The 1,123,185-nt window shown below is 38.4% G+C and overlaps 22 protein-coding genes and 1 long non-coding RNA gene across 48 annotated transcripts; 10 read left to right on the top strand and 13 right to left on the bottom strand.

The window, feature by feature from the left end:
* The first annotated feature begins 175,587 nt into the window (after positions 1–175,587).
* On the top strand, positions 175,588–396,021 carry LOC124159078 (protein scarlet). 2 transcript variants are annotated; one of them, XM_046534605.1, is made up of 17 exons: positions 175,588–177,285; positions 267,129–267,209; positions 311,335–311,591; positions 314,931–314,979; positions 323,439–323,488; positions 345,942–346,078; positions 362,274–362,444; positions 369,421–369,701; positions 374,268–374,442; positions 375,956–376,012; positions 376,616–376,647; positions 377,098–377,203; positions 379,796–380,023; positions 382,795–382,930; positions 385,580–385,685; positions 386,670–386,770; positions 395,445–396,021. In XM_046534605.1, the coding sequence occupies exons 3-17, from the start codon at positions 311,357–311,359 to the stop codon at positions 395,627–395,629; spliced, it is 2,049 nt and encodes a 682-aa protein (XP_046390561.1). In that variant the 5' UTR covers positions 175,588–177,285; positions 267,129–267,209; positions 311,335–311,356; the 3' UTR covers positions 395,630–396,021. The 2 variants fall into 2 exon arrangements, with proteins under 2 accessions (XP_046390561.1, XP_046390562.1); XM_046534606.1 differs by lacking the exon at positions 175,588–177,285 and adding an exon at positions 182,151–182,314.
* Positions 396,022–397,190: 1,169 nt separating this feature from the next.
* LOC124159076 (restin homolog) lies at positions 397,191–417,698 on the bottom strand. 10 transcript variants are annotated; one of them, XM_046534595.1, is made up of 13 exons: positions 417,497–417,698; positions 416,803–417,117; positions 412,023–412,109; positions 411,739–411,912; positions 411,182–411,480; positions 410,275–410,412; positions 409,972–410,142; positions 406,705–406,780; positions 406,430–406,614; positions 403,938–404,151; positions 401,881–402,098; positions 400,303–400,424; positions 397,191–397,470 (listed from the first exon to the last, which is right to left on the bottom strand). In XM_046534595.1, exons 1-13 carry the CDS (start codon positions 417,512–417,514, stop codon positions 397,424–397,426), a joined length of 2,064 nt encoding a protein of 687 aa, XP_046390551.1. In that variant the 5' UTR covers positions 417,515–417,698; the 3' UTR covers positions 397,191–397,423. The 10 variants fall into 10 exon arrangements, with proteins under 10 accessions (XP_046390551.1, XP_046390550.1, XP_046390552.1 ...); XM_046534594.1 differs by having other exon boundaries at positions 411,739–411,915; positions 417,497–417,697; XM_046534596.1 differs by having other exon boundaries at positions 411,739–411,915; positions 416,803–417,056; positions 417,497–417,697.
* A 465-nt stretch (positions 417,699–418,163) lies between these two features.
* LOC124159075 lies at positions 418,164–425,768 on the top strand. Its single transcript, XM_046534593.1, has 2 exons — positions 418,164–418,372; positions 422,263–425,768. The coding sequence occupies exons 1-2, from the start codon at positions 418,309–418,311 to the stop codon at positions 425,562–425,564; spliced, it is 3,366 nt and encodes a 1,121-aa protein (XP_046390549.1). The 5' UTR covers positions 418,164–418,308; the 3' UTR covers positions 425,565–425,768.
* An 11,247-nt stretch (positions 425,769–437,015) lies between these two features.
* LOC124159074 (transcription factor HES-4-like) lies at positions 437,016–441,352 on the bottom strand. The gene is made up of 2 exons (XM_046534592.1): positions 440,639–441,352; positions 437,016–438,569 (listed from the first exon to the last, which is right to left on the bottom strand). Exons 1-2 carry the CDS (start codon positions 440,723–440,725, stop codon positions 438,138–438,140), a joined length of 519 nt encoding a protein of 172 aa, XP_046390548.1. The 5' UTR covers positions 440,726–441,352; the 3' UTR covers positions 437,016–438,137.
* Positions 441,353–441,450: 98 nt separating this feature from the next.
* Positions 441,451–450,855, bottom strand: LOC124159072 (myosin-2 heavy chain-like). Of its 2 annotated transcripts, none has more exons than XM_046534589.1 (9): positions 450,752–450,855; positions 450,193–450,299; positions 449,896–450,084; positions 449,174–449,224; positions 448,571–448,698; positions 447,072–447,238; positions 444,637–444,722; positions 443,937–444,148; positions 441,451–442,133 (listed from the first exon to the last, which is right to left on the bottom strand). In XM_046534589.1, exons 1-9 carry the CDS (start codon positions 450,843–450,845, stop codon positions 441,992–441,994), a joined length of 1,176 nt encoding a protein of 391 aa, XP_046390545.1. In that variant the 5' UTR covers positions 450,846–450,855; the 3' UTR covers positions 441,451–441,991. The 2 variants fall into 2 exon arrangements, with proteins under 2 accessions (XP_046390545.1, XP_046390546.1); XM_046534590.1 differs by lacking the exon at positions 450,752–450,855 and adding an exon at positions 450,455–450,714.
* Positions 450,856–450,867: 12 nt separating this feature from the next.
* LOC124159073 (transmembrane emp24 domain-containing protein 6) lies at positions 450,868–455,947 on the top strand. The gene is made up of 5 exons (XM_046534591.1): positions 450,868–450,961; positions 451,054–451,278; positions 451,405–451,601; positions 451,743–451,809; positions 454,883–455,947. The coding sequence occupies exons 2-5, from the start codon at positions 451,075–451,077 to the stop codon at positions 455,102–455,104; spliced, it is 690 nt and encodes a 229-aa protein (XP_046390547.1). The 5' UTR covers positions 450,868–450,961; positions 451,054–451,074; the 3' UTR covers positions 455,105–455,947.
* Positions 455,938–557,140, bottom strand: LOC124159071 (vacuolar protein sorting-associated protein 13D). Its single transcript, XM_046534587.1, has 68 exons — positions 557,038–557,140; positions 556,573–556,731; positions 556,221–556,411; positions 554,017–554,226; positions 549,302–549,556; positions 547,979–548,194; positions 546,623–547,077; positions 544,484–544,768; positions 540,705–541,076; positions 539,650–539,768; positions 539,118–539,353; positions 538,158–538,446; positions 536,865–537,003; positions 536,233–536,356; positions 531,149–531,309; positions 529,738–529,915; positions 529,452–529,630; positions 524,880–525,079; positions 523,070–523,315; positions 518,850–518,993; positions 518,171–518,389; positions 516,897–517,193; positions 515,788–515,956; positions 513,262–513,579; positions 511,873–512,196; positions 510,764–510,977; positions 509,190–509,538; positions 508,553–508,689; positions 507,488–507,839; positions 505,613–505,776; positions 502,830–503,022; positions 502,067–502,385; positions 501,043–501,211; positions 499,436–499,709; positions 498,571–498,831; positions 497,298–497,717; positions 497,096–497,195; positions 495,828–495,946; positions 495,472–495,731; positions 495,044–495,301; positions 493,355–493,496; positions 492,582–492,835; positions 491,580–491,824; positions 490,963–491,148; positions 490,231–490,368; positions 490,005–490,114; positions 489,681–489,820; positions 488,942–489,092; positions 487,043–487,262; positions 486,468–486,768; positions 484,987–485,169; positions 484,451–484,666; positions 478,813–479,037; positions 477,092–477,270; positions 474,190–474,558; positions 472,924–473,227; positions 471,586–471,766; positions 470,340–470,521; positions 469,313–469,795; positions 468,133–468,375; positions 467,609–467,791; positions 465,681–465,855; positions 464,711–464,913; positions 462,461–462,573; positions 461,357–461,497; positions 460,798–460,956; positions 458,645–458,804; positions 455,938–456,372 (listed from the first exon to the last, which is right to left on the bottom strand). Exons 2-68 carry the CDS (start codon positions 556,673–556,675, stop codon positions 456,283–456,285), a joined length of 14,694 nt encoding a protein of 4,897 aa, XP_046390543.1. The 5' UTR covers positions 556,676–556,731; positions 557,038–557,140; the 3' UTR covers positions 455,938–456,282.
* Positions 557,141–560,777: 3,637 nt separating this feature from the next.
* Positions 560,778–586,655, bottom strand: LOC124159070 (calpain-7-like). Its single transcript, XM_046534586.1, has 10 exons — positions 586,222–586,655; positions 583,431–583,588; positions 573,315–573,501; positions 570,260–570,939; positions 567,613–567,840; positions 567,246–567,490; positions 566,240–566,457; positions 565,887–566,092; positions 564,920–565,155; positions 560,778–561,211 (listed from the first exon to the last, which is right to left on the bottom strand). The coding sequence occupies exons 1-10, from the start codon at positions 586,439–586,441 to the stop codon at positions 561,067–561,069; spliced, it is 2,523 nt and encodes an 840-aa protein (XP_046390542.1). The 5' UTR covers positions 586,442–586,655; the 3' UTR covers positions 560,778–561,066.
* Positions 586,656–588,690: 2,035 nt separating this feature from the next.
* LOC124159069 (integrin alpha-PS1) lies at positions 588,691–913,369 on the bottom strand. Of its 2 annotated transcripts, XM_046534584.1 has the most exons (17): positions 913,000–913,369; positions 627,666–627,793; positions 623,106–623,123; positions 607,634–607,737; positions 606,279–606,406; positions 605,520–605,725; positions 604,660–604,864; positions 602,701–602,980; positions 601,227–601,477; positions 599,859–600,316; positions 597,544–597,692; positions 595,192–595,433; positions 594,473–594,702; positions 592,758–593,095; positions 590,664–590,758; positions 589,737–589,863; positions 588,691–589,652 (listed from the first exon to the last, which is right to left on the bottom strand). In XM_046534584.1, exons 1-17 carry the CDS (start codon positions 913,188–913,190, stop codon positions 589,428–589,430), a joined length of 3,375 nt encoding a protein of 1,124 aa, XP_046390540.1. In that variant the 5' UTR covers positions 913,191–913,369; the 3' UTR covers positions 588,691–589,427. The 2 variants fall into 2 exon arrangements, with proteins under 2 accessions (XP_046390540.1, XP_046390541.1); XM_046534585.1 differs by lacking the exon at positions 623,106–623,123.
* A 1,277-nt stretch (positions 913,370–914,646) lies between these two features.
* Positions 914,647–942,075, bottom strand: LOC124159065 (WAS/WASL-interacting protein family member 2-like). Of its 2 annotated transcripts, none has more exons than XM_046534579.1 (10): positions 941,902–942,075; positions 941,037–941,249; positions 937,656–937,808; positions 934,361–934,443; positions 933,406–933,501; positions 931,926–932,639; positions 928,472–928,550; positions 925,808–925,909; positions 922,820–922,861; positions 914,647–917,190 (listed from the first exon to the last, which is right to left on the bottom strand). In XM_046534579.1, the coding sequence occupies exons 2-10, from the start codon at positions 941,224–941,226 to the stop codon at positions 917,105–917,107; spliced, it is 1,545 nt and encodes a 514-aa protein (XP_046390535.1). In that variant the 5' UTR covers positions 941,227–941,249; positions 941,902–942,075; the 3' UTR covers positions 914,647–917,104. The 2 variants fall into 2 exon arrangements, with proteins under 2 accessions (XP_046390535.1, XP_046390534.1); XM_046534578.1 differs by having other exon boundaries at positions 933,406–933,504; positions 941,902–942,074.
* A 28-nt stretch (positions 942,076–942,103) lies between these two features.
* LOC124159066 (RNA-binding protein lark-like) lies at positions 942,104–950,586 on the top strand. The gene is made up of 2 exons (XM_046534581.1): positions 942,104–942,201; positions 948,805–950,586. The coding sequence occupies exon 2, from the start codon at positions 948,932–948,934 to the stop codon at positions 950,048–950,050; it is 1,119 nt and encodes a 372-aa protein (XP_046390537.1). The 5' UTR covers positions 942,104–942,201; positions 948,805–948,931; the 3' UTR covers positions 950,051–950,586.
* A 9,787-nt stretch (positions 950,587–960,373) lies between these two features.
* LOC124159068 (biogenesis of lysosome-related organelles complex 1 subunit 1) lies at positions 960,374–962,444 on the bottom strand. Its single transcript, XM_046534583.1, has 5 exons — positions 962,335–962,444; positions 962,004–962,109; positions 961,866–961,938; positions 961,575–961,792; positions 960,374–961,503 (listed from the first exon to the last, which is right to left on the bottom strand). Exons 2-5 carry the CDS (start codon positions 962,077–962,079, stop codon positions 961,484–961,486), a joined length of 387 nt encoding a protein of 128 aa, XP_046390539.1. The 5' UTR covers positions 962,080–962,109; positions 962,335–962,444; the 3' UTR covers positions 960,374–961,483.
* Positions 962,445–964,206: 1,762 nt separating this feature from the next.
* Positions 964,207–971,326, top strand: LOC124159067 (protein POLR1D-like). The gene is made up of 2 exons (XM_046534582.1): positions 964,207–964,433; positions 970,654–971,326. The coding sequence occupies exons 1-2, from the start codon at positions 964,408–964,410 to the stop codon at positions 971,045–971,047; spliced, it is 420 nt and encodes a 139-aa protein (XP_046390538.1). The 5' UTR covers positions 964,207–964,407; the 3' UTR covers positions 971,048–971,326.
* A 986-nt stretch (positions 971,327–972,312) lies between these two features.
* Positions 972,313–985,515, top strand: LOC124159063 (oligoribonuclease). The gene is made up of 5 exons (XM_046534576.1): positions 972,313–972,471; positions 972,576–972,682; positions 972,758–972,919; positions 982,750–982,970; positions 985,237–985,515. Exons 1-5 carry the CDS (start codon positions 972,441–972,443, stop codon positions 985,379–985,381), a joined length of 666 nt encoding a protein of 221 aa, XP_046390532.1. The 5' UTR covers positions 972,313–972,440; the 3' UTR covers positions 985,382–985,515.
* A 990-nt stretch (positions 985,516–986,505) lies between these two features.
* LOC124159062 (NADH dehydrogenase [ubiquinone] iron-sulfur protein 3, mitochondrial) lies at positions 986,506–988,792 on the top strand. The gene is made up of 5 exons (XM_046534575.1): positions 986,506–986,614; positions 986,981–987,058; positions 987,128–987,375; positions 987,912–988,157; positions 988,520–988,792. Exons 1-5 carry the CDS (start codon positions 986,560–986,562, stop codon positions 988,700–988,702), a joined length of 810 nt encoding a protein of 269 aa, XP_046390531.1. The 5' UTR covers positions 986,506–986,559; the 3' UTR covers positions 988,703–988,792.
* On the bottom strand, positions 988,700–990,303 carry LOC124159064 (magnesium-dependent phosphatase 1-like). The gene is made up of 4 exons (XM_046534577.1): positions 990,010–990,303; positions 989,805–989,862; positions 989,515–989,733; positions 988,700–988,987 (listed from the first exon to the last, which is right to left on the bottom strand). Exons 1-4 carry the CDS (start codon positions 990,050–990,052, stop codon positions 988,822–988,824), a joined length of 486 nt encoding a protein of 161 aa, XP_046390533.1. The 5' UTR covers positions 990,053–990,303; the 3' UTR covers positions 988,700–988,821.
* Positions 990,304–990,429: 126 nt separating this feature from the next.
* On the top strand, positions 990,430–995,382 carry LOC124159061 (eukaryotic translation initiation factor 3 subunit I). Its single transcript, XM_046534574.1, has 6 exons — positions 990,430–990,523; positions 990,636–990,882; positions 993,912–994,064; positions 994,139–994,266; positions 994,479–994,679; positions 995,067–995,382. Exons 1-6 carry the CDS (start codon positions 990,521–990,523, stop codon positions 995,313–995,315), a joined length of 981 nt encoding a protein of 326 aa, XP_046390530.1. The 5' UTR covers positions 990,430–990,520; the 3' UTR covers positions 995,316–995,382.
* A 2,672-nt stretch (positions 995,383–998,054) lies between these two features.
* On the bottom strand, positions 998,055–1,016,127 carry LOC124159057 (cytochrome b-c1 complex subunit 2, mitochondrial). Its single transcript, XM_046534562.1, has 9 exons — positions 1,016,002–1,016,127; positions 1,015,607–1,015,770; positions 1,015,331–1,015,522; positions 1,014,893–1,015,007; positions 1,010,483–1,010,584; positions 1,008,360–1,008,577; positions 1,006,719–1,006,938; positions 1,001,076–1,001,327; positions 998,055–998,260 (listed from the first exon to the last, which is right to left on the bottom strand). The coding sequence occupies exons 1-9, from the start codon at positions 1,016,044–1,016,046 to the stop codon at positions 998,174–998,176; spliced, it is 1,395 nt and encodes a 464-aa protein (XP_046390518.1). The 5' UTR covers positions 1,016,047–1,016,127; the 3' UTR covers positions 998,055–998,173.
* A 79-nt stretch (positions 1,016,128–1,016,206) lies between these two features.
* On the top strand, positions 1,016,207–1,020,114 carry LOC124159060. Its single transcript, XR_006864900.1, has 3 exons — positions 1,016,207–1,016,474; positions 1,016,620–1,016,723; positions 1,020,050–1,020,114. It is a non-coding gene; the product is annotated as an uncharacterized LOC124159060 (long non-coding RNA).
* Positions 1,019,791–1,035,652, bottom strand: LOC124159058 (COP9 signalosome complex subunit 1). Of its 6 annotated transcripts, none has more exons than XM_046534565.1 (13): positions 1,035,542–1,035,652; positions 1,035,279–1,035,368; positions 1,035,016–1,035,197; positions 1,034,791–1,034,908; positions 1,034,293–1,034,490; positions 1,032,768–1,032,845; positions 1,031,492–1,031,736; positions 1,029,150–1,029,255; positions 1,028,975–1,029,063; positions 1,026,807–1,026,936; positions 1,023,262–1,023,396; positions 1,022,361–1,022,483; positions 1,019,791–1,020,269 (listed from the first exon to the last, which is right to left on the bottom strand). In XM_046534565.1, the coding sequence occupies exons 1-12, from the start codon at positions 1,035,572–1,035,574 to the stop codon at positions 1,022,412–1,022,414; spliced, it is 1,476 nt and encodes a 491-aa protein (XP_046390521.1). In that variant the 5' UTR covers positions 1,035,575–1,035,652; the 3' UTR covers positions 1,019,791–1,020,269; positions 1,022,361–1,022,411. The 6 variants fall into 6 exon arrangements, with proteins under 6 accessions (XP_046390521.1, XP_046390524.1, XP_046390523.1 ...); XM_046534568.1 differs by having other exon boundaries at positions 1,022,361–1,022,449; XM_046534566.1 differs by having other exon boundaries at positions 1,020,046–1,020,202.
* Positions 1,035,653–1,035,683: 31 nt separating this feature from the next.
* On the top strand, positions 1,035,684–1,053,007 carry LOC124159059 (gamma-glutamyl hydrolase-like). 3 transcript variants are annotated; one of them, XM_046534570.1, is made up of 7 exons: positions 1,035,684–1,035,887; positions 1,040,340–1,040,463; positions 1,046,297–1,046,347; positions 1,046,635–1,046,858; positions 1,051,269–1,051,375; positions 1,052,356–1,052,587; positions 1,052,686–1,053,007. In XM_046534570.1, the coding sequence occupies exons 1-7, from the start codon at positions 1,035,734–1,035,736 to the stop codon at positions 1,052,808–1,052,810; spliced, it is 1,017 nt and encodes a 338-aa protein (XP_046390526.1). In that variant the 5' UTR covers positions 1,035,684–1,035,733; the 3' UTR covers positions 1,052,811–1,053,007. The 3 variants fall into 3 exon arrangements, with proteins under 3 accessions (XP_046390526.1, XP_046390527.1, XP_046390528.1); XM_046534571.1 differs by lacking the exon at positions 1,035,684–1,035,887 and adding an exon at positions 1,036,128–1,036,434; XM_046534572.1 differs by lacking the exons at positions 1,035,684–1,035,887; positions 1,040,340–1,040,463 and adding an exon at positions 1,044,048–1,044,287.
* A 2,099-nt stretch (positions 1,053,008–1,055,106) lies between these two features.
* On the bottom strand, positions 1,055,107–1,074,081 carry LOC124159056. 2 transcript variants are annotated; one of them, XM_046534561.1, is made up of 8 exons: positions 1,073,997–1,074,081; positions 1,073,923–1,073,959; positions 1,069,000–1,069,235; positions 1,063,095–1,063,278; positions 1,060,998–1,061,199; positions 1,060,813–1,060,914; positions 1,060,450–1,060,542; positions 1,055,107–1,055,713 (listed from the first exon to the last, which is right to left on the bottom strand). In XM_046534561.1, exons 3-8 carry the CDS (start codon positions 1,069,214–1,069,216, stop codon positions 1,055,519–1,055,521), a joined length of 993 nt encoding a protein of 330 aa, XP_046390517.1. In that variant the 5' UTR covers positions 1,069,217–1,069,235; positions 1,073,923–1,073,959; positions 1,073,997–1,074,081; the 3' UTR covers positions 1,055,107–1,055,518. The 2 variants fall into 2 exon arrangements, with proteins under 2 accessions (XP_046390517.1, XP_046390516.1); XM_046534560.1 differs by lacking the exons at positions 1,073,923–1,073,959; positions 1,073,997–1,074,081 and adding exons at positions 1,072,160–1,072,294; positions 1,072,408–1,072,482.
* Position 1,074,082: 1 nt separating this feature from the next.
* On the bottom strand, positions 1,074,083–1,121,674 carry LOC124159054 (ATP-binding cassette sub-family C member 5-like). 5 transcript variants are annotated; one of them, XM_046534559.1, is made up of 29 exons: positions 1,121,147–1,121,674; positions 1,120,927–1,121,063; positions 1,120,732–1,120,818; positions 1,120,518–1,120,644; positions 1,117,407–1,117,583; positions 1,113,965–1,114,112; positions 1,113,469–1,113,624; positions 1,110,578–1,110,681; positions 1,106,515–1,106,662; positions 1,104,796–1,105,052; positions 1,101,572–1,101,719; positions 1,101,224–1,101,453; positions 1,100,081–1,100,205; positions 1,099,844–1,099,942; positions 1,092,531–1,092,708; positions 1,091,923–1,092,127; positions 1,091,040–1,091,245; positions 1,090,604–1,090,913; positions 1,088,586–1,088,708; positions 1,088,349–1,088,508; positions 1,086,696–1,086,882; positions 1,086,515–1,086,604; positions 1,085,767–1,085,989; positions 1,085,297–1,085,456; positions 1,085,013–1,085,091; positions 1,084,265–1,084,378; positions 1,079,949–1,080,113; positions 1,078,932–1,079,056; positions 1,074,083–1,074,167 (listed from the first exon to the last, which is right to left on the bottom strand). In XM_046534559.1, exons 2-28 carry the CDS (start codon positions 1,121,025–1,121,027, stop codon positions 1,078,952–1,078,954), a joined length of 4,212 nt encoding a protein of 1,403 aa, XP_046390515.1. In that variant the 5' UTR covers positions 1,121,028–1,121,063; positions 1,121,147–1,121,674; the 3' UTR covers positions 1,074,083–1,074,167; positions 1,078,932–1,078,951. The 5 variants fall into 5 exon arrangements, with proteins under 5 accessions (XP_046390515.1, XP_046390514.1, XP_046390513.1 ...); XM_046534558.1 differs by lacking the exon at positions 1,074,083–1,074,167 and adding an exon at positions 1,074,199–1,075,203; XM_046534557.1 differs by lacking the exon at positions 1,074,083–1,074,167 and adding an exon at positions 1,075,399–1,076,101.
* Positions 1,121,675–1,123,185: the final 1,511 nt, after the last annotated feature.

Genomic DNA, 1,123,185 nt, shown 5'->3' with positions numbered 1-1,123,185 from the left:
GATCATGTAGCCATTTGGATCCGCAACATTAGAAAGTACTCACTTAAACTTGCTCAATATACTTGTCACGTTGAATTTTTATCCTCCTGTCTTTCCTTAGGCATTGTGCCCAATGGACTCACCATTAGGCTACCCCTATCAGGGCTACCTCCTAGTCTTCACTCCTTCTTCCATTCTCTTAAATTCCAACTATCATTCAACATGTGCTACTGTGTCCTTTTCCAATACAAAACCCTGGTTTCTCAATACACATCTGACATTGAATCTCTAATTAATATAATCAATCTCTGCAGCCCACAATCACTCTCAATTATCCACAAAATTCTTACTTCTGCTCATGATTCCCTCACTATGAGGCGTCAAAAAGCCCTGAAGAAACTGTCTTCCCTCTGCCACTCCTTTTTTCAAAACGGACTATCTTTACCACTAATCACTGCAAATCCCCCATCTGCCAGCCCACCTCTACACCTCTATAAACCCGACCTTGCACTTCTTCTCAACCTCCCTGCTCCCCCTCCTGCCACAGCCTCCCGGCCTCCTCCACAGAGGATCCCGCAGCGCGTTTTATCTCCTCCCCCCCACTCCTCCTCTCCCCCTTCTGGAGATAATCAGTCTCCGGAGCATACGGTGGTCAACTTATCTTCCTACTCCCTCACTCCAGACGAAATATCCGTGCTAGATAAGGGATTATCTTTCTCGCCCACACCCAAAGTCGATCCTGTGATGCTCGTAAGCGACACTATCAAGTTTTGCCGACGGTTGAAATGGAAATTCTTCTGGGACGCTCAGTCCTCTCCAACGGCTCCGGCCGCTGTTCAAACTCCTAGCTCTCATCCCTCTCTAGCCAAATTCAAACCTCCTTCGCCTCACGAACCGAAACCTCTTCCCGCCAATCACCCTGTAGAAATATTCACCAATCTCCTTCTTTCCAAAGTTTCGGACCCCGCTTTTCTTAACTCTCTTCATCCTCCAACAAACCTCTCCACTACCGAAAAAAGAGCACTGAGCAATCTGAGAAAAAATTCTGATATTGTCGTTACTTCCTCAGACAAAGGATCTACTATTGTTGTGCTCAACTCCACCGACTATCTAACCGAAGCCCAAAGACAACTCTCTGACACCTCTTCCTACACACCTACCTCGCATGATCTCAACCCTGCCTTTCACCGAAACATCCAATCCTTTTTAAAAAGGAAAGCACCAAGAGAGGGCCTTTCTAGTGGAGACATTTCCTTATTATCTCCACCCCATCCGCGAACCCCTCACTTCTACATTCTACCGAAAATTCACAAGGCCAACAATCCTGGTCGCCCAATCGTCTCCTCTTTAAATTCCCCCACAGAACGAATCTCTTCCTTTGTTGACTATTATCTTCAGCCTCTTGTACACTCCCTTCCTTCCTACATTAAAGATACGTACCATTTCCTCAATCGCCTCCATTCCACCTCTCTCCCGGTTGATAAGGACATCATTATGGTCACTATCGACGTGACCTCACTATACACCTCTATACCTCATGTAGAAGGCCTTGCCTCCCTTCGACACTTTCTTGACAATCGACCTACACCTCAGATACCCAGCACTGACTTTTTAATCGATCTCTCTCACCTAATCCTCACTAAAAACGCCTTCTCCTTCAACGATAAACATTATTTGCAGATCAAAGGTTGCGCCATGGGAAGCAGATTCAGCCCTTCATACGCAAATTTATTTCTTGGTCTCCTTGAAGAATCCTTCCTATCATCCTACCCACTTCAACCGTCACTTTGGCTTCGCTATATAGATGATATCTTCCTTCTCTGGCCTCATGGAGAAGACTCACTGAGCTCTTTCATTTCAGCACTCAATGAATTCTCCGAACTATCTTTTACCTCTAACCATTCCCCTTCCCGAATAACATTTCTCGATGTTACCATTTCCCTAGAAAATAAAAGTTTCATCACTTCAGTCCACATTAAACCTACTAACAAACAACAATATCTTCACTTCAACAGCTGTCACCCCTCACACACTAAACAATCCCTTCCTTACTCTCTCTCAGTAAGAGGCCACAGAATTTGCAATAATCCCGAATCCTTGGACATTTTTCTTAATAATCTTCACCACTCCCTTCTTCGTAGAGGATATCCTGAGAACCTTCTGCGTAAGAAAATCCTACACAATACTTACAAACCCAAAATTCATACCAAGAAACAAACCACACATCTCTCCCTTTCCACCACATACTTCCCGGGCGTGCAGGCTTTGAACAGAATCATCAAAAGCCTTTTTCGATTCTTTCTAACAATGTCACTACTGGAAAAATCTTCTCTAGCTGTCCATCCTTATCCTTCCGTCGGCCGCCAAATCTATCTTCCATTCTCAAAACGACTAAACCACTCTCAAGGTTCACCACCCGTACTAGCTCTTTACCTATCCCTTGCCAACGACCCCGGTGCAAAACGTGTGCTATCCTCATTACCCAGCCACTTCCTAACAAATTTCTCACTTTTCCGCTTCCTTCCACTCCATCCCCCACCTGTACAACCAGTAACGTAATTTATATCCTTTTATGTAATTCCTGCCCCGCCTTCTACATTGGTTTAACCACCACCTCACTCAACCTACGGATTAACAACCATCGAGCTTCTTGCAAACCCACTTCCCAATCTGCTTCGCTTCCTGTCCCTACCCACGCCTTTTCCCATAATTTAGAATTTGATGACTGCTTTCACATAGGAATACTTGCCTCTCTCCCACCCTCCGCCTCACCGCTAGAATTAAAAACGCTTGAATTGTCTTCCATTTGGCTACACCAAGCATTCAACCCGCCTGGCCTTAACAGGGCCCACTGATCTCCATAGCCTTCTCCTATCCCCCATTCCCCATCCTCTCCCTTCCCCTATCTTATCCTAATCTCCTCAGCCTTTAGGCATCCTCTGTCCTCGTCCTCAGTCTCTTCTTGCCTCCCTCCCGACGAAGACCCTAAGAGGTCGAAAATTTGAAAGAAACTAACGTGTGAGTCCTCTTTTATTTGTGTCTGTGTTTTGTGGCCTATCATGGCATTTATTTATATTCATATCACCTGTGGTGTCTTTCATAAGTAACATATATACGTTGCTATATGCAATCAATCTGTGTGAACTTCTGTCCTCGAGCGGCTTAACGACTGCAGTGATTACCATCCAGTTCCTGAGTCTTCAGCTGCTAGCAACTGTTCGTCGTCCTATCCCTCCTTTCACCACTGTTTCTCCATTCTAAAATTTCCTTTTTCTCACCTTTTGCCCTGTTCTGACCCAACTTTCCCGACATGCCTGCCTTTGATCATGTAGCCATTTGGATCCGCAACATTAGAAAGTACTCACTTAAACTTGCTCAATATACTTGTCACGTTGAATTTTTATCCTCCTGTCTTTCCTTAGGCATTGTGCCCAATGACTCACCATTAGGCTACCCCTATCAGGGCTACCTCCTAGTCTTCACTCCTTCTTCCATTCTCTTAAATTCCAACTATCATTCAACATGTGCTACTGTGTCCTTTTCCAATACAAAACCCTGGTTTCTCAATACACATCTGACATTGAATCTCTAATTAATATAATCAATCTCTGCAGCCCACAATCACTCTCAATTATCCACAAAATTCTTACTTCTGCTCATGATTCCCTCACTATGAGGCGTCAAAAAGCCCTGAAGAAACTGTCCTTCCCTCTGCCACTCCTTTTTTCAAAACGGACTATCTTTACCACTAATCACTGCAAATCCCCCATCTGCCAGCCCACCTCTACACCTCTATAAACCCGACCTTGCACTTCTTCTCAACCTCCCTGCTCCCCCTCCTGCCACAGCCTCCCGGCCTCCTCCACAGAGGATCCCGCAGCGCGTTTTATCTCCTCCCCCCCACTCCTCCTCTCCCCCTTCTGGAGATAATCAGTCTCCGGAGCATACGGTGGTCAACTTATCTTCCTACTCCCTCACTCCAGACGAAATATCCGTGCTAGATAAGGGATTATCTTTCTCGCCCACACCCAAAGTCGATCCTGTGATGCTCGTAAGCGACACTATCAAGTTTTGCCGACGGTTGAAATGGAAATTCTTCTGGGACGCTCAGTCCTCTCCAACGGCTCCGGCCGCTGTTCAAACTCCTAGCTCTCATCCCTCTCTAGCCAAATTCAAACCTCCTTCGCCTCACGAACCGAAACCTCTTCCCGCCAATCACCCTGTAGAAATATTCACCAATCTCCTTCTTTCCAAAGTTTCGGACCCCGCTTTTCTTAACTCTCTTCATCCTCCAACAAACCTCTCCACTACCGAAAAAAGAGCACTGAGCAATCTGAGAAAAAATTCTGATATTGTCGTTACTTCCTCAGACAAAGGATCTACTATTGTTGTGCTCAACTCCACCGACTATCTAACCGAAGCCCAAAGACAACTCTCTGACACCTCTTCCTACACACCTACCTCGCATGATCTCAACCCTGCCTTTCACCGAAACATCCAATCCTTTTTAAAAAGGAAAGCACCAAGAGAGGGCCTTTCTAGTGGAGACATTTCCTTATTATCTCCACCCCATCCGCGAACCCCTCACTTCTACATTCTACCGAAAATTCACAAGGCCAACAATCCTGGTCGCCCAATCGTCTCCTCTTTAAATTCCCCCACAGAACGAATCTCTTCCTTTGTTGACTATTATCTTCAGCCTCTTGTACACTCCCTTCCTTCCTACATTAAAGATACGTACCATTTCCTCAATCGCCTCCATTCCACCTCTCTCCCGGTTGATAAGGACATCATTATGGTCACTATCGACGTGACCTCACTATACACCTCTATACCTCATGTAGAAGGCCTTGCCTCCCTTCGACACTTTCTTGACAATCGACCTACACCTCAGATACCCAGCACTGACTTTTTAATCGATCTCTCTCACCTAATCCTCACTAAAAACGCCTTCTCCTTCAACGATAAACATTATTTGCAGATCAAAGGTTGCGCCATGGGAAGCAGATTCAGCCCTTCATACGCAAATTTATTTCCTTGGTCTCCTTGAAGAATCCTTCCTATCATCCTACCCACTTCAACCGTCACTTTGGCTTCGCTATATAGATGATATCTTCCTTCTCTGGCCTCATGGAGAAGACTCACTGAGCTCTTTCATTTCAGCACTCAATGAATTCTCCGAACTATCTTTTACCTCTAACCATTCCCCTTCCCGAATAACATTTCTCGATGTTACCATTTCCCTAGAAAATAAAAGTTTCATCACTTCAGTCCACATTAAACCTACTAACAAACAACAATATCTTCACTTCAACAGCTGTCACCCCTCACACACTAAACAATCCCTTCCTTACTCTCTCTCAGTAAGAGGCCACAGAATTTGCAATAATCCCGAATCCTTGGACATTTTTCTTAATAATCTTCACCACTCCCTTCTTCGTAGAGGATATCCTGAGAACCTTCTGCGTAAGAAAATCCTACACAATACTTACAAACCCAAAATTCATACCAAGAAACAAACCACACATCTCTCCCTTTCCACCACATACTTCCCGGGCGTGCAGGCTTTGAACAGAATCATCAAAAGCCTTTTTCCGATTCTTTCTAACAATGTCACTACTGGAAAAATCTTCTCTAGCTGTCCATCCTTATCCTTCCGTCGGCCGCCAAATCTATCTTCCATTCTCAAAACGACTAAACCACTCTCAAGGTTCACCACCCGTACTAGCTCTTTACCTATCCCTTGCCAACGACCCCGGTGCAAAACGTGTGCTATCCTCATTACCCAGCCACTTCCTAACAAATTTCTCACTTTTCCGCTTCCTTCCACTCCATCCCCCACCTGTACAACCAGTTAACGTAATTTATATCCTTTTATGTAATTCCTGCCCCGCCTTCTACATTGGTTTAACCACCACCTCACTCAACCTACGGATTAACAACCATCGAGCTTCTTGCAAACCCACTTCCCAATCTGCTTCGCTTCCTGTCCCTACCCACGCCTTTTCCCATAATTTAGAATTTGATGACTGCTTTCACATAGGAATACTTGCCTCTCTCCCACCCTCCGCCTCACCGCTAGAATTAAAAACGCTTGAATTGTCTTCCATTTGGCTACACCAAGCATTCAACCCGCCTGGCCTTAACAGGGCCCACTGATCTCCATAGCCTTCTCCTATCCCCCATTCCCCATCCTCTCCCTTCCCCTATCTTATCCTAATCTCCTCAGCCTTTAGGCATCCTCTGTCCTCGTCCTCAGTCTCTTCTTGCCTCCCTCCCGACGAAGACCCTAAGAGGTCGAAAATTTGAAAGAAACTAACGTGTGAGTCCTCTTTTATTTGTGTCTGTGTTTTGTGGCCTATCATGGCATTTATTTATATTCATATCACCTGTGGTGTCTTTCATAAGTAACATATATACGTTGCTATATGCAATCAATCTGTGTGAACTTCTGTCCTCGAGCGGCTTAACGACTGCAGTGATTACCATCCAGTTCCTGAGTCTTCAGCTGCTAGCAACTGTTCGTCGTCCTATCCCTCCTTTCACCACTGTTTCTCCATTCTAAAATTTCCTTTTTCTCACCTTTTGCCCTGTTCTGACCCAACTTTCCCGACATGCCTGCCTTTGATCATGTAGCCATTTGGATCCGCAACATTAGAAAGTACTCACTTAAACTTGCTCAATATACTTGTCACGTTGAATTTTTATCCTCCTGTCTTTCCTTAGGCATTGTGCCCAATGGACTCACCATTAGGCTACCCCTATCAGGGCTACCTCCTAGTCTTCACTCCTTCTTCCATTCTCTTAAATTCCAACTATCATTCAACATGTGCTACTGTGTCCTTTTCCAATACAAAACCCTGGTTTCTCAATACACATCTGACATTGAATCTCTAATTAATATAATCAATCTCTGCAGCCCACAATCACTCTCAATTATCCACAAAATTCTTACTTCTGCTCATGATTCCCTCACTATGAGGCGTCAAAAAGCCCTGAAGAAACTGTCCTTCCCTCTGCCACTCCTTTTTTCAAAACGGACTATCTTTACCACTAATCACTGCAAATCCCCCATCTGCCAGCCCACCTCTACACCTCTATAAACCCGACCTTGCACTTCTTCTCAACCTCCCTGCTCCCCCTCCTGCCACAGCCTCCCGGCCTCCTCCACAGAGGATCCCGCAGCGCGTTTTATCTCCTCCCCCCCACTCCTCCTCTCCCCCTTCTGGAGATAATCAGTCTCCGGAGCATACGGTGGTCAACTTATCTTCCTACTCCCTCACTCCAGACGAAATATCCGTGCTAGATAAGGGATTATCTTTCTCGCCCACACCCAAAGTCGATCCTGTGATGCTCGTAAGCGACACTATCAAGTTTTGCCGACGGTTGAAATGGAAATTCTTCTGGGACGCTCAGTCCTCTCCAACGGCTCCGGCCGCTGTTCAAACTCCTAGCTCTCATCCCTCTCTAGCCAAATTCAAACCTCCTTCGCCTCACGAACCGAAACCTCTTCCCGCCAATCACCCTGTAGAAATATTCACCAATCTCCTTCTTTCCAAAGTTTCGGACCCCGCTTTTCTTAACTCTCTTCATCCTCCAACAAACCTCTCCACTACCGAAAAAAGAGCACTGAGCAATCTGAGAAAAAATTCTGATATTGTCGTTACTTCCTCAGACAAAGGATCTACTATTGTTGTGCTCAACTCCACCGACTATCTAACCGAAGCCCAAAGACAACTCTCTGACACCTCTTCCTACACACCTACCTCGCATGATCTCAACCCTGCCTTTCACCGAAACATCCAATCCTTTTTAAAAAGGAAAGCACCAAGAGAGGGCCTTTCTAGTGGAGACATTTCCTTATTATCTCCACCCCATCCGCGAACCCCTCACTTCTACATTCTACCGAAAATTCACAAGGCCAACAATCCTGGTCGCCCAATCGTCTCCTCTTTAAATTCCCCCACAGAACGAATCTCTTCCTTTGTTGACTATTATCTTCAGCCTCTTGTACACTCCCTTCCTTCCTACATTAAAGATACGTACCATTTCCTCAATCGCCTCCATTCCACCTCTCTCCCGGTTGATAAGGACATCATTATGGTCACTATCGACGTGACCTCACTATACACCTCTATACCTCATGTAGAAGGCCTTGCCTCCCTTCGACACTTTCTTGACAATCGACCTACACCTCAGATACCCAGCACTGACTTTTTAATCGATCTCTCTCACCTAATCCTCACTAAAAACGCCTTCTCCTTCAACGATAAACATTATTTGCAGATCAAAGGTTGCGCCATGGGAAGCAGATTCAGCCCTTCATACGCAAATTTATTTCTTGGTCTCCTTGAAGAATCCTTCCTATCATCCTACCCACTTCAACCGTCACTTTGGCTTCGCTATATAGATGATATCTTCCTTCTCTGGCCTCATGGAGAAGACTCACTGAGCTCTTTCATTTCAGCACTCAATGAATTCTCCGAACTATCTTTTACCTCTAACCATTCCCCTTCCCGAATAACATTTCTCGATGTTACCATTTCCCTAGAAAATAAAAGTTTCATCACTTCAGTCCACATTAAACCTACTAACAAACAACAATATCTTCACTTCAACAGCTGTCACCCCTCACACACTAAACAATCCCTTCCTTACTCTCTCTCAGTAAGAGGCCACAGAATTTGCAATAATCCCGAATCCTTGGACATTTTTCTTAATAATCTTCACCACTCCCTTCTTCGTAGAGGATATCCTGAGAACCTTCTGCGTAAGAAAATCCTACACAATACTTACAAACCCAAAATTCATACCAAGAAACAAACCACACATCTCTCCCTTTCCACCACATACTTCCCGGGCGTGCAGGCTTTGAACAGAATCATCAAAAGCCTTTTTCCGATTCTTTCTAACAATGTCACTACTGGAAAAATCTTCTCTAGCTGTCCATCCTTATCCTTCCGTCGGCCGCCAAATCTATCTTCCATTCTCAAAACGACTAAACCACTCTCAAGGTTCACCACCCGTACTAGCTCTTTACCTATCCCTTGCCAACGACCCCGGTGCAAAACGTGTGCTATCCTCATTACCCAGCCACTTCCTAACAAATTTCTCACTTTTCCGCTTCCTTCCACTCCATCCCCCACCTGTACAACCAGTAACGTAATTTATATCCTTTTATGTAATTCCTGCCCCGCCTTCTACATTGGTTTAACCACCACCTCACTCAACCTACGGATTAACAACCATCGAGCTTCTTGCAAACCCACTTCCCAATCTGCTTCGCTTCCTGTCCCTACCCACGCCTTTTCCCATAATTTAGAATTTGATGACTGCTTTCACATAGGAATACTTGCCTCTCTCCCACCCTCCGCCTCACCGCTAGAATTAAAAACGCTTGAATTGTCTTCCATTTGGCTACACCAAGCATTCAACCCGCCTGGCCTTAACAGGGCCCACTGATCTCCATAGCCTTCTCCTATCCCCCATTCCCCATCCTCTCCCTTCCCCTATCTTATCCTAATCTCCTCAGCCTTTAGGCATCCTCTGTCCTCGTCCTCAGTCTCTTCTTGCCTCCCTCCCGACGAAGACCCTAAGAGGTCGAAAATTTGAAAGAAACTAACGTGTGAGTCCTCTTTTATTTGTGTCTGTGTTTTGTGGCCTATCATGGCATTTATTTATATTCATATCACCTGTGGTGTCTTTCATAAGTAACATATATACGTTGCTATATGCAATCAATCTGTGTGAACTTCTGTCCTCGAGCGGCTTAACGACTGCAGTGATTACCATCCAGTTCCTGAGTCTTCAGCTGCTAGCAACTGTTCGTCGTCCTATCCCTCCTTTCACCACTGTTTCTCCATTCTAAAATTTCCTTTTTCTCACCTTTTGCCCTGTTCTGACCCAACTTTCCCGACATGCCTGCCTTTGATCATGTAGCCATTTGGATCCGCAACATTAGAAAGTACTCACTTAAACTTGCTCAATATACTTGTCACGTTGAATTTTTATCCTCCTGTCTTTCCTTAGGCATTGTGCCCAATGGACTCACCATTAGGCTACCCCTATCAGGGCTACCTCCTAGTCTTCACTCCTTCTTCCATTCTCTTAAATTCCAACTATCATTCAACATGTGCTACTGTGTCCTTTTCCAATACAAAACCCTGGTTTCTCAATACACATCTGACATTGAATCTCTAATTAATATAATCAATCTCTGCAGCCCACAATCACTCTCAATTATCCACAAAATTCTTACTTCTGCTCATGATTCCCTCACTATGAGGCGTCAAAAAGCCCTGAAGAAACTGTCTTCCCTCTGCCACTCCTTTTTTCAAAACGGACTATCTTTACCACTAATCACTGCAAATCCCCCATCTGCCAGCCCACCTCTACACCTCTATAAACCCGACCTTGCACTTCTTCTCAACCTCCCTGCTCCCCCTCCTGCCACAGCCTCCCGGCCTCCTCCACAGAGGATCCCGCAGCGCGTTTTATCTCCTCCCCCCCACTCCTCCTCTCCCCCTTCTGGAGATAATCAGTCTCCGGAGCATACGGTGGTCAACTTATCTTCCTACTCCCTCACTCCAGACGAAATATCCGTGCTAGATAAGGGATTATCTTTCTCGCCCACACCCAAAGTCGATCCTGTGATGCTCGTAAGCGACACTATCAAGTTTTGCCGACGGTTGAAATGGAAATTCTTCTGGGACGCTCAGTCCTCTCCAACGGCTCCGGCCGCTGTTCAAACTCCTAGCTCTCATCCCTCTCTAGCCAAATTCAAACCTCCTTCGCCTCACGAACCGAAACCTCTTCCCGCCAATCACCCTGTAGAAATATTCACCAATCTCCTTCTTTCCAAAGTTTCGGACCCCGCTTTTCTTAACTCTCTTCATCCTCCAACAAACCTCTCCACTACCGAAAAAAGAGCACTGAGCAATCTGAGAAAAAATTCTGATATTGTCGTTACTTCCTCAGACAAAGGATCTACTATTGTTGTGCTCAACTCCACCGACTATCTAACCGAAGCCCAAAGACAACTCTCTGACACCTCTTCCTACACACCTACCTCGCATGATCTCAACCCTGCCTTTCACCGAAACATCCAATCCTTTTTAAAAAGGAAAGCACCAAGAGAGGGCCTTTCTAGTGGAGACATTTCCTTATTATCTCCACCCCATCCGCGAACCCCTCACTTCTACATTCTACCGAAAATTCACAAGGCCAACAATCCTGGTCGCCCAATCGTCTCCTCTTTAAATTCCCCCACAGAACGAATCTCTTCCTTTGTTGACTATTATCTTCAGCCTCTTGTACACTCCCTTCCTTCCTACATTAAAGATACGTACCATTTCCTCAATCGCCTCCATTCCACCTCTCTCCCGGTTGATAAGGACATCATTATGGTCACTATCGACGTGACCTCACTATACACCTCTATACCTCATGTAGAAGGCCTTGCCTCCCTTCGACACTTTCTTGACAATCGACCTACACCTCAGATACCCAGCACTGACTTTTTAATCGATCTCTCTCACCTAATCCTCACTAAAAACGCCTTCTCCTTCAACGATAAACATTATTTGCAGATCAAAGGTTGCGCCATGGGAAGCAGATTCAGCCCTTCATACGCAAATTTATTTCTTGGTCTCCTTGAAGAATCCTTCCTATCATCCTACCCACTTCAACCGTCACTTTGGCTTCGCTATATAGATGATATCTTCCTTCTCTGGCCTCATGGAGAAGACTCACTGAGCTCTTTCATTTCAGCACTCAATGAATTCTCCGAACTATCTTTTACCTCTAACCATTCCCCTTCCCGAATAACATTTCTCGATGTTACCATTTCCCTAGAAAATAAAAGTTTCATCACTTCAGTCCACATTAAACCTACTAACAAACAACAATATCTTCACTTCAACAGCTGTCACCCCTCACACACTAAACAATCCCTTCCTTACTCTCTCTCAGTAAGAGGCCACAGAATTTGCAATAATCCCGAATCCTTGGACATTTTTCTTAATAATCTTCACCACTCCCTTCTTCGTAGAGGATATCCTGAGAACCTTCTGCGTAAGAAAATCCTACACAATACTTACAAACCCAAAATTCATACCAAGAAACAAACCACACATCTCTCCCTTTCCACCACATACTTCCCGGGCGTGCAGGCTTTGAACAGAATCATCAAAAGCCTTTTTCCGATTCTTTCTAACAATGTCACTACTGGAAAAATCTTCTCTAGCTGTCCATCCTTATCCTTCCGTCGGCCGCCAAATCTATCTTCCATTCTCAAAACGACTAAACCACTCTCAAGGTTCACCACCCGTACTAGCTCTTTACCTATCCCTTGCCAACGACCCCGGTGCAAAACGTGTGCTATCCTCATTACCCAGCCACTTCCTAACAAATTTCTCACTTTTCCGCTTCCTTCCACTCCATCCCCCACCTGTACAACCAGTAACGTAATTTATATCCTTTTATGTAATTCCTGCCCCGCCTTCTACATTGGTTTAACCACCACCTCACTCAACCTACGGATTAACAACCATCGAGCTTCTTGCAAACCCACTTCCCAATCTGCTTCGCTTCCTGTCCCTACCCACGCCTTTTCCCATAATTTAGAATTTGATGACTGCTTTCACATAGGAATACTTGCCTCTCTCCCACCCTCCGCCTCACCGCTAGAATTAAAAACGCTTGAATTGTCTTCCATTTGGCTACACCAAGCATTCAACCCGCCTGGCCTTAACAGGGCCCACTGATCTCCATAGCCTTCTCCTATCCCCCATTCCCCATCCTCTCCCTTCCCCTATCTTATCCTAATCTCCTCAGCCTTTAGGCATCCTCTGTCCTCGTCCTCAGTCTCTTCTTGCCTCCCTCCCGACGAAGACCCTAAGAGGTCGAAAATTTGAAAGAAACTAACGTGTGAGTCCTCTTTTATTTGTGTCTGTGTTTTGTGGCCTATCATGGCATTTATTTATATTCATATCACCTGTGGTGTCTTTCATAAGTAACATATATATATATATATATGTATATCTTTGTGCTGTTTGTTATCACCTGATAACATGATATCTTTGTATTTATCATATAAATAGGATGATTTCCTTTTATTTTTTTATTGCCTAAATCGAAAGATTATTACTCCTGGAGTACGTATTTCACGCTATAAGATTTTTAAATGACGATATTTATTTTTCGCGATTTAATGAAAAGTGAACATTTTCAAGCGCCCGAAAACGCGACGGCTAAGTATGTATGCTGGGAAAAGCCCGTGTGACGTCATTCTGGTTCCGGCTGCCGCCGCGTGAGGCCACCTCGGTGCGAGACTATGAGTACCGCTACGGTGAAGGCTGCTAACAGGTAGCAGAGAACCCAGCTAGGAGGTAGCGCTTGGCTTAAATAAGGATTATTAATACCCTATCAAACGAAGGAAACTTTCCGACCTTAGGCAATGTTAATAAGTGATTACTAAGAGATGTTTCCCTGAGTTCTGTGCCTCATGCATACATTGGTAATCTCATACGATGTAAAACTCCTATCTACTCGTATAGAATCTAGGTCCCTGTGACGTCACGTGGAGTGGCATCGCATGGCCGCCGATGTGGCCTTTTTCAAATGAGTTTAAAATTGACCATTAACATTCGTCTAAACTGGGATTTCCAAAACTAAATAATTTTTATGCTATGAATACACTAATGTTGGGTAACGAATCGCAATCAATGCGTTTCGTTTTCTTTGATGAAGAAAACTACCCTATTGTAACTGCCCCGAAAGAGGCGGGCAGTTTATCAAGGATGTAAAAGAGATGATATACGTTGTTATGAAAAGGCTAGCGGATAGGAGAGACGAATGGAGAGCTGCGTCATAACCAATCAAAGGTTGTTGACAAATGACAATGATGATGATTTTTTTTATTTTGGACTATGTATATTTTGTGCTGATTTTACCACATGACCGCATGGTCGAATTGTAACTATTTGTTTAATAATACTAATAAAGCAGTCACTTCCTTTAAAGAGGACATATTTTTACGGAAAAAACTACTTGTGCTGAGGATGGTATTGATAGAAAGGCAACAGACGAAGTGAAGTACCTAGGAGTTACGATAACCTCGAACCTCTCGTGGGGATCACATGTAAGGAATATTTGAGCCATAGCCCTGAAGGAATTCTTCAAGCGTAATTAAAGAATTTCTTTAGAAGCCCTAAAGATTATTCAAGCGTATTGTGGGAACATTATCGGATGAAAAAGTAAAAGAAAGGTGCTATTTCGCACTCGTCCAACCACACCTTGAATATGCAGCAAACGCATGGGATCCAGTGCAGTAAGACTTAATCCGCGAACTGAGCAAAATACAAAGGAAGGCAGCGCGTTTCGTCAAAAACTGCCACGGACGCACAGACAGCGTACCCCAGATGTTAAGCGACTTAGGCTGGGAGCCGCTGGAGACTCGGAGGCTGCGCGCTAGGCTTAGATTGCTTGAACAATTGGGAATGGATATCTTTAAGAGCGACACGGAGAACCTAATGTAAGAGCCACACTATATTTCTAGGTCCGATAGAAGCGATAAATTAAAAGAGATGTTTTGCCGAACGGATAGATATGGGAATTCTTTTTTCCCCCGGAGCCATAGAGGACTTTAATAAATGCTAATCGTAATTTCGTATTTCCTTATTAAGTAAAACGCCTGGTGGCCTAACACCACCTTCCACACGCTTTTTAGGTGGCTTGCGGGGTAGCATGTAGATGTAGTCAGAATAAAAATTATGAAGCATTCATGGCCAAAATTCGACACGTTTACTCAAAATAAATATGAAAGATCATTTGCTAGGCAAGGTATCACATGCCCAACGGTTGGGAAGCCATTACAAAAGGACGGACACCGCAGAAGGATCAAAGTCAGCACATACTTTTATTGCAGATGGATGGCCAAGATAAAAGGGAGAGATGAAGCGAGACAAGGAGCTTAGGAGAATACAGACGATAGGAGGGGTAAAAATATACGTGAACGTTGGCGCGGAGAAAGAAAGGAGGAGGGGTTGGCTTATCAGGTGAAGCGATGGATCGGACACGAATATAAAACGAAATAGCTATCGATAAATGGGATTAAGGAGACTCACGAAGGAAACGAAATGAAATAAAGTTTTATTAAAACTATCAAAATATAATCTATTTGTACCAACAACAGTTCATGTAGGAACTACAGTTCTTAGCCGAAACTGACTTTAAAAATTTGTCATATTCTTCAGACCAGAATATTTTATGCCAGTGCGATTAAAATTCTACATCATTCAATTAAAAACAAATTTTATCAATAAAAAATATAAGCCCACCTCATTATATTAGCATCACGGTAGAAATACAACATAGTCCACCCTTCAAATTACATTCTTTTGCTTTTATTAGCTAATTGATGCAGCTAAGCTAATCCCTGTTGGTTTACCAAAACAATGGAAAGGTCGTACAGCTACATCAAACGGGTTGAAAATTTAAATGAATACCTTTTTTGAGGTGATAAACCATCATGTGACTTAAAATTGCATTTAACATAATGAGATATTTCTTATGATTCAATTATTCACTCATAACACGGCAAAAAACAGTTTAAAAAAGGTTAGGAAAGTTTAAAAGCTGGGGCATATTCTAAAAAATATGAAAAAAGTAATATGAAATAACAAAATCATTAAAAATATCCAGAAGGAGTATCGAATTGTTCATTGATATGTTTCTTGCATATGCCTCCCTCACTTCGGGTATAAACCTCTACGATCTCTAGAGGGATCATCGCACTATCAATTGACCAAGGCATATGTGATTTGCAATGCAGAGATGTATCCAGAAGAAGTGCAGAAGAAAAATCCAAGAAGCATAGTACACACAAAAATATATTAAGATTTCATCTATGAAGTCTTCTTTTTCAACTACCTATATAGTTGATCTTTCCATTCTATTCGGGTTTTTCACCGCGTTTGTTGTTTTTTAATGACAACGGTTTCGCTGGCGTCACAGTCAGCGTCTTCAGGTCGAAGGTATGTGAAAAAATTGGAAAAATTTTACCACCACAAAATACGACCACCAACAATGAGAGATGGACAACCGGCCAATGAGAGAGCAGCAGCGGATCAGCAGCCGCCGCCGCCTGTATAAGGCGGAAAATTTTATGCCTATAAAAGGCGGAAAGATTTTCCAATTTTTTCACATACCTTCGACCTGAAGACGCTGACTGTAGCGAAACCGTTGTCATTAAAAAGCAACAAACGCGGTGAAAAACCCGAATAGAATGGAAAGATCATCTAATCAACGCCGCGAAAATCTTCGAACCTATACCTATATAGTTATTAAATTTGCAGTGATCATTTGCGGAAGAATCTTCACTCACTCAATGATGCAACCCGGAGTTTTGTTAGCATTTATGAAGGTTTACGACCGAATCGTTGGCGTGCGAATTTCAGGCTTGATAATTTCGATGACCCCTTAAGGGTCTTCGAAATCTTCATGCGGGAATTGAACCCGGGACAGCAACAACACCAGAAAAGAAACTCTCAGCCCAAAGGACTACCAAGCTCCCTTATTCATTAAGAAAAGAAAACCTAAAAAAAAATTAAGAATACCACAAGTCTCGCAAGACGACGGAGCCATTGTGACAGAAAAGAATCGGGAAGGGAAGTATAGGCGTAACCTTGGCATGGAAGGAGGAATAAACACGCGTTAGGCAAGTGCCCGCCGAGCGTCATGAATGCTAGGGAGATGAAATGAATGAAACACGCTATCCGTAGAGTACACTAGTGCCAACTCGTTGATATGCAAATCCATGAATAGTCGTGGAGTGGAGGGAAAGAGGGGTGGGTGCAGTTCAGCGCGTGGATTCGTTAAGCTTTATTTCACCACGGGTGCAGGTGACGTGGAGGAATAAATAAAAGTGCGATAACTCAACGACTTTTATATCAAGTCAACCAATGCCAAGGTACTCGTTATTGCGGATAAAAACATGCATAGCTCAGTGAAAAGGCAGGAAGGGAATTGCGTTTTCCTATTCTCCATCACCAACCAGTACCCTAATTCCTTCCTTATTTTAGCGTCCATATTTTGAAATTCACTACCCCACTCAATAAAAATGATCCTCCACCCCGGAATCTTTTAAAAGGAAACTGCACTAATATTTAAAACCGTAGCACTATTGTTTTGAGCTTTAAGAATGTTTGTGACGATTAATTTGATTTTTGTTTCATAGTCAATAACTCTCGTGTTTATATTATGTTTATTTCATAATTATTTCATCTTGAGCAGAAAAATATCTGTAGTTATGTTTTTTGCTTTGACGGTTTTTTTCACAGCATCAAATAAACCATTCATTCATTGATTCATTTATTCTTCGTTTTCACTCACGTGATATGATTTGGTCAATATACAACGTCACTGCTACGATTTCAGATTGGAAATGGAAAGGAAAATATTTTGAAGCCTTTTCTATAAATCACGCATTGCTTTCGCATAAAAAAAAACCTTGGGTACAAAAATTGATTTTATTCAACCCTCTATTTCCCATATATCAAGCCATTTTACTAATTCTTAATGTATAGTGGGAAAAGCTAAAAAATATTTCATTTCACACACAATAATGTTATGAAATTTCAACTCTAAATATTGCCCCTCTATTAAAAATCCACTAAAATTATCGGCGCATTTATTTCTGCATTGAAATTTCTTGTACTTACTCGCCTACCTGAACTGATTATTCTCTCAAAATCATCTACTTTTGGAATTTGATTTCTGATTACATGATGTACATTTACACCCTCATACTTTTTTTTACACCAGTTCATAATACGTGAGAACAGTATTAATTATCATAGAGAGGATTAAATCCATAATTTCGATGGATCATAGGGAATAATTTACACAAAAAAGGTAAAAAAATAGATGCTTTTTTTCGTTCAAGAGAAATAAATATAATCTGAAGGACTTGATTCTTTCCCAGCAAATGGCAAGGCTTCCCACCGTGTTGGGCATTCCATTTATACCAACGTTTCTATGAAATACTTTTATTCCGACTTCTCGATGAAATACAGGGCTGAGTACGATGAAAAAATAGCCCGTTGGGAATCCCTAAATGCATCTCATTAAAAGCATTTTTTTCTGCGGAGAGATAAGGAGTCTTTAGAATGAGGAAGGTGGGGCTGAAATAATAAAATAGAAGAAAAGAAGTTTGTGCAGACGGAGAAGAAGGACATAGGCATTTCGGATGAGATGAAGGAAGGCATAACGTTTACGAGGAGAGATAGAATAATGGGGTCCTCCCATGACAATTAATAGACCCGAAATCGCAATTTATTCTAAGATTACGGTATATGACAGGGAAAGATAGGTTGCGACGAAATAAAATCTTCTCTACTCAGCCATTCCCATGTACTTTTCAAATGAGCAAATGCGGAAGTTGCCGACCACTTTTCAAGAATTGGTGACGTCATTAGAGTTCTGGTTCAATTACTCGTTCAGGGAGAACCTTGGTAGGAAGGAAAAAATCGCTCACAAGAATTTAATGCACTACGAAACACTAGAGCTAAAGGACTCCATTACAGGAGGCCCAAGAACATGGCGGTTAAACGTCATATCTTTTGCCGTTTCGCGCGCATTTTATTCGGCGGCGCCGATAGATAACGGTTTTTCGTTCGTTGTGACTTTCGCCATTCACCGTAGGGGAAGGGGTATTTGTAGTTGACAATCTCACATGCGTTACATGTGTGGTTTATATGACTTATTGGCTCAGTTACGTATTATTGCCGTGCATTTCCTCGTGAAAGGTGGAGATCGATGACTGGTAGCGCCGCCAGTGGCGATTTTGAAATCTTAATGCGTGTGGAGCGACAATATTGCCAGCGGCGGTATTGAGAATCCTATAACGTAATATTCATGCCCATGAGACTCATGCGTAAGTGTGGCTTCACAGTTCGGCATTGCGTTTACGCCGCGGCTCGCGAGCCAATCAGAGCTCGTCTTTGAGGATTGATGACTTCATGTCACCAACTCGCTGCGTCGTCGCGGAAAAATTGAACCTGTCGGATTTTCTCTGCGTGATGGCGGCAGTACGCCGACGATTTCGAATAGGTGTTTTTTTTATCGGAAGCTTAGGTATACAAATGTGCAAGGTTAGCTCTAATGGGAATGACAAATGCTATTGATATCATTATTTAATATTATTTTGAAGTGTTAAGCATAGATATTTCGAATCTTTCCTAAACATTAGACAAATGTTTACCCTAAATTAGATTGCAATCACGGAGGAGCATAGATTAGCATAGCACATACCCGTCAATGGTATCACAAGCTGAATACAGCGTGAGAGGTCCTTGTTGGTGACTACGGTCGTTTCAATTCCAATTTATATCTTTATCTTTATTCATCCACGGCGAGGATTGGCCCTCGCGGATGTTGTATACAACACATTTATAAAAACATTCGATACAACGAAACATACAAAACATGTACATAATCTAATAATAGTGCCCTAATGATCTACTCAGTCAAAGCTATTTAGATAACATGACTAGGGCAATCTGTTTGAACAACAGTTATCATAAATAAATATTCCCGATAACATTCCACGTTACTCATGCTCACTAAGTGTATGTAATTTGTTATTTTTCGTATATTCCGAGTTAGTGAATAAATTTTAAAGGTCATAATAAAACCTAGACAAGGGCCATCACTACATGCATGACTATCGACTATATGGTCGCCATATTAACTTCAAATGCTATTCATAACTAAGAAGAATATTTTAAGACACGACATTGCGTAAAAAATGCACAAAGCAACATATGTATAGTGCGTTTGGCTCGAAATCATAAGATGTTATGTTCCCAGGCCGATTTTTAGGAGCCGACGCTTTTTGCCTTTCATTTGTTTTCGCGACGCAGGGCTGTGAAGGGCAAAATTTGCTGGCGGGGCGGGAGCTCTCGTGCCGTCGGCGCAACGCAGAGCTGTGAAGGCACCCTAAGGCCCAGGAGAAGTAGAAAAGCGGCGCGGCGCGGCGGCCCGCTCAGCGTGAATTCATGACGTCATCTACCAATCCACGAAATGCTTAAAAAGGCTGATATTTAGTCGCAAATAGTTCGATAAGCAGAAGACGGATCGAAAAACAGAAAAGAGGGTCTCTTTGTTTTTTAAACTACCACAAACGACAATAATATGATCTCATATACATACGAACAGTCGTAAAACCTATCCTGAACCAATGTTTACCTTACAGTGAAATTATTTAATAGCAAAACCCAAATATTGGTATTTTTTTTAGACATTATTACTACTCTTGCTCACAACCGTGTGTCTGGAATCTACATTTAAAAATTTGCGAAAAATTGCGATTAAGAATCAAGATTTAAGGTTTCTCCAGCAAATAGTTCCAACCACTACATTTGCCAATTTGATTTTTTTCTTCCAAAAATGTAACATAGAAGTATCGAAATCACAATCAAATAGCAGTGTAGATATCCAAGAAAAAGGTATTGTAGACTCATTGAACGTATCATAGCCGCATGAATTAACTTTTGCTTTGCTTTTCTTAGGTCCGGTTTTATAATATATAGTTAACGCTAACCGTAGGGTGATACATCCTTTAATTTATCGTAGAGGTGGTTGAAAGTTGCCAGGTTAAGCTGAAAGCTGCATCATCTAATAATTTGCGCTAACCATACATTATAATAGATACAAAAATTAGCCAACAATATTTATTTATTTTTTTTTAATCCACCGATTTCGACCTTTTCAGGTCATTATCAAACGGTAAAAGAAATTCTTACTTGACAAAAGACGTTCTTCTACCTCTTCATAATGACCTGAATAGGTCGATACTGGTATTCTTTTAATAATTACTGTGTGAAATATAGCTAAGTTTATTATTGAATCTATCATCTACCATTTAACGAAGTGAACCCACAAACCATATTTTTAACTCATTATCAAACCGGCTCATAATTAGGTAAATATAGTCGGTATTTATTTCGCGTTACCTCAATAAACAATAAAAATAACTTAAAATTAAGTATTTCGACAATAAAATTCATCTCTACACGCACACCTCCTTCCGGCTTACTTTAATTTATATAAATTGTTACTATTATAATTCTCCTCCATTTCATAGCCGTTGTTCCGTCGCCAACCGCCACGAACCTGCAGGGGCCCACGTAGCGATGTGACGAGGTTCATGAAATTCGAGATCGCTTTCCAAAGGTTTTGTCTTCCGGAGTGAGCACGATCGTGCGTATTCCAAGGCGCACGCGTTAAATGTTGTGCAAATAAATGACTTCATCGCCGGCTTAAAATATTCCCGTCCTTGCCTGAAGAACCCAACGCCGGAAATCGCGGCAGTACAGCTTCATGGAGTTATATAATTCCCGCTAGTGCTGTAAGCGTGGCCGGAAGTTTGGGTGCTTTATGTTCAAGCGACTCAGGATTCGGCTTTAGTTGACTCATAGGGACTCATCAATCTCTCTGTGTGTCGACTAATGCATGGAAAGAGATTGAGTGAGTGGAGCAGCTGGGAATCAATTTAATTTACATTGATGAATGAGAAGAATGTTTATTTTTACATCTACATCTATATAATACCCCGCAAGCCGCCTAAAAGGCGTGTAGCAGGGGGTGTTAGGACACCAGCCGTTTACAGCTTAAAAAAAATGAAGTATTCGAACAAGGTTGGTACTAGCGTTTATTAAAGTCCTTTATGGTTCGGGGGAAAAACGAATTCCCATATCTATCCGTTCGGCAAAACATCTCTCTTAATTTATCGCTTCTATCGGACCTGGAAATATAGTGTGGCTTTAATATTATGTTCTCTGTGTCGCTCTTAAAGATATCCATTCTCAATTGTTCAAGCAATCTAAGCCTAGCGCGCAGCCTCCGAGTCTCCAGCGGCTCCCAGCCTATTTCGCTTAACATCTGGGTAACGCTGTCTGTACGCCCGTAGCAGTTTTTGACGAAACGCGCAGCCTTCCTTTGTATTTTATTCAGTTCGCGGATTAAGTCTTTCTGCACGGGATCCCATACGCTCGCTGCATATTCAAGGTGCGGTCGGACGAGAGCGAAATAGCACCTTTCTTTCACTTTCTCATCCGAAAATCTTCCCACAATACGCTTGACGAATCCTAATTTCTTCAGGGCTATGCCGCAAATATTCTTTATATGTGTTCCCCACGTGAGGTTCGAGGTTATCGTAACTCCCAGGTATTTCACTTCGTCTGTTGCCTTTATGTTAATACCATCCACTGCATAAACATGGTTTGAGTTGGACGAATTCCGCAAGAAATGTAACGCCATGCATTTGCTCAGATTAAGTTCGAGTCCCCACTCTTGGCTCCACAAATGAACGTTGTTTAGGTCAGATGATAGAATTTCATAGTCAGAGTGATCACTAATTTCGCGATAGATGACAGCGTAGTCAGCAAATAAACGTATTTTACTGCTAATGCGGGAGCAGAGATCATTAATGTATATAATGAACAACAGGGGGCCGATTACGCTTCCTTGTGGAACACCTGATGTAACTTTTACAACATCAGAGCTAATTCCGTCAAGAACTACTTTTTGTTTACGATCTCTGAGAATGTCGCGTATCCTATTTACAACTGTCTCGTTTAATCCGCTTTTAGGTACAACAAGAACGATAAAATGCGCGAGATATATTTTCGAATGGTAAAGTATCAGATTTCATTCGAATGGTAAAGTATCGGATTTCATTTTACCCCTGTACAATCAAGAACGTAAATTAATGCTACGTCCAACTGAAGCAGCCCAATATCTACCAATGCGTTCCTAATTGTTCGTTTATCTTGTATAGGCTAACGGCTGGTGTCGTAATAACTGCTGTAAGACACCCATTGAAGCGTCTTGCGAGATAGTAAGCAGATCTAGAGGAATGCATCCATTATAAACTGAAGCTTCAAAGGCTAATGAAAAACTACCCACACTACCGGGTATTTCAAGAAGGCCTTCATTTAACTGCAAGCGTTGTGTTGCATTCAAAATGAAGTAAAAAGTTCGTGACACAATATCTAGTTTCATTCTATATCGCAGGAAATAGAAAAAATCCGAGAAAATGAGTAACTGAGTTGGAAAAACAATTTTTCAAATTTTCAAAAACAATTTTTCAAAACAAAAACAAAAATTCAGGAAGGTACAATAATACAAGGACTTTGCTGAGCAAACTGAAAATAAAGACGAAAGTAAGGCTGGAAAAAAACAATCTAAGGATTGATAGAATGAATCCAATGATCGTCACCAAAGTGAGCATTTCATGGTAAAAATCAATAGACAAAATGTTAAGAGTTAATTTTAAAACACGAGAATGTTGCCGGGCACAATTTCGTAACTTGGCTGTCAGGTATCATGGGAAGAGCTCATGCTAATAGAACAATTCCTCGTCAATCATCCTCGTGCACAGAGGCCTTAAATCGTCAGATTTAGCATTGACATCAAACCAAGCAAACGCCAACAAAACCTACAAATATTTTCACAGATAATTCTCAAAATTATACTTTATAGGTGACGAAGAAACTCTTGAAGTGAGAGAAAAAAGTATGGCAAATTCTCGCAAACATCAATCGAAAAAGATAAAAATGCCACCATCTTTCAGAGCAAGAGAAATTCAAGACGAGATAGTTACATTCATGCTTGCATTCATTTTTCTCTAGCATTTCACTATTTCACTGCCAACACCTTTCCACTTTCCACGTGCACATCAACGTCCATAGAATGCTCCAAGTGCCCATGAACGAGAGACCTCCACCAGCCTCTGACGTCGTCGTCGACGTGCTCAACAATGTACCCAAGTGGGAACTATCAAGGGTATTGCATCATTTCCTCACCTTCACCATTCATCTTTCTCGTGCATTTCACTATTTCACTGCCAACACCTATCCAGCTGATACATTTGCTAAAACTATAGATAGCATAGATAAACAGGGTAAGCCGGTTCGGGGGTGCAGCTAGGAATTAAGGCAAAAGGGGGGGGGGTTTAGGCGCAACTAATACTGGGGTGTCTTGGGGTATGGAATACCCGCCGGCGTAAGCGGGAGGTACGGGGGCCCTCCCCCAGTAAATTTTTAAGAAAAACGGTTAAAATGGTGAATTTTACGGGTTTCTGAGGGATATTTTATTGATTATTACACTATTATACAAGTAACATTAATTCAATAAAGTGAAATGTATATACTTTAAATATTTCTCTGAACTCAGGGGGGGAGGCTTTATCCCTCAAACCCCCCCTCCCTGCGCTACTGAACTGGTTAATATTACGGTAGCTGAAAGTAGTAAACCTCTCCGTGGCATGAGGAAATGAAACAGATATGCATACTAAGGGAACGTCCATAAAGATTGCAGGGTGAGTTACATTTACTTTCATTTACTTCTTTGCATAAATTATCTTCGATTCCCAGTAGGGACAATAAAATTAGTATTCCGCTATTCCAAAATGGAAAATGCGACACGCTTAGCCGCCAATTCTCAAGAAATTTAGTATAATCAATCGCTTTGAATGTTGCACGTGCGCATAAGCGAGAGACCTCCCACCAGCCTCTGACGTCGTCTTCTGTTCAACACTGTACCCACGTGAGACCTATCGAGGGGATTGCATCATTTCCTTCTTAAGTAAAGTACTAATTTAAAATCGCAAGTCCCATAGCGATCCAACACCTTATCTTCGTCAAGTGATTTCCTGGCATCCTCACTCGTTGTCTCATAGCCTCTTAAGAGAGGAAAATATGACGGTCTAAATATGCGTCAAGACGAGCTAATAACCAAATATTGGTCTATGAAGGCACCTTTACAGTAAATACGCGGTGTTGGCGAAAGTATTGAGTAAAAGTAACTGGGCTTAAATATAATTACTTCGTGAAAAAAAGTAATCAATTACGAGTGCAAACATATGCAGATTTAGGGGGGGCACGGGAGTACGTGTCCCCCCAAGGCGCTTAAAAATTAGTCAAAATTTTTTATATGGCTATCATTGCGTTCGTTTTGTTCATGATTATTACGGAGCCTTAATGGTATAATTTCATAATACTAACTTTCATGTTAAAATACAGAGAATATTTCGTGCAGTAGTCGTTGCAACTTGTTTTTAATCTCAAGTATGATAAGATCGTTTCCCTATCAGACCCTTGTGCCCCAACCAGGAAAAAATCCAGGATCCGCCCCTGAGTACAAATTACCTATTTTAAAAATTAATTAGTAAAATTACAGTTGAAATTGCTTCTTGTAAGATTGTCCACTCTAGATACCACTTGGCAAATATCGAATATTTCAGAAAAAAATGGAATAACAGAGTGACGAAATTGCTAAAGGTGCTATTTCAATTGCGATTCGTACAATTATAAAGGGTGTGACAACACAAGGGGTTTCATATTTTGTACCCATCACAAGTAGGGTACAACATAAGGGTCGTTGCTAACGGCATTCAGGAGCAGATACGTGGTGCGCTTTGTCGTGCGAGCGCAACACGCAGCTGCTCCCTAAATCCGTTAGCAACGATGTCTCTCGCTGCGAAAACCTGCGTTCCAAACAACATAAGGGTGGCTGAACCTAAGCAAGCAAATTATGACACTCAGAGACTCGAATTATACGTAGGCATAGGTAAATCAGTGAAACCAGTTAATTCATCGTCGATTACGAGCAAATAACGTTTACAACGTAAGTAATGGTTAAACTTGCACCGTAAGTGATAAAGTGATGATTCATCTTTAACCGTAATGGGTAAATTACGAATAAAAATTACATTTCGCAAAAAGTAATCGTTGAAATTACAAATCAAATCACTTTTTTCTCGATTACTTACCAACACTGTGACCATGCCACAGCAGCGTAAAACTTCACCTCTAATCTATTCCATAAATTTCGAAGAATAACGGCCACTCCCTCGGATATCATTTCATTTATGTACAGTTTTGATATAATTTATATCCATGGAATCGGAGATGACAACCTAAAGGACACGGGTGGCTGCTTAGACCACTTCCAACCTTGGAGACTCACGTCATTATATTTATATGCGCACACTCCCTGACAGTCAAATCGTTACGACTAAGCGCTTGATTCCAAGGACCACCGCGAGGTAAGGGTGGGCTAACGCCTCCTCTTCGGAACCATCATCTTGCACGCAAGGCTTCTCTTGATGGCGGCCCTGGCGAGGAATATAATTGAAAGCTTACATAAGGACTTATATAATTATGCAAGTAAGGTATTTTTGGGTGCGGCAAGAATTGTCGAAACGACGATTAAATATTTATTTAATAAGACGATTCTAGTGAAATTGTCCCGAAAAAAACATAGTGATAAAATTACATTTAAGAAGTTTTTCGTTCCGTAAAGAAACGATTATGATAAGGATTTCGGTTTAAAGTTAATGATAAAGCAGTGACGTCGTGGAAAAATTAGCACTGCTGGAACGGAATTTCCTAAACTCTTTTTAGAAGTGAAATATTACCCTGACTGTTTTTTTATTACAAGTTATAATTTACATTTTATTAGATTTTTTTGTTACGAATGTATATCTTAGAAATTTTGAGACAGCAAAATTGACATAAGTGTTATTTGTCATTGTTATGTCTTTTACTAACCAGTGTCGGAACGGCGTGGCGTTGCGACGCCATGACACCACTGGGATAAAGTATACTACCTCATGATGTGATGCAATCATTTAAGGACCATAATCTATATTTGGAACAGTGGCGTAACTATGGGGGGATGAAGGGATGTATCCCCCCCCCCCCAAAGCCTCCGAGAAATCAAAAAAATATATGAAAATATTGTCTGGATTTGATATATAATAACTGCATGTGCTAAAAGTTAAATTTTAAGTGCCAAAATGATGTAAAATGCATTTTCAGGTATGATATTTTCAAAACTTTTCATGAAATTCCCGTTTCCTTTGGGGGGTAGCCCCCACCAACCCACCTCACCCTCCCTCCCAAAGCTCCTACATCCCCCCAAAGCATATTCCTAGTTACGCCACTGATTTGGCAGGTACCTCGTGCTGCTAGGTTACATGCTGCTAGGTTACGACCATTTCAATGGGAATGGGGAATTGGAGTTTTAAATTTATGCTGAGTTTTTCCTGACTATTGCCAATGGGACAGAGGATCACATGGATCTATCCTTTTGGCAATACATTTTTCCCTCATTTTTCCATGCGTCAACAGGCCCGTGCTGGACCGCCGGGACACCGGGACGAATCCCGGAGAGCCCTTCAGCCTGGAAATCTTTGGCGCCCTCCCGTTCCGAAACTGATAAATTTTACAGTCAGAATACCAACATTGAGCTGTTAACTTGATTTCAATGTCGTCTCACTTAACAGCATAATTAACACCGTTATGAGCAAACAAAATAATTACTAAAATTAATATAATTCAATGTCGTAAGATTTAATTCAATCTTAAGAGGGTGATATTTTATTTATTAAAGTATTCTACCGATTAAGGTAGGTTTCCATGGAGTGCTTATGAAAAATTCCGTGATCCTTCCTCCCCATCAATCACTTCCTTCTTCAGTTCACAATTAGGCTTACTCTTTTCCTTCATCTCCCTCGCTTACCTAATATTCTACCCTCTAACACTATTTTCAACATCCTCTTCCCGCTAAGTACTCCTACCATTCATACCTTCTGTCTCCTCCGCACCTCACCTAAAAGCTCCCTCTCCTCACCCACCATGTCCAGCACTTCATCTTTCCTCTTCTCCGTCCACTTCACCTTCTCCATTCTTTGCCACACCCACATCTCGAATACCTCCAATCTTTTCTCGTCCTCCTTCCTAAGTGTCCACGTTTCTGCACCGCAAAGCGCTACACTCCAGATAAGAGGCCTCACTAACCTTTTCTTTAAATCCTTGCTTAGTGAACATGTCAGAAGCTCCTTCCTGTTCATGGACGCCTCCTTTGCTAATACAATTCTCTTCCTTATGTCCTTACTACTGTATCCGTTTTCCTCTAACGTACTACCCAAATAGTTGAACTGCTCAACCTGCTCAAGTTTTTACCACCCACCTTTACCTTAAGTTTAACATTCCTCGCTTGTGATCCTTTAAAAAACCTTGTTTATGCGGTTTTCTTAAGCATTAAGGTAAGGAATAAAGTTTATTTATTACATTACACACCATCAGACCCCTCGGTAGTGCTTTCTTTGTAGAGTGCTGGCGCACTCTGGCCATGGCTGTTCATCGTCCTAAGAAGGGGTCCAGCACCGGCCTGTGCGTAATGGAGGCATAAATATCACTCATCTCCAAAATTTTACCGAACGTGTAACACGAAAGCTCGTCCGTTTTCAGTTTCCCAATAAATAACAGTACTCGTGAAGAGTAATGAAAATAACTATTTCGGTCCAATCCTGAATGGAATGGATAAATAGAATAAATTCAAATATAAGTGAGACTGATCTGATTGTGTGTGAGTGCCTCAGTCGCCGTCAGTCAGCCTAGAAAATTAGACCTCTCTGCCGTGCCAGGGTATTTTTATCAAGTTATAAAATGACAGAAAAACTTGGGCAGCGTTACTGCATTAAATTTTGCCAAAAGCTTGGCGATTCGCAAGTGAAAAAAATTCGCACGATTTCACAGGCTTTTGGGGAGTCTGCCATGAGCAGTGCTCGAATAAAAGAGCGGTACAATCAATTCAAAAATGGTCAAACGTCAGTGAAAAGTGAATCGCGTTCAGGCAGGTCAAGCCAAGGTCATGCTGACAGTCTTCTTTGACTCCAGTGGAGTGGTGCATCATAAGTACGCACCACACGGCCAAGCCATCACCAAAGAATACTATCTTGAGCTTCTTCGTCGCCTACGTGATGCTGTGCGGCGCAAACGACCGTATCCGTGGGCAACAAAAACTTGGCAGCTCCATCACGACAATATTCCTGCCCACTGTGCACATCTAATTCTGAGTTTTCTCGCTAAAAACAACACTCTTCTGGTTCGCCAAGATGCGTACTCCCCCGACATGGCTCCTCTAGCTATTTCCTAAGCTGAAAATGCCCCTGAAAGGAACTCGATTTCAAGAAAGAGAAGGCATCAAACAGAATACGACGGCCGAGCTTGACAGTATTTCAAAAGATGCCTTCCACTGATGTTTTGAACAGTGGCAGAAGGGTAGAGAGAAGGGTATGCATCGCCAAGGAGACTGCTTTGAAGAAGATAAAAATATTGTAGATCTAACTCAATAATGCACTTTTAATTAACAAAATTCCGATACTTTTTGAACAGCCATCGTACACTACACCAAGTTTGTTAATTTTATCACGTAAACAAATAATTAAACGAATTCCGAGCTGCCATGAGTATTTGAGTCCAAAAGCAAAAACTGGTCTAGCATAAAATGTATTTTGTATTTACCTATTTTTTCGATAAAATTTTAAATAGAAACTCCAAAAATGTCGGACTGAAACAGCTTTTTTGCACAGTACTCCCTCTTTAATCCGGCCCTGCCAGTTATCCGGCGTTTTTATACAGGTAGCTACCAAGGGGGTAGCTCGGTCATTTCGAGTGGTCTACTTCGCAGGTGAGCCACGTCAAACGCAGTAAATGGGGGAAGTAGTTCTTACTGAGAGGGAATCCTTTCATGTCAATGGAATAATGTGGACTGCAGATAGGAAACAAAACAGTGCTGCAATGTAAGTTTAGGTTTTCTTTATTATAGTAATATTTTTCGTTAACACTTCATTTGCGTGTATGTACTAATGTACAGTATAATACAACATATTACATACGTGTATGCATGCAATAAAACATAGCATCTGCCGCTTAATTGCCTCAATTTTACTAATTATCACTAATCCGACAGTGCTCTGGTCTGATATCTGCTGGATTACCAAGAGACCCCTGTTGTAGAATTCACCTTCACCAAGTACATTTCACAAGACCGTTTCCTATATAAAATAATATCAGAGTTATAGAAATTTGTATAAAAATACATAGAAATTTCGAATTCTTAAGATTTTTGAAAAAAAAATCGAATTAAATTGATCCGTGCAAACAGATTCTTACTGTAACGGCACGCCGTATTTTATTTTGATCCAAGAAGAATCGAGGTCCACAGGAAATACTTCCACTGCTCCTTTTTCCTAAAAGGTGGATGTCGTCAAGGGACGAAATGCAGATTCCGACACGGATCGACAAGATCGGCCGATCAAGAGCAAATTGAAGGCAGTTCCGGGACGAAACAGCCTTACGGATGGGACGGATTGACGTGACTTGCACTCCAAGCTTGAAAAAAGGCTAGGAAACAAGCGAGACGATGGAGAGATCCGAAGACAACGAGTACCAGAAATGAAGCTACTGAGGGTCCTGACGTTTGTAAATCTATTTACGACGGCTACACATGAATTACCACGAGAAAAAATCATCCCACTTGGCACTCGAACCACAGACGAACACAATCTGCGCATTTTCTCGAAAAAAAAAAACAATAAATTGTAATGGAATTCCTGGTATAAGAAGTATTTCTGGAGAAAATTAATAATAAAATTTTTCGTTCCGTAAAGAAACTATTTTAACAACGACTTTGGCTTCCAAAGGATGTAGTATCTACCTCTACTTACAAGGGGAGACCACGAAACTTGCTCCGCCTTTTTCAATGCCGTATTTTTTATGGCCTTCGGAATGGTTATCACATCCCTGAACTAGTAGTGGTTCGGTTGAATGGGCCTTAGTTTGGTTGTAATTAATGTTAGATGCAACCATATAAGGATCATAATCGACATTTGGAAGGTGCTGATGGGTCACCAACCATTTGAATGGAAATGAGACATTGGAATTGAAAATGCAAGCAGAGTTTTCCTTGATTTTTCGCCATGGAACTGAGGAACCCATGGATTTATCCATTTGGCAATACGTTTTTCCTCATTTTCCTCCAGCTTTAATAAGGGGTGTAAAAAACTTTAAACTTCAATTAGGAGTTCAAAAGCAATGGGCACGCTGAGAAAATTAGAATTTTCGAAAAAGGCTATGAAGCATTCGGTGTAGAACCCATCAAACGATAACGGAACACGGAGATTTTTTCGTACTTTTGTCTTAAAAATCTCCTTTACTACTTCTTGCAATAGTTATGTCATAAACAATTTTTTTAAATGCTAGAAAAGAAAAAACTTTCTGAGTCAACCCCTTAAAAACTCTTTAAAATGGAGCAACTATTTGAAGATAATACTACAGATATAAAATTTAATAACTATCTAAATTTCATATTTATGTATAACAAAATTGAGGTTGGAAACAATCCTGTCAACCACAGGCTAATTATTGCCTTGTGATAGGAAATGTTTGCGCACATAATTCTAAAATTTCGCTATCGGACATTTTTTGGTACTAAGATGCGCCCCTTGATTACGATATTTGATAATAATCCATTTGAGTTCTTATGATGATATCCTTTCAATCAGAGAAGAATATTCATATCAATATTCACGAAAAAATAATGAGGGATTTTCTCGCTAAACCTATGAATATGAATTTTAATAAAAGAGCAACCATAGTAGAAGAACCGAAAAAATTATACCATATAATCTTAAAAGTGAATATAAATTCCATTCCAGTGGCCGGTGTTTGTAGTAGATGTTAATCGGAATGTAATAGAAGTCGTGTAAAGGTAACAGAAGCAGGCAAAGTTGATTTCCTTTGCAGTTTAATGCATTTATCGACAAACTATTGCCGAAATATTCTCGCATTCTCAATAAATCAATGAAAACATATAGATATTAACCCATTCATCTGATATAAACAAAATTCGCTACATTTCTTTCGTAACGGGTACCCCCAGTACCGTTATCCAACTATGGTCTCCGCCGATTGGCTGATTTTTTAACGGCAAAATAATCTAATTCCCTGGTTCGACTATAACACGGTTCAATGCTGAATTTTCGCTGATTAAGTTCGTGATAAAGAATATACAAACAATAACCTCTAAAAATGTTTGAAATAAGTCTCTATCGCCACCCTTGGACAAAATAAATACATACTTCAATCTGGGAATATACAGCAAACACACCAGTATGGTCATCTGATGCAAATCATAGTATTTATCCATAATGAGTAATGGCTATCAACTAAAATTCAAACCTCATTTGAGATAAGTGCTTTTTGGAAAAATACGCAATATCCATTGACAAAGAGCATCGAAGAGGATTGGCATCACCTGAACTTTTTCATCTGGACAATCAAACACCTACAAATAGAACTTCTTGAATCTGAGATTTCTAAACGAATATTTTCACGATAGAAGGCGATTCCTTGAAATTCAGATTTTAGGAACGAGATAGGCACTTTTTCATTTTAATCTTCCCTTAAAAGGTCACGAATTACATAATACGAGGAAGATAACGAGGGTTATGTAAGGTGAGAAAAAATTTATAAGCCAGTTTAATATTTGAATCACGTTGTTTCTCCGAATGCGGCCCTAAGAGCCAGCCGCCCACTCGACAGACAAACGCCGACGTTTCATTTTCCCCGTCATCACATTCTCTTCCTCCTATCACTCACGTCTATTAATAAAACGAGAAGCGCATGATAGAGATGTGTAGAAGAATAAGAAGATATGAATTCGTTTACACTTGTAGGACCAGGTTACCATGCCTCGTAGAAGGATCATTGCCCTTCATTTTGAAGGGGAAGTAATTATTTTAAATACTTATTTATTGCATTAAAATTTACTGATAACTAACACTAAAACAAGAAGCGCATGATATTTTTCCGTTTCCTTTCTTTTTTTTTTGCAGCTTCATAGAAAAACAAACAAATGAATTTGTTAATTTAGAACAATAAACAAAGATATTGTACTCCGCACTAATTTTATTTAATTGCTCACAACACCTTTCCAATGCTTTACAATCATCATAATTACCTACTCCTGTATTACTCCTACATCACAAAAGTACCTGATGACGATTTAAAGCAATCAAAACACGTGTTATGAATTGTAAAAATAAAATTAGTTGGCAGTACGATATATCTTTGTTTATCATTCGATATGTTGTTCCTCGATATCTCTCCAGTAAAAGTTGACTTTATTCATTAATTACGCCGATAAGTACCAACGAAAAACTTATAACTGAATCACTACAAGTTAATTTGGAATACTAATCGATTTTTAAATCAGATGACACCCATGGAGATTACACACGGGATGAATTATCACAATAGGCTATGCCGCTAAAAATTCGACTGTCCACAAATTTACACCTTTTTGGATCCTGCTTCCAGCATTGGTGTAATGGCAAATATAAATGCGTTACTTTGATGATAACCGTTACTGCCTATTTGGCAAGCGATCGTGAAATTTGAAGTAATTTGGCCATGTTTCTTGGAGACTGGAAAATTACTTTGAGAACGAGGGAAAGATAAGGAGATCATTCGCACGATCGAAAATTCAATCTCAATATGTATAAAACTGGATATCAACTAAACTATGCAATGAAATAGCAAAAATTTACAAGTGATTGAGAAAATACAAGCATTCTGATAAATGGTACGTACGCAAAATATCGACATTATTAATCATAAGAGGAAACATCAGACAAGCCATAAACTTAAATTACATATTCGGGCTTTGGTAAAACTTACTAATATTACGATAGGATTCGAATACAATTACTAAGATGAACTCATAACCTTTTAGGGAAAAACTGTAATTTCATCGATTAAATTGTTTTTGAATTGTAAAAATAAGTTCAATTAGTAAAATATTGTTTAATGAGTTTCCCGTCTCGGCGGCGGCGGGGTAAAGTCCTCGTCTGCCGTACAATAGATCGTGGGTTCGAGTTTCTCCTGGGTAGGTTATCCCTATCCTGGGCATGGTTATTCGTCTACCTATAAATGTTATCTTGTTGAAAATGCCGACGTAAAAGGCCAATGTGTTTTCGGCATTATAGGAATAAATAAATGTGTGTGCTACTGCTCCATATTTTTCAAATCACGAAGTTCCCCTAAGATACTCCTGCCTCCGACAGTTTCATGCTAGGAAAGAATTGGTTGGGAAGTACCCCATACCACTCAGTTGGATGGCTTGCATGGCCATGCGAAGAGCAATGACCTTCTTAGGTGGACACATCGATTTCCGCACGAGCACCGAAGTTCAGTGTCGACGGTCTCGGCAACAGTTTGAATAGGCAATCAACCGGTTCGTGCCGTGAGCGACGCCCATTCCAAAAGAGATAGAAAATCAACACGTAGCAGGTGGCTAAGGACTCATGAAGAATTTCGTGTATCGTAAATTATGAAATGAACACTAATTGCTTTGAATGAATTAATGAAATCTATTAATTGTCCTGGAGACACTACAAGTAATTACAACATTTTTTAATTATAAAAACACTTATATGCAAGAGAGTGACATAATATTTCATCAGGGCGTTCAAGAGGTGGAACGCAATCACCAAGAAAGGACTTTGGAACTTCACGATAACGATGAAAAAAATAGGTAATAAAGTCTGATACCAACGATTGTGGTAAAAATTCAGCAAGTGGTTATTCTCGACTGTTGAAAAACCCTTTAAGAACAAAAAAATATAAATTTTAAATAAAATTTAAAAAAGTCAACGATTTGGTACGTAACATAGTGAAAAATTAAGTATAAATGTATAATATTTTCACAATTAACAAGCTGAATGCAAAGTATTTCCGGAATCACCCGATAAAATTCATCTGTATGATTTTTTTAAAGTTAACAGTAGAAGGACTTCATTATAAATTTTATCATTAAATATGCTAACAAAACTACTGCAAGCAATTCCAACATTTTTTAATTATAAAAACACTTAGATGTAAGAGAGTGACATAATATTTCATCAGGGTGTTCAAGAGATGAAACGCAGACACCAAGAAAGGGCTTTGGAACTTCGCGATAACTATGAAAAAATAGATAATAAAGTCTGAAAATAACGATAGCGGTAAAAATTCAGCAAGTGGTTATTCACGATTGCTAATTGCTATCACTCAAAGTCCAAAGCTTGTATTTCATAGATTTTGAAGATTACTCTTTTATTTTGGATTTCAAAGGCAAATCAACCTTGATGATTCGAACTATTTTCAATTCTGACTTATCATGTTTAATTTTTCAAAAGTAGTGTGAAACTTGTACTTTTTCAGTACCTAGCTCTTAAGTGCTGGATTTTACACGCGTCAAGGTTGATTTTTAATGACGACTAGATGACCCGGTGAACTTCGTATCACCTTCATTTATCTATATACACAAAACTGTCTCGAGTCGAACATTCATTAGTTCATTCACTTCCAATGCAAAATGTTGTCTTCATCCTAGCCTTTCTCCCTTCACAGCGCCGAATTATAATACAGTGATTCCTCGAGGTACGAATTAAATTCGTTCGTATCCGAATCCGTAACCTTGGTCGTATCTCGAAGCAATTTTCCCCACTGAAATTTATTGAAATACCATTATTCCGCTCCAGCCCCAAAAATGCTACCCCAATTGTTTTTGTTACGTATTTTTGAAAAAAAAAAATATTTATAAATGATAAATATTGAATGAAAACATATCTAATAAAAGAGAATTTAGAGACAAAAGTGAATTTATGAAAAGTACTTGTACTTTGGCCACTTAAATGCAACTTAAACTCAACTAAAATGCTACTCTATGCTTAATTTTAGTCACTTACAATCGCGTTCCGACCAAAAATTAGCCCATATCCGTCCACTGTAGCCGTATGGCTACATCCTGCTATTCTGAGCATATATATTCTGAGCTCTTGAAGGAAACTCGCACTCCTTTTTGCTGTAAAATTGCCCCAAATATGTTGTTTAAGCTTGCAATAACCTAATCCATTTATTATTTTGTTTAAAAAAAACCGGTCGAAATAAGCCCACTGACGGAAAAAATAAGGATGCCAAACGGATATTCAATATGGACGCCAGCTATCCTTAAATTACTTGTAGGCAATTTCGTTTGTGATAGTAAAATACAAAAATATTGCAAAACTTCTAACTGTACATGATCAAAAATATTTATGAAGGTGATGTTCATATACAGAAGCAAAATTAATTAATTATCCAAATTCCTTCAAAATATGTCCAAAATAAATATGTGACGGAACTACTGCCAGGTCATCCTCCTACGTCTTATGATTTCAAACTCTGTGAATCGGAGTATAATTTTTAAACTTTTAATAAGGCTCTGAATAATTTTTCAAATACTGATTTCATAAAATTCAATCATTTAGCCGTTGATTTATCCTAAATTTTAATTTGAGATAAAAAGTTGACATTCTCGTGTAAATGCCCTTGCAATCACCTATAAAGTAAGCAGGTATTGCATAGATTATTTTAACTTTCCTTCATCTAAAAATACGCTTGTGCCCAATATTCATCCTATTTATCATATTCACCCCTAGAAATTGAAAAACATTATATTCTGGCCTCGTTACCACCCAGTGTATATGTATGGCTACGGGTCATTCTGTAGAAACAGGTCGATTTATCACCAAAATATTTCCGAAAATATAATATACTAGTAGGCCACCCGGGGTAGCTACGGCGCGGTGTAGTCTTGAAGATGAGGTTACAACGAAGCGAGAGGGAGGCTTTGGGTCCCAGCAGCGTACCTCTCACTTTGCCAGTGATTTTTACGAAGAGGTGCATACTTACTTGCTTCTTGAACTTATTTCTCAGCGGCTCTAATAAGTGTCTGCTAGGGATGAGCGAGTAGTTCTTTTTGATCTCGAGTCAAGTGTCGAGAGAAGTGTCGAGTCGAGTGTCGAGTCAAGTGTCGATTCGAGTGTCGAGTCGAGTTGAAAACTAGCGGATAGAAAAATAAACATCCTCTTTTATATACGAGGGTAAACTTAAAAGTAAGGTCTCCTAAGTCGTTACGTTGCCGCATGAAGCGCTAGGCGCAGTCCGCCCACACCACCGTGTTCTTTAAGTCCCTTCACTACTACTATCGGCCGCCGCGAAGCATTTTTGACAGCTCATTGTTAGCATAGCAGCCGTCTCTAAGGAGCTTCCCCTCACATCTCAGTCCAGGATTGCAATCCGGTCTGTCATACAATTTTTGACCAGAAAAAAAGGTGGCACCGCCAATAAGGAAGAGCACTAATTTTTTTCATTGCCGAATTTGAAATTTTAGCCTAAAAAAGAAATATTAGTATAGTCGCTTTTATTCCCTGCATGGGGTATGCACTTTGAAACATTTTGAAAGTCGGAAAATTTCATGTTGCGCTGAAACAGTGCCTCCATCTTGATTGAGATGTGACGTCACAGGGCAGTGCGCGCAGTGGAGTATCGCTGTATTCCGTCGCCTTCTTTAGCGTGGCGAGAGTTTCCGGGAATCGGTGGAGTTTGCTCCCTACAAATGTCGGCTAGTACGGAAATCATAAATTCAAAAGAGAATTATAAATGATTTTTTATTCCAAATTGCATCTCGACGTCGAAACGAAAGCCTGGAGAAGATATTCAGGTTGAGGTTTACGGTGAAAAAGTATAGATGTTAGAAACGTTTGTCAGTGGTGCTACAAGTTCCTTTTCGGCCGCGCAAATGTCCACTGGAACCAAACAGCTCACCGAAGACCACCAGAGGCAGAGCGTGGAATGTGCTGAAGAAGTTTTGCGCCATTTTGAAAAGGAAGGGGATGATTTTTTGGGCACTATCACCCATGTCGCTCGCCCTGAAGAAAAACCTAGGAGGAATGAAGTTTGCGACGGAAGACGAGGTGTAGGAGGAGTCAGCGCCCATCATATTAACGCGGACGGAAGCTGGTATGACGACGGGATTCAAAAGTTCATCGTGCGGACGAGGAAAGTAATCGGTCGCCAGGGTGACTACATCGAAAAATAGCTGAAGCCTTTCAAACGATGTACCCAACAATTTAAATAAACGTCTTTTCAATGATGAAAAAAACTGGAAGCTTTACATATATAAAATCATCCACCTTGTCCGGGATTCGATCCCGGATCCCCCGATTTCCGGTCGAGTGCTTTAGCTAGTTATGCCTACAAAAAATCTTGCATAATTTTAGCACTTAAAATTTGGGTTTCATTAAAAGGTTACGTTAAATTTACTATACGTCAAAACTAGACAATAGTTTTTAATATTATTTTTATTTCTCTGAGGCTTTGGGGGGCTATCCTACTCATCCCCACCATAGTTATGCCACTGGCATGATTGCTGAGCATATGATGCAACAAGCATTCCTATTCGTGCGCACAGCGCCACAGCCGGAGAGCGAGCCCGGACATAGAACACATAGAAGTGTTCGCACTTGACTAGTTTTTGAGTATACCGGAAATCGGGGGATCCGGGTTCGATTCCCGGTCAAGGCGGATGATTTTTTCTCTGTGGATCTTTCGCACGATTGTACATTGCGGGTTGACTCCCGTAAAAGTTATCACCGTGGCTAGTCCCAGTAGGTATACTTTAAAACCTTACTTATAAGTTTACCCTCGTATATAGAAAACGATATATCTTCATAACCACAAGTGGAAATTTTTTTGGGCGGAATGGGTTGAGCACTGCTTGGGCATTTCCAGACGCTACAATCGCCACCACGCAGGTAGCACCTCTCGGGAGATTTTCCTTTGAACTTGCCACCAGGCGTCGCCACTGTATGCGAGAATCCTTCCCTCCCTCTCCTTTTACCCGTTCCCTGCAGCTTCCCGTCATGCTGTTCTCCTCTTGCCAATCGGGTGAGAGAATCTCCGCAAACGACGTACCTCCACGTCCGGCGTCTGTACGCAAGGAGCGCGGGCATTTCGCTCGCAGCCCACGTCCCCAAACCCCTCGGCTTCAAAGAGTAATGGCGAAGCGGGGTAAGTTATTTATTGAGCAAGCACGCGAAAGGATGAATAACTTCATCGGAGAGCGTCGGGAAAGAAATTTTTACCACCCAGGCGCCGACGCAGAAAATTGCGAATATTTTATTCATTCAATAGCACTTCACAGCAGTGACGCAGCGTGGGGGATTTTGGGGGATAAACCCCCCACCCCCCAGAGCTCAGAGAAATTTTTAAGTTTAATCCATTTTACGCAATGGATTAGTATTACTTATAGAATAGTGTTAGGATTAATCAAATATCTCTCATAAAGCGGTAAAACTAGTCATTTTGAACCATTAATCTTAAAATTTTCTGGAGGAGGGCCCACGCAACTCCCACTTACCCTGGTGTGTATGCAATACCCCCACTCCTGTGAGTATTAGTTGCGCCTAAACCCCCCCCACCCCCCAGCCTTGATTCCTAGCTGCGCCCCTGCTTCACAGAAAATAAAAGCAGCGGGTTAATATGGGGTGAGCTCTGCCATCACTACACTACAGACCTTTGGGTTGAAGCACTGAATGAGTAATGAAATAAACAGGAGAAAATAAATATTTCTATCCATTCAACAGATAAAAAGGCGGCGGCTTAGTCCGGGGTAGCTGTGCCCTAAACTATCAAAACCGACCTTTGAGTTGGAGCACTGAATGAGTGATGAACTAAACAGGAAAAAAGAAATATTTCTATTCATATGTTTGATAAATCGTGACCACTCCTTGAGAGATAAATATTAGGCGGCGGAGTAAACTGCGGATTTAATGCTAAAGATAGGAATGCTTGGAAAAGGATTTGACGGTTCTGAAAAATAAATTATTCACATGAAGGATCTAAGGTTTTCCCGGCGAATAGACTGGAGGAAGAGTTCTCGGGTTTCCAGCCGGGTCCAAAGGTTTTTCTGCACCGACGTTTCGAAGGCTAAGTCTGCCATCGTCTTCAGGGTGAATCGTCAGGGTCATTCACTCTGAAGACGATGGTAGACTTAGCCTTCGAAACGTCGGTGCAGAAAATCCCTTGGACCCGGCTGGAAACCCGAGAACTCTTCTTCCAAATTATTCACATTCCTACCCTAAGTTATTACTGGAATTTGAATAATTAGCTTTGTTTGTGCCATGTTACTGAGGTATCCCACTCACACTTGTTGTAGCAAAAGTAGATCGTGGGTCTTTTCTTTCTTTCCGTTTCTCCAACAGATGAACATAACGATTGATAAGGCTAAATTACGCGATGATTTTCTCGGCCCCATAGAGCGATAGGTTTTCAGGGACCAAAGGAGTGATCGCTCTACCTATAATTTTATGAATCACACGGTCACTCCCACCGTCCCTTTATCCATCGCTTATTCCGTCACTTTCCGTCCCATAGTAACTCCTGTAATTCAATTAAATGCTAAAGCCTGAATCACACAATCATTAGTTCTGTCCCTCATAGTGATAACTCGAGCGATCGCTTTTCACGACCGCAGAAGTGATCGCTCGAGTGATCATTTTTCTGAATCACACAGTCCCTCCCGCCGTCGCTTTTCGCATCATATCCGATATCACAGCTCGCTGTAAGAGGACCCGCTTTACGAAAAATTATAGGTGTGGTTATGTTTACCTATGTCGTTCCCACGATTGTCAAACGTTGCGCTGCAATCGCTCCATGCGGGCATGCGTTCTGATTGACTGATATGGTGTTTCAGTGACGGTTTCAGCGACGGAAAAAGCGACCAGACGAGTGATGAAAAAAGTGATGAGAATTCTCATCATTGGAGTGATCATCGCGAAAAACAATTGCCAGCGACGATCATTTGCGAATGATCACTCGAGTGATCGCTGGAGTGATCACTCAGAAATGACGAAAAAAATGATGGTGTGATTCAGGCATAAGCGTGAAGTTAACATCGCTGTTTCAGTTGCGGGAAAAGGGACGTGCCGAATGATGGAATAAGGGATGGAAAGCCCATCCCTAGAGCCACTGCGGGAAATGATCGCGAGAAACAGTCATTTTTTCCGCCATCGCTGTCGCTGTCCCTCCAAAGAGATAGAAAAAATGACCGTTTGATTCAGCCTTTCGCATAACAGTGATGGTAATTTTGAAATACTATCTTCGCCAGGTCAAACCAGCAGGTTGTCAATCAATCTTATCAATACAAAGAAAAAGGATAGAAAACAGGGATGGCAAGTGAAACGAAAGTAAAAGCCAGAAAAATTTCAATAGTTTCGATCCCGGGAGCGAAATGCAGAAACGAAATGGATTCAAACTCAGGGAGCTAAACTCGGGGTCAAAACTACTTCGGGTCGAAACTAAACTAAAACTCTGGGACGAAACGAAGCACTGATAATATTTTGCACCGGAGAGACCACTTGCTTCACCTTCTAACGGTTTAGTTTCGACCCACGCACCGAATACGAAGAATGGTGGAATGGCGTAGAGGTTCAGCCTACCGCCCTTAAGCCTGAATCACACGATTATTTTTTTTCGTCGCGAAAGTGATCATTATCGCGATCACAGCGCAAAATGATCGTCGACGGCAATTGTTTTTCGCGATCGCGATGAGGAATCCCATCGCTATTTTTCATCACTCGTTCCGTCGCTTTTTCCGTCGCGAAAACCGTCACTAAAACCCCATATCAGCCAATCGGAACGCATTCTCCTATGGAGCGATTGCAGCGCAACGTGTGACAATTGTGGGAACGACATAAATAAACAAACACGCTATATAATTTCGTGATGTGGGTCCTATGACAACGAGCTGTGCTATTGGAAATGATGCGAAAAGCGACGGCGGGAGTGACCGTGTGATTCAGAAAAATGATGGCTAGAGCGATTGCTTTTCGCGACGGGAAAAGTGATCTCGATAGTGATCAATTTCGCGACGAAAAAAATGATCGTGTGATTCAGGCTTTAGATGCATATTTTTACCAATAACAGGAAAACGTTGAACGCTAACTGGCCATTCAATTTCTAAGCTCAATGTTTTCACCTCTGTACACGGTATGTCAAACGTAACGGATCGAAAATATTCCCTCCTTACCCCCTCCACTCAACTTCTGGGATCGAAACTTTTCTTTGTGCAGCGGAGGTTAGATTAATTTAGTTTCATTCCCGGGAGTAAAGTTTCGTCCCGGAAACGAAAATAAACCCAGGCCTCGTGTTTTCGTTTTACTCCGGCTCGAAACGAAACATTCGTTTCGTTTCACTTGCTAATCCTGATAGAAAGTCTTTGACAAGGATATAATAAAAGTCCATTCAAATGAATGAAATCTGGCGAATGCACCGCATTATCTAATTCACATCATGCTTATAAGATTTTAAAATATGTCCTGGCGAAAATGCTGTTGCGACCGTAAAAAGAGAAGAATATGCAAAACTATGTGACGATTGATAATGATTGATACAAAAAATAAGGTGACAGAATACTTATAATAGTAAAAAATTTAAAGAAATTATATCCTTCTTTACTCCACCGTGCCTTACCGTATTTTAAATTTATTCACTAAAATACATGGTGTGCATAAATTGTTCCCCTTTTTGCTTTAAAAAATTTGTTACAGAATAACCGTTGGCATAATAATTTAATTCGATGATGTTACATAGGTCAGTGTTACTAGTTTCTTTTAAAACCACTTATGTTAGTAAACTCCAACGTGTACCTCCTTGGCAGCTCGGAGAACGTCGAAGCGGTATTCCAGTTCCCGCCACATCTTTTGCACCGTCACAGTACCCACAGTAGCTTGTATCCTGGCCTTTTAGTTCGTTGACGTCAGAAACTGGTGTGGTGAAGACACTGTCCTTGATATAGCCATTTAAATTAAAAATTATTATGTTAAACCGTTATTCTCTGATAGATTTCTATAATCAGGGCTACACGTAATGCTCACCCTGTACTTATAAAACAGTTTCTAATGATGGCATGGAACACACACTAGGTTTTACACATTAAAAATACCTCACGATTCTTGGAGGAATTTGTAATGAATCATTCGAAATAGATCCAGGAGATAAACGCAGCAGTTAGATTATTGGATTCCAATCACGAGGTGTCTATTCGATCGTAGCCATTATAGATAATTTTGCTATAAATCGAATTACGAGGATTGGTAACCTTGACGACGTCATATCAAACAGGGCTATATACGTCATAAATTTAATTGATCAGTTTACTCTTCGTTCGGACCGAAGATAGATCACCGAGATCGATTGAGATAATTTACTAGCCACTGAGATTAAAAGAGTAGAATTTTTACGAGATATTAGGTCATACGGGAAAACGAAAATGGTCGCAGTGTAACCCCAACATCCATTATTCCAACTGCATCTATTAATTATGGCTTTCCCCAGTTGACTCAATGAAAAGCTTTTCTAAATCTTCAAAATAAGGAAACCTGTATTGACTATATTTCTTAGTCCTTTTCGCTAGCGTTATCATCATCAGTAAGGAATCATTGGGTAACTTTCCCGTTTCAAATTTGGTTAAAACCCATTATCATGACATTATTCTTAGGCCATATTCCCCTTTCAGATATCATTAGGCAACCTCGAACGGTTTAACCGAGAGCAAGGTCAAAAAGTTCATCGACGTTGACCGTGGAGTTATGAAAATTAGTCATAAAAACAGCAATGGCAATTTGATCGAAAATTCCACAAACGATAAATCTAAGCACTCACCACAAGGTGATCTTAATCCCTCTCCAAAAATGGATAATGGCGGTAGTTATAAAGGATTAAGTGCCCATAGCCTAAAAATCTTCTGAAGACCATTACCGTTAGGGTATACCCTCATAAATTTACACCTTTAAGGGGAAATCGCGTCCGGAGATTCAAGACATCAGCTTAAACATAAACCGGGCTGTCCATTTTGATGACTCTTATGACTCCTATGACCTCCTTGATTTTCGGAAGAGTTAATGTTAATGCACTCTAAAGTAAAAATAATAAGAAAACGGTTTTTCAAATATTCAGTTGAATTATCGACCGGGGCAATTATCTAGGAATCATGAAAACTTCTAACGTAATATAGGGAATATATAAGTGTAACAATCAGCTACAGCAAAACCATAAAGACATTAGGATTATTCAAGCGTACATTCCTGACAGATCCCTCGAATGGGTTTAAAATGCTAATAGGGTGGTTTCCTATTATTTTTTTATTGCCTAGATCGAAATATTATTAATCCTTGAGTACACATTTCACGCTCTTAGATTTTCGAATGGCGATATCTATTTTTCGCGATTAAACAAAAAGTGAAAATTTTCAAGCGCGCGAAAACGCGACGGCTCTGTAGGAATGATGGGAAAAAGTCCGTGTGACGTATTTCTGGTTCCCGCTGCCGCCCTGTGAGGTGACCTTGGGGCGAGGCTTGAGCGCTGATACGACGCAGGCTGCTAGCAGGTAGCTGAGTGCCCTGCTAGGAGGTAGCGCTTAGCTTAAATATGGATTATTACTACCTTATCAAACGAAGGAAACTTTCCGACCATAGACAATTTTAATAAGTGATTATTAAGAGATGTTTCCCTTAGCTCTGTGACTCATGCATGCATTGGTAATGTCAAACGATGTAAAACTCCTATCCTCTCGTGTAGAAACTAGGTCCTTGTGACGTCACGAGGACTGGAATCGCATTGCCACCAACCTGGCCTTTTTCAAATGAGGTTAAAATTGGCCATTTCCATTCGTCTAAACCGGAATTTCTAAAACCAAGTACTTTGTATAATATGAATACACTAATGGTGGGTAACAAATCGCAATCAATGCCTTTCGTTTTCTTTGATGAGGGAAACTACCCTATTCATGCTGGTTAGATGGAATCAGAAAAACATTGCAAGCCTGTATAGATCTGAGGAAATATACTTAATTTAACAAATAAATACCAGGAATTTAATAGAAATTAATGAATAAACACATCAATATTCAGCACCGCGACACGCGATATAATTTTTAATTCATACATACACACTGAAAATCTGTTGTGTCTAATTGATATTGTATTATGGTTTACGATTCGCGAATCAGATTTTGTTGTTTTGTCTATAAAATTTTGATGGCTCACCGAATGGATTTAACGCCCTGAAATGGAAACGGTAACGCCCGTCATTTTGAGCTGCAGGGTGTCAACTGAAGCATTTCTCGCGTCGTGCGTTTGACGTCATTACTTAGCAAAGTGATGGCTCTAGAGGACCTTGCCTCCCGCCTGTGTACGTCTGATTTCTTGAATATGTTCATTACCTTTCCCTGGCACATTCTATCCAACGCCTTCTCAAAGTCAAAAGGCTAGTAAACACATATTGGATATAATCCAGATTCCTCTCTCCTACCGCTTTCATCATTGCTACAGCATATCGAGATAAATTCCTCTTCCTTCACGGAAATGTTCGTCCTCAAATAACCTCTATATATATTATTAAAGTATTCTACGGATTAAGGTAGGTTTCCATGGAGTGCTTAAGAAGAATTCCGGGAGCCTCCCCTTACATCATGCACTTCCCTCTTCAGTGCACGATAAGACCTACTACCTTTCATTCTATCTAAAACTCCTATTCTTTTCCTTCCCCTCCCTCGTTTACCTAACATTCTTCCCTCTAGCAATGTTTTCAACATCCCATCCCCGCTAAGTACTCGCTTCATCCATACCTTCTGTCTCCTCCGCATCTCATCTAAAAGCTGCCTCTCCTCACCCACCATGTCCAGCACTTCGTCGTTCCTCCTCCTCTCCGTCCACTTCACCTTCTCCATTCTTCGCCACACCCACATCTCGAGTGCCTCGATTCTTCTCTCGTCCTCCTTCCTAAGTGTCCATATAATAGAACTTTTGAGGCAACAAAATTAAGAAAGTTTATTTACTTGAGTATTATGTCTTTTGTTAACCAGTGCCGGAACGGTGTTCCCGCATCATGACACCACTGCACGCCACTCATGTGGTCAGGGGCGCAGCTAGGAAATAAGGCTAGAGGGGGTTTTAGGCTCAACTAATGCTGGAGGCCTGGGGATATGGAATACCAGCCAGGGTAAGAAGAACCTCCCCCAGAAAATTTTTAAGGTAAATTGTTAAAATTAATTAAGTTTTACGGGTTTCTGAGGGATATTTTCATTAACTCTTACACTATTACATAAGTGATATTAATTCCATTAGGTAAAATGGATTTAACTAAGAAATTTCTCTAAGCTCTGGGGGGGAGGGTTTCCCCCAAAACTTCCCCTCCCCCTTCGCTGCACCACTGCATAAGTGGTGCGTGAACGGTCAAATCCGGTCTTGCTCGCTCGCGGAAAATGGCATTGTATACATCTACAGGGAGAGTATGCCCCAGTGGCGGTATCAAACTTGTTTCTTCATTCATAACTCACAAGTCATTGCTTACTTATAACAAGAAATGATTAAGGAGTGCCAAAATAACTGCTAAATAAGCTCAAGGTCTATATACTATAATACAATGAAAGCATTTGTCTGTCTCCATTTTTCTTTAATCTACTAACCCAAGTTTTGGCAATGATGCTATTTTCAAAGTGAACTTAATTATAATGACATTGTCACTTCGGAAATGGCATTATAATGTGTCAAAACCTGTTTCGGTAGAAATAAAGAAATGTGGAAATAAGCCATTGCTTTCGTTATATCAATTATCAAAGATTTTCACAAAATTACGCCATAAACTGTTCCTTTTACCCAAGACCAATATCAAGACGATTATATGTTGAAATTCACTAGATGTATAATTTCGTTTATGGTAACATTTTATTTGAAATAAGCATAGCGAATATGGAGTACCAAAATGTCTTAAACCATACAACATTGCATTCCTTGTGTGGAACTAGAAAACGGGGCGAAAAAAAACGAATTATATTACCTGCCTAACGTTGGACAATTCATAGTACACCCAATGGAATAATTGCAAATAGCTGGGCCATAAACAATTAATGGCCAAAAAGGGCGGGTATTCCGTTGCTAATTTTCAGTCCATGCCATTTTTAGCTACTTAACATTTTATGAAAATACTCTTTATTTTTTACGACATAACCATTGTCTCTACCCCGATAGGGATTTTTTGGGCTGTTTTTTTCGCCAAATGAAATATAGGTAATAATTTATTACTGGATGGCTACAAATAGCGTTTATTTAATAGATATCTATTTCATGCGTACCAACAACAGTTCACATGGAGAGTTGTATCACAATCACAATCCACTTGAATTGATTTGTGACAGAGGGGGAATGACTTTATTTCATGTATTATATATTTAAACATGAATTTCATGAGTTCAAAAAAAGTTCCATATCTGAGTACACGGAAAGAAAGATTTATTAAACTACCTAACAAGTATGTCAGGGAGTGTTTTTGTTATATATGCTTAAACTTTGATACAAATAATAAAGTACTTGATTTATTTCTGAATAGCTTTCTTGCTGAATTTTATCAAAAATTTAATTATATTTTAATTTTTATGATTTTCAGTCAGAAAAACGCTTTTCTGGGTGGAAAACCTTTCATATGCACACGCTACACCGGGTTTATCAACCTTTTGATCTTATTAGTTTTTATCGAACTGCTGCGGTCTTTTTAATAGTATTTTTCGAACAGCATTTATGGTTACTTATTCTGGTTACTACCGAAATATTCAATTTTCCATTCGAACCCAAATGTTCAACGAACTTCATCGGAAACAGGTAGTTCTGACTCAGCTTTTTTTACAGTGCAGGCTCAACCGTCCCACCGAAATAAAGCGAACACAATAGCTCTTATCACACTAATTTAAAAAATGATTTTAGTTCAGCGCGATACGTAAAGAGAGCATAAATTCAAATTATTCAAAATACCTCCAGGTCATGTAAGATTTCGGGACATGGACGTCGTGCTTATATGACAATTTTTCCAGGATTATGCAGCAGAATCATTGTAGCGCTCCGACCACGGATTTAAAGATGAAGCAACGCTCAGGGCCAAGAAGAGGAAAACGCAGAAAGAATGCGAATGCAGATCGGCTCCTTGAAAATATCACTTGGCATTTTGAGACAGCATCGATGATTATATAAGCCAAAAGGATAAAATGAGCAATTTTGATGCCTTACGGACCATTTCAAAGGTCTTCGAGTGAAATGACACCTTACATGGACACAGGACCCAGTAAAAAAAGTTATATAAGATGCTGAAGGACATTTTAGGGCGTCAGAATAACACTAATAAAATGGAATGGAAGAAAAGTAGAAGAAAAGGATATGCATCTTTAGGCCGCCATGAATGTGTGGGAATTGCATCGAATTAAGGAGTAAAATCACGTACAGGCATTTTTAACTCATAAAAAACATGAAATAGCTATCGAACTCAATCCTGATTAGCACAACAATAAAAAAATCATAAAATTCAATGCCATCACTTGAAGATTGCCCATGAAAGAGGGACATTTTCATCGGTCCGAGAAAGAGAAAAAGATATTTTCCTGACTAATGTCAAGGATATCTCACGCACACAAAATTCCGATACGCAATTTCCTGGAGGCAGGGATAAATTCACAGATCTTGACTGCCAATAGCCCAATCAAAACTGCTTTACTTGAGTAACGCCATATCACTTTTATAAATTACAATTTTTATTGCGATCTTTTTATAATTTGCGGTAGTTGTTTTTATATTTTAAACCATTCTAACCCAATGTTGCTTGTAAGCAACATCAAAAATGTATAAATTTTCAGCTCTATTCAGGAAATATCTAAACTACGCATTATTTTCTGGTGTAAATTGTAATAAAGAAATATTAAGCAGCAACGATACTTATAATTAGGTGCAAAAATTTTCAAGTTTTTGAAATGAAACATCTTGAAATTTGATTTCTCCCAGAAACAGCTCTGGGTTAGAAAGGGTTAAATTTGTTTTGGCGCGGGAATGGAATGAATGAGGTTGTACAATACACATAAAAGAGATCGAATGTTGGAATTTGGAAATGAAAGAATATTCTGATGACAAAAAGCTTGAAATGTTTTTCTTGATGAAAGCATGAGAAAGATTTTCATTCAGAAATACTGTCAGTCTCCTGAAGAAAGAAGAAGGAAACAAAGGTGCAACTACCTTTATAGTCACTAAAAATTGCCATAATATGGTATACAATGGAATAAATAGTTTCCCAAATGCAGTTAGAAAAGACAAGGTTGGCCACAATATTGTTGGTGACGAAAAAATTCACGATGAAGATGACGAGTTTGCAGCAGCCATACGATTTGTGTGGGTCATAAGTGCATTATTCTTTTATATACTGATTGATTTCCTATATTTCATGATTAACACGAAGTTTATTAAAAATTTGGGTTAATTATTTATTTGTGTTACTTATATTAAAATAAATTCTTTGCAAAAAAAAGAGTTCCGAAAAAGAGAGATATCTACTCATTAAATCCGGGAAACCCCCAACTTTGTGTACGCAACTTATCATCGACGGCAAACTAAAAAAATAATAATATAGAAATCAATAATTTTCCTCATTTGAGTCTGTTTTAATGCCAATTCATCAAAATATTTGGAATTTTTAAGTTTTTAACATGCTTGAAATTTAATGGGTTAAGGCTATTGTCATTGATTAGTGATTATCAATCTGAGCTAATATTTTACGTTGGGTGGCCAATTGTACAATGCATGACTATATTTTGCATTTTGAAAACAAGGAAAACAGACAGTCTGAATATACACTATCTGCAGTGTTTTTTCCGTACTTTCTGTACCTCTTCAGCTAAACTTCCACGCATTTTATTATTTGATTATTACTGGGCAACCTAGGCGGGCATATGCAGTTTGCCTCAGCAAAACTGTCAGGGCATTCCGCAGATGCGGGGTACCGCTTTATAATACATGCTTTTCTGACTATCACATGTGAACTCTCACAGGAAAAATGTAACAAATATGAATTGAGATTAATTATTTGTTTAATTTAGAATGATATTTTTCTGACCAAAATGTTCGTGAAAAAATCTTTTCTCCAATACTATATGCAATTAATTCAACTCTACTAACAGGTAGAATTGTATGTTAAAACCAATATAATATTTAAGTAAATTGAAATGCTCGAAAAAACTAGTTACTTTGTACATACATAGGCATGGGGGTTCTGCCCAATGGGTCCTCCCTATATTCATTCAAATAATGTTGACATTAATTGGTTAATTTATCAAAACATGCCCTCCTGCACAGAAAAAATCTAATCAATGGATAGCTTTTCCAAATATATTAGACTGCTTCTGACGCTTCCACAGATTTTTTTCTCCACTGCATTGCATGCGTAACTTTTCGTTTTTAACCCCTGCACCAATAATGCAAATAGAATCTCAAGGAATTCCTTTCCCTTCATCACCATGCCTGTCTTACAGGTAGACATGTTAACTTTCAAATTATTCGGATTCTCTACTATTATTCGGAATCAATCGTAAAAATAAGCTACTATTCACTTTGTGTATTGCATAAAATGAACGAAACTGTGGTAACTGCTAAGTGCATCCTACAAAATTTTTGTAATACCATAGCTCATTAACAAATGAGTTGCGACCCCATATTTATAGGAAAAACTATTCATCATCCCTGCACTTCCTGAAGTATTTAAGCTTGTAATTCCAAATGATAAATCTATCGACAATGGTGATAATTATGAAAAAGTAATTACTGCCATTGATCTGTTTGCATACACAGTGCTAAACACCACTAAATATAGAGTCATTCATTATCTAAACCAAGAAAGTAAAAAAAGATTCCTCATGATACGCCCCATATAATGGTGGGAAAAAGCTTAGAAAAAGTCAACTGAAGGTGTTCAAGATGCAGGTACTAGGGTAGATAAAGAATATAAGAAGAAAACAGATCATCAGGAAAGAAAAGGAACTGGCTCGGGAATAGTACTAACGAAAGTCTGCACTATACCAATTTTAGGTTTGAAGTGCTATCAATGAAAACTGAGAGCAGATTGAAAGCAGATAAAAAAAGGATTTTATTTCGACGACCCTAACCCTTTCGAGAAAGTGAAGTTCTTGGCTTAGCATGACATTAGCACAGAGCCCCAGGAGACTCATCCTTCCCCTCCGCATTTTTGCAGGACATTCGTTAACCCTTAACCGGTGACGTTTGGTCTGAGTGACCTCTGTGCTTTTAAAATTATGAATATTTTCAAATTGGCTGTTTTCAAATATCTAAAATCATCGCTAGCTTCAAATTTTTGTACAATTTTGATATAACACCATTAAAGTTAAACTTTTTTATTATTTAATTGTGTAAATTTACAAATAAATTCAATTAGTGGTCAGAGAGGCCTCACGTCACGCCTGCAGAATGCATCAAGAAAAGGAATAAACGAGATAAATTCAATTGTTTCCTATTAGTTAGCCATATTTCTTTGACATTTAAAGCGTTGTTTTGAATTACGGCGAGACATTGACGCTTAAAAACGATAACAATAATTCAAGTGTGTTTGATATCAGTTGTTGGATCCTGTTTTAAATTACCTTTTTTTACCGAAAATTTGATTCATTTTGGTGACGCATAAAATATAAAGTTTGGAATAGTTTAGAAGATACAGAAACATATACTTAAGCAATAAAAATGGCGTCACAACATTTCATGAATATTTGATTTATTGCGGTCTCCTAAACCGCACGCCACTGGTAGTGCAACAAATATTTCACGTCACTGATTAAGGATTAAGATGGGTGAAAGCTCGCTGATAAACACACACTCTCAGCACCAACCTTTTTCGACCCTTGTTAGCGGGGACTCCACTTTATCTACATCTACATAATGCCCTGCGAGCCACCTCTAGGGTGTTTGGCACACAGACCAAAAAACGTAACGCAAACTAAAAAAATGTACTACCACATGCTGTTATAAATATAAATAACATTGAGAAACATGCCATATAGTATGCATAAGTTAGTAGGCCACACTACAAGTCATCTAATCTATTTATGAGTTTTATCGCTGCCGTTATAATCTTATTAATCGTGGAAAAAAAGACGTTCTGAATCTGTCTGTTCTACAGTCTATCTTTCTTATTTTATTTATATGAACTGATCTTCCGTAGTATGTTGGCGTCCGTAAGATATGGCTAACTTCGTTAGAAAAGACACTGCTCTTGAATTTATCTAAAAGGTTAAGTCTATTTTTCAATCAACGGTCTGACACAGATTCCCATCCAAGTTTATCTAAGAGGTCAGTTACGCTAACAAGACTATCGTAACGACTTTTCACGTAGCTGGCAGCTCTTCTTGGCACGCGTCCTAACTCTGTTATTAAGCCTTTTTCATGAGGGTCCCAATCACTGGCAGCGTATTCTATTCTATATATTCAGCGTATACTGAAAAGTAGCTAATTTCTCTCACTTTGTCGTCGCACTTTCCTATTATTCTTTTAACAAAACCCATTTTACGATTAGCTTGACCGGTTATTTCCCGAATATGTTTATTCCACGATAGATCATTATTGAGTGTAACTCCTAGATATTTCACGGATTCAACTGCCTTCAATTCGGTGCCCCGAATGATATAGCTACGTTGTAGGGAGTTATTCTTCTTCCAGAAATTCATTAATACGGATTTTTTCAAATTTAATTCTAACTGCCATAATCGCACCACGCTTGGATAGCAGCAAGGTCATTCGTTAGTTCATCTCCATCTTTGCTGGAACAGATTTCTCTGTAAACTACAGCGTCGTCTGCAAATAATCGTAACTTTAATTATCTCGGACTACGAAGGTAGTTGGGCTCCATCCTTTCTGGGTTTATTAACCTACCAGTGGCATTGATTCGCGGTCAATCATGTTTCGTTCATATGAATTAACTATATGGATAATTGTTGCTTGAACATAAATTGCAGACTTCGAATTCAATACCTCGTTTCATTCTGAGAAATTTGTCAAATTTCGAACGAAGCTCCTCCGTCAATATTAACTCATTTAATGCAGCAGCTTTTTCCATGTTGATACTTATACTGAAATCGAGATATAATTTAATATTTATCGTAGAATTTCGTTTAAAAATTGTAAACGCTGCTCAAAAGACAATTCGATTCTTAGTTTATATTTTTAAGACAAGAACAAATATTTATTTCGAAAGCTGACTGAATGAACAACTGAATGATCGCGGTCCCTTACCTCAAAGAGGGGTGGATGGATATCAGACGAGGGGTCCGGGTACCTGCTCCCGGATTTCAAGGGTAAGGCATAAGTCCCGCTTTGTTGGGTCTCGAAACAAAGACTTCGCGAAACCGTGACCGTCATAAAAGGGGGAGAGCAAGGAAACTTATATTTTCGGCACTCGATCGCCTGCGTAGAAAAATCTCCGACGAAAATTTGCGGCTTTCGCCTCCCGGGCCAAGAAACGTTCTGCCCCATATTTTCGTGATTAGTAGGGAAAGGGCTAATTACGAGCGTTTTAGTGATCTAAACAAATCGGTTCCATTTACTGATCCCTTCTCAACAAAAGTAATTAGGCCACAGCAATCGGCAAACTCGATCTGAATATAGATAACCTCTCAGTTTACAAGCCTTGCGTCCAAACATCCCATGCCATACTCCTGAAAAGTCATATCGCAAGATAATGTGTGGATACAGATTTAAAGTAAATAAAAATTTTCCCTTGGATGACAATTTCTTGGAATAATGCTCAAATAAAGACGAGATGGGAGTTTTGCTCAGTCGATCCGTTTCTTATTCACTCTTAATATTCCGCTGCTTCAAGGTCAGGCGGAAACGAGTTCGGTGGACGGAGATCATACCATCAAGAGCCACTTATCGGCATCGAGCGCTTGAGTATTTATCACGTAACGAGTCTTCCTCATTCCATTTCGCCGATACGCAGCGTAAGCAATCGTATGCAACGACCACCTGTACGCGGGCAAAGCCCTTGCCCTTGGACGTCACTACCAGCGAGGATAAACGCACGAGGCTGTTTTCTCGCGTAGCGAGAAAACAGCCTCGTGCGATGCGAAGAATCCTCGATTGATGCGAAGAATAAACTCTTATTTCCAAGCATTTCTTCGGATCAAAAGTATTCTGTGAGCCACTGATATCATGATTTTGAGATGACATCATGATGTTCGTACGCAGGTTTCCGCGGTGATTACTTGAGTTCAGCATTCTTTCGGGCTGCATCCGCGTCCGTTGTCGAAGAACCACAACAGCTCCATCCTTCACCTGAGGACGCTGGCAGGAGAGCTGGCGAAACTGTTGTGGTTCTTCGACAACGGACGCGGATGCAGCCCGAAAGAATGCTGAACTCATGACATCATGATTATTATCGCCCACGATATTTTAGTCTCCGGAGAGGAAAACATTCCAGGAGACGCGATTTTCTTCATTTCAAAAAACCATTTGATAAAGTGTGCCACGGAAAATTATAAATAAAACTAAAATCTTACGGTCTAGAGGAAGTAATCATTTCCTGGACGAGAGAACTTTTGAGCAACCGCGTGCAAAGAGTAGCATTAGACGGTGCAGAGTTAGACAACAACGAGGTAAGAGTCACTTCTGGCGTCCCTCAGCGTAGTATCATTGGCCCACTTCTTTTCCTTCATTATATCAACGATATTGTTGAAATAGTACACAGTAAACTACGATTATTTGCTGACTTCGCTGCAGTTTACAGGGAAATCCACAGTAAAGGTAGGGATGCACTAACAAACGTCCTTGCTGCTATCCAAGCGAGATGCGATGCGTTAGAATTAAACTTGAAAGAATGCGTGCTAATGAATTTCTGGAAAAAAGAAAACTTCCACAACATGGCTATATCATTCAGGGTATCCAATTAGAGACTGAAGAATCCGTAAAATATCTAGGAGCTTGACTCAATAATGATCTATCGTGGAACAAACATATTCGGGAAATAAAAGGTCAAGCTAATCGTAAATTTGGCTTTATACAAAGAATACTAAGAAAGAGCAACGACAAATTGAGAGAAATCAGCTACTCCTCCCTCGTTAAACCCCACCTAGAATACCCTGCCAGTCTTTGGGATCCTCACAAAATAGGCTTAAGTACAGAATTGAAGAGTATTAAGAGAAAAGCAGGCAGATAGCCATGATAACCCGTTATTGTTATCTTCTTAGCGTTACTGACCTCTTGCAATTAGATAACCTCGGATGGGAATCTCTGCCAGACCGTAGTCTGAAAAACAGGCTAAACCTATTATGAAAATTCAATAACAGTGTCTTCTCCCACGAAGTTTGCCATATCTTAAGAACATCAACATACTAAGGTAGATCAGATCATATACATAAAATAACAGACTCAGACTGTAGAATATAGATTCAGAATATCGTTTTTCTCAGTAAATTAGATATTATAACGGCAGCGTTAGAACTCTCAAATAGATTAGATGACTTTTAGTGTAACCTACTAACTTATGCATTCCTTAATGCATGGTTCTGAATTTTCTTATTATTACTAACATCATGTTTTATGTGTTCTAGCTTTATTCGCAGATTACCCTAATTACTAGTGGGCAAGTTTTGAATTTGAATGAATCAGTTTCCACCCCTCAAGAAATATCTCCTGATATCCTCGCCATTTACCTAATGCCTCCCTATGAATACAGAATAAGTGACATCAACGGCTAAGTGCATAAAAGCAGCTTTCCTGTTTTTCTAATTGAATAAATCTGATCAATAATCACCGTTTATCGGATAAAGTCCATTATGAAGAGGAAAAGAGTTTGCACACGCCTCCGTTTCTCATTACCAGCCCATTAGTCAACAAGTATTTACGCACAATTTATACAGATAAGAGGTGGCGACAGAATAATTATCAATGAGTCAACTTGTTGATCCTAAAGAACTCAATACCTCACGAGAGCGGGGCTCGACTAAGAAAACATTTAATTCCACGTGATTACCTCGAGGCAAACACTATAATAGTCTTTTTGTGGCATTAAAAGTGTTACCCCAGACATTATATAACGTTTAATTATACGTAGCTGGCAAGGAAACGATCAAATTAAGTTGCGGTAAACCAGGTGAGAGTTATCACACAAAACTTCAACCATAAATTGACATGCTGAATCGCTTATCGCTTCCTTTTTTATACAAAAATTAACCTTTCACAACGAGAGTGAGTTAATTTATCCACGACACGAAATTCTTCGAAACATATACAACCGTCAGCTGTGATCAAATTACACTTAATTCTCCCTGAAAAACTAAATAAACTAGCCTTGATTATAGTCCGATGGATTATAGTATGGAAAATTAAGCGACACGTGTATCCCCGCACGTGGGATTCTTTCTGCTTTCCCTTAAATAATCGCTGCTCACTGCTATTCGCTCCCCCACCCAAAAATAAACGCCTATAACAAACTCAAAGTAAATTTAACGATGAGTTAAGTACAATAAATAAATTGGCCTTTTTCGCCGTTACGTTTTACAATATTTGATCAGTTTCAAAGGACACTTGAAATAGTACAAGCTTCGGTCACTAAAGGTGCGTTTACACTGTGTTATACATGACATGTTACACAGTGTAAACGCACCTTATATATTATAACGCACATTATATAAGTTGTATACCAGACTCTTCTACACTCATTTCTAATTTCATTTCCATTTTTATTTTGCTTTAAACTTAAGAGAGAATACTTCCAATGGTTATATTTTTCAGTTAGTTAGATAAATTAGTAACGTTAGACCGAATTCGCGTGCTAATCCCTACCTACCAAGCCCTCCTACACTCATTTCTGATTTTATTTCTCTTTCTATTTTACTTTAAACTTAAAAGAGAATATTTGCATAAAGAGAGAGAATTTACATCAATTAGATTTTTTATCTGTTAAATACTACCGATCCATTCCATCTACCGCATTAATAACATGGGTCGCGATTGCTTATCCGAGTGAACTAAGCCCCATTCAGAAGAACTGGGGTATGTCTCATTCAAATCGCTTGGAAATGAACGCGCTTGACTTCAATTTACATAAAGAGTACCAGCAACGTTTACAGCAACCTCTGTAGTGGTCTCTGGCGGGAAAGTAACATTCCCGTAAACCACCACAGAAGTGTGATCATGGTAATATCCTGATAACCTTAGTGGGGTGTCATCAGCTCTGCGAAGGATCCAAGGTTACAACCCAAGGTTACCTTAGCGAGGTTCCAACAGCCTTGCAAAAGTTTCAATTCGTTACGTCCTTATACGGCTGTCGTAAGGCCCTTGGGGAGGAAGTAATATTCCCGTAAAGGCGGGTTTTCTGGTTTTTGGTTTGACGAGTGGTGCCAAAATTTACGGCCATTGGAGACCCTTTCTTTAACCGTTAATCTATAGAAGCCGTGGATCTCAAATCACTTTATTTAGGAATTAAGATAGAGAGTATATGTCACCCAGGTTTTATCGCTACGGCATTCAGGTAAAGAATGAAAATAAATCCTCAACGGAGACGGCGACCTCTAAATAAAGGTACACGTGTATCCCCGCACGTGGTAAACTTAAATAAATAAAAAATCACTCGAAAAATCACTGCTCAATTTTATACGCCTCCCCACCCATTCAAACCCACCTGAAAAAATTTGGATACCTTCACTGACGACAACGCATAACCTTGGAGGATAGATGATTCACGAACCCTCCCCGTAGAGGAATCACGAAACGTCGCACAGTGTGCGGTAAGAGAAAAAAGCTGGCCAAAATCCAATTTTAAACATTTTGTATCGATGCAAAAGTTGCATAGTATTTTTCCAGAATGCCTGGATATCCAAATACGTTAACTCATTTTTATTTATTTATTTAATTCGTGATATGAATCAAAAAGTAACAAAAAATTGCGAAAGTCCAAACCTACACTTTTTGCATAATACCTATATGATTGTGTAATATTTCTAATCCCGCCGCATGAACGGCGGTGAAATATACAAGGATTGTCGTTAGAAATATTCCCCTGGACCGGGAATCTAACCTTTGGCTTTCCGGGCCACTGCGCAGGCCACTACGCTACCCAGGTTCTTTAATTCCCATTGCAATTATACCGAGGCTCATGGTACTAGGTGTTAGGCCCTCGCGGTCCATCACGGATGGCAACGCATTACTACGGGGAATTTTCGACTTCACACATAATTTCTGCCATCTCTATGTTCCAGTCATCAATGAATTAACAAATATTTGCTACAAAACCATTTCAGATAGATGGAAGAAATTAGAAAATTGATTTAGTACATACGAAAAGATTTTAAGGAAAAGAGGAAGTGAGGAACTGCATAATAATACAGTGTGTTGCGGCATCAATTTCCAGACATCACACAAGGTAGGTTGGCAGGATGAACAGTTTTATTAGAATCCATGACGAAACTCTAGACTGCTCTTGATGAAACTATTGCATTAGATCTTGAGATCTCTTATCGATTGAAAATAATGAGAGTTAAACGAGTCCAGAAATAAATAGGTAAAATAGTAAAATACAGTGATATGAAAGAAATAGATGAACAGCATGTTAATGCAGTATGTTAAGACATCGATTTCAGGACATGAGGACAAAGCAGGTTGGCAATATGAATAGATTAATTAGAACGTTATATCGGATGAGCGCTCTCAGACCATTGTTTTTTAATGCATTAAAAAATAACAAATGAAGCGCATTATGATTTTTTCGCGATATCAATTACGAAACTCTTCATAGCTTTTGATGCAAATGTTGCATTAGCTCTTTATTTCTATTGTCGATTTAAATTAATATAAATCATAAAAAAATACTTTAATTTTACCGTCAGGTTAATGACGACAAAGTTAATAGATATCTATCCCTTTTTAAATGTAAATGGATGCTAATGTTCATTCACATAATTCAAAAAACGATAAGAACGGAGGTAAATAAAGCATTGAGGCAATAATAATTATCGTATTTCATTTAGAGTACTCGTATCATTTAAAACATCATCCTTTCTTGCCAACCGCGAGTAACCGCTTCGTGTGGGAAGCCAAAAACTTGTTGTACACCACGATATTTTGTTTTATAACACGATGTTACAAGTAACATGTTACATGGATCTGTAACTTTTTCGTAAAACATGCGTGTAACTTGTTTTACATAACATTTTACACAGTATAAATGGACCTTTACAACTTGGATATCAATGTAACGTTTTTTTACTACTCATCGTGGATGTAACGAAAAGTATATAGAAGCCAAAATATCCATCGTATTTTAACAACCTGTTTTGTATATAAATCAGACTTATTTTGATATCCGATGCATTTATGGATGCATTCATGGAGAGCACTGATCAAATTCAAAAAATGGCCTTAAAAATAATAAAATAACAAAAAGAATAAAAGGCAACTAAATCCAATAACAACTTGAACTTCAAAATTCAAGACAGTTCTATTTCCTGCTTTAAATTCAGTAGATTTAAGTTTCTTATTTCACACAAACAACATTTAATACTGACAACGGTACAAATGCGCCATTTTTTTCATTATTTCTGTTAACTGGCTGGTTGGGGTGAGTTATTTGACTCACCAGTAGACCTCTAGTATACGCGCCTTCGGCGAAGAGAATTATTATTATTATTAAAGCATTCCACCGATAAAGGTAGGTTTCCATGGAGTGCTTAAGAAGAATTCCGGGAGCCTCCCCTTACATCATGCACTTCCCTCTTCAGTGCACAATAAGACCTACTACCTTTCATTCAATCTAAAACTCCTATTCTTTTCCTTCCCCTCCCTCGTTTACCTAACATTCTTCCCTCCAAAACTGTTTTCAACATCCCATCCCCGCTGAGAACTCGCTCCATCCATACCTTCTGTCTCCTCCGTATCTCATCTAAAAGAGCTGCCTCTGCTCACCCACCATGTCCAGCACTTCGTCGTTCCACCTCCTCTTCGTCCACTTCACCTTCTCCATTCTTCGCCACACCCACATCTCGAGTGCCTCGAGTCTTCTCTCGTCCTCCTTCCTAAGTGTCCACGTTTCTGCACCGTAAAGCGCTGCACTCCAGATCAGACTCTTCACTAACCTTAACTTTAAATTCTTGCATAGCGAACCTCCCAGAAGCTCCTTTCTGCTCATGAACGCCTCCTTTGTTAATGCAATCCTCTTCCTAATATCCTTACTACTGTATCCGTTTTCCTCTAACGTACTGCCTAAATAGTTGAACTGCTCAACCTGCTCAAGTTTTTCACCACTCACCTATATCCTAAGTCTAACATTCCTCGCTCGTGAGGCGTTACAAAACCGCATAACCTTGGTCTTTTTGTGATTAAGGCGAAGAGAATATGACACTAAAAAATATATCCGATGGATATCGGCCTGCTGCTTGGAGTAATACTCAGTCCACCAGATATACTACGAAAAGCTTCTTAGGCAGAAATTCTCTAACCCCACGAGTGTCCTTGTATGAGATGTCAAAATGCTTAAGAAAACAGGGGAAAATATTTTCCATTCTTTGCATGCTAATAGCATAAACGGTGATGCCCCTCTCAAATGGTTGCGACTCGGGAATGTAATTGGCGCACTTGGCAATCATACAAGAGAAACGTTAAAGAAATCACAAGCTAACGGCCATGTGTTACGTAAATTAATTGTTGCAGCAAAACAACTTTCAATTCCACCATGGAAATTAAGCTACTCTCTAGAAAGTACTTACATTGTAATATTATTATTTCTGATATGTCATTCATATCTGACCCAATATAAATAACCACAACTACATAAAAGGAAAAGACACAGTGCTATCTCACACTTAAATCCTTAATTAATGGGGATAATTTATGCTGGTTTCAAAGCATTTATACGGAAACAAAGTATTCTGTGAGCCACCCCTGGGGTTACAAGCTATGGTCGTTAGAGACAATCAGCCGACAGTCTCTATGTTGCGAATAGGGTAGTTTCCTTCATCAAAGAAAACTAAAGGCATTGATTGCGATTCGTTACCCACCATTAGTGTATTCATAATATACTAATTGTTTGGTTTTAGAAATCTCAGTCCATACGAATGTTAATGGTCAATTTTAAACTCATTTGAAAAGGGCCAGATTGGCGCCCATGCGATGCCAGTCCACTCGACGTCACAGGGACCTAGATGCAATACGAGTAGATAGGAGTTTTACATCGTCTGAAATTACCAATGCATGCATGAGGCACTGAGCTCAGGGTAACGTTTCTTAATAATCACCTATTAAAATTGCCTATGGTCGGAAGCTTCCATCGTTTTTTAGGGTATTAATAGTCCTAATTTAAGCCAAGCGCTACTTGCTAGCAGGGTACTCTACGCTACCGCCATGCTTGGCAGCAAGCAGCCTGCATCGTAGTGGCGTTCATAGCCTCGCACCCAGGGGGCCTCACACAGCAGCGGCCAGACGTCAGACGGGCTTTTCCCAGCATCCAAGCTTATTTCTCATTCAATTCTTACTCATTTAAATTAATTTAATTTAATTCTTACTCATTCATCTCATTCTTACTCATATAAAAACCTTAAAGCGTGAAATATGCACTCCAGGAGTAATAATCTTTCGATTTAGGATATAAAAACAAAACAGGAAACCACCCTATTGCTCGCTTGCAATTAAAGATTGATATTTTAAGAATTACAAAATTCAAAACTAAGGTTGAAACATTTGTTATCCTTGCTATGTAGCACAGAGCAAATTATGTAAGATGAAATCACGGAGTCTTCAGTAAAGAAGACCGCAGTAGCCTTTTTTTAGCAGACTCGGTGCGGCTAAGGTAATTTCATTCATATATGATCCGATAAAAATATCCACACTTATATAAAATGGATTTTATATTTCTCTCAGGTTACATCACATTGCAACAAAGGCAGCGAACGACGCCAACCTAGCGCTACAACTTGAATATACGTATATACCATTTTTCATTTGGAGATAGATTTTTTGAAATAAGGAAATCAGTATTACTTTGCTTAATTTTCGATCTTCCGGCGTCGCCTACATAGCAAGCAATTCTTGACAAATTTTGGTGGCCTTAAAAGTTTCATGTATTGGTTGATGGGGTCATAAGCTCATGCCAAGCGCGTCGACGCTTCTCAATCACGCCCGAAATGGGTTCGTTGTTGAATCCACTCTTGAGATCGAAACCTTCCCATACTAAAACGTTCTACATATACGAGTAAATGAAATAGAACTCCAATGGCGTCACCAACTCCTTATAAATGGGCGGCAAGTTCCGCGTTTTTTTAAACGATTTTCTTAACTTGCTCCGTCTGTTTGTCCGTTTCATCGATGGAATCTTGTTAATGATTTATAACTCACTAACCTTTTTCGTATCCGCTTGAAATATCGCTTACTTGATTACTTCTAATGACAACATTATATTCAATAATCAGATATTTTAAATTTTGTTCCATTGTGATCTTATTGATTAACTAATTTTTTTATAATAATAATTTTAAACCTGGGTAAAACTAATATAAAATAATAGTTTTAAATGTTTTCAATAGATGGCAATAGTTATAATTTATTTTTGAACTAAATTTCTAGAACAGATCTGATTTAAACTATAACATGACTCACTTAAAAGTAGAAAATTAAATAAAAAAAGATTTAAAAAACGCGATTTATCCAAAAACAGTATAAAATGCACTAAAAAGTAAAAAAAAAGTATTTCAAAACTCGGAGCATAAAGCGGGGGTGCTGATTAGGATTAGATATCAATATCCCGTGAAAATCCTTACCTACCAGACTCTTTTACCAGTGACGTAGCCAGGGGGTTCAGGGGGTCCGGAACCCCCCTCCCTCCCCCGAAATATTTAAAAAAATTATTTTCCTTCAAAAAAGAAAACAAAATACTTAAAAATCATGAATTTTCAAAATATTTCTTTAAAAAATTAAGTTTTTTTAGATTATGAAAAGTGTTTAAATTAGTTTAAACCCCTCTAATTAGTACTATGTATTTCAAAAATTTCTGTCTAGGTTATGAGCACCTACCCCCGAACGAAATTTCTGGCTACGCCATTGTCTTTTACGTTCATTTCTGATTTTATTTCCATTTTCATTTTGCTTTAAACTTAAGAGAGAGTACTGGAATTGGTTAGATTTTTTGGTTTGTTAGAAAAGTTAGTTAAATTAGACCAAATTCGCTTGTCTACCCGTACCCACCCAGCTCTTTCACACTCATTTCCGATTTTATTTCTAATTTTCCTACACTTTAAACTTTAAAGAGAATTTCTGCATCAATTAGATTTTTTTGTTCCTCAAATACCATCGATCCATGCTATCTAACGTACCTATTAATTGCATGGATCACGATTGCCTATCCGAGTGAAATAATGGTCCCATTCTCCCGAACTAGGGCATGTCTCATTCAAATCGCTTGTAAATGAACGCGCTTGATTTCAATACCGCAGAAAACTAGTAAGCCTTGCCACGCGACGCGCTACAATGTTTCAAATGGAGCAGCTGTTCCGTAATTGGCCGTGAAAATAACACCCCGCGTGCAAGAAAGTAACAACTCCGCACCAACAAAGTATTGACCGTCTGAGTAATGCTGACGTCCTGAGAAGAGTAGGGGAAAAGAGAAGTCTTTGAAGTCCCTCAGAAAAAGGTGGGAGAAATAAATCGACCACAATATGAGAGAAGATGATCTGATTTAAAGAGATTCTATAGCACTACCTCCATCGTCTCAGGATCAACTTTGATGAAGTTCATTTCATCATGAAAACGAAAAAACTTTGTTTTATTCCACCAGTTTATTTAAAGTATGAGTCTCGGCTTTCGGGCGTTCCTCCGCGTTGACATGTCCATAGATAATGACAGTTTCCCCAGCCATCCTGCTGGCGTCCTCAGGTCGGAAGATGCGATGCATGGCCGTCTTATATATAACAATATTCTAAATTCACACATTGATTGTCCTGATTTGCTTTCATCCATTAATTTCTGAGTGCCTTGCCGACCCACTCGTACACATTCCTTACTCCATACGCCTATCCCTAGACTATCCCTCGTTAAGCGCTCACTCCAACACCGCCTTTGCTCCTTGCTCAATTCATTACCAGACAATATTGACCCGTTTTTTCTGCCCTTAAACTCATCTATCAAACTTGCCATGTCCCATTCCTCGGCTAATAAATAAACCTCCCTCTCCACCTCCCTTTCCTCGTGCCTTCTATTTTGTTCTTTACTATCTTATGCCACTGCTCTCTGTTCAAATTTTTTATGTTAAAATTTTATGTTTGTTACTGCGTCACTATAAATTGGCACAAATGCTGTATGTGAGCAACTCCTTAAATAAATAAATAAATATGTACTTTGGGGATCGGAGGTCGGTTCTGATTGGTAGGTATAGGACATCTCAACGCGGATGAACGCCCGAAAGGCGAGACTCATCTGGAGAAACGCCGCGTAAGCCTTAGATCTAATTTATTTAAAAGGTATGACTGGTTTCGACACAGAGGCGTTATCATCAGATACAAATTAATTGAAATATATGATCAAAACTAATCCATACCTCAAAGGCGTACCCAGGATCAAATCTAGGGGGGGCAAGCCATGGTTGTTCAAGTTGTATGTAAGATATAAGCATGGAAAAGGTGAGTGAAATCAACATTTTAAGGAAACTGTAACAGCTATTTATTAGTTTTTCAAATTATTTTCTTGAAAAAGTATTATTTTCCTTAAAGACATTCTGTTGGTATTTTATTGGAAAGCACTGGTAGTTGTAAATGAATTAAATGCCATAACTCTTCATATTTTAAAAGTTTTAGTAGTACCGTATTTTAACTTCACACACATAAGGATTGTTAACAAATACAGATCAATAAACAATCTTGGTAACCAAGCAACAGAGACAAAACACAACTGAAAATTACAAATGTCAACACCCCCCCGTTATTGAAGATGTGCTGAAACAGCTCTTTAGCATTTCCATCAAATGAATTACAAATTTTTTAAAATTATTTTTAAACCATGCCTAAACCTCTCATACATTTTTCATGTTTTATACGATTTAAGCCCTTGGTAAGTATGTCAGCTGTCATTTCCTCAGTGGAGAGAAAAACTACGTTTATATTACCGTTTTCTACTTGTTCTCTAACAAAATGGTATTTCACATCTACATGCTTCATTCTATCATGGAAAACAGGATTTTCTGCTAACTTGAGAGCGCTCTGATTGTCCTCAAAAATAGTAATAATTTCTTGTTCCTGAAATAATTCGGAAATAAGATGTTTTAGATGAATAGCCTCTCTAGTAGCCTCGGAAAGAGCAATATATTCTGCCTCACAAGACGATTGGGCAACACATTTTTGTTTTCTACTACTCCAGGAGACTGGTCCACCTGCACAAGTGAAAACATATCCAGAGTATGAATGCCTATCATTTAGATCATTTGCAAAATCTGCATCAGAAAAACCAAAAATAGGCTTCCCAGTGCATTTGTATGTGAGTCCCATTTCCATAGTACCTTTTAAATAACGAAGTACCCGCTTGGCCATCTTCCAGTGTATATCTGTATGCTTCTTATTAAACTGGGAGAGATAGCTAGTAATGAAGGAAATATCTGGCCGCGTGTTGACGGAGAGATACATGAGAGTTCCAACTAATGACTGGTACGGGACATCTATGATATCCTTACCCTTCTCTTTCATTTGACTAACGTCAACTGGGGTCGAAACAATCTTACAATCTTCCATGCCAAAACTCTTTAAAGCATCTTTAATGTATTGTTTCTGGTCTATCTTGAATACTCCCCTCTTCTCATCTCTTGTAAAATTCATTCCCAGGGCATGTTTGATCTTGCCAAGATCCTTAATGACAAATCTCTTCTTCAATTCTTCCTTCAATTTCTTCTTTTCTTTCTCATCATTGGAGAATATAAAGAAATCATCAACATATAATGTAATAATAACTATTTTAGTTCCAATATGTTTAAAGTAGACACAGGGTTCATGTTTTGATTTAATATACCCTATCTCATACAATAACTTGTGAACTGTTTTGTTCCAAGCACGACTAGCCTGCTTGAGTCCATAAATAGACTTCTGTAATAGACAAACCTTCTTCTCTTCACCTACAGCTATGAAACCTTCTGGTTGTGTCATATAGATGGTTTCATCTAAAGTGGCATTTAAAAAAGCAGTTTCGACATCCAGATGTTCAACATCAAGATTCAGTTCTGCTGCCATAGCCAACAGCAAACGGATAGTTGAACCTCTGACTACCGGAGAAAAAGTTTCTTCAAAGTCTATACCATGAGTTTGAGCAAAACCTTTAGCAACTAAACGAGCTTTGTACTTGATGATCTTACCACCATTGTCTCTTTTCAATTTGTAAACCCATTTACATGGTATTACACTTTTATTTGCAACTCGCACTAGCTTCCAAGTTTCATTTTTTCTAAGACACTCTAATTCCTCCATCATTGCTTTCATCCAATGCTCTTTGTCTTCACTTTGCATAGCCTCTTCAAATGTGGTAGGTTCTTTGTCAAAGAAATTTTTTGCTTGTAAAACAACATGATCAGGAAATTGTTTCTTGTTACGTACCCTTTGAGGATATCTAGGACTCTTAGCAGTTTCTTGAACATTAGTCCCAGCTTTATCTTCTGTTGAGTCTGCATTTTCACAAGGAGAATCCAAAAGAATTTTAACAGCAGCCGCAGCTTCATCTTTTGTTGAATCTGCATTTTCATTGTAAGAATCCAAAGGAATTTGAGCATCAGTACTGCTCTCACCGGAAAAATTATTTCCTAAAAACACAACATCTCTAGCATGGACTACCTTCATATAATTAGAAAGATCCCTAAATTTGTAAGCTTTCTTATTCTCACTATATCCTACAAATATATGTTCCTTGCTTTTGCTATCCCACTTCTTGCGTTCCTCCTTTGGAATATGTACAAAAGCTCGGCAGCCAAATACTCTTAAGTGTGTCAAGTTGGGACGCTCACCTGTCCATTTTTCTTCTGGAGTCATTCCTGTAACGGATCTATGAGGTGATTTATTTTTGAGATACGTAGCAGTTCTCACAGCTTCTTCCCAAAATGACTTAGGTAGTCTGGCACTATGCAACATGGAACGAGCCTTCTCCACAATGCTTCTGTTTCCCCTTTCAGCAACACCATTTTGCTGAGGAGTACGGGGTATGGAAGTCTGGTGAATAATTCCTTCTGACTTAAGATACTCTGAGAATTCCCTATTAACATACTCAGAACCATTATCTGATCGTAAAATTTTAATTTTCTGGCCAGTTTGCTTTTCCATGAGGTTTTTAAACTCTTGAAACTTTACTCTAACTTGATCTTTTGTTTTAATGAAATAGGTAAACATCATTCTAGAGTAATCGTCTATAAATACAAGTAAATACTTATTTCCTTCTAATGATTTTACACTGAATGGTCCACAGAGGTCAGAATGAATCAACTCTAGGCATTTAGTCGCCCTTTTACTTTTGATTTTAAGAAAAGGTTCTCGACTCTGTTTCCCTTCTAGACATGCAGTACATACAGTTCTATTTTCCTCAGGGGCGTAATCAACTCCATCAGCTAATCCATTTCTCAGTAGATTCATACCATAGCGGCAGAGATGTCCCAACCTCCAATGCCAAAGAGTTTGCTGAGAAGGGTTAGTTGTAGCAGCCAGGGACTTTTCTGATACCTGTGACTCTATCTTATATAACCCGTTACTGGGAAGAGCAGTCATTAAAACATTCCCTGAAATACTACAATCATTATCATGAAAAAATTTAGCACCTTCTTTCGTAAATACTACAACAAAACCTTTTGAAACACATTTTGACACAGATATAAGATTTGTAGCAAGATTAGGCACATGAACAACTTCAGAAATACTACTAATACTGTTGTTGTTATTACTTTTGTGAATCATGACATCACCTATACTGTCACTCTGCAACTTACGTTTATCAGCACACACAATCTCCAAACCAGAGTTACTTTTAACATTGAACAGAATATCTTTATGAGGAGTCATATGGGCAGTTGCCCCGGAATCCACAAACCAATCATTTTTATTGCTTTGAGCACAACCACCAACACCTAAATCCGAGAATAAAGTGTATTGTTTCTTGTGTAGCTGCTTGTGGGTTGAACTCGATGTCTGTGCCGTTTTCTTGGTCTTGTTTGGACAGTCTGGTTTTTTATGGCCGGGTTGGTTGCATCCATAGCAGACGATACCATCTTGAGAGTTGTTGCGTTTCGGGAACTTCTTTTTCTTCGGAATAGTTCGAGACGCATTGGATGCAAATGCAGTCTCAGTTGCACCATCATTTTTGGACATTTCATTTAAGAGTTTAGTTTTCACCATGTTCACCGTTACTTCAACTCCTGAATTCTCGAGTGCCATTACTAGGGGGTCGTAATGTGAAGGAAGACCTCCGAGCAAAATAGCAACTAAATCCTCATCAGGAATCTCCTTCCCAATATCAGCAAGCTTCTGAGCGGTATCCATTACGGCAGTTAGGTACTCTTCAATGGACGTATAATCTCCGAGGGATAACCGGTACAAAGTCTTTTGAAGGTTAAGTCTCCGGGCAAAACCCTTATCTTCATATGCATCGGCAAGAACTTTCCATGCTTCAGCAGCTGTTTTGCATCTTCTTACATGTATGATAGCGGAATCGTCCACGCACAAACAAATCTTAGCTAGGGCACGCTCATCCTTCCTGGACTTTGAAGCAGCATCAGTATGATCATCATTTGGGTATCCATCAACAGCATGCCACAAGTTTTGATCTATTAAATACGCCTTCAGCTTAAATTTCCAAGTTGGATATCCTTCACGCCCACACAACGGCTTAATGTGAGACGATATACCGGATGCGTCAGACGACATTATGAAGACTTCACTTACTTCTTATAATTTACCAGTCCTGGGTCCATAACCTCTGTTGGTATTTTATTGGAAAGCACTGGTAGTTGTAAATGAATTAAATGCCATAACTCTTCATATTTTAAAAGTTTTAGTAGTACCGTATTTTAACTTCACACACATAAGGATTGTTAACAAATACAGATCAATAAACAATCTTGGTAACCAAGCAACAGAGACAAAACACAACTGAAAATTACAAATGTCAACACATTCGCGATTTTTGCTTCCAGGGGGGGCAGCTGACCTCTCCTGCCCCTCGCTGGGTACACCCATGTCATATCTTTAAAGAAATTGTTGGAATAAAACAAAGTTATTTTTCATTTCATTATTAAGATTCTATAGCAATAAACAATTTATGTAACGGATAAAACTACTCATGCATGAAAGTAATTTTTTCAAAAGGGGGAAGTTAATACAACACTTTCGAATAAAGTTTACAATAAATGTTCACAAAGAAATATTTTTAACATCTACTTTTTAGCAACAGAATTTTTTTAAATTCCTCCGAAAAAAATCCCTGAGAATCATTGGTAGCCATGAAACTTGCATTAGAGACAGTATCATACAGATAAAAAAAAGAATCTCTAAGTATTGACTTTCTCCAGTATCCACGAACCAGCACTTGAGGGTTCACCGAAATCCTACAAACTCAGGGACTAGCAACACTTCATAAACCACGTGGGAAAAATGTCTCCAATTAAAAAAAATGTCTCCAATTTTGAAAAGACAGAGCAATGTGCGAAGAATAAGTGTCCAAAACGGAGGCGGTTATCCACCGACAAGGTAGCACCAAACAGATATTTTTCTCAATCAATTTATAATTGTTTTTTAATTGAGTTGTGTTCGAAGCAAAATTTTTCTAAATGTGAATGGCGCAGCTGGACGTAGAGTCATGGGTGTAACAAGCTAGGGGCAGGAGGGAGCAGATGCCCCCCCAGAAACAAAAATTGCAAATTTATTTAAGGAAAATAATATTTTTTCAAGGAAATAATTTTTAAAACTAATAAGGAGCTGTTACAGTTTCCTTAAAATGTTGGTTTCATTTACCTTTCTCATGCTTAAATCCTACCTATAACATAAATAACCATGGCTTTGTCCACCCCCGTAGTTTTTATCCTGGGTGCGCCCTTGCGTAGAGTCGCAACTTAACATTCCTATCAGAATACAAAGTCCAAAATGTCCACATACCATAGAATCACAACGTTAGAGTATCGCTTGCTTTGGTTATAAACGAAATTTAAGGACATGCTAAAATTTCGAGTGCTTAAAAATAAACTAACTATAATAGAATAAGCTTTCTTCGGCATGTATGTATGAATTCTAATAAAAAAATATCGACTACCAAACGACACGAGTTCGTCCCGAAGTTGCACAATCCAACAAGTTGACGAGAGATTAATCAGTGTGAATAAATAGAGGCGTAAATAGTAGTGTGTGGCCTAGATGGAGGCGCGTGTGACCACAAACGCTTCCACGAGTGGATGCGTCAAGAGTCAATAGGTGATAAACAATTGGCGGTCATATATGCGTCTGCAAAACGGTTTGCGGCGCTCAACGTGTCTATTACCCGGCATTCAAGAAGTAGTCTCACCATCTCCGCCAAGGACATAGCGGTACGGGAAAGCGTAAACAATCTGCTTTCTTAGTAAACACTTGAAGCGGCAGAGGTTGACTGGCAGTGTATATTAGAGATCATATTTATCTCAATGATTTTAATGAGCAGTGGCGCCATGGGGTCTGAGGGTTCCCGAGCCCCCTCTAAAATTCGTTATGGGTGTGAGGAAAAAATGTGTCAGGCTTGTCGATTTTCCCCGGAGTGTCCAGATATCGAGATTCGAGTTATCAGGGTTCTAATGTTGATCATATGACTCTTCTAAAATGCTTAAAAAACTTAAAACTCACTACTTATAAAATTCCCCGGGGAAATATCCCCGGTTTGTCCCCCCCAATACTTTTTGTAAGTCTGTATCCCTGTTCATGAGTCCAATGTCTCTATCGTTTTAACCTCAGTTTTAGAAGGTTCCAACACAGCTATGCCAAATTTAAGAGTTCGATCGTTCTGTTAGTATCCAAAAGGTTCCAACACAGCTATAGACACATTTAAGTGTTCGATCGTTTTGCAAAAAAAAGTATCCGGATAATATTGTCCGACAATTCTTATGAACACTCATTTTGGCTGTTTTCGGCCCTAAATTTGTTGCCACTGAGGCATTTGTATTTATTCAAAGTCCTGAATTTTTTTATGCCAGAAGTGGCAATATGTCAAGTGGATGTGATAAATATAATTTAAGGATTGAGTCATTTGTGGTAACAAACAGACCGAGGTTAACATTATACAAACTTCGTTTACTCTACATGGGGCCAAAGTTATTTCATTTACTGCCCGCTAAAATTAAAAAAATTAAATCCTCAGATAAAATGTTGAAACTTGCCAAAGACTGGCTTTTGTCACAAGAAAATTTTTGAACAATTATTTTGATGTCAGTTCTTTAAAACTCTCAAGTATTATTTACTGGATTATTATTTCTTTTATTGGCATACATTTTTGTTATCTGATGGTGGCTCAATTTTAGTCCTATGACCTTGGATACCATCTAAAGCTCCTTCTATCTGTTACCTTTGTTATTCAGCTGTAAAATCAAAATAAAGGAATAAATAAAATTATTATTATACGATTCACAAAAAAGACTTAATAAAATTAGAGGTCTGAGTGGAAATTTCTCGCCGGTGAATGAATCACACCCCACTAGCAGAGTTTCTATCAGAGTACTATTTCCTGTACCCGATTAATTCCCCGAATTATTTCATCATATTATAAATATAGCCAAATTTGGGCAAAGTCTTCCTGTCTACAATCTGAGCACTTCAAGATGATAGCTTCAGTTTTGAAAAATCAATACTTCATGAAAAATTACAGGAAAATTGACCCGCTAAGCAGGATTAATGCGTCCACTACCAGATGCGCAGTTAGCAATTAAGGCTCTACCGGGAGTATATAATACGGTAGGTGCGGGTGCCCTCCCCCAGAAAATTTTTAAGTTGTTCAAAAATTGTGAATGGTTCAAAATGGTGAGTTTTACGGCTTTCTGAGGGATATTTTGTTAATCCTTACACTTATATAATAGTGATATTTATCCAATTAAGTCAAATGAATTAAAATTTAAAATTTCTCAGAGTTCTGGGGGGTTTTATCCCACAAAACCCTCTCTGTCACCCCCTCTCTGCGCCACTGTACACTACAGTAGATACGGGTCGAAATTAAAATCCACGATCATTACAGCAGTACCCGCACCGCAGCCCTCTCCCTCCCCTGCGAAGTAGCAGTGAACGCATCATATCCTTACATAATGCCAATCGAGGAAGAATGCGGCCATTACAGAGCCAAAGAACTCCAGAATCATCCACCAGAGGCAAATCAGCGATCAACTTGGCAGCCGACATCGACATCGATCCACGTCAAGAACCTCGAGCGAAGAAGGCTTAGGCTTCAAACTTCACCAACATTTCCTTTATTAAGTTCAACAGATGCAGGCGTTGTAAGGTGGAAGTTCGACATATTTACATAAAAGATAGTAGCACTTTTCCACAATATTTTAACGCGTACAATTACCATGTACGCATTAAAATATTGTGGAAAAGTGCTATCATCTTTTATTTAAATATTTCATTCACTCCTGAAAGGTTAAGCATCAATCATAGAAACAGATTTTAGTCCCCTAGAAATTTGATAGGGCGAACATAATTTTAAATATTGTTGCAGTATATTGAATAGAAGAGCTTAAAATCTGTGCAAGTTAATCTATTACAAAGTTATATCCCTGAATATTTAACGAAACTAAGGATTTGGCATTACAGCGGAGAAAAAAATTAAACGTCAAGGATAAATGGTGCATCATTAAAGTGATTCCTTCACCCAGAATTTCGTGAGACGCCGAAGAGAAACATATCAATAATAAATACTATGTACAAAGTGTTTCTTCCGCACTTTACCATAGCCTGGTCGTTAAGTAGATGGATTGGTTTTTTAGAGTCCTTGATTCCTTAGGGGAAGAACAAATTCTATTTTATCCGTTCAACTTAAGAGCAGGCTAATGCCGACGCCGAGTTTCTCTCCACTCTTCCTTACCTTCACTTCCCTCATGGCGCAAATGACCTCAGCTGAGCTCAGCAATACTCCCTCAGCAATTCAGCATTCAGCAATTGCCAGAATACCGGCTTTAGTTTTATTTTTGCACTAAGTAATTTTTAAGGCATGTCGTACATTACATTAGTATTTTGTCGAAATGATGTGTATGTTCAAACATAAATTAACAAATAGCATATGTGTACCCAAGTATTGTCATGAGAAACTGGGTAAAAATTCAGTTTTTCAAATTCAATTTCCGGAAAAAAATGGCAACGAAAGCCTTTCTGATGTGGACGGTGGTCGATAAGGCACATTTAGAAGAGCAGATCTTGAAATTATTTTAAAAAATGTACTTGTATTTGGTTCCAGTGAGCATCCACGATTTTCTTCGATGAAAAAAATTCAAATTTTTAAATTCTATTAAATTAATCACACTGAAATCCTTTTTTATGTGGGCGCATTCAGCATTCAGCTCATTCAGCAATAATCCCTCTTATTTTCGTTCCTTGGAACTGGATGCGGTTCTATGATGACGTTATCCACATCGCTCTGAAAAGTCTCTGTTCGGTATTGCTCGAGTTATCTAAGACTAACACGTGACCTCTGAGTCTCTAGTAGAAGTTATCGACGAGTCTCGCCGTTATCCTTTTTCTGCAACTCGAAGATTAAATCATGGATCTGGATGGATAGACAGATGCATGGATTCAGTGATAATCTGAAAAAATAATTCAATATCAACTAAAAATAAGAAAATAAACAACCCTGCCTTGGCCTCAAGAGACACGATTAAATTTTACAGATAAAAGACCGCACGCTCAAAAAAGTTTGGTGTGTATTCGATTTACACTTGACGTTGGAGTGACAGAAATTCACCAGCATGCATCCCAGCTAGATCCCATGGGCTTGGCACGAATTTCAAGCGACGAGCCACCTTTATTTCAACTCTTCGACGGGGGACATATCCCACAACAAGCTAAACGTATCATGACTTCTTCAGTGTACTGCGAAAAAGGAGCAGAGGGCTGACATTTCCTGCAAACTCCCCCCACGCAGGGATAATTTGTAAAATTGGAAGAATGCTGGGCGGGGGTTGGATTAGGCAGGTATGTTCCGAGGTCAACTGAGAATAACGGAATCGTGGAGAAAATAGAGATGCAGTTTGAAGGTCGGGTCGCCACGTGCAACATTGGGCGGAAGGGGTGGGGGTAGAACTAAGGAGGACAAATGGAGGAGGCAAATTCATCACGGAGGGATGAATTATGAAAGACCAATCAGCCATGAAAACAAGCTACATTCCAGAGGAATCGAAGAAAATGTTATGGGCGACGATCCGAGAAATAATAAACAAGTCATTTTCTTAACATATTCAAAGTATGCCCTTTTTTATGTGCCTTGTCGACTGGCGTTTACATAAAAAAGTCTTTCCGTGCCATTAATTTAATGTAATTTAAAAATCTGAATTTTTATCATCGAAGAACCGAAGAAAATTTAAAGGTGGATGCTCAAAGGAACCAAATACAAGTCATTTTTTTTTTTTTACAATTTCAAGATATCCTCTTCTAAATGTGCCTTATCGACTGGCGTCCAAATAACAAAGGCTTTCCGTGCCATTATTTCTGGCAATTGAATTAAAAAAACTGATTTTCTACCCAGAGTCTCATGACAATTCTTGCGTACGCATGTGCAAACGGTTGATTTATGCTTGAACATACGTATCATTTCGATAAAATACTAATGTTATATACAACATACCTTAAAAATCAATGCAAAAATAAAACTAAAGCCGGTATAAGGAAGATTCCATCATAAAAAAAAACGAGAAGCATTGATTGCGATTCGTTACCCACAGTTAAAGAATTCATAATATACAAATTATTTGGTTTTAGAAATTCCACTTTAGACGAATGCTATTGGTCAATTTTAAACTCATTTGAAAAAGGCCAGATTGGTGGCCATGCGATGCCACTCCACGTGACGTCACAGGGGCCTATATGCTATACGAGTAGTCAGTAGTTTTATATCGTCTGAGATTACCAACGCATGCATTAAGCAGAGAGTCCAGGGAAACATCTCTTAATAATTACCTAAAAATTACCTTAACCTATTAAAATTGCATAAGGTCGGAAAGTTTCCCTCGTTTGATAGGGTATTAATAATCCTTATTTAAGCCAAGCGATACCTGCTACCTGGGTACTCTGCTACCTTTTAGCAGCCTTCACCGTAGCGGCACTCATAGTCTCGCACCGAGGTGGCCTCACGCGGCGGCAGCCGGAACCAGAATGACGTCATGCGGGATTTTCCCATTATTCATACTTAGCCGTCGCGTTTTCGCGCACTGGAAATTTTTCCCTTTTCGTTTAATCTTGAAAAATAGAAATCGTCATTTAAAAATCAAATAGCGTGAAATACGTACTCCAGGAGTAATAGTCTTTCGATTTAGGCAATAACAAAGAAATAGGAAACCATCCTATTGGAAGAATGCTGGGCAAGGGTTCATCTACATCTACATAATACCCCGCAAGCCGCCTAAAAGGTGTGTGGCATGGGGTGTTAGGACACCAGCCGTTTACAGCTTAAAAAAAAAAAATAGTGCTCAAACGAAGTTGGGACTAGCGTTTATTAAAGTCCTTTATGGTTCGGGGAAAAAACGAATTCGCATATCTATCCGTTCGGCAAAACATCTCTCTCAATTTATCACTTCTATCGGACCTGGAAATATGGGTTGGATTAGACAGGCACGTTCCTAGGTCAACTGAGAGTAGCGGAATCGTGGAGACTACTGGGACGCAATTTGAAGGTCGGGTGGCCTCGTGCAACATTGGGCGGAAGTGGTGATGGTCGAAATAAGGGGAACTAATGCAAGGGGATCACGGAGGGATGAATTATGAAAGACCAATCAGCCATGAAAACAAGCTACATCCCAGGAATCGAAGAAAATGTTATGGGCGATGGTCCGAGAAATAATAAACAAGTCATTTCCTTCACAAATTCAAGGTATGCCCTTTTTTATGTGCCTTGTCGGCTGGCGTCCACATAAAAAAGTCTTTCCGTGCCATTAATTTAATGGAATTTAGAAATCTGAATTATTTTTCATCGAAGAAAATTTGAACAGCGATGCTCAAAGGAACCAAATACAAGTCATTTTTAAAAATAATTTCAAGATATCCTCTTCTAAATGTGCCTTATCGACTACCGTCCACATAAATAAGGCTTTCATTGCCATTTTTTCTGGAAACTGAATTTTTCCCCAGTTTCTCATGACAATTCTTGGGTACACATATGCCAATTGTTGATTTATGCTTGAACATACACATCATTTCGACAAAATATGTACTAATGTAATGTACGACATGCCTTAAAAATTTCTTAACGCAAAAATAAAACTAAAGCCGGTATTCGGGCAACGTGTTGAGCGTTTAGCGATTGAACGTCGTAATTGGAATAAAATCACGTTCGTAACATGAAATGGGAGCCATGACCAGCTCAAATGTCCGCAAAAAGTTAACTTTGAAATATAAGGATAAATTATTATTATAGTATTCTACCGATTAAGGTAGGTTTTCATGGAGTATTCAAGAAGTGAGCTGGGAGCCTCCCTTTCCTTCCAGCACTACCTTCTTTAATTCACTGTAAGGCCTACTCTCTTTCAATCTATCTAAAAATCCTATTCTTTTCCTTCCCCTCCCTCGTTTCCCTAACATTCTACCCTCTAACACCATTTTCAACATCCCCTCACCACTAAGCACTAACTCCATCCATACCTTCTGTCTCCTCCGTATCTCATCTAAGAGCTGCCTCTCCTCGCAAACCATATCCAGCACTTCGTCGTTCCTTTTCCTCTCCGTCCATTTCACCCTCTCCATTCTTCTCCATACCCACATCTCGAACGCCTCCAATCTTCTCTCGTCTTCTTTCCTCAGAGTCCACGTTTCCGCACCGTAGAGAGCTACACTCCAAACCAAACTCTTCACTAACCTTTTCTTTAAACTCTTACACAACGATCCTCCCAGAAGCTCCTTTCTGCTCATGAACGCCTCCTTCGCTAATGCGATTCTCTTCCTTATGTCCTTACTACTGTATCCGTTTTCCTCTAACGTACTGCCTAAATAGTCGAATTGCTCAACCTGCACAAGTTTTTCACCACCCACCTTTATCTTGAGTCTCACATTCCTCGCTCGTGATGCTTTACAAATCCGCATAACCTTAGTTTTCTTATGATTAAATAAGGATAAATAAGGATGAATAATAACTCAATTATGAAAAATATACAGTCCTGGTTGTTTTCAATGCAAAGTATGGAGGATATTTTTCTTTGATGTAATACCATGTAATACATGTACGTACCTACTTCAATTCAAATGCTGCGCCTAAAATTTTTCTATGTTAGCATGACCTTTTGTAAATGGTAGTAGCCATAAAACAGGTTCTCCTTAATGGGTTACCGAAAGTTACTCCTTTGTATGTAATCAATTCTATTCTGTACTTTTTTATTTTTGGAGTAATACATTTTAAAAAATTATTCATATTCCTACACCCTCATTTTGCAATCCATATGGATATCTTCAAGGATGGCAAAAACATTGTTTTCATGGCACTCGTAACTTATTTCTTTTTGATCGTGAAGTCGCGCCCCTACCAACTTTGGGCAAGAAAAATCACTTAATTACATGTTTACATCGCCAGTAAAGGTTAAGCCTACAATTTCTTTCAGTAATCGTTCTAAATAAGAATGTGACAGATATTGTTACCTACACTGGTCATCTACTCGGAATTCAAAAATACAGCGCATTTGTTTGTGGATACCGATAACTAATCAGTGAAACATTATGAAGTCTAATTACCGTAAGAATAAAATCATGAAGAACGAATAAAAAAAATAGTTTTATTCTTCGGTTTTTTCAAATTTCTTTTTAATTTTTTCAATGTATTTCAATATTTTCTTCGTGGTTGGTAGAAAAAAAGTAAGGTTTTTGAGTGTTCTCTACCTAAGTATCGACTTCCGTAGCTCTTAAACAAGCCATTAGGTTGCACCCAGAAATCAGCATTTTTAAGATAGACATAATTCCTATTTACTCAATAAATTTCGGAAATACGAAAAAAATAAAAATCTGTCATGAATTTCATAAAGTGTGAGTATAACAATACCGGGCGTCGTGGATTAGCAAGCAAAACGGATCTACGCAGGCGCGACAGATAACTTATATATAATATGAAAACAGTATTTCGCCACCATAGGCAAATATCCGTTTAGATTGAAATACAAGGGCGCAGAGAATATGGATAATTCAATCCCTACAGTTCAAATTTAATTTTTTCCGACTACTTGAGCTGGAAGTGGAGCCATTTCATGTTAAGAACGTGATTTCATTTTAGCTACCACATTCATTCTTTAATAGCTCTAAACAATGTCCGGTCCAGACTTTATTTTTATATTGATTACTATGGCATTTTGTACTTCTTACTAGTATTTCGTCCCAACTATGTGCACGTTCAAGTATTAACCAAAAATGTCCATATGCTTAATCAATAATCAACAATTTCCGTAAGCTAGCCTGGTGGCAAGGAAATTCATGGCTTCTGGGTTTACGGAATTTAATAAATGTTGACGGGTAGGGTAGACTGATCAGGGTAGGTGTTCATTCCAAAGCAATCATCCTGGGTAAACTGCAAAATATGGTCTTTGTTAATATTGATGAAAACTACTAAAACTGGGTGAACATGGTGTACTTTTAATGTGAATATATCCAGAGTTATTTTACACATTCATAAGGAAAATTTAAATTTTAGACTTGGAGTCACATTATTACGGCAAAGGGAAAAAATACTATAAAATTTTGTTAACTCACAATAGAGGGTACGTAAACTTTTTTCAATGCATTTGCCGAGTAGCATCAGCTCAAGCGCAAAAAATAAGGGTAAAAAATGAAATGGTATATCCTATAGGTGAGAAAATGCATGCATTACTGAGCTGTCTAGCTAAGTACTTCAACTGTGCAGTGCAATCGAACTTCAATGAGAACTTCTAAATGTAGAACCATAAAGGTCATTAGAAAATATATTGTACGCACATCTGCCAGCATCGTCAATATCCAGGATTACGCGTTTACAAATAAGGTGAGAAATAATGTATAAGATAAATATGGGGAACGTTTTAGCAAAAAAATGAAACCTATGTATCTTCTACCTGTGACTTAAACATATATTCGATGCATTAATTCACGAAGAACGCCTTTTCATTCTTCAGTGAGGGATGACGTTAAATTTGAAGGCGACACAATTGGGAACGGATGGGTGGAAACCAAATAGATAGCTACACTGATGGACTGTACGGGATCATTGAAGCAATTATTCCAATGTACGTAATTAGTAAGCCAGACACTCGGTTTCATAACCACCATAAGAGGTTGATTACGTAAACAAATACGTGGGCTATTTCCAAGTTAATATTTCTTTATTCGGGTGACTTTAACTTTCACAGCAAGTTAGACAATTAGACATGCTATGAGATTAAGTCGCAATGCGGTATGTATGTTAATTATCCCTTCCCCAATTCGTCGTGAGGATTATTTTCTGCTTTGAGGCCAAGTTTCTAAAGCTGTAAGTAGAATGTGAAAGGCCTTAGGCAAGATCATAGAATGAGACATATTTTCGACTAGCTCGCTTAGTGGAAATTCATATTAATAAGACACAAACAGCAGTAGGTAGTAATTTTCCACACTAATTTATTCACTGTGAAAACGAGTGAATGAATTAGTATGGAAAATCACTACGGCTGTTTGTTTCTTATTAGCATCATAAAAATTGATATCAAAATTGACTTTAAAATTATCTAGAAAACCATTACAATTGAAGCTAAAAATAAAAAAAATAAACCACCATGTCGTAGCGTGAGGTCAATAGCGTGAGGAATGAAATTTTGCAGATAAAAGCCAACACGTTCGAAATCTAAAACGTAACACTCGACGCTGCACAGTGAGCTAGAATCGAAAATAGCTGGCCAAAACCTCAAAAACGATTTTTTTGAGCTAGGAAGTTTAAATATCGCATACATATTTTCACATAAATTGTGCATAAAGTTCCAGAGTATTTCTTTCCTGTGTTTTCACGTTAACAATATATGTGAGGTCAAAGCTGAGCAGTCGAGCGGTAATTTGTTCAACCAGCTCAGGCGTGATTTAGAGGATGATCGACATATTGAAATGGAAGGTAATGTCACTTCTCCATAACTATTGTGGAAAAGTTGTAATTTTTAGGGAGAAAAATAGATGGTAAGTTGTCATAGTTAAGTTAAAGGGAAAATTAACGTAAAATATTTCCATTACGCACCGACATAGTCATTTCTTTAATGCGAATACCTTATATTTCAATATATCGATACGTAACAATGGGAAGGCCGGTAATATTTGAGTTTCAAGATTTTTACCCGGAGCATCAAACAAACAAGAAAATTACTTTACATAAACGTGGTGAAATAGCGATGAATCAATCGTAGTGCGAACTGAACGTGAGATTGAAGCTTTCTAAGGTCAATGTCGGCGTTCGTAGAAAAAATCAGAATGGAGAATAGTTAAATTATAAGAAAAAATAGCATTTCAAGTGCACAACGTCATAGACATTTCTCTCGTGTGTTATTCATCCGTGTCAACGTGAATCGTTGTGGGAAATATCTTAGGAAAAACAGCATGGATAAAAATATGGAATAAAGAAGTAAGTTTAAAAAAATTTAACAATGGAGCTTGGGAGAAACTCAACTCAATTTTAATAGATTTGGCGGGATGTTTCTGTTTGTTCTCAGAAAAGAGCTAATGGAGTCCAGTAAACGTTATTTCTTTCGCAGAGGCTCCAGAGCTATTGATCCATTTCCGTCCAGAAAAAAAGTCTGGTGGCGATTTTGAATAAATTTTGGTGTTTAGCTCCTACGATTGTATTGTTCAAACGATTTTCTCATTACTACCAGAGGCCATATGGCCACATCTATGGAAATGGCTATGGATAAGGGGGTCAAAATCTGTTGTGAACTATTATCTACCGTCATAAAGAAGAATCAACTATTCAGGAAAAGCATAGTTATGGAAGTGAAAATAATCTGTTCAGTGTCCGCCTACTTTTATTTATGTTATGATTGCAAAGAGCGCGTTAGTATTTAAGGCTAGGGGGGTTTTAAGCGCAACTAATACAGGGAGTCTGGAAATTAAGCGCAGGGGCCCTTCCCCAGAAAATGTTAAATGTAAATGGCTCAAAATGGTGAGTTTTACGGGTTTCTGAGGGATATTTTATTAATACTTACTCTATTCTATATGAACTATTAATCCAGTTTGGTTAAATGGAATAAACCTTTAAAAAAAATGTTGTGCTCTAGGAGGGGGATTTATCCCCTCACTTTTATCCCCCCTCGCTGCGCCACTGATGATTGCATCTTATTTTCATACAGTAATCGTCCACATTGGAATTCTAGCACTCGGAATTTGCACTCGTCTCTTTCAGGTAGTCGGAATATTTTTCAGCCTAAAAAATGTACTAATGCATGGATTAGGTTGACAAAACCTCAAGAAGCATAAAGCATATTAGTGACCATATGAAAACGAAGAAGGGCGCAGTTTATCTGTCTTATCATCAAGTGCCTCATTTGCCCAGCCAGGTAGGGTGTAGCTTCGGTGGGCAGTAAATGGGTTATCAAAAGTTTTCGTCATTTAGTTTGATTTGAGGTTGGTTGTTTCTGGCGAATTCTCCGTGGAATTTTCTGAACATTGTGGATTAATAAAATTCAACTTTTTTACCATAAGATGATGTTAACCGTCAAAACCATGGTCTGGTTTTTATAAATGTTCTGTGGAAAAACAAGGTTGAAGTTTCATCATCATCATTAGCCAATAATCCGAAGATTGGTTTGACGCAGCTCTCCATTCCTCTCTCCTATCCGCTAACCTTTTATTAGCGACGTATTTCTTCTCTTTTACATCCTTTATAACCTGTCCAATGTAACTCATTCGGGGCCGTCCCTTGCCCTTCATCCCTTCCACCTGTCCTTCTACGATTGTCTTCATTAGGCCATCATGCCTCAATATATGGCCAACTAAGTTGTCTCGTCCTCTTCTTAAGGTTTTCAGGAGGCTTCTCCTTTCTCTCACCCTTCTTAGCACTTCCTCGTTACTTACAGGGTAAATCCATTTTATCTTCACCATTCTTCGGTAGCACCACTCTTGACTTCTCTGCTGCTGTTAACGTCCAAACTTCGCCTCCATAGAAACATACTCCATGCGTAGCATCTGATGAATTGTTTTCTTACTTCTACGCTTGAATTCTCAGCTGTAAGAAGATTCTTCTTTTTGTAGAAAGTCCTCTTCGCCTGCGCTATTTCTTTCTTGCTTCGTCCATCGTTGGTAATTCGGCCTCCTAGGTAAGAAAACTCGTTCACCTCTTCAAGCTTATGCTTTCCTAGGCTAACGTTTGTCTTAGCCCCCTCTCTTTTGCTGCACACTTATATTTTAGTCTTCTTTTTGAGGATTTTCAGCTATCTGGCCGTTGTTCTTTCCGTATTTGTCATAGTCTTCCCCAAATCCTTCTCTGTCTGGGCTATGACTACTATTCATTATAGTATTCTACCGATTAAGGTAGGTTTCCATAGAGTACTAAAGAGGTGTAGCCTCTCTTTCCTTCCTGCCCTGCTTTCTTCAATTCACTGTAAGGCCTACTCTCTTTCAATCTATCTAAAAATCCTATTCTTCTCCTTCCCCTCCCTCGTTTCCCTAACATTCTTTCCTCTAACACCATTTTCAACATCCCCTCCCCGCTAAGCACTAACTCCATCCATACCCTCTGTCTCCTCCGTATCTCATCTAAAAGCTGCCTCTCCTCGCCAATCATATCCAGCATTTCGTCGTTCCTTTACCTCTCCGTCCATTTCACCTTCTCCATAACCACATCTCGAATGCCTCCTATCTTCTCTCGTCTTCTTTCCTCAGTGTCCAATGACTACTATATCGTCAGCAAATCGCAGCATACTAATTTTTTCTCCGTAGATATTGAGCTTTTTCCTTGATTTCATTGATTCATTGATTGAAGTTCATTCACCCAAAATGTTTAATTGAATTTATTCGACGGACTTTCTGTAAACCTGCCTTCAGTTGAAAGTCTCTTCAGAGGAAATTATTTGAGAACTGTTTCTTGAAAAATGCGTGCGTGTGACTGCAAACCACCCCTTCCACATCAACGTCCTCAATTCCATCCAAAAACAAGTGACGAAAGCCAATCCAATCTGTAGTAAGGCGTGAACGAGTCACACCGCAACCAGCCACCTCTGCAACCGCAAACAGCTAGATTGCGCCAACGCACATGTCAAGAAAAAACAGCCAAGCAACCAGAGATATTCACACCTGACATAAATTTTTGTTCGACTATTTTTCGTATTCAAAGAACGACGGAACTGATCACGCATTTAACTTCACTTCATATTCCATCCGAAATCGGAAAATTCGACGAGAAAAAAATTGACCTCCTACATGGGAATTCGAAGCCACGCCCGCAAAATTCGCTAAAAAAATCTATCGAAATATCGATCTATGCATATCGATAAAGTATTCTCAAGCCTCTAGCCATATTTGTGTACATTTAATTTTCTCGATGAATTTTTCGGATGGTAAGTAAGGCGGCTTGGCGGGGAGCTTTCCGCTGAATTGTTTGCAAATGCTGGTGCAGGATTTTCCTCTTATGATATGACTAAAACTAAATAAATTCTATTTATTTTCAATTTTAACGACCCAATTCTTTAAAAAAAATTATACCATCAACGTGGTACTATCTCATATCATAGTTCTGCAAGCGTAAGACTTTCTTCCTTTTTTCAAGCTAACCATTTCAGTTGCCTTATATCAAAAAGTCAAAAGTCAAAAACTAACCTTGGTCGAGTCAAAACTACTTCGGATCGAAACGAAACTAAAACTCTGGGACGAAACGAAACGCATATAATGCGTTAGCACCTAAGGGAGCATGTACTTCACCTTCGAGCAGTTTAGTTTCGACCCACACTCCGAGTACGAAGCATGATTGACTTAGGGCGCCTTCACACTACGCTGCTGAGCGGCGCCGAGGTAGAGGAAGGAACTGAAGGAGAGGTTCAGCCTACTGCCATTAGATGCATGGGGCTCTCGCATTTTTTCCACTAACAGGAGAGCGGTGAACGCAAACCGGCCATTAAATTTTAAAGCTCAATGTTTTAACCTCTCTACGTGTTTGTCAAAGCTAGTGTAGTAGTATGTAGTCGAAACTATCCCGTATTATCCCCCTCCACTCAACTTTTAAGATCGACATTTAACTATGAGCAGCGGAGTCTCGATTAATTTAGTTTCGTTCCCGGGAGTAAGTCGAAACTAAACTCCTTGGTGATTTTAATGTCGTGCGGGAACGAAACTAAACCTAGGCCTCGTATTTTCGTTTCCCTCTTGGCCGAAACTAAATATTTTAGTTACGTTACACTTGCCATCTCTGTTATTAAGCTCTTGGAGCAGAATAGCAGCTTAATTTTACATTAATCCAGGCTTTAACTAGAATAAACGATGCTCGATACCAATTGTGCTTCTTCCATTCCTGATTATTGTGCTTCATCTTCATCTACAAAATACCCTGCGAGCCACCTCAACGGTTTTTGGCAGAAGGTGAGAATACACCAATATGCAGCATGCAACACTCAAAAATGCTGCCGTACATACAATGCGGAATCAAAGTAAATACATGCGCCAATCTCCGTCAGTGTGGCGAATATAAACACCCATCTACATAAAAAGGCTCGGAGAACAAACCAGGCACTGCCAGAATACAAATCCAAACGCTATACAAATCCTACACTCACGTCAAGCATGAAAAACAAAATTCTGGCAATACATAATGCGAATCGAACGAATTTTAATAAAGTGGAATGCTGAGTCAGCCTATAGGAGACATACTTATTTAAAAAAAGAAAACCTTTCCGGAAGGGGAATTCCGACGGTTTTACATTCTCCTGTTCGTGATATCATGTCACGCGTGGTTCACTTTTCCAATCCGGGGAGAGTGTTTCCACCAACTCCTCCACATACTTTAAAACAGACCATACAATAAATAAAATGGGTAGACAAAGTGAACCTATGAGTCAATCTCTCTCTATGAGTCATACATAGAGTATAGTGTGGCATTTGAAGGAGGCGACCGATAGCTTAACTTATTTGCGCTATGAGGTAATGGTGGGGAATGAAGAGTAAAGAAAAACCAGTCGTCAGCATTAGCCTGTCCTTCACCATAGAGTTCACATTACTACAGGAGATTCCACTACGTAGCAGTAGCAGTTCTTATGTGAACACAGTCCCTGCGCATTACATCTTACTCCAACGTTTGTCACTAATGGCGAAGGATTGGTAGTTGACCCTGCAATCTTCCTCCCTAACAAGACATGAAAATCCCTTTAAAAAATCCTGACAAGATATCTGAAGTTTTATAGCTTCGTTATAAATTACCAATTTAAAACCTATTTTCATCCCTGAGTTCCTGTGGCTACAATGTCTTCCGTCGATATCACTCAATACGCTCCAGGAATAGAGAGAATTTTTCACTTTTCATTTAATCGTGAAAAATACATATCGCCGTAATAATCTTTCGATTTAGGCAATAAAAAAATAGGAAACCACCCAGTTGCCAAGGATCTGTTTCATATCCGTCTCCTGTTTTGCGATTTCTTCTCACGGATCTCGTCCTTTGGTGCACTGCCATCTTCCTCTTTATTTCCATACCAGTCAACACTCCCTACCTCTCTCTTATCCCACCCCTCGTTCCCAGCATCCGAACGACGGACACTTGACTCACGAGGCTTCATCCGCGCCGAGACAGGTTTACGACGCCTCCCCTCCACGAGATATCGGCAGAAGCCGCCGCCGAAGGGTAAGTAAGACGATTGCGCTAAGACGGTGAGGATTCCCGCCACGCGATCGTGTTTATTGTGTCAGAGGCAGGTGCATTTCTGAACCACTGCCACCGAAGATGTTAGCGTTCACTCATTCACCTGGCAGATCATTGTAGAAAAAAAATCCCGCGAAAGAGGGAAGGATGTTGACTAGAGCTGTGTCGTTCATAGAATTGGATTAGCGATTCAAGGGCATGAACCGAATGAATTGAATATACGCTTTCCACTCGAATCGTTGAAAATGAACGATTTGATGGAAGATTAGATTGATTCGGCAAATCCGCCGAATCCAAATCGTTCAGTAAGAACAATTTGAATTCGTCTTGACTACCCATGAAAGGCAGGCTGTGAATCATCATTAGATTCTGACTAATGACCATAAAGGTTTGCAATAAAAATGAACTCTTCAGCATAATTACTATTGTTTTGACTCGTAGGTATGTTCGGTATGTGTTTTTTGTGACGGAACTTATATACACTGATTTCGTAGAACGTGATAATGGCTTTTTCGCGGAGCATGCAGTGCTATTAAGTATTCTTCTTCCCATATCAGTCCAATGAAAATTTTTTAGTACAATACGATAGTACTGGAAGGTGTATAGGAAGCACTTCGACAGCTCTAAACAAATGCTGTAGACAGGATGAACGCTGACTAAATTGGAAGGAATTGATATTTTCCACGGTAATCTTCGAGGGTGGACTGAAGGAAAAAATAACAAAATTCTAGAATTCAGAAATCATTGTACTCCCTGTAATTAATGGCAAGCAAAGAGGTACGACAGCAAAAGAGGAAAGCTAACTTTGCAACTTACCGATACAGGTATGTTCTTAAAACCACTTACTTACATTTTTTGAGAGAGAAACATTTGAGGCACTTCAATAAAAAACATAACTTTCGGTGTTTATAAGAGTATAAAATCAGACAGCCTTAAAAGCAGTTAGACTTAGCAACTATCCTCACATTTCCAATGAAAACAAAATTCCCTGAAATGTCCATAGTACTAAACACAATGTCATACATGTAATATTTCAATCCTGCCGCTTGATGGCGTTGAAATTTCCAATAACTTTCAAAAACATAATTTATTTGTTTTGGAATTCATATAGACCATATCATCCGAATTCTAATAAATAATTGACACACAATTAAAGCAAATAATAAATAATGAAACTATAAAATATAGCTAACTTTTCCCTCCATAATAATCTCTAACTAAAAAAACACATTAATTTTTTTAAGCAATTTCATTTTCAATTTTTCACAGTCCTAGACATCTACGCCTATATTTATACATCATGATTAATGATGTATTCTCCTTGGCCAGGGATAGATACCTCTGAATAATAACCTCTGAATCTTTTATCTCAGGTGAATATCAACTGCTGGATCCCATTCAGAATTAGTATTCTTGGCCCATCTTTATGTTAAATGGAAGCTGGCAGAAGATTCGATTAATCAGTGATGCCAAAGATTTCTCAACCCCTTTTAAATTCGTCGTACAGCCACGAACCAATTATTCACATCTTCTACGTGACGCTGGGAGGAAGTCCGGTGACAGGACACTAAGGCTATACAATTGTGCAATGCTATTATGAAATAAATAGCGATGTTAACATAAGACTCACCTCAAAGCTTAGGGGTAGAGGATCATGGTTCCATGGGTGATAACGATAGCCAATGTGTGGATGATTTTTTTCCATCATGATTCACTTAGCCACTCGGACTAAAGTCATTTTTTTTACTCTTACGACTGGCTTTATCCCCTCGATAAAAATTTCTGTTACGATCATATCCGTCTAATGCCATCAAACACAACCCTAAAGAAATAAGACGCCTAAGCAGATGTCAAAGGTGTTTAAATAAGTTAGGTTCGCGGATGATCAGGCGTTGATTCGCCGGTCAGCGAGGGGACTGCAGGCTCTACTGAATGTGTTACAGGAGCGTTGCGAGGAGTATGGGATGAGGATTAATCACAAGAAGACCAAGGTCATGTGGTTTTGTAAAGCATCGCAAGCGAGGAATGTGCGACTCAAGATAAAAATAGGTGGGGAGAACTTGAGCAGGTAGAGCAATTCAATTATTTAGGCAGCACATTAAAGTAAAACGGATATAGTAGGAAGGACAGCAGGAAGAGAATTGCATTAGCAAAGGAGGCGTTCATGAAAAGGAATGAGCTTCTGAGAGGATCATTATGTAAGAGTTTAAAGAAAAGGTAAGTGAAGAGTTTGGTCTGGAGTGTAGCTCTCTACAGTGCAGAAACGTGGACTCTTGGGAAGGAGGACGAGAGATGACTGGAGGCATTCGAGATTTGGGTGTAGCAAAGAATGGAGAAGGTGAAGTGGACAGAGATGAGAAGAAACGACGAAGTGCTGGACATGGTGGATGAGGAGAGGCAGCTTTTAGGTGAGATACGGAGGAGACAGAAGGTTTGGATGGAGCGAGTACTTAGCGGGGAGGGGATGTTGAAAACTGTGTTTGAGGGTAGACTGTTAGGTAAACGAGAGAGTGGAAGGAAGACAATAGAATTTTAAGATAGATTGAAAGAGAGTAGGCCTTACATTGAATTGAAGAGGGTAGCGCTTGAAGGAAAGGGAGGCTCCCAGAACACTTCTTCAGTAATCCATAGAAACCTACCTTATTGGGTAGAATACCATAATAATAATGTCAAAAAATTTTCATATAAGACACGGTCTCAGGCGTTATTTTGTGGAATTGCTTCATTATAGAATGAAATAAAATAACTTTGTTTTATTCCACCCTTTATTTTAAATAGCACCTGATGATAACACTAGATGTTGAAACCCGGGTCGTGAGATTTAAAATAAAGTGTGGAATAAAACAAAGTTATTACATTTCATTCTACAAAAACTTCCTTCTTCCCGGCCGCCTTCTATGTCGTCATGCCTTCAGTTACACAGTTTATGGTCGCGTGTACGTCTTCAGAGGCATCAAGTTGTCGAGAACCATTATCCAGATAAAAGCCTTTAGTAGGATAGGAAAGGAAGCCTTGGTAGAATCATGAAAAATGAAGGATAAATTGGTAGTATAAGTTAACGGCTTTTTGAATTAGCGGTTTATGTTGACAAGCCGACTTCTTTACATTGACGGCTTCTTTTCGACTAGGTGAGTCGACATGGGCTCAAATCTAGGCATAGGTAAAGATTTTTCGTAGACTTTCCAGTCCCTTCCTGATTGACTTGTGGAGGGATGGCCAAATACAGCACGTCGTCCGTAATATGGGACGTTAAGCCGTGGTCTCCTTAATGCCAATCGTTATGAAGAGGCTAACGCTGACGCCGGGTTTCTCTCCCTCCGTATTCCTCACGGCGCAAATTCCCTCAGCTGTCGGTCGCCTACTCCAAATACCATAGCTATACTTGACTTCACGATCCCAGGGGAAACGGACTCGAATCCCGGAAAAGCCAAATATTTTTTCATGGTGAAATTCATCCTTGCTGTATATAACTTTGCACCTGCGCGCGTGACTGCGAACTAAGTCACTTCTTTCATGTGATGTTCAGATTTTACAGTATCTTGCGTTCCATACGATTACGCTTTGAACTTAAGTGACTATTACACATTAATGTTAGCGAACGGACAATATCAAATTATAGTCGACTGGCCAATATTTTGCGAAAAGGCCTGAATATCGTTATATTTAGACATGAATAGATATTCTGAAAAAATTCAGAATAATAGGATTTCAGGTACAATATGGCCCTACTATTGCTTAACTTTTGATAAATTGCACAAGTGATCATTTCACTTTCAATCAACTAACTACCACTTTAGTACTCGCATTTAAATCTATATTATTTCAAAGTTTAACACCATTAATATTGATATAATCAAAACATATGCCACCATAACTCATAATTTTACTTCTCAGGAACTCAGGGGCGGTCTGGGGTGTTTGAGAGCCCTCGGTTGGGGCTCATGATGGGCATTTTCGAATACCGTCCCCCGGAAAATTCTAGAAATAGTATTCCCGAAAATAGATATTGACGCTAATTTTGCTTTTAAAAACTAGATAAAATTTAATAAAAACAGCAATTGTTTTATAAAAAATTCTATGAAAAGTAAGAATGACACAGCAAAATAAAAATTCAATAATAATTTATTATGGTTCTATCGTCTATTAAGTGATTATTTTTCTTTAAGCTGCACTGAAATAAAAAAAAAACAAAATCCTCTAATAGTCTTTTCCAATAGCCCTTTCAAATTAGCTTTATCTCTTGACACTTTTATTTTATTACTTTTATATAATCTTTTCATGCTGAGTACATTGTAAATGAAACAACTAATGAAAACGTAGAATTTCATGATTGCAAAATTATTTGGTTCAAGTAACGAGTTTTTTTATTACGCCTTTCATATACGTTTCACTAGAGGCGTGAGCGTTGTGGGGGGGGCCCTAAGCTCGGGGACCTCGGCGATTGCCGACCGGCCGAAATGGCCAAACCGCTCCTGCTGAAACTATATTACTGTGACATGAATGCGATGGAATGGTAAATTATTTGGCTAACTTTTATGCCAACATTGACGAGGAAACCCTGTTTTGAAGTCCTGAGATCATATTTAAATACTCCTGATTTTTTTTTAATTATTCATTAAATGTTGGAAGTAATTTTGAAGGCTTCAGCATTAAAATATTACACCCTATTCTAATTTCCCTCGTTATCACATTTTCATGTAAGAGTCATACTCCCATTTGCGTAACCATTCGTTATCATAAATGAGGATAAGGAGAGATGTCGACTGGGATCATTTGGAATAAGATACAAAGATATTTACGGCATAATATGAAGAAATGTAATTTAGTCCAGGGACTTGAGACAACACTCCCCTCGTATTCTTTAGACTGTCTTAATCTCTCTAAGATCCTTTCTTCTAAGCTGACCCACGATGCCTTGAGGTAATAATAATAATTTAATACGGGCATGTGCCCAATTACAAATTAGTCACAAAATTTTGATGACATCAACTGATTACACATTGTACACGATTTGCTCAACATCCTGCTCATATACTTACACATATCACAAATAAATGTATAAAAATGGTCTAGATGCACAATAAGGCACGAGAGGCGCGTGGACTTCAACCTAGTGTTGTTGCGAAGATATTACCAAAGGCCGCTATACACGGTGAATGATCATGCGAATGCTAATGCGAATGATCATGCTGAATGATTGTGCGAATGAAATCATTCGCCGTGTATATCGGAAAAATTCGCGAATAAACCGTCATGCGCATGATCATTCATTGAAAATTAGAACGCGTTCTATTTTGCTCGCATGATCCTGTGAATGATCACGTGATCATTAAGCATGATCATTCACCGTGTATAGCGGCCTTAAGAGCCTCTTGGAGGCCGAAATAGCATTATTCGCACATCTCTTGTTTTAATATACTAATGAAGTATAACCAGGGTCGGTGTAAAACGGAAAAGTGCTATACGCTACGGCTTATGGAGCACCTTATCGTACAATAGGGTAGTTTCCTTCATCAAAGAAAACGAAATGCATCAATTCCGACTCCTTGCCCACCATTAGTGTATTCATAATATACAAATTATTTGGTTTTAGAAATCCCAGTTTAGACGAACGGCAATGGTCAATTTTAACCTCATTTGAAAAAGGCCAGATTGGCACCCATGCGATTCCACTCCACGTGACGTCACAGGGACCTAGTTTCTATACGAGTAGATAGGAGTTTTACATCATGCGTAGCAAGGTTTCCGGGTTGACATCGTCTCGTCAAGGTTTCCGGGAGTTTTACATCGTCTGCCTAAGGTCGGAAAGTTTTCTTCGTTTGGTAAGGTATTAATAATCCTTATTTAAGCCAAGCGCTACCTGCTAGCAGGGTACTCTGCTACCTGCCAGGAGCCTGCGTCGTATAAGCGCTCAAAGCCTCGCCCCAAGGTCACCTCAGACGGCAAAAGCTGGAACCAGAAATACGTCACACGGAGTTTTCCCATACATAGCCGTCGCATTTTCGCGCGCTTGAAAATTTTCACTTTTCGTTTAGTCGCTAAATATAGATATCGTCATTTAAAAATCTAAAAGTGTGATATGCGAACTCCAGGAGTAATAATCTTTCAATTTTGGCAATAAAAATAATAGGAAACTACCCTATTATGTGTCAAAATGACCCATGCCCGTATATCTAAGCAGTGTAAAAGTCCCTCCTTCCCAATATCTAAAAAGGCTTTACTCCTTATCCTCATTTCCCGCACTCCCCAGCTCAAGTGCATAAATCCTAAGCGTGGCCATGTTACGCAACGCGAAGAGAGAAAATGAACTCAATCTCCCGTTTCATCGCACAGCAGCCGCAACTAGTATCACTGGAGTTCATGAAACTCGTTGCTAGGACACCTCCTCTCTTCCGCGGTATGTCCATCTTCTTTTTCCCCCTCCTCCCATCGCACGGCTAATTCATTCCAGCACCTACAAAGTAAAGGAAACCAGACGCCAGCATTCCGACCTCATCCGTTAAAGGAGAGCGCCCCATAATTAAATATTCCGCTTTCTAATCCTACCTTTTTTATTGCAAGCTCTCTCAGATCGCCTCCTAATTCTTCAATACATCTCCCACTTGCCTCGTGCACCCGTAGATTTTTTCAGATGATATTAGAGCATTCTATGCTGTTTATAAATTTTATTTCGTACGAAAAGTACGATTTTTATTTAATTAGTTATTATTGTATTAGTCCCTAAAGTGGCGGCCTCGGTGGCGGTGGGTTAAAGACCTTGACTGTCACGCAAGAGGTCGCAGGTTCTAGTCCTATCTGGGTAAGTTACCCCTATGCTTGGCATGGTACAAGTAAATATAAATATTTTTAAAAAATTGTGGGAAAAGGCCCATATTAGAAATCCGGCTGCGCTGTAGAGGGATCATGATTGATTGAGAACGTTTTCGACTCGCAATGACATAATTCATGCTGGAGCAAAAACCCGGTACTGTTCCACAAACATTGACTTGCTGTAGACTATTTTCGACGGCTATAGAGTCAACACCAAGACAAACAGTTTGCCTTGTCAATAACGCCACAGCTATCGAAACAAGTCAGCAGCAAATAAAAGTCCGTGGAATAGTACTGGGTTTTCGCTCCACCATGAATATGTCATCGTTCCACCAAGTCTCGCCTAAATTTCATTCGCAATGACGTAAGTTCACAGGCAGAGATTTTTAAAAGATAAAATTATTGTAAAAATTATGGGATGTAAAAAAATATTTTCATGAATATTATAAAATAAATTATGTTTGATTTTCTCAAAAACGCATGATTGAGCACGCTAAAGCTCTGAGAGAAGATAAAGGATATGCTAGTGAAGGCCTTTGAATCAAAAACCTCTTAGTAGTCAGTTCATTGGCTTCATGATACTCGTACCTTTCTCCCAGAATAAACTGTCCCACGTATAAAGAAACGCATCTGTCCATCTAAATTATGCAGTGGGGTCATTTACCCTGAATGCTAATGATAATTAATTCATGAACTTGGAATTTGAATGCAAAAATAAACTTTTGAGGAGAAAAATCATTCTGCGTCATTTTCATTTCGTTTCAGTCATTAAGTTACACATACTCGCACATCGAGACAAAAATGCGGAAGTTACGAACCGCTCAAGGAGTCCGTCAAGTGAATATGAATCCAGGAACTCAATTTTCTTCTTCTAGGAAAGTATGGAAAGCTTAATTATTTGAGGCGTCCACCGCAATAGGATAATTTCCTTCATCAAAGAAAACGAATGGCAATTAATTCAAATCGATACCCACCATTAGTGTATTCATGATATACAAATTACTTGATTTAGAAATCCCAGTTTAGACGAATGTCAATGATCAATTTTAACCTCGTTTAAAAAAGGCCAGATTGGCGCCCATGCGATGTTACTCCACGTAACGTCAAAGGTGCCTAGTTACTATACGAGTAGTCAGGAGTTTTATATCGCCTGAGATTACCAATGCATGCATGAGGCACGGAGCTCAGGGAAATATTTCTTAATAATCACCTATTAAAATTGCCACTGGTAGGAAAATTTCCTTCGCATGATAAGGTATTAATAATCCTTATTTAAGCCAAGCGCTACCTGCTAGCATACTGTGCTACCTGCGAGCAGCCTGCATTGTATCGGCGCTCATACCCTCGCACCAAGGTGGCCTCACACGGCGGCAATCGGAACCAGAATGAAGTCACACGGGCTTTTCCCAGAATTCATACTTAGCCGTCTCGTTTTAACGCGCTTGAATATTTTCACTTTTCATTTAGTCGCGAAGAATCTATATCGCCATTAAAAAATTTAAAAGCGTGAAATACGTACCCCAGGAGTAATAATCTTTCTATTCAGGCAGTAAAAAAATTTGAAACCACCCTATTGGCTAGGAACAACGGGTAACGTCAACAACTTTTCACAACCCATTACGCTGTTGGAGTATGTATTTTACTACCCAATGCAATAAAATTGACCAAGTATTCAATAAAAAAGGTGATGTTTTTTTCATTTATTTTCTCCTGTCTGTTTAGGCAGTATAGAAACATCAGTAAAGGATTCGTCTCTCAGGTGTCTTATCAGATAGATTCCATCCCGAACCTGGCAGTTAACTATAAGTTTGACAAGAATGCATTTGAAGAGCTATTTCAACGGAATGCTTTCTACCAAGAACTTTAGTTCTTTTTAGAATGACAATACTGCAAGTAAGGATACTCCGCAGAGGGAATGCCGTTTATCTGCACGTGAAGTCGACGCAAGAGATCGAGTTTAAGATAAGATCAAGAGAGAGAAATTTTCCTTCATAGAATATTCGCTCTAAGAATTTTACTGCGGACGATTTCATGCTAGCTACGAAATTTTATTTAGATATTTTTATGTTAGTAGATTTCAGCGCTGGCTAGCACGCTGCTCGATATGGTCATTCAAATTAGTTGGGGTAATGCAAGAGTAGTTCCTGAGGCGTAATTAAGTTATTTCGAACGGTATCCTTCCGATATCTATCATCGTTCAAGATGACGTCTCGTATCCATAATGAAGGTGAGTAGAGTGAGAATTCATATTTTAAAAAGGCTCTCATAAAAACATGTTGCGTAGCGGGGTGTTTGAATGTAGAGTAATGATGCATCTGATTAGAGGTGTTGATTTAAAATATCAAGATGTTTCAATTTTGTTAATAACAATTGTTATAAAAAATATTTTCTCGAATATCGGAATATACTTACTCTATGGTCAAACCAATCCTATGGTTGTTGACTAATGATGATGATGACGGGTCGAATATACGATTTTTACACATTCCCCAAGGTGACATCATCCTTCGTTCTTTGCACATTTATAACGTGTTGCGTAGCGGGGTGTTTGAATGTAGAGTAATGATGCATCTGATTAGAGGTGTTGATTTAAAATATGTCCCAATTTGAGTGAATGCCTTTGGTTTAAAAATGGTTAAAAACAATGTTTAAAATATTAAAAAAAAACCTGATCAAATATTACGATACGTTCATTTATAATAAGTAAAGAACAACATCTGAAAACGTATCACTTAATAACAAAAGTACTCTTAGAACGTAGGTTTCCGCGGCGATGGTTTGATCTCTGCATTTCTTCCGGGTTTCCTTCCGCGTCAGCTGGTTTGTAGACAACAGTTCGACCTTCTATCCTTCGACCTGAAGACGCTGGCAGGATAGCCAGCGAAACTATTGTCTAAAAACCAGCTGACGCGGAAGGAAACCCGGAAGAAACGCAGAGATCAACAAAAGTACTTTTTAAAATTGTTTAAGTGGACGCGCCGAAATGAAGAGACTCTTCTTCATCCGGACGGAACACTCGGGAAAAACTGACAACAGTTCTCGCAAACTGTAAGCAACGTTTTAAGCCAACGCCACCTAAAGTAAAAGGCCTGACCACCGCAAAGCTTCTGCCGTGTGACGTCACTGAGCGGAGGGTCACTGAATGTTACTTGTGGTCAAGGGACTCCATTTTATATTCGTGCTTGAGGTAACGTATCACAGCGATTAAATTCAATGTAAATATCACTTGACAATCTGTTTTATTCTGAATCCTATTTTTCATCCACTTCAAGATGGCTCTCTCCTTAACAATCCATTATTTATCTTTTATCACCATAGCATCTCCTCAAACAAAGAAATAAAAGAAATCAAAATAAAAACAAACATGCTCACAAATAAACAAAATAAACAACAAATGAACTCAAAAACAGAAAATAATCTAAACATATACAAAAGTGATATTGGTCATAAAGACACATCAGAGGTAACGCGAGTACATGGACGAAAATGATCTAGTTTTAGCTTTAACAGAGTTAATCAAAGTTGCCGATGGCCGCGTTTTCCGAAATTATCTTTAAAATTCATCAGAAACTAATTTATAAAATTTAATTTACTCTAGGTGGCATTGGCTAAGCCCCCGGTAAACATAGACCGAGGTTTTAATAATATTTTTCGAGACGAATATGAATGATGAAGATAAAACGGATCGACCGAGTAAGTGCTAAAAAGAGTGGCAGTAAAGAGAACTCTTCTAAAAATCGTGACAGCTTAATTGGCCACATTATGAGGAATGATGGCTTGATGAAAAAAGACATAGATGGAAATGTGGAAGGGAAGGAGAATATGGGACAGCCCCGAATGAGTTACATAGGGCAAGTTGTAAAGGGTGTAAAAGAGAAGAAATACGTCACTACGCAAAGGCAAGCGGATACGATAGAGCAATGGAGAGCTGCGTCAAACTATAGAGTAAGTATACATAGAGGGTTCACCACACGTACAAAAATCGTATACGTTTTTGGTGTAGTTCTGGAACAATTAACCAGATGGCTAGGAACAATTTTTTGCGATTTTTTTTATTTGCTCGTTCCACAAGTCTAATAATATATTCTGAAGCAGAAAGGGTTGCTACGTTTAGTGGAGACTTTAATTATTCGATTTTGTTAATAACAATTGTTATAAAAAATATTTTCTCGAATATAGGAATATACTTACTCTATGGTCAAACCAATCCTATGGTTGTTGACTAATGATGATGATGACGGGTCGAATATACGATTTTTACACATTCCCCAAGGTGACATCATCCTTCGTTCTTGCACATTTTATACGCTCGACGCTTAATATCTTACCCTATCTAAAAAGCCAACGGTCCTCCTACAGAATTGCATTCATGAAGATAAAGTAACTATTCAATTATTTCACACGGCGAGCTAGTCAGAGATATTTTGTTCCCTGATCCACCAGTTAATCCTCGCCAGAGCATTCTCCGGAGATGCTATCGCTAACATTCCACCACTCTCCCCAGACATTTCACAGTTACTTCCGCGCAAACCAGTGAGATACAAAAAAAAAACAGAGAAACCATCTTCTACGGTCATGACCTACCCTACACTCCACAGTAATCCACCTCCCCTGAAAATCTTCACCAGCACACAATTTACTCCGTGATTCTCCCCAGTTTCGTGAAACCCGCTTAGATGACTTAATAAGGCACGACGTCACGATCTCGTTTCTCCTGACTACGCCACCACGTACACAAACTGGTCGCACGCACGCACGCAACGTATTTCACTTCCTTGATGTTGTCAGTAGTTCCCAGCCATTGGCTGCCTACTACAGTGAAATGTCTTTATAACGAACGCCAGTGTAACAAAATATTCAGAATAACGAAATTATTTTCCATCCCCTTGATATTTCCTATAATGTTTAATGTAAAAGGACGTCGTTTAACGAAACGAAAAAGTTTTTTGGCTGAAATTCGGTATAACGAAGTCATAAATTACAGTCATGAATGGAACAATTCTAAATTTTGGTTATCTATTCCATTTCATAATCAGTACAGGCTTTATTCCCGTGCACGGAAAACATGGCCCGTTGGTCACCCTTTCCGTGGAATCAGCCCTGGCTGCGAACAGTAAATGTGTATGGAGGTAAAAATTTTTCAAGCCTATACCTTGCTCGTAAGCACCATTGGTAAGTACAATAATATGATTTTTAGATACGATAATACGATTATACGATACTATACGATAATACGATAGTACGATAATATTATTTTCGATTGTAATTGCCAAAATATGTATTTTGGATGTTTCCATAAGTGTTTTTTATGTACTTTCATCCATATGGGTTTCATGCGATATTTTTTGCACATTTCAACGTAACAAAATTTAAGTTTAACGCACGTATTTAGACGGTCAGTAGGATTTTGTTATAAAGACATTTCACTGCACTTGTTTCTCTTATTTTCGTTTCAGACGAACGTTGAATCGTTTCTGGTATTTAGATTTTATGGGAGTGGATATGGCATGGAAGGAAGGCGGATGTGGGGACTTAATGCTTGGTCTTTTCAGGTAGGTTGTAATCCCATGGATGGGAGAAGAGTTCGTTGGCTGTTAGAGGTAGGGATTTAGCAAATTTGTGAAGAAAGCTCTTCAGACAGTGCAGCAGGGGGACAATTCTTAGGTCCTTTCGGAGGTTTCTGCTACTTATGAGCCTTTGAGCGCCGAATATTCTGCGGAAAATAACATTTTCGGTTCTTTGTAGTTTCTTAAGGTGAGATGCCGCTGCGTGGAGTCAAATTGGTGATGCACACTATAGAAGGGGTTTTATGGCGCTGGAGTACAGTAGTAACTTCGTTTTTAAGGAAAGCGGGAATGATGATTTAATGAAAGGTAGAAGACTGTGACGGACTCCTTTTGCTTCATCCATTTGAGCTTTTATGTGGTGAGCCCAGGATAAAACAGCGAGCTATCGACGATATCATCACGGAAATCACATTGAATACCTATTTTACGTTGCTCCTCGGGAAACAGGAATAGATTATGAGAAAAATGATTCCGCAAAAAGCAGTAATATTAGAGATAATATACCTAAGTAAAAGGCAGCTGGACTACTGTTTGGTATCTGGGTATTGCCGACCTCGGAGGCGGCGGAGTAACCAAACCGAGGTCACGAGTTCGAGTCCCGCCAGTGTAGGATGCCTCTATTCTGGACATGGATATTTACCTGCAATGGGGTAGCTTCCTTCATCAAAGAAAACGAAATGCAATGATTGCGATTTCTTACCCGCCATTAGTGTATTCATAATATGCAAATTATTTGGTTTTAGAAATCCCAGTTTAGACGAATGGCGATGGTTAATTTTATCCTCATTTGAAAAAGGCCAGGTTGGCGCCCATGCGATTCCGCTCCACGTGACGTCACAGGGACCTAGTTTCTATACGAGTAAATAGGAGTTTTACATCGTCTCAGATTACCAATGAATGCATGAGGCACAAAACTCAGGGAAACATCTCTTAATAATCACTTATTAACGTTGCCTAAGATCGGATAGTTTCCTTCGTTTGATAGGGCAATAATAATTCTTATTTAAGCCAAGCGCTACCAGCTAGCAGGGTACTCTGCTACCTGCTAGCAGCCTGTATCGTATCAGCGCTCAAAGCCTCGCCCCAAGGTCACCTCAGACGGCGACAGCTGGAACCAGAAATACGTCACATGGACCTTTCCCAGCATTCCTACTTAGCCGTCGCGTTGTCGCGCGCTTGAAATTTTTCACTTTTTGTTTAGTGGCGAAAAATAGATATCGTCATTTAAAAATCTAAAAGTGTGAAATTCATACACCAGGAGTAATAATCTTTCGATTTAGGCAATTATAAAATAATAGGAAACCACCCTATTGTTAAATTTTATGAACTCCGATGTCAAGGCCAAATAGTGCTGTTTTCATTGCCGTGGCAATAAATAAAAACATCAATCTAGTATTACGAATTTTCAACGAAATGAAAGTTTCATTTGAATCTAAGAACATTATTTAGTATTTTTCCTTAAATATTTATGCTTAAAAGCTATGAACGGGATATGAATTTTTGCACCATTTTATACTGAAATATTTTCCAAAAAATAATAATTTCACTACTTATCATAAAATGACCATTAATTTACATAAGGTTAGGAAAGATGAAATTTAATAATAGTGGCAGTGATTTAAATTCTCATACGATATAAAAAAGAAACCCTTCTAAGAAAACATTTCGAATGATGTGACGGAATCATGGACTATCTCCGCCTAATTTATCACAGCCATCATTTCTCCCATAGATATGGTCGACATTTCATCGCGTGTGCGGAGGTTTTAAAATATTCCTGCCCAATTTTATAGCCCGAAACAAGTCTTCTAAAAAATTCTCATCAACATAAACATTTCCCAAAATAGATAAACTCCGCGGTTTCATAATGAAGCAATGGCATCCGCAGAATGACAGACGATGCGCCTCCTTTTCTTTCTTAACCAAATATTATCAGTAAATAAATTATGCCCTGAAATACGTTCAAAGTTTCGGTAGAAACATTTATACTCACTATATTAAAATTCGAAGTTTATACCAGGGCTATTTTGCATTATATGTACAACGTTAGAGCAAACTCGCACGCTTGAACAGGCTCTGTTCCCTCCCAGTCATCAAAGAAAGGGGCAGAAGCATTTGCTCCTGGAGAAGACAATAGGGTGGTTTCCTATTATTTTTTACTATCTAAATTGAAAGATTATTACTCCTGGAGTACGCATTTCATGCTTTGAGATTATTAAATGACGATATCTATTTTTCGCGATTAAATGAAAAGTGAAATTTTTCAAGCGCGCGAAAACGCGACGGGTAAGTAGGAATGCCGGGAAAACTCCCGTGTGACGTCGTTCTGGTTCCCGCTGCCGCAAGTGAGGTGACCTTGAGGCGAGGCTCTGAGCGCTGATACGACGCAGGATGCTAGCAGGTAGCAGAGTACCATGCTAGCTGGTACCGCTTGGCTTAAATAAGGATTATTAATACCTTATCAAACAAGGAAAACTTTCCGACCTTAGCCAGTTTTAATAGGTGATTATTAAGACATGTTTCCCTGAGCTCTGTGCTTCATGCATGCATTGGTAATCTCAGATGATGTAAAACTCCTATTTACTCGTATAGAAACTAGGTCCCTGTGACGTCACGTGGAGTGGCATCGCATGGGCGCCAATCTGGCCTTTTTAAAATGAGGATAAAATTGTCCCTTGCCATTCGTCTAAACCGGTATTTCTAAAACCAAATAATTAGTATATTATGAATTCACTAATGGTGGGTAACGAATCGCACTCAATGCCTTTGTTTTCTTTGATGAAGAAAACTACCCTATTGTGCTTGTCAGGAATCTCGATATCTCCCGAGATTTATTCGAGAAACCATCGAAATATCCAAAAATCCACTTAACTTTAACCAACGAGACGGCTGAAAGCTCCACGGTGCATGGAAGACGCTGTTTACACCTGCCAGCCAATCAGTAGGACGGAAGGAATTTGGCGCCAAACGGCACCAACAAGACGGGCCTATATCACACGGACTACACGGATCATCACCACTTCGACCTGAAGACGAATAAAAGGAAGGAATAAAACCTGAATATCCGTCTAAGACGGAATACGCTGGGAAAAAATCTTGAGAATATTTCAAGCGTTATGGGAAACACTACATGCTAGTCGCCCTCTGTAAATCCCTGTTTACTCGATACATTGACACGCACGAGTTATTGTCTGTTTGGATGAACGATTTTCGTGTACCGGAACGGAACATGTACGAATGCATGAACAAAATTAGAACATAAATAAATAATAATAATAAATAATTTTATTACTCCACACACAAATTACATGACAATAGCAAAATTGAGTAATTTTAGGTAGCCGCGAAGGATAACCTGTTTGAGGCTACCATCAAAAGTAATAATACATTATGCTTTACATCTAGTGTAACTCATTTTGTGTTTATGATCTATTTTCTGTTCATGCGTTCGCAGAAGTATGGTGGTTACACGGTGCATTTTTGTGTTCATTCACGCGTGCATATATTTAGACATTAACTCGTACGTGTTGATGTGCCGGGTAAGCAGACCTTCAGGGAACACAGCGGAAATGGTGGGAGAGGCAAAGAGAGCTTTAGTCTACGGTGTGGATGAATAATATATATCGTCAGTGAGAAATTTTAACAACCATACTTTGACTGGTGGATATCTGAAGGGTTTTAAAGAATTGGTTAATGGTTGAACCAAAGTGGCATAAATAATTATTAAATATTATATTATAATACGGTATGATCACATCGGAATAAGAGGAGAGAGAGAGAAATAGATCCAGATAAGAAATTGAGAATGGATTTAATTAGGGGTACTACTAATATGGATTACTTACTTAAGCATCCTGAACCAACGCGACGGCTAAATTAACCGAAACTCTAATTTATGATACCGATAGCAGCAACCGATAATTTACACCTATCGACATTAACACCGGTGAAGGTTGATTTTCAATAGCAGCCTATGATCGACTGTTAACGTCAATTTTTGCACAAGTCACAATAAAGGCGATAATTTTGCAGGACCGATTGACAATTAATACAATAAATCTCAACTATTAGCGATTTATCATTCGATGTTTGGAGGATATCATAAATATCGGATTCCATTGATTAATTTTAGCCATCGAAAGTGCATGGCCAAAATCACTCATCTTAAAAGCCAATATTCAGTAAATCCAGAGATTTTCCCTTCCTGTCATAACATAATTTGTCACCGTTGAAATTAGGCTGACATTTTATTATACCATCCTTAATTTATTACATTCAAAATTCCGTTTTCTAACCACTTCTTCCGCACGTAAGACTCCGGTTCCCGCTACAATGGGTACTTTTAAAAAATTCCAAATTCAACTACACCTCATTTCCTAAAAATAATCCTCCGAATGCTTTATTTTACATTTGAAACATCTGAAAAAGATATCTAGTTGTCCACAAGGCAATTTTAAAGCTTCATCGGCCGAAAAGTGTTCGTGGCCGATTTGAGTGTAGATGCAAAGTGTACGTGGTCCAAAAATATTAAGAGCCCTGATCAAGAACTCATCCTCTTCATTTCCCACAACAAGCAGTTCCACGGCGTCTGCCAGCTACACTCAATTCATCACCGTATTTGTATTCCTTTCGGGCACACTACGTTCCCACGAACCTTCACGGAACCCGTATCTCAAAAGCCAATCACCATACAGAACAAATTGAAGTGAGTCGTTGACACAGCAGGCCGCGTCTGGGGATCAAGAAATTCGCACGCTTGTAAACTCGAATCTCCACTTACTGGCAGCGCCGACGACGCGAACGTTAAAACTGTATCGGTGAGCCAATCTCACCTCAACCAGCCTGATTAAAGAAGTTTAAAAAGTGATGTGCAAATATTTTCTGGGGTCGTCTGTAGTGTAGTTTGTGTGAAGGTGAAAATTAAAAACTTAAGAATGCTTGAGATATTTGAGCTCAAAAAGAAACATTATTTTTTTTACTGATATTCCATTTTTAAAAATCGATTAATAGTAACAATTTATTGTTTTTATGCTATTTTTTTATATCATTTTGTTATTTTTATATATATATTTTTTTTGAGAGGAGAAAAAAAATCACAAAATAATATAAAAAATAACATGCAACCAATAAATTGTTACTATTAATCGATTGTATTTTTAAAAATGGAATAACAATAAAAAAATAATATGTATATTCTCGCCCTCTATTGCCATCACAGAAAGCATAAACTCTAAGGAGAGATATCACTTAAAGATATTCTATTTTGGAGTATTTCCACTACTAGATTGTTGGGATATCAAATAAGGCTAATGTAAAGCGAGAGACTCCTGAAAATTCGACATTGATTGTCATCCTTTCCGACCATACCTTTTCGTTCATTTTACATTTGGAACTTCTGCAAATGATATCTAGTAGTCTGCAAGACACAACATGCAGTTCCAGCCAACTTTTCGTTTTCTATTACTAACTAATAGTTTAATTTGGATTCTACCCCTTTCGTGTCCTTCTCACTCTCCTATTTTTCTTGTCTGACCACGTGTCGCTGTCCTGTGTGCTAGGCCGGTGTCCGACATGCGAGAGCATATCTGATTAAGGCTAGTGTGAGTCTGCATGTCTGGTTTGGATCATTCTCTGCCACACACCCTGGTGGTGGCCTGCACGGTACCTCGTAGATGTGGGTGATACCTATACCATACTTCGAAAGCAGCGGATATCACTAGCAATATTATTTTCTCATCCCATACTAATCACTCATGTGGTGTACTCGCGAACTTAGCAAATTGAACTGCAGATGCATTAGTGGTAAGGATAGTTAATTAAAACCGTTTCATCATTGTGCTAAGGTTTTTTCATGTTCATTCACATTAGATCGAAAACAGTACAGCTTATTTTAAAAATACCATTAGCATTTTAAGCGGAAATTTAAAGTTTTATAGCCCATATAGTGATGGAAAATCGATGAAGATTACAATCCAATTTCGACTTAAAATTCCAAGGATAGGATAACTCGAGATCGAGCCTTGATCTTCAAGTTTCGATTAAATATCGATTTTTCGACTTCGACCATGACCATTTCGTTTGATTTCAGTTGGATTTGTTGTGCATTCACACAACGATGGTTAAATCCTGTGCATCCATCCGGTGCTGAAATCTAAAATGAACCAGAAATTGACGGTTAGCAAAGCTGTTGAGGTATGTTGGGTTAATATATTACCTTGTCCAACATGGGATTAACGTATAATTTTTCTTCCGCCCATATTATTCCTTGCTTGGACAAATTCATGAAAAAAGGGAGCTATGGGAGCTTCACTAACTTTTCGTCCTTCTTTTGTCGCTTCCTCTTCCGGTGTCGCAGTGTTCCGGTGTTCGGAACTACGTGAACTATTGTTCGAACATGCATTCACACCACTACTTCTGCCAACTATCATAAGGACGATCACTGATTACGTTCAGATTACGATTGTCCCAGAGTGAGATTGTACGAAATGGTCAAGATAGAAGTCGGAAATCAAGCTTGTATCGAAATACGAGGATCTTGGCTCTATCTCGAATTCCTTTGGAATTTAAGACTCTAAATTCGATTTTAATCGTAATCTTTTTTCCATCAGTATATGGGCTTTAAAACCTTAAGTTGCCGCTTTAAAAGCCTATGATATTTTTTGAATAGTCTGTATTATTTTAAATGTAATGAGGATTAATATAAAAAATCTTATGAATATGAATACAAAAATGAAATGTTCAAGACCGAAGTCGGAAATCAAGGTTGTATCGAACTCGAATATCATGGATCGATCTCGATTTTCTCTATCTTTGTCTATTAAAACTTAATTAAATCGAAATCGATTTTTCCATCAGCTGGGAGTCGTAGATCCGTTCCGCAGAAGCGTGATAAATCATCAATTCATTTTCGAAAAGGTTAATGTCGTCGATATTTCCCCGCGAATCTCTCGAGAAGTAGCCGACCGATCGGAAAACGGAAAACAGTGGATTTATTTATTTTTCAAACTGTATCACACCCAACAGGGATAATATTTCAAAAAATAATCATACTTTCTTTTGTTTTCTGGACTGTCTTGAATTTAATTTTTAAGATGGTAGCTTCCATGCTGGTTTTTTATTTTAACCATTGAAGCTACCTAAAGCTCCATTAATTTTGTGTTGTTAAAAAAAGTGTACATTCAAGGTTGGAGCAATAAATTTATTCATTCATTCAACAGTAAAATAAAATAGTATAACGAGCCAACATGACTTTATTGACTGTCACGACCACACATGAGGCAATCAACACGACAGAGTAGCGGATAATGATTCACAAAGTAAAGCAAGAAGCCTTGTCCTATATGAGTCATAATCATCATTAGTCAACAATCCTAAGAATTGGGTTGACGCAGCTCTGCATTTCTCACTCCTATCCGCTAACCTTTTTATAGCGACGTATTTCTTCTCCTTTACATCCTTTATAACCTCTCCTACGTAACTCATTCGGGGCCATCCCCTGCCCTTCTTCCCTTCCACCTGTCCTTCTACGATAGTCTTCATCAGGCCATCGTGCCTCAAAATGTGGCCAACTAAGTTGTACCGTCTTCTGATCAAGGTTTTCAGAAGGATTCTCTTTTCTCCCACTCTTCTTAGCACTTCCTCGTCACATGAGATCCATCCTAAATTATGAAGTCGTAAAAATAATAGTCCAAGAATTTAGCCGGTAGACACAATCACAAACATTCTTCATTAATACTTCATTAATCAACAAGTCCCTTACAGTTCGAAAGTTTTTTGAAGCAGAAAAATACCTTACTCACCTGTAGTCTCCTCTTTTGGCTATTATTTATCTTTCTTAAACCTCACGTTTAATTATATTTCATAAGTATTACCTTTAATTATATTAGCATCATAAGTCAGTAATCCTAAAGGCCACTTTAAACGGTGAATGATCATGCGAATGATCATGCTGAATTATTACGTGATCATTCACGGGATCATGCGAGCAAAATAGATCATGTTCTAATTTTCACTGAATGGCCATGCGCATGACGGATCATTCGCGAATTTTTCCGATATACACGGTGAATGATTTCACTCGCACAATCATTCAGCATGATCGTTCGCATGAGTATTTACTGAATGATCATGGGCATGACGGTTCATTCGCAAAAATTCGGTGAATGGTTTCATTCGCATGTTCATCCAGCATGATCATTCGCAAGATCGTTCACCGTGTATGGCGTCCTTACGATCGGTTTGACGTAGCTCTCCATTACTCTTTAATACCCACTGCCCTTTTCATAGCGAAGTATTTCTTCTCTTTTACATAGCCACTCCCAGGTAACTCATTTGGGGGGCGATCCCTTGTCCTCCTTTCCTTTCACTTCTCCATTAACGATTATTTTCATCAAACCTTCATGTTTCACAATGTGGTCAACTAAGTTATCCTGTATTTCCACTAAGTTTTCTAGAAGACTTGTCTTTCATCCCACTCCCCTGAGCACTTTTTAATTAAATGCAAGCTATAAAACACGACTACCTCGTGTGCAATTATGACAAATAAGTTGAAAGCGACGATATTTAATTGCTAACTTGATACAGTCTGCTGCAAACGACTGAAAAGAGCACTAAATCTTTAATGACTTATTTAATGATTAAGTAGTATTTATTTTTGTCTATTAAAGCGCAGTACGTAAAATTATGATCTTACGACTGTGTCGTAATTATTCATCTGCAACGATCAAGCGAACATAGTTGCTTAAAAAATACGTTCACCTTTAATGGCGACAATCGTGAAAATAGACGACAGACTTTAATTTTTTTTCAACGATTGGGTAGAAAACGAGGGGGCGCACAGTGGGCGGATATAGGAGAAAGCCGGACAAAATGACGAAATGGCTTATTTTTTTTTAAATACATACTGAAAACTTCGCATATTAACTCAAAAAAGGTTTAACTTTACGGATATTTACTTGATTCGACATGGATCTCAATCGTTACTCAGATACAGAGGTTCAAACGTGAGAAAATTTCCATGAAAATACCCGTATTCAATTTTCACTGAAAATTGAATACGGGTTGGATTCCCACATGCACACCACACGGTCCAAAAAAAAGTTACGCATACTAACAAATTACACTACCACATGCAGTTAGAAATAATAATAAAATTTAGAAACATGCATTAAGTTTTACATAAGTCATTAGGCTACACTACAAGTCATCAAATCTATTTTGAGTTCTATCGCTGGCGTTATAAGCACTTATTGATCGCGGAAAAAAAGACATTCTGAATCTGTCTGTTCTACAGTCTATCTCTGAACTCGCCTCAACTGAATCTCGACCGATGAACTTGTACAAGATAGGACTCAGTATCTTGTAGACGCACATTTTTCACACGCGAACCCACCTAGGGATTTCAAGCATTTTTCGTTGTTTCCCATACATTTTCATGCGTGGAGTCTTCTCACCTCTCCTGGCACGTCTTTTCGGCGGCTAAATCAAAAGCATTGTGGCACGAATACAAATCAGACGCGACGGCTGAATTCGGCAAGTTGACAAAATACGAGGACAGGACAAGATGTGAGAATCCATCTGGGAGTGATTACTTCGCAGCAGATTCTCTGCCTCTGTTCTCCGTCACTTGGGCTATTAATTTAAACAGCTACTTGCATAGAAGAAACCCAAACATCCTGATTAATGGGGATTTAAACCTCTTACGGAAGAAATAATAATAAAATATTTCATATAAATAGTACTTCATTTCAAAAAGCCACTTTCCCGTTCATGTTTCACGATTTCAAAAAAAAAAGCTTTGCTATATTGCTCGCATTATAATATAAACTCTTGCACACAACGCAATATACTGTGTGTAATATAACAGCGCTTATTTTTTAATGTATAATGCCACAATTCCACGGAGTGAAATCGCGAACCATTGATTTCATATTTCACGTTGGTTGGTAGATAAAATGAAGTTAAAACTGAAGTCAAATTTTAGGCCTACCACTTCAATACCTGTACTGGTAACAGTCACTTAGGGAATGGCACAAGGAAAAGTGCAAATAGATAACTCGAGCTACCAATAGCGTGAATAAAATTCCCGAAATCCTTGAGAAGGATATGTGCGGAATATCGCTGTGCAGTGGCGCAGCGAGGGGGAGTTTCGGGGGATAAAAACTTCCCAGAGTCAGGGAAATTTTTAAGTTTAAACCATGTTACTTAATTGGATTGATATTACTAATAGATAGTGTAAGGATTAATAAAACATCCCTCAGAAAGGCGTAAAACTCACCATTTTGAACCATTAATCTTAAAATTCCGCAGTTTATTAGTCTTGCACCCACCGCTTATCCTGGTGGGTATTCCATACCCCCACACACCCCGGTATCAGTTGCACCAAAAAAAAACCCTCCCCCTTGCCTTAATTCCTGGCTGCGCCCCTGTCACTGAGAGACTAAACCGTAACATAAACATATCTCAGACCCAAATGAGGGGATTATGGCACTTGAAAGGATTTTTCGAAATTTATTTTGGGGAATCTTGGATCGGATGCGATATGTAAAATAGAGGACTTGTTCTTCTTCCTGATATGCCGGGTCTACACTAGTAACTTAAGTGACTACTTAAGTTGGCTCTGTACTTAAGTTGGTAGTGTAGGTGTCACCAGCTTCATTTAAGTACACCTCCACTTAAGTCATCTTAGAACCCAACTTAAATTGCGTTGGCAACTGTTTCCGCACGGTTGAAGCTCTTCAAGTGTTGTGAATGGCACATAATACCCATCTCACATCATCCCGTTGATTATGTTCTAAGTTGTGCTGTATTGTATGTTGTGGTTATTGAGCGTTCTATTTCGTTAGTTAATTTCTAGTGATGGGGATATTAATTCGACGAATTTATTTTGTAGTGTTTCTCATCTTATTCTTGGTTTTATTTCCGTGAAAACTAATTGCTGTTACTCACGGTGAAACTCGATTTATAAAACTTAGAAACGTTTTAAGGAATTTTAAGACTGACAATGAGACGACGGCAGAGGATCCGGTAAAACAGTTTATTTTCCATGGTGTCATAATCGAAAATAACGTAAACGAATGCACTCAGTAACTTCCCACACACTGTTATTGAAACTATTGCATAGGGCTTTAATGTTAGTCCTAGGGATACCGAGGGAGATAAGATGTGGCGATTTCATTGGACGTGGGAGGAATTAATGGTTGAAATTTAACATCAATGGTTTTAATAAAGCAGTGGAATTTGACTAGCAATAAGTGTTTTTGTTTACGTTATGAATATGTCATACCACGAAGTCACGCTTAGTAATTCTAAATTCCTCTGGCTCCATCACCTCTCGCCATATAGCGTTCCCTCAGGAACTGAAATCGGTCTTTCCTTTTAACCTTCTGAATCCAAAATGGTTAATTCACGTTTATTGTTTGGAAGTTTGGAAGTTTATTTCAAATAACAGTCGCTTTGGATCAAAGAATCACTAATTGCTCTCCTAGACCTTCATCTGTCAACATAACTGTTTCCCGATATAGACAATCACGGTGCTGAAGTCGACTTAAAGCTCAAGTGTAGCTACCGCACCACATTTAAGATTATATTTAAGTGAAGTCACTTAAGTTAAGTATGTAGTGTAGACAAGGCAATAGCCCAAGTTTTCCAGTGTCAAAATCCGCCCTTGAAGAAAGCATTCCACTAAAAAATTTACAGCGGGAAATTTAAGCATAGAAGTAAGGAAACCATTTATCAGAACTTGTATTTGGAATATCGATGGCTAAGTTCTAACAACACGTACAGGTATCTCAAATTCGGCCGGTTTGAAACAGGCGTCTTAAACAAAGCGTAATAGCATTTAAAAAAATAAAATACAAGCAAAATACAACTCTTTTTTTGCAAATGAATGCTTCTTTTCCAATTTTATGAACTTTTGGTGCTCAATTTCAGTGTGCAAGTAACAAATATTAATCGTTTTTTTCTCTCCTAAAAATCTGCCATTTTTGAGATGTGTTGTTAAAACTCAGCCATCGATATACTTCCCTGAGGAAGTGAGGCATGGGCAATGATAGCAACGGAGAAATCAAGACTATCGAAATGGGGTGCTATAAGAGGATGATGAGGATCAAATGGGTCTACCGAGTAAGTCATGAGGGAGTTTTATGGACAGCAGGAGAGAAGATAGGTCTCGTGGATAGGTCTTGATAAGAAGACGAAACAATCTTACAGGACATACCTTGAGACATGATGCCCTGGTGAAGAAAATCGTCGAAGGACAAATACGTGTCAATAAAGGAAAAGGAATAACGCGAATTAAGGTATGGAACAGGTAAAGAAGGATGTGAATGATAATAAATACGTTGACGTGAAAAGATTAGATGACAGGAGATGTGAGCGGAGAGCTGAGTCAAAACAATTTTGGCACTGACTTAATCTTAGCTGACAAGTGATGAAAATGTTGCGGTGGAATAAGGTACAGATTTTCCCCAAGCGTAATACGATAAGAATTGACTTCCGCCAAACCATTTCTTCAACTAATCCTTTCTCCGCTCATTTTAATGATTATCAGGACATCTGTCAGCGGAAAGGACCTCAGATATCAAACACACGTACAAAATGACAAACGAATTCGGGTGCAGTCCGATAAGTTTAATAATCGCCAATAAATTCCAAAACACAGGAAGTGCTGAGCAGGGGCGCAGCTGAGAATTAAGGCTAGGGGGGGTATTAGGCGCAACTTCGGTGTGTGGGGGTATTGCATACCTGCCAGGGTAAGTGGAAGTTGCGGGGGCCCTCCTCCAGAAAATTTTAAGAATAATGGTTAAAAATGAATAGATTTACCGCTTTATGATAGATATTTGATCAATCCTAACACCATTCTATAAGTACTACTAATCCATTAAGTAAAATGAATTAAACTTAAAAATTACTCTGAGCTCCGGGGGGGGGGGGGTTTATCCCCCAAAACCCACCCCTCGCCGCGCCACTGGTGCTGAGAACGGAGACGACACCAACCCGTTATCTCCACAGTGCAATCCTATTCTAGGGTCACTACCAACGGCACAAAACAATCCGCTGATCTATTTAAAGACGTCTCATAAGAAGCTACTGCTACTGCCACCATCGGCATAACTCGTACAATTATTACCAGCTTAAAGAAAAGCAGGCTTCAAATTTACTCACATCTTATTGAGCTCTCTCATAGATAGCCCGGAATAGTTTTTCCTCATAAATTCCTGAGTCCATCGCAGAGATAAACGTTTTCATTCCTCACTCCATACGCTTATCCCGAGACTATCCCTCGTCAAGCGCTCACTTAAACACAGCCTGCCTTTCCTATTTAATTCTTTGTCCGACAATATAGATACATTTCATTTCTCTTAAGTTCTTCCATCAAACTTGTCACGCCATATTTCCCAGAAAACAATTAGGAATCTTCCATCACCACGGATCTTGGCGTTTATCGTCTAACGTCCTATTTAATATAATGAAAGCACGTGTCTATTTCCACATTTCTTCATTTTACCGACCCAGTTTTCGGCACATAATTCCATTTTTAAGGTGCAGAAACGTGGGTGGGTATAAATAAAGAAGTATTCCGTAAGTAAAGTAAAAAAGTTATAAATTTTGATATTTAACATTATGAAAGCACCTGTCTTTTTCACATTTCTTTATTTTTACCGACCCAGGACCTTGAAAATGGTATTGCGTGCTGAAACCTGGGTGTGTAGAAATAAAGAAGTGAGTAAAATTACAAGTCTTTTCATAAAGTTAACTATCAAAGATTTCCACCGAATTAAGCCGATAACTATCTTTTATACACATACTACAAGTGGTGTCATGGTGCCGGAATGCCTGGTTAACAAAAGACCTAATAGTGAAATAACTATTTTATCAATTTTGTTGCTTCAACACTTCTAATATATACCTATCCCTAATCAGAACAAAAAAATTGTAACAAATTTTAAATAATAACTTGTAATAAAAAAACACACACATTAATATTTCACTACCAAAAAATGCTCCGGAAAGTCAGTTCCGGCACTGCTAATTTTTCCATGACGTCACTGCATACTACTCGTGTAAACTACTGCTATGTTCATGTATTCTGGTTGAGTCAGCGTTATCACCTGTTTTTTTAATTATTATTTATCCTTCCATCGATTTAAAATGGCAGCATTTCTACATGGGACTAAATGTTAAAATAAATTATACGCAGCTCTCCTTTGACCCACCCATTCCACTCTATTTCATTTACTGATGCACCTCCCTCCCGCGTAAAACGGGCAGCCAATAAGGAGGTCCATCCCGCGGGGAGGGAGCGACAATGGTGTGCTCATGGAGTATGGATCGGCAAAAGACGTTGGGGCGGGACGATCTCCTCATTTGAATCCGCCGCCTTATTGGCAAAAGAGCAAGGCCGCCGTAGGGCACGTGTCGCTTCCGGATCCGAGCTCGAAAACATGGATGGCGGATGAGGTCGACATTCCGCAATCCAGCGTGTCATCGATACGAATCCGAAATCCCATATAAATACACTCAGACAATCAACGTCCTCCCTCTCCGGAAATGCCGACTGGCTGGCGATGCACTTGCACCTCGTGTCACGGTTGCAAGGACAACGGCTGCGGTATCGATTCGGATTCGTGACCGGGGATGCCGCCGATCTCTTCACGCGGGAAAGAATTTGCACGTGTCGAAAAATGACAATGACGCATGCGCCGACCATGTAGACGGCCTCGAACAAAATGGAGGCGAGTGAGGTGATCGAATTGGCATAAATTGAATTTCCCCAAAAGAAAATGTGTTTTGATAATGATGATAAACAAGTTTAAAATCCGAAGCCGAAGTTTCAACGGATTCAAGACGTCCCGTGGACGTTTATTTCATGAATAAAACAGTATTTCAGAGCATGAATTACGATGAGGGACAAAAATTAACATTTTCCGTCACTAAGCAGCAAATATGTAATTATAGAACAAATTTTCAGCCAAACATGGTGCTGGTAGATTTTCTCCGTCAACCAGTATTTTTGCATTGCTATTTGGAAACATTAAAAAAAATGCACGTATAAAATCCTTTCACGCTTGACGTGGTGGAAATGGTGGAATATAAAAAACATGTGGTAATTCCCACACTTTAATTTCTTCCAAGGAAACAAAATTTTGTGCCAAGCCAACAGAGGCAAGTATAAAAAATCTAGATAAATCGCAACATTTTTCAGAGGAAATAAAAGCATTAAATCAAATGTTACAATTAGGGTATTTATGCAAAGAGAATGACATGAACTGGAAACTATAAAGTTTGTCGATAATTTATGAAGTAGTAAATAGGAATCAGTTAGATAGATAACCGGTGTTAGCTAATAATAGTCCAAGCAATAATAATTGAAAGTCTCGTTGCTTGCAATCAATAGCCTTTCCGTCACAATAATTGCACTCAAACACAACTAATTACATAAAATTACTTTTTACACAGATTCCACGAGCTTTCTAGCCATTTCCAAGGAGTTGCGGGAATTAGACCGATTTGGCTGCTATCGGATTAAGCCGTCAATTGTTCAGTCAAAATGCAAATCCGGCCAGGAATTCAGCATGCCTAGTCATTTTACTGACTCTAGAAAATTATTCCTAGCGAAAACGTGGGTGGGGAATAAAATCCTATAATAATTCTGATAAACACGGCACAAGATGTCTTGTCACTCTTACAAGGCAAAAATGACACAAAACCACGACTCGAAATCCAGCGAAAGCCAAATACCGGCATAGTGAACTCACAGAGACTCATGAAAGATAAAGAAAAACTTTATAATTCCACATAAATTCAAATCTGTGTGACCTCGACCTGGCCACCAGATGATGACGTGCCTAGGTCGTACAGTATTGAATTTATGTGGAATTATAACTTTTTTGTATTTCACTGTGTCAAGTAGATTCCATTCCTCGCTGGAAAAGCGAAATTTACCAAAGAAACTCTTTAAGGTTCGGCCCGTGAATTCCAGACCAAGGATTATAATATCGTAATAAATTCCTAAAGCTTTAGCTAGCGTGACGGATACGCGGAAAATGAGCTTCCCACCTCGGCTCTATTCACCCAAACGAATTCCCCAAACAAAAGGTTTCCGGAATCGATACATTTTTCCGCCCAGTGGGATCGTCCCACTGGTAAAGCCCGGGGGAACGCAAGGACGGGGACCGGCACGTGGCTGCTTCCCGGAGGCTCCATTTGGCAGCGCTAGCCTCGACCTTCCTTAGTACTAAAACACACGTGCTTCCCGCAGCCTCGAATCTCCGCACGACGCGCCACGAAATTACAGCATTCGCTCACGTCCGCCGGGGAAGGACCCGCATTCGGGGTGAGCTTTTTACGACGTGAAAAAATACCTCCCCCGAATAAATGTCCGGCTCTCACCGGATTACGACTCTCCAAACATCATCGTGGAGCTAATTAAAACGCATTCCGAGTATTTGACATGATTATAGGGTAGAAACATACCTACTTTCTATTCTTGAAAAGAGGTACTGAGAGGCTCGAAGAACTTAATATCAAAACCACGCCTCTCCGACGAATCTTGATTTTTTTTAAGATATAATACCAATTAATTAAGGAACTAGCAATAAAAATGGGTTTTTGATGGATGAAATAAGTCATTTGAGCGTACAAGTTAAGTCTTACCCCCCTCGCGGGGCAATTTTTCGTTAACGTAAATTAACCTTTTGCCAAATTTTTTTAAAAGAGGACTTAATTTCCACTTCCCCATTTGAAATATATCTTGGATTTTTTTGAAGATTTTAATACATAGTTGTTATTGGATTTTTTATGCTCAAACGGAAATATGGTTGCACTCTAGGTAGCCATTCGCGGTAGAATTCCGATAATGAAATTTAGACGATAAATATGTTATGAAGTTAAGAAAGGTAAGCATAAACATTTGATAATCGCATTTATAAAGCCAACACAACATGATTAATTGAGCAGTTTTATTTTGTCTCGGATTGGCGAAACTACGGGAAAAACTTGAACTTATGGTTTTCCAAGTAAATGAAAACATTTTCATTAGTCAATATGGATATATACTTGAAAAAATAAGAACGATAATGTTACTCTAAAATCAATCCATACCGATTCACCATATCCCCCGTACAGCACTCACACTTTCAGATTGATTTCCTCTCCTCATCCTCTCAGACGATTTTTTATCAAGTTAACAAACACTGCCTTAAAGGATACTACTTCTTCAATTGTATTCCTTAAATCCATTTAATAGGCGGAAAATTATAGAATTTTCATTTCATTTTACTCCAGTGAGGTCCAGTCTATCTTCTTATAAGTGCAATAATAAACCAAGGAGCATACATTTAAGGTTTATTTTATTTTATTAATTCCTGTACCACCAAAATCAACACAATTGCTCAGTTACATCTCAGTTTTTACGTTAACAATTAAACGTACACGACATCCATCCCTGGAGAGAGGAAATCTAGCTTGATGGGACTCGAACCCACGGCCTCTTATGTTGCAGGCAAAGACTTAGCCCCACCGCCACCGGGACCGGCGTCGAGATGTAATGATAACAATGCCATTATAATCACTAATGTTACCAACTGCAATTATTTCCAGAGTAGTAAGAAAGTATGAATAACTGGACAACTTGTTAAGATTTCGAGTAATGACACAGAAATTATATTTTAAAATTTCGTTTTCAAAATCGCTTGAAGCAAGTCCAGTGAGAAAAAGGCTCCCCTCACGCCTTTGAAATGGCACAGGAATGAGAAAGCAAAGTCCTGAAAAGATCACTCACTCATACCCATTATGCGTGACTGTGGAAGAAAATGTCGGCGACCCAAAGGCTATTAAGTTTTAAAATATTCTTTTATGCTTCCAGGCTCACACTCGGTAACCAGTAAGGATATAAAATTAGGGAGTTGATGATTCAGATCACTTCTACTTCTATTCAAATTTATTTCAGGGGAATGAAATCAATCGCTTTAATCATTTGACGGCAGATTTCTTTCTCAATCTTTTACAGTTAAGAGCATCATTTTTATTTGCGGGAAGATAATGGAGTTCATCTTAAAATCAGAATTTCAGCATGCTCTTTAAGAAGACTTTAGTGAACCGCCTCTATCCATTTTATGTAGATGTAGATTTTATGGGAATAACCTCGAGGAACCAAATTGATATGGACGAATAAAACTACCAAAAACAATTTGCAGCTGAAAAATTTTAATATAAGCTACTCATTTTGCAGACTTGATAGTGATTCTACTTATTGAAAAAAAAAACATTTCAATCATCATCATTCGTCAACAATCCTAAGATTGATTTGACGCAGCTCTCCACTCAATTCTCCTATCAGCTAATCGTTTCGTCTTCTCTTTCACATTCCTCTTTATCTGTTCCATATATTTAATTCGAAGTCATCCTCTTTCATTATTGCCACCTACTTGTACCTCGACGATTGTCTTCATCAGGCCATCATGTCTAAAGATGTGGCCTATAAGGATCTTTTTATTATGGTTTTCATGAGGTTTTTCTTATCTCCTACTCTTCTTTTGATTTCCTTATTACTTATTCGATTGATCAATTTCATCTTCATCATTATTCTGTAGCAAATTCTTAAATTATGTATATACATTTTTCAATTATGTGAAAGTCGCGTAAAACTACATTTATTTACGCACGGTGCATCCATAACATTTTATATTTGGTGAAACTACCGCTGGTAAACATCTCAGTGACGGCTACAGAGATAATATGCCCGTGAAGATGAATTACAATCTCGACTTGCTCCTGAGAACTGCCTTTTGAACCCAAATAATTCGTATGACAACATATAATTATTCACCAATTTTTGTTTGATAGGAACATGAATTTCGATGTTTTACTCCCTCATTTCGCATTTACCCGCACATCGCCACATACAAACGCCGCCCTCAACCCCCCCGCAACTCAGCTCCCTCTCCAGAGAATTCGATCTACCTCCACTTGAAAACATTAAGACATGGTGTACGATGCTCATTATTAAGTATTTAATTATTAAGCTTTCCACCAATAGTAATAGCTAACTGCATTACATTAAATTGAAATTCTACCACATCATAAAAAACAGTTCACTACTTTTAAATAAATACTAAATGATGATTAACGTCCCGGATTGTAGGTCAGGCCAAATAATTGAAGTCGATAAATAATTTACGTCAAGAAAAAGAAATCGAAATAAATGCTTGCAACTTTCCACGACTATATAATAGTTTAATATTAATAAAAATAATAATGATATAATAATGAAATTGCAATATATGGAAAAATTCCACTCAATCACGCTTAATATTTTCGAAAATACTTAACTATACGAAGATACTTATAAAGACACGCCGCATACAAGACATTCACTGCCATTTCTTATACACTAAACCCTTCTTGGATACGAACACCAACACCTTCAATACAGGACACATTGAGACTATAAGGCGAGACCTTTTGGGTCGGTCGCAAGGATAATAACCTTCAAGCCAGTGTACAACAGTCGTAACCGATCCGTTCGCACGGATCTCGCATGGTCTCATCAGCCACTCATGAGACTCACTCCCTCGAACGAGACGCCCCGTCACCCGTACGCACGTCTTCCCGACAACTCCCTCCGGTGAGCGCAATCCTCCGCATCTCCCTCCAGGACCACACCCAGACACTTTTCCACGATCTCTCGTTACCACCTTACAGCCCCGCACATCGCCACATACAAACGCCGACCTCCCCCTGCAACTCAGCTCCCTCTCCATAGAATTCGATCTACCTCCACGTATTCTCCCCGTCAACGACAAAGCCCCAGCGCCTTCACACAGCAGGCCACCGACCCCTATTTCCGCTAGTAACGTGAAACTACTGGGTAATGCCCTCAGAATAAATGTAAACAAGTGCGCCCGAGGTGATGGCGATGAAACTCAATGAAAGGGAGGGCGCAAAAGATACACTGTGTTACCTTAACTTTTATCGTAGGTAATAAAAAATAATCAAGTCACATGCAAAGTTTAAGAAGGTTTTAATTACAGTGATTATGTAAAAATACAAGACAATGCCATCTAATGACATAAAACAGTTAAAATTGTGGTTCTGCATTGTTTGGCGGGCTGGCGGCCCCACAAGGGGGGGGGGGCGCCCCCTCTGCCCCTCATCTTTATCCCCCACTGAGGCAACCAAAAGCTGAGGCGAATACTTAAAGCCTCAAATTCAGTATTGTTACTGGAAATTGAAAAGTAATCGCATGCAATATTTATGAATGAAAGTTAACAAAATTAATTTATATAAACCACTCCATATAAACCAACCACCCTCTTCCTAGTGATAACGCTTGCGCATGAAGAATGATCGCCGGCATTTGCGGCGTATTGTATCGTGGAAGGTTATTCTGGATTCCCACAGGGTAAGGTTCTTCACCTCGGCCGACGTTTCGATGGACGAGTTGCCCATCGTCATTAGGGCATCTTATCTGATGCCATGATTACGATGGGTAATTCGTTCATCGAAACTTCGGCCGTGATGGAGAACTTGACCCGGTGGAAATCCCGAATAACCTTTTATGATGCTTACCTATAGTTTTCTACATATACCACACTTATATTTCTCTGCTAGTAGCCGTGCAGAACACGACATAACCTCTTAGAAAGTATAGTAACCAAAATCTGATGGCAAGAATGAAACCCAAACTTCAGTATTATTGTGGGTAGTGGGAAAAGTAGGCGAGTGAAATACTTAAAAATAAATTTTGTTTGTATCCCAATGCTTCTTCTTCCTGAGAATCATAAAGAATGCTATCGTCTTTTGCATCCAATCAGACGAATAAAACCAATCACGTGATCTCACATTTTGCGATGTCACTCCTGGGCGCATGCGCAGAAGCTGAAAATCTCACTCGCTCATAATTTGTAGTCTTTGATCTTGCAACTCGGCAGGCTCTTCGGAGCGACCCGAAGAGCCTGCCTATCTACCCCACGCATTTTCCCAAGCGCCCTCACTGACTAACCCGCCTCAGACAATTGTCCACAGATTCTTAGCCCATCACCATTCCCGCTAGTGATACCAAACTATCAAGTTAACAACCATATATAATCAAACTATTTACGGAGGCTTGGCTAAACAAAAAATTGACTTTATTACACTATTGTAGAGAAACAAAGGGAGAAATAAAATTATTTTTTCCTTTTCCTGACCTCTACATTCAATATTAAATTTGAATCTTGGGGTTTAGGTCTTCAAATTGGCAAACAAGTTTTGCTTACGTATTTCTATATTTATAAACCATCATCAAGGTTTGAAATGAAAATGAGTACATAGTTTTGACACATAAACATATCCCCTCCCCCCCTAAAGCCTCAGAAATTTTCTAAAAAAATACTTAAAACTATTGTCTAGTTTTTATGTATAATAAATGCATCTGCTTAAAGCCACATTTTAAGTGCCAAATTGATGTAAAAAATATTTCCAGGCATGGCAAACTTTTCCCGGACTCCCCGTTATCTGGGGGGGGAGGTCTCCCCCCCAGTCGCCCTCATCCCTCCCCAAAGCATATTCCTAGTCACGCCGCAGGTTACAACAATGTTTTTCTTCAATAATAAATTCATAATAGAAAAATTCAGTAGGTAGTACATCAACAAAATACATGAGACTAGAATTGATGTATGAACATGATATATAAGGATGTTTGTTTCTTTGTAGCCTTTGTACCTGATGATGACGCCGCTGCGTCGAAACTAGTAGTACCACAAAAATAAATTGGTGGATTTATACATAGTTTGTTCGCTTTTATTTATTAGAATGAACCTCCACAAAGTTGAGCATGTTACGATAGAGATTAACAAAAGATTTCTTTTCAAGATGCCATCTTTTTACGTCGAAATCACACAAAAATAAAATAAAGGCACTTTGTACTTTCCACCCTTATTTTGATATTCTGCAACCGGTTTCGAAGTGTTCTACGTCATCTTCAAGCTAAACTGCCATGGTAAAGGTGGCGAAATCACACGTTCAGTGACCAATCCCAAACAAAATACCTAGGGGGGTGCAAATCAGAATGTGTAATAAAAAAAGAACATCAGCGTGAGTAGGGAAAAAGACAAGACAGGATAACCGACAACCGAACAATCCGAGTGTTTAGTCATGTCACCTCCAATGTCACATTTATTAGAACAGATTTACATGGACAATTTTTAACAGATCCCTTGTAATGATTCGTTGGTGATGAGGGTATTCTGCTGGTATCCACTCGAACACGATGTTTTGTGTCTATGGGTGTAGGCATTCGGAGAATTTTGTGGCATTATTACATACAATGGAGTATCATATTCATTAGTGACACTGAGGCAGAAGGCACTCTAATCTACTCCGATTTAGCGATTGAAATATGTAACGAGAAACGCGATTTTTCAGTCTACGGAGAGAATTTTTAACTGACCACATTATTCAAATAACGTCAAGACCCCGTTTCTCCCAAAAATTGTGTGCCCTTCACATCATGCTACACAGACTACTTAAGATCCATACGTCTTCACCTATATTTATATAGTGCTCAGAAAGCCACCAACAGAGGTGTTTGGCAGGGGGTGAATCATCACCAACACCCACGATGCATAACACCATCCATGGGAATTAAAGTTAACTTCTACAAACATGGACTACCCCATATGTACTCTACACATGACACATAAGCTATGGGATTAATCTACATCCTATTAATCACTGTATACTAGTCTATAATGACTTACGTAGTGTATTTGAAATGTGTCTGCAAAGGTTAATTAACTCCTGTGTTAGATTTATTTTTGACTTGCGTAGAGATGAACATTTGTTCAAATTCTACATTGATATGAACTGGTTACCTCTTCATTGCCGAAGGAATTATATCTTGGGATCTTTTCTGTTCTCCTTATTCCAAAACCAGACTCCTGCATACCTGTACAAATTATTCATCCCCCGCAACAAAGTTATTGGAATTTCCACCCGCTGCGCCGTGTTTCTGACCTTCAAATTCCTTAACCCTCAAATATATATTTCAAATCTTTCCATTTAACAGTATATAGATTTTGGAACTCTCTACCGCCAAATATAAAGACGTCACAATCACTTCACTCGTTTAAAGGAAGGCTGTACTCCTATTTGAAGTCTAGGGCTTAAGCTAGTCTCCTCCACTTATTGAAGTTATCATCTTAAACTTGTGATGTTATCAAAACTTTCTACATAAATACACATTTTTGTATGTGCGTGTTCATTATGATCTGTGTTAAAACTTATATTTTTGTGTTGTTAATATTGGATATTTTATATTTTTTATCAAAATATCTACCTCTTGTTAGCTTAGCAATAATCTCCACGATGCCATATTTTTGTCAAAATGTAATTTATTAAGAATAGAATATTTCCTGTATTTTCTATTTTTTGCTCTCATAGGTTTTACCTAGAGCATAATAAAAATATCCATATTCAAATATTCATAATCATATTAATGAATTATTATTTGTCATGACACTGTTGAGGATAGGGCACTGCCCTCTGACTCATACGTATCTCTTTACTGAAGAAAAGGAACCTCCCCAATGCGATGATTGTAGATGCCCGTGAAGTATTCCACATATCCTCATACAATGTGTTAATTACCGCGACGAGCGGAGACGGATTAATCTAGGGGGGCACCTAGAAACCCTTCTAGGGGATCACCCAACCAATTTAAGTAATACCCTTCAGTTCCTCGGGGAAATAAGTATTTTTTAATAAAATTTAAGTTTACTCACCCACTTTACGAAGTCAAAATGTACAGTGGCTATCTTAAGGAAGAAAAGGAATTTCTCAATTGGCCGTATAATTCTCCCTGCTCGTCCACCTTGCAAGTCGAGAAAATTTTACTGCGTTAGTGTGCGGGAAGGGGGAGAAATTCCCCGCAGGGACCAAACACCAGCCTCTCAACCGGAAAGCCCAAAAAACACACACACTCACACAATCACTCACACAAACTTACACAACAAGATCCTTTGTGGGGGCTGTAGGGACCTCCGCTATGGTTTCTTGCTCCACAGAAAACCGGGAATCTTCACAGGATGGGCCAGTTAAAGACAGGCAGTGATCCGTAGAAACCCTTGCAGTCAATAAGCAATCGCTCACCTGTGGATGGCTTCAATGTTCCGGGACACTAGTCAACAAACAATTTTTCTCCTGAAATTCCGCTATTATTAATGCGTTTTCCATACTCTCCCCTCATGACCTTCACAACAAGCAGGTACCCACCATCCACACCTACAGTCCAGCCACCAAGAGTTTGAAGGAGGTGCGGAGATCCCTGCGCCAGCACGGTTGCAGCCAATCGCTTTCCCCCAAAAGCACCTCACACCCTTGCCTAGCCATAAAACGCTGTCACGTGCATGTGAAGCACTGAAACAAGCCTGAGCCACCAAAACAAGCCTTTTCTTCGAATCACCAAAACAAAGAATTCTTCCTTTGGGTCCTTCACGCCCGTCGTCCCTTCAGACTCCCTTCTTAAGAGAATCCTTCTGTTTACATGTGACGTGGGCGTTCCCCTTTCTCACCTGACAACCTTGCCTCCTACCCATTTTACCTGTCATCGGACAACTCTCGACGGCCGGACTGCAAACATTCCAACTTCCGTCTCCTCCAAGTGCCCCTCGCAACCCCAAACACTTCACCCTTCCTCCCCCACCTATCCACCCACTCCATTTCTCATCCCACCCCTATACGATCCCTGACTTGATGCTGCTAACCAAGGGGACTGTTTAGAGGAGGTCCAATTCCTTCCCTTAGAAGGCTGATTTCTGTTACCACTTCTGTCGCATTTTTATCGGCTTTAACAGAGTTAGAACGCGTGCAAAGAAGAGCTGCTAGGATACGTGAAAGGTCGTTGCGATAGTCTTGTTAGTGTAACTGACTTCTTGGATGAACTCGGGTGGGAAACTCTGTCAGATCGTAGATTGAGAAATAGACTAAACCTTTTAGATAAATTCAAGAGCAGTGTCTTTTCTAACGAAGTTAGCCATATCTTACGGACGCCTTATAAATAAAATCCTACGGCTTATTAATAAAATAAGAGAGATTGACTGTTGAACAGACAGATTCAGAATGTTTTCAGAAAGCGCAACACTCCGCCCGTCGGATGGGACGTTAAGCCGTGGTCCCCTTGGCGCCTTTCGTTAAGAGCACGCTAATGCCGACGCCGGGTTTCTCTCCACCCTTCCTTCCATACCCTTCCCTAATGGCGCAAATGACCTAAGCTGACGGTCGCCGCCTTCAAATATCATACCAGAGTTAGGAGCGTTCTTGCAGGCAAAATGATGTCCCCAGAGACACAAAGATTGTGGGGGTAACTCTTAAGAATAAGTAATAATAATAATAAATATTTAATATTTATAGTCGCGGACTCATCGGTCCTTCAGACAAAGTTACACGAGCAACCAAAATATGCATTGACATTATCAAAAAATTAATAAAACGTAATCAAAAAATACAGCTCAAAGATTCTGATTAAATGTGTACTTAATAGTTAAAGTGAACGAGTATGTGTACATAAAATCACATAATAGATTATGATACAAAAGACACAGGCTTCAATTTTTCTTCTCATTTCAATGTGTTTACAAAATACTAACAGACCCGGCAAACGTTGTTTTGCCATATAAATTATTGCTACTAAATATTTTTGTGGTCAAATAAAAAATAATTAACTTATTGTAAGCGTGTGGGTATGTGGTACATGACAGAGGAAGATGCTGTGAACGATTTCGACCGTTAAAAAACAGCAATTGTACTTTTATTATGTTTTATAGATATAAAAGAGGGTGTCTTTTTGTCAACTAAAAGTAGTTCGTACTTGTATCTCATGCTCCCAAATCACGTAGTGCTACTTTTTGGTTTTGTCCGACGCGACCTTTGCGTCCTTATTTCAATAACCATTAGCTACGTCACGTCATGCAACTTATGTGGTTGCGAATCCTTCTGGATAGACAAAACCCTCGACACGGTCTGGTAAAACATAGCTAAAACGATTCTACTCTTACCTATTCATACTCTTGGTGCAAAACATTTTTTCTGGGGTATGCGTAATTTCATCCCGTGCGCGATATACAGAAATCTTTGTTTCCAATACTTTAAAGTATACCGGGACTAGCCGCGGTGATAACTTTTACGGGAGTCACCCGCAATACACAACCGTGCGAAAGATCCACAGAGAAAAAATCATTCGCCTTGACAGGGATACGAACCCGTAGGTATCCCCCGATTTCCGGTCGAGTGCTTAGCCAGTTAAGCTAGCCTCGACCGGAAAAAAGGGGGATCCCGGTCAAGGCGGATGATTTTTTTCTCTGAGGATCTTTCGCACTCATTGTTTCCATTGTTTGCAGTTATATGTGAATACCATCATCAGACCTGCTTTGTTCTTTTACCTAAAAATCCTGCCATGTGACAATGAATTTTTCCAGGTTCCAGGTTTCCCACTTCTCTGGGTACAATACTTCCCGGGCAACACCGGGTGGCCTAATAGTAATCAATAAATTTTAAATGACATCTCTATCACAAATTATGACAGTAAAAAAAACATTATCAGCCTCTTACTTCAATGGAATGTACTTCAGTAAGCTGTAAATCACATTTTCATTGAGCTGAACCTTGAATCGAGCATATTGCTAAGGTATAAAATTACAAAAGCGGTTGAAAAGACGGAAAGTGAATTATTTCCTCAAATAAAAACGCAATTTAATTATTTCAGAATGAGAAACTAACGGTTAAAAATATTATATTTTAATTTTAGCATGGGAAGTGGAAAATTTTAGAACATTCAGGTGAACGTGTGATTTCCCCCCCTTAGGCTTTACCTCTTCTCACATCAACATGTAAAAATACAGGGTTGTAATAAATAATGGTGCGATAATGAACATGGTTTAAATGAAAACAAAATTACTTATTGATTTATGTTTGTTTATATTTTTCCAATTTGCCGTCTCAAACAGTTTTTTTCACAAAATGAATAAATTTCAATATGTATGTCCTTAGACGCTCGACCATAGAGCTGGCGTCGACATTGTCAGGTTTTGCTTTCATGTATGGTTTCATTAACCATATCGACGTGCATGGGCGTACCCAGAGAGGGAAAGGAGAGGGCAGCTGCCCCCCCTAGAAGCAAAAATTGCAAATGCCTTTAAGGAAAATAATATTTTATCGAGCAAATTATTTGAAAAACTAATAAAGAGCTGTCACAGTTTCCTTAAAATGCTGATTTCATTCACCTTTTCCATGCTTAAATCTTACCTACAACTTAAACAACCATGGCTTGCCCCCCCCCCCCCCCCCCCCCATCCCTAGTTTTGGTCCTGGGCACGCCCTTGTCGACGTACGTGCTCAATGGCATCACGTCGAAAGGCAATGACTTCGAGTAGACATTCCTGCTCCCTTCATGCCTTATACTCCTTCCTACCTTAATATTTCTCTTATTGACTTTGGTGATAGTCCTGAGGTTCCTGTGAGTTAAATTATTGGCCTCCGACGGGAGAGCCCAGGGTTCAAGTCTTTTTTCAGGGCCTATATTAGTCGAGCAAGTTTATTCTTAGATATAACATTTGCAGAAACCCATAAATCCAAGATCTTTTTTAGATCGTAAGCTTAGGCAGGATTTGAATCCAAAACCTTCATTTTGGCATTCAACTAAATTACACCGCCGCCATAGGGAGCATTAAAAGTTATATACGTCGTTGGAAAATTAAATTTAAATAAAAAATGGTTGGACTTTTCCATAATATTTCAATGGTGCGATAATGAACATACGACGCGTTTCGGCTCTCACAGAGCCATCATCTGCTACAAGACACTGTTTTACATTTAAACATCACGTTTATACCTTTGAGAAAGGTGATGTTTAAATGTAAGACAGTGTTTTGTACCAAATGATATGGCTCTGTGAGTCAAAACGCGTCACACGCATTGAAATATTGTGGGAAAATGCTGCCATCTTTTATTTAAATACGTGGAACTTCTACCATATAACGCCTGCATCTATTGAACTAATATGAAAATGTTGACTTTGTTGATGGCATATTGCTATGTTTTTGTGTGTACTATGCTTTTTGGAATTTTCTGAGTGATCTGCACAGGAAATCATCTATACCTTGGTCAACTAACGCTGCGATGATCCTTTAAGAGATCGTAGAGGTTTATTCATGAAATAAGCGAGGTATATTCATGAATGTAATCAATTAACAATGCGATAATCCTTGTGGAGTACGTAAAAGTTTATACTGACTACGTTGTCTTATTAATTCCTTAAGAAACGAAACTCTGGCAAATATTGGTGTGGAATATGAGGTAACCGAGGGGAGGAATTCGAGGAGAGGTTGTCCTCTTTCCGCGCATTGTGATTCAACCCGCCAACGGTTGGAATAAATGGGAGCACTTTGTATTCCGTTCACAGCTAACAAGCTCAGCTTTGTGTCGACGGAGTTATTAAAGCGACTAAACAGGACGTAGTCCCACGCGAACTGTCGTATTTTTCGTTTATTATTGACTTATTGACCTTTCACTTACCTTTCCCAGCATTTGCTTGTTTCTAAAATACAGGGTTAACATAAAATAATGGTGTGTTTCTGAAAATGGTTTAAATGAAAACAGAATTAATTACAGTTTTTATTATTTTTATTTTTGAATTTGTCGTCTCAAACGGGTTTTTTTTTTCTTAACACAATTGATACCTTTCAATACGTGCGCCCTTATTCGCTCGACAAGAGAGAAACCCGGCGCCCACATTAGCCTTATCCAAACGAAAGGCGCCATGGGTGCCACAGCTCATCTACATCTACATCTACAAATTACCCTGCGAGCCACCTCTAGGGTGTTTGGCAGGGGGTGATCAATCACCAGCATGCAGCATGCATTTGGACTCCCACATGCACACCACACCGTCCAAGAAACGTCCCGTATAATAACAAACTATACTACTATATGCTGTTAGAAATAGAAAATAGAATAGAAATTCAGAAACATGCAGTAAGTTTTACATAGGTTAGTAGGCTACACTACAAGTCATGCAATCTATTTACGCGTTCTATTGCTGCCGTTATAATCTATTATTGATCGTGGAAAAAATGACATTCGGAATCTGTCTGTTCTGCAATCTATCTCTCTTATTTTATTTATATGATCTGATCTTCCGTAGTACGTTGGCGTCCGCAAGATATGGTTAACTTCGTCAGAAAAGACACTGCTCTTGAATTTATCTAAAAGGTTTAGTCTATTTTTCAATCTACGGTCCGACAGAGATTCCCATCCGAGTTTATGTAAGAGGTCAGTTACACTAACAAGACTATCGTAACGACCTTTCACATACCTGGCAGCTCTTCTTTGCACGCGTTCTAACTCTGTTATTAAGCCTTTTTCATGAGGGTCCCAAACACTGGCAGCGTATTCCAAATGTGGTCTAACGAGGGAAAAGTAGCTAATTTCTCTCACTTTGTCGTCGCACTTTCCTAATATTCTTTTAACAAAACCCATTTTACGATTAGCTTGACCGGTTATTTCTCGAATATGTTTATTCCACGATAGATCATTATTGAGTCTAACCCCTAGATATTTCACAGATTCAACTGCCTTTAACTGCGCGCCCCGAATGACATAGTTACGCTGTAGGGAGTTATTCTTCTTCCAGAAATTCATTACGACGCATTTTTCCAAATTTAATTCTAACTGCCAAGCATCGCACCAAGCTTGGATAGCAGCAAGGTCATTCGTTAGTTCATCTATATCTTTGCTGGAACGAATTTCTCTGTAAACTACAGCGTCGTCTGCAAATAATCGTAACTTACTCTGCACTACTTCGCCAATGTCGTTTATATAAAGAAGGAATAGGAGTGGGCCAATGACACTACCCTGAGGAACGCCAGAAGTCACTCTAACCTCATTGGAGACTGCACCGTCTAATACTACTCTTTGGACGCGGTCGCTCAAAAATTCTCTAATCCAGGAAATGACATCTTCGTCTAGACCATAACATTTCAGTTTTATTATTAACTTTCCGTGGGGTACTTTATCAAATGCCTTTTTGAAATCAAGAAAAATCGCGTCTACTGGAATGTTGTCTTCCCCGGAGACTAAAATATCGTGGGCGAAAAGCGCTAACTGAGTTTCGCACGATCTGCTTTTCCTGAATCCATGTTGATTTCCCATTAATAAGTTTTGCGCGTCTAGGTGTTTCATTACCGAGCTGACTACGATGTGTTCAAGGACTTTGCAAGAGATGGACGTTAAAGATATCGGCCTGTAATTAGATGGCTGTTCCTTGTCTCCACTTTTAAATATAGGCGTTACATTAGCGATTTTCCAGTCATTAGGTACTTCGTGTTGCTTGATGGATTTACTGAATATTAACTGCAAGTAGGGGGCAAGTTCTGAGGCTAGTTCTTTATATACGCGAGAAGGGATTTCGTCTGGACCAGGTGATTTATTTGGACTAAGCGATTTCAATATATTTTCTATTCCGAGCGTACTAATGTCAATAGCTGGCATCTTATGTAGACAGGGATTGTCATCGGTCTCTCTGTCGCCTCAATGATTTTCTCACTTCCGCGTCGTACCATCTCGGTTCGCTGCCTTCTTTTACTATTTTACTAGGGATGTAGCTATTTATTCCCGAAGTTACGAGCGAAAGAAAAGCTTTCCAAGTATTCTCTACATTTAACTTTAATACTGATTCTTGAAACTCGGGGAAAGCATTTTTCATATGACTCTTAAACCCATCAAAATTAGCTCTTTTAAAAATGAAAACTTTACGCTCTTTTTTAAAGTTTACAGCGGTATTTACAGAAAACTTTGCAGTTACTACCCTATGGTCACTTATTCCTTCGACAGTGCCAACGTTTATTACCTGATGTGGTATATTTGTCGCTAATAAATCAAGAATATTTTCTCCTCTGTTCGGTGCGGATGCTATTTGAAACAATGAATTAGATGTGAAAGTGTGTAATAAAGCCTCGCAGATCACTTTATCCCTCCCACCAGGAATGAAGCTATAAGTCTCCCAATCTATAGAAGGTACGTTGAAATCTCCACCCACAATCAAGTTTCTTTCAGGATACTTGGATGCTACGCTGTTTATTTGATTTTGAAAATCCAACATTGACGTTATATCTGAGTTAGGTGGTCTGTAATACGAACATAATAAAATAGTTTTGAATTTTGGACATTTAATTAAACACCACACAGATTCAACGCTGGTCTCAGTTACGGTTATCGCTTGGCTGACGATTGAATTCTTTACAGCTATAAAAACTCCGCCCCCAACTCGATTAATTCTATCTTTCCGATAAACAGTGAACGATTTTGGGAAGATCTCATTGTCTGAATCATCATCTGTTAGCCAACTTTCTGTTCCAAAAATGACGTTACACTTCGTACTATGAATTAAATGGTGGAATTCGGGAATCTTATTTCTTAAACTACGGCAATTAACCACAGCCACGATTAAAACTTCGGAACTAGTATTATTGCGATTCGGGAATAATTCTGATTTGCTTTTGTCGAATAGACTATTCACAGGCTCTATACCGCTGATAAATGGAAATGCATGTCTTATTGACACACTATCAAAATGACTTGAGCCTTGACTGCCTTTGAACGTGTTGCTCGACTGATGCTTCTCGTGCTTAAATGTAATACCTGAAACGCTGATTTTTCTCTCTACTTCTCTATTCTCATTTCTGGAAGAATCTTTGTCTGTGAAAAGTTTTGAACTTACCCCTTTATTTTTCAACCCACTAATATATCTACACTCTGCCCTACTCTCTACTCTAAAAAAGACCTACAGTGCTCAATTATGCTACTCGCTACACGACTAGCCGACTCGGCCGTGTAATGGACTCCCGAACGGTTCAGAGGGATCCGACACGATCGGATTGCCGGCCTAAGGTCCACGAAGGAGGCTCCGATGTCCGTGCAGAAACGACGCAGCCTCTGGTTTATGCCTTCCACTCGGCTCCAAACCAGAGAACCACGATCGATATAAATCGAAAGTGAAGATGTTAAGGTTTTAAATGACGCAACGCAAAGTTCAACAATCAAGGAGAAATTTGTTGACTGGGAAGATTACATGCCTAGTACATCCAAAAAAATATAAATCACCATGGCAAATGAGGGTAAAATTCCAAAGTACAGCTTTTCATTGTGATCAATGTGTCTCACCGTACAGCTGCTGCTATAGCATCAAGTGCACTTGTAGACATTGGTGTTATAACTGAAGAATATACTTCTAAGTTCATTGACCGATGTAGAATTAAAAGGGAAAAGAAAAATATTATAAGCGATTTATAGCAAATCCATCTTGATTTAGGTGAGCTACACGGTTATACTTTGACGGAAGGGTAGACAATACCATAGTAATAGAAATGATTGAATCGAAGGAGTGTATTAAGATGTAAAAACAAATGTAGGAGTAATAAATTATTATTATTATTATTATTAGTAGTAGTAGTACTGTCGGACAGTTATAGCGGAACACCATTCTCTAATAAAAGAACGGGCTTTTGTGTATTTGAGTAATGTTTCTCCAAGCTCCGGGTCTGATAAAGATATAGTGGTCTCCATACTATCTTATCTCTCTGATCAAGGAGTATCATTAGAGTTCTTAGAGTTAGTTTGCTGTGATGGCACGAACATCAACATTAGATGGAAAGGTTGCACTATTAGAAAGCTCGTAAAACACCAATGACACCCGCTGCAGTGGGCAGTTGGGTTACTTCATTTCATTGAATTACTTTTGTCATATTTTTCAGTATTTAAATGGTGAAACAAGTGGCCAAAAATCATTTAGTGGGCCAATTGGACTAATATGAATGGTTATGGAAAGCTTCCAAACTGCATTTCCAAACAATTGAATGCGAAATTCTACAAGTTGATAGATAAATTTTGAGCAAGGACCAAAGATGCCTTATTGACATTAGTCAAGCAATCACAAGTGGCGACTTTCCAAATGACTTAGCAAACCGGGATACTGGACCATTTTCACATGCTAGATGGCTCGTGTGAACAGAGCAAAGGAAACCTCTCGATACATACCTGGATATTAAAAGAAAGTAGTATTCCCTGTTATTGAACGGAACTCTAACTTTGATCACGAAGAGAATGTATTGATGGCGATGGTTTTTGATTACAGAAGGCACATTAGAGAGCTGGGGCTAAAAAGAGTATTTAAAGCCAGGCAGACTTAACCAAAAGGCAAACTTATCGTCAACTTCATTACTCCTACCATGAACTTCGAAATAACTAACTATATGGAATCGATTGAGTGGAATGTAGTCAAACTATCTACTCCACCTCTTCTTATGAGAATAGTTACTAATGAAGAAATAGCTTCCTTCATTGAATCTGGCGATAAACAAGATTGGGATATTATAACTTCCCATATCACACGCAAGCAATGGAGCCGTGTGTGAAATTGGTAACGGAGGCATCCCTTAAGCTTTGTGGCTATCGATCCAGAGATGTATTTATTAGGGCTAATTCAAATCAAGGTCCATTATGCCAGACCTTACCACTAAATCGCAGTACAAAGTAGTTTTCAAAAGTTAAAATTTAAAAGAAGGACAAAAAATTTAAATATTGTAGAAGCAGTAACCCTCATTGGTTGGATGGATGGAGGGTGTGGGTAGAACTCAAAGTGCAGCCACCTCTCCGCGGTGAGTCCAGGGTTGTTTAAATATTATTAAATCATATATAAACAAAGGAAGAGCTGCATAATCAAACATGTATTTTAGACTAAAATATTACCTTAAGTTATTATGACACAACTCTGAAAAATCGGCTAAATTGCAAATTTTATACATTTTTAATGATCTTGTGCAATCGGTAATAACAGTTAAAAGCCATAAATATGCTTATATAAATAATACCCTATGCTATTTGTAATCATTTTTTGCTATAGCGTTAAAAGATATTAATTTAATTTAATTTTTTTACAACGAAAAAAAAAACAATTTTTTTCATTTTTGTCATTTTTTCAGGTGCTTTGCGGGATCGGAAGATGATGTCCGATTTTAATAATTCTTTTTTTGTTTTTCTTGTACTAACGTATCGCAACTTTTCCGCACTATTACGACACGAAATTTGGAACTTGAGTTTTTTCGCACCACCCTAATGTAGATCCATAAACACCCGCCATTAGGAACACAAGCAACGCAGAATGAGAAATTCAGCCAATCATCAAACATGCCTGGAGCGAACCCGAACACGACAAAATTTTGATGGAGGCAAAATCATAGCCAAAAATAGGAAGACTTCATCCCAGGCTGATAAAGGAGTCAATTGAGATCACCAAATCACCCAGAAGCTTCAACAGGGAAGACGGATAGGACGAAGTGATGGGCACTGTGCGAGTGAGTCAGTTCAAATGTGCGACCATAAATACTCAGATAGCGATGTGAGGCGAGAGGGTCTTATTTGGTGAGTCGCGACCGTCGCGACTCCCTCCCCTCCGAAGGCCCCACACGACTCCCTCCCCTCCGCAGACCCCACACGACTTCCTCCCCTCCGCATACCGCACAAGACTCCCTCCGCGCACATTGTGCGTGTTAAAGTCGGCTCCTTACGCATACGACTCCCTTCGCGCACAATGTCGCTGGAATTGTGCGAGGCGAAGTCGAGACTCCCGGCGCTGACGACTCCCTCAGCGCACAATGTGCGCGTTGGAGTCGTGTGCGGTAGGAGTCGGACTCCATGGGCACACGACTCCTTTCGCGCACACTGTGCGTGTTGGAGTCGCGAGCGGTGGATGTCGGACGCGTCTACAGGTCGAAATGCCGATATCGGATACATATGGGAATTATTTTTTCCCCCGAACCATGAAGGACTTTAATAAACGCTAGTCCCAACTTCGTTAGAGCTCCTCATTGTTTTTATCAGTAAACGGCTGATGTCCTAACACCCCCTACCACACGTTTTTAGGCGGCTTGCGGGGTATTATGTAGATGTAGACTTATACGCCCGCACTCCCGGGTAGGGGATCGGATGGGAAGGAACAAGGAAAGAGGCGCCGCCGCGATAGGAGCCCGTCGACGCCTCTGAGATAGGGATAGGGTTGGAAGGGGAGGGACGGGGTAAACACCTTACCGCTATAGAAGCGGAAAGGGCCCACTGGCAAGCGAAACCCGGCATCAGCCATTAATGTACCAACGATTTTGGAGGATTTTCCTATGAAAGAGAAAAACCCATCGATCAAGTCGTTGGATGTACGCATGAGGAGGACTACCGGGGGGCGTCAAAGATTTCCAGGCTGAAGGGCGTATGGGGATATGTCCCGGCGGCCCAGCACGGGCCTGATTTGTATTAATATTTGTTCATTGTTGGCTCCATCTTCGAGTTACAAGTGCGCGAGAGTCTCGTCTCGGCGGTCGAGACGAGATTTCATTTCTCGGCATTGTCGGGACGAGACTCGGCGCGGCGAGAGTCTCGGCTGGGTTCAAGAGTCTTGACGAGAGTCGAGAAGTCTCGCCCCTTCGAGATTTCTCGACACCGGTCGAGACTCCCAGGCAAGGTGAGAATTTCCGATGAATACCGCAATCAGGCAATGATAGAGTTTAATAAGGTATCCCTTACGACTTTTACGGATTAATTCACATTATAAAAATATTTTATTTAATGATTTACCCTCAGCATCCAATTTTTGAAGAGTGTGCATGATGATAATTGAGTTCCCAACGAGATTTTTGAAAAAAAATTCCTTTTCCTGACCTCAACATTTGATATAAAATTTGAATCTTGGAATGTAGGTCTTTAAATTGAAACATAAATTTTGCTGACGTGTCCGTTTATGTATTTACAGACCATTATCAAGGCTTAAAATGAAATTGAGCATATAATTTGGATACTAGGCATGTCAATGGGTTACATCAATATTTCCTATTATATTAATATAATAAAAAAGAAACATTCATTGGTAAATTAACAAAAAAGAAGAGATCATAGCCTAATTCTATAGAATTTTATATATCTTTTTGCAATGCTTATTTATGGTAACTAAGGTTCATGTTTACCTGTCACTTTTTGTTAATTAAATAATATAATATGCTTAAGTAGTCAATGTCGATCTTATATTACAACTATTTTTAGTTTTGGAAATACATAAGATGTCTTAAAATAGTCTTTTTGTTAAATTATTTTTAATGCCTAAATTAGAAATAGTTTTATTTTTTTCGGGGAGCCGGGAGTCTCGACGGGTGTTGAGAAATCTCGAAGGGGAGAGACTTCTCGACTCTCGTCAAGACTCTCGCCGCGCCGAGAGTCTCGTCCCGACAATGCCGAGAAATTAAATTCTCGTCTCGACCGTCGAGACTCTCGGGTAGTCGAGAGTCTCGCACCACTTGCATTATTGCTAGGGGATGTCCAAGGGATTCGATCCAGATTTGAACCCAGAATCCTTCGACTAGTAGCCCAGCGATCTACCCGCAGGGGAAGATTTTAAACTAAATAAAACCAAGACTTCTACGGACACACCCGTCATTACCTCAGTCACCGATAATCCTTCGTAACTCCCAGCCAACGGTCTTCTACACCCCGCCGCTCTCCAACTCTCACCAACCGTTCACAACTCCAAATCACCTCGTTCTGTGATTTTCCCAGCCACCCCTTCCACCTACCTACTTCCTCCCCCACTGAAATCACATCACTTTCATGATATACATAATGATGTATTTTATGCTTGTAACCTTTGTACCTGATGATGACGCCGCTGCGTCGAAACTAGTTGTGCCGCGAGAATAAATTGGTGGATAAGTACATAGTTTTCTTTTCTTTTGTTAAATAAGACCACTTTCACTAAGGTTAAAGTCGAAAGTTACACTGAACGAGATATCGATGCATAGTGGTGCCGCCGAATAAAATGCGCGCGAAACGACGACAAATATAACACTTAACTGCCATGTTCTTGAGAATCATTTAAAGGAGTCCCCTTGCCCTTCACCCTGAATATGCATCAGCAGTCAAGTTACCACAACTGCGTTAACACTCAATCGTCATACCCACGAATATCACAAAAGAGGATCCACAAGTCGACCTCTAAATGTGTTGTCACCCACCGCGCATTTGAATGGGTTTGCAAAAAGCGCCACTCGCGCCGCTGACGGACAAAATTATCCGAGTTTCACGGGAAAATAAGGTATAATTATGAGTTTTTGTCGGAATTTATATACATGATGATGTCATCTATCAAATTCATCATTTTTCAATGCTATTCCTCGTAACCACAACCATTATGATGCAAAATGTTGGAAAAAAGTGGAACGCATTGTTCATCAACGCGCCGCGGACACAGATTAAAATGCGAACGAATTGGCAACAGATATCAACCTTATTCGGAATGGAATTGGACCTCCTCTTTGCTGTCTCCTTGGTCATACCATTAAGGCCGCTATAAACGGTGTATGATTTCATTCGCATAAACATTCAGCATGATCATTCACCGTGTATGACGAAACAATTCGCGAATGAACCTTCACGCGCATGATCATTCAGTGAAAATTAGAACATGTTCTATTTTGCTCGCATGATCCTGTGAATGATCACGTGATCGTTCAGCATGATCATTCACCGTGTATAGCGGCCTTTAGAGCACCGCGGATCGGCTTCCACACTCGGCCACAATCGGTCGGATGCGAGTGGATCGTTTCCCATTCCACGATTTTGACCAAGAATTGGGCGACGAGCCCGGAGCACTCTGGCGGAGTAATCGGAAACTTGCAGCCGAGCACGGCTACGTTCGACGACGATTCGTCGAGCATAGTCATAGTGGCCTGGTCGCCCGTGCCTCACTTTTGGCAGCTACTCAGAACGCTGCTAACAGCTACTGACAAAGCCAATTGGAAAGCGAACGCCGAAGCAGAAGCCGAGTCGCCCGAATCCGTTCATACTCGATTCAAGGCGAGTGAGCGGTCGAGCATAGCCACACTCGGATAACTTGATGCTCGAGAGTGTATACATTCTACTCCATCTCCAGCCGAGTGAAAGTTGGCAAGTTTTGGAGGCATTTAACAGGGTTCTACATCCCATTTCGACTTTTTCCAATTTTCGTTCCAAGGAGACTGCATAGAGGAGGCCTAATTCAATCCTGCAGAAGGCTGATTTCTGTTGCCACTTCGGTCGCATTTTAATCGGTTTTCAAAAATGTGCACGGCGCGGTGATGACTGCAACGCGATCCACTTTTTTCCAATATTTTATTTTATAAAGTAAAGGAATAGCATTAAAAAGCTACGCACCAGGGTGGAATCACACGGCGGCAGCCAGAAAAAGAATGAAGTCACACGGGCTTTTCTCATCAGTCATACTTGGCCGTCGCGTTTTCGCGCGCTTGAAATTTTTCGCTTTTCATTTGATCGCGAAAAAAAGATATCGTCATTTACAAATCTAAAATCGTTAAATACCTGCTCCAGGAGTAATAACTTGCAATATTGCTTACAAAGAGCCACTATTGCAAGACAGGCAATATATTCCCTATGTTCCGATACGTCGCCGTTACCACATAAATCAAGGGCCAGACTATATGTCTCAATTGTCCGTCCTTCCCTTCTTTATGGTTGTGAAATTTTTGCACGAAATAAAACCATCAGAAGCAAACTAGAATTTTTTCAAAATAAATCGCTTCGCCTCCTACTGAACCTTTCAAAATTAACCAATATGAATGAAGTTCGCTGTGCTCTACGAATACCATCGATCAACGATTTCATTAATCATTTAGTTAAAAATTTTAAATCCAGGCTCGGGGAGACTAATAATACACTGCTTACAGACATTTGGAACTACAATCCAAACGTTCCCACCACATATACGCTGCCTTTGCAAATTACTTTTCTATGAGTCTATCTTATGTCTTTCCTTCTTCTAGATTAGCTATGTTTATTATTACTTTCAAATGAATTTGTAACAATCAATGTGTTTTTGGAGAAAAAATATAACAATTGAAGAAAACAAAAAGATAAAATGTTTGAAAAAAAGAGAGAAAATTAAAACAATTGAAAAGATCTAAAAAAAAATATAATAATTACAAAACGATTAAAAATGAAAAAATAAGTACATAATTATAAATTACCTAAATAATCTCCAAAAATAATAAAATAAAATGTATACTTTACAAGTCATATTTCATTTGTGTATAATCAACTGTTTAGTATGTAAGCTTCTGTTAACGCTAACCCACACTACCCCAAACAACATAAACATATGCGCAAAAATCCCATTGAATTGTAAACTGGCTGGTTGTGGTAAACATGGTTTACCGGTACAGCATAGAACGCGCCTTCGGCGCGACAGATAATGTGACAGTAATAATCTTTCGATTTTGACAATTAAAAAAATAGGAAACCACCCTATTATACCTTATTTCCCCATGTAACTCAGATCACTTTGTCCGCCAGCGACGCGAGTGGCGACTTTTGCAAACCCATTTCAATGCGCGGTACGTGACAACACATTTAGGGGCCGACTTGAGGATCCTCTTTTGTAACATTCTTGTTTTGTACCCTGAAAACAAATCTGCAGCGGCGTGACCACTACCTGTATGCACGATAAAATACAAAGGAAAGCTGCGTAATTGGTCAAAAAACTGCTTCGATCAAACAGAGACAACACACGACCTAAATATGCAGGGTCGGTCTGGAGTGCTTTGGAGCCCTCGGCTGGGGCTAATGATGTGGCCCTCCGTACCGAGGGATTCGGCAGTCCTCCCCAGGAAAATTTTAGCAAATTGTACTCCCGGATATCGATTGTGACGCTATTTTGGTTCGATAAAAGTTATTGACAAAGTAGCAATCGTAAGAAAATGTATTGTGGAGACTTCACAGCTTAAAAAGTTTAATAGGGTATTATGGTTTGATTGCCTATTTAGTAATTTTGCTCCTCGAAACCTCACTGAAATCTACAAAAAACCTCGAAAATAATCTTTTTCGAATTCATCATCATCACTAGTCAACAAACCTAAGAATAGTTTGACGCAGCTCTCCACTCAATTCTCCTATCAGCTAATCTTTTCACACCTACACGTATTTCTTCGTAGGTGTTAAAAGATTAGCTGATAGGAGACCCTTTCAAAAAGCATCAGGTTCTCTTTTATCTTCTGACACCTTTATTTTCAATATTTTTTTTGCTTAATCTTTTTACTCTTAGTATATTTTGAATGAAGCAATTAATGACAACTTATTATTTTATGGTTGCAAAAAAACTTTGGTTCAAGTAATCTGATTTTTTTCTTAGCTTTATATACGATTCATGATATACGCGAGCGTTTTGGGGGTCCCCTAAGCTCGGGGCCCTCGGCGATTGCCGATCAGCCGACCTGGCCAGACCGCCCCTGGAAATAAGTATAAGAAACAAATCTCACCTCTGTAAATAACTAATACTCTACCTTACGATGTAAATATGTTCATGTACACTGCAGTATGGAAATAAACCTTTATTGAAATTGAATTGAACAAAGTAAAGTCTGAAGGACGAAATCATGCCATTTTCACTACTTTTATGCTTTTATTACCAACACTAACCACACGAAAACCTTAACCCATGCCAAGAGGACCCAGCGATGCTTCTGATAACAGATCAGAGAATTCCAGCGAGGAAGGTTCTACGAACCTATGATTAGGTCTAGTTTGCCAAGGCCTTTATCTCTCATTCACCTTTACCTTCGACTTACTTCCAAGTTCCTCTCTTAAAGCGACTGATAGAACTCTAATGCTTCTTTCCATTCCCAACATACAAAATATAATATGTATATTAATAAATACGGCCAATTGTCGCCATAAAATCATACAGGACCTGCTAATATGATCATCACTGGTCAACAATCCGAAGATTGGTTTGAAAAAGCTCTCCACTTAACTCTACTCTCAGGTTATCTTTTCTAACTTACGTATTTTATTTAATATCATTAATTTGTCTTCGAAAAATATACCTCTGTATTTAGTATCCCACGATTTACAAAATAAGATTGCAAAAGCCCCAACGCCCCGTGGCTGAATAAATAAATCGCAATACAGACACGGCAATGAGGAGAGCAATAGTTGAACATAGAAAAGTCAGCAAAAGTTCAATGTTTCAATAAACAGATTTCGAAATTACAAAACAGCAACACGGTATTATTCTTGGAAAAATTGATAACTCTTTTGAAAATGTTCCGGAGTGCCGCTTCTATCTGACGCCGACTCCTCATACATGAGCCAGTAAATAAATATATAACTCAAAATATATCGAAGTAACTCAAAAGTAAAAATTCACTCACCATGAGTAAAGAAATCCTTGTCCATGAGTCCTGTCCCGTTTCCGTGAAATGCATGTGACCTTTTCCCTCCTCGAAATAGCTGAAAACAGTAAAATAATCAAATATTACAAACAATAATAATAGTCAAAGGAGTTTCCTTAATACCATTCTCGCAGATTTATGGACTCGTTTGACACAAAACACCAGTTCCTCAAAAAGAATGAAATATATGGCAGAATTCTGCGACTTCCAACTCCACCTATCGAACACAAACACAAATTCTCCTTGCTTTAACCTACGAAGTTGGCACCCCTCTGGTAGTCTAAATTTGAAATGAGCTAATCACGGCCCTCCTTTCTGTCAGCCAATGAGAGTATCGCTTTCATATATAAAGGGAGGAATTCGCTATTTCATAGTACAAGTTGAAGAGTTATAAAATTTCGGTGGCCGTCTATCCTCCCATTGAATTGCAACTGGTTGCTGCGCTTACGCTCGTTCAATTGAATAATTCATAACAGTAGACTGTGCTGGAATTTAAGAAACTACTTCGTGACACTCGGTTTTAGGATTTCTGTTACACATTCTTTTTTTATGTTACACGATTTCTCACCATAATAAATTTTAAATTGGATTACTTTCAAGACAAATATATTAGCAATCATAACTATGGTGGCTATTAAAAAACTTAACATTGGGAGATGGTGCAGTGTTTATTTTTATACAGGAACGCGCAAGTCATGGAGAAACGACCTCATTGTTTTTGGACGAAACATCCTCAAGATCTTTGACTTCCTTCGCATTTTTATTCACAAATGAGATTCTTCCAACGCCCCTTTAATCAAAAGAGGGCAGCTTTTAACGGCTAATCTCTCACGAAGCGATTTATCTAAGAGATAGATTTCCTTTGTAAATAAAAAAAGTTACCGCGGAAAAATGATGATTTTCCAATAATACCTCCTCACGCCACCCGATATCCCTCCTCTTCAAACTTCCTTATCGATGCCCGAGCCAGCTTTTCATTCATATGACATCTACTTCCGTAACTTTGAAGTGTTAGGGTTAGATTGCCACGGCTTTTATCTCACATTCACCTTTACCTTCGACTTACTCTCAAGTTCCTCTCTGAACACTAGAACCGCGGACGGGACTTTTTTGTCCCATCGCCCTTTGCAAGTGTTTGCCATTCATGTACTAGTGGTTTTATCCCTTTGAAATTCACTGACTTTTACTCATTTTGTATGCTATTTCGAATGGTCATATCGAAAATATTGTACGATGTTTGGTTCGCGAGAAAAACGACGATTTACCTAGAACCGCGGGACTTTTTTGTCCCATATGGGGATAACATACAATTTCAGTTATTTTTTGTGCACTTATTTAGCATAATAACAGTTTATTACGAAGGGGATCGATGCACAGATACCGTTATTCTGCCAGTTAGAAGCGCAGAAGGGAATAATCTGTGCACTGCGTCAGCCGCCTACTCACGCAGCGCCGGCCGCTTCACCTCTGCCCGGCGCGTCTGCAGGTCTGAGCTTCCAACCAACACGCTTCAAAATAAGTTTACTGTATTCCTATTTATACTTAATAAAACGTTTTAAACATTACCTAAACATGTGTTTTGTTCACACAAACCACAAAAAAACCGTCAATTATACTTAAACATGACAGGATCAGCGTATTTTGTCAATGGGACAAAAAAAATCCCATGCCGCGGTTTTGGTGGGGTTGGAAAGTTCAGCGATTCTAGTGTTAACCGCTTATAGTCCAATGTTCCCATTTCAGAACAGATTTATAAAATTTCACGAAAATTATATTTCGTATATGTGGTTACTTTTATCGTTTTTGTTATGTAAATAAAGTATGGAAGTATTTTTTAAAGTGAATCACATTACTTGTGCATGCATTGGTCGTTAATGAAGAAATAACGAAGGTGGGACTAGCGTTTATTAAAGTCCTTCATGGTTCGGGGAAAAAAATTGTTCCCATTTGTATACGTTCGGCAAAACATCTCTCTTAATTTATCGCTTCTATCGGACCTGGAAATATAGTGTGGATCTAATATTATGTTCTCTGTGTTGCTCTTAAAGATATCCATTCTCAATAGGGTGGTTTCCTATTATTTTTTTATTGCTAAAATCGAAAGATTTTTACTCCTGGAGTACGTATTTCACGCTTTTAGATTTTTAAATGACGATATCTATTTTTCGTGATTAAATGAAAAGTGAAAAATTTCAAGCGCGCGAAAACGCGACGGGTAAGTATGAATGCCGGGAAAACTCCCGTGTGACGTCGTTCTGGTTCCCGCTGCCGCAAGTGAGGTGACCTTGGGGCGAGGCTCTGAGCGCTGATACGATGCAGGATGCTAGCAGGTAGCAGAGTGCCAGGCTAGCTGGTAGCGCTTGGCTTAAATAAGGATTATTAATACCATATCATGCGTAGTTTTCCGCGGCGTTGTCTAGATGATGTCTCCATGTTCCTGGGTTTCACCGCGTAGATTTTCTTTGTGATGACAGTTTCGCCGGTGTTCCAACCGGCGTCACAGAGGAATGTCGTCACCGAAACTGTCGTCACAAAGATAATCCACGCGGTGAAACCCAGGAACATGGAGACATCAATACCATATCAAACGAGGAAAACTTTCTGACCTTAGGCAGTTTTAATAGGTGATTATTAAGACATGTTTCCCTGAGCTCTGTGCCTCATGAATGCATTGGTAATCTCAGACGATGTAAAACTCCTATCTATTCGTATAGAAACTAGGTCCCTGTGACGTCACGTGGAGTGGCATCGCATGGGCGCCAATCTGGCCGTTTTCAAATGAGGATAAAAATGGACCATTGCCATTCGTCTAAACCGGTATTTCTAAAACCAAATAATTTGTATATTATGAATACACTAATGGTGGGTAACGAATCGCAATCAATGCTTTTCGTTTTTTTTTTTTTGATGAAGGAAACTACCCTATTATGCCTTTTCAAAATCGGTTATTATTATCACCTCTGTAGTGAGTATGCGGTTTATTCGATATTTTTCCCTACACTCGCTCTCCAGTAACAAATGCTCATTTATCCAAAAGATAAGATTAAGATAAATTCAGTAATAAGTTCTTTTTTAGTGTTCCACGATTTCTTACCATAATAAATATTTAAATTGGATTACTTTCAAGGCAAATATATTAACGATCATAATTATGGTGGCTGTTAAAAAACTTAATCTTGGGAGATGGTTCAATTTTTATTTTTATTCAGGAACGCGCAAGTCGAGGAGAACCAACTTCATTGTTTTTAACTTAACTTTTTTTTTCAGCACGGTCTACTGTTGTGAATTATTCAATTGAACGAGCGTAAGCGTGGCAACCCGTTGAAATTCAATGGGAGGATGGACGGCCATCGAAAATGTATACCTCCTCTGTCGTATCCCGCTCGTCTTCGAACGAGATGTTAGCGACAATACGAACGTCTCTCGAATGGAAGGATCTGGTACCGGAAATAAAAGGAGTCACTCTGAATAAAAAAAGCAGTGACTTTATTCCCTTTACGAATGAACAAATATGTCCCCAGCCTCCTGGCCGTTCCAGCTCAGCCAGTCGCCACGCCACAACTCAGCCACGAGCCAAGCTAGGCATACCCTTTTAATCTTCCCCCAGGGAAGGTCCAAAAAACCCTCTTATCTACCCCTGGACCGACATCCGCCGATCACGAGCGGGTGATCTCATAGACTTGCACTTTGGACTAGCATGCCTACGTGCCGGCTCACGCGTAGCAATGGCTGCTGGGTACTACACCTCGACTTGTACTGTAAAAAAATATGATACGTTGTTAAACTTAGTTTTATGGTCAAGTGTATATTTCTTTTTCAAGCAATAGCAAAGTTTTGTGGTGTGTTCCCATTTGGGAACATGTTTGAAAACGCATTGAAAAATTTTTGTTCAGGTTTTCTTTCATTAAATCTCTTAATTAGTCGTGAATTAAATAGGATATGCAAAAAAATAATAAAAGGTATGTTATTTCGGTCTATAAAGGGTCTAGGCGACTAACAGCACTCTTATGTTTCTTTCCATTCCCGATATCAATTTATATAGACGGCCAATTATCGCCATTAAAATCACACAGGACCAGCGAATATGATCATCACTGGTAAACAATCCTAAGATAAGTCTGAAATACCAGTCCACTTAAATCTCATATCAGCTAATCTTTTCACTCTTGCGTATTCCTTCTCTTTCTCATCCTTCTTTAACCATTCCATATATTTCATTCGTTATCTTCCTTTTCGGTTCTTGCCATCTACTTGTCCTTCTATGATCGACTTCATTAGGTCATCATGTCTCAAAATACGGCGTTCATGGTTGTTCTGTCTTCAAATCAATGTTTTCATGCGGCTTCTCTTCTCCCCTACTCTTCTTAGGACTTCCTCACTAATATCTCGGTCTATCCATTTGAACCTCATCATTCTTCTGTAGCACCACATTCCGAAGGCCTCTACCCTTGCTTTCTCCGCTACTATCATTGTCCAATGGACATGATAGACAATGTCCATGTCTCACTTCCGTAGAGAAGCATAAATTTATCCTTATTTCTTTGTCTAAATTTCCCGCCGTAAGTAGATCTTGTTTTGGTGAAATGGTTAACTATATATAGAACACCCACCCGACGCGATATCTCAATGAATCACTGTTGGCTTGTACGGCACCACACTATGCATACACAAGACTATATTCGGTATAGAAGTAACGCATAATCTTCTCATGATATGATAGGCTATAAATTATGGCATGATATACTACAAATATGCACTGAAGAATTACTTATAAGATTTTAACACACGTGTAAATACGAATTTTTCATTGGGTGGGTGCCAAAAATTTCCTGAAGCAATTCATCCAAACCTCCAATGGTACCATCAGTTGGAGAAAAAATATTGGCAGCAGCCCATCCTTACTTCTGTGCTAAACAAAATGCGGAACGGTTCAGTGAACGAAAAAAATTACTATCAACTAATTTAGGACGAATCTGTAACACAAACTTAAAGCCGTAGCAAATGGAAAATCACCGATCAGTGTCGTTCACTGTTGGTATTCAACCTCGATAATGACAAGAATTTTGTTGAAACTAGGCGAGTCCAATAATATTATAGGAATGTATTGAAGATTTTTTATGAGTTAATGCCAAAGGCACACACATACTATTCATGAAAAACATTATATAAAGTAAAATTCGCGAAAGAGCACCTATTTTTATCGTCGTGATCGAAACCTAACATCTTCAGTTGTTATCTCACATTTTAAAAACCTTAAAAAAAGTCAAACTACATCATTATAGACTGCAAATATTGGGTCAAATTCTGCATGCATGACTGACCACAGTTTTGTAAGCCAAGTTGTCTTCGAGGAGTAACTACCATGAAAAACTGCTGCTTCCGGGGAAAGAAATTGTTTCAAGCCAAAAATGTATGACATGTTTTCGTAAGATATGAATGAGTTTGAATCTACCGAAAAAAAAACTCCAACTTAGTTTACGAGTCAATCTCTCATGCCAGAGACATGCATAATAGACCCATCGCGATATCAGGCAAGCAAGTCCTTGATTTCTAGCATAGAAATGGATGCGACCCCAGTGTCAACCGCAGGCAAGACAGTATTCACACTATCTCTCAATTAATTTCAGTCCTTTTAAGGACTCCCACTGCCTTGCCGCAAGCACAGATGTGGTTTGTGGGAAAACTAATCCCGCACGAGGACACAAATAGATTCCTCGGGTTTGAAAAGGAAAAGGCTAGATGAAAAAAAAATCTCGTAAATGCTTCTGGGAAAATTTAACGAATTATAATTCTCAAAGGAAAGCGAAGGAAGGAAGGCTATAATGAGGCTAAGTTATGTAACCTTTACTCTACGTCTTCCATTGCGAATTCCCTAAACATCTGAATACCTGTGCACTGCGTATTCCCGTTTATTTTGCAGCAAGGTAATGCATCACCGTGGATAATATATGTGCACATTGTGCAGCCCTCTGTCGACCGATTCCAGGTATTTTTCTACGAAGAAACACAGACCTCTGGCTCAGAAGCGGCTTTGGAGCGAGGAGGGACCTGTGTGGAGAATAAAACGTGGATGTTAATGATGAGAGTTCATCTTTGCTCACGTTGAAGACAATCTAATTAGGAGGCTTTAATCCGTTCAGCAAAATTTAAACGCGCCGAATAGTTTTCAAGAAGTAAAAAAGTAAAATTCAAGTAAACTCAGGTCAAAAAAAGACATTCCTCTGTTCGTCTTAGGAACGGTTATAACCGAACCCAAAAATGAAGATTTACAACAGACTTAGACCTTTCTTGCACCGAAATCGTTCTGTTCCTTCCCGGTTGAAATATTGAGTCAACACTCTATAGATTTGTTTCTGGATAAACTAAAACAATAGGTTATTTCCCAAGAGAGTGAAAATATTGAAAAATTGTAAAACGTTGTTATATAATCTTGAAAATTTTAATATTTTATTTGATAATTGACACAAAAAGTAAATTTTGTACTTTCATTGTTAACAGTTATTATTTCTATAAGTTTTTCTAAAAATTCTCTATTTTTCTTTAATTCATGGTTTATTTTTTATTCGTATTGTTATTTTTATTGTTCTTGAATTTTATTTTCTCTACTCCGATCTTGTACAGCACAGATTTATTTGATAGTCAAAATTGTTTTTGTGCTATTATGTATTTTTTTAATGTTTATAAGTCAGCACCAGCCGCTGCTTTAAGGGATGATAGTTACCCCTATTTAGGTATACCTAAGGGGTAGGTACCTGTGTTATACTTAACTGCTTTATTTATTGCATGTATGTATTTTACAATTTATGAATAAGGAGAAGAATAATGATAAAAATAATAATAATTATTATTATTATATATTATTATTGATTATTGTCATTATTATTAATTATACTGATAGATAAAAAGCTAATTCCAATTTCCATGCTTCCGGAAAATAATAGTTGGATGAGCATATAAAATAAAACACAGCATTTCCGGTATAGAGCTACTTTCCGTCAATAATAACAGGTAACAAAAAATTACTTCCAATGCTCAGTAGTGAAATTCTGGCTCTTCTTTCAGTAAAGATCATGCCTAAAATACATCAGCTATCTATCACATTATGCATTGGAATATTCATCTAGCATAAATAATACTCTTCAGCTTTCACAAATTGTTTGACGAGGTTTTCTCGCCTCAAATCTTATTCCTGCCTAACAATTTCGAAAACGGTTTCATGTAGAATGGATTTCGCTCCATATAAGTTTCTATAAAAAAAAGTTAATACAGAGAAAGGGTTAAGCTTAATAATTGTGTATCATACGTAATTCCTTATAAAAGCATGTGAATACGAATTTCATAGAATTCACACGCATTCTTACTAGAGCATATTCCGTACGAAGCACTTCTTCCTCCCGATACCACCGTGTCAATAGATGCACAATTCCCCTTTCCACAATATCTCCCCTTCGAGGCAAACATCGGAGTTTATTTTTCCCTCTTCCGTTCCTGACTAGATGCTCAAGCATTCTTCCTACTCAACAGGGCCGGCCTTAGGGCGGGGCGACCGCCCCGGGCCCCGCGTTCGTGAAAAAAAAAATTAAAATAAACGATAGTTTTGAAAACGCAATTTCAACTATTACTGTATTGTTAAATCCGTACTATACAAAAAATAATATTATGAAAAAGGAATAATAATGCAGTAATTTTTATTGTGCAATTGTGTTTGTCTGTACAGTACTGTGTCGTGTGAGTGATAACAACGAGTGAGAGAACTTGACATGAGTAAGAGCGGGCGCGGCTAGGTAGTATTTACATTCGATTTACATTGCATATAGGATTTTACTGACTATACAAGTGACTGTGGCATCAGCTGAAAGAAGTTTTTCACACTTGAAGCTCATCAAGACTTATCTGAGAAGTAGCATCTCACAGGAACGTCTAAGTTCTCTTGCTATGTTGTCAATTGAACATGATGTTGCAGCAAAACTTAACTTGGATGAAATTATCAATGATTTTGCCCAGAAGAAAGCGAGGAAGCAAAACTTTCTGTAATGCTGCTAAGAAACACAAACATAAACTTTTTTAACAATATTGATGTGCATATATATTTTTTTTTTAATATGCTGCTGAACTTTTCATACAAAAGACAGGGTGAGAGACAGTGAAATGAATTTCAATCTGTGCTAAGATTGTTACAATATTTCATGTTTTTATTATAATCCACTACATATGAGTGATAACAACGAGTGATCAACAATCCTTAAACTTCAATGCAATGGTAAGTTTATTTTTATTAATTTATTACCATTTTAACCTGCATGTGAAATAAAACTATCTTTTTTCATTCTACAGTAATTGCTTTAGGCTTACAACTAATAAACTTTCATAATCTAACTTATAAAAATACGTACTTATTGAAAAAGCGCGCTTTTTATGTTTATTTTACGTTATAATTTTATGAATAAATATAATTATAAATTTTATTTGTATTATACTATTTTGAACTCAACTGCGTGATGGTATCATAACGGCGTAATTACGAAGTCTGAATTTGGGAGGGGAACGCATTTACTTAGCCAGAGAGTGGTAGGGATTCAAAATGCTCGAGTTTGTAGATGGGGTATAGAGTTGAATATTTTAAGTGAAGGGCCCCGCAGTGAAGGTTCGCCCATAGCCCCGCACCTGCTAGGGCCGGCCCTGCTACTCAATCCCTTGCCGTAATCCATGCAAGTCCTTAATTTGCGTCCGGTACATTCAAAGAGTCTTCCTCCGTCTCTTCTTAAGCAGCGACATCACCACAACACGGTCTGTGGTATCCTGAGGCGTAGTTAAAAGAGAACTCCAGTTGGTGTACCGGCTAATATTTGCCACTCACCCGGCGATATCCTGGCGGCGCGTCGCCGGGACGGTCGAATTTTTTCCGAGATCGCCCAATCCTTGTCAAAAATCCGAAGATTCAAGGGTGATGGAGTGGAATTTTACCATATTTAAATAAGTATTTGCAATTTCCCACGATTATAAAATTTATTACGATCTAGGCTTCAGTGTTACTACATCATCTTCAAGATGTTGGCTCTCTAAGGGACTCTAACTTAAGCAATTGTCGCCGTCTTTCGTTGAGAACAGCATAATGCAGACGCCGGGTTTCACGAAAATGTAGTACCTAATTTTCTGGGGGACACAAGGATCTGACAGGTGATCTCATACTTGAGACTTAAAACAAAATACATCAATAACTGTAGAAAATATTCTCTTCATTTTGATACGAAAGTTATTAATATTAAATTAAATGATTGAGGCTCCATTGAGGCACGTGCCCCCAGCCCCCCTATAAATCCGCCTATGTTCCTAAATATACCTATCTTAAGATAGTCAAGCTCTCTGTTAGTGCTCTCTCACGGGCTCTATACACCGATTCCATGTGGAATTCTCGCAGTAGTGGTAAATTTTTATGCATCTACATTTTTACATTTTTATCTTAAATTCAAATTAGTTTTATGTACCTGAGTATTTATTTTAGCTATCTAATTGTAACCTCGATTGATCTCAATTTCACCATGGCTCAATTTTTTTTTATTCCTTTAACACTCATCAAAGAAGTTGATGACAACATATCGTTAATTATGTTATTATTTATAACAAAACTTTATATTGTTAGTATCAATGTATTTTCAAATGTCCTTTTTTGACTTCTTTTAAATTTTCAATTCTGATTACCAAAATATTATAATGTTTTAACGTTTCAATTCCAAATTTTAAAGCATCTGATTTTTATTCATGTCCTTCACTGATTGGTGTGAATGCAGCCTAAATTTTTGTATATTCAAGGTATTTGTTTTTTTATATCGCTTCAATTAATTAATTATTTATTTTTTTTTATTTTTTTTCATTTACATGTCGTATATGGTTGATTTCCTGAGATAAACTCGAATGAAGCAAAGAAAAGACTTGACCAGTCCGACATCCAATGACCATTGAAAGTCCAAGGAGCTGAACGATATGTACTAAAATAAGAAAATAATACATACCGATATCATATTTTGTTCTGTAAGAATGAACTTAAATACCTATGTAAAAGAGCCCTGGCTCGGGGGAAGATGGGGCCGGATTGTGGCCTCACCCGAGCCAGGTAAAATAAAGTCAAGTCTCAGCAGATGCTGCAATAGGGTAGTTTCCTTCATCAAATAAAACGAAAGTCATTGATTGCGATTCGTTACCCACCATTACTGTATTCATAATATACAAATTATTTCGTTTTAGAAATCCCAGTTAAGACGAATGGCAATGGTCCATTTTTATCCTCATTTGAAAACGGCCAGATTGGCGCCCACGCGATGCCACTCCACGTGACGTCACAGGGACCTAGTTTCTATACGAGAAGATAGGAGTTATACATCGTCTGAGGTTACCAATGCATGCGTCAGGCGCAGAGCTCAGGGAAACATGTCTTAATAATCACTTATTAAAACTGGCTAAGGTCGGAAAGTTTTCTTCATTTGATAAGGTATTAATAATCCTTATTTAAGCCATGCGCTACCAGCCAGCAGGGTACTCAGCTACCCGCTAGCAGCCTGCGTCGTATCAGCGCTCAACTCGCCTCAAGGTCACCTCACAGGGCGGCAGCGGGAACCAGAAATACGCCACACGGAGAGATTTCCCAGCATTCATACTTACGCGTCGCGTTTTCGCGCGCTTGAAAATTTTCGCTTTTCATTTAATCGCGAAAAATAGATATCGTCATGTAAAAATCTAAAAAGGTGACATACGTACTCCAGGAGTAATAATCTTTCGATTTAGGCAATAAAAAAATAATAGGAAACCACCCTATTATTATAAGAGAGCGAAAGGAAAATTAAAGCTCACACAGAGCACCCAAGGCCTTCACAGTTTCACAGCGTTGACATCGTAATTTCTTATTGCTTCTGATTCCTTGGGTGAGTTTACGCATTCGCAACGGTCCCTTGAGTAACTGTTTGCCCAGACAAGGTACTTACGCCATCTGCGATGTGTAAATAACCACATGTTTCCAATGGATCCGTTCAAGACGAACCCATTCCACATTCAATGAAGAGGCGATTAGTTATGTTCTCTGTACAATCGTATGGTGTACTCAGTGATATTTTATGTGCTTAGGCCAATCGTGTAGAGTGCATAATATATCCATTATTCACAACACAACAGTAAAGATGCAATCAATACCAAATAGAAATTAAATTAGGACTGAAACCGGATAAAATAACGCTCCTAGGAGAAAATTTCTTTCGACATTTTCCAAGATCATGGCTGAGTGAATGACCGTATTGTATACACACATTTAAGAGACCATTTTGACGTTGATGGAATGCAAATAAATTATATGGATTGGCATGGTGGCCAAACTATTGCTTCCCATCTAGAGGCAAACCCGTAACTAGGGCGGGACAGAACGGCACGTGCCCCGGGAGGCGGATTTCAGGGGGAGAAACATTTGAAATGTTTAAATGAAAACGTTATTTTTCTAAATAATAATTGCCTTTATTTGCATATACAAACTTAGTCCTTCTAAGCCATATGGTTTGTCAGAAGGTTCCAGTTATTCAATACAACATGTGGCACATTGAGAGCATAGCATTTATATTACAAGTTTCAACTTCAACTTAAGGGGCTTCTAAACAAAACTATGATAATTTAATATATTTTGTACATTTCAGATTAAAATAAAGAAATTAATTATTAATTTAATTATTATAATTAAAAAATTAAACAATTATGATTATTTTATAAATCATTAAATAATGATATTGATCAACTTCTTAATGGCAAACATACGGTGAGTAATTTCAACTACCGCATAGAAAAAACAACTTATGCATCCTATTTTATAGGTGGAGGGGATCAGTGAAAGGGGGGCGGCAAACTGACCTTTGCCCTCCTGACAAAACTCCTAGTTCCAGGGCAGGGTCTAGAGGACTCCGGTTCAAACCCTGTCAATGGTCGAAAGTTATCACAGGGAGCCCGACTCCTTCGAGGGTGCCGTGTATAGGGCATGAAAGTACAATCCCCTCAAAGTGCTCTGGATGGCAGTTCTCTACACTACTCCGTCATAATCTGAGTCGTCTCATACATTTCCACGATAGGAATTGAGGATTCCTCCATCTTTGTTCTTACGTTTCTATAGTATTTTATGGGGGAAAGTGAAAAGAGATTAGTGTATTTTCATAAATACGCAACTCCTGTTGCATTTTTGGTGGTCATACATTATAATCCATTCAGTCTGGACGTAGTAGGAACATTTTATTGACATTTTGTAAATTTTAAATCGTTAAAAATTACAAAATAAACGCACTCCAGTCAAGTTTTGATTCTTCTCACAGGACGTTTTTTTCCGGATATGGAACTTAATATATTTTAGTGTTAAACAGGTAAACCACTCTCCGAAAGTATTATTATTAAACTCATGGCTAATATAATGCGATGCTTACTCTTCAAAACTATGTAGTGTATTTATCTGCAAACTATGCAGTGTATTATCGTTAATCAATAGGACTCTGAATCCCCTATCCGCCCGAAGAATTGGATATTACTACTAAGCCGTAGTGAATGTGTGAAGAAATGCCTCAACGCCTTGAAAAGAAACATTCACTCCTGACCTAGGATTCAATCCCTCGTCCATCGACTTGACAGACCGGCTTACTCAAAACCTGAAACGTTTAGCCTGCAAATCAAGAAAGTGAACTTGCGGAAAGGTGAATGCATTTCATGCTCACCTCCGCCCGTATTGAGGTCATTCGCGGCAATGTAGTAACACCCAGATTAATTTTTAATTATACGAAGGCGTAAATATTGGGATGGGTGTCGGTCCTGCCCCACAAAGTAAGGAAATTATATAAAAAATACTACTTCAGTGTAAATTAATTAAATTAAATACGCGCGAAGGCATGACCGCGGCATGCAATGATATCCCGTCACGGTGTAATTATTTTTATGTATTTAAATACAATATATCATGGCACATCCTAGTTAAATGAGTTTACCTAACATAACTATGGTCTTGGCTATAATTACCGGTCAGCCTGAGTTATTCGTAAGCACTAAAAGCCCAAGTACGAGAGTCAGAACAAATCCAAAGGGCCAAATACCCTTACCTAGCTAATTTGAGAATATTCCTGTAAGCGTCCTGATAGACAGAATTGCCTCGCGTCGATGAGGTTGTACTCTTCTCAGGGGCCAAACCAATGTTAAGAGTTTCTAATGCTCGTCCCCAGAGAGGCGAATACCCCCAACCAACCACCCCGAATTGAAGATCTTTATGGATAGATAGACAGAAAATTTATTGGTCTAGGACATGCGCTGTGAGAACAAATATATTTCATCGAAGTCATTGTTCATTTTTACAAAATAAATATAGTATATTTTACGTTTTACATACATAATATACAAGATAAATGATATACGTTAATATCAAATACAATTTTGGGTAAACACAAGTTTGGCCGTGATTACAAAAGATAAACCGTGTCCGACTAATTTTTGTCGAGCAGAGAATAAATTTTTAACGCTGCACGCAGTCCTCGAATATAAGCCATTTAAAAAATCGAAGGGATCAAAAAACTCTTCGAACGTAAACTGTCACAGGGGCTTGGTACAACCGTCTAAATCCACGCCGTTTCGCATACTCGTTCAGAAATGATGAAATAACAACTGTCCAGTGGGAGAAGCTCAAAATATAAGAGTTACGTGCGCAGCGATTTCTTTTTTTTTGTCCGGTTATTTTTGGCTTCCCACTCGTACATATTATTATCGTTATTTAAAAAAATTTATGCAAATATTTATAAACATTATTTCAATATTTTTCACATATATTATACTGCCTAGTTTAGATTAAAAATGATTTAACACTATCCCTATCAATACTCCACTTCATCCATCCCATTTTGTCATTAAATATTCATACCACTTCGTTTTAAAAAAGGTTACCTCTCAACTTTGTTTCAGTGGTAAAGGGATGGAGTTCCATAGGTGGTGATATGGTGAATAGGGATAAGGAAATGAATACGCCACCGGCGAGCGAATCAATAACCCTTATCCTAGAAAAATAACTGATTGCGTTTCCATTAAAAAAAACTAGTAAGCTAGGTTTCACATTCCAAAACGGATTCGACACATGACCATACATAAAATGAGGAAAAGGACGTAAAAACTCGCCATCCGACTCACTGGTTTCTTCGTACAGCAACACTGCGGCAGATTTGACCGACATTCCAAATTGAGAGTGGAAACGTCCACTTTCGACTCGATTCAATGAAGCGAGAGCTATGGAGACCGCCCCCGCGTACGTCATCGAGGCGCACCTCACGACAAACGAGTGTCGGAGTGCGCAGGACAAGTTTTAGACATGCATGTCGCCAAAGAGAAACTTTCCTGAAGAAGGCGATGGCAGCTCAAACAGCCTTCGCTGCAGGGTCTTGTCATTATTACAGCCATTGTATACTATATGTTTATCTTCGAATGGACGACATTTCGATATATCTCCACTGCATAAACGCTCAACAATCGCCCACCGAATCAAATCCGCCCGTCTAGATAGCTCTTATAGTACTAGATGAGCGGATTTGATTCGGTGGGCGATTGTTCAGCCTTTATGCAGTGGAGGTATCGATTTAAACCGAAAAGAGTGATTATTTTGTGCGCATACGTCCATTAATTTTCGTTTGCACTGAGTAACATGCTACATAAACAAGCTACATATAACATGTTTTACGAAAAAGTTACAAATCCGTGAAACAATTTACATGTAACATTGTGTTATAAAAATAATATTCGAGTTATACACGAATATTATTATATCGTTTTATAGTTTCATATCACAAAGTTATAATAATAATAATAATGTCGTCCTTATTTCACAAGCGAATTTAGGACTAGATAGTCCTTTCTTACAATTAACTTGTTTTACAATCACATACGTCCATGCACTGGATGGTGGTCAAACCACCCAGGCGGGATTCGAACCCGCGACCTCGAGGTAAGCAATCGTGGACTTTACCCCGGCGCCACCGAGGCCGGCGATTTGTGTAACATTTTACACGGATTTGTAACTTTTTCATAAAACATGTTATATGTAGCTTGTTTATGTACCATGTTACTCAGCTTAAACGCAGCGTTAGATACGTGAGGTGATTTTGGCGATTTTTGGACCCCCCCCCCCCTTTGAATGTGATATCGTGACATTCGCCGAAATGTATAACTAATACAAGGAATGAATATAATTATCGTAAAAGTGTAAGAAATTGGTATTTTAGCATTAATGATGTTCCTAAATTGATTAAATAATGTATGGAATATGGTAGATTAGTGGAATATCAGTGTCGTAGTTTAGTGCTTTTATGTATTAAAATCATATGAAAATTGAAAATTGTTTGCACAACTCTTGTATTTCTTTTGTAATTGCCAGCATTGTGACTTCTTTGTTCAAATACGCAGCATCACATCCCAAATATCCAAAGGAAAAACGAGTCGGTAACCACGAAACGGAATATTAATTCGAATAGGGTACCCATGTTCCCAATTATTCATATACTACTAAAAATTGTATTTATGTGTGGAATAAATATTATTATATTATATATTTGGCTCGTCCCCCTCCCTCTAATCTCTTGTGAGATTGTTCAAAACACGGATTTTCAATGTAAATACGTTAATCTATGCTTCATTGATTTGGATTTATTCAAAAAATCATTTTGTGTAGTTATTTTTTTAAGATTAATTAAGATTAGTATTTAAGTTTACTAAGGTCGTAGTTTGGTTTTAGTTTAAGTTTATTTTAAGGTCGTAGTTAAGGTAGTACTTTTACACCGTTTCTTGCGGAAAAAGAAATGACGTGATACTTGCCAGGACCCCCCCTCTCTCTCACGTGAGATTGGGTGAGAATCGGCTTGAACCCCTCTCCCACTAAACGCTTCACGTAATTTATGAGTGCCCCCTAAAATAGGCGGTTTTACTAGGGGGCAAGTGTTCCCCCCCCCCTCCCCAACGCGCTTAAAAATAGACTAAAATAGAAAAAATAGAAGTTTTTTAATACTGTTATCATTAATTTTGTGTTGTGTATTACGGAGTCACAATCATTTACTTTCATATTAATTATGTTCATGTCAAATTAAAGAGAATATTTTGTACAGTAATTGTTGTATCTTGTTTTTAATCTCTAGTATGAGAAGATTTTTTGCTTTTCAGCCCCTTGTGCCGGAAAAAAATCCTGGATCCGCCCCTGCCCCCCGATCAGTGGCGGATCCAGAGAGAGGCTGCCTTCGTAGCATGGCTTGTCATTATAATTGCCGTGGCACACTATCAGTTTATTTTCGAATTCACGACATTAAGACCGACAAGAGTGATTACTTTGTTTGTATAATCAGTGCCGGATCCAGAGAAGATCTATAAAAAAGGAAATAGATTTAAAAGAGATAAATGTTGCTAATTCTTGTATATTAGAAAATAATACTAAATATTTTTAAAAAATCAAAGAAATTACAAAATAAAAAAGAGGAAAAAATAATAAACAAATGATATTTTTTTAAATGTTCCAACTAATGGAAAAAATAAATATATCGTAGGCTATCTTGAGTATTAATTGTATAAAGTATAATCAAATTCTAGTTTTAAGTTTCTCTTTCTCACAAACAACATTATACACCAACCACAGAACATGTGCGTCATTGTAAATATTACTGTAAATTGGCTGGTTGGAGTGAGCCAAGGATCACCGGTAGAGCTTTTATTCGCGGTTTATTAGTACAGAGGTTATGCCGTGGATTAGAGGGGACACTCTAGATAAAATGGTAATTTTGTTCGGACCCCCACACCCTCTACCCAACCTCCCCTCCCTTTATCCCTATCCTGGATCCAGCACTGTTAACAGTTAATGAACGAGAAAGCTCACATACAAACGGATAAGAACCAAAAACACGTTCGTAAAGAAGCAAGTTTTCCTATACACAATTACTTTTACCACTTATTTTTTATCAGAGCGCGACCCGGGTTTCAATGGATTATCATCATCTTCAGGCGCAAATTACGATTTGTTTACTTACCTGTTTTTTTAAATTTTGCAATCACCGCCGTGAACTGGACTCTAGGGAGCAGTTAAAAATAATTGAATTTCAGGACAGTACTCCTATAAATGAATATCTCTACCCATCCCTTTCCCCTATTCTGGCGTCCGTTTTAAAATTCATCAAGTAACTAGGTAACAATAATAAGATAAACAAATCATCGTTTCACTCTGATGAAAAATAAGTGGTATACGTAACTGTGTATATTAAGGAAAACTTATAATGGAATACCACAAAGTAATGCAAGAGTTAGTGAATTTCGATAGTAAAGAAGCCATGTGTCACAAAACTGATAGCCTGCTCAAAGTTATGATATTATCCATAATCGATCCGTCAACTTACCATCAGAAATGAAGCGTGTGCTACATTTATCGGCTCCTTTGTTATGCTTTTTAATGACAGGGTGGAAGGGTTCCACTAAAAATATGGTTTAGCTCATTCAATGCGGGGCCGATTTTCATGGAAGTCGTCAGAATCGGCCGATAAAACAAGAAAGAAAAATAGAGAGAGGTTTTCGCGCCAAAACTTCCGTTCAGATACTGCCAGTTAAGGCCGTTTTACACGGTACACGGAATTGCGCAGTCTGACGTACGTGTGAAGGCGCAATCAAAATTGCGTCGTGTAAAGCGGTGAATTGCTAGAACACATGCGAGAATACGTGGATGCGAGACGGCAAAATAGCCCCTGTTCTAATTTCGTTCATGCATTCGCGCAATTCCACGCCATTTTAGAAATTAATGCAGCTCTAACCTGCGCAATTCCGTGTATCGTGTAAAACGGCCTTTACAAACGGCACACACGGGTCGAAAGAGGGAATCTAGCTGAAGGCCATGCACACGATCGGAAGACTCGGCCAGCAGACCACGTCAATTGACGTGCTCCGTAATTCGGCTTGGACGGGACCACGTCAATAGAGTAGTTTCCTTCATCAAAGAAAACGAAAGGCATTGATTGCGATTCGTTACCCACCATTAGTGTATTCATAATATACAAATTATTTGGTTTTAGAAATCCCAGTTCAGACGAATGGCAATGGTCAATTTTAACCGCATTTGAAAAAGGCCAGATTGGCGCCCATGCGATGCCACTCCACGTGACGTCGCAGAGACCTAGTTTCTATACGAGTAGATAGGAGATATCTCTTGATAATCACCTATTAAAACCGCTTATGGTCGGAAAATTTCCCTCGTTTTATAAGGTATTAATAATCCTTATTCAAGCCAAGCGCTACCTGCTAGCAGGGTACTCTGTTACCTGCCAGCAACCTGCATCGCCGCGGCGCACACATACTCGCTCCAAGGTCACTTCACAATGCGGCAACGGGAACCAGACCTGACGTCACACGAGCTTTTCCCAGCATTCATACTTAGCCGTCGCGTTTTCGCGCGCTTGAAAATGTTCACTTTTCATTTAATCGCTAAAAATAGATATCGTCATTTAAAAATCTAAAAGCGTGACAGTAAAAAAATAATGGGAAACCACCCTATTGACGTGCTCCGCGCTGAATGTGTTAAAAATTTGGACTCAAATTACCCTCAAAGTTGGACTTTGAAGATAACCCACGTCAAGATTTTGAAATGGGAAACGTTTCCTCTCCTACCTGAGACCTCATCACAGCAAATGATCGTGTTGCCTTAATCGCCTTTATTAAATTGATGCTCAAGAGGCGACTTCATCCAAACATAACAAAGAAGCAATAACAATTTCGACAAACATAGAGTGCGAAAGCTTTAGTACTTTGAGATCGATTGCCTCTTTCAGCTAATATAATTTTGCAAATAATATAATAACATCTTGTAGACTAAAAATACCTAAAACAATAATAATTTTATCGATAAACGTGTATTAAAAATTTAGCATCCATTATTTCGGAGGAATTCCAATGCTCAAATATTGTATAAGCTTTCTTATTTACTTGCCCTTTATTGACGCATGATTGCAAGCACTTAATTGGGTGAAGTTGATGGTTGGTACATTAACTTTGTGGAAGTTATAGATGATAAAATAAAATAAAATCACTTTGTACTTTCCACAAAATTTTTAATGTTTTGCGAGCGGTTTCGTCGAGTTCTACGTAATTTTTTTCGGGCAGTCTAGTTTGAAAATGACGTGTGACACGTCGAAACCGGTCGCAAAACATTAAAAATTATGTCGAAAGTATGAAGTGATTTTATTTTATTTTATCATTTAATTAGGTGCCTAGCACCCATTAGCGAAGACCAAAAAAAGAAACAATAAAAAAATTCAAAATGCAAAAAAATAATATCGATTGTTTCTATCCGCCAAAACGATTTTGTAAATAATGTAATAACGTTTTGAAGACAAAAAAAATACCTAAAATAACAATTATTTCATCAACAAACATGCATTAATAATTTAAGATCCATTATTTCGGAGAAATTCCAATGCGCAAATATTTTACAAGTTTCCTCATTCACTTGTCCCTTTATTGGTGCATGATTGCAAGCACTTAATTGGATGCCTGGCACCCATTAGCGAAGACGCAAATAGGCTCAATAAAATAATGCTCATCATCTCCGACCTTAATACCTCACGGAGGGTGCGGGGCACACATGTGCATCACTCGCCGAGCAAGAACTCGTCCTTTCATTGCCTCGGCGACGCTGGAAAGGCGAATCAATCCAATAAACTACTCACGGCGGTTGGCTCCATTTGCTCAAATTAAAGGTCGCTGCCCTGATGAGGCCGAAGTCAACATTTTCCGAGAGAGACGGGAAATACGTTGGCACGCTGAGAGCGCTTCCTTTTTTTTAACCGATGCGGAACAAAACAAGATGGAATCGAATTAAATGTTAGCATAACGTAAGGGGAGAAAGAGTAAGGAGAGACTAGATGCTATACGAGTAGATACGCGATGCCACTGCACGTGACGTCACAGGGACCTAGTTTCTATACGAGTAGATAGGAGTTTTTCATCGTCTAAGATTACCAATGCATGCATGAGGCATAGAGCGGGAAACATTTCTAAATAATCACTTATTAAAATTGCCTGTGGTCGGAAAGTTTCCTTCGTTTGATAGGGTATTAATAATCCTTATTTAAGCCAAGCACTCGCTACCTGCCAGAAGGGTACTCCACGCTACCGTCATGCTCGGCAGCAAGCAGCCTACATCGTAGCGGCGTTCATAGCCTCGCACCCAGGTGGCCTCACACAGCAGCTGCCAGACGTCAGACGGGCTTTTCGCACCATTGATACTTAGCCGTCACATTTTCGCGCGCTTGAAAATTTTCACTTTCCATTTAATCTCGAAAAATAATATCGTCATTTAAAATTCTAAAAGCGTGAAATGCGTACTCCAGGAGTAATAATCTTTCGATTTAGGCAATTGAAAAAAATAGGAAACCACCCTCTTCACACAGGTTATGTATTTGAAGAAAAGAAGACACAGAACCTCACTTACTGGGTGATTGACCAACTTTCTGCTAATATGAAACAAACAGAAGGCTAAACGTGCATACCAAATGAGGGCCGGTCAACTTATGACCATGCACGACCATTATCTTCCTCCCTAAGAAGATATGGAAACCCCTGAAAAAACTCCCTACAAGATATCTGAAGCCTTGATAGCTTCGCTTTAAACCAATAAACGTGTGTACCAAATGAGGGCCGGGCAAATTATGACCATGCACGACCATTATCTTCCTCCCTAAGAAGATATGAAAACCCTTGAAAAAACTCCCTATGAGATATCTGAAGTCTTGATAGCTTCGTTTTACACCAATTTAGAACCTATTTTCATCCCTGAGTTCCTGTGGCTACAATGTCTTCCGTCAATATCACTCACTACGCTCCAGGAATAGAGAGAATCAATTTTCTCCGGAGTATAATTTCTCACACTTCGACGCAATCCCGTCAGAGACTCGATGACTCAATACTAAGCACGTTTGCCACTTTATCTCAATGTTGCACCGGCAAGTGCCAACAAAACTTACTCGCTAAGCACTTACACGTGTGATATGCAACCTCATTCAATCCTCCTCTCCTCCACGACGTTACTCATGATCCGCTTCCAGCTTGGATTCATAGCAAATTAGATAACGATGAGAAACAAACAAACCTATCAGGTTGCGAGCAACATGCTCATGGGGAAATTTACATTTTTTTTTTTAACCTTCATGACACGTGTTTTCCACGATTTTATGACGGCGGCAGTAAATTCTCGGTATTTTGGAAAAATTTGCACGCGACGGTCGATTCACGAGTGCAAAATGATGAAACTCTTCCATAAACAATCTTTCGTCCATTTTAGCCGTTTAAGGCGCAAATAAAAATCGGCAGTAAAACGTCTTCGGGAAATACGAAACGTAAGCAAGGTGAACAGTGAGAAATGTTGAGTAAACGGAGCTTAGTAAGAAAAGAGTGACATAAATGCGTCTCGAGATATTTTCCATCCTCCAACTTACCGTTGTCCTTGGCAACAATGTTTATAATACCGCTTCCATTCCTCTACCGTGCGCCTCGTCCGATATTACATCAATGTATGAACTTGCGGCGTCATGAATGCCAAGATACTGTTGATTCTAAGCCAAGAAAATTCTAGTAAAACTATGACCGTGTACGGTGTAAATGGTACCACTGAGCGAGTATTAGTGACATAACTTACATAGTACCCGAAAACATTTTCTGTTGGAGTATCTTCTAACCACAATTACATATTTTTGACATCATGATATGTCTCCTCAAATGTTTACATCCCGCATACATAAATACTAATTGGTGTGTTTTCTCCGACGTTAATTTCACGTAAATTAATTTTTATAAATTAGTACTGTTAGTCGCACCTGCACAGCGTTGTGGTCATATGAATAATTATGCGTATTGCATTTGTGGGATGTCTACTGCATTAACCTCGCGACATAAACGTTACAGGAGAAGATACCGATATGAACTCGATCAACCCCAGCCCCAACCAGATATCTAAAAATACTCTCAATACCCATATCCAAGGCAAGACGTTAATTTCACGAAAATTAATCTTTATAAATTAGTACTGTTAGTTGCTCATACCTGCACAGCGTTGTGGTCATATGAATAATTATGCGTATTGCATTTGTGGGATGTCTACTGCATTAACCTCGCGCATTAACCGTTACAGGAGAAGATACCGATATGAACTCGATCAACCGCAGCCCCAACCAGATATCTAAAAATACTCTCAATACCCATATCCAAGGCAGATTAATTAAATTGTTCCTTTACATAGAATATTTTTTTCTATAAATGCAACACAATTCCTCGCTAGCGGCTCACCAGCATTTGACGGCAAAGGATGATTTTACTTTTATTTAATACATTTTGCCTCTTAAGGTGCGTTTACACTGTTTAACATGTTATATAATAAAAGTTACATATAAATTTTTTTACGAAAAAGTTACAAATTCGTGTAACATATTTCATGTAACATTGTGTTATTGAAAAAATTCGCGTTATACAACAAGTTTTTGGTTTCCCGCTTCGTGTGGGAAACATGGTATAAGTAACTTGTCTTATATAACATGTTACACAGTGTACACGCACCTTTTAGAACCTCTAAATGCAGGTAACCGTGTTTTTATTCCAGCTGCGCCATCACAATGACACTACGTCAAATTCCCACCAATGAAGTAGGCAAGACATGGGTAGTGATACAAATAACACCGGCACTGGAAGACTAGTTCTATAATGCGTAAAAGTTAACAGTTGTACCAACTTTATAACGTTACTTAATGGGTGATAATTATTGTTATTTGAATAATATTCCAATTAAAATTAATCTACCCCAATGAAAGATTTCCATTTCCGCAAATTCATGCAGAAAATATTTACAATGCCTATATCCCTTAACACGAAATTTTTAACAGGCATGGAGTACTATATTACACTTGAACTTAGAACACACAAATTGTTTTCATTGAAAATAACATTTCCTGGCTACGTGTTCCATCCTGTTATGCATTATATAAATACATTTACGTTCAGTGATTTCCTCCAGTGGTTAAAGCAATAAAAGAGGTGGACTGAGAGGGATTCAGCTGTGATGTACTTCAAAATTCGTATCATCAAGGTTCTCAAGCGATTACAACTGACGCACCATAGGTATCATGAAAGCAATCCATATTGAAAGACATAAAAAGGGACATGACGTTTTTTTTAATATTTGAATACGCCTTTCTAATCGTGGAATCACCTTCGAGGATAAGGCAGTTTACAAAAGGAAGATTCTAAGGCATGCGTAAGGAATGTGGAAGAAAGGAGTACGGAGAAGAGGAGGAGGGGAAGAATCGTGACGTCATTGGGAGGAAGGAGGAAATGAACTGGTGAGCATCCAAGATATAAACCTGCCACTCCCCACTCTTCCCTTCTTACCTTGGCCCCAAAATCACGTGAAATTTGTTACGTCTCTAGGCTAGTTCGATAGATATTTTTCCATCGACTTTAGATGTATGAACAGTGGACAGATAGGATTTTAATTTTCTCACAAATGATAATTCCAGTAAAGGGAATTTGGTGAGACTGCATCCTAATTAGGACGGTTCGAACTTTGTAATGTCTCTAGGCTGGTCCGGTAGGTATTTTTCCATCGACTTCAGAAACATGAACAGTGGACAGTTGGATTTTTATCTCCTTCGAAATGATAATTCGGGTAAAGGACTTTGGTGAGAGGGGTGGGTTCGAACTTTGGTACGTCTCTAAGCTAGCTCGATAGAGACTTTTCCATCGACTTCAGATACATGAACTCTGGGCAGCACGATTCTTATTTTCTTACTAATGCTAATGCGGGTAAAGGAAATTTGGTGAGACCCCATCACCAAGAGGTTGGTTGAGGAGCGTGGGCGGGGGTCTTCCCAAACGTATATCTATATTTACATAACACTCGGCGAGCCACCTCTAGCGTGTTTGGCAGGGGGGTGATCAATCATCACCATGCAAGAGGATTCCCACTTGCACACCACACGGTCATAAAAATGTTACGCATACTAACAAATTATATTTCCACATTCATGCAAAAGCTATAATTGTAAGCTACTCATTGGAAGCTCGAATTACTACTGGAATTGCGCTGGTTAGAACTGCATTAATTTCTAAAATGGCGTGGAATTGCGCGACTACATGAACGAAATTAGATCAAGGGCTATTTTGCCATCTCACGTCTACGCATTCTCGCATGTTTTCTATGAAATTGTGTGCAGGCACAGATAAATCCTTCAAATTGACCGACTGGGGAGTAATATTTGTTTTAATTTCTCTTGCTAAACCTCGCAAATTTGTTGCATTGGGAGCGTTTGGTGAGGCCCCAGGGTCCTATAACTATAACCAGGGACTAATAAGCCAAATTTACGTGTAAAACTGGTAGAATTAAATTTTAAACGTCTGATTTTATCAATTTCTACTGATTTCCAATAATTCCTATTTTTAGCTTCTATTAACGGAAATATTATCTAACGCCTAGTTATATTTTGCATCAGGATCAAATTCCAATATTTTTATCGGAGGGTTTGTCTAAAAAAATAGTGCTTTCCGATACTACTCAAAGCAAAACTCACGCTTCCGCCGTAAAGGCTATTTTACACGGGACACGGAATTGCGCAGGTTAGAACTGCATTAATTTTTAAAATGGCGTGAAATTGCGCGAATGCATGGACGAAATTAGAGCAGGGGCTATTTTACTATCTCACGTCCACGCATTCTCGCATGTGCTCTAGCAATTCACCGCTTTACACGACGCAATTTTGACTGCGCCTTCCTACACACGTCACGTTGTGCAAGTACGTGCCCCCTGCAAAACGGCCTTTAGAAATACTAGGAAAATTGCATTAAGGTATACATAAATTAGCAGGCTACACTACAAGTCAGTTAACCTATTAGAAAGTCCCTACGCTGCCGTTATAATGTCTTATCGATGGCGGAAAAAATACATTTAATTCGGTATCTAAAATGTGCTATCAATTCAAAATCTTACAGTCATAGGCAGTCAACATCAATGGACGATGAAAAATCGATCCATCGAGCAAGCCGATATGCCAACGTTTCCTAGTGCACTGCCAAAGCATCCATATGGAACCTGCTTTGCGACGGACTCCCTGTTCAGAAGTAATATTCACCTTACATAATCCATTTGCTGCTCGTTTGAGGAGCCAAGATCTCGGATTGACGCGAAAGGCACCTCACAAATGCATCAATTTTCAGGTATGTTGATTTGGAAGCAATCAGTATACGTATCATTAATACTTAACATTCCAGCAACCACATATACGCGACTAGATCACGAAAATATGACATCCACGGACGTCAACAGGTCCGCCGAGAAACTCTATACCATTCCCATGCAATGAGTATGATAGAGTGAGGTCTCAGATACGATGGCACAGTTCCATTACGAGGAATAGGATTACGAATGCAAATTCCACCATTTATAGGAGAATTCATTTCCTCCGATCGTATCGATGAACAGTATAATTTTTTACTGCCGCATTATTCTCAACGAATTACATATTAATGTAAATAGCAAGAGGTGACTGATGGAGGTTAGGATTAGGGAAATGAAATACTACCAAACCACAAGCGTAGCTAGTGCATGATTCTGTAAAGGGTTTTAGATAGAGTTCTTCTACGATGACTGTGGCATTCGCACATCGGTTTGCACCACTAATTATACCTAATTTCCCCGTGAAACTCGGATCACATTGTCCGCCAGCGACACGAGTGGCGGCTTTTGTAAACTCATTTAAATGCGCGATTTGTGACAACATATTTAGAGGCCGACTTGAGGATCCTCTTTTGCAATATTCGTGACCACGGCAATGAAAGATCTTCCAACAATTAATACATCTACATAATATAAAAGCACCAATCGTTAAATAACTTTGGTCCGTGGTATTAGCAATCAAATTTAGATCAGGAAATAAATTATCGAACACGCGCAGTCCACCCTCCCTAATATTTTTCTTGGCGTATCAAAAATTTTATATTAACCACCACATACCCCTACATAAAAAATTTATGTGAATAGCAACAGAGGATAGATGGAGGGTAGGAATAGGACAAGTACTGCTTAAGCAAACGGTAATTAGTACATGACTCTGTTTAAGGTTTTGATAGAGTTCTTCAACGATGATCATGGCACTCGAAAGTGAGTAGATTTAAAAAAAAATAATTTTTATAATAATTGTCATTATTAATTACATAACCATCACAGTACTTGTAATAAAAACCTCGACATTTTCCTTGAACAAACATCAGTTTAATGATAAGTTGTATGTACCCCCCTTTGACATTTTGGAATTATTGCCTTCCTGACTTATCTGCTGGCTATAAATCAAAACGCGTGGGGGTTTTAGTTCTTAATCTAAATAGTGCCGTTCTCTTAGACACAAAAACTCTATCTAATTCACGAATTCGATAAATGGACTTTGATCTTCAATTATTATCCTACATCCTCTGAAACACTTGCAAATTAACAAAAATATCGCTCCATTTTTCAATTACAAAGTCCCTAAATTGCCTCAATCGGAAAGTTTACGAAATCATTAATGCGAAGTAACCTGTTCGACCATAGGAAAGCGAGGGCTATGTACCCCTTACGTACCTCTTTGGCCGCAGGGACATTTTCACATTAACACCTTCCCATTTAAGCCGCTGGCTGTAAATCAATACGTGTGGGGAGATTAAGTTCTTCATCTGCATAGGATAGTTCTCTTAGACCCGAAAACTCTATTTCATTCGCAAAATCGGTAAATAGACGTGGATGTTAGAATTACATTACACCCACTGAAATACTCGTAAACTTATTTATTTTATTCGCTCAATTTTCCCAGCGGAAAATCCCTCAACTCACTCAATCGGAAAGTTTGCAGAATCATTATTAGAAAGAATGTTCGCTCGTAGGAAAGCACGGGCCGGGTTAAACTACCCACAGCACAGTTTCCGTGGTAAGTAGACGGGAGAAGCGAAGGACGTGACTAACCTTCTCTTAGTCACTTTCATGAAGTTCTAAAGAAGTTAAGCGCTTTCTCGCCAACAACTTGAAAATTACGCAAAAGAAAAATAAGAAGGCGCTCTCATTTTTCAAGCTCCATCAGGTTAGGCAATAAAAACCGATAGACGAACCCGTTTCTTACAATTGCTCAAAAATACTTTATTACCAGAACTCGATTTTCAGTACTAATGACTAACAACCCGCGAATGAATTCCATTAGGCCCGAGGCCGAACAGTTGTTCATTATACCAATACTTGAGATTGCTAAGAAACACTCAACTGAGAAAGAATAAATTGCAAATACTCGATATGCAGTCCATTAATGAAAACATACTACTAAAAAAAACATCATTTTCAACCTAAGTAAATATGTGAATTCCTAGGTGAAACCGGTAGGAATGGAAAGATTGAAGACCATTGCACTTAAGAGGTGAAATTAGAAAATAGAAAGCAAATATGCTTCAGGGTTGATTGAGGAATACGTCAGCAGAGATAATATTGGCTGGAGACTGCTGCACTATATCCTAACTTGGGAGGGTGAGCGGCGATAATTATTATTATTATTTATTATTTCGCCTTTATTTTTCAAGGGAATTTAGGACAACAATCTCCTCTCTTACAAAACTTGAAAGGGTGAGCGGTGATAAGGGAAATGCAGTGGCTATGGGGGGGGGGGATAGATCTCCACCCCCCAAGGCCTCAGGGAATAAATAAATATTTAACAATTTGTCTATTGTCAATATTCTGCTTAAAGTTGAATTTTAAGAGGCAAAATGATGTAAAACATACTTCCAAGCATTTCATTGTTTTCCCCGGAACCCCCGTTGCCTGGGTCCTCAAGTTACGCCGCGTTGGGGAAATGAATACATGTCTTTGTCTTGTTCAGTCGCTCTAATGCAATATATACCTGAGGAAGATAAGATGGATTGACAGAGCCCAATAAAAATGATTCTATTTCAATGTTAACACCAATAATATTTTCATGAACAATAAAGCGCAGTCAAAAACTAATATTTTAAATATAAATTCCCCTCTGCACGTTGTACCTAGAATCCTTTCCAAGATGATCGATCCTACCCAATCTGATTTCCCAACGCCTCTTATCATCCGCTTTGTAATTCGATGCTTTTTACAGCCAATTTAACCACGATTCAGCTATTTCCAGCACTTCTCTAACCCAGCGGTTCTCTCTTCTCTCTTTGTCTACTGCTCACACTATTGTTTTTGTCATCGAAACCATCACCAATAGTGCTATGATGGGCATCAAATATCCATCATAATATTATTATTATATTATAAATATATATTAATATAATTCTGTGATAGCAAAATAAATATAAATATATAATGATAGTAAAAACTATTGCAAATATAATGATAGTAAAATGTATTTAAAAATTTACGGAGGTTTCTTTTTCTCGTTGTCGGCCGTCCAATGTCCACGATGATCGATACACTTTAGTCACTCAATGAGATGTAAAAATAGTGTCACAATTCAAATAAAGCAGAGCATAATGACGATGAAAGATCTTCGAAAAATATTTAAACCAACATATTCAAAAAGCACCACCGAAAAATAACTGTGGTCCGTGGATAGCAATCAAAACGCGATCATGAAATAAATTATCGAACACGCCCAATCCTCCCTCCCGAATATTTTTCTTAATGTATTAAAATAATCTTACAACCCAGCATTACCAATATGTAACATATTTATGCACATAGCAACAGAGGATTGATGGGGGGTGGGATTAGGACTATGAAATAATGACAAACCACGAGCGTCGCTAGCACATGATTTTCCTATGGATTTTACGCAGACTTCTTCCACGATGATAATGGCACTCGCAAGCGATTTACAAAAATCATAGTATTGAAAACATTTTCGTTATTAATTACGCAACCATCTAATTATTCGCAATAAACACCTCGAATTATTCCTTGAGCGAGCATTTCCCGTGAAAAACGTAACCAAAGGTTTTTCCCCTTCTTCTTCTGTGGATAGATATTTGTTTCATACCGATAGCTAAGTTCTAACAACACGTATCTCAAAAATATCAACTTTTCAGGAGAGAAAAATAAACGATTAATATTTATAATAGCACACTGACATTAAAAACCCAAAATACATAAAACTAAAAAAGAAGCATACATTTGCAAACAAAGAGTTGTTTTTTCTTGAATTTTATTTATTTGATGTCATTACACTTTGTTTAAGATACCTGTCCACAACTCGTCAAATTTTGAGATACGTGTTGTTAGAACTTAGCCATCGATATATTATTCATCCATTAACCCATTACTGATACCTCAATGCTCTTTCTAAGAAACGCCATAAATGTATACATTTTCAGCTCTCTTCAAGAAATATTTGAACTACGGTTTCTTTTGTGCTGTAAAGTATAATGGCGAAATATATATCTACCGCAATAATTATTATTGCGTAGAACATTTTCACATTTTTAAAATGAGAAGTCTTGAAATTAAATTTCTCCCAGAAGCAGCTCAGGGTTAGAAAGGGTTAAAACGTAGTACTTCAGTCCTTTTACTGTTATACTTCAGCCCTCCCTTTCCAAACTTTCAGTTGTTCTTTATCTTCCTCATGTACTTTTCTCTTACCCTGCCTTGAGGGAACTTCGCCTTCCATTAATCCCATCATTATATTTCTCCACATTACATCAGCATAAATTAAATCAGAGAATCGGGTTGGTGTGGTGGCTAGAGTGCCGGGCTCCCAGTCGGCCTGGGTTCAAATCCCGGGGGTGGCAGAGATTTTTAAAAGACTGCTCGATCCCTGGTTGACTGCCTTGTGAAGGGCACCCCAAAGGCAGTGCTCCGTCCGTTGGATGGGACGTTGGGCCGTGGTCCCCACGGGGCCTTTCGCGAATTACATCTCTTGGGAGGTGCAAGGGGATGAGTGCATAGGCGCTTCTCTCGAAGCAGGTGTAGAGACAACGGGAACACTCCCGACGGAGTTGGGCATTTTGCTCTTCCCTTGTCGGTACCCTCGAACAGGGGCGCAGCTAGGAATTAAGGCGGGGGGGGGGGGGGGTTTAGATGCAACTAATACCGGGGCGTGTGGGGGTATGGAATACCCACCAGGATAAGCGGTAGGTGCGAGATTAATAAATTGCGGAATTTTAAGATAAATGGTTCAAAATGGTGAGTTTACGGCTTTCTGAGGGATATTTTATTAATCCTTACAACATTCTATTAGTAATATCAATCCAATTAAGTAAAATGGATTAAAAATTTCTCTGAGCTCCGGGGGGGGGGTTTATCCCCCAAAACCCCCCCTCGCTGCGCCACTGCCCACGAAAGGATGCCGCTCAAAGAGAAGCTCCAAGCAGGCAAGGGTCGGGTCAGGGAGAGTGTGGGAGCCACGTTTGAGCGGTTGTCAAGAGGAGAGGAAAGATAGAATGCGGGATAGAATTCCGAGTGCGGAGCGCTTTACCGAACACGTCTACACCCTACGAGAATTTGAATCAGGAGTAGGCTAAAGCCGACGCCGGATACCTCTCCGCCCTTCTTTCTTTCCCTCATGGCGCACACGACCCTAACTGTCGGTCGCCTCCTCCAAATACCATACCATAAACATGGGTCCCACTCAATCTAAATTATAAAATTCACGGTTTTTTCCACGTTTTCACGGTCTGAATGTCTTCAAATTCACGGCGTGATGATAAACCATTTTAGACAAAAATAGTGATCACGTAAAAATCACCGGCCGCACGTTATCTAAAAATTTGACAAACATTGTCGACAGTCACCGTGAATGAAAACGTAGCAATCAAATTGCTATCTCTCCTGGCGTCACATATCAGCTCCGGCGAAAGGTTGTGAGTGGGAAAATGGAGGGACCAGGGTGCCAGGGAAGACTTAAGAAGAGTATGAATTTTTGCAAGTGTTAATGAACCCTTTGGTTACTAGTATCTAGCGATTTGATCGATGGATTTTTCTTCCTTATAGGAAAACCCACTAAAATCGCTGGCACATTAATTGCGTATGCTTGGTTTCGCTAATAGTAGGGCCCTCTTCGCTTCTATAGCGGTGAGGTGTCTTTCCCTCGTCCCGTCCCTTTCCTTTCCCAGAGGGGTCGATGGGCTCCTATCGCGGCGGCGCCTCTTTCCTTTTCCCTTCCTCTCCTCCCCCTCCCCGGGTGATCGGGAGTATAAGCCACGGGCTTGGTTCCCGGCCCCGGTGTGTTGTATCCTCGAAGGGCTCCCCTGAGCCATCATGCATTTCTCAGTGAGTGCTAAAATCTTCTTACATGTTCTCCGCCAACTGAGGATTCTGTGAAATCTGGGAAAACTTATTCGGACCATTTCCATTTACACCCTTTCATAAGTTAATGATCTTAATTCATTCTTGATAATCCAAATGCTAATTGGAACAGTCATATTGATCATGGAAAAGAGTATTGAGTCACTCACTCAGTGATTCGACCTGAATGCTAGTTTGAAAAGGTAAGAATAGAGCTCACTCGGGCCTAAGTCAGAGCATTGCACGCATTAAGGAGAAAGGGTAGGGAGGAGGGGAAGGAGAGCAGGTCCTATCCCAGGGCCACCTCACACTTAGCATTCCTTTTGTATCCTACAGCTTGTGTTTTTTTTATAGTTTATGCAAGACATTCTTTCCGGCTTTGGTACAGGCTTGAGGTCAATGTGTCATCATGGCATACGGACCAATAATTGCGCTTCGAATATACGTGTGCAGATAAATCATTGTTCATGTCTGCGCATGACTGACCTTGAAATATGATCGAAATATCAATTTTTCTTTTAATATGTCAATTGCAGTTCTACGATCGTAAAATCGAGATTGAGAGATTTTTAAGGTTTTATGACGAAATTCACGGCTTTTTCCAGTTTTTTTCACGGTATACGAAGTTCACGGCTTATTCACGGTTTCAAGGTTTTCAAGGTTGAGTGGGAACCCTGATAAATGAAGTCACTTATGAGAAAATTAATAACCCGGGCAACAGGAGTTGGAGTGGAGGGATGGGAAATAATTAGCCAATCAATTAACCTAAGTTAATTAACAGCATGAGGACCAGGAGCTATAGTTAGGCGGAACGTGGGCGGAGACCTTAATATTCTATAGGGCACGTCCGTCGAGGGTTTTCCAATTGTTATGCTGAGAGGGGTTGCCTTGATGTTTGAGGAATAGGTGAGCCGAGATAACATTCGATAGAGATGGCTCCACCGTTACCTTACTTGAGAGGGTGAACGGTGATAACGGATACGAATAGAAGCTTTCGACTTGTTCAGTCGTATGCATACAATCTACAGCTGAAGAAGATAAGATGGATCGACAGACTACACGAAAAAGGATTTGATTGCAACGTCAAAACCTATGATACTTTGATGGGCAAGAAAGTAACTATTGCAAATACTGGATAATGGAGAAGGTAAATCCCCCCACCCCCAATTGGCCTATACCAGTCTCTACCCACGTCCCTATAGGCCGCAGTAATACTCCATCGTTAGCATGTAACGATCTGAAAGACGTAGAATCGAGTTTTGCGCTCACCCGTACAGCTGCGTATTGCGCCCCCTCGGCAAGTTCAGAATATGCTAGTGCGAAAATTTTCAACACATAACGCGTCATGATAGCGTCAGAAGAAGCGCAAAAAATATAATTACAAATTGAAAGTGCATAATATTTCAAAGCCTGCCACGTGAACGGCGGTGAAATATACATGAATCGCCATGAGAAAAAAAACGCTGGGACCGGGAATCGAACCACTTCCCGGAAAGCTAAAGATCCATGGTCACAACGAGGGGAGATAGGGTTCAACAAAATTGTAAGAGCTGGCAGTTACCAGAGAAGGCCACAGGCATTTACGGGGGATCTGGAGGGGGAGATAGTCTATAAGTACCTCGTTTTTAAGGGGGCGTCCATTAATTACGTGAAGTGATTTGGCGATTTTTGGACCCCCCATCCCTTTAGTGAGATATAATGGAACCCTACCCTCTAATCTCACGTAATATTATTCAAAATGCGTACTTCAGTGTAATTACGTTAATCTATGCTTCACTGCGTTGGATTGAAAAAAAACAAAATACGTGATACTTCCCAGGACCCCCCCTGTTCCCCACGTGAGATTGGATGGTAATCGGCTTGATCCCCTCCCCCCCAAAACACCTCATGTAATTAATTAAAGCCGACGCCTCTTAAAGCCGACCATTCAATCAAATAAAAACCCGCCGACCAAGAATTTCCACAAAAATAGCAACTGCCGATGAGAAGAGCGTTGAGGAAAAGCGAAAAATTGAATGAGCGCTGATCATTAATGCACAACTTCCGTTCCCTTTATTTTCCTCGACAAGCTCATCCTCCTCTACGCCGCGACCTGCCTGCACAATTTCCCAGCGGCCCTCGCCTCGCTATTGTCTTCTACGACTGCCACGACCTGCCGACCCTCCGCCAACTCCCCATGCTACGCACCACGTCCGCCTTCGTTAACTAAAGAGAGCGCAACGCTGCACTCGGCAGAAAAACGCCAGCGACCGTCTGTCTATCTCCCTACCTCGACTCCCGTTCCCTCATTGGCTGGGACGGAAGGGAGGCGTAGTTGGCCGCAGAGCTAACCAGATGGAGCAGTTCGCCCCAAATAACGAAGGAAAAAAAACCTTCGAATTTGCCACCCGAGACCGCAAGCTACCTACCCTCTTACACTGACATTACAAACCCATCCACAAGTAGGCATGGACACTGAATGTTTATTGTGATCGAAATTCGTTAAAATAAGCCACTTGCTTCCCACTTCGATAGTGGTCATCGAACGGCAGATATGAATTGTAAAGAGTAAAATACTGTTATGCATCTTCAGCGAGGCCGACTTAAAAAAATGTTGGGGGGGGGCCCAAACCGGGGATCTTGCCCCGGGAAATTTTATAAGTAGTGAGTTTTAAGTTTTAAAGCATTTAGAACCCTGATAACTCGAATCTCGATATCTGGACACTCTGGGGAAATTCGACAAGCCTGGCACATTTTTTCCTCACGCCCATAACGAATTTTGAGGGGGCTCGGGCCCCCTCAGGCCCCATGGAGTCGGCGCCACTGTGCATCTTAAATGCCCACAAGCAATAATTCAACTCGTCGGTTGTGCCTGTTATCAGTTTCGGATCCAGGATAGGGACAAGGAGGGGAGGGGACTATGTTGGGTTCGTGGAGGGTGACCTCCCTGCAATAGTGGGAGTTCGAACAAAATTACCATTTTATTTAGTGTAAATTGAATATCCATTCTCTGGATCCGCTATTGTGCTACTGAGGCTAGAGCTCTCCCCGGACAAAACCAGAGGTAAGCGATACCGCAAATTCAAGATGAGGGGCAGTTCCTTTCCCAGGGCTGCATTCTTTTCCTGGGCTTCGAGGAATTGTGTTTGAGATGTCCGATGGCTTCCCCCCAAAATGTGTACGCGTGACCCTCCGATCCGTTACTCAACGCTCGCTCTCATATGGCAAACGTTGGCCATTTATTAAGGACGGTCATTGACTTTAAATGGCCGACGGTGGTCATTGAACGTCTATGATTTTAGACTTAAAATAGTCATGTATTTCCGACGGCCCGTCATTAAAATAGATATCTTAACTTTATTTATCAGCATCATTAGTCAACAATCCTAAAGGCCGTTTTACACGGTACACGGAGTTGCGCAATCTGACGTCCGTGCGAAGGCGCAATCAAAATTGCGTCGTGTAAAGCAGTGAATTGCTAGAACACATGCGAGAATGCGTGGATGCGAGACGGCAAAATAACCCCTGTTCTAATTTCGTTCATGCATTCGCACAATTCCACGGCATTTTAGAAATTAATGCAGCTCTAACCTGCGCAATTCCGTGCCCCGTGTAAAACGGCCTTAAGATTGGTTTAACGCGCCTCTCCATCCCTCTCTCCTCTTCGCTAGCCTTTTCATAGTGACGTATTTCTTCTCTTTTACATCCTTTATAACCTGTTCTATGTAACTCATTCGGAGCCGTCCCTTGCCCTTCTTCCCTTTCACCTGTCCTTCAACGATTGTCTTCATCAGACCATCATTCCTCATAATGTGGCCAACTAAGTTGTCCCGTCTTCTCCTTAAGGTATAAAGAATACTTCTCTTTTCTCCCACTCTTCTTAGAACTTCCTCATTACTTTCAGGGTCGATCCATTTTATCATCATTCTCCGGTAGCACCACATTTCGAATGCTTCCAGTCTTGACTTATCTGCTGCTGTCAACTTTATTTGCAGCTAAATTATTGCGATGTCAGATATGGCGCCGAAAAGTGTGAAATGTGCAGCGGGTGATCGTTAGCAGTGATTATCCGACAGGAGATCCTCATGGATTAACGATGATACGGTTTGTGTGGTGGCTTGAATGTTAGCTTTTTATCTATCTAAATCCCAGCTGAGGAAGAGAATATTTACAAATTGAGAGAAAAACATTGAGGGTGACTCCGTAAAGGTATCACCGTGGCTAGTCCCGATATTCTTATATTAGAATATTTACAGATTTCCCTATCCCTCCTTGAATGTTGTGTGGAGGGCACTTCAAGTGCATCACTCCGTCCGTCGAAAGGAACGTAATGATTTGGTCCCCTTTCCTTTGTCGAATGCTCGATATTCGTTTGAGCCTTAGTCCGGGGCGAGCCCTACCCGCAATTATCTCGCTTAACCTTAGGGTTGAACGGCTAGGCGAGCGATAATATTTTTCGGGAAATAGTCACGTATAAACCTCACACATTTGCAAGAACCGATGTGAAAAGGCAAGCCACGCGAGGCAGAGGTAATAAACTCATTCCGTTGGTCGAACGCACGATAATGAAGACATTTAAGGGGTGATAAAAACGTGGGTGTCTGCATTAGGCTACTTTCACGAGAGGCACCGGCTTCACAGCTTTAGTAACTTAAGTTTTAGTAGAGCTTTAACGCTTGTTGGGAGAACCAACCTCCTTTCGTTCGTATAGGCGAGGGTAGAGCTCACCGTTTTAGCCGCAATTAGAATGTAGAACGCTGATAGTATCGATGGTGACGGCTTGGCGAGCCGTAGAACAAACATAGCGTCTAGTAAAGGTGGCGGTCAGATGGTTAAAATGGAGGCGAAAGGGGGCGGGGGGGTTTGTGGGAGACGGGGAAAGTTAGGCCGAGTGAGGGGGGGAGGGGTCGGGTCGTGGGGATGGAGGGTGGGGAGAAAGAGGTGGGGGTAAGTCGCTTTGAGCGGGGTGGAGGTGAGGAGGCTCAGAGAGAGAGAAGGCTCTTTTTTCTCTCTTTCCCCACCTACCCACACAAGTCGAGACGTCAAGTCAGATTCCACACATCAGTCTCTCTGCGATGGCTGAGTGTAGAGCAAGTGGTCCCGAGGAGGAGTCGTAGTAGACCTTAAAAAAGTACAGGAGCCCAAGTCGCATTCCCTAGGTATTCCAGGACATTACACCCTTAAAAGCTTTCTTTGGAAAAAGAAGGATAGCAAAAGGTGTTGTCACTCCAAAAATATCGGACACTTACACAATTTTCTAAGTGAGTGTAGACATTTCTCCCCGAGGGTGCCGTTCAGTAAGGCACTAGCAACGTCCCTACCCAGACTTTCTCATCACAGACGCACAGTAGCATTCACTGGGAGAGGTGCTTCCTTTGGTTATATTTGCTTTTATAATCTCAGCGCGAGTCTCACTTCTATGAGGAAACTTATCGCGCATGTTAAGGAGTTCTAAGAACCACAAAGAAACGTTGGAACAAGAGGAATCCCAAGATTCATATACGTAATCTTGAACAAAACCCTAGCCCTGAGTGATCCTTTGATTTGCGGACACAAGATTCGAAGGTGTAACGCTTTCCTAGGCGCTTTCCAGTAGCCATCTTACTATCCTCTTTTTTATAGCCAAAAGCACCATAACATCGAGGGGGCGTGAAGGTGTGGTTCTTCCGAATAGACTTTCTTCCCTCCATCAGCAACATCCGATCCTCTAATATCACAGCGTTTGTAGACACAAGCATCGTCAAATTGAGGGGGCGTGGCACTTTCCTAGGCGCCCTCTGTCCAGTGCATCACCACTATCCCTACCCTGAAAGACCCTTGCGTTCTTAAGTACGAACACCATCGTATCCAGTGTGTTTGTTTGACGACTTCTAGGGTACCTGAGGTTAGTTCGTTAACCAGCACCACCCTTATTTTGAGTGACCCTTGCGTTCGTCAGAACAAACACCATTGTATCCAGTGTGTTTAGCAACTTCTAGAGTAGTTCGTCAACCAGCACTACCCTTACTTTGAGTGACCCTCCCGTTCGTATGAACGAACACATTTGTATCCGGTGAGTTTGGCGACTTCTAGGGTACCTGATATAAGTTCGCAAACCAGCCTCATTTTAAGTGTTCCTCCCGTTCGTACGAACTAACACAATTGTATCCAGAGCTTTCGGAGACTTCTATGGTACCTGACCCTAGATTCGGTCAATAACCAGGACCATCTTTACCCTTGGTGAACCTTATCGAATAGTGTCAAAGGGGATTGGTGTTCAACAGGGTGCAAATTGTTTCATCGAGCATAAGTGATATCGATTCCTTGAGTGAATCACAAGTTTTTCAACGGGCAGAACCACCGTATCCCGGGGAGTGTTGTATCCCCAGGGTGTCGCCAGCTCTTTCCCCTAAGTTCCCGCACCCGGGCTCGCTCCAACCGTGCTGCAGCAGGAAGAGGAAACCCGACGGGTCGTCGGCGACGTGAAGTCTTTGCCTCCACGAATCATCGAACGGCGTGGAGGAAGGTCATAAACACTCCGACCTTCCCCCTCCCCTGGAGCGAGGGCTCTATCTTCCTGCGCGGTGATTTCAAAAAATAAATCGTCCCCTCACACATCGCCGAGAGCCCATTCAAGAGGGCAGGAGTTTAGACGCCCAACGGTTCTCGAGGATCAGTGACGTAAGATCCACACCGAGTGATCCATCCCCTATTACAGTAAACCATATAACTTTCGCCCTTTTGTGACTGGAGAAACTGCAGTCCTCACTTGAGGTAAGGATGTTGTTTATGACTGAAGAGTTTGATATACTTGAACGGAGAAGTAAAAATCCAATGATCAACTTGAATTGCCAAAAAGATGTTATCTTCGAATATATCAGGAAAACGAAACGTATGAAGTCGAACTTTGAACATTCGAGGGACCTTAGAATTTGAAAGACACTAACATAAATTCGGCAGAGAGAAGAGGAGGGATTTGGAACATGGCAACTTAAAAGAGGTGCGATCAGGCTTTGAAAATATTCCTCGTTCTCAGGAGATTTTTTCTGTCACTCGTAGGACGCATGCAAACTTCGACTTTGATACCCTAGGCCTAATTCAAATCGTCTTCTTTCGCAGCAGATTTGTTTCTCACATTATAAGTATTCAAATAAAAATCACCAACAAGTCTACGCTTTTCCTTGCAGCAAGAGTTTTTCATCGCATTCGCAGAAAAAAAATTAGTCTCACAAAAACCCGTATTTTAGGGGCCGTAAACATTCCCTGGAAGCCGAAAGGGACAGCGACACTTACTTCAGAAGATGTTCGGTGTCATCTGTAACGGTATAGTAATCATCGACCGTGAAAACGGAGGGAGGGGGAATATTTAGGATACGGACAAGGAAAGGAAAGAATATTTACCCCGTAAAATAAAAAGACACGATCTCGGCAGAACACTGAAGACACTAACATAAATTCGGCAGAGAGCAGAGAAGGATTTTGGAACATGGCAGCCACCTTTCTTAAACGAGGTGACTTTTGACTTCCCGCGGCCATTCCCCTTCGCTTTTCCCGCAAGTCACACTAGCACCTACGCTATCGACCGACATATGTGCCAACACTGGTAATGGACTCGTTTTCCTCCAAAAAGTTTCAAAGGGCGATTTTTTAACTACATTTTATTTTTTTCACTTCACCGCTCCGAAAACAACACACACAAGAATTTACACCGGGAAATATTACGAAAAACATCGTAGGACGATCAAAAACACCCCCTTGCCCAAGATAGGGGCAACTTATCCAGGCGATACTCGAACTAGCGACCTTCTGCTTGGCATAAAGTCAAATTTTTGCGGACAAATATCTTGGAACGACCTATCGAATGATAAACAAAAATATCGCACTGTCCACTAGTTTAATTAATTAATTGCGAAACACATTAATTAATCGCGAAACATTATTCAAATAAAAGTTCAAGAGTAGTACAATATATATGTTTACCATTCTGTTTGGCAGGCGAGGACCTTACCCCGCCGCCACCGAGGCCGGCTAAGGGCGTGATTGCGATTTGGCTGCTGGGTGGCCGTTAGAAAACGGCGAATAAATCATTACCTTACGGCCTCGACTCGTGGCGACATGAGAAAATCGCCTAGCCTCGCCAACACCCAGCATCGCGACATTTTTTTCAGGCTCTCTGCGCGGCATTCCGAACGTGACCCGCGCCTAATGCTTAAGGCCGCCCTTCGAACTGTGGTTTCATCTGCTCTTCTTCGCGAGAAAGCCGACGACGCAGGGCAAATAGACGCGAGGGCACGGCACGTCACTTTTTAAATGCTTAGAATTTTAACACGTTCAACGGGATGATGTTTATTTTTTGGGCAGTATTGACGGATAGGACCAAAGCTAAGACTATTCATGCAGGAACACGGGCCGTGTGATTTGAACGGAAAATTTCAATTTTTTTTTACGTCCATGACTTGACCCACATCCAGAGAGAGGCTTCAATGGCCCATCAAAATCCAAACGAAGCTTGCATACGTAATTTCAGGCGAAATAATAATATTTATGACAGTCCACAATGCTGCACCCGATGTGAGTGAGGCTTTCAAGGTAAGCGTGGCATCCTTGCAAAAATACCTCCGGATCGTGACGAAAAACATTAGGAAAGGAAAAAATATCTTCTTCAGTTTAATAACCTTTTAAGGTGATTTAATTTTTCTCCGGTTCGAATAATGACACACATTCGTTACCACTAGAGCCGCTAAGAAAGCTAGATAGAGAGAATAGTAACTGAATAAAGTCACTACTTCACACTTTCAATCGCCAGAGACTATTTTTAGACTTTGCAAACACGGCAAATATACTCATAGCATTTCCCCGAAGAATGCTTTTCGTTCCGCGATTTTCGTCATAAAACTAGCGGTGAGAGACGCGCGTAGAGGTTTAAGTAAACGTTGAAAACACGGACACGGTCATGCTCAATCACCGCGAAGTGACAAAAGAAAAGAATTTACCGATTCGCAACACCCCATAACTTTAAACAGGCAGAAATTCTTGGCTGCAGGGCTTAAAATAACGATCCTTTCGCCTGTTCCCCATCTCTGTAGAATTGTCCGCTGTCAACTGGCTCCCCAAGTCTATTTTCCCACTGCATGCCTTTTCATTCGCTCATTGCGTCTTCATCTCATCACGTCCGATATCATTCCATTGCTTTGTCTTCCCATTCCCCGTTTTCAATTTACTCTGCCTTCCGTGACATTTGCTTGAAAACAATTCCTTCTTTGGAGGACGCCATTACTCCCGGTTCGACCGGTCGTGTTTTTTTAAATATTTTTACTTTACGTGACTTATCGATCGTTTCAAGATTGTGCGATCTTGAAATTTGCAAGGCACATTGAATAAATATTTATCGACATTTTCGTTATTCTTACGTATTAAATTTTACATTTGAGAGGTATTGAGGTAAAATTTTCAAAGTTGAGAGGAGGATAAATATTATTCAGGGTCTACTTAACACACCGAGAATACTTCAACTTAAAAGCATTACTTCCAAACAAGTGCGAGAGGCGTAAGACACGAAAAATCCGATGGTCGATTGGGAGCGAAACGTCCTCTTAACAACTAAATATGTAGTTAACTTCAGTCTTACCCCTTCTCGTAATTTATCTCAACAAGAATCGCAAGTTATCTCCACAAAATTTAAGTTCTTCAATTATAATGGACTCTCTACACTTCCACCAGCTTCAACGAAAATAATTTCGAATATGAGCAACCGATTCAGGCATGATATAGCAGAAGTTCGACAGCGTATGCGTACGACGCTTTAAGTAATTGCTGGAAAGAGCAACCACCTTTCATTTCAATCATAAATTATTTCCGGCGAATTGCATTTCACGTTCTTTTTGGACCAACATCGGCACAGATAATCGTAAAATATTCGATTCGATCACGCTTCAGTTCGTTGGCGTTGATTCCTCTCTTAGATCTCGGATGACGCGACATAAGTCTCACGGGAAATAGACGGCGAGTAGCCTTAAATGCCTCCCACGACACGGCATCCATTCCCAGGTTTCCTCGGACGCTGGGCTACCGGGAAATTCCGACTGCGTCCGCGGCCGCACCATGTCGAGTCCACTAGCATGTGACCTGCGGCTGATAACCGGATCGTTCTAGGAGGACGAAGAGCACTAGCGATAGCTCATAGTCACAGTCAAGAGTTAAGCGGACATAACACACGTTCACCCTATTGCATGGGTAAAGAACCTTCAGCGAGCCTACGGGCTAATAGTTTACACCTGCGTAAACAATGAACATTTTTGGTATAAAAAATTTGGAACATAATGATTATCTACTTAAAAATCACACAATTTATGCATTAAAAATCATTCTATAATAGGTAAGAATAATTAAGAATACCATCTATCGTCGTCAATCACCATAATTCGTGAGAAATATATAGACACCCACGGCTCTCTTGACAAAATTAGTTCGATAACTAGATCAGGTAGCGTTACCTTAAAAAACCTAACTGTCAAAATATTACCTATAATTTTAAATAAATGTTTACCAACAACTTCATTCAATAACTAAACAATTTATAAAAGAATAAATATTGATTGCGGCCAAAACCAACTGATATCGTCAACCACTCAATTTCGCGAGAATAACTTGATCACCAAGTCTTCATTTTCAATGCTAACTACCTTGCGAAAGTCAAACATGTTAAAAGTAACTACTTTTTGCTTTCAACTAAGATTTTAAATTAATTTTAATTGTATTAAATGTGTCTATTCTCCATTTGGCAGTTAATCAAACAATCACTCCAGGAAAATTATTTTTTCTGCCATTGGCTACGCAATGTGTCTATGAGGCATTAGATAATCCACCTCATTCAAGCAAGTTCAAGGGTGGTAGTTCTGATGAGGATATGAATGAATCGCAAAGGCCGCAGTCGTTACTTTAAGCCAAGATACGTTTCATCAAGTTCATTAAGTCCTCTTTACGAGCAACTTGTGCTCCATAATGAATCACTAAGGTTACCCTTCACCGCGCTTTCTCCCACTGCCCGCTGCCCAGATGCTAATAACGTCAGTCTTTCTCGGGTAATGTCACAGCTGTATGCTTAGCTCCATTGATACGGTTTGCATGCATACGTAAATTATTTTAATTCGAGAAGCTAAGTAGAAAATTGATTTAAATATTCGAAAACTGAACAATTTTTTTTAATATCAATAAGGATCGAATAAAATTATAACATCACAGCCATTAGACTAGAAAAACGATATCGCAACTCAAAAAGATCACACCTGTCATTTCAAAATGACATATAAACCACAAAGCCATAACTATTCACGACTAAACCATAGGAAGAAGCGATCAATATTTTTTCGCCTTTGGCCAAGCTACTCTTAGGAGCTCCCAAATATGATGAAAAAATCCATCTTCAGACAGGCAATCGTGTTTAATATCGTACAAACGACTCTAAATAGAAACCACTAAAAAAAATTTCACCGGCCCGCTCCAACACGGAAATGCACCTCTCTAGGTCTTCCAAGTCCAAAAACCTTCCGGCGCGGAGGCCTTGACTCCCAAACGGTTCAAAGCGCTCTTACATAACGCGCTATCCTTACTACCCGCTAGCATTTCCCCTCACCCGTCAGTCCACACTTCCCTATTGTCGCGCGCGGGCATCCCTGCCGTGAGGACCGGAGCGACGGGCTTGCCAGCGAGAGGATTTCTCTAAGTTTCCACGGACGAAATTTATCACCGGTCTACGGGTGCACGGGATCCCATGCAGTGTGATCTTCAGTTATTTAAAAAACAGGTATACATTATTTACGTGATTTAAGAAAATAGTCTAATTCGAAATATAATTCATCGAGAGAAAGCGTCTATATCCTTTTTCTTATAACCGGCCACAACCATGCAATAGCGCAGCCATGACGCAACCGAGAAATAGGAAATATCATGCATAATGCAACGTAGATAACGATTCATTTTCCATTGCGATTATTTTATTTTTCACACCTGATTTCATAATCCTGAGACTTTATAGAGGAAAAACCCAATCCGACAGTTAGATTCAAAAGCGTAAGCCGAATTTATTGCGGATTTATGTTGAACCGGAGATTTTTGAAGGAATTTAAAAAGTGTTTTTTTACCCTTTTTAGATTGTCATAAATAGACGCGGAAACCTTAATTTAAAAATTGAAGTTGATCATTTGAAATCATAATGTATGCATGGAATAAGGTTTTCCATTTCCACGCATAAGTAATTTTTACGTGTCCTCAAAAACGAAAAAGGACTAGTGTCGTAAAAATTCGACGACGAACTCGATGAAAACTCGAGGGAGCAATAGCGGTGCCGAAAACGCGTCGATTCAAATATTTTTGAGACGGATTGACGTCTACTGAGGTTGCATGAAATAGTTTAGGGTGTTTGAAAAAAGGCTAAATTTTGTTAAAAATTCACTCCGTGTATTTTCATAATCTACTCGCATTTTAAATATTTGAACGCAGTTGAAATTGAAATATCACAACCACATAGCTAGGTTTAGACTTAATATTCAATCAGAAGTGAACAAAAATGGCACGGAGTACTCGATTATTACACGAAGTAGACAAATAAAAAGGCATATTTATATTTTTCCATCGAACCAGAGTGACATTAAACAGAGCTCGTCGGAAACCAAGTGCTTTATAATTAATGTATTTTGGCCGAGGATCATTATTGGAATATGTGCACCTATATCAAAGGAAATTATGTGTAGATTCAATTTCAACATTCTACGCGGCGAGATATCGTGATACAAGGAGTGATACAAAAAGCAGTTGATGTGTTTTTTTATGGGTATATAAAATTTCGGCAGAAATCTGATTACTTATCCCATTTGAAGGCAATGAAATTATATGACTATAAAGAGAATTAACGTTGCAGAGTGTTTAGTGTTTCGAAAACACAAATAGTGTATGAATTGTTTTGTTTATGCTTTCTTTTTTTCTATTTTTTAATGAAAATATTCTGAAGTCCGTGCGATTTGGATGTGTTTTTTTATTGAAAAAAAAAAGTGGTAAAATATTCGAATATGTGGTGTTTCCAAATTTTTACCCTGTAAACTAGGGTTTCGGATGATAAATAAATTAATGTGACAGCATTTGATGGAGCTAAGGAGAGAAAAAAACAGCCGCGGTGCCTAATTGAAAGGCATCAAAATTATGAAAAACGTTGTCCAAGTTAACCAAAAAATGAAATCAATACTGTGTTCTTTCATACAAATCGGAATGCTACTATTTTTTTCGTATGCTTCGTAATTCAACGGGAAAAACGGTGAATAAATTTTCTCGTGAAGGAAAATCATTAGAGTCCTATTCATTAGCATTCGAATAGTTTTACTGAAATATCTAACCATAAAATAGTTATTTAAACGACAATATTACAAATTGTATTGCGTTGACATAGCTTTCCGTGTAACAAAATTCACAGCGTGGTGATAGATTACGGAATCTCTCGCGTTCTATCTATCTAACCATAAACTAGTTACTTAAACAACATTGTAGCAAATTTTATTGCGTTGACACCGATATTCGTAGAATAAAATTAAAAGCCTGGTGTTCTTCGATAGATTATGGAATCTCTCGCGTTCTATCCAACCATAAACTAGTTATCTAAATTAAAGTGTTGCAAATTTTATTATTGCGTTGACACCGATATTCGTGGTATAAAATTAACATTGCGGCGTTCTTCGATAGAATACGGAATCTCTCACGTTCACTTCCGCGCATAACTCTATTCATGGCTATCGTGTTTCGCGGCTCGAGTGATTTCACGCACGCTTAGATAAATAATCGGAGGGTACTCCGCCATCAACACGTCGTTTGCGACGTCCCTCACGCTACAACCATCCGTCTCAGATCTAATCACCCATGTCCTCCTACACACTCGTCAACGTACTCTGTGCTAATAAATCGCCACATTCCCACGGTGCGTGACACACTCTGCTACGGGCGCACTTGGGTGCAGTCGACTCGCAACGACACCTGGGCGGTCAGCGGTCGGAGGGAAATTAAAGCGACTTGAAATTAGTCCACGGCTCTCTCAAAACTCTTGAATTTCCAGCGTGTGTTCAATCGCGCAGTATTAGTTAACACCCACGCAACGCAGTTAAACCACATGGAGTGTTCTAAATTTTATTTATGGTCAATAATAGTAATAATTTTATTACTTCACATCACAATTGACAATAGCAAAATTGAGTAGTATAAAGTAGCCTCGAAGGATAACCTATTTAAGGCCACCTTCCAAAATAAAAATATATTACGCTTTACGTACAGTGTAATTAATTTTGTGTTACCCTGGTAATATATATTAACAAAGCTTATGTGCGTACATGAAAAAGAACAATGAAAATAGTATTTATAATTCATTTACATCAATATTTTATAACAATATTTGTTCTAAAATTTCTTTAGTGAGAAGCCAAGAATGTGCATTTTGCAAAAACTTTTTCAAAGACTCAGAGCTTAAGACTTAGACTTTCAAGTTCGTTTATGATTTATTCAGACGTCGGTAATTGCGCTGGAAGGGTCAAACACTATCAATCACTGATTCAATATGAAGCTCGCTTGGGAGAGAGTTCTTCACAGACTAAGCTACGTGCGTGAGGATATCACAAATCCAGGGTAGGGAAAATAGCTGCTTTCCCTGGACATTTTTTTTGTTCCCTGGGCTAGGGTTTTTGTTTGAAAGAGTCCGAAATGTTCATCCGAGTTTGAATCTGAGACCCTTAAAACAACAGCTAAACTTTCTACACTCAGAGCTAAAACGCTCTCCAACTGTTGCGGCCAATGAATGACCTCAATTCATTAAATTTAATCTACACGCTCGAGTGGGTCACCGAAAACACAAGTGACAAGGAGTGCTAGGATATGTATTCTGGAACAGAGAATGAAGGTGGTACATATTAGGGTTAAGATAGAATTAAGGCTTAACGCGAGAAAATTGAGTATTTTATTAATCCCCTTTGTTCCTGTAGTCTGTCTTATATTGAATCACAGATTTGAACAAAAATCACCTTAGACGTATACTAATGCTCTAAAACCTACGTGAGTATTAATTTTTTGTGTCCTCTCCGCTTTCATTATCCCCTCCTTCTTACCTCCATCGCCTGTAAAGGCCGTTTTACACGGGACACGGAATAGCGCAGGTTAGAGCTGCATTAATTTCTAAAATGGCGTGGAATTGCGCGAATGCATGAACTAAACTAGAACAGGGGCTATTTTGCCGTCTCGCATCCACGCATTCTCGCATGTGTTCTAGCAATTCACCGCTTTACACGACGCAATTTTGATTGCGCCTTCGCACGTACGTCAGATTGCGCAATTCCGTGTACCGTGTAAAACGGCCTTAAAAATCTATTTTGGGGTTATTATGTCAGTCTCAGAGTCACTGGGCTGATTGTTATTAAAATTATCTTGATTTCCATCGCGTTCAACTTTAAGAAAACCCATTTCATCTGTTGAGCACCACCGACATTAGCAATAATGAAACAACATCAGAGCTTGTCCAGTCATCGAGGAGAGCGGACATTCCTTACCGTAGATCCCTACGTGGAAGTCGATCCGTTAACCATAGTCAGGGAGGGTCACAGTGCGCAGTGGTCCGAGTGTAAGAAAAGGCTGGAAAACGAAGTGGATTGAGGCAAGTGCGGGGAATGGTTTCATTTTAAGTGCCCTAGATATGTGATTGAGGAGTGTGTGAAGGAAGAATTCAGAACACCAAGTGAAGATCTTAAAAATTCTTCAGGTCAGATGTCGTAGCATAAGAAAAAAAATATTAAATTTCAGCCACAAATTGAATAGTGTAACCCTGACTATGTAGAAGGCACTGAGTCACGGCTTACTGAAGATATCAACTCGAAAGGTACATTTCCGCTCGGATTCACGTGTATAGGAGGGACAGGAATGACTGGTGAGGAGGGTATGCATTAGCGTCAAGTAAAGCTTATTGAGTAGCCTCCAATGGGTATAAGGGCCAATTTTGAAATGCTTAGTGTTTCAAATGTCATTTTTTATAGTGTGGTGTTCGTATTAGCTATTTTTTTATCCTATGGGTACATTTTCTGCTCCTTTTCTCTTAGGTCGGTATTCATTCATTCATTTTAATTCTCATGTTACGATGAGTGTTATTGCGTTAAAAAGGGGCAGGACATTTTTTTATGGAATCGGTCCTTGAAAATATTCTAAACTTCACTAATTGGCAGTGTTCATAACGGTAGCAGTGAAGATTTCTCGGGTATTGCACCGCGTAAGGTCCTCCATATCACCTTCCAACGCTTCGACGAGCAACTCGCCCATCGTCTATAGGGATTCAGGAATCCAATGAATTCCTGGATTCCATGATTTATTGGATTCCTGAATTTCAGAAGACGATAGGCGAGTCGTTTGTAGAAACGTTTGAGGGAGATATGGAGGACCTTACCCGGAGCAAGACCCGACAAATATTCTCTGCCATTCTTCGCCGTGAAAGAACCAGACTCTGCATTCATAACGAGAGTCGCAGAAATGTTTCCCGGGTTTTCCACCGGTTGATGTCGTCCATGTCTCCCGACGTTTCGATCCGCGACTTGCTGATCATCCTCAGGGGATCTTCCGAATGATGAAGAAATACCGAGAGTCGTTTTTGGATTGAAAAGGTGAATATAATAAGAGCAAAAAGGGGTAATGTAAGATTTAGAGTACCAACTCACTAGCATATTTTTCAAGATATCATTAACGATAGACGTAATTGGGAGTTATTCCAAAAATCAGTGACAAACGACTTCCGCTGAATCCTCAGTTTAATAACGCTATAGGATTTACTATCCGTGTGCTAGTTTAGTTTTGCCTTTAGTTTAGCATAGTGTATATTTAGAATAGTGGTTTGTTAGTTTTGCCTCATCATGAATGTGCGCGTATTTGTTGTTATTACGAGTAATATTCAATGATCGTGTGGTGCGCACGTGGCGGTCCTCTCGCATGCTGCATGCTGGTGATTGATCCCCCCTGCCAAACACCCTAGAGGTGGCTCGCAAGATATTGTGTAGATGTAGATAAAGAATATTTTAGGTAGTTATATATCAGTGTCATTCCGAACATCGAATCCAATATTTATGTAATCGGCTTCATGCTAGATGAATACTACCCTATCCATCTTCTATGAGCAGTGTGTTGTCAAAGCATTCACATTCCTCTTCTATCTTGCTGCTGCCAATTCAATCTTTTGTCCAAGGTTCCCAATGGCCACTCATATACTAGATGTGGTCTAACACGAGCTATGTAACATCTCTCTTTCATATATTTTCACAAGGCATATCAACTTCATCGCAGTGTTTTGATAACTCCTTTTCTCTTAAGTGCGACGCCGTAAGTGTACTTACTTCGTACTTGCTAAGCCTGGTGACTTAATAATCACTACTAAATCCATGAACATAAAAAAGCAGTCCATAACTTATTCTGAAGATTGGACTATAGGAGCATTTTCACCGACAGTAAAGAATCGGTAATTGTGTTTTAAGAGAGGGAGTATATCCATTCCTAGAAAATATTCCACGCTTCCATGCGTTGCATGAAGCGGATTATTGGCATGGCTACTGGCAGGGAGTGTCCGGATATAGAACAAGCACTTGAGGAAAAGTAATTATCTCGGTGCTCTGATAAGTCAACAGACGGACTGAAATCCTATACGATACTTTACATTAGATAAAAAAATCTATTAGACAAACAAATATTCTCGAAATAGAGTAAGTTACAGACCAAAATTAGAGAGATAATAGTACTGCCTTCGCGATACTTTTCCCAGTAATTTAATCCATTGGTTGTCCGATATCTGACCCCAGATGCGATATCTTTTTCCAAACCTTCAATTTGTTCGTCGTACTCCGCAATGGGGCTACAGCCTCGAATGCACTGAATAATGAGGTCACCGACCATGAACGACCGCAAATAAAACGGGAAGAAGGAGGCGCGTGTTATCTATCGTAATTAAATTTTTGTACACTGCGTGATCAGATACGTGCTCTCTACGCACCTATTCTCCCTAAATTCAGATATTTCTTGTTGAAATGGCACGGACAGCCGATGATTGCATATAGGGAGGAGTTGCATCCATGTGGTTGGTGGTGAATTCACAAGGTTGGTATCTATGTATTGCGTCTCGTGGGGCAATGACATTAAATGCAGTCGTGACTCGTATTCTTGAATGTTCCATATTTGAGATACGTCACGCTATCTGCCCTAGATTTTCCCGAGAGGCACGCGTTAGTGATTAGAGTTGATTCTAGAAAAGGGATAGCAAGTCTCCTATGATTTTTAAAGGCGAACTACGTTTTTTAAACGTTTCTTCATGTTCATCCAGAAACGCAATTTTTTTCGAGATGAGATCCTATGTGACGACGAAGATTTGGGAAAATGGGAATATGACACCCGGGAAAAACTTATCTTGTCATAGTTTACGGAAGAAACAATAATTTCCGTTTTTAATTTAATTTTAAAGAATTAAATAATGGATTTTTAAAATACACACGCTTCATAAAAACGATTACTTTGCTAATTTTCTTCAAAATGAAACTTCTTCAGAATACTATCACTCATTCATTCTACACTAATATATAATTTGAAACGGAAGGTATTGAAATATTGTTACGTTCATGATAGTGAATACTTACACAGAGTTAATTCGAAGGAATTTTATTTACTTGCATTTGGATTTCCAAACACCAGCTTCCATCATAAATAATAATTTTTGTTTAAAGCGAAAATAATAAGTATATTTTTTGAACGGAGTCGTACCATACATCAGTTACAGCTCCAATCATCGGAGATATTAAAGCACATTTGGACATAATTTCAATTAAGACTACCATTGCAACCGTTCGCTATTCGAGAATGGCATTTATCCAGCTCATCATTTTCTTGCTCGTTCGATAATGGAACGGACCATCCACTAATTCGTGAGTATATTAGTGAGACTTTACCAAAACAAGGAATTGCATAAATTAATTACGACAACCTATCTATCATTCCTATGATAATATTCGAAGAATATCATTCTATTCTGCCGTCTGAGGATGGTAACGAAGGAATTATTTTATCATGCTGCTGGGAAAATTTCACCCCTAATTTAAATCAATGCTTTCACATTTTTTCTCTTTTAAGGATCAATAACGCCTGGCTCGTATTTAATGGCTACCCATACCGATACATTCTCTTTCACACCTTTTAACGCGACCATAAGTTCGTAAAATTTAAAGCAGTGCCCTTTACCTTTGGATATTTTATCACTTCGGGGTGTAGCTCTTTCTCCTGATGAACACAAGCATATATTTTGCGCCTCACTGGGAAGGTAAGAACTTCATTGACCTTCCAACAGTTTAGCCATTAATGAAACATTGGTCCCTGCTATCCACCGCCTAGACTCACATTTAGCAATAGACACACGCAGATATCTCGGCTCAAAGGGTTTGAGGGCACGGGGATTTTGCATACGTGCTTATATTATGGAACACTACTATCCTACCAAATCTGAATAAAATCGGCGGAAGACAATTCGTGAATATTCCTTACACAATTCCACAGAATACACAATACGAGTCGTTCGCCATGAACAGAAAGGCATGTAAGGCAAAACCTTTAAATCAAACATCAATGATAAAAATAAATTCAGCCTAGATTAAGTAGGACTGTTTTAAATCACTTAACAAGATAACACGTGAAATTCCACAAACTCCACGCTGGAATTGGCTTACGGAGTTTTGTGAAATGTTTATTTTTTCGGGAAAACCAGCATAATTGTACGGTACTTTATGACAATCCCTTTTGCCTATAAAAGAACATCAGTCACATAAAATTAAGCGGGCTTTTATACACTGAATTGAACATCATTTTCATATCCATCATTAATTCATGCGACAAAATATATCTGTCTACTCCTTTAGAAATGACTGGAGTTGCTTAATGGTGTCATCAAGTTAGTTCCCCATGTCGGTCAAGTTGAAAAGAAACTTCCCAAGCAAGGGAATGTGAATTCGTGCCAATGTGAGTGATTTGAGATTTCAATTTTCAATTTCGTTGCTTTAATGGCATAAATCAACTAACATTCATTGCATACTCGTTTCCTAGAGAAGATGCATTCAGAATAACCCGGAGTACTACACAGAAAGTGCTACGAATTTTCTCGGAGTAGCCAATTGAAAAATTGCAATCATAGATATTCCAAAGTTCATATTTAGAGCATCAGAAAATGAAACGAAAAATAATTTGCCCTCAATTCAATTCAAATTGTATATAAATGCACGCGCCATTTAATAAGTTCATTTTTCATTTTTGAAATAGCTGGAATTTAATTAATAAATTTTATATATGTTAGAATAAAATAAAAGTGAATATAAGCATAACGTTAACATGAAGCTCATCAATTGATACAATCTTCTCGGTTCTATGTAGTTCATAAGGATTGGGTGCGTCACCCATATAAGAAAGAAAATCATATAATTAGGCTGGTTCGATGAGATATGGTTTGAGAAAAGGAATAACAACGCATTACGAAGATTAGCGACACTCTTGGGTGGCTGGGAGAACATCAAAATTGTCGGTCGAGAACGTCGCTCAACAATTTACGCTGCATCGGTTTTCGCGGGAGCAGATAACATTACAGAGAAACGAGGGCAAGACACGATAAATAAAAACAAGGTGGGAGACTTGAATAGGGTGGGATGCAAGACGAGAATCCGTAATGTGATATCCGTCGGTAGCCAAAAGTCGATGATGGAAATATTTCGAGTAGAAACGAGTGAAAGTTTCCCGACCTCGCATTATGGCAAGAGAGAAAAACCGTTGGCGAAACGGAGTAGCGAAGTCAGCGAATGTCACGTTTTAAAAGCAGCCAGTGATCTGCTCATCCCTCCGTTTGTGGTGCGCTGAAATCAATCATCTCCTTTTTTTGTTTCTCGATAGACCACACGTCACTCGATCCTTCGAGTCCATGACAATTCGACCGCCATCAAAAATAAATTCGACCTGGGATTTCACACGCCCATGCACGAATACCCGCCAGCCGCCGAAACTGCACGCAAAGAAGAGAACATTTATTTTCCGCCAACCGGATATCCGATTGGGGCCACTCACGTAAACAATGAAGTCCAGCGGCGTAGCCAGGAATTTCGTTCGGGGGGGTCCAAAACCAGGGGGGGAAATTTTAGAAAAACAGGATACTAAGTAATGGGTTTTAAACTAATTTTAACACTTTTCATAATCGAAACAACTTCAATTGTTGAAGAAATATTTTTTAAATTCATGATTTCTCAATATTTTCTTTTCTTTTATGAAGGAAAATGATTAAGATTTTATATTTCGGGGGGGCTCGGACCCCCCGGACCCCACACCTGGCTACGCCACTGATGAAGTCCAGTAAGTTTACAAATAATGTTTTTTTTGCCAATAAAAACCATGATCATTTTTAAACAAATTGTATAAATGGAAAAGACTCTGTCACTTCAAGAAAGTAGTAGTTATATTCAAATGAAAACGCTCAACACAATGGACTTTTAATTTGTTTCTTTTTCATTTTACCATGAAATCTAGGCCCATTACCTTAGTTTACGGTAGGTAGCCATCATAGCAATAATTGGGCATACAACGTATGGTGAGCGTGTTATTTTATACAGAATAAAATAAGCATAAATGTAAACATAACTTTAAAATGTTGGTACAATATTCACCCTAATAAGCAAATAATGATGAAGTAAAAACCAAGATCATAAAATTGGTTTCTGGTTGTTGGAAATTTTATGAATCAACGCGAGATTGAGCAAGTTTTGTGTGATACAACAAACCAAATCTAACCTTCCGTGGAAGCGCAAAGCAATATAAGAAATTGAAATTTTTGGCCAACACCATCACAGGCCAGTAATCCAAAGATTGGTTTGACGCAATTATCCACTCCACACTCTCATCAGATAAACTTTTCATATTTACCTATTTCACCTCTTTTTAATCCGTAATAACATTTCCTGCGCCACTCATTCGGGGTCTTCCTTTACCTTTCATTCCTTCCAGAATTTTTTTGCGAGATAATTTTTATCACAATGGTCAATGAACTAGTATCACCATAAAGTTATCTTTGATTGCAGTGTTGAACGCAAAATGCACATACCATCACATTTTGGCGCACAGAACATCATTTATTCTGCTTTCAGAGGCGTTCATGGAAAAACGACTCGTAACGATTGTCTTCGAGAGAATTCTCCAAGCGACTGAAAGGGGACAGAATGGCGTACGTGATTTGCCTCGATTCTCTTATGTCTTCCGAAGCCCGAGGAAAAAATCTTGCGAGAGGAGGACAGCCTTACGCTGAGGCTCAATAGACACTGAAGCGTTGACAAAAAAGAACTTCAAAAGCAAAAATGTCAATGTCATGAGAAATTAATCCTTCCCCCTCAAGGAGAGACGATGGTGATTAGTTTCTCTTCACTTTTTCTTCATTTATCAAGGTATAATAATAATATTATTATATTTATTTTCTCAGGGTAATACCCCTTATAGCGACAGAATTTACAGTTCATTTACTAGAGGTTTTACCTTAACTTTCGTATTTCCAAAGATAAGTAGTTAGAAGTTTGGTATATTTAGATTATTAATAGGAGTTGCAGAGGCGTCCGAAAACTTGATGTCTTAATGATTTTGCTAAGGATTGGCGGATAAACATAAATCAACAACTGAAAAATATTCCATGATTAAAAATGACAAAGCTTCTAAAATTGTAAAGAATATGTGGTTTTACTATATGTCCTGGATGTATTTTCTTCATCTAAATAAGCCCTGGTACAACGAAACGACATTGCGCCGCTACAGTGCCATAAACACTACATTTCAGGTAAAAACAAATTTTACTGTTATCTGTCTGCTCTTAAGTGCCAGAGAAAGGATGTAAGGTTACCCCTCAGCGGCACTAGCCACAACCAAAAAATTATAGGGATCCGTGTAAAAAAAAGTTTCATCATCAGTATATCCATGTCGTTCTACCACCCTATAGCCACCACATGAAAGTGATCCCACAAGGCCAAAGGTCCACAATTTCACCACAAACCCCATATACCTCGAAATATCCTCACTCCCATTCATCAACCTCACAGTTGGCTACCCGACCAATTTAATGGTTTGCCTGAAGCTTATTCCCCGTAAGCTCTCCAATCAGCGAAAAGGATCGCTGCGAATATTTCAAAAGGTTGAATAATATGAATTGAATTATCATATTCTCGTATATAACACTTTTTGAGGAGGGTCATGGCAGTTTATTATGAACAGTATTTCTGCTATACAGCCAACAATCCATTGCCAGGGTCTAATTGAATTTTTTACATGTATGGAACATCGCGCTTTAGCAGAGCAGTGACTCATAGCCAACGATCCTAGAAGTACAAGAGTTTTTGAGTTTGCATTTTTTACCCCAAATTCTGAAAAAAAAACGATAATATCCACTTAGGGTGACGCTAGAACCGAAACAAAAAGCATTCACGATTAGTGTAATATTTTAACTATAGCAATATATAATAACATATAATTAATAATAAAATTATTTTATGTTTCAAAACAAATTTCAATTTATTTTAACGTAATAATTTTTATTTCATGGTCAAAATTTTGTCCTCGCTTTTTCATACGCCAGTATGAGTGACTTTTTAAAATATTTCTCTCAATTTCTTCGAAAATGTTTTTTTTTGTGTTAATGGCTCTGAAGAGATGTGCCTCCGTACCATAACAGTTGAGTGTGAATATACCAAGGTCTTGCAAATGGAGAACGGGAAAATTTTAGACATTTTAACAACGCGTAACATTTCTTCGTGCTTTATAATGGCTGAGTGGTTTGTGAACTTGTAAAGTACACAGCTGAGGTATCTTTTTCTACGCTGTAATAAAAAAAACAATTATAATTGTTCAAATAATTTTTTCAGTTATTCATCTCAATTAGTTTATATCTTAACATTTTTGAAATATCGACTCTAAGATGAGCTCGTGCGGATGGAATAATCAATGCCTGAAAGCAGTTCGTATATGTCGAGTTAAACACACAAATGTCAATGAAATCAATGCCCGCACGTTGTAGGCAGACGTTTCGTTAGGAGACTTTCCCAACATCTTCAGGGCTGATGATGTCGATATATCATAAGTGACCCTGTACAAATTCACCTTCTCCTTCAACTTGGTGGTCCTTGATTGGTTCGTATTTTTATTTGCATTTCTGCTTTTTTTGTGATCGGGTTCCAAGTGCTGGTTAGATGGAGTCCTTGATCTCTATTCATACTATTGGCATGAAGCCAGATCTCTATTGCTTCTTTGGTTATTCTGTCTTCTGAAGAAGGTGTATACCAAAGCACTACTGATATCGGCATAACCAGCCCTAAAGAGGTTGGTAAAGTATCCCAATGAAACGCTGGCCTACAACATACACATCCAAACCCAGTTCCGAGAAGAATACATTCAAGTCATTTACTGGGAAATAATCAGATTCTTTATCATTCAGGGCTGTGGTCTTACCTAAGAGGGAAAGTCGCTGAACGTAGGCAGTGCTCAGAGGGAGAAAGTACGAAACGCTTAAGGCTCGTGGTAATGATCCATTAAAGAAACACGAGTCCTGCTCTCATAAAGAGGACTCCATGAAATCAACGTCTAACGTCATCAGGAGACATGCCTTGATGGCGATGGGCTAGTCGGACAATGGAACGACGCGACCGCACTAATGAATCCTTCGAGCCGAGGGATAACCTCAACTAAGTTCACTGCAGTCATCGGCGATGAACCGAATTCTATATTGGAATATTTCGAAACGATAAATTTGCATTAATTTTTATTTAAAATAGTTACATATATTGGGTACAGGCCAGGGGCGTGACCAGGACGATGTGTTGGGGGCACTCGCGGGGTCTGTGGTATCGAACTTCCCTCTCGGGAAAATGTGAATATTTTTATTTCTAGAGATTACAATTTATGCTATTTAGGCACTTTAAATTACACCATTGATGGGTAGTCGGGAGGCTGTTTTGCTAAAAAAATACTAGGCTATAAAGAACATTAAGCATAAAAGAGCTTTTTTAGAAATGTAATCACTGTAATCGATAAATTTTACACAAAGCACGAACTTGGGGGACGTGTGCCCCCTCCTAGCTACGCCACTGGTACAGACATTTCCCCGATTTTGGCCCCCTTTCTTCACTGGTACCTCGTGGTCGGTAACGTAACTCTCTCCACCGAGCCAACATGTTAGTTATTTTCAGTTTGGAATTCAGAACAAGGAACCGGCAGCATAAAATATTTGCGCCACGAAGAAGAGTAAAGGGTAGAGCTTAGAGAGAAACCCGGCGTTGGCATTAGCCTCCCCTTAACGACAGTCGCCAAGGCATTATAGCTTAACATCCCATTCGACGGATAAGGTGCTATGCTTAACGAAGGTGGCTATCAGCGGGAGCCGTGTAAATATCTCCGTCACCTACATAGGGTACGTCTGGCAAGGTTGTTTACCTAGACTCTAACCCAGAAACTCACAATCATCAGTCAACAATCCAAAGATTGGTTTGACGCAGCTCTCCAATCCTCTCTCCTATACGATTGCCTTTCCATGGTGACGTATTTCTTCTCTTTCACATCCTTTATGACCTATTCTATGCAACTCATTCAGGGCAGTCCCTTGCCCTTGTTCCCTTTCACTTGTCCATCTACGATTATTTTCATTAGGCTATCATTCCTCATAATGTAGCTGACTAAGTTACCCCTTCTTCTGCTTAAGGTTTTTAGGAGACTTCTCTTTTCCCCCACTCTTCTTAGCACTTCCTTATTAATTACATGACCGATCCATTTTATCTTCATCATTCTCCGGTAGCACCACATTTTGCATGCTTCCACTCTCGACTTCTATGCTGCTGTCAACGTCCAAGCCTCACTTCCATAGAGAAACATGCTACATACATAGCATCTGATGAATTGTTACTTTACTTCTACGCTTGTTCACTCACCGACATTCCTGCAGGGAATTTTCAGGGGGACAAAACGCATTTATTTTAAAGCCAAAAGAGCAACACGATTTCGTCCTGGTGAGCGAGAGAAACCTCCCAAAAAGGTGGGACGCGACCTTTGCGCGGATAATCAAGGACTATACGTACCCCACTGCCACCAAGACAAGGCCGGGAAATGCCATAATCCAATATGACTAGGCTTTAAGGCTCGGAGGTATGTACGCGCGTGAATTTCACCTCTTTTCATACCGTGCACGATCCCCTTTCCTTGTAGGTCATTACCCAGCCCCATTCCCTGGCCGCTTCAACATGTCGCCGGCGGCGGGAAATACCTCGGCCATCGTAATACCTCGGCGAAATACCTCGGCCCCGGTGATAACGACCGATGACCAGAGGAGGGGGACTCGGCTATCTCTTTCGCGTGTGACAATTCCCACAATTCGTCGCCGAGGCCAGTTTTTGCGTAAGAGGATTAAAACAAAAACAAAAAAATAATGGAGAGGGAATGTAGGAAAAAACTAAGACCGTGGAGGTCTCACGCTAAGCCCCATTAAGGGACGGAAGCACGGTGGGGGAGTTCAACATTTTGAAAGGAACGAAGCCGCGCAAGTTGCGATTAACGGAGTTTATTAAATTTGGTTGGCTGAGGAATTCTGCGGAATAAAAGAGGGAATGGGCTCGGATAACATTTTCCCCTGCAAAGGACGGCTCCCTGCCTCACTACTTGTTCGAAGATCATCTTTTTTTAGTGACGTATTATGACTCATTCAGTGACGAGTGGATATTTCATTTAAATATATTTTGTCATCTTAAAAATATTTAAGGTATATAGAGAAGAGCTCAATAATCCTTTAACTGCATCTAATATATTGATAAAATATTTTAAACTACTATATAACTAAATAAATTAGATATATTTTACTCAACTTCACCCTGAAAATTTTCCGACGGGTTTTCGCGTGGGTCGGAAAAATTAAGGCAGCCTAAGTTTAGGTTTCCGTCTCGTTATCCATTCCGAATGTTATCTTGAGAATAGTCTGCCTTTATTTCACTAACCCACGCACAAAACCTGACACAAGTTTATTCATTTTATTCTCCCGAAATAAGTCTTAAATCATATATACTCAACTTTAGCCCTTATTGGCATTTTTTTTGCACTTTCAACAATTCTACATGGAAGATGAACCTTGATATTATCAATATTTTAGATACCAGGCAAATGCATGCGAGTTTATACCGAGGTAATATTTTCAAATTGAATACAGCCAAACGTTTACCATGGCCTAATTTCTACATTGCCTATGCCCTGAAGGATTTAAAACTATGAAATACGTTTAAAGCCAAAAAAGTCACAAAATAAACATGCAGGGCTACAGTGATGCGTCCCCTTAAGATTTGATGTCTCCACAAATGTAGCAGGTATATTCAAAACGATCGCAGGAAGAAATACTAAAAATTCCGAGGTTTACCATCCATTCAGAATTATAGCGAGTGAGTGCAAAATAAAATGCCGATACGAATCAAAGTTGAGTGAACTCGTCACATAACAACGGCGAATTATCTGACAACAGATAAGCGTGTTGAGTTAAAATACCCATGCATATATTTTAAATAAATCTTACCACTTAGATCGTCCGATTAGGAAAAAATAATTTTCTCCATCCTTATCTTTTTAAGGTTGACTCTCCTATCTATACAGGTTCGAGTTTAGAGAAAGCATGAGAATTCGTTTTTCGGTAAATTCAGGAATTTATGAGAATCCGTTTTTCCCCCGAACCATGAAGGACTTTAGCAAATGCTAGTCGTAATTTCCTTAGAGCACTTCCTTTTTATGTAAGAACGGCTGGTGTCCAAACACCCCCTGCCACACGCCCTTTTAGGCGGCTTGCGGGGTATTATGTAGATTAAGATGAAAGCACGCAGTACCGCAAGTGGATCTCCAAGGTGAACTGGCAAATTCCTGGCTGCCCTTGCTGGTCAGGAATAAACACAGTAACTATATAAAAAAAACATATAAGAAGATTTATAAGCATGCGAATATGTTTTCGAACCATATTTGAATTATATACTATATTTTATAGTTGAAATTCGAATTAAACATCAGATACCGTGATAGACAAAATTCTTTTGATGACGCAATCAAACCCTCCACCCCAAAGTAACTTTTTGGCCACTCCAGTTCGTAAATATATTTATTTTGGTTTTGAAAAAGTAGACATATCGAAGTGTTCATGATAAATGTAAACAACAAATGGTAATTTCCATAAATTAATATATATAACTCCAGGACCGACCATCGTTTCGACACTCTATGTCATTTTCAAGAACGGTAGTCGAGTTGTATATTAAAGTGTGGAAATCACCTTCTGTTGTTTATATTTTATCATGGATATTTCGTATTTCCACGAATTCAAGCCTGAAACGACTTCATACATATCGAAGTTCGGCGGCCTCACTATACGTTGAGACGCCTCCGGCTAAAACCCGGAGACGAGGAAGACGCCAAGGGAGGGTTCCTAAGTCTTTTCTTGGCCCTCGGTTAAAACACATCACAAGGTGGATTTTTATGATTCCTAGCTGCCCTTGCTGATCAGGAATAAACACAATAACAATAAAAAAGCACTCAAGAAGATTCTTCAGTATGCAAATATGTAATCAAATCGTATTTTTATCGAACATCATATTTAATAGTTTAAATTTCGATTAAATAACGGAGACCGCGAAAGAAAAAATTCTTTTGATAACGCAAACAAACCCTCTACCTCCGAGTAACTTGTTGTAAGTAGTGGTTAAGTACGATTGTAATATGGAAGAAGTAGAAATATCGCAGTTCGCTGGCCTTGCTGCACGTTGAGTAGCCTCCGGCTAATACCCAAAGACGAGGGATACGCTGAATTACATCCGGGAGGGTTCATATGTCTTTTATTGACCCTCAGTTAAAACACATACCCACCGGTGGATTTTTATGATCGCCAGACATGGCACATGTGGAATACGCAAGTGACGCAGGTAGCACATCGGCCCCTCTCTTAGGTGAACTCGCAAAATCCTAAGAATGCCGGCGCGTGGATTAAAAAAAAACGAGACACAGATTATAGCCGACGCTGCCGCCCAGGGGCGAGTGGGTTAATGGCAAGGGTTGCGCGTGGCTTCAGACACCCCGTGCCTCTCTTCCCTCACGAGTCAACGAACTACGCCGACAAGTCGGGGGAAGCTTTTGCCTTTGAAAGGGATGCCATTAAAGGAATGCCATTAAACTGATGACTAAACTTGGAGAATTCATAATTATAAATACAAAAGGACGTATTATTCTAGAATTACAAGGACCATTTTAATGAAAATATTTCCGTGGGAAGATCGCTAAAATAAAACACGTAATGAAACGTCTTTTGTATCGATAATATTGTTTCGGTTTCTCCAAAGGTTTTCCGGTATAGCGTTTGAAAAAAAAAAACTTTTAACTAACATATTTAAAATCGTTTAACCCTAGATTACTAAACCTGGCTCAGAGTCACGTGGTCACTAAACCTTCGTCATTTTGACGACGCTATTTTTTTTACCCACTAATGAGGTTATTTTTGTGTTTTAAACTAATTAATATAAAGTTTTATTATAATTAACGTATATTTTAAAGTTTAAGTCATACGTCGTTCATTGAAAATATTATTTTTTTGACAAATTTTTGATGTAGCGTGATGGGTAAAATATTTAAAATACCAATAAATTCGTATTTTTTATTATAAAATGCATTTTCAAAACTTTGAAATTTTAATTTGGCGCGTCGTAAAAATTACGAAGGTTTAGTGATCCAGAGTTAAAATATTTCTTTTATAATTTCAAGAAATGATACTCTGATAACACCATCCCATCGTAGAGAGTTCAATGGCCCAGATGTAGTTCGGAATTCATACTTGGCCAGACTTTTGATAAGTAGGTCGACTATTTGGAGGCAAACGACATCTGATGTCTCTGCGCCATCGAGGATAAGTTGAACCGAAAGACAGGAATGGGAAAGGAGAGAAATCCGGCCTTTCGGGCTAAACTAGATAGATACGGAGGGCGCCTATCCGCCTTCAACGAAGCTTGCCCGCAGCATACACTGCACAAGCACGGACTTATCAGAAAACTCAACCATCAACCAAGTTTTGAAACTAGGTTGACGGAATAGTAAACCAATATTACGTCACGACACCTACCAAGTTATATCAGATATAGTATTAAGTGTAGATAGAAAATTAATTCCCCACCATAGGGTAGTTTCCTTCATCAAAGAAAACGAAAGGCATTGATTGCGATTCGTTACCCACTATTAGTGTATTCATAATATACAAATAATTTCGTTTTATAAATACCGGTTTAGACGAATGGCAATGGTCCATTTTTATCCTCATTTGAAAACGGCCAGATTGGCGCCCACGCGATACCACTCCACGTGACGTCACAGGGACCTAGTTTCTATGCGAGTAGATTGAAGTTATACATCGTCTGAGATTACCAATGCATGCATGAGGCGCAGAGCTCAGGGTCACATGTCTTAATAATCACTTATTAAAACTGGCTAAGGTTGGAAAGTTCTCTTCGTTTGATAACGTATTAATAATCCTTATTTAAGCCAAGCGCTACCAGCAAGCAGGGTACTCAGCTACCCGCTAGCAGCCTGCGTCGTGTCAGCGCTCAAGCCTCCCTCAAGGTCACCTCACAGGGCGGCAGCGGGAACGAGAAATACGTCACACGGAGAGATTTCCCGGCATTCATACCTACCCGTCGCGTTTTCGCGCGCTTGAAAATTTTCACTTTTCATTTAATCGCGAAAAATAGATATCGTCATTTAAAAATCTAAATGCGTGGAATTAACTCCAGGAATAATAATCTTTCCATTTAGGCAATAAAAAAATAATAGGAAACCACCCAATTAACAATTCTCATTTTTATTATAAACAATTCGTTCCAGTGCATAAATTTGCGATTACTATGTCGCGATAGAGGTGCATCAGTTCGGCAAATGAAAACATAGGAACAACAATGATCATTTTGACACCACTCGATTACATAACATGAAATATGCAATCAATCTAAAAGACGAAATAATTGTGAAAAAGTAAGCAGCCAACGGGATGGTTCATTTTCTTCTAAAAATTAGATACCGGATTCGCGTCGATCCGGAGTTTTGACGTTCTATTACACTTTTGCGCTATATTTCGTGCTACACTCTGACGTGCTTTAAATGCAAGCTTTGAGGTTTATTAATGAAATCGTAATAGCAGAAAAATGACGTCAACGCAACTAATGTAGAAAAATTAACATGCTATTACGCGAAATAAACGCAATAAGATTGTAACTTGAAAACTCAAGAGAATTTTATCGATCAATTCTCTCAGCTAAGTTAATGATTAAATAACCTCCACTGGTACTGAAACGATGGAAAGACCTTATCCATCAAACATTTGTTGCTTGAGTCTCTTTCGACAATTCGGTAGCCCATAATTTATCGGTGGATTCTGTAGTTTAATGAAAAGTTGTGTTTCATGTCGAAATCGTAAAATCCAAGATAACATCTTCGTAGTAGTTTTTTTAGTGATGGGAAATCTTATCTACCTTTCATCGCTCGAATATTTTTTATATTTTCCTCCTCTATATTATTCTTCTGTCCATGATCCTCGTTGCTTAGCTGCATCACGCACATTTATATTCTCACATCTGAACACCTGTTTCCGTGCATTCTTTCTTCTCCTATTATGGACCTTATGCCTTTACGTGGGCTATAAACCTATTCATAAAGTCGAGACAGCTTTCGAATTCAACATTGGTCGCGCCACGTGATTCCTTTACCTATATGTCCGAGGGCAGTAAATCACCACACCAGGCACGATCTCATGAATTTGACTAGTTTCCGTCATATATCTTTTCATTAGAGGCATTGAGATGAAGATTGGACATATGAGTCGGACCTTTAGAACGAATTTCATATAAATCCTTCAGTATATCCTTTAATCGTGACTGAATCATCACTTCTTTGTTAAGGGCCTCTGTGAACCTTCACGCGCCTATGCAAACTCTATCCATTTTTTTATCCTTTACCTAAGATCACGAATTTTTCGAGCACTTCATTATTAATAGCCTGAGACACCAAAAAGATGCAACCAGTGGCGGATTCAGGTTGTTGTTTTGAGGGTGGGATAGTACATTACTTTTCGAAGTGCCATGTAGTTATGCAATACCTCTCAGAAGTAGTACGTCTGAGGTCTGATATGCGTAGACGAGTGCCTTTTACATGATCATCAACTTTGAAAAAAATGAGGCACAGAGCTCAGGGAAACGTGTCTTAATAATCGCCTATTAAAACTGCCTAAGGTCGGAAAGTTTCCTTCGTTTGATAGGGTATTAATAATCCTTATTTAAGCCAAGCGCTACCTGCTAGCGGCCTGTATCGTATTAGAGCTCAAAGCCTCGCTCCAAGGTCACCTCACACGCCGACAGCGGGAACCAGAATGACGTCACACGTGCTTTTCCCAGCATTCATACTTAGTCGTCGCGTTTCCGCGCGCTTGAAATTTTTCACTTTTCGTTTAAGCGCAAAAAATAGATATCGTCATTTAAAAATCTAAAAGCGTGAAATGCGTACTCCAGGAGTAATGATCTTTCGATTTAGGCAATAAAAAAATAAAAGGAAACCACCCTATTACGGAGGGGGGAATCGCCCTCCCCACCCCCTCTTCATCCTCCACTGGATCCAACCAACGAATCGTAAGTCGCTATTCCCAACTTAGCCCAGAAAAAAAATGAGATCTCAACTAGGAAACGAAATCCTGTCTTCCTATCATTATTTTACAAAGATCATACTTCAACTAGACATAAATCCCGTTTATGCAGGTGACTTAATAACAGATTAGTTAAAACCTCTATGGAAAATGCTTGATATGCATATAGCGTTATTGATATTTCTATGAAAAACTGTGTATAAATAACTTTAGACCTATTATCACAAAAAGGGATCTTCTCGGCGCATATTAGGCTCTAACAGTGATATATTGTAATGCCTCGGTTGAAAGTAAGTAATTTCCTAGGGAATATCACTGCAGCCAGTTTTTTTCTCGTAGAAAAATCTCGCACCATAAACGATAATGCATATTTATGGCATTCTTAAGGTGCATTTGCACTGTTTAAGATGTTATATAAAACAAGTTACGCATAACATGTTTTAAGAAAAATTTACAAATCCACTTCATGCGGGAAACCAAAAACTTGTTGTATAACACGGAGTAAAGTGGTAGGGTAGAGTTCTCGCCTGCAAAACCAAAGGTCGCGGGTTCGAGCTCCGCCTCTGATAAGTTACCCTTATCCAGGGCATGGATGTTTGTAAACGCTTGATTGCTAAACGTTATCAACCCCGATGTAAAGGCCGAACAGTGCTGTTTTCGGTGGTGTGTGAAATAAACAAATAAATTATGTTTTAAAACACAATGTTATACATGAAATATGTTACAGGGATATGTAACTTTTTCGTGAAACATGTTATATGTAACTTGTTTTATATAACATGTTACACAGTGTAAACGCACCTATAGGATGGACGGTGCAGCCGCTTGAATTCAAAGTGCATCAGTCCCGATGTGTCACAATTGACCGGAATGCCCCGCATCTTTAACACGTATGTTCGCGGTCAAACTCATTTTTTTCCAAACACCAATGCATCGTCTTGCCTTCAGTCTGCTCTTCTCCAACCAAATACCTCTGATACCAATACGCGAATACAAGGGCGTACCAAGGATCAAAACTAGGGGGGAGGGGGGCAAGCCATGGTTGTTCAAGTTATAGGTAAGATTTAAGCATTGAAAAGGTGAATGAAACTGGTGAATGAATTTTGAGGAAACTGTAACAGCTCTTTATTAGTTTTTAAAATTATTTTTCTTGAAAAAATATTATTTTCCTTTAAGACATTTGCGATTTTTGCTTCTATGGTGGGATGAGGGGCAGCTGCCCCCTCCTGTCCCTCGCTGGGTACGTCCATGCGCGAGTTATTAATGTAGCGATAAGGTCACGACAGATATCGAATCCGATGTTGGTCGCGCGACGAGATGTTTTTGTTTTAGGAAACTCGGGAGCAGTAAACCACGACGTGTCCCCCCAGGACATCCGCATCTCCCTCTGTCACCCCAATCTCGCCCACAACTCCCGCCTTTATCAGTTCTCATCACCACCATTCGCCACGCGCGGATTCGTGTCCAAGCACGACCTTATCGAGACATCGCACGCCGCTGTCCATCGCACCAAATCCGTCACGGCGATCTGTTTCTACCGCGGACCCGTCGAGCCAAACGGTAACACGAGAAGGTGAGTGTTCCCTTTCCGTTTATGCTCGACGGGACGGAACTAGGGTGTGGGGCGGACGACGGCATTAAGGAATGAAATGAGATGGAAGGAGTGGGGAGGATGGGGAAAAAATTGAAGGGATTTGGTTTAGGTCGAAGCCTCCTAGGAGGCGGCTTGAAAGGTGGCTAGGGAGAGGTCCGTCATAGATTGCAAGCGGGTGGTGGCACATTAAGACTTCCTCAGGTTTCGTAGTTCGGCACGCGGAAAATAAAAAGTCCGTAGGCAAGAGTGAGTGACTCACGTAAAAGGCTAGGTTACTCGGAAAGTTTTCATTTGATTAAGCCGCCGCTAGACAAGTCACGCTAACGTCCTGCTGATGAGAAGCTTACTTCATGAAAGGGTGGAGCGTTTTTTTATGTCATAGCTGTGGATAAAATTGGGCAATTTGGTGGAAATGTTGCACTTGGCTAGTCAAAAAGTGGTGACGACATAATGAAAATAAGAAGAGCGAATAATCAGTGCAAAATAATATGGAAAGTATGTGAAGGTATGTTTGTTTTGGGGGGGTTCATTACTTTCTGCTGGTAGTATGCAATACCTCTGAGCGAGATAATGCGTCTGAGGTCGGATATTCGCAGACAAGATTTCAGGTATTCATCAATTTTTCCAAAAATTGTTACTATAGCTGGTGAAATATTATAAAAATTTTCATCGGAGAGCCACCTAAAAGGTTAACATCTTTTCAATTTTTTCTAATATTACGGAGAGCCGCCCCTACTAATTTCTTACTCATGTTGAGGTGTAGGTATAATTGAGAGCAATTATTTAAGATACTTACTCATGAGTAAATTAAAAGCTTCAGATCTGGATTTTGACTTTATGCCGAATATTTGATCTGATACCGATATTTACCGTGTATAATAAAAATATTTTGGAACAAAAGTATTCGCTGCCACTTGGTATATTTTTAAAGAGGCGAAACGACTAGGGAAATAATGCCATCAGCATACTGGCCCAAAGGTTTACTCCACAGTGGAATAGTATATTTATAACGATTGTTTGAGCTGCATTACGGATTGGAGGACTTGCAATTTCATTCAAATTTACAATTTTATAGAGAAATGAACTTTAAAATAGAATAAAAAGAGTAATTTATCACTGCAGAGGTCTTCTTATGACTTAAGAAAATGTATATGGGTCGAAATTTACATTAACACGATTTGGTTATATAATCAGGGGTGCTGGCTTGCAAAAAATATTGGGTGGGCCCAAACCGGGGATCTTGCCCGGGAAATTTTATAAGTTGTGAGTTTTAAGTTTTTTAAGCATTTTATGATCAACATTAGAACCCTGATAACTCGAATCTCGATATCTGGACACTCCGGGGAAAATCGGCAAGCCTGACACATTTTTTCCTCACACCCATAACGAATTTTTGAGGGGGCTCGGGCCCCCTCAAGCCCCATGGAGTCGGCGCCACTGTATATAATACATGGTTCCCGAAATAGAATTTACACGTGGTATCCACCAACATAGTTTTTGTCATTTGTGCTTCTGATTATGTATTGAATTGAACCATAAATTTTAATTTTCTCTACCATTTAACCAACGAGAGCCTCACTTGACTGTAACCCCATTAGGTACATTTTGGTACTATTTTTGCCATATTTACTGATAAATTATGAAATCAATATATACACTAGTATCGGCTTAATTTTGCATTGTCAATGATTAAAACTCACACAAGTTACCATACAAACGCATGACTGTAGCCCCTTAAGTACAGGTTGGTACTGTTTTGCCATGTTTACTGATAGTTTATAAAAATCAATAGAGACACTAGCATCGGCTTAATTTTGTGTTGTTTATTACCAAAACTCGCACAAGTTACTATACAAACGCATGACTGTAGCCCTTTAAGCACAGGTTGGTACTATTTCCGCCATGTTTACTAGTAGTTTTTAAATCAATAGAGACTCTAGTATCGGCTTAAATTTGCATTTTTTTATGATCACGACTCATACAATTCGCTGCATAACTCTGAGTTAGTTATATCTTCCGATTGATTTAGAAGTATCATTGCGTTATTATAGGTTGGTACCACGATAATAACGTTATACGGTCATCCTCGCTCACCCCAGCCTCGATTTTCCCGGCATGTCGATGGTAACGGGCTTTTCATCACGACCCCATCCCGACTCTCATGATTTATCGAACTACCTCGAGCAGCCTTACGTAAGCTCGATTTTAAATACGGCCATCTGCTCTTGAAATCCTCTGCAACGCCAAAATTCTAGTTTTCCTGTCACTTTATAATACTGACTACACCTGAATATACACAAAATCTTTATCTGTATTCGAGTTTTAAATGTAGTCCGAATTCCGCCATCTTGGTTTCACAATTTTCGGACTTAGTCTCAAACAGTGTACGCATATAATCAAATATTCTATTCCTTATATCGCCTCTGATTTATAAAATGAAAATGCAACAATTACTTCTTGATTACCGTCGGGAGTTTTCCGATCGTTCGTCATGCTGGTGTGTTTATTAAATTGTCATATTCCATACATTAAATTGCCATAGAGTCATATCGTGGTGATAATATATCGTCGTGAACATGCTTTCGTGCTATTATTGCGACCGGTCCGCTTTCGTTAGATTTCCATTGGCTGTAATCTTATTAATTACCACTAGAAGTGCAGAGGAATGGATATTTTAGACTTGTGAAGTTTTACTTTCGTCTGAGCTAGTTTCACAGAGGAACCGTGGTGATTGACAATAATTTTTCTTTGGGGAAAGATCTTCGAGGCATATTTTCACGAAGCCTTCCCATGATGTTAGGAAAAAGGTTTACTGCGTTCGTTTGCGATAGTTTATTTTAACGTAACAACGATCATGACCGAATATTTTACCAAATAGTTAGCATAGACTCTTATGGGATTATCAATGTTTTGGTCAAAGTGGGCGTGGCTAATCCTACCCAAGCACCCCCATTCCTGCCACACTGCGCTCAAATCTCGGAACCAGTGGTGCCCCCTCCAGTATATTTACAACCTCCTTGGGTACACGCACGTAATACGGTAAGTTCTGTAACACAGGTGAGGGTAAAACGAGTACGCTAAAGAAAGCGATAATTGAAAATATGAATAAAAAATAAAAACTTGAACCAATTATGTTTCATGTCGTACGTTAGGGTGTACACTCACTTATCTAGTATTCCTCATAATGGCAAGGGGCTGGAAACAGAAAAAAAAACTTTAACTGGGTTTGGAAAACACTTCGTAATGTATATCATTCTTGAGCTACACTCAAAGATTGAACAATCCACTATATTTCGAGAATTATAAACTCTACCCTTTACCTTGGGATACTACTTACATTTAGTTTCGGTGAAAAGTCTTACACGTCCGAACGACCCAAGAAGACGATTTGGCGGACGAAGCGTAAATTATTTCTTGTAGGGATAAGTTCTGTGACACCGGTGAGGGTAAAACGAGTACGCTAAGGAAAGCGATAATTGAAAATATTAATAAAAAATAAAAACTTAAGCCAATTATGTTTCATGTCGTACGTTAGAGTGTACAGAGAACCGTAGAAAAAGAATTAAAATTATCAATTAAAAATAACTTTTTTAGGGATAATAATTCTTGTAGGGATACGCTTTTTGTCGCCAGGGAGAGTAAAGAAAGTACGCTAAAGCAAGCAATAATTTATAAGATTAATAAATAATTTAAGACAATGCGTTTTATGTCTCACACTAGGGTTTAAAGAGTGCCCTAGAACAAGAATAGAAATTATCAATTTAAAAAATTTTGCGGATAGTATTTCTTCTAGGGATACGTTTTTTATCACCAGGGAGAGTAAAAAGAGTACGCTAAAGTAAGCAATAATTGAAAATATAAATATAGAATTAAAATTTTAGGCAATTATATTCTAACAGTAAGTCATGCGTATGGATGTATGTAGTAACCTATAACAAAGATAAAATTAGCATTTGAAAATAAATTTCAAATATAAGCTTATTTCAATTCCCAGCTTTAAATCTTCTCCAAACCTAATCATCGGCGTTAATACGGTAACCACAAAAACCATTTGTTCAAGACGTTACTGAAAGTGTATCCGTCATTCAAACTTTTTGTCGAATCTCCCACCATTTTATGCGCTCTTTAAGTGCCATAGCAAATCTGCTTTCAGCCAACGGAGAAAAAAAATACATTAGCACGTCAACTCATGGAAATAGCATAACGTCGTAAAAGTCAGGGTGTCCTTCACATCTAATTCACACATAGCAAGGTTATACAGTGGAGTATAAGACTTTTTCAAAAATATCTAACAATAACTCTCTCCCTCGCGTAAAAAATTGATTATCCATAGTGACAGGGAGAATCGTGAAAATTTATAGACAAAAGCCGATATAGGAAGAACCCGACTGGCCCAAAACATTTGAAATTTCACAAATACAATTTTTTGTTGGGTTTTCACCATTTTAATTATTTTTTTTATTTTCATATCACCGAAAACAGCTCGTGTTGCCCGTTACATCGGGGCTTTTCAACAATTCATAACAAATACACGTACACGAAGAACCATGCCCTAGATAGCGGAAACCTACCCCGACGGGGCTCGAACCCGCGACCTCTTGTTTGGCAGGCGAGGACTTTATCTAAATATCTAACTTTATCTACTCTTCAAAAGAGTAAAGTACTGTAGGTAAAAGTACTGTAGGTACTTTACTTCTCCGCCACCGAGGCTGACAGACGGATATTTGACAGATGATTTTATGATTTTTTGTGCATATTCATGCGTTTTGTTCTTTTTTAATTTTTTTGCAATGGCTTTTCTTCATTTTATAATTTTTTCTCTTGGACAATTTTATTATTTTTCGTTTTGCTATTTTTTTTTCTTCTATTTTTACAAATTTTTCAATGATTTACTACCTGAATAGGCCAATTCCAGGACAAGAAGTAAGTACAATGATAAGAAAAATACAATAATAATGAAAGAAAGCAAATGCCGGTCCACGATTCTCCTTATATACGGGCTCAGTCTCGCCAGTAGTGGCAGCTGCTCTCACATTTGCCCGATTAATTAGCCTCTTCAAATTAGCATCCAAGTGGTAGCCATCGTCCCTATTGAATGTGTCCGTCCGGGCTATATCAATTGATTCTTGATATCTGCCTTCATTTACTATTATATGTTAGAAACTGTTGTCTTAAAACAACGCGGTAGTACCGGAAGAATTGGAGACATAGGAGTAATAAGTCAGATTATGAAAACTTCCTCCACAGTTCCATCATCTGTTTTTACTTAAGTGAATATACAGCAGTCTCTCTCAACGAAAATGAAGACTTGCGAGTATCAAAATGTCATCATTTTATTTAAATAAAATTTATTGTTTAAATATTTTCGAAATGGATGGTTTTTTTGGTTTTACGAAGTATAAGGTCCATACTTTTGTTTGGTCGTTTATCAGGGTTCTCATGTACCAAAGGTAATGAAGGTGTCATACATATGTACACTTTTGATGCCTAAAATCATCTCCATATTTAAGCATGAATTTTTATAGCATAAAATTTATAATTTTTTTCTACAAAAATTTTGTATTATTTTCTAGAGAATAAATTTAATTCCATCTTGGTCGCCAGCTTCAAAAATTTTGGTCGGAGAAACTGAGCGCATATGATATTTTCCTGAAAATTACAGTATACGGTCTTCTATTTGCGCCTCATTGAATAACGGCCGCATTAATAGGCTACAGGAAAAATGCTATATTTCCTGGAAATTTTAATTGATAATCCACATTTTTATACACGCTATGTGGTAGGTAGTCCGTGTCTAATCAGGAAAAATGTTGATTAGAGCTTAATAACTAATATGTTGAATAAAATCGTATAATTTTCGTGTGACACTAAAGATCGTGACAGAAACTCTAAATCTAGGATCGTCACTTGACTACTTCTTCGGTTAATGTCAAGTTGCTGTTATTCAATTTAAAAACGTTGGAGCTACTCAACCCTCAGACGATCGGCATTGTTAGCAGTACTTGAAAACCACTTCCCATTCCTTTTTATCCTTACTCGTGTGACATATCTACTTTAACAACCACATCAATTTATGTTATTTTACTAGGTGATAGGTAGGCATTAGGAATAGAAACAGTATCACGTGATTAGTAAATAGTAATATAATAAAAAAGATAGATGGCAATTTTCCCACAAATTCATTTAACAATGTACCACGCGTTTCGACCATCAGGTAATTTTCAATTACCGTACCTACCTGACGTACAGTACCGTACAATGACGCAGTACTGTAGGTACTTGAAAATGAACTGACGGTCGAAACGCGTCGTAAATTACTAAATAAATTTGTGGAAATTTTTCCATCTCTCTTTTTCCTTAAATCACGATTTCTTTCCACTACATCTCGTCTACCTCAGTTACTTTTAGTAAATAGTGACTTAAAGGATGTAAAAAATACACAATTCCGATATTCGAGGGGGGGGGGCGCAAAAGATATCTTGAGTCACCTTTACTTTTTTCCTGATAAAAAATAATCAAGTCACATGCAGAGTTTAAGAATATTTTCACTGAATTCATTACACACACATACAAGACAATGCCATCCTATGATATTGATTGATTGATTGATGATGCGTTGGGGGATCTGCTCCCAGGGCACTTAGACCTGTTGGTCCGTTGTGCTAACCACCGATAACTGATCACCCATGGAGGCCTACGTCCTTGGCGAAGGACAAGAGGTCCCCAATGGGAAGATCTCTTACCTCCTTGGGCTCTATAAAAGGTGATCCCAGGTGTCTATATCGAGTCCTCATGATTGCGGGACACTCGCATATTAGATGGGTATTTGTTTCCTCTCACGTCTCACACCATCTACACCTATCTGAGTGTGTCACCCCCAGCAGGTGCATATGTCTCATCACATGTTAGTGGCCCGTAAGCAGGCCTACTACCGTTCACAATTGACTTCTGTTCATAAGGAGAAGTCTTCTCTCGAGTCTAGGAGAGAGCTCTCCTATAATGCTTTCAGCCTCATCCTATGATATAAAAAAGTTATAACTGTGGTTCACAATGTTTGGCAATACAGGTGGGACCACAAGGGGGGCGCCCGCCCCCACCTTTATCCGCCACTGCCTGCGAATACCATAAGGAGTCAAGTCACAGAATCCGAGTTTGTGCTGGGTAGGGGGATAATGACATAAAGAAACTCAACCATTGGATGCTCCGAGATATACGCTGGATCCCAATGATAACCACCGCTTTTTCTTTTGATCCAAACTCGCGTAACATATCCGCTTTATCTGCCTCCTCTATCCATGGACTGATCGGTCACAGCTGGCCACACCCCTCTCGCTCTCCGACTCTCCCCCCACTTCCTCGCGCTAACCACCATCCCCGCATTTGCATATCCTCCTCTGACATTATCGGTTCCTCGCATCTCACCCGCGGTCTTCATCTGCCTCTCTTCCTCACCCTGAGCGTCGCCTCCGATCAATTTCCCCGCCTCCCCACGGCGGAGATGTGGACTTCCATCCGAGACGGCGCGGGCGGTGAGGTGAACGAGGGTTGAGAAACCCCCTGAACGAAGAGTAGGGGAAAAACATTCATATGGAACGAATTATTTTTGTCCATGAGAATAAACTGGAATGGTAACCTTCCACACAATTTTATTCACTAAAGTATGTAGAGTCATTATCAAGGACCTTGATAATGACACTACGTGTCAAAACCGGGTCGGTACTTCAGTAAATAAAATTGTGTGGAAGGTTACCATTTTAGTTTATTCTCATGGATATAAAGCATTTCCACCAGATATCGCCGGACACTGCGAATTATGTGAATTATTTTTGCTTTGCTCACAGAATAAAAGATGTGAATGCGATGCATATTTCACGCTCACTCCAACGATGGCATGCTGAAGACTATCGTTGAAGGACAGGTGGAAGGGAAGAAGGCCAAGGGACGGCCCCGAATGAGTTACATGGTAGTGGCTATAAAGGATGTAAAAGAGAAGAAATACGTCGCTATGAAAAGGCTAGCGGATAGGAAAGCGGAATGGAGTGCGTCAAACCAATCTTAGGATTATTGACTAATGATGATGATGATGATGACTCCAAGTATGCAAGTGTCCTTTTTCCATCACCCAAAATTTTCGAAATGTAATTTTTCAATTATTCCTTTGGCTTAGAGGTCTATACAAAATGCATAGTGTTCGTAAAAGATGGAAGTGTTGTAGTATTTCTGGGGTAAGTTTTTATGTTGAAGCCAAAGCTGGAATCTAAGTTTTCTTTATTACCCGTAGACATTTTAGTACTCCATTTTAAGCATTTTTTATACGGAAATTTGCACTATTTTGTGAAAAACTATAAATATTTTCATTAAAAACCTCCGGGTGATGGTAAAATTCGGCATACAGTATAACCAGTAGCGTAAGAATAGAATTAAATCAAAATTTCCCTTACTCAGGGGATGAATATGTATGGGATTTTTTTATTTATTAAAAAAAATTATTTCCATACCACCGAAAACAGCATATATTGGCCTTTTACGTCGGGATTTTTCAACGAGTCAACAATTACAACCATGAACAGCCATGCCCTGTACATAGGCAACCTATCCAGGTGGGACTCGACACTGTGACCTCTTGTTTGGAAGGCAGAGTCTTTACCCCACGGCCACCGAGGCCGGCGATTGCAAGAGTAGTCCGAAAAAAGTGAATTAAAACTTACCAGACCATTATGTTCGACGTAGAGTCTAATTTAATTCATAGAAATGTGAATTAGGAATAGCAATGAGCTTGTTATTTGCGACGATCAGGCCAATCCGACGTTAGCATAATCGTCCCATGCCACCAGCGCTCTCAAATGACCCTCCTCCGTCCACGTTCCTTTGAACCCGCAACTTCAGCTTATTCAGATAATCCTCCCCCTCCTCTCATTACTGGCATACGCCACTCCCCGGCGACATGCACGACTACGAATGTCTCATACTGTCACTGCCCGAGCAGACATCGTCCGAGTCGCGCATCAAATTAGAAGATTCCATCGACGAACACACCGATGACGTGTTCACTTCATGAAGCGTAATGATGCCACGATTAATTCGATTCAAACGTATGACTGACCGTCGCTATATTTCCCTACCTTAGAATTCACTTCCTTTGACATCTCCAGGATGGTAATGCGAGACCAAAGATACGCAGTTCCCTCAATTGCAGCGCGAATTATTCCGCTATTTTTTTATTTCTTTAATAAGCGCAGCCTGGAATGATGTTTGTACTATCCTCTTCGTTCATCTATCCAGTATACCCACTTCCAAGGAGAAAATTTATTCTTATGCTACGCAACTCACATGGTGTAAGGGTGAGAGTTTTCGGTGCTTTTATGATTAAAGTGTTCTCAAAATACAAGGGCAAAATATCATGTAAAAATTTAATAATTTGAAAGCATATGCAGTAAATGATGAAGTATGTTCATGATAGTATTAACTGAGGATCATGAGTGATAGCATCTAGATGGACGCAAAATTATACGATCTCTCGGATACCTCACCATTTTAATCGAGCCGGCATATTTCTTCCGCGGAAATGTGGTGTCGTTCAATGATGTGAAAATCTTTGCCAACATCTCGTGAATACCAATAAAAATCGATATTCAAATAAACGCTGCGGAATGAAAACTCTTTTTCCCTCCTAACACCTAAAAGCCGCATTTTCGCCTGAACCTATAGCATCTAAAACCAGAAGGTGGTATTTGGAGGAGGCGACCAACAGCTAAGGTCATTTGCGCAATAGGTAAGGGTAGTGAGTGGAGAATGGAGAGACACTCGGAGTCGGCATTAGGCTACTGTTCACGAAAGGCGCCAAGGGGACCACGGCTTAACGTCCCATCCTACGGACGGAGTGTTGCGCTTGAAATGTCCTCCACAAAGCACTCAAGCATGGATCGGACCGTGTTCCAAAAATCTCTGACACCGCCGGGAGTTGAACCCGAGCCCACTAGGCGGGAGGCTCCAGCTACCACACAAACCCGATCACCCTAAAAACCAGAATTTTCTAAAAACACTTCCCCCTTCATCCAGGCATACGCCGTATCTGTCCTCATCCAACCCAAAGCGCCTGTTCCTTTTCCTTTCACTTCCTGTTTGGTCAGGACCATTCCCTATATTACAGCCGAAAGGCCATGCTTGGTTCCTATCGCTCCTCAGTACGTATCTCCGACAGCCACTTACTTTCTCATCTCCTTATCGTTTTCAAAGGTTTACTTTTCTCACCGACCATTTGAGACATCAAAAAAAACTTAAATCACAAATATAAATATTAGATTTTCTTAGGAATAGTGTGATACATGTGAACATCTGACTGCCAACCTTGGAAGGTATTACCGTAGTATCGTGGTAGAAGAGATCACGAGAGGAATATAAAAGAAACAGACTGCAGAACAGAGAGATTTAAGATATCGTTCTTTCCTAAGAAAATCAGGGATAGTAACATGTATAATCAATGTAATTAATCGCTGCAACATCTAGGTCGACATGTATTTTTCTTTTTACCCTTATCTACGTCCCCTTAAAAATTTGTATTTTTTGCATGGTTGGTTTCAACTTGCAAATAGCGATTCATAATCGGTGAGATCTCGCACCGCCTGCTGTCATGCACTATGGCCTATTTTTCCGATGACTAAGGAGACTGCAAGCTGATGTGAGCTCAACACGTGCCAAACACCTTTGAGGTGAAGAAAAGTTTCTCGGGTTTTCCACCAGTTGATATTCTCCATGTCTCCCGACGTTTCGAGCAGCGACTTGCTGTTCATCCTCAGGGGATCTTCTGAAACTGGGGGTCTTAATCAGAAGATCCCATGGGGATGAACAGCAAGTCGCAGCCCGAAACGTCGTCACACATGGAGTAAATCAACCGGTGGAAAACCCGATAAAATTTTATTCACCTGATACGCCGGGAAAACCTATGATCATACACCCTTGAGATGTCTCGCAGGGTCTTATGCAGATGTAGGTCTCTAACTTCCTCGCTTCGCGCACTATTAAGTAATTTGAAAAAAAAAACACTCTTAAGCAGTAACAAAGGGAAGAAAGACAAATAAGAGAGAAGGATAAATTTAACGGTCAAAAAAGCTTGGTAGCTGACGTTAACCATCGTTATCTACGGTTGCTTGAATACCATCAAAGTAAACTTTCAGCGCCATACCGGCTGGTTAGCGGCGTTGTGTCTATAAGGCGTCGCGACTCCTTATTTCTTAAACTTATTTTAAAGACAACTGTATACGCACCTTGAAAAATCTTCATATAATCATGGTATGTAAGTTACTTTGCGTGACTTTGCCGAAAACGTATTTGAAAGTCTTACCAAACGTAAAATTTTGTCGAAAAACAGAGTCCGCCAGAGTCAGAATTTTTAACTGCCTGGGAGGAATTAATCGCATTTTTTCTTTAAGATTACGACTAGAGAAAATAAAAAAATACCATGATAACAGACGATATGGTTTTTAATTCCGTAAAAATTCACCTTTAACTTCACCATCTATTTACTTTGGAAGATTTTCAGTGAAAATTGAACAAGGGCATTTTAATGTAAATTTTCTCACGTTTGAGCTTCTGTATCTCAGTAACGGGTGAGATATATGTCAAATAAAGTGCATATCCACAAATTTCAATCATTTTTGAGTTTACATGCGAAGTCTCAAGTTTCTATCTCCAAAATAAGCCATTTTGTAATTTTGTCCTGTTTTTCCGATTTCCGCCCACGGTGCGTCGCTTTGCCACGGCAAAGCGTCAGCTTGTGCTGAACTTTCGAGATCACCCATGAACCGACGAGGCACCAAAAGTCCAGCTTCTGTATTCGTGGTCAAGATTTTCAATGCTACTATCGAATGCCACCCTTTAGAGGGCACCCAAGCGTAGCCTGGGATTGAAATGATGAGTTTGAAACGTTAACGGGACGAGAACCCGATCCTAGGAATAGGGATCCAATTATCTAGTCACCACACCAACTCGATACTCGCAAATTTTTCACTTCGTACGTCGTACGTCTCCTTAGAGTCCTCGTCTAGCTCATCTTCGCGACCGTACCTCCTGGATGGCTAGTAATTGGAGGGGCTGAGAAAGGGTATTAGAGAAAAATATCCACCGCAGAGATGCGAACCATGGACGGAGTGGTAAGGACGCGAACCGCAAAAACCACCAAGAGGTCGGCTTATTCAATCCTCGACTTAAAGGTGGATGCCGGACTATCTAATTACGCGGCGTGAATCTGACCTCTAACATAATAAGGGGCCTTATCGCTGTGAGATATCTAATTGCAAGGGCATCTGTGACACCGACCGCCATATCATTAAAGAGCTCAGGATATATTCATTTTTATGCGAGCTGACGTTGTGAAATTTGGTCTTTGCTTATTAAATAAGATAATATTTTTCTCTATTCCACACGCTTTATTTGGTACACCGCGACCGGTTTCAACACTCAAGTGTCATGTTCCAGAATAAATATTAGATACTAGATACATTAATTATTATTTTCACTAGGAAATGGCACCGGTTGTGTGGAAACAGGTCGAGTAGTACCAAACATAGTTTGTGGGATGGAAAAAGTTATCATCCTATTTAATTAACAAAAAACTGATGGAGCTAGATGCGGCGAGATCAAAATTTTAAGATCACTATTCGAGATCCGTCACCTACTGACCTAATAATAATTAATGTGCGAAGAATAGGATATAGAAAACAAAGAATTTCTAGGAGACTTAACTCCTCAACTACCATAATATACATGCATTTATTTCAGATAACGGCGATAGATATAATCCTAGGTAAAGAAAAAAGGAATTGCAGGAAAATCATAGGTTGAGTTTGTAGTTTCAATTTTATCAGCCTGATTGATTCATTTGAAACGATGATATCTCTCTATTCCGTTGTTTCAGCGATATCGTTCCCGCAATTGATTATCTCTATGCAACCAGGCTATCCATTCATCGAAAGAATGAAATGTGTGTGAAAAAACATACGTATGCAGTAATCCGTTTGCAGTCCAATGTTACCATTTGGGAACATTTATAAAAATTCATGAATATATGAGAATTTCCACATATTTTGTTTCTATCGGAGTCCCAGAGCGACCGCAAGAGCTATTATAGCCGCAAGCCGACCCGGAAACTCCAGCTTCACGCGTTTGAATCTCAATATTAAGTCTTGGGCTTTGTTTCTGTCCTTCAGTCGACCGTTTCCCCTCGATAATTTTACCTCAATACCTATACTAAGGTGGAATATTAACACTTGAGATGGAGATTGTTAAAGCAAGTTTCCGCGCTTCATACCCGTAAAATTTCGAGATGATAGTTTAATCATTTAGCTTGTAAGAAGCCAGAAAATAAAAAAAAAATGCCAACGGTCCAGCGAGAGTGATTGGCTCTCTTAACAAGAAGATACCGCATAATATTCCTCGATCGGTCAGAAATGGCATGGCATGGCAATGGCATGGCAAGCCCTATGGTAGGAAAGCGGCAAGGAAGGGGGACGCGTGTCTAATTTGAGGGGGTGGAAAGAGGCGCGCCGCTAGTCGGAGATATTTCTTCAAACAGATAGGTACGGGAATTACTTTTTCCTTCGAACAACAAAGTAGTTTAATAAATTATGGATCAAACTTAGGCAGTCAAATCTCCCACAATTCACGCTCCCTAAGGGACCAACGGCTGGTGACCTTACATCTCCCGCCACACGCCTACAGAGCCAACTTGAGGGGCAGCAGGTAAATGTAGATGCTACAGAATTATAACAATTGCAATATGTTTACTAGAACGGCCTCCTATCTGCCCGCTTACCCATCATACGACTGCACCATGTTTGTGTATGAGGTCTACTTATCTACGTACCGGTATTGGAGCAGTTTAGAACACCTTTCATCGTTGAAATGGATATCCCCATAAAGCAGCTCACTTCAAAAATGGATTGTACCGAATCGTGGAAGGGTGTACGGGTTTTCCACCGGATCAATGACGTCACGGCCGACCTTTCGAAAACCAAGTCGGTTTCGATCCTCATTTTTTTCCTTAAATTATGAAGGTTGTTTCAGTACAGGCTCTTCTCTGATGAAATCCAGCTTTCTTATTCCTTTATTGTAATAAATTCTGTATTTTTTATTGTTTTTTTGAAAGCAATGCCAGTGGCGGCTTGCCCATAAGGACTCTCGGACGCCGCCCCTCCCAAATATTTGAAAAAGTAAAAAAAATAAATATCCATTAATTTATAATTAAACATCTAATTAATCAAAGTGTTTTTTCAGTCCCATACATCGAAAGTATTGGAAAACACGAAAAGAAATGGCGCGAGAAGTTCGTATTTGTAGCCGTGGGGCGCTGGCCAGAACGTCCCAATCCATCCCCATGAAGTTATATGGAGAGTGGTAGTGGTGGGGGCCGCTGGTGCTATGACGCGTCTAACGTTGTGTCTTATGGAGGTCTTGGGACGTCGTCCGAGAATGCGCAGAGCGACGTGTGAGTTGACATCGCTGCGCAGGCCGGCGGGCGTATAAACTGGCGTCTACTTGGTGCTGCCACAGAAAAGGGACGTACGGAATCAGAATGGTCACTGTACTGGGTGTAGTTATACGATTTTAATTTTTAATTACTGGTAGATATTGCTACGGAAAATAAATTATCTCATTATGCTTGCGTTTTTGGGTGTTTGAATTCCGGAACACATAAAATCCAACCAGTTAAAGGCCGTATTGACGTAGGAAAACTATTCTCGAGTATTTGCCACAGTTCTGTTATGATTACGAATTTCAAGAACCTTGGGGAAACTAATGTTATAATGTTTAGGCCTGAACAATGTATTCATATCTTCCCGATGATTAGAAATGCGGTACCTATTTTTCAGATAAATTTATCAAAAGACCTGCAGTATTAGGAAAAATCAGTTAACATTCCCCACTGATTTATAATTTAAGAAATAGGTGCGTGCGTGATAGGGTGAAGGATTAAACATGATTTAACCCGTAAAACGTGACTTTAAATAGAGTCATTCAATGAATGTCAAGAAGTTTCGCGTACAATGCACCTTTTGTGTGTAGGTTCATCATTTTTCTAGCCGTCCTTGTTGTATTAGTTCATGTTCACCTAATTCCTCAGTGGCAGAGCGGTAGCTGTCTGACGGAAAATGTCCACTTGGGTCTGATTTAAGTGGCTTCGAAGAGTTCATATCAGTGCGGAGATCCTTACAGCTCCTATTTGTGGTTCAGAGCCGTCTTCTTTTACGATCTAGAATTTATTTTCTATTATATCATGGCAATGATTTCGAAGACATGGTTATTCCAAGTGCGACCCGTTGGCGTTTCGTGTGTTTGCCACATATGAATCTTAGACTCAAGGAGATGGTGCGTGACGTCTTTTGTTTGCTTGAGTGCCTTTGCTGACCTTAAATTCGTCCCTCAGCTGAATCATCATTTGTGGACCACGACTTCTATCTCCCTTGAGTCTTCCTTATAGTAACGCAAGACTCTCCTTAAGAACGGAGTGAAATGAGTTCAGACATCATTTTTGAGGAGTTAACTGTGCTTAATTGCCGATTAAGAAGTTTCTTAGTGCTAAGTGTACATTCAAGAAGACAATTTTGAATTAATCAACAGTGCTCGTTTTTGTTTTAGGGAAATATAGGGAAAAATTGTCCCCAAATCTGTGTCCTGGCACCTTGTTCTTTTTGGTCGTATTTTTCGTCGGCTCATTTTGTGTCGTCCCTTGTTTATTTATAGACTAGTGCCCTTGCTATGTGTTCAATCGGAAAGAAATTGTTGTCCGGCGCTGATTTCAACGAACGTGTAATTGATCACTTTGCTGGACAAAAGTAAAGAAGGATGGACTTGTGCAATATAACTAAAGGCATGTGAGTATTTCAGATTTTGTTAAAATGTGTGAGAAATATTTAATTATTGATTTTAAATCATACTGTATTCAAGAAGCAACGCGAACATCGCAATCAAAGTTTACATCTACAATACAAAGCGCGCGCATTCTAGTAGTGTTTATTGCCTAGTGGAAGTCAGTGACACTCCCCTCCCTCCTCAGGTGTTACAAGTGTCATTGCTACCTAAATCTTTGCAAATGTCGAATAGATTTGACAAATAACGCATTATGATTGCAAAACGAACAACATAAGTGTATTGCGGGCATATCCGCACGAAGAATGTAGGCGCTAAAACCTAAAGTTACGTATTTTCGTTTGTATTTGCAAAATATCGCAGCAATTATATTTTTATTCTTCAAGATCATTGATCAGTATAATCGAGAGTCCGGACTAAGCGGATCCGCATGAACGAGAGTCTACCGCATTTAGTATTTATTAGTCAAGCTTTATTAGGAAAACTAGGTATTTTTGTTGAAAAAAACGGAACATATGGAATTACTAAATTTTATTCCTAGATTGCCGTAAAAACTTAATAAAATACACGAAATATTAAAAAAGTGGAGTGGTGCCCGGTGGAGTGCGCCCCCCCAGGCATTTGACTCACGAGCCGCCACTGAGCAATGCATTACATACTTTACTTCAATAGCCCATAGGATAGTAACCGACTCGGCTATTGAAAAAACGGAACCCAATTCGTCATTGATGCGTTGGAAACCCCGATAATGAAGATGTTAACGGACTCTGAGTCCGAAACAATAGCAGTCGTATCGTGATTGGCCCGGTGGAGAAGCTGAATAGCCTTCCACGATTCCTTAGAATTCATTTTCGACGCAGGCGGCTTTATAGGGATATCCTTTAAACAAAACGAAAGCGGCTCGTGCGAGCGGAGGAGTAGGCGAAGAACAAAGTGCAGCCCTATGGTAGGAAAGCGGCAAGGAAGGGGGACGCGTGTCTAATTTGAGGGGGCGGAAAGAGGCGCGCCGCTAGTCGGCGAGAATTTCTTACGTAAGTTCTAAACCCCAGGCCGAGGGGTCAAGAGTCGAGGCGGGCGGGAATTAGGGTCCGAACGGAGCGGAATGTCTACATCCGGTGGCTTGCGTAACCCTAATAGGTGGACGGATGGGTTCCCTTCGGATAGAGATAAAGGCCTGTTTACACTGTAAGTTAACGCGTACGAGTTTATTTTTGATTGTATGAACGATTTTGGTGGACCAATTCGGAACATATAAATGTTTCGCATTATTTCTAACATCATGTTTTGCGTGTTCCAACTTCAAAGGCACAGATTTGAAGTTTTATATCCATGAGTAGTAGGCGATTTTTTTCTCTGCATACATGTAGAAGCATAATTTGGTAGTATGCCTAATATTTTTACGACCGTGTGGTGTGCATGTGGGAATCCTCTTTCATGCTGGTGATTCATCACCCACTGCCAAACACCCCAGTGGTGGATCGCAGGGAATTGCGTAGATTCAGATTCACGATGCATGCACCAAATTAGACGAGGTTCTATTTTCTGTACATGCATTCGCACAAGTTGGGTGGTTACACGGTACATTTTGGCGTTCATTCTCGCGTTCGTACATTTAGACAATAACACGTACGTGTTCATTTATCGTGTACCCAGGCCTTAAGGAACTCTAGAAAGGACTGCCTGTCCCAGCAGCGGGGAGTATTTAAATAGATAATGCAGCTTACGGGAAAGGCAAGGGAGGTCGTCTCGAAGGTGGGGCAGGACCACTCCGATAATAAACCAGTTTGAGCCGAATGTTTTCGATGTAGTTCTAGAAAGATGCCTTTTGAGATCTCCCAAAACCTGATGCTCCACCAAAATATATGTATAGCAGGTTCGCAGCCGAGTCAATGACCACTGTGTGGCTGCTGATAAGTCTTAAGTCCCGTTCACAACAACTTAACTTGACGTCACTGTGGTGTTGAACACTTGAGGAGAGCGGTACTTTTTCACCATAACTTAAGTGGTGTAACTCAAATGGTCTCTAATTGAAAAAATGTCTAAAATCTCTTGAAAGAATCCAGTAGCTAAGAAATTAATAATATCACTCTATAGCCATATTGATTATTCTCTTAGATAGACGTCGTGATAGATTCTCGGTCTGAGCTTTGATTGGTGGAATATTTCACTCATATGGTATGGAGGATATTAAGTTAAGTTAAGCAAAGTTAAGTAGTAGTGAAAGGGGATTTCCTTTGTCATTAAAGTACTTTTAACTTATCGATAACAAGATCCTTCCCCATATCAAGTCCCCAACTAGCCTATGACGGAATCCGTTTAGCCTCGATTGTTTTAACTACCCTGAGAACGGTGGTGAACTCGATAAACGAAACGTCTACAATAATAGCCGATTTGCCCGATTAGGCACTACCAAGCCTTCGTAACCAAGCTCAGTTTTCTCGAATCCCTAACCAAATCCAATACAGAAAGATTTCTAGATCTCACAAGCGTTAAGAATGACGAAATACTTACATCAGCAATTCAAATATAAAAAAACGTCTGTGAAGAGGCTAAGGCGTTATTGCGTCACGCCCATAAAAATTCCGATAATATTCGGCATCCTATCCATATTGGAAGAAACTCATGGAATCACCTAGATTTGATCCGAAGACCCTCAGATAAGAGGGCAATCATGTAAATAGCAACACAAGCAGACAAGAAAGTTAAAAATAATTTTAAGTAAAGGTTTTTTAAAAAATCGAGTATAACATTTATCAGATGGTACAAAGTCAATCGATATGATAAAATATTTTATCATTAAAGTAAAAAATCTTTTAAGTGATGTTTTCAGGCTAAACTGAGCCTAAAAATCATTTAAGTGGGATGTATGATGATTTTACCTTTAATGGAAATTAGAGAATATAACATGAAATTTAATTACGAGAAGACTAAAATTATGCGATTTTGTAAAGCAAGGAATGTGAGGCTTGAAAAGTGTATGATCAAAAACTGGAGAAGTTGGAGCCGTAGAAATATTTTGGTAGCACATGAGAGGAGAACGGACACAACAGATTTCACAAAGATATTTACGTAAGAAAAGGAGACGCTCATGAATAGGAAAGAACTAATGAGAGAATCGTTATGTAAGTGTTTAGAATAGGTTAGCGGCGTGTACCATCCGGTGCGAAAATAATAGGGTAGCTTCCTTCATCAAAGAAACCGAAAGGCATTGATTGCAATTTGTTACCCACAATTACTGTATTCATAATATACAAATTATTTCGTTTTAGAAATACCGGTTTAGACGAATGGCAATGGTCCATTTTTATCCTCATTTGAAAAGGGCCAGATTGGCGCCCATGCGATGCCACTCCACGTGACGTCACAGGGACCGAGTTTCTATAGGAGAAGATAGGAGTTATACATCGTCTGAGATTACCAATGCATGCATGAGGCGCAGAGCTCAGGGAAACATGTCTTAATAATCACCTATTAAAACCGGCTAAGGTCGGAAAGTTTTCTTCGTTTGATAAGGTATTAATAAATCTTTTTTAAGCCAAGCGCTACCAGACAGCAAGGTACTCAGCTACCTTCTAGCATCCTGCGTCCTATCAGCGCTCAGAGCCTCGATCAAGGTCACCTCACAAGGCGGGAGGGGGAACCAGAAATACGTCACACGGAGAGATTTCCTTACCCGTCGCGTTTTCGCGCGCTTGAAAATTTTCACTTTTCATTTAATCGCGAAAAATAGATATCGTCATTTAAAAATCTAAAAGCGTGAAATACGTACTCCAGGAGTAATAATCTTCCGATATAGGCAATAAAAAAATAATAGGAAACCACCCTATTGAGGCGAATAAATGTGGATGAAATCAGAAGTACAGTGAAACATGGATAATTTGAACTTCTTTAAAACGAAACATTCTTTAATTCGAATATTTCTCTTGGTCCCTAGCATTTTGCATTCAAACAATTATAAAAAAATCGTGGATAATTCTAATTATATTTTGGATAATTCGAATTTTTGATAATAGGGTAGTTACCTTCATCAAAGAAAACGAAAGACATTGATTGCGATTCGTTACTCACCATTAGTGTTATCATAATATACAAATTATTTTGTTTTAGAAATCCCAGTTTAGACGAATGGCAATGGCCAATTTTAACCTCATTTGAAAAAGGCCTGATTGGCGCCCATGTGATTCCACTCCACGTGACGTCACAGGGACCTAGTTTCTATACGAGTAGATAGGAGTTTTACATCGTCTGAGATAACCAATGAATGCATGAGGCACAGAGCTCAGGGAAACATCTATTAATAATCGCCTATTAAAACTGCCTATGGTCGGAAAGTTTCCTTCGCTTGATAAGGTATTAATAATCCTTATTTAAGCCAAGCGCTACCTGCTAGCAGGGTACTCTACTACCTAGTAGCAATCTGCATCGCAGCGGCGCACATACCCTCGCCCTAAGGTCACCTCGCACGGCGACAGCGGGAACCAGAATGACGTCACACAGGGTTTTCCCAGCATTCATACTTAGCCGTCGCGTTTTCGCGCGCTTGAAGATTTTCACTTTTACTTTAATCGCGAAAAATAGATATCGTCATTTAAAAATCTAAAAGCGTGAATGTGTACTCCAGGAGTAATAATCTTTCGATTTAGGCAATTAAAAAATAATAGGAAACCACCCTATTCGAATTCTATGGCTGCCATCCCAGGAACTTTATGTTTATTTTTCAATGTTTTAGTCAATAAAGTACGTATTCAATGTTCATTACCACAAATTTACAGGGGAGAGATTTACGCCTCGTAAGCTTAACTGGCTAAAGAACTCGGCCGGAAATCGATGTATCCGGGCTCGAATCCCGGTCAAGGCGAATGATTTTTTCTCTGTGAATTTTTCGCAATATCTGAATTGTTCACTTTCTTCTGCCGATTGGCCATCCATCTCCTCCCTCTTCTCTCTCCCCTTCTCACCCCACTACAGTTAACAAAAATGTATACATTGAATGCACAACACACCATTCTGTACCTCGAAAATGAAGTAATAACTTCGAAATCTAGGTCGGGAATAACTATCAGATCAGGAAATATAGTGATGATCTCAGAAAATATTCTCCCTGCTGCTCTGAAATATTTCTATTGTCTATAATGTGGAAAATTGAAAGTGTTTCTTCCAAAACGTGAATGATGACGAAGGACGATAAAAACTGGAGGCGTCCAAGATGTATGTGAGGGAGAAGAATGAGAATTGTAAGTGGACCAACAATGAGGGCCCCCGCGCACTGGCAACTTTTATAAAGCCACTATTTAGTTGCTTTGAGGAAGTTTCAATAAAAACACACGGCATTGACTGTGGCCTTGCGCACGGGCGAGTATTTAATTGCCGCAACTAAATAATTGCGTCCGGACCTATTCCGAGGGTGAGTGAATATTGCCGGCAGGAATAGACCACGTGGGCTTTTAGCAACTAAATAGTTGCTTTGAAAAAGTTGTCAGTAAGCGCGGGCGCCCTGATAGGAAGAATAACAATGGTTAACTACTAACTATCTATTGGGCGAAGGGAGGAAACTTCTGGATTAGAGGCGGAGGAGATATGACTTTGGTTGAGTGAGTACTGAGCAGGGAAGGTAAAATATGCTTCAATGAGGAAGACTGTTAGGTAAACGAGGGAAGAGAAGGAAAATTAGGGAATTTATGGATAAAATGCAAAAGAGCATAGGCCTCACTGGGAATTGAAACAGGATGTTCAATTTAGAGATGGGTGACAGTCGTAGTGATTCGCAAAATTCTCCATGTAAACCTAACTTATCCGGTAGAATACCTTCAAAAATAATGTGAATGTATCTTCATCTACTTACTACTCAATAGAGAATCTTTGGGACTATGTTTTACCTTCCAAACCCAAGCACAGATACCCTAAATCAGCCCTAATCCCCTCCCATATCCCTTTCCCTACCTAACCCTTCAATGCCGGACTGAAATTTTTCATCTAAAAGCACAAGTATAGTACATGAATCAACCCAGTTCCTGAAACTCCAAGAAGACAGCTGATTGGCTGGGGGCTTGGAAGGAAGACTACTTAAGAAAACTCCGCTTGGTTTGGCTACTCCGCAAGCCGTCTCATTATTACGGCAATATATACAAAAGAAGAATAAGATTCGTGTTGTAAAGGATTTGACTGCCTGAATTCATTTTGACCTCGTATTCACCTTTGTCCTTTATTTTACTAAGGAAAAAAGAATCTCTGTATCTACCCGTCAAGCCGTTCATTATAAAGGCAATATACAAAAGAAGGAAAGGATTCGTGTTGTAAAGGATTTGACTGCCTGTATTCAGTTTGACCTCTAGTTTATCATTGTTCTTTATTTTACTGAGGAAAATGAAATTCCTGTACCTATCCGTTCGGCAAAATATCTCCCCAGTTTCTTCGTTTCTGTCGGACTTAATAGTTTTTTGTCGTGAACTTACGTCCCCACTGGAAAATATTATATGTGCGTGTAAATGAATAACAAGACTTCAACCGAGATCGATCATCATATGACATCAGCGACAAAGAAGTAAACATGTGAAAACACAACTAAAAATATCAACTCCCCCCCCCCCCCCCCCAAATCATCGTTGAAGTTTTGCCCCTGTTAGTTAGCGACCAAACAATATTTGATTATGTACTCTAAAACAATGCATCCATATGCGATATTTTTTTAAGATAGTGCATCCTTTTAAAAATGAAGCGTTAATCGATTGCAATTGAAGTCTTGTTATTCTTTTAAACCCATGATCAGTGTCTTCCAGTAGGAACGTGAGTTTACATCGAAAAAGAAAACAGGAGAAAAAACTAACAGACCAGGAGATATAGTGAGGATCTAAGAAGATATTTTCTGTGACGCTCTGAAATATTTCTATTTTAAATTGCGCAAGTGATCCAATTGCAATAACCAAATGCAAGTGAATCACCAAAAGCACCACCGCACCAAGGGACGCGTCGTGTCATATTACCAACCCTCTCCCTCGCCCCTCCATCACCTCACGTGATTTTCGGTGGTGTCCTTTCCTGTTCCTGGTGTTCCCTTTCCCAAAACCCTTCATTCCTTCCTTCCTGCCAACACGTTTTAACTTTCCCGCTTCCTTTCTCATTCAGGACATACGCGAGAGGTTGATTTCTTGCGGAAGGAAAGAATCCCTTTCAGGCGGTAAACCCTTAGAACGCCTGCCTCTATATCCATATGTTAAAAAAAAGCACGTGTTCAAAGGACAAAGAAGCTTGGAGGTCTCATGAAAGTCGCTAAATTAGGAACAGAACAGTTCTTCTTTAAATTCTTAGTTAAAACTTTCGCGGTTACTCGTCATTTTAGTTTTTAAAAACTATTGGGCTGTGTCGCCGCGTCAATTTTTGGGTGGCCCCAACGTTTCCCGACCGATGCTGGTCTCTTTTTCAAAGGAATGTGATTTGAAAAAAATGAAGCCGCAACGTAGCCTAACATTTTTTTTAAACTAACATAACAAAACATTTGTTCACATTTTATTGGAAGTAAGGTAGCTCGGATAATTGAAAATCATATCGATGCGATATTGGCTTGATTCAATTCGGCAGCGAATGAGAATTCTTCCAAACATATATAGGATTTGTCTAGTTTTCAAAGCATCAGCCTCCTATTGTATAACTATATTTCCAATGCAGTGGGGTCATACCTAATTAGTACCAAAAAATTGAAAATGTAATGTAAAGAGGACAGGATGTATGTTCCTAATTAGCCGTGTTCGAGCGTATACAATGTTTCAATGCACTATAAGCATAAGCTCTAATTTTTTTATTTGAAGCGTATGATTTATTCACTATGTCAAATATCCACTGGTATTAAAAGGAATACGATAAACCATCTGAATGTACCACTGATCAATGGCTGAAATTTCGTAAGGACAGCTCCTGCGGGATCAGAATCTTGATAAGAAATTCCCAAAATTAAATTTAATTGCTAGGTAATTGAGGTGACTCAACATTTATTCGAAAATTTCCTTATAATTTTTCTGCCGAAAAGGAAAATTGCTGAATGAATATTGAAAAGAAATTATAAGTACACCAAGATTGAAATTTACCGTGAAAATCATTAGGCTTTGCCGGGATTTTTTTATGGCCAATTACATTCTTGGTGTATATCACCTTGCACTCGCGCGCGTGACAGTGTACAAATTTATTTGTTTTATGCAGCGCTTGAAAATAAATGATAGAGTACGCTTCGATTTTGACACTTGACTTCATTAATAAAGATTAAAGTGGCAATCAACTGAAAGCACTTTATCTCAAAAATAATGAGGAACAGTACGTGAGGACAGGCGCGGAGATTAAATCACTCTTTCTTTTTCAGCTAGTAAGATCAGGCGTGGGCCTCATGATCCTTTATCATGCCTTTTTTACGTCAGGCTTAGTCCGAGTGCAGCAAGGAAGGAAGTATCCCACACACTGTATTGCAAACTGAAATTGAAAATTGATATGCCAATAAATCAAACTTCATTGAAATTGAACGAGGCAGGCAGATGTAACGGAATGATTCATATTGGATAAAGAAAATAAAAAAGCACTTTTTTCCGCAAATTTTACTTTGGTATGTGCCTGATGATGACCTAGCGGGTGAAACGCATAGTAAAAATGAAAAACTTGTGGAATCAGTGATACCCTGTTTTCTTTTAACCAATGAACTTCATTTATTAAAACACATTACCATACAAAATAGTCATGCGATTCGACCTAAAAAAATCTTAATTGTGGATTATTAATTACATACTGGGAAAAATAATAACTAATGCGAGTCCTTTCTGAAAAAAATTGGAATATTTTATGTGCTATTCCAGGCAGCAACAACACTCGTTCGTGGTGGCCATTAAAAAAAAACCGGGCGATTCGGGAAGTGCGGCTGACTTCGAGGGCGAATGGTTACGGATAAACTTAACAGGATGAGACAGACTTTTATGAGTCCCACACGCTATCCGTAGAGCAAACCGGAATGTTTTTGGTTTGCCGAAGAATGCCAGGCTAAACAGACCTTACCAAAGACTGAATGGGGACATAATAAGGGGAAGGTCTTTTGTTTTCGACAAGTCATGCGAGTAAAGTTATATAATCAAGTATGACTTATCGGCGGAACCAGTGCCTGGTCAATCGCTAATGCGGAGAGCTTTTGTTTCCGACAAGTCACATGCGTGAGCTGAAATGACTCACTGACCCTCTGCACCCACGAGAATGCGTAGAAAGGATGATCGTGATAGGTCAAGAGGAGGATTTTAGGCAGAGTTGCTGAGTGACCCGTCATGGTAATTCGTGGGATCTTAATGATGGGTTCCTCGGAGACTTCGACGAGTCGAACGATGAATATATCACGTAGTATTCAATATGGGTTTTATCCATGTACATTAAGGGTTATTTATTATTAATATTCTTAAATTTAATTTAAGAGGGAGGGAGACGAAAACTAATTCGCCCAAGGGTTGACTAAGTATATATCTTCTCCAAATGAAAATTAGATTAAAGGGTGACCAATATAGTCATCATCAGTAGTAAACAATCCTAAGATTGGTTTGGCGTAGCTCTCCACTCAGTTTTCCCATCAGATAATCTTCTCACTCCTACGTATTTCTTCTCTTACTCATCCTTCTTTACCTGATCGATATATTTCATTCGAGGTCTTCCTTTTCCGTTCTTGCCATCCACTTGACCCTCGACGATTCTCTTCATCAGGCCATCCGTCTTAAAAATGCTAGCCATTTTCATTTTGAGCACCGTAAACCAATAATATCAACGAAAAATATTGCCGCGGGTTTATTTGGGAAACTAGCGATTACATTGCAATAACAGAGAATTTACGACGAAAATCATGATTTTCGTATGGTAAAATAATGACTTGGTTTAGAAATGCAGGAATGACGGCTTTCGATCTATTTGAGATATCAAAGATTTGACCACCTTATCGACAGTTTAAAATTAAGTAAAAACTAATTTAAGAAAACTATGAAGTTGCGTCATCCCATGTTTACTAAGCCTAATGAAAGCTCAGACGCAGGAATTACCTCAAGCTATCACAGTAACTCTAAGATTTTTTTCACTAATTTTAGTTTTGATAATTATGGATAGGGGATATGGAAGATTAAGATTTTTGATTTAATTTAGGTGTTTTACCTAATTACAGAAACCACGTAATAAGGAAAATAATCCTTTTCAAGTGGTAAATTACGTCAAAAAAAGTTGTGTGGTTGTTACGCAGTGAGCTAACGTTTATGGCATTCAAAGGGAGAAATGGAAAAAATTTTCTTGGAAGTTACCGAGTTATTTTCCCACAAACGCGCTGTCTCAACATTTCTTTCATAAAATATTATTAATCCCATTAAAAAACTCGTATTCGCCCAGCTCAACTAATAACGAAGTTTAGCAAACACAAAAGGATCACGTAGGAAAATTCCGGAACCGCCAAATTTAGGTAGATATATTAGCAATATTCCACGATGAAAAGCTGGGCCCAGGAACCTTAGAGGTCCATGTTTCGTGGGCCGACCCAGGTTATTTCTATCTACCCGTAATTTATGTGAATCACATCCACTAACTCGGCACCATGGGGACTGCTTGACATCAGGATTCATCCCAGAATCTCTTGCGGTGCGGGAAAAACTTGGTGCAGCCATCAAATTCTTTCACGCACGAGTCGTCATAAAAGAGGGAAGATTGAGTATATGAGTGGACGCGCCAACGGAAGAGAGCTTTGGGCGCAAGGAGGGGTGGGAAAAGGAGCCAAGGGTGCTAGTACTTGGGGTGGGCCCATATGGATCCTGGGAGACATTATTAAAGTATTCTGCCGAATCAGGTAGGTTTCCATGGAGCACTTAAGAAGCATCCTGAGACTAGCCTTCCTTCTAACACTCCCCTCTTCAATTCACTATAAGGCCTAATCCCTTTCATTCTTTCTATAGATCCTATTCTCTTCCTTCCTCTCGCTCGTCTGCTGTGTGATTTTGTAAGTGAGGGCTATCACAGCGTAACTTCTTCTTGAAATGCTTGTGTGAATAGCTTGCATTAAGTCGCCTTATTATACATGTTGTATATGTGCGGCCGTGGGGGACATAGCAGAGTGTGTGTCATCTAAATCTACATCCGCATACTACACCGCAAAGGGGACGTTTGGCGGGGGGGGGACACCAACAGTGATAGGACACCAACGGTTCACAAATGAAAAGGAAATACTTTAATGAAACTACGCCTAGCATTTATTATAGTCCTCCACAGTGCGTGGGAATAACAGCGAGTGTCGGGAAATACCCTTCAAATATTATGTCATGAAGATTGACCAAGTTTGCAAGCAGAAATGTTTCTGAAAAGCAGACATTTTCGGTCCATCTGTCCCACACGATCGCTGCAGACTTCTTAAACGTGCTTTAATTCCGTATCTACATCACCTTAATTTCCTTTTCTCTTTCTTAACATCCCACCCTAGCTCAGCAGAACTTTTTCACCTCATCACTTACTCCAATATACAATATTTGTTTCCTGAATACGGTAGTAGATTTAGCCACTGAAACGCTGGCATTAATAAGACCGATTACGATGGGCGTGCCCAGCGAGGGGCGGGGAAAGGGGGCAGCTGCCCCCTTCTAGAAGTGAAAATCGCAAATGTCTTTAAGCAAAATCAGTACTGAATTGAAACGAAAGTATTCAAAAAATTTCCTGAAACCCACGAAAAATGATATGTGTTAGTATAAGATATGTAACTATAATAAAACTACTTTTTCAAGGAAATAATCTCATAAACTAATAAGGCGCTGTTAAAATTTTCTTAAAATGTTTGTTTCATTCACCTCTTCCATGCTAAAATGTCATAACTAGGCTTGCCCCACCCCTAGACCATGGCTTGCCCCCCCTAGTTATGATCCTGGGTACGCCCTTGCCTATTACATTTTTTGAAGCCCGAGAACACTTCATAAAAATCTTATATACTTCTACGTAGTAAATGTTAACATACGATCAATTAGTTGGAAACCAACATTGGCCGATAAAATATGGTAAACCAAAAACACAAGCGCAATGGAAGAATATAAGGTTTAGGGGCCGAGCTCCCCATCTTCCACTTACAATAAAACGAATTCAGTGAATACCAGAAAGGTATGATCAATACACGCATACTTCCGATAAATTCATTCTGCAGCGTCAGTATTTTTTTTTCGGAAAGTAATTTTATTAATGAGTTCGGACAACAATTATTGTTGTTTCGGAAAGTAACGCAATGTTCAGACAACATTCACTTATACCTACATCATTCTCAATTTATTGTGTTCTTAATTCTTCTTTAATTTCTTATTATTCTCAATTTAGAGCGTTTATTTGTGACGATATCCATTTTTCAACTATATCGATACCAACTAATTTCTCTTATATTATTAACGGTACGGGTCCCAAATTTTCAGCATATTTTATGGTTGTCAATGTATCATTAATTATTTCCTCCGTCTTCTTCCCCATTAAATAAGGACAAAAAAGTTTCAAGTAGCGTACTCTGAGCAGAGAGCAGAGTATATTTTACACCCAACACATACATTTAAAAATTGATGAAAAAATCATTTATTTATATGGAACGATGCATATTTCAACACAATAATTTTTAAAAACACCCATGAACATATTAGACGCATTGCTCTCCATCAAATCGCCCTAACTTTAAAAGCCCAAAAGAGTCAAAAAATTAACTCCAATTATCTTCCGCGTCAGCTTGTTTGTGGACAACAGTTTCGCTGGCTATCCTGCCAGCGTCTTCAGGTCGAAGGTGTCGGCTGTTGGTTTCTGCCTCGGTTATATACAGTAGGCTGGATGGGAGCTGCACTGTGATTGGCTGTCTGACTGGGCGCTTCTCTCTGATATGCTTTCTCTTTGATGACTCTAAAATATTGCGCCGGAAAAGCAATTGCCGTCCGACAAGCCATTTCTTGTCTCTCCACTCCCTCCACTTCTCTCTCCCACAGCTCTCGGATCCGTATCTATAAATCCATAGTCCGACCGGTGGTACTTCATGCGTGCGAAATCTTCGCGAAGAACAGGACAATCCGCCAAAAACTTGAAGTGTTTCAAAACAAATCAATAAGACATCTCCTCCAAATCTCCCGTATGGTAAACATGACTGACGTGCTGAAAGCACACAAGCTCCCCTCAATGAACGAGTTCATCTCACACATAACTCAAAATTTCAAATCCAGGCTAAAGGGCACCAATAATACACTTCTCGAAAACATCTGGGACTACGACCCAAGCATCCCAACGACACATACACTGCCTCTCCAAGTCACTCTTCTATGAGTCTTTTCTGTCTTTCTCTTCTTCTAATTCTAAATTAGGCTATAGTAATTTTGCGAAAGATCCACAGAGAAAAAATCATTCGCCTTGACCGGGATTCGAACCCGGATCCCCCGATTTCCGGTCGAGTGCTTTAGCCAGTTAAGCTACCGAGGCGTCATTCTTCCCTCTGGATATTTTCGGACACTACCGGACAAGATGTTGCTGGACTGCAGAGCATATGATGCCATAAGCAGTCCAAAGCGTGCGCACAGGGAAAATATCCACAGGGAAGAATGACGCCTCGGTAGCTTAACTGGCTAAAGCACTCGACCGGAAATCGGGGGATCCGGGTTCGAATCCCGGTCAAGGCGAATGATTTTTTCTCTGTGGATCTTTCGCACGATTGTGCATTGCGGGTGACTCCCGTAAAAGTTATCACCGCGGCTAGTCCCGGTGCACTTTGATATAGTAATTTTGTTTAACAAGCTTTCATAACAAAATGTGCTTATCGTAAAAAAAAATATAAAAAAATATACATAAAAAAAATAAATAAAAGAAAAAATAAGATATATAAAAAATTTAAAAAGATCCAAACAAGTAAAAATATATATACATATATATATATATATATACAAAATAAAAAATATTTAAAAAAATAAATAAATAAAACCAAAAAAATAATATAATAATAATGTATATATATTAAAAAATTACGGATAAAAAAAATAATATTATCCTAAAAGCACTAAATATAATGTTCATAGTTTAAATTGTTGAAGTAGATCCTGTAACCAATATTATTCAAATGTTACTATAAAATGCTATATTTCTTGTAAATAATTTTAGTTCAAACAATTCAATTATTAGTCGTAAGTTTCTCGTTCTCACAAACACTACACTACACTAGCAACAGAACACATACGCCATTTATTGTAATCTCTTTGTAAACTGACTGGTTGGGGTGAGCTAAGGCTCACCGGAACAGTTCCCAAACGCGCCTACTGAGTGTATTCGACTCTTTTCCAGGCGCTGTGAAGGAAGTATCCATCTTCTCTATTGAAATTCAATGGTGTATTTTTAATTTCTAATGCTTCCCTGATTTGTCTTGGGAAGTATCGGCACTCCTTAACTAAAAGTTTCTTGTCCTCAAATTGGATGTCGTGGCCAGGTTCCGACCACGCATGTTCGGCGATGGCGGAGAGTTGAAACTGTTTGTTCTTGGTCGCCTCGGAAACCTACGTTCTAACATTAACTCCAATATGTGACTAATAATTACGACACATATTATAACACTCTTAAACTTACTCTATCCCCTCAAGCTCAATTTCAAATTCAATATGCGCATACTCCTATCCTTACTTGCAAGGCGTCCTGATTCTATTATTTCCTCCATTGACTTTTTCTATCCCATCTGCGTTAATTTTTCCTGCATGCCCCAAGACCTAAAGACCATTATCCGTTTACTCAGCTAGTTACCTTTCAGTGTAACTCAATATTTCCTTCCATCCCTCAGCATGAAAATAAATTTCCACGAAAGCACCTCCTTCACGCGCAGACTAAGTGGTTTAGACTACTAAGAAGAGCTATGAATCACTTAACAGTTTAAGTGACATTTTTAGAAATCGGAGCTAAAATTTCCCCTAGCCTATTCCCATCGATAGCTAACTGCTTCCTCACGATCTCATCTAAAAAATAACCTTCCGTTAAAACGATGAACTTTCCAAACGCTCCAACTAGTAGCTTTTCCTCACATCTCCTTTGAGCCTTTAATAATTTTTTTCACTCAGTCTCCATATTTATCATATAGAAACAAAGGAAAAAGGTGAAACTATCATAAAATTTCACATTCAGCTTCTCTACCGCGTCATTAAATTCAGATATTTAGGAGTAATTGCAAACTGCATATCAACATGGAACATGTTGACGCGGCCATAGGTGCTTAACGCGAATTGCGAAAGGCTTTAAAATTTGGGTATAGGTTCTGAATTATTGCCAGGGTAAGTAATAAGTTATTTTATATCCCTCAAATTCAATTGTATTAATAATCATTCTTCGCCTCAATTCCATAATAAAAATCCTCAATGACATCACCTGAAAATTTTATTTTTGAGGTAAACTGATTTCAACTAAATGCATTAGTATTATTTAACGTTAAGCAATTGGAGCCCCTTTCACCGATTGTTTTAAAATTAACATATCACTTGATATCATTTGATGATAACTAAATTTTGGTAGTCATAAAATTTTTTCTCTATTAGATATTGTAAAATTGTTGAAATATTGCTTATTTCAGTAGGCCATGTAATTTATCTTAAACGTGTCATGAAAAGCGATAGTAGGGGTAAAGTGATATTTCCTCCAAAGTATCCATGATATCAAAGCACAACTAAATTGTCCTCAATACTGCGGGTGACTCCCAAAAGTTATCGCCGTGGATAGTCCCGGTATACTTAAATTAGTCAAGGGCAAACACCTCCAGTGGCGCTGCGAGAGGGGTTTTGGGGGACCAACCCCATACCTCAAAGTAATTTTAAAATTTAATCCATTTTACTTAATTAGATTCATATTACTAATAGGATAGTATAAGGATTAATAAAATATCCCTCAGAAAGCAGTAAAACTCACCATTTTGAAACATTTATTTTAAAAATTTTCTGGGTGAGGGTATCCGCACCTCCCGTATCCCATACCCACCAGTATTAGTTGCTCCTAAACCCCCCCTTAGTCTTAATTATTAGCTGCGCCCCAGAACACCTCTAGTGTTCTAAGTTCGGGCTTTGCTCTCCGGCTATGGCGAAGTGCGCACGACTTGGACTGCTAGTCGCATAATATGCTCAGCAGTCGATACCATTTTGTCCGGTATAGTCCACAAATTTCCACAGAAGAAAATGGCGCTTCAGTAGAGTAACTGGATAAATCACTCGATGGTAAATCGGGTGATCCGGATTCTGTGGAATTATCGAACAATAAGGTAGTTTCCTTGATCAAAGAAAACGAAAGGCATTGATTGCGATTCGTTACCCACCATTAGTGTATTCATAATATAAAAATTATTTGGTTTTAGAAATCCCAGTTTAGACGAATGTTAATCGTCAATTTTAACCTCATTTGAAAAAGGCAAGATTGGCGCCCTTGCGATTACACCCCACGTGACGTCACAGGGACCTAGTTTCTACACGAGTAGATAGGAGTTTTACATCGTCTGAGATTACCAATGCATGCATGAGGCACAGAGCTCACGGAAACATGTCTTAATAATCACTTATTAACATTGCCTATGGTCGGAAAGTTTCCTTCGTTTGATAGGGTATTAATTATCATTATTTAAGCCAAGCGCTACCTTCTAGCAGCCTGCATCGTATCAGCGCTCAAAGCCTCGGCCCAAGGCCACCTCACACGGTGACAGCCTGAACCAGAATGACGTCACACGGGCTTTTCCCAGCATTCATACTTAGCCGTCGCGTTTTCGCGCGCTTGAAAATTTTCGCTTTTCATTTAATCGTGAAAAATAGATATCGTCATTTAAAAACCTAAATGTGTGAAATGCTTACTCCAGGAGTAATAATCTTTCGATTTAGGCGATAAAAAAAATAGGGAACCACCCTAATCCATCTACAGAAGGCTGATCTCTGTTGCCATTTCGGTTGCATACAAATCGGTTTTTGAAAATATCTTGCTTGTGCTTCGATGAGTGAAACGCGATCCACTTTTTGCGCTATAATGTTTTTAATTGCGAGGAATAGCATAGAAAAGGTATAAATTTGATAGATCACATCATCATCATTAGCCAATAATCCGAAGATTGGTTTGACGCAGCTCTCCATTCCTCTCTCCTATCCGCTAACCTTTTCATTGCGATGTATTTATTCTCTTTCACATCCTTTATAGCCTGTCCAATGCAACTCATTCGGGGCCGTCCCTTGCCCTTCTTCCGTTCCACTTGTCCCTCAACGATTGTCTTCATCAGGTCATCATGCCTCAAAATATGGCCAACTAAGTTGTCCCGTCTTCTGCTTAAGTTTTTCAGGAGGCTTTTCTTTTCTACCACTCTTCTTAGCACTTCCTCGTTACTTACGCGGTCGATCCATTTTCTCGTCCTCATTCTACGGTAGCACCACATTTCGAATGCTTCCACTCCCGACTTCTATGCTGCTGTCAACGTCCAAGCCTCGCTTCCATAGATAAATATACTCCATATTTAGCATCTGATGAATTGTTTCAATTTCGGTCAACACCCATAATTATAGCATATTTCTCCGTGAAAGTCGGATCATTTCGTCCATCAGCGACGCGAGTGGCGACTTTTGAAAACCAATTTAAATGGTAAATAGTTGACAACGCATTTAGAGACCGACTTGAGGATCCTCTTTTGTAACATTCGTGATTTGTGCATAGCGGGTGACTCCGTGAAGTTATCATCGTGGCTGGTCCCGGCATGCTTAAATTACTCAATGATTCATACTGCCACGGCCGCGTAACCTTGAGATTGACCAACACACTCGACGCATCCGACAGTGCCACCCACCGGCATAGAAAACCTTAGATCCAAGCGTCACAGAGACCCGCGATGACACATGAGAAGAGAGAATAGGAGAGGGAGAGGTGAGAAGGACAAGAGGAGAGAGAATGAAGCAATGAGTTCACCGCAACTAGGTCTGATTGAGTGCGTGGGAATGAGTTGATGGGGAGAGAGAACACGCCACCGTGAGACCCCGAGCACAACTGCGCGGGGATCGGGTTGGTTTTGGTGGCTAGTGTTCCAGCTCCCCACCTCGTGGGTCCGGGTTCTAGTCCCGACGGTGTCTCAGATCTTTCCGCGACTCTCCCATCCCTGTTCCCCAGTGGAGGGAATCTCAAATACAACACCCCATCCGTCGGATGGGACGTTTAAACAAGTTCCAAATATTGATCGTGTTTTAAGACACGTGATTATCTATTTTTTCATTTTTTAATATAGTATTCTACCGATTAAGGTAGGTTTCCATGGAGTGCGCAAGAAGTGATCGGGGAGCCTACCTTTCCTTCCAGCACTGCCTTCTTTAACTCACAGTAAGGCCTACTCTCTTTCAATCTATCTAAAAATCCTATTCTTTTCCTTCCCCTCCCTCGTTTCCCTAACATTCTACCCTCTAACACCATTTTCAACATCCCCTCACCGCTAATCAATAACTCCATCCATACCATCTGTCTCCTCCGTATCTCATCTAAAAGCTGCCTCTCCTCGCCAACCATATCCAGCACTTCGTCGTTCCTTTTCCTCTCCGTCCATATCACCCTCTCCATTCTTCTCCATACCCACATCTCGAATGCCTCCAATCTTCTCTCGTCTTCTTTCCTTTCCTCAGATTATCCATTAGGCCAATAAAATACAAAATTACTGGCCTCTAGAAAGTGACATACGGGTGAATGCCGCGTGGTATGTCGGATTTTTCCCCGACGTTTCGTGACCAACTGCTTGTCACTTCTTCAAGGGAATTGAGGAAAGGAATGATAATCATTATAATTGAATTGGAAGGATATGGATGTATTTATTGCACAGCCAAGCAATAGTTTATAATATATACCTATTATTCAAGCCTTACTTAATTTTCTTACCATTCCCTACCTTAAGTCACTTTTTAATCATCATGAGGAACTTAAATCAAGAAATTACTGGAATCAATAATAATGGCTTTTGGGGTAACCTGCGTCAAGATTTATAAATTCATTTGATAGCAAAACGATATCGTACAATGTCGTATCCATAACCGTGTGACCAGCAGCTTCAATGATTTACTATCAACGCCGACAATGTTAGTTATTCATAATTTCCAAAATTATATTTTCAGAAATTTATACGAGGACAAAAAATCACTTTGCTAATTCATTTAACCCGAGAGTTGGCTAAGATAGGTGAGGTTCACCCTATAACATACCGAAGACACATGAATTTCACGCATTCGGGTTATGACAGTTCCTTCCGCTAGGCGATCTCGCGCAGTGAGGCTTTCTTTGTGGGAACCCAAAGCTCTCGCCCGTTACTTAACTGGTGTAGGCCGGATTGACCAGGACTGAAACTTCGGGTTTCAAATCAGCTGGTGAGACTGGATTTTGAAAGAGCCGCGATGTAAAGGGTGGAGAAAATTTGTGTCACGAAATTTTAAAACAGGATGGCTGATGCCACTGGGAACCAAAATTACTCACGATGTTTAGCTCGAAAACGCGCCATTTTTAAACTTTGAAATAAGCCCTTCGAGATAAGAAACTTTGAGATAAGCCCTCCGATTGATAGCGAGTTTGCCCAATAGGGTGGTTTCCTATTATTTTTTTATTGCCTAAATCGAAAGATTATTACTCCTGGAGTACGTATTGAGCGCTTTTAGATTTTTAAATGGCGATATCTATTTTTCGCGATTAAATGAAAAGTGAAAAATTTCAAGCGCGCAAAAACGCGACGCGTAAGTAGGAAAGTCCGTGCGACGCATTTCTGGTTCCCCCTCTCTCCTTGTGAAGTGACCTTGATCGAGGCTCTGAGCGCTGATAGGACGCAGGATGCTAGCGGATAGCTGAGTACCTTGCTGAATGGTAGCGCTTGGCTTAAAAAAGGTTTATTAATACCTTATCAAACGAAGAAAACTTTCCGACCTTAGCCAGTTTTAATAGGTGATTATTAAGACATATTTCCCTGAGCTCTGTGCCTCATGCATGCATTGGTAACCTCAGACGATGTATAACTCCTATCCTCTCGTGTAGAAACTAGGTCCCTGTGACGTAACGCGGAGTGGAATCGCATGGGCGCCAATCTGGCCTTTTTCAAATGAGGATAAAATTTGACCCTTGCCATTCGTCTAAACCGGTATTTCAAAAACCAAATAATTTGTGTATTATGAATGCACTAATGGTGGGTAACGAATCGCAATCAATGCCTATCGTTTTCTTTGATGAAGGAAACTACCTTATTGTCGGATGTTCCGGTCAACTGAAAACTTTGAATGCTTTGCCTGCCGGAGACCGCAATGCATCCGTTCGGATGGCCAGGGGCGCAGCTAGGAATTGAGGTGCAAAACATTGGGGTGTCTGATGGTGTGGAATACCCGCCAGGGTAAGCGGGAGGTTCGGGTTCCCCCCCCCCCCCTTCCCCCATAGAAAAATTTTCAGATATATACGTATAAAATCGTATCCGGCTCGATTTTGTGGAAGTTCTTCATATCCATGATAAAAAGAAGGACTCAATGGTCAATGGACATTTTGACATTAAAAGTGTGGAAATTACCATTGTGTCCTTTTTATCATGGATATTTCAAATATATGGTTCAAAATGGTGTTTTACGGCCTTTTGATAGTTTATTGATACGGATATTTTTTATTATTATCTACACTACTCCATAATTAATATTAACCCAGTTAAGTGAAATGGATTAAACTTAAAAATTTCTCTGAGCTCTCGGGGGGGTTTATTCCCCAAAACTCCCCTCGCTTCGCCACTGCGGATGGAAACCGGAAATAGGGCAAACTTACGGGCAATCGGAGTATTTAGCTCAAAGTTTCTGTGGCTTAAAAATGGTGCGTTTTCGACCTGATCATCATCAGTAACTTTAGCCTCCTGCTGGCATTAGCTATCCAGGGTTAAAATTTCGTGACACAATATTTCTCCACCCTGGATAGGAAGAAATGGGACTTATCTCCCGGGGCAGGAAATCGAATCATAGAACATATAGGAAAGGTTATACCAAAATAGACACTTTCGTGCTTAAAGAAGACACTGCATAGGAGGAAAACGGACTTATCTCCCGGAGCAGGAAATCGAATCATGGAACAAAGAGGAATAAAAGGTTACACTAAAATAGAATCGTTTCGTAGCCATAAATGGCTTTTGTTTTATTTATAATGTATAGAAAAATTCTCTCAACATTGATAATAAATAATACTAAGCTAATATTTACCAGCATAAACGCTTCAACGAATATGAAATAACTTGTTTGCTGCGCTACCTTGCTGAAAGGTAGCGCTTGGCTTAAAAAAGGTTTATTAATACCTTATCAAACGAAGAAAACTTTCCGAACTTAGCCAGTTTTAATAGGTGATTATTAAGACACGTTTCCCTGAGCTCTGTGCCTCATGCATGCATTGGTAACCTCAGACGATGTATAACTCCTATCCTCTCGTGTAGAAACTAGGTCCCTGTGACGTCATGCGGAGTGGAATCGCATGGGCGCCAATCTGGCCTTTTTCAAATGAGGATAAAATTTGACCCTTGCCATTCGTCTAAACCGGTATTTCAAAAACCAAATAATTTGTGTATTATGAATACACTAATGGTGGGTAATGAATCGCAATCAATGCCTTTCGTTTTCTTTGATGAAGGAAACTACCCTATTGGTCGAAAAACTTATACCATTGAGTGTCCACACAGTTTTAATTAATTCAAGTCCAATTGTGAAACATGACATTATACCAATTCAGCTTTCCAAAGAAGCCTTGGAAGCCCAGCACAAATATATAAGAAGATATCGAAAAAAACAAAGCAGAAAAGTGTAAAGGTTAGCCACGAGCCATGACCTTTTCCATAGGTTTCTGCTGACCCTTACAGATTATAGATCCTTACATTTCTTATTCTTCTGGGTTCAGATTAAGTGAAAAATCTTCCGATGAAAGACGAAAATATTGTGGTATATAATCTTCATCATCTGACTCGGAATATGAGATTGAATTGCACACAGTTGTTGGGAGCAAGAAGCGATAAAAATATTTATTATCGCTATTTTATTTATTATTAGGCACGTTTCAATTGACATAATTTGATGTTTCTATATCCCATATAAATGTTAAATATTTCTTCAGCATATTCACAGTTACTTAAATTCTTTAATTTTGTAATCGATATAATTAATTCTATCGTTCCATAGATATTGCCCAATCTGTAATATTTCTTCAGCATATTCACAGTTACTTAAATTCTTTAATTTTGTAATCGATATAATTAATTCTATCGTTCCATAGATATTGCCCAATCTGTAATATTTCTTCAGCATATTCACAGTTACTTAAATTCTTTAATTTTTTAATCGATATAATTAATTCTATCGTTCCATAGATATTGCCCAATCTGTCCATTTCGCTTATATATTATTTATTTATTCGTATTTTCCAATGCCTGCCGCATCACTTTCCACTATTTTTGGCTGTTATTTCCCTACTATCCGATAATATGTCCTACATCACCCTAAATAACTTTCCATGCATCTTGAAAATAGTTATTACGTAAAAATTTCCATTAACATTCCAGTAAATACGACTACAGAGATTTTTGACCAGCTTTTTTCAATTTTTAGCCCACTATGCGGACTCAGTCAAACCTTTTCTATAAAATGCATGTTTTATGGCATCATAAACAAAACATTATTCAAGAAATATATCATAAGAAGAGAAACTTGCGTTCTTCCGTTGCGAGAAATGGCCAGAGGTTTACGAAGCCATATAGTAGAAACTTGATACTTTTCTTCAATTATATGCCAAATCATCAGTTTTAATCAAAATTATCATGAAAGATCTTGAATTATTCTACTTAAAATTAAAATATTCTAAAAAGACCTCGCAAACTTTTTACAAGAAAAGACAGATAATTATTTTTTGGCCAAATTGCACAAAATTTCTCGGAAATTTAACAACATTCTCCGGGTTGAGGAATTTTTAGAGACTCCAAAAGCAACGTCACGTCGTACAAATTTATGTTAGGCACATCGCGTAACTTATAGTGTGTTTTATTTTTTTAAAAATAACGCAATATATTCAAGGAGACGTCCATTAAATAAGGCCAATACCGCCAGAGAGCACGCTACCCCAAGTAGTGAATGAGCGTCATTCGGAGAGTAAGAGTCGCGGTAATTACGCGTCCGTAATCATTTAGCCAGTTGATTATTCTTCAAGTTTTTGACGGGAGACGGCGGAAAATGAGCAGCTGCCGAGGGGGGACAGTGAATTTTTTTCTCGGAAATAGAAGAAAGGACGACTGGACGTCAAGCCGCACGTGTCTTATGGTCAAGGTGACTCTTTCAACCGGGGGCTTCCATCATTTCTACAGACATTTCCGCTCGCGTCGGAATCTTAAATGAGCGGTTCCTTCACAGGTATATCCAATCGTAATGGAGATATTTAAGACCGATAGCGAAGTTGTGTAAACGGCTGCGATCATGGAACAGTAGATGCATTCCTATGGGCAAGTAATGAACCCAACCATAATATAAACCAGAGTGCGCATGATAGCTCGTCGGTTACTCCGTCCCAGGGCTGCATTTGAAAAAGCCTGGCCAAAAATCTCTGTAGTCATAATTATTAATAATAATAAAATGCCTTTATTCGGGCGAGGTTGAGACTAAAAAGTCCCCTCTTCCACCTAACCCCTCGATAACGTCAATGGAAGCATATTAAAAAATGATAGACAAGCGTTTACAATACAAAGAATATACAATATACACTGTTTGTGAAATGTCAAAAATATAAACAACTATAAGTGAAAATTTTTTGTAAAAAAGATTTCTGTTTGTTGGAAAAAAACATGAGGACAAGGGTGTAATATCCTTCAGCGAAAAAACCCACTGCAGGAAAACTCAGAAAACTTATTGGTAATTTAATGGAAATTTTTACGTAACAACTATTATAAAGATGCATGGAAAGTTATTTATGGTGATGTAGAACATGATAGCGATCAAATGCCGAAGAATACATACACTGGGTAAGACATATAAGGAATATTTGAGGCATAACCCTGAAGAAGTTAGCATTCGTAAAGCGTGTTGTGGGAAGAGTTTCGGATGAGAAAATAACAGAAAGGTGCTATTTCACACTCATACGACCACACCTTGAATATGCAGCGAGCATATGATGTTCGGTACAAAAATCCTTAATCCGTGAACTGAATAAAATTCAAAGAAAAGCTACGCGATTCGTCAAAAACTGCTACGGGCGTACAGACAGCGTTACCAATATGTTAAGCAAAGTTATACGTGTTTTTTAGGCTAGAATAGAATTGTTGAAATGACACATTGCAATATTTCCACTTATAGATTTATTTTACACTACGCGTTTCGTCGTTACAGCGACATTTGAAAATGTCGCTGTAACGACGAAACGCGTAGTGTAAAATAAATCTATAAGTGGAAATATTGCAATGTGTCATTTCAACAATATTACGAACTTCCACCACATCGTGCCTAATATCATACAAGATATAGAATAGAATAATTTTTAGGCGTCTCGCGGGGTAGTATGTAGATATTGACAACATTGAAACCATACCTTTCCCACAGTTACGGGAAATGGAAGCAGTTATCAAAGCAAAATACCTATAAATAGATAATATCAAAACCCTGATACTTTTCCTCGTGCATTGGATTGGGATATTGGATATACAAGTTATAAAATTTCCAATTTACATAGGAATGAGTCGATTCTCGATTCTACCGATTTTTGGGCAAGGAATCGGAATCGAGAATCGATCTCTTAAAGCCGATTCCGATTCCATCGATTCCAGGAAGATAAATATTTTGAAAATATACAATAAGTTTGGGACGTAAAGGCCGCCACACACCTGAGCTATTGTGAACTTTACATTATAAAGTTAATAATTTATGCCTCAAAAAGTTTATTATTTGTACATAATTTAAAGTGTTTATTATTTTATCGAAGCTGAGGGTATACTAAAATACTAAATAATAATACAATAGCAGTAAATAGGAATTTTAAATTTTAATAAATATACTTTATGCGTCACTTAATTGTCTTTGCCAAATTATTCCATTCAATTCCTAAATTTTAATGACATCAACGCTGCTGATAAATCAATTGCTCACCCGTTGGCATGAAATAAGAATCGATGGGATCGGAATCGAGAAACGATAATCAATTTGAGAGAATCGGGCTTGGAATCGGAATCGAAAAAAAAGTGGATTCGACTAATCCCTAATAAATACCATGAAAACATGTCTTAGCTGGCTAGTTAGACCCACCACATCCATCACATGATATGGATTTTCGCCACTTAATACTCGCGATAGGGTAGTTTCCTTCATCAAGGAAAACGAAATGCATTGATTGCGATTCCTTACCCGCCATTAGTGTATTCATAATATACAAATTATTTGGTTTTAGAAATCCCAGTTTAGACGAATGGCAATGGTCAATTTTAACCTCATTTGAAAAAGGCCATGCGATTCCACTCCGCATGACGTCACAGGGACCTAGTTTCTATGCGAGTAGATAGGAGTTTTACATTGACTGAGATTACCAATGCATGCATGAGGGACAGAGCTCAGGAAAACATCTCTTAATATTCACCCATTAAAATTACCTAAGTTCGGAAAGTTTCCTTCGTTTGATAGGGTAATAATAATCCTTATTTAAGCCAAGCTTAAATAACTAGTTGAAAACGAGGTCTTGAATGGGCTCCTAAGGTGAAAATATAAACGGCGTGACGTCAGTGTTGCGGATTGACATTGGGACCAATTTCCTGAACGGTTCCAGTCCCCATATGAACGAACAAATGAACGTTGTTTAAATCCGATGATTGAATTTCAAAGTCAGAGTGATCACTAATTTCGCGATAGATGGCCGCGTTGTCAGCAAATAAACGCATTGTATTTAATATTATTCTTTATTGAATATTATTCTTTGATGAATCAAGGTAATTGTTTATTTATATTTCGGAGGAGGGCCCGGGTGGTCCGGACTCCCCCCACCCCCCCGAAATTTAATTTCCTATAATTTCCTAAAATATTTCGGGGGCGGACCTCCCGGGACTCCCCTCGCAACGCCGCGGTCCGGGAACATTGAGCACGTTTCTCGAAAGTAGACGAATTTCTTTCCAACTAAGTGAAATTTTCGACTTAATTAGCTCTATTGCGGGGAAAAAGTGTGTCAAATCCATCTTGGATACTAATTACCATTTCCGAAATAAAATTTGGCGGATAAGATTTCAGAGAAACTCCTAATGTCAATTAAATAATGGCTCACTGACGTACCTATGATCGATCTTTTTCATTAAATATGCGTGGAAAGTTGTCTCGTATTTCATTGTGAATACAAATGAGATACCGGCTGCTGGGGAAGACGTCGGTTACCTATTAAAATGCCGACCAATGCCACGCATATGCCCACGTATATGCCCATCTTATCTGACCGCGGATATTATCGAAGGTAAACGGCCGATGAAAAGGCAAGAGGGTATTTTCAAAATGGTTGCTGAGGAGCGAAACTTTGTTGAATCTTCGAAGTTACTTACTGGTTCATATTTTTTGTCAAAAGAAGAAAGAATGAGAGTGGAATTTTTCCTAAAATACTTCCTATATTAATTTAAATGTTTAAAGCGATTTATTGTGGAAATATAGAATCGATATCATGATAAATATAAAATATTTGTTTTATTTCCGCAGATTTTATTTCTTAACCGATCTACGTTTCTAGGCTCCTATCTATATAATGAACAGTGTATTTTTTTAAACATAGGTCGGTTAGGAAATAAAACTTGCGGAAATTAAACAACTGTTTTATCATAGGCTTCCCCAGCGTATAGAATTGTGGAAGGTTACACGGGATTTCCACCGGGTGAGGTTCTCCAACTCCATCTCGGCCATCTCTTCAGGGCATGAAGACGATGGACAACTCGCCCATCGAAACGTCGGCCGAGATTGAGTTGAAGAACCTGACACGGTGGAAATCCCGTGAAACCTTCCACAACTGTTTTATCCTTGTCATTATATTTCCTATAGCCTGCACTAATAAATCAAACAAATGGGAAATCAGTTTGATGATGTAAATAAACTTGATTCGCTACGACGACCATTTTTTTAGCTTCAAATTCGCTGTTCTTAGGCAAATAACAGTTAATAGAATAATTAAAAATAGATATGTGAAAAATAAACGCTTAAAAATTTACAGCGGAAAATGATTTTTGTAATAATATCACCAACTGCTCATGCTTGCATTCAATAATTTATGCCCTATGTTGTTCGCTTATATTTTGTTTTCATACTTTGTTTGCTCTGCAGAGACACCAAATAATTCTACCCCCTTATGACCTCCATCCTTGTGACATTTAAACAAGCAGGTGAAGTACTATCTGATTCATTTCCTCCACCAATTTCCTAGACCAAGTTATCTTGGGTCTTCGACTCAGGCAGGCGACCCATATTGTTTCAGCTATCAGCACCTCTCCTTGTAGAAGGTCTCTATTAAGTTGTAAACGCCAGACAGAACAGTACAATTAACTAAGCAAACCAATAATACCATCAAACCATGTAAAAACATAAGCAAACCATACAATACACTGATCTCGTTTGGTGGAGGAACGCCATGTATTGTGAAATCCTTAAGCTTCCAACTTTTTTTTAGGAAATAACTCTCTCGAAATGACCGAAATACTTCAAGCTGAGTAAGCCTCACCACACTCGAGAAAAATTAAATTGCGATCAAAATATGAACTCCACGATTAGTTTTGAGTGTTTTAACTCCCTCGATTTGGAGGCCGGCCAAGTACCTTTCTGGAAAGTAGGAGAAACTCAGAGGTGAAACGGGTTGTTGTGGAACACGGAATTGCGGTATTCCATTTACTGTATTGACCTAGAGCGAAGTAAAAGTACGCTCGACTACTGCAGATGAACTAGGAAGGAAATAAGAAAGCTGGCTTGATAGATAAAGAAATCGATTTCAGAGTTAATGGCATGCAAAACTTAACCCATTTTTAAAGTTTGTCGACACCAGGCGAGGAGTTAACAGCTGCAATTAAGCCTAATAATACTTATGATGAAATATGAAATGAATGCAATAAGTGGCAGTGTCTAATTATACGAACACATACCATACTGTAATTATATCCTGAAACTTTCTAATCGAACAAATGGCTGTCAGTAGAAATGAAGGTGATAGGACCAAGAATTAATCTGTAAAATACGTAATAAGGCTAGTGAACATGATATCACCTCGTTCTGTGCTATGAAAATTCGCAATAATGGACAACATTTAATTATTGCGTTAAAAAAAAACAGAAAATATTTACAGAATAGCATTTTATTTTGGGCCAAAACAATTTCAGCGAAAAAGCCAGTGCTTAAAAAATTCTTACTGTTAATTATGCAAAACCATGCAAAAAGAATTTTTTAAACTGTTTTTTTTTTTCACTCCTTATCAAGTTGCACTGACTGCCAAGGATTATTTGTGCATGCTAGGCCAGTGACCTGAGACATACCCAACGAAAAATTGAAGAAAGTAATATGAATAAAAAGGAATTCTCTTCATATTAGCAATCTCACCTGCTATGTACCGGGTTGAGATAAGTTTTTCGTAAGATATATGGGAAGCTTAAAGAAACTGGGTATTATTAAGCGAAGTTTTACAAAGAAGGATCGAAGAAAAGGATTTAAACATCGACACACAGCAGTGCTTTGACTCTGAATGACACGCTTTACTTCAACACATAACTTATTTTTCCACGACCAATCGTTAGCCCCAAACCTCACAAATATAAAGCTATAGTAAACATTTTTTCATTGCATAGGATAGAAGACAAACAATAATCATAAATACTCAATTTTTGAACAAATTCAAAAATAACAGCAAGGTCACAACTATGATTGTTTGGTAGAGGGTGTAATCAAGAGTAGTTGAAAATTATCCAGGTAACAATTATCACTCGAATTCGTCGATTTTCTGAAAACGTACACTTTGTTATGGAGAAAAAACTCTGGATATCTATGCTAAATTTCAAGAATCATCAGATTCCTATCGCCTTTTTTGATTGTGAAGCAAAGATTGTCTCGAATTCGACATAAATAACCCATTTCAATGTGAGCCTCATAAAATATCCAATGCTTTTTAAGCCTACCACTATCGGCGTTAACTTTCAATCATAATATTTGTGATGCTTTGGGAATTTACAGATATAGATCACTGTAGAAATCCTTACGTAAGACAAAACAAAACTAAAATTTTCCAAAATCAAACTCATGCCTTTGAGTTCACAGGGAACTCAATATTAATAATATCGGCAGATTCAGCATAGGTCACGACGCGTAAAACGTTTTGCTATTACTGGCGGAGCGGCGAATTCAAGCAGTCAGTGCTAGCGACGGGAGCAATTAACATGGCTTATATTTAACATGGTTTTAGATGGCACTCACTCAGATTTTTACTAGCACCCTTGACCTTGCCAGATTCTTCCCAGACGGACCAGATCTTCCATCAGCTCCATCGCATCCATCCCATCTCCTTCTCTCTTATCAGCACTGGATCGCGTCAAAAAATCCGAGTCACTTTCTCGGCCGGTAAATTTCCCTGCAAATAAAACGGATCCATTAGATAAGAGGATTTAAGTGCATGCGGGTGTCAGCCGAGATCAACTAACAAACACATTTCGAAGGATGTCTCCGAGTTTGCGTCTAAAAGCCGCGCTTAAAATAATCTCACTAATATGAAAATAAATTAAAAGCAAGCAACCAGTTTTTTTTAATATCATTTATTCCGGCTCGTAGGACGAATGACTAAGCTAACTGTTGAATCGAAGTGCTCGCACTTTGCTGAAAGAATCGAGACTCATCGTCCACATAAATTTTTGCTCAGATAGGTATAGCTTAATGGTCGTCGAAAGTCGCAGGTGAGAACGCTTTACAAGTTATGCATCCCACTAGTATTGAAAGCAGGGCATCGTGTATTCGACCCCCGCGGCGCTGAGAGACACATTTACTAATACCGTTGCATTTTCCGGGTTCGGAAAAAAATTATCCTGGCAAGGAAACGGGCGATCGATAAGCAACGGTCACTCGTCAAATAAACCTTGAAAGCTAGCATCGCTTGGGAAAATGAATGAAGTGGCACAAACCCTATTTGACATACTTGAAACGATTCTCACCCTCCTCGAAAGTTTTTTTTAAAGCCAAGACTCATTATATCGTCGTAAATGCATCATCCGGCGATAGGTTAGCCTAAAATATAGAATACGAGAACCTTTTGAACATATGTACAAATTGGAACAGTTACACAATATTTTCCCTGACTTAGTAACAACGAATGAAATGATCAAACTTATTGTACTGTCCACTGGTTTATTAATAATAACAACGCATTTCGACGGTAAGGGTCATCATCAGGTCAAATAAAAATTTCAAGTAACACTAAGCGTCGAAACGCGTTGTTATTATTAATAACAACCAGAGTACAGAACAATATTTTTTTATTCACCATGCTATTCCACAATATCTCGCCAAACACAGTTGAAATCAGTAGTAGCAATGTGATTTAGCGAAACACTCTAGATCCTTAATAAATTGCGATGCTCTTCATCTACGCCGAGTACATAGAAAAACATCGTCTCTCACTTGTTGCCTAAAAAATAATGAAACACCGGTATGAGAAACAGATAGCTGTGATAAGAGATCTTACTTATTTTTTCCAAGCAAATCTCAAGAGCAATTCTGTAAGGAAACCAGTCATAAATTCCCTTGAATGGATATTAGACGTAATTGGCATAACATAATTCCCAGTGAAATAAGCTCATGAGTAAAAGAATTGGACATAATTGCCAGCTTCTTATCAATCTATTACTACGTGATTCCCACTTGAGTTAATTAATAATAAGATGCGTATCGAAATTAGATATAATATCCAGGCTAATTTTCATTAGAATTCCAGACCCTTAATAAATTGCGATGCTCTTCAACTACGCTGAGTACCCAGAAACACCGTATCACACTTCATGGATTAAGAAGAATGAACCACTTGTGTGAGAAACAGATCGCCATGATAAATAAGAGATCTCTTTGTGAACGAAAATAACTGGAGTAAGAACCATGTCAAGTACACACGGCCAGAAATGCTATTTAATTTACACATAAGTATTAAATGAGTTGAAAAGCAGTTAACATGAATATATAACGATAATATGCTACGAATTATAAAATAAGTGTGGTCAATTTGATCGCTGTGCATCATATTATTAATATCTTCATTGCCATATCTTCATCCCGAATAGCCTTCACTAACATATTATTTATCTCACCATAGACGCGTTCCAGCTGTCTCGGTAAACAAAGTTCACCCCAACCAGCTAGTTAACAATTTTTTTATTATTGTGCGCATTTGCTTTCGTTGTGGGTTCAATGTTATGCTTACGTTAGCAGAATCTTAGAAGTAACAATTTTGACATGAATCCAAAAGAGAGTATTTTTTTAAAACAAGACGGCATGGAATAATTTTACAATAATTATTAATCATTCATTTCTTTGAGATTTTTTTTAATCAGCCAATTTCATTTTTTCTTTTGTTGCCAATTTCATTTTGTTGCACTTGGCTATTTAATAATTTTGTCTATTTTTCCCATTTCATTATATTTAACTCTGTACATTTTTTTCAATTCCTTATAACTTGTACATTGTATTGTAACATTAAACATTTTAAATAATTGACATTTTTAAAAGCTATGTCATCAATTATATTATCTAACGAGCACTACACAGCGGCGTATTGAAGATTCCTTAGGGTGATTGAGCGTTCGAGCACTCGTAAGAAAAAGCTATTTAGAACATATGTTGGAAACCTACGAAGAACAAAGATTCTTGGCTAAGCCCATCAACAATTATAAAATATTCTCAACGTCAATTCCCCTGTTTTATTGGGGCCCTAGCTAATTAACACCTGACCATCTATTACGAAAAATGAAAAGAAAAATTGTTAATTCAACCTCAAGTTAACCTTCACACGGTTCATTGGTATCACATTTCCTCCAGCGAGTAGGAGGTATTGATACGGAACACCGTGGGACTGGATTTTTTTCAAGGGACGAAACGAAGGGCGATAGCACAGAGAAGCGAATTATTTCCGGATATCAAAGACAATTTGAAAGACAAACTCATCGTTCCAGGCTGACTTATTATATTTCAATTCCCGACCAAATCTACCTTAAATCTGTGAAAATGGCCATAAAAGTTCCTTCGAAAGCAGTATTATGTTACGACAACACCAACGAAACAGGTAAACTGGACCAGAAGCGATGAAATGATTCATGAGAATGATTAAAACCTTGCTTGCGGTCATTAGTGAAGGATGACTTCTTACAAGGAGGAAAGCGATTGGTTGAGGGAAACGGATCCAAAGAAAATATTGATAACATCTCCTTACTTCGACAAGGCCACTAACTGGCCGTGTCATCAGTCAGTGTCTAAGATAGTTTATGAGCGAGTTGCGGGGATGGGGAAATAGATGATAAGGATAAGTATCTCCATGAGGCAAGCCGCAAAGAGATCACTTTTCAGCTTACGGGAGGTTTAAGTTTCTAAAACGGAATACATAATTGACGAAAAATAAAAGCAATACCCATGGAAACCGATGACGTATAAGTAATGAAGTATGGGATAGCACTTGTATGACTTCTAGACCCAAAGACAGAACTCCTCTAAGATATTACCAGGTGTATTGGAGGATTCTCGTAGTGTGGACGATGAACAACCATAGCATTCCATGAGTTCATCGTAGAAAAATTCGAAGGAATATTTTTTGTACCTCATTTCGAAGTTTCTGATTTTTAATGAAATTGAATTTTTGTTTGCTCAAAGATGCTCATTTTTTAGCCGAAAATTTAAACAATTGTCGAAATTTTACAACGCTTTGGATGTCTATTCGTCAAAAACTGTACGTTTGAAACAGTCGTTTCTTTTCCAACAATACTCGTTAATTATAAGGCATTTCATTGTGGAAAGAAAAACATTTTAAGGAGCCAACACCAGAAAACACCAAAAAGTCACCAAAATCGGTAACCAAAGGCCGCCAATTATCATTATCCGAGTAACTTCAGTCACCTGCAAAGACATTTTTCGCAATTTTTCAGTAAACATAAATATAAACTCCCACATGTTTTCCTGCGCAAATTCTTTAAGTATTCTTTAATTCAAGTATTCTTTTACTCCCGCAATGCCTCAGTAAGCGTGGCCTCGTCTTCCGTTCCGTGGATCGAAGGCACGTAAACATAAATTGCTCGCGAATCCCTCCATGGAAAAAATTATTATTAATCACCACAGCTACGTAGTACAACTTGTTCAAAAGTAAATAAAATTTTACAAATTTAACCTAGCCATTTCCCTGAACTTCTAATAGTAGCTTTTAATAGTAATTTTACTACAGCCAATGGAAATTTAACCTTCACGGATCGGTCACAATTATAGTACAAAAGTATGTTTACGAGGAAAACCCCACCAGTTAGGTGGCTTATGAGACACAGAGTATAGGTACACATTAATAGTAGTGTCACGAATGAACGGAAAACTCCGATGACAATCAATGGCTAAATACAAGTGATAATGGCAGCAATTCTTGTTGAACTTAGTGCATATGCGGAACAAGATGTAGCCACGTTGGAAGAAGTTTAAAGAGGAAACTTAGACAGTTTTCATAATGTTATATTGTGGTTGGCATGTGAACATGGAGACATATTTTGGTTGCAGTAAATAAATAAAAATGAAGATTGTCGTTCCGTTCAGTGGCGTAGCAAGGAATTTCGTTCGGGGAGGTCCAAAACCGAAGAGGGATTTTAAAAAAACAGGGTACTAAGTAAATTATTTGAAAACTTTTCATAATCAAAAAAACTTCATTTCTTAAAAAATATTTTTTAAATTCATGATTTTTCAATATTTTGTTTTCTTTTATGAAGGAAAATAATTGTGCTTTTATATTTCGGGGGATTGGATCCGGACCCCTCCCCCCTTGCTACGCCACTGGTTCCGTTTTAACAAGTTGAACTACTGTGTTTTCATTCTTTCTCGAATGATAAGAATAGTAAAACCATAATTAACAAAGAATTCAACAAGCCAAATCAAAATATCAGTCGGGAAATTAGTCCAAAAGTTGTCAAACAAAGATGGCGGAACCGTTGGTGCCTCCTTCCGTATATTCCAGCCATCTTGAAGAAGAGCGAAGTATCCTCAATCTCTCGATGAGGTTTAAGCTTCTCCACCGGTCACAGTTGGCTGGTACGTTTCCTTCCGGTGGGACAGCCCCAATCCTATCTGGATTCGGGTCTAACAGGACCTAAGAGACGAGGAGACAAGCGAAGCGCGAGTTAGTGGATTGGACGCGGCGGCCTCACCCAACACAAAACGCAGACTCCCTATAGTCACGCAACCTTAGAGAGCACCGTCCGCAATATGACACCCACCAACAGGATGTCCGAAAAATGGCAATAATCCTTTTCCTTTTTTGCATACTTTGGAGCGTGTCGCATCAACAACGACACACTACCACCACGGCGGTGAACGACATTTACTTGGCATTTTCTACACAGTCGACCGCATATATACAACGGATACAATATGAAATACACGAAAACTTGTGGAGAGGTCTTTCCGATCCGATCATGGCAGTCGGAAGCTCTCCATCACTCAGTCATCTGTGTGAAACGAAATGACGATCACCGTGACCTGCGCACGGAACCTGCTGAACCTGAGTCAGTCGGCCATCTTGCCATGGCCGTCGGCCATTTTATTTTGCTACAGTTATTTTCTTGCCGCGGACCATACGACCTCAAAGTTTGTATATAGACGAGCGCTCAAGTTGACAGCGCACCAACCAAAATGCGATGTGACACAGAGTGGACTTGTGACGTCAACATCTTGTTCGGTAAAATCTATCCTGAAGTTCGCCCGGTGAAGATGGTTTGGTAGTGTAATTGGCTAGGCACGCCTGACCGGCAATCGGAAGATCCGGGTTCGAATCCCGGCTTAACCAGATACTTTTCTACGAAGAACTTCATCCTTGGTGCATGTATAAATTTGCACCCGTATGCTTGACTGCGTACAAAGTCACTTGTTTCGAGTAGTGCTTTGAAATTCGTCGTCGCCGACCAGCGGCAAAATATGTTTTACTTCTCCGACTGTGGCATGGTAGTGGCTTAGTAAGCCACTTTGTGTACTTGTAACGTCAACACCACGTTTGGTCAATCCCATCCTGAAGTTCGTTCTGAGAAGATGTCTTGATGGCTTGGTGGTGTAATTGGCTAAAACGCCTGACTGGCCATCGGGATACCCGGGTTCGAATCCCGGCTAAGGCAAATATTATGGCGAACTTCATCCTTGGTGAATTCAAAATGTGATGCCTGATGTCCACATTGGTACGCCAACTTCGATATACAATTATAATGGTATAGATATACATATGATATGAATGGAGTGAGGTTGGGGTTTAAAATGGGATACAGAAAAAGTTGGCTAATCAAATTATTACCCATAGATTTTACTAAAATCCTAATATTTCTCCCCATTCGTGAGTAATAAATTTCATGGAAATAATATTCCCATTCGAAATAAATAACACGTACATAACGCCATTAAAGTAGTCAGCAAATCAAACTCGCCATGTGTATGATCTCGAATTTGGCCATTTCAATGTTGGTCGCATTTCGATCTTGTTTTCTGTGTGTGCAGCTTTGAAATCATTTGCTTCGGCTCAAATATTAAACAACGATTCTACATTCCCGGGAACATTTACAACAGTTTAATTACATCATTTTTCCATTCCGTTGACGTAAGTAAGCACAGGTGGTCCGTGAGATGATCAAGAGTGGTTCGAAGAAAATTAAAATGGTTAACAATGGGTAAATGGTGATTTTGAAGACGAAGTGCATCTAAAGATATTATTATTTAAATATGAGCAAATATAATGGACAAATAAAAGCATTTCTTAACGTAAGGTTCGCTATGCGTTATGTTCAGTAGCGTAGAATGGTTACATCTCGAGGTAGGATGATCGTGGGGTGGAGATGGACCTGATACATGATAAAATTTCAAGCTGTCCAAAGTCTTCTTTTGTTTGGGAAGCACTGTATAAGAGGAACCAACACATTAAACTCTTAGGTATATGCGGAAATCGCTCATCATATTACGGAGAATCTCGCAAAGGAATCCATAATACGATCGTCCAAATTTCAAACGATCTCTGATTACCCTATCAATTAATTTTATAAAAAAATTACATAAATTTCTCATGCATTCACATGCTGAGGCTCGCTGGTAGGTATCTACCAATGAGATGACTGTATATGAGACATCGGTTATTCTTAGCACTCTGATATTTCTAAGCTCTTAAACTGTTTTCCCAATTTCAAAGTATTCGCATATTTTCTTATTCTGATCATTTTAGGAATCGGAATAGTTTCCGAAAAAACTGAATTAGTGTCGCATAAACTTTCAAAGCGCATTTTTCAATGCAGTCGCTTTGATTCACAGGGTTAGATGGCGGTGAATCTAGCCCCCCAGTTAATTTGCAATCCATGAAAATAAATTTTCACACGACATAAAAACGAAACACAAGGCTGTGACTCCGATGGATGACGACAGCGAATAAGAATGATACGCGCCAGGCAAAATAATGTATCGCGCCGGGTCACTGGGTACTTGGGATACACTGCCAAGCTCTTTAGTGAACACTGCACACGCTTCCCATCGATATTCTACAAGCTTTTTCCGCGGTTCCTTGCTTCTGTGACTCGATTTGCATGATCAAACAAACCAATGGCGGAACAACTCACTTTGCCCGACGATAAAATGGTTATATTCAGACATCGGGGATCCAATAATGATGATTAATAGCTAGATACTTTTAGACAGGCACAGCCCCGCAATGATGTTTCTTAGACAATGTATCACTTTCATGTTAATTGATCAAGGGAAAACAGGTTTTTATGGATATTTTCCTTGCGATAACTAGCCTAGACCTCAATTTTTAAGAGGAATGAATTTCCATTGCTTGAATTGAGTACATGACACGTGCGATAGAGTTATGTAACGATTCACTATCGAACGAATGTTTAAGATATTTTACAATAAAAAACCATTTAACTTGAGAGTGAAATTAAGACGCACAACATAATGATGATGGAAGTTTTAAACCAATCATCGGATTGTTGCCTGCCAGTGATGCTTTCATGCAAATGTTTTAATTTGACCTCTTGTGCAAAAAGCAATTTAGAGGCATAAGGCATAATAGTCAACTAGGGCACGTATTTTATTCCAAGTGCTAGTAATAATCCAATAAAAACGTCAAGAAAATTCATAAAAAAATCCCAAAAACTCCAAACTAAAATACCAATAATTAATTTGAAGATTTGAGTATTCAACGGTGTAAAAGCGCAATCCGCGCTAGCATCGTAAAAATAATATTTGAAAAAATGAAGAAATTTCAGCGAATTACGGGAGTTCATTTGTAAAAAATTGGCACACCCTAGATCGAATAATTAATTGATTGGGCACAGCTGACCACTTAAAATCTGATCTATGACATCGCCGTAAATAACAGAGAACCTGTATCCACATTTGTATAAATTACCTACCCGTTAGCAAGGATAAAATGCAACCTCCGATTCAAATAATATGCAAAACGGATTAAAACTCGTTTCATTACCCCATTTATCCGTGCAAGGTCAATCAACATACTCTTTCATTTAAATGGTGCATAGAACATTTCCTCGATTACTCCACTTCGGTAGTACAAGTCATTAACACACAAACGCAATTGAATGGGTCGGAAAAAAAGATTGCCGACAACTTCTTTTGAGGTTTTTAGAGTCCACCTTACATTTTTTTAAATTTTCCACCTCGAAGTACATGTATCCAAGAAAATTCGACCTGGTTGTGCAATTACTGTAAGCTTAACCTGGCACCGAAACTATGCGACTTTAGAATGATTTCGATGTCATTTTTCAACCTAGAAAAATTAAGAAAAGTAAAGAACAACTTTTTCTTCTAAACAGTTTTCTACACTCTCTTTTCCTTTCATACTCTTTTCCCTGCTGAATTCAACAAAAATAACATTTCCCCGTGGAATAAAGGAACGCCACGAGTCAATAACTGGGTGAATCCGCGCGTCAGTTCTGCGTTCTTTACATCTACATCTACATAATACTCTGCGAGCCACCTCTAGGGTGCTTGGCAGGGGTGATCAATCACCGGCATGCAGCATGCAGGAGCATTTCCCACATGTACAACACACGGTCATTAAAATGTTACGCACGATAACAAAATATACTTGTAAGGCAAAACTTACCAACAATTAATTGAGGTAGAACTTCAAATGCCTATTAAGCTAGAACATGCACAACATGCTGTTAGAAATAATAAGGAAATTCAGTAAATTGCACTAAGGAATACGTAAGTTAGTAGGCTACACTATAAAATCAGCTACCCTATTAGCAAGTTCCAACGCTACCGTTATAGTCTCTTATCGATCGTGGAAAAAAACGACGTTCTGAATCTATCTGTTCTGCAGTCTATCTCTCTAATTTTATTTTTATGATCTGATATTCCGTAGTATGTTGGCGTTCGTAATATTCGGCTAAATTTGTCGGAAAATGAACTGCTCTTGAATTTACGAAATAGGTTTAGTTTAGCTTCCAGTCTACGGTCTGACAGAGATTCCCATCCGATTTGTTCTTAGAGGTCAGTAATACTAACAAGCTATGATAGTAACACAAATAACTGCTCTTGAATTTACATAATAGGTTTCGTCTAGATTTCAGTTTACGATCTGACTAGTCTTAAGGCCTGGTTACACGGTACATTAACACGTACGAGTTAATGTACGTTTGCGTGAATGATTTTGGCGGACCGGAACGGAACATGTACGAATGCATGAACCAAATTAGAACAGGTTCTATTTTCCGTTCTTGCATTCGCACAAGTTACACGGTACATTTTTGTGCTCATTCACGCGTTCATACATTTAGACATTAACCCGTACGTGTTAATGTATCGTGTAACCAGGCCTTTAAGCACGGCTGGGTAGGACTTAAGCTATTTAGCCACGTTATATCGGATTTTTTTCCAAATAGTCCACGCTCGCAGAAGTCATTTATATTCCAAAAATTCTCATTCTGAGGTAAGCACTATATATTCCTCACCCTTTCCATCGATATTTATAATAAAAGCGACATTTTTCACCGAGATGTCTCACAGGAGTTAGCGCGTAAAATATTTCACGACAGCCTAACGTGTTTATCCTGCCGCCTCGTGTCTCATGAAATTTTGCTTGAGATTTCCCAGAGGCATCATTGCGGAAGCGGGACTTTAGGCCATGGCAAATGCGTCCATTGTGATGGCGGAAAGATACAGACCACCGCGAAAGGACCGCACAGGACGCCTGTAAAGTTTTGGCCGCCATCTACTTTAGGCGGGCCATGTAATGCTTTTCCAAACGTTTCATAATTTGATTGGCCCCATAAATGATATAACGGTAGAATAATCTCAGATTAAATACATAGACTGTCCTATCTTAGATCAGTTTTGATCCACTAACAGTGCACTTACAGGTGTGTGATTTTCATAAAACTTGGCCCTCACATCAAAAAAGGAGGGAAGTTTTATTCGATGTAAACCAAATTTTATCATTTATACATATAGCCTCATAATATGGTACAAAACGCAAAATTTTATTTCGCCAATAGAAGTTTCAATGTTAAAAATTCAAAGATAGAAAAAATTACTGAATTACTTGGTGAAAATGACATAGCCTAGCTTGGCTAGAAAATGACCTAGCTTTTTGGGTATGGAAAAAATGATGAAACCACTCTTTTATCCATACGTGACGCTTTTAAGATAACAGGGAAAAATATGGCTACCAAAGGTCAATGTCAAAAGTCAAATGTCAATGACGATGCCTTTAATTCACCATCTGAAACCATTTGACCAAATTTGGCTTTGTCATCCATCCAAACCTAAATATGTTGCCACCATTGAACCCGTAAAGCAACATTTCTATAGATTTCAACTTAACCGCATAAACTAGGTGTATCCATAAAAATAATACCGCAAAAAAGACTAACTTTATATTTTGAAAATAAAATAGCAACAAAAATTCTTCATAAGAAAAAATAATGCATAAGACTGTCATTCGAAAAGTTTCTTGAACATCTCGAGTGAGTCCATGACATGGCTTAAAAACACCTGATAATGCATCGTTGTACATAATCAGCATCAGTGGCGTGGCCAGGAGAGTGGGTCCGGGGGGTACGGACCCCTCTCCCCTAAAAATATAAAAACACAATTATTTACCTTCATAAAAGAAAACAAAATATTGAAAAATCATGAATTTAAAAACTATTTCTTTGATAAATTAAGTTTTTTTCGATTATGATAAATGTTAAAATTAGTTTAAAACCATCTGCTTAGTACCCTGTTTTCAAAATATTTCCCCCCCCTGGTTTTGGGCCCCCCTCCTACCCCCACCCCCCGAACGAAACTCTTGACTACGCCACCGATCAGCATCGTTCCCTTCCTTCCGTTTCTTCTTGAAAATGGTGTTGCAAGTAAATTAAAGTCATGGGAATGTGACCATGAGATGGGCGATGAAGGTAGTCACTTAAAGAGTAATATTTGACGGGAAACGTCAACATTCCCAATACAGCATCCAAGCATAACCGCAAAACAGGTAAAGTAGCCGTCATTTGGCACCCGAGACATAAAGACTAATTGCTTTCGAATGAAAGTGTGACACGCAGCAAAAATACACCCGAGCCAACGGCTGCTGAACTACACGTCGACTCTCCATTGACATGAAGGCCCAAAACCCGGGAATGGGTTTTATAATGCAAGAAACCGGTCACTTCCTTGCAGTTTTGACCTAATTCCCTTCATTACTGCCAGCCTCTACAAAGTAGTTTCCATACTCGTTGATTTCTCGAATGTTTATACAGCCTTAGAACACGAAGATTTTCGATTAAAAATACTTAAAATGCGTCCGTTTAAATATGGCGTTAGTGTAAAGGCTAACTGTACACAGGTCCCGTAATTACACAATCTGACGTGTGTACAAAGTCGCAGTCAAAATTGCGTCGTGTAAATCTGTGAATTGCTATAACGCATGCGAGAATGCATTGACGTGAGATGACAAAACAGCCCGTTCTAATTTCGTTCATTCATTCGCGCAATTCCACGGCATAATGACAAATTAATGCAGTTATAACCTGCGAAATTACTTTCCGCGTGTTAAACGGTCTTAAAGAATTTCAATTTATCTCAGATACCATAATATATACCTCGCGAAAGCTTGCGTAATTGAACAGTAGAATATTTTGGAACTTGTGGAGGGTCTGTTATCTGTGGAGGGTCTTATAAAAACCGGTTGCAGTGGGCAATGGCGTAGCGATTGGGGGAGATCCGGGGGGTCCGGACATCTTCCCACCACGAAATATAAAAGCACAATTACTTGGCATCGCTAAAGAAAACCAAATATTGAAATAATCATGAAAATAGAAAAGATTTCTTTGAAAAATGAAGTTTTTTCGATTATTTAAAGTGTTAAAAGTAATTGAAAACCCTCAACTTAATACCCTGTTTTTCAAAAATTTTCCTCACTCCCGGTTTGGACCCCCCCCCCGCCCTCCGAACACAATTCCTGGTTACTCCACTGGTAGTGGGTGAGTAAACAGTACCGGCGAGGTAATGTGCACGATTTTTGTTTCCAACTATGAAATGATTCGTACGCTTTAAGTGAATTCGAATATCCCTAGCTATTCGCCACGATGGGCTCTGGAGAATTTATCCCTTCCTTGACGTAGTTGGCGGAGGAACGGTGGAATGGATCCACCGTTCATCTGATCCACAGTCAGTTCATATTACTCATTATTGACGCGAAATATCAACTATATACCATTAAATCATTCCTACCATTCCATTAATCAAACCTACTCCACTATAAATGAGAGGTGTGCTCAATTTTGGGTCCAGTTGGCACGCTTAAATCACCCATGTTGGTGCGCATAAACTGTCGTGCCATGGAATGGCAATGCCAATCAGCAAAGAAAGGTTATTGGCAGCTTTATTAACTGAGTGTGTGTGAACCTCGGAAAAGAAAACGGAAGATTTGGTGTAAACTGTCTGTTTGAGTACTCCTTTGATTTTATCAACCAAGAATAGCGCTTATTTCTGCATGCTTCCTTAAAGTTCGGCAATAAATTTACTGACATAAATGCGTTTGAGTCAGTCAAGATTCCAGAAAAATTGCGCAGTCACAAACAACACTGAAAAACTTAGTCGCAACTGACCTATCACCACGATCAGTGGAGCAGCGAGGAGGGTTTTGGGGGATAAACCACCCCCCACCCCCACCCCATAACGCAGAGAATTTTTTTTATTTAATCCATTTTCCTTAATCGGATAAAGATTACTTATAGAATAGTGTAAGGATTAATAAAATGTCCCTCAGAAAGCCGTAAATTGAAAATAATTTTGAACCATTTATCTTATAAAATTCCTGGGGGAGGGCACCCGCACCTCCCGCTTACCCTGGCGGGTCATACCCCCAGTATTACATCTACATCTACATAATACCCTGCGAGCCACCTCTAGGGTGTTTGGCAGGGGGTGATCAATCACCAGCATGCAGCATGCATTTGGACTCCCACATGCACACCACACCGCACAGTGGTCCGGATCCGGAAAAAGGTGGACAAAAATCATTATTTCGACTTTCTTGAAACTCACTTAGAATATAGAAGTTATGTAGTAATATGTCTGGGGTATCACCTTTCATGCTTACTTTTTTATGAAAAAAGTTGCTTGCTTAGATATATTGCGTCTATTAGTTGAGCCTAAACCTCCCCTAGCCTAAATTTCCTGCTGCGCGCCTGACCACGATCACTCTTGCAAGTCTGCCTCACTGTAATCCATACCACGTGACCGATAGCCCGTCATGCAACGCTCGTCGTGCCGAAATTTTCAAACTAGTCCAGATTTCAGACCCGCCGTGCGGCGCACGCTATACTCCACACACGAGGATTTTTCATCCTGCATTGCGCGAACGTGCAGCTCACAGCCGCACGTGGCGTGTATGGGCCGCTTAAAATTCGTTATATTTATCACTCATATTCTCGCGAAGGAAAACTCTTAAAAAATTTACATGCGGTTTTCGTTTTATAATTGAGAAAATAATTTTTTGTCCGCCTGTTAAATTTAAAAAAAATTCATACAAGTTCCCCATTGTCCACTATGAGTAAGGAATTCTGTTTCATAAACAGGGCAATATGAAGGCCTGCCAGGTGCTCGCTTTCCCCAACCACATATTTATCTTGCCCAATTTTGCGTACCCAGAGGTATGTTTTGCTATACTTTCCATGTGGAAAGTATAGAATCTGCCATTATTATTATTTCACGATTCTGGCTGACTGTACATGCAATGACACATCTAATTTCGTTTTCCATCGCGCCAGTGTTTCTGCACATGTATTCATGCATCGGTAATTAAATAGGTACTTGTTCAATTAGGTCATATCCCCATCCTCATTGTTGAGCAAGCGTTCACACAATTTGCCATCCAATCCAATGCCGTACTATGATATCCTTGCAAACCGTCAAGCGAGATATTATAAAAATATTTTCACCACGAAAAATAGCCCAAAAGCCATATACCTACTATTGCACCCGAGGTACAAAATAAGGCATGCTATCCAACTTGTTAATTTTGAACCGATTCACTTTATTTACTAAATTTTTCCTTTGCCATTGAGATTATTAATTGGAAAAGGAAGGCATGGAAACGTTCCGTCAAGTTAAGCTTAAGTTTTTAATAATATCAAGACATAGAAGATGAGACTTTACTAGCGTAATAGGAGTGCACGTGAAATATAATTAATTCGCCCTAGCCCAAACATTTAGGAGAATTCCATCGGATTGCCTCTGAATACACCAAGAGCCAAGTGGTTGCTGATACCTCTCCCAACGGAGGCACTAAATTTGACCGATGAACGTTCAAGAGAAATAAATTCCAAAAGGGACGTAGGGGAAAGGAATAGAAACTTTCTTTTTCCACATGGTGATTTATTAGGTCTGACCATGGTTTCGTAACAGCGTAACATTTTGAAGGTGGGAAACGTTACGCTGTCATCACCTTGAAAATGTTACGCTGCAGCGCGCTGTAACGAAACCATTGGTCGGACAAAATAAATCACCATGTCGAGAAAGAAAAGTTTTTATTCCTTCAACGCCTACGATTAAGAATTTCCACTAATTGTAAGTCCAGCACGCTACTATTACTTAGGAGGGCTGTTCAAAAAGTATTGGAGTATTGTTAATTAAAAGTACATTTATTGAACTAGAGCTACAAACTTCAATTCCCCTTCAAAGTAGTCTCCTTAGTGATGCACACACTTCTCCCAGAGCTTCTGCCAAATTCTGTTCAAAACATTTCTGGAAGGCATCTTTTGGAATGCTGTTAAGCTCATCGTATTCTGTTTAATGTCTTCCCTTTCTTGAAATGGAGTTTCAATGAAGTCGAGTCAGAGGCATTTTCAGCCTAGGAAATATCCAGAAGTCGCAGGGAGCCATGTCGGGGGAGTACGCAGTTTGGCGAACCAGAAGAGTGTTTTTTTTGCGAGAAAACTCTGAATTAGATGTGCACAGTGGGCAGGAGCATTGTCGTGATGGAGCTGCCAAGTTTTTGTTGCACACGGATACGGTCGTTTGCGCCGCACAGCATCACGTAGGCGACGAAGAAGCTCAAGATAGTACTCTTTGGCGATGGCTTGGCCGTGTGGTGCGTACTTATGATGCACCACTCCACTGGAGACAAAGAAGACTGTCAACATGACCTTGACTTGACCTGCCTGAACGCGATTCACTTTCCACTGACATGTTTTGAATTGATTGCACCACTCTTTTATTCGAGTACTGCTCATGGCAGACTCCCGAAAAGCCTGTTGAATCGTGCGAATTGTTTCCACTTGCGAATCGCCAAGCATTTGGAAAAATTTAAGGCAGTTAACGCTGCTCAAGTTTTTCTGTCTGCGCAAGTGAGGGTAGTAGATGGAGAATCTGGGTGGGCAAGCATTGGTCGGGGAGTGAGACGTTGTCCCTTATCGCCGCTGCTATTTAACGTTTACGCTGAGGAGATGGTAAGAGAAGCGTGGGACGAGTTGGAAGGAAGGAACGTGGGAGGAATGATGTTTAAATCGGTTAGGTTCGCGGATGATCAGGCGCTCATCAGCCAGAAAGCGAGGGGACTGCAGAGTCTAGTGGATGCGTTAGACGAGCGGTGCGAGGAGTATGGGATGAGGATTAATCACAAGAAGACCAAGGTAATGAGGTTCTGTAAAGTATCGCGAGCGAGGAATGAAGATAAAAGTAAGTGGCGAGAAGCTTGAGCCGGCAGAGCAATTCAACTATTTAGGCAGCACATTAGAGGAAAATGGATACAGTAGTAAGGACTTAAGTGAGCAAATTGCATTAGCAAAGGAGGTGTTCATGAAAAGGAAGGAGCTTCTGAGGGGATCGTTATGTAATAATAATAATAATGTCGTCTTTATTTCACAAGCGAATTTAGGACTAGATAGTCCCCTATTACAATTAACTTGTCTGACAATCACATACATCCATTCCCTGGATGGTGGTCAAACCACCCAGGCGGGATTCGAACCCGCGACCTCTAGGCTAGCAGTCGGGGACTTTACCCCGGCGCCACCGAGGCCGGCAAGTAAGCGTTTAAAGAAAAGGTTAGTGAAGAGGTTTATCTGGAGTGTACCTCTCTACGGTGCGGAAACGTGGACACTAAGGACTACACTCCTGGGGCAGGGATTCTAAGCGCTAGCTTTTTTCCTCTGCCCGCAGGAGGGGAAGGACGGGAAGGAACAAGGAAGGAGGCGCCGCCGCGATGAGATCCCGACGACGCCTCCGGGGAGGGGATAGGGAAGGAAGGGAAGGGACGAGGAATCCCGCAGCGTCACAAGGCGGGCGGGCCCTACTAACAGCGAAACCAAGCATACGCAATTAATATACTACCAATCCTAGTGGATTTTCCTATGAGGAAGAAAAATCCATCGATCGAATCGGTAGATATGGGCGTGAATACAGTCGTTTCCTTTTATTCTCATTTCTATTCGATTTGTCAGTCTCGGTGGCGGCGGGAATAAGTCCTCACCGAGAGTCGCGGGTTCGAGTCCCGCCTGGATAGGTTGCCGCTTCCAGGACATGGGTGGGTGTGATCATCTGTTGTTGATTGTTTAAACTCCCGATGTTAAGGCCACATTGTGCTGTTTTCGGGGTTAATTGAGATAACTTAAATAAAACATATCCTAATGGTATCTACTCTCTTTCTTCTTTCTAGGAATCTCAATAGTCAACCAGGCAACACAACACCGGGCCTTCAAACAGACTAGGAGACGACGAGCTGGATTGATACGCCAAGGTAAGACGCACCTACTGACCTCATGCCTTTAAAATTCGTAAGTAAAAATGTTTCTTCTACATAGGAGTTTTCAGAAGAATCAACAAAATGGGCTCGTGTCTCACATAATTTAGCAATTATATTCAGTACGTTGACCCATGATGGCCTGATGAAAACAATCGTAGAAGGACAGGTGGAAGGGAAGGGGAATTCCACCTTCAACACCAGATTCAGGGGAGGAGTCGCGAGACGCCGTGAAGAAGAATTAGAAAACTGAAAAATATGCATAGAAACTCAAAAATGGTACACGAATATCATGGAAATCATTATGCTAGGAAACCCTTTTTGCATGAGTGAATACCAAGAGAGAAAATCTGAGGTTTTCCAATCTCAAAATCTATACGATAACTTGATTACTACTCAACGAAAATCCTTTACCATAGTTTTAGAATCTGTAAATTTACTAGTGTAACTTCCCGTATATTAATTATTAATTCAGATCCATTCACATTTATCTATTAATTGATGTAGGTGTATGTGAATGTCAACATGGAAAATTGCTTCCATCAAGTAACGGCTGCAGTCCACAGAAGATAATGGTCAAGGAAAAAAGTTAGGGTTGAAAAGATAACACAGGTGAATACGTAAAAATTGAATGAAAAAATCTTTTCAGACATAATTACCAGTTTATAATACAACAGGCAGTGTGAAGCATTCAAAGGAGAGTTCTTAGAGGGCTTACGACACAACCAATTTTAAATGAATGAAAAGACGTGTAGATAAAAAGGATTATTCTCAAATATTTATTTTTCAAAGTCCCTGATATGTTTATAGATACATGATGATATATATCTTATATTCGTCAGTTAGTTCGTAATAGTGCCACTACGTAACGGCCAAAATGGAGAAGTATTTCCATGAATACTGTTATATCAATAGTACAAATAAACCTAGATGAATTGTGTATTGTTTTCAGACTTACACCTCCGTTCACTTATCAACGTACAGCCCAAAATAGTAATGATACATTAATACAGCAAGGAAGTTTTCAGAAAATGTCCCCAGTGTAATGTATATGCACTAAAGAAGGACTCATCACATCATAGGAAGGGCTTCATTTGAACGTAAAATGAGTATCATAAGGAGATAAGCATTGTACTGTAATCCCATGACATGGATGAGGGGTTCGCTTCAATAGCATTCTACGTATCCGACGGAGTGTGGCAATACCCATGAAGTAGTAACCTAGACTTCTAAGGTCATATGGATCTTATATTCCAAGGTCATCTCAGAATGATCCTCAGCTGCATACGATTCAATTCACAATCCCTTTCAACACATCCATAAACGATACCCCAGGAAAAAAAGGAGGAGGCTTAACATTCCTTTCTCAGAGGACGTTTATAATTACAAACTACTCAATGACACCAACGTGAAATTACGACACCAACGAGTTTAACCATTTAGTAACTGTGACGCAATTTAAAAGGTGCAAATTTCAATGAGGTCATCAGGGGGTGAATATCCGAGTTAAGACCGTGAATAACTGACAAATAGAAACGGAGAAGGAAAAACCTGGCACGATACTTATATACATATTAAATGAGGGTTTTTTTATCAAAAAATAAATATTCAATGCGATAAGTTCGTGACTGCGCGATTCAAATTAGATAATTTTTGCGCATGCTATTAAAAAATACTTTTCCATCATAGACAGTACCCAACGAGGTTAAAAGCGGATTAATGGCGCATGTAATGAGCAAAAGTCAATCATAATATTTCAGAGTAAATACTTTTTATAACACCAGCTATTGGATCCCACCAGGGCGCCATTTTCTTGAAATGAACGCGATTTTATTTCAATAATTTTTCTAATAGATCTAAAAGAAGTTCGACGAGCCAAGTTTTATTTTTACCGCGACTCCTAAAGGATTGTTCGCATTATATCAGTTTTTATGAAAGTGACATGCATATTTTAGGATTAATCAACATTTTTCACATTCTTAGATAATTATCACAATAAGAACCTAGGTAAAAATAAAGAATACGCAACCTTTAAATGCGATGTTCAGAAAATATGGAAAAGAAATCCTATTTTTTGGGTTTTTTTGGGGCCGTCAATTGATTAGATAGTTCAAATGAGTATACAGTAATCCCTCTATAATCCGGTACTTCACTTCTCCGGGCCGGCCAGTAATGCGGCGTTTTTATGCAGGGAGCTACAAAGCGAGTAACTCGGTTATTTCGAGCAGTCTACTCCGCAGGTGAACTTAGCCCAACTCAGAAAATGGGGAAAGTTTTGCTTACTGAGATGCGAGACATGCACGAACAGTTCAGTGGACTATTTATACGAAACAATACCGTGCTCTAATGTAAGTTTAATTTTTCTTTATTGTAGTTTTACTTTACGTTAACAGGTATGATATGGTATGGTATTTGGAGGAGGCGACCGCTTAGGTAACTTGCGCCATGAGGGAAAGGTAGGTAAGGAAGGGTGGAGAGAAACCCGGCGTCGGCATTAGCCTGCTCTAAACGAAAGGCGCCAATGGGACCACGGCTTTACGTCCCATCCGACGGACGGAGTGTTGTCCTTGAAATTTCCTCCACACAACAATCAAGCAAGGATCGGGCAGTCTCCGAAAATTCCCTGCCACCGCCGGGATTTGAACCCGAGCCCACGGAGTGGGCAGCCAACACTCTGGCCACCACACCAACCCGATCCGCTTTACGTTAACACTTCAATTACGTTTATGTACTATGAACTAATGTAGTGTATAATGCAATTTATTATATACATGTATGTAGACAATAAAACGCAGCTTCTGCCGTTAAATGGCGTCATTATTAGTGATTTCCAGTTATACGACGTTTTCGGTAATCCGGCAGTGCTCTGGTCCGATATCTACCGGATTACCGAGAGATCACTATATTTTGAAGTTTTCATGAAAATTGCAAATACCTCTCCAACCAACCTCATCCACAAGTGTTCACCGGAAAGTAAATCTTTGATCAAAGAAGGTTGGCGTTAGAACTATTTATACGCACGTAAGGCGGCATGACAGAGGGTGGTGAGTTAGGGGGGAGGCAAATGGATACGTGAGGTGAATGGTAGGATGTGATACGGCGGAGAGAGGAGGATAGAATAAAAATTCAAGTCAAGGGGGCGCAGGGAGGAGTAATAATTCTGGGAAAGAGCGGAACAGGAAGGAAAAGTTAAGAAGTGTTTAACGGATATTACTTACACCAAAGACCCACTTCCACGATCTCCAGTGGCGGATCCAGGATAGGGACAAGGCTATTGGCTATTGGAGGGGTAACCTATCAGCAGAAGTGGGGGTCCTGGAGGTTACCAAAATTTTGAGATTTTCGAGTGTTATAAAAACACTTTAACCCATTGCAACCTAATAAAAAATGTATACATTTTAGTTTTGTATTGTAGTTTTATATTTCGCAGTACTGATATTGCGATCATTTGACATTTTTAAACCAAATTCATTATTTAAAAATTCAATTAATGATATATTTTTATCGTCTGCAAAGTTTATGTTGAAATCTCCACTCAAAATCATTGGCAAATCATCAAATCTTTTTCCATTTTTTTTAAGCAATGCAGATGCGTCATGAGAATATGTAAATAAATTTTCATACAAAAAGTCTCGTATAGCACGTAATGCACTATCCGGAGAAATGTAAACGGCAACCAAAATGATGAACTGACTATCACCAGAGTGGTAACGACATATACACATGTCGCCGATATCAGAAGTAGTAGTGTTGAACATGCTGGCGTATTTCGCATGCACATCCATTTAATTTGTGCAATAATAAAGTGTGTCCACATTTTGATAAATAGCTACTCCTGCTGGTCGATTATTTCTTTTGGAACTTGCAACAAAGTTAAAATTTGGGATATCCATTATTTCATCGCTACCCATATGAGTTTCTGATAAAATTAACACATAAAAGAAACTGCCTTAAATTGTACTATATATTAACAATATATTAACAAAGTACAGTTCCCATTTAAAGTATAGCGATAACGCAACCTATACCATTGTATACACTATACATATGTATATCTCGCTGTAGCGATCGCGGTGTCGGGTCGGTGACGCTCACGCGAATTCTATGCTTTTTCTCCATCCCACAAAAGTACTTAACGCCGCTAAAGAATTTTTCACTTCAAAAATCACTCATATAGGTGCAACACGACTATCATAAATAAATGTTCCATGTAAATTTTCGAGCTACTCATTTTCACTGAAGTTATGTGACGTGTCATTTTCCGTAAATTTCGAGTAAAGAAATAAAACTTAAAGGCCATAATAATGGATAGGCAAGTGTCATCACTATATACATAATTAACGACTATATTTTATAAATACTTACCTACAATGCAATTAATATCTAAAGGCCTGGTTACACAATACATTAACACGTACGGGTTAATGTATTGTGTAACGGGTTAATGTCTAAATGTATGAACGCGAGAATGAACGCCAAAATTCACCGTGTAACCACCCAACTTGTGCCAAGGCATGCACAGAAAATATAACCTGTTCTAATTTGGTTCACGCATTCGTATATGTTCCGTTCCGGTCCACCAAAATCATTCACGCAAACGTACATTGACTTGTATGTGTTAATGTACCGTGTAACCAGGCCTTAACAAAGAATTCTTTAGAAATGAAACCTGCGCAAAAATACACAAAACAACATCCGTATTGTGTAATTAGTTCGAAATCATAAGATGACACGCTCCCGGGCCGATTTTTAGGAGCTAACGCTTCTTTCCTTTCGTTTGTTTTCGCAACGCAAAGCAGTGATGATAACAATTTGCCGGTGGGGCAGGAGCTCTCGTCGCCTCGACGCAACGCAGAGCTGTGAAGGCACCCTAACTCATCACCGACCCTTTCCCCAGAAATAGCGGTAAAGGAAACGGTGGAACGTGGCCATGAAAACGTCATAATATCGAAACCATGAGAAAAAAAACTTACAGCAGCTGTCTGGGAGTTTAAGGAGAATTTTAACTCGAAACAATTGTTTTCAAAGTAACGTGGAGAATGTAAATGTAACTTTAGAATGCTGCAAAAAGCTAAAATCTGGTCGCAATGCCTGTTTTATTTATATTTTCAAGTAGTAGGCAGTTTTTTAATTCATATTGGTGATGATAATATATAACTATTCGATAATACATCAATATTCAGAATGTATCTTCGAAGAATATCATTCTGAATTGCTGAATCACATTTTTACTTCCGACATAAAGCATATATTCGCGATAAGGCTTTAAATATGCGTCGTTCACTCCTCAAAAAATTATCAAAACAAGAACTAAACTGAAATATAGTCACCCCAAACGCACTATTTGCATTTTCAATCATTCCATTCTAATAGGTGATGTGAAACATTGTCTGCTACATGCAATATAAGTGGGACAGAAGGCAATATGAAATAATTTATGCTAACACCTAGTTCCTTCCCACGACCTCTATCACAACCTTTATTGCGCAACTGTGAACAAAGCTTTCGACAGTAACCTAATATGACGATCCAGCTAAGGAAGGTCTAGTCTGCAATGAGGTAAGATGAGATGTTCTATGCGTCAGAGAGTAAATCATAAGCTACAAATCTATGTTATTAAGCACTTCTGCGCCAAGTCAATGAGATTTTTAAGTGGCCTTAATTAGTTTTCCGATTCCAATAAATAAATGCTAAGTTTCACACACATCGCATATCTAATTCTAAAACTATTCCGATTGTTAAGCAATGCCGTTTCATAGCCATGATTATTTCATATGAGGAAATTTTGACGCCATTTTCAAAAAATAAAATCATTTGGACCTCTACAGTTTATTAAAAATATCCAGAAATAACCCGTTATATCCAAATATAACCCGTTTGTCTAAAATGACCACCAATGTTTTACTCTGGGAAACGGAAAACACCACCATTATATTCGATGAAACCTTGGGTTTTCGAAAATAAGATTACAAGAGAACTTAAGGAATGAGAAATTTATAAGCATTTCACCAATTACGAGGAAAAAATATGCGAGAGCACACCCATGGCCATTTTAGTACGACTCGTAATTATTAAAACGAAAAAAAAGCTTAATTTTTACGCATAAGGAAGAGAAGATAAGATTTTGACCTCAAAAAGGCAAAAAAGTCATATTACGGAGCTGTTGCCTTAATTCCAAGCATGAAAATAAACCCACTTAAAACGGTAGTTGAATTACCATTTAAGCTGAGAAGCCTTCAAACGAAGCATAGACGATGTTGGAAAAAATGAGAAGGAATCGGTGCAATAGTTAAAGATTAGGCTAAAAAAAATAGCATGGGGAAATGGAAAGAAGAGGAGTAATCCTGAAGGAACATAACAGGGAATAATTAATTTTTGAATAAATGTATTCAATATAAAAACGCATGCCAATAAAGGCCTTAAGAACGGGGACCTTCACTATAAATGCTAATCAACACCTATTCCGAGAAAAGTTTGAATATTCATTTTTTGATCGGTAATTATCAAAAAGTGGTCCCATCCTCATACAGGCCTTACGCTTTTCCAACAAATCTCGGCGCATTCCACACGACTTCCGAGCCACAGCTTACCAAAAATATCCGCAGGCCGTTGGCCATCTCTCCCGGAAGGGTTCCTCTTAAATTCCGGCTGTCCTTAATCGACTCAAACCCCTCTCTCCGAAAATCAACCGTCAGCCTTTTTACTTAGATCGGCAGTTATCACTCGAATTACACCTAAAATGGCATGCACTTCTTATTAACTCATGCACGCAAGGGCCTATCCAGGAATATTTTCTGGAATTAACAAGGATCTGATAGGCAAACGGTCTTCTCATATTTGAGATTAAAAACAACATACAAAAATTACTGCACGAAATATTCTCTTAATTATATTAATATGAAGTTCAATGATTGAGGCTCCGTAATACACAAAACAAAACTAACGTAATAATAGCTATATTAAAAATCTTGTCTATTTTTTAAGCCCCTTGGGGGAGCCACGTGCCTCCGTGCACCCCCTAAATCCATCTATGCATGCAAGAATCACTTACTCAGCTCACTCTTTGTTTTCTATTACTAGTAGTATTTTATTTGAATGGTAGCATGCTCGTGTCCTTAGCACACTCGTAGTTTCTCGTCTGACTGCGTGTCGTTTTCCCGAGCGCTTGGCCTGTGTCCGGAAAGAGAAGGCGTCTCTGATTTAAGCCTGAATCACATAATAATTTTTTTTCGTCGCGAAAAGTGATCACTCGAGCGATCGCTTTTCGGGACCGGGAAAGTGATCGCTCGAGTGATCATTTTTCAGAACCACACGGTCCCTCCCGCCATCGCTTTTCGCATCATTTTCGAAATCACAGCTCGTTGTCATAGGACACGCATCACGAAAATATACAGCGTGTTTATGTTTACCTATGTCGCTCCCACGATTGTCAAACGTTGCGCTGCAATCGCTCCATGCGGCCATGCGTTCTAATTGGCTGATATGGTGTTTCAGTGACGGTTTCCGCGACGGAAAAAGCGACCGGACGAGTGATGAAAAAAGTTATGTGAATCCTCATCATTGGAGTTATCGCGAAAAACTATTGCCGGCACCGATAATTTGCTAGTGATCTCTCGGAAATGACGAAAAAAATAATCGTGTGATACAGGCTTAAGGCTATAGTGAGTGCTGCATGCCTGGTGTGGGATCACCCCGTGCCACACACCCTGGTAGTGGCTTGCACGGTACCACGTAGATGCAGATAACTACCGAAAAATCTACAGCCACTGAGCCCAAATTGGCCTTTGATCTAATCAGTACCCCAAGATGGGGTACAAGATGGACAACTCAGGGGGAAACTTTAGCGTGCCACAAAATGGAGGCCGTGGTAAAAACTGCCCAAGGAATCCCTTCAGTAAGCTACGTTGAAGTGTTCTAATGCGAAAGCAGGGGCGGATCCAGGACTTCTTTCTGGGGGGGGGGACAAGCAAGGCCGTATCCAGGATTTTGTTCTGGGGGGCACAAGGATACCTCGTAATACAAAATGAATGCATTGATAATGGGACCGTATTAAAAATCTTGCATATTATTTTTATGGGTCTTGGGGGGGACACGTGCCTCCGTGCCCTCCTCCCCTAGATCCGCCTATGTGCGAAAGCACTGCTTTGTGCGTTAAATAAACGTTTTTTTAACAAACAGGATGACCCGTTTTAACTTGCACTGCAATAATTAAAGACCATTTATGGCAGAAAAAAGCCTGGTGATATTTATGGAAAGCTGCATCTTATTTCTCCTAGAAATAAGGTAGTCAAGGTTTCCTAGAATGCAATCAGGATCCAGGAAAATTTTAAATGGCTATTTAAGGCCAGTGCTTACGCACGAAAAAATTCCGATAGAAAATAACACCAATTATACTTCTAATGATGTTGATTCCCCAAAAACTGGTCTAAATTCCCTTAATCGCAGAGAATGCTCCGTTAATGGAAATATAATCCTCTATGCATCAAATTGGAGGCACAAATGCTCCAAAAAGCACCAATTAGGCTAGAACGGCAATTTTAGGATACTATCTACGGAATTAAGCTATCATCGTGGAATTATCACAATTTTTATAAATGCTGATACTGAATATTGTAATTACTGACACTTCACCATTTACAAGTATAATTTACCTTAAAAGGTTCGCTTTTCACCGCATTGACGTCACTAAGGACTAAAAAGGGCTCCTGAGTTGCTAATGACAAATATTCAAGTCAATAATAATTATGAAATTATATCTAATTCTGATATCCATCACATTATTTATTTGACTCAATTGGGCATCACGTAGTAATAGATAAATAATAAGCAGGAAATTACGGCCAATTCTCTTACTCATTAGCTTATTTGACTCTTATCGGAATTATTATTTGCCAATTACGCCTAATATCCATTCTAAGGAAATTTTTCGACTGGTTTCCTAATAGAATCTCACTTGAGATTCACTTTAAGTGACCGGAAAAAGGTTGTCTCCTATCATTATTGACCGATTATAATATGCCCCCTAAAATAATTAAATTGTTTGAAAAATATGAGACACCGCGCCTTCGTTCTAGCTCGATTTTAACGGATGGATTTCTGAAGCCCCGAAATTCATCACGTCTTAGAATGAATGAACATGCACGTATCCACAGGGGGCGTGCATATCGTAGAAAAGAGATAAATGGCCGTAATAGCAAAAATTTTTTTGTAAAAATAATGAAGCCATAGAGCTTGAACGTTAACGTTGCCTTTTATATCAACACAGCCCAAAAGAGCTCAGAATCATTATTCATTTTCATAATTTCAATCGGTAGTGAAAGAACACAGACCTTTTGATGCGTGGAAATCCCTTTAAAATCAGACCGCACAAATTTCAAAGTCATTATTCTGGAAAATAGACATTAGCAAACAAATAATTTATAAGCAGATCTGTAACCATGAATACTGATTAAAACCACAATTTTGAAATCTAAATGAAGATGATGGAACAGCTAGAAGCTAATATGTTAGAAGAGGTTTAAGACTGCCCAAATAGACTTTACTTATTTTGCTTGTTTACTTATTTTGGGAATAAAATCAATCAACTCGTTCCCTGGAGTGCAGGCTTTCCTATTCCCATGGACCGGGTTCTTACCTGCAGAAGCCGACAACGCCAGCAAGACTGCCGTCGGAGTCATAATGAAGGCACGCCGAGTAAATCCCGTAAGAAATGGCGCTTCATCGCAGAGAATTGATGGAAAAAATGTACCTGAAAATTTAACAAAAATATACTTCACCAATGATTGGATTGAGGACAAAAAATTGAGAGTTATATTATACAAATGATTTCATGAATACTGCCACTATAAACTTAATATAGAGTCGTTGACCGAGGACATAACTTGCTCAACCATTCTTGATAATAATTGAAATACTCGCACATTTCTTCACACACCTCGATTTTAGCTGTACTTATACCGGGTATCACAGCTTTCCTGAAAATTTTCTGGCAAAGAGGAAAATATTTCTGTCATTATCACCTTGGAAACGACATTAAGTATGTGCCCAAACCTGGGTCGGTTGGAATGAATAAATTAGAGTGGTAATGTGTGGTAAGACTAATACTTTTCATTATTTTAAATATTCCTGTTATATGAACTTTCCGGAATTCTCAGCTTGAGCGCTTTTTAATTTAGCTCTTGTAACTCAGTTATCCTAAATAATGGACATAAAGAAATAAAACTTTGTAAGGTTCACTATTATTTATTTATGGGCACCCCGGGTTTCGTAACTTGGTTACCGATGTCACCTGGTCATGCCCATAATTAAATATCAGTGAACCTTACAAAGTTTTATTTCTTTATTTCCAATATGGAGAGGTTTCACAAAGTAAAGCCTTAAGTTATCAGTTATATCCCAAATAATCCTGTATCTATAAAAATGACTACTTAAATACCCATTTTTTTTAAAGTCGAACTGCATTATTATCACGAAAACGGATCCCAAAACCAGAACAGAATGATAATATAGTGCATCGGTGGTAGACCACCGAGCGATTGTGATCTCAGTGATCGTGAGAGGAGGAACTAAGCCAATAAGCCTCTTAAAAGCTCTTTTGAGCCATTAATTCCCAACGCCACTCACGCCCCGCGACAAAGTCTGCTTAACATTCTAAAGCCTGATAACATTTAAGTCTCCCACGACTCTCTTTTGGCCCACGTTACGCTCATTCTTTCCCCATCAGTAATTCATTCCACGATCGTGATTATGCCTTTAAGTACTGCAACGGCTAAGGTTCTATAAATGGCACTCCTTCGCTAAAAAATACGAATTTCAGACGGCGATATTCTATTGGGTCTTTGGCTGACTATCAAGTGCACTAGTACTTCGAAATACCACGGAGGGAGACAGATACTCACGGATCACCATTTTCAATTAATTTCTTGCTTTGAAAGAAGTAGGCACGCAGAATAAATCACTCAATACCCACTTCTATGTTAATTCCTTTCAGAAGTTAGGCAATGAAGTTGAACCTTTGGAAATTTAAAAAGTTTCAAAGTCAAATTTATTGCGATCAAAATTAAAAACCTATGATAACGAATAAGTGCGGATCCAGGATTTTTTCCGTGGGGCACCAGGATCTGACGGGCAAAAATCTTCTAATGTTTGGGATTAAAAACTACATCCAACAATTAGTATACGAAATATACTCTTAACTTTAATATAGGAGTAATTTATGTATAAATATTTACAAAATTAAGATTAAAATACATAATTTTAATTAAAATTATTAAAATATAAAATTTATTGATATTTTTACAAAAAAATCTCGTGTATATTTTAAGCGTTTGGAGGGGCCAGGTGCCCCTGTGCCCTCCCCTTCATGCGCCTACGATAACGAATACTTGATTACATCAACAAAAATCGATCAAGAATCAAAGAGATATCAAAGTGAGGAACATGATATACAATCACAACAGTTAAAGAAGAACATTTAGCATATATAAGTTGAGTTGTCAAATTTTATGAACTTTCCGGTTTTAAAGCAAAGTAGCTCTGTTTTCGGTGGCGTGACAATGAATTAAAAATATCTTTGGCCAGATTGGGAACGAGTCAGATCAAATAAGTCGGCTGAAAATTTTACTGTCAACACATTTTTTAGTTTAAAAATGTCGAATAAAATTGAATTCCCGAAGATTTGAAGAGTTAAATTCAGAATATGCTTATGAGAGGCATTTGAGCAGAGGTGATTGAAGATTATATCGATGGATAAATTCTAAAAATACGTATCTCAAAAATAGCAATTTTTCAGGAGAGCAAAAGAAAAATTTATATTTTTAATTTTACACTGAAATTAAAACCCAAAAATTTATAAAACCGAAAAAGAAGCATGCATTTTCAAACAAAGAGTTGGTTTTTTGCTTAATTTTATTTTTAAAATACCATTTCACTTTGTTTAAGGTACCTGTCTCAAATTTTGAGATACTTAGCCATCGATATGCGTCGGTAGGAGAATTATTAAATGTGAGAAACCTTACTTTTGCGGTAAAAGAATTATGACTACTACGTTACATATTTTTTTAGAGGTTCTTAGAATGAGTATCAATGTAAATAGTGAAGAAGTGCATTACCTCGTACAGAAAATGATGCATTTATTTCAGTGTCACACTCCAATGCAACATTTGATAAATCATTTTGCCCACCATTCTTTATTCCTAAATAGAAATACCAATAATCCAGTCCATGGCACTAAGGAGCAGGGAAAATAAATAGCGAATAATCCTCAGCATCTACAAATAGCTACCCGAGCTCAGTAACTTTTAATACCACTCAGCAAGGGTATCGAAAATCATAAACGTGCATCTTCGTGAGGTGGCGTTTTGATTAACCTCCTCGTTGCTGTCGTATTGTATAAAATACATTGACGTTTGAATTTTTTCCGGCTTGGCTAAGTGAAATGTCGTTATTGCAACTAGTTATGTGCTTCCTTACAGATAAAAGAATAATACGGAACATCAAATCAACCAGAAAATATGGAATTCAGACCAAAAGTAATGGTAGATATGTTACGGGACTGAGGAGGCTTAGGTTTCATGAGACAAGGTGTTTCCATGAGTCATATACCACACATCCGTCAATGCTGTCTCTTCTGTGTAGGGCCTACGTGACCATTCTCCAGTCATCAATGGCGTCCGGAAAACCGAGATGACGCCGCAGGTACAAAAAAGGGAGGACATTTTGAGGAAGGGCTTCCATATATACTAATGGGAATGAGAGAGAGAGAGAGTTGGAACACGAACGATACAGGTTTCTTTAAAAGCGTACACTAATGGAAAGAAACACTACAGAGATATTTTAACGTCTTAAAGCTGTATCGGAAAGATGACTGTAGTGTTATATGGGATTAAAGAAAATAAACATATCAGACACTGATGATTCGTGTCATTTAGACATGATCGAAGTGAGAGGTTGTTGTGTGTCAAATTCTCGGAAGGATCGAAAAATTATTTTTTTTTCGAGAGTCGTCGACGGCTTAGGCTTAAATTATGGGGTCGGTTGCCCTCATGACCCGCAACAAATTTCAATTTGAACTGATTTTTTTAAAGATCGGATCACCAACTTAAATCTACCAAGGACAATAAGGTAACAAGCTAGGAAGTAAACTGCACCTCTTCGATGATTGATCCCTTACGCAAGACACGCCACGAGGAGGAGGTTGCAATCCATACGATGCCACCCATCGGATTATACTGGTCTGAGAGGTTTTAGATCCCTCCAAAATTTGAGAATGTATTAGTATTGACACATTGGGCCTCCCGTAATCGATGAAGCGGGTTTTGTGGCAGCAAATAGGATGTACACGGCAAAGAGCGATACTCAAGATCGTAGATAAGATGTACTTCCAGCGTCGCAAGAGTCTTAAAATGCACCTTTCCAACAATAGAAAATGATGCGACGTTACCAACAGATATTTCCTTAAAATATTCTACTTTTATATTGAATTATATCAGTCAGCTGGTAAGTCTGACGATATGGACGATTATTCACTACTAAATTTATAGAATTTTATAGAATGCTCATATGAGACTGAGTATCCTCCGAGTGTGTAACAAATCTTTTTCAATATTCTGTGTTGGGATTACGAAATAAAAATTTTTCTCTCTCTCTCTTTCTCTCAATGTTACATTCAGAAACGGCAACAGCTACGAAAGCTTTGTTGAAAAATGGTCAACTTCATCGTTCAATTTTTCCTGCACCCACGTAATATTGTCCAATCCATTCTCAAAGCCTGTGTTTCAGTAAATCATAATACAATATGAAATCTTAAGAGGATGATTCAGGCATTTCACGATGATAATCTCCCGTTTTTCATCCTAATCATCATCTCTGCACGAAGCTGGATACCATTATTTTAATATAATATCTGTTGGTAACGCCACCTTACTCGATGTCTCAACCATGGCTAGGGATAACATTTGCGCTTCAGCTAGGGCACTGGCTTATTGCACGGCGGAGGGGGGAAGGGTTTAATTATCGGTTATTGTAGTGAGCTTTATAGGTAATCCAACTCCTCCGCGGCCCTTTGAGAAAGGTACTTACATAATTATTCCAACAGATTGGACGTGAAGCTGCTCTATGCTATTTCTTAGAAGCAGACGACGAGCACCTCTCCTGCTTCCCCCTTCTATCACACCCTCCACCCATACTCCATGACGTAAACCCGTGCCAATTACTCATCCTTAAAGTGTAAAAAAAAGACCCTATTCCTTTGGAAAAAAAATTGGAGGACATTAAATAAAGTAGAATAATATTTTTACACAGATATTTTTTGGTCTTGAGCGATCATGATATTATAGCTACAGTAGGTACCGGTTATTTTACCGCTTACTTGAGACCGCAATAGAAACCAATTGAGGAGTTTTTTTACCGGTCAATTAGAACCAAAAGCCGCTTGAACGGGCCACGTATTGGCGGCATTATCCCGATACTTAGGTGAAGATATGGAATTATTTTAAGCATCAAGAACTTCTATCGTACACAGGTATTTTCACAAAAATTACTTTGATCACGTATTCTCATTCATCGGGTTCAAATCTCGGCGGTGGCAGAGATTTTTCAGAGGCTCCCCGAACCCTACTTGAGTGCCTTGTGGAGAGCACTTCAAGTGCTTCAAGGGTGCGCGTTACTTCAAAAACTGCTACGGGCGTACAGACAGTGTGTTACCCAGATGTAAAGCAAATTAGGCTGGGAGCCGCTGGAGACTTGGAGGCTGCGCAATAGGCTTACATTGCTTGAACAATTGAGAATGGATATCTTAAGGAGCGACACAGAGAACATAATATTAGTCACACTATTTTTCCAGGTCCGATAGAAGCGATAAATTAAGAGAGATATTTTGCCGAACGGATAGATATGGGGATTCGTTTTTGGATCGACCGAGTTAGCAACGAGGAAGTCCTAAGAAGGGTAGGAGAGAAGAGAAGCCTCATGAAAACCTTAATAAGAAGACGGAACAACCTTGTAGGCCACATCTTGAGACATGATGGCCTGATGAAGACAATCGTCAAGTGGAAGCCAAGAATGGAAAAGGAAGACCTCGAACAAAATATATGGAACAAGTAAAGAGAGATGTGAAAGAGAAGAAATACGTAGGTGTGAAAAGATTAACTGATAGGAGAGCTGAGTGGAGAGCTGCGTCAAACCAATCCTACGATTGTTGACCAGTGATGATGATGATGATGAGTCCTAACTTCGTTAGATCACTTCATTTTTGTTAGCTGTAAACGGATGGTGTCCTAACTCCCCTTGCCACACACCTTTTAAGCGGCTCGCGGGGTAATACGTAGATGTAGATGAAGTGTAGCACTCCGTCCGTCGGATGGGACGTTAAGCCGTGGCCCTTTTGGCGCCTTTCCGGAGCAGGCTAATGTCGACGCCGGGCTTCTCTCCACCCTTTCTTCCTCAACCTTCCCTCATGGCGTAAATGATCTCATCTGTCGGTCACCTCCTCCAATACCCATACCATAGAAGACCTTCGGCGAGCGATTATACTTCTAAGCCGGCTTGCACCCTCCCATTTAATAGACCGGATCTCCCTCTCTCAAATTCTCCTCACACTTCCCGCCTTTTCTCGACCGAGGAAGACTCCGCCTCGCCCCTCTAATGGGATTGGAAATTCTAAACTTCTAATCCTCGCCGCTCGACGAGAGGAGCCCGTCAAACCGCAAGCCAGGTAGCCCCGAGTAAAACTATACCGACAACCTCAATCTAGGCGAAGGAAAGATAGCGAATACGCAGAGCTAACTGCAGGCCGTTTTCCACGCGACCCAGAGACCCGCACAGTAGCTACATCTACATCTACACAATACCCTGAGAGCCACCTCTAGGGTGTTTGGCAGGGGGTGATCAATCACCAGCATGCAGCATGCAATTGGACCCCCACATGCACACCATACGGTCCAAAAAACGTCACGCATACTCACAAATTATACTACCATATGCTGTTAGAAATAAAATAAAATTAAGAAACATGCATTAAGTTTTACATAGGTTAGTAGGCTACACTACTAGTCATGCAGTCTATTTATGAGTTCCATCGCTGCCGTTATAATCTCTGATTGATCGTGGAAAAAAAGACATTCTGAATCTGTCTGTTCTACAATCTCTTTCTCTTATTTTATTTATATGATCTGATCTTCCGTAGTATGCTGGCGCCCGTAAGATGTGGTTAACTTCGTTAAAAAAGACACTGCTCTTGAATTTATCTAAAAGGTTTAGTCTACTTTTAAATCTACAGTCCGACAGAGATTCCCATCTGAGTTTATCTAAGAGGTCAGTTACACTAACAAGACTATCGTAACGACCTTTCACATACCTGGCAGCTCTTCTTTGCACGCGTTCTAACTCTGTTATTAAGCATTTTTCATGAGGGTCCCAAACACTGGCAGCATATTCTAAATGCGGTCTAACGAGGGAAAAGTAGCTAATTTCTCTCACTTTGTCGTCGCACTTTCCTAATATTCTTTTAACAAAGCCCATTTTACGATTAGCTTGACCGGTTAATTCTCGAATATGTTTATTCCACGATAGATCACCATTGAGTCTAACTCCTAAATATTTCACGGATTCAATAGTCTCTAATTGGTTACCCCGAATTATATCATAGATAAATACTATCTACTAGGCATATAGCTAAATACTATCCAAAAAACAATGTCTCACCGACGCTCGGTTATCTTGGGAAAGTATTCTTCCAACAATAGACATTTCAGTAGCACCAGTTGGAGCCAGTTTTATGTCTAGTTAGCGTCAACCGGAACATGATACTGTCGTCACCTTATCTTCAACATATTTTAAAGTGAAAGTAATGAAAAGTAGTTCCGGATAACGGTTAGTTAAACAGATGACTTCAAGTGGAAAACATATTGAACTCTGATTTAGTAAAAAAAAATAGGATAGGATAAAAATATATAAGAATAATAACAAGAATAAGATAGACATGAGGTATACTTGAATAATTAATCCAACGACCCAAACTACGCAACGGTTGCAACAACGCAATTTTAAAATAAGTGCAGGGGTACGTCGGCGGTGCAACGCACCAAATCCAAAGAAAAAACGTCGAACCAATGAGACTTCTTGATTGAAACAGCCTATTCACCATAATTTAAAGAAAAACTCAAATGACGAACAATATTATCCCATTAAAGATACCGAGTTTATAACTTTTTCAATGGAAAAATATAAAATTTATGAAAACCTATCTTGCATTTTTTGGTGAAAAAAATTAATTATAGTGTACCCTAAATCAGTGAATGAAAAACATGAAAAAATAAAAATATAGGTTTTAACTAAAGCATGATCGTAGTGCAAGGCTGCTTGACAACTAAAGGTCGTACAATTGATAGTAACCTACCATAGAAATAAACGAATTTACGCCAGGAAAAACCACTCTAGTGAGAGATCGTGTCATTTTAAGTGCGTTCAGCGAAATTTGCATGATAGCCTATACTCTGGACTCAGTCCATAACTTAAGATTACCGATTAACTAATTATATACTATTAGATTCACATCTTTATTATTCGAAGCGACTAGTGAAGTCAGGATTTGAAGAATCCCGGGTTTGGATCCTAAAAAAAAAACCGAAACCGGTCGTATTGAATAAATCGTGTGAAAAGGTACCATAACTTTTTATTGTTCAGAATGGATTTTCACAAGGTAAAGCCAGAAACAATCGAGTTTATTGAATACATTATTAATTAATCCAACAACCCAACTACGCAACGGTTGCTACAACGCAGTTTTAAAATAAGTGCAGGGGTACGTCAGCGGTACAACGCACCATATCTAAAGAAAAAACGTCGAACCAGTGAGACTAGTTGATTGAAGCAGCCTATTCACCATAATTTAAAGAAAAACTCAAATGACGAACAATATTATCCCATTAAAGATACCGAGTTTATAACTTTTTCAATGGAAAAATATAAAATTTATGAAAACCTATCTTGCATTTTTTGGTGAAAAAAATTAATTATAGTGTACCCTAAATCAGTGAATGAAAAACATGAAAAAATTAAAAATATAGGTTTTAACTAAAGCATGATCGTAGTGCAAGGCTGCTTGACAACTAAAGGTCGTACAATTGATAGTAACCTACCATAGAAATAAACGAATTTACGCCAGGAAAAACCACTCTAGTGAGAGATCGTGTCATTTTAAGTGCGTTCAGCGAAATTTGCATGATAGCCTATACTCTGGACTCAGTCCATAACTTAAGATTGCCGATTAACTAATTATATACTATTAGATTCACATCTTTATTATTCGAAGCGACTAGTGAAGTCAGGAAGTCAGGAATCCCGGGTCTGGATCTTAAAAAAAACTGAAACCTTGCGACCGTTAATATCATCATGCTCATAAATTTACCAATTACGCCCCATACAAATTTCAGGTAAATTTACGATAGAAAATAACACCAATTATAGTTCGTATGATGATAATTCCCAAAAAAAAACAAGTCTAAATTTCCTTAATCGCAGAGAATGGTTATCTAGTCCTCTAAGCGTCAAATTGGAGGCAGAAATGTTCCAAAAAGCACCGATTAAGCTAGAAGAGAAATTTAAAGACTCTATACATCTTCTCCCATTTAATAAATTAAGCTATAATCGAGGAAATATCCCAATTTCAGAAACGCTAACACTTAATGTTACAACTAATGACACTGTACCATTTTTCAGTCAAATTTCCCTTAAATGGTTCGTTTTCGCTGCTGTGACGTCAAGTGCTGTGTCGAAACCTGGCACAGATTCTAATGGCATCACCATTTTTTATAATAAATGGGAAATTTTATATTAAACATTCACAGTGAAAACTTTAATTTTAAAAAATTACGATTATTGATTTTTTAGAGTTAAATATAAGATTATTTTTTAAAGTCCTTTAGGATACCTCATATTTACCTATGTTCCTCCGGAAAAGCAGTTTTGCTCGCTATTAATAAGGCAGTCAGATATATTATGCCAAGATGGCAACTTATCGGTACACATGTTTTAAATCACGATTAGTATTATTAATGTTTTTTAGTATTCTACTATATATTAAGTATGTAGGTACTGCTGTAATTACTTGGAGATTTTCGTATTCAATTAATTCAATGTTGGAGGTATTCGGACTGTTGCTTATACTATTTCATTTAACATACGGTTATTGTCTGTAATTCCTCACAAATTTAATCATTCCCTCCAATTTTTAGTGGTAAATCGCAGTGAAAATATCTACCTATAATAATAATTCGTGCTTACTAGACGCTCTCAAATTTCTATAAATATGAGAAAATTAAAAATAGTATATGTTTATTGGTAAATACAACAAAAGGAAAAGTATTACTGATGCATGAGTGCTAATATGTAATGAAAAAGGCCTCATAACTAATATTGCATTCTATAGCATCGAATTCTAATCTCATATTAATTTAATATTTCAATATTAATTTACACGAGAAACAATAACTTAAAGTCTCCCTTAGTACTGTCAGACATAATATAGACGCCAATAGTTGAGAATACAATAACATGAAACGAACCTGTCCGACAAAGAAAGGAATTACCATTAATATTGTAACATATATACATCAGTGAAAATGTTTTTATCTGCACTTGACTGACAAAGATATTGAAGGCATAATTTGATTTCCTCATTTCTCTGTAAATATAAGAGTGTATTGTAAACTTGTGGTTCTAAAGACATGTGTCTGTCACCGTTATTGGCAGCTAAAATTTTGAGTTGACATGATTAAAATTCAGCAGCCTAAAACTTTTTTTAAATCCACGATAAAAGAAGTAAATCCTTTAATCCATCGGATAATTCATCAGATAAAAATGCTGAACTACGTCGGTAGACATTTTTAATCGCGAGAGTAGCCAAAAAAATTGATAAATAGGTTAAATTTGATTTGTAGATGATGTCTGAGCACCTTGCTCACACGAAAGATGTGTAAGATGTGTTTTTAAAAAGTGTAATCGATACTCCGAAGAAATCAAATTTGATAATGAAGGAAAATAATATTTTATGCTTCTTTAAATGGCAGCGGTCACCAAATTAGGGCTTCTGTATTTCGCTGGCTATTGGAAGCAGGTTTCACATCCCAGCGCCTTCGGCACGACTGAGTCCATTTCACTTGTCACAAATCTTATCCAGGATGAAGTTCTAAGTCTTTATGAATCCTTCCCGACGTTCGAAGCTGATTTAAAGGCCGTAAACCGTTCACAAGTCGAGCTATTCGCATATCTCAAGTCAGATTTTCATAGCCAGCTCATTTTTCCACTATAACATTACAGTCAACGACGTAATACCCACGAGTGTGATATCATATTACATCTTCCGCGGGAGCATCTTCCTCCAATGGCAAAAGAAAGAATCGCACTCCCGGCAGTTAGAACCGTAAAAACGTCATTTTGTGGCCTCAATGGCTTTCGAAGAATGCTGATGATCATAAGTCCACTGCAACACTTAGCCTTGATAATGACGTTATAAACGTCGAAACTAGTTGACAGCTAATAATAAAAGGTTTGTGGAATAGTACTGGGTTTTGTTTCACCATGAACATTTTATCGTTCCACCAAGTAACGCCCAAATCAGTTGATTTTACTTCAACTACTGTCGTGCGAAAGATCCACAGAGAAAAAATCATTCGCCTTGACCGGGATTCGAATCCGGATCCCCCGATTTCCGGTCGAGTGCTTTAGCCAATTAAGCTACCGAGACGTCATTCTTCCCTGTGGATATATTTTGAAGAATGACGCCTCGGTAGCTTAATTGGCTAAAGCACTCGACCGGAAATCGGGGGATCCGGGTTCGAATCCCGGTCAAGGCGAATGATTTTTTCTCTGTGGATCTTTCGCACGATTGTGCATTGCGGGTGACTCCTGTAAAAGCTATCACCGCGGCTAGTCCCGGTATACTTTAAACCATCAACTACTGTCTTTAAAAGCTCTTGAAGTGAGAATAAAGGCAAGCAATTACGATGAATTCTAATTAAAAAGTTGAAATGTAAATGGTAAATTCTAAAGTATGAAGGAAAAGAACTCTATCAAGCACGAAAACCGGGACTTTAAAAATGCTCTATTTGTTTCATAATTAACTGCTACGTACTTAACTCTTTTTTCAAAGAATGTGAAAGGAAAAATAAGGTCCATTCTAATTTCACCCATTTTGAGATTATTTGTTTCGGGCAATTATGAACTCACATTTCGTCCAACCTTAATTAACTTATGTCCTTAAAATTAAACTGTCCTCGCTGCGCCCAGGGCCAAATGCCCTGGTTGCCCCGCCCTCGCGACGGGCCTGCATGTAACTCATTCGGGGCCGTCCCTTACTCTTCTTACCTTCCACCTGTCCTTCTACGAATGTTTTCAGAAGGCTATCATGTCTCATAATGTGGCCAGCTAAATTGAAACATCTTCTCCTTGAGTTCTTTAGAAGACTTCTCTTTCCTCCAACTCTTCTCAGTGCTTCCTCAGCACTTAATAGGTCGATCCATTTTATCTTAATCATTCTTCGGTAACACTACATTTCAAATGCATTCCACTCTTCACTTCTCTGCTTCGGTCAACGTCCACGCATCGCTCCCAAAGAGAAACATGCTCCATATGAAGCATCTAATGAATTGTTCCCTTACTTCTATGCTTGTGTTCTCAGCTGCAAAGAATTACCTTATTTCATATTTACAAATAACGGGACCGCAAAAAATGTTATCGGAGCGTAGAGGAACCCTTTTTAAAGTTCGTGGCACAACTTTTCGGAGAAGTCCAATGACCGAAAATGTTTTTCGTGCGGTATCAAAATGAAGTGAGATTAACACTTATTACTCCGCGGTAAAATTCTTTGGGAGGACCGTGCGGAGCCTACGTGATGTGGGTCTTGTTCCCAAATCTTTTTTTCGGCGAAATTCACCGCTAAACAATTTCCAAATGCCACTGGGAAAAGACAAGTTCTTGCTATAATACGAAGATCCCTGATCGCGGAGGTGAGGAAGGGAGACTTGAACGCCCGTCATGAGCAAACCACGATGATGCCACAATAAAACGAGAATACCACCTCGCGAAGCGTGTCTTAGAAACCAGTTTTTTTATGGTTCGCGCGCGCGGATCCGAGAAAATGTGGGCGTTACATTTACAGCCCCCGCCCCAAACACACGTAACTCTGGGAAATCGGCGATGCAGCGACAGAGAAGCCCGCCTGGAAAGTGGAACTCACCGGACGAGTTGATGCTCCGGGCGAGAAGAGACGAGTGACTACAATCCCATTCGAATAGTCTGATGGCTGCTCCCCAAAGTTCGTGTTTTTGGATAGCGTCCGCTTTTTATGTAATGGAAAGGATTTCGTGGTATAAAGTGTGTGGAACTCATCGCGCAGAGGATAATAATAATAATAATAATAAATTATTTTACTACTCCACACACAAATTACATGACAATAGCAAAATTGAGTAATTTCAGGTAGCCGCGAGGGATAACCTGTTTGAGGCTACCATCCAAAATAATAATACATTATACTTTACATATATTGTAGCTCATTTTGTGTTACCTTGATAATCTTTTCTAACAAAGCTTAAGTGCGTACATGAAAAAAACAACTAAAGTAGTATTTATAATTCATTTACATCAATACTTTATAACAATATTATTCTACTGTTACTTCAGTGAGAAGCCAAGAATGTGCATTTTGCAAAAACTTTTTCAAAGACTTTGAAATAAAACATGACTGGGGAAACAAATTAAAAACCTTTGGTCCTACGTACAAAAAACATCTTTTAAACAAAGTCAAATTTGGTTGTGGTAAGGGCACACTTATTTTAGTGAGCCCTTACCACAACCCTTAGAGGTGCAACCACGATTATTACAAAAGAGGACACTCAAGTCTACCAAGCATCCAACAAATCATGTACAGACAACTTCACGCGCACAGAGAAACCATTCGCTATTCCACTGAATGAAATTCCCGATAAAATGGGTTGGTACCTCCTGCTAAAGCAACTGATTACGTGACAGGTGAGTCACGATCGATTTTGATTCAAACAGCACATAAATTCGAGCGGTACACAGAAACAGTGGAACCTTTATTATAAGCAAGAAACAGCGGAACCTACCAATATCATGAAATATTATAAAGAACCTTCATTCGGCATCTTAATGTGTTGTCACCCACCGCGCATTGAAATGAGTTTACAGAAGTTGCCACTCGCGTCGCTGACGGACTAAAGGATCGAGTTTCACGAGTAAATACGGTATAATTAGAAGTTTTAACTGAAATTTATATGCACGATGATGTGATCTATCAAATTCATAAATTTCAATGGTTTTCCTTTTTCCATGGTAAACATTATTTTGCAATAAAATAGAAAAAAATTGTATCGAATTGCACCCATCACCAAGCCGCGGACGTTTTTTAAAACCGATTAAAATGCGACCGAAGTTTTTCTAATGTGTTTTTCACTTGAAATTATTCTCATGCCATTATAAACATTTGCATTTTGACTAATCTACTGCTAAAAGGAGAAATTCAGAATTTATATTATTCCGCGAAATTAGTCAGTTTTTCAAGGCCTTAGCGCCCAAGGGTTATGAACTTCAGTGTTTAAACTTAAATTATTTTTCTCTCGATTTCTTAGTTTGTATCTTTTGATAAATCTTTTATCCTTTCATTTTTCTTTAATAAATGCTATCTCGGATATTTTAATTCAATAGGTTATAGTTAAATTATCCTTCAATTCTCAGGTACTTTCATGCTCTCTCTCTATCTATCTAAGGAACTCTCCCGCCACAAAAAGCACTAATTGGACAGATAAGGTTGACGCGAAACGGTAATTTTGGTCTCAAGTTTGACACTAGGAAAATAGAGTTCCCCCAAAAATCTAGATATTCTGCTTCCAGCAACACAATCTTCAATCTAAAACAAATTTTTGAAGTTTCCCCCATTAGAAATGTTAGTGATATCGTTCGAAAACCCGGATATTGTGTACCGCCAGGAGGAATAAGAAGGAAACGGTATTAAATGACAATAACAGTTTAAGCCCCATTTCGTAAATGGGTTGAATACTTCTAGGCTTAAGCGCCCATAACTCGAGAAGTCATTGAAGCATTCAAAAAAGGCAAAAATACTTCTATATTCATAAAAATCCACGAGAATAGATACTAATTAAAATTTGATAAGTGAACACATTGTATCATTCATTGAACGCCCCACCCCATCAAAAAACTAATTGAACCTCGATAAAGAATCGCTTATCCATCCTTAACACCTGCAGGAAACCGGCAATCATTCACTTAGAACTCTCCCGACCGTATATTCTCATGTCACGCTTGAATCTCCGTATTTTATACCCTATTTTAACGCATCGATTTCAGCCGATATTTCTACAGCTTGAAAATTCTCATTCATTGAATATTAATATTTTTGGAAAACGAAGCGATTAAAATTGAAGGTTAAGATATACGGTGGATATCGTAAGATTACAAGGCGAATAAACTCAGCCGAAAAATGAGAGTTCATTCCGGTAGATTTAAAAATTGCCAACCAGCGACATTTCCCATGACGTTTTATCATGGCCTCGACGAATTTTAAATCACCTAATTTAAATTTTTTCGCGGTTCCAAAGACAAAATTACGCCATTTTCATTCTTGATACCTTCGTCATTATAGTTAATGCTCGTTTACATATGATTATCAATGCATGGAAATCATTGATATTCTTCCCCAGGAATATATTCGATATTTTCGAAATTATCCTAAATGCTCGTTTGAATTATTATAAAGGAATGGAAATCATTATTCATATTCTATGCCAGGAGCCGTACTCGATACATTTTAACGCGAGAAATATCCCTGATAGTGTGAATAATCATCTCAGTTCCTCCTCTATCACGTCCCCGCCTCCAAAGCGAACAGGAAAAGGGAATGAATTTATTCTTACGGACATGCCGTACATTCCCTCGGGGCTACCTTCTTTCCTAATTAACTCCGTTCGCACCGTCGGAGGCGGGTCGTGAATAATGAAGATAGAATTATCGCTGGAAAGTCGTCGAGAGGGAGCTTTATTCACGCCTTCGACTTTTTTTTGCAATAATGAAGTCACCCCAAGCGGAATTACACACCCCTCGAGGCAAGGATAAACAACGGAGGTCGATGGCTCATTCGAATATTGAATTTTCGTCATAAGATCTAGTTAATGTATGCGAGATTGCAAAGGTTTCAGATTTATTTAAAATTAATTTAAAAATTGATTTCTCCGTGATCTGGTGACAGCATTGATAGCTAAATCATACCCATAGTATTACCATCGATTGCTACGCTACTGGTTATGATTTTTTCAATCGACTCACAGTTTTATATTTCAGCGTCATTTGTGTGCAATGACAGTGTCACTTCAACTCTCGATAGAAAAATTAGATTCAGCAATTTTTACAGATTAAAAAATACAAGTCAACTTTTCACGTAACTTCTACATTAATAGACGAACGGTTTCATCTAGCAATGTACATAATTAGGCCTGATTTAAAATCAAAGAGAGGGGTTTGGTCAATTTAAGACAAGATTTGGTGAAAATTTAAGTAAAGTGTGTTCTAAATCCGTAATGAAGTTTCACAAGGTGGAGGCCTAAAGTACGATTAATTATCAATATCCTCCTTATTATTCTATTCTAATTGCTAGATGAAGTACTTTCGTAAATAACTTATAAAGAAGGAGCAGGTGACGCCTTGACGGAAAAATCACAGTCAAGGGTTGTCAATGCATCAGAATGTGTGGCTTGATGATGACATGTCGTGTCGAAACTGTGTGTGTGTAAATAAAGTGTGTAATGCTCAAAGCAAAGTTTCTTCTAACATTCTGCAATTTTATTGAACCCAGCCACACACTTTAAACTGTCCAACTTAAGAGTAGATGGCGATATTTGGTGGAACTGTCAATCAGAAAACATAATTACAGTTACTCTAATATTGCATATTCCACAATTTTTTAATGGTCTGATATAGGTCTCGACACAATACACTATGTCCTTTCTAATAGTGTACAGTGTCGTAACCTGGCTTAGGCCATTCAAATAATATATGGAACAAACAATATAATAGTATCTGTAAATATATTTCCTTATAAACTGTGTTCGTGGTTTACTTTCCGTTATGGTTTAAACAATGATGGAAAACGGTGAAGTCGTTTCTACGCGGCACCCTACCGGAGGTGCGGGCATTGTTAATCAAAAAGTGCGGGCTGTTACAAATTTCCTTGACCGTTTACCAATCGTCCCTCCCCCTTACACGACGAGGAAAGGGACCAGGGGATCAAGTACATCGCTTGTCTTGGCCGGCCGCGCTGCCATCAATGCCTCGTTTAGATTACGATAGTTCCAGCGATCGTTGGAACTGTCGTGCATTCACACTACGATGGTTAAAACCTGTGCTGCCCCCCAGTGCCGAAATCTAAAGTTAACGAGATACTGACGATTAGAAAAGCTGTTGAGGTATGGAGGGCTAAGATATTATCGTGTTCAACGTGTATTTAACGTATAATTCTTCTTCAGAGCATATTCTTCCTTGCTTGGGCATATCCATGAAAAAATAGAGCGATGTGAGCTTCACAAACTTTTCTTCCTTCTCTTGTCGCTTCCTCTTCTGGTTTCGCACTGCCTAGCTATCGTAAAGTGGCAACGTAACTACGTGAACTATTGTCCGGAAATGCATTCACACAACTAGTTCCGCCAATTATCGTTATGATGATCGTTGGGACAATCGCAAACTGAACGGGGCACTACGGCGTGGTCAGACGCGGTCCAGCGCTCGCTTCATCCTTAATGTATTATTTTTTACCACGATAGGGTCCCCCCCAATACCTCTAGCGACGCTTTTAACTCTTCGCCGGCGCTTCGCTTTGATGTTTCATAACTTGATTCCCGCATAAATCTCCTGGCTCTCACCACTGGTCCCCTGAGCATTTTCATTATTTCTCCGATAACACGTTCAGAAGGAAGAAAGCTGCTCGAAATAATTAGATCAATTAATATTCCTCCCCTCTGTAGGCGTATTTCTCGGACTGGGCTCATCACTAGCCCATCCATGACTTTTATACAATCTTATCTTTCCTTTCCATAATTCCGCCTAAGTCATCGGGTCTTTCCGGCGACAATTTTTGGTGGAAAGTATTGAGTGTAATGTTGCCTACCCGGAAAATGTCAAAGGAGAGGTTGATAAAAAAATATATCAATAAGTTCGAAGGAATTTCAGTCAACATCCAATTATATAAACTCGAGGCACTGAGATATTCAATAGGTTACTACTGTACTAATAATATTTGAATTTAATTGATTCGGCTTATACTTTGTGAAAATCCATGTTGAAATGAAAATACACAACCTTGGTAACTTTTCACTGGAAAATTATTTATTGGTACGACGCGTTTCGACGCTGAGGCGTCATTCTCAAGTACACATGTCAAATAATTGATAACAACTGAATTGCCCTTTACTTGGTACTTAAGAATGACGCCTCAGCGTCAAAACGCGTCGTACCAATAAATAATTTTCCAGTGAAAAGTTACCAAGGTTGTGTATTTTCATTTCTAATAATGTTTTTTAAAAAACGTTTAAAAATACCAAGATTTTACAGAGAAAATGTGAATAAATTCGAAATATCCACAGAAAAATCACATTTTAGTCCTTTTGGAAGAAATTTACCCTAACTCCACTGTTAAAGCGAAGACCGTAAGACGAGAGACGGTATTTTTTGAACAAGCAAAAGAAATAAAATATCATCCTGATTATAATTATTTCTTGCTGTAGCAGCGAAAATAAGATCGCTTATGCTTGAAATTAGTCTAGACTCCGGTGATAGGTACTTTAAGCAGAGGAGTAAGCACAAAGATGGTATAAGAGTAAATGGAATGGTTTTCTAAAATAGAAGTTGTTCCACACCAAATAAGGGAAAAATACAGCAGTAGAAAAAGGCCGTTTTACGACACATTGGCCTCACCGCTTTACTTCACAGGTAGCACGACCATTACCCAAATTCGGTGAGCCATTAATAAAAATATATATAGATATAGCGACTGAATTCCATATGTTTATCATACGTGCATCTTAAAATGCAATCAAATCCTAATTTGCAAGTATACACATCAGAAGCTGAAATAATTGAAGTCATTTTGGTAGAATTAAAGCTAAAGGAAGCCAAAAACATGTACTATGTGCCATTAGAGACATTACCACAAAAACTCTGAGCATATTAGTATTTCCACCAACTGCAAATAGGAAATAAAATAATCGCGATCGTCAGAAATAACCATCCAAAAACATTATAAGCTACTTATTAGGGGCGAGTTTTTAGTCTGCTATAATATAAGTGGCATACACACTAAAATAGCAAAATAAAAACAAATTACAGGACCAATGAAGGACGCGAGAATTCCGCTGATGCTGTGAGCCTTATAAAAAAAAGTTTTGCTGAATTCGGTAGAATTAAAAAAATTATCTTTTCGAGTGAGGGACAACTTTTACTCATTTTTTCCATTTAATTGAATGGTAAATGGCTGCAGAAACATTATTTTTCCTACAAAACTCTTGTCGTAGTAATCACTCACCAAGTAAAATAGCGATTTACAGGAAAATTAAACGACCTTATTACCGGACAAACGTCTAAAACCATTTCCTTCTCAGTCACTGAAATTAACTTTCATCAATTGGATACGAGTAAGGTCAGCAAATCCGCCTATTTTCATCCACGTGGTATTTTCGTATCTACAAATGACTGTCAGTGAGCGCGAAATAACCTCAGCCGTCAGGGAACATTCAGCCAAAGGGCTATAATTACGCTACGTCCCAAGCCTTCAAGACTGAACGGCTTTCCCTTTAAGTTTATGACTGACACGTGAAGGCAGAAAAAGGGCTTTAGGCAAGTTAGGACCTTTCAAGGGGCAAATTGCCTCTCTGAGGCCCCATCGGATCAATTCGAGGTAATCGGGAACTTCAAGTCCATCAAGTAAATACTCACTAAGAGCCTCATGAAGCGGCTATAAGAAGCATACCCATATTCCACGCATATCTCTCCAGACCATAGTGATGTAAAGCAAACACAATTTTGACACATCCCATCGAAATTTCTTCGCTTGTTGTTTTCATCAAAATTAAGCATTTTGGCATTACTGTGAAGGAAATTAAGATTCAAATTAGCAGTAAAGCCAGCGCTATCGTGATGGGCGATTTTGGCTTCTTCAGTCTTATTTTTCCAACTGTGTATTTATTTCTAGACAGGTTATGTGGAGAATAAAAGAACCAAATGACCTGGTCATACTTTCAAAGTCATTTATGAGAGAAGTTACCCCATAAATCAGTTTATATTCGACGAAACTGAACGATTTATACCTCAGAATAAGTTCGAAAAAAATCAAACGTACCGGATATTTTGAGATAAAATACGCATATCGACATCCAGGGGGCGTTCCACTGAATTGCTTTGCGTCACTTAAATCATACTATGGCGGGAATGAAAAAAGGGTGGACAAGACGGTGCACAGATAATTTTAAGGGTAAATTAGTACCTACACATTATACGATGTTTTTAGAGGATTCTCTTACGCATAAGTCTCTCCAGCAATTAATTTTTATGAATTCGGACGTTCATGCTAAGAAACCTATACTGATAACGACTAGACTAGCTGGCAGGGCTATCAAATTTATTCGCGCGACCACGTCAGTACCAACGTCAATCGATCTCTTCCGTAAGAATTAGCATATAAATGAACGAACCGAAAAGTAATTAGACTCAATTCATTAATATGGAATAGTTATCATTCGTTGCAATGATCTCGTATAAATTAATCACTTTCCCCAAAATTCTTTAGAAAATATTCAAACAAAGTATGAATATTCACGAGACAAAAATTTGCTCCTGCATGAGATGACTCCCGAGCATGCAGAATAGGCTACTATCTCCGGCCGATAAACAACTTAAAAGCTCTATTGAAGCGTTTCAAATATTAAAATTTCATGGCTCTATGGCATTAATTTCTTTCCAAACGGTGGCAATCGATAATATTTCAGAATGCTAAACACATATGGAGCGACAAGGTCGCATTCAACACCGGCCGAAATAATATCAGGGCCGCTCCAGAGGTCGAATTCTTCGAATAAACAGAAGTAAATGTCAGGTTCTTCATGTAAATCGACAAAATTTCATTAGTTTTCAGATAATGAAAATTTGGAGAGGAATTTCAGTCACGTAGAAGCCTCAGTCTTATATTTGGAAAATTACGGATGCACCTTGAAATAAATATAAAAAAAACTCCGAGGACATGGCATATTACGAGGAACTGGAGGCAGAACCCCGGAAATTCTCTCAAGCTCCAAAAAGTGAACGCCAATCAATATAATACCTGATGATGAAGATAGGTGACCAATGCGCCTGATAGATCTATTGCAATCTGATGGTCTATTGCAAGTATGATCTAACATCCCCTAGTAGGTAGATGAAATTTTCTACTCTTGACCAGTTGTAATATTATTTTTATTGATTAAGATTTCTTGAACTTTCTAAGTAATTGAATTTTATTGACATGCGGATTACGTGATTAATGAAATAATTAACCTCATTTGACTTTTCACAAATTTACCATGAATACAACGACAGTTTCTCAAAACGCTTCGAAACAATTGATATAATATGAATCAAGTAACTACGCTTCAAGCCACCACGGCATTGAACCTACAGCCTAAACGCAAGGAAAATATCTTAAACATCTTTTTCTGCGTCACTATAACTTTCCATATTCACGATTCCGTTCAAATACTACGAATCATGTAAATTCGTAGCGTGATACCCTGCTACATTCCTTGACTTTCCCTCTGAACGGTGCCTCACTATCTTTCCTCGCGAATTAGGGTATATAAAATGATTTGATACCAACTTACTGTAACAGTGATGCTATGAAACGCGCGATAGAAGTTTTCGTTACTCCAAATGCCACCACCACTATCCCACCGTAAACGCGACAAATCGTAGAAAGTCAGAAACGCTATAGCGACAACTGGCGTGGGAAACATTCCTCAAGCATCTTGTTTACGGTATTTCAAATGCCTTTCTTCGCACCTAAGTTCAAATGCTATAGATCGCGTAACCGCGCAGAGGCTGGCTTAATCGCGATGGCGATTGCTATAACTCGCAGTAAATCTTGAAACGTCGTGTTTTCGGCACATCAGATCTTTTTTTCCGTGAAATTAAAAACAAAAACAGTGAACTAGCCTAAGGATAATGATTCAATGTCGGCACTAGCAGATGATCATACAAATGTAAAAAGAATCCTCAGGGTTAAAACAACGTTTTTTGTTATTGAAGACTGCATTCATGTCGTGAGAAGGCGGTGTAAGGAGCAGGTGGAAGACCAACATCGACTCTCTCCCCTTGATCAGATGAAAAAGAAGATCAGATTAATGAAAACCGTGATTTTACCGCAGTTAATTCTTCAACAGAGTCACTTGAGGAGCACATTTATCATTGATCGAACCGTGGATTTTTGAGCGAAATCGAACCGATTTGAATATCTTACTCAAATTTTCGGGTAACAAGGAATCGATTCTCAAAAATTTTGGATGAGAATTAAATCCGTTAGAAAATTATACCAACTAACTTTGCAGAGATAAAATATAAATGCTTAAGATCAGCATTTAAAGAGTCAGGAAAAAGATGGAATGCAACAACTAGGTATTTATACCAGAATTCATGTGGAAATAGGCTGGAAAATATTTTTCCACACTATGTTGATCGTATATCTTAACACCATGGAGACTTTAAAGGGATGGTAGAAGCAAAGATAGGGGTTAGTTGGCATAGTTACATATTTACTTGAAATTTTTTTTTACTGGTTACATTCACTAAACTTATGTTGAACACCTATGTATCCAATCGTGTATAATTCCTGAGTCAATTAATTATGTCAAGTGGTCTCATTGTAATAATAGTAATATTTGAAATATTGGCATTTGCTGAAATAACTGAAATTTTTGTAGATTGTTTTCTATTTTTTAAATAGTTCATATTTTATGTACTGCTACCTACACTCTATAGAACTTTCTGACAAGTAATGTGGCTAGGAGGGACCGTAGTATTCAAAAAAGGAGTCAACTAATTAAAAAAGTTCACAAAATAAATTATTACGGAAAAATATAATTATAACAAAGGTGTTTTTTTTAAATACCCCGATTCGTTGACCAATCTCTACGAGATAGATTCGAGTCTCTACCATAAAATTTAGAGGCATTGGAATAGCTCAACACATGAAAAAAAATTCAAAAAGTATAAAAGAGCTTTCGGGTACACTGAATTGATTATTGAAAAATTATTCAACCGATTAAGGTAGGTTTGCATTGAACATTTAAGGAGTAATCTGGCAGTCTCCCTCCCTTATATAACTTACCTCTTCAATTTATTATAAGGCCTTTTATTCAATTTAAAAAACTGATTCTCTTACTTCCTCTCCCTCGCATAAGAAAAAATAAATATTTGCCATCACGGATCATCGGCTTATCCAGCCACTCGGCAGACAACTACGCTATAAAGGATAACTTTAAAATATCCAAGGTGCCACCTGCCACTCTCTTGCGGTCTCGCAACGCACAGAAAAAGGCGCTACCAGAAGCCACAAGCAACGCCACATTCCGCACCAGCGCTAGAGTCACGCCTGGCCGTAATGAATTGTGGTAACTTGATAATGCCAGTCGTAATTCCCTCATTACACTTTCCCGGCAGCAAAGAATCCAACGAAGGCACATTAGTTTTCCCATTAGAGTAGAAAACTAGATAGAACGCATTACTCCCGCTAGAATGGTATTTTTTCATGAAGTATTACTCATAGAACTTAAGCAATCATCTAAAACTTAGTTATTCTTTTCGGGTTTTCTACCGGGTGAATTTCTTGTGGACCACCGTTTCGATAGCTATAAGAAGGCAAGGTTTTCGCATCTTCTTGCCCCGAGGTCGATGGTCGGCCTATCGAAACGTCCGCCTACAATCAACTCACCCGATTGAAAACCCGAAGAGAATTCACCAGTATCATACGCTGGGAAAGAAAAAAATCATGCATCTAAAAATTTTCCGGCTTCGTAAAGCAAACTATTGCCAAACCATTATTTTCCTGCATCTTAGCTTTGAAATATCCCTCAATATTTTCTCGAGTGAAAATTCTTTTTTAATGAGATACATGCAAAATATGAAAGACAAAAACCCCGTTATAGTAATAAAATGCTTACTCTTAACGTGGAATACGTGATGCACCTACAACTTTTAGTTTTATATTTTAGCTTTAAATTATTTCATGAATTTCAAAGACGATTTTCTAATCTGGGTTAATCAAATTTTAAATTTCAACATATATACTATTCGATCGTGGAAAAAGATTTTTGACGAAGTTTTACACTCAATATCCTTAAAGTCTCAAAATGATAACGTACGTTCAAGACGAGTAATTCACCACGATAGAGGACAAAATTCTATATATTGAAAAGGAATGAAGCATTCTCTTAATGCCCGCTGTCCACTCTCCAATACAATTTCTCGGGATAATTTGAGATGTGAGTGTGGAGAAGAATGGAGAAGGTGAAGTGGACGGAGAGGAAGAGGAACGACGGTGTGCAGGACATGGTGGGTGAGGAGAGGCAGCTTCTAGATGAGATACGGAGGAAACAGAGGGTATGGATGGAGCGAGTACTTAGCGGGGAGGGGCTTGAAATCAGTGTTAGAGGGTTGAATGTTAGGTAAACGAGGGAGAGGAAGGAAAAGAATAGGATTTTAAGACAGAATGAAAGGGATTAGGTATGATACCTTACCCACTACACCACCCTAAGGCCGTTTTCCAATTCGCAATTATTCACCCTCCGTGCACTTTTCGATCGTCAACTTACGGATGTGACGACAGCAAGGGTGGATCCAATCGGCGAGGGCGCAAGGGAACGAAGGGTAAGTGAGCAAGGGAGCGCGGATGCTCCCTCACTACCTTCCCCTCGTAGGAAGTGTACGTCAAAATGGCGGCAATGGAAAACTCGGAAATCTTGAACTGGAGTTGTAAGTAATTTTTTGTTTATTATGTGAAGAGAGAGGGTCCAATCGGTGCCAGAAAAGTCAAAATACTAAGCAATCTAAATTACAAACGTAAACAAACCGAGTAGTAGGGTGAAATTAATTATTAAATCAACCACAAGATGTCCTAACCCGACCCTGCGCTTCACATTTCGTTACTGCCAATAGTTCGCATTATTTCCGTTCACACTATATGGCGCCAGTAGAGCATTTGTAAGGGAGCAGGGTGCAAGGGAGAAAGGGGACGAGGGAATGAGTGCATACTACGTGGATTGGAAAACGGCCTAAGGCTCTCTAAATGCCCAACATGTCAGCCGTGACCACAGAAGTCCCAACGAGGGTACATTCCATTCTAGGTGAGTCGTGGGCGAAGCATACTTCGGAGAATATGGGGAAGAATTCGTAGCTGGATCTTTTGCACGTTGTCATAATTCCACGGATATGACAATTTCCCCGGTACAGTGGACATATAGTTTTTAAATTCCCGGTTGTATGAGGGCATGACGAGGGCAAAATTTTGGAAGACAAGTAGTTCCTGAACTGGCCACTTTCAGACGCCAATAAGCTTTGCGCTAATTTTTCCGCCGCTGTTCACGGATCATCGGCTTATCCAGCCACTCGGCAGACAACTACGCTATAAAGGATAACTTTAAAATATCCAAGGTGCCACCTGCCACTCTCTTGCGGTCTCGCAACGCACAAATCATTAATAATCATTGCGAATTTCATTACCGCTCATGCGACAATTTTGAAATTATCCCGCAGTACCAGTTTTTAAATTACGAACTTCCTCGTGGAAATCGGTGCACGTGTGAGACTGATATCAATGCTAAGAGGGCGGAAACACGGTCCCATGCTGAACCATTCATTACGGCTAAATTCCGTTTGAGTCAAGGGCGACGGGGTGTGCCGATGTTTATAGCGGGCCAAAGTCTCCAAAAGAAAAGAAACTTTTCACACCTGTGACCTCTCCTCATGTTTCGCAGCGAGAGTAAGATGAAGCCGATGTAACACAAAGGTCTGGGACGTCGTGGGACGCCGGTGGCGACGCGTGGCGACGCGTCGCGACGTGGTGACGTGCGAAACAGGCTCGTCATCAGGCCAATGAGGAGGGCACACAATGCAACGCTCTTTGGCCTTCGGCGCGAGACCTTCGGGACACGTGAACCTCGGGTCGCACGAGCCATCGCATTTTGGGACGCACGCGGCGTGACCACAAATGTCTCCCACTGTTTACCTTCACTTTCATTTCCTCATTGCGTATGGTCAGCATGGTTCTTTTTTTCAGGGTGACCACAAGTTGAAATTTTGAAATCCCCTGACATTTCCCTGACTTTTTCCATGACATTCGTCAAAATGACGCGCAGTAATTTTAGCATCATTTCAGTAAGATAATGAATGAAAATTGATATAAGACACTAAAATAAAATAACTTTGTTTTATTCCACACTTTAATTTAAATAGTACGACCCGGGTTTCAACACTTAGGGCCGGTTTTATAATGTCTGGTTAAACTGGAGTTTAAGCTAAGCGTCGGTTAAGTCCCAACATTCTGTTTTATAATCGATGGTTAAGTCAAATCTGAGCGTTAAAGTGGTAGTCAAGCTAAACCATGGATTTCCCTTGGGTAAAAGGTTAACGTGAAGTTTAAATTGTTGAAAATGGCGGATGTTTTGAAATGCTGAAGTACCCTACGATAATATACGGAAGAAATAATCGACCAAGCGCAGCATCCTCCGTTTTTATCCGTATCTACGATATCAGCAATCAATTTCCAATATTTTTAGCACCATACTATCAATTTAATAAGTGAAATATTTCCATAAGACCGGTGATATATCCGGAACGGACCACTGTTTTCATGCTATTCGACGTATTCTACGGTATAGGCTACGAAATCCTTACAGACATCTCAAGTTTGATAATAATCACCATCCAATAAATAATATTGTCTATTCTATGGACTGCAGTCGGAGATCGTGTGCCAAACCCCTGAAAATGTTGAAGTTATGCAATATTTGTGCCGGTGTAGGAGTTTGTTATGATTTGTGCCAGCCAAGTGAGTTGATGAAAAATATTAGAATTACATATCGGAGAAAAAGAAGGAGGTGTAACAGGAGTGTAGGTATAGAAATCTGTTATTACCTGGTTTTGCTGACTTCATCAACGAATTTAAAATGTGTCGGTGTTTACAAAGACAGTTTGAATTAGAAGAACAGCCAAGTTTCGTATTTGGCAATCGAAAGAGAGAAAAAGATCGTACTTACTGATTGCATTCTGATTTACTAGCATTTGATGTCACTATAGAATTTATAATAAATTGTGAGGATATATGTTATGAGGTGAAAGTATTTTCGTATTTCCTTTTCCAAAATATATGTTTGTCAAAGTACTACAACAAAAATTGTAGGTAAGTCCATTAACAATATCTGGTGTACGGCTTGGTATTTCTTGGAGATAAATATGTAGGAATAAGTGAGGCAAGTGAAAGATTGCGTGAAAAAGAAAGGATTTTGCACGTTTCGTACGTAATGTATACAAGATACTGTTTGAGTTTTCTTTGGAAGCTGAGAAAGGCACATTGATGCAACCAATACAGCTCGTGTGGGTAAAAAAGTAAGAATGACTGATTTGCTCATAAGATGGTATGACATATTAATGAATTTGTTAGGCAAATGAGCCTTTAGAGTGTGGAAGTTTAATAATTATTGTACTTTTTGTGACTAAGTAATGACCTATCATTATTTTGATAGAAAAAGATTTGGAAAGGCACCGTAAGCAAGAGAAGTCTTCTCGTCTCTGAGTGTTCTAATGTGTAGCCTTCAAAGTGCTGTTCGTAGCCAAACACAGGTTATGTACTATTAAAACCTCCTAGCAAATTATCTACCATCAAAAGTAGCTTCAGAGCTATAGAATCAGTGGTGCATCTACCATCAAAAGTTGTTTCAGAGCCATAGAATCAGTGGTGCCCATCTAGAACCTCATGTTAAAATATAAGAGTGCCAATTTGGTTACCAATACTTATCTTATTTCAGGTTTGAATATTTTAATATAGTGAAAGTTAACAATTCGATACTTTATCCTGAAAAAGTTTGGTTTTATTCCACACATTTGAGCCTTAATTCAAGGAGAGAATTTGGACCCTTGCACCTGAAGACTCATGGAACATCAAAGCCAGATTAATCAAAGAAATATTATTTTAAGGTTCTTAAGCATTGCCTGCTAAGGGAATATATTTATTGAGGTTCTCAAGCATTGTCTGCTAAGGGAATGTTTGAAACAATCAGAGTCAGTTGTATTTCTTACAACATTGAGCCAGCTGGGCTACTCTTGCTTGCTATTGGGGAAAGCTGTTGTCTGTGTACATATGTATTTGCTCATGAGGTTGAATTTACAGGAAATGACTGCATTCACCACCATTCCATTCGTTATTTTCCATGCTTATCAGTGACCACTGAAATTTTTTCATCGATAAGCTCTTTCAAAGTATCTTGTATGATATTGGGCTAGATAAGGTGGAAGTTCTTCATATTAGTAAAATTAGACATTGCAGTATTTCCACTGAGTTTTATTATAATAAAATGAGTGTAAATATTGCAATGTCTAATTTTACTAATAACTCTTTCAAAGCCTTAAGTGGGATCCTTGGTATGGTTTCTTCATAAAATATTAACCCTTACTACTACTTGTCGAGGTTTAACTAACTAATATGTTTAATAAGTCTTCAAAGGATAAGTGAGGACATATTCCTATAACAGCCAATTTACATCACATATCTGGTACACTCATTCGTTTCTTGGGAGTTCAATCCCATACGTAGCTTTTATTAATTTTTTCATGCTCCATCCATTGAACTGTCACTAATGAGTACATACGTTCAAAAAATCAATTAGGTATAATATCATCAACACTTATAATCATGCATGACTAGAAATCACATTCCAATACTTACTGTTAGAAGTGATCTACTCATTAAGGTTGACGTAGTTCTTTGTAACATACTTGGTTATTCCATTTATTCCAGAACCATTGTCTCCCTGCCCTTGCTTGTTACTCAAAATCCTTACCTTAATCACTGTTGTCAGTATTTCAAGATCGATATACACTTCATCTACATCATTTATATCTAATTCATCTCCTGCAAAAATTCCCTCACCTCACTTATCAGGTCTAGCAATTTCTACTTCCTTTTCCTCTGTCAATATTATCTATACATTCCTGTGTACCTCTATTCTTATCCTCCTTCTTGGTCAAAAATACCAGTTCCATGGCAAACCTTACTCCATGTATCTTAACCTGACTTCTATTTGCACTTTGGTACTATGATTTTCCCTTTAATTCTCTTCTTTTTATTTATTCCAAGGATTATCTCTGTCTCATCTATCTAGCTCCAATCTGCATCACTAGAGATATATTTTAACATGCATAGCTGCAACGTATGTAATGAGAAACAGTCTATGAGAATGTTCATGTCACAAAGGCAAATTTCTTAATAGATTTATGAAAGTGGAGTGGATGTAAGGGAAATTGCTTCTATAATCACTTCATAAATAGAACATGGTATGATAAAATTCTGTGGGGAAGTCGTATTATTGCATTTATGATAATGGAAGCACATACGTTAATTATAAGTGAGTGATGTCAGTGTGGTGATTTAGAGATTACTTGGTACAGCATTCAAAAGGATATCCCCGAGAAGTAGGTGGTAAAAAAATAACTTAATAACTTACTGTGGCGCCATGTAACAACATAATTCCATTGAAAACCCATGTCCCAAAAAGACAGTTGCAATGAAGGAGTCATCATGATGGAATCCTTATGCTTTGCATTTGATACAAATAAATTCTTTAAATGCTATATAAATAACTGTATCTTTGTACCGTGACGGATCCATGGGGGGTTGGGGGCTATGGAGGGTATCCAATTTACTCCCCTTGGGTATCCAATTTACACTAGATAGAATGGTGGTTTATTTCCAACCCCCACTACAGCTGGAATTTTAACCTCACCTAGCCCAACCCCCTTGTCCCTATCCTGGATCCACTACTGTCTTTTGTATAATTTAGTACTCTGCTAAATATTTAAAACATGTTCAATGAAAGCTTCATATTTTGTGGGCTGAGAATAAAAGAAAATATCTATCACATGTATAGTATAGTATTTATAAACACCACTGAGAGTTGAAATTTAATGCTTTCATTCTGATTAGATATGTTTTTTGACAGATTTTTTATAAATTGAACCCAGCAACTTTAATATCTTTGCACCCCATCTCTTTTCCTTAAATCTTAAATACAATACAAGCCTTTGCTGTTGATTAGATATGAAGTTAGTTATGTTAGCACCTAAAACTAAAAACAAAAAAGTTATGTTTAACCTCTTAAGTTAACTTAACAACAACTATTTGGAGCATTTTTATATTACTGATATCGTTACGAGAGCATCCCCCAAAATATCTAATTGCGCATTGGCCGTGAGTTCTACCTAGGAAGTTCTACTCTAAGGAATCCTACCTATGGAGTCACAGATGTATAGATACCTATTGGGATTTGTGGTTCTCCTAGATTCATATTTTCACTCATATCGTTATACAATAACACCGTGACCATTTGTATTGTGTGCTCTTTCTCAGCATGAACTCCCTGGCATATTCTCTGTCCTTTAAAATCTTCAAATTTTTTCCCTAGGATCGTTGATGATAATTTTATTGCTTTGCTATTTATTGCAAGGCTCATTTGAATTATTACGGAGTTTAAGTGTACATTTTTAAGGCCACGGAGTACTTTTATATTAAGTCCATCTTAAGATCTTCTATGATCTAAGTCACTTTGTAATAGGCATAATGTTTATCACATAGTCACTTATTTTTAGATATTTTTACTTAAACATTCCTAAATATTATAATCAGGTTATAATTTATTCAAACAGGTGCCAGTTACTGATACGTCACGCCATTAAGCGAAATTGCGCCACGCTATTTTCATAGAAGGAATAGACTTGAATCACTCAAAAAGGACCGCTGATAAAATGTCCACTTTTTAAAAGTATTTCGAGGGTCACACTGACGTGACTGATAGAAAATAATAAGTGAATACGCAGTCGAAGTAGTAGCAGAAGAAGTATAAATTATACTAGAACAACATTTTGATTAGCTGCCATATAGTTTCATTAAACATCGCAAACTGAATTAATAATAGAAATAATCGGAACACAGCAATATCGAATAAAAGTGAGACACAACTAATATCGTGCTTCAAAAAATTCAAGGTGAAATTATACAAAGGCCACAGACATTGATCACATCAATTCCACTCCTTCGAAAGGGCCAAGTTTAACTCTGAATACCGTTGACGAGGTCCGGTCCAGACTTTTTTCCTCCCAGAGCAGGAAGCTGAGAGTAATACTTTTTTTTTAACCAACGGAATACGTCACTTCCTGCTTGACGACGAAATCGGGACGGAATTCGAGTGAAATAAATGAGAACTTTCGCTCCACGTGCCGAGATCCGTCTAAATAAAGTCGCCGAGGTCAAACCGAGAGGCCCGGAAAGCGTTTCCCACACTTGTGAGTGTCCATTCAGCGGCGAACTTGTTCGGAGGGGACGCGGGCCGTCTTGTGCAACCTCCCCGAGGACAAACACTTCCGACCTTACAACGTGGGCAAGATGCACGGGCTCCTTGAAACCCGAAACCGACGGCCGCGAATATTTTCTCCTACACGTGTAAGACTCCTCGGCCAAGGTAGGCGAGACCAATTCGCGGCGCCGAAAAAAATAAAAAAATAACATTCGTGATGTTGAGGGCCAGCATGGTTCGCACGGCTATTTCATTCGTCTTCGCATTCATTCGATCAACACTCGTGGTCTCGCCAGCATCTCTCTCTCTCTCTCCCTGCTCAGCTGCCTTTGAGAATTCCTTCCACACAGCATACTTTATTATCCTCCAACGCAGTCCCTGATTCAGGGTGGAGGTTTTCGGGGTTAGCACCGCGTAGATTGGTCTCTGCAGACAACAGTTTCGCCGGCATTGCTTCTTCAGGTCAATGAAGTCACTTCATTGACCTGAAGAAGCCTGCTGCAATGCCGGCGAAACTGTTGTCTGCAGAGACCAATCTACGCGGTGCTGACCCCGAAAACCTCCACCCTGAATCTTCGCCACACCGCGAAAAACTTCACAAGGACTTCAGTCCCCGATTGCTTATCGTTTGGTCTTCTGAGAGTGACTCATCCAGTCTATCGAATCCCATTGATCCTTCCTCATCACAGTATTCCACAGCTTTCTTTTTCTTCATATCATTCATTTCCTAATTATTCTTCTCTGTTTTTCCCGCTCAACTACATTTCAGAGCCTTACCCACACAAGAATACATTACTTTCACCGGTGTCCCTGATTACTTATCCTTTGGTCTTGTGAGAGTGACCCACCCGCTCTATCAAACTCCATTGATTATTCCCTTAATTACCCTTTTCACGGTATTCCCTACTCCGCAGCAATATTTTGCTGATTATTCTTCTCTGTTTTTCCTGCTCAACTGCATTTCAGGCAGTCAACAATCCATTATTCTCCACCGTTGCCCCTGGTTGCTTGTCCTACGGTCTTTTGAGAAGGACCTATTCACTCCATCAAACCCCACTGATTCTTCCCAAAATTATCCTTTTCAAAGTATTCCATGTACATCATTCTTCAGCTAATTATTCTTCTCTGCTTTTTCCTGCTCAACAACATTCCAGGCTCTTCCCCACTCAAAAATCCATTATTCTCCACCGTTGTCCCTAGTTACTTAATCCTTAGGTTTTGTGAGAGGGGCCATCCAACCCATCAAACCTCATTAATTCTTCCCTAAATAATCCCTTTAACAGTATTCTCAGCTCCGCAGCATTCTTTTGCTGATTTCTATTGTTGTTCCAGCTCAAGTGCATTTCAGGCTCATTTTCACACAGCAATCCATTATTCTCCGAAGTTTTCCTCTTCAATGACCCTTCGGTCTTGTGAGCAGGATTCTTGTACTCGATCAAACCCCATTCATTCTATCCTAAATAATCCTTTTCACAGTATTCCACAGCATTCTTTTGCTGATTATTCTTCCCTGTCTTTCCTGCTCAACAACATTCTAGGCTCTTCCCCACAGAAAATCCATCATTATCCACCGTTGTCCCTGGTTACTTAATCCTTAGGTCTTGCGAGAGGGGCCCATCTAATCCATCAAACCTCATTGATTTTTTCCCTAAATAATCCTTTTCACATTATTCCACAGCATCCTTCGACTGATTCTTTGATTCCTCTCTGTTTTTCCTTCTCAACTGTATTTCAGGCTCCTACTCACACAGCAATCCTTATTATCAAACGTTACCCCTCGTCAATGGCCCTTTGGCCTTTGGGTAACTTCTACCAAACCTCATTGATTCTTCTCTCGATTATAATTTTCACTCCGGCTCAACCGCAGCTAATTCGTGTCACACTCTTCGTTTAAAACTTTCCCAACTATCACTGCACTATTTCGTTTTTCGGGGTGAAGCCACGTTGAGTTGTCACTGTTCATATTCCTGGTCGACGTTTCGAAGGCGATGCAGCACTTTTCTTCTGGGCACACCAAGCGATCAACTGTTCAGTTCCCTGGGTGTGCCCACAAGATAAGGTGCTGCATCGCCTTCGAAACGTCAGCCACGTAAGTGATCAGAGACAACTCGACGCGGCTTCCCCTCCGAAGACCGAGATAATGCCGAAATTAATTTTAACCGCGGAAGCCTACCTTTTAACATTATCTTATCATCGTCAACTTTTCAGGATTGTTTGACTCCTTACACAAATTTCGCAGTTTCTAAAATTTGAAAAGTTTACCTTACGTAAACTTACAAATGCCTCTATAAATTTCGTACCTCTGGCGTATTTATTTTAGGTTTCCATTGAATTTATTTACACTGAAAATTTATAGTTGATAGCTTTCTTCTCTCTCTCTCTGACTTAACTTCCGGTAGATTACAACCGAATGTCAAGAAGTTCTCAATCTTCCACACACACTACTCCGTGTAGATCTATCTGCACAATTGCTACACCATGACCTACCTTTTCTCGCTGATGTTCGGTTTACCTTTCCAATGTAGTCGGTCTTTTTGTCCACCAGGGCTCATCAGCAAGGTTCATGAAAATGTAGTCTCCTCAAGTTATTTAATGTTCCTCTGCACATAATTCATTCGCATCTTTTCCTCTGTGCCACAAATAATCGATAGGCAAGAAGGACGTCTTAATTTTCGTCAGCGTTTCTTCAGGGTTGCAGCCCAGGACAAGGCGGAAGATGCAGCAGACGGAGAATTTTCGTAATTCTATTCTTAGCTCGAAAGATTTTACTTTCTAGTGGCGAATGGCCAACGTAAACAGTTCTCCGGCTTCCGTCCGGGTTAGATCCTTAATATCCATCCTCGCCGACGTTTCGCTGAATTACTTATTCATGATTATGATGAATAAGTCATTCATCGAAACGTCGGCAAGGATGTAGATGGAGGATCTCACCCGGATGACAACCCGAGGACTATTACCTGTTCACAGTTTCATTATTTTTTTATAACTAACATTAATGATAAGGTGTGTCGTACGTAAAAGCGGTGGTTAGCGCAGACAAGAAACGGGGGTTTGAGTGCCAAAAAACAACCTTCGCCCCTCTTTTCCTTCCTCCAGCCAGCCCTCAGGGTTAAAAGAGCTTCCGATGGAGCTCTTATCAAATTAAATCGCGGTATCCATTTCATAACATATTTTGCAGCTTCTAATACTGTTAAATTTCAAAATACATTTAAAAATGAGTGACATCTGCTTTGCTAAACATTTTTCTAAACATAATTTACCATTGCCTTATAACAGAGTTTTTTATTAATGGTTTCCATTTCAATTGAAGCATGATAGAAGAACTTATCTTAACTTAATCTTAAATTAACCTTTTCTCCACTCCAAATAGCGGTTATGATTATTTCAAAATAGAGGTTGATGTTCCTATTGTTGAAGATCAATAATTTTTCTCTCTCTATTTTTTTTCCTCGAAGGCGTCCGGGGTGACAAGGGGCCATGTTAGCGGGTGCGTCGGCCGTGGACGTGTCGGAGTCGGAGCTGCGGGGTGCGGGCTCCCTGGGAATGTTGGCTGACCAGGGCAGTTGGTGCGCCCCTCGGGAAGGACTCACGCTTACGTGGCGGGACCTCAGCGTCTACGTGCACGGAAAGGGCGAGGGGGGCGGAGGGGACAAGCGAAGGTGGGGCCGATTCACAAACTCCGCCTCCTCCTACAAGAGGGTCCTCAACAATGGTGAGTGTTCCATAGTTTCGTAATATGTATATAGGATTTTCCATGCGTATCAAGGGCAGAAATGATTTTTGGGTTTTCCACTTGGTGTGTGCCGACGTTTCGAAGAACGACGGGCTATTCATCTTCAGAGGATCTTCTGAATGGTCATAATACGGTGTTTTGTAGTGTGCAATAGTATATTCACGTTTCAACTCCAAGCCCATAAATTTTAAAACCCAAATCCAATTTCTACGGCGGGTAAAAACGATACGCACATACCACTGATTATTAAAATCTATTATTTCTTCGTAAAACAGACAGTGCCGAGCAATAATTATTCACAAAGACGCATGTCTAGTAAGCATAAAAGCTTTGAAAAAAAAAGATGGATCACATGATACCAACATCGTCAATGATCGTGAAACCTGCAGGTAATGCATGAAGTTTTTTCTACTCCATCTCAGGCAGAAAATGGAAAGTTATTCTCATTACAATCTTCCCTTGAGGATGAAGAGCAAGCCGTTCTTCGAAACGTTGAGAGACATAGAGCCAATTACCCGGTGGAAAACCCAAGAATCCTTTCTGTTTTAGTTTCCCCCTCCATCATATTTCACGACTTAAAGAGCGACACGGAGAACATTTAGAGCCCCACTGTATTTCCGTGTCCGACAGAAGCGATAAATTAAGAGAAATGGTTTGCCGTTTGGGAATTCGTTAGTCCCCAAAACAGAAAGGAATTAAATAAATACTAGCCGTAATTTCATTAGAGAATTTGCTTTTTATGCGTCAACGGCTGGTGTCCTAATAATCCCCGGTACACGCCTTTTCAGGCAGCTGGTGGGGTAGCATGTAGATTCAAATGAATTTAAAATAATTTAATTGATTTTGAACGATTTTATTTTCTTTGGATTTTTCGCATGTATTTAGATGAGTAAATACCAACCCCTGAGCAAGCTGATGGCGGTGAAAAACGAGAGAAAGTGCGCGTTTGTCCCAAAAATAGGCCGAAAAATAGCCCCTCTCTCCAAAAATATTATCCCTTGAAGGATTATCTCACATTAGCGAGCATACGGACAACGAGGAATAATAGATGATCTGACCGAGAATTTTTTCGCATTTCAAAACGTGGCCTATCCCTTAGATAGGTTTAGACAAAAGAGGGTAGAGCTCACCCCAGACTAACCAATGAGCAATGGGCGTCTAAATTTTATAAAATGGTGGTCACCTCCTTTTTCTGTGCCACCTCGCGCATCGAAGAGATTTGTTAAGAGAAGTACAAAGACTTCACGGATGAACTGAACCCGGAACCCTTAGGTCAGAAGTCATGGGTTCTACCCTAAAGGCTACCATGCTCTTCCTATCAAGACGTACAGTAAAATAATATCACAAACTTACAGTAAAATAATATCACATTAAATAAAATTAAAATGAATTTCCGAGGTAAACTTTTGGTTGGAAAGGATAGAGATTACATTCTTATGCGAAGACTGCGATCTAGCCAATATTTCACAATAAAATTTAAAATGTATTTTTCGAAACATAATTTCGATCGATAAAAATTATTTCGCAGCACGGAGAAAATACTAGAAATGTCGCCATTTGTATATAAAAGAGCACAACAATTACTTTTAGGTGTGTCGACAAAAAATTGCATGTACATTGCACATTCTTTTATCTCTTATTGCTCATTGTGCATCCTAGCGATAAAAATAATCTCAAAAATAACATCACGCCAGAAATTAAAGATATACCTTCCGAAGTAGATTCAACATGAATATATTTTTATATAATAACATAGTTATACAGTCGACGATACAGGTCAAGAAGAGAGTAGCGATAAGTTGAGTGATTGGGCCCATAAAGCAACCAAAAATATACATCTTTCGTATAAGAATTACTGCCAGACATTTTAAAAAACCAGGAAAATATTTTCCATCATATTAAATGGCGTATGTAACACCATTAGATTTAAATTTTGTTAAATATGATTAAAAAATTTAGAATACATCGAGAAAAGGGCATATTTAAAAACAACTAACTTCTCATCCTTTGAGAGATTTCTCTACAACTGACGAGAGTTGAAAAATACATCTAAGCGGTGATCAGCAAGGCATTCCCTGGAGAAATATGCTCTCAACGATGACTCTAAGAACTTTCGAATAAGTACTCTTCATTTTACCTTGAATTTGTATACTTAAATTTTGAATAATGCTTTCTAACAACATTATATTTAATTAATAGTCATTGATTACAATACTAACTACAGTTACAAGGTGCAATAATGTAAAATCTTAGCAAAATGCTTACGATAGGTGCTTGTGATTCTACAGACGCAGCATAGAGAAAGCAATCCAAGTCAAGACTGACGTAAGTATCTTGATTTCATGCGAGATTACTGGCTGGCATTGAAGGATTGATTATAAATTGCTTATGACGGCCAACTTCAATAATGATCTAACGCGAACATACAGTAGTTAATACCCACGATTTGTCAACGCAAATTATTTGTTCGATAGATGTCATTACCATTTAATGACTTGTGGATTGGCATGGAGTACGGTAATCCCTTAAAGGATATCAAAGATTAAAGCATCAATAATAAGGACTGATGAATCCATCATTCATCCGCCTTTTGCAGAGAAATAGTCTATCCACGATCCAACTGCATGCTCATAAGTTTAACAACCCAAATCCAGTTGCTCTTGCGGAAAACAAACCATTAGAATATATATCAATGATTAGCGGTCTATTATTTCGTCAAAAATAAACAGTTCAGAGCAATAATAATTCACAACAACACGCATCTAGTAATTGTAAAAGCTTAGCTAAATCACATAATACTAACATCATAATTGAGCGTGAAACACGTAGGCAATGCATGAAGTTGGTTCTACTCAATCTTAAGCAAATAGTGCCTGATACGTTTTTGTTCAGGGATTTTATACTGACACTTGTAGTTTTGGTTATTGAGATGTAACGTGTTTAACTGATTTTTGACCAATTAATGCATGAAAGCCACCTTTTTAAGTAACTTAAGCGATTTTAAACTTCTTCATTCCTTTGCACTCCCAATAATTTTTCAATACTGATTTCAAAAACATTTTTAATTGTATAATTCAATAATCTCGGTCGAATGTACTCCTCATTACTTACAACAAGGTTGCCATAATTACCATTTTATATCGATGTGGAAAAAAATACATGCCTAGTAATTAATTTCATTGAGGATAATTTATTCAGCTACCTTTGATCTCCATTAATACTCAAAGGTAATAAATCTTAGCCGAGCATCGAAAAATTATATTATACAGGAAAACTTTGGGATGAATAGTAACTTAATGATTTCTATTTTTATTTCAGTGAGCGGCGTGGTCCGACCTGGTTCATTGGTGGCTCTCATGGGAGCGAGGTGAGTAAATCATTTCTTTTTCATCCATAACCACGCTCTTTCCTCCCATAAATTATATAAAACCCGAACATTTGACATGAGGTGTATTATGTAATTAATCATCACACCAGGCTCCCAAGGGTAAAGTTGTTATTCCACCTCGAGGGCCAAAACGATTGCACAATACTCGCTTACGGTTTTTGCTCCCGGGCTCCGCTTGGCCGAGGGTCGGCAGTCGAGGTCTCCGACCCGCGGGACGGGTTGTGCCGGCAAGAGGGCAAGGTCGAGGCGGGGCAGTGCCCGAACGAAATCATACGGAGGTCTCAGGATTTATACAGAGGTAGTATAGAAACGAATGACTACTTATCCGGAAATGCTTTTAATAATAAAACTGAGATTTTTCGGTATTAATATAAAGGGAACAGAGCACGTAAGATGTGTCCTAGATTTTCTAAGAATCAACTGTTTTTCCAGGAGATAGGTGAACATGAAATCATCTCGTGCTCCGTGACATTTTATTCGAATAAATAAATTTATTTATTATTCTAAGAGTATGAACTCCTTTAGAACATCGTATTAAATTACAAGGTGTGCGCTGAAAGTGGACTTAGGAGTAACAAAGGATTCATACAACAATATGAAAAAACTTAATTTCTTTTTCCAACGCTAAATAATTTAACTCGCAGGTTAATTTTAGTTCCTAATATCAGAAGCAGAACTTTTTCGATTTCAATTCTGGCCAAAGAATTTTTTCACGGATATCGCCTGGATAAATTTTAATCTTAGTAACCCTAAAGTTGGGTGGACAGTTAGCGTGTTTAATCGTTCTCTAAGACAAGATTCCACAAAATTTTACGGCTTAAATCAAGTGAATATATTTTCACGCTCTTAGTGATATTTGAACTCCTCTTATTCCCACTGATTATTCAGAATACTTATACTAGAGAAAACTCTTAATACCACACGTTGGTCCTTTACCTCCATCAGCCTTGCGGTCTTACATGCCTTTGACGCATTCTCATAATAAACTTTTATGCTTGTTATCAATAGAATCTATACTTAGTTAAACTACAACCATAGACATCTCTTTCCTGTGATCGATTACCTACCATCCTGTAGTCTTGTGTGTTTTTTCCCAGCAATAATACGTGCTACTGGATACTTATCTCGTTCAAACAAGCCTTGGGTTTGTATAGGGCGGATATTTTCCCTTCCTACCAAGAATCTACTGCTGCCTTCTCCAAACACCGCATTGTGTTATTGCATTAAAATTTATTTTAAAATATTACTCTTATTTCCCTAATTCAGTGAGAATGGACGTCAATTTTCATTATACACATGCGTTTTCATTGGCCGTTTACGTTTTTACCGTTATTTTCAGACAAAAATCTCAATCAATGCCCATACTAGCCCATAATAATTAAAATAACTGTTTTTATTATATAAAATTCGTCACGTATAAAAATACAAACACAAACTTTTATGATGACCTATTACTTCCCCATTCGCTATTTGTAAGCTACAGTGAAGGAGATGAAGCACTCACAAAATGTCTATTCAGCTTCTAGATCTCTTCATAAAAGGAAAAGCGAGATAGATAATACCTTTAACTTCCTGAAGTACGGACTTCTCATTATACTTAGCTTTTTTAATCACCCTGCCCTTCGATGTATAATAGATACAGAAAAATTTCATTTCATTCATTCTGCTTAAATGTATCAGATACAGAAATATTTCATTTAATTTATTCTGATAATGAAGTGAAGTGGACGGAGAGGTGGAGGAACGACGAAATGCTGGACATGGTTGGCGAGGAGAGGCAGCTTGTAGATGAGATACGGAGAATACAGAAGGTATGGATGGAGAAAGTACTTAGCGGGGAGGGGATGTTGAAAACGGTATTGGAGGGAATGATGTTGGGTAAACGAAGGAGGGGAAGGAAGAGAATAGAATTTTTATACGGAATGAAAGGTAGCCGGCCTTATTTGAAGAGGGGAATCCATGAAGGGTGGTTAGATTGCCAGAATACTTCTTTAACACTCCAGATAAATCTACCTCAATCGGTAGAATACTTTAATAAATAATAATAATAACTGTAACACTGGATAAATGTAGAACAGTTAGATTGTTTTTAAATGAATTTTAACTTGAGGCAGTGTCTTGGCAAGGCCCGACACTGGCGGACCTACAAGTAAATCTTGTGGGAAAATAAATAATAATAATGTCAATAATATTAATTTCCATTCTGTCAAGAATCATTATCTCAGGAAAATAAATATGTTCTGAGAATTACAGAATGGTTGAGGACGATTGCCTAAATTTCATTGCAATTCCAACGGATACTAAATTAAAATTATATAATACGTCGTAGGGACATAACGTAGGCTAATCACACATACATTTCAAGAAGCTACGGCGCCATAGCCCTCGCTTACATAATTATACAGCAGAGAAGAGAGGCAAATTTTTGCGCAGACCTGAATAAAATTGCGAGGAGAAGGCATTGAAAGTCCCTAACTGGGATTGTAAAAAAAGCATGAATCGCTGCCGTTTCGATGAATACAATTTGAATTTCCGGTAGTAAAATTTAACCCATTGAATTGATCACAGCGTGGAGACCAAAAACCTACCCACGGGCAGACATGATCATAAAAGCTAGTTGCTTCAATTTGTATGCGAGACGGAAGACGCGTCCACTTGGTAATCTTTGATCGCGGGTTCTAATGTAAATCCGCGATGTCTCAACGTCCGCGACAATAGACACGTGAAGTAGCAGTGGCGTATCGGAATCCCATCGAGGGGGCACATGGATCAATCAAGGAAGCTGGAAACGCAACAGGGGACGGTGATGCGATGCAATGAATGAGTCGCCTTTATGGCAATTATGCTGGCCATCGGCCACATAGGCTGGCCACAGCATTCGACTGAGCTCAAATTGCAGTTTAAAACACTATCAACAACGGTTACAGAGAGTATTCATTCTGAATCGTTTTAACAATGGTGTCACCCACGCAGACCAACGCCGATTAACTAAAGAAATGGGTTGAAGGAAGAGAAAGATAATATTCTACGAAACTTCTCCACTCCCTCATTTACAATATAAAAAAATTAAGTTGTCGCCGACTTTTGAAGAGTTCATTGATGTTTTTGGAGTTCAGGTTCACTTACGGGTTCAGGAAAACTTTTAATTGAGAGAAGGAACCAGGGATCGGGTGTCGGGTGGGTGTCATAGCTTGAGTGTTGGCTTCCAACCCACTGGGATCCGGTTCAAATCCCAGCGGTGGCGGAGAATTCTCAGAGATTGCCCGATTCCTGCTTGAATATCATGCAGAGGACATTTCAAGCGCAACACTCCGTCCGTCGGATGGGACGTCAAGCCGTGGTTCCCTTTTTGCCTTTCGTTAAGAGCAGGCTAATGCCGACGCCGGGTTTCTATCCACCCTTCCCATTAATAAAATACAAATGTTAGCGACAAATTCTGTCTAAAACTGCTACGGTCGTACGGAAATCGATAGACAAATTATAAACGAATCAAGCTGGGAGCCGATAGAGACTCGAAGGTTGCACACTAGGCTTAATTTCGTTGATAAATTTAAAATAAATATCTTAAGAACGACAGGTATAACACGTATTACAATTCCACTATACTTCCGAGTTTAAATCTACGTAATACCCTGCAAGCCACCTCTAGGGTGTTTGGCAGGGGGTGAAAAATCGTCAACATGCAGCATGCAAGAGGACCGCCACATGCACACCACACGGTCATAGAAATATTTCGCACCCTAGAAAAATATACATGCTCATTCATTTAAAAAATTGCTAATGGTTAGTAAGAGTAGTCCGATAGAAACGATAAGAGAGATATTTTACCGAACGGATAAGTGTGGCAATTAGTTTTTCCCCCGAATAATTAAGGGCTTAAATAAAAGGTAGGCAAAACTTGGAGCATTTTTTCAAACGGTAAGTTTCATTCTTTTTATTTTCAAACGGTTAGTGTCCTAACACCCCTCCAAATGCGCCTATTGAGGCGGGATAGTACGGTAAATGTAGACGTACTCGCCCTCCCAGTCCTCGCTGTTCCTATCCTCTTCGATGGCCACATCTGGAAATCCTCGAGTGTTTCCCCGTTCCCTTTTTTCACTCAGGTTCCACGTTTAACGTAACGCTCCAATGGCGCGTCTCCATTGCACGGCGGCCATTTCTCTTTTTCAATGTCCATATTAAGCTCATCCATGCAAGCCTCCTTTCTTATTGATATTCTTCCCCATTATAAAGCTCCACAAATGCAAGGCATCGGTCGTATACGAGGTAACAAATCATTATACAGTTCTGCTTCATTGATTTCTCGCATGCTCTTCTAATCAATTTCAAGGAAATCGACTCGTCCAGCATTGATATCAAATATTCAAAGCTACAGCTGCAAGGAATTGCGTCTGGAGATAAATCTTGATTTATAATTTTTCGATTGCCTCCCAGTCTCACTGAAAAAATTTCAGATTTGGGACTAGATCTATTTTTCCAATAATGCGCGCACTACTAGGCTCTTCTACCTAAAATATTTTTCACTCAGTGCTTAATTTCTAAACTTTTAAGTGCCAAAACGCATACCAACACATTTAATCCGCACAATTTTCAAATATAAGCCCACCCCCTTCCAAAACTTTCGATTATTTTAAACTTGTAATTATTTTTGTATTATTTTCTATATTTATCGGCCGCTGTAGTTTCACCATTTCTTGCTCTAATGTTAGACCAACTATCTCATAGCTTAATCAAAACTAATCGAGCATATCATCATAGTAAAAACGTCAATTTTTCTACAACTCAAAATACAGTAGTTAAATCATTATTAGCACATATGTACCGAGGATAGATCAAATTATAACTATATGAATTTTAGTAAATAGTTGTGTAAGACGCTAGAATCGCGCTGAAAGTATGTTTCTACGGTTTTCAGAACGGTAAGAATATGAATAAAGTAGAACTAGGGTAATTCGAACATCAAGGGACCAGTTAAAAAACTTAAAACTATCCAAAAAGTCCTTAATATGTAAGTCCAAAACAATAAAATTCATATTTCCGATCAAAACTCTTTATTGAATAGATACTCCTGAAATATAAACACTTTTATTAATACCGATTAACAAGATTAAACTAACCTTTAAACAGGAATATTTATTTCAACAAACTACGAAGTAAAGTATAGTAAAATTTTTATTTTAACCCTAAAATGTCCTCAGCAACACCTGAACTGCTATGCACTACCAACTTCACACGTAATCGTATACGTTTAGACAAGATGTCATAGCATAATACACTGCAATAGAATCATAATAACCAAAGAGATTAAAAATATTGAATACGTACTTTAATAACTAACAAATATTGAAAAATAAACATAAAGCTCCTGGGATGGCAACCATAAAACAAAACCTACTTCTTTCAAAAAAAAAAAGATATTATGTTTGCTATTTCCTCGAATTAAGGGAAGAGTGAGTCATCAGACTCTACGCTGGAACGCATTTTGTCTAACATAAACCTTTTGACAATATCGTTAGCAAAGCATATTTTCCTATGGATTCACAATTATTTTGAGTCGCAGATTAAAACTTATAACTTCATTTGACACAACAAAAATCCGAATTATCCAAAATACGAGTCGAATTATCCACGATTTTTTTGCATTGTTTGAATGCAAAATGCTAGGGACCAAGATAAATATTCGAATTAAAGAAGTTCGAATTATCCAGGTTCCGCTGTATATAAATAAGCATTTGTGACGGAGGTGAAAAGGAAAATGAATTTGAGTTGAGAGTATAAGGTCGGAAAGTGAGTTAGGTACAAGGATTAGGCCACAGGCGCGTGAAATTCACACATTCAGGGTAATGGATCCAGTTCCTTTCCCTGGGCCATCTCGAACTTCGAGTACTTTGATTTATGGTGTCCGAAGGCATACGTGTGCATCAGTCTACGTTCATCCAATCGGATAATAAAAAAATATTCATCCTAAGCGTAAACACACAACAGAGAAATATTTTATATATACTTCACAACTTTTACCATATAAGGAGTAAAAAAATTAGATAGATGAGCACATAAGTTCGCGCATTATTGGCAGAATGGACATCTGTAACAAAAGGCCCTGTGCATACCGACGATGCAGGTAGCAGAGCACAGAGGCGCAGCTTTGGGGGATAACCTCCCCCCCCCAGAGCTCTGAGAAATTTTTTAAGTTTAATACATTTTACTTAATTGCTTTGATATTACTAATAGAATAATGTAAGGTTTAATAAAATATCCCTCAGAAAGCTGTAAAACTTACCATTTTGAAACAATTATCTTAAAATTCTATTTATTAATCTCGCACCTACCGCTTATCCTGGTGGGTATTCCATACTCCCACCCTGTATTAGTTGCACCAAACCCCCCCGCCAAGCCTTAATTCCTAGCTGCGCCCCTGGCAGAGCAGATTAATATGGAAGGAAGGACAGTGTGGAGGAGAGTTTGACCAAGGGCAAAAGGTGAAGTAAGTCCGTCTACACCATGAGCAACGTTCCATTCTCCCCCTCCTCCATACCTGCATTGGCAGAGGAGTTGAATATTCCATCCCCTAAGGAGGATTCATGAAAACCATGACATCAAAAAACTAAATACCAACGTATCCCGGAAGAACTAGTAATATTATTGAAAATAATATTCTCGTGCTTGGCATCCTCTTATGCTAAAATGTAAAATTATGACACACAGCAACAATATTATTCCTTGCCTTATGAAAGGTCAGCGACTTATTCAAATAAAGTTTTTCTCAGCTGCTCAAGTTCTTTTATGATAAATTAACGTATTATGACTAAAATCACAACATTTATTTGCTAACTACTGAAAAGTTACCGAGAAAAGGTCTAAACTAATATTTTATCCTAAAATATTTTCGGCCAAAAATGTTATCTTTACTTAATATATTTTTTCCTACGCAACGGTAATGCCATTTTGGCTTATAAAAAATTGAGCATTTATTTTTGCGTAACCTACAAAATTTACAACCAGGGAAGCTTAAAGAAGTCGGAGCTGTAAAACGAAAAGAACATACTTGGACATTTCCAAGAGGATGACATTTACTTGGCTTCTTAACGAAACTTCCATTGCACTTGCAATCGCATCCTGAGCAGAGACACGCTGTCGCGTATGAAACGGCGAAAAGAGGAATTTTTTACCCTCCCTACCAATCGTGCCATGTTCGGCTGACAAGCGATATTGCCCATTGCTTTTTTCCACCCCGAAATGGGCGGGGCTATGTGGAGAGGTACATACGTGACGTGCGGGTGGGCGGCAGCCAATCAGAAGGCAGGGCCAGGCGCTTCCTTGACCGCTAGCGTCATTCTTGGCCGAGCCTCCATGGAGAACACGATCTCTGCGAGGATTGAATAGTAAAGTTTCTCCGCAACGATTGTTTTCCTACGAACAATCTGAAGCTCTAGTAGACGCATTCCATCCATATTCAGAGTAATTAAATAAAGAAAGGATCCAAGGAAGTAAATGACCCACATAAATTTACACTTAATCGGAATAATAAATTTTTATATTGAAATAATAAATATGCGTCCAAGTCTAATCCAAATATATCGGGATAATAAATAAAGTTTTGAATTGATATCCAAGCTAGGAATATTTTGATAGAGAACTTTATAAATACTACTACTATATAATCAGCCTTCGCTTTACTAAATAATAATTTTTGAAAAAAACAGGGGTTAAGGAAGCGAGATTTGTTGAAATGTTTTAATTTTTCAAAAATTGATGAGAAGAATCAAATTTAAAAACTTTAAACGAGACGATTTACGTTTCGCCGAAATAAATTAAGGAAAAATGAAAAGTCATTATGTTGGATCATTTTGCGAATGTGAATGTTATGCTACACATGCTATTTTGGTGACAGCTGTCATATAGTTCCATATTTAGATCATAGAGATATATATATATATATCAGAGATTTTTACCTCAAGTACGTAAAAATGCAGCGTGACTACGACAGTAATTTTTCGAAGCCCTTTCGCAAAAAATAAATGAAAATAAATTTTATCCTGCCTCAATACCATCGTAAGCATAATTCAACTTTTCAATTCAAATTTAAATTTTAAAATGTTTTTGTACGGCTAAGCTAGCCAAGTTTTACATTTAATCGGCAATATATCATGGTCCCTCAAACAACTCAACATGACGTAACATTTTCTTAACCAATATGTAGTACTTATATTTTCTACTAAATCAACCAGCTAAAACATTTATTAATGATTGAACATGAAAGATGCTTACAGATCCTTTAGAGCATTTTTTCGATTGAAAACGATTTTATCGATTGAGTGTTCGTATTTAGCAACATCTTCTTAAATCGATTGCTAAAATAAAACTCTTCTTTTCCATTTCCACACGCTCCTGCCGTTGGATTTCCGCCACCGACGCTGATTTGCTTGCGACACCGACAGCGGAGCCGGGAAAAGCACGCTAATGAACGCCCTGGCGCACCGGAGTCCAGGTGAGTACACTAATCCCTCTATAGTCCGAAAATCCACTTCTCTGGTTCTGCTATTAATCCGACGTTTTTAAACAGGAAGCTACCGTTTATAACATCACATAAAGTAAAAGAAGAGGTCGAAAATAGAAAACTACGTCATGCCTTCCAATTCAATGGAATTAAAAGGAATATGCGAAGCAATGCAGTGCTGTGTTGTAAGTTTAATATTTCTGGTTTTGTGGTTTTACTTTACGTTAACACTTAAATTGCGTGTATGTATGAAGTGTATAATACTATATATAGCTATGAAGTGTATAATACTATATAAGTGTATAACACATGCATGTATGCATATGATAAAACATAGATTCTGCCGTTAAATTTCGTCATTATTAGTGATTTCACGTAATGCGGCGTTTTGGGTACTATGGCAGTGCTCTGGTCTGATATGTGCCGGATTACCGAGACCCCACAGTAATGTTAAACTTAAACACATCTTCGCCAGTTTCCAATTTACATGCGTGTTTATGTATCCTTGGGCTCAAGCTAAAAAAAAATGTTAAGAAATTGTCATGAAATAAAAGCCAGGCTACTTTCCAAGTATTAACGAAAGGATATAGTTGGATGTGGAATTTCTTGCCAAACAGACCTAGGGACATAGAATGTGTATTATTTACGAAATGTTGGAATGAGAATTACTCTATATTTTGATAGTCAATTCAATCGTAAAATAATCTTGTTTTCTTATTGCGTAACTGACAGAAAGCACATGCCTATAACTATAATATGTAACACTAATTCCTTAAAAAATAGGTGAGTGAAGACTTTCATTGTCGCATTTAAAAACAGCTGTCCATAGGAAACATCCAACGTGTATAGGAGGATGATTCAGAAGTACTTTTTAAGACAAAACGATGGAACAAGTGAATTGGCCTCAAATCACTTGTTTCAGTTAGGTAGTCATTTCAAGTTGTTTCATATATACTTTTTCTAAGTCTCCTCAAAAATATTACCGATCCTTCCACACAGTAGTAATATTTAAGTCTACTAGTCAATTAGGAATTATATATGCAATGTGGAAAACATAAATTTACCAAATAATTTTAATGCAATGATTTTTAACTAAAATTAATGATCATTACGAACAGACCTAAGGACATAGAATGTGAATCATTTCCGAAATGTTGGAATGAGAACATCTCCATATTTTGGTAATCAAAAAGTTTAAAGACGTTTAGAAAAAACTATTTCCAAAGCACAGCGATATCTGCACGTGCTGCAACCATTAGAAAAAAAATCGGCATCGTGGTCAAATTCCTCCGCATTGACTTCCTAGGAGAAGATGACATTCGCAGGGACTTCTAGGTTAGGCCTCTAGGCAATCGTGCGTAACGAAGGAGAGTCGCATGAGAATCTTCAATACTGCGCGTCATTCTCTGTCGCAGGGTTGTGATCCATGTCCCACTGGGCCAAGGTTAATCTATTCGTCTCCATACCATCAGCTGAGCATCTGGAGGAATGCTATAGGTTCAGTTAATTCGCTACACAACAGGGAATGACGTTGCCAAATCCACTCGCCAATGTGCAGATCATTCGCTGCTAGTTTCATTGATGAAATTGAAACAAACCTTACGGTTAAGAGGCGCATATCTAAACTTCTGGTGGAACATTAGCGTAAAATCTCAAAAAAATATCGTGGAGTAAGAAAACATTGTGAGTGATAAACAAAAACAAGATAATTACCGATACTCGCACGGGTAAAAATGGAAGACATGATGTAATGAAAATAATAATTTTTACCAGTCCCTTACTGCAACATTTCCATCAAAAAATTACTAATTAGACTCGTAATTGATCGACAGTTATATTATGCAAATATACCCCAATGTAAAAAGAGTTTCAAAAATGTATTACTTCCTCTAATCTTAGCATAACAATCCATGTCGCTCGTAGAGTAAATTAGGAATTTAATTGTAATGAATCCTTGGTTCTAGCTAGGATACAACAAATTTTATAACGTACGAATGACAAAGATTCTTGATGAGAGCTCCAGTGGTATATATGTACGTCTCAAAGAGGTCTCTGCAAAAGCGATGGGTAATAGGATCATGAAGTAAGTAAATCAAATCTTGACAAACACTTAGATCGTGGCTTGAAAGATACTAAGTAACAGATGTAGAGGCACAGAGTGGTAGCGGCATTGGACGATGTTTGATATAAGTAAACCAATCATCCGGAACCATGGCAAAATTTTCCCTTACTCACACCAGGAACACCAACTAAAATTTGGAAAGTAAAACGTTTGATAAGAATTCCATTTTGCAGATAATCAAACGAGCTCTGAGAGCTGATGTTATCCCATGGTAGACCCTGAGGTAATTTAATTTTTTAGAGACAAACACTCAGCCCATAAAAACTCATAAGTTATACCTCAGTCGTGGCAAAAAAAAACTGCGAAAGAAGGAACCACTCGCTTTGGAGACAAGACATTTCCATTAGTTAGCCCATTACCGCAACCTTATCTGTTCAAGTTCCCAGCGGTAGGACGTTCAACACAACTCAAATAATAGCCAGATAATGTACAAGATTAAAAGCTTATGTTACCGCTGAGACTCTAAGCCTTACTTTATATGAATTCTATTGGTTACTAATGAAATGATTTTTTTCACTGATAACACAATGTTTTCCCCAAAAACGCGATGTATTTGAATGCTCTTTATACTCCAATACCACTTAAGCCGTAAATGTCATCCTACCCTAAAAGTTGGGGTCCATTTTCAGGACCATTTCAAGAGCGAGGTCCCGGGCTACAGGTCAGAAAGAGGCAATTATTTGCTGTGCGAATACGCTCACTACATGGGTGTTTTTATTCTTGGGTGTTTATTTCACCGAAGTCCGTAAAAAAAACATAAAAAGGTTTAAAGAAAATACAATTTTGCTTTCCTTCAACCATTGTGGAATATATATATATATATATATATATAAATAGTTCAAGTTAATAACGATAAACACAGAGACACAAAAAAGAAACACTCACATTGAAAAAATAAACTCGTCGAAGCTATCGAAGCACTTCAGGCTTCTTCGTCAGCTGAAGTATGAATGGTGAGGAAAGGAGAGGGTTGGAAGAGGGAGAAGAGGGGTAAGGGGAGAGGTGTATGGGGAGGGGGAGTTAGGAATAGGGGTTAGGATGAGACGTTCAGACCTGGAAGGCTATTGGCTTGAAAGTGCCAAATGCAAGCCAATTCGAGGGTGTGGAGGTTGAGGGCGGAGTCGGTGGGAGGGAGGGAGGCAATAATGGATACTTTGTAGCATTGATTGAAAATGGAATCATGTGACAGACAATGTGTAGGAACTGGTAGAGAGGCAATACCAGTTCCTACACATTGTCTGTCACATGATTCCATTTTCAATCAATGCTACAAAGTATCCATTATTGCCTCCCTCCCTCCCACCGACTCCGCCCTCAACCTCCACACCCTCGAATTGGCTTGCATTTGGCACTTTCAAGCCAATAGCCTTCCAGGTCTGAACGTCTCATCCTAACCCCTATTCCTAACTCCCCCTCCCCATACACCTCTCCCCTTACCCCTCTTCTCCCTCTTCCAACCCTCTCCTTTCCTCACCATTCATACTTCAGCTGACGAAGAAGCCTGAAGTGCTTCGATAGCTTCGACGAGTTTATTTTTTCAATGTGAGTGTTTCTTTTTTGTGTCTCTGTGTTTATCGTTATTAACTTGAACTATTTATATTACGTGCCACGTGCATATCATAGTTTCCAAAACATTGTATATATATATATATATATACAATGTATTGGAAAATCCGAAATGCACGTAGCACGTAATATAAATAATTTAAGTTAATGTCAATACACACAGAGACACAAAAAAGAAACACTCACATTGGATAAATAAACTTGAAGCTATCGAAGCACTTCCGGCTTCTTCGTCAGCTGAAGAATTCTTCAGCTGACGAAGAAGCCGGAAGTGCTTCGATAGCTTCAAGTTTATTTATCCAATGTGAGTGTTTCTTTTTTGTGTCTCTGTGTGTATTGACATTAACTTAAATTATTTATATATATATATATATATATATATATATATATCCCGTAAAAGCATTTTAACTTCAAGCATAATTAATTTTTACCCAACTCTTTCTCCTTCCCCCAAAATAACTCTCCTGACAGCAGCTACCTACCTGCCATTTTTTAAATGTAAAACAATTACATAGTTGGCCTTGAAATGCAACCAACCTTCCGCTGGAATATCTCTATGGAATCCATCAAATCTTTCGATTAGTGGGTGTACCTCATCATATTCAAAACAGCAAAAAATAAAAATAAACATTAAATGCGCGGCCACTTTTAAGCAATAACACAGGGCAAGCTATATTTTTACCAAAGAGATTAATAGTAAAAGGCGGTCGACTATTAAGAAATTTAATCTTAGTGTTGCACTTTAAAAATGTGAACTTTCTTCAGGATAAATTTAATGGAGCAATCACAAACGGCGCCTCTTTCCTTCTTATGCTAATTACGTAAAGTCTTAAAAAAATGCCAAACTACAATCATTAGTCATTAAGAAAAACCATCATTAGAACTACTTGCATTCAAAATATATTTTTTCTTAATTTGTGATACCTAACCTAAAATTAGATGGAGTTTTGGAACCGGAACTAGAGTGGAACGGTAATTAATATTTCGCGAAAAATAATTCATGACAACTGGCGCTATTATGAAAATAATGCGTTCACCAATGGTCTATGCAAGTCAATCGTCGAAGTCTACCTTGTCCATCCACTAAATTCTGGCACACATTTTATTACTAATCGTATACATTTTGCATGAAATAAAACAGAAATTGTATGGAAACGAACGAAATTTCTTTATCCCAACATCTTTCTAAAATTTTATCGGCCTTAATATGAAATGAATTGTCAACGTATAACTTGAATGCAACATAAAAATTTTATACATTCATATAAATTAAAAAACTTATTAAAAATAAGTAAGAGCTTTGCTAAAAACATTCCAAGCATCTGACGTACAAACTATAAAAAATCAAATCGTTCATCGTAGTTGACATTCGGAGAAACGGGTAAGTCTTGGATCGGAAGAACGGACGCACGGCGTCCAAATTCACTGTACGCTGCTATGTGCGACAGAGGGGAACAAAATACTTCCGAGGGCGGTGAGAAGTGTTCTCTTCGCCAGTTTTTGCGTCCATAAAACATTTTACAATTGTATATCACAATAACATACTCATTTCCACAAATATATATCAGGCATATAAACGTGTTACTGACACAGTACTACTTCTTGTAATGGTATTTACTTCATCTGTGTTTCTCACTAAGATACTAATTGAGAAGTTTATTTATTTACGCAGCGGTTTTACTGGTAGCTGTTGATTATAACAAATATTACGACTAAATCGCCTCTCACCAAGCCAATACTGAATTATAAATTCCAAATAATTGCCCATATTTAAACTTGAATGTTAAGTGTAACGTACTTTTACTGTCTCGGTATTCTTCAAATTCCCTGAGATGCAGGGCGAATTTTCTTTTAATGAATTTGGACAGGATGAACCCGTTATTCCGGGTCCATACGGAAAAGTGACCCGGCAACATCTTTCACAATTTCCGAAAGGAAATGTAAATTACCGAGATTTCTCTTATGATGATGGTCCCGGTATTTTCATATCACAGACTTAAAATCGAAGCTTGAGCGAAGAATAATATTATTATAGAACAACAAAAACGATTTATATCCGCTAAAAGACTGTTAATTGTTCGCATTTCATGTGCAAGGAAGGCAATTTGGCTGACTCGGCAAATTCCACGTGTCGTGCTTTAGTTATCAATTCAAAGTAGGTACTTAAGATACCTTAGTGATGTCTAGTACGTATGTTTTAAAATAAAATGCCTCGCCAATAGATGGATTATGCAACGCTTTTCAGACAACTTCTCATCGTGACTCAGCATCTTTTAAGATGAAAGAACACGTGACAAGTGGGCGAAAGGTATGTTGAGGTGTTAATGGACTTAACAGCAAATACCAACATTGGTTATAACCCTGATCCCGGAAGATAATGATATGAGTCGAGTGATGGATTTCGAAATCCACTCGTGGATGGAATGCAATTTCAATGTCATTAACACATCTCATGCAATGTTTTTGTAGCATGAGGCACTTGTTAACATGGGAATTAAAACATTTGGACAGGATGAACCCGTTATTCCGGGTCCATACAGAAAAGTGACCCGACAACATGTTTCATAATTTCCAAAAGGAAATATAAGGTACCGACATTTCTCTTATGATGATTGCCGCGGTATTTTCAAATCAGAGACTTGTAATCGAAGCTTTAGCGAAGAATAATATTATCATAGAAAAACAGAACCAATTGATATCCTCAAATTGGCCGCAAAAGGTAAAAAGGCCGCATTCTCTGCTCCTTCACCTCCCTCAGCTAATGGGGGAAAAACCCTCTGAGCGCCTGAAAATAGTCACCATCCCCTCCCTTACCTCACCCCAGACCAACGGTCACTTTAAAACCCCCAACCCTCCCTCCTTCCACCCCACCTTCCACCCCCACCTTCTAAAATGTTTGCCAGTGTGTAATTTTGTATTTATATTGGTATGGTTAATTTCCTGGTTTAGTCTTGATAATGCTGCAGTGCCGCGAAACATGTCGACTGTAGTTTAATAAATGTTTATGAGGAAAAGGCAAAGTGTTTCACTTCATATCTCATTTTAAAATTCTTCTCCCTCAATTCATCAGTGTTAATTGTTTAAATTTCATATATAATTACCCCGATAAAGAAATCGTTTGTCTATTTCACTTTAATTGTTTTTATACTGAATTGTAGAAGGTACATTATTCAACCTTTATAATTCATATTAAGATGACCAACAAAGATACTGTAACAGTTATATTGCCTAATTAATAGAATATGTTTCTGAATAATCTGATTCTTTTCAAGGATAACCCAGAAGGGCGATAATATTACCAATTCTCTGAGTGAAAGGTCCAAATATTCAGTCAGGACTCGAACACGCGATTTTCAGGTGAGCTTGCGGAGAATAAAACCACGTCATAGCCTAATCTGGAGAAATATTTGGCGAATTAAAAGTAAACGAGTTTTTAAAATTTTTTTAAACTGTTAAACATTTCATTTTAAATAACGATAACTTGAAATTAAGACGACGCATCAATCTCTCCACCCGTCGCATGAAGTCTTTTTCGTGAAGTTTTACTTGTTTAAAACTTCACCAATCGACTTGAGATTCTCAGGTTACAGAGAAAAAGTTTTTGAAAACAAAGCTTGAGCGAAGAATAATATCATTATACAACAACAAAAACAATTTATATACGCTATAACCCTGTTATTTATTCGCATTTCATGTGTGAGAAAGGCAATTTGGCTGACTCGGCAAATACCACGCGTCGTGCTTTAGTTATCAATTAAATGCACTTAAGATACCTTAGTAATGTATTGTATGTTTGAAAATAAAATGCATTGCCAATAGATGGATTATGCAACGCCTTTCAGACAACCTCTCATCGTGAATCTGCATCTTAAAGAATCAGATTAAAAATGTTATGCATGAGAAAACAGGTAAAAGTTAATATTTGAGCCACAGGGAAATTCTATTCAATAAACTCGGAAAATTTCATAACGATAGTGAAAGTCTGAATAAAGGAGACGTCCAGAAAAAATATACGTCAAGCGCAGGGGTCGGTAACCTTTTGAGAAGTAAGAGCCAAAAGTTGTTCAACCAGCTGCGAAGCTACATTTCGAGTTCCTCAATTTGAATAGCGGCAATGAATGTATTAAAGGGACGCATTATCCTCCCTCCTTCCCACATTCATGATTTTTATCCTCTTTGCAATATTTGTTTGATTTTTGAAATAAAATAATATAAATACCATTTTTTTGCGCATGGATCTGAAAGAACGCAATTCTTGATTCACAACTATTTCCCACGTTTAATCAATTATCAATAGAGGGAGAGAGTTTTCAGGATTGGATGGAGAAGAGCAGGGGCGCAGCTAGACATTAAGGGTAAGGGGGGTTTCAGGCGCAAATAATACTTTGGGGTGTGAGGGTATTGCATTCCCGCCAGGGTGAGCGGGAGGTGCGGGTGCCCTCCTCAAAAACATTTTAAGATTAATAGTTCAAAATGGAGAGTTTTACTGCTTTAAGAGGGATATTTGATTAATTCTAAGACTTATATTGCCGGCCTCGGTGACGGCGGGGTAACGTTCTCGCCTGCCAAACAAGAGGTCGCGGGTTCGAGTCCCGCCTGGGTAGGTTTTCCCGATCCAGGGCATGGTCGTTTGTGTACGTTTAATTGTTACATTTGTTGAACACCCCGGTGTAAAATGGCCAATACGAGCTGTATCCGGTGGTTTGAGAGTAAAATAAAAAATGAAAAAAAAAATATATTAGTAATACTAATCCAATTAAGTAAAAGGGATTAAACTTAAACATTTCTCTGAGCTCTGCGGGGGTTTTATCCCCCAAAACCCCCCCTCGCTGCGCCACTGGAGAAGAGGGCTACCGAGGAAATAAAATTCATTCAAAGAAAATTCATGAAGGTGAGGTGATGCTTGCAGTGTGGAGTTTTAAGAAGTAAAGGCGGAAAAGGTTTTGGGACGACACGTGGCGAGGTGAAATGCTTGAGAGGTTATGAGGGCCGCATCAAGGTGAAAAGAGAATAAGTAACCGAAAAAGGGAAGTGGGTGGATAGCTTGCTGATCTGAAGGTCAAGGGATCGAGTCCCACCAGAGTGAACTTTCGTCACAAGGTATTGGTATACCCAAGTGGAAGAAGGGGAAGAAAATCGCAAATTATCCAGAAAAATACAATTACTAGAACAACACTTGCACGGTATCAACTCATTTCCCTGCTCCATCTTTTACGAATATCCCAGAAATCTACATCTACATAATACCCCGCAAGCCGCCTGAAAAGGGTGTGGTAGGGGGTGTTAGGACACCAGCCGATTACAGATAAAAACGAAGTGATATAAGGAAATTACGAATAACATCTTTTAAAGTCCTTTGTGGTTCAGGGGAGAAACGAATTCCCATATCTATCCGCTCGGCTAAATATCCCTCTTAATTTATCGCTTCTGTCGGACCTGGAAATATAGTGGGGCTCTAATATTATGTTATCCGTGTCGCTCTTAAAGATAGCCATTCTCAATTATTTAGGCAATCTAAGCGTAGTGCGCACCTCACCCCGATCTCCACTCCCGAACAAATTACTGAAAGGAACAACTTCAAGTAGTTGATAGATTATTACATTTCCATGCTGAAGGCCCACAAACTAATTCCTGGTAATGCGCAACACAGAAACTTCCGATTAATAAAACACTAATTTAAAACATAACCATGAGCGTGGGCACAAGCAAATCCCCCGACTCAGCGAAAGATACTTCCAACTTCTGCTCTGGATTCGGATGGCGTCCTACCGCAACTTCAACTTTCTTGCCCGCCAATAGAGACGGACAAATTATAACCAAGGTGTAGATATAAATAAGAGGTTGCGTAGTATTCAAACAGTAAGGCCAAAAATGCAGTCTTCGACTTGAATATTGCCGTTAAAAATGGAAAATATAAGCTGATAAATATTTATTCGGGGGGTTATCAGAGGAGTTGGTAATATTCGCGCCTAATTAAACGAGTTCTTTGAGCGAGTATCAAAATATTATTACGAAATATCGCCCATTTTCAGATTCTTTCATATAATCATCATCATACATGTTAGTCCAACTATAATGATTTTACTTCCTTTAAATTCCAGAGGAATTAAACATAATGTCGAAAAGGTTAGATACCCAAGAAAAACTGTTTTCATGGTAACGAGAAAATGCACCCAAAAATGTTTGCGTTGCCACAGATCAGTAACTTGAGCAAGGAGTTGCGACTCATGCCATGTTTATTGACAAAAATGCTTAAAATTTTCTCCTCTGCCACCTTCTGCATTATTGCAAATTCCTCCTCAAGCACCCTGTTGAGTTTATAAAAAGACAACAACTTTTCTAGTTTCGCGAGTATTAAAAGAAATTGAAATAAAATATTCAATTGAAATTCACAACATGTATACAGACGCTATAGTTATAGTAAGCCGATCATATTCTACAAGTGGTGTCGAATTTTTCCGTTAAAACTTGGTCGAAGGAACAAAAGGCGAAAATCACTCTCGTTCATTCCAATGCTGGAAGTACTAACAGCTTTTTTTACTCAAAATCCATCCTTTGCTGAATGCAACACCTTGATTCTTTGCCAATGAAAACCGTTGGAAAATTTTCGCATTCATGATGTAGCCAGCGAAGTCAGCGAGGCCCACGGTTGGGGAAGAGAGTGATGTGGAGGCCAAGGATATGGTCTCATAGTAGGCGAGCCGAAAGTGGTCTCTCGTCCGGCCGAAAGATCCCAAGGACGACACGTGTCGACCGATTGTCCGTTACTACCAAAAGGGCGCGTGCACATTTTGATACCCTTGAAAAATGCATTTCCGCGACGAGGAAGAAATTGAAAGACTTGAGCCGTTCTTTAATTAAGATACGACCATTCCTACTTTTTATTTCCTTCCCCCTACCCCCCCCCCCCCCCATACTTAATTATATACTCTCTTGAGACAATGCCAGTACGGCAACATGAGAAAAATACGAAAAACTGATTTTTTAAGGCTACTGAAAAACTACAATTACAAAATGAATACATTGTGACATAAAAATTTGTGTTATGTTGGATTAATTTTTTATAAGCAGTACTTCCTCCAGCTATAAGAGCCATAGGAAAGGTTTAACGACACTTGCAACCCTCTATTTAAAACATAAAAAATAATATCGACCTCAGTTGTATTTATAACTGGTTATTTTACCTAAATTATTCAGCTTTAAGCATCATTCTATTTTGCCCTTCATAGCCTCACAGGGATGATTCAAATAGTCCATCCATTATTATTTAACATAGATACACTCATCATCAAGCTATAGCTAAAGCAAAATACAGTCATGAAACAGTTCCGCCATGTCCACATGTGAAACAAAACAGCACTTAGTAAATTCAAGAAGACGAGGACGACATTCCACTAAACATAAAATTATTAAAATCATTTAAGGGTGAAGCGTTCACTTTGAAGAAATTGGCATTGTGGCATTGGCACTCTGGCAACATTTCATGGAAAAATTTACTACACCTAACAAAAAAAAACTTTTTTATCTTCTTCGACCACCTCTGACACCTGACCTCCATTATAGCGAGCCAAAAATCAGACTCACACGTCAGCAATTAGATGATTAGGTTTTATTCTAACATCGCAACATATACAAATATTTTATCGCAAAACCGAGAAGCAGCTGGAATTGGGCGCGACTTAAAGATTCCTCATTAGGTACTCTGACAATTACGTTTTCAAGTTTGCAAGTTTTTTATCACAAGTTTGGTTATATTCCCGAAATTTCTCAGATTCAGTGCATGTGTAATTGCAGATTTGGACGTTTTCAGCAAGACATCTATTTTAATTGTCCCTGTGTGGCTATGATGGAGCACAATAGAATGTTTACAGCAGTATATTTGAGATAAAATTACCAAATACATATACAGCTTGTGTCGGTATCATTTTTTATATTTGTAATAGAGTGTTGCATGTCTCTTTATAGCTTTCGTCTGACTCTTACGACTGATGGAGGTACTGTTTATCAAAATATTAAGTATAACCAATAGAAGTTTTTTAATTTTTAACGTATTTATTTAGTATTTCTATGGATAAGTTCTAACAAAACGTATCTGCAAAATAGCAACTTTTCAGGAGAGCCAAAAAACTTTAATTTTTTTACTTCTACACTGAAATTAAAAAAAAACAAAAGTTCATAAAACTGAAAAAGAAGCATTCATTTGCAAGCAAAGTTATTTTTTGCTTCTATTTTATATTTTTAATGTTACTACACTTTGCTTAAAATACCTGTCTCAAAGCGGCTGAATTTTAGATACGTGTTGTTAGAATTTAGCCATCGCTTTGTAGTTTAAAAAAAAACAGTTTTTCATATTTTTCTTGTAGCCGTACTGGCATTGGCTATAGGGAGTAGAAAATTAAGAATGAGACGGTTAGGGGAGTAAAATAATACAGACTACTCTTAAAAATAAAACTGTTCAAGTCTTTCAACTTATTTCTCGTCGCGGAAATGCATTTTTCAAGGGTATCAAAATGTGCACGCGCCCTTTTGGTAGTAACTGACAATCGGTCGACACGTGTCGTCCTTGGGATCCTTCGGCCGGACGAGAGCCCACTTTCGGCTCGCATGCCGTGATATCCTTGGCCTCCACACCACGCGCTACCCAACCGAGGGCCTCGCTGACTTCGCTGGCTACATTACGAATGCGAAAATTTTCCAACGGTTTTCATGCGCTGGGCGCCAAGGTGTTGCATACAACAGAGAATGAATTTTGAATTTAAAAAAGCTGTTAGAACCTCCAGCGTAGGAATGAACGAGTGTCTACAGTTTGTTTCAGGAGGAATTTGCAATAATTCAGGAGGTGGTAGTGGAGACAATATAAATCATTTTTGTCAATAAACAGGTGGTAGCAACTCCTTAGTTACTGATCTATGGCAACGCTAGCATTTTTTGGATGCATCTTGCAGTTATCATGAAAACGGTTTTTCTTGGGTATTTAGCCTTTTCGACATTTTCTTTAATGTTCTGGACATTAAAGAAAATTAAATAATTATGGTTGAACTAAAATGTGTGATGATAATTGCAAGAGCGAATCTTAAGACTCTAAGATTAGGCTCGAATATTACCGACTCCTCCTGTAACCCCCCGAATAAATATTTATCCGCTTATATTTTCCATTTTTAACGGCAATATTCAAGTCGAAGACTGCATTTTTGGCCTTACTGTTTGAATACTACGCAACCTTTTATTTATATCTACACCTTGGTTATAACTTGTCCGTCTCTATTGGCGGGCAAGAAAGTTGAAGTTGCGGTAGGACGCCATCCGAATCCAGAGCAGAAGTTGGAAGTATCTTTCGCTGGGTTGGGGGTTGTGCCCACGCGCTGATTGGCTTGTGCCCACGCGCATGGTTATGTTTTAAATTAGTGTTTTATTAATCGGAAGTTTCTGTGTTGCGCATTACCAGGAATTAGTTTGTGAGCCCTCGGCATGTAAATTTAATAATCTATCTCCTACTTGAAGCTGTTCCTTTCAGTAATTTGTTTGGGAGTGGAGATTGCGGTGAGATACATGGGATATTCGTAAAAGATGAAGCAGGGAAATGAGTTAATACCATGAAAGTATTGTTATAGTAATTAAGATTTAACAGCAAAATTCGACATCACTTGTTGAATCTGATTCACTTATAATAACGATGGCGTTTGTTTATATTTTGTTAAATTCAATTAGATATTTTATTTTCATTACATTTAATAGTCTCGAAGAAGAAAAACTTTTAGTATTTTTATAATCTCTACAAATAAATATTTTATCAACTTACTTTTTCCATTTATCATGGTGATATTCAAGTAGAGGTTTTCCATTTGGCCTAAGTGTTTGAATGCTGCGCTGCTTCTAGTTTATATCTACTCCTAGGTTAGAAATCGGCCTTTTCCATTGGCGGTCAATAATTTTGAAGTCGTGGTAGGATGCTATCCGACTTCAGTGCAGAAGTTGCTTTCTCTGGAGTGGGGGATTTGCTTGTGCCCATTTTTCATGGTAATATCCAATTTCATCACTACTAGAACCACACTAAGCAATCTTGAGCACTTTGTTTCATAGCTAAACCCTTAGACGGGGAATTTTCCGAGTCAACCAAATTTCGTTTTTTCGCACAAGAAATGCCAATTTAATGCTTTTTTTAGCGGGTATAAATTGTTATTTGGTGCTCTATTAGAGTATTATTCTTCGCTCAAGCTTTGTTATGAAGTTTGTTAACAGAAAATGCCGCGTCATGCATGATCAGAGAAATCGAGGCATCTCATACGTCTTCCGGAAATTGTGAAACATGTTGCCGGGTCACTTTTCCGTACGGACCCGGAATAACGGGTTCACCTTTTTCGAATTCATTAAAAGGAAATGTGCAACGTCATCTCAGGGAATTTACGAAATAGCAAGACAGGAAAACTACATTTCACTTGACTTTCAAGTTTAAATACCGGCAATTATTTGGAATTTACGATGCAACAACTCCATTGTGAGACGCTATTTAGCCATAACATGGATTTATATTCAGCATCTACCAGTGGAACCATTGCATAATATAATTAGCTCTTCAATTACTAGCTTAGTGAGAAACATACATGAAGTAAATAACCTACAAAAAGTAGCACTGTTTTAGTATCAAGCTTAGGTCCGAAAATATTTGTGGAAATGAAAAGGTTATATTCAGGGTTGATTGATTTAAATCATGATTTAAATCGCGATTTAAATCACTTGATTTTTATTTTTTTAAATCAGAAGATTTAAATCATAATGTTATCCATATGTTTGATTTTTAAAGAGTCAAGAAAAGGAAGCTGTAAGTGCATAATTTTGATTTTTATTTCTTAATTAATACAATGAATCGACAGTTATCAGCACAATGGTGGCTCTTAAATAGAAATGATACTGTAGGAATGCATGTAACATGAAAATTAAAAAAATGGCTTTGGTTAGAATACTAGTGTATCCGTTGAAAAAAAATTGTTTTCTGATTTAACTTCTAAGCGTAGGCACCATACAAAGTTGCAATTACAGAATTTTTCTAAACTTCATATGCTTTAGAACCGCAGAATATAGTACATTTGATACTTCCAATGGCAATTTTATATTATGCTGGTGTAATTTTTAATTTGATACCATTGGCATTTCCATAGTTCTCTCCCCTGATTGACTAAATGTTGTATTGAGTTTAGAGTATATTGCCTCTTGTTGTTTCTGCAAACGATCATTCTCCAATATGCTGCCCAAATAGTTAGTTTTGCAAATAACTGAATTTTTGATGAATGGAGAATCATAAAAATCTAATTTAAATCAATGAAATCCGATTTAAATAAAAAAATCAACAAAAATGATTTTTTTGAAAAAAATCATGATTTTTATCAACCCTGGTTATAGTGATACATAATTTCAACAAGCGTAACTGGGAATACGCTTTGGGAGGGGGTGGAGGGGCACAGGAGGGTACCCCCCCCCCCCCAGGCAACGAGGGTTCCGGGATTTTTTTTTAATGGCATGCCTCGAAATACATTTTGCATCATTTTTTAACTTAAAATTTAACTTTAAGTATATTCAGTTATTAATTTTCAAAACTGGAAAATAGTTTAAAATTATTTTTGTACCTATTTCTCCGACGGTTTTGGGGGGTTATATCCCCTCAAGCCCCCCATAGTTACGCCACTGATTTCAACATATTTTATCGACGCAAAAACTGACCAAGAGAAGACATCTCACCGTGCTCGGAAGTATTTTGTCCCGCAGTGTCGCACAGAGCAACATACAATGAACTTGGACGCGATGCGTCCGTTCTTCCGAGCCAAGATTTACCCCTTTCTCCTAATGTCAGCTGCCATGAACGATTTGATTTTTGAACATTTTTTACAATTTATACACCAGATGCTTGTAATGTTTTTCTTTTTCAACATATCGAAGTAAATATTTCATGTTTTTTTTAAACAAAGCAAAAATTGTTTCACAAGACGTATAATTTTTAAATGTAAGTTTATTACGCTGAATTCAATTTAAACGCCAACAAATTATTTAAATGAGGACCGATAAAATTTTAGAAAACATTTGGGGCATAGAAATTGCGTCCGTATTTATGTAACTTTTTATTTAAATTTCATTCAAAATTTATTTTATTAGCAACAAAATGTGAGCTGGATATTCAGAGGATGAAAGAGTGAAATTTCGACAACCGATAAGCGAAAACCAGTTGATGACACATTTATAACATGGAGAAGAGCCAACGATGGCGATTGCTCCGTTAAATATATCCATAATACAAGTTACACTTTTATGTACAATGCTGTTAGTATATTCATCCTTTAGCCATCCGAATTTTACTGAAATTCTCCAAATAAATATCAAAAATTTAACTTGTCTCTCTATCCATGCTGAATAATGGCCACATATTACATGCTAATAATATTTTTTATTTTCTTGTATTAGAAAGAATGAAGTATGCCCACTAGTAGAAAGAAACTGGGAAATTCCGTAAAGATATTCCATCGTATTGTAGGTAATACTTCAAGGGAGCTAACGCCAATTAGATAATCGTTTCACATTGTTAAAACGGCAGATAGATTACGGCCGTCAAGACGGTTATTTTGGAGGAAGGAGTAAGAAAAAAGTAAAACGTAAAAATAAGTAAGTAAAAAAGGAGTAAGTAAGGGCAGTAGAGTAAAAATTAGGGGAGAGCGGGGTAATAGCGTACAATTAAGCATTTTTATTAAATATCTTTCGATTGAAAACTTCAATGAATGAGGCAATCATATTACTTAGAAGCATTGGCGTCGTATAAATAAGAGCAATAGAGTACTTGTGTTTGGAATTAAAAATAGCCCATCATATGGGCTATTCAAAACCACTAGTTTGTCTTTAGTTAGTCTTAAAAATTACAAGAAAATTTGACAAAACAGAAAAAATTTCGTCACATTCTCGTGCGTAAAGGCAGAAGCTCCCAGATTGTCTCTATCCGTTCCGCTTTCCTTCCGTTACGCAGTAGCACTTCCCAGCGCTCACTACATACTCCAGCGGAACTTAAATCATGGTGCACGGTATCACCCCGCCGCACGGTATTACCCCGGTCTCCCCGATGTAAACAAAGTTGACATGATTTTTCAAAAAAGTCTTTCACAGGCCATTATCTTAACTAAAATTAAACCTATTCAGGCGTAATATATAGAGGAAATACCTACGAATGATTGAAATAAAATATAATTGCACTTTCCCGCACTAATTGAGGAAAAGTGGAATTATATCTAATTCAACCTTTTCTTACGGGTTCCTGAAAAATAAATACCAAGCACAAAAACACTAATGCAATGAACGTATCTCCAAAGCAAATAATAGTATCCAAGGACCTCGCTCTTGAAACTGTCCTGAAAATGGACCCCAACGTTTACGATGGAATGTCATTTACCCCTTGGTGGTATTGGAGTGTAAAGCAAGTTCTAATACATCGCAGGTGTGGGGATAAACATTGCGTCACCACAAAAAAACTTTCACTGATAAAACATAAAATACATACAAAAGAAGGCTGAGAATCCTAGTAGTAACATAGGCTTTTAATCTTGTACATTATCTGGGTATTATTTGAGTTATGTTAAACGTCATACCGCCGGGAACTTGATAGATAAGGGCGCCATAATGGGCTAACTAATGGGAATAACTTGTTTCAAAAGCGAGTGGTTTCTTGGTTCGCTTTTTTTGCCTTCTTCAAACACCATAGCACAGCAAGTAGAGAAATACAGCTGTCCTGAGAATATGAGCTCAAGGCAGCATGGTTTGAATTCTTGCCTAGGTAAGATTTTCCAAAAAAGAATGATGGAATACCTAACAAAAACCTCTGCTCAATGCTGGCTATGGGCTCCTCGAAAAAGAAGAAATGTTTATAACGTTTAATGCGTACGTCAAAAACGTTTATTTTCGATAACTTTATGGATGGCGCTTTTCATAGTATAACATATCTCCTCTTCACTGAATAATATCTTTCGCACCTATTACATATAATTAGCTCTGTCCATCAGTTTCTTCTCAAGTTTCTTAATAACGAGTCCCTATAATGTATGCGTTCGAAACTAATTACAATGAGTGTTGCCAGGTGATTGTCAGACGCCATGTATATCTCATTTAAAATAACTTACGTAATAAAGTCATATTTTATAGTTCAATATTTCCATGCACTGAATGATGCTAAATATTTCACATTGCTCGACGCGCCGCTGGAAATGATAACGTACCAGTGCATATTTCTCGTTGATAAAATAAATATTCATACGACGTTTCTTTCCTGGTAAAAATTTAATACAAAAAGGCAAATAGACGACAAAAACTCTTAATATAAAAACGTTCTTTATTCGGCCTTTTAATACGTCCAGGGGGAAAAAACTTTATTTCAATCTCCACCCTATAGAATCACGACCTATTTAATATCTTCAAACTGACTTGAGAGCTGAAAACGAATTTGTTGCTCATAGCTTCCGTGGTAAGGGTCTTGCCTTTATTACCGTGACCGTCTATCACTCGGATATTGGCAACACTTAATATTTCGCCCACTTTTTATTCCTTATTTCGCTCAGATATTGGATATTCGCATTTGTCCTCTCTGGCTCAAGCATTCGGCGTCCACTTCCGCGTGAAACGGCGACACGTGTCGGTCCTGAAGGACAGCAAACTGGGCCAAGGCCGGGCCTGCCGAACTTGTTGGTCTCGGTCAGTTTTTTGCGCTAACTACCCGACGTTCAAGATGACATTTTTATCTTACGTTGTTAATCACTATAGGCGTAACAGATGAGCAGATTGCACCCATGTAGCGGTGGGGATAGTGTTTGTCTCAAATAGTGATTCCAGCCCGGTCCTGTGATAATTCACCTGATGAATATTTTGCCGCTCTCTTCATTCCCTCTTCTTTTCCTGCTATTTCAGTCCGATGAACTCTTGGTACGAAATTTCGAGAAAAAAAAATTGAGGGTAGTCAGGATGAGATTCTTGTTCACACTTAAATTCTCATAGTTTTTCTAAGTGAGCTCACAATAGGGGAAAATGATGAGTGAGGAGGATTAATAAGGGAGAAACGATAAATATCCAACGTTACTTTAGTAAAAAATAACATATATGGAAATAATCTCAAAAGAAGGAATTAACTGAGATGTTGTATGACGGGTCGTAGGATTCTTGAAAATTATAAGAAGGCTCTAATGACGATAGCTATAGCCTGTATGGAAGACACCTTACCTTAAAATTTTCCACTTATTAATTTGCTCAACCGGTTTCAATGTTTTCACATCATTATCAAGAGATGTCTGTTAAATAGTGTGGAAAATTACAACATCATCATTACCTTCGATGAATTTCCACAACGAACGTCGACAATCAATCCGACTTACAAATTTATCATTTCTAATTATATATACGTAAACATATCTATATTAGAAGGATAGAGCCTGATTATAATGTGGTAGTAATTAGAAAAAAAAATTTCTGTCATGGACGTTTAAAACGACGATTGAAGAACTTTTCTTTCATATTGAAAGTTTTTTCACGTTTATTTTGCCTTTTTATACTAAACTTTTACCTGAAAATACACGTCCCCTGAGCATTTATTTTACATTAACATTACTAAGACACTTCAGAAGAAAATGAAGGAAGAAGCAAATTATATTTAAAAGGTATTAAACATATGATAAGTCCATACGGAGTACTGAATTCATACGCTATACCATGAAAAGCACCATCGAACAAGTTACCAAAAATTGACGTTTTTTTCACTTTCTTTTCGAGACGAATAAAAATAATGATTTTTAATTAAGTTTTAAACGTTTCGTCTTTTTTGAGGTATCCATTTCATCTACATCTACACAATACCCCGCAAGCCGCCTAAAAGGCGTGTGGCAGGGGGTGTTAGGACACCAGCCGTTTACAGCTAAAAAAAATGAAGTGCTCTAACGAAGTTGGGACTAGCGTTTATTAAAGTCCTTTATGGTTCGGGGGAAAAACGAATTCCCGCATCTATCCGTTCGGCACAACATCCCTCTTCATTTATCGCTTCTATCGGACCTGGAAATATAGTGTGGCTCCAATATTATGTTCTCTGTGTCGCTCTTAAAGATATCCATTCTCAATTGCAACAATCAAGCAATCTAAGCCTAGCGCGCTGCCTCCGAGTCGCCAGCGGCTCCCAGCCTAATTCGCTTAACATCTGGGTAAGTTTCTAGTATTATTAAGCAGTTTTTAAGCCGTATCCCGTCGTTGGCTTTTTGGAAAATCCTACCTAGACGAGGATTCGAACAACGCATTCTTGAGGAAAATTTACTCCGGAGAACTGTATTTCTCTCCTTGTTGTGGCATGGTAGTTGAAGAAGATAATCAACAGCTAAGGCCATTCTCCCCATGAAGGAAAGGTAGAGAGAATGGTTTTGATTCACAGTAATGAAAGGAGCACATAAATTAGGGCTAGGGGTTAAGGGAATCAAAAGGGGAAGCAATGGAGGAAATAGATAGATTTCAGAATAGAAAAAAGTAATAGAACTGGAGGTTTAAGCATTAATACAGCCGATAATGGCATTCAAAATTTTTAATTATTAATTGGGATCATCTTAACTACACTTATTTATTTTTATAGCAAAACTTTTAGATCCTAAAAAAAATTCATGGTGCCCTATTGCCAAATTAATCCAAGAGGTTACATTATTCCACCGAAAAAACTTTCTCAAAGTAGTCCACCGTTCTTAGCATGTAAATACAATATGGACCCACAATCATAGAACAAACTGTAATGTTAAAATCCGTACTTCTGCTGCTTAATAAGAGGAAACCATTATATACACCACGTACAAAGTTTTATAAATCTCAAATATGCGGCAAATGGATAGAGATTTTAGACTTTTTGTCAATAAAAACGAAAACCTAAGATTAAATTCATGAAATTCCGGCCAAAGCTTTTATAAGGAATGGTTGATCCAACCAAGGCTAACCCTTTCAATGCTTCCGGGGATAAACAGGAGATTCATTGCATTCTGTAGGTAAATAACTCCAGTGAAACGGAGGCGAACCCGGATCCATTTTCCACCTTCGTGAAATTCTTCATATAAGGCCAGTTTGCGATGCCTCTCCACGTGACGTCACAGGGGCCCAGATGCTATACGAGTAGTCAGTTTTACATCGTCTGAGATTACCAATGCATGCAAGAGGCTCAGAGCTCAGGGAAACATCTCTCAATAATCACCTATTAAAATTGCCTATGGTCGGAAAGTTTCCTTCGTTTGATAGAGTATGAATAATCCTTATTTAAGCCAAGCGCTACCTGCTAGCAGCCTGCACAGTGGCGGCGCTCATAGCCTCATACCGTGGCAGCCGGAATCATAATGGCGTCACACGGGCTTTTCCCAGCATTAACACTTAGCCGTCGCGTTTTCGCGCTCTTGAAAATTTTCACTTTTCATTCAATCGCGAAAAATAGATATTGTCATTTAAAAATCTAAAAGCGTGAAATACGTGCTACAGGAGTAATAATATTTCGATTTAGGCAATTTAAAAAATAGGAAACCTCCATAATTGGAAAATAGTTTACGCATGGTATGGAGTTAAATAAAGTACGTGCTGAAAGCAGGCAACATCAGTGGTACAGGACGAGGCTGAAGAAGGAATTAATGCGATTAGGTGAATTGCTGCGGGAAAGTGAATGCGAATCGTAATGAGACGAATCACATGTTTCGAGCGATACTATACGTGTGCAGTTAATATTGAGCCTACACTTAGGGTAAAGAACGAGTTTTTCATCATTCCACGGAAATCTCTGGACATTCGGAAGTGTAGTCGCATCAAGCGCGTTAGATCGTGAGATGCAAATTGCGCAGCGTGGCAATGCGAGAAATCTTTTGCAAACAGAATGTCACTCGGAGAGTTTGCGACCCATAATTCAGAGAGTGAAACGCCACAAATCATTCACATTTTTCAACTCCAAAGATGCGATGACAGGTACCGCATAAATCAAGCAAGGTTACAAGTGATCACTCCAGTGCGAAAAAAAAACACTGAAAGGTATTTACTTCTTTTCCCAAGAGCTGAGCAAGAACTCGGATTTCGTACCAAGATAAATTTAACATGGTACAAACATCTATTCGCGTGAGACCGTGAGGCCTTGGAGTTATGCCTTGGTCGTAGGAGTCACCTTTCAGGCTAGTCGTTGAAAGTACATACAATTCTCTTATTAAATCTTCCACTTATTTTATAATTGGTTTCATACACTTAAGTCCTAGATTAAGATATATTATTCCATTAAGAACTCAAAGAACATGTATTCTTACTTCTTTAACTTGCGTAACTCTTACTTGCGTAACTTTTTCTTCTTTACGCAAAAAGCACCTGACATACATGGATTTTCCTATTCTAAGGCGAAAAGATAAAATAAAATTTTGAAGCATTAAAACATTTTTGAAAATGGAAATTTACTAAACAATATTGTTAACTACACCAATTATATGTTCATTGTTATCACACTAAGATTGATAGTTTCTTAAGCAGTATTTTTTGGCATAGATAACTGCTTGTGATACAGTTTAATGACCAAAGAATCGACCCTTCTCAGTAAATATATTTATAATTTACATATTTTGAGTCTCTCTTTAGAGATCCGTTGTACTGATTTCCATTCATAAATAAGATCACCCATACTAAAATCGTCTCAAGACGATATTCTGGCTCAAAAAAGGTTGGATTCCACTTATTGAAGAGAGCAAACCTTTTTATTTTCAGCCGGAGTTGTAATCGATGGTGACATAAGAGTCAATGGACGTCCAACTGGTGACTTCATGAGCAAACTGTGCGGCTATGTCCATCAGGAGGACATATTCGTCGGGGCCCTCACCGTGCGGGAAACACTTAATTTTATGGTAAGTATTCAATCCTAATGTAATTGCCTTAAATTTCTCCGGTGTACATGCATCACCACTTTCCTAAAACGAAACTAACCCTCCATGCATTTAGAGGCAAATATGCCTCAAAATGGAAGCCAGAAGCAAAAATGTTAACTACAATTATTAAAAAATTAGTCTGCAAAATTCAGACACCTTGCAATGCCCCTGGGGCAATTTAAATTTCTCTAAGAGCTATGCGAATGGTCACAAGTCCTGGTTCCACGAGAAATTAGCACGTACGAGTAAAGGACTGAATGCATGAACACACGAATGAACACGAAAATGCACCATGTAACCACCCAACTTGTGCAAACGCATGAACAGAAAATAAAAACTGTTCTGATTTGGTTCATACATGTATTCATTCGTACATGTTCCGTTCCGGTCCACCGAAATCGTTCATGCAACTCCGGCAAGTAAAAATTCATGTATCTGTATATCCGTACGTGTATCTCTCATATTAAGTATACCTGTTTGTATACAGAGTAGTTTTAAAAGAGGCTAAATAGGGTAGAATTGGTCATTGTATTGTAAATGTGTATTAAAATCCCTACTCCGAGATTAACAATCCCTCTAATATTAAACGCCACTGGTTAAGGAGGATAAAATCTAATAATCGACATGATTGTCCTGATAGCTAGCGATGAAAACTATTTTCAAATATTATGATTAAACTATTCTACCGATGAAGGCAGGTTTCCATGGAGTAATGAAGAAGTATTCTGGCAGCCTCTCACATTGCCAAATATATATAAATTCCAAAACAGGAATGATCATTGTACTCTCCAACTCAAAAGTTGGCTTCTACCCATATTATACAGTTCGCTTGAATCGGGCGAAAGGAATTAACTAACAAACTGAGCCAAATATGCGTACTCACATACATTAGTTAGATCAAGAGGTTACAAAAGTGATGCAAACATAATTTGTACGTAATTTAAACGACCCGTTCACAGGTTACTGAACCCCTACGAATAAAATACCAGCCTAGAAGCTTCCTTGAGATAAGTGATTCCCAGGTTTCACTCACAGCGCTACTTGCTCGAGTACCTATCAGTATATAGAGGCACGTACAATTGCCGTCAACCACCCAGCCAAATTCCTCTCCCCGCAACATGCTTCCCTTATCGACTCGCACTGATCCAGACAACTTCGGATTCGCTGCACGGTGAAGCGGCCGCAGTTAGGAAATTATTACTCCCATAGTACCTGAACAGTTTTAAAAGAGGCTACAGACAATGTAGAAACCAGATACGTGGTTTTAATGAGTGGAGCTAATGAAATTCTGATGACATATATTACGCCTGGCCGGAAAACCCCGTCATCTACATTAACAATATTTAACGGGCAAGCAGCGAAGCATTATGAGGCTCTAATGAGGGAAATCGAAATTTCAGATATGGTGAATTCTGTCCTGAATCGTTTTCCAATAAAATAATGTAGTAACTCTCCCCGCAATGTGAGATTAAAAATGCCCCAACATTGAATTTATTTGTACGTTCATTTATTAAAATGCATACCCGTTAATAGTCAAATCCTACGCCATCAGGAAATCGAGATATATATAAAGATCATACAATGATTTTCAAACGAAAATCATGGAATCGAATGCGGAATTCACAAACATTTGAATGGCATGATCTATGCAGATGTACCGCGAAGATACATAACACACTATATATTTCATCATCCTATGCGAAAATGGCCTACAGGTAATACGCAATCGTTAAGAATACTCTATAAGTAGAACAGTGAAAGATTTCTTTGCGCAGCAACAGCCAAACAATTCTATTTGTTGGAGGAAAGAGATTTATCTCCGCAAATGGCCAAGATAGCGGTCAACGACTCACTGTCCTCCGAAGTACGCTATGCAGCACACGTATGACATGTTATCATTCGGAAGATATGAGCCACTGGAAAGCAAAGAGAAGACTAAAGATAAAATACAAGTTGTTTGAAGTCAAACTAACCCGTATTTGGGGAAGACAATTACTGTATCGCAAATTCATATTTGTGACACACTGGAAATAATGTATCTGATGCTACAAATATTACTTAAAGCCGTCTGAAAAGATACCTTATAGTAGGAAAAAAAATTACATAGAATAGGTGAGTTTATGCCACCTTGTAATCATTACTAACTACGAGGATTTTCCCTTATCTTGAAGAGAAAATAATCTCTTAACATTTTGGAAGCGAATAGCATGATTAGTATCAAGTTTCCTTGCCTCTTCTTCATCCCTATTGTAACTTTGCATGCCCTGAGACAACATTGAACATGGGTAGAAACAATTGAATCCTCACTCAAACCACTAACACAGGGAACTCAGAGCTAACTACTGTAATAAGACGAATGTACCAAGAAATAGTACCTTGGACAACATTTCCACCAGCCTTAAGATCCCACCGTTCTCACACAATTCAATTCCAATATTTTAAATTCAATGATCACCCACCATTAACTCATAGAAAGCCACATTGATTCAACAAACATGATAAGGCTATGAAATACGAGGAGGCGCGGAAATTATTTCCCGCGGTGGTTTCAAGAAACGCTGCTCACTAAGGTTTTTCCCTGCCACTAACTCCTACTGCTTTATTTCCATTGAATCATCTCAGAAATTTCAGAATATCGGCCTCAAATAATAAATAACAGTACATCACGTAAAATGAAAACCAAAAGAGGGGACAATTATTTCGGATTTTCTGAATTTCAATAGCGTATTGCACCGATGAAATCACCCTCATCTATACTCCACCATTCCATCAAGGCTTTGATGAAGACCCGGTAGTGACGTGAGATGAAAGCTAAAAGTAATTACCTGAACTCTAGCGTTTACGATAAAGCCAATTAAGAGCGGCATATCTCGATAACAGAAGCCTCGATGACTTAAGCCTCGATAATATAAGCCTCGATAACAGAAGCCGAGGATGGACTCATTTATAGCCCGGAAATGATTTTAACGGTTGAATTTCTCTTACCTTTCTTTAAATCATTTTTCACGTTCAGACGTGACGCCAATTTAAAGTGAAAAATTTTACAAAGCATTAAATGAGACAAACTACATAAATAATATAAAAACGAACAAAGAATTAACAAAAGGAGAGAGGAAAGCATTCAATTAGCTGACAGCTAGGACAAAGCTTGTACGCCGAAATTGAATGATGATTAACAAGGATCGATGGAAGGAGGTTGTGAGTTTAGATGGATGTAGAGGCGATATAAAGGTGTGCGCTTGGCTAGGAAGATCCCGGTAATAGGCAGATGGAGCAGTGAGAGCGAGCGGGAGGATCAAGTTAAGATAGATTTCCTAGGTTTCACACCCAGAGCTCAAGTGTCCCATTTTCTATTCTATTTTGTTTTTCTAAAATTCAACAGAGAAAGGAGTACAGGACAGTCATAAGTCGAGGCATTACGAATTAATTTTAAATCCGTTTTAAGTCTAAGGTTCTGCACGTTACATAAGAAGAGAGAGGACAGCACAGCATCAGAGGACGTATTGCATAGATATGGGACTCTATGTCTCACTATTTTGGAAAAGAAGTGAGGGATGCAATCAAGGGATTTTAGATCAGTCGGGGGTGACATGGACCAAATCGGAAGGCAATATGAAACTATGGGAAGGAAACTATTGCCTCATTTTCTTGGCTGATAATATTTTTTACAGTTATTCTCATATGTCATAGAGATTTCTTAAATACGCACAGCCATGTATAAATTAAGTTTGTAGCGTGTCAGTCTTTCTGCATTTTGCCTAGTCATACTTTAGGGTTTATCTTAGTCGTACCAAGTGTTACATGGATGGGGTTTGGTGCGTTCGACACAGAATCTCTGCACGCACGTTTCAGACTTGGTTCCAGCGCTGTGGCTAGACATTGCCTGCCCTTTCGGGCAACAAACGAGCAAAAACGGACCAAAAACAACATGTTAGAAAAACGGGAGACATCAAAACGGCTGTGGAACAGGCAGATTGTCACTGCTGGTATTAAAAAGTAAGTTGGGAGTGTTAGTAGTAGTGTTGAGTGTAGGGAAGTTAAAGCAAGTTGGGAGTTAATTCAAGTGACACCCACTCTTCCTCTTTTCAAAACTCCCCTTTGGAATTAAACAACCCACCCTCGTCCGCAACCAGAAGCCAATGGGAGGATCGAACAAAATAAACAACCGCGGTGATGAGAAAAAGTAAAAAATAGCCAAAAAAAATAGTGGATCTACATGCCAAGTGGAAGTACGGGTCGTTTTGTGACTAACGTCATGAGATTCGTAGATGTGACGAGCGAAGAATCTGGTCATGAATGTGCATTAATATATAAGGAGAAAGGAACACTTGATATGCCACCGCAAGAGCTAGCTACTGACAGGCGCTAGAATTTCTCACGTCCAACCGTCTGACTAACTGATATATTGCAGTGAGGAGAAAATAGAAAAGTTCAAATATGGATAGAATTTACTTATTTTACCACAATGAGCAAATCAAATTCTGAAGGCTGATTACCAAATAAATTAAGGATGTTATACGGAGAAACGAAGTACCTATATGTAACAGTATTAAGAAATTTTCAAAATATGCTCTTCTTAATGTAATTCACTGACTTATTTCTATTTTAAAAATTGCCTTTCCTAACAATATTTTGTGTAAATTGCATTTTAAAATGCGAGTATTTATATATATATTCTTATGGCGGTTTTTCTAGGTGAACGAAAAGGATCAAGACAGGTATACACGTCGTTTTAAAAAAACGTATTTAACATAAGCGATACTATCGGAGTCCCGGTAAAAATAAAACGCACGCACGCCACTGGACAATTTAATTTGTTGATTGCCAGTGAATGCTGTAACTGAAGTCAAATCGTAAATCTTTAGCTACTTGAAAAAGGTCTTAGGTCGTCTGAAAACAAAGGGAATAATTATTTATTAAAAAAATACAACGAATGAATTATCCTCATTCTTTGTACACTAATGTTACTTTTAACCCTCGATCTTTCTCGTCTAGGGAGACAAAACGTTTTAGTGACATGAGCGAAAAGTAGGGGAGACCGGGGCACGTTGGCCCGATTTTTTTTAATTTTTAAATATTATTTATTTATACATATCTAACTTTATGAAATTATTGCTAAATTATTGAACAGTCTTTCTGAATCTGGATGGCAATAATTAAATTTTTAAATTAAAGTCAATGGCAATAATTAAATTAAAGTCATAATGGTCTTGTGGAGAAAGGGGAAATGTGTTACCAACCTTCTGATAAATTTCTAGCACGATTCAGTGTCTATTGCATGAATTAGCTCGACTGGGCCATCCTGCCCCGATGGCCAACGTGCCCCGGTCTCCCCTACTAGTTTTGAACCCAGTAGTGGCGACACTACCTTCTTAAAATATTTCATGGCTCAAATCTCAAAATGCTATCCTAGGACCTCTTCACATTATCTTCGCATGCTTGATGCAAGTAGTTACTTCCAGAATGAAAGGGGGTTTATGACTTAGGTAAATGAGGACATATCACCCTTCACCCAGAATATGACCGCGAGCGAGGTGCGCGCGTGACTTTGAAAGGGATTGCCGGAGCGTCACGTATCATTCGTCCATGGCAGTGACTCGGGGTCACCTTGACACCTGATAAAAATATTGCATGGCCGAATCCAGAGGAAAAAACCAATGGCATCACCGGCGGAGAGGAAGGGGAGGGTGAACCACGTGCCTGGGCCCATGAGGGTCAACATTCGAATTTGAAGGCAAGAAAATTGACCTTCTCGCTTAAAATATGAATCTAAGAACGGCCATATTAGATAGGGTCTCATAAATTTCCATTACATACATCTCAGTACATTTTTCCCAAAGCGAAATAATTATAAACTTTTTACTTACATGAGGGTCGACATTCGAATTTGAAGGCAGGAAAGTTGACCTTCTCGCTCGAAATATGAATCTAAAAACGGCCAAATAAGATAGGGCAACTAAATTTCCATTCCATTCATCTCAGTACATTTTTCCAAAGTCATAATAACCATAAACTTCTTACTAATTACAAAATACTATTTTTCAATCAATCCAACGATAAAAAATGAACAACAATACTTCACACAAAAACACCTTAACAGGTGGGGACTTTTAAACCTCACAAGCCCAATTGTAATAGCCTTAGCGCGTTATTATTACTCCATCAGAATTGAAATTGAATGATATTCTCAATTCCGAAATAAAAGTTTCTTTTTCACATGAAAATTAAGTGAAGAAATAATTCGTGAGAGGGAATGAGGACAGGCAATGGTAGCAATTTGTTTTTAATAATTTACGCGATTACGGCGGAATCCCCATATGCATCATGTTATTATTCTTTTTATTTTTAAGCGGCACTGATAGATAACCATTACTTCTCCTTTGGATTAAAAGAGCCTAAACAAATAACGTGAGTCCACAGACATAGTCCGACACGAAAGGATATTTTGATGACTTACTGCAGTAGATTTTCATTAGCTCGCCTATGAACCAACTTGCTGACTGTTTTTAATTCACCCTTGCCTCTTTAGAATAATACCTAGTTCAGAACATGATTCCGTCCATTGCCCTATCACGTTGATGAAACATGCTCTAGTAAAATATTATCTTGATTGCTTACCGCGTCAAGTTCGTAAAAAGCATTACCCCACTTTCCGAGTCATGACCAAACTTGAGAAAAAAAATTGAAATGGGCCCTTCAAAATATTATATATACCCTTATTTGAAGCAATTAAATTCGATCAATGATGTCGATAATTTACATTTCAAGATATATTGTCTGGAAGTGAGACACTGATATTGATATATTAAACTACACGGTTAAGTGAGAAATGTTTGAGGTCGTGGAAAACCAGATTGGATCACCCAGAGCGTGACCCAATCAAGCTTGCTGACAACATCTCTAAAGTCATCATCTCTATTCCTCAGAATGAATTCTAAAGCTTCGGCTGACTACGGTGATTGCCAACGAGATGAAGTTATATTTTATTAAATCCACGCCAGTCGCTTCTGAAGACATTTCGTCCGACTTAAATGAATCACGCTCGTATTTTTTTCTCGCGTTACCTTGCCAAATGCAAACGAGGAGCCCAATTAGGAAATGAGAACTCGACAGCCATGAAAAAATTAATATTTTTTTCGATTCATCACGCATGCCTAATACTCGCATTGCATTTAGCGTCTATATTCACGTGAGCCGATGTAGAACCAATGCAAATTTATTTTTCTATCTCCCCTTCACAAATGGAAATTACTACCATGGACCAAGAAGTCCTTTTCAAGGGACATTCAGATCCCTTTAAACGTCAATCGTTTGAATCTCGATCCTCACACGAAATTATCGAAGTTTACCGAGCCGTTTTCAATTCAAATAAAAGTAAAACTGGGTACACGCTGAATAATAAAAAAAACCCAGCAGTTGAAACGCCAAGCGTACGATTCGCCAAGCAAAGGATAGCCTACCGCTAAAAATCAAGATGCGTCGTTTGAAAAAAAAAACATATTTGATCTATGCAGCTACTTCTTCAAAAGAAATTTTCTGGCATCGACACTTCATCGATGAGGGAAAACTATTATTGAAACTTAAATACGAGAAAATGATTTGCTATAGGAAGTCCAAATCAAAAGCCGAAAAAATGCAAAGCAAATCTACAGTTGCTGTTCAAACCACTAAAAATTTAGTACCCCAAAAAAATAATTTTCACCCAAATTCCCAAAAATATCTAAAATACAGTTTTCAAACTTAAAAATTCAATTTCCCTGTAATGGAATAAATACATGAAATAAACATGAAAATACATCGTAAAAATAAAATGCAAACAAAAAACCACTGTCATTTCCGGCGCGAAGTCTATGCCAAGTCTCAAAACAGGTCGTAAAAACAACATTGAAAGTATTTGCATTTCAATACCCACTCTATAACCATCTTATTTGTAATCTAAATAACAATTTTCTCAGCGAAGTAGACGTTACAGATATTAAGTATTTTTTTCAATGATGTATCAGCATTTATCTAGCATGAAATGAGGAAAGATGCGGTGAAAGTTATTAACATAACATGTATGTATGAAACATTGGAATCTTTCCACTGAATTTAATTCAGCGTTTCGTTGATACAATTACATTCTCAAGGGCACTTAACAACGGAATGTGCACTCACATAAATTCAGTGGAAAGATTGCAATGTTTCGTAAGTAATACCAACATCTAGTTCACAAAATAGATATCGAAGTCAACTGATAAGTTTGCTAGACGATGTCCTTATGCATAGATACGTAGGCCTTAAGTTAAAATAGCATGTCGAGCTCTTTAAATTATAATACTGTCTTGTGCCAAACATGAAACGAATTCAGAGTCTGTAATACCGGAGATTCTTGCTGACGCCAGCACTACTTAAAGACATTTCTTTCACAAATGTCGTTTTTATTCGGCGAAATAAAGGTCATAATAAAAAAATTCGAAGGATAATCACCAGAAATTCTCTCCTGAACATGATACTACGTATCAATACTTAGGTCACAAAATAAAAATTATCATCATCACTGGTCAGCAATCCTAAGATTGGTGTGACGCAGCTCTCCACTCAGTTCTCATATCAGCTAATCTTTTCACAAGTACGCATTTCTTCTCTCAAAATTAAAATATCGCAGTAGAACTACAATTTTTCTTTCCTCCAACATTTACCTATTCGCTAGGCTGAAATACCGAACATGTCATTCATAGCATGCATCGGTAAAATCAATCTGAATTTCCGTCTGGAGCTGCTGTCCATAATACGTATCAAAATATCGAGTTTAATCACCTGAAGAAGTCTTTGCCTGATCACTTGTACTTTGCCTTTTAGAGTCCTAAACTATAAAAATCCAGTATTTTAAATTAAAAAATACAGGGTGTTTCTGTAGGAATCCGCAACAGGAGTGGTTTGATCTAATCTTTGACCTTAATTAAACTAGAACTTTGAGGGAGAATCAACAATATGATTGCGCGACCTCACCCATTTTGAGATCAATTTTTTCAGATAGTTATAATCCCACATTGTCGCCTAACCTTAATTATTTATTATCCTTAATAATCTAGAGTATTAAAGAAAATGTCGAAAAGGCTTGATACCCAAGAAAACCTTTTTCGTAGTAACTTCAAATTGCATTTAAAAAAATGTTTGCGTTGCCAATAGCTCAGTAACTAAGGAGTTGCGACCCCATATCTATGGACAAATAAAGCTTAAAATTGTCTCCCCTACCACTTCCTGAAGTATTTCAGATTCTCCTGAAACACCCTGCATACTAGAGACCTCACTCACTTTCCGAGAACATATACATCTATTCCGGAGCCCAAAATAAGAGATTTTCCTCAGTCATGGCGCCGCTTGAAGACACTGCTGGAATTAAAATTGAGCTTTTAATTTTCGCTAACGTCAACTTGATCGCACGAGAGGGTTTGAACGAGCCAGATGTCCCCGAGGCAACATATGACCGACGCAGAGTGAAGCCGTAAAGCACAGAAGCGAAGCACGCATCGGTAAAATCAATTTGAATTTCGGTATCTAAATGCTGTCCAAAATACGCACTACAATATTGAGTTGAATCACCAGAACTCCTCACCTGAACTTCGCTTTGTACAGCCCTAAACTATCAGAACCCAATTCGTTAGATTAAAATACATACTGGAATTAAGTCCTCACTAACTTTCTTCGAACATACATATCTATTTCCAGGCACAAAATAAGAGATTTTCTTCAACCATAGCGCCGCAAGATGACACTGCTGGCATTAAAATCATGCTTTTCATTAGATCTAACGTCAACTTGATCCCGTAGTAGGGTTAAGACGAGCCAAAAGTTCCCGAGGCAAAGTATGACCGGCGCGGAGCGAAGCCGTGGCCGGGATCGGGACCCCGAGTCACGGCACTTCCCTTCCGGCGGAGATTACGGGAATGGTGAGCGAATCGATCAGTCCGCGCAGATCCGTTCAAGTTCAATGCCAAGGGCGGGCACTGGCGCGAAGGACGTGGAGGGGACTGGCCCACCTCGGACCAGAACGACTCTTGCCGAACTGCCGTTGAGGACGAGTAGCTGTATATGCACATGAGTAATAACCACCAAGCAGCCGCAGAGCTGAGAAAACACATCACTAACGCTTCATTAGTCTTATTTCCTGGCTCGTCACATGTTCAAAACTTATGCTATGATCATATAATTTTCAGAATACCTTAAACAGACCCCTGTAAACATTTACGTTCATCTCAAATGTGAAGATTTTACCTCAGAGAAAATTCTGAGGCTAATTGTTCAAAATTTGAGACACGGGAATTGCTTGACGACGGCCAAATCCAAGGTCCATACACCTCGAATTTTACAATATGATAACAATTTAAATATGCTTAACGCAAAATAAATCCCCTTTAAACACTTACTTGGTTTTCAAATTTGAATATTGCACCTCAGAGAAAACGCTGAGGCAAAATTTCTATATTTGAGAGACAGATATTTGTTGTCGACAGCCAACTGTAAGGTCCATACACCCTGAAATTTACCATACCTATGCCAACGTTTAAAAGATGCGATCTGCAAAAAAAACTTTAAACATTTACCTGGATCTCAATAGTGAAGATTTTACTGAGAGAAAACGCTGAGACAAAATTTTCATGTTTGAGACACAGGAATTTGTTAACGACGGTCAACTATATGGTCAATACATCCTGAAATTTACAATATGGTAACGCTTTAAAGATGCGATACGCAAAATATACTTCTTTAAACATGTACCTGGACCAGTGGAATAGCCAGAAATTTCGTTCGGGTGGGGGTCCAAAACCAGGAGAGAAAACATTTGAAAAACAGGATGCTAATAAGAGGGTTTTAAACTAATTTTAACACTTTTCATAATCAAAAAACTTCATTTGTCAAAGTAATCTTTTGTAAATTCACGATTTTTCAATATTTTGTTTTCCTTTATGAAGGAAAGTAATTGTGTTTTATATTTCGGGGGGTTCCGGACCCTCCGGACCCCCCCCCCCTCGCTACGCCACTGACCTGGATCTCAATTGTGAAGATTTTAACTCGGAGAAAATGCTGAGGCAAAATTTTCATATTTGAGACACAGATATTTGTTGATAACAGCCAACTGCAAGGTCCATACATCCTGAAATTTACTATATGATAACGTTTTAAAGATGCGATACGGAAAAAATTAATCAAGATAGAATGCGGCCAGAAGGGGAAGATAATATATTCCTTAATGAAGACGCACCACTTTCGCACGATCCATCGTATTGTTTTAGACATGTAACCTGTCTAAAAATTCAGCTGAAATTATTAAATTTCCGGGCACATGTGATAGACCTTTGTAAAATTTGGGCTGCATTTAAATCTGATTTTTTATGAGAAAAATTTTGAGGCAATTTCGGATACAGGCAAATGCTGACAAGGGTCTCATCAATGCTTCACAAATATTTCCAAATGATAAAATAAGTTCTAACGAGTAATGCGATCAGAAACAAACACTTTTCGCTGAAATGATGCGTCCTGTAAGGATCGAAGAGACCATCAGTAAACATGAGACGAGAGAAAATTAGCTGGTAAGGAGAGAGAGCGGTAAGTGTTATGACGTCTTCAAAGACTCGCGCTCAGATTCCATCGCGCAAACGGATGACTAAAAGAGGATCACCAGTCGCTAAGATGCATACCCTTCACATTTTGCCACAACTATTGCTCCACAGACTTAAAAGGGGATTAAAATTAAATATACTCAACGTCACTGAGAAATAAAAGCAACGAGAATATTTTTGGAAACTAAGCCAAGCGCGAACGTAACCTCCATTCCCTCCAAAACAATCATTAGATGTGCAGGTACGTCCATAAACTCACTCTACGATGGATGACAAATCCCTCATACTTAATGGCGGCTGAGTGGGGAAGAGCTAGTGTACCCTTCCACAATGAAATATGTCCGTCTTCCTCGAGTTGCCACTTCTTTTGGCTCTACTAAGGTTATGTGGGAACAAAATACGGGTGAATAAATGGATCAAAACTTTGAGTTTGCCATTGGAACAGCTTAGCTGAATGCTATGCGTATAGATCGTTAATCCACAGGCAGCCGCAGGGCATAAGGGATCCGCAAATATGAGAGGAGAGTAAGTAAACGGTGGAGAGATGGAACGAAAAGTGAGACATGTTATGACGTCTTTAAAGACTCACGCTCAAATACTGCTCACCCAATGATGGATGAAAGAGGATTCACTCTTGTAACCATCCGATAAGAAGTACATCTTCCACATTAGGTCACTTCGCTTAGTTCGAAGGGTTTAATACGGGATTAGAGTGAAAATCCTCAATGTCATCCACGAGAAAAAGAATTAATTAAAGATTAAATCGAAAATCCTCAATGTCATCCACGAGAAAAAGAATTATCACTTTTTTTCTGAAAGCGAGCCAAGCGGGGAAATTTCTAGGTCCATGTCCTTCACGTAGCCTACCCCATAACACCAACAGGCACTATCCCAAACCCTAGTACCTCCAAGTGAAAGAAGCTGACTCTTAACGCCGATAATCTAAGATTCAGGGGGACGAACTGAACATGAACATAAGGTTTAACACAAACATTGGAAGCTTTAAGCGGCCCAATCACTACCTTTCGCATTTCGAATCTTCTCCTGGTTGAAACGAGTTTGTTTTCTTTATAGACGTAATCGTAGTCAGATTTTTTTCGGAAACATGTCCAGGCGCGTGAGAATTTTCATAATTACCTGTTAAATGCATTCGTTATGTACGCAGAAATGTCTCAAAAACTCATTTCTACCATAGAAAGATGGTCGATGAATTCCATACACAAGTTTTAGGGGAGATTTTGTGACTTAGGGAACCGATTCTCTATGAAATTAATCTTTCTCGCTTCTTTCGGTTCCAGGTACGTATTAAGGGACGAAAATAATCATGATTTCACCCCTATATAAATTAAAATTGTCAGTAAGCAGGTGTAAAGCCAATTTCGATGCACTCTCAAACCTCCTCCATCGATCACCATCTTTTTTTTTTTAGAAGGAGATTACAGAAAGGGGAATTTTTTTCAATGGGGGAATTTGGTCATAAAATACCACTAGATATGATTTCTTCAAAAATTTATGTGTCCATAAGCACTAATGTAAAATTGTGCGCTGTTAAATTAGCAAGGCATGCATTAAATGAATATTGAGATATACATTATTCTTATCATACTTGATAGCATTCGTGTTTTTTTTTATTTTAACAGGCATAAAGATCTCCCCAGAACTTCATAAGTCCCACTTTTACCAACTACCAGAATCACCCCAGCTAATATTTATCTACACGTTGGTGATAGAGAATGTGTACTGATATATTACAAGTAGTGTATGATCAGCTATACCAAACTTATCATCAGCTAAAAGAGAAAGAATATCGGTTTTCTTTTCTAGCTAGTTTGAAGGTTTGGAGTATTTACGTCCTAAATGATTTTTTTACACGTTAAACATTTTTTTACTTATATCTACTGGATCTCATCTTACGCATAAACTAATAAATTGTAAGCACCTCCGAAATTGATATTGTCAAACATTTCATCCATGTTTATAAGCACCCCTATTTTGTAGGATATCTAAATTTATAAAAAAATTAATGATAATTCCAAGAAGCATACGCATATGCAATAAGTATAAAGAATATTCAATGCGTCACCTGACGAGGCTGCATGACACTTTTAAAATTCACGAGACAAGATAATTATGTGGGGCAAAGACTAGAAGGACAGCATTGGACTGAAAGTTACAGTTAAATTTAAGCACAGAGCAGCGAAATAAACCGGAAGGAGCACCACGAGTCCTTAAAAAGAAGGGCTGGGAGACACGATAATCATACGTGTTACCCAAGCGTAGTTCGGGTATCAAAAACAAGAAACGGTCCTTGATAACTTCCACACCCACAAAATTAAGCCCATAATTTACTACAATAACGATATTAACATGATTATTGAGGTTCTTTCGACGGGGGAAATTATACTTTTACTCAAAACACCATCTAAAATTGGGGTTTGAATGAAAACGACTTTTATCCCGCGAATTTAAACGCACGACACAAATTAACTTGGACCACCCAAGAGATAGTATTAAAAAAAAAATTTCAACTTTCGCTTCCATAAATAAAATGCTACAAAACTTTACCAAAAAAAATTGCAACAGTAGAGCATTCAGCATTGGAGACTGTTGTGTTCGGGTCCCGGGTGCGGTCAATAGCTGTAAAACCCGAAGCTTTCAGCTTCAACAAGCCTCCACTTCATCGTAGCTTACGTTTACTCAATGATTCTATCTCGTTCTATCTATTTTCGCCTGATAGACTCCACATTCCCCTATCTCTGTGGTTGGAATGAAAATTTAAATAATGATGATAGTACTAACCAACTAAGAACAAGTATTATAATGTAACTCAATTAATCTTCTTAATTCTACACGATGTTGTTGTCTCTGTTAGCTTATTTATTCATCTGCACTGGTAACTTGTCAACAACTTTTTACCCTTGAAACTCTTTGCTTATTTATATACTTCAACACTTTCCCTTGTTGATTTAAATTAACATTTCGTTAAAACGATTACTATTAACTTCAACACTTTACATAAAAAATAACAATACCGGACTAAACCTAACGCAAAAAATAAATTGATAGATAAAACATTTTTACCCAGCATGTGGCTTTGTTACTAAATAGCAAGATACATGCAATTCCTTAGTTATCCTACAAGCCGTGGATGTTCTAAGATCTCACCGAGACATATTTGACGATAAATTCTTTCAGCTTTCACCTTTTTTACAATTTGTCAACTTAACTGCTAAGTATATTATAGTGAACTTAACAAGGGTTAAGTAAAGGCATGAGAAATTGCGAAAGGCATGCACCAACACTTGTAGCCAATGTCTTTCGCCCCCTTTGTGAGACAGTTTTCTGTATATTGCGGATGGCGTCCATTATCTGTTAAACTTTTCTGTATAAACACACCAGAGTCATCAGGCTAATCATTGATAAAGTGTTTAAATTAATTTGTCGCTATTTTACAACCTTTTTCTAAACTCGCCTCGTAGTTTGTCGTCTTGTGCGGGTCAAATCTTGCAACTCAAGTTGAACCCACTTAGCGACTACTTATCAAGCTGATATTTTCAGGATAACTCAGAACCAGACGATAATGCAATATTCTGACACATTGATTTTTATAAGAACTGTATCTCGACTTTCATTCCGACTTTAAAATTTAAAGTGGAGATTGACATAAAGGCCGCCAAAATCTGGTGGCGCTGTAATCATTTAAAGGAAAGAGTTCGTTTGTTACCTTGAAATATCTGCTATAATCAGGGTGCCGGAACGCGCCGGAACGCCCGCGCCGTTCCGCCCTTGGATAACAAAAGATATGATAGTCAAGTAACACTTTTATCAATTTTACTGCCGCAAAATTTCTAATATATACATTCATAACCAAAACAAAATTTTTTGTGATAAAATGTGAATAATCACTCGTAATAAAAAACAGACATAATATTTCGCCTCTAAAAAAAATTAAGGAAGGTGCGTTCCAGTACTACTAATTTTGCCATGACGTCACTGGCTATCATGATTAAAACTCCGCAACTGAATTGCACGTACATTTCCACTATGTAAACAAGAAATTGATCGATTTAAAGATTTTAACTTAATCTAAAAAGAAGAAAAAGAATATTTAAATATAAAAATATTTTTTGTTAAAAAATAACGTTTTTATCGCGAACCAAAAAGAACAAAATAAATTTTCTGTGAACCTGGCAAAGTCTCCGAATAAATTTCTTAGTATACAACGAAAACCTTTGGGCGCACGCTTCACTACAAAAATCACTTTTACACTTAATTATCAATCAATTTAAAATTAATCAAACCGATCATATTATCAATTAAATCAATGTAACCATAGTGGAACATGCGCCCAACATTGTTCGCTGTATATGAAGCAATTTATTTAGACATTCTGTCAGGCTCATAGAAAATTTATGTTATTCTTTTTAGTTCGCGAGTTTGAGTTGTTTTTTTATGAAAATTTATTTTTATATTGTAATATAAATTTATAAAAACTGGCCTTTACGATGACAACGTATCTAGATGTTTCCACATTTGACGTATTCTCATGCATTTATTTCTTCTCCTTGTAGGCGTGGCTAAGGCTCGACCGCCGTACGACAAGATCCGAGAGGAGACGTCAAGTGGCCGACTTAATTTCGCATCTCGGACTCGGCAAGTGCGCTGACACGAGAATCGGCTCTACCGGACACGAAAAAGTGCTCTCTGGCGGCGAGAAAAAGAGGCTGGCCTTCGCCATTGAGGTAAGTGAACCCACTTCGCCCCTATGCGTATTCATTCCGAACCATTACTAGCACGTGTGATTCGAGAAAATGGCACCATTCCAGCTACCGGATGATTCTCTTGAAGGCTTAGGATCCCTACCCTGAAAGCAGCAAACACGACAAGGTAACGCAGCCGCTTTCACTTTGACAAGATGGTCGTGTTCAACGATACGGAAGCTAAATAGAGCTTTCAACTCGTCATGGAATCAAATTTCCGAAGAAATTGGGACTAAATATTCTGAAAATATCCCACAAACTATGTTAAGCAAATTAATTAAATGAAATATCACTTAAAAATTCGAAATTTTCCACAAAAATTTCATTACTATGAATTTAGATATTTTTTGTATCACTGTCAAGCAATGCTAATTTCTAAAAAAAGTCTTTAAGAATCGGAACGCATTCCAACACATTTTATCCACATGGTTTTCAAATATGAACACCGTAAACCTTCCGATTTTTTTAAATTTGTGATAAAAGTTACAATGAGGAATTATGTTTAAACAAATATAAAAAGAAAGATGACTTTGACGCGACCCAATTTTCCGAGTGGTGCCGAATCGCCGTTTACGTGCGCTTCGGCTAAAATTAAGCTCTGCTATCATAGGGTAGTTTCCTACATCAAAGAAAACGAAAGGCGTTGATTGCTATTCGTTACCCACCTTTAGTGTATCCATAATACACAAATTATTTGGTTTTAGAAATCCCAGTTGAGACGAAGGTTTATGTTCAATTTTGACATCATTTGGAAAAGGCCAGATTGGCGCCAGATCAGATACTATACGAGTAGTCAGGAGTTTTATATCGAATGAGATTACCAATGAATGCATGAGGCACAGAGCTCAGGGAAACATCCCTTAGTAATCACTTATTAAAATTGCCTAGGGTCGGAAAGGTTCCTTCGTTTGATAGGGTATTATTAATCCTTATTTAAGCCAAGCGCTACCTGTTAGCAGGGTTCTATGCTACCTGCAAGCAGCCTGCATCGTATCGGCGCTCATAGCCTCCCACCAAGGTGGCTTCACACGGCGGCAGCCGGAACCAGAATGACGTCACACGGGCTTTTCCCAGAATTCATACTTATCCGTCGCGTTTTCGCGCGCTTAAAAGTTTTTACTTTTCATTTAATCGCGAAAAATAGATATCGTCATTTAAAAATCTAAAAGCGTGAAGTACGTACTCCAGGAGTAATAATCTTTTGATTTAGGCAATAAAAAATTATAGGAAGCCACCCTATTAATAGTAGCGGTCGTAACTTTGTGGAAATCCTTTATCGCAGAAATAGAATAAATAAAAACTTGGCTATTTCCATATTTTAATTTATTGTGACCGACTATGGTTTCCAAACTGTAACATTATCAAGGTGATCTAGCACCTTGATAATGTTACGCAGTAGCGATTACGGTCGAAAGTTACACTGTAACGAAACCATGGTCATAAATTACGATGTGGAAATATCCAATTTTTTATTTCTTCTATCATTACCTTAAGCACTGCTGTCAGTTGATACGTAACCGGTAGTTAATAAGCCCTTTTTCGTGGCAAATTGCCATTTTTGCATTGTTACTATGATAGACTTCCACCATGTAAGCCTTAAAACACACACTATACATTTAAATGAAGTTTAAAGTTCATTTCAAAAATTTACGGTCCAATTCGTGTAGTAGCTATACTGCGTGGATTATTAAATAAGTACTATCGAAAATCGAAGAAAATAAAATATTTTATTCATGACTGACAACATTAAAAAAAAACTAATTTCCCCACCCAAGAAAAAAATATCATTGACTTTTCAAGCTATTATACTCTAAACCACATGTTGAACCTCAAGTTACATGATACTAATTCTAAATAAAACATAAGATAATTACAAATCAAAGTCAAATATTCTTAGCCCCGGGTACTCACATTACCACTAATTACGAGTATGTTCCATTTGCGAAAATGGAACCTTTCTGGCTACCCGAAAGTCTCTTTAAGGCTTATGAAGACGTACATAGAAAAGCTGCATTTATACCAGGTCGTTGCGCTGGGTTCATTATGCTATGACGGACGTACTCAAGATGACATGCTAAATAGAGGTGTCAACTCCCTAAGGCAGCAATCAACAACCAACACCTCCCTCATAAGGAAACTGCCCACAAAAAATGGAAAATATAAGTAAAAGAATTTAAATTGTATTTAAATAGCTTATAATCTCTTTCGAGTAATTTTTACTTTTGTATACATTGTTAAATAGGAATTGCCAGAGGCATTAAAAATAAAATAATAAAACTAACGTACGAAAAATACTAGCCTTTTTTCGCTATTTCACTCGGAAATTAAAAAACCCCAAGTTATATGATGCTAAATATGAGAATTTTTAAAACATGAGAGGGTAGCATTACAACCGATAACGTAAGACATTTTCTTGGAAAACTACATATATGAGGTTAATTATTCATGAAATGAAATAGTGATAACATTTGGTGATTTAATGGAGGTTAACTCCAACTTTAATGCCGTATTAAAATACATTATTTCCAAGGAAATAAGATCATACAGTTGTTCATCTCGCTGTAAGTAAACGATATGATCTGGATAAAATATGCATATTGTGAAATTAAAAGATATAAATGTCATTGGAAAAAATATTTTTTAATCACACAGAAAGTTCAGAAATTGCAATGATTTATACTATCGCCGTAGTCCTGAAGAAAACATAAAACGTATGGAGTTATATAATTTAATCGAGAAGTTTCAATAGCAATTCTTAAGTAGTTTCACTGGTTAGTTGCGTATTCTTATTACATCCTTGTATACTTTTTTCCTATTTTCACACGTGCAGGCACGTTCAGATAATTCGCGCACTGAAATAAATGAAGTGAAGAGTATGACATAAATAACACCTACGACCTTGATGAGAAGAAGGATTTTCTTGCGAAACGCCAAAGAAAATTGAGATGGTAAGTCTGTGGCAATCAAAAGGTGTGTTTGAGTCAGATAGTCATCCTGAGAGCGTTAAGCCCTCCATAAAAATTATGACTAAGCCAGGTTTACGAGTGAGCGTGCAGATGACAGGAGTAGAACTAAAAAGATTTGATTGACTTGCCTGTCACGAGCCATTTCCCTTACAGATGGAATAATTCTACCTAATCCACAGGCATTATGGTCTTACACTCTGCAATTACCTTATCTTTTTTACCTTATTATTATGTGAGATTGTATTCGAATTAGCAAATGAAATCACGGAGTATAAACTGCGCACAAAACCATATTCAGCGTGTTTTTGTGAGGCGACTCATAAGAAAAAAAACACTCATAAGATCTAAATACTTATAATTCAGCATCCATATCTGTCTCTGATAGCCCAATTCTCAGTCAATTTTTCAAAATGATTATTGGAATGGCACATTTGGCCTTTCTGCGTACTTAATTCACGAGAGAGTACGACTTAAAATAAATACCTTTAAATTACACGATAACAAACTTAAATTACAATTCGAGTCCCTATTGAGATATTAAAAATCATTCGTGCACTTGACCACAAAAGAATTATATTGAATTCATTTCCGTAATACACAGTAAATACATCAAATACCCAGTTCATGGCCAGATAATTATTCTCGGTAACGAAACCGATGGTGATTTAAGTATACAATCGTGAAATATGCCACGCGGTATATTAAAGTCTTATAAAATATATTGTCATCCAGAATAGTACCACAGGTCCTGCTCAATGCTCGAGTTGCATCAGTCATTTTACTGAAGCGCAGTGAATATAGTTACCTGTAAAATGATGTATGCATGTATGTACTTCGAGGGAAAAACAGCTATGTGGTGGAAAACTTTAAGTTTTCAGATTAAATATGCTATTCATACCATGTACGGTATATATCTATATATCGGTATATATCCCAGAAATTATTATTATCCATTGGATTTTGCGTAGAGATGATGTTTTTACCGCAATCGGTAAATTTATGTCTACACTACCTCAACTACTATGAATGCGCATATTCATAACTAAGCGCCGGCACAATAGTCTCGGTTCAATTAATTTCGAGACTCCAAGATAACAGTTAAGGCCGTTTTACACGGAGCACATACTTGCGTAATCTGACTTGTGTACAAAGGCGCAGTCAAAATTGCGTCGTGTACAGCAGTGAATTGCTAGAACACATGCGAAAATGCATGAACATGAGACGGAAAAATAGCTCCTGTTCTGATTTCGCTCATGCATTCCCGCAATTCTATGCGAAATAATGAGAAATTAATGTTCTAACCTGCGAATTTCTGTGCTCCGTGTAAAACGGCCTTGATACATTGCATGCAATTATGCAGTACCTCGAGAAAAGGGCACACTGGCCACTTGATTGAGTATTAAGGCCGTTTTACACGGTACACGGAATAGCGCAATCTGACGTACGTGCGAAGGCGCAATCAAAATTGCGTCGTGTCAAGCGGTGAATTGCTATAACAGATGCGAGACGGCAAAATAGCCCCTGTTCTAATTTTGTCCATGCATTCACGCAATACCACGCCATTTTAGAAATTAATGCAGCTCTAACCTGCGCAATTCCGTGCCCCGTGTAAAGCGGCCTTTAAACCTTCGACAATGCTGCATGCGACGTATTGCCTCTCGTTGGATCGATGTAAAAACACCTTAAAGGGAGCTCGGCGATTGCTCGCGAAAAGAATTTTCTAAACATATAGCGTGGGATTGGAGCGCCCTCTTCGTTCCCGGTCCAGGCTTCTCGGTGTTGTGAAGGTGTTCATCTCACGATCTCACCGATTTGGCGCCGCTCTGCGTCGCATGGCGTCTTAAGTAGCCCGGAAATTCCGAGGCCCGGGTCTCCGTGGAGCGGTTGGGGACACACCATGGGGCCATAATGCCTCCCTGCCAGGGATTCATAAGAAGCGGAGAGCGGTCCAAAGATTTTCGATCCCCACCATCCCCACCTCTTGACCTCTTTGAGGCCGGCACGCCGCTCCACTCCGCATGGCTCATACAGAAGGAGGTCGTAATAGCGTTCTGAGGAGATAGCGTATTGGCAGAATGACAACCTCAAGAGAGAAGAAAGTTGACTATTCCGTGTCGGAAGTGACGTAGTTCCTTCGATCTTTAGGGATGACTTTTCTTAACTTAAGAAAAATAGCAACCTTGGCTTTCTACGACTTAACTTTTAATCGTCGAGTAGTTTCGATACCATTTACTCGTAATACTGTGCTAGCACACTTGATGCGCCGAATGCGCATGACTTTTCTTCCTCGTTACGTCAGGATGACTTTTCTTAACTTAAGAAAAATAGCAAACTTGGCTTCCTATGTTAAACTTTTAATCGTCGACTAGTTTCGATGCCACTTGACTCGTAATACTGTGATAGCACACTTGATGCGCTGGATAAGCTTGACTTTTCTTCCTCGTTACGTCAGGCGGAACATGATGAGGGCTTGACTTCTAGGTCAGGAATACGTTCATAGGAAATAAGGATACATTTAACCTGCAAAGTGTCCTGTAATGGCTGCAAGCCTCATGCTTTCCGCTTTTAACAGGAACTAGCCATAGGAGGGGACGAAATAGGAATAAGAGCGGGTATGATATGTGTACAGCTAATGGATATTTATTACACTAAATTATCCGAGTAATCATCCTCATTTGTTATACTGTGGACACAATCTTTTCGATGAATTCTGTATACGACATTGCGCGCGCTTTTAAAATTTCAAATTTCGACCACTTAGTTTCCACTATGACACTTGCCTAGAAAACCGAAGGTCGCGAGTTCGCGTCCCACCTAGGTAAGTTGCCCCTATCCAGGGCACGGCTGTTAGTGAACGTTCTTTGTTGTTCTTTGAATTTCTACGATTTGCCTTCAATGCGCTGGGTAGATAAAAGAGAAATAATCATTGTTTATGTAATTAAATACCTTATTTTTGTGTCTGAGAAGCCAAGGGGTACAAGTGATTTCTGTTTTCTAAACAGAGTTAGGTTCAGAAATCAGGTAAAGAAAACAAAAGAGATCTATTGGATATTTAGCAGTGCATTTTTTATTCCACTCGATGTCAGTACAGAACAGAGACTCATTCGTATCCCTCGGGAACCAAGTTTTTGTACATTTCTTTTAACAATTAACTTTACCTAACTCTGTTTCGAAAAAAATACTTGCACCCCTTGGCTTCAAACCCCCTCATTTGTAAACGAAACACATTTCTTAACATGACAAAATTTACGATAACTGATAATCTTTAAACCTATTTCTCCTCTGGAAATTATGTCGACCCAATATTTGATTGCATTCCCTTTACGATCGGTTCTCCCAAAAGGATTAATATCGCAAATCGAGGGTCCACTGCATAATGCTTAGGTCACCGCTTTCTGTTGTGCTTCCACATTATTTCCACCAATCGCTTGAGGCAATTCCCATCTCCACAGACATTCCCATAAGATGCATTCAGTATTTTCATGTTAGCTGACCTTACTACCTACAGTACCTTGCACAACGAGTAATGTGGTCGATAGCAGTCATCCCGTCATTCTGTCCGGTTAGATAATACCTACATTGATCAGACGATTCCAGCAATATGGTCGCCGGCTCAGGGTATACCTTGCTAGCGCCGATAGCCGTAAAATATAAGTCGAATTGTTCGTCGAAACCTCTGGCTTAAAGCGTAATTCACGGAATCGTACTAAAAAAATATTCGACAACTAGGGAAAAAACATCCACCCCGCCTCAAGATTATAAAGGAACCTGGGCAATGCAATAGTACTCGCACAGATCCGCGAAGGAAAAATTCTGCGGTTCAACACCCGGCTCAAAAACATTTCTTGTTGAAATTATGGCGTTTTTCTCTCGCCATCAGCCAAGCCAAGATGTTGTTTTTCGCACTTATTGAGTTTCATTAGGTCGCCTACATTGAAATCCAGTAAAAAAATGGCAAATTCACATCGTGCGATGTCCCTCTTGCTTTCCAGATGCTCACGGATCCACCGCTGCTATTCTGTGACGAGCCCACCACAGGATTGGATTCGTACTCGGCACGCAAGCTCGTGAGGATAATGCAAATGGCGGCCAACGGGATGGCGTGGACTGGTCGCAAGAACTCGAGTCGAGCGGGAAAAACGAAGGCGATCCTGTGCACCATCCACCAGCCATCCTCCGAAGTGTTCGCGCTCTTCTCGCAGATCGTTCTGCTTGTCGAGGGACGGGTTGCTTTCAGCGGAACCGCCACGGGAGCCCTCGCCTTCTTCTCCAGGTAAGCACGCAGTCCATGGTCCCATGTCAATACGTAAACGGCCATTTCGTAACCGGCATACCGGGCCCGAAATTCCGTAAACGGACATTTCGTACCCAAGACATCTCGTAACGGTCAAAGATTAAGCAAACGTACCTGCAAATTAGGCTCCCGGGGATCAAAAACTTCCTAAGCGTATCAGACAACGATAAAGTTAAAACGCAAGTGGTTCGAAATACTCTGGAAACATCAGTTTTGTTTAATTTCAATAAGAGTAAATTAAATTGTTTCAATTATTTGCACAGCATAAACAATGACATTCGAAGGTATAGTAAAAATGATATCAAATTCGGCTTTAGCGGCTCGAAGTTTTTCAGATACAGCTGTTTTTATATATTTTAATTTTTTGTGAATTCAATTGTTTAAAAAATTTGATAATATAAAAGGGACCGTCAAAGCTTAAGAAAAAAAAAGTGCAAATTCGGCTTTCGCGGGTCAAAAACTTCATAAACATACGTTTCATACAAGGATGCAGTTTTTTTTAACTTCCGAAAACGTGTTCAGAGGATGGTAAACATTCTGAAATTCGCAAGTTCAAGCTACTGCGCACTTTGTAGTTTGAGTATTAATATTTATCATACTCTCTAAATTCAATTTTCATGGGAATGATTATTTTAACAAAACCGCATCTTCTTGAAAGGGATGTCAGCAATTCTAACGTGAATTCCCAGTATTCCTTGAATGGGTTTAATCGAAACAGGTTGGTCGAATTTTCATGAGCCTTTCTAACAAGTAAGAAAGATGGCCGTTGCCAATTCCGAGGAGATCGTTATCAGACTAAGAGGGTAAAGTCAAGTGATAGAAAATTCTGTCGGTGCTTATCGCCGTTCATCTCTCACGATTTCTTTGTCTTACACGGTACACATACGATTCGATTTCGCGTCTTTAAACGATGTGAAGTGCATGAAAAAATAGAAGCCGAAAACAATTACATGGATTTTAAATGACAAAATATCAGAACAATTGTGATCGATCCAATACGAAGATAGATAAAGAAGACATGATTGCAGAGGGTGAAAGAAGATTAAGAAGAGCAGGACACGGTAAGAATTAGCAATTAAATCGATGGAAGACGTCCAAAAAGATGCACATCACGAGAAAGTTACGAAGAGGAAAAACGGAAAACTGAAAGCAGTGGCAAATGGGAGACTTTAACGGTAGACGAGAGGAAATGATGATGAAGACTAAATCTTTCAGGATAGTGGAGGAGGTGAAAATGGAGGCAAATTATGGGCGTGCAATTGGCGGGGGGTTCCACCAATTCTCGGGCACGGAATCGGAATGGAGAATCGATAGCCTAAATTCGATTCCGATTGCATCGATTAAAAGAAAATAAATATTTTGAAAATAGACTATAAGCTTGGGGCATAATGGCCGCCACACACCTGAGCCATTGCGCACAGTATATTATTAAGTTAACAATTTATGTCTGAAAGTTTAAGTTTTTATCATTTTATTAAACCAGAGGATTGATCACTATAATATTCACCATACTGGCAGGTGAATAACCCACCTGTTAGTATGAATAAGAATCTATGGAATCGGGAATCGATTGGAGAGTAAAGGTAGGTTTTCATGGACGACTTTCAGGCGAAGGGACGCGCAAACGGGATCTTCAGCCAATCAGATGCCTGGAATCCGCGCGATACGCGTCGCCCGAAGTTGAAACAGGGTTCCCACTCCAACTACATAATAAAATTCACGGTTTTTTTCCAGGTTTTCACGGTCGAAATGTCATCAAATCCACGGTTTGTGGTTAAGGCATTTTAGGCAGAAATTATGACCACGTAACAATCATCGGCCATACGTTAGCCAAAAATGTAACAAACACAACGGATGCCTTGAATGCAAACGCAGCAATGAAAGAGCCATCTCTCATGACGTCACCGTACGTACGTAATACATACGTACGTAATCGTACGTATGCATTATCTGAACGCAACGAAACGTTTCAAAATTGCACCATTGCTGTCGGCTGAGAGAAAAAAATTGTGCTGCATTACTTACTGGGCAATCCTCGTACAAATGGCAATTTCCATATAGAATGTGGAATGATATTGAAATTGGAAATCATGGTTGGTTTAGAGGAGTTTTATATTTTAAGGGTGGAAATTACCATTTGTAGTTTATATCATGGATAATTTCCACTCCACTTATCATACTTTCGATTTTGTCGAAGGGTTCACTGACATGCAGTTATGCGGGGATATTTTGGAGGAAAAATATGCCTTGGTTAAGAGTCAGATAACCTGGACTTGTTAAGGTTAAAAATATTTTAATTGTAAACTCAATTCTGTACTACAAGTCGCATCAACATAGTTTGATCCTGAATTATTCGGATGCATCAAAATATATCAATAACATTAAGAGTAGCCCCTGTACATGTAATAATTTTTCGACAGATTCAAGACAAAATAAAATTTCATGATTCTTTACCTCAGCAATTATTTTGAAAACGTCAAAGATTTTACTGTTAGACTGGATCACGAGGACTCATAATAAACGTATAAAAATTATCGGATGCCGTACAGCAGTTGAGCGCCAATTTTAGGCTTTAAGTGGAGTCCGCCGACAGTCGTTACAAATACCGGATGTACGGGCGGAGAACTGAAAACACTCTTTAATGGCTTTTATTTCTCCGACCGAGATTTATAATTTTACGACGCTGGCATTAGGAGCTGAATTGAATTGAGAAGTCACCTCTCAGAGCCTTATTCTAGGATTCCTTCCCGACATCATTTCGTCACTAAGGTCGTCCCCGTAATAAAGTTAGATTATAGGGCATCCATCGCTTATCAGACCACACTTGAGCATGACTTGGATTGAAGCCATCGACTGGACATCGTCCACCCTTTAACGAACCGCGAACGTGTCCCAATGCTCCGTCCAAAGGAACTCCCCAGAATACAAGTGAGCGCCGAGATTTATGTGTAAAAACAATGGAAACCTTGCCAGGAGATTTATCTCGTGGGTAAATTCGTCAAAACCCTATGTTTTTCTCACTTTTCTACCTCCACGCATAACTATGGTGTTCCACGATACTCGTCAAATGCGGGTTTCTTGGAATGTTCACCTCTGACTTTAAAATGTGTTATACCTGGCCAGACAAAAGTGATATGATAGTATTAAGTACGAAATATTCACTTATAATTCTCATAAAAGAAAAATATTTTCAGCTCATCTTTGGATTAAAAGATTACTTATACAATGAACAACAGAATAGTGTACACCGTGGTATTGCAATATAGTTTAAACAGGATTAGGATAGAACAAAAAAGGATTAGATACTAGGGTTATTTCGTAGGTAAATTCGAAAAAATATCACGATTTTTCTCACTTTTTTACCTCCACGTATGACTATGGTGTACCACGATACACGTGCAATGTGGGTTTCTAGGAATTTGCACCTCTGGCTGTAAAATGTGTTTAACCTAGCCAGGCAAAAGTGATTCCATAGTAATGACTAGGTAATATTCATTTCAAATTTTCCTAAACGAACAAATATTTGTCGCTTAACTTTGCATTAAATGGTAACTTATACAGTGAATAACGGTGTGTAAAGTGTGGTATTTCGGTATAGTTTAAACAGTCACTTTTTATGCATTACACATTACAAAATAGTACATCCGATTCATCCGCATAGATGAGTGAAATAAATATCACATATTTAAGAGTTATTTTGCGTGACTTGAAGAAGAAAGAGAGAGGTCGATTTTTCATTATAACAATGAATAGACAGAATTTTTTTATCCTACAAGAAAATTTTTCAGCAGAATAGATACCCCAAAGATAGATGACCAATAGTCAATGTGCATGAATTATAAAATTGAAAAGTGTACTGTCTTCGAATTTAAAAAAAGTACATTACTCTAATTAGAATACAGGATTCCATAGTCTTCGGCAGGATGAAGAATGAAAGCTCTCTCAGAACTTAGATTACGGCAATAAGTAAAAAAAATAAAAAGGTAAGACACGGTTATGCGCCAAAAATTTATTATTTTAGCATGCATAATTTTCGTCCATAGCATATGGCGAACTGGTTCTCAAACATGAGGACATAGTGTAATATTTCAATTCTGCCACGGTGGAATTCACACATATTGCCTCGAGAAAGCTGAATGCGGTAAAGGCCAGCACAATGGCCCAGAAAAGCAAAGGTCCGTGGTTCGATTCTAGTCCAGGGCAGTGGCGGATCCAGAATAGGGACAAGGGAGGGGGCTAAGTGGGGGTTAACCTAACAGCAGTAGTGGTGGTCCGAAAAAAAATTGCAATTCTATCTAGTGTACATTGGATACTCATTGGGGGGGGCTATAGCCCCCTTGGCCCCTCCAATAGATCCGCCTCTGATCCAGGGTATTTTTTTCTCATGGCAATTCATGTGAATATGGACATAGCTTTAAGTAGAAAATACGGTGTTTGTTGACTGCGAATTGAGCATGATTTCATAATCCTTTTCCTGAACTCGAGTCGTTTCTTTGCCTTGAAAAAAATAAGGGGAACAATTTTCTTATTTTTTTTTCTTTTCAGCCTCGGGTACACGTGTCCACCAAACTTCAACCCGGCTGACTTTCTCATTCGCACGTTGGCCCATCAGCCAGAACTGGGCAATGAGGTGGACTCTTCTTCCGACCAGTTTGGGCAGTACAGGAGACGTGTCAAGAGAATATGTGACAGATTCGCCGTCAGTGATTACGCAGACGAGGTATGCAATTTTAATGTGGCCAGCTCGTGGGGATGGGTCTCGTAAAAGATACGTGAGATACCATTATCCAAGCTTTATCTCCAGAAGAAACGATACCAATTTCCCACGTCCCTTGTGTTGCTTTCGGCTCACAAGAAAATTAGCATACTACGCCTTCAAATGTAAACTAACCCCTATGAAAAAATTGTATAAACCTGTTTCAAAATTTTATACAATTTATACAATTGCCATGGCAATGTATAAGAGTGTATAAAATTTTGAAACAGGTTTATACAATTTTTTCATAGGGGAATGCGGGGTACTCTTGATTTTATGCACGATGCATAGATAAAGTTTTCGGATGGAAAAAAAGATAACAAAATTTAATGTACAAAATTAACACATGAATATCGATGCTCACGGATCAACATCAGAATTTGTAAGCATCAGGGACTTGACAGTGCTTAATTTCTGAAATTTTAGGCACCGCAACGCATTCCAACACATTTAATCTACACGATTGTCACATATATCCCCCTCCAAAAACTTCCGATTTTTTAAAACTCGTAATAAAAGTTACAATGAGGAATCATGTGTTACCAAATATTAACAAAAAACGAAATTTTTGACATGATCCAATTTCCCCTGAGAGGTGCCGGAACGCCGCAATTAAGTACCTAGGGACTAGTAAACTGGGAGGTAGGTTTTCTGAATACTCCATCTTCGACACATAAAACTTCGCGGAAATGATCAACTAAATGAATAACCTATACCTATCTTAAACCTTTACCAGACAATATAGTATAACTCTATCCATTGCCACTCTAATTCGTCAAGTGATTATCATGAATTTTTTTAAACTTGCAATACATTTTTATTCGAAAATTTCTGTAGAAGGTAACTGTAATAGATAATCATGAACTTCACTGAGATATGAGCTCCCTCACGAACCCCAGTTATCAACGCCCCTGAAACGCACCGTTATTGCAACTAGTTAGTAAATCAGATTCACTTAGCACAGCTAGCGTTAGCCTCCAATAGGCAAAACCCTTTCGGTGGGGGACCTCTTTAAAAAAAATTGAATTCGCTCTATGACTATGCATACAAAGTAAAGAATGAATCAGTTAAACGTCTCCAAAATAGGATGTCATCCTATCACACGATACGTGAAAATATTTCACCGTTTCCAACATCTAATAGGGGATCGGGTTGGTGTGGTGGCTTAATTGTTGGCTTCCCACCCGGCAGGCTCGGGTTCAAATCCCGGCGGTGGCAGAGAATTTTCAGACTGCCCAATCCCTGCTTGAATGTTATGTGGAGGGTATTTCAAGCGCAACACTCCGTCCGTCCGATGGGACGTTGAGCCGTGATCCCCTTGGCGTCTTTCCTTAAGATCAGGCTAATGCATACACCGGTTTTCTCACCACCCGTCCCTCCCTATCCTTCCCTATGGAATAAATGACCCCAGCTATCGGTCGCCTCCTCCAAATACCATGCCAACAACATCTAATACGCTCTCTACAATTTATTTCAGGTGGAATTATTGCAGAGGTACGAGGCCCACATGGCGGCATCATCAACGGAAGATAAGGTCAGTTTCATGACTAGAGCATACAAACCGTTGCTAGTTTCTAGTTTCGTAAGTCTAAGTTCTCAACAGAGATTGGAATCAACTGAAACAAACACCTCATATTACCAAGTAAAATAAACATGCTTCATTTTTAACGATTCCTCAATTTACTTATGAACGTTTGAGTCATCGCAAAAATCTTTGTTCACGTAATTAAAATACGACAAGTACCCAAAACCTTACTACTCCTTGCTAATTCGTGGTCCGATAATTGAGATTAATGCAGTCTAAATCGTTGAAAGTGACTCCTGGAGTAGAACAACATTTGATTTAATTTCATACATACAGATGTCACTGGAAAGAAGATGCGATTTTATTTCAAACCAAGCAAATTTTCGTGTCAAAGGAATTGGCCTTAAGAATAGGAACATACCTTATAAACCTATGAAAAATCTTTTTAAATCTCTACCAATTTCCAGCCTTTCTTCTCGCCTAAAATACTAAATATTATCATTCATAAACAAACCTTTTTAAAAGCGGTTCTAATATATTTTTCTACTTTCCTGGCATAATCCATGACCACTGCCGGTGCACCACATCACCATGTATTTCATCTAAATCCAGGAATGGAAGGAATTTACTACCAGATCGAACTTGTGAGTATATTCCCTAAGAAATTATTAAAATTGGACTAATTGGTCCATTAAAATCCATAGTTTTCCGTGAATTATACTTCATATCGGAAACTATAGACTGAATCTCAGCTACTATTCTAATGATATAAAATATGTCATCTCCAGAGATAATCATAATTAATAACTTTGAAATCTTAATATAAATATATTTTGAAACCATTGAAAATTTTTCATCGGTAAAAACTATTATTTCACAATACTAAAAAACATAATTCCCGCGATATCTTTCAAGAAAAAGATACTTACTCCTAAATAAAATAATCAATTTTAAGCACTTAGCAAAAGAGAGAGACATCGGTAATTCAGCTCAATTATCATAATTGTCTCATAACAAAACTGAGATACTCATTCATCTACTCTCATTTTTTCCTTATTTCACGAGATTGCTAACATTACATATTTTCCTTCCAGCTGGGCGCCCTTGTGGATAATGCAGCTTTTTTGGCTCACGTATCGATCCCTAGTCACAGTAGTCCGAGATCCATCAGTGCAAACAATTCGCATCCTTCAGAAAGTCGTAAGTAAACAAAGTTCATCCATATAGTGTCTCTATATAAGCGCTCTATGGATAATAGTGTATCTTTTAAGCGCCGTGTAACAACTAAACACACCCTCGCTACTAAATGTAAACCATACCATATACCTATTCCATCAAAATATTTCCCAATAGCATTCTACGATTAGGAGTTTGGAATCAATGCTTCGACAGGCTGAAGATGGGATACTTTGAAAGTTCTTCGCAGCACGATCATTGATCGTGGCCAGGTAATGTTACTTGAGATTTATGGACGATTTCAATGAGAAATGAAATGAATTAAGAAATAATCTATACAATGTATTGGGAGATAATCCCATAACATGGGATATGGAATGTGGGATGTGGAATGAAAAAAAAAAACGAAAACGGCCGTTTCATGCCACATCGAAAAAATTAATCAATTGTTTGTATGCGGGAAGAGAGATTTTCACCGCAGGGACCAAACCCCAGCCTCGCAACCGGAATAACCTAAGTACTTACAAACACACCAATACAATCAGAGGGCTGCAGGGACCCACACTAAGGCTTCTTGGTCTCCAACCCGGAATTCTTCACAGGACTGGAGAGACCCTGCTGAGGATACTTGTTTGAAGATGTACACACACGCAATCGGGAAAGTCACACACACACATTTACTCGCCCACGGATGGCTTCAACATTCCAGGAGGGAATAGCTCAAAGAAGAGCATAGTCAAAGGTTAGAAAGGGATGAGGAACGGGTTGAAAACATATTTCAGCACAAAATGTGGCCCTCCTCAGCAAGCGGATGAAAGAAAGGTACTTCCAACGCAAGTTCGAAAGACTATTTACGGAAGCTAAAGTTATCAAAAAATCCAAGGAGAAAATCGACACATGAGATAAACATTGCCTGTCAACTTTAAAGGGAAAAGCAAATGAAAAATTAGTAATTAGCAACGCTTGAACAGAAATTTATATCGCAACAGAAAATTTAATAGCAAATGCGAAATTAATTTCATCTTGAAAGGGATTCGAATGCCATTGCTTGTCCAACGATCAAATAGATGTCTTAGTACAGCAACTAGTGCGAATTCAGGATAATCTAGTTCGACTCTTATGCAATATTTAATTCATAATCAGCTCATAATATGCACATACGTTGAAAATCATTGCAAGTAACACAAGAACATTTCCCTACACATTCTCTATTTCCTTCCAACAGGTTATTCGCTCTTGTCAATTCATTTTTCAGTTAAATTTCCAATGACGGATTTTCGCTCTGCTTCTAGACGGATAAATAAAATTCTTGGCAAACGATGAGAGAACAATGACTCAGTGGATATGAGTACTGGTTAAGTGTATATGGGTTCAATAACAGACGCCACGGGACGGTAAGGAAAGGATAATTTCGTGGTTAAGCGCTCGCTTTACGGATGAACAGAGATTTTACGGCTTCTGTACATTCAACCATGATTGAATATTTCAAAATCATGTCACCCTCCCCCACATCGAACCTTTCGAGACAGAGAGAATGGATGATTCCGTTGAAAGCTTTGCAGACTTGCAAAGGTGTCTTAATTTTCACCAGAAATTTTATTTTAATTAAACTTAAGTCACGCTATAAGACAGGTGCGAGGCTTCGAATTAAAACTGGTTTGAAGGCTCTTAATTACTGATTTTTTTTCCACTTCCAATCAAAGTATTGGGGTCACGATAGAGTCACACGGTTTCGTGGTTAGCCTCAGCTTTTGGTTACCACGCAGACTCAGCCAGAACTCTTGTATTTTCTTTGAATGTAAGTGGTAGGAAGTGGAGGGCAGTAGCGACCGCGTAGCGAAAATAATAAAAAAAATTCCATAAAATATTTAATCTCAATTTTTAAGAACATTTTCCTAAAGGATAACATTGTATATGAAACCTGTGATACGATAAATTGTGACATTTTAAAGTTAATTTTACGCCACTACACAGATAATAATAATGAAATGTGCTACAAAGAAAATAAGTTACTAATTTAGAGGGGGAAAATGTAGAAAATGAAGATGATGTAATACAAATTATAACCACTTCAATAAGAATGAGAGAGTCAAGCACTGATAATAATTTACCGAGATACAGTTTCGTAGTTTAACAGTGTAATTGTCAACATCGCTCCTCACAAGTGCAAATAACTTTTAATATAGTATGATGGATTGAAATTTACATAATTTCAATTGGATACAAGTCAGTAGCTCATGCATGAAAATCTTTCGCCCCTCTTCAGAGTAATAACAACAGGAAAGGTAAAAATTATTAAAATAAGCATATAGAAACATAGTGAAGTAAAGAAAGCGATAAGATAATCTGACCCTTCTTCAAGAATAATATTATTGCCTACGAACAAAAACTTCACAACGCGAATTACCTACACTAACTACTTATTACCCTAACTAATTTTTGATAACATGACGGATAACAAACTATCGCACATTTCTCAACTACTGACGAACAAACAGTACTCTAATGAGAGGTGCTAGAGTTATTTTTATGAGCATAAGTCACTTATTTGGTTTTGATATAAACGAAAGAAGGGAAATGACTTGATTAAAACGATAATTCTTATTCTACTTCAAGGCGATAGCGATCATGGCCGGTCTCTGCTACTTTGGAGTGGGGATGGGTGACCAAAGAGGTATTCAAGCAGTCCAAGGAGCACTCTTCATTTTTGTCACCGAAAACACATTCGCCCCCATGTACTCCGTGCTCGCAGTATTCCCTCAAGAGATGCCGCTCTTCAACCGGGAGTACAAGGCGGGACTCTACAACACCCACGCCTACTACCTCTCCAAAATGCTAGCCATGGTAAGTAGAAATGATTGTGTTAACCAAGCCAACCAACAACTTGAATGGAGGGGGTGAGAAGCCAAGGGGTATAAGTATTTTTTTTTCTGAACAAAGTTAGGTACAGAAATTAGGTAAAGAAAACAAACGAGATCAACTAGGTATTTAGTAGTTCATTTGATTTTCCACTCGATGTCAGCACAGAGCAGACTCTCACTCGTGTCCCTTGATACCAAGATTTTGATTATTTCTTCTTCAATTTCTGTACCTATGTCCGTTTAGAAAAAAATCAGGCGTATCCCTTGCCTTCTCACTTCCTCAATTCCTTGAATTAACACTGTCTCAGTCAGAATTTAAGTTAAAAACTCCTCCATAGACACAAAGATCGAGCTTAACATAAAATATATTGTTAATCTTACTTATTTTTCATTTATTTTTATCTCACAACATACTTTTATATAAATTAATTCTCATAGAACTGCAAATATTGCGATATAGTGTGTTGCTAATAATCTTCAAGAGAACTCAACGTCTACATGCAGTCTACATGCAGGAATGGGAAGCTCCTTCCCATGAGACCTATGTAAGAATCGTTCAAACTGCACGCTTAATTACCCTGAATTCAAATCCCAATTTTAAATATGCATTACGAATGGAATACGTTTTACTTACATACTATGGCCTAATTTGTAACCGCCAGATATCCCCTTCGCTGTATTGTTATTCGGTCGACGATATTTAATGGGCAATTACGCTTTGCACGACACTTGGGCCGAAACACCGCAATTCAAGGCACGAATACGGGTTGCGATTAGACCTGCGTGCCCAAAATGCGAGATTCGGGAAGCATGACAGAAGTCTTGCCTTTATTGCGAACAATATATATGTCGATACGAGAACTTTTCGATTCAGCATGAGGTCTAACGGGTTGATTTCACGGTCTCTCAGGTATAATTACAGTGCTCAAATGTTAACAAAATGTAGACGGGACTTATATCATAGTTTTAGTAATAGTAGTATCGTGGTATTTTGGTTCCTTTATTAGTATCGTGGCTATTTAGAACTCAGGTGTAGGACAAGAATAGGTAAACTCGTTTTTTGAACGATAACCATTTTCCCTGCCAATCTGTTTTGTTTAAAACTGACTGAAACGAGGAGGGATTGAGACAAAACTGTCCCTTCTGCAATTAAATCTCGGAAATTACTTAATTAAGCATAAGACTACTCGAAATAGTCGCCAAGACAGGTCGCAAAATGTAATTGTAGGTGAAAATTGATTGTATTTATTTCATATTAAACGCGGAAAATACTCCAAATCTGCCAAGAAACCATTCCTGAGACTCCTGACTGAGGGTAGAATTCGTACTTTTCTGTATCAATTGCTTTGTATTACTACGAAATGATTCTTAAACCAAACTAGTAAGCCAGCAATAGCATCGGAGTACAGAAAAAGACGAGAAAGTACGAAATATTTTAAAGTTTGGTACCAAAAATGTCCATGAAATGAGTGTAACTTTGAGGAAAAGTACGAAAAATTGAACGACCAATCGTCCAGGTGTTGGTACGTGAGACCGTGCACGTAGGCCCTTCTCTACGTGAGCGAGTCTTCCATTTGAAAAAACGCTGAAAAACCTGAATAAATACGTGAAAGAGGACGGATACTAAGCGAGACCAGGAGGAGTCATCCACCAAGAAAAGAAAAAGACGAAAAAGTACGAAATATTTAAAAGTTTGGAAAAAACATTTTTCATGAAATGAGTGTAGCTTTGAGGAAGACTATGAAAAATTTAAGGACCGATTGTCCAGTACGTGGGACTGTCTACGTTGGCCTTTTCTACCACTCTAATTGAGCGTGTCCTCCATTCTAAAAACACTCCAGCCTGAATAAACACGTGAAAGAGGACCGATGCCAATTTCACGACAGATCGCCCAGGTGTTGGTACGTGAGACCGTGCACGTAGGCCCTTTGCTACCACTCTAACTGAGTGTCTCTTCCTTTCACCTAACGCTAAACAGCCTGAATAAACACGTGAAAGAGGACGTAGAGGTTAGGCGAGACTAGGAGGAGTCATCCACCGGATACCCTCCGGCGGCGTCGCTTTATGTGATGGATGTAAGGGAGGGAGGGGGAGGCTCGAAACAGTGGACCGCATTGCGCATTCAACTCGCCGGGATCGATGGACGAGTATTTCGAACATTTACATGGGCGTTGGTATTCTTCATGGCAGCCCCACGGCGGGACGCTCACCTGAATTGTGAGGCATAGGAGTGATACTGCCTCTCGTCTCATTTCGGTTCGGCAATTGAAACACTTGGTGTGGAATTAAAGTTTTTCTCGGCGCACGATAGGAAGGAATATATGTCGGGTTTCCCACCGGATATCTCTAAAAAAAATTCTTTCGGCATTTAGTTGACCACTGGACTTCATCGCTTTCGCTTCCAAACTCATACAAAAATTGATCGAAAAGCTGAACAGAGCTAATGATTAATTCACTACACTTGTTTTTCCCAGCATTTTTCATCATATTTTCAAGCATGCCATGAAGAATACATTGTATGAGCCACCACAAGCATTACGTTTCATACCGACTTCAATTCGATTAGTATTTATAGTGTTACGCCTTTAAGTATTATCATTTATCATATCAATCTTATGTCACTTGTTACTCCTAGTATTTTTATCATCCAGTTTTCACGTGATAAGAAATATTACTAGCTTAAGCAAAAAGTACTTTTGCTAAGCTATTTAGTTGCCGTTGACATTAATAATAACTTCTCATCTTACTTTCCAGATACCTGGCCTCATAGTCGAGCCTTTCCTGTTCGTCCTCATCTGCTATTGGCTGATCGGCCTGAGATCCTCCACCTATGCATTTCTCATGACAGTCTTCATTTCTGTCCTAACCATGAACGTCTCCGCTGCATGTGGTAATTCGTTAATTTTTTCAAACACATGATTAGACCGGTTAAATCAGCCCAAAAAAATGGGATACCCTTACATGAATTCCCAACAAGCTAAAAATTAACAGGCACGTTATTAATACACTATAATGAAATCCTGAAAAGTCTCCATCGATCCCGTGTGTGCAAAAAATTTAATTCACGGTCAAGGGTCACAACAATTGGTTTTTTGCCTAACGGTTAGCTTTACGATTAATAAATGCTCAGACCAGAATTTTAGATCACGAAATTATCTACAAAATTGCCACCGCACTTTTTTCTCTAAGATTTACCATTTCTGAGAAAAATCCATTCGAATGTTAGCTGAAGCTGACCAAAAATGTTCGGAGAGCGCAACCATAAAGTCATGCACATTACGGAGAATACAGCTCCCACTACTTTTCGAATGTCTTTTTCTCAGAAATAGTAAATCTTAGAGAAAACTTTATACTGAAAATTTTGTAGATAATTATCTGATCTAAAATTTTGGTCTGAGCAATTTTTAGTCGTAAAACAGACCGTTGGCCAAAAATGCAAAAAAAAAACCATTTTTGTGACCTTTTACCTTGGATAAAATTTTTTGCACACAAGAGGTCGCAACTCCTTCGTTACTGAGCTATGGCAACGCAAATATTTTTTGAATGTACTTTGTAGTTACCATGAAACGGTTTTTCTCGGGGATCCAGGCTTTTAGACATTTTATTTAATACTCTGGATATTTAAGGACATTAAATTACTAAGGTTGGACGAAATGCACGATCATAATTTTCTGAAACAATTGATCTCAAAATGGGTGAGATTGCGCAATCGTATTCTTGATACTCGCTTAAAACTCTCTATTAATTAAGCTCGAAGACGAATTGTTGCACACAATTATATTCCCACATTTTCGTCCAACCTCAACTAATGTCCTTAAAAATTCCGAGTATTGAATAAAATGTGGAAAAGGCTGGATACTCGAGAAAATTTGTTTTCGCGGTAACTGCAGTGTATCCAAAAAAAATATTTTGCGTTGCCACCAGGGATGGCAAGAGAAACGAAAGTCAAAACCAGAAAAATTTTAATAGTTTCGTTCCCGGGAGCGAAATGTAGAAACGAAATGGGTTTAAACCCGGGAAGCTAACATCGGAGTCGAAACGAAATAGGAGTCAACACTACTTCGGGTCAAAACTAAACTAAAACTCTGGGACGAAACGAAACACAGATAATGTTTCGCGGAGGGACCACATGCTTCACTTTTTTTCCTGGATATAGACAGTTACTTATACCACTTATAAGTGGTATAAGTAACTGTCTATATCCAGGAAATAATGGAATACCACATAGTTAACCAAGAGTTAGTGAATTTTGCACATGCTTCACCTTCAAACGGTTTAGTTTCGACCCAAACACCGAGTACGAAGTATGGCTGAATGAAGGAGAGGTTCAGCCTACTGCCATTAGATGCATGGGGCTCTCGCATTTTTTCCACTAACAGGAGAGCGGTGAACGCAAACCGGCCATTAAATTTTAAAGCTCAATGTTTTAACCTCTCTACGTGTTTGTCAAAGCTAGTGTAGTAGTATGTAGTCGAAACTATCCCGTATTATCCCCCTCCACTCAACTTTTAAGATCGACATTTAACTATGAGCAGCGGAGTCTCGATTAATTTAGTTTCGTTCCCGGGAATAAAGTTTCGTCCCGGGTCGAAACTTAACTCCTTGGTGATTTTAATTTCGTGCGGGAACGAAACAAAACTCTGGCCTCGTGTATTTTTTTTCACCCCGGGTCGAAACGAAAAATTTTCGTTAGATGCATGGGGCAGTACAATTTTGTACAATTTCAAGTATAATTTTTTTCTGAAGAAAATAGGTCTATTTAATAAATTTTAAAAATTCCTGTCTATTTTAGGTAAATTAATTGTGCAGTAATGATCCCATTATCATACGATTTTAATCAAATGATTGAGTAGTGGTGCAGAATGACCTGGCCGTCGACGCACCTTAACGCTCAATTCTACCACTACTCTGTTATTTAAGTACTTTCGACCCCATTTTTATGGAAACAAGTGCTTAAATTTGTCTCCCCTACCACATTCCGAAGAATATTACATTCCTCCTTAATCACCCTGTAAATTAATGCTGCCTAGTGAGCAGTAGCGAAATTCACATTCATTACCTCTGAAAAACAATTAAAACGGGCATTAAGGAACCCGGAAAGGGAGTTGGTCGGCGCAGTGGGCCGCAAATCCAAAGGCCCGAGGCCCAATATCTTGTCGAGGGAATTTTTTTCCCATGGCTGTTAACGGGAACAACATTTTTACTTGCATTTGCAAGAGAAGTTGCCGGAAAAAAAAAACCCTCGTCTTTAGACACCAATCAACGCGAACAGAGCTATAAAACTATGAGGATGTATTAAATCTACCGCGGAAGCCTTCGGCGGAACATTAGGTCATTTAAGCTATAATGTCAGTGTAACGAATGAACAGATTCAAAGTTGATAGGTATGACTCAAAGACTTACTAAACTCAGTAAGCTACCAATGTAAAGAAGATACTATATTACTTGAGGGCAAAACGAAACAAATTAGTTAAGTTAAATTAAGCATTTATTATGATAAAAATATAACATGAAATTAATCTTCCATGGGTCATTTCAGGATGTTTCTTCTCCACGGCGTTTGATTCTGTCGCAATGGCAATGACCTACCTGGTGCCTTTCGACTTTGTCTTAATGGCCACAGCAGGTTTATTCATTAAAATCAGGTGAGTAAAATTCGGATATGATACCGAATAAAAGTTTTTACCCTTGGAAATATTTGAAAATTCAGGATCAAAAGGAAAACTGGTCACACAAATATTTAGTATAAAATAATCAAAATATAAAAGTCATTAAAATTCAATTCCAAAAAAACATTTTTAAACCTTATTCCTAGTACTCGGCATTTATATTTGGCATGCCGTTTTCAGATAAAATCGATGATACTAAAGACATAAGAGATCTAATACTTTTACCTATCGAATCTGAAGGCCTATTCACACGATACATTAACACTTACGAGTTAATGTCTGATTGCATGAGCGGTTTTGGTAGAACGGAACGGAACGTGTAGGAATGCATTAGAATGAATAAATAAGAAAAGGTTATATTTTCTGTTCATGCTTTCGCACAAGTTGGTGGTTACACTGTGCATTTTCGTGTTCATTCAACCGTTCATACATTTGGGCATTAACTTGTACGGGTTAATGTACCGTATAAACCGGCCTTGAGATATTATTCGCCATTTTATTCATATAGACGCTCTGCTCCAATACATGGAGAGACTTGAAATATATTTAAGGCAACGCTAGCTAAAAACTTTTCGCCTCTAATATAAAGGCATCAATATTGATCAACTATATCCATTCAATTGAAATAAATAGCAAAACCTATATTTTTTCGAAAACATTTTAAAAATCAAAACCACCTAGTAATAGAAAAAAGTATGTACACGTCAACTCAACTAATTGTAAACCAACATCGCCACATTGAAACTACCTCAACCAACCGCGTCTAAGCACTTTCAGACATGATTATATTACATACATTAACACGATGTCAAAACTAAAAACCAGTTACAAGATATATGCGTCGTTTAAGTATATTTTCCTCCGAATAAATAATACTTATTGCACGCAATACCTAGCATTTTATGCATCTGTACTATAATGTTTACAATTTATCGCTAATTCACTTACGAATACTTTCAGCACGATTCCGAACGTCATCGGTTGGGTGAAATACCTTTCATGGTTAATGTACTCAAATGAAGCCATGTCAATTGTACAGTGGGATGGAATCCATAACATAAGTAAGTATAATGTGGTATAAAGCCATAGAGGTAAATTTCCTTAATAATACGAGCTTATTACGTTTCTCGCGATGCTCAAATCTATAAAGGGTCTAGCAGGTTAAGATGGTGGAAAGTTCCCCCAGATATTTTGGAAAATAAAAATATGCACTTAAAGTGCATCAAAAAGTTTCCCCAAAGTTTCAGGCCTTAACAATGGAAAATAACCCCAAAAATTGAAACACGATTTTTAGTTTTTCAACCATATCTCCAGTTTTTATTTTTGTAAAATCGTTTTCTTGATTTTAAAATGTACATACTATTACGTTCTATCGTCCTCATTTTTTTTCAAAAATATTTGACCGAAAACTAAACTTATACATAAGTTTGAAATTTCCAAAATTAAATTAAAAAATTTAGGAAACAATAGACACCGAAAAAATTACATGTTTTTACCCCTACATCAAAATATAATTTTTTAAGGGTTAATTTCGATTGTTAAGGCCTGAAACTTTAGGGAAATATATAATCTTTTATGTACTTTAAGTATATATTTTTTATTTTCCAAAATATCTGGGGGCACTTTTCACCATCTTAATCAGCTAGACCCTTTCCCTTCTTAAAATGCAAAATAAAATCTACTTGTCTTCTTCACATGACTGAAGGAAATAAAATATCAACTCGGGTATAAGAGGTTTTAATTATTCCCTGCCCAATGCAAGAAGGTATGAAAACCTGCCAACCAGCTGAACTACGAGTATAAACTTGATTTTCTGAGGCATGAAGGAATGAATAATATAATAATTCCCATCAATATAATTATACCAAAATAAGATACAAGCATCTGTACCAATCATTCCTTGGAAATACAAGAAGATCATATATATTTGCAGAAACGGATGAATGATAAACAGAAAGTAATTTATATGAAATGAATATAACCAATGAATGATGACTGAAATAATTATAAAATAAGTTACGTCTGGTGAAGCATTGCAAATAAAACAGCCATTGGAGTCAGTAAAGAAGGCCACAAAGTAGCTTGTCCCTTAGGTACACTGGATTTCCTCAAACAAGTTCCCCTTTCACTAGTTCTTCACGTAGTTTTCATATCGAAAAATAAAACCAATCAGCCTATCTCATCTCTTCGCGAATATTTTCCATGGCTGCCGATTTTTTCCGAAGCTTTTCAATACTTCCAATCAGTATTCCAATCACATAATGGTATTTTCATCATTTGTTCGCAATAACAAAACCTCAGGTTGAAATTTTTCACCATAAAAAATGAAATTCCGAGATAATACTAAAAAGCAACACAAAACTCTTTTACTATAATGAAGTTATAAATCTGACTTTAGAAAAACAAAGCAACCCTTACGATTCAGCTTATGCAGTGGCGCCGACTCCATGGGGCTTGAGGGGGCCCGAGCCCCCTCAAAGATTCGTTTGGGGGGGCGGAGCCCCCTCAATAATTCAAGAAAATAATTAAGTTATGTTATGCTTTGTGAAATCACAAAAATATATTGTTAATTTTTATTTCCCTTGTTTGATGATGGTTACCTTTTAAATAAATTCAACAATGTGTGTTGAAACAAATAATTATAAGGTTAAGCAGGTTAACTGAATCAAGTAGTGTGAATCATGGTAGTGTTTCGGTGCTGCGACACACTTTGGATTTAACCTCTTCCCGGGGAAAGACCTCCGATATGGGCCCCCCCAATATTTTTTATAAGTCGGCGCCCCTGAGCTTATGTAATTTGGTCTCAGCCTACACACCTTGCAATGTTTCAATCCTGCCTCCTTTTACTTCGGCACTAAGCTAATTCTTAATAAAAAACAACTTTCATAGTAGTTTGCCAAGCCGTTGGTGGGCTCTCAGCGCTGGCACTTTTAAGATTTATTGCAGTCGCCACATCAGAAACCCAAAATATGTCGTACTCCCCAATACCTTACTGAATTGCTTCGTTAACTTTGCGAGCACGGGCAAAATCATAATAAGCTATGGCCATGTTCACACATGTTCAATTAAACACAATCGTTCTATGAGATATTGGAGAGTACCCCTTTCAGGAGTGAGGTAGGATTAAGGTTCCCATGGGGGCTTAAATAGGAATACAGCATCTATTATTAGATGTAAGAGGTCCTCATGGAGTGTGGTATCTCTCAAGCACGGACTACGAATACGGCCCATAATCCCATTTGGGCACTGCGAATGACACAATCTTTATTAGTATTTCCAAAAACTCATTCTCAAGATCCACCATTCGGATATACATACGGCTACATGTAAAAAATAATGACAAATTATGACTTTTAAAAAATTTAAAATGAGATTCAAAGGTTACCTTCGAAAGGAGGAAGATAGTTGAGATCAAAACCTCTACGGACTTTCTACGAGGCATATAAGATAACAAAATCGGATTACCAAGTACCTCACCAGGAGAGAGACTTAATAAAACCCTACTCACAGCCTTACTTCGAAATGTACCAGATCAAGCAAACTCAATCAGACGATTAAAGGAGGTCTACAGTGGCGAAGTTAAACAATGCGATTGCACAATTCAGACATAATTTCACTAGAGCTAAGCGAATGAGAATTTAAAAAATCTGCGGAGTGAACCGAAAGTTGTTCCAAAATTGTACCAAGTAGCGTACAGTAGATTAAAACGCAAGACCAACTGAAATCGACTGAATGTAGATATCATATGCTTGGCAAAAGTTTCCAAAATATTAAGAGAAATCAAAACTTTACGTAGAGTGTGGCCCTAGACGTTTTGACTCATATGATCTATAATTTTTACGAAAATTACAGATCAGTGAGGCACGGTTGCTGCATTTTCCCAATGCCAAACCATAACGTGAATTATCAGAATTTAACTTAATGGTAGGTTTCTTTGAACGATAAGTGTTAAAATAAAAAAATTAAGAGCTATAATCAGCAGTAGACCATATTTTCCTATAGTTGACTACGTAAAATGGTGACATTTACTTCATTTTGCTGTTAAATACGATAAATACACCTCATACCAGCCAGAATAATTACAGAGTAACCACATACCGTTCAAGTTAATTTCACAAAGCCACTGGCAATGAGAGGGATTATTGAATACGGCATCCTCCAGGGACTCTGAAATGAGCACATTATCTCACTGATAAATTAGCACCTCTCTGGAGTAGTTAGTTCCTAGTAAAAAAAATGTAAATTATACAACAAAGGGAATCGTAAAAAATTACATAAAGGCGTGATTCCTATTTTAAATTATTATTCGTAAAATTCGTATACATTTTACAGAGATGTTATTCTGATCACGTTTATAGCCATATCTAAATTCGGCGAAAAAATCACATAAAACGTGAAATTTATTTTTTAGCTGAACGCAAGCCGTTTCCAATGTCATCATCTGAAGTACTTATCGTAGAGTCAAGCAGCTCTCTCCGCACGCCGACGGCTGAAGAAGGCAAGCTAGCGTAAATCCCCGAATTGGAGCGCCTGTCCCATTATGACGGTGCGGAATTGCTAATGAATTTAATTCGATGCTGAGCTCGGGAATCAGAAAATTCACAGAATGATGATGTGATGAGGAACAAGTTGATAAACGAAAATACTTCCGCTTAGTGCCAATGAAGTCATAAATACCCGAATGTTTGGCAAGGATCACAAAGATGGAACACCACTTTCTATAGCTCCTATCGTAATAGAGGCAACCAATTTCGCCAGTTAATCCAATTGACATGGTAGACAAACAATTTGACTTTTAATGTGACTTCTAAAGACTTCTTAAAAATTAATTTCTACTTCAGAACGCCCCTGCTTTTTTGCTGTTTGGTATATCAATTAAAAATATAGCGTACTACTGAATATGACAACAAATAATAACTCACTGACATTGAACTTGAATTTACACGATAGATAATATATGAAAGGGTAAAAAAATGAGGAAATACAAATCATATTGCCAACATAATTGCCTTTATGACAGAATACTAACAGTTAAGCCAAATCACCCTTGGAGATCAATAAAAAAAGGTTTTGGGTCTTGCCACCACATATTTTGAGTTTTTAGCGATTAATTTATATAATAGGGGTTATAATCGCATGAAAAAAAGCTATATTGCTCGAACGACAAGAAAAAATTGGCATAGTATATAAATTGAAGTAACCGATGCGATCGTAGTGTAATCCTGCACACCTACCGATAAAAACAAGGTGAACTTTGAGACAATTTGAGGTTTTGGTTATTTCCTCGAAATGTGGCACTTACTTGGTGCTTCAACTCGAAGGCTCATGCAGTTAGGTGACGGTGGAACTAAAACCAGACTACGCCTCAGGTGTGTCAACTTCAGACATTCTGAGGAAGGGACCCAATTATCTCTTAAACCTCAACACGAGGATTAATGTTCAGGGGTGTTAGACAGCTGCGTCTGAATTTCAACCCGAGTTCACTTGGTGGAATGGTGACATGATGGATCCAAAAATAACCCTTGTTGCATTCCACACAGTATTTATTTTTTAAACTCTACCCGTTTCGAACTTTTCAGGTCATTATCAAGAAGTGATTTCTCATATTCAACAATTCTCAATTTAACTAAGTTTATTTTTTAATCCATAATCTCGGCCTATACCGAAACGCTAAACCCAGTAGGTCACTACGCTCCAGTTTTATGTCACTTTTAATTTCAATAACTTTATCAATTTACGTCATAGTTGATGTTTATAACTATTTTCGTAGCCTTAAATGTTTGCGCACCAAGGAATTTGTAAACGTTTTCATCAAAAATTACTAATCGGACCGTGCATTAGCTGTCAACAAGATACGGAATATCCTCCCACGGATACCTGTTTCATCCTTTACTTGAGTTGATATCGCCCACTAACAATTTATACTCAGAACCAGATAAAAATATATATAACTGGAATGAGGTGTTACAATCTTATTCCGCAGTTGTTATCAAAAACTCAAACTACCGTATTCCACTAATTTCTCTCGAACATCACGCAGTACGTAACTGATTTATTTTAAGGCCACAACAGGTTGAACAGAAGTTAATTCATCTTTACAAAAATAAATACGAAAATCAATAAGAAAAATAAGAGACAATCGTATCCCCACATATTTGAAGAATTGAATGAGTCGCCATTAACGTATTGACACACTTTAGAAATACCAAAAGGCCTCCTTTACCGCACCTAAAATTCCAGATTGATAATATATGCAGGCATGTCACCTCAATCCTCACGTCATGAATTATCTTGAAATGAAGTAAATAACTAATATTATCAGAGTATAAAACTAGTATGGTTGATCTGTTTATGTTTAAAGGGTAGATAAAAATCCATTAAAATAAAGCAAAGAAGATAAGGACGTTGTCCGTATTTCTAGACAATAGGCAAAATGGCAAAGGACAACGATTACATATTATTTTCTTCTTTTTTACATATTATGGTCATTTCATCAAAAAAATTTAAGTCAGAATGTCAAAGTGACTAAAAATTATTTTTTATAATAACAATTCAAACATTTTATTCAGAGATAAGTCAACAATCGCGTCATATGATAAAGAGGGTGGCACGAAGATATTTTTTAAAACTAAAAATTACAACAGATGCCCCCAGTCGCATACACCTTCAGGGTCGAGTGGTACATCTGGCACGAACGGAGGCATGCACATCACGAAGCCACCAATTCTTGACGCTTTTTTTTAGAATTTCGAGAAACTATATTCAAATGGTCTACTTATTGGCCTGAGAAAACCAAAGATCACAAATGTTTTAATAATTAACCATTCACAAAACAGTAAATCACTAGCTCAGTGATTCAACCCGAAAATTGGTTTGATCTCGTGAGGGTAAGGGCCATCGCGCACTGGCAACTTTTACCAAGCAACTATTTAGTTGCCTTGAGGAAGTGCAAATGAAACACACGGCATTGACTGTGGTCCCGCGCACGAGCGACGAGCGTGGTGCCGCAACTGCCGTGTGTTTCATAGGGACTTCCTCAAAGCAACTGAATAGTTGCTTTGTAAAAGTTGTCAGTGCGCGGGGGCCCTAAAACTCGACCCAGACTTAGCTGAAGGTGAGTGAATTCCACACATTCAAAGTAGAGAGGGTCAATCCTCGTACAAATCGCACTTTGAGGCTATTGGTTAGGAGGCTTCAACCAATATTTGAAGCAGAGATCTTCCAACTACCCACTGAAACACCACTCTCCCTAAACAACCTATAAAATAAATTTCTATCGGTACTGAAATAAATTGCATATATAGTATACTATACATAAATTATACCCATAAGTAATGCAAATGACACTCCGGAACAAGTTGATGAAGCTCTGTAGAGATAAAAATGCACTGCCAAAGACAGCAAGAATAAAAGGGCCCGCTCGGGCGGTTTTTGTTCGTGAGCTATTTGCTTATTTAAAAACTTACCTTTTCGGATGAAATTTTCATGGTACATAGAGTAGACTCAGGTCAAAATTTCGCTTCATCCCAATTTAAAAAAATGTTATCTAAGTAATTACTCATATGTAATTCTTTAAATAAGAGATACAGGTAAATATCGGAAAGAAGCAACTATGTATACCGTGAATATTTCAAGCTGATTAATTAAGTTTTAAACGAGTACTTTGTGGTAAATAAATATAAAACATGAAAATTCAAATGAGAACAATGCGCCCTCTATAGTATAAAATAATGCACCGGTAAAACCTTCCAGAAGTGTCGCTTGCACACGACGTGCTTAATTCTCATAGACTTAAAACAGCTTCACTTTAAACTTCCAAGATTGCTCAGACATCTAAATCACGTCCTGTGGTGAACAGGGACATTGTGGAAACAAACTGATTAGTCGCTCTTCCAACACGCTTGAATCCATTTTCCCAACACATGATGCCTCAGGGCTTAAAAAAATTCAGCAAATACTACACACGAAACTACGAGATATATGGAGCCGATTTTGTATATATAATTTTCAAATTCGAGATGCAATATTTAAATGACATTATTTCACTTAATCTTAGAGACTTTTTACGCATTTTTCATTGTTTATTTCATAAAAAATTACGAACAGCGTCTTCCTATAGCACTCACGTAGGTAAAGCACACCTCAAACACTGAAAATCTTTCGATTTCCAATCCCTCTACATCTAAGAAAAATTTTAAAGCGGATTCACCTAAAATTATGTTTATGCAACCTCTGCAACCACACTAGTTTGACCTCATTTCATGAAGGAAGAACGAGGTAGTAGCAAATCTTCAATTTCTTACGATTACTCCGTTCGCAAGAAAAACTAGTGCCCATGCAAAAATTAACGAAAATAGGAGTCGCGCTTCTGGACAAATGGCCAAAATACCTTAACCATCTCGATATTTTATTCGACTAAAGACAAACGGCTTATCGCTAATTGAATTTGGTGCAATACGGTACGTAACAATATCGTCACGGGACCGCAGGTGTGCCGCAGGCCTCCGATGCCTGTAAATTAGTCAGACCGCGAAGCCTTTCAACATCGTGGTTGCATATACTCACGGCGCTTTGCGCGATAAATTCGTGAATACCTAGCAAATAAAGAGATGAAGAACGATATCTTTTTCGAATTTGAAAAAATATCAACATAAAAACACAAACATTAAGACTGTGAAAAAAATCTTTACGCTTATAAAAAATAATTAGCAAAAATATTTCCTCGCCGATACCTACTAGAAAAGATTTCCATTGAGCTCTGAGCATTCACCTGATAAAAATCTTTCACCAACTTCGCATTCACGAGTAAGTTCATGATGCGATTGTCCCAATCATACCATAATATATATATATAAATAAAACATCATATTTATGATTCCAAAAGTCTGAATAAATTTCCCCTGTTTAATATCCCATCATAAGTGATGCTAATTAATTAAGGCTTCGTTTTTCGAGATATGGTCAAGGAATTTCGTACATTTTTCATAAATGTCGCATGTTTTTCGTAATGTCGTATAAATTTTGACTATTTTTCAATTTGAGGATACGAGGATTTTCGAAATATTTCACATTCAGGATGAAGACTCAGTAAAAAAATATTAGTGTATAATAATCATTCAATTCAAATTTTTCAAAAAAGACTTCAAAATTCTTTAAGTTAAAATAAATTATTCATGAACTAAAATTTTATTAAGATAAAATTATGTCAGCACTTCAATCCAGTCCCTTCCATATTGTACCATTTAATCCTTCAAGAAAATGGTTGCAGCAGATATTTTGCCGGTAACAAATTTTTCAAATGGTTTTCCATAATTATTCTATATATGTAATGGCTTTAAGACCATGCAAATCAGCCCAAAATGAAATATGCTTCCGATTAAATACACAGCAAATGAGAAGAGAGATTATTTCTATCCTGATCTAGTTAACTAATCTTGAACATAACTTCAGGAAAGAGTGAATGACATTTCACTCATCTAAATAAGATGTTAAAAAGATATTTACATAAATTACTTATTCTAGAGAGTTAATGCTTAAAAGTAAACAATTTACACATATTTTATATTTAATTGTACTCATAAGAGCATTTATAGCTGGCTTTATATGTAGACAATGACAAGTATTTATAAGTGACATAAATTTACCTTTAAGACTAACAATAAGTATAACTGTATTATTATATTAAAACTGTATTATTAAAATTATAAAAACTGATCAACTTATTTTCCTTTATAGCCTGTGAAGCAGTGGATCAAGTGAATGAACTGCCATGCTTGACTGAAGGATCTGATGTCTTAGATAAATATAGTTTCTCAGTGCAAAATCTGTCACGGAACATAAATGCAATGATTGCTTTATATTTCGCATTCCACATACTTGGTTACATTTGTCTGAGGTACAGGACAAAAAAGAATAACTGAGCAAAAAATGGTGGCCAGTAAGAATTAAAGTGAAACCTACATCTAGGAGGGAGAAGACCCAAGTGAAATCAGGATATTCCCAAAGAATAATGCATGCAATTGTGAGATTAATTGAATGTGTTCCAAGTGAGCTGGGAAATATATATTGCTGATGTACAGCAATTATCATTTTATTTGCTCCATGTAAAATGAGTGTTTTTGCCAAAATTGACTTGTTTTTTCCCACCATATGTAAAAAAAGATTTGTGCTGGCTGTGCAACACCAAGTGTTTCTCTAGTGAGGAATGAATGATTTTTTTGCACGTACTGATACTCGAGTACCAAAGTGTGCTACTAGGTTATAAAGACATTTTGTAATATATGCTTCATTGAATAAATTTTATACCTACTAATCTTTGCAAAATAATGCTATCTCTTCTTTCAGAAGAGAAATATGTTCCAGATGCATTATAAGAGGCTAAGATTTACGTAAAAATAAAGCTCAAAATTTCATCACATTAATCATTCAATATCACTAAAATTTCAGCTAAATATAAATTTGGTTCGAGTTTTTAACAATTTCTCGTATTTTTTTTAAATAACGAGGGCATTTTTTTATAAAAGATTAATTAACAAGATTTTCAGGAAATACCATATTGAAAATGAAAAAAGTAACAAATAATCCCTGAGCACACATTAATACTGTTTCTTTTAAATTCACAGCATTGCACAGAAGTGAATCAATGCATAAAGGTGGTATATACATTTACAGTTTGAATAGCAAGTGCTTGAATTTCATATCTGAATATATAACTATATAATAAAATATCAATCCGTAAGAGTTTTCAATGAGGTATTGTCATAAATTTTGCACCTACATAATTAGCAAAACAGGGATAAAAGACACAATTTGAAAGAACCAAGTAAATTTACTATCCTTTTTCACATTATCAACAAAATTTGTTGCCTCCATGCATGACGAATCTATTAAATACTCAAAATGAATCATCTTCAATAACTCACACTAACATTGAGTATGGTGCTTTTCTCTACCATCCACACAATACAAACCTTGAGTGCCAAATCATTCAGAATGATATTATTTTAAAATATATCCTGGTATTCATGTGAGAAGCCTAAGATAACACTCATTCTCTGAAAAAATTTCAGAGTCTTTGATTGTTTTCAAATTTATAGCAAAAGAGAGAAAAAAATACCTTTTAGCTATGACCTTTTCTAGTCGGAAAAATAAAAATGCTTACATTTCATTTTAAATTATTGCAAATCACTTTTCTTTGCCTAAAAAAGTAGCTAAAATTTAAAAAGCTCAATTATAGAGCAATAGAAAATTTGAAATTACCACTAACCAGAAAATATACTACGCAACAATTCTGGCACAAAGATACCACATCTTGAGGTACTCCCAAAAATAAGTCATAAATATTTTAGCATGTCATAACTATGCCAAATAATTTTCTTGAAAGTTCAATTTTCAATTTACGGTAATTTACAATTCATAGAACTGATGTGCTTTTTCAACCCTCCCCATTTTATTTCTAGTTTTTAGAAAAATAATTCAAAATTCACAAGACGAGTTTACTTTCGTAACATACACATCATCTGATCCAACTTCTCTCAGAGTTGGCATATGATATTAAATATAAGAGTCTCCAATAATCCGCTCAAACAAATGCCCAGAACATAATTTCCAAAATCATAATCAGCTGCAGCAATCTAATGAAAAATACATCTCATTCCACTCATCCTTCTTTGACAGGCCATAGGTATTCAGAAGGAGTTTTATTCGTCTTTTCATTAATCATTTTCCTTCTCAGATGCTCGTGACACTGAGCTCTTGTTGCCTGTGAAGAATTCTTTGGTTTCATTTATGTGAAGGACATAATACAGCCAATAATCTCATACATTCTAATATTTCAATAACTTTATTAAAATGCAGATATTTTCATGTGAGTTATATTGCTATTACTACTAAGCTATGCTAGATTGGCAAACTTTAAATCTTTGTAAACATTATCACAAAGTTGTCAGGCGTGCATGCAGCAATATGTACAGTGCTTATCTTATTGCAGTCCATTTAATGCTCTACATTTGTTCAATGGAATACTGGGGCTAATAATATTAGCACTATTTAATTCATTAACCATTAAGTTATAGAATTATCTCTATACCTGATATACTGACAAACAATCAGAAAGTATTTAACCTCTACTGAGAATATTAAAAACTGCATACAAACTCACTTTTTTTAAATGAAGCAAAATATCCAAAATTACCATTTATCTCAATTGTAAATTATTTTACTTAAGATTAAATATAAACAATTTCTGACAATTAAACTTCACATTCTCAGGCTAAATGAAAATGTCATGCATCACACCCACCTAAATTTTGATTTACTATGTGAAAAAGATGACAAAATTTGTCAAGTCTGGTATTCAAACCCGAAAATCCCAAAAATGCAACAATTGCTCCACCACTCAAACTATTAAAGGCATTTTCATGAATGCAGGCCCTGGATTACTGACACCAGTTCATAGGTGGTCCTAAAACACCTGTAATAACCTGATGTGTTGTCATGGCAAAGTTTCCTTATGGTAATTGCAACACAACAAACCCACCAAAAAGGTACTAAAAGCATAGGTCATTGGTATTAAGCAACCTTGAAAAATGAGAGTAAACTTCAGGGGCACCTAAGTTATTTACTCTTCTCTCAGCTGATTCCTTCTTCTCTTTCTACAGACTAAAAAAATTGTTTGTAACAAATGCTTTAAAAAGGCATGAAGGTAGGGAGGGTAGAGGTTGGTGATGTCTATAAGGGGTGGATGGTTGGAAATCTGACATTTCAACGCCCTTGTCCAATAAAAAATGCAGTGTTTATATTCATGGGCATCTTCAACCCCTGCAGTTTTTTCTTGGATTTAGAGGAAAAGGAGGTGTTTGCTGCCAGACATAAAATATCACAGCTGTGCGCACAAACAGGCTGTCCTGACTACTTGCAAGTCTGACAGCAGAAACCACCATGTCCATCAACAACAAAATTCCACAGAGGAAAAGATGACTTAGAAGCTGAAGGGGCAGAGCTCCTAGTGCATATTAAAAGGATCCGGCTTCAATTCCTTGTCAAGGCAAGAGAAATCTCCTCCAAAAAATGTTTGCATTCACTGTTCACAGACATTAAGCTCACAGGGATATGTTGTCATAAAATTTAAAATCTTTTAAATTAATTCAGGAGAATAATCCTTCAATAATTCTAAATAAAATAATTACCATGTTATTAAATAGCATACAATCTGTAAATAAAAGCAGTCCTGAAAGCTCAAGTTTCAATTCAAAGGCATACATTATGCAGTTATTGTAAACCAAAGAAATTCCAAGGGGTAGTGAACAACACTTAGTGGATTAGGGTTAACAAGGGAAGTAGAGAACCCTATCTATGAATAATTGATGAAGTAACATTGTACATTGTCATTAGATAAAAATATCAAAAATTAAAACCTTGTGATACTTCATGGATTAAAAATGCTATTTCAATTCAATTGACAAGAAAACAATCTACATTTTTTATTTCCCACAACAATAAAACCTCAGTCAATGAGTTAACAGCATGCACTAGTGATGCCACAGCCAACTCTCACACGGCAACTAAGAGAACAAATCAATGAGGAGTCCGCCATTATACCTATGTGTCCTAAAGCAAGCAGAATGTGGTGCCTAGCGTGTGAATTAAGCGTAAGCCTAAGGATTTGCAGAATGACTAATCATACAAAAGACTTGAAATAACCTAATAACCAAATTATTTACCACTTATATACAGATTAAAACAGCTTCAAATTTAACTATCTATGGGCATACTTTTTTCCAACTATCTAATTGTAACAATTTGATTAATTTGGGTTGAGCTTGGTTTGGAGGAGGACATAAGCGGTTACCTTCACAAAAGGGTAGACAGCTAACGTTGATAGCTGCCATTTTTCAAAGAAAGAAGGTACTAAGTATCCAATAACGCAATGTGCAGGGTTAGAGTAAAGGATGGTGAATCCACAATATAAGCTGGTCAAAATAAAATAAAACACCCCGGCAGTCTGACACGAGATAGTCAAATAGATGGTCAAAAACAGTCAGTACATATTTTCAATGTGCTCTCTTAAGCAGTTCTTTTCAATTTGTGAAATACCCCCGATGACCATCCACCACCATTCCCTAATGACAATGGACAGCGCATATATCAAAACATGAGCATCATTTGACCAAGCACAGAATCCAAAAATATTTCCTCAACAATTTACAAATGGATAGTACTTCATAGATTTAGGAACTGGATATTTCACATTTTTTTTTAGTTTTTAGACAGTGACTTACACAATAATATGAAAGAAAAGTCAGGTAAAAAGTGATCAAGCCTTTCACTCCTTTCAATATACCTAGCATTGAGTTCAAATGGTAATCTACTACGAAAGTAACTCGTACATATATTCTCCCGATTGTAAGGATAGAAATTCATTATTTCTACCCATTTGTTGAAATGACAAAATGTATATGTCGTTATGATATGAGGTAAGCAAGTAAGTTTCTGGTAAGAGAGTCACAGCAAAATTTGAAGAGATTGCATTGGATTAAATCATTAATCTTCCTTGATGGGAGAGAAAAGGCTAAAATCATATAGGATATCTTACCTTTATGAAGACTTTTATCTTTCTTTTGTAATAGATCAATGAGCATTTCCTGAACCCTTCTTTGAAGAGCAATATGTTGCTGGAAGTCAGCTACAGATGACATAAGGTTTTGTGAAGCAAACCTGAAAGCAAAATTTAGTGACTTTGAAGGCAATAATCAGAAAAGTGATCAATCCCAACAGCAAAATATTCTTAAATCTTTTGCTTAATGAAACAAAGTGTTGGCAGCAGTTTGGAATGTTTTTAGAGTACAGCCAAATCATGATTACTTAACAATGGCTATAGAAAGAAGTATGTAAAAGGAAAATTTTAGAATTTGTCTCTGCACAAGGTGATAAATGTGATTGATCCAAAAGCTGATGGTTGCTTTACGGTGCTCGTAGTGTGGGTCGCAATATTTATAGATCCTAGAGCAATGTGATTTGCAGGATATGAACCTGGATACATGTAAAATAATAAACTAGCTATAATTCCCTTCAATGTTTTTAATATAAAATTGTAAATACTGCAACTACGTAAGCTCAAAGGGTACCAGCTATGGCAAAATTTTGGCATGAATAGAACATCTTTTACTAAGAAATGAAAGTGACCATTTCTCCACGGGAAAAAAATACTTACATTAGTGTTAGTACAAAATTAGTACACAAATTAGTCTGTCCTCCAATTCCAGTTCACTCCAATCTTGTTTGATATAAGATCTTGTTAAATATTAAAATTTTTTTCATGTTTTGGCACAACTTTGCTCAAATTATAATATCCCTAGGGTCACAGCTCTACATTTAGCAGTTGGTCAAATAAATAAGTTGAAAGATAATACATATGAATAATTCAAAAATGAGTTATGATGGTAGAACTCATAAAAAGGAGCAGAAATGAATTTAGGAGAAGAACAAATCTAACAAAGGAGGAATTCTATAAAAGAATAGGAGTAATTGGTTATAGCAATTAAATTGGATGTAGGATGAAGTTAATGGGTTGGAGTAATTAAACTATACATATTTTGGAGGAAATTTATAGTAGGCAGAAAGGACAACATTATATAGAACCTGATGAAAAAGGAAGATGTTAGGGTTCGGTTTCATGAATAAAGTGCGTAAGAATGAAGAAGAATACAGTAGGTTCACTCTGTGCAGAGTAAAATATGAACACCCCACCCTTTGATACTCATCAAGAAGTAGGGTAATTTCTGAAAAGGATAATGATAACAGCAGATAGAGAAGGAAATAAGAAACTTGAGAATTATGACTGTCACTGCAGAAGAAAGGAATTAAGGTAGGTGGGAAATCGCCAGTGTGCATAGGATGAGGAGAAGTAATAAGCCATATGCTGAGGTATGAAAAGAGACGGACACAATTATTTTCGATTGATACACATTCCTACCTCCTTCAAATACAACCTTTAATGATAGATTCGCATTACATATGATGGATCACCTTATCACCTAAGAAATCATCATCAACTATCCCAAGATTGATTAAGTACGACTCAACACTCAAAATCTCAATGAGTTAATCTTTTCACACTAAATATTTCCAAAAGGGAGATGAAACTCTCCCTTGAAATAAGATTTGTGCTCACTTGGCTGCTTGCACAGCATCATCTCGCTCTTTCGTCAATCTCTCAACATAATCTTGCCACTGCGCTGTTTTCATTTTCACTTCCTCTTCCATCTGTTCAAGCATTAGTGTATGCTCAAGGCATTCACTGCCATTGTTCATACTGTTTTCATACTCCGCTAGTTGTGCATTTGTCTCACACAGTTGCCTTGAAAGTTCCCTCTCTTGCCATTTCAGCTCCTATGCATGAATGATGTGGAGAGAATTAGATGCAACATCAAGGCATTCTTTTGCTCATAATTTCCAAAACTGTACATATTTACTTAGGGTATGCCCTTGTAATACTGCACACTGTTTTTTATTCTCCAAATTTGTTTTCCGTGTTTTAAATCAATTTTATAAGTGGTGAGACATTGAAATTGATGGAAAAATAAAAATATGTACTCTTGTGGTAAAGCTGAAATCCACAGAGTGCATCCATCGAGTTGCAGATGGCAGGTTGACCTCTAGATATAGAGACTAATTGCAATATGTATAAGCATATTCATTTGTCCACCAAGTAGTCAAAAACAAAAACGACAGCATTCTGAGTGTCTTTCCCTGGGAAAGATAGCCCACCTAATTGATATATTAAACCTGTGAAGATGTGGCGACTTAGTGACAGAAGGCCACCAAGGATTATGCTTCATTACTTATGAATTATGATTATGCTTGATTAATTATGCATTCCATTGCCGTAGGAGAGGGCTGCAGCTCTTCATATGCCTGATGGTAGAGACCACAGTGGTCAGTATCATGACACTGATTTCACTGCAGGTGTGGTAGCATTTACAAAGCACAGCATGAAATAAGTGACTTTGTACACAGTAATGTGCACAGGTGAAAAGTTAATACAACAAAGGAAAAAATATTTGACTTCACCATGAAAAAATATTTGACATTCCCAGCAAAAGCAGAGTGGGTATTCCTCAAAAAGAAGGTTCTTCTTACAGCTGAAAATATAAGGATTGAAGTCCGAAAGCAATTTATTAGGGCTTACATTTGGAGCAAGCTACTTTATGGCAGTGAAGCAGAGGAAAAATCTTTATGACAGCAAGGAAGAAATCCAGACTAGAAGCTTTCGAAATGTGGCATTACAGAGAATGATGAAGATAAAAACTATAGATCATGTGAGTAATGCGGTTGTTCTAAGAAGAGTAGGAGAGAAGTCTTTCAAAAACATACAGATTATGACAGGACAATTGAATCAGAAACATCATGAGACACAGTGGATTAATTAAAATCATCGGTGAAGGACAGGTGGAAGGGATGAACAATAGAGGTATATGGACAGATGAGATGTATAGAGCAGGTGATAAAGGATGTACAGCAGAAGAATTAAGTAGTGTTAAAAGATTAGCCAATTGGAGAATTGAGTGGAGAGCCGCAACAAACCAATATTAGGATTGGCGACTGCTAATGATGATGAATATGTAATGGAGTATTAAAAATGATTTTCATAGAAGTGCTAATGAATCTAGACCAACATCCAACCACTAATTTCACATTTTTTGACCCAGAAATACACAATAAATTGAACTCCTTCACTTTTAGAAATTCAGAAAAGAAAACTCATAATGTGGTTATGAATGTAACACATGCTAACGATTATGAATAACAGAGTATGTATTAAAAACGATTTACAAAGAAGTTATCACAAATTCATGCCAACATCCAACCACTAATGTCACATTTTTTGGACCCAGAAATACACAGTAAACTGAACTCCTTCACTTTTAGCAATTCACCAAAGAAAACTCACAATGGGGTCATGAATGTAACATTAATGAAGCTAATGATGATCTAACTTGCTCTCCCAAAATGGAGTGTTCTACCAACTAATCAACTGGCAGTAGGAAGAATTACTACTGCCAAGAGATAAATTGATTTGTAGGAAAATTTTACCCAGTGAAATCAGGACAAAGCCAGGTACAAAAGAGTTTTTACATTTCCTTAGAGCTCACCAAATGACCCCTGATTTATCCACACCATTAATGCAATTTTCAGGACACAACTCAAAATGATATAGCATTTACTTACCGTTAACTCATCCAGTAGTTTTTCATTTTGTCGTCTCTCTTGATTGAAAGACATTTCTATGGCTCTCTCTGCTTGCTCTTTTTCCTTTAAGGCATTTTGCAATTCTTGCAATCTGCTAGTTTCACTCTCTTTCATACATTTCAAGTTTCCTTGCAGTTCCTGAATGATCTGGCATCTCTTCTTAGACTCCATTTTTTCTTTATCCAGAGCTATTCTGCAAAATTAACGTAACAAATATGTAGTGGCAAAACAAAAGAGTACAGGAAATATTAAATAATATTTTAAACCATAACTTTTTACTTCTGTGATACCTATTATAAAATAATAATTGTATAAAAAATTAAAACCAGTGGAAATAGGAGAAGACTTAGAATAACAATATATTTTAAATTTAATGGGTGACAGAAATTGAACACTACCAGCAGCAATAGCAGATTACAATGGTGGAAACCTCACGTAATCTTGTAGCAGTTGTGAGAACGTTTGTAGCAGTTAAGACTTTTAATTTAGTCTCTTTGATGATAATTAAAAATTTCGTAAAATTTTCCATGTTTCACGAATATTATGTACAATGAATTTATTGCCAATGATTGTTTTTGCTCAACTTATTTCCTGATTATAAAGTGATATCCTCCGTAAAGATTAAATACATAGTAATAAAATGCATAATTATCTTCTTCCATACTTTCTGACAGTTGCCCATAATCTTTATTATTGTGCTCAAAAGATTTATAAATAATAATCCACAGAATATTTTTTAATATGTACCTATCAAATACCAATATTAAAAAAACAATATACATGACATCCCTCAGCGGGAAGGAGTTCACTAACTGCTTTGATGAGGTCTAAACAGGAAAGATGGACCATTTTTGAAGAATACGATGTAAAGTGAGGGATGCAGCCATAACAGCTAAACTATGGGATGTAACCATGTTCAAAAAGTATTGCTGAAGAAAAACTTTTCATTGTAATTTTTAAGGGGTATAAAAGATGTCATATGTTTATTAGTCAAAAAAACTTATAGAAGTGATTTTCATTAAATTTGATAATTTTAACTTCCTAACTCACTATTTCACCCATTTAAAAAAACAAAACAAGAAATTGCCTTTTAGAGAGCCAAGAGGAAGAGATAGGGCCAAGGAATATGAGCAAAAATACCTTCTGCAGAGGAATTAATAGCAACAAAATACTTCACAATTCAGTTCCGCAAGGAATTCACAGTCGAGGCCTGCAAGCAAGTACAAAACCCAAACTTGCCTCATTCAGGCCCCTTGGCAGTCTGCATTTGTATTTGAAGGCAATGGGATCAAGGAGGAGGCAGACCGCAGCCATTTTCCTGGCATTTGCTATTCTAACTGGAGTTTAGCTCTCTCCCTTGGCCGCTTTTAACAAACCCATCAGAAAGAAGCATGGGAACGACAGCAGGTACATATATGGACTTGTGAAAGGGTTTTCCCTAGAGTGAATGTTATTCTGGCTATGAACAGTTTGGCGGCCACGTGGCTGGCGTGGTATTGTATAATATTTAGAGGAGGTGACCGACAGCTAAGGTCATTTGTGCCATAATAATAATAAAATGCCTTTATTTGGGCGAGGTTGAGACTAAGAAGTCCCCTCTTCCACCTAACCCCTCCATAGCCTCAATGCAAACATATTAAAAATAGTAGACAAACGTTTACAATACAAAGGATATACAATATTTGTGAAATTTCAAAAATATGAACAACTGTATGTGAAAATTTTGTGGAAAAAAGATTTCTGTTTGTGGGAAAAAACGTGAAAATAAGGGTGTAGTATCCTTCAGCGAAAAAACCCACTGCAGGAGGGAAGGGTATGGAAGGAAGGGTGGAGAGATGGCTCAACGTCCCATCCGACGGACAGAGTGGTGCACCTGCAATGTACTCCACACAACATTCAAGCAGGGATCAGGCATTCTCTGAAAATTCTCAGTCACCACCGAGATTCGAACGCCAGCCCACAAGGTGCTAAGCCAACACTCTAGCCACCACTCCGACCCGATCCCCACAATACTGGCTGTCTCAGTTCACCAGCATTTGGGCTCTCAGGAATTAGGAAACATTTGGGATTTGCCCACTCTCTCCCTATCTCTTGCATACTCATAGAGGCGGCCACATAGAGATCGTTTTCACGACAACTTGCAGGCCTTTAATTCGCACCCATTCAGGAGTCAAGACTCAAGTGCAACCCATCATAAAACTCTCTTCTCAGCTAACAACCACCATGCCTGAAAAGTGCCTAAATAATCTTTTAACTTCTCTTTGACCAGCATGGACGATGAACCTCGCACTACACCGAGTGTATTTTTTTTTGTTTTCCACGAGTTGTTACTCCATGAGTAGCGTTATAAGCATTTTAAATGATATCAATAGAGTCAGACACAAAGATAGTCAAAATAATCTATCAAATTAGCAGCATCAAGGATAAATAAAATACTACGTGCATTTATTGCAGTAAATGGGTAAAAAAACCTTGTTCTTTCTAACTCTTCTTGAAGGGCACACAAGTCCTGAGATTCACCTTCGTTGCCACAGCAAGCTGCCTCCTGGGTATCCTTAGAAGATTGTTCTCTTTCATTTGCCCCCATACATTCGTCCACACTTCCAAGATTCAAAGTCACATGGTAGCTTTTCTCATTCCTGCTTTCACCTGGTATCTTTAATGAAAGCACGTAACAAAAGTAAGCGAACTACCCTCAGTTAAAATGGAAAAACATTTAAAATTCAGTAAAGAATTGAACAACCACCTTTTTTTTAGCACAAGGAGACTGTGAACTTAACCTCTTTTTTAGACAGTCATTGACCTCATTTAGAGCAGCAATTCTGTAAACAAAAATCAAAAATTAAGTGCATGACATTGAAAATTTTTGATGTTAGTGAAAAAGTTAGCAAGCCATACAATAAATATTGAATTTTCAATAGAACTGAAATTTTCTAAATAAAACAAATTAAATAGGACTCAATAAAAACATTCCTTCTTTTCCATAGACTTCAATTAATGTACAATATGAGGCATAAAGACCAAAAAACTAAAATTAGAAGTACTGAATTGTTGAGGCCTTTACTTTGTAGAATTCCATCATATGGTTGGAAGGAAATTACTTTGCTTTTCTACAAAACACACACTTTATTGCCGACTAGTCGCTCCTCTCTGTAACTACCTCTGGTTTTCCCCTATCCCTTCCCACCGTCACCCTTCCCGTCACTTACCTCCCCCCTTCCTTTTCCCTCCAATCACCCGACCACAGAGTATATATCCCGGCAAATTCTTTTGCGTATCACTAGTCTTGAAAATGGTACAGTGTACCGGAACTAGTCGGCAATAAAGTGTGTGTTTTGTAGAAAAGCAAAGTAATTTCCTTCCAATCATAAAATTAGAAGCATCACTACCATCATGATAAATAGGTTATCTCTAAGTAATAGCCCTAGTTTACAATCTTGTAACAAAATTTACAGATCCCTAAAAATGAAAGAAAATATTTTTGAATAATTATAATTCTTGCATAGCTCAACAGAGAGCAAAAGAACTTCAGTGGCATTCAGCAAACTCTCTCTGTTAGTGAGTTTTCTCAACAGCAAGGGATGCAAACATTGCTCCCTAACCCATAATAGGAACAATAGTATCCCATTTGTCACATATTAATTGTCATTTGTCTGTCTGCTGCTGCTGTGAGTCTCATATTCTATTGTTTTACATAATTTTCTGAAGACCCCACTTCCAGGACATTAGTTGGCAATGTGAATTCCGGGATGGCACAAGCATCCCTGGCAAGTGGGTGTGTATAAATGCATATTGCATACAAGGTTGATTAAAGTAAGACTAACTGGTTGTTATTCCACACAATAATCCATAACACCAATTACTATAACTTTTTGATTCACTGTCTGGTAAAAATCACAGTAATCATCAGAAATTTTCTGCAACATTCCCAAAGCAACTTCCTCGGCCAAATGAAACCATTCACAGCACAATTGATAATATGAGGATCATTAAATAAGTCCATAGAATCTCCAAGTGATTGCTCCCTTAGAATCAAAAATTTATTTTACCCAGAAAGCAGCAATCCATACCATAAATTCATTGCTGTTGTCAATTGAAGGAAACAACTTTCATTTTTTATAGAAAGTTTAAATGGATTAAAAAGAGTTTCATGCGGTGACCAAACACTTGCTTTTGAAAGGATTAATGCCAAAGTATATCAAAGCTAAGTTTAATGAAGTTAATGGCAATTGGGAAAATGAATTTGAACCTGGCCATACATTCAAAAATGAACATCATCCTGGATGACCTGTGGAAGTGTCTACCCCCAAATTGATTGAAAAAAATCCACCAAAAAGTTTAAGTAAGGTTTAAAGTCATAGACGAATCGAAGTGCACGATATAGTTAAGGTCACAGGCATATGGCAAGGCACAATCACTTTAATTTTGCACAAAAAATGGGGTGTGAAAAAAATCTCATCAAGATGGGTGCCATGTTTGCCCACAGAGGAGAATAAACACTATTGTGTGGTCAACTCCCAGGCTCTTTTGGCACATCTCCGTCGCAATCATAAGGATTTTCCACATTGATACACAACTGTTGATGAAGTATGGATTCACAACTACATTAAATAGACAAAAGAATAGTATTAAAAAAATTGAATTTTGGAAGGTGAATCAGCTCCAAAATCCAGCTCCTTACAAAAAAATGAGTGAAATTCATATACTCATGGAGTAATTTGGGATGAGCTCTACCCTTGCCTATCCAAACCAACCATAACAATAACAATAATACGTCTTTATTGGGCAAGATTGAGACTAGAAAGTCCCATCCATTGGGTTGAATCAAAGAATATACCTATCAATCCAATCATTTCCCTATTATTATAATTTTCTAATTACATACAATGCATTCACTTTATGTTTGCGAGTGAGCTTTTGTGAGAGCCCGCACACTCTCAGGAGGCTTCCCCAATGGGTTAGGGGTACAATCAAGAGAGAGAGGAGCAAACTTAATGTTGCCACATGTACACATAGACGCACCAGTTTGTCACTGAAAATGTGTGAGTCACAGGCAGGCACGCACCTAGGAATTAAGGCTAGTAGGGTTTTTAGCCACAACTAATACTGAAGGGGGCTGGAGGGAATGGATTACGGGAGGTGCGGGTGCTCTCCTCCAGAAAATTTTTAAGATAAATGGTTCAAAATGGTGAGTTTTACAACTTTCCGGTGGATATTTTATTGCCTAATCCTTACAATATTCTATAAGTAACATTTATCCAATTATGTAAAATTGATTACATTTCAAAATTTCTCCGAGTTCTGGGGGGGGGGGGATTTTATTCCCCAAAAACTCCCCCTCACTGCGCCACTGGCCACAGGTATTTTGGCCCCAGCGCCAATACAATATACATACTCGTTTGGAAGGCATTGAGGATAATCCCTTCACAGAAGCCCGTGACATTGTCAGCTAGTATGCTGAATGAGGCACTGTTGGTGAAAGGCATGCCTAAAGACATACAAGGAGAACGCGTGAGGTTTGGCAACACTGCTCCACGAGCAGATTCACGATGTTAACTAGACAGAGGTCTGAGAGCAACAGACTGAGGCCACGCCTGCTGTTTGCTGATTGGCAAACGGAAAGTCATGTCACGTGTAGAGAAACTTTACCTCCCCTCACCCCAATTACTTCAACCACAACAGCAGTGGCATAGCCAGGGGTGGTCTGGGGGGTCTGGATCCCCTCCCTCCCCCCCGAAATATAAAAACACAATTTTTTTCCTTCATCAAAGAAAACAAAATAATGATAAATCATGAATTTTACATAATATTTCTTTAACAAATGAAGTTTTTTTCAATTATGGAAAGTGTTAAAATTAGTTTAAAACCCTCTTAACAGTTCCCTGTCTTTTTTATTTTCCCCCCTGGTTTTGGACCCCCTCCCCTCCCCCCCTCCCTCCCCCAACGAAATTCTACACCAGCTCACCCAAAAAGATAAAGTAAACAAAGAATAGGAAATAATAAATTTATTTACTCTTTTTCTTTCTCCTCCAATGCTAATTTTAGGTCCATCTCTCTCTTTTCATAGTCTTTCTTCGCTTTACACAATTGAAGTTGAGCATTCTTCAATGCAGCCTCAGTTTTCGACAGTTTATCCTTCGCTTCATTCAATAAATTTGCAACCTCAGTATTCTTTGACATACTCCTGAGAAACACACAAATTCAGATTAAAAATTCCATTCATAAAAATATTTGTAAGTCATGACAGATACAATACCCTAAATCAAGTAAATAAATATTGAATTACTTCCTCAAGTTGACAGCAACGCAAACATACCTTTCCATCTCACCTTTGGCTTCACACAACTGAGATTTCAAACATTCAATCTGCTCTTTATGGTTATGAATCATTTTTTCTTTCTCACATAAGGATTTCTTCATACATTGGGCTTCATTTACCAATTTGCACCGCTCACTACAAGCATGATTAAGATCAAGTTTCATAAGGCATGTTTTAGATGAAAAATGCATATGAATATGGCCACATTATATTTTCAAAATAGATATCAAGAATTCCTAGCAGTGCATGCCTATCTCAGGTAATGATTATGAGGTATACAAAGAGATTTTGCCAGTCGTAGATGAGGGCCATTAACGCCATCATTTCATCAAAGCCAGTAGAAAAGTCTTCACCTAAAGCAGGCTAAAAAGCCTGTTCATTGAAACCATTTCCCTCTCTCCACACTCAAATGCAACTAATTAATCTAATATAATACTTTCATGGTAGCATTGACTATTGCAAGATGCAACACTGAAGCAAAATATGTACCTATCTCCACTTTCAAAGCTTATCACAACACTTACTCCACATTTTGTAGAAAAATGCAATGAGATGAATACATATAAACAATGCAATATAATGAGTAACCAAGAGAATTCACACAAAAAAAAAAACAAATTTATCCCAAATAGACTCACCACATCCAAATACTTATCAAATTCTCTTCAGGAATACTTACATGATTCAAAAGAAATTCAGGAAAAGAAGAAATTTATAATAACACCATTTCAGATTATGAGTCCCAGGAAAAGAATAAAAACAGGCTTTCTCAAGAGGACATTTTTTTTCTCAATATACATCACCAGACTTGCTTACTTAAACTACGCACATGTTGTTTTTAGGGTGATTGATGGGCAATAAACTGAAATTCGAAACAAAGCTATACAATCAAAGGAAAAAATACCTAGCTAGTTGTGTAGATTCATCACTGTACTTTGTTGCATTAAGATCCATTTCCTTTTTCATGCAAGTCACAGTTGCATTGAGGGATTGAATTTGGTTTGATAACTCCGTCTTTTCTTTGACCAGTCGCTGAACTTTATGTTCTCCATCTTGATGCATTTTCATACTTTCATTTTTTAGCTTGCATAATTTCCTTTCAAGTGTATTTATAAATTTCGTTTGGTCCTCGGCCAAAGACTTTAATTCACTCCTTTCTTGTTTTAACGAACAAACTTCACGCAATAACTCAGCTGCATCATTCTGAAACAATAGCAGCCGCCAGCATGAGTCAGGAAGTAAAATTAAAAAATTACGTATGTATCTCAAAAACACTTCCAGGCATGAACAAACTTAAAAAATTATCTCTGAGGCTTGAAAATAGTACACAGGTAAAGAAAGCAATAGCTATTATAAAAGCAATCATCCTATTAAAAAGATTGGGAATTTGATTTTAATCCCTGAAATGCTTCAAAAGCCTATTTTAAAGGAATTGATTGAAACATGATTAATGAATGATACCTTAACTTTATCAAGGCAATCTGCGTTGGCTCTGAGTTGGCAGTTTTCACTATTTAACCTTTCATGCTCATTTTTTAAAGCCGTAAGCTTACTGATTGCTGACATTTTGGCTTCCATCTCAGCTTCTAAAGTCTCTTCCATTTCCTTTAGTCTCTTCTTCATACATCTGATCTGCTGCTAAAATATCCACGCACAAAAAGGAGACATCACTAAATGTGAGGAATATTTCTAGCATGAATCAATTACAGAAACATTTTCAAAACTGCTCACAACTCAATCAATACCTGAGACCTTCTATCTCGGTCATCATCATTACAAGTTCCAGCTGAAATTACTTTGTGGTGTTTCAAATGATCCATCCTGGATTGCTCCTGTACAAAATTGAGAGAATAAAATGCCAATTGCAGGAGATAGAGAGGAGATATACATCACATGCAAGTCATGCACTGATGTCACAGACCCTGCTTGTATAGTTTGTATTTATGCTTGTGATAGACAATATACCAATAGCAATAACCAAGGCGATAACACTAGACTGAATTTAGGCACTAATTTCATTTACTATTATTTGCATTTTTTTGTACAGTGGTACATTGTAGTTTTACAGTAAGTCCATCTTACTTGCGTTAATTTGGTACTGTAGGCTACTAAGGCTAAGCATAATTTACGGATATTATGCAAGCAGATTGATAAAAATATTATGTTTACCAATCATGACAATGAATACTGTAGCTACTACACAAAAATGAGTCTAACCAAATTTCAGCAGCAAGCAGTCGGTACCAGAAGGGTTTCTTTACGTCACTAAATAAGGAAGATGACAATCACTCATTTAAGTGCTGATCAGCACTGAATATAAAAAATATGAATGTCCAACTGTCATTGCTAATATGAGTGCGAAAGTCAGAGTGGTGACATTTCAATATGGAATTTCTAAGTCGCAAATATTTGTTGCCATTGTTTCCAAAAATTGTACAAATATTTTATTTTTTCCATTTACTGCAAGAGACCCAAAAGCCCATACTTGGGTGCAGAGCAGAACAAGAATTAACAATTGGGAGTTGTTGGTTGTTCCCAACCCTTTGATTCTATCCATACTACCGTCAAATGCTCATTTTATAGCAAGATCAAGATTCTTATAAAAGGGAGTATACCTACAGGTTGATAGTTTAACTTTTGTCAAGAGATTAATGCAGGCGAACAAACTTCAAATTAAAAAAAAAAGTGTAAAACCATTGAGCAATTAAAAAGAGGTACGAAGAAATCAAATAAAAGATGAAGAAAAGGCTGACACACATAATGAGCAGCAATATAGGCTGCAAAAGAGAAATGGGATGAGGAATGGAATAGCAAACATAGAACATAAAAATAATTCAGAGCTTGGTACCAACTTAATTTTTTCTTTATTTTTCTAATTTGGGGGCGTACATTACTATGGTGAGGTAATTTTGGCAATTTTTGGACCCCACCCCTCCCCCCCCTTGTGAGATATCGTGATATTTGGCTCGAACCCTTCCCCCAATCCCTTTAATCTCACGTGAGATTGTTCAAAATGTGTATTTTCAGTGAAAATGTGTTAATTTATGTTTCATTGCATTGGATTTATAAAAAACAAATTGTTTCATTATTTTTATTTAAAATTAGTTAAGACTAGTATTTAAGAATAGTAAGATTGAAGTCTAGAATCACATTTTACACTGTTTCTAGCAGAAAATGTTGCGTGAAACTTGACAGGACCCCCTTCTCCCCTTAGGCATGAGATTAGGTGAGAATCGGCTTGACCCCCTTGCCTCCCCAAACGCCTCATGTAATTGATGGATGCCCCCTTTCGGTCAAGAGGGGGGAGGATCCCTTTTACCCTTCGCCTCATAAGCACTCCCAAAGACACTACTGATCATTATCATATGCACTTAAGTATAACTTATAACTATAGAAGAATATCAACAGTTATCGAACTGATTCACTGGTTTCAAATATATAACTGCATATAGTTTCAATATGCACGTGTTTTGCCAATGTATGATTCTCCGCAAGAGCCCTTGACTTTGTATCTCCATGGGCATGCGGTCTTTGGCCTTGCATAGCAGGATGCCCATCTTTGAAGCACAGTTAAAGTGTGTCACTATATTGCATTTCGAAAGAATTCTCGCTAATTTTTCCGATGTCCAGGCTGCATCGGGAATTAATGCATAATTTGAGCTTTCCTTCTCTTCCGCATCTGCTCCATTTTCCCCACAGTCCTCTTAACAGCAAGTTCCTTGTACTCTTCTCTTCCTTTGTGACCATGTTGTTGATAGTACTGAAGGAAAAGTCATTTTTCCTGAAGGTGCTGATGATGTGGCATTTCTCCTTCTCAATGGAATCTCCATAGCAAATTGAAAAAGTAAATTGGTAAAAAGTGCTGAAGGTCTTCAGGTCCTGATATATGTGTGACTGTACAGACATCAAGAGCCACGAAATGCGGAATGAAGGAACACCAAAGGACCAATAAGAATAGAGTTTCCCCTACGTGACATCACCAAGAACATGTGGGAAGGGCCAACGCACACGTGGACTTTGAAAATACTGGAATCGTCACTAGAGAGAAGCATTACCACAAGAGATGCTATGGAAATAGCCAAAATGCTTTCAACGGGGAGGACAGCCATATGCTCTCTGACCCCTGGAAGAGACTCTTCAAACTAACCAATCCTGACGCACCTGGGCACAATGTAGGTCTTAATAAGATGAGCAACAACTTGTAACCAACACTTCAAACCTGACGATGCCCGCTGCAATGTATCAACATGGAGGACAACCCACAAACCTGTCTTCTGCACCACTATGTGGAAGCCTCTATCGACTACTCCATGTTTACGTACTCAGGAAGTTAGAGCAGCTATTTTTAAGGATCAATGGCTAACTTTATCTCTTTTATGGATGCTACCATATCTAAGAATGCAGAAGAGGGCTTAGAGAAATAGACCCCTAGATCAGAGACATGAGGAAGCAAATAAGAAGATGACAAAGGCAAAGAGTAACAGGATGATAGCTTCAAGATGATAATACACTAGCACAAGTCTACAGCAATAGAGGCAGCAAATATGAATTATACTAACAAGCACAAACTGACAGAGAAAGACGTTCAAAAGATGAATTTTTCACGGAAGTTTTTATACCTCCCAGTGAGAGGAAATGAACTTGAAAGCAATAGATTGAAAAGATAAACTTTCTTTGATTTTCAATGAAAGCAAATTCAGCAGCTAACAATCTTCATATAGTTAATAAAAATACAATCATAAGTGCACCATGGATTTATTAAAGATTGACAGTTCATGTGAAGTCCTCATGAGGACCCAAACAATATATTTCATTGGAATAAGGACACAGTAAGTAACATTGTCCACCCAGTGCAAGCGTCGAATTCCCATTGTATCATCCTAAGTATTAGCTATTTCTTTGGGGAAGTCCTTGAAACTTCCTACAAATGCCCCTGAGTTCTGAAACAAAAAAATCCGTGGAATACCAGCACACTTGTTGAGGTAAGTACCTGATGGGCATTTGACATCCCATGTCAGGTAATTGCACAATAGCAATGGAATATGCTGAATGGAAATTTACTGATTACCGCATATACCGATGGCAGATAAAATGAACATCAGTATCCCAGTGTAAGGCTGAAATAATAAAAAATGATGCTAAAACAATACCTGTGATCCAAAATATGTTTCTTTCAAGTTCTAAGAACAAAAACATTGTGAAGCAGTCAGGATTGGTAAACATCAATCTCTATAGAAGATATAAAATATACTAAATAAATTCATTTCTTTGGAGCTTGCTCATTTTAACTCTACACGTGCAGCATGACACACAAAAGAAATTAAATTGTCCTTATTCACGCACAAATCATGGGGGAACACATAGTCAAAAGCATCAAACAAGGGTGGGTACGTCATTCGAACCACTCCAACGCTCCTAGGGGATTACTCATGCTAATCTGGTCGAAAGAGGAAAGTTGTAAAAATGGCGTGAACGACTGACACAACGAAGAAAATTCCGTAAACGAAACAAACCAAACCAAAGACAACACGCGAGTTACAAAAGTACAACCTTAAAAACGACTCACCCCACATATACCATTTCCTAGCCTTGATTTCCGCTCTCAAAATGATTCAAAGTAACGGGAATGTCGACAATAGTAGACAGAATCACACGTCGGTATCCATTTAAATGAGTTCAGTCATGTTGCCAAATTCGCACTACAGCAAAATTAATGCCGGAATTTTGATGATGCGCCAAAACGAGAGCCTTATACTTTCATTTCAAGATAACACAATTACCCCAGTTTTCGGGTTCCTGGGAGATCCGCGGGTGTGCTCAAATTGGATCGATTTGCTCGATTGGCCATCGATCGCTCGTTCCGACACCGTTTGCTACCGCGAATTATGAAAAGCGCGGCCTCTTAGACATTCAAATATTGATATTCAGAATAAAGTAAATTGCGGTTTATCAGCGCGAATTCCTCAATCATGCGGTGTGAATATATTTTCTACCCAAAATTCACCAAAAATCGAGATAACCGACATTGTTTCAAATTCGTATAGTGAAAATACCTACTGCTAACTCATAGCTGTCCCATTTCGAAATTTTTATGAAACCATCAAATTATCAAGATTATCTTTAAAGGATATAGTTTATGAATAACTGAATAAAATTGCATTTCCATTGAGTAAAAACTTTTTAATCACGTTAGAGAGGCTTAAAAAAACTTCATCTATCATAGATAAAAAACTATGGTGCATATATGTTACCATGCAGGTTTTACCAAAAAATGCTCTATCACTTCCCAATCACTTGGATATGATTTTAACGTCACATGTATTAATGGATCTGAAAATATTGGTTAAATATTCCCTTCAAGGATAATTTCACAATCTGAGGCAGCGGATGGCGTAAATATAGACAAATAAGGGTAACAGTCGAGTTTTGTAATTACGAAATAGTTCCTGTAAAAAAATCAGTACGAATGAACGGTTCCACGAAGACTGATGACACGGCTAATTAATATGATGATGGCTATCATACCTTACAAGGTGATACACTTCTCATGTGTTTTGAGCAAGGCCTCGAACTTCTGCAATTGTTCTTGTTTTTTTGATTATAAGCTAGCTTAATGAGCACACCTTCAGCCGGCATACTGCTGTGAGATCCATAGTAGTTTTCATTGCTTGAAAAATTCTCTGTTTGGGGCTCCACTTCTTCGAATACCTCCACTTCAAAATCGTCATCATTATGAGCACATAAAAGTGTACAATTCATACCGTGAGTGTTTGCAGCTTCTTGTAAAAGAAGCATACATTCAACATCACACTTTATTCTTTCAAGACGATCTTTATCAGACTGTAAATTATAAAATTAGCATGAATGTTGTTTTCATTCTCATTTAAAATGGAAGAAAACAACAAACCGTGATGCGGTAAACAAAATAATATTTGGTGGTTAATCTGGCGCCAAATTTACAAAGATAATTGAACCAATTAAATGCTCAAGTAGGGAGAATGTTAAGAATCGTCCAACCAAATATACTGCATACAATGGGAAAAAATCTTTAACTATCTTCGATTCATCACCGGAAAAATTACAGAATTGGCAATTTATGGCTGACTTACCGGCGACCCCCAGAAAAACCTGCTCGGATGTATACTGAATACAGACAGTGAACAAAGGTATGTAAAACATATGTTGAATAACTAAACTATGAGCAAAATAAACCACCCACCTGACAAGGGGACATCATTTTAGAGCATTCTAAATCAGACAAACTAACTTCTTGCGATACATATTAAAGTGCGGCTTATTTCACGACAAGGAGTTAAATTTAGAGTACACAATAGTAAATGGCATGTTAAAGGAAATAATTTTAAATGATGTCGAAATCAATACCACCATTACTCCCGTTCACTTGGAAACCTAATAATAACACAATACGTCGAAAAAGGGAATTTAAGGTGATTTGAGATGAAAACAAGAAGCGAATTAAAATGCATTTAAAACCATGTATATGTTAAGGGTTGAGAAATATATTTTATTCTCCGATTTAGGAAATTGGAAAAAAAACATTCCATTCCCCTGAAAACTTACAATTAGTCCCCAATTCTTACTGAGCATATTCAAGGAAGAATATAGCTTAACTTTAATTTCTAAAAAGTTCGCTGAACCGAATGCTAGCTGCGTTAAATCCCATTCCCCTCTTTATGCTTTTGATTTACCCGATTTTCGAAAAAATAAATGTAGAGGTATAGGGTATACAACACAAAAATAACGGAATATTTTTATTTCGATAAAAAAGAAATCACGCAAATCCATGAAATTCGGCACCACGGAAAACTATCAACGAAAACTATTGAGCGATGATTTAGTTAAGTGACCATAGTAACGGTGTTTAATTATGTATAAGTTTTGTTAACAACCCATTCTCCACATATCTTTGTAATGTTTACGAATTTTAAAGGAAAATGATAAATTATTACTTGGAGTGGTAATCAATGAATTCAGCCCCAGAAATTAGCTGTGTCACGCTCAACAAATGAGATGCTTTTACGGATTTTCTACTTTGCCTTTCTACTTTTCCCGTCATACGCGTCATGGTACCCAAGTAAGTCTGGTGATTACTTATTTTCAAAACAAATTTCACGGATTAATATGAAAATTTGATCAGATCAGCATGCTAGATCTGTCTCAAATATATTACATCCTTCTTAAGTTTTAAATATTGGTTCTATACTATCTATTAATATTTTGATTGAAAAGTATTAAGCATTGAAATCATAAAATCCATTTATACATATGCCTTCACACAGCAGTTTTTTTGCAGTGAAATTTTTTTGAAGTCACGTAATTTAATCCCAACTCCTTTGAAACTCATCAGTGTTAAAACCGCGGTACTTTCTCCAAATCATTTATTTTGATGCACCCATATGTTAAACCGCGCTGGTCCCACTGGACGAAATTCCAGCCCCTCTTTAATAATGCATTTATTTTTATTCCTCGCTAAGAGAAGAATGGTAAACACTTCATATTTTTATAAACTGTATTCATGAGTTTCAACCGGGAGATGGTATTGTCTATATACTGACGTTATAACCACAGAGCATTTTTCTGGGGGATAATATTTTCTTAATGATATCATTCTTCATTGTCTGGGACACGAAGATGTCATAATTTAGTCTGAAAGTTACTTTTAACCACATTAGGTACCTACTTCAAAATAATTAGATTTTATTTTTTCTCTTGTCCAGACCTCTTTTAATTAATGATCAAAACTTCCTGGAGTTTAGGTCGTATAATGCAAAAAGTTTTTTGCCAACGTTTCGGTTTATTTTAAAACCTTTCTCAGGGCTTAGTTTTGCACATATTTGTTATTATTTGTTTTCAAGCCCTGAGGAAGGTTTAAAAATAAACCGAAACGTTGGCAAAAAAAACTTCTTGCATTATATGACTTATACTCCAGGAAATTTTGATCATTACTTCCAAATATTTTATATCGCTTAGAACCCACAGTATATATTCCAAAGGTCTTCCTGAGTTACTTTTACACGCAATGATTTAAAGCAGACTTCATTAAACCTAATTGGAGTAATAATTTCTCTCTTGAATTGCTACGAACTGGTGCTCCTTCGCCAGTTGCGCATTATTTTAGCTAATATTAGATATTCATTGCTTAATATTATTTATATTATATTTATATTATTAGATGTTTATTGATTGTTCATTGCATTTATAGTTAACGCGACAGGCCTCGCGTTAACTATAAATGGAAAGTACTGAAGTACTTAAAGTAACTAAGTAAGGGCTTACAGATTGAACGCAGATCCCAAGGAAGAATTATATTTCTTTTCATTTAAAGAAACCTGTAGAGCGAGGAAAATATTATCAAAATAAAATAAAAGGGATTAGGCAGCACAGAAAGCTAAAGTGAGTGGTAGTGAAATTATTTCCAGGAAACAAAACAGAAAGCCATTACAAGAAACTAAATCGCTGCCAGTTAAACAAATGACATTTGCTGATCATCATCATCACTGGTCAACAATCCTAACATTGGTTTGACGCAGCTCTCCACTTAATCCTCCTATCAGCTAATCTTTTTACACCGAAGTATTTCTTCTCTTTCACATCCTACTTTACCTGTTCCATGTACTTTGTTCGAGGTCTTCCTTTTCCGTTCTTGCCATCCACTTGTCCCTCGACGATTGTATTAATCAGGCCATCATGTCAAGATGTGGCCTATAAGGTTGTCCGTCTTCTTATTAAGGTTTTCATGCGGCTTCTCTTCTCGCCTACTCTTCTTAGAACTTCCTCTTAACGTTTTCGGTCAATCCACTTGATCGCTATCATTTTTCTGTAGCACCACATTTCGAAGGCCTCTACCTTTGCTTCCTCCGCTACTGTCATTGTCCATTCCTCACTTCCGTACACAAGTATAATCCAAATGTAGGTTCTTATAAATTGTTTATTTACTTCCATGTTTAAGTTTCCCGCTGTAAGTCTCTCTTTTGGAGGAATGCTCTCTTCGCTTGGGCTATTCTGCTAATAACTTCTTTCTTGCTCCTCCCATCACTATAGTATCCTTCTTCCCAAATGACAGAATTCATCCACCTCCACCAATTTTCGCTTCCCTATTTTAATGTTAGTCTTCAATTCTTCTCTTCCACTGCAGGCATATGCTGAATTTATTCAAAAAATACACTTCTTGAAGTCGTGTTTAGACATTTTCCAGAAAATCTGCTGACAGAAAGAGATGAACCGAGATATTTCGTTAAATGCGAAGCATATTAATTCTAGATACCCAGGTACCCTGGATTGCTAAAATATAACCGCCGTTAATTGAAAAGAGAAGATCTAACACCACGCAAAAGGGGCACAAAATCAAAATCAAATCATTGTCTTAACTATGCAGGTTTTTTCATATGATATGGCGCCTCTATTTGAATTTTATGGTTTATATTTAGGAAAAAAAAGAAAAATAACTTACTTAATACATTAACTGCAGTTCGTTTGCCAATTTTGACCCTACCTTTCACAATTAAGGGCAAGGTAAGTGGAAAATTATCTCTGATACAGATTTTCCACGGTCAGTGATGGGATCAGCATAGAAAAATGCAAGTGAATGTTTTTATTTTACTTTTTTACAAAAAATAACTTTGGTAACTACTGTGCTTTAAACTTGTCTCCCTCCAAGAAATACCAGTCCACCAATGAGCGTGACTGCGTTCATATAGCTTGTTCACAATGTGCGTTTATCCACCCCTTTGATAAGCACTCTTACCTAGCTATTCCTGTATCATTTGATCGGATTTCTCAGGTCAAATTTTCAACTTTACTGTTCGAGTTCAGTATAAAAGATTCTATTTTATCACTGGAGAATTCGCTGGATTACGAGATTGGTTACTTTTAGCTCACTGCTAATATATAAATTATTTCTCTTCGTGTAGTTTACACGACGTACTTTCTTCTTTGTTGTCAGATAAATTTATGAGAGTGAATCACAGATAGGATTAACTGGAATTAGTAACTTGTTGAATTATGACCGGCATCGCTCTTATTTTAGATACAATTTCTTATGAAGCAGCTATTTGGCATACATGATTTGGTACTCTGGCGAATTTTCTAAGTTAGCAACATATTTTTAATTTAGTAAAAACCAAATTCCACCGACTATTACTTACTAATTTAAACATACATTTGGCATACATGATTTGGTACTCTGGCGAATTTTCTAAGTCAGCAACATATTTTTAATTTAGTAAAAACCAAATTCCACCGACTATTACTTACTAATTTAAACATACTTTTTCTATCCTTTTTCATCGAACTAAGTTATTAATCAAATTAACAACGAGTGCGTTTCCCAACTTTTTCTTAATGCGCAAAAAAGAGTGCTATGACAAATTTTGGATCAAACTACATGTGCCAAAGAAAAATTTCCACTCAGGCGCAATCTGTTCATCATTTACCAAGGCCAGAACAAAAAAAATTTCCGGGGGGTTTCAGCAGTGGAAAGGGTGCATTTCGTGGGGTTTTCAGTCGGAGGGGGTGCGCTTAAAACGATCTCCTTGGCATATTGAGGGGTTTGAATACATACCACCTCCCCCGCTCTCAACGGCATAGCATTTTACTTATACACGCCATTACTCATTCAAGTATGTAGTTATTTTATTTTTACACATAATAAATATAGGGAAAATAACACCTTTATGTGGCTTGTAGATTTAATTATGGGCAAAAATACACATGAGAAAAATACCACTTTTCCAGCCAACAGCAGCGGCATTATATTCATTATACAGCATCAATTCAAAAGGAATTAGTCTTCATAAATTATTCCCGAAGAAAAGTATGGCCTCCAATCCGCCCACAATATTCTTGGAAAAATACACATTTAATTGTGAATTTCTACACGAATGCTAAATTCTTCATCGGGATTCAGCTAAAATAAAAACTTGAATTCCTTTCATACATCAAAAAATTTCTTTTTCTTCCTTTCAGGCACCAAAGTGAGTTGCGATCCAGAGTATGAAATAGATGATCAAAAACTAGTCCCGCCGAAGACACTAAAAGTTGAGTTACAAGGATACAAGAGTATATATTTGCTGGGAATTTGTGGCATCACAGTGTTAATATATTTGACATACACCCTTAAGAGACATCGTTCGTCTCTATTCGGGAATCTACTGAGTGGATGCACGGATATTCAGCAAAACAACGATATGTCAAAAATTGAGAAAGACGAACAGCAGGATAAAGCATCATTCAACGAGGAAAAAGTTCAGCGAGAGGAACCAGGCTCAAAACCTCCTATTGAAATTGTATTGCCACCAACAGCAAAGGAAACAGACGCTGAGCTTACTCTCTGCGAGGAATCTCGGACGGAAGAAACCATTCCGTTTGATAATGAACCAGGAAAGGTAGCTGAGAATGATGAGTGTGAATTATCAATCCCGGATCCAGTAGAAATATGTCCTACGGTAGATGACGACATTAACATCCCTGAAAACACCACAGAAATTCCAAGCCTTGATCTGCCTACATCTACTTCAGCAATAGAAACCGAGTCAAACCAAAAAATGTTAGAAAACAACAAACGAACGAGATCATCAGAGTGCACAACCCCTAAAAATAATTCATCTGCTACAAAATGTAAAGTCCCTGAAGTCAAATCCTCACCTACCAAAGGAAACAGTATCTCCAAGTTACCTCATAAGGTTTCAAAAAATTCTCTAGCATCGCCCAAATCCGCAGGAAGATCAAATGAAGCCATTCCAAGCCCTTCGAGGGCAGCAAAATCGCCCACAGACACGCCAATTAAGAAGAGCGTCAGAAAAGAATCCAGCGATAGTGTCAGCAAGGATGTGTCAACCACGTGTGGACCCTGTGGATGTGGGTCAAAAACAGCTATCGACAAATTAACTAAAGAGATAGAGTTACTAAAAAGGCGAATAACAGCCGCTGAGAAAGGAAAAAGAGAAGCGATACGTGATGGAGACATTTTGCAAAAAGGGATGGTTTCGATAAAGTCATCTTTGAAGACGATGACGGAAGAAAACGCCAAATTGAAAAAAGAGCTGGATATTGCTAAGAGGGACAAAACAGAATCCGTGAGAAGAATCACCGCAAAATGGAGGGAAAAACTAAGCCAGCTGGAGGAAAAGATGAGGCTAGAAGTAGAGTGCGCTTCCAATAAGGCTGAATCGATAAGTTCCAATGTAGCCTCGACCAGTAGTAAACATAAGCAGGACGCGGAAGACTGCCCAATGAAGCCACCAGTCCGCCCTTACCGATGGAACTACAAACCAGAGCCTCAAGAGACGAGTAGGCAGAATGGAGCACAGCCGAGCAGCTATGGCAGTACTGAAGGTGGAATAACTCTCGGTTGGGTTGATGAAGTGAGACGCAAAACTACCCTTGAGAGAGAGAATATTGAGGTAGATGAGAAAAATACTGGAGATCGACATAACCCATCCGCTGATCTTCCGATCAAAAATAACCAACATTTTAGCGAGCAGGTGACTCATGATATCATCGCTAAGTCTGGAGAAAACGAAATTCCAGAAACCACAACGGACGATCATCCCCGGGAAGATGAGTGGCTAGATGATGAGGCGTTCTCGTCCGGAAATGGAGAAAATGACCCCGTTCTACAAGATATAATATCCGAGGCGACTGCTCGCCTCGATGACCTGCGGTCAACAGATGTGTTAGACGACCAGGGAGCTGACTTAGGATATCAAGAGAGTAGCATCCCAGCATCGGAGGTGGGCGAATGCTTGAAATCAAATTTCGAGGAAGTTGCGGGGGAAACTGGAACAGCCACACAGGACATTTCTGAAGAAATTCACACAACAGCTGAAGATTCTATGATTACGCAAGATTCAGGGATTGAAGAGCCATCTCCAACTTTAGAATTGAATTCACTAGATGCGTTGTCGGTGAATACCAAAGGGAAACCTGAAGACTCTTCAGAAACAGAAATCGGGCATAAGGGGGGACGTTTCTTAACTTTAAGGTCCAAAAATATGGACAGTGATATTCCAGTAGAAATTTCTGTCGCTGGCAAGAAAAGCTATACCATTGATGGTACGCGTGCAGGCACAGAAAATGCTAGGTCCAACTCAAAAAGTAGCATCAACCTTGGTAAAAATGGGCTGGCATCGAAAACTTCGGAAAAGATTTGCACAACTAAGCCCCCAGTGCCAAAATCGACTTTACAACGAGCAGGAAGTAAAAATGATTTTGATCTTCGTTCCATGGGTACAAACATTGAAAGTAGCCTCTCTAAGGTGGCGCGAAAAACATCAGGAGGATTGTCTGCGCATCGCTTATCCGCCGGCCATATTCAAGATACTGCCTCGTCACCAAAATATTCTTCGTACACCAAAATGATAGATAGTTCTGAAGCCGATGATTCCGAAGGCGAAAAGCTTATGAGTCACGAAGCCACCGCAGACAAAGTAAATGAAAACGAAGAGAGTGATCCAACTACCCTTCGCAATGGGAGTGAAGCCACTACGCAGGAAAATCAGGCGGAAGAAATACCAGTAACCGAAATATTGCATCCCAGCTCGAACAATTGGACGGCTTTCGAGGAAGAGAACCGCTGCAATGTCATCGATGAAACACGTCACCGAGACCAAGAAACCGTTCAAGTGTCGCAGTTGGAGGCTAGCGATGCGGCCTCTGAAAGCAATCACGAGGTGAAAGAAACATTGGGGACAGTAACACAGGAGATAATGTCCGAGGAAATGACTGGGGTGATGGCGAGCATGCGGGCAGAACAAGCTGAAATTGAAGCTGCCATGAACAGTATAAATATGAGTACACCTGGACAATCCATCAGCGACATGGAACTAGAAGCAAGGAAGTACATACAGGATCTCATATCTCTTAGCTCTACTTTCTCCGAAGAAGAGAAGGAAGCAGTAGAAGAGCTCTTAGGCGGAAGCTTCTCTGGTCGCAGTTTTCTGCAAAATCTCTCCAAGATGACATCACAGGACGAAGAGGCACCAAGTCAATCAGCTGCATCAGACAGAGGAAGCACCGACAACGGTCGCATACCTGCTGGCTCAAATGCAAGCACAGAGCCAAACTCATCCACTGCTCAAACTGGAGGTACTTCGGCATCGGCCCACTCTGCCACGAGCTTAGGACAAGGATTCCTTACTGGAAAACTGAAACAATGCTTCGTGTATGACCCGCAAAGATTGAAAGACCAAAACACTGATGCTTTGAAAAATTTCATGCAAATGGCGGTGGCAAAGAAGACGGATGGAAACAGCAATAGTACTTCTTGAATTCGTCATTGAATTATAGTTAGTTCAATTTCTCTCTCCGTTTGATTCCCCTCCTAAAAGTAATTTTGAGGTCCTTGTCATTCAAATAACTAGAAATCTCTACCAAATATCAAAGATTCATCGTTACCATCTTAGCAAAATTCCTCAATTTTTAAATCGTTCTGTAAACAAATTTTGTGAAATATACTGTTTCTAAATATTGTATTTTGTGAAGATTATTACTTGTCTTTGAGATTCAATCCCAATGAGACGTGAGATCAGTATTACGTATTAGTGTTGTCTAAGTCTTTAATGTGTTACGACTAATATATGTAGGTAATTATTTCGATATGCTCAATACAAGAAAGGCACTTTTTAAAACAACAGGTTGTTCTTATTTTTAAATCCTCCTCGATGAAAATCATTTGCAACAACTTTGCTAGAGCCAATGTTTCTTAAAACAAGGTAAGACTCAATATATCCTAAAATTTATATCCATCATAGAGGACGAAAATTAAAAATTCGGCTCAAGGTGGCATTTATCACAGAATTATTCCATCGCTTCTATTTTCTGTTTGAAGCCCATATTAAGACGAAAGAGAAAGAAACTATGAATGGATTTAAGCGCTCATACATAGATCGAACATTTGAGGCACAACACATCAATGGGAAAGAAGATAGTTTAATTGTGGAATGAAATGTTTCGTCACCATGAGATTTATTGAGAAACAGAGAGTGTACATGAAAGGATGGGAAAATGAAGCAAAAAAAAATTCCGTACGAGGTCGTAGTAATTTGTATTAAAAGCAGGGGCTAATCCCAATAATTAACTTCTTCCTCCAAATTATATGTATTTAAAACTGTACCTTATCCAAAGGAATAAGTACTGAGCTGGAAAGTGATTATTTTAAGTCAAATGAATTGAATAAGTTCTATGAGATATTTGTAACATATTCATTTTTCCTTTTGTTACAACATGATTTCTTCGCGCGCTCTAAAGATAATCGGTGTGGATTTCACGCCACTCAAATTGCACCCGGACATAAGATAATTTTTACTGCCGGCACCCATGTCTAGTTACTACAGAAAAAAACGGATATATCCCGCCTATCCTACCTCCAGTTTTATACCGGTCCACTGAAAAACGGTCGTCAAGAAATACCGAATCATCAGAAGTAGAATCGAGTCATCTACCACTCACTTAACAATATCTATCCGGATGGAAAAACTAATTCGTAATGGATATCCAATGATGCAGTAGACTAGATGGCATGAGAGAGACAATAGTGACCAGTGTAAATCGGTAATCGGAAAAGAAAAATTATCCCTCAATTGGAACATAAAATTAGTAAAATGCATTATTTTTACATGGAATCAGACCATTGTGTAACATTTGAAATAACATCAAATTTCCCCACCATGTATTCTAATTACACCCCTTTTCAATACCACGGTTAGGGTACTCAACCTTGAACTACCTCCCAACAGAACCCCTTCGTCACATTCCATTAAGGAATTCCGGTTTGAGGAAAAGCATGTAAGAGCGATGTAATCAGTTATTTCATCACATTCCGAACTGAATCGAACTCGACGCGTCTGCATCACCCAACGATATAATCGTGAGAAGGGCACACATCCTCCGGAAGGTATAGCTCCCCAAAAGAACTTAACTTGCCGTAACTTGACTTAACCCTCATATGGATTCTCTGCGCCTTAGCGGCGCTCGTGGTTTTAAAAGTGGTGTAAAAATTTTTCATTCCAATGGATAATTCTGAAATTTTCAGTAGTCTATTTTTTCTGCCTTCTTCGTCTACGTACAAAATTTTGTTTGCATAGTGTTGATAGTTTACATTTTATTGGCCTCTAATGAAAAAAGTTACGTCGTTGGATTTACTGCGCCGCTGCGGCGCTCAGTATTTTCTCGTCGCTACGTCGTGGACAGCACTCTCAATGTTAATGTAAGAGCAATTATGTTTCGTATGAAATGCTATAATCTATTTATAATCATATTATTTAATTTTCTCAACTTTATAAACAAAATTTAATTGTTAAACAAAAGGAAAATATAACTATACTAATTTTGCTTTCTATTTTCACTAAGAATTGTAATGTTTGCCTCGGTATGATGTTCATTCATAAAACTTCATATTTTTACAAGAACTATTCGTACAAACTCATGGCTCAAGTTGTTTTTTCCTGGGCCTCCGACTTAGTTTTCCTAGGGCCGATTATTTCCTCGTCGCTACGTCAGGGACTGCACTCTGAACGCTAATGTCAAAGCAATAATGTTTCATATGAAATGCTATAATCTATTTTAATCCTATTATTTAATTTTTAACTTATAAACCAAGTGAAATTGTTTAACAAAAGGAAAATATTACAATACCAATTGTGCTTTCTCTTTTAGCTAAGAATCATTACGTTTGCTTCGTTATAATGTTCATTGACAAAACTTCATCTTTTTGCGAGAATTATTCATAGAAACTCATGGCTATTCAAAGTTGTTTTTCCATGGCTTCCGACTTAGTTTTGCTTGGGCACCTTCTCCGCTCCGCGTCCACGTTACTGCCGTGGTGATAGTCAGCTTTGGGTAAATACTAGAGTGACTCTGTTTAGAATTACTCCAAGCAGCAATTCTAAGAAAAATTTAACACAATGCATTATCCGAATTCGTAGAATAATGCTTCCTCACCGTTGGGTGAATATTTCTCGCTGAATGAGTAACTGTAACTTACCAAGAGATTCAAAAGTTTCACCGACTACCGTGAAGAACACATCGCACAGTTATTGTTATATGTCTTGTACTTTTCATTCGAAAAAAATCCCTTTGCGGCTACGATAGTCTATACAAAATTGCTGGCGTTTATATAGCTACTGATGACGTGACAGTTTACCATTGAGGTGAAATCAAGATAACTACCCAACTAATTTCGTGATAGAAAATAATTTCTCTTTCCTGACGATGAGTTTAGACTTTACATGGTAAAAATCGTTTCATTATGAATAGATGAAAAGACAATTTACCATGAGGTGAAAATTTGTAAACATATATCTCGTTTCTATGTGTACTGAAATGTACAGATGTTTTATGCATTGGGGGTGTTACTAACGTAAAGGGATGAGTGAGAAGGAGAAAGGAGAAGGAATGCCAGGAGGTTGTTTTGAGGTGAAGGGGCGGTAGTGTGTAGACTGCCAAGGATCGGGGAATACCCAGATCGTTAGGACAGGTAGGAGTAGAAAATCCTTATCGCAAAAAAGGTTGGGAGTGCAAGGAGGCAATTAGATACAAAAGCCTGCTTTTTCTTCATCCTTCTAACGCTGCATGAAGGACAGGGAACAAAAGCCTTGTCAAAACGCCCCGCGGTGGCCCTCCCTTCATTCCAAGAAGGTCCAGCTCGGTGGGTCATTAGGGTGGTGAGAAGTTCAATCAAGTTTTGTGGGAGGGGGTAAGAAGGTGGTGAATGACGAATAAGGGAGCTTAGTGGGAAAGTATGGAGAGTCTCAATGTTTGGGTCAGTGAAACGCTAAGAAAGGAAACGGAAAGAAAATTTAAGGGAAGTCCTTCCAAAGTGAGGGTATTTTTGTCACCCCAGAGCATATTATCATCAGTTTCTCACGCAGATTTGGACGAAAAAAAGGCAGCTGCTCATTCTCCTCTACCACCAATAACACATACTTCTAAGAATTTATTTTTTTTGGACTTCCCACCAATCCAGGAGTAAAACCTAATCTTATGCACTCCCACGCAAAACATTTACCCGTCCATATCTAAGGAAACCTTTCGCTTGGGCTACACGTCCCCAGTGGGGGAATGGGGCTCCGTGGTAGGAAAAGAGTACCGACTCTTCTAGCTCCATCTCCAAAGAAGCGTTGAGTTCTTTGACACGCCGCTTATCATCCCATATTATTTATATTTCAAAAGCCATAAGACTTGATTTTTTTAATTTCAGGACATAAGCTCCCAGAATATTCGTAAGATTTGTCTTGATCGCCAGAATCTTGTAAAAATCACGAAAAATACACTCGTCTCTTCACACTTAGCCTACATCTGTTCCGTTTAATAACTTATCTATTAACGTTTAATAACTTATCCTTCTATATACACTGCAAAGATATAACATATGGGTGGACGCATTGAAGCAAAATTATGTCATATGGGCATAAACGAATTTTATTTGGTCATCATTTTTAGCATTTAGATACATAAAATTATAAACAATATAAACATTAAAAAGCGGAGTTTGCCGAGCTCTGCATATCAGAAAAATATTTCAAACAACAATTACTCACGAAATTAAAACTTTCACTCAAAAATAACATACAAAGGGAACTGAAATAAAGAGCATTACGGCAAGAAATGGAAAAGAATGCAGCGTTCAATTTTTTTTGTTATTACTTCAACAATAAGGGTTTAAATCTAGCAAAACACGGTAAGAAATAAAGATAATAGATGTATTTACCATTATCAATCAAAAAATTTGTAAATTCAGGCTAACTTTGAAAGATAATAGCAAAAAATGACGCGGCGCCGCTGCGGCGCCGAGAATCCAACGACGTAACTAATTTTGTAAATCCATATGAGGGTTAATATTACCTAGACCTACCATTCCAATATTCCACCAATAACATAAGCTTCAGGATACATCGTACGCCTGACAGTAATACGAAATATATTGAAACTGGTCGTATGAATAAAATTGTTAAATAGAAAATTTCTAATAAGTTTTAATTTACAAAATTTTATAATTCGATTAGATTAAGCCTGAATCAGCTCTATTTTATCCAATTCCACAGTTTCGGCAAATTAAATGAGATTTATGAACGAGGCATATAGGCTGTTTTACAGGGGACACGTCATTGCACAGTTTAGCGCTGAAAACATGTTTAAATTGCGAGAATGCGAGCTGGAATTAGAGCAGGGGCTGTTTTGCCATCTCGCATCCACGCATGTGTCCTAACCACGGTCTTAGAATATGAGAAGGTCTGGACACTCTCCGTTCAGGCATGGTCATTTAATGAAGCCGTTTCCCGTTGAGGCCGGTAGGGGCGCCACCTATCCTGAAGGGCAAGTTTCCTACGTATCTGTATACGATACTTCAGTAATTATGAACTAATTTATGGCAAAAATGAATATAAACACATCGACAGTGGTTACTAGTTAACAAATTCATATGCACTTAACATCTTAGAGCGAAAAATACCTAGAAATCGTTCTCATACGTGAGTATTAATCAAATGGAAGGCGTTGGATTTCAGCTTCGTCTGCCTCCATACCTTTGTAAAATCAGTTACAGCCATAACGAAAGATTGTCAGCAGTTAAAACCTTATGTAGTGAGGAAAGGTATTTTTAAGGAAATAATTATTTATAGCTCTCTTGTGGTAAACGTTAATATAAGTTGTCATAGAAGCTACGTACGCACCATTGCCTCTGAGCCCATCGGCATGTTTCCACGGCCTTATAAGAATATAGATGTTATTCCTTGCTTTCAAACACTATTAAAAAATATAATATCAGAAACGCAAACGGCTTCTTACCGAGGCCGAAGTGAAATACTTCTTATGAAGTGACGTATGTTAATGTTTTTAATCTCCTGAGTCTCGATCAAGTGATAATGATAATGGCAGGGCACAGCAAACCCAAAAAAATGATTCTATCCTAAGGACGTTTTGCGGGTATAGCATAGGCGGATCCAGGGGGGGGGGGGGCACGGAGGCACGTGCCCCCCCCCCCAGGCCCTTAAAAATATGTTATTTTTAATACGGTCCCATTATCATTTCGTTCGTTTTGTGTAACAAGGTATCCTTCAAGGTATCCCCCCCCCTGAACAAAATCCTGGATACGGCCTTGCTTGTGCCCCTCCCAGAAAGAAATCCTGGATCCGCCCCTGGGGTATAGAATAGGCATATTTAATCGTTGAACAGGGTGAATAATTTCCGGAAGTACCATTATTACCGTCAAAGGCTATTTTATAACGATGCTTGCCTACTCACCAAAGGAATAATTTGAGATTTAAGGAAGTAAAATACCATATGAAAGATAAGAACGAAAGAGATTTTGCAAATAATTTCCGAATAAACTTCCACGAAAACAGTGCAATGGATATAATCCGAGGGATTTGCGGATGTCTGGTCACTTTCAGGTGCTGGCAAATCTGAAATATTATCCCTCGCCCAAAAATGAGATGAGTAGTACGACAGAAACCACAGGCTAATACTGCTAATACGCGGTAAATGTACTTTTCATGAGAGTTGCAGGCACCAGCGATAACAGCTGCATTAAAAGAAATCATCGAAAGAGGTATTAAGAATGAAAACGATACACATTTTTCCAACTTATATAATGTACACACACATCAAATCTACATTTCCAGAATGATTACACAAAGCTATTGAAATTGAGATTATTTATACAATCAATGCAAGGTAATGTCATGAAAAATATATTTAAATACTCACAATTTAACATTTCTATTAATTCTTTCTATTACTAATTTCTATTTCTAATTACTAATCATTCTAAGAGATTCAATTTAGTAGGAGAGAATGATGAATAGTTGATGAGAGCCGTCGCACATCTTGCATTTTCTGTTACTTCATTCCTCCACTGTGAATGACATTGACCACTGGAACAGCAGAACCTGTAATTTAAAATATGTATAAATTTTGGAGCTTTGGCACACCAAAAAAAGGAATCGTACAGCTATTTCATCGCTTCTCAGGGTCCTTGGGGACTCTAAAAAGCGAAATCCCCGAAGTCTTGTGGCCATAACCAGTGGTGCAACGCGGTACCACACACGTCCACGGAATTTTCCTTTTTTCAGTAAATCCGCGATATATATCCACGAAATATTAATGTAGAACAATAAGGAAATAATGCAGAAGACTAACATTCGAAAATGAATGAAAACTAAATCTTAATTAATTACAAAAATGACTATTTCCACTCACCTGTAGTATGCGCTCAACAATGCGGAAATTAACTTACCCGCTAATTCTTGCCCTCCAGAATACGTGGCGCCGCCCCGGCAAACGTGCGTCAGGTTGAGGAAACGACTTCAATAAAAGACCGTGGGTTCCCAATGGAGTGGGATAGGAAGTGTCATGGGGCTGGTCCTAACAATGCACCGCTTTACACGACGCAATTTTAATTGCGCCTTTTGGTACATACGTCAGATTGCTCAGTGACGTGCCCGCGTAAAACGGCCGTAATAGCGACACACATACCACAATTCAAATTCCAACCGACAAATTTCGATTTCTCATCGTCAGTTTCTTGCATCAGGTGTATTCGGCGATCAAAAAGGTTCTCCCACGAAAACATTGCTTGGAAATTCCGTTGGGTTTCAACGTCTCTTTTTGATTTGAATGTCCTTTTCAACTCCCATATAACAACTCCTCCCTGCAGGATCACATTTCACCGCCGCTAGAAAAATCTCCTCGAAGAACCTGCAAAAGAGCCAACGGAAAATCTTTCACAATAAAGGGATGGGGCAAGGTGGGCGTTACCAGCTCCTTGAAGAAAGCTTCCGGTCCTTAGAAGTGCGAGGTCCCCGTCTTGGGGCCAGGGTGCACAGCTCAGGGTCTTAAGGGTCTCTCAACGGCGCAATTCCCACGAAGGGCAAGTGTAGGAAGGGGAAACCCTTTACCCCAGACGATTCCAAGGCGATATATCCCACCCAAAAAAGTATGAACCTTTTCAAACCATTCGCCAAATCAGTTTAGCGATCGGACGGTTTCAAAAAGCTTCCACGATGTATCAATTAATGAAAACCATTGGACGACACATTTCTTTCGCTTGGACAGTCATTATACATGACGCATTATTCGTTTTGTACTTTATCATCTTAAAATTTTCAATGTGTATGAAGTTTACTCTTTACAACATTATCTTTATCTTGATTTTTAAATTTTGCCTATACATTTTCTCCAACGTATTTTTCATACTTGAAGCACAGATAAATGCAAGCAAAGGCTACGAACATTTAAAAACATTTACTCCAAGCTTTAACCCAAAGTAACCTCAAAAATGTATACATTTTCAGCTCTATTTAGAAAATATTTAAACTACGTCTTCTTTTGTGCTGCAACGTTTAATGCCGAAATATGTAGCTGCCACAGAAATTATGATTGAACAGAAAATTTTCACATTTATAAAATAAGAAGTCTTGAAATTTTATTTCTCCCTGAAGCACCTCTGGGTTAGAAAGGGTTAAACGAGTTATACGTCACGCAAAGAGATAAAATACGAAAATAAGTAAATAAAAAGTATAAGTTAAATACGTAACGGAGCAATGCTTTTCCTCAATGGAGAGTATCGGCTACTTTTGTTTCTTATTAAAATAGACACTTGCAATTTTCCACGATTGCAAAATGTATTCCGACGTATGTTTTGATTTAAGTTTCACTTTGAAGATGATATAGCCAGAATAATTTTATAAACTCGGAAAATTGCAATTGTTTATTTCAACATGGAAAAATTCCGCTCCATCACGCTTGGATCTTCGGCTTTTATAGTTTTCTCTCGAATTTCCATAAGCGATCAATTAAGGAGGTTGGCCGTAAATGTTGACTTTTAAGATGATGCAACAGTTTCTCTGATTTCGCCAGTTAAAAATGATCTTGCTTAGGGATCTTGCCATATCCCAGATAAAGTTACGTGAACCCAACCTAGGGACCTGTAATTGGTGCTCCCCATCTCGTTACTACGAATAATAATAGCAACCCATTAGGTTCATCTATGCCACATTTACCGTGGTGCAATGCCCCCGAAACCAAAAATCCTAACATACATCCCCTTCGTATGCGTAACCAGTACCCATCAAACCAAGTCCCTGTACGTATCAAATAGGGAGGGTTTACTACACGGCAGAGTATAACGTTTTTTAACTCCTAAGCCTTCCTACTCTAAAAACGTTTAGGTTCCAAGATTAATTATTTATATATCTGTAAAATATTCCCGATTCTTGATTCCTACCCAACAAATGTTCTGAGTAAAAACCCCCTAATGGAGTCGATAATCAACACCCACGATCAAAAATAGTGAATTACAAAACTGATTTCATTAACAACTCATCAACCGCTGGCATCACCTCCGGCATCGACGATAAGAACATCAGCAGTCTAAAGACATGGAGAGAGAATTTGAAAAACATCGATATTGATATGTCAACAGCTCCTATTTTTTCACTTGTTACCACGATCTCTGTCCACGACTGTTCAAGTTCTATATTTTACGCATTCTTTCGTATTTCACGTAGACGTTGAGTATCAGCGATTCTCATTCGACTACGGCAAAATTCTAAATCTGATGAAAGAATCTTAAGCAAATTCCGAAATTCCTAATATGTTTCTATTAAATGCCATTCTCCATCTATTAATCTTTTCTTTGTCAATTAATCTAAAGATATTTTCATCTATGGCGATTGCAGTTGAAATGGAGCGTAATCATAAAAATTCTCCATTAGAAAATTAAAATTCTTTAGGAATGATGTACACCGTGTTAATTCTTTTATTGTAATGAAAACTATTACTACGTACATCGGTCCATCAACACTCTAGGCAGTGAACTATTTTACTAACGTAAGAAGGAGAAAAAATTGACCTTTTTCAATGCTATGTTACAATCAAAAAATTATTCAATATTTTTCGATTAAATTAGGAGAATAGTTTGAAATGGTGAATTCCTCCATAAAAATCCAACGTTTTTATTGACCGTGTTAAATAAAAATTTAAAATATTAAATTGAGTTTATCCTCCCAATAAAAAGGTGAGATATTCTCCTTAGCAACGGATCAGTCAGGAAGGTCATCCTGTGGGTCCACCGGAGATTCTTTGAGAACAGAGATACCGGTTTCCGAGAGAACTTTCGTTATTGTGCCTAAGGTCGACGCCCCATTTATTCCTAAAGAGTGGATGTATTTCCCCTTGCGAAATTTCCGGTGGTGATGGTTTCCATGCAAGTTACCCCCTTAGACTGGTATGTCTCAGAGCTCATTCATGTTTTATAGCTATGACATTACGTAACGTATCTGTCAGAATAAGATCCATCGCGATAATATATGTCACTAAATTGAGAATTCTGAAGCTGGAGTTCACCTTACAGCTAGATTGATTCGTAAGAAACAAAGAAAATTCATAATTACAATACTAATATTAATTTTCGTTAGCCGATTTAATATATAAATATAATTAATGAAAATACTTCACGGATAAAATGAAATCATTAAATTTTATATTCATTCAGTAGCCTCAACATCGAAATGACGGAATTAAGACATGTGAACGCATTTATGGCCACAACTTTTTTCTAATCTTCTATATTATTTCTACCGAATAGATACCTTTTTCTCAACTTATACGCAACCAAACTCTAAAACTGAGGTACCAAAATGCACAGAATTCATCAGAGAACATGCGACGGCATATTTTACTTCCTAGATATTGCTATTGTTTCCTAAAATTGGTTTTTAAATAATTAAAAAAAAAAGCCTGTAAATATTCCTGACGTTAACGGCGCACAAACTGATACTTTTATTCATTTGCAACAATATCTCGCACTCTTTAAATAACTTTTATCCAAATGCGGCTGATTCCACATTCAAGCCTCCTGTTGATACGTAAGTATGAGTCATCATGTGCGTTTAACACAGGTCCTCTGACTTCAATTTGCACATGAACATTCCAATTAAATTAGTACATAAGACCCTGTATTTTTTTTCTACATTTTATACATTTTAAAATTAGAAACGCGCCTATCCCTCTGTGGACCTACATTGAAAAGAGCGGGGGAAGCCCGCTGGGAGCGGGCGCTGCCCGCTCGTACCATTTAATTCGCTTTTCCGGAGTCAAGGAAGTAAAAAAAAAAAACAGCGAAGAGGTAACTACGAATTAATGTATTATGAATATATTAATTTATGCATAGATTATTGTAAAAACAGTACCTTAGGGAATATGGCCCTCAAATTGAAACCTTTCTCAGCTAATATTCATCGCAGCATCATTTCAAAATACTTTCCCGTAAAAATTCAGATAAAGGTCGGATTTCTTCCAATAAATGGTGGATAGAGTTTGGAAAACTAGCAAGATAGGTTATGCTCTATCCACCGCTCATATTCCATTGCGTTTTAATCTGTTATTTTATACCTAGATATGAGGGAATTATTTACCCAGCCTCCGCATTTTCCGTTCCGTGAATTCATTTCACGGTTTCAGCGCTGGGTTTCCTGAAATATATAAATCAGAAACGTATCCTTCGCCATTTAACTCTGATTCCATAATTCCCAACACTCATGACCCAACATGAGGGCTAATTTTTCTAAGGCTGCCGCGAAGAAAACAAATCCCGAGGCATTCGGGAAGTATTTTGTATTGTCTTTTTCAGCTCCTTAATTGCGTTCTTCAGTTAAAAGATTATAAATTTATAAAAAAATCAAGGATGGATTTGGATACTGAATGAGAAAAACTATTAATAGTAAACTCGATATCATCATTTTTATTTCTAAATTATTCGTCATATTTACAATCACAATTCATTTAATATATTTGACACACATAAACGTAAAACGTTGATATGCGTAAACGTTATACGCATGATGAAAAATTAGTACGCATAACCTTTATTCAAATATCTTTTGAAATAGGCCGACCACAACATCTCAAATGGGGAAATGATTATTTTGCATTCAACAACAAATTTGAGGAGCTTCTTTAAATTAAAATGACACAAAAATAAATAGTCGATAAATAATATTACGCGGAGCAAATGAAGACTCAAACTTGTGGTAAATAAACATGAAATGGGTAGACTAAATTAACATGTTATCACAGAAATATAATAGAACCACACTAATATAAATATAATATCGGTGCGAAATAAACAACTACTCCCCGATATCACATTTTTACACACAAACAGATAGATAATTAAGAATGCAGAAAGAGAAATAGAATGAGAAAATAAGACTATTTATCGCCATAGTCTTTATATGTCACACAGAAGACTAAAAAAATTAATAGCAGTGGCTTGATTCCACCCATTATAGGCTGCCGTCAAGTAAAAAAATCATCGATGGCATAATGGTCAAGGAATTGGAAGGAAGTAACTCATAAAGTCTACAAACCTTTCTAAATATCTTTGCTATTGGGAGAAGATTAATGTTTTCGAGGTTTAAGGAAAGATATCTAGTCATTAGATATAATGTAATCTACCAATATTGACTGTCCCCAAAAATCTAATGTTTGCCTCTCAGTACCAAATACATTCAAAATGGATTTAAAATTAGTTATTTGCAGTTTGTGCGTAGTTCGTCACCATAAACTACACACAAAATATCTTTTGGCCAAAACAACCGCGACATAATTTATTTAACGGTGTATATATAGTATAAATTCGGTACTGAGCGATAAATTTCCATACCATCACGAACTCATTCCTATTATACATATAAGGTAATGACCAAAGAATTCGAAAATGAAGAATTCCTTCACTTCACCAAGCGATTTTTGATCACAGTAGAGTGCTAGTACAATGTTTTTTTTTTCGTGGGAACGAAAAAGGCTTTCCCAAGCGTAATTTACAAGATGACGATATCTCCTTAGGAGGGAGGCCTGCTTGCAACTTGCCAAGGCCTCCAGACCCGACCGCGACCCTGTGACACCTCCTTGCCACCTTCTCGCTGATGGGCCCCCGCCTTCCCAGACGACCCGGGGGGCGGCTGACGACCCCTTTCGATCCCCTGTGCAGTGGCGGGCCTTTCTTCACACCCCGGGGTGGGCGGGTCTTCCACCGAAGATAAACCCTTTCCTCCCTCCCAGCCGGAGCAACAAAGGAGGGGTCCCCACTCCCAAGAGAGTGGTCGCCCCGCTGTCTCGCCATTCACTTCGGCCTCTTGGGGGCGCCGGCGACCCACCGGACCCACTGTACATTTGCCGCCGCTGTCCGCCTGGAGGAGCTGATGCAGCCGTTGCAGGTGCCGCACCGTCATTTCCAGTATGTCAGCCTTTTCCAGTTTCGCCGGCTGCGGTTCCTGCGCAATCGATGGAAGCATTTGTTAGGTAGTCGCATAGGTATTGACTATCTCTAAGATCCCAAATGAATAAGATGAAATCTATTCTTAAGCCCTGGTTACATAATATATTAACACGTACGAGTTAATGTCTAAATGTATGAACGCGCGAATGATAACGAAAATGCACCGTGTAACCACTCAACTTGTGCGTATGTATGTAAATAAAATAGAGTCTGTTCTAATTTGGTTCATGCATTCGTTCATGTTCCGTTTCCGACCCACAAAAGTCATTTATGCAAACAGACGTTAAATCGTACGTGTTAATGTACTGTGTAACCAGGCCTCAAGAAGGCTAGCTAAAACGTTATTTGGCTCTCTCCATAATACATAATAATTATAATCCATCGACTAACCACAAAATATAGGCTCCAACTCTAAATTTTCTTGAAATTACATTTAACAAATCCCATTTTTTTCGAGATCTGACGGCGATCCTCGTCTTAGGATGCGAAAAAATGTTGATTAACATCGATTTCGTTTCGACAAAAAAAAACTGATAAAATATAAACTTATTTTAATAAACATGATAAAAATTAAATTCGGTTCGTCTCCCGACTAATGTTTGAGTTATTATGCCACTAATAGAATAATTACAGTCAAATCACGTTAGTGAGATGAAAATGGGCTAAGGCAACATCAGCTTTTACAATTAGAGATGTCTCTGGAAATTGTTGACTAAGATCGCCTCAATTTTATGAAAAAAAATTGTTAACCTAAAAACATTAGGATTTATTCACACACATTCTCTGCGCCCGTATTTCGATTTCTAACCAAAATGAATGTGAAATATGATAGAAAAATACTTTAATTATAAGTGGGAAAGTATTAAAGGATTCAAGGACACAATGATAATGCTGGGGCTAGTCTTCGCCTCCCCCAGATAAGAGGTTTTCTGACGGTAGTTTCGGAATGACTGAGTAAGCGCCAACATGCCCATTGCAGCATATTATTAGCTACTGACTGTGATCATGCTCTTCATTGTACCCAAGAAACAATATTTTTAATAATAAATCCTCCGATTTCCATCGGTGTACCGATACAGTGACCTACGGTTATTTATTGTAATTTCGTTAACATAAATCGGATAAAATTCCGTTAAAAAATTTTCATCGGAGCGTTGATCATAACACATAAAGATAAGATAATATAAACTAACAGATTTTATTCAAACACTAGATACCGCAACATCCGCCGAATGAGGGACAAGAATTTTACAAGAACGATAAACGAACTCACACCACCACCAAAATGTTTGGAAACCTTGATTTTGCTGACGAAAAAAAGTTTATGATTCCCTCTACGTGGAGCAACCTCACATAAAACAGAGCTACCGAAAATGATAACTAACGTATCATTTTTGCGTGAATTGAGGGACCAAATAACTGGTACAGTACATCGAATGGGATGAAGGAGGAACGAGAAGAAATTTGAAAGAAAGTTAAGACCTTTCGCCAACTGCAACGGCCACTTTCGCGCATATGACGCACACGGTCGTGAAAATATATCTCTTAATAAAATCCATCTGTTTAATAACATGCGACAAAAATAAGAGTTTTCAAGTTGGGATTCGGAAAAAGTGTTTTCCATTAGCAGTTTGATAATAATAGTTAGCCACAGGCAATATTTTCTGTACATATGGATGCCAAGCAGAGATAAAATATCACTAAATGTCTTTCTTGAGTGGAATGACAATAAAAAAATCCATATAAATTGTGCTGGAAAACAATTTTATTCTATACTGAAGGTAATTACTTTTAAAATAGCTCATATAATGCACAAATAATTTGGCCAATTTAAACATAATTTAATGCCCTGATCGAAAAGGTAACATACCTGATGCAATTAGTAATATTTTGATTAATACTTGATAAAGAGAAATTTATTCACTAAATAGCACTAACACCCCACATAACTATTAGCTGTTCATTAAAGAAGTTAAAAAAGCAGCCAAGGAAACTCGGCTCTTCCGAATACTTACAGAATGTAAGAGAAAGCGTAAAAAAAACTGCCTACAGAGAGAAACTCACCTCCTTCACGGTGCCACTGTAGCTCAGTATCATTTTCTTCAATTTTTCTAAACTGCTATTAATCCTTGCTCGTCGCTTCTTCTCCATCAAAGGCTTTCGTATCTGAAAATAAATTTTACTGTACGATTACAAGAAGAAAATAAGGAGTTTAGTTATGAGACAACTTAACTCAATTTAGCATTGTTTCAGGCACTTATATGAAACAAAAGCTTTAAAATTGCTTACCTTTCTGATTTCTGTGCTTCTAGCCGACTTGTGCGAATATGAGTTTGATAAGCTCATAATCATCTCAGGGAGTTAGACAGTAAAGATGTAACCCGGCCCCTCAGTCGACGATGCGAAGGGTTTGCAACTGCTCCGAGCAAAACAAGACGCTGGACTGGTGAGAACCTTTCGAAAGAATAGCGGCATTTCCTGTTTTCCGATTGGCCGTTCGTAAAGGGGTGTGAACTTTTTGTCGACGCCAAGTAGACCAATCCTCGACAAGCAAAATGGCGCGCTTTACCGACGCTCGTTACTTGATCACACATTCAAAAATAATTAATAATGCTCTTAAAATCTACAATGGGCTACTATTCACGATGATTTCCTTGAAAAGATTCATTGGAGAAGCAGCTATATGGAAATCGTAAATGAAAACAACCAACCGTATCATTTACCTCCCGCGAATTTCGTAGTGACTTAAAATAGTGATTTACCTTACGCTAGAGTATTTTTTACCCAAGTTTCACCGCATGATGTTTTATTAAAATAAATCAAAAGAAACACAGAGAAGGAAGAGCTATATTTCAAAGTCTAGCACGAAAATAGTATTAAACCGAGAAAAACATATATTTATGGCATAAAGGGTTTACAACAGTTTACAAGGTAAAATATTCTAGTTTAACACAGAAATACATTAGTACATATTTATAAACAGGTAATAAAATTTTCCAGAATAAACTTTATATAGTTCCGCGAAGGTCTTAAATATTGGTGTTGCGGTCAATTAAACAATTCCAACTCATTTACCATTTTAACTTACATGCATATATCCATCCTCGCGCACATAAGCAAAAAAAATTCTTCCCGTAATGAATTCAGTTTTTATACTCGAAAAGGAAGTTAATGTGACATTTTCGTCTAGCACAACTACTAGACATATTTTTCGTATTTTCCAGTTCTTTTGAAAATATTCTCTAAATAAAATGACAGACTTTCAAAAAACAACATTCTAATGAGACAGCCTTAAGAGGTCTGATGACCACTAACAAGAGGAGGAATTATTTCCATACAAGGAAATGACAAAGTGAAGTAAACAAACTTAGAACACAATGCAATACGTATCATATATTTTCACGATGTTAAAAAATTTCACTCCTCCATTTTCTTTTCCTCGGCACGGTAACATTGCAATTGCTCAATGCTAGAAGATGTTACATTGGCATAATCTGGGGTTGGAATTTCCACTGATGGACAGCTTACTTGAACTTCTTCGTCTTTGGTTGGGATATCCCTATTGCAAGTGAAATTTTCAATGAAAAACAGTCCTCTAGCACAAAGCATAAACAGTAGAAGTAGGTAAAGTGAATGTCACAAATAATGTAATGTCAATGACTTTTCTCCAACCTTTTTCAAGATTTTTAAAAATAAAAGCCATGCTTAATAATGTTATTGTTTAGTCTATTCTGATATTTTTTTGCTGATTCACATGCATAGGAAAATTATATATATTTCATTAAATCAGCTATTTTTTATTAAATTAGCTCTATATGCAATCAGATACATTTTTTGCATTATCCTGAAAGTTAAATTCATTGCTTTTTGAAGGCAGATTTAATAAAATTAAATAATAATAAAAAAAATTGAGTGTCAGAGGAGGAATGGAGTGCTCCCGTGTCAGCAGTCTCCTCAGTAGATACATATATTGTAGCTAGTCTCCTCAAGAGAAAAAAATTCCAGGGGACCCCATAGCTATGTGCCTAGTTGATGTGACTACCTGCCTCCAAACAATTATATCAAGTGAGCAAATGGGATACTGAACAGGATAAATATGTCAGCAGCTATGCCAGAGGGTGATCACTACCATGAATAATTGCCTTTAATTTCCAAGAAAGAGATTGATTATTAAAGATTTATTTTCCCCAATATGTATCCTATCCCTTTTATATGCTGATGCAGTTCATGGTATCACAGGTCAGGGTTCACATACCTTCAACACCCCTTATGGTATATCTCGTTTTTTGCGGTGCCCAAATTTTTAAACATATAAGACATTAAAGTAAAAATCAGCATTCTCTTTAAAACCACATTCTGACCTCTATTGTCAGAGCTGAAAACCAATGTCCTATTCGGTTTTGCGTAACATGTATAGTATTATTTGAGAGGTTAATTGGGCTCTTATATTCCTGAATTTATCATTGAAGTCTTCATGCTTAACCCTTTCGCTGCTGTTCAATCTCCGAAAACCTACTCCTCACATGCGGCGAAAATGTTAAAATGCGTTTCCTGGGCCCATGGAGCAGGTACTTCCAGGATGGGTGTGGTACACCCTCCAAAGGGTCGCTAATCCGCGGCCCTATCCTTGACGAGCTCACCCACGCAGGACCGTCCAGTGGGACCGTCCACCTTCGACCCTACCAGCGGGGGGCCTACCTCCCGAAAAGGGACCACTCTGACTGCAATTTGAAAATCAATCACTCAATCCAATCATCAAAAAATGATTATTTTCATCGCAATCCTGCCAATCAAGCAATCAAGCATCTCTTTTAACCGTGTTTCTACGATGAAAAATAACGATATTGTTAACTTTTCTAGAAACGTGGCTGCGGACAACAGGAAAAATGGCCATTTTAGCAAAGTTAACAAAACCGTTATTTTTCATTGCAGAAACACGGTTCAAAGACGTACTTGATTGCATGATTGACAGGAGTGCGATGAAAACAATAGGTTTTTGATGATCGTATTGAGTGATTGATTTTCAAATTGCATGTCAGAGCGGTCACTTTTCGGGAGGTAGGCTGCCTGCTCATAGGGACGAGGAGACGGTCCTGCGTGGGTGAGCTGTTCGAGGATAGGGTCGCGGATTAGCGACCCTTCGAAGTGCTTCGGCGAAAGTGCTGACCGCATGGCAGGGAGGAAGAAAAAGTACGTCCTCAGCAGTCTGCCGTGCGGACGTACTAGGTACGTCCACAGCAGTGAAAGGGTTAAGCAAAATAGTTTCAATATCAGTAATATTTACATACCAATAAAGTTCATTTAGAGCATTCTACAATAAATAAAAGTCAGATTATACATATCAGGATTACATTTATTCTACCTTTTTGGAGGCTTATCTATAAGTTCTTGAAGGTGAGATTCTGCCGCCTGTTTCAACTGCATAAGCTGAGAATTTTCTTCTTTCAATGCTTTAGATTCTTTTTCAAATCTTACTGACATTTTAATAGCTGAATCAAGAGTCTTTTGAAGCTTCATTCTGCATTCCTCAGATGACTTCAACCTATTCTCCATTTCATTGATACTTTTCTTCCACTGAATTCGACAGAAAAGTTTTAAAATTAAAAATCTAGTCAAGGAGATCATTATCATGGTCCAAATTATGAAAACTACATCAACAGAATAAAATTTTGGATTTGCATTAGTTTTCTAAGCATCAAAACTCAGTGCTTGATAGCACTAGATAGTTGTAGGCCCTTCATAAGACGGCGAGATAAAACAATTTTTGGATCAACTTATTGTTAGTGATGGGTATATTTTCATTATAAAATTTGTTGTGCCTTCCTCCACAGCAATTTAGGTGAAAAATAATAAATAAATGAATACATATTTATACGTGAATTTAATGAAAAAGCTTACCCAATGCCTTTATGATGATTAGGTATATTTTATGACACACTCAGCAGTTTTGAATACATAATGGAAATTTATACCACTTATGACTGGCATAGGGAAAAAGGAATTATGTATTATTGATACAAAAATTTCTATGAAATTAGGTCAGAGTTACATACATCACCCACCTCATCAAAATGAATTCCTTGTGCCTCCTTTTTGCTACTATCATGATCAGCAGAGGGAGAATCACTCTTTACCTTTTCCAGTTCAGCTTGAAAAATAAGGAATAATAACAATTATGATTTAAGGTATAAATAATGCATCAATGCCAAAGCTTACAGGTAATGAGACCATAATTATTATCACCAGTGGTGGATCCAAGATATGGTTTTTGTATCTTTCTTTGACTAGAGTAAAGTCAATTTGACAATCCCTCCTATCTCCTAGTACTCTGTAGGTATACATTCTATGAGGGTGACGTTGAAAATAATGTTTCTCAACATCCACATCATCATCATGTCAGGTAAGCATATAAACTTGTATTACATATGTATCACATTGCCTGTTGGTATGGATTCTTTCTTGGCTATAATAATCATACCATTATATTTCACATAACCTTTACCTCTTCTTCCCAGATCCTAACACAGGAACCTGCACCTATTTGATCAGGTCTTCCCTATATTGAACCAGAGTGGATAACGGGGTAGTATTCACTCCAAAAATCAACATCATCTGACCATCTTATTTATGCAATTCCTAGCGCATTAAGTTTCACTCTTTATATTTCAAACTTAATGTTTTCTACCTTGTTTGGTTTTTGAAGGGAAGGTTAGGGTTGCGATATTAACCTCGCCTCAATTAACACACTAAAGTATTTTCGACCACGTTTATTGCGATGGTAAGCGATACACTTGCTCAATGTCTCTCACGCGAGATAGTCCTTCTCCATTGCCCTCTCGTCAGCGTCTCTCTCGAGCTGGTCAGGACGCTACTCTCTCCTCCGGGTCCCGTTACCCTGCCGGCGCCAAGGGCCATCCGCCCATCTCCCTCCAGGCAGTGCTGCCTTCCAGCAGTGGCGCGCTGTGGTTTGAACGCCCGCCACAGTTTTAATAAAGTTTGGGCATTTCACATCAAAAATCATCCTCCGCACTTGCTAAAGCATATAAAGATAATCTTTCTTCCCTTTGAAGTGAAGTCTTGAGCAGCAGGGTCAAAATTATTTTTTAAATTATTTCTAATATTTTCTTCTTTTTAGTTTAAAAAAAATATGTGGTGTTAGATTAATTTTTTGCTAATTGTAGTATTATTTTTCAATTTTATTTCATAAAAGTGAGGCCTTTTAGGCTACTAAAAACTAGTAAAAAAATAGTGCAAAATAGAAAAGTTTAAAATGATTGACGGCATACAAAGCCAACTTGCAAAAAATATTTAACAATACAAGAAAAAATAAACTATCCAGCCAGGATTTAACCCTTTCACACCGAACATAGGGTGAAACCGATGGGCATTTTCAAATGCAGGACACCTGACGTCGGGTAGAGATATCACAGGTTGTTAAACGCGAACAGACGTTGGTTAGGGCCGACTAGAGGGAAGGGAAGTGACCGCTGAGGAAGCAATTGTTGGATTCATGCAGGCCCGGCCTGAGACCCAGCTTAGCGAGTCCTAAGGGCCACCCCTCGACAATTAAGCCCAACCCTTCCACTCATTTCTGATCATCCTCACCGCAGGAATTCGTTGCAAAGTGATTATAACATCATTAGTTTTTTGATATAATGATATATTTTGTTGCATATTACAATTTTTTAAACTTTGAAATGAATTCTTTGTTTTGCTCTGTATGTGAGCAATTTTTAAACGAAATTTTAGCATTATAGATAACAGACTTCCTGACTTTATAGCCTTATTACCTTGCATTCACTAACTTTGTTGTTATTTAAGCTAGAAACCCATTTAAAATTCCACAATGCTTAAAAAAAATGCTAGTAATTCTTATAGAAGAGTAAATTATTTAAAATCAAATGCCATGTTTGGTTGAAAAATGCACTGTTAATGCACTAGTAATGCAATGATAGGGTTAGTGGGTCTAGTCCATTGGCCGGCGTAAGTGACGGGTGCCCCCCGTTAAGCTGGGTCCCAAATCTGAAGGACGAAAATATCCAGGCAACTCACCCCCAAAAAAGAGCTCCGTAAAGAGAGGTTTAAAATATTCTCATGCTACTCACTAGCACAAAAAAACGTTTTCCAATTGTAGGTACATGCAGGACAGGGTTAAACAATGAATTTTCTGATCCGCAGTCAGATGCATTATCCGTAAAGCCACAGGGCACCTTATTTAGTTTTTAAGGGTAAAATCATTATAATTTATGCTGCAGCTGAGGCATCAATAGAAATCATGACTGTCATAAAAAGTAGCGCATACTACTTCTTCATACAGCTTCTCATACTACTATAAATAGTGTAAGATTGCACTGTCATCTTGTTTGGATCTTTGCTGAAAATTATAAGTCATTCTAATCAGGAAGTAATTACCACTATAGAACAACAGTCAAATTTTTTAAACAAACATTAAAAGCATGCCTCAAACCTGCACTTCTCATAAGAAAAAGTGACTTACTAGATAAAGCTATTGTTTTAGCTTCCATTTTCCTCTGCTGATCCTTCATCCTTTCTTGTATGCAATTATTATGACGTACTGTCAATTCCAGTCGGGCCCCTATACTTGCAGCAGCTTTCACAGATCTTTCTAATCTTTTATGATCCTGTGAAAGGCATTGTGATTGCCTCAAAAAGAAAATTTATATTGAAAATCAAATAGTCTTAATATAAAATTTATGCTTTAAAATATCAAAAGTGAAATGGAACCGAGAGGAAAAAGTGATCTGTAACTAATAAAAGAAATGAGTATAGACAGTGATCATGAAGATTAGGGGTGAATACAAAAAGGGAGGGGTCATGACCCCATCAAAACTTTTTATGAGAGTATTTATTTATATTTTCAAGGAGTGTCATTGTGATGTCGTTTCCGATGCCATGAAATCCCCAAAAATGAAACCCAGTATCTCCCACCAAGGTAAGGCAAGGAGAGTAAATGGTTCAGACCCTCGCAAAATGTTATAAGATACAATATTAGTCATAACCAGTTGAAATAAACCATCCAAAAAGCATTTCCCCTCCAAGTAAGGCAGCAGATGAGTTGACTTTCCGCCTTCACGTTCACAGCACATCACACGGCATCTGAAAGTGGCCTGAATTTCACAACCTCGTGCCATGAACAGCAGCCCTCAAAAATTCATTTCATCTGAAAGTGGCCTCAATGTAGCACTGCCTGTATTTCACCATGTAGACGGCACGCTGCTGAGCTGGATTGAAAGGGGTACCGTAGTGACTCCATCCGGCGAAAAGTTAGCTCATCCGAAAGTGGCCTTAGCCCCTCAATTCCTAACTGACTATGGCCAGTTACTCTCATAAGTGTAATAATACATATACATACTTACATGCATTACAGCTGCCCCCCCCCCTTCCTCTCGCTGGGTACACCCATGTAATGCAGTTGTTTTAGATATGTTGGAATTGGGAGAAGGGGCTCTCTATCATTTGTGAACCATCACGGTGAGTGGACATGGGCATGGCGTTTGGGACTGATTTCAGTGTTCGGTACAAAATTGTTGTTGACTTGTGAATCCAGAGTTCATTTGACCCACGGACACAATATATGGTGACGAGGATGGGATGAGAAGGTATAAATATGTGAAATTGACTTGGAAGTTTTAGTTGTCTGTGTAAGCGAGTATGGTAGATGTCCTATTGTCTGTTCGTTGATAATTTGTGGCCTGTTCGGTTTTTATTTATGTTTACGCTTCGAATTCCCTTACTTTAACCCAAGTGACATGATACACATCTAATACATCTATGTACCTGTTCCATAAATGGAACTTCGGCTTATGGATTCAATTTCTGGAAAATTGGTACCATTTTAAATCAGTTTCATACTGAATATTATGGGAAACTAGTAGGACATTTTTGATAAGACGTAATTTAATTGTGTCAATACATATTTCCAATATAGATGGCACCTAGATTGATTGAATCATCACAAGTACTTCTATTATGTACCTCTTTACTTCTCGAATGAATTCTTCAACCTTTGTTTGAAGAGCAATTGTTCCATTCTGGAAGGAGGATAGACAGTGTACTTGTCCTTCAAGTTCTTCTACCTTCCTCTTAAGCTCGACATTTTCAAACTGTCAGAAGATCAAAATTATAGAAAAATTGCATTAAATGATAACTGTCAAATCATTAGAAAAATTTACAACTTCCAAAAACAAAAAAAAATAACTTTGCAAGGAAGAAATATTTCATTTTTACCCCAATTTTACACAATGCAGTGCCATTATCCTCTATTTCAAAAAGTCATAGTAATCCTGGATGGATGGCCTGGCTTTATTGCCACAATTTACAATTTTCTGTCAAAAATTATGCACTAACCATTACATACATAGATTTCTTTGCCACTAAAATGTCATCATAATGGTCAATAATGCAAGGATTGGTTTCATAAAGCTCTCCATTCAAAGTGCTTACAATCCATTAATACGATTCTAACTCTTCATGGAGACACACCTTAAACACTTATTAGACTAAAAACTTTCCAGGAATCTACCATTCATTAAGTACTTCTACATGGGCAAGAAAAATAAAATAAAGAGATACACCAACCTGCAGTGTTCGAGCCTGTTCCTTCAGAGCATCTCTCTCTGTAACAGCAGCCTGGCAAGAATAAATCATCACAATTTGATACTTTTAAGCTATGAGATTACACACTCCAAAATACATGGCTTTCTGGATAATAAAAAATGAAACTGAATATGAATTACGGCATGCTCAAATCAGGAATTAAAATGAGTAGTACTATATAGTAATGGGTATCTAAAAGTATGACCTCTTTTCCACAGCTAAATCAGAATTTTTTGCCAAAAGTTAGGGAGGAATTTCAAAAATTCCTGAATGATTTAAATTTTGAAAAGTCTTTATAATCAGTGAAGTACAGCACATATATGTAATATATTAGCATTTTTTATGTTATCCAGAAATAAACCCATGGATGCTCAACCTAATTTCATGTCGAGGTGATGACAGTTAAAACATTCCATGGAAATGATACATATCATTCTCTCCTTATTCCCTTAACCAAAGAAATATCATTGAGAAGACTAAGGAGGGTTATAAGAAAAGAACTCACACGTACCTGAGAGCAGAAATATTCACCCCCGTGTTCTTGGCTCAACAAAGTAGAGATATATTATAAGTACGATATGCTATACAGCAATAATTTTCAAGAATACAAAATGCATCAAAAACCACGGCAAGTTCCAATATCATAAAATATGTAACACAAACAATAATTTTGACAGCAGTTTTGTGTCAACATTATCACTGACCTGTAATTGAGCCCGATGTAAAGGGACAGCTTCTCTCTCTTCTTCCCATTTCCTCCCTGCAGAAACAGCCAATTCCAACTGAACTTGAGATTCTTCAAGCTCTCGGCATGCTCTGTCCAATCTCCTCTCAAGATCGTACTTGACAAGCAGGGCCTGATTAAGATCCTTTCTACTCTCTTCCAGTAACCCCTAGCATAACATTGGAACTATAGAATCGCCAGGATATATACCTATATATACTAAAACGGAACATACTACTACATTGCGAATGTAAAGGTGAATAAATTCAAATCTCACCCTCTTGAGACTCAATTCATGTAAAGCTTCCCTGAGCCTTTTCTCGAAATTATACATGTCTGGTTCCTTAATATGAGATGCTATTTCTTTGATACTCATAATGATAACTGAAAAAAATGCAGAAACAAAACAAAATCCGATAAATATGAATTAGATTAAACTGAATTTGTCTTCCATATGTAGAACGCGGTTGCAAAATTAAGTCTAATTGTGTTTATTTACTCAAATAGCATTCACTGTAGGCAGTGATTGAAGGACGTACATTGCAAGGTTACTCATATTCAGTGCAATACACTGATCTCGAATGGACGTTTGACTTAAATGGTGACGTATTACATTATAAAAGACGCAAATACAGAAAATTGCAATATATAAATCGCTAAAATAAAACTTCCGAGGGAGAAGTCTAATCAAGAATATGCGAGTTGCTAATCTAATATATAATCCATTTGCCAAAAGTACTCTGCATGCGAGTACATGCAAATAGAGGAGAGAAATCCCAATTAGAGAAACAAATTCACTTATTACACTCTTATCTAAAGAGAAATGGGGATATTACCTTCTCTTAAACCACTTAAATCATTCAAAAGTCGGAGAAGCACGCGGAAACAATACACACCACGGTACAAACAACGCGGCAAATGGAAGCACATGAAATATGAACATCGTTTTGCGCATGCAATATTTACGGGTGATTTTCGGTCCTGGGCAATTTTGTAAACTTTAGAAGGAAGTTCATTCCTTGAACATATTACCGATTGACAATAATGTAAGTATTTGTTCTCGTCAGATATTAATAGCCATCATATAACCAAACGACTGTAAGTCATTGATAGCTATACTTTCACTTTCATTCCACAGGTGGTTAGGGTATATCAAAATATGGCCTCAATAGCTGCCACGTCGGTTATCGCCTTAGTGATATTTATTAAATTAATATTGGTATGCGGCGAAGAAACTACTGTCCCGTGGTATGAGTCCTTACCAGCGGTGGCAATGGACTATAAAGTGCATATAGATCCTGGGAAAGAAGACTGTTATTTTCAATATGTGAATCCCGGAGCTACGTTCTATGTTAGCTTTCAGGTATGCACCCGGTGTTCCCTTATGTTATGTGTCACGATATTGCTTGTACGTAAAATAATTGTGTTAATAGGAAGTGATTCCTTTGCTCTACATGCTTGATGTCATTCACTATTTCGCTGCTCTCAGGTTTTAAGAGGGGGTGACGGAATGGCAGGCTTTGCCGTTCGCGATCCGAATGGAGTAATTGTACATCCCTATCAATGGAAAGCCAATTCAGACTACCAGGATTCAAGTTCGAGAGGTGGTTACTACGGAGTTTGCATTGATAACCAGTTTTCGCGTTTTGCTGCGAAGCTTGTCAATATTTATATCACTGTCATTAGGTGAGCATACTTTCCATATGTTGGGTAGGATCTCTCATACTATTTCACGAAAGCTCATGAGTTTCCTATCTATGAATATTATTAGGATTTATTCTTGTCTTGCATTGTTTGCTATTATTTATTGCGTTGATTTCCTTGCAGATACGACGAATGGGACAAATTTAGCAAGGAGCTTGAGGAATTGGATCTAAGCGTTCAGAATTTTACGGTTGGTATTTTAATACTTGAGTTAATGTCCTAAAATTATTCCAAAATGGTGTATTAGATTTATGAACCATGATGCCCATTGGTATTCATTAGGGGAAGAAACATATCATGGTCATTCTCAACATGGGTTAAGGAGATAATAGTGGATTGAGAGAGTGGTGTTTAAGGATTCATTTTGACTTATTTTTACTTTTCTCTTTATTATTCAAATGGAATATATAATTATGAATGTTAGTATTCTAACCCATTGTCACTACATAATCAACCCCTCGGCGTATTTGTTGCATAATTTATCACTCAGTTCCTATTCTAGATTTCTGTGGGAGCTCTGTTTTCCTCTTCTCTCCTAAGCCCTTCTTTTTGGTTATTTGTTCAATTATAGTGGTCTCTTACTTTTTCCAATGATATGCATTCCTGAAGCTTCCTATAATAGCCATCAGGTAACCTCACTCTCATGGAGAACCACAGTCCTGCACATTGCAGGAACGAAACTATAAACCATTTAATTTCTTTCATCCTTGTATATGTGTGCCAACGGTGTTCTTCTTCCTATTGAAAGCCATTTCTTGCTTATTCAGTGGCTGAATTCTGCCTCCCATGTAATTGTATACATAGTTCTTTTCTATTGATTCCAGATTCTATTTTTGCCTCTTAAGATTTTCATTTTGCTTTATGTTTAGACAAGTGCATGTAATTTTAAAGGAATTCATGCAAAAAAAAATTGGATTTTCTATGGGCATGAATAGTGTCAGCATTTGGTGGGTCATTATGAGCCCATGATAGTCACTTCCATTGTAATTCTTATGCTCAAATATTGAGTGAAATCCCACTGACTTGGCACAGAAAATTCCCTGGGATACCACGGATCGGTTTCAGCAAATTCAAGCCCATTGCATTGAACTCGTATTTTTAGTTGGCTCAAATCGTGTTGTTTGGGTGTGGCACTAAGAGCTGGAGCCATGAAAACAAAAATTTAGACCCTTACTAGTAGATTTATCGCCTAATTTATCTATTAAGTGAGCAACAGTAGTTATTCTAGCACATTAAAGAAAATGATGTACATAGTAGCTTTGGATAAGAGGTGGGATGATGGCTCCTTTCTGACTGGTGTTTGCATTGGTGTTGTCGCATTCAATCACTGTAAATTCAGTGGATCAAGGTTTGCCTTTTGAAAAATCAAAATTCAAAGAATGGATCTTTCTTGTAGGGCATTCTGAGAAGGGAATAAAAAAAAAAGTGGAAGCATAGATCTTCAATAAATGAAATACGTTCCAATTTATGAATTGGCTTTGGTGCTTACTTGTCAATTAAGTTCCCCTGATTAAGTTAAAATGCCCTGAGGGTTAGTTCACTTTGCCTCCACCATTTAAATGAGATGCATATGAGACAAATGAGGAAATAATTAATTAAATTTCAGCCCATCGAAATAGTCCTTCAATAGCCCTCGTCTTTTCTTCTTTCCCCGAACTCACTTAATCTACATATATGTAGTATATTCTAGATATGTTACTGAAGTTATTCTGGTCCGCAACATTTGATTTGCCTTCTGGGATTATGAGTTAAGCATTGGCTTAAGCTGCACCAATGATCTTGCATGTTCTTAATGACATGGTACTCATTGCATTTACTTCTGCTGCACCTCGTAATTGAAGCCATATTTAATCCAAAGAGGGTATTTAGGATATCATCTCAAGTATTATGAAACTTTCAAGAATCTAGAACATTGAATTTCATTAGGATTTTATCATTAACGTTCTTTTAAATTGCAAGAGTGAGTGGTTTTGACTTGCCACTTTCTTGCAATGCTTGTCTGAGTTTTTCTTCCTTCTTTGATTTTCTGTGGGGTGATCTCACCATAGGCCCCATCATTAAATGTCTCTAAAATGCTACCTTATTAGAGGAACATCAAGCTCTACCTTGACCTTATTCATGTATATTTCACACAATACCAGATGTTAATTTGAATACAGCAGACCTCCGATTATCCGGCTGCGGTACATCCGTGTTGCGGATTATCCGTGCATGATTTTCACTCTTGTTCAATTTTTTTCACGATCTTTATAAATAATAAAATCGGATGAAAAATCATCGGAATTACTGCATTAATACTAGGATATATCAGGCCTTTTATTTCCATTAGATTCCCCTTCGTAAAACGGAAGCAATCACGTGCTAGCTGCATTCACGGGAGCATTGTGTTCCCATTTTCCAAGCCTTGTAGTGTGCGACCGCGCTCTGTGATCACGGATGCACGTCCCGCAGCAGTTGCAACCCGGGCAACTTGTGCGAGACACGACTATGTGACGTGGTGCCTGACAGTTTAGTTCCGACATTGAGCAGTGGTTTTGAAGCATTCGTGCAAACCACTTTTCTGTATCCGTGATCACACAGCTGCGGAAGTGTGGTTTTCGAAACCAGGCCTTATACGAAGCATTATTAATGCAAGTACCACCATGTTATCGCCGCGAAAAAGATGGCGAACTGGCAAAGAAAGCTCTCAATGAGTCCGGGGAGCACTCTTATGTAAAAGAATAACTGCATACATAATAATATATTGTTTGTTTAATGTAAATTATGAACATTACAAGACATTTAAGTGAAAGTTAGAGTTATCGTTGTTTTCTGATTATTCGTGCCATCTCTCCCCATCATTAGCCCGGATAAATGGGAGCGTGCTGTATTTATAAAATACATACTGTCAATTTTCTCATTCCTTCTATCATTTGATAAGTTCTTTATGGTATTGTCAAATTAATTTCACAACATGTCTGTCTGGGATGATTACCATAAGACTCTTTTTCATAAGAGGTCGTGCCTAGGTAAATCACCTGCTCTCTTCATGCAATTCTGAGTCTCAAAATATCATTAACTTTAAAAAATTTATCTTCTTTAACATGTACATCAATTTTATAAGTCTCCCAGGTATGAAAAGTATATTGTGAATTTAATTAAGGAATGTTTTACATGTGTTGCCTGGAAAGAGTTTAGCTCATGTTTGGGGATGAGAAAGCAAATTTGTTACTGTTGTTGAGTCTGTAACTGTTAAACTGATTTTTTAAATTCTTTTTTTGAAGGATACCATACGCACTGTCGAAAAAAATATCCAGGATATGCTACAATACCAACATCATAGTCGAGGAAGAGAAGGCCGTGATTACAATCTATTGATAGACAACAATGCCTACGTCCAGAATTGGAGTTTAATTCAAATATTTTTTATTACTTGCACCACCATGCTTCAAGTTTATTTTGTGCGAAAACTCTTTGAAATTAAGGATGTCAAACCGAGAGCGTGAAAATGAAAAGTTGTTTCATGGCAAAAATGTTGTTAAAATCTTTTATGTTTTGGTAAATTATTTTCACCAGAGCAAGTGACCATTTGCAGTATTTCTGAGTAATCTGCCAAATAGACTTAATAATGTGCCAAAATAATCTTTTGTTTTGGACCATTCTTGTAAGTTTATTTTTTCTGCCTGCTAGAGAAACTGAAATAAATCATTTTAGTTTAAGTCAGGTACCTATGGCCCATTCAAAGAATCTTTTTGTGTTTCATACTTGTGATCTTCCAATATCCACACCTGATTGGATATTGAGTGTAATTTTTGTTACCTAAGTTTAATTTTTATTGCTTATATTGTGGCATATTCCTAGGGTAAAGATACAGTAAATACATTTACTGTATCAAATTTGGACTTAAAAAAGCACACATAATTAGAATTTACACGATGAAATTCCTCTGGTATAAATAATGTTTTTAAACAATGAAAGTGATAAATAATTAACCAAAGGGAATCCAGGATTTTAAAAGTATGAATTAATGAGAATTTTAACTCAAAAAGTTCTGGAGGCATTTCAAATTAGTCTTCCTTGGGCTGTTGCTGTTGATTTTAAGTTTCAGCGAATCAGAGAGAATGAAGACATGACAAATTTTTTATTGAAGACTCTGGAAAAAGTGTGTGCATAAAAAATTCATTGTTAACATAAACTGTTAGTCTCCTGCCCAAAGAAGTCTTATTTTTGTACTGTTTTTTGATGATTTTAAAATGTTTTTATGGAAAAAGGCTTGTCGGATACGCTTCAGTTGAATGTTTCTCAAGGTGATGGTTTCGTAAAAAATAAAATCTGACTATAGACATAAATTCTTTTAATGTTAATTTACACAAATAAATATATGTACTATCTGTCTCACTCCATTCGCAGAATGGTAACCACGTGCTATATACATGTTCCTCAAGAATACTCGTACAAACAATGTGAACAAAAATATTCATGATTTTAGAATGAATGTGATTTCAACATAATGGAATATTTTACTAATACTTTACAAAATGTCAACATATATACATGCATGCTTAATTCTCATTAGAAAACATGCTACCAAATTTATTTTTTCATGATTTTTTTATCAATATGTAAACAAGTTTAAAATAAGTTTCAAAAGTTTCACTTATATTCTTATAATTTTAATGCATATTCAGTCTTCATACAGATTTTCTTCACTGCAAATTAGGGTGCATTGCTGGTCTTTGTGCATTCCTTTTGCATAATTTATCTGCTGCACCACCTACGGACCCATAAAAAATGGGTTATAAATGCTGTCTTGACAGAACAACTTTTGAAAAAGTTAACACACCAAATAATTCCAATTTCAATAGAAACTGCAACCTTACTGAGTACAAAATTAAAATGTATTAGTTAATTTGACACATTTAGCCCCTTGGACACACACCGATTTTGGATGGCCGGTAAAATATCGGCCGATATTTTATTTACGGCGAAGTGATGCTTGCACAAACGCCGGATTTTTACCATTCAAACGATAAGTTGCTATGTTTTTGAGCCGGCGATCCACAGTGACAATGGCCAGCAGCTCACCGGCATTTTGTCGGTGCCGGCGCATGGTCGGTACGTGTGCAAGCTTCGATGCTCTCCCATTGTTCACTATTGGAATGTGGTTGGCTGATATTTTACCGACCTTCCAAAATCTGTGTGTGCAAGGGGCCTTAGAGTAGATTGAAGGTTTGTATGATGCATATTCTCCACTTGAACTTTAAATTTTTATAAAAACATTGCATGCATCATTTTTTGTACTTAACACATTTGCTATGGCGTGACCCACTGACAGGTCACACCTCTGTGCACAACAACAAATCTACAATTTTTCTTTATTTTTCGGATGTTGCCATTTAGTAAAATGTGAAGCTAGAGACAAACAACTTGGTATGTTTGAGCACTTTGCTGTTCCTCCTCTTCTCTGTACACTTCAACTCCTCCTTTCTTCTCCACAGCCACACCTCTAACACCTCCAGCCTTCTCCGATCCTCCTTCCTAAGAGTCCATATTTCCAACCCATAAAGCACTACACTCCAGATCAGCCTCTGCTCTAGCCTTTTCTTTAAACTGATACATCTTCTAAACAACTCATCTAAACAATCTTCTCAAAAGTTACTTCTTATTCATGAATGCCTCCTTTGCTAATGCAACTCTTCCTGATATCCTTAATGCTGTATCTGTTTTCCTCTAATGTGCTGCCCAAATACCGTATTTCTCCGAATATAGTCCCCCCCCCCTAATTTTGAGGCTTCAGTTTCGGGAAAAGTTAAAAAAATGTGTTCGAATATTGTCCCCCCCCTTTACTTTTACCTTGGGCATTTTTGGAAAAAAAGGGGGGACTATATTCAGACATATACGGTACATATGTAGTAGAATTTCTCTACCTGCTCAAGTTTTTTTCCACCTAATTTTACCTTTAGTCTCACATTCCTAGCTCACAAAGCTTTATAAAACTGCACAACCTGGATCTTCTTGTGATTAATCCTCATACCATACCCCTCACAAGGCTTGTCTAACGTGTCCACTAGAGCCTACAGCACCCTCACTGACTGGCTAATCAACACCTGATCATTCACAAACCTTTCGCTCCAGCTTCCAACTCATCCCATGCATGTTTACCAATCTGCACATGGCCCAGTAGCCCATTCCCCTATTTTCTTGAGAATACCAATTAGCTTTACCCAGTTAAGTCTATCAAATGCTTCTTCAAAATCTACTAAGCAGGCATACATGGTCACGGTTATATTCTAGGTTCCTCTCCACAAGGGACCTCATTTCCACTATTGTACTTCAAGCTGACTCTCCTTTTCCTAAACAAAAGTGATCTTCAACCAAATACCTGTTTGCCATTGCCTCTATTTGTATTTCTAAAATTCTCAGCATCGCCTTTGCCGACTGCGATATTACGTTAATAGTCCTTCAACCTCCACATTCTTTAACTTCCTTCCTTTTGGTCGTGAAATTAGAACAGTTTTCACATAACCCTCCAGACAACATCCTTCCTCATAGATCCTGCATACTAGTTTGAAAAATCTTCTCTTACCACCCTTCCACAGATTCTTTGGTAGCTCACACGGGATACTGTCCACGCTCACAGCTTCCTAACCTTCATATCACGAAAGGCTCTAGATTTCCAAGTCCAAGATCCCCTGCCCAAGATCGTCTCCCTCCACTGCACTTTACTCCTCTAAATTCGATCTTTCCTGCTTGTTCCTGCTGTCATGCATATCCTCCACATATTCCTTCCATCCCTTCAGAACCTTGTCTCACTCAGTTGGCAAGAGAACCAATGACGTCTATTAATAAGGTTACAACAATATTGCAGTGATCTAATGAGTCACTGAAATACGTCTACTTCAACCTCACATGATAAACTATCATCCTTTTTCCTTTTACACCAAACCTCAAACCATTGTAAATCCAAATGGATCAACTATTAAATTACCTTCATGGTTCCTATATTTTAAAGTGAGAATTTTTTAATGTAGTTATCTGCTACTCACCCAACAAGCAGTAGCCTCTTTATCACAGCGAAATCTTGGTCTTGTTATTGCACCAATCACCATTCCACTAATGGGCCCATCAACGAACTCAATACTTCCAACGCCTAATTCCAAGTAATGCTTGGACAATTTTGTAACCACTGTACACTCATGAAGGTCACTGTTAAGGGGAAAAAATTTTCATTAGCATTTATTACGAGACAATTTATTAAGAACAGAGGTTGGCAACTTATTATGCCAGTAGGCTGCACATTCAAATTTGCATTTACCCATGAGCCACAATTTCAAACTGGTAAGGGCGTCGCATTGGCCAACTCAAGAGGCACAGAATTTGAAATTTCGGGCTCGAATTTTTCCAATGTTCGTATCTTTGAAAGTTCGTAAATTAAATGTTCGGAAGAAGAGGACTTATCGTACATGCAATTTACTAGCAGTAATGAGTGGATCACCATGGTTCCACGGGAATGGAGCTTATTATATGATGTTGCGAGGATACTCTAGTATCTCCCACTGAAGAAATTGACACTCTTGGGCACAGTGCACAAAGAAATTAAACATAGCACAATGATTATAACGTAATGTAGTGTATATCCACCTAAATGCTGTTGCTTATCGGTTTAACTTTGTAAAAAGGTCTTTTTGTAACTGCCAGGACAGGGAACAAGTTTCATAATTTCGTAATAACGAAAATTTAACAATAACGTTTCTTTTACTGTAGGTTGGATTTTACTAGATTGCATTTTCGTCTGGACCAACGATTTGCTTCATAATAACAAGAACTTCGTAATAAGGGTGTTCGTATTAACAAGGGTCTACTGCAGCATTTTGCATCTCTCAAATATATTCCTTTGCCCCTTGCCACAGCTCCCCTCTCAACATGGTACCTGAAGCTGTTACTTGTGCTGCTTGTTCCTCTAATTAGTCCTGCATATACCCCCTTTCCTTGTGAAAATTACACCATAAATGAGGGATATCAGGAGCAAATTTTTCCCAATTTTACTCATTCTTTGGGCAACTCTGTATTTCCCTCAGGTAATCTATAATTTTCTCATTTTTCAATTCTTGGGACAAAAATATAAGATGATATAGGTACAAGTATGTGTATCAGGTATCGAAATCACACCATACTACAGCCAAATCATTGCACTGAAAAATAGCTCCCATTCCCAAGTAAAAAAGGGGGACTTTAGATTCAGTTATTTATGACATACTCAAGAGTTAAGAAACAAAATTTTTAGCCCATATTGATGATTAAGCACTTTAGGTAATACATACAGTGGAACCTCGTTAAAGCGAGTACGGGCTATAGCGAGACCCCCGCTATTACGAGAGATAGCCGATGCACCGTCAATTGATCCTGTAGTAAGCATGTTAAAAATTTCGTTTTTACGAGGCCTTTTTGGTGTTGGCTCTCGCCATAGCGAGGGTTTCACCACCGGAAAAACTTACACCAAGACTCCTTAATCTCTGTAATTGCTAGCGATCTGTTAGAAATGAAGTTAATGGAGTGCTCAGTCTCAAATTTATTTGGTAAACTGTCGTTCGATAAATAAGTAGTTAATTTTGGTGAAAATATTGTGGCATTAGCATTCGCGAATGCTTGATCTTCTTTTGTTCCTCGGGCGGCAGAAAGCAGTCGTCAGCATACCCGCACGTCCATGAGTTGCATGAATAGAAAGCATTTGATGGAACACACCATGGCCAAAAAAACACCAAACACGTCTAAGCGAGAAAATAAAAATAAAGGAGTAATATGAGGTATATTGGCTATTATTTTCACCACCTCCGGTAAAGCGACAATTTGCTATAGCGAGTGTTTATTGTTGCACCGTGGGGTGTCGTTTTATCGAGGTTGCACTGTATATCAGTTACAATCGCATGATGTACCTTCCACACGGTTCTACGATTAATCAGCTCTTCTTTAAGCATGATTATAAACTAACACATACTTTCAGAGTCAAATTCAATTGCTAAAGAATGTAAAGAGAAAAAAGAAAACTTCTATAATTGGACATTTTTAGGAAATTAATCAAAAACAGCAATGAGTAACAGCATAAAATTGACCAGCTTTCTTCAAATAGCCTTTGAGCCATATTGACATGAATTCCAATTGTATTTACAACAACTTTCAGAAAAAATGATTTTACACTCACCTCAAGTCAAATTCTCGTACAATACTGGGCACTGTAGAACCACCAGCGGAACTTGAACCAGAAGCACCACTTCCACAAGTAAATACAACTATGCGTTCACTAGTAATCAGAATCCTTAAATCCTTATCTCCACTACACAATACTTCGTAGGCCATAAAGCTGTTTAAAAAGGTTAAGTAAGATAGATATTAACAAATTTTACCACTCATTACCCTTATAATATAAATAAAGAGTACGCAAAACAATTATTCCAACATGGTAACTAAATGAGTAGAGTGCTTGACTGATATTTGAAGGGTCCTGAGTTCAAATCGCAGGCAGAGTAGACACTCAATATTACAAGGATCATGAGACCAAAAATTTGGAGGTTCATATAAAGTGAACTTCATACTAACATTTCTTTTCAAAACCATAGGAAGAAGCAATGAATTTTTGATGGAATAGTCATCAAAAACAGCATAAAATTGACCAGCTTTCTTCAAATAGCCTTTGAGCCATATTGACATGAGGACAAATTGTATTTACAACAATTTTCAGAAAGAGTGAAAAATATACTCACATTTCCGTTGAATTTCTTCCTTTCAGTTCATAAAGATATTCTTGACCACGACTTTGCTTCCTTGAATATTGAGGTAATAGACCTCCTGGGCCAGTAACACAGCGTGGTGGTCTAACACGGCCAGGGCCAGCTCGACTGGCACTTCAATGCAAGAAGAAATGGTAGTGAAGTTATAAGAGCAAAACTATGACGTTCACTGACAGCATTTTCTCAGCATAGATCTTACCCAAACTTAATGTAAATGAGGAGGAAAAAGACAACCCCATTAGCCCTGCTAATAGGAAATAATTCAAATAAATACCCACTAATCCAAATTTATTTCTATTGCTTTAAAATTCAACTATTAAGTTTTAAAAATAATACCACTTAAAATTATTGTGAACCAGTCTATGGATGATTGATATACAAGGGACTCAAACTGCACCGCAACGCAAATAACTAACACAAAAAATCCTAAGAATGATAAATCTATCACAAAGCATGGATGAGAATTAAAACTCAATGTCAGTGGTACAGGTAGAAACAGCAACTTTGCAAGGTGCAACAGAAGGGAAAGCTATACCACCTGGGACATAGCCTGGTAGCCAGTTGGCAATTCCAAACCAGAACATTGTAAATAATCGTAATCCAATAAACAAGAAATGACTGTTTCCACTATTAAAAGCGGAATGATATCACACTGAAAATATTGCGATGAAGGCAATGATGCAACACACAAGTTTCTCAGGCTAAGCATCGCTAAGAAAAAGTTGATTCACAAAATTAGCAATAACTGGTAAACAAATAAAGCTTTACAATTGAAATTTTGCAAACAAAGTTATGAAACCATGCTCTAAAATTGTTAATGGTAACCATGAAGCTCAAAATTTGGGACGCATCCTCTTTTCTGTTCATAAAATACCTTAAAAAATGTATTACATACACCCAACAAAGAATAAGACAAGGTAATAACCAGATCATTTCAAGCTAACTTTCCCTTTGCTACAAACTCCTCTCAGATGAGCCATTGCTTAAATTCATAGCTTCAAATTCTGTTTTCTCTAATTTTGAAGCCAAAAGTATTTTTTTTCTGCAAAAATGGCCAAAATTTCCTTAAATAATTACCTTCTACTTGAATCTCGCACAGCACTAGCTGCTTCAGATGCCAGGTCAAGGACACCAACAACTGGCTTTGTTACTGTCCCAACAAGTCCTTTGCCCAGGCCTGATATAAAGCCCTGGAATATTCAGAACACAATGATTGATTTCCCTTTGCAGTAAATGATGACTTCAATGTCTTAGCAACAACTATAATATTTAATAGCAATTCACAGAGATATATAAGTACTAAATTGGGCCAGAGACACTTAAACAGCTCCATAAAAATGAATGGCTACTTTAAATGTCATCTGAGAGATGAAAACAATTCTGATTCCTTTGTGATGTACATATATTTATGGCTTTAATGGTGATTCAAAACAGCAGAAAATGTAACCATAAATGATATATGTACTTATTTAAATATACACAGGATGGCAACATCAAGTATAGAGTATCAGATTTTAAAGTTTTGAAGAAGTATAATTTTCAAGCAAAGGCAAAAAATACACCTGGATGCATTCAAATTATTCATTCAGCACAAATGCCTACATTCAGACTCTAATATTGAAAATATATAGGTCATCAACTGCAATAAATGACTTCTATCTCATGTCTCTCGATAGAAATATGCAGCAGTGCAACATTTCCTACGAATTTATGAATATGTATTTATTGGATTATTCCCAGAAAGTACATTTACTTGGAACCCATGCAAGTCAAAGTCCATTTTTTAGGTCCTTTCAATTTTCAATTAATGAGGACTTCAATTTTCAATGTATACAAGGACTTTCAAACTTTTATTGCTAACAGTAAAATTATAGTCTGATGGAGAGCGTAGCCCTTTATGAAATGAAAATGTGGATGCTATGGTAGAAGAATGAGAAAAGGATCAAGCCATGCGAGATGTTGGCATGGAAGATAATGAGGATGGGGATATTGACTGAGGAAAATGAATGAGCAAGTGCAAGAAACGGTGGATGGAAGGAGGAAACTGAAATTGGAGACAAATGAGTGACATAGGTTGTAAATGAAAGTGAAAGGAGATAAAAATGAGGTAGAAGAAAGAAAGGTGATTAGAAGAACTGATGAACTGTGTTCCATGTAAACCTGTGGCAGCTAGTAAACTGCCACTAAAAATACAGTAGACTCATTAATACGAACGTTATTACGAAGTTCTCGTTATAATGAAGCAAATCGTTCATTCCGGCAAAAAAGCCTATCTAATCTATAATAAAAGAAACGTAATTACAAGATTTTTGTTATTACGAAATTACAATTCTCAGTCCCGGCGGATATAATTTGAACTTTATAATGTAGTTCCGCGAATGAGCAATGGCATTTAGGTGAGTATACACACTGCTACATCTTAAACATTGCGTTACTTGTAAGTTCTCCACGTGTACTGTGCCCAAGAGCGTAAATTATGGTTCTTTCATCAGTAGGAGATACTTCAGTATGTAAGCAACATCATATAATAAGCTTCATTCCAGAGGAATCATGGTGACCCACTCATTACCACTCGTAAATTGGACGTTCATTTCCTCCGTACATTCAATTTATGAACTTTCAGAGATATGAACATTCGAAAAATTCAAGCATGCCCAAAATTTCAAACTTGGCACCTTTTGAGTAGGCTAAAGCGATGCAGTGTGGTGTCGAGGAACTCGCACTTTGGGCATAATTTGAACATATTATCATTTAATTCAGAATGAAGTCAGGAGCCGTTCAGCGTTTCATCCGCTCTTCCTTCCCGTGGCTAGCAATTTTTTTTTCGTTTCCGGCTGTGTCACTCACCCAGCTAGATCAGTTCATCACAATCGTGAGATAACGCACCATTGTGATACAGTGTTGCATTCTGCAGGATAACCGCACTCCTCGATGCCTTGCATAGGCTGACCAACTTACGAGCAAGATCTCAGAATGCTGCATACTGCATTCTCCCATTGAGAAAATCAAACAAATGTACTTGTTTTTATATATTTGCACGTAATTACAATAGACAATTTGCACGTGTCTACAATAGGCTTGATTTTGAAGCTATTTCGCAGTGTGGATTTATACATGGGAGATTGAAGAGAGAGAAAATTTTGACAAAGTATGTTTTCTTTTTGGTGATTCCTAAAAGAAACATTCATACGAACTTCCAGTTTTACGGTCCCATGAACTTCGTAATAACGAGAGTCTAATGTAGTAGAAATGACCTTACAGTCAGGTAGAATAAGTTCATTTTCATCTCAAGTAGATAAGTATTTCAAATTAGGAGCACGAATTTACCTGAATGCCTTCAGTTGCAGCTCCCTCATATGTCTGCGTGAAGATACTTGTCATTCCTCCCAACAGACCAAAGCCAAGTCCTTTCAGTCCAGCTACAATATGGTCCCCACTGCTAGCACCCAGTGGGGTAGTGCGTATCCTCTGGCGAGTCTCCTCGTGAGCATCATCCAAAATCACCCGGCCCAAACCATCTGAGAGAGATTCTAAGGAGAGGGAAAAGAGTAAAATAATTATGACAATAGGAGGATTTGGTGGATTTAAAAGCAGAGGCCCTACTGGCCTATAGAAGGTATTAGGGCCAAAGGTAGTTGGCTCCATTAAATACTATTGGTTGAATAGGACCTCTCGTCATTTAGCCATCTTACTGCTGTAAAATACTGCCAGCATTTTTTTCTATTGAGGAAAAAACTTTTTATATCACATAATAAGGGTTTATTTCTGCTATTCGCCTCCATGTATTTGCACACAACGAATGCAATATATCCTTTTTTAACTTGCAAGTTCCTTGTAAGATTTGCAGGAGATCACAGCCTATTTCATGAGAGTTATAACATTCAAGGTAAGTTTTTTTTAATAATACAACTCCCTGAATTTGCTGATTATTTTTCTACACATTCTTACATGATTTTAATTTTTATTAAGTTCCACCACTTTGATAGCTAATCATCTATGACCACAATCAAGCCGAACAGGCGACTGAGTACTATTTTTCAACACCAGCTGGCTGAGGCACAGTTCTTGATTTTCAGTAGATGGCCATTAATTTAGGGCGTCTCCGAAAGTAAAATCTATGTCTAGGACTTCAAATTTTGTTTTCTTTGACTAAAGCTTTCTCTCAGTTTATCGGTATCTGAATTTATTACGTTATGTTAGATTATGATATTGGATATCTCGCTAAATGCCAAACACTAGTGGGTGTATTTTAGTGAAAAATATAATTTTTTAATTAGAGGTTAAGAGTAATACATACCGGTAACTTTGGCAGCTGAATTTGAAATTCCATGCGTCACATTTTTCACTAATGCACCAACACTACCCTCAAATATAAGGCCAGAAACTCCCTCCGACACATCATTCATGAATCCCAATGGGTTACCTAAAAAGTCAACCGAGCCCAAAATTTTTGCAGCTTGCCATTTCAGACCCTGAAGGGAAAATAATTTTATAAATATTAGCAACTTCATACGTGTGTAAAAAGAGTCAAGCACATTATTATCACACTATTCTTAACCAATTGCCCATCCCTAAAATATGAAAAGAAAAAGTAAAGATTTCTGTACGTGGTACCAAAATACACCATAATTATCTAATGAATTTGTAATGTGTAAAAAGTAAACAAACTAATATCATTCCTTTTGAACTATTGGCTACAACTTACACCCCTGGAAATAAACTCATTGTATGCAATGGAATTCGTTGGAATTTTATATACATCACCTTCACTTTACCCAATCTCAAAAAAAAAAAAAAAAAAATGGATGAGTGGAAATCACTTTTCCATTGTAAAATGGTATTAGACGGGAAAATGTTTTCATAAATTTAAAATGAAATGGTCCGCGATTAACTTGTTAAATATCCCTTTGATAAAGCCACATTCATGTCCTATTAAGTACAATGAAAGTATTCCTGAGATAATTTGTACCACTTAATAAATCATTCGATAATTACTAGAGTTGATTGATTTAAGTCATATAGTTAAATCAACATTTGAACTACCTCAATGCTTGATTTTTAGAAGTACAAAATAAAAAGATTAAAAAAAAATTTCTTTTTGGATGAATTTCTTCACTTAAAATATAACTTTCTCCTGAAACATCTTCACTCAATTGACATTAGCAGCAAACTACTCTTACCAAACCAAGTGCATTATTACATCATCAACTCATTTTCTTGATAAAATGCTACAAATGGTGCAAATTTTTAATGAAAAAATTATGATGAAGAACCAAACTCAATCCATTCCATTGCAAAACTTTACTGGAACAAAATTAAGGTAATATTTTTTATCGATTACTTCTTCCCATAAAAGTTTCAAATTCCATCTTGAAAAGAATACATAATGAAGTTTCATAAGCGCTGACAGCCAGCCACTCTGGGCCACACAAAGGACAAAAAAACTCTTCCTGTGTAAAATGCACATTTCCAAAACATGAATACTGATACTATCACAGCATGGTCAATCCAAACCACAAGATACTACAGAAATAAATTTCTTTCCAATCCACACCGCAGAATCCCATACCTCAGTACTGTATAGCTTCATTTAGGAAGAAGAACTTTAAATGTAATGTATCTTTTGAAAATAAAGGACTATCTTTCAAATAAAATAATAATATGCACTAAAAGTGCATTTAGTATCATTAATTTGCCTGGCATTTTGGTCCTAACGAATTTAGACCTGAAAGCATTTGCCTTATCCTATAGAGTTCTTTGCTTCATCTTAACAGTGCCAACCAATGGCATACCAAGTACCATGTCACTGAAATAAATTTGAAGGCTAAAAGTTGTAATGGCAAAATATGTAAATTCCAGAATTACACCTTTCCCATTTCAAATTTCAGGAAGATCTAAAAAGTCAAAAATTCCCAAAGTTTCGGGACCTTTCTCATCCCTTATTTACAAAAATAACCATAAAAAGTGGAGAAAGTATAATGAACTATTTTAGCCTAAAAAAAGAGAGGGTGCATGCAAAGAAAATCTACATTTTCAGAGCACTTCAAAGTGAAAACATCAGGTAGACTTTTCGATCGAGAAAGGGTTGTATATTTTTTCTTAAGCTTTTTTTCTTAAGCTTTCTTTTCTCTGTTTAAGAAACACTATCATTTTAAAAAGTTCCAATTCAAATTGGTGAAGGGTCAAAAAAAATGTGACAGAAAATTTCAAAGTGTAGAATATTACCTCTTTGTAATGCTTGATGATTGAGTGAATGAGTTGCTGGCTTGACTCAAAAGGATGCCTCTTGATAAATGGTTCAAGCTCCACACTTGCATCTTCAAACTTAATAAGCGTCAAGCCTAAAGATCTTTTTACTTGTTGGAGTTGACTGGGAAGTTTGCTGGACGTGAATACGCTTAGCCTAACCTATAAGAGAAAGAGTCACAATTAATTCACAGTATAAGTTTAATTATCTAAGCCCAATGGAAAATGAATACAAGAAATAATTCCTTGCAGAGTCATATCACTATAGAGTGCCTAAATGAATCAGAATGTATAACTTGATAGAATTCATCTGATTCTGTTTACACTACTGTCTTTGATAAGGAAAATTTTCTCCAAGCAATTAGTAAGGAAGCCCCAACCATCAAACAATAATGAAAATGGATATCTATTTGGTCTTTTATGAAAAAGAAGGCACAGCAAAATAAACCAATTTGTACACAAACATTTTAAGGATTCATACAGAAAAAACCTTGTTCTCTTACCTGTATAGGTTCAAGCCTTAGGATGTCAAAATAATATCGTGTGGCATATACAGAAGCAGCTTCCATTAGCATTCGCTGAGATTCATAATCACTTGGATCTTCATCCTCAGCTGCTTTGGCTTCTTGTTGCGTTGGCTTAGTTGACATATTTCCACTCCTATCTCCCATTATGAACTGATACAGTTTAAGAAATAGCTTCTCTTCTATGTTAATGGTGAGGTTTTTCAGGGAAACAATTAAATGCTGTTTAAGAAAAGAAAATTAAATTAAAAATACAGGCTGAAACAAGTAATACTCTCAAGTAATTAATCTAAATAATGTCATCAATTAAGAAAGCATGCCAAACAAACAATGCTGTTAAAAAATTCATTTATTATTTCATAATTAAGCTTGTCCAACAAAAGTATAGTAAAATCAATGCTAATTAATGCTCAAAAGAGAGGCTTTTGGGTCAGTCAATCATGCAGCAATGCATAGGAATATTGACAAGGACGAATTATCTGGGAAAAGCCAACAAATGGTTGAAATTCTTTTTGACAGGAGCATCAACAGGAATATATGAATAATCGAAATACAGTATGTAATAAGCTGAAGTCAACTCATACACAATTTACAACCCCCTGATTGATACAGCCATCACAAAGGGTCTATTTTTGGTCTCTTATTTTACTTCTGAATATTTTAAAACGTCTGAAACTAATATATTAGTGGCTTACATATACTTGGAGAATACAACTCACTAATAGCCACTAAAAATCACGGTCACAAATCATTATATAGCAACATTCTGAATTGAAATAATTAACTAAAAAGTTGAATTACTCCCTAAAATTTAGAATCTTCAGTACTTTTTTAAATGTCATAATGGAGATTACCAAACAGCCAGCTCAGCTAGTTATAAAATCATCAAAAACACCTACCCAACAAATGAGACCAAGCCCCAAAGTAAAACATATTTTATCTTTCCGCTATGGTAAATGGTCACATGAAAATCCTCCTGTGAATATGCACATTTTTTTGTTAAAGCTAAAATGTCTGTCTGCAGCCTCATTATCATTACTACTACATTATTATTACTACCATTACTATTATTACTACTTCATTATCCTACAATTTCACCATCAACACCTCCCATCATCATTCTTGTTTGGGGAGACCTAAAAATGGAAACTGAACAAACCTTGAATATTTCCATATTTGGGTGGGATCCTGGGAGCCTTTCCACAGTCACCCTTATTGCAGGGGGCTGCGTGTGCAGAGGCCTTTTGGCTGTGACTACTTGGGTCCTGGTCGTGGGATCTGGTGGTGGAGCTGCAATGGCAGGAGCATTGATTGGGGAAGGGGTTGGGGTCACATGAAGGACCACAGGGCACTGTGTCTCTTTCAACTGTCCATCAACCTGAACGTCGGCCACACTCATGTCCAGCATTTGCCGAGATGGGTATCCACTTTTGTTTTTCTCCCACACTGCATTTGCATTGAGCATGATCCCTTTCAGGTGTGTATAGAGCAATTCCTCTGGGGGAGACACGAGGCTGACTCCTAGTCCACCAGAGAGATGAAGTTTCACGTTCACCTCAAAGGAGCACTCATTATCAGACGGCTGAGTGGGACTCAATGCATCCTGGCCAGAAGTTTGGTTTGCTGCTCTTCCCTCATCATCCTTGAAAAGAAAAGTCAAAGCAAGTGATTTAAAAAAAGTACTATGCCATAACATTACTATCTTAAATTTCATGAAAAGGCAATAATGACATGAATCACGCTCCTTGCACATTACATGTTTTCACCCGTTTGGGAAAAAACTGCACGGGCCTTTTCCTATTAGTCCACTGAAGAAGTTTATGAGACCATTCACATTGTACGATTAAAACATAGGCACAATTTCTAGTGATTGTGATAGTGATCACTAGGAGATGACAGATAAAATGATCATGTGATTCAGGCTTAACATTCACACATTATGCGGATTTACTAGCAATTAGTTGCCACAGCAACATCCATTTTAGGTCCATCCACAATGAAATTAAATGTTATGCACAGTTATCTAGAAATTATTGAGCCAACTTTAATGCCAACAAATTTCTATCGCAATCCCCTTTTCTTTCCACATATGCAAATTTTAATCAACTGAAGAAGAGACTATCTACATTCGATAACAAACAATTACCCTTGCAACAAAATTGACTGCAATCAAAAAGTTCACATACCTTGGACTCTTTAATATCCCGAATTTGTAAAACACGGGTCGGTCCATCAGCAATTGTTCTGACAGAAAGAAATCCTGAACCAGGCCTAAGGCGCTGCCAGCCAACAGCTTGTTCAATTGCCACCCCTGAATCAGTTTTTAAATGGCTATCTGTCTGACATGGACCCAATACAGCTTCACTCCCTGTAAATGAAACAAAAATTTGATAAAACATTTTTAATCAACGAGACTATTTCAAGATTTTTTTGAGGTCACAATGGTAATTTTTACATACTGATGGTGTGTACAAGGTAAATCAACCAGAACCATTAACGAATATTATTTAGCACCATATTTAACATGTTTGCTGCAGCATGACCCACTGGTGAGTCACATCCTACTTCCTCCCTCCGCAACAGCAAATTTACTGTTTTTCTTCATTTTACGACCGCCCCCATTAAGGGAGAAGAGAAGTTTGAGATGTGAAACTTAGTGTGTCTGCACTATACATGGTACGCTACGTGGTAAAACTGAAAGTTAACCATAACGCACCAGGGGTCATGCTGCCCAGGATGATACTTTTTCACTCGGACATGGCTCACCAGGGGGTCAAACCCTTGACAGACTGGGTGGCACTATGTAGCAGCTTGGCCCACAACTAATGATCAGAGAAAACCCTTAAGCATGGAATTTTATAAAATATGAATACATTCCGTGAGTAACACAACTCCACACCCTGATGTCATTTTAGAATAAAGTTTGTCAACTGAAATTAAAAGAAACAAAAGGGATTTGCACCACCATGGTGTCACTCCCAGCTGGCTCCATCACTAGCCTCATTACAACACTCAGGTAGAGAAATCCCAGAAATTGATAATGCCAAGTCCCGACATAAGGCTTGAGCCACATTCTTGAGGCACTGTACTGAGAAGGCCTCTAGCGTAGCTCCTTCCTGCAGTGGGCCTGACCCTATGATCCTCCTCTAGCCCTCCACCCACTCCCATTGGCATAAGATCCCTAAAGTGCAGCACAACCTGTAGACAGTGGCTAGAAGATGAGCCTACTGGTGACCCACTGGTGGGTCCCATTGCAGTCTGAACTCAGGAAGGAATATTAAGCCCTGCAGGGAACGTGTCAAACTTCAAAAGTTCATGGGTCATCAAGGACAAAGGGTAGAGTGTAACTATGAAAAAGAAGCTTTTCTCACATTGAAATCTTAATTTCTTGAGTGAGCCAAATATATTGCATTCCTTGGTCCAAAATCTTACCTTCTCTCAGTCCAAAAAATCCATCCTTTGCTTGAACACACAAGTTGTCATGTACGCAACAGAGCCTCCCTTCTTCGGTGAATCGCCATGTTTGTGTTGTGCGGCGGCGAGCTTCCGGACGACAGATAACTAACTGCATGTACTGAAAAGGCTGAGGAGCTGTGCCTGCGATGTCCAGTACCTAAAATGATATATGAAATTGGAGGTAAATAATATTAGGACTGCTCATCTAGAATTAACCTTTCCTAACACCTTCAACTTTGGATATAACGAGTGCCCGATATAGCAATTTTCCAGGGGTTTTAAGCACTCATTAAACCAAGTTTCCAGTATAAATACACATTAAAAGTACAACTAGCACAATAAATTATGTGAATTGTACATACTTAACACGGTACAGCACACGATGTTAAAATATGAAGTAAGCTGCTATCATCTTCAAAAAAAAAGCTATCATCTGAGGTTGTTGCTGTCAAAAGTAATTGATTCTGAAGAATGGTTATTTCCTATAGAAGGTATTGTTACTTTTATCCTTAATAAAATGAAATTTACTGAAAATTAAAATTTCACTGAAATTTTTTAGAAGGTGATGAATCCATTAGCTGTGATGCTCATGTTTCATATCAGCGTAAATTGCCCCTATGAAGAACACTTGCATTATCTTCTAAAAAAATTCTTGAATTTAGCATATTCCAATTAATACAATGTTGACAAAAGCCAAAGAATGTTTGATAATAATCCATGAGAGTTTTTATGATGATACCCATTCCATCGGAAAAGAGTGCAAAACCCACGTCATTTGTTTTTCTATGGAATGATTAATTAATTAATTAATTAAATCATGAAGTACTTAAGAGTAAATATGGATACAATGAGATATGTTCTTTCACTGCTATTAGTAATGTCATTACTCTGGTACCCCATGACAAAAAACTCTCCCACTAAGGAGAAAGCAAACTATGATTTCATGTTAAAAACAAAGTGAATTTCATTGGACTGGAGATCCTGCATCATTTTTAGCATCCTGGCAATCCAGCATTATAATGCAAATAAATCAAATCTATAAAAACTTATACAATGTTACTTTACTGCAGTAGAGACAGAGAAGAATTTTGACAATATTATTAATTCAATTGAAGCAAATATTTTTAAATGCTCTTTTGCTAATTAGAGCCTCTTACTGGAGGATGATGGCCACTTACGGTGCCTGTTTAGCAATTGCAGTTATAATGGAGACTTAAAAAAAAAGACATCCCTAAAATTTTGATAATATTACACCTCTGGCTAAGTCCAATGATTTTTCCCAATGGAATTTCCACACTTATCCGATTAACTCACCAAAACTCTACGGTTCTTGGCTTCAGACTTTGTGCCATGTGCCTTAGGATCCCGAGGGGGCACACTACCCTCATGCTGCAGCTGACCCTCAGCTGTCATTCTCCACAGCTGCGAACGCCGGCCGGGTTGCTTGCGGCTGAGAACAACTCTACTGACACCACCCACAGGATACCGGTAAGGGCTGCAATCCTCCAGAACATCAAGCACCAACTGCTGGCTCTCAACATCCAATGGGTTGTAGTCACTCAAGGCAAGACTACTGCTAGTCCCATCATCAGAGAAGGCTCTTACCAGTTCCAATGACCTAGGATACGATGGCTTGGTGATTAGTAGATAGGCCTCACATATTCAACAATTATGAACATGGAGCATATTAAGGAAAATACATTACATTCCTGGAGCATATTAAGGAAAATATATTACATTCCTGGTAGCATGTTTTGCAAATGAAAAATTGATAAAATTACGACATCACAACCACCACATTAAGAGTTTACATTTTATGCTAGATGAGAAGAATTACACAACATCTACAAATAAGGGTAGGTTGGGTCCACAGGTTATTGAAGGGTTCTATAGTAGTAGATTTATCTACGTTCCCAGATTCAGCTAGCTGCTTGTATATATTTATATACTTTTGCCGCCTGCTGTTTCTGACTTCCCTCCAGTTGAAGGAAAATAGAAACAATACGTGAGATTGTTGCAGTGAGATTGACCAGCATTTCAACCTCTTCAGTCAGACTTACAAGGACAATACCTACAGTAGACTCTTGATAATATGAAACCTTAACCAGGAACCTTATTACGAAGTTCTTGTTATAACCAAGCAAATCGCTGGTCCCGATGAAAAGGCCAATCTATAGTAAGAGTAACATTCTTATGAAATTTTCATCATTACAAAATTACAAACCTCAGTCCCGGTCAAAGGAACACGCTTGTTTTTATAGACTTGCACACAATGCCATTGCGTACATTATACTCATGACTCTGGAGCTATTCCACAGTACAACTATAAGTGCAGGATAATGAAGAGACAAGAAATTTTGACATAAATTTTGAAATTTTGTTTTTTGCTACAATTCCTTAAAGAAACGTTCATACGAACTTCGTTATTACGAACCTCCAGTTTTTCTGTCCTGTAAACTATGTAATAACGAGAGTCTACTGTAATGAGTATTCCTAGCTGGATTTGTTTCACAAAAGCAAAAATCAATTACCTACCAAAATATCCTGAGCAATGATGGAGACATGAAGACTTTGACTTACTTTTTAAATGTCCCAGTGAATGCAATGTAAATGAAATTTTCATAGGTCAGCTGAGATCCTTCAACCAAGCGAGTCATGTCATATGTGGCTGCAGATCCTCCGGGTGCTTCCAGAGTGATCAACCTGGCATGCATAGTCTCATCCCAGGCATACGGGACTGGGACCTTTGGTTTGGCAGCAGTTCGATAGGCCTCACTGCTTCTCAGGGAGGAAGCCTGGCCAAAGTGGAGGGTCACTTCACTTAGGTTGTCCACTCGCAAAGGCGGAGGAACAGCCCCCCCAATCCCAGCCTCCAGCAGAACCACCACGAATGTTGCAGCACGGAGGGACACTTCAACTCGAAGGAAATGCATCTTGCCAACAATATCCCTATGCAAACAAAACAAATACTTCAGATTAACCATGAAACATTAGATGCATGGCATACTTCACCTTCAGTGTTTTCCACCAGAAAGGGTATAGGAGTGAATGCATTTTCATTGCTACTTCTGCCACGATCCTTGGGTATTGGGACAACCCCACTGTTTAATGACAATTTCAGAGGTAGCCTATATAAACATGATATGCTAACAACATAGAGGACAAGACAGCTTCCTTAAATTGGGATGAAAGAAAAACTACTTCATGAATCACAGCCCTGAGAAAATAAGATACATTCCACACTATACTCTGTCATTGACAAAATTGATCAAGTAATGATAGGAGGCCTTCTACTAATGGGAGCAAGTTGAAGGAGGAATAGGTAACTTCTACAAATCTCAAGCCTACCGCAGCAGGGAAATGTTCTATAATACCACTATTGTGAAGCCCTCCAAAGTACACAGCGTCTTAAAAACTCCAAAAACACATTCCCCCTGTCAGGCCTTGCACTGATGATTTTAGATAAATCCCTCACTGCCTGTTAGATCAAGAGCACTAACAGATAAAGTCACCTTGAATGTGTCATCCAGATGGCACTATTCCAATATTTTGCAAAGTTTGAGGTCAAACTCCATTCTTAAGTGACCTCAACAAGAAGCATCATGTGCCTTGCAGAATGTAGGCATGGTTTATATTATAGAATGATGATAGGGTAGCAGTCACAGATTTTTGACAATTTTGTGCCACATTCACAAGTGGCACAATTCAAACTGCACTTGAGCAAAATGAGTTTCATACTGTAATGGTTCAAGCCCCATTACAGTGCATTTCTACCCGGCGCATTTTCTTCCCTACCAGTTTACCCGCTCTTTCCACGACCTTTCCCAAAACCCCACCCCCAGACCATGGCCCGTGGAGGAAGGCGTGGATGAGTAAGAGGGGATGAATGTGTTTTCGCCGATTTTTGTATGGTTGTGTGTGAGTGTGTGTGTGTGGGAGGAGGGGAGCTCGGGTTTTTCCTGAGTGAATGGCGTGTTACTCCCCCTTTTTTTGTTCATTGTGCGTTACCCCCACCCCAAGTTGAGGGATAATAAAAGGTGGTGCGCGTAAGAGAAGCGAGAGAATTCTAAAGTGACTGTCGGGCGGAGCCTATGCCCAAAATCTGAGTGCGACGCACGGCATAGGAGACAAGGGGCCCAAAGATCATTTCAGAAAGATTGATCTGAAAGAAGAATCCCCCCCTGTCCGAAGGAGCAAAGGACCAGCTGAAGAGGACGCATTACCTCCGTTCCGGATTCAGCTTCCTCCAACAAGGGAGAAAGGAGTGCAGTAAATGGAACGAGAGTTTGTTGGATCCAACCTGGTCCAAACTCGGACAACGATAAAGTAAGATTGCAGCTATCCCCCCCCCAAAAAGCCCCCTCGTGTCTCCTGCCAAGCCGTGTTAAGACAAACAGTCACGGAACGCACCCGTTACATTAGTGAAAGTGAAATTAATCACCAAGTACAATTTAAGTTCGCACCCAAATTTACATTCGTCGGGATGGACTATCATTTACCTCCCCAGTCAAGAAATCATTGAAATTGTGTCATATTTACGTGTTCACCACCGAACTTTATTTTGTTCATATCATTTGCTATATTGATTTTCATCTCGAAACCAAGTTATATTGTTGTTGTTTTTTTTTATTTATTTATCATTGATGTTTCATAAGTGGCTTTCACCAATTCATATTTCATTAGCGTATAAGAGGGTTCCTTTTGTTTTTGTCATATGCAACATTATTTGTGTGAATTATATTTTGTTTAATTGAAAGTGTTTGAGTGAGTGTTTTGTTCTGATTTCCTTCACGGGTCACCTCAAGGAAAATATCCCTCGCCCTTCCTTTTGCCCCGTCCGTTTTCCTTCCGTAAATGCGTGTTGGACGAGTGCATCAGCGCCCGAACGTCACCCATCAGTTTGAATCGGGAATCCCCCACCCGCAATCATCTTCACAGAAGGGGAATATTTTTTTATTTATGTGAATTACGAGAAGCGAGTGGCATAGTTTTGTCCCGTAGGTCCCATGCGGGAGAGATCTTCGCGGATTTGTATATTTCTTTTTATTTTTGTGCGACGTCTCCCCCCGGTTCTACTGTGGTATCCGAGCGAGTCGGGGGTGGGATGCCACAATACCAGGCGGTATGACCCACCAGTTGGTCACACCTAACTTACACCCACTTTGGCTACCATCTCCAGAATAGGCATACAAGTCATATAACCTAACTTCTCATTTCCCTCAACAGCAACAACCCAAAAAGGAGGAGAAATAATAAATTTTCCATCGTGGGAAGTAATCCAATACTGGGTCATGCCACAATGAGCACATTAAATAAAACATACTTCTTAATGAAAACCAAATATACTAAAGTCTTTACTATTACTAATAGTCTTTACTAAATTCCTCACCACAAGCAACTGGGTCCAAAATATTCAAATAACTTAAAAGCTATGTAAGTATGTAATTAAAAACATTTTAATCATCTTTGAAATTAAACTCACCTGATGTTAATATGAAATGAATTTGTGATATCAATAGGGAACCCCCCAGACCATAAGCATTTTGAGATATCCATTATTCGGACACACAAAAGATTCTCTTTCTGAAGCCGGGGCCAATGGAAAGGCAAACAGCTTTCAGGATAAGCAACCAGGTAAGTAGCTTCAGCACCTGGGTCCTTCTATAAATTAAAATTCAAACATAAAAATAGACTTATAAAAGAAATATCCAATAAATTTAAGACATTAAGCTTTGAATAATTATAATTTATGTTGAAACCAAAGTAGTGCTATGAGACATAACTTTATTGTATAGCCACAAAATTTAACCTCATACATTATAACTTTTCTTATAATGATTAACAATTAAAATTAACTAAAGGTTTTCTACTATTCATGGTACCTTAGTTTAGCAAAATAATTTGCTAGATATTAGAAAATTTTTAAGCAACTCACATACATTTGATAAGGTCGGTTCTATAGAGAATATTAAGAATTAGAGGATCGGTGTTATTAGAGGGTGTTATTAGAAAGAATTAGAGGGTCTTTATTTCCAAGAATGTACATATTTCATAACCTCGAACTTGAACTATTAGACTTGGGAAATTAAAGTTACCAAAGAAAAATTTTCCCAATGATATTGCATATACATTAGGGTGGTCCTTATTTTTAAAGTTTTCAAATTTCTTTTTGGACGCCTCCCAGATTTGTTCCATTTGGTGAGAAAATGAATCGTGAAAATTATTTTTTCCATCACATACTGGGTAAAACGAATTGCACCGGAAGTTTCAAAATTTTGATATTTTTGGGTGTTTTTCAGACAGAACTAAAGATGATGCCACTCTCAGAGCATTCTATAACTTTTCTGTTTTTATACAACCACTTGTTACACATTTGCGGTGTATCACCTCAAATATCTTTCATTTCTGCCCTTTGGTTCCTGGGATATCGCACCAAGAGTGAGCGAGCGCCACCCCAGGCAGACATTTATGTGGCATGGGGGTTGCATACGCTCAATATTTGTTGATCATTCTTGCCTATCATAACACCATAAAATTCTTTAGAAAAACTTTAAACTTCATCAATATAACCTTGAGTTCTATGTTTATCCCTTTACTTATGTATTGCCAACACGGATTTTGGATCTGAGCCCCAAGTTGGAAAAATTCCATACGTACATAATTTATACTACATCCTCATAAAAGTCATTTTATGGACTCCCAAGGCTATTGGCTGCAAATTTGCCCTATTGCTGGATGCTCTGGACAACTCAAGACTTTGAATGCTTTGCATGCCAGAGATCGCGATACATCCAAGGCATCCTGCAACTGGGGAAACTTGCAACCAATCGGAGTGCTTGAATAGCATTAGCTATCCTGTTTTTTATAGTTTTTTCTTTTTTCTATAATTTTTCTTTTTTACTATTCCATTATTTTGTCATACTGCACTAGATATACTGAGTGAAATGATTAATGATAACCCGATCACAAAGGACATCACCACAAGGTGAAGTAGGGATTAAACCTAAGACAGTGCAATGTGCTGCACATTTTTAATCATGTTCTAAACCAGAAATATCATCACTATTAATTTTATTGATGACTAACATTCAATATATAGAATTACCCCAGCATGCCATGATAGTAATAACTACATGGTACCCTCTACTTAATAGCATAGTAAATATAAACTTAAAGAACGATAAAGTTAAACTAAGTACTTACAAATGTTGTAGCAAAATACTTCTGTGCAAACTGCAGGGTGTACGGAGATTTATTGTGCAGTTGAAACCGTGGAGAAAGGGTCACAATATTAGTGACTCGAGCACTTCCTCTGCCAGCCCTCACATCTATGCCTATAGTATACACTGTATCTTCACGAGCATCCCGCCTGGAGACATGCAATCGTCTCACTTGAGTGCCACTTTGAAGGTGGAAATTTTGGCACCACTGAAAGAAGACAAAAAGAGCACACTTATAGATCCCCTACCCATGGATTTAACCAAAATTATTTACAATTTTACAGCAAAACAGCCACAAGTAGAGATGAAACTATGCAAAGTGACAACACACAAGTGGCCCAAGTCTGTCCTTTAAAAGCTTGACTTATACTGCCACTTAAGAGTGCTTGAATTGGTTTGAATTGAATCTGTTTTCAAAAATGACCACAGTGGGTGATGAGAGCAGAGTGAGACATTTATTCTCAATATTTGCTATTGAGTATTTGAATAGCACTGAAGAGTGACGAATTTGATGGATCATATATCATTAAGAACATAGATTTCAGTTGAGAGCACTAACAGTGGCGGCGGGGTAACGTCCTCACCTGCCAAACAAGAGGTCGCGGGTTTGAGTCCTGCCTGGGTAAGTTTCCCTAGTCCAGGGAATGGTTGTTTGCGTAAGTTTAATTGTTAAATTTGTTGAATACCCCGATATAAAATGGCCAATATGAGCTGTATTCAGTGGTTTGAGAATAATATAAATATAATATTAATATAAAATTGCAGCTTATTCCTCCGAAAATTCAGATCGCTCTACCTGCACTGATGCAAGTGACAACTTTTGTAAACCTATTCAAAAGCATGGCAGATGACAGCACATTTATTGGCCAACAGGAGAATCCACTATTGACATATTCATTGAACTATGCATGACATCTATACATGAGACAGACAAAAAGCAGTCATAATATTAATAAAAAAAATGAGAAAATGAAAAAGAGAGTGCAGTAAGTCCTCGACATACAAAAAAGATGCGTTCTGCAACCTTTTTTCATACCAAGTTGAAAAACCTTAACAAGGCAACGAAAAGTGTGATTATCCTGCCGGATGCAAAACTGCATTAAATTTAGCATTAACTGTCGATTGTGACGAACTGATCTTGCTGTTCATGTGACGAGGCTGGAGCTGCAAAAATTTTTCTTTTCTACAATTCCTGATTTCATAATGCTTTAATCGATACTACATTTACACTATGCCCAGCAAGCAAGTTTCTGTACACCTCACCGCATTGCATCGGCCAACCTCAAAGGCATCAAATATGAAATCTCAGGCACGTTTCAATTTTTTGAATGTTAGCATCCCTGAAACTTTGTAAGTTGATTGTTTGTAAGCAAAGGCCATACTGTCCATTAAAGTGATTATAATAATGCTGGAATCAAAACCTGTCAGGCACTAAAACTCACATCTTACATGTAACATAGATTCATATGTATCATAGACACATCTATAACACAAGATTAATGCAATGGAGCCTCAATCTATCATTCTCACAGTAATAATGCACTGTCTACAGTTTCCAGCACAACAAAAGCTTCAAATAGTAACAAAGCAAGAAGTTGTTTACACAGAATCCTCATATCCTGCTGACAACTGACAAATTTCATTTCAAACTAAGAACACCTCAAACTAATTGTTCAAAAAATTGAAACAGAACAATATACATTTCAAAATATGAAATAAGTAGGGTAGAAAAAAAATAAACCATCCCCTTGACAAATTTCTACAATATTTGGATCCTCTAGAACCATGCTAAACTGGCGTGTGAACTCAACGAGGAAAACAGCTCCTTCTCCACCCTTGTTGCCGCTGCGTAACAAATTTGAATTGTTAAATCAACTCTCTGAAAACAGTGATGTGCAACATTGTGAAGACCATCTTGTTCCTGTACCCCCCAAAAATGTAAACAAGTGTCTTCATCGCGTAAAACGGAAGCTGAAATCTATTCTGCTGTATTCGGACAGCCATGGCCGTGGTATTTCGGCTAAAATTGCAGCAACCGAGGTTAGTAAAGTGTACAATACTTGTGGTGTAGTGATGCCGAACGCCGGGATCAAAGAGATCACGAACTCCTGTGAAAAGATCTCACATAACCTCACCAAAAATGACCACATAATCATCATGGCCGGCACGAACGATGTGTACCTCAATAAGGGTAAAGTTGTTGTTCACACCATGAGTAATCTGATGTCAAAGCTTTCAAATACCAACGTAATAATTGCCAACATTCCTCATCGCCATGACCTTCCTGCTACCTCATGTATCAATGTTGAGACTAAAAAGGTAAATGAGGATCTGCTAAAACTTAGTACCAACTTCGATCATGTAACAATGATTGATACAAATAGCCTTGACCGTTCATTCTACACTCGTCATGGTCTTCATTTGAACAGTAAAGGGAAAAATCATCTGTGCTCAGAAATAATTAAGTGTGTTTTGTGACTAGGGAATCCCAACTTGGTGATCACAAGAAGTGCTCCTCTTGAACCAACAGCTGGTAAGGAACTCATTAATCTTGCTGTCCTGAATGTACAATGTCTCCGAAATAAAATAACTAAATTAGAACTATTTCTCAACTCAGTAAATTGTGATATTCTGTGTATCAGTGAGCATTGGCTTCATGTTGATGAAGGTAGCCTTTATCAGGTGGACGGTTTCAATCTTGCCTCAATTTTCTGTCGCTCTCATCATATACATGGTGGTGTGTGCATATTTTTATCAAAGAACCTTCAATTTAAAGTAATCGATACTACTAGGTACTGCATTGAACTGCACTTCGAAATCACAGCTGTTATTCTGTGTGTATACAATCTCATTGTTCTCTCCCTATATCGGTCACCTAATGGCGACCCTGAAAAGTTTCTTGAACAGCTTGAAAAGGTACTATGTCATTTAATGCAGTTTAATGCTAACATTGTAATTGGTGCTGATTTAAACATTGATATGAGATATTCCTCTAAGAGTAGCAGGCAACTGTCTAATCTCCTGAGATCTTTCAACCTCTATTGTGTAAACAGTGAACCCACGAGGAACAATTCATGTATTGATAATGTGATAACCACTCTTAATGTTCATGCATATAACCTTACTGTCATCGATCCTCTTGTTGCAGACCATATGGCCATACTCTTTCAGTTGATTGCAAATAACAATAGTCCACCTAGGGAATCCAGCACTAGGTACATAAGTCCAATCACCATTCACGGCCTTGAAGTCTTTAAAGGCCTGCTTGGTGGTGTGGATTGGACTAGCTTACTCTCACTCAACGACAGTCATTCAAATTTCTCTTTGTTCTTTGAAACCTTAATCTCCCTTTTTAATGAATCCTTTCCCAGAAAAGCTGTCCCAGTCCGAAAATTCTTTAAATCACGTGGCCACTCAAACAATCCCGAGGTCCAAATACGCAGGGAAAGTGTACTACATGCCTATCATGAGTACAAGCGACTACCCACTGAGGATTTGAAACAAGTGTATAAAAGATTGAATAAGGAGTATCATTTCGCAGCAATAAAAGCGAAACAAAATGCGAACATGGATTTCATTAATAGTGCCTCTAATAAATTCAAAGCTGCCTGGAATGTGATCAATAGGGAAAAAGGCACTTCTATAAACAGATCTCCTATTACAATTGATCCCGATACCTTCAACAATCACTTTGTCAATTCCGTGGACACCACATTATCAAAAATCACAAATAACAGGTGTGATGCCTTAGCACTACTCAATAAACACCTGATATCCCCTCCTAAATTTCAGTGGCAATGGATTAGTACGAGGGATATTTTCAATGTAGTAAAAAAATTTAAAAACTCCACCAGTCGTGACATCAATGGGCTTTCCAATGATCTGATTAAGTCCATAATACATATTATAGCTCATCCTCTATCTATTATTATTAATGCCTGTTTTTCCACTGGATACTTCCCAGACTCCTTAAAATATTCTAAGGTCATACCTGTCTTCAAAAAAGGAGACACTACTCTTCCCAACAGCTATAGGCCCATCACCATTATATCAGTGATCGCTAAAATAATAGAAACTATTGCCTATACACAAATTCTAGTACACTTTGAGAAACACAATCTCTTCACCCCTTCCCAGTTTGGATTTCGCCCGGGGAAATCCACTGAATTGGCAGTTGAGTCAGTGGTAAAAAATTTATCTAGGGCATTTGAAGACAAGCAATGTGTCTCACTCACACTTTGTGATTTAACCTCTGCCTTTGACTGCGTCAATCATGCTACCCTCCTGCAAAAACTCCAATACTACGGCTTTCATAACAGTGAGCTGAAATTCATGACCTCTTACCTCACTGATCGAAAGCAGATGGTACAAGTAAATTGTAACCAATCTGATTTTCTTCCAGTGAAACATGGAGTTCCTCAGGGGTCCGTCCTTGGTCCTCTCTTGTTCCTTATTCTAATCAATGACCTACCTTACAATCTTTCTATGGACTGCATGATATATGCAGATGACACCACTCTGGTGCAGAAATGCAATACTCCTAGCCAAGTCAGACTTCTTACAAAAAAGGCAATAGAAGAATCTCAACTCTGGTTTACAGCCAATAATCTCTTTCTGAACAATGGTAAGACACAACATCTTACATGCTGTCTTAAAAGTACTGAGCTAAACAATGATCCTGTCAGGCTTCTAGGCTTCAATATTGACGCTAAATTGACATGGAATTCACATGTTTTCCTAGTCAGCAAAAAACTCTCAAGGGTTTTGTACTTATTGAGGAAACTTAAAACCTGTATCAATGTAAAGTACATGAGATTAGCCTATTTTGCTTTTTTTCATAGTATTCTTGCCTATGGTGTTCGACTCTGGGGACATGCAAAAGAAACCAAAGAAATTCTAAAACTGCAAAAAAAAGCAGTGAGGATTCTGAGTGGTGCTGGGCCCCGTGACCACTGCAGGCCAATTTTTAAAAACTTTCATATCCTCACCATCTACAGCCTCTTTGTGTTTCGCAGCATTATGCACATTAAAGATAACTTAGATACCTACCCCATTCGATCCACCATCCACTCTCATGACACTAGGGCTAAAAATAGCCTAAATACTAATTACTGTAGGCTGTTTAAGACCAACAACCAGTCTGACAATTTGGGAGTAAAATTATTTAATAAATTACCCAGCAAAGCCAGATCAGTGAGCATCACTAGACTGAAAAATGTGCTGGAAAAGTGGCTGTGCAATTATCCACTGTACTCAATTCATGAGTATTTTGAGCTGGACTTTTCTTCTCTTTTATTTTAAATGTAAATTTAAATGTAATCTTTGTAATGTATGTGTTTCTAATGTTTTAATCCAATGTACATGTTTTGTATGTTTCGTTGTATTGAATGTTTTCATAAATGTGTTGTATACAGCATCCGCGAGGGCCAATCCTCGCCGTGGATGAATAAAGATAAAGATAAAGGATAAATGGCAAAAACATAGCAATCAAGTATGAAAAATTTTCAAGAGCCTATTCTTAAAATGCTGTTTTCTTTTTCTTAAAATCAGAACTAATTTTTCCAAAGATTGACTTGAAAACAATATATCAGCACAAACTTTCAGAAAAGTTCTCAACTTACCAGGGGGTGTCCATCCCTATGAAGTCCTTTGCCAAGACGCACAACCACAGAATGACTAGCTTCATGGTCAGAAAAGGAAAAGGGAAGAGGAGACAATGATCTTGCAACTTCATGCTCCTCAAATTGACCGGCTGCATCCTGAGGAACTCCTTCTTGCCGAAACATGAGAGGTAACCCTGTACGATTGACAAGCCAATATGGAGCCCACACTGTCACCTAGAGGATCAGGAAAATAGATCAGTCAAGCAAGGACTTCAAATTACATCATGCACAATGGCCCAATTGTATCATAATAACTGGTCAACAACCATACGTAACCATCTTGAATTGTTCAACAGTTCCTACAGTCAATTTTAAAAATTCCGGATAAACTACACGTAATTGAAAAAGAAAGGCCATATATTTGATTTTTCTCTGATAACACTGATTTGAAGTTTGTTACGACTAACCTACGTTTTTTTAGTCCCATAAAATTTTAATGACCAGAGTCTACCATATATTCTAACCAAAGGTGCAACAATATGGTAATAACCAACCTTGAGAGCAGCTCCTCTCCTCACAGCCACCGCAACGTGCAATTGCAAGCACCTGCCCTCTTTGTCATGGAGAGCTATTTTTGCAACAAACCCTCCACTTCCCCCAAGGGGAATGGTAAGGGTGCCTGCTCTGGGTAAACTATCCACGTGGAATGAAATTTCAAGAGGTTGCTCCAAGTCAACCTAAAAAAAAAGCAAAAAAGAAGATAAAGTGATGATCAACTCAGGCATGATTAAAAATAAAAAAAGAGAAAATTCATTTTTTTAAACTAGCACAGTCCCGAATAAACAGTTCCCACACAAAGAAATAATTAATATAATGGCAGGTGAATGGAAGACTGCTATGATTAACTTCACATTGTGAAGAAAAATCAATTTTAAAATTAATAATTCTGAAGTACATACAGTGGAACCTCGTTAAAGCGAGTACGGGCTATAGCGACACTCCCGATATAACGAGAGATAGCCGATGCACCGTCAATTGACCCTATAATAAGCGTGTTAAAAAATTCGTTTTTACGAGACCCTTTCGGTGTTGGCTCTCGCCATAGCGAGGGTTTCACCGCCGGAAGACTTTCATGAAGACTCCTTAACCTCTGTAATTGCTAGCGATCTGTTAGAAATGAAGTTAATGGAGTGCTCAGTCTCAAATTTATGTGGTAAACTGTCGTTCGATAAATATAATGATTGACGAAACAATGCTTTGCATGATTTTTATTCAGTGCGGCGCTTATAAATTGTTTGAATAGTTAGTCGTTATTTGAGTAAGGAAATTTAGTGATGCAAAAAAAATCGCCTTTCGTCTGGATTTATGCTTAAGTTTATCGGATAGATGTTTATCTGTCGCCGCACCACTCCTGTTCCTGTATATCTGTTCGCAACAGGTATATTGGCTATTATTTGCTCCACCTCCGGTAAAGCGACAATTCGCTATAGCGAGTGTTTATTAGTGCACTGTGGGGTGTCGTTATATCGAGGTTTCACTGTACTATAGAATTGACTATGTTCAATGGATTTAATTACATATTTTGTGCAGTAATTAAATATTAAGTTTAATTTTACTTTTGAATTTGCTTTCACTACTTTCATCAATTATTATAAATTAAATGTAAGCCCCTCAGGCTGTACATAGGAAAATACATAACAATGACAATGAAAAATTATTCCCCTACTCCAGTTTCAGCAGCACTTACTCTAACCTAAAATAAAGTTTTTTTTCACGAAAAAAATGAATTTACATACAATAGATTCCAAATACATTGAAGTTATTGCTACCAAATGTAGAGAAATTATTTAAAAACTTCAAATATAATTGTGGTCACTAATTAAGGGTATGCAAAAGTTTCCATGCATAAGACAATCCAAGTTATGAGTAAATATTTTCCACAGATGTTGAAAAATGTGTAATTAATTAACACCAACCAAGTTCACAGTTCTTAAGTGAAAAGCAACAGTGGGCGGTAAAGAGTGTTTCTACTTACCTCATGAATGGAAACTGAATGCCTAGGCTTTATATGACCAGACATTTCAACATCTTTTATTCCATAATGTAGGTCACAAGGTAGGAGGTTAGTCACAACTAAAGGACTAACAAGGATAATAGTATGTGCTGGATGAGACCATGGCCAATGACTGTGGCCCAGCTGACCCACAGCACCTGGAACTCCAAGAGCAGGCCTGGTGATCACAGATCCTCCAGGCCCATAGCTAACCACTGGCGAATTAGCAGAGGTAGTTATCCTGTCATCTGGATAGTTTTCACGCTTCACATAGATGCAGTACCTATTTGAAAAATAATACATACATATTTCATATACAAAGAGGCAAAATGAACCTAAGGAAATAAAATAAAGAAAACATTTCTTTCCCAATTTATATTTTCCACACAATAACACAATGCTAAATAAGTGATATTGTCATGACTTAGACAGTTTGTCAAGAAAGAAGAAAAAATTTTAACTATATTTTTTTAAAACATTCATAAAATGTCTTTTTCTAGGCTAATGAAAATTAAGTACCATAATTTCAAAGCAATGAATTTCATAAAAATACTTACCTATACATATGTACCCCTTTATTGTCAGCAGTACTACACTGGCCCATTTCTTCCACAATATCCCCAGGACTTGTGGCATTGGACCATCGTATTGGGCGAATACAGTAATTATAATGTACAGGAAGATCTTCAGACACAGGCCGTATCCTTAGCTCAGAGGTAGTATGAATCAAAGGCACAGAGAACGTAGATCCAGGATTTATTTTAACAATTTTACTCGCTAAAAACAAAAATAAATGAAACAAAAATATTAGAATCTAAACTGATCAACGCTACAAATAAATAATCTGAAAGGTGAAATATGAGTACAGTAAGTCCTTAACGTAAGAACAAGATGCGTTCCAAGGCATTATTCATAAGTTGAAAAACAAGCAAGGCATCGAAAAGTGTATGTATCCTGTAGAATGCAACACTGCATTGTACTTTTGCATTAACTCACGATGGAGATGAAAAGATCTTGTTGTGCGTGTGATGCAGCTAAAGCCGAAAAAATTTCACGCTAAACAGTTCCTGAAATCACAATGCTTTAATTGATACTTCATTCAGACTGTGCGAGTTTGCACCATGTTGCATCGGCCTACCTCAAAGGCACCAAATTTGACATTTTAGGCATATTTCAATTTTTTGAATGCTAGCATCTCTGAAAGTTCGTAAGTCGAATGTTCATAAGTTGAGGACTTACTGTGCACCATGAGATATAGGCCTGTAAACTCAGTCCACCCTGTAGGGCCAACCGACCCTGGATACGTCATCAGCCCATACATACACCGATCTCGCCCTACATACACCGATCTCGCCCTACATATGGCCGTATTTGGAACTAAACGGGTCTTACTAATGTAGAGTACCCAAACCAGCCCTACACCCTACAAAAACATGGTGACTAAATTTCGTCTGCTGATCACTTCGGTTAAAGAATCTACGTTACAATGGATATTAAGAGAGACGAGTTCACACGAACCATTTTAAATGTACAGTAATAAAGCACAAAGGTAATAATACTACCACATTATACCCATCAAGTGAAATAAATAATAAAATTGGCTGAAGTATAATATGTACAATATAGTGGTATACATCACCTAGTTTCTGCAGTTATATATATCAATGTTTTTCAAATTTGGCACTTCACGCTTTTGAGAAACCAATATTGTTCACATACAACAACAGAAAACATATTTTCATGCCACTATTTGCCATATAATAAACTCAACTACGGAAGGTAAAAACGAATGACGAACCTTGATGATGCAACGTAAGTTTTCACGTCAATGATCACATTTGCCCCGTACTTATCACTTTATCTTTTGAAGTAATCTAAAGACAATATGATTCTACTTTTGGCTCGATATGAGAGTATTTGTAGCGATAATTAGTGTACCGACACAACCTGGCAGACGACACCGATTGTTTATTTACCTTGAGTCGTTGCCCTAGCTACACCCAAAAATTATCGGATGTCTTTTCTTAGTTTCATAGTTAGGTTTCATTACGCAGCCAGAGTGGAAAACTGGCGCTGTGCCACCATCTACATTCTTTCTGAGAACTTGATGATGGAATTACCCCCACCACTTATGTAGGATCAACTGAGAAACGCATGTAGGGGCCTCTTATTATGTAGGGATGGATATGTAGGGTCGACTAAGAATATGGGCCATAGATACATGCTGTTCCTAATCCTAAAAAAATTAATGTCTAATATCTATGATCGGTATATGGTTCATTTGAATATCAAAACTTCAAAGACAGTAATTAATAACACTTCGAGGCAAAAATATCAAAATAACCAGTCTATAAAAAGTAAAAATTGTCATAGAATGCATTCAAAACTGAACCAACCACCTCAGAAGTCATGCAAAATGGATGCAATAGTCATTCAGTTCAAAGATCAGTCTTTACCTGAGGGCAAGGCACTCCTATCCATCTTCAAATCAACTGCTTCAGTTAGACGATTGGTTAGCAGCAGAGCTGAACGAACTGTCACCAATTTCCTCGCAGAACCCTCCAGAGTGACTTGGAACACAACTCGTGCTACGGATAACTCGCTTTCCTAAATAAAAAAGATATCTATTGCATGATTTCATTCAAATGATCACCTATGATTCAGTAAAGCTTTAGTCAGAAAATTAGGGGGTAGTAGGAGATGAACTTCCATTGGATTCACTTAACACTAGATATATCCTCAAAAACTTCCAGGGGTTTAGAAACCCTGGACTCCCACCTCCCCCAATCACTATCACCTGCATTTTAAATATATTTATCCTATCGCAAGGAAATGAAGCATTTGAGAAGCAAATAACTCAAAATTCAATAATCAAATGGAATAACTAAGAATTCGGACAGAGTTATCCAAATGCTTAGAAAAACACTTAAATTTCAACAAGAAAAAACACTCATTTATCTTACTCGAGACATTCATAAAATAGTTGATGCTGAAGTTGCAATAGACTAGATAGCAAGATAAACAGATGTACATTATAGAGTGACATAAAAATGCAACATGAATCCAAACCAATGTAAATACATTCTACGTGCACAATGAAGGCAAATACTTATGATGGCGCAAAAGAAAAAGCAAAGCAGAATAAAAACATGAATACAATTACAAAACTCTGAAACCATAGGTATGGTCACTTACCAACTTTGCTTGTGGTTCAGCATGGCGGAAATATATACCCACTCGATCAACTGAGATGGGCCCAACAGGCTGCCAACCTTCAACTTTGACACCAATCTGATGTAAACGAAACTTATGAGTGTCTCTGTGTCTCACTTTACCTGAACGAATGAATACATACACTCCATCAATAAATAAAATAGAAAATACAAAAATGAAAATGATAAATGCCACCGCAAATAGAGGAATTTTATTACACACACAAGGCATACCATAGATAACAGGCCTAAAGTCATACAGTTAGGCCAGTAGTAAATCTAAAGAAGGAATAAAAAAAGACCATACCTCTTCCCTCAAATGAAAATGGAACAACATCTCCAGGAGCCACAACAGCCCAATTTTCACAACCTTCTGTAAGCACAGCTGGATGCAACCCTGCCAAAGATTCTGGCAAACTTTTCACAAGGCATGAAAAAAATTGAATGCAATTAGGCCAGTGACTCACATTAGCACAATCAAATTTCATCATATTCAGCTGTGGGTAAAAGATCTCCAAATATATAATACTAACCTATCTGGAGTTGCAATGATGGTAGAAAACCATAAACGAGACCCTGTGTCATTCCTAATGGCAAAAGGCACAAATGGGGATCTTCGGCGATATCCAGGAGGGCTTGATGTTCCACTTTTGATCATTTTTCCATCATTCCTGAAAAGAAAAAGAGCAATAAAAACAATTGATCCTCAATCATTTGCTCTTCTGATTGATGAATAATAACATTAAAACATAAAATTGGTTGATAAAAGGTAAAAGAACTGACTTAATCACACTAAAGATAGGCTTTTGCAAAAAATTAAATTAGTCACACGATATGAAGAGTCTTGTTTATTTGCTTTTTTTTTCATTTCTGCATTTTAAGACTATTGAAGTTCATGGTGAAACAAAAACTAAGTACTGTTCCACAAACTTTTTTTATTATTTGCTGTCAACTAGTTTCGACGTCTTTACCGTCGTCATCAAGACAAACAGATGTTGAAACTAGTTGACAACAAATAATAAAAAAGTTGGTAGAACAGTACTTAGTTTTTGTTTCACCATGAACATTTCATCGTTCCACCAAGTAATGCCCAAATCAGTTGATTTCACTATTGAAGTTAGCTTAATTACACATTTATTGACTTACAATATACCTTACTTCCCTGAAATGAAATAATTACCTGTAGGTACAAATGTAAGTAAGAAAATATATATTACTATTATTATTATCATCATGCCAAAATGCAAAAGCAATTTTTAACTAACCTATCTCCTTTAAGTGAGGACAAACAATAGTAATCTTCCGTCCAGTTTTCTTTCACCATATGGTACAATTCAATCAAAGAACTGGTGATATTGACATTGAGCACTTTTTGTGACTCCAGCTCTATGCGTAGGCATTCTGTCCTTGATATCTCCGAAGGAATGCTTCGTCCCCAACTCATTTCACACCTGAGCATAAAGAACATAACAGTTAATACTCAAGTTTTTCCTCCATATGATTTTATTAATACTAATTGGATTGATCTAATATTCATAAAATTACAGCTATTTGATAACCATGCACAATTCAGACTTGGGTTTCAATGTGAAAAAAATTTCAAATTCATCTCATTTAAATTGAAAGACTAGGTACAAGGACACACCCAGCATAACTTTACTGCATTGAGGATTGAATAACCACCAGGACATAAATGATTTACTATCCATTACCATCTATAATCTATTTGGTACTTGGTCTCCATTGAAAAAACAATCATCACAATTATGCTACACAACAGACATTTTAGGTAAATAATAAAATATGAAAACTGTTAATGAAGATATTAATGAACACAGAACCTCATGGTGGAAAAATAGTGTTCTGAGGGGAATCAACTCACCTCCATGGCTCTACAAATGGTTCCCATCCTGATAGGAGACGATTATAGTAATCACTGGAGAAAATAAATGCAGCCATACCACCACAAGCTTCTCGCACAGCTAAACTTTGATCAGTACTTTCAAATAGCGGAGGCAAACTTAGTCTCTGATGAAGTTCAAGTTGGGCCAACGATAGCTCCAATAATGGGACATCAGCATCACGACAATCATCAATGACACAAATACTTAGACACCCCATTTTTACCTGTAAAAAGTAACCAATAATTATAAACTTCTTAAATTAAAATGGTATAAATTATGATTGAAGTATGCTCTCTTTAAGGCAATATTCACAAATTGAAAAGGATGAGTACGAATATTTTTCAATTTTTTTTGCTGTTGAATTTCGACAAGTTTTCCATGCACTAAAATAGCTGTTCTGAAGTCAAAAAGTATTCAAACATTCATTAATTCAAAGGTATATCTCATTTAAAATCAAACCACTGAAGTTAAAAACAAAGTAATGGACACAGGTATACTGTGGAAAACTGAAAATTAAAAGGGAAAAGGAATTCCCTTAATTCACAGTAGCCTTAAGAACATCTGCAAAAAATACACATGCCCAGGGCAGAATCCAGGATTTTTTTCTGGGGGGGCACAAGGGTTTGACAGGCCAACAATCTTCTAATACTTGAGATTAAAAAGAATATAAAACAATTAATATATGAAATATTCTCTTTATTCTAACATGAACTTTATTAATATGAAATGAAATGATTGAGGCTCTGTAATGCACAAAACAAAACGAAACTAATGATAACCGTAAACAAAATTTTATCTATTTTTTAAGCGTACCCCTGTGCCCCCCCTAAATCCGCCTATGTTACATGCCAGATATCTAATTCCAGTAACGTTGAAAACTGAGACGATAAACAAAAAAAATGCTTAGGTACAAAGAAAATGATTGAAACCTAGAAAGCACATTTGAGAAAACAACTCAAGAAAATGCAAATTTCAAATACCTCTACATGATCAAAATTTAATGTTTTCTCCTCATTTATCTCATCTCCACCAACACATGAGCCAGCATCTGAGGTGGATGAAAGAGGACCTCTGGTGATAAAGTTGGAATGAGGAGAAAAAAATGAAGCAGGCATGGGTGATGCATTCTGTGTGAGCCACAGAGCTGCCTCTTCCATATCTCCCTCACATTTCTCCATAGCAAGAGCACAGTCAGCTGCAGAAAATCCAAGGACAGTAAGCTGCTTGATTTGATCTAAAATGGGATATTAAAGATACATTAACTACATATCCATAAATACTCCCCATGTAGAAATAAAAAAAACTCAAATCAGGTTTTTTGCTACATGACTCTTACATTCTAGGAATGTAAACGTGGTGATGATATCACTTTTAACATCTATAATTTAAAAATGGTTGAGCCACTCATAAAAAGAATGTGGATACGTAGAACATGAATCTGAACTGTACCCATATATTGAGCCTCAAATGTTCTCTTTTTTAAAAAAAGATTTTTCACCTAAATTACAGAAAAATGACTTCTTTTAATCTAATTAAAAAATCAAATTGAAGTAATCCATTCCCAACCGTAAAAATAAATATATTGTTAAATAAATTAATAAAAATATTAATAAATTTATTATTATTAAAAAATTAGAGTTACATTTGTAAAATATTCTAATATAATGGTACTTCATGGTATGCATGACAACTCCAAAGTGTAATTTATCCACAAATTTTTCTGTGAGTATCCAAGATGTAACTTTATACTTACTCATGAGATTAGCAGGCCTTGAATGTGAATCTGAAACTTGAGATCTAGCACTCAATGTCTGTTTTGGTATGCTGTTTAGCATCCGTGAAAACATCCGCACATCATGGTAAGAAAGTCTTACACTCAAGTGAGCAATTTGGATCTATAAAGAAGAAGATAAAAATCAATGTCAACTTTCATCATTAAGAAAACAAAGAAACCAAAATAAACAATGGACTCATTCACCAATTGTCTTTTGCTATTGATTGTGATATGGTGAAAAATCAAGAGGGCTACTTTAACGTCCCACTGCCACACCAAAGTTGCGAGTATCCAATCAATTCAATGAACAAATATGAAGAAATGAATTTGTGCGTCTATAATATCTCAAATTTAAGATATTACCACTGTCTCGGGAAGGGGAGGAGCTGGTGATGACATGAGTGGATATCAAAGTGCTTTGGTAGCACGGGGGCTTATGTGTTTTGTTCTAATTTACTCTTTTGTGAGCAAGTACTTCCCTCAGTGCAAGGTTCTTCCTGATAGAGAAAATGAACCAGCACTTAAATGATGTCAACATCATGAAAAATGGACAGCAATTTGTGCATTTTTTAATGTTTAACTTTCAACGAACAGGCATTCACTGAAAACAGTAGGGGTCGATGTTGATTTTGAAGAGCCACACGAAATATGATTGGAGCTCAGTCTACATACTGCATAGCATCAAGATCAATAGTGAAACCCTCACAACTTATGACGACATCATCCGTTACTTTGTTGTAACTTGTGACTGACAACGCGAGTTATTCTCCCAGGGCATTCACACTAACTCTCATTCTGTTAAAAGTAAAAGCTTTCCACCTTGCAGAGTTAAGCTAATAGCTATTCAAGGTCCAACCATGTATTACTTAAACCTACCGAGATACAAGTTAAGTCAGTTTTGATCAGCGTGCCACGTAAGCTACTTCCCTCCTAACTCCATTTGTCCTGCAGATGTGTGGTTACCTCACGGAATGAGACAACGCATGCTGCTTTAACCATCATATTGAATCACCGTCAACTTATATGCATGCTAGAAATACAATTATCTTTTCTCAATGACCTTCGATGCTAACATTTTGGCACAGGAAAATTTTTAACGGCTCATTTGGTCATTATTTTGCTGGGATGACAGAAAACAATGTTGGCAAAATTCTAGAAAATCTTCCGTTAGAGATTTATTTATTATTTTATTTAAAAATATTTCATAATTCTGGATTAATGAGCATTAACTATAATTACAAATAATATTTAATAAAAAGCATCGCTAATTATTGAAAAATTATTATTCTTCATTAGCATCTCCGCATAATGTGTACACAGTACTCCAGTATGCTCGTGTGACTAAAATCGATGCTCATGCTGCATTCTTCTCGTAGAACAGTTCTCTGAAAAGCCTGATTAGTTAGGTATTTTATGTCATGGGACTGGAAAAATACATTTTGTAACCGAATAAATGAAAAGTTTCATTACCAAGGTTGAAAATACATGGGTTCATATTGGGCTATTCACATGACCATAAAAAAACAGGGTATAAGTGAGGTCATCGTATATCTGAGGGTCGTATATCCAAGGTTCTAATGTATTTTTCTTCTCCTATCATTTTACCAAATCATTTTACTGAATTTTAATTTGGAGTCTAAGTGAGCAACCACATCCAAGAACACTAACCTCAAGGACTTTCTCTGCATTTAAATTCAGCGACTCCAGAGGAATAGCATTCTCCTCTGACTGGTTACCCACTCCAAGAGAGGGACAACATATTGCCTTCCTGGTCACCTCCAGATTGATTGTAACAGGATCAATAATTGATAAAGCTGTTTCATCTTCCATACCTCCCAATACACATGAGAAAACTTCACAGTGGTTCAAATTACACCACAGAGGCCGTTCCACCTCAAGAGGGCGATAAGACACAACTGTAGTGCTCTGAAAAAAGAAAGAGATCAAATTCAGACTAATGAAAACATTCCATGCACACAGATTAAAGCAGAAGATTAGCATAAAAAGTTCTCCTCAGAAAATCACACGATTAAATATTAATATGAGTATTCTCTGATGGCCCATTTGTCAAAAGAAAGATTATAAAGTAATTTTACCTTCAATATAACAGCATTAGTATCCCAGAGAGAGGTATCTTCCACAAACACTACTTCCGATTCGGTAACATTCAAATTAAGTTCAAATGGTGACTGACTAGATTCATCCTCCTCCGCTTTATTTTCTTTGGTTTGGTATGCCCTTCTCATTCCTACGTTGCTCACTTCTGGATCACACAAAGTGAGAGAGCTGATATCCATTTCTTTCCCATCTTCAGTCAATACAGAAATCTTGTTACCTTCCTCTTGAAACGCAATCCCTACGGTATGAAAACATATCATTCAATCTCATTCATCTCCAAGCATATTTGCACACAAAACATCAAAGTTCAATGCTAGATCAACTTGGAGCTTACCAGCAGGACAATCTGCATTCTGGACAATAAAGTCTTGGACTTCTTCCCACCAGTCCAATATAGCCATTAAACGCATGTTGTTTAAGAGAATGGTAAATTTTGATGAATCTTTTCTTTTCCTGAAAGATAAAGTAACATATTGACAGTGATTTGCAAAAGAAGCTGTATCACATTATTACCTAGATATAAAAAAACCCAAAGCATACATCAACTCAATCTCATAAATCATATTCTTGCTTTAATTTCACTCCAAAGAACAATTTTTTCCTTTGGTGTACAATAGTGGATCATTCAAAGAAGTCCACAATTCATTGCAAAATATATAACAGTCCAAAGTTGCAGGGTAAAAGTAAAAAGTATCTTAACACTGCTGATAAACTATGCACAAAATCAGCTATGTATTGCTTACACTCAAAATCATTAAATTGGAATCCCCGGAGCAAAAAGCTAAAATACACATATGTATACCTCTGTCTCTAAGCCTTCTCCAGATAACAGGACAACAACTTGGGAATTAAATGATTTTAGGGCATTCCAAAGTTATAGATTCAATATTTAACACCTTATTATTATTTTTTTAACCTGAAGTTCTGGTCACTTCTTTTTCAATGGAAATATTCCATGCCAAAATTTTGCCATTTATTAGTAGTACAATCAGGATGTATACAGATTCAGTATTAAGAAAGATGTCCGTCAAAATTGATTTTTCATTAAAAATGAAAAGCTCAACTTGTCAACAAAAAATTAATTTTGAACAAAGTCATCGATTAATCAACATCGATTGATTGTTCTTTTAAAAAAATTATGCAAAAACACATTTGTTATTCATTCGAAAAACACTCAAAATAGTCATTTAATTAGTAGAAAAATCCACATGCTTAAATTATTACATAGTATTATTTTTTGATGATCGAGGGCGTGTCTTTCCAATTTTACTAGCCTTAGAGAGAAGTCTTTCACATGGGACGGATGACGTTACAATAGGCGAGTAGTGATGCTGCTCAGATCAAATGACATGGTCAAGATCGAAGATGAAAAATTAAGTTTAGGTCAATTCTCAAAGATTGTGACTCGATCACGATTTCCTTGATCTTTGAAAATCAAAACTCAATCCTCGATTTTAATCGAAAATGATTATTCCATCACTACATGACAAAAGAATCTAGCAGCCATATTTTTACATCTCTCAGCATTTACAATGTAAATCTGAGAGACTCGAGTTATGAGGTAATATGAGAAAATAATCTGCTCCATTATTAAATAAATACCTATGATGCACTTCTGCCTGGACTTGACTCTTCAAAGAAGCACTCTTGATGGGTTGAAGAATATTGGAGAAAACATTGGACCTCTTATTTACAGGCTCATCTATGGAAAACAGAATCACATAGATCAAAAATCATCCTAAGCAAGCATTCAGGATGCATACACATGTCCAACATTTTTCCTTGACATAAATTGCTTGCTTACCTTCATAACGAGTATCAGTGATTAAAATCTCTTGTGACACAAGGTCTACATCTCTTGAGCCATCATTGAAAATCTCCAGAAGCAGACGAGATTTAATGAAATCAACACAAGCCAAAGATGTTTTGTCAGCACTTTCGATGAACACTCCCTCAATGTTTGACCCATGGCATTGTTTCAACTTGATAGATACATTCACAAGATCCAGAGATATTGAAAGAAAAGTCCATGCTTTCTCTTCTTCTTCTTCCACGTTTTCAACTCCTTCCGTCCACAGTGTCTCCTGTGGAACCTCCATGGGCATTGGCACATCCTCAGATTCCACAAAATGATATGACAAGAATCCTCGTATGAGCTTGTATTGAGATAAATCAATATCCCCATGCAGTGCAGACAGTATGCCATGTATGCTGACATCGGGAACTAGAAATAGATCGAATGAGGGATGACGGTCATTGATCATGATTCAATTTCAATCTGCAAAAACTCACCATGAGTCCTTTAAAACTTTGGCGAGTGAATAATTTAATTTAAAAGTGGAAATAAAGGAGCAAAACTTTGTCAGGTTCACTATTATATTAAAATGGGCACGACCCAGGTTTCGTGACGTAGTTACATCTTCAGGTGACTGAGTTTATTACTACTATTATAGTATTATATATCATATAACTATGATATACTATATATATTAGTTTATTACTACTATAGTTTATTTACTATTAATATTAATATTAATATAATAGTGAACCTGACAAAGTTTTACTTCTTTATTCCCAATATGGAGAGGTTTCACAAAGTCAAGCCTGAAGTTATCAGTTATAACTTAAAAGTTCCACATTCACCGTGAAAGGACTGTTTTATGCTTAGAAAATGTACAGAAGGCTGGTAATTTTCTACTTTTTTTAAAGAGACAATATTTTCCTGTCCCAAGACTACCTAAACCCAATTCTCTAGCAGGGTCATGACTTGAGGATTGTAAAATCCACATTGGAGCATATTGTACTAATAGTTTACCTCTTCTCCAGAAAATTTGATGCACGAGTTAACATTTCACAAAAACCAGTTGTTTTCCTAAGCAGAGCTTTCGTGCAAGATTTTTACATCAAAGTGATAAAAAAAAAAGGAACTGACTTAAGAGGCAGCAATTTTAGGCTTTCCATACTTATAAACTTAAGATTATCCAGGTAGAGTATCCAAATCAAATCTTTTGTCACAGAAACCAATGTAAACATTTGGGTTATGTGCTGTCCCTATGAGTCTTATGCCGTGTACCCACCATGGTGACTAATGTTGGTTTCCAAATTACGTCTAACTTGAAGTTGAAGTTTGCATTTCTCCGTAAGGAGAGGAGGTCCATTTTTTCTCACCACAAAACTTCCCATCTGTAAACTACACTGAGTTTGTGAGCTTTCTGCTTCCTTGGAGCTCGAATACTTCCTTCCTTCATGATTGTCTCTCCTTTCTCCAGCATACAAATCCATGTTCACTAAATCCACGCTAATCACATCAATAAGACACCTTGGCCACTGGTCATCACCTTTAAAGATAAATGCGAGAACAATCAAATTTTTCCAAAAAAAATCACATAGAATGGCATGAACTTTATCGGCAAAAAATTACCCAAAATGATGATAGCAATTGACCTTTTGAAAGTGCAATAACCCAACAACTTGAGACCAATAAAAATTCATTCAAGGACAGCTAAGACTAGGGTTTCCATTATCATGAGTAAATATTATCTATTTCAGAAGAGCTTCAGAGAAGAAAAGAATAATTAATACTTTCAAGTAGTAATTGGAGTACATGGGAGAATAAGGATTTGACCTCTCTATGCACAAAAATGAGGGCAGTTTTATGATTGCAGGCTCTTAATAGTGTGTCCTTCAAGATGAATTTGATAATTTTAGATTAAAGCACAATTTTAAACATGTGAACACACTTGGCCCCAGAATAAATCTTGCTAAGTCTGTCATTTGAATTTAAATGATGAGTCAAGTTATAAAATCCATGAAAATGAACCTAGGTATTTTAGTACACATTGATATAAGAGAATACGGTAGCAAGAAAACTAATTTGACTCCCAAAATCACATGGTAAGTTCATGAAATAATTTTTTTTGCATAAAGAAGTATTTCTGTTACCTTTATCCATACTACTGGATCTTTCACATCCAGCAGGTAAGTTTTCACAGGGCGTGCGACATCCACTTTCAACTGAGGTTTGCCTAATAAATGGACGTTCTAAACCTTCTGAGAACTGGAAGAGATTGCTAACGGTGAGTTTTCCGAGATCAACAACCAAGAGATCTCTAGAACAAGATGCTATTGGAAGCAAAATAACAGGACAGCCAGCATGAATATCCAATAATACCCTTGACTCCCGTAGAGCTTTTTTATCAGCAACTTCTGCTGAAGCCTGGAAATACAACAAAATATTAAGGAATGTAAGATATAATAAGGATATGTCATTGACTAAGACTTCAAGGTAAGACTAGTGATCACAATTAAATAATCCAAAAGAAAATTATAACATAGTGCTAATTATCAGATGCATATTCCATAGACCAACCATATATTACCTACCATCATGGCCATTTAACAATCCTTCACCAGAACTCACAAATTCCACCCACCCAAAAGGTTTTTAACTCTTTTACCACATGTTTTCATAAATGAAGGCAAATTAAACTCATTTTGAAGGAAGTTCACTGCTGGATAAAAAACGGAAAGACATCTAATTATCTGGATTTATCATAAACGGTCAAATGATGTTCCTCTATCACAGGAAGTTATTTATGCAAAATCTGTGGCTTTATTTGAATCTATAAAAGGAGATAAGGGTAGTGATCGCTCAGAGACATCAAGTAGAAGCTTCAAGACCAAAGGGTGACACAAGAATTGTTTTAAGACTGGTTTGAAAACTTTTGTTTGTTTGAAAAGATTGTTTATTTTTCCTAGATGTTAGCCCTACAACGCATACGGACATGCAAATATTTTTTAACAGGAAAAAAGTCTTTGAATGTGTACCTAATATCTTTAAAGATATTTTAAACTATAAATGTTTATATAAATAAGGTTTTCTAAGGCTAGTAATAGAAATATATGTATATGGTTTATAGGAAATTCGATTCCCAACTCCTATGCTACTGGGAATGCACCCCTATCTTCCAAATGTTAAAATGCTCTCGCATAACACAAATTCGATTAATGCAAAGACCCCATGGAATGCATCCCTTGCGCTATACGAGGCATGGGTGTATTATCCCAGGCTGATAAGGGAGTCAACTGAAATCACAAAAATGCCACAAAATTTCAACAGGGAAGACAGACGACCATCTGAGTAACGCATGGAAGAGATACCAGAAACCAGCCAATCACAATGAAGCAGCGAGAGAAACCAGCAGCAAAGAACAAGGACTACATAAACACAGCCAAAATACCGATATCAGCACTTTGACCAGAAAATTCCTGATGGAATCCCAGAGAAACTGTTGTCAACCTCTGACAACCAAAGTGGCGAAAACTTGGAAGATGGAGAGAACCATGAAGCAACATCTAGACTCCGCCCAATCTCTATATTCTCAACATGACAGCAGAAACCTTACAAGTACTGATTTCAAAGAGTTTTCAAGTACATTATGCCATTTGTAAATCTAACATATGAAAGCAAGAAAAAAACAATATAAACAATCACTTTTTTTAACAGCATATAAATTAAATAATGTTAACATGACAAAAGAGTAACAAACCTTGGCAGATCGAAATCCATGAACAATTCCACGTAGCTGAGAAAAGTGACGGAGAAAAGCAAATATTTCTGTGACAAAACGCTGAGTGTGAACATACTGAACAGATGACATCTGCAACTGGACTTTAGCATCATATTCCCGGGTGAGGTCAGGGTCTGGAGATCCATAACTGAGAAAAGACATATGAAGCCCGTATTACATAAAAACGTCCATTAAATACTCAATTACCTCAATCTATGATGCTAATAATAAAATAAACATTGGAATTTGTGAAAAATAGCTCAGTTAATCAATTCTCCCTACAATATTTACAGCAGATTACTTATCAACAGCAAAACTTTTTGAGTAATAATAAAACTAAGGATCATCATAATAATTGTAAGAAGAGCTTAGCTTACATTAGGCCTTAACAGGGAAATTATACATAGAAAAAATGACAAAACCGTGAGAGCATCACACAGCTCAACAAACTTCTCAGGGCTGCTCAGAGGCAATTGGGAGTCTGGGGGCTATTAGCTAGCTCTTAACTACTACTTCCAACCCACTAGTACCAAACCATCATTAAAAATGCTGGGACAGATTTAGTAGACCCTCCATACTCCCGTAGCAGAGGGAGCAAAGGCAACCACCCACAAAATTAATAAAATATAACTGGGATTCTTTGGAAATAACTGTAAACAAGCCAGCAGCACACCTTTACTGAGTCACCCACATTCAAGTACACATTTAAGCATGAAAATTCCAAAGAGGAAAAAATCATTTCACTAGACTGGGACTCAAACCCACGTCTCTCGAATTTGCAACAGGTGCTCTACCACTTAAACTATCAAGGCATCCTCTTCCTCTTCACAATTTTGTTAATTTTAAAGGACAACGTGATTTATGCTGCGAGATGTACAATGACGGCCACAGGGCAGCATGTTCATATGCATTTTGTCACAGTCCAGAGGCTAAAGTCAGAACTAATAAATATGGAAACTACAGATTTTTAAGAAAAAATACTAAAATAACCAATGAAATTTACCTGAAAATGTTGAAATCCAATGCTTCTTCTCCAGATGTGTGAAACCTTTCTTTGTATAATGTTCCACCTTCGGGGGTAAGGTCACTCAATGATATGCTTCCCAGCTTACCACATATGGAACGATCACCAACAGCACTGGTGCATGTCTGTGCACTGACATGGGATATGTTTGCACGTGCCACTTCCCTATCTCCATGAACAAGGGTCAACGTCAACGAGCGAACTTCAACCTCAAGCTCTGAAGTCCCAGTTTCACTAGATACCATAACTGTTTCACTAGATGGTAATGTGGGTCCAATAGTAGATTTGTCATCACTGCCTAAAAATTAATACAACACAGAATTAAGAATGGATACCAAAAGATCCATAGTGAGGAAGCTGTTCAAAACATAAATTGGAAACACTTCTACATTACTGAAGTTATCTATTTTCACTGAACTGGCATATTACATTCAAAATTTCTTGATGCAAATAAACAAAACTTTCTAATAGGAGAATGGAAATTGTAATTCAACTTTCCAAATTAAAGCGAAGTTGTGTTTCCCAAATTTATGCCAGTCATTTACCACTTAACACTACATTTAATTTCATGCAAAAAAGAAACTCATGAATACGAAGTAAAATATATAAAATACTACAGAATATTAAAATATAAAAATATTTAACATTATTTATTACCAACAAGGATAGTTAATGTGCCATGCTAAGAAAACTAATTAAATTTGGTGGCCAAAACCTATCAAGAAAACCAATTTTTACCCACTTGGAACACAAGGTTTTTCTTCTCCAACTTTCTCAGGAACTTCAGGTGGAACTGTTGCTTTGAATGTACTTGTCGAGCTATCCATTTGTGTATTATCAGAACCTATTCCAAAAAAATCTAGCACCACCACCCACGACTCAACATTGATGACGACATCCAAACAGTTGAAATCAACATCTATTGAACTGTGGACCTAAAAAAAAAGGCAAATGTATATTTTCAGTTCAGTTATCCAACACACTTTAGCTAGGCGAGGACCACAACTATTTATAGTTGACCACGGTTTTCATGACTGAAATAATATGATGTTCCTGTAGAGTAGTGAAAAAGATGAGGAAACAAAAATTTAATAAGTGATGTTGGAAAAAATAAGTTATTTCACTCCACGAGCATTATATCACAGAGTTATGCCACTCAAAGAGCACTTTCTGTACTTACCTATGAAAAACTTCATGTTACATAGCATCTGATGCGAATAATCAGTGGTAAAATAGATCAAAATAAGAGATAACACAACATAATAAGCAAGTGGTATCATCAATTGCATCCATTTTGAAGTACAGTGACTACCGTATAAGCGCGTGTATGGGCGCACCTTTTTTCCCAGATATTGCAGCCGAAAATGGGGGTGCGCCTCTTACACAAACTTCTTACCTTCCCCCCCTCCCCTTCACCGGTTGCAAGTTCAAGGGGAACTGAGTGGCCTTGGTTTTCAGTGTGAGTCAGTCATCTGAAACCCTGGGTCAAAATCAAGCGGCAGGCAGGGGAGTTTCTCCCTTAGTGACGTATTTTTAAAATGCTCCTGTTTGAATTTCTTGCAAGCATCGCGCCGTCACGTCGGTACCCCAGAGGTGAACATTGAAAAGATCGCGCGGGGTGATTCGCTCCGGAGCGCGCGCTAAATTTATTGCCACGAGTGGGCATCCCGCGGCATTTATACTGCATATAGTAATATTGGTGTCACAACCTGCGGTTGAAAAAATTCGAACGAGTGTGCTCATTGTTGGACTTAATGGTGGATAGAAGAAATCGGAAATGCTTATAAGTGACGAGCGCTGAAGGAGAGGTCGAGGGGAAGAGGGCTCCCTCCCCTCCGTATTTAAAGCTACGAGCGAAGGAGCAAGGGAAGAACACGTCCGATCTTGCATGTGACGTCGTTGCCTTTAAAGCGAAGGGGCGAAGGCGCAGCAATGTGATATACGCAGTTGGCGTTGCCTGAGTTTCCAGTCCGTCTTGTCTTGTTTGAATGCGGTTATGCTACGCTTGTTTCTTCCGAAATTGTGTTGTTTGGACTATGTTGAATACTAGTAGCCTTATTTTAGCTATAAACCTTTGTGTCAATCAATTAGAGCTCAAAAAACTTAAATGCTGTCAGATATACGTCGCGTTAGGTCTAATTCTTTTTAGAACCTCGTGCGTGTCATACAATTGCTGAAAGATATCGAGATATCTTCGAGCTCAGAAGGTGACTCACGTAGCATTTGACCTCCAGAAACTCGGGGAATTGAACCTGGTAGACCGAGGTAAAAGGTCAGTTGGTGGAATGGGGTAGGGATGAAACACGTTTCCATTGTTCCCCTGTAACTTGATATTTTCCTGTGGAGTCTCGGAAAGGAAAAAAACGACAGAGGCATTAGCTGATGGAGAGCCGAGTGTAGTTCCGTTAGGCCCCTTGCACACACACCGATTGTGGATGGCCGGTAAAATATTGGCCGATATTTTACCGGCGAAGCGATGCTTGCACACACGCCGGATTTTTACCGGTCAAACGATACGTTGCTAAGTTTTTGAGCCGGCGTCGGCGATCCACAGTGACAATAGCCGGCAGCTAACCGGCATTTTGCCGGTGCCGGCGTGTGGTCGGTACGTGTGCAAGCTCCAATGCTCTCCCATTGTTCACTGTTGGAATGTGGACGGCCGATATTTTACCGGCCGTCCAAAATCGGTGCGTGTGCAAGGAGCCTTAAATCTACGACGTGGTTATTATCCTACGGCGCTGAGATTGCCCCGATTGTTGTTCAATCTCTTGGGAAAGCTCATGCCATTTGCCTGTCGTGTTTTGCCTTAAAATTTTCCACGGCTGCAATTCTATTGCAATACTCCTGCGAGAGCTTTTAAACAAAATTGTTCGTGAGTAGGACAAGCAACGTAGAGCGATGGCGTATGCAAAGAGAGGATCGGAACTCTTTCTACTCCCTCTTATGCCGCCGCAGTTATCAAAATTTCCTCTTTCAAATAGTACTGAAAGAGGACATTTCGATAACTGTCGAAATTCCAGGCATACGTCTGCAACATCGCACGATAGGATAAAAAAAATGTCGCAAAATTTTTTTCTTTATAGCTTCGATCCTCAAAATAGGGGTGCGCCTCTTACACGTGTGCGCCTCTTACACAAGCTTATACGGTATATACTCAAGGAAATTTTTAGTATAAATAATTATGTAAGATCAATTTTGAGATTAATAAATGGCAACATTTATCCTTGACAAATAGAATGGGAACAACTATAAATCCACCCCATTAAAACTATGACAGAAATGGCAAATGAGGAGTAGGAGGTTGCATGTGCTACCCAGTATAAGTAAAATATAGATTGATCTAGTGTCAAGACAATTTCTTTGACAAATTCATTATAAGAGATGTAAAAATAAGGCTGATATCATCGGCTGACTGCACATATTACCTATCAACTTTAAACCAAGGATAATAGTAAGCCAGCTCATTCATCCGAAATTATTCGATTAAGTTAGTCATTCAGAAAAACCAGATATACTAATACTCACAGACTTGTAATGAGTAACAAAGTTTGGTGCATTTCTATCCACTAGCAGAACATGGATATGAACCAAATTATCTGCTCGGAAGATTGTTTTAGGAGACAGAACGGCTCGAGGTGAAGGAGGAGGAGTTCGTGGATACTCTTCATCAAGCTTCTCCTTTTGGGATGCTGAAAAGGAAATTGAGATTGGGAGATTTAGTAGACTCTTGTTAATACAAAGAACATTATAATGAAGTTTTCTTACTCGTTAAGTAAAGTCATGGTCGTGTCAAAAGGGGTATGTTGACACACGGTATAAGTAATAATATCACAAAATTTTATGACGGTATGATATTATGAACCTAAGATGCAATCCAAACAGTACCGAAAACAACATTGTTATGAAGTATGATGCGTGCAGTATGATATCTACAACACTCGCTGTATTAGGCGTTACATCACAAATTTTTGATGACACATTTTCTGCATCCAAAATTTCAACTCAATTGGTTAAGATTCAAAGAATTTTAGAGGTTACAGCTTATTTTCAGCTTCAATGACTGGACAATTTGCTGGAAGTTCATTCAACCACCCCGGCTGGGAAAACAATCAACTCTTTCAAAACATCTTCTGTGATTCAAACCTTTGATAGTGCATCAGCTTATCCTCAAACAAAATAAGGTTATCCCCACTGGCAACTCTGGAACCCCTGGAAGGCACCAAGCTTCCTTAAGCAGTTTACTTGTCTCACTGTGAGTAATCTGAGTACAAGGGAACATGGCAACCAAAGTTGGGAAATGGTCAACCATACTTTGCAGCCACTTGCAATCCTCCACGGAGGACAGTATAATCGATCTCGATTAAGGCTCCAAATTACCCCTATTGGTTATTATTTTAGACTTATGATAAAAAATGTGATTGGTTAACAAAAAAAAAGGCTTAGCACGCTGAATGAATAGCAAATTGTGCTGATGCAAACAAATTCAGTTAAATTTGAAATTTAAACAAGTGAACGTAAAATCATGGCATTTTACAAAGTGAATCCATCATTAAGTGCATATGGCATGGAGAAGTCATGGAAAGCAAGATGGTTTTGATATAGCAGTTGATGAATTTGAAGAGATATCAATTAATGAACATTCTACAGTTGTGTAGCACTTGAGTGAAATAATGCAGCAGACTTTCCACCATACCAATAAAGGGTGCTGCCTTGGGTTGGATAGATATTAGAATAAAGGTAAAGATGAATTTGTGTATAAATTATAGGAAATTATGGAACTATTTGAAAAATGGACATAACACTCAGAAAAACCTGGAAATCACTCCATTGACTGTAAACACCACCACAAAACCCTACCAAGTAATTTCACTAACCCACCTGCATCCACAAGCGTACCAGTACGCAGAATGAATAGTGATATATATCAGTTGATCCTGTAGCTATCTTATGAGTTTTTTTGTAAGTTTTTAGCCAGATAGTGTGCCTGATAGTAGCTGCCATCTGATGGCTATTAGGAAATTTTTTCCATTGTAAATCGCCTCAGAAATATTTATACTTCCACCAAATGTAAGAGCAGCTAACTCTCAACAACATATCAAAATCTGGTCAAAATAAGCCAACAAATAATCAATTAAATGTCTTAATTAAACCAACACTACAAATGTGTTCAGATTCTTTAACCCTTTCACTGCGGTGCACTCTACGAAAACCTACCTGTCATATGCAGCAAAAGCACTGAGCGCACGACAGGGAGGAAAAGGTACGTTCACAGCAGTGAAAGAGTTAAAAGTAAGCAGTGTTTGGGGTTGATTTGAATCCCAGGGGATTGATGCGAATGGGTTACACAAGAGATCAACACCAAAATATACATTAATTTTTAATACTAATGAAAGGACTTACTTGCAATTCGAGACTTTTGCTTGTGCCGAGCATGGGAAGAGGAAAAGAACTTTCCCCACACAGCATCAGTTTCAAAGCGGTCAGGCAGTGATCCCTGAGGGACCATCGGATATGGCGCATACATCAGGTGACTACTGCGACACATTTGCATGGTGGCAGGGGGGTGGAAGTTAGGACATGAATGGGAGAGATAAGCAGGCGGCATGGCAGATGACGAGTGGTGAGGACAGGGGCGACCTTTCCCATCTTTGCCCTCACTACAATCAGGGGTGGCCGATGACAACACAACATATCGATGCTTTGAATCTGGCTCTTGCAACAAATCCTCCATCATCAGAGCTCGCAATGACATCTAGAATGAAATAATTGAAATCCATTAAAAACATAATCCACATCATAATTGAAATAATAGAATACATTATTCCTCAATCTTCAGTTAATAACCACACTGAGTTCTAAAATTTACAAGTGTTCCAAAGTCACTTGAAATTAAGTAGGAACAATACTGACTGATAGCAGGAATTGTATATTTCTACCACCAAGCAGAAAAACGCAAAAAAATTTTAAAAGTAAATTTTGATCGCTTGCCATCATGTTAAGGATTTAACTATAAAATAGTCAATTATTATAGTTTAAAAACATTATAATGTTACCAATGGTATTCAAAAACTATGTTTAAGAATGAAGGCAGTGCTATTAAGGTCTTGCACACACAGTTAAAGACCAAGCACATACCAATGAAGTAGTTCTTTCCCTGTAGAGTCATTCAGAAAATAACAAAAGCTTACAATTTGCTATTTTATGCAGCAAAATTATTCTAGGACACAAATTAATCAACTTAATTGACAACTTAATTAACAATTAATTAACAAAATACAAAAATCTATCAAGAATATCAGCCTACCATTACGGAAGGCTATATGAGGATAGTTATATTTAACATCACATAGAAAATCTAAAACTGTCAATGGCCTAAGGGAATCACAGAATTAAACAGAAATGCATTTGAAAATATCTTACAAGCAAAGTTCATACATTATACATAATAACCAAACTCAATAATACCTGTATGTTGGTTTCATACTGATGCGATTTGTCAAACTGGACAAGGAAGTCCTGGAAGGATAAATCAACGAGTCCCTGTTCACCTTCTCCAAGATTTCCTCTGAGCTCCACCGTGAGAACAGGCAATTCAAAGTACACTGAAAGAATTCAAAAAGATGAATGTAAATGTGGACAAACAAAAAAGATTTTGAAATCACTCGATCCAAAATTGCCCTTTCAGTACAATTATTTTCAAGATAAAGTAACAAGTGGTACAGTTGAGGCATCATTAAAAAAATCTTGTACAAAAAACGATACTTTCATCAATTAAAAATCCAACGGTTTAACTACATGAACCACCCTTGAGTGGCTGAATGTGAATTTACATTATCTCACAGAACATATTACGTATATGGGCCATTGTTGGGGTCAACATGCTTTAAAAATTGTATTATGAGGTATGAAAATTTCAAGGTGGTGGCAGCTCACAGGATGGATGCTGCCTGTTCATTCATGCGATCATTCAAGGAATTATCAAGCAAATTAGACCATGCTCTAATTTCATTTGCATGATTATTCATCACTAAACAGCCTTTAAAAGTATGAAAAGGTAACAAAAGTGACACAGAGTAACAACTGAGAAAAGATAAAATCAAACCTTTGAGTATGAGAACACGCTGGCTTTTTTCTTCTTCTATTTGATAAGGTGGGTTTGCTTTGGCTCGTAAAACATCATCCATTTTCAAGGTCCCACCCAAAATTCCTCCTCTGGTACCGTCTGGATCAACTCTTTCCCACGACATCATTTCTGGTTCAACTTTAGCAACACCACTTCCGTCTTCTTCCTCTTCAATATTACCCAAATCAGTCTTTTTCCCTCTACTCTTCGTCTTTTCATCAGACTCAAGCGACTGAGGAGTTGTAAGACTCTCAAAAGTATCCAAAAGCTGCTCATACTGCAGGCGTGATAAGGAGACTTTTAAGGGAGTAACAACATTACCGCGTACCTGCAAGTCAATGAGTAAAAATAAAGTAAGATTCAGAAGGTAAACTGAATTATACATTTTTCAAAACATCCAAGTAGGCTACAAAAAATCTTTTTTTCGCATTTCAGGGTACAAGATACGTGTTTGAAATAATGAAAGTAAAAATTGATGAGGGAAAACATGCAAAGAAAATTAAATCCATATATGTTTTAGTGTTAAGAAAAAATGTCTTTTTACTTCTTACCACCAAATATTCTGATAATTTCTACTTTGAAATATCCATTTTTATTTAACTTTTTCGAGGAGTTCATTGGTTCACTATGAAAGACTTCAACAAATTCAAGAAGGTGCAGATACAAGGTTAGGGTCGTGACTCTCATTCCTGAGACAGAAAAAAGTGTGCCCACAAAGAATAAAATGAAGGTCTACATATGTTAAACATGGAACTGGAAGCAAAAAAAAAACCTTTGTGTTGAAGAGAGAGCGATTTCTATCCAAGTTATGCTGGTGACAGAAGCCAGTGTACCCTACATACTCCTAGTACATGTTGACCACAATGCCCATCATAGTGACCGGCAGGGGCGCAGCTAAGAATTAAGGCTAGGGGGGTTTTAGGTGCAAGTAATACTTAGGAGTGTGGGGTATTGCATACCCGCCAGGGTAAGCAGGAGTTGCGGGGGGCCCTCCTCCAGAAAATATTTAAGAATAATGGTTAAAAATGGCAAGTTTTACGGCTTTCTGAGGGATATTTGATTAATCCTAACACTATGCTATTAGTAATACTGATCCAATTAAGTAAAATGGATCAAGCTTAAAAATTTCTCTGAGCTCTGGGAGGGTTTTATCCCCCAAAACCCTCCCCCTCGCTGCGCCACTGGTGACCGGCAGCAAAAGTTTCCACCACCGCATGCCAATCACAGTGACCAGCCAACTAAATATCAGTGGATTACTGAGCGTGAGCACTTCTCTAAACATGGATTGTGACAAAAGTGATCATTATGACCAAAGTAATTCACAGCAGAGTAAAATTCATTTGAAATAATATTTCTCCGTGCCATGAACAATTAACATGCTACTAATAAAAAAACAACGCTAATGGCATCACAGGAAATTCACCAAACCACCATGGTGTTCAACGTGTTAACCTCCCTGAAAACTTTTCCAAAAATATCTCCAAGATCAAGTTCCAATAACCTTACAAATGGTTTTACGTTTCATATATAAATATGTATATGATTGACAGTACCTGCACAATTTCCTGCTGCTCAGAATCTTTGAATTCAGTAGGAGTATGGTGAAGCAGGAGAGTAGGGAAACTCTCATGGTGACGCATTAATCGACACCCTGTCTGACGCTCGATTTTCAACTGAATGACAGTGTCATGAAGGATTGGGTGACCCTCACCATTTCCACAGTCATACAACTCTTCTGCTCGTCGGAGACCACTATCTGGGGTTGGGCTGTAAACAAAATAATTTTTACATCACCACTTGGAATTTAGAAGAAGAGATAAGCCGTAAAAAGAGGTTAAACCAACTACAGCAGACTCCCGATTATCCGGCTGTGGTTTATCCGTGTTGCGGATTATCCGTGCACAATTTCCACTCTCATTCAATATTTCCACTGTCTTTATAAAAAATATAAGATGGAACGCAAAATCACTGATATTACTGCAAGATACATCGGACTTATTATTTCCATCAGAATCCCCTTCATAAAACAGAAGCAATCGCATGCTAGCTTTGTGTTCCTGTTTTCCAAGCCTCGCAGGGTGCGAGCGCTCTCCGTGATACACGTCTCACAGCAGTTGCAACCCGGGCAACTTGTGCGAGACGTGATTACATGGCGTGGTGCGTGACAGTGTAGTTTCCGACGTCGCGCAGTGGTTTAGAAGTAATCATGCGAACCACTATTCAGTATCCGTGATCATGTGGTTTTCGAAACCAGGTCTTATATGGAGTAGTAATAATACGAGTGCAACCATGTTATCGCCACTAAAAAGATCGCGGACTAGCGAAGAAAGCTCTCAATGAATCCAGCAAGCACTCTAGAATAATAGAATAACTGCATAAATAATAATATATTGTTTGCTTTACGTAAATTATGAACATAACACGACATTAAAGTGAAAGTTTGGTTTATCTGTGTTTTCTGATTATTCGTGCCGTCTCTCCCCATCATTAGTCCGGATAATCGGAAGTGTGCTGTAGTATATTCAGTAGAGGTCCATTATTATGAGTAAACCTTATAGTCTATCTTTACTACTAACTACTGGAAGTCTATATTTCTCCAATTTTGATGAGTATAGAAGTTGAGCTAAGAAAACTAGACTAAGTTGATCGTTGCCTAACTTACAAGAAAACAGAGTTTGTAGTGCTGGCAGCATCTTTGGGGTTCCATCTGTTCTCGATGTTTAGTGAATACAAGTTCATATCCCGTACTTCAACGAAGTAATACTCTTTTTTTCCCCCCCATAAACCTATGTCATCTTTCTCACTACGTCTTTTCATCCTTTCATGAGTAGCCCCACTTTCTTGAGGAGCTTCTTCTCTTTCTTCAGGTGTGTTGTTTTCACAGGTATTCCGAACTGTTATCTTGCCCAAGTGAGCAACAAGAACATCAGAGCTCGATGGATTTCGAGGTAAAACCAAGACTGGAGTCTCCAAGAGAATATCAAGCCTGTAATACAAAAGTATCACTAAATTAGTTAAACCACTCAATAACTAAGCCATTACTTAGCTACTTTTGCAGAGAAAAATGTTAGAATAGTTGCTGCTCCAAGTGAGATGTGCTGAAACCGTTCCACATGGGTAAATGAAAGAAATTTTGCTGGTTCCTAAAAATGTTTTCACTACACTAGCAATGCTTCAAGATCTTCAGTTTGTGTCAAGTCTTGAAAATGATTTGTAAGCACTATCTTTCATTTATAATGGAGCGGTTCCACCACACCTCAACTGAAGCAATAATTTTAAAAATATTTTTAATATCTCTAAATTTTCTTTCAGATTAAGTTTTTACATATAGGATAACAGCCATTATAGAAAAAATATATTTATACGCATGCATAACAGTAGCTGTTACTTTAAAAAACATTGCGAAGAGGAAATCCGAGAAAACTTAGCATAAAACTAAGAGGACAATCCTGTGTTCCAATTAATTTAGCAGAATGCATAGCGTAGAATAAGATTGTGTGTTGTGGGTTGCCTACCCACAAAACTGCTCTCTGTGACACAATAAAAGGTCATTTTCTCGATAATTAAAAGCAATAGAATTGACGTATTTGGCCTAAAATATCAAGGAAAGACCAATGTTATACACCATTGAAAAAATGAGTGCTTGCTACAACCAAATTTAAATTATTTACATTTTTAACGTTTTTCGTTAAAAATTTCGAAATTTCAAGACAAAATGGCAAACAGAAGATATTAACCGATTTTGAAAATAAATCACACCTGTAATACCCACCTGGGTACGCAACTTTTGCTGGGTATTACTATTCGCTCCTAAAAAAATGTGGCAAAACGAGGCACCCTATTGTCCTCCATGTTGATTCATCTTCATGCCGGCATTGCAGCAGGCATCTTTAGGTTTGAAGTTTAATTTCAAACCTGAAGATGCCTGCTGCAACACCAACGAAACTGTCGCACAAAGATGAATCGATGCAGAGGACAACCCGGAAGCTAAGCTGCACCTTTTCCTTTTCAGCAATTGTGTTTAGATACTTAGACCGAATTGAAGACTTACTTAACGTTGATGTGAAGCCCCGAGCTGTCATCATCAGCCAAAGGAGAATGGGGTGTATGCGGCGTATGAGGTGTGTGGGGAGTCCCACTTCCTCTGCTCCAAGGATTATTCCCCGGAGTGTCTGCACCACCTCCGCTGTCCAATAATTCTAATGAATGAGACAAGGATGCTTGTCGCAGAGGCATTGGCCGATGATGCAGAATTCCACCGATTGGGCCACTACTAGTGCTTGCCCGTCGTGGTGAGACTTCCGGGAATACCATCATTGACGAGCCAAGTCGAGTGTTTGCGTATAAACTGTGCGCTAATGAGTCAGCCCTGAAATCAAATTCATGAAAACACACATGAAATTTCCTTTTTTTTCACCCTCATCACCTGATTATTTCATAGATATTTAATTAGTTTAAAAAATTCCAAAAGTTTCTCTGAGTTATACACTAAATGAGGTTGTTTATCTCTACTAAGTGGGGATGAAGTGGTTCCTCAGAATACGAAAGCACTGAATTCCACTGATATTTTCAGCAATGATAAAGTAGCAACCATTAATCCTTTTGCAGTCAAAGATTTCTATAGGATATCTGATGCTGAAAAATTAATTTACCAAGTTCTGTTATTCATAAAATTTGCCTTTTCATTCATATCAAGAAATATTATGAGTACACAGCACATCTTGTATTCTCACAAAATATTATTCACTACACCCATGTCTCGTATAGCGCAATTTCGATTAGCGCAATTTCGATATAGCGCAAATTCGTCCCTCGGGGAAACATTGCAACGCAGTGTAGCCTAATCAAAAATCTTAAACGCTCTCGTGATAAAACGTGAACTTGCGCTAAGTACACACGAAATTTCTATCAATTTACGCATATTAATATTATTTCTTGCCTCAAATCTTCTTTTTTGTTTATATATTAATCGAAATTCATTGCTGCGCAATTGCCAAAAGTATTACTCGTCATTGGGTCTAGATAGCCGGCCTACCGAAGATTTATCTCGTCTCCTTAACAGAATGATAATAAATAATTTAGATCGTTAATTAAGCGTGGGGCTAGTGGAAATGAGTTTTTTTTTCAGCAATACGGTTTGAGATGTATTTTTGCCGTCGTAGGTTACCGGGCGATTGACTTCCAGGTAGGGAGTCTACGCTAAAGCCTTCAAGGTCATCGGTATTCACGGAGCGGTGACCGAGTTGCGCATGAATAGCATCAACACATAAAAGGGTCCGCTATAGAGTCTTAAACACAATGGCTTCGTTCCCTCCCCGCAGTCATAGCCCTTCTGCGTCTCAGGAATACAGTTCAGCAGAAGAAGGTGATTTAGATAGAGCCATACAGGGTAAAAACCAAGAGAATATGGCAAAAAATAGGAATGCGTGTAGAAAAATCAAGAATTTATCAAGAAAAACCATTAACCTACAAGAGGACTTGAGAGAGGTCAATTGCTTTGAAAATGGAGAGCGTCAAAGCGATATTGCGCGGAAGTTTAAACTCACGATGCCTTATTCTGAATAAAGACGAAGCTAAAATATCAGTGACCTCAGCCGCACCAACTTCAACCAAGCGGTCTACACATACGGAAAGTTCATGGTGAATCAGTACAAAAGGACGAGAGTGGTAATCGCTACGAGACATTAAGTGAAAGCTCCGGTTGGTTCCAGAATTTAAACGGCAAGCAGGTATTTTCAGTGCGGCGATATCAGCTGGTGAATCTGCAAGTGTTGATAGCGCAGCCACCACAACATTTTCTGATGAACTCCAAGCTGTTATTGAAAGTGGCTCCTTTCCCCCTCAACTAGTTTTTAGTGTTGATGAGACGATATTCTTTAGGAAAAGAATGCATTCTCGTTCATTCATTTTCAGGGAAGGAAAACCTGGGTCAGGTTTCAAGGCATTTAAAGACTGTTTCACGTAGCTGCTAATGACTCGGAGGACTTCAAATTAAAATGATTTATCATTCATAAACTCCGCTAGCTATGAAATGGCATTTAAAGTAGCATTTTCCTGTCATTTCGATGAGCGACAAAAGGGCCTGGGTGACACGATAGTTGTTTTTAGACTAGTTTGAAAAATCATCAACTGCAGGCAACGCATTACGATCCCCTGAGATAGCAGATGTTAGCCCACCCGCACGACAGGACGGAATTTCGAAAGCACGTAAGAATTTTTTTTAACGTGAATAAAAGTCTTTGAATGCGTGAATACTATCTTTAAAGATGTTTTTAACTATAAATATTTATAGAAATAATGTTTTCTAAGGCTATTTATGGGAATATAGATGTTTTAGAGGAAATTCAATACCCAAGACCTATGCTACCAGGAACGCATCCCTATCTTCCCTATGTTAAAACGCTCTCGTATAATGCAAATTCGTATAGCGCAAAGACCCCAAGGAACGCATCCCTTGCGCTATACGAGACATGGGTGTATATATAATATGGATAAGAGGGATAGACTACCAACCATTAACAAATATGATAAAATTGTAGTTGGAACTCAAATTTAACCACACCTCTCAGCAGCTTACCTTGAATGGACCAACCCTATAGCCATCTCAGCAGCAGCAGTGCTTATTGAGCGAGCAAGATTGGTCAAGTATTGCTCAAATTCAGAAGCACATGAATGCAGCTCCGTAAGGAAAAGAGATGAGTGAGTATACCAAACTGATGCCATGCGTAGTTTGATTTCAGCAGCATCTATTAAATAAAAAATAACAGAAATATAAATAACATAATGCTAGAGCATCATTAAATTTACAATGCATGACAAAGGACAAATCAGTTAAATCGAAAATAGATGGAAGTATATTTTTACTATTTGAAATAAAGGTAATAATTTTTTGAGCTTCGACAATAACACTATAAAAAGGAGATACATGCCCTTGGCCACTATATACACTGGAACTACTAAAGTACCAGTACTGCATATTGCAAGACCCCTGCCAAAACAAAAGATAACATGGGCACCGTCAATTGACCCATGATCAGCATGTAAAATAATACAATATGAGAAGCCCTTTTGGAGTAGTCTACCCTGATTGCCCGAGAATGAATCCACAGAAAACAATCACCAATAGTACTTAGTCGCTGTAATGGCTCACAATGTGATACAATTGAAATAAATACAGGGGGTTAAGTATCCATTGCACTATTCTTACTGCCATCCAAATTTTTTTATAGTTAACCTTGGGAAAAATATTGCATCATTTTAAGTTGCAAATATTCTATCTACTATTGTTCTCTGGGAGGTTGAGAGTACACTTGTAATGAATATTTCAAATACGGACACAATGGCCCAGAAACGTATAACATTGTGAGTGAGAAAATAAAGATAGTGGATCAATGTGAAAGTGGCGTATTGACAAAAAAAGTGTGTAGGAGATAGATTTTATCTTCTTCTTCACTGATTACTATTAAAAAAAATAGAACCATGATGAGAGAGGAACCATTACAACAAAAGCTAAATGAAATCAACAAAAGGTCCAATTTACCTAGCTACCACTGATATAAGTAATACAAGTATAAATATGTCAATTGAGTGAAACAAGGCCTCAAAATGACTTTCTTATAAACACCACAAACTAGTGCTATTCTTGTATGCTAGCTGGGAATGACATTCTAGATGAAAAGTACTCACCATTATCATCCTCTAAGGGCCTAGAAATTTCAAAGCTAAATGCTTTAACATCTTCCATTTCATCACTAGATAGGATTTCTTCAGTCTTATTGTAGCCCGTAGTATACATGCCCGCACTGAGAGATGCAAGGAGGCTTTCATGAAGTTCAGCTTGGGATGGTTGATGAGATGATATAGGATGTTCTTCAGCAAGAGGGTCATGACCCAAGCTGAGAATTCGCTGATGACGAGCACCTTCAGGTGTTAGGTCCAATACTTGCAAGCCTCCCAATGATCCTTGTACAACCAAATCAGAACCTATATGGTGAATAAAGTAAGTATCAATAACATTGGCAAACAAAATGGGAGACAGAGTCAAAATAAGAAGTTAAAAATAACTGCTTAAAACATAAATTCGATTTATGGAAACTTGAATGTACAATGGCTTATTGGCTTAAGAAAAGGAAAAATACATGAGTTGTAACTTTTCAAATTCTTAGAAATTCACAAATCCACAATAAGAAAATTGGTAAATTAGGCCATTAGAAAAAAATTAACTGCTTTCTTGATATGGGATGGAATCAACGATTGAATTAAAAACTCATTTAATTCACTTACAAATTACATTTTTAGCACCACTTTAAGCTTATGCCTAATAAATTCTTTGGAGATGCTCAAAAGGTATTTACAAAGGATTTAGAAGTGCTCAAAAATGTTTGGAATCAAACACTTCCAAATCCTCAATAAAAACCCATGCAAGGTTTTCATTGGCATTTATTTGTGTTACTGTTACAAGAATAAAATAATGTGACACATTTATTCTGGTTGTTCTTAATCCAAAAATTAATGCTCACTAAGTACTTTTCCATAAAGACTTACCAATTAAAGCAATGTAAAAAGCATCAAAAATAGTATTGAAGCTGGGCTAAGAATATAATGGGCAGTTGTCAAATAAGCTATTAGGAAAATAATTATAATCCCTAATGATACCAATGAGCTACTTTTCTGACAGTTACATTTAGTCTTCACTTGTGTGCTCTTCCAATAATGGAACTGGAACTGCTTAACTCTTGTGACTGTTAGAACTTGAATTAATACAACACTCAATTACTTGCAATTGCTAAATTAAAATAAAAGACTACATCTCATTTAAAGCATGAAACAGCTTTAAGAAATCAATGGGTAAATTAGTATAAAACAGAATTGCATACTTAATAGTAGAATGAGTATGAGAATGCAACAGAACTTAATTACGCTAAATCAGATAGGCTTTACAGAACAGAGAAAGTTCTTACCAAACGTAGCTTGGATCTTTGCCCCAGTCATTGTTGCAGTAGCAATTTTTCTACCAACCACAGTATTGTCTTTCACCACAGCCCTAAGAAGTAAAACATTCAACCGATGAAAATCAAATGTTAGTTCGGTCCTAGTAGTTATGGGTCCAAGCAAACTAGATCCAATTGCAGAGGCACCAAGTTGAGAATATAATGAGCTGTTGTGAGCCACATTAGCACCTAAAAAAAATTAATATTCATAAAATCATTAGATAAAATATTTAAAAATATTCAGACATTTATATCATTTGCACATTAAGAGATCAATACTGATGTAGTTAAGGGATAAAGTTAATTCACTTTCATTTTATTACAACAAAACATATGGCTGAATTTAATATTAAATAATTTTATACCAGTGGCAAACAAGCTTATTTATTGTATATATCATGAAATAATGCCCAACAAAATTTATAAACACACCAATTTCAAAGATCAGCATAAATGTATCACAGGATTAAAATTGTAGAGCATTTTGTTTTGTAAAGATCACTACAATTACCTGAATTCCTTTCCTTAAGATTACTACCTAGTCAAAGTGTAACGGCTTCCTCATTTTAAGAATCCATTGAACTATTGAGTTAATGTGCAAAGATTGATATGTAGAAAACCTTTCTCAAAGCCTTGAGTGTCTTATTACCATTTATATCACTGTTCTCCCTTTTTCTTTCCAGGGTTTCATATGAAAAGGCTTCTGGCTGAGGCTGGCGTTTCACCTGAGGTTTAAGCTTAGGAAAAACTCTCTTGGTGAACCCCAGGAGTTCGACAATGGTTTCCTGGTTGGCTGTAAATAACACGAAGAAATTGATCAAGAAAGTTTCATAAGTTATTTGCTTCAAGATCACTAAGCATAAGTTAATTTTTCACTAAAATTCATTTTAAAACTTAGGTTTTTGTGGATTTGATGTTGAGGTAGTATAATTATAAAATTCATTATTTTATAATTATTTATTAATTAACTTCTCAATTTGTTCCACAATGTCAGCTTTATAATGTGTCCAAATTTAACAGCAGAATAACTAAGGGTACGTGATAACACACAGTAAAACTGATGTTAACTTAAAATCATTATATAACATTTTAATGTTTATGCAAATTTCTAGCCTCAAGAACACATCTAAAATAAGATGACATGCACTTTTCCAAAATCTTTTCTCAGCGAGAAAATTATTGCAGACCATTAACTAACTCATGGTCAATTGAAGTAATGGAATCAAGTTTTCAAAATTATATTTATGAAATTACAATCTTGCCACAAAGGTACATTGGTGACATTAAAAAGCATATGCTATAATAAGATAAACCCAGCGTAACACAGGTGAATTTGTGGATGGAAGTGCACTGATGTCTGATCGGTGCAGCCAAATCTTTGCCTGCTGCCAGAAAAATGTTTTTATGATTAAAAACAAGTACAGTGGAACCTCGTTAATGCGAGTACGGGCTATAGCGACACCCTCGTTATTACGAGAGATAGCCGATGCACCGTCAATTGACCCTATAATAAGCGTGTAAAAAAATTGGTTTTTACGAGACCCTTTCGGCGTTGGCTCTCGCCATACCGAGGGTTTCACCGCCGGAAGACTTTAATCAAGACTCCTTAACCTCTGTAACTGCTAGAGATCTGTTAGAAATGAAGTTAATGGAGTGCTCAGTCTGAAATTTATGTGGTAAACTGTCGTTCGATAAATATAATGATTGACGAAACAATGCTTTGCATGATTTTTATTCAGCGCGGCTCTTATAAATTGCTTGAATAGTTAGTCGTTATTTGAGTAAGGAAATTTAGTGATGCAAAATACATCGCCTTTCGTCTGGATTTATGCTTAGGTTTATCGGATAGATGTTTATCTGTCGCCGCACCACTCCTGTTCCTGTATATCTGTTCGCAACAGGTATAATGGCTATTATTTGCTCCACCTCCGGTAAAGCAACAATTCGCTATAGCGAGTGTTTATTAGTGCACCGTGGGGTGTCGTTATATCGAGGTTGTACTGTAAATAATTTAAATTATGATGCTGCCATTTTAACATCAGTTCATGCTTCCAAGCTATGAGGTGGCAAATTTGGGTAATCATATTTTATATTATGCAACCCACATTTGAAGTCAAGAATTCTGCAAATAGAAAGAGGAGCCCTCTATTTTTGCAGGAGATTGGAGGAAACAAAACCTCACCTTAGATTCGTGCTAATAGGTTATTTTATGGAGGCAAATCTACTTTCTTTTTTATTTCCAAACAGAAAAAAGAAAAAGTTATTTTTCCCCATGACGATCTTGATTTTGATTGGGTAAAACACCATAAATAATTATTTTTTGTTATATGTTAATTTTGGCAGAGATCAAACACCTCCAGTAAAATTATGCGGAAATGATTTAAAATTTGTTGAAAACCTCAATTTTCTTGGAGTAAACATTGAATCAACAATGAAATGGTCTATGCATATAGAAACCCTTACCTCTAAGCTAAATAAAACTCTTTTTCAATTAAGATATCTAAAAACAAGTACCAGTATCCATATTCGAAAATGCCTCTATTATGCAAATTTTCAGTCACATCTGTCATATGGAATTATTTTCTGGGGGGGCTCACATCAATCTCATAAAATCTTTAAATTACAAAAACAGGCAATTAGGGCTATTCTCAATCTACCCTATAGGGAGTCATGTAGGGCACATTTTCAATCCTTACAAATTATGCCTCTTACTGCCCTGTATGTATTTAATTTAATAATGTATGTCAAAAAAAATCTGAATTCATTCGATCTAAACTGTGAAATACACCAAATAAACACCCGACAAAAACATGATATACATATTGAACTGAGGTCATCTAAACTTGCTAGTGAAGGACCATATCATAAAGGGGCCAAACTTTTTAACTTACTACCACCAGATATTAAAGCAATCCAAAATAGCAACTCATTCAAGCAAAAATTAAAAACGCTTATATATCAAAATTCAATTTATTCACTAGATGAGTTCTACGACTTGTGTAAAAAATATGTTAACAAAAAGAACTCGACACCTTACAAGCCATAACATGCATATATGTTATCTGTCTTTTATGTTTTTATATCATGTGTTGTTTGTCCACTATATGACGATTTCTATGTTACATATGTAACCCAACGGAAATAAAATTATTATTATTATTATTATTATTATTATTATTATTATTATTATGTTTTTTCTTAAATTTTCTTCAGTTTTCACTGAGTAGCTTTAGTGTTAAGAGCACGGGTTTTCACCAAGGTAACTCTTCACTATTGAATTGCATTGAGAAATTTTCTCGTGATATGACAGGTTGAAATTATTACAGCCTTTTGCAGTTTGATGTAAGTATTTGGATGGAGGTTGAGTATTTTGAAACTATTTTGTATGTGTTTTGGGATGATACCGGTAGCTGAGATGACAATTGGAGCTATACAGGCATCCCCCGAGTTACGTATGTCTCGACTTACGTAAATCTGTACTTACGTAAGCGATAACCGTATTTCAAATGATTACGTTAATTTTCGAATGCGAGCGCGAAGAAGTATATATTCGCTTGTACAACTTATGGTAGAAAAAATATCGAATAGTGATAGAGTTTTTTACGTGCTAAAAATAACAAAGTGACCCATTTTTGTCATTCCTCAAAGGAAATTTCATTAATTTCTGAAGAAAAATCGCTTATAAATCCCAAGTCAATAATCAACGTGAAAATTTGCAGTTCTAGCGATGGATGTGGTGGCGTATGTGGTTGCGCTCATTCCTGTACGATACAACTTGTTATACAGCAATCTCTGAAGCGCCAACGCAAAAGTTCGACTTACGTAAATTTCGACTTACGCATAGTCTGCCGGAACGCATCTCTTACGTAACTCGGGGGATGCCTGTATAAACCTGTTCCATATTCCATATTCTTTTTATTTCTATTGCCAGATCTTGGTACTTGTTAATTTTTCCTGTAATTGTCTTTTCGATGTTATGCGACAGTGGCACGGCAATATCAACTATGTAGCAAGTTCTATATTTCTTGTCAATCAACACTATATCTGGTCTATTATTAACTATAGTTTTATCTGTTTGAATAGGCAGATCGTAATAGATTTTAAATTCGCCGTTTTCAAGCACTGTTTCAGGGTGGTACACATAATATGGGGTCTTAGTATCTATTAACTTGTGTTGGTAGGCCAGTTTTTGGTGGATAATTTTTGCAACTTGATTATGTCTACTTAAATATTCTGTATTAGCTAGCATCTTACAGCCAGATATAATGTGCTGGATTGTTTCAGGTACTTGAAAACACCTTCTACATTTGTCATCTGTTATGCTTTTATCACCAAGGATGTACTTTGCATAATTTTTAGTGCGGATGACCTGGTCTTGTATTGCAAGCATGAACCCTTCGGTTTCTCCATAAAGTTCACCCAATGACAACCATTTGTTTGATGAGATTTTATCAACATATGGTTGATTGAGGTTTATTATTATTATTTAAGGGTAAATAAATACAAGAATAAATTACAACAACTGAAGGGATTTAAATACTGTGGTTGATAATGTAAATCTAATAGCCTTCAAAATGGTCAATAATCACTAGGGGGTTGAGCTCTTGAGGTGAACAGTTCATTGGTGTGATGACCACATCTTTTTAATATTTAGTGCCTTTGAAATCTATCTAAATGACCAGCAGGCTCTTACATTAATAGTCAGAATTACAAAAATTAAATAAGCAACCAGCCTAATGGCTCGCTTTAAATTACAGCATGTTTCTGATAGCTGTAGAAGTAGAATATACACAATCCTAATACTAACATATCGATACAAAAGACACAAATAAAATACCTAAAGGAGTAAATGTAGGATGGTAGACATACCTATTATGTCCAAGTTATTAAACTGTATTGATGCAATTTGCAGAGTTTCTCGACTCCCTTCATTAGAAGGGCAAAGATGGCTAACAAGAATAAGCTCCACAGTTATCAAAGCTTCTAAATCTTCTGCTGCAACAAAATTAGATCCAAATTGGTGAGATGGACCAGAGGGTGGAGGCCAGCCTGGTAAGTGAGGGGGAGAAGATGCACTAGAAGATTGGCTTCCCTTGAAGGTACGGATTCCTACAGCTGAAAATATTACCAAATACACTTTCAAATATCAGGAAAGAGAAAGCACAATAATGACTTAATTGAGTTAACCACCTGTATGTACACAGGTTACCGAAATTCGAGTTTGCGCATATAAATCTAAATTATATAATTTCTTGAAAAGAGAAAGAGCACTCCAGATTTTTATGCAAATATAGACAAATGTGCAGAAAAGGCTTTCCAGGGAACATTCATTTATGAATCAAATGACTGTGTTGCTTTCAGCTGGAAATTCTGAGGCTTTCCTCTACCTTTGTTGTCAAAAAAAATAAAATAAAACCTCCAACCATAAGCCTTTGTCCACAGTAGATATTGGGTATTCCTTTCGAAGCTGATTGCAGGATACCCAAAATTGCCTTCCATTCAAGCTGTTGCTTGAATTGTAATCTTTTGACACTTCTTTGGAGAACAGTTCAGCACTGAATTAGAACAAATTGACTATGTCTGTAGAAAGCCAATGCACCAACAATGATACAGCCTGATAAGCCAAAGATGAGTGCCGCAGCAAGAGTCAAAGCTATTGAAGGAACATGGATTCTGCTAACATGAGGTTTTGAAACTATGAAATTTTGTGCATAATGTGCGTACAACTACAAAACATAAATGCATGAAAAATAAATATTGTTAGAGACATTTTGGTGACTTTAGAGATCATTAAAATATAAATGTGTAGGAGCTTCAAAATTCAAGAAAAAACTTTTTAACTCCTAAAACAAAATAATTGAAAAATTGATTCAACAAAGTTCACCGTCTCTATTAATACTCTCTCAATGATTTTATATACTTTAGTAGATTATTATAAGTCTATTATTAATATTCAATCCATAAGTGGGTGAGAGTTTGTTTCAGAATTAAAAAAGGAGCATGGTTGTAAGCAGAAATATCTAAAAGTTTCTAGCACTCAACTGCCAAATCATTTCTGAATACACACAAAAGATATGAAAAAACATTCTACACTATTTAAATAATATACACAAAAAAACTGTGACATAAGAAGTAGACACATATATAGAGTTCTAAAGCTGTTTTCAGAAGATACATACATAGAGTTCTTAAGAATGAAAGCCTCTTATGAATGGTATTCATGTGCAAGTTAAATAGCAACCATTTTAAAGCACCAAAAGTTTCTAAGAGTTTTTAAAAAGTTTACTTTGTTTCATAATAAGCACACTTAAGACTGACATTAGGTAAGTTTAAAACCTCGTTAGTGATTACCAAAATAATCAATAAGCAAAATTATTCCAAAACAAATTAATAAACCACAATAGCCTAATTTATTCATGGTATTGTACATATTGCACTAATTTCATAGCTAGGTTGAACAAATTTGATCCACAATTGAAACCAACTCAAAAGATGAGGTCTCCTATAAGTTATTCAAATCAAATTCAGCACTACTCTATGCAGTGATATATACGATTATTATTTATTTAATTATATGAATATTATATTTAATTATTTTTGTTTTATAGAGACTAGCCGTGACAAGGATTTACAAACAACTTTATACAATACAAAGGCAGTGGGAAGAAGAGCATAATACCTCTTTTAAAAGTTGATTGCGGTAAAGCACTTATTGATGGCATACTTGATATGCTGTGCAATGCCTGTGATAGAGCAATAGGCGAAGTGCAGTTTAGTGGCAAGCCCGAACCTTTGTACCCATGGTGAGGATCTGGAGAGCCAGGAGAAGATGGAGATGTAGGTTCGCTATCCCTTATGCTGCCGCTCACACTATCCATTCTGAAGAAATCACATTAATCCCATTAATTTTCAAAGTCACACAAAATAGGAGGGAAAAATTAAGCCAATACGTCATACATAACTTTTCCTACAAGCAGATAACAAAAAGAGCGTGTGCAGACATATTTAAGTCTAGAGTTTATTGAACATATTTTCACAGTGATCTAGCAATGAGCATCAACTAACTACTGAGTACCACTACCAAGAAATCCACTGAAAATTTTCCAGGAAATTGCATTCGAGGAAGCCGTAATATCAGAGGGTGGTTAACTTCCAAATCCCCCCTTTTTACATAGGAATCATGTTTTTTGCTTCTTTCCCACCTTTAAAGAAGATGCCAGCCACTTAAAGAATTTCTATAACATTTATAGGACACTGAAAATATAGAAAACTTCTGCTTGACATTTCAGTAGTCTTGTGATCGTTACCAGAAGTATACATTATGACTCTAAATTGAATCAACTCTCAAACTTTTATTTACTATACTGTTCATCCTTTGAGGAATCAGTTCGTCGGAGTTTATTATACAGGGAAAGTAATTTTCATCCTTTCACCATAATTATGTGTATTATGAAAACATCAAATGCTATCTGACACAGAGTACATTTTTCCAACAGATACAAAAATATAACAATAATTAGGAGAAGAGTTTAGATTATTTTCCCAGAAATAATCTCATCAATCACCAAATACCACCTGATTTGGAAAAAAGCTTCTCTCTAGCAAAACAATTCACCTAAAAAATATTTTACTATGTTTTATATACCATGCAATTTGAATTCCAAATTACATATAATCCAAAGAGTGTCTCTCTACATATATCAACTTATAGCCTTACTTTCATGCATACTATTAGGTGTTGCCATAAGCTGTATAGCTTATCAGAAGCAAGAACACCAGTATAGCTGGATGCCTTCTAATTCACCATCTTTCAGCCTATCATGAATGTCAGATCTGGCAAGGAGCTATCAGTGTTATCAGGAATTTATTCATTCTTTATCACACAAAATTCATTATTTAGGGGAAGAGGGCACATAATCCAAAGGTGCCAGCATGGACAATGAGGAAATTTTGTTGCCTTAAGACATCCCATTGCTTAAGAATGTCCAATGCCACATTGTGCATGAACTTTCGGTGTTAGAGGCCAGAAGTATGCAAAGAAATACCACAATGAACAAGTTTAGAATACTATCAAGGGGAAGGAGGAAGAATATATCAGGGTATTTGCAGTTTTTATGCAGAACTACTAATCTGCAAAGGAATTGGGAGTTGCAGCAAAAAATGTCCATTATTTTGTAACTCAGGTTGCACACATACAGTAAAACCTCTATGTAGTGAACCTCTTTACATCGTAAACCTCTATACATCGTACCAACCCTCTGGTCCCGTCAGATTTACTTGTAAATTTATAGGCAAACCTCTCTATAGTGAACCTCTTTATATCGTAAAACCTCTATATATCATAGCAACGAGAGACCCCCGAGACGGCCTAACTACCTCTGCATTTCGTACCGAGACAACTAGAGACCATTAATGCAGCCGCGATAACGAACATGTAATGACATTTTCAGCGATAAATGTTTCACGCTTATTCTTCTCTTTTACACCTTTACTTTACTGCAATTTTCCTGTTAACCATTACCTAGGGCCATTTTGTCCCATTCGAGAGCATACCTAACAGTAAATAAGAAAAAGGCAACGAACTATCCTAATCATTTTAAGTGACAGTAAATGAAGACAGAACGCATCGTTTTCTCTCGAATCATGGTAAAAATTGCGCGATAGCACTCGCTTTCTATTACTTATGGCTTTATTTTCCTGTAAGTGCTTACATACTATGTTCAGTTAATAAAAGAGGCGACCAGCGCAGCCTATAATCCCTTGCCGGCGGAAATATTTCAACTAACTTCACTCCCATTTATGGAGACAGAATTACTCAACCGCATTGCTGCTTCCGTTTCTAAAATGAAAATATTTCATGAATTTACTGCGACTCGAAATAAATCAAACACAATTTTGCAATTATTTTATTCCCATATTTCCCAGTGTAGCACTTTCTCACTGCCGACTTGGTAATTTTTCGATGCTTTCGTGAACGATCGTAGTTTACAATTTATTGCACTTAGCGACAGTCTTGTCTGTCTTGCGTGCGTATTTATGCCGCGAAATCTGACTCTTCCATCGGGAGTCCGGGATGTCAATTTCTAGCAATACTGAACGAACATCACTCCATGCGCGACAATGTTAGGTGAAGAGACAGCTAATTAGCTGATACGCCGTAGAGCAATGAAATTTTTTACTGTCGCTGCCGCATTCTGAAGTAGTTCGCCCAGCATTCACACTGGGAAATCACGTCATTTCGCAGACCTAGCGTTTCTTTGTGCCCTCGACAGAGTTTTTCTATGGAACTCTACGAGCATTGTATCCTAGAGAAAGGCAATTCGACGAAATTTTCAAAATTACGCTCAATTTCTTGTTTATTTTTTGCAATAGTCACGTGTTTATTTATTTTTTATAATCTTAAACATGTCATACATTATAAGAATGATAAATCAATTTTCTAAAATATATTATAAGGAGTATTTTCAATTATTTGCCATAAAATATGAAAACATACGAAAATTACTTAATTAATTATAAGTTGATGATGGATTTGACAAATAAAACAAGGCGGCTGCTTGACATTACAACATTCCGAGGATTTTTCCAAGCCATCGACGAGGGCAGGTAGAAGAAAGATGTAGCAGTGACCTTTGGAATACCATCTATTTTAAACAACCGAGGAAAAACAGAAGAAACTCTATATCTAGGCTGCACAAATAAAAAACGCGGGCAGTGAAATAAGAGGATGAAAGAATTATGTTTAGAAATATAAAAGTTGTGTACTTCCCTCCAAACACTACTAGTAAATTACGACCCTTAGACCAGGGAATTATTTCTTTGGTCAAAAGGCATTATCGAAAACAGCTAGTGATTTATTTTTTATGGAGAGTGAATAGTGAAAACGACATTAAAAGTGCTCATGGAACATCCTTCAGACCATGCACAGGCTGTGCCTTTCCTCAATTTTTGAGAAATGCTTCATCAAGGCTGGGATTACGGGTGGTAGCAAACAGGAGGAAAGTGAGATGCTTGATAATGAACCTACAGTTCGATAAAATCAACAAAATAGTTAACACAAATTCAACATTTGAAGACTTTGTAAATGTTGATAATGATTTATTCATTTGTTCCCCACATGAGTTGGAAGATAGTGGTGAAGGAGATGTATATATCTTGCAGGATACAGTAAGAGATGAATTTAGAGGAAGATGTTGGTAATGAGGAATCAGTTACAGTTCCCACCAAAACAGAGGTTGAGGATTTATTGAACATAATTAAATGGTTTTTATTAAGCATGGAGGAATGCGATCATAATATGATTGTATTCAATAGAATTAAAAACATTATATCGAAAGAGTTTTAAAAAGGTTAAAGCAAACCCAATAACTAATTTCTTTCTTAAAAAGCCCTCTTGAACAAGTTACTTTTACCTTTGTGTAATCATTAAATTGTAAATATATGTTCACTAATGCATGCATGTATGTTTAAATATATTAATATTCTGGTTTATCAATAAAATGGTACCTATCACTAAAACCTCTCTATAGTGAACCTCCATACATCAAAATGCCCAAATTTTGGTCCCCTCCATTACGATGTAAAGAGGTTTTACTGTATATAGGATATTTGCGAGGCCCATTGAAGTTCAGGTTCAAGGACTTGTTTCTCCAGATTCCAAAGGTTAACAAAAATAAAAAAGCACACCAAACAGAGCACTTATCTCCCTCCTATCTCAACAACGTAGGTTAAGATCGCCATAGTACAATCAGTATTGGAAGCTGTCGACAAGAGCTGTGCACAGAAAAATTGGAATTTGCATCATTTTTAATTTTTTTCTAAAGGGATGTTGGAGTAAATTCAGGGTTTAAGGAATATTCTTCGAATCATGTCAAACCCCTCACCTCTATGCAAAATTTCAGCTCTCAAGCTCTTTTGGAAGCAGTCAGGAATTCTTGAATTCTTATCCATCAGTCAGTGAGTCAGTTACGTGAGATTTCATGTAATGGACATGTTCAATTTGTTACCATGGATGAAATTTCTTGTCCCTTCAATACCTGTCCTAAAAGGAGTCCACAGTAGCTTTTATATTTGTGGCTCATGTCAACAATCTATGTGAACTCTCTGATCATCCTGTGACTGCAAAACCCACAAAACACCTCTGTATACCAAACCCCCTAATAATCACATTGCCATTTTCCTCATCAGGTTGAATTCATTACATGGAGGTTTTACTGTAGGCCAAATTGAGGTTAAGGAAAAGATAACATACCCAACATGCTTGTGACTTGCCACAAGAAGTTCAAAATCTGGACCAAATGTCTGAAGAGCATCCACAAGTAATAAGCTGTGGACACTAAGGGTGGCACTAGTGTCATATGGACGCTGGCAAAATGAGGTTTGCACTCCAGATACTTGCAGCTCTGCGACACTTCTTCCTCGGGACTGAACCTGATAAAATACAATGAGATTACAATGTCATTTGGAGGAGGCGACGTGCATCTAAAGTCATTCCCCCTTTAACAAAGACTTAGCAATAGCTATTTTATTTTATGTACCTCTAGCGACATTTGCTCAATTCCAAACTGTAGTAGGAGTAGTCTTGCTTCCTCTGACATTTTGTTGCGATCAATGTTTTCAGATATGCCACCTCCACTGTTTGGCCCACCATCCTCTCTTCTGGCACTAGATGGATCGTCATCCTCCATGTCACTTCGTAGACCAGTTGGCTGAGGCCTGATGAGCCATACAAAATAAGAATATTAACTCTGGCATGAAAAGAGTAATAAGAATGGAATTGTGAAAGTGGTCTCATTCCTTACTAAAACTTATTGAAACACAAAATAATAGAGGTGTTATAATACCTTAACAACTTTTGCACATTATTTAGAGTTTTACAATATATTTTCAATTTTTGTGAATGACACAGTCTCCAGGAATGCTTTGCATAAAATATAAAAATATGCATATCTAAACATATTTATGATAAGGAAAAATATTGATGGAAGGAATTCATAGTAATCATCATCACTCTGAATTATTATAGGGCTATGTTATCCATATAATCCAATAATGCGTCAAAACTTCATACTCAAGAATTTTTTCCTCATCTCATAAAATTAACTCAATTCCCTCACCCTGGTATGTGGAGTAAGAACAGTATTCAGCATTTTATAACCATTTTCTTATCTTAATATAAAGTTTCAACCACAATGATAAAAGAGTTAGCACTCATAATTAATAAATGCAACCAAGTCATGTGGTGTGCAATACATGGAGGGCAGTGAAAAAAGGACTCATTATAAAAACACTTGAACACTTGAAAATAAAAAATCAACAAAAATGAAATCCCATCCGGAGGGCCTGAATGATTTTTTCAGACTAAGTGTAAACAATGGATTGGCAATTCACATGATCTGGTCATTTATTATTTCCACTGCAGAGATTTTATTGGTTACAAAGCCTTGTTTATACAGCCTTTTAATTGTTTTCCTACAGCATATTATTGATTCTCAATGGGTTATTCCTAACAAGAGAACAATTATCGGACCATTCCTTAGTTTCAATGGAGGAATAACCAATATGTGCAATTTAAAGTTAATGTCATTTGCATGCGAAAAAAGAAGAAAAAAGCCATTGTTGGTCCTTTAATTGCAATTAAACAGTGTATAACAAGAACAAAAAGGAAAAAAATGAAGGCATGGAATTTGATACATTTTTGGCTTATAAATAGACAATTTCCATGAGATCACCATAAATATTGCTATTTTTATTTACCAATTTAAATTCCTATTTAGATTTTGAAAGCCGAGGGCCAATAGTTTGATTCCTGGTCCAGTGGAATAGTTTCCCATGGAAATTAATATGAATATTTACATGCAACTTTTTTCATCTATGCCTTTGTTTGCAGGTACTTCCAAAACATATTCTTATGAAGTAACCATTGGAAAACCTAATTGAAAAATTTACCTAAATGGAGAGGGTAATCCTTCACCCCCAATCACAGATGCAATTGAGCGTAGTGCATCAACCTTTTGCTCATTCACGTGAACAACAAGCTTTGGAAGACTGCCAGATAAGGTAACACTAGGCCACTGAGGATCACTTGTAGCCACAACGCGTCGCTCCAGCTGAAAATTATAAAAAAAATCCCATCTGCATTTCATTCTAAGCTAAGAGAAAAACTAAGTAAAAACATAATATTGACACATGGACAATCTCTTCCTCCAGCTGACTGGTTCTCATGAAGCTTATAGCCATGGTCACAAGCAAAATCCGCAGCATGATATTTGCAATTTATGCACCACTGGGGCTATGTTAACTTCACCTTTAGCATCAAAAACAGTGAAATTCCCAGAAGTAAAACTAACACTTGGGGTTTTATACTAGTAAACATGGATCTACAAAATTCTGCAAGTCTATAACTTGCAGAACAAAGAAAATACGTAGATAGCAGTTCTAAAATTAAAAGAATTATTCAAATATCACTTGGGGGCCAATTCATCATACTTATCCCGTCATGCCCTTCAACTTGCATATATATTACTCGCTGCGCTGCGCGCGCTCGTTAAGGGGCTCCGCCCCTTAAAACCCCGGTTCCGGCTTCGCCGTCTACATATGTGGTCGTTGGAAAACTTTTGAAGTTCGAATAATCTCAACTCGACTAGGGGCCGGCTTCGCCGGCCAGGGGGTAGGGAGGCGCCCCACTCATTCCTCGGAACGGCTTCGCCGTTCCTCGCTGAAGGGCGGCTTCGCCGCCAGGGGGTTTAGTGTGCCAGGGGGCGAGGGCATTTCGGAACTGTTTCACCGTTATTCGTTTAAGGGGCGGCTTCGCCGCCCAGAGGTGGGGGGAGTCCACAGCGGCTGCGCCGCTTGAACATCCCGGGGGTTACTGAAGCTCCCCCTCGCCTACGCCAGTTCCTCGTTGTGGGGCGGCTTCGCCGCCTTGAGGCGGAGGAGCCCCCCCGCGGCTGCTCCGCCTAGTCCTCATAAATGGTCTTCCCCACCGAGAGGGGTGCCCAGGGGGATTTTAAAGTGTTATTCATGCGGTCACCAAAAGTCCACAGTGATCATGTAGCGATGATTGTTTTAATAGTGGCGACAAGTACCCATAAAAGAAGACTTAATGGCAAGTTTTTCATTTTTTTTCGGGGGGTTCCTACGGAATACCGGGGGTTTTTTACTTGTGTTAAACCAGTGGACACAAATCGTTCTCATAAATTCCGTGCCGATAAGTCCTAGGGGACCGGAAGAGTGGTCTGACGATTCTTTTACCTGGAGAGGCTATTTATTAGAAATCTTTTGGGAGGTTTCACGGGGTTATCGGGGGTTTTAATAAGTGGTAGGGGCACTGGTTAAATTGTGTCGAAAACTATTCGAAAAGGCGAGTTTAAATTTGTTTTATTTTTTTTCGGCGATGTTCCATGAAGTAATCGGGGGTTTTCTGGTATTTTTTCCCGTATGGTTTACGGTGGCTCGCCCTCACCAAATATTCCGGATCTTGAGCTCAGAGGGGACGGGTAGTGCGGCGTAATGTTTGCGAGAAGTACCCAAATAGGAGACTAAATGACACATTTTACATTTGGGGGGGATTTCACGGGGACACCGGGGGTTTAAATGTGTGTACTCCTGGCGGTCACCATCCATTCACATAAATTTCGGGGGGATGAGTCGTTGGGGGCGGTGGAATAGTCACGAAAAGTACCGAGAAAGTAGACTTATTTGAAAATTTTATTTTTGGGGGGGGGGGGGGGGTGTATGTGGGTTTACCGGGGGTTTATAGGTTTTTACTGCCAGCGGTCATCAATCGTCCACATCAATTCCGTAGCGATGAGTGGTAAGGATTGGAAAAGCGGCGGAATTGTGACGAAAAGTACCCGAAAAGGCTACTTATATGCAAATTTTAATTTTTTAGGGGGTTTCGGGGGGTTAAAAGATGACGGTACTATATGGTCACATTCATTTACTGTCATGTCTAAAAGAATTGTGCCCTATGACATCCATATTTCGAAAGTAATACAATAAAAAGCAAACCAGTCCCTGAAAAAAGTGAGCAGTGCCCGCCATTTTTATTTTTTCGCGGTTAAACCCATTAAATAAATAATAAAATGTTTATGTTTTCTAAAAGACAATGCATAGATGTATGTAACTACAAAGTTTGAAAGAAATCGGTTGAGTTAAAATTGACAAAACCTTGTGTTAATCTTTTGAAAATCGTAATTTTCCGTGATTTTCGGAATACTTTAATTTTTTTCTAAGTAACCAAGAATTATGAAAGAAAATTGTTACCTACATTTCGTAGACGATGTTATGAGCATATATAATAATCATTTTCGTTATCCAACACCTTAAATTAAGTCGAGGGGAGGGGAAGGTATGAAATTTATTTCGAAAAATCAATTTTTGGACGCCATTTTGGCTGCAATTTTCTCAAATGGAAACTAATAAATTTACTTAATTACGTGCCCACGTTCATCAGCTTTCAAAAAAAGCATTAACGACCCCTGTGGTACGCACAGTTTGCGCGCAGTAAAATTAAAACCGAAAGAGGGTCCCCGGAAAAAGCGCGATTTCGGCCATTTTGTCGTCCTAGCGACGACACGTGGCGGAAACTTCCGGTTTTCGGATTTTTCCTCCGGATCATTTCCGGTTCCCCGTAAGCGTGCCAAATTTCAGCTCTCCAGCACTTCTAGAAGTGGCCGGGAATTTGTATCCATGAGTCAGTCACCACAAGGGCCCTCCCCCCGTAAGCTTCCTCGTGATGGGGCGGCTTCGCCGCCCAAGGCTTACCAGTGTCCCCCCGAGACGTCGACTCCTCGGAACGGCTTTGCCGCCCAAGGGGTATCGGCGCCCTCCCCCCTCGTAAGACACCCATTCGGCTGCTCCACGTGTTGGAGCGGAATTGCCGCCCGAGGGTTCTCGGAGGTTTTCCGCGCCTCTGACTCCTCGGAATGGTTCCGTCGTTCCTGGGGCGGGGGCAGCATCGCCGCCAAGGTTTTCACTCCTCACAGAGCATTGCGTACTACCAGCTATCCCCCATCGTTTACAAAGGCTACCGGGGGATAATGTGGCAGAATGTAGACGCATGCTAGCCGTGATTGTGGCATTTTAGCTTATGACGATGTTTTGAAGGTGGTCCGGGGGGTTTCCAGGGTTTTTTATGAGTGTAGTGACAACGGTCACAATCATCCAAAAAAAAGTCCTTAGCGATGAGTCATAGGAGAAGGGAATTACTGGTAAAATATGCGAAAACACCGAAGAACATGCTATTTACAGAAAAAAAATAATTTTTTTCCCCGGTCTTATAGGAAGCCACGTGAAATTTCGAGGGGTTTTCTTGCATAAAAGGTCTTTGTTTACCTACAATAAAAATTCCAGCGATCTAGCTTTAGGGGAACAATGAATTTTCCCGTATTACTCACATTTATATTACCAATTCTGTGTTCTCCACATAGCGGTGCATAGGCGCTGTAATAAGGCATAACTCGTGTGAATTTAGTAGCCGTACCTTATGGGGAAGTGGTTTAAAAAAATCGCTTTTAGGTGTCCTTGTCCTGGAAGCCATTTTATACCTCTACTATTTTGTTAAGAAATGTACATTTAAAAATTTGAAGTTTTATTGCGGGTGTGTAAATGGGGCAGGATAATTGAACATGACGCGTAAATATAGCCGACACAATTCCCAGTCCGAATAAATAAAAACGATACAACTCGGATGAATGGTAGAAGAAATATACCACTTATTAAATAATTTTTATTTTTTTGGGGGGGTCCCAGGGGGTTATCGGGGGACATTTTGTACTTGTTCCGTATAACGCGGCATCGTTTACCTTCGATAAAAATTTCGGCTCTTTAGCTGTAGTGTAAGCATGGTTTTTCGACGGTGTCACCCGTTTAAATTCAATATTCTGCATTCTCCGGGTAGCGGCACGTAGGGGCACCAAAAAGACGTCACTCACGTTAATTTGGTGTCCGTGCGACGTCTGGAAGTGGCGAAAAAAAATCCGAAAAAGTTAAAATCGTGTGTTGAGGGAATGCAAACTTCACGGCGGATGTGTTGTAAGTTACCAAACGTTGTAGGAGTCGCAAATGCAATTGAAATACATAATCGTTAATTACTCGAAGTTCGATTAACATGTGGATATCAAAGGATAGCCAAAAAATTAAGAAAAAAATCTAGTATCTTGCATTAAATTGAATTGGTCCTACGATTATTGCAAATTGGTCAAAAAAATTCCCAAAGTGAGCCCATAAGAAAAGCATTGGAAATTTTAAATTGTTAAAAAAAATACTTTTAAATAAAAAATTGCAAAGGCGACCACACCAAAAAATCAACCAAAAAATCTAGTATCTCTTACGTTAAGGACTAATTCCTACAACGATTATAAGTTGGTTTTAAAAAAATCCAAAGATAGGCCCATAAGAAAAGCATTGGAAATATAAAAAAATTATGAAAAATACTTATAAACAAAATATGGCAAAATGTTTCGCATCAAAAAATCGGCCGAAAAATCTTGTTTCCGTCAGTGAAATTTCATGTTCCCGTGACATTTTTATGTAGGCAAATAATGGAATATGTTTTAGTCCCATAAGGCTCCAATGTTAATTCGGATCGATATATCTCGAAAACCGATCGACTTTTTCGAGTTTTCGGACTTTTCCTCCCGATGAATATTTTTTCTCCTCCCACGGTGAAAATGTCGTCTTCCCAGGACGTCCGGAAGTGGTCGGGAATTTGTATACGTGAATGAGTGAGTGAGCTATCTGTCACACATCGGGTTGTATATAATATAGATTCGTAATTATGGTCGAAAGAAATAATATATTTATCGGAGTTGCTACTGAGAATCTCAATCATAACTGATCAAAGCGGCAAAGAGATCCATGAAGCGATTGGCTACAGATAACGCCCAGTGGTGCCATATGGCACCGCAAATATTTGTTTTTAATGATCTAAAAATAATTACACATAGAAAAGAGGAGGGAAACCTTGCAATATAACTTCAAGAGGTCATTCTAGGCTATGCAAAAATAGAAAACTAAATTTTCATTACCAGCAGTGTGATGTTAAACCTGTCCAGAACGTGAAGAGTTGACGTCCCTTTTAATCGAGCATACTTCCAGTTGTCCTTCACTCTGCCCACTAAAATTTGCATGTCACCAAACTCGATGTCATACCTGATGAGGAAAACAAGGAAAAATATTTATTACCCAGTGATTGTAATTTTCCTCTAAAAAATTATCAACTCCCATTCAACCATCATTAGGTGAAAAATAAGAAAGCATGTAAGGGGAAAACCCATAATCATTAAATTCTCCTGGTTTTGCCTTTCTCCCAAGAAAATTATAAGAATGCAAACGTATGATGGAAAATCAGGTGTGGTAAATGCTGCATACTGACTGACAAGAATAAAATGCATGATCTTCTCCATATAGTTACACACCATTATGCAAGGGATAATCCCTATATTTTACTTACAAATCATTCAGAAGGGGTCCAATTTTAAAACATAAATTAAAAATTCATCAAAAATTCAAACACTAAATTTTATTACAACATGTTTTATTTTCAAAAGCCAATTATTGGCGTCTGAACAATAATACTACCAACTATTTGGCTTAAATACAGATAATAACTTAAGAACAAACATGATTACATGGATAAGATAAGGAAATATTGGAGTACCTATCATACATCCTTTGATGCAGAGCAGATTCAGTCAATTCTAAAACACTGGACTCCTCAATGGATGGCAAAGCACCTTCAAAGCTCTTTGTAGAGATTTCTTCCCCAGGTGGAGATGAGCATGGAGTCTGAAAATCTTCTGTATAATCAAATAAAAGATTAAAATTACTAATTAGTGTGATCTATGTAATGACTCACCCCTTTGCATTAAAATTATACCAAATGCATTAATTGGTTCACAACATGAATAAAAACTGACAACTATAGCCATGGTACCATCAATATACCATAAATATGAACTGCACTTCAAAAAATACAGACAACTCAGAGCAACATTGCAATACATATATCAATTTTGCATGTGCTGAGTTTCGGCCCATTTCACACTAAACACTTTTCTGAGTGTAAGCATAAATGCAAGCTCAGGAGCTTTCATGATTTGTGGCATGAATAGTGCTGTAGTTAGGAAATAATTTAGGTGATATTCAACAAAATTTGCCAACAGCTGAACATGTATTATAAATTCAGCCGCAATAGAAATTTCAAACTCAAATCCTTATATTAGTTCCAAGTTGTGCCACGAAATAACGCTGACCAAATAAATAATTATTTCCAATTTTTCTTTCTGAAATCCATTGGGCAATTTAAAGTAGGGCTATTTTTAACAGATATATAAAAATTTAGTTTAACCGGTACGCTCATAAAGAGTTTGGATGTTAGGGGGCATGCCGTATCGGCCCAACTACAGCACTGGACATGAGGACACAACCATTCATTCCTTCCCAGACAACTGACTTACAGAAAAAAGGATCCTCAAGGTCCCTAAGTCATGTGATGCATATTGATATGGTCTTTTTCAACAGCTCCAGTACTTTTACTTTACAATAACAACTCTTGAAAATTGTTCAATACCAAATCGAGAATGTTAAATGTGGGATAATATTTTAACATTCACATTCTGGAACACATATTGCTATTGGGCATCCCACACACATCATTTATTTATGGATAAATAAAATCCATTCAAATATAAATAATTGTTGCAATACCAATAATGTATTTATTTAAATGTATATATTTTGCCAAGGATAAAAATTTGCACTTAATGATAATGGATATATTTATCCTCCTAAAAATTCAAATGAATTTTTTTTTGTAGGTATAATACATAGAACCTACCTCAAAACTTTTATTTGAACATTGGAATAAATTTTTAAAGTGGGCAAATAAATGAAAATTATCAGGAGTCAAATAGATGCCACACGACTAACAGTGGGTTTAAAGGGCACTTACCATCTTCATCATCATCATCCTCCTCCACAATGACAACTCTCCTCTCCGCAAATTCTCGGTCCCTCTCCTCTGCAGCCCCCTTGTGAGCCCATCCTGTCGGCCTATCAGCTTGACCCTTGCTCTCATTGCCATTCGCATTGAGAAAAGACTGCTCTATTTGAGCGTTGCTGAAGTGAAAACGTCCAAAGTCTACAACTACAATAACTGCATTTCTATCACAGAAATGCTCCACAAAAATTATTTGTGGAGCAGAAATATTTAAAACTATTTCCCACTTCTTCCGATCACCCTGAAACAAATCAATGAAAAGCAATCAGTAAAAATGTTTCACTAAAAATATCAGTTACAAGATGTTAGATTATTGAATTTTTATTTAACTCTAGGACATTTTTTTTACTACAAAGCTGCTCAAACTCCACTAAATGGACCAAAGACTAAATCAAAATCAGTGTTACTATCAAATAGAAAAGTTTCCTCTAACAACTCCAGAGAAAACACTCAGCACCACTTCAGATATCTCAAGCCATACAAAAAGTTTTAACTTGAACATTCTGTGTTCAGAGCTAATTAAGTCTCCTATATAACCATAGAAAATAAATAGTTTTTTCTATTTCTAAAAACATTGGAGATCTTACTTCTGGGATTAATCATAATTCCATCTAAAATTTCATAAAAAATTATTTGGGAGCTAAAAAATATGGATTAATTCTCCTAAATCTTATTTTTATACAACACATTGGGTCATAAGTTTTACAGCATAAAACAGAAGCAATGACTTCCATTGGTTTCATCAACTAAATATAGTGAATTAATGAGAAGAAAATTCTGGATCATAGAGTCCAATAAATATTTATATTACTTGAAGGACAGCAATTCAATTTATTGGGCTAAAATTTTAAAAAATATCCATAAAAATTCTCATTCCTTATACATATATCATTCATTATTAGAATATCCTACCTGGTCTCCTTCCAAAATTTGCTCCCAGTTGCGTCTCAACTCTTCTTTTGTCTTCTGTTTCACAGCCTCATAGCGATGCCTGGCGGCAGTCCTCAGCTGCTGACCAACAACAGCAGCGATTGAGGCATTGGAGGCAATGGATGTTGTGGAAGCCATTAATGACCTTTCCATACCAATTCCATGCTCTCTGTTCACAGCGCCTGCACTAGCGTCGTATCTTTTGTTCAAAAGCTCATCTGTAATTAGATCATGCTGCTTATACTTTCACGCTAAGTGAAAAATGATAAAGTTTAAGAGATTTTATTAAAAACAAATATAGCCTAAACCCTGCCTAGAGTCAATTTCAAGTTGAACAAAAACTTGAAAAATGCTGGAAAAGCATAGAAGCCTGATGGATGTTGAAAAATGTTCAGAATTAACCCATCATGATATCAAAGCTCATTTCATTTTATCTCAATACAATCAATTCTACAAAGTTTAAAGAAAATAATTTTATATAAGGGATAAAAGCATAACTTATAAAGTATATCACCTTCCAAATGGGCATTAACCAAGTCTTCCTCTTCATAGGGCCGCGTAAAAAACTCTATTATACATCGGAATGCGCTCGCATTATAAACAACATCCAGGGACTGAGACTGTACATGAAGCCTGCCAAAAGAGAAAAAAGAGCAGAGAAATTTTTGTAAATAATATGTCTTTGACGATATTACAAAAATAATAAATGCTTCATTACAATAATATGTACAGTGAGTCCTCGTTCTACGTCACCCCGTTTAACGTCATTTCGCGATAACGTCACGAAAATTTTGAGACCGTCATTCGTTTATCGCACCTTTGCTTCGCGATAACGTCAGCTGGTCTGGTCTTTTAAATTTCGCGCGAGAAAAAATGCGAAGCGGCGGGCGTTGCAGGTTGTTCGTTTTGTGGGCGGTAATACAGTCGGTCTAAACGAAGTGTAAAACGGTGTGTTTATTGTCAATTTCGATTACGTTTATAGCAAATTTTCTGCAAAATGAATTCTTAGGTAGGTGCGCAAATGTTAAGTGCGTAAATGTCAAGTAAAGTTTTAGCAAATTTTACTTGACACAACGGTTTTCTGGAACCTGAAAAGTGATTTCTAGGAATTTTTCCGGGTAGAACTCGGAGTATATGTCGTCACTTTTTCGCCGTGTTCTCAATAATCTTGGTTCCTGTAACTGCGACGATGTTTCAGCGATGATGATGCCCAGGTGACCACCATAGCGAAGCCGAAAAAACAAACGCGGGAAGATACAAAATGGAGGATGTACGTCGCTGTTGCTGGTATTGCCGTCAATGAAGACAGGGACTCGTGTTTATGCCATAGTTTGGCATTCCCATCGTAAGAAATGGCCCAAATATGATACGCTAAAATTTTTTCGCGTAGGAATTGTGAGGTCTAGGAGCCGATATTCACTTTTTACATTGTTTCTTATGGGATATTGTGCTTCGATTAACGTCATTTCGTTTATCGTCACATTTTTCAGGAACGGTAAGTGATGTTAAACGAGGACCCACTGTACTAGATTTTTACTATACAAAAACCACATCCTAGAGATCATTTACCTGTAATCAGCTTTGCTGTTGAATGGTTTTTTCTCAAAGACAAGCTGAAAGAGACACTCCTCCGCAGGTCTGGATGCTGTTTGTGACTGGGCAGGATTGGTGGCTTGCCCCAAGAAGCTACCCAGCCTCTCAGCAAAACTTCGACCCAGATACTGTGCGCGAGATACTCCAGAGAGATACTGTGGACCTGCATTTGCCTGCAAGGAGCTGCTCACGTGAGGTGCAACCAGGGTGGAAAACGCAGAGTCAGGTGTTGTTGCATCCCTGAGGTACATTGCACCCAGTCCAATGTAAAAGCGATGAGAGGAAGTGCGTGGACGCCACTCCAGGCCCAACTTCACACTCTCAAACTCTAGCTCCATCAAGAGCGTCCTAACGAAAAGAGGAAAGCGAGAAACTTTAGGCAAGGCATAAAGGTGAGAAATTTCATTAGACTCATCTTTGAAAACTTAATTCCATTACTTCAATTGACCATGAGTTAATTAATGGTCTGCATAACTTTTCTCGCCGAGAAAAGATTTTGGAAAAGTGCATGTCATCTTATTTTAGATGTGTTCTTGAGGCTAGAAAGTTGCATAAACATTAAGATGTTTTATAATGATTTTAAGTTAACATCAGTTTTACTGTGTGTTATCACGTACCCTTAGTTATTCTGCTGTTAAATTTGGACTCATGATATAATAATAATAATAATAAAATGTTCCTGATTAATTATGTATATCTGTATTTTTCTGTATTTACATGTATTATTGACGTGCCTTATATCTTGTCCATTACTAATGTACTAGATCGTTGGGCAAATAAAGATATTATTATTATTATTATCTCATACAACCTTCGCTATGATTAAACTACTGTAGAGACCTAAATCTTTAACCCAAAAATGTTTTAGATTAAAAATTTAATCACAATGACAGCATGATTGAAAGATCAAAACAATTAGTGACTTATACCAATTGAATAAACCATTGTATTTCTCTGACTACAGTCCAGTACAAAACTTATGAGTTTTTGAAAAAAAAATCTGTCACTTGCACTAGAATACAGTACCTCCCCTTACTTTTGTGCTCAAGATTTTGAGTGAATGGGGAGTGTCCTACTGATTCAGGTGGTTATGCCATTAGCATACTATTAATCAGTCACTAACACACCTGAGAGGTACCAAAACAGAGTGTAAATTACAATTTTTTTAAACGATGAAGGTTGAAATTTTGGTTTTTATTCATAAAATGCACATGGAAATTTTTTGTAAATGTTATGATTACAATAACTTTTAAAGTAACTTTTGATACTTATACACATAACTTTTGATACAAATAACTTTTAAAATAAAATACAAAAAAGGGCTGTTCGGCTTATGAGCAATGCTCCTTGTGATGCACCTTGTAAGCCTCTTTTCAAAAAACTGTCAATATTACCAATCCCATGCATATATATTTATATTGCAATTATGCATGTTCGTAATAACATATCTGAATACGTGACAAATGACAATTGCCATTCTCACTACACGAGAGCTTGTAAAGATCTACATCAACCATTTGTTAGAACACAAAATGTTGCTCTTGGGCCCAAGTCAATGGGATTAAGGCTTTATAATAGCTTACCAAAGGAAATTAAACATGAAGCAAAGAAACCTATGTTCAAAAAAAAGTTATTAACTTTTCTTAAAACTGAAATGTTTTATTCTGTAAAGGAGTTTTTGAAAGTGTGATTTTTTGTCTTGACGTGTCCTATATTTGTATATGTACTACCACAAATCTCTGGACAAATAAATGTATTATTATTATTAACAGCTAATTATGCTATTTCTCTAATGCTCCTAGCCCCTTTTTCAATAATAAAAAAATTTAGTAAAGAGGTGAATAAAATTAAGGCAAAGTTCATAGCCAACTGAATGCAGCAAGCAAAGAAACTATGCAGTTGAAAAAGTGTCTTCATATATTTTGCTCAAATGCTTATTCAATATTAATGAAATGCTTCAAATATTTTGCTAAATGTTTTATTCTGTAAAGGAGTTTTTGAAAGTGTGATTTTTTGTCTTGACGTGTCCTATATTTGTATATGTACTACCACAAATCTCTGGACAAATAAATGTATTATTATTATTAACAGCTAATTATGCTATTTCTCTAATGCTCCTAGCCCCTTTTTCAATAATAAAAAAATTTAGTAAAGAGGTGAATAAAATTAAGGCAAAGTTCATAGCCAACTGAATGCAGCAAGCAAAGAAACTATGCAGTTGAAAAAGTGTCTTCATATATTTTGCTCACAAAAGGTTTTCATTAAAACTTCAAACCTACCATACCAGGCAAACGCCATCATATTCATCATAATGTTAAGACAAGCAAATAATCAAACAGTAATTATTCTCCCCTTTTTCAAGAATTACATTTTTGTCCATCTCTCACCTGCACCTTTATCCTGAAAATGTCATAAGCCCATCATTAGTGGAACTATGATGCTTCCATCAATACATTGCATTCGCGTCGCTGACGCTAGAAAAATGCAACTCCCTATTCTCTCCTATCCCACGAGGTAGAATGATACTAGTTGGGGGGGAAGATATTTGTTGCTGGAAAAAGTATGTACTTCTCTGAACAGACCATGAAAAAGCAAACAGTCTATCCTCATTTCTACCGCTCATCTCCATGATGCGGCACTCGGGTTTTGGCAGTAAAGTAGCAATGCAATATACTACTCATAGTTGTGCCTTCAGTTTTTTCATACAGATCTTGATGTACAGTACTTTCCTATAATCATTTTTTATGATAAATAATAAAGAAAACATTCAAAAAATCTTCCCCCCCTGCTCAGAGGTGGGGCCAAGTCCTGCCCAGGTAAGTCGAGTCATGTATGCAGTGGATCAGCGACTAAGTTTCTCCCTTAGCAATAAGGTAATACAAAAGATACTATGCATCTTATTATATTGTTAAATATAGGTGAAAATCGATTATCTAACCAGAGCTGAATCCAAAGAAAAATTTATAACTCACATACATCAGAAAAGAGTCACTTCATACACTTGTATGTATCCGATTGTCAACAGATAAAACAGGGAGAATTTCTGTTAAGACTGGGAAACAACTTGAGCAGGTGAAGACATGTGTATTTACTCGGACAAAAATCATGCTCCCTGTGAATCACACTTTGGAAATACAGCCAGACTATGTGAGTAGGGACGCAGCTAGGATTTAAGGCTAGGGAGATTTCAGGTGCAAATAATACTGGGGGGCCTGTGGGTATGGCATACCCACCAGGGTAAGCGGGAGGTGTGGGGACCCTCCGCCAGAAAAAATTTAAGATAAATGGTTCAAAATGGTGAATTTTACGCCCTTCTGAGGAATATTTTATTAATAGGAATTATTAATCCAATTACGCAAAATAGATTTAACTTAAAAACTTCTCTGAGCTCTGGGGGAAGGGAGGGCGGTTTATCCCCCAAAGCTCCCCCTCACTGCGCCACCGTATGTGAGTCCTGAGATTAGGGTACTCCAGATTCGGGGCACCCACCTGCAGTATCGTGTTTGCAGCATTTTGAAGCCTCGCATTAATTCTTCCAAAATTTGAGAAAATCATTTGCTTTGATCATGTTCATCAAACTGAATAGGACAAAAATGACCAGCAATGTTGCCAAAAATTCAATACAGATGACTTATTCAATACACAAATGAAGCAAGAAAAAAAAATTAATGGATAATTATCCATGGGTCATTCAGGGCAAAAAAATATGAAATTTACCCCTGTTTAGATATTAGTTTCACCACATACACACTTACTTATCACTCAAGGATGCCATGCTTTTCTTCACAGGTTTGGTCTTGGTTAATAATTTAAAAGTCCCCTGATTGAGGGTGAAGTTAAGTTGTCCAAATACAGCATCACGCCTGAGCAAGGTATCATTTTCAATCGTATCCGACAAAACATCCAAAATTTCGTCTTCTAAACTATTTCTCTCTTCGGAAAAGCCTTCACCTTGCTCAGTCAAGGAACTCCATGCTTGAGGATTATTCTGCCATCTCCACCATAGAGGTAACCAGTGTAGAAGGAGACTACGGTTAACTCTGAAAAAGACAAAATTAATCAGTAACTACATATGTAAATATCTAAACATGACAGTTACAAGTCCCAAAGAAGAAGATTGATCAATGGCAGGCCACCGTGAAACCCAAGGCAGCACAACAATATCATAAAACTATTTCAAAGATTTCACAGAAAGTTTTTATTTTAGCATCAAATGTTGGAGATAGATAAAAATAAATCCTACTCTGTGGACAACTAGTATTTCAACGGTACGAAAAACTAGTAAGTACTGCAAGAAAAACTAGTAAGTACTAACTGAGTAACCAGGAAGTGCTAAGGAGAGTGGGAGAAAAGAGAAGCCTCCTAAAAACATTAAGCAGAAGAAGGGACAACTTAGTTGGCCACATTTTGAGGCTCTGATGAAGACAATCGTTGAAGGACAAGTGGAAGGGAAAAAGGGCAAGGGACGGCCCCGAATGAGTTATATAGGACAGGTTATAAAGGATGTAAAAGAGAATAAATATGTAGCTATGAAGAGATTAGCGGATAGGAGAGAGAAATGGAGAGCTGTGTCAAACCAATCTTAGGATTGTTGACTAATGATGATGATGACAAAAAACGATAATTACCAATGTGCAGTCAAAAGAAACAATGAAACAAATTTAGTTTTACCACTTCCTCTTTTCCTCAGAACTTAAAAGCTCCTAAAATTTAATTTCAGCTGATACCACACAGCAATTGTAACGAAAACATATCTGCCTGATTTTTCTCCATATTCATAATTCATTTCTATTTCAAGATTTAATAATCTCTGTTGCCAGAAAAATATCATAATAATTTTCATCATACAATTATTAAAGCTGTAATTAACATATTATTAGATATACATGAATGATGTATTATTACTTTTTTCTCTAAACAAAAAAATTATTTAGGAGCATAGGGTAAGTGGTATTCAAGAAATACCATTTGAAATAAGGTTTGCGAGAAATCTCATTTTGAAATTACCAGCCATTACACATGGTTGACTCGCTCAAAACAACTCCAACTAAATACTTTAGTTTTTATTTTGCAAAATCTTTATTTAGGCTAAAAGAAAGAAAAATATGTAATAAAAAAAACAGGTAATACATGCATTGATGATGAGCTGGTCTCTATTAGAAAAAGAGACAAGAATGTGTAATATTTCATTCCTGCCGTGCGAATAGAGGTGTAATTCACATTGATCGACTTGAGAAAATATTCCTCTGGACCAGGAATCTAACCACAGACTTTTGGCTTTCCGTGCCATTACACAAACCACCACGCTATCTAGGGTCCTGATTTACCATGGTAATTATACCAAGGCTCATGGTACTAAATGTTAGGCCCTTGTGGTCCATACAATGTATACAATAGCCATGGTAAATCCACAACCTGGATAGCGTATTGGTCTCCTCAGTGGCCCACAAAGCCATAGATCCATGGTTCGATTCCTGAGACAAAAATGATTTAAATTTTTCCAATTTTTTACAGCAACCGAAAAGTTTTATTCCATTCTTCACTGAATACTATTAACACTAGTTGTGCAAAAGACATTCGCAACCATCGAGAAAGCTTTAATGAAACTCCGGTAATTCAAAAATATTGATGTAGAAATATATATACTAGGTAAAAATTTTTTCCGGAGTCAGGATGCATTCCAATACCAAGAAACAGAAAATAACATCAATGACCGCAGAAAAAAATATGAATTATTGCCATAAAAATAAGAAACGAGAGCAAAGATTATCAATTTATTAAGAAAATGTCTTAATTCAATCGCTGAAAGGATGTAAGGCTTTCAGAAAATCACAGACTGCTAATTTTTCTTAATCATTCATTAGCAACCAATTTAGTTTCACCACTGTACTTACTGATGCTTTCCTTTAAGATGTGCTCCAGCAGACCCAGGAGAATCATTTGACCCTTGGCTGCTGGCATCCACCATCTTGGTTTCACTTTTTTCTTGTGCCACACGACTCATTGCAATTTCCCTCAACACACGTAATTCATCCAAACCCAACTCGACTTCCATTCTGTCCCTCAGCAATTTTGCTGGCAGAGGGAGGGATGATGGTGAACGAAGATGAGCTTCATAAGCATTCACATAAGCCACCAAGTCTCTAGCTCGGCCCAACAGAGACGGCCAGTTAGGACAAGAGCCTCTGTGTCGTCTGGCTTCTTCCGAGTGACACCGAGCTATATACGACCACCACTCCCGAGCACCACCATCCATTATTCCCACCACAGGTCTCCACTTGCGATAATGACGACTCTTGTCAATGGATTGCAGTCCGTGAAGGCAACTGACCATCTGACCATACTGGGACTGAGTAAACAAAAAATATAATTAATTCAATCAGAAGACAATAGGGTCAGCTTTTACACCTTAATTGTATTGATAGTATCTATTGAGAAAAATATTGCCAAATCCCATTCTTAGCCTTTTGAAACAAGCCTGGGAATCCACGATGATGCACACATAGCATCAGCTGCACCTTGTAGAGGCCGCAAGCCCAATGACAAGGGAAAAGGTTTAGTATCCCACTGAGTTTGGCTCCCAAGTCTACCAAAACTACAGTCCAGCCGCCGAGAGTTGTCCGATGACAGTTAGAAGGGGTAGGGGGCAAGGTTGCCAGGTAAGCAAAGGAAACACCCATGTTGCTTGTAAACAAAAGGGTTCCGTGAGGAAAGGAGCCGGAAGGGACGACATTAGTGAAGGACTCAAAGGAAGAATCCATACGGGCCATGGAAGAATCCATTGTTTTTTGGTTCTAAGAAAGGGCTTGTTTTGGTGGTTCAGGCGTTTTTCGGTGGTTATTAATGCATGTGACAACGTTGTATGACTAGGCGAGGGTGTGAGGTGCGTTTGGAGGACAGCGATTGGCTGCAAACCGTGCTGGCGGAGGGTTCTTCACCCCTCCCTTTTATCTGTCATCGGACAACTCTCGCCGGCCGGACTGTATTTGTGGCAATGTGAGTGCCAAAGAGTAACTGGAGTCCTCGGACTACAGATGCTTAAGGTTAGGGAATCAATTCAATTTACAAAAACTACCCACAAGAATTATTGTTAGTGGATGGGAAAGAGGAATGGAGAGCTGCATAAAAGCAATCTTGGAATTGTTGTCTAATGATGATTATGATCCACAAAATGGTAAAACAGACTCATGAGTTAGTAAGCCAAAACAGAGAACAGAAAACCTTGCTCACTGAATAACAATCTTACTTACATCGGTCAAAGAAAGAGGCACTTCTCCCAGCTGTAGATCACAAACGTATCTTGGTTGGGATCGGGACCTCAGAGGTCTCTCCGAACGATCCCTCCGTACAAGTGCTCTTCCTGATACAGGAGATAATATATATTCATGTGATGAGGGTGCACTACTTGGTTTTTTGCTTTCATTGTCAGCTGCTTTAATGTTAGCTGGAGCTATGTGCATAGCGATCTGAGGAAAAATAAATACAAAATAAATTTCTTACCTATGATTAGATTAGCTTTGGAACAAATTTTAGTAAAAAAACAAATTTTTAGAATATCTACTCTATACTACTATATTCTATCTAACTATACTACTATGATCTCCTTAAACACTAATGCTTCTAACTTCCTTCGTCATCCAATCCTATAAGTCCCAGTACCAGTTTATGAAAACTTCCCCACACCAACTTTGTATCAACCCATTACATGATTAGTATTCATGCCCAGTTTAATAGGAACCCCCTTTATATATTTGAACTTTGACAATAATGCCAAGATGGAGAAACCATTAAAAGGAGAGTGAGATAATGGTGGGAAGGGATACACTTCTTAGTGTGTATTACGGGGAATTTTATTCCCATATCCTAGAGAGCATAATTTTTTGGGGTTCCTCTCATCTTAATTCATTCTGCATTTTCCATCTTCAAAAAAAGGCTGTCAGAATCATAGCCCAAAAACCATACAGACATTCATGCAGACCCTTTTTCAAGGGGCTGCACCTTCTAGCAGTTCCTTGCATTTACATAATGATCACAGTGTTGAACATCAAATCGAATACATATAGGTAGCTTTCCCCTTAATAGTGACCATCACACGAAGTGCAAACACGATATACACTACACAAATATATGAACAAACTTTAACAAACCAGGCCCTAGGGAAATGGGGATACAACTGCACAACAAACTTCATTCTGATATTGAAAATATTAAAAAATTTAATACCTTTAAAATGCAATTAAAAAGGTCCCTTCTACTAGGATCCTATTATTCTTTGGAGGAATATTAATGTGAGTAAAGGAAGGGCTTGATGAAATGTTTAAAATGTGTTTTTTTTAGATGTTAATTATGCGTGATATATGTTTAGACTGATTTATTATGTATAGTTAAGTAACTTGTGTTTATGATTGACATGCCTCATATTATTGGACAAATGTACCTTGGTTTTTGGGCAAATAAAACCTATCATTATTATCATTATTGGTAAGTTTAATTTTATTTTACTAGTAAATAGAAAGTATTCCAACTCCCTTTTATCCGAAATAATTACTGGATCTATGTATATGTTTCCTTACCGCTAATTCCCCGAGGGAAAGGTCTCCAAGAAGAGAGGCATGGGTGTCCCAATACAGAGCCAGAGCCTGCAGTTCAACCAGCTTGAAGGTTGCCCCAGATGAAGCCTCCCCAGCAGCCGTGTAGTGGGGATTTCCACCAGAATCACAGCTTTGGGCAGTAAGAGAGGCCACAGTAACCCCGACAGCAAATGGGGGTTCTCCAGGTGGAAGGGTCACCTCATCTTCATAGCGTATATGAACATCATGGATTTTAAGCTGTTAAGTAGATAGCAAAATAATTTTAATGATCAAGATACAGTTGAAAATAATGTATGCTCTGGACCTAATAAAAAAAACAGCCCCTCGACTTTTCAGGCTCAAAAAATTGTGAGAGAAGAAATACATGTGTCTACTAATATTCATCATAAATGGTCAACAATCCAAAGATTGGTTTGATACTCCACTCAATTCTTCCATCAGATAATCTTTTCACACCATTGTATTTCTTCTCTTTCACATCCTTCATTACTAATAATACAGAATGAAATTCAAGATTACTTATAGGTTTCTCCAAGATTTTTGAAGAGGCACATCAAATTATTTTCAATTTCCATTTTCTTAGAAACGTGGAGTCACACGTTTGGCTAAAATAAATTCGAAAAATCGAAAAATGAGGACCACCCTAATGAAGCTTAGATTAATGTACAGTGGAAGCCCCTTATAACGAGTACGGGATATAGCGACAAGCTCGAATTAGCGACAGCTACCCAAGGAACCATTTTAAACCCTATGATTTATATGTAAAATAAATTCGTATTAGCGATAATGGCTCGATTCCTCTCTTGCGCCATTCGTAATTACGACAGGTTGACTTTTTGACCACGTGCCACATCTCTGGAATTCAATGCTTTTAAAACGGCATTTTTTCCGCCAACGTCGACGTCTACATGTTCCGTATTCTCCTATTCTTCTTTCCTTAATAAATTTTTCGAGTACACATTTCATTGCTCTTTTGTCATCTCCCTCCCGCGCCTCCGCAGTGAGGTTAAAAATTATTCCGCCCGTCTGCTAGCACCATGGCTAGTAAACGCAAGTCCTTGGATTTAAAAACCAAAATGAGAATTATTTCAGATTGTGAAAGTGGAGTGTGTTCAAAGAGTGAAATAGCGAGGCGATTTGGAATTAATACATCGACATTGTTCACTATTTTATATTAAAAAAAAAACAAATTCGTTCGGCAGTGCTTAGAGAAGGGCGTCCAAGCACTCAAAAACACCTGCGGCCCGGAGAGCATCCGCAGCTAGTAACTGCTCTTTTCTCGTGGTTTTGCCAGCAAAGAGCCGCAGGGATTCCTATCACCGGCCCAATGATGAAGGCTAAAGCTGAGTATTTGTGTGAGAGGCTTGGTGGATGGATGGTTTGCACGATTTAAAAATAGGAAGGGGATATCCCTTCACAAACTATCCGGTGAATCATCAAGTGTTGACGTTAATGCTGTGGAAGGCTGGGCTCCGGTCCTTAAAGACTATTTGGACAATTACAGCCCCTGCGATATTTACAACGCGGATGAGACGGGCATATATTTTAACCATCTCCCGGACAAAACTCTCGCCACTCGAACGGACCCCTGCAAAGGAGGGAAGTAAAGACCGCGTAACTGTTCTTTTATGCGCCAATATGGATGGTTCAGATAAGTTAAAACCGTTCGTGGTGGGGAAATCCGCCCATCCCCGATGTTTTAAGGGAGTTAAAACTCTCCCTTGCACTTACGAAGCAAATAAAAATGCTTGGATGACGGCTGCTATCTTCACGCAGTGGTTACGAGCGTTTGATGCCAGGATTGGTGGAAGGAATAAAAAAGTACTATTATTCATTGACAATTGCCCAGCCCACCCACCAATAGAACTAAGAAACGTTAAAATTGTGTTATTGCCGCATAACACTACGAGCGTTCTTCAGTTCCAGTCAGCATTCCTATCAAAAAGTGTGCGCTACTGCCGCTAGAGGTCTCCACGTCCGCTGATATTGCGTCTGATTGCGTGAATCTCTACGAAACATAAATATTGCTAACAGACAGACAAAGAGTGGACTTCATTTATCATTTGACCTTCTATTTATTTGAAACAGTTTTAAACCTTTCCACCGAAGATAATTGATATGACTAATATGCTTTTAGATGCCGTAATGCTGTTCGGTTTCATGATTCCGATAGCATTTGAGTCGGCTGTTTTGAAACACGATAGTAAACCATTCATACAGGCAGACTTGAAGCATAAGAAGATTACTTCCACCTTCATTCCGCCGTTAACCTGAAAAAGATAGAATCGTGATGCTCATGCGGAACCCTAAAATTTTATCACGCTCCTTTCGTCACCCAATTGCAGTAGCCACCCATCATTTTCATTACTACTCGGAAAGATAGAAGGTATGAATTTTTGAACAGATTCCGAAGTTTTAGCATTTAATAGTCTGATGCATAGCCATAACTGGTAGTTATGACATGTATATTTGGAGCATCCAAGAAATAAGGATAATAACAGCTCATAATGCACAGTTCAGTACGAGTGAGTCTGAAGCTGGGACTTTTAAAATCGACTTCTTAATGCCTCGGCATATAGCATCCTGCATAATTACATATGATTTGATCATATATTGCAAGTGAATATGATCATTAGTGAATTAAATGTTCAAAATAATGATTTAAAACGGCTATCATGCTGCAATTTTCGCCTCTCGGCAGAAACAGCCGTGGTGACGCCTGATGAGTGATTTTTTTGTGACGATGTAATTGCATTCGGTAACAACGACAACTCACTATAGCGACAGATTTCTCTGTTCCCAACAGCTGTCGTTATAAGGGGCTTCCACTGTATTTACACTGAAAATATGCATTCTGGACAATCTCACCTGAGATTAGGGGGGTGAGGGTTGAGCCAAATCTCATGATATCTCAATAAGGGGGGAAGGGAGGGTCCAAAAATCACCTCACGAAATAAATGGACCCCCCCCAACTTCAATTCCCTATAAGCCCTGCGACCTATTCAATTCCATTTAGAATATTACTGCCTCTTGGTTAGCAAATACAGTAGAAGATCAATGATCCGGATATCATAATAATGGAATGATATACACAACGTATGGTTTTCCAGAGTTTTCCAAAATTTCTACTTTTGAAGTTGCATCGCCTAAAATATAACTATCTAAGTGGTTTAATTGCCGTCTCAGAGACTGGCTGTCTTCATGCCAATCCCACGAGAGCTAGTCATCTAATATTCTATTTCCTTCAACAAAATATTTTATTAAATGACTTAGGATACCTAGATGTTGTGATTTCACGCAACAGAATTCATGGTAAAAGGGTACCATGTCCATTCCTCGAACCTTACTTAATTAGGAGAGGAATAAGGAAGTGGGTTGAAGTTTACAATGTGCGTGACGCACGCCCAAATTATTTAAAATCTATCCACAGAGATCTGCAGTTTCATGAAAAATGTATGGCACATGAAAGATTATTGTTTATTTTACACCTTGACATAAGATTGCCTACTTTTCCAGACATTGAGCTCCAACCATCATGAAGAGGAATTCTAACATCCTCTTTCATCTAAATGCATTCATTTTGCAGCGGGGAGAATCAGACCTTTGTTTAACCCATTAGTGCATAGTGTCCGATATATCAGACGTGTGCCATGTCTCACATAAATACTTCTCTAGTCGATAAATTCAGTGAGTCAACTAAAATATAAGCGGGTGGGTGAAGGCAGATATCCATTTGAACTTAATACAGTATTAAAATGTAGCGCAAGTCAACTGGAGCCCATAACAAAATAAAATGCACACGTCCGATATATCAGACGCTATGCACTATGGGTTAAAACACATTTCTTTAGATGATGGTATCCTGAGTGAAACCTCTCTTTTCCGATCAGAAGTTCGTCTTTTTTTGAAAATCCACGAGTGTTATGGCCAGTTGGTTCAAGTGCAGAGCATTACAGTAGTTTTGATATTGAATACATATGTTAATCCCTTTTCACAATTAGATGATCTCAAAACATTTTTAAACCTTCTTAATGGCCCGTGCTTGAAACCTCCGATTGAGATAAAGAGTTCAATGATAGGAGTGAAAGGCCACCCTGCATTATGATCTTGAGTTGGTCCTTAGGCAGGCGACCCCCGCCACAAAGTCTGCCTCTTGAAATGCCTCTCTTCACATGAGTCATGCGGAGTAGTCAAAGATTGTTTATGAAGTTAAAGCAAAGTAGTTTGTCCAAAATATTTACTATCTTCACACTTATAAAATTAGCTGCAACTTATGATATTAAATTTAAGAGTTAAAATTCACAATTGGTATTATTTATGGTAGGGTATTCGAAGTAGAATAACCTTCAACAAGAGGATTTGAAGGTTACCGATAAGTTTATGTTATTACTCATGAAAATGACATGCAATTTCCGGAAGATGCACATTGACAAATGTGGAGGGGCAAAATATTGATCTTCTAGTGGGATTGTAAAAAATTTCCCCCATTTTCCTACCATTTACAGGTGGCCTCATCAAAATTATTATCATGACTTTTGCCTTTGTGATTTACAGACAAAGAACATTTTTAAATGTTCTAAATCCTTTTTTAATCACATCTTTAATGATGATATGAATTTGATGTTTTTTTCTGGCATTGGCAGGTCTGAACAATATAAATATTATACATATAAAGGAAAGCATTGTTATTAATTAACCTGTAAATTTTCAATGATGTTGGTCATCAAGCTTGTTCCATAACTCAGCCAGGACAAGTAGCTACTGGAATAATAGCTACTCCCTCCGGACATGCTGGGAGATGTTGAACTACTGCCAGCCTCTTGGGTTGCTCTCCACCGGGCCTCCAGCACATCTAGTCGGGCCATCTTGTCTTCCTGTGCTGCTTGCTCCTCAGCTTCTTCATCGTACTGATTTAATGAATTTGGAAAAAAATACAATTAATACTTTTGGAACATGAACAGATTATTTTATATATATTTATTATCTTACTTCTTGATACATACATCCATTAACTTGCAATAACAAATCTCCAGTCAATTAAATTTTCAATTACTTTTTTTAACAGCCGAATCCTATCTTTGAATGACTACTTTTAACCGCCAAATCACTGAATCCTTTCACTCATTGTTCCATGGGTATAATATGGATCAGGGTATGTGCCCTACAAAACATGGTGCTAACCCAGTATTTACAATTGATTCAATTTTCACACCAGAAACTAATATTTAGGAGCCATTAATACAGCAGGGCCTGATGTGGAAAACTCATGTCAATTTTGATACAGGTCCAACAAAGAAATAGGGTGGTTTCCTATTATTTTTTTATTGCCTATATCGGAAGATTATTACTCCTGGAGTACGTATTTCACGCTTTTAGATTTTTAAATGACGATATCTATTTTTCGCGATTAAATGAAAAGTGAAAATTTTCAAGCGCGCGAAAACGCGACGGGTAAGGAAATCTCTCCGTGTGACGTATTTCTGGTTCCCCCTCCCGCCTTGTGAGGTGACCTTGATCGAGGCTCTGAGCGCTGATAGGACGCAGGATGCTAGAGGTTAGCTGAGTACCTTGCTGTCTGGTAGCGCTTGGCTTAAAAAAGGTTTATTAATACCTTATCAAACGAAGAAAACTTTCCGACCTTAGCCAGTTTTAATAGGTGATTATTAAGACATGTTTCCCTGAGCTCTGCGCCTCATGCATGCATTGGTAATCTCAGACGATGTATAACTCCTATCTAGTCGTATAGAAACTAGGTCCCTGTGACGTCACGTGGAGTGGCATCGCATGGGCGCCAATCTGGCCCTTTTCAAATGAGGATAAAAATGGACCATTGCCATTCGTCTAAACAGTTATAAAACGAAATAATTTGTATATTATGAATACAGTAATAGTGGGTAACAAATCGCAATCAATGCCTTTCGGTTTCTTTGATGAAGGAAACTACCCTATTGTCAGAATAGGTTTCCACAGACTGCAAGTTAATCTAAGCACCAGATATGAAAACACTAATGCAATTACCTACTTTGAAACTGCATCTAATGTATCAAAAATATCATTTTAACATAATCAAACATGTGATACAGAGCCTGTCAGCATTGGGAATCCAAGTAATCCCTTAACTGTTAAAATCATTGCAACAAAGTTATCGGCCTCAAGGTAGTCCCACACACCTCACACTCTCACAATATTAGCTGTTCAATTGTGTTCATGCAGTAGCCTTCATTTACAATAGGATCGGATGAAAAATTTTAACGATTAATGGGTTTGACAACCACATAAACATGGCAATGTATTCAGTGGCTATGAAATGCATCCGTGTGACTAACAGAAGAGGTGTGATTCTGATTAACTGAAGATAAGATTGACAACAATTACTATCAGAAAGTGGCTGAATGTGCCACATAAAATGTGTTCCCAAATATATTGCACCAAGTGACTTGAGTGGCAACCTGCCATAACGAAGCTATCAGCTCTAGGAGAGCAATGACACAGGATTTTGGTGTCCCGAATATTCTGATTAAGACAAGACATTGTAACCAAAAAGCAAATCCTTCAATAATATCTCACTTCTCCTAATTCTATGGCTCTATCATGTAATTTCTTAAGCCATTACGACTGCACAGACTGAAAATGTATTATTTAGGGTCAATAGGCATATTGAAGTCAATGTTAGCTTTTGAAAATTAATAATAAAAATAAAGTGCAGCTTCAAATAGTCATTTACAGGAATCTCCTCCAACTTACACTGCCACTGGAAGAATATGATGCCATTATCTCTTCAAGACCAATGTTAGGTGATGATTTGTCATTAAGCACCATTTGAAATAATGATTACAAAAAACTATAATCAAATTAGGCACAGTATACCAAGGATTGGACACAATAAAACTCTTTACATTACCTCAGATAGTCTCACAGGTCCGGCCACCAAATATAGTTGTTCAATTAGAATAACCCAGGGAGCACTTCTTATTTTCCTCACAGGAATTTGCAACTTAACTTTGCCCACAAATCCAGCCCTTACTTGTATGGGCAAACCCAGTTGCCTTAAAGCATCTTTTTTCAGCGGCAAATTTTCAAGTTCAACCTCACCTAAAAGAAAACAAAGAATATATAGGTTGCTTTAATTGCCAATAAGTTTAACACACATATAAACAAGGCAGTAAAAAGCAGAGAAAGAAACTTTCGTTATGTTATAGCTAGATGTCCAATATTTAATTCCAAATATAACCAATGTAAAATAAACTACATACCTTGCAATAGTGCAATGCTTAACTGATCGGTATTCAAGTTTTCCACATATTTACCAAGGTAGTTATTTAGCACCCAAGCCACTAGCCCTTCTAGGCCTAACATTTCTAACACACGTCACAGCCAAATCATAATCAAATCTTGATATTCATGAAGGCATTCTGAAATAATGAAAACAACTTCTTAAGTCCAATGATTTCTCACGCAAGTTTTGATATAGAACGACCCACGGTCAGCACTCCCTTCATTATTCATATAGATAAAATAGTGATTGAATTAAGAAAGAAAATGTAACTGATTGATTAAATACGATCTCGCCTAAATGGGAACAGATAAAAACAGCCAAATTACGTGCAATTCAACTCATTGACCGTAATTAAAAAGAGATGCAAAAACTGCTATTCACGTCTCCCACACTTTAACCCCGTAAAAGGCGTTTGCATGATATTAAAACGTCACTTTCAAACCTTTTTTATTGTATGACATCATTGTTGGGGCACATATTTACATTTCATATATCTGGTAGGAGACCTCAGTGCACATTTCACAAAAGACACATACATATGAAAACCTACGTGCGCAAGTGCGCAATAATAACATACAACTGACGATATTCATGTACTGCGTGTGTTACATCTTGATTAGAAGCATAAATTTAAAATTAACGCAAATCAGTGGCAATTATTCACGGCAATTTATATTTCTCATTCGACATTAGCGATTCTAGATGCGTCACACGTAAGATATACATGTATTTATGAAGACACGGGAGAGGTGATGAAAGAATTAATAATAGAAGTCACTCAGTTTCGCTCTCACGGTAAAGAGCTCACCCGTTTCCGAGCGCATTGATGTCCACTCAGAGAATGAATACATCAGCCGGCTTATATTTTCACGGCCACGCAAATTTGACCTTTCCGAGGCCGGTTAATGACGGAGTGGGAAAGGGAGCGAATCGAGCGAATATAACGGGGTGACGAGAGGTTGGGGGGTTGGGTGACTTAGCGATGACGTCATCTACATATACTTTTCATAGGGGATCACGATAACGATATATACGTTTTGGCAGTTTTGTAGATATCCATCGTATTCTGTGTGTTCTTGAACAAACTATTTACAACTTCATTATATTATCTCATACATGAGGTTTGTGCTATATCAACTAAATTTCTCTAGGGTCATTGTTGGCTTAATATTTGTCAAAGAGCAATAACTTCACTTTAATAGTTTAATATTGCCTACAGAACTGGTTTTTTTTAGAATTGAACCACCTTAAAATGACCTTCAGCCAATGGATATTGGAATTGTCACGTGACACTTATATGGCCCTAAGCGAGGGATTTTACATAGGAGAAAAATGCTAAAGAGGAGAAGCCCAGTCTGCAAAGAAGCTGACCCTGAGCTCTCCTTCATCCCAATGTCCATCACATTTTTAATAGGCCATTTTCCTACCAGATTATATGAATAACTTCCTAAAATGACATTTAAACCACCCAAAATTAAGAACATTCTACACATTGCTGCACGGGAAATTTACAAACAATAAAACGGATGCAATTAATCTACCACATACCACGCAATTACTATATAGCATCCAGTGCGAACAGTTGAATCATGTCTGTAAGGGCATTAAAGCTGAATTAGGGTCTTTCACCTGGAGAAGTCAGGGATGACTGTACCTCAATCTTGGGGCCGCTGAATGCAGTGGTGCAGCAAGGGGGGGGGGGGGGGTTTGGGGGATAAAACAAAAACCCCCCCCCCCCCAGAGCTCAGAGAAATTTTTAAGTTTAATCCATTTTACTTAATTGGATTGATATTACTATAATAGAATAGTGTAAGGATTAATAAAATATCCCTCAGAAAGCTGTTAAACTCACCATTTATCTTAAAATTGCGCAATTTATTAATCTCGCACCTACCGCTTATACTGGTGGGTATTCCATACTCCCACACATCCAGGTTATAGATGCACCTGAACCCCCCCCCCCCCCCCAGACTTAATTCCTGGCTGTGCCCCTGGCTGAATGCACTTCAAAGAGAAAAAAGTTTTTGCCCTAGCAAATAGGGCTACAAGGACAGGATTTTCAAAGAGGCTGTAGAAATTAAATAGGGAAAAACAAGACCTAGAATAGAGACCACTACTACCAGCTCAACAACGCTAAAAAACTGACAATGACTGGGAAAGAACAATAAGGGCAGACCAATCACTTGATGGATGGAAATCGTGTATTAATTATTAATACAACTGCTCTGAAAAAAATTATCCCTGAAGATGACAGCAAACCACGTCACTGAAACATTGTCATAGGTGAATTTGATGGGGGAAGGGAGGAGGGCACATGCCCGATCCAGATGCTTCAAAAATAGGCAAGACTTTTGATACAAATTATCATTACATTCGTTTTATTTTGTGTACCTCATTTTTTTAATTTCATATTTATAACTTTCATATCAAAATAAAGAGAATATTTTCTACAGTAATTGTTGTATTTTGTTTTCAATCTCGATATGAGAAGACCTCTCAGATCACCCACCGAATCAATCTGCTCATCTAGGAGTCAAAAAATACGAATGCACTCAGCTGGCAATAGCAAGAGCATAATCACTCACCTCCGAAGCTCGGAGAATTGGAAGTGAGTGTTTATGCTTCCGCTACTGCCACCTGAGCACATTCATATTGTTTGGCTTCCCGATGAATGGATTTGATTCGGTGGGCGATTGTTGAGTGCTTTTGCAGTGGAAGGATTGGTATCACTTTTATGTGCAATAAATAAATTCAGACATTAAGAATTAAATAAAGAATAATTATACAGGGAAGTACCAGAGTATGAATCCCGATAAGCTTCCCGATGAGGAGGGAGGTAGATAGAGCTGGTAGTTGCTTGGATCAAGATAAATAAGAAGCATTTTTACAAGCCAGGGAATCTCCAAAGTCCCACCATTGATTTTCACACCGGTAGTTTATACTTCATAGAAAATACTCCCAGAGGGAATAAATACCTTTCCTTTGACATTGTTTGAAACAGCATTTAAGTACAGCATTCATGATAGTGACTCTTCTGCAATACCAGAGACCATTGTGCCCTAAGGCTTCATGCCGCCATAAAATCCTCTCTTCTGATAGGTACTATCCACTCCGCCTCACAGAATTTCTTTTTTTGCTGACATCATTATTTGCATCAATTAACTCATTCAATGACTTCATCCAGTGCTCTTTCTACTCTTCCTTCACAACTATTTTTTATAGGCCCTCAAATACATCCTATAATAAATGACTGATTATTTATTGCTGGTCTCTACTTTCCTTCACAGCTCCATTAAGACTTGTGTTCTCCAGCTCATATTTCACCACCCTCATGAGCTTGCTTGACCTTAGACGTAAACCTGCCGCACCAAATCTCCAAAGCCTTAAAAAAACACTCCCAAACGGGTCTTCCTTACTCTCATGCTCATCCCTGCAATAAGTATATTTTTTCATAGAATGACTTTTCTGTGAATATGTATTCACTTTGTATAAACACTTAGTAAAAGGCAAAACAGTATTTGAAGGGTTAATAATATAGCTCCGTGACCTTGTACAGTAGCAGATTAAGGTGAGGAGTAGGCGATTCCACCCCATTATTTCTGGAAAAATTGGAAATGTGACCTTAATGGTGGCTTTCCAATGAAATTTTTCATTTCAACATGTAACCAACAATGATTAAAATTAATTGATATCTTTAAGCCACTTCTTGCATATCAGACCTCAGGTCCACATCTGCAGAGAGGTATTGTAGACCACCAAGACTATTGATGCCGCAGACAGTAATGAACGCCCCAAAAAACAATGTACTTATCTTCCCCTGGACCTGTTTATACATATGAAACCTAATTATTTACCTGAAATATTCAAATTCGGCTCTTAAAATAGAAAATTTAGGTTGCATCAATTCCAAAGTATTAAATAGTGCTGTCATGATAGAAACACACTATGAATCATCCAAAAAATTTATGCGCTATCTGTTCACACTGATACCTACCTACTATTTAATCGGCGGAATTGATTAATTGGCTTGAGCTGGTGGTAGCAGTGATTCAATGTTATGCATAAAACATATGTATACATATATGTACGTACATAGTACATATATTTTCACTGATGCTTGAACAGCACATGCCTATCACATTGCCATAACAAACTTTTTTATGAAGATTACTCATAATGAGATAGTAGCAAAGCAAGCTTTTTATTAACTTCTTTTCATTACTTCCTTCTAACTTTTCATAAAGTCCTTTGATAAAGCCATAACAAAAAAGTTAGTAACAGCATGTAATTTCATAACTGACTTAAATTAACAATCATAATTAAAATTATTCATTTTCACAAATAATATGGTAAGTGCATTACATATTCACAGCATATAATGGCAAAAAGTATCACAATAAAACATTTGTTTCACCAGCTTAACAAACGATGTTTAAAATGCCCTTCACTTGGCTTATGATAGAAAGCAGATTTACTGCAATCGAGCAATTTTAAAGGTGCACGAAGATTTCACAGTGAGGATGAAAGGACCTTCTTGACCAGACAAAAATGTACTAGGAATAATGTCATATGTTCCAGCAGGTACATTTTCCATTTCCAAAATCACAAAGCCAGGCCTGGAAAGAGAAGACAAAATTAAAAAGTAAGACCTACCAAATCAAATTAGGAATTTTTAGTAGTAGTCTCATCATACCAATTATAAAGATAAGAAACCCATCAAAGTTTTATAGCAAGTTTAGTGGGATCATAGCTAACTTTGATGGTTTTTATCGCTAAATGCATCACATTAAAAAGGTATGGCAACAGAAATTTATATTTCCTATATTCTAAAAGCAACTACATAATTCTTCAACTTGATGTTTGTAGGCTCTGGAAAATTGCAAGAACATATTCACCATCAGGAGTTACCATTTCCCAATTTTCATTCCCCACTGACAGGAAAAACTCCCCCTTACATCAGTTTAAGGATTATATTTCAATAATTTCCGCAAATATTTACCTCCTTTCCAAAAATGGTTTCTTTGATGCAATTGTAACTTGTACCATACATGACGATGCAAAAATGCCACTTTGAAACACTGACAAATGCCATAGGATTATTAGCATGGAGCATAAGAGCCAAAATGTACCAATTCATCCATTTACATACATATACAGTAAAACCCCTTATTTACACTTTTCTAGGGACCCAAGAAAAAAAGTGTAAATTGCGGGAAAATGCAAATAGTGGGAAATGGAGAATTTTCACTTTTATTCATATGCTGGCTTTGGAAATGTTAATTTTTTAATTGTTCACTAAGCGTTATTCCATAACATTGTTTCCCTCTGAAGCACAGTGTTTTTGATGGCAGCAAAATATTAAAAATAATCCTTTTTTTGTCTGCATTGAAAACATCTTTTGGGCTGTAACCTTCCAGAACTCTAATATATTCAGATTCTTTCCAAAGTTGCTGTCTCTATGTTAACATCTTTGCTTTCACCACTCACCGTCTTATACACAAGACTGCATCTATTTTTGAATCTATCCAACCAACCATTATAGATGCTATGGAATCTTCGATTTCCAATCTTGTGCGGAAATACTTTTTCTCTAGGGCCTTTGGGCCTATTTACTTAATACATTAACACGTACGAGTTAATGTCTGCTTGCATGAATGATTTTTGTGGACCGGAACGGGACATGTACGAATGTAGGCAGGGGCAGATCAAGGATTTTTTTCTGGGAGGGGCACAGAGGGCCTGACAGGCAAAAGATCTTGTCTTAATTGAGATTAAAAACAAGATACAACAATGACTTTACAAAATTCTCTTTATTTTTATATCAAAGTTATTCTTATTCAATTAAATGATTGAGCCTCCTTGAGTAATAAACAAAACAAAGTGAACGTAATGATGACCATCAGGGGCGGATCCAGGATTTCTTTCTGGGGGGCACAAGCCGTATCCAGGATTTTGTTCTGGAGGGGGGGCACAAAGATACCACGTTAAACAAAACAAAGGCAATGATAACCGGACTGTATTAAAAATTTTGCCTATTTTTTAAGTGTTTGGGGGGCATAGATCCTCCTACGATAACCGTATTCAAATTTTGTCTATTTTTTAAGCATCTGGGGGAGGGGGGGGGGCACGTCCCATGCCCCTAAGTCCGACTATGAATGCATGAACCAAATTTGAACAGGTTCTATTTTCTGTTCATGCATACGCACAAGTTGGGTGAATACACGGTGCATTTTCGTGTTCATAATTTAGACATTAACTTGTACGGGTTAATGTACTATGTAAACAGGCCTTTAGATGACACCATTTGCAGGGACATTTGATGATCTTGCACCTAAAAACTAGTCTTACAATGCGTTCTATTTCTTCTTACCTGTAATTCTTCACATGTATTCTCTTTTTTGATAAGCGTCCGCACTGGTTTGCATATTTTACAATGGCATCGCGATTTTTCACCGCAGTATTGAATGTTAAGCTTGGGAATCCGATCGGATTGCCAGTCCCAACATTCGAGTTGCTTCGCCAGCGTTTGAATCGATGCGGGTTCCAGTGTGGGAATCAACTAGCTCTAAAATTTTCATTCTCTCATCAGTTAAAAATGTCCGTTTTTCACCTCGAATTTCCATTTTCAAGCCGGATAAATTCTATTTCCCGTACTAATTGAGGGTATAAACTTGGCAACACACGAGTATCTTGAAGTACTTCTCGGCGATCAAGTGCGGTAGAACAAACCGTCGTGCGACTTCATAATTTTTTAAAGTTACAATAGTTTGCGATATACTGCTATTTCAATGGGATAATTCAAGTTTAAATAAGTTTTTTAAGTATTTATTTAACCCATAATTGCTACGCAACTGTTGAATGAAGTCTGCTCAAATGATCCCAGTTGTCGGTCTAGTTTTATAGTTCCGGCATTTATCACGTTTGATCACGTCTGGTTTCCTTTCAAACTCTCGTATCAAATTATCGACTACATGATTATTGTCAATATTCCTTCAGGAGTTCTTGCATTATAATTAATACATAGCTCGATTGCTCAAAACACCTACTTTCATATCGTGAATCTTTTCGCCGCTGACAGAAAACGAGATGACGTAGTTCAACTTTCCGACGTTAGTGGCGTTCTGTCCCGCCACATTCAAATTCTTCTCGAAAATAGTTCTTATTACGTCTCTCTCTCTTGGATTTTTAAATAAAATGCGCGAAAGGAAGCCAAAAGGCAGTTTTTATGGGCTGATATGCACGATCAATTGTTTTAGTACGCAAATAATTTTTTTTAGTCGGCACGTCGTGATGCACATGGCGGGAAAACGAAAAAAACATTGCGTAAATACAGGGTTCTATTTACATTGGAGAGATAGGAAATATGACGGGACCCAGAAAAAAACTTGCAATTTGCGGGAAAACGTAAATTCCGATAACGCAAATACGGGGTTCTACTGTAACTCATTTCCAGAATTTTATTTTTCACATCATTGAAAGTGATCATTTTATTTTAAATTTAATGAGAGTATCCCCTTCCCATTTCCTACAAACCAATGAATTTATAAGATACAATGTGATAATTCAATTCATTCTTTCTTTGGCTACTGAGGATTCAGCTAAATAAGTTTCAATCAATCACAAGCTAGGAAGAACTACGAGACAAAAAGTTCCACAGCCTTACTTCATAGAAAATATATGTACACCTTCGGTCACCCAGGCATTTATTAACTTATGATACAGACATAGAATAACGAAATTGATCCATAACAAGTCTCTTGAGGGACTCCTTCAATCCAAATTCTTGCTAAGATAAAATGCTTTTGCAAAAAGAGAGCTAAAAGTACGTGAACTCCCCTGTGTTGAAAATGCCAACCCGTGTGCAGGGAATAGTAAAATATTGCAAAATTACTCAGTAACATGTAGCATAAGGTATGCCCCTCAGCAAAATCCCTCAGTGAGTACAGGAGGGATATGGATAAACTCTTCTCGGGATTCCCACCAGGTTAAATTCTCCATTTTAACCAACATTTCAAGCTCAGACTCGGGGCTCATCCTCATGGCGGTTGAAACTCCATTGCGCTGAGCCCCGAGTCAGAGCGAAATGTTGGCTAGAAGGGAGAATTTAACCAGGTCGATATCCCGGGAAGTCTACCCACATTATTCGCCGGGAAAGCATCAAATCTTATTTTACGGGAGTGATATACCTTACTTTGGAAAAAAAGAAGGGATAAGGACAAGAGCGAGATTTTTATACTCGAAAAAAATGTCATTTTTCATTTGAGTTTTAACATAAGCTTATTTTATCTATAATTTTGGGAGACTTATAATTATGCCTATCTTACCTGAATGGTCCAGATGACTTCCTCTGAAAATAGCCTGGAGATTTAGGATCATTAGCAACTACACACACTACGTCCATTCCTATTTGATATTGTTTTGGCCCTTTGAGATCAAGAAGTATATCATTGCTGTTACTATTTGATTCAAGAGTGATTTGATATCGAGGATTATTTAAATAAGTGCTTTGATTATTAGCACAACCTCCAGCTGTTTTCCCTTTCCACTCTCCATTGCCAACCTAAAATTGGAGAAAAAGAGGACAATCTCAGTTATTGTTTGTGAACGCTTCATTTTTAAATGTTATCAACCCCAATATATAGGCCAAACAGTTCTGTTTTTGGTGGTGCGTTCAACAAATAAATTTTAACAACTAAAATAAATAAAAATTTGAGCAATCATTACCTAGATTATGAATGTAAAATGATTATAAAGAAGCACTTCAATCACACAAACCCTGTCGCTATTACCCCCAAATATAAATGAAGAACCAAAAATATGTAATTCTTTGCATGAAAGCCTTGATAATGGAAAAATGAAGTTCCAAAACATTGGTCGTACATGTTTTTTTTATTTATAATAAAATAGCGACCAATAGTCCAAGGAATCGTTTTCAAATATGTATAATAAAAGGTCAAGAAGAAAAACTCATTCTATATAAAGAAGCTAATACATAATTCCTAGCTATATATTCGTACTACTCATTCCAATTATATGAGATAACCCGTGGTGTAACTACGGGGAGGGGGATAGATCCCCCCAAAGCCTCAGAGACATAAAAAAAAATATTTAAAACTATTGTCTAGTTTTGACATGTTCATCACTTCATCTGCTTCAAGCTACATTTTAAGAGACAAAATGATGCAAAATGTATTTCAAGGCATATCCCCCCACCCCCAAGCATATTCCTAGTTACACCACTGGAGATAACAATAGTTAAGTGCATTACAACAAAAAATACATCACTCATACCTTGGTGTGACGATAAGGATTGACGATTTTCTTCAAAACAAATGGACAAGTAGAATAGGTTCGTAAGGTGTAAAATATTGTATTCATCTTCTCATATTGTGACACCACAAGTGTGTATCGACGAGAACTTTTCTCATTAAGAACTATTTTACAGAGGTAGTGTGGGCTATTGATTCTAATGCCATCAATAAATGGAGGTGGGTCGCCTAGAAGAAAAATTATGCAAATAAGACATTTGGAAAAGAATGGAAACAATAAGACTAAATATAAAAAATTGCACCAAAATGCCGTTTTTTCTAGATTTGGGATGCAATTGGGATTAATTATCGCAAAACATTTAGCAACCTTCGTACCTGGATAATAAACCCGTTTTCCTTCAGTTTTATACACAAGTACAGTGATATATTCTTGGTTTTCTTTAAAGTCTTCCAACAAAGTGATGTGGCGTGTTAATAGAATCCAAACAGCAGCTGAAGATGCTGAAGGGGGCATCTGTACTTCCAGGGAGAACTGAGGATTTTCACCGATATTGTAGACGTCTTTTATTGGCCCTATTCCAGCCTTCCATGACCTGCAAAATTTTGAAAAATACCAAAAATGGAAAAAAAAGATCCGAGAAATGAAGAATTAAATACAATTGGTACAGTGGAACTTTGATCTGTCGTTTTTCAGGGGGATGGACAAAAAAAAACTATGAATGCGGGAAAATGATCAATGCAGAAATGTTTGGCTAGGTTGTTATGTTACTACCCCACGGCACTGAGCTTCTTCCTATGGTAGTTCCATCTCCTCGGGAAGATTCAAATTATGTTAGTTCCCTAATTAGCCATAAATGACACATGGCATACTTTTCGTCTTATTTAGGTCAAACGATGGATGCGGGAAAATTATGCCTCGGGACCAGGACCTTCAAACGATCAATGCAGGAAAATGATACTTTGGGGTATGATAGATGCGGAAAAAATTACATTGTCTGTATGGAGCTTTATTTGGGAACAGGAACGGCAAACGATGAATGCTGGAAAACGATCAATGCGGGAATGATAGATCAGGGTTCCACTGCAGTTTTATTCCAGTCAAAGAGTTAACATAAGTAAATGGTTGGAAAAATGGTGAATCAGCTCTATGAGATGGAAATTTTTATGCAACATTAGGGATTCTTCACACAGCAAACCAAGTGTGGAATTCATTCTGATTCTTTTCACAGAGTTTCAATCACTATAATTGTGCTTCTTAGGATGAGGAAAATAAATTATTAGCTGGTGACAAGCTTTTAAAACGAGAAAATCAAAACATATTTGCTCTGGGTTAATCAATCTCCAAGATTCTGTAACCACAATAAGAACATCTTGTACTTACTGATGAATGCAGTACGTGAAGTTGAAAAGGGAAGGATTCCAGTTGAGATAGAAAACATCAAAAAAGCGACATATACTGTCATAATCAATCCAAAACACTCCATTGTCAAACATAGCAGCACTATTAGGATCAAAATTCAAAATGGACTTCATGTCTTCAGTCCAGTGCTGGACATCCAGCTCTGAGTAATTTCCTCTCCACCGAAGATGGGACCACGGATTCTTTAACTGCAACAACTTAATTCCCTGAAATAGTTAGCATTCAAATATGATCATCTTGCCAGAACTGAGATCTATGTAAGAAAGAAATGCAATTGATTCATTGAGGACTACATCCATTTACTTTGCCTCACTGGTGAACAGCTTACCTTCACTTCTCTTATGTCCAATACTGCATATGCATGGGTGGAAACAAGTCCCGTCCTGTCAGATTCTGCATCACTAAGCTCCCCAGTTGCAACAGTTATGAGAACATCACCTTTGCGATGCCTTGTATTCAGCTTATCAAAAATGGCATCCTTGTTGAACTCGGGATCACTAGGTCGAATAGCACATCTTTCTGGAATCCAACCAGTCAATGCATGAAGATCTATATTCTGTAAAACAGTAAATCAAAAAGATCTTACAGTGATTAAGCACACACATTAAGCCAACAAAAATTCAACTTTTTCCAAGTATCAAACAAAATTAGATCATCAAAAATATAAAAAAATGTTACTAGTCATTTTATTGGGCTCTAAAATTTGAATTACACTTTTAACGACAAATACTAACAAGGGGAGACCACGAACCTTGCTCCGCCTTTTTCAATGCCATATTTTTTATGGCATTCGGAATGGGGAACACATCTCTGAACTGATAGTGGTTCCATTGAATGGGCCTTAGTTTGGCTGTAATTAATTAATTTCCAAGCGGTATTTTTAACAAGCGTTATATAATCCCAAAAGTGCGCCCTTTCGTCAACAGGGTCTATTATTCTATTGGTGAGTGTGTCTGGCTCTCAACTGGGGGGCCCAGGTTCGAGACTTCTTCGCGGCAGTATATTTTTTAGTTTTCATTTTCATCATACGGCGACAAGTTTTTCACTAACGTTAATAGGGTAGTTTCCTTCATCAAAGAAAACAAAAGGCAATAATTGCGATTCGTTACCCACCATTAGTGTATTCATAATACACAAATTATTTCGTTTTATAAATGCCGGTGTAGACGAATGGCAATGGTCCATTTTTATCCTCATTTGAAAAGGGCCAGATTGGCGCCCATGCGATGCCACTCCACGTGACGTCACAGGGACCTAGTTTCTATAGGAGAAGATAGGAGTTATACGTCGTCTGAGGTTACCAAAGCATGCATGAGGCGCAGAGCTCAGGGAAACATGTCTTAATAATCACTTATTAAAACTGGCTAAGGTCGGAAAGTTTTCCTCGTTTGATAAGGTATTAATAATCCTTATTTAAGCCAAGCGCTACCAGGCGGCAGGGCACTAGGCTACCCGCTGGCAGCCTGCGACGTATCAGCGCTAAGCCTCGCCTCAAGGTCACCTTACCGGGCGGTGGGGGAACCAGAAATACGACGTACGGAGAGATTTCCCATCATTCCTAATAACGCGTCGCGTTTTCGCGCGCTTGAAAATTTTCACTTTTCATTTAATCGCGAAAAATAGATATTATCATTTAAAAATCTAAAAGCGTGAAATACGTACTCCAGGAGTAATAATCTTTCGATTAAGGCAATAAAAAAATAATAGGAAACCACCCTATTGCAGCGAGCATAGGCATGAGAAATTATTTTTATCATCATAAAGGCATTAAGGTATTTAAGCAGTGTCATTTCGAGCACGGAGATATGAGGACTACACCAGCAAGGTTTGGTGTGTGCTAAAATGTTAATTTTTTGTATTGCTTATATTGATCAACTTCAAGATTAAATATAAAAACCACTTCTTTCGAGAGCACATGTCCTTAAGGCCCGCGGCAAGCAGCAACATGCGTGCAGATGTAATAAATCAGAAGACAAAACGAATATAAATTACCATATCTCTCGAGCACTTGTAATTCACATTACTCCAAAGTTAACTTCAAGTACCTTCACACTAAAAGAGCCATTCTGAAATATTTATTCAATTAACAAATAGGATGGAATAAAAGTTGATAATTTTAAATTAACAATTACGCCAAATATGTCCTGTGCTCGCCGCTTCCCAAATTCTTCCGCAGCCCTCCAGCATAATAACGAGAGGATCACCTACAAATGTAATTTCTCCGAAAAAAAAAAGCCACTGCTATTGCCCACAATTCATTTTTCCACATGTTCTTGAGGATGGTAGCAAGTAGTCTTTATATTTCCGCGTTCGAAATGACACTGCTTTAAATACCTAAATGCCGTTGTGATGAAAAAATTTTTTATCACGCCTATGCTTGCTGAAATTAACATAAGTGAAAAACTTGTCACCGTATGATGAAAATGAAAACTATAAAATATACTGCCGTGAAGAAGTCTCGAACCTGGGCCCCCCAGGTGAGATCCAGACGCACTCACCAGTAGACCAATAGACGCTGTTGACGAAAGGGCGCACTTTTGGGATTATATAACGCTTGTTAAAAATACCGCTCGGAAATTAATTAATTACAGCCAAACTAAGGCCCATTCAATGGAACCACTATAAGTTCAGAGATGTGTTCCCCATTCCGAATGCCATAAAAAATATGGCATTGAAAAAGGCGGAGCAAGGTTCGTCGTCTCCCCTTGTAAGTCATTTTAAAACACACATTTTCATTTACTGCATATGCTCGACATCACCATATAAAAAAGACAACAAACCTTTGCTAGAACTCAGTTTGAGTTTTGCTAGTGGTATACTTCCACGTCAAGTGAAGTTGTATTAAAAGTGGTACAAAGTAGTATTTCTAATTACACAAAATTAGTGAGCCCAAAATTAGCCAGAATTTATTCAGCAAAGGTCAAACATTCTTAAGCCATTTAGGGAGAGAAAATGAAGAAATCCTTTTCTCTTACACTATTAGACCCTGGGAAATCATATCCTCCCATCACTTTCATGTAAGCCTTTTCCAGGATTGATATCCACAGCTCACCACGATTAGTTGAATATGAACACAGAAGTTCCCCGTGATGTCCCACTGGTAAAGTGTCATCAACGATCACCTTGCGCGGTATACCATTGATGTGAAGTTTTATCATATACTTTCCAAAAGGATTGTAGATTGGATCCCCTTTACTGTTCCTTGGGTACAAAATACTCATTATCAACTTCTTCCCAAAACGACGCTCGTACAAGGCACTAACAGCCAACGATGCCACAAAAGAACAATCTGACACTACGGTTTGTTTTATGCTAAAACAATCAACGAGAGCAGTGTCACCTTTGCCCCTGAGTGCTATTATTCTTGGTTCTGGGTATATTTCATCAGGCCGAGCCCAACGAGAGAAGGCCTTCTTTTGTTTTGGAGACAGTCTCAGGGCACCATCTCGATCTGAGAAAGGTACTGGGTACCTAAAGCGTTCACCAAGGTCTACACTCATGAAAGGAACATATTCCACTCCATTGATGAGAGATGTTGACAATAGCACACGCTTTTCCTCGTCGGAATAAGATTCTTGGCCGGAAACAACAAGATGCACACTGCTACCACGATGAAGCTTCCCCTGAGACCCAGATGCAAGGGGCTTCACAGTTTCTGTAAATGAAAGAAAAAACAGAAAATTGAAAATCAATGAGTTGTTTCATTAAAAATATTGTTTCACTTTCAAAGGGTAAAAAAAAGGAAAAAAAAACAAGGGGAAGGTAAATCAATCACTCTCTCTTACAAAGCTGTCACATTGCTATTTATACCAAGGGTGACGTTTGCCATGAAAAACTCATTTAGCTTAGCCAGAATTGAAACCTGCATCTCCCAATAGCTTGTTAAGTATGCTATCTGTTACAACACAAAGTCATCATCCTCCAAGTCAAACTTCAGACTGGGTTTACCCAGCAAGATGTTAGGGACTAGTCCATATTGTGGCATAGAAGACACGGGTCATGCTTACCATAGGCAGATATAGGGGGGGGGGGCACGTGCCCCCCCAGGCCCTTAAAAAAGAGTTCCGTTTCGTCTACGTTATATTACGCAGGGAATACTTCTTCAAATACTTAGGAATGGAGTCCTTTCTTCCACAACTTCGGGTTTACACCGCAGGCATCACCAGCAATTATGACGGGAGATAATGCTTTCATGCTTTGAATTAGTATAACCAACCTTCCGAGCTCTTGAAGTTCTCGATTCTCAATCTATCACTGAAATACTCCGCTTTAGCCTCAAGCATAGCCCTTTTTTCAGTAGTTCCCGTAGATTGAAGTGAGCAAAACCACCCGAACAAAGCTCCTTCCAACTCCTCATGGTCTGCATTCCTTGGGCACTTTTGTTTTTTGTTTTCAATTGTGAAGAGCGAATAGATTGATAAATTTACTACCCCACTCTCACATTACTCTATTACAGTGAGTCCTCGTTCTACGTCACCCCGTTTAACGTCATTTCGCGATAACGTCACGAAAATTTTGAGACCGCCATTCGTTTATCGCGCCTACGCTTCGCGATAACGTCAAGTCTTTTAAATTTCGCGCGAAAAAAAAGGCGAAGCGGCGGGCGTTGCAGGTTGTTCGTTTTGTGGGCGGTAATACAGTCAGTCTAAGCCACAGATATATACATCTGTGGTCTAAGCAAAGTGTAAAACGGTGTGTTTATTCTTAATTGCGATTACGGTTTTAGCAAAGATTCCTGCAAAATGAATTCTTGCGTAGGTGCGCAAGGTTTTACTTGACATAATGGTTTTCAGGAACCTAAAATGTGATTTCACAGCATTTTTCCGTGTAAACTCGGAGTTTTTGTCGCCACTTTTTTTTGCCGAGTTCACAATAATTTTGGTTCCTGTAACTGCGACGATGTTTCAGCGATGATGATGCCGCGGCGACGCTCGCCCGGGCGACCTTCATAGCGAAGCCGAAAAGCAAATGCTGGAAGATACAAAAATGGAGAAGGATTCACGTCACTGCTACTATTGTCGTCGATGAAGACAGGAACTCGTATTTATGCGATAGTTTAGCATTCCAACCGTAAAAAATGCGCCAGATATGATACGCTAACATATTTTTCGCGCAGGAATTGTGAGGTCTAGGAGCCGATATTCACTTTTTACATTGTTTCTTATGGGATATTATGCTTCGATTAACGTCATTTCGTTTATCGTCACATTTTTCAGGAACGGTAAGTGACGTTAAACGAGGACTCACTGTATTTTTATTTTCTTGCTCAGACGTGTTTGGTGTTTTTTGGACATGGTGTCTGCCATCAAATGCTTTCTATTCACACAACTCACGGACGTGAGGGTATGCTGCCGACTGCTTTCTGCCGCCCAAGGAACAAAAGAAGACCAAGCATTGGCGAATGTTGATGCCACAATATTTTCACCAAAATGAACTACTTATTTATCGAACGATGCTTTACCACATGAATTTGAGACTGAGCACTCAAGGTCAACTTCATTTCTAACAGATTGCCAGCAATTACAGAAATTAGGGACTCTAGGTGATGGTTTACCGGCGATGGAAACTCTCGCTATGGCGAGTGCCAACACCAAAAGGGCCTCGTAAAAACAAATTATTTTTACATGCTAATTATAGGGTCAATTAACGGTGCTTCGGTATCTCTCGTAATGGCGGGGGTCTCGCAATAGCCTGTACTCGCTTTAACGAGTTTCCACTGTATTAGTAATGATAATACTAAATGATTAAACTATCACAGAGAATTAACCCAGTAGAACTCCAGTTTTGTACTCTCAATTTTTAATTATTTCTACTTTTCAAAGCTTTTTTCTTTTATTCCATAAATTATGAATCCATTTGCCTTTTCCACTTTCATTTTAAGGTCCATAAAAAATGAAAAATATAGTTTCATGTACAAAATCAACAAAAAAATTCAAGCCGCCTCCTTTGATATCCCAACAAGCATATTTATGAATGCGTATATATATACTCCAAAATATTTAGAAAAATGCTCAAAAGTAATATCCATACCTCCAGGTGGTATTCCACCACTACGGCTGCATGAAGGCAAAGGGGCAAAGGTAACTGTTGTTGGCGAGGGTGCAGAGGGTTTTGGTGGTGCGTCTTTGATACCTTTCAGCTCTTCTGCTCTCTCTAAGGCCTTCTTTGCGAGATGTGTGAGCTTTTGCTTGAGATTCCCATCCGTTGTTGAGTTTGTCTAGGAAAAAATAAATTCACCAGAAGTTATAGCATAAAAACTTTTGCAGATTTGGAAATAGATAATAAAATCGGCCAAAGCAAAACATCTGCACAAGGTCACATTAATGACATCGAGAACATAATTATCCTCGCAAGAGTAAAATATAATACTATACAAAACAAGAATTTCTGGAGAAGTACCAGGCATAAGGAACCTAAAAAAAACACTTATGACAGAAACCATTGGCAAAAAACTGGAAACACATCAGTCAATCAGTGATTCAACACAAAGGGTATTTAGGATAGGTGAGGATAAAGCTCACCCCAAACCAATCCACAGGAATGTGAAATTCACACATTTAGGGTAAGGAGACCAGTTAAAAATTCCTTGAGCCATCTTGCACATTCATGTTTGGAGGAGTCGAAAGGCTTCACTCGGGATTTTAACTCGAGACCCTTCTATCAGCATCCCAACACTCAACCCACTGGGTCACCACGCTCACAGTGACCCTTGGCTTCCAATAATTTCTGGAAGAGGAAATGCAGTTCTTGATTAAAGCTTTCGCGGCTCATGGTGATTAAAGAGTAGGGATGGGCGGTTATGAGAAAAAAACCGGTGTTAGGTTAACCGGTTATTTTGAGTGATAAGAATACCTGAGTATAATAACCGGACGAAAAAAACCGGTTATATTCAGGTTATATAACCTAAAGCATTGCGTGTTGCATATCTTCTATTCTTAAAAAAACCTACCGCATTTTTGAACTTCGTCTTCCTTCTTCGTGGTGTAGTTTATCGTAGTCTTACTTGTTTTTTATTAGATAAGCAAATTAAAAACCGGTTGTTTTTCGGTGCCATTTACCTGAGAATTAAATTATTTTTGCCATAACCGAAAAATAGCCCGAGAAAAATAATCTGACTCTTTTGATTCCCGCACTCTCTCGCGAACCGTTGGAACTACCAGCACTTTTGCCGCTGCCACTGGATGAGGTTTTCCTGCGCCTCTACCGGCCACAGAGAACATTAAAACCGGTATTTTTTGATGCAATAGAAAAACCTAGTGGCCGGTTAAAACCTAGGCCACGAGTACTCGTTGGCATAACTGATGGCAGGCGGAAGAGAAAAAACCGGATGAGGGAGTACTCGTTGGGGAAACCTATCGCTGTGGGAAGGTTTTTATCAATGGAAAAACCTAGTGGCCGGTTAAAACCTAAGCGACGAGTACTCGTTGGCATAACCGATGGCAGGCGGTTATGGCAGGTTACAGGTATAGGTTTTTTCAATGCATATCAACTAGTAAAAACTGTAACGAGTACTTGGTTATTCTCCGGTTATTGCAAAATAACCCGAGGAAAATAACCAAGGCGTTGGAGTAGCTATTGCGGAAGTTAAATGGATATGAAGTACATGAAATATTATATTAGTTTGCGAAAGCATGCCTGCCATGTGACCAAATTCAATAATACAAATATGAATATTGAAAATTCGGGGGGGAGCCGGTACCCCCTAAGCTGTTTATACAATCAGGATCGAAAGGGTCGTAGTTCCCCATAAAATTTCGGGGGGAGGGGGGGTTGTTATGGACCCCCTAGCTTTTAATAAACTTAGTTATATTCAAGCACAGTCATGGTTAGGGGGTTCTGTCCCCCCCGGGAGGACCGTAGTCTCGTTATAAAATCTGGGGGGTCAGACCCCCTTAGATCTCTGTTATAAATTTAGTTATGTTAAAGAATGTCTGCGACATCGAAGTGGCTAGGGAGTCTCAGGGGACCCGGCCGCCTATAAAAATTCTGGGGGGGTATGATGACCCCCCTAGTTTTTTGTGTAGACTTTGTTACTTTCAAGCACGGCTGTATCTGGGGGCGTCCTGGCCCCACAGAAGGGGTCGTAGTCCCCCATATAATTTCGGGGGGGGGGGTTATGGACCCCTTAACTTTTTCGTTTTTGACTCAGTTACATTGAAGCACTGGAATATTTAGGAGGTCCGGCCCCCCCTGGAAGACCGTAATCCCGCTATAAAATATGGGTGGCGGGACCCCCCCCCACCCAGAATTTTTATCTGGGGGGGTCATCATACCCCCCCAGAATTCTTATAGGCGGCCGGGTCCCCTGAGACTCCCTAGCCACTCCGATGTCGCAGACATTCTTTCACATAACTAAATTTATAACAGAGATCTAAGGGGGTCTGACCCCCCAGATTTTATAACGAGACTACGGTCCTCCCGGGGGGGACAGAACCCCCTAACCATGACTGTGCTTGAATATAACTAAGTTTATTAAAAGCTAGGGGGTCCATAACAACCCCCCCTCCCCCCCGAAATTTTATGGGGAACTACGACCCTTTCGATCCTGATTGTATAAACAGCTTAGGGGGTACCGGCTCCCCCCCGAATTTTCAATATTCATATTTGTATTATTGAATTTGGTCACATGGCAGGCATGCTTTCGCAAACTAATATAATATTTCATGTACTTCATATCCATTTAACTTCCGCAATAGCTACTCCAACGCCTTGGTTATTTTCCTCGGGTTATTTTGCAATAACCGGAGAATAACCAAGTACTCGTTACAGTTTTTACTAGTTGATATGCATTGAAAAAACCTATACCTGTAACCTGCCATAACCGCCTGCCATCGGTTATGCCAACGAGTACTCGTCGCTTAGGTTTTAACCGGCCACTAGGTTTTTCCATTGATAAAAACCTTCCCACAGCGATAGGTTTCCCCAACGAGTACTCCCTCATCCGTTTTTTTCTCTTCCGCTTGCCATCGGTTATGCCAACGAGTACTGGTGGCCTAGGTTTTAACCGGCCACTAGGTTTTTCCATTGATAAAAACCTTCCCACAGCGATAGGTTTCCCCAACGAGTACTCCCTCATCCGGTTTTTTCTCTCCCGCCTGCCATCGGTTATGCCAACGAGTACTCGTGGCCTAGGTTTTAACCGGCCACTAGGTTTTTCTATTGCATCAAAAAATACCGGTTTTAATGTTCTCTGTGGCCGGTAGAGGCGCAGGAAAACCTCATCCAGTGGCAGCGGCAAAAGTGCTGGTAGTTCCAACGGTTCGCGAGAGAGTGCGGGAATCAGGAGTCAAATTATTTTTCTTAAGTTATTTTTCGGTTATGCCAAAAAAAACCGAGTACTCAGGTTAACCGGCGTCGAAAAATAACCGGTTTTTACTCGGTTAACCTTCTGAAAAAACTGGTTATAAATATAACCGGTTATTTTTGCCCATCCCTATTAAAGAGAGACATATGGGTGTATGCCGTGCGATGCATCGGAACTGCCACGATGTTTCATGGTCAACTACTGGCCACTACTTCAGGGGAATGGTGCTGGAGTTTTGTTCTGCTGCCTTTTTATTTCAGGTGGGTGGAGGAGGTGAGGAGGAGGACTGGAAGAGGAGGAGGACTGGAGGAGGAAGAGGACTGGAGGAGGAAGATGAAGAAATGTTGTGGATGACTGGATTCCACGTATTACTAATTCTCAATCCGGTATATCTGTTGTAATTATTTTTGTTTTTCTTTATCTCTATGGCTTCGCAGATGAGTCAAGATTTGAAATGTTACATCCTTACTAGATTTTTTTAGACTAGATTCTAGATTTTTTAAAATCAATCACGTGTCCCGTGGCTTCATGCTCTGCGACAGCAGACTTCGTAGAGTAACCCAGTCACATGACCCACTTATGCTCTTCTAGTCAAGTTTTGACTGTTCGCCCCATTTCCCTGATTTATTTCTTATGGCAAGTTCTGCAGAGATTTTGTACACTCCTTCCAATTGAAGTGGCATCCTATCCTTGACATTTCCCAAGAGATGTCGTACTTGAGTGCGTGGTTTGAAAATGAGAGGAAATGCAATCTTGAATACTCCAGGTACTCTCTCACCCACCTTTCATAGTCAGAGGATATATTGAGATGTATACTAGGTGAGATTATTGTCACCAATGAGCTCTCAGGCGGACAAAAATATTGGCTAATTATAAATTTTGATGCGAGTACAACTCAAAAATAATTCTTTTATGCATGAAATTCATCCTCACTTTAATAGTAGCTTCAAAGGTTTATGTTAGAGAGTTTAATGATAAAAGAATCACAGTGGGTCACCATCTACAATGAATATTACCCACCATTTTAATTGATATCATGTATTTCAATTATTTCTAATTTTTTGTTCATATCAATACATTAATTCACGCAACAATTATTTTTTTAATTTTCAAGCATAAGAGACTAATTTACCACAGTTTATTCCTCCATTAAAAATTTTTAGGCCTAACAATGCCTTGAATAAAGGATGATAAAATATAACTTTGATAAGGATGGTTGGATCAGATACCTCAGATCCAAATATCCGCGGATATTGCCCATCACCGGATACTTCGGATCCAAATTCCCTGAAGATATTGGATCTGGATCCAAAACTTTACATAAATGCTTCAGTGATTGCAGCGTCCCATAAAAGAGAGTCCGATCCTCTTTTCATATATGCCGACACAAAACAATGCTTGTCCGACTCATGAACCATTTTATTTAAAATCTCTCGTAGGGGTTATGCAACAGAATTTCAGCCATTGAAAATTTAGGCAAAATACGATAGGCATGTAGAGTGACTCTTCCCAAGAGATTGAACAATCATCAGGGGAATGTCAGCATCGTAGGATAATAACCATGTCATGAAGTAACTACATTGCAGATTTCAGAAAACCACCCCCTGCCCTCCATCAGACCGTGCTTTTGATGTTTTTTTTTTTTTTTTTTTTCGTTTCCAGACCATAATTCATTGTCTTCGAAGGAAAATATCAAGTTACACAGGAATAATCGAAGGGTTTCATCCCTACCTCATCTCACCTACTTTTTCGGCCAACCTGCTCCAATTCTTCCTCTCTGGAGGATAAATGCTAGGTGAGTGACTTTCTGGGCCCAAAGATATCTCGATAGCTTCAGCAATTGGATGACATGAACAAGATTTAAAAAAGAATGAGACCAAATGCAGTGCATTTCTGACGATAATTTAGTTTTTTCAGCTCTATTTGATTGCCACTAAGTTTCCTAGTTACAAATACCGTACACTAATATTCAACATTGTCCAAACAGCACAATTTTCAGAGAAACAAGTGTAGCATTAGCCCTCGCAAACAAGTAGAGATGGACTGGAAACTCCAACTACATACATATATCACGTAACTACATACATATATCACGTAGCTCCTCTGGCCTAGCTTTGAAGGCAATGACGTTACAAAATAGCATGATCTGACAAGTTCCTCCTTGACTTCCTCATTCGTAGTCTCGTTGCTTGAAAGACTGCCATCCTTCCTCCAATGATCGTGCTCCTTCCTCTCCACCTCTCCTTTACGTGCTTCTGCTACCCACCCCTTCCCCTCAAGGTTGTCTCGTTCTGTTCCCTCACCTTGTCACAGTAAAGAAAATCTCAAGCTCTGGAGGGTCTTTCTCTATCTGCAACTTGCCCAGTATCCTAGGGAAGTCATCCGTTTCTTTTCACATTCGTTTGCTTTTTGTATAAATTCTTCAGAGAACATCAGCTGAATGCCATATTGGTTACATTGCTGGGTAGTAAACTGAGGTTGAGTGAGAAACTAGAGTAGACATCCTGTGGTACAGTCTGAAATATATAAGATAGGAGTCTGCTATAATGAGTATGACCTATTGCGAAAGTGGTGCTGTAGCAAGTGATTTTTTGTGTAGATTGGCCCATGCAGAAAAGTCTGGGGATATGATCTGCCTATAACGAGTGCTTGTGTTTACGTCAGCACTATAATGAGTAAATTTTGACGTCGACGTCATCCAGGATGTAAAACTCTCAGGATAATCCCTGCCAAACTTCAACCATGGGGTGGTTCTAAGCTTTATTCAGATGCATTTCACCAAGCCATCATTGTTGCAGATGAATGAAACTTTATCATGTCCCCAACAATTTGCTTTTACAATCGTCCTCTATATGTCGTATTTCTTTGCCTGGGGACCACATCATAGCTAGATGCTGATGAAAGTAATGTGGCACCTGAATGTCTAGCACATTGTAGTGCTGCAGCTCACAGAATCATGTACAGTTTCTGTAGCGATTATCCATGTTTTAGGAGATTTTCAGGCTTTCATCTGCAAATCCTCACGAATGATGTGTGGCAAATACTCGCCAATGCCTGCAATGGACACCGTGCTTATCTGATGGTGATCAGTCTTTATGGGAGTGAGTGCTTCAGCTGTTGAATTTCTCCATGAATGCAACTGCCCTTGAGAGTTTGGGTGCTCGATCATTTTTCAGATGGTCTTTCTGACCATTACATGCCTGAGAACTTGTCACTAATTTTCAGAATTACTAATATAAGTTCTCCGTGGCCAATGGTCTGCTGCCAAATGATCTTTTATTCTGAAAAATGACCATTGATTCTAACATCAGGTATATTTGTTGTTAAATCAAAATTGTCATTAAAAATAAATGTTATAATTTAGATGACTTATGTTTTAATATAGCTAAGTAACTAATTCAATCATTCTACCTGAAGATACGCGATTATTGATGTAACTGGGCTGTAAAGAGTTATTGTTAAAACAAGTGATTTTATGGGAATCTTCAGCAAACGTTATAGTGGAGTTCTACCTGGCATACTTTTATGTCTTGCTTATAAGATGCATATTATATTACAGAAACTGTGGTTCTAAGCATTGTGTGAATTTTCTGACACTATATAACTTATTTTCAATACCAGTGTCCATTGAATGATAACAGTTTTTCATGCTATAATTAATTAAATTATCAAAGGTATCTATGGAGATGGATGTAGTGGGTGAGCTTGGTTGCAAGGAAGACAAGCGAGAAGTAATAGAAAAATTTAATACCTACCTAACACCTATATTTTTGCTGATGGTAAAGGCTGCTTCAAGTTCTTTTCTGGATATGCCTGGCTCATTTTGACTCATGAATCACTAAAAATTCATTGACTGCTATTCAAAATACAATTAAAACTGTTACAGCAAATCTCCATGTGACAAAATTTTGCAAAAACTCTATTTCACAAAGTCATAGTCATGGTCCCATGCCCTTCCCATCCATAATACATGGGAAAAACCACTACATAAACCTGGGTAGTAGTAAAACTGCATAAGTTTTTATATGAACCGAATATATGCATATCAGTAACTAATAAAGATGAGTATTCGTTTATAACTTGACACAGATGAATGATCAAAATTTCTGGCCTTAACCCTTTCACTGCTGTTCGATCTCCGAAAACCCTCTCCTAACATGCGGAAAAAAGGTTAAAATGCGTTTCGTTGGGCCATGGAGCAGGTACTTACGGTACACCCTCCTTATGGTCGCAAATCCGGGACCCTTTCCTCGAGGAGCTTACCCTCACTGGCCTTGGACTCTGGACTCTCCGAGTGGGGGGCCTCCCTCCCCGAAAGTGACCGCTCTGACTGAAATTTGAAAATCAACCAATCAAACCGATCATCAAAAAATGATAGTTTGCATCGCACACCTGCCAATCAAGCAATCAGGTATGTCTTTGAACGTACGTTTTTCTGCGATGAAAAATAACAATTTATTAACTTTGCTAAAAACGTGGCTGCGGAACACCGGAAATTGGCCATTTTAGCAAGGTTAACAAAATCGTCATTTCTCATCGCAGGAACACGGTTCAAAGACGTACTTGATTGCCTGATTTGTAGGAGTGCGATGCAAACAATCATTTTTAGTAATCGCATTGATTGATAGATTTTAAAATGCAGAAACACTTTGTTACTTCCACAAAATTCACAGTTTCTATTATATTACCGGATTCGGCTATTACACCATTTTCAAATACATACATTACACCATTTTCAAATATGTATTTGAAAATGATGTAATAGCCGAAACCGGTAATAAAATAGAAACTGTGAATTTTGTGGAAGTAACAAAGTGTTTTTCATTATTAATATGGAGCCCTTCCACCACGTAAATGCTTCAAGTTTCGATTTAATTTAAAATGCAGTCAGAGCGGTCACGTTTGGGGAGGGAGGCACCCCGCTCGGAGGGTCGAAGAGAGGGGCCAGCGAGGGTGAGCTCGTTGAGGAAAGGGTCCCGGATTAGGGACCCTTCGAAGTGCTTCGGTGAAAGTGCATCGCAGGGAGGAAGAAAAGGTACGCTCACAGCAGTGAAAGGGTTGGAGCTGACTGTGATTTCCTGAAAGCCTAGTCTATTATCATGAGCATTGATTTATTTGTTACTGTGATTAAAGGTTTTTGTCCCAACAGGAGTTCACTACAACTACTAGATTGGTGACTTGAATATTCAATCTACATGAACTCTTTGTTCATCTTGTGACAACGCAACCCACTAGGCACCTCTGCATAGCAAATCCCAGTACATACAATGAAGTCCCCATTTACAAGGTTCTATCAAAGTCATTATAAAGAGGCTTTTATTTTTAAGCTGATTTAGGATATTGTGGTTGTGGGTCAGCTAGAGAAATTTTGGGTTAAATCCACTTTGAGTTTATCTCTTGTTGACGCGGGCAAAGTTCTGTTGATATTTTGAAGTACTGTTCGGCTGAAAGTCAATATCTATAAACTGTGATTTGAACTGGAATAAACAGTTGTTGTGCATTATGGGTTTTCACCATTGGTGTAGGAGAAACTTCCGTCTCTCCTATCCATCCTTCATTACGAAACTACTGGGATAATTTGGTTTTGCTGTCTAGGTAACATTTTTTGCGGTTAGATTTTTTGCAGTTCCTATTTTTGTAAATTATTTAAAGACCTTTTATTAAAATATATTATATTTAGAAAGAACTATTTTCGTAGTTAAAATTATTTTTGAAGCTTCATTCTCAATCTTTATTCCCAAATGTTTCCTTCCCCTGAAAAAGTATAATCCAGAAATAGCATAAAGGAAAGCTTTATCTACTGTAAATATGTGAATGGCAATCAGCCAATTGGCATACACCATGACAGGCTTATCTGTATGCTCACTACGTATTTATTTTTCCTTGAAAGTATGACTTTTAATTTGGTTTAACATTGTGATTCATGGGCTATGAAGGAAAAACCTAATAAGGGCAGCAATAACTAAACAATTCAATTTGTGTACCTTTTCTGAACACTTATAGGTGACTCAGGTTACACAATCAGAGCACATCTGTTTATGAAAAAATCTTCAAAGATTAGGGATGGGCAGGTCCAGGATTTTTTTTGGATTTGGATTCGATACTTGATTTCGGGTCAGATCTTCAGATATTTTCGGTTCCAAATACATTTTTAATTGCCTGCTATAAAACAAAGTACTTCAAGTTTCTTCTGCCAACATACAATCAAATGAATGCTATTTAGATTTTCATACGCATTTTATTATTTAACTGATTAAAAATCATTTTTATAAGCATTCAACTTATTTGACATGCAAATGCACATTATGCAAATTTTCCTCACGCACGTTTCCCCCGAATTTTGTCACTTTCTCATTGCATGCTGACTTGTGTTTCTCCCACAAGTGCTTCAGTAGTGGGAGTTTCACATCCTGGACGACGTCGACATCGAAATGGACTCTTTATAGTGCTGACGTAAACACAGGCACTCGTTGCAGGCAAATCATATCCCCAGACTTTTCCGCATGGGCCAAAATCACTTGCTACAGCACCACTTTTGCAATAGGTCATACTCATTATAGCAGACTTCTATCCTATATATTTCAGACTGTACCACAGGATGTCTATTCTAGTTTCTCATTCAACGTCAGTTTACTCCCCAGCAATGTAACCAAGATGGCATTCAGCTGATGTTCTCTGAAGAATTTACACAAAAAGCAAACGAATGTGAAAAGAAAATGATGACTTCCCTTGGATACTGGGCAAGTTGCAGAGAGAGAAAGACCCTCCAGAGCTTGAGGTTTTCTGTCCTATTAGGCCTCCTAACAAATACAATAGGAAGAAGAATGAATGATTTCACTTACTGCACTAATGCTCGTTTCCACAGCTTGGCTGTACAGTTCAACAGCTTCTTCTTCATTACCAGCTTCATCTGCATTCAGGGCTTCTTGAAATAGATAATGGGCTCGCTGAAGTTCTTTATGTCCCTGAGGCATTGCTGGTGCTGCAATCTTCCCAAGCCCTACACAATGCAATTATTAAAAGATAATGGAACATAAAAACTAAATATAATACATTAGCTAAATGTGCCCATTGAAATTCAACAATAAGGGAACTCTAAAATATGGCTTTGCAATAATTACACAGTGGTTTACAAAAGGTTTAGATAAAAGCAGTATTATCTCAGCCATTATATTATAAGTACCTAAAGTCTGTTCTTACATATACATATTCCTTATCTCAGAAAATATCTTACCTCTCTTTCATATAACCAACAAGTCTTTTCTCCCATTACATCTTATCTCACATAACCAGTATGATCTATCCTATACCATGGATTTTCAGTATCTATTGCTCTTCAGACTTGCTAACAACTAGCTCCACTGGTTTCTTATTTCATTCAAAAGTATTCTTAAGACACTTCCAGAGCTTTGTCATTTGTGTTTTTACTCATCCACTACATCTTGTATACCCTCCCACTAACACTAATTTCAGTCACCTGTAGCCTATCCTCAGCTAATTTTTCCTGCTCAATTAATATTTTAGAAATGAAAAATTCTGAAGATTTTGTTCATGGTAAGGGGCAGGGTTGATAAAAATCATGATTTTTTTTCAAAAAAATCATTTTTGTTGATTTTTTTTATTTAAATCAGATTTTATTGATTTTAATCGGATTTTATTGATTTAAATGAGATTTTTATGATTCCCCATTCATCAAAAATTCAGTTATTTGCAAAACTAACTATTTGGGCAGCATATACATATTGGAGAATGATCGTTTGCAGAAACAATAAGAGGCAACATACTCTAAACTTATTACAACATTTAGTCAATCTGGGGAGAGAACTATGAAAAAGCCAATGGTATCAAATTAAAAATTACATCGGCATAAAATAAAGTTGCCATTGGAAGTATCAAATGTATGCAATATTATGCGGTTCTAAAGCATATGAAGTTTAGAAAAATTCTGTAATTGCAACTTTGTATGGTTCCTACGCTTAGAAGTTAAATCAGAAAACAATTTTTTTTCAACGGATACACTAGTATTCTAAGCAAAGCCATTTTTTTTTATTCTCATGTTACATGCATTCCTACAGTATCATTTCTATTTAAGAGCCACCATTGTGCTGATAACTGTCGATTCATTGTATTAATTAAGAAATAAAAATCAAAATTATACACTTACAGCTTCCTTTTCTTGACTCTTTAAAAATCAAACATATAGATCACATAATGAGTTAAATCACCTGATTTTTTAAAATAAAAATCAAGTGATTTAAATCGTGATTTAAATCACAGTGCTTTAAATCAATCAACCCTGGTAAGGGGGGAAATAAGCAATCTAACTGATTTGTCCCAAAAAGGACAAGAAGAAATTAAGGTAGAAACTACAGACCTTAATATAAGTAACGGGAGAGAAATATTATCTAAGTGAAGAAGAATTCATAAATAGTAGTCACTAATGAGGATTCAGTAATTTTCCACACTCAATATAAGTTAACAGTTTAGATACATAGGTCATTATCAAGAGACTATACTTACGTGGAAATTGCATAGAAGTAGCCTTTCAAGAATTACATAAGAACATAGAAACCTTTTGAGGTCAAAGAATTACAGCATGGAAAATTAAAAAGAACCGTTTACTGATTTCTTAACATGGACTTGTTATAACCCCAGGTGTTAAGTCAAATCAAGTGATGACACTACAGTTGGAGAATAAAAAAATTTCATACAATAATATGCGAAGGGAAAATGAAGATAATTAATTATGTCATGGAATTAGTTTGAAAAAAAATGTTAATAGTCCAGTATGGAGAACGTAATAATACAAAGAACAAATATTGAAAGAAATAAGTTTTAAGGTTTAAAAACTTAAATTTATTAAATAAAGGATGAAACAGAGAGAGAGAGGGAAAGAAAAAATACTTTAACCTTGAAGAGGATGTTAAAACTTTCTACAAAACTATTCAAAGTTACCTACTACAGTTAGCCTACTAACACTAATAAAATTTTATTGACGAAGCATCGTCAGTTCAAATTATTTCGATCCATAGTGGAGGAAATACACTTCATAGGTTGAATGACAAAGCAACAGTTTGCAAGAGGTTTCGATAACACAAAACAATTATATTTGCATCAGCACGTTCATAATAATTTTGAAATAGAAAATGATAGGAGGAAATGGGCAAAATTACCCTGGAATCAATATGGAGTTATAGCCAATGGTTAACGTATAACTGGTCACTAAATGCATCGCCTGACGCTAAAGGAAAATATGGAAGGCCAAAACATAAGTTATGTCATGGAAGAATATTATTTCTCCAAAGTTATGTAATATGCTATGCTGCACTGAAGCATATCTGGGAGGTCTTTATGTGAGCAGTCATCAATTTAATGCTATGAATGTTAAGTTGGAATCTCGGACCTACCAAAGATGCCTAAATTAAAAAAAAAAAACATTCCGAAGTAAAAAATGTTAACAACGAAATTACAATACTTAGAGACCCCACGATTGACCGTATCTCTACGGTGCCCGTACATCGAGGGGAGTGGAACTTCATAGCCTATGTTGTCGTCTTTGCAATTGATGACTCATCTATCATCGTTCACCAAGGGTAGCTTAAATGATTTCCATCATAAAAGCTCAATACTTACTTAATTTATCCAGGGCTGAAGCTCGATCTCTGTATTGATCTGCTTTCTCTTTCCATGACTGCGATTCAGGAGTATTACAGTTGGCCGCTGAAGCCAGCTGACGAGCTGCATGCAGGTAATAATATGACGCCACTTCAAATTGGCCATTTTTATCGAAATTCACAGCTCTAGTGGATGAGACAAGAGCGTCTTCCACCAGTTTTTGGACGTTCCAGCTCATGCTTCAATAAGAAAATCTCCAAATTCTCAAAGAACCATAGATGTTCAACACATATATCATAACGCACAACCACTAATTCAAGTCAAAAACAATAGATCATAATGGTAATGGACTGCTGATTTTCTTCACTGCATGGAGAGGCCATAATGACAGAAGACACAAAAACCTCCTCTGAGGTAACAACAAATTCATCGAAAAACAAATGTTTACAATCTCACGAGAGCCGCTGTTGCTGCCTTCAGCTGCTTCAGCTTATCGACATTTCGTAGTTCTTTTGTTTTTGGGATTACGCGGTACGGGTCACAACCTTTGAACCAGGTTTTCTAAAGTAAGAAAAAACTCGGCAGAAGAAAACCCCAAATATGTTATACATTATCACAAAGTTTTAATAAGCTTTATGAGTACCATTGGCCTCCATTTCATTCTTCAACTTTTCACCGCCGTACAAGGGTAAATATGCATGACTTAAGGGTAAAAATAATCATTTTGGCCACAAATTATAATTGTATTTCGTGGTGGGGCGATTAAAGCAGTGCATTTCTTTGGTAGAACAAAACGCTTAGTTAATAAAGCCTGAATAACACGACCATTTATTCCTTCTCTTCCAAGGGATATGTCCGCTGATGATTGATGAAAAATGATTGTTTCACATGATCATTTTCTGCTATATGGCTCCATTGGTGGAGAATGCCATCTCTTTTTCCATTACTCGGCCCCAACGGCGGATTCAGCATCAAATCTGGGGGTGCATCATGACCTGGGTCCGGGGAGTATAAATCCATCCCCTGAGAGAGAGAGGGGTGTTTTTCTTAAGGTAGGGAGTGCTATACAATTATTTATTACCATTCAAACTACTACCATCATAGTGACCAAGTATAGGTGGCACTGGGGCAGCTCAACACTCAGGAGAAGGATAGGACAAAGACACGAGAGGGAGAGAAAAGAATTACACATTATAAAATTGCCGAAGAGGAAAGAAGGGAAAGTAACACACAACATTAAATGGACATATACAATTCTTCTGCGGTAAATGGAAAAAGCAAGAATATACAGGGTTAAAATGTTGTGTAACTGGGACTAAACTTGGGAACCCCTCAATGGGACATGAAATTTTGCATTTGGACCAACAATTATGAGGTCAGAATAATAAAATTTGGTTTGCGTTAAAGAAGATTTACAACATTTTCTCATGTACATGGCAAATCCAATCAAAATTGCAAAACTTTGCCTAAAATTAGAAATCGAAACTGACACTCAATTAAAGGGAGTATGTACATATTTCCCATTTATCTGCTTTACTTCTTGGTATCCTTCTCAATCGTCTTCTGTAGTTGTAATCCCCTAAACTTTCATCTAGGGTCTCCAATTTAGCTCTCCAATTAACCCTCTCCTGCCAGTGCCTACAATTGGAAAATGTTTTCCGTGCTACGAGTAGCATGAGAATGTTTTAAACCTCTCTGTATGGAGCTCTTTTTTTGCAGTGGAGTTACCCTGGTATTTTTATCCCCCAGATTTGGGGCTCATCCCTTACCCCGGTCACTGGTCTAGACCCTCTAATCCTATTTTAGCATGAATTATTACGTTACCAGAGTTTTTTCAACCAAATATTGCATTTGATTTTCAATAATTTACTCTTCTATCGGAATTACGAACATTTTTATAAGCATTGTGGAATTTTAAACAGATTTCTAGAGTTAATGACGAGGTTAGTTAACATAAGATACTAAGACTACAAGTCCAGAAGTCCATTACTTTTATAGCTAAAATTTAGTTTAAAAATTGCTTATGCACATAACAAAACGAAGAATTCATTTCAAAGTGTAAAAAAATTGTAGTATGCCACAAAATATATCATTGAAAAAACTATTGACAGTATAGCCACTTTGCAACGGACTCACGCGGTGAGGATGATGATCATACGTGATTGGGAGGGTCGGGCTTAATTGCCGAGGAGTGGTCCTAATGACTTGTTAAGCTGAGTCTTAGGCCAGGCCTGAGTCCATCAGACAAATGCTAACTCAGCGGTCACTTCCCTTCCCTCGCATCGGCTAGAGCCGACGTCCTGTCATTTGCATTGAAAAATCTGCGACAGCTATACCCAACGTCAGGTCTTTTATGTATGAAAATGCCTGTCGGCTCCACCCAACGTCTGGCGCAAAAGGGTTAATACCAGACTGATACTAAAGACTAAACCATTGACTGAAAATTAAAAAATGGGATACATACTTACATATGAAGCATTCTACCCATTAGCTTTTTCAGAAAATATTTTATTAACATCTTTCTTCATGAACAAGATGCATTCACAAAATCACAATTGTCCGTAGATAATGAGTGCCTCTTCTTCACGACTGATGTATTAAATGTCATCAAGTAATAACAATGGAAGATACTGTCCAAGCCTTCATAGAAGTTACTAGATCACCTGTTAGCACTTGATGAAGCACATAAGTTTATACATTGGTTGGCCACTCACAATCCACTGAATGTCTCTCCGACCAGTGAATGCACTTAAATATTATTTTGGCTGCCACACAAAAGCAGTAGTCTTCATTTTGTCCTTCAGTTTTATAGACCACTCTTTTCCTCAACAATTATCGAAAGAGAAGGGTCTGGTTTAAGGCACCTTGCACTACTTCACACACTGCATTTACAGGGGTAATTGAAAGATATTGGTTGTGGGTTAGTGAGGATAACATTTTCCAGGAAATCTGTAATATTTCATGCTAAGCCAGAAATACAGAATCCTGGAAAATTATATTCTCCGTAGCAGACAAATGCACAAGTTTTTCTTTCCTTGTCGGAAACAGTTCTTATCCAAGTACATCACACATCCACATTGAAAACATTGACTTCCTGAGCCATCAATGACTCGAAAAGTCTTTACGCTAATCTCTAACATTCATCAGCACATACACTCATGTACACAGAAACACTCACGTGCTCACTTAAAAAAATGGTAGACAAGATTAAATATTTTTCAATACTAAGAATATTCAGCACCATTCTGATCACGACGTTTTTCAATGTTCGCAACAAGAGTTGGATCTTCAGATGGGCGGTCTCTCTTGAAGAAACCCATTTTCCACAACACAAGACTCAGAATTATCAACAATAGAATGCCCAATAAAACTGAAAATATGATTATCCAAATAGGAACAGGTTCTGGTTCCTGCTGATCAAGCAAGTCAGGGTATGCTAAAGTCTCCACCTGAAATGGAATTAAAAAATATGAGAACCTTTCCAACACACCAAATAAAGTTTAAAATTGCAATAACTATATCCAATAATTCACCTGAGCTACATCATCTCCAGTATCTTGCTGAATCCCCAAGTCTTCTGGGATATGTATTGTTGCTCGAGAACCTATTCTCACCCAACCCACATGTGGGTAATCTGCCACAAGGGTTGAATTCCATAACCTAAGAGAAAAATAGCAATTAGAATTTCAGTATGGCTCAATTTTTAAGAAAATCTACAATTATCCAATTGAATCCTTATGATAATTGAAATTTGAAGTAATCAGTAGCCAGCATGAGAGATGTATTTATGCATGCCTGTACATGTGTAAAACCTGTAAAATTTTCTCTCCACCCCCAGCCTCTTTCCTCTCCAAACTTAAATTCCTCCCGATATCTCCTTCCACCACCTGTACCTCTACAAACATCATATACCTCCTTCAATGCAACTTCTGCCCCGCTTTTTATATAGGCCAATGCACCACCCCCCTCAACCTTAGAATAAATAATCACCGCGCATCCTGTTGTCCGTCATCCCCACACGCATCTCTCCCGGTCCCCACACATTGCTTATCGCATGATTCCATCTTTAATCAATGTTTCAAAGTTTCAATCATTGCCTCCCTGTTACCCACTGACTCGCTCCTCAATCTCCACACCCTCGAATTGGCGTGCATCTGGCATTTGCAAGCCAATAAGCACCCGGGTTTGAATGTATCTTGTTGAGTTAGCCCCGCCCCAATACACCCCTCCCCTCTTCCCCCCACCTTTTCCCTTTTTCCAACACACTCCTTCCCCACTCATTCTCTCCTTGGCTGATGAAGTAGCTACAACTACGAAAGTCTTCCAGTTATATTTTTCGTGTGAGTGTTTCCTTTTTTTTGTGTCTATGTTTAGTGACTGTGATTTGAACCTTCATATTATGTGCTACGTTGCATCCCATTTCTACAAAACATTGAATACTTATACTAGTATGTACTTGCCTTGCTTTAACTCGAATGGTGGCTTCTTGGTTCATTCCTAGATTAAAAACTCTGCATCTAAACCGTATGCACTTAGCTGATCCAATTGGACAACTCTGTGGATGGAAAACATGACCGGTATTAGATAAATCACAAACATCTTAATATCGCACCTCATAATTAGAGGAAGAGAAATTCTCTCCTTCAAATAGGTATTTTTCGAAGTTGTTATGCGTGTTTTTCCTTAATTTTGCTTTACTTTTTCTTTTTAGAGCAAATTTAGTCAGAAGTTAAATAAAAGGCAAACTGGATAGTTGATAGGGATAAAGTATAATCTTCTTTGAGGAGTACATTTGCAAATAGAAACAATTAAAGTTTATGCAACAGGAAGATTGAATGATCATTCCTGGAATAAAGAGTAGCTGAGTAGATTCAAGATGTTTGAGCTGTAAATTTGTGAAGTGTTGTTTTTCTGCCAGTATCGAGTACAGAAAATTGCTCCCTCAACTCTCGCAAGGGAATTTGGGATGAGGTAAGGAGGGTTGCAGGACCAATCAGCTGACTGCAACTACACCCCCTGTGCACTCAGCTCAGTGTTTATGGTGGAGCACATGGTGGCATTCTGATCTCAAATATTTTATATGCCTAGATTAAGTTTGCTTAGGCAAAAAATAAAAGTGAATTTTTGCCCTGATGAACTCGAAAACTTTTTGTGTTACCCCTAGAAAATGTACTCTATTCAGGGTGGAAAAAATTGTGTCACAAAATTTTAACCTGCAATATAGCCGATGCTAGTGGAAATGACACTCCAGGGTGGGCCCGCGGGGTTGCACTCCCGGGGCAGGGTCTATAAGCCTTCGCTTTTCACCCCCACCACGGAAGGGGGAGGACAAGGAAGGAGAAAGGAGGAAGTGCCGCCGCAATAGCCCAAGGACGCCTCTTGGGATAGGATAGGTGCAGAAGGGTTGGGATGAGGAATCCCGCACCACCACAGAGGCGGGCAGGATCTACTACTAGCCAAACCATGATTTAATGTTTCTACAGAAAAGAAAAAAAATCCCATTAAGAAGGAAACTTCTACAATTTTTCACAGTTTATGTAGCCGATGCCAGTAGGAACCATAACTACTAATCATGTTTAGGTCGAAAACACACCGTTTTTATGAAGTACAAAAACTTAAAGCCAAGCGCTTGATTGCAAACTTTAAGCAAACTGATTGGCTGCAAGTTTGCCCTCTTGTCGAATGCTCTGGAGAACTCATGACTTCAAATGCTTGGCCTGCCGGAGATCGTAATGTATCCAAGAAATCCAGCAACAAGGCAAACTCTCGACCAATCAGAGCCCTTGGCTCCGAGTTTCTTTAGTTTAAAAATGGTGCGTTTTCCACCTAAAAATCATTGGTAATTTTAGTTCCTACTGGTAGTGGCTATCCAGGGTTAAAATTTTGTGACAAAATTTTTCTCCACCCTGTAGTTGATTTGAAAAAAAAATATTGAATTTAGCGCTCTCCAGCGACCTACAAATATTTATCAAGTCACTTAATTAAACATGTGGATTTTACTGCCAATAGCATATTTTAAGAGGTTGAAAATGAAAATCCAAGAAAAATTAAAAATAGCCACATATTGGATTTAGCAAAGGGTAAAAGGGAAGCGTTGGGATTCTTATCTCCACAAAATGCTCCACAGATCCAGTCTTAAGCCAATTTTACATGACGTATGTAATTGCACAACCTCACGCGCATACAAACATGCATTTCAAAATGTATCTAGTAAAGCTGTGTAATGCATGAATGCAAGGCAGAAAAATAGCTCTTATTCTAAAATTATTGAATAGCTGTTTGAGGAAAAGTAGCAGATTGAAGATGGGAAGTTACATGTCTCGTGTAAAATGGGTTTTAAGTGTACCCCCTCCAACTGAGCCATCCCCCTAAATTTTACATCAAACATTTTTTTTTGCTATGGCCTAAGATGCAATTAACTTTCATAGATCCCTGACAGTCAATATTACAACTTAAGAGCAAATTGGCGTAATAAAATTTTTTCTTGTGACCATAGTTGAAAATATATCAGAATTTTTGGGTAAAAGAGAATTGGTGCAAGAGCTATTTCTTACCATAGTTACAACATCTGTTCGTCTACCATCTTTATCAACAATTGCTTCAGGACGTAAAACCATTTCAGTGTCTCGTTTTGCACGTTCCTTGCCATCCTGGATTACATTTTCCTCTTCATTCTCCTCATCTTCATAATCTTCCTCCTCCTCCTCATCCTCTTCATCATCCCATGTGCCAGTAACCACTCCCTGCCGTTCACCACCTTCTGAAGATGACACCTCCTTGAATCCCTCTTGAAATGGAGTTTCCAGTGGTGTTTCATTCAATCCTTGCCTAACTTTGAGGCCCAAAGGGTTAACTTGGCCAGTTACCATTTCACATCGTCCCCCTCCATGAGCTACAAAGGAAAGCGTTGACAACTCTATTATCATTCAAATGAAAAACTTTCTTGGGACACATTTCTTTAAAAAATACTTTCTTCTGATGATTCATCACGAAATTTCCACAGATTGATGAGAAAATCTCCCATACATTTACGCCTATCTATAAAGGAATTTTAAACTTTACTGCTAAACACATGCATAAATCCCAATGTTTGGAACGTTCGTTATTAACCCTTTTGCTCCTGCTCACTCTCTGGAAATCAACCCTTCACATGTGGCAAAAGAGCTGAGGGAACAGCTGGGAGGAATCAAAGGTACATTCACAGCAGCGAAAGGGTTAAAAACACTTTGGAAAGAAATTTTGACTGGACATAGATATCCGCAATCACTGTGAAAATGAGAGATATGGGAGAGCACAGTGCATAACACTTAAAGGAAACAGTGATTATGAACTTAGAATAAAAAGATGGCAAAAATGCTTAACACGTTGCGTACCAGGGTTTTTAAAACTCCTACAAACGCCGATTCTGGGTGGAGGTGTTGAGATTGGAAATATGCCTTTGGTTTAAACATGGTTAAAAAGCTAATGTTTAGAATATAACTTTACCCAATCAAACGTTATGATGCATCACTTCATTATGAATAACGAACAACAACTGAAAATGTACTAACGAATATGTATTGTACGCTAAAAAATTGTTTAGGTTGACGCAACTAAATGACGAGAATCTTCGTCATCCATCCGGAACGTTTGGGAAAAATATTACGAGAATCCTCGCCATCCGTACGCAACGTGTTAATAAAACCACTTTTCTAGTTCCCAACCTCAGTAATCGATGCATCCACTGAACTAGTGCTCAACAATCGCCCAGTAGATCAAATTCGCTAATCTAAGAGTCCAACAATGCATATGGGCTCAGCTGGCAACACAAATATGCTCACCTCCAAGTCTCTAAGCTTAGGAAATGAACGTTTGCGCTCCTGCCAGCTGACCGCATACGTATTGATGGGCTCCTAGATGAGCGGGCTTGATCCAGTTGCACAATTATACAGTGGAGGTATCGTAATGTCTCATGTAAATAATTGATAAAATTTTGAATTCCAGTTTACGAAAAATAATTGATACTTCACCTCTCACTATGACTGAACTCTACATAATCAAGCCTAATCCTTCTCTTCATAGTCCATAATATTGTCTATCTTACATGTTTGAATTTGATTGTGCATGTATTGAAAATTAATTTGTGAGTGAAGTCACAAATCATATAAAATTAACACTAACATTAACATTGCCATTTTCTGTGCAATATAAGGGGCCATTGTTAATTTCACTTCTTCAAAATTACTTTGATAAATGTATATTGATAAAAGCAACCATGAAATTTACTTACAGTCAATGGTTGGCTCTTCTTCCAGATACAAGAGCCATTTTCCCTGAGGTTTGTTGTTGGCAACTTGGAAAGGCCATTCAATGTTAATATCCACTCTACTGGCTTTCCAAGGACCGTTGTTAAAAACTTGATATGTATGAATCACTCTGGACCCAACATCATCAAAATACACCATGGCAGACTCTCCTTTAATCAAACCTCCATACAGAACTTGCTCTGGTCTTGCAGACCTAGCACAAAAACAACACAATTAGCCACATAAAATAATACTAGCCACAGAGTCATCTTATTACCTCATAACCAGTGGTATCATGGTACAGGAATGCTGCTCCACCACTGGTTGAGAAAATACATAACAGTCAAATAACCTGGTGCCTCAAAGTATCTAATATATAATTTGTAACCAAGACAAAAATTTATTTTAAAATAAGCAGATGTAACTTGTAATAAGAAAAAACGCAGAGTAATATTTTACTTGACAAAAAAGTTAAGGAAAGTGCGTTTTGGCACAGCTAATTTTAATTTTAATTTTGCCATGACACCACTGCTCATAACCTTCCTTCAAGCAATATTAAAATTATAATTTCTAGCTTATAATCAACTTTAATTTGGGTTATTTTTGGTTTATTCTAAAATACAAATATTTTGTCTATGAGTTGTACGTAATATTGTCAAACCCAATGAACTACAAGAAATATTAAAATGAATGAACCTCTTACCCTTTAAGTGACAACTCTGCTTTCTTCACAACTGTAGCATGTAATGCTTTTGGTCCTTCATCATTTATATCATCAGATGTTGAGTTGACTAGAACAACAAATTCAAGAAGTGATGTGGTATCATCCAACCCTTTCGGATCAAATCTCAATAGGACACTACCAGATGATCCTTTTTTGAAAGGATTGCCCACACTGCATATAACAGTTGTTTTATTAAATGGATCACATGGGAACTGTTTGCCCTGTAAAAAAATTAAACTTGAAGTCATTTGAAGTATGTATTTCAGAAAATTATGCATCACAATGTCTCCTTAATAGAATAAAATGGCATGCCCCCCCTTTTTTTCCAAAAATCCCCATGGTAAAAGTAAAGAGGGGTCTATATCCAAACCCATTTTTGAATTTTTTCCCGAAACTCAACCATCAAAATTAGTGGGGGGGACTATATTCAGAGGGGGACTAATTTGGAGAAATACGGCATGTATTTAGTAGCACATTAGATTTTTATTCCATATCAGCAAAGAACTGAGACTCACACTTTTGGCCACCAAGTTTTTGATATTTTTTCTATCAATTTCTGTACCTAACTCTGTTTAGAAAAAAAATCATTTATACCCCTTTGCTTATCATACCCTCATATACATTATAATGATCTCATCCAATAGGGTAGTTTCCTTCATCAAAGAAAACGAAAGGCATTGATTGCGATTGCTACCCACCGCTAATGAATTCATAATATATAAATTATTTGGTTTTAGAATTCCCAGTTTAGACAAATGCTAATGGTCAATTTTAACCTCATTTGAAAAAGGCCACTTTGGCGCCAATGCCATGCCACTCCACGTGACGTCACAGGGACCTAGATTCTACATGAGTTGATAGGAGTTTTACATCGTCTGAGATTACTAATGCATGCATGAGGCACAGACTTCAAGGAAACATTTCTTAATAATCACCAATTAACCTTTTCCCTACTATACACCTAATTATATACTTGTGGACGTTTCCTGACCCGGGTGACGACGGGCGTATATTTACATGTGAGAATTTCCTGGCCAGGACAACGAAAGCCGTATATAAACGTTTTCTAGCTCTCCCCCTTTTAGGGCGGTCGCGGGTTTACGTCATCTTTGTCTCGGGACCCAACCCTGCGGGGTTCAGGATTTACTCTCGGAATCCGGGAGCAGGTACCCGGACCCCTCGCCTTTTATTACCCCTCTTAGCGGTAAGGGACAGCGGTCGTACAATTGTTTATCCAGTCAGTTTTCGCGATAAATATTAGTTCACTTCTCATAAAAAATAAACTAAGAATTGAATTATTTGTCTTTTGAGCTGCGTTTAAAAATTTTAAACGAAATTCTACGATAAATATTAACTTATATCTCGAGTTATGTATAAACATCAACATGGAAATCGTTGCTGCATTAAATGCGTTAATATTGACCTTAGAACTTCCTTTAAAATTGACAATGCTCAGTAAAAAATGAGGAATTCAATTCAAAGTCTGCAATTTACATGCAAGCAACAATTAAGCATTTGCTAAATACGTATAAGCAATACATAAGTTGACCGCGAACCAATGCCGTATGTATGGTCGTAAACCCAGAAAGGAGGGAGCACAACTACTCTCGGAGTCCGAGATAATGTGGAGTCCCAGCGGGGAGGGGTCGAAAAAGGTTCAGCGAGACCCTTCTTAACGAATGTCCTTCAAAAATGCTCCATATCATGAGAAAGAAGAGTCTCTTGGGGCTCAGTACAGCAGTCATGCTAAGACGAAAACTCCGCCGTCTCGAAAGGGTTAAATTGTATATGTTCGGAAAGTTTCCTTCCTTTGATAGGGTATTAATAATCCTTATTTAAGCCAAGCACTACCTGCTAGCAGGGAACTTTGCTACCTGCTAGCAGGCTGCATCGTATCCACACTCATATCCTCGCACCAAGGTGGCCTCACACATCGGCAGCCAGAACCAGAATGATGCCACACAGGCTTTTGCCAGCATTCATACTTAGCCATTGCATTTTCGTGCGCTTGAAAATTTTCAATTTTCTTATGATTGCAAAATATAGATATAATCATTTAAAAATCTAAAAGCATGAAATACGTACTCCAGGAGTAATAATCTCTCGATTTAGGCAATTAAAAAAAATAGGAAGCCTTGTTGATCACAAACAACAATCAATTCCTCCCTGCTGAAAATTTCCTTTTTCTATTTCAAAATCTGACTATAAACTAATGACTTTTTCAGACTTAACCTTCTTGAATTACTTTCAATACATTCACCAGAATAATCCACTTTCATGTTCAAAAGGTAAAAATGTTGGAGAGACAACATGAGAGATGATAATATTTACCTCAGTTTTTCTACCGATGTAGCTGAGATTGGCATGATGAGTGACAAATAATTGAGTTTCATATGCTGATTCACCATCATTTCGAACGGTAACATTCAAACCAATTTCCCTCAGCTGTCCCAACATAAGCTCCCATCCTCCATCTTTTCCTGAAACAATGGTTTAAAATGATCATTTTAAAAATGGATATTTAGTTGGGATTTGATTCCAATAAAAGATTATACATAGAGTTTAATAATATGTAAATCTATAAATTCTACGATAATGCATGAACTAACTTTGTTGTGATGCGAAATGATTATGTATTTTAAAACATATACATATTTATGTGAGATTTGATTCCAATCATATATTCTACATTGAGTTTAACCAGGCCCGTCGCTAGCTGATCTGGCGCCCGGGGCGAACTGGGATCGTGCGCCCCCTCCCCCCCCCCCCGCCCCATAACATTGATATATCTGCAATCGGGAGAGTTGAAAATATAATTGAAAACATTTTTTCGTAATAAAGATATTTTATCGATTATGAAAGTAAAACATACAAGGATATTTTTAAAAATTTTTTTCATCAGCAAACACGGTGCGCCCCCAACTTGCTGCACCCAGGGCAAAATGCCCTGGTTGCCCCGCCCTCGCGACGGGCCTGAGTTTAACTATACATCTATACATTCTATGGTGATGTATGCATCAACATATTCTCATGCTAATTGTAGCACGAAAACGTTTTCCTATTGTAGGCGCCGGCAGGAAAGGGTTGAGGATACAAAAACTATTAAACTAATAAAAATTAAACATTTATGATAAAATTTGGGGAATCTTGACCCCTGTGATTCCCCTCCTAAATCCGCCCCTTGTTCTAGGGTTTCATGCACCATTTACTCTATTTTGTTAATTCAAACCATGAATCATGGAGAAAGACATCTTGGGATGAAATATAGCCAGGATATAATATGGTCTGGAGAAATGAACTCTGGAAAAGACTCTTAGGCGGTTAAGAAATCACTCAACTCAAATTCAGTAGTGTGTAATGCAGTTTGCAATTATTTCTTCAGAAGAATGATGGATGGCATCCAGTCCAAGCTACCCAAGCAGCAGACAATATCCATCGGATATTTAAATAAAGTTGGTATATACATACCAAACACATTTTAATGTCATGATGGATATTTTGAAAACGTAATATAGATATCCTATTTGTAACACTGACAAGGAGTTGTAAAAATGAAGTGGCATAGATATTCAAGTATAATATCCCTGATATCAAAAAAATTGTTATTCCAAACAGTATCCATAGGTAGCATATGTTCTGTATAGAATTGAAGAGCACAAATGTTTTGCTTGAATGTCTGGGTATTACCAAAAATCATAATAAGCTCACCCAGTCAGGGGTGCAGCTAGAAATGAAGGCTGGGGGGGGTTTAGGTGCAACTAATACCAGGTGTATGGGGGTATGCAATACCCACCAGGATAAGCGGTAGGTGCGAGATTAATAAATTGCAAAATTTTAGGATAAATGGTTCAAAATGGTGAGTTTTACGGCTTTCTGAGAGATATTTTATTAATCCTTACACTATTCTATTAGTAATATCAATCCAATTAAGTAAAATGGATTAAACTTTGAAAGATTTCTAAGCTCTGGGGGGGGTTTTATCCCCCAAAACCCTCCCCTTGCTGTGCCACTGCACCCAGTCAGTGGCGTAACTAGGAATACGCTTGGTGGGGATGAGGTGGCCACCCCTCCTCCCAGGCAACGGGTCCGGGAAAATTTTTGAAAAAAGACATGCCTGGAAATACATTTTACATAATTTTGGCACTAAAATTTAACTTTAAGCAGATGCAGTTATTGTATACAAAAACTAGACAATAGCTTTAAATATTTATTTTTATTTCTCTGGCCTTTGGGGGGGATCTTTCCCCTTACCCCCCCCCATAGTTACGCCACCGCACCAAGTATCTCGTCATTAGATGCTGTAAAGAATTATAAGAGATGTTGTAATATGGATGTCGATGTTCTTTGTTGGACATAACTACAATGTTGTTTTGCAGGCCCTTTGGATTAACATGGATATTACATGGATGTCATATGTTAATGCCGACAATGTTTTATGGATGTTGTGGGGATATTGATTGCTGCTTGGGTAATTTTTTTTATAACTCCCCAAAGCTATGAAGCTAATGCACCTGAAGTGCTAGTTTAAAATTATCACTACATATTTGTTTTCTAAAAAAACAGCCTTAACTTAACGCCCGTTAAATGCATACCAAAATCTACTTGGGCATTCCCTGAACATACAAGAATTACTTCTAGGGTCTTACCTCTCGTTAAGTTCAATGAAGAAATGGTAACAAGGTTGGATTCACAAATGTCATTTTCCCCACAGTCTTTCTGGAAATGAGCTGCAAACACATGGGCAGCTTTCTGCTGGTTCAAGATAGGATATCGGTCAATAGGAGGCAAAGGACCAAACTCACTCTCTATCCTTGGTTCTTCCTGGACTAATGTATACGTAAGTTTGAATTGAATAGGTGATTGGATGTCCCGTGTATTTTCCTTTAGATAAGCAACTTCTGAAGTGCAATGCCTCAGAGAGGCACTGATTCGGCGCTCTAAAACTGAGGGTCTAGTTTCATAGTTATCTCCCAGCCACACACGGGAAAATTTTCGTCCACTGAACGTTTCTGCTTCCAGATGGTATTTCAAGGTAAAGTTCTGGTTGGTATTCAGCAGTGCATTGGTTGCAGACTCAATTTTAAAGCAGGCATCAAAGGTGAAGCTGAAGGAACAAAATAGACACAAATTGATAAAAATGAACAGATATCGCTACGAAGCTTAAACTATTAAAAAAAAATCATAGTCAATATTTCAGCTGACAAAATATTTATCAATTGATTATATGACATCGTTTCCAAATACTCAGACCGAAAATAATTTTCCTTTCATAATTTTACAGTAGGTATCACACAAAATTGCATGTTGCAGTTACATACATCATAATGAACTACATAAATATAGAAATAATTCTAATTTTGGATAAAAAGTATACTCTATTTTGGATTAACCATCCTTTGCCAGCTGATATTCAAGGAGTCATCAAATATGACTTTACAGCTAAGGCTTTAAATTTTATGAATTTACAGGGGCATAGTTTTTTTGTACAGGTATGTAGATTAGGGCGGATCAGAAAAATCTATTTTTTTCAAATCCATCTGGCCCAATGAAAAAAAGTTTTGGGACCGATCAAAAATAAGGCCTGAAAAATTTGAGACTTATAGGTGAACCCCTGACCCTCGCTCAAATGCAATTTGGGGAGGAGGGTCACAATACTAATAATATAATATTTGATGGTCATTCCCTATAGATTTTGGTGAGTTACTGGTCTTTCACGTCAAAAATTTCGTGCATTTTGACGTATCTGCCACCGTTTAGCCACAAAATGCCTACTTTGAGTCCGCGGAGAAAATATTCCAATGCCCACGCAGCGTCGCGGATACAAGAATGTCAGGCCGATCCCGTCCCCTCCCCGCTCGCTTCTCCCCCTCAAGAGATCTCAAAATTTTCAGGCCTTATTTTTGATCGGTCCCACAACTTTTTTTCATAGGGCCAGATGGATTTGAAAAAAATCGATTTTTCCGATCCGCCCTTATGTACATGCCTTTTGCCAAGATTTCAATGTTTGTACTTACCAAGTCCAATTTGCGTTCGGGAACCGGGCACAGCCAGGTCTAGAGGGATCTATATTTTTCAAATGTCTGTCTACAATATTTATGGTTATCCCAATGATTGGCCTGGAACGTATGAGCATCACCTTGTCTTCTTCGTAAGCACCCACTAATAGGTCAGGATAGCCATTTTCATCCAAATCAACTCCTCCACTAAGGGAGTGACCAAAAGTTACTGGGCCTTTCTTGTCTGGAAAATCTTCTGAGTGTATGACCTGAAAAAATTATGAAGATGAATTACACCTTGGTTTAACCTTTTCCCTACTAAAGACGTATATATACATGTGGACGTTTCCTGACCTGGGAGATGAAAGCCATATATTTACGTGTGAGATTTTCCTGGCTAGGAGAACAAAAGCCGTATATATATACGTTTTCTAGCTCTCCCCCTTTCAGGACAGTCGCAGGTTTACGTTGTCTTTGTCTCGGGACCCAACGCTGTGGGGTTTAGGATTTACCCTTGGAATCCGGGAGCAGGTACCTGGACCCCTAGTCTTTTATTACCCCTCTTAGCGGTAAGGTCATGCAATTGTTTATCCAGTCAGTTATCGAAATAAATATTTGTCCTTTTCTCAAGAAATATAAACTAAGAATTGAATTCTTTGTCTTTTGAGCTGCCTTTATAATTTTTAAACGAAATTCTACGATAAATTAACTTATATCTCGAGTTCTGTATAAACATCAACATGGAAATTGTTGCTACATTAAATGCGTTAATATTAACCTTAGAACTTCGTTTAAAATTTGACAGTGCTCAGAAAAAAATGAGGAATTCAATTCAAAGTCTGAAATTTACGAGCAAGCAACAATTATCCATATGCTAAATACATATAAGCAATACATAAGTTGACCACAAACCAATACTGCAGGTATTGTTGTAAAACCGGAAAGGAGGGAGCGCAACTACTCTCGGAGTCTGAGATAATGCTAATGCGGAGTCCCAGAGCGGAGGGGTTGAAAAAGGTTCCGCGAGACCATTCTTAACGAATGTCCTCCAAAAATGCTCCGTACCACGAGAAAGAAGAGTCTCTTGGGGCTCAGTACAGCAGTCATGCTAAGACGAAAACTCCGCCATCTCGAAAGGGTTAAGCTATGAATGATTGTGAATTTGGTAATAACCATTTTGACTTTGAATGGTGAACAGGACAAAGCAACAGGAATGCCTCTGTGATTGAGAGATATAGATCAATTAGTGATAAGACTCTCACACAGCAGTGGAAATTGGATTCAAAATTCCATCACAATTGTAGAGATTCAAGAATTCTCAGTCAGTGTGCTCCCATTATCACCTTTTCAATAAGTTTTGAACAGACAGCTAATATACTATGAATATCAGCTACTGAAAACATTTTGAAGCTAAAATCTCAATGTTCTTGCAATCAAGTATTCAGCTATTGGAGTGCCTATCTTCAGTGAAAATTAAATACCAAAGGCTTACCTGAGAGGGTTCGGTAATAAGGCCATCAGGGGAGCCCAAGTAAATGTAAACAGTTCCATTTCCTTCATAAGGAGCACCAACTGCAATGTCATCACAGCCATTCATGTCGAGGTCCCCAAGAGAGGTAATAGCAAAACCAAAGCGTGATTCCTTCTTCCCAGTTATCTTTACTGGTTCAGAACAATTGAAGCAATGGTCAGCATTATTCAAATAGACATAGATCGCTCCACCAACATCTCTCCCATGATAAAATGGAGCTCCTACAATCAGATCTGGAATCCTGCAATGTTAATGAAAATATGAAAAAAATAGTAATATAGAAAATGAAGTTGCTAACCAAGCACACTGATTTTCCAGAACATCACAATTTTCTGTGAAGCCACCAGTGGCGGCACGTGCATATACGCATGTTAGCAAGTGCACACCCAAAGATGAATAAATTATAAAAGAAAACTATTCCTTTGCAACGCGAAGGATAAAAGTACTGTCTGCATATGCAAGAAACATGAGCCTCCGAACGCTACAGCTATCTCCTTTTCGAATTCACCGCTCTACAAGTGTGCGATCCTGTGGCACCATGCTGGGCGCATTTTCGGTCTGTGCGATCGCTTGAGGGAGCTCTGGCGGGACGAGGTAAGCGGGGGGATATGTGCTGTTCAAAGGGGCGATGGGAGCAGACTCAAAACCATGCGAGTGTTCACGCGCATGTTTTTGGTGACTGACTAGCAGGTAGTGTAGTGGTGTAGCCGCCACCTACACTACCTGCGCCCAGGATCCTAGTCCGTCTACAGAGCCATCTGTATAGCCATTTTCTACACTACTTCCTCATAGGGTGTAAGGAAAAGAGAATGAATTTCAACTACCGTCACTTGTAAAGGTGTGTTGAGAATAATTATTTTCATACATGCTAATATTATTTCTGTTCGTGCAATTTTAAGGGTAGAGTGTACCAGTGATATTTTTTGCTTGCTATGTATTCTATTACGACGAAATATGACGCTCATGGATTAGGATTAACATAATATAATTAAATCATCCTATATCTGCTCTAATGCACACCCTAGATAAATTACCACCAGCCGCCACTGGAAGCCACCACTGTGCAATAAGAATTTGTGAAATTTTAGGAAAATTATAATAGCAAAAAAACTGAAGACTTTCTCGTTATTATTATTTATTATATTCAATTTATTATTTCAGGACAGCAAGTATTTTAAGTTCTTCCAAACAAGGGTCCAACTTTTATTTCTGAAATATACTGCTCTTATTATAATAGAAAACAGTACACAAGGTAGCCAACCTAAGGTCACAGTCATGAATGGATGCTCAGCCACAGGATTTAGCACAGATTTTCTAGGTACTCAGAATGGTTAAAGCTCAAACTCAGCAGGAGGAAAGACCACCACAGTTGATATGTTGTGCGTGAGAGGAATTTGTTAAATTCAGCCGTTAGGAAACTAATGTGTTATGTCATATCGATAGGATTCTTGTGCAGAGAATATGGATGCACTGCAGTTAAATGGTTGGATGTATGGGAAGATGCAAGAAAATTTCTGCAAGCCTTAAAATGGTTACATACTGAATAGGGAGAAAATTTCAACGATTAAAAAGCATTAGTGGCACCAACTGTGCAAAAATAAAATACTTAAAAAATAAAAAACCGTATTTCTCCGAATATAGTCCCCCTCCCTTCTAATTTTGAGGCTTCAGTTTCGGGAAAATTTAAAAAAATGCATTTGAATATAGTCCCCCCCTTTACTTTTACCACAGGCATTTTTGGAAAAAAAGGGGGGACTATATTCAGACATATACGGTACTTAAAAACTACCAGGTTTGGTTTTCCCACATGACGTCTATCACTTTAAATGCAATGAACACAATGTTTTTATATCACTTGAGAACAACTATAGTGCTACTCCAATGACTGTAAATACTTGAAGGTATGAAGAATATACTCACTTGTCACAATTTACATCTGCAGTTGCTACCTCATAACCAAAGCTGGAAGCAAATAACTCTCCACTCAGGATGGAATGCACCTTTAGGTGGGTGACTGACTTCTTTTTGGTGAACAGGACAACTTGCCCTGTTCCATTGGAACGAGGAGCTCCTCCAGCATATGATAATTCGTTTCCAAAGAAATTTCCAGCAGCAACCGACATACCTAAAGAGGGAATATGTTAGAAAGAGATGAGAGAGGGTTATTTTTTTTGCATTACATAGACGGGAAATAACTCAGGTCACCCACACCCAAGGCCAGAGACAATACAGGGAGTCACTCACTACCTATGAACCAGGGTGAGGTAGAGATCAACAGATAGGGAATATCCATAAATCATGTTAGGTGAAAGAATGAAGGAATATGGTAAATATCATGAATGGAGGGAAAGATTTACTGTAAAAAAGCTGCCTATCTCTGAAAATAAATCTTGGAATTAAAGTTTAAAAATTTCCTTGAAAATTCAATTCCATAACATACAGAAATGATTTTAAACCCATTTGAAATAGAGAGTATAGGTCGGTTAAGGTAATCAATATATCATACTCTGCCAAAATTTCTGAATTTAATGAATTACATTAACAGGGCTGCATCAGAAGAAGTATGCGAGTTAATTCAACACTTCAAAACCAATACAATTTAGAAAGTGATGACATCCCTAAGGTATATGTTTAATTGCATGTGCTAGGGTCTGAATTTTCTCTAACCTCGACTCCCTAATTTAAATTGATTTTTACATCAAAACTCCCTGCAGAGATTTTATGTGGATCTGCCTCAGAGCCTCACTCCTGTGATTATTCTTCCAATTGCTTTAACTTACCCAAATAGCTGTACTTGTCAACTGGAGCTCCATCTTGCAATGGTCCGAAATATGTTGTCTTGTCTCTCTCGAGGTACACGTCAGTCACACTCTTCACAAAAACAGTTCCTCTCCACGTATGGGGTCCTGGCGTTCCAATTACAACATCATCTTCAACCACTGCTCCTGATGTACCAGCCTGGCAGTAGCCGAATTGTTCATGTGCTCTGTAGAGGAAATAAATTCAGTTATCAGATCAGAAAAATTCCATACAAAAGAGAAGAATTCAGATGGCCTTTTGGAAACGTCAACAATCTAAAGTTTCATCATCAAATTTCCAATTGTTCCCATTCTCACATTAAGGAGATGCATGGCTTTCAACTTTGAGGGATGGAATATTTTATTTGTCATAATCTAGCCACGAAAGGATTTTTTTAATATACCATTAATTTGACATATATAACATTGATATAGACTAAAGCTACTGTAAAATTATATATTTTATTCATATGTTGACCTTTTTTAAGAATTAATGAGAGAATGATTGGAAACACTATTTTTACAAGGTTTTTTTAGTAAATTGATCCATCAAAATCTGAAGGATGCCCATCACAGTAGGTCAAAGAAGTCTTAACACAGTGTTATACTAGGTTATATTTTCTCAACAAAAGGTGGATCATAAGAAAAATTATGTATCAAATATTTGAAATGTAATTTTTTTTGGAGAGAGAGAAACCTGAAACCTAATTAAATTGAATTATAATTTGGATTTTCCCTTACCGGTTAACTGGCCGCCCTTTGCAGGGTTCTACAGCTTCAAATAAGTCGAGGTACTGGTTGAGGGTGTAACATAAGCCATAACCCCACTGAAAATCAGCACCTTTTCTAATGTATCTATGAGCACAAACCTGGGGAGGAGAGAGAATGAGATAACATAAAATGATTCGATACGTAAGCACCAAAAACAATAGAGAAATTTTGAATGGCAATTTACTGATTGTCATAATAGCAATTGGAATAATTTATTTCCTCTTGGATTAGCTCATATATATGGAACAGAATTTGAGCAGATGAGGTGGGGGAAATAATGTCTTCAAACAAAGGTTGACCTACTTACTGAAATTTTACAATGAATCAGCATCAAAATTATAACCAATGTTAATGAACTTGAGTAAGAGAATATGAGACAAAAATAGGTAGCATTATCACACAGGGAAAACAAAATATCAACAGTATCAGAAATATAAATATTCATTGAACTGCTCCTATTTGAAGACTTACATCCAAATATATGAAACAGATAACATCAACAAATTTCACAATGGTATTCACATCAAATTACGGAAAGGCAATACTGTATGCTGGAACACTGAGTAATGATGTGAGGTTGCAGACACTCCACACTAACACCAGATAAATGTAGTACACCATAGTCTTTTTAAGACCCCTTTCAAACAAAAAAAAGAGACAAATTGTCTCTCCAATGGCCTGATAATGCAGTATGTAGCAGATATTGCAAACCCTTCCTAGTTTGTGCAAACTATAAGTCCTATATCCAACACTTCATTCATCAGTACAACCACAGAATCAAACCCAAGGAAAAATATTAATGCTAATTCTAATAATTTAACAATTTGAAACTTTACTCCCACAATATCGTGTATCAAGAAATAAATACAAAATTAACAATGAAGGGCAATGAATACAGACTAGGCAACTAGAGAGTAATCCCTGAAAATCTATCGCTGGAGCCATAGGCAGATACAGGGGGGCACGGGCGCACGTGCCCCCTCAGACGCTTAAAAAATAGGCATTATTTTGAACACAAATGTTAATAAATTTTACATTTCAACATAAAAATTATATAAATTTGCATATTAAAAACTTATATATTTCGTTGAGTAATTGTTGCATGTAGTTTTAATCTCAAATATGAGACGACCGTTTGTCCGTCAGACCCTGGTTCCTCCCCCCCCCCCCCCCCAAATCCTGGATCCGCCCTTGGCCGGAGCTATTACTCTGAGGGACGGAAAAAATGATCGAGTGATTCAAGCTTAACTTTCGACGCGTGCGCAGTTCAGAGAGGTTATAATGTCACGGAGGGGTCGCGATCGCGGGGCGATGCAGTTACTCACCAGGACCTTGCCTCCAACTCCCCTGCTCCGCACGGTGACCCCGAGCCATTGGCCGTCCTTGATCTCGTCATCCATGGGAGGCGACAGCTCCCTCGAGTCCACATCTGCTCCCAAGGCGGCGCCAGACGGCGATCCATCCGAGGGTGGTTTTCAGGTTGGCGGGGCGACGAGGGCCACGCCGTCGGATGCGGCGATGAGCAGAGGACACAAAAAAGAACGGACTGCAGATGAGTTTGGGTTCGGTGGCAACATATAGTATAGCGAAGCGCTGGATGATGTGATGATTTTCCCATGAATAGCGGCGACAGCGCGACAGGTAAGGGTGTTGTAAGGTATTTGGGGGAGGCTAACGATAGCTAAGGTCATTTGCACCATGAGCAGTGCTGTAGTTGGAAATAAAATTTAGGCGGTATTCACCAAAAATTACAACAGCTGAACATGCATTATACATCCGGCCGCGAAGGTATTTAAACCGGTACGCTTATAACGAGTTTGGATTTTAGGGGGTTCGCCGTACCGGCCCAACTACAGCACTGACCGTGAGGGATGGGTGAGGAAGGATGAGCGGAAGGAAACCCGGGGTCGGAATCGCCCTTTACGAAAGGCGCCAAGTGAACCACAGTTTGAACGTCCCATCCGAAGGAGGGAGGGCTAGCTGTACGAAGCAGCTCATCCGTACTGCTCACATTTCACCTGGCTCGGTAGATGAGAACGTTTCCTGTCCCAACTTTCCTGACCGCAAGCGTCCAAACTTCGCATATTGCTGTTATGCCAACGGCAATAGGTCGTCTTTCGGATCTTGAGTTGGTATATGGTCATAGGCGGATTTAGGGGAGGGGAGTACACAGGGGGCACGTGCCCCCCCAGACGTTAAAAAAATAGCCAAGATTATCAATATGGTTATCATTACGTTCGTTTCGTTTTGTCTACAGCGGATCCTTAATCATTTAATTTCAGGTTAATAACTTTAATATTAAAATAAATGGAATATTTAGTACAGTAATACTTTCATGTTATTTTTTTTTAAATCTCAAATGTGAGAAGACCATTTGCCTGTCAGACCCCCAGAAAAAAAATCCTGGATCCGCTCTTGGTTATGGTGCTTAAAGGCAGAAATCGTCTTGATTTGCTGAGAATAAGGTTGTAGCTGTCAGACATAACTGACCAAACCAAAATTAAATTTCATTTTCAAGTTTCAGTGAATTTTTAATAAAAGCAGTACTACGACATCACAACTTCGCACTATGTCGGATACCTAGCATGCATTGCACCTGGCAGGAATATCCCACAAACAGTCCCAACACCAGGTCGGAACTGCTAACTACTGGTCATTCGCGGGATACATACGTATAGATTATTGGACCTTTTTACGACCCATTTTGGCGGTGTTATTGGTGCGGAATCCGGATGCGACCGTACGAAGTGCCCTCCAAAGAGAACTCGAGTAGGGATCGGACAATCACTAAAAATCTCTTCCACCGCCGGAATTCAAACCCGGGCCCGTAGGGTGCGCAGCCCACACTATAGCCAACACACCACTCCGATCCCTGTCACGGTTAGGATCACAGCGAAGGGATTTGAAGATAGAGGAAGGGAATTCGTCTCTGAGGGAAACGGACTCGTTCGATTTCGGTCATGAAGATTGCTGGGTTTGGTCGTCGAGGTCAAGATATGGGTAGCTTTATTTACCCATCTGTTTCTCTTCTCATCAATCTTTTGAATCTTTTCTTATTGAATAAATTTATTTCGGACGTCATTTTCCTCTTAATTCATCAGTATCTTGCAACTAAAAATTAAATTTGGATACCTACACTAACAAAGTCGCCTGCTGTATCTCATTGGATTTCATTGATTTCTCACCCTTTTCATTCAAAATACTTCACACACCCACTTCAAGTTATGTGATAATTACAATGTGATTAAATATTAAAAGAGAGGAGCCCGTGAGCACCTGCGTGCCAGCTGAGAATCTGGCTCCAAAAATGAAGGAATGGAAAAGGGTATCTTTTTTTCTGAAACCAAACCGGTCTTGATAATAATCGAAGAATAGAAGATTTACGGGTGAATTTATTGAACCATAGAAAGTAAATGTACTATGGGTGGTTTAACGATTTCTAATACAAATATTGCCTTATTATTTGTATACCACTGGCATCAACTAGGAATATTTTTAGGGAATAATTGCTTTTGAACTATGCAATAAAATTACGCACTGCCAAGGCAATATGTGTCTAATTTAAATTATCATTTAACTTTCATGAGAATGCACAGACGTGAAAATCGATTTTTTAGTCTTTGGTCACAATTAAAAACAAACCATCTTATTATAGAAAATAGAAGCGCTTCGGTTCAAATAATTTATGCAACATTAGGCATCATCATAATAATTTTTGAGACGACTGAATATCTTCATATTAAGAAATAAATGAATAAACTCTATTTTCTAGAATACGGCACGCGGCAATGTCTACTTGCACCAACTGAAGGCCTCTATCGTATTTTAATGTGATGCTCATTCACTTAAAAAGACGACAGGACTTTCCACATTATGCTTAAAATGCAAATACGGTTGGATCACTCCTCCCAAGGCATGGCTGCGTCAAGGATTACCCTCAGTGGTATGCAAATCAAAACACGATTCTTTCGCCTTTCAAGCACTAACTGTACATATCACTGCTCCCAAATACTTAGCCACGGTTTTAGTCAAATGTGCAAGCATAACGAATTGCATTCGCTTCGATCCCTCACTAATAAAAAAATGAACCAGCAGACCTCATTCGACGACGTATCTCGATGATTCTTGGCTTTTCTAGGAGGAAAAATATGTATTGGTCTTACCACAGCCCAAGAGCGTACCCAAGATCAAAACTAGAAGGGGGGAGAGGGGCAAGCCATGGTCTTCCCGTTTGTGACACCTAAACATAGAGTAGGCGAATGAAACAATTTTATCAATGCTTTATTGGTTAGTAAAATGTCTTGCTTCAAAATATTGATTTTCATTCTATTTAAAAGTCTCATACTAATATATAATTTTTCTAGGGTGAAAAAAACTGGTTAAAAATGTTAAACTATCTTTTTTTGTTTCGAGGGGGGGGGGTGGCGCATGAACTGCTCCCCTCCAGTTCCTCGCTGGATACGCCCATGTTACGTCCTATTTGAGAGACATGAAGTATGCTCGAAAAGTGGGGAAGACGTATGTGCGAAAAGTGATGCCGGATAAAGATAGATGGTACGTGGCATACAATGGCCTGCTAAATTGTTTCGATGTATGTACTCCTCTTGTTTTAGGAATTCATGCATAACATAACAAAATAGCCAAGAGCGAGCGATAGGTAACATTTCTCCGCGCAGGGCCGTAAGATATGAAGTTGCATGAATATGCAAAATAAGGATTGGAGTCGGGATATTTATAGCTATCGTCAAATTCATGTAAGCTATCTAAGCTTCCCTTGAACTGGTGTGGTTAAAAAATTTCTAAGTTGTAAAGAAACAAAAACACTCACGGGGATTGTTTCTCACATTCAGATATTTGTTAATATAATAAATTTGCAACCGAAGAAGCAATGACATTCATCATTATTGCTCGCATTTATTTACTTTTAAGTCTACGGGTAAATGTAAAATATCAATACTACAAATCTCAATAAAACAACCACACTGTTCAAACTAAGCGGGTAAAAGTTTTTCATAGAATATAAAGAGCTGAAGAGATTACTAGTTCAATCCCATGAAAACACAGCATCGTACCATCAATCAAACAAAAAAACACCGATCGTTGAAAACTAAGTACGTACTTACTTGAAACATACTAGTGATAGCATCACATATTTTCTCCGTTGTATCACTAGGGTCCACAGACGCAAACGAGAATTTTAAGCCGGATTAGATAGGTCTTTGGAGGATGAGAGGATGGACAAAATTCTGGGAGAAAGATGGATGGTTTGGGTTGGGCAAGGAAAATTACAGAATAAATAAAAAAATAGGACTTTAATAAGGTATTTGTCGGGAAAGAGAAGACATAGGTAGGAATTTTATTGCTGCCGCCGCGGGTATGAGAAAAAATGTGATTAATGTGATGAAAGTGAAATCGATGAAGAGTTCTAGGATGCTTGGGATCCATTTCCCCAATCTACGAATGAATTTATGAGCAAATTATAAATACAGTTGTTCTTAGAAAATACAACTCTGCCCAGTACTTGGAAATTATTTCTCAACCATTAATAAGAAAAATGTTGAATTTTTCCAAACATGCTTAAAAAATTCGTTTTCAGAGTAAATTCATACGTAGATATTTAAGAGAAAAGAATCCGATTCGCAAAAGCCCATATTTACGATGAGGAAAAAAGATAGATCCAAAAATTTAGTAATTTCCAATAGATTGAAATCTCATTGACTACGGAGGAATAATACATACATTCATCATAATATATGTTTCCTTCCCGTTTCTCAGAGAAAAGAGATGGGGAGCGCGACAAGGCTGAAAATGCCATTCGCTCCGTCAAATGGAGTTCTCTTCCCGGCCGCGTTCGCCGGTTTCTCTCAATCGAACAGGGCTTTCGCAAACAAGCATCTGCAAGCAGTGTTCTGGTGGGACTTTTCCGCGGAAGGTGAAGACAAAGAGCATGAGCGTCTATGCACACCTCTCGTTGTCCATCCATTTAGTTTTCATTCTCAAGCGGGTGGTAATCATTCATTTTGACACCCAAAAGGAGAAGAAAACGCAAGCTCGGGGGATGTTCACACGTACGCTATTATTGGAGTAATCAGCCACACCTTTTTTCGAGCACAATAGGACAAAACCCTAGGCCTCACCTTCAGGCGACGGCCTCCATAGGATGGGGGGAGTGTGTTAAGTTTGCCAGGGTCGCTTCACACGTTACAAAGCCACAGCACACGACTCGCTCTACGAACAGTGAACTCCACACGCTGTTATTGTTAAAAGAGGGAAGGATAGCCGTTGTTTAAGCGCCACGTTAATAGTGAGAATACCATGTTTGTAAATTTTTGTCTTCCATAGAAAATACATTGTGGTTTTTTCCCCTTTTCAATTCCATTTCCCTTTCACAAGAAGATATTTTAGGAAGAAAATACATAAATCAGCCTGGAATATATTATCATTTCACGACAAGGGTAAAATTAAATTTCAGTTATATTTATCGGGTTAAGAAAAATTATATGAATGATGCAGTGCCAAAGCCGTAAAAAGTTTTTGCGCATTAAATATCATTAGTTCTCATTTTTCACAGGAAATTCGTATACTTAACTGATAACTTTAAATTTACAACTCTCTTGACCTTGGGAACGGATCAAATAATTCATTGGTTTTACAATTCAATTGGGAATTTATTTTAATTTATAAAAAAATTATTAAAATTAATGGGTTATGTATGCAAAAAATGTAATACAGGAATAGGTAAGGCATATCACATAAAATGTCATATTTTGTATTTAAAATCTATTAGTTAAGATATTTTATTGGATATTTTTGCATTGTTAATTTAATTTTTAATTCTTGACCAGCTTTTGTATTTATTGTACCTCTCATCTATTTATTTCATTGCCTTGAGAATGGAAAATAAATATCCGAAATGTCGCAAAATATGTTTTTTTATAAAATACCTAAGCTAAAAGATTTTCATAATTACATAAAACAAGGTATCAAGAACGAATTATATGTGTGTTTTGTCGACAATATATGAACATTCTAAATACCTTAAGAGTGTCATTTTAAGACAGACGATGAATCATAATTACATCTTTTAAGGGGTGCCATGAAATTCTGACAGGAGTTCACTGCTCGCATCGCTCAAATCACGCGTTTCCACAAGAACAGAAAATATTAGAAAATTATCAATATTCCCTCCCTGCGTACGTATGAATACCGAAATAACAGGAAGCAAAGTTCTCTAGTTTTTATTTACTAAACTAAACTTGTTTCTTCTGAATCAAATATTCACAATTGCGGGGGTTACGTGTGGCGAAAGCAATGAATGAAATGGGAATTTAAATCAAGCCGAAAAACATGAGACATGGTCAGTGCTTAGGCATCAAAACTGTGCATACAAACCATGCAAGAAAAACCAGAGAAGCCAAGATAAAACACATTCCGGATCATGTCTCATTATGTGGCAAAAAACGGAAATAACCCCACAGCTATCTGCATTGCCTCCCAGGAAAAAATAATTTGAATATACTTACGCAATGGATCGTAATACCCATCCAAGCAATCCGAACTTGAGTTCCTAATACACCCAGATTATAATTTTCATCGCAAATATGATTTTATTTATTATTGACAGAAACAAAACAATGATTTTGCTGGTAGTAGACGAAATAACAAGGGGAGAGTATTAGATATCAGAGTATTATTTACACGATGTCATTCATGTGGAACCCCGTAATTGAAACCATACATAAAAAGGAATCACATACCCGCACGTGTTCAAAGTCGCAAATCGAGCCACGCCAACACGAAACATTCACGCTCACATTATATGTTTGCTCAGAACACAATAATAAACGTAATAACATTTGTGCACGGATAGTGGCTGTCATGCGACCAGAGGAAAACAAAAAATTCAATGGAGGCACAAAGTGAGGTTAATTGGGTGGCTGATTCTCACAATTGATATTTACATTCTGTGGCCAGGATGATCGAAGAGAAGCGTTACATCAAGTCTCCGCTTCTCTGAGATCACATGGCAACACGTGCCCTGAACTTATGACACAGAGGAAACGCTATTATTTACTCCGTGCTCGCGAGTCCAGGACGAACGAAAGGAAGAACACAACACATAAGAATTAAGAGGGCCATGACAGTGATGAGTGCAAAAGTGAAAAACGTGGATGAGGTTAAAAAAATTCATATATTCATGGCATCATCTCAGAAAAAAATATGCGAACGCCATTAATTTCGGCACATGCCAATGTGATGGACCATAAAAATATTGCTTGAAGAAAAAATGCGTAAATACATAGTGCAATGCGATGTATTTTAGGATGAAAAAACAAAATAAATTAATTTCCCAAATAAATTAAGCAAGAAAAAACACATTAAAATATGGTTATTCTTAACGGCACTGCTTAAGAATGCTCAGGCTGAAAAAAACAATAGCTTTCTATAGATGATAAATAATCTATATAAATGCATTGTCAATATAAGGATATATTTAGAACTTTCAAGCTTAAAAAGAATTTCTGAAATCGCATCTAGGTAGGATGGCTATTATTACAACTAGCCGAATTCATGGTGGCAGTTACACCTGCACAAAAACTGATCTCTTATGTATTATAAAGTCGTCATCATGGTAAAAAATTGCATAGATTGCAATCAAACGCTACAATTAAAAGATAGTCGTCAGTAAATTACTGAAGTTCAAGTTAAGATAGAATATTTCGGCAATTATGAAAAATGTATTGGAGATTTGCATTATAAATTTCCCGCAGGTGTGAAGAACTTCACGGCGAATTAATATCTTCTGATTAGCTGATAAAATAATTTCAATTTTTATTAAAAATGACTTAAGTGGGAGTGAATGAGTTTTTGAAGGACCAGAAATGGCGATTAGAACGTGTTAAATATGGGATTGCTATGGAAGAGGTCATTGGGGTTAGGGTATAGTACAATGAAAATACAATCCACACCACACTAGACAAACAAAAAGCAATGCGGAAGGGAATAACACAAAAGAAGGCCACACTTATTTCCCAAAAGAAAGCGGGAAGTTAAGTGAGAAATTATGAGAGCAAAGAGTTATGTACAAATAACAAAAACTTAAATTGACCGTGCAAACACACAGGCATGCGTTGGATAATGCAAGCAGAAAACAATGCCACAAACAATAAACAAACAGTTTGTACAAATATACACACAATCATACCACCATCCATTCAAACAAGCATACAACGTGAACCTAAGTCGTTCAAAATAATTCGGGGAATGACTGGATAACAATGATACTAAATGGGCCCTAAGATGACGGTAGATCACCTATAAGGTGGGCTCCCGTTTCGTAAAACCAATACTTTTTAATGTGACTAAAAATATTATACTGATACATACAGGTTCCAGAGTAAAATGGAGATCAGGAACACGTAACCCCGATTATATTATCATGATAATTGCTTTTCGAAGTTTTCAAACTGATTTTCCTGATTATTATTGAGTACTATGAAGAATGACCGAGACGCGAACGACGACTAAGAATCATGTATAGAACAACTGATCGAAATTGCAGTACTTCTAAACAGCTATTCAGCCCTGGAATTATTTTCGAACGTAATTTAAGGGAAAGCTATTTCGATAAAAAATAAAAAAATGAAGTAATTCAGCGCTCCATGCGTATATCTTTAATTCAAGCGTGACTTTTTCCTTCGAAAAAACTAATGAATCGTGGGACGAAAATTTTGACTGCAATTGAAGAATTAAAGATCATACCATCCAAAAAAAAGTGCTTGATGAACTTATTTCACAAAAGCAAATTTTTTATTAGAAAATACGAGATAAAACTCTTTATCATTACCAATTTTCTCAACGGAACATATGATACAGTCCCTCCTCCTAACAGTCGTAGTATAGTTGCAGTCGGAGACAGACTGAAAGAGATCAAATACCAAGATCGATGCCCAAGATGACAGCAAATGATGAAGAAACACCTTCGATCATAGTATAGTGGTGGGGATAAGGCAGTTCATAAAAAAAATTCCTGACTACTTGATATCTATATAATTAATTTTTATTGGATGTTTGGTCAGATTTTCTTTCAGAATATATTTTTAAGTTAACCTTTAGCTTTCTATTGTACGTATCTTCAGGGCTTCAGAAAATTCGTTACACAACGTGAGTCTTGATTCAGATACTAAGCAGAGTCAATAAACTGATTCCCCACCAATTCTACTGCCACACCCATTTCCCAAACTTATCTTATATTTGTTTTACCTTTAAACATTTCCAAGCTACGATGAAGGCTACGAATATAGCATTACGTCTAGCGCTAACCACAGATTTCAAAGCCCTAAGAGCTTTGGTTGGGGAAATGATGAAGGGCACATTCACTCACGCAGTCACTATCTTGCACCACCGGGAGTAGGGGTGAGTGGGAAAGAGATGAGACGCACACAGACAAACGCACTAGACGAGACACGATGGACATGACATTGGGATGAGGTGAGGACATAAAGAGAGGGAATTGAATAACTTATGATCGATAAAGTTTCGTTAAAAAAGGGTGAAGAAAAATTTAGTCACGAAATATTAACTTAGGATAGCTGGTGCCAGTGGGGAACAAAATTGCAAATGATGTTTCGGCCGTAAACGCACCATTTTTAAACCACAGAAACTTTGCGCCAAGCGCTCCGATTGGCCGCGAGTTTGCCCTGTTGCCGGATGCTGAACGACGCATGACACCGAATTCTTTGCCCTAGGTTCGTATATTAAGTTAGTTTTTTAAAAGCCTCTTCTAACCACCTTGGCTTTGGCTGCCTGAGAAAGAGATGCATCCTAGGCAGCTCGCTAGCTCAAGGGCCGCGCATTCGAGTTAATCAGTGCCTCTGGAAACAGGGCAAACTCGTGGCCAATGGGAGCGCTTGGCGCAACGTTTCTGCAGTTTAAAAATTGTGAATTTTTGACCAAAACATCAATGGAAATTTTATTTTCTACTGGCATCAGCTATCTAGGGTTGAAATTTCGTGGCACAATTTTTCTTGCACCCTGTAGATTTTACTGAGAAAGAAATACAATTTAAGGTTCACTGTATTGTAAAAGCGCTGACTCCTAAAAGTGGAACACTGGTAGTCATACCAGAGTTAACTAGTAGCAGCTCATAATTATGTAACATTAATGTAACGTCAGAGTTATTTCCGCAGCTTTTTAATCAAAATACCGTCTGCAGTCGCTCGCTAGTGTCACCACCAGATGTCGTTCAAATTTCATATTGAGATAGAAATTAAAATAAAAAGACATTTCTTTTTCTACAGAATCAATTATTATTCAAATGTTAGAGATATAAAAGGCAGTGACAACGCAACAGTAGCAACGGGAGAAAACGAATCATGTAATGGTGAACACAGTTGTTCGGACAATTGGACAATCCAGATTTTTTAAGAGACGGTATATGTAGTCACTCCCGTTTTTTCTTCGTGAGTGCATAGTGGGCATCCATTAATTACATGAGGCGTTTAGTGGGAGACACGGTCAAGTCGATATTCACCCAAACTCACGTGGGGAAGAGGGGAGGTCCTGGCTAGTATCACGTAATTTTTCGCAAGAAGCAGTGTAAAATGTGATTCTAGACTACTATCTTAGTAATGTTAAACACTAGTCTTAACTAATTTTAAATAAAAATAATTAAACAAATTGTTCTTTTTTTTATAAATCCAACGCACTGAAGCACAGATTAACGTATTTACACTGAAAATACGCATTTTGAACAATCTCACGTGAGGTTAGAGGGAGGGGGTCGAGCTAAATCTCACAATATTTCACCAAATGGGAGATGGGGTCCGAAAATCGCCAAAATTACCTCACGTAATTAATGCCCTCCCCCCCCCCCCCCAACTTCAAAATATGTACCTATTCAATTCCATTTCGCATGTTACTGCCTCTTGCTTAGCGCGCTCCTTATCTAGGACACTTGTGTTTATGACTTATGTTAATTTGATTTTTGCAGAATTAAAAGTGATCGTTTCAATTTAAGACCCCATATTAAAGAGATAAAAAAATCCTTCAATCGGTTCCTCTTCCTCTTCCCGAAATATAAAAATTCCTTTTTGAATCATCCTCAGTAAGTATCATGTAGAGCTATAAAATCATGGAGACATCGTCGCACAGCCGTAGTCTCGTCCACTTGCTCCGCATACGTGGGTTCGCAAGTGGGTTTCTCCCTTTCATGCCGTTGGAGTAAAGCGAACGCGGTTCGTAATGCATAGAGATCAAACATACGACAAGCGAGACGAATAACACGCGAGAGATCCTGTGCAGATGGGAGACGAGGCCAAGGGTCACATTCGCGGGGAGGAAACATGATGTAGCTTAATTCCAATGGTTACTCGGGGAAACATAGGCATTAAAATTTCATCCCATGCTTAAAAGTTGAACTCGGGATAGAGTGGACAAGATACGATGTAATTCCGCTATTTCCACGCACTGACAGAGTCGGTGCAACCGAATAGCGGAAGATAAGAGGAAAGCGGACATGAAAAGGGCATCATCCCTTCTAACGTGCACGTGCCGGCTTCTTCCGCGTTTAGCATTTGGCACCAGTGATGATAGGTTTCCACGATCTAAGTTCATCTCCAGTTTCCACTAATAACTTTCTTAAGATGACCACTTTGAACAGGCGTAATGTCAATGGTGGGAACGCTCACGGTAAAATATAGTTGCTTTTTGAAAAGGAGACGTATGAGTATACGAACAGTCGAAAAATTCAGGAATGTGGAAACGTGTGGAAAGAATAAATCGATTGATGTGAAAACCAGTATTAATTTTTCCTTTTATTTTTTGAGGTATTGCGGCCGTTCACTCAGCCCTGAAATAGTAATTAATCAAACGAATTCGGTAAATGGAATGGAAAGATAAGTTACTACAAAAAAGCTTCCTCATTTAGCCATTCTCCCGTTAGGTTAACATACAAAACGTTAGCATTTCCACCCATTTTTTTGAGCTGATGACGTAATAATTAGTTAATACGAGTTTCAGTTACTAAAAACGCTAAGGAAGAATCGCTCATCAAGGGAAGAAATCGCTCTCACAAAAGAGTAAAAAGCAACGAACGATGCGAAAAATCTATCAGAATCAACTAAATAAAAAAATAGTGGAAGAGCTCATTACAGGGGAGGAAATATGAAACACATTTCAAGCAATGGAGATGACACATTCGCGGCGCACCAAAAATAATGATACAGAATCGAAGATCAATAGGCGTAATCGAATACGATATGCGGAACGGTCGGCTTGCATCACAGCGCCGACTCAGGGAGGACGAAGGGGTTGAGGAGGACGCGATCGAGAGAAGGAAAAGCACATGGCAGATCACGATGACGGGAGACGCTGAAGGGTGAAGGGCTGGCAAGGTCGAAGGTCGCCACTCGGTCCGAGGAAGCCGGCAATGTAGTCGAGGACGTGTTATTTCAATCCTTTCCAGGAGATGAACACCCCTTACTGTTTTCGCCGAGACTACAGAGTTGGGGGCTCTAAACCATGGGGACGTGCCGGGAAATGCTAAGCGAAAGACTTGCTTTCCGTTCGGTGGGAGGTCTCTTGACGATTCGAGGAGCGTCCACCGATGAATACTTCCTGATCGTGACGCCCGAGTGATGATTTCATTTTTTTAAATAAGGACTTTTACTTGCTTCCAAAGAGGTGACCATCCATTAAGATCTCCACGTTGAATATTAAGAAATATATGAACAATACTTTTCGCGCGGGAGAGATGAGTCAAGTGATGGATTGACCAGGCTAGGGAACGAATCCAAAACGGTTTACAAGAGAATGAAACTGAATTGTAAGTGGGACGCGGTATCGCAACAGTTATTCTACGGTATTCGCAATTGATAGAAAAGATGAAGGGTCATGGGGTAGTGTTGGAGAAATCGATCTCTATTCAAATTGAAAATTGAGTTTTAAATGCCAAAGATCGAGAAAATCGAATTGCATACTGATATTATGACATAAAAATTCTCTTTAGAAAACGTCATTCATTACCGCTAGTTTTCTAATTTCTCTCCAATCACGGCGCGGGACGGTTGCTCAGCTAGCGATAGAAAAATCGGTTTCGATTCGAATCGAAAATCGAGTTTTAAATGCCAAATATCGAATAAATTGATGTCGAGCCATGTTCTTCGAGTTTCGATCCAAACTCGACTTTTCAACTTCGATCCTGACTATTTCGTTTGATCTCAGCAGCGTCCCCACGTACCGGCCGATGATAACGCCATCCGTCTCGCGTGAAAGATTTTGCTTTGAGGCAGGTAAAATCAAAAGGCACGCCCTCCATCATCGAGAAAACATCGCAATCATTTGATCTTCCTAAAAAATTTTAGTGAAACCGGTTCCAAGCAGTGATCCTAAAACTCAATGTGGGAGCATTTGTAAATTTTTACCACTAATAATTTACGCATGCATACTAAGTAATTTTTTGGGAATTTTTTTCTACGTCTCAAATGTGTATTTTGAAAGTTTTTGAATGCATGATAAACTTTTAATTTTACAAACTGTACTTTTTTAAATAACCGTCGATTTTTTCGATTAATAATCTTTCGGTTCAAATTTCGATTTTTGTTGAGAAGTCGAGATTTTTGTTTCATTTCTTTCGAAGTAACAAAGAATGACTTGATAACCAAATTCAGGATTCGAGTGAGAGTCAAGAGAAGGGTGGGAATTATTTCTCGACTCCGGTTATTAATGACATCAGCAACGCACGTCATTGAATCCCAGCGCCAAAGAAATCGTTAACATCGGAATGCAAATCGGAAAAGGCCGGGAAAATACTTTCGTTTCCCGGAGATGGTTCTGTGAAATATGACGCATAACAGCAACGCGGGACTACGCTAGCTGAAGTGAATTTCGCCGCAGATTTGCTTTTCTAGCAGCTTCGCTCTCAAGAAAACCATAGAAGAAATGAGGCTAAAAAATTCTGGAGAAAAAAAGCTCCTCATTGGATGGACTTTTAAATTATTCTGGCCAGAGACAAATGGAAGCATTTGAAAGAAGAATTATTACTTAAAAAACCTCCAGAAATTTGAACAGGAAAGGATGCCGACTGGCTTATAATCCTTTCATGTACTTTGTGACAAGGCCGCCGTGTACGTTACATACAAGATAGCATAGGACAGTGGACATGAACATCTGTCCAACATGGTGACTCCCATACTCCGACGAAAAAAAAGTGAGCGCTTTACTAACGACATAATTGAGGTAAACTAATACCAGCTACGGAAAATGGAGGGAGTAAAATATTTTCAGTCACTCGAGTGAGGGATTAATAGCGAGCCCAACCCTTATATTAAGAGGTTGAACCCAAAATAAACTAATTTCTGGTAAGTGGTCGACAATGTAGACCATCCGGTTCCAATTTTCCCGACGTGGAAGGATATAATAAGTCTACGTACTTTGATACGCCAGGGTAAAATTGGGAATAGATACGAACGGGAGGAACTGTGGATGGTTATTAATAACGCATTATGAATACGTATTAAGTTACTATCAAGCGGGTTTCAAGCCTTAGGCATTTCTTTTTTCTCATGTGCGGATTCCGAAGGAGTCCGTATTATCTGTCTCTTAACGCCTGGTTACACTATACATTGACATATACGAGTTAATGTCTAAATGTATGAATGCGTGAATGAACACGAAAACACACCGTGTTACCACCTCATTTGTGCGGACGCTTAAAGAGAAGATAGAACCTGTTCTAATCTGGTTCATGCATTCGTACATGTTCCGTTCCGGTTCATCAAAATCGTTCGAGCATTCACACACATACCCGTACGTGTTAACGTATAACCAGACTGTAATATTCAAGGGTGGCGAAAATAAAAAACATTTCAGCCAATTAATTTCTTTAATTGTGCGATTGATGTTGCATCCATTCTTGATTAGAGAGTTTCTATATCGTAGATTTTCTGAAAGTGAATGGAAATTTAAAATTATTCAAAGGAAAACAAATTGCCAAAATATTGAATCGTATCGAGGATATTTCACACTCCTACAACTTGCGAGCGAATTCTTCAAAGTCACAGCATTTACTCCTCAGTACTTTATATAATTACTTAATTTCCAAATTCTCCAGGGGAATCTCTTTCAATTTTCAATTATGCTGTTAATGCTTACTGTCTCACACCTGTTGCGGCCACTATATCGACTCCCTTTTTATATACCGCGCCAAATGTTGAGTTATTTCTTCATCGAATAGCATTTCCTAAGAAAGAACGTTATCGATAATATTGAAAGTGTCACAGATATCGGCATGATAATACGGATAATTTATCCTACAACACTACTTTGAATAATAAGACCTCTGGTAATTAAATAAAGTACCAACAAATCGATTTACATGTACATGATAGGGTGAATAACTTCAGGAATAATGCAAACACTGATCAAAGATGGGGAAGTACGGATATTTCAATATTATAATCAAGGATATTTGGTAGAGGTGAAAACTGTTTTCTATCAAATCATAGAGTCTCGCCTCAGATTCGATACATTCTTCTCCGCCGTTAATACAAACAAAGGGTGCACAAAATTCACACATCACATCCCATTCTCTTCCATTCTCATCTTTCACACTTTTCGTGATTTTTTTTCAGCCACAGATACTGCGTCTGTGAGAAACCACATAACGTTTGCCTCTCGGCATTCGGCTAGTGGAGCAAGAGCGAAGAGTCAAACGAAAAAAATTTACAAACAAAAACAAAACCATGCAAAAAGCCTTAACCTCCGAACGATACTCAGTCTCTCTTGACTTACACGTACCATAGTAGCCGCCTCGATCTGGAAGGGCACGAAAAACAGCAATTATGTACTTACAAAGTAATCAACACAGATATATTCGCATTGAATAATACAGAGATAGAACAGACGAGATAAGAGATTGTGCATAAGCAGTGCAAGCCCATTCAATCATCAATTATGACGGTCTGAAGATTTATTACATCAAATTCATTTGTCTCCGCATTTCACAGTAAATTTTGAGCTCAGGAGAGGGAAAAATATGAGACTTTCATCTATTTTAAGCTCTTTTTATGAAATTTACAATGAATAAATTCAACATAAAATATTTGACTGATATAACATGAGGACTTGCACTTATTTTGCACCAATCCCTTCAAATGCATTACATAAATTGCTCAAACACTTGAAGAAATGAACAGTACTAAAGAAAATAAACTAAAGTAAAGAAAATGTTACTTCTATAGCGACAACAATAATTACGGATAGAAAAGACATTTCGAAATTGAAAATAAAATAATAATAAAATAAACAAAAAGTAAATTAAAAATAAATTCAAACTAAACAATGCCAACGATACGAGGAAGATTACGCAAGCAACATGACATCTACTCACGAGAAAGTTTTTACGTATATACACTAAACCTTGGTTTTAAGAAGCAGAGAGACAACATCGAGTACACCACACGAGGAAAATAAATTGAGGTTATACGATGTTGAGGAACAAGAAGCGGATAAAAATGTTTCCTCAATTGATAGAAATTTTCTGAGGTCAAAATGTGAAGGAGAACTGATTGTTCAAGACTGGACCACACACGCGTATGTAAAAGGCAGATCTTCATGCTGACACGGAAAAGATTTTTTTTAAATATTGAACGATAGGATAATCGGAGGCAGAAGAATTTTTACAGCGCTTTCGATTGCAAGTGCAAAAAGATAAAAATATGTCAGCACGTGAACATTGAGAGTTTTTAATAATTTAAAACTGAAATGTCTGCGGAAAGCTTATCGGATTACATGTGTATAAGAATAACCTATTCGTGAATATAAATCAAGTTATCGAAGAATCGATATTTATAAAAATGCTATTAAATCACCAAGAGTATTAAAATATTATTTGATGATATACCTGGAATGGAAAATAATTAATAGCCCGATAAAATATATAACTGCACAACTCCCAATATAAAGAATGTAGAGGTGAAAAGTGGTCTTTGGGAGCGATTAGATTTCGTAAAAATTAGTGTAAATCGAGACCATTTCTCGAGAACAAAGGGTCGACAATTTAACTGGACGTACTGGTACTGCCTTCAAAGCAGAAACAAGAAACAACACCATTCTCTACTAAGCAAATAAATAAAAAACAACCACCACCTTACACCGAACTAAAAGCTGAGTTCATTACTTAATTATACAATGCTATATCAATATGTTACGTATTCCACCACCACTGCCAACACCAGACAGCAAATATAGCCTCCGAAGTTCACACACCATAAGCGAAGGGTCTTGAACTAAATATTTGAATCGCCAGTTTTAGCCCTGGAATTTAACATGGCATGTAATTAATGCGTCTGAATAACGAGTAAATGATTTAAAAAAATTACTTTAAAGTCTCAGAGCATTTGACTCCTTCTGCCAGTTACGGAATACTGTTCGTAATACTATTCCTGAGGACATATCTAATCATAATGCGGGTAATCGGGCCTATTATTTCAGGCTGTATTCGTTGATGATCTCTGCCAATCAGAGATAAGCGCCCAGTCAGAGAGCCAATCACAGTGCAGCTCCCATCCAGCCTACGGTATATAAGCGAGGCAGAAACCGACAGCCAGGATAGCCAGCGAAACTGTTGTCCACAAACAAGCTGACGCGGAAGGAAACCCTGAAGAAATGCAGAGATCAAACCATCGCCGCGGAAACCTACGTTCTAACTGTATTCGTTGATATAATACACTTACGAAAAAGGACATTCAAGTATCCCCAATCAAGACTATGCACCGGGTTTCTAGTTTAAATTTCATGAAATAACCTACGATTTAAAAAAATTCAACTCTAAATGAATTTAAAACAAAAATGATATTTTCGCACTTGAATTTTAAATTTATATTTTATATTATTAAAAAATTGAGAATATTCTTGAATGTCCACTACTCTCTGGGTATTAATATACTCCTCTGGTTACACGAGTCCCATTAACATACTTCTTGGAACCTTGGGAATGATGTGAGGCCTGAATAGATGGAGTGGATTGCCTCTATTCGAGTAAATTCGGCACACTACCGGGTATACGAGTATAGGCACCATAGGGGATTGGTTTCGGGGCACGGCCATGAGCTCGGAGGAAATAAAAAGAAAAGCCACAAAGAGACCATTCCGGAGACGAATGAAATCAATTCACAAGGAAAAATTATCTCACTCCATCACACGTACTCCCCAAACCTTAAGATCCACGCATGGAATCCTGTTAGGGCACGAGCCTTGGTTGCGCCGGAAGCACTCATCGACCCCTAACTCTGATGAAGTACCCATTTCTCGACCAAATAAAATCGTGCAGTGTCCCCCACCTTAAAAAAATCCTGTTCACACCTAACGTCACTCATCTCCTACCCCTTGAAAACCCCTGGGGAAGCGAGCTTTCGGTTGAAAAAAATAGTGATTTATCGAGGGCCGATCATCAAACCTTTATTATTTTTGGACTCGGGGCGGAAACGGCTCTCCATACCTAGCTATCTTCTAGGGAGTCTCGCTTCCAAAAATTCACCCCGCCCAATCCGGGGAAGAGAGGACGGCGTGAATACATGAATATACACACAAAAGTAAAGACGAGTGTGCACCATTCTCATCCAATGCTCTCTCTCTCAGGCGTCGGCGACCCGTTAACATACAGACCCAAAAAAATCCACGGTTTTGCTCCACGGCGTTGTTTATCTTGGGAGGTGTGGTTGGGAGAGTTCTGAGGGCGACGAAAGAGGCTGAGGGTTCTTACCCCCGCCCCAGGGGGACGTGGGGGAAATGGGGCGAGGGGACTCTGGGAATAAATCGGATTCTATTTGTGTAAATAGGGAGACGAGGCTTGTGTCGGAGAGGCAAGTGTGCACGCACGGACTGAGTATAGGATGGAAGGGTGTTTACCAATTTCTCCGACGTCGAAAAATCAAATAAAATCGAGCCTTCACGCATCGTTAAAGGGAAGTAGGTAATTGATGGTATCCGGGGTGACGTCGTGTATCGAATCTAAAGAAGAGCAATGCGACACGCAAATCAAGTGACTTTAAGGCAAAATATAAGGCAGAAAGATTAAAAAATATATCGTAACGTTCTTCATAACATCCACGAAGTATAAATTGAAACATGAAGTTCAAATATCCACCACCAAAGTTTACAAAAAGACAAAACCCGACAATATAACGATATTTCACTGTATAAAGTGAATAGTAATGAGGAACCACGTCGATGAGGTAGTTTAATCTATTAGTTGAGGAGCTACATGGTTAACACGGTTCTAGGTCATAGATAAGAGTTACACTGACATGACCAAATTTTACGGCACCTACGAATGACTGAATGCATAAAAATCTATTATTATTTTGATTTTTCTTTCGAAACCACGCTAACCAACACGTTAATTTAAAGAAATTCGCACCGCTAGCTTTGTTGAGGAAACATATCTCAAATAAACCCAAGGTGATAAGTAATCCAACAGGCAATTTTTCATTGAAATTCAATGAATCGCATCAACAGTGCTCTGAGACCTTAAAATAGATTTCTATGAAACGTGAACTATATTTTTAAGCCAACCTTCTCAGAATGCGTTCGGAAATCTTTCAGTGATAAGATACATTAATCGGAGTTATCACATTATTCCAGGAAATCAAACTCAATGTACTTCCGCACAGAGAGAGGAAACCTGCGTTAAGCTGTAGATAAATGAGCACAAAATATTTTCAAACCGCTGTTTATGCAAGGAAAAATGCCTAAGTTATTGTATAATCCGAAAAACCTACTCGCTTCCCCTGTATGATGCACAAAACTGGAAAGACAGTTATGCTACCAAAATCTGCCTTAATGGTAAAACACAAATAAAAGATAACTTCTAACTAAAAATGTCGGCAGGTAGATGGTGAGACATTAAACTAATTCTTTGCGGTGAAGAAAAGATTAGAAATCATAAACCAGGATGGCTTTTTCTGACTCCTGAAACAAACGATATTGTAATTTAAAATCTGAAAATTTATAAGCATAAGTACTAATTCACGTGTGTTCCAGGTTACTTTATCTTTGAAGCGCACATATCTTCATCTTACTATTATATTAAAGAATGATAGGTATCTAATTAGATTAGTCGACACGTTAACTCACTTAACCCACACAATCATGTTTTGCATCATGACTTGATGTAAAACCATGGTGTGGTTTAAGCAATCCGTAACTACACACGGATTCTCCGAAGAGGAGCAGTAGTCTTCAATTGAAACGTTCCGGCGCCCACCGTTTCGGAGGCGCTCGGAATAGGTAGCGTGGGGTCATGGGCTCCGAAAGGCCGGCAGACTCCCTCATCTCAGCGCGGCATGGATCACTCACCCCTTTTGCCGTCGGTTTGAACCTGCTGGCAATCTAACCGCCTCTGCGTTATTGGGCATCTCCAAAGTGCCCCTGAATGGTTCGTTCCCGGCTGAAGATTTTTGTCCAGCGGCGCGCCAACCAGAATCCTGAAAGAAGAGAGAATAATTATAATTTAACACATCGAATTGAATTACTTGTAGTTCGCTACAGAATTTTCAGGATATTTTAAACTGTTTAAAAATAGGCATTCAAGTAACTGTAACCTCTCTAAAGATTTTCGACTACATCGCAACGTGCTTCATAGCATCAACGAAGCGTAAATTGAAACTTCAAGTTCAAATATCCATCAGAAAAGTTTACAAAAGACAACACATTACATTCAAACGTGTTTTACTACATAATTCACCACTTGAATAAGTCACGTAGGTATTAAGAGCATAAAATTTAATAAAATTTCCCTTTTATTTGCGAGATTAATTTCGGTGACAAAAACACAGAATTATCACTGTTAACTAACATATAACTAAAAAGAATACTTGTTAGCTCTGAAGAAATTCCCGCAGATTAGTTAGCAGGGTGTTGGTAGGTTGGTAAGTGGTTGGTTATTTGAAAATTATCTCACTCGTAATCATTTCCAAGCTGTGAAATACTGTTACTACACGGGAGAAAAAGGCACTGATGTTGAACGTCCAATAAGAACCTCGCCACATAACAACCACTTTGCCGTCCTCGGTGGTGGCGGAGTGGTCCTCGCCTGACGAACACGAGGTCGCGGGTTCAAATCCCGCCTGGGTAGGTTTCCTCTATCTAGGGTATGGTCGGGCACGTGTAATTGTTAACTTAGTTGAAAACCCCGTTGTAAAAGGTCGAGGGATATGTGCTGTTTTCGGGGTTGTGTGAAAATATATATAGAATGAATACTTGATACTACAAGCGATCAAATCGGGGTCAAATGAACCTCACCCCTGACATCAAACCCGGGTCATCCGCTGGAGAAATTTGAAGTTTGGTCAAAACGATGGCCTGACCCACTAAAATGAACTACAGCATACAGTTTATTATTGAAATGACACATTGCAATATTTCCACTTATAGATTTATTTTACACTACGCGTTTCGTCGTTACAGCGACATTTTCAAGTGTGAAAAAAGTCTTAAAGATTTTCCTTATATATCTTGGTGCTTATAAGGAAAATCTTTAAGACTTTTTTCACACTTTAAAATGTCGCTGTAACGACGAAACGCGTAGTGTAAAATAAATCTATAAGTGGAAATATTGCAATGTGTAATTTCAATAATATTACGAACTTCCACCACATCGTGTCTAACATCATACAAGATATACAGCATACAGATATTCTGTGTGACTGCTTAGTTAAAGCAAAGCATAAAAGAGAGGGGAAGATAGTTCCTTTTGTTTTCCCAAAGCATTACACTTAATTGCCCCCAATCAAGTCTCATTTCCTCATACCTAACTCCCTTTCGCTTCTCTAAGATCACCACTGTCTCCACCTTAATCTCTTTCTCAGATCTTCTGTTTGGAAGACAACTTCCCGCCAGCGAGGAAGGTATCCGTCACGCCTTTTTGCAGACCGCTAAGACCTTAGCGCACAACCACTCGTCATGCAAGACGCGATGGTTATCAGAGCACACCCAGGAGGCGCACTCTACCGTGTTAATCGGCAAGTGGCATCGTAAGATGGCCCCGAGGCGCAAGGCTCCCTTAGCAACGCATAAAAATAAGTAAATACACGAGCAAATGGTAATATGCTGAGCGTGGAAATGGCCCCTCGGACTCTATGTTAAAAATACGGATTTAGGGATGGGAATTGGCAACGGGCGAGGGGGAGAAGAGAATGAAGATGTTCGTTTCGTCACGGTGACCATAAATTCGGGATGGAGCGAAGTGGGGAGAGATTATAATATATAGATACGTAAGGATATACACGGGAAGGCGAATGTATTCTCACAACTAAATTAAGAGGATGGGGCGAGCAGGGAAAATCCATTATTTGGATAAGATTAGGGAAAGAGAGGGGGATAGGGAAAGATGGCGTGGTTGGGTGAGGATAAAGGAGGACAAGTCTTGGAAGGGTGCGTGGGTGGGGATGAATTAATTCAGGCAGACGAGGGTGCGGAGCGGAATGGGACGGGAGACGTGATGTATTTGGGTGAACTATCGGTTCGAGGGGGAGGAAGTGATCGGGGCGTGGGTCGGCAAAGACGACGGCGTAGACACGGATAGACTAACCATCCCTGTGACCAGTCTAAGGATCAAAGTCTAGGGATAATCAAGGCTTGGTAGAACGGCGACTTTTGCTGTGGAGGTTTTGTGGAATTTATTTTTCGAACTATCGATATTAAATCGAACTGAAAAGCTCGAAATTTCAGCCAAAATCGAAATTTGAAACAAGATATCGATCAATCGAAAAAATCGATTATAATCGATCTATCAATCGATCATTTGCATTCGAAACCTAGGTCGTGCAGTATTAAATTTATGTGGAATTAAAAAGTTTTTTATATTTCATCATGTTGAGTCGATACCATGAAGTAATTGATTTTAATCGAAGTGGAAAGCTCGAATTTTCAACAAAAATCGAAATTTGAACTGAAGGATCGATCGATCTAAAAAATCGATGTTTTGTTTTGAAAAAATACAGTACAAAAACATGTTTACCATTCACTTGAAAAACACTCTCAATACACATTTGAGCGGTAGAAAAAAGTTGAATTTTTAGCAGTAAAAATTCAAAAAACGCACTCAGATAAATGCGTTGGGAATCACAGCTTGGAAACAGACGGGACTAGGCGGGGGATGTGATGTATTTGGGTGAACTATCGGTTCTAGGGGAGAAAGCGACCGTAACGTGGTTCGGGAAAGACGACGGCGTATAGACACAGACAACCCATCCAACTGAGAGCAACCTAAGGATCAAGCGGGATAATCAAGGCTTAATGGAACAGCGACTTCTGCCGATAAAATTCAAGAGAAAAACAATTGGCTACCATTTTGCAGCGCTTGATGTCATTGTTGCGTTAGTGATGGAAAAATGTCGATTTTTTTAGAAATCGATATTTATCGACATTGATAGCTCGACTTTTCAACAAAAATCGAAATTTGAGCCAAATTTGAGTTGTATGATTTTTCCCGTAATGATTTAACAAACAGACGAGGTATTGACCATATAAAAACGCGGTAAAAAAAACACTGAGCCAGCAATTACATCGTCACTTTTCGAAGGTTGACAGATTTCAATCCATTCCTTAAGTTAACAAAAGTAACTATAACTCCAAATTCGTAAAATCACTATGAATTTAAGTGGACTCGAGAAAAAATTGCAATAAAGAACGTTTTTAATGGAATAATTTGTAGAGTAATCATTCATTCGTGTAGTTCATTTTCCATTTTAAGATTTGGGATACAAAGTTCATTAGAACGAAAAGGACTCTTGAAAGACACGGCCATAACCCGACCACGTAAGAGAGAAGTATGAATGCGGCTGTATCAGGGCTTTTACTGCCGCCTCAAATATGTAACAAAGATAAAGAGCACTCCTAAATAAATACAAAATCATAAGAGGTGGTGACACCTTTCACAAGAACGTCAACTGAAAAAGATTCCAAATTCCAAAGAGTCCTTTCCTTATAGCTAGCTTCTAACACTAAGGATAAATAGTGCAGTCGAGAGGTTTAATAGAGGAAAAAGATAAAAAGTTATTTTCTTGTAACTAGGAGAGTAAATTCTAAATTTCAAACACTGAGAAGCGTTTTATAGGGAAAACATATGTATCATATCGGTGAGCATATTGGTAATATTATAATAATTCTGATTTTGAATGAAAGGAAAAATATTAGGAATCAACAACCTTCTACAACATGACGTGAGAAAACAAATACACAACGCGAAGATTTAATACAGGTGAATTTACATGCATGCAGATATTCTTCCCTTGAAAAACTCGCAACTGGTTTTTTGGATACCTTTTCCCGAGTCTAAAATGTAACGCCTCATTCATACAATATGTAATGGCACAGGCGATGCTCCAGGAATTACTAATAAAATATTTCGATGATTTCAAAAAGCTAAATCATACTGAGTTCAACAAGTGGTGGCTGGCTTGTATAATTTCGAGGATGTTGGTTACAAAACAGCAAAATAAATTCGAGATAAATTAATACTCAACATCCACAAAAATCTCACCAGTTGATCCACACGAAAATCTGACACATAAGATATAAATAACATTAACAGCGACTGCTGGATCAACAACGATGAAGGTATCGCATTTTCAACAAATGATACAACACGAAAAAAGACTGGTAGCGTTGGGGAGGAGTGATATCATCCTATTAACTAGGTATTCATATTTACATAAAATTTGAGGTATCAGCATAACAATGATCTACAATTTAAAGTATCTGAAACTTTGTGAAATAATTCGTTCCATCGGCCACATAGCCGTCCCCATAAATATTTTCGAGGGCGGTTTATTTGGCAGCTAGTTTGGTAGTTCATCCAGCAGCATTTACTATTCAATGTACAGGTGGTAAAATTTTGAATTAGAGAAACTGGTACATGTTGATGAGGGTCAACCAATATGTATGAGTCAATAAATTGTCAAGATAATAGCGAAAATCGTAAACAGTTAATACGTTACGAAAAAAAAAGACTGGTCCAGAGGGAGTTCGGCATCCTCTTGCTTTCGTTACATGTAAGTTTCGACTGTATTATTATTAAAGCATTCTACCAGTTAAGGAAGGTTTGAATAGAGTATTTAAGAAGTATTCTGAGAGTCTCCTTTTCCTTCATGGACTTCTCTCTTCAATGATAACAAGACCTACTCCCTTTCATTCCGTCTAAAAATCCTACGCTCCCCCTTCTTCTCCCTCGTTTACCGAACATTCTACCCTCTAACACTGTTTTCAACATCCCCTCCCAACTTAGTACTCCCTCCATCCATCCTCTGTCACCTCCGTATCTTCCAACCCACCATGTCCAGCACTTCGTTGTTCCTGCTCCTTGTCGCCCACTTAACTTTCTCCATTCTTCTCCACACCCACATCTCGAACGCCTCTAGTCTTTTCTCGTCTTCCTTCCTAAGTATCCACGTTTCAACACCGTAAAGCGCTACACTCTCGATCAGACTCTTTACTAACGTTGAATATAAAAACCTTGTAGAATTCACATAAATAATTTTAATATCGATAAGTTTCGTGCGAAATCGTCGGGTGCAAATACAGGATGCATGTGCCCTATACCCTGTATTTGCATAGCGACGAAATGAATAATTTTAATATGCGACTTCGTCAAGTGCAATGTCGCTCAGCGACGAAAATGGTCGTGATTAAAATTATTTTTGTGAAATCAACAAGGTGTTTTTAATTCAACACGAATCAATTTCACAAAGTCACGCCTCAAACTTTCCATTTTCTTCACTTACCTTTTCTTTAAACTCTTACATAACGATTCCCACATAAGCTCCGTAGTTTTACGGAATTACAATACACTCTTTCCCTTTTTTCAATGGAGAGGGAGGGGCTATGTTACTGCGTTACGGATATTAAGAGTGGAGATTGCTCGGGAGAGAAAAGGAAATGCATTCGGGACAAGAGGAAGTTTTCTCCATTGCCGCGCCTCAAAGGGAGTGGCATCCCCACCCTGGAGGCACCCAGTTGGGTGTGGGTAACACGCCACTTTCCATTCAAGACCATCACCACCGCGACGAGGGAATTAAACAAAAGAAGACTACACACACCCTGACTACTCCAGTATGGTAATGAAGTGGACCCACCAAAGAAAGAAAAAAAAAACACGGAACAACTCCGGAGAGTTGTCGCCGAGGCAAGCTATTTGCATCCAATTAATGCACTCGAAGGCTTGGATTCTTCTTCGGGGGAGGTGAAGGTTAAGCGCCACTGCTACGGACGTTTGTATCGCTCCAGACCAAGCGCCTGAACCTCTCACCCAAACGCGGCGGTGACAAACTGTTTGTCACCGCTGGGGAGTCCCTCTCAGCCTCCCACTGTCACTTCCTTCCCATCTTGTTAGTCCGCTTCACTGTGCATCATATTAATGCGTAGACAGTTTGTGGTGACTTGCCATGCCACGACTGAATGAGCACGTGGTAGTAACACCCGACGATCCCAGCGATGATTACGAAAAACCACCATCCCTCTAATAATATCATAAATCTGACAGTTGAATATTTTGATACGGGATTAGGAAAACAGACAAACGTTTTATTTGAGAAACGAGCGAAAAAGGCTTCAATAATAAGAAGGGTGCACCGTAATATACGCTGCACCGAATGGAGAAGCTGCTCAATTATAGCAATTTAAAGTAGGATCGATATAATTGCATTGTAAGCTTCGGATATACCTAACATAATTTCCGATTTTCCAATAACACTAGTCAATTTTAAGTTGTGTATCTTTAAGATAGGCACTATTCGCTGCCTATTGCTGTACACTGCATAGTAATTATTCAATTATTGAGGCGATTCAAGAAAAGACTACCCCTAGATTTCTAAAAATTTTTAACGCCCTCTTTAACGATTTCACGTCAACCTTTAAAATCGAAAAAAAACGATATTCAGGATACTACCTAAGGGATTCAATCCAATGGTACGCATTAATATTAATAGCTCTTTCAAATTTCCAGAAATTACTATTGCTCACTCGTGGTAAAAACAAAATTAAATTATACCACTTATCCTTCAGGAAGGTTTTAGGAGTCAAACAGACTGAAGACTTGAAACAAATCTTGACTTGGAAGAGAAGGAACTTTACTCGACTTAAGTGAATTTTCACTATTCCTGATTCTTTGAATATGAAAAGGCAACAATTGTAATTTGACGGGGCGAAAAAATCGATTAATATGACCAGAACTGTATGGCATTCGTTTCTTCGGTGACTTGGCCTCGAGACCTCTACAACCCTCACGAATGACCCAAGAGGGATTATAAAGCACAGCGAACTAATAACGGCCAGAGCACCGATAAGTTTGGTGGGGGTAATTGATGAATGGACATGAAGATAAGAAGGAATACGCGACCTTAGAATACATGGTTTCCCTCCCTTCGAGAAAGAACACATCTACCAACATCTGGATGTAGTTACACACATACATATTTTATAAACAAGGGTGCTGCCATGAAATGCGGGTTGTAGATAAACAATAAAAAGTATACACATCGTGCCTACTTGTCAAACTGGTAACAAATGGAAAGGAACGAAAAAAATCGCGGGAAAATATTGCTTTATTCGGCACGAAAAATGTTCCATCGCTGACTTACGGTCCGGAACAAAATGCGGGACGTTTATTTGGGTAAGAATATAAAGGAATACATTCAGGTAACAACAGCATGAACTTTCTCGATTTCATCTCGGACCACTCCTTCCCAAAAGAAAAACCCTGACTTGAACAAGCAAAACCCAATCCAAACCTTACCCACTCCTCCTCACCCAGAGCGAAATCCTTTTCGGACTGCTGCTGGATCCAACAACAACCCCATGGCGACAGCTGGCTAAACAAGACCACCTGTGGATTGGGTTGGGATCCATGGAATGCTGGGAGCAGCAAGACTTGGAGAAAGACGAAGGCACATGAGAGCGAAGGAATGGGTGGGAATTTTAGGGGAGGCAAGCTAGTTGAGTAGGAAAAGGACAGAGGATGCGAAGAAAGAAAGAAATAGCAAGGGGAGGCAATAGCGGAACGGAGATAAAAAGGGATAGGTCTGGGGGGGGGGGGGGGGGGGGTCCGGACCCCCAGAAAAATAAAAAATAATTACTTTGATTCAGAAAATATAAAAAATATTGAAAAATCATGAATTCACAAAATATTTCTTCAAAAAAATGTTTTTTTTTATGAAAAGTGTTAAAATTACTTTTAAACCCTCTACTTAGTACCCTGATTTTCGAAAATCCCCCCCTGGTTTTGGACCCCCCCAAACAAAATTCCTGGCTACCTCACCTGAGCAGCATATTTCGGCGTTAAACATTACAGCACGAAAGAATACGTAGTTTAAATATTTCCTCAGTAGATCTGAAAATGTATAAATTTTTGATGTTACTTAGAAGCAACAGTAGGTTATAATGGGTTATTATATTCGCCGTGTAACAGCAATTCTCAGGTATAAACACTACCTTATCATTGATGCACCAAGAGTTATTGATTTTATTAAATCAATCTCTGGAAATGGAAATTTCTGATAACATTAGAGGTTAAATTATACAGTGATCATTTCACCACTGTAACGATAGATAAATAACATAATCAAAGTACCAATGAAAATTAAATTTCTCAGACAGCTTCATGACATTGTAACGTATTCAACACAAACAGCCCAGTACTGTAAGATCCCTAGGAAATTCCGATTAATTCGCCGCGAAGATGCCACTGCGGAGTGGCCCTTGTCCACAGAAAATTTTTCTCTATAGCGCAATCATAAATACACGTATTTCTTCTAATCACTATGATTGATTTACAAACATTTTCCAGCTCCATTTTTTAAATATTGGACCTACATTTTAGTGTATTCTACTAGTTGTAGCACATAGTACATACATCCCGAATAACTAAATACTAGTATAACATAGTACCCACACTGTACCAGTACTTTCCAGATCAAACTTATAGACATCATGTACCTTTGAACTCAATAAAAAAACCGTTGAGAAATCGGAAGGGAAGGGGACATGAGCGAAAGGAAACTATAATTAAACACTGCAAGGAGACTGAAGAAAGAGAAGTGAAAAAAAGCAATTGGGTTAACGAAACTTCCAATTACCAGTAATTTCGAAACCTGATTTGAGGACAACATATGTATGTAATTAATATATAGAATTAATTTAGATATGCATACACAAACAAACCGTGGAGACGTAGGGAGGGAAATTGGGGCAAAAAGAGATATAAAAAACTGAAAAGAGGGAAGAAAAATACTGAAATACGAGAAGTAAAAAAGAGAAAGGGGGGAAAGGGATAGGGGCCTTATATATAAGGGCCACGAACGAAACTTAAAGTAACCAGTAATTCACAAACCTGAACTAAGAACTTTCCACGATCAATAAGAGATTATGACGGCAGCGTAAGAACTCACAAATAGATTCGATTACTTGTAGTGTAGCCTACGAACTTATGTATAACTTAATGCATGTTTCTGAATAGTATTATTATTTCTACTAGCATGTGGTAGTATAATTTGTTAGTATGCGTGGCGTTTTTTTGACAGTGTGGTGTGCATTTGGGAGTCCAATTGCATGCTGCATGCAGGTGATTGATCAGCCCCTGCCAACACACCCTAGAGGTAGCTTGCAGGGTATTATTTATTATTATCAATATCAATATCCCCGTAAACAGCACATGACGGCCTTGTACAACGAGGGTTTCCAATATTAACAAAGTACAACACAAACACCCATGCCCTCGATAGGGATCACCTACCCAGGCGGAATTCGAACCCACGACCTACGGTTTGGCAGGCGACTTTACCCCACCGCCACCGAGGCCGGCATTATGTAGTTGTAGATGCAAGTACGTTTATGTATAGACTAATGAACCTACGTAGACCTAGCGTATAGACGTAAAGAGGGAAAATGGGGTGGATGAGCAATGGGAAAATGGACAGTAGTCGGAAAACAACTGACGAAAGAGTAGAAACAAAAGAAGGGGGTCCCGCAAGGAAAGGCGAACTCTCGAGTTTCCCTCCGCCTCCCTTCCGAGAACTGGAACGAAACAAACACATAAATGACCCAGGAATTTCGTCCCATTTCGGCTGCTCCCTCACACAGCGAGGGGATGAGTTGGCCTAATGGCTTTGACACACTCTCGTCCTCCTGATCCTTGCGACCCCTGTGTTCTCTGAGTGAGGGTTGGACCCACATATTATGCCACCGGAGTCGGGCCGTGTAACCGTCTCCGCCCGGGAAGTTACTGAACCGTGCACTCGCTGAGAGATCGAGGGAAATCCAGAGGAAGGAAGGTCACCGGGAAGGACTTGGAAGGGCGTTAAACTCTCGGCACTGAACCTCGGGAGAACGAGTGGGAGTAGACGAAGAAGAGACTGCGGTGCCAAGAGAATATTTCGCTAGCGGCAGAAATGGGTTCGCAATCACTCAGGCCGAGCCAGAATCATCGTCATCTCACGTCACTACACTAATGTAGACTGTGGAAAAGATTACGATCGCCAAAATACTACGGTAGATCAGATCATAAAAAAATGAAATAAGAGAGATAGACTGCGTAACATATAGATTTACAATGTCGTTTTTCCGAGATCGAAAAGAGACTATGACGGCAGCATTTTTAAAATTTTTTTATATATTTTTTCCAAACCACCGAATACAGCTCATATTGGCCATTTTAAGACTTTCCACCGAATACAGCTCATATTGACCAAGACTTTCTAATAAAATCAGAAGAACCAAGAGTGATGGAGTGGAATTTTTCCACATTGAAATTAACACTTGCAATTTTCCGCGATTGTTTTGAATTTTCCACTACTTGGGGAAAATTACAAGTGTATATTTCAATATATTTAAAAATAGCAGTGAAGGCTGCTCGGGTGCTCCAACAGGTAATCTCCTCCATTACAACCGACGTTTCGCGGTACGACTCGTACTCCGCCCTCAGGGCTGAATTCATCCTGAAGATGGAGTAAGACTTTTCAATTTCTAACAGCATATTTTGCATGTTCTCGCTTAAAAAGCAGATTGGTTCCATCGATAGTTGGCAAGTTTTTTCTTTGCATGAATGTGGAAGTATAATTTGTAAGTATGCGTCACATTTTTATGATTGTGTGGTGTGCATGTGGGAATCCTCTTGCATGCCGGTATTTGACCAACCCTTATACACACACCATAGAAGTGCCTCATAGGGTATTAGGTAGATGTAGATATAATACAAACAAGACCTACATTTCCAGAAATAACGATGCCTTTTAACCCTCATAGTTCGACGGGTAGATATAACGGCCACATTTAAAACTATTAATCAAATTTACATTTGAGTTAAAAAACTATAGGACATACCTGAGTATTAATTTCATAAAGTTTATACGTAAACTTTCATAAAGAGGGGCAATATGCAAAGAATAAAATTTTTATTGCTGAAAAATTGTAATTTTAAAATCAATATCGTCGTGATATAATTCTTAATAACATGTTACAATATGCTGTAAAGTGATGCTCATAATTATAAACTGTTTTGAATAGTTATAATTTCTTTGAGTAACCATTTGCAAGAAATTTTTGGAGGATGCAGAGGAAGATGACGGGGAAATTTGTTTATAGGGAAGACATGGTTTCGTGGTGAACGATTATTATAAGACAAGAAACTGATGATGGATTAGCATGAAATTACTCCGACCTACAAATGCACCGGAAACCATAGTTTACCTGGTGCCACGAAGGATAAAGTAAATTGCACTTTAAACTGGGCCCCAAGCGCCCTCGCTGTCAGCACGGCCATAAATTTCGCTATTAATTGGGCATTTGTGGAAAACCATTCATCCCCTCACGACTTCAGTAGATTTATAGAGGTAAACAACGAATTTAATCTTCCTATTATAGTTCCAAATGTTATTTTTGATATAATAGCCAAGCTAAGCTTTCAATTCCCTGCCTAGAGAATACGTGGGTAAGACCCTCGTGAGGAGTTTTTCTACGCCTGATTCCACCAAAAGCATAACAGTAAACCTTTGGGTCGTAAGTAAAATGCGAGACTTGCCTCTAGGTTGTTTTCGTAGTGTTGTGGGGGAGCACCCGTGACTTCCATAAAATTAATCACAGACTTGCTTACTTTGGGGAACTTTTCCGTGGTATTTAAAGAAAAAACCTAAGAAGTTTTTTACACGACACAGCACGGTTCTGCAGGAGTTATGTCACGTGGAAAACTACTAATTTTTATTATTTCCCAATATTCATAACCTTAATGTTTGATACAAATTCAAAAATGACACACTTTTAATTGGATGTATAATAATGCAAAATAAATATAATTTTTAATAGAAAACTACGTTTTTATCGCGAACTTTAAAGAATACTAAGATTTTTCAGCGCGGATTAGTTCATATGAACACAAGCCATGAAGAATTTGGTTTTTCAAAAATTACATTATAAAATTCCTTATCTGTCTCCTCTTTTTGTTTTCACTCCTTCTTTTGCTGGCAAATTTTTGTTCAATAGTTTTTTTTGGTGAACTTTGATACATACAAATTTGTTGCTATAATTTTCAATAATTCTCCTCCCTTTTAATAATCGCTGCGCCGCAATTGGATTTTGGTGGCCATTTTTTAACTTATCTCCATATCTAATTTTAAATTCTGAGATACAGTTCCAAGAAAAAAACTGTTACAATATTGTATTGCCATGTGGTTCAGAGTTATTCTGAAAATATCAGCTTGATAGCTAATCGGAAAGTGGGTTAAAATTGAATGGCAAGATTTGACCGGGACAACATGAAAACCAACAAAGCGAGTTTGTAAAAACTTTATAAAATATGGGCGATTCAATAAGTTCGCGTGTCACAATCAGGCAACCAACAGTTCAAAATATGTGGAGAATGTCAAAATTGGGGTAACGGCGGCGGTTTTATTTGTTCAACGGCGGGGTAAAGTCCTCGCCTGCCAATCCGAAGGTCGCGGGTTCGAGTCCCGCCTGGGTAAGTTACCCTTATCCAGGGCATGGATGTTTGTGATTGTTAAATGTTATCAACCCCGATGTAAAGGCCGAGCAGTGCTGCTTTCGGTGGTGTGTGAAATAAAAAAAATAAAAAAATAAAAATAAAATCGATTGACTATGAACGTTAACGGGCGTGGGTGTTCAATTAATATTCTTAGGCAGAGGGAGCCGCCCTTCAAAGGATACAAGAAGAGCGCAGGGCATGGCGGGAATGTCGGCTTAGAGAGCTTTCGGGGAGGAGACAAGTTGGATGATTCCAAGCACGCAAACTGCAAGGCGATAACGCCCAGCAAACTGCTCGTTCCGCCTCATCCTAAGGGGGCGGACGAAAATCGCGTGAGGTGCGAGGTGAAAAACTTTTCCCGCAAATTAAATGTGTAAACCCTCTGGGCACTGAGCATTTAGGGAAATTAATTCCTCACCATTGTTCGGCGTTGTTCCTGCAAAATGTTCTCCCGTGAAAACACGAGAAAAAAATCTATTCCGAGACAGCTCAGCGAGTCGGTCTCTGTTCTCCATTTTTTGCCGTCACTTCCGGGAGTAATTTCGGAAGAACTCGAGTGCGAACATTCGCAGTTAAGATGCGGCAGTGAACGTTATAGCTGCCTTGAAGGTGTCCAAGACTTTTCACAAAAAAAACTCGGCGCATTACCACAAAATATAGCGACATTGCTGATTGCATGAAATTAGTCTGTTCGAATAAAGAAATCTAAAATTTCGTTCATCTCGCATACGATGAGAAGTACGGAATTTTTAGACACATCATCATACATAATCTTTATATATTGAAATTTTAAAATGAAACAATATTTGCATCAAGAACTGCACACCATGCAGTTACTGATGCAATAATTTTCTTTTGCCTTTCACGACACTTAATATGATACTGTTGCCTATACGTTTCCCAGAAAATAGCCTTGCAATAACATAATTAAAATATATGGCATTAAATAAGTACACGAGAAAGATTGTAGAACACCTCTAATCGATTCATCAATACATTCCACGATTTTCTTTTCTTTGAACCATCGAGAGTGAACTTTCACTATGAAAAGGTAGCCAGGAAAATTGCCGGTAGAATGCCTATCTACCGACGAGATTAGAATATTATCAACGAGCTAATTAGACTTAAGAGTACATCTGAAAGCATTATTTGTTCAATAGCCCCATTCAGTTAATCTCTATTGAGTAGTGAATTTGCAATACACAATACTCGCATGTCTCAAACCTAGACCAAATAAAGTTTTGAACACGCTTCGGAATCTATACATATAATTAACATATGTCACACTTTTTTGAATGAATGAATTAAATTTTGTTTTTTCCACAGAATGTTTAACTTAACCACGACCATGGTTTCGACGATTCTACACCTACATAATACCCTTCGAGTCACCTCTTGGGTGCTGGGCAAGGGGTGATCAATCACCAGCATACAATGGGACTCCCACGTGCACACCACACGGTTTCAAAAAACCTTACGCATCTGCGCCATCCGAACGTCATGGTTATCGTCATCTAGGAGACTTTTAATAAAAAATTCTATGGAAAAACATAGATTAATTAATTCATACAAAATTTTCATCAAATTCCACAAAGTATAGTCCGAAACCACGAACCCCATACTACACGACCGAGTATTGTCACGCTGAGTTCTGTGAAGATGTAACTCCGGGCTAGAGGAGAATGACGTAACGCCGACGGAATTCCGACCTTTGGGACCAAAAGGATTGAGGTCGGAGCGGTGACGAGCACCTTTTCTCGCACAGAGATGGAGATAGGTTTAGCTCGCAGGCACTGCGGGTAAAGCAACTTAAAATTCGAACGTTTGCGTGTTCTGTTCTCAAGGACGGGGGACTTGGGTTGGATGGCTGGAAGCGCCGAGACTGATAGGGTTAAAATCCCTTTTAACGACCGACGCCCTGCATTTTTACGGAGAGCTGCGCTTTAAAAAAAAACTGGCTTCTGAAAACCGGTAAGCTAATGGATATGGAAGCAAGCAAAATATTCGGGAACCAGATGGATCCGCCATCAAGACTAATGGGAAAATAGATACTAATGTTAAAGCAGTATCCAAAAGTTATTCATAAAACTGTCACAGACAGTTATTTTCGGATTTATTACCATACAATATGAACGCACAAAGTTCAGACTTTCAGGTCTTAATAGACTTTAGATTGATCACTACCACGCGCATGATGTCTTTACAAGGCTGAACATATACAATATAAATACATCCACCTCAACTTTTCGCGACACATACCAAATTATACTAAAGTTGTTTTCATGAATAGGCGTAAGTACTCTAATTATAATAAATTGCACATCAACTCCCAAGACACCCTTTAATTCGCTGTGAAAATAATATACCTACTGATATACGCTATAAAACTTAGATAATTTTGATCATCATTAATCACAAAGATAAAAAGAGAGTTTTACGTTAGGAAATACATACGTACATGCTATGCAGCATATGATACGGAGCAAGGATAGCGAATGAATATAATTTTGGGTTAGGGACCACTTTCCCCGGCAGTACATCACCGAACAGCAAAATCGCAATTAATATCTTTTTCATTACAACGAGCAGCATACAACATTTTGATAGGTTTCAACGCTCCTTCTCCACTTTTGTTCCAATATTATTCTTAGGGGTAAGCTAGATAACTTTAAAATTTGAGTAAAAAAGAGTAAGTTTTTAGCTCAGGCAAAAGCGCGAATGATTTCATACAAACATTCGGCAAGTCAGTGCCTCCACACGTAAATCTGAGGATTTTAAAAGCCCCGTAACTTCCGACTTAAAACCAAGCGAAAAACGACTTACATAAATCATCACAGAAAATGGAATTCCTTCATCAGGTGGTAATCACTGATCTCAATCAAGACTTCCTCAGTCCCAGGAGAAACTTCATACACGCAGGTTGCGTAGCATAATGAACGAGCAACGGGGTCAAATAGAGCAGAGGGCGCCCAGCAAGCAATTTCCGCTTGGTAACCCTCACCTGTTTCTCCCCAACACGTCCATTTGCTAAATAAATCAAGGTAAGTAAATAAGTTCTGATTAAAATGGTTCCGGACACCCTACAGAAAAAGCCACCTACTTCCGTCCCTTTGGGGACACTGCCATAGGGGGAGGGATGTAGATGGACTGCTGATAAATTGGCGACGATGGAGATGTTAACCAGATCGCGAAATGGGATTAGGCCCGATTCTGGACACAGAGGGGGGTGTCGCCAAATGACACCTCAATCTCCCAGAGGGCTCACCCCAATGCACGAGGAATGGATACTCCTGACTTGAAGGGGAACACAGCTTCATCTACATCTACATAATACCCTGCGAGCCACCTCTAGGGTGTTTGGCAGGGGGTGACCAATCACCAGCATGCAGCATGCATTTGGACTCCCACATGCACACCACACCGTCCAAAAAACGTTCCGTATACTAACAAAATATACTACTATATGCTGTTAGAAATAATAATTGAATTAAGAAACATGCATTAATTTTTACAGAGGTTAGTAGGCTACACTACATGTCATGCAATCTATTTACGAGTTCTATTGCTGCCATTATAATCTCTTATTGATCGTGGAAAAAATGACATTCGGAATCTGTCTGTTCTACAATCTAGCTCTCTTATTTTATTTATATGATGTGATCTTCCGTAGTATGTTGGCGTCCGTAAGATATGGTTAACTTCGTCAGAAAAGAAACTGCTCTTGAATTTATCTAAAAGGTTTAGTCTATTTTTCAATCCACGGTCCGACAGAGATTCCCATTCCCAGCTTGTGTAATATTCCCTCCGGTCGGAGTGCAAAAGAAAGGGAGGAATGCAGTGGCGCTCACAGTTCGTCACTTGTCATTTAGGACGCACTACCACGAATATTAAAAAATGGATCCACAAGTCGGCCTCTAAATGTGTAGTCACACACCGCTCATTAAAATGGGTTTGCAAATGTCGCCAATCGCGTCGCTGACGTGCAAATTCATCAGAGTTTCACGGGGAAATGGGGAATAATTATGAGTGTAAACCGAAATTTATGTAAATGATGGCGTGATCTATCAAATTCTTTCTTGATCTTTCTTATGCCAATCCTCGCACTTAAAAGCATTATAATGCAAAATATTGTAAAAAAAAGTGGATCGCATTGCACTCATCACCGCGCCGCGGACTATTTTGAAAACCGATTAAAATGCGACAAAAGTGGCAACAGAAATCTACCGTCCATGGGATGGAATTGGGTCTCCTCTACGCAGTCCTCCTGCGCACTAAATTCAACATTCTTTCTTCCAAGTCTCTCCGTGTAGTACCCAAGAAGCACCCCACCAACCAGTGGCGGATACAGATGGGGGGCCCAGGGGGCGCGCGCCCCCCCCTTGCGGGTCCGCCCGTATTGCCGAAAATTGCAAAACTACAATTGTAAATTTTTTATATCATAAGATGGCATTGTATTTTACATGTTTATAATCACTTTAAATAAAATTTTCATATACTCTGCCTGTGACTTGATCATCTTTTATTACGATAAAAGTAAAGACAACTCAAGATATGTTGCGCCCCCCCCTTGAGTTTTTTCTGTATCCGTCACTGCCACCAACCCATTGTTCTTCATCATGAATGAAGTTCTTCTAAATTGAGTCCCATTCCGGATTAGTAAGTTTTTCGTTGTAAGGATATTTTTGTGGAGGAAATGCTAACTTGCCGCAATTTTAACGACATTTTTAAAACATCGTCATCATTTTGAAGGCCTTAGCCAAAAATCTCTTACTTCCATCCCGTGGTTTTTGAAGAATACCTCAAAGGATGCATCACTGCAATCTCTTTCGTGACTATTAGTTGGTCATAACTCAAAATATCGTATTGAAAATTTCAGAGTATCCAGAGTACGCCTGTCATGATATACCTAAAATTTGAATATTTTACCGCAGTATTTTGCCAAATGTAAAATGAATAGATACTAGTTAATGTTGACATTGGTATCATAAACATTCCCTGAAAATTGAAAAATGATAGAGTAGATATCAAACAAGTAATGCGTCACGATAAAATGACAAAACACGACTTGCGGAGAGGGATCAGTCTTTAGACTCATATTTAAAACTCAAAAAACCTACCATACTTATCTGCAATACACATCGAGAAGTTCAGATACCACCGCTATCTTTAACCGTTGACTGCGTGTTCTTTTCATGATAATTATGCAGGGTTGAGAAAAATTGTGTCACGAAATTTGAACCCTGGATGACTGAGGCCAGTAGGAATCAAAATTGGTGAAATATTGGGGTCGAAAACGCACCATTTTTGAACTACAGAAACTTTGAGCCAAGCGCTCCGATTGGCCGCGAGTTTGCCCTGTTGCCGGATGCCTTGGACAAAGCATCACTTCGAATGCTTTGCCTGCCGGAGATCGCGATGTATCCAAGGCATCCGGCAACAGGGCAAACTCGCAGCCAATCGGAGGGCTTGGCTAAAAGTTTCTGAAGTTTGAAAATACTGGCATCAGTTATCCAGGGTTAAAATTTCCTGAGAAAATTTTTCTCCATCCTGTATGTTGCCTGAATGTAACGTATGTACAAGCAACTGAAATGATGGCATGATGGAAATATATTTGCGCAAAATAAATACCTTTATTGTATTTAAGCTTCCTCCTGGAATGAGGACGATATCAGAGGTAGCCATCGAAACGTCGGCCTATAAACAACTCACCCGGTGGAAATCCCGAGATGATTTCACCAGCATGTAGTAGTCTCCAGTATGTAGCGTAGTATATTCATCGGTGCCTCAATTAATAGAATTAATGGCGTCGCTCGCTATGACGACTCACTCGTGTTTTTTTTTTCTTCCATAGTTCTAACCTTGCATGGATTTGCAACAGGAATTACTAACCATTGGTAAATTTTGTCTATGTATGAATATGCACGTATATTTTGCTAATATGAAAAATTATTTCTATGACCGTGCGGTGTGCACATGGCGATCCTCTTACATGCTGCATATTGGTGATTGGTCACCCCCTGCCAACCACCCTAGAGGTAGCTCGCAGGGTATTATGTAGAAGTATCATACGCCGGGAAAGAACAGTATCATATTTTAGACTAAGATGCGTTGGTGACGGGACATCAAAGCTATAATGGGATACCTTTACACCGGTCTTCCACGAAGAGATAACCCTCATTCAGCAGCACCACTCAAGAATCTCCCTTCCATCTTCCAGCCTGCACGTGTTCATTTTTATCACTTCAGAGAAATTTGAGTCCGTGATTACCTCCTAAACAGGCCCATTGTCGAGGGATTTTCTTCACCCCATTGAAAACGACGCTGAAATTATGAGCTGACGCCTGAATTTTCTAAGAACACATTTTTTCCACCGTAAATACATTCCGGGTAGGGTTGAATTTTCAATCGAAGCCCCGAGGAGGATTTTTTTTGACGCAAAACTCAGGTTCGTCTACCGATACCCTTCTGTCTCATCAGAAAGCTATTATTCAAAATATCGTTAAAGTGAGGCATTACTAACTAGATTTAACAACCGCATAGGCCTTCCGAGCACACCGTACCTCACCGTACTCAGCGGCGACTATTATGGATGGTTTTAGATGGTTAGAATTATACAAAATTATGCTGAATTACAAAAAATTACAAAATTACGAATTAGTTTTACGCTGTGCATAAATATGCCAAGAATTGTGCAACGTAGACAATGGGAACCAAAACGCCCGATAGAAACGCGTGGAAAATAATTTATTTACTTGATTCAGAAGTACGGGGATTAATGTTTTGGGACCATTTTTATTGATATTTTTACCATACATAACCTGGCAATCTCCATCATGTGACTATAAATCTTTGTTTACTAATGTAATACGTTCAAAATTTCAGCGTAAATCTCGATGCTGTTTTTTTTCAAATAAAAATCAGTATGTAGCCATGAATAATATTGTGATGCAAGAATAGGCGCAATATGACGATAATTGCCAATACAATGGCCAAATATAAGCTTAATATTTAAACTAATGCTTTTAATTACCAGTGATTAAATATAAATTATCCTTATTCAAATTTCCATTTTCCATTTAATTTGAGGTTAGAATAGTCATTCCTAAACTGAGTTTAGATTCAACAGTCAATGCTAAAGATATTCTCTGAACATATATTCTCCACTTGCATACATAGTAAATTGCCAATAAAAGGAGCAGAGACCGTAAAGGTGATAGCTTCAGCATCCTCGCAGGCATAACGCAAAAAGATGGCTAACCTCTAAAAAACAATTTGCACTGATTGTGAGAATTACTTTAAAAGTAAGGAAAGAACCTTTCCGCAAAATTTTACGACTGAAAAATCTCACTGAAACTAGCGAGATCTGGTGTTCACACGGGATGTACAACATAATTGAGGGTTCATCTCAGAGTAAAAATTTCCTGGAAATATTGTCGACTTCCGCGTATGGGACCGAGATTGGCATGCCAAAATCCGAAATACGTGATGAAATCTGAATGGCCGACGTACGACAATAGGAAATGCTTTTTCATGTTATTTATTTAGAGTGGAAAGTTTATTTCCAATAAATTTAATGTTCACGAAAAAGTAGAACTATCAGAATTGTAATATAATCAATTCATAAACAATTTCATATGCAATTTTTTTTCCATCACCCACAGTGATACTGAAATTGGGGATTTAAATTTGGACTCGACTTTTGATTACTGGGCAACCACCGTAAGAACTCCAGCGTATAATGTATACAGCGGACTCAGAGATCCAATATGAGGCCTCCCAAGTATTTTCTATTAACCCCATTCATACGGTATCATTATAATTATTATGGTATTCCACCGATTAAAGTAGGTTTCCATGGAGTACTTGAGAAGAATTCTAGGATCCTCCCTCCCCATCAACCACTTCCCTCTTCTATTCCCAATAAGGCCTACTCTCTCCAATTCTATCTAAAAATCCTATTCTTTTCCTTCCTCTCTCTCGTTTACCTAATATTCTTCCCTCTAACACTGTTTTCAACATCCCCTCCCCGCTAAGTACCTACTCGCTCCATCCATACCTTTTGTCTCCTCCGTATGTCACCTAAAAGCTGCCTCTCCTTACCCACCATGTCCAGCACTTCATCGCTACTTTTCCCCTCCGTCCACTTCACCCTCTCCATTCTTCGCCACACCCACATCTCGAATGCCTCCAGTCTTTTCTCGTCATTCTTCCTAAGTGTCCACGTTTCTGCACCTGCATTCCGCTAGCGCTACATTCCAGATCAAACTCTTCACTAACCGTTTCTTTAAATTCTTACATAAAGGGGAAAAAATAAAATATGGGAGTATAAAAATAAAATGGTAAAAGTGGGGTTTGGGTCTGACCACTTCCCTTTGGGCTCACCACTGGAATCATTAAAGCGTATTTTTCCACGACCAGAGAGGACAGAAAAGAAACGAAGACTACTGAATAATTCCCCCAAAAAAATCTGCCGCGCAGCAACCACCCCCGACACAAACTACCCTCACACGTCCTCTCATGGAAGAGCACTCAAATTGCGGAAATTTGTCCAACAACCCTCCCCTCCCCCACCACCACCCAGGCCACCTCCCCCAAACACTCCCCCCTCGGTAGGCGATGCGTCAAAGCTGGATCGGGACGTGAGTTTGCTCCTCTTTTCTCCGGCACAGGATTGATTGATGGGGTGGTTGGGGGAAAAGGAAACGTGGCGAAGAGACGAAGTATTGAAGGATGCGTGGCAGGAGTTGAGGGGGGGAAGGGAAGGAGGAATTTTAGGCAAAGTGGTCGCTCGTCTGGCAGGGCTAAGTAAGAGGAAGAGACCAGAATTACGGGGTAGAAAGCAGAGGGGAAAACTGGAGAGAATACCCCAAAGAAACTCGTTAGTAGAGCAATCGTAGTTGGCACGATGAGCGATTTTGTGCACGAAATCTTTGTCATCAATTTTGGAATCCCCATCAAAGGTGTTTCGTAATTCTTCTGTTAACACTGCCCCACGTGTTCATCTACATCTATATAATACACTGCGAGCCACCTCTAAGGTGTTTGGCAGAGGGTGATCAATCACCAGCATGCAGCATGCAATTGGACTCCTACATGCACACCACAAGGTCAAAAAAACGTCACGCACACCAACAAATTATGACCACAATTACTACCACATGCTGTTAGAAATAATAATAAAATTCAGAAACATGCATTAAATTATACTTAAGTTAGTAGACTACACTACAAGTCATCTAATATATTTGTGTGTTCTAATGCTGCGGTTACAATCTCTTATTGATCGTGGAAAAAAGACATAACGAATCTGTCTGTTCTACAGTCTATCTCTCTTAATTTATTTGTATGATCTGATCTTCCGTAGTATGTTGGCGTCCGTAAAATATGGCTAACTTCGTTAGAAAAGACACTGCTCTTGAATTTATCTAAATGGTTAAGTCTATTTTTAATCTATGGTCTGACAGAGATTACCATTCGAGTTTATGTAAGAGGTCAGTTACAGTAACAAGGCTATCGTAACGACTTTTCACGTACCTGGCAGCTCTTCTTTGCATGCGTTATTAAGCATTTTTCTTGAAGGTCCCAAACACTGGCACCGTATTCTAAATAGGGTCTAACGAGGGAGAAATAGCTAATTTCCCGCACTTTATCGTAGCACTTTCCTAATTTACTTTTAACAAAACCCATTTTACGATTAGCTTGATCTGTTATTTCCTGGATATGTTTATTCCACGATAGGTCATAATTGAGTCTAACTCCTACATATTTAACGGATTCAACTGTCTTTAATGTTCCGGTGTCGTAGGCAAGCAGTCATCTGTAAGATATCTTGTAGAATCTACATTTACGTGTTACCCACCAAGTCACCAACAGAGGTGTTTGGCAGGGGGTGAACCATCACCAACACCCACTACGCACAACACCATCTATGGGAATTAAAGTTTACCTCCACGATCATTAACAACGGAGCATGTACGCTAAATGCGACACATACGCTATGGGATTTATCTACATCCTATTAATGAAGGACATCTGCCAATTGAACTAGAACATGCAAAAAATGCTGTTAGAAATACAAGAAAAATTCAGAAAAATGCATTAAGGAAAACATATGTTAAAAAGGTCCACTACAAGTCAAGTAACCTATTTATTATCCCAAATGCTGCCTTTATAATCTGGTCGAATTCGAGATTTGTTCCTATGGAATGGTTGTATCCGAGAGTTCTTTCTTTTGTTATAAAGCAACAATCTGAAGTTTTTGCTTTGATTATCGTGATCCGCCTCGTCCTTCTGAATCGAATGGAGTATCTTTCGCGTATGAGGGAGGAGGATGAATTGTAGGCAAAGTGGTCGAGCAGGGCGAAAGGGAAGACGCCCAAGGTATGGGGTTGAAAGCAAATGGGAAGACCGGCGAGTTTCCCCCACAGAAGAGACTCGTAAGTAGAGCAGTGGTTGTTAGGACGACGAACGATTTTGTCCTGTGCAGGGGGTGGATGGCGGAGTAAGTGAGAGAGGAATAAATAGATCGTTAAGGAGAGTTCGACATGAAGCCAGCGTAATTCCTTTATTTGTACCACCGGAAAACCAATTCAGTCAAGGCATCGGTGGTTGAAAAGCCAAGAGAGCGATTTATTAACGTAATGATTACCTCGTGGGAAAAAAATAATCCGAGTGCTTTTTATGTTTACATATATAAGAACGTAGGTTCATTCAGTCCACGTTCAGCCATGTTCGTCTGCCTTTTACTACTATTTTATTAATTATTTTATTAGCATAAAAAAGTTATCTGAAACAATGCATGTAAAGCAGATCATTTAGTATATTAAGCATTGTATATCCTAAGAAACATGTACATATGATGAAATGCTTTCTGGGAGCTAATCTTCCTGTAAATGTAATTAAGCGATAACGTTATTCATCTCCTCTTCAGCACGTAATATTTATTTTCATCAAAAAAGTGAAAAGCTGCAGAAAGAAGTTATATCATTGAATTGCGCTCATAAATATCGGTTCCAGAAAAAAAATATTTGAATGAGAGAGTGACCTATACGAATAGGTGAGAATAGTAAACGTCATGGAGAATAATAGGAAGAGGCGGCGAAGCTAACGCAAACTTGAGATAATGGTAGTGAAAGGGTAAGCCATTGGTGTATGTTCATATCATTCTACATTACAGAATTTTTACCTGAGATCTAAATAGTGTCTACTCATCAATTTTAGCATTCACTGCGAAGAGGAATGGGAAAGATAATTTGAGGAATTACATGGAAAAACGCGCACCGCAACCTCTTATTGCAATGAAGAAAGTAAGTCGCAGTACTGCGTTTCTTCTCTATGACGACGGCAGCTAAGAGCACTGACATGAAACTCATCACATAGACAATACCAATGTCATTAGGATGAAGGCATCACATCTTCATGAGTGTTCTGCTTTTGTCATCAGACCACAGCGAGAAGGTACCACTCTCACTGAGAGTGAACAGGCACCCTTAGGAACTCGATAATTGTCTCACGCACGAGTTGGCGGCAGATGCAGTATAGTCATTGCGGGCGGCAATCCACTCTAGTAATCCCAGGTCTGGGGTGGAGGAGAATAGAGTAGAAATAAGCAGAACGGTATGAAAAATGATAATTTGAGCCATCTCGGATGCATCGAGATCCCCTTTCGTTCAGAGAAACGATCTAACTCAAACAACATCTTCTTGCTATGGAGAAAGCAAGTCGCAATACAATGTTTTCTCACCATGACGACGGCATCTAAGGGCACGGTCACGAAACTCATAAAATAGGCCATACTAATATCATTAAGAGGAAGGCTTCACATCTCTATGAGTGCTCTGTTGTTGTCATAAGACCTGGGCGAGTGCCACTGTCACTGAGACTGAACAGGCACCGTTGAGGAACTATATAATGGTTTCCGAAAAATATAGTCATTGCGGACGGCAATTCGCTCTCGTAATCCCGACTCTGGAGCAGGGGAGAATAAAACGTAAATGAGCAGAACGGCACGAAAAATCATAATTCCAGCTGTCTAGAATGCATCGAGATCCCCTCGGTTGGAGTAACGAGCTAACCCGACCGGCAGCAAGGGAGAGGGAGACAATCGTGGGATATCGGTCAGGGAAAGGGATGACCCTAACCTCACCAAAGGCCCTTTCCCCACTTAGGTCATCAGCCCACCCTCCTACCGCGGGATCAATGGCAAATGAACCGAATGCAGTCACCATGAGCGGGGGTGAGTCACACGTCCCCCGAAACCCTCACTCAAAAGCAGACCGACCCCCTTGACCATCCCCATCCGGCCATGTGCCGACGCGACCAAACCCCAAGCACGCAACGGGAGTGCCTTCAACCTCTCGTGGACACGCCTTCCGAGCCCACAGATATCGTCCCCAATCCCCATTTCCACAATAGCGCACATCTTACGCTAGTTAGTGCAGACCAGGGTTACACCAAGGTTTGATAAATAGAGTTCCAAATTTCGTGGGCACGATCATCTACCACTACTGTTAACTAATTTTTTTAAATCACTAATTTTCCAAATAATTAAATTTTAAAACGAAAATGAGTTATTTTACCTCATGATAAGTTTCAATAATGTATTACGTTTTCACTCCTCACTACAAAATGCCCAAAGCATAAATTTCGCTATCAGCTTATAGCTCCTCTCCTGTACATATTCGACAACAGGACACTTTTACCATTCTATGAACTGTAAATTGGATAAACCGGGAGGAGGGGGGAGGCTCCAGCCTCCTCTAGTTCCTCTCTGGATCCGTCACTGCTTCGCTCCTCCTCGTATCTTCTCCATGAGGGTTAATTTGAGCCAGTTCGTGAGAAAGAGCAGTGAAAGGGCCGGAAAGGGTTGTTCCACTTGGCCAGAAAATGTAGTGAAAGATTTGAATGTTGCGGGGAGGATTCGGTTGGGTGCACGGCTCGCCATGAAAGGTCCGGCGATGGCGTGCTCGAGCTGCTCCACTGAACAGACCACCGTTTTACGTAGGGGATGCCATGAAGTGAAATCCACGTAGGAAATAGGGAGACGAATACGTAGCCAAATGGAGGAAAATGTTATTGTCATTTATGGACTCTGCGCAACATTGTTTGGGGAAAAGCACAAAATCCGAAGATTCATGTGTACTGCAGTGAAATTTTTCCATATTGAAATAAATAAGTGCAATTTTCCACGACTATATAGTAATCAGTCAATTTCCACGATTATATAACTATTTAATCGCGGAAATTGTAAGTATTTATTTCAATCTTTTTCGTCATTTCTTTCTTGAGTACATAAGCGGTAAAGTTTCATGTTGACTTGAAAATTACATCGGTGGAATTTAAATGAGATTCTCGCTCTCACAGAACGCTCATTGGTCACAATACGGACAGTTTATCTCCTCAGAGGAAAGTTGTTCTCGAACTTTACCGCTAGAGCATAGTGCTAATGGAGTCAAAAAATATTTATTTAATTCTTATGGAATATCTCTAAGAGAACACCCTTATAATTAGCCTATAATTTTCATCATCTGAACTAATTCGCCAAGCGTTGTAGAAAGTGATAAACGCATTATTCGAAATCGGAACGACAAGATAATAGAAAGGACCAAAAAGCGAATAAATCACTTTAAAATGCAATTAATTTAATGATAAATAAAAATGAAAACTCGGAAGGATGTCAAGTAGTACGTGGATGATTGCCATATGATACTGCACGAAATAAGAAAACAAAAGCATCACGGGCATCGATATCAGAACATTCATACGTGTTTCAAGTTATATTTATAGTCCTAATTTTACCTTTGTAATAACGATTTTAAATACTTAAAACGAAAACTTACATCACAGGACGAAGAAATACTGGAAAAAGGTAGCATAATAATGCTACGAAAAAGCACTAGTGTTTCAACACGGCACGTTCCTTTTATTTTTGTGAGCTACTGTTGGATGATTGTATGTAAAGTACTACCCACCCAGTTCCTAAACTTCAGAACATGCACCAGTAGCCACCATTCAGTGCTTAATCATCTGGCGCCAACATTATATTACATTTTACTCCAGCCTTTCTCGACGATAGAGAAAGGCCAATTCATCTAAGTCTTCCGTAAAATTCATTTTTGTAGACACGTGGCAAGCTTAGCCACCCAGGAGACGACGAACGCTCATGAATAGGGCACTTAAGTAACACGAAAAAAATCACAACAAATTAATTCATTACGACAAAGTTAATTCGGTCACTGCCACGGTTTCCAAAGTGCTTGTCACACTGGACCGAGAAGACGGGACCTTGAGGGCAATATTAATGGCCACTCTCAAGAGGAGAGAATAGCAGGCGTAAAACGACCTGGACAAAAAAATAATGGGTATAGAGGTAATTCCCAAGAAGAACGCGAGGATGCACGGACACGCCTTCTAGATGATTCTCCGCACCCCTTACGGCAAAACTGAACATTATTACTACCAGAAAGAATATTGTATTAATATAAGGGCACATTGCAAATAGGCCAATGGCCAGGTGGCAAGTAATTAGCAGCTAAAATGTTGATGCTTTGCTCTATGATTACATTATTAGGCAAACAAAAATATAAGATTTGAAAATACGCCCAGTGAGAAGCCCAAATCCACAAAATAAATAATAATTAAAAATAAGAATAAAATTACAATATAAATTGAAAAGAAAAAACCCAAGTCTCACAACAACAGAAGTCAATCACTTCAATGAGGGGTTACGCATACTTTCAATTTGCGGCAGCATTAAGTCTTATGAGCTCCAATTTCAATCTGAATGCTGGTCTGCGGCAGCTACATAATACCTATGTAAAATATGTAACAAATTCAGTAATTTCAAGTATGTTTACGCTGAGTAATAGCTTATTCAGCCTTTTCTTCTCTGACTCAGATCCCCCAACTAAGTAATTTCAAGGAAATGAATACGCGACAGGGAAAAGTCTCGAAGCTGAAACCCGCCCTGGAAAATAGAATTTTCAGTTTGGACATACCGTGTCACAATTTGAAGCGAAATTACAGTGAGTTTTCCCAAAAAAGTCGAGTTTAATGAATAGCTAAAATTAATCCAAAGTTCATCAGTGCAAAAATAAATTCTCAATACTTCTCGAGAAAGTCGTCCTTTTAAATTCCATAGAGCGATTGGAATATTTTCGGCCTAGTTAAATAATATCACATATCGGGGATAATCACAACAAAATAAAAAACACAATAAATAATTTCTTGCTGTACAATCTTATCGATCGAGTTAACAACAGGGCCACGGCGTCATACTATATAGGAATGGTACACACGAGAGAAATAATTTAAAATTTAGGCTGAAAATAATTTCTTAGCCGTAATGTGGCGGACATAAACGAAATAGATTACATTCTCGCTTTGTCTCACAAAAAATTTCTTCAACTGGTTTCAGAAAGAGGAAAGCCCAGGAGACAATGAGTGTATCCCCTGGCCCAGCCTCGCAAAGCATTTATGATAACGAGATAAAACCTGTTTCCCAAAGGAACCGATCATGCAAATGAGGAAGCAGCACGCACGAAAAACCTTATGGAACGTGAAACCATTAGTCAAAAACACAGACAGATGGAAAGGCGTTACAAAGATGAATACAGCTCTCTGGACATAGAAACACATTAAAAACAGTATCGAGCGGGAACAACGCATTCAAAGGTGATAAGAAATGGTCTTTCGAGAATACCCAAAAAATCAGTCTACCCTGAAGACGATAAGCAACACGCTCATCGAAACTTAAGCTACTATGGAGTTTATTTAACCCGAGAGAAAGCCCGAAAAATATTCAGTGCACACTAAAAGCGCTTACTGTAGGTAAGGTGAAAAGAATTTATTTCAAAATAGGCTGAATTTGAGAAAAGAAACACTTTTTACATTCCCAATATACACGCGTGGAAAATAATTTAAATATTTTATTGTGAAGAACGAGAATTGACAGTTTTGAACCGTTTTCATCGATATTTTTACTATCCTACCCAGGCTACCTCCATCATGTTACTATAAATCATTGTTTACCGTTGGTAGTATATTCACAATTGTAGAGAGAAACTCCGAAAACAACGATGTTATGTTTTATATTTAAAAATAATGATCAGCACTTTTCTTACATAACATTGTATCAAAACATTTTATCTTGCACGCCGCAAGATTTTTTTTGCATCGTTCTTTGAGTATTACCTGCAACTATTATATCTCCACGAAGTAAAATTATACATTTCAAATACATATCTTTGAAGAATTTAATAAATTTCAGGAGCTAACATGTTTGGACGAACAAGATTATAGCAATTTATCTTCATATTAACGATCTTTACTTGTATTTAAAACCTCTCAGTTAAATTAAGATCATTTTTGACCAGAAAAACCGACCAAGAGCAATAGTCCTTTAATCATCTATAATATGCACAGACTGATCTTCTGTACACTAAATTAAGGTTACCCAAAACCAACGTCACATTCCCTGATATTCGTCCCTCAAGCATTCCAGAATGTTTGCGACAGAGAAGAACGAGAGAAGAATCGATATTAGCGCTGGCTGAGAAAATGAGCGTTTTCACTCTAATGCGAAAACGTACATTTAAAAAACGATCACTTTCTGGAGGGAAATTTGTACTCACTGATTATATGGTGGAGGGTTTTATGAAGATGGGTGAGAGCACCATGAGACATAGACATACAATTACCTGGCGCTTTGATGGAAGAGGAGAAATGAGATTGTGGAACGTTTTATACGTGCATGAGGAAATCCGGAGATTCTCGCCTCCCCCATCTTCACCTTCAACGATGAAACGTGAGGTCATTTCTAAGGCCACCCAAAGCTTTATTTTCATTAATTCTTTCATTTTTCTTTTTTTCTTTTAGTACTATATCCGAAAATAATAGTCCAACTGTATAAAAAACTGACTTAATAAAACGCCGAACCGTCACTGGAGACTTTAACGCTTTATTATATAACCAATTTCGAGCGAAAGGTCTTGATGATTGGACTGACCCTTTTTTCCTGTACAGAAGCGCAGAAAATAAGAAAATGGGTGTTCAATAAAATCCTATATCCATTTTCATTCATTATTTCAATCGATACCATGCAATCCATCAATTATGTACGTACGAAGAAAATTGATTCGTACTTCCTCCTTCCTCTCACATCAGATAACTTACTTTCCCCCCGATCAGTAAGTCGTATCTCACTTATAACCCTTTTCACGAAGAACATGAAACTAGAACATAGGAATTTTACATTTTTTCTGATTTATTTCAACTTTGCCACAAAAAAGAGTGAGAAAGAAGGGGAATGAAGCGAACATAACTGTCATAAAAATAGTCTTGGCATCATGAGGGAGATATTAAGGAAAAATGTATGTCTTCAAAAGCAACCATAAACTAAAGTCTATTCCACACACACTCGTACAGAACCATTGCTCTTACTCGATCAATATTTAAATCGTAATTTTTTCCTGTCTTCAAGTGAATAATACTTCCTCAGCAAAAACAGAATACGCGGCTGAATTTTTAGAAAAAGAAGCCGGATATACATTTTGTTTCGATCACAAAGATATTAATACTAATTTCGACGTCAAATTAATTAAATATTTTTTTGAAATAATATACGGCAAAAATAATCGAAAGGCGAACTTTGGCAAAGGTTTGTTTTATTTCGAGGCCAAAAGTCCAAACGAACTTTGAGCTTCTGATGATAATAAGGTTTAATATTCTAAATGTCTTTTTAATTTTACACTAATGTACTCTTGTGCAAATTGCCTAGAAGAATTAATGACGAGACAATAGACAGGCAATATCGAAATTTCCACGGTCAGATTTTAGTGGTAGTGGATCAGGAACAAGAATAGATGCTCTTGACTGACTTTAAGCGTTAACGTTTTCATAAGTGGTCAAATAATAAGCATAGTATAGCTATCAGTATTTATCACTAACAGTACAGCTATTAACAATATCGCTACCACTTTTCCCCTCTCTCACACACATGCCATACGAGTTTCTGGTAATTTGCACGACATCATAAAAAGTTCCCACGGGAAATTTAATTGAGGAAACTAACTGAAGTCCCTGCATTAAAAATTGACCGGAACACTGCCATTACTCTGTTTCGCAAGCAATAAAAATACATGGACTGAAATAAAGACGTTAACGGCAGGAAAAGGAGTAAATGAGATGAAAGGCCGCCTGACGAATTCAAACAGCGTATTTGATTAATGAGGATATCGGAACAAGGTGCATAAGCTGAGAAAGCATTTAGGGAATAAAAAATCAGCATCCTCAATTATATAAAACGACGTGGGCCATCACTGCGCGACGTATCCTTCAAAACACCATGAGAGGAAATAAGGAATTCTTCAAAATGAAACTAACCTGTTCGATGTGATTCGAAATAAAAAATTTTCGAGATTGTACGAAGGACAATTTAACTATAGAAGGGGGTGTTTAATATTATCATGCATAATAATTTAGCTATACAATAATGATACTTTTTATAGCTTATAAGGTAATCGCTCCATTAATACCCGTTTTCTATATTTATCCGCTTGAGGCTCACCCCATACCTCTCTGAGTGTAACACTTAGTGTAACACCTTTAAATTCCATCCGATTCCTTCAATTTTCCTAAATTCCTGCGTATGAAAAACCTTCGATCTTTCCTCGTCCTCTTAACTTAGCGTCCACGTTCCGTCCACCGTAAGGCGCGATGCTCAACATGTAACTCTTTTCTAGCCTTTTCTTCACGCCTTCACACAACGATTATCTCATCAAATTTATATAATTCATACAAAAAAACGAGGCCATTGTGGCATGTATAATTTCACGGTCTTCCACTTGAAATTAAAAGAGCGCCAAAAGTAAAACAACTGTTTGAACTTCATAGTCACGGTCATGAACATAGAGAGAATATGAATGAACCACTGTTCCCCTCAATCGGTATCAACAAATACCAAATTGTACATCTACATAATACCCTGCGAGCCACCTCTGGGGTGTTTGGCAGGGGGTGATCAATCGCCGACATGCAAAATGCAAGAGGATACAGCATGAAAGAGGATCTTACGTTACCGTCAAGTGCACTGCCAACTAACAGCCGCCACTTTGGGTAAGACGAGGGAACTACGTTCGTGAACACCTAAAAATAACTTCCCCCTGAGGCTGCATTAAGAAAAGCATTTTAAGCGCTGTTAACTAAGTAGTTCCGTTAAATTCCGCGGAGAAGCGTAACCATCGCTAGTCGCTGGGTAGATTAATTCATCGCGTAAGGTTTAGGGTCACATTCCAATGGCTAGATGAATAGTCACTCTCTACTTTCATGGTAAAAAATCATAGATTTTAAACGGCGGTATGTGGCGGATTCTCCTCCTCGAGTAGTTGAGCCGGGAGATTATTAGACGGGAGTTCAATAGAGGCAGGGAAGCATGCACATTGCACAGTCTAATAAATTCTTCGCCTTGGAATGGGAGAGAGGAGAAGTTACACTGGTGAAATTGCCAAGGGGAGGGGAGAATGGGATGGGAATGCGTTGGGATTATGGGAAGGGAGAGGAGAGAAGGAGAAAGAGAGGAGATGGTGTTGAGATTGAGGAAGCAGATTGCTGAGAGGAAAAAAAAGAAGAGAGTAAAGAGGAGAAAGGGATGGGAAGTGTATCCAAAGGAAGGAAAAATCTCGTCAGACGAGTTCTCCGACTCACAGCGAGAGGTCCACGAGCGAAATGTTTTCCAGCCTTCCTTCAATTATGTATCCACTCTTTAAGAAGGGAGACCTTTTTTGAATAAGATTGTGCACTGTAAGTCCTTTTTTTACGACTTCCAGGCCTCAAACGACACGGGAGTTTAAGCGTCCCGTCAATTGGCCGATTTCAAGGTTGGGGTCAGTGAAATAGTCATCGTCGCGGGGTGGGAGGCGGGAGTCGCATTCGGATGTGCGACACCCACCCGGAGCTATTAGTGCACAAGCGCAATCGTTTGCATACCGTTCTAGCGTGTGTTGTTTTTAATATTGCATCCATGACACGAGGTCCAATTCACCCCGAAATTCATAAAAAAATAATAACGGCTCCATGCCAAAACATAAGCTATAGTCTGTCCAAACACGTTAGGCAAAATTTGTATTTTGCTTTTTTTTTTAAAGTGTCACAATAATTGACATAACTAACTGCCATAACTACGTCGTGTTTAGACTTTTTTCATGAAATCACGCGTATACATCAAAACTGTAAAAAAGGACAAATTACGCTTATTAAAGTATAATAAATATAAAATTGATAATTTTTCAGAGTGGAGTGCGATTCGTGACTCATTATAGCGTATGCGGATGACCAGACCCCGGCTACTGTTTCGCGGAAAGTAGGTACGCGGCTAGTGTCTTAATCTCTCTCGATGTTTGATTTTCTCGATGAATGTCTCGATCGGTGCCTTTATCTCTTATCCGCCTTCCGTATTCGGCTATAATGTAATAGACTATAATATTGATAAAAACAAAAAATAAAAGTTTCCGGCGTATTTCGGTGTAAACCTTTGATGTTTTACATAATGAAGGCACTAGTCCATTTTCCACACTTACTTTACGGTACTTTGAAAATGGCATTATGTGCCGAAACCTGGGTCGGTATAAATAAAGAAGTGTGGAACCAAATAAGTGCTTTCATTACGTTAAATTGATAAAAATAAGCCAGTCTCAATAAAACGATCAATAGTTCGCGGAGAAAAGCCGATTTAATACGACACTGAACTTACCGATTCGACGTTCTCTCTGCTTGTTATAATCACAGAGTAAAAATAAATCTCAGAACAGAAAAATGAAGTACTTGCCAATTAAAGCCGTAGTTCGTGCCATTGCGGATATTTATTTTCAAATAAATGTGAGTAGAGCGCAATTTCATTTCAAAGAATGAGTCGATTCATAATCATAAATACCGAAAGTAGTACATTAGAGGATAATATTAAAAAATTGATACATTGTGAGAAAACGATATTTAGATTATCGAATAGAAAATTCCGCTGTAAAAGTGAGCAAAAATCCCAACTAGATACCAAGGTAGGTCATCATGTAGATTGAACGGCGATTCGTGACGTAGTTTATCAAAAAACACTCATAAGCGTAATTCCGGTGAATAGGAAGTCTATTTAAGCAAGGAAGTTACGTAATTGCAAAAAGAATTCACATTTAAAATACCAGGGGTAGGGGAACTGGTTTACAGAACTAAATTAGATTTTTGAGTAACCTGATATTCAAAACGCTAGACAGAAGGCATACTTCGAGATCAAGGCACAGACCACCCTCAACGTAAATGAGGATGTGTTACAAGCGTTTCCTCATCTCTGATGAACAGGGAACCCCTCACATAAAAAGGAAGAATGAGGACCTCTGACGTATCTATTACAAAAACAGCAGCAAAGCGCCCTTAATCCAGGCGCACTAATGTTCTCAGGATTCAAGGTCAACTCGGGAAAAATAAATACCAAAATAACTAACGAATTACATTTTGCTTAAAAACAAGTTTAATCTCGCACTGTCAGCTGCATCATGATTTAAATGATTGTCATTAACTACGACTATAAACATCGAGTTTTGATGGATTCCACTGAACGATGAAAAACTTACAGTGAGATCAAGGAATGAAATTTTACGCGTGGATAACTGTTTGATTTGAATGGACTTTACGTCTCTAATATTCAGAATACATCCATTAACACAAAGACTGTATTCCACAAATTAGAATTTGGATTAAGATAAAAAGTCCACGAAAAATCAGCCGAACTTCAATGAATAAATCGTCAGTTTCAAGAATCGGTTAATTATTCGAGCGATTAAGCCACCTGCTTGAGTATAATTCAAAGATGGTCAGAATAGCACAGACATTTTATGCTTCTATGATTCTTGGACTATCTATAATGCACCATTTCAATTAGTTCAACAATTGAAATTTATCATGATCAAATGAAGATATTACCTTATTTCATAAGCAATGGTCACAACTGCTTAATAAAAATATGCGAGGAAACATTTATCGAGATAAAGTAATGAACACTAACCATGACAAAATGTCAATTCAACGCAGGCAGGCGTTCAAGTTGTAAAAATATAAGATAAAGAGCTGAGCTTTTTATCTTAATTTAAAACTTGCTTTTATTTTTTCATGACTCGTTTTACAGTTGATCCTCTATAAATTAAGAGGGCAGGTAACATGGGGCGGCCTCTTAAATTCACGTGAGAACGTGTATTTTGAGTCTCTGTGCTAAGATAGGCATCGGTTTCCCATAGGCAATTTCGTTCTTCGCGCTCCCACTAGAACCGTTGTCTTGTTTCCTCACGGTGTAGCCGTCAACAGCACAAGACACAGGAGAGTAATAGACGATGTAGGCATACAGCTGCCGGAAGCGAGAGGTCTCTCAGACTTATCAGAGCACCAAATATTCGCACAGCCAGCAGTCCAAACTTCTTAACGTCTGTTTACCGTCTGAGCCACTTTGGGAAAGAGACACTCAATAAGAGCCAGTTCACGACTTCAGCATTCATCTTTCACGCCACGAGAACTGGTTTAAGATAGATTCCTCGGAGAATAACACCCGAGAAATCTCCATCCCTGGCACATGAAGCGAGATTGGAGAATGAAGCTAATTCACCAGGCCCATCAGTTAATTCGGCGAATGAAACTCGCCTTTTTCACATAAAATAAAAACACTCGTAATTGTTGCTTATTTTATCACGCGCACTAGTTCTTGAAGTCTGAAAATACCACGATCGATTACATTAACGCATTATCCACCACAGGTGGGGCCTGAGATTTTTAAACCACAAGGTATAAGTGAAAAACTTAGTCCGCCGCCTTCGACGTCATGCTTGTAAGCAATTAATAAGGCAAATTCAATTAACTGAGCAATGGTGACAACTGTTTATTAAAAATATTCGACAGAGCAAAAATTACCTATCAAAATAAAATAATGCACACTAACCATGAAAAAAATGCCAGTTTTACGCGGGCAGACGTTCATGTTGAAAACAAATTGGGTAAAAAGCTGAGATTTTTATCATAATTTAAAACACGAATTTATTTTTTCCACGACTCGTACTACATTACGTTATAGTGGAATAACGGTAATTTATGGTGGAGTTCATCATAATTAATGCTACGAATATGTATTTATCTACATTATAATCCAATGATAAGTTAGTAGTAACTAAATATTCTACGAGGTAATTTTATTCTCATTAATCCATCGTTAAGTTCATTGGTAATCCGATAAAGCTATAACTTTATTATCCGAAGAGAAATTTGCGGTCCAAATAAGATTAAGATGCCATCGACCCAATATAGAAGTCGCATTCGCCGTGCTTCGCAACGGACAATAGGGGAAAATCTTCCACGTTCTGGATAGAAAATAAAACCTCGTCTCTCGCCAAGATAGAGTGTTATAACGCGACATGCACGACAATGATGTATCGCTTCCGCAATTCAAGACTCGAGCACAATTCAATTTAGCATATACACTCGGTATATTACACGCCCTCTCCATTCCACAAGAACATTCTACTCCACTCCCCCTGCCACTTGGATCAATCGCCATCACCCAATCCAATACCTCTCAGTCCGTCCCTCGCACTCCCACCAATACATAAACCTCAACCCTCCTGCCCGCAGTGTCCGGACGAAAGTCGGCAGGGAGGAAGATAAGGGCGCCCCGAATATCGAAGGGACCACTCCCGCGACCACACCCACTCCGTCTGCGGGCAGCGAAGGGTGGTCGGCAGGAGGGGATGTTGAAAAATACATTTTACGCGATACGAAGCACTATAGTGGTCGGTCGAGTGGTTGAGAGGGGAGAGACAGGGCCTTTTGAAAGCGCTGCGGAGGAATCCCGAAATCCGCGACAGCTCGAAAGAGTCTCTTACAAGTCGATCCTTGCCATGCGAAAAATTCTGTGTGCTTTCAACTATTTTCGTTATGCTACTGATCGGTAATGGTTTATAAGCAACGGGGATGGAATATCCGGAGGCGCTGATCTAATTTTTGTTTTTTTTTCCCGGCGAACCATTGCAATAACGTTTTCTCGGGTTTCGCACCGGGTCAGGTCCTCCAAGTCTCCTTCCGACGTTTCGATGAGCAACTCGCCCATCATCATCAGGGATACAGGAATGAATCCCTGATAAATCTTTGATGAATCCCTGTTTGGATTCCTGAATCCCTGATGATGATGGGCGATTCGCTCATCGAAACGTTGGAAGGAGAAATGGAGGACCTGACCCGGTGCGAAACCCGAGAAAACTTTAGTGCAATCCGGAGGCGCTATTTCCGAGTTTTTAGTGTGGTAGAGTTCCGCCATCTTAGTATGACAATTTTTTGGGCAAACCTCTGACCTATAGTTTGAGTTGGCTAAGTTTTATTCTGAAAATACACTAAGTTAAGTGAAAAATGCTGCAAAAATCACTTGTGTTTCGCAGTTCGCTGGCGATTGTCATCGGAGTTTTCCGATTATTCACGTATAGACTCCCTGTCCTAATAGCCACTTCACTGGTGGATCGTATATCCTCAAAAATATACCTATGTACTGTAAGAGTTAGATTCCCATTAGCTCTGATAACATTAAATACCAGTAAAAGTGCAGGGAAATGACTAGTTCTCTTGAATAGAAAAGAGCGTTTAGAGACAGAAAGGCTGGGGTGAAACAATGAAATAGGTCACTTGACCTCGTCGTGCGCGAAGGAACACATCTGATAACAATCGAAGCAGGCAATGAAATACACAATATTGTTCTTTCACCAGGGCCTAATTTTTAAAATTTTAGGTACCTACACATTTAATCCCACGATTGTCAAATATAAGCACCTACTATAACTTCCGATTTTAAAAAATTTTAATTAAAGTTACAATGAGGAAACATGTTATACCAAATATTTTTAAAAAATCGATTACATTTTTTGGACACGACCCATTTTCTGTTCCTGCCCGCTAACCCTGGATCACTAAACTTTCGTAATTTTTACGACGCGTCGAAGTTTTTAAAATTGCGAAGTTTTGAAAAATGCATTTTGAAATGAAAAAATTACGTATTTTAAATATTTCCCCCAGCGGCCTGCATAATTTTTTTGTTATAAATTATTGTAAAAGGAATAAAAAAATATTTTCAATGAAAGACTTACGTCATAAACTTTAAAATATAAATTAACTTTCATAAAACTTTAAGCTATTTTTTTAAAAGCACAACGATTACCTGATTGGAAAGTAAAAAAATAGGGTCGTCAAAATGACGAAGGTTTGGAGACCACGTGACTCTGAGCCAGGTTTAGTAATCTGGGGTTTATTAAGCACTGATACGTGCAGAAGTACCTATGCATCCCTACGACCACTCCCTTTTCATTATACTCCCTTTCTACCGTTCTGTAGTCGGACATGAAAATTCTTCCCAAGCGAATATTCGACACGGAGAAGTTAACCCAAACTTGGGTGCATTGTGTATAGCTACCCCTTTCTTTTTCATATTGTTAGTAGTCTATAATTCCCAAAATGCGATCTCCAGAGTTGGACGGCATTTAAACTCTTAGGCAGACATTCTAGCCAGACTTACAGCCGGCGAACAAAGTTTCAATATTCATCTACATCTACATAATACCCCGAGAGCCACCTCTAGGGTGTTTGGCAGGGGATGATCAATCACCAGCATGCATTTGGACTCCCACATGCACACCACACCGGTATAATATTTTGGTATCCCTTCCTCTCACAAGAAAAGCATATGGCCGCGGCTTACGGCGCGCACACCACATACATCCGTCAACGCTGCCGCGCTGAACCTTGGGAAACGCAAAGGCAAGAGATAAATATTATTCCTGAGTGATGTCATCACGAGACTTAATACTCGGGTCTAGGGTTAAGTGCACGACTATGGGGTCATATTCATTCCAGAAGCACGATCATAGCCTGGGGTAAACGCGACCAATGGAAGTCAATATTCCTTGTTTTCTTTCTCTTCTCCTATTCCCATCCATTGCGTTGGTCATAGAGCAGGTCAGAGAAAAAGGTCATAGAGCGACCCGTCGTTTTGTCAATAGGACCATGTGAAAACCGAACCCTCTGATCACGAGGAGTTTGGTGGGTCTTCGGATCTCATTGTGGTTAGTTACAAGGCCGGGGTAGGATTGGGAGGGGCTGCCTCAACAAATGCTGCCTCAGGAAGGATGGTACCCTTGGAACTTCGGCTGAATAGTTATTGATGGTAGTAAAATACGAAACGACGATATGACGAGACTTCCGACGCCGCTCTTCCTTTGAGATTCAGGCGCATGATGATCCCTTTCTATTGCCCTGATGGGACGGTAAAATTTTAAAGATACCTGAGAGTTAAGTGTGGGGCGAAAAAATTGTGAGCTTCCATTTATTCTAGGGATAAGTCGATTCTCAAATGTGATGTGAGTATTCTCGATTCCACCGATTCTCTGACATGGAATCGGAGTCGAGTATCGATCGCCTAAGGTCGATTCCGATCCCATCGATTCCAGGAACGTAATTATTTTGAAAATAGACCATAAGCCTGTGGCATTAAGGCCGCTATACACCAGAGCCATTGTGCAGTGTGCACTATGCGTCATTAAACAGTGTAAGTGTACATTGCTTTATTACAGCCGAGGATTTATTACCGTAATCGGAATCGGGAATCGATTTGAAAGATTCAAACCGGAATCGGATTCGAAAAATAGTGGGATCGACTCATCCCTAATTTATTCACTGACGCACAGCAACACGCGATTACAGCGTTCGTAATAAGTTTAGGTAACATAATGGAAATCATTCAACCAAAATACGGCCACAGTGGGTAAACTTTGTGACATAAATGTCCGTTATGTAAACCATTTATATAATCCGCATTAAAACTCACCAAAATTATTACCACAGGCTTAGAATTTTTCAAATCAAATTCTATAAGGCTTCACACGAAATAAAACTTTATTTCAAATCCCAGGGATAACCTTATTTCGTAAACCATAACTAGCGTTATCCAATCAGCGATGGTAGAGATAATCTTAATTTAAGCATTATTCACATTCACCCGTTAAATACTCATCCAATAAACACCTCCTTCAAGCCCAAATTGCGGAAGCAATATCATGAGGAGACGACGATATGGTTGCATATAATCTTTATTCCCCCGAGCATCTGGGCTCGTGCCTCCTTGGCTGTAAGCTTTCAATCGCGTCCCCAAACTCCGTTTGAATTTCAATTAAGTACCTATCTGAAAAAAAACATTCATGATTAAGAGTTGATTTGCCGAATGAACGATATCAATAGCTACCTAATCCATTGGACCCCATATCGAGTGATGCGAGGCTAAAAACCACGATAATGAAGAATTGTTCCTAAATAAAATCATTATCATTGTATAGCTTAACAATATAATAATTAAGAAGTAGCCAGAAAGAGATAAAATCGATAAATAAATGTCCTTTCTATTTTATATGAGAGCTAGCTCAGTGGCGGCGGGGTATAGTCTTCGCCTACCAAATATGAGGTCGCGGGTTCTAGTCCCGCCTGGGTAAGTTTACCCTATCCAGGGAGTGGTTGTTTGTGTACGTTTAATTGTTAATTTTGTTGAATACCCCGATATAAAATGGCCTATGAGAGCTGTATTCGGTAGTTTGGGAATAAAACAAAATAAAACAATTCATCACTCAATACTGTGTAATCTCTTCGGACCCAAGTTACACAAACGTGCACCTCCACGTTTTTTATCATTACAATCATTCAAGTGTGAATTATTATCATTTAAACCTTCCACTGCACTTCTTTGTACCTTGTAGCACACGATTATGCCACTGCATATCACATATGTTTTGTTTTGCACACGGGTATTACATTGGAGTCCCCTTGGTTTTGCATTCGTATACGTATTACGTATACATATTTATAAAACAAGATGGATGACACAACGGTAAGCAAGATGACTGTGCGTCTTCAAGTGTTTTCATTAAGCTATGTAGTCAGTTGTTTAAAACTAATACATAATGTTCATAAATATTATATCAATTAGAAATAATGAATGATAATAAAGTATTCTTGGTGAGAATAATTTATTTGTATTATCATAGTGCATAAAATATTGTCATAAAATCCCAAGGTGCACATATATGTACCATGGTGTAAAATATTCATCAATAAATTTTTCTTTCAAATTTCACGGTGATTTAATTTTTCTCCATCCACCCTGATTATCAAAGGAGACTGAAACATTAATAAAACAGCTCAGAGACACATGGATTTGAAGAGGATAACAATTCTCAACTCTATATCACACCAAATTAAAATAATTATTGAGTTTTTTAGTATCGGGAGCAACCATTTCTAATTCGCAGCGGCTTGAGAAACCTACCACATTTCGCTGATTGCTACCGAAACACACTACAGATCGAGCTTGGTAGTTATTTAATTTCAAAGATTACTGAGATGATGAGAATAATTACACCCATTGTTTTACAACTTGTGGTAATAATTGATCAGAAGAGTACTTCAATCACCTTTTTACATTAACATATATTTTACGGGCATTACTGATTACAGAAAGCCATGCCTCAAATAATCTCACCAAGTAGTTTTCACGAACTCTCAAAGGAACTGCGTTTCCCCAATTACTTTTCGAGACATTTCACCGAGGAAGTAATTCAATTTGAATATAATGACTACGTGAAACGCACATCTTTCCCACCGAGGACCGTGACTCTAGCTGGGTGCCCTTTCCTCGAATCGAGCACTATATTCTAATATTTATATAACATGACAGCCGTTACTCACGGCTCCCCTCAAACAATTTTGACAACGTGAAATTATGCCGACAAAAATATCGTGTATATTCATTTGGATCGATGATTCACGCTCAGAGAATAAACACTATTCGCTGGGAGACGTTTAGGCCGACGGCGAAGGAAATAATTTGGTTTGTCTCCTCGGTACTCAAGTCCGTGATTTATCCCACGCCTCGGGTGGACCGTAGTTCATTTTTAAATGGAGGAGGGAGGGATTAGCATTTAGGTTATTCCGCCATTGATAAGGCAGCGACAGAGTCAAGGGGACTCCATTGAAGGAGGCCCAAGAACGGGACGTTTAAGCGTTATATCGATAAAACTTTCACGGGTTTGGTACCGGGTAAGGCTGTTTGGCCATAATCAGTCTTATCCAGTGAAAAACCCGAGACTATTTATCAGTACTCATTAGTAATCGCCGGGAAAGTTTATGATCTTTTAAGCATTATATCTGTCGCCGCTTCGCGCGCATTTTATTCGGCGGCGCCACTAGGCAGCTATATCTCGTTCAGGGTGACTTTCGCCATTAACCGTAGCGTAAGTGGTGTTTACTAGTTGACAATCGTCTCGCATGCGTTAAATGTGTGCTTCATATGAATTAAGTAAACACTGCAATATTTCCACTGAGTTTGTATTGTAACGTCCAATTTTACTAACATCGTCCAATTTACTAATTACTGTCCAAATTACTAATTTACTTTACAAACTCAGTGGAAATATTGCAATGTCCAATTTTACTAATATTAAGAACTTCCACCACATCGTGCCTCACATCATGCAAGATATTCATATGATCTTTTGGCTCAGTTACGTATTAGTACCGTGTATTTCCTCGTGAAAATGGAAATCGAATACTGGTAGCGAGTGGGCGATTTTTTAACCTGATTTTAATGCGCGCGGAGCCATAACAATTCTAACGGCGGACTTGAGAATCCTCTAATGTAATATTCGTGGCCAGAGTGGTGGCTGCGGTTAGGAATCAGTTCGAACGCTTCGTGGCCATGTTTTCGGGTCGGTTGCACCGACTAGGTCCCCACACATGCGGGTAAGCTCAATTAACGAAGATTTCAACGACCGGGCGGGCGAGCGCACGCGGGGTTAATCGAGAGAATGATATGGGAACGTGTCGTGCGGGGAGTAAAGAAGGGGTGACAAGAGGTAGAAGCACGAGCGAAGTAGGGGAGAGATACTCGACGAACGCCACGCGCTTGAGAAGTTAAAACCATAAACCACGATTGCGCTTTTTAACCCCTGATCTGACGAATTAGTTCAGATTGATTAATTCAGCAGCCCTGAGGATTAACTCCGAGAAGGAGCTTGAAACGTTGGCTAATATGGATAAATTAACCCGGTGGGAATCCCGAGAAGAGTTTACCCAGATGGATTGGTTGCTCGAATTGGTTATCATTTCGACCTAAGCGTAAGATAGAAAGGATAGAACCAAGGAGGGGAGACTTTGGACAGCTTAAAAACATAAGGCTTGTCATTTTTAAATTTATTTTTATATTTAATTGAAAATTTACGCATACAGCAATACTGCCAATTTACAATGGCCCAATAACAAGTAAATGGTTTGCTGTCATACCCACCGTTGCGAACGGTTGAGATGCACAGGTTGTCTACTATGAGCTATCGGAATTAATTTTAACTTTTGTGATAAACGTGTACACAGTTTTTTTTTATTTTATCCATTACAATTAATGAGTAGTCAGTTGCAGTTAGGTTTCCTATGGAGGGGATCGGGTTGGTGTGGTGGCTTGAGTGCTAGCTTCCCACCCCTTGAGCTCAGGTTCAAATCCCGGCGGTTGCAGAGAATTTTCATAGACTGCCCGATCCCTGCTTGAATGCTGTGTGGAGGACATCTCAAGCGCAACACACTATCCGTTGGATAGGATGTTTAGCCGAGGTTCCCTTGGCGTCTTTCGTTAAGAGAAGGCTAATGCCGACGCCGGGTTTCTCTCCACCCTTCCTTCCCTTACCCTTCCCTCATGGCGCAAATGACCTAAGCTGGCGATCGCTTCCTCCAAATATCACTACCACCTTTCCTCGGGATATCGTACTCGAGGATCTCAAGATAGAGCTGCTTCTGAGTACATAATACGAATACTTGAAGGGAGTTGGGATTGTTCCATCATTAATCTCACTTCAATAATGTAGACGAAAATAATTTCGACCATGTTTATTCCGATGGCAAACGATACAGGTGTGTACCATATCTTTCTCTCGCGCGGAAGTCCTTCTCCGTTGCCTTTCTTTCAGCGTCTGCATTCACAAATGATAAAATGACTTCGCTTTCTTCCACGAATTTATTTTCTTGGTGCGATATGTTTCAACCCCAAGAAGTCATTTTCAAGTACAGGTACTTGAAAATGACTTATTGAGGTAGAGGTACTTGAAAATGACCTCTTGAGGTTGAAACGTGTCGTACCAAGAAAATAAATCCGTGGAAGAAAACGAAGTCGTTTTTTAATTTGTGAACTTCAACTTCCACAAAGTTGAGACGGAAACCATAGAATGAGCGTCTACATCATTGAAGTGAGGTAAGTTACGGAACTATCCCAACGCCCTTCAAGTGTCTACTGGCACCGTTTGGAGTCGGAGAACCACATACACGAGTGCAGACAGCGTCCAGCCGAAGGCTGGAAGAGGATGGAGACTAAGGAAAAAGAACGAAGACGAAGGGAAGAAGAAGATGGGTGGGAAAGATGAAGGATGCAATGAATCGTGGCTCTTTTGATTATGGCTCGAGATACTGGGTGAAAACAAAAAAAACACAAAGTGTTCCACGTTCCGTCATCATCCGTCATCCCGACCCACATCCGACGCAGCCACCGCCCCAACTTTTATGCGCCGTCAAACCAAAATAAAACAAACACAAGACGGGGGTCGCGCGCTGCAGAGGGAAATTGAATCTCCTCGCAGTTGGTAGCCATGGGCGCAGCAGGATGGGCGTTCCCTCTTCTCCTCGTGGGGGAAGCGAGAGGGGGGGGGGCTCCCACCGAGTACGGGGCCTTGCGTCGCGTGTGAGAGAGGCGTCTCTTGCCGTGTAGCACCTTTGCTAACTCCTCCAACCCCCCCCCCCATTCCTCCTTCCATTCCCTCTGATACCACCCACACCCTCCCTTCTCATTCCCGGACGAACGGAGGAGGTGTCGCTCCCGACACACGCGAACTCATCGCCCGCAACGCCTCATCGCACACGTTCGCCGCGATGCGTCGGAGACAAGGGGACTGAATAGAGAAGGCCCAATCTACATCTACATAATACCCTGCGAGCTACCTCTAGGGTGTTTGGCAGGGGGTGATCAACCACCAGCATGCAGCATGCAATTGGACTCCCACATGCACACCATAAGTCAAAAAATCGTCACACATACTAACAAATTATGACCACAATTACTACCAAATGTCACGTATACTAACAAATTATACTACCATATGCTGTTAGAAATAAAAATAAAATTAAGAAACATGCATCAAGTTTTGCATAGGTTAGTAGGCTACACTACAAGTCTCAATAGGGTAGTCTCCTTCATCAAAGGAAACGAAAGGCATTAATTGCGATTAGTTACTCACCATTAGTGCATTCATAATATACAAATAAAAGGAAAAAGAAAAAAAATACAACATATGCGCTCTAATGAACTCTGGAGATGAAATAAACTTTATATCACGGAAATAGAATGCAGCTTCACGGCCAAATTCTGCACCGTAAGGGACTGACGAAAACCACACTGGGAGGCTACATAGAAGAAATATGACTCAGATGTAGACCATGAGTGCAATACCTATCTAAGTAATATACGAAGGATTGTAAGTCCTACGCAGAACAGAGATTCATCAGAAGAGCAGCTGCAAACTAATCTAGCGATTGAGCATAAAGAAGTTTAAACGTCGTTTTGTATTGTGAACATGATAATTCCTCATAAAGATACAGAGCGAAAAGTTAAATACTCCAATAATTATTTCCATCAAAAATAATTACAGATTCTTGTGTAGGCTTTCGCGGTGCGAATGCACAGCGGAGGTGTTTTTGGCTTCTTTACTTCATCGGCCTGAAGAAGCTAGCTGCAATGCCGGCGAAACTGTCGTCTACGAGGATGGACACACGCGCTGCATATCCCACAGAACCTCTCCGAAGAATATATTTTCAGATATTAATGAAATCAGTGGCGTAACTATGGGGGGGTGAGGGGATAGATCCCCCCCCCCCCAAAGCCTCAAAGAAATTTTTAAAAATATTTGAAACTATTTTAAAGTTTTGACATATAATAACTGCATTTGCTTACAGTTAAATTTTTAGTGCCAATATGATGTAAAATATAATTCCAGGCGTGTCTTTTTTCAAAAATTTTCCCGGACCCCCCGTTGCCTGGGGATGGCGAGTCGCCATCCCATCCCCCCAAAGCATATTCCTAGTTAGCCCACTGAATGAAATTATAAATTAAATAAGTTTTGTAAAAGATCCTGACTTAAAAAAATATGATTGCGCTCATATAAATCCCGATTTTCTTCGAGCAGGCAAGATACTATACGAGCGCTTGTTGCCACAACGCAACCACCATGCTCCGCGCTTGTACTAGCACGAACGCTAAAGTTGGAAGCCAATTGCTCGATTGGAGATGGCCTTGATCAAATTATCCAAGCAAGACGGTGGATGTATTTCCACGGTCGAATTCCTCCGTCGCTGGGAATGTAAAAAAAGTGAGACGCGGGAGGCGTTGAACCGATCAAAAGGCGCGTTTCCACAAGGTCGAAAAGAGAGACCAGAGAGACTATCGCCCCGCGAGCACATTTGCGTAATCGTAAATGGGAGCTGTGAGGCAGACCAAACAAAAATTACGACAATCAGCGAATTTCCACGACGATTATGCAACGTGTTTGAAGGATAAATAGCTTTAAATACAGGAATGTGATGGGATAAGTATATGTTATCATCGCGATCAAAAAAATGACCGAGGTTTTGGCTGGCATTTAAAAAAAATGAAGATGGCAGGAAACCGTACCCAAATACGGTCTCAATTGAGCATCGACTGTGAAGAAAATTTAATTTCCCTCGCCTTCTATATCATTTGCATAAACTTCAATGTCATAATTTAATCTTTCGGTTTAAAAATTTCACGCCTCAGAGGAACCTTGAGGGTACAATTGGAACCAACACGAGATAAATACAAGATATGAAAAATATGAGCAGAATAGTTCTTGACACTGACAGCTAAATTATATCACGACAGTGAATCCGTACAAGGTTAAACGAATCAAACTTCGATGCATGAGGTTAGGATATTAACCAAAGGTAGCTTAAGCTCCCGCATTTCTTTCCGATTCTCTTTTTTTGTCATTGCGTTCGAGATGTGTGTGTGGAGAAGAATGGAGAAGGTGAAGTGGACATAAAGGGGGAGGAGCGAAGAAGTACATGGTTGGTGAGGAGAGGCATCTTCTAGATGAGATACGGAGGAGACAGTAGGTATGGATGGAGCGAGTACTTAGCGGAGATGGGATGTTGAAAACAGTGTTAGAGGGTAGAATGTTAGATAAACGAGGGAGGGTAAGGAAGAGAATATGATTTTTAGATAGATTGAAAGGGAGTAGGCCTTACAGCGAATTGAATAAGGCAGTGCTGGAAGGAAAGGGAGGCTCCCATGTTACTTATTTGGTACTCCATGAAAACCTACCTTAATCGGTATAGTACTATAATAATAATTAGGTAGTTAGTTAGGTAAACGAAGGAAGAAAGAGAATAGGATTTTTAGATAGAAGAATAGGGAGTAGACCTCATTGTATTAATTTGAAGAGTTTTTTTTTTTTTTTTTTTTTTTTTTTAACTTTTTTTTTTTTTTTTTTTTTTTTATAATAATAATAATATTTATTGCAGAGATTAGAAATTTTACAAAAACTTATAACATTAATCAAAGATGAAATGTCATTTACAAGAAAATACAATGTGAAAAAAAAGTCTAGGTCCCGCTAAGCCTTTCAAGGCTTGTCAGCAGGTGCCTATTAGTTTTTTTTTATTCGTGGTCGTACGTTGTCTTTTAAAATTGTGTATCTCATAATGTTTCCACTATTACCAAAAACATATTATAAAATTATTAGGAAGCAAGAGTACATACATAAATACACATTAACATTACAGGAATATATGTATCAAATATTTTTTTTTTTATATATAACGTGATTGCATTGGAGTTATTTCTTGTATTGGAAGAAAGAAAAAATATATATGACAAAATAAAGACAAAGTATATGTATCTTTCTTTATACATGTATAAACCATAAATTTAGGTTAATTTTTAACAAAACAATGTTTAAAATTTTTAGCAATATAATGTAATAAAATGTTTTAACAATAGACTTTTTTATAATATAAGAAATTTAATGGCAGAGATTAGAAATGGTAGCAGAAAAGGTTATAACTTTAAGCAAAAAAGAAAAGAAATGTATTATCACATTAGCAAACATGAATTCTCACTAATAATGTTTCCACTATTGCCAAAAACATATTATAAAATTATTAGGGAGCAAGAGTACATACATAAATACACATTAACATTATAGGAATATATGTATTAAATTTTTTTTTTTAATATATAACGTGTTTGCATTTGAGATATTTCTCGTATTGGAAGAAAGAAATTATATATGTGACAAAATAAAGACAAAATATATGTATCTTTCTTTATACATGTTTAAACCATAAATTTAGATTAGTTTTTAACAAAACAATGTTTAACATTTTTAGTAGTATAATGCCATTAAAATTTTAACATGTGTACATAACATAACATATTTTTAACATACCTACAAGACAAAGAAATAAATGTATTATCACATAAGCAAACATAATTCTCATATATCGGTATCATTATATTTCTCTAGTAACCAATGTCTCAGACGCGTTTTTAGTAGAGAAATATTTTCTATTGATTGCAAATTTTGTGGTAGCGTATTAAACAATTTAGGAACTACGTGTTCCAAGGTTCTTTTCCCGTGAGCGTTGATGAAACTAGGTACATTATATATTCTAGTACTTCGGAGTCCTATATCGTGTGTTACATTTCTTACAGTTTTGTAGCTATTGTTAAAATAGTTGTCCGTTATTAATATGTAGTGTAATAAATCGCGTATTGGAAGCATGTTTAGATTTTTGTAAATTTTAAAGACATTTCTTTCTCTTGGATCCAATTGTAATACCATATTGTTTTGGATTTTTTCCACCTTTCTCAACAGGGTTTTATTTGTGGAGCCCCAGATCGTTAAACCATATCTGAGTACTGCTTCACCGAGACTTAAGTACAACATTTTTTTACATTTAATTGGTAAGGTATATTTCACACAATATAGTTGGTACAAAATACATCTAAGTCTATTACACAAGTGATTAATATGCTCACTGAAGTCAAAATTTTCGTCTACGGTCAATCCTAAATATCTAAAGGAGTTGACTTGGGAAATAAATGAACAGGAATATAAATGACAGTTACTCTTTTTATGGCCAGGGTTACCAGTATGAAGGCATAAATGCGTATGAAATCTTAATTTTATTAGTTTTCTCGTTGCCTTGGCATTTCGGAATTGCATGGTTACCGTTTTCTTATCATTTATTACTAATTTATTGTCATGGCACCAGCACTGTATCGCATAGAAATCCTGTTGCATTTTTTCCTTAGCCATTTCAAAAGATTTGCTGATTGAAACTAGCGCTATATCATCAGCATACATATATATTTTAGAATGATTAATATATTCTGGTATGTCGTTTACATATATACAGAAGAGTATTGGCCCTAATATAGAGCCTTGTGGCACACCAGAGGTGACAGATTTAATCGTGCTCTTATGTTCAAATAATTTTACAAGTAATTTCCTATTGGTGAGATAGCTTTCTAACCATGTAAGCGGTATTCCTCGTATTCCACATCGTTCCAGTTTTTTTAAAAGGATGTTGATATCGATAGTATCGAAAGCTTTAGTGAAGTCGATATATACAGCGAGAACGGACCAGTTCTTATTTAGGCTTTTCCGTACATCTTCACTGAAGTACTCCAGAAGCGATCGTGCACTTTTATTTCTTTGGTACCCATATTGATGTTTAGTGATAATGTTGAATTTTTCTATGAAGTTAATTAATTGTACCGCAAAATATCTTTCTATGACTTTATCCAAGGAGGGTAGAATAGAAATGGGACGATAATTGTTTGTGTCGTTTTTCTTTCCTTGTTTATATATCGGTCTGATTACCGCTAACTTTAAATCGTTATGTAATTTACCTTCAGTTATGCTTTTGTTTATCCAGTGGGTTGTTGCAGCAATGATGTCATGTTTACAACTGAGATCGATCATTCTTATATTATCGTGCCCTGGGCATTTATTTTTTGATTGCTGTAATATACTTTGGATATCAGCTGGAGTTGCTGGCAACAATAAAAAGGTAGATGGAATTATTTTTTTAGCACCAGGGTTGAGAATGTGTTGTGAGCATTGGGGCAGTATTTTTTGTATGTCATTAGTGAATTGAGATGCAAAGGATTCGCAGACATAGTTTAAATTAATATTCTTAAAATTTGATTTTATTTGCATATCAATGCTTTTCTTACTGGTGACACCCCTAAGGCTATTGATCAGTAGCCAAGTCTTCCTAATGTCGTCTTTGTTCCTTTCGAGATTAGAGCGAACATAAGAGATTTTAGATCGCCTTATCAAGGAAGTTACCTTATTTCTTTGGGTTCTGTAATTATTTCTGTGCACTTTGTTTGTTGTATTGGATTTGTATTTTTTGAATAGTGTGTCTCTTATCTGTATTTCTGACCAGTTTATTCTGTTTATTAATTGTGTTACCCTCCGGTCGCAAAGATGAGTAGATTGTCCCATAACCTTATCTTCAGGTAAGCTCTTATCTGTGTGTATGAAAACACCAACAGGAAAGTGATCAGATATTTTTGTTTTGATAATGAAACCATCAAGTTTTGAGTGGAAACCTTTAACGTTAATGTGATCCAAGCATGAAGCTGTCACTTTACGTTTTTTTATTTCTATTCTAGTGCTTTTTGTGATACAAGCAGTGAGCCCATTGGATGCAAGTAAATTTTTGTATGCGTCCACATTAGTATCTTTTTTCGATTTTAGATTCAAATTAAAGTCACCAATCAATATTATCTGGTTTTCTGATCTACTTTCGAGGAAGGATTCCAGACTAATGAGGAAATCCTTCTTCTTACAATGTGGTGGTCTGTAAACACATACTAATAACACTGTGTTAGAATCATAAACCATTTTCAAGATCAATGACTCGCATTCGTCCAACTCGAAATCAACTACCGTTGCAGGCAAGACCTCCCTCAGAAAGACAATCATACCTCCACCCTTTCGTTCTTCCCTCAGTTTATGGAAAGAGTTGAAACCTAGTAGGTTGTAAGGACCCATTTCTGATGATTTTATATTGACCTCAGTCAACAAACATGCCAATACCTGACCCCTATTATTCAGCATATTGAGCAATACTTTTACTTCATCCCAACCTTTCTTCAATGACCTCACATTCAACGAACAAAAAATACAACCTTTAAACAAATTTACATTATTCAAGAAACCACCAGTGCTCTCATAGGATTTGCATTCAACATCACTAGCTATTGATGACAATGGATCCATGATGCCAAAAGATCTTTCAATTTCAACAGCAAACAGATAGAACACTTAATGTGTCTTATAGTGTTAAATACTTAATGACAATAACAAAATCAGTAATAAGAAACGGGAATATAATCAATTGAAATATATATTATATCAATTTACATAGGTCATTTTCATTTTCCACTTTAATTATTCGGCTGGTTTCGTTTTTTTTGACAAGTATTCCACCATTTCTATACCAGACAAATTTGAAATCAAGTTCTTTAGCCCTAGTCCTAACTTGCCACATCAAGTTTTTGAGATAAGGAGTTAGACTTTCATTGATGTATATTTTTGCATTAGGGTACTTTTTCCTGTTCTCAGGGCTGTTCAAGGAGGTTCTGTTGATTAAAAGAGATTTCCTCACAACTTTGCTGTTAAACTCAACAACGATTTTTTGTAGCTTTGTTTTAGCCTTAGGAAGGACGAAAACCTCAGATATAGTTCTGCTATCAATTACAACGCCAACATCCTTGGCAACATCGATAACTTTAGCAGTCAGGAGCTCACTGCTATCACTATCACCCAAGGGAATACCCACAATTTCTAAGCGGTTTTCTAGCTGTTTTTGCTCCAACCGGTTAACCTTCTTTTGGAGATCACAAATAAGAGTGTCTTTCTGTTTAAGTTGTTCTTTTAGGTCACTGATAGTGTTATTCAGCTCACCCACAGTGTTCTTAAAAGCATTTATGGTACTCACAAACTCATCATAGCCGTGGCTGAGGAAGGTAAGACTCTTCTTAATTTGTAGTACATCCTCCCTCGTGAGAACAGCATCAGTGGAACAGCTCTCTCGTTGTTCCTCAGCTGGCTGAGCCTCTACGGATGCAGCTGGTGGATTTCTGCTTTGCTCATTTTGCTTTGAATTCTCAGCACAACGACAGGTAACACATCTCCAAGCCTCTTTTTTCTTCGAGGACATAGACCTATATGTCGACTCTCTGATGCCGGCACAGTTGAAGTGAATTCTTGACGAGCAGCCGTAACAATTGACGAACTCCTCGTCAACAATATCTTCTTCACACTTGTTGCACTTCATGAAGATTTCAAATTACTTTGTGAGTTCGTAAATAGTTAGTGTTTGTTGATTAGTGCTACGTGATACGTATTAATCACAATATGCAGACAACTTAAGGCACATGTATAGACGCTTTAGGCTACAGAGCTACACACGTCCGACCACCATGAATGCCGGATGATGAATGTGAACTTTATATTAAGCTTTGGTGTTTACTGAAGTATTAGGTGCATGGTCCTATTTGTTTTCCTGAAAATGATTCTGCCCCTGCTATATTTTCGCCGTGTACTACTGTAAAGGACGTCTTCCATCAAATATTTTATTTATATCAGAGTTGAACTTCATTATCTCCGCGGCTAAGAGTAGCCAACGATAATAAACGTTAACATTATTATTATTATGAATTGGAGAGGGAACTCCATGAAGGGACCAGAGATTGCCAATATTTCTCAACCATTTCTCCATGCAAACCTACCTTAAATTGGGAGAATACTTAAACAATAATAATCATCATTGATTATCGCCGAAATAGGCTAAGTGTCCATGGTTCTAACAGACATTTGGCTTCAAATTCAGCTTAAATTTAAACAAAATTTTCAAATTCAGGGTTCGGGCGGCAGTGGTTAATATTACTCAGTTTAATATAATAAAATATAATATAACCTGAGACCTAAACCAAAGAGATAAAACTGCAAAAACTACTTCAAAGGCATTATGTTACTAGCATAGCACAGTGGAACCTATCAGGTTCTGAATCGATTATTTCTCTTACTAAAGTGTTTGTATTTTATATAAAAATTTTAATTTTAGGATGACGTTATTTAAAGCCCTCCTGAATGAGCAACATTTTGGAAGTGGTGTGCGGACAGTGATGATGTTGTGATGTGATGAATTTCTTTTTTATTTGATATCTATGAAGAGACGAAATGACCAACTAGCAAAATTTCCGCATGGATTGTAAGATTTAGAAATTAAGGGATAATCACAGCCTTACGGGAAGCGCACATGGTTGCATGGAAGGTTCCCGGGTTCACATCCCGGGTGAAGCTTTAGGAAGCCGCAAAACAAAATCCTCGAATTGCAAAATGAAGAATGGCTGGCTCCCCTGATCTGAATGCGTGAAATTTGAAATGAAATCACAAGCCTTCTGTTTAGCCTCCAGATGAACTCTACCCAAACCTATCAAAACCAAACTTTTGGTCGATTCAGTAAGTGAGCGATAGATTTGCTAAGTTATTCTCTCCATTTTCTTCGGGTTTTCTCCGCGTCCGTAGGCTATTGTTGACATCAGTTTCGCTGACATTTCAGCCTTCATCTTCAGGTCGAAACTAAAGCCAACGGACGCGGTGGGAACACGAAGAAAATGCAGAGATCACCCTATCAACGCCGCGAAAATCTTCGAATCTTCCAATTTTCTAAGTTTTGGTTTCTTATTTACAGGCATTATCACTTTTTTAATTCCATGCATCATATCGTGATAGCAGGAAAACCAACTGATACAATCCCTAATAGGGAAAAAGCCATCAGAATCTTGCGAACTCCCCACTCCAATGTATTTCTCTTCCGGCTCTGCTCACACTTTCACACCAACGTCGCACTCTCCAGGTGCGAAGTTCCCTTCCACCTTCTTCACACGATTTTCACACCTGAATAATAGAGGCGAGCCAAATCTTCATACCTCTGATACAACTTCAGACACGTCCGTCGCGCAGACGTTACGCCGCAGAGAAACAGTGTCACAGACTTGGAACTTCTTCCCTCCACCTCTCCTTAACGTTTTTAAAAGTTTAAGTCTTAACGGCAATGAACTCTCAATGCAAGACTTAGTAAAAGCTATAAATTACCCAAAATTACTCTTGAGACTGCTTGAAGAATTGCACAGGTATTTACGTTCGTTCTTCTGTGGCTTTACCAACAACTTTAAATAAATAAAAGATTGTAGCACTTTTCCACAATTTTTGTGTGTGTACAACGCGCTTCGGCTCACAGAGCCATCATCTGGTACTAGATATGTGAGCAAAAACGCGTTGTACGCAGTAAAACATTTTGTGGAAAAGTGCTACAATCTTTTATTTATTTAAATATGTCTAATTTCCACCAATTGAAGCCTGAATCTGTTGAACTTACCAACAACTATTAATGAGAGCAAAGGTGTAGCCCTGAAACGCAAACATGGCTCTCCCGTGAGAAAAGCATAAACAGAGTGGGCATGCATAGAGAGAGACCACCACGTGTGGCCACAATGGAGAAAATACGACGAAGAGACTCCGTAAAATATCTCGGAGTTTCACTCTATCGTGGAATAAACATATTCGGGTAATAACAGGTCAGGCTAATCGTAAATTGGGATTTGTTAATGGAGTACTAGGAAGTGCGACGACGAAGTGAAAGATAAAAATAAAATAAGAGAGATAGATTGTAGAACAGAGAGATTTAATATGTTGATTCTTTTCCACTATCTATAAGAGACTATAACAGCAGCGTTAGGATTTAGAAATAGATTAGTTGACAAGTAGTGTGGCTAATTAACTTATGTATTTCGTAGTGCATGTTTCTGAATTTTCCTAGCATTTCTAACAGCAGGTTTTGTATGCTCTAGCTTCATAGGTAGATTGACTTTATAATTGATAAAGACTTTAATTCCATAGCTTATGTGTCATGTGTAGCGTACGTATGGAGTAGTGAACGTTCGTGCAAGTAAATTTTATTACTCTGGCGTAAGTTGGTGACGGTTCATCCCCTGCCAAACACCTCTGTAGGGTCATATGTATATGAACAACTACCGTGTACCATCTACTCGTTCTCTTCATCCTACGAATTTTCTTCACCTACGACGGCATGTCTACAATCATACGAGGCTTTCTAATCAATCACCCAGAGAAATGCAAGCGGGTGGGAAAGATGAAACTTCAGACAACACTCGCATACCATCCAAAGTAGCGGGACCCAACACAACAACAACGGGCGGTCGTGTTTGCCCTCTCAGCAGAGTCGGACCATAGAAATATCCTTTCGTCCAAAAGCCAGCGCCAAAAAAGGCAACACAGTCGGAGATGGTAAACAAAATAACAACAATGGGGAGGGGTCGCGTGTGCAAGCGACCAAAAGTCTGACCCGTCAAAGACGAGTTTGACGAGAGACGAGAATGGAGGTGTGGGAAATGCTAAAGGCGGTGACCATTTGAGAGATATTCTCGAAGATTTCCCACGCTAACGGCTCCTCTGGGATTGGTGATAGCGAGATAAGAGAGAGCGTAATTCAATTTCCATGTCAAGCGGACGGCTTTCAAAAGATGGGACCATCAAATTTCACTCGTGGCGCGGCATCTGGTCTCCTGATGAGAATATGCAAATATTAAAAACTAGCAGGCCACCCGAATTTGCTCGGGACGGATAGCAGTACCCAGAGAATTGGGAAACTTGGAACTTTGATTTCATGATTACCATTTTTATTTACAGAAAGAACATCAAAGTGAGTAAAAGACGCCACACCAAGATTTCGAACCATGCGACCGAAATTTTTAAAAGAGGTTTCCCCCCCCCCCCCCCCCCCCACTAAGAAACAATTTAGAAACGGAAACTTTCAAAGAGAGACTTTTAATATACACCAAATGATACACAACGAAAAGCCGACACCCGTGGCTTGAAAACTAATTTTCACAGTCGCCTCATTTACATACGAGTGTCTCCTGATAGCACCTTTTTCTCGCAAGCTGCACTTTTAACGGTAAATTTGGACAAAGCGGAGGGGGATATCCACATGGCTGAATCGCTAGAGTTCAGGCCAGGTTCTCGTTCGGTAATTGCTCCAAGATGGCGGAAGAATCAAGAGGAGACAAAGGGCTTGTCTTATTTCGTCAGGTCACAATGAACGTGCAATTATACACTATTTTGGGAACGTTTAGAGGGTCAGGTAGCGAGACGACCTCTCGCTTCCTGATCTTTGAGAGAGAGATAAACAGTAATCCAGGAAAAATATTGTTATGAGACCCTCTGCCCAAATGAGGAAATTTCAATGCCACCATATATATCACGACACGGAAAGCCGCCATTCGGACTTTTTTCGTCATTTTGTTACGCAACTACGCCGAAAGACAACCATTAATAACGTCCCTAAGTAATTTCTGTGATTACGAATATTTCTCAGATGATGGCACAAAAAATCAATCATTTACTCACTACTTACACATTCAGCGAGTCGAATATTGATGAGAGCTAATTTATTTATCTATAGCCAACGGATAACACCATTTTACAATACTGATCTATCGAAGGAGTCATCAACATGAAAAAATGCTAAAAATTAAAGCTACAAAAAGTAATTACTTCACAAAATAAGTCTGAAATATTCAAGTGACTCCATACAAGACAAAATATTGCATGATGATTGTAATTAGAAACACGAGTATAAAATTTTGATCCATAGATTATATTCTTTCTGATTCTCTGTGATGAGATATGCTACGTATATGTGAACCAATTTCTATACGAACATTCCAACTTTTCTTATGAACGAATCTGCAGATGTGTGGGATGTTGGCTAAATCTGAGCTCGACTTGTAATGGTGAATTGAACAGTTAGTCATCGACAGATACTGAATTATTCCTTGCAAATCACCATTGTCATAATTTAAGGAGTCCCAACGTTTACATAGGTTTGTTACTGCGCTCATGCGGGATGTGAGACATCACAATTCAGCGTTGGAGTTGAGGTTCAACCCGTGGGCGAGCCTCGAGCATACGCATTTACCGCTCGTATTTCCACCCACGGACCGATTCCAAAAGAGTTTCACAATTACATCGATTCCAGGCTCACTTCTTGCCTTAATAGCTTCGCAAAGCTTTGTTGGATGTGTGAAAAATGTTCTACTCACGTTCTACACTGATTTCAACCCGTAATAAATCGAATTAAAACTATCAGGGATACTCTTCGCAACAAAAACTGAGCACTTTTTTTCATAGAAGCAATATGATTTCAAATAATTCTGCATTTAAGCAAAAAGGCTTGCAGTTATTAGGTAATAATAATATTACCGCTTTAGATAAATTATAACAGTAATAATGTTGACAATTTGAACACTAACAACATAGAAATCTTCTGTGATATGTTTGGTTTGTTCTGTAAAATGATAGGTTTTTCGGGGTACGATATAATTTAAGTGCCTACTAAGAAAGATCTTGGTAGAGTGGGAGACATAGAAATCATCTCTAAACCCTTGGAAGAAGACCAGACAGCTTCATCGACCAAATCGTGAGACATTTTGGCGACGATCATTGAAGATGCGGACGGAAAGTAAGGCAAAGGGAAGGCCCGCATTAGTTACGTAAGACAAGTTATTAAGGATGTAAGCGAGAAGATATACTTAAATATGACACGGCTAGCTGATAAGAGAAATGAGTGGGGAGCTAAGTCAAACTAACCTTCGGATTAATGACACGTGATGATGATGACAACATTATTTAAGCCTGTGAGATCGAAAACTATTGGGTATACAGAGCCAAGCGAATTTGAAATCAGATTCTCGCCAAAACGCGGTAAAAATCAGCATTCGAAGATCAATCAGTTTCACTAATCTTTACGAGATAAGACGAGTTATATTTAGGGTTTAGTTAAAAATTATTTGTTTATAAAAAACATTTTCAAAGTCGTTGCTGACAGGGTGCCATTTGTTCAGTAGACTATAAACTATAAGTACTCTATAAACTAGAGACGACATCCTCATTAACAACGTTTAGGTAAAAATAAATAAAATTAACAGTTACCTATGATCTGAAAAAGAGTACTTCGCATCGAAAACACGCCCAATAGATTTTCGTTATTAACCTTAAACGTACAGCAATGTAAAGCACACACTACCTACAAGCTAAAGTATGACCTGCCGAGTGGGCTGTAGCAGCTGTTCACTTTCTGTGAAGAACGAGGAAGTAATCTCTCTATCACGATGGAAAAGCGGATGACCTTGAGAAAAATCTCATTAATTTGATTCCCAGATAAATGGGATGGTGTGATAGGGTTAGAGCAGACTTTTCATCCTGAGGTACCGGATTCAAATCTCACCAACGATCGAGGTTTTTCAAGTAGAATTTCTATTCTCAATTAGATTTCCTACAGAGAAAACTTCAAGCGTAGTATTAGGAAATTCACCATTTACCTTTTGTTAACAATTGGCTTCTGCTTACAATGAGTTTCTATCTACCTCCAATGATCCTTCCCTTATAAATTTGAACCTAAATATAAACCTTATCGCTTAAGAACCAAAACAATTCGCTTCTTTTCAAAAAGGTACCCATTGGGAGGGTACTTTTTCATCATATGAATATAAACGAGGAATTAGTAGAAGTAACTTCGCATTATGGCACCCACGAAAAATTAAGGGATCTGTAGAGAAAAACCTTAACCTAAAGCAGGATTTTGACCCGTTACCTCGGGAAAAAGCCAGCACACAAGATTTTCCACAATTTTTGTACCCTAATTTTAATTTTTAACATATTCTATATTTTATTCTTCGAATAATACCATAGAGAAAGCTATTTCTTGAATACATAATGCATAACAAAATATTTTCTTTTGGACTACGTATTCAATCTAGAATCTCCTTAGTCCATAACGTAATCTCAGCAAATTTAATTTTATAACCATAAGAAATCACAATTAATGGATTAATTTAATATTGGGGGTGCGTGGCAAGCATTTAAATAAAGCTGCGAATTATTTTCAAGAATAGAACTGCATTTCGTGACTGCAACGTGAAAGCACACGCCTTCGAGTCACCGGAAGTCTTCCCAAGTGATCGTTGTGTGCCTCTCAGAGGAGAGGGAAGAGGTGAATGGGTGTCGCGCGGCACGAAAGTCGTTTATCAATTTCAAATAATACACCTTCGTCGCAGAGCCCCACCCAAAACGCTCATAGACCGCTCAGCCCACCGGAGTCTTCAAGTGCCTGTACCCACTCGCATCTTGACTCGCAGCGCTCGCTAAATACTCAACAGCTCGAGTGGTACGCATATATCGGTGCTACAGCTTCATAGATGGAATATACTGAAATTGGGGATGAATCGATTATCGATTCCACCGATGCTCGATCACGGAATTGGAATCGAGAATCAATCGCCTACATCTACATAATACCATATAATACCCTTCGAGCCATTTCTAGGGTGTTTGACAGGGGGAGGCCAATAACCAACATGTAGCATGCAAGAGGACCGCCACATACACACCGCACGGTAAAGTCGATTCCGATTACATCGATTCCCGGAAAGTAAATATTTTGGTAATAGACTCTAAGCTTGGGGCATAAAGGCCGCCACAAACCAGAGCCATTGTGCACAGTACATTATTAAGTTAACAATTTACGCCTGAAAATTTTCAAGCGTTTATCACTTTATTAAAGCAGAGGATATATTTATATTACTATTATACTAATCCGCTTTTATAATAAAAAATACAGGATAAATTACTATAGTACTAATTAGCTTTTTTATAAATATACTTTTTGGGCCACTTGATTATCTTTGCTATTATATATTCCATTCAATTCCTAAATTTTAATGACAGCAACGCTACTGAAAAATCAACATCCCACCTGTTAGTATGAACAAGAATCAATGTAATCGGAATCGACTCATCATTTATTGTAATCGATATCAAACGATCGAACCATCCTAATTGACACACGGTTTATTTCACGCACGCACCTAAGTCGATGAAATACGCATGAATTTCCACGAAAAAAAATTCCCCTGGACCAGGAATCGAACCACGGACCTTTGGCTTAACTGGTCACTGCGCAGACTATCCCATTTAATTCTCATGACAATTTTAATTCTCACTCACATATTTTCAACAGCCAATATACATATAACAGTAGGTCGTTAACATTAGGAAAAATTGGTATGAGCGAGAATTTTTTTTAAACCTATTAGAGAAATCTCAAAAACATTCAGGAAACAACCCACGCTCTTTTTATTAACTGAACTCAATGAGGTAGCAAGAGGGCGTTGGACTACAAATCTAAGTGAACACTACTACTTGGATTCAAATACGGGATGAAGCCTACGGAAATATCTAAAGAACCTTTTTAATTCACATTTTTCGATAGCAAATATGCGTGGCTCGCTAATAAGGAATGTTAAAGTGAGGTAATAATTTAATAATAAAAATAAGGAAACCTTAAACATTTCACCCGTACACGTGAATCGCTAACTGCAGAAAGGCATCATGTGCATGTTGGACGTTATGTCTTTTTTTAAATTGCTTCTAGGTTCAAGACACAACGTTTCCTACCGAAAGGAAACATGTCCACTCGGTGTTATTAGCATGACATGTTTCCTTTTAGTAGGAATCTTTGAGTCTTGCACCTAGCGGCCACTTAAAGAAAAAAAGAAAAAATCCTCCAACTCGGACGTGATGACTTTCTGCAGTTGGCGGTTCACATATGGACACCCAAAACAGAAATCCTCGAAATGAGAGGACAACTATCTATTATAGAGAAAAGAAATGAATACGTGAAATTCACAAGCTTGTGACTGGTCAGGGGCGACCCCTTTCCTAGCCAATCGAAACCAACCTTCATGTTGAATCACTGAGTGATATATGGGTTACATAATTAAAAATTCTCAACCCCTAAAGATACGCAAATTAATGTGCGAAACGCAGGCAAGAGGATTGTTTTATTAATGACCTGTATCCAAAATTACAACTTAGTTATATTTTTTATATCTTTATTTCCACCTTCCCCGCAAACGGTACATAACGGCCTTTACAACGAGGGTAAGTACAGCACAAGCATCCATAATGTGTAAGGTTTCCTTATTTTCATGAATTAATTTAATAAAATATGTCAGTTCTTCCTCATTTAGATATCCACGCATGTACACTCAAAAAAAGGATTGGATGAGACATCCAGTTTTAATTAGATAAGTGAAAGTTGGATGCAGTATCCACTGTAACAGACACGGCAACCAACGCGATTAGGTGGTATATCTTATTAAATTGGACAATCATAACTTGGTTGTAGTGTCCAAGTGTTGGTCCCCACACCAATCTCGAAAATATCCCTCATCCAATAGTTGGATCCCACAGCCAACTCGATGGATAAGGCGACTATTATCGCTTCTGCGTCAGTCATCACTATAGCGACGGACTCCCAAACAGTTCTTATAATAAACAACTCGTAAGTGTTTGGTGTGCTTTGTGGTAAGTAAATAGCTTTTAAGTTTGCTGTTGCAAGTGAGAAAATATATAGCCATTCAATGCCAATTTTAATACTTTTTTTATATCTTAGAGCAATTTAATACGAGACGATGACCGAGCTAAGGATTTTCTTGATGCTTTGGACCTGAACCTTCTCGAGAAAAAATTTACCGGTAAGCTTGCCTATTGTGTTTCGTTATTATGCATAACTCTTATTTTATTTCACCGTTCAAGATTTTATCTTGTGGGTGATATTATCCTTAGGTTGGATATTGTATTTTTCAACCCATACGTTTTCTCGAAAGTACTTCCGCTCAATTTTGATGACTACCATATGAATTATACATTTCGTTACTGAATAGATTAATGCATTTTAACTTACTACATGTGTATTACAATATCACTTTTAATGAATGAAATGTTTGTATTCTCATTTAATCCATTTATGAAAAGTTTCAAGTAGTTTTCCATTAGATTTCAATTGGATTGGATTGCAATTTCATGCACACCGGATAACCTGAGTTCCACTGTACAAGTAGAAATACAGACACTTATGCACTAATTATGCGAAGGACTCTACCCTAAATTTATATAATATAAAAGTGTAATATCAGACACTGGCTTCTTCCAGAGACCTCTTTATTCATTTCATATCAAAATTTCTTTTTCTCCTCTCCTTCCTTCCAGCTCATATTTAAATGGCTTCCCTCTCAACAATTCCCTCTCTCTTTTCAACAACTCATTGGCAACAATCCAAACATAAACATCAAATAAATAATAGAAATCAAAACATAAACATAATATCAAACGTTACAATACGTATGAACTGCAATATAGAGCTGTGTATCACGAAATTTAGAACTCAAATCGAGGATATATAGACCTATATACTATGGTATCCATATTGCTAGGTGTAACATACCACAGAATTTTTAAAATCATTTTTCTCCTGATCTAGCTATTCTTGATGTTTACATGACAAGAAGTTACGGCTGATTTATGTACTGTATAAATAGCTTAAGTTATGAGTAGGAAGTAGCTTCCTTTTCATGCAAAACGTTGGTAACTAATTGCAAAAGAGTATAACGAATAATCATAAAGGCAAGTTTAATTATGTAAACATTTTATATATTTATTCCAGTTCCTTAGTGGAAGATTGTGAGGTGTTGATGGACACTGTGAACTTATAGGAAAATTCCCCGTGAGTTTGTGTCAGCTTGCCTTGAGGTGCCTTGGGTGAAGAGGAAGTTCACTCGTTACCGAAGTGGAAAATGTGTTGCAGTTGGTTTCGACGATTTCAGCCTTCCTGAATTTGAAAAAGTGGACAGAATAATTTCCAACGAAAATGACTGAGTGTTTCGTCTACAAAGCTCTGTACACCTTGGATTTCGACAAATATTTGATGTTTACGAAGTTCTTGAAACCAGCATAGTAAACTAAATCAATGTTGAAAACTTAATATCTTTTCAGCCTGTAATTTATGTGAGAATGCCGGACTATAGCAGCAAAATTGTATGCAGCCTTCAGATATTGTGTAACAAAATTTTTCAACTGAAAGTTTTTTTTAAGTTGCTTCATTTTTTAATAAATACGTTTCATAAAAGATGACTGCTTTCTTATATCATTTAACCTATTTGCATTTTTTATGGCATTCAATTCCACATGATAGTGATCCGAGGTGAGTAAGTCTTCAAGGTTACAAGTTGCAGTGAAAACTATGAACCCCAAAATTTACGGTAAATAAACATTTTATTTAAAAAATGTATTTTCTAACTCTAATGTTCATCGTAAGTGGTGGAAATAGTACGACGAAAGGATATTATAATGTTACTTTCAAATGGTGACACTATTAATAATAATATCCGTTGAAATATTACCCATTCATTAAACGCTACGGCAACAATTTCGCAAGGTTGTGGTATCCAATATAGATGGACGTAAGACCCAACGACGCTGGCTTGTTGTATCCAACGAGTTGGTTGCCACAGCCATTTCTCGCCCAGCCATTTAAAATGGCTCCCTTATCCAACTAACTGGATGGGGCCATAGCAACCATTTAAATTGGATGTGGGATCCAACTATTGGATAAAACAGCCAATTTTTTCTTTCAGTGTAAGGTATCGAAAGATGCAATGCAGATGGGTTCGTTTGAAATTCCCGAATACTTCACCCAGCATTTGAAAATATTGTAAATTTTACAATTGGAGTTTACGAAACTCATGATTAGTGACGCTTATTTTTACTTGGAATGCACGAAAGAGTGGAATTTCTCATTTGTTATCGACTTGGGACGTAGTCGTGATTCAACCTCCGACATAGCAGCTCCGAGAACCACCGAAATGGGGACGTCAGCGGCCGCGGTGCGTCTCGGAGCCCGTGATGTCGCCGACCAGCGGATGTGGTAATCTTTTAACGTGGACGTGTGTTCGGAGGAGCGGAAAGTTGGCGAGGGAAACGGTTGTGGGAGGCATTGGGAGACGATCGCATCGCATTGGGAGACACGCCCTCGATCATTTTATGAGGGGGGAGGAGGCCACTCTCTTAACCCCCTCCCACTCGACCCCCGCACAAGACAGAGACAAAAGACTCTTCGCCATCCTGTTAACTCCGGAACTCACGGCTCACGGCAAGTTCGTTCGAATTTCCGCCGGGAACAAACAGGAATTCTCGCCAAAGTTACACCCTGGATCACAGAAATATTCTTAAGGCCGTTTTACACGGTACACGGAATTGCGCAATCTGACGTACGTGCGAAGGCGCAATCAAAATTGCGTCGTGTAAAGCGGTGAATTGCTAGAACGCATGCGAGAATGCATGGATGCGAGACGGCAAAATAGCCCCTGTTCTACTTTCGTTCATGCATTCGCGCAATTCCACGCCATTTTAGAAATAAATGCAGCTCTAACCTGCGGATGCCGTGCCCCGTGTAAAACGGCCTTTAAGGTCCGTTCACAAGGTACATTACCCCTACGAGTTAATCCATAGAAGCGTCAAGTTAAAATATCAATGTTGGTGTACCGTATGAGTCATTGAAAAGTTTTAGTGCACTTCAGCAGAAAATGCAAGAATTCATGACCAAATAGCAACAGATTCTATTTTATATTCATGCTTTCGTGCGATGTGGAGGCATTTTTTTTCAAATTTCTCGTAAAAGATAATGTATCCTGTAAACAGGGCTTTAAAGCTTAGGTGCATGAAACGGTAACACGTGCAAAATAAATGCTTAAATGCATGATGAGAGAATGAGTGCGAACATGCACCAAACTTGCACGAAAGCATGAACATGAAATAGATTCTGCTCAAATTTGGTCATGAATTTGTGCATGGTCCGTTAATGTGCATCGAAATTATTTATTTGCTCACACGTTAGCTCGTAAGTCATAAGTTATCGATTATTCACGCCATGTCAGTAAAAAAGGCGAAATTTCCTACTCTAAAATTGGCAAGGTTTTGAAACTAATACCCTTAAGCGTTCAGACTTATCCACGGATTCACTGTACAATAAAAACTATGGCCAAGTAACAGAAATACTGAAAAATGCCTGAACACCATAAACGTTTAAACAGAAAGGTCTGATTTCCCATAAAATAAACGTAAACAAAATATACTTTAATTAGTTTGAGAGAAAATTTTTCCAAATTCCCTCCGTTCTGAAAAAAAAGCCAATTATAGTCTTCAGGAACCAACCAATGATTAAATATCAGAGGACTTTGATTTTCTACCAAGCTAAAATAGGAATCTTGTTACCTCACAAAATATTCATTTCTGTAAATCTATCTAAAAGTCCGTACACACCATGAAGAACCTACGGCTGACTCCATCCGATAGCTTTGAGAATGCCAGCGATCATAATACGCTTACAGAAAAACAAAATTTATCATCATCGTTAGTCAACTATCCTAAGATTGGTTTGACGCAGCTCTCCATTTCTTTCTCCTATCCGCTAACCTTTTCATGGCGACGTATTTCTTCTCTTTTATATTCCTTATAAACTTTCCTATGTAACTCATTCGGGGCCGAACCTTGCCCTCCTTCCCTTCCACTCTACGATTGTTTTCATCAGGCCATCATACCTCATAAAAGGTCCACTGACAACATTAACAGCATAAAATGATCTCGTTCATTTACGGAATAAGTGTAAAACATAACACTCGATTGTTATCTTGAATATACCATATAAATATCGTATGATTGTTACGGAAAGTCGGAATTGTCCTTCCACGACCTTTCTTTACGATAAAATCAATTTATATGATTCAGATTTTCTTCTCCACTGATGAGAAAGACATTTCGTTTCCCTCATTTCCAGTTTATGTGGCCATGTAATGATGACAGACCGCTTTATTGCGTTCGGAGACGCTCGAGAAAGGGCCAAATTCATCATCATCATTCGGAAGAAACTCTGAACGAAACGGACGCAATCAAACGAGAAACTAGTCGCTGGGCAAGTGAGATGGCGAAGCGACAGACTGAAATGTAATTTCGAACACTTTATCCGCCCACATCTTTAGAAAGGCAAAGCAATTAAGTTCCAACGAAGAATTTATGACATGGTCCGAGAAACAAGCGTGTAAAGGATGCCCAAATTCGTCAGCGCAATACCCAATTACATTTTTGGCTTTCAAGAAGGTACTTCGGTTTCAATTATAGAGAATGGAAACGGAAGGGAAAAATATCATAAAAATAAAAGATGCAGCTTAAGTTAAATAAGTTTCACATGAAAGGTCGATGACTCGCATTTTTTTCAAATGAAAGAGTAATTTGGGAATGGAATGATAAAAAATGTATTCCCTATCAAGGTGGATATTTATCAATAGGCAAAGTGCTTAGTTACGTATATTTGTTTGGGCTGATGTCCTAGATGCGAAATAAAAAGGTATTGATTTTGAAAAACCACATTCAGTGAAATGTGGGTATTTGATATTTCTGGAGGACTTCATTAAAAATATTTCAAGGTTATAAACGAGCCAATCTTTGAGAAGATAAAAATTTGCACTGAACCTCTTCCTGTATTAATGACTGCCGATGGTGAATAAAGCGAGGATATAGTCTTCCCAATGTTATAAAAAAAAACAAAGCTGTAATGAAATATGGGCATCAAATCTATTCTCATCGTCACTGGAACAATATTCAAATTAAACCAACAAATATCAAATATTAGTTAAATAAGACATTGAGATATTTCCACTGGATTAGCACAGTACCCAGTCTTGAACTAAAATTAACTGAAGTACACCCATCTCAAATCACGATAGTGATGACTATTTTCAAAGCCGAGACTTATGGTCAACATATGTACTTGTACGTGACTTAAATGGCAATAATACTTATGATATCTTCATCTTCCTTGGAGCCATTGGCGCAGATGATCTTATCGAGGGAATTCGGAGGAATTACTGTTATGTCTCACTTAAATAATATTAATAACTTCCACCACATCATACTATAATGCACCATATATCATACCATATATCGTACCATAGTACCGTATATCATACAATAACATAAACTAACATAATCTATGGCATATCCCATATCAAAATAAGTCATTCACAGTTACTCAATAAAATGATAAAATAAAATTCGTTATTATAATTAAGGAATTTGCCTCGAAATGACAGTACCCATCGCCTATTTCAAAAATGACTGGAAGGAATTAGATGCTTGTTTCCCTCTACCGAGCAGTCAGTGCAGCAGTTCCAGAAGCAAATCCTAACTGACAGGTTATTTTACATTAAAATGGATTAAAGCATAAAATCAAACCTTGATCTAAAATTCACTGGAGTACCGGCAAAGTAAAGCATATCTCGAAACACGATCTCGAAGGCAATTTGCAAAACCGAGGCTAATGGCCAACGTATGAACGTGACTTAAATGGCGATATTACTTATGATGTCTTCATCTTTCTCGGAGCGATTTCCGATGATGATCTTATCGAAGGAAGAAAGTGGACCGAGGAAATCGGATGCCAACTCCAAAATCGACTCCCACGTATCTCTGTCTCCGACTCTTGCACCTTGAACAACCCCTTGATTTCCATTTCATCTCTCCGAGGTGAAACTGCAGGCGCGTGATACTCACCTGGAATTATAGGAAGAGAAAAAGGCAACGTTAAAAACAGTCAAATAATCTATATCAAATACAATCACAAATCATACCAAGAACTTGAAATAAGATACATAAATTGGCCACCGCTCTCAAATAAAGCTATCAACGAAATTATCAGCATCCTATTCCGTGGGTAAGCACCTAATACAACGTCGTACATCGAGGACGAGTTTAATAATTCCTCGTTTAAGTTCAATTGATATAGCCTGCACCTACATCTCATAGTAATTGACACCCCTTTGAGGCTTATTGCATCAGAGAAATTATTATTCGACAAAATACTAAACCATATTAGAACTAGAGCAATTGGAGTGTGTACAAATTATTTTAACACCATAATACGTGCAAATTTTTCTAAACACCATACCCGTGAATTCACAATAGCTTGCTTATATTTAGCAGAATAATCATTGATTTTTGATAACGCAGTAATGAATGATCTTAAGCATATCCTATGCAATATGTGCGTAGCTTCCATAAATCCTGGTTTAATTTTAAGTGATTTAGCCTGCACCAACATCTCGTAGTATTAATAGCCCCCATGAGACATATTGCGTCAGAGAAATTGCTATTCGACATAATCGTACTTTTCAGTGTGAAAACTCTTTACCTCCGCGGTTGATATCAACTAAATTTTTCAATTGTCGTACCAGAGGGCTTCTAGGAGGTGTAATTAGAGTAGTTTCCTAGTTCAAGGATCCGCTCATTCAATTTGGGGTCGGCAATGAATAATGTTGGTACTTCGTATCATTTTCATGGTTGGGGTCACAAAATTTGATCCCGGTTGTCGTGAAGGGCGTGAAAACGTGAGAGTTATTTAAAGTAGCGAGGCAGCTAAATGGACGGAAGAAAAATGACTCTGTTTTTTGGAGAAGAAAGGCCGGGGAGAATTTGGGTGGTCACGAGGCGAAGAAATTTCAGGAGGGAATAGGAAGCGGGGTGGGGGTATGAGTGATGGGGTGGGGGGAGAGGGTATCCGTGCGGCGTGACGCAAGTTCAATGCACGCTCCCATAGAGAAAGCAGGCGTGACGGAGGGCCGGCAATTACTTGAGTATGTATATTTTGGGTGGTAATTGGAGGGCCTCGAGCCCAAATTCACAACTTTAATTGACTAGCGGCCACACAGGAGGCCTGAACGATGCCTAATCCGAGAAAAATGAAATACTAACATCAGAATTCACCGCGGAATAAATAATTGAATAATAATATAAAATAAAATATAATAATATATAATTATACATAGTATAAAATAAAATAATAATATATATAATTATTAATAATATAAAATTCTCTCATATACACCAATAATGATATTCGACATGAAAAAATATTTATTGTAGCCGGAATTCGAACCCGGATCGTTCCCACACATGTTAGATTGTGCAATCTTGTACCCCTTGTAAAACGGACTATGCTGGAGAGAATAAAGATTAAGCGGGACAAGGCTTGAGGACCCTTTCTCACGGCAATTCTCAAACCGAAAGTCTGGTAATGACTTGATGCGAGATGCATGGTTCTCAGGAAGTGCTCCGGGTTGAACGAACACGCAATCAAGTAAGCATGACATTATCGCTTCGGCTCATCCCCCTTTGACTGCTCGATATTATTCCTGTATCCATGATGCTGGTCCCGGAAAAATTCGTAGTGTGCACAATCGGTTCAAGCCTGGATAGGAAGGTGCCGGCGGGAGAAACTCGATATCCATCTTGTGAAGATGATAGGGTTTCAAAAGGCCCATCGAAAATGAAACGTATTGAATCAAGTGAGTATAAGGATTTGAAATTCGGAAAGCGTTGCATCATTGTCGGCAACGGATGCGGGCGGGCCTCATGTAAGACAGTCAAAGGGTAACCATTGGTTATCCTTTGACTATCGTCCTTCGTCCCTCAGCATGTGGCTCGATCTCAGATCGGGGAGCATTTGATTGCCAATGCGAATTGCTGAGATAAGCATCTGTCTTCGGTAACTCATTGCATGGTAGGATATACATCAAAGCGGCAAAGGGATGGGCATACCTGCCGCCCAGGGGTTGATGGAGAGATTTAGTTGGATAAAAATAGTCGTTGAATAAAACAGCACCACAATACTTTACAACACGCACCTTGATGTTCTTTCCTGAAGCACGACCGCCAAGATATTTTCCAAGAAGCTGGCGAGATTTCAGATTTCCAATCTTTTCTTGTAATTGATGTTATTTTTACAACTATAGATTACTTCCCAATGCTGAAAATAAGTTTCGTGCATAAAAACATGGGATATCATAGGAGTGAAAAATATTTTCATAAAGAAAACTATAAAACTTTCCCGAAACAATAATGCCAAAACTTTTCAGAAGAAGTTTACAAGATTTCAGATTTACTATTATTTTACTACTTCTTTTTTTAATTATTCTACGTTATTTCACAATGAAAATATTTGTTGAAAAAACGCATCTTGCATAAAATCATGGCGTATTATAGGGGTTAAACAATTTTTTTACAGGAAAATATACTAATATAATAATTACTTATATTGCTAAGAGCTCGGTCAATAAATGGGAAAGTGGCAGTTTTCACACATTAAACCGTGAGCGAAAAATCGGCTCGCTGTCAGCATAACGGGAGAACAAATCTATTCCAGTCGAACAGCCTCATCTTTTCTTTTTTCCTGTAGTATAATTAATTTAAATATTATGCTACATCTTGATATTATGAAGGTTAATAGATTAGACCATTATCAACATTTGCTTAATTTTCAAATATGAAATGTTTATCTCGAGGAAACTCAGATGTAAAAGCTAAATATTCTAGTGACAGGTTTATTTATTTATTCGTTAATTTCCAACCGATAAGACCATTTTATAATACTAATCAACTGAAGAAAGCATCAAGACGATTATAACAATAAAAAAATTATATTTACAACAAGTAATTATTTCAAAAACATAAGTCTACAATAATCAGGTGACTCTACGCAAGACAAAACAGTGTAAGATTATGGTGGTAAGACAATAGATGGTTGTAATGTAATGCTCACGATGGTATTCTTCCGAAATTTTCAAGATAATTTCGGAAGTCTTAAACATGTAATACTTCATGAAATCAGACCGCCCGGGCACGACAGATGCGTCCTCATACGGGTTAAGGTATTCAGCTCCACATTGTGAAATGACATGGTTATTTGGAATATTGGGGTCCCTGAAACAACTACTGTTAAAATTACAGGGAGTTACAATGGGCATGAAACATAATTTTATAGTGTATAAAACACAAGGGGAAAAAAATTAGTCAGAAATGTATCCAGTAGTTTTTAACGTGTTCTTCTGACTGCGCAAGTCCAATTGTCACTCACAGTAAAAGGAATCAGGTTTTTATTGGACAAAGAAAAATACGATCTGAGGTTTACGATGCAATCCTCAACTGAAGCACCCTCGTTTGAAAAGCAAGAGTTAATTTAGTGACATCAAACCCCATCATTGAAGATAGGGGCGATCAAGTTACAATAGGCGACGCAAGAGACTTAGGTTAATTGAAGCTGGACCCTTTATTCCAAATTTCCAAGCTCATAGCCTCACGCACGTATTCCTTCGACAGCGGTAATTTTCTTATCTAGAGAACATCAAATGTCCACCGTCAAAAATAGTACGATTAACTAGATTATGGCGCATGTCTGAAGAGTCCATGTATGAATTCCAATAACGTAGGTATTTTACGATTTTGGGAGATTGTTAAGAAAGTTCTGCTGTCATAATCACTTAGTTAATCATATAAAAACGATTTTATTTTCAACAGAACTTAAAAGTCACAAAAATAAATAACATTTACTATTTTTCATAATGATTTCAGTAATTTTAACGAGAACTTCGATTTTTTTCTCAATCGAACCAACCCCATTTAATATGACTTCGACCTAAACGATTTTGGTGCACTAAGGGAAGTCACATGATCAACCCCTTCTCTCGTAACTATCCCAAAGCTAGGTAGAAATAGCTTCGGTATATTATTCAACCACTTACATGGCAGTTACTCGAAGAGAGCAAGAACAAGCTACAACTAAGCCTAAGCAAAACCAAGTGTCCAACAGCGACAGGTATGATGGTGAAAACTCAACCGTCGTCAAACAGCCTATTTGTGACTTACAGAAAACTAACGAAAAGCAAGCATATAAAAATTAAGGTTAAAAAAGAATACCTTAGCCATAGGCAACGAGATTTGTATCAATATATTTCAATGTTATGGCGGAAGCTACTCCTTACCACGGGCAATGTATGCATACGAAAGCAGATTCATGCGTTATAGAAAACCTCTTCAACCGAATACATGTAACAGCCTCAGACCTCGCTTAGCAAAATCAGCGAGCATTCATTTAAGAATAAGCTTTGTACTCTTCCCCATTTTCAAGGTAGTTGAAGACAACAAAGTATACTTACTCAAAAGCGATTCTGTGAATTATAAAATTGTAGAATACAACAATGGCGTAACCATGGGGGAAATGAGGGGATAGATCCCGCCCAAAGCCTCAGAGAAATAAAAAAAATATTAAAAACTATTGTCTAGTTTTGACATATAATAACTAATCTGCTTAAAGTTAAATTTTTAGTCCTAAAATGTATTTCTAGGCATGTTATTTTTCAAAAATTTTAATAGATTTTTCCTGGGCGGGAGGGTTTGCCATCCCATCCACCCCCAAAGCATAATCCTATTTATGCCTCTAGAATACAACATTAATACATTCCAAAACGAGCCTTCCCTCACTGAATTGACGTGTGCGTCGCATAGAGCACGCGTGGAAGGCGCGAAAGGTCGTGCACGCGCCCGCGTGAACGGAACCTTTGGGCGAAAGAGGAATAAAAAATGGAGCCCTTCTAATTAAATCAGTTCCGGAGTGGCGGCGACAGAGGCACGGCATTGCGGGAGGAGGAGGGGGGTCGGCAGGGGGGGAACAAACAGCCCCCGCCCGCATGCCGCCACCGCACACAACGGCAACACAACAGAGGGAGTGAGGGAATGGTCGGAGTCACCGCGTCTCTCGACCTCTCTTCCGCCCGTTCCGCTCCGAGTATTCGGCCGGAACGATAAATGCACTGGTTGCCAGGCTAGGGACCGTATTCCAGAACGTTATACAAGTCTTGATTCCGATTCTGTGAGAGCTGAAAACAAATATCCACACTTTCCAAGACATCAATCCCCCGTGCCGAAAATACGTATTAAAATATAATTTTCCCCCTACTCCTCGCACCACCCGATGAAGTCTATACCAATCTTTGTTATTTATTTGTAAACACTGTTTGCATATTATTTTGTTCGTTGTTGGTTACTTTTTGCTTAATATTAGTAAATTATTCTCTTGTTATTCTCTGTCCTCTGTAATTAGCCTCGTGCTTTTTTTTGGACTGAATTAAATAAATAAATAAAATCTCTGGGACTATACGCCAAATCCACCAGCAAGGCATATAACCCCTAACTCCACTTTCCATCTCGACCACATCCCCTTCCCATCAAAATTTCACCTACCATACTGTGACCAATGACTATTTTTACCTGAACTTATCATATTGAAATGCACTTGAGACTGGTAAAGTAGGCTGAGACTAGTGAGGAAATAAAAACAGATATTCCGGCGAGGCGAGGCAAGTCCTGATCCCGACCCAAACTTCTCTCGGTTGTCACCTTGCTACTACGGCACATCACTCGTGTCCCAACTCAAATTTAGTGGCTGTGTTCCAAGATGTTCGCCACCATCGCCTCACGTTTTTAAAATGCAACATCTCCCGTAAAAATGCTTCCACGCGTGATATTTTACTCCATAAATGCTAGTTTTCGATGAGCAGGAGACCATGAATGAAAATAATTCAGGTATTTGCATTCTTTTGTAAATTTTGCCACAGTCTATCTAGCTCAAATGTGTTAAGTTGAGGATTGTTTGACAACGAATAAGGATTTAAGAATGAGACAGGATCTGGAATACGGCGCTAGGACTCAACCCATCGAGTAGGATTAACGCGGTGGCGGGGGAATCTTTGAATGAAGGATATGGGTTCAAATCCCCGAGATGCGAGAGTGTTTTTCGAAATTATGCTGACACTTGCTTATATGCCAGTAGGAGCGCCATTTGATTCATGGAGGTCCCAATGAACCATCGATTGAAAGATGGCTGATATTATTCTCGAAACATAATCACAGATACACAAATATTTTGTTTCACCAAGTAAAATGACATAGTTGACAGTGTCGAAACCTGGTTCAGGCTATACACAAATTTGTGGAACATACAATATTGGTGTATCTGTGATTATGTTTAATGCAACACAGTTACACCACATATCGTCATCCACCCTTAAGTTAATATTTTACTCCGCTAACCCGTTGATTACTTCATGAATTGGTACTGTATAACAGTGGAAGCTTTAAAGTGGTAGATGGGCTCCATCATATTAACAGATACACTAATGACTCACAAACATTCAACGCTTGTGATATACTTTTAACAACCAGTCAAATGGCTACAAGGAAAATAATAAATATAAACAGGTAGAATCCTCGACAAATAATCATCTGGGCTACAAGTTACGTATTGAGTAGGTATCATATTTTTCTTTCCTTCGTGTTTTTCGATAACAACCCCGCAAAAAAGGGGAAATTACTTTTATGCACTTGATGCAACGGAAGTAAGAAATCATCTACCCGCCATCTTTCACTGTGATCAATTAAAGGCCGGCGATGAGATCATCTCCAATGTTCGCTGCTACCACAACACCTAGCCACCTGATATGAGCCAGTACCGCTGGAAGGATCGACCCCTTCCCACCAAAAGAGATCCGCGAACCAGGGATGTGAACCCAAATGAAACTGATCTATAGAAAGAGATTTTCGGGGAGTTTTCAGAGCATGGAACACCTTTCATCCATTGCACAAAGGTAACAGACACGGCAATTCGATTTTTTCTCACGCACAGCGTGATATCATTTTTTCCACGATCAATAAGAGATTATAACGGCAGCAATAGAACTCGTAAATAGATTGCATGACTTGTAATGTAGCCTACTAACCTCTGTAAAAATTAATGCATGTTTCTTAATTCAATTATTATTTCTAACTGCATATAGTAGTATAGTTTGTTAGTATATGGGATTTTTTGGACGGTGTGGTGTGCATGGGGGAGTCCAAATGCATGCTGCATGCTGGTGATTGATCACCCCCTGCCAAACACCCTAGAGGTGGCTCGCAGGGTATTATGTAGATGTAGATGTAGATATCAAAGTAAAAGTGAGCTACGGTGATAAAGCTTCTACCATTTACTACATCTCTTTCATCTCCAGTCTATTCAATAAAACGGCCCTTGTCCAAACATTCACGATAATTATTAACTGGTTCAAGTTTTGTGGAACCTCAAACAGAGGGATGGATTGAACACCCGCAACAATTGATTCCACTAGTGCAACTAGCTGTATTTCCATATCTGAGAGTTGATGCCTTCGAAAAATGCTACGAGGAATTTAGCTTAATTAGAGACATCCTTCAACACGTTGTTAAAGGTTTACGATTCAAAACCAAGGTAACGCGAATGACTTCTATCCTAAGGAATTCAGTCCTTGATACACATTCCGATTTTATTTATCAGTAGGCGAGCACCTATTGTTCGATTCAAAAGAGAAAAAATACTACGCCACGGACAAAGAATGAGAAGAGGATGGTCACCTTATTATGATACTACTTGTAGGAGTTACCATTTGCAGCAGCCGCTACGTAATCATTAATGATTATTTGAAGAAAAGCCATAAAAAATTTAAGTTGAACGGTTCCCATAGGATGAAATCATAATAAAGAGACATGGTTAAGGTAACGAACCCAGTGGAAGTGTAATTTATTAGTCGAACGTGACCAAATCGTCGGATATCTAAAGTAAGGAATTGTAGCGAGGCATCTGAATAGTTTCACTGGCATGCACGGGTGCGCTTGGTGCAAGGAGGCACGGAGTTCCTGCCTCTGGAAGGAACGCTGGGACATGTGCACGCGATTTTATGGCACCAATTAAGCTCCCATCACGACGCAAAACGACTTCAACTGCCCGCGGGCCGACGCCGGGGGAAGGGAGAGTGAGTCCTGGCATTGAGGAGTCAATGAGTAATTAAAAAACGATGCCCTTGATTTCACCGAATCCACTTACGTAAGATTTCACTCTCTGCATACCATTCTTTCAAATGAGTATCTTCAGTATAAATTTGAGGAAATTACAAGCATTCACGACATAAATTATATTTTGTAACTCACATTACTATTTTAATCAAAAAAACACATACAGCCGTTGATTCACTGGTGACACTTTGACACCTAGGTCGGTTTTATCTAACAAACCATTGTAGGCTAAAAGGAAGCGTTTCTTAAACGTTTATTTTGAATGCCAAATTTTAATTGATATTAAAATGTTGTATTCAACATTACAAATGCAACAAAATAATGACTGAACTATTATCAAATTACGGCCGAGTAAGTCCAAAAAAGATTGGAACGTTGAATACGACACAAAAGTTTTGTTTAAGATATTTGCAGGAAGGAGCAGAACGAAAATTTCCGACCTACATAAGAATAACGCCTTGTATCCATGTCCCTAAAGGCCGTTTTACACGGTAGACGGAATTGCGCAGTCTGAAGTACGTGCGAAGGCGCAATCAAAATTGCGTCGTGTAAAGCGGTGAATTGCTAGAACACATGCGAGAATGCGTGGATGCGAGACGGCAAAATAGCCCCTGTTCTAATTTCGTTCATGCATTCGCGCAATTCCACGCCATTTTAGAAATTAATGCAGCTCTAACCTGCGCAATTCCGTGTACCGTATAAAACGGCCTTAAAAACAAATATATCACGTCTATCGACTATACTTGTAGCTTCAAAGAATTATCGCAATATTCAGCGGAGAGGTTTACGGGATATGCACCGCGTGTGTCCATCTTCGTAGACGAGAGTTTCGCCGGCATTGTAGCTGACTTCTTAAGATCGAACAAGTGAAAAAGACAGCTGCAATGCCGGCGAAACTGTCGTCCACGAATATTACAAAAGGGTATCCTCAAATTGGCCTCTAAATGAGTTATCACCCAACGCGCAATTAAATGAGTTTTCAAAAGTCGCCACTCGCGTCTCTGCCGGACAAATTGACCTGCGTTTCACGTTTAAATAAGGTAATATTAACTGTTTTAATCGAAAGTCATATACATGATGATGCGATCTATCATATTCATTACTTTTCAAAGTTACCTATTCCTAGGAATTAAAAGCACCATACTGCAAAATATTGAATTAAAGTGGATCGATTTGGACCCATCAACACACCGCGGACATTTTTGAAAACCGATTAAAATGCGACCAAATTGGCAACAGAACTCAGCCTTCCATGGGATAGAATTGGTCCTCCTCTATGACATCCCCTTGCTTTCGTCTACGAAAATGGACTCTCTAGGTGCATATCCCGTAAAACTCCCCGCTGAATCTTTACCACACAGCGAAAGCCAACTCATGGATCTGTAAATACTTTTGATGAAAATAATTATTGGAGTATTTAACTTTTCACTCAGTATCTTTCTAAGGAATTATCATGTGCACAACAACAGATATTTTTCCTTCTTTGTATTCCCGTAAACCTCTTCGCTGAATATTCATCACACTGGGAAAGCCTACACAAGGAATTATCGCAATAAATACGCTGCTTTATACTGGTAAATTACATTCCCATCGACCCATCTCTTATACAATCCTTCGGATGGACCTTGCTCCTGGACCGCTCTCCCGCCGAGTCCTCAAAGAGCTCTCACCAAGGTCGCACTCGCTCCACTGATGAGCTCATAATGAATAAATAAAGCGCTTCACGTTTTCCGAACGATAGTATAGAGGGGAAGGGGAGTTTGATGCTCTCCTCTCACACCCCAACCTCTTTCCGCTCGCAAGGGGGAAAGAAGACATGACCAACGCGTTGTAGGAGAAGTGAGCGCTTCCTCCGACTCTCCTCCACTTTACTTCTCTTTCTCTCTCTCCTTTGCAACTTCACCCTGTGGGCTCACTTCTCGCAAGTTGGGAGGTGGGAGACGAAGCCAAGTGCGACGTTGCCTCGCCTCCCTTCTCCACCGAGTCACACCTGTGGGCGGCAACGCCGTACCTACACAGAAGAGAAAGAGAGCCCTTGGTCGTGGACGCATTTAGTGTTTGTGACGGTGCCACATGATTACGATGCGAGATAAGGGGACTGGATTAGCGTGGAGACGAATTTAATACACTTACATCTACATAATACCCTGCGAGCCAGTGGCATAGCCAGGAATTTCGTTCTGGGGGGGGGGGGGGTACATAAGCAGGGGGGAAAATTTTCAAAATACAGGTTTCTTAGTAGAGGGTTTTAAACCTATTTTAACAATTTTCATAATCGAGAATACTTCATTTGTTTAAAGAAATATTTGGTAAATTAATGATTTTTCAATATTTTGTTTTGTTATGTGAAGGAAAATAATCGTGCTTATACATTTCACCCCCTGGCTACACCACTGCTGCGAGCCACCTCAAGGGTGTTTGGCAGGGAGTGATTAATAACCAGCATGCAGCATGCAATTGGACTCCTACATGCACACCACACGGCAAGGGCGAACCCAGGATGAAAACTGGGGGGGGGGCAAGCCATGGTTGCTCAAGTTGTAGGTAAGATTTAAGCATGGAAAAGATAAATGAAATCAACATTTTAAGGAAACCGTAACAGCTATTTATTAGTTTTTAAAATTATTTGCTTGAAAAAATATAATTTTCCTTAAAGAAATTTGCGATTTTTGCTTCTAGGGGGGAGAGGCAGCTGCCCCCTCCTGCCTCTCGCTGGGTACGGCCATGGGTCCAAGGAGAGTAACAGTGTCTCGTATTGGTTAAAAACAAACAATCCTGCGGCTTAGTAAGAGGCTGAGCTCTACCTTCAATTACGCCAACAAAAATGTGGGTTGAATCACTGAGAAAAAATTACCTAAAATAACCTCGGTAAAATTACCATGAACGTATATCGGCTGAAGAAAATATATGAATGAGAATTAAAATTGTCACGGAATTTAAGAACCTGGATAGCGCAGTGGTTCGGAAATGCAAAGGCCGATGAAGAAAGATTTAGTGCTTTCCGGGGGAACTGACCACGTGAAGAGTTCTCGGGATCGCCACCGGGTCAGGAACTGCATTACTGCCGACTTTACCATGTCCGTCTCGGCCATCGTCGTCAGGGCAATGAGCCTCACTCACAGACCTGAGGATGATAGCCGAGTGGCACATCGAAAAGTCGGCAGTAATCAAGGAAGTTTTAAATATCTGGAGGGAGCACCATTGGTTTCGAGCGTGGAGTAAAGTGTGGCCGGAATGGGGGTGCTTGGATTGGACAAGCCACGCCCACTTTGACCAAAGCATTGACAATCCCTTAAGGGTCAATGTTAACTATTTGGTGAAATTTTTTGTCATGACTCGTTAATGCATTACAATAAACTATGGAACGCACAATATAAACTTCATAATTTGAGATAATAATTTGTGCCTGAAGATTATGATAATTCATCGAAACATGGGTCGCGTTATGTAAAAAAGAAAAGGTATAATTAATCGTGTAATATCCAAGACAACTTAGTAATGCAGTTTCTGACTCGGTGGCGATCCCGAGAACTCTTCACGCAAAGGTCGATGGTTCGATTCCCGATCGAGGCAAATTTTTTCCCACGAAAATTAAAGCGGATTCCAACGATTCTTGTATGGGGGAGGTAAACATCAACAGACGGTTGCCTCCCCGGAGGATCACAGGAGACCAATGGACTGCGCTGAGGGCTGGAATGGTTTAGAACGGAAAAGAATCCGAAGAGGAGAATGAGACGAAGGAAATGATGGGAGTGGTCGTCGTTTGGGTGGAAGAGGAATAGGGAATGCTAACGAAAGAGAGGCTCTGTGGAGGGAATTTCAGCGGAGGGATGTAGTTAGATTGTGGGAAGGATTAGAATGCTGTAAGGGAGTGATATATAGGGGCGGGGAGGCGGCCGAGAGGACATTTTCCCTGTCGCAGGCGCTTTCCTTTAAATCGTCCCACGTAAGGAAGGTGGGAAGGGAGAAGTACACACACGAGGGAGTTGCGGCTCCTGATACATAAAGTGAGAGAGAGAGAAAGGGGATATCCGAGGGATTTTCACATATTTCGATCGTGAGGTAAGCGTCATCAGGGCGCGGGGGTTGATGAGGATGAGCAGGGGATGGTGAGCGCTCTTTTCACGCTCAATACATGGTTTAAATGAATAAAAGATCGTAGCACCTTTCCACAATTTTTTTTTACTGCGTACAACGCATTTCGGCTCACGGAGCCATCATCTGGAACAAGACACTGCAAAACATTTGACAATCACCTTTATACCCTTGGGAAAGGGTATATAAGGTGATTGCAGTGTCTTGTACCTAATGATGGCTCAGTAAGCCGAAACGCGTTGTACGCAGTAAAAAAAAATGCGGAAAAGTGCTACGATCTTTTATTTATTTAAATATGTGTAGCTTCCACAAATTGAAGCCTGAATCTGTTGAATTTACAATACATGGTGTTTCAGGAGGAATCTTCGATACTTCAAGAGGTGGCGAGGGAGACAATTTAAAGCATTTTTGTCCATAAACATGAGGTCGTAACTCCTTAGTTACTGAGCTGGTCGCAAACATGATTTCGTATGCACTTCGCAGTTACCATGGAAACGGGTATTATTGGGTATCCAGCCTTAACCCATTATCACCCAACGTTGCTTAAGTAACATCAAAATTGTATACATTTTCAGCTCTACTCAGGAAATATTTAATCTACGTGATATTTGAGCTACAAATTTAATGGCCGAATGTGTAGCTGCCATAATAATTATGATTGAGGAGAAAATTTTCAAATTTTCAAAATGAGTGGCCTTGAAATTTAATTTCTCCCAGAAGCAGCTCTAGGTTAGAAAGGGTTAACGACATTTTATTTAAAACTCTGGAGTTTTAAGGACATTAAATAATTAAGGTTAAACGGAAATGTACGATTATAATTGTCTGAAACAGTTAATATCAAAATTGGAGAGATAGCGCAATCGTATTTTTGATACTCATTCAAAGCTCTCGTTTAATTTATATCAAAGATTAATTGTATATTTCTTAAGTGTTGAACATTCCTCCTGAAACACCCAGTATACACAGTAAACAAGTAAGTATTAAATAATGTTGCACCTAGCTGCGCAAGTACGTATCGAAACCCTATCGATTCGACCCAAATCAAGAAGCGATCAATTTGATTTGCCAGCTAATTATAATGATTCGTTACCGATCTTTTTGAAACGTAAATAACTAATGCTTTTCGTTAATTACAACCCAAAGTTACTTCTAAGTAACATTAAAAATGTATACATTTTCATCTCTACTTAGGAAAGATTTAAACTACGTCTTATTTTGTGCTGTAAATTTAATGGACAAATATTGAGTAGTAATAATTATGATTGAGTAGAAAATTTTCACATTTAAAAATGAGTCGTCTTGCAATTTAATTTCTCCCACAGTAACTGTAAATAACTTATGAATTGGGTTTCGTGAATTAAATGATGGTAATGACTCATTCCAGAAAAATTTCCATCATAAATTTTTCATTCCATGATCTGTTGTTTGCATCTTTATCACGCCAAATTTGCGATACAATATTTAGAGAAATATTTTTCTGATTCGAAATCTATTAACGCTTTGATTGCATTCGGAAAAATTCGTGAAATTTGTATCAAACCAATGTTTTTAGATTATAATCCTGATCTCAAAAATTCTCATGTGGCTCCGTATGGATTGAATTATTTTGATTCGCACTGCAATAGTTTTAACGTTTACTTCAGGTACGTTCGCTCGTACGTTATGCTCATGAAAATGTAAATAGATGTTGCAGATAACTCTGGAATGACTGGTGAGAATAACATGACCTCAACGGCCCAACAAACAAAATCACCATCGATTTATGAAGACACGAAGGTCCGATACTGAGGAGGTAGTTAATTAGAGCTAAGCAAAACGAAACCTCAGTTTTTATGCACACAAAAATGAATCAGTTGAAGGATATTATTGATATGATAGGTAGGAAAAATTGTAAAGTCATCTGATCCAATGGTAGAGTGAATGATAAATGGCGTTAAAAGCATTCAAATATATGAGTACATATAACCACAAAAGAGCCTGAACACTGGCTAAACTTGCAACGAAAATCTGCAACGAAGGTGAAGAAAAACATCACTTATACTAGCAAAATTTACTTGACCCCACAGAAAGAATTACATATGCTCGAAAGAGAAAACATGGAAGGCAAAAAAAAATAATTAAATCAATTCGAAGTCTCAACAGTCCAACAGAAATCAGCAGCAAAAGATACAAACGACGATAGCCCTGAGATCACCCTTCGTAATCCATGGTATTCGAGGAATTCACGACGTTATTCATCAGGAACAAAATAAAACACAAGAATCAACAGAAATCCCTTAGTCACCGAAAATTAATTAGCGAGAGAATATCCTACAGGGATATTCACGATCAAATATCTAGCAAGAGCCGAAAAGGCAAATAAACATGCCCTCGACGACCCTATGATGTAATATCGCAATTTCATTGATCTATCGGAAAGATACGAAGGTACGCATCGGAGGAAGTGATTCATTAAAATTATGCGAGACGAGGGAAACGTACAGAAAAAAGGCTGCGCTGTAGGAATCCTCGTGGGATGCGGGAAGAGAGGGAAGGGTAGGACGATGATTCAGAAGGGAGATAAGGGCCGAAGCCGTAATTGAAAGGAAATGCGAGGAGAATGGATAGAAATCTCCCTCCGATGAGGCGAAGGGACGAATCCCGGAGATGGGGAAGGGAACGGGGGAATTCGACGAAATGGCTGGAACGAGAGAAGGATGGTAGGTTCGGAAGGAGAAAAAATACATCCATTCGAAAACTGACCGCAGCGTCGTCTATAAACTGCAATACAACTGTGGTACTTTAAGACCTGAAGACGAAGAGAAATTAAATGTCTTACGGGTTAAAATAGTTGCAATGATATTATCAGTAAAGTCATATTTTTAGATGGTATATTTTGATTGTATTATTAAGAGAGATATTGAAAATGTCTAAATTTATAGTGCAAATACAATGCAAGGATAAATTGCTCCCGTGATTTCATACGAAATTCTCAGTCTTAAATTTATCATTCGAAGATGACGAGACAAATTAATTGTGCCAATTACCAAGTTTATTACAAAGACAATTATATATGTCATTGATAAACCATAAGTACATTGGATGTAAAAAATGTGTAAAATGTTAAGTTCACATCAATAGTTTTTTTAACCCTTTGGTAGTCAAAGCATAATATTATACCAACCTTAGGTTTTATTTTAATTTCATAACTCTAGACAATGATAGCAAAATGTGCCGATCTGAATTACCCACTAAATTATACAGTGTGCAAATTTCACCAAATTATGCACAGTAAAACAAAAAGAAAACTTTCACGAGTGGTATTTTTATGGATACTAAGAATACGGGACAGAAGAGAACGCGAGGACTTATCGTTCGCTTAGAGGAGGGCGGAAGAAGAATGCACTGTGGTCACATGCACCTCTAGTTTGCCCTTAGCATCCATATGAATGACTCTATGACCGCAGTGTTCATCTACTTTATCACCGCCTCCAACCTTATCCCATGGAAACAGGTTTCCCTGCGCACGCTGTCATTACACTCCATTCGCTACCGTCCACCATTTCACAGTAAAATATTTAACGCATTTTATGTGACCCTTCCAAATAAATGGTACTTGCATACATTTTGACTTATGGCGACACAGCCGCTATAATAGAGGCGTTTCTTACGAGAGACGAAAAAAGGTACAGGAGGTAGTTTTTAATCCAGCCCAGCGAACCGGCATAATAATAGTAGGATCCCTTCATAAACCTTTAGAATGGGGTATGTAAATAAGCTCATAAATATAAGGATTATTGGAGGAACGGATGAGGTAATTTGAAGGTCACCAGCGTTTCGTCGTTGAACACCGTACAAGAGGAAAAGAAGAAATTAGTTCGGGAATACTATATAATAATGACTTTATCCCAGACCCAAGTTTCAATTGCTCTGCAGTCATATTTATAGCTTAAGGAGGGAGACAGGAGATAGCAAAGACTGTTTAATACTAACAACTTAATACTCTCACCCCAACACTCAGGGATATTAGACACGAAATAGTGAATGTAATAAACACTGGCTTGATTGCCTTGCTCCGTTAACTATTCATGAAACCGAAGCAATAGAAATTGTTGGAATAAGTATCAATGGAACGCTTCAATGCAGGTGGCTAAGGGACCAACAGTTTAACGCTCTACACCGTGGATGAGGATATATAACGAGAAGAAATATTAAGTCTCCACAACGCACAGGTTTGGGACGACTATCCCATGAAGATCACGGTAACTATCGTAGTTTGGAGGAGTACCGCTAGCCCGGTAAACGCTACAACGACATGAACTCCTAAGGAAGAACGCAGTACAATCACTCAAGGCCAACAAAATGGGAAAATAATCGATCTAGATAACGAGAATTCTTTGATTTTCAGTCACGTAAGATACGGCGGTTTAAAGCCTTGATAATGAACACAGATCAACAGAGTAAAAGAGAAAATCCTCAAACACAAAACAAAACAGAGCCAACTAAAGCAACCCACAAAAATGAACAGAATCGAATAAAAAAAATATTTTCACCCTGTTCGTCATAGCCTGGCCACTCCATTGTGGCGAGTGCAGGACTTAGGGGCTGAGTTCAAGTCCAAAATTAAGTTATAAGGCTGTAAATTTATATTAATTAAGTAATTATTAGATTAATAAGTAGGCTATTTACAATAACCTACTTATTAATCCCAAAGCTTATGTGCCATATTTAGCGTCCATGTTCCGTATTGCATGTTCTAGGAAGTATATTTTAATCCTCTATCATGGGCGTACCCAGCAAGGGGCAGGAGGAGACAGCTGCCCCCCTAGAAGCAAAATTCGCAAATGTATTTAAGGAAAATAATATTTTTTCAAGAAAATAATTTTAAAAATTAACAAAGAGCTGTTACAGTTTCCTTAAAATGTTGGTTTCATTAACCTTTACCATGTTTAAATCTTACCTACAACTTGAACAACCATGGCTTCCCCCCACCCTAGTTTTGATCCTAGGTACGCCCTTGTCCTCTAATGCATGTAGGTGATGATTCACCTCCTGCCAAACACATCTATTGGTGGATTGCAGGGTAATGTATAATGTAGACGTTGAATCATCTGGAAGAAACTGTAACGATCCATCCAGCTGAACATATATAAACCACATGGACTACGCAGGCAGGAAACGAAAACACGGGGGTACAAGGGGGATGAAACATTGGCGGGGCAGAGGTTGAAACCGCAGCTGATTGAGCGACGAAGCGAAGAGGAGGAAATACCGCCGAGGAGAAACTAGAAAGAGACGCGAGAGAGAGAGGGAGAGAAGGCGGTGAGGGAAAAAGGAAGGTGGTCGGAACCGAAGGTATGCGAGAATTGAGCACAGCAGAGGGGGTGTGCTTCGGATGAGGGAGGCTTAGAGGGATTCGAATGGGAAAGAAAAGATGCGGCGACGACCCCTCGAGGAGGAGGCAAGGAGAGAGTCGTGTGGGATGGGATAGGAAAGGCTTTGGGCAAGAAGAGGGTAGGGTGAGGTGGGCCGAGGAGGAAGAAGAGGGATAATTAGCGGGGGGAAAGGTGTTCCAGAGGGGCGGTCAGGTGTACCTTAGGGTGAAGGGACCAAGGGGAGTGGAGTCGGAGAAAATCCACAACGGATGGGACAAGGGACAGGAGAAGAAGAATCTATCGTCACAGAGCATTCCACATTACTGCTGTGCCTGGAATCCTCACTTTATTTCTGTACTTGAAAACGGCAGGGGGTTGGAGGAAATCGAGAGAGATTAATGCATGGTACTTGTCCCGCAAAGAAGATGAAGGGGGAGTAAGAAGATATTTTCCCGTACCGATCTAATTTAGCTTTTCCTAGGTCACGTGGAGGCTCTTTGCAGCACAAATACCAGTACTGAGGTACAATAATCCGCTTTTTCATTGTGCATTTCCTTTATTCATAGTTCAAAGACGTTAAGGCATGGAACTTGTCCCGCAAAGAAGAAAAGTAAGGACATCTTTTCCCTTACCGATTACATTTCCTTTTTCCTAGGTCACGTAGAAGCTCTTTGTAGTACAAATAACAATACTGAGGTACAATAATCCGTTTTTTTCATTGTGCAGTTCATTTATTCATTGTTCTGCTATCCCAAGATTGGCATAAGGCAGTCCTCCCTTTAATTCTTTCTGAAGCTACATCCTTCAGTGGCCCGATGCCATCAAAACGCCAGCATGGTTCACAGTGAGCCGCTCACTATACAGTTAGAGAAATATTCATTTGCATTAAATTCAATTACGGTTGATTCTATTTTCTGGCATCCTCCCCGCAAAAGAAGATGGGCATATGCATGACCATTCATGCTTTAAAATCCAGCCTAATTTCGTAGCAGGGAGGGAATTTCCTATAAAATGTATCAACAATAATAACAATTTTCCACTTTTGAATGAACTGCGAGAAATAACCAATTCGATACAAGTCTTTTCTTCCTTCACTTTTGAGTTTATGTCGTCATTGAATATCGAAATATCTATTTCAGAGTAACCAGAAGTCACTCGCCGGGGTCTAGACGAAATTAACAAATGAACACGCAAAGAGAGCACGAGAAATGATCCTTTACATTGGGAAAATTGAAAATTGATTTTCAGTGCCTTGAGTTGATTACTGATTCCCGTTTCACTTTAGCACTTTAAAAAAAAATTATTAGTCAAAGTAAAATTCAATTTGCTCCACATTTTATGAGGTTACTTGGAAGGTTCATTAAGTCCAGGTGTAGTTTTTCTCTAGATACAAAGGTCGGACACTTTCCATGGTCATGAATTAGATGGAACAATACACAAAAACGTACGTGGAAAATAATTTTCCTTTCCCACTTTTCATCCTGAGGTACGACACGAGCATCGTGGTTCGACAAGGAGTTCCGTAATTCTCCGAGCGCAAAGAAAGGCGGACAGAGGGCGCTGGAACTAAAAATAAATGCCAATGATGGTGGAAAGACAAGAGGGAGACAGAGAGTAAGCGCTCTTTCAAGAAACAATTCCCCTCTTAAGACTCACGAGAGTCCCGCCTTGAGGTTGATGTTCTTTACTTCCCTCTTATCAGACGAGAATTCCATCTCCGTGTGCTCACCATATAAGGCACGACTGTCGCTGATCAGCAAATCTTTTCACAGCCAACATCAATATTTGTGGAAAAGTTGATAACGCCGAATTCATAAGGAAAGGCTCAGCCTCATATATCTACGTATTGTGGGGTCCCTCTTAATCTATATAACAGCCTTTTAGACACACTGTGTAGCCCAGCCAGGACGCAGGATGACGTACTCGCAGTACTCACGTACAAATATTCAATAACAGAAAGACTGCACATCAAAAAGAACTCACACAAGGCGTATGAACTTACGAACATTGGTTTAACAACAAAGTAATGCTAAAAATCGGCCAAAAAAGGAGAGAGACAGTGATAATGAAGAAAATAGGGAAATAAGCTTCGATAAATGAAGTTCTTTTCTTCACACCTATGAAAACAAATGGAATTTGAAACGATAAGTATACTTAATATTAACTTTATTATAATTTCATATCAAACTTTGCCAAGTATTTAATATCCAAATGACTGAGATTATATAGCACCTATATAACAAAATTCTTGTTGGAAGTAAGCGAAGGATTTTTTTTCATGAATATTTCCTGTTTGGAGAAAACTGAACAAGATCTAAAGGAAACCAAGGATTATTTTGGTGGAATGCCGGCATATAGAGGCTACTAAACAAGGCACTGGAGGATCCAGGAATAAGTCTCAGGGGACGGCACTAGCCCCCACTAAAAACTACGGAAAAAGGGAATAGTTACTCATATAGAGTGAATAAATAATAAGTCAATGAAAATTTGAGTTGATAATATAAAACGTTAAGGCATGGTATTTGTAGGAGGCGACCGACAGCTAATATCATTTGCGCCTTAACCCGGCATTGGCATTAGGCTGCTCTTAACGAAAGTCGCCAAGGGGACCACGGTTTAACGCCCCATCCGAAGGACGCAGTGCTGCACTTGAGGAGCCCTCCACAAGGCATTCCAGCAGGGATTGGGCAGCCTCTGAAAATTCTTTGCCCCCGCAGGGATTTGAACCCGAGCTCACGGAGTAGGAAGTTAACACTCTAGAAACCACGCCAACCCGATCCTCTAAAACGTTAAGTGCATAATATAATTCGGAGGCAGTTGAAATTTCACAAAATCTCAAGTACAACCCTTGTACATTACCAAATACCATTAATAATTACCTTCAATCTGTTGAAAACGCGAAGCCTTCGATCAGAACGAAGCAGTGGCGTAACAAGGAATATGCTTTGGGGGGAGGATGAGGGGACTTTGTGGGGGGATGAAGGGGGTTAGTGGGGGCTAGGAACATAAAAAAAATGCCTAAAATGCATTTTACATCATTTTGGCTCTTAAAATTTAACTTTAAGCAGATTCAGTTATTATACATCAAATCCAGACAAGATTTAAAATTTTAAAAAATTTTATTTTAGGGCTTTGGGGAGGGGATACATCCCCCCACAGTTACGCCACTGAAACGAAGTACGGAATCGTATTAAGTTTACCATCGGCCGTCCGCTCTCTCATTCATGGCTACGGGATTCTCCATCCCATCAGGAAATTTCCCAAGGCGACGAGCGATTATACCTAATTAAATGAAACACATAGCACTTTTCCGCATGGTTTTTTTTACTACTCGTTTCAACTCGAACAATCACAAACAGGTGCTGAAAGATTCTTAAAGGCATGCCAAGGACTTGCACGTGAAGATGACTTTGTGAGCACGAAACGACAAAAGAATTTTAAAAATCACATAAAAAAAGGAATGTATTTAAGACTGGATCCCCCCTTGACATGAATCACAAATATTACAAAAGAGGATCCTCAATTCGGCCTCTAAACGTGTTGTAAATCACCACGCATTTAAATGGGTTTACAGAAGTCGCCACTCGCGTCGCTGACGGACAAAGTGATCCGAGTTACACGGGAAATAAAATATAATTAAGAGTGCTAACCGAAATTTACATTCATGATGATGAGATTGATCTAATTCATAGCTTTTCAATGCTATTCCTTGCAAATATTAATATTATAACGCAAAATATTGGAAAAAAGTGAATCGCATAGCTCTTATCACCGCGCCTCGTACATTTTTGATAGCCGATTAAAATGCGACCGAAGTGGCAACAGAAATCACCCTTTCAATGGGATGGAACAGGCCCTCCTCTACAGGGCCCCCTTGACATAAACTTGAATTCTTTAAATGTATTCGACAGCTACTATAATAACGTCACAAGGAAACCTGAATGCTAGGTCCTTTGAGTTTTTGATTCATGTGTATAGTTTACAATAGCTGTCAAAAAGATCTGATACCTTATTGTACCAAGCGAGGGAAAGTATATTATTCGTAGTAGATTTTATGGCTTGTTCAACAAGCTGATCCTCGGCAGGTCATGTGATAATAAATTATGAATTTAGAGCTTTTAAGACAGCCAACACATTGATGGTGAATAGATATTCCAAGTTCCTCGCGCTGCATAGTACCAGTCGCGACTCATTTCAGTCCTTCAAATCACCACGCAATACAAGACCAGGATCATTGCGAGTAACGGACTTCGGTAAGTGGTAGAGCATAACTTCATGACGTAACATAAATTATTAATATAGTAATATTAGTGCTAAATTATTTTTTCTTCATTAAAAAACTTTTTTTTTATTTATAAGGAAGACGACAGCTTAAATACGCACGGGGCCAGGAAATGCGCAGGTTAGAACTGCATTAATTTCTAAATGGCGTGGAATAGCGCCAATGCATAAACGAAATTAGAACAGGGGCTATTATCCCACCTCACGCCCACGCATTCTCGCACGTGTTTTTGCAATTCACCGCTTTACACGACGCAATTTTGACTGCGCCTACACACGTCAGACTGTACAAGTACGTGCGCCGTTCAAAAAGGCCTTAAGTCTAGGTCGGTGACGTTTTAACGGCGAGGACAGTTCGCAATTTCCACAAACCCGCCGATTGGTCATACGTGAAGGGGAAAAAATTAAAAAAAATTGGATCCACACCTTTTTCAATGAGGGTAGAATGACTCGCGAAAGAGCTGAGGTAAGGAAAGAAAGGAGAAAGGGAGGATGATTTGCGGTGGTGTGCGGGCATGAAAGGGAAAGATTTAAGGATGCTGAGGAGGAATCGCTCGCGGATGTTCTTCGCTGAGTAAGCGGGACCAAGGAGGGGGAGGGTGGAACGCACATACATTCGCGTACGAGCTAGGGGTCTCTGAGGCCGGAGGGGAGATGCGAGAATAGGGGGAGGTATAAAGTGGAGACTTGAACGTGTGACCCCCAGGGGGTTGGATGCTGGGAGAAGGCGGCGGTGGAATGAACGATACGAATGGAATTGAAAGGGAGAGGAAAGTGTATTGGCCGCGGAAGGCGAAGAGAAGCTGAAAACGATGGGACAGGGGGCAGAGTGAGGTTTACAGGGAGTATCCATACAGGTGCGTGAAAAGCCGTTTCTACAGTCTTGTTAGTGTTACTGACCTCTTAGAAAAACTCGGATGGGAATCACTGTCAGACCATAGATTGAAAACTAGACCAAACCTATTATGCAAATTCAAGAGTAGTTTATTTTCCGACGATGTTAGCCATGCCTTAAGAACGCCAACATACTACTGTAGATAAGATCATAAAGATAGAATAAGAGAGGCACAATGTAGAACGGAAAGATTGGGAATGCCGTTTTTTCCGATAGTGACTCTATGCATCGTTCGCTGATCGCGAACGTTTTGAATATAGTCAGTCATACCTCACAAACGATATAAAAAACGAGGAAAAGTATGAGAAATCAAGCAGAGCGTATATAAGGACTAATTTGATAAATAGATATAGTCATAGAATCAGCCATATTAATAGTTAATCAAATAAAATGTTTTTTAGCTTTATCTCCGCAAAGTGTAAAACGTCTCAGCGAAGTCAGCACTACATTTCGCAGTCAGACGAGGGGCAGACAATACTGAGTTGTGCAAAGCAACGGATTACATGATTTTTCGAGGAATACACATCGATAAGATCCCTTATGATTTCACTGAATGATGCAACTTTCTACTCCACTTAGTATTTTTATCGCAAAAAACTTTCTTGGAATGTGTAACCAAGCATTGACGAGATATTTCAGGGAAACACTTACGCTTCTCTATCAAAGAGAAATAAGAGTGAAGAATGACGACGAAATTCATACTGCGACCCTTAAGTGATAACAACGATGATGAATCATCCGCTAATTTAAAAGTCGTCAAAGCAGGAAAAAAAGCATGTTAGAGAAGCATAAGTAGAGTAAAAGTATGATTTTTTCGGTCGTAAATAATATAATTGGGAAATAAAATGAGAAAGATTATTGGTATGAGATCCACGTTGGAGAAGGAGACTCTTACTCTCTCTAGAATTTTAATTGTTCTGTCCGAGGTTATATTTATCTGAATGAAGATAATTGCATAAAGTCACGATCACCAATTGGAATTCCATGAATCATTAAGCTCGAAGAGAGTGAGAGAGGAAATTACATCCTCCATTAGATGGCGACAAAAAAAACGAGAAGAATGGGGAGTTAAAATTTTCGCAGAATACAGAGTAGTCACCTATGTTGCTTATAGCCAATGGAAGGTCTGGTGATTAAATATAAAGCTATTACAAGGAAGGCATGAAGTGCTTTTCAAGCGAAAATGATCAACCACTCAAAATTATTGCACTAAAAACTAAATTGTTCACGAACTGTTACGCCATTCAGTAAATCCTTCGTAAAAGAAAACCCAATAAGCAATACAATGTTGAGATTTGAGAAAACAATGGTAAGATTGTTTCTACAAATTTTGCAAAATCAACAACATGACCCTGGCCGAAAATTTGTGCATGGCTCTTGGATGATGATACTTCAGTAATACAAGACATCCCTAACTGAAATATTCGCTGTTCATCCTAAAACCCCCGCACTAGCAATACGTTTTCCGCCTTGCCATAAACCGCCGCAGAAAGATAGCCACATTCTGCGCAAGGGAAAGCCCCTATAGTTTCACGCTCAGGCACACCACTACTACCTCCCAATTGTCGGAAAAAGGGCAAATATCTTCACGTGCGCAAAAGATGGAAGCAAATCGCCTCGTGGTCGCCATATTTTCCCGTTTCGCCATTATCAAGCCAAAAAGTTTAAGAAGTGCAGCACACAAAAATGAACGAGGTCTTACTGGACACGATATTTTCTACCGGGATAGGATTTGATGGGAAACCATGAATAGCCAGATTTAAGCAATAGAATACATTAATGAAAACAGTGTGATCGATGTGCTCACAAATTTAAGACAATTAACTTGATATTAAAAATTGGAGAGACACATAGAGGCGGCGCGCCAGAAGTTTTGGGACGAAGGTCACCGGTTCAATTTTATTGAACCACATAACGCTATGGTAAAACCGCATGGTTGAATCACCGAAAACATTTAATGATAATGATAAGGTGCTTCGATAATATACGTAAACATAGATACCTATTTATACACTCTACCATAAAGGTAGCTGGTCCTATAATCAACCCTCGCCATTGACAATATGGAGTACATTTTCAGCGGAGGAGCCTACTAATAGCAGGATTTCGAGGCAGTTGTATCGCGTTGTGCATGAGCAGCACGACTCATGAGCCTTGTGACTCTTCTGTGACTCTTTTTTTATAGTCTAGAGCAAGCCAAAACTATTAAAGTAATAAAAATTTAAAATGTAAGAAAAAATTTGGGGGGGATCAGGAACCCCTCTAAATCCACCTCTCCACCCCCTCATGATCAAAACCAACAGGAAGTCTCATTACCACCAAAACGATTGAAGATTAAAATGGAATGAAAAATCAAGGGGTAATTGCGTGGTCGGAGATGCATGGCGCGCCGCGAACGCGGTTATCGCACGGCAGATGATAATGAACGACGGGATAGGGCGTGCGTGTGTGTACAAAGACGTGTTTGCAGGAGCGCCTGCTGATATAGCACCGCCATCTGCCGCGATACGACGGCAAAGTGGGGGGAATTGGAGGGAGAGGGGAAAGGGGGGGAGTTTGATAGGTACATCCTTTGTCGTGACCGGGGGGTGGGGGGGAGGCGCAATAAAGTGGGAGGAAAAGGAAGGCAGGAGAGTCGGGAAGATGGAAGGCGCCACCGCGGCCTCCTCTTGGCCCTCAGTCACCCGGGAGAATGCACCACTCCCGCTCGACCCGTCGCATTATTAGACACTTTTCCTCAACTTACTTCAAATGTTTTCCAGTTTCATCGACGGAATCTTGTCACTGATTTTTAAGGCCGTTTTACACGGGGTACGGAATTGCGCAGGTTAGAACTGCATTCATTTCTAAAATGGCGTGGAATTGCGCGAATGCATGAACGAAATTAGAACAGGGGCTATTTTGCCATCTCACGTCCACGCATTCTCGCATGTGTTCTAGGATTTCACCGCTTTACACGACGCAATTTTGACTTCGCCTTCGTATATACGGCAGATTTTGCAAGTACGTGCCCCGTGTAAAACGACCTTTAACCCAATTCCCATCGTCGCGTCGGATCGGCTTGAGATTTCGCACTCTTACTTGCTTCTGATGACAATAAAATATCCAATAATCAGATATATGAAATTTTGCTCCATTGTGCATTAATCAATTAACCGAACTACCATATGGAAAAATAGTTTAACATTTTCTCAATAGACGACGTAAGTTCTTAATGTTTGGCAGCGTTCTCTGGATACCCATGTAATAACTACGAAGTTACCAGGGAGTAGTGTTGAGAGTGCAATTCAGAGGACTGTGATGTTATGGCCGACATTTCTTTAACAACTATGGTTTAATTTATAGCATGATTAAACCCAAAAATAGTAGAAAATATAAAATGCAAAAGATTAAAAAATAAAACGCTTTTCCAAAAACAAATTAAAATGCACTAAAAAAGCAAAAAATAAGCTTTTCATCACTCGGAAAATAAAGCAAGGGTGCTGATCAGGCTTACATATTAAATAATTAATATTGCAGGCCAATTCTTACACACTTATCAGGCTCTTCCACACTTATTTCAAATAAAACTAATCAGCAACCACGCTTTAAACTATGATTTATGAAAAGCCTAATTTTTATCCATTGTACACTTTTTTCAGAAAAAAGGTGTTTTTAATTCATTTCTATTTTATTTCTTCTTCATTCGCTGGTTGAAAAACAAATAGCATTAGCTTTGAATCGTTTAAATTGTGTAGGATTATTTTGCTTAATAGGACTCTATAGAGGAGGCCCTGTTCTATCCCATAGAAGGCTGATTTCTGTTGCCACTTCCCTCGCATTTCAATCGGTTTTCAAAAATGTCCACGGTGCGGTGATGAGTGAAATGAGATCCACTTTTTTCACAATATTTTGCAGTATAAAGTTTGCAATTGTGAGGAATAGCAGTGAGGAATCATGATATTGATAATTCACATCATTATGAATATAAATTTCGGTTGACACCCCTAATTATACCTTACTCTCCGTGAAACTCGGATCAATTAGTCCGTTAGCGACGCGAGTGGCGAATTTTGTAACCCATTAAAATGCGCGGTGGTTGACAACACATTTAGAGGCGGACTTGAGGATCCTTTTCTGTAATATTCGTGATTTTGCTTTTCAACGTCAATGGATGTCATCTATAAAAGAAAAACTTTTTCGGACAAAAGATGCGTTACGTATTTGTTTTGAATCATTTCGTCGCGCGTCTACCACCTCAATGGGGATGGTACTTCCTTGCTTGGGGAGAAACCAGCGACGAGACGAATAAGATGCAGCCGGTAGCGTTCTCCGCACGATTGCCCAGAAAAATTCTCGGGATTCCTGCCATGCAGTGAATTCCTCACTCCAGCACAAGTCTGAGGAAACGCATACGCCGATATTCACCCGAGGCTAGGTCGAGTTCCCCGTAACTACGGACGGATGATCACTGGTCCGCCGTGGAATATCTCACGAATCGCCATGAGCTTCAAGAAAAAAAACACAACGCTGTTTTATGTTAGTAATACCGTGAAGAGGGGATCGAATGTTGAGGTCAAATGTGCCATTTAAAGGAGGAGAGGAAATGTGGAAGTTAAGCCGGCAACAGTGCTTACCAGTTCTCAAGATGATTGGTTCGTAACTGAGCATTCCAAGACAAATACTTTTCGCGTCGTAATTATTATTGCTAATGCCTTATTCTACCGATCAAGGTAAGTTTCCTAGGAGTACTTTAGAAGCATTTTGGCAGCCTCCCCTTCTTTCATGTACTTCCCTCTTCAATTCAAAATTACGCTTATTCCCTTTCATTCAATCTAAAAATCCCATTCTCTTCATTCCTCTCCCTCGTTTACCCAACATTCTACCGCGTTGATATATATCATTTAAAACATTGCCGTAATAGACGAAATCCATCAAGGTTAAAAAGAAAAATTACGGTTAAATAGAGTATTGATAATTTAGTCCTTATGTATAGCCATAAATAATGTCGACTATGAGGCTATATTCATGTAACTAACTTGGTTTGGAAGAATGGAGAAGGTGAGGAGGAACGACGAAGTGCTGGATATGGTGGGTGAGGAGAGGCAGCTTGTAGATGAGATAGGGAGGAGACAGAAGGTATGGATGGAACGAGTACTTAGCGGGGAGGGGATGTTGAAAGCAGTGTTAGAGGGTAGAATGTTAGGTAAACGAGGGAGAGGACGGAAAATGATAGGATTTTTAGATAGAATAGATTGAAAGGGAATAGGTTTTATAGCGAATTGAAGACGGAAGTGCTTGATGGAAGGGTAGACTCCCAGAAGTCTTGTGAAGTACTCCATGGAAGCCTACTTTAATCGGCAGAATACTATAATAATAATAAATTGATTTGGCTCCAAATACAGTACTGGTTAGTAATAACTCAAAGATTAGAACAGTGAAGTGCCTATATCTAATTCGCATCGTTATTCTTATGGTATAGCGAGCATTATGTCGAATAGCGACAACTTCGCCGAGACGTAGCTATAGACAATTGCGAGAGCAGGAGTCGAGTCTCTGCCTCCTGACTAACGGGGTTGGTGCAGAATCATATCAGTTTTTTTTCAAAATGACAAATGTATCTAGCAGTAATATTTTATGCGTTTTATGCTGGCACAAGTATTGACGTATGATTCTGTGTAAAAGTGCGTTTCTCGCACCAACGCAGGACGCAAAGGTGGCCACAGCTTAATTTTCTATCGTACACACATGCACTCGGGAGAGGATATTTTTAAGTAGCCTCGCAAAGTTTTTAAATACACGAGCCAAAGTACGTGACAGTGGAAATTTTTGTTACCAGGTGGGCCAACCACTGGATCCGCACAAGGCACAAAACACTCAAGCAGGGACCGAGATTATTCTGAAATATCTCCGATGGGATTTGAACCAAGGCACTCAGGATGGAAAGCCCACGATGAAGTCACCACATCAACCCGTTCCCCATATTCCAGCCGGATCAAGGGATTTTTTAACCGTGGTTCTTAACGTTATTTTCGGAGGTTCATTAATCTATCAAAAAATTATCGTAAAATGCCGTGAGATGGGGTCAAGGGCGATGAAAATCCCTCCATTACCTCAACGGTATTGGCCAAACAACAAATTAGAAAGCGAATAAATGAACACATTAGATATAAGCGACTTTTCATCGCGCGAAATCAGCCTTTTCCACGAGACGTATTTCAACATTATCTTCAGGACGATTAAAAATATGAGATACCACAAGATGAAGAAAGCGGGAACTAATGGGGCAGGTTTCCCACACCTGAAGGGATCAACAGTTTCTTTCGACTCCGATCCCTCCCTTCCTCACTCCGCAACTTCGGAAGGTGAGCCCAGTTAATGTCCAAACTCAAAACGTATCCGGGCTCCGCTAATTAATCTCAATTTGCCTCCTCAAACATTGGGTTGCCATAGAAGTGCGAGAAGTTCGATAATTGTTGGATACTCGGCAAGGATTCGCAATTACGGTCACCGACCTTTAAGTGCCCTTGTATGAGGATATAATGTTCTCAGATTACTCGAGGATGATGAACTCGGGAGATTCGGACTACGCAATCCCAGACTGAACATATGGCGGACGCAAGGAGTAGATACTTGACAACTCCCGCAGGCTGCTTTGCTGAGCGAACTGGGAATTTGGGAAAGTTAAAAATATTACTGATAGAATCTAAAATAAACTTTGTTACATTCCACACAGTATTTATTACAAACTCTACCGGTTTCGACCTAAACTCTTTCGGTTCGGACCTTTTCAGGTCATTATCAAGAGGTAACAGAAAGGGCCGAACCCCGGTAGATTTTTACATAAACACTATGCGGAATATAGCAAAAATTATTTTTATTTCTATCAAGTCATGGAATTTCGACTTCCAATGACAATGGAATACTCCTACTACTCCAAGTATTTATTGCGGAGGATATAGCTTAACAATTTCACGAACACGTACATCCATGCCCTGGATAGGAGCAACCCTCTCAAGCGGGACCCGAACCCGCGACCTCTTGCGTGGAAAGCAAGGACATTTCCCCGCCGTCATCGAGGCCAGCAAAGAGATTAAAATAAAGAGATGGCACTTTTTCACTAATTAATTCGGTAAACTACAACGCGTTCAGACCGTTAGGTCATTCTAAAGTACACTGTGATATTGTCGAATTCTGGAGTATTATTTATACTATTTGTACGAAAGAGTGGGGGAGAAGTGGAAGGGGAAAATTGAGGAAGTGGGGGGAGGTGAGATGCATCAATGGGTGGTGCATTTGGGGAATGGGATGGTAAGGAGTGGTGAGTGGACCAAAAATGGTATAAATACAACTTCAGACTTTAATATTTTCACAGTGTACTTCCCCATCCCCACTCATAAAAATAGTATAAATACCATAAATTGAGTTTTTTTCCTTTCCTTGACCTCTGTGATTCATGTTGATTCAGTGTCTTTGAGGATAGGTCTTGTAGAATTTTAAATGCAAATTTTTTCCAACGTGGCAGTTCATTTACACACCTTCATCTTGGCTTTTTTTGCTACGCAATAAATTTGTTTCAAGAAAGGCGAGTCCAGTAACATATCCAATTCATTACGAAATAAAGCCCTGATGAAAGTGTATAAATATCCTGAAATGTAAGCAAAAATTTGCATTTTAAATTCTTCAAGACCTTTACTCTAAGACACCGAATCAGCAGAAAAAATGTAATAATATTAGGAAGCAATAAAATTATTATTGTTATTAGTATAAATACCACTCCAGAATTGGACACTTTCACAGTGTACTAGCGTATGGCCAGTGGCCAAAACTCGTCCCACGTTACCGAATTATTCAGTGCAAAAGTACATCTGTTTCTTATTGAGACAAGAAATATACTGATAACTGAAATAATATCTGACCAGAAGTTTGGATATTCAGCGGAACATCAACCATATGACGCGAGGAGCAAACCTTGTGGTCTAATGGTGGTGGGCTAGTGGCTTTTCCCGCCTCAGCTGTGGATATTCTATATATGAGATGCGTTCTCCCTTCTCCGGTCCGCTCGGCGATGCGGTTTCACTCAAAATCTCCACACCTCGTTCTTGTGTTACGGACGCTTTCCTCAATCAATTCCCGTTTCAAAGCACGCGCTCGTCTGAGTAGGAAACCAGAAAAACTACCGCGATTTGGGATCCGCTTTAAACGGCCATGACGAAACGCTTCTCTGGCGTGGAAGTTCGGAGCTTCAGCGGTTTATTTCCAGCCAATGATATTAAAGACAAATTTATACGCTGTCTAGCGAAACAGACTTTCTAAGAAGAGTCATCACCTCTAATTCATCTCATCCTTCCGAGGTGAATGTTTTCAATTAAGATTCTAAATACGTGAGAATTGGTGACTTCAAAGAATGTATATCCATTAACCGAATAAGGAAACTGGTTAAATACATAAAATTATGTATTAGTTAACTACAAAATTAAAAAAAAAAACTCAAGATAGATAGCAATAAATTTGCAGCTAATTCTCCGGGAAAAGTGAGTTCACGACCTTGGTCATAGACACAAATAAGTAGGTACAATTGTACCAACGTGGCTCCCCTGAAATTGGGAGAGTGTTTTTAAACTAAATGTCAATTGATTACCTCAAACAACGCGAATTAAAGTTTTGGAACGTCAAATTTTCGTTTTTTAGTATACCATGATTTATCGACACAATAGAGACGAAATGTCATTTCATCATCCACTCTGATGAGTCAAAGTGAATATTTATCACTTAAAATAAATTTTTCTCAAGTACTAAGAACGGTGGCATAAATATTCCCTAATGCTAAAAAATATCTGAGTCACAGCCCCCGAATCATTTGAATATTTTACAGCACTAATTCCTAACAAAAATGTCACCATGGTTTTAGATGAAAATTGATCTTTCATTATTAGATGTTTTAATATTTTAACTTTAGAGCTTCGCCCCCGCGGAAGAAAAAAAACTAATAACTTCAAATAAAATAGTAAAGGGATTTGAAAGATTCAAAATAATTTTTAGTGTAGGGGTATTTTTTACAGATGTTAAAATTATAGTAAGAACGACACATTAAAAAAATACCTTGTTCCAAGAACATTAGCTGGAACCATTGATTAACCGAGAGGTCATTCCGATAATTACAAGTAAAATGCAACCTTAAATTCATTAGTGTTCGAAACATTCGTCTTAATTTTACTTCAGTTCTCTCTACCACCCTGGTGGTTTATTTTGTATCTTTCTCGCGAGAGAGCCAATGGCAGTATAATGTATGTAGTGTCGCAACATCTGCCACTGATGGCGTTACGGAGAGGAGCGTAAAAAACAGGAATCGGCCACCGCCGCGGTTTACATATAAAAGTGACCAATCCGGAGTTATTTATACCGAGGATTTCAAATGCTTTCCTCACACCTAAACACCGACAGGGCCCGAAGGAACATCCGCTGAGGCACGGTCGAGCCTTGCCAAACATTCCTAAAACTCCGTGAACGGAGACCAGCATCCAGGAAACATCAGCGTTCTGGGCCCGTGAGATTTATAACTGTCATTGGAAAATTCTTTGACGCTATGGACTGGCGGGCTCTGAGGTAGCCCTGAAACCACGGAAGAACTCGGGGATAATTTAAGCATGGCGTTACAACTCGTATATTTGGAGGCATTGCCCCCAGCAATAGTATACCTACCTATCGTTCTAAAAAAACATCAATCACGCAACTTTCGACGCCTCTGCGGCCAAGTGTGCTGCTGCTGAGATTACAAGTGATTGTGAAGCTTCATATTTTATTCCACAACACTTGATATAACCCGTTCTATGTATCACAGTGCTCAATGTATAAACCATTCTTCGCATCTCACATTTCATGGCCACACGTGTGTACGATTATGAGTAGTTTTCACAAGGGCAGAGATATGGCATACGATCATACACTCGCTACGATAAATATAAAAAGATATTATTTTAAAATTTAATTACATTTATATTCACTCATGAGGTAGTAAAAGTCCATGACCAAACCAAATCAGGGGATAAATACTTATAATACAGCCGAATTTATGTTCATTTTCCGTAGCAACCCTTTCAGCGAAACTTCAGGAAAATAGATATGTTTATTTCCACGAACTAACAACTTTTTTCGTCATCTTCAGAAGATATTTCCGACGTGCCATCAGGTCTCTATAAACTTCTGTAATTTCATTGCATTTCATTCCCGTGTATAAATTTCATCTCAGATGAGGTAGAAAGAATGAACTAGAATATTTATAAAGGAGAGCCACTTTCTATGACGGAAATGAAGTTTCCAGATAATACTTAAAAACTCTCGCAATGGACGATCATGATTCGAAGGTGCAGTTTAAAAACCTCTTTACACGGGGCACGTAATTGCTCAGGTTAGAACTGAATTAATTCATCATTATGGTGCGCAATAGCGCGAATGCACGAACGAAATTAGAACAGGGGCTATAATGCCGTTTCACGTCCATGCATTATCTAGCAAATTCACCGCTCTACACGACGCAATTTTGACTGTCCCTTCGTACACACGTCAAATTGACAAATGCGTATCCCGTGCAAAACGGACTTGACGGTTAATTAAGGATGAAGTTCGGGAAAAATGTAACTTGAACAAATTTCCCGGCGTTGAAATTTTCTCCACTTCAGCGCAGCGCAGAGAAGCCCACTTCAGCGCAGAGCGAGTGCTGAGAATTCAAAAACCGTTTCGGCCAAATCAAGGACACAGAACATGGTCACCCTTTCAAGGTACCTGTCAACAAATGACAGCTGCTCTTTCGGGAGAATATGGCTATAAAGTTTCCACGCTTGACATAAGCTTTGAGATAAGAAGGTCCATCACTCAACAATTTCTCTTTGCCGACGCCGACGTGATAGATACGCCACGTACGTGTGAGAGAGTCTCTCTTGACGCCACATTCGCCTTTTAGGAAGGCCCATTAATCGAACCGATGAAAATAAACGGGTCCAACGTAAGCTTTCTAAGAAGGTTTAATTTAGACTCTAGACTTCTAGACTAATACGAAATCAAGAGTTTGAAGTTTTTCAATAATCTCCTCGAGTGAAAAATGCCATATAAAAAGTATTATACTAAAAAAGGTGATACTTGAATCATATTAGTCATCAGATGTAAATTTTAACTTAAATTCAACTCGTTTTCGTGATTTTTTCGTGATTCGTGACTTTTTAAACAACACAATACAAGAAAAAAGAAACTAATCAAATAAATTAATCATGGAAAAAAATTTGGTCAAGATGTTCTTGGCGTGAGAATCAAATGCTGTTAAAAGAAAATAACCTCCTCGACATATCAACTATTGAACGTTCTACGATCGCGCAGGAGTTCAATAAAATAAATTCCCCTATTTGGAGTGAATAGTTACGCTATCGGGTAGAGGAAAGGATTAGGTAGAAGAAGGCAAAGAATTAAATCGATGAGCAAAATACACCAGTAATGGCCAACAAAATTACAAAAAAAACTCACTATCTCACTCATTTATCTACCCAGCATTTTTTTTAAAGACAAATTTCCGCTTAGGTCTCAAGCACGATACAATATGCATAGAAAAAAAGAAAAAATCTCCAAAGAAAATCACCGCAGAGAAAATATTAGCAAAAATAAAACGAACGATAGGAAGCAGATTTTTTCATTTCTTTCCGAAATCTAAGATTGGATATAAGTTAATACCTGGACATCGGGATATAATTCGGAAAATTGGGATAAAATCTTGCACTTAACGACACCAATGCATCTCATTATCTCTATGATCATTGCTTGAGGGGAATATTCCAAACGGCCCGTTACTCAACATGGCACAGTTCAATCTCATCTTACCATGGCATTTCCTCGATTTTGCATTATCGTTAGCGATTTATCGCATTAATCTCCCTCAGGCGTATCGCTGCAATTCACCCCATTAAGTTCCAAAAATGTACGTACCTTCAACGGGCCATCTCCAACCTTAGATGGGCACAAGGGAGTCGGTCCTACTCGTGAGGTTTCATTTAAATCGCATCGCCTCTCCTCCGTTATCTTATACTCTCGAATTCTGCATTCACAAGAACCATAACTCCAGTTCAACCGGCCTATTTTGGAAAAGGAGTAATCGTATTGGTAACCTTTGGTAACTTAACAGCTATCATCTTGAAATTTTCAGCGTAAGCAGAGTAAATAAAACTTTTCAATATTTTTCGACGTATGAAGTATTGAAAAAATTACATCTGACAAAACAATTAAAAGATACAAGGTCAAATTTTCAAAATTGAGATACCGGCAATTGTTGAACTGCGTATATTTACTTATTTAATAATTTTGTTAATTATATCTGACGATTTCACCCGTGTTGTCCACGGAAACCTAAAAGGCGTAGCCAGAGTTATGGCTTTCCAGGGGCCGGACCTGCTGAATTTTAACTACGCCTATGACTTAAGTGGTGAAAACCCCACTAAGGTGGCTCTCGCACTACTTCCACTGTCCTTTTCATGGCTTCGCTAGATCCTGGCATATTTGGAATGAATAAAGAGCTTTAAAATACGACCATTCCTTCTATCGGTATGTTGCTATCGATGTCAATGTTTACAGATATTCCACAAACAGCCGAGCATTCATAATGACAATAAACTAAAGGCTAATTCACCGGAATTGGTACTTCATTTGAAACAGTAAAGAAATTGGTAGCGACCGCCTAGTGTGATCAGACGTCTCAATTGTTGGTGTGCATTAATTTATTAGCATCACCATCTTTACCTTGAATTATAGATACACGGAAATTTAAAAACCCTTCGTGAGTGTGTCACAGACGACTCATAGCAGATCGCAGCATATACTTGAGTTTCACTCCATATTGCCTTTTATTAACTTTTCCCTTGCCGATACCTTAAAAATTCGCTCGTGCCACATCAAGGGTTTAGGGTCCACCCCTAGACGATTCCCCCCAAAAAGCGGAACAGAGGCACCCTGGAGTGTGTCAGGGGTCAAAACCCTAAGTCGGGAAGGGTGCGAGGGTAGCTTGTTGCCAATCGATTATTTATTGCCGTCAGTCAATGGGGATGTTACCAGCGAGGGGAGAAATGATGTGTTGTTCTACCTTTTCTCCTTCCTTCTAGTCCCATCAGCACGCAGAGAGGAGTCCTCGGGGTCGCTGCGGTTGTCGACCTTTGCCTCTCACGCAGAAACCAACAAGCCGAGGACGCCTCACAAAAGGGAGCCTTCTCCTTCTACTCCAGCGGCATAAAGCACGCAAACAGTATGTCACGCGGTGTCCGGAGAGAATGCGACCGTGAGAGGCAGGGGCGGTCTATCCAGGTCGGCAATCGCCGAGAGCCCCGAGGTTAGGGGGCCCTTACAACGCTCGCATCTATCGTAAAACATATCGTGAACCTGATGAATTTTTGAAAAGGTTATTCAAATAGATTATTTTAGAGGTTTTTTATATTTAAGTGCATTTTCAAAGAGGATATGCACTAAATATAATTTAGAACCATAATTCATTATTACATTTTATAAGCTGCGAAATTCTCACTTTTCACAGCATTTTTTTGAACCAGATTACTCTTTCTATCAATTTTTATCAAGCTTTTGTGAGCATTTAGGAGCCAGAATAGCGTCAAAATCCATTCATGATAAAAATGCAATCGATAATTTCCGAACTTTGATTCAAAACGTTGAAATGTATTGAAAGCATGGTCGGTATTTAAGTTTTGAGTCAAAGTGTGGAAATTACATTTTTTGTTTTTATCATGGATACATCGAATTTCCACAAAATCAAGCCTTTATAAGCCAAGATTTTATAGGTTCAAAAACCCATTTCTGGGCAAGAAATTTCCTAAAATTTTCCGGGGGAGGACCCCCGAATCCCCCCGTAACATGGGCCCCAACATGAGCCCCAGCCGAGGGACTCCAATCACCCCAGACCGCCCCTAGTGAGAGGGTCGTAGGAGGACGCAGAACACGCCGTTCCAGATAACCCAGTTTGCAACGTTCTCCACGGGACGAGTGCCATTGTCCGAAAATTTTCCGACCCAGGAACCGCCCCACTTCTCCTCTTCCGGGCGCACCCCACGCGTATGTACCGATGCCAGCCATATGCCTGCCTCTCTCTTTCTTTCTTTTCTTGCAAACGTTGCGGGTTTCGTTTCGCATTTATCACTCTACTGCTCCGTCACCTGTCCGAAAGGATAACATGCCAGGGTTGCGGGATCGTGTCTTACCTGAGTCGCCGAGCATGAAGTTGCGGTGCGCTTCTAGAAAATCATCCCAACTTCATAGTTCCCTAGTTAGGTTTAGCAAATACAGATTCATCAGGACTTTTCAGAGCATTTTGTTCGAATATGCGTTTCGTTTTACTCCCAAAATATACTTCAGGTAACAGTAGTGGAGTTGGGCTACTAATTGGCTAAAGCGGCGGCAGGGAGAAAATATAAATGCCAATTTAAGTTGAAAAAATACTCACCTCCGAAACCGGTTTTCCGATTGGCTGGGCCATCATCAAGGGGGAGACAAATGTATACCCACCAAGAGCTAGTAGTGTTGCTGATGATTCGCACATATTTATTTTTCCGACTTTCATTTGTTGAATTGACCAAACAAATCTATGCAAATTGAAAACATGGCATTTTTCATATACAACATCAGAATGAAAGTATTAGGTACACTCACATTTTGCCTCTATAATGACTTTAGTCCCGTAGTTAAAGCTGCACCCGAGACCAGCTTGAATTGGCAAACGTAATTCTGGCAAAAACTCGATTCGTCAGCTGCCGCGGAGGAATTCGCACTCACAATCAGCTAAACATTGAGCGACCGTGCGCAGTTTTAAATTATCACGAAACGCACTCCGATATCTGCAAGCGATCAATCTAGCCGGCAAGAACGTCCCGTCGAGAGGGGTGCCACCAAAAAGGAAATGACCGCGAAAAATGCACAAAAGACTCAATGGGTAAATCAACGCGGACGTGCATAAAGAATCCCCCGGCCAGACGAGACCTCAATGGTCCTTTAAAGAACGCACTCCAAAGTTCAAAAGCCCCGTCGTCTCATCTTTGCGCCTCGCCCTTCGAGAACTTGCTCCTTCTCTATCTCCTCGGTCACATCTCTCGATGGAGAGCGAAAAGAATGTTACGCCTGGGACGTTTCCGCTAGAAAATTTCCAATGCCGACAGGCTGCGAGAGGAAAAAAAAACACACCACCGTCACCGGTTGATGGGCGCGACCCAAGAGACGAAAGACCCGAATGACATCGAGTTGAGGACTCTCGACGTATTTATAGGTATTTTTTCCCCCTGACTTTCAAGGGTGTTCCTTTCGAGCCATTGTTGTCCACCGTATTTCTAGGATACGGGCGGAGGCGGCAATAATCCATGCAAATTAGTTGCCACGCGGTTCTCGGAACGTTATTTACGTAAACGTTTTTTGAACTTTGACCGATTCTCATCCATTGCAAAGGAGAAGGTCCAAAACTACTGGAGTGGAACGGTACAGTTCCTAAGGCCGAGGTGAATGAGCAAAATGCCGTTAAATAAGACCTGTCATATCTTTAAACTCTTGGCAGCAAACAAACATACTTTTGTCACAATTTAAGGGCAGTAAGAAAATAACAGCAATTTTTTCTATTACATTTGTCTGGCCAACTTCATCAAAAATAGAAGCCACTAATTACTCGCTTTTAACCACATTTTACCATTGGGGCAAAAGGAAATATTTTAATCACTACCATGCCATCAATATAACCTTACAATCTAAAGGAAACTGACCGGGTATGTAACCGTCGCATTGGAAAAATTAAATAATTATAAATTCTCCACAGATAATTTCTTATGCACTAAAACAGGTCCAAAATGACTAAATACGAACAAAGACGACGATTTTAACATTTCAAAGCACTGACAATTGGTAATATATTAATTTTCTAAGAAATTATGTACATAGTTATGAAATAATTACAAATACACGGTAAAACATTTGTCATACTACAGCAGAACCCATCCCCCTACGCATACAATGAGGGGTGAGGGGGCTAATATGTGAGTTACACATTACTTCATACCAATATTACAAGAGTTGTTATTATTATGAAGATTTTTATAATGTCACCCCTAAGAACAATAACTCCTATCCGCTTGAGTCAGGGCACTTAAGATAAAATAGTGGAACCTCGCCTCGGTTATATCTTGGCATAATGTGGGATTAACTTTTCATTCCGTCTCAAAGCTCAACAGATCCATGAGAAATGAGTCACACCACTAAAGGCCGCTGTACACGGTGAAAGATCATTCGAAAGATCTTTCGAAAGATCATTCGAATGATCATTCGCAAGAAATTCATTCGCCGGTACCGCTATACACGGTGAAAGATTTCGGCGAATGATTTCGGTGAAAGTTCTGCGCAGAAACGATGCGCACTGGTGCGACTATCGGTAGTGTATTTCGATTCTAACGATATTTCCGACCGTTTCTCACCACATGATTTCTTTGGAGCTCGCAGACGATGGAACGCATTGTTTACATGTGCGCTTCAATATACTTCGGTATTGCTTTGACTTTCGGTGGGGAATGACGCACTAAGTAATGAGAGGAATTAGAACGATACGTATTGACGGCGGAAAACCACTTTAATAAATCGTGCGTTTTGTAATCCCGTAACGAAGTACATAATTGGTTGTTTTCGCTGCAGAGCAAAGATGATTATGCTTCAAGATAGTGTGCTCTGTAACATCATCATAAGGGAACTTACTCTTCAAATGGCTGCCCGAGGTCTTTTCCCTCCCGATTCATTAAATTATAAAGTTAGTGAAAATATAATTTAGGGAAAAACTGCACATTGTTACTCGTTCAGAAAAATCCTATCTCAGTCCCGTATTGACGCCGCAGCGTCCAGCTCCCATAAAAAAAGAACATAATAAGCATAAAGCAAAAGCTCCTCAAGGTTGAAGGCCGGTCGACCATGAGTTTTTATGTTTGGGGTTCCTTCATGTACACAGCCTTTACAATGTAGTCGAACAAAGGTCATTCCTGTGCGAGAGAAGAAAGGTAACGTGAAGAGAAAAAAGGAAGCGACCTGTTCTATTTTCGAAAGAGTGCGCTTCAGCATCCTCATACTTTCTACAATGAGGTTGGCTCAGTGTCACCTCATCGCTTGCTATCGAAGCAGGGGAAGAAAGTGGACTGTGATATTCATGGGCTAACTTATAGGGTTTGCCCCTTGAATTATAGGCAACCCCGTGAGATTGTGACTTCCTAGGTGGGCCAATGTGATGTCACGGCTCGTTTTGGCTGGAATGTGTTCACCGAATAAACAGATATTTTGTCATTAATTGGGAGTCTCACCCCAAACTTTAGCGTTCAAATCATTGAATACAGTTTGATAATTGTAAATCAAACAAAATATAGACGCAATCGAGGAGAAAAACGACGATTTTGAACTTTAAAAGTCCGGAATGTTTTTTCCAAATTACTCAATTTTGAGGAATGATGTTTGTGAATTTACTTTCTTTCAAAGTAAATATTAATGATTTAAGCTATCGCATGAGTAAATATGCTTCCAAAGTTTATATATATGATCTTAAAATTCCGAGGTGGTGCTAATGGCAAGATGGACGCCATGCGCTCATATCATTCACGGAATCATTCAAGCAAATTAGGACATGCTCGAAATTTCTTTCGGGTGAGTTCCTTGAATGATTAGAGATAGGCAATATTGTGATCCCATAGGTGAGCCAAGATAACGTAGCGGCTCGTGTTGGCTGGAATGTGGTCACCGAATAAATAGATATTGTGTGATTAATTGGGACTCTGACCCGAAACTTTAGCGCTCAAATCATGAACTATAGTTTAATAATTGTAAATTAAACAACATATAGACGCAATCGAGGAGAAAAACGACGTTTTTATTCATTAACTATCCGAAATGTTATTTCCAAATTACTGACTTTTGACAGTTGATGTTTGTGAATTTATGTTCTCTCAAAGTACATATTAATTATTTGAGCTATTTCGTGGGTTACTATGCTTCCAAAGTTTTTATATAAAATATTAAAATTCCGAGGTGGATGCCAATGGCAAGATGGACGCCGTGCGCTCATATCATTCACGGAAATCATTCAAGCAAATTAGAACAGGCCTGAAAGTTCATTCGAATGATCATTCACGCTGGAAATTTCCAGGAAATTTCCGTTGTACACGGTGAATGATGGATCATTCGAATGATCTTTCGAAAGATCTTTCGAATGATCTTTCACCGTGTAAAGCGGCCTTAAGGTGAACATGAAAAAATAAGTGAACATGGAAAGGTTAAATGATTTCTCAAGATTCTATGCGAGAACCAGAGACGGTGGGCATTAGCATATATTAAGCATGGGAATGAGACATGAACATATTCATCCGATCTGGGCGACTCCCTCTCAGGGTCTTGAAAAGTATTATGGTAACAGCTCGGCGCAACCTTTTTAAAAGCACACTCGCAAAGTGATAGCGTTTCGCAAGAAATGAAACCGTCTGGCGCCGGCTTTCAAAAGTAAACACAACCGATGGAGGCCAAGCAATTCACGATTCCTTCATTTACGGCTAAACATGGGAGTCCTATCGTGGAAAACGAGCGAATTAGGATGTTTTCCTGATAGAGCAATCTTGCAGTTCCGGTTATGACCCTTTGGCGGGAAACGACGTGGCGACAGTAAAATGCGCGGGAGACAGATGTCCCCGGTCAAATGTTGCACGGAGGTGGCGGTGCCACATGGGCTGGCCCATTCATCGTCCCGCCATCACGATTCGACCCCGCTCGAGATATTGGGTCGCGTCGGCGCGGGCGCGCATGTGAAAGCAGGGACAGGCTGAGTCGAACTTGGAGCCGTGCCTAAATGGCCGAGAGGCGACTGGGAAAGATTAGGGCCGCGGCCAATCAAGTGCCATGGAAGCCGGAACACGGAACGCCGTTAAGATTGCCACACTTTATACGATCCTCCTACCGCCTCCCCCTCCACAACCCAATACATTTGCGTGAATAAGAGAGATCTATATATCTTCTCCCTTTAAATAGATGGTAAAAAGGAGGAGTCGACGGGTCGTTAAATTTGACACGATATTCATATATACAAATATGGTCTCTATCATTCTCCCCATCCCTCCACCAGGTCGACCTTTTTTCAGCGGGGGTAATCGGTGATTTGAAACGCGCCCTTTGTAATATTTTCCACGCATATATTTTGTTTGGTCCCCATTTCCACTTAATTATCACTCATAATTCCAGTTCGTATTAGGAAAAAATTGGAGTCTATTTATATAGTTAGATAGTATTTGAAACTATCTAACTATTCACGCCATAAAAAAACGCCATAAAAAACCTAAATAAGACTGATGATTTTCGCATTGGCGAGGAAACCAGAGAACTAAACAATGAAATGCCTTGCTTAGAGTATTGAGGATACATGTGGGGGCAACTTTCTGCAGCCAGGATAATCCAGTGGCGTTGCCAGGGGGGAGGTCCAGGGGTCCGGGCCCACCCCTCCCCCCCACCCCCGGAATATAAAAGCACAATTATTTCCCTTAATAAAAGAAAACAAATTATTGAAAAATCATGAATTTACAAAGTATATTTTTAACAAATGAAGTTTTTTGGACTGTGAAAAGTGTTAAAATTAGTTTAAAACCCATTACTTAGTACCCTATTTTTCAAAAATTTTCCCCCTGGTTTTGGACCCCCCGAACGAAATTCCTGGCTACGCCACTGGGATAATCCAAAGTGACTTCAAATAATAAGGGCCGACACTCGTGACGCAACTGGTTTCTGATATCTGTAGTAGTTTTCTCTGCTCTCGGCCTTTTGCATTCCAGCATCCACTCCTCTACGCCATCAACCCGACTCACGAGAACAACATAGGAGAAGCCTTAAGCGGAAGGAGGCAAGTTATTATAGATCGGCCGGGGAAAAGTATTAAAAAAATATATCCGGTGCATCGTAAATCCCACGCCTAGGTTTACCATCGCTATAATCTTCGAGCATGAAATATGGACTTCCTTATAAGCATTCTCGTTTTTCCGTTTGACATAAACATCCAACCTCACCTTTTGCTCAAACGGCCAAAGCGGGTACACGTGGCTCACGGCTGCCCATTTGAACGGGACAGATGCAATTTAATTCTGTTTTACGTCTGAATGCATTCCTTGTCAGATAATTGGGGTTAAAAAGGAATATGATCCAGAAGGACTCATATAAATCACTTGCCAGCTGAATTCAAAACGTAAATTTCGAACCGGATGCAAATACTCGAAAGGATGTAATTGTAATGGAGAACACTTATACTTGATGAAAAAGCAATATGATATCCCGAATGGAAGATACATATGGTTTTCTCTAATTTCAAATTATTCAAAAAACATTTTTAAATACAAGAGATGATGAGTTATTCACAGGCCTCAGCCTAAGTCCAGAGTAGCCTCGACCTACCAATTCTAACCAATCTTCGGGTTGAAACACTGAGAAAGTAACGGATTTTTCAATTAAATGCAAGATTCCCCAATAAAGGGGCTATTAAATAGAAATATTCTACTTTCAGGGAAGAATAAAACTTTGCTAGTTCCACAAATATTTATTCACTTGCGACCATTTCCGATTGGGCATCATCTTCTAGCGCTAGTGGAACTAGCAAATTTTTACTCTTTCCTGATTGTCATGAAGGATTTCCTTCAAGTAGCGCCTCAAACCATTGCAATTAGAAATATTCTATCCTTCGTATTCTAAGGGCCCAAGTTTAACGATTTGAATTCTGTAACTCGGAGGTAAAGGACACTATGTCCGTTTTTCTAACTTTTCAGGAAGCATTTTTAAGAGAGAAAAAAAATCACTAATTATTCTAAGGTTAGATTACTATACCAATAAGATTGTGACATGAAAATGTTGTAAACTTGTAACCTAGCCTTCTAGTAATTACTGGTTAAATGTTTTAAACTCTTAAAACTGCTCTCCTGAAAAGTAAGGAAAACGGACATAGTGTCCTTTACCTCCGAGGCACAGAATTGCAATTCACATTATCTGCAACTGCCGGGATTTCAACCAGTGCCTTCAACGTGAGCATCCAGTACACCGCTCCCGCCCGGCGGCTAAATTGGCCACTTGTTCGCGAAGCCCACAAGAAAGCACTTGACTCTCTTTACCGACGCCAATGAGATAGGAAAAGAATCGACCGAGATTGCGTGCATACCGAGATTCCCAAGCACGTCTATCCCATGCGGCGGCAAAAACCTTTGACGGCAAGACTCTCGCTATCGGCAGCCGGACAAGAAAGCGCGCATACAAAATGAAACACTCCGTGCCTCATCCCATCGCGACGATGCCGGAGACAAATGGTGCGGATAAATGAAAGACACGGGACTCATATCCCACGAGAGAGTGGGTACCGACGAAGACATCTAGATAAATGCACGCAGGACAGATCACAACAAACATGCGTGAGAAAGGCCAGCGATACAATACATTTAATCTCGATCCGTAAACAATTACTTCCTCGTTGAAATTAAGCCTTTATTTGTTCTCTACTATATGTTTACATTACTAATCAGATAAACAAACTACAAATTTTGAAGAAGAGGTAAAGATAACCTAACCGGACGATAATTACTTTATGGCTCTGCTAAATTAGATACATTTTAATTGATCAAAATTAATAAACTAAAATGCATCAGAATTGATCCGGAAAAGAGTAGCAAAGCCAAATTTGGTAAAATTATGTGACATGATTCGTGCTTTTTACTTCCAACTTATACAAAAGTAAATTTTAAAATATTATGCACACCATCGGTGGAGGTTTATTCAACGAAAAATTCCATACTTGTCATATACAAGAAAACGGAGAATGGAAAGAATATCAGCCTCAACCACATACCAAATTCATTACAAAATTTGAAGTTTGACAATCCCTCTTCATTCTTCCAAAATGAACGAGAATTTAACGCAGGAAAGGGACTGAAAGCAGTGAGATTACAGTAAATTATTCCTTACGACTATTTTTTAGGCGAAAGTGTTCGAAGCTGACCATTACGGAGCTATTGCACCTCTCATATTGGAAGGACGCGAGCAAATGCCACGCATTACCAGCATCCACCAGTTTCAAGATCACCGAATAAGGAGCTTTCGGAAAAACTTCCTGAAATACACACATGCAATAACGACGGTATCCTTGGCCTCGGTTGAGCGGTTAAAAGAGGAAGAAGACGAAAACGAGAAGGGATAATGGCCGGTTTAACAAGACATAAGTAGTCAAGACAAATTATGGTGCTAGTCTTCCTTGTCAAATTTCGATTGAAAACTCTCATACCATTCCTTCACACAAGTTATTACTAACCACTGAGCAAAATAACACGTTAACAATTTAAATTGAATTCAAAGACCTTTCTCAAGTATCACACCAGATGATATTTACTGGTAATGGCGTCGATTCAAAATACGACTTTTTTATCATCAGATCGTGTTCTATCACACTGATTCAAAGTGATCAACTTGAAATCGAATCTAAATTTGCGAAACAACCTATCTCATAGGTCGCGGAACCCGGCATCAATGAAAACCATGCCATTTAATCGGCTAAACCAAAAATTCTTCGCCACTCACAAAGCAATTCGCCCATCAAGAGCCTCTTGACCCCAAAAATTTCAATTAGGAAATGGGATTTTAATTGAGTGACTCCCCGAGACTGAAGATAAAATACATTAGATATGCAAGGGAAAATATCCCAAAATGTCAGCGGGACGCACCAACTGCACGTATTGTTCCTGATCCCTCATTGTCGAGAATAATGGCAGTTGCTTGGAATCAATGAGGATCATGATAGTAGGGACAATGCGTCCTCGGGACGAAAAAAGTCGTTTATCGAAACGTCTACAATATTAAAATAAAAGCACAACACGGTGCGAAGCCCGAGAAACCTTGCTGAATTCAGTTCGCCGGGAAAACCTTCCATCATCTACTTAAAATCTAAATTTTTTTTTCAAACCTGAATATGAAAAATATAAATTTTCCTATAAAAATTTTTTAGAAAAAATAATTACTAGTTGAATCTCCAAGATAAATAAGATTATCTTGTTTTAAAGGTACGACGTTACAAATATCAAGCATTAAAGCGTCATAACGGGAATTAGTTCGTAGACGGAATTGTACGGTAAGTACCTAAAAGTTAATAAGAATATGATAAATACCCCAATATAAATCACTTAGCGGTTAAGTATCGACAATACTCCTTTCCCCGGCCTCGGTGGAATAAAATCCTCGCCTTCTAATCCAGGGGTCGAGGGTTCGAGTCTCGCCTGGTTGGATGTCATCAAATCCAAGGCATGGATGTATGTGCATGTCATCAACTTGACTGTGAGAAAAGACTTCACAGTCCTAAATTCCGTTGATAAATACAGATAACATTCCCCTGTCACAAATATTACAAAAGAGGATCCTCGACTTCATTATGTGTCGTCACCCACCGCGCATTTAAAGGGGTTTACATACATCGCCACTCGCGTCACTGACGGACAAACTGATCTTGATTTCATGGCGATATAAGGTATATTTAGGGGTGTCAACCGATATCTACTTTAATGAAGATGAAATTTATCAAATTCATAACTCTTCAATGCTATTCCTCGCAGTTACAAACATTATATTGCAAAATATTATAAAAAGTGGATTGTATTGCACTCATCACCGCGCTGCGGACATTTTTGAAAGCCGATTAAAATGCAACCGAAGCGGCAAAAGAAATTAACTTAGTGTAGGATGGAATTGGGCCTCCTCTATGTCCCCTTGTCTCCATACTCGTTCGCCATATTGTATCATGCCCTCTCTCCCCTTCCTCCCCCCTAGCCGATACAGTTCGTCCTTAGCCCAGTGAGGCACTGAATATCCTCCTATGTGGCGTGGTCCATAACGGGACGTGAAACTACTCAGGTAATTGGGGAGGGATAGGTTAAGAGTAGGGGAAGGAGGGAGGGAAAATCAGCAACAAAGAAGGGGAGGATAAAGAAAGGAAAGTGAAAGAGAGGAGGAGAGGTTGAAAGGGGGATGAAAAAGAGACTGGTAGGTTCTCGGTGAAGGAGGAGTGAAGATTTTCGGAGACGGGAGATGAATTGCCTTGGATATGTGGAAGGAATCCCCTTGGGGCCGACCAGAGCGGGTTTTGGCGGTGAAGGACGTTGAAACGAAAGAAAAAAAAACGAGCGACGAAAGTGAGGAGGAAAGATTTGTGGGCGCACAGAGAGAAAAAAATAAACGAAGTATCCACTGCTGTTTCGAGCATGGAGCTAATGAAGATGTGTACGTACGCTATTCCAAGGCTTCTCATTCCAAACTACACAATGTCCCTTATAAAGTAGATGAGGAGGATTCTTGGAAAGTCATGCTTGAAGTCTTCGCGTCTCCGTTTAAGTTGGAGCATAAGCCACTTTCGGATTGTGAAAAATGTCTTTCGAGCGATAATATTATTTATTAATGTTATTAATATAAACACTGACACTAAGGAAGGAGGACGAGATAATATTTGAGGCATTCGAGATGTGGGTATGAAGGAGAATGGAGAAGGTAAAATGGACAGAGAGGAGGAGGAACGACGAAGTGCTGCGAATAACACCTTAGTTAAGTAGTTTTCAAAGGAGGCGTTCGTGAATAGGAAGGAGCATATGAGAGGATTTTATGTAAGAGTTTAAAGAAAAGGTTATTGAAGCGTCTGATCTGGAATGTAGCGCTTTACGGTGCATAAATATGGTCACTTAGCAAGGAGGACGAGAAAAGACTGGATGTGCTCGAGATGTTGTTGTGGGGAAGAATGGAGAGGGTGAAGTGGACGGAGAGGAGGGGGAACGACGAAGTGCTGGTAATGGTGGGTGGGGAGAGTTAGCCTCTAGATGAGATACGGAGGAGACAGAAGGTATGGATGGAGCGAGTACTTAGCGGGGAGGGAATGTTGAAAACGGTGTTAGAGGTAGAATGTTGGGTAAATGAGGGAGAGGAGGAAAAATAATAGGATTTTTGATAGAATGAAGGGGAGTAGTCGTTACAGGGAATTGAAGAGGAATATCCATGAAGAGAGGGGAGACTGACAAAATGTTTTTTTAAATACACCATGGAAACCTACTTCAATCGCTAGAATAATAGCTCTGGCCCACGCTTGGGCCCGAAATAGCATTTTAATGCATCGATTGGATAGAGTGATGGGAAAATAGATATTCAGCTGCTATAGTCGATTCGTCACTCATTGCAGTCATGTGAAAACTGTGAATGCTACTGCCCACTCGAAAATTCATGACATCATAACAAATCCGTGGAAACTGGATGGTAAGTGAATGATGAGCTCAGTCCTTGGTGACTAAACGGTAGCAGCGAATGGCGTCAACAAATTTCCGTTTTCCCTTCAAGAAGTGCGATATTTTCTGCTATAACATGGGAGATTCATGGACCAAAATGAAGAAAATATTATAATGTTTCTTAGCGACACAATCTACGACACATTTTTTGGAGAACAAAACCATGATGGATAAAAGAGTAAATGTGACCAATAGTGGATAATTAAAATTATTATTTCGTTATTCATCGGCGGTGTTAATTTATACCGATCACGAAGACCTATCTTAATAATTTCAATTATAAAAGATATCAATTAATGGTCAAAATGACTCCCACAACAAAGTAACCCAGTTACGATTAATTATTTCAATATTTATAATTCCTCCTCTACTCTGTTTTCAGTCTAACACAGGTACTCTATTTTCAATAGTTACGAAATAACAATTATCGGAGCCAATAATTACAGGATAAAAAGTTAATTACAGCTGAGATAAATTTTTTGCTGCGTTTTTGTCAAATTCTGCCAATGGATCTAATGAATAAGGAAGTACCCTAAGATAAATGTGGATATGGTTTTAAAATAAAAAAAAGGGACCTCCTTTTTCTGCCTCGAATTTGTTATAGTTCAGAAAATTATGCACTTCCGAGGTTTCCAAACCAGCTGAAGGGATAGGTACCTAAATCCGAAACCGTAATCTTTACCTCACGATCAGTGCAGAAGATTACCGGGAGTTTAACAAAATCTGTAAGCTATGATAACTTAAAAAATCCCATAATCGCCCCGTAGTTTAGCTCTCTCTCTCATCTCTCATCTCAATCTAGCTCTCTCTCTCATCATAACTCCATGAAATGAGACAAGAGTTAAGATACGATAGGGTACGTGTATACTCTGTATAACGACCGATGTCTCCTTCCTTTATCTCTCTTGTAAAATGCGATACAAATGAACGCGCAAGATGAATAGACATTTTTAATCGACCGCCACGGGAGAGATTAAAGGCGGATAAAACAATTTCGATCTTCTCCATAAATGGTGAACGGTGGAATTAGTCCACAATAACAGTCCGCTCAATTCTTTTTCATCCATGGGAACGCACTCTTTGCCGGGACCGGAGAGTGCTTGACCCCTCCCCGCTATCCATTGGTCGCTCGCGCGCTGGCCTCCACCGTCTCTCCGACTAATACTTTCCATTTCACCTCCTTATTAGGCACACGTGCATTCGTCCGGTCTTACGGAGGCCAAATGATTCACATGACGCACTCCAGCCGCCACCGTCCAGCCCTCCCAAAACGTTAACAAGGACGCGCCCTTCGGATTTTTTTCCGGACCGCTTGGGTGGAGTCTTAATGTGAAAAATTCGCATTTATACGTGGCCAAATTAATCGATGTAAACCCTCAGGCCGATGTAACGGCTTTTGCATCTTCTCCGAAAAGTGCCACAAACCGAAATATCGGTTAACAGATAGGTAGTAGTTCAAATTAATAATTATGCAGTAACTTAACTCTTGAATGAAAAATCAAAATTATTTACACAGTTAAAAATCAATATTGCTAAATAAAAATAAATAAAAAACATCGTGTTGATGTACCAAAAAAATGACACAGTAGAATTAATTTTCCCGAAAGTGACACATTTTATTTAAATATCTTTGGTATTTCTCGTCAGTATCGCTCGAAGTAAGTAGCACTGAGAGGGTTAAAACCCGAAGAAAATATTTCCTCGTATTCTACTTGCACTGCTTCTTTATGACAGAAATATCCCCTGAATATTTATTCGATATGTTTTCCACGAGCATTTTACAGGGAGAAAGAGCAATCGATGTGATCCAGGATATATTTAATTTCCTAATCATCGCACAACGAAGTGTCAAAATTCTTTCTTGGTCACTGCGTGTTACCTCTGGAACACCCTGCCTAAAAACATTAAAAAATGTTTCTTCTTTTGCTATTTTTAAGATGAAATTTTATAGAAGTCACATTCTGACCACTAAATGATGCTATCAGTGGCGTAGCGAGGGGAGGGTTTGAGGGGGTCCGGACCCTCCCCGATATATAAAGACACAGTTACTTTGCTTCTTAAAAGAGAACAAAATATTTGAAAAATCATGAATTTACAAAATATTTCTTTGATAAATGAAGTTTTTCGATATTTAAAATTGTTAAGATTAGTTTAAAACCCGCTACTTAGTACCCTGTTTAAAAAAAAATTCCCCCCTGGTTTTGGACCCCCCTCGAACGAAATTCCTGGCTACCTCACTGGTTGTTATTGTTTTTAATATAGTAGTAATTGCTTTTAGCAGTTGAGTTTGCATTTTTATTGCAATATTATTACACAGCACGGAAAGCCTATAGGCACCAAATTTTCGCGAAGAATTTTCATTTATAAGCAGGTACACTTTATTTCAATAATATTCGTGTCTATAGTGGAAATGCAACCTACAATGTATACCTTCAGAGTGTGTGTAAAATTTCTACGTAGTAAATTCCACAATTAGAGAAATATCGTTTGACTGAAATCTGCACTTTAGTTACAAGCGAAAATTCGAGCCGCTATCCTATGTTTGAGGCCGTCATTCGATGTAACCCACAAAGGGGAACATGTACAACTTTTTTAAATTACTTTAATAAGAAGGTGCCAACTTCAAATGTACTCGCCGAAAATCTGGCGGATTAATAATGTTTTTTTAGCTAAGTTATGAGTCTTTAAAAATTAATCTTTATCGGCTGCTTGAAAACACGACGGAGCGTGACGTCACGGAATGGTATCCAATGATGACAGACTGAGGAAGTGGATAGAAAATCGGTCTATGCAGGGGCTCAAATGCAAAATTGAGCGAAAATAATTGTTATTTTTACTTCGATATCTTGCATTCAAGGGTCTACTCTTAGCAAAGTGAATGGTGTACCGTCCGATGAAGTCAGAAGCTGTTTCAGATCACGTGACTTCAAGCGATATTCAAGCACTTTTAATTAGCATTTAATGACGTTTGTGGAATACTTAAGGAGTTTTGGCTCATATATTTGGACTCGTGAGAAAATTGTCTATTCAGTGAGACCTACTACCATGATGAACAAATTTCATGCATGTTCCCCATTAGTGGAGTAAATTTTGAAATGATACATGCTTCGTTTCTCGAGAAAACCTCCATAGCATCAGCCGAAGCAGAAAGATAATGCTTAGGGTTGCGAACTTTGATGGGCAGCAGAGAGATTCGGACCACGGCACGAGATTGGAGAAATTCGAGGCAGGAAGCTGAAATCATAACAACTCCTCTCGGCCAGTCCAGCCGCCCACATCGTCCGACCGGCCTACTCGAGTCGGTCGCGGGCTCTTATAACGGGATTCCGGTGGCTTCGTCGCATCCCCACGCCCACACTGGGCGGCGACACCACATGAATTTTAATACGGTGGGAGGCTGATAAAAATTGTCCCAATCAAGTCGGTCCACTCCGACGAAAGTGACATTTCTAGAGAGAGCGCTGGCTGGCCCGCATTAGATTTGTGGGAGGAGGCATCGGGAACATACAATCTCGATCGAAAAACGGTCCAACTGGGTGATTGGAAGAATAGGGCAGTTTCCTTCATCAAAGAAATCGAAATGCATTGATTGCGATTCGTTACCCATCATTAGTGTATTCATAATACACAAATTATTTGGTTTTAGAAATACCGGTTTAGACGAATGGCAATGGTCAATTTTATCCTCATTTGAAAAAGGCCAGATTGACGCCCATGCTATGCCACTCCACATGACGTCACAGGGACCTAATTTCTATACCAGTATATAGGAGTTTTACATCGTCTGAGATTACCAATGCATGCATGAGGCTCAGAGCTCAGGGAAATATCTATTAATAATCACTTATTAAAATTTCCTATGGTCGCAAAATTTCCTTCATGTGATAGGGTATTAATAAACCTTATTTTAGCCAAGCGCTACCTGCTAGCATCCTGCGTCGTATCAGCGCTCAGAGCCTCGCCCCAAGGTCACCTCACTTGCGGCAGCGGGAACCAGAACGACGTCACACGGAGTTTTCCCGGCATTCATACTTAGCCGTCGAGTTTCCGCGCGCTTGAAAATTTTCACTTTTCATTTAATCGCGAAAAATAGATATCGTAAATTAAAAATCTAAAAGCGTGAAATACGTACTCTAGGAGTAATAATCTTTCGATTTAGGCAATAAAAAATAATAGGAAACCACCCTATTTGGTTACCTTATAGATCGATTCTCTCCCATGAATGGATACTTCGGACGAATTAAAAAAAAAGTGCAATGCAGTACAATCTCTGTAATCCGGCTTTGCGGTAATCCGACGCGTTCAGTAATCAGGCGTGCAGGGCTGGCGACCTCCCTTCGGCTAATGTAACTTCGTCAGTTTTAAATAAAAGATTTTTCAATACATACTTACGGATGAATGATAAAGATCAAAGGGGTAGATAGTATGTGCAATATTGTAGTCTTAAGAGGGATGGGAGGGAAGAGAAGTCATTCGAAAACTTTGAGAAGAAGACAGAATTCGCCACGATGATGTGATGAAGACAATCGTTGAAGAAGTGAAAGGGATGAAAGACGGAAGCGAAGCCCTCGAGTAAGACACAAATCGAGCAAGTTTTAAGGCATAATAAAATAAGTTCAAATAAAATAATATGCACAGAAGTTCCAATTCTGCCAATGGATCTAATGAAAGTACGCCAAGATAAACGTGGATATGGTTTTAAAATAAAAAAAAGACGACCATTTTCCGCCTTGAATTTGTTAAGGCTCAGAAAATTGTAGCCCTTTTAATTAAATCTATCAGTCAAATATAATGGTTCTCTCGTTCACGTCAAAATTCTTGGGGATTTTTGAAATGAAACATATTTTGAACGATAAAGATATCCCGACGAGACTGTAATTTATTTACACCAAAATTACTACAGGAAAATGCTGCGATTCACCTTATTAGCCAATTATACAATATTTAGGAAATGACAGCTATTTATTTCTTCTTCTTCGATTTAAAACATGTATTTGAGTAATTTTTTTTGCTATTTCATCTCATTAATGGAATCCTTTAACGCTTAAAATCCAAAGATCAAAGCGTGATTTAGTGGAATTTTTCCATATTGAAATAAATACTTGCAATTTACCACGATTATAAAATTTATTACGACCTAGGTTTCAATACTAATAATAAACGTAATTTCGATACAACGAATGACAGCGGAGAGAATGAATCAAACAGACCTTGAAGATGATGTAGTACCATTAAAACCCATGTCGTAATAAATTTTGTAATCATAGAAAATTACAAGTGTTTATTTCAGTACCTTTGTACGCTTCCTGCGTCAATCGCATGTAATTACAAAAATATTTTTTATGATGTTTCATGGAATTTAGGTCAATTGAAACCAAGTTATAGCCAACGTTTCGATTTATGTAAAATCATCCTCAGGGTTATGAAAGTGAAAAGATGAACAATATAAAATACAAAGATGACAACGATATACAATAGTTTTTCATAAAAATGTTACATTCTGTTCTTATATATATATATATATGTGTACTTTAAATTATATTACTGTAAAAAAACGCGATCGTAATATTTTTATGTAAAACTATTGTATATCGTTGTCATCTTTGTATTTATATTGTTCATGTTTTCATTTTCATAGCCCTGAGGATGATTTTACATAAATCGAAACGTTGGCTATAACTTGGTTTCAATTGACCTAAACTCCATGAAACATCATAAAAAGTTAATTGAACAAGGTCAAGAATAGAAGAGGAAAAGTAGTAATATACAAAAATATTATGAGCGGCCAAAATATTTTATGCAGCATCGATGAATTTATTTAAGTTTTCGGAATACTTAATGAGTAATACAATCCCCAAGATAGAAATTTAAATAAAATTTTTATCAACAGGTAAGTATGCAGTACTTTCGCTTCGCTTTTTACCTCAGCGAAAAAACCTATGGGCTCGACCGGTTTGCTCGTCACCATGGTCACCTTTCCCGCCCACCGAAGCTCTCTCGTCTCCATCCTTTACGCTGACAATGAATTCGATTTAACATAAATAATGGAGCCGGGCGTCTGTTACCTAACTCACGTCCGACAGGCAAAACCGTAAAACGCCCACGAACCGCCACGAATACAAATCCTCACTGGAGGGAGGAGGAATATCTGGCAGATGATTTTCGAATGCGGCGCCCCCCCCTACGTGAAATGAATGAAGCCTCTCGGTGATTACGTCACCTCGCCGCTTGGAATCTTTAATCCACTGGGCCCATCTCTCAGAATGAGCTGTCATATCTCAAGCGACGGAATATCCGAGAAAGTGCCCTCGCCACTCTTGGTCGGTGGGTCCTATTGGGAACGGACAAATATCATAATTTTTAGGAGGTTCATCCTCTCTCTATCATACAAAAACCTTAACCATAACGACGAACAGAGATGGGACCACTTTTGAGAAGGAAAGCAGCTAGTACGTTCTTTTGGGGAGCAAGGGTTTAACCCATTATAACCCAAATGTTGCTTCTAAGTAACATAAGAAATGAACACATTTTCAGCTAAATTCAGGAAAGATTTAAGCTACGTGTTCTTTCATACTGTAAAGTTAAATGGCGAAATATCTAGCTGCCACAATAATTATGTATGAGTAGAAAATTTTCGAACTGATAACTTCAGGCTTTACTTTGTGAAGCCTCCCAATATCGGAAATAAAGAAATAAAAATTTGTAAGGTTCAATATTATTTAATTACGGGCACGACCCGGGTTTCGTAACTTGGTTACATCGTCAGGTATAACCAAGTTACGAAACCCGGGTTTTATTTCTTTATTTCCAAGAAAATATTCGCATTTCTAAAATGAGAAGTTTTGAATTTTTATTTCTCACAGAAGCAGCTCAAAGTTAGAAAGTGTTAATCCGGTGGTGTTGTAACCAATGACAGTTCTTACTTCCTCGTCGCTCAGGGACACAAAACTGAATTTCCTGACTGTTACTGTTTAAAAATTACCGATTCAATTAAAATATATTGCGGGGTCGCCGTCCCATCCCACCCAAGGCATATTCCTAGTTACGCCACTGCTTATAAATGAATCGATTAATTCGTGGAGAGTGGAAAATAATTTCGACGCTTTAGACGTTTTATATAGTACTAAGAAGTTAATTTTAAGCACACAAAGAGGTTAATTTTGACCTTAAGTATTTGCTAAGCACAATAACAATACTCAACTTTCTTATGAGGGAAGTGAAATATCTCAGTGTCCTATACGGTAGTTAAATAGATATAATTTGGCTGGAACGGGAAATGAAGGCATAAATATAATGTAGCAGGTAAAGAAGGATGTGAAAAGACGAAATACGAAGGAGTGAAAAGATTAGCTGAAATGAGAATTGAGTAAAGAGCTACGTCAAACCAACCTTAGTATTGTTGACCGGTGACTTATGATATTGGTTCATCTACATCTACATATTACCCTGCGAGCCACCTCTAGGGTGTTTGGCAGGGGGTGACAAATCACCAACATGCAGCATGCAAGAGGACCGCCACATGCACACCACACGGTCATAGAAATACTACGCACACTAGAAAAATATACATGCTTATTCATTTAAAAAATTGGTAATGGTTAGTAATTCCTAGAGCAAATACATGTTTTGCAGTCTATTTCTTTTATTTTATTCTCATGATCGCGTCTACTATAGTACGATGGTAAACGAAGGATATAATTTACGTCGTCTGAGAAAATATCTTTTTCGAGTTTCCTAAGTAAGTTAAGCCTATACTTCGATCTACGCTCCTGTGAAGATTACCATCCTAACTCGTGTAACATACTTGAAACGCAGCACTTTTTGTCGTAACAACTCATCACAAATCTGGCCGCTTTGATTAAATAAGTTTAACTTCCGAGTGACAAGATTTTGATAAATCAAGAACAGAAAGAACTTTTTACGGATAGATACTTCACGTCGGAGGACATGACGCACCCACAAGGTCGACTGGACCTCGCTGTCTTCCGGTCATCACATTCTACCCAGAATTCCTCCTTCCTGACGAGTCTGTCCACTTCCCCTTCATCTTCGCCTTACCCCCTCTCCACCGACTCAAATCGCGCCAACGGAGGAATTCCGCCTTCCGCTACACCGAGCGTGTCCATTGATGACGTCACATTTTATCCACATCCACACCCCTCCCCACCAGCATCGAGTCTGACAGTGCGCTCTCCCGAAGATGACGTCATCGCTAGCGAGAACAGAAATATTTACGGAAGAAAAGTCGCACAGCGACGACTCGAGCGGATGACTCATAGTGGCGCCCAGATCATACATAAAAGTGGCGCCGTCATCTGCTCATCGGAATCCGGTGGCGAGATCGATACTTAAAATCAGGGATGAGTCGATTCCACTTTTTTTCGACTCCGATTCCAATTTTGATTCTTTCGAATCGATTCCCGATTCTCGATTCCGATTCTATCGATTCTTATCCATACTAATAGGTGGTGTATTGATTTGTCTGTAGCACTGCTATCATTAAGAATTAAATGGAATAAAATAACAACGAACATTAAGTGGCCCAAAAAGTATTTTTATTGAAATTAGCAAATTATTATTGTAGTAATATATCCTTAGCTTTAATAAAATAATAAACATTACGGAGGCTTCCGCGGAGAGAAACTGTCGTCCGCAAAATATGAGTCAACGCGGAATGAACCCGAAAAACAATCACCAAAATAATAAACACTTTCAGACATTGATTCAGACATGGATTGTTAACTTAATATTGTACCGTGCACAATTTTTCAGGTGTGTGGGTCCTTTATTTCCCAAGCCAACTATATATTTTCAAAATATTTATCTTCATGGGCGATTTTAGGCTATTGATTCTCTATTCCGTGATCGAGAATCGATACTCGAATCCTCATCGAATACTCCCTACTTAAAATGCAGCAAATGCTTCTTGCCATTTCCCGTTAATTCTTCTACTATGACATACAGAAGTTATCAGGACTGAGCCAATAACACTATCAACTAGAAATCCTTACGATATGAAAATACACCTATACCTTCTCGATCAAGGAGCTGTTGTAACTAAATTTCATCACAGAGGATTTATAAATGCTTGAGGTTCATGAAGAATTTGATATTGAAAACCGTCTTAGTAAAAAATGGACGGAAAGAACGGACTAAGAAAGCCTCGAATGAGTGACGTGGGACGAGTTTCAATTATGTGAAAGTGAAGTTTCACGTAATTATGCAAAGATAAGCTAAAAGGAGCTGTTCCTGCAGTGCTCTGAAAGGAGGGTTGAGTGTAGAGTTGCATCATCAGAGTCGCCAAGGATGAATGACATATGATGATGATGATGAAATTACGTGGAGCGACACTTTAGGATACCTTCTTCTCGAAGATTAGGTCACTGAGAGAATTAAGACCGCGACAGACAACGCATTCCCTCCCCAGTTCTAGCAAATATTCGCCTCTTTTGACTTCTCAGCAGCAAATATATTTATGCCTCATGATTAGAGAAAACGATCGGGGCTTTCGCATCGTGTGCGCATGAGTGATGAGCCCTCATCGACAACGACTCCCACGCTCTGCATGACGGCAGCAAAAATGTGCAATGTGATAATTCACACTGAAGTAAACTTATATTAATTCGCAAACTCACTACGTAAAAGGAATGAAAAAAGTGCCAACACAATGAGGGTTAGAGTGGAGAGAGTAAAGCACCTTAGGATGAAACATATTTGATATAGTGCATCATTATTACAGTCCTGAATAAAATGCTCAAGTTGCCACCCAGAAATTATACGCTTCCACAAGGATTATTTTTGACCATTTGCTCACAATTAGAGGACAAGTTGCTTCATGGGCTGGAATTTTGATTATTGGCACTGGTTTCTCTTATCCAACAGGTTTAGAAAAACCATCTCTTTCAATTTTAAGCCTCAGCTCTAGACTGTAATTACTTTGAATTCTACGAGAGGAGCAGGAAATATGTGGCAAGGGATCGGCCTTGCTCCAGATTCAGCTCCACTCTGAGCCAGTTTCAAGACCTCGAAGGATCGGAAAAAAAACTTCCAATCGCTATGCTTGGTTTAAACAAAGAAAAAGATGACTCAGTTCATTCTGTAAACCAAACTCAGGATAATTAAATTCTGGATCAATTCTTTATTGGCTTGATCAACGGTAGATGTTATGATGTAGCAGTTTTTGTTAGACTACACAATCTTGACCATTCACCTGTTCTTTGAGAATACATATATCAGTCGTTTTCACAGCACTACTTGATTTTAAAAGGCTCAATTACAATTTGTATTAATTGATATCATATCCTTCCCCAGTATGTTTGTTTCCGTGTTTTTTCTTCCACCTCCACGAATTTAGAAGAACTACTATGTGAGTCCATCTGCTCGTCATTTCTTAGAAGTTGAAAAATATCCTTTTCGCGTTCTGGTACGATGTTTTGATTTCGATGTTGAACCGGCAAGGTAGCAGGTATGACAAAAATACACCCATTGCTTAACGCGTTTCTTCTTAATTGAAGTTTTTACGTCATGCTAGGAAAAATACAATGCGCAAGCAGAATTGAGTACCTAAAATGGGAAGCAATGGAAGCTTTAATACGACGACGAGCAATTTGAGAGAGAACTAAAATTGCTCACGATGTAGCTTACAAGTGGAGTAGGTTTGGATGACTCTCGTCAAGTGAAGATCACGCATTAGTAGACGAAAGCGAGAAAAATAAAATCTCATTAGTTCAGATAGTGTCATCGGGAATTATTACAACCACCAATATGGACCTGGGTAAATCAGATGAGTAAAAATGAGAATGATGCTCAGTAAAATATATATTATAAAACTTAGCAGTCTCTACCTATTCAACTCGAATAATATAAAAAATATACCACATTCAAATAAAAATGGAGATTTCAACCTCAATAGACAATTTACATGGCCCGTAATTCTTGGCCGCTTGAAAAGACTTTCCTATACATTGTAATTTTTATGAACGAAAAAATAACTATTCCAAAATTGAAAAAAGTATCTACTAATATCTATTATATCCATACTTAATCCTCAGTTGCAACTAAACCAAAAGAAGGAAACAATAGGCAACAGCCTCCATCCTTGTCCCTTCCTTCATCTGGTTTCTTATTCTCTACCTGTACTTATTGTTAGCTAGAATAGAAAAAACTTCTGCCATACGCCCTCGCATCGGTTCGCCTTTAAGTGTTGAAGGAGCATTTCTGACTGCCGCGGCAGTCGACCTATTTCGGCGAAAAACAGCATCCGTCAATTTGTATCGTATAAGCCACAAATACAACAACTAAATCGTAAAAGTTTTTGAGAATTAACAATAACAAACGGTTTACTAATATTGTAAATTTTTTTACCATTGAATTAATACAAAATGTGTGCCATTGCTTTTAACATACTGAATTTCGAAAATATTCAACGCGGGCAATTTGATCAATTTTGATGCCATTTATGTATTTACAACGACTGTGCACAGTTTCAACTTCCTTACAAAAAAAACATTTTTTGAGGTTTTCGTGAGCTTTTTTCGATTTCAGTCCACTGTGTGCCGGTCCGGAGTGACGACACGTATTGACTCTCTTCTCCCCAGAACTGCGACTCAACCTCTCCAGAGCCGAACCCCATCCGCCGGAGTTGAAGAACAAGCCAGCCACTTCAAAACAACACCAAACCATTTGAATATTCTCTCATACGAAGAGAGGACTTTTTTTTCTGCTCTCGAGCGGACAAGTTCCTACCAACGCAAACACGGGGGGAATGCGAGTAAAAAAAAATCCGACTCCACCCTCCGTAATGGATACTAAACGGACCCATCTGCATTTGGTCGATCCTATCATATTTTTGCCTCTTTTCCCTCCACTGCCTCCGGAAGAGGGTAAACAAGCGAGGGATGACAAAACTTAAAAATAAAAAGAAGTGAACGAAAAACATAAAAAAACAAGCGAAGAGCAAGAGGCGGGAGTCGTGACGAGACGCTCGCATGTGATCGGTCGTGAGACGAGATAACCCCAGCGCCATCTCATCGGGGACATCGGATGCACCCTTACACGAGTCCCGCTCACCCGAAGGCATGTCTACTTAACCACCAATCCCCAATCCTCCCCAACAATCTTCGCCTACACATCACTAGAGAGCTAGGCGTGGTTGCCAACGAAGAAACACGAGCGACCAGAAAATATCGCACTTAAAAGAACGTACTTAAAAGAACGTAGGCTTAAAAGAACGCACCCGGTCGTTAACCGGTCATGAACGATTTACATGTCTCTTAAATTGATTTCTCTCTCAGCAGCCATGACATCACCACCACAATCAATAAAGAGTTAGTATATAAGTGGATTTTATATTTTTTTAAATTTACACAGCGACTAAAAGTATTCAAAATTCACTAACTCATTTTTAACAGTGTGGTATTCCATTTTAAGGTCTCGATTGTTAACAATGACTTATTCTACTTCTTTTTTAAATAAAGCGACCCGGGTTTCGATGAATAATCATCATCACCACGCTTAAATTATTATCTATTTATCTTTTTATTGTAACCTAGTTACGTAACGGAAGAAGAGATGAATTTTGAAACGGAAGCTATAGAATTTTCTATAGAATAAGGGAAGAGGATGGTTAAAGATATTCGTTTATGAGAGCTGTTGTCCGTAATAACCGTTCTCTGAAACGAATAACGAGGAGCGCCAAATTAAAAGTAATAAAAATAATTTTTTCGCATAAATAAATTATTTTCAAACTTATTTTTGGTTATGACTCCAATAACTTATTCATGCCCACGATACCTTGTATTACTTCCATGGGCCCTTTACCACTAGTACGGCATGTAAAAAGATTCAAACTCCTTCTGATGAAGAATAATGCCGAATTCCGTTATTGATACGTGGTGAAATGTTTTCTCGCAATTTTCGCCACCCACTTAATGAATGAGCCAATTTAAAATTATTAAAAACACCTCATGACGATTCCATCTCCGACTTCAATTCCACGAATTTACTACCAAGGAATATAAATGGTCTCTGGCATCTTCCGTGGAGTTAGATCGTAATAAGGAACTTAATTGATAGATTTATAGCGTATAACATTTCAGGCAGATCCTCTTTTAGAGCTATTAAAATAAAATAAAATCGTATAACGTTTGATGAGACCGTTCTCTTGAAGCGAGTAATTAAGATAATAACTAAATGAAAAGGCCAAAAGAATCGATCAAACCTTGAAAAGCAAATAGAAGCCTAACAAATAGAATGATTCCATAAAATAAACCCACAATTAGAGGGTTTGATATGCTTTTAATCCTTAGATTTTGATATTAATTATAATATGGGATGAAGTTATCTGAAAATGTTGATTTAAACGGTAACTTCTTCAACTACGAAAGTTAAAAATACGCATATTAGTTGAGGCTATCCCGTAAATCGATTCACATATTTGAAACAGTACATTAGCAGAACAACAAGCGACGAAAACTGGTCAGAATGAGGGCAATTAGCCAGTTGGAGAGGTATAAGTATCTCTTACCAAGCAACAGAACTATTTACAGAAAGAACTGGTTACAAGTGGCTACATTCGACGCACTTGTTTAAATTTAGCTAAATTTATAAATACACTCAAGCTACGCGTCTGAACGTGTAAGCTATGTGTCGACGATCACTATAGAAAAGTAAACGTTAGTGTAATTCTCGATGCCAGAAATAATAGCATGAGTTATCTTCATAGTCACCATCTGAAGGCTCTGTGTAGTACCGTTGATTGTGTTACAAAGCGTACCTAACCGGCCGATACAAACTACTTTTCCCGAACATGTAAAAATTTACTGAAAGTGCGTTCAATCACTTTTCTGCGCGTACAAATTGGCATTCTGTTGAATGAAATCCTATTTATCATGAATCAGCCTTAGAAGTCGTCAATGATGAAGTCATTTCAGCGAGGGAGTGGAATTTGAGAGAATGACTCCGTACCAATCGAAATCAGTCTCAAATTCCTGATGCATTACTTTTATTTAAACTTAAGCTATCATTTGGAAATAATCAGAGTGCACACACATCAGAAATTTATCAAGAATCACTAGTACACATTTTTTTTATAATTTACGTAAGTACATCAAGAGTTGAATTTTGGTAATTTACAAAGAAAATCATTGGTAACGATTTTTTTTCTGTTCATTTATGACTCCATAGACATGAATTGCAAATTTGCAAGCACATGAAAGAATTGAAAGCGACATGCCATGTAGAAACCATTTGAAAACGTTAAACCTTTCTAACCCGGAGCTTCATGTGGGAGAAAATAAATTTTAACACTTATCATTTTTTTAAATTTCCACTCATTCATAATTATTGTGGTAGCTACATATTTCGCCATTAAAACTTTACAGCAGAAAATAACATGCCGTTTAAATATTTCCTGCATAGAGCTGTAAATATAGATATTTTTGATGTTACTTAGAAGCAATATTGGGTTATAATGGGTTGAAGCTACATTTCAACTTCCTTGCTAAAAGAAACCGTTTTGAAGAGAGGTTTCGTCCACCTTTTTATTTTTCTATTTACGCCCAATGTGTGGTGGCGCTACATTCCTCGGGAAAAGGGTGCGGGAGCGGGTGGAAACACAGGGGGAGGGGTAGGTGGACGGACGCACGCGCCCACCAACACCCCCCGCCCCCCCCCCCCCCCCCCACTCCCCACCACCTTCCAACACGGGCGTTCTCGGACCTGTTCACCAACTAGCCAGACTATTTTAAATGCCTCCGTGTTCGGTCGTCCATTAAGAATAAAAAAAAGGAGTCTCGCCGCCCGACATACCCCCTCGTGTGTTCTCGGTCGCCTTCCTCCTGGCCCAGCGCCGCCCGTCCGAAAATAAAGTCTCTTTGCGCCAACCCGACGGCCGAAGCAACTTCATTCATTGCTGTGTAACTATCGATGACCCGACGGAGCGCTCTGGTTGAATGTCAGGATACAGGGATTAGCCCCGACGCGACGCGGGGAGATACTTTTCGCTGAAAATAAACCTCTCTCACAATAGGATGATGCTAATGAGATGTCCTGTTTACCATGAATCAATCTTAGAGGTTGTCAATCGGAAAGAAATTTTGGCGAGGGAGTAGACTTGTAAGAGAATGACACTGTCCCAATCGGATTTACTCTTGTTTTCCATGTGTATTACTTTTCATAAAAACTTAAGCTATCATTTAGAAATGCTCAGGGTGCATACACAGTTGCATGCACATTTATCAAGAATTGCATTTATATATAATATGAATATTTTACCTCATTACATGTACTGAGTTAGAGATGAATAATGACAAGTGTATACTCTACATGCAGCGAAAACTTACAGCGAGAATCACCTGTCTTCTCGTGGCCAATTGCATCGTGTCGGCAGGGATATACCCTGACGAATATGCGGCTTCCTTTACCTTAAGCGTAAAGAAACACCGACAATCAGAATGGACTCTGCTTATAGTGTCACTATTAAGTGTCAAGGTATTAGTGTCAAGGTTAACTAGAACAAGAACACATCTTGACTCGTACCTTTTTATACTGCCATAATTAACTAAAGTTGCCGCTATATTAAATATGGAACACTTTTGAACGGTCATTTGCATATTTGAGCATACGCTCCGGTGTGAAATGTATTCCTATTGATAAATTAAACGACATCTGTTGTGAAGACACCATGAAGATCTTACAGGTGACAAACGACAGGCTTCATGGTTATTTATCGTATTATCCTTAAACATAGTACTGCAACTGCACTACATATGCAGATTCCTAATTAGGGACCGAATTATCCTTCATTCGCATCTTCCTGCAAAGTCACAGCGATTAGAACCAGAGTCCTCAAAATGTTAAGCCTGTACTCTATTTAAGATATTTAATGGGTTACTTACATCATCGTCGTCGATCCGAGCTTTGTGCAGTGGAAGTTCCATATTCTAATCTCATCCAAAAAAGAATTTCGTTCCTCAACATGCCCATCATCAATCATTATCACATTAATTGGCTTGATGTTGCTCTCCGCTCTTCTCAAAGTCTTACGGGTCGATGGACCCACAACAACCCGTTGGACGCCATAGGTAGCTGCAAGCGTACCCCTGAGTGAAGTCTATAAGCTATAATCGATCCATAAATAGTAATCAGCAGCTCTCCAATCCATTTTCCTTTCTGCGGACCACTTATACCTTAACGACTTCTTGCATTAGTACACTCCCTCCCGTGCAAGAGACATTAATATTCTTGGCTACTCACAGTAATTATTCATATTTATGTCCCTTCCCCCATCGATATTCAATGCAATGCATGCATCGTAACATCGCCCTAAAGTTGAAACCTTTTTCGTTTCTTTTTTCGGAACGTTTCCAGCAATGACTCTTTCCAATACATTCTAGAAGAAAATAACTTAATTGACAAGGCATCCATATGATTACCATCCCCCATTACCTATATATTATACCTATCTCCAGCCCAATCACTTCTACCAATTTTTTTTCAAAAAAAGCACATTAGAAGCGTCATTTTACTTCACCAGCGACCTCTCTTGGTTTTCTTCATGCCCAATGGCTGTTTTTTACGCGCCAATGGACGTTCATTATTATATCGACCATTATACGAGACTGTAAATCGATAAAAGCGTCATTGATTTACATATTGATAATACCTTGATATTTAGTGATTTTCCGGGTATTCTTCCGCGTTCATCCATTCGCATTTGCAAAATGGATAAACGCGGAAGAATACCCGGAAAAATCACTAAATATCATCATAATATCCGCGGAATCCTACTCGGAAAATTGATAATACCTTATTCCGAATATCTTCTTCATCGATTTCAATCTAAACTGCGAAACCGAAAATGCCTCAAACTTATCCAACAGTCTCCATATGTAATCCATTGTTTTTCTACTTAGACATTAATGGCCTAGCATTACAGCACTTCGTTCTCCTTCCACCTAGATCACCGTCGTAGATCTTTCTTACACTCTTGAGGCAACAATAATCGCTAATAAATGTCTTCCTGAAGATTGAATTCTACCTAACTCCTTCTTCCCCACCAAGTTTCTCGGACTTACGCGATTGTTTTCCGACGTATGCTCACACCTCAACTCCGAGAACGTTTCCACAGAAAGGATGACGAAGGTGAGGCCTCGCTATCTTTGATCTCGAAGCAGCGGCCCATCTTGTTTGACTCGCTTTGAAACACTCACAAAAAATACCCCGACAGCGATCAACGATTCATCTTCCTGCATGATTGCCTCAACGTGCTGATAACCATTTTATAGTAACGACTTAGGAGCAAGGGATAGGTGCGAACTAGACCACTAGATAACTAGGGGTCGCGTCGTGTGGGTGGTCCAACAGGATTGGTAACTTTCTAACTTTCAGTTTCAAGATAAGGGAAATTAGATGTGATCCAATTCTATCGTTCAAAATGTATAAAGATCTGTCCAAAACTTGCATGATTTTAAATAACTCGAAATATTATCCGCGAGGAAGAAATAGATGAAAAAGATATTATTCGGAATAGGGTAGTTTCCTTCATCAAAGAAAACGAAATGCATTGATTGCGATTCCTTACCCACCTTTAGTGTATTCATAATATACAAATTATTTGGTTTTAGAAATCCCAGTTTAGACGAATAGCAACGGTCAATTTTAACCTCATTTGAAAAAGGCCAGATTGGCGCCAATGCGATTCCACTCCACGTGACGTCACATGGACCTAGTTTCTATGCGAATAGATAGGAGTTTTACATCGTCTGAGATCACTAATGCATGCATGAGGCACAGTCCTCAGGGAAACATCTCTTAATAATCACACATTAAAAATACCTAAGCTCGGAAAGTTTCCTTCGTTTGATAGGGGAATAATAATCCTTATTTAAGCCAAGCGCTACCAGCTAGCAGGGTACTCAGCTACCTGCTAGCAGCCTGCGTCGTATCAGCGCTCAAGCCTCGCCCCAAGGTCACCTCACAAGGCAGCAGGGGGAACCAGAAATACGTCACACGGGTTTTTTTCCCATCATTCCTACTTAGCCGTCGCGTTTTCGCGCGTTTGAGATTTTTCACTTTTCATTTAATCGCGAAAAATAGATATCGTCATTTAAAAATCTAAAAGCGTGAAATACGTACTCCATGAGTAATAATCTTTCGATTTAGGCAATAAAAAATAATAGAAAACCACCCTATTACTGTGAATTTGAGTATGAAAAGGCTAATAAATAGGAGAATACGAATTCGCGAGAAATGATCGATAAATATCTTTACATACGTATCAAAAGAGAAAAAATGCAAGGATTTGTTTCAAGGTTAAGCATTTGAAAACTAATCGCCTATCTGTGTTCAACTAACAGGAAAAATAAGTTCTTGAGTTGGTCTAAGAAAAGATGGCCCGATAAAAGGAGAGATTTATCACATGAGCAATTTACTCCCGGAGAGAGCAAATTTCAGTTATGAAATCCTTATTCATAATTCAACACCTTCTCACGAACCGTAAACATGAAATTACTATGGAAATGAACGCGTTTGACCGCGGGATTTTTACCGTTGACCGATGGCCAGTTTATTCTGAGGGCCACGAGACTCCATCCTTCCTAGCAGTCGCCATAATTATCACCATAAATAGAACCTTGAGCTTGGAATGTTGGAAGGGCGATCATTCAACTAAGCAGCTGACACTTTCAAAAACGTCTCGGAAGATAATTCCAGATAATAAGACATAGAGAAATGAATATATATTTTAGCATAAGAAAAGTGAGCGATGCCGCGACCAAAATAAAATAGAAGAAATCTATCAGAGGGCACAGACCTTGGACTGTAACCAAAAATTTCAAATGAGAGTAGGGCGTCCAAATATATCTCGGTAAAAGGACAACAGAGAATCAGTTGGCAAAACCCTTCAGCGAATAAACAAACCAAGGAGAAGAAAGGGAATACTCTTAAATAATTTCACATTTCCCCAAATAGATACACGCAGAGAATATTAGATAATGTACAGATATTTACTTAGACCCTAGATTTTACATCAAAGCACCTTTAGAGAACAACAAAATTTTTAATTGGATCGAAATAAACAATAAAACTAATGCATTAGACTTCCTCGAAATTAATCCTGAAAACATTCTTTAACTTGACGGCAGTTTGAAAAAGAAAATACAGAGCTTATTTTACATGAATATTGTATAAATCTACTTATGAGAGCATTGACGTAAAAATTATTAGGTACATAATTCAAGGAATTCTCATGAAAGTATGGATAAAAACTACTGGATATTATAAATAAAGCAATACGTACTTATTGAAATGACTTATTAGATATTTTCGCAAGAAGAGCCACTTATATTTCCATCTATAAACTCCGGATATCCACGACAAATCATCAGAAAAGCGGTCACGAGTAAATGGAAACAATAAATTTGTTCAACGAATACATAAATTTCTTGTATACAGCTTGCTGGTATGGATGAGTGAAGAAATATATTCCACGTATCCCGACGGAGACTGAATTATTAAAGAAGTAATATTTTTCAGTATTATTTTTTCAAGGGTGAACTGGAATCGCGGAAATTTCATCTCCACTAATTAAAAATTGATTGTAACAGTAGTATGAAAATCTATAATGACACAGCATTTGCGAGTAAAAATTACTGTGGAAGGTAATATATTGGGAAATGAATACGATCTTTTCTAAGATACAAGCCACTGAAAATGGCATGGAGGGAATAATAAGCCCTTTTAATTTCATCAACAAACAATGGACATCAATTGCTTAACTTACTACGCTCATTTCTTTCGAAATTACGTCAACATTTCCTGAAATGGAATCAAATTAATTACAACTACTTGGAAGGTTTACAACAATAAATTGATAACAATAGTGAAGGACATATATGATCGAATGAATCTATCATTTTACTCTGAAAAAATAATTGACGTTCAATTTCAAATTGATTTAAAAAAACACGATTTAGTCAACAAGAATCGGTTCCAAACGCTCAAAATTATTTGGTTTACATCCTTTCAGACTTTAATGCACAGCGTAACTCCAAAGAGATAGTAGTTATGTCACATGAAAAACCCCAATAATATTCAAATGAATTATTTTCCCTGGGAACGAAACGTGCATTGTTTTTTTTCATCATTGCATCCCCTTCCCCGAGTGCACTACCTATTGACACATTTCCCCTCCTTCTTCCTCAACCTTCTTCTTCCAATCCACACTCATCCGAACAGTATGAATGCAACTCCTGATAAAAAAATTCACATTACACTTGATAATAACCTGACGGTTAAAACGCGTCGTACAATATCAAATAAACTCGAAGAAAAATTGCCACCTCTCTTTATCATTAAATCAGGATGTCAATCCACTGCCTCGGTTATTTTTGTGCATTGTATTAATTTTAGAATAAGCAATTTAATCATTCGTTCTCGGAATCCGAAACTTTAAATTGGAATTCCGAGAAATTATGCTCTCAGCGGCAGTGAAACAAGCTTTAAGCGTCACTTGCGACCCGGCTTATGTGTCAGAAAATGGAAAAAGCGAGGGGGAGGGAGGAGGGGTTGGTTAGAGAAAATAGCGTCCGAGGGAAGATATAAATTAAGGAATGCGGCGTCGAAATATTGGAGCACTTAAGGGAGGGACGGGACACAATTATTTCGAGGCTCGCAAGTGTGTGCAGCGAGAGAGAGAGAAAGGGTTTGAGTGCGAAGAAAAGCCGTCTGTGAAGGGCAGCGACCACGAGAACTCAATTACGACGCTGTGCAAGTGAGCAGGGAGGGGGGAGTCGCAATGGGAGCGCGAGTGTCGGAGAAAATCAAGTGCCTTCAATTGCCGGCGCGCAAGTTAAAAAGCGGACGGGATGGGTCACGAATTGTCTGTGTCCGCCTCTTGGAAGAATCCAATCATCCTCCTCTCTATACCCTTATCCCTCTTGTCCTGTACCATTCGGAAACACGCGTACACTTTTTAACGCTTAGGTCTTAAGTGTCCCTGAAATTTTACATGGAACTTACAACTTACTTGTTAGTGTTAAATGAATATTATGGAAAAAAAAATATTGTGTACGCGTTATACTTCATGTGAAATATCATTCAGCGTAGTGAAGGCTGCTGTCAGGGCTGAAGTCGAAATGAAAATTAAACAATCTTGGTAACTTTTCAATGGAAATTTTTATTCGTCATTCATTATTTAAGGCGTCGTTTTCAAGTACTGTGCTTGAAAATGGCGCCTCAGCGTTGAAACGCGTCGTACCAATAAAAATTTCCAGTGAAAAGTTACCAAGGTTGTTCACTTTTCATTTCAACATGGATTTTCACAAAGTTACAGCCGAATCGATTGATTTAAGGGCTGAAGTCTGTCAGGGCTGAATGCTCCGCTCCCTCATTCAGCCCTGAGGATGGAGTGCGACTCGTACCCCGAAACGTTGGAAGCCAAGGAGTAGATTGCCCGGTGGAGCACCCGAACAGCCTTCATTGTCAGCATACGCCGGGAAAATATCAGATCTTATTTCGTCATTCATCGTTATTCCTTCCGCAAGAATCAAATTTATTGTTTCATGAGTATATATATTTTTATGCGGCTATCGTTTCTTCAATCTTTTCAGACCAATATTTTTGTCTATTTGTACACATCACTCCGTCACCACTATATTGTCTATTTTCGCTTAGAATCCGTGTCTAAAACGTGCGGAACCATTCTGGGGATATTAGGGTACATGATTAAACCTCCGTCAAAATTTTCCCGCAACTCGAATACAAAAACTTTAGATCTGAGAAAATACCTAAGTAAATTTTTCACATTTAAGATCCAGGGAAGTATTGAAATGAGTCAAAATTATCTGCACTGAAATTTCCTTGATGATACATTAAATTTTGCGGTAAAACTTGAAGGAAAATATACCGATGCAGTTGGAGTGATGAGTCGTCTTCCGAGGTGATTATGAATATTTTACGTTAGGTAGATTCTCCAGGATTACTCGCTGAGCCTCTCCAATGATATTTCTGTCGCTCGTACGTATTTTGCTTTACATTTCCTCCGTTTAATTTCAAAGTAAATTTCGTTAACAGATGAGAAGTTTCCTCCGCAACTATGTAGATCCGTTAAAATTTGGAATCGTCCTATCCTCCCATTTTATTATATCTAAAAACAACTCTCACATCGATGACATGTATTATTTTCGAAGAAATGAAATAGAACCTGATTAAATATCCACAATAACAAATGATTTATTTTTAGTACTGTAATTTTTCTGAATTTAAACAGCCAAACGGATAGCATATATGCTACTATTTTCATGATTGGCCAGGCGAAGGAATGGGTGAACTCCAACCGGGACAAAAATTCTGTTCTTCCAAGTCATTTACTTCTCATATCGAACTTAATATTGCACGGTTTTAAAATAATGGCTTCACAAATACTAATAAAGTACATCAACCACCGCGATCAAGAACATTTATACAAAAATATGGCAACACAAAGCTGAGAATCTCAAATAACATCATGTCACTGATAACATTTACGAACCTTTCCGCCGAAAGGTTTTAGTTACCACGTACTAGCTGTAATAATAATGCTAAATAAATGTGATGACCGTGTACGGCGTGCCATTACGGCCTGTTTTTTGTATTCTGGGTGAAAAATATAATAATGAAATGTAATTGCTGACAAATTAGCATATTTCGGATGTTGATATTGCCTCTAATTAGCTAATGGGTGCCATAGGCAGAATTTTTTCATCACTCATTCAGCGATATAGCCTTAAGATTGGTTTGGTAGGGTGAGGGTAGAGTGCACTTCAGAAGAAGCCAAAGGGGTTTGATTGGAATAAATTCAGGGTAGGGGATGGCGGCGAATTCCCATCCACAGGGCCGCCTCGCAATTCGAGGATGTTTGTGTAGAGGTGTCTAAAGGATTCTAAGCCTAAGGATCCAAGATTCTACGGGATCCTAAATCTCTACTCACTCCGCCACCACGCCTTATAAAGTTTTTCGCAGATGGAAAAAAAATCCTGATTTCTAAATTGGAAAAGATTCGTGCAGTCGTTGAGGAGACGTCGAGGATCAAATAGAAAAGCGGATGGTCTCGAATGATGGGTTACGAGTTGTCTGTGTCTGTACTTTTGCCATCTGTCTATTTACTCTACACCTCTCTCGCACTCATCCAGTTCCATTAGTACGAATCCATAAACTTATTCACGCTATGGTCATCATATTCAATGTTTCTTCGAGTTTTCGAGGAGCTTAAAGACGTTAAAGGGCAATATGAATAGTAAATGTGTACACTCCAACTATAGAGATGTGTGATCTCTACATAGGGTGAAAAAATCTTATCGTTACATATTAATCTGATGACACAGATTGAACTAAAACTCGCATGGTGTTAAAGGAGCGAATGGGTTGAACAAAAGAGAGTACGCCATATCAGTGGACCACGAACCAATAATCGCAATCGACAAAAAATATTGTTGAAAGAGCCCTATAGATACCATTGCGAATCCTGAGTACAATACGAAATCTCAGGTATGTACCAAGTGCAGTTGAGGGAAAAGGAAGCAAGGACGAGGGATTGGAAAGAAAGATGAGAGGTCACATGCGGAAGGAAAGCAGAATTGAATCTGGAGCCGCACAAATGCAGCTGAAAGATCCGCATTATTGGACTGGCGTTAAGGAGGAGGGGTTGGCGGAAAAAGGATGGATTCCAACTCGCGCGATATCCGATATCCAATCGACCCCTTCCCACACGAGCCGCATTGTCTCTTCACCGCCTTGCAGCCCTTTTATGAAAAAGAAAAAAATGGAAAGAGAAAGAGAGAGACCACAACTCTTCACACCGGTCCCTCCTTCCATCCCCCGTGATATCACGCCAGACGGACGAACACTCGGAGCAACAAGGGAGCCACGGGCCATTGACTGCTCCCCCACCTCCCGCCTTCGCTCTTTTTACAAGCCATCATCTCTTCTTTTTATACCGGACAATGGAGATTAGGATGCATGGGTTTATTCCCGCCAAGGAGGAACTCCACAAGGTCCGGGTTTTGCGAAGCAATTTCAACAACCCTCTTCTCGACGCTTGAAAGCGAATCCTAAGAACGTTATGTCCCTCACGACGTGCTTTCGTTGACGGGTGAAGAATGGAAGAGGATGAGGAGAGCATAATAAAATACCAGTCTCGTCTCTCGCTCCGAGGCTCCCGGTTCGACTCCCGTGAGATGCGAATATTGCTCGCCTGAATTTCCATCCCTCCGTCTGAAGTCTGTACAAGCAGATTTCTCTGGATATTCGTTAAACGATGAAGTGAATGGCGGAGGCTGATAATATGTGAAAGTACATTGCAGGATACGCAGTAAAGATACTTTGCACTTTTCCACATAAATTATATGCATGTAATGCAAATATATTTATGTGGAAAATTGCAAAGGGTCTTTACTTAATATCTTGATTCATTAAACATTTCTGGATAAACTTCTGAATGAAAATAAGATTATCCAATACATTTATTTAGTATTCCCTAAAATCTCACCTTATCAGAAGAACTTAGTATAATTATTATCTAGATATACGAGTCTGAACGTAACATTTTTTCGCTGAAGGAATCAATAAAAACCCTTCTACTCTTAATGTGTTAAAGTTCATAAATCTGCTCAAATTAACAAGTCCAGAAATCAATTTCTTTGATTACAATAAAGAAAAATGGCAATCATATGCATGAAATGCAAAGCCGGCAGTAATTCTTCCCCGTCAAGAATATGAAATGTTCTCGGATCGTATTCCGGCTGGGGAAGTTTCCAGATCAGTTGCTTCTGGACTGTGCCCTTCGGCTCCTCATATATCATTCACTTCATCGATTATTCTCAAGCATTCGCCATTGGTTTACAGGCAGACATCACTTGATGATAGCATAATAATGACTCAGAGAAAAAAAGAATGTGGGCAGTCGCTTTTCAGATACATTAAGAATATCCAGTCCGGATGGAACCATCCAAATTACATCATATTATTTTTTTCAAAGGCGTCCAAACTCTTGAAAGAGATTGATAAAACCGTGGATCAAATATTTTCATCCTTTAATTCTTATAGGAAAAAAAAATTAGAAATCAATCTTAGGTTTCCTCGTTGTAAGTGTGGCGGTCATTAAGTATAGGATAACTACGTAACAGTAGAAAAAAACTAATTTCAACAGTTTTCCCAATTAGGCAATTTAGTCTCAAGCACTAAGAATAGAATTTTTTTAAGTTTAGGAGAGAATCAGATAAAAGTTTTACCAAATGTTTCTAAAAATAGAATTCGACTTCAAACAAAAACAATGTGCACATGAAGAATTACAGTAGGTGGGTGGCAGGGTGTCCCCATTCGTTAGGCAACATAAGGGAGAGAATTTAGTCACCCATCTTGGGCGCCAGATTTGGGTATTGACGAGTGCATCCTTTTCCACTGATTCAAAGCGTGCAAAGCGTCTTTAGGAAGAAATCAGAGGAATTGCAACACGGCTGCCAACGAGTATTTTGTATTTTATAAACAAAATAAGCCACTACATACTACAGAAACGTAAAAAGCAAAATATTGTACCAAAGGTACCAAAGAATTAAAATAATAACCCTACTTCACTACTAATAAAACAAAAGATTTGCCTATGTTATTAAAAGCATGAGAAAATGCTAATGTCCGACATCAAATATCAAAATCACTTGCACGAGACACGTACAATTGCTGGAGTACGTTAACAATTTGGAGTGCGAAGAGTTTAGGTCATCATTTGTTTAAATCATCCCCAATTTCTCATGTTTTCATTAGTTTTGTGCCCAGGAGATGGAAACATCTGCGTTAGGATGTCCCAATTCATGGTACCTTACGGTTCGGCGACCCAAAATTTGGCCGCCGAAAACCACGATACCTATATATATAATGCCTAACGATTTGGGATAGGTCTTACAGGTTAACACCGTTCACTTCCGTGAGGCCTTACCGACTCTTAATGAATGTAATCATTAAAAGACGTCCACTGATCAGGAAGTCGGTGGAGCTCACGAGTTCATTAGGTTTGATGATGAGGAGCGGTGAAGACAAGAGCGCAAGGGTAACCGCATGCGCCTAGATTTTCAGCGGTCATGAAGTCATGAAGCAAGATCCGACGCGATGGCACTTTCCCATTCGAGACGGGAGAGACGGAGATGAATGATAGGAAGCGACGTCCGTGAGTAACACAAGCCTAGCCCACACATATTGGATTAAAACGTCAGTTGAAGTTTGCGGCTACCGTAATACTAGGTGCAGTGACCTCAATACGTCGTAAGGGAAAAATAGACGCATCATCTGACGACGCACTTGAAACAAGAGTTCCGTTTTCAGCCAAGTTCCGCCACCACTGGCAACATTCCAGATGTACGTGTAGGCAACGATAAATCACAAAAAGCTATCTTCTTCCCTTTAACAGCGGGAGAGAACACTGTACTATCACACCATCATGATATGTGCGCAAGGAAAATAAAAATCCATACTGGGTGGCCTCGTTCGTCCCAGAAACTTGTACAATGCACTGGAGATGGACTGTAGAACAGACAGACTAAGAATGTTTTTTTTTCCACGATCAATAAGAAATTATAACGGCGGCCTTGGAACTCATAAATGGATTAGATGACTTGTAGTGTAGCCTTCTAACTTATGGAAACTTAATGTATGCTTCTGAATTTTATTATTATTTCTAACAGCATATGGTAGTGTAATTAGTTAGTATGCGTGACGTTTTTTTGGACCGTGTGGTGTGGATGTAGAAGTCCCATTGCATGCTGCATGCTGGTGATTGATCACCCCCTCCCAAACACCCTAGAGGAGACTCACAGGGTATTTTGTAGATGTAGATGGACAAATCTTGCAATGTAGTGAATAAACAGTCGCATTTTCAACCAAATATGAGATAGCGTTTTCAGATTCGGCACATGGGGGTTGTTTACTCATTGCATATCCCACTGATGAGTACAACGTAGAGTTTTCCAATGTATTGAAGCAGTAATTGGGTGTAATATTTCCTTAAGCCTCACTTGCGGTGTGATATTTCAATGTTGGGGAATAGTGGTTATGTGTAAAATTCATCATCAACAGTCAGAAATCCGAAGATTGGTTCGACGTAGTTAACAACTCAATTGTGCTATCGGTTATTCCTTTAACACTCACATAATCCATCTATTTTACATCCATAGTCTCCTGATATAGATATATCTCATCCGAGCCTTTCATTTGCCTTTCTCTCCTTCCACTTGTCCATCAAAGCGTGTTTAGACCAGACCATATTGACTCACTATGTGTCCAATTAAGTTGTTATCTTCAATGCTTTCAAAAAAATGCACATTATTATTGAATTTTATAAAAGTAACTTGACATTATTATTAACGAATGTAATTAACATTATTAATACATAAATACGGTAATGGATAAATATTCTCGTTTTTAAGTATTTTTCTTATTTTACTAGAAAAGCATGTTAATTGACGTCGAGGCGCGGTGAAATAGGCCGTGGTATAAAGACCTATTCTATGATGATGCATAGCTATGATGATGACTATAGTTTTCCACTGAATATTGAAGTTTGGTAGAAAATAGCAATGTCTTCGTATAAAATGTCTTCCCTAAAAGTCCCCCTTCCCTGTCTTGCCTTCCAGAATGTCTTCCCAAAAAATACTAGCAATGTATCATTTTATAACCCTATGACACTTGACAAGATTTTACTTAATTCTAAGGACAAATATAATCGAATGGACAAAAGTGGAGTATATAAATCAAAATGTGACGATTGTGGAATTTGTTATGTTGGTCAGACTGGAAGAACGTTCAAAGACAGAGTGAAGGAACATAGAAGAAGTTTTATATACAATGACGGAAAATCTTGTTCCGCTAATCATTTATGCCTCTGTAACCATTTTAGCAATTTTGACACACATATTTTACATTGTATTGACAAAGGGCTTAAACTAGATTTTATGGAAAAATTCGAAATTGCCAATAGGCCGGATGGACTTTGTAATGATGTTTTATTTTGTACTGACTCTCCTTTGTTAAAATACATCCCCATGACGTCAAAACCCTGACCTTCACTCCGATCCACTGGATGTATGTTTTCGTCCTAAACAGTTTCCCCTCCCACTCCCCCACACCTAATTCCATATGCCCCCACCTCCTACCTTGGCCTGGGTATATATACCGAGAGAGTACTGGATTTTTCACCTTGAAAATGACACGTGTTGAAACCATGGTCGGTTGCTGAGTTGTGACATTAAAAGTGTGGAAATTACCATTGTGTTCTTCAATTTATCATGGATAGCAATGCCTTCATTGAATTTGTCAGGACGAAAATGTATTGTTCTATTTTTTAAGGCTCGTATATAAAAATAATTTTCTCATTACACGCCCTCCAGACTCATACTGTAAATCCGACTGCATACACATGCGAAATCAACATCCAATAACCCTGCTCACTCCCTCTTAAACCTCTACACAACAATTTTTGGCTCCAAGAACGACGGCGCTCAATTCATGCATATCCTGAGTCGTGAGATGGCGAGTGAGCGTGTTAGGCGCAACATTTCCCGAGCCGTTGACCTCAAAGATAGAGGCGAAGTCATGAGAACCTTCGCAGAGTAAGACACGCGACTAACAGGATGGATGGCTGGTGCGCCATGCACAAGGAAGCAGATCTTTTTAGCATTCGTCGTAACCGTTACTCGAGCGAAAACAAAGGAGGTGAGTCATCCCGCTTCATTATCACGTGATTATTTGTCAATTATGGAGTGAGAATCTCTTCGTTATCCATACAGGGCCGTTAATTGACGGATCCGACGTTTAACACTTGAAACACTTCGTCAAATAGCCATTCTTATAACTGTTCCATCTCCCTTTTGTAATTTTTTATGGAAAACCAGGAATCTTTTTATACTACTAGTAATGGGTTCCCATGATAAACGTTGACCATCATATCAACCGATTGCCTTACACTCAGGCAATTACAAAGCATGGCAAAGTGCGTATATAAATATAAAGCCCGATACTAAAAACAGCATTCAACGCATTAATAAAAAACGATTGCATAACAAATTCTCGGTCAAGGAAGAAATTAACATTTTTTTCTACGTTGACTACAGTAGTATTTTGATTCAATGCCTGAATATAATGTAAGTATGACGATACAGAACATACAGTAAAATTCACTATGATAGGGCAAAAAGTAAGAAGATAAATTATAAAAAAATAAACTTACTCTGGTTATGGTACGACGCTAAAAATATGACTAAACTAGGAATGAGGGAGATCAAATAAAGGAGACTGATTTGAATGGTGATTACTTCCCCCCGGTGATGAAAATGACCATCTACGATGTTTGCAAAACCATAACGGTTACTGCGAATTATTGAAATAAAAAAATCCTTAGTTTGAAAAGAGCGAGTATTTAGATCAACAGGGAGGTGGAAAAAACATAACGCCTCCATCACAATGTTAGGCTTGCGATTGAATGCATTAAGAAAAAATAGTTAAAATAATAACCAACCCGCAAGCAAGAAAAAACCTTAAGCGGGATGTAGCTCAGAAACAATTAAGTTATCGATTATCACGGTGATATCAAAAGATAAGAGGGACACGAATTTTAAAGAAGCCGTCAAATCAATAAAATATGGCATAAATTTCATCAAGGATAAGACATAACGTAAAAATAGCATTAATGCTACCACCCAAAATAAAAACGTGAACTTGTGAATGATCTTAAGACAGGATGCCATAATTATTCAGTGTCATTAATTTAACAAAATACAATTTTATTTTAATTTACTTACTCAAACGACCACTAACGCCTCAAGAAAAAACCAGAATTTACAGAGCAAAATCGTACAAATATGAAAGCGAGTGTAAAATATTTTATAAAAAATTAGCACACAAAAGTATTTTGTACCTTAAATGATGCTAGTTTTTCACAAACATATTTATAAAACAGTAAATGAAGAGTGATCTTAAAACCGCTGGTAACACCGCTAATACTGCTGAAGTGAGGAAAAACTGTTTTGTAAGCCTTAAGATTCAGACTGGTTTAAATCGACCACGCAAGAAGGGGGGACAACGCTAATGGTCCCAAACACTCATAATGGTAGTTTGATGGTTGGGTGAAAGGAACCCCTGATGGGTTTTTTTATGATCGACTAAGCAAGGAAAAGTAAATAATAGCTACACGAAAGCCGAAATAGTTTACGTATTACCCGATAAAAACAATCAAATAGAGAAAAACGCCAACGTGCTTCCAGTGTCTACGAGAAAATTCTAACGGAATTTTTAGTTAATAACGCGTTTATTTCATTTTTAATTAAACAAAAAACCTTGGAGAGCAGTTAAAAATATATTTAGATGCACATCGGTAGGATAAACATCACATTGATCCAAAATTGAATCACGATACATCTGCAGCTGTAAACTTGGCATTCACTCTTCCTCTTGCATTCATGGTATGAAAATACATTTAAACTCTCGGGAAAAGCTATGAATAAACTTCGACCCTCAAATACCGGAATAAATCCGATACGCAAACATCGAAAGTACAATATATACATAAAGTCTTTTCACATTGATAGTAATACCAATGAATGAAGTTTTATCAAGCATATGAAAGGAGAGCTGTAGGCATTTCGTGTTACAACACAGCGTAAACAATTACTTCGAAAAAACTTCTTTTAACGAAAAATACATCCACAAACGATAGAGCAGCAAATACAAAAAGCTTTTTTGTCAGCGACGGTAGGTCAATTTGTTACGCTAGCTGAATGATGACATAGCATGTTTATATTAATTAAAATTGTTACCACATCACCACAATGGGGCGTGGAGGACGTCGAAGTTTTTAATGCATGAATCAGCAAAATAGTTTCGACGATGAAAACCTTAAAATTCACACCTTAGGATTTTTTTGGCATGCGTTCGCTTATTATGGGTCGAGTTAAAAGCTTTGTCAGAAAACATATGTCCCTCTTTGAACGTTTACACTAACAGGGGCCGTAACCCTTAATATTTTGACACCAATTACATTTGCCAACCATATGCCCACTAAAGTGCCTTCTTGGAGGCAGGATCAGAAAGATTTAATTACTTAGATAGAAGAAATTTTATGCAAGGTAGATATCTGTCGGTATAAAATGCATGCTTCCTCAAGGATATAGCTGCGGAAAGAGGAGTGCCCAAAAATCGACCGAAAATTGTAGTCTCCTTCAGAGGATGATAATTTCCCTGGGACATTTAAAAAACGTCGATATTATAAAAAAATTTTAGTTCAATAAGGCTCCCAAATTAATTCAAGCCCGCAAATATATCATGAGAACGAATAGACTTTTTCGAGTTTTCAGATTTTTCCTCGCGATGATTTTTTTTTGTTTTACCATCGAAAATTTCAGATCCGTAAGACTTACAATTTGGGCTGCAAATTCGTTTCAATCCTCCAGTCAGTTTTCAGATCTAGTACATAGGAGGAGGAAAACATGCAAGGTAGATATCTGTCGGTAAAACCTACCGTGCTTTCTTCTTCGAGGAAATAGCTGCGTAAAGAGCAGCGCAAAAAATAAATACGTCACAAACTGAGCACGAAGTTTACTTAAGGCTGGAAACCTCACCTATTCACTTACGAGGAAACTAAAACCAACACCAAAGCAAAATGATCAAGTTGAGCACCGCCTTTTCTCAGCTCGATAAACGCCGAAAAGTGAAGGAATTTCATTACTTCCTTCACGGAAACGAGAAAATGCGAAACAAAATACTATTTAAAAAAAAGTTAATACCAAGAACATTCTTTAAAGAAATAACTAAGCTCGCCATAATCACATCACATGATGTTAGTTTTATCAGCTATAAGTCATAAATTGAGCAAATTAAACGGCCTCCAGGCATAACTTAGGAATAAACTCGACTAATCTGCTTTCCAAGAAACTCGACTGGGAAGGCAATTTAGAGCAATGATGTAAAAATTAATTGGCCCCATCCAAAGGAATCTAGACGGTTAGTTTACGGGCGTTCCTCCAGTCTATGCCGAGTCTGGACGCGCAAATTGGATAGGTGCCGCAGAGGCAGAAAATCGTCCAATTGACAGAGCGGAACTCTCCAGAATCACTAAATTGACGACTTGGTTTTAGGAACGTAGCAAGAGAAGGGGATCGAAAATAAACGGGCTGAAAATGACTTCGAGGAATCATTTAACTCTGTGGCTCTTTGTTCAGAAGAACTTAAGAAAGAGTGATTAATGGCGAAAAAATGTGTAAAGAAAGAAATTAAAAATCTTTGCAATAAAGGAAAAATGTCATTATTCCAAATTATCAAATAATAAAACGTTAACATTCAATTGTTGAATCCATATCGAAAGTCCTGATGACACGACTTCAAAATGGGATAAAATTGATGCAAGTTAATAGTAATTTATCTAAATATAATCAACGTAAGCCGGCCTTGGTGTTGGCGTGATAACTTACCCGCCAGCCAAACAAGAGGTCGCGGGTTCGAGTCCCACCTGGGTAGGTTTCCCCTGTCCACTGCATGATTGATCGTTTACGTTTACTTGTTAAATTTATTGAATACCCCGATATAATACGGCCAATATAAGCTGTAATCGATGGTTTGAGAATAAAATAAATAAATACGCATGGAAATTTTTATCTTTAAAATTGAGAGATTAAAATCTTTTTCCTCTCAATGTTAAATATAAAAATTTCCATGCGTATTTAATTAAAAACGAAACACTATTTCCTTTTTCCTCTCAATCAATCATACGTAATATTGGTTTAAGATTATGTTTGGTATAGCAATGTTTGCATTTTCTAGTGGATATGCATGACTACTAGCCATTAAAACCAAAATTTATAAACGTAAAAAAAGCCATAGTTTGAGGCATAAAAATGCAATTATCAAACCAGCCGGGAAAACAGAATATCTGCGGCGTACCACAAATCGTAGTCCATAACCAGCAACGTCTTTGAACCGTGTGATGCAGCGGCCAACGGCACTGCGGCACTGGGATGCGAAACGAAAAAAATTACAAGAGGAACACGAAAATAAAAACTAATGTGTCTGGAGGTCGCCGCCAACGCCGCTGGAGCGCGTCGTACGTAATTCAGCCGCGCTAAACCATTTCCTGCAGCCGCAACTTGGACCGTGTCCGGTGGCGGCGCTGGGGGCGGAATATGAGCGCCACAAAAACCGCGATGAAAGCGAGGCGGGGAAACAAAAGAGGCATTTCCATTGCAAGGCAGGACCCACGCGACTATATAGAGCCATTAGGTAGAGGGGGGGAGAGCGATCTATGGCATATGCGTCGTTTTTCCCTGCAGCGAACCCCGACGAAACGATGCTATTTGGGTGTGGATACAATAAAATACGCTATCTCTCTTTCTAAATTACCTACAAACCAATCCAATACCAAATTGGGACTTGAATTTGCCTGCCTGGGTGGCGGCAGGGTAAAATCTTTGCCTGCCACCCAAGAGGCTGCGGGTTCGATTCCCGCCTAGGTAGGTTTCCCGCCTAGGAGGCGAAAAAATAAATAAAAGATTATCGCAAACTCATGTAAAAGTAAGATGTTATTAACATACAGCTTTAAGCTCCTTAGCATCGAACTGCTACCTGTAATTACCTATTAAAAATGAGAAAAAGAATTTGAAGTAAAGTTTAGTTAAAAATTGGTCAATATTATTAGCAAAGACATACTAAGAGCTACAATATCCTAATAGGAAAGTCTAGTCAAATTTTCAACGGTCTAAGAGTTCAATTATTTTGACTTTCCATCTATATATTCAATAATGGGCTGAACGCATTTAAGTAATTATATGAACGTAAAAGATGCATAAAATCAGAAGTAAGCCAAAAACGTCATGAGTTTAAGTAGAACATTATTTAGGATTTAAATCAACCCCGTAGATACATAAATGGAGCACAAACCATCTTCGATGGCTTGGCTTGATAGATAATGACACTACACCAAGTGATCAGAACGCTATGGGGGGGATGAGGAGGATAGATCCTCTCCCAAACCCTCAGAGAAATAAAAAATATTTAAAACTATTGTCTAGTTTTGACATTTAATAGCTGCGTCTGCTTAAAGTTAATTTTTTAGTGCGAAGATGATGTGAATTGTATTTCTAGGAATGTTATTCTTAAAAAAGTTTCCCCAACGGGGGTGGGGGATCGCAGGGGATGGGGAACCCTAGGCTATCCCATTATTATTATCCCCCCCCCAAAGCATAGTCCCAGTTACGCCACTGCTTTGGAATAATCCTAGGGTCCTTGGTCGTCAAAGCTGAAATGAAATTGGTTGTTTTCACTTTCGTGCAATTAAAGGTGACCCCGTGCACGTAACCGCAAGTTAGTGGGCAGTTATTTCCCAAAAAACATGAAGCCAATGCATCATCGATTTATCATCTCGCGGCAGAGCGAGCTTCCTATCTGCACTCTTACGCAAACACGCGGCATGATATTTTCCTCTTTTTTTTAGTCCCTTCAGAGAATTGGGCGTCGCTATCAGTCCGTCTCCAGCTGAGCCCTCAATTCGCTCATTCACGCCTCCTCTCACGAGAGGACGTGTTCCATCTAGCAGCGGTCCGTGTGGACGGCAACCCGTCACGACACCCGCTGACATTTGCCGCGCCCGCACCCCTACCCCTCCCAATCCATAATGAAGGGCGACATTTGCGGAATCAAGGAGGAGAGGGGAGATATACGGAATGGATGGGTCGAATCAAGAAGAGCAAAGCCAATTGCCGATCGAGAACACCAATCCACTCCCGATCGACCGACAGCGTCCTTCGACTTAGTATCATCAGCGGACGTCAATCACAAGATTGGTTTGCTGCAAGCCCTGAACCTTTGTTTGCTTGCGAGCTATACACTTTAATCCTTACTATTACCTTTTTTTAACGCCAGCAATAGTGTGGTTTCCTATTATTTTTTTATTGCCTAAATCGAAAGATTATTACTCCTGGAGTACGTATTTCACGCTTTTAGATTTTTACATGACGATATCTATTTTTCGCGATTAAATGAAAAGTGAAAAATTTCAAGCGCGCGAAAACGGGACGCGTAAGTATGAATGCTGGGAAATCTCTCCGTGTGGCGTATTTCTGGTTCCCGCTGCCGCCCTGTGAGGTGACCTTGAGGCGAGTTGAGCGCTGATACGACGCAGGCTGCTAGCGGGTAGCTGAGTACCCTGCTGGCTGGTAGCGCTTGGCTTAAATAAGGATTATTAATACCTTATCAAATGAAGAAAACTTTCCGACCTTAGCCAGTTTTAATAAGTGATTGTAAAGACATGTTTCCCTGAGCTCTGCGTCTCATGCATGCATTGGTAACCTCAGACGATGTATAACTCCTATCTTCTCGTATAGAAACTAGGTCCCTGTGACGTCACGTGGAGTGGCATCGCGTGGGCGCCAATCTGGCCGTTTTCAAATGAGGATAAAAATGGACCATTGCCATTCGTCTAAACCGGTATTTCTAAAACGAAATAATTTGTATATTATGAATACATTAATGGTGGGTAACGAATCGCAATCAATGGCTTTCGTTTTATTTGATGAAGGAAACTACCCTATTCTGATGACGTCTTCTCGGGTTTTCCACTGGTTGAGTTGATTGGAGGCCGACGATATTTGTCGCGAAAGTGACCGCAATATAAGAAGGCACCATTCTAGAATTTTCATGCCCTGATGACGATAGCAGAGGCAGCTATCGGAACGTCGGCCTACAATAACTCACCCGCTGAAGAACTAGAGGAGACTTCATCAGCATCATACGCCGGGAAAGAACAAGATCATACGCCAGTAATTCTTCAATAGACGTAGTAATACAGGCGTGAACAGGAAATCATCCAATTACTCATTCTTTAGCTCTGCGTAAAATATACTATAAGAATAATCGGCTAAACCGCATGCGACCAGGATTGAAATGACAAAACATACCTGAGATCAAGCGATTGTTGTGATTGTTTAAAAAATACTTTAGCGTTTGTTTTCATATTGTTAACTTCAACTGCTAATTTCATTTCCATTAATACTTATAATAATACTTATAATTCGAACCAAAGGGTAATTATTGCGATTTTCCTTAATCTTACACTACATCAACCAGGGTCTGTGTATTGACACGCATCAATCCTAAGATACAGGTTAGTTAGATCCTGTAGGTTAGATGCGGACCTACAATCAAAGCTTAATCTCCAACTAATCACTTTACTTCGTAACACTTCCGTTTCCTCGCCCACTTATATACTTCAACGATTTAGAACATAGTAAATAAATAGGAATTAATTCAGTAAACCCAAGGAATATGCTTCAAAGGCAAAGCTATTATTTTGAGTCATCAACGAATCTTTAAATAAGTGACATTTATAAAAATAGAAAAATCTGTAATCCAAGTTAGCGTGACGGAATATGGTATGGGAATCCACGGGCATAATGTTGAAGTGCCTCCCGGAAAATTATACCCACAGGCGATGGATATCTAGTCGTTGAGAAAGAAGTCAGTAGCTCCACGTTTTTTCCTGTGCGAGCGTTCTTTTCGTGTGTTTTATTTTATTCAATGATACCTCCACACTATTTGTGACACAACATATATTATTCAAGAGCAAAAGAATCTAATTTCACCGATATCTGCGTTCTAGTTTGCAGTTCTAGTTACTTTTAATGAATTGAAAATTTTTTTTCATCTTAGAACGATTTTTCTAAATCATCTACGAGCAATATACGTATAATGAAAATGTTACGATATCCGCATTCAAGCTTAAAGCGTTGGCGATCATTGTCCTTATCTCTTACTGATATAAAACATATCCAGCAAACATTATTATCTCAAGAAATATATCATCCAAGAGAAAAAGTAAATATTTAACGTTATGAGCGCTGTAGATGCAATGCTCGTGATGAGTGTAGTCTTATTGAAATTACATTTGGTTGAAAATTTTACCACTCGTGGCGATAGTGCTACTTATATCCGCGATAGAGTGGTTGGGAAATAAGTCAAGAGAAGGGAGGAGGTTTAGATAAGCAAGGACTTCATGCTTTCATTCGCAATCTTCCATTGGATGCGAGACTTTTCCTCCGGGATATGGTTGACGTATAAATACATCAGCTAATGGGACACGAGAAAGGGAGGGAAGGGAGAGATTCCACATGGCACACTTCCCACGGATGTGATTACCCTTCACAAAAGATTCATCACTTGCTCGTCTGTTTTCCTTATGACGAGCCAGTCAGATTCCCTCCCCCTTCCCTGTTTTTTTTTCAATCGAAGAGGGAACCCTACGACGCAGCTCTTGAAAAGGAACCGCCGCCCTCCACCAATCCGACACTTCGGCATCTGCGGCAGTGGAATTTCGCCTCGGTAGGGGTCAATGCCGGTTTTTTTCGGAAAAGTCAACATGGAAGATTGACAGATGCAGGAAATAAATGGTTGTTTGATACCCGGAAAAGGGCGTCACCATTTCAATCTCGTACGATCGATTCTTAAGTCGCGCATTTTCATGGAGCAACTGTGTTTTGTTTTAAACGCATGACTATTCTACTTAGTCGAGATACTCCAGCTCCATCAACAGTATTTTGAACCACGCCATAGTAGAATTTATTAATTATTGTGCTCTTTTTTCTCTGCTCCATATTTACGCCAAGTTAAGACAAGTTATTGTGAGGCTTACGAGGGGAGATGATTTACCATTTTAATATCAAAACACGGCATTTGCACAAGGATTTTAGCTACGATATGTATAAAATCAAACTCTAGTGTTAACACTGACTCTGAAAATTCCCTAGAAATAAATGAATTAGCCTTTTTTGATGCTTAAAAAGAAATATAATTTCCCACGTAGCCAAGATAGGGCTGGAAAAAGCTGCTACAATAGCTTCGCATGAGCGAATGGTATTTACTTTAGTTCTCCTGTAACAAGGAGAAATAAAACATGGAATTAAGGGAAAAAAGAAAAAATGTACTAAAGAATAAACTGCAGGTTGTAATGTATTTCCATTTAGAATACTGCATTATTAATGTAAAATAGCGTAGCAAATGTACGAAAAAGCAATCACCCTATCAAACATGAATCCAATCCGTACAACTTGCTCCTTCAAAATACAAAGAAATTGTAATTTTAAAATTGTTACAACAGTGATAAGCTTATCATACGGATGCAAAGTATATCTGATTCGTCTGTTACATTTAAGTGAACGAAGAAAAGCAGCAGGTAATAAAATAAATTAAAATAACTGGTTAACAAAAACGAAACACTTACATTGAAATAGTAATTACTGATATACTTACAGTGATCTAAACAATTTTTAACGCAACACCACAAACAAAAGTAAGCTTATTCACTGAGTTATTACTATTAAACAATTCCCTTCTATAAGAAATCATAAATTTCACAGTGCATAACGGTGTATGAGAAAATTTTAATTAAATAAGTAAATTTTCCATTCCAACAAGACATTCTAGGCTATTACCAAGAGTTGGACCATTGGATTGGCGTGATAATTTTCATAAGTCATAATTTACCTGTTTCATAAGAGGAAACGAAGTGAATTATTACCTGCCTCATCCACCGAAAATGCACTACCTGACTTCTTACACGTGCCGCGACTCGCTATATCTCATGGCTCGGAAAAACTCATTTTAAAAATATATCGCCGCGGCATTCAAGGAAACTATCAAACCCTAATATAAAAAATACGACGTAATTAAAACCGTTTTGAGAACCACTATGATTCATGAGGCGATTCGACTGATTGAAAAAAAATCTCATTTCCTTCACTAACGACCCTGTTTCTCCGAGGAAATGTTAGAAAAGAAGGAGTAATTTTTTTCACCTCGGCGGACGCGTAACAAAGGAAAACCATTGCGAGCTAAGATTTTTCTGTGGGGCAGAAAAAAAGTGATAAACTTGTCTTCCTTGAAAAACTTCGATGAGTGAAGCGTCTGCAGAGAGAAGCGCCTAAGGCCCACCCGCCGAGGAGGAGAAGAATCCATGCTGGCGGGAGGGTCTCTGGGGAAACGACACAGACGCCCTTCAGGACGGACGGCCCCAAAGGACGAAAGGGGGGTGCTACGTTAAGAATGGAAAGGTAAGGGCAAAGAGAGAGAGAAATAAAGGTGGAGGAAGGACCATAAAGGTGGACAAGGAGCCTATTCGAATAATTAAGGTAGAGCCAGCTTTTCGAAGTACTGCTACAGTAACAACATAAAATAGCTCAATATTTATGTATAAGAATTAAAAATAATTTTAAATCGATAAATAAACGACACTTTCACAAGGATTTCAGCTACGATACGTATGAAATCAAACTCTAGTGTCAACACTGACTCACAATATTCCCTAGAATTATATGAATGAGCCTTTTTATGATACATTCCCCGGCTCACATTGCGTGCCGAGGTATTTAAATGTAAAGGAACGACGTACCTGACGGGTAGAGGGGTTGAGATTGAAAATATTAATAAACTTATTTAGATTTAAGCATGGTTTAAAGCTAAGTATTAAAGTATAACTTTACCTAATCAAGCATTACGATACGCCTATTCATTAAAGTAACGAACAACAGCAGAAAACGTACTCACAAAAACTCAAAATAGCTGTACAGTAGTTGAATTTTATTCAACATGAAATAATCCAGTGATAAGAAGAATGGTTTTTATATTGACGCCATATCACAGAGAAATTTAAAAATTTTATCTAGAACGCGGTAAAGCTTCATAATTATAAAATTAGGGATGAATTAAAATAATAGAACTAGCTAGCGCTTTAGTTCTTTTAATGTAAACGTAGTTTTAAAAAATAATTATTATACATAACTGCTGACTAAGAACTCGACAACGCTGAATAGCTGTCGACATATCGTAGTTTCACACCGATTCGACACCTTTGTTTTTTTTTACGCTACCCCATTGAGTTTCGTTGCATTGTGATAATATTTTTCACTTTACTAGCCACTGCACTTAGTCTTAAAATATTAATTGTAATTTGGGCTTAAGCGATGGCTTCATCAGGTAGATTTAAAATAAAATCAAAATGGAGTGAAATTTTTCCATATTGAAATAAACACTTACAATTTTCCACGATTATAGTTGGGTAAAAATTCAAGTGTTTACTTCAATATGAAATATTTAAAGGCAAATTTGTGTTTAAAGGCGGAGAATATAATTTTAACACGACGGCGCCGGGTTCTACAACATTAATCTCATTCACCGACGTGAATATGGAGCCTAAGTTTCTGCAATCTTTTATCTAGAATCACAAATCGTGTACGTGGTTATAAAAATACCACTTTGAGGCCGTTTATTAAAAGGTACATAATAAAAGGTTAGAACTGCATTAATTTCTCATTACGGCGTGAATTTGCGCGAATGTACGAACAAAATTGGAACGGGCCATTTTGCCATCTTACATTCATGGATTCTCACATGCCTTCTGGCAATCCGCCGCTTTACGCGACGTAATGTTTACTGCACCTTCGTAGTTTCGTACACACGCCTGATTGTGCTGTGTTCCGTGAAGAACGGCCTTTATGAACTCGGCCGCCGGCAAAATCCGGCAGTTTCGGGGAAACGGTCAGTAGGAAACATGTCTTCTCCCTGGAATAGTGGAAGAACAGTGAAGGGGACTGCACGGGACCATTGAGGGAGTTACCTTTAGGCTGGGCCGGCAGAAGGTAAGAAAAACAGGAGAGAAAGGGCGGGAAATGGAATTATAAGGGCCTCGAAGGACGAGGGGGCGTAGAGGGAGAGAGAGAGAGAGGTAAGGGCCGGCACCCTGGGGGCCAAACCGAAAGGTACGAGAAGAAAGAGCACGGGACCGTCCCACCAAGAAGGTGCCTCGGACCTCCTCTCGGCCAACACCCATCTTTAGTTCTCTCCACTCCCACGCCAAGAAAAAGACCTCCGCTAACTAACCGACTCTGCCCGGACCTTCTTTAATCCCCCGCGGGCACGAGAAGGTGTTTTTCACCAGTCAGGTAAGATGAACAGAGAGGGAGTTGGGTGCAGTCGAAAAGGCGTTTTTTTTTACCTTCTTCTCTCGCCTCCCTCGGAGGAGGTGGGACCGAAAGGGGTGGAACTTCATCCACACCCCCTCCCACCACTAGAGGGAGGGATGCATTGAGGGTGAGATGATGGTAAAGGGGTGGATATGAGTCCCTCCCCTGATGCAGGAGAAAAAGGAAGAAATTTGGGCTGGTCCCTCGTACTTCTCGGTAGGACCCCCGTCCGGCCTATCCCTCTGACATGACGGAACCGCACTAAAGGTGCTCAGACAACAAACTTCCCTCCTCCAATGCGTCTTCTCTGCCCCACCTGGTCAAATCCCTAGTCTGAGCATTCTGCCAGAGTGGCAAGATGAAGTTTGGGAAAGAAAATTAGTACACACAAACTTCACACCATAAGTAGTTGGAAAATTTTCGCCTTTGCATGAATGTGGTAGTATGATTTGTTAGTAAGCGTAACGTTTTTTGGACCGTGTGGTGGGCATAATAATAATACGTCTTTATTGGGCGAGATTGGGACTAGAAAGGATCTTCCATCTAACCCCTCGTCAAACATCAGACATATGCAGTTAAATACATAATGAAGTTGATCATGAAATTACATAAAGAGACATAGAAGTTCCATTTTCAATCAAAAAATAAAATTATGAGTTAAAAAAGTTACCATTTACAATGTGTAAAAAGATAAGCAATTGTAGCATGTGGGAATCCTATTGCATACTGCATGTCGGTGATTGATCACCCCATGCCAAACACCCTAGAGGTGGTTAGCAGGGTATTATGAGGATGTATAAAGTATTTAGTTAGACAAAAGGCGCACATCGAGCTACCCTTAATAAACTTAATAAAGTTCATCCTGCATAGTAATTCTTATGACATATTTATTGATTACATAGATTTCTTCAACAACTGAGAATGGATATATTTAAAAGCGACACCGAGAATATAAATTTAGAGCCCCAACATATTTCCACGTCCGATAGAAGCGATAAATTAAGAGAAATGTTTTGCCGAACGGATAGATATGGGAATTCGTTTTCCCCTAAATCATAAGGGACTTTAATGAATGCTAGTCCTAACTTCGTTAGAGTACTTCATCTTCATGTGTAAACGGCTGGAGTCCTAACACCCCCTGCCACAAGCCTTTTAGGCCGCTTGCGGGGTATTATGTAGATGTAGATGATGTATTTCCATCCTGTAACCTGATCGACGGTGAAATCCATAACATTTATAAAATCTCCTCGTGTTTGGCACCGGGTAAGGTTATTAAAGACCAACGCTTCGATGAGAAACTCACTCGTCGTCATCAGGGCTAAGACTGACTTATCATACAAAAAAACTTCCCTCCTTTGACGCGTATCCGCTTTCCCACCTCGGCAAATCCCTCGTCCGAGCATTCTCCCAGAGTGGCAGGTTGAAATTCGGGAAAAGAATAGCGTACACACTTAACAGGGTGGAGAAAAATGTTGTCACGAAATTTTAACGGTGGATAGCTGAAGCCGGTAGAAAAAAAAATTACCATTGATGTTTGATGAAATCGGAGCGCTTGGCTAAAAGTTCCAATGGTTTACAATGGTACGTTTTCGACATAAACACAATAGTCAATTTTTGTTTTTAAAATGAGTATTGAAGAGGTTTCAGTGGCATATTTAGATTGAGACCTGTGCAGATTTTATACTAAAAACCTAATCCCGCTAAATATCCAAATGAACTAATACGACCATTTCAAGACATAGACTTTAGATCCAATGAAGTTTTCCGATATAATACGCATCATTACCCAGATGAAGATATCGTACAAATACATGAGCGGCTATAATTTTCGATACAGGATTATTACTAAAACCGAAGTCGAGGTCTTATACCAATAATATTTTCAATCGAGAAAAGGAGAAACTATGGTAAAGTGACCGGAAAGCATTACTAAGATGAAAATGCAGTAAATAATACTCCACTGCCAATTGCTTTTAAGTGGATAAATCTGAGGATTAAATCCTATATGCTACCAAGTAATGTATAGAAAACCGTGATTGCAAAATTAAGGGAAACTATCCCATGGTGTTTTTGCGTGACACGGAGAATAGTTTGTATTTGAGCAAGCCATACCAACATAGTCTTAAAGATACACTGACTTTAGGAAACAATCATTCCAAAGATTATCCAATTGCGGTATAGCTGTAAAATGATAATGAGTGACAATAAGAGTTGAAGTTGACCGAAAGACCAAGCTGCATGCTCTTCTATCCGATCCCTTCCGGCTCTCAAACACAGAGAGACAAAAAAAAATAGTTGGGCTGAAGAAAGATGAAAAAACAGTTCGAAAATAATGATCAATAAAGAAGTCAAGGTTACGATTGCATCACTCCATTAACAACGAAGGGCCATAGCAGTAAAAGAACAAATCATAATAGGTCAATCCTCCCCCGAAAAGATCGGACAAGAGGACGGAAGATATATGGATATATATTTGTGGCCGCGTAAAGAATGAAGGGAAAAAACGTCATCGTTTAATCTAGAATGACTCGGTGATATCCCCGCAGTGGAAAAAAACAATGTGGTATTCCCAACAAAGTCAGCATGATCAAGTATTAACGAAAGAGAATTAAAATGAAATGAGAATCTTCGAGTGCAAAAGTATTGTTAGAAGCATTAATGAATTGGATGGAGGGGTGAGGTTATAATTATCAAGCATGGAAACTTCATTTATTGAAAATTTTGGTGCTAATGGAAATAATGGAATGGAGTCAATTGTAGGCACTATAACAGTGAGGAATTGACTGTGGATGATGCTTGATGAAAATAAACACCTACTTTCATAAAATTTATAAATCGCATGATATCGCATGCTCAATAAAACCATGTAAGTATTCCAGCGATATAGATTTTCATCCTCAAAATATTAATAGAGTTTGAACCAAAATATGATCTTAAGAGGCATCAAAAGTGCCACAAAGCAAGGAATTCAGGAAAACAAATATTTTAAAAAATTACCACTCTCAAGGGCAAAAAGGGTATTTGGGTGAGAAATTCTTCGAGATGAAATCCAACGGAAACAAAATATCGTGAGAGGAATCCCTTAAATGATACGTCAAAAAGTTACGAGGCAAAAAATAACCTATCACACCACACATTAAAATGATGAATAAAGGTAATAGCTTAAATTACCATTTACTTTATCTTAAAGATGAAAATTTTCCAAATTAAATTTTCATTGAAAAATATCCATTTATAAAACATAGTATCCATGAGTATATAAATTTGCACCAGCACGTACTTATGCTCTTTCTGGCTTTGACTTTAGAAGACGGCTTGGTGGAACTGATTTTACAGAATACCTACAAATTCAGTTTAATTATATAATAAAAATGAATAACAAAACTTTATCATCACCATCTGAATGAGATTCTGCGGATAGTGTGTTGGTCCCTTGACATATTTATAAGAAAGAGGGTAAGGAAAAAATAATACATGAATTTTCCAACAAATTTGATTTTTCCATATTTTTTTAAATTTTCCCTCACATGCTATGATTTCCTAGATAGTCAATTTCCCTGAAATTCCAGGTTTTCCATTAGAGTGGCCACTTTGTTACACGCTGAACTCCATGTTCATAAATTTCCCTTCAAAACTTTCAAAGGATGGCATATGTTAAGACTTGCCAAAGACTGGCTTTTCTCACAAAAAATAATTGAACATTTACTTTGATGTTATTTCACTCAAATATTATTTACTGCATTATTATTTTCTTTTATTGGCATACATTTTTGTTATTTGGTGGTGGCTCAATTCTGGTACTATGACCTTGGAGACCACCTAAACCTCCTTTTCTTTGTTATCTTGTTATTCAGCTGTAAAATCAAAATGTAGGAGTATACAAATTATTATTATTATCATCACTATCGACAATTTTCCCACCTTAATTTCATCAACCGACCAACCTTGTCGAGATCTCGGGGCTAACACAGACTGACGGTGTTATTGACGGGGTCACAAAAGGGTCGGGACAATAAGGAACTCCCACGTACCTCTGCTTCCCAAAAACCAACCACAATAACGCCCGAAATCCTCGAACGCATTCAATCCGTCATGGATGGATAATGAAGGGGTGACTCACCTGAAATTAGAAAATAGGAGAGAAGAGACATTAAAATCCAATTTTATTCACAGAAACCAGAAATAATGCACATTTACAAATTATAGAGTCCAAATTCATTTTAATGTGAATCACCATGAAGCATTTTAGGGTAAGATAATAAGAACAACACTATTGTAGGTGTAACGAAAAAAGCGAGCCTCAAGGAATATAGAAGAGGAATACAACTAGCATTTTAAAATTATAGAATCCAAACTCATTTCAATCATGATACAACATATACCCCAAGTAAAAGTAATTTATGTAAACACTATAAAATGGAAAATAAGGCGAGCCAGGAGCAGTAAAACAGTAATACAATTACTGAACAGGATAGAAATGGAATCATATTTAGTAATTGGGTGAATTATCCCCACTAAAAAATAGAAATCACTATGGCCATAGGGTGAAGGATTGCATTATCACTACGTATATGCAGCTCGATGGGTTATTAATCAATCCCAGAATTATTTTCCCTGCGAATAGTTAGGTAAGATAAGATACTATACACGTATCAGTAAATACCTGAGCGTTACATGAATGTATTAAATAATGTAATAAATACAGAGTAGTTTTATTTTTGCAGAACAATGAGCGAAAAATAAATCAATGAGATAAAATCTTTATTTCAGCATTTTGAGTGTTTCTTTTCTCTAAATGAAATTACGATAACAATACTCGAAAAAATAAAATTTGCAGAGTTTAGTCATGACATTTGAAGAATTATAACGAGCCCTTATCAGCTCCTTTCAAGTCAATCCACGGTTCAAAATAAACCATTGAGCATCAAATTGAAACACATCCTTGAATATTTGAACACCCAAATCGATATATTTTAATTTATTTCTTCTTCAAACATATAATATCCTTACAAATTCTCATCAGAAACGTTTAAATTGCACTTTTCTTGCATTTTAACAGGATTTGCAGTTTCCTTAGGCGTCCGAAATACTTCTCCGGTGCATCTTTCAACGGGAATAGTTTGAAAGAACATTTCATTCGTAAGGAATAAAAATAAGAATAAGGATACCGAACAGTACCAGAAAAAGCCACTGATAACAACGGAAAGTGAATACATTTTCACTCGTGTAGAAGATATAATTCCACTTATTTACTCAATACTGACATTTTTATACAAATCATCGGAAATGTACCCAATTATGATTCTATAGGCCGTAATCAACGACACGTTTCGTATCCGTCCTTGGGACTCTGACGGCATTGAATAGATGTTTCTTTCTGGGTGGCAGCTGTGGAAAGAAACTCGTAATCAAGACGGACATTATCAGTGGAGCTGAGCAATAGATTTGACCCCAAAAGGAGGAGAATATACAAAGAGCTCGTAAACAAATCGCCCCTTCCGCAAGAGATCAGAATTAAAACGCGTGCACGTCTAGACTGGAAATAAAAACACTTGACTCAATGAGAGGAGAAGTTGCCACAATCGCATTTAGTAAGAATAAGTTTCAATATTCGGTCACGAGAAAAGAAAAGTCATAGTTTGAGGGTTACTCGTTAGAAACTGGTCTAGGATAATGTATTCGGCCCAACACAGCCTTATATACATCATTTCATTCTGATCCTAAACAACTTCGTAGGTATGTATTCGGCTTCCCATCGCAATTACTGAATCCCCAAGTTCCTTTCGGTAGTCATTTGAAATAAATAAAGTGAAACGTAACCAAAAAGCATTCAAAATTCCATGAAGATGAACTAATTCATATTTTCAGGGTTTTAACGATTACAATTTCAAGTTAGTTAACCTTATAGAATAAAATTAGGTAAACTAACCCAACCCTCACGCCTGGAGTGAACACGAACATTCAATTTTATATGGCGACGATAAAATGTTAGCGAAAGAAGAAAAGTATTTCCCCAGAGTAAGAAGATAGGCCATTGAGATCGTGAAAAAATCAGACAGCTTCAATACGGAAAATGGGTATCCACTCCTCAAAACTTGGAAAAGAGTTATTCTGTGCTAATGTTAGGATGTTTCCTGATTCGCCGAAGAAAATTCCCGGTTTTGCTCCAAAATTCCCTATGTAAAAGAGGAACACGAGCTTCTAGGCATCCTTCATCGGAGAACGCCAGCAGGATAGCTGGTGAAACTGTTGTGGATTATTCAACAACAAATGCAGACGCAGCCCGAAAATGTTGACGTCATCATCATTGCGGAAACTTGCTAGTTCACTAGTTTGCACTACGACGGCCCATTTTAAAATCGTCGGCTACCACAAATGAACCGCCAGCTTTGAATTAGAATCTTAATTCAAATAAACGTACATTTTCTCTATCAACAGTACCTCAAAGTACAATATAGGGGACCATCATCTGAAATGTCTGAGTCATATCATTGATCCGCACCTATTTGTTTCCTCGCAATGGATAAAAGAAATTTCGAGCTCTATGCTGAACTTACGGACAATAATAGGGAACATGTGAATAAACGTCAAGACTTCAGAGAAAATTGTTTTGTCAATGACTTTGAACTTAAATATTAACCATCATATTAGCAGAGCATTGATTATCAGCAGTTTTAATTATTCTTCATTCTTTCATCAAATCCTTCGCCCGTTTCGTATGTACCATCCTCTGCCAGCAGAAAACCCATCCCACTTGGAAGTTTACAAGGTCGACCATCCAAATTCTAGTGAATCCATACGATAATTAAACAGGAGCCATCGTGGAAACTATCCAATTATTTTTCTGCAAGTAGAACTCAGCTAAACATCTAAATATTCTTATAACGAAATAATGAAAACGAAAATTAAAAAAAAACAAACAAAAAATTTAATGGACTCAATGTGAAAACAAATTTGCACTATAAAAAACGAAAAATACCACTGCCTGCCTGCTATAAAATAACAAGGCGAAAGTGGGAATAACACTTTACATAATATAACCTACAAATGGAAATTTGCACACCTTATGAAATTAAGTGTGGAAACCACAATCGGTACAGTTCAGCCGGCGAGAGTTGTCCGATGGAAGTTAAAAAGGAGGGGCAGAGAATCATGCGCCATCACGGTTTGCAGCCAATCGCTGTCCCCCAACGCACCTCACACCCTTGCCTAGTCATACAACGTTGTCGCATGCATATGAAGCACTGAAACAAACCTGAGCCACCAAAACAAGCCTTTTCTTCGAATCACCAAAACAAAGGATTCTTCCTTTGGGTCCTTCACGCTCGTCGTCCCTTCTGGCTCCTTTCTTCACGGATCCCTTTCGTTTACATTTGACGTGGGCGTTTCCCTTCCTTACCTGGCAACCTTGCCCCCTACCCCGAGTTAGACCCTTCTAAATGTCATCGGACAACTCTCGGCGGCCGGACTGTAGTTTATATTTTATCATGGATATATCGCATTCCCACGTCGAGCCTGAAACAATTTCAAATTTGAAGTCTCAATTTCACTCCTTTAAGGTAAGACGGTTCAAAAACATTGCATGATCCATAGATCCCCTAGGGGGAGACGTAACATGATTATGGACTCAGGATGCAGAAGACAAAGGAGGTTCAAGTCGTCGAATGATAAGAGCCCGTGGGAGTAGACCAAAAAGGGCGGGCGTACACAACAGGGTTAGGGAGTTGGGGGTGGGAGGGGCGGCCACAACAATATAAGGTCATTCAGGACTGAGACTGAAGAACCTTAGGCAGAACACGGGGGAATTATGGTGGGATATACATAATGGGAGAAAAAGGGTGGGATATAGGGGAAGAGGTCCCGTGGAGACGACCCAGGGGGGAGGATGGGCGAGGTAGGACCAGCAGGGGGGTGAAAAGCATAAGGAGAGATCGGGGAGAAATGTTTGGGGAAGGCAGCAAGGAGGGATGGCAAGGATTGAAGGCAGAGATGGCAACATAAACTAAACGAAAGTCAAAACCAGTAAAATTTCAATAGTTTCGAACCCAGGAGCGAAATGTAGAAACTAAACGAAATGGATTTAAACCCGAAGAGCTAAACTCTGGGTCGATACGAAATCTGAGTCAAAACTACTTCGGGTCGAAACTAAACTCGAACCCTGGGACGAAACGAAGGGCAGATAATTATTCGCGCCGGAAGGACCACGTGCTTCACCTTCGAACGGTTTAGTTTCGACCCACACACCGAGTACGAAGTATGGTTGAATGAAGTGGAGGTTCGGCCTACCGCCATTAAATGCATGGGGTGCTCATTTTTTAACCATACACAGCATAACGGTGAACGCAAACTGGCAATTTGATTTTTAAGCTTAATTTTTTAACCTCTCTTCGCGTATGTCAAACGTTATGGGTCGAAACTATTCGCTCTTCTCCCCCTACACTCAACTTCTGGGATCGAAACTGAGCATCTACATCTACATAATACCCTGCGAGCCACCTCTAGGGTGTTTGGCAGGGGGTGATCAATCACCAGCATCCAGCATGCATTTGGACTCCCACATGCACACCACACCGTCCAAAAAAGTCCCGTATACTAACAAACTATACTACTATATGCTGGTAGAAATAATAATTGAATTAAGAAACATGCATCAATTTTTACATATGTTAGTAGTCTACACTACAAGTCATGCAATCTATTTACGAGTTCTATTGCTGCCGTTATAATCTCTTATTGATCGTGGAAAAAAAGACATTCGGAATCTGTCTGTTCTACAATCTATCTCTCTTATTTTATTTATATGATCTGATCTTCCGTAGTATGTTGGCGTCCGTAAGATATGGTTAACTTCGTCAGAAAAGACACTGCTCTTGAATTTATCTAAAAGGTTTAGTCTATTTTTCAATCTACGGTCCGACAGAGCAATGAGCAGCGGAGTTTCGATTAATTTAGTTTCGCTCCCAGGAGTGAAGTTTCGTCCCGAGTCGACACTAAACTCCTTGGTGATTTTCGTGCGAGAACGAATCTAAACCTAGGCCTCGTATTTTCGTTTCCCTCCGGGTCGAAACGAAACATTTTTATTTCGTTTCACTTGCCATCTTTGATTGAAGGAGAGTGAAGCTCAGTTGACAAGATTTCAGCGTAACTTAGCTCTACATGGCCTGGGTGAAATAATCACTGTCACGAATATTAAAATTAGAGGATACTCTAGGATAGATAATTTTTCACCCAACGCGCATTTAAATGTGTCAACAAAAGTCGCCCACCACTTGAAAGCTGTAACCGAAGCTGATTGAATATATCACGAGTTCATCTCCAAATGTTCGCCAAAGACGGAGGTCTAAAGAAGATTTCAGAAATTTTCATAGCCGCAATACGCCGGACAAACATCCGATCACTATATTTCTCATATGCAGGGTTATCAAAATTAGAGATTAATGCAGTATAATATTTTTAGATGAGTGCACCTTCCTTTCGCCATTCCAATACGGCCTCTTTCTGCCCCCACCCCTTATTTGTTCTCCCTCTAAAATTATGCACGCCATCCGCTCAGAAAGTTTCGACATCAACTCCAAAGAAACGCTATTTTAAGCTAGCATGAACATAGAAAAGGTGACCCGCTCGGCAAAACGCGTGGCGTCATCAACGCATCTGCGAAAGGGTTCAGAACGTTGATTTTTTTCGAGAGGCAGGAGACGGATCGAAAAACGAAAAAAAAAAATGCTTTCACTTAGTTAATTTTGCACGTTTGATCACATTCGACACTGAAAAAAATGCTAGAAGGGGCCTATTCCCAACTGCAAAGGAACGCAAAGTTAAGTTAACATGATCGAGGCTATAAGGTTTACGGGAAGAAATCATGGGTCAGACGTCGGGAGAAAGAGAATGGGTGTTTGGGGGAGTGGAGAACTGGTGGTTGGAACCTGACGTGTATATGAATGGCGAGGCAGAGGGTGGTTGGTTGAATGGCGGGCAGGAGATCGGGAAAATGGGAAGGGAAACAATGATGGCCTAACAAACTTCATTCGCATATGGACATGGGGGGGGCGGTGGAGGCGGAGCCCATAACGAACGAACGGACGCACTTCATACGAGACTGCGGGCCTCCTCATCCACGGGGAAAGTTGGGGTCAAGAGGATTTGTGGGGATGGAATCGCCATAAACATATCCGACCACATCGCACGAGGAGCACTGTGACTCTCTCGAGCCATAGGCGGATCCAGGGGGGGGGGGCACGGGGGCACGTGCCCCCCCCAGACCCTCAGAAATATGCAAGATTTTTAATACGGTCCCATTATCATTGCGTTCGTTTTGTATTACGAGGTATCCTTGTGCCCCACCCAGAACAAAATCCTGGATACGGCCTTGCTTGTGCCCCTCCCAGAAAAATATCCTGGATCCGCCCCTGTCTCGAGCCCCTTGTTTACAGCACGAGATATTGACTTGATGCCAGCCTTGATGCCAGCTATTGACATAAGTACGCTCGGAATAGAAAATATATTGAAATCGCTTAGTCCAAATAAATCACCTGGTCCAGACGAAATCCCTTCTCGCGTATATAAAGAACTAGCCTCAGAACTTGCCCCCTACTTGCAGTTAATATTCAGTAAATCCATCAAGCAACACGAAGTACCTAATGACTGGAAAATCGCTAATGTAACGCCTATATTTAAAAGTGGAGACAAGGAACAGCCATCTAATTACAGGCCGATATCTTTAACGTCCATCTCTTGCAAAGTCCTTGAACACATCGTAGTCAGCTCGGTAATGAAACACCTAGACGCGCAAAACTTATTAATGGGAAATCAACATGGATTCAGGAAAAGCAGATCGTGCGAAACTCAGTTAGCGCTTTTCGCCCACGATATTTTAGTCTCCGGGGAAGACAACATTCCAGTAGACGCGATTTTTCTTGATTTCAAAAAGGCATTTGATAAAGTACCCCACGGAAAGTTAATAATAAAACTGAAATCTTATGGTCTAGACGAAGATGTCATTTCCTGGATTAGAGAATTTTTGAGCGACCGCGTCCAAAGAGTAGTATTAGACGGTGCAGTCTCCAATGAGGTTAGAGTGACTTCTGGCGTTCCTCAGGGTAGTGTCATTGGCCCACTCCTATTCCTTCTTTATATAAACGCCATTGGCGAAGTAGTGCAGAGTAAGTTACGATTATTTGCAGACGACGCTGTAGTTTACAGAGAAATCCGTTCCAGCAAAGATATAGATGAACTAACGAATGACCTTGCTGCTATCCAAGCTTGGTGCGATGCTTGGCAGTTAGAATTAAATTTGGAAAAATGCGTCGTAATGAATTTCTGGAAGAAGAATAACTACCTACAGCGTAACTATGTCATTCGGGGCACGCAGTTAAAGGCAGTTGAATCTGTGAAATATCTAGGGGTTAGACTCAATAATGATCTATCGTGGAATAAACATATTCGAGAAATAACCGGTCAAGCTAATCGTAAAATGGGTTTTGTTAAAAGAATATTAGGAAAGTGCGACGACAAAGTGAGAGAAATTAGCTACTTTTCCCTCGTTAGACCACATTTAGAATACGCTGCCAGTGTTTGGGACCCTCATGAAAAAGGCTTAATAACAGAGTTAGAACGCGTGCAAAGAAGAGCTGCCAGGTATGTAAAAGGCCGTTACGATAGTCTTGTTAGTGTAACTGACCTCTTAGATAAACTCGGATGGGAATCTCTGTCGGACCGTAGATTGAAAAATAGACTAAACCTTTTAGATAAATTCAAGAGCAGTGTCTTTTCTGACGAAGTTAACCATATCTTGCGGACGCCAACGTACTACGGAAGATCAGATCATATAAATAAAGTAAGAGAGATAGATTGCAGAACAGACAGATTCCGAATGTCATTTTTTCCACGATCAATAAGAGATTATAACGGCAGCAATAGAACGCGTAAATAGATTGCATGACTTGTAGTGTAGCCTACTAACCTATGTAAAACTTACTGCATGTTTCTGAATTTCTATTCTATATTCTATTTCTAACAGCACATAGTAGTATAGTTTGTTATTATACGGGACGTTTCTTGGACGGTGTGGTGTGCATGTGGGAGTCCAAATGCATGCTGCATGCTGGTGATTGATCACCCCCTGCCAAACACCCTAGAGGTGGCTCGCAGGGTAATTTGTAGATGTAGATATGTGGAGATGCCGGGAAGGGCTCTTGATCATAAATTTGCTATCGCGGGCAATACTCGAAAAGAAAACCTTTTTTTACCTCTTTCCAAGGTGATCAAACTCTTGAGTCCTTCCAGGTTCTTTCAAAGCGAAAGGGGTGACCAACTCAAGAAAAATATATGGTATGGAAGTGTGGGGTTAACATCACAACTCGCCCGAGCAACGGTGTCAACCGTCTCGTTGTAGTAATTTTATGCGCATGCAAAAATACAATGTCTTAAGATGGAAAAATAGAGTAATTCAACGATACATCCTTGAAGAGGAGAAGTTGTTTAATGAGCATACGAAGGTACTTAACCCTGTAAACAATCAAAATATCCGGATACAAGGTTTCCGCGGCGTTTCTCCATACGAGTCAAGGCTTTCGGGCGTTCCTCCGCGTTGTGTTGCCCATAGGTGAAGACTGTTTCCTCGGCCATCCTGCTGGCGTCTTCAGGTAGAATATCAGTCTGTCGCAGTCAGTCACTTATGACCTGAAGACGCCAGCAGGATGGCTGGAGGAACTGTCGACACCTATGGACAACACAACGCGAAGGAATGCCCAAAAGCCTTGACTCATATAAGCAAAATATCCTTTGAACAAATATAAGAATGGATGGGGTGAACCTGAATGTGTTTTGGTTCAAAGTATACCGGGACTAGCCGCGGTGATAACTTTATATCTAAATATCTACAGGGAAGAATGACGCCTCGGTAGCTTAACTGGCTAAAGCACTCGACCGGAAGAATGACGCCTCAGACGCCAAGAATGACGAACAGGGAAGAATGACGCCTCGGTAGCTTACCTGGCTAAAGCACTCGACCGGAAATCGGGGGATCCGGGTTCGAATCCTGGTCAAGGCGAATGATTTTTTTTCTGTGGATCTTTCGCTGAAAGTGTTTTGTTCAGAAAGTCCGAATAAAATAGAAACAATGCCGTAGAGCTCATAGAAACGAAAAATAGCTCCCACTAAAACATCAATCACAAAAAAACAAACAATCCATCGCATACAAAACCTAGAACTCAATTGGCTGAGAATTTTTCTCGGGTTACCTACCGGGTTAAGCTCTCCATTTCTGCCGACTTTTCTATGGAATCCTTTGTCATCGCACTCAGGGCTGGTTAATGAGAGAATCTCACACTAGAGGATATCATCATAGTAAAGAGGGCATCTCATCAACCAGCCCTGAAGGCGATGAAAAAGTATTTCATCGAAATATCGGCAGAAATGGAGTGTCTAACCCAGTGGGAAGCTCGAGAAAAATTCACAGCCACCATCCGCTGGGAATGAATCGAATCCTTTCACAACTCATCTAAAAATTAAATTCACCGATGGAAGAAAAATATCGATTTAACCTTATGAGATACTTTTCTTCGTTAATTTAAATACGGAATAGTTACATTATGCATCGTTCTCAGTTTTGGTATTAAATGCAAGTATACTAAGCACCCTAATGCTATTAGATGAAGAACTTGACATTAATAAAGCTTCATACATGTATCCTAGGCTGCGGCGTCAAAATTTACCCGGCCTCCGTAATTCTATAACTTTCCACTGACTGCTGAAAATTGGCATGTAAATCCTGACACTAATTATTTTTGCAGAAAAAAAATTCGGCAAATGATGGCGGATAATTTGCTTTTATGGCCTTGATTTTCTACGTTTATAGGTGCGAATTCACTAAAAAGTAGCACATAAAATTGAAAGAGATCATCGATCGCGATTTAAGTGAACACTCACTCTACTCCAAGCACGTGCCTATTCTTTCTCCGCTGAGTTCTCTGGCGGATCAGTTAGAACTTGGATCCCTATTCCTAACCATGCACCGTAATAAATAGGCCGCTGCTGTCTACGGACATATCGCCATTCGGATCCCGGCTAAGGCGTATTCGCAGCTGCACGGCGGCCGAGCGAATAATAGGAGTGAAAACCACACCCAGGAAGGCAAGGGGTTTGAGCGGGGGGAGAGTGGAGAGTTCGCGAGAAGGGCCCATTGGGAGACTTCGAAAAGGTCGACGGGGGAGGAGGAGTAGGGTTGGGAGGATGGCGAGGACGCTAGCGATATGTCGGAGGGCAGAGAATGGGGAACTGTGGGCTCTTCCCATTGCACCTTTGTTTCAATGCGAGGGGGAGAGGACGGCAGCAGCATGGATTCCGTCCACATTCCCCTTTCCGGCGTATACGTGCAGTCAATTTCGAAAGTTTTAGGAAAAAGTTTGTGGCGCCACATATGCCGCTAAAGAAAATTTAGTACCCTAAAGTATGTAAATCAATTGCAGCGAATTTCACGACGAGCAGATAGTTATAAATAAAAAAAACAATGGGGCGAGCTGAAAAACATTGAAATTGGTGATTTATTTGTGAGTCGGAAACCATAAATTGAGGCCAAAGTCTCAAAAGGTGTCCAATTACAAATCTTTCTTCATATGTATTTCATGAATTATTTGTATTTTAAGGAATTAAAATTCTTTATTAGAAATCATATTACCTATTATAAGAAAAATTAATTCATTTATAATTTTAACGAACTTTTTTCTGGAAAGTAGCCCAAAATGCATATAATATCGGCCTGATCTCCGAAATACAAGGTACGTTAACATTTGTACATGTAGGCTCACTCATAAGTTTTAGGACAAAGTTTGTGGCGCCCTTGTGCCGCTATGGAGCAGACTCTTGCCAGCATTTTCCTGTACCTCAGAATTGAAACTTTTCCCCCAGTATTCCCTCAGACACCCACTTTTTGTCTTGGAGATACAGAAAAAATTCTGCCCAATTTATCTTTCATATACCATGAAAATACCAATAAGATAATGTAAGTTTTAAAAGAAATAATTGTCACAACAAAAAAAAGACAAATTAATTGACACAACAAAAGACACAAAAACAAAAAATACGACTGTTCAAGAGAGAGCGATGGGTCCTCTAAAAGAGACAGCAGATAGCTCCGGCCTTGTGGTAGCGCGCCTTGCTTCCCACAGTTTGCCTCAATTAAGGAATGTCCGTTACACAGGGTGTTTCTTAAGAAATGACCGATATATTATGCGGTTGGATTAACCCTTCAAAGGGAGCACGGGCCACAATGGTTGCCCATCGTGTTTTCCCATCGTTCCATTTTTAATACGATCACTTTGTACACTCGCGATTCTCAGAATGTCCGATTGCAGTAAAAACGACGGCAAAGGGATCGGCCAGCAGTCTCTCTATGCGTCAATGAAATAGGATCAGGGTGGCAGAGGGGAGGAGAGATTGAATGGGAGGACGAAGGTCAAGGCGCGGAGGTTGAATATCAAAGAGGGGAAGGGCGGAAGCCCACCTCGTGCGAAGACGCGTAGGAAGCAGAGCTGCTGCTGCAACACTGGGAGCTCTCTCGTCTCTCAGGTTTAGACTGTTCATCAGATACCGAAAAGGTTTCGCCTATCGATTCGAAAATTAACTCCCGAGCGCGGAGGAACCACCTGGGCGCGCTTCCCATTCGTGATGTGAATAAAAATTGGTAGCAGCTGGACAACATTTTTTTGCACAAATTAGACGCCAAAATAAAAATACTACATCCATCTTACCTCCAAATTAAACTCGTTTATTAATTTCATACAGTATTTTTCCTTGTTGCATACATTTTAACGCAAGATCGCACTAATCGGGAATGAGATATATAATATTATAGTCCTTTAACTCTAATCCTGGGCTGAAAAAGGAAAATTTTGGGGAAAAAATATGAATCAATAATTGGTTTTATTTATGCTCTGGGAAACCCATGAGAGCAGAAAACATAAATACAGATAACATTCTGCTAAAATACGTTAATAATGAAATAAGCATCACATAACGAAAAGAATAATTGAATAGAAAGGTTAATAAAATCAAATTAATCAGCACTAAAGTTCTTAATTATCAAAACAACAGTTCTACTGTTTTAAATATTCGTAGTTTCCTCTTAAAAGATTCTGGGATGGAGGAGCATTTTATTGATGGGAGTAATGAATACCAAAACTTGGATGCTATAATCTGGAAGGAATTTAGGTACTGGTTGGTACGGGCTTTGATAAAGGGAACGCAAAGTTGATCGGAAAGGTGGAATAAACCACGCAAGTTCAACGCGAAACCACGCAACAAACCACACAACGCGCTATGAAAAAATCATTATTTATGACGAGAAAAACAACATTCATATGAATCGCTATCACTCCCTATCTTTCTCCGGCTTTCGACCGGGTCAAGCTCTCTAGTTATGCCGACGTTTCAATAGAATACTTTTCCATCGTCCGCAGGCCGAGAGGATGACGCAAGCCTGACCGTGGCCTGAACCGGTTGAAATCCCGAGATAGCTTCACCTTGCTACTTTAAAGTCTTCAACGCAGCATTTCAAAGCAATTAGCGCAATGATTCATTGATAATAAGGGAAAACCTTCGCTTCCATTGACGAAAATTAAAGCTTGCCCTTACCATTTACGTTTACCTTATTTAAACCATTTACGAAACAATTGAAATGGATGACAACCATACAAATAAATCAAGGAACCACCATCTTTCACGGAAAAAGAAAGGCATAACATAGCTCTACACTTGGTTAATGAATGAATAACACATTCCAACAAAAAGTCCCACTTATAAGTATCCTTAATGACTTCCTCAATATGATACTTTGTACACGTGCATAGATTTTTTACCCTGCACACGGATCTTCCGCTCCGGAACGGACGCAATCGCACTTTTTATGCGGAAATCCTGACAAAGTTTTTTCGTCGCCCGAAATTATGCGCGCGTCTCCAGCTGGATATAAGAGGACACTACGTAGGAGGGAATGCATCAACAAAATTCTCCCCTTTCCAACCCTCACTCGGCGTGGACATGATTGACGGCTTCCTGCCATCGGAATAATGGGAAGGGATAAGAACGCGAATATATTTCTATAAGAGGGTAAGGAAGGAGAGAAAGAGAAGCAAAGGAATGCTGGTGGTGGTGGCAATGAATATTTTTTTTGTGTGCATTTCCGATCGCGAGAGAAGGATGGCAGTGAAAAGGAGTGTCCATAAAGGAAGGGTTCCGTTGAGTGCGAAGGGGGCGTGGTCGGAATGGATGTGGGAGAAACATCAATGACGAGCCGTGTCACGCGATATCCCGTGTCCCCCAAAAACTGCAGTACATGAGTGCATGCGAAGGGAGACCTATAAATGGCCCATCTACGTCATATTAGCCAGTGGACTGAAGGCTAGGGGGGTTCCAGGCGCAACTAATACTGGGGGGCCTGGGGGTCTGGCATACCCGCCAGGATAAGCGGGAGGTGCTGGGGCCATCCGCCATAAAAAATAAAGATAAATGGTTCATAATGGTGAGTTTTACGGCATGCTAAGAGATATTTTATTAATCCTTACACTATTCTATAAGTAATATTAGTCTAATTAAGTAAAATAGATAAAACTTAAAAAATTCTCTGAGCTCTGGGGGTTTTTATCTGCTGCGCCACTGGGCAGTAATAATCCCAAGCAGCAAACAATATCCCTACAACATCTAGACAACATTGTCGAAGATAACATATGAGGGGTTGAGAAGCCATGGGGTACTAGTGATTTTTTTTAAACAGAATTAGGTATAGAAATTAGGCAAAGAAAAACAAACGATATCAACTAGATATTTAGTAATGCATTTGATTTTTTACTCTATGTCAGCAAAAAGCTGAGAATTACTCATATTCTTTGGCCACCAACTTTTTGCACATCTCTTTTATCAATTTCTATACCTAACTCTGTTTAGTAAGAAAATCACGTGTACCCCCCCTTGGCTGCTCACACCCTAATATGGCATCCATGCAATATCCATGTTAATCCAATTCACGTTGTGTGGATATCTGTCAAATATCCAAAAGACCCGCAAAACAACTTTGCACTGATGTCCAACAGTGGACACTGAGGTCCATATTACAACGTCTCTTAGATATCTTCAAATCGTCAAATGAGTAGATAATGGGTGAACTTATTATGATTTTTGGTAATACCCAGACATACAAACAAAATTTGTGCTCTTCAATTCTATATAGAACATATACTACCTATAAATATTGTTTTAAATAACACTGTTTTAATATAATGGATATAACAACTTGGATATCCAAATATCTGTCATGAAATAACAACGTGTTAAGGATATACCAACCTTATTTAGATATCTGATGCATATCGTCTGCTGGTTGGTATGGATGCATTTTTTATGACTTATCTGTGCGTCTTTCATTATTTTTAAGTTTACCGGTATCCGGATTCTTTTTCGTTTCGTTTTTTTTTTCTTTCTAGAGCACATTTACCATTCGTGATTCATCTCATTATTTCATTGTTGAGTTTAGAAAGAGAGTATTTAAGTTCAATTGAGAGAAAATCAGTTTGTGTATTATCTCTAGAGTTCTTCTTTTCGGTACTGACACATTTCAAACATGTATCAACTAACCCGCTCAGTGATTCAACACGAAGGTTGGTTTTGATTGGTGAGTGTATAGGTCACCCACAATAAATCACAGGTGTGTAAATTTCACCAATGCAGGGTGGAACAGTCAGCTTACCAAGGGCCTGCTTGACTGGGCTGTTCGAATGTTTTACGCAGAGTTCGAACCCCGGACTCTTTTACTAGTATCCCAACGTCCTACCACTGAGCTACAAAGCTCCACAATGAAAAGAACAACCAATTAAGGAACTGAATACTTATGCTTTTTAGGAGCCGAATATTAACCATATTGACTACAGAAGTGCTCATTGATAAGTAAAGATAACTGCACACGCCTTTTAAGATGAAGATGATACACACAAAGAATTGGCGTCTCGAATTAGGTACTACATACGTTTGAAGCCCAACCTCGGTGTAAATATGACCATTAAAATCGTTATTTTGGCTAATAAGATTAGTATAGAATCACTTACCTGTATTTCCAGTAACATACGGCCTGAAGAGGGGACTTTACCCAATTAATGAGGAAAGATCCGAAAATTAAGCAAAATATGTCCACGTGAACAACTCATAATCAGCTCCGTACAAGCGTGGGATTAGAAAACGTTAAAAAAAGGATATAAAGCTGGTTTTAATGAACTGTCCTAAGTTTAATGTTTGGAAAGTGTTTCTCAATTTATGAAACGCTAAAATACTCAACTTAACCAAAAGCGATAAAGAAGTTCAAGACGCAATTTCGCCATTATGTCCGCCAAATATTTGAATCCAGGAAGGAATTGAAGAACCTGCTATAGCGAGGTTATCAAAAACATTTCCACCAACAATTTTCCGTACAGGCCTTCACAGAAGAGAAACCAAAACTGATACGTAAGTGTCAACCATAATGGAGATAAACTTATGAAAATAAATATTTAATTATCCTAAGATTGAAGAATTACTTTGCTAAAACAAATTTGCTAATTACAATAATATATTTATTCAAAGATATTATTTTGTTAACGCTGGTACATTTCCTTTTTCCACCATTTATAGACAAATGCATGGAATATTAATAAATTCATGGTAATCAAAATTCAGTTCCTCCTTATAAGTTACATAAAGCTCATGAAATTTTGTATATGTCTTTGTTTGAAATTAATATGGAGTAATAAACATTATTATAATAATAAAATGAAGTAGTTCTTGACTTGGATTCCATTGATTGTGGTACAAGAAATAGAAGTGGGCCACACGGCTTACCGCAACTTAAATCGAATCTAACGGGCGATCCCCTTCATTAAACCGAGGAGAAAAAATAAAATGCTTGCCTACTTTTAGGAGGAGTTATATGATAGATTAAGTTAATGGCCCGTGACGTCGCGGAAAACTTTCCGAGCCCCGTCCACCAGTGAAGCGTACTGCAGCGACATAATGGGAATTGGGCGTTCGCTGCTACGAATTCCCCTTGTGGACCAATTTGTCACGCATACCAAGTCATAACGCGTGACAGTTCCCAAAAAAGAACACTCCACCCTCTCACATGCCAAGACGGCGCACTTAATTAAATTATGTGTTCGGTGAGGAATTTCACCGACGACGTACACTACACAGACACCTCAAAAATCAATTCCATCAAAGCGTAGTTTGCATATGAATTCATGCATACTTACAGGCTGCTCATAAATAAAATGTTCTCGAGTTTGGATGTGAATACCTAAATAACGAGAAGTGAAACTGACAAATTTTCCGGAATTTTCCTTGTTCCATTCTACTTCGGAATTATCCTTGTTCTGGGTGGAGAAACTGGTAGCAAACCCGACCGGTAATCGGGAGATCCGGGTTCGAATTCTAACTGAGTCAAATGATTTTCCATGACGAATATCATTCTTGGTGTAAATATATTTATTAAGTTTATTTTCACGATATTAACGAAAAATTCACTGCTTTTTTTAGGATGTACAACCAACAGTTCGACAGTGGACATGATTTCTGCGCTTAAATACTTGAATGAAGTTGACCATCCAGAATCAGACCATCAGCCAAAATCAAAATTTGCAATTAAAATGACAGGGTGATAAATTTTACCAATAAGAATGATTTTTAACCAATTCCCGACGGGTGAGATGCACCTTCTGCATGGTTAATTTTAAAAATGCATCACTATAGGAAAAACTGCTCGGGATTACCACCATCTTATCGTATTGCAATAAAAGGCACACTTTCCCAGAGTTATTTTAAAGTTTAACAACCCATTTCCCACAGTTTTTTTAAGTGCAACAACCTTTTATTTCAATATGCCTGACGTCCACTATAACACGCCTGAATAGGTTGACTTTACCACCTAATTGTATTAATCCAATGGAATTCATTTGGGATTTCATTTTAAAAATTACGAAAAAAAGACAATAAATTAGGAATATAAAGGCCGTTTTACATGCCGCATGTCATTGCGCAAGTTAGAACTGAAATTTTTTTTAAACTGCAAGAATGCGAGCTCGGAATTAGAGCAGGTGCTATTTTTCCATCTCTAATCCATGTATTCTCGCAATTCGCCTCTGTACAGGACTCAATTTTGATTGCACCTTCGTACATACGTCAGAATGCGCAATGACGTGCCCCGTGTAAAGCAGCCTTAACAATAAGTACTCTTAGGTATGGAAAAAAACATCTGTCCTTGCCAGTGGCTTAACTAGGAAAATGCTTTGGGCGGGATGCGATGGCCTAGGGCGGAAAAATATTTTTTAAATGACAAGCCTGAATATGTATTTTACATCATTTTGGCACTAAAAATTTAAATTTGAGCAGATGCAGTTATTATATTTCATAACTAGGCAATATTTTTAAATAACTTTTTTATTTTTCTGATTCTTTGAGGGGGGGATCTACCCCTTATCCCCCGAAGTTACGCCACTGGTCCTTGCAATAAACTGAAACACCGCTTTACATGTACTCCCGCGAGAATAAAATCACTTCAAACGTCGCATATTCCAATCATTGAGACATCAACATCAAATGTTATCGCGGCCATACCTTACCTAAATGTTGGAAGGATACTTACGATTGGAAAATCTAATCGAATACAAACACAGCCCATAGATACGATGCCTGAAACACCGTGAAAGAGCCAGCGCTGAGTGAAGCTGAGGAACTCGAGACCGGAACAGGACTCCACGGAGTCGATACCTTATAGAGCGATTGCGGCTCGAGAACAATGACACTTATTTACCTCCGGATACTACGCTTTCGTCCCCATCCCCCCACTCACCCACCCCTACACGCCCACACACACACGCCTTCGAGAGAGGCAAGACGACGACGAATCTCCCCACACCCTCTTTCACTTTCGTTCCCCTCCCATCCCTCGCCCGATAACGGTTATTCCTCGGGAGTGTCCGCTTGAGTGGGACGAGATGTGGGAGGGCTCCGTGGGGGTGGCGCGGGCGTAGATGGGCAAGGAAGAGCAAGGAGCGATCCGGAGAATGGAAATAAATATGCACACACACTACTTTCTTGATTTTTTTTCTTCTAAAGAGTGCACACCACGTGAAGTCGAGGCTCATATCCTTACCGGCAAAGCTGTGAGCTGCTGTACCGATGCAACTGGGACTTCAAAAACGAATAATTTTCGAATAAATAATATAAAAATGCAAATAACTGCGCCATCCATGGACCTGAATTCCCATGGCATTTGTACCGAGACTCATGATATGCACAGTTGTGAGGAGAGAGAATGGTCAAGTGTTCAAAAACAAACGTCGTCTTTATTCTACATCTATATCTACATAACACCCTGCTAGCCGCCTCTAGGGTATTTCGCAGACGGTGATCGATCACCAGCATGCAATTGGACTCCCACATTATAACAATTTCGAGAGAAATAAACAAATGCGAGGAAACTGAAGTAAGAGTTTTCCAAAAGGATCATGAGACAAGTAGGTACTTGGGGCAAATCGAGCAGGATACGGGGAAAATTTACCAAATAAAAGTAGAAGAACCAGAATCGGTCAGAAATAAATTCCTCTATTCCCATGCTGTCATCGATATTTTACTCCTATTGAGCAGTTAAAAGTAATATGAAAAGCTATAAATGGTAATTGGATCGGTACTACACTCAAACAAACTTCGTTTATTCTGCTTGAGGCTTTCGCAGCGCTGAATTGCAGATCTCTCCATGGTTTTCGTGTTAGCTGCGTCGAAGTTATTTTCCAATATTACGTTTCGTGGCCTTTGATCGCCATATCCTCAGATAGGTCAGAGTGAGCTTGAGAACAAAGTGTTTGGTTTTTTTTATATGTACCGGTGACTCCAATTTTGGACAGGTAGATATGTTATCAGCTTCTGAATTGAGTGCAAGTTAACGACAACATTTAGGGGCTCCTGACCCTCTCTTCTGCATGATAATATACGAGCTACACAACTTATATGGCCCATAATAGACTGCCAGTTAAAATCCGTTACCAATGTGTTTATTAGCTGGTATTCACGGGCAAAGACAAACACACAGTGACAGAGGCAGTAACCAAAAAGCAATAATCGCGCCGGAAAGACTAACATACAGCTTCAAAATAGAAATCACTTGTCGTACTTCGAAATTTGATTGGAAAGAAGCAATATGCTAGAACATCCTGACACGCAACGACCGCTGCTAAAACTATTATGTTAACTATATAATATAACTTTATAATATTAATACAATAAAGAACAAAGCTTTCTACAGAACTCAAGGCTGAACCGTAATTAAAATTCCTGACACGAATGAATAGGGTTTCCTAGGAACAGATCCAAAAACGCAATACCGCTAAATACTACAACCAGTGATTAAATTGAGGATAATTTAAGTCTTGTCACGGTGATTATTTTGAACAAAAGAATGAATCTGAAATTGTACGTTTGACTGCGACGCGTTTCGATTTTACAACAACTCCAAAACGGGGTGGCGGCGGGACAAAAGCCTTTCCTGTCACACGAGAGGTCGCGGGTTCGAGTCCTGTCTTGGTACGTTGCCCCTATCCAGGCCATGGTTGCTCGAGTACGTTTAATTTTTAAGTTAAAAACCCCGCTTTTAAAGGCCAATGGTCAGTGGCGGCTCGTGAGTCAAATGCTAGGGGGGGCGCACTTCACCGGGGGTCATAATTTTTTAATATTTCGTGTATTTTATTAAGTTTTTACGACAATCTAGGAATTAAATTTTGTGATGCCATATGTTCCGTTTTTTTCAACAAAAATACCTAGTTTTCCTAATAATGCTTGATTAATAAATACTTAATGCAGAAGACTCTCGGTCATACGGATCGGCGTAGTCCGGACTCTCGATTATACTGATCAATGATCTTGAAGGATAAAAATATATTTGCTGCGATATTTTGCAAATACAGACGAAAATACGTAACTTTCGGTTTTAGCGCCTACATTCTTTGTGCGAATATGCCCGCAATTCACTTCTGTTGTTCGTTTTGCAATCATAATGCGTTATTTGTCAAATCTATACAATATTTGCAATGATTTATGTAGCAATGACACTTTTAACACCTGAGGAGGGAGGGGAGTGTCACTGACTTCCACTAGGCAACAAACACTACTAGAATGCACGCGCTTTGCTATGGCAGATGTAAACTTTGATTGAGGTGTTCGCGTTGCTTCTTGAATACAATATGATTTAAAATCAATAATTAAACACACAATTTTAACAAAATCTGAAATACTCACATTCCTTTAGTTATATTGCAGAAGTCCATCCTTCTTTCCTTTTGTCCAGCAAAGTGATCAATTACGCGTAAACCAGCGCCGGACAACAATTTCTTTCCGATTGAACACATGGCAAAGGTACTAGTCTATAATAAACAAGGGACGACACAAAATAGGCCGACGAAAAATACGATCAAAAAGAACAAGGTGGCTGGACACAGAATTGGGACAATTGTTCCCTATATTTCCCTAAATCAAAAACGAGCACTGTTGATTAATTAAAATTGTCTTCTTGAATGTACACACAGCACTAAGAAACTTCTTAATCGGCAATTACACACAGTTAACTCCTCGAAAATGATGTCTGAACTCATTTCACTCCGTTCTTTCCGAGAGTCTTGCCGTTACTATCATACTATAAGGACGGCTCAAGGGAGATAGAAGTAGTGGTCCACTAATGCTGATTCAGCTGAGGGACGAATTTAAGGTCAGCAAAGGCATTCAAGCAAACAGAAGACGTCACGGACCATCTCCTTGAGTCTAAGATTCATATGTGGTAAACACACGAAACGCCAACGGGTCGCACTTGGAATAACCATGTCTTCGAAATAATTGCCATGATATAATAGAAAATAAATTCTAGATCGTAAAAGAAGACGACTCTGAGCCACAGATGGGAGCTGTAAGGATCTCCGCACCATGATATGAACTCTTTGAAGCCACTTAAATCAGACCCAAGTGGACATTTTCCGTCAGACAGCTACCGCTCTGCCGCTGAGGAATTAGGTGAACATGAACTAATAGAACAAGGACGGCTAGAAAAATGATGAATCTACACACAAAAGGTGCATTGTACGCGGCACTTCTTGGCATTCATTGAATAACTCTATTTAAAGTCACGTTTTACGGGTTAAATCATGTTCAATCCTTCACCCTATCACGCACGCACCTATTTCTTAAATTATAAATCAGTGGGGAATGTTAACTGATTTTTCCCAATACTGCAGGCCTTTTGATAAATTCATCTGAAAAATAGGTTCCGCATTTCTAACCATCGGGAAGATATGAATACATTGTTAAGGCCTAAATATTATAATATTAGTTTCCCCAAGGTTCTTGAAATTCGTAATCATAACAGAACTGTGGCAAATACTCGAGAATAGTTTTCCTACGTCAATACGGCCTTTAACTGGTTGGATTTTATGTGCTCCGGAATTCAAACACCCAAAAACGCAAGCATAATGAGATAATTTATTTTCTGTAGCAATACCTACCAGTAATTAAAAATTAAAATCGTATAGCTACACCCAGTACAGTGACCATTCTGATTCCGTACGTCCCTTTTCTGTGGCAGCACCAAGTAGACGCCAGATTATACGCCCGCCGGCCTGCGCAGCGATGTCAACTCACACGTCGCTCTGCGCATTCTCGGACGACGTCCCAAGACTTCCATAAGACACAACGTTAGACGCGTCATAGCACCAGCGGCCCCCACCACTACCACTCTCCATATAACTGCATGGGGATGGATTGGGACGTTCTGGCCAGCGCCCCACGGCTACAAATACGAACTTCTCGCGCTATTTCTTTTCGTGTTTTTCCTACTCTTTCGATGTATGCGACTGAAAAAACACTCTGATTAATTAGATGTATAATTATAAATTAATGGATATTAATTTTTTTTTTACTTTTTAAAATATTTGGGAGGGGCGGCGTCCGAGAGTCCTTATGGGCAAGCCGCCACTGCCAATGGTGCTGTTTTCGGTGGCAAAGGAATTTCTAAATAAATATATAAACATTCTCAAGTGAGTTGAGTCAAGGATGTTGTTGTAACAACGAGGCACGTGGTGCTCAAGTAAATTAAGTGGAAAGATTGCAATGTTTCATTTAATTCATTTAATTACATCTACATCTACTAAATACCCTTCGAGCCACCTCTAGTGTGTTAGGAATGGGATCCACCAGCATGCAAGAGAATTCCACAAGCACACTACACGGACATAATAACGTTACGCATACCAACAAATTATACTTCCACACCCATGCAAAGGTACTTGCAAACTACTCATGAAGGCCAATAATGCTAGTACTCATAAATAATGCTGTAAGAAATACTTGGAAATTCAGAAACATGCATTATGGAATACATAAGTTAGTACTCTACGCCACAAGTCAACTAACCTATCTGCAAATTCTAACGATGCCGTTGTAGTCTCTTAATGATCGTGGAAAAAGCGACATTCTGAATCTATCGGTTATACAGTCTATCTCTTTTGTTTCATTTGTGTTATCTGATCCACCGTAGTATGCTGACGTTGACTAATGTTGATAACTTCCACCACATCGTGCCACATATCATGCAACCTATTATACGAGTTCAATATTGTCACACTCTTTTAATAATACCGAGTAGGACATCGCTTATTTTTCGAGGACGAGTATAAGACTATACGAAATCGCGTGCAGGACGGAGGCATCGATGTTTTCATCAAAATCAACCGTAAGAGTGGAGGGGTAAGGGGAGTGGAGACAGCTGGCGAATGAAGGAGCCTCCCCCATCCCCACATCCCTCCACTTGAGCTCCCTCACACCACTCCATTTCAACTTCTTCTTCGCGGACTCTCAAGGTCTCTCTTCTCCACCCCCTGCCATCCACCCGCTTCCTTCCCCCCCCCCCCAATTCATTCGTCTTCCTCCCCCTCCTCCCGCCCCAAACCTACACCACGTCACCCCCATCCACGTCCCTTGGACTTGCCGCCTCCCGCGCTCCAAGACGATACATTCGCGGCTTTTACCTCCAACTGAGAGAGACCGCGACTCCATCCGAATGTTGCACGAACGCTCGCCATGCTGGAGATTCTCGCACTGCCATTATTTGCGGTTAGTCCTTCTCAGTAGTGTTAGATGGGCATTTGGGTCGATGGAATTTGATAGGGATTAACAATGCCTATCATTGAAATAAGAAAATAAAGATAGGACAACAATAAATAAGCAGTTCAAGGTTACTTGCATTTACTTCAGGAGATCCAAAACATTTGTATTACTAAACGTCTAACAGTTCGGTTTGATAAAAATATACATCGATCCGTAGCCGGAAATTGTTTTTTTTCCTTTGCAAATGTCAGCCACGTCTTAACAGTAATACAGTATGAGATTACTTTACCATTTAAGACTAAATCATCAGCTGTAACGATATAGTAATTAAAACAGCAACTTTCACGATTTCTATAAAATGAAGTCTGTAATAATATGTTTGATAGCGAACGTTGCCAAAAATAAATTACGTCGTCGTAGATACTATTCTCTGTGTCGTGCAAAGCGATAGTCTACAATACAACCAATCGAAGGTCCAAACATTCTTTCAAACACTTTTCCAAACATTCCATCTAGTAACTATTACGTTATATAGTAGCCTTCCCCGTTTTGTGGTGTATCTCGGTCCTGAGGCAACAGAACTTAATTTCCCCGTTTAAAAAACTTTCGAAAGGACCTAGGTAACACACTAACCAAGACACTTAAAAATAAAATATGGTCCCCATGGAAACGACGCGTCGCGACGCAGCAAAAGAATAGAAAAAGGCTACCTAATGATTAGATCTCATAGCCATTATTTTCGAACACGTCTGTCAAAAAGTTTCATCTGATAGTTTTGCTTTAATGACAGCAAGTTTCACGATTTCTATAAAATGAATTCTGTAATAATATGTTTGATAGCGAGCGTTGCCATAATAAATTACGTCGTAGTAGATATCATTTTCTGTGCCGTGACGTTACGCCGGTAACCCTTGCATAATGTTTCCTGTTGTTACACAAAACGCCATAACATAGTGGGTAGCATGCAGGACGACGAATCGTTGTGTCCTTAGCTAAAATCCGGACGAATCCTTCGAACAATCTTTTTTTGGACCTCACAATTTTGCTTCCATTTAATTGCGATGAACGATACGATTTTGTACCTGCCAGAACCCCGTGACATGACGCACGGGGTCCAGAAAAAGGAACTACCCTCCTTAGGCTTAGTGAGTGAAAATCTTATGCCAACGTCTTAGTTCGAGGTGAGCGCTACCCATATCTGTTGGGGATGAAACTCTCGTGAGTCAGAGAATACCAACGCACAGAATCGTATGCTAATGATTTTTTAAGTGCAAGTGCTACTTAGAGAGTATTTCCCAGTTCCCAAGATCTCACTCACTCGGTGATTCTACCCGAAGGTTGGTTTGGACAGGAGAGGGTAGAGCTCGCCCCGAACTAAGCCCCGGGGGGGGGGTGAATTTCACACATTCGGGGTCGGGGTCCCAGTTACTTTCTCTGAGCCACCTCGCACTTCCAGGGTTTTGTTTTTGGGGATGTCCGAAGGCTCCAACCCGTATTTGAACCCGCGACACCTCGATTAGCAGCCAATCACTTTACTCACTTGGCTACCACGCCCCTCCCCCTAACTCCCAGGCTATTAGGACGAGTATATCAGGAGAGAAGTCTGAAAATATGTAGTACGTAGCATTAAACGTTGTAAAGTTTTGGCGAAAATTTACACCCATACACAAACATGCGAGGGTGCTCAACGTATCTGCCAGAAGTAATAAAATTTTTAGCAAGCCAGACTGCGTCTGGATGCTGCATTGGTCTTTTTTTTACAAATCAAGAGACCGAGATAATTTTTAGTTTTAAAGTGTATTAGATGCGGCGATTGCCTCGTAAAACTTTACGGCAGCACGCAATTTTCTTGGCCAGCCATGTGGAAAGTTTCGAACACAAAAATTGGAGAGGAGGATGTACTCCGATGGCATTTCAGTAATTTTATCCTTTTATGAGGGTAACCTGATGATAAACGAAAACTTGTCGGGGTCTGATGGACACAAAAAACATTGTCGGATGACAGAATAAGACCAAAGCCAACGCTCTCTTCGGCAGACTCAGAATCTGAATAACAACTTATTCATCATAAACATTAGTCAACAATCCTAAGATTGGTTTGACGCAGCTCTTCATTCCTCTCTCCTATCCGCTAGCCTTTTCTTAGCGACTTATTTCTTCTCTTTAACATCTTTCAATGCCAGTTCTATGTCAACCATTCGGGGCAACTTATTGGCGAGCAATTTAATCTTCTGAAGACTGGCCTTTCCATTAAAATTGACAACCCTAAGCATGTTTACGTGGAATATTATTTTATTTCCTTCGTGATCACATCATTTTTATTCCTCCTTAACACAAAAGTGACAGTACAGAATTATGTTAAAAATCCAGTAGCATTCAGTTGATATTAAATTTATTTGATGACTCGATTGCGAGGATCTATAGAATTCAACAGGATATGACAGTGAAAAGAGACATTAACTGGAATAATTCTCATAGACAGGTACGAATGACAACTAACATTTCATTTCTGTATTAATTATCTTTTTCAGAACCACTTGAAAGTAGTCATAAAATGTTATTATCAATCACCATCTTGTTTAAAAAAGAATAAACAATACTGAAATTGTGCGCACTATTTAGATGTAATTTAACCTAAAATCAGGGCGAAAGAGCAAAATAAAAGACCATTTATACACAATGTAGATGGTACTTCACCGTCTTCATCAAAATAGTCATCTCAATAAGATATACTAATAAGGATTCCTTGTACGCAAATAATTAAAATGAAATAGCCTCTTGAAGGTAACAACCAATAACTAAGTATTGTCATGCTGACTTTTGCCCTACAAATCAAATTAGCGGTGATTCCAAACAAAATTGTCCTCGATTATTATTCACGCAGAAAAATCGGGTGAGACGACACGTACGGTTACTTCACAAATTACAATACAAACAAATTGCAAACACATTTGATAAGAAATTCAGGACGAAAAATCGAGAGCGACGTCGCGTACGACCACGGCGCACGACCGAACGCCACTATTTTCATTACATCACTCCCTTTTTGTTATTTACGCGTCGTCAAAAAGAATTTCTGTCCGTTAGTATTTGTCTCCCAATGTTTTCTACCGTTGTAGAGGACAATAGTCACAGCATCCTCTAAAAGCCGTCTCTTATATAAACGTTTCCTGTGCAATTCTAAAAAAATTCCACTTTGGCATCCATCTTTTTGCGCCTAAGGCCCAGTTTCACCAACACGGATAATATTCTCTATTATCTCAGTTTTCAAAAACTCGGTTAAAATCATTATCTCAGAAATGTGAGGGCCGTGTTTCACCAACGACGTTTTATCCTAGTTTTCAAAAACCGAGATAATCAGAATAAATGATTTGGCTTGTACGTTTTTCATAACTCTGACGTGGGAAAAACAAATGACGGTAAGCAACCGTATGACATGGAATCAGCTTTAATAAGCCGGTAAGTGTACAATAAAGTACAGAGTGATAAAATGAACAGCAACAGTATTAATATAGACAATGAGAGTTCGAAAAGCTCAAATATTAAGTTTTCGTGTAAGGATTTATTAACTTTGCCTTACGAAATACCACGCACGGGTAGTAAAAAATAAATAAAAAACAAATAGGGGAACCGCGTTTAGCAAGAGCAAGGAATGCGAGAATATTGCGGTAAAAAAACTTGTAAGCACCTTTGTTTAATGCATCGTTATTTAAAAATGAAAATTTTTAATTTACCGAGACTCCCACATTTAAACAAACACAGTTCTTGGTTATTTTGTGCTACAATAATTAATTACGTCTCACATTGGTAAAATTGCGATTACGAAGATAACGATGCTGTTACATAGGTATTAATTCAGGAAGAGGACAGAGATAAAAGGTTTTTGTACATATATGTAAGAAAATTCAAAGAAAGGCTTATGACATTTATGAATACGAACATATTTTGGCAAGAGTTGTCGGAAATATTGGCTCAAGGGGAGCATAGGCATGGGAAAGCTCAAGTTTAAGAGAAAGAAACGTGAAATTTCTTTGACAAGGGGAGATCACGTACCCCATTATGATGATAAAAAATTTTCCTCATGTCTATGCTTGCTACAATTAAAATTATTCATATACTTGTCGCCGTATGATCAAAACGAAGACGAAAAAAAAGCTATGCAAAAGTTGCCACGGCGAAAGATCGAACCCTGGTCCCCCGGGTGAGAGTCGACGACGGTACCACTACACCAACTACCCGAGATATGAGATGCCGCGCTATTTTAGCATTATAAATCATTATTGAATAAGGCTTGTTAAAAGTACCGCATCAAAATTAATTAATTACAGCCAAACAAAGGCCCATTCATTAGAATCACCACCAGTTTATAGATGTGTTCGCCATTCCGAATGCTATAAAATATACGGCATTGGAAACCTCCACTTCCCCTTGTTAGTAAAATTCGTCTTCTTCAATGAGAGCGAGAACTGCCTTTGCAGTTTCATATGCCATTTTGGGATGAGTAAATAAATGTACTTCACCATATATATTAAAATAATCTGCACACTCATTTATCCATAATGAACGTGGTCTCCGAATAGAATGTCGATATTCTTCATCGCTGTCATTCGTATTTTCCGAGAGCTGATGAAGCTGCATGCGCGCCATGCCATCTGCCCTCAGATTAACTCGGATAATAAGCTTTGAATTGCGGAATATCGTCAGTAAAAGTATAAACCGAGATAACAGCCCAAAACCGAGTTAATGCATCTGGTGAAACACGATTGTTGTAATATCTCGGTTTTTGAGAATATTATCCGAGTTAATTCAATTATCCTCGTTGGTGAAACTGGCCCTAAGAAACAAAAACTGCCTCATTTTTATTATATCGTTTCATTAACCTCTAGTCGATGTTACAATCCGAAAATTTAGGTGCTAAATCATATGGAAATTCAAATCTAGCACTTTATCAAACCCCACCAAGCAGCACCAGCAAATCAGTACGATGAAAGCAGTTGATGCTGTGACTCATTATGCGAGGAATTTCTGAATCTGCACACTCATAAGCTATTTTGCGGTAGCTAGTGCATACGCACAGATTTTCTTTCAAATTTCACAGATATTGCATGAGACAGGAATGAACGAACAAGAGAAGAGGGTGGCCTATGCAAGACCTCAAGGTAAGACATGCTAGATAATGGCAGGAAAGCGGAACCGACACGAAGTCTAAAGAATCCCACGCTGACTGCGCGAAGGAAGAGAAAACTTTAGAGCTGTTTAAGTCGGCGGTTACGACGATCGCCAAAGAAGCAATAAAATGTTTTCCGCCGCGGCATAACTGAAGAGTCTGCCGTGTTGTTCACCAAATTTGTGCTTTTAAAGGTGGAATTCCGTAGGCGATAAATCGTTCGCCATAAAATGGAAATATGGCGCAGTCGCTTCAATCAATCGATTCAGAAGAAGAAATTATTTATGGTTTGGAGCATAAAATACAACCAACAATCTGCGATGGTGCCTTTGATGTATTCGAAGCCTAAGCTCGAACTTAAGGTTGGAGCCATTTCATTCACTGATTCTTATTCTATTCCATTTCCCGTTACGTATTAATGAATAAATTCACGTCAAGCCTTTATCGGCTTATCGGATTTATAGCCGAAGATCATTGGAAGAGAGGAGCGTAGTCACAAACAGGATCACGAAGCATCGGAACTCAGCACTTTGAGTCTACAGTCCGAATTTCTACCATTAGCATGTTTCAAGGACGTTCTATACTCATTTTCAGTGTCACCATGATTACTCATGAAGTCATAAAATAAAAATACTTTGTTCTATTCCACACTTTATTTTAAATAGTACGACCTGAGTTTCTGCATATCATGCTATCATCAGGGTGCTAGTTTGATATCACCCTGATGATAGCATGATATGCAGGAATCCGTACAATAAAAATAAATAAAGTAAAATAAATAAAAAACGAGGTGATGATGTATAATAAATAAAGTATAATAAAGTGAGGAATAAAACAAAGTATTTTTATTTTATGATGAAGCAGTTCCACAAAGTAACGCCGGAGACCGTGTCTTATATACTCATGAAGTGTTCGTACCGTCTTTCCGTGAGGATAATGTTACGGATAAAACCATTACAAAATACAAGTTGGTAAATAAAACCTTATCCCTTAAAGTGAAAAAATATTGATGGCAAACACTTTTCCTAGAAACATAATTGGCTCCACCCAGCATAAAAATTGAAGTGTTATCGTAAAAACTGGCTTTTTAACTATAACAAAATATCAAAACCGAGTTAAAAATCGACAATAGTTAATGATTTCTGCGCAATTCTCAAAGTAAAACTCCATTAGTTTGACATTCATTTTTTTCACCAAAGAAACAAAAATAGCAAAACTGCCCAGTTTTCATTATACGATTTGATTAACCTATAGTCCATATTAATATCGAATTAAATAGAAATTCAAGCGAACAATACCTATACCAAGAAATCAAACAGTGGAAACTCGATAACAGCAAATTTTGGAGTATTCCAATGGCATTATGTTAAAATGCGTTTATGATAAAACAAGGAATTTCTACCTACTGATTGTGATATCTCAAAAGATGGGCCATAATATATGATATCGTGACCATATTTGTATTCCCTATCATAGATCAAGTATTATACAGGCAGCCAAGCGGTATCGGAAACGAAGAGTCTAGCTAGAATCTTGATTAGATAGTGGGAGGAAGTCAAAAAGGCCATCGCCATATGGCGTGGGACCGATTGTGATGCAAGGCAGGTAAGAGGAAAAGCATGAGATAGACAATTATGAGGGAACCCTAGGGGAACTACAATTAATCAAGCCATCAATTCCATGCCAGAAAGCTGGCCCGGCTTGCGTGGTGATCTGGAGGAATGGTTTGAGCTAATGGGATGAACTTTCTTAGATGGGGAGGAAGGGCGTTAATTAACATGGACAATTAAAGAGCTAACTAGCTTTTACAACCGACTGGGCGCGCCTCACGTCACACCATAGCCAGCCTAAAACGGAAGAAGAAAATTTCAGGCTCACCCAAGAGACGAGGAGAGGGATAGGGTAGGCTTCTCACGCAAAGCAAGGAAGGGATTACCACAGCAGTCATCCAGCATAGATTACGAATGAAAAAATAGTCTCTCTTTGAGGCTGATGTGTTAATTATTCGTAGATACGGCCAAAAACTTGGCGTCATTTATTACCGAGAGGTACACATGAAAATGGTAGGCTTCTTTTTGCTAGAAATCTTAGATACGATACAGATAAAATACACTAAAATATATCGATTTCAAACGATTTTTCACCTGTTTCAAATGGAAGCTGAAATACGAGATTTTTTTATATTTACAAAAATTAAAAAAATAGAATCAAATTTCAAAAGTACAAAATTTGAAATAAACAATTAAGAAGCAAATTAGTGTCACCAATAACCCTTTACTGTTTTGCTAACCCCACTCAGTTCGCGCCATTAAAACCCCGATGTCGCACACTATACTGATTTTCCTATGCTCAGAGATCGACTTCCTACAGCACGCTGTATTTTCTAACAAGCACGCCAGTAGGAATGACCCACATCAATGAGAAGTATCAGTAATCGGAGAGATTGAAAGACAAATCCTATTTTTAATGAGAATCCTTTACTCAACTCAAAAGTCCAAAACGATAAAAGTTCGGGCTGAACTAATAATACAACAGATTTTAAATAATTAAATGAATTTTCCTCCGTTTAATACCAAAAATTATAACAAGAGATAAATTATTCTAAACGGGGGGAACAAATGCGCAGCATTTCAATCCTGCATCGCGAAAGGCGGTGATTTTCACATTAATTACCCAGAGAAATGATTCCCCTCGACGGAATTCCGAACCACGGACCTTACGCTTTCCGGGCCACTGCACAAACCACTACGCTATACAGGTTCCTGATAAGTTTTCGAGTACAAATGCCATGAGAAATCATGATTCTGGATAGCGTAGTGGTCTGTCCAGTGGCCCGGAGGAAAATAATTTTGCTAGCAACTAGCGATGGAAAAATCGTTCTAGATTTGATCCTTATTCTGTGCTAGTACTTATTCACGAATGCTAAGCTGGCTGACATTCTCAGGAGAAGCCGAAAATCGCTCATCCGATTAAGTTTGCCACTGACCATTATCGTGTCAGGCGTTTTATGCGACGAACACACGAGAGAGAGATATGGAAGGCCTGATAGCGCTCACTTCCTCCTCTAGCACCGATGGCGGGAAGAGAGCCATTGTGCATTCGACTCACGCGCGGCCACATGGTCAGAGAGACCAATAGAGCACGCGCCGCCGCCGCCGTGGATGTCCACCGTCACCCGCCTCTTGTCATCCCAATTGCCGATAGAGAGAGCCCCTCGATTTAAATGAACGCAGATTGAGGAATGAGATGCATATCGATGACGACGGTTAACAACCATTGTCGTGCGAGTTACTCCATTTCAGCTCAGTTTCACAACGGTTTTCATCCGGAAGTGACGAGAGGAGATCACGAAATCGAATCACTATCCTCTGGAATGTCAATTTGTAGACTTTTGATGTCACAATCTATATGTAATCTACCAAGTAGAGGTATGGCTCGAGTTTACTCTAGATTTAAGTCACCATAATCGATAAGCCATCCTGAGTTTCAAAGCACTGCGAAGTTCGCTCTGAGAAAATGACTTGATGGTGTACCTGGCCAACACGCCTGGCAGGCAATTGGGAGATCCGGGTTCGAATCCCGGCTAAGTCAAATATATTTTCTTTGCGTACTTCATCCTTGGAGTATTTATAGTCTTCAGTTTGTTGGACTCAGCTTTCTACGTAAGTCTCCTGTCAGCAACCCTATTCATATTTATACATTTCTCCTCATTTATATCCTTCATCACCTGACATGTATACCTAATACGAGGCCTTCCTTCGCCACTATACAAGTTGACTTGTTCCTAGAGAATTCCTAGTCTTTGTTAGTCCATGATACCTTATGATGAGGCCGATTAAGCTGCTATGCCTTTTATTTTGATGAATTGGATGGATGAGGCAGATACTTTGTGGATATCCATTATGAGATATGAAGTGAAACACTTTGCACTTTCCACATAAAAATTTATTACACTAGAGTTGACATGTTTCGCTTGATTAGTGATTCGCTTAATGAAGTCTTGATAATGATGCAGTGCAGCGAAACATGTCGACTCTAGTGTAATAAATTTTTATGTGGAAAGTGCAAAGTGTTTCACTTCATATCTTTTATTTTGAATTTTTATACGGGGTGAGAGTAAGATTAGAGTAATAGAATTCTCAAAGCTCTCAATTTTCAACCCTTAAGTATTTGATAGGTGACAGTTGATTTCAGCTCTCACAAACTAACACACTTGAGCGCGAGAAATACACCCATTCCAATCATTCAACAACCGAGTCTTCAGAATATTAGCATGTATGAGCTAATAGGAGTATTCAGAAAAGGATAAATTTCCGTGCAAAGTCTTAGATCTGGAGGCAGCTTCTCGAACTACTTTGACGCCATCGTGAATATTACAGGAATTGTTCAAACTCTCTGCAAGTAACTTCCATCCTCAACCCAGTAGTTAAGTTGAGCTTTTAATTTCCAGGAGCTAAAATGCAGATAGGCATACAATTGAATGCATAAATATTTAATGCGTCGAAATAAAAAGGTGTGCTGCAGAAGAGGAAGTGGAAATGTGCGAAAATTCTATAATCCAACGAACCATTCACTAACAAATTAAAATTAAATAATATCTAATTATTGATGACACCACAAATATTTCAGTGTCCTTTTACGGTTTATTTTTAAAGAGAAGCTATGTTAGCGTTTCCTTGCGAACACCACGTTTCTAACGGTGGTGTTTGCGGCATGGATAAAGAAACGGTGCGGAATAAACAGAGAAGAGCTCGATAAGTTCATTCCAGCATGATGATCCTAGCACTTCCATTAGCACTCACAAAGGCAATAATGTTCACCAGAGTTCCCTTGGTAGTTCATCGAGCAATAAATCCTCACCGGCATCACTCGAACGTCTAAAGTTATGCTTTAAACCTTGAAGCACGAAGAACAAAAAAAAAACTCCTGATCAATCGCCGACATCTTAAAGAAAGCAATCACAACTCCGCTGCCAGGTGAGGGAATGGCGAGTTTTTTTTATGACCGATCGACTCAACTGAATGAAATTTTCCGAGACATTTCATTTCCGCGTTGCATTTATTTATCCCTCCAATGACCTTCTCCCTTCACGATCCACCTGCAGCATGGGTAAGCCTACTCCCTTTCTCTCTCGAAATCTAACATCTCCAAGGACGCGGAGAACGATGTGTCTCCGCTGCAGCAATTCTTTGCGGTAATATGAGTGTGCGGACCGGTTCCATTAACATTTCCTGCGTGATCAGCGTACTCACGAATTATGCATTAGAGGATTATCTAGTCCGACGCTAGAATTGACGCTTCGCGCGCATTAAAATCAGATTTCAAAATCACCACTTGCGGCGCTACCAGTCATCGATATCCACTTTTCACGAGGAAATGCACGGCAGTAATACGTAACTGAGCCAATAAGTCATTTAAACCACAAATTTAACGCATACGAGACGGTCGTCAGCTAAAGAAGACCACTTCCACTACGGTTAATGGCGAAAGTCACACCGAAGGAGATACCGCTACCTAGTAGCGCCGCAGAATAAAATGCGCGCGAAACAGCAGCAGATATACCGCTGACCCGCCATGTTCTTGGGCCTCCTTCAGCGTACTAATCATTAGTGCTAGAGTGCTAATGTACTGCCCTGTTCAATAAGCACAAATTGTTATTAAAGAATTAACCATATTTTTTCAGCAATTGTTTTGGCTCCACATTAATATCTACTGGAGGAAAAAAATGCTACTTCCAAATTTTTATGCATCATATTCACCATTAGATGATGGAAAACTTCCATCATGGTGTAATTTTGAAAATTAAAACTAATTAACCTACAACCTTATTAAAATTCAGAGCAGAATTACTAAGCAATCGCATAAATCCATGGCGATACCAACATGTTTCAGACCATCTAATTACATATATATCTCCAGTGGCCCATATTAAATCATAAGAGAAAAAAATAGCAAAAAAGTATCGAGAAAAAAAATTCCCGTGTACGAGCGTAACTGATTTAGATAACTCGCTAATACAGCATAGCAGGCCAACTTTTGCAATCAACGGTTAAGTTATTAAATCCAAAGAGTTAAATTAATGCCTAAATCACTTTTAACATTAACTCTCTCTGAGGGGCATTAATTTTGCCCATGCGACTATTCGTGAAGCATGATAAAAAAAATGAAACGTGATCCAGCGTCACATTTAAACTGCCGTGCCATTTATGATTACGTCATTAGCGTAGGGATTACATCATCAAGGTTCGACTTCTATGCATGGTTCATTCCCGAGAGAGCCTGTCATCGCCATCTCCAGGACAATATGACGGCAGTCTCCGTCACATATGATTATGAATGGTAAATTTGGGAAAAAAGAACGTCCGAGAAGTGTACATGATCAATGTTCTCAGTCATAAATAGGCGAGGGAGGCTAAGCAACTGGCACAAGCAATCAAAACGTCAAGGATAACGAAGAAGTTAAACGTCAAACTGAATTTAAAATAGGCGTAGAACACTTCATGAGGGATATAAATGCATAGTCGTGAAGTCGTAGGGAAAAAGTGACGGAAAAAAGCCTCGTATCTCCAACCCACGCTATAGTGTCAACATAATTCATGGACAAGGATATATAAATAACAAGGTAGGCAAAAAAATCTAAGTCATCGTCTCCAATGATATTTCACAATAAATAAAAAGTGATACATATCAAAGGTCGACCGTTACCGTAGCATTTTAAAGATACGATAGCGACTTTATATTTTATACTGAGAGGTAAATTCACATATATTCTTTGAGGTCGCTCTAAGTTTATTTACTTTCTATGAAAACAAAAATATGTCGTGTTTATCAGCAATGTCAACATAGGCGAACAGTACTAGTTATCCACCGTACTGACAGGTGAACTCAATAATTACAAAACGACATTTATTTAAATCACACCTACTTTTACATGATTTACATGGTAATGACGTTAGTCATTCAGCAAAATCAGATCAAAGATATATGTCACACGGCAGCAAGTTGTGGGATTATGCTCAAATCACAGCAGAGCTACCTGAAAAATATATGTTGGTAAATTATTCACGCTTCCCCCTTACGAAAATGCCAAATTAAATAAAATAATCGTCATGGGTCTATCACAATCGTGTCATAAATCTAGGTTTAATAGCTTTTTGCCTATTATTTCAGCCGTGCACAATCCATTTCTCAAAAATGATTTAAACGGAGTCTAAATTATCATAACGAAGGCCTTTAGTAAAGTGATTAAAAATACGTTGCCTAAAGGCAAATAGGGATTAACCATTTTGTGGACATTCGTAAACTATTTAAGAGGCCTGATATTGGTTATTATTAAAGTGTTCTATCGATTTAGGTAGGTTTCCATGGAGTACTTCGGAAGCATTCTGGCAGCCTCCCCTTTTCCTTGATGCACTTCTCTCTTCAATTGACACTAAGGCTTCCTCCTTTTCATTCCATCTAAAGACAGCTGCAAAGACACAGCATAAAAACTGTGTTCGCAAGAACATTTTGGAGATTCTCAGTAGAGGGAGACGTGTCATTAATCTAAGTTTTACAGCATTTTGTCTATTATTTCAGGGGTGTGCGACCCATTTCTCAAAAATTATTTTTCTGGGGGCTAAATTATCATAATTAAGGCCGTCGTAGAATTTAATTGAGAAAACAGGAATTTTATTGTGTTTTTGGGCGCCAATAACTAATTAAAAAATGCTTTTCTAAATAATTTTTCCACTTAACGATTACACTAATCGTTGCTAAAACCATACTCAAAACAAGTCCTCTCTTGAGTGTATACTAAGCTATCAATTGGCGACGAAACTGAAGTCTGCAGAGCAGCTTTTCGCGGAGATGAATACCCTTAATATGCGGATGTTAAAAAAACACGTTTCCCAACGGCAAATGAGGATTAACCAATCAGTAGAAATTTGAAAATTATTTCAGAGACTATTGGTAAGTACATTAAAATCGCAACATAGAAATTTTAAGACAGGAAGCGGAAAAGGGAATAAATAACTAATGAATTAGATGTAATGGACAGCTGAAAAGACCTAGCAAAAAATGTGTTCGCAAGAACTTTTGGATGATTCTCAGTAGAGAGAGGGAGACGGTTGGCTAGAGGGAATTTGGGGCAGTATAAGATTGGGGCAAAGGGGTGAAGAGAAGAGCAAAAGATGACGCCACAGCTCCGGTCAGAGTCGGAAATAGTGCCGCCCACAGCCACTACGAGCGAATCGGAGAAAATAAGCGAGTGTGGACGGCCTGTAAGAAGTCATATCCGCAGGGCACGACTATAGTAGATGATGTTGAATGCTCTCTCCACATTTCAAAGAAACTCACCCTCTCAACCGCAATAACATATTAAACCCAGCGCTTCAGATAAGAGACTAGCCCCATCTTGCTGTGTAAATACAAACAGCGGCAAAACTTTTTCATTTCTCAGGGACAAGCCAACTAGCACCCTTATTCCGAAGACCCACATTAGTATGGTATAATGCAGTGTCGAAGAAATCGATTTTGATTAAAATCGGAAATCGTGTTTTAATAGTCAAAGATAAAGAAAATCGAGATCGAGCCATGATCTTCGAGTTTCAATGTGTACTATGTCAATCCTCACTAGTTAACAACGGTGAAATTAACATTAATTACCACGAAAAATAAATTCCCCTAGATCGGTTTTCGAACCACGGACCTTTGGCAACAGCGCAGACCCCTTCTCTATACAGGATCACGATTTCCTGATTAGTGTTCGGGTAAAATTCCCATGGACATCAGGAATCAAGGATAACATATTGGTCTGCCCAGTGGCCAGGAGAAAACTAATTTTACTTTCGATATCTCTAGTCTACTAAGCCAAAGATCGAGGAAATCGAGTTAGAGCCGTGATCTTCGAGTTTCGATCCAAACTCGATTTTTCAAGTTCGATCCTGACCGTTTCCTTTATCTTATCAGTCACTACCGGCCCACGATAACGTCCTAAGGTTGGAAAAAATAGAAAGGCATGCCCTCGAACATCAATAAAACATGTCCATCAGTTGATCTTTCTTAAAAATTTCTTAAAAAGTTGATCTTGCGGTGATCCCAAACAATAATACATTTTTACTGTTAATAATACAATCCTGTATTCTGGGAAGATTTTTTTGGATTTTATTCCACTAATTTCAAATGAATAATAAACAAGCTTTTGAAAAACTGTATTAATAAAAAAAAGAACCGTAGATTTTTTCGATCAATTGCTGTTTTTTTCCAAATTTCGATTTTGTTGAAAAGTCGAGCTTTTCATTTCGATTAAAGATCGATTGATCGAAAAATCTATTTGGAGCATCATTTTTCTATCTCTAGCGTAATGGTAGGAGAGAGCAGAGAGGAATAACCACTGCAGGGTCCGAATTGGGAAAGTAATCAATAAACTTGCCTATTAATAAAAACAGGCAGGATACTGTTCCAGAGGGGACAGAAAGAGAGAATTCCACCGCCTTATTTTCTAAAAATGTACCACGAGTGTTACAATCCCAGATTTTTGAAGGGCAGACAAAAAGACCAGTGTCCGATTCATAGAATTGATCTTTCAATTTGATTTCAAGCTATTCGTAGCACAGGAGAGGACTTAGCATCGCAACAACACTAATAATCCTACGTCTACATGGATATACCTGATTGAGGGTGCAAACGTAGTCTTTGATTAAACAAAAAATGCGCACAATTCTGTAAGAACGGAATCCGGATTATATTTTTTGATAAGTGTAATATTTAAGATTAATTAACCATGCAATAATTGTCATGGAATACTTTATTTCGCATTTATTGTAAAACACTATGCAAAATAACGCAATGATGGAGTATTAATGAATCAAAAATTAAGGTAAAGAAGAAAAACGGGACAAGGGGACATGAAAATGGCGGTGTGTAAAACGAGAGAACACGTACATGATTGGGGGAAACCCAGGGGTCAATACGTAATAACTGCCATGCAAAGCTATTTGTCATTGAGTAACTGCCTTTTGTAATTATAATAATTAATATTAATTAGTCACGTAATAACTGTCATGCAATGCTTTCTGTAACTAAGTAACTGCCTTTTGTAATTATAATATTTAAAATTAATTAACCACGCAATAATTGTAATGGAATGCTTTTTACGCAAGTATTGTAAAACATTATGCATAAAAACATAATGAGGGAGTCATATCGATGCAGATATTGAGTTAAATAAGAAAAACGGGACAAGGGGACATGGAATTGGCAGCATGCAGAACGAGAGGGCACGTACATGATGGGGAAACCCAGGCTGGCGGTGTTTTGTGAAAAAAAATATTTCCAGACCGGAGAGGGGATGAATTGGAAGTGGCCAGAGGGTGATCCAGGGTGAGGGGTGGGTCACGAAATTACACTTTCTAATTTGGGGGTGTAGCGGATGGCAAATGGAGAGGGTGAAGGGGAAGAAGTATTTTTTTTAGGTTGGGGGAAAGAAATGCATGAAGTCAAATAATAGAGATGGCGTGCGGTTGGTCCCTGCTGATGGTCATGTTTCGTGAGGGCGTTCTCATTTTTTCCCCGTGCGGCGAGCATAAGAAAATCGTGATTGTGGTTGGTTATTGGATTCAGATGCCAAGTGTGCATGGCATATGGAAAGGTAAGCTGGTGAGCCTTACACCCGGTATACCCCCTGACTCGATGGGAGGTTGATGAAAAAAAAGAAGGTTGATTTCGTTTTCGAAGGCCAAATAATGAATGATATATGCCACGGACCCTAGTATCCTCGCCGTATCCAAGGCATATTGGAGGGGCAATTCTGACGGAGGTCTCAGCTGAATGCATTAGAAGATGAAAAAATGTTCGCATACATCTGGAACCAACATTGTGTTTCGTTGCCAGAGGAATAAGCGCCGACTTAATAGACATTATGAACCAGACCAGTCAATAACACTTTTTCAACTGCAGCACAAACCTTGCAACTCGAGCTTGGAGGACTTCCAATAGTTTTAATACCTCTCGATAGACAGAACTAACTTCGCTGCTATTACTTAATTTCAAGGAAAAATCGAGTCTTCCTCAACTAATTTCAAGAGGGTTGGATCACATGAAAAGAGGGTAAAATCAAGATAAAAATAATAGTCTAAATATATCTGAATGGATCCTACTAGGAAGTAACTTATCGAGATGAAATATATTATCCAGCATCACATTTATAAGAAACCTTGGACCTTCGTTAACCTATAGAATCCCTTCATTCCGGAATTCATGCCGCAGAGGAGGAGGAAAATAGTTCAATCAGCTTTACAAAGGCGATAAAAATATACAAAAGTTCTCCGTCAAGGATAATTCGCGGAGTGAAAGCAATTTTGGCTGTATTCTTACTCGGATGAATGGACTTGGAGAAGGAAAAGAATTTATAGTTAATTTTGACACGTATTGACAGAGAACGGAGAAAAAAATTTCTAGGTAGTGAAAGAGAGAGATAAAACTCAACGCACATGATATTAATAGATAGTCCCGACAGAGGAATAATTAGACTCGAAAACTTCCGAAATTTAAATTGAATTTCTACATTCATCCTCGACAAAATATTTTAATAATTATTGACAATTAGTAAATTAAATTATTAAATTAACAGTCATTGAAAAATTAAATGTAGCTTCGGAATTGATAACTAAAAGTTTTAAAATAGGAATACTTACTCTTTGGGATTGAAGGTAAAAGAAATTAATATGGCATGAGTTTTGCAGACTCATCATTGGTCAATTTTAAAACAGGATTTGATAAACCATTGACTCTAAAAACTACCGCAAGGAACATTAATATCAAGTAGAGAATGTATGTAAGAGAATCCGTAGACATAAAGCAAATAAAGAGCAGAATCATCTCATACTTGCACGGCTCGTTAACGCCTTGAATAAGGACGTTCCAGAGAAAATCCTCTGGGGACGACCATGCTAGATTAAACTAATGCTATCATTATGTAAATTAATTTTTATTCTTCCACTAAATCCCCATGAAAATTATGACTATCCTCGAATATTTATTATTTTTTCTGTCAATTCTCGCTGTCACGTATCCGTCAACGCCTAAAAAAGCAATCGCTGACGATGCGACTAATTTTCAAAGCAGCGGCTCTTTAAAAGTGAGATGTAAACGATGGCATAAGAGTCGAATTGAAGTCTGAGAGGGATTGATATTGCGAATCACGAGGGAGGCATATGCGTGACCGTCAAACCTTTCATGCCATTTCCCCGTACGTTCGCCTCCAATTACAGGACTGTGAGGCGTTTGGCCAGCCGCCACGTCACGCTAGCAACGTTTTGGGAAAAACGGATGACTGGAGCTAGCAAAAGCGTGCGCGAGCCGGATATTCATTTCACTCGCGGAACACAAGCGCGTGCCAATAACTGAGCTCCGCCATCAAGTCAGGACGTGCTCTAAAACTCCATACCCTAATACACAGGGCGTTTCATGAGGAATCGGTAATACTACAGAAGGTGGTAGGGGAGATATTTTAAGCATTTTTGTCTGATGAACATGCGGTCGCAACTCTTTCGTTACTGAGCTATGACAACGCAAAAATATTTGGGATACACTTCGCAGTTACCATGAAAACGGTTTTTCTTGGGTATCCAGTTTCGGTTAAATACTATAAATCTTTAGGTTGTAAAATCCTTCCTAAAATGAATCAGCTTACTTGAATGTGGTCCAGATCACAAGTCAAGGCACAGTTATACTTAACCAGTTCCTAAATTAATACACCAAGAAAGTTTTAACTCAGTCATCTGTCAAAAAGGACGATTTTCAATGAAATAGCACAACTTTGTTAAATTTACGAGAATATTCCGTAAAATTAATGTTCTAAATTTTAACCGAGAATGGTAAGCACTATTAAAAGGATCAATTTTAATTTAATTACACTGGCGAGGAAAACTACTCATGTGTTTTACATTTGGTATGCACATTGCATATATTTTTAACATTTTAGCAATTAATTTTTCTCGAGGAAATATACCATACTCATCTTTACCACAAAGGTTAGTTAATAGTCTGAGTTGGAGTGTAGCGCTTTACGCAGCGGAAACGTGGACACTTTAGGAAGGAGAACGTGAGAAGACTGGGGGCGTTCGAGATGTGGATGTGGAGAAGAATGGAGAAGGTGAAGTGGACGGAGAGGAGGAGGAACGACGAAGTGCTGGAGATGGTGGGTGAGGAGAGGCAGCTTCTGGATGAGATACCGAGGAGGCAAAAGGTATGGTTGGAGCGAGTACTTGGGATCTTGAAAACAGCGTTAGAGGGTACAATGTTAGGTAAACGAGGGAGAGGAAGGAAAAGAATAAGATTTTCAGATAGAATGATCGGGATTAATCCTTATAGTGAATTAAAGAGGGAAGTACTTGAAGGAGGGGGAGGCTGCCAGAAAGCTTCTTAAGTACTCCATGGAAACCTACCTTAATCGGCAGAATACGTCAATAACAATAACAACAATAGTTACCACGATTAACAAGGAAGTGAGTTGCGACATATTTCAAGCTGAGGTATTACGTTGTCTTCGCGGTGGTGGGTTGAGGCAGGAGAAGAAAAAACAAGGGATCCCTTAAGAATGAACCGGTGCCATTTTGAGCTATCACGTCTCTCTTTGCTCGTGCTCGGGAGGATCAGCAAACAATTGCCATGCGGCTTATAGGGATCGATCGATCTAGGGCGAAAATTTTCCCTATCCGCTTAGGGCCCGATTGCGTTCCAGATAGCACCAATGTACAAGGAGGAGGGGGAACTCACTTCCTTGTTTATCGTGAGCATACACACACGGACTATTTGAGAACCAAGCGAACCTACCAAGTCGGTGGCGAAGTTGTCCGAGGGTTCCAGCCATTTGATCGCTTCCGGGAGGCCCGCGAGCTGACAACGTGTTAGTGATGGTGGGAAGAGGGAAGTGTGAAGAGGGACATTGATTCATTCTCACCTCCTAACGTCCTGTACCTCGGATGAACACTTATCTCAATTCTTTTTTTATACCTAGTTGTATTGAAACGAAATGGTGCCAAAGAGGTGGCTTACAGGGTATTATGTAGATGTACTTCCCTCTTCAATACACAGCATGGCCTACTTCCTTTCATTCTAACTCCCTAACTTTCTTTTGGGATTTTATCCAACACTCAAGTGTGTATTTTAGTTTTTTTCGAATGAATACTAAAACCATTGTGTACCTTGAAGATGATGTAGTAACATCAAAACCTACAATAAATCTAGTCGGAATAAAAGTTTATGATCGTTGGAAATTCCAAGTGTCTATTTAAATATGGAAAAATTCCACTCCATCACGCTTGGTTCTTCTGATTTCATTCATATCTAGTTGTAATCTTATAATTCCCAGCCGTCATTTATTTAAAAAATCCACTTCTCTATCCATTTTTAAAGACAGGCTCTTTAATTCTTACCTCAGAGAGAACTTACGCCAGTAAATTGTATGTATTTTTATGGTGTGCAATCACAAATTATCTTACGTGTTTTTTCTCACTTTTCTTATTCTCTTGTTCGACTCCGTAAGTTCTCATTGTTTACTTGGGGATAATTTTGGCTTCGGTGTATTCATTTTTTGCTTTTTGTTGCAAATAGAATTTTTCCAGGTGTATTTTTATTTCTGCTGTTTGAGCAGAAATTGTTGTATGTGCTTCTATTTGCTCTTATGGAGAAGCCTAGAGCATTACTAATCTTTCATTGAGTCTCACAGACGCCTCAGGCCAAAGGCGTGCTAAAAATGAAAGCATGCTCACGGGAGAAGGCGAAACGAAGGTAAAGAAGGGGTTAAAGTGTCCAAACGACCATTAATACTCCGTCTAAAGAAAGAACAGGAGAACATCGGTGTGCGCCGCTGGAATTGAGGGCTAAACTACGTATATTGGCTATTAATGTCTCATTTGTGGGTCGCTGTAACACGTAGACGGATGAGGGCTCACAAAAGAGAAAGAAGGCACTTTGGACGGTTAACACGCTGAACAGCAAACGTGCAGGAGTTAAGTGGCAACATAAAATTATAAGAGCCAACTGTATTTTGTATTACGATGAATGGGAAAGCTGCTCAATGTGAGGAAGATGATTCACATACACAAATAACATGAAAATTATACCTCCAAAATGGATAGTTAGATGAACTAGTAAACCATTTTTCTACCGGGGAACATTATGAATTTTCAGCCTGAAATGTACGCTCGACACAAAATTAAACTGCATGAGAGCTTGACATCTTCTTTCCAGAAAAAATGATGCTAAATTCACTGAATATAATTGCAATGGAAAGGTTGGTATTGATGGTTTTTCAATCACTAACACTCTCAACAACATGATCGGTTTCTTTGCAAGTATTTAATAATATATCATCCGTGGCTTCAGGAGCGTGTTCAATATGGGATTATAGCAGACAATACCGGAACCATGAAATGTTTGCGGAAAATAATTTTATACTTTTTCATAATCAGTGATAGTAAGCACCCCCAGTGGGTAAAACCGGAATCAATATGGTACATCTTCTGTCAATACCAAAAAACTAAAAAAGTAAATAGAAAATAGGTATTATCCGTAGAACTTACCATCAATTGAAATGCGGCATGAAAATAAATAAAAAAACCTTTCACACCTGAGCGATATCGAATTTTCAATACCTATGCTTATTCGAGATTATGTTATCTACAATTAACGTTTGAGGAAATATACAAACAAGTCCATTCCTGTCGGTAATAATCAATCGCATCACAAATGCATGATGAACGTGAAAATATATAATAAAATGAGTTTGTTTTCTTTTTCTTAACCTCTATGTTTGGAGTTATTTCAGTGTATTGTAATAAAATGAATTTGCCCTTCCCCACAAGTATTTAATGCGTACGTCGCGTTTCGGCTCACAGACCCATCCCCTGGTGCAAGACCACTCTAAGTCTTTTTATGTCGACCTTCCACTTTATAACGCCTGAATTACTTGAACTTGATTCTGTATCTTGGAGTATAGTATGAAGGTGTATAGATACACCGAAACGTCGGCAACAATTTGCATTTAAAATTCATCAAGACCTATACTCCAAAACACTGAATCAACATTCTATCCACTCTTCTCTCGCCGATTTTTTTGGAACCATCCGACTAACTGTGGAGTTGATTCCGCATTTATAAAAGAGAGGCATCCTGCTACCGTCAGGGTCGTTTCTGGCACTTGTACGTTCAGTAAAAGCTAGCGAGGATTTCATTGCGATTTTGGAACAGGGAGACGCAATTATGCGAAATTATTCAGGGGAGAGTGAGGAATGGGGAAATCCTGAATGTGCCTCCGTGGGATTTTCCATTCTCAAGGAATACCTTTGCGTGCCATGCGGACGACGACGGTCAGGATCGCATGTCGATCCAGATAGAGCTGCGATCCATAAAAAGAGAGCAACGCGGGCGATGCAGCGCACGTCCAATCAAACGCAATAATATGCATCTCACTTCTCCGAAAGCGAAAGTCCGACCACATGCTCGCAAAGGGAGCGAGAATTTCTTCGACAACATGTAACAATGGACTACGACTCATTTGAGGCAGCTCTACGTGTAAGTACTGTGTATGATACTGATAAATCCACATCTACATAATACCAAGGCATCTCTAGAGTGCTTGGCAGGGGGAGATCAATCTACATCATGCAGCATGCAAGAGTACTCCCTCATGCACACCACACGGTCATAAAAATGTTACCCATACTAACAAATTATACTACCACATTCATGCAAAGGTAAAACTTGTCTACTACTCATGAAGGCAATCTGCTTATGAAACTTGAACCTTCCCTCCAACAATATAGGACTGGAATAAATGCTGGCCCGTAGTAAAATTACCAAACCAACGAACACATATTTTTTTAAATTTATTCAAAATAGTATAAATTAAACATCATTATTTGCAAACATGCAAAACATGCTCTTTGAAATACTAGGAATGGAAACTATCGACATATATTTCATATTTAGCGATATACTACGCGTCGGTTTATCGTCATATTTTGAAAAATATCAGATTCCGATGCGTCGGAATATTTTCATACACAGTACATTCTTATTTTTGAGGCAGAATCCCTGGTTTGCGGAGGAGAAGAGATAAATAAGCAAAGGACATGAATATTTTGATATAAAATAAATATTCAAAAAAACAAAAGACAAAAATATAGGATACTTATTGGCACACTCTCAGAACGTTGACACATTAAATACCAGACACAATTCAATGACAGAAAGAGTGGTTTTTAATGGCGCCGAAAAATGTAGTATTGCTATTTTGTGGTGCACTCACATACCAATTCCCGCTGGCAGTAAAGGAATCATAAGTGAAAGTATAGGCGAAAAAAGAGTTTTTTTTTGTTTCATCACGATTTGAATAACCTTAATATATATCCAAGGAATAAGGATTAACTAAATTATTAAAAATATAAAAAAGCACCAGAATTCGAGATAAGACTGAATTTGCCTGCATTAAAATATTTCACGTGAGATTGGAAGTCCTGAAGGAAGAATATACCGTGAGAAACTTCTTTCATAGCCCTATGTACTAAAAATCGAAAGCAGTTTTTAAAAACCATCCGTAATTTGAAATACACAAACATTTAAGTCCACATCGTCGAGTGTTGTACATTAAAAGAGCTCCAGTGCTTCCAAAATAACTCCAGTGATTGTATGTGCATTGCTCATAAAACTCGAGATAACAAGAATGGATTCTGAAGGACGAAGGAGTATAACCAAATACGGAGAGCTTCTGGACTCAGGAGGGGACCACAAAGTGGCATATCAACGAAGACATTGGGGATTTTATGAGACCACGGTGGAGTGTTTGTACAAGAGTCAGCGTAAAGATTTTCAGAAGCTTTAGTGTTTCACATATGCCTGGTAAGACGTCTACCGAAGATGGGATTGGGAAACCAAGATGCATTGATCGAGGGAAAAGAATGTATGTCTTCAAAGAGAACTAGTGAATTTGGTTTGAATCAAATCATTCGAATACTATATATGTAATTACATTAACAAATACAAAAGCTAATGCAAAAACAGATTTTAAGATTAAATTGAAAACAAAATGAGCATTTACCAAAATCCAAAATTGACGAGTTAACAACGAAAAAGCTGGTCTGGATTCAGCATTCTTGACGTAAAATAAAACTTAATCCGATTTGTATACGACCCCGCTTGAGCAACGAAAAATTCAGTCTACAATTTAATTTATCTCCTTGCAGGTCAACCTTTCATCAATAACATAGGTTATTTGAATTCAAAATATTTTAAGCAACGAGAAAGTACGCTTCACATTGATTTGTACGAAGTTACATAAAAAAGATAAAGTAATGACCAAAAGCGTTCCTACGAATGAATTCTGGGAGAAAAACACAGTTTCGGTGATGAGCCAACACTTATATTTTTTTCGAGAACATCGATTCTCCGAACGATAAACTGAAAAATTTCGGTAAAATAGCTATGGTAAACCATTATTTAAAGATTAGTAAAAAATGTAAATATGACTGAGTAAGAAGTATACAATTATTTCCGTTCAATATTACCGTTTTATTCATTTATGTAACAGGTCATTCAATTCTGCGAATCAAAGGAGTTAATTTTTTCCTCGCACAATACAGAACTGGAATAAATGCTGAGCCGTAGTAAAATTACCAAACCAACGAACACATAACTTTTTAAAAATTTATTCAAAATAGCATAGTCTGCTTAGGTAAATTAAATATCATTATTTGCAAACATTTTTGAATTCAATTAATTCCATCAAAGGGGTTGGAATTTTTATACTACAGCACCTACTATAATCTAAGCCCAGATGATAAAATTCGTTGAATTGCGAAACTTGGTTATGGATGATATTTTGATTACTTCAACTGACTCATACTCGCGATTTTGGATTGATTTAATAAATCAAGAGGCTCATAAGCATTATTAATAATTAGGATATAGGATAATTATTATAGGATTATTACTATCATTATTCATAATTAGCTTCTAGATGATTAACGGAGAATACAGAAGGTATGGATGGAGCGAATACTTTGCGGGAAAGCGATGTTGAAAACAGTGCTAGAGGTTGGAATGTCAGGTAAACGAGGGAGAGGGAGGAACGTAATAGGATTTTTAGACGGAATGAAAATAGCAGGTCTTATTGTGATTTGTAGAGGGAATTCCATGAAGTGAGGTAAGACAGACCGAGATAATCTGCAAAATGCTCCATGTATCCCTATCTTAACCGGTAGAATACTTAATTAAAGCCCATTATTAGTAGGTATATTAAATGTTAGATCCCGTCGGAATCTGAAATTGATTTTGAAATTAATTTTTCACAAATTTTGCTATTGTTTCATTTTTTTTGTAATAGTACGTGCACGCGAAAAAAAATTGTTCTGTGAGGTAAATTATTATAATGATGATTTTTTTTCATGCTTTTTTAACAGCTTTCTAGTGGAAGCGTATACGTTCAAATAATATTTAGAATGCATAGAATGTTGGGCAAACGAGGGAAAAGAAGGAAGAGAATAGGATTTTTAGGCGGAATGAAAGGGAGCAGGGCATATTGTGATTTAAAGAGCGAAGTCCACGAAGGAAGGGAGTCTCCAAGAATGCTTATTAAGTATTCCATGGAAACCTACCTTAATCGGTATATTACTTTAATAATAATAAAAATTCAGGTAAATAGCTGGTGTATCAACACCCTCCGCCACTCATCCACTGAGGTGGCTTGCGGGGTATTATGTAGATTAAATGTATGTTTTCATGAATGCGCATTAGTAGAAGAAACATTTCGCTGTTGCAAACAGTTTTTCAGCGTTTGAAACAGAAATTTTTGTTTCCACCTGAAGTCGGTAAAGATCAAAGGGTGTTGCAAACCTTTGTTTGAAACGCTTGTTTCGGTAACTATGTGCCGTTGAAACATGAAATAGAAACATTTCCCCGCTTCCCCTCCGCGCTTCCACCCCCGTGATTTCGCTTCTGATCACTCGTCGCGCCATGCTGTCGTCAGGGTAGTGATCACGGTCGAAAGTGTTTCAAGCATTTTCATGAAACATGGAAATAAAAAACTTTAAACAACTGTTTCAAACGAGTGTTTCAAACAAAATTTTGAAACATTTTGTTAAAAAAACTCCGGTGTAAACGCGGCTTCAACTTCGGGCGACGCGTTTCGCGTGAACTCACGCGAAGGATGCCAGGCCTCTGATTGGCTGAGGATCCCTTTTTCGCGTCTCTTCGCCTCAAACGCGCCCATGAAAACGTGCCTTTAAGGCCGCTATACACGGCGAATGATTTCATTCGCATGATCATTTACCGTGTATAGGCCGTTTTACACGGCACACGGAATTGCGCAATCTGACGTACGTGAGAAGGCGCAATCAAAATTGCGTCGTGTAAAGCGGTGAATTGCTAGAACAAATGCGTGGATGCGAGACGGCAAAATAGCCCCTGTTCTAATTTCGTTCATGCATTCGCGCAATTACACGCCATTTCAGAAATTAATGCAGCTCTAACCTGCGCAATTCCGTGCCCCGTGTAAAACGGCCTTATGACGAAACAATGAACCTTGATGTGCATGAACATTCAGTGAAAATTAGAACATGTTCTATTTAGCTCGCATGATACTGTGAATGATCATGTGATCATTCAGCATGATCATTCACCGTGTACAGCGGCCTTTAGAGAACCACCGCAATGAGTCGGCCACTCGGCCATTCTTCCATGTCCCTCCCCCTTCCCACCCTCACCCAAATATCGCCCCCGCGGGGGACTGAGACTACCCCCGGGAAAATGGGGGCACATGCTCCGGGGGATCTTATTTTAGCCTTCCGGACCACAGTGATTGTCGTGAGGCGGGAGGAGGGGTGGGGCGGGGAATGAGCGCGCGTTCAAGTATCTCAAGAGGAGGCGGCCATCCCGAGGCGAGATGAAGCAAACCAGCCGCACAGGGGTGGCACGCGCTCCCCTCACCCCCAACCACTCCCCTTGTTGGCGCATCCCTTACACCGCACGCACCTCGACCCAAAATTCTGAAGGATGCCGCAGTCGAACCAGCTGCGTGCACGTGTGGGCACGTGAAATGGGTGCGGGATCCGTGGATGCAGTCACCTCATTGTCAACAACATAAGCATTAATTTCTCAACACCTTTCACGTGTAATTCTCCGTCTCAAAATCAGATGTGCAGTGGCGCCGACTCCATGGGGCTTGGGGGGGCCCGAGCCCCCTCAATAATTCGCTATGGGTGTTGGGAAAAAAGTTTCAGGCTTGTCGATTTTCCCCGGAGTGTACAGATATCGAGATTAGAGTTCTCATTGCTCTAATGTTGATCATATGACTCTTCTAAAATGTTTGAAAAACTTAAAACTCACTACTTATAAAATTTCCCGGGGAAAGATCCCCGGTTTGGGCCCCCCCAATATTTTTTGTGAGTCGGCGTCCCTGCGGATGTGATATCATGAAATCGAATTAACATTATGTCTTATGCATACTTAAAATAGAAAACATGAATTGAAACTACAAATAAGGCCTTGTTATTGAATAATGGTTCCCGTTAATTTGATTAAAATATTTGAGGATAATTTACGTAAAAGTTGGTCGAAGCCGTATGATTTTTTGAAGTAATTTCGATCAAAATTTCCATTAAAATTAATGTTTTTGCCAGCCAATCACAAATAACTCCTAGGCCTTGAGGAAATGTGACCTCTAAATAATAATACCACGTGTTCAATCGTGAAGGCAGGCATTACTCAAAGTTGAACTGAAGAATGAATCCAATGGTCTTAATTAGAACCAGAGATTTTTTATTTAATCTCAATGTACGAGCTTTTGTAAGAGTATCTGCTCTCCGTTAAGCTCATACAGCCCTAATACCACTTGAATGGCATTTTCTTAAGACTAAAATTCTCAGGCATTGCATTTATTCATGAGGCCGTTTCAAAGATTTATATTCGGATTCAAAACCTATTGAAATACGAGATGCTACTAAAAGAGTAATAACCCCAAAAGAGCGACAGTTATCGATATCCTCCCAAAAGTAGAAGCGCTCTTAAAAAAGTAAGAGGCGGAAACTTGACAACTTTTTGGTGTAACAGCGTTCGGAAATGCTCGAGTACTCCTTTTCACCCATTTAGGATACGGAATATCTCTTGGTCGAGCCTCATCGCTCCCCCATGAAAACAAAACTTAATAGCTTCTGCCAGCCCAAACGAACCTATCTTTTCCAAAAATAAAAATAATACTTTTGAAATTTAAGGCGGTCTCCTTCCAAAACATTAATGGGTGTTTAATCTCTATTTGACATTCCCGAATCATGTGGATAATTCCCAAAACTTAAAACACCATGCAATGTAAATGAAATATTTTCGTCAGAGGTGTACCAAATTTTCATAGAGAAGGCCAGCTGTTTCCATTTAGGTACTTATTCAGGGTAGCCAGCTATTTTATACATTACAGTCCTAAGGCTTGCATACAACAGCCCTCCATTTCTACCTTTAAAAAGCTAGTTTATATACTTATGGAATATATTCTTTTTTTGTCCTTCTTTTCTAAATACAGACACCAATAATACATCAAACTGATTATCCATGACTATTATTATTATTATTATAGTATTCTACCGATTAAGGTAGGTTTCCATGGAGTACGCAAGAAGTGATCTGGGAGCCTCCCTTTCCTTCCAGCACTGACTTCTTTAACTCACAGTAAGGCCTACTCTCTTTCAATCTATCTAAAAATCCTATTCTTCTCCTTCCCCTCCCTCGTTTCCCCAACATTCTACCCTCTAGCACCATTTTCAACACCCCCTCACCACTAAGCACTAACTCCATCCATACCTTCTGTCTCCTCCGTATCTCATCTAAAAGCTGCCTCTCCTCACCAACCATATCCAGCACTTCGTCGTTCCTTTTCCTCTCCGTCCATTTCACCCTCTCCATTCTTCTCCATACCCACATCTCGAATGCCTCCAATCTTCTCTCGTCTTCTTTCCTCAGTGTCCACGTTTCCGCACCGTAGAGAGCTACACTCCAGATCAAACTCTTCACTAACCTTTTCTTTAAACTCTTACATAACTATCCTCTTAGAAGCTCCTTCCTGTTCATGAACGCCTCCTTCGCTAATGCAATTCTCTTCCTGATGTCCTTACTACTGTATCCATTTTCCTCTAACGTACTGCCTAAATAGTTGAATTGCTCAACCTGCTCAAGTTTTTCACCACCCACCTTTATCTTAAGTCTCACATTCCTCGCTCGTGATGCTTTACAAAACCGCATTACCTTAGTTTTCTTGTGATTAATCCTCATCCCATATTCCTCGCAACGCTCGTATAACGCATCTACTAGAGCCTGAAGCCCCCTTGCTGACTGGCTAATCAGCGCCTGATCATCCGCGAATCTCACTGATTTGAACATCATTCCTCCCACTTTTATTCCAGCTTCTAACACATCCCACGCTTCCCTTACCATCTCTTCAGCGTACACGTTAAAGAGCAGCGGCGATAGAGGACAGCCTTGCCTCACACCTCGGCCAATGCTTGCCCACCCGGATTCTCCGTCCGCTACCCTCACTTGCGCAGTCTGGGCCATATACAGATTACGAATCAGTCGTCTATCCCTCCAATCTACACCTATTCTCTTGAGAATATCCATTAACTTTACCCAGTTCACCCTATCAAACGCTTTTTCAAAATCCACGAAACACGCATATACGTCCTGGTCGTATTCTAGGTTCCTCTCCACGAGGGACCTCATTATTGCTATTGCATCACGAGTTGATTTCCCCTTTCTGAAACCAAATTGATCTTCGCCCAAATACTCGTTTGCCCTCGCCTCCATTCGTCTGTTCAATATCCTCAGCACCACTTTCGCCGCGTGCGATATTAAGCTGATAGTCCTATAATCTCCGCATTCCACAGCTTTCTTCTTTTTCGGAAGCGGAATTAAAACCGTCTTCACGAAATATTCCGGCCAGCATCCCTCCTCATAGATCCTGCGCACTAGTTCGAAAAACCTTTTCTTACCTTCCTTCCCTAGATTCTTCAGAAGCTCACACGGGATATTGTCTACACCTACTGCTTTCCTAGCCTTCATATCACGAAGTGCTCTCTCTATTTCCGAATCTAATATCCCCGGCCCAAGATTATCCTCCTCCACTGCACTTTCCTCCTCTAGAGTCAATCTCTCTGGTCTGTTCATTCCGTCATACAGGTCCTCCACGTATTCCTTCCATCTACTTTGTACCTCTTCTCGCTCGGTTAGCATCCTCCCATCTTTCGCCTTAATTTTAGACATGGCTTGTCCTCTTTTGCCGCCCGATAGCGACTTAACTTTGGCGTACAACGCGCCTATTTCTCCATCCTTCTGGAACTTTTCCATTTCCTCACACTGTCTTTTCCACCAAGCCTCCCTTGCCCTCTTAGTTTCACGTCGTAATCGATTATTCAGTTCCCTATACATTCTTTTTCCCTGTTCTGTGTCTACGTTCTTCCACTTCCTCCTCTCCTCCATTTCCCTTATCATGTTCTCCGTTATCCACGGCTTCTTTATCCTTCTACAGTCAACGTAACCAATTGACTTCTCCGCCGCTTTGACTATTCCCGTTTTAATATTATCCCATCTTTCCTCAACAGTCTTAGTACTTTCAATCTCCCGTATACTAATGTCCACTAGTTCCTGATATTCTCTCCTCATACTCCCCTTCAGGGCTCCTACGTTCCATTTCTTCGCCTTCCTAACTTTCATAAGTCTTTTGAATCTTACATTGCATTTCATGAGTACTAGATTGTGGTCCGAATCCGCATCCGCTGCGGGGAAGCTGCGCGAGTTTTTCACACTATTCCTAAACCTCTGTCTTACCATAATGTAGTCTATTTGATATCTCCCCACATCCCCTGGACTTTTCCACGTGTACCTTCGCCCTTTATGATGATTGAACCACGTGTTAGTGATGAATAATTTGTTTCTCCTACAAAATTCTGCTGCTTTCTCTCCCCTGTCGTTTCGTATTCCTAGACCAAAATCTCCTATTTCGTGCCCATCCCTCCCTTCCCCCACTGAGGCATTCCAGTCCCCCATCACTACCAGATTTTTCTTACCCGGTGTGTCTCTAATTATTTCCTCGAGCTGTTCATACACCTCATCTACTTCTTCTTCCCTATGATTGCTAGTGGGCATGTAAACTTGGACCACCACAAGGTTGGTGGGCCGCGCCTCAATTTCTACCACCAGAATCCTATCGCTTACCTGGTCTATACCTACCACACGCTTACCCATCTTCCCGTTTAATACTAAAGCTACCCCTCGCTGACTCTCTTCCCCTCCACTATATATAACCCTATACCCATCACTCCAATAGTCCCCGCCATCCCTCCACCTCACCTCGCATAATCCTAAGATGTCTATCCTCCCTTTATCCATTTCCCTTTTGATATTTTCTAACTTCCCCGCCCTCATCATAGTCCTCACATTCCACGTCCCTACATTAATAGCCGACTTCTTCTTTTCCATCTTCTTGGTCTTCTTTTCTTCCTTCTTCATTGCTGCTGCAGCTGATGATGATGATGATAAGTCTCTGCAAGGATTTCGCATGTTGGCGACCCCGAGGACCTTGCCGACCTCGCTGCCGTGCCCGACACCCGCCCTTTGCGGACGGGTCCCGGGCGATGAGATTCCGAGGCTCATTTGGTTGTACTCCATGTTTACAGGGAAGAGATAGTTGGTAGGGTTTCCCACTTCCATTCCAACAGTGTTTTTCACGTGACACCATCACGTGGACTACCTTTCGTCTGGCTCCTACCCTTCGACCTATCTGGCATGGGTGGCCCTACCGGGAATAATTTAGAATTAATCCCGCCAGTGCAGCTCTAGGGGTCATAGGAACGCGCAAGCCTTTCCACCGCGACAAGGTTGTAGCCCAAGGGGAAGGATCCATGACTATGGACATGAAAAATTCGTAAATGAGATAACATGAATTTAACGCGAATTCAGGGATTTTCCAGCGAAAAAAAAGCTAATTTCGTTTTCATCGCGAAGTTCAAAACTTTTGCTGAGATTTTCATCATCTTTCATTCTTTTGCAAATGCTTTTGCCAAGAAATTCTGTACTGTAAAATTAAGTTATTTTGCTTAAATTTACCAGAGTATAACATATTGCATAATCTTATCCGAGTAAATGATAAAAAAGAATTATGGAACGCGGAGCTAATTGGCTGACTTAATACAAGGATGCCACTTAATTAATATAATCCTATATAATATATCCTAAAATAATACCCATTATGTTGTCGTTTAAATAACACCACTTTTTGCATGACTACATCCATGATTTTTCAGGATCTCCCAGATTGTTTGCCCGATTTTTTAGACAGCATTAATAACATGTATTTATTTTACCAAAAATATGCATTCGAAGGAGAAAAAATGGTTTCGTACACTATTAACCTTAATACAAAAGTTAAGTAAAATTACCAAATAAAAAATTAAATATAGCACCGCCTGAACGATATGTGTGGGATGGTGTGGTCAAATTTCGCAATTATACGGAGGAAGAAGAGTACGCGGAAAACCATCATTTAAACGTTATAGCATATTAAATTTTTCCAGATTATATTTTTGCAATCTTCCCTGACTTCATATGATTTTCTAGACACAATGAAGTTCTCTGATATTCTACGTTTTACAGAAAAGTGACTACCATGGTGCACTCCATATCCAAAAAAATCCCAGGGCACGTTTCAAAGAATGGCTCCATCATCGCTCATAATTTTCCCACCTTCATTTCATCAAAAGACATTTCAGAAAACCTTGTCGAGATCTCGGGGCTAACACAGGCAGATGGAGTAATAGACGGGGTCACAAAATGGTCGGGACAAAAAGGAACTCCCACGTACCTCTGCTTCCCAAAACCAACCACAAAAACGCCTGAACGCATTCCGTCCGTCATAGATGGATAATGAAGGGGTGACTCACCTGAAATTAGACAATAGGAGAGAAGAGACATTAAAATCCAATTTTATTCATAAAAAAAAAACAGAAATAACGCGCACTTACAAATTCTATAATCAAAATTCATTGAAATGAGAATACAACAGATTAGGGTAAGATAATAAGAACAAAACTATTGTAGCCGCGAGGAAAGCAAGGCGAGCCTCCAGAAATGTAAAACAGGGATATAACTATAACAATTGAGGAGGATACGTGCCTCCGTGCTCCCCCTAAATCTGCTTATGCCAGGTCGCACAGCAATAATTCACGTGGAATTACAAAGGTTTTTTACGTTTCATTACGTTAATCATTCGATTTACTGCGGCTGTATATAGCGAAGATGAAAGTTTACCCAAGCACCAGATCCCTTTTAAGTGAGCGCGTTCATGCTTCCACCGTCATATTTGCTTAAAACAATGTTTACGAGCATTTTCGGGGAGCCTAAATGATTTGAAAACAAGAGTTCACGCGCCAGTTGGCGATCCCGACACGAATTAGGCCGATTCCATCCGATGGCGGAGGGATGAGGTGCTGTGGGATGGAAAAGGGCAAAAAAATATTGCGTTGAGCGATTCCAGGGGCGCGAGCAGGAGTTGAGGCGGAAGTGAGGGTTGTTCTTCCTCGTGAGGGTGTCGGAAAAGGGAGGGAAGGGGAGACGGATTAGGTAAGGCGAATGAATAGTATAGAGGGGGAAAGTGGGTTTGAAAAGCGATCAATCCAGAGGGGAGGGGGTGTGAGGCGTGCAAGGAGTTCTTCAGAAGTCAGAGAGGGGAGGGAGAGGAAAGGCTTAACGGAAAGGGGAAGTAGGAAGTGGAAACAAAAGAGAGTCAACACACGAGGGGAACTCAACGTCTTAAAGAAATGAGAGAGAGAGTGAGACGACGTATTACCGGGTGGCCTCTATCTTCTCGTTCCCCCAAAATTGCTTTCAAATTCAGTTCCCCCTGCGGAGGAGTAAACAGGCATCGTCTGCAAGAATTAACTATTTTCGTGGCGAAGTTTGGATGTGGAGAAAGATGGTTACTGTCTTCTAAATGCGCAATGACTATGCGAGAAGTGGAGTTGATTCCTAAGCAAGGGAATGCATTTCCAAGACGATCAACTTGCGGAAGTGCGCGAGAATATTTTTTTACTCAATAAATAGCAAGGGTGGATCCAGGATATCTTTCTGGAGGGGGGGGCACAAGGGTCTAACAGGCAAACGATCTTCTCATACTTGAAATTAAAAACAAGATACAAAGATTACTGTACGAAATATTCTCTGTACTTTCAAATGAAAGTTATTGGTATGAAATTAAACGATTGAGGCTCCGTAGTACACAAAACAAAACGAAGGTGATGATAACCGTACATAAAATTTGCTATTTTTTAAGCGTCTGGGGGGGACACGTGCCCCTGTGCCCCCAAAATCCGCCTATTATAAATAGCATTCAAGTAGCAAAGTCAGAGAAGTAAACGGTGGAGTTGCCATGTCAGAGAATTAAAAAATTCACTCGCGAAACGTAAAATATTTGTGTAGCCAAGACAATCCAAGTCATAGCGAAAGAAATAAATCATCTTCTAAATTCATTAGGTCTAGCTGAGAAGGAGCCCGCGATGTGATTCCACGTTTCCCACATAAATAAGATAAACTTAAAGCCATCCTAGCAAACGAGAAAATATATTCGACCCGTCCACATGCGTAATAATTTCATCCACATAAGTAGGGAGTAGGACCTAAAATATGACAATTATTTGTGGAAAAAATAAATTTCAATAATGAAAAAACTTCGACTGGCGATATTAAAGAAGCAGGAGCTAGGAGACTGCTATCCGCTGTCTAAGTTTGTCAAGGGGAAACACATCATGAAACAGTACTCCTTCGAACTGTATCGTCCATTAAACACGGAAGAAAAATTCAAGAGAAATTTCCCCAGGACCAAAGACAATGCACTGAATTGTTTCATTGTTCTCTTCTACTTTTTGGCAATGCTTAATGGGAAATAAACTTTTATGGGCATAGGAAGACCAAAAGAATACTAAAAATAATAACACCATCAACAACCAAAAAACAATGAACCATAGCAAAAAATTAATTAAAAAGGGCAAAAAAATTACGACAAAAACTACTTCTACTTTAATGGAAACAGGACTATTAGATACCACAGGGAGAATGGAAAGGGAAAACGAAGCCTTTTTGAAAGTTCGATAAGGTTTAAGAATTGGGGCTGTGTTTACGACGGAGGGAAACCAAGGGATCGCCAGTTAAGGGGCCGGAAGAACAGACGGATTAACCGTGACTTCCCACATTTAAATATACTTAAATATATATCTCGGAGGACTAGACTGAGGGACTCGTGCCTACCCCGACGTCTGGGTTCTACCGCCACCGAAGCGTCTGCGGGTGGACAAGGAAAGCACCTTTAGCTGGCACTTGATCTTGGAGAGAGCTTCGAATGGATGGGGTTGTAAATCGTGGGAGGTTGTCTGGCCAAACGATGAACAGGAGCACTTGAACCTCAGCTTCCAAGTGCCCCGGTAGCAGTCTGAAGATAAGGGCGCAAGGGATGGAGAGGAACCCTCACCCACGACGGGAACTTGGAGTGAGACAGACGAACGTCTTAAATCAATACGGCAATGGTCTGGAAGTGAACTAAAATTAAAGATTTTTTTTTTGACGGGTGATGAACCACATTTAAAGCAATATCGGGAATAGTATGAATATATGACATGGCTATCAAACCTATAAACTTGCAGCGCAGTAAAAAGCTCATAAGTTTATGAGTAGCTGCTTCAGCTATTTTTGAATTTATCTTAATGACTACCTTCTGCCACTATTCCAGTTCACGGTCGGCACTCTTGCTTTAAATTAAAAAAGGAACTAAACTAAAACTTTATTAAGCAACATAAGGCTTGTAATTCATTGATTTTGGCAAAACTATGGCATTTTAACGGTAATTATGAAAACACAGTAGGTACAAAAGTTTTTTCTCGTTTGTTAAGAATCATTTGCCAATCGAAGGCCCTATACATACAATTATTATACTTAAAGTATTCTCCTGATTAAGGTAGGTTTCCATGGAGTGCTTAAGAAGAGTTCCAGAAGCCTCCCCTTCCATTATGCACTCCCCTCTTCAATTCACAATAAGGCCTACTCCATTTAATTCTATCTAAAAATCCAATTCTTTTCCTTCCTATCCCTCGTTTACCTAACATTCATCCCTAAAACACTGTTTTCAACATCCCCTCCCCGCTAAGTGCTCGCTCCATCCATACCTTCTGTCTCCTCCGTATCTCATCTAAAAGCTGCCTCTCCTCACCCACCATGTCCAGCACTTCCTTCTTCCTCCTCCTCTCCGTCCACTTCACCTTCTCCATTCTTTGCCACACACACATCTCCAATGCCTCGAGTCTTCGCTCGTCCTCCTTCCTAAGTGTCCACGTTTCTGCACCGTAAAGCGCTACACTCGAACTCAGACTCTTCACTAACCTTTTCTTTAAATTCTTACATTGAGAACCCCTCAGAAGCTCCTCCCTGTTCATGGACCCTTTGCTAATGCAATTCTCCTCCTAATGTCCTAACTACTCTGTCCGTTTTCCTCTAACGTACTACCTAAATAGTTGAACTGCCCAACCTGCTCAATTCACCACCCACCTTTATCTTAAGTCTCACAGTCTTAAGTCTCGCTCTTTCACACAATAAGTAAAAATATATAAAATTTGTTTTGCTAAAAAATCTATCAAATTAAATCAAAATCATAGTTTATAAGCGAGGATAGAACATTATGTTACTGGTAATAAATTTTCAAGAAATATTTCTAGGTAAACGATTGAAACCTGCATTACCTCATGACCAGGGCTAGCTAATAAATTTTCAGAGAAGATAAAAATAACGAAATACTGATAATGGAGTCGACCAATGGTTTATTACAGAAACTGAGGCACGCTTTGATGCTGGACGGGCCCAGTAAGAGAAATTTAAATTCTTTAACCGCAACTTGATGTCATCTCTCGCAATCTTCCCTTTTAATACCCCCAACAGAAGGACTCCCCAGAAGAGATGACATCACTTCAGGACCGCCCACCGGAAATGTCTGAGAAGACGGGAAAATTCTAATTTGCTCTCACCTCCATACCCAGAAATAGAAAACAATGCCGTAGGGAAGATGAACATGTAAGAATAACACTAGATGATTTGATAGTAGGCCACTCAAATTTTCAAGTACCTAGATAGATGCGGAGATATGGTTAAAAAAAACACATTTTCAAGAATAGAAACATGCATTTTTTAAAGAGCATGAAGGTTTGCATAATTTCCGGAAGAGAAGACGAAATTTAAAGCCAGCGTCCAAGAAAAAAAGGTTCTGGATATTTTAAAAGAGTTCTACCCTCTTTTCTGACTGAGAGCGATCTATCCACTGAGGGATATCTATTAGGAAAGCACAGACACGACATTTTATCCCAACGATTATTTTTTGTTTTTCTACGTTTTAACAGGTACGGTTAAATTAAATCTGCGAAAAGGTACTAATTCCAAGGCAGGGGAATGTGAGGGTTGTTTACACTTTTTTCATTGACCTTCAGGAATAAAACAAATACGCGTGCGAAGAACAGACACGGCTAAAAATAATGGTGGCGTAGCATCCCACGAAACATATTCGTCACTTCCTCAAGTTATCGCGGTCAAAGAGCGTTCCGAGATATCCCAGAGTGTTTTCCTGTGACTCATGACAACGTATCATTATGCAAATTTTTCTTCGCTGGTAAATTTTAAAATAAAGCCCAGACAACAATTATGACTGTTGCAGAAGTGTTTATTTTCACTGTCAGGAATAAAATTGAAAGCAATCCACTCCGCAAACAAATCCTAGAAATAATATCGCCAACAGCAACGGAGAACTTGACTCCGATGGTCAGAAATATAGATGATAAGGTAGATATGTCCTCATATTTGACTAAAACCGATTCTTAAAATATTTACCAGAGGAAATTACGTATATACGCAACAGTTCTAAGTTCAGCTATATGCCAACAACATTTTGTGTATTACTTCTAAGAATTAAGAACCCCACCAGCGATATTTTAACCGAAATGAAAGATTTAAGAAGATTTTATTCTGTACTGAGACTGCATACGCGAGAACGCGATGTTTGTTTTCAAAAAGGAAGAGGCATTTATTCTGTCAACACCAATTCCTCGTTTAGAATTTAGTAATAGATGCTTTACCAAAATAGAATCTTATTCATACAGCTCACACAGTTGGCATGAGCCAGACGAAATAAATTTGCCCATACACCAGCGGCAGGCAGACAAAGAATTACACCCACGTTATTAAAAGGCATTGTCTTTTAACGATGTCATTCACTTTATATCATAAAAAAATACTACAACGCATGAAAGTTTTACTTAAAATTAACTATTTAATTATGTAGTGAGCACAATTTCTGAATTAAATTATATTTAGCGATACAACTCAAATAAAAAATAATTAAATAAATAGAGCGAAATATTTCATAATTTATTAAAAATGCAATTCCTCATGAAATCAGACTAGACCAATAATTTCACTAGGTATTTTAAAGTAGTGACAATTAATAAGTATGAACGTGTTTCAATCGCAGTCTAGGTACTATATTTACTGATGATGCGTTACCGACTTCTTTGTTAATTTTAACAGCTGATGATTGAGGTCTCATCAAAATATATTTGTCACTAGCATCTGATGAAATATCTTGCAGACCCCCTATGAAAAAATTGTATAAAACTGTTTCAAATTTTTATACATTCTTATACATTGCCATGGCAATGCATAAAAATTTGAAACAGTTTTATACAATTTTTTCAAAGGGTACGTAAGACTTAATTTGTGATTGAAGATATCCTCTCCACGATAGCATAAATGTAAAACTCGAGGATTTAAAAATATTTTGAAGCGATGTTTTGGGAACAAATGTAATTACGAGGAACCAGAGTCATCTCAATATTTTCAGCAAACTCCCAAAATATTTCAGGATTTCAGCTTCAAATATAAAGTATTGTGATTCGTTAATTCTCAATCGATTAATTTAATTCCTTCCTCCAAAATATGAGCCCAGAGCGGCCCTTGAGTGTAATAACCGATCGCAAAGGAGCAGACGATAAAAATAGAAAATAGATTCTACTTAGCTCGGTCCACACCATACGCATTGTCCTAAGTAAAAAACTAGATAGCAATCATAGCCCTGCGTTAAACAATCATTGTACGTAGTCATGCGCAAGGTTGCAATCTTTATACACCAAGGATGAAGTTCACCAATAAAAAATATTTGGCATAGACGGTATTTGAACCTGGATCGTTTCTCGTATTTCGTTTTTTATATATTATTATATATATAATATTCCGTTTCGACCCGGAGGGAAACGAAAATACGAGGCCATGGTGTAGTTTCGTTCTCGCACGAATTAAAAATCAACAAGGAGTTTAGTTTCGACCCGGGACGAAATTTTACTCCCAGGAACGAAACTAAATTAATCATAACTCCGCTACTCATAGTTAAGTTTCGATCCCAGAAGTTGAGTGGAGGGGAATAAAATGGAATGGTGAAAACTCATTACGTTTGATGTATGAGTAGAGAGGTTAAAACATTGAGATTAAAAATCGAATGGCCAGTTTGCGTTCACCGTTCTCCTGTTTGTGGTCAAAATATGAAATCCCCATGCATCTAATGGCGTTAGGCCGATCCTCTTCGTCATTCAACCATGCTTCGTCCTCGGTGTGTGGGTCGAAACTAAACCGTTCGAAGGTGAATCACGTGGTCCCTTCGGTGCGAAACATTATCTGCGCTTCCTTTCATCCCAGAGTATGAGTTTAGTTTCCACCCTTAGTAGTTTCCACTCCGATTTCGTTTCGACCCTGAGTTTGGCACCAAGGGTTTGAAACCATGTCGTTTCGTTTCTACATTTCGCTCCCGGGAACGAAACTATTGAAATTTTACTGGTTTTGAACTTAATTTAGTTTCGATTGCCATCCGTTCCGGTCAGGCGTGCGAGTCAATTACACCACTAAGCCATCTCTTCCAACTAACTGAAGAGAAGATGAAGAATCCTGTCTAAGCCAAAATATTTTTTCATGGCAACCTTCATCCTTGGTGTACAAATGTAGTAATTACTTTTATTCCATGGCAAGACTTGGGGACTGAACTAAGTATACAAATCCTGAAAACGCGACATAAAAACGCCGACGCGTCGGCAAAGATTTCCCCATCGGATTCGGCCGGCAGCTGGACAATTCTCGGAGCGGGTTAGCCGCTGGTATTTCCCGAGTTCCAGCTGAACGCCTCAGCACTGCAATTAGCGCGAATCGTTCTCCGTGGCTGGCTACGAGAATGAAATTCATCCCACTGCAGCGGTCTACGCACGGTGCGATGGAGCGGGGTCGTCCCGGTTTCCGTAGCGATGACGGCCAGCTTCCGTGGAAACCAGTTTTCCACGAGTCGCCAAGTCTGATTCACGCCCACGAGAGCCAGCCAGCTAGAGAAGAGGAGGATGGGCTGTAGCAGAGAGAAGTACAATGGAGGGCGCGCGAGCTCTTCCAGCAGCTCCACCGATTACGAAACTCGCCTGATAAGCAGGTGTCCCGTGACAGAGTGGCAGCAGAGTTCAACTGAATGTGCAACGGCATATGCCAAGGCATGATGCAGGAAGTGGAGATGGAGACAAGTTGGTGGTGTGCACTAGACGGGCCTTGATATTAGCGTGAAATATGCGGTTGTGAAAGCCGGAGAGAATTATTTCCTATGAATAATTAATTGATAATGACTAAATAACTAACACACAAAAACCTTTTAATCGCCTTGAGTATGCACTAGAATCCCACTCATCGTGAGTAATTACAAATAGGTCGCCCTGAGCAAATTTTCGGACGATACCAGGCACCTTGAATTGCATAGGACAGGTTATACACGATGTAAAGCGGATAGGAGAGAGGAATAGAGAGCTGTGTAAAACCAATCTTAGGATTTTTGACTAATGATTGTGACCAGATAACAATTTTTAACGTAGCCAAGTATTAAATTTGATGAAATTCATGTGTAGAGACCATAAAGATTATAGGAAGATTTTTTATATTTTGTTAATTCTCGTTGCCTTTATGGTGTGTGGAGATTATCCGAACAACGTACTTGCTTTCATAAAATACAGTTCGAAATGTAAAAATCGAAGAATTTTTCCAATATTGTTACTTCAGCCCATTTATCCCTAAAATTCGACCAAGAGAATTTATTATGCTTCCTAAAATTTCAAGCAATTTCGCAACAACTGATCAGTAGACAGACATTGATGTTAATATAAATATCATCAAGGTTTCCATGCTCAACAAAATGATAGAAATCGTAGCATGAACTTACGAACATGATTTATCACATATTTTTCTCCGTCTATTAAATTTTTACATTTTGAAAATAGCACCAAAAATTGAAGTTGGTCATACGTGAATGCATGTATTAGGAATGAGACAGCAATGAACCACCGCAATACGTTGATGATGGCTGTGCGCACTCACGATAGAGTCTGTGAAAAAAAGACAAACAGAATACCAAATTAGAATGCGAGGCTGAACCGGAAACGACGACACAGAACTATCAATAGATGCGGGGCATCATTGGCCATTGAGTGAATCATTTTCCCAGTCATTCATTGATCTACCTCACCCTTACGGAAGTCGAGAAGTGATGTGTTTATTGGCTGGAATAATTGAAGTTCTTGACGAAGAGATTAAAGGAGAGACTACCTTGAACCTCAGTCTTGACAAATTTCTTGGGTGAATTCTTGGGTGAAAACTCGATGCTATTCTATTCTAAGTATTTTGAATCAACTGCTAACTCGCACTTTTAACTATCATTTAGACGAATAGGTTGAAAAATAACGTTCATCATCAGCATCCGCTACCTTTCTAAAATAGTCTCTGCGTCCATATCTGCCATCTAATGCTTTATCTTCTATATTATTTCTACTGTATAGATACCTTTTTCTCAACTTATACGCAACCAAACTCTACAAATGAGGTACCAAAATGCACAGAAATTATCAGAGAACATGCAACGGCATATCTTACTTCCTAAGTATTGCTATTGTTTCCTAAAATTGGTTTTTAAATAATAATAAAAAAACAAAAAAAAACAAAAACCTGTAAATATTCCTGACGTTAACGGCGCACAAACTGATACATTTGTTCATTTGCAACAATATCTCGCATTCTCTAAATAACTTTTATCAAAATGCGGCTGATTCCACATTCAAGTCTCCTGTTGATACGTAAGTATGAGTCATCATGTGCGTTTAACAGAGGATAGTGTAATTACTTCCAATGTTGTGTTTAAAGAGGTCCTCTGACCTCAATTTGTACATTAAAATTCCAATTAAATTTGTACATATGACCCTGCCTTTTTTTCTAAATTTTAAAATTAGAAACTCGCCTATCCCTCTGTGGACCTGCATTGAAAGAGCGGGGGAAGCCCGCTGGGTGCGGGCGCAGCACGCTCGTTAACAATTATTTAGACGAATAGGTTGAAAATTGACGTTCATCATCAGCATCCGCTACCTTTCTAAAATAGTCTACGCGTCCATATCTGCCATCTGTTCCTTTATAATAATATAATTTCGCTCTCTCTGCGCATACTTACAGCTTTTACTGGTAACTCATATAGTGTTTCTTCGTTAAAGCTTTCGCTGTTCATGGTGATTAAAGAGAGACATACGGGTGTATGACGCGTGATATATCGGAAATTGCCCCGACGTTTCGTGACCCACTGCTGGTGACTTCTTCAATCAGGCGGATGGATATCAGATACATCACGCGGCATACACAGGTATGTCTCTCTTTAATAGCACATATAGTACGTTCATTATAATAGTTCCGATAATATTCTTCGATAGATGCAATCGATACATAAATACTTTGCATTTCTCTTATGCGGGCTAAATCTGAGAATACTGACCAGATAAATTAGCATATAGCTGTAGTTACCGACATTTTGGGACAACTAATTTACTTAATGGCTTGAGAAAAAGCCCTAACGTGAGAACCGTTGACAGACAGAGGCATTATCAAGAGGTGAATTTATTGTGGGGTAATGCGTAGATGCAAATGGATTTTTACGCCGAATTAGACGCTTGGCGTGGAACAATACATACAGTAACAATGGGTAGCAGTCTCGGTACTTATAAGGATACAGCTGTTAGCTGCAAGTTTTATCTCGCATTCATCTAGGAACGCAATGCTTGTCCTACGTCTATGGAGATGAGAAGTTACATCATTCTTGAGAGATATTGCATCTGATTAGCAGTGGCGGCTCGTGAGTCAAATGCTGGGGGGGGCGCACTCCACCGGGGGGTCATAATTTTTTAATATTTCGCGTATTTTATTAAGTTTTTACGGCAATCTAGGAATAAAATTTTGTGATGCCATATGTTCCGTTTTTTTCAACAAAAATACGTAGTTTTCCTAAGAAAGCTTGATTAATAAATACTAAATGCAGTAGACTCTCGGTCATACGGATCGGCTTAGTCCGGACTCTCGATTATACTGATCAATGATCTTGAAGAATAGAAATATATTTGCTGCGATATTTTGCAAATACAAACGAAAATACGTAACTTTAGGTTTTAGCGCCTACATTCTTCGTGCGGATATGCCCGCAATACACTTATGTTGTTCGTTTTGCAATTATAATGCGTTATTTGTCAAATCTATACAACATTTGCAATGATTCAGGTAGCAATGACACTTGTAACACCTGAGGAGGGAGGGGAGTGTCACTGACTTCCACTGGGCAACAAACACTACTAGAATTCGCGCGCTTTGCTATTGCAGATGTAAACTTTGATTGCGGTGTTCGCGTTGCTTCTTGAATACAGTATGATTTAAAATCAATAATTAAACATTTCTCACAAAGTTTTAACAAAATCTGAAATACTCACATGCCTTTATAGTTATATTGCAGAAGTCCATCCTTCTTTCCTTTTGTCCAGCAAAGTGATCAATTACACGTTCGTTGAAATCAGCGCCGGACAACAATTTCTTTCCGATTGAACACATGGCAAGGGCACTAGTGTATAAATAAACAAGGGACGACACAAAATGGGCCGACGAAAAATACGACCAAAAAGAACAAGGTGCCTGGACACAGAATTGGGGACAATTTTCCCCTATATTTCCCTAAAACATAAACGAGCACTGTTGATTAATTCAAAATTGTCTTCCTGAATGTACACACAGCACTAAGAAACTTCTTAATAGGCAATTACGCACAGTTAACTCCTCGAAAATGATGTCTGAACTCATTTCACTCCGTTCTTTCCGAGAGTCTTGCCTGGTCTTGCCGTTACATTAAGGACGACTCAAGGGAGATAGAAGTCTTGGTCCACAAATGCTGATTCAGCTGAGGGACGAATTTAAGGTCAGCAAAGGCATTCAAGCAAACAAAAACGTCACGGACCAACGCCTTGAGTCTAAGATTCATATGTGGTAAACACACGAAACGCCAACGGGTCGCACTTGGAATAACCATGTCTTCGAAATCATTGCCATGATATAATAGAATATAAATTCTAGATCGTAAAAGACTCTGAACCACAGATAGGAGCTGTAAGGATCTCCGCACTGATATGAACTCTTCGAAGCCACTTAAATCAGACCCAAGTGACATTTTTCGTCAGACAGCTACCGCTCTGCCGCTGAGGAATTAGGTGAACATGAACTAATAAAACAAGGACGGCTAGAAAAATGATGAACCTACACACAAAAGGTGCATTGTACGCGGAACTTCTTCACATTCATTGAATGACTCTATTTAAAGTCACGTTTACGGGTTAGATCATGTTTAATCCTTCACACTATCACGCACGCACCTATTTCTTAAATTATAAATCAGTGGGGAATGTTAACTGATTTTTCCTAATACTGCAGGTCTTTTGATGAATTTATCTGAAAAATAGGTACCGCATTTCTAATCATCGGGAAGATTTGAATACATTGTTAAGGCCTAAATATTATAATATTAGTTTCCCCAAGGTTCTTGAAATTCGTAATCATAACAGAACTGTGGCAAATACTCGAGAATAGTTTTCCTACGTCAATACGGCCTTTAACTAGTTGGATTTTGTGTTCCGGAATTCAAACACCAAAAAACGCTAGCATAATGGGATAATTTATTTTCTGTAGCAATACCTACCAGTAATTAAAAATAAAATCGTATAACTACACCCAGTACAGTGACCATTCTGATCCCGTACGTCCCTTATCTGTGGCAGCACCAAGTAGACGCCAGATTATACGCCCGCCGGCCTGCGCAGCGATGTCAACTCACACGTCGCTCTGCGCATTCTCGGACGACGTCCCAAGACTTCCATAAGACACAAGGTTAGACGCGTCATAGCACCAGCAGCCCCCACCACTACCACTCTCCATATAACTGCATGGGGATGGATTGGGACGTTCTGGCCAGCGCCCCACAGCTACAAATACGAACTTCTCGCGCTATTTCTTTTCATGTTTTTCCAACACTTTCGATGTATGTGACTGAAAAAACACTTTGACTAATTAGATGTATAATCATAAATTAATGGATATTTATTTTTTTTACTTTTTCAAATATTTGGGAGGGGCGACGTCCGAGAGTCCTTATGGGCAAACCGCCACTGCTGATTAGGTTAATTAAGCTTCCGCCAGAGCTCTCTGATTCGCTAGCTAGTTGAGAGCGATTGCATGATCACTGATACAATACTGACTGCTATTGAAATATGTTTTCGTCACCTCTGATGCCCATAGGGAAAAATTAGTGCCTTGGCAAAAATAAGATTGATTCTCAAGTTTACTTAAAACAATTGCTAAAGACAAACTAATGGAGTTAGTTGCTGATTTAGTAAATGTTGATAGGCGCATCAAATAGCCATGAGCAATGATTTTTCGGCAGAAAACTGACGTGACGAAATAGCAATCTATCGACGCTCAATGGACCAACATCAAACAAACAAGTAATGATGATTGATAGGTACCGGGAGAGACAAAAATACACTCGCAGCCTGAGCAAAACATTAGCACTAGTGTTACCATACGTACAAATATCTAATTTCTTAGAAAAAATAAGCTTCGATAGAAAAAATAAATAAAATACCATTAAAAAAAAGATGAATAATACTTAAATGAAAAACAAAACTAGTAGTTTTCGAAATTGGGCTCCCACTTTTAAAAATATACGCAACAACTAAAAAATAGGGGTCATTCAATTTTCTAGCGTTGCCATACATACAAATATCAACTCGCGGTCGACAGTGATATCGGTCGCTTCATGAATGGACGACAAAGAGATAAAGGAAGGGATGAGTAATGAAAGATGGCTGGCTTTGAGAAAGCTTACTGAGAAATCTTTTGAGTGATCTCTTCGCGAGAACAATTTAGCTGAGAGAGAGAGAGCATAGGTGTGACTGCCGATGCATTTTAATTCGCTGATCCTCGCGGTAACGCACCTCGTTGAGAATGGGCGATGAAAACAGGCGGATTCCTTTCGTATCGTCTTAACACCTATGTTACCTTCACTAAAAGGGGGAGTTGAGCACTGAAAATTCTCTCGGGAAGCCGGTAAAAATACCAGTATTAAAACATAGATATTAGTGGGAATCAATGACATGACTTAGCGACTGATATTTATACTGCGCTAATTAATAGGGATACAATTTTTGTTTCATCTTCTGCAAAGCAAAATCCACTATTCACTCGAGCTTTAAAAATCACTTTAAATAGAAAAATAATTGTTCAATATCACCATTTACGATTTTTTGATTTCAGGATATTTTGGTTCGTCCGACTTAGTCCGAGTAAATGTACACGTTAAAACTGATGTTTGCGCAAATTTGCTATTTTGTGAACATAAATTATTCGTCAATGCCTGAGAAATACACCCTCTTTTTATAAAAAAACCACCACATTTATACTCCTGAAAGTTTATTTTTTCATTCACAATTAGTACTTCACTTACCGAATTAACGTATTAAGGAGAATGAAAATCCATTTATTCAGATATTTACCCCACTATTACAATCCCTTAATGATGGTATATTTCCCAAACCCACATGTTCTCTCGATGAAGATTATTCATCAACTCGCGCCAATTTACTTAAGTGGGTCACATCAACGAGAGGAAGCTGAATGTAAACGCTTATATCATTCAAATTGTTCATTTAACCCATAATAACCCAATATTGCTTCTAATTAACGCCAAAAATGTATAGATTTTCAGCTTTATTCGGGAAAGATTTAGAAGATAAAGAAGCGTGTTCTTTTGTGCTGTAAAGTTAAATGGTAAAATATGTAGCCACCACAATAATTTCGAATGAGTGAAAATTTTTGCTTTTAAAAAATGAGATGTAAAAGTTGAAGCCGTACTTAGCCGTCCACAACACACATCGCCTGCTGTATAATCCTCTCGTTGGCCTCAGTTAAGCTACGCGTGGTCACGACCATGCACGTGTTAGTCTGGAGAGAGGATGACCGAGGGTATTTCATGCCAATTGCGATTTGAACAATAAAGAACGTGAGTGATGGAAGTGCGATACGGACAATCTCCAATCGCCTCCTCGTAGTCACGACTGAAAAGAATAATCATTCCACAAACAAACCGTATCTCCATAAATACGCTTGGAGGCGTGATTCTACCGAGAGCAAACTCAGCATTCTTGTGCGCTTAGAATGCACCCAGGTTTCCTAACGGTCCATTTAAACCTTGAGACCTGTCAATAAAAGCATGCATATCTATCACGCCCAGCACTTACATGCTCATTCAAGCCCTATATGGGATTGGGAGGAAATTTAAATAAGTCCTTTCATTGGTGGTAGGTCTTAATACACAGGATCTGTTTTTCATAACCCAAGCGTTACACAGAGGGAGAAAAGTCACCTATCGTAACTGTCTTATCATCGGTAAAATACCACGATTTTTTTCTAAAACCAAACAAATTTCTCAATATTTTAGAAGTCATTTATTGAATAGATTTCATTTATTTAATTAAATTTCACATATTTAATTCAATATTATATCGTAATCCTAAAGAAAAAAGATCAGATAGCAAGTAGTTAATACTTATGGTATTCTGCAATTCAGGAATTCTCTCTTGAAAAAATAATGACAACAATTTAAAATTATCGTAGTCAACGACAATAATATGCTTTTAGTACGTATATAGGTATCTCCTAGTTATCGTTCTAAATATTAATATAATGCAGCTCCATATGTATCACAAATAAATGAAACATTTTACCCGCTTTCCTTTCTGACATTGTACTTCGCTTAAGTTGGTCGAGAAGGCACACACAAATAGGGAGCGCCTTGTCTTCAAGAGTATTTATCTATTACGTAACAGAGGAGCGGGGCGAACTATCAAAAGAGTTCTCGGAAATCCTTTCGATTTGTGATAAAGTGTGCACACCGTAGCGTTCCACCGACGAGATTCCCGCCCCAACCGGAGAGAAATCCACAGCAGGATAAAAAGAGGTTCGTCGAGTAGGGATTTCGCGCGCACGTAGTCTAAGTGATACAACATTCTCCCAAGCACGTTCTCATTTACAGTTTTCCCAAGAGAAAAAGCGATTCCCAATAGTTTCTCCATCTCTGCCGTTGGTAAACAACGGACTGAGAAAGAGAATGCATAAAACACCATTTACCAGGGATGAATGGAGACATCATAGGTGCCAGGGGCGTCGCTAAGACTTAAGGCTAGGGGGATTTTAGGTACAACTAATAATTAGGGGTGTGGGGGTATTGCATACCCGCCGGGGTAAGTGGGAGTTGCGGGGGCTCTCCTCCAGAAAATAATTTAAGAATAATGGTTCAAAATGGCGAGTTTTACGGGTTTCTTAGGGATATTTGATTAATGCCAACACTATGATAAAAGTAATACTGATCCAATTAAGTAAAATGGATTAAACTTAAAAATTTCTCTGAGCTCTGGGGGTGGGGGGTTTATCTTTACCCCCCAAAACCCACCCCTCGCTGCGCCACTGATAGGTGCTACAGCAATATTTTAAGAATTGGAACTGGTCTTCAGCGGAAGGTGAACACGTAATGATGATTATTTTTTTAAACTAACAAAAGGAGATAATAACTCATTACACACAGAATATGAATAAAATTCTTACGATTTTACGTATTTTCTGACACCGAAAGAAAAAGCATGCCCCAAAAGTTTCTCCGCGAGTGTCCAATCAAAGTTTTCATTTTCGTAAATCTTACTCGCAGATTTATTTTTATCCTCTAGCTTTTCTCTTTCGCAGAAATTCAAATTAAATCCGGCCCGCGAATGAGGACTAGTCCGTCTATCTGCTAACGGAATATTTCGTCCGCTAAGTAGCCCAGGCAGATTGCACCATGAAATCGCACAAGAGTTATCAAAGTTTTCATTTTCGTAATTCCTATTCGTGACTTTGTTCTCTCCTTTAGCTTTTCCCTATCGCAGAAAACCTAACTGAATCATACCCGCGAATGAGGACGAAATAGTCCGTCCATCTGTTCCCATGCGGACTGCACAGTGAAATTGCTTAGCAAGCGTTTCTGCCCCTCGATGCGTGCTAGCGCGCGTGATATGTCGAGAACGCGTGCACTTCGCCACGGACGTGCCGTGCAGTCGTGTCTCTCTCTATCTCTCTTCTAGGTAAACCATCTCATAGCTGAGGGAGGGGAGTGGTTGGGAAGATAGGAGGGGGTGTCGCTTTGAGGGAAGTATGCAGGTGTTGTCATAGCGAGGAGGGCAGAGTCCGACCCATAAGTTTATATTACTACAGAAGGTTCCACAAAGTAGCAGCAGCAGTCCTGATCTGAACAAGGTCCCCGCGCATTAAATCGCACTCCACATTTTGTCTCCAGTGACGCGAGGATCAGTAGCTGTCAATGAATTTGGCTTTGAATTCCCTTCAGAACTGCATTCAAATCAGTGGCGCCGACTCCATAGGGCCTGAGGGGTCCCGAGCCCCCTCAAAAATTCGTTATGGGTGTGAGGAAAAAATGTGTCAGGCTTGTCAATTTTCCTCGGAGTGTCCAGATATCAAGATTCCAGTTATCAGGGTTCTAATGTTGATCATATGACTCTTCTAAAATGCTTTTAAAAAACTTAAAACTCACTACTTATAAAATTTACCGGGGCAAGATCCCCGGTTTGGGTCCCCCCAATATTTTTTGTAAGTCGGCATCCTTGAATCAAATGTGTGTTAACACGGTCCTGCAGCTATGATGTTTTACTCCCAAGCCAAGATTCTAAGACCGAGTCTCGCCTGCGATACATTTTTTCATAATTTCTACCTTCTTTTTCTCATACAAAAGCCGGCTATTCACAGTTATTTTCATGGTTTTCACTGTAAATTTTATCTCCGTGTGAGGAAAGTTTTTTGAGCACATGCTGTTACCCATTTTTTCACACGGAAGCTTGCTTTATATTATTTTGTCTCCGTGCCGCAACACGACGCATTTTTATGATGCGCATGTACTTTTATGCTGCAATGCGATATTGTGAACTCACTCAACCGATTTAAGCCTAGTTTTCGTTATAATAGTTATGGTTCGACCAGGGCCGGTTCTAGACATTTTCCTAGTGTACGCGAACAGCATTCCGCCCACCCACCCTAAAAATAGCCTGAGAGATAGTGGGGAATCTCTCTGGATAAATTTTAAAATAAATGCAAATTAATGAATTAAGGCCGAGACTTAAATATCAGCGTGGACTTATAGCATGCTTGCTCTTATATATTGAAGATGATATTTTTAGGCCTCCAACTATTTTGCTTGGCACACTACGCGGCCGCGTACTTTGCTTACCGCTTAAACCGGCCCTGAGTCCGACCCATCTACATCAACGAACGAGGATCATAAGATGAAAGTGAGGAGAAGAGATGGGCGCGGGCGCATAGAGAGGAGAATTTGGAGGCTTCTTATTAATATTCGTTTCCCAATGGAAGACTCACTTGAGGGAGAGACTTTTATAAATGTGGTCCTGACACTTGAGAGAGGCGAGTGGACAAAGTGGGGGGAAGAGACCAGAGGAAATAAATCAGGGGAGTTACAAACCACTTCATTTAGTCCACATCAGAGGCAACTGGGCATAGGCGTCAAAGCGCCTAGTTCTGAGACCGCTCCATTATTTACCTCCGCGTAAAAGTAAACTTGTATCGGATGTTATCCCGACAATCCATCCGAAATAATTTGCGTCTGTTGGCTACTTGGAGGGATCTAGTCAACAACTTACCAAAAGAGGACGAAGCGAATATACGTAAATAAAAAACGTAATTTACATACTCATATATACGAAGTAAGCTATTAAATACATCCATTTCAGTTATTGGATGGTATACCGCTGAAGTATTCATACAATATGCACTTTTAGGCAGACTCGATACAGAGGCTTATACCTTTGAGGTTGCCATAAGCTCCGAATTATTTGTACTTAAATAATGCAAACAGTTATGGAGTAAATATATATTATTATTCTTAAAATTCCAACAAACAAACCAATTAATTAGTGAAAAGTTTTCTAATTTATTGAAAAATTCCTCTAACCTTCCACTGACCTCTGTTTTCCCTAACATCATCAAAATTTCAAATCATCATCTGCCATATTTGTTCTGCGTTTTCCCTTTTAAACAAATTCCTATTCCCAAATAATTTCTCTGATGATGGGTTCCTATACACAAATTCTCTTCTAAATAAGGCAATTTTAACGCACAATTGTGAACCTAAATCAGGAAAATAGAGGTCTGCAACATAAGACAAGGTATAGACGTTCAAGCCCCAAGCTGGAAGATGCCAGCCATCTAAACAATTGTCTCTCATATATTTTGTAGTGGATGTAACATGGATTTAAAAAATCATTGCTGATACTATAAAGTATGTGCACGATATAAAACAAAGTCTCAGAGTATTAAAACAATAAGTATTTAAATAATCGTATGAAGGGCGAGCGGAAGTCAAGTGAACTCAAATATTCTATCCACATGCCTTTGTTGTAATAAGCTTAGTGGCTCTTACAGCGTGTCTAAAATGATTGATTTATCCTCTATTTTAAGATCTCGCATTACCGAAACTGAATCTCCATGACTGTCCCATAATTTTAGCTGATACTTCCACCTCTAACAGTGACTGCTCCTTGAAAATTCCCAAAAATTCTTATCGAACCATAAGTCCGAAGTCTCTAAAAAAAAAAAAATACAACGCAGCCAACGAGCGGCACGAAGAAGACATAGTGCTCGGGAGACCGAAGAGGTGTCTGTCGTCTTATCTAGCGCCTTCCTTTTCCATTCATAGACTCCCTTATCTTTCCACCCCTCCCTCGTAGCACAGCAAGCCTCCTTCTCCTCCACCTCCCCCCCACTTCCATTTGCTCGTCCTTGGACGGGTTCCACGGAGAGCGTACGCGGTATGCACACACAGCGACAGTTTTCCAAGAGAGATATAGTGGAGGGGCGTGGGAGGAGGCGTCGGGGTGTGGTGCGTTCCGGGAGAGGAGGGAGTGGTATAGATGGTGGCTTGATGGGTGCACGGCGGCGAAGGGGCACGCACGCACGTGTTATAGCACCGAGACAGTCGCGAGAGAGAGAGAGAGAGAGAGAGAGAGAGAGATTCTTCTTCACGACGCGAGAAAGAGCTCCGGAATGGGTGCGTGCTACGGTCAGCGCTGGGCAAAATACAGGCCGAGGAGCATTTGAAACACAATATAACGCTCCAAAAGTATTTGAAATGCAAAATACCGCTCCAGACAGGGGCGGATTCAAGATTTATTTCTGGGGGGGCACAAGCAAGGCCGTATCCAGGATTTTGTTCTGGGGGGATCACAAGGATACCCCGTAATACAAAACGGGACCGTATTAAAAATCTTGCATATTTTTAAGGGTGTAGGGGGGGGGGGGGGGCACGTGCTCTATGGCTCCAATTGTATTTGAAATACAAAATAACTTTGACTTGGGTATTTGAAAAACAGACTAAAAAAATAGTATTTTAATACCTTTTACGATACAGAGTACATTTGTACGGAAACTAAGATATCTTTAAAAAAAAATATAACCTGCCTTGACATTCTATGCATACTTGAAAATATGAAGAAAACAGTTTTAACGAAAACGAAGTAATCTCTGAAACATAATACTACACAAGTGTAAGAGCTACTCCGAAAGTATTTTACAAATGTATTTCTTTTATTATAATGGAAAAATACCAAAAATCTGTATTTGAAATACAAAATAAAAGAAACATTCAGGTCCTGTATTGGAAATACCAAATATAAATTACAAATTTATTTCAAATACGTATTTTTAAAATACTTGTATTTGAAATACTGCCCAGCTCTGCCTACGGTGCCCTAAGTATACAAGTATATGGTTTTGTTCTATCGTTTTATAATTTTCTATAGTTTTATCGAGTTTGTATTTTAAATTTGTCATTTTTGCATTGTTGCTATATAAGATATTTTGTTTAAAATAATATTAATAATATTTTTGTTTTATATTCGGGTTTTAACGACAATAGAGTGCACATTGCTTTGATTTGGGTGTTCTTATGCAGCTGTTTTATTTAAATTAAGTTTTACCAACCTTCATAATAATCCTTATTTTGGTGAATCCGCCACGATGTGGAAAACCATATAATAGTGTAGTTACGACACAGTACATGCTATGGTACGCTGGAGACCAAGAGAAGGGAAAGGAGTAGTGACAGGAAGACGATCAAATTCAACAATAGTAATATTCGATATCCGACAACTTAATCATCCATATCTCAAGGCACGAATACCACATATATTACAACCAGAGTTTGGTTTATTTTTATTAAAGTATTCTACCGATCAAAGTAGGTTTCCATGGAGTACTTGAAAATCATTCTGGAAGCCTCCGCTTCCTTCAAGCACTCTCTTCAATTCACTATAAGGCCCTTTCATTCTATCTAAAAATCCTATTCTCTCCCATCCTCTACCTCGGTGGCATAATTTTCTTTACAGCAATATAGCACTCTTAGCACAAATTTTCAACAACATGAAATTTACTTTCATGACAGAAATTCATAAAGGGTGTGATGATCCGTATCAATTGATTATTACGGCATACAGTGAACTGGTGCGGGCCGAAAAAAGGTCACATCTGAGTCTCCACGTTTGGTCGAAAAATGCTTAAAAATATGGTATATGAATATTTAAAAAATTTACATTTTAAGTTTATTTAAATGATAGCGATACCACGATGAAAAAAACAAGTTCTATCCGGGTTACCAACTTGATAAAAGTGGTAGAAAATCTCCTTAAGGCTTATGCATCTCGATACAAACTGGCGAGGTGATGGTGGTTTTCCCTCTTCCTCGAAACCGTGTCCTATTTTTGATATCCTCCTTTTATCGGGGTTAGGTTCATTTATTTTTGAAGCTGCACTGAGTCATCGGCACATAAAGAGCCTGGCTTATTTTTGAATACCATAGTTCCCTCGCCGCCGCGGCCGCAGACGTTATGGTGAAGAAAATGAATAGGCAAGAAACTTTTACAGCCTTCTAACAACGAAATAATCGAAAGTGAGTAAGTGTGAACAAAATTTAATACGTCTTTGGGAATACTAAAGTTTTACTGGCTTAAAATTGCATCGTACCCAAGTATTCTGTCCAATTAAACACTATTACAGGATAGAGATAAATCGAGATTACGAATGAAGTTGAATACTATGGTAAGGTACGAGCATTTCGATTCTTTTGTAATGGGGATTTTTTTAAAATCAGCTAGTTAAAAAGCCACAAATAAGAACGAGAGGAAAAAGAAATGTATCCCATGAATGGCTTTAAAGTGACCAGGCATAATTTACACTTTATAAAAGTTTCACGCTAAATCAACCCATTAATTATTTAATAAGTAATATTTTCAACACATTTCCATCAAGATAACCCACACTTTAACTTGTAACACGTAATTTGAACGAAGGAAATAATATCTAATAAATTCTTTAAAAAATTTCGGTTCCTTTGCATGATATCGTATATCCATGCAAAAATAAATGACCTTTCTACATTAATAATTATTCAAAAATATCCGAAATCGATTCTTAAGTAAATCGTTTCTGCCAATAAAGCACCCCTCTAAGCTCTTAAAATAATTTAGACTGATACATGAGCTATGAATAAATCAGTAAGTTTCCCATCTATTCAACCCATTCCATGTTCTCTTCTTTCAATCTTACCACGCATTAGTACAAGCAACAGCTTTAAAAACTATCCTAACAGAAAATATCTCACGCGTTAGTCCATTTCCCACTCATACATAATTAGGAGATATGATTTACATAAAGATGGGAAACCAGAGTCACGATCTGCATGTATACCGGTATATTTGGATCTCGTCATCTCACTGGAGCAGTGAATGGTAAAAGATCCACATTTACCATTAGCTATAAGTTGTAGTAGCGATAAACTTGAAAACCGAGAGGGGGGGTGAAAACAAATGAGTCACGAAATTTGTCTTCTTTTCCGTCTTGGCACCTTTTCATAAAGACTGCTGGCAGAAATAAGAATCGTGGCCCTATCCCAAATCGAATTTTGCGCAAGATACCCGAAAATTTTTATGCAAGAAACAAAAGAAGAGGACATGATGACCAAACCAATGCTATATTTGCCTACGTATATGCTTTGTTTCATCACTTTAAAAGTTCCTCGCTGCTAGGACCTTCTGCGGGAATTTCGGAATACCCTCGACTCTAACAATATAATTTCGACAAGAAGTCAATCGGTATCAAACATTTACTAACGGCTCTGAAAATTCACAGCCCTATATAAATGCAATACGACCATCAATTTTATAGTTGCCTCAAATTCTAAATACTACTTATGAATACATGGCCATCGCACCCTAGCTAACCAGAATCCATAACTAAGATGAAATACTTAAATCAAATACAAGGTAAGCAGACATTATGCTTCCAGGAATCTTAACCTCATCGGTCCAGGCGTATTGCATACAATACATCGACGTTTGAATTTCTTATCGCTTCGCTAAGTGAACTTTTGTTATTGCCACTTGTTCAGTCCTCCCTGACAGTTGACAGCATCATACAGAAGCACATAAATCACAAACGTTGCTTGTTAACATCTAATTAACCAGAAAACATTAAATCCAGACCAAAAAAGGATACGCCCCGGGACTGAGGCAGTGGCGTAGCCAGGAATTTCGTTCGGGAGAGGTAAACCAGGGGGAAAAATTTTTGAAAAACAGGGTACGAAGTAATAGGTTTTAAACTAAATTTTAACGCTTTTCATAATCGAAAAAACTTCATTTGTTACAGAAATATTTTGTAAATTCATGATTTCTTTCGTATTTTGCTTTCTTTTATGAAGAAAAATAATTGTCTTTATATTTCGGGGAGGGAGGGGGGGGGGGTCTGGACCCCCCCTGGCTACGCCAATGGATTGAGGAGTTTAAAAAAAAATTTCTCGAAGCACCAGGAACTCAACCTAACAATGTGGGTTTCTCAAGAAGGTATTCAAGGGCTCTTTCGTCGAGGAAAGTCCATTATCACTTTCTTCATTGTATTTACATCTACGAACTCCAGCTGAGGCACTATGTTTGCGATGAGACACGAAGCAGGATAAACGACTGCGAATGCATCACAGAGACCGCAAATAAGCGCCACCCCAGCGACTCGCACTCCACCATTTTGTTTGTTTTCATATTTCGTGTTTGTTTACCGTTGAAAACACGTGGCACATTAGTGTCAGGTTACCCGATTATGTGTCCTATCATAAACGGGCGTTAAAGAATGAATATCTACTTTGGCATATACTTAGTAGATATTAAAACTCGACGCAGAGATATTTTTCTCACGTTGCATGCTGGTTTGAAATTAGATAAGTACAACGTGGAAATTTTTATTTAGTCAGATTCATTAAAATGCAAGCGGGTCAATAAATGTTAAATTTACGATACTGAATGCAAAAATACGAAATGATGATTACGGATACCATCCACCAGGTTTCCCTAAAAAGTGTTTCTGCCTTTTATTAAAAAATAAGAATACGCGAGAATCACCCAATTGTTGATGAGAGTGCAAGCCATTGAATCACCACTTCTGATGGAAGAGAGAGAGGACTAATCACACCTGCATATTGGTAAAACTAACACTAATTCATCCATTCAAAATTTAATTATATTAACCTAAATTCACCAGGTATCCAGGCTTTCTGGCGAACAACGGAATCCTTAAAATAAGTGCATGCATTGTTGATGCCTCACTCGGCGTCAGAAAATATTGGCGCAAAATTGGTATCAATTATTTTACAACAACCTCATGATTCCACAATTAAATTTAACTTGGCGAGGAGAGAGCGTATGTTTATTACAGACACCAAAGATCTATTTGCAGAAATTGTTGCACGCAGGTCATGCAATGGAAGCAGTGATAGTTAAGGTGTTGCATAGATATTATGAGACAGTGGCACTCTCTATCATTAGAAACGTGCAGTGAGCCACATTCAAGCACTAAAATTGGGTTATGGGTTTTAATTAACATTTGAAAGGGTGAATAATAATGCTAATATGCAATATTCTTCCTTCAATTCATTATAATACTGAAATTATTAAATTAAAAATATTTGAGTAAATGATAAGTTATTTTATTGTTTTATAACATTAGGTACGTTTCAGAACTATCTGAGAAAAGGAATGACTTACATTAATCAAAGTCTGCATTGCCAACGGAATGTTCACTCCCAGGCAGGATGTGGAGGATATAATCAATGCTTAATAAACACGCAACAGTGAGTTAGTGCACTGCATACATCGCAAGAATAGCATACGGAAGGCTACAATGCAATCAATAATAAGGGGCTAATATTATTTGTGAAAGGATTAACAAAGATTACTGTGAATTCAAAGACATGCTCTATTAAAGATACAATTTTTATTAAAAACGGTAAGAATACGCGAGAACCATCCAATTATTGATGAGCGTGATAGACGTTGAACCACCAATTCTGATAGACGAGAGAGAGAACTAATCAAACCTGTATATTGGAAAAACCAAACTTAATTCATCCATTCAAAAGTTATTGACATAAACCAAAATAATCGTTTTCACCGAGAAATTTCAAACACAGATTTCCCATCAGACAGCAGAAACGATCATCGCTTCGATTATTTTTAAATTTCATGAAAGGTCCGTGAAGTCTCAGCACAATGGATAGACGATTCCCTTTCGTAAAGCTTCAAATAAAAATTGCGGTACCTCGCTCCTCATGTTCGATTGTTTTCTCAAGTCTCGCGAGTGCGCGGATCTCGAGGAAAGAGCGACTTCAAACGCAGGAGGATATCCAGTCGGAGGAAAACATTTCATTCCGTTCGGCTCAATAAGATTGCTAAATGGTTCTCTTGTCGATTCGAGGGCCACAGCCGCTCAAGTCTGGCGCACGGGATGAAAAAAAAAAGGCTGAGGGGAATTTTGGAGGGTGGACGAGTGGAGAGAAAAGGGAGAAGCAAGGAGGAGAAGGATATAATGCTATATATATCCGGAACACACACACAGCACTTGATCCCAGCCACCAACACAAAACACCCCGTCCCCACCCCACTCCCCCACGGCTTCCTTCACGGTATGACGCCGATATTCAACCCTCACTCTTTCATCTTACCGTTTCCCTTCCCTTTATACTCCCTTGAAAGTAGTGACATAAAGAGTGAAGGGGTTGGTGAAGTGACCATGATCTCGTCCTTTCATCCTAAGCGCCTAAGATCAAATCCCTGAGGTAGTAGTGATTGTTTCAGAGGATTCGAGATCGGCGCTGGTGCAGACTTGTGCGCCAGCATAAAAAATTCGACGGTTGTGACGTCCGGGCGTACTGCTTGTGGTGTATTATTCCGATTAGTTGTCATTACCTAAGGTTGATTATAATCCATGATGAAATACATGACAAATGGTAATTTCCACACTTAAGTATATAACTCCACCACTGATCATGGTTTCGTCACTCTATTTCATTTTCTATAGGTTAAAGAGGAACCAAGGAAGTTTCCTTAAAAATGACTTAGTGTCGAAACCATGGTCGGTATTTGAGTTATACATCAAAGTGTGAAAATTACAATTTGTTGTTGATACTTTTTATGGATATATCGCGTTTCTACCATCTCAAGCCTGAAACTATTTCATACAGTTGATTATTGATTGAGAGGACGGCAAGGCGATTTGGTGTTTTGAAATTTTTAATGCCGACGACGAGATGAGCTATCACAGTGAGTCGTTGGAATGAAAAAATATTTCCAACACACCAATTTCGATCGCGCAGACGAACATTCGGAATCAACTGCTGGTATTGACAACCGACCGGAATGATTCCGGTTCATAGTCTCATAGTAAATCCAACGGAGCATGGAAAATCCTATGATGACGACAATTACGTAACGCTCCACTACTCAATTCTTTCTCATACACCCTTACCTAATTTTTCAAATTTTCATGCAGAAAAAGAACTGACCCAAAAATACATTCGAGCCAATACTGGTACTCTTCCAATGCATGGCCCAGTGCTCTAACATTAGCCTACCACACTGCTTATTAGTATATTCTCATAAAGTTCCGCGAAAATAAGTCCAGGTCCTTTATTACGCTTTCTTCTTCTTCCGTCTCTACTCGTCTCGCGTTCCTCCCACATCTATTCTCTCTTTTTCTGTCCTTCAATCGTGCATGCACGCTCAATGCGCGACCATTCCAAGCGTGCCCTCCAAAAAACACGCACGCACTCCAGCGTCTGGCCGCCCTGCAGCCCGCCTACTCCCCTTGAGGAGATGGACCCACGGAGAGCCGCCCTCGCCTTTTAGCACTCACGCGCTGGAAAGAGTTCTCCCAGACGCCTGAGACAGTTCGTTGTCCGCTACAGCGGCTCATGATCTCACTTAGCTCCGCCGCGTTAACTCCAGGGTTGCCACTATTCTTGAGCTGCAGCCGATTTGTTTACCAATTATGTACAGAAACGATTCTCACGTTTTTCAACGGGCAATAGGCTGTATGCCACTCGACGATTCGAAAAACGACTTGTTCTTCGTCCTCAGGGGATCTTCTGAATGATTACCCCGTGGAGAACCCCGGAATACTTTCTGCACCTGACACGCCGGGAAAATCTAAGATCATTTCGACGAAACTGGTCGATATTAAAATTATTTACGTGAAATCTACAAGTTGTTTTGATTCAATATCTTACTTCAATATACAGTTTCTGTTTTCGACAGGTTCATCCTTCACTCGTGAGAATGTATGCTACGTATACTAATGATAAGGGGCACAGCTAGGAATTAAGGCTTGGGGGGGGGGGTTTAGGTGCAACTAATACCGGGGTGTAGGGAGGTATGGAATACCCACCAGGATAAGCGGTAGGTGAGAGGATAATGAATCGCTGAATTTTAAGATAAACGGTTCAAAATGGTGAGTTTTACGGCTTTCTGAGGGATACTGTATTAATCCTTACACTATTCTATCAGTAATATCAATCCAATTAAGTAAAATGGATTAAACTTAAAACATTCTCTGACCTCTGTGCGGGGTTTTAACCCCCAAAACTTGCTGCGCCACTGCTAATGACAACAGTTGCATTTTTCCGTCGGACTTCATCATGATGTTTCTAATATATAATGTGTTTCAACATTCCTCAGCATCACCGAATAGAATTGGCACAGGTGTTACATGCTAGACACTGGTCCGAACTATTCCGATCGGTTGTCATTTACGGTGGTTGATTATTGACTGAGTGGACGGCAACTCGATTTGATTTTTTGAAATTTTTTATTCCGACGACGAGATTATAAAAAAGAGCTCTCTTTGTGGGTCGTTGGAAATTTATCAACACAACAATTTCGATAGCGCAGAAAATCGCTTTAATCAACTGCCACTATTGACAACGGAACGGAATGATTCCTATCAGCGTCAAGCATACAACCCCTATACCCAAACCCCGATTCCAGTAGACTGACCACAAACAGACCAGCTTACTTTCACTGCACACCAGACATTGAAAGATAGTAAAACGCATCGTAACTGATACATGTTGAAGAGAAATGTACGATTTCTGCAAATGCGCTTACAGTTTCTGGTTATATTTGGATAAGCGAGGAGAATGATCCCGTTCAAGATTAATTGGATTTCCAGTTGCAACCATTAAGTCACTCCCATGGAGTAAAAATACCCACCCAACAGACGAAAAAATAAGGTGTAAATTTGAGTTTTCTCCAAATTCACGTTCCTACACAACTCTAAAGTTTCATACATTTTCGGTCTTATTAAGGCAAAGTTCAAGGCGATTAGAAGCGAAGCCATCAGCTTCATACGAGCTGTGGCTGTAACAATTTAACAACAAATGAATAAGTATCATTCAGATCCAAGAGGTACATTTAATATCCGAGAGTTAGACACTAAAAAGTGTTGACTTTACCTGAAGAGTTTGCAGGCCGCGATAACCTGTCGCCCGACCGTTAATTGATGTGGATTTCGCAGTCGCGCATTGCGTAGGAGTCGCAGAGTGAGACATACTCTACAGACGCTATCGCACCTCTCGTAAATAAGCGACGCCTCGTCCAGACTTCGAACACACACAGCCCAATGCGGCGAGACGCAGCGTTGCCACACTTGGCCGCAGGACATTACCCACCTCAACTACGTACAAGACCTCGCGAATAGGTGACTTGTGTTAATGTTTCCGGTCCTTTACGAGCCATTGTGTAACTACCCACGTCATTTATTATCACTGACTACGAGATAACCCCAATCACTCCTTCACAATTAACGATGGTTTTTTTCACTTGTCGTAAGAAGAGATTTTTTTATGATACACGTTAATGTCGGTTGTGCTTGAACACCAGTGGGCATTTATATCATTTCAATTCATCGTAAGACCTGTCGCACAGAATTTACAGGCAGGATAGATAATACTGTTAAAGAACGTTACGGTTAACTTGAAAAAAAAAATCCCAAAAAAATGTTTTCAAATGAAATTTTCCCGCAAGAATAATTATTGATGAAATAAACATTGAGAATAAAAATCTTAAAAAAATAAAAATGGAATTAATATGCACGAGACTGATCATGTACGAGGACAGTTTTGGGTGTAATGGAGAATTTCTGAAAGAAAACGATGGCTTGGTGCACAAGGGGTTACGGCTTGTACAAATATTTCGCCTACTTTATCGTTGCGTTAAGAAATGTTACATGCACGAACCGTAAATACTTTGAATTAACTCATAGAGGTTAATGAATAAATGGAAAAGGTAAAATAATTATCAATTTTTATAAAATTAAAGCGTGAATGGAAAGAAGTAATTTAGCCTCTTAGGATTGGAGTTTTTGGTCCTTATTTATTTCCGTGGATCTTTGGGATGAATTTCATGCATACAATGCAAGAAAGATAAAAACTCCATCTCAGAAAGTTCAATAAATTGCAGAGCAGAGACGAATAGAAGATTAAAAGGTGGGCGAATTCGAATCCCAGAGGTACGATTCCCAAGGGCACAAACGTCATAAATGGAGTTAATCATACCTCTCTTTTCACATAGGTTATAAAATAATGTATTATAAGCAACAGATTTTGACTATATATCTCTCCATTTTTTCTGATTTTCTCCGGAATAAATAAAACCCTGTATCAATGTCAAATTACAATGATTAATTCGTAAATTGCCAAATATAAAGGAACAATTACGCACTGAATATCCAAAACAACAGCTCTTCGCGAGCTATTGCTCTGGATTCGAATGCACAGCCATCACTAAGGAATCAAAAACTTCCCCATTCCACGAGAAAAAGATCAGGCCCGAAGATGCAGTCATTACCGAAACCGAAGTTGTAATTAAAAGGATTTTTTCATTTCTTGGAACAAGTAATTTTTTTTATTTCTTAGTGAATGTGATGCTTAGGATCTCACAAGATGACGCCGCAACATTATGAATTTAGTCCTATGTAACTTGCACGATTTCATTTGCGCAGCTAGGATAAAATCGGGGAGGAGGGGTTCACCTGAGGTAGGATAATATTCGGGGGCGGGGATTCAGTTGGAGGGGTGTCAATTTGAAGGGTACCCCAAAAACTGTACCGCACAGGCTCTTCTGGAGATTTGACCCATAGACCGTCCCCGCTCGCTTCGGCTTCGCACGATTTGAATGCTGCGAAAAACTACCATTTTCTTGCAAGGAACTATTCGCTGGACGAGAAATAAACCCATTTTCAGCAATCGAGTGGAGGAGGAAATGAAATGATCATCACGGGGAGCGCAATCGTGGGAAATGAGGCAATTTCTCTGAATGCGACACCAGGGGTTCGAAATGACGTAGAGCCGGCGAGAGAGAGAGAGAGATGGAACGCTTCAGTTAAGATGCCATCATTATTTTTTTCTCTGACGGGTGACAACCCCAACCTCATCCACACCAAATAGGAATAGGAGAGAAAGAGGGAGAGTAGGTACTATTTAGGGGAGCGAGAAGAAGGAGCGGCGTTGGAGGGTGAAAACGATGAGTTGAGGGTGTCCCCGAGAGCATTTGGGGAGGTGCAGGAAAGTTACGCAGAGGAACGGGGGAAGTCGCCGTGGACCTGTCACCGCTGTCATCCATTTCCAACCCGCGGCGCCGACATGAGTAACGGCCAACTAGAAGCCACGTGACCCTGCCCTATTCCGGGAAATATCGTCGATAAGTCAACTGGCAATTATGCTCCAGGTCCCGCTCCAGAGGATCTCGTGTCACATTGCCTCACTCCGACGTGCGTCCATAAGTTTCGCAGCAAGTCAGCGATCAGCCGGAGCATACATTAACTCTCTATTTGTTAGTGCCGCGTGCCGATATATCAGGTTTTGCTTTTCAGCCAAAAAGTGCCACGAGCCGAAATACTGGCCTTGAGGCAGTTAATTGTTCAAATTAATAATTATGCGACAACTAAACTCTTGAATAAAAAATCAGAATTAAATGCACAGCGAAAAATAAACGTGATAAGAGTAAAATTTAAAAAAACAGCATGTTGATATATAAAACAAATGATAATCAAAATTCTTTCTCGAAGATGTTACACTTAATTTAAATACCTTAAACTATTGACTAAAATGTCAGAATTAAATGCACAGTGAAGAATAAGCGTGATAAGAGTAAAATTGTTGAAAACAGCATTGATGCATAAAAAAAATGATAACAGAAATTTTTTCTCGAAGATGTTACACTTAATTTAAATACCTTTGGCATTTCTCGCCATTGCCACACCAAATAGGTTATCATTATGACGGCTAAAAATGAATGCTTCAGGTAATCTATACGAGCGTCTATAAACTGAGGGCAGAGAATTTACTGAGCTATGCTATGCTGAAACAAGGAGGATGCATATTTATTTATTTACAACACCACTGAAAAAAGCACTTCATTGGCCTCCCTCAACAGGATTTTTCAACATGTTAACAATTAAACGTATACAAACATCCATGTCCTGGATAGGTGAACCTTACGAAGACTCGACCCCGCGACCTCTTGTTTGGCAGGCGAGGACTTTACCCTTCCGCCACCGAGGCCAACATATGAATCAGAAATAGAAATTCACCCCTTCAAATTCACGGATCAAATTACTCGGCCGTTCCTCCTAATCAGAGAGAGTCCTCGCAAACTTTCCCTTGACGCAAACCTTCCCCAGTCATCAATACTCGCATCTACAAAGCAGTATAGCCTCAAGATTGGACTCAAGGAGGCTTATGATCGAGTCAACATTTCTCTCTACGACGTATAACTCAAGATATTTTGTAATTCATAACTGCTTATTTTTCTGCACCCACCCGCGGGGCGAATGATAGCACCGAAAAGTCTCCTATCAGGAAATTTCAATTGAATTTTAAATATTTTCCAAATTTATTTTTCTAGAAAATTAACTTGGCACTTGGACTCATGCTAATACCAACGGAAGACCATTGTCCAAAAGGCCACAAGAATGAGAGCAGGAAATGTAAGAAATCTCCTCCGGGAAATGAATCCGATCACTTCCCGAGCGACAGCTGCATATAAGATCTGATGTGAATGGTCGAATAAAATTTTCACTGAATCCCTGGACAAACCATGCATTATGAGAGCACAAGACTTACAAATTAGTGTTCTCCAGTGGTGTCATTGCAAAATTAGCAGTGGCGAAACGCACTTTTTTACCAGTGAAATATTACCTACTCTATGTATTTTTATTACTAGTTATTATCTACATTTTATTATAAAATTTTTGCTTTTCTTACGAATTTATTTATTTGAAATTTAATACCAAAATTGATAAAAGTGCTCTTACCCCGATTTGTTGTTACTTTACCCCGCCGGCCTCAGTGGCGGCGGGATGAAGTCTTCACCTGCCAAGCATGAGGTCGCGGGTTCGAGTCCCGCTGGGTATGTTTCCCATATAGGGTATGGTTGCTCGTGTACGTTTCATTGTTAAATTTTTTAATACACCGTTATAAAATGGCCTGTAGGAAATGTATACGGTGGTTTGGGAATAAAATAAAATTTTGACTATTATTTCTTTCCTAGACTAGCGTTCTGGCACCATGACACCACTGGTGTTCTCCGAATAATCAAATAACTTTTAATTTGTTCAGCAAATATAATGAATTAACACACCTAAATGAAGAAAATTAAAATGTTAGCTAGCAAATCCAGACTGATGGTACATTTTGGGTTACCATGCAAACTTTTCCATCCATCTGCAATAGATAAACCAGGAATATTTTCTCAGTTATATATGCTTTTGGGATGGCAGAGGGTTTCCAGTGGCACTTAAAAACACTGTGCTTAAAAACGATTGGTGGAAATGGTCAGATAAATCATCTTCTTTTCTTCAAATATCTCCATTCCGTCGATTTGACCTAAAAATTGTGTCATTAATAGGGAGTTCAAAGTTCATCAGTACAACTTTTAGCATAGACGCAATGGTGATACAAGGAAGTACACATACCGAGATGTCCCTTCACTCTATTCAGCCCTACTTCCCCAGTCTCCTTCGTCCTTGCAGATGAACATTACCCAATCTCTACATCGGCCTTCAAATTCACGGATCATATTACTCGGCCGTTCCTCCTAATCGGAGAGAGCCAATCTTCCCTTCACGAATCTAATCTCAGTCATCAATACTCGCAGCTCAAAAAAAGTATAACCTCAAAATTGAACTCAAGGAGGCCATTGAGGGCAAAATGTAACATCCAAATGAGCCTTCTGGGACCTACTATGTTGAGAATGAAGAAAAACATAAGCTAATTCTCTAATTTATTATTTCAACTTTAAGCCTCCGCATTAGGGTGTTGCTTATTTTTTATTTTTTCTCGGATTTTTGATTTCCACCTCTTAACCCTTTCTAACCCAGAGCTTATTCTGTAAGAAATCAATTTTCAAGAATTTTTATTTTGATAACTTGAAAATTTTACACTCAATTATAATTATCGTGGCAGCTAAATATTTCGCCATTAAAATTTACACAACAAAATAATAGGCAGTTAAGATATTTCCTAAATAGAGCTGAAAGTTTGGACATTTTTGATGTTGCTTAGAAGCAACATTGGGTTATAAAGGGTTAAAATATCCTACGGGGAGCAGAATGGATATCCAAAAAAATTCAGTCCGATTTTTTAATATTTAGAGGTTGCACAAATAGGATAATTGCAATTACATTAAATTTTCCCGATTTTAGAAAATAATATCATCTTCAGGGGTAACGCACAATTTTATAGCCATATAGAGTCAAAATTGGCTCTATTTTTGACGCCCGCTCAAAAGTTTTCCAGGAATACAATATTTTTCCGAGAGTTACAGCCGCGCGTCACATCCCTGACGGCGAGCTGGTCGCTATTAGGCCGCTCCCACGGCCATGCGGAGACCTCATGCACAATACTTACACACTTGTTGGAACCATTTCATCACTTTCAATCTTACCGAAATAAACGTATATCGAGCGCTAAACATTATGAAAATAATAAAATAACCTTATTAAATTAAAGAAAAACTTGAAATTCAAGAATTCTTTTTCTACAACTTATGTTTGTCATTCAAATATCATTTAGTTACTGTAAATATACATATAGAAGGGTGATACCTAAATTGAAACAAACAATACCTTCACTCTAACAAGAAGGTCTTGTAAGAAGGTCAGAAACAACCCACACTCAGCGATGGAGAAATGCATGCAACCCGAATATTTAAAATCAGAAGGGCGCATACACACAGTATTCCCCCCGAGCTCGTAAAGTGAAATAATACACAATGAATCCCTTTTAACTCGGTTTTTTTCTTCGTGAGAGGATCGCCCACCAGAAGAGGGTCCTCCTATACTTTTAGAGCGAGAGAAGGATCTAGAAAGGCGGTAATTTTAACTCAAAGGAAAAGGGTGCCTAAAAGGGAAAGCCTTTGGAGGGTAGAAAATTCACCGAGAGACGAAAGTAGGAGACCCTCAACCATGTGTGTTGGTGTGAAACTTTCACTGCCTTAAGAGGACGCATCACTAACTTACGACCGCCCGTATTTTGCGACGAATTACTCCTTTGAAACTTATTTTATTATCTTGACAGTTTCCGGGTGTACATATGATATAAATATTGTACAAGTAAGAAAATGTCGAAGCATAATTTCAAAATTTGACAGTAAAATGTTGACAGGGTTCTATTGCACATATTTACCCTTAAAATTTCAGGTTGATAGCGAGCTTGAAGTTTTAACGCGTAAAACCTCACGAAAAAATATCGTTTGAGCGCGAATGTTGCGCCCTCTTAAGGGTATGGAAATAAAGGGATATTAAGAACATTCTTAATGACGAGGAAGCAAGCAGAGGACTTTCGAAAAAAAACATAGCACAGAGTTAATGTTCCAAGGCGAAAACATCGCAATGATGAAATGACGGTGATTGCAGGTTACATAAAATTAATCTGTACATACCTCAAAGCCAAGCCATGATGAAGAGAAAATGGCGAAAAAAAGCGAGAAACCCAAGAAATTGCGTTTTCATAAATGAATCATGGCATATGGAGGTCATTTGCGTGATTTCATTGTAACAAATTACAATCTCGATTGTCCAAATATTTGTAGGGCAATTCTTGTTCTCTTAATCGTAAATTTGTCTCATGACTTGGGAACTCAAATCAAAGAAAAAGTCTAAGAAAAGAAAATGGTTACACATAGCATAATGAGCACCAAATCACAACATTTTCATTTCTGTAAGACACGGTCGCTGAGGTTACTTCGTGGAACTGCTTCATGGTAAAATTAAAAACACTTTGATATATTCCACACTTTATTTCAAATGGTACGACCCGGGTTTCTGCATATCATGCTATCATCATATCCTGATGGCAGTGCTGTATTTGGGCCGGTACGGCGTATCCCCTAAAATCCAAACTCGTTATAAGGGTACCGGTTGAACTACCTTTTTAAATCTGTAAAAAATAGCCCTACTGTAAATTGTCCAATGGATTTCAGAAAGAAAAATAGGAAATGATTATTTACTTGTTCAGAGTTATCTCCTGGCACAACTAGGAACTAATTTAAGAGTTGGAGTTTGACATTTCAATCGCGGACGGATGTATAATACATGTTCAGCTGTTGGCAATTTTTGGTCAGTACCGCCTAAATTTTTTTCCCAATTACAGCACTACCTGATGGAGCGATATTATGCAGAAACCCGGGTCATGCCATTTGAAATAAAGTGTGGAATACATCAACGTATTTGTAATTTTAACTTTTCCATTTCTATTTTCCAAATGGATATTAATGATCCTTAATCATGTGCAGCAGCACTAGTTCAAGCTCAAAGATAATTTTTAAATGCGATCAAAGATAGGCTATCTCACCTTTAGTCTTCGCCAAAGTTCAATGAACACCGAAAATCTTCACTAAACCACTATATGTCTTGGTCGCTCTTATCTCTGCAAAGGAAGAAGACCCTCAGGAAGGATACCATTCACCACGCGACCTGTGGGTGAAATCCCCAAACACGTCCACTTCACAAGTCGTATAGTGCCCTCGAGACCTCACTAAATACTCCTGAGCACGAACGCACGAAAAAAACTTTTATGGAGGAGAAGATTGTAAAAACCCCTTTGCCTAAACCGGCCTAAACTTATATCTCTGCCCTGCGGGATGGTCGTAACTATACAGACCGTACCGCCTCCTAGGTCTCGTCATGAGCTTTTCGATGCTTATCTCGAGAGCCTTCCCATGAGGTCCACCCTCGACGAACATCCGAATCGCATCGCGTTACTTCGAAAGTGCAGGGCACCAAAGCGCGGCACGTTTTCGAAATTAAACCATCATTTCCTTAGTGAAGAGCGGCAAGCCTTTCCTTTGATCCGAATGCCAGATTATCATCCGTTTCACATTCAGATGCAGCACATGTGTTTACGGGAACACTACAGCAGGAATTTGGTTTCTCGACAGACGATATCGTACGCACACTTTATCGATTCATGTGATATTTCCGTAGTTACGGATCAATGTACAACTCACATACTCGACAATAAGTATGCGATAACATTATCAGAAAGAGGCTCTTAGACTCAATTACTTTAATACTTACCTTTAATCCCTTTGAGTCTTGAGATTGATAACATCTTAATGAGCTTTTCTACAAAATGAAAAGGCTCTCCCATCTTAAATGTCGATATTTTTCAATAATTAAACCAATCAATCCCTTCGTGAAGAGAGGCAAGCTTTTCCTTTGATCCGATTACCAGATTAACATACGTTTCACATTCAAACTCAGCACATGTGTTTACGAGAAAACTGCAGCAGGAATTTGGTTTCTTGACAGCCATCATATCGATTCATATGATGATTCCCTAGTTTCCGAATAATGTACAACTCGCATAATCGACCATAAGAATCTGATTGCATTATAAGAAAGGGGCTCTTTGACTCCACAATTACTGGAATGCCTTTAAACCCTCATGAGTCTGATTGATAATGTATTAATGAGCAATTCTGTAAAATGAGAACATGAATGACGATAATTTCAGATAATTACTGAAACCGATAAGCGGTCAATCTCCTCAAAAACCAACGGTAAAGTTACCCAGTATTATCTATGACACAAAAGTGCGATTTTTGGCATGACACCAAAGAGAAACTTACACCTCCTAGAGGTAACCTTACGCCGACTAAGATAACCTTTAGTTTTTAAATGCACTAACAAGAATCTCCATTTGGTTTCCAAAAAAAAGCAAAAGATACTTGCACAATATGACAAGGTGTTTGGGACAGATTAATAAAACGCCTCATGACGATGTTCTGCAGCGGCACTTGGAAATGGAAAATATTAGTTAGTTATAACATTGGATAAACCAAGCGAAAGGATGAGACGAACGACAAAGCCAGACATTTTCTCCCTTTAATGTACCTGAAGATGGTTGGAATTCTACAGCTACTGTCTTTTCTTCCCTTTCCAATGACAACCCTGAAAAAGGTACACTTATCCTGTGCCATTATTCGACAAAATTTCGGACGAGGTATTATGAATTCAATATATAAATATCTCCTCTCCTCTGAAGCAATAAAAACTGAAACTTCTGGGAACAAAGGGTTATGATGCCACGCTGGAGGCACTCAACAGAAACTATCCTCTCATTTCCTAAAACGCATTCGTGCAATAAAAACTTTATTTCTTAGGAATACCTAATATCTTGCAAACGGGAGCAGTAGAGATCGGCCAGGGACGTGCTTCGATAGTGCCCATCCAATTACATTTATCGGAATACTGGAGTGTTTGAGGATTGGGGAGAGATCGTTTTAAATGGCTTTCTCACCCGAGACGAAGGAAGTTTTCTTCTGCGAGAGAGTAATCACCGGAAATCGCCCCCCCCCCCCTCCCACTCCAAACACACCAACCTTCCCTCCTCCTTTTTATCGCCTGAATGCGAGTGCGACCCCCACGCGCGCCGCCGCTTAGAGATGTCGTCGTTCACGCTCCCTTCCCTATTCTACCCGTTTCCCCCTTCAACCGACATCCTCTTCACCATTCCTCAGGAGGGAAAACTCGAGGAATGCAACCGATATCTCGGCTCCTTCGCGGGGGAAAAACATAATAAACAAACCGCAAGAATTCCCCTCCCCCCGCCCTCCCCTCCCGTAGACACTGGAGACAAGAGAACAAGGGGAGGCATTGTTGTGGGAGGAGGCACTTCCCCGCTGTTTATGACGCATCTCAATTGGGCCTCCCTTGGGGGAAGACTTCTCCTGGGACGCCCCCCGGCCCCGGGCGCCAGTCAATCACCCACGGCCGTCCCCACAGCAACGAGCTGCTGAACACTCCTCCTGCAGCTTTCTCACCTCTTCCCAGGCCCACAATAAGCTCCGGTTCTAATGTAATGGGGATGACACATTCATGCATATCATAACTGAGTACGCTCCTTCATTCAACGAACATTATTTGTTCATACGCTCTTGCATCAAGAAAGAGTAATTTTAGCAAATGAAATACCCTGGATAGAGAAGAACAAAGCCGGAAATAGTAACATCCATAGTTATATTCTTTAAAAATAAGCGCATACTTTTAGTTTATTGGTCAAATCGTAGAACTCCCAGTGGCAAAGAATAGAATATTTAGAAACAGTTTTCGAAAAGTTTTCAAAAATATTTGCCCTTAGCGTCCATGAAATTGATGCACATAATACTTTCCTATCGACGATTTATATTTTGGATATTGTTTACTGATGATAGTTTAGTTTTAGCAAAATATCATTTCCAAAGCAACATCGTGAAAGGGAAGAAAGTCATAAACAAAAAATCACCAACAAAACCCTGCCACGCACAGCACCTTGCAAACTACCACTTTAATGAGTGCAGCCGTAGAGCTACTAAAATATCGATTACTTAGGCCTGGTAAAAGCCCCAGATCAAGCTACTTTGAGAATAGAAATAAAACAAAAATTGTTACTTAATGCGTCAGGGCCTCACTATTGTTCATTCTTACTAATTTACGCGTACCTACGGGCATACATAGGGAGCAATTTTTATGTATTTACTCAGATATAAAGATTCTGTCTGCCAACAAAAGGATTGATACGGAATCGAATTAAATTTTACGGAAAATCTGATGTAAAATTCAGAATTAAATAGTTTATTTCCAATACTGCCAGTTAAAACAGCCAAGGTGTGAGCTTGTCGAAAGAGAAAAGAAGTGTACCCAATCAAAAAGACAGAGAGTCCTGTTTCACAGGTCTAAGTGTTAATTAAGATGAGCAGAATCATCTATCGGAGAAAACATTTGCAACACACCACGAAAGAACCCTTGTTAAATTGCAAGAGGAAAGCGCAGTTTTTCACATGCCGACCTTCGGTTCCGCTTGGGAATGCAGAGAGTCGCCTGCGTTGGATGCACGGACCATAACGAGTGGACAGTTGCGTTGGCGCGGTGTCGGCGTGGGAGCAGCGAAGGCGGTCCGCCGGCTGATTCGCCAAGCGGACAGTTCGCGAATAAAAACAACGAGGAGAGGAGCGCACGGTAAACAATGGCCGGTGTAACAACTGCAAAGACACTAGTGCTCGGGGCATATAGCGCCACTCGTTTGATTTTTAGCTTGGGTGGAAGGCACCAGATCCCGAAAACATAATGAAATGCAAAAACCTTAGTAATTCCACATAAATTTAATGATGTACGATCAAGAAGTGGATACGGAGAAAAATCAAGGGGTGGGGGCGCAAAAGATATCTTGAGTTACCTTTACTTTAATCGTAATAAAAAATAATCAAGTCACATGCAGAGCTTCATAAATTTTTAATTAAAGTGATAATATATATATATTAAAGACAATGCCATCTTATGATACAAAAAAGTTACAATTGTGGATCTGCTTTGTTTGGCAATACGGGTGGCCCCACAAAGGGGGGGGGGGCGCTCCTATCTGTATCTGCCACTGGTGCGACCTAAGTTTTGACGTGGCACATCATCATCTGCTACATTTTCATCGAAGACACAGAAATCACACATTTCTGTGTCTTCGATCCAATGCAAATTGATTCCATGAAGTCACGCTTGGAACAACGACTTATCCCGGAAATATGTTCAAACCCCAGCAGCGACAAAGATTTCTCTGAGCAAATCCGAATCCTGCTTCGGTAATGATTAGAGTCCTTTAGAGTACACTGTGCTCCCTCCACAGAATGGCACAAGGCATGCATTTGCTTTGAATTCATTGCTTGTAGATGGCAGGAATATGAAGAGAAGCCCCGCGATGTGTCCTCATAAGACAATAGAAACAAGGCATCAATTAGAGGTTTAAAAAACCTCAACGATAGAGAGAAGATTTAATTACGAAGCAGAATTCTAAAGAATGGATTCCATAGATCAAAATACGTCTTACTTTGAAATGAAAATTAGGCAAATTTTCGACTCACTTCTGATCTTCTTACTTTTTGTATATTCCTGACGTTTGTACTCTTCAAAAATAATCAATGATAGGCATTCAGTCTTATTTCCTGCTCAAGCTTTCTTGTTTGCCACTCCCTTTTTTCATCTCTGATAATGCTGCTTTAGCAAATCATAAATTGCACATTGATTACAAAAGAAATTAAAGAAATAATTACGACTGAAATATTCCGTTACTAGTTCAAATACTATGGCTATTCCTCATACTTCTTGAGAAGGGCGCGGCAGCCTGAAATCGCCTCGAAGCTCCTTAATCCTTCGAATTTATTAGAGCCACCTTGAAAGTTCTTAGTTAACCCAACGGAAATTACCTCCGATCGGCCGCGTGATAAATTCCCAGAGAACATGAAAGAAGTAAGCGGAGCAGTAAAAGGAATACGTTTTTACGACTGGCATAATGTCGAAAAGAAATGATCCTGGATTATAGCCTTCGGGAGGATAATCCAATGAGATCCACGCGGACGTGTGACATGTCGACTTGAGGTGGAATGAGCATAGAAAAGGGAAATAGATAGCCTGAGAGAAAGCCGGCATAAAAAGTATCGATACGCTTCACTCCTGCTGAGACGTAGAGGAGAGCGCTGCGTCCGCTCAGCTCCCACACAAGGCAATGATAGGAGTGCGGCTGAAACCTGAAGTTGAATAACACCGAGGCCCCGCGGGAGAGAGTGTAAACCAGTCCCGCGCGTAAATAAAACTTCTCCCCAGCGCAGTCTCCGATGAATGAAACCTAGTGTGTGGGATGGGGATGCTTGCGACTCCGGGAAGAAAAAAAAGAAGTGCGTGGGACGACACTGCAGCAAGTGCGGGGAGAATGATATGGCTTAGGCCACCTTAGCGTGGATTTCCAGACCATGGCTTGTTGTCTGAAAAAAGGAAGATATCTGTTTTCGTGGAGCTCATATCGTCCAGACGAAGCAACCGATTACAATCAAACGAAAAGCATAACTATTAATTTCTAATGCATAATCCATGAAGGCATAGATAGATCCCCCCCAAAAGCCTCAGGGGAATGAAAAACTATTCACAATTAATGTCTAGTTTTGACACAGAATAACTGTATCTGCTTAAAGTTAAATTTTAATTGCCAAAATGATGTAAAATATATTTCCAGGCACGTCATTTTTCAAAAATTTAACCCGATTCTGCCCGGGGGGAAGGGATCGCCATCCCATACCCCCCAAGGCATATTCCTAGTTACGCCACTGCATACAGTTACTATAAATCATCTTCCATCCATATACATATAGCCGTAAAATCTCTTGCGCGTAAATTCAAGTTACCAAACTTCAAGCGATCGCTATACCCGTAGCTATCTTTCCAATTACTAGCACATGAGGGGCCATTTTAGCATACTATTACTAGCATTTTCCCATATGCTGGTGCATGATCCTACTAATGCGTTTTCTCTATCCGCTACTCTACGCCTTCACAGAAATTATTGGATGACTACGTTTGATAGAATTTGAATCAATGTAATTCTACCAAAGCTATAGCAGCATTAATTATTTCCCTGGGTCTTACCTCGTATCACTTTAATTTTTTTCACATACAAGTTGGACCCAAGGGTACATACAAAATATAATTTAACTAATCCAAATTGGGCAGGGCTTCACCAAAAACGTTTGAAATTTCACAGTTGTTTTACGACTTTTGCATCTCAATTAGAAAATTTGAACATACTACATCCATTTAGTTGAATTTTCCTAAGGATCAAAATATTTAATACTTCAATGAAGTATAGCTAGGCTCGCAAAATATACGTCCCTACGGATCGTATACACGCAATGCAATATATGCACAATATACGGATTCCTGATGTGAATACGATGCGGTCGATTTAGCACATGGTGGTGAGAAGAAAACATAGGATAAAATAGGGAAGGATGATGTACAGAATGAAAAAAAAACTGTTATAGGAGCAAATGTTTACAAATTAGAGTATCATAGCCAATCGAGAGCGTCATCCAGTTGTATTCCCGAAAAAAAACACGCAAGCAGAAAAGTTCTCGGTGCTTACTTAGCGAGTAGATTACGTGAAGAGTCATCTGTATAGTCACCGGGTAAGGAACTGCATTATTTGCAGACGTTTCGAAGTCCGACACGTCCTCAGGGTTATGACCCTCTCGCTCACTCAAAGCCCTCGGAGTCGGACATCGAAACGTCGGCAATAATACATTTCCTGACCCGGTGGCGATCCCGAGAACTCTTCACGCAGAAAAGTTCTCGCTGGTGAAGAAAAAATCCGGAATAGAAGAAGGAGCGGTGAAGAAAACGGGTGCTGAAAGACGTGGGACTGAAAGGGGTCGACCACCCTGTTTTTTCACCCCTCCCTTTGAGCACCGCAAAGGGGGGGTGTCTTCGCAGCGCTCCACCCAAACTGGCCTGCCTCCTTCCCACGGATGACACGAAGACGGCGACCGCAGACGTCCCCCGCATCCAATTTCACGCGCACACAAGCCGCGACCGAACACACTGGGAAAGGAAGGCAGGAGAGAAAAAAAAAGAAAGGACAACGGGTCCCTTTCCCACATAGTAACCCCTTGCTCAGACGGAGAAGAACCCAGAAAAAAATAATATCGTAAGGAAAGGGTTGTGACGTCACGAAGCGTAGACTCACCCCGTGGCAGTGCATGCAACGAGACATACCGTCTGGAAAAGTTAAAATATATCAGAGTTTGAGAGGCTCTTTTGGTCCAAAAGAGGAGATCAAAATCGACGCTTCATTAGCGAACACTTTCTTTTCTTGAAGTTCTTCCTTTCCGGTTACTACAGCGTCGGTTGTGGCGACGAGAACAGTTTCTATCAGTGGCGTTACTATGGGGGGAAGGGGATAGACCCCTCCCCCCCAAAGCCTCAGAAAAACAAAAAAAAATTAACTATTGTCTAGTTTGGACACATAATAACTGCATCTGCTTCCATTTAAAGATCATTCGTTAATATCATGGCGGTAAATCATTGAGATGTGTCATTTTTCAAAAATTTTCCCGCCCCCCCCTGTTGCTTGGGGGTGGGGTAGACCTCCCCCGAGGCCCTTCCATCCCCCCAAGGGGGCATTTTCCAAGTTACGCCATTGGTTTCGTTGGTACTACTTCTAGCGTCTTCAGGTCGATGATCGGAAGGCCTGACCTGACTCATCTTCGACCTGAAGACGCTGGTAGTAGTGCTGGCGAAACGGTTTACTTCGCTACAGTAACAGACGCGGTAGTAACCGGAAATGATGACTTCATAACAGGCCGTGGAAATCTCCGTTCTTACTGTATTTTATTAGCTGGGTGAGCTACTTGAAAATATCATCCATCGATTAAGATTTTATTATTTATTATTTTTTTCTTTTTATGCCTAGGTATCGTTTTTATGTGAAAATACCAACTGCAAGCGCTTTCAATTCCCAAAATTTGGTACAATAGCTTTGGTTTCGATATGAGAAACTAAATGCATCCTTAGGAGTTCTATACATAGGAAAACATGGTAAGCAGTGGCGCAGCGAGGGGGGGAGGTTTGGGGGATAAAACCCCCCAAGAACTCTCATAAATTTTAAAATTTAATCCATTTTACTTAATTGGATAAATATTACTCATACAATAGTCTAAGGATTAATAAAATATCCCTCAGAAAGCCGTAAAACACACCATTTTCAACCATTTATCATAAAAATATTCTGGGGGTGGGCACCCGCATCTCCCTTATTCCATACCCCCCAGTATTAGTTGCTCCCAAACCCCCCCACCCAGCCTTAATTCCTAGCTGCCCGCCTGATGGTAAAGGATGGAGGAGAGAAGGGAAAAAATGATAGGACAACTGGTCCCATCTCCAAATAGCAACCCCTTTCAGCGAGAGAAAAGAACAGTTAGAAAAAAAGATAAGCATAGAGGGGGAGAACACGGAAAAAAATAATATCGTAAGGAAAGGGTTGTGACGTCACGAAATGCAGACTCTCCCAAAGACAGTGCGAAAAGACCGTCATAAAAAAATAGGAGGGGGAAGTTTGAGGAACCATTTTTCAAACGAGGAGGGCCATTTTGACGTAGTTAACTTCACAAGGGAAATGCAGATTTTGTTGGTTGGGTAACGTACCTCCCTTAAAAGATCGATTTAGATCGATCGATTAAAAATATCACAATAACCAAAATTATGATACGCAAACGTAGAAGAAAGGAGCAAAACTTGAGATTTGTCGAATTAGTGCACATTTTAACTCAATTTTCGCATTTTTATGGCAGCATAACCACGTGAACGATGAAAAATGCAAACTGAAAATATACTTGGAAAATTATTTGCATGACTTACCGGGGAATCAGGCCAGTTTCAACGTTAGCTTTAAACCAGGGAAAATTAGCAAGGAAAGAAAGGATTAAAGCTTACATATTAAGCGAATAGGATATGAAATACTAATTAAATATAAAATATGTTAATGTATTAGCTATTTGTTTAAAATTATATATTAATAAATATACTTCATAATACCATAGAGTAAGTATATACTACTCTATGATAATACCAACATAAGACTGAAGTCGATGGCCGTTATAGAAGAGCCACAAAGTCCGTCTCTGAAGAGAATTAAAACGATGGACTCGAAGTTATTCATAAATACATTTGGAGAAAAAAGCAAGAGGACAGTAGATCCCTAGCGTGGTATAATAAAATTATCATGGTGCAATTGAAAAAAGTTATATTTAAGAGGTCTTAAAATCAAGGCACCCAAATGAAGTTAATCTCAGACCTCAAATAAAAAAAACTACTGAGGTTTTATTTCACTTTTATACCAATATAAAATTATCAGTGCTCCATAGTAATATCATACGTCACTCAACACTACGCAGAAAAAAAATATCAGCTCATAAAATCGAGTTTATGGACTTTCAAATTGATAATGTTATTATTGTTAAGATAATGTTATCGTTGATAAGATTATTAAGTCGAGCGCGAACTCGACCAACGCAGGGTTAAGTTCATAACGTTCTCATAATCATCCTATTCTCTACGAGTTCATAAAGCTCGTAATCAATTATTTTTTCTAGTTGTACTCATTGATAGTAATAATGATGAAATCTTCTAAAATTTCACCTCCCTATACTTTGTTGAGAATTTTCGGCGTAAAAATATTTCTTGTGACAATTCCACGTGATCACCGTAAATAAGTACATTAAATGTGAATTTCTCAACAGAGGAAATACGCAGTGAAAATAAAATTATCCGTAAACATCGGTTTTGAGTAGAGCGCTATTTGTCCACTTAAGAAGAGATAAACATGGAAACGTTTAAAATTAAAGACTGAAAATTAAACTATTAATAACAAAGTAAGCGGGACTTCAAGCAAATCCCAATCATTTGTTATGTAGTTATGTCACTACTTTTTATCGACACAATTAAACTATAGTAGAAAATAAAAGCTTTTGGATCATGGAAAAATCGATTTTTAATTTTAATCAAAATCGAGTTTTTAATTCCAAAATTCGAGCAATTTAGATCTTCCAAATCGATTGAAACTCGATTTTTCACCTTCGATTTTGTGTTTGTGGACAAACTGTATTTTTAAAAAAATAACCGTCAATTTTTTTCGATTAATCGATCTTTAGGTTCAACTTTCGATTTTTTTTAAATTCAAGCTTTTAATAACGATTAAAAATCGATTTTGACCGACACTTTTTCATCACTAATGTGGACGATGTGGGCTCACAAAAGTTTTTCCATCACTTAAGCGACCAAGAAAGTACCTCCGTGAAATGCTACGAGCAGTGACGCACCCGCTGAAACAGTCGGACGCAAGAAAGACTGTCCCTAAGTTCATTGGAATAAGGAACCGGCATCCCGTTCATCCTTCCCCTCCCACGATGTCCCGCGCGCGCGTGTCTGCGTGGTGGGGGAGGGATGCTATATAGCACCATAAATGGATCGGATTGGAAGGAGCCGCCGCCGCGCCGCCGTGGGCCCCTTTGGGAAACGAAGACCAAAGGGCCAATCGAGAGTGGAGCCTTGTTGTGAGTTGAAGGAGGGATAGCGCCGATACCGCTCGGATGGGTTCCGGATGATGATGAGGGGAGGGACGCAATTCAGTCAGAGAGGCATTCGTTACCATCTCCGAGCGACAGGAAGCTTACATACCACCCACGAGTTCACCTTCAGCCGACAGTAGGAAGCCGAGAATACAAGAAGAGGAGAATTGAGATGAGGATTAAACGAGATCAATGACTACCCTAATCCACACGGACCGGGTTCGTTACATGGGGAGACCAACTGAGTCCGCCTTTTTCAATGCCGTATTTTTGATGGCGAACACATACCTGAACTGGTAGTGGTTCCATTAAATGGTCCTTAGATTGGCAGTAATTAATTAATTTTAATTTTTTGTAATTATTTAATTCAATATTCATCATACTTATTAGATGAAGAACGTCAATTTTTCAGCCAATTTATTCCTCTTTAAGGCGAAGTTAAAAGGTAGCCACCAAGCCAAGACTTCGATTTGGGAAAAATTGCTTCCCAACCATATAATTTCGTAATAATATTGTCTTTGCTTGATCTCAATTATCGCTGAAGAATTATCTTATTCCTGAACTCTTCCATAAATTTTCCACCTCTCGTTCGAATCGCATATTCAGATAAAATTCAACCACCGCACCATTTCCCGATTACCATGAAAGCTGAACTCATAACTCAGACATTGCCATCCACACACTACGGGATGCAAAAAGTAAAGACCTTAGGGTTGGCATAGAAGTCTAAGGGGACACTGGAATTCCATCCCTGGAATTTGTGTTAACATCTTTACATCTGCTGAGATAAATAGTTAGTGTGTAATATTTCGAAGTCTGCCGCGTGAACGGCGGTGAAACATACATGTATTGCAATGAGAAAAAAATTGCCTAGACCGAGAGTCACACAACAGACACTTGGCTCTCCGGGCAACTGCGCAGACCACTTTACTATCCAGGTATTGAATTCCCAGGTGCAATTGCCATGGGAATTCTGGAATTCCCTAATCCAAAGCAATTCCGCGGGAATTTGGAAATAAATCCTATTCTTAACTTATATTTTACGTCGAAAGCAGTTCAAATGAAATTAGGTCTATTTTTTCACAGAATTGGACCGATAGGCTATTGTTCCAGAAGATCATTATGTCGAGCGCGAACTTGAAGGACGCAGGGTTAAGTCCATAACGTTCTCATAATCATACTATTCTAATCAGAATGCCGAACTACTCATTACAAAAGTGGACGTGACTTACGTCGACGGTCACCCTTCCAATTCCCTAACAACCGACGGGAGAGGAAGGAAATCTTCTTTTTCGATTTACATACCCCATCGTAACCGTGGAAACGGAAAGATCACCCTCTTGGGTAGGGTATTAGGCGGGTTTTTTTCTTCCTTTCTTCCTCCATACCAAAATCCCCCAATCCCGTCGTCAAGTCTACGCCGAAAAAGCCAAGCCCCTTACCTCCCCCCCCTTATCTGCTCCTTCAACCAAGCCCTCTTCACTTTTATCTGATGGAGGACCATGTCCTTGTCTCGGACGGGCTTTTGTCTCATTAAGTCGCGGGAGATTTTCTCCTCTGCGGTCGCCGGACGAGGAGGTCCCGTGAGGAGAGGGCACGCGCTTCGCTGGACCATGGAGGAATGAGTTTTTTTTCTGGAGAGGAAACATAGTTCGGGGCGCCGCCAGAGTAAGGGACCAAGAGGCGGGGAGGTTTCTAACCTCACCCCTCTTGGTGAGCGCGTGGGAATTCAGCGGCGTGTGAGATTGCTCGACAGAAAAATGGTCGCATTGGGAATACCGTCATCCGTCCCTATCCGATGCTTTACGCTCGCATGGGGCTAAATGGAGCTAAAGGTTAAGCTGTTTCGATTTTTCGACCTGTTGCTTCGCTCTCTCAACGCGTGAAATACGGGAAAGTTAGGGGAGGATATTTTATGAACCAGAAAAGGATATTTCGGCCAAAAAAATCAGCTCCCCGGAATATACGCACGTTTTTAAAAACGGTTAACACAATACGTAAACTATAAATCGTGCGAAAATTAATCAGTAAAAAATATCAGTCGCCTAGACTGTAATTCCCCTCTGTACCTCGATAGGTTCACTGGCACCAGCACTGGACCGGAAATCGACGTTCCGGATTCGAATCCCGGTCAAGACGAATGATTCTTCCGCTCCGAAATTTTCGCATAATTTGTGCATTTTGGGTGCCTCCGTAAAGACATCAGCGTGGCTAGTCACGGTAAACTTAAAATATATTAAAAGGTGGGCAGCGAATAACGATAGTCAGAAAAAAAACAATGATAAGGCTGAAACCAGATAATAATATATGAAATCAAGGGTTATAAGACTCTGGCACACTCTTTCGTTTTTAATACAAAATTTATGAAATACATACGATATAAACTTTGATACTACGACATTCATACTTAACAATTTATGCCAAATCTAAAATAAAAACATGGTCAGTTTAAATGTCGCTTTCATCATTCGTATACATTACAGTACGCTATCAAGGAAAACATCACAGCTCCAAGGAGTTCAGAGGTGGGCTTTCTATATGCCTAATTACGACGGAAATTTTATTTTGATGCAGAAATGAATTCCATGGTCATAAATCATTCGCTAAATAGAGTTTCCGAGAATATATCGCCGCTTTCCTTCACCACATCCACACAATACGCGAGCATAATATCGCATCTACCGTCTAGACAACAACAGCTTCCTTACCATTTAAGTCATCAACTAAGTTCACGCCTATCTCGTTAGCATGCGACAGGGACAACGTCGTCACAACCCAACAGAAGCAATTAGAGGGCGACTTGATCTAGGAGCCACACGTATAAACCTTCTTGAGCGTTCACGATGACAAACAGGAAGTAACGAACCCTTAGCATTCCGCAGGCGTGAGAAAGCCTCACTCTCCAACCGATCCAGTGTGTTTACTCGCGAACGTAAGATGAAATGCCGAGAAGGAGAGAGGGTATCGAATATATATGTATGTACGAAGCGCGTTCCATTTCTCAAATGGTCTAGCGACTGCGCGGGCCGGGTACCAGAGCAAACGCATTCCCATCCATCAGCGGGCACACCACCTGTCTATGCGGTGCGGGAGTCCGGGAGGCCCTTATAACTCTACACGTCCTCGAACAGGTCTTCGGGTCTCCCAGTCCCTTACCCCAGCTTACTACGAAAATCCTCTGAAGAGGGTAGATAGGGGAATGGGTCCCAAACAGTGTTAGCTCAATTACAATAACTTCGCAAAAAAGCAATAATTTACGAGTAAAAATTAACCTGTAAAATTGCAGTTGTAATTACAATTACTTCTGGTAAGATTGCCCACTCAAGAGACCACCTCGCAACTGTCGAATGGTGCAGAGTTCAACAGAAAGCTTTCTTCATGGCTATTTCCAAAGGACAATTTTATATTTCTCTGAAGGCAGTTTCATAAATATGAATCAGTCACTTAACACACTCAATGCTCAAAACATCTATAAAAGCAATACACCAGACACGGCAAAATCTTTGCTATGATAGGAGCAATACAGAGATGAGATCAATAAATATTTTCAAAAATTTGAATAGGTGAAATCGGCAAATAATTTGCCGCATGGAGAATTAGAGCGTTTTCCTGAAGCAATTTTTAAACAGTAGGCACAATTACCAGATCCAGAGGCGAATACTGAGCGATAGGGTTAGCCGAAAAACATCTGAAAACGTTGCCTTGAATTCAAGACAGCACCATTGAATGTGTTAATACAATTAATGACTACAATACGATTCACCTTCCATCCCCTATAAGCCTGCGACTTCCCTCTACACTTTCTAGAACAGTTCTCCGGTACTTCAATTCCCTTTCCTCGGATTAGTAATCAGAATAAGACCCTCTGGAGGGAGAACAAAGAGGGGCAAATTCCCTATGTCAAGGATCTTCAACGTTTTTTAATCAAGAGCAAAAAGCGTTTCAGATCGTCCGGAGGGCTACAATGCTCCACGTCACTATACCACTTTACCACATCAATAAATTAAACAAATAAAGATATCATTTTAAGGTGATATAGTGGATTAATCCCGCGACTTTATTGGTTAATAAGGTCGATCAATCAATGCGACTGTTGACATTATTTATTTTTCACTACTATATCGATGTTTGGTTCACGATACAATATTTTCTTCTAGGGACCGCAAGGAATTAGCCGGCCGCGGGTTGAAAACCCTTGCCCTACGCCGTGGGACCACTTAAAAGAAGTAACTAAGAATCGCTTTATCACCCCGATATGTTAACCGCACGCACCAATGGCAACGAACTATTTCCTTCCCACCCAAAACGCTCCCTTCCCCTCCGTCAAAATATTCCCCCTCCTCCCGCTCTCCTCATCCCAGAAAATCTTCATCACCTCCTTCTCTTCTTCCCTCGTCCCCTTCCTATTAACGGCCTCCTTGTTCTTCTCTGCCGCGTCTGACGGTGACGTCATTCTCCCCACCAACGGACTGCAGAGCAGGGACAAGGAGGAGGCTGGAGGAGGAGTGGGGATGAATAGTATGAGACGCTCGGCTGGGGACAAGTGGGGGTCCCTGTCCTCCATAAGGGAATGCTCGCGTGCGAAACCCTCACGCGATCATGCAAATTGAAACATGCATGCCGCAAAAACGTTGAGGCGTCCACAGCGCTGTACGTGAAAAGAAGGAAACAGCCATAACATTCGAACGCTCACAATTCTTAGCACAGGAGCTGAAACTGCAAAAACATAAAGAGTTTATATTACTATGGGAGGTCCCACTACTCTACACTCCCGCGAATCCATTGATTTTCGCCGATCGCCGTTAATAGTGGCGCTCCAGTCGCTAGGATACTTATCAATGTGTATTCTTATTAACCAGCGAGATATACCGTACGCGGTGAATTTAATCCTCTATTTGAGCTCATGTCAACTATCTACGAACATATTATCATAAATAAACTATTAAAGTCACCTTCGTAGTTTATTTATTGCGGGCTAATGCGTGTATTGACAAGTATTCTAGCGACTTTAGCGCCATTATTCACGGAGACCGTGGGGAATCCATGGTGTCGAAGAAGTGGAGAATCCTGTTTACCATATTTATCGGGGAAAAATTGGTCGAATCCAAAATAAAAAAATTCATAAAGCTGAAAATTGGTACTGACGTTCTATGTGACGAGCAACACATCCGACGAAACAGACGGTCCCCCACAGCTATATCTTTTTTTTCGCATCTTCAAGTTTTAAGCGCGTCAAAACAGTGAGTATAAATTCAAGGACGATATCATTATTTCACTTCGGACATCACTGGGACAAAGTGACTGTCATTATGCCTTCATATTGATTTTTTGTGAGCAGTTACGAATAAAAGAGTAAAATCTTTACAGTTTTTTTTCAGGGTCCACATCCGAAATGCTTCGACTATATGGGCATCCAACATCCTAAATGCTATCAACTAAATGGACAACTCACGGCATTACTTCGAATGCATTGCCTGCATTTGCCTTTGCCGTTGTCCAGAACATCGGACAAGAGGAAAAACTCGCGGCCAATCGGAGCGCTTGGCTTAAAGTTTCTATAGTTTAAACATAGTCAGTTTTCGACCTAACCGTCATTACTAATTTTGGTTCTAACTGGCATCAGCTATGCAGGGTTAAAATTTTGCGACAATTTTTCTTCACCCTGTACATTTAAGGGTGGAAATTACCACTGGTGTTTATGTTTAATAATCATGAGCCTTCGAGATGCTTTCCTTGAGGTAGAACCTGCGTTTCGAAGTACAGCTTTCATTACTTAGATTTACTTGACAGCAGCAAGATAAAATGGCCTAATATGTTATTATGAATAATTAAAATAATCTTCAACCAATCAACATAGCTGTAGAGTGCATGGATTGCATTCGAAACGAAATAATCCTGTGATATCGTCACCTTAAATGTAAAACCTGGTAAATCGAAAGTTTCGTTACAATAAGATTTTTATTCTATTACTTGTAAAACCTCGTATACAGCTGAAACAATTCTATTTCAATTGAATTTAATGAATTTAAAAACCAAAATAGTTATTTAAATTCTGTATGACAAGAAAAAGTTTTTTGTTCATATTTTAAATTTTGATATTTTTGTTTAACGAGATTTTACGTTTAAGGTGACGATACGAATAATCGCTTTTGAAATGACCCCATGTCACGGAGGAATTTAAAATATTTTCAAGATGCTCGCCTTTTCAAGTGCAACACTCGCGCAGTGAACACTCGACCCTTGGCTTCGCATGTAGCGCACAAACAAGGGCCAAGTCGTAAAGGCGAGAGCGTGTGGGGCGGAGCTGAGGGTGGTCGGGAAGGAGGAGGCTGGAGGGAGGTCGGCGTCCGCATCATGTAAATGCACGCTCCGGAGGAAGGGCCGAAAGGGCAAGACGGCGATGCGGCCGCTGCCCTCTCCGCTCACAGCTGCGTAATCATCGAAAGGGACAGCGGGAGGACGGGGCGGCGAAAGTGGGACGGTGGAGGGGAGTAGGAAAAGGGGAAAATGGTCGAAAAATAGTAATTGAGGATTAAAACGGAGAAGGATATGGAAAGGAACTTCCTCGTATCCAGTGGAAGAAGGCACGAGGCAACTGGAAGGCTCTTTTCTCCTTCCGTCAGTCCCCATGCTGCCCCATGCGCGCTACCCCAGTCTCCTATTCACTGGCGTACCCTGTCGCGAAAGCAACATGATATTCCATGCTATTATTACAGTATTCTACCGATTAAGGTAGGTTTCCATGGAGTACTAAAGAAGTGATCTGGGAGCCTCCCTTTCCTTCCAGCGCTACCTTCTTCAATTCACTGTAAGGCCTACTCCCTTTCAATCTATCTAAAAATCCTATTCTTTTCCTTCTCCTCCCTCGTTTCCCTAACATTCTACTCTCTAACACCATTTTCAACATCCCCTCCCCGCTAAGTATTCGCTCCATCCATACATTCTGTCTCCTCCGTGCCTCATCCAAAAGCTGCCTCTCCTCGCCAACCATATCCAGCGCTTCGTCGTTCCTTTTCCTCTCCGTCCATCTCACCTTCTCCATTTTTCTCCATACCCACATCTCGAATGCCTCCAATCTTCTCTCGTCTTCTTTCCTCAATGTCCACGTTTCCGCACCGTAGAGCGCTACACTCCGGATCAAACTCTGCCTAAGAAAGATACTAAGAAATGTAACAAAAGTATACCGTGTCTCTACAGGTGCGTTTACACTGAGTAATATGATATATAAAAAAGTTACATATAATATTTTCCACGAAAAAGTTATAAATCCGTTTAACATATTTCATATAACATTATGTTTTAAAACAAAAATTCGAGTATACAACAAGTTTTTGGTTTCCCGCTTCGAGTAGGAAACCAATACCTTGTTGTATAACACGATATTTTGTTTTATAACACAATGTTACACGTAACATGTTACACGGATTTGTAACTTTTTCGTAAAACACGTCATATGTAACTTGTTTTATATATCATGTTACACAGTGTAAACGCATCTTTAGTTTACTTTGTTGCAAATAATGAGTTCACAAAACTGTGACACCAGTGGGTGACGTCGTGCGTTACTAAACCTGGTTGAGAGTCACTTGGTCACTAAACCTTCGTAATTTTTACGACACTATTTTTTTCCATTCCAATGAAATTATTTGTGTGCTTTAAACAAAGCCTTATTATTTTAATGGATATTTTAATGCTTAAGTTAAACGTATTTCATTGAAATTATTTTTTTAACAATTCTCTTTAATTTCATTTATAAAACAATTTCATGTAAGTTGCTGGGGAAAATATTTAAAATACCATAAAATACGGATGTTTTTATTATGCATTTTCCAAAACTTTGGAATTTTAATTTGGTTGGTCGTAAAAATTACGAAGGTTTAGTGTTCCAGGGTTAATATGAGTTCGACAGCAAATTTTAGGTTTGCCGGTGACGGTAGAAATGTAACCTGAAGCCTGAATCACATGATAATTTTTCCGTCCCTAACAGCGATAGATTTTCAGGGACCAAAAGAGTGATCGCTCGACCCATTATTTTCTGAATCACAAGGTTATTCCCATCGTCCCTTTTTCCATCGCTTATTCCATCTCTTCCATTATGTACAACTGTCATTCAATTAAAAGCCAAGCGTGGGGTTACAATCGCTGTTAGTGGCATTGCGTTCTGATTGGCTGAAGGACGGTGCCACCTATGGTTTCAGCTGCGGAATAAGGGACGTCCTGAGTTATGAACAAAAGGATGGAAAGCCCATCCCTAGAGCCATAACGAAAAATTATCGCAAAAAAGGTCAATTTTTTCACCATCGCTGGAGTGATCCCTGGAGCCGTCCCTCCAAAGGGATGGAGCAAAATGATCGTGCGATTGAGGCTCAACGTTAAAGATCTAAAGGACAACAGTTGGATAATATTTCATTTTCAGGATCATTTATTTTTATAGCTAGTCTTACGTGAAATTTAGATACCAATCAAGGGCGGATCCAGGATTTATTTCTGGGTGTGGCACAAGGGTCAGACAAGCAAATGGTCTTCTCATATTTGAGATTAAAAACAGCGTACAAAAATTACTCTGTAAAATATTCTCTTTATTTTAATATGAAAGTTATTAATATAAAATTAAATGATTGAGGCTCCGAAATACACACAACAAAACTACGTAATGATAATCGTATTCAAATTCTCGTCTATTTTTTTAAGCGTCCCGAAAGAGCATGAGCCCAGAATACCAGACAAACCCCCATGCATGCATGCGTACCAAAATTACTTTATGAAATATTCTCTTTATTTTAATATGAAAGTTCATCATCATCACTTGTCAACAACCATAGGATTGGTTTGACGCAGCTCTCCACTCAGTTCTCCTATCAGCTAATCTTTTCACACCTACGTATTTCTTCTCTTTCACATCCTTCTTAACTTGTTCCATATATTTTGCTCTTTTATTCTTACTCTTTATTTTCTAAACATTATGCCTACTCCAGGATTACCATTTAGCGATCCTGTGTGTATCATTCTGTAGCTTCCACTCCAAAATTCTCCTTCTTGGGGCCACTTCATTTCGCTGATGCCTAATACGTTGAGGTTCATTCTTCGCATCTCCACCTTCAAGTTCTCTAGCCTACCGCAGGTACGAAGTGATCTAACGTTCCATGTTCCTATCCTTAACATTCTATCACCTTTGACCGATGTACCCTATCGAGTAGTCCCCGCCCTGAGATCCGAATGGGGGACTAGTTTACCTCCGGAATATTTACCCAAGATAATTCCATCATGTCATTATATAAATTGAGTGGAGTGGCTGCGACTCCTCGTGATGATAATGTGGTGGTTTCCCCTTGCCTTCCACATCGCAGTACTACAGCCGTTAAATTAAATGTTACCACGCCCGTAGTGAAATGTGTGTCTCTGTACCGACCAGTATGGTCTCCACCTTTGCACATGTGAAGAAGAGCTGCTGCCCTTTCCCCCGGGTGATGAGAGGCATAATTGTTGGCGGCCCCCAGACGCCAAGTCACGGTATCTTTAGAGGTTTCGGTATCATTTAAATGGTCTACCTTACCCAAGGGTAGCCCAATACCCTCTCAGAACACCGCCGCTTTTTGTCCACGACTGCTTATTCGACGAGAGAACTCGCTTATCTCGCTGCTAACCTCTATATCTAAAGGTCGACCCACCATCCGCAACCCGGTGGACGCACTCGGTGGCTTTAAGCTCAGCGTTTGAAGTGATATGGGAACAAAATCGCAACCTTTGAGTTAGGCCCAAGGGTGTTCCGCGACTTTCTGTCAAAATCGTGGCTGATTATTGACAGGGCAATGTAGACCGCTACACGAAAAAAATTGGAGCTATAATCAAAGATTACTACTGTAAAGCAGAAAAATTGAAATAAGCGAGATGCATGCGCAGATAAACGTTCACGCCTTTTAAAGATGCAGCCATCCGAAGATATCACCGCCAAAGAAGGAAAGCCCAGAGCTGGCGAGTGATAACAGAAACCGTGGTAACATTACCCATACGGGCATCGACACTGACGGGCGAAGTTTCATGAAAGAAGATATAAAAATTAGACAAATATGAAAAGAAGAAATTAGAAGTTTAATTTTTTCAAGAAGAGATCGGACAACATTAATACAAGGAAAAATAAGCAAGAAAAAACAAGCGCGACCTGTATTGCAATACTATTTGCTACAAATATTAACACACATGTCGGAAAAAAGCGTTTTTCACTGTTGATCACTAGATGAACTAAATGACCAAATTCTGACAGGAAGTCATCGAACACCCTGCGAGGAAAGACTTTAAACAGGGAAATTGACAGATCAAAATCACAACCATTCTTCATTCTTACGGACGTCGTTTTCATCTACATGTATAAGAAACACACATTGGGTTACACACTCCACTATGCGAAAAATATGCTGTGGTTAACAATTTTTCTTAAATATCTTAATAAAATTATTTTATGTAGTGGGATAAAATAATTATTTACATTCTGGCTTGCATGTCAGTATTCCCCGTTTGAGAAAATATTGATAGCGATTGCATCATGTAAAGGAGCAATATTTCGAGTTATTGCAATCGTAATCCTCCCCACTCCTTCTTCACAGAGTACTTTGAAAACGCAACTGAGCCCAATTAAATAATATGAAAGTTATTAATATGAAATTATATGATCGAGGCTCCGAAATATATACAACAAAACGAACCTAATGATAACCGTATTCAAAATCTTGTCTATTTTTTTAAGCGTTCTGGGGGGAGGGGCACGAGCCCCCTCTCCCCCCCCCCCAAAATCCGCCTATGATACCAATAATAACAATAGGAGAGAGATCCGATGCATATAATACAGCTAATGAAAATAGCATCAGAAAACACAGTGGTGATTTGCAAATATAAAAACCTCGACAACGCATGCATGACCGGAACAAGTACTGCGACAAAGGAGGGTGACAAAAGATAGGAATAGATATTTGTCGAAGTAGCGACGCTGCGGCCAATACGTAACGCCACCGCATTGGTGGAATAAATCAGGAAGGAAGAAGCATAATTCGCAGAGCACATGTTCTCCGACATTATACAGATATGTAAATCGTCTCAATCCGAAGATATTCTCGCCTCGATACCAACAGGATAGTAGAATCAAGAGATGTAAGGAATGCCAGACAAACGTTCGACCGACAACGGAATTGATAACCTTTTGTCTCGGCTGCCCCATGTTTCTCGAGTTAGGCTTTAATCAGAAACGACGAAGAGGTGAATCGGAAAATAAAAACACGGAAACCTTAAAAGCTTAAGGACGTGATATATTCATAGGTCACCGCAGTGAAAAATAATGTGCACGTACACGAATCGGGTGTGAAGGAAATCTCAAAGAAGATGGGAGAGGAAGGTTGGAGTTGGAGAGAAGGTAGAACGGCCGAGGAGCAGATAAGCATCTCTGGAGGGCAATGGTCTGCATAAATTCCCCTACCCTCCTCCAGCTAGTCTCCTCCCCTTCCTCCTCCTCGGGCGATCGCCAACACGGCAAACCGCTCATCTCCGAGGACGAAGAAAGAGGCGGGGAACACGCTCTCGGTCCTTCATTTGCATGGGCCGTAACGAAGATGGTGGACGAAAAAGAAACTCAAGTTGGAGATGAACGAAGGGGAATGCGAAGATAGTCACTGGGCAATGACACTGTCGACACTTTGAGAGATGATAATTAATTTTTCAACGTTATGTCGCGGCCAATTATTATTTCTGGGCCGATTTTCACTGGAATTGTATGGAATTTTTAAAGGACACCGACAGCTGAGGTCATTTGCGCCATGAGGGAAGGGTAAGGAAGGAAGGGTGGAGAGAAACCCGGCGACGGCATTAGCCTGCACTTAACGAAAATGCGCCAAGGGGGCCACGGAGTAACGTCCCATTGGACGGACGGAGTGTTGAGCTTGAAACGTCCTCTACACAACATTCAAGGAGGGATCGCGTAGTCTCAGAAATTTCTCGGCCACCGACGGGATTCGAACCCGAGCCCATGGGGTGAGAAGCTGACACTCTAATGTAGCCACCACACTAACCCGAACCCCGCCAATTTCCAGTCAGCGTATTGAATAGTCTCTTTACAGCATATACATAGCGTATGGGAGTAATAGTATCTTATACTAATTGTAAGATCAGACGATGATGGGTAGTGTGCCAATATAGGAAATTCTAACTCAAAAGGTCTTCCTAAAACCTGACCTGGAAGGTCAATTCGCCGCGAAAATTAAATACGCAAGATTCTAGCCATTTCAATCTTGGTCAAATGATCAGGAGCCGATGAGCCCTTCACTATGTTACCTAAGAGATTTCAACCACAAGACACTTTCCCACTGAACGATTTCTTCTGTGCCACAGTGAATGGGGAAAAGTTGACGATCAGCAAACCCCGCCCTCTTCTTCTTGTCCTTCGTCTCCGGTGTGACCCTGTTTCGAGTTAGTCTCCCATTAATATGGAACCCATCGTCAGGGCGAAGGAGCGTGATTCGAAGCCCCAAGCATTGGAATCGGAGAGCGCCATGTCCATATACCCATGATTCCGTAGGGAGGATAGAGCACATATCGTGAGTCCATGGAACCGTAAGGCAATAAGATCACATAGGTAGAAGTGGAGCTAAAATATTTAGCAACAGCACTCGTCAATGTCGCCTCATAAAGACATATAGAAACTCCTCAGCCAAACTTATAAGCACAGGTTCCCACTTTTCCCATCAAAAATATCATTGAGTGAACCATGCACGAGCCTCGTACATTGTACATATTTTCCGGTTAAAATTTATCGCAATAGACCTGAGCTGATAAAAATAATGATGTCAAATCATACGCTAAAACTGGTGTAACTATGGCAATTTTCTCCCATGCCTAAACCTCATGGTAAATATATGCAAGAGAATGGAAAGTTTAACATGTTCTCATTGCCTTTAAGGGTTTTTGTCGGACTAACGTCCGTCGGTTTAAATTTCCGACCGCCACAATTACATTACCCTCTTTTTGAAGAATATATATCATCACTTAGGAACACATTAAGAAAAGTATCTGATATGCAGTCAATTAGAGATTACAATCACTTTCGACATATTTCCTTTTAGGAAAAAATAAATGTGGCGCATTTGATAAAATCCTGGGATGATAATAATATCAGGTAGAGATACTACATGGTTAAAATAATTTTCCAGGAAAAAAGAAAAGAAAACCGTTCTCACGACCTAAAACATTAAATTACGCTTGTAAAGAAATTATTTGATAGATTTGATATTTGTTGTACCATATATCAAATAACTTCTTTCATAAAATCAGTATCATGGAAGAGGCATATAAAGACATTTAAATATCCATGTCATCCAACATTTTCGGTAAAAAAATCCATTTTTATAAGAAGAAAAAGGAGCCTCCAATCGAAATAGAATAGAATGCTTTCCGCTTACGATCATAAAGACCCGATGTGAAACTGGACAGTGATTATCAGTGACTGGGCAGTGACCAATGATTGATCACTATACGATGAGTAAAAAAATAAAGGAGAAAAGGATATGAAATTCCTCATGTCCATAATCAATTTAAAATTCAGTCAAGATGACGACAGAGAACGATCGCAAACGAACGATCACTTGAAAATTTATTCAAACCAAGCGACTTTTTTTTTAAGATAAAGCAATCTCAAGGAGCAACGTTTACCAATACTACAGATAAAATCCATGCGCCGAATGAGCTATTTTAATAATATTTACCTGTAGACAACAATAATATATCAAAAAAAACGTTCGAAACGAATCATAAACTGACCTCCCTACCAGTGAAAGTAAAAAAATTGTCACTTTTCCACTATTGGTCTCCAACATTCACACTTTCGGAAGCCTTATGATAATCGCGGCTCAATAAACAGAAACAACACGGACACACCCTTGTTAAGATATAAATATGACTTTTCAACCAAGAATTGAAATTGAAACATTTAACCGGTTTCCAAACTAGAGAGGCTTAAACATCGAAAAGTAATAGTTTTATAACCAATAAATGATAATACGATGGTTAAGAAAATTTCGGAGTCAATTAATGGAAATACAATAGTAAAAGGCGAGTTTTAGAAGTGGACGCAAACAAAATGGCACTTTGAAGTTTATCTTCCTGATTAATTATTTAGGGTACTCCTACGGCAACATGATTTAGTAAAGAAGTTACTTTCTCCATCCGGGATGAAGAGAAGGGTGCGGGGACCATAGACTACTTGCGTAACAAAAGTTTCCATCCATAAATTTAAAATAAAGCTAACCAGAAAAAACAATCTGTCAAAAGAAATTAAACAAGCTAACCAGAGCAACCGACCTGTCATAAACAATTAAATATAGCACACGATAAAAAGCCGATTTCATGATTCTCAATGCACGTACCAAATATGCTCTATCGGGAGTTAACGAATGTAGTGCGCATAGCAAATTGGAATATTTTTATTATAGATACCCCAAACTTTTATATACTACGCATTCCACAGGCGAAGAAGTGGGGCAAATTCAGTTCTTAATTTCACAGAGTCACGCCATTCTGGATTAAGAGGAGTGGTTCGTGCCGCAGCTGCACGTAGTAATAAGTTAATAGAAGGCGACCACCGGGTTAAATTTCCATTTCAATGGATTCGTTTTATTAAGCGTCGAGGCAGGGAATTGTCACGACTACGCCCAATAATAACTTTCTTCCTCCAGTCCCCCAATGTGCCTTCCTAACTCGTCCCTTCCTAGCCCTACATATTCTCCCTAACCCCCTCGATGTAATGGCCCGTCTCAGCATCGCGGGCAATTGAGGAGGAGGAGCTGACCGCAAACGCATCCACCCTCACAATTTATTATAATCAAAAAGGGTCAACTTTTGCCATCTAAGATACTCTCGCCAGAACCTTCATCCATCCTTGGCTGAGAGTTCTGATGGTGAGAACTACAAAGGATTTTTTTGACACAGAGAGTTTTGTATATTCATGTACACTATTTTCAATTTTTCAGGACTTGGAAAAAGGATTTGGTGTGGTCCGTCTCAATAGTGGCGTAACTAGGAATATGCTTTGGGGGGGATGAGAGAGCTTTGGGGGGGGGGGGGATGTTGGGGCTTTCGGGGGGATGAGGGGGATTAGTGGGGGCTACCCCCCAGGAAACGGGGATTTCATGAAGAGTTTTGAAAAATAACATGTCCGAAAAATGCATTTTACATCATCTCGGCACTTAAAATTTAACTTTTAGCACATATCAAATCCAGACAAGATTTTCATATATTTTTTTTTATTTCTCAGAGGGGGGGATACATCCCCTCATCCCCCCCTACAGTTACGCCACTGCGTCTCAGCATCGCGGGCAATTCTACATCTACATACTACCCCGCAAGCCGCCTCAAAAGGAGTGTGGCAGGGGGTCACAATTTATTATAATGAAAAAGGGCCAACTTTAGCCATCTAACACTCCCTCGCTTAAATCTTCATCCATTTCTTGGTCGAGAGTTCTGAAAACTACGACGGATTGTTTGGCACAGAAAATTGTGATACATTCATAAATATATTTTCAATTTACCAGGACTTGGAAACAGAATTTGGTGGACTACTGGGGTAAAATGCCGATGCTGAAGTATTTACGAGTTCTTCACCGGGTGAGTGCGCGGCTGCCGATGTCTCGACGCCTAAATCTAGTACCGTCTTCAGGTCTGTACCCTTCTTTACCTGTCTCACACATTTCATTAGAAGTCCATTTCCTTTCTTGTCATCTACTTGTCCCTCGACGATTATCTTCATCAGGCCATCATGTCTCAATATGTGTCATATATGGTTGTTCTATTTTCTTATTTAGATTTTCATGAGGTTTCTCTCCTCTCCTACACTTCTTATGACTTCCTCATTACAAACTCGGTCGATCCATTTGATTCTCATCATTCTTCTGTAACACTACATAACGAAAGCCTCTATCCTTGCTATCTCCACTGCTGTCATTGTCCATCCCTCACTTCCGTAGAGACCAAACCACACCTAGCACACACCAAATGTAAGCTCTTATAAATTGTTTCCTTACATCTCCGATTAAATTTCTCGCTGTAAGTACATCTCTCTTTTGGAGAAATGCTCTCTTCTCCAGGGATGCCGACTTACAAAAAATATTGTGGGGACCCAAACCGGGGATCTTGCCCAGAGAAATTTTATAAGTAGTGAGTTTTAAGTTTTTAAGTATGTTAGAAGAGTCATATGATCAACATTAGAACCCTGATAACTCGAATATCGATATCTGGACACTTCGGGGAAAATCGACAGGCCTGACACATGTAAGATTTAACACTTTCCCGGCGAACAACATGTAAAAACTCTTCTCTAAGCATGAAATGAGAATGGGTAGCGAGTCGGTACCCGAAACGTCGGCGCTCTCATATAATCTTACCCGCGCGGAATCCCGAGAATAGTTTTTACAAGCCTGACACATTTTTTCTTCACACCCATAACGAATTTTTGAGGGGGCTCGGGCCCCCTCAAACCCCATGGAGTCGGCGCAACTTCTCTTCTCTCGGGCTATTCTGCTGCTAATCTCTTTCTTCAAGATGTTCAAGTGCCGACTAAAACTGTTGAGCTTATTTCAACTGAACTCCATATTCACTTCAAGTCAACACAAGTTTTTCCCTACAAGATACCCGAACAACTAACTACTGAAGAGAGCACAGGGTGGTAATAGAACGACAAACGATGAGAAATGAACAAGAAGACCCAACCCTTGGATGCCATTCCCAACGACTCGCTCCATTTTTTTTTTACCCTTCACGTGGACTTGGACGCCAGCATCAGAGAAGAGCGACGCCGGAATACAAGCACGGCGAGTGTAAACAAAAGCCAAAGAAAGGCTAACCTTTCCCGGGGCACATCGGAACTCGACGCGTTTGCTGAGACCACCCCTTGGAGATGGAGCTGCATAACCTGCTAAGGCACAAGTGCATTCTAAGCACTCCTCCCCCAAACTCTTCCTAAACCGAGGCATTTCGTCTCCTCATCCCATTTTTCCCGGAAAACCAATCCTTCTTTCCTCTGGCTGGCTCGACGTAAATACTCACCAGAGTGGTTTGAGATGCCGCATACCCGACCCGTGGGGTTGATGGGATCTCGAGGAAGAAAAACAAAGCAATCCCTCCTCAGAAAGTTCCCTGAACTCCTGTAACATACGTATGTGCTGGATGCGATGGTGACCTCACCGCTGGAACAGGTGCGGATGGAATGATTGGAACAATGACTTTTGATAAGGTTTAGGGACACATTATCATTTCTATAGACTAAGAGAAGCCGAGGTCGGTATGCGATCAGTACTCATGCGCTATGCTATGCAGTACGGTATGCGATCATGAAGAAATTTACCGCATTTTACCACTTTATAATTTTACAACATAATTCAATCGGTAACACTTGCAAGCAGTGGCGTACAGAGATTATATCTTGGAGGGTCAATGTTAGGCTAACTATTTCCAACTACGGAAATCCTATGAATATAAAAATTTATTTTAAATTTAATTAATACATTTAAATATATAGGAATGATATTATTTATGGGGTGTATCGCCGCATGCCGTGTCATGCCTTAGGGAAGGACAACTTAAAGTTCGTCTCAAGTAAAGGGTACGGAACGTAATGCTTCACTTTCCTCATTTTGGAAGGTCCCGGCCTATCTTTTCCATACGCCCCAGCTGGGAAGGCCCAATCAGGCTTCAAAGTGCGCGATGCAAGGAGATCGTCATCTAATGGTATTGAGTTCAGTGTCACCATTATCACCATCTTTGAATGTCGACCTCATAGACAATGATTTGGATAGATATAGCCGTCACAACTGATACAGTGTGACTCCTCCAATATCAAGCTTATATCCCTCGAACTTTCCACGTTACTATCTCAATTATTCAAGCTGGTTATATAATTGTGTAATTTCATGACCATCCACTCACTCACTGCGCGAATCAATTCAGTCAGTTGGAATAGGCAAGGGTGGAGCTCACAGCACACTAAACCAGAGATTTTTGAGTTTTCTTACATATTCAGGGTATCATCGCCTAGACCACGTCGAACTTGAACTACTTATGTTGACTGATTACTTTTTATGACTACGCAGACCCAATAAAATTGCCTTAATTCCCACATTTCGCCCAAAGGTCACCGCCCTGCAACCGTGCGGAGCTTGAAAATGGCCCACAATCCTTTTCTGAAAACCATACCAGCACATTTATAGATCTCCTCCGCGGCTAGCTTCCGAAAGAATTTTCGAAAGATTCCTCTCGGCGCTGCGGAGGGCAACTTTGGCAGCCGTCCAGTCCGGCTCGTTATACGCCAACTGTATCGCATCGGATGCGTAATTGATCACGGTGAGCGATCCGTGGGGGCCCAGTGTCCGCGATGCGGAGGGAACGCCCCATATTCCTTCCTCCCTCCCTATAGCGTCGACGCAGCAGCGCTGGCCTCTATCCAGAAGAGCACTAGTGCAGACAGCGCCCTTCCGAAGCCATCCCTCCCTCCCCTACGCCAGGCGCACCCAACTCACGCCCACCACGCTCGGCAGAAGACTACCTGTCAACGCTGGGACGACCTACGATGGCTTTCGGACATTTTTCCCGTAGGCAGAAAAGCATTGAAACGATAGTAGGGTAGATATTCGGGTTCCGTCCGCGTTGTCATTTTGATGGCGACGTTTCACCTACTGTGATGTAAGCGCCCTCAGGCCAGGCTGAAGTGGAAAGTGCCGCCTGGCTTCAGCCTCGCCTGAGGACGCCTACAGCACAACCTGAACGTGAACGCCGCGAAAACTTACATCAGAAGCATTAAAACGATCATAGGCGGATCTAAGGGGGCACTCCCCCCCCCCCCCCCCCCCCCAGACCCTTAAAAAATATGCAAGATTTTTAATACATTATCATTGCGTTTATTTTGTATTACGAGGTATCCTTGAGCCCCACCCCAAAACAAAATCCTGGATACCGCCTTGCTTGTGCCCCCCCAGAAAGAAATCCTGGATCCGCTCCTGGAAACGATCCTATACCGATGATAATCAGCGGGAAACTGATACACCTCCACCCAATTTCAAAAATCGGATATAACGTATTGGATGATGTCCATGCCTATAGCGATGCCATTGATAAAAGAATCATAAGGGAAAGCTTGAAGTACTATTGTCTAATCCAAAATCTTTCCCTAGGATTACCATGATTTTTACGATATTCGGAAATTTAATATGATAACATATATTATCTATAACTACCAAACCATTTTATACTATATCTTCTTTTAGAATGCCCATCAATTCTATTCTTTCACGGACACTTATTTCCTATTCTGCCTCAGGAGCTTTTTCTTCACATTTGCATCTGCACGCTTCCTAAAATAGTTCGTATCTGAATACCTTTAGTCCCAAGCTAATGGTTGTGCTCACAGACAATGTAGGAATGGCACAACATCCGTCACCCCTCTCCCCAAAGCGCCGGCGATAGTAAGGGTATTTCCCAAAGTTTAAATAAATCAACACTCCTAGTCATAACAACCATAGGCGGATCTAACGGGAGGGGGAACGGGGGCACGTGCCCCCCCCCCCCAGAACAAAATCCTGGATATGGCCATGCTTGTGCCCCCCCCCCCCCAGAAAGAAATCCTGGGTCCACCCCTGCTAGCAACCTTGCTCAGATGAGAACAATTCAATTTGTAACATGTATACAGGTAAAAATATCTGAAACTTGAGAGTATATTATATATTTTTCGATAAGAGTATTCTACATTCCTGGATTTTTAACCTGTTTTTGCAAGTTTCCATTAAAATTAATCTTCAAGAGGTAGGAAGCGGAGTTGAAGGTCTATAATAAGGCTAACAAGAATGAACTATTCATTAATATCACAGACCATGCTAATAATAACATCAGTGAGTCGTAACAACGTTATCAAAATGATTCATTTATATCTTAACAACGAGAAAATGAGTGCGCCCGCGCCGGGGAAACATATCCTGCGAGGGACGAATTCACAAAGCAAAAAAATTTGATAGTGAAAAATGTGAAATGCTAAATTTTACAGAAATATACCTTCAAGAAAAAATGAATCTACCACTGTTCATACTGTAAATAAAAATGGCTAAAAAAACAACCTCTTACTTTCACAAAAAGATATTTTCCTTATGTAAAGGCCTGTTTACACGGTACATTAACACGTACGGGTTAATGTCTAAATGTATGAACGCGAGAATGAACGCCAAAATGTACCGTGTAACCACCCAACTTGTGCGAATGCATGCACGGAAAATAGAACCTGTTCTAATTTGGTTCATGCATTCGTACATGTTCCGTTCCGGTCCACAAAAATCATTCACGCAAACGTACATTAACTCGTACGTGTTAATGTATCGTGTAAACAGGCCTTTAGAGGGGGTAATTATAAGTATTGTGTGCAAAAGAGAAAAATATTATCAATGACACTAATTAGTAAGTAAAACACGGAGAAGAAGGAAAAGAGACATTTAAGGAAATTGATGAGCGAAACAGGGAGCTTCATGATGCAATCACTGGCGAAACTGGTGTTGCAGTCGATATAACAACTATTGTGGAAGACAAAGTTACCGATTGTTACAGACATTTAAGGTCCCTAAGGTCGCATTTGCGTTCGAAACATGAAGTAGAATGAATGGGGACGAAGTGAGTAGGATCATAGGTAGAGTGAAATGAAATAGGCTTTCCTGGGAATTGAAGAGGGAAGTTCAACTTGAGGTGGAGGACAATCAGGAGTGATTTGCAAAACCTCATGATGCTCCAGGCAAACCTACATACAGGCTCGGAACTAGGGCGGGGAAGGGGGGCACGTTCCCCGGGCGGCATATTTCATGGGGCGGCAAAATTTGAAATATGAAATTTCAAATTTTAGCGCAGTTGCAATTGAGTTTCAATACAAACAAATTATTTTTATAAGCCATGTTGAAGTGTATTTTAGAGCATCAAGAGCTTTTTAATGTAAGTGTAATGCATGAATTAAAAATTATAAGTGTAATTAAAGAAGTGTTTTTCCATAAGCAAAACCTCTTAATAGCATTCATGCGGTGTGTAATTTCAACTACTGCATCTCAAAAAATAGCTCACGGAGCTATTATATTTTAGTGGTGGAGGGAAAGGGTAGGTTGGGGTCAGGGAAGGGGAGCAGCAAACTTATCTTTGACCCCTTGACAAAACTCCAAGTCCCAGCCACTAGCGGATAGAGAAAAAACTCGAGGGGGGCGCAAAAGATATCTTGATTTACCTTTACTTTTATCCTAATAAAAAATAATCAAGTCGCATGCAGAGCTTACGAAAATTTTAATTTAATTTATCACACACATATACAAGAAAATGCCATCTTATGATATAAAAAAGTTATGATTGTGGCTCTGCAATGTTTGGCAATACAGGCGGGCCTGCAAGTGGGGGGCGCGCGCCCCCTACCCTATCTGTATCCACCACTGGTTCCAGTCCTGCCTACATAATACTACTTTATAGTACAAGGGCGTACCCGGGATCAAAACTGGGGGGGGAGGCATGGTTGTCCAAGTTGTAGATAAGATTTAAACATGGAAAAGGTGAATAAAATCAACATTTTAAGGAAACTGTAACAGTTCTTCATTAGTTTTTAAAATAATTTGCTTGAAAAAAAAAATTATTTTGTTTAAAGACATCTGCAATTTTTGCTTTTCTGGGGGAGGCAGCTGTCCCCTCATTCCCCTCGCTGGGCACGCCCACCTTTAATAATATCGTACCCGCCATGATGCTAATCTTCATTGTCTACAACCGATCCTGTTTACAATAGTGCCCGAGTTAATGTTCCAAACAACGTACGGAGAAGCAAAAATGGACGATTCCCTTATGCAGGAGCAGAATACGCTCGGCTCCTTTTTTTTTCGTCGTCTTATGCCCACGGATGGATATCGGTCACTCGTCGCGAGACGTTCGAGTGCCTTTCTAAGAAGCGACCAACTCAACACCGGCTTTTCCCAAGACATTCACAGTTGCCTTTCATGAGATCTTTCATTCACTGACTCTAAGCTAATTTCAACTACGTACTACTACTTGGTGTGTTTACGCCCCAGCGAAGTTTTCAAGTGTGAGAAACTCGAGGGTCAGGAGCCTAATGTTCCAGCGTACATTTTATAGGCGACTTACATGTCGTTATTGAACTCGCACACCCAGGTACCATCCATGCAGAATGCCTGAGGAAACACTAAAGCGGAGGAAATTATTCGGATTCCCATTGGGGCGTTCGTTTTCTAAATTTTCGCCTCTCACGATGGGCATCTAATAGTTGTCAGAAAGCACAAAAAATTCTCTTCCTCGAACTTCGAGGCAAAATTTTTAATGAACTTGCACCTGGAAAACACCTAAAGTAGGAACTTTTATTTGGTGAAAACACGCACCTTCCTTCTGCGATAGCACCATAAATACGATCAAACAAGAGCGTCCACGGACCGCACTTCGGAATGCCATTTTTTTCTCAATCTTAAAAAAAGGTTTCGCTTAGGTACTATCCACGAAAGTACATCCCATTTAGTAGGCAATTCCAGATACAACTAACCCCAGTCTAGGAAAAATATTTGTCTAGCGTATCTTTACCTCCTTCATAAGGTGGTAGGGTAGCACCTGTCGCGGTATTTCAAAAGTGTTAGGTTGCATTACGCGACAATAAACTTTCAATTTACTTCTTCTTCGGAGAAAAACTGTGTATATTCCTGAAATTCAAGTTATAAACACCTGATGAAATTTCTGCTTTAATATTTGAAACTGTTTACAAATCGCAAAGGAAATCAATAAATATTGTTTACAAACCCATTTCATCTTAGAAATCTACTAGAATGCTTTTCACTCCCTCGCATTTACGCAAAAAATGGGAGAAATTACATAAATACTTATATTGTTAATTATAAAGATCAAACGTATAATACGGAACCGGCCACTTAACTTCCATGACTATCAAAACAAGAGCCTGAATGTAAACAGACGAAGAGAATCGTCGGTGACAGAAACACCTCATCGTCTGCATGGAAAACACGGCATGTCAATTTTCATCGAAAAGCAACTCACCAGTTATGTGACACGGTGTTGTTTATCTCGTTGACCGCCTGGTGTTCGGCGACGGAGAACCCGAAGTACGAGCCTCGCTTGCCAACCTTGATGATCGGAATCCTCGGCTCAAGATTGAACCCGCTGGCGCCAAAGCAAAGTAAGAAAGCTCCTGCCAACAGAGTAATTCCCCGTCGTCTTGCGATATCCATGGTGAATAAATCAGACGCTGTTCCTGGAGCTCGCAAGCACACACACGTCAAGCTCTGCCACGAGAGCTTTACAGAACACGCGGACTCGCGCGGGCCACAGCACTATCCGAACCACACTTGGAATCGACAACCACCTTCCACATAAAGCTCCCGCCTACGACTGATCCAAGTCGTCGGCCCTCCTGCTGCTCCTGCCGCGGCCTCCACCGGCTTCACGTCGGCCGCCAGAAGGGGTACTCCTCAGTGTGGCGAGCGTGCTGCCGCCTCGGCAGCATATTTTTCAACTACGTGGACGGCCAATCGTCGGAGCTAAAGTCGGGCGCTAATTTGTGGCAGTTTAAATTGCTTAGTATTATGTTCAAACACTCCCTCTCCCATCTAGAGATGCTTCCACGCCAATGGTGTAGCGAGGGGGAGAGGATAAAAATATGAAACCAGATTTACTTTGCTTAATCGTAAAAGAAAACAAAATATTGAACAATCATGAATTTACAAAAGATTTCTTTGAAAAAGTTTTTTTAATTGTGAAAAAGTGTTAAAATTATTTTAAAACCGTCTAATTATTTCCCTGAGTTTGCAAAAATTTCCCTCCGGTTCCCTCCCAAACGAAATTTCTGGCTACACCACAATTCTTCGTGTACCCTTTTCATACCCTGGGGGCATTTTCACAATAAATCAAACAATAACAGAGTTGTTTCCCTAGTTATCCCTAAAACCAAAGCAAACTACTTTTTCTCTTCGCTATTTCTGCAGGTATGCCACGATTTTTTTTCTTTTTCCATGGTGGTGATAATGTTATACAACAAATTTTAACACTGAAATCATTCATGTCAATGAGGACAATGGCAGTCCTAGGAACTTACCAATGTGGAAGGGAGAAGTCACTAGGGTATGGTATAGGAAACACAGAGTCCAGGAAAAATATGGACTTTGCTTCGCAATAATCACAATGCTACATTTACCAAAACCGTCAATCCTAGGAGAACACTAACCTTCCGGAAGCCATTTTACCTAGTATAAATTCATTTGCCGGCATCAGTGGCGGTGGGGTAAAGTCCTCGGCTGCCAAACCATAGGTCGTGGGTTTGAATCCCACCTGGGTAGGTGGTCCCTAACCAGGGCATGGATGTTTGTGTTGTGTATTGTTTATCCTCCATTGTAAAGGCCTTCAAGCACTGTTTACAGTTTAAGTCGGAGATAAATAAAAATAAATAAATGAGAACCAATGGGGGTGGTGTATAGCCCCCTTGGCTGATGAGTGAACTTATTTCCATGATTATGTTTTCAAATATTGAGCATTGCGGTATGAAAATTCTAGGCATCTGATTGCTTTCATTGGACAACTATTCCCTCCCAATGATTAGTTTTAGATTAGTCTCACTTATCTAACTCAAAGGATTTTCATTCACTAAGGAAATTTTACAGTCTCTGAATCAGGGAAACAAATGAAACACTATTTTAACATTACTCTTTATATTTCCTAGTCAGAATAAAAATAGTAGTTACAAGGTTGCATTTACATTAGATAATTTCCTTATTACATTTTTTTATTTACAGAGTTGTACATATTTACATAAAACACCTCAAAATACTATAGGCACTGACAACAGACTGGCTAAAGGCTTTCTCGAGCTCGCCCATTCGCCACTTAATCCTCATAAAAACAATAAGAGGATATACTCTAGTGCCATGCGGAAGCTGGTGGCATCTAGGGGACACAATGAGAAGGAGTGACTAGGAAGTTGCCACCAACTCCAACAGACCAACAATAGCGACGAAATGCTTGGGAATTCCATCATGCAGTCATAATATTAATATATGTGTGTGTGTGTATATATATATATAATTTTATATATAACCCACTCATACCAACTTTAACCATGCTTCATTTGTACTCAATGGATTTGCAATGCATCAGCGTTTAAAGATTGCGGTCGGGACAGGACAGCCTGATTCTACGTGATTTTGTAACCAATAGGCCATGTTTTCAATGCTGATGCCATAAGACGACAGCAAAATTAGGAAAATTTTAATCTAAAAAATTTATGGCCTGATCCTAACTCAGAATCACATTTTACCATCAGAAGAAAGCAACGTTATATTTATATGTCCCATGCTTCAAGTAAAACCATTGAATTGACACAATACTTGACTGCTCATTCACCACACCACACACTTCACAACACACTTAACCAGATATGATCAGTAACAAACAACCTAACTACCAGTTGCTTTCAGCTAGGAGGAGAAGGATGAGCTAACCAGTTGTGCAATTAGACCATGCAAATCAACACTCAATGATGGAGGAAAAACTGAAATGCCAATTAAATATCAAGGTTGAGCATGGCAGTTAGAATTATGATAGTTAATGACAGTATTTAAAAGAGCAAGAGAGAATTTGAGACTGACCAACACAGCTTAAAATGTCTTTCTCCAACACCATAGTGATTACATTAACCACATACCTAACACTTCATATCATTTCCTGAAATATTTTTGCAGCTACATTAAAATCTTTACAAAAAATATAACAGTTTTGTTATGTGAAACGAATACTCTGGGGCAGCATTACCATAAGAAAGGGTCTGGCAACTTGTCTTATCAGCCAGGTATGGTATTTTCAAATCATACGATGAAATGTTAAAGTTATGAACCACTTTCTTAGCACAGAAATTTAAACATGAACACAGATTATGGTTCAGAATAGTGGACGATGGTAATACAAGAAGTTAGATTACACACAAGCATGTCAATCAAAAACAGTGTGAACAAACTTCAATGCAAATCCTGGATTAAACACTTCAGAATCACATCCGATAACAATTTGATATAAAACAGAAAACATTTTGGTCAGACGCCTAAATTCTCTCCTAAAATTTAACAAGCATATGAATGAGCCTACCTCATCTACAGGAGGAAACTTACTCATGGGTACGCTGTTTCCTGAGAATTTCTTACAAACAGACTTAATTGATTCACTATGCTGAAAATGCAAATTCCATCATCTGGCTTCTTCCTTGCAGTCTTGAGATGTACTAACATATGCCACAAATCAGCATATGACATGACAATGCCTATACAAAAGGCTAGATAAATTAATATTTAATACATGAACCAAATATTGTGCCTGCCCAATAGAAATGAGCTCAAATTAATACAATATTATCACATGAAATAAATGATTTGATTTGTCAAAGTGTCACCGTTCTTTGACGTTAAGGATCACTAAACATAATCCACTTGTGTCAATAAAGCTACTATGTTTATTTGGTGATGATTGTTTAGTAATTTATGATTATATTAATCTTAAAAAAAAGCATTTTTCTAATATAAAATAATGTATTGATATGGGAGTATTTATGCAGTTGTTCATACCTCACAAGCTAATGAGAGTAACACAATACTGGGGATGAGCAATGAAGTAACTGTCTCAAAAATGATTCACATAATGACTTTCACACTTCCATACGACATCATACTAACACCCTATTAATTTTTTCCCGACCCATTACTCCAGGGGAAAACCTGCAGTGAATTTCCAGTGAGCAAAAAAGGGGATGACAAGGTCATAGGGAAATTCAAACAATGCTATCACAGCCATATTATGACTTTCCCATAAAAACTGATAAAAATATTGGGAAAAAACCACACCATTCCAATGCCTCAAGGTTTTCATCACTCTTCATCTCAAACACTGCAACAACATGGAGGCTCCTTGCAAAGTTTGTCGACATGCTTTTTCCTTTGTAACAAGAATTCTAAAACAGCATCCCTTGGAGATCCTTACATTGCCTCAATGATCTCAGACCACTGTCCAATCCCTTGATTGTGGTGGAAGACTAGGGGGTGAGTGCAGAGGAAAGAAAAAACATTGGCTCTCCAAGGTAGTATTTTCTTAAGCAGTATTCCTGGTGTTAGCAGACAGATGACTCGTTTGTCCACATTTTATTTGACAATTGCACATGAAGCAGCTGTGGGGGCTGCGGTGCAGGTTGTTTAGCTGCAATAAGACAAAATGAAATTTTAAAATAAAAAAATTCTAAACAGCAAGTTTTTTTAGTAATAATATTAGGATAGGCATCCCAATGACACTTATATGTAGGGACATGCAAAAGTCGCAAATGCGATAATGCGAATTTTGGCACGAATTCCAGGGTTTTCCCACGAATACGCAAATTTCGTTTTAATAGCGATTTTCTCCAATTCATGGGCGATTTTCACCAACTCAGGTGCGATTTTCATCATTATTTTCTTCTGCTCATGCTTCTCCCACAAAATTGTTTATCGAGGCGTATATTTAAGCCATAATTTTTTCTCTGTATTGGTCGCTTTCCGACGCAACAAATTTCCGCGGGCCGCCGTTCACGCACAGCGCCGTGAAATCGAGAGAGATGTCTCGTTTGAAAGCCGCCTGAATTTCATGGCGCCGTGCCGAGAACGGCTGCCGAACGAAAAGTCGTCGGGTCTGAAAGTAGCCTCAAGGTAGCACTGAGTGTATTTCACGCCATAGACGGCACACCGCCGAGCTGGATTGAAATGGGCGCCTTGCTGACCGTCGACAACGCCGTGCCATCAACTGCACAATTCAACTCATTTGAAGACATCCATTGAGACCAATGGCTATTTGAAAGCACGGTACCGTGCCGATGCAAAGACGGCCGGAGCAAAGCCGGTTCGTCTGAAAGCAGCAAAAAGCGGCCGTGCACCGTCTATGCCATGAAATACACACGGAGCTACATTGAGGCAGCTTTCAGCCGAAATGATTTATCGCTGGCTGCTGTTCCCGGCAAAGATCCGTGAAAATTCAGGCTGCTTTCCGACGAAACGACTCTGGATTTCACGGCACTGTGCCGTGAACGGCGGCCCGCTGAAATTCAACGCATTGGTGAGCGGACAATGCAGAGAAAAAATCATGATTTCCACGAAGAAACAAAGTCAAGGAAATAACGCGACTTGTTTGTCAGGAGGATGTCTAAGCCGCGTTCACACGATATCTAAAAAGTAGCCAAAATGCCATGGGGATCTGTTGGTTGACTCACTCAAATTACTGGAGGGCTCAAACTATCCTAATGCACACACATATAGAGAGTTTACCCTTTAGCTACTAACGACGAAAATATGCGGCAGGACATTTCTTGACCTGGGAGACTAGAGCCTCAAATTTTTGACGGATATTTTTCTACACAGGAGAACGAATGCCGAAAATATACATTTCCTTACTCTCCTCCTTTTATGATGGCCGCGGATTTGCAAAGTCTTAGTTTCAGGACCTAACTAGTGGGACTTAGGCCGTACTATCGAAATCCGGGAGCAGGTACCCGGACCCCTCGTCTTATATTACCCCTCTTCGTAGTAAGGGACCGCAGTGGTACAATTGTTCATTCAGTTTGTTTGCAAAATACATAAATGCTTCTTTCTCGAAAAATATAAACTAAGAATTGAATTCGTTGTCTTTCGAGCAGCTTTAAAATACATAAACAAAATTCTACCATAAATATTAACTAATATCTCAATTTCAATATAAAAATTAACATAGAAATTGTTAATGCATTAAATCTGTTAAAACTGACAATAGAGCTTCATTCAAAATTAGAAAATTCTCAGAATAAAACGAGGAATTCAATTGGAAGTCTGCAATTTATGTGCAAGCAACAATCATCCATATAGCTAATTCATATAAACAAAGCATGATTTGACAGCAAACCAATGCCGCTGGTAGGGTTTGAACTGCGAAAGGAGGGAAACCAACTACCCTCAGAGTCCAAGATAATGCGAAGTCCCCACTAGAAAAATCGAAAAAAAAATTGTTGTTGCGAGCGTGCGATTATTCGAAAGACCTTTTTTAACAAATGTTCAACATAAATGCTCCATATAGAGGGAACTGAAGAGTCTCATAGAGCTCAGTCCTCAATTCATGCAAAGGAGAGAACTCCACCACCTCGAAAGAGTTAAGGAAGTTATAAATGAGTCTCCTGGTTATTTATAAAAACACTTTTTTTTATAAAACCACTTATTACATTTGCAAAACATGACAACCTCTAAAGCAGCTGTTGTAAAGTCAATGCCTATGCAGATGGCTTAAAAGATATCAACCAAACTTAGTTCTCTTATGGTAGAAGACCTAAGCAGAAAAATAGGTACTTGAAAAGATCTCAGTTTTTGATCCCCAAGAATTTTCGACTGCAGACGTGTACCCTGACTTAAAGACAAAAAACTCATGGCCTCGAATCAATGGAGAGAGAGAAGTTGATGTTGGGGTTGGGAGGATTACAGAAATTACTACAAAAGGTAAATTCCCGGGGTTCAGTGGATATAATTAAAGCAATCCAGGGGCTTAAATTGTATGATACATCGTTTGTATTAAGTGCCTTTTAAGCAATTTGGATCCCCTCTGCAAATGTGGACTCAGAAAGATTTTTTTCCTGCTATAGTACTGTGTTAACATAGAGGAGAACAAATCTAAAAGAAGACAACTTAAACACAATAGCAATATTTCATTTGAAATTACACACATTCAAAAGCAATTTCTCTCCTATGTAAGCTGGATACATGGATATGCAAAGGATAAAATAAGTAAAATAGGTGAATTCAGTCAATACTCCTAGTATATTATTGCTTAAATTATCCCCGGTCAATAATATCCTAAATTTAGAGTAATGGGTGGGCCACTGAAAGCAGGGCTCTCAATCAACATAAATTATTTCGGTGTTAAAATAACACTGATTTCAGGGCAAAATAACATAACTTTTGTACAAATATACAGTAAAACCTCTTTACATTGTAGTTGAGGGGACCAAAATTTAGGCAATTTGATATATGGAGGTTCACTAAAGAGACGTTTTAGTGATATGCACCATTTTTTCATATCCTTTGGAAATGAAAGGCACTACTCTCTTTTAAACCATTAAATTTATGCGTTTAAATAAACATGCATGCATTATTGAACATATATTTATTATTTAATGATAACACAAAGTGAGCGCCATCGCATGATTTTTACCATGATTAGAGAGAAAATGATGTGATCTCTCTCAATTCAACAGTCACTTAAAATGATTAGGATAGTTGGATATCTTTTTTCTTACTTACTGTTAGGTATGCTCTCATATGGAACAAGATGGCCATAACTAATGGTTAATGTGAAAATCACAACATAATAAAGGTGTATAAGAAAAAAAGGGTGAAAAACTTATCGCTGAAAATGTCAATCCATATACATAATCGTGGCTTCATTAATGGTCTCTAGTTGTCTTGATACGATTTTCGGAGGTAGTTAGGATGTCTCGGAGGTGTATCCTTGGTATGAAGTATGGAGATTTTATGAGGTAAAGAGGTTCACAACATAGAGGTTTGCCTATAAATTTACATGTAAATCTGATGGGACTGTAGGGGTGGTATGAAGTATGGAAGTTTATGATGTAAAGAGGTTCACTACATAGAGGTATCACTGTAACACCACTTTTGGCTACAAAATAACCCCAAATTTTGCATGTCCCTACTTATATGTTGTAACAATTAATTTCGAGTTTTATTTGAGTTGAGTTGAGTTGGAGAATGTTGATGTGACAATTGGTGGGAGAGGAACAATGAGGCAAGTGATGGTGGACGGAGATTGTTGTGAACGGCAAAGAGGGGGAGTTGAATTGTAATAGCCATGGCGTGCAGATGTGTTTTTGCTCCCGAGTTTTAAATTATAAAACATGTTAAACTGCGTAATAACAATGTTTGTAAGACATTAAAGAGAAGATAATAAAAATAATGTTACAATGTAAACACATAGATTTATACAGGCATCCCCCGAGTTACGTAAGAGATGCGTTCCGGCAGACTATGCATAAGTCGAAATTTACGTAAGTCGAACATTCTGCGTTACTGCTTCAGAGATTTCGATCGGCGCGGTGAAATTCTCAGCGGAGAAATGCGTGGTAAATTCTCGGTGAAGTTTCATTCAATTCACTGCGATATTCATTAATTCTACCGCGTATTCTTACGTTATTAGATACAAAATCGATAAACATTGATATAGTCTGAGAGTTGCATCTCGAGCATTGCCAATCAAAATGCGTAATATTATTCCCAGAGTTGACCGATCGCATGGATTCGGGAAATTACGGTATGTCAACGCTACATTACTAAACTGAATACTTAAATTGATTCATTATGTTACACTGCGATCTAAGGGCCCAAAGAAAGCATTGCCTACCTACCTATAGTCATTATATCATCTGCCTTTAATATATTACGTTGATCGATGAATCTGGTGGTTTCACTGTCACAGTTAATACACGTAGGAGGAGAGTATAGGATTACGGGCAAATAACACACAAAAAAATACCAGTTAATTATTATATTCTTAGATACATTCACACGCATATACCCTCAATCTTTAACGCACGGAAACATACTTTCATTCTCTCATATCTCAATAAAATAACATGAAAATATCATCATTTGAATATTTACTTCGCAGGAAACATCGAAGAGTATTTCCAATGCACGAAGCTAATTAAAAGTGAGCTTTTATTCAGCCAACTCCGTCATTAACGTGAAACAAAGTTAGTGGGGAAAAGCTTTCAATGACGCAATATTCATTTACAATTGCACACAATATGAGAGAACGAGAAAATGCAGCTTAATAAAATCTTCCGCCAGAAATATGAAACAATTACGCAATTAATATCGTGTGTCAACTTTTTCTTAACTTTTTCGCGGCGTTCATTGCCAGCACTCAAAATTTCAATGCCGTTACGTGGGTACTAAACAATTCTTTTCCGCAATAAAGATTTCTGCTTGAACTTATTTTTCTTTTAATTCCACAGATGGAAATGTCCAAACTTAAGGATACAATTCTTAAATAGTTGAAAGTCGGAGTTCGGATGTGTATGCTGTGTAACAAGCTGTACGGTATTGGAGTGAGCGCAACCACTTACATCGCTAGAACTGCAAATTTTCACGTTTATTGCTGACTTGGGATTTATAAGCGATTTTTCTACAGAAATTAATGGAAACTCCTTCGAGGAATGACAAAAAAGGGTCACTTCGTTATTTTTAGCACATATAAAAATCGATAACTATTCGATATTTTTTCTACCATAGGTTGTACGAGTGAATATCTACTTCTTCGCGCTCGCATTCGAAAATTAACGTAATCATTTGAAATACGGTTATCACTTACGTAAGTACGGATTTACGTAAGTCGAGACATACGTAACTCGGGGGATGCCTGTAGTGTGTTTCATAAATGTTTAAGTAAAATTACAAAGTACAATCAGAAAATTCAAATGGTATTGGGCAAGATAATTGATCAAGTAAACCAATTCTTAGACCTTAGAACATCAAGCCCAAGCCAATAACAAAAGAGGAGACCAATGTTCTCGCAGGGTGAGAGTGGCCACACAATATTTGTCTGGATACTTTTTTGCCCCATAAAACAAAAAATGCAGTGAAATTTTGAAGGGGAAAATGCAAGAAACTTCCTCCAGGTAAACAAACATATAATATCATGAAAATGCTTCATTCCGTTTGAGACATCATTAACTATGCTACTGGCACTTATTTGCTAAACACTGAAACTATGGATAGCAATGAACAGAAATAAAATAGGAAATTAAATAGTCTTGTTTACATACCGTTCATATCTGGTACTCGACCAGTATTTCTCCTGTTGTACCCTAAAAATAAAAAAAGAAATTCATTAACTCCAATACTTCAAGAAGAAATCATGATGAGTCACCAAGTAAAATGCAAACATCATGAAAATATAGTCTTCAATTTTGAGGAAATGTTCACCTAATAAGTCACTAACATTTTGAAAAAAAAAATTTAAAACAATACAAGTCTAAACAAATCCAATATTGACTGAAAAAGATCAAAGCCGATTTAAACAACAAAATTTACAAGAGTAATACTTGCAATATGTTGAAGGACCAATCCCTCAATTTTGTTATTTCCTACTCCCTGTGTAACTATGAATGACATGTGATAGTAGCACAATGTAATGTTGCTATGTATCAGGCTATAACTTCAACTGCACTCTGTGTGAATGGATGTATTTTAGACATTGTTTTGTTGTGGTTTGAATACATATTGATTTTTGATCCAAGTCTTTTGTGGCATCCTATAGTCCTGTAGATGCACCTCAACACAATATTTATCAGATCAAATGAGCAGGAAATATAAAAACAGTATTTCTGCTTAAAGGCTTTTGAGATACTTTCTTCCACTGGGTCTGCGATGGATAATACTGTTGATTTCTACTCCAAATATATATTAAAATAACATTCAACAAAGATAACAAAAGCATTTCTTAGATGCTTGCTTTATAAATTCAAGAAAACTTCACATTCAATCAAATGGATACTTCTTGAAATTATGATAATGCTTTGATTTCTCGGTTAATTGAATGAAATTTCCTTTGATGCCAACAACTTATCATTAATCATAGCCAAAGATTTTAGACACCTTTACATAAATAATCAACAAACATTGGAACATCATATTCATATACTAGGGATAATATTAATAAAAAAATGTGACCATGCATTCAATTCCATGGCATCAAAATTGTCTAAACAAATCCAATATTGACTATGAGACCAATATATTGACAATATGGACCAATATTGCTAGGTCCACGACAGTCTTTGGATTGGAGACCAAGCCTTTCAAATTACCTCTCCATCATTCATTTTCCTTCAAGTAAGATTCAGAGTATCAAATTCATCCTGTTGGAATGACATGGCAAAATAAGAATCAATGGGCTCAAAAGGAAAATGGCTACCACTGATGTTTATTTAAACGAAGTTTACAGGACATGGAAGCGTAAAAAATTATAATCCAATGAGTGTGTATCCCAACTTGAAAAGGAAAGACGAGTATAGGGCCACGGACCTCTTGACATATGGCAAGGCATTTTTCAAAGTAATAAAAGCTAAAAACACCATTCCAGCTTCGTAATTTGGTAATACTACATATGAAATAATCTCCATACTATTGGGCATTCTGATGTATTCAGAATCAATCAAAATGTATGAGGCAGGACATTCTATATGTGTGTTCATTATTTCTTGGACTGCATTAATCAAGCTTTGAAAGTGAGCTAAAATATCTTTGTCATCTAACACCCACTACTAGAGCTGGAGAAGCAGAGGAAGAAAATGGAACATACTTGGAATATATAACATATTCAGTAGATGAACGAAAAATTTTCAAAGAAAGCTTTAGCGGCAAATATCTTATTCACAATTCCTTTTCTGGATATACTGATATATCTTCAGCAAGAATCCTTAAATAATTCTAATAAAAATATTACGTAAAGCAGGAATTTATTTAGATAGATTTGAATGGGATTTTAAGATTTTTTATCAAAATAAAACAGTGGGGTAGAGAGAGGGGGTTGCGAGGGACATTGCCCCCCGTCTACTCTCTTGATAGCAGAGAGATACAGTATAGAATGTAGGACATAGAATATAATTTCTAGATATAACTTATGCTCCTGAGGCTTGCAAGAAAGGTAGTGCACGTGTTAGCACTAGGACTGCAGACATAATATTTTTATTCCATTTGAAAGTTTTAAGTGTTTTCTCTCCTTCAATATTTTCTGCAAGATGATAAGACTTGGTGAGTTGCATTTTGTTCTAGACTACTCTAATAAAGAAGAATAAAGATATGATTGATAATTTCTAAAACATTCAGATACACATAAAACAGCAGATGAGACATTATTTCATATGATGATTGTTCAATAGATTTGATATTTTACACTTTAGTGGTGATTTTTCATTTTAAAAATGGTACAACATGCAGCATGAAAATATTGGTCCTGTGAATATTTTGGTCAAACTAGGTTGTTTCTTCATCTCTTTTTATATGCTACACAGTCAACATGTTGGTATTTTGAATAAGTTTGCTGTTATTGATAATCAAAAATTCAATGTTGAAGCAGCATTTACTGTGAAAAAAATTACAGCAAAACTTAAGGATCCATTTGTAAAAACAAGGAAGTTGAAAAAGAATTGTTGGAATTTTTACATTTCCTACCACTATGAAATTCAATCAAATATATCAGCCTTTGTGGTCATACAACCCACACTAAAAGGACCACTTTCACTTTTTTTTGGAGCTCAGCAAGTGATCATCAGCTCTCTGATCAATCACATTTATCAGCTCATACAGAGCCAAATCAACTAAAATTTTCCTTTTCCTTCTTTCTTTCACCAGCAGACAAAGTTGTCGCAAAGGAGATATTCTCCACCTTGATTCTGATACAGATTTAACGAAGGAATTCAATCATTTCCTTGGGATCACTTCCCGTCATGTATAGAGTCATTTCACATGGAGTGATTGGTTCAGAGGGTGCATTTTTTTTAAAGAGTGATCACCACATCAAATGTTAATTTAGGCATGACAAATATAATGTCCAGAAAAGTCATGTTTATCAGAAAAAGTCACGGCACACCAAAAAAGTGCCAACAAGTCTCTTGCGAAAGTTCCCACTTTTAAAAAAGTGGAAAACTTTTTCTCAAGCCTCCAAATGTAACACTATTTTTGGAATAAAATGTACTGACTACATCTCTATTGTATACTAAGAATCCAAATAATATACAATAAAAACTCACCAGATTTGCTTTGGTACACCTTCACACAGTTGGTGTACCGCTCTGGCAGGGGGAAATCCTTTACGCTATGGAAGTACTCCGCATAACGAGCTTCAAAGTCAGCTGAAAAAGTACAATTCCAAATCAGTTAATGAGAAGATTCACAAGCATCATCATTATTAAATGGAAGACTGAAAAATTAGTTAATTTGAAAACATTCAACCCTACTAATGACATAAACTTTAAGGTATCACTAATGAATTTGAACTCTATCGCCCAAGAACTAATTCATCAGACACAAATATTGGGCTGAAAAGTCTGAAGGAGAGAGGGGAACTCATCACATGCATTATCTTGCTTCAGTTAGAGAATGGTAATACATTCCCAATAAGCCAACCCATACCTTTAGTATGAGGGCTCTCCTCAAGCACCAAAATTAGGAGTAAATTTCCTCAGAAACCTGTCATGACCCCTTCCTTTCTTCTACACTGATGCTCCCTCACTACAGTTAATACAGTACACTCTCATTATTACGAAGTTTGCAGGACTTAAAAACTGGAGTTTTGTAATAACAAGTTTGTACAAATGTTTCTTTTAAGAATCATTGCAATAAAAAACATACTTCGTAAAAATTTCTAGTCCCTTCAATATGCCGCACTTAAAGTCGCACCTGCTAATTAGCTTGAGAGTCATGTGTTTAATATACATGTGTATCAGCCATATTGGCTTTTTTCACTTGGGCTCAGCGTGCCCCGAAACGCATGTTCCTGTCTATTTCCTGCTATCGTGTAAGTATGCATCTTTCCTTTCATCCTTGTGTCCCCGTCCATTCCTTCTGTTGGTGAGTGGTGACCTGCCCCAGTGCCATTTATTGGTTACTCTTGTGGGCCACAGCAAAGGGAGTTTCCTATGCATAAACCCCTGCCGAAATCATGGTGAATCTAAGCGTCCTGGTAGCGCAACTGGTAGAGCACCTGGCCAGCAACCAGGAGGTTCTGGGTTTGAGTCCCAGTCAGGCCACATTTTTACCCTCTGATTTCTGGCTTTTTTCCATCTACCACAGCACCGTTGTCCTCTTCTTTTTTCCATTACTTGTTCCTATCCCTTTCTTTCTTTACCTGTGAATTTATTTGTATATACACAATTAAAATACGTGCAAATATATAAATACAATAACTTTCGCTTGGTTTTATCAATTGAAGCATGCGTCATAACGCAATCGACGGTAGATATTTCTGAATACATTAAGTCCTCGGTATACGAAAAAGATGCATTCCCAGACCTTGTTCGTGAGTTGATAAACCTATGTACGGCATTGAAATGTGCTGCTATCCAGCAAAATGCTACACTGCATTACAGTTGTGTGTTGACTGATGATTGTGACAAGCTAATCAATCTACACTTGGGATGCAGCTGGAGCCGAAAAAAACAGCTATCCACAGGAAGAAAGAAAGGGTGAAACGCTGACAGTTCCTGACTGCACAATGGATTAAATGATACCTTGTTCAGATAATGCCCAAAGTGCGAGTTCCTCTATGCCACGCCGCATCGCATCGGCCAACTCCAAAGACACTAAATTTGAAATTTCGGACATGCTTGAATTTTTCAAATGTTTGTAACTCTTGAAGTTTGTAAGAAGAGGACTTAATGCACGTCCAATTTACGAGCAGTAATGAGTGGGTCACCATGATTCCACAGGAATGAAGCTTATTTTATGATGTTGCATGCATACTCTCCTACTACAAAAAGAATCATAAGATGGTTTTGGGCACAGTGCACGAAGAGAACTTAAACGTAGAGCAATGATTACAACGTAGCATAGTGCATATCCTGCTAAATGCTGTCGCTTATTTGTGGAACTTTGTAATAAAGTTCTTTTTTTAACCACTAGGGCCGGGACTGAAATTTGTAATTTCATAATAATGTTTCTTTTACCCAAGATTGGATTGACCTTTTCGTCAGGATCTACAATTTGCTTTGAAATAACCTTGTTCGTATTAACAATAGCCTACTGTATGCATCCTAAAATTAAAATTTAGAGTTATATCAGGAGTAGGTAACCTGTGGCTCACATCACCCCCAAAGCAATTACAATAGCTATAAAAAATTTAAAAGCAATTAATTATTTTAAAAATTTAAATGATGAAAGTATTGGTTAGGTGAGTTTATTGTTTAAGTTTAGCCTAATAATAATCTAAATATAATTTTTTTGTGAAAATACTTGTATTTGTATTCCACATGACACAGGTAACATCCACTCAGAAAAAGATTTTTGGTTCCTGATTTCTACAATTAAGTGCAAAATCATGCGCTCCATATGTAACGGAAAACAATTAAGTTGGTTTACGTTAGATTTCCAAAATCATCAAAATCTTAGACTAGAATACTTGGAAATTGAAATGAATCAAATGCTCTCTGCTATGTTCATTAACGTGGCCTGTAATAAATGGCAATCCATTAAAATTTTGTACGCAGATATAAGAGCACACTACACCGCAAAGAAACAGAAATCATTGGAATTCAAAGGAAAAGATGAAAATGCAGGGTGCTAAGTGATGCATAGCAGGAATTGCTAATTTCACACTTTTATTGTTAAGGCTATTATATTTATATTATTGGAATTGAAATGTTGACATATTCAACAACCTCAACAAATTATTAGGACATTGAAAGCATCAAACTCACCTGCAGATTGTGACCCATTTCGCATGGATGAGTTTCTCACAGGTGGTGGTGGTGGGGCTCCACTTGGGGCCTGTGGTGCCTAGAGAAGATAAAAAAGGAAACGCTTCAATTAAAGTTTGAAGATTTTGCTTGGGTGGGTAGTTATTAAGAAAAATCCAACATTGCCCAATGAGACAAAGCACAAGAGATGATGGAATTTACTCGTAAATAAAATTTGGAGTAATTAGAGAAACAACAGTGCAAGGAAATAAAAGGCAAAGGTGAAAAATAAAGTGGTGGGCCTCCTCATTGTCCATAGGAATATAAGGTAGGTTTGTTGAGTACAAATGATTGCAGTCCTCAGAGAAAAACAATACATCTTGGGTAATAAAATAATTAACAAAAGTCTTACCCAGGGAATGATAGAATGTATCAAAAAATAGTTGAGGTAGAATAAAACACTACAAGTCACCATATTTTGTAAAGATAGGAACACCTTCACAAAAAGATAAGATGTTTTTGCAAAGATAGATGAAATTCTAACTAATGAAATTGGACAGTAAATTCAGTTAACAATTTTTTTTAATTAAAAAAGAACTTTGTGCTTTCACATTAATATAAATATTAAAATAAATATTTATCATTTTTTTTAACTTTTTCGAAAACAAGGGAGAAACCAAAATCTTTAAATAATCCAAATATTTTAGCATTGACACAATTAAGTACTCACATCTTAGTAAGCCAAGAGATAAATTCAAAGGAAAGTTATTCACATCACAGGGCATCAATATGATAAGGAGTGTAAATAACAAAAGAACTTTGGACAAAAAAAGACACGCACAATCCACAGACTACATAACTCCCAAAAATCCACAGGGCAAGAAGAGAGCCGTACAAAGGGTCTACAGAACCATAATCACTGACGATCATTCAACGAGTAAAAATTGACACCACATTCATATACGTAGTACAACAAGCAAATGCCAGTTTTTCATATCAATTCCAGAGGGAAAATATATCACAATTATTTAAATAAATTATTAGTAAGAATGGATGGAACAAATAATTCAAATGAACAACAAACAACACATGCTGAAGGCTGTACACAAAGGAAGACATTATGATTTCTTCTTGAAAATTCAAATAATTAAAAACTAATAAACAACTAAAAGTAAAATCGTAACTCATACATTTTTAAAATTGTTGATATTGATTTTTGACACAGGGACAGTGGGGCGCAGCTACGAATTGAGGCTGGGGGGGTTTAGGTGCAACTAATACCGGCGTGTGTGGGGGTATGGAAGACCCACCAGGATAAGCAGTAGGTGCGAGATTTGCAGAATTTTAAGATAAATGGTTCAAAATGGTGAGTTTTACGGCTTTATGAGGGATATTTTATTAATCCTTACACTATTCTAATAGTAATATCAATCTAATCAAGTAAAATGGATTAAACTTAAAAATTTCTCTGAGCTCTGGGGTGTTTTTATCCCCCAAACCCCCTCGCTGCACCACTGCAGAGTGTGGCACTCCAAAGGCAACAGAAGGTGAGGAGCTTGGGGTGGGGAAAATTGGGGCTTCTCATTGGCTGCAGCTTTGCACAATCAGAAATTACCGAAAAATGGCCGCATTTTATTATTCATCACCTCACAAGAATTGAGAAATGCATTTGGATAAATCACGGTCATAGAAAGAGATGTGGAATAAATGCAAGAATGTTAATGACTAATAATAATAAAAAATTAAACCATGAATTCAGAGGTTTACGACCCTTAAGAAGATACTCGATAACGAATTGCGGGTTGCGTCATGGCAAGCAATTGAGGGTACTGACCAGGAAAGCTCAATTTTTTCAAACGTACTAACCAAATACTTTTACCTGTATTCAGATGGTACCGGGACTGAGAGAAATCTCCGTACCAAGGAGGAAAACGTACTAAGGAGGAACATACTAATCAAGTTCCACTGTATTTGAAAAAATGTTCAGTAAATGTGATGAGACCAAACATGTAGCTTTAGTGAATGTGGCTCTTATTCATATTATTTTTTTAAGAACAATATGTACTTGGCTTGTGGCAGCTGAGGGGAAAAGAGCCCAAATTGCTCGGAAACTGTAAAATGATGCTCTTTTCCTGGAATTTACCTATTTTTCAAGTGTTTAGTTTATGGAAATCTATCCAGCGGCAAACTTGGGTATCCATAATTTAGATTATGCAATCCACAATAGAGTAGGCAAACCTCATTTGAAGGCGAGAATTTGGCATTCCAAAGACTTTTCTGAAACCTCTATTTTAAGCAGGAGTTGGGAGGGAAAAAACCTCATCTTAGATTCATGCAAATACGGTATTTTAAACTTATTCTCCTTGTACCACCATTATCGAACTCCACACAGGCATAACTAATCATAAATTCACTGAATGAGTGTCCAGACAACATTAACCAATTGCCCTGCCAGTGAGCTTGGTGTCATTTCTAAGTTGGCCTGCTCCACAACTTAGCATGACTCTAGGCCATACGGTTTGCTCTCTTGAGCTGCATTAGAATAACGAGAAGCCACACGCCATTATTTTGGGTGCCACAAAGGGACAGTGGAACGATTGCACCACACGATTGAACAATGATTAAGGATTTCGCACTAAGGATTAGGAAAGTAATAGAATCACCAAGATTTCTGTCTGCTGCATTCTGATTGGTCATAAGGAATTGGAGTCAGAAATTGCAACAGTTTTTCCTGTTCCATACACCCTTGTCAAAATTTCCTGCATTCATAACTTTTTACATCCATCCCCTTGAAAACTGATAGATTGGAGTTCCACTGTAATATTTTCTTTACACTTTCAATCACCCAGGGTACAAGAGATGTACAGGCACAAAAACCCATCAGAATGTATGCCGCCTGACTCCACATAATATATGTATGGATGCCGTATCCAACAATTCAAACAACTGTAAGCGAAGTATCTTTCATAGACATGACATTTTTCACATTAAAAAGGTAAAGACAGAGTATAAGCCTCTATGAACTTTGTTTCATGTGCATCGTGAACAACCAATATCTTTACAATTTTAACCACAATTAACAACTTAATATGATGAAGGCATTCAATATTAATGAATTCCGTCAGATTCATTGATGCTTTGATTACAACCTCCAACATCATGGAAAACACAGAGAAAAAAATTATGCTTAACACCAGCAAATATCACAATGATAGAATTGTTACCTTACAGGTCACTTAAATTTCTTTACGCTGAGGTTCTACTGCAGATAACTGTGATTCAATTTATACACCTAATATTGCCATTTGACAACATCCAGTTAACTAGTTCAATATGATGGTAAATACAACAAAAATTAAATACTATTGAGATATAGGAAGTTCTCAGAAGCAAAGCAAATAATTAACGACTCCTCTAATGTAAATCCCATTAGAATTTATTATTCGATAAAATGAACACAAGGATAGTCACTCACGTTTACAGGGAGCTTTGCCTGCTTTGGAGGCGGAGCTGGATTCGTCCTGTGAGGTGGCGGAGGTGGTGCAGAAGTCGGAGGAGGCGGTGGTGGACAGAGGGGGGGATTCACAGATCTGGGTGGTGGTGGCGGCCTTGTTAGTGGTGCCCGCAGGGGTGATGGTCGAGCATACTGAGGTGGCGCCGGGGCAGTCCGATGGCCCAGCGATGCTGCTGGGGGACACGAAGGGGGAGGCGGAGGGGCAGCACCCTTGGCATGCAGCACCCCACCATTGGCCTGCTGGAGACCGTTCAGGTTCGAGGGGAGTGTCGCTGTCCTCGGCGGAGGGGGAAACGAGGGAGCAGGGGGGGGAGGAGGGGCAGCTGAAGACATGTGGTGCAGAGCATCCTGAGACTGGAAGCGTGGACCTCTGAAATCTCCCAACTCTGGGCTTGGCAGTGGTCCGGGTGACCTCGGGGCACGCATGCTCTGTGCACGCGTCACACTCGGAGGTCTCGAAGGAAGAGAAGGGGGAGGATGGGAGTTACCGGGAGATTTGGGGGGAGGAGAAGGCTTCGCTGATGGTGGCGGAGGCCTTGGTGCACCTGGTGGCTTTGGAGCAACATTTGGTTTCCCATAACTGCTCACTGGCGGTTTACTGGGAAGTGGAGGATTGCCTGTCTTCTTTGTGGCCGTCATAGGGCTGGAGTTGGATAAGGTTGAATCTGAAGCACTCTGTGCAGATGATAAAAAAAGCAAATCAAATTGATTAATTAAAATGATGTGATTACAAATTGATTTTATTCGCATAACAAAGAAATCAATTTCATTCTAAGGACAAGAAGCTATTTACATACACAGCTCAGATACAAACAGGCCTCTAAATTTCAGAAGTATCTTATAAGAGTGAACATAAGGACACCATGTGAGAGATTGCTTATATGGAGGCCCTGCTTATAATCAGCAAGTTCAGGTTTTATCAAGAGAATGCTAAGGTTATTTTATAAGGCAAATTCTCCACTGATTCAGTGAAAAGTACGATATATTCAAGGCTTTTCATTTTGTTTAAGCATGAAAGGCACATAGACAATTTACGGTGCCTTAAGAAACTCTAGCAATGGGGTACACCTCACTTCAGGACAAAATCAATACAAAGCAACTCTAGCTACTTCTAAGGGGACATTACAAATGTCATGAAACTGGTATTCAATATAGTGAAAAATTTTTTCCATATGTCTCTCTCCTGCAGTGGAATTACTTAATATATTGCAGATAAGATCCATAAGTTCATGCATATGAAGTCTTAACAATTTTATTTCAGTCAGTGGTGTACATACACAGATGTTCCTTTGAAAGCAACACCTAAAGTTCAACTCCGAAATATGTAGAGGCTATCCAATTAACATCACTGGCAAGTAAAACTATGGTAATCTTCAAACTGCCAACAAGTAAAAAGAAGAAGTAAAGAAAATTTCTTTAGGAGCAAAAAAATAATACGTACTGAAGAGATATTTGGCTTTTGACTGGAAGGGGGTGGTTGTGGAGGAGGCCCACGATTTTTTATGTCAGCAGGGAATCCTCGCCGGCCTGTCTCCGACTGCTGAAAAAAATCAGATTCAATACGTAATTACATGAATAAAGTTTGGCAATTACAAATCATCTCAATTTATTTTTGCATCATTATTTCAACATGTCCCACACTGCTTTCATATTTATCATTTTTTTAAACTACATAAAAATGTATAGAATTTTCAGTGCATGCATCATAATAATTGTATAATAAAGAAGAAATCCTTACACTTATAACTTCAAATATGTCACTACAATTTGCTCAAATACCAAACATTAATTAAAGAAGTAAAAGGTGCTTTGCAATTCGAAAATTCTAAATAATCAAAATATGGGAAGACAGAATTGATAATCTATGCAACATTGAAAGGAGAATGGGTTTGAATGAAAGTAGGATGGGGATAATCTGCCAGGGCTGGAAATCTCCCAGTCCAGGATGATCTGACAAAGAGGGAGTAAGCGCTTCCGTCAGCAAAAAAATTCCCCATAAATTCAACTGCTCAATAGACACTCAGTTTGAGTCCTGGGCCATTAGTCGGACCAGTATTTTTTACTGTTGCATGCATAGGAATTTGTTGCTGATTGCCGTAAGTTTAAATATATGTTGAAATTTTTTACACTTGGAATTAGAAACATATTACATTGCAACCTACTTCATCATATTTACTGTGTGTTATATTCCCCAAAAATTAAGGCTCTATTGAAGGATAATTTTACAACAGCCAAGACCGAGACTTAGAATGAATACCAGGAACCATACTGGAGTTGAAAGTGGAATGACCAATCCACATAACTTTAAGAGCCACAACAAGTTGAAAAACAGTTGTTATGATAATTGAAGCACCCAGAAAACCTCATTGACTTAAGAAATTTTTTTTTTTTTATACCTGTGGAATGGTAGGACTGACATGATCTGATCCACTGCTGCAACTGCTACTACTGCTGCTACTTGTGGCAGGGCTTACTCCACCTAAAAGGTAAGTGTAATCCTTAGAGAAATCCAAACAAGGAATCTAAGCAAACCTCTAATAACATGCCATCTATCCATAGTACTAGCAGTAAACCTAGAAGTATAATCATAAGTCTTTTGACCGTTCGCTGCTATCACTGCTGAAAGACCACCCTTCATTATGTTCTCGAGTTGGTTGTCAGGTGATCAACCCATGCCTCAAAGTCCATACCCTGAAGGGCCTCCCTTCAGAGACATGAGAACCAGTCAAAGATTGTTTAAGATGTTAATGCCAAGTAGTTTTTCTCCGAAGTCCGAAATACTCTTGTTCTACATTTCCAGATGAAATTTAAAAACTAAAATCATCCCTCTGGTTGTTTGCTGATCTTGGGCATGAGAACTAAATCTGTATACTGAAAGGTTGGAACCATTTACAGAAGAATTCACATCACATGCTGCTAGCCATATTTCATGAAATACATACTAATGAAATAAACGTTTATATTGCATTTACTAATTCATTTATGATATCCACAGATACATGACCACCTAGACAGCTCTTTCACCCCTTTACAGGATCCCATGATTGTGTAAAATAAAACGAAGTTTTCACTTCATAAAAAAGGGAACCATCATGGCCAGTAGGATGAGTAGAAACAAATGTAAGGATGACTCAAGAATCTAAAACAGTAGAGCCAAATTGAATCCAATTGCATCAAAGCTCAGTGGGAGAAGGATGAACAGTAACCTATTCCTTTCCTCCACAGCTACCTCAGAGCACTAAAAATACTGAGAAAGTAGAGGCCCCTACTAGGCCTTTGAATGGGTTGACAGGGCTGAGCTATCCCTCTGACTGCACAGTTTCTATCTCCTCAAGTTCAACACAACTAACACTTTGTGCATGTGATAGCGATTTTCCTTAACTGAGCACCAGTCAGAATTTTTAGCTATCTATTCACATTCCAAATTAAAAAACAAAAAACCGACAACTGTCTTATAGAGGAAGTGCTGATAAGCATTGAAGACAGAGATCCCAATATAGAAGTGGGAAGGTTTCTCGCATGGTGACTGCTCCCATGGCATGGTATGAGCATATTAAAAAAAAAAAAAATCTGCAAAGCTCAGCAACTATCCCTGGACTCTTTCTTGAAAAATTGCAAAGGTCATGAACAAATACATCGACTAGTAAAACCAAGGATGACAGTTTCCATGGCATTTGGGCATAGGTCATTTTCCAGGTAGTTTCCAAATATGTGGAAGGCTATTCGCGAATTCCACTGGGTCAGGTTCTCCAACTCCGTCTCGGCCAACATTTCCATGAACGAGTTGTCAGGGCATACCCTGATGACGATGGACAACTCGCTCATCGAAATGTCGGCCGAGATGGAGTTGGAGAACCTAATCCAGTGGAATTCCCAAATAGCCTTCCACGACTTGGTATGCTGGGAAAGCCTGCAATCATTTTTCAGTTTCCAAATTTCCAGCTATTAAAAAATTCCCCACATATTCTCATACTCAATTTTCTTATGCACACAATTTTTTTGTTTATGCACGTGGCTGAATCATTTCACACTGAGCGATAGCAGAAATAATAACGTTGGTAGAATTTTTTTAGTTTTGATTATTCCACTTCGTACATGATTGAGGAGAAAGTAAAGGAAGTTTTAGAAGAACATTTCAGACATCATAAAACGAAAGACATGGTGCGCATGTATCATTACATTCGCTTTCGCTAGGAGACTAATATACATTGACCAGCAGTTATGTATTAATTTTATAATCTCACATGAGCACCACGTTTTCCGTTTTTGTTATGTGAAATGTTCTTTTAAAACTTATTTTACTTTCTCTTCATTCATAATTGAAATTTTCAAAAATTTAAGAGGCCATAGGCAGTTATTTTCTCCTTTTTTACAAAACGTGGCTTTTATAAAAATGTAATTTTTACCCTTTAATATTATTTTAGACTTTTTAGTTTTGTTAAAGAGGAATTTTGCAATTGATTTAATTTTAAATAAGACAACCACTAAGTGTTTGTCTCAAATATTGTCGTTTATACCTGACAGTGATAATAATTATTATAATTTCAAGCAGCAAGAAGAGTTTTCAAATCTACTCAAAACAAAATACCAAAGCCTACTTGGTTGGAGAGAAAGGATGATCTTTAAATGATATTAGGACTTTAAATCAAGGAGATACATAATTATTATTGTCAAAATTTCTCTATATACTACCTTCACTTCATTTTTTGAATCAATTAAAAGAACATTTGTTTCCATTTACATTTACAAATGCATAGATTTCTGTTCGTTATCATTCATCTGACTGTAAAATTAGGAGTATTTTTTATAATATTTGATAGACAATAGAAATAAAGAGCAACAGTTTCATCAAGAGCTATCAAGAGTATCGAAATGAATATTCCGTAGCTAATAATCAAGTCCTGAATTTGCTATGATAAAATTAATCAAAACATATTGGTCTGAAAGCACTAATCTGATAGTTTTCTAATTTCTTGTCAACCTGCCATCTCCTGATGTCCTGAAATTGGTGTTTTAACACACTGTATCACTGTGCTGTCCTTACTTTCTCTTAACTTTCTTTCACTTCACTGTTTATTTTGCACTTCAACTATTTTTTATTTCTGGATTCACTTTCTCACTCATTTAATTCACATTATTTTAAATCGACAAGAGATCTCAAGAACTAATGTAACAGTTTCATGAAGAGCCGTCAAGATTTTTGTAATGGATTCTAATTAAACTGTTCATCTTGCCAACCTACCTTGTCTGATGTCTTGAAATTGATGCCTTAACACACTGTATTATTATGCAGTTCTTCATGTTCTCTTTTCTTTACTATCTTTTCATCTCTAAATTTAATATGTTAACTTCTTCCTTCAATTTGAAATGGTTTTGTAGAAAATGTTTGTTTATTCAATTGTTGACTAGCACATATAGTGACATACCACAGTTGAATGATTTTTTACTAGCTTTTAAGTATTTAGACTTAGATAAACAGAGATCTTATGAAAGGATTGAGCCACATAACAAGACACCAGAATCTTTGCAACATCAGGGTCACCGTAAAAGGAAATATTTCCTTTTCCCAGAGAGCTGTTGCCAATCCATTTGCCATATCATGACCCAACCTTTATCTCTAGTTCAGAGAAAAGCCCAATGAAAGGTGTGAACTCATTTGGTACTCAACAAGAAAAATAAACAACCACTTACCTATAGCACGACCTGTAGGTTTGAGCTTTGGCATTCCTCCAGCAAATAATCCTCCAAGGCCTCCAGCTGGTACTCCATTGCTCTTGACTTCATTGTTTCCATTGTTAGCATAGGATCTGGCTGATGGAGCAGCTGTAGGAGCTGCACTTTTTCCTGAAAATGCAAATTAGATCAATTAAGCACCTCTTTATCAAAATACATACATTTAAGAGGTACTAAGAAAATACCAGACATAAAGGACAGACCACATCAGAGCTCACAGCACATCTTATACACCAAAATACATACTAGCAGCATACCACATATACAGTGGACCCTCACTTACTGACGGTTCACTTTACAATGGATCTGCATGGTTCCATACATCAAAGGATATTAAATAAACAGAAAGTACATAAATTTGTTCAATTTTGCACTCTTTCCTATTGCTACAGCTAACAGGATTCTCAAGCATCTCCTCCTTATCACTGGACTGAAAAGTCTCTTAATAATCCATCCCAGCTATCAACTTGTCTAAATCCTTGAGGTACAAGTCTAGCTTTATACATGATGATTTTGCCCTTTACATCCCTTTTCAAAGTAAATAACCACTTGCAACCCACTACATTTCGGGCCTCACTCATTTTGAGTAACATCCAGGTATTCATCCTCGATGGTGTTTCATCTCCTCATGGCTGCACCCCATTCTGATGCCTGAGCTCCACTGAGTGCCTCTTCCACCGAGTTAGGAACCATGATCCTGGTGGTCTCTCAGCAGCTGCTTGAAACCATGCAACATGCTAGATTACATGTCAGACTTGTCCTCAGTTCCAGGCTAGGACATCCCTCCTCTACGTCAGTGGTGTCCTCATCTAGCTCCCCCTTTGGCATCGACTCTACAGTGGTTGGCACTCCTCCTGCATCTGGTAGTTGGTGAACCTCCTGGCTCATATAAGCTGCTTGCACCAACCCTATATACATTACCTCTCCATGGTCAACATCATAATGCAACCCAAATAGGTCCTTCATCAGGTGATGGTTCAAGCTACAATTGGCAACACGAGGAAATCTTGGACTATGATATCCTGACTTGCAATCACCTTCCTCCTAATTATGGTTACTTTGCTCACCTTTCCCACTGATTTAACCAAGCTGCTCCTTGATTTCTCCCGAGTAAAACTGTTACCTGCTGTTAAATAATATAATTTGTCTACCCTATGAGCAAGAAATAATTTCTTTCATCCCTTAAAGAATTCCTAATTACCCTTGTATGCTATTGATTTCATTCCTCCAATTAGCCAACAAAAATTAAATTATCCTCCATTTCAAGCACGTACAGCACATCAGATAATGTCACATCTAATCTTCAACACTCATCTGTTAAATGAAAAAGTACATTCCCTAACTCTAACATTTTTAATGGCACTCCATCTCACACAATGTATCCATCCACCTCCTCGAATTTGGTGAATAAATACCTCCCACTGGTTGTACGATAACTTGCAGCACAACCAATGTCCAAAAAACTGCCATGCTCCTCAGGTGCCTTCTTCATAGAAAGGGCAATGTGCTCTCTCTTCACCCTCTCCTTTACATTGTCAATTTGCATACACTGTAGCTATAATTGAGTAGACAAATAAATTGTGCACCTGAAACTGCTGCCTTAGGTCTGAACCTCCTGCCACTAACTCAATCATTGAAATACTGACTATTGCTAACTCTGCCACCTTTTTTACCAGGTAATTTCTTGTGAGGAATATTACCAGTTGAAAATTTACTATTCTTAAAAATGGAGGCAAGTCACCCTGAAAGGAGGTATGAATTGCCATAGATGAGGGGGTGAGTCTTGATAGGCCTTTCAGACAGATGTCTTTTGCGATATGCCTTCAACGGTGTACTGTCAACATTCGCATTGTGCAAGCCCAGCTCTAGACAAGCAACCATTCTGTCATATAACCAACTTTTCCTTTATCATTTGTATAATGAGTCTTGTGACCTCTCAGAATACAGTTGAGGACCTCAAATCCAGAAAGCTTGGGACCAGAGGGCTTCTGGATTTCTGGTCTTCATAGTATATTTAGTAATTTATACATGTGCTCAGGCTCTTGTACTTAATATTTGATATCCTTATGTGTCCCTGACAAGGTTCTTAGAACATATCCATAGCATGTGCTAACTTCCTACTCATCCCAGAACAAGGCTTGGAGAGTGGTGCCACGAGGTGACAAGTCGAAACACTACGCAGAGGAATTTTCAAATGTTCTGGATTTCAGGTTTTACGGGTTTCTGGATTCCAGATTTGAGGTCCTCAACTGTATAAAGCGTCACGCACGAAGTGCCAGGCTCATTTTTATTGAGGACTTATGCTAATGATTTAGGCTAGAGCAGGGTCTTGAGTTTCAGTCAAGGAATGCAGAGGGTATGAGAAGGAGAGAGTGAGTGGAGGCCAAGACAGATGCCCAGGTGCTGGAGTGTCCTTAGCATGTTGGGCCAACATGTATATGCCCAAAATATTCCCGGTGGCAGATTGTCGTGTGATATGCACACCTACCTTTGACCTACATCTAGACATAAACTAAATCTCTCTTCAGTGAATACAGACACACCCACTTTCTCTCTGACTCTCGCCACCATACTTCTCCAAACATAGGGCGATAAAGGTGGTTCCTTCACCAAGGAAATAGCAGCTCAAGAACTTATCATGCTTCCATGGTAGCAAAACAAAGGCTGTGTAATTGTTCTCTAGTCATATTCTTTTTCTGAATAGTGCTGCAATTTTTCGCACTTGTGGACATTCACCTAGTCAAGTATAATTTTTTTTAAAATAGGTTTTCCCATCAGTGTCCCATTTAAACACCATCTAATCCATCCATTGAATATAAAAAAGTATTCTGTTGATATATTTCTGGCAATAAGTGTCAATAACATTAAAATAGTAAAGGGATCATTCATCTTTGTATTAGTATCACATGTTGCAGACCCACTTATCTTGTTTTTGCCTGACAAGGTAGATATTGTCACAATATATGGATGAATGAAACAGGCTGAGAGTATGATTTTTCTATATGGTGACAGCTACATTAGATTGTTAATGTTAAGAATTCCACATTACCGTTCCTGTCTACACAAAATACAGTTTCAACAGAACAACGCATTAAACATCTTCCAGCTTTGGTAAATGAAAACAAATTAACAAAGTAATGGTAAAAGACTATTTGAGGGATATCCCGGGATTATGACTGTAAATGGAGCATTTCCCACACAACTATGATCGCAGCCTCCTAATTCTATGAAACCAAGTTCTCACATAAATATATAGAGCTTGGAGGCAGCAACCTCTAGCTTTTAATGAATTTATACAAGCTTTGATTTTATAAGTATACTTAAAATACGGACAAATACCTGAAACTAATGGGGCACTACGATCGTTAGTGACCGTTTTCTTCAACTTCGCACCCTGTCGAATAGAATGCAAGAGTAGATCACGTCCATCAGGACCCCCTCCAGATGGCTTCGGAGCTTCTTTGGAATTTAAACTAAACGATGGGGGCGGTGGAGGCCCAGGCGGTGGAGGCGGCGGCAGAAACGGCATTGCTGCTCTCCACTTCGCCCAATCTATACAAGAAAAAAAAATGAAAAATAGAACACAATGCAAGATTATTTATATGCAATCGCATAGAGATTGAAATATATGCACAAGAGAATGGACTCCCCTCCTATAAAAGATTCCAATAAGATGGAATTCAAACCTTGTCACAGTGGAGCATAATTCACTTTTCAATAACCATACGCCGCATATAAGAGGATACGAAGTCGATACTGCTATCAGAAATACATTATTTTGAAAAATAAAACCAACGGAAATCCTAATTCACAAGATATCGAAAGGCATAAATGACAGATTACCATGAGGAAACAATGACTAACTCGATGACTAACACACCTGCGTCACAATAAAACGTGAGCATACTGAAATCTAATAATTATTATTGGAATGACAAATTACATATCGAAAACGCAAAGCATTGATCAATTTTCTCCTTGTCCACGTACTTCGTACTTTCCTAAAATGGTAATGAGATCATGTCATTTCTTTCCCTTTCTATGCCTCTAAGATCCCAGCACAGCTGAATACATTGTCACGCGTATTTGAAAATCAACCTAAGTACTGTAAACACATTACTTTAATTCCAAACTAAAGGGTTATTGAATAAAATATGCTCTACTTGCAAGAAAACCTACTATTTGTATTGATGTATTTACTCACTTGTTTCTCCCAAAAATTGATGATAACGATGGGTATCTCACATTGGACAACGGCTACATCTCCGATAGGTAACTCATTAATGCCTTATTCACCAGGATTTAACCAAATTAGGCGTGTAAGAAATTTCATATGAACAATAATAATGATTTCCACCTTCGAGCAATATGGCCGACTCCGTGGGTGGGATGAGATAAGTGCGCTAAAACAACGCCTCCTGCCGTTCGCAGAACGAAAGAAGATAAACGCCGTTTCATCCTGTATGCCCGTATTCCACGTATCCTTCATTGCAGTTCGCGGCAGGTAATTGAGTTATTTTATTATTTATTAGTTATTTTCAACCCATTCTCTGTTATTTTATAACCGATCAGCGAGGAAAATATTTAGTTGAACAGTTAGGCTGTGAAGATTGAAACAAGTGAAAGACATGTCGTCCAATCTTCTTGGGAGTGCCTGAGATGCCTTAATAAAAGAACGTGATATTTTTTTGAAAATCTAATGTATTCAAGCGTTGCAAATCAATCCTGATTATTTATTTATCATTTTGGATGGTATTTAACTGTTAACGGTCAATCTTAAGGTTATACATCATCTTATTTCCATCGATTCATTCTTGTGTGCACGTTAGATACCGGGAAATTGCTCGGAGCCGTATATCAATGAACCTGGTGCCAGCTTTTGCCGCATTAATTACAATTTGATTCACTGTTGACACGTATTTACTACCTATTAATGCTTAATGATGATGTCAATATTATGAAGTGGCACAAAGCAAATACGTTGCATGCATTCGTTTGTTGATATTACAATTTTTTGGAATGTATTTGTCTATTGTAATCACCGTCTCCTTGTGAATTGTGGACGCTTTCCTTATCCAAGCATTCCATGAGTCTATCGTTATCTGTTCTTTACATGCTATTGTTACTTGGAAAGTGCACAAAATGGCCGGTTGGGCTGATTTGGCCGATGCCGGTTAGGCTTCCATTATTTAAGCATCCGTGCAGTGACGTTGGTGAAACTCATTCACTTTCATATAGTATTAGGTTTTATTTCATCCTTGACGAGGGCTAATTTGCGTATCTTTTCGTGTATGAACCATATTGTATATATAATCACTCTCAGCCTCATTTATCATTGGGATAGTCGTTCTTGGTGGGTCAGAGATTGTTTGCCGACCCCTTCAAGAAATAGTTTTTAATAATAATCTTGGTTTGTTTCCTCTCTCAATATGAAACATTTTGCCATCAGAGTCGTTCAATTTAAAATTAAACATTGTTCACAAGGTAGTATTTGTTGTCATTTTTTATGTAAATCCTTTCTTCCCATTGTTAAAACCATGGTATTGTATTTTCAAAAATTTAGTTGATAATATTTTCTCAGTAAAATTGTTTGTCTCGATTCATAAACTCGGCAGTTTGGTCTTCGTTGAGTCTTCTTACTCTGATGTTAGTATTGTAAACCCAACTATATTCTTCCATACTTAAGTATTTCATGTGCATATGGACTTATTATTTAAGAAATACTAACTCTAATATGTCATCAAGGAATCAATGTATAGAATAAACCTATTAATACTTAGATGCAGAAATATTAAAATTAATACTTATTGACACCAAGCAAGGGTTAGGAAATGGGGTTGATAGAGAATATCACTGTTTAGGCTAATGAAGCGTTGGAATTTTGTCAAGCATTTGTTAAACTTACGTTATTTTATCATCAGAATTGAAACCGAAAACATACCTCAAAATTTTATGAAGAATTGGTTTTATTTGACAACAACATTTTTATACGGAGACAAAGAATGGAGCTCCAAAAAATAGAATAAGTAATTGCTCTTAAACTGAAAGAATTGCAGTCATTTAAAAATCAACCTACAACTAGATTTGTAATATTCTGATGGAACTGCTACAATTTTAAATGAGAATGCCCTTAAAAACAATGTCTTCAATGTCCTGTTACTCTTTCTGGATCAGAATTTGCTTCTAAGCAAATGCGTGCATGGAAAGCCCTCTCTGGTTCCACACTTGTGGGCAGAATAGGTTTTAAGGGTTAGAATATAATTTGTGGATTTTCTCCTTTCTGCCCACTTTCATTGAATTACTCTTAACTCATGAACTTGAACTGTCCTTGCTGATTTTAATGTTATAGTAGAGTTATAATTAAAGAATCTGCAGTCCTGCCAGCAATTTACAACATAATTTACATTTTAAATAAATAACTATTAAGCACAATAGAAATCAAATCAAAAATTACTCTGATAGGGATATTTATTGCTTGATATATATTTTGTTGATGGATTTATATTGCTGTATATTTCGTCTAGGATGGCAATCCTTACTTTGGTGCTACAACCTTCTCATGGTTTTGGCCTCCTAAACTAACTGTGCCCATCTCCTATTCTCTTATGAGTTATTTCCTTGTAATAGTTATGTTTCATTTTTTGAGGATCTTATCCATCTGTGGTCCTTTCTTGATTATTTTGGGTTCTGTTTCTATCTAGTTTTCAAATTTTATTATAGTCTTTTCATCATTCAAGCCTGTTACTACAAGATATTTAGTGATTTTACCAAGAGCCCAATAGTTGTTCTTTACTTGTTCATTTAAATTTCTTTTAATATGCACTCCTGATTGGTCAGAAAAAAATATTCCTCTACCTATTTTCAATTCAGAAATGTCCAGTCTGTCCCTATCTTGCCTTGTCACCATCATTATCTGGAGTCCTTGTTATCTGTTATCCTTGAATCTGTTACTTGGATCATATCTTGGATCTATTATTGTGGTAACTGCCTGGTTACACGATGCATTTACATGTTGGAGTTAATTTCAAAATGATGAACAAAAGATTGAATGTCCAAATGCACTTTGCAACCATCCTCATTGTATGAATGCATGAACATAAAATAGAACCTGTCATATGTTGTTTACAATTGTGAATTTTCATTTCCACTCCATCAAAGTCACTCATGCATTTAGACATTCAGTCACGTGGTTTAATCTATTGTGTAACTAGCCCAGGAAAATTTCTCAGACCAACCAGGTAGCAGTAAAACTATTCTACCAATCAAGGTAGGTTTCAATTCAATAAGTATTCTGGTAGTCTCCCATCCCTTCCTCTTAAATTCGCAATCAAGCTCAACTCCCTTTCATTTTATCTAAAATTCCTATTCTCTTCATTCCTCTCCCTTGTTTACCCTACGTTCTACCCTCCAACACTGTTTTCAATGTATGAAATCATTTCAGGCTTGATTTTGTGGAAGTTTGCTACATCCATGATGAAAACACAAATGGTAATTTACACACTTACAGATGGTAATTTACACACTTTTAAGATTCACCACTCAATGACCAACCATGGTTTCAACACTTAGTGACATTGTCCTTTTTTATCATGGACTGTTTTCAATCTCAGCTCTCTCCAGTTCACTCCAATTTCTGTGTCCTCCATATCTCATTTAGAAGCTGCCTCTCCTCGCCCACCATTTCCAGCTTTTTGTTGTCCCTCCTCTCCATTCACTTAACCTTCTCAATTCTTCTCCACGTATCAAGTGTGCCTAGTCTTCTCTCACCCTCTTCCTAGAGCCTGAATCATAGTAATTTTTTCCATCCCTTTCGAGGGACAACTCCAGCAATTGCTGCAATGGTGGCAGAAAAAATTTCCGTTCACACTATCATTTTCTGTGATAGCTGGTGAGATGGAAATCCCGTCCGTTTCTCTATCACATGGCATGTCCCATTTTCAACTATCTCTGGCACCGTCCTTCAGCCAAACAATGCACGGGCACCAGCGGCAATTCTAGTTCTACGCTTGGCTTTGTATTGAATGACATTTCTAAATATGGAAAGGGGCGGTGAAAATGACTGTGTGATTCAGGAAACGTTGGCTCGACCAGTCACTCTTTTGGTCCCGCAAAACCTATTACTGGAGCTATCATTCAGAGGGATGGAAAAAATTAACATGTAATTCAGACTTTTGCATGCACAATGGGTAAAAACTCCTCATGCGTCACTTGTCTTCCAATCCCTGAGATGCCATTACTATGCTTTCAAACCTAAGCCTAAACCACATTAAGATAAATTTTCTGCATTCTCACTGATATTTATACTTGAAAGGCTGACTGATATTTTTGTAGAATGGAATACTTCAGTGTTATTTTCGCATTAACCATCACTGTAGAAGACAAAGTCATTTTAGCTTTACAGAACGTGTTAAAATGCAGAAAGTGTATGGATCCAAGTTGAATTCCTACTACATATTTGTATTGATTAAAGAATCAACAATATGCAAAGAGGGGCAAAAACATCAGACAAAATACTAGGTTCAGTTTATTTTTATCAAAGTGATGAGTAAATTAAGTGTGGAGTGAAAGATAAAATTAGCTTGTTTAAAAATGCCCTCTTGTGCAAATGTTCACTTTTAATGGTGTTGGTTAGAATCATTGGGAATAATCCAACCTCTCTCATTACCTTTAAATTGCTGCTTTTCATTGAAATCTCCACTGCCTCCTGTCAATACTTCTCTCTTAGATAGATATATCTGAATAATAAAACTCCATTTGATGTTTAGCAAGAAATAATGGTCACAGGGATTCCTTTGATAATGATTTTTTTAAATCACATGCAGCTTAAATGTTTTATGACTATACCCACTGCCATTTTCGCAGTTTTTCTATCAGAAATCTAATGAGAAAAATTAACCATTTATTTTAAAAAAAATAGCATCTAGACTTCGTATATACTTGCCCAAAACAAGTAAAAATACTCTTTATAGCACTGTTGCTCTCCTCAAAGGTTTATTTAACCAAACATGCACTGTATAGAAATGGTGTATTTATATGTAAATGTGATTCTCCTGAATGCAATGCATTATAAATCAGTGAAAATGGTAGAAAGTTGAAAGTGGGAATTAGTGTACATTTAAAATGCAGACTAAATGTTGACAGCAATTCAGTGTTCAGCAATTTTATATTGGAGGAATGTTTAATGTCTAGAAATGTTATGTTATCACAAAGTACATGGTATTAGTGTTTTCAATGGCATAATCCCAAGTTTCACCTCCTCTTTGTTCTCAGTGCTGGTAGCTCAACTCCACCCGACTCTCCAAATTACTCTGTGCTTAGCATCTTACTTTTTTATGGATCCCGTCTCCTACATTTGCTCCCATAAAAGCTGGTCTTATCTAACAAAATTTTTCAGTTCACCATTGGAAATAGCTTAAGAAGGCTGAAACCAGTAGTGTTTAAGCATAATTTGTATTACAGCAACATTTTTTCTTTGTCATTGCCATTTCACCAAGTAAACTTGCTAACCATTGATGTTAACTGTTTCGAATTTTTATCAAACAAAAAACTTCTGGTAATTTACTAAGTAAATTTGAGTAATGGTAACCAGAAGATGAAGTAACATATGGATACCTCCACTGCACAAACGCTCAACAATCGCACAACGAATCAAATCTGCTAATGTAGGAGCCCAACAAAACAAATGCGCTCAGCTATCAGTTGCCGGAGCAAAAACGCTCGCCTCCGAAGCTGGTAGAATTGGAGGTGAGCGTTTGTGCTACTGCTACTTCTAGCTGAGCGCATTCGTTTTTTTGGGCTCATAGATGAGCGGATTTGATTCAGTTGGTGATTGTTGAGTGTTTGTGCAGTGGAGGTATCGATGTAGTGCATGGATTTTATGATTCTTAAAATCCATGTGGGGCCTTCCCATTAATGTGATGATATGTAAGTTGTGAAATTGTTTTTTTGTGGAATGATCCATTTTTCCTTAATTTTTCACATCACACAATATTGATGTCATCTCCCTATGATGCTGTTTGTACTGTTAGGTGACCATAAACGTGTAAAGACTTAACCTAATTTGATGCGTCCTGCTGGATATGATGAAACTGGTAGCATGCCATTCCAAGTACAATGCTAATCAGCCAGCTGCAGTGAATTGTAAAAGCTAATTGTCGTGAAAACAAATGTATTTAACCCTTGGATTTATTAACCGGTATATGGTTCATATAGTGTATATAGTAGAATTATATACATTCACCCTCATTCTCATATCCTGTCATTTTCTGGTTTTTGTATGTTATTTAATTATCCCCTTTGCTCCCTAGGCTTTTTAAAAATAGTTGCTCTAAAGAACCAGGTATCTGACCAATGGCCAGTACATCAGCTACTAGGGATTGTTGGCCAGGCTTATTAAAAACTAGTCTGTTTCTCCTTAAACATACCTATAAGTGGGCATGCGGTGCATTTTTGCGTTCATTCTTGCCTATGTGCTGTTTTTAAGTTGCTGTATCATAGCCCATCTAGGTTGGTCAGTATTCTATTATTTAACTGTGGATACATGGATGTTGTCTGTGTTAACACATTCCCGGCATTAGATATCAATGTGCATCACTGTACTTGAGAAATCTCATCTGCTATCTGTCAGTTTTGTCAATTATTCTATAAATTCAGTCAAACTCATAACAAAGGCAATCTGCCATGTTGCAGAATTGTAATTTGACATCCATGACAGGTTATCTGTGTATAGGTAGTTAGTTTGAGAGCCCTACTATCTTTTTGAGTTCTCAGACGTCATTCTATCTTCATCATTTCAACAACTTTGTCTTGCTAATTGATTAGCAGTCATACTTGACATGCCAGTTATTTTTCGTTCAATGTTTTCACTGCTCTGTTATCCATAGGTATGTGAAACATTTTATTCTAGTATCTGCATGTCATTACTTGGTTCTGTGTTTCTCTATTTCAAGTAGCATTTATGTATTTTTATCATCATAATTGCATCGTTTATCTCTGATGATATTCTGAATTTCAGTTTCATTATTTGGGTTACCAAATGTTTTACGAAAGTACTCGGTGCAGTTGTTCCTGTCAAATGTTTTCTTATTTTTCTTTTTCTGATTTACAGGTGCGAACGCGTAACAGTTGCAGTTCAGTGGACATCTGTTGCTGAAAGCAGAAAAAATTCTTAATTTTTTCATCTTCTCACTTAATCTGGTAAAGGTTTTCTATATAGGACTTAAAAAGATTCCAAAATGCCTGGAGCTAATAGTGTTGGCACTTTCAAGATATTTGTTGGCAATTTGACAGACAGCACCACTTCGGATGACATAAGACCCTTATTCGAGAAGTATGGGAAGGTGGTAGAATGTGATATTGTTAAAAATTTTGGGTTTGTGCACATGGAAAGTCAGGAGGCAGGGCGTGAGGCTATTCAAAACTTGTGTGGGTCATCCGTGAAGGGGCAGCTCATGAAAGTGGAGGCTGCCACGAGCCGTAAAGGACCACACACACCAACCACAAAAATTTTTGTTGGGAATTTGACGGATAAAGTCAAGGCTGAAGAAGTACGACAGCTATTTTCTAAATTTGGTACCGTGGTCGAGTGCGATGTCGTTCGCAACTATGGTTTCGTGCACCTTCGCTCGACCGACAACATAAACGACGCCATTAAAGAGCTGAATGGTCATGTCCTCGATGGGCAGCCAATGAAGGTGCAAGTGTCCACCAGTAAAGTGAGACATCGTCCGGGAATGGGCGACCCCGAGCAATGCTACAGATGCGGCCGGGGCGGGCACTGGTCCAAGGAGTGCCCTCGTGGTTCGGGATTCTCACACTTGGGACCTGATCGTAATGGATTCCAAGGTCGAATGTTCGGGCGCGGTGAGCCACCCTATCCGCCACCACCACCACCACCGTTCTTGCGCGACCGGATGATTGCAAGGTTCGGGCAAAATTACTACGGTGGATACTTTGTTCGCGGCTCTGAGGACTCGCGGGATCTCTACGAGCGTCGTTTTCCCTCCATGCCCCCTGGGCCAGGTGACTACCCTCCTCGTGACCAAGGTCCAGCTGGACCCCGCAGTCGCGACTTCCTGCCTCCTCCCCCACCTCCTGGACCACATGGCCCTCCCCCACCTCCACCTGGTCCTCGAGCTCCCCTCCCCTCGATTGGCAGCTCCGCCGCCTCATCGAGGGACTATTTCGATCGTCCCGGTGGCTCTGATTTCGGCATGTTCGGTGGTCCGGGAACCCAGTCATCCGCGAGTCGTTACGGCGCGCTGCGTGAGGACTTTAGCCGTGACTCGTTCGATACTGGAAGGTCTGTGGCCCGCAGTGGGCCCTCACCCTCCCTCCGCTACGGGCCGTACTAGTCCGGTGTTATGAATACGCGTCGGTTGGAGCTGCATGCGAGCCCGTGTCACCATCCCTCGCGTTCTGACGCCACTTATCTCTCAGAGGGACCGTGCAGTGTGTTGCGGTTTCTAAAAGGAGAGAAAAAGCCGCGTCGAGTTGCCATCGCCGCCCCGTGTGGAATTATTAATTATAAGAGAAAGAACTTTATCTTGTTCATGTTGTGTGGAAAGTTATAGTAAAGATTATTGATTCTATTGAATAAGAATGGATATAACCTCGGTGGCTCGGATTTCCTTTTTCATATGAGCCGTGTAGGCTTTTGTGATTTAAACGTGCAGTTTATGTTTGTTGTTAGAGCCTCATATCACCGGGGATTGATGTGATGTTTCTTTTTAATTAATTGTGACTCAATGGAAACAGTGGAATTCTATTTCCGGCATTGTATCGTCGGTTATTATTCATTTTATGCTGTAGTATTACCTGTCAATCACTAAGTGCTTAAGCATATTATAATATGACATATTGTTGCAATAAAACATGTGGAATTCTTAAAGCTGGTGAGGATTAGTGGAAAAAGTAAACACATTACAACTCAAACGTTTACCTGTTCTCCAAAAAAAGTAGGTATAATGACGTGGTTGTTGTTTGGTTATGTACGAATCATTTTAACACTCAGTTTCCACACATGCCTAGCATAATTCTTTCTTGCATAGCACAGTCTATGCGTACTAAGTTCCATCATAATTTGCCTATCCTATCATACTTTTTCTCGAGTTTTAGTCCTTATATTCATTGCCTTATTTGCCTAGTTTCTATGTATTCCTCTTAGCTACTTTCAAAGAAAAGTATCATGAAGCTTGCGTATTGCATTAAGAATTGATAAAAGAAGTAATGATTAGGACGTTAATAGTGATTTTTGTAATTTTTTGTCCGGAGGCATCTCTTTGATGGAGGGTATATTACTTCCCGATAGTTTTTTATTCGGGGAATTAAAATAAATTCTCTGCTATTTATATATTTATACCTGGGAAAACTGTATTGATAGTTATACATTCTTGAAGGGATATATTTTCGTAAGATGAAATTGGCCAATCAGCCTTGTTTTCAGGAACAGTTTTATGGGTTTAATTAAAATTGGGGCTAAACATTTTTTCTAATGTAGATGCTAGATATTACATGGAAAATAGATAGTGGCATTACTAAACTCTTTTATGTTAAGATCATCATTTTTTAGATGTGATTTGGAGTTTAGCTGTCTCATTTTATCAATCAATTGATGAGGAGTGAATTCAATTAGTGAAAGAGTAGGTCGAAACTCCACCCTTTAGGTAATAATTCTCAGATGAGTTCTTTGCAGCTGCATCGAAGGCAAAAATGAGTATTGACTGTGACTTGAATAGAGCCTACCAATGGCTGTGTTTGCTGGTCCTTATCAAGTCTAAACTCACTTGGTACCAATTTCTATCATACATAGAAGGCTTCAAATTCAGAAGCCCATAGTAGTGTGTGACATGGTCATCATTGCTCTGCTCATTGTCAGTTTAACTAGACTGGATAGTAGTTCTTGTGAGGGAAAGGCTTTTCTTTGATGAAGAGTAAATTCAAATAAATAACTGATCTCAACTGATATTAGATAGCATTTTCTCATGTAATGTGCAGCTTACAATGAGGTTATACATGGACTCCCTTAAATCTTGCGTGGAATGTTTCTTTTAAATGTTAACCGTAACTATTTTAAAAGATTTGCTGCAAAGCTCACTTTTGATTTTGGAAGCAAAACCATGCCACCTGACTTTGATGTGCTTCTAAGACTGAAGTGAGATGTCTTATTGCATGTGCCTGGCCCAGATTAGATTTTGCCTCTTAAATTTTTGATGAGTGACATTTCCATGTGATTCATTTCATTTACAGTTGTTAATTATTGTATCTCAACAGTAACATTTGAAAAATCATAATTTTATAGGTCTTGGGGAGGCAAGAGGAAATGTTAACACTGAATGATTTTGTGGTAAGTATTGAAGTGCCTGAAAGCAAATCTTTTTAACATTGCTGTCTCATTTGCAGGATTCTGTATACATATGAATATACTCATGCGAGGGATACGTCACATTCGAGCATTTTGTATTTGTATATTAAATATGCTCATGTTATCATTTTAACTAAAATTTAACTCGAATGTACATGGGGACCAAGTCTGTAGCTCAAACAGCCTTTATCTTAAGAAACTGATGTCTCCCTTAATATTCTCTTTGCTCATTGCAGTAAACTCCTGATTAGCCATGTTGTGGATTAGTGGTGGACAAGCTTCACCCTCCTTTGATGCTTCCACGATTTTTTTTTCTTTGTGGAGAATAAAATTCGGCACAAAAACAACGGGATGATTCTATTTTTATTGTAAGGACCCAAGGCTTTTTATGTGTGTCAGTATTCCCTTCTTAAAATGTAATCATTTTATTTACTTGCTGTCAAGGAATGCGTGAAGTTTACTTGAACGTTCACTCTAATGTTGTAGGGGAAAGTGTTTGGCAGAAAAAAAAACCTCTTTATTGATTTTAGAAGACTTCTTCTATGGATAGCCAATCAAAAATTATTAAAATGTTATCTATGATCCTTAAATTTATTTTTCACACACGAATGCACAATTTTAGCCTAGGTCTCGAATGCAATTAGTTGAGTAGAGCAAACTTTACATTTTTGTCGTACTCGGGTATGAATGGTGCTGAGGTCTTATTTGTGCCCTTGCTTATATGTATTTATAAAACAACTTGCTTATATGTGACTGCATAGGTTTCTGTCGAGGTTCCAAAATCTCCATTCTTTCGGTGCTACCGCGACGGATGTTTCTTGATGACAACAGTTTTGCTGGCACTGCTGCCAGCGTCTTCAGGTCAAAACTGTTGCCATCAAGAAACAACTGACACGGTAGGACCGAAAGAATGGATATTTTGGAACCTGCTTATATGCGTGAATGTATAACTGTAAATGAGACCTCATTTATTATGTGGTGATTACTTATTGCTGACGTGCAGGTATGGACTCTTATCAGCAATGAATCAGTGGCTTAGTAGGGGATCTTCTTCAGTTACACCAAATGCTTTGTGGTGCCCTTATTTTTGTGGCATGGTGAACCCATTTGATCTGTGGAAATTATTTCAAGCTGTAGGAAAATAGCATGTCTGGTAAAGGCAGGAAACTTATGCTGATGGTGGAACAGAAACATGAATTGATAGACAAACTATCGAAGAAGAGGGAATTGGTGTTACTGTGTATGGTCACATCTATGCTTCTAGCAACGGATCAAGGTGTCAATGCATGGAAAGAAAGTTCTTCTTTGGCTTTCCCCAAACTCTCAGTAATTCAGATGAAAATTTATTGAACTTTTGGAAGAAAAGGACAATATTGAATGCTATTCATGGTGTCTCTAAAGGCTGTAAAGTAAAATCTCTCCTCAGTGAAACCTATTACACTGGATAAATCTTTATATAGGTGTTTCCAGTGATTTTGAGGGTTTCTCAGAAATAAGTGAGTGATTCTGAGTTAGTGAAAATCATGAAAGAATTCGAAAAAGTAGATGCAAGAGATCCTAAAGAGTGGCTTGAGACAAAAATGAGCCAGGCTTCCAGCACAACAGATGGAGATATTGTTTACAATATAATCAGTCAAGGTCAAACAGGAGAAGAAGGGATTGATGGAAGAGAAGGTATTTGAGGAAGTGGAGGCAGAGACAAAAGGAGTTAAGATTGCATGAATCATGGCCAGGCCTGAGTAGACAGTTTGCTGGAGTAAATGGAGCAGTGAGAATATGAGTACCATGACATTATCACCACCAGAAAGATCCATGATCAGGAGGAGAAACCTTTCCATAAGTCTAGAAGCAAACTGAAATAACAGACTGCGTGCATGAATAATTATAAATTGTTTGAGTTACATAAATTATGAGCCCTATAAGAAATGAAAGTGAAAGTCAGGATCGTCCATGTTTTCCAACTATTTATGCCACCTCTCCACATCATTAGCCCAGATAATCGGGAGTTAACTGTAAAGATAAAGCTAATTTCGTGGTGTCCCAAGTTAATTTTTTATAAGGAATCCCGTCACTCACACTTATAGTCTCTATGGTGGGCATTGGTCTCTTATGACCAAAAATTGAGCCTTAAGCAATATTAAGTTCAGTATGGAGTAGGGATGTGCGAGTTGTACTTTTTGACCTCGAGTTGAGTTAAAAACTACTTGAGAGTATCACGTCAACTCAAGTATGGTAATTCCTGGACCAGGCAATACACCAACGCACGTTCCAACCTATTCTCATTTTTCCAATCCCCTGATGAATTTCCTATTCTGAATGCTTAGCATGCTGTAGAAAGGAAACGAAAATGAGGAATGTTGATCGCAATTGTGTCAAAAGTCAGAGATGAATGAAAATATAAGTGTCTTAAACAGCTCCATGAGCACAATCTAAAAGAATTAACCTCTGGTAATTTGTTGAAAATTGAATTCATATGCGTATCCAAACTGCTTGGAAGAGCTATGAGTAAAGGCATTAGGACAAGTGTAATCAACATAATACCCTGCAAGCCACCTAAAAGGCGTGTGGTGGGGTGTGTTAGGACACCAACCATTTACACATAAAAATTAAGTGCTCTAACGAAGTTAGGACTAGTATTTATTAAAGTCCTTTATGGTTCGGGGGAAAAACAAATTCCAATATCTATCAGTTAGGCAAAACATCTCTTTTGATTTATTGCTTCTATTGGACCTGGAAATATGGTGGGGCTCTAATATTATGTTCTCCGTGTCACTTTAAATAAAAATTAATCAACGTAAGTCGTAATAAAGATAATGTTTGTAAATGAATCATCTAATATTTGATACTTTCAAATTCTCACGCAGAAAAACCATTTGTTCTATATGTTCAGGCTGCAGATTTTCAAGTCTCAATTTTACAGTAATACTGCCTGCAGAAAATTGCCTTTCGCTACACACTTGTTTGGCCGGACAAGTACTTTATAACAAAAATTGCAAGGTTGAGGAACCTTGGGAATTTTTATAACAATTATATCAACGATTTTTATGGATCATCTTCTTGGAATTTAAGTGGATGAAGCAAGCGAAATATAGAACATAACTTTATTTTTGTAAACGAGAAAAATTTTTAATTTCTCTCTTCGTTTAATCAACATTAGCGACTCTTGTTTAGTAAACCCAGGAGGGAAAACAAACGCAGCAAAGGAATAAACAAGAACTAATATCGGACGTACCTAAAAAATCAACAAGGCTAAAAGATGACACCACTTGCAAAATCAAACTCCGGAAAAACTGGCACTGTCCGTTAAAACCTAAAAGTTACATATTTTTTCATAGAAATCTTAACAATTTTTGTGTATGAGCTACACAGTGGTCCACTTCGAATGCGCTGCCAGGCCGGAGGATGAAAAGGTATTCAGCGCCCACGTCGTCGACTACTACACTGGTTGACTGCTATGTATACAGCAAGCTAAAACTCCCAAGCTAAGGCATAAAAACGGCTTATTAATTTTAAAAACGATATTATTACATGAGTTTCATGATGGCACTTCCTGTCGGCAGATTTCAGAACTTACTGACCTCGACAGCTCTGTAACCAAAACTACTCGACTCCACTTTAGTAATGCTACTCGAAACGCTTGAGTCGAGTACCAACAACTTGAATTTTTGAGTACTCGCACGTCCCTAGTATGGCGATTAAGTATTGAGAGTGCATCATAGTATATAATAAATTTTATAAGATTCATTATTTACTTTGAGCAAATTGTGCATCTGTATCTTGGAATTGTCTAGTGGTCAGTATTGGCTGTGAGTAAGTCTTTTGTAAATATTTAAGGAAGAAGGTATCAACTCTGCTATGCTTCAAAAATTACATAATTTTGTTTACTTTTATTTGTAGATTCTTAATTATACCGTATAAGGGTTGCTTTCTTCTCTCAGGGATTCCTCAAAATTCCAAAGGATAACATTACCTGTTGTAGAGATGTGACTGGAAAGTAAATCATTCCGCATGCAATTAAAACCTACAAAGTGCATGAACACCTTACCATATTTTAGCTGATGGCCTGAAAAGTGTTTGTATTAACATCATAATACATTTTAGGAAGTATTTTAAGAATGTCAGAGTTACCTGAAATCAAGCAAGGCTTCCAGTCTTGTTACAACTGTATTTTCAACCTACATCTATTATTTATTTGTTTTCACTGAATTAACATTTGATAAAATTGAAAATTTGGTCACTTTCATTTATTAAATTTTATCTCAACCTAATTACTGTCTTTACTTAAGGTTGATATCTCTGAAATGTTTTTTGTAGTACCACTAACCATAAATACAGGTTATATTTTAATATATCACTAATTTTATTTGTTATTTTAGCATCCACTTTCATATTGCATGATTGGAAGGTGAAATTGTTATCCTGAGTGATATTTCCAGCACTGTCAGGTCTTATTCTAATGAGGTTATAGGGTAGTTACCTGAATACCAAGAGGAACAATTTTTAAAGAAATAAGTTTCAATGGTGGTAAAAAGTTTGGTAAATACATGAGGAACTGAAGTAGTGAGAGATAGATGTCAATTGATAAGTTGCTTTGTGGACTCGCATGTGCGCTTAATTCAGGAGAGGATTTGTAGGCATGGGTTGGAAGCTTCACTCTCAGGAGCTACACCAGTTTTTTTCACACCCAAAGTAGGAGAGATAATAAACTTACAGATTTGGGTTCCAAGTTGAGAAAATGAATTAGCATCAAAATTTTATTGATATATGTATGGTTCCTGTAGTTTTCCATATTATTATCCTTCATTTCATTCAATTATTTTTACCTCTTAATTTTTATTTGGTTTGAAAGTTTTTGAGCAAATATACAGCTTTGTGTTTTAGTAAGGTATGACAATTCATGAATTTTTCCAGTAGGAGAAATCGGGCTAATGACCATTTGCTGACTTGATAAAATTTTTATGCATGGCTTACTTGGTGACCATTGATGAATGAATGCTATTTAAAAATGTGGATTGGCTTAAAGGGTTAGGGATTTTATCTATCTTGTCTATCATTATACTAATAAGGTCAGGGAAATCTTGGTCTTAACTATTGATTCTGGAATCATTCAGGTGAATCAATTAGAGCTTCAACCTATTACTACTGCTACTAGATTCCAACTGAGCAATCACTTAACAACAGTCAAATTAATTTATTGCAGGTGTTCTTTTGTATAGAGTTTGATATCATAATTCTTGAAATTCACTGATAAAAGTTCACTTTTAGTTTTCAGTTTGTCTGCAATTGTGACCATAGCCATATGAATATGATACATTTTTAACCTGTTGTGCTAACAGCCGTGAAGTTGACAAAAATTGCCGTGGGAAAAGATTCCCCTAGACCAGGAATTGAGACTCAGCCCATCTGATTTCCTGGGGTGTAGAGCAAACCACTTTGCTATACAGGTTCCTAGATTCCCACTTCTGGGAAGCCGTAGATCTGTGGTTCGATTCCTGGTCCCAGGGAATTTTTTCTCTTGGCAATTACTTAATAAAAACCTGCTAAGGATAAAGAAGATAATGATAAACTAAAAGAGGTACTGTGTTAACTGCAAAATAAATAAAACTAACTCCTATTGTTCTAATTTAATGGAATGCTTCTGCTTAAGGTGAAACCCTTAGATCCTTAGAAGCATAATCGGGGAGCTTTGGAAAAAGATTAGTTTATCTTCTAGTAATTAACATGACTTTTTTGCATAGCTGTGGATCTATTGTCACTAAACCATCATACTTCTGGTATTCCTCCCTTAACGCTGCATCCCCTATAACATAATTGTGTCTTTAGATTGCTCCCTATTTGTTCAAGAACTGCTTTACCTCAACTAAGGAACTTGCTGGAACTCCTTTATTTCACTTCTCTGTAAGCATGGGAAAAGCAAGCGAGAACACGTTCAATATATTCGCGAAGTAATTGAATCTACAAAAGATAATAATTACTTGTTTTTTTTAGTAATGTGACATACCCAACCCTATTAATGAATGTAGAATACCACCCAGAAAAGTCAGCCCATGGTGCACAAAGTGTAAATTATACCACCTGAAATAGTATTACAAGAAATTTGCTTCAGACGGCACTTTTCGGGAACATTATAGCCTGAAGTGAGGGATACCTGTTCTTCAATTATTATTTACTAACTAGCGTTATTGGTGATGCTCTTCTTAGTTTATTTTTATCAATATGTAAATTATATTATGTAATGTTTTTCTCCAAAGTGTATATAATAGTCTTCATTTTTCCCATCAATCCTTGAGAGATTAGATTTTTAAGCTATGATGAAAACATTTAGTAAGTATATCTTTTATGAGTGTACAGTAAGATTAACAGGAGATGTTTTTAAATCATCTTCAAAATATTTAATTCATTTCTTGGTGTAATCTCCTTAATAGGTAGGTTTTTGCCCAAGTGTATATGTCATGGCATTTACTGAAAGTAAGGTGTATTATATTGTTGTTCCCCTGGGTACTATTGAAACAGGTCTCCTTCCTCTGCCTGTTTCAATAGTACCTGTGAGAAACCCAAGAAATCACCGTACAGTTGGATTATTTATCGTTTACAGTATATATTATGTAAAACTACTAGACTTGGTTCTATACCATTCCAGGCTGAAGGCACAGCAATGCTATTTGAAAATGTTCCTACTGGCCATTTCCTATCTTTGAAGATGGGTAAACTTCACCATAGGAATCTTTGAAGAACACACCTTTCTAATTTCAATCCAGAGGGCATCCTACTATGAATGATGAAGTTAATTCTTTCAGGAATTTTTTAGTACATTTTTGCATTTTTTAAGGAATCTGTTGTCTAACTGCCTGCAGGGGTGGATATAGCATCAAATTTGAGGGGTGAGTGAAACCTTGGTGTGGGGAGTATTGCATACTCTCTGGGAGATAGGGACAATCTCCTGCATAAAATTTTTTGCAGGTAATGATATGAGTATGATGAAATTATATGAAAAATGACTATGATGAATACTACTCAAATTTTTCTCATGCTTGGGACTTAGCCATATATATTTGCATGTACCCTCCCCGTACTCTTCCACAAGCATCGAAAAATTATTTTACTTATAAAAAGTTTTAAAAACATTTGGCAGGGATTCATGACCCCCTCCCTGAATCCACCAGTGATAGCCTGACTCTCCTTATGGATGTGTGGCGTTTAAGTTTTTCTCTAATGCCTTCTCATCTTAAAGGATGTTTTAATCATAAGATGGAGTTGAAAAGCCCTGAAAACTTGTTTGTTAACCTAATTGAAGATACGTGCACAATGTCAACTTCAAGAGCACGACTGTTACCTTGCATTCTTTTTTTAACTGAAAAGATGGTAGAAACATCTATAAGTTAAACGTTTTGTGGTTTGTCTAGTATCATAATCTGATATTTCTTGCCAAGCTAGAAATACTGTCAGACTATTATGAAATGTATAAATATGCCCTAGGAAATGCATCTCACTTGTGGTGATAGTAACAGTTTCATAATATAAATAATATGGGATTGGTAATGGGTGGCATGTATTGTTGTGGTGGTGGAAGTGTGAAGATCGGTGGACTATTCATCATTTAACGGTCAGATTCCCTAATACCCAATGAAGTAGGTGGTTTATTTTTTAATCTGGCCTTGATATCTGTAAAAGTTAAATTTGAGTTCCAGTTGCAATTTTTTAATTTAAACAGGGAATATAGTAGCGTAATCAGAGCTGTAGTTGGGAAAAAGAATTAGGTGGTACTCGCCAAAAATTGCCAACAGCTGAACATGTATTATAAATCCGGCTGTGGTTGAAATGTCAAACTCCAACTCTTGTATTAGTTCCAAGTTGTGCCATGAGATAACTCTGAACAAGTAAATAATCATTTCCAATTTTTCTTTCTGAAATCCATTACAGGAGGGCTATTTTTTACGTAAAAAGGTTGTTCAATCGGTACGCATGTATCGAGTTTAGATTTAGGGTGTACGCCGTACTGCCCCAACTACATTGATTGTAATGAGTAGGGACTTAAGACTGCTGATCAAAGGGTCCTAGGTGAAGTCTTTGCACTGCTCATAGTAGAAATCTTTAAATTTTCGGGAACAAAGCCTCCATATGCATGGAATGAAATTTTCACGTGCCCTTGGGTTAGGTTGCACTGTTTTCTGAGTGATAAAGGTAGAATTTTTTTTACTGGACCATGCTTGATGGAATACATTCCGTAACACCAATATCATAACTTTTGAAAACAACATCCTTACCTGCAATGTCTCAAGTTGAAATCACTCGTGCAGATGTAAAATAAATAATATATCATTAATTCCTTTTTATTTGATGTTTTACAATACAATTATTAAGCTGTTCAAACAATGATATGAAAAAATAAAACAAATGGAAATAATGAACCTCTTTTCATTATCTACCTTGCCCCCCTTGACATTGAGAACAACAGACTGTTCATAAATTGAATTGTGACATGCATTTACTTGTGAATTCAATCAATTTGTCCTCTAAATATTTCTATAAGTCCCCAACCCTGTGTCACATTGGGCATTGCATGAATCATTGATAAGTTTCCCAGGCAATTTCATTGTCATAGTCTCATACCTTGGATTATATCACCATCCTGGAATTTGCCTGCCAATGGACAAGATGAACAGTTGGGAGTTGATTCATTCACAATTTTGCTACTATCGTAAGAGTCACTGCCTCACAAATTGACCTTTCTGCCGTGCAATGCATTTCTTATGATACAGACAAATTGATCTAATACATACATGCAGTAAGACAAGGGGGTGGAATGAAGCTGTTGGACTCCCTGGGTTGCATATCCACATACCATGAGACAATGATTTCATATGTATTGAAATGTCTTAAGGCCAGTTTACACGATACATAAATATATGAGTCAGTATCTAATTGGACGAACGATTTTGTGGATCAGACCACATGAATTGAAGGAGAACAACTTCTATTTTCTGCCCTTGAATTCGCAAAAGTCAGGTGGATTTTAGCATTCATAAATTTAGACATTAACTGGTACGAGCTAATATATTGTGTAACCCAGCCTTTTTAGAGTTATCCAAGTGCCCACGTGTACTTGGAATAATGTTTCTCATCTGCCTATTCATCTTTTCAGTTGTTTAAATTATTTATGAGTATAAAACTATGAATAATAAAAGCAATTGAAAAGAATATTCTTTCTCAACACCTATGAGATCACTTGGTTATTTCTACATATGAAAGAGATCATTATGTCTCTGAGATATTTGATGCCATGGGTAGATGAGCTGTACCGCACCACAGGCAGCATCCGAAGAAGCTGAACCAACAAATATGATTTCCTTTATCACATGACCACGAACTTGTACAAATGGGTGAGGTTCATGGACTATGAGCCCAAAGAAAATCGCTGCAACCGCTAAGCAGATTCCTGCGTAACTGGAAGAAACAAAATAATCAGTACCATCCCACTCTGCTTAGAACACAACAGTTAAAAAGTCGGTAGTTACCTTTGTATGCGTATTCCAAAGCGCTAGAAACTGTTCTCATGTCTGTTTCAATACTTTTTGCCCAATTTTCAACATCGCCAAGTTCTTTCAAAGCTCCACTAAAACTCTCGACCAGCTGTAGCCATTGCTGGGTCTGTTTGGCAAAATTAGTGGCATTATGATGAAGGTGCTTCGCCTCTGTATCAAGCCTCTTTTGGTTTAAGTACGCCTGGGCTACACTGTAAAATATGAAAATGGCACTCTCACTGAATATCTCAAAAAAGGGAACTATCCTTTGTTAAGACAACTCACCCCACATTCAAGTGATCAACTAAGGCTTGCGTCAAGTTGTTCGCAGCTTCCACTGCTTCCTTCCTTTTGCTCTCTGGAAATAATTTCGATCGTTAACGTCGGCTTTCATGTGGAACTTATAACAACTATTTCTCCTACCTTGAAGTTCCTTCCTTGCAGCTTGCTTGACATGATGTTCCTTTACCAATGAAGACAACATGGCTTTGTCTGCCATAGCATACGCCTTTATGAACTCATTAGCTTCCTAAATCAGAGGTATCATGACTTTAAAAATGGACCATAGACATGCAAAGTTACGAATGAATTTGAAATGCATACAAAAATACACTCAATTGAGAGTTGACACTGTAAAAATGAATTTTTTGTCGCAACCACACACAAATTAATTGAAATTCACAATATTGAATGTCACTGAAGCCTTATGAAAAATCAATTTTCGGCGGAATTAATTTTGTGTAGCGATTTTTACCTTAGTCTCTGGGTGGCATTTGGGTATGCGTAGCCGAGTTTCACAATGGGTGCATCCAGGGGGAGCTCCGCTCACTGAGCGGAAGGTGAGCGAACCACCGCTCTCCCCCTGGATGCGACCGCTCACCATCCGATCACTAGTGAGCGGCCGCCATATTTGTGAGCGTACTCCGAGTATGATCACCTCGCTCACCGGCCAGTGAGCGGCGGCGCGAGTTCAAAATAGTGCCGAAGAACTGTCGAGTCGAGCAGCCGTATTAATTATACATTGTAACGTATCGAACGCTGGATGACTTATACGTAATGTAGGCATATTAAATGCGATTGGCAGAAGGCCTTTTGTTACGTATTTATTAACTAAATTAGGTGGCCAAAATATTATTCTGCGGTGGAATTTTGTCGTAAGCCAGGTAAAGTTCAGATGTAGCCTTCGCTGAAAAATGGATTTTCGAGTTGAAATGTGTTTTTAATTCTTTATTTATATTTCATACGCTTCAGATAAATTGAAATATATCTATATACGTAAATCGCGGGGTATTACTTGTCCGCTTAGTCAAAAAATAAAGCGTGAGTAATTTTTCTCCCGGGTTAACTAAGTAATTAAGGACCATGGCTTCAACATTGCCTTCAGGCCGTTTTACACGGGGGACGTCATTGCGCAATAGCTGAAGTATGTATGAAGTTAAAATCAAAATTGCATCGTGTAAAGCGGTGAATTTCTATAACACACGCGAGAATGATCGTACATAAAGCCGATGTCCCACGGTCAAATTTGCGTCCTTTACCTTTATAAATACCAAGGTACCTTTATAAATATTGGTCTTCTGGTAGAGAAACATATATTACAGTGATATCAGGGTTAAGAGTACAACCTTTCAGGTGACCTTTGACAAAGTGAGTGGCATACATAAAGTAGACAGAACTAGAAATGTTGAATGTTAGAGGCTAAATCTATTATGTCAATAAAAAGTTGGCATCAAGCAAGTTGTTCAGCGATTTTAAAAACCCTTAAAACTACTCGCTGGCGAACGACAAGAAGATATAACAAAAATTTGTTTGTCATCAGCAGGAACATGAACATTAACCCGAGCATATTCAAAGTCCATTCCTCAATTAGAAGCTCATGTGGCACATAGCTCACTTCAAAAGTAATGTCAGATTTGGTTAGTACGATAACACCAGCTAGCATTTTTTTTAATTTGACCGGTTTTCCAGCACTTCCTCAAAACATCCGCCACACTACGTCCCGTAATGCTGAGATATAACTTCAACATTAGTCACCCGATGTTCACAAACAGTTTGTTGTGATAATAACGTCTACTGCTGTCCTTGATCAATTATTAAATCTCATTCAAGAAACTATAAGACGAAGCGGATTTCACGGAATTAGCAAATGTGAAACTATTGCTTTCTAAACATGGGAAAGACGTCCATTTTAGTGCAAAAACATCTTTTTTCAAGACTTCAATGTCAGGCGCCAGATTCCCAACGAAATATTTGGACGATTGACACAAAAGGCATTTCCAATAAATATCACGCGACTCGCAAAGAACTGTTAGCGATAAATCCTTAAGGCCCGTACATTAAGAGTGATATATATTCGGGACAGAGTCACAAGGTATGAACTTATCACAGGAATTAAAGGATATTTCGCAGCCGCTACACGAAAGTAAACACAAGCGCTGGGCGCCATATTGAATGTTTTGCATTTCAAGTTCCCCACCAAAGCGCTCACTGAGCATTCACCATCCAGGGAGGGATGTGATCGCTCAGTGAGCGCTGACGTCACAGTCCGCTCACTGATCAGGGAGCGATCACTCCCCCTGAATGCACCCAATGTTCACAATAAATAGTAACGATATTCGTTCTTCTTCTTCAATTTAAAGCACCGCACTAGGAGCGCAGGGTATGAATTGGAAGCGTGCATTCAAGTATTTTGTTAGCGGAGAAATTATAATTTGCTCTATACGTTTTGTATGTCTCTTGACTAACTCGTAATCCAGCATCGAATATCATGAACTCAAGTGTCTAAAATAATAAGCCATAAAGGACTACGAAGGATTTGCTGGCTACCATGGAAGAAGATACTGATCTTGATAGGTTAGTTATTTACTCGGTGTGCTTCGATTTCGCACAAATGTTTCTAAGTTTCATGGTTCACAGCGTAAGCTATTTAAATAGTCTATGGTCCCATTGAACAATATGCGCATTCGTATTTCCTCCGTGTGTTATATGACTCTCGCAGCTTTGTTTATTTTTGCAAATGGGATACGATCAATCCCAGTGAAAGAATTAACATTTTATGGCAAATTTTAATAGCCTATTCCTACGTACCCACCTTTTCATCGAAAGTATTTTCGCTAACTCATTAACGGTACAGTTGGTGGTGGCACTGTGTCGGGATACACCGTGATTTATGTATTTTATATTGTAGTAATTTGAAAACGTTACAAAGGTTATTTTTACGTAACTGCGGTATTATAAATGTGCTCTAAAATGTCTTTTTTGAAAGAAAGTACGAGCATTTTGTTGAACCGAACATCTGCCGTGATCCTAATATGCTAAATTTTACAATTCTTAATACACTCATAATTCTCTCTGCTGAGCAAGTCATATACATAGGGCCATGTAGGTGACTTGCTCAGCATATATGGGAGACGGCACAATGGTGGTAAAAGAGAAGTGCATAGTCGATTAAAGGTGATCTTGAAACCCAATTTGGGACAGGATGGTACAATAAATAGAAGAAATTAGTCAATGATAGCATTCCAATACCGGAAATTATTTGTTCAGTATGAAAACTGACATAATCAAGTTGAGCAGTTGTGGCTACGGCAAACTTATACATTGCTGCAGCTAAGAATGAAAGATCATTGGGGTATATCCATCCTTTTCAGATATTGATTCATTACTCTGATAGTGTACCAATACAGCACTCATTTATAAGTTTTTATTTGATTTTTTTATATAAAAATCTAGAATGAATTGTAACATGCACATCTACTGAATTGTGAGATGCATATATAAATGCTATGTAAGTCAAGAAAAGATGGTGTTTGAGATGTTGGAGTGAAGGAGGTGAAGTTGATGGAGAGGAGGAGGAAGGATGAAGTGTTGGGCATGGTGGGTAAGGAGAGACAACTTCTAGATGAGATACCTAGGAGACAGAAAGTGTAGATGGAGAGGATGTTGAAAACAGTGTTAGAGGGAAGAATGTTGGGTCGATGCAGGAGGAAAAGAAAGAGAACAGGATTTTATAATATTTTTATTGAGGATAGGCCTTGTTCGGAATTGAAGAGGATACTCAAAAGTGCTCTCCCCTCAAACCATCCTATTGAAATTTTTACCAATATCCTTCTTTCAAAATTCTCGGACTGATCTTTCATCATAACAATAAAACCTTGAGACAACCTTTCTCACACAGAAAAGTTGGTGTCAAAGCACCTCATTTGCTATGCAAACATTGTGATCACTCCATCAGGCAAAGGTTCTACGGTGGTTGCAATGAATACGGCTGATCATAACAATGACACTAAGGCAGATGTCCAATGCCTCAGCTTACCAGCCCATTCCTGCCGATCACAACCACCAATGCAGAGAAAAGATTCTCTCTTTCCTTGAGAAAAAGGGACCTCAGGGAGATTTAATGGCCCAAGATGTCTCATTACCGTCTCCTCACAACCCCTGCAGCCCTCATTTCTACATTCTACCAAAAATCCACAAACTACTATCCTGACCACTTGATAGTCTCTTCAATCCCATCCCTCACAGAATGGATTTCTACTTTTGTTGACCAGTATCTCCAACCCATAGTCCACTCTCTGCCATATTACATAAAAGACATGCATTACTTCCTCTAATGCCTTCACTCTACCACTCTTCCCACTGACAAAGACATTATAATGGCAACCATCGACATCTTCCGATGACTTCCCTATACACTTCTATACCACACATAGAAGGTCTCTCTATGCTTCAGCACTTTCATAACCCTTTTAGTGCAGCGGGCCAATATATCAGCTTTTGCCCCTTGGGCAAAAAGTGCGGTGGGCCGATATTTGGCTCTTACGTAATACATTATTTAGTTTGCTATAACTTCTTACATTGATGTATTTTATTTCAGTAAACGTAAAAATAAATTGTCCATATTAACCATTTTAACCTCATAATAAAAAAACACTTATGGATGTGTAATAAAATAGCTTTGTATAGTTTTTTTTTCCTAGTTGCGACTTTTTATTAAAATATTTCTCGCCAGTACCTCAGGAAGAAGGATAGCTTTAAGAGGGTTAACCAATGCTCCACCCCACATATTCCGACCACAAAGTTTCTTGTTGACCTCTCTGAAATAGCACTTACACATAAATCTTTCTCTTTTAATAACCAGCACTTCACCTAATAAGCACATTCAGTCCTTCATATGCTAACTTTTTTCTTAGCCTCTTAGAACAGTCTTTTCTCTCTTCATACCCCGGCCTCGGCCTCTCCCCCCATGCCGGCCTCGGTGGCGCCGGGGTAAAGTCCCCGACTGCCAACCTAGAGGTCGCGGGTTCGAATCCCGCCTGGGTGGTTTGACCACCATCCAGGGCATGGATGTATGTGATTGTCAAACAAGTTAATTGTAAGAAAGGACTATGTAGTCCTAAATTTGCTTGTGAAATAAAGACGACATTATTATACCCACTCCATCCCACCCGCTGGGTGCAATGCATTGCTGAAAAATTCCTTTTGTGGCCACATGATATGGATTCCTTGATTACTTTCATCTCCTCCATCAACTCTTTTTCCTCTGCAAACTCCACTCTGATCACTTCACTGTAAACTTCACTCCATAATCTTCAGCCTATTCTTTCTCCACTTGCATCACATTTCTTGAATTGGACATCTCTCTTTCTAATAAGAAGTTTAACACATCTGAACACATAAATAGCACTAACAAACAACATTATTTTCATGCGTAGTTTTCCATGGCGTTGTCTAGATGATGTCTCCATGTTTCTGGGTTTCACCGCGTGTATTTTCTTCCTGCGATGCTCTTTGCTCGTCTTTAACCCCTCAACGCCGTCATGCGTACCCAGTACGCGCCCTTTAAATTTCGTATACCGCCGTCATGCGTACCCAGTACGCTTCCTGACCTACTGTATATAATATTTTTTCTCCGCCAGATATTGCATGTTAAATTAAAACTAATTACTCTATCATTCGAAGAAATGTTTTTCCTCTCCAATAAAATATCCATAACGGCTTTATGCCTTCAAGATGTTTTTAAAATGCTTCGATAAAATTCCGTTTTAAACCAGCGCGTTGACGACTTTGGTCCAAAAACTCATCGCCTTCCTTCGACTGTTCTATCATGAAAACTTCCGCCTATTCTGCTTGAGAGACGTCAAGAAGGGTCAGCTACTTTAGCTTGAGATACGGTATCTTCTGAGCTGAATGCCTTCTCTCCGTCTTCTGCTTGTTTGTCGTCACCTCGAGCCCCAAGTGTGTTTGGCCCACCTCGTTAGTTCTTATAAGCTTAGCGTCCTAGGCGAAGGGGCCATGTGCTTCGCTCTGCATTTATTGTTTTATATTTTTTTTCTGGACAGTAATCAACGAAGATAAGATTCCATCTAAACAGTCAGCATATCCCAGGGCCCCTTCGAGATATTTTCTCGTCTCTTGAGGGAGCTTCTAAACCACGAGCTTCAGTCCACTAGAGTCATTCATGCTGTGTGGTGTTCTATCAGGCAGTGTGTTGAAATTCTCATCGGGTGTACTTCCTGTGAGTGGTATTTTTTTATAATTGGGGATCCTACGAAATGGGAATAGTATTGAAAGGCAAAAAAAAGACTCGGAAGTCTGTTTGTGTGTTAGGCTATAGTAAATTCATTGGTGGGGTGAATTTCAAGGACCTGTTATTGCATTCGTAACTAATGGAAAGAAAACGCCATTACAAGTGGTGTATGAAGTTATTTAGGAGACTATTGAATGCGGCAGTCCTAAATTCATATGCTGATCAAAGGAAAAACACGTATAAAAATTTGACTTATCATTTCGCGTGCCATTGGTCGAGGTAATATTTTTGAAATATCAAACGTCATACGAACTGTTAGGACATGGCCGTCACTCATTACACAATTTAGTTCCAAGACTCACAGAAATACATTTCCTAAAGAAAATTCCTGCAGCTGGGAAGAAATCAGTCTCAAAGGAGGTGTGCAGTTAGTGCCTAGTATGGGAAATGAAGAGACCTCGTGTACTGGTGTGAAAAATGTGCAGCGGGATATGTTTGGATTGCTTTAAATCATGTCACACAAAGCAGATTTTCTGTGGTAAATCATTTGAATATTAACATATTAGCGTTTGAAACATTAGCACGTGATTACCTAAATAAAATGATGCGGTAATAATGGAAAAAAGTCAGACAAGTGGGCGGAGTGGTAAATTTCAAGTAGGCAAAACGGGTAATCCTATCGAAAGTATCCAATATGTTATGACATTTTCAACCCCAAATAACTAAATTACATAATGTAATTGTATTTTTTTAAATGCATGGAATGTTAGAGATCTTGTTGCTTATTCGAAACCAAATTAAAATCTTTTGAAATTGAAAATTTATTAATTAGTTCATAAAAGGAGATCCATAAAACAATAAATATTTTTTTAAATCGCTCGAAAAATTGTTATGTAGTAGCGCATTATATTACGCAAGTTTACTAAAATTTTCAACGATACTAATCGTATATTATGGAAGATATAAATTATTGAATGATAGTATGCCAAATAGGCGAAGTCGTTTAAATCTCATCCGGCCGCTGAGATGGGATTTAATTAAATGCCCGCCGCGCTTGAGGGGTTAAAGACCACCAAATCTGGCTGGCATCTTTAAAAGAACGCAACCGTTATCTAAGAACAGAATGGCAACAAAACAATTGCCTTCTCCTTGCAACTGTGCAAGATGCAGAATATGATTTATCTTAATTACCGAACCCCTTCTGGATAAACTTCTTGCTTTCCTTCTCCCTCTCACATCAGATCTTTCCTGCCCTACGCAAGGCATTGTATACATGTTGCTGTGCCGGAAATGCCCTGCTTTTAACATCGGCATTTCCACTACTGACTTATCCATCCGAATGAATGGGCATCACTCTTCTTGCAAGGGTGTATCGGCTCCCTTTCTACTTCATCCTCTCTTCCAGTCACTATCGATTCCCCCTCCTATTTGACAAATGTTAAAAAGTGGGAATATTGGCCACCCTTCCCCATGTACCAACCCCTAGAGCTGAAGGACTTGGAGCTGGCATGCATTTGATCTCAATATATATCTGTATATAAAGTCTCTCTCATTGAAAATAGTAATTACCTACCCTACTGAAACGTGCAGTAAAAAATTTTCCTATTGTCCAAGTGTCCCTTTTTCTTTCTCAATATTTTTAAATCTAGTAATCTACTTATTTAAGTGTCATCATTAGAAGCATTTTCTTCTAGAAAATTATATGCATGAAAAATTTAGTGTTGAAGAGCTGAAACAATTATCTCTAAATTGGAAAACCACATGCGAAGAGTACTTAATTTCTACATACATCAATGGCTGTTTGTTATCATCAAAATGGCAACTTTATTTTACTCAGCTTTTTTCAAAATTAACGATACTTAATATTACCAAATGTACATTTTAGTGTTTACGTGATGGCTGTAACTTGAATATAGACTCTTTAGTGCTTAGTTATGAAGCTTGCTGCTCAATTTTTTTCCATGGCATAGCAAATACTATTTGGTGTCGCTTGAGTAAGTACCCCTGTACCAGCAACAGAGCAGTAGCTTTTCCAATTGAAAGTGAGAGATAGTATGGAAGGGATCTCAGTTTTCCAAGGTTTCACATGACCTAAGGCTTCCAATTCCTTGACTTGCCTGACACTTTGCCATCTGTTGATTATCACGTGAGGATTCAGGACATATGCTCTAGAATAGTGAAAACCTCATAAGTATCGCAGTCTGATGGAGCAGCTTACCTTCATTAACCCCAATGTAAGCAAATGATTTCTAGTTAAATGGTAGCTCAAGAGTTGCACTTTCTGCTGTGAGTGAGTGGAGATCTAATCGTATGTCAAGATAATATGAGGAAGGGGGGCCAGCAAAAATGGCCTAATATTGTTTGCATGAAGAGTGCTTAAGGCCTCACAAAATATTTCCATGTTTGTGTCATATCATGCATATAATTTTCTAATATAGATACTTCGTAACACTTTCAGTTGTGCTGTAATTGAAATGTTGTGTAGAAACTTCTAAAATGATGTCCATAAAATATTATGAGAGTGAATTCCAATTTTCTCCTCAGGCTTGCTGAGGCTGAGCTACTCCTCGAGGCCAAGCGTGGATTGGCAAGATCTAATGTATATGGACCAACTGGGTGGAAACGGTGCCCTTTGCCTGGTCCCAACAAGAAGTTCCTGCAAAATACTATCATTAATGCTGTGAGCTCAAATAAATTTAGAGAGAGAAAATCAAGAGTGAAACATGGTAGGGATCACCGCAGTCACAGAAGGGATTGTCATATGAATCAGAAAAGTGAATCACAAACAGATGAACATTCAGTGAAGAAGAAAGTGGAACAAGTTAAAAATGAAAAAATAATGTCATTGACATTCCAGCCAAAAGAAACTGACAGTATTCCAAAGCAATTGACTTTAGATACTCCTCCAGAAAGGAGCACTTCAAGTTTTAACGAGTGATGACTGACTGACTGTGAGGACATTATCCAGGTTGGATAAAAGCATATGTAAGTTGATAGTGGGTGTGTTCCAGTGGCCTCATTACATTACCGGTTATAGAGTGTCTTCTTATTTTAATGGGTATTTTATTTATTTGTATTAATTCATGAAACTTATTGCCCTATGTGAAAAAGAAACTCTTATTTAATTTTATCATTTATTTGGGTAATCATTTTTGTTGCTGTTATACTGTATGAAGAGTGAACTAGTATCCAGTGCAATTAAACTATTTAAAAACAAGGTAGTATTTGGCTTGACTTACTAGAATATATAATTCATGTTAAACCAACAAAAAAACTTGGTTAATTTCTACAGGATGATTTTTAACACAACCATGGTTTTGTCAAACAGTCAACAATATTAGGAGAGCAATCCATGGGATGTATTCGATAAATAGCTAAAGTGAGTAGTGGGGTGGTAAGTGAATTGGGAATAAAGGGTCTATAGACCGATTGGTTGGGAGCCTGAGAAGTGGTGTAAGGGTAAGAGGGAGATTGGGTAAGGGGTGACTTACTGATAAGCAAGAAGCACAGCTAAGGGGCTAAAGTAAGGGAAAACAATGTAGGACAGGAGGGGGTAAAGGGAATTTGGGGCCGTAGGAACTCAGGTGGCCTACTATTCGTTGTGGTCACTTTCTACTGTTAGGAATTCACATGGCCAAGGAATAGATGGGATTGGGGGATGCTATGCAGATGTTCAGGAGAAGAGAGTAAGGAAAAGGTCAATAAAAAGATGGCCATTTCAAGGCTTTTTTATTTCATAGTGCTCCTATGCATCCAATTCCTTCTTTGTCCATCTCAAGAATCTTTGCCCTTATGGATTCATCACTTTAAAAAGATACACCTTGTCTTGGCGAACTATGCTCAGAGCTGAACAAGAGCAATCGCTTGCATTTAATCTAGAAATTTTACTATTATGTAAAAGTATCATTTTTTGAGCAAAATCTATTTTTTCTACTCCACAGTACATAAAATCCACTATGTTACATTTTTTTTTTATGGGTCAAAGGTATTCAAATAATTAACGTGTATCTACCAGTGGCAGAAGTCTTAAACTCGCAGCCATGCTTTGTAAATGACAGCCATTGCCTGCGATAATTTTTCATACCTATGCATGATCCTTGTAAAATATTGCGTATACATTAGTCCAAGAATATTTCTGTCGATTTGAAACTAGCGCTGATATTTATCGGTTCTCGATTGTTTCTCGAAGCAGTAGTCCATGGGAATGAGCAGGAATGAGCGCTAGATCATGGCCTCCTTTAACGACATATCCGCGCGGCGAAAGTAGTTTTATTAAGTTTTAATCTTTCATTAGTTAATAATGATGAAGTGTGCCATTATATCGCATATTCATGTGTAGCCCCGAGTCTTTAAATTCAATTTGTGAGTGGAAGATCGTTAGTTTGGTTTATGTTCTGCTAGTACAGCGCTTGCTTGGGTTTGATTGCCCCAGAAAAGAAGCTAATCCATGTTTATTTTAAATAAAGTTTCTCTCGTACGGTTCGCATCCCTACGAAGTATTAGTGGGCTCTTAAGACCTTTATTCATGGCTGGAAACGCGCCAAATATGAAGTTGGTGTGGATTGATATGGAGGTAAAGCGTCAATATACCGTGCTGTTAACGATCGATGTTCGCTTTGAGCAATGTCATGTATATTTTTCATTTCAGATGACTGGCTTAAAAATTGATAAAGATAAAGTGTTAGAAGTGGCTTGTTTATTGACAGACACAGACTTGAGGGAAATCATCGAAGGCCCACACTTAATACTTCATCAACCTGAGAGCACTTTAGCGTCCATGGATCCTTGGTGTGTGGAACAGCATGCAAAGGTAAATTTCTGAAATTGATATTATGAACGATTTTGCGATCTTAGCGATGATATTATGTCTTTTAGGACTTAAATAATAATCATCTTGTGCCTGTATTTGTTATATAGGATGGCATGTAGCTTAGGGCCTAATTTTGTGACCGAGTGAATGGCCCACTCCAAGGATGTATGTATTCATATATGCTTGGTGGGCACACCATTCACTCCATGCAATACATAGGTGCAGTGCTCACATACGTGCCATGAGTTTGGTCCTTTGACCAGAACTTCAGATTTCAGAACAGTTTTATAGAATCCTTGAAATATATATGACCTATATAAAAATATATATTTGGCAGGAGACCATACTCATGCACATAATGTGAGCACTGCGCTAGTATTGTGTGGAACATATAAGTAATAATAAATAATAAATAAATATTTTATTGGTCCCGTTGATATGTAGTGACATATATAGGCCCCGTCAATAAAGTGACAGTACATATATAAAGAAATTTAAACAAAATACAGCAATATTACATGTCTTTATACGAGTATTCTTTTACATTGTAAAAACAATTGTCAAGTAAATATTCTTTTAATTTATGTTTAAAACATTCTAGTCTTCGCACATTTTTTATTCCATCTGGTAAATTGTTAAACAATTTGATTCCCATATATGCAGGCCCTTTGCTGAACAGAGAAAGGTTGTGAGTACTAGTTATATAATTAGATTTTTTTTCTCGTATCATGATTATGAACATTTTCATTTGTCTTCAAGTTAAATTTACCTCCAAAATGTTTTACCAATAATATTGACTCATACATGTAAATACAAGACAGAGGCATAATCTTCAGTTTTTTAAATAGGTCTCTACAACTGTCTCTTCGTCTTGCATTACAAATAATTCGTATGGCCCACTTTTGTAATTTGAAGATTCGTTCGGATTTAGGGGAATTTCCCCATGCTACAATGCCATATTTCAGTCTACTATATATGTGAGCATAATATAGCGTGATGGCTGTGTCAGTATTTGTTAATATTATCATTCTTCTGATCAAGTAGCAACCAGAGGCAATTGAAGAGGCAAGATAGTCAATATGACTGTCCCAACTGAGGCTTTCATTTAAATACAAGCCTAGGAATTTAGTATCTGTGGTACGTCTAAGACTACTGTCCATAAACTTAATGTATGGACTATGGTCAATTTTTTTCTGAAATGGATGAAATAACGTATAGGATGATTTAGTCTTATTTATTACAACCTTATTCAGGGAACACCATCTCTCCATATTTGAGACAGCCTCCTGAGCTGGTAGAACAACATTTCCTGCCTGCTTTATCAAATGATTGGTATCATCTGCATACATAAATACTTCACCATTTAACGAGTTAGGTAGGTCATTAATATAAACAAAAAATAGCAGTGGTCCCAGGATGGAGCCTTGGGGAACCCCTCTGACAACTTCCCGATAGGAGGAAGACCATTTTTTCATATTACTACTAGAAATAGTTACACATTGCATTCTCTTTGACAGGAAAGATTGTATTAAATCTGCTGCAATACCTCTTAGCCCATAGCAGTGAAGTTTATGAAGAAGAATCACATGGTCAACCGAGTCAAAAGCTTTCTTAAGATCGTAGGATATGCAGAGTGTGTGAACGTGCTTGTATAGACCATCAAGTACAGAATCAAGAAATTTGTAAAAAGCAAGCTCAGCAGAATGCCCTTTTAAGAAGCCAAATTGGGACTTAGATAAGATACTATTTTTTATTAGAAATTCCATTATTCTGTTAGCAATTATAGTTTCAAATATTTTAGAGAATACAGAGATTTTTGATATAGGGCGATAATTATCCATTACCTCGTGATCCCCATTTTTGTATAGAGGCATGACAACTGAAAATTTCAATTTCTCGGGAAATACACCTGAAGACAGAGAAGCATTGATAATGTGGGTAATGGGAGCTAAAATATATTTACTGCAGTTCCCCTTAAGGAGTGAGCATGGCACCTCATCCCAGCCAGCTGAAAATTTTTTGCTAATTTTGTTTATAATTTGTTCCACTTCTTTTTCACAGGTTGGATAGAGATAAATGTTTTTGGCTACTGATGTGACTATGTTTTGGCCTCTAGGTGATTGGGGAGCAAGATTTGTGGGCAAGGAATTTTCAAGGGAGCTAAGAAAATGGTGATTAAGATGGTTGGCTATATCACTGTGTTTAGACACCAGTTCCTCATCAACAAGGACTGAGTCAATAAAATTTTTTCTCTGTGATTTACCAGAGTAGTTGTTGATGATTTTCCAAGCTGATTTGGATTTGTTTTCAGAAGAAGAAATGGAGTTAACGTTGAAATTTCTTTTAGTATCAGTTATTAATTTGGAGTAGAACTTTTTACAATTTGAATACTGGTGTTTTATTCTATTATCATTAGTATCTCTAAATCTTGACCAAAGGAATTTTAATTCCTTTGATATACGAGAAATCTCTGGGGTTACCCAAGATTTATTATGGAGCTTTCTTGATTTGGTTGCTTGTAGAGGAAAGCAGCCATTGAAAATAGTGAGAAAAATATTGAGAAGAGTGTCAAACTTTTCATTGACAGAATTAGTGCCATACACTAATTCCCAATTGGTTTTTTGCAAAATATTACAAAATTCATCCTTTGCTTCTTTTGTAAAGTACCTTTTTTTAGGGCGAGTTTCACTGTTGGTTGAGGAATTTGTAGCAACTGGTATATTAACAGATATTATTAAGGCTTTGTGATCAGAAAGATGGGATTCTATCACAGTACCACTATTGAAGGTCAGATTTGTGAATATGTTATCTATTATAGTTGAAGATTTAGACGTTTCTCTAGTAGGTAGGAAAATGGTTTGTTTTAGATCAAATGACGAGACTAAATCCACTAGATTATCCCTCACATTGTCATTCTGATCTAGATGAATATTAAAATCCCCACACACAATCATGAAGTTGGTTGTACATAAAGATATCTCTAAAACCTTAGCTAAATTATTTAAAAATAGCTGTTGATCACCTGTTGGTGATCTATATACACTCATTATGTAGACATGTTGCTTATTGATGAGGAGATCAACTACACAGCATTCAAAATCCTTATCCAAACATAAATTACCAATTATCTTGCAGTCATTGGAACATAATCCATTACGGACAAAGATAAGGACACCACCACATTTGAAATTTTGCCTACAGTATGCTGCGGCAATATAAAAACCATCAATGTTCACACTAATGAGTTCCTCCGGCCTGAGCCAATGTTCAGTAATACACACTACATCAGCATAATTCTCATTAATTAATAACTCTAAACAATCTATTTTATTTCTCAAACACTGAATATTAAGAGTCATCACTTTTATGGGCTGTTCTAGTCAGAATGAGGCACTTTGTTTGGACAGAACACCAGCTGCAGAACCATTTACTTTACTTAACATAAGGTTTCTATTAAATTTAAAATTTTCAATTGCAGCATTCTCTGGCCACAGACTAGCATCTAGGACTTGGTTTAACTTAGAAAAATCGACAATAATTTTGAATGAGGCATAGGGACCCCTGGCATTTAGAGTCTCTACATTCACGGTAGAATTCAGTTTTTGTTCAAGATAATCTTTAATTTCCTTATCTTTGGTTTGTGGTTCTAGCCTCCAAACGTGGATATACGCCTTCCTCTCCAACGCCTTAAAGGGACAGCCCGAACTGGCGTTTGCAGTTCCGAACTTTCTTGGCCTCCGCCGATTTCTTTTGCTCTCGTACACAGTGTACTCCAAGTCGTTGTTTTTCTCCTTATTTATGTCCTCCCGCAAAGAGGTTCCATTAGGGGATGGAGATGATGCCCCCAATTTTTCAGAAGCGGCGTTGTTTGTCTCATCAGTAGACTGCATCGGAATCTTTCGCGCAGATGTCGAAAGCACAAATGCATTTTCCCTGGATGTAATTGGGTCAGCCGATGTCTTTAGGTTTTCTTTTGATTGGTAATCTACTCTCAGCATGGAAGGGTAAGTCTTCTTAGTGTCACTATTTTCAGATGCCACATTCGAGGGGCAGCGATCGTCAAAAGATACGGATTTTACGATCTTTTGCTTAGTGCCGGACTGGTTGCCACTATTGTTTTTTAAAACACGAATCTCATCTTTGAGTTGCCGTATTTGATTGTCTTGAGCTGAAATGGTATCACAGCACTGTGAAACCTTAGACACTAGGCCTTCAATAAGCGTTATATAAGTTATTTAATGTAATAGTATCATTCCCTTTAAACTTTACCGGATTTATTTTGAGTAGCAGTGGTGATCACCAGTCAATATCTTATGCAAACTAAGCATCTAATTCTCTAAAATTATCTCTTTGTATTTACCAAAACTAAAAAATGTATATTTGGGTAGCTATTTTATCCTTCATGCAAGAAACATTATAATATAGAGTTTGTTCTTGGACCTATACAGTGAGGGGTGGATCCAAAGCATTTGATTGTGTTAACCACCAAATACTCCTGAGGAAGCTGGAAAGACTAGGAATCAGAGGGGAACCAAACAAATGGATTGCCTCTTTCCTCAGTGATCGCTCACAAATTGTATCACTCAATGTCAATGGAGTAAAATATGCCTCCCCTCCAAAAAAAGTTACTTTGGGCGTTCCACAGGGATCTGTTTTAGGCCCACTTCTCTTCCTACTGTATATTAACGATCTCCCTCTTGCTGTCAGCAATATAAATGGCCTTACCCCAATCCTTTATGCCGATGACACCAACGTCATAATATCAGGAACTGGTGTTAAGTTAATGGACTACAAATAAATGCAAACAAAACCATAATGTCAAAGTTCACCTATTACAATAATGTAAATGAAAGCTGTTTAGTTAAAATGGGCAATCAGTCTATCGTACAAACCGATCGGGTAAAATTCCTGGGGATACCTCTGACAGCTAATACGTCATGGGAAATTCTGGCTGAGGGCATAAAGAGTACGCTTTATTCAAGCTGCTACTAGTTATCTACATCTACATAATACCCTGCAAGCTGCTTAAAAAACATGTGGCAGGGGTTGTTAGGACACCAGCCGTTTACAAACAAAAAGGAAGTTCTCTAAGAAAATTACAACTAGCATTTATTAAAATCCTTTATGGTTCAGGGAAAAAACGAATTCCCATATCTATCTGTTCGGCAAAACATCTCTCTCAATTTATCGCTTCTATCGGACCTGGAATTATAGTACGGCTCTAATATTATGTTCTCTGTGTCGCTCTTAAAGATATCCATTCTCAATTGTTCAAGCAATCTAAGCCTAGCGCACAGCCTCCGAGTCTCTAGCGGCTCCCAACTCGCTCAATTTCTTGCTCGCTCAATATCTGAGTAACTCAAGTCTGTACGCCCGTAGCGGTTTTCAACGAACTGCTCTCAGCCTTCCTTTGTATTTTGTTCAGTTTGCGAATTAAGTCTTTTTGCACCGGATCCCATAAGCTCGCTGCATATTCAAGGTGCGTTCGGATGAGTGTGACTGAAAATCTTCCCACAATACGCTTGACGAACCGTAATTTCTTTAGGGCTATGCTGCAAATATTTCTTATATGTGTTCCCCACGATAGGTTCGAGGTTATCGTAACTCCTAGGCACTTCACTTCGTCTGTTGCCATTATTTTAATACCGTCCACAGCATAAACATGATTAAAATGGGACGAACTCTGCAAAAAATGTACTGACATGCATTTGCTCAGATTAAGGTCGAGTCCCCACTCTCGGCTCCACAAATAAATGTTGTTTAAATCTGGTGATAGAATTTCATAGTCAAGAGTGATCACTAATTTTGTGATAGATGACAGCATCGTCATCAAATAAACGCATTTTACTGCTAATTCAGAAGCACAGGTCATTAATGTATATAATGAACAAAAGGGTGCCGTTTACGCTTCCTTGAGTAACACCTGATGTCACTTTAACTACATCAGAGCTGATTCCGTCAAGAATTACTTTTTGTTTATGATCATTCAGAAAGTCTCATATCCAGTTTACCACTGTTTCATTTAATCCGCATAGCTGTAATTTGTATAAAAGTTTATTGTGAGGTACTGTGTTGAAAGCTATCTTAAAATCTGGAAATAATGCATCAACTTGTCTTTTCGATTCCCCAGATTTGAGAGCTTCGTGAAGAAAGAGCGATCTGTGTTTTGCATGATCTGACTTTTCGGAATCCATGCTGACAGCCATGGAGGAAGTTACGACTGTCCAAGAAAGTCATAATATTTCAAACGACTATGTGCTCAAGTATCTTGCCTGTAATCAATGTTAATGATATTACACAATAGTTGCCTGGGTCACGTCTGTTTCCCTTTTTGAATTTCGGTGTAACGCTTGCAATTTTCCAGTCTAGTGGTAACTTTCCTTCAGATAGTGACTTCTTAAATATTATCTATAAGTATGGTGCGATCTGTGGAGCTAACTCTTTGAGGACAGGTGCTGGTATTCCCTCTGGACCCGAAGAGTTACTATTCTTTATTGATTGAGGTTGTTTAGTTATCCCATCGCGTTTTATAGAGATTTCTTCCATTGGTTCTCCAGTACGTGGGATTTCTAAATTAAATTCAGTATCATCAATAGTGTATGCACTTTCAAAGAGGGAATTAAACGTCTTAGCTTTGTCAATATTTTCGGTGACAAGTTTACCATCTTTGTCAAATAATGAGTCTACGGTTGAAGAATTTCCCTGAAGCTCTCTCGCGTACGACCAAAAAGATTTAGGATTTTCTGCGATAAATTCTCTGAGTACTTTTTTCTTGAACTTTCGCAGTGCCGTTTACATTGATTTCTTGGTTATTGAGCATTGTGCAGCGTAACTTCCTTTTGCATCAAGTTCCTTCGATATATGACCTAACGTAATGGACTTTTTCTACAAGTTGTATAGTTGTCTCTGTTCCTAAGGTTCCTTCTGACATCGTTGGTTTACCAGCTTGCTTCTTTATTATCACTTTCAGTTTTTGCAAAACATATTCGTTGATTCCTTGGTGCAGAATTTCTAAGAAGTGTTCCCCTGTTACATGTGTGCTTTTATCCTCAGTTTTTGCTACGAATTTTGTGTAGGAGTCGTTTAGCATCTCGCCATATTAATGAAATTACATTTATCAAATGAGTAAATATTGCGTTTAGTTTAACAGCTGACAATACATTAGTTTTTAACATTGAAAAAATTACTCTGTGGTCAATTGTACTGTCTTGAGAAATAATGATTCCTCCTTCAGTTTTGACTATGTCCACACCATGGTATGACTTTGGTTCTAACTCAACTGTTATCTCAAACTTCCTTTATCTTGCAGTTGCTTGATCTTTTCTTTCTCTTTTCCAATAATTATCCCATCATCAACATGCATTGCCAAAAACATATCTCCATCTTGTGATTTAAATATACACTGGTCTGTCTTCCACTGAATCATATTGACTTCTTAGAGGGATGTTGTAAACTTCTTTTTGTGATTGACAAGGTGCATATCGAAGACATTTCAACGATTTTTGCAGGAGACTGCCTGGTGAAAACCTTCTTGTACTCGCATATAGATTGCTTGTTCTAAGTCACCATTGAGAAAGGCTATTTTGACATCTAGGGTTCGAATTTCCCAGTTTTTCTTGGCTGCAATGGCAAACTTCAATCACAACGAATTGTGTCTACCACTGAACTTAAAAATTTTATGGGGGATATTTTTCTTGTCTTGGGAGCAACCTCTGGCAACTCATCTGGCTTTCCATTTTTTCCAAGTTTTCCATTTTCTTTCACTTTGAAGATCTATCGGTTTGTAAGGATCTCTTTTCCTCGTGCTTCCATCTTTATATGCCCATTTTTTATTTTTCATCGGTGAATCTACTTCATCTTTTATGGCTTTCATCCAGTCTTGTTTCTCTTCACAGCTTATGGCCTCATCTTAGGTCAATAGTCCTTCATCTTCACCAGTGTTAGGATCCATAATGTAATCTTGAAATCTAACCCGTATTCTCTTCTCTCTGGTCGGGCTTCTGTTCTCATTCCTCGGAATTTCTTCTTATCTTCTGTTGTCTTGGTTATGATTTTCTTCTCTTTCAAATGCTTGGTTTAAATTTTCTTGTTTTCCATTTTCTTGGGCTTGATTTTCATGCTCCTCATATTCCTAATAAATTTATGTTAAATTCCTCTTCCAGTTTATATACAGAGGAAGAGGTATTCATTTAAATTACATCTCGACTAATGAAAACTTTTCCTTCATTCTAATTTCACCAGCAATAGCTGTTTGGGGCATATCCCACAAATATAGCTTCTTCACGTCTACTCTGATTTTTTTTAGAGGTTTCACTACTTTAGCATACACCTTCTATCCAAATATTTCTAAATTACTCAAGTCAGGCTTCTTTTGATACCAGTTTTCAGTCGGGAATTGAGAAATTCTTTTAGTTGGACTTTGGGTTGCTGGATTATAGGCTGCTGTTTGCACTGTTTCATCCCAAAAATATTTCTTGAAAATGGGAGCTCTGGCTGTATTCAATAAAGTCAAGTTCAAACTTTCACTTTTTCCATTCAGTCTAAGGGTATGTGGAATAATAAAATCCAATACATTCCCTTTTTCTTGAGAACTTGTACTGAGTATCTGATTTTGAAATTGACCATTTTATCTCACCAAATCTTACTGGCTTTCATGTTAAAACAGAGTTATCATTCAAATCAAAGCTTTTTCCGGTGAATGACTTGAATGAACTGCTCTCGGGTTTCCAACCAGGTCAAGGTCTGCATCATATTGGCTGACGTTTTGCCGGGAGACTTTCCCAGCATTCTCAGGGCTACTCCGATGTCAATATTTTGCTGGATTTTTATTGCTTCTTTGGTCATTCTGTCCCAATAACCTTTGATCCTTCTGAGTTTTGTGGTCTCTTCTCAATGGATATGGTGTTTTTCCAGAACACAGTTCTCTGGCAAGGCCAATTTCTCAAGTTGACAGAGTCGGAGGTGGTGTCGATGCTCTTTCACCCTGGTATCCACGCAGAACTATATGGTTCTCTCAGTCTCTCCAATGTACACTTTACCACATTCAAATGGAATGCGATATATTCCTGGTGTTTTGGGACCAATTGGATCCTTTGCTTGCACTAATTTGTTTCAAATTTTTTCTGGATGAAGGTGAGTGGCATTAATCTTCCTGGCTACCTTTCCAGAAACTGTGGAAAATTATGGCAGGAAAGCCTCGGAGGACAGCTGCCGTTCTTTATCTGGTGCATTTACTTTTTCTCGTCTGAAGGCCTTTTCAGGGCCGCATGGATTTGGAAGTTATTATTAAAGGTCTTCTTGAGGTGCGTTAACTCTCCTTAGGGTTTTATTCATCCGAGATAGTCTTGGCCCTATGAATTAATGAATATAGTACAGCGTTCTTTTGAGATGGATGATGGTGACTCTTCTTTTTTAGATATAAGTCAGTGTGAGTGAGCTTTCGGTACACTATGTGCCCCATGGTTCCATCTCCCTTACGGCAGATAAGGATGTTCAGGAAAGGTAGCCCTCCGTTCATTTCAGTCTGCATGGTGAAGCGTATATTGGGGTAACTGGTGTTCATATGGCCTAGAAATGAACTGAGGGTGTCCATTCTGTGGGGCCATATGATGAATGTATGATAAACATTTATGAAGTTTTTAATCATACTAAAACTGAATTATGGCTTTGATTGTTACAGCAATGGGAACAATATTAACTATCTCTGCAATAATTATATTACTGGATACCTTCCTTTTATTTTATATTTATTATATTTAATTACATATTTTGATTTAGATTATTGTACTTATAATTAAGCACATGCATAAAAAAATATTATCTTTTTTCAGAGTGGGTTAGTAGAAGAATGCAAAAGAAGCCAAATCACTGAAAGTAAAGCTGAAAAAATTCTTCTGGATTTCGTGATGGAGCATATTCCTTTCAAAGAGGGTATATTGGCTGGAAATACTGTGCACATGGATAAGAAATTTTTGGAAAAATACTTTCCAAAAGTCGATGACTATCTACACTATAGAATACTTGATGTATCATCAGTTAAGGAGCTTTGCAGGTACAAAATGAAATTAAATATACATACATACTATTCATAATGCACTATCTTGCTGGAATTATTATCTATTTGGTAAATTTGGACATATGATCGATCAACTCAGTTTTCCCCTGCTACAGATTCATTTCTGTATGCAATGTAGAAGGATCTTTTATTTATTTATTTCACCACCAAAAATGGCACAGAGGCTTTTACATTGGCTGTTACTTAAATAATAGTTAAAAGATAACAAACAGTAACGCAATGAATAAAAACTGACAGAAAACAAAAGTTTTGAACATAAGAAGGGGCACTATGGATTAAACAACGGTGTCGGATGGCATTTTAAGGAGGATTTGTGACTAGTAGCTGAGGAAAATAGGTCCAGGGAAGGGATTTTTGAGGCCATGGAGTTAAATAAGATGGGATTTGGTAAAACAGAGAGCATTAAGAGATGGAAAGACGGAATCACAGAATGTGAAGCAGAAAGTTATTTCGTAAGGGGCGAGGAGGAACATGAAAATGGAAAAGAAGGAGAATTTCGTTTGTCCAGGGAGAACTGCTAAAAAGAAACATGAGATCAGATAAGACATGGCGCCCAGTTATGTTAGAGATCCTGAGGAAGGAAAGGGCATCACGGGCATAATAGCGGGCGAGTGTGGTTATTCAATGGTGGGCTACAGTAAGAAAGAAGTTGACAGGACGTTTGAGCAAGTTTAGAGTAGTGGGGCAGGCAGTAGACCAAACTGGTGAGCAGTATTCCAGTATGGGGAGAATACATAAAAAAACAACTTCTTAAAGCGGTAGGGTTGTGAAGGTCTGTTAGTCGGTATAGCATACCAACAATGGCCATTGCCCTCTTCACGATCATCGAAATGTGATCCTGAAATTTTAATTTATCATCAAAGATCACACCTAGGTCGCAGTGGGAGGTTACAAGAGGGATAGGCTTTTTTAAAAGGTCATATGAGTGTTTCAGGGGAATTTTTTTAAAGTGAATGTCATCAACGCTGATTTTGAGGGGTTGACCCACATCAGCCAAGTAGAGCACCATTTGGAGATAAAATTTTAGAGCAGATTGAAGGGAATTTGAGTAGGTGGGGCGATTCACCTTTTTGAATATCTTCCAATCGTCCGCATAGAGCAGAATATTGCAGCCAAAAGGGCTAATGCCATCAGTAATATTGTCTATGAATAGTGCAAATAGTAGGGGAACAAGGATGCTTCCCTGCAGTACACAAGATTTAACTCGTAAGTAAGAGGATGAGATGCCGTCAATCAATGCACGTTGGTAATGTGAGCCTAGGAAGCAGTTGATCAGAGATAGAAACTTTTAATGTATAATGTAATGGTGTTTAAATTTATGTATAAGTAATGTTCCGTATGTTGCCACTTTATGATGGTTAGGCGCTGGGAGACCGGAAACGGAAGCGACAAGGGAAAGATGAAAAGCTCGTGAAGCTCTATTTGTTTCATGGATTTATCTTAGGGAGGTAGAATATGGGCGGAAGAAAAATTATTCAGTAAATACGTTGAACACGGTAATATCTTGTCCCTGCATACCTCAACAGCTTTGCTAACCGTCGATTTCTTGTTCACCTTAGATGTCAGCACTAGAGGGCAGCACAGGTTTTAACAATCGTCGTGTGAATGCACGACAGTTACAACAATCGCAGGAACAATTGTAATGTGAATGAGGCATGAGACTGTTTTAGCTCCATACCTTCAGCTATACCATCCATACTACTCTTGTATTGGTCATTAAGTTCACCCAAAGTCGGAAAATGTATCTTCAATTCTGGAGACTGGTAATATTTTAGTATGCCTAGTGTACTCCAAAGTAAGATTGGAATTTGGTGTTATGTAGTTATGCTAAAAACAAAAATCTGCCAAGAATGCGTGAGCAGTCATTTTGACTAAAGTAACCTTATGTAAAGATGGATTATTTTATTTTACCACCATGGCTTCTTTGAGTTCAAAAAGACATGAAGGAAATGCTTTTATGCTAAAAATAAAATTGGATTGTGGTGAAATCTCATCTGATTAAATTCACTGCTCCTCTATTAAAAGTGTAAATTGTACATTCTGACACTGATAAATAGCCATCTGAGTCATAATGAAAACATGTCAAGAGATCTTTTTACCTGATGTACTATTATACTTATCTATTCCCCTATGAAAAAATTGTATAAACCTGTTTCAAATTTTATGTATAAAAATTTGAAACAGATTTATACAATTTTTTCAAAGGGGTTGTACTGAAATGTATTTATATATATTTTTCCAGGTGGTGGTTTCCTAATGAATATCATAAAGCTCCTCAAAAAAGTTTCTCTCATAGAGCATTGGATGATATTAGGCAGAGTGTAGAAGAACTTCGATATTATAAAAAATCCATATTTAAATCTAATTTAAATGGAAAAATTATGTAATTTCCTGTACATATCACTGGACAAATCAGCCGATGAGTTTGTTTTTTGTGTGTTAGGACATGACAGATTTTGATAATCATGTCCATGTTGTGTTAATGCTACTTGTAATCCCATTAAAGATTCCAGTAAATCTACCATAGTCCGCCTTATTTCATGATGCCTGAAGGAGTTTTTATGCTGAAAATATTTGATATAGTGTATCTTGAGAAAAGCGTTGAAATAATGAAAATTTATGAGTAGATATGAACCCCTCATCCCCCTTTGTTGAATGTATTTATGAAAGATCTCATAGCCTTTGCTATTAAAATAATTAAGAGTTAAAGCATATTTTCTAAAGTAAATTTTATGGTTAATGTTCCTATTTGGTAAATCGACTCTTACATTAAAGAAAAATGAGAGCATTAATTAGCTGTAATGGGTAGTGTACAACATCAACATTGACCCGTCTATTCTCTAACCCAGGTACTGAAGTTAGTGCAGGAATTTTCATTAAAAATGTTTACCCATAAGTGGATGACAAAACAATTTTATATAGTGTATCTTGAGAAAAGCGTTGAATTAATGAAAATTTATGAGTAGATACGAACCCCTTAAAGGGTTGAGGGTGTCCACATTTTTTCTAAACGCACGATGAATGTCAATATAAGGATGTTCATCAAATGCCACAAAACATTCTTTAAAAATTCTAATTTATATGGTACGTATTGACCTCTGAAGAAGAAAACCCGAAAGAATTTCCAGATAAGGAAAATGTTCATCAAAATTGTTACCCCCAAAGGTGCAGCAGCTAATATTATTCCTTACACAAAAACATTCATCGAAATGTTTGCTAATACTGAGTGATCTCTGAGTAGCTTTTAGAGAAACATTTAATAAATGCTTATATTAAAAGAATCTTTAACAATGAATACCTTCTAGCAACGAATGTAAACGGACAACAAAACCGACGTACTACGTTCATCGTAGATGTTAGCCGCAGGGCTCTACACTGAAAATCATTACCATATCCAAATTATTCATTTCCTATTGATTAAATATCGGTTTTCTACCGATTAGTACCTTTAAGAAAGCCTGGAGTTTAAAAATTCTCTCACCCAGCTCTCACTTCGGACCGATTCATATTTTTTTAGATTTCGCCTTGTCGCAGTTCATTTGTTTCCGTATGTGATCTGAGGAAAATGGCCTCTTTATTATCGAGGACTGTATTCGGGTTTCTGCCTTTGAGAGTCAATGGTTGGTGAATAACCCATTTGGGAACTACTACATTTTTATTTGATTATGTGATTCTTTGTCTGTATTTTCCTAGTGATTGATAAATTTAGTTTAATTCAATCTCGAAAGTCCTTTAAAGTAATGGAAATTAGGATGCGAAATTCCCTTAACTATTTTTTGAGCTTTTTGCTTTTAGTGCAATGGGATCTTTAAACATTTAGATAATGCTTTTTAATACGAAGTGTTTATTACATGCTTCACTAATTTTTTTCGCGCTCAATATTACGTGCTGTGTTGATTAGCAACAACAACCCAGTTGCTTCTCATGTAGCAATAACGTTCACTGTTTGGATTATTTGAATAAGTTTTAACAGCTCGGGTTTGCAGGCCCTGCCCTCGGGTTGACGTCTCAGTGTCTTCGCTTCAAAACTTCGGAGTCTGCCGAAGCCCATGTAGAAAAAAGGCGTAAGTCGTTGTATAAGGAATGTCGGTGTTACGCATAGGCGTTACACTAATTGGATCTTTGTTTTCCAGCTACTGTGTACAAGCATGACCCTGTTAAGCGTAGTCACCTGAGTGAATTTGGGAAATATGTGGCAGAATGCCTGCCCAAATGGGTGCAGAAAGTTCAGCTTACAGCCGGGGATGAATTGGAAGTCTGTGTGGCTCCGGAAGGAATCATACCAACACTTTACTTCATGAAAGAGCATCACAATGCCCAGTTTACTAATCTTGCTGATTTAACAGCCGTCGACGTTCCCAGTCGCACTTACCGATTTGAGGTGAGTCGTTTTCTTGGGAAGAATTTAACGTTATAATCATGGGCATGGCAGCTCACGATATCCAATGAGCACAAAAGTAGCCTTGAAAATCCAACAATTCAGTACAAGATCTGAACCTTATTTGTGAGAACACATGTTAAGAAATAAGCACAAGCTTTAAATTCAACTATTCTTGAAATTTTACATTGATGACACTCGCGTCATGTTCATATGAGGGCATAAATTAATGGGGAAAGGGGTTGGGGCTTGTAACGCACGCGAAAAAAAAACTTCACACTTATGGAATATATACTAGGTCACTTTGCTGGTGTGAAAACTCCTCAATTTGTCTTAGTTCTTGGAAGTTCCGGAAGACTGTTACAGTATTTCAAATGGATTTACAGTGTAACATCTTGAATTTTGCGTTGTTAGTAGCTTATCATTAGAAATATTTTTGTAATTTTATACTTGAACTGGCAACGTCTTGGCATTTTTTTAATCTTATGGTGAAAGTGTTACAATTACAGTACTGTGATAAACGTCTTCCTTTTTTGCAGTTGGTGTACAATCTTCTTTCCCTGCGATTCAACTCCCGTATAAGGATTAAGACTTACACTGATGAGTTGACGCCTATTGATTCATCATGTGAAGTATACAATGCTTCAAATTGGTATGAACGTGAAGTCTGGGATATGTTTGGTGTATTCTTTGCAAACCATCCAGACCTGAGACGAATTCTCACCGATTATGGCTTCGAAGGACATCCATTCCGAAAAGACTTCCCATTGAGTGGATATGTGGAGGTAAGTTTTTCTGTTTAAGCTGTCTTTATGGGTGAATATTTCTCTATCTTTAAGTAATTATTATTTTTGGTCGTATTGTCAATAACCTCTCCCCCTAGTCCTTCTAGTTTTCACATAAATTGCTATTATAATTGAGGAACTTGGACAGTGTTGTGACTGCTCAGCGGCTTGTACTGCCAAGCTACATGGCAATTCTATCTTCAAGGGTATTTCTTCTGGTGGCAGAAGTGCCTATTTCACTGCTCTCCTCATGACAGTATTGAAATACATCACACCCTCTTGTATTTTCTGATCATACCCATAATTGAAAAACTTAATTAATATAATATATTGTATTACTAACTGTGAATTATCATTCTCAGGTGAGGTATGATGACGATAAGAAGCGGGTGGTAATTGAGCCATTAGAATTAGCCCAAGAATTTCGACGTTTTGAGCTATCCAGTCCATGGGAGCAGTTCCCCAATTTCAGAAATACTCCACCAGCTGTCGAAGAAGTGGATACAAGTGGGGCAGGGGTTGGAAAATCCACACCGAAGAAGTAATTTATTTGATTATATTTGTGATGTAGTGTACATATGAGCAGTCATGGTTTTGACTGATTGTTTCCTCAGAATAAAGTTGTTTCTCCATCATGCGTTAGCTACTTTAGTCACACACCTGTCTATTGTGTCATAAACTCTTGAATACTTTTGAGCAGCAACTCCAGCGTTATCCCACTTTCCACCTGTACTGACATTACTCCCAAGCGGGAAATGTCTCGAATATTTCTTCTGTCATCATCAAAGAACATCATATCCTTGAACTCCACACCTGTATGCATCCGTAGGCTGAAAAATAGCATATGCATATAGTATATTCCAGGAACAATAGGGTGTCACAGTACATAATTTCAAAACTTAAGTCACTGTAAGGGCCAAAAGCCTCGAAATTTTTTATACTTTGGTTCTACTGAATGGGGATGATAATGAAATTCGACTCATCATTGATGGTCTCATCTGATTTCATTCCTCCCCAGCCTTGGAGTCCTACCTTTCCTTCAACTTCCACTCATGGTAACTCCAAGGACATTAATTTGTATAGAAAGTTTACTGAAGTCCCTACTTAATTAAGGCCAGAATGCTCATTAGTCTACAATGCGGTTACAGAATGAGATAATTTTATTCTTCCGTTTGTTAAAGGTACTTTCACATAATAATGTGTCCCATTTTAGCAAAGACAAATTGTGAATGCTTCAAAGTTGATGGTTTTAATGGAATGGATTTATCATCATAGATACATTTATTTATAAGGCGCATATTAAAATAAATCACCGACTTTCTATTTCAAGTGTGTAAGTAGTGCTGCGAACACTTACTCTTTGAAGTGATTGGTTTTTGTTCCTGGGTAAACAAAAATATAGGAAAAATAATTCTTCAGATTAAAGTATTTCATCAATTGATCAGCTGCTTCTATGTTTTCGATGCGAGACGCCACACCAAGGGTGTAACCTTCGAGGAAAAGCTTTCCTAATACTTGGTGTACTTCTGGATATAGGGTGTATTCTTTCCCTTTGGTATCTTTTACTTTTCCATTCCTGCGAGAAATTTTCAGATGCGTTTAATAGAAAATCAGATTCAGTGAAAGCGGCTAGGAAATAAAACTTACTCTTGAAAGAATGGAGGATTAGATTCCTTGTCCACTCTGAAGGGCCATAACGTATAATCTGTAAGCAGAAAAAAGTTACCCATGAGGATAAATTCCCAATTACGCCAATAAAATTACCATAGTAGTTAAAAATGCGATAGACACCAAACTTCAGTTGATGCACTAGCCAAAAGTTATTTTTTCCTCATAACGAAAACGGACTCACCCAAATCAAAAGCGATGACTTTAAGTTCCCGCTCATTTCCCATGCACAAGCCTCTGCTATCACACCGAGATTGCGATAATACGAATCTTTTAACAGGTCTCAGGTAACTGCACTGATGGAAGTGAGCATAGTATTCGATAATAGCCCTAAGTATGATGCGGGAATATGAAAAACCTACAAGCCCTCAAGTTCTCACGCTTGAAATTAAAAGAGAAACTCCACATTGATGCCATTGTAGCATCCCATGCAAATATCAAATATTCTCACTCACATGAAAACGATTTCAAATCTTCAAAAACCCTAAATGATATATAATCGTACTTTAATCACCAAGAGTAATATAAATCTTAGTAAATCATCCTTTTGATGTAGTTAATCTAGTATATCAAATACAAGCACATTTGGCAACGATTTGTAGGTGTCGTGGTGACAAAAGAAGGTCTACTGCGTGATTGTGTTTTCTGGCCGACATTCTATACTTCGGGCTGCGTCCAGAAATTAATTGGTCAATATGGTATGAATTATTCCCAAAATTATGATTCTCACTTTGAATTCGTTCTATCATAACTATTACGCCAGGCTTGTTAATCTAATTTCTGTCCTAATATAATATTTTCTCCCTGCAGAAACCGATTCTCCTACACGGGCATGAACGCCCTATTACCCAGATCAAGTATAATAGAGAAGGTGATCTTTTATTTTCATCTGCGAAAGATCCCACACCTAATGTGTGGTATTCGCTAAATGGGGAACGGCTTGGATCGCTTGAAGGTCATACTGGTGCTGTGTGGACAATAGACGTCAATTGGCAAACCACGAGGGTAATGACAGGAGCAGCGGACAGCACTTTAAAGATATGGGATTGCGAGACAGGTAAGCTAAAGGCATGGAGTCCTAGTCTTAATGTCATTTCCAAAGGCTTGAATGAGTGAGTCCACGTCCACAGTCTTTCATCCAATATTGTTATCGTTTTCTCCCTATATTTCTACACCTGGTTATTTTTTTGGGAGACAAGTTATATGTAAACATTTATACTATTACTTTGAAGTGGATAACTAAGTTACAGTCGGCGACAATGAAAATTATCTATCTTGAATCGTTAAACGTTTTATTAAGTTGACATGCTGCAAAATCTGATCGCATTTGAGAAGATGAAATATGTAATACTCTTATGGCGAATTTCCCTGTTGTCCCGGTATGGATATGTTGTTATTTTACATAATTCGTTTAAATTTGTGGTAGATGTTATCTTTGGTCCAGGGAAGGTATTATAAAAGTGATTATGTGACTGTATACGGAAGCGTACATCTAACTAAATATTTTTTTTAAATATTCAGGTCTCAAAATTATGAAATGCTCAACAATTTTGTAATAGAAAGTGTTATTGTCTTTCTGAATAAATAGTTTCTTCGTTATAAATCTTTGATATTATGTGGTATTTTATGTCAAACATGGTTCTACTTCTTCTGTTAATACCTTGGTAAAAAATGAAAACGAGTGGCTTAGGTTGAAATATAGCCAGAAAATAAATGAACTACTCAAGAAAATGGACATGGCATTTGCTTCTAAGTGCTATTGTATTTTTAAGCCTTGCCTCAAAATGTAAATTTAATTTGGGTCGCTGTCCGTTACGCGTTTTGGATACATTGAAGTGCCACCCCCCCTAGGGCCAGCCCACGTAATTTTTCTTAGTACTTCTACTGAGTGCTTCAAGCTCTCCTGTGAAACGTAGTGGGATTTTGTTACTGCTGGCTGTTTTACTCGGGTTTCTAAGGAGTGGTTGAAAGTACGCATTTGTTTTTAAATATTTTTGAAATTTAACTTTCAAATCGCTTTTTTATGTAACACGTAATGATTTGATTATACATAACGATTTAATATTGATTACTGCAACATCTGCTGAACTACCTTTATTCAGGGAGAAATGGAGAAATCAAATCAACCTATACACATGGTGAAAACCTAATGGCCAACCCTGTAGGGCTATTCTGCTAAACTATGGCTATGGCTGGCCGTAAGTTTCGTACGACCTGACCTGAAATTATGGCCTTTATAGATTCCGCTCTCGAGAGGCCATATCGTATGACCCGGCCAAAAGTCTTAATGCCCCTTCTGCATGCCGGTATGAAAATTATAATTGGTGCAATAAGTTCGGTTCACTTATTTTAAACACTGGTAATTTATTGAGAAGTTAGTTTGTTCCAGCATGGATAAAAAATTAATTCTATGGTCATTTACAGAAGTGGACTCTTATAAAAGGATAAATTTGGATTTTCTTTAAGCACTCGTCTGGCAGCAGACACTGAAGAGCTTCGAAAAAAGTGAAGACCGAAAATCACGAACGAGAAGAATCAGAAGAAATTTGTACATGATTCGTACTGTACAGTTATTATAATATTCGTGAATTGTACTTGTAATGAATAGAGTGAGGACGTGAGATCCCCTTGTAGTTCTAACCCCCTTCCTCTCCTTCCAATTAACTAGCTATTGTCTCATGTAACTAACTATTGTCTCATGGGTGCAATCAATTGTGCCCAAACCTTATAAATCCAGCCAATGTACGATACCTAAAGATGAAATTGAAACTTAAAGTTTCATTCATGAATTTTATTATCAGAGGCTTAAGTTTAGGCAGCTGTATAAAATTATAACATCCATATGAAATTACCATTCTTTCCTTGATTTGTGGACGGCATTTGTCCCTTATGTACCGACTCAATGAAGGTAGCGTTACTGACAAAAAATATTTTGCCCAACGTTTCTCTGATATCCTCTCTCTTGAACCGTAATGCAACCAGAACCTTTAAATATAAAACATTTCATAGCGGATATTTCAACTTACCTACAGCTTGTCAAAACAAATCTGTTAGCAAATAAAAGCCTGTTCCTCTGTTCACTTCAACGGAGCATCCATTTAAAAAGCATTCATAACTTTTTAACTATAAGCAAATGCTAAGTCCATCCACTATCTCTCTTTGCAAGGTAAATAACAACTTTTGATGCTCAAAAATATTTCGAACGGATTACACGTATCCCGAATCTGCCTCCTTTCCAGATGAAATCGAATCTCTCTTTTATGTATCTAGCCAATGCCCTTTGAATCCGTATGTGCTCCCCAGCAATATTCATATATTTCTTGAAACAATCGCTATATAATCAATGACACTTTGTAAATTTCTTTTATTAATCCTTAAGGCGAGCAATGATTTTGTATGGCCCATGCTATGACTGCCTCCTAGGCAGGTCATAATATAATGGCCTTTAGGCGTTAGCTGCCACCCGAGTTATGGCGTTACACTCGGAGGAGAATCGCTCGAAGCCATACGTATATCCCAAGGCCGTAGTTATGGTCGATTTCGACTTATGGCCCGGCCATACGATTAGTGGAATAACCTTGCTGGAATCCTTAAAATTAGACTTTGGAAATGTGTAATATCTCATATGGCAAATTTTTGTCCACTCAATGGGCTTAGGTTTAAACTATCCCCTAAAAAAGACCGAAGAAATTTTAATTAATTAATGACTACTGCTCGTGGAGTTTGTCAAATTAAATTATATATCACAATTTTTCTTTTACCTAAACTTTAAAAGTTGAAACAACAAACACCATGTAGCTATGATGTACCTTTCTGAAAATTTTAATCCTCCAATATTATTGAAAAATAATTAATGAAACTTATCTCATCAAATATCAAATGTGGTCAGATTCATTGCTCGGACACTTCCAGGTACACGGAAGGGTTGAAGTATTGGTTGGTTCCCTCTTATTTAAACAAAGTGATTGATTTTACAGAATCTTCTGTAATATATTTTTTTCTGTATTAACTTGCAGCCATAAGAGTGAGGGTTATTTATTTGTTGTTAATGAAAAATCTGTACTCATTATGTTTTTCTCGTTGTAGGTGTCACAGTTGGAACTGTACACGCAATTTCATCTGTTCGTACCTGTGGATTTAGTTACAGTGCTAATATGGCTGTGTATTCAACTGATACACAGCTGAAGCAGCAGTGTGAGATTGCTGTGATTGATGTTCGAAATGCTGACGAATCGATTGGTAAGATAACGACGTCTAAATAAATTACAGTATGTACATTATTGTTATTATTGTGGAACTTATCTTCATTTCAGGTGAGGCAAATGCCATTCTTAGGATACCAATTCCTACCTCAAAAGTTACATCAATTCTGTGGGGAGCTCTGGATGAAACTCTCATTTCTGGGCATGAGAATGGTGAAATCTGCTTATGGGATGTTAGGGTATGTGTACCTAGCTATCATATGATTTGTATGAGGGAATAAGAATATTTTCATGTTGAAAATTATGTAGATCAATGACTTCTTTTATATCCCTTCAAGTTCATTTATGGATTCATAAATGATGGTTTAATTCACTAAGTTTTTTAATTATTCTTTGTAATGGAGGTAACTTGTCGGGGACCTGTATTGTCTGACTTTTTATACTCCCTTAGAATTGCAAAAAGATCACATCTGTCAGTGATCACTCAGCAGCCATCAACGACATGCAGTTTAATAAGGATGGTACAATGTTTGTGACAGCTTCAAAGGACAACACAGCAAAATTATTTGACTCAGAGTCATTAATGTGCTTGAAAGTATACAAGACAGAACGACCAGTAAATAGTGCTGCAATTTCTCCTATTCTCGATCATGTGAGTATGCTGGAATATTTATTCAAGTTAATTTTCTGCCTAGATTCATTGAAAACGCTTATTTTTCGTTATAGGGTTTTAAGTGTATTTGATGTGTAAAATCTAAAAATTATTAAAGGATTTTATTAAGTTATTACATTTATGCTAGATATATCTTTGGAAAACGTTTTAACAAAAATTCTTCCTCATATTGATGGTGCTTCCCCTTGTGAATAATGAAGTACATATATCAGCTATTTAAAATTATTTACTACTCCAATTAATGCATGAAACCTACAAAAAGAATGCTTAATTGGAATTTTTGAGCACATCAATTCATATACCGAGTTACTTATTGAAATTAAAATTGATGCTGATAAACTATCCTTTTCTTGTATTTCCTCGTAGGTGGTACTTGGAGGTGGTCAGGATGCTATGGAGGTAACCACAACATCAACTCGCGTAGGAAAGTTTGATTCCAGATTTTTCCATTTGGTATTTGAGGAGGAATTTGGACGAATCAAAGGGCACTTCGGTCCAATTAACAGCATTGCATTCCACCCCGATGGAAAGAGCTACAGCACAGGAGGAGAGGATGGATATGTAAGAGTTCATACCCTAGACCCATCATACTTTGACTTTTGTTTTGATTATTGATTTATATTATTTGTGTATTGTAAAGATTTCTGGTAATAAATTTTACCATAAAAAATGGTAGTATTATTTATTGGCTGTTGAGAGATTACAATATCTGGTGCCTCTTAACCATTTTATTCTCCTTTAAAGGTTGCACCGTACTCCCCATATGCCTACCTTTGTTTAGTGGTCACTCCTGTAAAATGCCACTTTTTCTCGGCAAGGAATGATTTCCCCTCCCCTATTCAGTGGTCACCTGCCTTCCTGGCCAGTGGTCAGGCCATGACAGCCCTGTGTGGCATTTCAAAACTTCAGAAAATCCCAGGGAACAGTAAGGAGGCTAAATAACTGCAAGGGTGAGGGAGGCGAAGTCCCTCAATAATTCATGAAGCCTGTATGAGAGCAGCGTTGCATGGTATCTCTGCAGTTATTTCATTCTGCAGTTCAATGAAATTAAATTAATATCTTTGAATAATTTGATGACATAACAGTTCCAGGTAACTTATTCAAGATCCCTTCTAATGCATCAAATTATGATCTATAAAAGTGATTCTACCATTTCATTCTTTTCCACTTCACAATCCTTGTGTCTTAAAGTAACGTATCTCTGTTCTAAATATAGCTATATTTCTTCCATCTCTCCCTGTCTTCATGTCTCCATTTTAACTGCTGATGGCATTGCATCTTGTGCCTTGTTAATTGAGTTGGTTCCTCGCTGCCATACTTTTCCCCCATGCTTTCTGTATTCACAACTTGTTTCATTCCTTTGCTTCTTGAAGTTCTTCCACTCCCCCAGGAAATTTAGGGTTTCACTGTGAGAATCATCAGTAATCAAGGCTTTCGGGAGCAGTTGAGCGTTATGCTCTGTCAAGCAAACTTTCGCAGCCATTATAGGATTCATCATCAGACGATGAATAAAAAATTAGAAGGTGGATGTCATTAACATACTCGCCCACCCTCCTCACTCCACTGGAATCGTAGGGGTTGACCCTGATGTTGTGGGTTGGTGATTCATTATTGAAAATACTTAGGAAAATCCAGGCTGTAACTTCTTTTGGAAGATTCTCTTACCATCTGCCCAAGTTTGATGTCGTCTGCTCTGTTAAATTTCTGGGGGCATTTCTCAATTTCAATACACCTAGCATTGAAGTTCCAAGACTAAAGCCGAAATTTAAACACTATGTTGGATTATGACTAATCTTAGAAAAAAAGCATAGATTAACGAGGGAAAAACTTAGTCACTTTCAGTGAAGAAATTACAACAGGAGAAATATCATTTGCATTGATCAGGATGAAATCAGGACCTCCCGAATTCTTGCCAAATACTCAACCCATATGCACTGTAGATACTTTCTTTCAATAACAATACATTTCTCTGTTATTTCAAATACAGTACACTCCTGATTATCCAGGCTGATGATGAGGAGAGACGGCACGATTAGTCAGACAACACGGATGATCCAAACTTTCACTTAAATTTCTTGTAATGTTCATAATTTACGTAAAACAATATATTATTATTATTTATGCAGTTATTCTGTTATTTTAGAGTGCTTCCCGGACTAAATGTGAGCTTCCTTCGCTAGTTCACAATCTTTTTAGTGGCGATAACATGGTTGCACTTGTATTATTAATGCTCCATGTAAGGCCTGGTTTCGAAAACCACACATCAATGGCTGTGTGATCATGGATACAGAAAAGTGGTTTGCACGAATATTTCAAAACCACTGCCTGACGTTGGAAACTACACTGTCGGGCACCACGCCACGTAGTCACATCTTGCACAAGTTGCCCGGGTTGCAACTGCTGCACGACGTGTATCCATGATCAAGGAGCGTGGTCGCCCACAGCGAGGCTTGGAAAACTGAAACACGGTGTTCCTGTGAATGCAGCTAGCAAGTGATCGCTTCTGTTTTGTCTGTGGAGGGGATTATAAGGGAAATAATAAGCCCCGTGTATCCTAGCATTAATGCCGTAATTCCAATGATTTTGCATCTGATTTTTTTTACATAGATCTCAGAAAAAATTGAGCAAGAGTGAAAATCATGCACGGATAATCCACAACCTGGATAAACCGCAGCCGGATAATCAGGAGTCTGCTGTATAATGTCACAGTGACTCAAGCCTTGAATCAAAATGTCTCTCAATAATAAGAGCATGGTGTTGCATGTATGAAAGAATTCCATTTACATTTCTAGGGCCTTGAAGAAAAACAGTTGGTGTGAAAAAGTGCGAGAGAACTGAGAATTCCCTAATTAGTTTGCAACCTTTGATTTTTTAGGCAACTCTGAACATAAATGTGATTTTATGAAAAATGGAAGTTACAACTAAATTCAAGACCACCTCCAAAATGAGTGGCTGAAACGTGGGACACAAAGATGAGATTAGTGGATTACTTCACAAACCTAAGTTTCACAAGATGTGCCAACCACCATCAAGTCAAGTAGACGATGGTTGTTTGGCTGTAGAATCAAATTTTATGAAAAGTTCCATAAGTTGAGTGAGATGAGTTCATTATTGAGTAATTGAGTATTATTGAGAAATGAGTTCATTAATTTTAGTAAAAATCTAATTAAAACCTCAGAATCAATCAAATGAATATCCATGCCAAGAATATGAGAGATGACACTTGTATGTCCAATAAATAATACATTCATTCACCTAATACTCATATAGTAATAGGTGCAGTACAACAATTACATTCCTTAAAACTCTCAACGATACAATTAGCAAGTATACTGGTATTATAACAAAATAATATTGAGTAATTAAATTACCTTTTAATTTTGAACTACTTTACAATAAAATATGTACATTCCAGTACTGACTCAACAAACAACAGGAAACTGGATGGCATATTACTTAAAATGCTTTAACATTTACTTCAATTGATCTAGGTATGGAACAGTGGCAAGATCTCCAACTGCAGACATGCACAGCTTTCCACTTGCTATCTTCTTTCCAGCCTGTAATAAATTGATAGATCACATGAAAAAATTTGAGTACCCTTTGAACAGCCCATTTGTATCACCAAAAATAACCATCAGTCTTGAAGAGATGCACATATCAATGTGGAGTAGCAGCATTATAAAATTACAATTTAATAGCGACTCATAAATATATGCTTTTATACTTAAACATTTACATTTTACATCTGAACAATGCTGAAAGCTGCCATATTAGAAAAAGTCAGTGTTTAAAGACAAAGTGTATGAAGGAACTAATTGCTCTAAACAGTGGTAATACGGACAACAGATTCAAAAACGTACGTCCAATCAATGCCACCACTATTTGCTTTTCATGTGTTTAACGAAGTGATTTTAGTAAAATTTATTTTCTGTGAAGGATAAACTGACTATATGAGTTAATAATCAGATAATAAGACTTTCCTTTGAAAGTGACTCATTCTCTACAGATTTAAAAAGATATACCTATTATTGTCGCAAAAAGAGGAAATTTAATTTAAACAAATACAATTTTTAACATTGCCAACAGTGATACCAAAAGATTGGCACAAAGGGTAGAGAAAAGAGGGGTAATACTTATTCAACATCTATGTACTTCCCAACAAGCTTCCTCAATAGACGTGTTGCAGGGGGTGTTAGTTAAACCAGACATTAAAAAGGAAATGCTCTAAAGAAGTTCCGCTAAGTATTTAGGTAAGTAAGTCCTTTTTTGTTCAACAGGAAAAGACACACTCATATAAATCCATTTGGCAAAATGTCTCTCTCTTAATGTATCGTTACTGTCGCACCTGGAAATACCAATGAAACATCATATTGGAACATAGAGATGTCTTACAGAGCAGCACAAAAAAAAATCATATTGGAACCCTAGTGGGGATACAATATGATTTTTTTGTGCTGCTCTGTAAGCTTCAATTCTTTCTCTCTGTAAGTCTTCCAATTGCTCGAGCTATTTAAGGCTAGTGTAGAGCCTCCAAGTCTCTAGCAGCTACCAGCCTAATACATTTAACATCTTTAAAACGCTTCCTGAATGCACTGAAGCAGTTCTTGACGACCATGAAGCTTTCCTTATATTCATGGATTAAGTCTTTTTGCACCAGATCTTACATGCTCGTTGCATAATCCAGGTGTGGTCGGATGAATGCAAAATAGCACCTCTCTTTTACTTTATCATTCGAAAAACTTCCCATAATATGCTCGACAAACCTAGCTTCTTCAAGGCTCTTCCATAAATATTTCCTGTGTGTGTTCCATAAGATAGGTTCGAAGTTATTGTAACTCCCTGACTTCACTCATCTGTCGCCTTTATGTTGACACCATCCACATAGGGATAGTTGGACAACATACGCAAGAATTATATCGCTGTGAATTTGCTCACATTAAGTTCTAGTCCCCACTCTTGGCTCTACAAGTGAACGTTGTTTAAATTTGATGTTAGAATTTCAAAGTCAAACTGATCAAATTTTGCTATAGCTGACAGTGTCATCAGCAAATAAACATATTTTATTTAATGCGGGAGCAGAGGCTATTTATGTTTATAATGAACAAAAAAGGGTGCTACATTGTGGAACACCTAATGTCACTTATACTGCATCAGTACCAATTCCGAGCTATTATACTTCCGAGCATCCAGAACTACTTTATGTTCACCATCACACAGAAAGTGGTGTATCCAGTTTACGACTGTTTCATTTAACCTGCTTGACTGTAATTTTTATAAATTTTTTGAGGTAATTTATCAAAATCTTTCTTAAAATCTGTAAATAATGAGCTAACTTCTCATTTTGATTCACCAGAATTTTGAACATCATGAATAAATAACACACAATGTTTTGCTTGATCTACTTTCCCTGAAACCATACTGACAGCCATGTAGAAAGTTAAGTCAGTCCAGAAAATTAATGATATTGCTAAAATTGATATGCTAGAGAATACTGTCAATAATACAAAGATGTTAATGACATTGGGAGATAGTTCTCTGGGTCATTTCTGTTTCCCTTTTTATAATATCAGCGTAATTTTTAATTTTCCAGTCTATTGGTACCTTTCCTTCGGAAAATGAATTCTTGAAATTATCTCTTAAGAAAGGTGCAATCTGTGGTGCTAGCTCAGGTTATACCCTCTGTAGTTTTATATTTATTTGTTAGTGGATGGATTGAAATCATTCCACTACAATCAACGAAATAAGAAAATGACTAAAAGGTACCAACAGTTATTAACCTCAGTTCTGTCTATTAATTCAGTGATGCCACAGTGTGCAGTAAAAATGTTAAAATTTTGTTCTCTCCATTCAAAATAATACCTGTAAAAGTGACTAAAAATTAATAGTTACTCAAGCTCAGCACCAGAAAAATGTAGAAACTAGGGTAATTTTTAATATTTCATGTAAAAGGTTGTTAACTAGAAAATTCATATCTCCCATGGACAACATGAGCAACCACAGCTTGAAATTGCTTTTAATTTTTTTTTCCAGAAATCATAAGGAAATTCTCAAGAAATTAAGTGGACTAAGATTCAAACTCTGCTAATCAAACATATTTCAAGTTGCTTAAATCCATTGTCCAATCAATCAAAGCTGGGGAAATAAATTGCTACAGCTACTCCAAACTTATGCATAAAAGGGGGCTTTTGAGGATTAACATCTAAGAAACCCTAAAAAAATCATCAAGCAATGAAGAGAAAAGATTTTCTATAAGTATTTTTGACATATAAAAATAATTGAATGCCTTTAAAAGAAACTCGCTCTACAATAATAATTTTTACCAACAATAATCTTAATTCAATACAAGTGGATCATCTACTTGAAAATACTTACAGCTTTTACTTCTGCAGCACTAATACCATCAACAGCAGCTATGATCTGAGAAGGAGCAGACATAGGGAGAGTGCATTCCTTGGAATGTGAAGCCAACAGGGCAGCCTGTAAACCAAGCTCCTCCGTAAATGTTTCTCCTTGCTCAAATGCCATTAAGAGGGCAGTTCGCAGCTGGGCTTTGCCTTTGTTGATCTCTACCTCACCAATGCTCTCAGCAGCACATCGAAGAGCTTTCACTCCAGCCTCAACAGCCTAAAATATGAATAGAAAGTAATTGTTCATTTGAAGCAGAGAGTAATACAACTGAAAAAGATAATGTTGAATTGGTCGTACGCAATCCATAAAAGATGTTTGATGATGATAGCTCCAGAATAGACTTCATAATTTTTCTGGAGCAGTAAGAACCTTAGAAATACACTTATAAGCTAAATTAATCATCAGTATTAACCTGAAATACAATAGACAAAAAATTTCTTTATGAAGTTTAATAGTAAATTACCTACGAAGCTTAAATCATACATAAACATGATGTAGAAAAAATAATAAAAAACTCAAAGAATTTCATCCGGATACCTGCAAACCACCAGAACAAAGGAGGAAGTGTGGCAATAAAACCTTGAGTCACAACAACAGGGAATCTGAATGAGGTGGAGGGAACTCCCATGAGTGCTATACAGGATTGACACCAAGGTAATGGAATAAGCTTCCCTAACAATGTATGTAATGCCTCTAAAATGTATTATCTCTCATTCATAAAACCTTAAAAAAACTGTGACAGTGTTATCGAACACATGGAAGTTTTATAATATTATTTGATAGGGGAGGGGAGGATTAGAAAGTGGAAGACTCCCTCATTTTGATGAAAATTTTTATACTTCCAGCCTTCCTCGAGAATTGATTGCAGACTGGTTATTACTGTAGAAGTCTGTTATTACAAGTATGGCCTAAGCAAGGGTAGCTCTATACTAAGTGATTTTTTGTGTTGATCAGCCCATGTGGAAAAGCAAAGGGAAATCATCCAGTATAAATTAGTCGAGTGTTTGTTACGACGACTCCATGGCGTTGAGCTGTCCATCTTCCCGTTTCCTCTAAAAGTATTTTTGTGCATCGTGTTTCGCTTTCCTTGCCTTAAGCCGTCCTGCACCTCCGCCTCGCCTCGCGTGCATAGTCACCTGCTAGAGTGGGCGTAAACACTTCCGTGTCCGAATTTGATGCAAATATTTTGCACTCAAATTTGCGGTCACCACAGAAGATAGTATTCCCAGAGGTGACTTAATAATTGATTATGGGTGACATCAAGGGATTTTGAAAATTTAGGGAGTGCATATTTCATTTGCATTAGCACGGGCATTATTACTAGATCGGTAAGGCATGACTCAGTGAATTACTCACCATGAGTAGGCTGCCAGACCTTTTTGGTCGAATTCCATCATGGGAATATGAAAGAATTCAGGTGATTGGGTTTGGGAGAGGAGGGAATGATTCTAACAATTGTACAGAAGCAGAAGATGAAGTGGCTGATGCACAGCTGTTGCAGACTTTATCTGCAAAAGTCTTATAAGATGGGTAGCCTCTGTAGTCAGCAGGATGAGCACTGGAGCAATTCACACATTAGGCAGATTGAGGTTTAAAAAGTTTGCGCTCCATATGAGAATGATAGTCTCCACAGCGAACGCAACAAGTTTTCACTCTGCAGCTTTTGTGTGAGTAACATTGACAGCAAGCTCATTGTGGTGCACCAACTGATTGCTTGATAATTTCAACTTTGACTGCAAAGCTAGGGAGGTGCATGAATGACATGAATTTACCCTTATTCCTAGGCAGCCAATTTAGTGTGTCTAGATAATTATCAAGTCCCTACCAAGCACTCAACTGAATTCTCTAATCAGTGAGGCTGAAAATATCTTATTTAATTGCCAGCTCCTGTGCTCAGTGAGAGTAATGAGGGAAGATGGATTTGACATTTTCCCAAGGAAAAGTGGGTGCAAGGGGAGTGAGTGCTCCAGCTATGGAATTTCCCTCTAACTGTGACCACTACATAAATATTCAATTTGCATGCATAGTAATTTCTAAGAGTAGTTTTTTGACAACAACATGCTGGAGCACTCATTGCTAGTTGGCTGCAGTTCAGCATTGTTAAGTAACCTGTGCTGCGTAAGATAAATGGATAGCAAAAACGGAAATATAAAAAAAAAGCTTTGGGAGAATGACAGCCACCATTTCTTGCTTATTAAATAATTAATGACCCATAATGCCTCATAAATGTATCACTCCAGTTACACAACTTAGCTTAAAAAGAATTCCTCACGATATTAAGAGAATCAAAAATAATTAGCTACATTTAATAAATATATAATGACAAATTGATTAACCACTGACTCATTGATACAAACCTCCTGCCCAAACGGTGATGGATGAGGATATTTGGCTTACTGCACGTAAAAGTAAAAAAAAATTCATCGGGAGAAGAAATCTGAAAACTTGAAAAAGTCGATTAGTTTTCGAGATATATCGACTTGAATTAACATGGGAGCCTTATGGGACTAAAACTTTTTCACTTTTATTATGTATTTCTAAATATGTGAGGAACATGACATTCCCTTGACGTAAACTAGATTTTTTGGTTGATTTTTTGATGTGGTTGTCAATGCGATGAATTAATATTTAGTATTTTTTATGATTTTTTGAACGTTTTCTATGCTTTTCTTATGGAAAAACTTAAGGAATTTTTTTGACCAACTTGCAATAATTGTACGACAAATTCCTTGAAATATAAGGTGGAGGATTTTTTGGTTGATTTTTTGGCTATCTTGGAATTTTCATATGTCGAAACATTTCCGAGGAATAAACGATTTCGATTTTACATTGTCGTGATGGGCGAATTTTCAAACTCGGATTTCGGCGTTGAGACATGTGCCATATGAAAATTTGGAATCTCCTAGAAAAACCGTATAGGGTGCTTCGCACCCTAACGTTTCAGCCTACTTTCCCCGTAACCCTCTTGGTTAATTCATAATTAAATTCCGAAAAATATCCTGCATGCGAAAAATCATTTCATCATCATCAAAAAGCATTTTTTTGTGGAGCATACAATCTTGAATATCTTAGCAATCGTTCAAGCTAGGCAAATGAAATTTTCAGGGTAATAATATTATTAAAATGGTCAACTTTTGCAATGATGACCATTCCGCTCGGTCGATTCGTGTGCGAGTTATATCGATACTCATCTCCTTAGTTACGCTTTATTCGCTAATAACTTTGTTGTTAATGAAGGTATGAATATGAAAGTCACATATATAAAAGCTGCTAATGTGTTTTATCCGACAAAAGTTAAATCAAGCGGATTGAATGATTAGAGCCGAATTAATTATCGATCCAAGTGTGCATTCGATAGATCCCTTTTTTAGACTTATTTACATAGTTACGGGCATATAAATTTTAATATATTGGTAAGATAGAAAAGCACTATGCACACATGCAAATAATTTTGATGGGTCACGATTCCTAATGAAAATATGTCGATATGAAATTATATCGATAGGACTCATTTTCTCCTTTGCTATTGACTGTACCTCTCCGATATTTTCAGGGTAGTACCTGATCGGTAATATAGATGTTTCGTTATAATAAGGGCTCCATGGCAACCATAGTTATCATTTTATATCGACATTTAATTTCAATGTAAAGTAAATGGCGATACACTCATATCGTTTTTACGTACGATTTCATTCAGGATTTAGAAGTGGTTGCTAAGGATAGAAGTGATTGTTGATGTCTGGTAAACCAACTCTACTACACGTAAGCGTAACCAATTCATTATTTTGGTTTAAACATTGACTTCTTTTTTTACTTTCAATGACGTTTGCATGCATTACACCATTTCAAAATGCTAAACTATATTTATGTATTTTTTATATTTGATTGTTTTTAACAGTTTTAATTTCCCTTTGATAGTATATCTCCTTTCCAAAATTACACACTATATTATGCATCATTGAAATACGAAAAATTCAATATTCAGGGCGCATCCTTACCTATTCTTTCATCAAATCATTTCAGCCGCATTATTGATTGCCTAATGTGCGGAATAATTTCAATCATAGTAACCGGTAATACTGACTATTATATACCAGGGTTGCTTTTTCCCGTGGTTATTTAACCACACGAAATTACGGATAGTATGCTATTAAAATATTTACTTACGTTTTCTAGCATAAGTAGGGCCTATATGTTATGCCTGTTGCATACTTCTTTATCAACGCTGAAATTTGGGGTTACGGAGACTACACCCTCACATAATTCATCGTTTAAGAATGTTTTACATTACATGGGATTCAAGTAGTCGGGAATCGATATCTAATAAAGCTCGCGTAAGGCGTCACGACAAATGAATGCCATAACCAAAAATTGAGTTAATTCGGCGAAGACAATTTGCTGTGAATATGTAATGATTATGAAAAAATCTTGCGCGACCTGTTATGAAAGCCGTGTTACGCTGATTTGCGTTGGTGGCGCCATCTATTCAGTGATAGTAAAAATATATTTTAGAATATCTATTTTCATGTGTATTGTTAATAAAAAAAACTTTCGCGCATGGTGATACTTTTGTGTCCCAATATTTCGCGTTCATATTGCCATCTCCCACCTCACAAATAAGAGCAGGTTTTAGAATAGCTAATTTTATGGCTGTTTGTGAAAATAATTTACAGGCCAGGTGATAGCTATCTTTCACATTATTCCGCGCTCATATATTTATGAATAGATGAACAGTTATGATGTGTATGAATTGTCGAATTTGATAAATAAACCTCAAGGAATATGCGAATGCTGGATTTTTGAGGACAGAGCGTTTGAGCTTCTCTTGGTTAAAAGGTGGTAACATTTAATAGATCCGCGCTTTTTGGATTTCTGTCTTCGTAATTAACTTGATCGGCTGGGTATTGGTGCATCGAATTGGTCTCAGTACGATAGTAAAAAAAGCTGTTATATTTTTTAAGTATGTTGGGTTCAAACCTTCATAATCAGAAGGAGAAAAGCTACAATTCTAGGACAAGGGTCAAAATACGAAAAATCGGCGATATTTCACAAGTGCATCCGTCGTTAATTTTATATTTCTCTTCATTACGTAAATATTCAATTCAAAACGGTCTTAATGATTATATCATCGTGGTTACTAAGACGGCGTTAAGTATTGTTGAGAGCGAAAGAGCGTATCCTCCGTCTATTTCATCTATTAAAACGATATTTTAAGTGTTTTCTTTCCCTTTTTAAGCAACCTATGGACCCAATACTCGAACACACGTGACACAAACATGTTCCCACCCCCCTCCAAAACCTGCTTGACGAATTCAAGCGCCCATCGACTCGTTAATATATAAATTTAAATTAAATATTGTTTTGATTGATATAAGCCAGCATTACCTTATGATGAATACTGATCAGTCAGGCAATTTTAACATCAAGCAGCAAAACACCAGAGCAGAAAGCAAAATACTTGCTAAATGCCTTAGCACTTCACTCATCAGTCTCGTCATCTAATCATCACGTCAGCATTCATTGTTACAACATTACTCCAAGCTATTTTAGGTCAGCAATAGAGAACCCATAGCACATAAGTGGATGCAAAAAGAATCCTTTACAAACCTTTCCAGCTGTCTGGGCAGGGGCAGCAAGAATAAAGCCAAAGAGGCCAGCATCAGAATGTGCAATTGACAATGCAGACACAGCAGCATGAGCATCTGCCCCAGCAACTCCTTTTGTCAGAGGGTTGCAATTACTGCCAGAGCCCCACTTAACTTGAGGCCCAACACCAAGGGCATACTGCAAGACAGAGTAAGCAAGAGCCTCCTTGCCACTGTTGAGCCTGTTAAAAAAGAATGAGTCTTTATAAAAATTGTAAACAATGGTATTCCATTGGTTTATTCTTGTAATGAACCTGTTTAGCATTTGAAAATCACTTTCCTTTCATTAAAATCAATTTCATTATTATTAATCAATTGTTAGAATTAATAAATGCTCGACAAAAGAACACTTTAGATAAAGGATGGGAAGAAGGCCAACAGCAATAGCAAGTATAAGCTGTGGTGATGTATTGATATTTATTTTTTTTAATGTTCACATGATTGCTTATGTGTTTCCTACTCTAAGAGCCAGTACTATATGCTATAGTGAGATAATGCATGCTCCAATATTGTTTAATCATGAGTATAAGCTTATATCTCCTCTAAATTGTGTAATATCTATGTGCCTTGAAAAAGAGACTTTTTTCCCCGTGACCATGAATGAGTATTTTTTTTTACTAAAAGGAACTTCAGACTCACGATTTTTTTTCACCAGGATCTTTGCTCATACATTAATGATTACTTTAAACTTAACCATGACTCTGTATTCTCATGGCCTTTCCCTGTGGATGCTGACAATGAAAAATGTTACAAGCGAGATTTTTTTGTAAACTTTATTTTTTTGCAGCTGAATTACTCCATGCAGTGAATATTTAATGGCAATCGTGGGATCATCATGGATCACTTATCCTTAGAAAAAAAATCATGCCTTTTCATCAGACAAGAATGGAGTTATGGATGAAAATAAAAAAATCACCATGTGTTGCACGTTGCGGCACTTTAGGGGTCACACCCAACTTTCAATTGCTCATATTTCATCAACAATTGAAATTTGGGGGCTAAAATTGTACACAATTTCTAATTATACCAGAATGTATGACCATTGCAAGATTCATGAAAATCCGAGTCGGTGGGTGTCATGGCCTGGTTGATTTGAAAATGACCCTGAAGGTTTTTTCCCGCAGATGATAACAGTTAAATTTCACTTTATCCTTGTTTGTTCTTAATAAAAAAAAAAAATGAGTAGTCCTCCAAAATATTTGGATAAACAACTACATACCAACCAACAGGATAAAAATGTATAATTTAATTTTCTTCCAAATCTGAGGATAATAAATCATTTTCAAGGTAGAATGACAAACAATTTAATAATTAAACAATTAAATATTTATTTTCATGGGGGACAGTAATTCTTATATGGCAAGACATTATACTGTTGATTACCCTAATTTCATTTAATTTCACAGCAAGTTTCAATATTTTGCACCACATCCACATTGAAAATGAGGAAAAGTTAAGATGGGTTTAAAATATAAATAACATGGATACAGGGAAATGGAGGAATTATTGGTAAGGAAGAGGCACAGTCACTTATCAATTACTTATGTTGCAAATACACATTATATAATGAGCACAATTTGAAATGTGATGCTGATGAACTTACCCTGCAGAGTGTCCTGCAACAGCTACACATGCAAATTGGGAACCAGTGTCATGCCTCAACTCATCAGCATGGAATTTAGTAGGTTCAGCGACAAAATTTCCAGCACTAGGCTTAACATGCAGAGTATGACCCAGGTTCATAAGCAGTGTTAGATCCATTCCTACTCCAACAAGAGCAGTACGATCGGCAACAAACATTGAGTTTACATAATGTTTCAACTGAAATTCAAAGAAAATATTTATGAGACTTAACATATTTGTTGTCAATTTGTTTCAACAAATTTGAAACAACGTTTTAAATTTTAGGAATGTACGTATGTTATGTGTTAATTTTGGGTGTTTTTTTGCAATGATTATTTATGTTTCTCCCTAATGTAATGAGATATTTTTCAATTTGACGCCTTCCAATGTCTCTAAAACCATTCGGAAATAAAGACTATTATTATTGTTAACACTAGAACAATATATGATTAGAAATACTAGAAATAAAGGAAGTACTAGCCTAACACCGCATAAAATATCTACAATATTTTAAATACTTGATCAACAGCTATAATTCAGATATTAAGGGATTAGATATAAGGAACCTGAAATTTTGGAAATAGGTTTTTACACAAATTTACTTATAACAGCATTAATGTTGATAATTCAAAGTTTAAAGAAATAAGAAGTTTAAATTTGCCATTTCAACAGCAGAAAAATTCACCAAAATTTTGCTAATAACTTATTATTCACTATATCTAACACATTTTAGGTGTTACTAAGATATTTTAGGGAAAATATATAATATTATTGAAGTTTTATTTTAATGAACAAGAAAAGAAGCACAATGAAAGCCATTCCATTTGTAAAAAATTTTTTGTTTTTTTCCAGATTTTTGTTTTTTTTTTCCTGAAAAAATTTTTTTCCTGTTACAGCAGTGTGTTAACAGATAAGAGAACAAATCTAAAAGAAGACAATTTGGTCACAATACCAATACTTCATTTGAAATTACAGACATTTAAATGTAATTTCTCTCTCTATGTAAGCTCGATGTATGGATACACGAAAGATAAAATACATAAAATAGGTGAATTCAGTCAATACTCCATATACATATATTATTGCTTAAATTATTCCCGGTCGATAATATCCTAATTTTAGGGCAATGGGTGGGCCACTTAAAGCATGGCTCTCAATCAACATAAAATATTTTGCCGTTAAAATAACACTGATTTCAGGGCAAAATAACATCGCTTTTGTAAAAATATATCACCACTTTTGGCTACAAAATAACCCCACCTTTTGAATGTCCCTAGTCATAACTGCTCCTTTTGGAAATAATTACTCCTAAGGTAAGCAAAAAGAGTTGATTCCGGACAAACTAATGAATTCTTTGACTGATAACAAACTTGTATTTTGCCATCTTCGCATGACCCCCAAATGATGGTATGGTATTTGGAGGAGCGACCGACAGCTGAGGTCATTTGCACCATGAGGGAAGGGTGTGGAAGGAAGGGTGGAGAGAAACCCGGCGTCAGCGTTAGCCTGCTCTTAGCGAAAGGCGCCAAGGGGACCACGGCTTAACGTCCCATCCGACGGACGGAGTGTTGCGCTTGAAATGTCCTCCACACAACACTCAAGCAGGGATCGGGCAGTCTGAAAATTCTCTGCCACTGCCGGGATTTGAGCCCGAGCCCGCCAGGTGGGAAGCCAACACTCTAGCCACACCCCCAAATGACAGCACTCCACAGCGAACTGATATGACACCTGTGACAGAGGGTCTGGAGTGTTGCTGATATGGCAGGGCACTAAAAAATAGGCATATAAATCTGCGTAATGCACCATGGAACTTTTCCTGAACAAAATTTTGGAAAATATAACTCGGGCAGACCATACATAATTTGAACAGGTGACACTGCAGTTTATTCAAAGGAAGGTTATGGTGAAGGCAGCAACAATGCAGGGCACCTATAAAGGACAAGTCTTGGCAGGCAGATATAAACAATTCTGTTTCTCTGGATGAAATAGTGTCCCCACTACGTAATTTAGAAATTGCTGTTACCATTATTTTTACAGCTTTTCCTTTAGTAATCAACCACTTCTAAGGGGAGGTTATTCAATGTTAAGCATTAATGTACTAACCATTTCTGGGTTATGCTTCCCAATCATGTATCTAGGTGAGTAAATAGAATTTCCAAGTCCACCCCTAAAAGCAGCTTTATGCAGTAATTCTACAGCCAATACCTGAAAAATGCAATGAAAACTTGGATTAAAAGTTTCAAAAACAAGTAGGAAATCAAAATTACATCTACATCAATAAATATACACACAAGCTCTGACAAATAATTGATTTTTATTTGACAAATTAAAAATAATTGCAATGTGAATTAATGGTATTTATAAATGTTCATTTCATAAAATTGCCTCAGTGATTAAGATAATGTGAGTCAAATGGGCCAAAATTTTATCTACGTTCAATTTCAAGTTCACTAAGTGAACAAAAACAATGCCTCAATGAGAGTGATAATTGGTCAATGGTGAGGGAGAAATTGAAATACTTCATTGAAAAAAGAAAGGTAAATAATAAGATTCTCTTGAAATTCTAGACATAAATCAACATAAAATCCAGAGCAATCTTCTGATACACAAAAATTTCTTCAACTCTCCTTGCCATTAATGGCTATACAATTCAAAGAATCCACACCCGCAAAAGCCACCAGTTGCATCCACAGAAAGTCATCTCCTGACTCACCACTTCTCCCTCCCACATAGAAGGTTGGCCCTATTTCTCTAACCACAGCCATGACTTTTACGAGATTTATCATCTTGAAACCTAAAAATTTTTCAAGGTTTTCTACATTTATTTATTTTTCCATGCCAACCAAACCTTTCATGAACAACCCCATCAAATCTCCCTCCACCCACAGAAAAGCGATAGGTGATGACAAAGAGGACAACATTCTGGAGGAAAAAACCCAAGACCCTGAAAAACAACCATTTCTCCCACAACCCTTTAAATCCCCATTGTCTGACATAAAACCCTCTTCCTTTCTCTTAGCCCCTCCCCACTGGCAAAATGACCTATTTGAGGACAAACTTGGTGAAGCTCACTTGATAATGCTATAATGCATAACAAAAGATGTGGTGAGCCAATAAATAAAGAAAAAACTCATCTATGTCTCATTTACTCAATTTAAGTACATGGGAATAGGAATATAATGCAGGGAAATTAACAGTCTGAGTTTATCATCAGACATAAGAAAACTTTAAAAACCGAATAATTCTAAACCCATTTACCCATTTAAAGAGGATTGTGGTCAACCCACAAACAGAGGTGTGCTGAATTTGAAATGAGCTCTAATACTTCTGCAACATTAACCATCCTGGAGTAAACAATATTTTTCAATGGGAAACATTCCTTTAAGTGCCTAAAAATTTTCATTTCTAAAATTTGCACATTTATGTACTCATCTCAGGGCTCATGCATAAAATTTAATTCTATATTCAGTGACAAGCGAAGTATTATTCACAACTATTAACCCCTTCCAACTTGTCCCTAACCAGGGGCGGATCCAGGATTTCTTTCTGGGAGGGGCACAAGCAAGGCCGTTTCCAGGATTTTGTTCAGGGGGGGCACAAGGATACCTCGTCATACAAAAAGAACGAAATGATAATGGGACGGTATTAAAAATCTAGCATATTTTTTAGGGCCTGGGGGAGGCACGTGCCCCCTCCTGGTTCCACCTATGTCCCTAACAATGAAAATCTCAACTCACACCATAGTATTGATGACTTTAACCCAAAATAGGAACTTATGCCGGTTCTACACGCTCGGCTCAGCACCTAGGATCAGCCGTCCTGGCGGCTGATCTTGCCGTGTAGAGACGTTGCCACTGCTCAGCCGAGGGGGTCGGATCATCTCGCCTGGGACCCCCAGCTTAAGTTAAACGCTGCGCTGTTGTCATCAACTCTTTCTCACATGGCGCGTGTATTTGGTTGCGTTCGGTTCTCTTCTGAGTGTGGTTCTTCTCACTGAGCTCATAAATGACTAAGTTAGCGGCGCGTGCTCGAAATGGGATTTTGGATGAGACCAACGTCCTTACTGGAATATTATAATACGTTCAGAGTGAACAAGAAATTTAAAGCCCTTATCGTCGTCGCCTTCTCGTCAGTGTTCTTGCAATCTTCTCGCGGTCACCTTCATAGCCATTCCATTGATGATCCAAAACAGTCGTAATATTTAATTAACGGAGTCATAATATACCAAATATATATTTAGGACTTTTTTCGATATAAAAACTTCAAAATTTTCTACTTAACCTGTAACAAAACCTGAGGAAGTATTATCGCCCTAGCCGACAAAAAATCATCTGAATTATTCTAAATTCATATCCTTCCGTAGAAGTACCACAGATAATAACTCGGGAATACACTGATCTGCCAAAATAAATCCGGTAGTTATCTGCTTTGCTAGAAATTTTTCCATAAAATGCTTCAGTGCTCGCCGATTCTCCAGTGTTCTTAAGCTTTCAGTTATTGCCATCAGATGGCGAGGGGTCGACTTAAGCCTCTCGTTGAGAATGGGTTCGCGCTGAGCGATTTGGCTGAGCTAAGCCGGATGAGCTGATCCGAGCATGTAGAACAGGCATTAACATCACATTGTAACAGCTTTGTTGCTCTGAGTGAACCACCCTTTCCTTCATTACTTACTGCAAGATAGCCCAGAAAGAAAGGAAGATTAGCTTACTTAGATTCATCCCTTATATCTGTAGAGTAGTTAATGAATGACCCCTTAAGCAGGACATTAAAATTCTAAGATAATTGAAAGAAGTTAGCATTTCCAATTTCACAAAGCAAGTGGAACCTGGAATTAGGTCTATCTCATAATATATGATGACTAGGCTTATTATGCTTCGCCACTGATTGTAGGTGTTGGTGGTAATCTTGAAATAAGAAACACATGAAGATATTTATTAAGTAGTAGATCACGCCTCTGGCTCATAGAAAAATGGCAATTTTGCAATAACTACAAAATGAAAATTTAATGTTCCCAGACTAAAAAAAGAACCATTTGGGCCCGGACTGAGGGCACCACACTCCAAACTCCAACAATGATTTTAAAACGCTTAACTACCCACCCTTTGTTTTTGGGGGCCCATTCATAGAGGTCCAACCACAAAAAAAAATGTTAGCAAGGATATTTTGCTAAGCTGGTAAATAATATTTTGCTAATACAGTAGACTTTCATTAATATGAACAAAATTATTACTAAGTTCTTGTTTTTACAAAAAAAATTGTTGGTCCCGACGAAAAGGGTAATCCAATCTATAGTAGAAGAAACATTATTAAAAAATTTTCGTTATTACGGAATTACAAACCTCAGTCCCAGTCCTGGCGGTTAAAAACTGAAGCTTATAACGAAGTTCCACAAATAAACAACAGCATTATGGTGGATATACACTACACTACATCATAATCATTGCGCTACATTTAAGTTCTCCTCGTAAACTGTGCCCATGAGTGCCAATTATAGTTTTTTCTTCAATATGCAATGTCCGTACCCACAAAACATCATATAATAAGCTCCATTCCTGTGGAATCATGGTGATCCACTCGCTTATGCTTGTAAATTACAAATAGTATGTCCTCTCCATGCATGACTCTGAAGCTATTCCACAGCACAAGTGTAAGAACGGGAAATTAAAGAGACAAGGAATTTTGGCAATGTATTTTTTTTGCGATGATTCCCAAAAGAAACGCTCTAATGAGGTCAGTTTTTAAAAACCTCCAGTTTTTTAGTACCATGACCTTCCTAATATTGAGATTTTACTGTACAATTACTTAAGAGAAGAGAAACTGAACAGTCAGTGCCTCGCTAGATAGCTAGCACGGGGATAAAATTTTGCGTAGCACCTCAAACAGATTAATGATGATAACAGCTTATCTAAAAATGAAGAATGACAATTGTGGAGCAATGTAATCTAACGATTTTTGGATTCTAATATATGAAGTACAAGGATTGCCATACCTTCATGTAAATTGACAGCCCCATATAAAAACACCAGCTGAAACATGAAAGGAAGAAGAAGAGGCATAGTAAAGAAAAATGTTATATATTAACCTCAAACTTGGGGCTAGTCGCTCCTCAGTCCCTCATTATCCCAAAATGCACCATTTATTGCCCTAACTGAATGCAATGAGGTGCAAGTGAAGTGGGTGCTGTGCTGTCACCTTATCTGAGGCACTTTTATCCATAGAAGTTTCGCCTTTCACCACTCTAGAGTGGTTCATTTTTTTATTCAGGCCAGTAAATATTTTTAATGTTTCCTGCTAGCTAAAGAGAACACATAATCTAAATCTCACCAGACTTCAAGAAAGATTCCTCCTCATACGGGCACTTAAACCTACTTCGAGCAGGTGTATAATTTGATAAAATTGTCGATTGAGCACCCGATCAAGGAGTTTTTAGACAGTAAAACTTTTGAGGCTGATAAAAATCTGTCATTATAAATATTTTTTTACTCAATTATCTTCAAAGAAAGAGCATCTTACATGAGGGGTGCGGCTTGCCAAATCCAGCTTCATGCGGGGTATATTATCAGACAGCTCCCATGGTTTGAATTTCTGATGACAAACTACTTCCTCCAGAATTTTCAGCAGGTCTTCACTAAAACAGAGGAGATATAAGTAGCATAAAATTAATCCACGGGGTTGTGATTCGAATTCAAAGTTTAATTTAGATTCTTATCGTGAGCTAATTACAGGAAAATAAACACGAAGTACGATGTGATCCAAATGAAAGTTCAGTGGACCGAATGCTGAAACGGTTAACTTTCAACACATTCCCAAACAACGCAGAATAGTGTCAGTTAATAACATTAGAATAGCATAAGAATGTTGCAAACATATTACTAAATGAAGTCATCTAACTGATGGCTCCAGATCCACCGGTGGTTTACTAAAGCCACATATACAGGATTATATTATTACATTTTATCCCTCGTTGTCTCGAGAGTGTAAGCGAGTGTTTCTCGGCCAGCTGTGCAGGTAAGGTTTCCACCAGCTTGCTGAATGGTGCGGCGAATACCAAAATGAGAATAACTATCAGTTGAGAGACCAGCAGCAATCCTCAATGCATGTGAACAACCAAGATTTTCGGGTGTTTCAAATCGCGATCCAGCCCTGGAATAGATTAAAGAATTTAGAAATTCAAGACCAAATAAGATAGAGATTACTTATTGATTGAGAAGATGCAAGCAGCCTGACCTAAAAACAATGGACACTCGGGAAATGGGGGAGTTATTTTCTATTCCAGCAACAACAACTTTATTCGGTAATGCAGTGGCCTTGATTGGATGATGAGGAGGACTTGAACATGACTTCGACGTCTGTGTAGCGGCGGCTGCTTGGGTAGCAAAGTGATGCTTGGTCTGTAAATACGGAGGGGCTAGTTAGGAATGCGTTCCATAAGTCTTCTCATAGTACCAATAAGAATACACAAATCCATAGAAACGGATAACACTCGGAAAATTAAGTAAACAACAAAAGGTAATTACTAAAAATCGCAGACCAAGAGATGTAAATTTATATTCAGCATCGTCCAGTAAATAGCAAACTTAAGCTGAATATTCTAACAATCGATATACACAACATATATTTACCAATATATTTTTCAAGTGAGGTGATTTTGCGACATTTGATGCCATTTTTATCGTGAATCTTTCCAACTGCAATCCACCGAAATAATTCTTGATCGTCAATATGGAGGATGACCGAAAAAGGCCGTCGTCAATGAATGAATAACGAATTCCGAATAGCAATCCGTTTATACTGTCAGATGTTTGCGCACTTTTCAAATTGTGTGATGAGCACCTATGTGAGCACCCTTGAAATAAAAATATATTCACCATACCCTTTTTCCGTTTCTACGTATTTTTGTACATAATTGAACATCAGAATTCGCACTGAGTGAAGAGAAGCAATCCGGCTTAACAATCAGTCTCAAATGGTATTGGAAAGGAAACTATAATCTTTTAATCAAAACTATTTCTTCAGTCATGACTTGCACTAGAACTCAGCGCCGCAACTTACTCTGCCTCATTATTCAACTATGAAATTCACCTAGGACGAAAAGGTGAGTACTCATTTTGAGTCGTGTAAATGATAATTAAGATCTAAACGATTGGATGTAATGGGCCGTTCACAACTCTTAGATACATTTGTATATCATCTATCATGCACACTTGATTCCTACAAAGATACATCCACCTTGATTCCAGCTGCATAATGGCAATTCTATAGTTCGATTTCTGCATCCTGTCCACCAAGCATTCAAATTCATTCACAACTTTGTGAAGAGAAAAGCTGGATTCCTGGATGATAGGTGTGTTTGATTTTTCCTAAACTCTCAGATTGGATTTTACATGTTGATATAGCATTTTTTATGCCCCCCTTCTTTCTTTGTTAACTCTCCATGGACAGTTAGTAACCATTCTTCACAATTGCAAGACTTCAGCAAAATAAGAGCCTTGTATCAGTGGAATATATTGAGAAAGCAATTAGCCCAATTGATCAATTCAATCACTCGAGTGACTGTTTTATTTACTCATTTACACTCTGTTTCTTACTTTAATTCTTTATAAATACACCAATTGCAATTATTATCTCCACAAAAGAATCAAAACCTCCTTTTATGCTGGGGGTCATTATCACTCCTTTTAAGTTGATGTTATCACATTGTTACTAGATATTTTTGAACACTTAAAAAATAACTTTTCATAGAATTCGTAAATATGAATTGTAAGATAAGGCTTATGGCAGAGACAACTATTCTTCTGTTTGTTATATTCATATACCATCAAACGACTGATGGACTTGATAAATCGATTTTGAAATTTTCTTACTTTGCTTAAAATGTCCATTAACAACGAATCATTGATTGTAAAAGTGATGACATCTACTACCCATTATCACAGCTTTACCAGGACTGTTCTTTCTAGTGAGTTTGCCAGTCTATGCCAGCCAGCCTATCATGAATCCAGGAGTGATGAATGTGGTCAATTGATGTCAGAAGAGAGGGAACCATTTTTTTTCATTGTTCGCACGATTTAGTGACGTTGTTTCATAATACTGGAAGTCAATTCAGAGTTATTTTTTCAACCATGGTTGTGGTATTTTTTATGGCCTCCCATTTTTTGTGGTAAGTTCCCTTGGTGAACAGCTAAGCTTTTGGACTTACAATTAGTTGCAAGATTTCAGTATAGGATAGCAAAAGAACCAATGCCTCAAAACACCAGCAACATTGGTAGAGCTACAATTGACAAAAATTAACTACAAGCCATACCTTGTCATGGCTCCAATACCAGAGTGGTGCATGGATAACTGGGTCTTCTTGTTACAGTAATAAGGTGGGAACTCAGCTCATACGGGTTGTGATGAGAATTAGTTTCTGAAATACTAATAAATGTTGTCCTCTTCCTTCATGCACTCATCCTCCTACTAACTCTACTTCAACACCAACAATTACCTACCTCAATGAATTCATCCATGCTACCTTGATTCTGCAGACGAAACGTCAGTATTTCCCCATCTCTTGCACTTCCTTCCCCTTACATAGCCAATTATCAGTGTTCACATTCAACTCTAACCTCATCAGAAGAATACTTTTGATAGGAGAGATCCAATGGCCTATGACCACTACAAACAGCCTCACACCTTTATCCCACTACCTGTTATCCTCAGCTAAGCAAGCCACTATCACTTCCCCCTTCAAAAAAATTTTTTGGATGCAATTTGCAGTTACCATGAAAATGGTTTTTCTAAGGTATTCACCAGTGCTGACATTTTATTTAATACTCTGGATTTTTAAGGATGTTAATTAATTGAGGTTGGACAAAAAGGTGGGATGTTACAATTGTACTAAACAATCTCCAAACAGGTGAGATTATACAATAATATTGTTGATACTCGCTCAAAGCTCAAAGTTTTAATTCAGCTCAAAGATTAATAGTGTCAGACAATAGGGTTACTAGTTTCCTTCATCAAAGAAAACGAAAGGCATTGATTGCAATTCGTTACCTACCATTAGTGTATGTACTCATAATATAAAAATTATTTGGTTTTAGAAATCCCAGTTTAGATGAATGTTAATGGTTAATTTTAGCCTCACTTGAAAATGGCCAGATTTGTGCCCATGTGATGCCACTCCACGCAACGCCACAGGGACCTAAATTCTATATGAGTAGATAGGAGTTTTACATCATCTGAGATTACCAAATGCATGCATAAGGCACAGAGCTCAGGGTTACATCTCTTAATTATCACCTATTAAAATTGCCTAAGGTCGGAAAGTTTCTTCTTTTGATAGGGTAATAACAATCTTGATTTAAGCCAAGCGCTACCTGCTGGCTGGTTACTCTGCTACCTGCTAGCAGCGTGCATCGTTGCGGTGCTTAAAGCCTCACCCCAAGGTCACCTCACACAGCAGCAGCGGGAACCAGAAATACGTCACATGGGCTTTTCCCAGCATTCATACTTAGCCGTCGCATTTTTGCACACTTGAAAATTTTCACTTTTCATTTTATTGCAAAAAATAGATATCGTCATTTAAAAATCGAAGAGCATGAAATACGTACTCCTTGAGTAATAACCTTTCGATTTAGGAAATAAAAAAATAATAGGAAACCACCCTATTGACGTGATCCGCGCTGAATGTGTTATCACACCTACCTGGTGGCGTGAAAGTGCGAAATTTTCGCACATTTTCGTCCAACCATCAGGAAATATTTAAAAGGGTCAATTATTCCTTGATTTTAAACTGTCTTGACTTACTTGAAATACATCGGCCTGCTGCCTACAATTATATTTTAGTTTGGAGTTTCTCTCCTCTGCTGCCACCAGTGATTGGAAAAAATTTTGCCTGAAACAGGGTGTACCATTAAGAAACTTCCACTGTGTCATTAGATTATAGTCAGAAACCAGCTGTACTTGTATAATGGAATTTGGAATCAGTTAACAAATCATTTAATGCTCTATCATTGTTTTAGTTCACGGATGGGTTTGCAGCCAAGGACAGATTTCAACTTTTGTTAGGTTATGATGAAAACTAAAATAACATGTCTAGTTGTCGTGAGGCGTATATACTCGTCTATATTATCCTTGAAGAAGGAAGCAACTGAAGATTTTTAAAAATCCATCATACGAACACAAAGAAAATAGAAGATGCTACATGACTGACCTCACGTTCAATGCGAAAGATAGAAAATGACCTACATACATGATTTCATACTGATAAATACACAAATATGTACTAACATCAAGTTGTTTTACTTAACAACCCAGGTCACACCTAAAACACACATCAGACATTTTATGATGAGGTGAAAATCAATGAACAAGATTTATGACATGCATATTATCCCAAGATAAAAATTTCAATGAAGAAAAACTAATTCAGCATAAGGATTTATTACCTTAAGAATGCAAATTATCACTGATAATGCTTAATAAGGACAATTTGGGCTAACAGGATAGTGGTATTAATATCATTTGATAGTCGGTATGATTAAGTTACTGAGTTTCAGCCAACTTTTTCATTTGTGTATGAAAATATCTCATTAGCTCATGGTACTTCTCCTTGTACTTGGATAAACAGTCCAGCAGAAATAACTGAGTCTTTTCTTCTTGATGGCCACCACTGGGAAAAAGCAGGAATCACCACATTCTTCACATCCAATGCAAAAGTCATCCATCTCAGTTCCTTGGAGTCATCAGGAGGGTGCTGTTTCCTGGAGCAACTGACATCTCTGCCACAATATGGTGTCCCCCACAGGCGCCTGCTGTCGTTGTATCTCGCTGAGGACTCTGCAGTGGTGACAGTACAGCACCCGTCATCACATCACGTCAGACCCACAGCACTTGATGCAGTTCGCTTGCAAGAGAAACCCTTTCACATCTCAATATCAAATTTACTGATTCTGGAGGGGGAAAATAGCAGAATTCTTTCCAACCAGGAACAAATCAAAGTAAAAAATAAATTCCTCATTCATTGAATGAGTAAAATGGCTAAATAATAGAAAAATTTATTTGAATTTATTTCAGTAATGCTACTCCAGTATCTGAAAAGTTAAATATGAACGCATTGCAATTTTCAAATGTGAAGGGGCTACCTTGGAATAAGTGCACGTGCACGAAAATAACAAATTCTATTCATGGATAAATTAAACTTACACAATAATTTGTACAGAACCAGAAAATAATGTTAATTGTCAGTATAGTCATCTGTCAGATTCCATATGATGAATCCACCATTGGTGATTGTCTGTCATTGGTAGATACAAAGTTCATACTAAAAGCTTTACCTGTGAGCATAAAAATTGAAGTTATATGGACTCAGAGCAAAATTATTCCTAGTTAACGAGAAGAACAAGACTATGACCATGAAATCTCACCTATACACAGTAAAATTTGTTTAATTTATTTTAAAACACAGTTTAATTTTGCAGTAAAAGTATTCATTATATACAATGCTAACCCTAAGAATTTTGAATTTCTTCAGATATATTCTGTGATAACGCAATAATAAATACAAAATTTTACCATACTTCTCCATCTAGCTAATCCAAACGAGAGAGAAATTTTCCAATTAGTTCTTCAAATATACTTACTTGGGAACAAATTAGAATCCTAACTGTCTTAATGAACTGGATAACTCCAATTCTTTATTACATGTTAAGCTCCAAATCATGTCTCTTTTGAAATGCAATTTCTACATCACTATACATAGTTTAACCAGTCAACTCCTCCTTGGAAAGATATTTTATCAAACTCAATGCACTCCAAAGGACCTATTTAAGGGAGCTACAGTACGTGTAATTAAAATTTAATCATTTTCTAAAACAGTAGCATCCCATTTTAGTGACTCAACATCTGACATCCCAGAATGTGAATGGAGATGAGATGCAATTGACTTTTAAGAAATGGTCTTTGATAATTGGAAATAGCCTAGTCACCTTCAGTTGATTTGCTTGTTGATTGAAATGGAAAGGATCATTTTACCTACAGGAGAGTGAAAAAAAATTCCATCAGTGTATTAAAAAGTCTGAAGGTTTAGTCATGTAAAAAAATGCTGAAACTGCTGTCGCAAACTGAAACTCTCTGACCTATTTTGAGGCTTCTGCATTCGTGACCTATTTACACTTTGAAGAACACCTTCTTACTACAGATGCACAGCCCCAGTCCCAGGACATCCTCATGTATGCACAGATCATGCAGAAAACTCCTCCTGACCTCTGTACAGTAGACTCCCACTACACAATGGAATTTCTTCATAATACATACATTCACCTTTTTATCTGCACTGTCTTTCTCACAAGTTTATAACCATAAAATTCTGCTGATGGCTGCTTTCGGTAATACAATTGAAAAGAATCAACATGTTCTCAGCATGCAGGTTCTTGTCAATTCTAATGGACAACAATAATTTTCAATTGGGATTATAAGCCAAATTGAAGTAAAGTAGAACAAAGTGTTGAAACACTCAACAGGATGGAAGCAACAATATGTACTTGATTGCATTAAATACATTCACAAAATTGTAAAATCCAAAGTTATCACTACTGTATACCACTCTGCCGTGGCAAGAGAAATTGGATACTAAGGTATGCCTATGGGCATAGATAAGTCACAAAGAGAGACTAAATGAATAATGGAGCCATTCAACTTCAAAATAATAACTGCCACTACTGAATTAAAAAAAAATTAACTCTCATCACAGGATATACAGCATATGCAATGAGGATAAATATTTAAAAATTGTGATAACAATAGGAAATGTGCCTCTAAAGTAAAATGCATAATAACATTCAAATAAAATTACTGAATAAATTTTAATGATGAATCCTTTATAATGTTGAGGTATATATAATCAAAATTTTGTATGCATTGGTATGTATTCCTTGGTGCAACTCAATAGCAATGCGTAGATTGGCATTAGCAACATCATCAAGCAATGTATACTAACATGTATTTTGAGTAATATCCCTGCAGATTTCACCATTTTTAAACAAAGGACTCATCCGACGCGACAAGATTCTTTCACAGCTGCTCCTTCTGAAATATGAGTGCTGCCATTATGTGCAAGAGCCTATGGCAGGCACAGAATATTTTATGTTCATTAACAAATTGACATGTGATAAATTACCTTTACGATAAATAAATATGATATCACTTTGAGCTTTAAATAACGTGCAAATATATAAAGAGTACATAAATAAAAGCTAAATCCAATGCATGATATGATACCCATTAAAAAATTATTGGGAAATGCATCAAATAATAAAATGGGGAACCATGAAAATCTATAACCTCCCATGAATTCTGCCTAACAACTTGATAAAATAATGACAAAAAATCTAATTACTCAACTCCATTCAAAAAATAGCAAAAGAAACATAGATCATGCTAAAGAGCAATTAAAAACATGCAGAAAATCATATCTAAAGTTAAATACTACAAAAAATCAAACAAAATAAAGTCAAACTTCTTCAAATAGAATCTATTTAGTAGCCAAAATAAACATTTTTACAATAATAATGTTATTAAAATTTTGTGTTACTTTACCAATATAATACATTTGACACATCACAAGTCCTACAGAAGTATTCTTAAGAACATGAGATGAACAGAATAGTTTAAAATTACAATCAAAACTCAACTTACAAAAGGTAAAAGCTTAAAATTAATCATAGCTTAACTATGAATACCCATTTTGATGGATTACTTGATATGGAGAGGTTTAGCCAGATCTGAAGGACTTAAGCTATGGTCTGGATAAAGCAGCAAATATCAGTTGAAGACAAAATTTTGACGATAAATGAATATTTTCCACATCACTGCTTTTCCATAAGACCTGGTTTGCTTACTTTGACATGAATTTGATGTTGCAACATGGCAGCACGAAGAATTAGCATTCGCGATCGCCTTTGATACTCTCGCCCAACAGCCAATGAACGCTCAAATGTGGTACTCCTTTGGTCAACATCTTTTGCATACAATATCTGGAATAACAATAATTATTATATGCCTTTACATTTGACGATAAACTGCTCAAAAATACTTTTCACTGTTTCCATAAAATGAAATTATACATGACACCCATGGCAAGATTTTGCAACATTTATCACACTTTCTAATTCACCACAATGGAAATAAAAGTACGCATAAGAATAAATGACTAAATAACACACAAATGAGAATCAAGCTTTAAAATGACCCAGTATGATAGCCAAAAGATAGCTCAGTAAAATTAAGATGGAGATGAGAGAAATCTGAATGCACCAAAGTAATATCCAAATAAGACAATCCCTCCTTCAATTAAAAAAAATTGAGACTTGTGAAATGGCTGGTTGCAGTTAAAGTAGCATTTACTGTACCAATAGTGACCGTGGTAAGGAATTCATGTCCTACTTGACAGATCAACACCAACTTAGTCATGAAAACAGACAAGCAATCCCAACTGTAGATGCCATACAGGTGGTGCTGGAATTTCATAAATCATACAGCCAAGTTAATTGAATTATGCCTCAGAACAACCTGCTACAAATGAAAGGATAGTTTCTTCAAAAAAACTCAAGGAGAAGCAATAGGTTGACCAACATGCCCTTCCATTTATAATTTCAACATGAACTTTTCTAAAACAAGAGCTGTTGAAAGCGAGGAATTAAAGCCGGAATTATGGCTACAATGCGTAAACTATATATTTGTCATTTGGACACTAAGTCACCAAAAAATGACCAATCCCTAACTCATATTAAAAGAATTAACGTCAGAAGAAAGTTTACAATGGAGATTGTGGTCGAAAGAAAACTCCTATTTCTGTTAAAGTAGAAATATCTTGGAGCACACATTTTGCAGAAAGTCTGTAAACAATAACAGATATTAACACTTCGAATCCCATCATTACCCAGGGCAAATATACTGTGCTTTATAACTATAACACAATATTTGCTTCATCTCATGGTCAAAGGTCATCAGGATGAATTGAATACACTGCCAAATATAAATATCATCTTGAAGTATGGTTACAAGAAATTTCCCATCAAAAGATCCATTTTAAACCCACAACGCTGTCATGGGTAACCAGTACGCTTCCAGAGATTCTGCATCCAATATTTTTTCTCCATTGGGTATTGCATTTTTAAATTAAAACTAATTACTTTGATTTTTGAAGAAATGTTTTTTCTTTCTAAAGAAATATAAATAGCAATTTTATGCCTTCAGGTTTTTTGTTAATGTTTCAATGACATTCAGTTTTAAACCAGCAAGTTGACAAATTTGGAATATGCAACTCCACCCGGACTGTTTGGACATGGCCATGACTCCATGGACAATATAGTACAAAGACTCAGTGAAGGAGAATTCCTGTAGTTATGAAGAAGCCCCAAAACAGGAGTGCAGTTCGTGCCGTGCATGGGAAAAGAAGGGACAGCCTGTACTGGTGTGAACAATGTGCAGTGGGCTTATGCTTGGATTCCTTCAAATCATGTCACACAATGCAGAATTACAAAGGTAAAGTCATTTGAACATTTACATAATGACGGTTGAAACAACAGTTTGTGAGTATCTACATGAAATGATTCGGTAATAATAGAACTAAGTCAAAGAAATGGGCGAAGTTATGAATTTTCAAGCAGGCAAAATGGGTAATCCTATCGAGAATATCCAATCGGTTATGAAATTTTCATCCCCAAATCACTATAATAGATCATGCAATTACATAAAAAATGCATGGAATGTTTGAGATCTCGCTGCTAAATCGAAACAAAATTTAAATCTTTGAAAACTGAAAATTTATTCATTAGTTTAGAGAATGAGATGCATAAAACAATAAATATTTATTCAAATTTCTTGAAAAATTAACATATGGTGGCGCATTATTTTACGCAAGTTTTCAAAAAATTTCAACGATACTCATCGTACAAATTTATAAATTATTGAATCATAGCATGCCAAAAAGGCCAAGTCATTTAAATCTCATTCGGCTGCTGGGATGGGATTTAATTAAATACCCATTTAATTAAATTGAGGGGTTAAGGCAACAGGAAATTCAGCAAAGCAAACAATGGTAATCACATCTCATCTCAATATTTTTCTTTACTCTACTTTAAATAATTTCTTTGCTATCAGTGTAGGATGATCAATCATCTCACTCATCATTAGATTTTAGAGTAGATATTTTTTTGGTGAATGTCATACATGAATCCATTGATGGGAAATGGTCCTTCTCCGTAGGTGACTATGGAAACGAAACCCTAGGGCGGGTTCGCGGGGATACACTCCTGGGGCTGGGACTGTAAGCGCTAGCTTTTCTCCTCTGCACCAAGAAGGGGAAGGACGGGAAGGCACAAGGAAGGAGGCGCAGCCGCGATGAGAGCCCGACGACACCTCCGGGGAGGGGATACGGAAGGAAGGGACGAGGAATCCCGCACCGTCACAAAGGCGGGCGGGCCCTACTAACAGCGAAACCAAGCGAAACGCAATTAATTTTCTACCAATCCTAGTGAATTTTCCTATGAGGAAGAAAAATCCATCGATAGAATCGGTGGATATCTCCATAGGTGACTATGTAACTCCAGCCCCTCTATTGCTGACCAGGCTATTTTTAATGATTGGAAAGTCCTCAGAATAATCAGCAACAACTAATAAGTGGCCAGCAATATTATGTTGAAGTTCTTTTCAGGATGTAACACCATCTTCATTTTCTTTTAATTCTATTATCTTCATTATCACTAAAAAGGCAATGATTCCAACCAGCTGAGATGGACAAATCAGCTAGGAAAAACTGCTTTCAGAAGCTCTTCGCACTATGTAACTGCATATACATATTTTTTTCCGATATCAGTTCTCAGCAAATGACATGAAACTTTATCTTAAGAAAAAATAAGGCTGTTTATAATGCACTATAAACCCCAGATGCAATGCAATAAAATGGAATCTAGCATATGACGTCCAGTATGAAAATCATGCTAGCAATGAACACTGCAGGTTGAATACCATTACCAGCATCTGCCTGTTTAAATGTTTTAGGCAGTTTTCACTCACATAACAGCTCTGCTGGCTGAGGAGATTAAGTTTTGTACATAGATTCAATCGCTTTTACATCATGTCTAAAATCAAACTAGCAACTGGCACCTGCAATGTTGGTGCATGTGAAAATAATCTTCTGTATTGCTGGTACAAGTGAAAATTGCCTAACACTGTGCAGACAAAAACCATCAGGACATGAATGAAAAGCCTTAAATATATGGCAAGAAAACATAAACTTTGGGGAATAAAAGGGAGCTTTTGCGGCTAGTAAATAGAAAAGAGGCTGGTGCTGGAAATTCAGCCAGTTAAACATAAAATATAAAATTAATACAACCTCATAGCATTAATCCAAGACCTCACATCAGAAAATTTAAATACTAACTTTATTATGCGAGTCAATCCTTGCTTGGATCTGACCCTCCAATATAAGCTGCATCAGCTCATCCTCAAGAGCAGGTACTGTGGTGTTGAAAGCAAAAGCCATCTTCCTCATATCAGCTGACAAGTAAGGGCTTGAGAAAAATTGTATAATCAACATGAGAAATCTAAACATTGTAAAAAATAAATTTAAGATAAAAAAATGGATGTAATCATTAAAAAAGAATTTCTCCCTGTCATTTGTTTCAGTTTCTAGAAAGTAACTCCATTGAATTGTCTTTGCTCATAAGATGCAAATTCACAGAATTATAAGGCTAAGGAAGAAATCATATGCAGCTTACGAATGTTGTCATTCTAAAATCTCAAGGCATTTTGAATCATACTGCAAAAGTTGGGATGAAACACATATATTAAGATATGATTGAAATAATGTTTTCTATCAGTCAATTGTGGTACTGAAATTGATTTATAACTCCTCGTTGTAAAACTATCTAACTTATTGATCATCAATATGCAAACTTTAAGGCCCTTATTAGACGAGGTAGCCAGGCGACGTCGCCAGCGACGAAACTGGCTACTCAGCTTGTCGCGGGTCATTGATTCTTATGGGCCTTATTACACGAGGGTAGCCAGCGACGTAGCCACACTTTGGCGACTGACTGGCTACCGAGCCCCGTCGCCACTCCGGTCGCCACTGGCTACCCGTACTGGCGACGCTGCGTTGTAGCATACGGAGCTTATTACACGAGGTCGCCAGGCTACTCGGTCAGTACACCTCGTTTGGTAGGTACTGCTCAAGGTTGTGTTGTGTTCTGTTGTGAGTGGGTGAGTTGTTCAGTTTGTCCACGCCAGTTGAGAAAATGTCTACATCTTCTGATTCAATCGAAGGGATACGCGGAGTGAAGAATAAAAAAGAAGAGCCGCACAAATAAGATCAAAAGAAAAAGCATGAAAAGCTCATGAAAAAGTGCCAGAAGTAGGCCAACACAAAATTAAACACTGAAGAATTGATTAATGAAATCGAAAAACACCCTTGTATTTGGAACTGTGGTGTAGAGGAGTACAGTAACAAACACGTTAAATTGTGTGCGTGGAATGAAATTTTATGCATCTTCATACATAATTTTGAGAACAGGAGCTGAAAAAATCACCCTCAGTAGGTATTGTGAGGTTACAACTTGTAGGCCTAACTTATAAAAATAGCTGATCATTGTATATGTCCACTGAAAGCAATTTAATTTTAAATGAAAATATGGCACTTTAGGTAATATTAAATAGCTCAGTTTCAAGCATGGTAAATTTAAGACACAGTTATTAAACAGAATAAATAAGGAGCACCATAGTATGTTGACGGAAAAAATATATTTCAGGACACACATTAAAAATTGTACAAGAGCTGAAAATGTGGATAAATATTTTTAAAAGTATTATTTTCTGGGTAATAAACTTATTTTGCAAAACAACAATTGAAAAGTAAGGATAAAATAGGTTTGGTTATTGCCTAAATAATTTACAGTTATAAATTTACAATCTTGAAATGATTTAATTTTATTTCTTTATGTTTTATATCGCACTAAGCTAAATATTTCTCCGGTGATACTAATCATGACAACTTTAAAAATTTCCCCAAATGTTTAGTTGACAAAATATCATTGAAATTTTTAGAAGTACACGTATATTCAAATGAAAAAAAATACAAAATCAAGAAATTCAAACCATTTCTCAACATTCACGTACTGTTACTATTTACCAACTGTTAAGCACTAGTGCCTTTGTTTAAATATTCCCCATTTGCCATGATACAGCTCCTGCTTCACTGACGAAGTAATCGCACAACTTGTCCCTGAGCTGTGTAGATGTTTTTGTTGGTGTTGTAGCTGTTTCTGAAAAATTCTGGCTACTGAATTGGCTACACAACTGGCTACTAGGTTCGGTAGCCAGTGCGTCGCCTGGCTACCTCGTCTAATAAGGGCCTAAGGGAGTAAGACTATCCTAACTCATACCACTAGCATCTTGTCCATGATTTACTGATAATTACATATGTCATCATAATTCAGACAAAAAGGTGGTTAAAAGTGATCTATGTCCAGATTAATGATACTTGAGAGAAAGTGGGTGGGAGTAATAAACAAATTCCTTTCAAGACTTCAAGAACATAACAAATGGACTCACCTGAAATACTGTATTAAAGCTCTGTTTCTAATTTGCGTGTAGAGAACGCTAATGTGTGGGGCAATGTACATATCCAATAAAAGATTGTCCTACAATAGAAGAAACATTAATTTATACAATCTGATGCATTCGGAATGAAATTATTTAAATACTCACTAGGTAAAAGAATACTAACCTTAATTTCATCAAGTAGTTTCAGACATGAAGCATATTTAGATTCATAAAATTTAAAAATAATATCTCGTAGTTGAGGCTCAAGCTCAAGGAACAATTTAAAAGAGCTGAAAGGAAAAGAAAAAAAAATGTGAAGGAAAAACAGGATTAAAACTTAACTAGATCTCATTCCCACCAAGAAAACTTAGAATTTAAGCATGACTATTGGCCATTATGAGGGGCAAGTTCTGAAAGGTAGGGTGAGTTTGGATATTTGAGCAGGCCAGTGTTCAAATTGTGTGGCCCCCTTAAATTCTGATTTAAATACAATGATATACGTCACATTTTCAAGACAAGTAAAATGTTGAAGGTGTCTACAAAAGTCAAAACATGGAATTCAAGCAAAACTTCATATTCTCCAGAATAATTTTTTTTATTCGAGGAAATACCACTGGTTCATTCCATATTGATCGAACAAACATTTCACCCTTGGGTTCTCCGATTTCTGTGAACAATTTGCACACAACTATAGGATATTTGGGTATCTCTTTAAGCACTCATTCCTCATGATTCCAGAGGTTTACAGAAATAGAAAGCGCATCACGCAAAGCACCATTCCTCGTTTACATAAATACATAATTAACAAAAGTTAACATCCCTTAAGTACTCTTAAGCATCAGAAGCCATCATCCAGACGTGTGTGCCAAAAAACAGGAATTTACACTATACATGTACAATACACTCCCGATTATCCAGGCTAATGATGATGAGAGATGGCACAAATAATCGGAAGACACAGATAATCCAAACTTTCACTTAAATGTCTTGTACTGTTCATAATTTACGTAAAACAAACAATATGTTATTATTCATGATCGTATTCTATTATTTTAGAGTGCTTCCCAGACTCAACGAGAGCTTTCTTCGACAGTTCGCGATGTTTAGCGACGATAACATGGTTGTACTCGTATTGCTCCATATAAGGCCTGGTTTCGAAAACCACACATCGTAGGCTGTGTGATCACGGATACAGAAAAGTGGTTTGCACGAATGCTTCAAAACCACTACTTGACGTCGGAAACTACACTGTCAGGTACCACTTCGCGTAGTTGTCTCTCGCACAAGTTGCCCGGGTTGCAACTGCTGTGGGACGTGCATCCGTGATCACAGAGCATGGTCGTGCACTGCGAGGCGTGGAAAACAGAAACACGGTGCTCCCGCAAATGCAGCTAGTGCACGATCGCTTCCGTTTATGAAGGGGATTCTAACGGAAATAATCAGCCCGGTGTATCCTAGCCTTAATGGAGTAATTTCGGTGATTTTGCGTCCAATTTAATTTTTTTATAAAGATCGCGGAAAAAATTGAGCGAGAGTGAAAATAATGCACAGATAATCCGCAACTCTGATAAACCGCAGCCGGATAATCGAGAGTCTGCTGTACTTTGAATTTTTTAGGAGGAATGGTAGGGGCAAGTTTATAGAAAATTTCTCTAAATCATTTCCAGTTGCACTAAAAAGTGCAAAATTTCAGCTCTCCAGCTCTTCTGAAAGTGGGTGAGAATTAGAATCCTTCACTGAATGATTCAGCTGGTCACATTATGGATTTTATATATCATTAATGTGCTTTATTTTTTACCACAATCAGAATTTACATATTATCTATTTAATTCATCCTATCTCATCCTGCTATTATAATCTGAGGTTTCAGGCGAGATGGAGTGGAAACAGAACATAATGAAGAAGCAGGAACAATTTCCACAAATTTAATGTTTACTTTACGACCGGTTTTGCTTAAGCATCATCAGGTCACCATGAAACTGATGATGCAGTAAGCGAAACCGGTCCAAAAATAAATATAAAATTTGTGGAAATTGCTCCTGCTTCTTCAGTGTCATCCTGCTATGACGCAACTTATACAACAAATCACCATTTATACAATCCCTTCAAGTTTGTTATAAGGAGGTTTTACCATACTCAATACATTGGGCACTACTTCAATGATTAATTAACAATTTAACATATGAAAGCACTAGTCTAATTCCAAGCCTCTTTATTTCTACCAACCCAGGTATTATTGTGTTATGCCCTGGGTATGGCCTGGATATGAATAAAGAAGTAAGTTAATTGACAATTGCTTGCATTATATTAAATGTCAGAGATTACCACTGAATTTTGCTAAAAACTGTGCCTTTTATTAATTCGCAAGCTGTTGGCTTCCTATTTTACAAAGAAGGTGCAACAATTACTGCCTTTACCACAGATAATTCCTCCTATGGATAAAAGTACACTAACCTAACCAATCCTTAAGACCCACATACATAAAGTATTTCTTATTTGGAGAATCATCCTAATCTTACAACATACCTGCTGAAGATAACATTCTTCTGAAGCTCTTGACGGTCAAATGTGGCTAGAGCACAAAGCCCTCCATAAACAGCAACATTTGAAGGGGAAAGAAGCTCAGGGAAATCACAATGATCAAATGCAGCATGTAGGAAGTGGCGAGCAGCACACTTGTATTTTTTTGTAGCTAATTCAGCTAAGCCAGCAGCACACTTTAAGCGAGTGAGAACACCCTGACTACTACCACTAGCATCTTTTCCATGAACCTGGAAAGACCCAATACAAATGCAAATTATGACCCATTAAAGTGCATCTCCAACAATTACTGGACATGGAAAAATTTTAAAGCATAAAAAATAGAATATTAATGCCAAGTACATTCTCATAATATTTACATACAAGAAATTATTTTTCTGTCATAATCTAACCGAGAATCAAATGATTCCATTAAATTGGAATCATACCCATTGTAGTATCATTATGAAGCAAAAATTTTCAACAAAAAGAGCCTCATACCTCATTCATTAGTATTATAAAAGTATTCTACCGATTAAGGTAGGTTTGCATGGAGATTCACTATGACTGAGTAACATAAATTGAAAAGGATCGTGGGGAAATTTTTTAATAGACTAATTTGTTCTGGTGAATATCTATAGCGCTTCTGCAGGATCTATATGCCTTTCTTTGTTCTTAACATGCAACAATTCCAGCTATAAGGCACTCAAATGACCCTAGTTTGCGGCATCATAAAAGTCTTGTGGAAACTCTTTATGTAGTCGTCGTATTCGTAAATAATTTATACTTTTATTATGGCCACTACTAAAAATTGCATTTATCGAGCCATATCACAGAAAATTATGACAAGACATTACTGGTAATGGAAGGTTTCCAAGGCCTGTGCTCACTTGCGCATCAAATTCCCCCTTCTATTTATCATAGATTCATAACAGTCCATCCTATCCATTGACTGCACTCTTTTCATTCCCTTTGCCTCAAAGACCATTTTAAGCATCCACACTGTGCTAAGAACAACTCCGCACAGAAAGGTCTCCTCCACAAATTTCCTCTCCTTAGCCACTATGACAATTCATTCCTTTTGCTTTCCCTCCCAGGCCACCTTCTCCATTCTCCTCCATGCCAACTCCTTGAACACCCCCAGTCTACTCTCATCCTCCTTCCTAAGTGCACACATTTCAACCCCATAATATGCTACACACCAACCATCTCTCTCCTCATCAACCTTTCTTTACTCTCTATGGCTATGCTATACTACAATAAAAATAAAAAACACACTTACCTCAGAAAAATCGGGAGTGGCTTCAGCTTTATTCACATAACTTAGAACATGGGACCAATTCTGCAAGTACACACTAACCTGAAATACAATTAAATTATGTCGGAAATGACTTTGGAAATTACTCGAAAAAGAATTGAAAGGAAATAAAATGAGTCTGGAATAAAAAAAAACTAATTTGAATATATGTTTCTAATTTTACAATCAATTCATAGAAAATTATTCATGAAGAGAAAATGAGAAGCCCTGATCGACTTCATGGTCCAGAATTAAACCTCAGCAGTTTGAGATCCAGTTGCATATGAATATATTATTATTTCCGGAGGAATTGTCAGCATAAAAATTTGGCAATTTAGTTGATACACAAAGTTAGAAAAATCAATCTTCAGTAAATACCAGAAAGACGTTGGATCTTAAAAATCAATCCATTGATTTTGTCACTGGAGATGGTCTGAATTATAACATAATGAGAAAAGCATAACAATACTGATGATAACTGATCCATGAGCATAATAAAATAGAAATGACCTACTCATATTCTTATCTTGGGAATTCCCAAGAACCTGGTGATATCAATTTTCATGTGTGTATGTAATTGTTTGTAAATTTTACATTGACTTTAGCCTTGCAGATGTGTGTACTACCAATGGTGAAATAAATTTATTCTTATTATTTGCTATCTGAGTGAAAAGTTTTGGGACAGCCAATTTCAAGGAGAAATTCATCTAAAAAGATATATTGTGACATGTCCCTGACTTGATTCATTGCTTTATAGGTGATTTCCATGTATGTATTTTAACAAGCTTTGTGCTTAGCTATCTGCAAGGCGATTGCACTTATGTTATTTTTCACACAATGATTGGTATAAAGAAGAAAAAAAGAGATGAGAGAATAAGGGAAGATGACTTTGAAGGATGGGTGAAAATAAGCATAGGATGAGGTCACACTGTGTCATTCCTTCCAACAATCACTGGTGCTGGTACCATCACACAAACATGTATAGGTTCGAAGATTTTCACGGCGTTGATTAGACGATCTCTGGATTCTCTTCGGGTTTTCAACCGCGTCCGTTGGGTTTTGGCGACAACAGTTTCGCTGACATTGCAATCAGCGGTGAAAACCCGAAGAGAATGCGAAGATCATCACACAAACATGTTGAAAAATTGAGAATATGAACTATTGAGGTATGAATCACATTTTAGCAAAGTAGTAAGTAATGAAGAGATTGAAGAAGCGGGCAGAGCATTTGACTGGTGCTCAAGGTGAAACCAATGTAACACAAAATTCCTATAAATGACAGGGGGCCCAGGGTAAGGAATTGGCCTCTGCCCTGAAATTGCAAAGATGTGTTTGCTCTAAATAACATGTTATATGCAACTTGTTTATACAACATTTTACTCAGTGTAAACGCACCTTAAGATTCACTGGCTTATGGCTTTGTCCAGGTTGACCTTCATCCTCAACTACTCAAACCAACCTAAGGATTGAATCAATGACTAAGTATTACCTTTAGGAGTACGCTACTCACCTTAATCACATTTAAACACATGTTTACTACATGTTTTCCACTAGTACAGTAATCTCTAGCTCGAGAATAACACTTGAGAGCATTTGAGAGGTCTCCACAGTCCAGGTAATGATCACCTAAATCATCATGACCTCTACGAATGCTTTCTTTGATGGAATTGGATTTGTAATTTTTTAAATCAGAATCCAACTTTTCCAACTGAAAAAAATTAAATGCAATATTTTTTAAAATTTATCTTTCTTGAGTGTTTCTGAGGAAAAGGAAAGAAAGCGACAAAATTCAAGGAATTCGCTGAGTAAAGACAAATTATAAGGTTATTTCGAGATCACGTCACATTTAAAGTAATTAACTGATAATTTCAATCAAATTCTGCACAAGCAAATAATTCATCATGCTAACTCACGAATGGCAAATATACAGCATTCCAATAGGTTAGATCACAAACCAAACTCAATACGTGCTCATGCATTACAAAACCTGCATTAATCAAATACACACCTTGAGAGCGGCTTTTTTGGATTTAGTATCCACCCACTGCAAGTCATGGGTTGGAAGGTCTTGAGAATTCGATGATTGGCCTCCGCCCGCTATGTCTGGGAGAGTTGTTCCACCACCACTACAAGGGAGAAAGAAGTGTTACATATAAGGCAAACAGAAATATTATTGCATGATTGAAGTGACTCTATACACACAAACATAAAAATCAATAACGTTAAAACTTACACCACCGTTTCTTGCAGTTTTTTATGCAACTGCTGATATAGGGTAACATTGTATGTATTCATAACATAATTTATTGCAGTCTTCAACGCTTCTAACTTCAAACTAGGGCAGTGGTCGGCAATGTACATCAATCGATAGAGCTTGGCGAGACCAGAATAACTGTTTGCATATGCTTCAAGGTCCTAGAAAATAAAATAAGACATATTTTGTCAATTCAACTACAAATAGATTACTGAGTAAACATGCTCGGCAAAGACAATTACCAAAGTGGGGTTCTCCACTAAATATGGTTCTTCCTCGGTGTTGTCATTGTCCTCCGGAGGAGCATCAACTTGCATTGGCTCCACCGGACTCTGTACCAAAATAACCATAACATAAACAAAGTTGAATAAATGACAAAATGTAAGAGGGTGCTGCGAAGCTTGAGAGGTAGATATTAGAAAGGTATACAGGATTACGACTCAAAGGCACTAATGTAAAACACAACATGGAAATAATATTTCAATTAACCAGCAAATAGCGGTACCTGAAAGAGAACAGACTGCAATGGAAGCGGCATTTCGGCGAACAGTACGCTTTACATGAATCGATTGACCCCTCACGAAACAAATGAACGCGGTAAGCGCCATCATTCCATCGATATCGAAGGTCGTTCTATCGCAATGTTAAATCGATTCCAAGTATTCGATAGTTGCAGAAACGCAGAATCATTCAAATCATGGAAAATATCATTCAAATGTTCGTCAAAAGAGAAAAATTGTCATTCGCCCTGTATGAGAGATTCTTTTTGTTTTTCCTCCTATTTGTGGTTTCTGGTGCACGCAGTGTGCCTTTGGCAGAGCTTAAAGGACCAAACAACCGGCCGATAATTGGTACGTCTCTTTAGCTTAAATTTGGCATAAGTCAATATTTACATTACTTTGGTGAAGGGCGCCTGAATTACAGATATGTACGTTCCATTGGATTCGAGAAGATAAGCGCAGGGCCAAATAATTATGTAATGTTCAAAATGGTGAGTTATCTCCCCCTCTTTGAATATCTTAGATAAGTTTTTTTCTCCACGCGTAATCTATATATATATATGTAGTGTGGCGATAAAAAATTTACTGATTCGTTTAAGAGAATTTTCCCTCTTGGTAGTCGAACTTTCTGACCTTATTATCTCAAATATTGTTAACTCATCATCATGCGCCCCCTATTAGATGTTTATTTTTAGATAACTTGAGTGGATAATTGCGACTTTTCTGTGATGCTACTGTAGAGTTCGGTAAGCCTAGATGAAAGACAAGGTTTTCGCTACAATTATGCCTTGTAACGTCCGAGGAGTTATTTCTCTACTGTTATTTGTCACAAATTTACTGATCCTGTTTGTGGCATGTAATGGCAAGCCTACTTTTACGATCAAGCGGCCCATTATAGGTAAATATTCTTATTTTTTAAGTGCGCCACTATACATTCATCGGATGAATATATATAGTTGTTTCTGAGAACATGTGCCGAGCTGAAAGGTGCTGATATGTATTTATATACACAATTTACACTTTTTCTCTTCACTTAAGTTATATATTTTGGTGGCAATTTTAAGATATTAATTGTTAAAGAATCTTTAATTTTTATTGTTCATAATTCTATATTATCTGTTCACTATTATTATTTAAAATTACTTCAATATTGTGCCAAACTACGCGCATATCTATACTTTTTTTTAAATGAAGCATGAATATCACTGCTCAATGTACTTTGGTTTCATTAATTGCTATTAGCATTAATGTGATTTTTGAATTTTTCCTCCGAGGCTTTTTTTTATGTTCATAGGTCCATAACTTGGTTTAGGTTCTAAGCTTAAACAAAGTAATCAAAAATCTAGTTCTTTTGCTTACATAACTTTAAAAGAAATCAGATATGGTCAAATGATACCCCTCTGCCTGATTTGAGATGAAAAAGCCCAAAAAAGGTGTTATTGAGAAATATATTCATAATTGGATCATTATTAATATTATGGGTTAGTTCTTAACACAGCATCATAAGTGAGGACTGGAGGGAACTATGGGCCTCTTCCAGAATATGCCGTGGGTCTTTTGGATGGGCACTTTAGTGGTTAGCAAGCTTCTTTGGAACTGGGACTTTTTAAATATCCCCCACCAACAAAAATAATTCTGATGACCCTGGAAAGATTGGCAGGCATCAAGATGAATTAAAGCTACCTGTATTGGGTATAATATCTATTTGCATTTAAGCTTCATCTTACAAAGCTGCTACACTCAATTGTGGCAGGGCCACTTGGGATCTTGTCCAAATCCACGTTAGAAAGTACAGTTTCCTTCCTACCTGGGTCCAAGACTGGGATGTTCCAGGATTAATATTGATAGCTTATTCAAGGATTGATTATTAGATAGCTATGGTTAACAATGTTAGCAGTGTGTGGGCTTACCATCCCAGGTTCATACCCTGTAGAAGGTGGAGAATGTTCAGAGTTTACAGAACCCCTGCTTTTATGCTTTGTGGAGAGCAGGCAAACTATCCTGTCCATCAGATGGTATGTTATGTTTTGGCCCCATTGGTTTTTTTCCTGAGCAGGCTAATGCACATGCTGTGCTTCTCTCTACCCTTCTTTTCCTACACATCCCTGTTGCTAAAATGACCTTAAAGTAGGGATAACCTGAGTTATTTGCTTTAAGAATTTCAGGAAGGATATAGAAAGATGGTGCGAAGGCTTCCGCAGTGCGCTGGTAATGTAGGCTGCATTTTCCGGGTTTCACCGCGTCGTGGTTGCGTTGGCGACAACAGTTTCTCCTGCATTCCAACAGGCGTCTTCTGGTCGAAGTGACTCGACCTGAAGATGCCTGCTGGAATGCAGGAGAACGTTGTCACCAACGCAACCACGACGCAGTGAAACCCGGAAAATGCACCCTACCATATAGAAAGATGGCGAAGTGGGGTGAGATGTTGAAAGAAGGGAAATGTCCAACAGGGTTAGACCCTCAGAGAGACCTTTTGTTTTTAGTCGGGCATTCAATCCCCTGAGGAAATCAGAGTTAGGGTGTCGGGAGAGGGAAGTAGGAGGAGGAGTCTCTTAATAGTCTGTTGCACTCGGTGGTGTAGTCGCTGGTGTCTAGTACAATCTTTGCCGGCTGAGGTAATCCCTGTTTGGATTTTTTCGGAGTTTCCTGGTGGCCACAGACTCCGAGGGAGTGAGGTGAGGTGGTGGGTTTAGGGAACGAAGGAAAGAATCACTTCAGACCCTGGAAAGGAGACAATCAATAAAACTTTCAACTGGGCGGAGGGGCGGAAGGGTTTTGGGCTGGTGCGAAGAAGGGGAGCAGAATTTGAAGAGAGCATTGTGAATACCATTTGGCACCTGTTGTTTTGTTTGGTAATTCCAAAAAAACCCTCCACTGCAGGTTTTGCAAAAATGCAAAATATCCGTGAGGAGAGAGGTGGGACTTATCCTGGGGATGGGAGAAAAGGAAAGCCCGTGGTTGAGGACAGAAATTTTGTGAGGCTGAGATCAGAGAAAGAAAGGTTTGCCATCTGCTGATTGGTGGAATCTACTGGGTCCTGGTCATTAGGGTCAAGTGACATGGAATGCATTGTAAGAGACGGGATGAGTGATCAGAGGCTCTGGGCCACGGTGGGGAATGGAAGGGGGAGATTACTATTATGAAGGGGGGAAGTTGAAAAGAGTAGCCAAGTCTGGTGTGCCAATGAGGAGTGGGGGTTTAAGGTGTTAGTGAGAGATAGAGGGGCAGGGAAATGCCTCCTTGGAAATGCAAAATGCACAGGGAAGATTGCTTGTGCAGCGATTCCTAGCGTTTTTTCTAAAGAGAGATGTATGCAGTAACTAGAATTGTGTTGACTTCCTTGAAAAGGTAAGGTGTACAACGAGAAAATAATTTTATTAGGGAAAGCAGGGAGTTATAATATTGGCTGACTAGCCTCTGATATTGAGAGAGGTGAAATGGCATAGGGAAAGTGAGTATTAAAAAGAAAGAATGTGTAAGGAGGGATGCAAAATGGGTGAAATGCTTGGGAGAGAGAATTTTACTCGCAGACCATGATGAAAGGTGCCTAATCATAAGTAAGATGGAAGAAATTATGTTTGGCAGGTGTATTGTGCTAATTTGAAGGAGAATTTTTTTATTTGTTTTATCCAAAGTAGAGTGGGTTGATTGAGATCCATTGGCAGGGAAATGGTCACTGTGGAAATAAGAGAGAAACAATCTTTTCAACCTCCCCCCTCCATAATAGTAATCTCCCCACTCAACCCCCCACCATGGCCCAGAGCAGCCCCAGACCACTCCCTTCCCTTACTATGCGTTCCCCCGTCACTTGACCTTACTGACAAGGACCCAGAAGAGCCCACCAATCAACAGGTGGCAAACCTTTCTTCCTCTGATCTCAGCCCTGACAAAATTTCCGTTCTCAACCATTAGGAAATATAGAGCTTAGCTTAACATGCTAATTACTTACTTGTTTTCCCCAATATATAGTACTAGTCAGAGTTACTCCAAGAAACTGAATGTTTGAATTTTAGGGATGAGTTAACCATCTATAATGATTGCGATATCAGCAGGAGCTTTATTTTTATTTGAAAAATAAAAAAGATTGGACTTGCTTATGTTGAGTTCAAAAACATAATTATTACACCAGTCCAATAGTGTTTAACTCACGAATGTTGCTTTTGGTGCTAATCCATCTACAGATTGTGCAGATATAATAACATTTGTATCATCAGCATACAGGATGGCTTTACTCCATGGATGGATTTTAATACACTGGGCAGGTCATTTATATAAATCAAGAATAATACAGGACCCAGGATATAGCACCTTGGGGTATGCCTAATACAATTTCTTTGCCAGAAGAAATATACATATGTATTGGATATCATTCTTCAATAGCACTTCATGTTGGGACCGTTTACTCAGATATGATTTTATCCGTTTACTTAGATGTGATTATATCCATTTATGTGTTATATCTAACTTATGTGCCTCCTACAAGACATTTTAACCTCAATGCACTAACAGGAAGGGAGGGGTGTATGCTTGGGAAATTTATTTGTTTGCAAGACTATGCTCTTATAGTGTCCATTTGAATTTTGAGCTGTTCCTAAGTGTCGAGCCTCTGTCCCTTTTCTCCTACGTGAAGTAGCTATGGTTCAAAATAACTTGTGTGATCTGTGAAATTTAAATGCTCAGAAGTGGAAGGTATAAAAGTTACCATTGGAAGTTGTAATCATGCTTACCTTCCATCATTACACCAAAACCATTAATTTCAGTATGTAAATATGTATTCATTTGAGTTGATGTTTCCCTTAACAGGTATTTTGTCCCAAGAAATAACAGAGGATTCTATAAAGAATAATTTCCCAAACTATACCAGCTACATAGCAGCTTCTTATGTTAAATATTTGGAAGGAGCAGGGGCTAGAGTTGTCCCTATTATGTGAGTTTTCTTTTAAATATATGTATGTAATGCAGCAATTAAGATGTCTCATGTAATTCATTATCAAGCTACATTCTTTCCTCATACATCCGCTGTAATCATGGGCGTACCCAGAATTAAAACTACTGTCTGTAAAAAAAAAGCAAGATACTCGAGTTTGAGGAGCTCTAGCGTCTAAATGAAGCAATTTATTTCATTGCAATAAAAAGCATACGAAAGAGAATTTAGTTCTACGTTATATCATGTACTTTAAAAATTCTTCTGCTCAATAGTATTTCCTGTACTTAATTTTTTCTCGAAAAAGTACCCGTTTTTTGCGCGTAAAATCAAGGTGCCCAACTTTGAGCGCTTGGCATTCCCGTAGTTTTTGTTCCTATAACTTGCAATTTTGATATAAAGAAGCCACATCTATTACTAGCAGTTTGCCGAAAACAAATTGTTTATACTACAAAAATTAACGGAGTTGTTGTAAACAACGCAAACCTCTGCTAACTTCGAAACAAGTGAGTCAATTGAAAATTAATTGGTACTGTTGTCTTCCGTAAAATGTCAGTAATGCAAGCACTTATGAAATGTATATTAAATATCAATAATAACGTCAATATCACTTATTATTTATCTAGATGTTTCTATGCGCGTACCGGCAGCTCCGTCGTGGGAGGGGGAGGCGAAAAGAGGCGCGTGGTTGCCACCGACTCAGCAGAGGGCGCGCTTCTTTAAATGACCGACTCGCACGATGAAAGTATCGTTGTTGCACCCTTCAGGTAAACTTAAGGTCAGGTTGGGCTGAGCTTTCATCAAAATGCTTTTCAACGTCGTAAATTCTAAGCCATAATAGCGTATATTTTATCGGATGGTAAAAATTCATAATCCTTCTGTTTAGCCGCGACTCTTTTCACTGATATCAAGCTGATACCAAGATAATCAGACACTGTTTGATACACAGGATATCTTTTGTCCATACTTTCTTTCTGCTTCGCAGCGAAAAAAGCAAATTGCTCTCAATACCATTTGGATTTCCGTCTCCGAAAAACCCGTTCTTGGACGCTTGATTCACCGAGGGAATCTGCACTAACAATAGTCGAATCATCCCTAAAGGTAAACATTTTAAAGCAACCAGCGAATGATTCATTAACTGCTAGGGTACTGTGAGTCACGATGCGCTATGTGGCAACTGCGCACGACTTCGAGAGACTTTCTCTTTTTTGTTGCTTTGTTTAGCCCATCCCCGTCAGGCAGGGAGAAGGCGACAACAAGAGCTAAAAACAAAAATAAATATAAAAAGATATTGAATATACTGCTTACATTTAACGTTTATGATCTACGTATATACATTACGAACATTCTACGGAAGACAACAGTACCAATTAATTTTCAATTGACTCACTGGTTTCGAAGTTAGCAGAGGTTTGCGTTGTTTACAACAACTCCGTTAATGTTTGTAGTATAAACAATTTGTTTTCGGCAAACTGCTAGTAATAGATGTGGCTTCTTTATATCAAAATTGCAAGTTATAGGAACAAAAACTACGGGAATGCCAAGCGCTCAAAGTTGGGCACCTTGATTTTACGCGCAAAAAACGGGTACTTTTTCGAGAAAAAATTAAGTACAGGAAATACTATTGAGCCGAAGAATTTTTAAAGTACATGATATAACGTAGAACTAAATTCTCTTTTGTATGCTTTTTATTGCTTTGAAATCAATTGCTTCATTTAGACGCTACAGCTCCTCAAACTCGAGTATCTTGCTTTTTTTTTACAGACAGTAGGGGGGTACAGTAGGGGGCAAAACTAGCTGTGGTCGTTCAAGCTATAACTTTTTTTTTGCACAGAATAGGTTAATTTAACCAAAATTTTAAGGAAATTATGACAGCAATTTATTAGTTTTCATTATCATTTGCTTGAAAAAATTATGATTTTTATTTTAGTTCCAAGTCTTATACTTATATTGTTTTTCTTCAAAAGGAAAATTTTTTCATAGCTTTTTTTTTAACTAAATATATTTTCGCTTCAAGGGGGGGGAAGGATCCCCCACTGGGCACGCCCATGCCTGTAATCACTAATAGTGATCCAGTCTGCCCTACATTTGCCTTGAAGCTACAGTCTCTTACTCATATCAAAAGACTTTTAATGAATATCAATCTTAGGTTTGTAGAAACTGATGTAACAGTATCTCATACCCTGGCCTTTTTCCCTTATTTAATAATTTTTGAGGTTGTAGTAAAGCTATAAAAAGAAGAAATGAAATGTGGATGATAACATATAAACAGGGTGTCTGGTGACCAGGAAAATCAGGAGAATCTGGAATTTTTAGTCCCTGGAACTATATGCATGAATTATTGCTTACAACCTGAAATTTCAAACCTTTTATAACATGTTATCCCTTGTTTTGATTCTCACAAAGTAGTTTTCTTTTGATTTGTTCCATTTATTATATCAAGTTATCAATTAAGTCTGTATGTTTTACTCCATTATTTTTCACTGTCTTTTTTCCTTGCATTTAGCCTAATGCTCGTAACGTTCTACAAGTGTTTTTTTATTTTTTTTTATTAAAGACAATTTTTTGTACATTCATGCTTTACAATTTATTGATTACATTTTCAATTGGCACTTTATGAAAGCATATATTGTGCATCAATACAACTCTTTGAATGACGACGAATATCTTGAGGTGCCAAAGGAGACATTCATAAATTAAGTGTAAAATTTCTATTACTAGGTGTAAGTTTTTAAAATAGGAGCATGAAATAATGCATAAATAATTCAATATTTATGTATTATTTCATATCAACTAAAATTATTTAAACCTATAGGTGTTCTGGGTGTTTCCAAATTCATATCTGTCACAGTAATCACATAAGGTTGACCTGGAATTTTGACAAATTTCCCTGAAAAACCTGAAAGAATGCATGTATTTTTCTGCTTTGATTTTCTGGACACCTGGGTAAATGATATTCCCCCGCCAAGCAAATCTCTGGTTGTGTGCTTGTATCAATTCTTATTCAAGTGAAAGACAAATAAAGGTGGGACCACTTACATAGTCGTCTTCAAAAGTATTTGCCTATCCCATAGCCATATATGTTCTCCGCCCAAATCTTTTCCACTTGTTCAATCATGATTTTAAAAATGTACCTTTCTGTGACTTACGGTGGACCTTCTCCAGAAATGCTTACTGCGGAGGAAGTAACTACTTTGCACCCACTCCACTTGAACTTTGGCATACCAGAGTACAACTGTCATTTTAACAACTGAATATTTTCTAAAAAATCCTTCTGTGGTTTTGTATGGCTATTAAAATACATTAACGTTCTACAATTAGTGCTGTCCTTCTTCCTGGGGTATTGGCATGGACATTTTAATAATATGTAGTAACTAGGAAAAAACAATATTAAGCAATTTTTTTTAGAAATTAAATATATAAGCATTTTTTTAACAATGAGGTTAAATTGGTTAATATGTAATGATAATTTTTTTAAGTTTCTGAAATACAAACGTTTTTGTGGTTAAGATGCATTTTCTGGGGCATTGTCACAGGTATAAGTCTCTGGTTGGGTGAGGCACACCCTTCGAAGGGTCACTAATCCGCAAACCTTTCCTCGAGTCGCTCGCCCTCGCTGGCCTCTCTCCTCTGAGCAGGGGTTCTACCTCCTGAAAACTGACGGCAATTTTAACTTCTGCAACTACAAAATGCAACAAACAATGATTGCATAGTATTCCTGCCAATCGTATGATCCGTGCTTCTACAATAAAAATTAACAATTTTGGTGAATCCGCTAAAAATGTGGCTGCTGACTGCTGGAAAATGGCAACACTGGTTTGGAATGGGTAGGTTTGCTGGCTATTTGAGAGAGTTTTGAGCATAAATTGGCCGTGCTGTTCTTTTTGTTGGAAATGGTAATCTAGATTTCAACACATGCCAAGTTCTTTTGTGTATATTGTGTTTCAGTTTTTCTTTTGATCTGTGTGCTATCTTTTGTTTGTCTGTAAAAGCCACTTACTTCCGGTTTTGCTAATAAAGAATTCACACCTATGTTGCTCCATGTGTTATTTAATTAATGTATCCAGCCTAATCCCAGCACTTTTCCATGCCAAGGCTTCAGTTACATTACCGGGCATTGTTTACCCCTTGCAAACACCCTAGTGATAGGTCATTTGGTATTGTGTAGATGAAGAATGCCTGTCGACGAATTTATTACTAAGTCCTAGCATTGCCGTTGTAATCTCTTATAGACCACAGATCATCCTAAATTTTCTACAGCTGCTTTCTCTGATTGTATTTTTATGATCTGACCAACCATAGTATTGCCTACACTTTCTAACTCTGTTTGAAGGCTATTTCATGAAGATTCTAAATATTCTAAGTCAGTGAGGTAGCCAGGAATTTTTTTCTGGGGGGGATCCAAAATCAGGGGAAAAATAAAAAAAAACAGGATACTAAGGAGAAGGTTGTAAACTACTACATATTAACACCTTTAATAATCAAATAAACTTCATTTTTCAAAGCAATCTTATGTAAAATCATGATTTTTCAGTATTTTATCTTATACGAGGGGGGGAAGAGGTCCAGACCTCCCCCCTCGCTACGCCACTGCTGTAAGATTATTCCAAATGTGGTTTAGCAAGGGAGAAATAGCTGATTTCTCTCATGCTGTTGTCACACTTTCCTAATATTCTTTTAAAAATACCAATTTACATCTATGTACCAAATATGTTTATGACATGAAGGATCATTGTTGTGTCTAAGCCCAAGATATTTTACAGATTCTGCAGTATGCGTGAGGAGTTGTTACGATATAAAGTGCAGTGTTTCCGTTATGTAATGCGAGTCAGGATGGGATCTTTACAGGAGCGTAGATCAAAGATATATGCTAAATTTACCGAGCAAATTTGGAGAAGATATTTTCTCAGATGATGTGAAACATATCATATGTTTACCATCGAACTATGTTAGACATGATCATGAGAAGAAAATACAAAAAATAGACTGCAAAACAGAGAGATTTAAAATGACATTCTTCCCTAGTACTACATACATATTAAGGATAGCAACGGTGTCTCAATTAAGAGAGTTAATGGCCACTTGCTAGGACGACTCATTGCTTGTTTTTTTCTTCCATAATTCAAACCTTGCATGGATTTGCCATAGGAATTACTAACTATTGGCAAGTTTTGTCTTTGCATGAATATGCACATATATTTTGCTATTATGTGTAATATTTCTGTAACCATGTCTGCATGAGGCGGTCTTCTTGGATGCTGCATGTTGGTAATTGGTCACTTATTGAGAATGTTTCGATCATGCAATTCCTGCACTGTACACAAATGGTCAAATGTATTAGCAATGTACTACTAGTTCAATTGGTGTGACAATGCATTAACAGCAAGGATTTTAACCTTATATTTGAGTGATATGATGGCACACCAATTCTTAGGAACACTTATGCCCAGGCAGGTACCTAGGAATTAAGGCTAGGGTGGGTTTTAGGAGCAACTAATACTGGGGGGTGTGGAATAAAGGAGGTGCAGGTGCCCTCCCCAAAAATATTTTAAGATAAATATGTATTTCAAAATGGTGAGTTTTACGGCATTCTGAGGGATATTTTATTAATCCTTAAACTATTCTATAAGTACTAGTTATCTGATTAAGTAAAATGATCAAAAGGTAAGATTTCTCTGAGTTTCGGGGGGGGGGGGGGGGGGGGGGGGGGGGGGGGGGGGGAGGGTTTATCCCCGAAAATCCCCCATCGCTGTGCCACTGCTTATGCCTTATTATTATGGATGTTATCTATGCACCACTATCATTATTTCTAATCATGACTTTTTAATATTTTCAGGATAAATCAAAGAGATGAGTACTACGATAACATTGTGAATTCTGTTAATGGGTATGTCATATATAGATTTTCATTGCCTAATAATTATTATCTTTAATTTGAATGTATGTATTTCGTTCTGCATTAATTTCCTTCAGCCTTAGATTTCTATTTAGTGTTGGCTTGGCTCTAATCAACTCCACTGTTCTTATATCAATTTCAGAATATATTATCTATTTTGGAATGAATTATACATTCTCTGGATATTTGTTCTTCAAAGCTTTTCTTTGAATTTTATTCCAACTATTTTTCATTTGTGACAATTTTGAGTGATATACAACTATTCCTTGCTATTTCAGTGTACTCTATCCTGGAGGTGGTGTGGACTTAAAAGATTCAGGATATGGCCGAGCTGGTCAATTAATTTATAATCTAGCAACTCACCTAAATACTGTTGGTGATTACTTTCCAGTATGGGGAACATGTCTTGGCTTTGAAATGTTGACATTTATTGCTACTGGGAAGAGAATCTTAACTGATTGCTCAGCAAATAATGAAGCTCTTCCATTGAAATTTAGTGATGGTAGGTGATTATGTATATTACTTACTCAAGCGTCTTATTAATTTCAACTGTGGTGTTCTCCCTTCTATATCCTGCAGTTCTAAAATTTTAGAGAGGCTTGCAAAGCTCATATCCCAAGCGATTTCCTGTCATTATTAGATGTACATAATCCACCGGCAATGCTGCATATACATATTTGTATGGTTTGTATACATTAATGATCTCTGCTCCCGCATTAGCAGTAAAATACGTTTATTTGCTGATGACGCTTTCATCTATCGCGAAATTAGTTATCACTCAGACTATGAAATTCTATCATCGGACTTAAACAACGTTCATTTGTGGAGCCAAGAGTGGGGACTCGAACTTAATCTGAGTAAATGCATGACGGTACATTTCTTGTGGAATTCGTCTAACCATGTTTATGCAGTGGATGGTATTAACATAAAGGCAACAGACAAAGTGAAGTACCTGGAAGTTACGATAAACTCGAACCTCACGTGGGAAACACATATTAGGAATATTTGCGGCATAGCCCTGAAGAAATTAGAATTCGTCAAGCGTATTGTGGGAAGATTTTTGGATGAGAAAGTAAAAGAAAGATGCTATTTCGCACTCGTCTGACCACACCTTGAATATACAGCGAGCATATGGGATCCGGTGCAGAAAGACTTAATCCACGAACTGAATAAAATACAAAGGAAGGCTGCACGTTTTGTCAAAAACCGCTATGGGTGTACAGAAAGCGTTACCCAGATGTTAAGCGAATTAGCCTGGGAGCCACTGGAGACTCGGAGGCTGCTCGCTAGGCTTAGATTGCTTGAACAATTGAGAATGGATATCTTTAAGAGCGACACAGAGAACATAATATTAGAGCCACACTATATTTCCAGGTCCAATAGAAGCGATAAATTAAGAGAAATGTTTTGCCGAATGGATAGATATGGGAATTCGTTTTTCCCCCAAACCATAAAGGCCTTAAATAAATGCAAGTTCCAACTTCGTTAGAGCACTTCATTTTTTTATCTGTAAACGGCTGGTGTCCTAACACCCCCTGCCACACTCCTTTTAGGCGGCTTATGTGGTATTTTGTAGATGTAGATATTTTTCATTTACTTGTACATACTAAAAGAAATCTATCCCATTATGATGATTATGATAAGAACCGCGATGTTCACCATCATTCTACCATACAAGTTGATCAGTTGCATGTTTCATATGTGCGCACTAAGAATACAGGTGCTGGTCCAAACTGTATGGGCCTTCAATTCTATAATAAATTGCCGGTTGAGCTGAAGGCACCAATAAGTGTAACTGCTTTCAAGACCAACCTCCTAAAATATCTTAAACTAAAAATGTATTATTCTATTTATGTATTCTAAACAAAGTTTGATGTAACTTGTACCCATTGCATATTTGTTGACTTTGAGATTCTTCTTAAGAAAATTCACCTCTATGGAATAAGGGGCATCCCTAACAACCTCATTAGATCTTTTCTTTCAAATAGGACTCAATCAGTAACTGTTACGCATGACAAGATGTCCAAACATACTTCATCATATCGCAAGGTGGCAGGGGGTGTTCCTCAAGGCTCCATCCTTGGGCCCCTCCTTTTTTTACTATACATAAATGATCTTCCTTCATCATTGAATGGAAATATTTTCATGTACGCTGATGATACAAATCATCTAATCAAAAATTATGATAATCCTGTAGTCACTGCTCAAAATGCTGTCTTCGACATGGAAAAGTGGTGCCTCTCCAACAAAGTAAACTTAAATAAAGCCAAGTGTGCATATGTCTTTTTCCACCCTGCTCAAAAAATAATTGATTACAGCCTTTATTTAAAATTTGAAGACGTCAGTCTTCAACGTGTCAATGACACCAAATTTCTTGGGCTCATCATTAATGAAAATCTGTCCTGGGACTCTCATATTAATCATATTTCATCCTCTATTGCATCTGGATGCTATCTCATTAGACGCATGATGCAATTAACCGACTCACGAACAGCTATCACTATTTATTTTGCTCATATCTATAGCAGGCTAAGATATGGTATTTTAGCCTGGGGTCTATCCCCTAGCTGTTCGTATTTTTAAATTACAGAAATGGGCAGTCAGAATCATCTGCAAAGCTAGGAAACGAGACAGCTGTCGCAATCTTTTTAAAAAGTTACAAATCCTTCCCCTACCTTGTATTTATATTTATTGTGCTGCGATGCTTATAAGAAATCACCATTCTCACTTGACACTTCTAAAGAATCTTGATATTCATAATCATAACACGAGAAGCAGAGACAATTATGCTGTGAGACAACATAACCTTTGTATTTTTAATACTGGTCCTGTCACCATGAGTTGCAGGATTTATAATAACCTACCTGCCTCATTAAAAGATGAAAAGGTGAAAGGAAATTTCTCCTCTAAATTAAAGATGTACCTTTTAAACAATACCTTTTATTCTATTGAGGAATTCCTCAATTCTTAATTGTTTTGTTGTAACTGTGTAACATTCTTTTATGTATTGTTCATTCAGAATCTCTTGTGTAAGTGTTTATCTTTTTTGACGGGTCCTATATATGTTTTTGCATATCTTATGGCACCAATAAATTTATTATTATTATTATTTGTATTTATTGTATGATTCTTTAACCTATGGCGTGTCCTATGTCAGTGTAACCTTTGTATTACTTGATCTCAGGGATACAGACTTATAAAAAATATTGGGGGGGCCCAAACTGGGGATCTCGCCCCAGGAAATTTTATAAGTAGTGAGTTTTTAGTTTTTAAAGCATTTTAGAAGAGTCATATGATCATCATTAGAACCCTGATAACTCGAATATCGATATCTGGACACTCCGGGGAAAATCAGCAAGCCTGACACATTTTTTCCTCACACCCATAACCAACTTTTGAGCGGTCTCGGGCCCCCTCAGGCCCCATGGAGTTGGTACCACTGCTTGATCTCTGGACAAATAAAACATTATTATTTATATTATTATTATTAATAGTTAAGCTTGCGGTGTACCTGTTCCACTAACAACCACCTAAATAAACCTTGTTCTCTTCCTCAGCCTTACCATTTCCTGATGTCTATCACAAACAACTAACTCCCCCTGCCTACATATAGGTAATTGGGGGGGGGGGGGGGGCAGGGCAATATCTACACATGACGTCCAACCTTTCTCTCTACCTCATCCTGCAGTACATGTATTCTCCCTTCTAACCACAAAGCATCTTTCCATTTGACAGTATACCTCACCAATGCCATTTTTATTTTTAATATGGACTGTTTAGGTTAGTTTTGGTGGAACATAACAAAAACCCTACTTGTCCCTTCCTCCACACTGAAGTTCTTTATTCAGCTTAGCATAAATCCTATACCTTTATGTTCTATCCAGGAACCCTATTTTCTTTCCATCTCTTCTCTACTGACCCAAAGTCTTTTCCTCAGAAGTGTTTACTCCCCTCTCATTGGTGCACACTCATTGTCCTCTTTATCTCGTGTAGCACTTTCTCTCCTCAAAATCATCCTTGTTCTTTTTCCTATACCCCATCTAGGATCGGTTTAAGCAGTAAGCAAAGTACGCAGCCACTTAGGGTGCCAAGCGAAAGGGGGTGTCTAAGCGCTCAGTCCAATGTTCAGTACTAATCAAACCAGGAGATTAAAGGTCGAGGGCTGACTTACTCCACTAAATATTCACACAGTTCAATATATAATAGCAAGAATGTTACAAGTTCACGGTGATATTCCTTGACCCTTATTCCTAAAGTATTTGTATTGAACAAATGAAAGGAAAACTATGTATTTATCCACCAATTTATTCTTGCAGTACAACTAGTTTTGACGCAGCAGCGTCATCATCGTACCTGATGATGACGCCTGTGTATGGTGGATAAATACATAGTTTTCCTTTCATTTATTAGAATGAACTTCCACAAAGTTGAGCCAGAGACTATAGAGATTATGTATTTTTGATTATTTAAAAATTTATCCAGATAGAATCAACACCACCTTAAAGTTTATTTTTGAGGGGGGGATGGAATCTTGTTCGCTTATACTGGAAAAATGTCTAGAAACCGGCCCTGCCCTCATCTCACCTTCTCTATTCTTCCCATACCTTAATTTTGAATGCTTTCAGCCAATTATCAAATGCCTTCCTCATTATCTACTGCTCAATCCCATTTACAATCCATATCAGACTCATCATTTGCCTTTTCTTTTGCCTCTTGCTAAATGTTCTTCATATTTTCAGTAACAACTCCAATGTTTTTAGTAACATGGAAAATATAATTTTAAAACAAATTTGAGCAAGAAAATATAACCAATTCCTCGTTTTCTTCATATTGTACATGGTGACATATTGATTTGTTCATAGTGCTTTATATTTTCAGTCAGCAATACATATTTGCATTTCATCTTTTAAAGGGTATCAGGAAAGCAAGCTATTTCAGAATGCACCTGAGGAAATTTTGAGCTTGCTGCAAACTAAACCTATCACTGCAAATTTTCATCATTTCTGCCTTACTGAAAAGGTTAGTTGGTTGTTTTACTTGTATTTTGGATTTTTTAGCTGTCAAAACACCAAAACTTAATCAATATTATGTAAAAATAGAGATTCGGTATAAATAAAATATGCCATTTTGGTAAGACAGTGCTTACGAAAAACATCAAATAATCTCTCCAATGTGATAATCATAATATCCATAACTAATCAGTCTAAATGAAAAAAATAATAATCCATTACAAGTTTAATGGCAAATGCAGTTTGCCAAAATCTCAAGAAATATTGTCTTTCTTGAGATATTGAGCTTGAAGGTTTAAATTTATGTGCTGATATGGTCATCAAATTGAAATGCATAAAAATATATGTTCTCTTCCCTTGTGAGCTTAGGGACATTCCAACAAAAAAATGTAATGCAACATCTATTGTATTAAATTTGAATATTAAATTGTTTTGGAGATATGCATTTACGAACAAAGGGAAAAATGTGCTGGGAAAAGACCTCAATAAACATTTTCTTTTGCCTTAATTCAGAAATAGGCAGTGTAGTGTAGGATACTCATTAATTCTCATCAACCCAACAGTGGCTTGCAGTTAAAGAACTTTCTGCAGTGGACTTGATTGGCACCAATGAATCAGTAGTGTAACTTGTTCCATTCTATGTTTCCTTATTTAACTCCGCAAAGAGCTCTAATAGTAGTCTCTTTTCTTTGTTTTCAAATATTTGTGAGTTATTTGCCCCCTTCGATATAACAAACTAATTTTTTTGTCTTTTATTTCACTCTATACTTCATGTAAAAAAAAAACAAAATTTATTATACTTTTCTATTTTAGGTCAGTCCAGTGAGTGAGCATAATATGGTCTTTAGATAACCCCTACCATTCTTATTTATGTAATATTTTGCTGATTTATACCATACATTTTAAATCCCTGGATTATCCATACATTTAAATGAAGCTGCATTGTATTGTAGAAGCTACAAATAAATGTTTCATTCTTTTTCATTCCAGAATTTTGTTTCTTCTGGCTTAGGTGAACAGTATAATATGATGTCTTTGAGCACAGATTATAGCAACGAATCTTTTGTCTCTGCAATGGAGAGTAAGACATTACCAATATATGGAGTTCAGTTTCATCCTGAAAAGAATTCATATGAGTGGAATATTAATTCAACTGGCATTCCACATTCTGCTGAAGCCACTCGTGTTGGACAATATTTTGCTGAATTTTTTGTGAATGAAGGTGAGTGGAGTTTTTTTATGAATTCACATATTCCTTATTTTATTTAATAAACTTGAATGATTTTTATAACTTTCTTTTCATAAAATAATGCTGAGAAGCTCGTAAAAGTGGCCATTCATTCCCTTCACCAGAGGAAGAAGCTCGTGCCTTGATTTACAATTATGAGGCATTTCCTACAGGTTTCATCGGTGCCGCATTTGATCAATGTTACTTATTTAATTAGTATGTGACCAAGAATTAAAAAAATTAATCATTATAAATTTTTATTCATTATTTCAATGCTAGTCAAGCTTGTTCTCTATAGCAGCAAAGTGCATCATAGAGCTACTTCATAATGTTTTGATATATTCATTAAACTGTATGAGCAAATTTATTTTGCTTACTGTAAATTATAACAAATGAATAATTTAAGAGCTTAAATTTTTTTTCAATTACCATGCTTCCTGTGACTTATTGTAATCGATTGCACAGCATACATATGTGATGGTTTATGACTGACATAAAATGAATATTTAACTGCTTACTTTTATAGATAACCAGGGAATTGAGCTCTATTGCTTCAAAGATGCAATATGGAAACAGACTCATATGGCCATATAATATCTCCCAATGCTCATATAAGACACGGTCTCCGGCCTGATGATAGCATGGTACGCAGAAACCCGGGTCGTACTATTTAAAATAAAGTGTGGAATAGAACAAATTATTTTTATCTTATGACTCCCAATGCTCGTCCACCTTGCAAAAAAAGTGCTCAAAGATTACCCAATTTTAACTGACAAGCAGACAAAATTCAGGTTGTTGGTATCCAACCCTGTTTTACCCAGCTAATACATATCGCCTCCCAAAAATAAACAAAGGTTGCACACTTGAGATCCGTTGTCTCTGGAATTAATTTCCCAACTTGTCAAATAATCAAAATAGTTGCTATATCAATATTCTAAGTTAAAATTCCAAAGCCACCATTCATTGAAGGACACTAAGGACTACATATTCAATGCAATTATATATTATGATTCAAAAGAAGGTAGTTCAAAGTACATATATGTACCTAATGTAAAATATTACGCCCATTGTCACCCACTATTCAAGACTTTAGAAATGTAAACTGTACCGCGTGTGTAGATACATAATTGTGTTGTATAAGTAAAAAAAAACTTGAAGAAAAGTTCATTCGAAATGACACTTTTCACTCCTATGAAACCAGGAGAAGCAGAGACATTCATGTGGAGTCAAAGAACCTAGCCCTGATATCTAAAGGTCCACATTCAATCTGTACAAAACTGTACAATAATTTACCAGCTACTACAAAGAGTATAAAAAAACTTTTTAGATTTGTATATTATATATTTTATAACCTATATTATATATATTTATTACCTATAATTTATTTCCAAGCATTGTAATAGATGAAGCAATTCTTGCTCCAAAAAGTTCATCGACGTCTTTGAAAGTAAAAATTAAAATTAATTATTAAAATCTACATATTAAAATTTTACCTCCATCCCCCTGTTCCCCTATTCCACCCTCACCCCTCCCACATTCCAGCCCTTACCCTAATATCAGCCAAAAGCCTCTACCCTATTTTCCCCAAAACTCTTATCCCCTTTTCTTCCTCCTCCCAATAGCCCTCTTCCCTTCATCTCCTACTGTCATTGGTTTCCCCTCAAGCCGCGCTTTCCAATATCTTCCCTCCTTATCTTCTTTGTACCTGCAAATTTACGCACACCCCACCCTCGTACTCATTCCACTGGTTCCCTTCATTTTCACCACCCAATCCTTTTCTTATATACGTTAGGTTGTCCTCCCATCCTCTTCACTTTCGACCCTGCGTTGGAAGTGCCTTTTTTTCCGCTTGCTGAGGAGAGCCTCATTGTGTGCTAATATATGTATTCAACCCATTCCTCATCCCTTTCTAACCTTTGACTATGCTCTTCTTTGAGTTATTCCCTCCTGAAATGTTGAAGTAATCCATAGGCGAGTGAATGTGTGTGTACTTCTTCAAACAACCAGGCATCCTCAGCAGGGTCTCTCCAGCCCCGTGAAGAATCGTGGGTTGTAGACCAAGAAGCCTTAAGCCTGAATCACACGATCATTTTTTTTTAAATTTCAAGTGATCACTCCAGCGATTACTCAAGTGATCACTTGGAAATGATCATCACCCGCAATTGCTTTTCGCAATCACTCTAATGATGAGGTTTTCCATCACTTTTTTCATCACTCGTCTGGTTGCTTTTTCCGTCACTGAAACTGTGACTGAAGCACCATATCAGCCAATCACAACGCATGCCTGTGTGGAGCGATTGCAGCGCAACATTTGACAATCGTGGGAATGACATAGGTAAACATAAACACACTGTATATTTTCATGATGCGGATCCTATGACAACGAGCAGTGATATCGGAAATGATGCGAAAAGCGACGGCGGGAGGTACCGTGTGATTCAGAAAAATGATTACTTGAGCGATCACTTTCCCGGTCGCGAAAAGCGATCGCTCGAGTGATCACCAAGAGGGACGGAAAAAATAATCGGGTGGTTCAAGCTTTAGTTTGGGTCCTTGCAGCCCTCACAAAGGATCTTGCTTTGGTTGCATGCATGCATGTGTTTGCAAGTGAGTTTGGCTTATTCCAGTTGAGAGGCTGGGGTTTAATCCCTGCAGTGAAACTCTCTCCCTCCCCACACACTGACACAGTGATTGCAAGGTGGACTAGCATAGGGACATTATATGGACATTTAAGTATTTTCTTTCCATATTTTGCCTACTTATAATTCATTGCCATTCTGTTACAAACTTCAATGCATACAATAGAAGTCCTCTAGATCCACTGGCCCAATAGGACTTAAAATAATATTTATTTGGATAATTCAAATATTTTTAATGTTCAGTGGGCACATTTTCGGAACAATGAACAATAACAGTGATAAATCATCAAGCAGAATAAAGATAGGGTCCACAGGAAAAACTAGTTGCAGGTAAATGAATACCTTCCTCCTTCTCACTGAAATATTTTCCTTTCATTGTTTTGAATCCAGGTATTTTTTGCCGAACAACCCAAGATTCTTTTGAGCCACATAACTGAATAGCATACACACCCATAGGAAGATGTAAACAACCTCCTAAAACCTGAAATGATGATACAAGATACTTTAATTACTTTCATGGAAACCACAAACTGACTTCAGTTTTACTGGATGCTATAGAACCAATTCTTTCAATATTGGAAACACAAATACAGTGGAAGTCTGGTTTAGAGAGTATAATATTTTACAAGAATAGCGTTTTAGCAAGTGATAGTCGTTGTACTGCCAAATGGCCTATGTTTTACATGTAAAATAAATTGGATTAAGTAGGTCAAAAAGTTCCTTCCACTGTGTATGCTCGGTATTATGACAGATATTTCTCGAGGGCGACGCATTGCTGAGAAAGCATTAACTATTATCTTTATTTTGTATTATCAGTTTATTGAACTAAAAATGCAAGATGTGTGCCCTATCTAAAACACCTATAGCCATTGATTGTTTGAGGCGTAGCTTGGTGAAAGCGATTCATAATTAATATTAAAAAGAAGAACTTTGTGCTTTCACATTAATATTTGTTCACAAATTTACGACCATGGTTTCAACGTTAGGCGTCTCCTGATGATGACGTCTAACGTTGACAACATGGTCGTAAATTTGTGAATAAATATTAATGTGAAAGCACAAAGTTCTTCTATTTAATGTTAATCACCTAAAGCCAGTTGTATGCAAGCCTTAATGTGATTTTTGGCCTTAAGTACGCTCTGTGAGCACCCATTTTATGTTCTTTAGTTAGGCCCAGTTATCAGAGGAAGGGAAAGGGAGAAAAGTGATAGTGGGAGAGGGAGTTAGTTCCCCCTATCCTCTTTGGCTGGCTTTGTTGCTAATAGACTACATCTTCAGTGCGGGAACTTAAATTATAGTGAAACCCCCTCCATCTTTTCCCATGTTAGGTATGGAAGTGGAAAGTGCAACATTGTATTAGTTAGATTGGTGCCCTTACATTGACTTTCGAGTCATGGAAAGCTAGAACAACATTATCGCTGCATGCTATCTGGCAATGTACATTTCGATATTTCATTTATGTATTGGAATGTAGTTCGATCAAGACGTCGTCAGCTTTTGCCATGAAGGAAAATCACAGTTATTAAAATATGGTGAAAGAAGAATCAACCTTAGTTTAGCGAGCGAGGACTCAGCACTGCCGAGTAAACAACTGTAAAAAAATTGTAAAAGCAGAATTACTGTGGATAGTAGAAATCCTCAGCCAAGCAACCAATCACAGTGAATCTTCATTATCTCTTCTTCATACTCCAAAATTCAAAGTCCATAATCGTCCACATCATACTCTTTCTCGTCCCGATTTTGCTTTCGAACCGCTGCCGACAGCACAGAGTTAGTTCCATATTTCCCCTAGTGGTAGTGCCACTGTGCCCAGAGTTGTGTTTGAGGGGAGGCATTTGAGGGGTAAACGCGGAATCTCAGGCAACACTCCCGACCCAGAATATGTCAGGAGATTAGCAACCAGTATATAAGGACCATGCTCACGCCCATCGTTTTCGTCTTCACATTTCATAAGCCTAAATTCACCATACTTCCTTTTCTGAATGTCCACATTTCTTTCCTTCAGAAAAATACACTCCACGTACATGGTAAAGTGATCCAAGGCTTGACCATAAAAAAAAACCAGTTTCGATTTGAGAAGCTCATGTTTCATCAGTTCAGAATGAGTTTTCTGTTACTTTTATTTTCCTTTGAAATGATATGACAGCCAATTTTGAACATCAGTATGCACAGAGAAATTCTGGGTGTGCATTGGACTTAACTTCTTTTTCTTGGATATGTTTAAAGAGATTACGGACATTCATCAACCCACCCCAAATGTGATATTAGTTTAGTGATTCGGTTCTTGAATGTAAGGGAAATAAAGCCAGCCAAAAATCATTCTCACATGCAACAAGTTTTCATCAGAATGCAATGAGTGAGAGAATGGTGAGACAGCAGGAAAAGTTGAATAAAAATGAACTAATGTCCACAATGAGGCTCAAAGAGTTTGCCTTCTGTTGTCAATGATGATCTCCTTAGGTGAGACAATGAAAAAAATCATGAAAACAAGGGATTTACAAAGACAACACTTTCTGTCAAAGTTCCTTAAATTTCAAGACCTCTTTTCATTGACATCATCTCAGATTGTCCACGTTATTGCAAGCTTTATTCCTGATGAATTTAAAATGTTTAAGACCATTCAAGAATACATCCCAAATGTAAGATTTATTTAGTGGAGCCGACCATTGCCCAGAATGCCCACAAATCCAAAACACTGAAAACTTTACTCAGCACTTGGATTAGGAGAAGTTCAATCAAATGCCATATAGTCCAGCCATGGCACCATCCAGCTACTACTTGTCCTTGCACTTGAAGGAAGAGCTAACAGATAAACCTTTTTAAAGCAACCAAGGAAGAGCAACATTTCACGTGGCAATGACTGTCATCATAGGCAGTTACTTTCTACGGAGAAGGACTGAATAAGTTGGTCAACTTCTATGAGAAATGTCTCATTAAACGTAGAAGCAATGTAGAGAAGTAGTTAAAGATGCTGTTTCATTTTCCATAAAATTTTTATAAAAAATTGTTTGCTATATTTTTCCTAAAAGATGTACATACTTACTTTCTCGATACATTCTGTACAAGTAAAGTAAGCACTATTTGCCGTATTAAATACTTCTTCATTATGATAAATATTAAATATGAATGCCAATCAAGTACAGTAGAAGATTAAACTTATAAATTATATTATTGTTGTTATTATTATTATCATTATAATTGATTATCCAAAATTCTATGTCATGGAAGATACAAACAACGGAAGGTGTTTTGGGATTCTATTGGGTATGAAATACTGTTGCACAATATAGTCATATCACCAAAAATACGGCAATATAAGCAGTGGAAGAGTTACTTCAAAGCCTAACAGGCGTGTTGAGTTCACAAAATTCAACCAATGGAATTAAACATTATCAACCATGGAATATCGTACTGTCTTTTGAAATGAATAATGGTGTTTTATTCCCTCTCATGGTGCCAGGACTATATCACACATCTATTCCACGAGAGGAACACAGTGAGGAGAAGGCTTACATTGCATGCACTGCTCGTCTAAAATTACTCATTATGTACCGCCAAGTAGATGTTATGGAGTGTCTACAGCTCCTAATTTGATATTTTTCTTTCCTTAATGGAGAGGAATAGCCCCATTTTGTTCGCCTACACATTCTCTTTTTTCCATGATAATTACCTTTCCTTCCAAGGGTAAAAATGTATTTTTATACTTAAACTAGTGGCACTACCCATGCTCGTATAGGGAGCTGAGCATGTAAATTATTCTTGTATGATTGCTCATTTCCAAAAACCTTGAAATTTTAACGCTATCAGTCATAAAATTAATATGGAATTTTCATTTATTATCAGTGATTTTTAGCAATAGCTTATTTACTGGTTTATGGTCGAGATTTGCAATATGGGCATGCTAAGTATACATGTGTATATGTATTGTGACATACCGACCATATGTCTGGTATTTTTTTCGTTGAGCGATAACCGGAGGAGGGGATGATCGCGTATGTGTGAGTGAGCGTGCCTATGAATATGTGTGTGGGTAGATAATGTCATGCCTCGGGCAGTATGAATGTGTGATTCACAAGTGTTTTGTGCTGGTCAACGCGGACCGCTGGTTGACCCACTCGACGTGAGAGGCACAGTGAAACCCCCTCTCACCTCAAAAACCCCATCCCTAGTGGGTCATTCCCCTCCATATGGGTATATATCCGTGGAGAGAGAGAGCCTAAAGGCGAGAAATCCTAGCCTGGTCGACGGGGCGAGAAATGATAGTGAGGTCGACGATGGAGAGAGAAAGAGAGTGATGTGACATGCATGATGGTCGTCATTCTGGGGGTCACCAGAGTACTGTTGGCGGAGGACGAGATCGTTCTATGGTACACCTGAAGCAGAGAGTGATTGCAGACAAGCGACAGACGAGACCAACGCCCAGATATCGGGAGGAAGACAGCCCTCGATCTCGCGAACACTTGGGTCCAAGTCGTCGCCTCATTGATGGCTTCTACTGCTCCAGCTCCGACAAAAAACCATAAGAATGTCGCAGTTAGCGACCCGTCCCCGTGCTTGTTCGCCAAGACCCCGAATCACTTCCCAAATTGTGTAGCCAGAATATTGGTTCTCTCTCTCTGTCCCGGTGCACCGTATCTTTCGATAAACTATTGACTCAGTGTCAGAAATATTACTCAGTGTGATAACGCAAGCAGCCTAAAGACTTGATTTGGGCATATTGTGAACCTAGCCCACCATATTCTCTATAATATCATGTATTGTTCTTTTTTTTTGGAGGGGGGGATAAATGAGTCATATTATATTGTTGCATTTTTGTTCACCTCATCTTCATCAGGGTAATTAATTTTGATAAGTTTATGTATGTTATGCAAGTGGAAAATATATTTTGGTGTCTCAAAAGTAATTAATGATGGTTCGATCATTCCTTACTCGGGACAATTGATGCCCTCCTCATCCTATAAAATATGTGGCGTTTCGTGTTCCGTCACAGTATGTATTGATATTCTGCTCGGATTATTTTAATGAGTGCATTTCTTTAATAATAGTAATCTTTTCCTTCCCCAAAAGGCTGATAGTCTCCTTTACAACTCCATTACTTTACCAACAATATGCTACGAAAAGGAAGTGCCAAATGTGGCCTCTCCGTACAAAACCACAGAGCTGAAAATGCTCTAGAAAAAACTAAGAATATTGAAGTTTAAAGACAGGTTCACTCACATTATTTTCTTCTGGAGCAGTCACTTTCAAAGCGTTGGGATCTATTCCCCCACAAATAGCCACTTCTTTGGTAGCCCATTTGCCAGCATAATTCTGAAACCACGACAGGAGTTTTTAAGGGTGAGATTAAAGTTTCACTTTTTCACTTCTTAACCAAGATGTGAGACTTGAACTAAGAAGTCATAATAATTATAAAATTTTGTTTTGGCCATAGATATTTGGATATAGATTCTTCATATCAAATACATGTAAGAGTATTTAATAAATCATACTTTTTACAACAGAAAGGCTAAGTAGCTAACTTATTTTATTATTCCAGCTTAGATTAATAACTCACACTGTGCTGGCTGAGTTTCGATTTACCTTAGAAAAATTGTGATTTTGAGATGAAGTTGACAGCATTTTTCCAGTCTTATAATCCCACACTTGCACACTGTCTTCGATTGACCATGAACAAGTTAATAACTGCAATCAAATACATTTCCGTACGATAGTGAAATGGAAGTCAACCCAAGGGTGCATTTATAAATTGAAAGTGAAATTCATACTTTCTGTCCGTCAGAAGAGATATCAATGCTGTCTCCACAGATATGTGGTCCAAACACACTTCTTATTGGTAGAGGTCGCCGTCTATCCCAGAAAAGCACTAAATTGTCCCAACCAGCAGTCACATATTCATTAACGTTGATTGGATGTACCTTCACCACAAAAATTCTTGAAGTATGGCCGGACATTGCATCTCTTTGGGTTCTATGAAATGCACAAAAGAAATTTTATCGTTAAATAATTTCAACATTGTATGTACTTGAAGGTGGGTTTGACATTTCATTTTCATCCTGTTCAATAAATAGCACTAAATACCTACTAGACAAACACTATGAGCAAATTATGTAACTATATCGCGCACCTATCGATCATAATAGCATATGTAATTCAAATCCATTTTCCATAACATTGTTTCTTACAATTCTACAAAACATTAAAACAAACAAAAACAAAACATCGTTTAATAATTTCAACATTGTATTTACTTGAAGGAAGGTTTGACATTTCATTTTCATCCTGTTCAATAAATAGCACTAAATACATGTTTCTTACAATTCTACAAAACATTAATTTTGATAAGAAAATGATTATTATTAATTAATTCTGGACATGAACACATTAATTAGTTCCTGACGTGTATATAAAATAATTTCCTGAAAACCAAAGTGAGAAGGTAGGTCGATAAGTCCAACATCAGAGGGCGTCTTTGAAATACCTCAATTCTGTAAATTGGTACTTACTGATGTCATATCAGACCAATACTTTATTGAATCATAATTTTGGCCCAACTTTATTCTCTCCATGGACGAAAACAAGCTTTTTCTCAAATTGATATTGAGAACTACTTACTTCAGCCCAGCATTCTCTGTTAATTTTTACGTATTTTTCTTTACCTTTATGACTTACTATGTATTTATTTTCATCAGTATATAGTACTTCTTATAAAAACATAAAAAATATTCTCTCTCTCTTCATGTGGATCCACATCAATTGTAATATAGTGAAGTACGAAACATGAAAAAGGGTTTCAGTTCAGAGGTTTATTCCTTTTCTATTACGTGAAGTATTTACAATATCATTTCATAAAAATTTAGGGCCCTATGAAGCACTAGAAATAATAAAAAAATCTGAAATCTAGCAAAACTCCTGACGATAGTCTTCGCAGTGATTACAGATCCAAATCAAATTGAGCAGGAAGGAAAAGGGTAAAAAAATACCAGGATAAAAATTCACATGAACCTGAAATTAAACCATGCTTGAAACTTCATAATACATATTAGGGCGAGTCAAAAAATAAGTCGCAAACGTGTGTGTGCCTTATAACGTTTGAAATTATGCGTGCATCTTTTGCCACCAGACGGCAGCATATGAATGCTTGTCGTATGACATCTCGCAATCACTCAGTCAGTCAGAGGCTGTTAGTCCACGATGGCACATGCATTGCACGACTGTGCACGAGAAGAACAGCATGCAGCTGTGTGACTTTTGAGGGCCAAAGGACTGTCCACAGAAGCAGTGCATCGCAAAATGCATACCGTCTATGGTGAAATCTGTTGCTAATGGAAAGCTGTGTTCAATTGGATCCATAAGTTTAACCATGTAAGGAAAAGTATCAGAGATGGGGAGCATCCTAGTCGTCCTGTGGAGGTGTCAAATGCAACCACAAAGCAGCGCGTGGATAAACTCATCCGTAATGACTGGCGTGTGACAATTGATGACATAGCGTGTGCTGTAGGACTCTCATCATTTTGGGCACCTAAAAAATCATTTATGTGGACGTCATTTTGATACAAATGATGCTGTAATCTATAAGGTTACACATTGGCTGCGACAGCAACCAAAGGACTTCTTTGCTAATGACTTTCAAGGACTTGTAAAGAGCTGGAAGAAGTTTCTGGATGTACAGACTGAATATGTGGAAAAGTGAAGTAAATTTCAGAAAGTTACTTTGATTTCTTTTGCCTAAATTGAATTTTGCAACTTATTTATTGACTCGTATTATTCCTATAGGAAAAAAATTCCACTGAAGTGCTACTGAAATTAATGAAAAAATTACTTGATTTGACTTCTCTTCCACAAAACAAAATGGCATTTCTTACGTTTTCTTCAAAGAGCTCTCATTCTGAAAGGTGATCAGGTCATAAATGTTGATAGCTGAATTTTTACCCACAGTGATAAGCTTTCCATGGCCAACTGCAGAACTATAAATTGGTTGAGGTTCATCTATGGAATGAATGAGCATCTTTTCACGCCAGTTCCACATCTTTATACCCCCTATCACATCTAAAAGATAAATAAGATGATAAGTAAGGGCACTTCAATATTTTCTTCAGGAATAGAACTTTTCCAATGTAAATGCAAGTTTCAAATTTCTAAGGTTTCTCAAACTTGGTACCAGAACTAAACTAATTTTGCGTGTTAAGAAGAACACATATGATAAGATTTCAGAGCCATAAAAACATTAAAATAAAGAGCTACCACTTCATTTCAAATATCCAGGTGTACCACTTCAATTACATGTACAAATCAAATCCTTGTTTTTCAATTATTCAGTTAAGAAAGTGCATAAAGAAACAGGCAAGCTAAACGCATATTAAAGTAAAGATCGATTCATGTTATCCAAACATGAATCACATGCAGATTTAAAAAATACATAACTAATCCATCAATGTAATGAAATAAAAACTGAAAATATTTCAAGTTTTAGGGCTGTATTCTTAGTTAACCCTGTAGGGCCAATCAACCCTTGGTAAGTCATCACCCCCTACATGAACCGATCTGGCTCTACATGTGCCATAACAAGCCCTACATACAGCCATTTTTGGAACTAAATGTCCCCTACTTGATGTAGGGTACCTGCAACAGCCCTACACTATACAAAAACATTGCGGCCAAATTTCGTTGGTGATCCATATTAAAATGAACAGAAACACAGCAGAAAAGTAATAATACTACCTCATTATAGCCATCCAGTGAAATACATATTAAAATTGGTTAAAGAATAATAAGTACAATTCATTGGTATAAATGCACCTTCTTTCTGTGAATAAATATTAACATTTTTCACATTTGGCATTTGGTATAATATTGAGAAAACAATACTTAGATTACTTACAACCATAGAAAATGTATTTTTCATGCCGCTATTTGCCACATAATAAGCTCAACTACGGACCGTAAAAGCGAATAACGAACCTTGCTGATGTAACGTAAGTTCCCACGTCAATGATCATAATTCTCCCATACTTATCACTATCTTGTACAGACCACATTTGAAGTAATTTAAAGACAATATGGTTCCTCTTTAGGCTTGATATGAGAGTACACCCATGTCTCGTATAGCGCAAGGGATGCGTTCCTTGGGGTCTTTGCGCTATACGAATTTGCATTATACGAGAGCGTTTTAACATTGGGAAGATAGGGATGCGTTCCTGGTAGCATAGGTCTTGGGTATAGAATTTCCTCTAAAACATCTATATTCCCATAAAAAGCCTTAGAAAACATTATTTATATAAATGTTTACAGTTTAAAACATCTTTAAAGATAGTATGCACGCATTCAAAGACTTTTATTCACGTTAAAAAAAATTCTTACGTGCTTTTGAAATTCCCTCCTGTCGTGCGGGTAGGCTAACATCTGCTATCTCAGGGGATCGTAATGCGTTGCCGGCAGTTGACGATTTTTCAAACTAGTCTAAAAACAACTATTATGTCACTCAGGCCCTTTTGTCGCTCATCAAAATGACAGGAAAATGCTACTTTGAATGTCATTTCATAGCTAGCGGAGTTTATGAATGATAAATCATTTTAATTTGAAGTCCTCCGAGTCATAAGCAGCTACGTGAAACAGCCTTTAAATGCCTTGAAACCTGACCCAGGTTTTCCTTCCCTGAAAATGAATGAACGAGATTGCATTCTTTTCCAAAACAATATCGTCTCGTCAACACTAAAAACTGGTTGAGGGGGAAAGGAGCCACTTTCAATCACAGCTTGGAGTTCATCAGAAAATGTTGTGGTGACTGCGCTATCAACACTTGCAGATTCACCTGATATCGCCGCACTGAAAATACCTGCTTGCCGTTTAAATTCTGGAACCAACCGGAGCTTTCACTAAATGTCTCAGAGCGATTACCACTCTCGTCTTTTTGTATTGATTCACTATGAACTTTCCGTATGTGTAGACCGCTTGGTTGAAGTTGGTGCGGCTGAGGTCACTGATGTTTTAACTTCGTCTTTAGCCAGAATAAGGCAACGTGCGTTTAAACTTCCGCGCAATATCGCTTTGACGTTCTCCATTTTCAAAGCAATTGACCTCTTTCAATTCCTCTTCTAGGTTTATAGTTTTTCTTGATAAATTCTTGATTTTTCTATACGCATTCCTATTTTTTGGCATATTCTCTTGGCTTTTACTCTGTATGGCTCTATCTAAATCACCTTCCACTGCTGAACTGTATTCCTGAGAAGCAGAAGGCCTACGACTGCGGGGGGGAACAAAGACATTGTGTTTGAGACTCTATAGCGGACCCTTTTATGTGTTGATGCTATTCATGCGCAACTCGGCCACCGCTCCATTTCTCCCTCGTGAATACCGATGACCTTGAAGGCTTTAGCGTAGACCCTCTACCTGGAAGTCAATCGCCCGATAACCTATAACGCCAAAAATACGTCTCAAACCGTATTGCTGAAAAAAAATCATTTCCACCAGCCCCACGCTTAATTAACTATCTAAATTATTTATTATCATTCTGTTAAGGAGACGAGATAAATTAATTCGGTAGGCCGGCTATCTGGACCCAATGACGAGTAATACTTTTGGCCATTGCACAGCAATGGATTTCGATTAATATGTAAACATTAGAGATGTGCGAATAGTATCCGCGAATACTCGAATACCTCGAATACTAGAAAGTATTCGATATTCGAGATTTCGAATAGTTATGCGAAAAGTACCGCCTCGAATACCTCGAATACTTTGAATTTCGCGTCATACACTGTCGCACGCACGTCGTTGGTAGTGACTCGGAAAAATGTAGAGAACTGTAGTCATTTAGTGCTCGCAGCGCCGTTTTACGCAAGTTGACGAATTGCATCAAATTCGTGGATTTTAGCGGTGAAAAGTGTTCGACGAGGGGAACCGAAAATATTCGGGTGAAAAAATCCGAAAATCCCCGATTCCCCCCACCAGGAGAAACTCAGTGCCGTGGGATAGCAACCTTAGGGCATTTCCCACGATCCTCTATCCCCCTCCATTCAGCACTCGCCTCAACCACTCTGACGCTTTCCTCTTCTCCGAAATCAAACAAAAGGTCCCAGCTCGCGCAGGGATCGCATTACGAAGACCCCTGCTTCGAAAAAAATATCGAGTTACGAGAGCAATATAAACGTGTTTCACGCCCTCCCCCCTTTTCTCACCCACTGACCTTTTTCTGGCTACCTGCTTCGAAGTTCCCCATTTCTGGAGGTCAACTGCTGTGTGAGTACCGTGGGATACTTACATTAGCGCATTTCCCAAGGTCCGGTATCCCTCTCCATTCAGCACTAGCCCCCCTTCTGAGGCTTTCCTCTTCTTTAAAATAAAAAAAAGGTCACAGCTCGCGCAGGGATCATATTACGAAGACCTTAGCTTCGAAAAAATACGCGAGAACAATAGAAACGTGTTTCGGGCCCTCCCTTTCCTCCCCCACTGACCCTTTTTTTCCTACCAGCTTCGAAGTTCTCCATTTCTGTGGAGGTCAACCGCTGCATGAGTCATCTATTAGCACAAAGGGTGTCTAAGAATGACTTTCGTCAATTGATGTTACACCTTTATTGAATTGAAATATTAGTAATGTGCGCGTAATTTCAAAAAGAATAAGACCAAACACGACGTATTTCTGAGTTTATTTAAGCATTTTACGCAAAGAAATAAATGTCAAAACACGACGGAGACTTAGCATTCTGGCGAAACTCGATATGAGCAGCAGAGCTTCTCGGAAGTTGATGTGATATTTTTTTCCGAAAACATATATCAAGTTACAATTTATGAGTGGTGCTATAAATCTTTATTGTTACAGTCACAGACAAAAGGATATTTTCTCAGAATATTTGGTTTCTCCCTGATAGCAATTCCAATTCATCTTCTTATCTCGTGAGAACTCCCAAAGATGGACTGAAAATAATTGAAGAAAATCCGGTGGAAAAGAGCTTGTATTTTGCAAAATGCCTCAGATTGTCAGCTAGCACTTGGCAGCAGGAGTGGGGGTAAAGCGATGTTAGTTGAATTAATTATATGCCCAATTGTTTCCATAAAATTAAATTATTCATTAATCAGCTAAATTCCTGTTCGAATCGTTTTAAGGAAATCAAAATTACTCCCCAAAATCTTGTGTTGCCTGCTGCATAGGCAACCGAGTCAAACATTCCAGCATTCATCATTTAGTATTCGAGGTATTCGAATATTCGAGCTATGATTTAATATTCGAATTCGATATTCGAATTCGAGAAATCTGCTATTCGACCCATCTCTAGTAAACATAAAAGAAGATTTGAGGCAAGCAATAATATTAATATGCGTAAAATGATAGAAATTTCGTGTGTACTTAGCGCAAATTCACGTTTTATCACGAGAGCGTTTAAGATTTTTGATTAAGCTACACTGCGTTGCAATGTTTCCCCGAGGAACGAATTTGCGCTATATCGAAATTGCGCTAATCGAAATTGCGCTAATCGAAATTGCGCTATACGAGACATGGGTGTATTTGTAGCAATAATTAATGTACCGACATGGCCTGGTGGACAACACCGATTGTTTAATTACCTTGAGCTGTTGCCCTAACAGTACACCCGAAAATTATCGCGCGTCTTTTCTTAGTTTCATAGTTAGTCAGAGTGGAAAACCAAAGTGGAAAATTGGCACTGCAACATCTTCTATGTCATCTCAGAGAATTCAATAGCGGAATCACCCCCCACCACTTCTGTAGGGTCGACTGAAAAATGCATGTAGGGGCCTCTTATTATGAAGGGACAAATATGTAGGTCGACTAAGAATGCAGGCCAAAAAGGCATTGATGGAATTTTAGGTAAATGCTGTGAAGATGCAGAGGGAATAGTACCAACTCCTAGAAAGTTAAGAAAAGGCTGTTATCTAAAAATAACGAGGAAAATATAATACTAGTATCAGGCAAAATTTCTTGGACAGCCTAGATTAAGTGGCTGAGATAGTTTTGCGGCTCTCAAAAATTAAGGACTATATTTGACCTGATTAAGCTGCCTTAAGCACATCGACTGCAAATCATGCCCATCATCATGGTCTTGACCTTTATCCATTCTAATTTGTATTCTATGGGGGAGCAATACTTAAAGCATTATTGCATGAAGTTCATTTTTTAGTACCTACAGTAAATAAGACTAGGACAATGTGGAGTGCTGGCCTTAAGCAGAATTTAAAATGACTGTAAAAAATGATTCATAATTGCATATAATGGGATACTTTTGAAATTAGATGGACTGAACTTAAAATTAGTAAATAAAAGGTGAAAAAATTGACATTTTTTTCTTCATTAGTAAAATAAATAAATTATATTATTTGCTTGCTAATTTTGATAACTCCATTAATTATCCAGTAATTGCAATTAAGAGATGATGAAATTGACTCAGAATAATATGTATATGATTTAATTCGTGACAAATAAAAAATAAGTTTTTGACAATAGAGCCAAATTAAAAGTTTCAAAAGAAAGGAATTGAATATTAATAAAAAATCAAAAATTCAAAAACTGCTATGGGAGCAAAATCAAATTAATATCAATGTTTTACAGCTCAAATATGTTGGGTCGAAAATTACCCCTTCCTGTCTTCCTAGGTTGAGATACACATAAGCTTTAAATTAAACATACCAAAGTATAAAAACAATTACAATACATACATGTATATTTAACTAGAATTAAAAAAACTGAAATTGATGAAATTTCACTGACACCAACTCCTGAGCTAAATTCACTCAGAAAAAAATATTTTAAGAACTCACTTGTTGTAATCAGCACCTCTCTATTTGAGAATGAGTTTTCTTTTTTTCCAATGGAAGCCAAACAGTGCAGACTTGTGATGGCCATATGCTTTTTCCAGGAATCACTTTTTTGAAGGGTCCGAACAACAACACCTTTAGAAATACTGTATAAAAATGTCTTCCCATTACTGAGACCACCAGCAATTAAATCCTTTTCAGGGATGTACGTAAGACACATTATATTACCATCAGCACGTCTGCAACAAAGAAAGCATGCAAACATGATTTGGTAAGGCACACAGTAGAGTTAATAAAGGAAGTTAAAATTATAAAGAATGGGAAGTGATATCAATGATGGTTGAACATATATGTAACCTTCTGCATTAATTGCAGATTAGCAATAGCTTCATCCACGTTACAATCTTAAATTGCTCCTAATGCATTCTTCATGTATATTAACAACAAAATAACAACATTAAGGATGAAATTTGATCTTTCAGGTTCATTTTCCTTTAATTCCTCAGCTTCCCAACCAATGAACCAAGGACAGAAATATTACTCCACTTTGGTGTACCATCATAGTTATTAGGGGGAGATTTCTTCAGTCAAGGAAGTAAACTGTAATGTAATTGATATACTATCCTGAATCAGGAGATTTCGAGTAGGAATATGAGGAGTTAAACTGTCCTAAAATTATTAGGATGAGAAATTATTTTCTGTGAATTCATAGAAAACATACTGCTGCCCTTAGAAAAGAACACAGGAGGGAAATGCTGAAAATAGATCAAAGACGTCTCAGTGAAACTTGGAGATAATGGACATATTATCCAGGCTGGAGGTGCAGTGGACATTGTGGTGTCAGAACTACCTTTCAGGGGGCCTTAGACCATCACTGGAGCCCTCCTCTGATGACAGCTTGGATTGGAGTTAGATTGAAAATGAAAGGTGAACAATTTAATGCCAGGTGTGGCACTAACCTTAATACATATTGCCTTAGGAAAGAGAACAGGTCCAAAATGTAGTACCCTATTATAACATCACCTCCATTGTTGAACCCAGGATGCAATTGTTGAAGGGCTACTTAAACTTACTTTTTGCAAAAATCCAGAACAAAGAGCATATGCATAGGCGGTACAGAAAATTTCAAAGCTATACAAAAATATGCAGAATCATAGAGTAAATTGAAAGATGATGGTGAAAATTAATGACATTTTTAGAATGTAAACATTTTGAATAGTAAAAAAGGATGCACTTCTTCCCTGCAGGATGGTAAACTTTCACACTTAGCATTTTTGTCTTTTTGATTCCTTTCCATACTACCTAGTTTCCTAAATCACTTGGCCATTAATATTATAACATATGTTTGCATCAGACAACGGATGAACCAAAGTGGCACCTTGAGATTTTAAAATACAGCATAGAGACCCCACAGAATACAAAATTCAAACTTAAACATAGATATTTTAACTATATTTAGTGCTTACATCCACAAGATATGATAGTCTTCATGAAAGTCTTATTAACCCTTTCACTGCTGTTCAATCTCCGGAAACCTTCCCCTCACATGCGGCGAAATTGTTAAAATGTGTTTCCTGGGCCCATGGAGCAGGTACTTCCAGGATGGGTGTGTACACCCTCCGAAGGGTCGCTAATCCGCGACCCTATCCTCGACCGGCTCACCTACGCAGGACCGTCTCCTCGACCCTACCAGCGGGAGGCCCCCCTCCCGAAAAGTGACCACTCTGACTGCAATTTGAAAATCAATCAACCAATCCGATCATCAAAAAATGATTGTTTTCATCGCACTCCTGCCAATCAAGCAATCAAGTACGTCTTTGAACCGTGTCTCTGCGATAAAAAATAACGATTTTGTTAACTTTGCAACAAAACGTGGCTGAGGACCACCGGAAAACGGCCATTATATCAAAGTTAACAAAATCATTATTTTTCATCGCAGAAACACGGTTCAATGACGTACTTGATTGCTTGATTGGCAGGAGTGCGATGAAAACAAACATATTGTGATGATCGGATTGATTGATTGATTTTCAAATTGCAGTCAGAGCGGTCACTTTTCCGGAGGTAGGGCCCCCGCTGGTCGGGCCGATGAGACGGCCCTGCGTGGGTGAGTTCGTCGAGGAAAGGGTCCTTGATTAGTGGGTTCTTCGAAGTGTTTCGGCGAAAGTGCTGACCGCATGGCAGGGCGGAAGAAAAAGTACGTCCACCGCAGTCTGCCGTGCGGACGTACTAGGTACGTGCACAGCAGTGAAAGGGTTAATATTTTGTATTTTTTCTTATGATTAGCTTTAGGAGTCATGCTAAAGGATAAAATTCTGGAAATAAATTTCAAAGCGCAGTACATATTTATATTTTCTGAAATACTAATTGAGCAAAACATCCACAGAGAAAAAATCATTGACCAGGATTCAAACCCGGATCCCCCGATTTTCAGTCAAGTGCTTTAGCCAGTTAAGCAACTGAGGCATCATTCTTCCCTCTGGAAATTTGAGGACTATACCGTGCAAGATGGTATGCCAACTAAGCCTAGGTATTCAATGTACTAAGCCTAAGTATACAATGGGGTCGTTTACTCTGACACGAAATCACAATTAATAATGATAATTTCGTAGATGGATGTGAAAGACAAGATAAAATGAAAATAAGTCTTCATCATTCAGCCATTTTCTCATTACTTGAAAATGGAAAAATGCAAAAGTTGCCCCACTTTTCATGAAATAGCGATTTTCTGGCTTATCAAGTCGTTCAGAGACACAGAATCTTTGATAGAAAGAATTACTCATTATAGTATTTATGATAAAAAACCATAAGAGACAGATGTACAAGGCCGAGAAACAGTGGAGAAGTGGTAGCTCAGCAGGAGTCAGTGATGTCAAGAACTTTTCATTGAGCCCATGATATCTTGCCAGTAATTGCTATAGAAGTAGGCTATGGATAGGAAAATGGAAAAATATGGTTCTCTTTATTTTTAAAACTCTATTGCAATCAATGATAATTAAAAAGGTGAGCAAGCAATTAAAAATATTAAGATAGATTTGCTATAATAAAAATATACACTTGCTAAGTTACTATTCCATTTGACACCATGAAGGAATTCGGTGTAGATGAGACTAGTAGACAATTTCTGGCAATTTATTTTATTCTTGGAGGACCTCTTACTCACAGCAGTTGTTTAGGATGCTTGTTTCTCTCAACAGCAGAAGTCAATGCACTGCCTACAGATGACAAACTTTCTACTTCATGGAGCACTCTGGATTTTTTAAGACTTCCAATATTTGGCTCTGACATTCTATTTGATCTAAAAATCAATGTCAAATCATCTAATATTTTTACTCAATCAATGATGATATTATTACATTGGCTTCAGCAATGAACTGATAAGGAAACAACAAGAAATCTAAAGCTCTAAACCTTTTTGAGGATACTGAAGATATTCAGCTAAATAATTGAACAGGAAGAATTAAATATTCTATATTTACCACAAAATGTGTTTCCACGGAAACCAAAAACCAATTCAATTAGCATGGTTAGCAATTGGAGGAGTGAAACTTGTGAATAAAATTAACATGGAAAATTGAAGACCTGAATGCAAGAGCCAGATAACAAACAAATTTTGCAAAAATGAGATTTCCTTACACATATGAAGCCCAGTAGCGTAGCAAAGGGGTCTGGGGATTTCAGACCCCCCGAAATATAAAAACACAATTTCTTTCCTTCTTAAAAGAAAACAAAATATTGAAAAATCATGAATTTACAATAAATTTCATTGAAAAATGAAGTTTTTTTTATTATGAAAAGTGTTAAAATTAGTTTAAAACCCTCTACTAAGAACCCTGTTTTTCAAAAATTTTCCCCCCAGGTTTTGGACCCCCACGAACAAAATTCCCGGCTACCCCACTGATGAAGCCCCTCCTTCCTTTCACCACCAGAAATCATTATTTTCAACAATATGTTCAGCAGACATAGTGGAAATCTAGTATGTTCTACTCTCTTAGTGCAAAGACAATTATTTGTTTTATTCAAAATTTCAAATCAAAATTACAGGAAACCAGCCCATAATTGAACAAGGAGAGCCACCACCATCTAACTCAGAATATGTCTGTGCTATCAACTCTTATACACAGGTCAACCTCTACCACTGACGAGGATAACCTCTGCAAAGAAATACTGCAACTGAAGAAAACTTTTAGCCAGAATGAGTTCAGCCAATTCCCTGGGAACCCTGAAAAGGTCCTTAGCACTGAATAAGTCCTTATTGAAGGAAAAGTCTACCTCAATGACCAGGACAAGCTGAAAAATCAGCAGCGGCCTAGCACAGCATCCATGAAAACCACATGATTCAATGGGAAGAAAAAAAGATCCTGTGCAGATCCCAAGGATACTGGGACTGTATAGCAAAAAATCTATTCAGATCCGATAGCATGAGAACATGATCAACAGAGACTGTGGCAACAAAATCAGTATAACATGGGACCACCTCCTGAAAATCCGAGGGGACTGGTGGCCAGTCAGAAGACACTGAGAAGGCAACTGCTCTAGACTAACTGGCGGCCAATCAGGAGATGCTGACAATGAGAGGGCAACAACTCTTTACTGCAGCATTTTGTATATACACCTGAGGCACAAACAGAATGACATTGGATTCCTGAATCCCTGAGGATGATGGCAGAGTTGCACATCGAAACATTTCAAGGAGATATGGAGGGCGTTACCTGGTGTGATGCTCAAGAAATCTTCACTGCAATAACAATTTGCTCAAAGAAAAAAGTGGAAAAATAGCAAGTAGTCACTAGGAAGATATGAATTTTCAAGAACGAAAAACTATCAATAGGCTATCAGGAGACCCATGCACAGAAGATCACACCACTGAGTTTCATTCTGAAGGTTGGTTAGTTATATCCAGATTAATATAAAGGTGAAGCTCACCTTGAACTTTAGCTGTTGGTACGTGGAAATCACTTACCTATTATTATTATTATTATTATATTATTATTACTTACTCCAGGTAGCAGAACTGATTCCATTTCTTGAGCCATCTATGGATTACAATGAATCTCTTATATGCAGAAAACTCTGGTGAGGATTTAAGGGGAGTGTACAAAGTCTTCACCAGGAATTGAGCCTTGTACTTGCCCATCCATTGCCAAGCACTCCACTCAGTAGGCCATTTCCTAAAACACAACAAAGTGAAAAATTCCACAGGTCACTACTTTCAAGCCGTATTTCCATGATGATCATCTTCACCTGGTTAGTCAAACCATCCCACCATAAATACAATTATTTGTAGAAATAGCAACTAGCACCAACCAAGACAAGCCACAAGAGATTGGTAACCATAGCCAGTAACTACTGTTAAAATTGAAGTAAAAAAATCCAGTTAAGTCATTATGACAGCTCAAATAATCGCTAAATTTTGCTTCCTACAATTTGTAAAAAATACTCGATTTCGGTACTATAGCTCATTCCAGTCACATTCCTATAAAAACATATGCTATTAATAAAGGGGGGATTAACTCAAGTGTGACAAGCACAGTCACCTTGTGGCCAAAATTAATATTATCTCTACTAGGACTTGATTGGAGGGGCAGCTCTGCCTGATTCATAACACACAGTTCATGCATTCACAGAACACTGTTTTCTTCTAGATGAAGAGAATACTAGCAAATTCTTTCTGGCTGTAAACTCACCAGTACATGCTATGGCATGCAGGTATTTTTGCAATCTTTGGAATTCTGCTCAGGTCATCAATAATTCTTTAACCAATGCAGAGCTTGGATGTATTAGAAACATGGCATAAATCAATAAGACCTCACATATAACAAATTACCACAATCAATTTGGTTTACCTATCACAAAACACAGCCATAATATGGCCTTCACTTTCTAAAACCCAAAAAGTACAAAGATTTCTTAGGTACTTGGCGTACTTGAAGTCAAAATTAGTGAGAGTACATTCAAGGGCTGCCACTTCCAGTTAGAGTCCATGAGAATGACATATACTCCTGAGAATTATTCCCTGATGGACATTGGGAGATGAAATAAGAAAAAAATAACCCAGTAGAAAAAGTTAAATTCAGATACATACTTACTTGTTATTTTGTTGCAATATTTGTTGTCTCTGTAACTTAAATGGAAGAAAACTATATTTCATGGTTCAATCTCTTTCGTTTTTAAGGTTTTCTTCTCCAATGCTCTCATCACCTCCTTCTAATAAATTAAGAAAGTTACCAACAATGGAATTTCATTGACAAATGTACTTTCCATGAAATTGACTAAACCACAGAACCACAAGCATAACTAATTTCAGAGAATTTCGATGCGAATGTAGATAATTAATGGAAAGACAGTAGCCACTGACAACAAACATTAGGTGACACTATTCTAATTAAAAATTCCAGCAAATTTCAAATGAACAACATGTTTTAATACCTTTAAACAAAGTAATACTAAAAACGGTTTCTGAGGCAATGACAGACACAAATGCAGTAATATTAAAAAAATTAAACTCTATTCCTTCAAAGCAAGATTTGAGATCTTAGGTCAAAACAGTAAATTGTCACATCAATATATTACTATAATATGTAGTAACTTAAATTATTTTGAAATATTTTGCACAGACATCTACTCAACTTTTGCCTCAATACAAATTATCATTTTGAAACACAGTGACCCTTACATATGTGATTAACCTCATATGAAGAGTGAAACATAATACGAGTGAACATGTACAAAAAATGTACATACATCTGATGACAATGAATGAACTGGATTTCATGAAATGATAACCGTTGTTTTAAAGTATATAGGACTCTTATTTTGCTATTACAGTTACTTGAAATTAGTGACATTAACCTGACTGCTTTTGAAATAAAACATAAATAGGAACAAAGCTATTGGACTAGAGTGTAAACAATACAGTTACTCTTTGGAAACCACGCTTCTCAAAGAGAAATCAATTAATCCAGATAAGTTCCATTTTTCCGAAGTTGACGAAGGAAATCCTAGACAGACGGGTATAAGTCACTGGCACATGATCACAGAATACACTTTAAGCCATCATCTTCAACAATGCAATTACATCTACCGTAAGGCACTGAATACATAACTGCAATTATAAAGAACAAGCAACATTTTTATTTTATCAAAATATTTTCTCCCTTAAATTCTCTAGAATGTAATTTCTCTAGAGGACAAATACCTCCCAAGGGTTTCCATAACAAGTACACAACACAAGGAAGTAATAAGGCGTAACCATCCTGATATTATTGGGCATATTGATTTGACATGGGCATGTTGAACACTGGCCTGAATGGACTAAGTAGGTGACTAAATGACAAGTTATTAAATCAGGAGAAAATTAAAAGAACCATGACAAATGATTAGAACATAATGCCATTTGTATGAGAAAAACTACAAAAATTTCCAAGCATAGTTATGGACTAAATTTAATTTCGAAAATGCTCATTCATGAACTTTTAAAAACCAAAGTAAACATGGGTACTTATGTCACATTAAGACAGGACATGCTAAAAAAGAGTGACTGGCAAATTCAGTGTGATAATTAGGAAAGAAAAATTGTATCCAATATTAAAATAGTCTATTCATAATGAATAGCAAGATCTTCAGTTAGATAGGGGAACCATGTATATTCACCCAAGAAATGAATAAGAAAAAAATCTTCAGACAAAAACCTTATGAATACCACAAAGAAAATAAAGTTTGGTATTCAAATCAGTCAAAACAATAGCAACTGCATTGACGTTCCTTTGTAAGGATGACTTCCCTACCTGCTCTAACTATTCTTCCTGCACCATAAGGGGCCTGCAGATTGAAAAATGTTCCATCACTATTTTTAAAGTCAGTAGGTTTTTACATGAAAAAATGTCAAGCTTTAACAGACCATACAAGAATTTACTTGGTAGAAGAGTACATGTAGCTTTAAAACTGAAAGTAACTTCATGATCACTAACTTATTAGCTGACTATGAAATTTGAACTCCAATTAATATATTCCTGTGTCATAATAAAATTTAATCCTATAAATAATTTATTTTTGAGACAAAGTATTTGTTAAAAAGCAATTTGCAAAATTTTCAGGACATTATAGGCAGAAAATGAAACGAAGCATGACTCAACTGCTGATTCTACCTACAATTGCCCTCCTTTGGTAAACAAGCTTCTTCCAAATAAATATTAGATAGCAAAACATTGCATTACAATACACCCAAACACTTGCAAGTAAAACATCATCGAATGAAAAAACAAAAAAAGCACAAAAATTGAGCAAATACTTAAATATAAGTTTCTCAGCACTAATTAATCACTCTCTGATAAGATAAATTGTAATGATACACAGTTTTGGCACCCCAAAAGTCACAGTCAGTCAGATATTTCCCAATGTTATTATTGTATCTCATCAAGAAATTACTCTATCCAAATTTTCCTACATTTTAGTACCATTTTTCACAATATTTTCATAAAGGCCTGTTGATGAACGTAAAAAGGGGGTTTTACTCTATGCATCCTAGCATATCCTCCATTTTTATTTCTTTTAATGCTCAAATAAATTATGGCAAAGAAGGAGATAACGTAGATTAAAAAATGAAACAGATTTGAAAAAAGGGACATGACAAATAGGTACGCAAAAATAATAAAAAAATATTACTTAAAGTATTAAGTTAAGAAAATTCTTAAGCACTACACTTCTTTTCACTCATTATAAGCTCCACATAGACGAAACTATTCCATAAAATTAAGTCAGCAAAGAGTGGTGATTTGAATGATCTTTTACAAGGAATCATGTTTGGATAAAAGAATACATATAAAGGAGGCACCTCACCAATCAGTGACTTTTTTGAACATTATGAAAAATACTCTTTTCAAGAAAATATTCAAGAAAGATATGGAACTCAATTGTGTGCCAATTTAAAGCTCATAAAGCGGCAAAACATATATGTATGTATTGGAAAAATAGTGTTTCAAAATATTTTCCACAGCTAGGGTTTCATAAAAATAGCTTTCAATGGCACTTACACATTAAGAGAGCATAAAGATATAAGCAGCATGAGTGCAAATGAGCTCTAGTGGAGTTAATACTATGCCAAACTCCACATTATTTGGTTCAAGATTGAAGTATACAAAACGTTAACTGATAACTTAAAATAATCATGGTTTAAATATGGAGGTGAACTCATTAATACTCTTCTCACAAGAATGAAGCTCAATCCAAGTACTCTTATTTCCAAATATGATAATACTATTGACGCCAAAGAAATCAATGAGAAAATTACAAATATAAAATCAATAAATTAAAAACTTGATTTCAAAAAATTGCACCTAAATTTTCGAAAATATTTTATAATTCATGATTATGAAAAAAAATTGACAGAAAGAACTGTAATCATGATCTTCTAATACAACTACATAAGATCATAAGGGACCTAATTTCTCAAGGAAAACCATTAAAACATAAGTTTGTACTCAGAAAAGCCTTTCTAAACTGATCACAACCTCTTCCTTATCAGAAAAAAAAACGTTTTCTTGAACATCATTCAACAACAACTTTCTATTTGCAATGCTACATCAAAAGATACTAGGACATATACTACAAGGAATTCAAGGAAAAAAGGCCAGCTATCAATTGCCCAAGCCATTCTTAAGTAAAACTTGTTAAGTACTCAAGAAAGTACAAATATAACTTACATAATATAACAAGAATAAATAATCAAGATCTTGATTTACTAAATATTTAGATATAGATACACAAAACTAATACTGCTTACAAAAATACTTCTGGAGACTTAAGTGGGCAATCAAAATCAACATCCAATTACTAATTTACAACATTTCTGTTCAAACATAGACATCCTGGTAACTCAAAAAGTAAAATCAGGTACAAAAATCATAACCATTTTGAAAATTGAATGAGGAAATAACCTGGGGAAATGGGACTTTGTTTAATTCACAGTTGAAAAGGTTGAGATTCCAGCAGCTTCCATCATTTGGTGAAATTGAGAGTCAGGCCTAATCATCAATGCCTCAGGCTTATCAAATTCTACCACCTGAGGAAGGAGAAAAATGACTAGATTGAGTCATGTTCAGGTAAGTTACCACATAGAAAGTAAACATTTTGTGAGAAAGCATTAACATTTAATATAATTTCTTTGTTTTCATAGAGTATAAATGGTGATGTTATGGTCTAAAATAACTCAGGAACCTATGGTCCTCAACGGTTTTTTAAATTGTAAATTCATATGTATTTCATTCATTCATATTGATTTGGAACAGTATGCACCGACATTCATTGCTGAAAAAATACTGACTTTAGGTAATACTGTTGACTGTTAAGTAGTCAAACAATACATATGGCAATACAAAAGGCACATGTATAAAATGGTACTTAGCAAATTACAGTTTGGAATTCATATATTTATGGAAATATAATTTCATAGATATATAGAAATTACAGTTTTGGAGGATTGTATGTAACAGAGATATATGACAAGATAATGAGGGATTCAGATTCTAGTTCCCCTCAACCTGATTCCCTCATGCCAACATACATATATCTCTGTTACGTACAATATCCTACCAAAAAATGGGTACATGCACACATCATAGATCATAAGTAAGTTGTGTTATTAATTTGTACCAAACTGTACTACAGAGCCATTGATTTCTGAGTTCTTAAACACATATGTCCATCCAACATCACAGTTTAAAATAAATATCTTTTACAAAAGGTTGTTTGAAAACTGAAACCATCATGATTTGATTAACTTAGAAAATATGGCTCCACTGAACTTATAGTTAAGAATTAACAGAAAAGATAAAATTTTGAGGAGGAAGTAATAGCAGATAGGGAGCAAGAAGTAGGGATGAGCAATTGCAGTTAACATGCACATTAAAATACAAAAAATTAGAATTTCTGCAAAGAGAAACAATAAAAATTACCTTGCCAGCATCTAAAACCATAACTCGATCATAAGAAGTTATTGTGTGGATTCGATGAGCAATGGTAATTACTGTACAAGATGAGAACTCCTCACGGACAGTGTTCTGAATCAAGGAATCAGTCTCTAAGTCCACTGATGCTGTGGCTTCGTCGAGCAATAAAATCTGGCACAAAAAATGTAATAAACTTGAATGAATACAAAGTAATATATTACATTATTTCTGCATGAAAATGTCTCATGCAGAAATAATTCATAATAAGAATAAATACGAAGACAAAGGTAGAACATTCAATGTAATATGGTTCAACAAACATTCTCGAGCTATCTATACCTATCCTCCATTGAATCACGACACGTTGGAGCGGAAAAACTTCACAAAAATGAAAAAAGTGGGTATTTGAAAATCATACCTAGTAAATTTGATTTCAGAAATCAATATAAAATTTACAATACTTTTAAAATTACAATAATCAAGAAGTTAAAAATTAAAGGTAGCACTTGAAGTAAATTGATTGAAAATAAAATTTTTAATTTGGGACCATATTTTCATAATTAGAAAAAAATGCCTGCTATACAGTCAATTGAATCAAGTTTTTTTCTCATCTTCCTTAAGTCAGAGTAGCAGGAGAAATATTTTAAGAAAGTTCTCTGGATCAAAATTTAACAAAATTCACCCCTCACTAATTATATATGTATGTACATAGTTGGCTTCTTTTAAAAATGTTAGACTGATATATGGTGAATAATCCATCACAAGATATTTGCCACTGAGACATCTCATACCATAAAGGACTACCATTGATTCAGGGCTCAGTAAACTCCAATATCCATGATTCTGGGCAACTTCTACGAGTCAACTATATACTATGTAAATACCATGGGTCCCATAACAAATTCCACCATCAATTCTAGCATCAATCGTCACTAGCTGATGACAACCTCGTTTCAACAATAGATTTGACACCTTTGATATTAACAGAGAACATAATATTAGAGCCACACTATATTTCCAGGTCCGATAGAAGCGATAAATTAAGAGAGATGTTTTGCCAGATGGATAGATATGGGAATTTATTTTTCCCCTGAACCATGAAGGACTTTAATAAATGCTAGTCCCAACTTCGTTAGAGCACTCTATTTTTTTTATCTTTAAATGGCTGGTGTCCTGACACCCCCTACCACATGCCTTTTAGGCGGCTTGCGGGGTATTATGTAGATGTAGATGAACACAACTGACCTGAAGGATACCATAGGATTACAACTATACTACGTTGGACTTTTAATTACCATGAGGTCACAAAATGTTTTAGCATTTTCAAAATGGAAAAATTGCAACTACAAAATTGCCATCTCTACATTCAGGGTTCCCACTCTACCTGAATAATGAAATTCACGGCTTTTTCCAGGTTTTCACGGTTATTTTTCAGGTTTTCACGTTTTTTTTCATGTTTTAATTCCTCGCCGAGAGATTGTTTTTTGCGCACGTTGCTATTACTGCACAGTAACCGAATTTCCCCCACCCCAATCTTTCTTATTTAACGGAAAATATTTTATTTAAATTGTTTATAGAATATAATAAATTGATTCTTTCTTATTTAACGGAAAATATTTTATGAAAATTGTTTATAGAACATAATAAATAGAAAAACAATTTCATACACCGTGTTAGCACGCATCTAAGACGAACACGATTCTAAGACTACCCTCCTCTTTTGGAACTCCACTAGGTGAAAATTTTTCCTTCCTAATAACGATACGATTATAAAATGAATGAGGAAAAACGATCAATGCTTTATTTTTTTGATAGGTTGCCTATGTCCCAGGAAACGCAGGATTTTGGCGAGTAATTAAGATATTCATTATAGGTTTCAAACAATATTTTACATAATAACAGGAATAGTAGTACTTTATCAAGACACATAGGTCATATTGTTGACTCGACCCATATATCTTTCAAAATTCTGAAGGAAGACGCCACCTCACTAAAAAAATGTTTGCTCTCCACTCGGCATTTACACTGCTATTATGGATTTCAGTCTGATGTAAAAATTCTTATCCATCAAACACCATTTCCAGTACACGTATTCACGAGAACAATGTGCATGTTGTGCCTAAAACAACCGCATTCGCCGGCGCAGTGACTGGTTGTGAGATGGATCACGAAGGCCAAAAATAGTCTATTACTTGAATTGTTCCTGTCTAATGAATATATTTTTAATATAATTGAGGTAGTGTGTAAAGCGTGAACAATGTTGCGTTAATCGTCAGTGGCACACTCATCTGGATCTTCGCCTTCATATCTCTACTTGTTTTCTCCAGGTAGCTCACTCTACCCCCACCTCCACCGTCATGTGCTAGCGGACAACCCAAGGTGCTCTGCAATATTCACGCGCATCTAGCCCGGATTCTTTTCTTCATGTTCAATTATTTTCAGTCCAACTCTTAAAGTTCTCAATAGTTTCTTCGGAGGGGCCATGGTCCGAAGACGAATAAAATTAAACTAGTGAAAATGAAACCTGACTTTATTAAACCCACATGGAAAACACTCGGTGGTTCGAAGTCCAGCCACCCTGGAAAGTAGGGAACCACTCGTACGAGGTGAAGTTCGGAACTGATGCTATCTCGTACGGGGGAACGCAGAGCATACTGCGTGACCATATGACGAAGCGTGACCATATGACTGCACCATCAAATTTTTTGCCCTAAAGGTTAGCGATCTTCCTATCACAGGATTGAGGGTGTTGAATAAACGTTCAAATTTTTCGATACAAGGCCATCTAGATTTAGTTTCGAAAGTGGTCGCTGCAGCCAGTGGGAAGCCTAATTGGGTAGAAGGGGGACTAAGCAGTGACCGAGGGAGGGGAAACCAAGGCAGTCGAGGAAAGTAAACAAGCTGATGAGAAGTGGTGTCATATTTCAGGAGGGGGGAGAGAAAAGGCCTGTGCTGGGGAAAGATGTTTTTTTTTCTTCAGGGAACATTCGTTCCCACACTTTTCTGACCCATGAGACGATGCTCCCCACAATGAATAGAAGTGCGCTCGCTACGAACGAAGTTGAAAATTTCTGGGAAGGTATTATTATCAAGATTGAGAGATTTTTAAGGTTTTAGAACGAAATTCAAGGCTTTTTCCAGGTTTTTTCACGGTAGACAAAATTCACGGCTAATTCACGGTTTTAAGGTTTTCACGGTTGAGTGGGAACCCTGACATTATATGAAATACTAATACAGAGGTCCGTGAAAATGGTTTTATTTTTTGCTAAAATTCATTTTAAAACCATGTGATTTCGGTGTTATAGAAAATCTTGGCGGTGTTATTACAATGCTACAATTTTTCCACGTTTATAGGTGTTTATTTTATGGTACATGTTTCATGAATACTTATCAGCACTTATTATAATACTTATATATTTCAGCACTTTTTCATTCATAATATCATTATCATAAATCTGAACTAAAGATCCTTCTTAGTATTCTGCATAAGCAATGAAAATCAAGCTAGATTTCCTTCTTCCCTCACTGGAAAACTAATTTTAAATAAGAGTAAATTTTTACATAACATTTAGCACGCTTTCGATTGTACAAAATTTCTGATAAAACTAAATGAAAGAAATGGTTCAAGTTATATTGGTTCACGGTATATGAATGGTTCAAGTATGTAGTCTTGGTGAATACTATTGGCAAACAGCAAATCCCCACTACCTTATATGTGTATACTTCGAGAGACATTCCAGAATTTTTGGATTGTCAAGTTTCTCAAAACTAAATGAAGCCTTTAAAAATGCTTCAGTAGTAGCAACTCCAAGATCCTCCTTTGATTTCTTTGACTGAGTGACTGTGTGTTCAAATGGCCCGGCCACGTTAAATTTATTTCAGCACTTTTTCATTCATAATATCTAATTCTTCAGGTGATAAAGTGCCTCATTCTAACTATTTCAGGATTGATGCATGGGAATCGAAGAGAGAGGTAGTGATAAATTTAACGGCAAATTCTGGCAGAGAAATCGCTACAGTGCACGATACTACACGAGACTAAACAAGCCAATTGACCTTGGAATCGTAATGAGATAGAAAAAATGAAAATCGGCAGCGTTAAACAATGAAGGCTTAGGCTTACATAGATTATGACTCATTGCATATGATTTTTTCACTAATTAATCTAAAATCGCAAAAAAAAACAATTTCAATCGCAATAAAAACGGAATTTCGTTTTTATTTACCAATTTTGCGTTATTTCGCGATATCGTGTCTCACGAATTTCACAGACCTCTACTAATACAGCAAAACTAGGATAAAGGTATTGATGCTTTACATACTTTATTTCTCCTGAGTAGAGCTCTAGCCAAACAGATTAACTGCTTCTCTCCCACAGAAAAATTTTCACCATCAGATTCTACCACCATAAGTAGCTGCTTGTCCTCTTTCATAACCTGAAAAAATAAATATTAGCAAGTTTTCATTAATTCAGCTAATGATATTATTAGTAGGCAATTTGGTCAAAAAATAGAGAATGGATAGTTTTTAAATTTTCAAAATAAACATGTAATACTTAGCGGTTGGCATTTAGCTTTGTAGAGAGAGAATGAATAAACATGGATTTTTTTTATGATCAACACTGTATCTAAAACAATGGATTTCTAAATGCAAGCCATTGACCAGGTGTGAACACAGAAAAAATTTCTTAAAATCAAACATTCTTTCACTTCAAAATGCATACATCTTCAGAATTTTAGGCAAAAAGCAAATTATGCATACAACAAGATTAAGATTTAGAGTTTTTTAATTCATTAAATTAGAAAGACAAGTAAAGGGAGATTGAGACATATTTACAGAGTAAGAAACACTGAAATAATACAGAACTAATACCAATAAATAAGCTTAAAAAATCAAATTACCCAGATTATTCTCATTCATAAATATCTTTCGACATGTGACAATGGTTGACCCCTATTGCCAATAATTATTACGGATAAATGAATACAAAAAAAAGCAGAACATATTTTCAGCATGCCAACAAATGCAATAAGATTCTAATGCAGGTCAAAAATAAATACAAGTATTTACCTTATCCTTCAAATGTGACTTTTCTAATGCTTGCCATATTGATTCATCAGCATGCTCTGAGAAGGGATCAAGATTATACCTAGCAAAGTGAATAAGATACATGAGGATGAGAAAATAAATAGATACATACCTGATTACTACTAATAACATGAGAGTATGAAACATACATCAAACCTAATTGAACAGTAGTTTCCAAAAACTAGAGACAATACTCCAACTGGGATGTGGTTGTTTACGCAATCATATGCATGTTTTTCTAACACATACAGCAGTTAATGCCTTACCTCAATGTTCCATGGAAGAGTACAGGATCTTGGGGAATTATAGCAATCGTAGAGCGCAATTTATGAAGACACACTTTGGAAACATCAATACCATCAATTTTTATATTTCCTGCACTCAATTTGACCAACCTAAGCAAGGCACCCAGCAGGGAAGATTTTCCTATAAAAAGAGGAATTTAAGAATTTTTTGTAAATTTTCAAGCAATAAATTTTTCACGGATATTTCCAGAGGATAAAGTTCTCTTCAATATAATTTTACTCAACCCTGAGTCCAAATGCTTCTTAGTACCATATAGTTGCCAATGTAGCAACATGGCCAAGCAAGTCCTAATCTTGGACAATGAACACACACACCCCCCTTAACAAATAGAGACCTTTCTTATCCTTGTGAAGGAAAGAAACAACCCATTGGGAAGAAAAAAAACTAGCATGATAATTGTATTGTTACATTAATCAAAATTTTATCTCACCTGCACCTGTCCTTCCTACAACTCCCACCTTTTCTCCTCCAGCAATTTTGGCATTGATCCCGAAGAGAACAAGGGGCAAATTTGGACGATGCCGAAGCTGGACATTATTGAATTCAATGTCACCATTTTGAGGCCAGTCCATAGGAGGGACAATGACAACATCCTCAGGAGTACAACCTTTATCTTCAGGGTCCATGATAACATTTTCTTCTTCTTCCAACTCCTGCATGCAAAGATGAAAAATCATTCCACAGAAAATTGGTCACAAATTGCTACGAAGTTCTAAATATAAAAGACTGTCATTAAGGGAATATTTTATGTATGTATTAAGCAACCCACCATAACGTTTGCAAGGAAATCAATGTCATACGTTTAGTACAATAAATGGATGAATGTTTCCAATATTATTTACAGTGACCAAATGTAGGATTCGATCCATAAATTTCAAAATTTAGATACAGTAAAACCTCTACATGTTTAATATCCTCGTATTGTTGACTTCCTATTTTTGTAAATTCCTTCAGAATACAAGCTCTTTATTCGAAATGGATCGGAGATTCATTCAAAGTAGAGCTGTTATTCAATAACTTTTCCATAGCTTTTCTAACAGTTGAGTCAGCTAGCGCTTATCATAATTTATCAGAAACAGATAAAATCCAGTAATAACTTATGTAAGGAGTATCTAGGGACATCTAATTGGACATTTCTCATTAATCTAATTGGACATTCCCATGGAATGCATGCATACCTCAGCATACTCCAAAATTCTTTCCACAGATGTGAAGCGTGCTTGCATTTCAGACTTCAACTGCATCACATAAGGCACAAAAGTACTCACCTAAAAATTTTAAAGAACGTTATAAGAGAATTAAGAGAAAATAAATAATTACGTCAAAAAGATTTTTAGTGAAAATATGAAGGGAACTCACACCAAAGACACAAGAAAGGGCCAGCCCAGCTTGTGCAGAGGATACAGAGCTTCGAAGTAATACAACTATGAGACTAATTAATGTGACAGTAGCAACAGCTATCATGTCCATTCTAAAAGTGAACCATCGGATAGAAGAACGGAACATGAAATCAGAGGCAAGAGTGTGGTTCAATCGTGCACAAAACCTGAAAGAGAAAAATTAATTCATAAATTTACACCAAAAATTAGCATCAACTTATCACCAAGATTTTTAAACTAAGAAATGAGCTACAATTAAGATAAAACAAATCCTCTGAAGAAACAAAATATGTAATCTCAAAACCTCAAAAAAGGCAAGTCTTTGTCCTTTTATACATCTCTGAATACAGATAGAAGAATTCTGTATGTATAACACCTTAAAGAAAATTTTGGAAATACATATGTACAATCAACATATACTACGTACCATTTTAAAATGCCATGCATAATTTATGTTTCCAAGGTTTAGTGAACGAACAAACATACACATGTAAATTTTTGAAGCAATATATATTTTTTTTGGCAAAATTGTATTCAGGAAGTTGTGCTCAGCTTTTTACTGCTGTCCAGGTTTATAAAATCATATCAGGCTCCATTTTTTAAGGCAGCATATATAAAGAACTACCAGTGAATTTAGAAGTTAAAGTTTTTAAGTCACCATGGGTGTGGGCAAGGGGCAATATGAATGGTTCTGCCACATGGGAAACTTTTGAATAATCTGAAGTACACATGAATACGTAATGTCATATACTTCCATTATCATGAAAAAGGAATTTAGAAGCCGCCTTTCATTACTTCACATTTTGATAGAGCATAAAAAGGAATGCTCACTCCAGCATAGTGAATACCACAAACCAATGAGAACTTATATTCGAAAAGCTATATTCATCATCACACCTCTGCATGCAGGAAAACCCTAAATTCTCTCATTCAATGAGCTAACACCATATCCAATTGCTCACATGGATAAAATACCTATTCCAGGAGTTATCACCTACTAAGGATCTTCCTTGAAAATAGATGAAGTTATAAACATATATGGTTACACCTTGACCAGCAGGTGTCCCACATGCATGGAGGTAAAAATAAAATCTTTAGAAAGAGCCTGATTGCCTTTTGAGGCCATGATGAATGTAAAAATCAATAGTAATAGCCTAGCTAAAGAATAAGGTGATACCAAACATATTTCTGCAACATAACTGGAACTAGTTAATTGAGAATTGGAATAAGCCCAAAAGGAAACTATAATTTTTTGGAATTATGTAGATGAATTTGAAAAGGATTTTAATTTTCTAATCCCTGATTTTATTTTTCAAGTTGAAGACCCTATTGGACACTTTACGAGGTATGGTGCATCGGATAAAGATTTACAGGTAAAGAAAGTGTGATTTACATGAGGAGATCATCATTATCATAAATCTGAACTAAAGATCCTTCTTAGTATTCTGCATAAGCAATGAAAATCAAGCTAGATTTCCTTCTTCCCTCACTGGAAAACTAATTTTAAATAATAGTAAATTTTAACTTCCAAGAAATAGTATCAAACACAGGAAATAAAAAAAAGGTTGTGATGACATCAAATTCTCCTCACCCACTTTTAACAACTTATTCCAGATAAAATAAAAATACCCACCTTTCTAAAAATACTCTATGCCGCCCATAAGCTCTAATGACTGAGAGGCCAGCCATACTGGAAGCAATGTGGTTTAGGACAGGAGATTTCAAAAAATTGTCAATCTTCTTGGCTTCCTTGAGGCCCTTATTAAGCCATATATCCAGGAATGCAAATAGACCTGGGGAAATAATAGTTCACCTTAGAAATTAAAAAAAATTAAAAAAAGAAGATAGATAATTTCAGAACTTCAGTTACCTGATGCTATAGAAAGAGCAATGGAAAACACAGGAAATATGAAGCATACCAGAACCAGCTGAGTAATAACATACATGAGGCCCTGCCACACAAACTCAAAGAAAAAAGGAACTCTAACATCCACTGAAAGTAAAAAAATGAAAAATATATTAAAAACTCATAACATGAATTTGAAGTTTCTTCATTTTTACTAGACGTTCAACAAAAATCACTTTTCATTTACCAATGAATGGTTCCACGAATTAATAGCAATGGGTGATATAACTTGGTGGGAAATTGTCACCAGGCTATCTGAAACCCAAGCTCTCATAGGTGAAATTTTTTCATACTTACATTTACCCTTGATTTCCAAACACAAAGCATGTACAGGCAATATGTTCTAGCATATTTACAAATTAGAAACCCACATACAATGCATGGTTATGTGGTAAGGTGAGTTCTAAATTAGATTTAAGAGTGTACCTAACATCACAAAAAAGGGTGGGTAAACTGACTGTGAAAGTGCCCATACAGGGATTGGTATTTCCAAGAAAAATCTCCACCACTGCCTGGATTTGAACACTGATCCTTGTGACAGATATTCAGCACTCCAGCCACCTAATTGGTCAACAATCCTTCCCTCTCAATGCTGATGCTGCATTCCACTCCAAAAGCAACAATTTTCCCCCAAGCTTGTACAAAGCATGCATTATAAAATCACCCCAAAACATTTTTGTGTGGTTCAGTTTGCCCCTGAAAGTGGCACCTGAAACCCAAGCTGTCATTGGTGAAAAATTTTCATACTAATGTTTACCCTTGATTATTGATGATCGAGTAGTTATTTTGGGAGTGGGGAAAGGGGGTAAAAAGAGGGAGGATAGTTGCAACCTTGCATCCACTTTAACATGAATATTACACCAATCCACTTATCCGACTCTCCATTGGTGCTCATTCTTCTAGTTCCTAATGCAAAAATGTCTACACTTTTTCCTTCTAAGTATGCTCTATTCAGTAAATATCAATTGTCTCACATTTGTTAAGTATCTGAAAGTATTGTAGTTGATACAATTAGACCTTGCTTTGAGAATGTTGTAATTGTTGGGCATCATGGTTTTTTCCCTGGTCGGTAGGAGTGGGGGTAGAGGGAGCTACTTATTGAAAGCAAGAAGTTTGATGAAGCCAAGTTGCAGGTGGATGTGCTGCTGAAATGGCTTTTGATAGATAAGAAATTTTACATCAGATAGAAATCCAACGAAGCAGCCTAAATGCCGAGATGGCATACAAACATTTTTTTCACGAGGATATCCCTTAGGATATTTGAAAGAGATATTAGTCGAGTCCATATGCCCAAAATGTCCATAAAATTCAAATATTCCTTTAGTCAGCTAAATTCCTGCATGAATTCTTTAAAGAATATCACAATTCTCGCCAAAATCCTGCATTTCTTGCTATATTGGACACCTAGTCAAACATTCCCGCATCGTTCGTTTTCCCCCATTCATTCTTTTTTTCGTCCATCCCCTTGAAAAACAATAGATCGAAGTTGTAGTGCAATACCTTACCCCAGCTAAGTGTGCTCTTTGCAGATGATTTAAAAATTTACGAATGTTTGTGTGCATTCTTTGGATGATTGCATGAGGTTACAGAAGAGTTTATTAAAAGCTTTATCCTTGGTATGGTGATAATGATATGCACTTACAGCGAAATGAATGTTTGTGTAAGACATTTTTTTGATGTAAAAAAACCTATTGTATTCAATTACCAAATAAATAATGTATCACTGGGAAGAAAAATGTTAATACAGGACTAGGGTGTTTTATTCAATTCAACTTTCAATTTTTATGATCATATAGATATGATTGTTAAAAAGGGACTTAGGATATTGGGTTTTATAATTGGGATTAGCCAAGACTTTAATGATTACTCATTATTTTGGCACATATATACAAGATTGCCAATACAATGAGTGAAACATATCAAGACACAAAAAATCACATTCAAACAACTATCCAAAAATATTTGTTAGCATATTTACTCACTCTCATCCATATCCCGTGAAAATCTCTGGAGTATTCGTCCAGGGGGGGTAATATCAAAGAAGCTAATAGGGCATTTCATCACTTTTCGAAGCATTGTATCATGGAGGGCAGAAGAACCAAAAAGTAACTGCCTTGCAATACCCACACCTTTTACCAGCCCAATAGTCATTAATACCACAAAACTCAAGCCATATATTGTCTGATAGAACCAAAGATAAGGATTGTCATTGACAGAGCCTTTTAACTCATTCTCTGTAAGATTAGTGCCAGCAATACTGGAGTTAGCTTTCCAATTAGCTACCATTGCCCCCTGTGAAATAATAAAACATGAATGTGATATGTATTTAACACCAAATTCCAAATACATTTTTCACCAGTTTACGGGTTACAAATACAGTAAAAAAACAATAAAATGTCTACAAAACAAACTACTCACTCCTGACCCATCTCCTTCGTCCAGCCATATTTGAAGCCAAATCCCAGAAAATAACCGAGCCAGAGTGAACAAAAGGATAAGGCAAAGAAGTGAAGCCATTACCCAATACCCTCCACAATATTTGGAAAACCTTAGGAATGCCTTATAACCAGTTCTTTGCATGCTATGCTCCTCGGCGGCAGTCATTTTTCCTTCTGCCTCTCCTCCTAGTAAACCAAAAAAGAGTAAAGAACATTAGAACCAGGAATTGATCATTGAATCACAAATGCCAACATAAGATTAGCACGGTGGCCTTTCAATGGGCGCAGAAAAAGGTCCTCAGTTCTGAGCCTCATTCTGGTGTTTATTCAAAACAATATGTACATATAATTCACAGCACTGATAAGTTTAGAGTGAAATTACTGACCTTATGATGTCAAACATAATTAAGACTATGATCGTGTAAAATTAAACCACAAACAGAGATAAATTTGCAAAATCAAGCTAATTCCCTCATTGATTCACCCACATTATTATTTTCAATTTTTTTTGCTGTATCTAATGTTACTTTAGGACTAGGGATAGGATAAGATTATTTTAATTTTATTGCTTGAGTGTGTCAATTCGAGACAATTTTGCAATATTTTCTCTTCAATTTAGTTATGCAGTGTAAAAAGCCTAATTTTCAATGATCATGCATTGTTTTTTGTCCTATGTTCCATAAATGTCTTGCAAAGTTTCGAAATTTTGTTTTGTGAAAATTAAACTGAACTACCTATTCCATGGGACTGCTTTGTGTCACCTTAACATCTCACTCCACAACCGACTATGTACTTTTTCCATACTTTAGATTGAAAAGCATAGAAAACTTAGCGTTTTTTTTTTTAGAAAACACTTTAGTTACCTTTAAATTCTCTAACAGGGCTCTGCTCACTATCTTGACGTGAAGGCTTTGGCTTATTATCAGATTCACTGTTTTCCTTTCTAGTTTCATCAAACTGCATTAACTGATAGTAATCTCCAGCTAATGACATGAGTTCTTCATGAGTACCTCTCTCTGAAATCACTCCATCTTTAAGGAAAATAATTTCATCACATTCAGGAAGAAACTGAAACAGAAACAATACATTGATTAGATATCAACTTGGAAAAATGACATACATTTAATAATACGCATAAAAGGAGAAAAGAATGAATAAATGTGAGAAAATACGCACGTTCAATATTTTAAAACTCACAAAAATGCAAGCAAAGAGTACAAAGCACTCAAAATGGTATGATCTGCCATTTGCTTCAGCAATAATTAGGCAGTTAGAAGGAAAAATTACATCAAATGTCTCCATGAAAAATTAGCCCAGGCACAAAAGAAACATTCATAGCACTTGGAATATATTTTACATCACTCACACATTGGAAATACTAGCCTCAAAAACTGTGCTGATTTGAGCAGAGAAAATCATTGCTGCAGCAAAATTTTATTCGGTGATTATGTATAGAAGATCAAGAACTTGCCTGCAAGGAATGAGTGGCAAAGAGAATGGTTCGGTCCTTCAGAGCACCACGGATACAATACTCAAATATCCTACGGGCCACACGAGCATCCACAGCACTAAGGGGGTCATCCAAAAGGATTATTTCTTTTTCTGCATACACTGCTCGTGCAATACTGATTCGCTGTTTTTGTCCTCCACTAAAGCATGCAAACCAATGAAGTAAATATTACTAAACCATGCTGGGTACACATGGATATTTAAAAGAATATGATAATGAGAAACCAAAAAAATCTAAAGATTAAAAGAATGAAAGATGCTGAAGGCATTCAAAAATACATGTTTCAATAGAAATAAAGTTCCAAGCTTAGCACAGGTGGCAAGCACAAATCAAAGACCCAAAAGTGAAAATTAAGATTCAAAAAGGGTTACATCAGGAATGATGGCATAACCTTCACCTCTTCGTGTAAGCTTGACATACTAAAGCAAGAATTATCTTCAAAGCTTAAAATACATAAAGAGCTTTAGAATTAAAAAAAAAAATTACAATGGACCAATGGATCAGAGGAAAATTAGGGTGAAATTAGCATCATTTCCATGCTTTTCTCCAAAAATCCATTTATATATATACTAGCTGACCCGGCGAACTTCGTAACGCCTAACAATCAATGAACTTACAGTTTACTTACACCATTTATAAATCAAGAGCGGCTGTATCGTTTTTAATCATGTTTAATTTATTATAATAAAATAAGGATACAAATTCAATAAAACTACGTAAATGAGTATCAAAATTGTTTGTCAGAAAGACATTTTCTTTATTGAATCTACATAGGGTGGATCGGAGCACGTTTACGCGGATTTTTTTCAAGGAATTTTGTTACATTTTAGCTTAAGAGATTTTGGGCATTGTGGTTTCAAAAAGCAGTTAATGAAATAAAAATTATACGGATTCAGTTGTTGGCTATTTGTGTTATTAACTGTAAAAAAATGTTTTTAGGTCCAAGTCCGTTGCGTAAACTTGGCCCGTTCACGGGGCAGGCTAACACAACGCCAGACCGAAGCTTGACTGAAGCAACATTCGTATCAAATGACTTTAGGCGCGCCAGGTATAGTATCTCTGTTTGGAAGAAATGCACTGCGTAAACGTGCTGCATGCGTAAACGCACCACGGTGTGCCCTACATATTCGAGTTTATGTCTTGCATCAAGCACCTTCTGATAAACTACAGTTTTTGTTTTGTTATCAGGTGCAGGATAAAGCGGATGAAGCTAAATAAATATAGCGAAGTGAAGCAGTGACGCAGCGAGGGGGTTTTTGGGTGTTAAAACCCCCCCTTACCTAAGCGTGTTTTCTATACCCTACAGACCCGTAGTATTTGCTGTCCCTTAAAACCCCCTATCCTTATTTCCTAGCTGCGCTCTTGAAGTGAAGGAAGAAATACAGCGGATGGTTTACCGACTCGTTAACATACCACGTTTAATTGATCATGAGAAAATCATGGGTTTTCATTAGCACGTGAGCACCAACATCACAAAAACTGAAAGACTGACCATGCGATTTGTTAATCGTTATCACGAGTGCAACACGAATTGGAAATTGAATACGTTTAGCTCAAAAGGGCATATAAGTTGGGATCATGGAATCTTCGGAATGAGAACTTCCTCATCTTTGAGTTTTCCTTTGAGTAAAGTCGCGTGAATCACATTCATTATCAATTTTTTTAAATCACCAAACGCATTCCGTTGGATAGTTATGGTTGGGGTGTGTTTCGAAAGATTATTAACACAGAGCCTACCTTTAGCTGTAAATCGTGGTAAGTCAGGTACGTCCAAGGACTTTAAATATTCAGATAGATAGTTAGTGACTTCGTCTTCGCCTCGACAGGAACACGGACATTACCGTTTGTCAACAATTGCTTGGAGATTTGTTTACAAACACGGTAGTTAAGAGTCAACTCGAGCTGGGCTTACAATTAGCTCTAATTAAATTTTTTAAATGCAATTTCAATATTTTGAATATATTTAGTAATTAAAATGTTATATTGCTACAAAATTCAGTTATTAAATTGGTAAAAACAAAACAAATAATTTAATTTGTAGTTTTGACCGACTTATCAATTGTTGTTGCGTTACTAACTCCTAAAAACATGTCACTAAGAAAGAGATGAATTTTTTTTGGTGAAATTATCCTTTTTTTAATGGCCTATATGTTAACCCCGCCTGAGACGAATCCAAAGAAATAAATCTCATTGAAATCGGTGCAGCCGTTCTCGAGTTATAAGTGTTCTAACTAACACGATTTTCGACTTTCTTTTATATATATAGATATACATACATGTATTTTATTTATTTTTATTTATCTCAATCAACTTTGAAAACAGCACAATGAGGCCTTTACATCGGGAGTTTTAAACAATCAACAACATACCCTCATGAACAGATCACACACACCCATGTCCTGGAAGATGCAACCTACCCAGGCGGGACTCGAACCCATGACCTTCGGTATGGTAGGCAAGGACTTATCCCCGCCGCCACCGAGGCTGACAAATAAATATGCTATTTTATAGGATACTGAGAAATGCAGGGTAAAACAATACCATAGCAAAGCATCTTTTAAGCAGTGGCGAAGTCTGGTCATCTATGAATTGGTATGGTATGGTAAATGGAGGAGGCGACCGACAGCTGAGGTCATTTGCGCCATGAGGGAAGAGTATGGACGGAAGGGTGGAGAGAAACCCGGCATCGGCATTAGCCTACTTTCAATGAAAGGCACCAAGGGGACTACGGCTTAGCGTCCCATCTGACGGACGGAGTGCTGCGCTTGAAATGTCCTCCACACAACATTCTAGCAGGGATCGGGCAGTCTCTGAAAATTCTCTGCCACCACCGGGGTTTGAACCCGAGACCGCCGGGTGGGAAGCAAACACTCAAGCCACCACACCAACCCGATCCCCAGTCATCTATGAATTCCCCAAAACCAAATTGGAAATAAAGGGAGGACATAAGATGATGACAGGAAACGATTCATAGTAAGGGTATAGCGGCAGATGATCCATTTGGTGCTGAAGAAACAACATAAAAAAATTGAAAACAAGCCACAAGTTCACTCATTTTGGAGAATCTCTGTTGGTAGCAATTCCACACCCCTTGCTAGGCCGTCCCAAAAAAATTTTTTTTTTACTTTCAAAATCGTCAATGAGATTTCGATGACCCTCGGGTATACATATAAGGACAGGCAAAAAATGATTTTCGAAAAATTTTAAATAAATAGTTATCGAGAGACGCCTAAATACCTACACCCATGATTTGTCATACGATTTCGCAAAAACTGCCAAAATAAGGGTAATCAGGGTAAGTAATGTTCCAAAAATCAAAAATTTCGTCAGTTTTTGTGTATCTTTCACCGTTTAAGCTTTGCGGCCCATGCAGCCTGGTGCCTAGAGTGGTGCTAAGTGATGCGGCTCGTACGATGCGGTGCAACGGACAGCTGATGCCGTCCCCCTCCACGCCCAACCCTCCTCACCTGCGGTTGCCAGCCATGTTCACATGTTTGGCACATAAGTGGCTCTCTCTCTCTCAAATTCAGATTTTGAACTCTTTTCGTAGACCAAATCATGTCGGCACATATGGTAATCAATCTTAACTTTATTTTGGAAAATCGTTACAAATTTGTTAACCTACTGAGAAAGTTATGCAACAAAGCCAGGTTTCAGTTGAACAAGCTCTTTCTTCCTACCCACATTTATCATTTTTCAAAATTGGGAAACAATATGCAGCAAATATTGCTTTTGTTCTTCGTTGTTATTAACGCTTTTAGTGCTATCCTTCTTCCCGGGGTACAATCGAAAAATGCAGAGGGTATTTTAATAAAATGTAGCAACTAGGAAAAATAAACATTACATAGTTAATTTTTTAGATATCTTTAAGTGTTTTTTTTTAATTAACGAGATTAAATTGGACAATAATCACAACATTTTTATACGTTTACTGATATATAAGTTTTTTTATTTCAATGTCCTCAAATTTTACAACAACTACATAAAAGCCGATATATCGGCACGCCGCACTTTTCAGCCAAGCGGTAAAAGCCGATATATCGGCACGCCGCATTAAAAGGGTTAATACTGCTATTGAATTCCGTGATTAGGGCCACTCCCCTCTCGGCCACATCATTCACCACCTTTAACTGTTTGATGTGCTGTAGAACTTCTTGGTAGCTTTCTGTCATTTCCCAATCCTTAGGATCTTTGTTGAGAAATTCATGCGGTAGCTCAAGAGTTTAAAAAAAAATTCATGGAACTTGATGACACAAAAAATGATAAATCTTTACCGTGAACGTTTATAGGCATGGGTACTCTTTTCAGACACTGAAGGGAATCATTTTCACGGTCATGCATTCGTTACACCATTTTCCTTTTAATTTGAAACTGATTGTCAAACGGGTAATGTGAATAGTTCCTGGCTTGGTTTTTTTAGTTTGTTCCGAAGTCCACAACTACCCCTGTGGAGAGGAGTTTTTCTGAACTAAAAAGAATACATATATTCTTTTAAGAGATACACACAAGGAAAAGAGCAGATGAGTCACCTGGATTTTCTATCAATTGAAAAAGAACTCTTAGGGAAAATTAGAAATGGAGAAGACTTCGACAAAACAGTTATTCAGAAATTTGTACCAAAAACTCAATGAATCGAATTCACGTACAAATGAGGTAGTAATTTTTTACTTATCGTAAAACAACTTATTATTTGTATTGGTATGCATCAGCGTTTGTGACAGTATATTGATAATTGGTTGAATATATTTTATCGTCATCTCTGTCAATATATATTAGGTAATTTAGATTTTATTAGAGTCATATAGCTGATTACTCTTCTTTATGCATTTACCCAATGTCATCAGCTCTCGTCTGTCACTCCCACAAAGACAGTTCAACACTTGCCACTCAGTAGCGAGGCAACACCTGAAGGCAAGCCCAAGAATGCTGTCTTCTCTGCTCACCACAGAGGTACAGGGGCAGGCGTGAGGGTACTAGGTTAAGTTCAGATCCATTAAGTACTGTGCTGCAGCTCGTCAATATATATGCACTCCATTCCACAGTGCTAAGGCATTGTACAGCATAACTTTGGAGTGACCTTTGAGTCAATGTCCTTCAGGTGAAGTGAAGCAGTGAGGCTACAGAAGAATGATGAGGATCAAATGGATCGACCAAGTTAGCAATGAGGAAGTCTTAACAAGAGAAGTCTAATGAAAACCCTAACAAGAACACAGAACAACCTTATAGGCCGCATCTTGAGATATTATGGCTTGATGAAGACAATCGTCAAGGGACAAGTGGATGGCAAGAACGAAAAAGGAATATCTCGAACAAAATTTATGGAACAGATAAAGAAAGATGTGAAAGGGAACAAATAAATAGGTGTAAAAAGTTTAGCAGATAGGAGAATTGAGTGGAGAGCTGCATCAAACCAATCTTAGGATTGTTGACCAGGAATGATGATGATTTTGTATTCCTGCCTAATTCGCAATTTCCAGGACATAAAAAGACAACTGAGCCACAGGATGCATTGAACTCATTCTACCTGACGTTTTTGTTTAATTTTTCATCTTTAATTTTCCACATTAGTATATAACATAGCATAGGACCTCACAATTTTTAAGAGTTATTATATCCACGCAGCTCAATTTTCATGAAAAAAAAGAGGACCATGAAAACGGGTCACTAACATGCATGCATTGACTAAGCTTGACCATCACGCTTCACAACTTCTTCTAAGGCAACACACACATACTAATCACCTCATCAAACACAGGTAAGTTCATTACTATCTCCAACAACAAAATAAATTAACAGATTAGCAGTGTAAAAAAGACGCCATATGATTTCCATAAAATAATTCCCTCTCTCAATTTTCTTCTTTTTACATATGAAGATTCTACCTTCATTTCAAGATTCAAAGTAAATTCAAAACCCAACTTTTAAATTTCATTACTTTTCCTTATTACTTTCAATTTCCCTCTCCATATAATGAGTACATACATACATATATATATATATAACATCATTATCAAGTGACTAGCAATGAAAGTAAAGCCAAAATCAACAATTCTTTAGTTCTATCTGTGAGTGGTGAATAACATAGGGGATCATTAAAATGATAACAAGGATGCATTGGAGAGCTATATCCTATGCAAATTGTATCATGGATTGAGTTGCTCACGGGCATGTAAAAAAAATATTCGCACAACTATTTTCTTGAAATACAGGAATGGATACATGAAAGTCTCCAGCAACAAATTTAGTTACTCCTCCATACACACATGCCACGCACACAATATCAAATGAATATTATAACACTATAAGCCATCAAGAATTACATATAGCAGTGGTGTAACTAGGAATATGGTTTGGGGGATTAGGTGGTCTTAGGGTAGGGGGTGAGAGAGGGGGGGAAGGGGGAGTGAATCCCCCCCAGGCCCTCTGCACCTTCCCTGACTCCTTATTCACCGTTCGGTATTCAGTGACTCGTCTCACCACCATGATTTAGTAAGTTATCTTTAACTTTAAGCAGATGCAGTTATTGTAAGTCAAAACTAGACAATATTTTTAAATATTTTTTTAATTTCTATGAGGCTTTGGGGAGGGATCTATCCCCCAACCCCACCAAGTTACACCACTGACGTATGGAGTATATGTATGTACCTATATTGCAAACGCACACACCACAAATTACACCTTTGCTAACAACCAAATCAACCCTAGTACTATATTATGGCAGTGTATGATAATATGTATAGGTAACATTCAATTTGCACAAACATGCATAATTTAATTAAAACATGACCGTTATTTTCCACATTTCAAGAATGATTTCTGTCCACCAATTTGAATCAAATCAAAAGAAGATAAAATATTGAAAATGCTAGCTGAATACATTAATTATACACTACATAGGGGAAGATTAAATACATTCTGTAATGATAGGTTAACTAATGTAAATAGTAGTTGAACACAATACAAACGTTTCCACATGTTATCTCCTCTTCAATTTTACCCATGCGAAGTGCATTTACAATAGTTTAGTGAGGCGGGACTATGGGTGGTGGGAGGTAGGGTTTTTAAGGGCATACTTTGAAAGGAGCAACACTGTGGGGTGCATTATGAGGGTAAGGGTAACACATTACACCGAGGGTTATTAAGGGTTACACCAAGCAGCACACACACTATGCCACAGTGTTTTTTTTAAATAAATACCTGCTAATCTTAAAGCGCAACCAGAAGAAAACACATATTAGAAGGGTAGGATGAAAATAGATAAATGTAACACATACCTGAGATTCGTTCCTCTTTCTCCAATTTCAGTCATGTCTCCATTAGGCAATAATTTAAGATCTCTGTTCAGACAGCAAACATCTAAAACATTTTTATACCTATCAAGGACAAAAAATACATTAAGAGTAAAACATAATGCACCATTGCATTGCATTCAACTGGAAAAATAATCAGTTTCAAAGACAAATACTAGTACATCAGAATTTATTTCCAGGCTAAGTTTCAAGAATACATACCTATCATGGTCAAGCGGCAGACCAAACAGAATATTTTCTTGAACAGTATCATTAAATATCCAAGCTTGCTGAGATACCACTGCAATACTTCCATTTACCTCAACTCTGCCACTAACTACCAGCATCTAAATTGATAAAAAAATACAGAAGATGAAATCACTTCCGTTGTATATCATCATAAAGACCTTAGAGCAAAAGCACTGAAGTCTCAAAATAGAATGCAATTACTTTGTCAATTAAGTCAATGCATGAAAACTCTTATTTAAGTCACAAAGATGATAATATAAAGAATCCAATAGTAGGTTTCAGGAACCATTAGAACATCTAGTTAAGCTGTGATTCTCCCTTAAGACTTCATTAGAACTTACAAATTAGTAAGCATAGAATGACCCAAGGAATCTCTTTATCTAACTTTAAGTAAACACTTGGGAATGGAGCATTTACCCTAGTAAGATAAACTCAAGTTTTTAAAACCTGGCTAATGGAATCATGGAGGAAGGAGGCATAGAAAATAGATGAAAACAGAGCTAGGCCAATGCCTAATACATATCCACATAGGAGTAGCATTTACTGATGATTTTTTCTGAAGTCATTTAATTGGCATGAAATGGCAACTTGGAAGATAAATTGTGTATGCATGTATGAGTTTGGACTCCAAAGGGCATCTTTTCACTCAAATTTTGCAAATTTTCCAATTCCAATCAATAATACAAGTCAGCCGCATAAAGAGAGCCTGGATGGGTTTCAGCTTTAACTGCTCCCATGTGTGGTCCATAGTGCTCATCATTCCATTATTTTTAGTACAATAATCCATGCATAGAATTAATAAAATTCGTTTGAGATTGCAGGGAGAGGCTAATAAATTTTTGAAAATGCATGTGATACGAGCAAAAATCAGCTTAAAATTAGGACTACTACACCCACAAAAGAGAACTTTTGGCAAGTTTATAGCATAATGATTTCCTGACATTAAGTCTTGAGTTTAGTCAAATTCTTTTCACGAACTTAATTTGCATGTATTAAAGTAAAATTTTATTGATTGAAGATCCTAACGTTCAGGATCCAATTTAATTTATTTTGAAGATTAATACCCAAATAATCCACTCACAGCATTACAAGAGGGAAAAAAATGAGGATACTTACATCGCCCATAACTGCAGATAATAAAGAGCTTTTTCCTGATCCGACGCCTCCACAAACAGCTACCAGTTTTCCTTTCTTCAACGAAAAATTTATGCCTTGCAAAGTAGCAGGTGGAATTTCCCTCTCATCATCTTTGCCAAGAAATATGCCACTTATTTCCTTATTATCTCTAGAATTTGATTTTACCACAGCACCACGGTGTTTTTTACAGATCCTTTTCTTGGAATGCTCTATATAAAATAAAGAGTATTTGAAATTGCTCAAATTACTTGAGTATTACTATTAAGTAACTTATTGATACAAATGAGTAGAAACAATATTCAGTCAAGCACAACATATTTTACTTACTCGGCTGTGAGGTAGGCGGAATGTCCTCTTCTAAAATGTCCCAAGCAAATGAACCATCTTTAATGAGTACCATATCCTTAACCTCATCAGTACCATCTTTAGAGGGCTTGATTATATTAGGCTTATGGTTATGTCGTTGAAGAAATTTCTATTTCCATGCAAAATAAATTTAATTGAATAAAATAAATACCATATTCTAACCATGGAATGCTTAACCACATTGAGCAAAGGTTTTCCATAGAGATGGGTCGAATAGCAGATTTCTCGAACTCGAATATCGAATTCGAATATTAAATCATTGCTCGAATTTTCGAATACCTCGAATACAAAACGATGAATGCTGGAATGTTTGACTCGGTTGCCTATGCAGCAGGCAACACAATATTTTGGGGAGTAATTTTGATTTCCTTTAAAGGATTCGAACAGGAATTAAGCTGATTAATGGAATATTTTAATTTTATGGAAACAATTGGGCATATAATTAATTCAACTAACATCGCTTTACCCCCACTCCTGCTGCCAAGTGGTAGCTGACATTCTGAGGCATTTTGTAAAATACAAGCTCTTCTCCACCGGATTTTCTTCAATTATTTTCAGTCCATCTTTGGGAGTTCTCACGAGATAAGAAGATGAATTGGAATTGCTATCAGGGAGAAACCAAATATCCTGAGAAAAATCCCTTCGTCTGGGACTGTAACAATAAAGATTTATAGTACCACTCATAAATTGTAACTTGATATATGTTTTCGGAAAAAATGCAGCATCAACTTCCGAGAAGCTCTGCTGCTCATATTGAGTCTCGCCAGAATGCCAAGTCTCCGTCCTATTTTGAAATTTATTTCCTCACGTAAAATGCTTAAATACAGTCAGAAATGTGTCGCGTTTGGTCTTGTTCTTTTTTAAATTACGCGCACATTACTGATATTTCAATCCAACAAAGGTGTAATATCAATTGCCGAAAGTCATTGTTAGACATCTTTTGGGCTAATAGGTGATTCATGCAGCAGTTGACCTCCAGAAACTGGAAACTTAGAAGCAGGTAGGCTGAAAAAGGTCAGTGGGTGAGAAAAGGGGGGGAGGGCGCACAAAACATTTCTTTTGTTCTCGTGTAACTTGATATTTTATCGAAGCTAAGGTCTTCGTAATATGATTCCTGCGCGAGCTGGGACCTTTTTTTATTTCGGAGAAGAGGAAAGCCTCAGAGGGGAGCTAGTGCTGAATGGAGGGGGATAGCGGATCTTGGGAAATGCGCTAATGTAACTATCCCACGGTACTCATGCAGCAGTTGACCTTCAGAAATGGGGAACTTCAAAGCAGGTAGGCAGAAAAAGGTCAGTGGGTTAGAAAAGGGGGGCGTGAGACACGTCTTTATTGTTCTCGTGTAACTTGATATTTTTTTCGAAGCTAAGGTCTTCGTAATAAGATTCCTGCATGAGCGAGGGCCTTTTGTTTGATTTCAGAGAAGAGGAAAGCGTCAGAGCGGGTGAGGCGAGTGCTGAATGGAGGGGGATAGCAGATCGTGGGAAATGCACCAATGTTACTATCCCACGGCACTGAGTTTCTCCCTATGGTAGTTTCATCTCCTAGAAAAGATTCAAACTAAGTGGCTGTCCTTATTAGCCATAAATGACACAAGGTAAACACCGTCTCATTTATACGAAACCTGCGCGAGCTGGGGCCTTTTGTTCGATTTCGAAGAGGAGGAAAGCGTCGGAGGAGGGGCCGAGGGCTGATGGATGGAGGGGGAAACGGATTTTGGGAATTGTGCTACGTAGTTACTATCCCACGGCACTGAGGTTCTCCTGGTGGGGGAAACCGGGGATTTTCGGATATTTTCACCCGGATCAATTGAGGTTCCCCACGTCGAACTCTTTTCACCGCTCTAACCCGCAAATTTGATGTAGTTCGTCAACTTGCCTAAAACGGCGCTGCATGCACTAAAAGACTCGAGTTCTCTACATTTTTCCGAGTCAACTACCAACTACGTGCGTGCGACAGTGTACGACGCGAAATTCAAAGTATTGGAGGTATTCAAGGCGGTACTTTTCGCATAACTATTCGAGACCTCGAATATCGAATACTTTCTAGTATTCGAGTATCCGCGGATACTATTTGCACATCTCTAGTTTTCCAACCACACATGTGTGTCTCGATAAAATATTTGCTCTTCAAATGATAAGAAATCCATGTTACCTTAATACTTAAATATAGAAATATTTGAAAGCTTGAACATTTTCAAAATACACTGCTCTTTCATGATATATTTTAATAAGAATGCTATGGGGCTTGGCATAGGGGTAAAAAAAATAAAAATATATGCTACAGTAAATTATTGTTTCACGTCTAGCTGAAATTGGGAAATTATCATATTTCACTGTTAAATTATAAGCATAAAAATACATATTTATAACTGGCTGGTATGGATTCTAGAGGTATAGTGATAATGTGGGGGTTTCACTGTCATAAATCCTCTTTATTTATGTTGATTTGTTTCCAATCAACCCCATGGTAACCGTTTAATTATTATAATCCACACAATTTGTATATTCACACTTTGCATCCCAAAATTGTTAATGGTTGCCACCATTCTGTGGTGCTTCTCTCACAAGTTCACTCAGTGATTCAACCTCAGGTTGGTTTGGATGGGTGGGGCAAGAGCTGACCTCAGACTAAGCCACATGCCTGTGAATTTCACACATTCAGGGTAGGGGCTGCGGGTAAGTTCCTTTCCCTCAGCCACCTCACCTTTGGAAGTTTTCATTTGGGATGCATATGCGAGGCATGTGTCTGGAGGCTTAACTCAGGACTTGTACCAGAGAGCCCATGATGACCAACCAAAAGCACAACCCAGTACCCTACCATGCTCCCCACCATTTCAACTGAGGAAACATAATTTTCTAGGCTAGTCATGAAATATTTTTTTCCATTTCAAATGACCGCTGCAAATATTTGGAAATTCAAAGTCAGAATAGAGTATTTTATAAGAGCTTAAATGCACTAACTACTTGACCAAATGTCAAACTGAAGATCACAGGTTCCAGTCCCACCTGGGTAGGTAGCCCCTATCCAGGGCGTGAATATTTGTGTACATTTAATTGCTAAATACTACAGAAACTCCAATGTAAAGGGCTAGTAGAGATTTTTTCCGAATAAAAAAATACATTTTACAGACACAGAACATGAAAACCTCATATTTATACAAAAGAGATCCTGAATTTATTTACCTGCATTTTCCTTAAACTGACAGTGGCTTCTGCAAGACACTTGATGCCATAAGGTAATGTTCCAACAGAAAACTGCATTGCAGTGAAAACAGAAAAAATAGTAAATGCTTGAGCTGGATATAATGGATGGCCACTCAAGCTGTATCCAAGAAAAGTTGAAATGGATGCAAGAAGAGTGATGGAAGGAGTGACAGTGTTACTAAAAGACTGCAGAAATGCTGCCTTTTGTAAACTACGCCTCTCTTCTTCACGAACCTCTGAAATGATATTAAAAATTGAATTTAAAAAACTCTTCCTCAAAAATAATTTCATCTTAATGATAAAGAATAGAACCCTGTTTCAATCCATAGACAAAATGGGAGATTTTCTTGATTTATTACACATTTCATCATCTGAGGATTCTAAAAAAGAGCATATTCTTCTAAAATATATCATTTTAATTTGATTTTTTCCAGAATTAAGTTCATGGAAGATTGCTACAAATGAATGAGTAAGGTATGTATCTGCATTTAATTTTAGTAGTACAATGAGTTTCATTGCACAGATGCCTTCATAGAATACTGAATATAATTGTACAAATATAATTCAGTGGATTCAAACATATTATGCTTATCTCATTACCTCAATTCAATTCCAAAAACTATGCAAATTGTGAATGTCATAATTGTAATTGACAGAAAATTATTCTTAATGCTTTGAGATAAAGCGACAATTTGTATGTAAATTTTACTGAGCTAGGGGCAGAGTATTAATATAAAAGAATAACTTAGTCCTGACACCTGTTTTTCTTTATAAATAATGAGAGGTGACCAATAAATGATAAAATAATTAAAAGAAATAAATAAATAAATGATTTTCTCATGGATGGATTAAAATATGGTAGACTTGATGAGAAAAGCTGTGCATGATCCTAAAGCCAAGAGTAAAATTAACAAGAAATTCTAATGAAACCCATTCCTAGCTGGAAAATTCACAGGGTGCCTAATCAATTTTTGGCCCATTTGTGGCTTGGACTCTTTCTCACTGAGGCCATATGACTATTGATATTCATTGGAGGACAATTTTTGTTTACAATGGACAGAGAAAGGCTCCAGAACTAGAGCTAAATCTTAACAATGTATAGGTTTTCGTAATATTTCATTTCATGGAAATTTGTAGTGCACAGCTTGATTGAAAGCTACAGCCCATAAATGGATTTAAGGTAACAAGAGTTGGATGAAGAGGCAAACTTCTTCCATTGGTTCCCTATCGAGAAAAGGAGAGGAGAGAGAAGCAGTGTTGACAGGTTTGACAACACCATTTAGAAGGGACCTTACAATGAACTGCAGACATTAAAGGAACCTGGCAATTAACAGCAAAAGCAATAAGGTTTACAATTAGCCCAATACAATTAGCAAGTCCCAAAAAAATAAAGGACCACTAAAATCCCAAGCAAGAGCCATTCCTGAAAATGGCCTTGTTGACGTCAAAATAATAATTTCTGCACAAAATGGTCACATTCAACTGGGCTGTATTTACATATTTTTGTAAATACAGTGAAACCTCTATTTTACACTTTTGGATGGACCACTTACAAAAAGTGCAAAATTGAGTAAATTGTAACATAGGATACCATTGTTTGGGACCTGATAAAAACAGTGCAAAATCAGGGAAAACGTATAATGGGGGAATTTAAAATCGAGGTTTCACTGTATTTTAATTTACCACTTTGATACTTACGACATATTTTATCAGTAAAGCTGGCTTCCCATGCGTACATTTTAATTAATTTAATATTATTTAGAATTTCACTCATCAGGCTCACCCTCTGGTCTGTTATTCTCACTGTTTGTACTCTCACATGACTAGTAAAGCTAGCAATCACAGCCTGTGAATAAAGTTGGAACAATTAACTGCACAAATCATCAAATACAATCCACATTATTCACAAAACTGCACCTTCAATGATTTATAAATGAATTTTGACTCCAGGCAAGATGGTGAGGAAGCGATGCATGGCTGGGCAATAACAATCAGCAACTTCTACTTGATAAAATATTTTATATGACTTGTTTTGCTTTTCACAGCATCATTAAGTACAATGCCATGCGCCCACAAGTTAATATAGGAAGACTGGAAAGATGTGGGGTGAGGATTCAAGGAGGGAATGGAAAAGGATGGGAGGGCTTTAAAAGGTGACAGATGATGGAAGAAGGGAAAGGAGAAGGAGATACTAGTGAAGTTGTTGGGAGAAGAGAGAGTTCTCTCCCTTCGCTGACCAGATTCTCTAAAAACAACTGGAAATTGATCTGATAAGGAACACCTCTGACCTCATACACTCGGAACAGCCCTCGGAATAACAAGCAGCCATTAACAAAACAGTGGTTTGTGTCATTTCCATACAAAACTCCGCACTTGTCTGGTAGTGCCATTAAATGGTGGCATAGTGTAGCTGACTAACCAGTGCTCCAGTTGAGTGAGTGGTATAGCTTTCAACATTCACTTTACTTTACTCCGTTACTTCTTAAATCTAGTTAATTCTAATTGCAAACACTTTTCAAAAGTTCTCCCGGCGAAAACATTGGGAGCAATGACACGAACACCCGACTGCCACTATTTTCATAACAATACTCCCGTATTCTTTGTTACACATCATCAACAAGAACAATTGTCATCCATTATTGTTCGACTCCATTGTTTTATTTCCATCGTCACGGAGAGATTGTTCAAGCTGCAGTACTTAACGTATGTCTCTTGGAGTGCTCGCAAGTGAGCTACTGTGTAAACTGTGTACAGCACAGTGATGTCATTAAGATAATTACATTGACGCCATTAAATTATATATAATTTCCTCCCTATGCTATTGATATCTTGTTACTTAGCATCTCCGAATTAAAATGTCACTTGAGGTAGATTGCTACCTTTTGCATGGAAATGATGCACACCACTGTTTTGTTCATGACTGCTTTTTGTCCCCAGGGGCGGTTTGGTGCAGATCCGAGCATTCAAGGTCTTAGGTGTCCTTGTAAAAACAATTGTAAACAGGCCCCTCCTCAATAAACTATAGCATAATAGAAATTCGCCCAAGCTTTTAGATGAACATTCCTTGCAACCCACTTCCATACACCAATTACCTTCTCCTCCCTCACCTCACTCTTTTACATCAAAAACAACGGATTCCACCTTCCCAGTTTTTCCTGAATATCCTTGATGGCCGACACCAGCGGACATCAATGGTAATTATAACATTTAGGATGAAATGTAGTATAGTGGAACCTCGATCTGTCGTTTTTCAGGGGGATGGATGAAAAGAACGATGAATGCGGGAAAACGATAAATGCGGGAATGGTTGTCCGGGTTGCCTATGTCCCAGGATCCGTTGGATTTTTGCGAATTATGACATTCATTAATGGATTCAAACGAGATTTCAGCTGATTACAGGAATATTATTACTTTATCGAAACACTTAGGTCATATTGTTGATTCGACTTATCTCTCTTTCTAATATCCTAAGGGAACAAGACGCCTTGCTAAAAAAATTTTGAACTCCACTCACTGCTATTTCACTGTAAACATTCTTATCCATCAAATTCCATTTCAAGTACACGTATTTACGCGAGAAATGTGCGTCTTATGCCTCAAACAACTGATTTCGCCGTCGCAGTGATTGGTTATGAGATGGATCAAGAAGGCCAAAAATAGTTTATTATTGGAAATGTTCCTTTCTAGCAATGAAATTTTAAATATGATTGAGGCAATGTGGCGTTAATCGTCAGCGGCACGCCCACCTGATCCTCGGCTTCATCCCACTTCTTGTTTTCACCAGGGATCTCGCTCTACCCCCATCCCTGCCGTGATGTGCTACCGGACAAACCGAGGCGTTCTGCAATATTCACGCATTCTAGCCCGGATTCTTCTCTTCATCATCAATTATTTTGAGTCCATCTTTTAAAGTTCTCACTTGTATCTTCGGAAGGGCCATGGTCCGAAGACGAATAAGAATAAAACTAATAAAAATGAAACCGGACTCCATTGAACCCACACGGAAAACACTCGCTGGTTTTAAGTCAACCCACCCCGGAAAGTACGGAACCACTCGTACGAGGTGAAGTTCGGCACTAATGCTATCGCGTACGGCGTAGGCAGAGCTTACTGCAGAGGGTGAAGCATGACCATATGACTGCGCAATTAAATTTTTTATCCTATAGAGAAGGCAACTTACCCACTCATTTCTAGCAATAAGTAGCGTAGCTCTAGATGAGCAGATGAATTCAGATTGCTAGTCGAGAGAAACAAAATATCCTGAGAAGACATCGCTTCGTTAGCAACTCAGACAAGTGAAACTTGTAGCATAACTCGTAAATTGTAACCAGACTCGTAATTGTTTTCGAAAAAAATCGCATCAACTTCCGTGAAGCTCACTATCAGCTGCGAGGATATCGGTATTCGCCAGAAATCACCATCGTATTATTCCAACTATTTCCTTGCTTAAAATGCTTAAATAACGTTAGAAATACGTCGTGTTTGGTATCAATCTTTACTGAATTACGTGCACATCACTAATATCTCAATATAATAAAAGTATAATACCAATTGCCGAAATTCATTTTTAGATACCTTTTGGGCTAATAGGTGATTCATGCAGCAGTTGACCTCCACCTTTGAAGCGAGTCGGCTAAAAAAAAGTTAGCGGTCGAGAGAGGGGGAGGCGTGAAAAAGGTTTCTTTTGTTCTCGAGTAACTTGATATTTTCTTTCGAAGCTAAGGTCGTCGTAAGACGATCCCTGCTCGAGCTGGGACCTTTTTTTTATTTCGGAGAAGAAGAAAGCTTCAACCAGGGGGGGGGGGATACCGGATCTTGGGAAATGCGCTTATGTAACTATCCCACGGCACTCTGCTTCTCCCTATTGCATTTCAATCTCCTGGGGAAGATTCAAGCTATGTCTGTTGTGATTAGCCATAAATAACACGTTGTAAACACTTCGTCTCATTTTTATCAAACGATGAATGCGGGAAAATTATTCGACGGAACCGCGATCTTCAAACGATAAATGCGGGAAAACGATACTTAGGGGAACGATAGATGCGGGAAAAAATTACATTGTCTTTATGGAACTTAATTTGGGACCAGGAGCGGCGAACGATGAATGCGGGAAAACGATGAATGCGGGAAAACGATGAATGCGGGAACGATAAATCGGGGTTCCACTGTATTTGCCAACAAATGAAAATTTCCAAATACAGGAAAATCTGAATACCTATCAAAGCTGGAAAAAACATAGATCTGCAAAACATGGTTTGGCTTTAACCTGTTTACTAATAGGACAGACTCAGTAGGTACTGATAGATTGGGAAGCCACAATCCAAGAGATGTCTTATGATCACTGGATAGGCAACTCCTGGCAATTACAGCAAGAGTATAGGTAGAGGACAAAGAGTATCAGCCAAGCTAAGACTTTAGTGATGTATCAAGTATCAAACTCCAAATTTATTTTTGCATCAACCACATAACATTGAAGTAATGAGTCAACTACCTCATATAAGACTTGAAAGTTAAAAATTAATTGGGGGTGACTCTGTAAAAGGTACATCACTAGAAAGTCTGCATTTATTTCCTTGAATATGGACACTACTCTATCTGATTTCCAGAGTGTGAAGTACTGCCAAATGTACAACAAATACACATTCTATGGATACAATTTTTGTGTCTCTTTTAACACTTGATGACCCAATTCCATCTCAAAATAAGCACCCAAATTAGTAAGCATAGGTGAATTACAAAACTAAACAAGAGTCCCACTTACCATTAATGGATAAAACAATAGGATGATTAAATTCCCAAGTAAAGCCCAAGGACCTAGGATTTGGCAAGAATAGACCACACTCATGGTAAACATAACAGGGGTACCTACATAAAGAAGATAAGAGAGAAAGGAACTCAGTACCTACAGTAAAAGCCATCCACCAAAGAATGAAATCATTTACCCAAAGTCTTTAAACTGGCTCATAAGCTTATTAAGTAACAAGACCCAAGAAACCAAAATAATTTAACTAAGAATGATTGATAAAAATGAATTCTTATTTTACAAAGGATAGTCAAAATGTAGAAAACCTGATTTTTAATAGCAAACATCAAGGCACTGGAAGAAGGATTCTTTGGAGAAAATAAGGCAGAAGATCAACCTAAACCAAAAGAGAGGTTATGGAGGACATTATGAAGGGGGAAAGGCAAAATTGTATCATTTCACTAGATGCAAATGAGTTTTAATTCTTTATAATCAGATTGTGCTCTTTGCATAAGACACAGGTTGTTTCAGAAGGAATTTGCAATACTTCAGGAGCAAACGTTGACCTACACTCCAAGAAATATTTAAACATATACTTCAGGACGTGGTAGGGGAGACAATTTCAAGCATTTTTTGCCCATAGACATGGATTTCCTACTCCTTAGTTACTGAGCTATGGTACCACAAAAATTGTTTTGAACTCATTTTGCAGTTACCAAGAAAACGGTTTCTCTTGGGTATCCAGCCTTTTTGACATTTTATTTTATACTCTGGATTTTTAAGGTCATAAAATAATTATGGTTGGATGAAAGTGTGCAATTCTAATTGCCTGAAACAAAATTTGAGCTTAATTAAACGACAGCTTTGAGCAAGTATAACAGTGCGATTGCGCATTCTCATCCAAACACATGGGTGATTCACTCATTCAGTACCTAGCTAATTATTAAACATGACAATAGAGAGTGACTGTGTGTGATACGTGATCATGTTGCTAAACATCGAGTAACAAACAGCTGTCGCATGGTTTTTGAAAACAAGAAACAATAATTGTTTTACGACATTTAATTTGCACAATAATACACAAATACACATGTTACAGCCAGTGCAATCTAATTCCTCTCTGAAAAAGCACCGATACGGAAGAAATGCAGTAAATAAAAGGGGACATGGGAACTGGATGGCTTCATCCTTCATCTTCAGATATAAAGAGTGCCCAATATAGCTAGCAATTTTTCATGGACTAAGAGCACTTTTTCACTTGAGCTTCGACTATGTTTTGATTAAAAAAGAATCATTTCACATCCTTTCCGTTCCTGATTTTATTTTTAGTGTCCTGAGTAACTGAATGAGTGTTAATAACTCTTCTTGCTTTCCCTCAAAAAAATGTAAACAGGGTTTTAATTGAAAGCCCACAGCTCATGCACACGTACAGCTAGGATATTCTAAAAGGAATGCACAATATGAATGGCTTGAAAATGAATCATAGTGAAACATAATACCCAAAAGTATGAGGAGAACCAAGTGGGAATGAAGGATAGAGGAGTACCTCCATTAACCATGGATGAAACTGCCCCAGCGTCCATGCAATGAAGCTTTGATCAAAATAATGCCACCATAGCACCATTTTTATATTTATAAAGCTCAGAAGTACATTTAAGGTCCGACATAATTGACCATATCTGTTTAAGTAGAGAGTAAAAATTGAAATCCACTACCAAGACCAAGGCAGTAATTGTATTTCTATACAAACACCCACTCAATGGAATTTTTTACCATGCAAAATAGATATTAGTTAAGTAATAATAATGCTCAATTCTAATTTTGGCAAATATATTTTAGATTAAGAATTCAAGGTTCAATACAAGGTTCTGTGTTGAGACCATTCCTATCCCTTGTTCACGTAAATAATATGTATAATGGATTTTTTAATGGTGAACTAACTTCGTTCGATGACAATACTACTTCGTGTTATTCTACAACCAATAGCGATGAACTTAGACACCAAATGCAATGTGATCTAGACAGACTTAACTATTGGTTCTGCACCAACAATTTAGTGTTGAATGTTAAAACTAGATACATATTTATTTATTTAATTTATTTATTTCCAAACCACCGAAAACAGCTCTACGCGGCCTTTTACATCGGGGCTATTAACATGGTAACAATTTAACGTACACAAACAACCATGCCCTGGGTAGGGGTACCTTACCCAGGCGGGACTCGAACCCGCGACCTCCTGTTTGGCAGGCGAGGACTTTACCTCGCCGCCACCGATGTAACTTGAGGAATGTACCACAGCCCAATACTAATTAATATTACAAGAGCTATCAGTGCAATACCTTAAATCAGGCTGACGGTGTAAAAGCACCCCCAGACATAAAGTAGGCACACACAAATGGTGGTTTTTATTTCAATTATAATGAATGCAAAAGTTAAATTTTATGATATAAATATATTTCAATAATAAAGTTTTTTATACAAGATCCATGTGTGGTGGATGTTACTTCATTTGAAGTTGTCAATGCTTAACAATAACATTGTTCTAAATGTACACTTGCTAACATAAAAGAATTAAAGAATAAAAATGAAGCAAATATCTCATGCTTCATTTTTATCTTTCCTCTGAAGATAAAAATGTTGTATGCATCTCTTAGTGATAATAAAGGTTTCAAAGGTTTCTAACCAGGTAACTGGTTTTTGTGTGCACTATGCTACATCTCAATTTTGACAAATATTTGAGTTTTTGTCATTAAAATGCTTCAGAAGTTAACAGTTTACCTTTCATTTACTCAAGGCCTCGATCTAGCCTTCTAATTTTATGCTGTTGTGTCCACCAGACACCACGTGGTATTGGTTTTACTCTTAGTATATAAAGTACCAGGCAAAAACAAAAAGTTTATTCTTACCCAGAATAAGCACTCCCATTGAGACAGCTTCAAATATTCTTTCTTGCTCATTGGTGCAGAAAGTAATAACTTGTGAGAGAGCCTTTTCCCCACCAGAGTGAAGTAGCAACATTTTCTTGTATATTAAAAATTGAAGAGCACCTTGCACCCTCACTCCTAAAATAATTATAATATTTACAAAAATGTAACTGAGACTTTAAAACAAAATGGTGAGGAAACAATTTAAGACAGAGAATGGGGATGTATAGGCAACAAACACAAACATATTTAGTATGACTGGTTTCCCTTTTTATGTGAAAATGGTCATCTGAAATAAGTTTATAAGCAGAATTCCCTACATAGTTTCAAGTGCAATATTTACAGAAAATTATACAAAATTCCCAAAAGAGATCATTTACAAAATACATCCTCGTCAATTAATGTGAGCATTCAATTCAAGAGGTTTTCACGTTCATTTAAGGTTAGTGATGTATGGATAAGAAAAAACTCAATTTACCTGTATGTAGACCAAGGACATAGGAGCCTCCAAAACAGTAATTTCTCAAGAGCTGGCACATGAACAGTATTCCAACCAAAGAAAAACCCCACTCTAAAGGCTGACTAGGATCTTCAACATAGTCCAAAATAAATCTCTGAATCCAAGCCTGTCATAAAAAATACAAAATTGCATGTATAAATAATTTATGACCAAGGAGTGACAGGTTGATGAATGCTAGGTTTCCTTAAGGCAATCCTCCTATAAAATGACTCCATTAAATGACTCCTATTAAATGACCCATGTATTTGAAACCTCTTCACTCAAAAACCCTCAAAAATGGGTATTTTTTTTCATTACAACCACTTTAAAATATATAAAGAAGCATTTCTTGAATTAAAATTGAGCCAAAAAGTGTAAAATGGAAAATTGGGGTTATAGGAACATTTCTACATAATTTTTTGCAACTTAGTTGTATCCAAACTCATCTTTACAGGTTAGCTGAAATACATATAAGGGAGCTTAGTTGTCTAATATGCATTCATGGACAAAACGTGATGGCATTCTGAGGCGGTATTGGTCTATCCTTGGGTAAGCTAGAAATGCTTCAAACAAGCTGAACTTTGAAATTTACAGTTTTACGCCAATGCATGTGCAGCACAATACAGAGATATTTCATTTCATTTGTTGCCTGTTGGGAGTAAATGGAATTCAATATTGTCATATCTGGCCTTCACAACTAGAAATAAAGCCCTTCACTGACTATCAAAAAACTCAATTTCTTACAAGATCTTCTCCACTCTCTCACTAAATATCTGGCTGAAGACATGGAGGGTGGCCAACAACTATTGAGAGACACTCTCATTGACCACAATTGTAAACCACCTGGTGCAACTTGTCCTCAAAACACAGTTTACCATTGAGGTTAACAACAATTGTGACCTAGGCTTTACATTTTTATGCATTATATTACAGAGTTGTCTACACATTAGGGTGTGGCTTATTTCATTTTTATGCAATAAGGGATTGCCATCTCTCCTCAGAATGAACTACTAAGAGTGGGAAGCATAATATTAGCCTGAAACTTTTGCAACAGTAAATTCAATATTCATACTTTCTTGGAAACACCTTTTGACAAAATCATATTTTCATGCTATTTGCCAAATGAAAGAGGCTTTCCAGCATTCCTTTACATTAAGGTTTCTCAAGGCTAAAAATTTATCAGGGACCATGCTGGCATCTTTTTCATCCCAAATTTCTGATACAGATGATGACACTCTAAACATGGAAGAATGCCCAAAAGCTTATTCCACTAACATGAAGCATGTTTCTTCAATATCTTGAATAGATTCCCACTATCCCTAGCAGCTGCTGCCAGGGGTGGTCTGGCCAGTTTAGATAGTAGGCGATCGCCGAGGGCCCTGAGCTTTGGGGCCCCTGCAACGTTCACATCTACCATGAAGCATATATGAAACGTGTAATAAGATTCAGATTACTTGAGCCCAAGTTGTTTTTGCAATCATAAAATTCTAAGTTTTCAATAATTTGCTTTATTTACGACACACTCATAAAAATTTCAAATGAAAAAATAAAATAAGGATGTCAGGACAATAAAGAGAACTTACAATAAAGAGATACTTTTTTGAAAGGGTTATTCGTAAAGGCTATTTTAGAGTTTTTTTAGATTACAGTGCAGTTTCAAGGTACAAATTCACTAAAAAGATAATAGAGCGATAATGCATTATTAAATTTTACAAGCTGTGAAATTCTCTGATTTCACAGTATTTTTCTGATGAAATTGAAATTTTTTATTAACTTTTATCTTGTTTTCAAGCGCCAGAATAGCGTCAAAATCCATTTACGGGTATGCAATTTCTTAAATTTTCCGGAGAGGGACTCCCATATCCCCTTAACAGCAGGGCCCCCTCATGAGCCCCAGCCAAGGGCCCTGAATAACTCCAGACCACCCCTGGCTACAACATTCGTGTCATACCTTGTATCAGCTTGAACGATAAGCTCATCCTGCAACCACGCAACCCACATAACGCCAATGTATGGTAGGTTGCGGATTTTTTTATTTTTATTTTCTCAGATTCTTGATTTCTAATATGTGTTATGGGGAGTAAAATCGGTATCCTAAAATAATTAAATTGATTGTTCAGTAATCAGAGGTGGCTCAAGAACCCTATATGTAATAACAATTAGCTTTTCTAAATGGTGACCTGCTGGCTGGCTAGCTGGGACCTTTTTTATTTCAGAGAAGAGGAAAGCTTCATACGGGGGAGGCGAGTGCTGAATGGAGGGGGATAGCGGATCTTGGGAAATGTGCTAACATAACTATCACACGGTACTCAGCTTCTCCCTAGAGTAGTTCAATCTCCTGGGGGTGTCTGTCGTTATTAGCCACAAATAACACGTTGTAAACACTTCATCTCATTTTCGTCAAAAGATGGACGTGGGAAAATTATGCGACACGACCGCGATCTTCAAAAGATCAATACGGGGAAAACGATACTTCGGGGAACGATGGATGCGGGAAAAAATTACATTGCCTAAATGGAATTTTATTTGGGACCAGGAACGGCAAACGATGAATGCGGGAAAATGATGAATGTGGGAAAACGATCAATGCGGGAATGATAGATCGGGGTTCCACTGTAATAAAAATATAATGTGATATGGGAATGCCGATCAAATTTCCCTCCATCTGGTACTACAGAAAATACCAAAACCCCATTTTTGAACTATGGCAGAAGTGACACCACTAAATTTGTAGCAATACTTTTTGAATTTGACACAACATATGAACTGTCAATCAACTGTAACGTAAAAAAAGAGCCCCTTTCATACGGCCACAGAAGTTTATAACTATTTGCATCCGAGCATTAAAAATACTCCCTCAAAGACTGCATTCAAAAATAAGCTGAAACCTATTCTGTTGGAAAAAAAGTTACTCGAGTGTTAATGAGTTTTTCAAAAAGATTTCTCATCAATAATAAATTGATTTGTTGCTGCATGTATGAGTTATATTTGACTTGCCTTATATTTTGGTATGCAAATTCCTGGGACCAATATATCACAACATATCATAGGTAGCTCTCACTGCAGACTAAGGCATGAGGACTTGAATATTTAGAGCAGTAAGGCCAGTTTCTTCCTCTAGTGCCATATCTTGCACTAAGGATTTTTGTGTGGGAGTGTATGTTGGTTTCACCTGAGATTGAAACCTGGGTACCTTCAGTCAATGGCCAAGCACTTGACCCAATAGTTTAACACACTCCCAAAATTAGCTATTTATATTTCATTTTGCTAAATGAGGCTCAAATGTAGACTTTATTCTAAGGGTTTTGTAATGGAGGTAAGGAAAAAAATGAGGCGATACAACTACAAATGAAGGAATTGTGTCCTTGAGTGTAATGGTTACCTACATAAAGTGCCATAAGGATTGATTTAAAATACTTACTGGACCAGCAAACTGGAATATTACAGCAAACACCATTAGAGCCATGGCAACAATAGCACGAGTCCTCACAAAACGCCAAACAACTAATGGCAAAGAAGAATTCCTTCCCTTCTGACTCTCTTCTTCACACCATAAGCGCTCCAGCCGTCTTGAAGTTCCCTCTGCTCGGTCTGATTCCTGACATGAAATTAAAGCATGAACCATTAGCAAACAAAATAACGCTTATAAGAGCAAACTAAATTCATATAAGTCATCACAACCCCAACTAATTCATCAGCACCAACTGAATTTGATAATGCAGTAAAGAATTCGAAGGCTGCAAATAGAATAATCATATTGACTTCTCTCCCTTAATTGTAGTGATCCAGAAATGGAAGATTTCCATTTCCAAAAATATGCATAAATGTGTTGTTATGTGTCTTCTCAGAATAGCCAGCCATGTCAAACTAAGCCTCGAAATTTGTACCTTTTCACTTTTGAGAATGCCTAACCTTCCTTTTCCAATAAATTTATTATGTTCTTGATATTTGGTCTTTGAATTGATTGGCTCTTGGGATTTTACATGGAAATAAACTTTGGGTAAATACTTAAAATACTTGTGCGTGAATATTCGCTTCCCGACACAAAGGGCAAGAACCCATACTTAAAACGTACCACCTGCAACCAACTAACTTTGGTTAGGAATGGGGCTGCAACGTTCCTTACACAAAGACCAAATATAAAAAAAGAAAAATATTTTATTAAGCACATTTCAAAAATCCACAAGATATTTCCACACATCTGGATAAAATCATACCTCACCAACAGAACACAAATAACCCAAATTTCTCACTATTATTTTAATACCAGCATACTTCAAACTTTTTCATCAAGCAAAAAAACTGTGAAACATGGTGTCCCTCAAGGCTCAATCCTTGGACTGTTATTATTTAACTTGTACAAAAATGACTTACCAGAAAGTCTGCCTGGTATTAAAACAGTCTTGTATGCTGATGATACAAGTATTTTAATACAGGTACAAAACTATCATGATCTAGCAAAAAAATTAAATAGGACGGCACACAATCTTCAACACTGGCTTCAGGGAAGTAAACCTAAACAAATCAGTCTGCTTAAATTTTAATTCTCCTCATCAACCAAATGTAAAGCTAATGAACTCTGAACTCTCCATTGTAAACAACGTTCCTTTTCTTGGTGTAGTTCAGGACAAAACTATGAAATGGATCCCTCACATTGAGAGGCTAAAATTGAAGTTATCCCGAGTATTATATCAATTACGGCATCTTAGGACCAGTACCTCCTTAAACATTTCAAGATGTGTGTACTTTGCCAATTTTCAGGCCCTCATTTCCTATGGTGTTATTTTTTGGGGTGACAGTAGCCATAGAACTGACATATTCTTAATTAACAAAAAAAGTGATTCGAATCATGCTAAATTTCCCTTACAGAGAATCCTCTCGAATCCACTTTGCAAATCTTCGAATTTTAACTTAAGCATCTCTTTATATACTACATTTAATGGTATTTATTAAAAAGAATATACACTCTTTTGTGAAAAATGAAGAGTATCATAGGTATGAAACATGATCTAGAGATAAACTGCATGTTTCACATTGGAACTCCAAAAGATGCAGTGAAGGGCCTTTCCAAAAAGGAGTGAAACTGTATAACTTTCTTCCTGGAAGTTTAAGGAATATAAATTCCTTGAAATTATTCAAAATTCAAGCTAAGACAATTACTTCTAAGCAAAGTGTTCTACACTGTAGATGAGTTTGCTCTTACTCTGACCAACAAGAATGTAATGTAAATTTTATGAAATATGTATTCCTTTAGTTTGTACTATGATAACTTGCCATATCTTATATGTATATTCATTGTTTTTGTAAAACCTATTATGTAATTCTAATTGATTGAAATGTACTAAGTGATTTCTTTTTGACAAAGCCTATGCCTACTTAATTGTATGATCAAACAGGTGAAATAAATTATTATTTTTGTGTAATTAGAGGTTTATTTTGAACTATTGCTATTTTTACTTGTCCGTACATATACACTATCCTTCTGTTGTAATAATTGAGATATTAAATTTTACTTATTTATGCTTTAAAAGGTGGGACCAAGACTGCAGATCAGTATAAATAAGTTGACACCCTTATGGAGAATAAATATGAAATAAAAAAAGGTTTCAAAGGCAAGCATAGAAAAACTTGAATATTTATGAGGCCTCAGTTTCCTGACATTTTTTTCCATTTTATAAGGTCTTTCTTTTTTAACCTTTTCTAAACTGCTGTGACTAATAAAATAAATATAACTAATAACTTCAGGCTTTACTTTGTGAAACCTCTCCATATTGGAAATAAAGAAACAAAACTTTGTAAGGTTCACTGTTTTAACCCCGCCCTCCCCTTGCTGGTCAGATACCTATCCTCACAGGAAAAACCCTCGTTCCAAATCAAGGCTGCCCCTTTCCCCCCCCCCCCTCTCCCTATTCCATTCCATGCTTAACCCTCACTCCCTCCCTTTCAACCAGTCCTTTTCCTTTCCGATAGATGTCCTCACTGTTGACAGTGATCACTTGTGTACTTTGTGTATAAATATATGATGCATGCAAGATCAGTCACCTGATGATGTAACCAAGTTACGAAACCCGGGTCGTGCCCATAATTAAATAACAGTGAACCTTACAAAGTTTTATTTATTTATTTCCAATAAAATAAATACTAAAAATATTTAGTTGCAACTTCAAGATCAAGACTGCCAAGAGTGATGTGATGTTTAACCAAAATCCCAGGTGTGGGTGGTGGTGGTGTGTTCTGGTGTAGGTGCTTTAGGGTAAATGACTGGAGAACCAAGAAAGTATTGGCAGCATTAATTTCATGCATACTTAGGGCATACCAGAGGCTTCAGAAATTGATAGTACCTATCTAGGTGTTGAATATATGGTGGGCCCATTCTACAGTACTTCACCCTCACCACGTAAGATGTGTTAGAGCTTAGGGGTTCTTCAGCAATTCACTGAAAGTTATTTAACTAATGAATCTCAATAGCAATCAACATTTATCATTAATATCTATTCAAAACAAGGGACACACTAAATTTGCAGTATATTACCTGCAATTCAAATAGATCCTCCACAGTTAGGCCTTTTTTATAAGCCTTCCACATGGTACTGGTCAGCCATGACAAAGACACGAAGGAAAAGAGCCCAGCATTGTTACTCGGTAACATCTTCTTGTTCCTTAATAAATACAAAGTACACATGAGCCATAGAATATTTAGATACAATACGGCATTTAGAATCATCCACAGATCAATTATTACAAACCCTGCTGATTTCCGATATGGCAAAAGGTTCATTAAGGATGGCAAGTACTTAGAGTTAGTCCTACTCCTTTCGCCCGATCGTCTGGCTCTGCAATTAGAGACGAGGGTTTCATTCAAAAGAGAAGGCCAAATTAGAAAATATGTAATAAAGCTCACAATATATTGCCCATATTCCTCTCAGTGAAGTCATACTCACTCCATATCTTGATTGTTAGCCCCATCTCTCTCGCCGCGTCGGGCTGAGTCTTCAAAGCTTACAAAAATGGAACCATTGGAAAGCCATTTATGAAGTGCCATCGCTTAGTTAAATCGACAAAAACTGAACGAATCGCTCTATGTAGGGAAAATAAGGAAAGAATGATTCATCATCTCGTTTGGTCTCAAATCTTGTAGTTTGAACAGATTTCAGTCCTTACCGTATGCGTAAATCCTTCGATCTTGCGTAGAATCCCTGTTGAAGCCTATTCCAAGCAGTATAGATGAAGTCTTGAATTTCAAAGCCACGAAGTGAACTCTACAAAAACTACGTAGCGGACGAAAACTTAAAACCCTTTAACATGTTAACCCTTCTTTGTATACGTTAAGTACCAGCGATTCACATCAATTTACGAGTGCTATTACCTGAATGATCACTATGTCTTTAGTTCTGACATATTCACCGTCTAAAGGGTTGTCAATCTTAAGGTATTACAGCATCCTTCAAATAAAGTTCTCGCTATTTATCTCCCGCCGAGTGGTCATGTTTGCGCACAAAATAGATCCGAAATTGAGAAATACCAACACGAATCAATTCTTCAGCAAATAACTATGCTGAATACTGCAAAGGTTTTCTCGAGATGCTGGGGGTAAATTAAAAGAGCGATAAATAATACTTGAATTCTAAGTGTAGAATGCTAAAATCAGTTCACATTTCAGCAATTACGAGAACACCGCAAATAAGGAAACATTTCAATTTAAAACACCGTGACACTTCCGGTTTCCGGTTGCAGTGGGGCAGGTTGCCATGGTGATATTCATGGCGGTAAATTGAAAGTATTGGGAGTGGTGTGTGTACTTTTTCACCGAGGTCGAGAGGCATTAACTCGGGTTCAAGATGAGTATAAAATTTGAAATCGAGTTTAAATACTATATATAAATAGCATATACTTCATTACCTTCTAGATAGTTAAAGTAGTGGTATGGAAAATTTGCATGTGACTTTAATACACACTGTTAATTCTCAACTAAACTTTTGAGTCAAGAGATCGAAAGTTTATTATGTACTACATGGGCCCCTTATAACCATTTCTTATAAACAATTAGGTGGTGAATAAAATAACAAGTATAAGCACTGTATTATTACTGTACTTATACTTCTATTATATGCACATATGTGATCCATGATTAGCATTACACTAGTGCATTATCACCTATATACTTTTCATAAGTCTTGAATTAGTACTGATTTGTTCCTACTCATTGTATCCTCCTCTAGGGTTGTTTGACAAGTCTTAGTAGCTGTCAAAAACTTAATTATTGCCTCGTATGAATTTTGTTGAGATAAGTGGATGGTGGTAGCAGGTAATGTTTGCAATTGTCCCTTTCGGGAGACTACAGGCAGCTAGACTTACACGTCTTGAGAACAATTCAATGCCATAAACTGAGAGGAGAATTAGGTAAAATGTTGCTTTTCCCTATATTTCTCAGAAACATAAAATGGATGATTAAGTTTGTATGCATAATAAATACATTACCGAATGAAATCATTTTAGGCATTATATCAGTTGACCATCATGCCTCACCACTGGGTGCTATGTACCTGCTGCATGCTTTCATTCTTACCCGTATATTCACCTATATCACATTCACTTCATCTTCGCAGCTGAGCGGGTACGGCTAAAGTAAGTGGGGGAGGTTGCCTTTTGTGAGAGTCTGGACAAGTGGCGATGCGTGCATATACGCATGTTAGTAACTGCACACCCAAAGATGAATGAATTATGAAAGAAAACTATGAATTCCTTTGCAAAGAGAAAGATAAAAATCTTGTCACACAGGGATGGGATATGAAGCTCCAAACGCTACTGCTATCTCCTTAGCGAATTCGTCACTCTACAAGTGTGCGATCCTATGGCATCGCACCGGCTGCATATTCGGTCTATGCGATTGCTTGTGGGTGCTCTGAGCATATTTGGACATGCCATGTTCAAATGGGTGCTGGGAGCAGACTTCACACGACACGAGTGCGCACGTGCATATTTGGTAACTCGCAGGTAGTGTAGCGGTATAGCTGCCACCTACACTACCTGTGCTCAGGATCCTAGTCCGTCAATACATTCAGTGCCATTTAGCAGCATTTATTTGAACTTCATGTCCTTTTTCATCATCGTACATCTTCTCTAATACACACCCTGGATATAAAACCACCAGGCACCACTGGTCAGGACACTTTCAGTGGGCTTCGCTGCCCAGCTAGCAC

Source organism: Ischnura elegans, chromosome 5, assembly GCF_921293095.1.
Source record: "Ischnura elegans chromosome 5, ioIscEleg1.1, whole genome shotgun sequence".
Classification (NCBI taxonomy): Eukaryota; Metazoa; Arthropoda; class Insecta; order Odonata; family Coenagrionidae; genus Ischnura; species Ischnura elegans.
This window is presented reverse-complemented; position numbering and strand designations above follow the sequence as displayed.

Coding starts and splice junctions, on each gene's coding strand:
- LOC124159078 (XM_046534605.1), top strand. CDS start 311,357: ATGTTAGCGGGTGCGTCGGCCGTGGACGTGTCGGAGTCGGAGCTGCGG. Junction 374,443..375,955: donor TCAGTGATTACGCAGACGAG/GTATGCAATTTT, acceptor AATTTATTTCAG/GTGGAATTATTGCAGAGGTA. Junction 382,931..385,579: donor GAACGTCTCCGCTGCATGTG/GTAATTCGTTAA, acceptor GGGTCATTTCAG/GATGTTTCTTCTCCACGGCG.
- LOC124159076 (XM_046534594.1), bottom strand. Junction 411,481..411,738: donor ATTGCCTTGATAAAGTTAAG/GTATCATTCATT, acceptor CTATTGTTTCAG/AATGATGCAGCTGAGTTATT. Junction 397,471..400,302: donor AGATAAAAGTCTTCATAAAG/GTAAGATATCCT, acceptor AATTCTTCACAG/GCAACAAGAGCTCAGTGTCA.
- LOC124159073 (XM_046534591.1), top strand. CDS start 451,075: ATGGCCTCAATAGCTGCCACGTCGGTTATCGCCTTAGTGATATTTATT. Junction 451,279..451,404: donor CGTTCTATGTTAGCTTTCAG/GTATGCACCCGG, acceptor CGCTGCTCTCAG/GTTTTAAGAGGGGGTGACGG. Junction 451,810..454,882: donor TAAGCGTTCAGAATTTTACG/GTTGGTATTTTA, acceptor CTTTTTTTGAAG/GATACCATACGCACTGTCGA.
- LOC124159067 (XM_046534582.1), top strand. CDS start 964,408: ATGGAAGAAGATACTGATCTTGATAG. Junction 964,434..970,653: donor GAAGATACTGATCTTGATAG/GTTAGTTATTTA, acceptor TTTTCTCCTCAG/GCTTGCTGAGGCTGAGCTAC.
- LOC124159058 (XM_046534564.1), bottom strand. CDS start 1,035,574: ATGCCGCTTCCATTGCAGTCTGTTCTCTTTCAG. Junction 1,035,369..1,035,541: donor TGCAGTCTGTTCTCTTTCAG/GTACCGCTATTT, acceptor ATTTTGGTACAG/AGTCCGGTGGAGCCAATGCA. Junction 1,034,909..1,035,015: donor AAACTGCAAGAAACGGTGGT/GTAAGTTTTAAC, acceptor TCTCCCTTGTAG/TGGTGGTGGAACAACTCTCC.
- LOC124159065 (XM_046534578.1), bottom strand. CDS start 941,226: ATGCCGTTTCTGCCGCCGCCTCCACCGCCTGGGCCTCCACCGCCCCCA. Junction 934,444..937,655: donor ACCTACAGGTCGTGCTATAG/GTAAGTGGTTGT, acceptor CTTACCTTTTAG/GTGGAGTAAGCCCTGCCACA. Junction 932,640..933,405: donor AAAAGCCAAATATCTCTTCA/GTACGTATTATT, acceptor TCATCTGCACAG/AGTGCTTCAGATTCAACCTT.
- LOC124159062 (XM_046534575.1), top strand. CDS start 986,560: ATGGCCTCTTTATTATCGAGGACTGTATTCGGGTTTCTGCCTTTGAGA. Junction 987,376..987,911: donor GTCGCACTTACCGATTTGAG/GTGAGTCGTTTT, acceptor CCTTTTTTGCAG/TTGGTGTACAATCTTCTTTC. Junction 988,158..988,519: donor CATTGAGTGGATATGTGGAG/GTAAGTTTTTCT, acceptor TATCATTCTCAG/GTGAGGTATGATGACGATAA.
- LOC124159068 (XM_046534583.1), bottom strand. CDS start 962,079: ATGGCAGACAAAGCCATGTTGTCTTCATTGGTAAAGGAACATCATGTC. Junction 961,939..962,003: donor TGCAAGGAAGGAACTTCAAG/GTAGGAGAAATA, acceptor AATTATTTCCAG/AGAGCAAAAGGAAGGAAGCA. Junction 961,504..961,574: donor TTTGGAATACGCATACAAAG/GTAACTACCGAC, acceptor TGTTTCTTCCAG/TTACGCAGGAATCTGCTTAG.
- LOC124159072 (XM_046534589.1), bottom strand. CDS start 450,845: ATGTGCTTCCATTTGCCGCGTTGTTTGTACCGTGGTGTGTATTGTTTC. Junction 448,699..449,173: donor AACAGGCTCGAACACTGCAG/GTTGGTGTATCT, acceptor ATCTTCTGACAG/TTTGAAAATGTCGAGCTTAA. Junction 442,134..443,936: donor ATAGATAAGCCTCCAAAAAG/GTAGAATAAATG, acceptor CACTTGCAATAG/GGATATCCCAACCAAAGACG.
- LOC124159057 (XM_046534562.1), bottom strand. CDS start 1,016,046: ATGGCATCAAATGTCGCAAAATCACCTCACTTGAAAAATATATTG. Junction 1,015,008..1,015,330: donor GAGACAACGAGGGATAAAAT/GTAATAATATAA, acceptor CCTCTGTTTTAG/TGAAGACCTGCTGAAAATTC. Junction 1,001,328..1,006,718: donor CTGCCCAGACAGCTGGAAAG/GTTTGTAAAGGA, acceptor TTCATATTTTAG/GCTGTTGAGGCTGGAGTGAA.
- LOC124159059 (XM_046534570.1), top strand. CDS start 1,035,734: ATGGAAAATATCATTCAAATGTTCGTCAAAAGAGAAAAATTGTCATTC. Junction 1,046,859..1,051,268: donor TCCATTGAAATTTAGTGATG/GTAGGTGATTAT, acceptor CATCTTTTAAAG/GGTATCAGGAAAGCAAGCTA. Junction 1,052,588..1,052,685: donor TGAATTTTTTGTGAATGAAG/GTGAGTGGAGTT, acceptor AATGCTGAGAAG/CTCGTAAAAGTGGCCATTCA.
- LOC124159071 (XM_046534587.1), bottom strand. CDS start 556,675: ATGTTAGGCCTAGAAGGGCTAGTGGCTTGGGTGCTAAATAACTACCTT. Junction 498,832..499,435: donor ATCCAGTAGTATGGATAAAG/GTAACAGAAATA, acceptor TTATCTTTAAAG/GTGATGACCAGTGGCCAAGG. Junction 479,038..484,450: donor ATAGGGATGGACACCCCCTG/GTAAGTTGAGAA, acceptor GTCTTCTTTCAG/TGGTGCCAAAATTTCCACCT.
- LOC124159063 (XM_046534576.1), top strand. CDS start 972,441: ATGTGTAGCCCCGAGTCTTTAAATTCAATTT. Junction 972,920..982,749: donor GTGTGGAACAGCATGCAAAG/GTAAATTTCTGA, acceptor ATCTTTTTTCAG/AGTGGGTTAGTAGAAGAATG. Junction 982,971..985,236: donor TCAGTTAAGGAGCTTTGCAG/GTACAAAATGAA, acceptor ATATTTTTCCAG/GTGGTGGTTTCCTAATGAAT.
- LOC124159075 (XM_046534593.1), top strand. CDS start 418,309: ATGCTTTTACGGATTTTCTACTTTGCCTTTCTACTTTTCCCGTCATAC. Junction 418,373..422,262: donor ATACGCGTCATGGTACCCAA/GTAAGTCTGGTG, acceptor TCTTCCTTTCAG/GCACCAAAGTGAGTTGCGAT.
- LOC124159064 (XM_046534577.1), bottom strand. CDS start 990,052: ATGGGAAATGAGCGGGAACTTAAAGTCATCGCTTTTGATTTGG. Junction 989,863..990,009: donor AGTCATCGCTTTTGATTTGG/GTGAGTCCGTTT, acceptor TTCTGCTTACAG/ATTATACGTTATGGCCCTTC. Junction 988,988..989,514: donor AAAACCAATCACTTCAAAGA/GTAAGTGTTCGC, acceptor GCTATTTTTCAG/CCTACGGATGCATACAGGTG.
- LOC124159069 (XM_046534584.1), bottom strand. CDS start 913,190: ATGGATATCGCAAGACGACGGGGAATTACTCTGTTGGCAGGAGCTTTC. Junction 602,981..604,659: donor GCAGATGTAAATTGTGACAA/GTGAGTATATTC, acceptor TTAACATTGCAG/GATTCCAGATCTGATTGTAG. Junction 589,864..590,663: donor ACCATTCGAGTTAAAGCAAG/GCAAGTACATAC, acceptor TTTTTCTCTTAG/GTTATGGAATTCAACCCTTG.
- LOC124159054 (XM_046534559.1), bottom strand. CDS start 1,121,027: ATGGCACTTCATAAATGGCTTTCCAATGGTTCCATTTTTGTAAGCTTT. Junction 1,110,682..1,113,468: donor AATGGGAGTGCTTATTCTGG/GTAAGAATAAAC, acceptor TTCTTTATGTAG/GTACCCCTGTTATGTTTACC. Junction 1,091,246..1,091,922: donor CCCTGTTAGAGAATTTAAAG/GTAACTAAAGTG, acceptor TTGGTTTACTAG/GAGGAGAGGCAGAAGGAAAA.
- LOC124159061 (XM_046534574.1), top strand. Junction 990,883..993,911: donor GATATGGGATTGCGAGACAG/GTAAGCTAAAGG, acceptor TTCTCGTTGTAG/GTGTCACAGTTGGAACTGTA. Junction 994,267..994,478: donor TCTGCTTATGGGATGTTAGG/GTATGTGTACCT, acceptor ATACTCCCTTAG/AATTGCAAAAAGATCACATC.
- LOC124159074 (XM_046534592.1), bottom strand. CDS start 440,725: ATGGAGAAGAAGCGACGAGCAAGGATTAATAGCAGTTTAGAAAAATTG. Junction 438,570..440,638: donor ACAGTGGCACCGTGAAGGAG/GTGAGTTTCTCT, acceptor TCGATTGCGCAG/GAACCGCAGCCGGCGAAACT.
- LOC124159070 (XM_046534586.1), bottom strand. CDS start 586,441: ATGAGCTGGAACGTCCAAAAACTGGTGGAAGACGCTCTTGTCTCATCC. Junction 567,841..570,259: donor ATTTCCCAGGGTCTAATAGT/GTAAGAGAAAAG, acceptor ACTGTTTTACAG/AATATAGATCTTCATGCATT. Junction 565,156..565,886: donor ATCCTTATCGTCACACCAAG/GTATGAGTGATG, acceptor CTCCAATTTTAG/GTTGGCAATGGAGAGTGGAA.
- LOC124159066 (XM_046534581.1), top strand. CDS start 948,932: ATGCCTGGAGCTAATAGTGTTGGCACTTTCAAGATATTTGTTGGCAAT.
- LOC124159056 (XM_046534560.1), bottom strand. CDS start 1,072,284: ATGTCAGAGCCAAATATTGGAAGTCTTAAAAAATCCAGAGTGCTCCAT. Junction 1,063,279..1,068,999: donor AGAGGTGCTGATTACAACAA/GTGAGTTCTTAA, acceptor TTTATCTTTTAG/ATGTGATAGGGGGTATAAAG. Junction 1,055,714..1,060,449: donor CTGCTCCAGAAGAAAATAAT/GTGAGTGAACCT, acceptor TCATCATTTCAG/GTTTTAGGAGGTTGTTTACA.